The following is a 917500-nucleotide window of genomic DNA, read 5'->3' as shown; positions in this document are numbered from 1 at the left end:
TTCTTAAGCTAAAGAGAGCTAAATTAAACTTCTGATGTTCCATGGTTGTTGTATTGTTGTTTTTTGTCAAGCGTTTGTTTCTAGCAAGGTGTTCAGTTTTGACTCTGACAACACAGACAGAGATTGAAGAAGTGATGTGTCTTCACTGTTTGTTGTTGGACTGATTCAGTGATAGCTGTTAGCCTCTGCCTAAACATGCTCAGGGTGCTGGGGAGGGTGCGTTTGATTTATCCTACCCAGTCTGCTTGATTTGTTTAATGACTGTTTTAGAAGTAGTTTGCTTTAAGGAAGAACTTATATACCTCATGTTATTATTATATTTAATTCAGTGCAATATAAATCCAGATGTTACTCCTGTTACCAGTGATGATGATAATGACAGCAGTCATTCTAATCTGACAAACACATACATCACTGAAGTGAAGTTTACATCTGATGTCCCTCAGGAGGAAGATCTTTAAAACATGCACTTCACAAATAAAGAATCAAAACAATAAAGATGATCAAACTTCAGAAACAGTTTATCACATAAAAACATTGTACATAACAAACTACACTAGAGGAGGACGATGGGTGCATACAAAAAATTAAATCAGTGTACCCGTGTTTTAGGTATTATTCTAAAATCGTAACGCTTTTACAGTCTCTGATTTAAGTGATAATTGAGTTCCACGTTTCTGTTGCTCTCACTGAAAATGCTGATTGTCCTAAAGCGGTTTCTTGAATTTAGCAGAACACACACCTCTTGCTGATGCTCTGGATCTATATTTTTCATATGTTTCTTGCAGAATGACACACATTAGTCATATTCACTCCTGCAAAAAAAACTCCTAAAAGCTTCTTGAAATATTCCACGTGGGATGCATGTGTAAACGCAAACATAGGAAATGTTCAGCCTGAAATACTCAGGAATATTCACCACCAGCAGGCAGGGTGATGATGTTTGTAAAATGTGACCGGTTATTTGCTGCAGCGTTAATAGATTGCTGATCATGTTTTATCATTTCAAACTTGATTTAAGATTTAAATAAGCCAACATCTCCTATCAAATAATGTTACCCATACAGAGTCACTTAATATCTATAAAACCCTACTCTCTTCACTTCATTGTCAGAGTGAAATTTTTGGGAGCAGAGCTCCTTAATCTGAAGTTGAGGTGATGGTGAGCTTCTATCGTCTCAGCTGAGTTATGTAAAGTGAATTAGACGTGTTCTGTTCATCAAATGTTGCTTTGCCTCTAAAGGCAGAAACCATGTTGGGAAATGTCTCTCTATCCATATACGTCTTACACTCATACAGATACCAAAAGCATCCATGTTTCCACTCCAAGGATATCCAGATAAAAAGCTTTATTCTTCACCTTCCTCTCTGTGGTCCCATTCCAGTTTTTAGGCTTCAAACCTTCCTCCACCAAGCATCCCTCCATCCCCCATCCTCTCCTGCAGAAAGCTACCGCTCTCAATCCATGAGCATCCAGTCAGATGATTCTGCGGTGGCAAATCAATAATGCAACCCCAAATTTCATTTAAATAAACATTAGTGGCCTACTTAATTAATGAAAGCTCATCTGTAATTTGTCAGTGTCAGGAGTGCTCAGCCCTTTGATGTTGTATGAATATTCCTTTTCAGAAAATGAGGTGCTTGCTCGATTAGTGCTTATTGTAGCGTTAGCCTCTTCCTGCCTGAGTCTGAGCTTATCAAGAGTCCGCAGTCGCCGCAGCAGCAGCAGCAGCAGCAGATTAAAATCATTTACTTTGCAGCGAGGACAATGAGAGGCCGTTAAAATGAATGCTGGGAAACATCATGAAAAATAGCAGGGGGAATATCTAATGGATCTAATCTACATACAAGCAACCTGATCAAATGCTTGAGCAATTTCAGAGGCCGTATATCAAACAGTACATGACATTAACATCGAATCAATATCTGGGAGGTTCACACCCATGAGCAATAACGCTGAGCGTTAATAACCGGCCGGGATATGAGCCATAAATAATAAGGAGAAATATGAAACAACACAGTATCATAATGTAAGATGAGCTGCTGACCTGTCCTTGTCAGTGAACAGAGAACAGCTGCTCGTGACCCATTTTTTACAGATACATAATTCAGAGGAACGACTTCACACCACTGTAAAAATATTCATCAAAACAAGTCAGAGCGTCTATCGCTGCAGACTCGCTCACGACGCCTCGTTTCAGCTTCACAACCGCTTCATTAGTTTGGAGAAGGAGTCGTAAAGGAGTCGCTGACCTCGATAAGTCAAGTTGATCAACACATTGTTGAAGTTTAAAAGTTCAAAAGATTCAAGATGGTATTAAAAGACTTCACTAATTAACCATGAGACTTAACTCAGACTGACAGATGTTAAACTAACAGAAATATTAAGTGTTTGGAAGTGATTTCCTTCTGCAGCAAATCAATCACAAGCAGAAAAAATAAGAAATGAGCCGTGTTTCAAAAAGAGAGGATGATTGAGATGTTTTCTTCCTTACATCATCGTTTTTAATTCCCAAATAAACACAAACACAGATTGTGCTGCTGCTATCCTGCCTGAACAGATAAAATAGAGCAAACTGCTGCTACATGTTAAAGCAGGAAGTTGACATGATAAGAGACTGTTGGTGAGACAACGCACTAAAATAAAAAAAATTAAATTCTATGGGGACTTGATTCAATGTTTTGGGCACAGCACCCCAAAGTGTCTGCACACCAACTGTTTCCATTAGGCACAATCTTTCCACAGCTTTCACATAATATTAATGTGCTCTCTGCCACAACAAAGAAGTGCACAGGCAATCCTACTAACACGCTACATCTGCTCCAGAGAGGCAACCAAACCCAGTTCATTCATTTTTAAGAGAAAAGCAGGTTACAGGACTGAGCCAAAAGCTGATTAAAGCTCAAGGTAGGAAGGAGGAGGAAGAAGGAAATCACCCCCATCCCTTATTTGGGACACCTGAAATAGGCCAGAGGCTGATTTCCTCCTATCAGAGGAGCCCTAGGAAGCCTGAGAGACTGGAGGGAGAAGAGGAGAGGGAGGAGGAAAAGGAGGAGGGGGAGGAGGGGGGGTTCAGCGGGGCCTTAAGTGTGCTATCATAGGCGTCTCTTGTGCCTGCCTGCTTTATTTGCAGTAGTCAGGTTAATGAGTCCACCAGCCCACTTGATGTTGAGAGGCCTGCCACAAAGAGTTGCCTCATTAGAGCTAGCCTGGCACGCTGCTCTGAGACAAAGGGACATTCACGCCACTGAATGCCTTTACGCTCCTCAATGCTGCCAGCCTGCGAGGGCCAACACCATGGCAGAGCCCCCTGCACACGTCCTGGCGCCCGGCCAGACACACGGCGACCCTCCGCCCGGCTGCATGGACTGGCAGGCTGCTGCAGAGCTACTTATCTGCTGTGTGTTTTATAGAGAGCAGGGAGTGTGCAGAGGCCACTGCCAGACGGCACGCTATGTTATCAATGTCTGAGATTGGTCATCCTGTTTTCTCAGGGTGTGATTGACTCTTCTCCTCCTTTTCCTCCTTTACTTTATACCTCTGAATCGCTTCCTTCCATTAAACCCCTCTGCATGAACCTCTGTTTAAAACAAGTCAAACCTCAACCACAACGCTGCTCTGACTGTGAGTATCTAGTGAGTGTGGCACGATGAACGAAGAGCAGTGAGGTCGACACAACACGGGGAGGATTCCTGTCTGTGACACACGCTGCTCTATCATCAGAGGTGCAGATCTGACCTATCTAAGAGTCACTTTCAGGTATCCAAACATCACTGCTGTGTCATTTCATGCTCCACATCTAGAGGCTGCAACGTCTGTCTCTGCTGGAAGACGAGATTTTCATGGTAAAGAAAGTTGGTGCACAATTTTTTTATTTTAGGGACAAACGCAAAATCTATAATACACTAATGAAAATGTATGAAATACTGCAAACACTTGAGTCATGCTCACAAAACATAGAAATAACTCTTTATTGAATCCAGTAGCACCCAAAACATTTTCAAAAATCTAACCTGGATGTAAAATCCCTGTATTTAATTCACATGCTGACACTTAACGTATCCTGTACAGTTCCCTTTTTTCGGTTTCAGAGCTTAGTCACTGCTCATAAATTCAGCACAGAGCATGAGATAATACATCACACTTTTACAAAATACTGTGCAGCCACTTAGGATTACAACCATAAGGCGAGCATGAACAAACACCCATATTTCATGATTGATGCACTGGCAAAGATCCAGTTCACCACTTCCGTGCAAGGAAGAAGAAAAATCTATTTCTCTCAAGGCTCGGGGTCAGGAGTTAAATATTTTCTGCATAGGCAATCCGCTCTTTCCGCCACACTATTTATAGCGCAGGCAGAAACAGCTGAGCTGACTGCAGTGATGTCACTTGCGCTGATGGAATGCTTTGTTCCACGGCGTGTGCGCATGCCACCTGGGTCTGTGCGAGCTGCGAGGGGAAGCTCAGTGCAGGAGCCAAGATGGCTGACGGTTGCCCCATTTTTCCAAGTGTATAAAAAAACCATCACTATCTGTTTGAAGCAGGCTGTCCACGGCTCCACACAGAACATAACCTCATAGAGGCATTCAGTCCTCCGTCATGCCTCTGTGTGTGAGAGGGATCAGTGTCTGCCGTTTGGAGCAGAGCGCTCATGCTAAAGTCGGGTAACATCAGGGTAACACACACACTGCAGCTGAGAGGAGAAACAAACACACACAGCCTTAATGCAGTTAGCTGTTTGTCACTGTGTGCTTAACGTGCATACGGCTGATGCGTGGAAGAAGTACTATACCCGTATATATATTTTTAGTAAGCCTTTGGGCTTCTTTCAGTGTCCCTAAAAGAGCATGGTTGCCTGGCAACCATTATTGTTGCCATGGAGATTCATGTGTTGGCAGCTGCTGCAATCAGCATTAACTCAAGGCACATACTCTCATACCGATAGTCAACTAGGACACACAGTCAGAGAGGGATAGTAATCAGTGTGAAACATATGCTCATCCATTACTCGCTGCATTAATACAATTATATCAAAGGAAATTTATGGCCCTGCTTTGGTGCAATGATCACATCGCAGGCAGAGGCATAAAATCCCACCTCATAACAGATCCACACTTTCATTTAATAAATGGCAGCAGGGCCGGAGCACAGCAGAAAACAATGCCATCTCACCTCTGACAGAAAGCTATCAACGTCTGTGTTCAGAGTCACATTAGAGTCAGACTCTCTGAGAGCATAAAGCTGAAAACAGAAAACTGTGTACACACGGCTTTAGTGAATATAAATATTAAGAAGATTAGTGGTCCTGCTTTGAAATACAGCAGCTACCTTTACAAACCACATATCTGTAAATGTTTCCATATTGAATCTGTCGAGGAGGAAGCTTGTTACAGTGAACCGTGCAGTCTTACACAGTCAGGGTTGTGCTTACTGATAAATTTCAGGCTCAGCTCAATATTTTCAGCAGCTCTGTCTCTGCTGCCGTTTCATTCCAGCCTGTTGTTGGATAAGTGATATCCACCTCTCTGCCTTCTTCATAAGAGTACGTGTCCGTGCCCACTGGAACAATTGCAGTACTGTTGAGAGTCGACGCACACAGAGACCGTAATAGCAGTTATTTCCTCTCTGGGTTTTTTTCCTCTCTCAGTCACTTCACTGTTGACATCACAGAGCTATGTGGGGATAAAGAGGCAGAGGAAAAACAATAACAGACCCATTGACCCCCATTCCACAAACCTTGGGGGTATGGGAGAAATCCACTTACGAGCCTGGAACAGAGCAGCTGATTGGGCCTCGACAGGCTCTCTGTTAGGGAGCAGAGGAGGATCCTGACTGCTGCCGTTTGTGCTCCTTGGACTGATAGTGCAGATTTGCATCTACCCTTGTGTGCACCTGGGCTGAGACGCCGACGCTGGACTCTATCTCCAATCAGAGGGACAATTGGATGAGCGTGCAATGCAGTTATTGAGCTCTTTATTAATCTGCACCGTGCCTTGTAAAATCAGTGATCTGATCATATCACTGCAGCTGCATCTATTTTAATAAAATATAACTGTGGACGAGTAATGTGAGGACGAAGCGGCGCTGGAATACAAGCTATTAGAGGAAAATGTTTCAGAGGCATGAGCACCTGTGGCCAGAATAGATTAATTTAATTCAATATTTATTTTTGCAGAATAAGAGTATGCGCCAAATTTAAAGAGATTTAGATCTCCAAATGCACACCATTCTGCAACAAATCAAGATTATACTGCTCCTCCAAAACAGAGCCAGGGGTCTTCCTTCCACACACCCACCCTCTCACTCTCTCTGTAACCAAAAAGTAAAATCTCAGGTTAATGATTCTGTAAATTTCTCCTTTCTTACGGCCCTAATTGCCTGACAAAAGAGAAACATGGCTCTGGGAGTCAGATGTGATCGTCTCCTGGCATAAGCTCAGAGTGGAGGCTCGCCTCGCTTTCAGTGGATGCTGCTGGTTGACATTTAACATCACAGAGAGAGAGGGGAGGTGCAGAGCCAGGTGCCCTACATGCACATTTGACCCCCTGCTAATGTCAGAGGGGGGAAGGTGACACACACTCGCCCTCGCTTCAGTCACACAAAACACTACAAGGGAGCAGAGTGCCAAGTATCAGTCTCAGTAATCACAGTTTTCTGTTTTATATCTTTATCTGAGAGGAGATTCGACTCACCCGAGATACAGTTATTCTAGAAAACATGCATCTTTTTTAATAAACTGGAATTCAAGCTAAGAAATGCATTGGTAAAAATGCTGATATTGTGTTTCTGCAGAAAACAAAAGGCTTCAGCTGATCAGAAATTTGAGTCTTTTAAATATTTCTAAACAAGTAAAGTTCCATTCTGCCTGCACAAAATGTCCTCTCCAGAATCAGAATAGACTCCCTCAGAATATTTTCTTTTTCTTAGATTACAGATTTTGTTAAATGAGTAGATTTAAGAGACAAAGAAAAACTACAGAATGAGACTGAATGTCTGCAAGTGACGATGCACGCTTTGAAATATACTACAGATGCAGCCAGCAGGCCTGTAACCCAGTGCAGATGACCTGGTTCTGCTTGCACGCAACCATGAAATAACAACTGCTGTTTGGTGTTTGATGTTTGGGGAGCGTCGTGTCCCTGCTCAGCGAGGCGGGCGCACGTTACACTCAAGACTTGTTTGGAAAAATTACAACAACAAAAAAAAAAGAAGGAAAGAGGAAAAAAAAATTTCACAATGAGGTCAGGTCCTGGAACAAAGTGGGATCTACTGTATTTGTCTTTAACTGTGTTGTTGTATTTATTGCAGGTTAAGATGGGCTGAAAACAACACTACATCCACATTAAGCATCAATAAGACACATTATCATTAAATCTGCTTAGAGGTCATGATGAGTCGTCACCAAACCTGTTTGTGTGTTAACAGAGAAAGAGGAAAACAACACGTGGATTAATAAAATAATCTGATTTAACTACTTTCAAAAACAACGCCTGCTAACCTATGGATGAGTGGTATTGCAATTGTAGTGGCTGCACAGTTCCCATGGAAACCAAACCTATGCTTTGTTATATAGGAAAATTGTGTCTACAGTTTGGAGAGAAAAACAAGCAGCGTTGAGTTTAGATTACTTTTTACAAACTGAATTAAATTTGGGTTCAGTATTTTATCCACTAATACTCCACTACAAAAAGAATGCATTGTATGTTTTAATGTATTTAAATATTAACAACAAACATCAATTCAAAGATTGATTTTAACCAGTCGTTTATAAATGTATGAATTTCTCATTATCGTGCACTGAAATTGTTTTTGTATGCAGCTCATCCTTAAAGAAGTCTCATCAACTTTTCAGTAAATAATCCTCTATTAAATATTCTAACTGAGATATACAGTATGCCCCCTCTCTCCTATGTGGTACTGCAGCTATAGTTCCTTATCTGAGTTACTTATAACATTAAACAGGCGTCTGTCATTTCAAACTAAATTTAAAAACATGATTTTCTCATTTTCCAGTTATATGATATTAATTTTCAGGATGTGACGCACTTTTCTGCATCAAACTAACTATGAGAGCAGTTAGATTAAAATCTAAATAAATTATCATTTCATAAAACAATCAGTTATTTTCTGTTGCCTCTTTACATCTTTCAGCAACACATGAAAGAATAAAATCTCATAATAATCAAACTTGAGTTGAAAACACCTCCCTCTCTTTATTAGAATTAAATAAGACTGAACAAAAGTATTAAAACAATCTAAACAATATATACTACAATCCCATAATATATACATATGTTACAAATTTTAGACATTTCTACTTTCTAAAAAAATAATATCATAATATAGAAGCACCCTTGATGTACGTTTCATGGGGAACATAGCACAAAGAGCAGCATCGTTAGACTGTGACTGTGTTTGGGTGTGTGTGTGTGTGTGTGTGTGTGTGTGCGTGTGTGCGTTCGTGCGTGCGTGCGTGCGTTCGGTGGGGGAGGCCTGATGTATGATGCAAAAATATAAGGGGGGCTGACAGAAAGGCTGCGGTTATTAAAGCATCTCGTTGCTAAAACTGATGCAACTACAGCGTTAACTGCTGCAGAGCTCCCAGCCTGCAGCAGCATGGACTCTCTCCTATAGACACACATACAGTCTCAGTAACTATCCGTTACACTGCCTCACGAAAAGACGGACACCGACGCTCACGTTAAGCTTTAACAACCACCATGCCTTTCAAATGTAATTAATGCACGTCACTGAAGTGTGTGTAAGGTCATTTGATCTCGGGTAAAATAGCTGTTAGCTTTTAGTTAATTATCTAACAAGTGAGTTAACGAGGCAGGGCTGCAGAGAGAGGCCTCTTGGAGGGTTGTATGACATCTCTTCGTTTGACCAACGCGTTGGTCAAAACTAACAGTATTTCGAGGTCGGCTGTAGTTTCTGTTTCTCACAGTTCACGTGGACACCTGTGATGAAATCTGTGCATGTGCAGGTTCTTTTCGATCCTGCAGCCTCGGTGTGTTTTGGTGCAAGCTAATGCTATATGCGCCGCCACTCACTACATTATTTTATGCTATTTCGTCACGTCGGTTCAGCACCGTGCAGGCGGTTATACCCCCTCTTCTCCTGAGTCCTGAGGTGTGGAAAACAACGTGTCTCTTCGCGACAGGAATCCCATCCCAGAGATGTGGAAGGCAAATCCAGCAACCAAGGAAGAAACAGATGGACGGGGTGCAGTGTAATAAAATGTCCAAATCCGGTTATCCGTGTGTTTCCCGGCGCGCAGAGCCCCATCTTCAACTTTTCAAACTCCAGCCTCTGTCCAAATGATGGAATTTGCATCTGCAGCCACTAGTCATTATTTTCTTTCCCCCTCACTTCTAATTTTCTCCCCCCTCTTACCCCCTTTATTTTCTAAAACTATAGGGGCCCAGTGGCTGCCTATTGATTTCTAAATGTTTATGTGTTTTGAAGTGCGGGACAAAAGGGGGTGGCCCTGTGACCCCTAGGAGCCCCGACCTTGTGCAGGTTCATTGTGAGGCTCTGGGAAAGGGGGCTTTAGGGACGGAGACCCCGGCCACTGACCCACACACACATCCTAGAGCCCTGCCATTCATGTGCGCACCGCTGCATGTCGCCCCGCAGCTCCCATTGTTTCAGACGGAACAATGGCTTCTCCCCCCTCCTTCTCCACCTCTCTGCAGCTTTCAAACTTCCCTCCACATGTAGCCTGATGCAAACCCCGGCAGACTTTCCCCTCTAACCCTTTAATAAAGAATCAAACATGTTGACAAAACGTTAAGGCTGTAAATGGTATCTTCACCCGGGTTGCATCACGCACAAATGTTGCATCATTGTACAGAGTGGTATCTTACAACCGTCAAAAGGCCAACACTGTAACAGAGTGAAACACAAAAACAGCTAACAGAGTGAAACTGTGAAGACGAGGACGAGATGACAGGAGGAGAAAACACTGTGAATAACTCCTCCAGGATATTTGTGAAGCTGGAATCAGGTCTGTATTAATAGGTTGGAGGTATAAGCAGGCATTAGCAGGCCTGTGTGTTCCAGGGTGAGTGAGGTTACTCAAGTGACATCATGCATGGGGCCCTGCTTTCGATTGGATCTTTGCCTGGGAGTCAATCACGGCAGGAAGTGAAGGGGATACAAACGAGCAGTGCAGGACTGCCACTTACTTTAATCAATTACTGCCTCAGTGCAGCCAAGAAAACTTAAGTTTCTCTGCCTTTTTTGCAGAAGAGAAAAAGCCTGCATGTAGGAAAAGTGTGCAAACAGCAGCACAACAGAAACTCCTAACTTTATTCACTTTTTACTCTGAGTGCAGATTATTTGCTGCACATGTGTGTAATATCAGAAAAGCACAGAAACGCGTCTATTCCCTGTCCTTGGTGTTAAGTGCCCCTCAGCTTGTCTTGCCAGACGCAATCTACAATTGGACCAAGCCACATAGATATTGCGTTTCAATCCAGCGGCCTGATGCGTGAAACTGCAACGCACTAATGGACCTCTCAAGACAAACGGCATTAAACGTGATTAATTGTAGCCGGCAAGGCGACGATCCGACTGCACACACTCCTAATGTGGAGCTTCACTGGATTAAAGAATATTATTTCTGCATATATAAGCTACAGCAGGCCTTTGGGGAAGTGCCACACGACACGCTAAAGGAGCAGCTAAGATAGCCTGTATGAAAATAATGACATTAATTACAAATACAAACATAAAACAGTAGGAATAGAGGATTTTCTGGAGCGCGAATATGATATATTTGTGTCAGAGAGCGAGCGCGCATTTGTATGCATAAAAGCGTGTGTGCGCGCGTGCATGTGGAGAGGTGGAAAGAGATAGAGAGAGAGAGAGAGAGAGAGAGAGAGAGAGAGAGAGAGAGATTTTATTGTAATGCACAGAACGACCTGCCCTCTTTTGAAAAAAAGGCGAGAAAGCGCAGCCATGCTTTGCAGAGGCTCCAGCGTCGCTCTCATTGGTAGCAGCAGCTTCTCGCCAAGCGGACTCTCTGCTCGTCTGCCGCTTCGCACCGACGGGAAAACCGGGAATACAAGTGACCATGGTGCCTCCGTGATGTAAAGATGTGCAGTAAGGTGATAACGCTGAAATGAAGAGATAAAAACAGTAGAGCACGGATAAATGTTAGCAGAGCACCGTGTGCTGGGATCCACCATATGGCGTGGAGCAGATCCTTGTGAGTATCCTTTGCTTGCGTTTGCTTTAATGCTCGATCCTTTGATCAATAATTGATCATATTAACGTGAAATGCTACTTAGAGCGGTGGTAGAATATACATTTGAATAGATTAGAGGAGGATGTTGGTCATTTTGAGAGATGTTAGTCCTGCACTCTTCCCTCTGCACGCTGCACTTGCCATTGTTATTGCGGGCTTTAGAGAATAAACCAGTTTTTTAAAAGGTGAAGGAAAAACAGGACAGAAAAACATCACGCGGGGTGGACTGAGCGTTTTATGTCGACGGTTGCATAATCAATAAGAAGCATAAAGAGGACGGTGCATTTCTGAGCCTCATCGTTTGTTCGTTGCGCGGTGCTTGAGGACAATAGGGGTCGTGTTCCTGTCGGTGGTCAGATAGAGACAGATCAGAAATATGATGATGTGCTGATGATGGAGCTCCAAAATTACAGCTAATACGAGAGTGGAGTGGTTTGCAGGGGATGGGGACGTTCCGTCTAAAATGGCGTTCCCTTTGTTTCTGCATCCCTCTCCTCTCTCTAACAGCGAGTGGGTAAAGCTTTGCTATTACCATATCCACGAGCCTGCACCTCTTCTTGTATTCTACATTCATACTGCAGATTCTCACGCAGTGGATTCAGAAATGTAATGGTAAAACAGGAGCTGTCAGGTGGAGAGGTGGTCTCCTGTGTGGTGGACTCAGAGGCTCTGACAGGATCAGACCTGAGAGCAGGTATAAGACTCTAATTATGACAGCACTGACTTAAACTGAACTGCAGCAGATTTGCGCTCACACTAGTCGATTTGTCCCTGTTTTGCAGCCCTACATACTTTTTTGGAGTATAATTGCACTGATACCTGTGTCAGCCTCCATATAATATTTTTATGAAAGTGATTCTTTCTTAAAAATGCATCTTGACGCATAAAATGTGCTTCACCTAACATGTCATCACACATGGAAAACAGTGACAACAAACCAGCTGCAACTCCTCACATGAAGCAGAACACGGAATTTTTTTTAAAGCAACCTGCACTCACTTCAAACAGCATCCCTCCATCATCCCTCAGTGTGTGTGCGCGCGCATGTCATAGTCCAAGAGTGTGAGCGTGAGTGTGTGAGTGTACACGTGTGTTCTCATTTTTTTGACTAGTGCAATGTTGCATAACCGTTCACAGCCAATGCCAGATTTGGGGCTTCACAATTTGCGGGGCCATTGTTGGCATTTCCTCTGCCGGCCCGTTCACTCACACACACACACACACACACACACACACACACACACACACACACACACACACACACTCACATATGACACACACATACGTACACACGCGCGCAGAGTTCTCTAACCAACTGCAGAACTATTACCACATATCAGCTATTAACGTGAATAATACACCGAATGGGAAGTTGTCAATTTCCCTCCTAGTTTCAAGGACACAGGGCAGTCATGAGGAGGACGCTGGGTAATATAGAGGAACATCTGTTTGCCCGGTGACGTCAGCACCCCCCACCCCTCCTCCTTCCAACCCCCACCCCCCCTCCTCATCCCAATCCTCTTGTGCTGAAGGCAGATGCCTCATTTGTTTGGCTGGAGCTCCATTAATCCCAAAGTCAGAGGAAAAGACCGGACGGAGAGAGATCAGTCCCATTTAGGCGGTGTCGGTGGTGCGCTCGCGCTGCGCAGTTCGGGCTCGTGGTGTTCCGGTCAGGAGCGCGTGCAGGGACGCCTATAATGCTGTGTTCGGGACCCCCGCAGTTACCAGGGCTCTTCAGATGCCCCGTGTGTGCATTTGCGGCACTTTTAACGTGTGACACGAAATTACAAGCTGCAGGCTCGTGTGTATGTGTGTGTATGTGTGTCTGTGTGTGTATATGTGTGTGTGTGCTGAGAAAAAAAATGCGTGACAAGGAAAATCAATATTTCGAACGTGGACAGCGACTTTTTTCAATTTAATGGACGCCTTCTGATTTTAAAGAGGTCAATGTGGAATATGAGATTCTGTCATCTGCAATTCTGTTTGAAGTTCATGACGCATTTTGTCTTCTCTTTTTCTGTAGGTGCATTGTGGGATATTGGAGGACTTTTGAGCATTCTGCAGTTTTGGACGAAGCTGTCGATGGAAAAAAAATCACACGGAGTCTCTTTCTTCGACTGTATAAGGCTTCTTGGACGTATTACCATTTTGCACGCATACTGGCCTACCGTTTGGTCGACCTGCGTTAAGTCACATAAGCTAACTTCCATAATGAATGTTTTTTAAACACGATAAGGTAGGCCTGCACTACAACCGGGAGAGGATCTGATCTCTTTGGACACGTGTGGGAATCTTTGGATTCTTTGATATTTCCTTTTTGGCCAAACTTCACATCCTGGTGCATTTTTTGATACCCGACAAAGGCCTCAAATCAAAAAAAATAATTACATTAGATTGGTTAAGCCAGGCTGCATTTTAAGGGTTCGACGTTTGTGCCTGTTTCCCTACAGTACAACTCATACACACTCTCATGCAAACACACTCCTACACACTCGAGCGGGTTGTGTCTCTCCGTGTTCACAGCGGACCTTGATTTAATGTCTTACAATTAAGGCACGCGGTGAATGCCAAGAGATGATCCTTCTTACCTCGGATGTCAGCACATTAAGGAATCACATCTTCACTTTTGTTCTTTTTTACAGCTGCATTTTTCGCTCTGTCACACACTGCAGGTTTGTTTCAGACTGTAACGCTTTATTCATGTCCTGAACAATCCCCCCTCTCCTTCAACAATAAAGTCAATACACACAACCTTCTCAAGCTGTGGTTTCTATGTTAACATTCATGTGATGGCTACTGTGTTTGTAAAGAGTGTGTGTCAGCGGGAGCTGTCCATCCCCACTCACACACACAGGCTTGCCGGGAGCGCTGTCCACCTTCTGTGGTGCTGAAATCTGCGCACCACCGTGCAGCCTTTTGTTTCCGTCTCCTGCCGGTGAAAGAGCGGGGATGCTCTCAGTTGTTTAACTGTAGTGCAGGAATGCAGACCGGAGCCGACGACGTATTAAGTGAACGTCTTAAGGTAGACAGAAACAGAAGTGCGGATGTTGAAATGGATGATGAACATGAAAAACTCGTGATTTTTCTGTATTTGTTACAGGTAGCAGCTCGTTTGAAGAGCTTACTTTTTGAAAATGAAGTCGAGAAAATCGGCAACACGCTGTGGCAGTGCTGTAAATGCAGTTGTCTTCTTATTAGAATACCGTTTATAAAAATGATAACAGCTCAAGCACAGCACCAAACGTATTGAAATCTACATCGAATTTACTGTCGTTTATTTCCCAGAGAATCAGCTCAGTCTGTAGTGGGAGCATGTGAACATCTTGTTCCAGCGACATAATGTTTTCTCGTTCCAACCCTGAGAAGCATTACTTGATAAAATGTTCATTTTCGCAGTAAAGCGGCTCCATTTTCTCCATCATGCAATAACCTAAAACAGGCCTTGCATGACAGGGATATTAAAGCATGATTTATTTGATCTGCATATTAATTTTCATTCGCACGGTGTTAGTGTGAATTCAAATGAGGAGGTGGGCTGAGTTGCTCCGCAGTTACCAACTCAAATGTCCGATTAAATCGCCATAAAGAGGTTTGGAAACAAAACATTTAACAGAACTGATGAATACAGTCCAGCAGCTGAAAGAGTCTTGTGGTATTTGATTAAAAAAAAACTTCCTCCTGCCTTAGTCTGCCGCCTAGTGGCGCTAAGAGGCACAGCACTCCGAGTGTTAAATCACGGTGGACCCCGAGGTTTGTCGTAGGGATGAGAGTTCTGCCAACAGAAGTTGTGATAAGATTCGTGATCTTCACACCATCCCAACCATGCTGAATAAAAACATATAAGAAGTTTTCTTTCGTGAAGTAAACTTGTTTTTATGTGCATCACAAAGAGGAAAGATTCCATTTCTCAGTTTGACAGTTCAACAATAAACAGATTAATGACACGAGATGACACGTGATGGAAATATGTAGGGCACCCTGTGTGTGGTTGTGAGGGATGCACTGCTTTGGCTAACTCGTGCATTTTCATGTCCCTTAATAATTATAAGGATGAGAAGTGAAAACTAACTATACAGCACACAGGTTGAGAAAAAAAAGAAATTCATATAGCTTTGAAACTGAAGTGAAATACTTCGAGGTAGCTTGAGTCCTTGAGAGGCAAAGCAATATAGAGAGCAACATCAATACATCCACTGTGGGTGTGATTAACTGTGAAAGTGTGTGTAATGATATGTGGAATTAGGAAGAGGTGTTGACATCAACCTAAAATGCAACTTTTAAATGACTGTTAAATAAACAGGGCAGCCTTAAAGCCGTGTCATGAATAAGGTACACTGCTGGGTTTAAATGTCGTTCACCACATGACAGAATTTAATTTTCATATCAGGTCTGCACAGCCTGAGAGTCTGGCCTCCACTGATAACCAAAATCTTCAAAGTTGAAGAAAATCCACCGAGCTGCTGTACAGCATGTTCATCCCGCTCCTGTTTCCCATCAGCACCTCCTCCGCGAGGAGAGTTAGTCGTTACAAGTCATGGAGCGCCCTCCAGTGCTAGACAATGGTAAAGGCATAGGATGCTTAAAAAATTATCATATTGATGATTTTTAATGCATTCAAATACTCAGGATATTTGTTTGATTTGAATATTTGAGTAATCAGTCCAATGGAGCATTTAAAAAGATCTTTAAGTTTTATGGGAGGGAAGTTAAAACAGCAGCTGACAAAACCCAGCACACCTACAGTGAGTCAGATCTCAGGAAGTAGTCTATCTCTTTGCTGGAGATTACTCAGTCCAACAACCCTTAAACTTAAACAAAGTAGAAATGATATAAACCTTTATGAGTTAAAATATATTATGACATGGTTTGAACACTTTCTGTGTCTAATCTCGTCTTTTGTTCTGGTCCAAATTGCTGCTTGCTCTCTTCTCTTCCAGTTTAGCCTTCAGTGGTGTCTTCATTACCAAAGTGCTGACAGACTGTGGCTGTAATGGCTGTGGCAGCGTCCTGGCCCATCTTGTCTCATTAGCCGGACCTGATTGGCCATGAAGGTGTTCTCTTGCTGTCTCAGGATAAAGTGACTGTCGCTGCCACTCGTTAGATCATAACTCCTCAACTACTATGCCCCCGATGGCCTCTCATGGAGCCTCAGCTGAGAGGGCAAACGTGTGCTAATTGAAATATGCTGGAAAAAAGGACTAAAACATTGACCTTGGATGTGTTGAGCAACTATTGGCCTAATGCATTTGTGATGCTGCTGCAAAGAACCTCTGTGATGTGAACATTCAGGCCTCATAACAAAAAATACAACAGCACCTGAACAGAAAAAAATGAAGTTTTCTTAAGTAAGAGACATTTTAGTCTTTCATTTAAATTCCTGCAGAGTATATAACTCCTGAGACAATGGAGATTTAACTATAAACTGGCGAACATCATGGCTGTACCTTTAAAGATGAGCTCCAAGTAACAGTGGAATCATTTCATGATTTACATCATTCAATATAAGGAGGTTATATCGTTTAAATATCAACTATATGCTTAATGTAGATAGAATAATGGAAAGAAGAGGAAGATGGCCTCTGTTTTGTGACTGAGGAGGAACAGAATCATTTTTTGAAATTAGTGCAAGTCAACATTTAATTACAGACAAGTTTCCAGTTATGTTAACAAAGGTTTTTACTTTGAATACGGAAACACAGATTTTTCTCAAATAAAAGTGGGCATGTTGGAATCATGTCGTTCTTTGAGTGAAAACTTGATCTTTAAACTGCTGTAGTGGACAAAGTCATTCAGAAAGGGATAATACAAAGCAAACAGGTTGTTAGACCTCCACAGAGGGACTCAGGAACCCTCATATAATGAGGTGAAGTGTACCTGACTGCAGTGAGGACTGGTGTAAAGGATGTGGTCCTGAAGAGTCAGTGATCAGAGCTCGTCTGTAGTTCAGAGCAGCGATCTGCTACAAAGACATGACAGACCCTGTAGTGTCATAACTGACCAATCAGAGTCAAGTATTTAAGAGTGCAGTCTTTCTTCTCATTACATGTTTTTGGTGCTTTACATGTTGTTGTGTAGTTTTACATTCAGTGACTCATTTATTGATTGTTTTGTGACAGATGATTTGACATTAAGTTTAATACCATCAGTGCTATCACTGAATAAAGTTGAATATTTGTTGATGCTTATGTTTTGACAGGTTTGGAGATTTTCTCTGGATGACATGTATAAATCATAGATTGTATAAAACAACGTCCGTAGTCTCAGTGATGTCAACCATTGATCTCTGTTGAGGATATTTGAAGCCTAAAGATGGCTGTCACTTTATTGGAAAAGCTGACTCAACCTTCCTTTCAGTCCACCGAAAAACACAGGTGAAGAGGTGAGCTTGAGGCGAGTGTTGGCCACCTGGCGAACAGCTACAATGCATCAGTCAATCAAATCAGTCAAGCCCATAGTTAAGCAAATCTATGCACACTGTTGGTCTTATGTTTGGTTAAGAAATTCTAGAAGTGAAATTCTGAATGTGGATCTAAATTAAAGTTATGCTTATCTTCAAACAGATTTGAGCCACATCTGCCTCTAGGATTTGGGGGACTCTGATGGTATGTGAGTGAAGTCCAGATGTGGAGAATCAATGGTCTGTACATGGCTTGGTTGCATGTCAAAGAGTGATCGGGCATTGAACTGGGACAACTCTTCCTTAAGCTGAATTAAACATCAGCCTTAATTAAGCTTGACTTGCAGTCTGTGTGGGTCAAGAGATGACACCTATCATCAAATTAAAATAAAAAAGGATGAGTTAGACAAAATGTAATCCCCTGTAAAGTGTTTCAAAATGAAGAAATAAGCTATTCAGAGCATCACTGCTTTATTTTAGCAGATAATTTAGGCTATAAAACGGACATTTATACATGAGTGTAAAAGAGGCCTACTGGGCTTTTGGAGCCAGACTCCAGGAATTGCAGTTTTTGCCTCATTTTTCAACACTGCAGGTTGCTGCTTGATAAATATATATATGGGCCGGTAAGATAAGATGTTCAGGCACCGGGGAGTTGAATGTTTTATGAACATGACACAGCAGAAGAAACATAAGGACACCGATAATTATAGACCGTAACACAAAGTTCTTTAATTGCACTCTCTATACTTCAGTGGCAGGTTTGATTTTGAGTTTTGTTCTTTATTAGTTGAATAGTCATCACTATATCAACTAAAGAACAGGTAACAGAGATGAAACTGAAAAAAAGTTGATTAAACAAAGTAAAAAGTGGTGCTGCTTCTTTTAACATTTAAATATCTCACATTCCTCTCTCATTCTATCTCTTCATCTTCGCGTTATCGAAGCACGCACATGTATCCTAAACAAAGGCTCTTCTTCTCTTTTCTTTGGCAAACGTTATCGTCTTCAGTGTGTGACATACTGGAGGAGGCAGAGCAGACTTTTCTTCACAGCTCTGATCTAACAACACAATATGTATCTGCCAGGGTGCCATCTCTGAGGGTGAAAAAATCCACACCGCATTCAACTGTGGATTTAATATACAGGGTCATTTGCAATCACAGCTAAAGGTACCTTTAGTGTGGGCAGCACACATGCCACGGTAACTAGCCATGGTAACTTGGAGATGGAGGGAGGGTTTTTTGTCCTTAATGCTTTGCAGCTCACATCTACAAATCGCTGCCAGGGGAGAGTCATTACTAAAATGTTTTTTTGTGAGATTTCTGAGGAGGAGAGGAATGTTCCCCCTGTGCAAGCGTTGGTCACATTGTACTTTTGGGTTTCCTTGGCTGCAGTGAAGTTACCTGTGGAGTTTAGATAAGGCCTGAAAGGAATGGAAAAGAGCTCAGGTGCAAACTGAGGACATGTCAGCACCACTGACAGCTCCACTACCCACAGACTCATGGAGACAGCTACTTTAAAATCTAACAGGACAAATAGATCTATTCTGATTACCTCTGCGGACCATTTAGATGGTTTATAGTTGTACTTTCAGAATTTCAGGGGTTAACCAATATGCGCAATGCGACATAAAGCACAATCGGGTGACTTTCTTTACACCTTCAGTCTCCGGAGACAGGACTGATCAACAGTTAGAAACAGACTGAGTGATTCATCTTCATGGTTAGTCCAGACATTTCCAGAGGTAGAAAATAAAACATGAAGAACATTTTGCCTGTCTGAAGCTGATTGTTATTGAAAATTAAGGATTTGTTTATCCTTATTTGATTTTCTTTTCCACACTTCCTCTAATGTTGAATCTGGACATGTTCACAAGAACTAAAAAAGTATAATTATTTTTTCTATATTCACAAGGCATGCTCAAAGATGTCAGGGGGTTAAAGTCAGCCATTTCCCAGTGCGAGTGCACTACACTACACAGCCCAGTAGATGGCAGTGTGAGCACAAGTAAATGTTTGAATGAGCGCTCTGACATGAAAGACTGATGGTGAATCTGAGATGGATCTTCTATAACAATGAGCACAGAAGTTCATGTTCCTTTTGGGGGTGGATTTAAACCAGAACTTGAAGAGTGTGTGGAGGGAAATGAAGGAATAGTAGCTGGTGGTTTTGGATCTGAAAAATATCACAGACTCGAATCTGTAGTGTCATTTGCCAAGTTTGATAGCAACACATTTTGTGTTTGTCTGGATTCAAAGATGGTTGTGTCTCACATTTTAAAAAGAGCAGCAATCAAGAAAGAGATCCTTTAAAATTTGTCAAACCAATTAAATCTATTAGATAGGAAATGTGTTGACAAAAAAATACCCGTCTTCAAGCACTAAATAAGAGCCTGACTGAAGGGAAACACGACCTTCATTTGCAACGTTTTGACTTTAAACACAAACTAGTGAATGTCAGGCAAGAATGTCATTGGTTTAGGTATGTCAGAACTAAAGGGTTTCCTAAAAACACAGTTATAAAGAGCCTTTACGCACGCTCAGAGGGAGAGACAGCGCGCACGCGGTATTGTTTGTCATCGTTTAAGTGCCATTAATTAAAACGTTAACCTGATTGGGTGGAGAGAAAGGAGGAGAGGGTGTCTCTATCCCAATAGGCGAATCCCTTTTAATAACCCGCCTCGAGATAATGATGTAAAAAGACTCGGGCGTCTCGTGCGTAACGAGGATGATCGCGGAGATCCGGTGAAGGTGAATCAGAGACACAGAAAGAAAGACAGGGAGAGAGAGATAGAGAGAGAGAGAGAGAGAGAGAGAGAGAGAGAGAGAGAGAGAGAGAGAGAGCTGCACTTATTAGTCTCCTCCTCGTCTCCACACCTCAGCTGACAAGTGAGGCCAGCCTGCAACTTCAGACTGACACACAACTAAACTCTTTACGGACAAACGCAGGAAGAAAACTCACAGACACGCGTAAAGAGTTTCCAGAAGCGGGATCCACGCGGCTATGGACAGAATGATGAACTTGAACGGAAGCGCAGCGGACATTTTTCACAAAACTCTCAGCGCAGTGTCCACCAAAAAGATGGACCCTTTCAGGTCGTCGGCCGGTATTGAACTCCCAGCCAGAGACCGTCAGTCGCCCATCAGCTGCTTTGACCAGGCCGACCAGGACCCGATCCAGCCAGGAGGACTGGCAGGAGGTAGAGGGGGAGCGCTCGGTCTGCCCACCGGATCTTTGTGCGTCAAGTACGGCGAGAGCGCCAACAGGACATCGGTGGCGGAGAGCAGCGGTGGAGAGAGTCCTGACGATGACAGCGACGGCAGGTGCGACATGGTGCTTTTGGCCGACGGGCGGACGGTGCCCGCGGGAAAAGGCGAAGGAGGTAAGAAAACCAAAGAGCAGAAAATACTGAGGCTAAACATCAATGCCAGGGAGAGACGGCGGATGCACGATCTGAACGACGCGCTGGATGAGCTCAGAGGGGTCATCCCTTACGCGCACAGTCCGTCGGTGCGGAAACTCTCCAAAATCGCCACTTTGCTGCTCGCGAAAAACTACATCCTCATGCAGGCACAGGCCCTGGAAGAAATGAGACGGCTGGTGGCGTATCTCAACCAGGGCCAGGCCATCTCTGCTGCCTCCATACCGGCCACCACTGCCCTCGCTAACCCCGGCCTGGGCGCATTCGATGGTCCGCCCGGATACCCCTTTCCCCCTGGGGTGAGCGCGTCCTCCTGCCCCGATAAATGTGCCCTGTTCAACAACGCCAGCTCCAGCCTCTGCAAACAGTGCACTGACAAGCCTTAACTGCGGCTCCCACAGACTCACAAAGAAGCACAGGAGGGAAGACACACCACTTTTAAGAACACTTTTGGAGAGGAGAACCTGCGAGGCTGCTGTTGTCCAAGTCAGTAGGCTAGAGACAAAGAAGTAAAGCCGATGAATACTTTTATAATATTTACTAAATGCATTCAAACGCGCTTTTTTTTTTGTTCAAACAATACTTGATTGTGTATATAAATCATCCTTAAAGTGCTGGTATGAATGACAGAAGACCAAACAGAAGTTCAGTAGGCCTGTGAGTGAGAGAGTTGTTGATCACTTGCTCTGTTTGGACCTTTTTGGAGATTTGGGTGACCTGACAACCTGCGACTTTTTCTCCTTCCATCCTCACTTTCTGCTGCTTCTCCTTAATTCATTTCTTTGCAGTTTTTCTTTCATTTACATCAGAGACTCTTCGCTGTACTTCCTGGTGAAAGGCCTGTTTTTCATGAACTTTTCGACTGAGCACGTGGAATGTCAGAAGTTAAATGAAACGGATGATTAAATCAGATCGATCTTTAAGTGCGAGTTCAGACTCTTGGTGAGAGTTACGCACAGATATTAGAAGTCTTTTATTGGGGCACTGTGATACAATACAATTTAAGGAAAATTTGAGAACCTGAATCAAGGTTAATCAGCTGATTAGATGTCTTTTGTAATTTATGAATTTGGATATTTATGTGGAATATTTCGCTTGCATTGCACATTGTAGTCTTTTTCTCAGTTGCTGTATCTTTTGCGTTTTTTCTGCTCTCATGAAATGATCGAGGTCTTCAGATAAATCGCGTTGTCAGGTCAAGCTGTGGATTATTTGTAGATACTTTAGTTATTATATGAGCAAAGAGGGCCATTTGTATGTATTTCAGTGTTGAAAAAGCTTTATTAAAATATTTTGAACAACAGAAATACTCTGGTTTTTCATCTGGTGTGAATTCAGAGGAATCTAAGTAAACTGCCTTTTATTTTAATTTTGTATTCAATATTAACACTATCAAACCTTCTACTTAATTTATTTATTTAGCATTCTAAGTTTGTAAGCGTTTCTTGTAAAATGAGGCTTTGATTGTCTCAGCTTTGGAGGGTGATTTATCTCTCATCGTCAGTCTCAGCCTGAGAGAGAAAAGCTTTCTTTTACTGCTCCATCTGAACCGCTAACTTTTCTCCTCTTGGTGCTGGGAGCGAAGGCCAGACGTGCTGGATAAATTTCGCCTCGAGGCAGAAACAAAATGTTTGTGCTCTTCGAATAAAAGAAAAAAAATCTCTAGCGACCATTATTGTTATTATTAAAACAATTAGCATGACGCTGTGCAATAATATGTTAATTCGAAAACAAGTGTGCATGAAAACTGTCGACTGTAATACCTGGCTTCACGTAATGAAACACATCGTTAAGGCAATTAGAGCTCCAGAATGTGATTAAGGAATGTAATTACGACGCTGCTCATTGCCGTAATTTGGTGTCTTTAATCACAACGCAGCCATCAGCTCCACTCCGTCCACGCGCCCTTTGTCCTCCTCCTGTCTCTGTCCACACCAAAGCATTCAGACGAAAGACAAACTGAAGAATGAGAAACTATCCGGAGACAGCTCCATGCTAAAAGCAGATCTGAATTTTAGACAGAAGGTGAAGTTTTGAATCGAGAAGGTACTTTAAGGCCAAGAACAGCGAACACTATTTAATATTACAGACATAGATTAGATGACACGTTTTAAAAAACACAACCTGGGTGCTTTTATTGTTGAATATAGTCTGCATTTTCACTGAGGTGTAGGCTTAAAAACTTCACCTTATTAAAGGTGACGCCAGTGCGTGGTGAGGAGTTCAGCACCATGGACAGAGGCAACATATTTTAAAGCATACAATGAAATCAGTTATTTTTAACTGAAGTAATTCACATGCTTCTAATTTTCATTCATTGATTTTAATCTTTGGAGTATTTCCTTGAACAGTCAAAGCTTTTAAAATAATTGATTTAAAGTTATGTGGCAAAAAATGTAATCTAAATTTAACACAGTGAAGATAATTTCAGGCCATGCAAATATCTGAAGGCTTTAAGAATCATATTACACAGTTTTCCAAAGGCACAGGATTATTATATCACATTAACTTCATCACAATCCTTTTCAGTTATATTTATATATTTATTTCTTCTAATAATTCAACCAAAACGCTGTCTCCATTTCCTCAAACAATAACAATACTGACATTGTTCTCAGCACGGTTTATGTTTTTATTTTGATACCAACTCAGCTTTGTGTCTGTATGACGAGCCTTTCCGACATCAGGGTCATCACAGTGTCCTGTTTAATCCCATCACACTCCTGAGTGCCTCGAATCTTCACAGAACAGCTCTTAATCAAGACTAGGAATAATCAGGAGACCTCATAGCAGCTCTGGCATGAAAATCCTGTCAGCAGCTCACGATGGGGTTCATCTGGACTCTGATATTTGAAGTTTTCATACAGAAACGTGTTTACTTTTTTCATCTATACAGCTTGGATGCTGAGACGTCACAACGAGCATTAATTATGCAATGTGCATTAATGCACAATTGACTGGAGCATTTAACCCATACTAATATTCATATTAGTCCAGAAGAGGAGAGTCCCCAGGGGAGAGACAGAGCCATATGCATGTGGAGAACAGAACACAGCATCCAAAGCAAAGCAGACCACCATATTAAAAAAAATCTGTTTATAGTCAAAGAAAAATCGACACCCAGCCAGAGGGCGAGCACATTCAGCTAAAGCAACACATGATTTATACAAACAGACTTTCAGATTTTGACTCCTCTTGATGTGGGGACTGCCACACACTGGAGTCACTTTTACAAGCTGGTGAAATGTCACAGACACACTACAGTCTCTGAAACGTTCTGTTAGTGTGTTGGTCCAGAGAGTGATGAAGCACTTTGAAGTCTGATAGGGAGGAAAACCAGGAGACTCCAGCCTTTTTTTAGTGTCCACCAACAACAGCCAGCAGTCACAATGGGCAACATGGCTTTTATTCATGAGTCTAATAAAGCTGAATCTGTCTTTAAGGCGTTTACAGCGAGACTCAGGGCTCATGAATAAAAGTAGAAGATAAAAAACAGCCCCTTTTCATAAACCATAAAATGTCCAATTTACCATATCAAGGGCCAGCAGGGCATCTATTCATAACGCGGATGTGATGTATGCTAAGGATGATAAACATGAAAGTCAAAATATACATAAGAGTGTTGAATTGAAATGTCCTCTTCATATCAGTAAGAGGCCAAACTGTGGCGATGGATCCGTCCATGCTGTGTCATGCACTGTGTGCAGAGATATATGTGCTGCACCGGCTGAGGCTCCAAATCAACTGCTGGGAGGTAATTCACTTTTGTCAGGCGACTGATAGCACTGCATAATGTTGTCTTTGTGTTGTGCACACAAAATGCAGGCCAATAAAACTGAACAACTCCAGCGCTCAGCCTGGTTTGGTTTATTCCGAGTACTTTTTAAGACTTTACTTTTATCTGAAGTTATGAAGGTGCAGTTGAGTTTACAATTCCTCTTCATTTGAGCACCAACTTCTGGAGAGTGCTTCTAGTTTTTAACAAGCACTACAGTAAACAAGAGAGCAATGATAGCTTCTTATAGCACCAGGAGCTAACTATATGTCCTCCCTTGTGACCAGTTCTTCTTCTTGTAATATTCCTGGAGGATCTTTCAATGGATTTGGAGTTGGGTGTTTGAGGCTCTAGATGAAATTCATGCAGAGAGCATGACACTTAAATCATATTTCTTTAAACCTACATTTATTGACAGTCACAGTCATTGCAGCCATTTGTAGATATTGACTATGACAGAGCAGAGAGTTCCCCTCTCCACCTTGTTCACTTCATTCTGCTTTGTCTTTACATTATGAAGCACAATAAAAAAAAAAAAATATTAATTTGGATGCATGATGAAACCAGATCCTCTCATTGTTCTTGCCTGTGATCCTGAAGTCAAATGTACGGCATCTCTATGAACTTTAGACAAACTAGAGAAACCATAACACTGTTGTCATCCTCTGTTTGAGCCCAGTGATGTAGCACTTAGAAATAAATGAAACCATTGGTTTTGACCTTTAAAGATAATCTTAACCATGTTAACACAGTGAAATATAATGCTGTCCTTGATCTGTAAAAGGCACAGCATCCACACTCCACCTTTAATTGTTCGTATGGTTCTGCCTTTTCCCTTGTTTTTTTTTTTAAATGAAAAAATTGTTATTGAATATCGTGGAACTTCTCAGAGCAGACAAAAATCTGTCAGACTAACACACAGTTTACTGAACATTATTTCAGACTTTCAAACTATCAATAAAAAGTAAATAGAAGCTAACTCAGACCAATAATTGTTTAATTTCTGACTGTATGTTTTGCTGCTCCCCTAACGAGCTCTTAATTCATTATAGTGGGATGTTTTTTCTCTGAGGCAGCCTAGAGGTCAGGTAAACATATGGCAGCGTGTTTAGCTCTGAAAGCTCTAACAGGGGACAATAAATGACGTAGTAACGTGTGATTATCCTCTCATCTGGAATACAATTGTTGGGTAACATCTCTAATATTCCAACTGCCTCCATATTAATCAGATTACAGTCCCAATCCCCTAATCCCTGTTTACCGATGGCTGCGTCTTTGGGACGTAATCTGCTGTTCTTTTATTCCTCTGGGATTGAAACGTGTCGTGGCAGCGCGCTGTAATTTGTGATGTTGTTTTCGACGGAGTCGACTGTTGCTGTACAGGTTGTTTTTTCCATGACAACAATTCGCTGTGGGCTCGGGTAAACAAACACAGGTGCTGTCAGCGTGCAAATATTTTAACAGAATGAATCCAATTTTGAATGCTGGCTGAAGACAAGTGGCTTAGTCTTCTGATGTGTGATGGTGCTGTTGCTTTAAGACACTCTGGTGTTTAATCAGGTTTTTCAAACTGGACTTATGCCCTCAGGGAAAATGCTTGGAAATGTAAGTTGTTTGATCTTAAGCAACATAAATACATAAATTTGAGTATTAAAGGGTTTTGTTTTTGTGATTGGATCATGAAATTAACAGTTCCGTGTATATTCTAATTTGGAGGCAAAACTAAAACTAACTCTCAGTCTATTCCAGTTCATCTCAGACAGCTTTGAACTTTACATTTCTGTGACTTTAACGTTCAGATAACGCAGCACTGTTTAACTGGAGAGCTCACAGTGACCCAGCCGCCTCCCTGCATCACGTGAAGGCAGAAACAGAACGATCCTCAGCCGCTCTCTGACACAATCAACACCACAATCAACACCATAAAAGGGAGGAAATATGAATTTGGTAATGAAACATTCAGGGCTTGCTGGGATCTCTGGGTGTCTGAGTGTGTATGTGCTTCTGAGTGTGTGTGTTCGGGGATCACTTGTCCTGATCAATATGCAGATCCCGACCCTCTCAGGTATCATTAAAGCTAAAGCGCGGTGGATTTCATCTCCACTCTCTGATATTCATTAACCCTGGCTTCCAGATTGAAATAAAGACATGAGATGACAAAATAACAGCGTGAATCACTCACTGCTCACTTCATACAGACACACACTCGCTCTTTTGTTTCCCTGCACACACACACACAGACCCTGACACAAATGAAAGGCCTGACCAACAGAGAGTTGTTGAAGCAATAAAGAAGCAACAGCCTCATACAGCCTGAGTTGTGTGTTGTGTTTGCTGACAGCTACTTGTTTATCAAACAACTATTCATTACCTGATTGCTGGACAGATTTCTGATTACACTCTAATCTGAAGATTAAGATGCGCCGCATACAAGGTTAACTATATGGTAAACAAAGGCATAAAAACAGACATAAAAACAATCCAATCACTGACTCTTATCCAGCTCATTCACTGAATTACAATCTATCACACTCTTTCGAGGAATATAAGATTATAAAAGGGATTTTAAGAGAGAAAACAGGCGATCCGCTTCCCTCTGTTGAAAATCTGTCATGTTAGTAGAGCATGAAACCGCGGCCGTTAGTGTAACACTTGCTTGGCTGATCTTCCTGATGTGCTGAGTGCTACTCCAGGCTTCAGTGTATCTGTCTGAGCAGAGGTCTTTAACAGCCATGAATGCCAAGCATGGGGGAGGCAGGCCAGGCCAAGCGTAACCACGGCGGCCCAATGTCCTTGGCTCCGCGGCGGCCTTCACCTCACACTCCCTGCACAGTGAATTTTATGGCTAATTTCCGGCAATTTATCCTGGCACTTTCAGAAGAGACATTCCTGCGGGAATAATGTGCATAATTTGCATAAATCATCCTGATAGAATGCATATCAGCATGTAACCCCCCCCCCCAACCCTGTCTGATGCTACAGCGTTTACTTTGTAATCAAAACTGACTCTTTTCCACCAGCGGATGCACCAGAGCCACAAGAAGGGGTCTGAGTTTAGGAGAGTAATTACAGAGAAATGAAACACACATACAGAGGCTCATGGAGGAAAACTACCTCAACAAATATAACCAGAAAAAACAAATCCAGAACTGCGAGGAATTCTAAATCCAGCATTTCATAAATATCTTAGAGTAAATGAGTCTGTATCTCCAGGTTTACTCGTTTTCACAGAGTGATGCTGATGCCAGTAGCTGGTATCATTCATGTGCTTCTGAAGTGCCACTTTTTCATATAAAGATCACAGACACTGTGAATCTAATTTCCTACACTTTAAGGTGTCATTTAATCTGAACCCTCTTGTTTCCTCAGGACGTCTGTCTCTGTGGTGTGTGCTGCAGCTCTGAGCTAACAGCCACAATTTGGTTTACAGGCCTGTTTTTCAGCAGCTTCTAAGGACCGGCTGTCTGAGGAGGAGAGATGGGGTCAGCATGCTGCACCCCCTCCCCTTGCTGTGATCTAATTTGACGTACAGTGAGAACGTGCATATTCCCTTGGACTGCCTTTGTTACTATAATCAGCCGCGGTCAGATCTGCTGTTGGCCGAGGAAGTGTGAGATGAAGGAGGGAAACGGAGGACTGTTGGGAGATGAGGTTCTGGATTTCAGTGCGTTCAGAGACATAAGGCGTGCGGCCTGATGGAAATACTATACAACACGCAGGCTGCAGAAGAGCTATTGGGTTAACTAATCCAACCGGACACACAGACAAAACATGGCTGCATGGGGAAAGAGCTGTGCACTCGTTACATGCATTAGATTTCGTGACTGACGGGAAAGAAGTTGAAGTGTGTGTGTGTGTTTGTGTGTGCATTTAGAAGAAGCTCATCAGAGTGAGCAGTTTTTTGTTGCTACACTACCAGGTTCTTCCACTGGCCTTCATCCCAGAGTCTCCGGATCAGATGGTATCACTGGTGACAACAGGACAGTTGTCTGCCGGGTGGACGTTAATCACAATAATACAGGGCAGGCTAATCACGACTCACTGATCAAGCGCTAAATGACATGCCTGCCGTATCCACTGTAACCAGCCTGCTGCAGAGGGACTCACACACCCAGACTGGCCCTGTTAAAGGGGGGAGGGTGGAGGAGGAGGAGGAGGCGGACAGTGGTTATGAGGCTGGTGCACAGCCATCCAGACAATAATTACTCGATGACTGTGGTCACATTCGGGATCAGTCAAAGCAGATTAATTTCGACTGATAGCATTGGTCCCTCCTAAATGCAGATTTTCTTAATAAGAGTGAAATTGTGTGGCTGAGAGGGTTGGGCTCTGTGAGGTCTGCTATATGGGGGTCCTCCAATTATGTGGGGAGACAGTGTCGTCTTATTTGCATGAATCAAACTGTACTTCTGAATGTCAGTGCAAAATTAGCACGCAAATGTGTTTTTCAAGGGGCCCGGTCTGATGTGTGCGTTTGCATGTGTCGACCGTATGCACAGGCACAAATGAGGCTGTGTGTGTATGTGTGTGTGTGTGTGGTGCGGTAGGCCTTTCACTAAATACCCAGAGACCCTGAGAATTACCCAGAGCAGAGAGGACAGCATCTGTTTGTGTGCTTGTGCCGAGCAAACAAGGCAATTTAGAGAACACCAAGGGAGCAGCTAATAAACACAACCTTATTCCCCCTTCCTCCTACACCTGGCTCTGAATAATGCAGCGCTACAGTAAGGACGTCTGTTTTTGTCAGATTGTGTGCTTGTGAGATTGTGTGGGTGATAAAACGCCTAAATCTGCTTGACCTAACCAGGAGGTGATCCTGTAAGTTACCGTGTATCTGAGCGAGTGTGCATGTGTGTCAAATCAGTGCAGGAGCAAATGTGTGGCATAAGCATGTGACCATTCATCATCCTACAGTGAGGGGCACGCCAGGGCTGCTGGGAAATGGCAGGTCTGCATCCCATCACACCTTGGTGTCTTTGTCAGTTCTGCAAAAGCTGGGCCAAAATGTCTGCCCTGGATACCTGGCATAGACGCAACTCTTTACTGTACACAAAAGGTGGATGAACACAAGGCTGGCGTGGGCTGCTTTCTCTCACATGATGCTGGTTTCTATAACCTGATAGCTGCAGCCTTTACTTTGTAACAGGCAGATCAAAATGGAGATTGGGGACTGATTTTTAAAGATACAAAACATCAAGTGAACGATTAAAGATCTATAAATAGAGATTTTATGACATCACTTGTTAAAATTCACATTGTCCGGCCCTATTCTCCTCATCATGCAACTGTTGCGGTAAACATGCTTTAATGAGACCTGCAGCTTTGCTCGCCGCCACCACCGACTCTGATATGTAGCCAAAGTGACACCCAGTGAAACCGTGCATCAGACCAGACACAAAATGGCCGTCCAGTGCCAAACCCCGCCTTGGCTTTCACTTCATATCACAGCACAGGGCCTGGCTGAGGACTGAAGGCTTCACCAGGCATTTAGAGGAAAAAAATCACCCTTCTGTCTGCATCTGTCACAAACAGGTACATCCAGCATTTTGTGCTCTACCAGAGCTCTGCTACCAGATAACTGTAGGCATCTAAAAACATCATCACTTCATCTTTAACCTGTAGCTTGTGTTTATTCTCCTTCTTACACAGCTCAGGGTGCAGTCAAAGTCTCTCTGTGATCATGTTTTGCCCTTCAACTATGAGCTCTTCAAGGTCTCCTCACCTTTAGTTCACATACCTGGCAGCCTCAGAAAACAGGCCACGTTCCATCAGCCATCGAGCCTCGGAGCCAAGAACATCCTGGAATAAAAAGAGTGGGAGAAAATAAGTGCAAAAGGGGAGATTATTCTGAGTTATTACATTGATTAGATTTCCAGAATGCTAATTAAAAGATGTTAGGACATGGGCCCAGCCAAGGATCAGTGGGCGCTAATGAGGACCAATAGGCCTCCGTAATCTGTGCTGTAATGAGAGCGGTTTAAATGTTAAGTTTGCAGGGAGCAGAGTGGGGAGGTGGATGGACGGATGGAGCAGCAATCCAGAAAAACCAATCCCAGACTATCATTATAAGCGGTAATGGTGATGTTTCACAGCCTCAGCGAAAAGATAGAAATAAAACGAAGATGAGTGAAATTCAATTATAATGAAGGGTTTGAGAACAATAAAAACATTTTATTATTAGACGATTAACAGAAGATTTTAATGGCTGAAGGTCACACACCCTCTTGTCTCGAATTACGATGAGGCCTTTTTAAAGTTACAAGGCAGTATCTTTTGATGAGCAGACAGTGATCCCATCCTGCTTCTCTTTCTTCACCTTTTATGATTTACACACTTTGCATGTTCTGAATAAAGGAGCGTTAAGTTGTGCTAAAGCAAAGCCTCTAGTGCATAGTATGTTTTCACTTTCTGTCTTTGGAGATCAATCATTTCAGTTTCAGACACAATCTAAGCATTAAATAAAGTTAACTTGTTTCATGTTGAGGGCTTCACAAGGCTACAAGTAGTTCTTAATTTCATCATCCCCTCATCAAAGCATGGATAAAATACTTGGAAAGAGAGGAAGACAGAAATAATTACACGTTTCAAAAGCCTGAGATTACAAACTGACCAAATAACTATTTAAATGATTCTCCTTTAGGATCTAAAAACATCAACAATTGAGATGCTGCTTGACCTGTTAATGAGAGCTAATCAATTATTATGAACAGTTGCTGATTATTTTTCCATCACCTGGCTCAGCTATGTTCACCTGTTCGACAGCAGACTAAACACAGACAGAGCAAGGACAACAAACGAGGTTTAAAGAGAAGAATCAATCTGCAGCAAAAGGAAATGGCAGACTCGTACAAAGCAGACGTTAAAGAAGTCAACTGAAATTAGAAAGGTCGTTATTTATTCAGAGGATCCTCGTTATTAGTAAATGAGTCTCAGTGACAGGTGCACCCCGCTCATTTACAAATTAGAGCATATCACTATAATCAGCCGGCTAATTTATCACAAATAATGAGTGTGTTGAAAACAACCTGGTAAATATTCACCCTAATGGTTCTCACTGTTTACAGCTTCTGGCGTGTGTGTAGAGTGAGTTCAAAACAAGAGCTGCATGTGTGCTGCTACAGAGCGGCAACCTCCGGTCTTAAAATATGAAGTGTTAAAAACTGCAGTTCATCAAGTGTCCATTTGAGGCTGGCTGCAGAAGCACCATAAAACACACTCACACCAATTCAAAAAAGCAGATCCTTACAGCAGAAATAAACATGTTTACAGACTAGTTCAAAAAACTGTCTGAATAGATCATTTCTCTATCGGCACACACTGTACAGAGAGTTATATTTTTAATAACTTGTTTGAAGGTATGAGGCTTACAAGTTTTGCATAATTAAGGGCACAGCTAACAGCTAACTTATCAGCTAACTTGACCGACAGGCGGGCACACTGTAGCTGTTAGCGAGGAGGCTAAAGGCCCACCTCAACACCATATATTTGCCTCTTGTTAGGTCAACTGAAATTAGGTTGAATCATGTTTTTAATACCGCAACCACCGACGATACACTTCAAAACTCTGCTTCAGAAACAGATGGGTGATGTCACAGAGACTACATCCATGTTTGATACAGGATATGGTTGATACACACTAATGTGGACAGATTCCTTGTGCTAACACCTCTGTAAAAGTACATGGTGATGTGATGTTGGGAGGGTATTACATTAGAAGCTGAAGAAGAAGTCAAAACATTAGTATTATATTTATAGTATTATCTGTTTCTATACTCTCTGTGCCTGACGTAATCATTCGTTCAGTATCATTTTGTGGCAAGTTTGCCTCGTTCCCGTCTCTTTGCTTTAGTAACCATTTCCAGTCGGCTACCACCACAAATAGAATTTCATATAGTGAGAAACACTGTAAAACACCGGTATAGCTTATCAGCAAGCTGATGAATTAGCCACAGACTGTTTAACTTTCATAACTATGAGTTTGATATCTGGATGGCCACCCCACGTGTCAGCTAAACATCTTAAACCATGATTGGATTTGATTTTAAATTGTTCCTTCACATTTATCTTATTTTCAATTCCTTTAAGATCGAAGCTCAGAGGATGTAAATGTGGCCACTCTGTTGTATTACAATCTATGGATAAATTATACATATACACAGAAATAGAGCACAAGTAAGAAGTCTATATATTGAGTGGAGATAAAAAGAGTTCATAGCTACACATTTGTCTGTGTGCACACATACTACACCCACCCCTGAGGCCCTGGTTTGGCCACCTTGGTTAAGAAATTCTGGATCTGCTCTCTTGTTCAATTACGGTCCTTTGCAGGTACAAAAGAAAATCACTTAACTACAACCATGATGTCAAACCACAATATACAAACAGCTGGGTTAAATAATGACGGCTGCCTCCACTTGTTTTTTGGAGTCTGTGCATTTAAGTATTGAATTGAGGAAAATATGAAACTCACATTTGCTCATAAATTAAAGTACTGGGTTAACCAAAAGGTGGTGGTGCTATGAATGAAGAGTTATGGGATCATCAAAGACATTAGCAACAAAACCTAATGATAGATGATTTAGTAGTGCTCAGGTTTTTTGGCACTAATGAGGTCTAAGGTCTGAGAGTCTTCCAGTCTTCCATAGAGCATCGATCAGCACATCAGCTCTCTTCCCCTGTGATGACACATGGCATCACGAGGTACCAGGTATGTGAGAGTCGTGTGTTTAACCGAGCTTAGGGCCTAACATCCAACCCGCCTTATGGTGCAGAGAAAATAGAGGCTGAAATTACAGCGCGGATATGACAATGCTGATAGGCTATAAAACCATGTCATTTAATGTCCCCTCTCACCCCCCTCTGCTTTGCACTCTGGTCCGCTCACCATTAAGCCAATTCATCACCTCCTCATGGAAGGCCATGAGACAGATCCAGTCTATTAGTCACTCTCTTTAGGATGTGGTTACTAATCTGATGATCAAGGATTTCTGCCATATCAAACATGGAAGCGAGCGCTGACGCTCAATCCAAACAATCATTTTAGAGAGCTGCTCAAAACAAAACGTCTCTCTCTTCGAAACCAGAGTTTGATAAGCTACAATAATAACATCACAAATTAAAATATGAAAACACTGATGTAGTGATAATGTTAGATTGTGTCCGCCACTTGAAGCCAGTTGTTTGATGTGTCACTTTTCTAATGACCTCCCGGGAGAGGACCCCGATTTGCATTTCTGGTCCCTGCTCCTGTAATGGAAAAAGGTACAGAGGAGCATATTTCACCGGGCCTGTCAAAGCCACTCACGCCCCTCCGCAAAGCACTCAGGAACTTCATTCCATCGCCGCCCGTTCTCACGGCCACGCTATTAAATTGACTATGACAAAATTAGCAAACCTAGACTGTTTGGACACATTCCCAATATAGTGGGTTTCTCTTTTTTTTCAAAATGTAATCAAGCCCTGGGACATCAAACACAGAGTCTCCTTGAAAGTTGTTCAGTCTCTTCGGTGCAATATCCACAGCGGCCGTAGATTTATGTAATGGCAAGCTTGTTAGGGAGATTTCTCAGGCCTATTGACAGTGACGTGCACTAAGGGTTGGCAGAGGTGACATCTGGGAAGCACAATTCTGCTGCACCACCACGCAAAAGCAATTAGAGATCTATATTCCCAGACAGGTCCGGACTCAGTTCTGTGGTGGAGGGATACATGCGGTTTAATGTCTTTATTAACATGACATGCATGTCCCTAATGCCGTCTTGGAATGACAGTCAAAGGGTCATCGTGAAAAGGGGGGCAGCAATCAGTTAAATCATCCACTGGGGACTAGACTGTGTTGACAAGTCGGGTTATCAGGACACGTTTTCTAAGTTAACAAAGAAGATGTAGCAAACACCACACAAGATTTTTTCAGAGAAATCAGCTGAGATAACTTCAGTGATGAGAAAATGTTACAGCTTCTGTCAGCTGGCCGAGCAGGGAGGGTAATTAAAAACGGTTCGGTTTCAGTTGGACAAGCCCCGCTCAAACACACACAACCTACTCCTCAGCATTCAATGAATCTCTGCTGGCTTCAGTAATTAGTTCAGACTATTAATTACTATAATCACCCATTATCATGTTGGCGTTCATTTGTACATGTTTCATGGATGTGACACGCCTGTAGTTACGCTGTTTGAAGAGGGTGTTGTCTGAGTGTTTATTACAGAGTATTAATTGATAAGCCTGGAGTTTCTTATTGCTAACAAACCCATAATAAAAGCAGAGTTAAACAATGTATGTCTTCTGTCAGTCTCCAGCCTGTTTGTTCCAGCTGCAGGTGTAAATCTTTAAAACAGAGGGAACTGAATTCAGATAGTTTTTTACACACTGCAACTTATTTTAGTGTTCAGTTTTTTAACATGACTAAAGAAGAAACATTTGTCAGTGAATGTTTTCAGATCTGGATTAATACAGCGCCATTTTAAAGTTCCAATGAGGAGCTTGGCACCCCCTGAGGACAGCGGTCCATTCTCTCCATAGACTGTATATTAAATGGATGTAGTATCCGTGATCGATCGTCAGCGGGTGCCATATTGGAAATACTGGACTCAACCTAACTTCCGTCGAGTTAGTTTGACGTAAAGAGGCCAGCTTTGAGCCTCCTCGCCAACAGTTAGTGTTCCCGCCTGTCAAGTCAAGTAAGCTGTGCCTCTCATAATGGAAAACTTGTAATCTTAATATCTTCTAAACTGCTGCGTTGTTAAAAAATGTGCCGCCCTATAGTGTGTGCCGATACCAAGCGGCAACCTCCGGTCTAAAAATATGAGTCAATGCTGCAGTTCATCGAGGATCCGCTTGAGGCTGGCTCCGGAAGTACCGGAAGTCACATACACATGAATGGGAAAAAGACGATATATGCAGCATTAATAAACATGTTTACAGCCTGGTACAAAAGATGAGTGTAGTCTGAATAGCTAATTTCTCAATGTCCTCTCACTGTGAGGGGGGTGAATTTTTTTCTAATTCGGCAATTTCGAAGATATTGAGATTACTAGTCCTCCAATCAGAGGCACAGCTGCCTGCAGGAACATTGCAGCTGTTGGCTAGGAGGCTCAAAGCCTGCCTCTTTACGTCACACTGGCTCGACAGAAGCAATATGGCTGCCGCAGCCAATTGGCTTCAAAACAGCATTCAGAAACAGATGGGTGACGTCACGGATACTACGTCCATATTTTTTACAGTCTATGGCCGATACAGAAATGAACTATTCAGACTAAAATATTTTTTTAACCAGACTGTCAACATGTTTCTGCTATAAAGATCAGCTTTTTTGAATGGGTGTGTATGTGGTCTGCGATACTACCAGAGCCAGCCTCAAGTGGACACTAAAGGAACTGCAGTTAACACATACGCGCTGGCTTCATTTTTCACGGCCAGAGGTTTCAGCTTGTCATAAAATATAACTTTCTAAATCCTGATGTCTCTAAACAGTCAAACAAAGTATTCATAGTAGATATTTGAAAAATGCAAACCGGATCTGTTTCTTCAGCATGGTGAGTGTGTCAGCATGTGGTCTTGTCTAGCATCAGGTTCAAGCATTTCAAATACCTAATCTCGTCACGGAGAATCTTGTTTGCTTTTGAGGGTCGAATACATTATTTTATAATTAGTCAAAAACTCCTCACAGGAGCTTTAAGTGACAAAATGGTATGTCTGGGATCTACTTAAACTTTAATGCTCAAAAAGAAGGGGGTGAGGGGGGTAAACAGAGAAAAAAGCTATGTAAGAGGCCTTTAAAGCATAGAAAATGTTGTACATAGAAAAGATTAACTGTTGGTTTTGATCTTAAAAGTCTAACAAAGGCACAACCACAACAAGCCGCTTAAAGCAGTTCAGAAATGCACCAACAGGAGACTCACTGCAACATATAAGGACTTGTGTTGCTAACTATGAAACAATATAGTGTAAACAATGTCCACTGCTCTGAGTTTTGCAGGAGCCTTTTATGTGATCCCTCCGTGGGCTGTGATGGAATAAGGATGGGGTCTGAGATGGAGGCGGAGTGCGGTAAACAAGGCGGCCCTGCTCCCCAGCTGTGAAGGTGACACAGGGACGCTACACGCAGAACAAGCCCTTTTGATTAATCACAGGATATTTACTAGCTCAGATCTAATCAAGGCCTGCAGGATCACAGGCTACATCATACACGGCCCAGGAATTTACACAGCAGAGTTAACCTGTCACCTGCCACTGTCCTCTCCCTTACATCTATAAACAGTGTGTATAGTTTGTCCGGCGGTTACACACCACCGGCAGGCGCGCTGATACAGCCCCAGAAGTGATTGTTTTATTTCCGCTGAAACAATATAACCTGCAGTCAGATACTCAACACATGTCGTTAGATATAAAACCTTATGGCAGAGGGGAGAAAGAGCCATTTATCTCAAGGTGGTCGCGGTAATGGGATACAAGAACGTGAGCCGTTTTCTTACAAAGTAAACTACAGCACGGTGTGTGTAGTGCCCGCCTGCAGCAGAGGGACACACAAACCAAGCACTGAGGCAGGGTTACAAGCAAGAAGGGGTTCAAGATATAGTTACCTCTGATGGACTATAATATGACTTTATAATAATTTCAGCTCTCAGGAAAATGTTCAGTTTCAGAGAGAACAGCTGGTCGCATTTACAGTTCAGGACACATTTTTCATTTATTCTTTCACAGGGTCAACTGGCATTTTTTATTTCTCTGTGTGAAGTTTGAATGTTCGTTTAATTATCAGATCTAAAGTGAAGCTCTGTTCATGGCTGTCTGAGGGATCAGTTACAGCTCTGCTCAAAAAACATGGAGGTTTTAAAACATTTATCACCAAAGCAGTTTCTCCAGCACTTATTCAAGTCTAATAATTACATACGACTTCTTATAATGTCAATGTTAAAAAGATCAAAAGACTCTCCATCAAAAACTGACTAATTAGATAGACATGTAAAAAGGTGACAGTGTGTCAATGTTGTGTAAAGTTGATTTTTTTAAATGCCTGGAAGTGAATGACTAAAACGTTTTTTTGTGTTTCATGGTAAAACTTATAACTCTTAACATGTTAAAGCTCCTGTAAGGAACTTCTAGTTTGCATTGGCTTTAGCGCCCCCTGTGGAAAAAGTAATACATCTCATCTCTTTGCTGATTTTGTGTCTGAGTGATGTTTTCTGTTAAAAAATCTCACCTTGCTTTCCTTTAAGAGTCAATCATATCACAAACTTTAAATCTTTGCCATAAAGATGTCAAAAAGGGCAGCTAGCTATAACTCACTTTGCCTAACACTTACCCTGCGGCACTGGTAACAAGTATTAAATAACTTTAAGAAAATGATAAGTGTCATCGCTGATTGTCTTGTTTGCTCTTTTAGGTCACAAAAAAAATACCCAGTAATAATTTCCATCCGTTCCATACCAAGCTACAAACTCCTCACAGGTGCTTTAATCAAAAGTTCTGTTTAGTTAAGCTTCCTGTGAAACTACAAGGAGAGTGCTGTTTGATTCTGCATATTTACATGTTTATTTTAAATGCAGGAAGCAAAGGATGGACTAGTTGCTGGTGGTCACACTAGCTACAAGTGTTGAAGGTGACAAAATTCAAACAAAGTCAGAAACAACCCTCAATAAGCTAGCTCACTGCAGCACAGGCAAGGGTCATAAAATGTTGTGATTGGACGTAACTAAGTGTCCGCCCCTGAGTGTGAGATGACCCATCTCTATTTTTGAGGTTTTTTAAAGATATGGAAAAACTCTGAAATATTAGCAAGAATATCTACATGATGCCTTTTTTAAATTTAATGGCCAGGGATGGAATATGTGCAAAAAATAGCAAGACACTTTGTGACGGAAAAACCTTCAACATCTAATTTCCATGCACAGCAACTTGAATCTGTAAAGACAATAAACCCTACAGTGTATTTTATAGCTTAAAAGAAAAGCCAAGATTACCTTCACTGGCATCTATGAATTAATTCTGGAGACAAATAAAACCTTTACATGCAGAGGTGTATAATTAAATCTGTTTAATTAGTCATAGACAACATCACTAAAAAATGTACATGTTCATTTGTAGCAAGCATGAATCTGAAGCTGCATGAAACAGATAGAGACATAACCTTTAGTGTGGCCTGTGAGCTGTCTGTGGTTGTTAGAGAGTGGACAGGAAGAGACGGGTCGAGCGGTGGAAGCGCTGCTTCTGTGTTTAAGAAGCCTCAGATGAAGTGTGTCCAGTGCTGCAGTGTAGTCCTGGAAAATGTCACTCCACAGGGAGGGGTGTCTCATCTCAAACAGGTTTAAAGAGAGCCCTGTTGCACTGACACATAACAGGACACTCAGAGGGCTAAAAGGACGAAATATGAGGTCCAATGAGACAATGAGAATAAAACATTTATGTGTTGTGTGCGTTTTTTATGCTTCCCTGATTGTTAAATTGCTTCAGTCCTCAATCCATACAAATGCGTTGAAGCCCTCAGCGTCGATTTGAGATAAACGCTTTTGTTTGTGTTGAATAACAAGTGATCTGTGGTGTTTAAGCAATAGATCACTTAGCGCTATTGAGCCAGATCTCTGCCGCATGAGCCCCAGACAAATAGTTAGGCTATTAGATGAGAGCGTTTTTGTCAGTCCCCCCCGTCTCAGAGATATTTCCTCAGAGTGACGAGTCACATTAGACGCCAGGAGGAAGAGTAATTTCTGTGTCACATCCCTTTAGCCCGACCTCGCTGACAATCACCAAGAAGAGGGCGTTCTCACTAAAAATTAATCACATTTGCCTTTTTAATGGCATCCCTCGACCCTCTGCCAAGAATTCACAATCATCCCCTGCCTCGTGTTGCTCCGGCAGCGTGGTATCTCGGTCGGTGACAAAGTGATTTCAAGGAGTGTATCAATACTTACATCACCCCTCTGGCCCTCACTCTTCAGTGTTGACACTGCAGCACTCGGAGCCAGGCCGTACTGGCAGAAGGCCATCCACTTCAGAGATAAACAGAGAGAGATGTGCAGTGGGGGTTAAGACTCAAATACATCATGTTTTCAGATAATATAGAAGTGCTCTCACAGCGGGACATCTCAAATGTGTCCTTTGGCTAAGCATCTGAGGAAAACTACTGCTGTTGGTCACATTTTAAAGGCATGCTAAAGGTTGACACTTTACATAAGCACCATACCATATAAGAACAGAGGTTTGGGCTGTTTTATGTGGTAGCCATCTTTTTTTATATTTTTACTTTTTCGTCTTTTGTTTAAAATGTCCTTGTGGTAAATATAACAATTTTACAAATGTTTCATCAATTTGTATTTACTGATTTGGCATCAGTGTAATTATCCCAGCATTTAACTCTTGTGTTTCATGTACCCTTCAGGTTAATTTACTCATTATCCAGACATGAGAAAGGCTAGAATGAATCTATATTACACAGAGTTTCAACATTACACTACATCAGTAAGGTGTTCGGTGACATGAAGTTACATCTTCTCTCACTTAAATTGCTGAAAAAGAACAAGGGGGACCAATAGCCTGATGTATCCATGTAGAAGTCCTCACACTGTCGCTTTCTCGCAGTACAAACAGGAATGGTTTCTGCTGCCATCAAATATTCAGACAGACTTGTAATTCTTGTGAGCTCTGTAAAAATGACTGGGAAACAAAACACTTGTGGTAAAACCATGTTCTGAGGACATTCTGTCAGATTCCTCTCTTTTTACAGATTTCATCACTGAGCTGCTGTGGCGTAAATGCTTTAAAACACTTTGACATAACGTGCTGCGTCCAGAGACCCTCGGCTCCTGAATAATGAATCTGCAGTATGTTCTGAACAGCTGTCTTCTTGCAGGAAGTTTTTTTAGGCTTTTGGTCACATCTCTCAAGTCTTTTCTAAGAAACTGGCATAATTCGAGGTAATCCACCTTTCTCCTCATCACAACAACATCCAGCCAATGAGTCGCACTTTAAATGCAGCTAACCTCTCTGATTGGTCAGGAGGAAGAGAAAGTCACCTGCGTCCTCCATTCTTGCTGCCCCCGCTCTTCATATTTAATTCAGAGGTTGTGTATTTCTTTATGATTGCAACATCTGTTTGCTCCCAGTGCCAGCTCCCTCTGTCAGCCACCCTCTGTTCAATAATTCCTGTCCTGACCCCTAAGAGCCCCTGACATCACTGCACCGGCTGCTGCTCAAACTTCACTGGGACCAGACACAAAGGGACAGGTGCCCGCTACCAAATCATCTGGATTATAAACCTGCACCGCCTACATCAGTGGGCCTGTTGTTGTTGGGGTAAGCCATGTGATCTCTCTCTGTCTTCATAAAACACCTTCAAGTATATACTGAGATCATCAGATCATCCTTGTTAAGCAAAACTTTTCTACATTTTAAATGCTATGGACAAACTCTTGTTAAAATCTCATGTATTTTGACTCAAAACTGTGATGATCCTATTTAAGAGAAGGATGTTCTGACAGCATTCACAGAAAGCAGGCACAACTGATAAAATCCTCATCAGGAGCAGAACATAAAGTACGACTAAAAGTTACTTTGAGTCATCTGATGTCTAAAAGATGGAACTTCCCTGAAGCCAACAAGTCTAAAAAAAAATCAAACATCTATTAATTTCCTTTTCAACACAGCTGACCCGATCTTTGACTCACAGTCTCAAACAAACTGGTTACTAATTAAGAGTTTAAAGAGACATGAAGGTGAATAGTTTTGTATTTTTAAGATAGCTTTTCATTTCACACCCACCTGCACACACAGTTTGGCTCCATACTGTTTAACCCATTTGGTCTGCCTGTGGATATTTACTGGGGCTGCACAGCTTCATCTTTATTGCACTACAAGCATTCAAAGTTAACCCACTGTAAAATCAGAATCTACTGTAATAACTGGGTAGTATATTTTATGTAAACTATCATATTTCTCCCTGTGAACGCAAACATTTGACCGACTACTTGAAGATATCATGACCATGCCTCCATACTGTTTTAATGCAGATTGAGGTTTAAACGGCCGGCAGCTACACCTGGATGAAGTGGTGCAGAGTCAGTGTTTAAAGAAAGCTTTAAGATTTACTCTGGATTCAGGAGGGATGATGTTTACACATGTATCCTGTAAAACATGAAAGCAAGCGAAACTCTTGAGTTACAGCTAATATGCACATTTCATTTTTGTTTGTGGATCACACTTTTTTATCATTATCAAAACATAAATCACTATACAGCACACTGTATATTTCTCTCACTGTTTAGGGAGGCAGGGCAGTGTATTTTGGACTTAAGCTAAATTAAACTATGGTAAGTGTTTACTGTGATGATGAAGCAGCAGTGTGGCTTGTTGATGAGTTTATATAGATGAGTGGAGCTCAGGACAGATGACACGTTTTAGTATAATTAATGTATCATTGATTTATTGTTGTTTTTTGGGAGGATTTATTAATGATTATCATAATTATGATGGTAAATGAAATTGCCTGCTTTAACATTCTGTTTTTCTGAATTTTTAATCTTAAAGTTTGATGTTTTTGATAACTAACATATACATAATCTGAATAACCCTTTATACCATGAGCAGAGCTGCTACATTGACTGTGACATGTTAACCTACACCACATTTACAGCTTGTCACACCTTTAACTGATCAAAGCATTTTGTCTCCGTGTGATCCTGGTTGTCAGAGACATCGAAGGTGGTGGGGTCCACAAACAGATGCTACCCACTGACCTCAGAAAACATGGCGGAGGGGCCAGATGTTCGGATGACCTCACAACCTTGGGACCAGCTGATGTGGCAGTGATGGAGATGCGTACTGGCAGAGGAAACTGATCTAGTGGCATCAGAGGTTCCCGTTTTTCCCACTTTTTCCATGTTGGTCTTAACCCCCAAACCGGGCAATCCTGGAAGGCAGGGGAAGATGGAGAACATAGAGAAGAAATATGTAAACAGAGAGGAGAAAGAGAGACAGTGCGAGGGAGGGAGGACTGGTCAGTGGTGCTGACGGTTGTCAGAGATGTTGAGTTCAGCACAAAACTGTGCCAGAAGCCATCATGTCAAGCTAAGTTAGCTGAATGAACAAGAACAACTCCAGGCCCTGCCACTTTAAATCTCGCTCAAAATTCAACAGCTGTTTCTTGAACGAATGCAGATGCAAAATAATGATAATAACGCCTACTTACAGCTCCTGCTTGGAAGTAAACAATGCTTCTTGACCACACCCAGTGCACATGGTGTCTCATTAGCTCTGTCTGCTGTGTCTCTTTTAATTTCAGAGGCAGTTAGGAGTCCTGGCAGGGTGTTTTTAAGAGGAAGAAAAGCAGTGTGAAGAAAAATGTTATGCTCAAACAGTTTAATAAAAAAGCAACAATAGCTTCTCTATCTTTAATTAATCTGTTTTCTTTTCATTTTCATAGCCAGAGCACAACCAAGCCGTGAGTGTACACAGTTGTCAGAAACAAGCGTCACGTCTCTGTAATAAATATCTACAGTTGCTTCAACATCATTTCTCCTCAAATCAACGCCTGCGCCTGTCTATTCTGGCATCTGAAATTCTTAACATTTTGACTGGGTGCATCTTGGCTCCAAGCATCTTCACTCAGCTCAGAGAATGTCTTTGTGCCAAGGCCACAGCCTGTGGCAGTTTTCCTAGTGACAGATGAGCATGTCAACATGTTTGTGTGTGTGCGTGTGTGTGGTGAAACAATAGGCCTCATAAGCTGTGAGCAGTGCTGTTACGGACAGAACTGCCAGGTTATCCAGTCAGCCGTACACGAATGTATTGATCAGAAATTGTAGCATGCTCACATGTCAGTAAATATTAACACGTAACAGCAGCGAACGCACACAGATGAACATAATTAGTGTAATGACTTCTGAAACATAGCTCTTCTTTCCACTGACTCTGGTACACAGAGCTTGGCCTCACACAGATGGGCTGATAACGCTCACTTGTTGTAATTACTCACAGAAAAACAGACTTATATAAACATCCACAAAGTCTGTGTTTCCCATGAGACAATCGTGAGCAACAGAACTGTTATCTGTCCAACAAAATATCTCCTTTCACTATCGCTGCAGAAAGCATGAACACAATAAGTGGTGAGCTGCAGCAAAAGAGAACTGCGACATGTGGATCTAAATCTGTCCGTCCTGTCTCCAGGCCTGTTGGCAAAGGGCAGCTCAGCTGTAGCAGGCAGATTGTGTGAACAGCGGACTACGAACATCTCTCCACAGGCCATACCAAGGTGTCTAATCCAGGAAACACTGTGAACATACACCCTGTGGGCTCCCACAGTGCATTGCAGAGCCCACGTCCCAGAAAACACAGCAACAAACCCTCCATCTCAACGAGACACTTTGTGTATTTATGCTGCGTAAAACTTGAAATTGTTGATACCCAGACAACCGGCTGATACTGTTGAATACTTCATTTTGTTTCTTTTGTAAATCAGTTTATTTGTATTGTTTTCAAAGGCTGAATATATGACTGATGGTTTTTAAGACTGAGCTCTTTGTAGTAAAAGAGAAAAGTGTAAAACACTGCAGAAGTGAAGTGCATCACTTGAGCATAAAGGACAAAGCAGTCATGAAACATTTCTCAACTGAGCTTTAAAAACCTGAACCATGAGGATCAGAAGAATATAATAACACAAGTATGGTTTTCTGTTTTGCTAAATGGAACTTGTCCCACTTGATGAGATTTGTTCATGTTAACAAATCTGCTAAATCCAAAGGCAGTGATTATAAATGCTGTGTTGTGTTTTATAACTGCTTCTTAATTCCTATGTGTTTGATGGAGGGTAATATGTCACAGTATTTATGTGCTGTGATAAATTTATAGATAATGTATTTACATATTTTGGCTCTTTACCTGAAGAAATATAGCCAGCTCGCCTAGGAGTGTGTCTGCTGTCCAGCACCTGTCATATCAGCTGAGCGTCACCCACGTCACAGGGTGTCGCAGAATGACAGCTCCCAATGTCTGCAAAGATGAAGCCTGGGGAAGAAAAAGGAAAAAAACAGGACAGATCGAAATTTCACCCTCAGAAGTATATCAAAGTGACTCCTGTCAGCATTGCATCAAAGAGCAGAAACAGGAACTGTTCATTTCTACAGCTGAACGTAGCACTGAGGAGGGGGTTTCCGGGGAAACAGGGTGGGAAGGTGAGGACTGTAAATTACATCGGGTGACTTACAGGAAGAATGATGACATGAAAAGCACCGCATCAAACCTTTTTTGGATTTATGACAGCAAGGTGGAAAAAGGTTGTGACAGAGGGGGAGATGACTATAGAGACACATGAGGGATTTCAGGGGTCCTGTTCCCTTTTGTCAAATCTGAACCTGGTTTATTCACGTTTGAAGAAATCTAGTCGTAGATGATTTCTGTATTATGATTTGATATTTTTTTGGGATATTTACAAAGCTGGTAAAAAGATTAAATTTGAATCGTTCAATTTAAATGTTTACATGAATAGATCTCATGGAAGATCAGAGCCTGATAACAGAGCGATAATGTTTTTAGTCAAGAAAACAAATACAGCAAGCACAAACACGATCACAGCTTAACACAAAACAGCATGGACAGTTACCATGGGGCAAGCCTTTTTACCTAAGCAGTCTACATAAACAAGTGTGTATGTCTTTGCTCGCACAGGCCTGTAGTGCTACAAGACACAGAGATATGACTTGTGTGCAGCCATGATAAATATTAGCAAGCTCGAGGCTACAAAGAATCCAAGGCAACCAAATCTGTCTTTGTCCCAGGGCCAAACTCTGCACCGCACTGTGGGCCACTTCTGATTTCAGCACTAGCTGGTGTAACGCAACCAGCCATGCATTAGCATTGGCCCTGCAGTAAGAGCTGGCTCTTAGGATCCTGTCACCAGAACTTATCATACACTCTCACTCTCTCACACACACACACACACACACACACACACACACACACACACACACACACACACACACACACACACACACACACACACACACACACACACACACACACACACACACACACACACACACACACACACACACACACACACACACACACAGAGAGACAGACACACAGAGAGACAGACACACGCAAACATGGAGAAAAGCAGCTCGTTTGCTTCAGTTATAATGCAGACACTAATCGGGCACATACCAGTCTCCTTCTATCTCAGTGTTTTCTCTTATTGAGGCACATTAATAAGAGATGTTGTGATACCCTGTTTTCACTCCTAATACACACAACCACTCTGGATTTGTGAATTGGAAGAGTTTAATGTAATACCTGTGTGAGACTACAAAATAACAGCTGGTCATTCATATTCCTGTATGTAAGCACTTTGATTCAGTTCACTTTTGTATTGCCTGGCTTACAGACTTTAAAACAGAGAAATTTCTTGAATGTGGTGTTTGGTAGGAAGAAGATGTAAGTAAACTCATCTAGAAATTCAGTAAGGGGAAGATTTGTTTTATACATCCCATTTAATTGTGTCTGCTCATTAGTGTTGGAGAAACATTCATTTTGAGCGTGAAAGTGTCTCCTTCAGTCTCTTTGCTTGTTCATGTGGCTTACTTTGCTTCGAGGACCAAAGAACAATGCAGTGATTCTAACCTTAAGATAAGCAGAGAACTAGAGATGTGCACGTTTTGTTGACTTAATTATAAAACGTTGTCCCTCATTAGTTGGAACCAGAATAGTCTATTAAACTAATGTAGTGTCTGAGCTGTAGAACAGCTTCCCTCAACTAGTCGGGCTGTAGCTCTGGTTAATGTCTGCTGCCATGATGCTATGAAGCTGCACTACCTGGATGTCAACAAGTACAGGTGGCAGGTGTCATCTCGTAGCATGGCGCGGTTTGTCAGTATGTTGAGCTAGTAAATGGAGATAAAGTTGTGTGCAGGCTGTCTGATTAAACTGACATATAACCACTCAACCAGAGCAATGAGTTACCAGCACAGGTATGTGGACTTTAACCTGCAAGCAGGACTAAAGGCTGGTGGAGCTAGCTCTGCAATTGTTTAGCTGTGTTCAATAAATCTTGCTCAGTTTTGATTGTTCTCTGAGTGTATTCTTACCATTAGACTAGTCGGTGAGTCTGAATCTTAATTTCCGTTAAACTAGGACATAAGTCTCTTTGGAACATCCCTACAGGGAGCCATTCACTGCTTCGCCCCCTAGATCATCAGAGAACCACAGCATTTAAAAATTATACCGCTGTATTCAGTGTTTGCTTTATCAATGATACATTTCTCTGCAAGTGCTGCTGCAGTACAATTGTTTTCTATCATAGCGTAATAAATAAGTGAAATGATTGCAATCCTCATTCGCTGTTCAAAAGCAGTCGTTACCAATACCATCCTGTGTAGGCTGCTGTTTTTTACTGACTAAGAAGAAATCCTCTCAAATCAAGATGATTTTATTGATTAAGCTTTTAATTTATGATATCAGATTACTGACCCTGACTTTTGTACTTGATGTGCCCGCCTCTTCAGAGTCTGCACTGGACAAACACACACCAGCAGCAGCACAGACGTCTCTCTACACAACATAAAAGCCTGAATCTGCCTGTTTAAGCAGCCGGCCCATCTCTCTCAGCACTTAGAGGGGGGCTCGAGCTAGCATACAAAGTTCAACAACTGTGAAGAAGGAACTATTAAAGAGGACACACAAAGCAGTGACCTTGACTGACAAGTGCTCTTCATTGTGGCCATAAACAGCAGTGGGGCCTGATAAGTGTTCATCGGTGCGGGGAGTAATGACCTATCCGTCAGCAGCGGTTGGGCTGTGTGAGGTAGTATAAATGGAACATACATAATGTACAGCAATAATACCAGCACGCTCACAGCCTAATGTATTATCATTATTCTTGGGGACGGGGTTTTTTTCCCCCTCCCCTAACCCTGCGTAGTGTGCCTCAGCACGGCGAGTAAATGCCCCCCGGCTACAATAATTTCATTCTAATCTTTGTTCCATATTATAATTTTCATGATCAGAAATACAGCAGGAAGCAACGCCACGGTTCTATCAAGGGCTAAACAGAACACAGGCCATAACCAGAGGTTTTATGTGACGGTATAACCTCCGTTCTCAGAGCACAAGTCAATTTATGATAAGAATGAAGAAAGCTGTAAATTTATGTGTGATGGCCCATCTTAAACAACATCATTACAGGCCAAAGCAGCCTTTGATAGGGCAGCTGTAACTAAAGTAGATACTCCAGACATGCTCAAACGGGATATTACTGAATTCAATATTAAAAACATTACAAAGAAAATTTGACTTCAAAGTAAAACAAAGTTTAGAAAATAAAAGTCCATATTAAGACCTTTAGCCCAACTCAAATAATAGGATATCTACTGACATACAACATCTGTTTCAGCCTGACTGCATTAATCATGAGGTCTACTTCATTGGGTCTGATCTGCAGGATTTGCAGGAGGTGCAGTCTGTCTTCACTTTAAGCTGGACTATTCACAGTATCAACTGAGGAAATGTTCACTTTGTCTTTACTGTTAGCAGCTCCAATATCTTCAAAGAGGAGCAGGAAAGTTTCCAAAGTCACCTCATTTAAATTGTTATGTGTCAAATGAGTAGAAGTATGACAATACACTCGTACTCTATACAGACCTCCGCCACTGTCATGGAATATGTTGATACCGGTACTGCTGTTGCTGTTGTGTTTCAAAAGTTTAAGGATTTTCATCTGAAGGTGCTGTGAGTGCAGCAACACTGAGGGCGTTTTGGGGCTTAAGACACTGAAAACAAGACTGCATTTGTTTTGTACTTCTATGTAGAACTGTTGGATTGTTGAATGACATTTAGAGGCCTCAAGTTTGGCATTGGACAAAAGGACATCCCTCAGTCAGATTTAATGCTAAGCTAAGCAGCTGCAGGTTACAGCCTCATATTTTGAGTGAAGCAGTGATCATCCTAAGACAGAATATAAAAGTAAAGATACCTGCAGGGTGTCAGAACAATATGGTAGTTTTGTTCAAAACAGTTCTACCACAAACTGCATGGATCTTACTCAAGCAGCAATCTCTGGTCTTAAAATATGAAGCCAAAGCTGAGTTTCTAAAAACTGTAGTTCATTGAGAGTCCACTTGAGGCTGGCTGCAGAAGGACCGGGTGCCACATACACAGCCATTCAAGAATAAACATGAATAGCTACGTAAATAAAGCTGAATAGCAATTTTCTCTGATACACTGTTTAGCGAGGAGACTAAAGGCCCGCCTCTTCTCCACCTCTTTGCCTCACATTAGGTCAACTGAAAGTTAGGTTGAGTCTGAATTTTTTAAAACAGCAACCACCGACAATAGGCTTCAAAACTCTGCTTCGCAAACAAATGGGTGACGCTAGAAACTACATCCATTTATTATACACTACTTTGAGTATTGTTTTATGAGATAAAACTATTGAGGCAGATCTCATGGTGTTGCAAAAACAAAAACTATGGTCTGCTGTAACTGAAGTAATGAGATTGACACTGGAAAATGAAACGTTTTAAAAAGACATTGTCAGAGAAACTATAAAGATGAATCAATGGACAATATGAGATCTGATCACCTGAGTCTGTTAACATGGAGGTGGAGGGCCTAGGTGCTGTGTCCACTAACAATGTTTTTTTGCGGTGGCAGTGCCTATTTTATATTCAAACCAAATGTCATTCAGCGTTTCCAGCTCTCAGCGTCCTCAGCGCATTATTAATCACCTTCTCTTTTTCTTTTTTGCAGCTCTCTCAAATGAGATTTCAACTTTTAGGAAGACCACCCAACTCATCAATGTAACTTTTTGATCACAGACCAATCAGAAACAAGAAGGGGCAGGACTTCTGATATCAACTGTGTCAACAACAATGGTGGAGCTCCGTACTGAAGGTGGAAGTCAACATTATGGTTTTTTTATTTTTAGGTACAAATTTTCAAGTCTGGAGCTCCTGCTAATACTCTGCCACGATTTCCATCAGCAGTTTTTACAGTTTCTCGTTAAATTGACATTATCAAATACGAAGAACACAGAGCATTTTAAAAACAGACCTAGCGGTCACTGCTAAGGGAAGTGGAAGTGCCGTGGGACAACTTTTGTATCCTAGCGACAGTGGAGAGAGGCGCTCTGAAATTGAGGTTCTGGGCGCTGCTAGCAAGAAAAAAATCGCCTGAGTGGACACGGCCCCTTAAGCCATCGGTGAGGGAATATGGGAAGTCTCAAACAGACAGTCAAAGCTTTTTTAGGACTGTATATTTCTTAGCCTGCTGTGTTAAACGTGTTTCATTTCAGTCTTTATGAGAGTATTTTTAGAAATAATACTCGTCTCAGAAACTTCCAAAACATTTCACTGACAAACAATAGTGCTAAAACCTTCAATGGTTTATTTCCACAAATGATCCCATCCTAAAATACTACCTGGTGAAGCTGAATTCAGTCTGGAGCCTGTGCTGGCTGTGCTGAGAGTCACCATGCAACACCGTTAATTAACAGGCGTTTCTGAGGCCTCCCACACACATACTGCATCAAAGTCACAGCCAATGTCCTGATCCAAAACTCCTCTCTGCTCCACAGAGACAAGGATCTGCAGAGCTACTACACAGCCCAGCATTCCTACAACACGCTGCCTGCTGTAAGAGAGTATTCTTGGAAACTGAGAGAAACTCCATCAGGGATACAGGAATAGCTGCGCTGCATTTCCTAGAAAACACAAAAACAAAACTCATGCCCATTGTTCTTGCAGCATGGAAGCTACTGTGATGAGATTATATTCAGAGATTAACTCTTGTTTTAGGGAGTAAAGGCCTGATCTGAATGTTGTAAATACAGCATGCAGGCCTATATCTTCTGGTCCAGGTATCCCTACAGAGCAGAAGAAAAAATGAAGGATGCCTCCAAAAGCTTGCAGACAGTAATCTCCCCTGTGGAGGTCAAATCTAACATGGCAGGTTAGTGTCTGTGGAGATTGACAGCCTGGAGAAAATACTGCTGCCAGGCGCCCACAACGCACAGTGACAGTAAACACCTCCCAGGAAAAAGGCTGGTTACCAAGCCTTATAGAGCGACTGTCAGAGGGCGCCAGGCATCAGAGCTGCTGCCGACTCCACACTGACACACTCTGTCAACCTCTCTCTATCATATCCAAGCCGTCTCAATAACGTGGACATCAGAGTCGCCCAGGAAGTATACCCATCCAACCTGTACACATCTTCATCAGGAATGTTTGAAGGCTATCACTCTTTATTACATTTTTCAGAATGAACACAAAAAAATTTAAACGTTCATTTTAAAAGGTCTGAAAGGTTTATAACATTAAATTTTAATAACATGGCTGTTGTTGCAACACAATACATTCTGTGAGGATTATAACTTTGACTAAATAAAAGATAACGCTTCATTTTATTAGGTAATAGACATTATATTTATCTGTTAAATTTAAAAAAAGTTTCCGCTGTTCGTAAATTTTTCGCATTTTTTAATAAATACATTTTAGTTTTACAACCTTTGGTGTCACAAGAGAAAAAACAAAAAAGTTTAAGACGTCCTTATGTTCTTTTGAGAACAGGGATGGATTTTTGTATTTCTATATTTCTGGCTAATATTCTGCAAAGCAAAAAGCTTCACCAGAATCAATAATGGCTGAGTGATCACTAGTTGCAGCAATGATGGAAAACTTTGTTAGCAGGTTTGGACCAAATATCCATGGAACCATTAAGTGTCCTGACACATGCAGTATTATTGTATCACTGGCACCAAATATTGATATTTTAAATTAAAATAATAAAGCACTAATATTATTACAGTACTATTAAAATAAAAGGATTTAAAATAACATGTTATTATTAAATGGTATTATTATTGTTGGAATTGTTATTATAATTATTCATTATTATGATTAATTATTACCAATAATTATTATTTCATGTATTAGATATTTTATTATTGTATTATAATAATATATTTAATCTCAAATACAGCATATTAGCATTAGCATATTATTTGACTTTATATTAATAACACAGTATTATTGTATTATAATAATACAGAGCTCTAAGCAAATTGTTCTTTAAATATGACCCATTATGTCACTACTACATGTCTCCTTATGTTGCTAATTAAATCTATCCTTCAATTTACCTTTAAAGGGCACTGTGTATTCTTAACCAGATATTGAACTGTATCATTAAATAATGGTCTTGGAATTTATCAATTATGCAGAACGGCTGTAGTGTGATTATATCTTTATCCTGGGTCATCTATCCGGCCTCATATCAGGGATCTTATCAGGTATTGCATCCAATATCATAAGAAGTATGATATTCCATCTAATCAGGTATTATATCATGTGCTACCCATGATTCCCACACTCTAATTTAGGTATAAAATTATGACAATATACTGTAAGTTATCTCTATTTCTTGAGCATGTATCCTCATTCAGTCAGGCAGAACAAAAAGACCAGCTTTCAGAAACTCTTCCAGCTTTACATTAATAATAATAATATAGATGTGTAAAACAAAAAAATCCATGACTTAAACTTTAATGATGTTGTTTACTGGTCTAGTAGAGGAATTGTACAGCAGTTCAGCAGAGCACTAATTGCATGAAATATGTTATCTTACAGGCTTGTGCTGTCTGCCTTTCATAAACAAAGGCAGACAGATCATGCCCTCAACCAGTGACCCTGCTGTGAGCATATGCACTAATGCAAGGTCACACTGGAGACTGGCCACATGAGGAGAAAACAGCCATCCAATTTGCCTTGTGAGCCCGACACAGACACACACTACTGATGTAGTCATCATACCCTACAATAAAATGCCAGTGTGTTAAACGGGGCCCTTTTTTCATTAGCGGCTCTAATAAATGTCTCTTCTGTAAAATAGAGGAAACCCTTTTATGTCTGTGTGAGGAGAAAATGATAAAGAGATATCACTGCCAGAAATCTGTTGTACGCTCAATGTCAAGGAGGCTCGCTGGCTCCCACAGAGCTCAGCTGTGTACTAAAGCATAACAGCCTCTCATTTTCATAATGGCAGGTGGCCATCTTTAAATCAGAGATTCACATACAATACCAGCCATGTAACAATAGCTGGCAAATTTAACACAACAGTACATCTGCCTTAAAACTATGCCCACTTACAATCAAAATCTATCTTAACAGTAAATAAAAAGTAGCGAGGGGCTACAATCTGAAGCCACAAAGTCACATGTAACGCTCTGACTGCTCTGATTATCTCTGTTTATGGAGGGGGGGTGTTAATAAGGTAAGGGTATGAGGGGGGGTTGTGGGTAAAGGAGGCAGACAGACAGAGGAGCAGACCTATAGCCTGACGCTGTTCTCCCTCATCCTCTGCTTGCCCTTTGTCATGCACCCTCCTCACCTCCAGAGCTGTCACTGGCTTGTCAGAACCAATCACAGGATGCCATGCTGTCTGCCAGCCATGTACCAGTTTGGACAGGATGACATCAAATTTCTGGTGCTACGTGTCAAGGACCATATGAAACAGATGTCCTCATTACTGGGTCGCCTGTGCTTTGGAAATACTACACACTCACCTTTTCCTCGATAAGATGATTAACTAAACATCCCAGGTTGAATGTTTGATTTGGATCTGACTCTTCATTTAGATGAGCAGTGAAATGTATAAAAACATCATCAAATAATCAGTGTGTAGGAGAACAAAAATCAGAATATGAAAGATCTTATTAATCTATAAAGCCGTATAAATGCTCAAATTTACCCGATCAAAACACTGTGAGAATAAAGAACACTGAACGCCATCACAGTGTGATAAAACAGTGACATGTCCAAGCCTGGTGCTATGCATATATGAGGCCCTCTGAGATCCAGCATGACAAAAGTAACTTTATTGAATGGGACAGATCGCTGCTTGTCTGACTGACTTAATCTGTTTGATTGAGCAACGGGACGCCTTCGGCTTCACAAGTCCTTCAAAGGCCGCAGATTCTGCAAGTGTGAAAAAAAAGAGGGAGGGAAAAAGGAAAAGAGAAAAAAATCCCCCCCACACCCCTTCTACTGCAACACACACACATAGACACACACAGAGAGACACACACAGACACCATAAGAGCTTCTGGAGGGTTTATTTATTAGCTTTAAACATCTTATTCATTGCCCTACCATCCCAGCCCTTTCAGGTCATCAGCCTCCCAACAAAGACCCCAAGCCTGGAAAATCTGTCAACTGTCAGCGTCATTGATTAGGAGCAGAACTCTGGGCGGATGCTGAGGCTTCATTGAATCTAACCGCTGAAGAGTGATAAAGGGCAGAGTTTGAAGAGTTGGTCCCTGATGATACCACTGCTGCTGCAATTTTCCTTTCAGACCAGAAGCATGCCAAATTACAGAGTCATACATTCATTTGCTCATGCTTCACGATCTTATTATGGGGATCTAACTTTCCTCTCCTCCCTTTTTCTTTCAGCACCCTGTCCGAGCACAAAGCAGACCTCAGCTATCATTGTGCCTGATCTGGATTTTATTTAGAGCTCCATATGCTTCTCCAGCCTCCTCTCAAAGCCTGGTGTTGATGCTTGGCCTCTCTTGGCCCGTTACCATTAAAGAGGGGGCCATTCTGTTACCGCACGGCCTATTGTGAGCCGTCGAGGTTAGGAGACAAAAGTGTGAGATCATGAATGAGTGCTTGGCAGTCTATTGGAGGTTTCCATCCACACAATTGAAGTGAGGATCTGCACCTGATTCAAGCATTCTCTGAAAGGGGAATAGGGGGTATTTTGTTTCTGCAAGACTGGCCCCATTAAATAAAAGGAGGTGTGTTTTTATTCTGAACGTCTCTGCTAAGCACCCATCCTGGTGGTGCCATGGCCATGTGGCACTTGCATATGGTTCTCTCCTTGTGTCTCATAGAAAATACAGCTAACTACCTACCTAACCAGGGCTCCTGGCTGCTCCGAGCACCAGACACACAGTTATCTGCACATGAGACCACAGAGGAGCTGGATGAGGCCCCAGAGTTACTCCACAGCTCACGGCATGGAGCAGACTGCAGAATTCCCCCTCCAACTGTCTCTGGGGGCCCCCTCTGAACAAGCATTTCCCCTTGCACTTTCTCCCCTCGAAAGTAGCCAAAGCTGTGTCTCTCAGTCTCCAGGTCCCCCCTCAGTGATAATTTGTCCACATCAGAGAGCCGTCATCCCTAACCAGATCTGACTCGTGACACACAGATGGGGAGGGGCCGGGCAAGGGCCAGTGCTAGCGCTGGGTGCCTGGCTGCCCCGAGGCTACAGAAAAACGCCATGCTCAGACTGGCGTGTGAGAGAACACAACTGCTTTCTGCTAAGCTCTGCTCTACCACCATAAGCTCTACCAGCCCACAGCCCACATCGCTGGGCCTTAACGAGAGCATGAAGGCAACAAGAGCAAAAAAGGAAAGTTTTAATTTGTAACTGTAAACACATTAACAACACAGCTTTAAAGTGCAGGAATTTCATTGTTTGGGGATTTGATTAAATCTTATCAGCATACTGTTTGTCGTTTCATTCAAAGCTCATGAAACCAAGAAGTATTACTTTCCATTAACCCAAAAACTTCTCTCTATCTTACCTACCATCTGCTTTTACAGAGCTTAATATGCTGTACAAATGCTAATAAACTGCAAAGATAATGTATGCCACTTTAGTAAGAAGCCACTTTGACTCACAGTCACAATACGCCTGTGACTAAGCAGTAAATCAGGTGAAATAAGCTTTGCCTGTGACGCAAAGAATAGTCCCTTTCAGCCTCTCTTCCTTTTAGATCTTAAAGCAAACATAAGAGAAGCTTCATGGTGCCTTCAGGTAACGTCTGTCCACAACTTTGTCACTGACCACAATTAAAATCAACTTCCCCCTTTATTTTTCGAAGAGGTACTAAACAGCAAAGCTCAATGATTGTTTGAGCATCTTCTATTTCTGCACAAGATATTTATGTTAATTAGATTATAGAGCTGACATATGTTGGCTTAGTGTCAGGGGATATAAGACACACACACTGCACACCCTCTAACCCCCCCACATGGATTGACCCTGTATCCTAAAATCAGCCTCTCTGTTCCGGTCAAGTGCATCAGCCAGGCAAATGTATGCAATTAGGTCATGTTGGCCGGTGTTACCCACGCAGGGGGCAACAGTCATCGCCAGTATCTTAATACAAATAAGATGTATCAAGGCACAGGGGGCAAACAGTCTGATAATAAGAGATAAAACAGCAGAGAGAGCAGAAGGGGACTGTGCATGATAGAAATCAACTTCTCCTCCAAGACGCTTGCCTCACCACGCTGACCTTTACTTTACAAATTTAAAGACATCCTGGAAATGTTCTGAAAAGTAAAAGTCCTTTTTACACTCCCAATAAAAAAAACTCATCCCTTATTTTCCACAACTTTCTCATTTCCCTTTCTCATCACAGACACTAAACTCACTCTCAGCCCAAATACTCCACACGTGCCATGAAGCCCGAATGAATCTACATTCTTCTGCTGTTCCCTCTCTCTGCTCACTCTCTTTTTTAATGCTTCCACTCTCCTCAGCCCTGCTGGCTGCTCTCACCTTTCTCTCCTGGCCCTCTGGCCCTCATCCTTGGCTCTGGCTCCTGACAACCTCACCCACTGAGCTACAGATTGGCCAGCACACAATGCCCCAGATCCTCATTCAGCAACACAATGCACTCACCAGCTATACACCTTCCCTCCTCTATAACTCTCTCCCCACATCCCCGCTGTCCATCCCCCCATTTTCTTCCCCTCTCATCCATTCTCTCTCTGCGTTCATTTAATTTCCTCAAGCTCTCTCCAAGTCCATCTCGCGCTCCTCTGACTCGGTCTTTCTGGCAACTTGGTGGTGACTGGTGGGCCGACAACAGAAACCATCTCCCGCCTTATTTCGGCGCGGGGCGGCGTGAGCGGGATGAGCCAGAGCTCACAAAGCCACCGCCGAGCGAAACAAAGGTTGTGTGCTCATCATTCAAACCGGGGCCACTCCGACAGCTGCCTCCGCCACGCTCCACACTGACAAACGGCCAGAAAAACAGATGGTTTGTGCATTCATGACCAGTTTAGTGGAAGCCCAGGAGTCACCCCCATTCAAGGGGAGGGTTTTGTCAGCTATTCCATAATAAAGCTTTTCACTCTGGTAGAAATTAGAAATGCATTTTAAAATTGTCACTTAATTATTGAGGTCATTGCCGGCCCTGTGGAGGAGAGGGGAGAGAGCTGAGGCTCTGGCTTTGTGACACATGACTGATCTGAAAAGATGGGCTGCCTCATTTCACTTTTAAAGCCTGCCAACACATTAACATACATTTGTCAGTTTGCGTCTGAAAGCAGATGCATTGAATTTTGGAAGCCAACGATCCTCTGAGGAGTGAAAGTTGTCATCTCAACATCTGATCAATACTGGCATTGAGACTGTATATGTCACAGTGAGGGGATCAAACACTGAGTCTTATGTATCCATATCTGTGCTGATAAAACTAACAACTAAACTAAGACATGGAGAACAAGCACACACTTAGCATTTGCAATCATATTTGCGTGTTGTTCTGCTGCCGGACTCTCACATCATGTCAATCACTGAACCACACACATGCAGGCACATCTGCACCATAATCGATAGCAGATGAACATGAATCTTTTATCCCCTCTGCTCTCTGAGACACGAAGGGTTAACCTATATGACCCAGAGAAGCAGGGCATGGGTTCATATTGGTCTTTTCAGCGCTGCATTCTTTGTTTGTGTATGAATAAGCCAGAAGTAATTAAATTAAGGCACATACATGTATATGAGAGTAAGTCTGTGTGCGTCACGTCATTAAAAAGAGCTTAGCGGTTTGTTGAAGCACTGAGGCGTGAACCATACTGGGCTTCTGAGCATCATCATCAAGCTCTTGGCAACGCACCCCAAAAAGTCATTCCCAATTGAAAGAGGAAGCATTCACCATGTTGCACTATATCATAAACAATACTGCTACCACAAATTAGCTGCAGTGCCAGCCAAAGTGACACTGACTAAACTTAGTTTGTTTGTTCCCCATATTAAATTAGTTGAGCATCTCCCGGCGCCCAATGACGGGGCCTAACAATGCTGGGAGAGAGCGGCTGAGCAGATATGAATTAAAGATAACGCCGAGCGAACCGCAACGTCTGTCTCTGCTTGGAAACCATCTGGACGTTCAATATTACATCCTTGTCTACACTTTTCACGCTGATCAGGATCAAAGTTTTCTGACAGGTCTTCATGATGCATCACACCCAGATGTGGTTGCTGGCTAAACGCATTTGTTGAGGTCTCACTCTCGCTCTGAGCAGTCATGCGATGGCCTTAAAAAGATGTCTGAGAGGAGTCACAGCTGGGACAGAGAGGATAAAAGCCTCCATCTTCTCACCTTAAATGTGGAGACACAGACACCGTGTCAACATCTTATTTAATATGAGGAAAAGTTTGAGTTCCAACCGATGTGACGAAAACGAAAAAAGTGCCTCTCTATTTGAGAACATGTGGGAACTGTAACACCATAATTCTGCTCTGGTCCACAAAAAGTCAGGAGGAGGTTTCCTTTTTAAGTCAATAACCTCAAATAAGAGCACTTTTTAAAATCTTGGGTGGTACTTTTTTGACAGACAAATCCCACGAAGACCGCAAGCATATCTTTACCATTACATGATGTAACATGTTGTGATCCTATTAATAATCGTGTAGGCTCAGCATCATCACACTGGACTGGTAAAGTCAAATTAACATAATCACTGTCATCATTAGCATAATTTCTGTGCTACTTTGTCCGTGTTACTTACTGTAACATATAGCACAACAAAGACACCCAACAGCATGTTATACAGCACAGACCACACACTCTTTTTGACCTGTGAGGGACCCACACAGCTTACAGAGTTAAACAAGGAAACACACGACACCTTTGCACACACACATTGGAAGGAGGTGACTGTAGCTGAACAGCTTCAGCTTGGTTTCCACTTAAGCACTGCCCTCCTCTGACTGTCCAGGGAAGTGCACACACACTGCTCTGTGTGAATCCATTTCTCCAAAGCAAAGAACACTTCAAGATTGGTGTTATTACTTGTGGTGAGTGCACAGTCTGTGGCTGAGAGACCCCTCCCCACCCGCTCCAGCAGCCCCCCCCACATCCAGTGCCATTTGTTGTTGGACTGCACCCGTTTGGCAGCGGAGAGGAATCACTTCCTCAGAACACGATGTGGGAGGTGTTCAAAGATAGACGCTGACAGAAATCTACCGCTGTTGCCAAAAGCTCTGGCATTTCTACGACACAAGCAGTGACTCTGAGACGGACGTGATTTCATCAAATAAATGTGACAATGTGTGAAGTTGGACCAAAAAATAGCAGTCGGATTACATGAATATAAGCTAGAGGTGGGTATGAACAACTTGGGAAATTAATCACAGTATGTTGCTAACAAAATTATCTTTCAACAGTAAAAATATATCCTTGTTGCCAGCACAGCCTTTTGGTTCCAGTTTCATTGGTGTTGTTATACTTCTAAGCTCAACCAGCTGGTAACTAGATGATGCTCAAGAAAAGTGTTCACGCCAAAAAGAAACATTTTCCATCTTTTCAAAGTCTGCACAACTGCTCCTTCAAGATACAAACCACAAACAGTGACAGCAACTAAACGGAAAAGTAATTAAGCCCCGAGCGGACTCTGCATCAGCATTCATGAATGGCATCAGCTCAGAGTGTGATATACAGTACAGGCCCTGTCAAGGTGATTTCTCACTGCTTACCATGGCCACCACACACACACACACACACACCACACACACACACACACACACACACACACACACACACACACACACACAACACACACACACACACACACACACACACACACACACACACACACACACACGCGCGCAGCGCAGCTGCTGTGTGCTGGTCCCTCCCAAATTAATACCCCAAGTGAAACCGTGACCTGCAGAAGGCAGCCCCGACCCGCCGTCCCAGAGCCTCTCAGTGGATCCACCCCCCCTGAGCGCGTGGCTCTGTCTGCCCTCCTCCCCCTCCTCCTCTCCCACCTCCCCGAAGACTGAGCAAGGACAAGAGCTAAGATAATCACAGGCACAATATGTTGAAGTGTCAATGTGTGTGTGAGAGAAACATCAGTGTTTGTTTGCTTTAATCTAAAACACATTGTTACACTTACAAATGTACATTATGATATGACAGATAAGGACACATATTACCTCCAGACGTGAATATGAAATGATTGTCATTCTTAGAACAAAGCAACACCTTCAAGATTAATTATTTCACACTTTCATATTAATCCTACAGAAGATCTTTCTTTCCCTCGCTGTCTTTGGTGGATACGTTTCCGCGGCTCTCTCTTGACAGATTCGACAGCGGCTAGACACAACAAAGTAGGAAGTGAAGGGACTCAAGGCCAGAGAGACAATAATGGACCTTGTCTGTACAGTCACCAAATGGCTTATTGCTTGGTTAGCTGTAAGCCCCATTTTGGGACCTTTGGTTCCCATATTTAATTAAAAATCCATTATCACCTCTCAGCATAGCGAGCAGCACTTCAGCCCTTAGTATCTAGATCTGCACTCTTAATTGGTCTTAAATGGCTAAATCACTTTTCCTGCAATCAGTCTTCTAGTCCTCTTCAGAGAGGAGTTAAGACGGAATCTAAAGTACTTCATCGTCCTCACCAAATCTGCTAAAAAAGGTCACACCAAAATGTCTGAGACCTTGTAGCAGACCTGTTGTTTAGGTGTCTCATTAATATTCAAAAGGTGACGCTGCCAAAGCACCTTGAGCAGATGCACACCGGCACACACTGATGGCCAGGGTGAGGAGCTGCAGAGAAAGCAGCACAAAAAAACAGAGAGGTTTTCACAGAAAAGAAACAATAGACTGAATGAGAAAAAAATCAAAGATGAGAAAAGAAGGAAAAATGAGCTACAGGTAAAGAAAGAGATAACAAAACGAGAGAAGGGAAAGATGAGCTCTGCTTCACATCCCAGTGCCGCTCTCCTTCATTGTTACCTCGACGAGTTGCGGCCAGGCCCAGCTCCCCTGGCAGAAACTAAGTGGCTTGCTGGCATATGGTGCAACCTCCATTTGAGTTGCTAAAAGCTGGATATTGTTTTTGTGGAGCAGATGTTGGCGGGCATGGCAAAAGGCACAGCTGACTGGGCTGCACAGCTGGGAACGGTGTCTGTGACCCACATACAGGGGGAGCAGTAGTCAAACCGAGAGCTACAAACCTTAATGGAGAGTGGAGAGACACGCTAGGAAGTTTGTCCCTCTATTGTCTTTACACGCATAGAGGTGAAAATTAAGTCTGTTCAGAGCGGATGCTATGCTCTTTTCTATTGTTTGACTATTTAATGATGGCAGGGTGGTTTTCCAAAAGCCCCTGTGACTGTTCAGCTGTTAGAATGTGTTACAGAGAAAACTTGAATAATTAAGTTCAATCAGGTTGATGAGATTTTTCCACAATGGTTTTATTTTGTGGATTTTTTTCAGGCTTATCGTAGAAGAAAAGAAAACACCCTCAGCTCTGTGTGCCTCTGAAAAACACTGAAGCATCATGTTTTAAATTGGGATTAAATGAGCTTTCATGCCCAGATTTGAGCTAATGAAAACGAAACGAGGACACTTAAGAGTCCTGACCAATCTCCCAAACCCAGAAGTGTCCCGATGCCAAAAGTGGACAAATGAGATTATGCTGAGATTATAATAAGGATGCCAAAGCCATTATCCAGTCTACTTGACAAATGTTGTGCCTTTCTGTGAGCAGATGGGACCTAGAGTGTGGGTGGGGAAAACAGGCAGAGTATCCTTCACCCAGGTTGGCTAGAAAAGAGCAGGATAAACGGCAAGCAGGGACACTGTCGAGACTCCCCGATACCGCATGTAATTATTGTCTGAGTGCTTATCTCATCAAGTGCTTTCATTTTAACATGTTACATGAAAAAACTGACGTGTTTATACAACAAAAAACATGATATTATTCAGAATTCTTTTTATTTAATCCCGTCTCTGGTCTGCTTAAATCTGTTGTAATGTTCTTTGTGAAAAAAGAGAAGTTTCAAATGTCAGCAGGACTTGAATTGCCCCTCTGCTCGTCTGTCACTCAGCGCCAGCCGATGGCTTCAGATTGGGCAGAGCACTTTGGCTTCAGCTACTTAATTATGAGAGTGTTAAATGCCGTATGTTGAGGGCTGGGGGGAAAACAAACTGACCAGAGGCTGCAATAAAGGCTGTTTCCCCTCGTGAAAAAGGATTAGAATTGCCTGTCACTCAGTGGGGTCATGCCGAGCAGAGGCTCTACTTAAAAAGTCATTTAGAGAATTAAGGAGCCCCCAGTTGGGCCGTCAATGAGAAAAAGTAAACATGCTAAATAAAACACCAAATAAATACTCAGCAAAGCCTCCAGGCAAACACTATTTTGGTTTCCAAGTTGTGAGTCTGCATGGCTTTGGCGAGTTGAACGCTGATCTCTGATGGAGGTCTCATTAATTAACGAGTGCTTTTCTTGACTGCACTCTGATTAAATCCAGCCCCCAGAGGGAAAGGTAAAATGTGGGCATCACCTTCATGTGCACTACATGGGTGGGAACCAACCTTCCTGTGGCAAGATTTGGCCAAACATACTGAAGGGCAGCTAATGACATTCAAAAACACAACCTCCCCTCATAAACACCACAGTTTTACAATGCAGATGTCCTGTTTGAAGTTTGCTGCTGAACAGAGTGGGACTGAAAAATCACCTGTAGCAATGTGGCATGATGGAAAAACAAACAATCTCTTCACAGCAGGGACTCTGCTCAGATCACCTTTGATTATTCGCTCTGTTTTGGTGTTGAATATATTAATTTTCAGCAGGAGCTGTGAGATGAAGTGCTTGAAAAATGCCTCTTTAGGCCGGTTAAAAAAATAATACCAATAGGTCATATCGACACATTTATCATCATCACAGTGTAAGAGCCCATCAGCTCTCAATGACAAATCTGCCGTTGGCAAAGGAAGCCAACTTAAAGGGCATTTCAAGAAGTCAGTACAGTCCAGTTAGCAACTTGAGAAGCTACCATGTGTTGAAATTAGGGCTGGGTGATAAAATGATAATTAAAAACAATATAATTTTTCTCATTAGAAATTTTTATACCTGTAATTAACCCATCCAAACGCTGGAAAGCCTTAAACACAGTTGCCACCCAACAATAAAGAGAAGAAGAAGATGACGGCGAACAGGCAATTGTGTCGCAGTGTAAGAGGTAGGTAGGCTTACAGACGTTAGGAGCTGTATGGAAACAGCAGAAACAAGCTACAGCAACACTGAAGAAAACTCAACACCTACCAGCTCAAAGCATGGAGAAAACCTTGACCACATGATGTGCCAGCAAACACAGGTAACACCGCAAACCTTTTCCAATAATTAGAACACATCGATGGAAGAAAATACAGTCCAAAACGAGTGTCAGTGGACCCTCAGCAAACACAAGGCATGTAAGTAAGAACCCCCAGCTGCAAACTATTGCTTCAGTGTGAAAAAAACCCAGAAAGATATGACAAACGCTGTTGCTTTTTTGCAAATGTAACAGCATCATTTTTGAGTGTGTCCCTCTCTGGTTGTTAGTCTAACACTGTAACTATTAATTTAATACATGTTACTAATATACTCTCAGGATGTAGGTAAAGGAAGAGCACAGAGACAACTTCTGCTATGCTTGTCAAACAAATGTAATGTCCACCTTGACCGTAGCACAGCTGAACACTGAATAAACATGATGCATTCACTGCACTGTAGGAAACAATATCACTCTGCCCATATCCCTTAGTAAACACAAATGGGAGTGCAGTATTCAAAATAAGACTCTACTAAGCTGATACACAGTTAACAGTTTCATATATCTTTGTTATATTTAAATCAAATTATGCAAATAATCTTAACCTGAGAAAATAATTAACTACAAACTAAAACTAAACAAAAAATTAATCTCGTTTTACACAAGAGACCTGCTTTAGGATCTTCAAGATGCTTAGCAGAGTTCTAAATCCAGATAAAAGCTAATAAACAGTCTGTTTTCTTCAACTTTGACTCAGGAGCAAAAACCTGCCTATAAATTTAAATGGAATAATAATTGTATATTTATCATGGTAATAATTTATATCGACTGATATTTCAAAAGATGTTATCATAATCAAATTTTCATAATGCCCAGCACTAGTTAAAATCGAAAACCAAAGCAAAATGTTCCACTCCAGATATGTCTGAAAAGAAAACTTTGTAATCTTCCTAAGTATCAGCTGCTCATTTTTTTCTGGTGAGTCTCAGTTTCACTGTAAAAAGAAAACTACACTGAGGCTCACTCCGACTTCCTTCAGGGGTATGAGCCTGAAAAAGTAACAGATTTTCTTGGGATTCACTGGAATGAAGTTTGCAGAAATAGCAGCTCCATGGTGCAGATTTGTGAAATGTGTGATCTCAAACAGATTGTAGCGTTCTCCCTCTCCACAGGAACAATTTTTCCTACATACACGATGATGCTACTCGAAAAACTACCATACTACAATCTAAACCAGGACACATCCCATCCTAGGATCCAGGCCCCGAGGTACAGATCCTACATGTTTTTGTGGAATCAGTCAGAGATTATTAAATCACCAACATTACACAAACACAAGCTCTTGCTTCAGACTTAAACAACAACATTTCATAAGTTCAATGATTCAGGTGAGGAGGAGTCAGAGGTCAGATCGACAGGTTCGGGCACAGCATGACTCAGGAGCTGTGAATGTTTATGTCAAGCGGCAACATTTAAACAGTGCACCTCTTTATCCGTGCATGAAGCAGCATAAACTGAGCAGGTTACAGAGATTATATCCAGGTTACTGAGCACTGTGACTGCTGCTCTTCACAGCAGCTGAGAGGACAGGCTGAATGCTGCTGCTTTGACAGAAGTTATGAATACAGATCGGACCTCATCACTGACAGGCCTCTCTGACGGGCGCTCCGGGGGACTTATGGGACTGAGCAGATGATTTGACAGGAGATATAGAAACCTGCTACTACAGAATAGGTGGACAGCGGGCAGGTGAGCACCAGCTGGTAAACTGGTGCATGTGTGTGTGTGTGGGAGTGTGTGTGCAGTGTGTGCTTAAACGAGGGGAAAATGTCTGTTTGTGAAATAGCTTTCATCAAAAATTAGCTAATGAAGTATAAAAATCCTTGCAGTTAGTTAGATTTTTGGCTGTAGTTTAATGAAAACAGAAGCTAAATTCAAAGACAACCTTAAACCTTCTAGTTCAAATATTAAATAAAGCAAATCTTCCATTCTTAAAAACTATAACACATCACTTTGTGATCGAGAAGCACTTCTCTTTGTAGCAGGCTGAAAGTAAAGGGTCATTGTGTTCAGGGTTTTGACCGCAGCATGTCAGGGTTGTTGTTTTTTAAAGTGCTTTTTGTGTTTTAAGTTGTGTCCTGTGTGTATCATGAATTTCTTTTCAATATTGAATCAATATGTAGATGTGACAGTGTTATATTTGAAGTAGAATGTAAATTGAACACGTCTCATCAGATGTGTATCTCATATCTCATTGAATCCTTCCGATTCATGTTTTCTTACATCTTGTAAAACACAAACTGTCCCTGAAAGCCGACGCACAAAAAGCATCTTCTTGAGTTTTCTCCTGCCTCAACAGTGACTCTACATATTGTTCTTCTTGTACACTAACATTTTTCTTGCTCATCCCTTGATACTGCTGCATATTGTATCTGAATGTGCTGCAGAAGTTTGTCCATAGACTCAGTGTGTGCTGATGCGCAGTGACAGTGTGCTGTGCTGAGAGTGACATGCTGATTCCTGATCTTCTCTCTGAGTCAGTCCCACCCTTCCGTCTCTGGAGCAGGCCTCAGCCCTCACGCCTCATATCAGCCTGACTTTGATGGACACATGCTTCCTCTGTGCTTGGCAGGACAGTCTTTTGAAGCAACTCAACTAAAATGGCAACACGGTGGACATACACAGACCCCGACACCCAAAAATCACAGATATGAACTTATAATGTCGAACAGAAACAAGCACACACCTTTCTTTGGCTGCTGGATGTTCTTCATGTGAGCTTTGGAACAGTGTGTGTACCACTTTCATCTTTGAAACTTGTGATGGTGCTCTGTCATTTCTGGATGATGTCTGACAATGAAGGAGAATGAGAGTCAGTTTCAGGAGTTATTTAGTTATGTGTTGTAAAGTGATTTTAACAACTCAATGCATATTTCAAGACCATAGATGTTTAGTTACTCAGTGACTGTATTCTTCAGGCCCTCCAGACCTTCGCTGGTCTGTTTGTGACTGTTGCAACATGAAAGGCCTGATTTCTCTGCACTTTTAAAAACTAAAAGTTTCAAAGTTTTCAAGCCTTCAGGTTCATATCATAACAACATTTGATGTAACTGTGGTGACAGGTTTTTCTTCATTGACTCTATATAGAATGGACAACGTCTTCATTTCTGCTCATTGTGAGATGTGAAGCCAAAAGAGCGTCTCCATGTGCTGACATAATGCGCTGGTGCAGCTAAGGCATGCACAGAGCTGACCCGGGTGGAAGAGTCACGGGACTGATGTCACATCCTCTCCGCTAAACAAAACACGTGTTTAACTTATGAATAAAACATCCAACATCCCTCAGGTCGGTCCAGTCCACAGCAGCACAAGTTCTTGTATATGGTTATGGTTTGTTTGGTTTGTTACACTTCCTCTCGATGCTCTTCCTCTACTTCGCCAATCTGGTGAAGAACGCTGCATGTGCTCACGTTTATCGACAGAGCTGCCCATGAATAATTTTTTTAACTAAAATAACTAATTCAAAGTATTCTTTCCTGAAAATTCAACATTTGGATATAATGGGTCATGATTACAGGATACTTCAATATTCATAAATTAAAAAAAGAATCCAAGAGTCAATGTGAATATTATCTCATCTTAATAAAAATACTATTTTCCAAAGTTTTTGCTGGTGGCTGTCCGTAAAAGGTTACTCCGCCAGACAGGGGCTGTAGCTCGGCTGAAAGCTGTTTGCTAATCACATTAGATTACACAAGAAGAAGAACATTTCGGAGACAATCGCTGGAAATATGGTTCACTGTAACATTCAGGAATGGAGAACGCTGCACAGACTGAGTTGGCTGTGAAATGTAGATATGCACACCACGCTGCTGCGTCAAAGAAACACCAGCATAAAGGTTGAGACACTTGACCCAGTGCCCGCTACCAGCAGAACCTTGCCACAGTGCCGGTTAATGCTACTGACGCACACACGGAGCGTCAATGGGACGGGTGTCCCGTGGAGTATTTACTGTTATTGTCTCCACGTGCAGCTCACATGGTGCAAACCCCCAGGTACTAGCTTCTAGGGGTTTTTTTTTGTATCTCAATATATTTAGCAGAATCTTTTATTTTTTACCAGTTTTATTTTATATGTGTCTGGAGGGTGGTGGAGGTCGATTATGAATAAAGATGCCTATCCAATAGTATTTTGGTTGAAATGCCCATCCCTAATAAGAACTAACTACACTAACAGAAACCATGTTTAAGAAACATTTATTTACTCTCATTTTATTTTGGTAATTTAACTCATGTTCCATCTGTTAGCATAATGAAGGCCGTGTTTATGACCTATACTGCAGCCAGTCAATAGGGGGAGCTCTTCATCTTCTGGCTCCACAGTCAGTGAACACTCAGAGCATCAGTTTTAATATACAGCCTGTGGTTTTTAAGAAACAAACAAACAAAAAAACTATCTGGATGACAAAAGCTCTGAGAAAATTAGAAAATAAACTTGAGTAGAGACTTTTACTGAAGCTCTGTTGGATCAGCTCAGCCCTCAGTCAAGAAAAGAAGAAAAGGTGAGCAGTAGCCAACTGAATTATAAGATACAGTTAACAGTTATGATGCTGCATGACACTGATTGGATTGGTCAAATCTGCAGAAAGTTGCACTGATAAGAAAAAATGCAAAGTTCTGAAGAATGCATATGAAGTGTTAGAATTAGTGTTGGTTGTAGGATGACTAAACGTCCTGGAGGGACTGATTTCAGTGAATGACACGCACTTCTTCAAACTGATCAGAAGTTGGATCGATCGTGCTTCTCAGCCATGAATGCCAGCACATCACACACAGAGCTCAAACTCTTCACACTCTTTATCGAACATGTCGACACACTCCACTGAAGCCAGGCCTCCTCCTCCTCAGCCCACAGACAAAGGGAGTCCTGCACAACGTCTGTGTCAGTCTGCTCACGCCATTATATCCACTCTGCTGCTCCCAGTCATCAGCTATGACGAGCCTTCACCTGAGATGACAGGTGACTGTCCTGAGGCAGCACAGTGCCCAACAGGGAGGCCTTAACCTGCCAACTATCTGTCAGTCCACCAAAACCAGCTCTGTCATGTCATCTCCTCCGTGCCAATCACAGTGACACATCAAGTTTGTGTCAGGAAACAGTGTTGGAGATTACAATCTAATACAACATCGCCCTGAGCCAATGGGAAGAAGCAGGCAATTATTATGAGACGGAAGATAATGTAAATGTTGGCAGGACACATGGCAAATAATTACAAAATATGATATCTTTTCATATTGCCACAACTCTCGCTTTAATTGCTCATACAAAAATAATCGAGAGGTGGAGACTCGTGAGGGCACAATCCTGAGGAGATGACAGAGTTTGAACAAGGAGGAAAAGGGTTTCATTAATGAAGTATCATCTGAGCTTGTCTGTTCGTGCCCTGAGTGAAGAGCGAACAAAACATGGCTGTCAATCTTATTTCTGCTGTTATCACTGTTTTGACTTTAAAAGCAGGACTGCATTCTGTGACCGCTTTCAAAGGTTTGTTTTCAGACACAGAAGATGACGGATTTCAGCAAAAGGACTCCTGATATATCTGTACACTCTGCTCTACACTGAAGAATAAAACAGACAATATTGAGCAACAAGGTCATGACCGAAGAGAGGGAGGACCAGAAACATGAGAACAGAGAGAGGAGTTTGAATTCCATTTACCGAGCATACAAAACTCCTCATACATGAACTGTGCCAGTTCAAATTTCTGCTGTAAATTCACAACGCAAGTGTTTACAGAATGTTTCTACTGACACTAAATCTGTGAAGCTTCACAGTTATCCAGGTCATTGTAAGTAAAGCTTGATCAGAAAAGGCGACTGAAAATTACTGCCACCAAGCTGCCAAAGAAATCTGTTATCAATGACAGACCATTTCACCCAACAACAATAGTAAATATATAAACTCATCCTTTAGGAAAAAGTGTTTCGACATACTCATGAGATCAAAAGTTTCAATGACACAAAAAAATATAAATGATAAGATAAAGAGTTGAAATTATGAGATAAAAGGCATAATTATGAGAAAACTGTAAAAAAAAAAAAAAAAAGAAAAAGACATTAAGATAATAAAAAGAATAGGAGGTAAAAAAAAATATTTAAGATAAAATTATGAGATGAGGTAAAATGTAAATCTGAGATAAGTCAGAATTTTAGAAAGGAAGTCTTCAGGGGAGAAAGTTAAAGTTATGAGCTAAAAATTATTTCATAATTATGACTTTTTCCACCTCATAACTGTGATTTAGTTTCTTATATTTAAAAATGTTTTCTCCTATTTTAGATTTTTTTTTTAACTCGCAATATTGACTCATGATTTTTTTACTTTGAATCCCATAATTATGACTTACTATCTCATGCTTGTGCCTTTTTATCTTTTATCATGACATTTCATCTTTAAATAATGGCTTTATTTCACATATTAATCTAACATTTGTGTCTTCTTTCAGTCAGGCTACTTTAAGCGTTCACGTCCATCGTTACTGAAGGTTTTTACGTCCTCAGACATCAAATAATGAACAGAGCACATCCTTAAAAAAAATTGGGTATTGGAAGAACTGGAAAACTAATATGAACCTGCAATGATGTCTTTATTTTCTTGTATTTTGCTGTGGAAAGCAAAGCAGGCGTGTTTCTGTCTCCTGCCGACACTCTTGAACTAACAGGACCTTCAGGATTTAAATGAAATTCTTGGACACTTGGGAGCTAGTCATTTATACTGTTGAGTAACCCGATTCCCCACCCCACTATTTTTTTTATGTCTTTTCTTTTTCTTTTATGTCTTTCATTTATTATGATATATCATGTCAAACATTTAACTCATTCATGATGACCCTGTCTGTCTTATGTTTTCTGTATTGTTTGTTATATATTTGTTATATATGATGAACTATAATTTAAATGTTTAAGTGACGAAAATTAATAGATTAGAATAAACTTGATTTGTCCAGACTGTTTGGGGTCCTTTCCATTATCGCAGTCATGGTCAACATCATACATAAACAAAACAAACAAAAAACAATGCTGCATGGTCATTAAATTATTTTCACTGACCTGTCTTCTGATAAAGATTGTCTCATATGATGAAACACTGAAAACAAAATTTGCTTTGTCATGATATTATTTGTATATTGTTTTTTTTCTGGTACGTTGTTTTAATCTAAGCCTGTTAAAGACAAAAACATCACATCTAAAATACTACTGAATATCAAATAGAAATCATAATCTGGTCTCCTCCCTGAGAAACAGTAAGGGGTCTATGTTGTGTATTATTCTTTGCAGCTGTAAGAAAAACTGGCCTCTGTTGTCCTCCTCTGATTAGACTGAGATTCATCTGTGCAATGGTAAAGGTTGCTCTGACCTAGCCCTGTAATCGCACATTTTTGAATGTTAGGAGGGGGGAAGCAGCCTGTGCCATATGGCTAACGATCACAATAATAAATCAATTTCAGGCACCCCGTCATAATTTATCTGAGAAATTATGAATTTTTCCATTCAGTTGTTTCCAGTGCGTCGTCGCCGCGTTCCAGGACCTCATTTGAAAAGTGGCATCGAGGAGAGCGGGCAGAGTTTTAACCAACTGCTGGGATTTTACATGGGACTAATCATGATGCACTGATTGATTGAAGCTCTGTTATCAGTGGACGCTACCCCCACCCATATGTAAATGAGTAACCTTTAGGAGGGCTCCGAATGGCAGCAGTGGCAGATGGGCAGTAACTGTAATGGGGTGGAGGTTGGCTTGAATAAATATCCCATGGTCTGGAACTTACCTCGTCTCTACAGTGTCAGACCAGGCTGCATGACACAGTCCAACACAGGAGAAACACTCAGTGATCAAAGCCGCGGAGGGAGCGCTGAAATAAGTAATCAATCAATTGTTATTAGGGGAATAATGTGCAACGATTTTGATAATTCATTACAGACTCAAACATTAGTCACCCTGAGGTGCTTTGTTGGATAGAGATACACCAACGACAAACATCCAATGGACTCTTTTTATAAGCTAAGTGACGATGAACAGGAGTGTTTGCTCCTTTAGACTCTGATGCCATGCGCCAAGAGATTATTTAAAGGTCTGAATGACCTGACCAAGCTTTTGTATGAAAAACATGTCTTTTTTTTAAAGTAATGTTTTTGGGCATTTTTGCCTTTATTGGTAGGACAGCTGGAGAGAGACAGGAAATGTGCGGGGCAGAGAGCGGGGGACGACATGCAGCGAATGAGGCCGGGAGTCAAACCTGCAACCGCTGTGACAAGGACCATAGCCTCTGCGCATGGGGCGCGCGCCTAGACCGCTAGGCCATTAGCGCCCCATAATAAAACATCAATAATAAAGATCACTTTGAGTTTCTGCTGATTTGATGTTTTCTAGTTATAGTCATGTTGTTTGACATACAAAACAACTCAACAAGTCAAACTTGGTAATGGAATTTGTCACGGGGATTTTCGTGTTCTTATGATGTTTTAGCAGCAGTGTTATCAATGATAAAAGTTTACAATAAGAGAAAAAACTATGAAATACGGCCTTTGAGAGGGTTGTTTTTACTCTTCATTCAACTTAACTCTGGGACCCCCTTGTAAACAAGATGCTGCATCTCAAGGGACTGTCCTATAATTAATTTAAATTCAAATTCAACTCAACGCATCTAAAATATAGAGTACTGAATGTTGAAAAAGCAGCTGAACTGATTACCAAAACATGAAGTTAGATCTCAATGCTACCAGTGACGATCTCAACGATGTTCTGTTGTGTTAGAGGAGGGAAGTGTATGTGTTCGGGGCTTATACTAAAGCCATAGTGTGCTGCAGGTAGCGGAGCACAGGTGTGTAGTGTCACAGTGCTAAAACAAAGTGGCGAGGTAAAGCGCTGAATAATATCTTAATCATGCACTTACCCTGACACCAATGTTTGGGCTGGACTTTCTTAAAGTTAGCTAAATTATGAGGTAAAACCCATCTGCAACAGTGTGTAAACTAGCTTTCATGATGGTTATCTGCCAAGTTTCTGGGGCCAAGCTGACCGGGATTCCCTGCAGGTAACACAATTAGTATTGAGAAGAACCTTGTATAACCGCACTTCACAAAAACAGAACTGGGGCACCGGTGGCCTAGTGGTCGAAGCGCGCCCCATATACAGTGGTGATAGTCCTGATCAAGGTGGTCGCTAGTTTGATTCCTGACCTCGACCATTTGCTGCATGTCTTCTCCCATTCTCTGCTCCCTACCTTTCCTGTCTCTCTACAGCTGTCCTATCAATAAAGGCAAAAATGCTTTAACTTTAAAATATAACTTTAAAAAAACACACCTATCCTTTTTAACTTGGAGGCATAATCTAAGTGTTTCTAAGAGTATGAGGATCAGAGCATGCCATTCACTTTGATTTCTGTCAGTGAAAGGCTGCAGCAGGGACACCTTTTACTATCTTAGAACCAACTGCAGAGAATATATGCAAACAGGATCTCAGGATCCTTCAGAGGAAGAGAATAAGAGAGGAAAGACTTCACCAACAGAGAGGGAAGGTGATGATAGAGAGAGAGACTAAAATAGTATTGGTATTGTCTCTGTGCTCTTGATCTGGACACACTGCTGAGTAAAAGAAAACAGCGCCGCACAGAGTCCGGCTGTGAGGCAGAGGTGGAAATGTCCATTTTCCCCCTCAGCCTTAAATTAACATGACAGCCAGTAGCTTCTTGCTAGCGCAAAAAGTGAGTGATTAGTATTATCGTTTAAATTGTAATTTGGCAGTTAATTAAAGTGACCTTGGTTTCTATTGCTGCATCCGTAAACGGGCAACCAGAGTGCCATTCTGTCTCTCAGCCGTCTGTGAGGCCGCTGTCACCGGGGCCCGTTACAGGATTAAGTCACCCCGGTGACAAAACCAAATTAAGCAGCTGTCATCGCCTACCTGCAGCTCGGAGCTTAAGATGATCAACTTATGACCGGTCGGGGAGCGGAGCCTTCCCTCCCTCTCCCTCCTCCCATTATCATTTTGTAATTTATGATTAGTTTTAATGTTTTTTTTAAGTGTCACTGAAAGCGAGATGTTAAGAGCAAAGTGCATGAAATCATTGGAACCAGGCGTTAATGTTTGGTGAAAAATCTGTGACAGTGTTTTTAAAAACCCAGTGGAGTGTGTTTAACAATTGCTCCTGTAATCCTGAGTGTGGAGAGTTGTTCCCTGCTTTCTCCTGCACAGACTACAGCGTGCAAGATGAATTATTAACACAAATGCAAATGTTGAGATTGCTTGTGTTTAACGTTCTCTAAACATTTTGCTCCTGAGGGGAAATCAGATGTGAAGGAGGTAAAATGAGGTTACGCTTATATAGAAGCTCCAGAAGGAGACTCTGCTCAGAACAAATAAAGATGCTGGGATGCATTTTCATACTGTAAGTAAAAATAGTACATACAGTGGATATGAATTATTTATATATATACACACATACTCCCTTAAAGAGACATTACAATACCTGAAATACTAAAATCCTGAACACTAACTTTAGGACTTTTAAAGGTTTCAACTTACAGGTTTCATGTCTTTACAGCATCGTTTCATCGGCTTTATGACCTACGTATGTTTTAAAAAGGGAAAAATGAAGAGTGGATACACCGACGATGAGTCACTGAGTACTGGAAGGGTTATCTTCTACCTTTATCTTCTTTTCACTGCATGTAAAGCATCTTTGAACAGAAAAGCACTATGTAAGTCTTATCAATTATTATTATTATCATCATCATTATCATTATAAATCTTAGGAGTATTCAGATGATGTCTACACATTTCCACCTTGGTTGTTCTCTATCCCCGCCTGCTTTATCCACTTCATCGACTGATTTGTTTAACCTAAGTTACCCAAATTTAATTCAGCAGCACAACGTTTACTCTTATTCAAATGAAATTCTTGGAAGATGGAGAAAAATAAAAAGGTATAACAGCACCCACGTTCAACCTGAGTACAAGTCTCTTCAGCGGAAAACTGAAAATGATAAATATCTGAGGAAAACCTCTTTCATTCGCAGTCCTGAAAAAATCCCAAAATGTTATGTTATGTGTTGCTCTTCTGGTTTCGCTCTGTTTTCATGATATAAATGCTATCACCCAATCCACTCGCTCATGGTGAATTCCCCCAAATATTTCCTGGTGCGTTGTCACATCAGCTCACCCTGACCTCATGCAGAAGTTTTCCTTAAAGAGGCTTGCAGGAAAAACTGTGGGTGTAAATGTTGGCTGTGTTCACACATGCAGACAATATTTTGTGGACATTTTTAGAAGTTTTGTGCATGTGTGAATACACGGCCTCTAAAATAATATGGTCCACTGAAATACTAGAACCTTTCCATTGGTCTTAAAGTGAAAGTACTTGTTAATTTCCTATTTCTCACAAACAACTAGATTATGTGTTTACAGGCTTCATCTAATGCACATTCACTTACTAAAGGAACTATTTAAAACAGGACACATACCGCTGAAGATAATCTATGTAATGAGGTACCCGAACGAGTGCTGAGCTATGAATCAGTTTCATAGATGAATTCATATTCATGGCTTAAGACGTTTTTTGAAAATCACAATCTATTATTTAATATTATCTTCTTCCAACGCTCCCCTGGACTCCCCCTCCCTTCGTTGACCTCAAACAGAGACAAACACAACTCAGCTGCCAGCATTAATAAAAAGTCAGGCTCCAATGAAAGGGCTCAGTCTTTCAGTCGTTTGGAAGTGGATCTGTTTTGCGGCATCCAACCTCAAACAAACCACAGTCCTTCACAAAGTTTGTTCAAAGGCTGCTTAACTAAAGACTAGGGATGACCACAATTAATCGAGTATCGATTAATTGATTGTTAAGAAATTACTCGAAACACACATTTTTGTTATCAATTTTCCGTCATGTGGAACAAACATCATGTGGTCTCATATTACACTCATCTATCAGGGAGGTGTTTTAAGGTTAAAGCATGTTTTGATGTGAATCAGCTAAAGGTGTTGCGCACAGCGGAGATGCTCAGCTGGCGGCTGCGGCTGTGCGTCAGGTCTCCACGTGCGCTTTTTAAAAGAGGATCAATACAAAACTGCTGTCAACAACGACACGGACACGAAGGTTGACAGCTTTAAACAGGATATTTCCCACCTTTGGATACGAAGGCAACAGACAGGTGGGAAATTCTGGTACGCTACGTTTACAGACCAGCAACATCAGAGCCGTCTGGGCTTTTCTCCAGCGGGACTGATTATGACCCGGTTGCGCTCCTGGCTGACACCTGACCGAATACACATGTTTATTTTTCTCAATAAGAACGAGGAGACAGAAAACTGGACACTGTGAGTCTGAAGTACTTTTCTGTTAGTATTATGAGCCTTCACTTTATAAGATTATGTCCGCGGAGAATATTTTAATGAGCCTGATCGTTGATAATCTGCGTGTCAAACATGTACCGTATTCAATCCCGTCAGTTAAATGCATTTTGTTGCTGTAGAAAATACAATTTAGGGGGAAAACAACCTATTTGGCATTGTTTTTGACGTAAGAATAAAAATGTTTTTTTTATCAATTAATCAATAATTGATCGTTAACATTTCCAAAAATCGATCACGGAAAATACTTAAAATGTACATCCCTACTAAAGACATCAGCTCTTATTTCAACATCTCAACAGAGACATTTAACCAAATCGTACATCGAGAGATTTTCTTTCTAGGCCATATCGTCCAGCCCTATCCCAAACCCCTTTCACAGTGTCCTGGTTCCTGTGGTTCAAACAGGTGGTAGGAGAAGGATGGGAGGGGTGTGTAAGTGTGTCAGGCTTTAGTAGTGCTGGTAGTGATGGGAGGGGGATCACAACAAGAGCTCATGATAGAACAGACCCATACAGACTGACAGCAGGTAAATTATATGTCAGCAAGGTCTGCATTTCAATCTTTGCATATTTTCCATGAGAAGCAGTGAAAAGCCTCCCAGCATCTCCGCCTGCAAACACACACCGTCAGTGCTAACTGTTTCTGATTAAAACGTCAGTACGGCTGTAGGCTCCTCTCATCTCTTGGGGCCCAAGCTGTCTGTCTCCTGAACCCCGTCCACCCCCACACGAGCGGGGTCCGGCTTGTGACATGGACGAGCATTTATCTACTCAGAGGATCGTGTCATGTAATAAGCCCCGTCTCCAGAGAGCATTTAGCTTGATAGGAAAAGCTGATTGGGACAAAAGGCCCCCCGAATCTCATTCTGGCTCCAGCAGTGGCAGGTGACTGCAGAGGTAAACACATTTCTCTGGGGACAAGGAGCAAGAGAGGAGAGGACGTAAGAGAGGCGGGGGAAGATAGTGAGTGTTTCATCATTAACATGGAAACTCCAGCTGAAGTTAAACTAGTCCCATGAGAGCTATTTGTCACCATCATTACCACCAAAGTACGCTAGTGCTAACCTCAAACTGCCACACTGTTCTTCCTGTGTCGTCTCGCTGGCTCATTGTTACAATAAGAACACACTCACAGACTGAGGGACATACAATGAGGTAACAACATCAGGGCAATGGATTTGGCTCTCAGCTGCTGCAGAAAGAGAGGCATGAACTGGTGTCACAAACAACTGGGTGTGTAGATTATAACACTTACCCAAACAGGCACACGAGGCGGCTGTCTTGTTTAGCTTTGTTTGTTCGAGCCAGCGAAAAAAACGAGAGGAGAAGGCAGGATGGTCAGAGCGAGCAGCAGCTGTATCCACAGATGCTCATGTAAAAACATCCTTATTCACATGTTCCCCTCCACTTGTTTGTTTCCTGGTAATTTAGCCCTTCAGCAGATGAAAAAAAAACACGCTGCTTTGTTTTCATACTAACAAGCCAATTAGCAATCATTACACATTTCTACTCGAGGTGGCCTTCAGGTGGAAATTGGTAATGATTTAACTAACTAATTGCTAATCTCCAATTTGACGTATGTGCATATATGTGAGAGAGTCTGCATCTGTGTGTTTGTGTGAAAGACAGCAACAGACTCATAAAAGGTTTAAATCCAGGGACCCGGTGTATTTACCCTTCAACATTCACTCTGACCCGTCTCCTCCTCTGGGTAACAGATCTGAACGTCCGGAGTGAGGAGAAGTGCAGGGAAAGAGAAGGAGGTGGGAATTAGAGCAGACAGGAGGCATTGATACCAAAAGAGCTGTAAACGGTGCTCCTGGCTCCCCAAGGACGGTCTGTCAGGCTGTGATCACGGGTAACGCAGCCATTAGAGCGAGACCAGCAGCGGGGGAGAGGAGGCGGGGCGAGAGAGAGAGTCCACTAAGAAGTAGATGATTTAAGTACACCTTAAATCACCTCAGGAAAGGAGACACTAGGTGTATACATACTATTGACACAATAATTAGATGAATTTAAATGCACAAAAAACGTTGATAGTTAATATTTATGAGGAAATAGAATGGGCAAACATACATAACAGAAGATGCAGGCACTAATATGGCTCACAAGCTAAAACAGCAATCCTTCAAACTTTAATTTCTCCACACTGCTTGGAATAAATCTGCTTCAGAGTTAGAAAACAAGGATTTAACTACTGCAGTATGTAAACACTCCACTCTCAAGATGGCGAGCGTAACTATTCTCTGTGTTTAATTGAACCTGAATGAACTCCATGCAAAACCAAGCAGACTGGTCAATTCAAGTCCAACTCTTTACCACCACACCAAAAACTGACAGCAGATCAATTTTGTAGGTTTTCAAAATAGGAGCGTGATGATAAACTAAAACTAGAGAGAAACATATTTTATGAGCTGGCTAACGTTTGTAACAGGAGTGAGAAAGAGGATCTCACTGAACTAGGGATGTGTGGGTTTAGCTGACTAAATGATCAAACATGGTTACCCTCGCTGGTCAGCACCGGAAAATTAAGTTAAATTAATTATTAACATCTTTATTATTGCAGACTCTAAATGCAGGTCATGTGTTGTGTTGTGTCTAAACTGTAGAGTAGCCTCCCTCCACTAGTCGGGCTGTAGCTCTGGTTAGTGTCTGCTGCCTTAATGCTCTAAAGCTCTACTACCTGGATGTAAACAAGCACAGGTGACAGATGTCGTCTGGCAGTGTGGCGTGGTGTGTCAATATGCTGATCTAGTAAATGGAGATAAAGTTGTATGTAGGCTGTGTCTGGTTTAACTGGTATATAACCACTCAACCAGAGCAATGAGGAACCAGCACAGGCATGAGGACATTAACCTGCAAGGAGGACTGAAGGCTGTTCTGCTAGCTCTGCTAATGTTAGCCTGTTTTCTGAGTGTTTCTTCTTTAAACTGGGTGCTTAGTGGCAATTTGAAACTCTGTTAAAACAACTGCAAAATGAGCCTCTGGATATCACTACACTGAACATTTGAGCCCAATAAAGATATATTTTGGGGGGCATTTAGCCTTTAATTGACAGGACAGTTGAAGAGAGATAGGGAAATGTGGGGAGCAGAGAGTGGGGGAAGACATGCAAAAAAAATGGCTTAGACCAGTCTGAGTCGAGCCCGAGTCTGCTGCAGCAAGAACCATAGCCATTGCACATGGGACACGTGCTGAGATTGCTAGGTCAATGGCGCCCCGATATTCTGAATTAAAATGTCTGTAAACCCTCATCACGGTCACACCTTCATTTTTACACGATGATTCAGTTCTCAGTTCTTTACACTGCTGACCTTGTTAACTCAAACAGAGCTACAGCCATCACTGCACATTTTTTCTAAATATTAATGCTAGTTGTACAAAGTGTCAGCCTTTTCTAACCACCATGTGATGGTCATACTTTCTCCACTCTACTCCATGGTCACAGTCCTCAGCTCCGTGTGCTCTGAGGCCTTATTTCATATGCAGCTTCATCTGGCTCGGGACAGCGTGGCCCTCACAGCAGAGTGGCCTGACAGAGTCCCCAGGGCCAGGCCCTCTGCTCAGGGTCCCCAGAGGCCAACCCCCCTGCCCTCTTTACCTGCTTCAGTTCATATGTGCAGCTATGGCCGCCATATGTGAATCTGCAGGAAAGCAGATGCTGTTTTTCCATTTGTGAAATCAAGTTTTTGGAAAGCAGTCAGAGTGTGGCCAGAGTGGAGTCAGTCACCGAGTGTGAAGAGGTGAGGGCAGTGAGGAGGCAGCAGGCTCGGTCGAACTGTGCTGGATGCTAACACTGCAACGTCTGATAACCACTGTGAGGAGATGCTGACTGTGCAAATCGCTGGCACGGCACGCTCTTGTGTTAACACTTGAATAAGCCATTCAAGTACAAACAGTACAGAGATACAGGGAGTGTTGATGTGGACTTGTCTGCAGCTGAGCTGTGCCTTTGTCAGTCATCTGCTGATGCTGATAGACAATACGGGGGTGAGGATGCGTGTCAGAAAAGAGAAAAGCCTGAATGAAATGACAGACTCTCTTCCTCCGCCTCCATCTCTCCCTGTCCTCACACATCTCACCCACAGCAGCCTGGGAGGCCATGACAAGCCTGACACCTGTCAGTCATACACTCACAGACAGGATGGAGAGGACAGCAGCATACACAGCTCCACATGCTGCTGCAGCACTGCACTGAAACTCACTTTACAACTCATCCACACACACACACACACACACACACACACACGCGCGCTTGCACACACGCACGCGCTTGCACACACACACGCGCTTGCACACGCGCATGCACGCACGCACGCGCATGCATGCACGCGCATGCACGCACACACACACACACACACACGCACACACACACACACACACACACAACCGGGCTCTGAAGTGTGGCTGTATGGTTAGCAATGAAAAGCAGTGTTTTCATCCACATCAACATCACCAGAGGACATGATATTAACAATAATTAAATAATACTCGTGCAATTTCATTATTTCTAACTGTTATCAACAGCCTGAGAGCAACAATCCATAAAGAACAACCACGTATGAAGTTTTGATGATATTACAATCAGAGTAGTGCTGATCTGAAGTTTGAAAGGTTAGATTTTACACACTGAGATGTCACAGCGCTGAACAACCAAAGACACCAACTCCCTTCTGGCGACAAATTTCATTAACAAACCTGATGTATACAGCACACACAGCCACAGTTCAAATGGAGGACATAAATTTCAGCCTGTGGGGTACGGCGGTCACATTACAACTAATCAAGCGCTCTCCTCATACCCTTCTGGAAATATCTTCCCCCGTTCTGATGAGTGGGGGCAGATAAAGGAAAATATGATGCTTTATTTCTAATCAGCATAAATTACCGGCATCCATCAGGTGAGGCTCAAATTAAAATCCTCATCTGACAAAGCAATGGAAGCTGTGTGTGTGAGCCCACTCATGAATCAGTGTGATTTAATCCAATCACATCAAGACCCCAAAGACAAAATTTCCACTCAGGATCAACTCAATTGCCCTTCGTCACATTTCTATCATTAAGTCTTTAGAGGGAACATTTAGTTCTCAGGTTACAGCAGGTTCAAACTCCCATCAAATGAGGTCTCGTCACAATAGTGACCCACCAGAGAAGGCCAAAGAACCCAAAGTCATCAAACTGCGTCTCTACCACAGAGTGTATAAAACATGGAGGCAGTCTCTGTGATGTAATGTTACCACTGGTTTCTGATGAGGTGCTATGAAGCCCGATGATGGCGGTCAACATCGTGGAAAAGTGGACTCAACCTTTATCTTTGATTAACCTAGAAACAGGCGAGGAGGTGGAGTTCAGGTGGGCTTTAACTCTTGGCAAACTCTACTCAAAGATTGTACACAACTCAAAAGCCTTAACAGTATCAAAAAGGACTATTATTAAAAAAAATAACGCCAGGTACAGTGTGAATGAATTAAGATTTAATCTATTGATACCAAAATTATTTGTAACTAGGGTTGCAAAAATTCCGTGAATTTTCACAGTTGGAAACTTTTCATGGGAATAAACCAGGACTTTACTAAATTGAAGGTTGGCTCTTAATACTGAACTTAAATATAGTTGGGGAAAATATATTTAGCATAATCCTGAAAACAACCAGATTTCATGGGTACAGAGTACAGTTGAATATCTATGCATTTGAGCCATCCTCAACAAGACTTGACAGTGACACTGAAGAGGAAGAGTCATTCATGTTTTTGTTCTTCAATGAAAGAATTGATTGTTCAATAAAAAATTTAACACTTGATAAAGCTCTGCTTACAAATAAATAGAGGTGTGAAAAAATATTGATACAGCAATATATCGCTATACTTTGACCTCCAATATGATATTGATATTTCAACTCTTAGTATCAATATTTTTGTAATAATAAAAATTCACATTTTAGCTGAGTTGGAACTAAAATGCAACTTCAGTATTTAAAAAAACAATAAAGTGGAAAAGTTGTTTTCAATTAAATTGTTTTGACTTAACTTGTCCTTTCAATTTTGAGTAATATTGTGTGATTTACATAAACACCATCCCTATTTTTTCTTAGTTTACTGTGTAAAATATATATATATATATATATATATATATATATATATATCTCACAATATTGTGATAACGTGATATATCGTGATACTATCGTATCGTGAACCACATATCGTGATGCGTATCGTATCGTGAGGTTCTTGCCAATACTCACCCCTACAAATAAATCTGTTTTAATTGTATTATTTTGAATGGATGTCTGCTTATAACAAAACAAATATTTATGCTTGGATATGATACCTTTCGACTAAATTACCCTCAATTCCCTCTTAACTCCCATAAATTACCCTCAATTCCCAGTTAACTCCCATAAATTCCCATTAATTCCCATAATTTCCCAGTTAATTCCCATTAATTCCCATGGAAAGTTTCCAGTTTGGAATATTTCCAAAATTCCCCAGCTTAACTTCCCATGGAACTTTATCAGAAACTTTCCAGGAATTTACTGGAAATTTTCCACCCCTTTGAAACCCTATTTGTAACCTGTAAACATGTTTATTTCTGCAGGAAAAACAGACATGGGGGGTTTTCTCTAGAGTCAGCCTCTAGTGGATGATCAAGAAACTGCAGATTTTGCACTTCCACACTGACGTCATTTTCCACACTGGAGGCTGCCTCTTGATCTCTACATAAACACTTGTCCTGGGTCATTTTTGACTGGAAATATGACACTCTAACACACAAAACTGCCACAATAAATCCTGCAAGTTGACAGGTCAACCCATGTGGACCTAGAGACTAATAAAGCTATCTGTTTAAGGAGCAAAACTTCATCAGCTGATATATTCTGACACCACCTCAACATTTAACTGTATGACTTCCTTAACGTGGATAGTGGACTCCTTCTTGAACAATACGACCATGAAAAGGCCCTCAGAAGACTTCTTTTTTAATGAAATTACTTTATGAATTAGTTAAAACCTTAAAATACTTCATCATTAGTCCTAGAGCTGCCCTCAGTTTGCTCAGCTGTGATGCTCTGAAACATTTGCTGCAGACAGGGATGAAGGCATAGAAAACTATCGAGTTATAGCATGCCCTGCTGGAGAAATGACATGGAGACACCATTTCAAATCATCCAGAGCATAAATTAATGCACTATATACTCTTGAAACAAGTTTTCATGGCGGAGCATATTTAAAATGATACACACAGCAGCTCATGTATCTAAAATTTGGCCTTAAGAAGCCGGTTAACTGCTCAGGCTCTACTTTACTGCACAGCAAACTACATCCATGCTGCTATTAGGCAATGAGGCAAGTGGTCTTTAACCACAACACTTACATTTTAAGATTCATTATCAGAGTCATGTCCCTGTTACATTCTTTATAAAGTGGCTGCAAAACATGGGTAAGTGTTTTTGTACAGGGGTAAAAAAATATATTCAAGCTTGCACTGTAAGTGAAACGATTACTCAGACAACAAAAAGCCACCTCATACTAGGGCTCATTATACTATTATTTTCATTATTCATATATCAATATTTTGGGGGATCTTTAAATAATTTAGAATATGGAAAACTAATAATAAATACCAAACTAATACCAAAACCAAATGTGAAGCCTTCATTCAGCTTCTGCAGAGCTGGAGATTGTTTCAGGGTCGCACCTCTAGGACCCTTGTGTTGTTGTGACAGTTAAGGTTAGGGTTGGGGACCAAATGTCCAAGATGGTGCCTTCCCAAATAACAAGGGTCTTATAATTGTGGTTCCAGATATGCAGTCCCGAATCTGCAGCCTCCTGGTCTGCAGACAACTGACACTCAAAACCTCAGCGGTATTTCATTTCTTCAGTTGTTGAAAATATAAAAAATTTGAGTTATTTTGCTTAAAAAAATAGGATTTGTTTATTTTCCTGTTGTTAGTAATAGTAAAATCATTACGACAGGAGTTAAGATCAATTATAACAACATTTGGGTGTTATGGTAATTCTACAGCCAAAATTATTAATCAAGAAATGATAAGTTCAATGCAACAAACGAGGAATAATTACTATTCAGATTGAGCTTCAAAGACCAAGGCCTATTTAAAATTCAAACGCCAATACTGCAAGGGAAGCAAAGTTTTGTCTGGTGACAGGCTACTGAGAGGGAACTTAACATCGTTTGCTTGTTTGCCTCTTGTAGTTTAACTCTGGTTAGAGCATAGGGATATAGTGACAGACAGAGAGGTCGTGTTCTGTAAGCTTACCTTTCTGCTGCAGTCTCAGCTAAGTGCTAACACACCTGAGTTCCATTAATCCGCGTGAGTCCAGGAACGTGGTCTGTCACACTGGAATCAGTCGGAGGGTTAAAAATCGAGATAAAGACTTTTCCACCGAGTTAAAACAAAATTACACCAACAGTTAGGGAAACTACCCCAAAAACATCCAAACAGAGGCTGAAACTGTCCGGACATGCCCACCTGCGAGGTAATTGATCACCACGCCCACTTCCGGTCACTCATCTGTAGAAAATGAAATCCAGACTTTATCTTAGACAGCCTATTTTTCGAATATTTGACCAACAGCTTTGAATATTTTCATTACATCATAGTATATTGTATTGTTGCAAGACTAAATCCATGTTAGAAATCTATCAAAGACCACTTTTTGTTGCATAGTGACTGGATGTAATCAAACATATAATTTAAAAATATTCACCATAAAAGCAGAAGAGTAGGCATTGAGTGCAATGAGGTAGAGACAGGGGAGCATATAGTACCATGTAAAAAAAAAAATACAGAAACCAAAGGTAGGAATTAATCAGAAGGTTACAATCAACAGGGATATTTTAGAAATGAAAAATAATGAATGGGGCAGAAAATTGGGTCTTAGATTTTTAAAGGCCACTGGATAGACTTCAGACTTTACTGGGATTCATTTAACCTAAATGGATGCTGACGTCCCTTAAACCCTTTTTTAAAAAAAAGAAAAAGCATTGGAGTGGCCCATAGCTTAAACAATGATTACCTTGACACATTAGTCCTCCAAATCAGGTGTCATCATCAGATATAATTGACACCTCTATCCACCTATCTATCTATCTATCTATCTATCTATCTATCTATCTATCTATCTATCTATCTACCTATCTACCTATCTACCTATCTATCTATCTATCTATCTATCTATCTATCTATCTATCTATCTATCATCTATCAGCCTTCTATATATTGAGCTATGACTGTTGCAGTATATGAGAGTAAGATCTTAGTCTCAATATGACTCTATCTAATTGGCTTAATTCTCCTGAGATTTTACATTCAAAGCCACTGATTGCGTGCACATATTTGAAAAATCATGGCCTAAAGGAAATGTCTTTGGTCTTAAAGCTCATATATATCTTAGCAAAATCAAACCAATTCAATTTAGGTGAACATTTTGAACTATTATATTAACCTGAAGTAAAATAACCAGAGCGCTAATGTCCTTACATTTAGCTCATCGCTGGCCCCAGATTTAAGACTGGAGTCAAAGAGACAGCACACTATGAAACCTGAAAGCTCCTTTACTGCTTTCAGTTCAACTTACTGTACTAATTAGTGTAATTGATCTAATTATTAGTTAAAGTGCACATATTTAACATTTGTAAAAATGTTTAAAAGTGGATGATTAAGAGCACTCCAGGACCCCTCTATAAAACAGAGAGACTACAATGCAACTTGTCCAATTAATCAAATAAGTGTGGCAATTAACTAAGTGAGTGTTTAAGAGCTTCAGCGTAAAAGAGGACAATGGATTTTCCCTGAAGGTACTGAGGTCTTCTCATTTCATTAAAAACTACAGAGTGAGGTTGTCCAGAGTCTGGATCCAGATATACAATCTACAATAAAAGTGACTGCAGCTGAATGTCTAACAGATGAAGTATAGTCATAGGGTTTCATAGAATCAAAGACATAATTTTAAAAACAAATTATGCAGAACTTGTAGAAAAATATCAACACAAAAGTCTTTTGCAAATGACAATATCCTGTGTAGATTTTGAACCTTGTGGCAGGAAGTTCAAAGAAAAGAAACACGTCCAATCAGGGCAGCCTTGGAAGCAGCTCTCCCTGCCTAGATTAGTTTTATTGAACAGATGGCGTTTCAATTTTGAACTTTTGCACTGGTGCAAAAAAAAAGCTTGGAGAGTCAGGCTGTTTTTCTCACATCACTGACAGAAGCTGCGCATCAGATGAAGGGGATGTGTGAAATAGCATTCCCAAGCATTTGTGTCTCCATGCTCAGGACACAGACACTCAGACACAGACACGGTGCGGAGGATGGACCATGCTGCTCCATCAGATGTTAAAACAAAAAATATCAAAGGAGAGCGATTCAGTATGAGCTCTCCTCTGAATGTACAGCTATTTCATGGTCATGAGTGTGAATATACTGTGTAATCCTGTTGGTTTAGTGTGGATGCATGTGTTGTATGGAACTGTGTAATTGAATATACAAAGAGAGGCGAGTCATGGGGGTCCTGTCATTTCAAAAATAGAGTACCAGTCAGTTATTTAATGTCTCTCTGCCACCATCCGCTCCTATTGCCCTACATTAGCAGCATCATGTTCTCAATTTTCCCCCAGTAGCATTGCTCGTCCTGGCAGCCAGCTCGCCCACGCCGGCACGAGTCGAGAGGACAACTGGAGAAAGATCACAGTTCAGGCTCAGTCAGACGGAAAATATGGAAATCAGGCGGTGGACGGACGGACCGCTGTGTGTTCCCCCTGTTTCAGCAAGCCTGCCACAGTTTGACTGACAACTGACTTTTTGAGGGGCCTGTGCCCATTCCAGTCAGAGTTTATTGAAGGTGATTTTGATCTCCTCCTGAGGCCACAGCAGTGGGTGCTGCCATCTGTCACCTTGATTGCATGGCGGCCTCTCTAGGGGGAGCGCCATGGCTCCTGATCGTTTACAGATTGCGCTGCTTTCGCCTCCATAAGGGCCACATGCACAGGGCCAGATGGTGAGCATACACGCTTATTATGAGTCTTTATCTCTGTGCAGGAAGGAGTGGAACCATTAGGCCTCCCTCAGGATCTCCACTCCTCTCTGCAGCCATGCTGTTCCTCCACAAATACAGTCCTCTTCTTCAGCTGTCACTGGCCTACTACAGCACAAACACACAAACACACACACACACACGCACACACACAAACATACACACACACACACAGGACCACTTGTCAAAAAAACAAACACAGATCTACTCAGGGCATGTGATGGCTGTGTTAATACATCTGCATACACACACAGACACACACTAACACCTGTTTGTAATCCTGAATAATAGGGGAATATGGCACGTGGCAAAATGTTATGTGGGGATCGGTGCTGGTGACAAGCGTTGTCTTGGTAACACACTATCACGTAATAGACATTGTGACATGTAGGGTTACTTACACACCCTGTTAATGTCACACCTTTACACAATATGTTGACAGTTTCCTACAGGATCAGGGCGAGGGCTGTGTGACCCCACACGGGCCAAGTGATCAACAGCGATAAGTGCTTCTAAAGAGGCTTCATTAAGTGTGCCTGGAAAATGTCATAATAAAATAATCAGAGCTGTGCAACAGAGTCTGTGTGCACAAATGTCCGTTCATGCATGAGTGTGATTCAAACAGATCCAGCCTGGTATGAGACATTGGCAGGAGGCTGTTGTCCCTATCCCTGACATATGTACTGCATGACCAGGAGGGTGAAAAGTATGTTCAGGATTAAAAACTGACATGTGTAACGTCACCACACATTTGTCATGCTCCTTTAGAGTCCTAAAGTTCAGTCACTCTAACACTGCTCACTGTTTGGTAAACTGTGCGATTTTATGGGAGGTGAAATGGATTCATAATTATTCAGGCATTTAGGGTGTAATGCCTTAATGAGCGTTTACTAAGCTCTTCATGAGAGGTAATATCCCACTTGATCAGAGATTAACAAAGAGCATTTCAGTGCACGCTTTAATGCAAAAGGCTTAACTGCTTGAAGCACGGCTTCATTTCTCTCAATTACATCTAATCTAATGTTTGGATTCCCCCAGCAAAGATGCACTATTCAAGCGCATAGCTGACCTAATGAGAGAAGAAACACCCTTTTGCATAAATAATCCTCACTGTAGCATATCCATGACAAAAATAATAACACAATTGCTTTGTGTAATTAGAAAAAGCACACTGAATTGATGCTTGTTTGTCAAAAGAGATGATATCAGTAAAACATACAGCATGCTCTCTATTGTCCTTTGCTGTCCCTGATTTTCTGTCCTGGGGCGATGCGGCAATGTGCTGCAACTTTTAGGACACAGCCGGTTATCTGCGAGGGTAAGCCCCCTCGTCAGTCTCCAGCACGGTGCACATACTGACATACTCTACGCCAGCCTGTGGTCACATTTCAGCTCTGGGCAAAGTGGAAACGCTGCATGGCCACAGTCTGCGGCATCAGTTTGGCAAAAATAGCCAAAAAACACTGAAAATACATATTAATATCCATCAAGTTCCAAGAAAAATTGTTTTAATACAAATACACCTAAGACCCATTAAACTTTGAATAGGGTTCATGTTGTCTGTAGCAATAAAATGTGAGGTAGTAACAAATCTCATCACTCTGAAATAGAAATCATCCCCCTGTGAACACCTTGGTATTTACCATATTTTGCTAGAATCCCTACATAGCAAAATTTGATACAATACAAAATATACAATACAATATATGATATGTGCAATTACATTCCAAAAGGCACAAAAGGATATGACACAATACGATATAATATGAAATGATAAATGATAATAAATGATAGGATACAATAAAAGATGTTATGATACTATACAATACAGTGAGATACAATATGTTACAGGTGCATGAGGTGCAGAGCATGACACAATATGACTATACAATACGACACCATGATACGATGCGATATGATATGACACAACATGTTACGATATTATAGGCTACAATACGACACAACAAAATATTGTATGATATTATATGATATGAAATGATACTATACAATACGACACGTAATGGCACAACATGACACCACACAACACGATATTATAGGATACAATAAGACACGATACGATACAAAACGATTAAGACTCGATACAAAAAGAACAACACAATAGGATACGTGACGACTCAATAAAAATGATTATGATATGATACAATACAATTTGATACAATACAACAAAATACCATACGATACAATAAGATACAATATGATATGATACAATATGATATACTATACTATACTATACTATACTATACTATACTATGGGATGCAATGCGATAGGATACAACGTGATGTGAAGTGATGCCACATGATACATCACTGGTGGTTTGGTACTGATTATTGTTCCCTTAGAAAATGTAGTGATCCAAAACATTCTGAAAGTAGAAGCATGGACAAAATGATTAATGTCTTAACACTGAAGAAGTTATTTAAAGTCGTTCTCCTCCTGAGGTTTCAGATATCCTCTTTGTTATGAGCAGAGTTCCAAAGCTTTCTGATTGTGTAATCTGCATATTTCTCAGCACATCTTCAAATGCTCAGTCTCACCAGAAATCTGAACAACCAATTAATATAGAATACTACGTGCCATATCTCCATCAGCTTCAGAGGGTTCAAACTTGGACTGCTAACATTATCTGCAACAAAAATCATCTCAAGACAGAATGTGTGACCCTCTAAAATGACCATACGGCACCATAATGTCACCACACTAAACATGAAAAATAATGGCTCATGAAAGAAGGTCAACGGGGCCTTCAGGGGGTGTACTGTACAGAGCAGCACCTGAAATGGGCCCAAGTGCAGATCGGTGGGTGGTCATGGAAAATGCCATAAGCGTCCACCCTCACAGGCCTGTCACAGACTGAAGGTGTCACCCAGAAAACAGCAGTTAAATTAACCTCAGTGGGCTCCAACCAAACACAGCCTGCAGCATGCCAGCACTGTCCAACTGAGCCCTTTCCTCACTGCCCCAGTCCAAAGAAGATTCCGGGAAAACAATGCCGGGATGATTTCAGCGGAGTGAAGTAAAGTCATCAGGATATCTTAACTGATCCTTTGTTTTGTTGGGGAAGGTCATCCTGCCCAAAGAAGGATACTGCAAATAATACTTAAGATAACATTTTCATGCTCATGTTTTCATTCTAAGATAGTAAGAAAAGAAACACTGAAGCAACGTTTTATAAAGAGATAAAAGTAATGATATAATAGATGATTTTTAAAAATCAAGTACATTTATATTGAAAAGTATAATGAACACACAAAAACTAAAACATTGATAACCAAAAAAATACAATATAAATAAATAAATGACCCAAATTCTTCATGGTTCAACTAAATATTGCTGTTAAGACAGGGTTTCTGTAGCGAGCAGGGTATAAAAAGGGTGTCATCAAAATAACTTCATGTATATAAGGCAAGGTTCTGCAGAGGTCACCCTGCAGTATCGATGCAGCATTTCTAACCTCCAGGCCCTGCTGAGGTGTAAATTCAGACATAAAACAACCAACAACAGCCAACCTCAGATGAATGAGATCCATCAATGTGAAAGGATGAAATTCACATTCCTCACAATGCATCAAATATCTGTTTTGGAGGGGATTTGGTGGCCAAACTTCCTATAATTGAGAGGCTATGCTAGACCCCACAGGAGAAATAGCATCAGAGCACAGCAGAGCTGAGTTACTTAGATGAAGCTTCCTCTTGTTTGCCTTGGAATTAGCTTGGAGATCGCATACACACATACACACCCATCTCAGCACACACATACACTCACTCTCAGCCTTTTCACCCTTCTGCATCAATCTGTTCCCAAGCTGTTCCCACATTTTGGTGAATTTCCCAGGCTTATTCCTTGGCACAAGTGGATAGTGGGGCTGATTACTTAGCGTGAACCCATCAAGTCTGTCCAGAGTGTGCACGCTGAAAAAAACCTACCTTCTTCTGCTCAAAAATAAAAAACCTTTGCCGTGAGTACAGCGTTAGCGTCAGTCGAGTGCAAAACTGCAAACAGATATAAGTGATAATCATCTCTTCCCAGATGCACCAAGACGCTACAGCATCCACATCGATCTTTGATAAGAAACAACCAGCAGCAGCAAATCCAAACCTCATTAAAGAATATAAATTCAAATTCTATTCTGGCACTCAATCCCATGCAGAGTTTCTCCCTCTTTCTGTCTCATAAATTACAGTTCTGGTGCACGTGTGCAAATATTACCAAGCTGTAAGACAGCTGTGCCCATTAAAATGTGTTATGGTTGCTGAGTTCCTACAGCACATGGTCATCTTGCCAAATCTACAGCCAGTAATTAGCGCAGATGAAATGTTTAATTGTGCCTTAATTTTGATAAAATTTATCTGTCACCCGGCCTATAATCAGGCATTATGCTCACAAATCAACGTCAGCTGATTTAGGCGGGGAGACATTTACTAACCTGACAGACATGTGGAGATGTCACTGGCCCCATCTCCCTGGAAACAGGACGATATGTTTAATACTGATGAGACTAAAACAGATATAACAGAGTGTACACTTTCCTTCAGAGATTAGAGATCATGCAGTTTGATGTATGTGTGTGAAAATATGTGAAAGACTGATGATTAACAGTTTACTTCATGTGTAGGAAAACAATATCTGTGTGCGCAGTTTGTCTCCATGTTAAAGGACAACAAGAAGGGAGCATGTGGGTGATCTTGTCACAATCGCAGGACAACAGGAAGAAAGCGTTCCCCAACAGATGGACAACAGGAGCGCAAGAGTGGGAGAAGGTCAAGATGGAAGACATACAAAGCCTTCAGCACTGACTGAGAGAGAGTGAGCGATTGCTCAGGGTGCTAAAGCTTGCAGGCCTGCCAAAGCACGACCAGGGCAGGCTGAGAGGGGCCGCTGGGAGCTCTCCTGGGGAAAACCCAGACTGGAGATGAGGCAGTGAAGAGGAGTACTTATTAGCTGTGACAACAAGAGGACCACTGAGGCTGAGAGTGATGGGAAATGGTAAAATTAGTGATTCGTTATTGGATGGATTATTGGAGGAATGTTGAATTGCTCTGACTTTTTCATTTTGCAAGAGATTAGCTTGGTCTTTTGCATCCTTGTATTAGATCATCTGAATTACAGATATGTAAAATTTGTAACACTAAAGAGCCTCATTTGGTATAAAATATATTAACTCCTCCAAATGGATGCATCCTTACAAATAACATACATCTAAGTATACAGGGAGATCAACCTTGAACTGAAACAAAGCATGTTTGTGCAGTAAGGACAGCAGCCGTTTTGCATATTTATGACTAATGTTGTCCCTGAGAGGGGCCGCCCCCTCCCTTGGGGCATTATGGGTGATTATTGTCATCTCAGTGCAGCCAGTTATTCACCAACATGCACTGCATAAAACACATCATTACAAAGGGCCTCGACAGGAAATGAGATGTGGGGCAGGGCTCCAGGAGCGGCCCTTTTCTAATCACAATGGCCAACTGTCACCCTCTGCATCCGCTCGTCTGCCACAGCTTTGAGCAGTGTGGAAGGATTTCACTGCAAACTTTCGAGTGGATCTGCAGTGGTAGGACATCCTGCATAACATGTGGCACCCATGATAATTACGGCAGAATTAACACAGGCGGGTTTATGGCCCTTCTGCCGCCAGGAGACGGCTGCCAGATAGACACAGGCCTCGTGTTTGATCAGCATACTTGGGTCCAGACGCCCACCCGTCTCTAACACTTCTCACTACAACAACTGTTCTGGAGGAGAGGACCACTTTCTGCAGAGCTGCCTGTCACAAACCCTCTCATCCTCACAGCACAGGCTGAATAAATTGAGGACAGTTCTAGGAAAACTGGCAAATTACAGACGCAGAATGGCCAAATGAATATTGTTAGTGCTAGACTTATAGGCTACATTTCAACTCAATATTGAACCACGGAGGCAGCAAGGAGACAATCTTATTTAGAGTTTCCGGTGCCAAAGCAAATCAAGATGTGATTTTTTAGACCTCCACAAAAGTGTAAAACTCTCTTGTTCCAAATAAAATTTTAGATCAGTTTTGACTTCAGATTTGCGGAAGACAACCTGTGTGATAGTTTGGAAAACAACCTGATCCTCTGCACAGAGAGGTTTCTGCAACAGATGAGATTCTAGCGATAGTTCTGTGTTGGTGACTGAACTTGATAACAAGAGCCCATCAAAGCCTCGTGGTCCCCCACATACGGAAACTCCATCTATGAAGCGCCACGACAAGGGAGGGGACATCAATAAAGACAAGCCGGCCACCCTCTCGTCCTTGATTTCTTGGGGTTTTTGTTCTTGGATTAAAGACGAACGTTTGCCATTTGCATTTTAAAACAGCATGATCAAAAACAATTACCCTCCTCCGTCTGTATTCCTCTCACAACAAATGAATCCGATCACAGGCCTTGGTGAGCACCGGCATCTCATGGCCTTGTTGCACTGACAATATTTGAAGTTTCCTGCAGTAACTTCATTAGGCGTATTTTGTCCAGAATTAGCGGAGCGTGCTGAAAATTGCTAATGACAGATGTTTCTCCACACTGTCACACTCCTTGTATCATTTGATTTGGAAAGCAACATACGGTGTTCTGCTCCATCAGTATGTCACAGACTGTCTGCAAACAGCTGGTCATAACTCAGTTCAGTGAAAACCATTACTTTCCAATGAAGCGCTGGACACGATCCAAATTGGGTTTTGGCATGGCCTCAGCAGCACCCATGATGCAGTGCAGTCTAGTGCTGCAGGTACACATGGAGGAGAGGAGGAGGAGGGGTGAAGAGAGCAGGTGAGGAGATCTCTGTGTCTCTGCTCTCCAGCCGAGAATGATAACTGAGATACAGAGAGTTAAGAGGAGACTAAAGCTTGATGATAAATTCATTGAGGTTACACATCTCGAGTTTGTTGTCAAATTCTTCAGCTATGATAAAACAAATGCTAGCAAATGTAAAATGTAAAATAACATAGACCTTTGCTTCTTATTTTTCATAAAGTAACACTTTTAGGTACTTGAGTCACTGTGAATTGTTTATGGGGGGGTCATGCTTATTGTGTTGATTTCTGACTGTGTTCAGATGAAGCATGAAGCGGATTTGGAGGTGGTAAAATAGCAAACAAAGAAACATATAGTTCATATTAACATGTCAGTTTGAAAGATGTCTGTTTGTATTTGAGGCCAGAAAAGTTTCAACATCTGAAAGAATAAAGAAATCAGAGTTTTTGATCGTGATAGCAGAAAAAATCACACAAGTCAAAGCTAATGTACCAGCTGCTAGCTAGCTTGCAGCTAAAGCCTTTCATTCGTAAGCTACAGCGGCTGTTTGGGGCGAATCAACATGTTCTGCACAGACAGGCCACAGTGTTGTAGTCTTAAAAACACCTTGGTAGTTACATTGGCCTGATACTGCTCTCATATGAACATGATGAACATGAAGCTACATAGTTAGCCTAGCTTAGTTTAAATATTTGAAACGGGGATTAATAGCTAGCCTTGCTCTGTCCAAATTAAACAAAAAAAGCTTCCATCTCTTTAAAGTTCAAGAGTTAACACATCTAGTTCGTTATAGACGAATCTGGTGAGCAATTTGTGTATGTTGCATAGCGGCCATTTATGCAGTGGGCAACTCATCATGCTGATACCTGCAGACAGCATTGTGGAGAGCTGAGTTAAAAATGTTAGACAGCTGCAGATGAAGGAACCTTAATCAGATGATCTTTGCATTATTTAGAGTTGCTGTATCAGACATTGGTTACAATAGCAGCCTGATTATATACAGAGAAATAAAGAACTGAACAAATCCATCACATATCTGTGCTAAAGTGTAATATAACATTACTTTACGATGCTAGCGATAATAGTCCATTCACAGCTGTATCTAAATATCAAAAACAAGTTGCATCGGCCACTACATTTTTTATAATAATATTTATAGAACAGTTATCCCACATCTTTCACTATGTACTGTATGTATTTATATATTTGCTACTGCAACTGGACTGAAATTATGACCTGCAGCTTCTTTATTAGCTTGCTAGCTGGTAGAAAAGTGTTGTTTACAAGATTGTTGATGATTTTCTGGTGGTGTAAAACAAAATTTCAGTTCCTCTGGATCGCTGTGGGTGTTGGACATGCGAGACTCCAGCTGCTACAATACTACTATCCGTCCTCACCACTATCATCTCTTTTTCCTCTCTTCATCTCCTCTATCCCTCTTTCCAACCGCAGCACAGTTGAGGCAGATGTCAGGTCCTGCTGGAGGTTTCTGTCTGTTAAAGGAAGTTTGTCCTTGCCACTGTATCTTTCTAAATGCTGCAAAGTGCTCTGCTCATGGGGGATTAAGATGAGATCAGACTGAGTCCTGTCTGTAAGATATTCTGGTAGAGCAAGAATTGTATCGATATCTTTGTATGTCAACCCAGTATGCTTGAATTTGAGGACAGAAGTAGACTCAATGTGTGAGGTCCTTACTGAGACTTATCAATTTAGACACAGATGTGAAATTTGGGGGTTCATTTAATTTCTTTGACTGGGGAAGAACTGCAGACGGTGCAGAATGTTTAATCACAACAATCTAGCACGATTGTTTACTGTTCTTAAAGTGTTTGAAGAATTTGTAAAAATTTCTGTCAGTGGCTTCACTTCACTTTAAGAAAGTGTCAAGTTAGCTGTTCCCCTGTGTTTCAAGAATATTTAAGATTAGGCTGTCTACTCACCATGACTTCTTTCTTTACAGGTTTGAGCATTCTATATACTATCTCCTCTGTCTCTGCTAGAGCACATGCTGGCTACCTTTCCATAAAACCTTTAAACTTTGGTACACCACTAAGAAAGAAGACAGAGCTTTAGCACTCTTAGTTATTTACTTAGAGACAGTAAAACCATTGTCCAGTCTGAACTGGTAGAAATTGCATCATATGTTGTCTTTGAATATTCCTGTAATTACAAGGTAAAGATTCTGGGTGTCTGGCTACAAAGACTGCACTGTGTGCCAGGACATCTCACAGCTCAGCTGCTGCCTTCATGCAACAGAAGTGTCATCGACACCTCGCTCCATCTCTGAAGAGAAGGCAGTAATGACGTTCTGTATTCCTGGGCCTGTCGAGTCTGTGTGTTAGTCACTGTTTGGCCTGAGTGCTAAAGATCTCAACAGCAAAATAGCGTGCTGACAGCATATGCTAAATTAATCTAAAATCATTCATTTCTGACTCATCCTTCCATCTTTTAACTCTACAGTATGAAAGTCAAAAGAAAAGAAGAAGGATGTTTGAGCCTCTGAGGGACTCACAATTAAAAATGTAATCTTTTAGTAAACCATAAGCTTGATCAACCCCTTCAGAGATTAATCAATAAGTGATTCATTTCATTTAACGTCACTATCATCACATTCATGGTGTTAAGAAGGTCAGAAACACCAGTACCCGAGGGACCTTCTCAGCTGCAACATGAAGCACTTCTATTTACTGTATCAGTTCTGTAACCTCTGGCGATATCTGGTCCCTTTATCTCCCCGCTGACCGTATAAGTGTGTAACTGTTTGGTAGCAAAACTGACAAAACAGAACGGAATCGCATTAATGAAAACAAATGTGTGAACTCGGTTGTATGAATGTGGCCTTTCTAGTCCCTCTGGATGGTATTTGTGCTGCAAAGGCCTGCTCCCTCAATCATTGTAATAAGGCCGATCCCAGTCACAGCTTTGACAGCTCTGAGGCGAGGCTTTGTCCTCGTTCTGCAGTTCTCAGTTCAGCGCTAACAAACATGGAGCTGCAGTAACAAGTGAATGCATCGTAACTGTATACAAGCTGGGTTTCATTTCAGACTGCTGTGGGCAGCACCTTGTTAGAAAATGACTTAATTTGAGTATATTTAGGTTTAAAGACGCAAGATTTAAGAGAAGTCTTGAGTCTTACATTTTTTTATTAATACACAATGTGCTCTGAAAAGTAAAACAATATTTATGATTTGAAAACAAAAAAAAAAAATTTCTTGTGCAGTTTTACACCAAAAAACTTTCAGTGATAAAGCTTTATGGCTCAGATCTACAGAACCGTATAATCGGATTATTTCCACTCACATTGCTAACAATAAGCAGTATAGAGAGAGTACATACAGAGAATGTATGGCATGTTGTAATAAGCTCAGATATCGTCCATGAGGAGGAAGCCTTTTATTTCCTGTGTTAATGCAGCTTTCTGTGGAGTGGAGTGTAATGTGCTGTTGCTGTGTTTAGTTATGAGGAAATAAAAAAAGAAGCATCATTTGTGTTTTCATGGTTGCATAAGCATTGAGCACAGTGTGCACAGAGCCTGTTACGTCCCTGCTTTTAATGGGATGTTGTTTATTTGTAAGAAGTCACGTCTAATCAAGCTTTACCTCGCTCTACTCTGTGTGTGTGCTGCAGAGGAACTGTACTTCTCTTGTTTTATAGGCTTCATATTAAGTGACAGCACTAATAATGCTAACACAACTAATTACCTTTAATAAACGAGATATTTTACCGTTTTAGTGTCTCGTCCTCGCCTGCTTTACTCCCTGACCCAAAACTGACAATTGTGTTAATTGGATCTGATGAGGTTAGTTGACACAAATTTACGTTTAACTACATTAAAGTGAAAGGAGGAAGACATCGCCCTCAGAGTCATCAACTCAATCAGCACTAATGACTCTAATGCTTCTTTGAATTTAATACTTCTCACACATCTAATTGAGGCTCAGGGAAGGAAAGGTGGAGCAAGTGTGGAGCGAGTGTGTGGATGTGCTTTTGCTCTTCTCTGTGTCATTTTACATCTTTATATCGAGAAAGCAGCTTTGGATAAGGTTTAGGTTTAAAGAAGTCGTTAAAATGTGACTCTGTTTCTTTTATTTCCCCTCTTTTCATCTCTTGACCTCCACACTGCCTCTCCTGTTGTCACTCTCGCTTGTAGTGATCCCTTTTTTCATGTATAGCATCTCTTCAGCACGCTCTTTTCTGGTTTCACCACAAGGATCCTCCAGGAGACAAAAAGTCACATTTATCTCTATAATTGGCCGCAGCGTTTAAGTGGATAATACGGTTATTACTGCATTCTTTGTTTCATTTCTTCCCCTCCACCGCTTCTTCCTTTATCTCCTTGTATCCTCTCTTTTTTCTCTGGCTTTTTTTTCTGAAACTGTTGAGCTGGTAAGTTCAATGCAGAGGCACGTATGCACTCTGGAAAGGTAATCTAGAAGCCAGTTGAGCCATGACAAATAGGGACAGCTGGCCTAATTGAATCATTTGAGCTAAGACAGCTCAACTTGGTTATCCCCCTCTGCAGCCCACACTGATATTAGTGTGGGAATCATTAGCCATGAAATCATGTCTGCTCTCTCTGACTGCATCCTTTATGACATGACAGCCAGCCCAGCCTGTCTCTTTCACTCTCACAGCCAGAGAAGCCCTTCATCACAAACAGGCAGAGGTGGAGTGGGATGTCTTTTTCTGGACACTTATTTTTGTGAAACGATTTCATCAAACGCCATGTTCAGAGTCTTTGTGGTTACACAACGGCGTTACTGTACTACTAAAACACAAACATGTATTTGATTCTGCTACAGCATATCTGGTATCCTGCCATCAAATCTATGTTTCCTTATAATCAGATTCATTACTTATATGTGTTTTGTCTTAGGGATAATTTCCTCCATCTACCTGTCTCTCTGCTACCTGGATGGGCGGAGCTTCAGAGTCAATAAAGCCAACCAGCCTTCTGAGAACAAAGGAGATGGTTGGCCATGTGTGATTCCCGAGTGTGAACCCTAAGTGTTGAAAAATGAAGCCAGTGCAGAAATGCAAAATAACTGCAGTTCCTTGAGTGTCCACTAGAGGCTGGCTCTAAAAGCCAAGGAAACCCAACAGAGCCTTTAAAAATTCTCTGCCGTAGTGGCCAACGTGGTCCTGAGCTCTACATACTTGTGTGTCAGTGTGTACAAGTCACTCAGTAATACTCAGCTGAAACACTTGTAGGCTGTGTGGTCTCTATGATAGGCAGGTCACCTGTTTCCGGTTCCGCTACTTTTTCTGTTAGCTTTTTCACAGCGTATTATTCTAAACCAGAGCTTATACATATTGCCTTTGATCATACAGTAGTTATGACAAGGAAGAATAGAGAGTAGACGTCATAGGAGATTAAATTTACTGCCGATGTAAAGCGATTCCAGAAGTGCTGTAAATGCCGCCTAGAGGACCATTCGGAAGGGCTTGTTTCAAGGTGTCGCAACATATGGGAGGCGGTTCACGTCAGACTATGCGCGTAGGCATTTGTGTTGGAGAAGAGCTACGCAGACCCATGGCATAGGCTACGGCGTCGATTCAATGCAGAAGTATAAACCAGGCTTAACTGCGTGTTGAAACGATGCAAACCGGAAGCCCTGTTTCCATTTCTGAAACATTTCCGAAATTGCCGTACATTGGGGGTTCATTTAATCTCCCTCCATCTTCAACATGTATCAGCTCTAATTTGACATAATACACTCAATAAAAGCTAGCAGAAAACGTAGCAGGACCAGAAACATGTCCTGTTTATTCCTTTTGTAAAAACTGCTGTATGATCAACGGCAACATGTATCAGCTCATAACGCACTCTGAGTCACCATAGTTCCCTGTAGAGAAACAAGCAGAAAACGTAGCAGGTCCGTAAACAGGCGACCTGACTAGCATAGAGACCACACTGCCTACAAGTATATAGGTGGAGTACTGCAGAGTGATGCGGACAGGACAACGCACAAATATGAAGTGCTCACAACCGAGTCGGCCACTACGGAGTTAGTTGTATTGAGAAAAATATGATGACCCCCATCTTTGGGCTTCATGACCCCTCTTCAGAAATCAAGCAGTGACTGAGGACATCCAGTAATCAGTGTATGTGGGAACCTAATACCTCCAGTGTTTGAACTGTGTGTTTGTTATTTCAGTGTCTTTTGGTTTGAATTATATATTTACAGTAATCCTTGTGTGATTAATTTACTGTATTGATTTTGTGTCTGTGGTCTTTGATTGAATAAAATGTTGTTAATGAGGATGTCTTAGTTTTAACATTTTTCTCTTTTGTTATCAGGCAAACAGATCAAACTATATTCAAGAACACATCTGTTCATCTGTCCTACCTGACACTCAACTGAGTATTAATCCATGAACAGAAAACAGTATTCCCTCAGCCTAATCCTTCTTCAGTCTTTACATGTGACAGTGGCTCCTGTATACACCCCATATGTTGCTTTTAAAGACATTTTGCTGTCCTCCTTTGGAAAAACCTCAAATATTTTCAGTGGCTTCTAGTCACACTTCATGGCCCTTAATGAGATCCAATTACATCCATTCCTGGAGACCATTTGCAAACACAGTAATCAGGTGGTCATGATGGGCTCCAGCAAAGGATCACAGGTCTCTAGGTGCGGAGAGGGTGACATGGTCTGAGACCCTCCTTTTTGAAGCTTGTTTCCTGTGCTTCTCTCTGATTCATCAGAGGTGTTATAATCCTGCATGGGTTTTTATTCACTTAAAAATTCAGGAGCAGCAAAATTGTGACAACAGGTTCGTTATTCTCTCCTCTGATGTAGGTTATGAAGCACAGTGCCCATGAGCTCAATAGATGGCCCTTGTGCTGTGCGTAATAATGGACATTCATCCCAGACTCAGAACGCCTGGCTTAATGGAGCTCAGACTGGGGATACTGTGCAATGTTCAGGCCCATTTCCTTTTGACTCACATTCCACTGGGTGGCATGACCCCAATGAGACGCCTGCTTTCCCCAGGTGGCAGTGAGCGATGCTCCTCAGCAGCGGCGGGGATGCAGGGGAGCGAGGAGACCCTTCTTTGCCCAATGGGCTGAGCTGGAAAAACAGACGCCCATAGAGACACACGCACTCTTTACGCACACATTCACTCAGTTGCACCCTTTACGGCCTCAGGGTCCCCAAACCTACTTTCAAGGAAATTTGGACACAAGCAATTATTGAGGGTTAGGGAGTGACAGGTCTATTCCAGGTTAGAGAAGCAGGCTGACAATCGTCTGGAATCACTGCTCGGGTTGAGGCAGTGCAGGACTAAGTGAGCTGCGTGTCTGTCTGAACCTCTCATCCCTCCCTCGGGGCTTTTTAGACGAGCGCTCTGCCTCTCTCTGGATGTTTACACATCATTAAGGTGCCCCTGTCTCATCCCTGCTCTGTCTTTTTAAAGAACAGGCCTGCTTTGGTCTGAGGTGGAGGAAAAGACAGTTTCTGGTCAAGCATGAGAGAATGGAAGGAGAGCTGCAGAGGAATCCAGACAGTGAGAAAACACTTCAGATCAAGTCAGGAGGAGCTGTTTGTTGAGTTTTTCAGACTCTCAAACAAACCAAGTTTTTTTTTCCTCCAATATTACACAACCAAAAACTTTTCTTTGGCCATTATTTCATTATATGAGTATATTATTTAAACATCCAATTAATCATTACTATTTGCTGTTTTGTCAAAAGTGCATATTTAAGCTAATCTACAGTTATTATGAAAAGTAAAGTAATCAGTGATTGTTTGCATGCTTTCAAAAGAAACTTTACAAATGTGACTTCTTGCAGAAAAAAGCAGCAGCAGAAAAGTCTGCAGTGTGGCAGACACGTTAGACAACACTGGTAATGAAGCATTGGCAGAAAGTGATAATTATTTTAATTAATGATAATGGTTTTAATGATTCAACATTTTGGCTAATTGATTATGATTGATTGCACATTACTAAACAAGGAAAGTGAATCAGGGAGGTAATCAGGGAGATGACAGCACAGGTCAACACTACAGCGTGACGGAACATACACTACACATGCTAATCAGACCCAGAGAGACGCAGGGAGAGAGACAGAGAGGGACAGGCAGATGGAGCGATGGAGGGAAGAGATGGGGACTGGCTCTGTAGTAAAGAAATGCAGAAATAAGAAATCCAGCACATTGTGCAGAGGAAAAAAAAGAGGAGGATATCGTTGACACAGAACTGGTACACCATGCAGTCACATCTCATGTGGTTGGATGATTGTATGCATGAAGTAAAAATGCAAATATTGGATTTCTTTTTTATTACACATTTAATTCAGCAAATTGTTTTGTTAGAGTTGAATACAAGATGAGGTCTTCACAGAGCAATCATAGAGAATGACTTTTCAAATATTTTCTCAGCTTTTTTTTATCATTTAGAACTCAATTCACTCCAAAGATCCTAATTATTATGAGGAGCTTTGTCATCAGCTATAAACACGCAGCTTTTTTTCCTGATAAGAAAAAACACATACAATTAGAATGGGATTTGAAATGGAGTCTGAAGGTGTTTAAATGGCCATTATAAGAAGATCTAAGGCTTTTCGTTTTCATTATATATCATATATGTCTCACCAGATCTTCTGTTTGGATGATTAATAAGAACATTTTAATATATTTTTTTAAAAAGTGATACTTTCTGACAGATTTGATCAAGTGATCAAGTGATGTTTTTATCAAGGTACCATCAGTACTTATGGTGTCTCAAACATCCATGTTGGCTCCATTAGCACTTTTAAGTGTATGACATGATAAATACATTTGTGAACCAAACATTTTGCCTGTTTAATAAACATCACTGTGTAAATAAATCAATGGACTAATCACAGAGACTGACAATTATATCAAAAAAGGCCCTGAGCTGCATCCTTGGCATGAACCGACTCACATTTCTGGCCTGAGAGGTATCAGTAACACTCGCCCCCCCTCAAACCCACTTGAAGTGTGTTTGTGTCAGGGAGAAAACATGGCACCCTCGGCACCATCATTGTATCACCCCGTGACCTGGCTGATGATTACCATTTAAGGAGGGAATCTGACTCTCCTCCTTCTCCTCCTCTAGCGTTCCTCCATCATGCAGATTCTTGTCAGACTCCCCACTCCACCTCCATCATCAGCTGCTATTGTCTAACGCTCGAGTTGTACCCCACCCCGTGCCCATGACATGCAAATCTGTCCCCTTGATTTCACTTTGGAGAGTGGGTGAGTGGAGTGTTGGAGCGTCCTGCCCTCTGCCACCTTCCTCCCCCTTCTCCTCCTCCCTCCTCCATCCCAACCCACCTCCATCTCCAGCCCTCTTGCTCTGAATGACTCCTCCTCAGGGTGGATGGATTGGGTTGGAGTTTAATTAATGAAATGTATGATAATGTGATTTCTTTAATAGAATGACATAGTCTAATGGTGTTGTGTGATTATGATTAATATAGTACTTTGAGGGGGAGAGAACAGCAGCCAAAGGCTAAATGAGGACCGTCTCTCCAGTCCAGGTCCAGTCCTGGACACGTTTCAGCTCTGCTCTGACCTCTGAACGCTGCTTATGTCTGTCTTTTAGCTGGATCACACACTTTGTACTTTACTTTACTTTAGTCTTTTAAAACTACACAAATACATTTTCTTAGCCCTGATAAGTCAAAGCTTACACAGAAGAATCAATATTACTCTTAATCCCTTACTGGGGCTGTACAGTCAAAGTGAATTAAAGCCACTAGCTGGTTAGCTTATTTTAGCCAAGCCAAAAGAGCAGAACCAAAGGGAAACAAATCCCTCTGTATTCCCAAATGCTATATCATCTTTCCCCAGTGTACATATGTAACTCTCACCAATGAAAACACATTCTGGAGGTCATCTTGGGGTCAGAGGATATATACAAATTATCCTCCAAAAGCTAACATTAGCAGTCATTAATTCATTTGGAGTCTGACCAATATTCCCTCACTTTTAAGCCATATGCTAGTTGTCATCAGAGAGATACCTCACTAATGTGCTTCTGTATTTGCTAGAACTTGATGTGCAATCAGTTATTATCATGAAATTATTGATTTAAGCCAAAAAATACACCTTTTGGGATCAATTCACACAAAAAAAAATTATAATAACACAGTGTTCACTGACTGTGAGGACAATAGATTTAGAGCTCCTCCTACTGACTGGCTGCAGTACAGGTCATAAACCCTGCCTCCATCATATTAACAGATGGCACGATGGTCTAAACTATGAAATTAAAATACAACTGGTTTCTGTCTTTATAGATAGTTCTTATGCTGATTTATGAAGTGATTTTTCTTATCTAAAATGTTAAGTTTTAATAAGTTATGTGATTTTAAAAAGATACTTGATTGACAGCTCTGTTGACCAATGAGGCTCTTGCACATTCAGAACCAGATTATCAGAGTAGAGGAGAAAACGGTGAGAGGAAATGAAACTAACTCAAGAGTCAATGAACTTTCCATTACCATGAGTGTCTGTTTCTGCTTCTGCTACTTCTATATACAGTCAATGGTTGAGAATTTTTGGAAGGGCGCAGTGATTTGACATCTTTGTGGGTTGCCTGGCAACCTTAAAGTGACAAGGGACAATTTGATTACACTTTGAAGGTCATATAAGGAACTTTGTGGAAGTCATGTTTTCTGACGACAAATCTCATGCTGCTTTCTTCGGACAGTCAAATCATTCACTGTGAATATTTTCTCTGGAGAAAATAATTAAGTTTTTTCTTTAATGTGCTGTAAATCATCAAACACCTACCCCCCTTTGTGGTGGTGTACAGGCATTACAACACAGAAACTGTCAGCCTTTTTGCAGTTGGTCTTGTTTGGGTTCGTAGGTCCTAAAGATGCCTCATTGTTAATTTCAGTTTATTTCATAACCATTTAAAAACTCGTCACAGGAGCTTTAAAAAGAGAGCTTGGCTGGCTGTGGCCCTCTTGTTTTTAGTGTTTATGCTAAGCTAAGATAATTCAACTGATGTTTACAAACACTGAGAGTCGTCTTAATCATCTTATCTTACTATCAACAAGAAGCAAAGCATATTTACCAGACTATCAGACCCTTACTTTAAATTGTTCCTCTATGTTTAAAAATCGTCAATATTTGTTCAAAGACTTCAAACTCATCAGAAGCTGCTCCTCTTATCACGCCTGCTTCTGTGAATTATGATGTGACTTCTTATAAAACATGCAGAAGATTAATGTCTTCAGCTGATCCCTGATGGCTCTATATGTCTTACATTTGTAATGATCCAAGGGGTCAAAGGTCACTCTTTTCTCTCAGACATAGACTGGTGAATTGGCAGTCGAGCATGAATCATATTATCCTTGAAGAGATGAATGTAACTGACTGAATGAAGAGGGTAATGATGTGGACAAAGGCCACTTATTCTCCTTAACAGTGACAGTAACAGCTTTGCGTCCTTCGTATGTTTCCTTTGTTTTCAACAAACTCTTCCTAATTTCATTAAAGCACGAAGACTTTCATCAGAACTTATTTTGTGTGGTAACAGGAAACGTCAAAACCCATGAGATTTGAGTTTTGGCAACAGGGACGTTGATAAATGAAGGTGGATGTTCTCCTTCAGAAACAAAGCCCTCCATCACATCCACCTGTCTGAGGGTTGTTTGAAGGACAGAAGCGAAGCATCGTCTGGAGAAACAGAAGAGCCTACCTGCAACCGTTTGTCACTCTGATATTTGGTAAATGTGATAATTATACTGTAATTTAACTAAACCCACTCTGCGAGGCCTGTAATTAAAACTGATGTACCTACTTAGCACACCAAGCATCACAGGTGGGCCCAAATTAATCTGCAAATAGAGCTAAATTGCCTGTGCTTAGCATTTTCGTCAACGTCACTCACTTTGGGAGAAATACGTGTAATTAATTCTGATATAACAAAGTCATAAATTTGAGGTTAAACGCAGCCTTGACAACAGACGCGGTGACAGCGAGAGACCTCATCTAGCCGTCCCAGATGGGATCCAAGACTCTGCTTTTCCTCCCAAGAACTTGGCTGAGACTTCCTCTGACAACAAGAGCACATATTTAAAGATAGACTCATCTCTTCTCAGTCTTTTTTCAATTCCGAGTAAATCAAAATGAACCGGAGTGAAAGCGGAGTTCCAGGCTACAGGATGGAAAATGAAATGATTAGTTCTGGATGGGAGCCAAATGAGTGAATGCATTTTTGATTTTGGGTTGGAATGAAATGAAGCTGCAGCCGCACAATTTACCAGCTTGTAGTGTGAGCTTTTGCTCTTTCTTTATCATTTCCTAGCTTCTTTGATGAGAAGATAACAGTTTATGTTGTGTTATTTATACTTAAAGTGCTCTTTTAGAAATCCCAGGTCAAATGCTGAGCTGAATTTCAGCCTTTTCTTTTAAACTTGCATGTTAAAATAGGTCATATACCGAGATGTGGAGCTCTGAAATCAGAAAGGGAAACAAATGTATTAACACCAGAATTCTTGTTCAGATTTGTTGTTCAGTGCATTCACAGATTAACATTTGACCTATCTACATAAAGAAAAGGTTTCAAATAATCTGCAACCACAAGGACACTAAATAAGAATATGAACAATGTAAAATAGAGATATTTTGAAATAAAGGAATAATAGTAAAGGCGTGCACTCTGTTCTCCTGATTTTGTTTTGGTTGAGGCACACTGCACACGCCGGCACGCCGCTATTGTTTGGGAAAAATAGTAGATTTAAACCAAACGACAGTGGAATCAAAGAAATAATCACACATTTATGAATATTTGATACGGCCGTGGCAAATAAGGCAAGTAATTAGGAGTTTCCATAAATTAGCAAATGTTATTTTATGTTAATGAGAGATCTTCAGCTTTTCCTCATGAATAATTTATAACCAACAAAAAAAAAAGTTAGCAGAGAAGGAATGAGGAAGTGATCGCACACGTGCACATGTGCCGAGACACAAACACACACAGCTTTTTCCTCAGTCGCTATTGTTTTGTTAAATTTGTCACTTGATATTTATTAGGCTGGAGATGGCAGGTTTTAACAGTCCAATGTACAATGCAGCCGGGTGTGGAGTTGTTTTTGGAAGGAGAGTGATACTGGCATTAAAAGCAGACACCACAAACGCCTGTTCATGTCACAAAGAAGACTCTGCAAGCTTCTACTCCAAAGGTAGAGAACAAAGGGAATCCTGCTAGAAAGAAAAGGCATGAAAAACAAGAACATGTAAGGAAATAAAGGCCTTTAATGTCATGATTTAGAAGTAGTTAGGGGGGAAAGCACACTGGAGGGTAGGGAGGGGTCTCACTAAAGGGGTTAATCTGAAGGCGGAGGTGGAGGAGTGGGTGGGGCAGGGAGGGCAGTGAGTCAGAAAACAAGAGCAAAACAAATCTGTGATCTGGAACTGGGAGAGCAGCCACTCAGGAGGGATTAATGAGAAGTAGGAGGCTGTGAAATTATGTGGCCTTTGAGTGGTGGAGAATGGCCCTAGCAGAGCATGGCCCTGAAATGAGGTGAGACAAACTTCACCTGATCCACAATTAACGGCATCATGCGGATGGTGTGACACAGGGTCACAGGCAGGGGGGAGAAAGGATGTGGGAGAGAGAAAAATCACAATTCACTTTGTGGCAAATTATCACCCTCGCAAGAGGGCAGCCATCAGAAACCAGGACTCAATGAGGGGGAGGAGAGGATTTTACACACCTGTTTTTTCAAAAAGGCAGCGACAGGGATGAGAGGAAAGCTTGTTAGAAAGATTTATGCTTAATAAGGACAGACAGTGGCAGGGGATGGAGACAATTAACAGTGTGGGAAAACATAAATAAGAGTGAAAGAGTGAGAGGCAGAGCAGCAAAATGGGGTAGAGTTGATTGCACAGGGGGTGAGGAGCAATAACAGGAGCACGAATGATTAAGTGGTGTTAGGGACTAAGAACACTTGTTTGCAAGGACAATCTTTGTGTGCTTTTGTTGTCTGCCGGCCGCCTTTATCTTGTGTATTCTCCGTCTGATGAAATGTGTTTAAAGAGATGAATTGGGATCGGAGGAGCCGTCCTGACATGATATGAGGGATTCATCTGCAGCCATCTGCCACCGTTATGAAAGGGGGGGGGAGGAGGGGGATGAGAGAGAAGGGAGAGAGATGGAGGGGGGAAGAGGAGGAGGGGAGTGCAGACCTTCTGTTCAGCAACCCTGCCACAAACCCACTATTATTACACAGGCCTCTGGCCTACAGTTGAACACGAAGGCTTGCTCTGCCCCAGTGAGTGAGGTCCGGTTAAAAGCAGCAGAAAGGCTCTAAAACTTGTGCACTCTTTGGTTTAACATTCACCGGCACCCTCATTAAAAAACAAATATCACATGAAACCTTCGGTGCATAGAAATGATAACTGTCCCCCCATGGAGGTGCCGTAACATGAAACTTATCATTTAAGGATATTTTCAGGTACCACTGTTTTTATGTTGCCACTTGAAAATGGCACCTACACACTACATCATATTCACACACCAGTTGGAGGAGAGGGCACAGCAGATGGGTCCGTTGCTCATCACAACGTCCACTTGTTCTAAAGGGGAAAGCGGGGGCCTCAGACAGCATGTCTTAAGTTGTGTATAGGCGTTTTAAGTGTCACATATGAAAGTCACACGTTTAATTTTTTTTCTCAGGTTGTTTGTTTCTCTCTCTCTCTCTCTCTCTCTCTCTCTCTCTCTCTCTCTCTCTCTCTCTCTCTTGGACTGAAGGATTTGTTCACACAGCTAAAACATCCATGTGGATAAAAAATGGAGTATAAGAGAATTGTATAACATAAACCAACATGATCGCATATAGAGAGGAACAGACATTTAGATTTATCACTTTTGGTGATATTGAACCACACTGATGATCTCACTCTCTAATCTGTCAGCTGTTGCCATGGCAGCTGGTATGGAGTTTTTTCTTTCCAGTTATAAAATCAGACTCTGTGTTATTTGCCTCTATAGAAGTTGAGTTTTACATTGACAGCTGTCTTCTCTTTATGATCACTTGTGTTAAAAATCCCCTCAGTGTTTTACCAAAGCACCTATTTCATACAGGCCTGCGCCATCACTTCATATTACAGGTCAACGTTACGGTGCTTAATTATGTGCCGGCTGCTTGGGGCTCCTAATAACCTGTCATAGAGGGGGAATTTGAATGTCACACCATATTGTTGGCCCCTAATGGCAGCAGGCAGATCCACTGATGAGCCGTTTTGGGACAATTACAGCGGATATTCAAATCACAGGTCTGGGGTGAGTGTGGTGGACAGGGGCTCAAATGCACGCACGCACACACACACACTTGTTGTATCTTGACCCTGTAGCCTACCTCTCCTGACAAAAAGAAAGAGCCCCACCTCCTTCCCTCTCTCTGCTGAAACAGTTTAACTGCAGCCTGATCGCTTTTATTATCCACCTATCCAGATATCAGCGGTTTCATCAAGCCGCGGGAAGATATGCATATCATGAATTATTTTGACACTGGGACCTTTTAATTTTCACCGGCAATATTTCATCCCACCAATCAGCGCCCGGAGTGGTTGTCTGCAGGCGGACGGTGAAGTTGTGTCAGAGGACGAGACTCCCCCGGCTGGATCCAAATCATCCCGGGGACAATAATGAGCTGTGGCCACAATTATGAGCTGCAGCCTGTGTGTGCATGCATCTCATCAAGACCCCATGCAGGCTGCTGCACGAGGAGAAGCACGCCAGAGATACACAGTGCAGGACTTATGCAACACAGAATTGTGTTTGATAAGAAATAAGATATGATCTGATATTACGTGTTAACTTTAGATGATATTACTTTAAGTAGTTGAATTAAGTACTGATGTCTTACATCGATAGGCCTACTGCACTACACTAGTTGTCATAACTTGGTATTATTTTTTCTGTACTACATATGTACTGAACACTTTCCTGCAGTTACTTAACTCGTCAAGATTAGTGAGAAGTATCCTGATAGGCCTGCAGTAAGAGGTGCTGTATTTGGTAACAGTTTAGCTTGAGCACCTCGTTGTATCCTGAATAAAACCCCTGCCATATGGGACGTGTTATTTCCCACATTTATTTGACTATCTATCTTTGTTTCTTGAAAGCAAAAATATTGACTGTTGTAAGAAATGTCTTTACATTGTTACTGACTCAGCCTCTCTTGAGATTGGCATGTATTTAGAAGACATAATCCTTGTTAAGCCATTAAGATGTAGAAATGTTACTTGTGAATGCATTACTCAAAATAATCAAATATAAGCCTATAATTAAAATATATATAATATTGTGGTGCTTTATTATAGAATGTACAGCAGGAGCCTTATGGTCTATAATATAGTTTTACTAAAAGTCCAATTACTTCTGTATTTTAACTTAAGAACAATTTGACTACAGGACTTTCCTTGTTATGAATGATTATCTCAATATCTCCCCTCATAAAAGGACCTAAATATTAATCATATTTATGTAGATTTATATTCCACATGATCAGCTTAGAGTAACTCTATTAGCAACCAAAGTTAAAATGTACCAGGATCAATTATATTGTTCCATTATGCCTATATGCATCAATAAGAACTATCTATTGTCCATCATTATTATTATTATCAGAACCACTTAGTAATTAATCACACCACTACTTGAGTACATTTCAACACTAAGCTTTGACTTGTACTGGAAAAAATTAACCTAAAGGTGCTATATACTCCAGTATAGGCTCTGGAAACCTTATAAGAGCAATCATGATTTTAATAATGGCTCATGTTAAGTTAGAAAATTATTCATAAATCAGTTATGAGAAGTTTTGGTTTGCCAGGGAGAAAATAAAGGAATCATTTAATCAGTTGGATCATTTGACCACATGTGGAGGAAGGCTATGAACAATAATAATGATGATAATGATGATAATAATGATATAATGATGATAATAATGATGATAATAATAATAATAATAATAATAATAATAATAATAATAATAATAATAGTACTAATAATAAATTTAAAGCTGTATGCTTGATGATTATACCTCTAGTAAAGAAATACTAGTAGGATTTATATATTGTATAGTTGCTTCATACTGCTACACACTTTATAGAAAAATATTGTGCTTTTTCTTTCATTACTTTCATCTGACAATTATAGTTACATAAGATACAGGTTTACAAAATGAAGAAAATCTACAATTCATTATAGACTATAATATTCAGTATTCCATTAATGCCCTACAGTCACTGTTATTCAGGTGGTGAGATAGATGGAGTAACTCATAAAGACACTTGATAGGATCAGCTTTTCCATCAGTGAAATGGATGATACTTAGGAATGGGAAAGTCAGAAAACGAAACAGTTTTGATACAGACTGCTGGCGAAGAGATTATTTGGAAGTGGTGTTTATGGAGCAGCAGCAATCATTCTTGTAGACCTGGGCAGTGGACACAGTCAGCTTTAAATTAAAGGCCATTATGGAAATGATATAAAGATACAGTATATGTTGATTTGAATCACTCTGAATGGAATTCTATTTAGATGAACCCCTTTTAATATCCGCATTTAAGCCCCATGCCTGAACTATTTATTCATCACCTTGTGTTTTTGTATTTTTGTAATCATGCATTCAATTAAATGCACCCTCCACTCCATGAGTGTCTGTCAGTTGACCTTATGTACAACCACTTAGGTCCTCTGTGCTTCACAAAGCCATGCTGTCATCATGGTAAACTACATTTTTGTTGTGTATGTTGTATATGATTATCTTTATATTTGTATTAAAAGAAATATATTACAGGCTACAATACTTACAATACGTACAACAGATAAAAAATTAAGTTAGATTAAAGTTAAATTAGGCTTATTTATGACAAAATAAATCATCTAAAGCTACTCACACATTACTGCAAAATGTAATAACAGTGTAATAACAGCGTCTAACCTGACACTAACAGGTGTCTGCTGTTGCATAATGTGCATTTATATTTTTGCTTTCATCCTGATGTGTACTTTAAGTGCATTTTGCTCCTCATACATCTGCACCATTACAAAAGGAAGACTTTAATTGTGTTATCTGTGCTGCCAGTACAGGACTGTAATACCCGGAAGTGTTGCTGAATTAACGGCTGGAAACCAATGAGAACTAAGTAATGTTTTATTATAAGTTAAGTGATGTAAATCAAGACTATTCTTATAAACCAGAGGGTAAATACATGCCTGATATGACCCCAATCACAGTAAGATAGTGGCTCTTATTGATGGATAATAACTGAGGTGTACATGATGAATAAACTGGGTTATTTATAAAAGTGAATTGTTAAAAAGTGGTAACAATATGAATTGTTCCAACATGAACAAAGGTAGCTTTTTTATTTTGTAGTTTCTAAATTCCACATCAGGAATGAATGTGTTCCTCAGTATATCAAGGAATTGCTCCCCTTACATATAAAAGAATAAGGATGTATTACATCCCATTGTCTGAGTGTGATATGTGGACTGTGTAACTTAATACTGTGTGTCTTACCCAGCTCCCTGCAGAGCGCGTATTACTTGAGCAAATTGGATGCTCAAACAGTCAGCCCGTGACCTTCCCTCATCCCGGATGTTGACCCCCGTATAAAGAGAGACATTACATCTCGTTACACAACAACACGGCCCCGGCGCTCCGCTGCAGATAAAGAAAAATGTCTCAATTAAATGTGAACTGGAGCCCCCCCCTGCGCGAGAGTTATCACCGCCCCCGCAGCGCTGATCGCTACACTCACACATCCTCAAAAGTTATTTGACATAAATTGCCGGAGTCACATCATTTCCTGCCACACCGTGAGCGGGATTTACGGCTGATCCCATTGACTGGGAGCTGAACCTCCAATAAAATTCCTCAGGAGCTCGCGAGGCCGTGAGACGCACCTATCTCCCCCATCAGGTCCTCCCCCCCCCTGCACGCAGATTAACCATGCAAATACACACAGGTGGGAGGATGATACCGACTACACATTTATGCACATGTATGCTGATATAGCCTGCAGTGCACAGGCCTGGCTGATTGTGTTTTATCTGATGGAGAGGTGGAGCAGGGAATGAAGAGGTGTCTTATCCAGAGAAGTCAAGGAGTGAAAGTGACATTTCTGGGGCTTCTCATCTCACAGTGAGAGCCACTGTTGTGTTCTCTAGAGGGTATGTGCAACAAAAGAGGACTAATATTATTATAAATCAGGACTGAAAGCTGCACGAATAACAGCCTAAATCTGGAATTACTCTTATAAAGAGTGCTCAGGTATTCTTGGGAAAGGTGCACACTGTTAGCTGCTAAACCTACCTGATGGCAGCACAAATCTACAGGCTCAAGAATAACATGACCAGATGGAAATCTTTTTTTAGCATGCCTCTTGATTGCATCAGGAATCCCAGGTCATCTCATTACAGACAAGTGTTTACATCAGATTATACTCTGGGCCCCACACTTCATAATTTTCCATCCTTGTCAGGCTTACTGTCTCTCTCTAGTGGTGAAGAAGGAGAAGTCTCAGCTCCTCCAGTTTAAGGCCTTGCAGGCCTCTTATGCTGCAAATATACAACCATTTAAGTGTTCAGCATCTGTGAATGGAAAGTATTTAAACATGCTTTATGACGTACAACAAGGGAGTAATTTTGCGTCTACTGCACACAAATGCAGCTGGAAGCCACGGGATGCAAAGTAAGACCACAGAAAACATTTTGGATATAAGGTTACATCTTGGAGCCAAAAGTCCCTTAAATCTTTGGGAAAAAAATATATTTTTAAGGTTCCTGGACACCTGGGTGATCTTGATGTTCTAATGAAATTATGTGAAACAATCTGAAAGACCAAACTGCAGCTAAATCCCCTATTTATATGTATGTAGTATCTTGTGCTGAGTGCATGTTTCATCCATTTAGATAAACGGTTTACTTTATTATGAGGTTACAGTTTCACTTTGGCTGAGCATCCTAGTTAATATAAAAAAAATTTTTTTATCATTTTGATGTCACACAGCTTAGTCAGATGATTTTTAAGTATGAATGAAGATGTTTTTTTAAAGGCTTGAGATTAAAAATGTTGTGTAAATTGTAATTAGACATGCTCTTTAGTCATCTTCCACCCAGATGATATTACAGCAGGTCAGTGAAGGCCTCCCCTCCAGCTTGGCACAGCGTTTCATCGGAGCGGCAGCAGCAGCAGCAGCAGCATCAGTGGCTTCAGGGCCTCCAGCTGGGGCTGGCTGCTGCCTCTGCCTGCCTGCCTACCAGCAACAAGGCTGGGGGAGGTGGTGGGCAGGCCACAGGACTACCCTGGGGCACCTCACTTGTGCACACAAACAGAAAACTGAGAATGGTTGAGGCCTTCAGCAAATTGATGTGACAAAGTAAGATCTGGATATCTGGGTGCAGACACGACACATTCCATGCACAGCTGCTGTAATAAGAAGTGAAAATAAAAGCACAGCACAGTTTTAGATTTTACGTTTATCATAATTTGCATTAACAGTTTACTGGAATCTACAGATCTATGATTACATTATATTACATTTGAAGGCAGACGCATGGAGTCTGTACACATGAAGTTACATGTTTGAGGACTTAGTTTGTGGTTTTGTCATCTTTACAGCGTGATTAATGAACAGTTAAGATCATCTTACACTTTGATCAGCACATAATGACAACTCTCAAAAACAATGTTCAAGTATTTCTTTGCATTATGAGCTGAGAAGCCAATGAAAATGAAATGACATGATGCAACGTAAAGATTCATTTATGCATAGATGGAAAATTAAAGAAAAAATTAATACTGATGATGAGGCTAACTTTAAGCTAACAAACTTTGTTCAAAAACATGATGTTTCAAGGCTGACGCTGATCTGTTATCACTACATTAAATGCAAAGAAATTATTGCTTCTCAAGAGAACAGCCAGCCAGCGTTCAGGTTATTCAGGTCATTCCTCTGTTTGACCTCAACCCACTGTGACGTCTCCGTACCTTCAGAACAATAAAAGTGGCCTGGTCAGCACTGTATATAATAATTATTGATGACACTCACAGAAGTCAGAGGAGATCATGATTAAGCCTGGTGTGAGTCAGGGGGTTGGAGGGGAGAAAAGAAAAGGAGAAAACTCACAGAGAACGTTAGCGTTACCTGCTACAACCTCTTAATGTTTAAAAATTCAAACCAGGACTACAAAAAGAGAAAGTTCCTTCACATGTAAGGTCAGAGATTTTGGAGGAATCAGGCACCATTTACAAAATTTACATAATCCAAACTCTTGTTCCAGTATGCAACAACTTAAAATAACTGCATCACCGAGTCCTCCGTTTTTTTGTATCCGTGTGTGTGCGTGTGTGTGTGCCAACATGATCTTCGCTGTAAGGACACTGCTGGCTAAAATGAAATCCGAGCTGAACAGACGGGGCTACGATGCTGTAAAAATGTCAGGAAGTCCAGGTAACAAAACAGGCAGCTAATGAATTCATCTTCACCATGCAGATGGAAGATTTGACTAAAACTAAAGAGAACCAGGACGCTAATAATGTGAGATAGAGAGCTGAAAGCAGAGGTAGCCTAAAGTCTGTGCAAATAACTTAAGGAGCTGTCAGTCAGGTCTAATGAGTTCCTCTTTCAGTATGTAACAAACAGTCTGATGCATGTGAGACAGTGGCTGACAGAGCTGCAGCCTCCTGCTGGTGTCTAAGGTTACTATTTCTACTGAAGTGACGTCTGTTAGCGGCTAAAGCTGGCTGCTGCTGCTGCTAAGGGAAGCGTAAACGGAATCTGACACACTGAGTTCTCCATTCAATTAACCGAATAGTGAAAAATTAATATCAAAGTAAGAGTCAAAAAAGGCACACACAATAACTAGGATCTAGGCATCAGGCAAGATTGGCACAAAGTTTCATAGCATGCTGATAAAACCCAAAAAAAAAAAGGGGGAAATAGATTCCTTTGGAAAATAAAGAATGAAGTGTATGAAGGAGAAACGCGGTAAAAGAGGAGTGATTGAGACGGACAGACAGGAGGAGAAGACACCAGAAAATCATGCAAAAGAAATAAAGGAAGTCCCAATTTTCTATGGACTCAAAATCAGCCTCAGAAAATTAAATATGCCTGCCACATGTCAGCGATACACATTTCCAGAATGTTATTTGGTTTCGGCTGATGCAGAGTCCTCTGGCTAGGTCTGTGAGATATATATGCAGCTAGTATATAGTTGTGCGCATACAGCCAGTAGTGGGATTTGTAGCTCGATATATACACAAGTTTAAGTTATTGCAGGTTCCAATTGGCAGTCCAGCACTTGTATCACGCACGCAGCCAGAGCTCTGTGTGCTCTGCAGAGGGAGTCTAGACTAATGTGAGGCTACGAGGCAGGGCTTAGTCCGCGTCAGGGCTGAGAGAGGCTGAGGCTGCAGCTGGATGGTACCTTAGAGAGAACCAGGGAGCAGGGAGAGGAACACAGTGCTGGAAGTGGTCACCAGTAAAAGGAGCGCGTCACGAAGTTGGCGGCTGTGCTGAGCCAGCCCATGCCGTCCGTGATGGAGCCGACGCGTGTCACCGCCTTGTCCTGCTCCTGGGACGGGCTTTCCTCCTCCGGCAGGTAGTCTGGGATGTCCAAGTTCTCCTCGACCAGGACTGCTGAGTTCTCCTGGAATGGAACAATGAGCTGCAGAAAGAAAGAATTGAAACATTTATTCATTTAAAAAAGTCACAGAAAATATCAGAAACAAACAATTATTTACATCTGTATAATCTACAAATGCAGTCCACAGAGTCAAGTGATCATCATGTAGAGATAACATGAGTGAGCCAGGTCTGCCCCCTGCTGGCCACATTTTATACAACTATGAATGAATCTTTGCCAGTTACATTCAAATATTCACAATTATTTCCTCTGCAGATTACTGGAAACCAAACGTGTCCGTGTTTCTGCTAAACAGTTTTAGTTAAAGCTCCAGATTGGGAGTACAGTCTTTTTAATGGTGCAACTGGGACGGTGATGTGTTTGGCAAAAAGCAAGTAGCCTACAGGCTGAGGCAGAGATGTGACTAGCTAATCATGTCAGTGTGAATAAGTCTCAGCCGCAGGCAAGGGCGGCTACACTCCCTGTACAGAGATACACACCACATTCAGTGAGCACGCTGATCTGTTCACTGTCCTCCAGGAGAAAAGTCCTTTAAGGAAGCAAAAAGGGCTTTTCTTTTTCTGCTCTTACCTCTCCTCCGTCCTCTGTCTTCACCACCTGCTGAGCGATCATTACTTTGGTGGAGTTGATGGCTGTGCCCAACGCCTGCAACACAAAGAAGAGACTTTGGTTTAATTCACAAAGAGGACTCTCTGTGGAGTGACTGTTGGTGATAAATACTGCTGCTGCTCATCTGACACAGGTTCACTGAATCACAATCTGCTTTACTTTAACAGGCAACAGTTGCTGTATGTATATTTTCAGCATTACCAAAATGAGTTAATGTGCGACATGTTAGGAGTTAATTTCCAACCATTATAGTTCTGATTAAACGTGACTCTCCAGTTTCTTAAATACAAATACTTAATGTTAAATATTTTACTTCTATAACCATTAAAGAAAAAAATAACAACTGCAGCATCTGACTATCACAATAATCAAATACAATGATCAGAGCTGCGTTCAATACACCACAGAAATGCACCGTTGTTAAAGGTTTTAAAGTTTTAAAAAGGCTCAAAGTACAGCTGAAATTATAAAAGGGTTTATTTTATTTCTTGGATTGTATGCTTCGAAATAAACAGCATTTTGTTGAGTTATTATTTGGCACATTGCCTGATAAATAAGCTGTGTGTTTTATCACCAGATATTGACCAAAGTATGATGTGAGGATGTTCCTGAGTGACTCATTTCCAATACGAGTTTAAATTCCACTTAGAGAGAGAGAGTACAGTACTGAGGACCAGGATTTATCTCTATAATGTCAGGGAGTGACTGTATAAGAGTAGAGCTGCAATTACAAATATATGAAATATTAGTGCCAGGACGTACGCTTATGTATTCCTTTATTTCGGGGCTGCCAATAAGGTTTCAGTTTTTCTGTTACTTCATACTGTTTTTTTTTTTTTTTTTATGTTGTGCTGTTTTTTTATCTGCCATTTGCCTTTTTCAAGAAATTGTTCTTTCACCCAAAATTAACTTTATTGCCTATCAACACTAAATCCTTCATTATGTACTGTATGTATCACTTATAATGCTCCATGTTTCATATGATAAAATCAATATAAAATTAAACAAAAAATAAAATTTAATTCTCACAAGCCGAGCTGTCTTAACGTGAGAGAACAGTCACATTTTATCATGCTTTATTTATTATTTATTAACACAGCTTAGAACTATACTACTTGTGGTCATCTTCATTGTTATCTGAAGTAGCTTAACACCTCTGTGTATCATAAAAAAAGACACTTTTATATTTTACATGCTGCTGAAATGTGTGGCTCTTTAAGATGAGGCATAAACATGTCACATGTTCCCACAAAGTAAGACTGCAGATCACCAAACAAAACAAACATCTGAAATCAATAACCTGCCTGTGAGTCACGAGGTGCCATGCTGTGTGTGTAACAAACATTCACAAGAATAAACACAACAGCAGATTAAAGAAAAGTCTCTTTAAAGGTTTTTAAAATATATGTTATATATATTATAATCAGTCATCTGAAAAACTATCTGTGACAGTTAAATAAATAATAATAGTGAGGCCAAGAATATCATTTTAGGCTAATGTTGATCTGTTGTGGATCAGCATACAGTGCACAGTTCACAAACACATTACATGACACTCTGATGTCTGATGAAACTTTCTAAACGTATCAGTCACAACTGCTGAAAGCAGGCAGTCCTCACAGACACCTCTTTGTTTAGTGATTCATTAAAGTTGTTGTTGTTGTATCTTGTCTGTTGCCATTTTATTTGTGGGAAATTGGGGCCCCTATTAAAAGCTTTAAATAGCTTCCTTGGGATCACCCCTTTCCACACATCCGACCATTTTGAAATGTTCACTAAATATATATATAGATGTATATTTGTGATAATGTGTGTGAATAAACTAAACTAAATTCAAAGACACAGCTGATGAGTACACTTTGACTCAAATTATGCCTGTTTTGAAGTCTTTACACTGGCTGTTTTAAGGGACTGCATGGCCTCACTCCAGACTTAATCTCACATCCTGTGGCTCCTCTCTTTGAGCTGTTCCTCAAAGTAGAACAAAAACTTTAAGTGATGCTGCTTTCAGCCAGCCCGCTCCGAGACGATGGAACAGCCTGTCGGAGGATCTGAGAGGAACTGAAGATATTGAGACTTTCAAAAGTAAATTAAAGACCCATCTATTAAGCCTGACTTTCATGTGGCTTTATTTCTTTTTAAAACGTCATTAAAATTATCATTTCAATGTCACTTTAAAGTTATTTTAATATTTATTATCTTACTTCTCATTTTATTGCTATTTTGAGTGCTTTTATTTATCTCAGACTTTTATCTTTTACCTTTTTTATTGTCTGAACTATTTATGTTTGATCTTGTATTTACTTATTTCTTAACCATCGCCCTTTGTTGTTTATTTATAAAAGGTTTCATTGTAATTGGTGTGCATTAGTCTCTACTTCTAAATCTATTTCTGTTTTATGTTTAGTCATCATATATTAGTTGTTTTTTTATTTCATTTGATCTGTATGAAATGTGCTCTTTATATAAATAAAGCTGGATTGATTGATTAAAATGAAAAAGGACTCTTTGTTTTCAACAGCTGCTGTAACAACGACAACCACATTTGGCTGAAAGTCACCAGTCAACAGGGTAACTCATTAAACCAAAACACCAGTGTAGTTTTGGAAAGCACAGCGTCTTCCCGCTCCATCTTCCCCGCTGTTAGGATTGTGGACCTACATTTATGAAAATATTAGTATTAATTTAACTGACCGGTTAGTCTCGAGCCGACTAACGAAGGTGGCAATAGTTATTTGTTAAGTGAACTGAACGTGCTCATGACAATGTTTTCAAACAGAATCTGTCTCATCTATCCTGAGTTTGTTGTCGCTTCTTCTTCTACCCCTTGACTTTACCTACATCCATAGTATAACATATCCCCAAGTTCCAGCATGTTTCTTGCCTCGGGACAAACACTTACGTCAGCTTTAAGGTCAGAGCGGACCCTGACAACACATCTCTTCACAGCCATCTGGAAGGTGAAGCTGATGACCCCCCGAATCTTCAACAACGCCTCCTCACAGAGACTCCTCCGAGTCTGACATTGGAAGGGAAACAGATGAAAAGCATGAGGAGGGCCAACGTGTCATAAGCATGGATCATAGACACACGACACTGCATTAAAGTGTCACTCAACAGAATCAGTTTCAGGTTCATGAAGTCAAATGTGAGTTTAAAATATCTTTTTAAAAAACCCATAAAACATCCTTTAGAGAAGCAGGTTACATGACTACGCTTCCCAGCTGCCACAGCGTTGTGTGTTTGTGCTGCAGCGATGGTGCTGCGGCCCACCAGAGGCCGTCTGTCTGCTGTAATGTAATCTGCTAGGTGAGAGCTTCCTGCAGAGCAGCATTCAGGTTCAATCTCAGCATCCTGCTGTTCAATGGCTGACATTTACAACCTGACTCTTCTGCCCCCCCCATCCTGTGCCCCATAGATACCGCTAAGTTACCCTGACAACGCTGTCATAAAGACAGCAGCAAACACAACCCCCCCACCCCCAAAAGAAACAAGCAGACGTCCACTGTGTCCTGAATGCACTCTGCGGACACTTACAGGGTCGTCAAGTCCATCGATGTGGAGCACCACGGTTTTGGCCCTCTTGTTGCTGGAGCCCAGGAAGAAATGGGCTTTACGCCGGCAGGAAGCCGCTGCGGCCTCGGCCTGCTCGGCTTCTTCTTGACCCGCTGACTGCAAGATCTCGTAGATCTCAGAGGCCAGCAGTTTGGTCTCTCCAGGTGACGTACTCCTTTGGGAAGAGAGCATAAAAATCTGGATGAGGGAGAGAACTGTGACAGAGAACAACTTCAACTGTCTAACTTCTCTCATGGAGTTTACACAAACAGAAGAGGTCAATTAATACTGTTACTATGTACATTAGCAACAATATCCAAACGGTTTGGTTGGGTGCAGGTGTGATTAATGTCAAGAACAGGTGGACTGAATCTTGTGCTTGTAAATGGGAAAATAACTGCCACAATTTTTTCTTGGAAGCAAAACAGAAGGAACTATCCAGAGATGGATCATGTTGGAGAGAGGGTGTAATAAAAAACACTATTAATCTTTGAGTTACAAAGATCAGGTGTGACAATAGACAAAGCTTCAATCCTTCACACCACATGCATTTTACGCTTTCTGGGACAAGTCTTCACTTCACTCGTACTTTCTCTGCCCTTTAAGGAAACAACTCCTCAGCAGAGGATCAGAGGATCTTAGTGGGCAGCGGGTTTGCTTGAGAAATCCATTTAAGGTCAGCTGCAGTTGCAGATATTTTGTGAGGGATCCTGAGATTCACCTGCAGGCAGAACTGCTTTATATGTCACCAAGCCATCACTCGTTCTATAGTAACCATATAAGACATCAGCTGTCTGACACGGCCGCCCTCTGGATCCTAGGGCACCTGATCCTATTTGAGCATGTCAGCCTTTTAGAGAGCCAACACTCTCCATAACCACTTCATCGTGTCTGTGCATTGACAAGAGGAAACGTCTCCCTGAGCTCCAGATCTTAAAAGTGTTGAGGGAATGAAAGTGGTATTCACACCTGTGTGCGCAACCATGCTGCACGCTCCCCCTCAGCAGCATGTTCCCACTCTGCCCGGGTATGATCGACCTCTAACCAAAGTCAGAGGCGAGGAAAGCTGCTGCTTGTTGCTGCAGGGCTCGTCTTCATGCCGTTCATGACAAGCTTAAGTGACTAGCTAACTACAGGGCAAACAAGAGCTGTGCCACAGGGTGAGAGTGAACAAAAATCATACGAGCTGCAGCCAGCCACTTGAACACAGGTCTATTCCTATCAGGGTGCTAATGATGAACAGCAGCTTAGCAAACTGCCACGCACCCCTCGGGTAAGAGCAGCTATCTGGAGCATAACACCTCCTCGAACCAGACCTGTCTGTGACCCTGGATGGATGACTACAGTGTGCTCATTATGCCTTATTAAAGAAATACAGTTCAAATTATGAATCAGCTTCTGGAAAAGTCAAAACTACCATGCTAAAAATACACCCTGTGTGCAAAATAAGCTGCAAAAGAAGGGCGAATACAAGCTCACATCAGTAAAAACGTGCAAGTTGGCTCATCAAGAACTTGTGGAGAGGTGGCAAGGTGAATTAAAATCTGTGATATGCAGAAACAGCAGTTTTAACCGTTTCTTACTCTATTCTAATTCAACTTTAATCACAGTCATCCTGACAGGGCAAATAAAGAGCATCACCCTGTCAGGAAAATGTGCAGACTGGCACACATTATCCATGCAAAACAAAACAAAGCCCAGGTTCAGGTTTTATGTGAAGAAAGTGCACAGTGAGCATGTGTCTGTGTGATTGTGTGTGTGCGGCTTAGAGAGAGATGTTGTAATGACAGGGACTTGCTTCTGCATGACGTTCTGCAAACTCAGCATCATGCCCAGCTCGCCCTTCATCTTCTCCCTGTTGGCTCGACATTCTGCCAGGTAGCGCACAGCCTGCAAGGACAAGAGCAGCCGTTATCCATCTCAAATCTGACCCACTACTTCTGATAGCATGAGAGAGAGCGCTTTTAAAAGATGAATGAGCATTTGAAATATTACATAACCTACATAATACTCACACAAAGATGTGTGTTTACACTTCACTGGCTACTGTTAAGGAGCAACTGTTACATAAGGCCACTCACATGTTTACTTACAATAGAAGTCACTAACTGTACAAAAGGGCCGTGCTGCTGGAGGTGAGAAAAGGTTGTGATGTATCTTTTGTCTCTTCAGACAGCAGATGTCACAACGGTGCAGTGTTTTGAAACATGTTGCTGCTTAAATGCCACCACGTGTCACCTTTGACAGTGGACTGAGGCCTGGCAGAGGGAGAAATGGCCTTTAGCTATCTCTGCTGGAGAGCAGGGGGACGAGTGGGGGTTGACATGAGCCCAAAACACCTTTTTGAAACCAGTAGGGTTTTAGACCGAGACTGGTTTAATCTAGACAGGATATCTTAGTACATTAATTTTGTGAAACTCTTTCTTTTGGGTGTAAGATTGATTTTTAACACAGAAAAAGAGTTTATAAACCGCTGCTTCTTACCAATAAAGCAGAGTAGACGACCTGTGGGTTGGGGTGGTCCAAGAACAGGATGAGACCCGGAAGACAGCCTTGGTCTTCTACTATGGCTCTTCGATTCAGAGGGTCTGCTGCAAGATCTCGCAGCTGGTTCACCACAGTCAGTGCATCCATCTCCGCACTCATGGTGCCTCTCGTCTTGATGTCACACACATTAAACCAACCTCTTCTCTTTACTGAGAAGAAAAACATTGAGTCAGTTAACGCTGTAAAAGCAAGGGCTGAAATGTATCTTATCTTTATCTAACATATTGCATTACAGTGTGGGTGATCTTTGGACTAGAGATGAGCATTTCAAGCTAAAATATTAACTGTGAACTAATTGCAGATTATGGAAGTAGTTCCCTGAGAGGCAGAGCTGTTGTAGATATGCTAGTTAAATATGATATATGTATTGATATGATCTATAAAGTCTGCACCTAACCTCATTTTTTGGTTATTTGTTCTCCCCAGAGCTCATTGGTGTTTTAGACTCAGCATTTTTCTCCAGTTCTGAATCTCACATTTACCAGCAACTGTCCCTTTTGCTTTCTTATGTTATTTTGTTGATGTAGAAGTTTTTTGTTATTTCATGGTAAAAAACAAACAACTTTAAGATGCCCTACACCACTGTCAGGCAGTTGTGCCGCATTACAACCATTGGCTGGTACAAAAAGGAAAGAATACATTTTAAAGATGAAACAATCGTCACATTTGAACAGTACAAATATGATTTTTTTCCTTAACGATTTTCGAAATTCACAACTCATCCCTAAAGGTTACTCAAACATGATCGCCATGTTAATGACACCAGGTAAGCATTAAAGGTGTAATTTTTTTTTCAGAGCACGTATGAAAATCCTAAGGTTAGTTAGTGTGTGATAATATTAAACAGAAACAAGCTGCAAATACTCCAATTTCAGTGACATGGGCCGGTACATTTGTTACCTTTTACATTCATTCATAAAAAAGGCAAATTATCAAATTTGTACAAATTAATTAAATTGACAATTAAATAGCCAACCAATAATGAAAGTACTGTGGAAAGTACTTTAAACGTTTTTACAATACAAATCTGTAGCACTTTGTTGATGTGCATGCAGACAAATGTCACACTGAGTGTGATGAAGTATCCCGACAGCTGCTGACTATGAACTTTTACAACTATCCCATCTTACAGGACCACGTTGCGGTGATTCTCTGCAGTTTATCGGGATTTAAATTTGCACTAACCTCTAAAACGTGATGCTAAACATCTGACTGATAGCTGCTGTTCAAGCTAACGCACCAATGTCACTTATTCAAAAAAATTTGTCTGTGGTTATAAAATAATTAGCCTAAGATATATGCTTTTAATCCGTGTCACACTGTAACTTGACAGCCTTGAGCCTAAATACAAAAACTGAAAGAGACTTTCTACGACCCCCAGCCTCACCTTAAATCACGCCCTGTGTTACAGAGGCAGCTAAGCTAGGCCAGCTAACGCTCCTGACAATGATAGCATACCTTCCTTTCAGTTTCAGTCAAATCATGAGACAACCTCAGCGGACTTCAGTCACAGCGGATGCAAACAAAGATGTGAAAACAGCAGAGTCCCAGATTTACATTAAAACAAATGAAACAGAATACTTTTACACACGCTAGGCCTGCGCCTTTCTTTACTTTGCTTCCTTAGCTAGCAGCTGTGGAGAGTGTTTGGGTTCTACGGCCACGTCAATGGGTGCAGCTGCTTTGTTATCCAGGGCCTCCCCGGTTTCTATTAAGATCCCGGCACCTCAGGCCGGATGTGGCTCCGTCGGGATATGTAGGATAATACAACGAACGCACACACGGCTCCCCGGCATATGACTGGGCAGTACCGTGTGATTGACAGGTGAATAAACCAATCATCACCAAGGATTCTTTAGAAGCTTGAATAACATTGGTAGAGTCATTTGTCAATCACAAACACTGACCACTAGCAGCGTTGCGTGGACACAACCTAGCTGTAATCTGATTGGCTCAAAAGGTTTTCCATGATTCTTCCCACTCCAGTCACCTCTTCAGTGGAGCAGTCCGTTGACAAGTTGGAACATTTTAAGGGGTCAGTTTCGGTAAGTTTGCTTTAAATTCAGACACAACCGACTTTTTAATCAAGTTTCCCTCATGTAGTTTGATATCGCGGTGTAAGGATCACGATCATTGTCCGTGTTTTTGACATATTCTAATAAATCTGTTAAGGGCCGTTAAAGTTGCTGCATTTAGCTTAGCGCGCGCTGTTAGCATGAGTTAGCTGCTCTTGCCTGTGTGATTAAGTTTGTCTAAGCCAACCGAAGCGAACACATTAATCTAACGCAAGTATGATACCTGCAAAAACCTGTAACACACCTGCGAGTGCTTCACCTTTACACGAGGAGGGCTGTCCTTAGTTTCGTTATGAGCTCTGAAAAACAGAAAGTGTCAAAGATTAACTGGAAACATTTACCCCATAATTATGGAGCTGCTGCTATGAGATATTTAGATCATTAGAATAAACATGGAGAGAATTACGAATGTTTTAAGTACTTCTAATTTAATATATTACCATTTTAATATTACATTACTGCCTTTTAGGTTGAAAACTAAACATAACAGCGCTTAATGTCAGTGCTCACTAATGTCTTATTTACTGTCTTTATATAACAACAATGTGCTCTGTGTACCTTTTTTATATGTGTTTTATGTTTCAACTAGTATTTATATTACAATGACTTTTATTTATTGGGGATGAGTCGTGATTTTCGAAAATATAATTAATCGTTTAATAATGAATAATCGAACGGTGCAAGTGTCGATTATCTCATGTTTCTGTTTTTTACTAGCCCCTGTTTGTTATGTGGTATAGCCACCTGACCGTAGTGAGTGTAGGGCGTCTGAAAGCTGTTTGTTTTTTTGCCATTAAATAACAAAAAAAAATCCCAAACAACATCATAATATTACAAATAACTTGTGCCAGTTGCCAAACTTGATAAAAACGCAAACTTCTTGAAGGTCCAAAGAGTTCTGGGAGGAACTTCCACAAAAAAAAATAGACAAAAAATCTTTTATCCTTGAGGTCAATTTGACCCCAGCAATTTAAACCTCCAGAAACTTATTGTTAACCAGGTTTATGTGTCAGGTACTTTATGTGTCTTTTTTGATTATCTAAATAGCCCTTTTAAATATATTATGTCTATATCTCAATCTAAAGGTTGGCGGTTTGATCCCAACTCCTGCAGTCACATGCGGAAGTGTCCTTGGTTATAGTGACCTCAATATCACCCAAAACAACCAAAACAAATGTAAAATGTGATATTTCTTCCGTTATATACAGCTTAAACAGCCTGGGGTCAGATTGACCCCAAGGAACACCGATGCGAACACCAGAAATTAGAACATAACATTTTAATTTAGTTTTCCCAGTTGCCCCCATTAAATGAGGAAAATTCATAAAATATGAAGCCAAAAAATTATGTTAGTCATTAATTTAGAGACGTTAAACATTGAATTGGGTCCAATTGACCCCAAGGATAATAGGAGGGTTAAGTGAAAACTTAGGTTAGGTTACTTCTTTTGTTTTGCAGCAAGACTACGTCCAGTTTGACATCCAGTTACAAACAACATTAACATGAAACCACACAAACCAGTCAGAATTGACAAACTATCAAAACACAAAAACACATGATCTTCCTCCCATAATCTAAAGGAAAGATAAAAATATAATTAAATGAGATATATATACATAAACTTAATGGATAAAATAGGAATATCTAAATCATATCAATACTTCTATCTTATCTAACTAGTATATCTACAACAACTTTACACAGTCCCTCTCTCCTTACGCCCGCAGGAGGGAACTATTCAAATAATCAGCAAATAGTTAGTAGCGACTATCAACTAGATATTTCTCAGATGACTGTAAAGCCGTTGATTATTAAATGGTTTTATTATTTTTTAACAAATGGATCACAGAATGTCAAAATAAACAACCTCCTCTCTGACACTAAGTATGTTAGTACAGGAGAACCTCAGGGCTGTGTGAGTTCCCCTGTCCTCTTTACACTCTACACTAATGAATGGAGCAGCAGCCTCCCTGGTAATCTGATTTTTAAGTTCTCAGATGATCCTATGTCTGCTGTACCAGGACTCAGGTCTGTCATCATACTTCACTGAGGTACAGACCTTTGTTCAGTGGTGTGATGATAACCACCTTGTAATCAAGACACAGGAGATGGTGTTTGACCCTCTGCTCCAAATATTTAGGTGTCCAAATGTGCAGCACTAATGTCAAAGACAAATCTCCCTTTGGGGAAAATTAAGGACATCTAATCGTAAATAATAAACACCCACCCAACCTCACAACAATGGTGCACATCATCCCACACATCTCACATGAATCCACATATCAACACACAGGACACTTTACTGAGGTATGTTGTTCAGTAGTACTATGGCAGACGGGACAAAGCTCCTGCCAAACCGGGCTGGTCTACAGTATGTGGATCTATATCTACGACCAGATGGGAGCAGTGTGAAGAAGAGTAGGGGGAGGTGTTGGGGGTCCAGTGTTATGGTGCGTGCTCTGTATATTAAGGTTACTTGTGTCCACTCTGTTGTTATTTTGACTGTTTAATGGCATTTCCATCCATGAAGTAAAGAATGGATAAATCCATGTTCCTTATCTGGTCAAGTATTCCATCATTGATGCGTTATTGGCAGCAGTACAGGACTGGATAAATTACCTCAGGTTGCAAAGAGAACATGACCTAACATCATACAGGCTGATACAAAATCAAGTCAACTTTATTCATATGGCACATTTGACCCAAGTGCTTTACAAGGTAAAAAGTACATGAAGATAGAGAAACAACACAATTATATAAAAAAGTCAAATCAGTCAGGATGTTAACGTTCTCATCTGGAGGAGACGGCCAAGGAGAAGAGACGAGTCTTCAACAATGATTTAAAACATTCAACAGGAGGGCGATCGTACTTGAAGTGAAGTGGTACGCTGTTCCAGAGCTGATTCAAAGGCTCGGTCGCCCCAGGTTTTTAGCTGAGTTTTAGGCACATCCAGGAGCAGCTGGTTGTTTGACCTCGGGGCTCGAGCTGGATTATGGACATAGAAGGACAAAGAAGAAGATCTGCCAAGTCGGATGGTGCCGATCCATTAAGGGCCTTGTATGTTAACAGTGCAAAATCTACGTCTCTTTTATTAATGGCAGCGTTTGCGCATGGATGTACCTTGTTGAGGCATTCATCTCATCATAAAGTGATTGTTGTTTATGCTCCAGGTGGTGATCTCACACTAACTTCTTCCTCTTTGTGTTTCTTCCAGATGAGCTGTTTCTTCCAGAGGAGCGGTTTCTGATGACGCCCTCGGTTGTTTGGGCATGTGTCCGTCTGCCCTTGTGAAACACGTCAACAGAAATGAGTGAAGTCCATTCACCTATAGAGATGGACCTGGTAGGTGATAGTGAGGTTTGACATCTGACTAAACAAGCATACCACTAACATACATTTAGAAACTAACATTTCACTCTCCCACTGATACCATGAAGACCTTCACAGTGTACGCTGTGATCATCATTATCTCACAAACATTCAGTGAGGTCTGCACTGATGTCGTAAATAAGAACACACGTTCAATGTGAGCGAGCAATGCTTTCTTAATCAACACCGATTCATTCAATCTATTGGATGAAGACCTCAGTGTGATGTCTTGATTCTGTCAGGTGAGGTTAAAGCTAGATATCAGCTACTCCTCAGAGTTACTGATGGTGAGAGAGCACAAAACATCAGTTTGTTTTTATTTCGGATTCAGGAGAAACATGCAGTAGACAGAGATATTATGTCAAATCCAAGCGACAACCTCCAGTCTCAAAATATGAAGCCCATGTGGAAGTCTTATAAACTGCAGTTCATCGAGCGTCCACTTGAGGCTGGCTGTAGCAAGACTGGAAACCACATACACACATTAAAAAAAGACGATCTTTACAGCAGAAATAAACATGTTTACAACCTGGTTCAAAAAACGGCTTCGGTCTACATCCCTAATTTCCCTATCGACACACACTGTACGGGGGGCTATTTTTTTTTCTAACCGGACAGTTTAGAAGATATTAATATTGGGAGTTTTCCCCAAATAAGGACATGACTGACTTGACTCACAGGCGGGAACACTGTAGCTGTATGCAAGGAGGCTCAAAGCCTGCCTCTTTACCTCACACTAAGGCTGTGTCCGAAATCACCCACTCATTCCCTACTCCCTACTCACTATATAGTGTATAACTATGCTCACTCAGAATTCGGACAGCGCTACAAAATGGCCTCTCCACTATATAGCGCACTATATGGGGGATAGGGAGTAATTTCGGACACAGCCTAAGTTAGGTTGAGTTCCGTATTTCCAATATGGCTTCAGCTGTCAATTGTCTTCAAAACAGCACTCAGGGATAAATGAGTGATGTCACGGATACAAATCTGAAGATCAGCAGATAGATATAGAAACTATGAGTTAAAGCTAACATGGACTAACAAGGTCTGAGCTGCACGTGTCAAGAATGAGTTAAATAAGGGTTTTTTTCAACTTTACAGAGGTTTTTAGTTAATCTTTAATGTAATCATCAGATTTTGACGTGTTTCCTTTCAGTTCTGTGAATATCATATTTTGTTTTTCAGGCTTTTGGATCAGCCAAGGCCTACGGGTCGTCCAGAAGTATAGTGAGGAGAATAGCTACCAGTCTCCCTCTGGGACCCTGCCCCAGGGTTCACTTCCAGGTGAGTGACCATCATCCTGTAATTGAACATCTCTTGACTCGTGAGATCTGGTTCAGCCCTGTCTTCTCTTCTTTTCTGTACGACTGTTGGAATCTCATCCACGTGACGAGGAATCACACACCCTCCTCAAACGTCTGTTTACTTCTGCCTCTCTGGCTGTTTTCATTTAAGAACCCTAAACACAGGTGATGCAGACACTGTGACAGAGATATTCTGCACTGACTGTGTTTTCAGAAGTTGATGAAATCTTAACAATCCACCTCTCTCAGTTTTCAGTCGTTTGTGATTTTTAAGTTAAATGTTTTTACGTTTCTGCCTCCTTCACCTCTGTGCTCTTTTCTTCTTCTCTTCCTTCTCCAGCTGCCCTCCGTAGCTTTGAGGAATGCAGTTTGTCTGCTTTAGGTCAGTTTGTTCAGCACCCTCTGACAACCTGCTGATTAAAGACCTGCATAGCTTCATGAAGCTTGTACTGACAGTTGTTACATTAACCATCCTTCATGTTCTCATTGGAGTCAATAGAAACATTTCAGTCAGTTGTTGATCTTCCGTGTTGCCGTGTGTCTCAGTGTTTGCTCTCCTCTGCCATGTTTTTCAGAGTGTTTTTGTCTTTCTGTTGACTTTTATATTCTCTCTGTCAGCTTTACCCGTACACTGAGGATGCTGGTCTCCTGATTGGTGGCAGGAGGCAGAACGGTGTGGTGGCCTCTCTGGCTGATGTCGCTTTGATTGACAGGGATGAGGAGGGCGTTGAAGACCTCTTTGGCAGGCCCAGGTGAGAGCAGGCTAGCCTTCTGTGGTCAAAGGCAGGTTGTAAATTCCTGTGTAAGAATTTTCTTTTCTTGTGAATATTACTTACTGTAAAAATCTGCCCTTTTGAAACAGATCAGGGGTCCCACCAGGACTTCTATTTCGGGCCCGTGAGCCTCACCCAAACACATTAGCCCGTCGGAGGTCACTACCAAGCCTGCATCAGGAACCTCTTGATCCCCAGGGGCCCAAAGCCTCCAACGATGTGGCCATTCAGAAGATCAGTGCTCTGGAGACGGAGCTCGCCAAGCTCAGAGCTCAGATAGCACAAATTGTGCTGGCTCAGGAAAAGAGCACACAGCCAGGTATTTGTTCCACCACCTTCCTTTGCTCTGTGTGAAAGCAGACTGCTCCGTCCTCCTGTCTTTGCCTGAGTGTAGTAACACTGATCTCCTCCAGGTGGCAGCAGAGTGTCACAGATCACACAGCTTTAACATTTCTCTTTTCCTTTGTTTTGTTCAGCTGCTTCCACAGGGACACCTCCACCTCCCCCTCCACCCTCTGGCACCCTGCCTCCCCCACCCCCACCCCCTCCCCCTCCTCCTCCTCCCCCCCTTCCACCCCCAGGTCTCCAGCGGACATTTTCTGCCATTGACTTGATAAAGGAGCGGAGGGGGAAGAAGTCAGAGGGCCAGACAGTTTTGGAACCAAAGCAAGCAGAGATCCCCAACATGCTGGATGTACTGAAAGACATGAGCAAGGTCAAACTGAGATCTGTCAAGAGGTAAAAACACCTCCAGATACACTGTTTATACACAGATACACATTCATATGCCATCTTGAATCTATTAAAGCAGCTGTTTTAATGGGGTGACACGATTGTGCACATGTATATAATGAACTGTTTCCATAGTCGTCCAGTGGAAGATGATGCCAGACTGAAGTCCGAGCCGGTAGATGCTGCAGCTCTCATCGCCGAGGCCCTGAAGCGCAAATTTGCCCACCGCTATCGACACGACACTGAGCGAGACGAAGGGGACGACTTCGCACTTCCTGTTCCAGAGGTGAAACCTAAAACCCCTACAGCTTTGGTAAGAAACATTCACGTGTCCAATCATTACTTTTATCAGAAACAAAACACAAACTCATCTCTTCATTTATCCCCAGTGGAAGAGTTCAGACTTCTGTGTTTGTAGAAATAATTCAAGTCATGTTACATTTTAGGCTTTATTCAAACACTTTTTGTTGAACCAAGTGTTAGATTGAAATGTTCTCTAAGTGTTTTTTATATGGTGTCACTGAGTGTTCCCTGTCCCTCTGTTGTTGCAGTTTGGACAGCACATGTTGAAACAAACTGGAAAAAGGAAGCTGCTGTGAGCCCAAGACGTACTGTGGACACTTTAAAGTGCCTTATCGACCCTTTGATACCAGCTGTTCAGAGGAAGAGAAGGGATTCTGCCTCAGTTTCTCATAGTGTCATATAGTGTTGCATTCAATGACCAATCTGACCATCCGTTTTTTGCACTTTCATAACATATTAACCCTTTGTTTATCAATGTATGTTTTTCTTTTGAATGTCTTTCTTTGTGTGGAAAAAGTAAAAAGTTCTGTACATCACGGCTGCAACTTGAAGAGTCAGCTTTAAAGCAACACTACAGAGTGGTTAGATGTTATTGTTGAATCATTGTTGCACAAAGCATCACTGGTCAGGTGTTTATTCCAGGTGTGTAGGTGTCTGTGAATGCTGTGGAGAGCTGAGCACTTTCTTACTTGTGGAATAGTGTGCTGTATTTTGTATAATATATATTTTGAAGACCTGTAGACTAATTTATGATCAGGATGCCTCTATTTATGTTTCGGTTTGAGTAGATGACTATGATTTTAACACAGGGAATGATGTTTAGAGTTATCTGTTATCAACTACAGCCAGGTTTTAAACTGTTTGTCCTTTTTTTGCATTCACTTTGTTTGAGTTGCGTTCCAGTTGCCAGTCTTGCCCAGATCTTTATACTCGTTCAGATATTTTCAACCCAATTTTATTTGAGATCTTTCAGTCTTGAGTTTTGTGTTGAAGAGCCAAAGACATTCCAGTAACTTAAACTGCCAAAAAGTTTCCGCTTTATGTTTGTCATGTAGGATGTAATTTAATAGCAATAAAACATATCATGTTGAGCAGAGTCATATTTCTGGTTTGTGGACGGTACAGGCACATGTGAAATGTTGCATTCTGATGACATTTGTCTTTCGTCACTAAACAACTCTCCCAGAACTTTAGAGCCGCAGATAATGATCAGTGGAGAAATACTTCATGGTCGCTGTCAAATCTGAAGTGACAACATATTTCAGTCATAAGTCCTGTCATCAGTGTCCCAAAGGTTTCATGATGCTTCTGTGCCAGTAATCACATTTTTATACCTCAGTATAAAAATGTGTCTCAGTACATGTCGCCTCCTTGAAAGGACAGAAGTGTATATGTGATGTTTTTCACGCAGTATTTTGTTTAAAATGACTGATGGTACACTGTTTCTCTATAAAATCATAGTTGCTGCTTCAGGAGTACTCTAGTGTTACCTTTTATAAACAAGGGAATGTGGACGAGGAGTGTTTGTAGTCATAAATTGATTTAAATTTACTATTCAAGAGTCGTCTTCCATAAAATGTTATCTTGTGTTGTCAAATTTCTCAATAAAAGTTTATGGTATGTCCCGACTCAAACTTGTGTTTGTGTAATGTGAAGTTTTGACCCAAACAAACCGGCCAACCCTCACGTGTGAGAGCATTTGATATTTAAGTCAAACATGAGGGCGAAGTTAAGTAGTGGTGGATAGTAACAAAGTAAATATACTCGAGTACAGTACTTAAGTACATTTTTTGAGTATCTGTACTTTACTTGAGTATTATTTTGGGGGGAAACTTATTACTTGTACTCCACTACATTTGGAAGACAAGTTTCATACTTTTTACTCCACTACATTTCTATCAATGCTCTAGTTACTCAATACTTTTGCTTTGAAGTCAGCTCATGAATTTACTTCTCTTTTCTGAAATCTGATTCCTAAGACAGTAAAATATGTTTGTGTAGTTCTGTTTGTCTCAGTGTTTTAGCCATACCTGTACATCTTGCGTCTCCACAGTTGAACGTGGAGCAAACACAGAGCACATTTCACTCAGATTCAGTAATGATGGCTATAATTCTCCACCTGAGCACCCATGTCCATATCTTCAGCCTGTCTTAGAGGTTTTTGAAATGAAGAATGATACGTATCGTTGAAATGTTCTCCCCGTTTCCCACTCTGCTCAAACAAACAAAAATTCACTGTACAACCTGAGAAAGCATGTCAAGCAACGTAGCGTTTGTTTCATTCCAGATGAACATACAAACTAAGTTGTCTGTACTTGAAGTAACTTAGTTTCTGTTTTTATTCCATTGTATAGTTTTTAGAGATTTCAAGTAATGGTTTCTAAATAAACAGAATGTAACAATGTACTCCTATGTATTCTTGACTGCATTTATGTTTTGTGAAAATACAATGTTTTGAGATTTTTTAAGAAATACTTTGAATACTTAAGTATTTTTAAAAAGCAAGTACTTCAGTACTTTAACTTAAGTTATAATTTGACAGAACAACCTTCACTTGCATTGAAGTAATATTTGACCTGGAGTATCTATACTTTGACCTAAGTAATGAAGCTATGTACTTTGTCCACCACTGAAGTTAACGCACAGAGATTGGTAAGATGAAACCTGAAGGAGATGATGATTTACTTTTAAAGTATGAAGTGTTGAGTTAACCATGTGAGATTAAAATAAACGTTTGTCAGCAACAGGTTTTATTATTCAAATCTTAACTGCAACAGGCATGTATCAAAAAGGTCAATACAGCAAAGCCTTTACAAAATCTGGCTCGACACTTAAAGTCATCCCAAAAATGGCTGTCGCAACAAATTGTAAACAGTTTTATCAACAGTCTTACAGCACTTACAGCAAAATACAAATCAGCTAAAGTAAGAAAAGCACCGGTTATCTTTCAAAATGTTTAAACACAAACACACGTTGTGCCACTATACAGAGTCAAAGTCGACAAACCAAACACAAAGAAATGGAATGTTCAAAGTCACTCAACCATTTTGTTTCCGTACAAAAGAGGAGAAAAAAAGAAAGAAAAGGACAGCTGGAGTTGTTCCTCACAACAAAAAAAGGCAAAGGGATTGGACAGTGCATTCAAAGACAAGCACACCATGCACTTGATGGGAACAGGAGCTGGTTTGGTCACTTAGCATAGTTTGTGCATAGTTATAAGGCATCAATCGAGCAGTCCTTTAGGTTGCATGTGGCTGAGAAAGACATTCTGCAGAGAGGGAGAGTCTCCTTCAGTAGATCCTAGCCTGGAAAAAAAAAACACAACCTTGCATCGCCTGTAGTCACCTCCTCCCCCTCCCCCTCCTCCTCCTCCTCCTCCTCTCCCTCCTGTTAAGAGACTGGCAAAACCCTGAGCGAGTCAAGCTGCTGAGTGGAGTTCCAGGTTCAGATGCATGTGCAGCGAGTTTCTGATCTCCAGTCTGGGTGGGAAGCTACCCCCGAGTTCAACCAGCGCTGGAAGAGTTTCAGAACAAAGGACTAATTTCTACAATACCTTCACAAGGTGTGGTGGAGAAGTGGATGCACGTCCAACACCATCATTATTCAGGAGTGCAAGAACACATTGTAGCACAGGCGGAGTTACTTATGGCATCTGGTGTGTTTGAATAAGGTTCTGCTCATGGCTTCAACAGTGGGATGACAGTTCAAACGAGTGGTTCTTCACATCTGTGCTTCGAAGGCAAACCGTGGAGCCGACATGTTCAGTTCAGGGAAAGAAAGGACAAACAGACAGGGAGATGCGTAAACAGTCTTCATAGAGGCAGCAAAAGGACTGGGCTTGTCACATTTTTTTTTTTTTTTTTTTACATGAGGAAGAATCTTCAATACAAATGCAACACGGCTCAAAGTCTTAGGAGGGTCTAAAGTCTGAATACTCCAGTCATCTCGGTCAGTTCAGCCCATTCTTCAAATCTTTGTTTTCAAATGGCACTTCAAAATACCAGAAAGAAAGGTTCTTCTTCACTTCTCATACTGCTTTCCCCTTATGGTTCACAAAAACAAAAGAGTGGTGTGTTCAGTCTCTAATGCCAAAACTACAGTGAACAAATAAATACAACAAAGCAAATTAAAGAAAATACAGCAGTAGCCAAATGAGGTATCTATGTATTGCTCTATGCCAAAAAAAGGAATTAAAATTAAATAAATTAAATAAAATCAGTGGTTTATCAAGATGGGAGGCAAAAGCAACAAAATAAACAGGGTGTTGGGATCAGGTGGGGCAGAGGCAGGGCTGCAGGCCGTCACATGCCCCACCTGGCCCCCAGTGTGTGTCGAGGCCCTGAGGCCGGGGTCAGGGGTCAGGAGGCTGAGGTGAAAGGGCACACGAGGAGTGTCAGGATTTTCTGCTTCCCTGAGGTATTTCTTTGGAGCTGGTTCCTCCCGCAGTTGTGGCTGCGTTGCCGTCTCTTCGGGCGGCGGCTGCCTGTGTGTTGGCGCCTGATGTGCTGGGCTCCGCTTCCTCAGAGACGGAGGTTTGTTCCTGCAGTAGGCTCCCCCAGCTGGCCTTGTTCAGCCCCATGTGGCCCAGCATGGTCTGAGACAGACGTGTGTCGGAGAAACGGGCCCACTCTGCGAACAGAGGCTCTGCCACGTACGTCATGAACCCTGAGGAGGAAGAAGAGGCACGAGAGGAAGATTACAACTTAAGCTAGGAGACTTCAGGTGAAAGCTGAATAGAACAAATACACAAAACAAATACTCGCCTATTTGAATGTTCCCAACAGAGTTTGCCTGTCTGTCGCAGAGTGGGCTGACTTCAAGTTTGTGCTTCTTCTCGATGTCTCCTTTAAGACCAACAGTTGAATCATCATTACACAGAACATGAAGCTGAAGGATGAAGACAGATACAGGCAGAATAAAGGGCTCACCTTGTTGGAAGAACTCTTCAGTGACTTTCTCACTCCACTGTTTACTCAGCTCCCACGGTCTGCAGGGGTTACAGATGTCTGCACACTTCAGAGCCATCTGCACAGGGAGGGAACACAAACTGAATACGAGCCCACAATTTGAATGAGATACAAACTTTTTGTGTGTTTGTGTAACCGAAGAGGAGACTGACCTGCAGGAGGAAGTGGCGGTGGCTGGCGTTGCTTAAGCACAGGTTGCCCTGGTCCAGGTGCAGGCGAAACCTGGACAGGTAGTCATTCTGTCTGCTGATGTCTGTGGCCAGGATTAAGGAGCCCAGCTCTCTCTCCATGTTCAGGCTGAGGGGAGGCAGAGAGGCATTTTGTACCGTGCTTTCTGTGGTGACATTTGATGTTGTGTTGGGATCAGTGTTGTCATGTTTGCAGGGTCAGACTCACCTGTCTTCAGCAGGAAGATGGGAGAAGAGCCCCGTCTCTCTCAGCAGGCCAACTGCTGACTTCCAGTGGTGGTTTTCCAGAACTGAGGTATTCTGCAGATGAAGAGGAGGAATGTGCACGGATGCATTCATTTAATAAATCAATTTATGTCTTCAGTATATTCATGAGAGATTTCATGGGGACTGCTGTTAGGAGGTTTACCCTATACAGTGTAGATAGATAGTGGTCAGTCTTGATGAGGAAAGGCTGGTTGACCCCTGGATGGTCCAGGTCATGCGTGGCAGCTGCTAAGAGTCCCAGTATGATATCACAGGAGGTCAGAGACTTGGCAAGCTGCATTAAAGACAGATAGAACACACCTCCTTTAATGAAGCACTTTGAGAGGTAGAATTGATCTACTGTCACTCATCTCTGAAAAGACATGTTGTGTTTGCATGTCTCACTATGGGTTCCCGCAGGTAGCAGTACATAGCCTGTGTGACGTCTGCAGCGTGCACAGCGTTGTGGTAGGGGTTGTCGCTGTGGTAGTCCTCCTGGACCATGACCAGGAACCTCCAGAGTTTGACCATGTCCAGCTGGAAGAGCTCCACCAGGCCGTACTGGTTCAGCAGGTGGAAGGTCAGGGTGATCAAACTGTTTCCTGAACACAGAAACGAGCAGGGTGAGCTCTCATCTGGTTTGTGTCTCTTTGGTATTAAACAGGAAGATGTACATTAGAAATTTGCCACTCTTTGTGTACTGCAGAGAAACTTTATGGTGGCACCACCTTTCTCTGCCTCTACCGGACTTCTCCAAGTTATGTTTCTTTGTGATCTTTCATCCATTCTTTCCCGTGAACTGTGACTTTTCTGTCTCATGATCTCTTTTTCTAATTCCTTATCGTTCAGTTAAACAACAAACACCAGCACAGATGTATGGTGGGAACATTTAAAATCAAGACCTCTCTTCTGTTTCTGGTATGAGTCACGTCCTTATTTAAAATAAAACCAGCCTCTGATCATCTCTGATCGTCTTTGACTACTGAGACTAATTAAAACATGTTTATTTTCTATACACACCCAGAATGACAGTTCTTCTATACACACCCAGAATGACAGTTCAACTCATCACGGCTGTGCTGGAAACATTACTCTACATTGATCCCTCCAGAACAATCACCTAACTATACAAGAAAACTTAAATTGCATTAAGATGTGTTTCTGATTCAGAAGAATTAATGACAGAGTCAATCTTCAGACAGAGATCTCATGTGTAAGCTGGCTTCCAACAGATGGCACCATTGGTAACACCCTGACTCTAAGGTTGATTTCATTCTGGATATCCTGTCAGCACTGCCTCTGAATGAGTCTCCATAAAGCTTCTGACCAGTGTTAAGATCAGATTTCACCCACCGTTCGTCAACTTATCGAAGAGGAAAATGTCAAAGTTCCAGGTCCCGACTTTTTCCAGCATGCACTGCGAGAAGGAAAAGACAAACATGATACGTTACGTGAAATCGATGAATCAAACCAGATGAAGGTGTAACTGTGGTAGTGTTATAAAGGTGGATGTCCTACTCTAGCTTGTCCAGTGTAGTCTTCATCCAGGAGGTGGAGGGGGATCTGCTGGGGGATTCCCCGCAGCAGGCGGGATGAGTGCAGGTACCTCTGGAAGCTGAGCAGTCTGTGGACCCTCCTCTCAGGAGCAGAGTCAGCTGCAGACCCACATCCCAGCCGTGCTACACACACAAATAGAGAGAAGAAATAATAAGTCAAACGTGTGTGAGTGTGTTTGGTTGATGTTGATTCTGCAGGCTCATTAGGCTCAGAGAATCATTTGGGTTGCACAAACTCGGTGGGGATCTGACACCAACACAGAGATATACAAACAGTCGCTGCTGACACAGCCGCCCACTCGTAAGCCTCTCGTCTGGAATCACACAGCAGACATGCTTTGTCAGTGGTCTCTCTCACACACACACACACTCACACACTCACACACACACAATAGCTCTGTGTCTGAGTAAACCGTAGCTGCAATCCGGAAACACGTCAGCATGAGATAGGATTACTTTTGGGTCAAAATGTCAACATGCACAGAGGCACACACACACACACACTCACACACACACACACACACACACTTACACGCACTCTCACTCTCACTCTCTCACACACACACACACACACACACACACACACACACACACACACACACACACACACACACACACACACACACACACACACACACACACACACACACACACACACACACACACACACACACACACACACACACACACACACACACAGTTGTGATAGCTGAAGCCGTTTCAATGAAAGTTAAAGTCTCCAAACCTATTCTCAAAGCTTTTACTGAAGTTTGTACTACATCAGAACTTTACCTTTATGTGAGATTGTGCAAACACAAACGCAAACATAAAACAAAGCTCAGTGTCAAGCTACGAGACTATCATACTCACTGTGAAGAGTCCGAAAGTCGATGCACTGGTACGGATGGGAGCTCCTTCGTTCCGGTTCAAATCCAACCTGACTTCTCACTCTCACATCTCCTAGAAGAAATCAACACTTACTTCCTCAAGATTCATGCAGTTTGAAAAGAAGAGTGTGTGTGTGTGTGTGTTTGTGGGGATCAGTCGTATTTACAGACAGCAGCAGCAGAAAGTTGATCGTAGTAGTTCTGATTGTGTTCTGGAGTTTGTTTTGCATGAGAGCAACAAAGATGAGCTTTACTGTAGGACGATGAGCGCAGCAAGAAGAAGTGTTTGTGAAGTTAACAATAAGCTGAAGCCCTGCCCTCTTTAAAGAAGCTTCACTTCTATCAGACAGAAGCGGTCCGTACTGATCTCCTGAGGGTCTCTCTGAAACACTGAGACTGATTTCGGTCTCCTGATTGTGTTCTCAGTTGAATGAGACAGACTGGATTTAAAACTTTCTTCACGTCACTACTTGTTTGAATTTAATTGGTTGCTTTTCTGCCTCTGTGATATTTGTGCAGGAAACTTCTCATGTTAAATATTTGTTACACCTGACGTGTTATTATGAGATCTATTTCTCCTTTGAACTGTGACGCTCGGCAGGGTTGGAGTAACTTCTCATTTTGAAGACAAAACAATGCGTTACTTTGTTTTGTTGAGTTTCAGTCAGGAAATAACTGTGAATGATATCATAACAACTCATCTTTGACATTTGCTGCCACAATGAGGGCTTAATTTTTTCTATTCAATAACACAGTAGAGATGCATTAACTGCAGCTGCAGCACAGTTAACGTCATCATTAGCTTTTCATAAGAATTAGGAGAAAAGTGATCTCACACTGAGCTCTTAAAGTGACACAGGACTTCACCTCTTCATCTAGAAATGTCCAGTAAAGTAAAGCTCATCATCTCAGTGCTCACAGCAAACGAAAACAAGCAGAAGTTTTGATTTTGAAAAGACTATTTGATCCAAATCTAGAGTATATTATCCATCTGCTGGCACAGTCACGCACAGATACACACTCCAGCTACCGAGAAGAGTCAATCAAACAGCTGAGCATGCAATGCCATGTCAGGACAGTCTGCTCTACTATTAGTACTCAGAGAGTGATTTACAGTCCATCATGGACTGTTTTTAGTAGTCAGGCAGAGGATCAGGAACAGGCTCCAGACTTGGACCCAAACAGGGGCCGGCCTGCTTGTAGTCTGCAGTCAGGAGCAGTGAGAGCATGGTGATGTGACAGGACGGTGCTATGACGCTGATGCAGAAAAATGCAAGTGTGCTGTTACAAGCAACTCTCTATATGCTGCAGAATCGTCAAGCTGCGGAAGAGTGCAGAGGTCATTTCTCCAGCATGGCACTTCTGATTGTTTCTGATGTGCATTAGATTTAAATTAAAGCAATCACACACACAGATTTCTCTCCCAACTAGCACGTTACTTACTTGATAACAGCTGTCTGAAAACTACACAAGCTCCTATCAAAATACCAGAAACTAAGAATTACAAATCAGAGCACAACGAAGCTCAACACTGTGAGGAAAAAGGCTGTTTGTGCAGTCACTGGTATGAACGTGGAGAGCGTAAAATCCTGAGTGCGTCACATCTGTCACATCTGCAGATGCATGTGCTGTGGCTCAGCACGTGTGTGTGTGTCTGTGTGATTAGTGTGTTTCCAGAGTCACAGGGTCCATGTTTCCCCTGTGATGCATTAGTGCTGGTGCTCTGGGGTGGATGTAGGTCATGTCATTATAACTGATGCAGCGAAAGCTCGGAGTCCTGCTATTTGAAAGCACATCAGCATTAAGTTGGCAGACTGAACCCCACCAGTCTGCATTAGCGTGCCTCTCTTCACACTCAAATTAATATAAAAATCCATCGTCACAGATGCTTTATGCCACTGACAAATGAGCCTGCAATCACACTTTGCCAAGTAAAATGATTATAAAAGCTCAAACTCCTTAAGTCAGCTCCATAAAGCGCTCTTACTGTGATGAGAAGCACGTGGCAGCAGCAGAGTCATGGGTATTATCGAGCAGGGAAACACGGTATGGCAACATTAAGCAGAAGCTACAGTAAACAGAATTTCAACAGACACTCAGAAAGCTTGAATGCCCCTGCTGTTTAATGCTCCCTGCCTACTCACTACGCTTCACAGCAGCAATCTAATATCTATGAGCTACACTGACAGGAGAACACTGAGAGCGACTGTGCTGCTCACTACACGGCGACACCATCTGATCTGTGAACAAACGTGGGAAAAGTTTGTGCAAGGGTAAATCTGTGTGTCTGTGAGCCAGGCTGGTGTTGGGGGTACAACCAGGCTCTAGTCATTATCCACCATTATCCTCAATAACCTTATTGATTAGGAGGGGAAAGCTGATCTGGCTGCTACCTAGATGCTTTTGAGTCCATCTGGCTTGCAGAGCTGTCAGCTCTCCGTCCTCTCATCCATTTTCTAAACTGCTTATTCTGTTTGGGGTCGCTGAGGGCAGCACCGGACGAATGGACACACTGAAACATGAAGAGCACTCTCTGCTGATGCACCACTTCACTTTAAACAAACCTGAACAAACTTTAAAGACACACAGCTTTGTCATTTCAGGAACATATTCTGATTGACAGATTACTAAACCGCTAAGGGATTGAGTGGACTCCCCACTGCTTCATAATCTCTATATCCCTCACTCCATCCATTTCCCAGCTCGCTGCGTTTTTAAGCCACTGTGTATTAAGAAATGAAAATGACCATGGAGGGGATAAACCCCACTGATGTCTGGGAAACGTGAGGAGCATGTAGTGTCTGCTGTGACGGCACGTGCGGTTATGTGATGAGCGCAGGGAAACACTTACCTAGCATACGAATGTACAGCGCTGTCTGGTCGGAGCTGTCGTAGGAGATGGCTCCTCGTCTCTAAACAAAGAAGAACAAACATCATTAATAACTCTCAGAGGTTTACGCTGGCAGAGTATTGAGATAATACTTTCATCACAGCACCTCTAATATTTATTTTTGAGCAAACAAACACCTCAAGTGCAGACGATTTTTTAACGTATAAACAGCTCGCAAAGTGAAGGGTGGTGAAATGTTGCTACTGTTAGTGCTAATCTACTGCATGAGTCTGTGTGTGTGTGTGTGTGTGTGTGTGTGTGTGTGTATAAACTGTTTTACTGATAAACATGTTCCAGCTCCATATCATCAGCCTGATACAGCCCTTACACTGCTGCTATCAGTCATGTGAGCAACCCACGTGTTATGTGAACAAACATGCACACACAGACAGACAGACAGACAGACAGACAGACAGACAGACAGACAGACAGACAGACAGACAGACAGACAGACAGACAGACAGACAGACAGACAGACAGACGCACACACACACACGCACACGCACACGCACACAGAGTGTTTCTTAAAGAGAAACTAATTTGGGTCCCGTCCAAAAAGCCTGGCCCCACCAAATTAGTTTTACGTGACATTTTGTGCTGATGCTGCACAAAGATAAGACCAGTTAAATATGAGCGCTCGGTCTGACGTCAGCAGGTGAGAGGGATTTGAATGAATTTGCTTTGGTACACCAGATAACCAGGACGGATCCTGCCCACCTCTCTTTGACTGAATTTAAAATGACGTTATCGAATGAATCTGAACACCGATCTTTTAGTTACAAACATCATGAGTTTCATCAAAATATTCTAAACTCAGCTTCAACACCAGGAGCCTTCTTTAAGAAGTAACCACTGTTGACTTGTACATCAAGCGTACCGACTACAGAGCAGCTGTTCTCAGTGAAGGTGGATAACCATCCATAGTTTGCATATCATTTGGAGTTTGTCCTCAGCACTGTCTGCAGGGGAAATGCAAAAAAGAGAGTGAGCCAAAAACAGAGGGACAGTAAAGGAGGCAAAGAGATAGTCCTGGAACCCATCGGCTGTCATCCAATCCACTACATCTTATTCATTTGGTGTTGAATTTGGTCTTTCAGGTCTTACAGAGCACAGAAGAGGAAGTCTTGGCTCGTATCCTCTTATCTGTTTTGTGGAAACCCCCAAAAATAGGCCGTTTGTCCCTGGGGTCTTATCATCTTCACACAGTGACCGCTGGATCTGATATCGGTGGCTTTGATACTCTTCCCATGACACAGTAAATGAACATTTAAACTACAGCATATTTGACATCTGCGTCTAAGTTGCAGTTATGTTGTTAGTGTAACAACTGAAGCCTGGTTTATACTCCTGTGTTGAAAGTATAAACCAGTCAGGTCCACATATCCCTGTTTCAACGCAGAGGCATACACATGTAGCCTGATCTGCACCTCCTCCAAAAACCTGCTGCAGGACCATCTTTACTGAACACACCATCCAATTTTGAGGACGCCATTTAAATAGAGGGGAACCTCAGCTCTTTTAAATACCAATACAACATTGATAATGGAATCACAGATTAATGTTGCTCAAGTTAGCAGCTCCAAGCAGCTGTCTTTACTGGCTTTAACGACAGTTCATGCTCCAAATACGGTTTTGATCACTAGCAGTGAACACAACAACAGAGAGATGTTGAAGGGGGCTTCTGTTTGGTTCAGGGGTTGAAAAAGTTTCTGAAAGACAAATGTAGACCCCGTCGATAAAGTAGAAAAGTTGTCTGTTTAGTCTTCACGTTGTCTACCACACCGTCCAGTGAGAAAAGGATCTCTCAGCAGGAGGCAGCTGCAGCAGCACAGTCTCCGGCTCACTGGTAGCTGCTGCGGGGAGGACTGTGGTGAGTGCATATTTGCTCTGTCGACAGACAGCTGCTCCGGGCTACACTGAGGTGTTGGCTCACCTCTCCATGCACTCAACACATCGTAGCCCCCCTTCAGGGCAGTTCTCCGCTCTGCCTTCTGTGGATACCCTTATCTAGTGTCACCCATTCCACCGGGAGTCCGCCTGACTCTGCGCTCAGCTTACGGATCCACTCTGACTTTATTCTGGGACCATTTTAACACAAGCATCAACCAGTCATACAACTAACACAAACACATGCAAACAGAATGAACATGCTCGTATAGTCTGTACTTCATATGCTTGGGATCACAGTGGATCTCCTTCACACACAAACACACACACCTGACAATGTCTGTCCTCGTAAGCTTGTGACAGCTGCCAATCCAAAGCTAATATTTTACCGGCTAGCAAACAGCTCCAGTCAGGGTGGGTAATCTACAAAGCTGTATTTTAGAGTCAACAGGCATCTATGTTTACACACAGCACCAGTGGTTAGTGTGAATATTATAGATTGTGTGTGTGTGTGTGTGTGTGTGTGTGTGTGTGTGTGTGTGTGTGTGTGTGTGTGTGTGTGTGTGTGTGTGTGTGTGTGTGTGTGTGTGTGTGTGTGTGTGTGTGTGTGTGTGTGTGTGTGTGTGTGTGTGTGTGTGTGTGTGTAAGGAGGTTGTATCTGTAACATGCGTGGGAACTATAATGCTGGCTTCAGAGCTGGGAATGGAAGAGTGACCAACCCTGCCAACACTTGCCCAAACAAACCTTTTGGCACGCACGCACGCACATACGCACATATACACATACACACACACAGAGTCAGGGCCAGCCACTAGTTGGCACTTAAGTGGACACTGGCATGTGCTCCCTTGTGAGCTGGTATGAAGGCGGCGGCGGCGGCGGAGCAAGCACTTTGTCAATGTCACATTCCCGCTGTGAACAGAGGGGAGAGTCACGTTTTACCCTTCAAATGTCCCGCCCACAGCACACACCCCTGCCACGCCTCACTGTGGCATAGCCAGCATGAAAAAAAACATAGCTGTGTTGTTGTGGTCGGACATGAACTTGAGCCCCTTTGTAAGCTCTGTTTTTGTCATTTCTGCTTCACTGCTGAGGGTGGAGGGAAATACGGGCGATGAAGAAAGATGCAGGGTGTCAAAGTCAAACACTTGTAATTCATTCATTCAAGTTAACTCTGCACTTTGACCTTTATTGCCAAGCTTATCAAAAGTTTCAATCATATGAAACATTAGGAATGCAGTCCAGCAGTGGTTAATCTCCTTTTGAAACACTTGTTTGTGTAAGCCACCTGCACGCTCTAAAGGTTCATTATATCTTGTAGGTTCTCTTTGCATCAAATGGTCAAGTCATGTCCGGTTCTGAGAACCTGTTTGGGTTTTTTTGAAACAGCCTGTCCTGCCTGTTCGTACTTCTGTTGCATCATCAGAGGACAGGATTACTACATTTTCATTACGGATAAACAGAGATGCACAAAATTTAAGCACGCTATGTTGATGCTACAGTACAATCTGTCTCTGTCATGCAAATATTTGACTGTGAAGCAGGCGAGGAATGGCTATCATTTATGTTGTTTTAAATCGTTGAGCGTCTACAGTGGAGGTTTGAAAAACACGGGCGGTACGGCGCTCATATCATTGAGTCTGATCATGGTGCGTCACAGTAAAGTCATCCACAACAGTGGAAATCTGCCATTTGTTCTTAAGCTGAATGAAGAAAAACAAAGAGTTTCCAGAGGCTGGCATGTGGTCTCATCGTTCAACGCCAAAGTTATCAGTTAAAGAAGAAAAAATGTGTTTAGACTGCTGTTAAAGGAGGAAAGATACCAAAGGAAGCCTATCAGATTGAGTCAATGACTTAAAAATGGTCCTACTTTAGACGAGGAGAATACGGGAGGATTTTTGAAGGATAAGACATCAACTCTGAATTTCAGGAGAGGCTTTGACTTTAATACAGTCAGGGTTCTTGGTGCAGGGTCTAGTGGACATTAGATAAATTACAGCTTGAGCTTCAATGCTGAGCTTGGTTGGTTTCCACTTTCCATATGACCCACAGCCTCTGGCATCAAACAAGGAAGTGCTACAATTAATAATTCTGCCAGTCTGTTGGTCTTGGGCAGGTTTGTCCACAGTGCAGGCTCAGAGTGAAGAAGACATGTGACTCACTTTGTTCCATCCACCTCAGATTAGAGAAAGTTATCTCTGTCCAGAGTTAAACAATCAAAAATACAACAAACACTTTATGTTTCCTCCTGACTGATTCAAGTATAGTAAGTTACCTTTTAGATACTTTAACAGGAAACATGTTGGATTCATAAGAGAAGAGACACATTTCTCCTAACTTAAGGAAACATTTTGGACATTTGATGTCAGTTTTTTCTGTGTACGTCCTTTAAGCTCAACAAATGTAACCAGAACAGGATTCTTATATTTGAAGAACATATGAAACCAGTCTTTACTCAAACACCCGCAGAATTACAGCCAGCTCATGTTTGCTTGAAGCTGTCTGAGAAAAAAGGCCAATTTGGTTTTGTTTGGTGTTTACTGCCAGCATCACAGTCTGCTCATTGTGCTCAATGCTACTCCATGTGAGCTCCATTACATATGGCTCTGTTTCTTATCTGGGCTTAGTCTCGCTGCCTGGGGTCAGGGCACTCAGGTTTTGGAGGTCGGGGAGGTCACATGATGTCAAACTTCTGGCAGTGTGAGTTAGCATCTGTTCAACTGTAGCCTGAGCTAATGGCTGACATAGGGATGTTTGCTCCATGCAAACAGATTCACACATTGTGTGTGCCCGTCAAAAGGTCATTGGCTCATTTGCAAGAACTCAAATTTGAAACAGCCCAGTGGCTTTTTTTCTCCCAAACAGGCTCTGTTATCATTGTTGCATTGTGATGAGGTGATATTGTCGCATGACGCCCTTTGAATGGCGTTCAATGGTCCAGTGTGTCGTAAGGCTTTCTCACACTTCCTTGTTTCAAACACAGTCATAAACTCTGAGTTTATTAAACCATTTAACTTTACATGATTTACTTTCTTTAACTGAGGACGTGCCTATTGTGCATTCAGTCAGATGGGGCCAAGCAAATGAGGAAGCCAGCAGTATTCCTATAAACTGACTTATCAGACATACACACGCACAGCACACACACTCATGTAAATTTCCGAGATAAAAGCAGCTGGACTCAGCAGCAGCGTTTCAAAAACTGAAAGCTTCCTTCTGAGTTATGGCCGCTTGCAGCGCTCTGCTGTGTGGGACGGCACATTCCAGTAACTGAGTGCTAGGCCATAAATGTGGACAGGTTTGAATTGAGTGTGTGTGTGTGTGTGTGTGTGTGTGTGTGTGTGTGTGTGTGTGTGTGTGTGTGTGTGTGGGGCACGGCTGGGATGTGTGTGTTTGTGCACCAGCCCCTGCATACACAAAAGCCCTGGATGGAGTCTACCTGTTGTTGGAGTGTTTTATGAGAACACTGTCCACTCTGACACACTCCAGCTGCAGTGAGTTTTGGAGGAGGAGAGGCCTGGGGTGATTTGGCCGGATGCCTTAGCCGGCGGATGACAGGGTAGTGTCGACGGCTGAGAACAAAGCGGTATGCTTGTCGAGCAGTAATATATCTGCAACCAATGTTTTTTTTTCTTATTTTCCTGGCAGCTAGAGTGTCTTAAATGATTTAAGCCTTCTTTAGACAAAATGCTTTAAAGAGCCTTGTATAAACATGCGTGTGTCGCCATGAAAGAAGTGGAGTTAAGATGTTGGGGGAGGGGGCTTCATACTCTCACAGGCCGTCTACTCTGCACAGGAATTTCATTCGTTTTTAAACATCATCCACAGGCTCTAATTGCTTCTCTAGGCCAGCTTGCTGCCCCTCCTCCCCTGGATGTCTTAACCTTCTGAAGAGGGCAAACAAAACCCAAGTCTCCAACCAGTCATGGGTAGAAGACTATTTTTAAAGACAAGAAGCACTGGTGGATAAATTCAGCCCTGCTGCTCTAATATGTCAGCAGGACTTCCATAATTATGATTAATATTCAGCCAGAGCAGCCGGACCATGACATTGTGTCCGTTAGTGTGTTGATGTGTGGAGCCACATTCTCACGGCCGATTGCACTCGACACTGCAGCACAAAAACAAAATGGTCATGTGATAAGAGGGGCCCCTGACCGAGAGAAACAGACAGGCGCAGAGACGCGGAGGACTTACATGAAGGCAGGCTGGACGGGGCTGCTCCTGTTTATTTACTAAATAATTCACATCCTCGCTTAATAACAAACAGAGCCCAGCATTCCAGCTCATTCACGCAAACTTCTCAGAAAATCCAGCGAGCAGAGAGTTAAAGCTTCTGTGAAAGGTTGTGAAACACCAAGCTCAGAGTCTGAACGGCTCCTTCAGCATTCTTACCACATCCTGAAACTACGTCAATCCGATGGCACTGTGTAGGAAGAAAAAAAAAAAAGACCTTATCGCTTCAGTTAAAATCAACAAAGTAACTCCCTCAGAGAGCAGCACTGTGGAGTATTCTCTTATCATGTTCTGCACAGAAACATCCATAGTGAGGATGAAACACGCAGCGCTATCTCCAGCCCTACGCACAGGGCGATCATCATCTCTCTAAACATCTGAAATAAGGAGGAGTTGATTCAGGGTCAGTGGCTGACAAACTCTTGATGGTATCTTGGACTGTAATATTATGGACTGAGCTGACAGCAGATCAGTGTTTTCAGTCTAAGCTGCTTTCCCCCCATTGTCAGTAAAAGCCATGTGACTGCTCAGAACTCATCAATACCCTGCATCTGTTTATTGATTCATGTATCTCTACGAGCTTTCCCTTTGGAGGAGTTGTCAATTACACAGCCCTGTCAGAAACATGTGACTGTGTGAATGTGTTACTAGAACCAAACCATGACAGCCAGCCACATGGCATAGAAATACAGCCTCAGTCCAACCTGAGAGACGGTTTTCAGCTTCTAAAAACGGACTTTATGTGCGCGTATACGTGTTTCATATTCAAAGAATTTGCTGTGACCTCCCTCGTGTATCGTCCTTTCATTCTGCACCAGTCTAATCTATCTCAGTACTGTGTTTACCCTTCAAAGCTGAGCCAGAAGGGACCAGCATGCATCACAATATTCAAGCCAAATTCTAATCATCTTCTTCCTCACTTTTAGGAATTAGTCAACAAGCAGCCAACATGCATTGTCCTCGAACAATGGAGGCATTGTAAAAGATAAATGAGACCATTTATTTAATGCCGTTGCTGTTTTCAACGCCTCTTCAGCGGCATATTTACTCCCAATCATAAGCATTCCCCAAACACATAGTGACATATTCTTCTGAGACTGTTCAACCCAGCTCTTTCGTCCTCTGTTTACAAGAGGAAATGTCTTCATCTGCGAGGGGAGGGGAGGGGGCTTGAGGAGAAAGAGAAAGAAAAAGAGAGAGAGCTTGTGAGTGAGCGGAACAAGATAGCCAGAGAAAGAAAAAGAGACTGAGACTCCGGCCATCTGTGAGTCTGGCTGCGAGCCAAACCACTGCCCACAGAGCCCAGGCACATGCCTAACTGCCTCTCTCTGCAATGCTAGTCCAGAGCTGCTTCCACAAACAACAGGCCTGTGGAACCACACACAAAAACACCGCAGCCACTGAGGACAAACGCACCCTTATGGTCATAAATAGGGCCCGAAACACAATATTTGTTGAAGTGTAATTGCTCTGTGATAAAGGATGAGTGACATTGCTGTGTGTGAGTGCACGCATGTTATCCCGATCTGCCACCATTGAGAAAGAAAAAAATGACAAATGACTTTGTCAGCATGTCTTTATGCTGGATTATTAAATCCTTTCTGCACAAAGAAGAACGTTTCTGTAAACTTTGACATTAAAAATAGAGCGACTAAACAATGTCTCAGCTGAAAGACATGCAGGACTTTTTGTTTCACTGGAAACTCCTTTAGCACCACAGAGTGCACTGTTGTGGTAAATGACCCTCTTTTCCCCCCAACAAAGACGCATAATAGCACACACACCTCACACCTGCCGATTTTAAATGAACTCTGGCCTACTTCAGAAATCAACCAGTGAACCAGACCAAGAGACACAATAGCTTCGCCCTTGTGACTGTATGAAGCGGATGTGCAATCTAGCATAATGCCTAGAGGTTTTGTCACCTCTAACCAGAGTACTGACTCACAAAACTGGAAAATGTTGCAAAATATCTCGCAGTCAAACGTGACTTTAGTGTAAACAAGCAAACCGAGGATGAGACGGTTGTCAAGCTAGCTGCTTAGCTACCTGGTACAGCCAATGTGGTAGCATTTTGATTGTGGTTTGTTTTACAGGACACGCTGATATGTTGCCACGAATCAACAAGCCTGTCCTCGGTTTCTGACATCCAACTTTATGCTTCGTGTTTACTATTGTTGGCATGGCTGCGTTTGTTGTGCTTCCTTCTGCGGTCAGCTTGCTTTCTGAATGGCTAACATTTGGTTCCATGTGACGTTACGAGGAGTCGGTGCTCGGCTGTCCTTGGGATCGCCCCACACAAAATGACATCTGATCGTATTGAACATGTTTAATGTTTACAATTTCAAATCCTAAATGTTGTCGTCTTAACTCCAGGGAAACCTCAGACCAAAGGAAAATCTGACAAGATCATCTTTAGAAAACTGGGCCTTTGCCGACTTTCGTCTGAAGGAGGGTATCGGGCCTGATCTCAACGTCTATCTAGTTGTAGAAAAGAGAAAGTAAGCATGAGTGCAAAGCAAGCGGCAACCTCCAGTCTAAAAATATGAGTCCAATGCGGAAGTGCTAAAAACTAAAGTTCATCGAGGATCAGCTTGAGGCTGGCTCCGGAAATACCGGAAACCACATACTCACCAGTTCACTGATCAAAGATGATTGGACATTAAGAAAAGTCAGAGACTTGTTGTAATACCTTTACTTATATCAGGTATGGAATATAAGGAACCGTCAAGTATGCTAGTTAATACAGGATCTGATGCCATACTTTATTGAGATGCTAATGGAGAGTGTAATGTTAGCCAAAGTGGGCTAAATTACAGCAATCAGTGTTTTCCCACCAATAATACAATGGTACTTCTTCCAATAAGGGATACTCTGATTTGGCTGATACTCAATTTAGGAATCAGCATTCGTATCTGCAAAGAAAAATGGTATTGCAACATCTCAAGAAACGTCTGATGCTAAAAACCCTGAACAAAAACCCTGAGGATAAGCACCATTGTGGGCCTTTGACAGCCACTTTGCATTTATCTTTGAGGGAGCGTCCTGCGATGGTGTGGCAGGTTCAAAGCAGACACACATGGGTAGTTATGTGGAGCGGCGGCTCACACAAAGCACTAATGGACAGCCCATTGAAGAGAACACTCACAATCAAAGACAGTGACTTAATGCTTAGCTAATGTGTCCGGAGATGCCATAAAGCACTGTGGTAGTTTGCGTTCATGACCAAAGTAGCAGGACGTCAACCGAAGAAATGAGAGCACACCCTTCTGCTTTTGTGCAAAGCAGCTGAAGCAAGAATGTCTTTCTCCTTTTGAAACCATGTAACACTGAGAGGATGAGTTCATTGACTCATAACTTGATGTGTAGCTTTTCTCAGCAGACACACGTGTGTTGCAGTTAGTAAAGCAAGTGTAATGGACACAGGCCCTAATGGAGAGGACATCATCTGATACACATGCTTACACACAACAGTGACTCAGTGTTTGGCTAAGTCAGAGGAGACACAGTATACTACCGTGCTGCTTTTTCTGTGTACATGAGAATCAAGCTAAACATGAGACCACAAAATGAAGAATGTCACTGTGGCCTCTCTTTTTTATCTTCTTTCACCGCAGCATTAGAAATACACAGACAGGCTGAGCTGATGCACGGAGGAGTTCAAGACTCAGAGAAAGCAGGAAGTTCAAGTATGACTCAATGATTTATGTTTCTTTTGTCAATGTGTCAAGGGATGTTAACATAAATAACAGAGTGACACGGTCCCTCTGACAAATGTAGCAGTCCCAAGAGAGAACTGGTTTACTTTACACACTGTCGGTGTTGGCTAAACTTTAAGCCAAGAGGTTTATCTGTAGGCAACATGCACAAATGCTAAGTGGTGTGAGGAGATGGCAGGTTGGTGTGTGTGTTTTAGATGTAAGAGATAAGAAAATGTGTGCATGTGTGTGTATGCAAGTGAGTGTCAGGGCCTAGATATTCAACAACCACCTGCAAGATTCCTGTGGATTATTCACAAATGTGTATAAAACAAAGCTGCTGTTAAGGGCTGTGTGACTCCAGGAGCTGAAGCAGTGGTTCAACATGATATACATGATTATTATTTTTTTACATTTCCTCACCTGTGACAGCTGTCTTGGATCAGGAGCCCCGAAGAGAGAAGAGCTGGAGCTGAAACTAATGGCTCCCCTCCGGCTGAGGACATGCTTAGGAACCGGCCTGTCAAGAGGCAAAACCGGCAGCTGATAACATACTTCCATTGAATAATCAGGGCTGGATCCGGATCAAAAATATAAAGAAAAATCAAACATATAATGAAAAAGAGAACGAATGCAATGCGAAAATAGATGACTGGTGGATTAGAAAAATTCCCAAAGCATAAAAAAAATCATTCAATATCGGGGAAACGATCTGCTGTCGAGATGCAAAGTATTTCTGTTCATTACGAGAGACTCAAAACTTGTCCTTCATTGATGCTGCGTCTCATCTGCCGCCACCGTTTTACCTCCTTTGGTGTCATTCTGTAGGAAAATAATCATTTGCTCCTTTCCTTTTCATTTCACTCAGATCCGGGCCCACGGACGACGAGACCTTCTTGCCATTTTCTGGGTCTTTTATGAAAACGCTTCCTCATTTTAGGAGCTGAATTAAACGTCCGCTCGTCACGGTGATTTCACGGATCCGCATATCCCGAAATGAAAACAAAAGGCACGACCACTTCCAACAAATGTCATCAACATATCATACTGAACACCGGCGGATGAGGTGAGGCAGCTCCAGGATGTGAGTCCTTGTCCAGCCGAGGCAGGGGAGGTGTTCTCTCATTCAGACAAACACCGGTGAAGAAATATAATCAACATGTAGGTCCGTCTTTTTGCACCAGCTGCATGATGATGAAGGAGCAGAATTCACCGCTGACCGTAAAGCACAAAGTGTCTGCCTTCAGAGAGGGAAACCCCGACGTTCATCTCATTCACGGCGATCCCTTAGGCTTTAAAGGGAACAAGATGGCACCTAACATAACACTACCAACCAAAAAAACGTCAATTAAAGAACCTAAAGTGTATTTATCCCCCTATAACTACCTACCTATCGTCCTAAACATGAGCCTACTGTATGGTTTTTAAAGCACACACCACCTGCCAGAGATGGTGCTGTTGGAGCGGGCTACAAAAAACGCCCTGGTCTGGGATTGGCCAATAGCGTGACGGTAGTTTTTCTAAACTCAACGCTGATTGGCTAAAAGCGCGCACAGCGTACAAGCCGAGTTACTTGATTGGCTACGCGACCAGGGCGATCCCAAGACCTATATGAGCAGTCGTTTGCAGACGGCGTGGACTTTCTCAAGGGTATTCCTACACAACGGGGCTTGCCCTGCAGCGGTCCACATCATTGCCTGTGATTACCTTCCTCTCATGAGTCATACTACTTGGGAGCTGAGACTCACCGTGACTTTGAAATACAGCAGAGGAAATACTGCGAAATATCGCAGCTGTGTGAGGCTGAGGCATGATTGTGGTGACTCAAATCAGAAGCAGATTGATAAGCAGTGGTGGATAGTAACAAAGTGAATTTACTTCAGTACTGTACTTATGTACATTTTTGGAGTATCTGTACTTTACTTGAGTATTATCTTTTGGGGGAACGAATGACTTTTACTCCACTACATTTAGAAGACAATTATTGTACTTTTTACTCCACTACATTTCTATCAGTGCTCTAGTTACTCACTACTTTAGCTTTGAAGTCAGCTCATGAATTTCCTTCTCTTTTCTGAAATCTGATCCCTAAGACTGTAAAATGTGTTTGTGTAGTTCTGTTTGTCTCAGTTGTTTAGCCATACCAAAGGTCAAATAAATACCTGTATATCATGTGTCTCCAGGGTTGAACGTGGAGCAAAGACAGCAGATTTCACTCAGATCAGGCAGTTCATGTAGAGGTGGTAATGATGGCTATAATTCTCCACCTGAGCACCCATGGCCATCTCTTCAGCCCGTGTTAGAGGTTTTTGAAATGAAGAATGATACGTATCATTTGAAATGTTCTCCCTGTTTCCCACTCTGCTCAAACATACAAAAATTCACTGTCCAACCTGAGAAAGCGTGTTGAGCTACGTGACGTTTGTTTCATTCCAGATGAACATTTCAAACTAAGTTGTCTGTGCTTGGAGTAACTTAGTTTCTGTTTTTTTTCCATGGTATAGTTTTTAGAGATTTCAAGTAATGGTTCCCAAATAAACATAATGTAACAGAATGCATCCTATGTATTCTTAACTGCACTCATGTTTTGTGAAAATACAATGTTTTGAGATTGTTTTAGAAGTCCTTTGAATACTTAAGTATTTTTAAAAGCACGTACTTCAGTACTTTAACTCAAATAATAATCTGACAGCAACTTTCACTTTTATAGGAGTAATATTTGACCTGGAGTATCTATACTTTGACTTAAGTAATGAAGCTGTGCACTTTGTCCACCACTGTCGAAAAGTAAAGCAAAAGCACACTTATTAATTTTATCATCTACATTAATTGTTTAAGTTTCCTTCTGAGTCACTGGATCAAACCTCTGCCTATGATATAGAGTAGCTGACCTCAAGCTGCAGCTCAGTGACTCAATGATTCCCAAATAAACACATACAGCATTAACAGGACCAGAATACAGACACTTTCACTGAGGGTTTCAGTGCCATGCCCATGTGCTGGGGGACAATAGATGTGCCATGGAAACAGTTGGGGCGAGTGCCAGTGGAGGCATAATCCCCACCCCTCTCAATGTCCAGGGGTCTGAACGCAGTCCCCAGCATTCATACCCCCCACAAAGAAGTCCTGCATCTTTTCCAGGCAACTAAGGCAACCCTGCCAAACACAACAACAAATGAGTGGCAGACAGGAGCAGGAGTGGAAAGAGCAACAGAAAAGCCAACTTAAGTGGATACACGGTCATTTAAGTTCAGTTTGATGTTTGAAACTGCTTAAAGACTACAAAATAGTTAGTTTGACCAAGGAACAGTCAACAAAACAGATCCATCTGATAATCTGAAAGGTGGATGTAGTTCTCTTTTTGTATTTTATTTTATTCTAACAGCTCAGACCCTCAGCCTTTAACTCAAACTGGCTATATTATTTATCCTAGCTGTTTAAGATTTCTTTATGATTGAACACAGAATCTGCTTTGTCTTTTTTTAATGCTGAGTTTATTTTTATTCAAAAGTTATTTAAATTAAAACTGTTCAATAATAACTCAGATGTTTTTAAGAGGTTGAAGTTTAAGTATTTTATTGTATTGAATATGTCCATAATGTCTCATATCTATCGGAGGCCCCTGAATCAGAATGAATCCAAACAGTAACCGCACAGACATTGTAGTATTGTTTTCTAAAGGTCTAATGTAACATTTTTATTGTGATTTACACCCTTGAAGTATTCCACTACCTGTAGCTTTCTCAGGGACTCATTTCTCTGCAAACCAGAGTGGAATACTTTATAATTGCAAAAGCTTGAGTGCTGGTTTTAAAATGCTCTTGTAATAAAAAAGTTGAGTAAATTAAAACCTTGTGATCAAGAACACACATCAAACCGTTCAATGTTGTTCACAAATTTATATCCTGAAGTATTAGTGTAAATGACTAACATGCAAATCTTTAATCGAGCTATTTGCTGCAAACAGAGGGAAGAAAGTCAAACACACATAGGATCATGGGACGCTCTGGTTTTGCATTCACAGTTTATAAACCTGTTGTTGCCAGACAACTCTGAAACTGCCTGATCTGGCATATGCCTACGTCAATGACACGCCGTGTGTGTGCACAGGACAGCACACATTTACACTCACTCCTCTAAGTGTACACCTGGGGATACGATTTGTTAATTAATTTCCTCCACAGCCCCCTTTTTGTGCCACACACACATACACATCACAAACAGTCACACACCTTTGTAGCGCCATCCGCTTTAGAAGCTTTGCTAAGACAGGTGGGCTGCATACCTGCTGATTCCCCTCAGGGACCCAGGTACAGTATCTGCTTGAGAGGCCCCAAATGCCCTGCTCCTCTCAGGAGACAGACTGCAATCCACCACGGCGTCTCTAATTGATTTACCCTCTGACAGCACAGAGAGTATCACAGGAGAGACATTAACTACTGCCACATTTCCCCCATAGCAGTTTGACGCCTATAGTGCTGCTTACATACAGGATCTTTAAGCACATCTTTAAACACACACACACACACACGCGCGCGCGCGCGCACGCACGCACACACACACACACACACACTGACTCACTCACACACTCACTCACACACACTCGCACGCACACACACACACACACTCACGCACGCGCACACACGCACACGTACACACACACGCACGCACACACACACACATATGCATGCAAAAAGGAATACAAGATTTTTCATATTGTAAACTCTTAATGCCACTTTGCGCTCTCTTGGGCTGACTTTCTCACATTTTTTAAGTCATTAATAACGTTTGGATCATAAGGATTGATCACATGTTGCATATTCAAATGGATTGCTATAATCAGGTTAATTTGAGTTGGGGAAAAAACTGTTTAATATTGCCTTTTCCCTCTTTCTGAAATACCTCAACAAACACCAACATACTGTCGTTTGTATGTAGAGCCATCTAGTGGGGAAAAAGAGCGCTTACAAGAAGAGGCATCAACACTGGGTCAAACAGAACAGATAGAAAATAATAAAAAGGTAAATGTGGTGTACAATAAGTATAATCAAAAGAGCAGGTTTGAGCTTTATTGTGATCCTAAGGTATTTATTATACATTTGAATTGAGATTATATTTTATTCTGACATGTACAGACAACTGGACTTCATAATACTTCAACAATGGTGCATATTCTTTGTGCTCACACTTTTTAGTATCTAGGCCTAATTGTGCAGGACTTGTGCAGTGAGAATGATCGCCTAGTGCTGGAGTGAACCGGTTAAACCAGGTGTGGTCAATTTTAATGACTGAGGCCCTGAGAATGCATTGAGCTGTGTGAGCTGAATGTGTTACTGTCGTGAAAATTCTTCTTTCATATCATTGAAACAAACAGGAAGGAGAATAAATTATTAGGAATAAACGCAAAATAATTCCCATAATACATATATAACATAAGCAGCATGTGGTGACATCAGCAATGATGTCACTAATCACATAGCTTGATCATAGCTGACATAGCTTCCCCTCTTCCTACCACTAGATAGCACTCTCTTGTTATATTTAAGACCACCAGGCTTCACAACCAGCGCTCTTCAGCAGAAACTACAGTAGTTTGTTTAAATGTATCAATCTGCATTAAAGTTCAAATTATTGATATTTAGTTTAAGATTAATTAGATTGCAAATAAGATCAAATAAAAGCAGCTGAAAGAAAACTCTCAGCAATTGATGTTCTGAAACAAGGAGCTCGTTAGATTGCACTGCAGGGGACTTTTGTTCCATCTCTCTCTCCCTCATGTGTTGAGTAATTAGCCAATCCCAGAGGGTCATTAAAATAACTTCAAACATCAATGTGTGTAATTGTGAATTAGGTATTCATAACGACACCAGCATCCCGCATGTGTACTGTACCCTCAGTGTAACCTGTTTTAATGCAGGTGTTTGTGTGTAAACAGCCACTTCACTGGACTTTAATCAGAGGTTTATAGATGAGACAATGAAACTGAAATTCTCATGGTGTAGAGGGTGTGAGGTTGAAGCCAGGGGGAGAGACGCTCTTGCATGCCGAGCGCATCTCAGTTTCCCATGACCATGAGGTGCTGCGGCGCCTGTTAAAACGGACTGACGTCTCTTTTACGTCACTGTAAGGGAGAGGATGTTACATAAAAACTCCACGTGGAAATCTGGCTCCTTTAGTTCATCTCTTATCATCAAGTGACTCTGTGTCAAATCTGGAGTCCATGTTACATTATTATGCAAATCCTCTGACTGTGTTTTATGGATGACTGACTTTATGTGTTGGTGCTTAAAGCGTAAATCAGTTGTATTTGTTGCCTGTTGAACTGTGATCAAGTAAGGTGATTGGATTGAAGTATATCCACTAAATGAAGCTGAAGTGTCAATATGCTCTTATCATTTTATTCTACATACACTTTTTATACTGTGAGAGTACATTTGTTTTATTGAAGCCCTACAGAAAGCGTTAAAAAGAAAACTTAAGCCAAATGATAAATATCAAACCCAGCTTCTGAACTGTTGAGGTCACAGTGAAAACTGCTCAAACATACTGAATTGATGCTTATTGTGCTTTGATGCGTATGACGCAGGAGTTAAATTCCCTGAGTGTCTACATAAACCTCACTGAGTCAGGTTTTCATAAAGTTAATCATCAAAAAAGTTTCTCTTTCCAAAATATATTATGTCCTTAAAAAAAGTTGCTTTCTAATATTAAATAAATGGATCCGTAACATGGAGAGAACCAATGTGAGAACCCTAAGTTTGTAAAGGTAGTGCCACCTTGATAACTAATGGTGAAGAAAGTAAAAGAAAGGTGTAACAAAAGTGATTATGAAGAGAAAATAGGATCTGCATTCTCTTTAACTGGAGACACGTAACAACGCTCCCCTGCAGGTGAAGAAAGACAGATGTTGAAACTTCAGAGAGGGAAGCCGCGTACCTCAGGAGAAGATCTCCTCTTTGTTCAGGATCTGTAGAAGTCCTGCATACAACACACCGTGGGGAAGTCTTTCAGGTACACCGGGGAGTTGAACCGACGTCAGACGACATTCTTAAGCTGAGCATCTAAAAAATTCAAGGCAAATATATAAAAACATGTTTTTCACTTTTACAGATTTCTTACTTCTTTCTTGTCTGAACTGTGTAAAGTTTACGGTCAGTAATCTATATAGAATTTTTACTTGTGCTGTTTAATGTTCATGTTAAGCTGTATTTAACTAGTTTTCATACACTACATTCTGTATTTTACATCACAGTTATCACAGATTATAAATCATCTTAATTATCCCTAAACCTTACAAACTAGATTGTATAAGAATAATCAAAAACCTTTCACCACTGCAGCTCAGTCAGCTCAATGCTCTGGCTCCAAACTGTATTTAGCTATTTTCAAGTTTCAAGTTTCATCTCGAAAAGACCAGCAGTGATAAAAAATAATGTTCGTGTAAACCTTTTTACCGGTTCTCTTCTAGATAGGCTTAATTTGCTTTTTGTGTATCCTAATTCTCAGTATGTAGTCAAGAACGTTAGAACTCTAAGGTTTGTATTCGTCATTACTGGATACACATCCTGGGGGTTTATTTGTAGCATGGTGACGATAGTGTGTGTTGGTTCTGGTTCTATCTTTAATCATAACCTCAGTCGTGTGTTGAGGAGAAAAAAATGAATCTCAGAGGCTCATTTAAGGTCAAAAGTGCAGATGCAGAAATAGACAACCTTATCTGAGAATGCTTAGCGGGACATTTTCAATCACAGGCAGTGACTGCTTACATCTGTATGAATACAATATGACTTCCACCGTACTGAAATATTCATACAGGAGAACAGATGGCCCTCTTTGCTCTGCCCTCTATTCTGGTCCCGTGTACACTTATATCTCGCTTACGAGCTTGTAGACCTTTACATGTGTGGTTACCTGCATCTCACACTCCCTGTTGTGTGTTTGGTGGCCTTAGCAGTACCTGCAGACCTTTCACAATCTAATGTTTGTATGAACACAACACCATGTAGCACCACAGAGTAAGACTGAGAGAAAGAAGGGTCACACTGAGCTTTTTAAACTGGCAGCCTGGAAGCTCATAGTAGCGTCCGTCTGGCATTCAGATTGGCCTTTTAACATCAAGCCATCTTCATGGTGCTCTTAACTTGTCAATATTCAACCTCATTTTTACCAACAGGCGCTGCAATGTTAAGAGTCAGACAGTAATGGCTTTATAATGATGAATTCAGTTCAATCACAAAGAGGTTACTCAGAACAGCCTCTTAATTGATCTCATTTGAATCCACTTTAAAGTCTTCACAGTGAGCCTTTGAGCCCTCCTTTCTTTTAGTTAATGAATATGTAATCTTATTAATTACAGCTTTTTAAAGATGACTAATTAATACTGAACTAAGTGGTGCACCCACTGCATCACGTCGTAAAAGGGAAACATAATTTGCAGTTGATGACATGAAAAAGATATAAACAGAAATGATGAATCACAATCACTTTACAGTGAAGAGCAAGATGGGATAGTGATGCTTTTTACACCCTGCTTTTATTTGTCTGTATTTTCAAGACAGTACTCTCACCTTTCAGGCGTTAACTTGGCACATACTTTTTTGCGTCATTGCGGCTTTGGTTCCACGTGTGGCCTGTTGTCCTTGAATCCACAGCTCAGACTACAAAGAGAGAGAAGTCAGAGAGGGTGGGGCTGACTGACAGTTATTCATCTTCAGGGATAACATCTACAAACAATTAAACATGACTCACTGACTGTGACGAGTGAAAACCAGGAATGTGGCGTTCCTACAAGTGAGAGGAATGCAGATGTTGTGTTTTATGAGTCAGAGAAAATAACTAAGATGAAAAGTTAGATTAAACATCCTGATGAGTTATGTCAAAACTCTGAGCACAGTGCCGCTCGCTTTAATATAAACCACCTTCTCTTTCATAGTTTAACTTTGTGCACAATCAAGCACTCCAAAAATGAAGAGCATGTGTCAGAAATGACTCACTACACAAAGGATAATATGTATGCAAAAATATAAAATGTCAGCTGTTTTAAATTAAAACCCTTTATAAGAGTGAGGTTGTTTCTGCAGCACTCACACAACTGCTAATCGCTATCTCTGAGTCATACCTCTAAAAGTGTTTTAGCACAACTGTGGGCTAAAACAAATGAAAATGGCTTGTTTCAACATTTGTTGCATCCAAATTGGATGCTAAACATCACCTTTAGACCCCCTTGTGAGCAGAGTGCACGAACGTGTGATCTTTGATTCATTCAACATGCAGAACAGAGCATTCAGCATGTTTACTGAAACAATCTCCAATCCACGGGGATGAATATTAAAGTTAAACCTGGTTGCCTCTGTGAGAACATTTTACCTATTTTTCAGGCAGTAAGTTGTTTTCTCTAGCGGAACACATTCATACAAGAAAATGATATCTTAAAAAAAATATGAACTAATTCTTTGAAAAATATACTATTCCCAGGTTAACCTTTAGTGATCATACTACACTGTGGTTCAAGACTTTCCAAGTTATCTGTAAAACAAGGAAGATGTTTCAACCTCTTTTTATTCCGATTTATTCAGATACAGATTTAATAAGTGATTTCTTGTTTCAATTGTAAAAATGACTGCAGCCTTAAGTCACCTAGTCTCATCTGGAAGAACCTGGCGCTTATGTGAGAATTATGTTCTTTGATTTTTCAAGTGCATTTAACACCATAAAGCCCATCATACTCAGAGACAAGCTCAATTAGATATGAGTGGACCCCTCTGTTGTCTCCTGGATCACAGATTATCTCACAGAAAGGCCACAGTTTGTCAGATTGGGGAACTGTGTCTCTGGGACAATGATGAGCAACATGGGTGCTCCACAAGGGACTGTTCTGGCTCCATTCCTGTTCACACTACACGGCGGACTTCAAATACAACTCTGAGTCCTGCCACATCCAGAAATACTCCGATGATACTGCAATTGTGGCATGTATCCGGGATGGACAGGAATCTGAATACAGGGATCCATCTGACAATAGCCTTATTGACTGGAGTCACAAAAACTGCCTCCTACTGAACTCCTCAAAGACAAAGGAAATGATAGTAGATTTCCGAAGATCCAGGCTCTGCCATCAGCTAGTTAACATTTGAGGGGTGGACATCGAGGTGGTGCCAACCTACAAATATCCAGGTGTACACCTGGACAACAAGTTGGACTGGTCCCTTAACACAGATGCACTCAGGAAGGGGCAGAGACGCCTCTTTTTCTTAAGGAGGCTCAGATCCTTAGACATCTGCAGTAAGATGCGCAATGTTTTATCAGTCTGTGGTGGCAAGTGTGTTATTCTACGCTGCAGTCTGCTGGGGAAGCAGTATGAAACAGAAGGATGCAAGGCGACTGGACAAACTAGTGAAAAGAGCTGGCAGTGTGATTAGAACATAGGATTGGAACCAGGTTGGACTCACTGGGGGCTGTGGTGGAGAGATGCACACAGAAGAAGCTAGAGGCCATTCTAAATGACACATCCACTTCACAACTTCTTTGTGGACCAGAGAAACAACAGCAGTGGACAGCTCATCTCTCTGCACTGCAGGACTGAGAGATACAAAAAATAATTAATCCCTGCAGCCATTAGGCTTCATAACTCTCTAGTTAAAGGGAGATGAGCTGACAGACACCTGAATTACTTGTTTTATTTGATTTTGTATCATTTTATCTGTCAGACACCTGAATTTTACCCTTGGAGATTAATAAAGTACATTCTATTCTATTCTATTCTATCCGACTTTGCCTTCTTGGATGCGAAACGACGTCATGCCGAACTGCATTTCGGGAAAAAGAACTTCTCCTTCGAGCCGGATTCGAACCAGCGACCTAAGGATGCCCATGTAACCACTACAGTCCTCCGCTCTACCAACTGAGCTATCGAAGGGAGTTGACCAGCAGTGAGCATCCATGTAATTTATTCAGTCACAATAATATGATATACGCTCAAAGGTGTGTTTGTTATTTGAGCAATGCCAAAATGTTCGCCGAGCGATAAAAGTTCGCTTCGCTTCAAAGTGTAGATATTAAAGCTTTGACGACAGTTGACGCTATTCTACGACCCAGTGGCATGAAGTACAGCAACAAAGAAATGGTCAGAAATTAAATACTCTGCAGCACAACAGGCTAACGCTGTTCAACCCTGACACTAATCGAATCTTACATTAATCTCAACGCTTCATGCGACGCTAGTTCGCCTCTATGCTAGCTTAATTGTTATAAGCTAGGTCCAAAGCGAAGGCAATTTCAGTTTACTGCTCGTACAACAAAATATCCCACAACTAATACATGCGTGAGAATGGCCCTGTAAAAGGTTTGTTGAAGTATCTCTCTTGTTTTTATAGTGTTTTGAAAGGGGAATTAGCTCAAATGGTAGAGCGCTCGCTTAGCATGCGAGAGGTAGCGGGATCGATGCCCGCATTCTCCAAATCGAACTTTTTCGCCTATCACAACTTAACTTATTTTGACTTTGCAGGTCATTTTGACAGTAAATAACAACGTCAAATGCCTTCCTTAGTATTTTAATGTTTGTTGATTTAAGTAAATAGTTGTTAAAGGAGTGATTACTTTAAAAAAGTAACGTTTGGTCAGAAATCCCAAGGACTGTAAGCTAGTTCGCTTGGCTAGCTTGCGTCCTGTTATGATCATTACTAGCATCTCAATAAAGCTAGGTAACTACAAACTTTAAGAAATTATTTTTTACTCCTTAATTTTCTGTTTAGCACTGTTCACTCATTGTTCTTGTTGCCTAACTGTGTAACATACCTTTTGGTGGGTTTTTTTCAATCGTTCAATTTGACTTACAAAGTGTTCGCTTTGGAGTTCGATTTGACGTCGCGATGAGAATCCTCCTGGGACGCTGTATGCTAGCTGCTTCGTGAAGCTAATCTACTTTTATGTCGTCGTAATAAAAATCTATGGATTAATATACTTTTAATTATAGAAAAATCTACTTATTCATTACTTTCACAATTTACCCAGTTATAAGAAACGATTGTGAAAGAATGCTTTATAAAAAATATTATAATATTAATTTAATTGGATACTACGGAAGCCGGAAGCAGACATTTATCAGTTCCATACTCTTCCACTATCTCAGTTTTCCCCTGATACAGAGTTCATTTCAGATGTTTCCTCAAGATATTGACATCTTTGTCTTTATTTCGGAATCAAAGAAAGTAATCAGATTAAAACTGATTGATTTAATCAAAGCTTGTTTTCTTGTAATATTAGGATCATTTTCTGGTTATGCAAAACAAAACAAGTTTCTGTTCACTGTAGGTCAGACCACATGTCATGCTGCAGTTTCCCAGGTAAGTTTTTTTTAATGTTTTTTATTTAATAGTTTTCAAGAAATAGAGAGAAAATACACAAAAACATAAAATAAAACAAAAGCGTTACATCATGTCAGCATGAGCATGGATGAGTTTGCTTATAATTAGTACAAGACTATCTTATGTATAAATAAACAATTCATTGGTAAGACAGCGAGGAGTATATTAAAAGAAAATGTACAAAGAAAAAATAGAAAGAGCTACAATAACAACAAAAATAAGAAAAGGTGAAAGCATGGAGAAAATTTTATCTGATTTTATTTAGGGCCTGGAAATGTTTTTTTTTTTGTTGTTTTTTCCATTTTAATTTTTTGCTGTTTGTTTTCTTCACTGTCCAATGGCAAACTTCCCAGCTAAGTGAATCCAGTTTCAGTGTTTGCTGTTGGCATTTCAACCCTTGGGATTTAATTACAACGGTTGGTTCATCGTTAAGTTGAGATCTTGAGACTCATTGACTCATTATCTTTGGAAAAACAGAGTAAATCAAATGTATGGATCTGTGTCTACTTAGAACTGGGGCAAGGGCAGATGATCTGCAACAAGCTGACATCTTAATTAAGAGAACGGTGCTTTCAGGACTTCTGTAGTCTAATGTGGCTGCTTATAAATTCCATCTTCAACCACTTTTTGTCTGGTAATAGTGAAATAAATCCTTTATTACTTGTATGCATTAAATGTCTCATTCTTGTGATGCAACACGTGCACCTTCCGAAAAAACACAATAAAGTCTAGACTGCACAGACACCCAGTCACCCCTGCTAGCCGAGTAGAGGATGATGTACAGGCAGCTGTTCAGTACTCCTCGGCTCAGTTTCAAATTTGGGCACGGTAAAAATGGCAACCTTTGACGTGACAGCAATAGCTGCTAAAAACAGAACTGACACCAGTGAGATAGGAGCCCACACCCTCTAGGGCAAGAGCAGCAGGCCTACTCTTCAGCCTAACCCGTTCACACTGTAGGTTGCTTAAGAAACGGACTCTTTACCAGCTTTTAAAGCTTTATCTTGTGTTTCGTTTGTGTTTTCACTTTTGTTAAAAGTGTCTTGTTAAAGATGAACAGCATGGACAACTTGGAGAAACAGCTGATTTGTCCCATATGTCTGGAAATGTTTACAAAGCCTGTGGTGATTCTACCCTGCCAGCACAACCTCTGCCGAAAATGTGCCAACGATGTTTTTCAGGTAAGCGACTGAACAAAAAGTATCAGGGGCAGTTTTATGTTAAACTGAAGAGACAATGTTTATGTGTACATGTAGATGACGACAGGCTAGCTGTTTATGTCAGGATGTTTTTATGATCCTGCTCTACATTGTGATGCACTGAAGGCTGAAAAAGTATGTGTCGGGATAGCATTCATTTCAGATGTACATATATTCTCGCATTTATGGTTATTTCAACTGATAATAAATGTAAATGTGAATGTAAATGTAAGGTTGGGTTTACAATCAGTGTCTATATAATGAGCTATTTACAGAAGAACACATTTGGATCTGGTATTTATCTTTTGTTCAGTGACCCAGTGAGTGTAGGCGCTATAGCACTTCAGAGCTTGTTGTGATGGATCTTCATGTTTTGACATAAGTGTTGGGTCAACTATTAGATTTAAATAACACATATTAATTTATTCTGTGCTATCCTACTTAAATTAGGGTTTTAAATGTGTTGTGATCACAGGCATCAAATCCATACCTTCCAACGAGAGGGGGCTCAGTGACGTCTGGTGGCCGCTTTCGATGCCCATCCTGCAGACACGAGGTGGTTCTGGACAGACATGGTGTTTACGGGCTGCAGAGGAACCTGCTGGTGGAGAACATCATCGACATGTTCAAACAGGAGTCCAGCAGGTGAGACTAATGAGATGCTCAGACGGACAGCGGGAAGTGTTGCAGTTGCTGATTGTTGTCGTCTCATTGCTGGTGGCGTCTGAGTCAGAGAGGGTTTCTTGTTTTAGTCACTTATACACAGATGATTTCCCTTTTCTGAGGAGCTGAGTATTACGCTAAAGGGCTTGTATGACATCAGATCAACAGCATGCTTTCATTCAGCTATCACTTCACGGTGAGTCAAGACACTGTGGCAGATTGTAGATGACAAATCAAGGAAAGAGTGGATTAAAGACGAGAGAGTAGTTCTTCAAAAACAAGAAGCTTTGCACCCACAGACAGACCTGTATACCCTTTATGTATAAGGGCCATTTATTGATTCCAGTGCTGACAGTCCATGTGCATATCCAGGCAGGGCTGATAGATGATCAATAAACAAGTGAAATGTGTACCTGTGACATTATCAAACTGACATTACATGTCACATCAATATGCACCCAAATGTACGACCATGACAGGATGATCTGCTGGTTTCTTTTAAAACACCTCAACAGCAGCAAACCAGCGCCAGAGAAGAAGGAGGAGACACCCATGTGTGATGTTCACGAGGGGGAGAAGATCAATATTTACTGTGTGACCCACGGAGTGCCCACATGCTCCATGTGTAAGGTGTTTGGAGATCACAAAGATTGTGAGGTGGCTCCCATCACAAGTATCTTCCAGACCAAGAAGGTGAGGCCTGGTCATCATAGATAGATAGATAGATAGATAGATAGATAGATAGATAGATAGATAGATAGATAGATAGATAGATACATAGATACATAGATACATAGATACATAGATAGATAGATGCACCTTAAAGTAACATGCACGTTTACTCTGCTGGAAAACCACTCCACCACAAAGTAAAGTAAAATGAACAGAAAGTGAAGTACGGATAGAGATCCGGAGACTTTGTTCAAACATTAAGTCACAGTAGTGTCATGGAGTTATAATTCACATAGCTGGTTGTTTCTGTTCCTTGGTAATACATGTAGTTTGTAGAGAAGGTTCAGTGAGGTGCTGACCACTGGCAGCAGAATATAAGTGTCACTCTCTGGTTCCATGTGTAGTTTTCTTTCACAAATGTCCACCTTTATTGAAAGATTTATTCTACTCTGTAATATAATGATGTTCCAGTCCTCTGGCCTTCTTCATTACATCATTACAAATGATCCTAATCATTACAAATGATTGAACGATCTTGAATTTGAATTTGGGTTTTACTACCTGCTATCTAATTTCATTGTACACCATACAATGACAAATAAAGGCTTTTCTATTCTATCTTGAAGCAGGACAGAAGGCTGAAACGTCATCATATTAAAGAAAACTAAATATACAACAAGTGTGTGCCACTTTTTTTCACTTTTACTAAACATAGTTTTCACATATTTTATATCAACACAGAGTGTCATAGCTCAGGCACAATCTGATGATAAAAACTATTACATCTTAAGTTCCCTGATTTGGAGCACAGCTTTATAATGTTTCTCTGTTTGTGTTATATACATAAACCAAAACTCTCTTGACTTGTATTCTCAATCAGGTCAGTGGTTTTCGTATTTTTACAGCTTCCATCAATTTGACTCAATAACTGCAGCGGTGTAATGATAACATCTGTAAAAAAATGATAACACAGATGTGAGAAATTTGAAAAGTGTAGTTCTGTGTGCAGAGTATTGTCCTGTATGTAGAGTCCTTGCTGCGGTGGCCTTTGGACTCTCTCCTCCCTGTGTTTCCTATCAGTCCACAGCTGTCCTAAAAAAATCTGGATGTTTTAAGCATCATCTGATCACAGTCCAGATATGGCTCTGAGTCTAACACGTTTGCTGGACTGAAAACTGTTAAATGATTACTGTTCTGGCCTTTATTTGAATTATTTGTAACATGGAACAACATGCATCTTCGTTTTTATTCCTCGTAACAACTTGTTCTTTCTTCTGGGAAACTCCTGAAATAGTTCAGAATAGGGAACAAATGCAGGTGTTTTAGGCATTGCCTGGAAAAAGTTACATTTATGGTTTGAATTTGCTTCTTTCCGGAGTGCTGTCGGCCTTGCGGTTTATGTGTGCACCCTATACAAAGGCTACATGTCTTTCCTCACTCTCTGCTCCCCACATTTTCTGTCCCTCTTCAGCTGTCTTATCAATAAAGGTGAAAAAGCCCCAAAAACTAACTTAAATAATTATAAAATAAGCCTCAGCCCTGAAATATTTCATGTGTGTACCAAAGATATCTGAGTAACATGGTGAAAAGTGTTACAATCATGGATATTCTCCCCTGTTGCTCACATTATGACTTTTATCCTCCAGATTTGAAGCACAGTCATTCTCAGGTATTTACTCTGCCTTGTCCTTGCCCCACAGACGGAGCTGAGTGACGGGATCACCATGATGGTCAGCAACAACGACAGGATGCAGGGCATTGTCAGTCAGCTGGAAGAAGCCTGTCGCACTATAGAGGTCAGTGTCCCACTGCTGCAGCGCCTGGCTGCTCACTCACAAAACAAGCCTCGCTCTGCACACAAATCCACCTGCACAGACGTACAAACAGACGTAATGTGTCCTTGTTGCTGCCATTCTCTGTGCTTTTATCTGTCTGTGAGGTGCAGGCACAGAGGAGGAGTGGGGAAAATGAATGTTTAGATGCCTTGGGCTGTTTTTCTCTTGCTTTTCAACATTGTAAGAGCATGATCTTCTTCAGATCACTCCACTCTGCCCCCCGCCTGTTGATGTTAAAAACATGCAGTGTATCTGATGAAGGGGGAGCAGACAGCTTTCCTGTGGTTCTTGTGCCACAGTCGGACAGAAGAGAGGAAGCTGGAGCGGCTCCAGGTCCCGTGGTGCCACCCTCAGTGGCGTCATTCAGGACAGACAAGCAGAAAGAGCTTCCGTGTCCTCCCTGCCAAACGGTGTCACCGGAAGAGTGGAGGACAAGCTAACAAGAACATTCTCAATTTACAGTGTTTACTGAACATGCCTTACACAAGAAGTAACAACCGTCACCACGTTTCCTTTACTCTGATCTTTCCTGCTGAATATTCTAAACTCTTTTCTTACCCCAGAGCTACATCCACATACATCCCTCACCCAAAGGACTGCCATGAAAGATTCATACAGCTGGACTCCCAGAATGTTTAATGCACTTCCTTCTGTTGATAACTCATGCACGTGTAGGAGAACGGTCGGAGGCAGAAGAATCTGGTGTGTGAGAAGTTCGACCAGCTGTACTCCATCCTGGAGGAGAAGAAGAGGGAGATGAGTCAGAAGGTGACGGCCGAGCAGGACGAGAAGTTGAACTACATCCGAGGCCTGACCAGGCAGTACGGAGACCACCTGGAGGAGAGCTGTAAGATCGTGGAGAAGGGGATCCAGACAATGGAGGAGCCAGAGATGGCTTTATTTCTAGAGGTCAGAATCAACACCAAACAGGGTTCAGATGTTTTTGTACAGACTCAACACTAACAAAGGGAACTGAAGAGGCAGCTGGGTATCAGTATCAGCTCTCTCGCTCTGTTGACAGATATGGATGTATCAAAAAAACTTTCACTGATAGAAGTGCGATAGTGTGATGCATCTGATGACGTTTTCAGCCCATTCAATGCAGTTTTTCATTAATGCATTGTGTTATTATGTGTTTAAAAGAGCTAAAAGGAGCACACTCAAACTGAAACTTCTTAAAGAACACGTTTCAGGACAAAGCCCTCCTCAAACAGTGAGGAGGGCTTTGTGCTGAAACTACTTGACCCAGACAAGAAGCTGTTAAAGGATGTTTAGTGTGCTGACTTCTTTACCTTTTAATTATCATGTGTTTGACATAGTCTGTAGTTAGAGGAGCTTAGTAAACTCAGCTTGAACAACATGGTTTGATAAACGTCAGCCACGTAAAGGACAGAAAGGAGTTACGCTGTGTTAATCTAAATTGTTAACTTTGTCGCCTTGATCCTCCGCTCGGTGTTTCAGCACAGAGAATAAATACATTTTAGTAGTTCCAGATAGAAAGCAAGGAGGACAATGACTGATCTTTAGGCGTCCATGTTACAGCCACAGTGTCCTCATAAGGCTACCACTTGAACGCCAAGACTTTCCTGCAAGCAACGTCCATTTTTACAACTTCATTAAACCTTTATTCAATGAGATAATACCCATTGAGATCAAGAGCTTTTTCACAAGGGTGACTTTGCCTAGCGGTCAGCACCACGTGTCATAATAAATATATCATGGTACAGAACAGATTACAGACAATAAGTAAAAAACAAACAATTTAAAACGGTGCAACTCGTTCGCAAATAAAGTGCAAGTTGAGATCACAGGTAACAATTTAAAACACAGGTACTGTTCAATGGTCTCATGTAGGGATGTAAATTTAAAGTATTTTCCGCGATCGATCTTTGGAAATGTGAACGATCAATTATCGATTAGTCATAAAAAAAAAAGTAAATGTTTTACATGTCAAAAACAATGCCAAATGCGTTTTTACACCTGAATCAAATTTTCCTTTACGACACAATGTATATAACTGACAGTATTGAATAGCTACGGGTCGTATTGAGGTGTTCAAAATGTTAAACACACTGAATATCAACATGTGGAGCAGGCTCATGATCTCTGCGGACATACAGTCATATAAGGCAAGGCTCAGACTTCAACAAGGAAACTGAACAGAAACATTTTTCAGACTCACAGTGTCCAGTTTTCTGTCTACTTGTTCTTCTTGAGAAAAAACACCTTCAGTCAGCTGATTCACATCGAAACATGCTTTAAACATAAAACACCTCCCTGATAGCTGAACGAAATATAAGACCACATGATGTTTGTTCCATGTGATAGAAAATCCAAACAAAAAAATCTGTTCAAGTAATTTCTTAACAATCAATTGACGGATACTCGATTAATTGTTGACATCCCTAGTCTCGTGCTGCTTTTCTTTTAAGGTAGAGCCAAAGGCTTCAAGTAAAACGAGATCTGACAATTTCAAATCCTTCTGGAGTTTATACCACACAGAGGGGTCAGAAAAACTGAATGCTCTTTTCCCTAACTGTGTACGAACACGAGGAAAACACGGATGGAAAACATTACAAGAACGCAAGGCATAATTACTTTTAGTTCTTTGGAGAAACACACATAAATAAGAAGGAACTCAAAGATGGTCAGTCAGATTTAACATACAGGTCACAGTGATGAGTGAGGCGTATGCAACCAGTGACAAACCTCAATGCACAATGATAAAGAGTTCTCAAAGACTGCAAACATTCAGCTGAAGCTCACAAATACAACATATTACCATGAGCAAGCAGAGGCAGACAAGTTGCAGATACAAGATTTGCAGGCAGCGTTAGCCCAAAAGGGTTTATATTAATCATTGTTCATCATCTGTATTTAGGATTTACTTTATGTGTTTAATTTAATTATAACATAACAGTATGAATGTGTTTTATATGAAAGAAGATGACTTTCTGTGTTGTTTTGTAATTGTGTACGACTGATCACACCTTTCACTGATGTTTTTATTATGTAGATTATTTTGGGTCCCTGGCTTGGACGGGGAATTAATACAACAGAAATAATATCTATAGAATAACAAATATATTAAAAAAAACATCAGTATCAGCCTTTTAAGTGTGTATTAGTTTTTTCAGTTGCTTTACCTTAGAGGTAACAGTGATTATAATATGTTATGTACAAGGTTTATACATATTTGTTCTTTTTGTCTTTTTCAGAACACAAAGCCTCTCCTCAAAAAGTGAGTACATCTTTTGATGCATCTTTAAATTCTATGAACTGATAAACTGAGGAAGAAACACAGGATGTTAGCAACAAGAAGCTGTGGCCTTTCATCCGTTTCCTTTTGCTGTGTTTTCTCTTGTGAACAATTGAGCAAATATTCACCTGCACCCACAAATTGAACGTGATGCAGAATCACACCCGCTCTGTGGGAGCTGTCAGAAATAATTCTGTAAAAAGCAGCGAGTATCTATCTTTAGCTTCAGCGGTCTGAAATCACTTGTGGAATGTGCTAAACATGACAGACGGATGGCACCGTGTTTACAGGGATGTTTTTTTCCGTTAATACACAAATGTCACTTTTGTTTCCTAGGATTGCAGAAGCCTCAAGTTTAGCACACTTGGACAAAGTTGAGCGTGGCTATGAGAACATGGATCACTACACCATCGACTTTAAGAAAGAGGGAAAGGCCCTGCGCAGCATTGACTTCATCCACGGTGAAGGAACGCTGCTCGTGATAAAAACTGTTTTCTGCGTCAGACTTGTCATGGTCGTGACTCTCATTTTCCTTTTTTCCTACAGATGATGAAGACGAGGATGAGGAGGATGAGGATGGAGAAGCAGGCACTGAGGAAGTAGAGGGAGCACAGACTGTTTCAGGAGGCAGTGCTGTTACATCCGCCTCCGTCCAACCTTCTGCCCCCCAGCAGACGAACTCCTCCCTGAGCACTGCCAAGAGCACAGCCTCGACCTAGCTGTCATCCGCCCGCCCAGACTGCACCTTAACTTGAGCAGGATAAGTTTCGCTCCGACTAGATGTTGATTTCAGGTCAGTTGTGATATGTCTGCTCCCAGATCGGGGGAAGCACTGAGACAGATTTAGATCTGTGCCAAAGGGAAAGTTTGAGTTGCCGAGGTAGATCTAAAGAAAGAGACAGAAGTTTCAGTTCCCTTCTGATGCTTTTATTGAGATTGTGTTAGCTTGCATCACCACATACTGAGAGTCTGTTTTTTTGACTGGTTAAATACAAATGTTGTGTTTCCTTTAGTTGTTTTTTTGGCACATTGTATGACAGCAGAGTGTCTAAAGCTTCTTTCCAGAATTAAGACGTGTTCATACATATTTAATGTAGCTGACCTTTGCAAATCTCTGCTTGAACTACATCATTAGACGTCATTAGAAGCACTTCCTGGCTGTCGTATACCTTTTTATGACCAATATAACATTATGAGGAGGGTGGCAGAGTACTAAACTATCACTTTGACATTTCATATGTTCATACATTCGTCAGCGTACTATGTGTCATTTTTTGTTGTTGTGTATCACGGGTGTAAACATCACATTTTGAAGTATTATCATTTGATTTATAATGTGATTTATTAAAACAGAATTGCTCAAACACTGACATGATGGTTGTTGTTTTTTTAATTGCAAATGTGAAAGTTTAGTTACCACCACATGTGTCAGGGTGTGGCACTGGGACACCTTTATTGGCTGTTTGCTTTGTCTGAGGTTGGGCTTATGATGAAATTAACTATTTGCTTTGTGTTGAAGCAGTAGCTTTCTTTTCATTTAAACATTGCATATGTCTTTATTTCAGTTCTTTAAACCATAGAAAAATACTTTATACATCAATTTCAGGTTGAGACAGGCTGCAGGAGAGGAACCAGTCCAACAACAATTGCGGGCAGACTCCTGCACGTGTGTAACTGTCAAAAATACAATCCCAGATTTACTACTGAAGCACTGCAAGTAGAACATTTGTGACAGCTTTAAATTTTTCAGGAGTTCCCTGGCAAGTTTCTGAGGTTTCAGGATTAAATCAGGATTTGGATAAACATCTTTGCGTTGAGTCCTTAAAGCATTTGGAAAGAAAGCTGTGATAATGTGCGTGTCACCACTTTGTTGTTGAACATCTTCAAGTTAAAACACATACACATGAATATAACATCTGCATGATACTTTGATGTTAGTGGTTAAAGTAGATGTGTTAGCAGAGATTCAAAAAAGGGTAAATAATGCTGTTAATTCATGTGCACATACTTTGTGCCACTGCTGCATGACTCAGTGCCCCACTGTGGCCACTCCAGTCAAAAAGAGTCCAGACATGCCCCTGCTGGACTCAACCGATAATGAGAAACATTTTGGGTAACATTTTCCCATTCACATGTTTGTGCGCATGAGTGAAAAATAAAAACTTAGTTTACCCCTCCCTTCATCTCCTCTTTATACTCCTTGGTTTCTGTCTCAGTAATCCATTCACTCCATTTTCAGAGCTTTTTAGACAGTCACGAGATCCTTCTCTGCATGGTGCACATTTCCTGCCCACAACCTCCTGTACATATCAGATCTCAGCGGCCTCATGCTGCCAGTCATACATCAGCTGCCTTGCGATGGTCTCACCTTTCTGTGACTCCACCACTGAGGTAGTCCACCTCTGAGTGCGGTCTAATTATTGCATGGGAGAGCTGGATCTTTTACAAATAGGCTCAAAGCAGCTCAAAGCCCCGAGTTGCCAAGTAGGCCAAACAGAACAGGATGACTCATAGCCACAGCTCTTGTTTAGCTGACTCTGACACCGAGGGTCAAGGATCAGCACAGCATGAACACATACACACACATGGTCAACCACACACACACAGCATCTTTCTCACTCATTAGCAACCAGTGGTGCATCTCTCAGCTGTGTGGTTGCTCCTTGATGCTACAATGGGAATCACTTCTTTAGGACTAGGGGCTTAGCAGAAAGGATGCCGTTTGAATGTTCTTCACCTGCACGACTGCAGGCGCTCCTACAGCAGAAAGAGCTCTGGGAGACTTTTGTTGTTACAGCTCCTTCTGTGTGTTTTAGGGAGGAGGCACAGTGTTAACCCACGACTTGGCTCCAGAGCAATGCCATGGTTACACCATAAAGATTTTTATATTCAGTCAGAAAAACTTTCCTCTATCACAATCAATATTTGTGTAGGCAAGACTCAAGATGCAATGGCCATTTGTGCTCTCTTTAAACTGTTTGCATTCTTACCTTGTAGCAGTGAAACTGTCTCCATGTTTCTCTGATTAAAGATTAAACAAAGGTGTGTGAGGAAAAAGTAAGTGTGTGTTAACTTTATTAGTCTTTAAAGTAGCTTGGAATAATTAGTTTTCATAGAAGTGATTAATTCGTGTAAGGATATCCACAGAGAAGTGTAAGCGTTGCTTTAGTTTTTTATTAAAAAATATAGATATAAGCCGTTCTCTTGCACAACAGAAAATGACTGGTTGCACATAAGTTTATTAACAAACATAAATATCATAAATACAGTGATTCATAATCTAAAACAAAATGCCAGTTTTGTCATTGCAATGCTTTATGTCTTATCCAAAGGTGTTTCATCTCAAACTTGAAGAACGGTGCAATTCACAGATTTGACACCAACATTTAAATGCCAAGGTACAATCGGATCATTACAAGTCAAGCCCGTTTATGCTCCATCGTTTGAGGTTAAAGCTATAAATAATAGAGTGATAAAGCAGCACTATACTGTACAGAGCATGTTTGTGCTGATGGTACAAATGAAATAAAGAAAAAAGAAGGTGAAGAACAGAAAATCAAGTGAAATCTTTGGCGGAGTGGAAATTCATTTCCCGAAGAGCTCCATCATTCTTCTGTTGTTTTGCGCCTGCTGGGCCAGCTGTTCCGCCTTGGACATCTCCATCATCTCCCGGAGCAGGTGGAAGGTCAGATCCAGGGATATCGGCGGGTCCTCGGACCTCCTTCCCCTCTCCATCGACTCGTCCCCGTGGTCTCCGAAGCCGCTTATGAGCGCTCTGATGTTCCCAACTTTCCCTTGTAAAAGACGTCGCGTCAGCTGCTGGAGTTGCAGCGCTCTGTTGTAGAGGGAAGGTGATCCACCGGGATACATGGACGAAGATGGGAAAGAGTTAGAGTCCCCGTTGCCCAGTCGGATGAAATACTCCTCTCCGAGACGCTCCAGGATGGGACCAGACTGCTGCTGCTGCTGGGAGTTTTGGGTTTGGGGAGCAGGGGCGCGCAGGGCTCCGCCAGGGCTTTCAATAGCCCGACATTCGTAGCGGGGTAAGAAGGCAACTAGCAGAATCACGGTGGTTCCAAGTAAATTGAGCTTCATGTCAGGATATCAATAGGAATCTGAGGAGAAGAAATGCTTGAATTATTTTCATGATACAGTTTTTTAAATATCAGTTTTATTGTGGAACATGCTGCGTAAAAAGGAATTTACGCACGAGTAACAAACATTCCATGTGAAATATTTCATGCGTAAAAGCCAGATAAAAATTTTTGGCTCAGTGATGGATAAACACTGGAGGTTGAATATTTTTTTTGCAATCTATCCTTCTTACAAGAACTGTTAAACAAGTTTTAAAATAGAAAAAGAACTCCCTTCCATCTGTAAAGAAAGTCCCCCCCAAAAGAAATTGTTTCATCACATGTATTTGCGTTAAATTGTGCCAAAACATAAAAGGTTCTAAGCTGCCAAAGAAAAGGTGAAGATGAAATAAAAGAAGCTTTTCATACCTCAGTCTCTACAGGAGGTCCAGCACAGCCGTGTAGGTTGCCAGGTATCAGTTGGCGTTATGCCGCCCTCCTTCACTTCTTTGAGGAAACAAGTATATAGTTACTTTAAGAGTAGATGCTGAATGGACTTATATAGCCAACCTCACTATAAGTGTCGCGCTCCAAGCTGAGATTGAGTCTGCGCGTTCCTGCATGGGTGTAACGTGAATGGACGCCTCTGACAAAGTGCTTGAGTTTAGATGAGATGAGTCATATGTGAGTGTGCGCGCGCGTGCACGAGCGTCTAGCCCTGCGCTTTCAGAATAGCCCTATAGGTGCCACACCTGCTGGCATTTTCACTTAAATGAGTGTGAAGTTGGAAATAATTGCGGAGGTTCTTGGAATCTAGGAGGGAAATACTTTTTAGTTAGAGGCTGAAACTGTGCTTTGCATCTTTGTTCTCAGTCAGACCTCATTTTCCCAAATGAGGGTCCAGAGTCTGATTTAAGTGTGCTTTTCAGAGTTAAAATATTACAGCCGACTTCTCTTATACATCACTTCATGAACAGTTGCAGTGCTATAGTGCAAATGAAAAATGAAAAATGAAGAACATAAACACACTGAAATGCAACAAATTGTTGCAGGTAAAACAGGTATATTTTGGTGCAATCTGCAGGATTGATGTTCTGCAAAATGCACCACTATTGACTTCAAAGCTTGTGTGGTGTTCAATGAATGTGCATCTGCAAACAACCTCAGCCTGGAAGGAGTTGCATTGTCTCTCTGTGATTCATTGCTGCTGCACATTTACGTACATCACTACTTTAGCCACCTCGCCCCAGAGGGACTCACAAACAATCCATGCATCCAAGATGGAGGCTAAATCCATCATACGACCAGCCACTGGAAAATAAACTGTGTGATGATGAAAGTGGTAATTCACGTATGCTTCACACGTCAATCAGCTGTTGTGCAAACAATAAATAATTAGTGAGGAAAGATATCTGTGGATTCATTCTGGTTAAAATATGTGGAATGAATGATGAGTGACAGTTGGTGCTTTTCCACTTAAGCATACACTCCACTTATTTGTGGAGTTGTTGTTGCCCACACTGTGTTAAAACTCTTTCCATTAATCCTGAGCAGTAAACCCATTAAACCAAGACTAGAGGCCTGAGGAAAAACTCCAGACGTGCAGAGGTCAAAATGACTTTTCATGTACACTCAAGTTTTCTTTTCAAAAACAGCAAATTAAAGAGGGAAGAGAGAAATGACTCTATTATTGTAGTAATGGCCTTTTAAAATAGCTCCCGTCTCCCACATTTGACATGTTATCTGTAGACATTTTAACAGCAGTTAAATAGCCGCTCCTCATGCTCCAAGGAAGAGGTGTCAAGTCCCATCATGAGAAACACATGTTGTCTGCCACAAATAGCAAAGACCGCCAGATGAGAAAGTGAGTTCTGCTTGTGGTCAACTCATGTCACCTCATTTTCAAATCACTCTTCCTGGAGAGAAATCCTCTGCTGTGACGCCACACCGGAAGAGACAGCAGGCTTAAAACGTTGTCCCTTTGTTTCCTCAATTAGAGCCAGACGATTAGATCAGATTAGATCAAATTTAATGGAGGAACTGGGATGTTGCCACCTATTCTGCCCTCTTTCTGCAGGTGGAAAGAACATACCAAACAAATCTGGTCTCAATAGAATAAAGCAGAAACTGCTTCCTTTCTGGATGACCACACTCTGAAGTGCAACTTCTTTTTTTAATTGCTTTCAAATTTTGCTCTGCTACGAAGCGAGACGAGTGCTTCTCCCTGAAATGCCCCTTCCTACATAATTACACAGCGTTCCCTCATGGATTGGAACGTGTTTTCTCTAATACTTCCGGTGTGCAGCTTGACTTTGGTCAACTCTTTTTAAAAAACAAGGTCACTCAGGCTGTTTAAATCAGCGTGAACAGGTAGAGACTGAGACCAGGACCCCACTCTCAGACCACCAGCTGACCTCAGTGCTGCAGCTCAGGTGTCCTTCTGGTTTATAGCCCAGTGATGTAACCTGTTATGAGAACACATCTCTAATAGATGTGAGAGCTTGGCCTTTTATCTTAAGAGGAAAAAAAGACAGAGCGTTTTACAGCATTTCTTCTTTTACAGTTAAAAACTACACAAAGCTTTCATCCAACAGCCAGCCAGAAATACAAGTAATTACATGCATGAAAATGTTCAGTGACGGCAGTCTGAGACTAACAAGCACATTACTTATGCAGAATGAAAGCTGCTGGCCAGCCCCCCCTCAGTTGACCTGATGTTGGAGTATCCTTCAGTGCAGCTCTTAAAAAGAAGCTGTTTTTAATACGTGGAGATGACTGCTTCAACATTACACGAGCAGGATAATCAGAAGAAGCTTCAGAAATGATCACCTTCCAAAAAATGTAATGTAAGGCAGCTGGATGTCTTACTCTCTTCCTGTGGTTTGCATGCAATGTGTGTGTGTGTGCGCAGTCCGTGTGAAGCAGAGCTGTCCGTAATGCAGAGAAACCCCCCCGAGGCCTGCTCTGTCCATATGAATCTAACATGCGCTGCTCTGAAGGTGTTAAACCTGAGGCTTCCCTAATGCCTGTTCACATAGTGGATGTCAGACTCCTCGCAGAGGGATCCTGGAAGGAAAATAAAATCTGAGAGGCAAAATATTTATCCTCTTAAATGTCTTAACTCCCTTTTATATTTGCTTAAAGGATGGTCAGATTATCCAGTTCAAGTTAAACAATCTGGAGACTCATTACTTAAACTTACAAAGCTGGTTTTAAATTACAAATTAGATACTCAGGTGAACCATATTTCTATCAATATTATGTTAAAAATATTTAATGAATCAATAAGTTTGTCTCTTTTCTATTTTTTTATACTTTTTAACAAACCACCAGCCACCTGATCCTTTACTGCTCTCTGACGTCTACACTTTCCATGACACACTTCCCCGACATTGTTTTCCTATGAGGCCATAAATCCTTCAAAAAAGGTCACAAATATATTGTTCTGTTCTTTTAAAATGTCTCAGTAAACTCCCGGAGCAGCTGCAGCTTGTTGCAAAGGTTAATCAACAAACTGTATAAGACGCATGTCAGGAGCAAGTTTCTGTTTTCAGGACCTGAAGTGTTAAAGTTCGAAGATAAAGGACATTTTACGAATGGAAATGTCACCCAATGCAAGTTCTGGATAACGATATAACTCAAACGTATACAATTAAAAATAATCATCAGGCCGTGGAAACTCAGACTATTTTAAAAATGCATCAATTAATCGCTGGTTTTAGTTTATTTGTTGGTTTTATCAGAAAAATATGGATTACCGCCTACAAGAAGCGTTCCCACTTCCTGCTTCTCTTAACAATAAGATATCACATAAGTTCTGTTCAAGATGACTATTTTTTGTGTTTACTGGTGTAGAAAATGATGGAAGGAACAGGACTATACATATTTTCATCACTGGTCCACATCTAGGACTGGTCTACAGAAACCCACTGAAAGCGTCCAATTCACCAAAAGTTGCGCCACACACCTCTGTTGGTCACGTTTTGTTGAGACTGAAGAATCTATTCAATCAAATCAGGTTTATCTTCTACACAGTATATCACTGTTTCTTTGCATGGATCATTTTGACATAATGAGGGAGACAAGCCAGCTCGGTTCACATTGCTAGGTATCTGAGCATGCTTTGCGTAGCGAGGCGGACCGCTGCGATACATAATAACTGTTCCCAAACTCAGGGGCTGCGTCCTCTGAAGAAGGCATGTGAAAATGAATCCTGGCTGTGCTTCGAAGGCTGAACCATTGTGAAGGCTCCTTCGAATGTGTCAGACAAATGCGTCTTACTTTTCTGTAAAGGATTCATCAAAGTATTGTATGATTCTTTGTGTGCCATTTTAATCTAGATGCAGGCTGTCAATCAGCAAAGTACTACACTGTTAAGTATTAGAGTTTGGTTTCAACTCAATGGAGAAGGAAGACAATATTTTTTAAAAAGACAGATGCCTTGAAACGTATCTTTAAATGATGATGAAGGTTGAGCTATATTAGCTAGATAGCGAGCTAGCTACCTGTTGCTAGGCCAAAATGGCAGTGCTAGTGTAAGGTCAGGGACAGGCAGGGACGCAAACAGAAAGTCCTTCATTGACCATTTCAGGTCAGCCTGAGCCGTCTATGCAGGCTATGAAGGCAGGATGCTTCGAAGGATACTCCCTCTGAAGTAGGACACAGCTAATGGGTAGGGGACAATTTTTTTTGCTTTCAGTTAGCAGGCTGCGTTACATGTTGAATATATATATATATTTTTTTTTTTAAATGTAAGTACATGCTACACCACAAATAAAAAATATAGATTTCCTGGTACTGTAAAGCAGGAGATACTTGTCTTTATTTGGTCAATGTAAAGTTCTCAGTTACAGTTTTTCTCAGTCGCTTTGGTACATTTCTCAGATCAGAATTGAAATTCTCAAAACTACTTCTTCAATCTTCTCATCATTGCGTCACTTGTGTCACATTTCTACTTTTGTTTTTTGTTTTTTCTTTGTGCTATGCAGTGCTGTCTTTTTCTTTCTGTATTGCAATGACATGGTCTGTCAACAAATTAAAGTACAAACAGTGAAAGCATAAATGTGTATCTTGTCCAGTGTCTTGTAATCAATCTCCCACATACACTAAGGTGTAACTTACAATTTATCTGTCATCTGTCATCAGAACTTTAGCCATAGTTTACATCAGAACGTCCCTCCAGAGTACACTGTTACATTGACAACATGACTAAGTAATTTGACTGTCTTATCCGTACACGATGACACAAGGACTTGTCACTCTGATGGCACTGACATGTTCATTGACAGATATTTACTTTTGAGAGATGAACTAAGGATTTTGAGCAAGTTACTGGCTTTTGCAGGTAATCCATGGTGTTTTGCTATTTGTACTAATTGTTTTGAGAAATGCACTTACTGTTTTGCAAATGTTGAGGATGATTCGAGAAATTTACCAAAGCGACTGAGAAAAACTGTAAGACTCATTTAGTTTGTTGTTAAAGATCTTTGGATGCAGCTGTTTCATTTTTTTCCCCTTATGTCCTCAAGATAAGCTGAACTGAATATTATGTGAAGGTCAAACTCTACATGTTCTGCTCCTGTGCATAACTTCATTGCTTCAGATGATATGTCATGTGAGTGATATGTGAAATAGGTTTGAAATAATGTTTGACTTTAACGCGTGGCCGTAGACGTCCACTCTTGAAATGTGACTGCTTCACGGTGTAATGAGAATTGTCATCTCCGGCGAAATCTAGGGCAGAGCCATTCTTCCAAAATTGTAACCCAGTTTCCTTTTTCTCTTTCATAACACGCTTTGACCAAAATTTGCTCTTTGGGGCACCTTGACTTGAACATATAATGCTGACACTGTCTTCCCTGTGTTTGCACTCATGTTTCTGGCTCTGTCAGTTCTTCTGAAGATGATCGTTGACAGAAAAATAAAGGAACTGCAGGGTTTTGTGCTGAATGACTGACAAACGTTAAATACACAGACACTGACAGTTATCATAGGGATAAACAGGTCAGAGGTCGGCCAGAAAATAAAACATGTCAGAGTGTTCTCTTTATTTAGACTCAGCTTGTCTCTGAGCATCAATGACCTGAAAATCTCTCCTTTTCTTTCAAAGTAAAGATGTTTTTTATCATGCAGGAATCCGAAGAACGAGTCTCTTCATGTCTTTATGGATTTCTGTCACTTTTGTCTCACTTGCGTACACGAATAAACAAGGTCACTGGACCAAAGTAATGCTCTGATATGAAAGAATGACTGTGTCTGATATTGTATAATCTTTTTACTTTAAGTAATGTCTTCATATAAGGCAGCAAATTTCCCTGTCATGTGTTTGAAGGGATGATGCAGTGCAGTCAGTTTTGATGGATGTAAGATGTGTTTATTGTCAAGGTGAGCTCTAACGAGAGAAACGGTAGGTGTAGGAGGTCACAGCAAGGTCTTTTCTTTCCCATTTCAACCTTTCAGCATGTCTGTTACAACTTTATTCAAACAAAAGCCATCACAGTAAGTTACAGTCCACAACAGAGATGAGTGAATCTGCTTCTCAACAAGATAAGAGCACATTTATCAACCCTCCATAGCCACAGATGCAGTCAAAACAAGTTGGTTATGTCAGAGTTGACTCCTCTTTTCTGTGAGTAATGTCTGTGATGTATAAATCATTACATGTGGCCAATTGATAAAAATCCACCAGTTTATGAGAAAGCCTCTTTACCTGCACAAACATGTCTTTTTCTCAAAGCCATGTGCACAGCGCCTCTAAGATGATCACACTGGGCATCTGCCCCATAGCACACATGACGGATGTCCTCCACCACATTAGACAGGATGCAGACCAGTGAAGATGGAGTGAAATCAGCTGTGTTTTTGCACGCTGAGATGTATTGTTTTACATAGGGTGAAAATACACTAACGTGGAAAACCATAAATGTAGGGTTTGGGTTGTGATGGAGCCGCAAATGAGACCGAGGATTATCTCAAAAGCCCTTTTAGGGAAAGAAATCTGACCTGAGGACATAAATATAGACTTTATTTCATCTGTTTTGCAACATATCATCATTAGAAGAGGGTCTTTTTAATAAAAAGCATGCTGTACACGACCGTCCTCCACATTCATGCTTGTTTGACCACCGAGGAAACTGAATGACTCATCAGTTGTTTTCTTCCCTCCGTTTTACAGGTTCACATCAGAGAACGTCTGAGGGCTTCCTACAAGAAGTAACGCAGTAGTCCTCTCCTGTAATTGTTTGTGTAGGTGTTTGTGTTCAAACTTTGGTCTGCCTCTGATCATCAGCGAGGATAGAGTGGACACTAAAGGCTCAGGGACAAACTCTGTGCGTAGTTTACAGTGTCTAACACGGTTTTAATGAACAAGAGTGTCGTGTCAAGAGCGTAAACTGTGCCACATAATCGCTGCTGAACTGAACTTTGATCTCTTGATTCATTCGACTGAGTGGCTGTAATTTAAAAGCTTCCTTCAATCAGCTGATCTGCTCAAATATAACTAATGTAATGAATCAATCAGCAGAGATACGCACATTAATCTGCAGCGCTCCTGTGTCAGACGCACTTCCACATCAGGGTTGACCCTCCAGAGACACAGAGGTGATGGTACAGTATAGACATTTATAATTACAGATGTAAAAATAACATAAGAGGGCTACAAAGAACGTTGTTGGACAAACAGGCCGGTCTCACTCTGTGAAGTGATCGAGGCACTCAGGGTGACATCACTTCTTGGAGTGAGAGTCAGACACAGAAGAGGAGCCAGGGACTTCTCTTTCTCTGAGCACACTTTAGCCAGTGATAATGAGAGGTAATCCAAACATCAGAGAACACAGAGGATGTGGTGGAACTGAAGCGACCCGTTTCAAATGTTTGTGGACAGAAAGCAGAAGTCAATGCCTTGAAAATGACCAGTACTGGCATTTCAAAGCTGATACTTATAAACTGGTCATTTGATAACACAAACCATAACCCTCTTAAGGTCACATGAGGATCTGTTAGAGGAAGCATTTGACAAACTGAGACTAAATAAGTTCTACGGGTATCAAAATTTACCCCAAAATTATAGGTTCTAGCAAAAGTCAGCCACAAAGCTCCACCACATTATTCTTAAATGTGACGTAGCATAATTCCTAACCAAAAAGTATTACTTTAAATCAGATTATTAAAACAATGTGAACACAATATGTGACAAGCAGGATATTTATAGACGAAAATTCACTTTAACCCACTCATGTGTTGACACAGTGGGAACAGCATGTTTAAATAAACTCAAACTATCTTTCTCTGTTACTTATCGCCTGATATAAACCCTGATAATCATACGGTATAATCATCCCGTATGATTATCAGGGTATATAAGAGTAATTCAACTTTCCATAACTGTGAGTGTCAGCTTCAAACCCACACAGGAACCTGTTCTGCTGTGGACTGGACCCACCTGAGGGAGCTCTGATGTTTTATCGTTAGGTTTAATGTGTGTTTTGATTAGTGGTGAAGGCGTGACGAAATTAAGACACGTACCCTTATCACAGGGGTATTTTGGCTTCATTGGGAGGAAGAGGAGATGTGTCTGCCATCTTTCTATACAGTCGATAAAGATGAAGATCACTTGAAACATTGTCCTATAAGAGACGCTGGTGTGTTTTGAACACCTCCTCTCATAACTCAATATAGTTTGTCAGTCATTTTCAAGAACATCTCGTGCCGACCTTCTCCTATCTTTATCACAGTTATTAAAGCTCTATAAATCCATGTGCTCAAAACATTTATTTACCTTGTTTTGTTCCACTTGGGGCTAAAAAATAGAGTTTATATGTACTCAGTTGCAGCTGCCAAACATACTGACCTTGTGAAAGACTCTTGGCCCGGCTGTGTCCGAGCCCAGAGGATAGATGTAGTCCTCTGCAGCGGTAGTAGCTCGTCACAGGTTTGCTGTGGTGTAGTTGAAAGCAACTCTGTCCTCAGTTCTTCTTCTGTGTTCCTTGGTTTACTCACAGTGTCTGTTCTCACCTCTTTGACCGACCTCAGGGTTTCCTGCAGCTGATCTATTGATTCTACTTGCAGTTGTTTTGCTTTTGTTTTGTCTCATGGAGAGTTACCGGTGTCCAGAGCCCAACCTCTGCAGCCCCTGTCGTGTTTTCTGTGCACCATGCCAATGATAAACTGTCTCTTTGGGAGTGTTTTTTTCACTTCCACACATTCTGCTTTCTTTCACCCTCACTTGGCATCACGTTTTCACTGTTTGAATTGAGAACCTTGGAATTGAACATCCTCAGTTATCTTGCTAACACTGACCTCTGCTCGGCTGCTTAACACACCCTGCCTCAGTTTCTAAATCTCCTGTTTGTTGTAGGGTTCACATCAAACCATCGTCTTTATCTTTTGAAAGCCTCTACCCTATGAAAATAAACAGTGCATCTTTTTCTTTTTAGTTTACTTCATTTAGCATTCCTCTTGTTAAATCTTTGCTGTCATTGAAGCTCCAGGTTCAATGACGTATTGTGTAGTATTTAACGATACAGTGTGTAGCATTTAAATGTGCAGTGTGTAGTATTTAAAGGTACAGTCTGTAGTATATAAAGGTACGGTAAGTAGTATTTAAAAGTGTAGTGTGTAGTATTTAATGATACAGTGTGTAGCATTTAAATGTGCAGTGTGTAGTATTTAAAGGTACAGTCTGTAGTATATAAAGGTACAGTTTTTAGTATTTAAAAGTGTAGTGTTTAGTGTCTAAAGGTACAGTCTGTAGTTTATAAGGGGGCATTGTGTAACATTTAAAGGTGCATTGTGTAGTATTTTAAGGGGCAGTGTATAGTATTTAAAAGTCTATTGTTTATTATTTAAAGGTACAGTATGTAGTACATAGTATTTATTAGAATAGACTTTGTAGAAATTGGAATATAGTATTCATAAGTATGTTTAGATGACTGTATAATCACCTGAACATAAAAATGATTTTGTTTTTGTTAACTTAGAAACTTATAAAATATATCATTACAAGGAGCAAGTCCTCTTCCACAGAGGCTGCCATGTTTGACAGACATTATTCTACAGCAGCACAGAACAGACAAACTATCACACCATGAGCAGTTTCTTATTTATCTGAAAGTGCACCTGTTGTAAGAGGAAGAAGAGAGTGGTTGCTATTGTGTGCACCAAGGACTTTGTCGTGATACCTCTTTTTGATGGTAATAATTTGACAAATGGAGGATCAAACTTGTCATGCATCACAGGAGCTTCTACTCCTAAATGGCGTCTAATGCTTCACAGCAGGGAGGGGTGAGCAATAGTGCTAAATATTCACATTTCCACACACTGTACCTTTAATCTTCATGGAAATATTTAGTTTGATGTCAATTTATTCAGCAAGGAGGAGGAGAAAAATCCCATCAGTGTTACCGACCAAGGAATCAGAGTAAACTTTTTTTTTAGCATCAGTAAAATCAGCTTTAGATCAATAACCTGCTAATGTTCTTCATTGTAAGCTGGCTAATAAGACAGACTCTAATTTACATAACTTCTCACTCTCTCTTTACATTCTCCTTCACACATAACTTCCTGTCTTTAGGAAAGAATGCTGTATTTGCTGATAGTCTGTTTTTCATGTTTGTTTTTCAAGGTTCAAGGTGTTCAAGGTTGTTTGAAACTCCAGTTATAGTTACATGACATTGAATGGAAGATGATCGGTCCTGTTGACACTGCAGTTTGATTGGCTTCCATGCATTTATGTTAGAGCATCTTTTAAAGCTTGTTAAGTGCCAAGGTTATGGTATCTTGATTTGTCTGTATACTGTAAAATAACTGATTTAATCTCAGACTTCATATGAAAATCATAGAGGTTACACTGAACAACTTTTTCAGGAACTTTCCGTCTGATTGGTGCACTGCCCTCTGACTTCTGTTTGCAAGCTGCGTTTTGTAATTAGAGTGTTTTTTTCTCCTCTCAATCCCTCCTGATGTGTCCAGTTCACTGGGCTGTGCATACAACTCCCACGCAGGCGATTGTCAACTCAGGTGGGCTTCCCCAAGCTCCTTGACCCTCTCAGCATGGGTGAGCATGGATTACATTAGCCACAGTTATGTAAACATTAATTAGATGAGGGATTTGGATAACGGCTCGACTATCCCTATCTCTTGTTCTACATCAAGCTGGAAGCCATCACTCCTTTCTGTGTATCCCTGAACACATGCATGTATTCATGAATATGTGTTTATATCATGCCCACAACAATGCATTCTTTACATTGATATACCTCCAGCACAGAGAAGCTAAGCAGTGTATTAGCGGCCATCTGCCTCACTGAGCTGTGTGATATAACACTGAGCCGCAGGGTGGACATACTTTACTTTAACTTGGGTTGGCAATGACTTTCAAACAGCAGAAGAAACAGGAGCCTAACTAACCACAAGTAGGTTGTAGATAGCCTGCAGCCATTCACACAATTTCAATGGAGATGCTGCTTTGTTGCATCCCTCCCCTTTGCCTATAGCGACATGTAAAGAATCACAAAATGGATCCGGCATCCGTCATCATCCTGACACTGAATCATCATGTTTTATTTGGGCCTACATATGGAGATGAGGCCTTGCGGCTGTCACTCATCATCATTGACACCATGTTTGCAGGCACACAGAAAAAGATTGGAGTGTAAATAAAACACAAATCTCTGCTTAACAAAGTCTCAAAAAAGCTCAAAATAAACCCAAGATTTAGCACGGCGCTGGTGGTGTTTACTCACTTTGAGGTGCTTGTTTTTGGAAAGATGTTTTTTTCTCTTGAAAAACCTCTGTATTTTTTTTTTTAGATCTGCATTTAAAGGAGTATAGAGACCTATTTTCCTCTCCAGATAATGATACAACTTTGCAATGATGACTAAAGCTATCTTTGACATCTTCATTCACATCTCTACGAGTCCCACGTCTCTCTACCTCGCATCTTACCGGAGAGACCAGAAAAAATGTGGCCAAAATAAGGGAAACACCAGATGATTTGAAGCACTGAAGACGGGGCAACGTCACACTTTCCTTTGAAACAGGTTCAGACTTCCTTTAGATGCTGCCACAGTCTGAAACTATGTTTATTTAATAGAAAAAAATCCTCTTTGAAGGATGAAGGAGGTGAAAACCTGCTTTGCACGCAGTGGCCCAAAACTGTTGGTAAAGATTCTGTGACGTTCAGATCTTTTCATTTCTCAGGGGTGCAGCTTTAACGCCCCTTACATCAGGTTCTCCCTCTTTGTACCCGAGCCTCAGTCGGAATTGGTTTCTGAAAGGCAGCCCTGCCATACATTTGAGCTTTGTATGTGCTGAAGGTCAAATTTTCTAAAAAAAGGAGCACCAAAGGTGCCGGTTCAATTTAGTGGCCTTATTTGAGGCTGTACATTGGAGGCACTTAAGCACTACTCTCTGAAGGGTCCATTTGTGACTGTGGCTCGTCTTCGCTGATGCACTTTGTCTGCGTCTGGCACCTGCTATCGTGGTTTCTGCAAAGGGCCTTGTGTTTTTTTTCACTTATGTTAATCTTTTAAAGAGGACATATTCTGCTAATAGGCAATCAACATATGAATGACTCAAGGTGCAGTTGTGAAGAATGATTTTATTTTTCAAAGGGTGTTTTGTACACTTGCAAAAAGACTGTACTTTTAAATGCAAATGTGTTTTCTCAGCCAAATTTGCCTGAGCATCTAAAATAAAATAATAACAAATTAATCTGAACACACTGCAATTTTAGGACTAATTGTTCCTGTAATTTCACACAGCTTAAAACAAATGATGCTTTCACTGCAAAAGCAAATGTTATTTTAGGAACTACGGGTGTTTGAGTATTCTCACCCCGAGACGCCTTGAGAAATTCTTCTAAATTGTTTCACTTACTCAAACTCTAGGGCATGTGGGGGATTTCATTTCCATATCAAAGGTAGAATACCGGTGCTCGAGGGTCCCTGCATAGATGTATGTGATCCATATTATTTATAGCACAGGAACTTCCCCTGGGACGCTGATGCTGCTCAGCGTCTGTCATGCTACAAGAAGAGGACACTTGGGTGAATGTAGCTTGCAATTAGTGACTGTTGCATCACGTCAGGCCAAAGGGGCGCAGGATGCGTGACCGACATTTAATCATGCCATTGATCTGATAACTTTTTGGAGAACAAAGCAAACTGGCTGACAGGAGTCACTTTGAGAGGCGAAGTCATGAGAGCAGGAGGAGGACTGTGTATTACCACAGCTGAATCTTAGCTCTGACATGAATATGGTCAAACAGAGATAGTTAGCATGCCAGCGACACGGTGTCACTCTGTTAGCGCTTAGTGTCAGTAGCCCTGAGGATAAGAGGAGCAAGGTGACTTCTGCCCTTTTGCTAATGAGCACCGCACCTCTGACTCATTCAACAACATTGACTGATACAGGAGGGGTTGCTCATGTTGAATAGCGCAGTATTCCCCAGAGCTTCTTGGAATCTCTGCCTATTCAGGATGCAAAGCTCTGCACGCAGTGTATTATCCAAAAGAGTGCAATCACCTGTGTCACCTGCTGCAGATGTTACATAGGTCAGAAATGGACAAATGGATTGGAAAGACAGAATAAATGTATAAGCTTTCTCAGCTCAGGCAGTCAGGGTCAGCAAAAAGACATTTACTGTTGAAGTTTTGTTTTAGACGCAGAAACTCTACAACCAGGGCTTAGCTAGCTGAAAGAGCTAAATGTGGATAAAGAGGACTTAATGTTTATGCCGTAGTTTTAATGCTTCATTGCTCTTTGAGGATTGAAGAGTGAAAGTATGTGCATATTTTATTCAGACATGTATCAGGACACTGGAGCTCACATCATGACAACCTAATGTTAAAACGTCTACTCACCTTTTGTAAGCTAACTAATGGTAATAAATCAGAGTGTACACAGTTTAGTTGTTGTTACGTTTGTTAATTATTTAACGTAGCTAAAAATCAACACAACCTCATTACTCTGAATCCTGATGAAAGTTGTCAGAACAATAAAACGTAGGATTGAAAAGAAGATCTGTGTTCATTTATTTGCTTCAACAACAAATAAGACACATCCTTACCACAGAGGGTGATGGTGCTCATGGGAAATGGAGAGTTCATCATAGAGAAACACTACCAGTTCCATTCAGAGGGGGCACCAGAATCATCTCAACTTGAAGACCCCTCACAGTGCCTTAAACAATGCATAATTTGAAATAATGTTAGAAAGATCTTGGTCCAGCAGGGGCGTGTCAGACGTTTTTTACTGGGGTGGCCAAACTCGGCCACTCACTTATGCAGCAGGGGGGCACAAAGTCGGACCAATACGTGCACACACAATAGAGTATTATTTACCACTTCTGTCTCCACTAATCATATCTACTTTAACTACCAACATATATGTATTTAAAGTGCTTAGAAAAATAGAACCAAACTCCTGCCCATTAAAAAATATATTTACTGGCTTCAGTACGGAAAGGTTGCAAAAAGATATAGTTCTGATATTTTGATGGACTGGTTCATCTCGTACACAGCTGTCAAAGGTATGTGGAGTATTTAGTCATTTAAAGAGCAAACAAAGAAAATACACAACAACAACATAGTCCACATAATTCATTTTAACAGTTCAACCTCTGACGAGGCAAATAGCCAATCACAGAGGAGGATTTATTGGTGGTATCAGGGGTGGCCAATCAGGACTGACCCTCTAGACACACCCCTGTAGTCTGGATCTGTTCTACATGATGGCTCATGAGATGTCTTTTGTTGTGTTTTGACGCTGTATCAATAAACATTGATTGATTGATTGATTGATTGATTGATTGATTGATTGATTGATTGATTGATCAATTGATTGATTGAATGATTGAGTGATTGATTCCTGACGCAGGAAGGTAAACTTTTTTTTTTTTTACCTTTACTTGACCTCTGTGTTGTAGATTTGCAGCCATCCTTCACATCTGTACTTCTGCCATCACCCACTCAAACTTTTCTGTTCTACTCAAAAATGATTACGTCCAAATGACTCTTCAAATCCCTCTTGAACCATCAGCAGAGCGTGACCTGCGGCCCACAGCAGAGACGACAGCACTTCCACAGTGCCAATTTACGGGTCAGAACGTCTGTTTTGTTTGAAACAATTTCTTTCAGTATCACTTTTTTCCCTCACACTTCCCATGGTCCATTGCTGTCAAATCAGCTGGCGTCAATTTGAGTAGCACTTAAAGGCTAAAAGCCTTCTTGTCTTTGATAAAGCATGTGAAGGGGACGTCATCAGGACAGCTTGCCATCTTTTCATGAAGCACACTTTATACAGAGTGATAAGTGCTCATTAAATTGCATAAAACCAGTGCTATAGGCTACATTAAATGTATACATCTTGTCCAGTTTCTATGTTTATACACAATGTAAGGGATAATATATGTTGAGCAATGGATTAAGGAAAATGTCCCGACAGGGTGCCCACTTGAGGGTCCAATTAACATTAAACTTGACATTTTCATTCTGGGTTAAGTCAAAACAGTTTTTCCACCTTGCATTTTAACAGACCCTGAAAATAAAGAACCTGTATAAGTTCCGACTTACCTAAACTTCACTGATCCTTTCCTGTTCCTTCTCTCTCAACCAGTCCTGTAACCCTGCCAAAGCCCATACAGTGCTTAGTTTGTGGTTGCATCATAACTGTTTCCTTCGATTTGAGTGATGTTTCTGTCACTCAGCTCCTTGTGACTTTTCATATCACTCACTAGTTTCTGCACAGGTTCCCTCCTCTTCTTTTCTCTGCTGGTGACCAGTCAGCCATTCAACACAACTCTAAAGTTTTGTGCTCTCCAAATGAAGGGAGGGCAACAAAGTCAGGAATGAACAGTTTTACCACAATGTCAACAGGAAGAGGTGAAATCATCACTTTATAAATGTGCCGGACTCCTTTTCATGGATTGATTTGATATGATGTGTGATCTGGTTGTCCCTGGTGTCCTCTTGCTATTCAGAGTCAAGGAGTTTTGACCAATCAGATTTAAGTATTTGACACAGCTGGATAATTGGTAAGAAGGATGGGTGATAAATTAATATGAGGGATAAATGATGTCTTTTTGACCGAATTCTGCAGCCTCCCTGCAGTGAACAATTCCCCTGAGGAATTAGTTGCTGTCTGCATTCATTAAGCTCAGTATCAGTCTAATTATGCGCCAATGTGCACCTACAGACTAATTAACAAGGGATCAATAAGGGCCCTGAATCACGTAGGGGCCCAGCACTGAGCCCCCTCATTATTGGCGCTGCACAGAAGCTTCAAAGAGGATTTCTCGGGCTCTACCCGAGGGGCTGGATGACACATTAGGCTGCAGTTTTGGCAAAAGTTGGTGTTTTCTCTCCTCTCTCACTGTTTTCCTTTGTGCCTGTGTGTGTGTGTGTGTGTGTGTGTGTGTGTGTGTGTGTGTGTGTGTGTGTGTGTGTGTGTGTGTGTGTGTGTGTGTTTGTGTGTGTGTGTGTGTGTGTGTGTGTGTGTGTGTGTGTGTGTGTGTGTGTGTGTGTTGGATCTAATTATCAGCATGTGAAAAATACCACAGGCTGTAAAAAAAATGACAAGCTATTTAAAGATATTCCACAAGTCATGAGGCCCACAGGAGATTTAACATGATTATGAGGTGAAAGACTGAAGAGGAAATTCTTAACGGCACAAATTTAACCATCATGCCCGTGCATTACTCATGAAATATTGGGCAGTTTAAAGGAACAGTTCAACATTGGAGATATTTATTTGCATTTTACAAAATTATTGGAGAAGATAACACCTTTTGTTTAAAGGCCGTTAAAATGAGCTTAGCTGAGAGCACAAAGCCTAGAAATTACAACTAGAAAATCCACGTGAAAATAAAGTTCTGGAGGTGATAAGATTCAGCTCCTGGTCTTGGCAGCTATGGGTGAAAGAGGTTTTTTTTTAAATATCGTACTATTAATCTACAGCAGTATTTTAGCCTGACTGTGCCACACTGATGATAAACAGATTGTCTTTAAAAAAAAAAAAAAAAGGTCAAATTGGATGCAGCATTATTTTGGGCAGAGATTTGAGTATGTCATGTTATTAGCAGCTAGTCAGCCTATAAGGCCACTAGCTTTAGGAAGAGACTTAAGCCTATGTGTAAAAATGGAACGCGTTGAAATGACATGGACTTCAAGCCCAAGGTTAGCCTGCTGGGCAGCATCGTATGGCTGTATAATCAAGGGCAACATCTCTCAGCTCCAATTCAACATGACACACTCGGGGTCACCATAGTCCACTATGAACAAGCAAGCAAATAAATTGTGGGACCAGAAACAAGCAATCTGACCTGCATGTTAGGCAGAGTATTGCACAGTGACAAAGACACAACACCTCACAAATATTAAGTGCTCAAGACCGCATCGGCCAGCGTAGAGTCAACGCAGAAGTATTAGTCAATGCTCATGAGCGCTGCTCCCCCAGAGATACGCGTTGAGTCTTTTTTCAATGGAGCCTGTGCCCAGTACGCGTCAAACTGAACAGAGATCGACCTAGACAGGAAGTCAGACACAAGGATTGCATGCAAAATCTGCTCCATTTCAAAATCTAGATTTCAAATCTATACTAGACCCAGCTGATCCTGGCTGCTCTGAGCTGGCGCTACACTACAAACACACTTCCTGTGTAGCATGGCACGCGTTGTCAGGCGGAGCAAAACTGTGCGCATACACTCCCTTTGTACTGTAAATTGGGGGCAATACTTTGCATATCTGAATTAGCCAGCCCTTAAACAAAATGTTAACTTCAAAAGGAGCAATCATTTTCAACGCATCTGAACAACTGCTGATGAAGCCACAAAAAGGCTAAAGACAAATGTATGAACCTATATGTTAATAGAGGTTATTGGCTTTGGTCTGTCAAACAGTGGTCATGAGACCCTTGGTCTCTGGAGGCTAATTCAGGTAGCTTTCACCGAGCTTGTAGCTGCTACTGAGCTAGTTGACTAACTAGAGAGGAAGTCTTGTAAGAGGTTGTACCATTGCATTAACAGGTGGAGCAAAAGCCAATGTGCATACCTTTTTACACTGCCTCTTACAACTGCTACAGTGTACCTGAGCTTGAGCTCTTCTGGACACTTCCTTCTAGCTACTGAAGCCAAACAACCCATGAGTAGTCTGTGTTACATCCTTTAATCTCATACAGGAGAGCCTGCTAAGTCTGAGTAAGATTCATCATCACCAATGTTTGGTCTACCACTTCAGGACCTCGGGTATACAGTCATGTTACTCTGATTGTTACATAGGGTTATGACACAGATTGTAGCACTGATTAGCTGTTACCCCATACACATCCTGGATCCTGACTGACTGTTACACACGTTTAACCAAACACAAAGTGTCCGCTGATGATGGAGGAGACAGAAGGGTCTTTACTTTGTTCATTATTCTGCTAAAGTTTTGAAGGAACTTTGTGCAGGCCCTGGCTTAACAGAGAACAGGGTGTACCTGATGATGTCACTGCGATAAGCCCCCACCGTGCTGCTGAATACCAAACTGAGGGACGACCTCTGGAAGTTGCCATGACACCGACACTAACCTGCTCTGTCGGATTCCAACATCCAGCATGGAGCCTCGGCAGCACATACACACTCGCACTGACACATATGCCATACGCTCACTCTTATGATCGTATACCCCCTCATGCACACACATATTGTGGTCATTTGGTTGGAATGATATCTCAAGGACTCTTCCCTCCATGGCGTGCTGGTTCTAGGAACCCAGCCAGGTTTTGGGGAGCAAATGAACGGGTGAGAGGGTGTGCACTTCCGGCAGACGACAGCTGTGTTTCCCACTCACCTGCCAGCAAATGTTACCTGGCTTCAGGGAGCTGGGTAATACCAAGCAGCAAGCTCCACTGATGTGAAATAAAGTCAGTGTTAAAGTGCCAAAAACTGCAGTTCCTCTGGCGGCCACTAGAGGCTGACTTCAAAACTGAGTCAGTCCCCATGAGGCCTCATACTGAAAAGCTGTCCATTGATGACAATCGGGGATGAATTTTATGTGATTCAATTACTTGACCTTAAGGCTCAGAGATTTGCATTGCTAGGGGCAGGACTGTTCTGAGGAGGGCAATCTGAGAACCCGTCAGAAAGATGGACGACTTCTAATGTAAGGTGTAGCCCGCTGTTAGCAATAAACAGCTTCCAGCGAGGGCTTTCTCTTCTGACCGCTACATTGTTTAGAGTCCAGTTTGCAACTTGAGAAGCAAGCATTTGTTCAGCTTCTTAAAATAAGTCTGTATAATAAACTCTGTTAGCTTTCATTTATTACATCGCCTACAGAAGCACCCATTGGCCTGTTTTAGGGAAACTTAGTTTCATGCTTAACAATGGCAAACAGAGGCTTTACTCTGATGTAGATGCATATAAAGTATGATTGCAAGCGATGTCAGGTCTGTGCTAGAAAAAAGCAGCTTTTAAAAAATTTGTTTGTTGAACAGAGGATGAATCAAACATTCCTGATGCTTCCCAGGATGTCAAAAAATGTTTACACTGATAAGCTGTTGACCATGAGCGCACTACAGACATCCCACAAACAGAAACTACAACATTTTCAAACTAAAAAACAGTCCCTGCCAACAGATTGAACATTTTTACGTAGAGATGAAACCGTGGGTGCTGTTAGCTGTTGATTTCTAATAAGCTAACTCAATCTCTGAATACCTGAGTCTCAATTCAAGGGCTGCAGCCACTGGGAAAGTCGAAGGTTGTCCAATTTCGAAGGCTCCTCCAAATGCGGCCAACAAATGTGTCTTATTTTTCCTTGCCATGGAGAATGCAACGTTAGCATCCTTTGTGGCCCAACATATCCCATAATTCCCTGCCTGCCAATTCAAACGGAATGGTACCAGAGAAATAAACTGTTAAATAATAGTATTGGATTTCAACTCAATAGCAAGCTGTACAAATATAGCTCTAGCGAAAGTTCAGACAGGAAGACTATAAAAGCAGTCACAGCATTTGTTTAACTCTCCTCTCCCTCGTTCAATACTCACCTGCTTCCAGCTGCACGCTCTGGAGCTGTCATTGGTTAATCAGCGGCGGCTGTCATCAAAAGCTCAGTGGCACGCTCTTATTGCCAGCCAATCAACTTTCTGCTGTCTTTTTAAATGTGTCTCTCTCTCCTGCTAGTTCCTTCTTGCATTGATGGTGCGCACCCCTCCACCTCCCCATCTCTACCTGGTCTCCGCAAAGTATTCAATTCCTAGAATTCATCAACCACCACCAGTGTCTGGACTCTAGGGGGATTTCTTCTGCTGCCAAATTCACACATCCTACGCTCACAAAATGATCCCCATAGAGTCCTTACACCAAAGATTTCTGTCAAGTTTTATTATTAATTAAGTTGTAATAACTAACCTTTAATCTTCAAACTGTGTCTCTCCTGATTGAAATGTTATAAAAGATGAACGCATTCAAACTTGAAATTTTCTTTGAAATGTTGGTGATGGTTGAGTTAGTAGTGTGGTGGTAGCTGTGCCAGGTAGTTAGCCACATTAGCCAGCTACCCATCCTTGCTAGGCGACACGGTCAGCGCTGTGTGACGACGGCTCACGGGCAGGAACGTTAACAGAGAATCCTCCGTAGACCAGACCATTTCAATTCAGTTTGACCTGAACCATCTATGCAGGGTACGAAGGCTGGGTCCTCAAAAGACTGCAGCCCCTCGATTGGGACACAGTAGATGTAATGTTCTTGTCACATTTGGCTCCAGAAAAACCAACATGGCGGCGGCACCATGCCAAACTTGAAGCTCCCAAAAAGGTAGTGACGAACAAAAGTGTGACATCATGAAGACATCTTTATCTATTATTGTAGCATAGAGGTAATATCTGCATAACACGGCATCATAACACATAATGCTGATTTTCTTAGTGCCGCTGTACTCCTGTAACAACAAACACAGGACACAGTTTATCTTCTGGCTCAGAGCGAGATCACACGTGGCGCAGACGGTAGTTTAGCAGCTGTGAAGCATTGCTCACAGCCAAATGGTGTTTCTGTCCCAACCACAGCAGCAGATCAATAAAGTGTCTGACCTCAACTGTCAGCCAACTAAACTCTCCTCGCCAGGGGACGCTCATTTCCTTTTACCATGGAAACAGGAAGTGCTGAGTGTAATCTGCAAAAGTGCCTAAGCCTATCAGATCACAGTGCAGTCATGTGTTTTTTGTTTTATATTTACATTAGCAGCTTGGGGTTAACTTGGACACACAGCCCCTTCATTGATTCCTCTTGGAGAAATCATGTCACGTGAAGCTGTTGGCCATGATATTTACCACAGTGATGGATCTACAGTTCACTGTATGTTCAGGAAATATTTCTAAGCCTCTTATATATGCCTTGGTGACGCGTGTGAACCTTGAAAATCCTCTTCTGCATTTGAATCATTTATTTTTTTCCCCTGTAGTAAAGCAGACTCACCCTATGGTTTGATGTAAAGCTTCAACAAACACAGCATGTTTTTCTAGACAAAAAGTACATCCTGGAAAAAAGATGTTGAAAAAAAGCTCCTCCCTCCTGGCAGGTCAAAGAATTTTACGTGATAACGAAGCTATAAACAAAGAGCTATAAATACACGAGTAAAGTGTCTGCTGCTAATCACGTCTGATTACGCCAGAATGGTGCTGTTGAAATTGTTTTGCACTACTTGCCCTCGCCCTCCAGCACTCTCACCTCGTCAGAGATGCTTTCAGGTCAACGTTTGGTGGGAAATTTTAAGCTATGAGCTGGTCATGGTAGGAAAAAAAACGCTCCTTCTTTCCCCCGTGGGATTAGCGAATCTTGATGGTTTCAAGTTTGCAGGTATTTAAAGACCAAGATGACAAAAGAGAATCTCACAGATCGTCACACAACTTGTGTTTTCCTCGAGCAAAATTTAGCAGTTTCTAATATAACAGGTTTAGTACAGAGGCTCGAAAATCTATTAAAAGCTTCAAAAAAATGACAAAAAGGTAAAATCTCCCCTTTTTTTGCTGCATAAATAGACTACAATAAGTGGCGTTATTCATCTTTAAAGTCCTTCATATAATGCAAACCACTGATCCTGTGAGAGGTATGTGTTTAGCTGCTTTTTCAACCATTCACAAATCAAATCTATTCAAAAAGAGCATAAGAATGCACAAAGGAGCTTATGTTCATCGTCATATCTCCGTTATTTCAGGATCTCTTTCACACCAACGTGTAGATGACGTCTTGAATGAAAGATTCAAGGGCTATTACCTTGACGGCAACCATTTCAGTTTGTAACTGAACATGTGCAGAGATGTTTCTTTGTGTGTTCTTCCTGGAGAGCTTTGTATGAAACCAAGAAAGGATGCAAACACTTCAAGGACATCAAAGAAAAGAAAGTGAAGCCACACTGGATTATTCCAGTCAGTACAGAATGAATGGAGGTGATAGGATTTTATTTCTTTTATAACATGTATTTGACCTTTATTTAATCAGAGACCTGTTACCTCTTTAACAGGGGTGGGCAAATAAAATAACAGCAAAGAGTAAATAACTCAGAGATGCGTAAAAAGATCTTATATTGAGCAATTTATCGATGACACAATTCCCTACAGGAACAAAAAAGTATATCCTATAGTATCATATTGTGTTGTGTTGTGTTGAGTTGTAGTGTACTCAGTCATATTGTATTGTGTCCTCTTGAAATGTATCCTTTCAAATCATGTGGTATCGTGTCGTGCTGTGTTGTATCGTATCTTTTTGTCGGGTCATATTGTGTTGTTTTATGTCTTGCTGTGTCGTGTTGTATCGTGCCATGTTGTATTGTGTCATATCTTGTCCTAAAGTGTGGCGTGGTATTGTGTTGTGTCGTTTCATGCTGTGCCTTTTCTTGTTTTGTCATGTTGTATCATATCTTGTTGTGTTGTATTTTGTCGTGCTGATTCGTGTCGTTTTATACCGTGTCGTTTCAAATCATACTGTTTCGTGTCATATTATGTAGTGCCATTTCGTGTTGTATCATATCTTGTCGTGTTCTATTTTGTTGTGCTGTTAAGTGTGGTATTGTGCCATTTCATATTGTGCTGTTTTGTGCTGTCTTTTTATATCGTGCTGTTTTGTGCCATGTTGTATCGTGTCGTTTCAAATCTTGCTTTTTCGTGTCGTTTCCTATTGTGTTGTTTTGTGCCGTGTATCATTGTGTTGATGTAAATAAGACAAAGCACTTTTTTGAGGTAGACAGGAGCTCTTAGAGTAATAAAAGTGTATAAGTTAAAAAATAGTGCTGCCTTTTCTTTACATCTACTCTTTAATATTCTGAAAGCGGGGGGGGGGGGGTATTTTTTACTCCTTAACATATATATTAAAGTTTTGGATTATTTGCAGATTAATTTGTATTGATGACTCAACACAGCAGTATCACAAAAAGAACAACCATAGTTTTGTTTGTTATATCTACAAATTAATGCATTAATGATTCAACTTTATGATTAAAATATAATATGACTTGTATTGGGGAAAGAAGACCTTTTACTTTAGTTATCGACTTCAGGTTCATTTTAAAGCTCATACCTTTGCAAGGTGCTTTAGCTACACTGTGAACTCAGGTGGGTTTAAGTTAGTTGCACAATATCAGATTTAGACTCTCCTTACAGTCAAAAACTTCAATTTTTCAGGATTTAAGGAATAAAGATCCACTTTTTAGAGAGGATGGGGCTCTACAACAAGCCCAAAAGTAAAAATACCAAACCTGAAAAGAGATTTATCTCATGAAAGCAGCATTATATGATGGAGGGAACTATTTCTGTGTCTGTCCTTTAAGCACATTTACGGAGGGTGCCAATGCCTTTGCTTCACGGTCACAGTTAAAAGAGGACTTTATCCAGCTTGTGATGTGTACTCTTCTACAAAAGAAACATCATGGAGAACTAATCCTGTTTGGTTGGATTCACACTGGATCAAAAGTCAGCAGAAAGCCTTCAACACTTGTGGGGAAAGTGGATGACAACGTGGCGAGGACCAGCAGTGAGTTGGTGCTCTCTGTTTAAATTGGGTGGTTTTAGTGGATATACATTCACGTCACTGAGGACCTTATAGCCTTCTCCAAATCAGAACGGGGACTTTGGGCCACTAATTACTCATTTCCTCCTCACATCTCCAAACACAGCATCACTTGTGACCTTATCTCTGGGCCTGTCACCATGTTAGCATTCACATGGCAAGTGTGGCGATGAATATAATTACTGCGGCCCAAAATAATAAGACCATCGTTGTTCTGCCAACAGCAGCCAGCTAATTGATAAAGGACCCCTCCTCCTCCTCTGCTTCTGTTTTTTCACCTAAGTGCAGATAAGGACAAATATAAAGTTACTTGATCTACCGGAATACAGCCTACAGTGTACATAAAAAAAGAAGGAACAATACCATTCAGTGGCTCTTGAAAACACCCGTAGTGATTGAAGCGGCTAAGATTGAAAAGTGCAGCTGAGACTAAGTGGGCTCGTCTTGCCAAAAATTAAAATCAGAGTCCATGAAAGGTTTTTCTATTCATTAACAAAAGACTCAAAATAATTCAAACTAAAAAAGATCTAAATAAACGATGATAATGACGATGACAATGGGGGTAACCAAAAACATATTCAAACCCACACACCCTCTTTGCATGCCTCCCGCCACACAACTGAACAGGTAGATAAAAGGTAAACCACACCCATGAACCCAAAACCAGAAATGAAGTCAACCATAAAAGGAAATGATCATGATTAACAAACAAGACATGAAAATCAACATTATGGCCCCTACAGTGGTCGTTTTAGGAAGTTTATCACAGCTTTAAAAATGACATGCAGCTGATATCAAATTGAATAATGGAGTTCAATTTCAATCAGTGAATCTTCAATTTGTCCTTCTGTTTAAATTTCAAACTTTAAATTATTCCAATTATTTGTAATTCACTTTTTTTTTTGCTTCTGTGTGTATGTATTTATCTTTTTATGTTCTCTAAGGCTTTAGGTTAAAGTAATTCTTTCTTTGGAAACAGTAGCTGTTGAATCACTCTGACCATACAGTCCAACCAGAAGATCACATATTGTCGAATCATCATCTGTTAGACCAACAAGGCAACTTCAATAAGACAACTTCATCTGCTGCTGTTAATAATCATGGGTGACAATCTAAAGTAGAAGGACAGTGACTGAATTGACAGAAAACTTGTTTTTAATGCAAAAAGATAGAATAGTACTTCATAGCGTTTTGGTATCGGGTGAAATTCTCCCTCCTCTGTGTGGAAATTAAACCAGAGTTTAGGGCACATTTTGTAACACATAAGTACTTTGAATGTCACTAACTGATCTTCAACGTGAGTAACACAAGAGACTTTAAACTCTCAGTGCACAACGAGAAGGGAGACATCTGCTGTCTATTAGTTCAGTTGAAAATGTGTAATGTTTATAAAGCTGGATTATTTTAATTAAAGGTGAGGGAAGGTAAGCAATTTTATGAGTTTGATGAATATAACATTACTTAAAGTAGATATTCCATTAACATATCTGGAATGAATCCTTTATTTAATCAAAAGACGGTGCCTCTTTTGATGTATCTTAATATTCTGTTTTACAGTGTACTCTCTATTTAACTTATTTTTTAGATGAATTAGTGTTATTTTTTTCTATTAGATTGTTTTGATATATCTTAATTATTATAAGGGGTCTGTTTCTTGTTTGTTTGTTTTTTTTTGTTTTGTTTTTTAAACATGTTTTTATTAAGATTTTCAGAAAGTTTTACAGAGTATAAAGAATAAAGTCAGACAGAAAAACAAAAAAAACAAAAAACAAACAAAAACGATCAAAAAAACAAACAAAACAGGGCTTACATTGTAGGACATTATGCTACATGGCATCACTAGCACAATATTTCTTAAGACAAAGTTTAAAGAGAAGTAAGCGGTGAGCAGTAAAATCAGTCACTGTCCAATCGGGCAAGATAATCAGAAAAGGGCTGCCAGGTTTTGAAAAATTTGGTAAGATTGCCCATCATGCCATACCGGATTTTCTCCATGTGCAGTACACAGGTGAGGTAAGATAGCCAGGTCTTGAACTGGGGCACAGTGTCAGACTTCCAGATATTTAATATCACTTTCTTAGCAATTACCACACCATACATGATAGTGCACAGAGATACTTTGATTATATAAAGAGTTGAATATTTCACACCAAAAGGTAGACAGCTCTGGATATGTCCAAAAAAAAGGTGGGCCAGTGAGCCCTCAGCAGACTCACCTGTTTGTTGTTTCGAATGTAAAGATTCAAACTCCAAAAACACAGAAACAGAAAATATAAAATGAGTCAATGTCGCCCCCTTGTGGTCGTAGACGGAACTGCACCGTGACAACTGTGACCCGGAAGTGACTTTTTGTGTTTCCCTATCGCACGTGTGTAGTGAGCGTTTGGCAGCACTTTCCAACATGGCTGCCTGCAGTGTGGAAGCGCTGTTAGCCAAAGCTGAGCAAGAAGATGCCGAAAAACTGAAAAGCATCTCCGTCCTGAAGGAGCTGGACCTGGAGTTTGACATCGGGAACCTGCTGGCGTCCGACAAGAACCGCATCGAACCTCGAGACTTCAGAGATCAGAAGAAAGATGAGTTTCTGCTGGCACTAGCTCGTGACAACACGCAGCTACTTATCAACGAGGTCTGGAAACAACCCACGGAGAGGGTCCAGGAGGCGATCGTGGCCAAACTACCAGACCCCACAACCCCTTTGCCCAGAGAGAAACCCCCTCCGAAGCCCAGAGCTCCCACCAAATGGGAAGAGTTTGCCAAGCTGAAGGGGATACAGAAGAAGAAGAAGACTAACCTGGTGTGGGATGAAACTGCGAAGGAGTGGAGGAGACGCTGGGGCTACAAGAGGGTCAATGATGGCACCAAGGAGTGGCTGATCGAGGTACCCGAGACCGCAGACCCAAACGAGGACCAGTTCGCCAAACGCACCACAGCCAAGAATGAGAGAGTGGCGAAAAACGAGTTCAACAGGCTGAAGAACATCGCCAGGGCGCAGAAAGTCAAAGTACCTGGTGTAGGACTGGCCACTAAAACTCAGCAGTCCAAAGATGAGCTGTCAAGAGCTGTGAGTGTGGCCAGAACCTCCACAGCATCTGCAGGGAGGTTTCAGGACACCCTGCCCAAAGAGAAACCCCTCAGGAACCAGGGCAAGAAAAGAAAGTTTGACCCTCTCATTGGAGATTTCTCTAACGAGAGGAACAAACAGCTGGAGCTGCTGAAGACTCTGGGCAGCAAGAAGCCCAAGCTGGACATTACCAAGGCTGTGAACAAGCAGATGAGAGAGGAGGACAGAGAGGAGGCCGCAGCCAAATACAAGAAGGGAGCAGGGAAGAAAGGACGCAAAGGAAACATGTCAGGAGGCAAAGGCAAAGGGAAGGGAGGGAAGGGAGGGAAGGGGAAAGGGGCTAGAGCTGGTGGTGGAGGAGGAGGAGGAGGAGGAGGAGGGAATAAGAGGAGAGGTAAACCTGGGAAGCGCTGAGGACTGAGCCTTGGCATCAGAAACATTGGACTGGACTTGAGTGATGGAATATAAAATAACTGGGGTGTTATGTTTGGACTGTGCTTTTTCAATGTGCCTGAAATCTGTCCACACATCTGTAAATATCTGTCCCCGTACTGATGGAAGCAGAGCGATCTGTAATGTTTTATTAATGATACATACTTATACATAAATAAAATATGTGATTGTTTATCCTCTCTTGTTTTGATTTGATGAAGAATTTAAAACATTTAATGGAGACACATGTAACATCAGTTTCTAACAAATATATACATTTATCTTTATGTTCAATATATCATAGAAGCAATGAAGTAAGAGTCTAATGTGTAATTCAGATGTACTGACCCATAAGGTCAAACACCTGTCAGCTGTGTAAGCTGACAGGTGTTCAGAACATGTGGCTGAAGTGATATACTGTATAACAGCACACATGGAATCACTCCTGTCCAATCAGACTGTGTGGCTGGGACTAACTGTTATGTAATGAACATTGATAATACTGCTTCAGAATCGTACAGACTCTAATAACCTGATGAATAATAATTAGAAACATACAGAGGCTGGAAATGCTGTAACATATAGATCCACAAAAACAGCTGCTTTAATTTCTACATGCCACCTAAATAGTTGTTAAAAAGCAACATCACACAATCTTCAACCTGCATGCAACCTAATCTCTTTGACCTTTATTTAATTTACCTTTATTGAACCAGGTGATTAAATGTCTCTTTTTTTTTAAGGCTGAGACAGTCAGCAAAAAAAAACAAAGTTACAGACACAGGCACGCAGGGGAACCAAAGTTCTAAAATGTTCAATAAAAGAAACTATCCAGTGTCAGTTGTGTAACCAGGTGAGCCAAAAACAATCTGCACAATCAAGGGATTTCATTTTAGATTTAAAACATTTAATGTCATCAGCTCTTTGATTTTCAGGTAATTCTGTAATAAATTCAGACTGAACTTGCATAACACCAAAAAGCCCTTTTCCCATATTCTGTTTGGGACAGAGAGCATAAAAGGACAATAAATATCTTTACAGTTTGCTCTTTGTACACATCACTATAACTATCAGTTCTTTGTAAAAAGCTTATTCTAAATATTCTGAGCTTCTTTCCTTTTTTTTACTTTATTTATATTAGTATTTGTTTCTTATTTTATTCGTACTTTCTATTAATACTCTAATATTCTTCTTTATTGTGTGTAAGAACAACTGTAATGACCGAGTTTCCCCGGGGATAAATAAAGTATTTCTGATTCTGATTTTCAGAAATACTGTCCAGCACTTTCCTGTGTGATTAAAACACAGAGATAGAGTGGTAACAGGTCTTACTAATGAAGGTGTACCAATGTATCAGCCTAAAGGTCGCCAGAGAGGGTCATCTAACCCAGGAGTACAACTCACAACGAGTCATAGCTTTATGATAAGTACAATAATAATTGATAGGATTTACGTATACAGTGCTTTTCTGGGTACTCAAAGATGCGATAAATGGAAGATAAATAAAACAAAACAAAGACAGAGGTTGGGAGGGAGAAGAGGTCGTGTTGTATGCTTTTTTGAAAAGGAAGGTCTTGAGGTGGTTTCTAAATGAGTGAAGTGAGTCAGAGTTGCGGATGTGTGGAGGGAGTTCCAGAGAGTCCCCCAAGGTGCAAAGTATGAACCTCAAGGTCACATGGTGAGCTGTATCGAGCATATGAAGACATGGAGCAGAGGTGTGCGTGTACAAGAGATCACTATAATCCAAAACAGGTTTAAAAGTTGCAGCAACAAAACGCTTTTTTATTTTAAAAGAGAAACATGATTTATTTCCAAAATAAAAACTACATTTTAGCCTCAGCTGTTTCACCAGGTACAGCACATATTTAATATTCAAAGACTCATCACTATCATCTTTCTCTCAATTCAATTCAAATTTGCTTTATTGGCATGAACAACGAGATATTATTGCCAAAGCACATAAATTCATACAGCACATTATATATATTCACAACACACTACACTCATCATATATACATTAATCACACACCATATTCATTACATATTATATTCATCACATACATATCAACCATATATTACATATTTTATATGAATTAATGAACAATGGTGTCACCTATACAGCATATCTCAATGTCCTCATCCGATGCGGCGCACTCACAAAACCTCCACCCAAAATCAAACACCATGGGATGGTGCGTCCCTCAGGCTGTGACAGGCAGACACATATTTAGCAGCCAGAGGAGCTGCTGACCCTTCCCCCAGGAGAACTGACAGTTTCTCTTCTGGGGTTAATGTTTCATCTTTCTCTCTCTCTCTCTCTCTCTCTCTCTCTCTCTCTCTCGCTCTCTCTCTCTCTCTCTCTCTCTTCAGCTCCTCTATCCTTCTTTCCAACCACAATGTGGTCTCAACAGATGTCTGTCTAACATGAGTCTGGTCCTGCTCGGGGTTTCTGTCTGTTAAAAGAAGTTTGTCCTTGCCACTGTAACTTGCTCAATGCTGCAAAGTGCTCTGCGATGAGATCAGACTGAGTCCTGTCTTTAAGATGGAACTGGATCTTATCCTGTCTTGATGTTGGGTCTTTGTTAATAATTTAACATAGACCTGCTCTGTTTGTAAAAGAGTCTTCAGATAACAGTTGTTGTTATTTGGCACTATACACATAAAGATTGATCCTCCGAGTGCATTTCAAAATCTCCTCCAGCTCGACTCAGCAGATAAAAGCTTGAACATGAAGGTAGCCACAGTTTGTCTTTTCTTCTTCCCAGAAGTAAACATCACATCGGTTTCTAAGAAGCTTAGCTGCGCTTTTTGGTTATGTAAAGTATTTGCTTTGGCCTTGATGTCTAGACAGGAGCAGTGAAAAGAGTGAGGGAGAGCCCAAATCTGCACCTTTAGCACATTTACACCTTTCTGCACGTAAGAAGCTTTAAAAACACTCTGAGCAGAACTTTTCTATCATGAGAGACCTCTGACTGATGGTGTTTTTGACCTCTACAGATGAGAGACTCCTGTGCTGACAGTTTTGAAGGAGAGCCACAGAGGCTGCAGCCCAGGCCAGTGTTTTGCAGAACTAGTAGGGCCCAGATAACGAGGTTAATTACCTGTCTCATCCTTTTACTGGCCTTTCCTCTTCCAGTACAAACACTTCTCATTGTTCACTCCACTAAGCTGATCCATCGCCCTCCTGACAGGATTCCAGCCTTATTTCCTGCTCACATTGATATCAATTACTTTATATTAAAAATGCATCTTTAGCCTCAGAGTTGAAGTTGGACACAGGCTCTGTGATAATAGTTGGAGTTTTGCAGCAGTGCTTCATTGTTGGAATCTCTTTCTGCCTGAGTGATCTCTCATGTTATTGATGGATGCTTTTTAATCGCTGACACAAGCTCACAGCCAAGCTCCATCACACCAGAGCGGGAGAGAGGATGTGTGTGTGTGTGTGTGTGTGTGTGTGTATGTGTGTGTGTGTGTGTGTGTGTGTGTGTGTGTGTGTGTGTGTGTGTGTGTGTGTGTGTGTGTGTGTGTGTGTGTGTGTGTATGGGGGGGGCTTGTTTAAATCACCATCTGTTGAGCTGTCCGCCAAACCAGTCCAAAGCCCATTCATCTTTGTCCCTGCTCACCCAGGCCGCTGAAAAATGGGACACAGTCAATAACCTAAAATCAATCAAGCACCCGCTCACATGTTAAAATTATGAATTCTAGCTTATGTCAGGGAAGCAGTGGCCTCATCACTTCTCTCCCATGTGACCAGATGGTCAAAGGACAATAGACGGTAGCATGAAGATGAGGCGGTCAGGCGTGATTTTTGACATGAAGAGTGCTGAGCCTGAAAAGTTGAAAACATAACAGTGTCTTATATGAATTTAAGTTTGTAAGAAACCCAACTATTCATCTTAAAATCACACATTATTCTGCTGTACACCCAGATATTTTTGTCCCCTGTCTCATCCTCTGATGCATGTTGTCCTCAGAGGACATGTTGTTGCTCGTGTCCTGCTCCGATCTTTGCTGCAGTGGATTAGTCAGCTGCATTTATTTAAAGGTAGTGCAGAGGGAGAGCAGGAGCTGCGGTCAGTGTGCGAGTGTCAGATCTTGAAGATGCAGCGCATCTACATGCATAGCAATGAACACTTTGAAGTATTCACCACCGTCCTTGCTCCACAAGGTGAGTGGAATCATATCTGCAAAGAAGTTAGGATTAGCATGACATTGTTTTCATGGTTAGTGACTGCAAGATGGCATATCTGTGTGTGATGATGAATAAATGATGCTCTGCTGTCTCTCCCTATGGGCTGTTTATTTGATACTTGTGTGCATGCATTAATCTGTAGAGATTCTGATTCATATTTGCAGATATTACAAATGATAGAACTAACCTTTTTTTTTTGCTGATTCATTTCCACTCTCATGGTTCACAGCAAGGTTTCGATACATAGCAGAAGCTGAAAAGGCAAGTCAAACCTCCTCCTTCATTTATTTATTATCTAATGTGAATGAACTAAAACATATGTCTGTATTTAGACTGCAAGTCTAACATCATGTAAAGCTTTCAGTGCAGGAATATTTATCAAATTACTAAACTAAAGATGTAAACATACAGGAGATGGCTTGATAAGAATTTGACACTGATGTTATGTAAAATTAATTTCCTTTATCTCTATTAAGTGTTTCAGTTTGTCTAACTCCTCAGACAAACATGCACCGTATTTAGTAGGGACAGATAATGAAGACTAGGCCCAGATTTAGGGTTTCTCTTTCACTGCCCAGTAGTTAATCTCTGAGTCTTGACACTTAATCCTCTTCATTCACTGAGTCTGACCTGAGGTCTGCTTGGAGCACAAACAGTGACTGCAGCTTTTATTAGCACAATGAACAGGATCGCAGCAATCAGTGTCTCCTGTTTTTAATCTGCAAATTTAAATAGAAAACAGAGTACAACTGCACGTGTCTGTAATCCCTCCTCTGTCCGTTAGATGGTAGCGGTGCACAGATACAGTCCGCAGTGGCCGGACGAGCTGGAGCTGACTCTGGGTGACGTCGTCCTAGTTCTGTCCAAACACCAGGAGGGGAGGTGGTTTGGGCGGCTGCAGGACGGCCAGCGGGGCTGGTTCCCCGCCTCCTGTGTGATGGAGCTGAGCCAGGTTGGTTGGCTGCCTGAATGAGCTCAGCAATGCAGCATTACTGGACTGTGCTGTTGTTAGTGCTGCTGAATGTCAGAGGACAGATCGTTCTCGCTACTGTGTCCTGCTCTTTCATTACAGACAAGGATTAAAAGCTCCATCAAGTCATACTAACTCTATCAGCTGCTTATAATTACAATAATGATAAATTAATGAATAATCTCAGAGGATTATTTTCCCTCCAAAACTTAAATTTTTATTGTTGCAAATTTCCTCACTCTACTATTATTGCAAATAATATTCAGTTTATGTTTTCATTATTAAGAAGTGCTAACTTTAGAAAAACACTTTATATATGCTGCTCAAAATAACCCTGATGATGTCACAGTGATGTCATCAGGGTTATGTCACCTATTGTAAATACAATTAATGTAATCTGATCATTACACACTTGTTACAGAGGACTTGTGGTATTTGAGATAAGGGGCGTTTTAAGCAGTAGGAATGGTTTGGTAAAAGATATGGTGCATTGTGGGAAATGTAGTGTTATTATTACTTAGAGCACAGGCACATCTCTCTACTTGTCTTGTCTAACTGTCTGTGTCTTATTGGTTCCTATCTTTGTGAAGTCTTAACAAAAAATAATTGGATTGCCTTCAAAAAAAAATACTATTTAGACGTTTTTAGAAATTGAACAGAATTGTCAAGCCTATTGACAACATAACAACTAAAATTTCCTGTTTGACATCCAGTTACAAAAGCTCTTGGACCATGCTTTTTTTTTAACCTAGGTGTGTTTAGCATAAAAAAAATATGTAAGATTATCTAGTTTGTCCTTTCTTATATTATGCTGAGAAAGATTATAAAGTAGTGAACACATGTTCAATAATCATGATCCAAAAAAACAGATGCATGCATTGCTACCGCCTTGAAAAAAAACTATGTAAAAGACGAAGCAGAAGAGGCCCAAGTATGAGCTGTCTATTTGATGTGACCAGAAAACTACAAGATAAGAAGGTGTGAGGGGAAGTGTGATGTTTATTTCAGGATATGTGTGTGACATCTTTAACTCAAACACACTCCTGTTTTCAGGTGAATCTCCCTCCAAAAGCTCTACAACGCAGTGTCTCCCTGAGAGGCTCATCCTATGACAACGATGCACGCTGCAGACAAGGAAAGTAAGTGCAAGGCTCCTACAATAAAAACACACATCCCTCAGTGAGTGCATGCATACACACACATGCACACACACACACACGCACACACAGCAGCTGTTCTAACACCAAACCTCCTCACATCCCCCAACCCCAAATCCCATCTCTTTGCTCTCCGCCCAGCACCCCTGAACAGGTGGCCCCTCTCATCCCTCATTAGTCGACAAAGCACGCTGATTACTAACCCCCATACGTGAACACACACACACACACAAACACACACACACACACACGCACACACACACGCACACACGCACACACATATGAAGGCTAGTCAATCCCTTCTCACTGCATCTAATTAGAGAAAGAGGAGCATAGGAAAAGGAAATAGTTTGTAGTTTTTAAATCTGAAATGTAATTGAAATATTTGAAAGACAAATCGAAACTTTTGTGAATATTTCTGAGAGATCAACGAGACAACAGATAAACTGTTATCAAGTCAGTTTGTTCATTGTTGCAGTACATCATTATTTCATAGGGGCATCTATTCTTCCTGTTGTTTATTTGATAGCAGGGGATGTTTATTTTTGACAGGCTGCCTCTGAACCCTGCCCACACCATCACACACACACACTAACACAGAGTCCTCTGTACAGCTCGGTGCCTGTCTTGTCTGCTCGCGCTGGAATTTGGGTCATGAGGAATAAACAGGGTCTTTGTGTTTGTTATTTCCTCTTTGTCCCCCAGTGGACACATTCTGCAGGCGCTCAAGAGGGGGAGCAGAGGAGGAGCGGGAGGAGGGGGAGGAGGGCTGGACAGGGGCCAAGGCCAGAGCGAGGGCCCCTTCCTGGTAAGGAGGCCCCAGAACTCTATGTCCCATGTCGCTGTGGCCTCCGAGCCTCAGATGCAGAGATCCCCGAACCTGCTCCACAGGATCCTGTCCAAGTACCGTAAAAAAAGCGAATGCCAGGGAGCCACCAATGGGGCCTTCGAGGGCGACTAAGAAGACCTCGTCTTTGTCCTGAGTGCTTTGGGGGAGAATGTGGGTGAGGTGAGGAACTTTGAAATAAGAAAGACAGATCCTGAACACCCTGACATGGGCATGACACTTTTGACCGTGTCAGGTTTTCATGATTTGGCTGCAATTCTTGATTCAGGAGGTTGAATGGTGAGAGTGCAAACAGTGATATCATGGATGTCTGTATAACAAGAAGGACAACATGACAACTCCCCATAAGTGACGCCAAAAGATATATAAAGCTCCTCCTATGGACTTGCTGTAGTGTAGGTAATAAAGCCCCCCCTCCTCCACAAATGGACATGAGTCCAACTTTAAATTTTAAATACATGTCAAAAGATTTGTTTTCAAATATAGTTTATGTCAAAATCAAATCTCATCTTTTTGATTTGTTTCCAAACTATGACCTTTCTGAGAAGTGTGGTTTTTAATAGTTATACTGAAAGGGTATGACAGCTCTGTGGACAAATATGACTCCTGCAGCGCTGTTTGCTCTAGTTTAGCGGAATGGAGAAGAGGAACATCGTTTGGACACACCTGTATGTAAACACAGCAATCGCACTCTGATGCAGAAAAGATAAACAAGCTGAAGAGGCGATCTCAGCTCAGCAATCGAAACAAACAGCTGCTTGAATCCTTCAAGCCCAGTGGTAGGTGAGGTAGTTAACATAAATATAGTGACGGGCTAACGTTAGACACCGTCTCCACCCAATCCAACATCAGCAGAAGAGTTGGAGCTTGGCGTAGCAACATCTCCTGGTTCAACAGCTGGTTCAGTCCAGAGAGTTTATTCCAGCTGGTTGAACCAGGGGAATTTGTCCATCTCACTTTCACCAAGCTGCTCTTGAAACTTTACATCCTGCTCTCAGAGTTTCTTGGCCTTTGCACGACACTGCTCTGCTGAGTGGTGAGAGCTCCTCTCATTCACGCTCTGAATAACAAATTAGTAAACGTCTGTATTTTTGTGAGTAGTCTCAAACATTTAACAAATTTGCTCATCTGCCCAACTGTTGATGCAGCTTTGGACCTATTCGCTAAACTGGCTAATATTAGTTTGCATCTTGCAGCCAGCTTCCCATAAAGCAAAGTGCGACCAGTACACTTGGTATTTGTTTACCTACAGGATAGAAAAAAGAAGACTGCGATGTGACGGTGTATTACAGCTGTGCAATGGTGTGTACTATAGCCTGCTTTCAACATTTCAGTGTGAACACAAAAGGCACCTGAGGGGGAAATATAGCAAGAAACAATTTATCATCTGAACTGAAACAAATCAAACGTTCAGGTGTGAAAGCAAACTAGCATAGGAGTCATTGAAGTCTCTGTAATTATAAGTGTCTGCTTCAAAGTGACAGATGATACCAACCCGAGGAACCTGCACAGACTCTGGTTCCAAATATGCCAGATGTTGGGATGGGTCACGGTGGGTGGAGGGGGTTTTGGCTTCACTTTTGTACGATGGGAGGAGATAGTGACGCCTGGTCCATCTTTTGATACAGTTACTGTCTCAAAAAATGTTTTGCCCTTTGCAAATAAGGGACTCTGCCTGCTGTGACATCACTGGTTGGGGCGGAGCTATGGATGCAAATGCCTGTAGTTTGAATGTATAGAGAGATGAGAAGCTGCTGTTTTATTCCCTGTTTAGCAGATCTGTAGGGATTTTGCTTACATTATGCATAATTGTAAACATTGCCAGCTAATGTGACATAGATTTAAACTTGGTGTAACATAGGACTCTATAACAGGAGCTAAGTGTAACTGTATATCATGACTTTAATGCTGTTACTGAAGAGTTGTAAATGTCTGTGTATGTTTTTCCATGATGTTTTTCTTCATCTGCTCACATGTAAATATGTATATAATCAGCTGCTAAATATGAGATTATCATTTGAATTATAAATCCAGTAAAATCTTACCAGCTAACGTCTCTTTATTTGAATGGAAACCTTCCTCGGTCTGTACCGTGTACTTCAGCTCCTCTTCATTTTCCCCTGAAAACACTGGGCCTCCCTCCTTTTTAACAGAGCTGAAGCGAGAGGAAGTGTGATTGAGCCCTGCTGAAAGCCTCGCCGAAGGGAGCAGGGATTGTGCCGGTTGCCCAGGCAGCGCTGAAGCAGCTCTCACATGCCACATGTAGTCGTCGATTTCTTCTTCTGTGGTGCCTCCCAGCGTGTTACCCTCGCAGGGTCTCTATGGGGTGGGCTGTAGATTACCTCCTTCCAGAGGACACAGAAAGCAAACCTAATCCTAACCTTGGCCTTGACCCGCATGAGGGAAACATACCCCTCCTTCTCCTCCTCCTCTTCCTCCCCCACTGTTTGATTTTCACTGTTGTATAATCCTTTGTAAGAAAGGCTGTAGGAGGCAGTCACTCTGGGGCCAGGGTTTGGAAGACATGTCTTGCACAGGGAAGGGTATAAATGTTTCAAAGAGAGACCTCTGAGCAGACTCTGATTCATGGAGACAATATCTGAGGTGGCCTTACTGCTGCCGTCTCTGTCAGGGATAATCTGGAGCTTGTGACTCTCATCCAGAATTTGACCTTTGAACTTGGGGACAATAAGGCATAAAATGTAGATTGGCACTCACTCACGGGTTGCTGAAGGTGACTCAGAAACAGTTACACAGAGAGAAATCATCATCATGTGTTTTGCTTCAAAAAATGGGAGATCAACAGCCCAGAGGGAGCCTGACTCACCTCACAGGGTGCTGACACACACAAGTGGAAACACTGACCTATATAAGGCTGAAAGGCCAGGTTCCAATTTTAAAACACACACACATACACACACACTCTCTCTCGCGCTCCCAGAGCTGTGGACTCTCCCGCCTAAAAGTGTCCTAACCATGCTGTGTTGTGTTGGGTGTCTTGGGGCGGGGGCCTAGAGGGGGAGGAGGGGCAACAGGGTGCCTGCCAGATGACTGCTCTGTCAGCCCAATAATGGGCTGCCATCTGCTGTCTAGCATACACAAAGACAAACAGTGTGTGTGTGTGTGTGTGCTCTTGCTTTTGGGTGTATGCTCAGAGGAAGAGGGCAGGGCAGGTTTGGTTGGACGCCTGCAGGCTCTGTTTCATGTCTGCAGAGTACAAGATAGACACAAAAATGAAGTCACACTCACACAAACCTTAACTCAGTCCACTCATGGCTGACTCAGTGACCAGAAAACAGAGTATAACCTGTCTATACGGGAGAAGAAACACGGGTGGTGTGCATTATTGCATATTGAATTTACAGTTTGCAACATTTTATCAGTTTGGCAATCCAAATAAAATGTACCGGCAGCTCTTTTCATAACTAATTATCTGTTCCAACCATTTTTTGTAACAAACTTTTTTGTTCCAGCTTCTAAGTTGTTGACCATTTGTTGCTTTTCTACGGCCATGTAACGGTTAATGACACGTCTTTTGGTGTTTGACTTTTGGTCGCAGGAAAGAGTAATTTAGAGACATCCTGGGAAACTGTGAAGAGCTGTTTAACCAACTTTATGACCTGTTTTAGTTTTCAATAACTCAGTTTATTTTGAAAATAGTCTGCAGAGTAAACAACAATGAAAATAGTAACTAGTTGCATCCTTAAATATGGAAAAAAAATACATATTTGATAAATATGACAATAACAGCTGGGCATTAATAAGAATCTGCTGCCTGAGTGTCATCAAGTCACTACAAGAACCACTCCCCTCAAACACATGCATGAAGCATAAGGTGGAGAGGCTGCTGCCAATAACCAATTAAGTGGCAAAAGGTCCCTGACATCTTTCAACTCTGAGTGTGGGTCACCCAGGAACAATAGACCCTCTTGTACGAGAACGAGGGTGAAGGGAGGACAGATTGATTAAGTGGACGTGGCGTGCATGTGGCGCCCGTGTGTTTACGTGCACATTGTTTATATGCATGTGCTCTACAGCTCCTCCAGCATACGGCAAGTCGTCACGTCCTCTGCCTCCCTCAGTTTGGGGGGCAATCGAGTGAATGGGCCTGTAAAAAACCAACAGCCCCGAGGACAAAGGAGCCCGGGGGCATTAAGTCATGGGTGAGTGGGCCCCTTTAGGGCCAGCAGCTGACCCTGTGGAGAGGCCTCTTGTTCTGATGGAGGGGGCTCGTGTCCCCTGGACCCCAGGCCAAGTTGACAGCATCCCAACATATACATATACACATGACAGGAGGGGGGTTCAGCATTAACCTCTCTATCACTTTAAAACCCTTCACTTTACACAATCACCTGCATGGCTGTCAACTCCACCTGAGAGAAGTGACAACATCACAGACGGCAGATTAAAATTTAAAAAAAGAACGCTTTCAAGGGATCTGTTCTTGGCCGGAGCTCAAGAAGAGGCTGTGCCTGCTGTGAGCACGTCAGAGAAACTAAAGGATCATTTGAAATCTTTATTATCTGGAAGACACCATGTAACCTACACTAATTTGAACAGGGGCGCTTGGCACAGAGAGAAATACTTTCACTTCTGAAAAATGCACTAAAAAAACAGTGATTGCAGTAGCAGTCATGCAACAGATGCATTTATTATTTCCAGAAGAACACGGTTACAAAGACAGTTGGCAGGATTTCTATGGTACCTTGGTTATGATTTAATGTCTGTAAATGCTACAACATACAGAGTGAATGGCATCTGTGATCCTCAGTTAAAGTCCAGCATCCTGTGTATTGCTCATGCTTAGCTACAGTAGTATAAAACAGCTGCTATTATTCATGCTCTCAATTCCCTCAAAACCTATGACTTTACATGGCCAAATGTTAACACACAAACAAATCGACTTCACAAATGGAATGTACGAACAAACGAACACGCAGTATGAAACAATTATATACAGATTCAACAGATAGCTTCAAATAAAAACTCCTTCTGTGAGCGTCAGTCCATTTTAGAGTTTTGTACTTCTAATCTTTCCTCTTAATCTCCCTGACAAGATTCCCTTCTTATTCTCACCCCCGATGCTTAATGCGGATAATCCAGATTATAACTAATACTGGATCTACGAACACCGATAATACAGAAAAGACCATTTATAGCTGCAGTGTTTCTGCAGCAGATTATAGAACAGTATGTTTGGATGGTTAAAAATGACAACAGATTATTATCATGGAAGCAGAACATGTTAGCATGTTAACGCAGAACACTTTTTCAGAGAATATTTTGCATATTTAGATTATATGTTGTTCAAATAATGAATGGGTGAAGTTGAGGGTCTTGCTCAAGGGCAGGATAAGCAGGATATACAGTCTTTGAAACACAGGTGGCTGCAGGATCAAACTGAAACCCTGTTTGCTGTTATTTAGAAAAACAGCCATCCATCTAAAAGAGCTTTAAAGCACACATTTCTGCAGCACAACAGGAAAAAAAACAAGATAACAAAGCAGCAGGATCTTACTGTCAGCATTAAATAAAAAAACAGGAAGACAGTCTAACACACACACACAAAAAAAAAATGAAGACAAGAGCTACATCACCGGAACGAACAAACATGTAAAATTAAATGAAAAGTCAAAGTGCAATTTGTCTATGATTAGAGGTCGGAGACGGAGTCCTGCTACCTACTGGCAAAGAACACAGAGTTAAAGGAAACAAAGGGCTATCTATATGTTACAAGATGATAGATACAACTTCACAATGATTATAGATCTGCTCTGATCAGGAGAAAAATCATCATGAAATTATTGGCAGTGCATGTTCTTCTAACTTGGAGTAATGGAACTGAGCCCAATCCTGATTTTGAAAGAGAAAAGACAATAAATTTCTTCAATAATTTCTCTTAAATGATTATTTTGTTTAGAAATAAATAAATTAGTAGACATTAAATAAATAAAACCTACAGTCTTCACGTAAAAACTCAGTCCTCTTTGACCAAACGCTTTTTGTAGAACATTGATGATATGAAACCCGGTCAGGAAGTGTAAATACGCTGACCAGAGCCACGGTGACCAATCATCATCCTCTATCAGAGATCTGCTGTAGAGCTCGCAGTGAGGGGTTTTAGGCTGTTTTGTCAGCAAAGTTAAACTTCGTAAAAAAACTCATGGTGTCCGATTTATATTAAAATCTAAGCTTTAGAGCTGTCAGATAATAAATAAACAGAAATAAACATTAAGGTACCCTTCCATTTTTGAGGTTCTTACACATGTACATTGCAATGAAATACATTCAACCCATGTCACGAGGGACACTATGGCCTTGGAAAGGAAACGCTGTGTTAGAAAAGATACTGTCACAAGTGCTATCCAGTTTGCCCTTCGATACGCTTCTCCTTCTCTCAGCAGCAAAGTCAGCTCAGTAGTGCAGTACTGACAGCTTCTTATCTACATCCACGAAAACTTCACATCATCGACGAAGACGTGACCCTGCTGTCGCCAAAAACACTGAACCAAACTTTTTCTGTCATCTTGTAAATGAATGGCTGTCACTGTATTCTTATTGTATTTTCCATAGTGTGATTAAAAATACATCCATGTGGATTAATCCAAACTATTGATTAGTGAGTAGTGTTATGTTGTACATGTTTCTCGTTTTGTGAAGAATATATTATCAATATTTAAATCAGAAGCAGCCGCTGCTAGTATTAACACTTTTTACAGCCTACTGTATGTGTAGGTTGATCAATATTACTATCTAGAGCAGGAAACAAACCCGGCCTTTTATGTTGCCAGGTTTGTTTTTTAAGCAGAAAACAAGCCGAACCGCAGAACAGAAACTACAAGGGCAGTGATGGAGAAATGTGATGGCGATAATACCAGCAGCTGTGTCTCTCTGTGGAGAGTCTTGGCAGTCCGTTTCTGCTTCAAAGGAAAAACTCTTCACTGAATTGTCTCTTTCAGGAGTCAGTGGAAGTGTCTGTTGTCGGACGGGGTGTAGTAGTGTTTGCCTGCTCAGCGAGGGGGACGGCTTTACAGCACAAGGGCCCTTGAGGTAGAGCCGGACGACGGGTACGGGTTCAGGTACTGACGGGCCTGTTCTGTCATGATCAGCTGGTCCTCTGTCTTCCCATAAACCACCGCTTCCCACTCACTCACCTGCGGAGAGATAAACAATGACAAACAGTCATTACCAGATTAGCTCAACAAAGACAGCGTGATAAAACGATGAGAACATCACTTGGAGAAAATATTTTTATATGGTTGTAACTTTAAACTCTGATGAGTTTAGGACTGTAGCAGTTCTGTCTCATGCATGTGCACAAGATCACATATATGCATGAAAGAACACACATTCCACAAATGGTTTAAAAGCCAGCAGAGGCAAGGAGAAAGACTGCAAGTTTCTAAATATGGATTTTAACAATCCATGATTTGAAACACTTAAAACATCAGCTTTGCAGTTTAGTTATCAGCATTTGTGTTCGACCTCGAGGAAGCACACTGATTCTTCTGGTAAATAACTGTAAACATTACTTCTGTTTGTAGAAGAAAACTGAAAGGTCACTTTTTATAAGCGCCAAAGGATTTCATGCAGGCCACCTCATCACTGTATTTTAACATCTCCTTGCGTACCTGTACGTTGGTGTGTTTTGGTGCTTTGTGGGAGGCGAGAAGCTTCTTCATCCGGGGGCTTGTAAAGCGATGAGGATGAACTGGGACCAATGAGGACTCCTCTCGTACAGATGTCAAAGATCGGCTGCACTCCTCCTGCTCAGGGATTAGGCTGAGCAGGGAGGAGCTCGTCAGTAGACTTTCATCCGGCACCTACAACATGAGATTACATTAAGAGACAAACTACACAAGGAATGATGCTGAACTTATTTAATAAAAGTGGAATTTCAAAGTATGATCTCCCATTTACAACTTAGAGTTTGAACATTTACCTGTTCATTCATAGTTTATGAAGCCATAGTCACTGAGTTTGCTTTCCAATCTAGTTTGAGGATCAGCTCCTGTAATTTTAAACCTGTATGGTGACTTACTTGTGCATCGTTGAGCTGCTCTTGAAAGAGTTGGACGTTCAGGCAGTCTTTTCCCCACGGGTCCAGCACAAGGGATTTACGCACCTTTCTGGCCGGGCCGTCGATCTGAGATCAAAGATGAAACACAAAGAGTATTTGTAATTCAACCATTCCTCAAAGATATACACCTCTCTTTGGATAACAGAGAGCAGAGTAACACACTACGTTTCTATGATGGTGGAAAGTGTCCACGCTACACATACATTATGTTTCCACGCTCTGAAGTCTGGCAGGGCGTCCGCTCTGTTAAAGATGTCCGCTCCGGTCTCCTGCTTAAGAACTTCTCGAATGTCTTCTTCAAGAAATGCCAAAGGCTGTGGCTGAAACACCAACATACATGTAAATACAACAACCAGACCAGAGCCATAGACTGCTAGTGTATAAAACCATGCAGGTGAAATGCACACACTGAACTTGATCTCTTACCTCCATCTTCAGTGGCCCGTGCATTTTCTCCACGGCAGCCAGAGCATTTTTAAAAGGCGTTGGAGTCCTTGGGGTCGGGATCATGATGGTTTTTCGGAATTTAGGCGTCCGTGGGCTAAAAGTTGAAAAGAGAATCTGATTAAATGAAGCTAGTATAAGGCAAGCTCAGGAACAGGACCATGCCTCCAAACCCAATCTAATCACCTGCAGCTCATTATCTCTTTCACCTGTGCAATTATCCTCCTCCGATCCTTCAGCTTCTCTCTCCCTGTTCTTTCCTCTTAATACAGGAACCATGGGGGTTACTGAACCAGAGGTGTGTTGAGACATGTCCCCACACTGAGTCTTGACCCTCTATTCCTGACTATTCAGATACCCTACTCATCCCCCTTTACCTCGACTCTTTAACTTACTTAAATAAAATCATTAAAACTGTACTGATGTGTGGTTTCATTTTTAGATGTTCAATGATGTGGTTTTATTTACGTACTACAGCACGTCTTGTTACAAATATGATTATAACAAACAAGTGCATGGTTTTGTAAGTGAATCTGAGGTTAAATATTCCTGTGGAAACATTCCTCCAAACAAATGAATCTCTGGTGGAGGTATTCCTGCTCTAACACATTTATTTACCCATCATTCTCTTTCTGGTGCTTAGGCGTGGTTTCTTTTTGCAGCGGTGTGTTGAGGAGGCAGCGTTGTCCACACACAGGAGTGGAGGTGAGGGCAGGGTTGTCCAGATTTAGATGCTCTGCTCCTGATATGTTGCAGAACTGAGGAAACACAGAACACCCATTTAAGCCACTTGAGAACGTTGACACTAGAAGCAAGTACTGAGTGGAGGGCGTGTGACAGAAAAACTATTTCATTTACTCGTGAAGGAGTGAATGGCAGGGATTTTGTGGGCGTTTTCTTGGGAGAATTTGAGATATTTTCCAAGAAGGAAGTGCAGGTCCTGTCGCACAGAGGAGACGGCTCCCCCTTCTCTCTTCTCCTCCTCCTCCCGATGGATGTCTGGCTGGGTTTGGAGTTGATCGGAGTCAAGGCGGCGATATTGCCCAGAGTAAATGGAGCACAGTTCTTGTCTCGATCAGAGAAAGCACCCGGAGTGTAGACGACTGAGCTCTCAATTGTCCTCTCTTGCAGGAGAGAGTTGTAACCCGCCTGGTTGTGCCTGGGCGGCGTTGCAGTCTCTGACAAATCTAAGCCGGCCACGTCGCTCCATGCAACAGGATCCTGCAGAGACAAGCACATCTAGAGTAGGTCTTTAATACATTCAAGGCTTTTGCGAACATATGCATGCTGAGATACACGTGTGCTCTGTTGTGCTCTTCCTGTTCACTCACTGAGTCAATGAGCTCCATGGTCTCTGCAAACTCAGGGATGGTCTGCAGGGTGGAGAGCACAGTGCTGGCCTCTACAGCCAGAAACTTGCTAGGGGACACCGGGAGCTGAGGTGGAGGGCCCCTCCAGGACCTTCTTTCTTCTTGCTCCTCCAGGCTGCTGTTACTCGTGGTCAGAGTGTCGTCTGGGACGCCATCAGACCAGGCTGAGTACTGCTCCAGACTCTGAAGAGGGATCAGAGGACACAGGGATGAGACCTGAGCCTGACTTCATGATGTGAAAAAAATCAAGTTTGATTGTTCTAAATTTGAATCAGATTTAAAATGAAAAGTGAAGAATGGTGACTCTACAACAAGCCGATTCAATCTTCAGCATTCAATCATTCATCATGAAGTCACTGAATGTGAAGGATGACTAACAACATGAATGGAGTGACATAAATGGGAGAAGAGAAGAAGAGGAGGGACAAAAGAGAGTGCTTGGTTCAAACTGCTGGCTGAGCGTGGGCACGGGATGAGGACTTAAGGGGGTGAGGTAGGGAGCAGGTTCATGTTTGGAGCGATGGTGATGGGGGAGGTGAGCTTCAGGCCAGTTTGAATAAGTATAGCAAGATAGGGAAGGTAGTTACTATAGCAACACTACAGCAAATCAAGCTACAGACACACAGATGCGTGCGCCATACTTGTTTAAACACTTATACACTGCAAAAAGTTCAATCAGTCGTTTCATCTCAAGTCTGAACATTGTTTCCATTAATACAGCAGAAAGTGAGTAAATTTGAGTCATTGTTTAACAAAACAATGAATGGAGGTTAAAAAGTATCATTTTAAACTTTTTGCAGTGTATGTAAGCTACAAACACACGCAGGCTATGCTGACTAGGTATGCAAACACACATTCACAGTGTGTTCTTACACATGGACCTCTGCACTGCACTTGTCGTTGGACTTCGCTCTCTGCTGACATAAGCAGCAGTTCAAGCTCCTTTATTCTTTGCTCTCTGTCAGGATCATCCAGGCAAGATGGCTGAAATAAACAAACGTCGGGGAGGAGAGGTTGAGAGGACAGGAGGAAAGACAGAAGTTAAGAAAACCAGACAAAAAAAAGAAGAGCAGATTTTTACACAAAAATAATTTACAGGAGAATGTGAGATTTACTCCCAATTGAAAGAGTTTGATCTGTTATTGAATGTTAGGTGAAAAAAAACAGGACATTCAAGTGTTTTGATTTGAAGTCCAGGGTTAGCAATCACAAGGTCACAACACAAAGCCCAGGAAGTAAAGAATTTAAAGCTTTCATGCCAAAAAAACCATAAAAACTTACCTGAATGAAGCCTGAACTATCAGAGAGACTGTCCATCAAGTGTCCGCTGTGAGGGTCGTACGGATATCCCCCCATCTGAAACACAGAGAACCACGTTTCAATACAAACCTTCCGTCTGATCACATGATCATGATAAAGAGAGTTAAGGAGCTCAGTGGACCTGGTTCGGTACGGGAACCGGCAGAGGGCTGCGCTCGCAGTGCTGAGGTTCAGTTGGCGTTGGAGGACACGGCCTGTGGTGGCGTCGCTTCACTCCAGCATGTGGAGAAGAGAAACTTTTGCTGCCATCTTGCAGGTACCCCTCATGCTCCACCTTCCTCCTCATGGTGGAGTTCCAGTGGTTCTTGATAGAGTTGTCTGTCCTGTTAGGAAAAGGATCAATAACATTTTCCATTATTTTATGAATCAAACCAGAAAAACAAACAAGCAATGAGCGCAGGAGGTCATATTACCGTCCAGGAAGGAGCTTGGAGATCTCGGCCCAGCGGTTGCCCAGACGTTTGTGGGCATCATAGATGATTCTGTCCTCCTCCTGAGTCCATGAAGACTTCTTCACCTCTGGATTGAGGTGGTTGTGCCAGCGCTCACGGCACTGCTTCCCAATTCTGCCCTGGAGGTGTTTGGCGATCACAGACCATCGCTTGGGACCGTACTTATGTACCAGGTCAATAACCTGAAAATTAAAGATGGAGGGAAAGTCAATGAATGTGTTTCAGTTCAAAATAAGAAGATTATACTTTATACACTGCAGCATTTTCTTGTTGTGTCCTCATCCTTTGTTTTATGAAAGAATGAAGCAGTTAGATTCATTCAATATAAAATCTCAAATAAAAAAGGAAATCACATTTTTAATTCATATCAAACTGCAGCAGCAGCAGCAGCAGCAGCAGCAGCAGCAGCAGCAGCAGCAGCAGCAGCAGCAGCAGCAGCAGCAGCAGCAACAGTGTTTAGAGAGCTGTGACTGTTGCAGCAGCAGAGCATGTTTTCCTTCATCTGTCAAGGCCTAAAAATGTTGTGATGTCACCACTGGCAGCCCTGAATGTTATTGATAGGTCTGTTCAGAGGCCAAGATGTTGGAGGAATGAAACAACATTCTAAACATTCTTGAAGAGTTTTGATCCATTTAAGGAGAGCTTTGTTCTTCTGAGTGTTGAGGGAAATATTGGAGCTTCACTCAGAACAAGAAGGACTGGGCTCTGAGGCAGTGAGTCTGAGAGTCTGAGCTGTATTAGGGATGACGTAGTGGAGAAATGACTCTGCAAAGAAAAAAGAAGCTAAGGAAGCTGGCAGAGAGAGTTTGAGCGGGAAGCTGGCGAGTGCGTGTGCACAGCACCGTCAGCCTATGGGTGAGAAACACTTTGCATGTTGTGGTGTTTATGTTTGTATTGTGTCCTTTCACTCAGTGTGAGCTGCTTTCTGCGCTCCCTGCAGCTTCCTTCTGTCTCTGCTATCATTTACCTATTTAGCCACCCCTTTCTAACCAGAACAGGAGACTCCCGGCTCCTCTTACCTTCTGATCCTCCGCTTTTGTCCATGGTCCTTTCACCAGCTCGGGGTTGAGCACCTTCTGCCAGCGGTGCTGACACTGGCCATCTGTCCTCCCCTGTGACACAAGCACATCACCTCATTACACCACAGCCACCTCAGGGTTACACCAACTCCTTCTGACAGCTGACGGCCTCTCCAGCCACAGTCTGAACCTTTTATTCTTTTCATAATCATGAGATGATTGAGAGGTTTATGTGGTAATATGCTTAAGAATGGAAGGAGATACCATCAAGCATTCAGCTCCTCCTGTCTTTGGTGTCACAATGAAGACATAATATATGAAACACTTACCGGAAAGAAGTTAGCAATTAATTTCCAGGAGTCTGTGCCATGCTGCTCGACAAGTTTTTTCAGCTTTTCATCCTGAGAGAAAAAAAAAAGGTGCACAGAGTGAAAATGATTTCCCTCACCTACATCAAAAAGCTTTCTACTTTCATCCTCTTGAACAAAAAGAAAGAGTTGACACTATTTCATTCAGAACCAGAGCCTCATTTTACTCGGTCACATAACCTGTAGAGCTTACCTCATCTCGAGACCACTTCACTTTGCACAGGGTCTTTTTATCTTTGCTGTTCTCTTTACTCTCTGGGTCTGTGGAGTGCAGCTCTTCATCCTCATCATTGCTGGAAATACACAAAAGGCAAATGAGTCAAAGGAGGCAGATGTGTTAATGTTGTCAGTTTCAACTATAAACAATATCCTGATAGGTCCTGGATGTATGGTTAGACAAATACAAACATGTTATGCTCTCTTCCTGTAAATATATCCTGCTGAATACTATGGTAAGGGGTCAGAAGGTTTAACATCACACTGCCTCAGGTTTAAGTTGATTCTTGTGCATTGTTTCAGAATGAACTAAGAAGTGTGGAAAAGATGTGAAAAGAGTAACTGTGGTGAGCGCCAGCACCTCGCTATTATTGTCTAAGCCTCTGTGGAAATTCAGAGGCTATAGGGAAGCACTTTTAGACAAACTGGGAAAAAAGGGGACACAAGAACACGGAACACACTTTGGAGAAGCTTTCAGTCCATCAACGGAGTCTGACTCTTAACTAATGATGCATTCAGAGTCAGACTGCAGACTGAAAGACAGTAAAAATGCATCAATATAAAACACATTTAGTGCAGAATATGGAGGAACGGTTAGGAATAGATGACAAACAATCAGACACATAAATAAAATGTGACTAATGAGTGTTGAGTAGCACTAACTGATACATCTGAATATGTTTTATAGCAAAAAACAGCCTTTAGAGATTGTATAGAAGCTTGTATGGCTGCATTCAAGAACACTAAATTCCTCTGTACTGACACAAGAAGTTGGCATGGAGCACTGCACTTCTGAGTTCCCATAAAACTTGCTGCTGGGCAACTCTCTCTTTGTGGTAGCCGAGGAGCGCTTAATAAATAAAGGAAGTAATGAACCTTCTCCAAGAGCACAAGACACACAAACACGTGCATGTATAAGAGGGAGAGGTGCACTCCTCTGGGCTCATATCAGACGATGTATGAACACAGAGTAGAAGCTTGAACATGGCGATCTTGGCATGGCCTTACTCCCTCACAGAAGTAAAGAGAGGCTGGTGAGGGAGTTTGGACCTGTGGCTGAACAGGAAAGGGGGGAGTAAAGGGGCTGGAGGAAAGGGGGAGATCCAACATCAACAGGCTCTTTCACCTCCAGAGGTGTGTGAGAGTGTGTGAGAGTCATTGAAATGGAGGGGTGTGGTCAGGGGGCTCGCAAAGTACTAACGGTCCAGTTGTTCAAAAAGTTTTAAAAATAGGCCGAGTTATATTCTTCAGTATATAACTCGGCCTAGAAGCACATATTGTGTGCTTCTAAGCCTCTTATTTACTATCTTCTTCACGTTGGAGTAATACGAACTGAATATATTATAATGATAGAGGGAACAAACATCTTAGTGGTCGTAAACACGAACACCATTTACTAAACACACAGTGACACAGTGTGCTGCATTATGAATCATACAAACAAACAGGATGCATGTTCCCTGACAAAAGGTCAGCTTGTTTTAGTTTGGGAGAATAAAGGTAATCCATCTTTCTTCAAATGTGAATACAAGAAGGGGTAAATGGTACAGAATAGACAAAAACAGATACATTTAGGAGCTTACTGAAAGCATAAAAAGTTGCAGCTACTTTTATTTGACTGCTGATCTGTTGTGTCCTTAGTTCTATCCAGAATATGTATCATCATCAAGATAAGTGATGATGATGCCCCCTCTTAATGTAGTCTCCAATGAGATTAAACCAAAAGTGGCTCAAAATCGACATATCTGATAACACGGCGCAAATGTGATTGATTATTAAGATTGTTGACAGTCAATATTAGGTTGATAGAAGAATGAATCAAGTCATTCTCTTTTTGTAAAATCTTTTGGGTTTTTTTTACTTTCACAACACTTGATTTCAAAATGTCTTCATTATTGAGCATCAGGATATTATGAATAAATAATGAATAACCAATATGATTTGAAAAGCCAAATTAATTATCACATTTTATAAGAAATGTATCATAGGTTTTTTTAAGGCTATGGTTTTATAATACAAAGAACTTTCAGTTTCATGTTGATTTTTTTACTGATTGATTTTTAAATGATAATGTTAATCTTAAATTAAGAAATATTTTACATTTTATATTTTCTATGTTTTGAGTAACTCACCACTTAAAAAGTTGTTTTTAGTGTTTTGTTTTGTCTAAGTAATATAAATATATAAATACAGAAGACAGGACAACAATACAATACATATAAAGTAAATACACTTATGACAACAACAATTATATATAGAGTAAATACACTCATGAAAACAAAAACCCAAAACGTATACAGAAATATGTAAATCATTGTTTACCTAGGAGTCTCAGGGAATAAAGTGTTATAATAGTTCATGAATTTGATGCATTTTTTGTCAACGACAAAAAGAAATGAATTGAATTCTAGAAGGAAAATTTAAAACTTCGGAAGTGACTTTGAGAATTTCTATTTGTGAATGAAAAACTTGGTATATAGTATAATGAAGTTTATGATATATCCAAGAGCAATATTTTCCTTGCTATCATAGAAACAAACAACGTATTTGAGTTTAAGAGAATAAACATAACTGGCAGCCGAGAAAAAATTAGATTCAATGTCTTTCCTGAATCTTTTGGATAGTTCACATTCAAAAAAAGGTGAGAAGTGTTTCTGTATCGTTTTAGCAAAAGTTGCACTCGTTCTCAATATCTGTAAATTATTAAATTATTTATTGTATTTATCAGACTGATGCTATGACATCACTGTTTGTAGAGGCAGGCGCGCACCTCCTGTTCACGCTGTCTGTAATGTCATTTTATACAGTCTATGGTAATGTCACGTTGTTACAGCTCCAACAATATTTACTAAACATTAGTGCAAGTGAAGACAATTGTGATGAAAAAAATTGCATTAATTTAAAGTTATATGTTTCGAATTATCGCATGTTTTGAAATGTTCAAACTTATTTGCTTAGTAGAGGTAACCCTACAGCACCATATATGGACCTCCGGCTGGGTGGAGCAGGTGCACGTGCAGTGTAACATATGCTGTCAAACATGAAACTTGATGTATTATGAATGCAAACACTTTTTTACAAAGACAACATGAATAAACCCAGTTTAACTTCCTATAGAAGTCCAGTTTCATGTTTACATCACACTGAGTAATGAAATTGTGTTATTCTCACTGGCACCCACCTGTGTGTCTTCACGTTATCCATGACAGTCTGTAGGATGGTTGAACCTCTTCAAAGACGAACCTGTGTTTGGCAGCTTCCTATAATCCCACATTAAAAGACGTGTATCCATAGAAATCGCTGTCTCACTTCTTCAGAGTGGCAGCAGCATCTAGCTAGCCAGTGAGCTAACATAATGTACAGTCCATAACATCACGCTCTCACTGTAAAAGCTCCTTCACTGTAGAGAACATCTCTCACTGAGATGTTTCCATGTTTCTCCTCCTGTTACTAGTTTCTAATAAAAAAACAGCGCACAAAAAGCCGATATTGAATAAAGCAGACTGCCTCATTCCTCTCACAGCTCTCTGTCCCAGCTCTTTCTATCCTTCTTCTCTGCACTTCTATTTGGCATTATGATTTTTGTCCATCCCGCCGATTCTCGCGCCCAGCCCTCTGCACAGGCGGCCTTGTCCCTGATTGGACAGAAATAGGGCTGTGGAAAAAAAGGAGTCCGTACTCAAACCTGATTGGTCGAAAATAAGGCGAGCCCCGTGTGTGATTGACTAAAGATGGTAAGTGGTTTAGTTTCATTGGCTGGGACTGTAAGGGGGGCGGGCTCTAAGTTGTAACACTGCTCTGTCACCCTCTGCAGTAGAATGGGTCTTTTATTCCAAGAGATGGGGGCTCGAAGTGCGGTGCGGGGACTTTCAGAGGCCCTCAGTGGGGGGCTAAGCACCACAATTTTACTGGAGGCAGTAATTTAATCACATAATCTACAGCAATGAGGTGTTATTTGGTAGAAATTGTAAGCAACATGTTAATGTTGTCACGTAACGCATTGTAAAAGGCTTGTTCAACCGGAAAGTGCACAATAAATGCCTAACAAAGATATTTTAATTTCCACCAGCTGAAATATGTTTGGATGAATGTAGGTGCAAGCACAAATAATAAACAACTGAAAGAGCCATACAAGGGTAGAGGTGGGAAATGGGTGGGGAGAAGGGGTGTTAAAGCAGCGTCTTATTTTATTTTATTTCTTCACTTGATTGCAGTTGACCGTTCATTAGATAATTCAAACTCAACTTGATATGTGTGTTAAGTACGTTAATATATATTTATTTATTTATTTATTATTTTTTTATTTTCTCTTCATGATTCTTTAATCATTACTTTGAATATACATTTATTTCCTTATTTTTATTACTGTTATTACTCTTAACTTAATTATCATTGTTACATTCATTGCTTTATTCAGCTATTAACCTGTTTACTTATTAGAAGTACATCAACACAATTATTTTAATTGATGTTATTATCTTTTATATTAATTTTATTTTAATGTGTGTATGTGTGTATGTGTGTATGCGTGTATGCGTGTATGTATGTATGTATGTATGTATGTATGTATGTATGTATGTATGTATGTATGTATGTATGCATGCATGCATGCATGTATGTATGTATGTATGTATGTATGTATGTATGTATGTATGTATGTATGTATGTATGTATGTATGTATGTATGTATGTATGTATGTATGTATGTAGTATATACAGTATATATATATATATTTATTATTTCAATTTATGTATGTATGTATATATCATTATGTTTATTATTATTTATTTATTTTCTTTTTTGTAAGTGTATATATATGCATACATATGATTATGTTTGAAATAATGGACATGTATTTTAAAGTTTGCGTTTTGCCAATAAAAACAAATCTTGAAGAAAAAAAAAAATCTTTTAACTATGCAACCTTGCTACTCCCTCATGACTCTACCATACAGATAGTGATTCATACAAAAGTTAGAGTCAATTTGTTAATCATTCAAACAAATTCACAATATAATTTCCCTTTAGCTCTCACAGGCGGTCACTGCATAGCCACAGTTTATAATGCAGGTCCTTTAAAGAGTTGTGCTGACACCTTGTGGGCAAAAACTTGGTGTCTGCTGTTTTATAGTCATTCTAAGTGTGTTTTAATTGTGACCTGCAAAACACTGAATATTAGAATTAGCTTAAACGCTGTACAGTGCATCAAATGACAATATGTTTGTTGAATATTGCACATGGTCCCTTTACTGATTAAAATAAATGCATTGTTTAACAGTTTAATTCATGCATGCTTAAAATAAGAATTTTCGGATATTTTATTTCATCTGAGCATTTTTACAGCTAAAAACTTGTTATTGATTTATCACAACATTTCTGACGATTATTCCCCTGCACATTATTTACTCCAAGCAGATACATAGCCCTTTTATACTTGGATAACTTGCTCAATGTGTCTGTTTGAGCTTTGAAAAAAGATAGTAATGTGTAGACAATATTTTATAAAATGTTCAAACCATATTCTTACTTTGAGTTTGTCAGTTTTATTAACTATCTATAATGCTGAGATATAATTTCACACTCAATACTCCTAAATCATTATTTCAAATGTATTATATGATAATATTTTCATAGTAGTGCCATCGTCATACTTAATAATACGTTGTACATAACTCATTCACATTTTTCCAGCAGTAAAATAAGACTGTTGATTCATTTCCCAGGCCGTGCCTGTCTACCATTAGGTGACACTGTTTGACTTCTCGATGTTGTCATTCATGAATTTAAAGTGGCTTTGTCAAGTGAACAACAAAACCACCGGAAATTGATTCAATGCTTTACAAAATAAAACCAAGGATTTGAAACGTCTTTATTTTATGTATTAATTTCAAACAAGTAAATAAAAGAAAACACATAAATAAAAAAGAAGGACAAACAAAAATTAAAAATCTGGACATTCCATCAACAAGCACCGGCACATTTTAATTTATATGTGCAAAAAAATTATGTTATCACAAAAATGTTCAGTAGTAAAAAGTTTGAACCAGACTCTAAAATTTGAAATACGGAACTCAACCAGGCATAGTGTCAAGTAAAGAGGCGGGGGTTGAGCCTCCTAGCAAACAGCTATGTGTTCCCTTCCTGGAGTCAAATCAGTCATGTCCTTATTTCGGCAAAAACTCGAAATCTTCTGTTGTGTTTCTGCGACCAGCCTCAGGCGGATTCTCGATGTATTGCAGTTTATAACACTTCCGCATTGGTCTCATATTTTTAGACCGGAAGTTGCCGCTTGACTGACACCTTCTCTACTTTTGTTGTAATTTTATTTTGGAAAACAGAACCGGAAGTGGTGTTGGACATGGAGCTGACGCTTGGTAGTCGTTGCAGACAGTTGTGCGGTCCCGTGACAAATTTCATTGGAACTTTCTACGGCCAGGAAAGACTGATGTTTCCTGCTTCTCTGACTTGACAGACGCTGTTTTTGGGCAGCGAGAAAACACACTTTCAGTTTTGGAAGTTTGAAGATTTCTACCCGGAGGAGTAGGAGAGAGATGTTCGATGTTGTGTCGGTTTAGACAGTGAAGTGAAACATCCTGAGCGGATCAACATCGATGAACATCAGAACACTGTACGGTACGTGATGTTCACGTAAACGTCACCGTGTTCCCTGTTTGATAACCCAGACCCACGGTGAGTCAAAATCTAATACACTGAGTTTTATAGTAAATGTTGAAGTTAAAGAAGTGTGTAGTAGTATTACATAACATTAACTTTTTGTCATTTTTTGGAAACCACGGTTAACGGAAGTTTAATTAACGAGGTAAAGTTTACCACCATGTTTCTAAACGTCAGTATGAGTAGCTCTGGCTCCACTTCTGCTGTAGTGTTTACACTTTGTTAAACACACCTGAGCTTGTTAGAGCATGTCAAACCTTTCATTAGGTTTGTGTACGTGGTTGTCGGTATGGTGTGTCTGTGTGTGTGTGTGTGTGTGTGTGTGTGTGTGTGTGTGTGTGTGTGTGTGCTCTCCCTCCTCCCTCCTCCAGCCCTCCTCGGTTGGTGAAGGTATGCTTTATTCCTGTAATACACGTGATCTGTGCTGAGATTTAGAAGCTGTCCCGGTTCAGGTACACACATAGCCTCAGGTGAAAACAGAGGTGATCTTGCCAAACGGCTCAGCCATAATTAAACACCAAAAGGTAGGGCTTTATTAATATTGTGTTCCAGGTACATGATGTCCATGTAATTGACTGTAGACCTCATAAAGTGTTCCCACGTTAGATGTTGATACAGCTGTTTAGTAAGTACAGACATAGGACACAAAATACATGACTTTCCTCAGTTGATGATGTTACTACAGAGGTCCTGAGCAGACGTGTGTTTGTTCATTATGTATTTACTCTGTTTCCCTGTGCTCATGAGTTCATTAAAGTTCTTGTCATCATGACTAAGATCATCATAAATCACGTCCCTAGAGTTTAAAAGCACAAAACAACTTACCTGAGTGAGCAACAGCAGCTGACCTATCACAGAGAGCAGGCTATTGTTTTAATTTACAGACCGCCAGAAAATGATCTCTTCCTTTATCAGGAGGAAATATATTTACCAATCAATCAATCAGAACCTGACCCTAAACCCACCCCACAATCCTAAGGTTATGAACATGATAAATGCATAGATAGTAATAATTATGGTAAAAGTAAAATAAATCAATAATAAGGAATATTATTAACGAGGAAACACTGGAGGTAGAATAATATTTTAAAACTCAACTCAGGAAATTAAACTCACCAAAATAGAATAAATTGATAAGATAATAACATAGATAAGATTATAACAATAAGATAGTAACTCAAATTTGAACTAGATAATAAATAAATGAAGTAAGGTGAATGAAAACTAATATAAGAATAAAACTTGAGACTAAAAAGGTAGAAAATATCCAGAAAATATAAATCAGTCGTGATCTGAAGAAAACAACCCAAACCCTTGTTATGAAGGGAAAGTGGAGTACATAAAATGTATGGAAGTATGTTCACCTAGCTGACAGCAAATTGAGACCTGTACACATTTCTGTTAACAAGAAGGAAGCTTTTCTTGATCATCTCTTCATGATCCTTTTTCCTCACAGTATTTTGACTCTGTTACTTTGTTCTGTTGAAACATGCTGAACTCCACTTGATGTGACTTGAGGAAGTTTGTTGTCAGTTTTTTAAAGTAAAGGGTGATTACAAAGAACATGTTTTGTGTTGTGAAACTGAAAATGGCAAGATGGATCAAACAGTCACACGAAGCACATCATTTGCTCGCAGACTTGTCGTGCAGTGCCTTTTTTCCTCCTGGTGATCAACCTGTAATTTTGTCAGCGCACAGGCTGTGTCTAAAAAGGAAGTCAGCTCCACAGTTTGCACACGGGGGATGCCTGTGAACTGTCTGGACGGTCAGGTTAGGTAAGGAATTTGTCCAGATGCTGAGGTCGGTTGCACGAATGCACGGGGGTTGACTGAGTTCATGCCCCTCACACTTCTCCAGCTGCACTTCCTCAATCAGAGATCTGTCTGTGTTGCATTACAATGAGACACCTCTGAACTAGAATGATGTTTGTGTTCAGTTTAATCCTGAATGAGACGAACATAACGAACACATCAGGTATTTATCAAAGTGTAAACATTTAAGGGGAACCTGATTGTATCTGTGTAACATTAAAGAAAGCTTGTCTTTATAAAGGTCTGATCGCACAGCTCATCTGAAAGAAGTTACCTTCCCTTTCAGATCTCTGTGTGGTCATCTCACAACCATGTCTGCTCTCATCGGTCTTTGTTTACCACTGGACGCACGCCTGATTTGGCTTTCACATCAAATTTAGCAATGCCGGCTGACTTCTGCTTTGTTTTCTTGCTAATATTCCTTGTCACGCATGACAGACCCCCCCCCCCCCCCCCCCCCCCCCCCCCACACACACACACACACACACACACACACACACACAGAAAATGAGAAAAAAAATGGGTTCCACATCCTCATAGGATATCCACTGGCGAGGATGTGTGTTTGAGCTCAGCAGGAAGACTGCTATTTCTGAACCCGTGTAGTAGTCTGGCATATTTGTGCCTGTCAGCACAAGTTAATTCATGTTGTAGCATGAATGCAGATTCACACTGGGCTTAAAGAGTGTGCTTATCATCAATCTTTTTACACTCAATATGCCTCTTCCGTCATTTGTTCTCATGCCCGTATCACACATTTCACAATGTCTGTGGGTGGGTGTGGTGAGCTGCAGCATTCCATGTAAAGGAGAAGCATTATCAGCTGAAAATGTACATTGTAGTAAACGTTGTAGGTTACATTTCCGGCCTTGGACGAAGGTATGTCTGGAATGTTAAAAAGCGAGTCCTACCCACTGACGTGTAGAGCCCATTAACCATGAAAGCATGTGCAGATGTGAGGCAGCTCGGGGAAACAGCCAGACATTGAAGTGTGGACCAGGAACTGTTGCACAGACTCAGACCAGCCTCTTTCATGCTGCTGGAGTTTCCACAGTCATTGTGTTTTTATGCTTTCAGTTCGATAAGAGCTGAAGAGATTTCTCAATCAAACCCAAATACTGTCTGAAACATGGACAGAGTCTCAGTGACGTTACCCATTGGTTTCTAGAGAGACATTATGGAGCCCATGATGGTGGGCTAATGCTCAGTCAAGGGGCACTGGTGGCTTGGTGGTCTAAGCGCCCCACATACAAAGGCTACGATCCTCGTCGCAGAGGTCTCCGGTTCGACTCCTGGCCACGACCATTTGCTGCATGTTTTCGCCTGCTCTCTGCTCCTCACATTTCCTGTCTCTCTTCAGCTGTCTCATCAATAAAGGCAAATAAAGCTCAAAAATATAACTTAAAAAAAAAAGATAATGCTCAGTCAATCCAGAAACAGACAAAGAGGCGGAGCTGAGGCAGTCCTTCAGCCCCATGACAAACAGCAACAATGCACCTGTTAGTCAACCTGCCGTGCCAATAATGCTGCGTAATTTTATGCACAACTCTTAACCTTAGTGAAATCAAAACAGGTGGGTTACAGAAGCTCAACTCTGTGCAGCTTTCACAAATAAGGAAATGAAATATTAGACCAAAGTCGTGTTTTGTACCAGACTGTAAACCATAGACTGTGTAAATAATGGAGGTAGTATCTGTCATGTCACCCATCTGTTTTGAAGCCAATTGGCGGCAGGAGCCATATTGGAAATACTGAACTCAACCTAACGTCTGTTGAGTTAGTGTGAGGTAAAGAGGCAGGCTTTGAGCCTCCTTGCCAACAGCTACTATGTTCATGCCTGTCAGTCAAATCAGCCATGTCCTTAGATGGGCAAAACTCGTAATCTTAATATCTCCTGAACTGTCGCATTAGAAAAAAATTCACCCCCCATACAGTGTGTGCCGATAGAGAAATGAGCTAATTAGAACGAAGACGCTTTTTGTACCAGGCTGTAAACATGTTTATTTCTGCTTCTTCAAAGATCGTCTTCTTTGAATGTGTGTGTATGTGTCTTCTGGTGTTTCTTTAGCCAGCCTTAAGTGAACGCTTAATGAATTGCAGTTTTTAACACTTCTTCATGGGCTTCATATTTTGAGACAGGAGGCTGCTGCTTGCTATAAACACATTTATTTCTACTGAAGAAGTCAAGTGACAATCTCCAGCGCTGATAAATGAAGCCGGTGCAGAAGTACAAAACTTTGCAGTTCCTCTAGTCTTCACTTGAGGCTTCATCCAAAAGGTCAAGAATCCCCGTTTATTAACATCCAGAGGAAAGGGCCCATCTGTACAGAAACATTTAACATGTTTACAACCTGGTGCAAAAACTGGTTTGGTCTGAATGGCTAATTTCTTTATTCATACAGGTGGGGATTTTTTCTTATTACTCATCCGTTTTGAAGATGGTATGGTAAGAACTCTGCATAGACTTGCATAACTAGGGGCACGGCTAAGTTGACTGGCAAGTGTGCAAAATATAGATGTATGTCAAGAGGCTTACAGCCCGACTCAGCTCTGCCTCTTTGCCCCTTGTTAGGTTGACTGAAAGATAGATTAGACTACATTCATGTTTTATACAGTGTATGTAAAACATGGGCATGTTAACACAGGACATCATGAGGACTCCTCCGCCTTTGGAGACACTTGAGGAACTATTTTTGCACCTCTGGACTGGCTTCGTTCTCAGCGTCAGAGGTTGTTGCGTGATGAAGCACATAAGATTCATTAGGAGCAGTTTGATCATCTTTTTATCTGTCAAGCAAACATATTTTTGTTTGATCGTCATTGTTTGAAGTAGGAATGTAGCAGCATGGCCTTTTAAAGCTTATGATGTCCTTAAGTTGTTACTGCCAGAAAACTCATCTGATGAAGACACACCCTCAGCTTCATTTTGTTTTAACATTTCCTGACACTTGTGACAAAGGGGAATGTTCACGTTGTTAGTCTGTGGTTTGTCTCACTGATTGTGGTTGAAAGTGAAACTAACAGAAGGTTAAAAGTAGACACAAAAGAGAAAATAGAGGCTGGTGATAAAGAGGATATGGAGGTCTTCCTGAATGCACACATGCATTTTAAAGAGGGCCGGCCTTTTTTGCCTTACCCTCACCCCCGACGTGAGCCGAATGAGATATCCCTCCAGGATGCATTCAAGATCAATACGCAGACTGAAGTGTTCAACCCAAAGCAGGTTTTCCGTGTGTTATTAGCAAACAGCAGCGACAGTAAGAACGGTTGTGCCTAGAAAGACAAAAACTACATAACAAGCTAGGCTGACCTCACTCGCATGAAACAATGGACGAGTCAGAGCGACTGACAAAGAGCTTTGTTGTAAAAGAAACAGACATTACATAACTCACGGAGAGGAAAGGAGATAGTCACATGCACTGTTTAGCATTTACACAACACACACTCGTTTCATTTTCATCTCTTCTCACACTAGATGTCAAAGGACCGAGTCTGCACCTCAGCACTGAGCTGTTTCCCTCTCTGAATGTTGAGGAAGAGCCGCTCCGGGGGTCTTACTCTTGACCTATTGTGCAACTGCAGCTTCAAAGACCACTGGACGTCTATTTAAAAGTACCTTCCCACTGACCGGAACCAGGGAGAATGTCACAGCCACAGCATGACTAATACAGCTAGTATGTTAGTGAGTGTGAGATCTGAACGAGCACACGTTTACACGCTGTATGTGTGAGATGAGTACACGGACAGAAAAAGGCTTGTTATTCTCATGTGAGGGAGTTTGATCAGAAAAGAGTCATGTCCAAAAAGGATGTGATCTCTGTTGGAGTGTCAGATGAGAGGGAGGATGATGTACTCATGCTCAGAGGAAGGAGGGAGTTAACTTGTTGCTTGGGGGGGAGGGAGCCCACCTGCTGTCATATTGAAGCTCACTGACCTTACTGTTGTTGCCTGTTCTCTCTCGCTACGATCTGCAGCCCTCGAGGAAGCACAGAAACCACTTGTCCAAATCTTCAAGCAGCACTGCTCTACGAAGCAGAAATCTTATTTAAAAGTTTATTTTTTAGCGCACATTGATGGCGTCTGTAGATCTGCTCATAGATTTGAGAACACAACATAGAACAGGGAAACATGGGGGATTTCCTTGAGGGATTTCTGATGCTGTGAGATGCCTGCGTGTCAACAACGATCATGTAACAACTAGAGCAGAGCAGATTTTCTGACTCCTGCATGACTAGGATGAAAATAAAGGGAAGGATTGACGAATACGCTTCTGTTATTGCTGGAGGTTGTTTTATGGCTTAGATATCAAGATACTTAAAACACCATACTGAAGATTCACATTGATTCATAAAATCTGCTCAGCCAGTCAGAGTTATCTTAAGATATCCACAGCAGATACACTGAAAGGCAGATGTCTGACTGACTTCCTGAATAACAGAGCGCTCTGTTCTCTTCTCCTCTGCAGCAGTGACCCAGGATGGAGATGGGTCAGTGGCACACTTGAAGTCTTACCCTGAGGAGGACACATTACTCTCTGACCTTGCACCTTTAAATGCCGAGAGCCCCCAAGATGGAGGAGCAATGCAGTCACCCCAGTGTCAGCATCCCCTGCCACAACGAGCAGAGGGACAAGAAGAAGCGATTCACAGTACGTCCCCCTATCTATTATCTATTAGTGTATATTATTGCAAACTGACTCTTGTGTTTACATGGCTTCTCCCTCTCTTTTCCAGGTTTATAAAGTGATAGTTAACGTTGGACAGCAGGAGTGGTTCGTCTTCAGGCGTTACGCAGAGTTTGATAAACTCTACAACATAGTGAGTGTCAGAGAGATGTTGTTTATATATCTTCTGCTTACTATAACTCCATTCAAAAGTCTTTGATTCCTGTATTATGTAACCTCACTTTGTCTTCTTCACTGGTTTTACATGTGCGGTTTATGTTGCCACTGGTACTAATTTTATACCTCAGACCAGAGATGTTTCTTGCTGTTACCTGATCCTCTTTGTCACTCTCTTATCATTCAAAACAGTTAAGGAAACAGTTTCCATCTATGAACTTAAAAATTCCTGCCAAGAGGATATTCGGGGACAATTTTGACCCTGGTAAGCGACGGTTACCATTGAGACACAATCACTATCACATTCATGTATTTTCTCAGCAACAGTTTTTTTCCATCTGTCCGTAGAGTTCATCAAGCAGAGAAGAGCTGGTCTACATGAGTTCATAAAGCGGCTCGTCTCACATCCTCAGCTTTGCAACCAGTAGGTGTTATGTCCTTACTGTCCTTATGTCTCACTACGTCTGAATTATTGAGATGAAGGCTTCAGCTGTCTGTTTCCTGAGCTTTAGATCAGTTTTGTTTGTTTAGCTTACAGTCGTTTAAAAAGACATTACTGAAGCTGCTGCATTCCTTTTCTATAACTGCTTGGTCCCTCTTGTTCTTTACAGACCAGACGTGAGGACCTTTCTACTGATGGACAAAATGCAGCAGTTTTCAGATGCCTCTGAGGACGAGGATGACAAAGTAAGAATCTGATCAGCTGGATTTCATTCATCACTTTCTTTTTTCTATGTTTGCACTGACCTCACTTTTCAGTGAGCTTTGGGTAGTTAGGTCCTCCACCTTTGTTTGTGTAATGACTGGGCTGTGCCACAGAGATGTTGATTCAGCCTCGGATCCCAAGGTGTGGTTTGGACTTAATAGACTCAAAGTAAATACATACTGTCAACAGGTATCCCTTGTGTCAGTGTTGTCACACAGATGAGGACTGTTTCCATGGATCAGCTGTGAATAAGCATTAAGTGTGTTTTCAGTTTAAGCCTGTGGTTACATCTCCCAGCTAATCTTGATAATATTGTCTTTTTTTTTTGGTTTACAGAACAACTCTACCTCCAGAAACATAAACCTGGGACCCTCTGGAAACCCACAGTATGTCACCACTCAAACACAATTAAAGAAAGTCTTTCAAAGCACAAACAACTTCCTTCTTTGTTTTTATAAATCATAAAAAGAGTGCTTTTTTTCTCATCACACGAAGTACATTCATCCATCAGTGAGATTAATGTTGTGTCATTTCTTTTTCAGCGCTAAGCCCACAGACTTTGACTTCTTGAAAGTCATAGGAAAGGGAAGTTTTGGAAAGGTATGTGAACAATACAGCACGTGAATGTGAATGTCACTTTCTATTCTATCTCTGTGTGAGAACTCTGATGTGGACAAAGCTACTTCATAGAGCTGCTAGGATAAAGTATTGTCTTCAACGTAATACTTTCATTATGTGGCCTCAGTAGATTTACAGAACAACAAGTAATACATTGACTGACATATTTCTGTTGGTCTCGGATTACAACATTCATGTTTAGAGACGTCACACAATGTTTCTGTGTTGTGTTTCTCCCTGGGTGGCCGTTAGTTTTAGTTCTGCATGTGTTGGCATTTCTATGCAGGAAGTGAGAGTCTGATCAGGACTGACACTGGTTAACTCTGCTGATGCAATGCTCACTTTGCTCTCTTCTCCTCACAATGCAGGTTTTCCTTGCAAAACGTAAAAACGATGGGAAGTATTATGCAGTCAAGGTCTTACAGAAAAAGGTCATTCTCAACAGAAAAGAGGTAATTTTAAAATCACATATGACCCGACACTGTCTGTGTACCAAGCCTGCAGTTAGAATCACTCAACTTTTTCACTTCTCCTACTCAGCAAAAACACATCATGGCGGAGCGCAACGTTCTGCTGAAGAACGTGAAACATCCTTTCCTGGTCGGGCTTCATTATTCCTTCCAGACAACGGACAAGTTGTACTTCGTCCTGGATTTCGTCAATGGAGGAGAAGTGAGTCGTTTCAGTCTCATGATTAAAGCGTTCACACGGATAAGAGTCACGAGGTCAAGGAGAGCTGAGGATGGCAGTAACACCAGAAACGTGTATCAAAAAGCTTTGATAAAAGTTTCCTCTGGCGACTCTGTTGCAGCACACTCACCTCTGTGTGAAAATCTTACTGAGGTCATGACATTTTCCAAAATGAACTTTAAATAGAACTTCCCCTGCTGATCTCCTTCAATTGAGATCAGCATTTTAAAGCTGCCATGTGTGACTGACTGCGTGAGAGTGACTAACTCAAATCTGTGTACAAGAAAATCTGGCTCATGCCCTTTTAAATACGATTAGCATCATGTAAATGGAATCAGATCAATACTTAAACTGCAAAGTGAACATTATTTGTACATTAACCAGATGAAGGACTGCTATACACAGGAGGAGTTATAGAGACAGTTTCATAACATGATTGATTGATAATAACAGTATGAAACAGGAGGAAATCAATCAAACACAGTAATCAAATGAAACATTTTCATTTCAGCTTTTCTTCCATCTTCAAAAAGAGCGGACCTTTCCAGAGCCAAGAGCAAAGTTCTACATCGCTGAGATGGCCAGTGCGCTGGGATACCTGCACTCTCTCAACATTGTTTACAGGTATGTTCAGGGGTTCATTTCAGTGAACACATGCAAAGTGTTAAGTTATACAAGTGCTCCTAAGGATCAAACTAGAGTCAGTCTGTGAGGTCTGCTATCAGCTGAGAAAAAATGAGAACTTGTTTAACTTGAAGCCTTTTGGACATAAACTTCCCAAATGAGACAAAGAAGTCAACTTCTTTCCAAGGTTATGAAGTTGCAATATAACTGAAGATATGAGATGTTAATCTCATTAAACTAGAATGTGTCTTCAGGACAACAGTTTCCATTTAGTGTTTGTTTCAGGATATTTAGGAGTTACATTTCTAATTATCTTATTTTATCTGTAGATGAATAAAGTAATCTATCCATCAGAAAAGAAAAAAATCTGTTTTTTTAAGGCTGATTTTTTAGCATCCTTCATAAGATTTGTCTTCCTGGTGTTGTAGGGATGTCACAGTGATCATTTAAATCAACAGAGGCAGGACAACTTCACAGAAGTATATTTAATAAAAGAGAATGTTATATTTTTATATTTAGTATTTTTTTTTCTGCGAAGGGGTCTGATTCATTAATTTTTGTTTATTTTTCCAGAGACTTGAAGCCAGAAAACATCCTCCTCGACCATGAAGTGAGTATTCTTGTTTGATCAAACAGCTGTTTAGAGTATTTGTACTCGCAACAACAGTAATCATACTAAATCTACACCAAAGAGACCACCTCAAATCTGAGCCACCAGAGAACAGCAGTATCATTTCCTGTCCCAACTGGACAGCGAGCGTGTGATTCGATTAGGTCTTACTAATGATTCTCCTGCCTGGACTTATTGGGAGAGTGAGGGACCTGTGAATGGGACCGACTGAGCAACGCTGCAGCCAGCATTCCTGTGCAACAATACACTCCTCAGTCCCTGAGGATAATGAGCTGCTTGTGTGGCACATGTTGTCTAAAAACGTCTCTGTGTGCTCTCTTTAAAGGGGCATATCATTTTGACCGACTTTGGATTGTGCAAGGAAGGCATTTCCCAGACAGACACCACCATGACATTTTGTGGAACACCTGAGGTATGAATGCGATGACTGATTACTGAAAATGTTGCATCAGGGTGTTCCAAAGAAGTGACAAAAAGTAATTATCATTTACAGAGTTTTGGAGTAAAGTGTGGTTAATAATTTTTAAAGTGTGTACTCTGTGTAGGGGCTACTGTTCTGTATGTGCAGGAATATGAGTCACACTTTCCAAAGAGGAAAACTTGCTCAAAAATAGTTGACATATACATTTGGTTGGTGTATTTGAGGCCAAACCGTTGAAGTTAAATGTTATATTATTATGTTTCTTTGATCTTTCCGTCCAGTACTTGGCTCCAGAAGTCCTGAGGAAACAGCCGTACGATAACACGGTGGATTGGTGGTGTCTGGGTTCAGTGCTGTATGAAATGCTCTTCGGTCTGGTGAGTTTTAACATTGAGTTCACAGTTTGCAGTGACAGTTCTTATTGTCTGGTGTTGGCAGCATTAACTTTAGATAATACAGCTTGCCCTCAGTTTCATTGAATTGCTGTTAACCTGCAGTAAGTTAGTCGTTTGCTTAAGTGCTGAACGTTCAAGAGCCACTGTGTTGGCGCACACTCAATTGCATGCCTCTACTTCTCTTTTTCCTCTTTTATCCCAGCCGCCGTTCTACAGCAGGGACACACATGAAATGTATGACAACATCCTCCACAAGCCGCTGGCGATGCGTCCCGGTGCATCCAGCACAGCCTGGTCTCTCCTCCAGGCTCTGCTGGAGAAAGATGGCACGCACAGGCTGGGCTCCAGAGATGACTTTGTGAGTATGCACTGCCCGCTTACAGACACCACATTAAAGCAGAATTGACCTTTTATGTGTCTCCCTCTGGTGGCCAGTCTGTGTACATTAAGTCATATTACTAACAGAGATGTGAAGTTATTGATGCCTTTACTAAATCGGATATTTAAGCCAACATTTTGTAAATGCCAAATGGTGATAAGACTGTTATTTTTTTCTGCATTTTCAGAATGAGATCAAAGCACACTGTTTCTTTTCCTCCATTAACTGGGATGACCTTGAACAGAAGAGGATCCCTCCCCCGTTTACACCCAATGTGGTAAATATTACTTTCTTGTCTTATAAGTATTACATTTTTAAGTATTTTACAGGGGCTTGACTTGAAGGTGACATATGTATGTATATATTGTATTTGATCTCATTTAAATATTCTTGGTTTCTGGCTCTAACAAAAATCATTTGCATGTATATTCTAAATTGTAATCTAGAGTGATTCCCTTTCCTCTCAAAATACATCATTTGCATGTTTGAGCTTCACAGAACAGACTGATGTATGTGCAGAGTCTGGTATCAAAATCAATAATATATCTGTTTGCTTTCAGTACTGTTTCTTGGGTAGAGCTATTTTGTCATCATTGGACACAAATGAAATGATAAATGAAATCATGAAATGAAGTACACCTCTACAATTAGATTAAATTCATTATAGTGTACACACAACTTTGCTTAGTGAACACCACTCAATCAATCAGTCAATCAATCTTTATTTATATAGCGCCAAATCACAACAAATGTTATCTGAAGACTCTTATCTGAAGAGCAGGTCCAGACCGTACTCTATTTTATATTATTAACAAAGACCCAACATCAAGACAGGATAAGATCCAGTCCCCTCTTACAGACAGGACTCAGTCTGATCTGATCTTAATCCACCATGAGCAGAGCACTTTGCAGCATGTAGCAAGTTACAGTGGCAAGGACAAACTTCCTTTAATAGGCAGAAACCTCCAGCAGGACCAGACTCATGTTAGACACGCATCTGCTGGGACCGAGTTGGAGAGAGGGATAGAGGGAGATGAAGAGATAGAGAGAAGATAGTGGTGAAACGGATAGTGGTAGCTGTAGCACCACTCTACTCTGTGAAAAACTTCATTATCAAGTTATATTTTTAGGGCATTTTTGCCTTTATTTGATAGAACAGATGAAGACAGACAGGTAATGTGGGGAGTAGAGAGTAGAGGACGACATGCAGCAAAGGGTCAAGGCAGGGAGTCAAACCAGCAACCACTTCAATAAGGACTGTAGCCTCTGTATATGCTTAAACCACTGGTGCATTGGAAAAACCACATTATAAATAATTTATTGCAGTGCTGTTGTACTTGGTTGCATTAAATTCCACAGGTGATTTCAAGTGGAAGTAGTCTAATTAAGTATCAACTTAAAACTATCTCATAAAATTAATTTTATTGACTCAGTGTAGGATTTAATGTGAATTTTTTTTAAGTTGTTCAATCTTAACTCCTTTTTCATTTATAAAGCTGCAGACTTGCTGTTTATTCCAGTTTAAAGTACTTTGTAAGGTCACTAGCATCATTGCTTTACTGTATATCACCAGATGAAGTCTTCATGAACACAGCTATACTGTTTCTTAGTTAATAATACCACTTTTTAAATTCCGTGTTCCCCTGATGTTTTCACAGAGCTCTTACTGTGATATCTCAAACTTCGATCCTGAGTTCACCGAAGAGATGGTCCCCAACTCCATCTGCTGGTCTCACGATCACTCCATCGTTAACGCCAGTGTAATGGAGGCAGACGACGCCTTTGTGGGCTTTTCTTACGCCCCGCCTTCTGATGACTCTTTCCTATGAAACATTCCCAGTGAGATCCTCACTCGCCTTAACTGTCATAACTTCTTTTGACTAAAGGGAAGAACTTATACCATGGATGAACTTGTTCTATGAAGCCAAAGCAAGCAGCTGAGAGGACACAGCACTTACATTGATTTTGGATGGAACAACATGTGCCAGAAAATCTTTATATTTTACAATTTTGTATTTATATAAATACATAAATATATCAATAATTGCATAACAGATGATATTTTTAAGAATAAAGGACAGCCATTGTCTATAATTCTGGTAGTTTCTGGTTGAGCCTTTAACTTTAAAGCCTTCAAATTATCCCTGAAATGAAATCAACGCAGTTTACTGAGAAACTTGAAATACTCACCGGACTTCTAATCACACCATTCCACAGTAAGATTAAAGTGTGTTAGTCCATGTAATTATTGTAAAATTAATTAATGTATCATATTCATTATAACTAAACTGGAAATAGGGAACTACTTGAGCGACCACTAAATAGATTATTATGGTTTATAGGTCACATTTGTATAAAAAAGTCTGCTTCTACAGTTACCTGTCAGATTGTTGTGGATTGTTTTTTATTGGATTGTGTGTTTTTTTCTATTCATTGCCTTCATTTACAGAATTTGTAAAAATCCACAGTGCTTTGACTTTCCTTGCATTTTAACAGGCCTGTACTCCTGCACAGTAATAAACACATAAAAGAAAAGTACTTGGGGAATGTCTGTTTATTTTGGAGCAGAAGTTTGTTTTTAAATGTATCATTTAAAATAACTTTGAATAATGGTATAAACTGAAAGTATAACTGTTCAAGCTCAATACCAAGTGCTAATTCAAGTGTTTCTGTCTTCTTCGTTGGTTTAGGCAGGTTAGTAGGGATGTAAGGATATATCACAAGATGGTAAAAAATAAAAAAAATACAAATTAGGCTGGATTAAAATCGATTCAACTATATTCGTATTGCCATATTTTTAAACACTCCGCTTGTTCAACATCATTAAGTCTTTTGCGCTGCTCTCTCATCACTTGCTGAGTTGAGCAGAACAGACATGGCAACAACAGGTGAAGACCAAGCAGTTTAGGATGCACCTTTGTGTTTACAGTCTAAGGTACGGCAGCGTTTTGGCTTTCCCTGATATTCCTGAAGGAAAACATGTTAATTCCAAGCAAGGAGCATAAGCTGCACTTTTGTTTATTTAAAAAGGTTTAATTTATTTGTTTTAGTATTATATTATAATACTTTCATTTGGGAATCGTTCACTTTCCATTTCTTAATAATTGTTCTGAAATTTTCCAACAAGGTATTGTTGTACGGTCATTCTTAGGTTTTTTTTGCAAAGTTCTAAAAAAAAGTGTGCAGTGGTTTTGTTTGAGTTACAACACACCTTCACTCCAGTTCTTAGATATCTACACTGGCTTCCTGTCTGTCAGAGAATAGACTTTAAAATCGCGCTGATGGTTTATAAAGCACTGAATGGTTTAGGCCCAAAATACATTGCTTATCTGCTGCTACTTTCTGAACCATCTCGACCTCTGAGGTCATCAGGTACTGGTCTGCTTTCAGTCCAGAGAGTCAGAACAAAACATGGTGAAGCAGCGTTTAGTCTTTATGCACCACATATCTGGAACACACTCCCTGAAAGCTGTAGGTCTACTCCAACTCTCACCTCTTTTAAATCAAAGACTAAGACCTTTTTATTTGCCACTGCCTTCCAATTTTAGCTTATTTTAACTCACTTTAAATGCAAATTTTAAATTTACTTTTAAGATATTTCCAATTTTCCTTTTTTTTTCTGTTTTATTATATTTGTCATTTTAATTGTGCTCTTTTTGCTTGTCTGAATGTTTCCAATGCTTTTAATGTTTTAATGTAAAGCACATTCAGTGTGTGAAATGTGCTATACAAATAAAGCTGCCTTGCCTTACCTTAAAAATGAAAAAGGATTTATTTGTTTACAAAAGGAATTCAAACAAAATAATAGTCATTTAAATTTTGAGTTCAATCCAGTTTTCTTGAAAAACATAAGATAATCGTGCGTGAATCGTATCGTGAACCAAAAATCGGGATTCTAATCGAATTGTGGGTTGAGTGATCACCGCATATATGTCCATTGGAGACACTGCCATAAACCCTTACAATAGAAGTGTACAGTTTATTTAGCTAATTCTTAGTTTCACTCGCAGACTGAAACAATGCTGTGGATTTAAGAGTATGTTAGTGGTATCTCCGTCGAGAGCTGAGAGCAAAAACACTTCCTGGTTCTCTTGTCTTAAGAGTGGTAACCCTGGCAACGTTGTTGGAGATTGCGCGCGAACGCCTCCAGTTTCAAAGATTCACTTTTTACTCGTCATGCTAGTTTAGCTCAGCTAGCTTCTCGCACAGTACAGTTTCCTCGGCATCGAATAAAAGATGGCAAACATGTTATCACTAAAAGAATCAGTATTGGTTTACTTAGACAGAAGTGGAGGCCTTCAGAGACTGACTGAAGACTGCAAACGACTCAACGGTGAGCTAACCTGATTAGGGTTGAAAAGGGTGGAACGTTTCCAGAAAGTTCCATGGGAAGTTAAGATGGGGAATTATGGAAATATTCCAAATTGAAACTTTCGATGGGAATTAAGGGGGAATTAACTGTGAATTGAGGGTAATTTAATTGAAAGGTATCATATTCAAGCATAAATATTTGTTTTGTTATAAGCAGACATCCATCCAAAATAATACAATTAATACAGATTTAGTTATAAGCAGAACTTTATCAAGAGTTAAATATTTTATTGAACAATCAATTCTTTCATTGAAGAACAAAAACATGAATGTTGAGTTTAATATTACTCATTCTCTCGACCCAACCCAATCAAAAATCAACAAAAATGCAATCCAAACAAAGTCCCATTCAAAATGTTAAATGAAAAGAGCCTCTCTCCCTCCAACAAAGTCCCACTCAACATGCAAATAAAAAAGCATCTTCTCTCAAGCTTCTCAAGCCTAGCCATTGTATTTTTGCTAAACCCTTTCAGGCAATGGGCTCTTCCTGGGTCTCATCAACATCCTCCATGTCCATTTCCTCAACATCCAACTCTGACTCTTCAGTGTCACTGTCCAGCCTTGTTGAGGATGGCTCTGCATAGATATTCAACTGTACTTGCATGAAGTCTGGTTGTTTTAGTCAGGATTATGCTAAAATATATTTTCTCCAACTATATTTAAGTTCAGTATTAAGAGCCAACCTTCAATTTAGTAAATTCCTGTTTATTCCTGTTAATTCCCATGGAAAGTTTCTAACTTTGAAAATTCCCGAAATTTTGCAACCCTACCCCTGCTACAAGTTAATGAAAAAAAACTAACCCTGAATTAAAGCTCCACTTTTACTTTCATTACCTTCTCTTTTCAGACGTACAGCAGATTGAGGCTGTGTACAGGTTTTGTATTAGTGTGAATCCATCTGATGTGATAGACGTGGATGCTGTTTTGGGTGACTGTGTTCTGCAGCATCCTCTTAAAGCCACAGCTTTGTTTCAGTCTGTGAGTGACACTTTGAGTTAGCCAAATAAAATATACACTTCTTCTTGTATAAGTTTCTTACATATTCCTTATTCCTCATGCAGGTTTGCTTCCTGGCCATAAAGACACTTTCACTTGTGGAAAAAATACACACAGAGAACCAGGTATAAAAATGTGCACGTATGAAAGCGCCTGATATTTAGGATAACCTGATTATTAGCTCAGTCATGTAAATTTTACGGAATATTTGATCTGATTGTGCTTTTCAGGTGAATGTTATTCTAAAGTTGACTCACCTGCCTCCGTTCCCTGAGTACACACTGGACCTTGGTTGTTTTCCTCGTGGGTATGGTCCCATGAGGCCTGTCTCCATTGAGGGCCTGGTTATTGCGATGACTAGGGTCACCAAATACACCCAGGGGGCCAGGTTCCTCTGCATGAGCGATGACTGTCCTTGCTCTACAGGTACCACAGGAGAGACACATTGACACCTCTCAACCCTCTTTTTCTCTCTTTTTCTCTAGTTGTTCTTGTTAGAATACAGGTTAGTTAGACAGCGTTGTACACACAATTCATTTTTATGTTTTTTCAATAAATTCCTAAACAGTTAACATTCATAGTTTTTATATTGTATTTAATTTCCTGAGCACTGCCTTTAGGGTTTCACCACATTCGTGTACATGCACCTGGAGCCACAGAGTCAGCTACCGTGAGAAACAACTTCAGCTGCATGGTCTGCAGCTCCCCACTGAAAGAGGATGTGAAGTTTCGAGTACTGGGAGGTGAGAGGGATGCAGAGTCTGATGGTCACTGTTTACAGTTTCACAGACACTCTGTGCATTGTTGTGGTTTGTGTGTGTGAATGTGTCTTTGTGGAGACAGACAAACAGCTGGTGGAGCTGATCCATGTCAAAGCACTGGATGCTCTTGGTGCCAGTCAGCAAGGCTCCTTCAGGTACCAGTCGGTCACCCTGTTTCTCAGAGGTAGGTCTAAATCAGACAGGTTTGGAGTTTAAGGGCTGTTTACTGCTCAAACTAAGGCTCACTATAATCCTTTCTCGTTCCACAGCCTGAAAACAGATTGATCAAGTGTGTTTGATAAATGCAACCATTTGTAGGGAGATAAAGTGTATAAGGAAATGAAACTGATGGGTTTTTCATCTGAGTAGGGTGGGGGTATGCAGCAAAAATATGCAAATATGGTCACCATAATAAAGAAAAGAATAACAGCTATGGTTTCTTCAAGTCTCTTTAATCTGGAGAACAAACATTCACTTGACCACTTTTAAAAGCATGCTGCGAAAACAGTTGATCTGCCTCTTGCAGTGTATGAACCCTCCCTTTAAAATATACGGTGCATTAAATAGAGACTGATCAAGCTTTAAGCTGTTTAGGCACAATCAAATCAATCAAATAAAGTTGTAATAATTTCAAAGCGGGGTGCCAGATGTCCTACCAGTTTAAGCACGCACTTCACGCACACAGGTTAGTCCTCGTCACTGCCATCACTGGTTCGACTCCTCGACCCCTTTGCTGCATGTCTTCCCTGCTCTCTGCTCCCCGAATGTCCTGTCTCTTCTAATAAAGGTGCAGATGCCCTAAAACACAACCTAATTTTTTTTCAAAGCAAAACAAGATACAAATATGAAAATACACAGAATAGGCAGGCTGCACATATGCCCACATATTAACCATGTCAGACCAAAATCTGGTTCTTGTGTGCAGAGCAAAAAAAAAGGGGAGTAAGTCATATAAAAGACTCAGTGTTCATTCACAAATCAAATCCTTTAGGGAGATATTACTCTGTATATTAATAAACATATAACTGAGAGGTGTGATTTGTTTATAAAGCCATTCTGTCGTTCATAATATTCACTTCCAGTCCTGAAAAATGTGTTCGTCATGCCTTGTATTTACACACAGTCAGATATATGGAGCTTTGTCATTAATTTCCTCAGGCTTTCTAAATGAGCCTTACTTTGAAACACAAACTAAGTGGGGGAGAGTTCAAATAAATAGAATTTAGAGTAGCCAGCCACACACACACTCTGCCTCATGGTGGGATACTAAGTGTTTCTGTCCCTTCTAATAACATTGTCCAGCCTGTACCCATGAGAGCTTAGCAAATCTCAGCACCAGGATTAACATATTCTGTTGACCCAGTCCTGTAGAGGAATTCAATACACCGGGCTCCCGTTACTAAACATATATGTTAATAAGTGCAAGGAACACTCATTAGCTGGCAATTCACACACAGGGAAATCTTTGTTCTGAAGGCCTCACTCTGTGTTTGTCTTGGCACTGGTTTGTAGGTGGCATGCATGTTTCTCTGATAATCACCGTGCAGCTCAGAACCTCCCCTTTGCTTTTGTTGTCCCCATTCACACAGATGAGCTGTGTAACTCAATGAGAATCGGTCGACTCTACAGGGTGTTGGGCATTCCTGCGCATGTGCACCAATGGCCGAGCATCACCTGGAGTGTAGAGGCAAATAACGTCCAACCGTGGGAGCCAGAGAGTAAGGCATTATTCAGACAGAGGTCCTACTCTGAGGTGCAGAGCTGATATCTAAGAATGTGAACATATCCTGACATGTATACATGTATTTTAATTAGTCTGATCAATTGTGCAACATGATGCATCGTACCATTTTGATATAACTCTACCAACAGGTTTCCATAAAGTCAGCGCCCGCTTCCAGGAGCTCTTAAAGGCCACAGCAGGTTTCCCCTGGAGGTTCTCTGCCATTGTGGCTCACTGCTTTGGGTTACACGTGTCTCCTCCAGGCCTCTACAACACCTTGAAGCTGGGCGTGCTGCTCAGCTTGGTGCACGCAAGTGCAGGTCTTAAGGACACATTTACCAACTTGGATCTCCTTGTTGTCACCACTGATACGCTCATACTAGACAGGTAAGGTTTTCTTATGTGCACCAGTGCATTAGAAACCTGAGATTGTGTGCCCTTTACCTCTGTGTTTAGGATCATGACATACGGCCTGGGCCTGGCATGTCGTGGGGTCAGGCATCAGGTCTCAGGGGAGATGTTTGCATCTCTGTCCCGGGATGAACACGGGGCAGGCACTGCTAACATCCATGCTGGCTCTGCCCTGCTTGCCACCGGTGGTGTTTGCATGTTGGGAGATCTGGGCTGTTACAAAAAGGACAGGCTGGATGCCATTCAGTCAGGTAGAACACCCGGGCATTATTTCTGTGAGCAGCTCATATTTTACCCTTAAACACTATACTTGATCTTTTGTATTCATTCAGCCCTGGAGAGCAGCACACTGTCTGTGTTTATTCCGGGGAAAAAGTACGGAGAGGATGCTGATCAGCAGATATCCTTCCCTGTGCAGTGCAGTTTCTGGGCCTTCACGGATGCCTCTCGGCGATCTGGCAGGTCAGACTGTGTCATACTGGGAACAGCGGTGGGTTCAATGTCAATACATTGAGTAACCTTTGTTTACCTCTCTTGAAACATGATCTGAATCTACACTACTCGGTCTGCGTTAATATATGAATACTCATAGTTTAAATATTTGTCTTACGTGTTTATGGGACTGTCGCTTTTGTCGTACCATGCTCTGAGTTCAAGAAATGTCACATTTAACTCAGCTCAGATGTTTGCTGATAAGAAAGACAAAACAGGAAATTGAGACAATTTACATTTCTACAAGGAAGTGCCCTGCCCAATGCACATGTCTGCACAGCAGAGCCCTTGAGAAAAATCAATGTTTTCTTTTTTTTCCTTTTTGCGAGGGAAAGGTTGGCAATAAAAGAAGACAAGTTTAAAGAGTGCTCTGTATCACATTCTGCTGTATAGAGGACTATCTGTCATTTAAGAAAACTGCCAGGCTTACACTTTGAGTACAGCACTTCAGGCAGCTTTGATACTCAGTCTTCTCTCTACAAGCAGGATATGGGCCCCATACCAATCCAGTTAGCAGATGCTTTTGGCTTGGTCCTTCAGTGTAGGGACATGGTAGGAGAGCAGGCCCTTCTCGCCCAGACCGTCCACACCCTCCAGCAGGCAGTGCAGCCTGGAAAACCCCTCTACTCATCCAGCTGGGAGTTTTCTATTCAAGACTACCAGGAGGTTAACAAACATGTTCTGTACAATACACGTATGGTTTAAGTTCATTGCTTGAACACTGACTTTAAAATCATGCTTACTGCTTTAATTGAACGCATCAGCTGATAGCTCATGCTCAGAGTCTGCAAGTGGAGCTAAGTCCTGAAGCAGAGAAAATCCTCCATGGATACTACATGGCCAGCCGAAGAGTCCGAGCTCAAAGTCAGGGTGTGAAGATGTCTGTGGCTTCTGTCAAACTACTGTAAGCAAAAACAACAACAACAAAATACTGTTTTAACATCCTGTCTTCAATTTCTGCATCACAATAAGAGACCGTCTATATGAACAGATCATGGGTCGTTATTTGATGTAATGCTACTATAATCCACAAGGTGGAGAACTTTCATACACTCAGAAGACTATATTTCATTTGGTTAAGACAAATGTTTATAAATGTGTTTCACTGTGCTGACATGTTTAATGTTGAGCTCAAACTGTAATAATAGATCTGTTTGCAGAACAGAAATGTCACTTAAAGCTTTAAATCTCTAAACATTTACATGTGTATCCTACTTTGTACAGTTTTACAGGTCATTTTTCATTCATATTAAACAAACTGCTCAGCCACATTTAACATTGAAGGTACTTTTTGTGTAACATTTCCGTCAAAGGGTGTCGTTGGCTGAGGCTCACTGCAAGTTGTGTCTGAGAACACGAGTGCTGGAGGAGGATGCGGTCATCGCTGTGCTCCTCTGTGAAAACTCTGTCACCCTCAAGCATGGTACGTCTCCTACTGATGAAATTTGGTATACAGACACAAGAACCCATCCTACTATTTGTACAAAAACTGCAGTCCTTGTGTACTTACATGTCATGTAATAGTCATTTGGTTTTCCGATTCCAAGTAGATCTTATTCTATGTATATTAAACACTTAGGTTAAATTTATACATTAATAAATAATTGCGTCCCCAGAGTGCGTCTTGAAGTGTTTCGGGTACGCTGCTCTTACAGCTTGGAATCAGCTGCAGAATATGGGTTTGAGTGAGCGGGTCTCTATTGATGTTTTTAGAAGAAGATTGAGGGCAGTGGTGGAAAATACATGAGCATGTAGATGTGGTGACTGATAACTGTTATTTGATCCAGGATGTTGACATGTTTTTAAAGGGTTATATTTCTGTAACTTTGTTGGAACGTGCTGCTGCGGATCTTGGCCACGTCACTCTGAAGAAAGATTATTAATCTCAATGAGGTTTTCTTGGTTTTAAAAAAAAATAATGCTGTACTTTGGCAACTATTTGTAGGCTGTCAGTATTTACTGAGCTAGGTTTTTATGCCTCTCTATACAGGGGCCTCTGCTCTCGTTATTCCACCGGACGCAGCGTTTCCTTGTGACCTCGGAGACGTGGAAGGTTTGCACAGGAGGGACGTGACCCTTGATGAGCTCCACCAGAACATCCTACGCTTCATCTACGCCTACGCACCGGGTGCAGACACGTACATCGCTGAGGAATAACACCTCTCTAAGGGTGCAAATATACAGGTAGGTCACACAGGATCACACGACCAACTAATGACCACAGTATTACCTCAGGTCTTTGTCAGTACAAATCTAATAAAAAAGGTAGGGAAAAAGCCTCAGATTTAATGTGGTCGTGGTGGTGCTGGATCTTAGAGACATATGGAAGACATGCTGGAACAGATTAAAAGCCACAAAAAGGTATTTGTTCAGATTTTATTGGTGGAAGGCATTTCATATACAAACAAAAATCTGCCAAATATCTTGACATGTCCTCTGGACATTGACCCTTCAGCTTCAGCTCCACTGTGAAGAAAGAAAAGTAATGTAAGGTGGACAGAAAGACGGCATCGATACTGAAATGTACTAAACCAAAACATTGGCCGAAATGGGTTTGGCTATTTACCTACCAAATGAGAGCCCTCCTTGTCCTCCCACATGGGTCTTTTGCTCTGTAACCTTGAAAATAAATACATATATGATCAGTTTATGCACCAGAAGCTAGCATGACTAACACCCTCTTAAACTGTCTTAGTTCAGTTAGTCACATTCTCAGCACCCCATTTTGGTCTGATGGGTAAACGGCATAAAGATGAACTCATCATTACTTCTTTAAATCAGGACAGTCTTCAAACAGCAAATAAAGTAGTTAAACATGTAGTGTACATACCACTGGTTAGATGAAGCAAACACTGATCATGTTTCTGGCCCACTGCTGCTTCAACAGCTCATCTGTAGGAGATGTGGAAGATTAATCTATTTATCCATGGCACACATAACAATCCGAAGTCAAGCTGACATGTCATGCCTACGTGCAACAGTTTTTAATCAAACATAGATTAAATGAAAATCCTCTAACAAAATAAATTCAATATAGATTAGAGTAAAGTGGAGGCTGCTGCTGGTAATTCAGAAGTCTCGATCTCACCACTTTGTTGTCTGACGGGTAAACGGCAAAAAGGTTGAACTCATCATTATTCCAGCAGCAGCTTAATCAAACTACATTTATATATGTATACTTTATAAGTATAAGTATATTATACTTATTGAAAAGATCATCAACCACTTTATTTTCTTAAGCTAAGATGAATAATCTCTGCAATAACTTTCACATTATTCTCATGTACTGCTGCATTTAGACAAAGTATAATGTTTCAGCAGTGTAAATACACATTCATACAAAAAGGTAAATCATGACCTCACCTCCTGATCAGCCGACGAGACAGGAGTTCATCCCGAGAGTCTCCTCGGCCCACTGCAGGACATCTAAAGCAACAGAAGGGAAAAAAGAGCAGGAAGGACCCTGATCAGATTTCTTACCCTTATGACAATGTAAACCACAATTAATTTTTTGTGTTAAGCACATCAAGACTGATGTTATTGTGCTGGTTTTTCAGTTAATCACAGTGTCACCACCTTATTGTCTGATGGGTAAACGGCAAAGTGTGAAGTCATCACTAAACCAGCACTGCACCGCCATACAACTTAAAAAAATATACAAGTAAGGGGCTCACCTCAGAGTCCGTGCTTCTTCTTGGTCATCTTGAGACTTAAACGGTCACGTCTGAGGAGGAAAAAAAAATCACTTATAGTTTCAGGTCATTTTCATGTTAAAATGCTCTTTTTTTCAGTCTTATGACGTGTATCTTACCTTATCAGGTGTACCCATCATGCATCCTGTCAGGCCTCTTCATCCTTATATCTATTAAAAACATACAAGAGTTAAATAGTTGAAAAGTTGATACATCCCAGAATATTTCTCAGGTCTCAAAAGACGGGTTCATTACTTTAAAAAGCTGTATTTAACACTCAGTAGACTTCTGTGACTAACTTGGTCACACCTCACAGCTAATTACTCTCAGGAGTGAATTATTGATTCCCAGCTTGTGTTAATAAGACCTACTCAAGAAAAGCCAATATGATAACCTAAGATGAGTGATCACCCTGAGGTCAGAGGCTGCAGTGTAACACAGCTTGGGAGCATGGCTAACACTGCAGGTCTGAGGACGGGTTCAACAGCAGGTCACGACCTCTGCCATGACCTCAGGCCCTCGGAGGGAGCCATGAGGACTTTCTCTGCTGAAATAACGGGAGGGGCAATTCCCTGACCAGCAGATCTTCCCCTGACCCCTGGACAGAGGCAGATCTGGTCAGGGATGCACAAATATGACTGACATGGAGGGCGTTTTTCCTTTCTACGGACTGTCTTAGAGATGATTTATTGCATCGCTTCAGAGACAGGACAGGCCTATTGTTAAAGATGGAAACATTTACTGCTCGTTAGCGATAATTTTACATCTATTTGGGGTCGTGATCATTTGAATCCAGGATCATATCCTGGACATGTGCTTCATGACTTTACAGATGAGTAATGAAGTTCATCTCAAGCACTGCTTTGGATCCGCGTCATCAACCCACGTGCGTGTTCATGGGTGAAAAAACCTTCCAACTTTAGTTCTGTTTGACCCTCTAACACAATAACTACATATAAATTCATTTCAGCCTGAAATTCTGGTGTGATCTTAGATTCGGACTCATCCACATAAACTGTAATAAGCTCTTTCTCCCACGTGGCGGAGGTCTGGGCTAACATTAGCTGCAAGCTAACACGCAGCCAACGTGTTCAGGATCTGGGAGCTAATTCGCCTGGAAAACTGTCCATGACATTCAAAAAACACAAATGTGGATACAAATACGCTCTTCCACTGTTGCTTACCTTCGTGTTGAAATTTAAACATGATGCAAGCTCTACAGACTTCGCAGATGTGAGGAGGAGTGAGGCAGTTGTCTGCTCGCGGTTGAGTCTGCAGGACAAGAGGAAGGATTTCCGGGTCTGACAGCTTTTAGCTGCGCCTGAAAGCTGCGCACTGCAGCCTGCAGCTGATGAGGCGCACGCAGCTGGGCAATCATTTATTGTAAGCCACCAAGTAGCTACCTCCTTTTTTAAAAATGTACATAGAAGTAAATTGTGTTTGATTACATTTAATATATTTAACTAAAGCAGCACATTTACATTTGTGACGAATGTGTGACCTACTGTGGTAACTTTATTCTCGTACAGTGCGGAGCTTTAAACAACATTAGTAAATAAGTAATATACTAAAACCTCCCGTGTGTCCTTCTACTTGGCTTGAATAAGATAACCCGCATAGATAATTATTTGTTATGCCAATACACTTATTAATTATTGAAGTTATATTTAAAAAAGGATTAATCTGACAAAGTAAATGATTGTAGATATGTTCTAAAGAATGTGAACAATCGCGGCAGGTTATATATATATTAATATTTTTAAAACTGAAATAATATTTTTTTAAATCAGGAATGTGAAAAGCGGATTTTCTGAGTATTTAAATCTTTAATATTTTCAAAGTTGTTTTTTTAAATATTTATTATAGCTTCCTTCAAGTCGACGTTTGAAACAGCTGAAACACCATCATATTTCTGAGAATTTAATATCGTTTGATCTCTGGCCTTCTGCTTAAGCTTCGGTTACTAGCAGTTAATTTGTTGGCAATCATTTTTATGATACGACCTATTAAAGCCAAATTCTTTATTTAGATTAATACTGTTTTATTATCTGACTAAATATCATGTTGTTACATAAGTGAAAGTGATAATGAATAACCAGAAGACAACGGAGTGTTGATACTTTCAATAACAACAATTAATTGTTCAGTTTTTCAGTTATCACATTTTTTAAATAGACCTATGAGGAGAAAGAACTTCATAGATTGTATATGTCGTCAAAGAGACTCGTCTTCTTTCACTGCAGTCATTTATTCACAAACACATTTACAACCATGCATGTAAAAATAAGAGGGAACATGAGACGCAGAGCCTCCATTGTTGACTCTCTGACAGACCACTTCACATGACAGATGTCGAGTTATTCACACATGCATTTAGTGCAAAAGTCTCAACTCAAAGTGCACACCTCAAGCATGACGGGTTCGTTTACCCGAGGAATTTACAAATATCATACCTGGGACATGTATGGAGCTGCACAATGCAGGGCAAACCGGATTAACCAAAACAACAACACAGGAACTTCATAGCTCCCCAAATATGTACAATTAAATCAATATATTAATTTACAACGTCTTCCTATTGGCAGGGCTTTAGTGGAAGGAGAGTCATTTGTCTACAATCATAAGGCAAACAGCATGGACTCATGCACGTATCAATTCATGTCGTATCAAATCATACAGATGATTTTAGGCTGTTAGTGGGAGCTGGAGGAGGAAGGGCCTTGATTCTCTGAAGCTGAAGGACTGGTGGTGTTGAGGAACTGTCCTGATGCTCCGACGTACAGTCTGGATCTCATAGGCCATTTCTGCAAAGACAATTTTCTCAATAAATTATACTTGTAAAAATAGTGGTACTTCATTATGCTTCAAACTTATAGGCCTACATCAACCAAGTGACAGGTTCAAAGGAAGATGTAGCTTATTCCGAACAGAAACAATTATCCTTCATAAAAATGTAAATAAAAACACAATTTTAACAAGAAATTTGACTAATTATAATAATAATAATAATAATAATAATAATAATAATAACAACAATAATACAAATAATAATAATAATAATAATTCTTATTATTATCATTGTTATTATTATTATTGTTATTATTATTATTGTTATTATTGTTATTATTATTATTATTAGTAGTAGTAGTAGTAGTAGTAGTAGTAGTATTAGTATTAGTATTATTGTTATTATTATTATTATTATTATTATTATTATTATTATTATTATTATTATTATTATTATTACTGACCTTCACTGGGTGCAGGTAGCCATCACCTTTCAAAGAGTGTAACGCCTCAGTTTGTTTTGTGTTCTCTCCATCCTCCGCTCCTTCCTCCTGCAGTGTTCGAGTTAAATGGGCTATATAGGTGGTGGCCAGTATCAATACGTCAAGTTTGGACAGCTTGGTGTCCGGCGGCACGGACGGCAAAGTCCTCTGGAGCTCCAGGAACGCAGTCCTCAGAGTCTGAACGCGGCTCCTCTCCCGTGCTGCGTTCGCCGCTGCCGGGCGTCCTCTGCCCCCGAGCCCGCTGCTCTGCAGCATCCTGCTGGCCCGCTGGAGCTCCCGACGACGGCCGTCCGGACTGGGACTGGAGCTCGGGCTGGATACTGGGCTGTCATCCACCACCACCCCGGAGCATGTAGGGCTTTCCATCCGGAGCTCGTGTTTGCCAACCATCCGGTGCACTCACAGACCTGAAGAGTAAAATCAGATTTAGACACGTGAAGAGTGTTAACCTGGCCTTTAATGTGCACTTTTATTCGTTCAGCTGAAGTTATAAAAATGATTTGAATTCACCAAAGTTTTGAATTTGCCCACATGCCTCTGTTCTACTTTTAAACTTAACTTGTAACTTATATGGTAATTTAATGTATTGTCCATGCACATATTTATTAAAGCATTTATTAAGCTGTCTGGCCTAAAATTATTACTGAAAATATTCTGAAATATGAAAATATTACACAACAGTACACAATATTGCAAACTAGCCTAAGAGAAAGTTTTTACAAAAAACTATACAAACCGAGTGACAGAGCACATAGAAGTTTAAAGTTGCAAAAATACATAAATACGCGTCTGACATATCCAAAATGTCTGCAGCCCCTACCATGCACAGTCAATTCACAAAGTCGTGAGATCAGTTTGTGACTGGTTTAATGTGGAGTTTACCTCTGTTATCTCTCAAAGGCGCTGTCTTAAAAACAGACATGAAGACAATCCAAAGACTTCTTCAAAAGAGAAATGTGTCTTCGACGCAGAGCAGCCCCAGTCTGTGTCCAACTTATCCTTTTTAAAGCGGTGCGTCTGCAGAAAGCGGTGCGCAGCAGTCCCTGCGCGCTCATCCAACTCTTCACCTGAGTGCGTAAAAGTCTCAGGAGCCTTTAATTTATTGGATACACAACGCGGTGGATAAGCATTTCACTCCAGAGTAATTAATCATCGCCCCTTTACATTCTCCTACAGCAACGACTGGTCTCTCCCTTTCCTAACTTCTCTCTGTCGGAGGGCAGCAGAGGCTCGTTTTCAACGCCAGAGGCAGGACTCTCGTTTTCCTTCAACTCTCTTCTGTGGTGGGTCACATCCCTCTCTAATTGGCTGCAAACCTGACCCTGTATTTTCTTTATGAGCCTATCAAAAAGTGGAAGAAAGTTAGTCAAAATCACCTCAGAAATGTTCTCGTCACAGTCCCAAATAAAGGTTGGTCTCTCGAAAACGTTATTTGCAGCAGACCGTGAAGACAAGCTGACACGTGTAAGGCGATATGCAAAACATTTGACTAATTGCCAGTGTGTCCTGAACTGCAAGCTCATTGGAACAGCTAATAAATAAAGTCCAGCGCTGCAATCAACAGGCAGGCATTGAGGAAATTCTTGTGAGACTCATAAATTAATCACTCTGATTTCCAAGGCTCCAAACGGAGAAGTCGGCAAATTAATGAAAGGAATTATTCATAATATGTATATCCTCGGACTGTTCTTAATAAATATTGTTTTTGTAAGGATGGAGTAACACTACTGCTTCAGGCCACTAATTATACCAAAGAGTAGAGGGAGGTTAAGTCAGCTTGTTCCCCTAATAACCCCACATCTTCCCGGGGTTAAACACCCACGTGCCTCCTTAAGACTCATTCAAACATTTAATGATGATAATAAACACATCCGGATCGTTACTGTGTTTGCAATAAAAAAGGACAGAATCATTTATCACGGCATGTATTGTTAGCTTTAGATAATCTAAAGCCTTGTAATATCAGGGCAGAGTGATCATTTAGATTGTGCCACTCTGCATCTCTCCTTCACTTATTTCTTACATTTCATGCAGAAGAAAAATCACACCAAGTAGAAAGAGCAGGACCATCAGGAGGAGAACAGTTTGAGTTGGATAGATGTTTTATGTCCTCAGATCTCAAATATGTCATTAGAATTAAAGATGTAAAAGTAAAGAAAAATGTTCATAAAAGCATAACTCTTTATTTTATTCTTTTTTCACTTCCAAACAACTAGATTATTTCAAGGGTTTTTATTAGTTTAAAGGAAATTCAGTTTAGTTACAACAATAATAAAAATGTGAAATAGTTTCAATATTCTGTGAAAAAAAATCTTATTTTACACCACTTAAATCTACTATAGGTGATTCTGAAGTCCAGTGGTCTACGGAAATCCAACTGTGTCCTGCCTCTCTTTAGAAAGAAAGTGTTAAAAGCCAAGCAGTAGCAGAGTTATACCTGTGCTCTGGCTTATTTGTGCACATGTGGAGATTTTAGTGGACTGTGTATTAAGCCTCCAGATGACTGCATACGGGCAATGTTGAGATAGCCAAGGGACTGAGGAGTCCACTCATAGGAATATTTCATTTCTATGCCCTGTGATAATGCAGAAAAGAAGGAACAGTCACAATCAAATAACAGATCACCTGTCATTGAATATATTTCCTGATGTAGAATTAGTTTGAGAATGTTTTGTAGACTGGCAGCAATGCTAATCAAGGAAGCACGATCACAAAACAGGAATTTATTTGTTCAGAAGGAAGAATGAGGGAAACTGAAATAACAGACTATAAAACTTCAGAATAAAACTCAGCTAACACACTCTACTTGATGCTCTGTGTGACAGCTGAGTGTGCTGAGACTATGACAGCTAAAATAAAACAACTCTGTAGTTTCAGTGGAGTTTTAACTGAGATCTCTGTGAACGATGACCGCAGGCCTGAGAGGCTGCAATGTCTGCATCTTTACGTGGCTGTATTTGTGAGCAGGATGTGGACCCTGAACCGTGTTAAAGTCACCTGCAGAATAAACAAAAGGACTAAATAAGAAGCATGCACACACACCCAAATAAATTAACATTAAAAAAAGGCCACAACAGAAAACATTGGGAATATGTTTGAAAATATAATTCATGTGTTTTTGTTAGTTTCTACATAAAACTGTGTTCTCAGGCTGTAGCTGAGTCTCCACTCTGTCATCTTTCATTCTACTGTACTTCAAATAAATCAAAGATGAGAGAATGTAATAAAAAGGGACATTTGTATTTGTTAATGCAGGGTCAGTGGGTCAAAATATAACTGACCCCATGCATTACAAATAGAGGATGACTGTGAAAACACAGGAAAAGATCTTACAGCAGATTTGAACCAATTTCATAACTTACTTGTGAAGGGATAAGGAATCAGCTGTCCGTTTGTCACATGCTGGTTGTTTTTTATCTTCTTCGCCTCTTTAGATGCTTTCCAGTTCAAGAGAAACTGTCTGGTTGTCTCATTGATTTCCCTTCCATCAAGAATTACTGTGTGAAGAAAGAAAGAACAGCAAAGTACATTTTAAAAGTGTGAATTAAACTACATGATGAACTTTTATTCTCTAAGAGGTGACTTAAACATTAGTCCAGGTTGGTCAGAGTAGTGAGGTACATTTTCTGATCAGGAAGCCGTTTGGAAAGACCATGCGTGATGTCTCACCCAGGCTCGTGCACACAGTTATCAGGCGGTCTCTGTACTTTGCTCTTTTGCACACAGGATTTCCACTCAGATCCGTCTGAAGCAGCAGAGGCCAGTGGCTCAACACTTCCTCTACCTCCTGAAAATGTACAAAGAAGGAAAAATCTTAATCTATAATAAGCTGTGTGTTCATTTAATCTACTAATTATTCTGCTTTATAAACACACAGGAAGCAATGGACAACTTTCTTCACACATCTGACGCATATTCATAATGTGATTACTAATCAGAGACAAACACCAGGGTGACTTTTAAAGCCTATGTATATGTGGATGTTAATGTGAGGTACAAGGGCCAGAGGAGGTGCATAAACAACACATCAGTCCATTTTAATAAACAGTGTCGCCGGTGTCGTGTAACTACAAGTTTTCTCCTGGGGCGGAGTGAGCCTGGCTCCTCCAGCCAGTTGCCTGCAGTTGTATGTTTATCTAAAGGCACATTAATCCAAGCCTGGAAATATGAACACTCTCTGGACACGCTCTGATTGTTCATTGCCTTCCTGTCTTGGCCAAAGCGCTTCCACTTTTCCAGCTCGTGCTGCAATCAGTTCAGAGGGGACCCCTGAGCGCCGCGCGCTCCCAGGCTTTGATAAATGATCGTGTCAGGGCCGTCACTCAGAAGGCCCTCACCGAAGAGCAGCCCAGTGCCAAATTGCCCCCCACGCGGGGGCGTAGAGAACAGCAGAGCCAGGATACTCACTGAGCTCGGCTTGGCTGGACTAATGATGGGCCAGTTATGAACCTGTATTTGACCAGGCCTTCGATTCCCCTGTCCTCTCTGCCCTGCACACTGCTAACGGCCTCCGAAGATGCTCCCCATTTGTCACCCTGGCTGACTGCCTGTCATAATCTATTATAAAAAATCCATAATGTTTCCTCTGGATTCTGAGCAAATGGCGCAAAAGAAGGGATTGATCCTTCGGAGTGCTGTCTTTGCAGGATCAATAGAGGCAGACAGGTTGTATAAATTATAGGAGATATCTCCTAAAAACAACACGTGTATGGCAATTACCTGCATCAAAGTTCTCAAAGGAAAGTCACTTATGTTAAAAAAGTCGCCTGAGTTAGAAAGTGCCCTGAGGTATCAGCATTTACAGTTAACATTTCAATTCAGACAAAACAAATCTGCCATCAGAGAGTGACCCTCAAAAACAAGCAGGTCGTTTTCAAAGAAGTCCTGGAGCATGAATCAAACCTCTGCTTCGGATGAATCTCTGTAAAGTTCAGTCCTGCCGGTTCAAGGTATCAAATAGAGGAATCTGAGGTGGAGAGGAAAATTCAGCCTCCAGAGGAAAAAGAGAAACTTGTGCTTGTTTAAAGCTGTCAGCGAGAAAAGTCTCGGGGGAACAGCTCGCTGATTTGTTGAATAATTCTGACCCTGTGCGAGTCATGGAGACTGGGAACCTACAGCGGGATTTGCAGGATTTGGTTCTTTAGAACCCTGTTCTCCATATCATTTCACACATGACTGCAGACAGCTACGGAACAATGTTAATGCTGACCCGATCGACCAATATCTGCTGTGCGGACTTTAATGCAGCGTGTCACATGTAGTTGCTGTGATGTGGTGCTATTTACTTTAATTGTAGCTCAGTGCACAGAGTTCAGTTGGTTTACCTCCGTCATACAGAACCAGAGGATCTAACAGACCTTAGATCTGATCAGATCGTATAATTTTTAGGAACGTTGTACTTACCTCCATATTGTTTAATTTATTGTCAGCAGCAGAGACATGCTGGAGCTCCTTCAGCACGGCCAGGTCTTTGATGTCATCAATGTTGTTGTTATTGATATTTAGGACACAAAGAGAGTGCTGTGAGAGAATTCAAAAGGGGAACACAGTTTATAAAATAAAGGAATATAACAAATAGATATCAACCTGAATGATTCTTTTTTTATGGAAAGTAAGGTTATAAAACAGAGACAGTCTTTCTTTGAAACCACTTTACTCACACACATTGCAAAAAACACATTATGTTACTTTCGTTAACTTTTATGGTTTTATCTCTTTAAAGGCGGAAAACAGCCGGATCATGTCAGAGTCTAGATAGTGCTGCTGCTAAGTATTCATCTGGGTCTCTGAACATCTATAACGGCACATATATATATGCTGGAACTCTTCAAATTTACACAGCAATTTCTTTAATTATCCAAACAAACCAGAAGCTGAGATCTTTGGTGTGTTTATCCATGGCCTGGGCAGTAAACAAAGTAAACAGAGCTAACTGATTTGTCGGACCAGAGAGAGCAACAGAGGTCTCTTTGACATCATCAAACCCAGCGCAACACTGCTCTTACATAGATCACCGGCCTCTGAGTGGGCTGAGATCTCCTGATGTGGATGCGATCACCTACCACGGTGTTCGCCACACATACACAGCTGTTAAAAGATAAAATCAGGCTTCCCTCTGATATTTTAGCAACTTCAAAAACATATATTAGTAAATAAAGAGAGCCCATATTCCTCAAGGAAGGTGGATCATCCTTGCATCAGACTATCTTTGTACAGATCAGAGTAAAAATAGGTCATACAGCAAGAGAGAGGAGAGTCCTGGGGTCAAAGAGCAGCTTCTCCCCTGGTGCCAGCCTTTGGTTCTCCAGATGAAGCTCCTTTAGCTCACAGAGTCTCTCTAAGCCCTCCACCACCGCGATCCTGTTTCCACCCAGATACCTACAATAAAAAGAAAACCACACACACACACTCAGATACACCTGAGACTTTAAATTCATGCACGAGAAACAAGCAATTAAACATGCCTACTCACAGCTTGGAGAGCTTCTGCAGATTGAAGAGGTTGTCGATATGACTGATGTTGTTGTTCTGCATGTACAGATGAGTGAGGTTGGAGGCAAAGTCAAGGTTACAAATGTGTGTGATCAGATTGTCGTACAGGTAGAGGACGGTGAGGTTTCTACAAGTGGAGATGTCACCCTGGAAACAGAAAATTAAAACATAAGAGGAAGAAAAGCACATGTTTAAATTCTGTGTATTAATAATGGCTACTCACAATGTCTTCAATACTCTTGCCAGAAAAGTGGAGGTGTGTGAGGGCCCTGAGGTACTCCGGAAAGGAGAGGCCCCTTTTCTTTTTGAAGTGGTTTTTAGATTTAGCAATCACATCTAGGGTCAGGCACACCATGGTGGCTCGTCACAGACGCTGCTTCAGAGAGGATGCTTTTCAGCTTCAGCCAAGCATTCAGAGAGCCGCCAAGAGCCGTCTATGAGGGAGGAAGCAGACACGTGAGCTGAGATACACCACAGCAGGCACACAGATGTTCCTCATAATAACTATCTATGAATTACAAATGATTTCAGAGTTTGTAAACACAAATGCTAGGACTGGATTAACTTTGTCCATTACTTTAAATAGCCTAAAACCTATGTGTCAATTCACAGGTAGGGATAACGGATGAAAAATAAGAATCACTGTTCAGAGGAAATTTGCCAAGAGGCCAAATGTGCGGTGACCACTCTCTGTGTTGTAATCAGAGCAGCCAATTCCCAAAGCAGCACCCAAGGGACTTTAATTAGCACTATACCTGACTTTATGATATGAAAATCTGCTCTGTGATATTATTTTGAATTCACGTGTAAATATAAATCACCTCACCTGCAGCTGTTTGTACAGCAGTCAGCGTGTGTAGTTTTTTTTTACATTTTAAATTTTTGTTATTGGACAGCAGTTTGTTATACAGAGCATTGACATATAAGAGAGAGAATAATGTTAATTTCCTCTGCAGTCCTCTGTTTTTAAAGATTATTAGAACTAAATACAACCTGGGGATGACAATATGTATACATTAGAGTGAGCCAGAAACATTTCAGGGAGAGATAAGTGACAGAAAATCACACAAAAACAAACGACCCCGCCCCCCCCAAAACAACGCTGTTAGCTAAGACAAGACAGCATCACCGAGCCCTTGAGTGGTGTCATCCACAAAATCTGTCCGTAAGGGTTTTACATAGTTAGTCCACTTGGTCCAGAGTTCAAGAAATACATCCTTCTGAAGTCGTAAACAGAAAATAATCCTTTCCATAACATCAATATAATTTGCTAAATCAATCCACTCCTGTATTGTGGGAGGTTCAGGAAGCAACCAGCGCCTCATGATGGCTTTTTTGTGTGTGTAGTTTGACTATGGTGATGGGTGGAGAAAAGTAGAGAGGTGTGACAGTGGGTGTTATCCACGTTTGATCCTAAGACATCAGGCCGAGGGTCCATGAGACAGGAGACCCTGATCAATAACTCAGAGCTGCAGTATGGACAGAAGATGTAGACTAACTTAACACACTACAGGGCCTCTCCTCTCTGGGGACTTTAGGGGATAACACTTTATCACTGTCAGAGAGAAAAACAAAGATGTCAGTATGAAGCACAAAAGACAAGGCGAGGGTGAGGGAATATTCATATTAGTTAATGCTGACAGGTCAAAGAAAGCTTCAGAGGGTCCAGAAAGATTCAGGAGCAGGATGTGAAAAAGCAACAATGCCAACATAGGAGGAGGGAAACAGAGGCTACTGTCAGGGTAGCTAAAAAGACAGCGTCCAGAACTACATTCAGCCCCTCACAAACAAATGTTAATGTTTCATGTATTCATCTAAATCTGAAATGCGGCGACAACAACAACAAAAACAACAACTTACCTGCTTCTTCAGCTGGTTTGTTTGTCTCATCATGTTGCTATAGAAACCGCGGAAACAAAGCGTCGGTCACAAACTTTAAAGGGTCACAGAATTTGTCAAAACACCACCAAAGCGGAAGTTAACGGTGAAATGTGTTCAGCGTTTTTTGGTACAGTGAAGAAAATTATCTTTGTTACATCCAAACATTAAAAACTGGTGCCGTAATTTTTGCGCACATAATAAATCAAATATGACATCAATTATTCTATTTTAATATTTAATTACCGGTATTTTGATGGCATATTTGTGATTGATAGCAAGCCAAAACGTGACGGTGCGACACTTGGTTTGGCCAGAAGGAATTCCATAACTATTCCGCAAAACTAGCAAAAATGTACCATTTTTTTTAAAGTATGAGGAGTTTAACATTGGCTTTAACGAAAGCACAATAACACAAATGACATACGCAGAACGAAAAGTGTAACAGAATTGTATGCTGCTAATGTATTTTTATTCCTTGCTCTTGGTTGTGGCTGTGGTGACATGTCTCCATCCTATAGCGTCTATCTTAATGGTAACTTTCCAAATTAGGGTCACATCCTCTTCCATCAGTGACCCCTGTATAGCTAATCTATATCATGTCAGGACCCGGGGTTTCCTGTTGAGGAGTGACTTACCTCCACTTATGCAGGAGCACATGGCAGAGAGGAAGTGCAGCAGTTCCAACTTTCTGAGCTGGGATCAGCTTCTTCACACATGGCACCAGGCTGGTGGAACTAATTCCTCTGAGAGCCAATCTAAACATAACATCTATAGTTCTTAGTAGGGTCATTAGATTTTTAGGGCCTCCATACTGTAGTTACCCAAAGCTATTAATCATGGGCCACATCAATCTGCTGCTCTTGCATCAGTCACTGACAAATCATCCTGTCCTTCACCACCTTAGTTTTCTGCAGACAGCTGAAGCGAAGGCCTTCCTCTGCAATCTGTGAAAGCTTTTCTTTATTACAATGAGGAACATACTTTAGAATTAAAGAATTGTTAAATGTCAGAAATGTAAGGTAAGAGACCCGGGTAAATGGATTTTTGGCTGCCCACAATTTGACTTGATTAGAATTTACATAAATGTTCCTATTCCACTTTTAGTCATGCATACAAATGTCCATCTGGTGATAATCACAATATTTACATGTCCAATGAGTTCAATCTGTTTCTGATTCTTAAATCCCCAAGAAAAACCAAACATTAGGGGAAACTATTTTAGAACAGCATACTCCGAATACTTCCTCAGACCTGTGACAGTCAAGCATGTAATATATTTAAATATCTGGCAAAAACATAAGCTGTTGAGCATACCGCATGTGCAGATTATCTATTAAACTATTTCAGCTTCTCTGAATTACATTAAATATAATCTAATAAGTTTCCTCTTCCTACACCGCTACACTGAAATGCCCTCAATGTAAGGTGAAGTTGAAATAATGGTAAAAGAAAATCATTATAAGAAGTGGTGCCAAAGCTCATACTCATGAGAAAAAACAGTCACCTCCTGAGCTCCACTGGGACGGTCTCCTCTGCGATACATGACATCAAAAATATACACTCAGCCATCACAATACCACAAAAAAAAAAGAGTTGACACTAACCGAGCCCAACGTCTCTGTCTGTAAGAAACGCAGACTTGGCGAGCATCTGCTTCGATGGAGAGCAGACGCGCTGGCTGAATAGACTCCAGTGTGTACGGCCACTGTTCCTGCGCTGCATCACTGCCACACCAAAACCTGACGAGCTAGCCACTCTGCCGGAGTGTGCACCACCAAAACCCAAACTGTGACTCCACAGAGACATCCCATACATGGCAGCCGATTCCTGTTGACCCTGAGCAGAAGCCTGAGTATGTTGTTCCATTGTGTAATGAAGTGACGGGCTGCACTTGAATGACTGACAGGGGCTAGGTCAGGTTGTGTGTTATGTGCAATTACGGTGTATTTGAATTCCAGGTTACATAAGATTATGCCTGCATGCTAAAGAAGTAAAACATTTACACTATGTATCTGCATAGGACTCAAAATATGAAGTAAAATATCCGTCTTAGAAATTGTTCAATTTCCCAGCAGCAAGAGGAGTTTTTATTGATGAATGTTGACTTAAATGTTTTTTATAAAGTAGTATAAAATACACACATACACAGCTTCAACGTATGCTTTATTTTTTGCATGACTCAATAATCTGTAATTCTAACATAAGAAGAAACTGAATAAAAAAAAGAACTCCCTTCACAGAATACAACCCCTTAGCAGTTAAACACAAACCAGTAAGTGCCAGACATGCACAAGAAATCCAGGAGAGCTGGTCTGCAGTTCAGCTTTAATTTGAAGACGTGTTGATCTGATTGAAGAGTTTGTCCTTGATGACTTGAGACATCAGACCGTGGATAGCTTCAATGGTCGTCTTGCAGCTGAAACAGAACACAGAGGGAGAAATGAAGGTTGGTTCGATTCATGCAGCAAAGCAGAGATGCTCAATGTACACTGGCATGAGTAGAATTTCCAGCAGCAAATACAGAAGGTGGTGTTTATTTATTTATTTATTGTGCCATGTTTCTATATGTGTTTCTGATATTGATGGCATAAATAAACAGATTAGGTGCAGATGCTCTTTTGGTCTGTATGAATGAAGAAAACAGAATAATTTTCCTTTAAAAAATATAGAATTTCATTAAATATTTAGGTGCAGCAGGATTATATATTTCTTCTTTTTCTGAAGACTACCTGAAGAAGGAAAGTTACAAAATAAACAGGCTTTGGTGGACTGACAGAAAATGTATCAGGAGATATTTTCATAATCCAATCACAGTTTGATAAAGTATCTGACATTTTTTAGATTACAGATTAATTAATTAGCATAATAAATAATTGAAACTCCTCTGTTTTGATAATGTGAGGGGCATTTTTGATTACTTGACATTTTATAGAAGGAAATTAAATAAATTGAGAAATTAATCTGCAGATTCAAACTGTATCAAAAGTTGCTTCAAGCCCTTCAGTCAAATGTTCACCTGGATTGTAAAATTACATTCCACACAGTGATCGCATGAACAATAATCCTTTGTAATTATTTTAACTGCATCAAAAATGTTTGTGACAATGAGCTGAAACAGATTATCTGTCATTTTAAAAAAGGGTTACAGAAATAAATGAAGAGTATTCTCAAAACTGTGGTTTAGTTGGTGCATACTGCGTGCCAGATGTTTTTCTTTAAAAGCTGAAGGAAATAATCAAAGTAATCCCAAAACTGCTTTATTATTCGTTTAAAGGCTTACAGTGAGCAATAGGACAGCTATTATCAAAGAACTGACATTATAAAGCCCAAAACAAATGAAGTTGATGCTGAACGACACACATCCTTATTTTCTGAGAGTAACAAAAAGGTGTACCTGTCTCTTGTTGCTTTGGCCAGTTTGTCCTCAGACTTCCTGTCATGTGTGTCCAACCCGAGCATGAAGCTTCCTCTGCCCAGCTGAGCCTCCGACTGCTCCAGCTTCTCAGACAGGTCAAATACCTGGCCTGTAGTGTAGTCTGAGTTCTGACCATCCAACAAGAACACACACACATACACACACACCCATTCATGCACAATTTACCAACAAAAGATAGATAACAGATTTCCCACAAAGAAAAACATTTTTGCAGAAAGGCAACAAATCTGTGTAACGAGCTGCAGGAACACTTTGTGTCTCACGGTGAATGAAAAGAAGTCGGGGAAAGTTTGCTTAAGGTGAGGCCGTGTTTTTAGTGGGAAAGGTAATTAAAACACAATGACACAGGGGCCCCCGACTGCGGTGACAGTGTAGCAACTGACAAAGCCTGTCACCCAGGGAGCAGCTCATTCCTGACATGTCGTCAATTCATCTTCATCCAGAATGCCAAAGAGCTCAATGTTTGGATAAGCCTGATGCCTATTTAGACTGTTTAGTCAAGCTCGGGACGGAGTGACTGCATCCACAAAGGGAATTCACATGAGGGGCTTTCAATCTTTACAATGAAGTACGGGGAGAGAAGAGATGATCCATGGTGAACCACGACAGTGTCTGTACGACTAGAGTCAGGTCAAACTTCAACACTTATCTCCCCTTGTTAAAAAGTTCAAATGAAGCTTATTACTTATATCAATAAACAATGCCTCCTGGCTACTACGCTGCAATAAATCACCACATCACAAGCTGGCGACCACATGTCCCAATGAGTTATAGAGTCATAATTAACCATAAATCAAAGTGTCAAACAATTAGCTAAGTCTTAGGGGTTTTTGGCGTTGCTTACATACCGTGAGGAGACTTGAGGAACTTAAAGTATTGACCCAATATTTATTCCAAAGGAGCTCCAGAAGCTTCCTATCAAGGGAGGACTTGAAGTAAGTGACCTCCAAGGCATAATACCTGAAGAAAACAAGTAAAGACACAACAAAGGATTTAGTTATTCATGTATTAAATTACTGCAGTTCATGTAAAAACCTAAATATGAAATGTACATTTAATGCACGTTAGTCATATTCTTTTAAATCAATACTCACTGTTTACAGTGAACACCAAAGTCTTCAATCTTGTTCAAGGGGATGGTCTGATACTCTGAGGGTCCCTCATCAGGAGGTTTATAACCCTGAAGATCCAGAGAGATGACAACAATAAAATAACAGTTTTAACCATGAAAATTACCTTCAGAAAAGAAAAAGTAATAAAGAACTGGCAATGCATAATGTACATGTTCTTTGCCGTACCTTTGGATAGGTCCTGAAGGCGCCGAGGTTGACTTTCCCTGCAGATATAGTCCGAGTGGGGTCGATCTGTGCAAAGCAAGATACAGTAGAACAGGAAAACAAAGTCAGGGGTCAGATCAACCTCCAGGGACCACTCAAATCTGGCCACCAGGAGCCTTTTACAGGAGCCCGTCACTGTGCTTAAAACACACACTTCATTACACACCGCCGTGGCATCGAAACCAAAGGCTCAGCCACGTGAAGTGTAAATAGCAGATATGGTTGCAATAGCAAAATATTAATCAGTAGGGAAACCTACAGTTCATACATCAGTGATCTCAGTTACACAGTATGCACATATACTCATACTAAGAGAGTTCAGATCGTACTTTACTGAGTACCAGTCTAATGTCATGCAAAAAGAAATCACAGCAGTTATCTTGAACTGAAAAATGATGTCTCTATCTGCAGACTTACGACTACAGCAACAAAAGGCTCCTGGAACTGCTGGTTGAGCATTTGAGTGCTGACATCTATGCCCGAGAGCCAGCATCCGTAACCCGGGTGACTGTGATACCAGCCAATCGCGTTCTCCAGCCGGCCGACCTGAAGGGTTAAAGATATGTGAAGGTTTTATTCTGGCATGAAATACACTGCAATTAGAGAAAGACATTTTTAAAAATAGATTATTATTATAGATTATTATTGCTGTTTGTATTTTGTGTTATTGGCATTTTAAAGGAAAATGTTTCATCAAAAATCTGTAAATCAATAATATCAGAAGAAAAGTATTATTTATGTTGGGTTTTTTTTTAAATACAAAAAACCCAATAAAGCTTCTAGCGATCTTATTAGAACATAACAGAGTCTGAACATTAACTTAATCAAGGACTCGTGCTGAAATAAATAAAGGTATTACACAAAAATGATTAGTTCATTGTAGAATACACCATACCACTTTGTTTATATATGCTATCAAATAATTCTATTTATCTGTTTATTGTTTATGTGTTCGGGATAGAAATTTACATAGATAAACTGAGAACAGTCATCCCATGCAATTATCAAAGTGTTTGTAGTGAAGGCTAATTTGCAACACCCGTCCCTTTAAAGCTCTTGAGAGAGTAAAAGATTAAAACGGTGCGTTTAAAAAAAAAAAAAAAGGTGTGTGAAGTAAAGTGTACAAAATTAAATAAACACACATTGGGCTGTGACAAAAAGTACAGAGAATCAGACATGAGTGCAGGTTTGTTGCTCAATTAATGTTTAACTTAGTGAAGTTTGTAATGAGTGATCAGGTAGAGAGATTCAGGATTTGACTCCTTTACAGAGACTGCTGTTTGAGCCAAAGATGTTTTGCAGAATGAGACTTTACAGCAACCACTCAAAGCTGCTCTGGTGGAGCTGCTGCAGTTCTATACTCTACACTTGTGTAATTGATACAGTGCAATAAGAAATTTAAAAATCTGTAGAGATTTTTTTTTTTTTTTATAGAATTTAAGTATTCTATGGTTTAAGTAGCAGGAAAAAATGTCTGGCTTTTTAAAAACAGTAAATTAATTCTTCTAATAATTTAGTTAACATTATTAAAAGGTAAATACATTAAAAATCTTAAATGTGTATTCTTGAGTTCACTTTGCAACTTTACCTATAATGTCCTAATGACATGAAGGCTAACAAAGTAGAAGGCGCTATGGTCGGTAAATTTATGAAATCTGAGGATTAATTTACATCAGGGTGGAAAGTCGTTTAGTGTTGTCTGATTTAAAAACATACTTTTAGCAGGTCTTTTAGAAGAGGTGGATGAAATGTTTTAAAATAATTGAATCTACAGAAAATTAAGGATTACTAATAAATAATAAGGATTAGGATTATAATAATAAGGATTATGATAAATGACTGTGCTGTGTTTTGTGACTGTATTGTTCATGTTGTTTGTTGAGTGTGAACAGACCCTTGTGGCACATGAGTTTCCCCCACAGGGTATTAATAAAGTTCTCTAATCTAATCTAATAATCTAAAGAAAAAGGAACAGAATTAAACTATGCGCAGAGTGTGTGAAGGGTTTGGTCTCTCCTCTCTTTAGACATGAAACCTATTTGGTGTTTCTTGGTGAAAGTCAGAGCCCGAACCTGTTTGGCATTTTCAATGTAGGCAGCCATGTATTCATATGCTGCAGCCTGGGCGTTGACCCTGGTCTCGGTGCCCTCCACAGGCAGGGCAAAGCTGTCCATGATGATCATGGTTTCACCGTCCACCTTCCCCAGCATGAGGCCCATCACCTCCAGGTTCCCCCCAGACCTGGCGTGCATCACCATCTTCAGCAGGGCCAAGGCGGAGATCTTGCAGTACTTGAAATAGTGATGACTGTGGGTCAAAGAAAGACCTATTTATTCAATATCAATAACATTAAATATTATCTCAAGTGTGTGTTTGCAAATACAAACAGCATTCAGTGTGTGTGACTGTTGTTGACAAACAAACTGATGCTAGTTTGTAACAAAGCTAGCGAGGATACTATAACAACAGCAGACCCCGGACATTTAGCTAGAGAACCACACAAACACATGAACACACGACTTTAGTCCACCTTACTGTCCCGTACTTACTCCTTTGTCCAAGGCTTTGCAGCGAGGATTTCTTGTTGTTGCTTTTTGTCATATTTGTATATTTCATCTATGCTCTGTACTTCCTGCATGCTATTCGATAGTTCCCATGTTTTCTGCGCCGTGCTGCTTCCAGCCATGATGAATAATCTTCACAAAAAACACGAGTGGTTAAAAAAAAGCCTTGTTTCTGATCAAATAGGAGGGGAAATGTTATATTTCTCCAAAAACACTGATACCGTAACAGGGCCACAAGCAGACTCAGGGAGCCATGACACTGGATCAAACAAATATACCAAAGGGCGATTGTAGGTGATATTTGTCTCAGTCGTGTACAAATTTGCTTTAAACACATTTTTACAACACATTCAAATCCATTATTTAGAAATATATGAAATACAAAATAATTGTTCACTTATACGGTATTTTACGAAAGATATCCCACATAAAAAAATGCAACCACCCCTCTGTCAGAATACATGGTTGAGTCCAGAGAAGACAACAACCAACCGTCAGGGCCGCACTGACACCTAGTGGCCGTTAAAGGAAAGACATGTAGAGAAGCTTCTTCCTCTCAGGTCTTTGACACTACAATTATAAATAGGACAAATAATTATAAATAGGACAAATATATTCGACGAATAACGACAAACTGCAGCTTATGTTCATTCATGGAAATTAATTTCCTTTTTAAAAGCACACATTAAAGGTACAGAGGGCCCCAGCTGGTGCGTCAAAGCTACTCTGTGTTGTCGCTAACTTTGTGCTGCAGTGTTTACATCAAAACAATATCAGCCGAAAATAAGTGAGAATAAATACACTTTTAATCAGTGTGTATGACTGGTATCTGTAAAGTTGTCTTAATTTCAGACTTCCGTATTGTGTTACCTCTCATAAGGAAACCTGTGTCATGGTTTCCCATAGCAACGGAATGATGCTTTGCGCCATGTTGACAGACCTGAGTGTTTGTCAGGTTTCTGCTCTGTGCAGGAGAGTTATTTAATAATGAGGAGTAATATATCTGGTTGTGTTGTGAATGAATCACGCGGACACGGCTGAGCTTTTGTTGAGCTTTGGAAACTCATACAGATTCGAAGGTAGGACTTTTTTAAAGCTCAGTGAAAAAGAGACATCCAGATCAATAGCAATTACGTTTAGTTGAATATCAAAGTTTGGATGCTTAGTTTTTTTATTAAGAACAATTCTATCAAATGTTTTACTATAATGTGTTCATGTTTTCTGCAGTGTATTGCTGGTTAAACAACTTTAGTGGACATGCCTCCAGCTTCAGCAGCACATGGGATTTCCACTTATGCAGACACAGGTATTAATAAAAGTCTCCAATACAAGACACATCATGTTCTTTCACTGTTAATGTGAAAGAAAAAAAAAGGCCACCCTAAAAAACATTCCTCTCTTTAGCTGCTTACACTGCTCAATTATAGATGCAAACCCATTTTTAAACCTTAGTTTTTATTTCTGTAACTACAAAATTTTCATTTCTTTGAACAAACTGAGTTTTAATGAAGTTTTGTAACTAATTTTAATCTCTTTCTTTCTTGATCTTGGATTTTAAAATATTTTATGTTTTCATGCTTATGTTTGTTTAATGTCATATTTTAAATTGGATATTTTCTGACAAGGTATGGCGTTGTGGAATTAACTTGATATTAGATCTACAATTAAATGTTGGGCAAACGGGCACCCTGCAGGGGTGTCAAGAGGTCTGAGCCAGCTTCGGACTGCGACTCGACAGAAAAGATTCAATGTGCGAGTCTTAATCCTTGGGAAGAAGTTCTGAGATTAATCGATAATTAAAGGTTCATTTCGGTTAAGACAAGATCAGTTGTGATTCTATGTCTGGCGGGCCAATAAGACTCTACAAGTTACAGACTTCAGAGCAATGTAGGGGGCTGATTATTTAGCATAATACCTTCTAATTTAAATGAATAATAAGACCCAACACTATTCACTATGTACGTTAAGTTACATAAGTACAGAAAGAGGAAGAGAGAGTAGACCAAACATAACTGGCTGCATATAAAATCTAAAGTTTGAAGTGTTTGCTGTATGTTTTTTCCATTGGTTGTTACTGTTCAGTTTTTTGTTTTGAACTCTGTAAAGCACTTTGAATTGCTCTTTGTATGAATGGTGCTTTATAAATAAACTTGCCTTGCCTTGTGTAACATTTTATATATTTTACACCCCCCAGGTCTGGGCTTCAGTTTTCTGCTGGGAACTGACTACGAAAAGAAGAAACATAAACTACAGCAGGAGCTTCAGCTGGACTACAAACAACACGTTGCCAAGGTCTGGTGATGTATTTCAAAACTACCCTTCATAAGTTGAGACGTGTTGTATTTTTGCTGACTCACTGTCCATTGTCCTGTTCTTCATCCAGAAAAAAGAGCTGAAAACTAGTGGAACTCATCCCCAACCCCAGGGTCTTTCCTTACCTATTGATGACAACACATCAGTTCAGGTGTGTGCACCTGGTTAGGTACTTCAATTTGCACTGAGCTGGGAGAAATGTCCTTATCATCATCAAAGGCAGACTTTGTTTACTGCAGAGCTAGCCTGTAAGCTGATATGAATAATCAGCTGTGCAATCTTTAGTTTCTCATGGCAATACTTAATAACATAATCACAGGCGTGGTTAGTTTATATGTGTGGCCCAGTGGCCTAATGGATAAGGCATCAGCCTCCGGAGCTGGGGATTGTGGGTTCGAGTCCCACCTGGGTCGCTTTAATCTCATTTGGAGATATGAAATGATTTCAATGTCGTGCTCATGGCCTGTGTGGGAACGTGTGTCAGAGAAGCACTGTGCATGGGACTAGAGAGAACAAATGATTCAGATGCATTTGAGAACACAGTTGAATGTCTTCAATTCAAACAGAGTGTGATGTTACTGGTTTTATAGATTTAGTTCAATATTGATTGTTGAGTCAGACTTAAATACAGCATCGTGTTAAATGTATTCCTCTTGCAGGAAAAACTACGAGAGGAGAGGAAGAAAGAATACAACCTCTTCCTTCAGAAACAAGCTCAAAATAAAAGGTTAAGGAGGAGTAAACCTGTCGCTGCAGAGGTAATCAGAACAACCAATGAACTGACAAACACACTGACAGCTTTTTATTTGCATGATGACAGCCATTCTGATTTCACTTTTAAGAAAACTTAATGTGCGGTTAAACTTTTACAGCTTACAGGTTCAAATGAATGTTTTCTTTTTTCCCATTTTGACTTTCAGGCTCCAGATGCTGCGTGCATTTCCCCTCCAGCGTCTCCTCTTCTAATCCCCAACATCCTCTCAAACTATCCCTCTCCTCCCTGGGAGCGCCCTGCATCCAGGAGAGACGCTGCCACTCTGACTGAGGCAAGGGATGATGGAAAAAGAACAGGAGCATGGAATCCGGTTCATCGGGCACGAAGGCGTTGGCAAATTGTAAGGCAAAAGGAGCCGTACAGCTCTGAGGAGGAGCTGAACTCTGACAGAGAGGAGGTCGTGGAGTTCAGACACAGGAGGAGGCAGGACAGATACACTCCAGAGCCAGAGTTCAAAGTGGAGAGGAGGACCAGAGAGCGCAGAGCCCACAGGTATCATTGTAGCTCTATTCATGAGTTTGACATTTACACATAGACAGAATATCAAATGATGATATGAACCCTCTTCACCTGTTTCCTCAATGGCAGAGCTCCTCAGGACACAAAGGAGGTGGAGGCCCCTGGTGGTTATGATCAGAACAACAATGACTTGTTTGGAAAGTCAGAGTAAGCCAACATTTATTTCTATTTCAACATCAGTGAGGTTCCACCGCTGAGACAGAATCATCCCTGCTAGTTACAGCTTTACTCTCAGAGCCGGAGAGCCGATAACATCCGTCTCTCATAAATATTCTCAATCAATAAAAAACTGTGATTGAATGAGCTAACCCGAGACAGGTATCGATAAGTGCTGCCATACACAGTTATTGCTCTCCAGCACTTTTCTCACAAGCTGTTGTTTTTATTGTTTCCTGCCAAGCCATTAAAGTCCGAGCACTCTGAGTGAGCTGTTATAGGTTGAGCGGGATGAGTCTTGGCCCAGCTCCAGGCAAACAATTACTCAACCCAGTTTTATCTGAGGAGCTGGACTGCATCCAGTGTGAGGTTTCACCCCCTGTCTTTGAGACTAGAAAGCTGTGTAAGCAAACTAGGAACCTGTGTATGATGTAACATGGCAACTGGGTGCGGCTCTGGGGAACTGATAACTGTGCTGTTAACCTTATATCCTGTCAGTAATTGGATGCGTCTTGTGGAGTGTTAGGATCTGCTTATCTGTGTTCAATAGTCTGCAAATGCCAGACAGAATGAGGGCAGCTGCAAGATCAAGACCTGCAACCAGCCGAGATAATGCAGAGTTTGCTACTGGACTGATGATTGGTAAAACTCATTGTTACTGCACGATGCTTTTAGACATATGAAGCTGGAATCTATTACCTGTAAGCCCTTTTTTTTAGCATCCTTGGATATTTAGAGTTTTTTGTCATGCAGGAGTAACAGAGGAGCGGACGGCCTCTCAGCTGAGGAAAGAACAATACAAGCAAGAGCTGCTGAAACAAATTGCTGAACAGCAGAAGAACAAGAAGAGGTGAGTTTTTGCTATATAAATAAACATTTAGAGTTGTTTCAGGAGAAACATCAAAAAGACACAAAGGATGGGATGCTTTTTTTTTCAGGGAGAAGAAACAGGAGTTGAGGGTTGCTGCTACTGGAGCTACAGACCCTGAGAAAGAGGTTGGGCAGGATGTGCAGGGAAGTGATGCATTTTAACAAGAGTGATTCTTTGGGGATCCCATCGTACTGTAACTGAATCAAACCTCATCACGTGTCTTCGAAAAGTTACTTGAAGAGGTTTTGTTGAGGCGGCTCAACAACTTAGAAAACACAGCCTGCATTTGAGCTCTTGAACACTATCACAGATGATGTTTATACTATGTTGACACCACTCTCCTTTCTTTTGCATGTTGTCTCTCACAGTCGCACAGAATAAAGCACTATGGGGTTGTTCATCCGCTTTATGACAACTGGAGACCAGACATCTCCAAAAAACCTGGAATAGATCTGGACCCAAATCCACAGGCGAGGGATAACAAACCTGAGCAGAACATCCCTCTAGGAGAATCTCATGTGGACTACAGTGCAGCTCTGAGTCAGCTGACAGGACCGCCTGTGCCTGGGCCAGGTGTGAGAGCAGCACAAGGTATCCCCCAGCTGGACTTCTTTAATGAGGACTACCATCGGGACTTCTCAAACATGCTGGGGGAGGTGAACATGCCGAGGTAGCTCACTCGTTGCTCTGTGTTTGTTTGCATGTAACAACTCTGCTTCAAGGTAACTGAAGTTTTTGTGTTTTTGTTTTTTGAGGGTGGCTGCTGTTCCTCCTCCTGTTCCTCCCTCTGTTACTCGTCATTACAAGACCCCTTATGATGCAGCTTATTTCTACTACGGAGCCAGGAATCCTTTAGACCCCAGTCTCCCGTACTATCAAAGTAAAGTATCACAACTATCGTCATGTAAAGTTTGTTCTTGTGTCTTTGCCTTTTGATACTAATAAGGTCTACTTTACCTGGTGTTGACAACAGAATGCCTTCTTATGAGATTACACATTTTACTTTTGGAGCTGTCAGTTAATGGCAAAGATTAATTTACGCTTAATACTGTTTGTGTTTATCATGTCTTTTTTCTTTGTTAGACGGTGCGTCTGAAGGACAGCAGCATTCTGGGAAATATCACTGTCCTCCTGTCAGACCCAGCGGCCTCACTGAGTCAGTGTTTATCCCACTACCTTCATGTTTGCAGTAGAATGTGTGATAGCGTTGTGATTAGATGATCATGAGATCCATCCAGGAGAGGGCTCTCACTGCAAAAGCATCGTCATTTTGTCTCTCCTGTACACCTGCCTCCTCCTCCTCCTCCTCATCTGTCACCCTGTCCTTTTGTTCATAGAGCCCTTGATTGGCACAGAGCAACTCCCCAGAATGTAGCCAAGGTTCCGTCAGAGAAGTCCCAGCAGAGGAGAGAGAGGGCACTGAGCCACCAAGAAGCACTCAGACAGCAGGTACGACATCAGAGCTACGAGACAAAACTAGACAGAATGCTTTAAGTACAAAAAACTAGACATAAGATCTAAAGTAAGACTAACATCCACAGGCTTTATCTTCATCTTTTAAACAATTCAACCTTCCAGATCAAAGAAAGAGAGGAGTGTAGAAGAAGAGAGAAAGAAGAGAAGGAGCGGTATGATGCCAAGGTGGAGGCCGAGTTGTTGGCATACAACCCTTGGGGGAGAAGTGGGGGAGGTGCTCCAATTAAAGACCAAAACGGCAAGCTTGTCAGTGAGTTGGCCTTCCCTTTGTTTCAATGAGGGCTAACAAACCTTCTTTAAATGATGTGTCATCATAAATACAAACACAGTTCTTTAAAATGTCCCCATGCTCTTAGGTAACCTCACTCAAATGCACAGGACCAACACGGAGTCCTACAAGACTCCTCTGTCCAGGAATAGTGGATACACACAAAGCTTCCTGATGAGGTCTGTACTCTCTCCAGGAAGGGGAGTCGCCTGCGTGACCCCTCCCCACCAGCTGTCAGGTCGGGATCAGTCTCTGCAGATGACTGTTTGACCTCCACACCATGCTGTTCTTCAAAGATAAGTAACTTTGCGTCTTGTCCCTGCAGGTTTCGCTGAGAATGAGTACAAAGAAGACCTACAAAAACAGGTAGGTCCAGGGCTGCAGCCTTCAGCCGAGGCAAACAAAACATGAGAGGGTCTTTTATAAAATCTGCTTTTATTGCTTCAGACTTTAAAAAATGTGCAATAGATCTTTAGTGGACCTGAACCTCGCCGTTTCCAACAGATAAGGGAAAAAAAGCAACAACAGGAAGCAGAGAGAGAACGATTAAGGCTTGAGGAGGAGAAAGAAGAGAAGAGACTGGAAGACCAACGGGCCCGCATGAAGAGGGATTATGAGGAGGAGCAGATGAAGCATAAGAAGAAGTTGGTGGTAAGGAGTTTATCATCTTCACTGTTAAACGGCTCTCTGAACTGTGCAACAGTTTCCTTTACTCTCTGCAGCAAACAGAGGAACAGAGCTGGGTCCATGAACCATCAGCAGCACAATGCAGGAAGGAGGAAAGGAAGGCAATACAGGAACAGGAGACCAGGAAGAAGGAACCTGAGAGCAACAGGGACAGAGAGGAGAGACAGGCGGTGTTGAATTATGAGGTACAGTGAGCAAGAAAAGTCACAAGTGCAGCTTCATCAGCATCCAGTGATTTCATCTGCTTGTGTATTCGCAGAGAGAGCCGTCTCCTCCCATCCCAACGTTACAGAAGAGGCAGACAAATCCTGTAGAGTCCAGACCTCCCTCTGTCGTGAGCCAACTCTCCTCCAGGACTGTAAGTCACAACGTTTTTAACATCAAGACTTTATTTAATGTAGATCTGTAAAATGAAATCACTCTCATTCCCCATCACAGGAGCGCTATGCATCAGCACCAAGCTGTCGAGAAGTCCCTGCAAAACCACCACTGCTACCAGGTCAAACCGCCTCGCCTTATCTGTACATAACCTAATAAATACCTTATCTGCTGGAATAAACGTCCCCTCCTCTTTCTCCAGGCAGTGAGCAGGAAGTGATCAGAGAGCTGTCAGCCCTCCGCAGGTATCTGAGGAACGAGCAGGGACAACTTGGGGTTCAGCTGAGCTACACAGACTCACAGAGCAGTCACTACCCTCCCCACAGCAGGTATTAAACCGACACACCTCTGAGCAGCAGGGGTCGTTTGTGCAGGTGTTGCATGCTTAGAATGAATTACATTTGATCAATTCCTTCCTAGCTTAAATACCCATTCAGAGAACTTATTAGCTGTGCTCTACCCCTTAAGGTCTAATTTCCCCAAATACATTCCCGGATGCATGAAGGTGAAGACACTAATAATCCGGCCTGGTTAAAAGGCGGATTTGATTTTCTATTAGTATTTGAGGAGGTTCTCTCTCTGTGCTCCAAGCTAATGAAAGTGACCCAGGTCAAATTGGCTATCATCTAATCTCTGTTCACATTAGTTTCAGGGACTCATTACAGAAGCTGAGTAACACTGTGATCACTAATGGAAATGTACTTTTTGTCTTCACCTTGCAAGGTAACAAGGTGGCTTTGTGTCACTTCAGCAGGACGTGCGTCTGCTTTTAGGGCGCTCTAATCAACAGGAAAAAACACAATGCCATTTACCCCCATTTCAAAAAAGTCTACAAGTGAATGTCGTACCAGCTGAGTGTTTGCTTCTGTTCAAATAAGTTTGCAGCAAATCATCAGAGGAATGACTTTGAGCTGCTGCCAGTTTCACAGCTTTCCAATATAAGCTGCTTACACAGATGCCTTCAGCTTTAGGCCGTATGAGAGTGTTTGGAAATGCTAACACACACAAACCAGGTGTTACATCCACATTACTCTTAAACAATACTCATATGATTTATTTTGAACGCAGTCTTAATTACAGGGGTTTGTGGAGCTGCATGCTGGAGTCACTGACAGTCCTAACATGTGCTTTCCTTTGCCCAGGCCGAAACAACGACCGAGAGTGGATGCATTTGAGTCAACGCGGAGGAAAGCTGCTCAGCCAGCAACCAGGAGTTCTCCTTTTGATGCCGCATATTTTAATATGCAAAATATCCGAGAGTTCAACCAGCTGAAACACAGAGGTAACAACACTGGACGCTGCTTCAAACCATATCATGCTCCAGTCACTGTAAAGGAAACAAAAACTCATCGAGGCAGTTTACTGTGCAGTCTGTATTCCTGAAGTGTTCCCTGCTCTAAAGTATCAGAGCAGTGACCCCTGCCCGCCTGTGAGATTTAATTCCTTCCAAGTGAACCTGAGGTCACAAAGCAGGCAGCGCCACAGAACAGGTCGCTCAGTTCACTTCAAACTGCATGAAAAGTCTTAGCTCCTTTTTTTGTGAGCGAGGGAAATTGCTTCATCTTACTTCTAACTCTTAAAGAAAAGCAATGAACTGAGCATCATCCTCTCATGACAAATCGGTTTATTTCATTTAACTGAAACTAATTGGACTCTGCTTACTCTGCGTCTGATCCGACCTTGAGAGAACGAGGGAAGAAGCTCTCCTATAACAGCCTCAGTCATGGTGTTAATGTACAGACACGATTAGGATCACTGGTCTGGACTTTCTTGAGCATCATCAGTCCTCTGTCTCCCTCTAGCTACTCTCAAACTTTAATCCCAGGAGGTCATGCAAGGCCTCAATCAGCGACCTGGCAGCATAAACACAGAATTTATTGCAAGTGACCGAGGAAATGGCTTTGGACAGTTTCCCAGACTGAGTTTGTGCAGGGCTGCAGCTTGTTAAACCAACAAAATAAGAAGAAATGCTACTTTGTGAGCAATTAACAAAATCACTAATCAAACTTCCACATATTTATTCTGGATTCTTGCCAACCTAACATCTGAAAGCTGCATTACATTAGATTCATTCTGTGCCTTCACATCTTTAGGCAGTCGGCTGAGTCACAGCAAAACTGCTGTTTCACAGAGAGGAGGGGAAAAGAGACACAAAGGGAGAGAAGGATTAACATATAAATGTTTTTCTTTCAGGGTCTAACTCTAATCCATGCACAGGACTGAACTCTGTAATCTTTGATGCTGTTCTAATGCCACTGATGTGATACCACCTCTCCTCTTCGTGTCAGACACAGCATCCCGAGAGGAGCTCCGTCACATGTACCCTGACCCTCCCACTGACGCACAAAGTCTGGACATCCAACAGCAAGCACTTCTTCGGGAACAACGACGCAAAATCACAATCATGAAGAGAGAGGAAGAGCGCGGTCAGTGAGCAGACAACACTACATGTTTCCCTGAACTCTGAAGCCTTTTAACTCATAACTGTGTTTAAATGCAGGCTTCTTGGACCAGGAACTGAACTACAAACCTGTAAGTGGTCAGGAAACACTAAATGTGCATTTTTACTGTGATCATCTTGTTAAAACATCCAGTGTTTGATTTTCTTAAGGGAAAGTGTTTGATAAGTTCCTCCTGTGTGTACTTCTTCTCTTAGAGGAACAAACCTGGACACCTCTTCCACAGAGACGACGCATTGCCATCTCAGAGTGCTTTCATTGGTAAGCCAAACACAGCCTCTGTTCCTCTGCTTTTTCAAGTATAAAGAAAGTGTTTACAACACTTTCAACAAAATGTGCTTTGGGCTTTATTTCTTTGAGACTTCAGTCGTTTCCCACAAAGGTGACATGGCTCAGGAGGTCAGCAACAAACACCTTCACGATACCACAGCAGCCCAGCCTCTCTGCCAGGCTAATTTAGCTCTTTGTGTGCATGCCAGGATCACTGTAACACATGCCAGCTCTGGTCTCTGTGCTGCAGCTGCTGCCAGTGCTGGGTGCAAGGCTCACAGACCAGCTGCAGGGTGGTGATAGCACCGTGCCAGCCTCTGGGAGAGGGGGGGCGGCAGAGACATGATTTGAAAGCCTGCTGCAAGAAGGGAGGCTTGTGAACAGTTTGTCTCTCTCCCTTTCATCCCAAGGCCCTTTTTTAATAAAGGATTCTGCCGAATGTGCGGATTTTTATTGTTTTCATTTTACCTCAGGGGAAGTTTCAGTCTCTGATATCCGTCTGGGCTTTGTCAGATGTTTACAGTGGGGATGCAAGTGAAGAGCAGGTTCATCAGCAGAGACGTCAGCCTTCAGCTGAGAGCAGAGAGAGGACAGCCGCACGGAGGAGACGTGACTTTGATGTACCCAAATCTATGGATTTATGGAGCTGATCAGTGAAGTTTGACTCACTATAATACAGTGATATCTATTTAAATACTATAATAACCGAGTCCTGTAAGACTTGAAATCAATGGACTCTTCTTTCTGATCTCTCCACGTTGTTCAGGAGGCAGCTGACTCTGTGGATCAGAGAGGCCATCAGGCTTCACAGGGGACTGATAGAAAACTCAGATCTAAAGGCAGACTACATGACCAGCATCAGACTCCACATGGTCACACTGGTACTGGTGATTCCTATAAATAAATCCTCAATAAATAATAAAACAAATGTGTTTCAGCATTTTCCACATGACAAAATAAAGTAACTTTATTTGAGTTTAAGCTTCTTTTTAAAACAGCTCTTCACTTTTTATGGATTTCAGCCTTTAGGTAGAGTTTTGTCATTAAAAGTGTGACAGATATTAACCATTGTTTGAGAGACAAATACTCTGAATTGTAGATCTTATGTCGCCTAAATTAATTATGCATATGCTGAATTTAAAGCATCCTTTCACGCCTGAAGAAATGTGTGATGGATAACCTTCTGTGCCCTCCAGAGGAGCCGTCTGGAGATGAAGCAGATGTCTTATCTCTGCGCTCCGCCCTTGGGAGGCGTGTATCCGTGGACACTGTTGCCACGGAGCCCTGGCTGCGACCTGGCACATCAGATGCTGTGAAACACTCGGTCTGCAGGGAGAGCAGGATGGATACTCTACCCAGGCTGACAAACCGTGCCACATAGCTGCCACTGGCTGCTTTTTTAAAGAAGGGAAACTGCAGAGAGGAGCTCTGATGGATCTCCTCGTCTTTGGACGCAGATTGGGATTAGACCGGATGATGCAGCTTTAATCGCTCATTAGAGACCACAGTCTGTCAGAGAACATGTTCATGTTTAATATCTCTCAGCATGAAGAAGTGCACTTAGATTTAATCAGAGTAATGAGCAGAACACCTGTGAATGCACCCTGAACATATGTGAGAATACGTTAAAGGTATAACAGATAATTTTGTAATAAAATGTTCTTATTTAATGTTTGCCCAGCTCGTCATTAGTGGAGAAGTGATCAATGTCATGCAGAGGTCAGGGATTCAGTTTTTCAAATCAACCAAGTTCAAAAACTTTATTGACCTAGAACCTGATTAGAATGCCAGATGATGTTTGTACAGAAAGTTGTACATAATCTTTTTTGCAACATAGAAAACTTTACATTGCTGTTTCATATACATTTTGTTTTCTACATCCATGAGCAGGAACGCATCCCATTCATACTTAAAGCACAGCTAACGTCTGTCATTTTCTCTATACATATAACTTTTCCCCCAAACCAAAGAAAAAAAACATTAAATATATTATTAACTTTTGATTTTGTACACGAGTGAAAACTAAACAAAAACAGACTAGTGAGTCAAAAGCAGCTAGAATCAGGTCGCTCTCTCGTCTTCCAGTTATCATTTACTGTCTCCTTTAAAAACCTAAGAACATATAAAATGGAATAATTTAACCCTTCACTTTCCGTGGTCTTTTTCAATTACAAATCATACTGTATAGGACAATCTGCAGGAGATGGTAAAGTCAAATAAATTATCACAAAAGTAAAATCTCCAGTGCATTCAAAAAAGAGATCAAGTGCAGCAAATCCAGAGGAGGAAAATGAGAAACAAAAATAAATGAAATCTAGTGTTATAAGATTATATTACATAGCGGCAGATCTGTACAACTAGTTTCATCCAAGAGGCTATCGATGCTAATGTTAGCCAGAAAGATCATTACTACCAATGTGTGTCACATTTCAGAGTTACTCAATGTGTCCTGCTGCATGTTGTTGAGACCTCTCTTTACTTTTTAAATATACAGTAAGAAGCACAAACATGATCCATCTGAGCAGATCAGATATGATTACTGTCAGTAGTTTTTTTTTTTTACAGTGGAGGCATCGCTACACCTTTTACAAAACCTCACTGTTTTCACTGTGATATCATATACTCTGTCTGGGTTGTTAGTGTGTGTAGATGTGTGCGTTCGTGTGTGTGTGTGTATTGTGACAGGGTTAAGGGTACAGGTGGGTGGTACCAACTAGCCAATCTGTCATCAGCTATTAAAGTCAAGTATTTCAGAATAAACCGCGTGGAGGGACCTGCACAGACGGAGCTCTGTGTCTATGGTGCAGCATCACTGGGCCTCGTCCACAGCAACCTCCGCCACCGCTGCATCCGCCTCCTGCTCCACACATGCCGGCTGAGGCTCTGCTTCGGGCTCAGGCAGCTGTGCGATGTGAAACACGAGGCCAATACGAAGGAAGAACTTTCTCAGAACGGCTCGGAGCTCAGGGATCAGGTCGAACTGCATGATCTCACAGAGCAGAGGGTAGTACCTGGACGCATGGGCCTTAAACTGAAGGAGGAGGAGGAGGAGGGGACAGACAGACAGACAGAGAGAGAGAGAAGAGAAAATAAAAACACCAGTGAAAAGCAAGTACAGAGAAACACTCATTTGCTTTACTTGTTGTTCTATGGGACACAGAGGAGTGACAACAGCATTAGTTCCCGTTTATATTTTATTCCCTTGTGCTGTTTTTGGGCCCGTGACCATTAACCTCATTTATTTTGTGCTGGCATCCACCATGGCCTCAATTGTTAGAGGGCTTTTCACCAGTGCCCTACTGTTGCTAGGTTATGAAAGTTGTCTCAGGGCACTTTTGCTTCCTTAGTGACTGTTCTGTCTGTTTTCAAATCTTAAACAGAAAGTGTAAAACAGAATTGTGTCGTAGCACAGGCCCTTTGTGTTTTTATGACATGGCCACAAGAAAACTTGCCAGTGTTAAACTGATGAGTAGAACTATGATATAAACTCTTAAGGTGATTCATTGATATTTTAAAGGGCAAAATTTGTAACAGGTAAAGCGCAGAGGGATTGGCCCTTTGGCCTTTCCCTTTTTTAAGGCTCCCGAAGTGCATCATTAAAGTTTAGATGAGTATTTTATTGTTAGAAAGCTTAATACTGCTTTAACATCTTTTTTATCCTGACTGACTCTCCTTAATCTCCTCTGCCAGAGCTGCAAGAACAGCCTGATCTTAAACTTTGACTAGACGATGACTTTTCCACAAACAGGTTAATATTCTACTCCTAAAATGATAGTTTTTAATAATCTAACAATGTGTAATAACACATGAACTGATCTTAGCTTTGTATGCTTTAAACCAAAGTGTAGGAGGTGACCTCTCATATTTAAAAATATATATTTCACTAGATATTTTGAATCACTTGTTTTAGATTGATAGTAATGTACTGCCTTGAAGAGCCTGACTAAAGGTAAAAGGAAGATGTTGCAGAGTGGCTGCTGATTAAAGAGGTTTGCTTTAAAGTGTTTGGATGAAGAACAGAGCTGCCTCATCTGTTGTTTCTGGATATAAGCCCTCTCTGTAAATCATCATGAAAGTACGCAGAAGGTTTTCACATCATTTCAGTCAGGAAAAGTGTGAAGTGATTGGTCACTTACTCTTTCATCGCTGATCTTCAGCACCTTGGTGAGGAAGAGCAGCAGCAGGTTGGTCCAGGCCTCTCTGTGGCTCTCTGAGGTCAGAGCCAAGAAGTACGTGACAGCCTCGCTGCAAACACTGCAGACAACAGAGAGAGAGAGAGAGAAACACGGTCAGAGCTGTCTGTAAGGTAACTGTGAACAACGGTAACTGGAAACAACAACAATAAAAACAAAGACACTCTGTGCGTGTTGAGTTTCTGTGAAGTATCGCTGCTTCCTGTCCTCGTTTATCACAGAACTGCCGATGGTGATGAGGACGGGCATTGTTTTTGTTCAGCTGCTAATTAAAGCGGCTGACTGAAGCTACCACAAACACAATTAAGATATTTTTCCTCCCGGTTTGAGTTTGACGACATTTATGCAACCTCTGGCCTCTCCCCTCTGACCCCGTGGCTCTCTTCTGACATCAACACCATCTGTTCACCTTCTCTCCTCCTCCCTCCTTTAACCTCACAGCTCCATTTTACTCCTCTTCTCGGTGACCTAACCGTCATTAAAATCTGCTTTGCACCCTGCGCTAATCAAGTCTGGCGCAGAGCCTGTGGTGAAGTGTGTGTGTGTGTGTGTAATTTAAGGAATAAGTGTGTGCTCCTGGACGACAGGACGATGTGTTTGAGGAATGAAGAAGTAGAGAAAAACAGACAAGATGACACAACGTCTGCATGAATTAAGATTTGTGAGACACTAGTACATGCAGTCGTTATCTCCCCCTTCCTCCAGCTTTTCTCCTAATCTCCTCTGTAATAATGAAAGCAAGCAGCAGAGACAGGCAGTGATTCTACTTTATCCTGATATCATCATTATTCCAGCGTGAGATAGCAGGGAGAAAGAGACGGCTGTTTGTGAGACTCTGGATGAAGACGCATCGATGACAGCAGTGCTGACTGAACAATGAAACATCAGAGCGCTCACTCCTTTGGATCTACGCAGCACACAGCATCCACACCAGAGAACTGCAGAGTGTGTGAGTGTGTCTCTCTTCCCTCCTCTCCTCACTCTGTCTTTATTCCTCCTTCCTATTAGGTCAGTTCTGACAGTTCAGCCTGGAGAAGTGGGATTTCTATATTAACACGTAGCAGAGAGTGTTAGTGAGAGTGAGAGACGACTTGGGCTTGACCTTACTTTGACTGATGAAATGCCCCTCAGCTCAGAGCACATATTAATGTACGCACGCACACAGAGTAAGGGTGGAGTAAACTAATGACCGTCATGTGTTGGCGAAAAAAAACCCAGATCAGGTGCTGATGGAGGGGCATGGAAATATCATTTCATTTTTATCAGGATGTTTACGAGCACATTAAAGCTGATAAAACTACTTTAATATCATAAACATAATCCAGTCTGACTGACAGCAACAGCAGGGTGTTGTTTGTCTTTGGCGTCTGGGCTCTGACCTCATCAGTCCTCGAGCATCTGTTTGATTTTTTAAAGGTTGAGGTGAGGAGGAAAATATGGTGCAGGGCAGTGGAGGTAATGACAGAGCAGAGGGAGAGATGTGAAATGTTGCAGCTTTAATAGAGCCTGAAGAAGAGAGGATGTACTTGTCAGGGGAATGTGGAGAGTGATGCATGTAAAGTGTGTAAACAGTGCAGCTCCATGAAACTAACTCACAGAAGCCATCCATGCTAATAAAAAAAAATCACACACACACCAACTACAGGAAGTAAACTGATGTATAGTACTTCTGAATATCACCGCCATGACTACTGACAATGATGATACTTAAATGACTCTGTTGTTTAACTCATCACATTACCAATGATCCTGTTTTGGGCACTGTTCTGTTGGTAAATGGTGAATGGTCTCTGCTACCACTCAGTGTTTTCACCACTCATTTCACCCTTCACACCACACTCTCACACTCATGGTGGAGGATGCTGTTGTAGGTGAGCATCAGTATTACTCTATTCCATTCATATGCATCCACACATCCCTGACTATGAGACCTGGAGGTTCAGCGTCTTGTGCAAGGGTTGAGATTGAACCTCCAACCTTCTGATTGAGAGACGACCAACTACCACTGAGCCACAGCTGCTGCATTCATGTAACCCTCATCTACTTTTTCTACAAGTTATTTTTGGGGCATTTTTGCTTTTATTTGCTAGGACGGGAAACATGCGGGGCGAGGGAAGACAGCAAAGAGGAGAGGCTCGGTGCTGAGCGGCTGCTGCAAAGGACTTTAACTTGTGTATGAGGGGTGCATGCTTTGACTGAACCTTCCTCCACTCCTTACTTTGTTTACTTCAACTTTATGTTTCTTCATGTATATTTGATGCTATTCTGTGTTACTCTTATTTTGTTTTGTAATGTTGGATTAATAAAGTTCTGTCTAATCTGGAAGATAAATCTGTTTAGAAACAGGAACTGACGGCTGGAAACTGCTGCTTTGCCCAGGACTCATATGTGATATCACTGGAGGTATGATTCTACCACAGCAGCAGTTCCAGCTGAACATGAAAGCATTGCGTCTGTCCCTTACTTGAGCAGCCGTCTCTGGACCTCCTCCCAGGCGTCCTCTCTGCTCTTGTCCGTGTACATGCGGAATAAGATGCGCATGCCGCACGCCAGGCTGCTCGTCTCTTGCTTCAACAGGTTGGGCTTCGACTTTCCTTTGAAACCTCGAAAACACAAACAGACAGTTTAAGTCTCAACCCTCTAAAATGTTTCTGTTCAGATTCATCATCCTCCAAACCGCCTGGTGAAGCACCACAGCTGGAGGTAGATAACTAATCCCATGTTTGTTCAGTGTTTTTATTGCTCTACCTGCTTTCCACAGTAAGGTCCTCTGCTCGTTGTTGGAGTTGAAGGCCTTGGCAAAGCGATGTGACTCCAACAGGCAGTCCAACAGCTTAAAGAGCTGCTCTGAGGTCAGGTAGCGATACATGCCCTGGTCCTGGGTGTCCACAGGGACGTCTGCTGCGTAGGCTGCATCCCGCTTTATGCAGACAAACACGTGACAGGGTTATTACTTCAGTCATAGAGCACAAGTGTAGAAAAAGAGAGGTAAAGGTAGAAACATGATGGCAGGTGATTCCGTTTCTATGAAGAGAGAAAACTTAATTTAGTCTTTACCTGAGCAGCAGCAAAGTTCTCTGCATCCTCCTTCTTACTGGTTGCAGGAAAAAACACGATGTTATCAATCGTCTGGATGAGCTCCAGCTGCACCACACACTTTATCAGCAGAGCCGCAAACAAGCGCTGCTCCTGGACCTCTGTGGGACACACAGACAGACACACATCCATCAGAACACACACAAACACACAAGAACACAAGCACACAAACACACAAACACACACACACACACACACACACACACACAAACACACAAACACACAAACACACAAACACACACACACACACACACACACACACACACACACACACACACACACACACACACACACAAACACACAAACACACAAACACAAACACACAAACACACACACACACACACGTTCTGAGTCTGTATATAAAGCGACAGGCTTACTCATTGGGGTCCTGCCTCTGGAGCCGTCCTCTAACATGCCCGAGGCTGGGCCGTACTGACTCTGCCGGCGGCTCTCCATGCCACCTCTGTCCATGCTGCTGATGGAGTGCAGGTCGTCAGAGCGGGACTGAATATCCACTGACTTCTGGGAAATGGAGTCCTGAGAGCAAAGTGGAGAAAGTCACAATATAAACAGAAAATAGAGAGATACAAATCATGCAGGAGAAATGAAAGAGGAAAATATTTTGTTCCCTGGAAATTAAATTTGTGGAAGCGAAATGCAAACAAATAGCAATCAGACTAAAACAAACACAGCAAAGAGTGACTGCTGCTGAAATAAAAAATATTCCTTCACACTCAGATTAAAAGTTGTGTTTCCTCACCAGCTGTTTGTCTGACAGGCTCTGTGTGGTCGAGTGTTCTCCCTCCGCTCCTGCTGGTCTCCATGTTAACAGCCTGAAAACAGTTTACTCAGTAAATCACATTCAGGCGGGGACAGAATGACAAACAACTTACAGGCTGGAAAGAGGTCTGAGCTGGAAAATCCTTCATGCCAAACTAAGCCTTTATGTGGTTCAAGTGTTCGCTGATTGATATTCACTTCCTGCTTTTCATTCTCGGCTCACAGTAAAATCTGAGCGAGGTTTAAATGATTAAACTATATTTTCCTGTTGTATTTTTGAAGAATGAACATGTAGAGACTGATGCTCCTTTTAAGAATCAGAATCACTGTAATAATGAAGACTGGATGTTGGTTTACAGCCAGCTTCAGGAGATGTTCTCTGACTCTGAACATCAGCTGGTTATTATCAGTGAAAGTGAAGCAGCTTACGCGTGAGGGATGGTTGTCTTAAAGATGTCCAGCATGCAGTTACACGTCTTGTCCCAGGTCTCCAGGGAGAATTTCTCTCCATTCAGGATGACCACATTCTCCAGACAGTTTGTACCTGAACGGGCAAGCTGCTCATTATCTACAGGGACACAGATGAGGAGGAGGAGGAAGAGGAAGGGATGAGCAGAGAGGAGGAGGAGGAGGAGGAGGAGGAGGAGGAGGAGGAGGAGGAGGAGGAGGAAGGGATGAGCAGAGAGGAGGGAGAGAAAGGAGAAGGTTAAATTACAAAAGAGGAAAAAAATGATGAACTGAGATTTAGGGTCGGCCTTTTATGAAACACAAAAAAACAACTGAAAACACCAAAAACATTTACTGATTATTTTCTTAACCTTCATCCTTTTATTAAGTGGGCCAGTATTGATGCAGCACTTAAAAGCGGCAAGAGGCAGTCCTGATTTCTGTCACTGCCAGCACTAATACCTATCATTACTGTGACTTCAATAACCTCCATCTAAAGCTGCATCCCCTCCTCGTTTCTGTGTCACCACTTCAGGACAAGAGGACAATCTGGACCACACCACTGCTCACACAATCACTTCAGACTCCTCAAGACATGCAGCGTGCTCACCTTGCTGCACACACCAGTAGAGCTGAGCCAAAATATCGTCCAGCAGGACGTCGTTGAGTGACTCAAAGTATTGAGTGAAGACGTCACAGATGGCATAAAGTGCATGGTTACAGGTGGTGGTCATCCACTCTGCTTTCTGAGGGTTCAGAACGAGTTTTAAGAGACATTTCTTATTGACAAATCAATTAACATTATGGTGTTTGCTTTGAATTCCACCCAAATACTTTATTAATAGTCTGTTTGTGCACCTCAGTCTGTTGCTCAGGCAGCTTCATGTTGTCAAAGATCCTGAAGACGATTCTGAACAGGTCTTGCCACCAGTGTTTCTCAAAAGTGTGTCCATAGGTCTTCATCACTTCAAACATCACCGTCAGCCCCCTGTGAAACGAGCACACACAGATTTGGCCTTTTACTCCTCCTATAGCTGACATTTGCTTTTTCATTACACGCTTCTGAGCCTCTCCAGTCTGGCCGATATTGTACGTGCAACAAAAGAAGGAGTTAAAATGTCAACTTTAATGTCTTTAATGATGCCAACTATCTAAAACTATCTAAGGCCTGCAGTGCAAGGCTTGAAGTAAACCCCCTCATACCTGGTCCTGACATCCAGCTTACACCTGTTGATGATACAGGAGAGCTCAAAGAGGATGGGGAACCACCCCCGCACCCACACGCGGTCCTCGGGCGCTACATTCATGTCATCACTGGTGTAGTCTTTGAAGGCCTGCCAAACAAACAAGATACACTGTACCATCTGATGGAGAAGAATTTAACCTGCTAAGCTATAGTACACATTTGCATGAATGGTGCGAGTGTTCCTTCTATGGATTACACCTACACACTGTTTCTATGCTCTCCTGATGCATGGGTTTTCCTCTTCATGATGTCAAAAGCAAGAAATTAATGACTGAGAAGGCTTAGCTCCAGGCACATTTATCTGCATGTATACTCTGTCTCTATATGATAGAATACAAATGTTTGGCACTGATATATTTAATTACTCGGTACAACACAGGGCCTGGCACTGACCTGTGGCCTCTCTGACACATATTTGGCGCAGTGTCGGATGAGGCGGATGGCTTCCATGCTGGTGTCCGGGAAGGAGGCATTACAGGCGAACTCCGACAGACACTTAACAGCATCCTGGAAGGAATCGATGGTGGCCGCAAAGTGCTTTTCAAATACATTCGCTGGGAGGCGGATAGAGCGAGAAGAAGAAGGGAGAATAGAGGAGGGGTCGATGGAGGGAGATTAACACAGACAAGGGGGAAGATGGAGAGAAATAAAACCTGTTAACAAGGAAAAATTCTCATGTCCCCTTGGTTGGCCCTTGCCTACATTTCTATGCGCTGATTGTAATGTCACTATTTGGAATAAATCTTTGATGTCTGTACAACTGAGGCTAAAAGCTAATCCATGCCAAGAAGAAATAATAATACATGAAAGTATTAAAAATGTCATAAATGAAAAACAGAAATAAAGAGCAGGGCAGAAAGGCAAGGTTGTGTTTCATTTACAGTAGAAATAATGCCTACATACAGTGTGTACTCAGGCTGTCGCAATACATTTGCATTAACGACAACCGTCTCCTAAAAAAGATCTGGATATCGAGCTAAAAATTGATACACAATAGGGTAACACCCACAGGCAAAACCGTGTACTAACTAGTCCTTTGCAGGGGGCAGTAGTGGTTCTTTACACTGGTTGCCACTCACCATAAAGCGTAGTGAAGGCGAGGAAGCAGCAGCAGAGGGCTAAACACTTTAAAAACTGAAGTTCTAAATGTTATTGTGGAGAAAAATGATAAACGTATCTATGGGGGCGCTATACATGAAACACTTTTATGATTTCTAAACGTTCTTTTAGCCGTTTTGACTCACTCAATCTACCAGAAGTAACTTATTAAATATTTATTTCAAAATAAAAACATATTTTTAGATTACAGGAAATAATGCAACTTTAACGCATGACAGTTAAAATGTCATAGCAAAAGCATCAGAACAACTTTTCTGAGGTAATTTCAAGCGGCAACCTCCGGTCTCAACCTATGAAGCCCATGCGGAAGTGATCAACTGCAATTCATCGAGAATCTGCTTGAGTCTGGCTGCAGAAACACCGGAAACCACATACACACCAATTCAAAAAAGACGATATTTGCAGCATTAATAAACATGTTTACAGTCTGGTTCAAAAAACAGCTTGGCTCTACGTAGCTCATTTCTCTATCGGCACACACTGTACGGGGGATTAATTTTTTTCTAACGCAACTGCTAAGAAGATATTAAGATTACGAGTTTTTGTCCAAATAAGGACATGACTGACTCGACTCACAGGCGGGAACACATAGCTGTTGGCTCGGAGGCTCAAACTCCGGCTCTTTACATCACACTAAGCTTGGTTGAGTTCAGCGTTTCCAACATGGCTTTTGCTGACGATTGGCTTCAAAACAGCGCTCAGGAATAGATAGGTGACGACACGGATACTACGTCCATTATTTATAGTCAATGGGTTATCTCTTACTGGATTACTTACACAAGCCTTACACTGCAGTGTGTGGTGACTAGTGCAGTGCAAATCATGTAGGGGAGATGACAGATGAACTTCAGGTACTCTACCTACACCCAACACACGTTTCCTGGTAGGTATGAGAGTTTTTTAGGTTTTGTAAAAATGCTGGGTGTTTGTGATACATATTGTGATTTCTTTTGACCATGATGATCTTGAGGTGAAAATTTGACTTAGTGACGTAAATATTTTGGCTTATTGTGGTACTATTTCTTGGACTATCATATTCCTACTATTAGCATTCAAATTAAGCTATTTATAGATTTTTAAAATAATGCTCTTGATATAATGGATTTGGTTTCAGAAGAAATCATGAAAAACTCCATCCCCAAAGGAAGTTACCTCGTTTCACAAACACAACAGAAAGAAAAGACATCATCGCAACATAAAAAAGTACAACACAGACAGAGAGCTTAACTTTACGCAACAAAAGGAAAGAAGACTGGAACTTTAATCATTCTCGTTACGATTGATTCAAACATGCGTATAGAAAAATAATTTCATATCTTTAAAATACTGCTCCCCTCGGGTACGGTAACAGGGGGAATAGAATATATTTCTATGCATGTGTGTGCGTGTTTTCTGTGTGCAGAACTTACTGACGATGTGACCGGTGGTCTGGAAGGCCAGCTCTACGATGCTCTCGTCCTGGTCAGAAGCAGCCAGATGGAAAACCGAGAAGATGTTCTTCCAGCCTGAGCGGATGTTCGCCGCCTGGGAGTTAACCATCTGGGCGATACAGCGGACAACCATGTCTCTGATGGTGGGAGACCTAAACGGGGGACAGAAGGGGGAGGGGGACAGAGAGTTAGACTAATGAATAGTGATGAAAACCAAAATGATGGGAGGAAAGTTGAGAAAGAAGCGCAAGAAAGGGGCACGAGAAAGGCTGAGGTGGGTTTGGCAATTAGAGGAAGAATATTCATCTTTATTGATTTAAATTATCTTTAAAAGCTTTTGAAAACATCCTCACTCTCACTCTCAGCAGAATCATTCTTCCAGCTCTGGCTGTTTTACAGAAACAGTTGCCATAGTGAAGAGCTTTCCTAATTGTGCTGTAGTTATGAATGAGAGAAAAACTCTGCCTCCACTTAGCATTGCACACACACACACACACACACACACACACACACACACACACACACACACACACACACACACACACACACACACACACACACACACACACACACACACACACACACACACACACACACACACACACACACACACACACACACACACACACACACCAGCACAGAGGAGGGCAGCATGAGAGAGTCTGATGGACACACTGCGCTGCAGGGTTTACATGGCCGCCTGCCATCTCCTCTGTGTGGAAGCTCTCAGCCTGTTCAGTCTGTGGGTGGATTTATACTTACACTGCTACTCCTCTTTCACATGAATGAAAAAGGGTGCTGCAGTGAAACAGCTTGCCTTTTGACGTGCTGCACGCAGACACTCACATAAGCCAAATTCAAACTCATTTAAAACTGAGAGCGGCTCAAATTCTTTGAAGAACGACCGGGAAAGAGCAAGAGGGGACAGAGAAGCTTTTACATGAATTCACTGAAAGGCATAACGCAAACAGACTGAAATGGGTCACTCAAATGTTTGCCTGCTGCTTTTCTGAGCAAAAAAACCACACCACATGCTTACTCACTGCTTTAAGAAAGACAGAGAGGGAGGAGAGAGAGACAAAGACAGAGAGGAGGAGACCGAACAACAGACGAGCTGCTACAGAGGAGAGAGACGGCGCAGAAATAGTAACTACTCACAGTGACTTCACAGGCCTTGTCATTGCACCAAGATCTACAGATCTACATAGTAAAGGTAACAATTGGTCACAGTTATTACCCGTCTGTGATACATACTTGATTCTGATTGGTCTAAAACCTCTAACAGCGGTGATTAATTCTCAACAGCAAAAGCAACACCGGGGACAACCTGATCACACGCGTCATATCAAATCAATCCTCAGGCCCAGGCCTGACCATTTCATCTCTGCCTGTTGACACTGTGGCAACAATGTTCAGTTTAAGGAGGCTGATAAAAATAACATGATGCCATGGACACTCCCAAACCGTGGAGCAGGAGGGACCATTTTTTAAGCTGCATGAATAAACTATTTGAAAATCGATAAAATCCTTCAATCAATTTTTTGTGTCGACTTGTTTAAAGCTTCAGCTGGCAGCCGGGTAATAAGAGGGATAATGTAAAGTGAGCAGGTGGTTATAGGAATTAGATAAGAGCCCTCCACCTCATGTCCGGATCCTGCTCACCCTGTCAGGGTTCTAATTTGCTTAACCACACACTCACTATACGTTATCCTTTACATGACTGCCTCTTTACCTGTTCTTTTTCATGATGTGCTCAAAAGGCCTCAGAAAGTCTTTCTGGAATCTGAAGTTGGCCAACTCCCCCTTCTCCAGAAACTTCATGGACAGCTGCCTGAGAGAGTCCACAGCGAAGATCGCCACATCTTCATTTGTGTTACAACCGACCTGCAGGAAGAGAAAAACATGGAACAACACGATAATAAAAATAACAATAATAACTTTATTTATATAGCATTTTTAAAAACAATCATTCACAAACTGCTTGGACAGACAAAGCAGGGCAAACACCCAGGAAGATGAAAATAAACATTAAATAGACAGAGAGAAGTCTAGCAATGCAGATAAATACAACAGAAAAGTCAAAAAGATTAGATGCTAATTAACCAGAATAAAAGTGAGGAAACAAGTGGAATTTCAACAGTGGTAGAAAATAAATCAATGCGAATATAGGGTTAAAAAAAGGACAATGTAAAGGATTTAAGAAGAGGAGGACATCACATCAGAGAAAAGGATGTGGAGCAATGAGATAAGAATACATTAACAAGTAGATGATTAAACGAATAATCAAACAAAAAAATTAATACGTAAACAAGTAAATAAGTAAGACCAATAAATGTGATCAGATGAGGTCTGATAAAATAAATAGAATTATGTTTTTTTATGTTTGATCATTTTATGGATTCAACAAGTGAAGAAGTGAAGTAAACCTCCTGCAGGTAAAAAAAAAACCAATTATTTTTTTCTACTTTCACATCATACCAGAGAATTCAGAGGATTCTACTGTACACACTTCTATTTCAGTTTGCAGCCACTCTGTGAAAAGCCTCAATGATGTGTTTCTCCTTGAATACCAATCCAGTAAAAAGCTTTTTCTCTGCTCTTTGTTAGTTAGTGAGTGAACTCGACCTTTAGTAAAACAGAAGCTGGGTAAGGGATTAACATCTTGTTGCTGCTTATTCAGTCTCTTCTGAACTGAGATTTATCCTCAAGACTCAGACATTTAAATCATCAATGACCCCAACAATCTGAAGAGGAATGTATTCTGCAATGTCTCTTTGTAACAAGTTTCAGTTTCATGATCCCTGGAGCCCTCACCCACCTTGTTGAAGTGGTCCCCAATAACCTCCCAGATCCTGGACCACTGCAGCCTGATGCGGCCCATATTGTAGTAGGAGATCTCCACTATTTTCTGCAGGCTGAACATACGTGGGTGTGTGGGCGAGGCCAGCTCATCCATGGACACAGCGCACAGCCAGCGCACGAAATCAACTGAACAAAAAACAAGAAACAGACAAGATGTTTGCAATAAGCAAAGAAAGATTGCTTTGTTCAGGCAAAGTGAGTCACAGTCATCAGAAATAGCTTGAATTTACCTGTCCTTGGAGCAAAAAGAAAAACACAGTATGAAGCTGGATGAGCTTGACTCACCTATTGCGTTACCATCCAGTCTGGTGGAGCCGGTGAATATCCTGCAGCAGAAAAACACACAACAGTTCAAACAGGGTGAGTTGTTTTCAGCACGGATCTGCATTTACGGCATAGAAAACAGAATCAACATAATTCACTCAATGGCAAAGCGTGTTACCCTGAGATAATTCAAAAAGATTTGAAAGTTCAACAAAACTCAGTCTTTGTTTTCATCTTTTCCCTCAAGCGTATTTTTTGATGATTCTTTTGGACAAACGTACAAATGTTTAAAGGTGCAAGCACAGCTGTATCCCATTCCCTCTTCTATTCACACCTGCAAACTGGACCTTTATACTCCTTTAACTTAATATAAAAACCATGAAATGAAAACAGGCAGATGTTGGAAGTTAGGTTTGCTGTACAGAAATTAAAGAGCAAGAAAAGAAACATAAATCATTAAGTAAAAGAAAGGGGTGCAGAATCCTGTTGGGATTATATTATTGACATTCAAATCTTTCAATCTTTTTATTGCGTCTAATTATAATTTTTTTGTATCTCAAGACACTTTACAAAACAGCAGGTCTGAACTGGACTGTAAACTATGAGTGTGTGTTTAGTTCAGGATGAGTGCAGTACCTGTCCACAGCCACCACCACGCTCTGAGAGCTGGTCTCTCCGATGGACTCCTGAATGCTGGCGATCTGCTTTCTGTCCACTGTCCCCCCGACTACAGGGCAGAACAAAAGGGTCACGTCTTAGAACAAATATGAGTTATGATTTTCATTACAGTTAAAAGTCAATGTAGTAATATAATCTGTTGTCGTAGTGAGGTCATGCTGACCTAGTCCCAGGTACTCGTCGTTGCTCTGCTCCTTCGTACTTGTGATGAAGCCCTCTTTGCTCCGCACTGTCCCTGAGATATAGCGTGCCTTCACCCCTGTGCCGATCAGCTGAGCCAGCTCCAGTTGACTGATGCACTTCATAATCTGAGAGAAGAGGAGAGGTAAGAGAGAGAGGGCCATGATTAGAGTCAGAAACAAATACAGACAAAAAAACAAACTGGGTCAGACTTCTGGATTCAGAGACGAGTGTAACAGAGGAAACGACAGGCCAACCTTATAATTGATATGAAAACTACATCAGTCTGATAGGTGAAGTCAAAATGATTAATCTACAATACCCAACATTAAAACAAAGAAATGCTTCCAAAGGCACCATGTCTACGTTTTATATTAACCCACTTCCAGAAAGATATTGGAAATCAAACAGGTGATTTGGAGTTTGGCATCTGTTTCTGTAGCCACAGCTAAATCCCTTTACTGCTTCCTTAGAGAGAACTGCTGCATGTTTTAGACACAATCATGTTGTTTTTAGACTTCTTTTTAAAGCAGTAACCCACGGGAGGCTGAGTTTGTTTGTTTCATGTTCTTAAAAAACACTTTCCCATCAGACAATTGAGCGAATTGTGGCTAACTGCTCGAATCAGTAAAGGAAGACAAGAGGAAGACAGATGAGCTGATGTAGTGGAAAGTTTTGCAGGAATTAAAGAATTTTGGTTGAAGTGAGATCACAAACCTCATGCCAGGAGTTGCCCAGGTAGTTGCCGTCAGTGTGGGCGACAGTGATGAGGGTCTTGATGGTGTCGATGTTCTTCTGCTTCATTTCTGAGATGCCTGAGCTGGCGGTCAGCAGGGTGAACCTCGCCAGAGCCTGAACATACGCGTCTCTCTCCAACTGTTGCAGAGACAAAAAGACGAGGCGGTGTGTCAGAGCAGTGTGCAACGATAGAAGCAGCGAGATAATCAAGTACTAGTTCAGACTGCAGTACCTGGATGGAGAAGATGCATGCTATCCTGATGGCACAGCGGATTCCCTCTAGACACAGCGAGGCCACCTCGGTGTCGTCACAGTCCTGGAGCCCCACGCTGAATGCTGCCAAGAAGGGCGTCCATGCCAGCTGAGGAACAAACAGAGGGATGAAGTGTGTGATATTTGAAACTGTGGTGTACCTGTGGGTCTGTGTTTGCACGCTTTACCTTGAACATAGGCCTGACGTGCTCCAGATGTGTGGCGCTGGTGAAGGGAGCCTGCACGTGGCTGACGGCCTCCATCAGAGCTTTGGCGGTCTTTGCCATCTGCTCCATCTCCACGTTGTACAGCAGACGTCTCTGCTTCTCACTCGCCACACCTGATGGAACACCGACACATCATTACACAGTCGCAGCTTTCTACAGCGAGCAAACACAACAGATGTTTTAGAGATGGTGCATTTGGATGGTTTACAAGCTATCGATTCAGGAAGAGGGAGCTACTTTAAGGAGTCCCTCAAGGTTCAGTTCTGGGCCAAAAGTCACTCTCACTATAAATACTGTCTCTTTTAAAAAAAATATTTTACTATAACATCCTCAATACAGTATTATTTACTCTTTTGTCAACACCAAACGGGCATTATTTCACATATTTTGCATTAATAGCGTCACTCAGTCTGCATATCTCCATCTATGCAGCATTAATCACCCCTGACCATCTCTCAAAACTCCAATCCCACATTGATTACTGTACCTTTCTTCAGGGTTCCCACTCTTTTCCAGAGATCATTTTCCAGGACATTTCCAGGACATTTTCATTGATGATCAAGCTGGTATGACCGTCTAAATTTAGTTCCTAATTTAGTTCCTAAATAGTCTAAGATGTTCCTCTCAGTGGAAGTCTACATTGAAAGACATGTAGTCTGTGGCTATCAATGAAATCATCTCTTACATACTTAAAAATGATGGCAAATTGATAACAGAATAATGCAACCACAGATGTACAGCACTTCACTTTATTAGTGCAACCAAGTAACAATGATGGGCAACATCTCAGCTTTCTCTTTTCTCAAAAAATATAAAATGAGCCAAGAAAAAAACAAAAGAGCCAGCAAAGGAATCAGGAAGCTGCCTTATTGAAATAATTAAATAATAGTAATGATCAGAGGATCAGTGCATTAATGACCTAAATAGATCTGAATGACAAAAATGGCCACAAATGTTTCTCAACTCAACTCAGACTCAAAATATACCTGCTTAATCATGATATTCATCCTGCTAAGTTGTCGATATAAAACAAAGCAAATGTCACGTTTTTTTATTTGAGTTACCGTAAACTCTGAAAAAATAGAACCGGTATTTGTATTTGAAGATCTCTCAGAGATTTAGAAAAATGTAAACTGTCTTCCTGCATGGCGATGTCTATTAGGATCAGCAATATCTACAACGTGGAGTTTCTGTGCAGCTGTGTCGCTCTTTTTGTTCCGTTTGTTTTCACTATCGGGAGTTTACACTCCTACTAGCTAGAGCAGGGGTTCTCAAACTTTTTGGAACCAGGGACCCCTTACAGGTGAGAAAATTGTCCATGGCCCCCTCATAATTGTAACACAGATTAAGCACATTAGTGATATATCATGATCAAAAGCTGTGGCTCTGAGAGCTGATGCTTTATAGTGAATCAGAAGAGCCGGCTCGCATCGAGAGAGAGACGACTCCCAGTTTTTTCCTTTCCCTGCTTAGCTCCCACAGTGCTCAGCTCCAGCTCTGCTCACAGCAGAGTTTGGTTCTGGTTCTGTTTGCTTGAGTTTGGTACTGGTTCTGTTTGCATGAGTTTGGTTCTGTTTCTGGTTCTGTTTGCTCGAGTTTGGTTCTGGTTATGTTTGCTTGAGTTGGTTCTGTTTCTGTTTACCTGAGTTGGTTCTGGTTCTGTTTGCTTGAGTTTGGTTCTGGTTTTGGTTCAGTTTGCTGTAGTTCTGTTCTGATTCGGTTCTGGTTCTGTTCTGGTATGGTTCTGGTTCTGTTCTGTTCTGGTTCGATTCTGGTTCAAGTCTGGTTCGGTTCTGGTTCGGTTCTGGTTCGGTTCTGGTTCGGTTTTGGTTTGGTTCTGGTTCAAGTCTGGTTCGGTTCTGGCACGGTTCTGGTTCGGTTCGGTTCCGGTTCAGTTCTGTTACGGTTCTGGTTCGGTTCTGGTTCGGTTCTGGTTTGGTTCTGGTTTGGTTCAAGTCTGGTTCGGTTCTGGTACGGTTCTTGTATGGTTCCGGTTCGGTTCCGGTTCTGGTTTGGTTCTGGTTCAAGTCTGGTTTGGTTCTGGTACGGTTCTGGTTCGGTTCTGGTTTGGTTCTGGTTCAAGTCTGGTTCAGTTCTGGTACGGTTCTGGTACGGTTCTGGTACGGTTCTGGTTCGGTTCTGGTATGGTTCTGTTCTGTTCTGGTTCGATTCTGGTTCAAGTCTGGTTCGGTTCTGGTTCGGTTCTAGTACGGTTCTGGTTCGGTTCTGGTTCGGTTTTGGTTTGGTTCTGGCACGGTTCTGGTTCGGTTCGGTTCCGGTTCGGTTCAGTTCTGTTACGGTTCTGGTTCGGTTCTGGTTCGGTTCTGGTAGGGTTCTGGTTCGGTTCTGGTTCGGTTCTGGTTTGGTTCTGGTTTGGTTCTGGTTTGGTTCAAGTCTGGTTCGGTTCTGGTACGGTTCTTGTATGGTTACGGTTCGGTTCCGGTTCTGGTTTGGTTCTGGTACGGTTCTGGTTCGGTTCTGGTTCGGTTCTGGTTCAAGTCTGGTTCAGTTCTGGTACGGTTCTGGTACGGTTCTGGTACGGTTCTGGTTCGGTTCTGGTTTGGTTCTGGTTCAAGTCTGGTTTGGTTCTGGTTTGGTTCTGGTTTGGTTCTGGTTTGGTTCTGGTTTGGTTCTGGTTTGGTTCTGGTTCAAGTCTGGTAGGGTTCTGGTAGGGTTCTGGTACGGTTCTGGTTCGGTTCGGTTCTGGTTCAGTTCTGGTACGGTTCTGGTTCGGTTCTGGATCAGTTCTGGTAGGGTTCTGGTTCTAAACCTAACCCTAATCCTAACCCTAACCCTAACCCTAACCCTAATCCTAACCCTAACCCTAACCCTAATCCTAACCCTAACCCTAACCCTAACCCTAATCCTAACCCTAATCCTAACCCTAACCCCAACCCTAATCCTAACCCTAATCCTAACCTTAACCCCAACCCTAACCCTAATCCTAATCCTAACCCTAATCCTAACCCTAATCCTAACCCTAACCCCAACCCTAACCCTAACCCCAATCCTAACCCCAACCCTAACCCTAACCCCAATCCTAACCCTAACCCCTAATCCTAATCCTAACCCTAACCCTAACCCTACTCCTAATCCTAACCCTAACCCCAACCCTAACCCTAACCCCAACCCTAATCCTAACCCTAATCCTAACCCTAACCCTAATCCTAATCCTAACCCTAACCCTAACCCCAACCCTAACCCTAACCCCAACCCTAACCCCAACCCTAACCCTAACCCCAATCCTAACCCTAACCCTAATCCTAACCCCAACCCTAACCCCAACCCTAATCCTAACTCTAACCCTAACCCTAATCACAACCTCAACCCTAATCACAACCCTAACCCCAACCCTAATCACAACCCTAACCCTAATCACAACCCTAACCCTAATCACAACCCTTACCCTAATCACAACCCTAACCCTAACCCTAATCCTAATCCTAACCCTAATCCTAACCCCAACCCTAATCCTAACCCTAATCCTAACCCTAACCCCAACCCTAACCCTAATCCTAATCCTAACCCTAATCCTAACCCTAACCCCAACCCTAACCCCAACCCCAATCCTAACCCTAACCCCAACCCTAACCCCAACCCTAACCCTAACCCCAATCCTAACCCTAACCCTAATCACAACCCTAACCCTAATCACAACCCCAGCCCTAACCCCAACCCTAACCCTAGCCCTAACCTTAACCCTAATCACAACCCTAACCCCAACCCTAATCACAACCCTAACCCTAATCACAACCCTAACCCTAATCACAACCCTAACCCTAATCACAACCCTTACCCTAATCACAACCCTAACCCTAACCCTAATCCTAACCCTAAACCTAATCCTAACCCTAACCCTAATCACAACCCTTACCCTAATCACAACCCTAACCCTAACCCTAATCCTAACCCTAATCACAACCCTAACCCTAACCCTAACTCTAACCCTAACCCTATCCCTAATCACAACCCTAACCCTAATCACAACCTAACCCTAATCACAACCCTAATCCTAATCACAACCCTAACCCTAATCACAACCCTAACCCTAATCACAACCCTAACCCTAATCACAACCCTTACCCTAATCACAACCCTAACCCTAATCCTAACCCTAAACCTAATCCTAACCCTAACCCTAATCCTAACCCTAACCCTAATCACAACCTAACCCTAATCACAACCTTAACCCTAATCACAACCCTAACCCTAATCACAACCATAACCCTAATCACAACCCTAACCCTAATCACAACCCTAACCCTAATCACAACCCTAACCCCAACCCTAACCCTAATCACAACCCTAACCCTAACCCTAATCACAACCCTAACCCTAATCACAACCCCAACCCTAACCATAACCGTATCCCTATTCACAACCCTAACCCTTACCCTAACCCTAATCACAACCCTAGGATCAGGGTGAGAATGACTTTGTAACAGAATAAATGCACACAATTGGGCAATTATAAGGCTTCCAATAAAACACCGTACATAAAAGGGTTTTCAAAACAAACCATAAGTTTTTGCAAATTTAAGGTCAAACATAAGTTAAAAGATCCTAAGTTAAGAGCCGTTCGGGAGTCAAAAGATCCGGCTCTTCTTTCGGAGCCGAGTTAAAAGAGCCGGTTCTCTGTAAAGAACTGAACTTCCCATCATTAAAGCACATGCTTACTACCATTTGCATTCTTAGTTGCCCTTGGAACTATTTGTATTGTAAAACGTAATAATGTAAATACTTCAGACCTGTACCATAGTGATAAACAGATAACACTTCAATTTGAATCAAGTAAATACCACTTGTATACTTTAAAACATACGTTTTAAGTATACATACGTCATTTTATTCCTTGTGGACTCAACATGACAGCATTTATACTTTTCAAATAATTAATCTTAAACGCTTTCAGAAAATTAACAGCAGCAAGACTCACATATCCCTTCGAGCCACCAAATGGTATCATAAAACATAGAGAATATACCCCCGTTTTCTGTGAATGCATGATTATGAAGTGAAGGAGAAAAGATGTGAAAAAAGTATCAGGTCTTACAGGTGTTATAAACTCAACCGGTTACTTTCAGTCCTCTTAAATGTGTCCAGTCAGAGATAATAAAACTCCTTCATTGTGTATATATATATATATATATATATATATATATATATATATATATATATATATATATGATGACCCCTGCTTGTTTGTTTATGCTGGTGGCTGTACTAATTTGCATACGTTTCCTCAAGGTGCCAGGAGTGGAGCTGATTGGCTATATCCTTTCAGATTTGATAAAAGGCTGATTTCCTCCTACCTTGCTCGCTCCCTCACACCACCAATGCCAGACCAACTCGCACCATGGCTTTAATTTGGACTTTGTGTTAGTGCACCCATCAACACTTTTCATACACCATATTCACACACCCACATGCACACGACTGATATTACAGACTCTACATACCCCATACTCATTGTTCTTCTTGGTTTATCTCATTTACTTTTGTAACAGATAATTCAGTAACTTTAATTTGTTTGTACTCCTCTCGTCTTTTTGTCATGTTTCACAAGCGGGGTTATGACATATCACACATTATATCCACCCAACCCCTTCGGTACCTCTACCTTTAGCTTTTTTTCTATGGCTTCTCGCTTGAATCAACATAACCCTAAATATTTATTTGTGTGCCAAACTTTTGAGTCCACAATCATCTTTCCCATATATGATACCTCCTTTTGCTCCTCATTAATGACGATTTACAAAGCGTCCCCAGACAGACTTCCAAAGTCTGCTTCATCTCTCCGCTGATGATGCTGCCAAAACTGCCACCTTTGCATCTTTTATATCTCTCACAGCAGCCAGACTCACTCTGCTTGTTGGACTTCATGGTGAGCTCTTTCGTCTCCTTCATTGCAATCTTTTTCCCCGCGATCTCGTCATAGATGGCTGAGAGGTATTCCTCAGGTAGGTCTTTGCTGTCGTTGATGCCGCGGTTCATCTTGATGTATTGCTCTTTTGTCATCTTATTCTTCACCTACGCAGACAACAACAAGGATACGGGTCAGAAGCTGCTGGTCTGAGGGAATGACAGCACCGATAACACATTCCCAAAAGAGGGGGGTGCCTCGCTGAGGTGCACTGCTTACCTGCGGACTGTGAAGGTCTGTTGTCAACATAATGATTGAGTAGGCAAGGACGTACGCCGTGTCAGCGCTGGCAAAGAGAGTTTGCCTGAAAAATGGAAGGGAGAAGGAGAGAGGGCAGAAGCATGTCAGTGAAATAGCAGATTGTAAGTGGGCCACACAAATTAAAAACTCAGCTCTTCTTCTGTCAGACTTCCAGTTAGGGATGTGGACTCACCCCTGATTGCATTCAAGGTATCTTGCAGCAAATTTCTCCATGAGCCGGTCGATCTTCTGGGCCTCTCCAGGGAGTCTGAAGCCCTCCAGAAACATGCGTAGTGCAGAAACAAAGTCTTTGCCCTGGAAGTCCATCTGATCCACGTAGGCGTACATCACTTCTTTGTTGAAGCGGTCATTATCCCCGAGGAATTCTCCCACTTGAGTCTAAGATAGGAGAGGTGAGACTTATTCTTAAATACTGCCGTGCAACTTCCACAATTTAACAAGAAAGTCTGAGGCCCTGCTGAAAGAATCCAAAGTATATCCTTTTTCTTAATAAGCGGTTAGCACTGACTCAGAGACTGAACTCAGCTCGCACTCCTGTAAAAAGATGTAAAATTGATTCAAACAGCATACAGAGCAGCTTATTTTTCTGCCTCTTTTCACCACTTACTCATTCCACTAGAAGTTTAGAAGAGCCTCTGTTCTAGTGTGGATTAGATAAATACATGCTAGACTTTCATTTTCTGACTCTGCTTTAATGCCACTGCATCTAAGGGCCCTTGTTTTTAATGGGATGTTGTGAAAGCTCTTTAACGCTGATTAGCGCTGCATGCAGACACCCTCGAGGCCGTCCAATCAAGGCGGGGTGTGCTGCTCATTAGAGTTAACATTGACGCTGCTCATCAAGCTCGGGTTAAGAAGGTCTGGGGATGCTGTTTAATGTCGTCGGACAGGAATCAGATTATTTAAGGCTAATGCAGGCTACAAGATCAAACATGCTGGTCTAATGATTCTAAGATCTGATGCAGAAATCAGTTTGCACAAAGGTAGAGCCTAGGAGTGATATTGATATGAATGATGATCCAACACTGTCTCAGCAGTTGTGTGTCTAACATGAGTCTGGTCCTGCTGGAGGTTTCTGCCTTTTAAAGGAAGTTTGTCCTTGCCACTGTAACTTGCTAAATGCTGCAAAGTGCTCTGCTCATGGTGGATTAAGATGAGATCAGACTCAGTCCTGTCTGTAAGATGGGACTGGATCTTATCCTGTCCTGATGTTGGGTCTTTGTTAATAATATAACAGAGTACGGTCTAGACCTGCTCTGTTTGGAAAGAGTCTTCAGATGACATTTGTTGTGATTTGGCGCTGTATAAATAAAGATTGATTGATGTCTTACGAGAACAAGAAACAAAATCCTGAAGGTCTAAGAGAACTGAATGAAGACAGAGCTATTAGTTACCGAATCAAGCCTTTCTTCCTGGTGCAAAAACTGTGCAAGATCTTCTGGAGTTGTACCCAGCATGCCTTGCTCCTGAAGGTACTGGATCCCTCTCTTTGGTTTTTTGTTGAAACTGTTGAATCAGAGACAAAAACATACTGTAGCCTGTATAGGATGGACAGAATGAAACAGAAACAGAAGTGTGTGTGTGTAGTGAAACCTACAGGTCAATGCCTTGCTCGATGATCTCTTTCTGCTGTTTGAGGACCTCAAACTGCTCCGGGTTGTCGGTGCCAGACATCTGTGTGCTGTAGCTGCCGATACCAGACGAGGCCGTGGAGTCCAGAGAGTTAATGCTCCCATAGCGGTTGATGGTCTCCGGGGCCTTGGTCTCTGTGCTCTCCTGCTCTGATGGCTTCTCTTGACCTGACGAGCGAAAATAATACGAGATGAGACGACCCAGAAGGGATGAAAGATGAGTGGAAATAACAAGTATTTCTATTTGTACTGCAAGAAGCGACCGCCTGAAACCATCACAAAGGTGAGAGTTTTTAATTGAAAGTGTGTCGCTGGCACAAACTCGGCCTGGAGACTTAAACAGGGAGCCAACTTAAATCTTGTGCTGCAGGAGAGAGAGGCTGGGGTAATTGAAAGAGGAAACTGCAGCACAGAGAACAAAATGATCCTGAGGGCTTCTTAATGATTGTTGTTAGCAGGGAGGGGATCCACACTACCACGTTACTCACATGCACACGAAACAAGAGCCTAAAAACACACTTTTTAACACAGAGCAGGTGCAGGGCAGAGTGTGAAGGGACCACGTTATAACAGGAGGGTTATCTAAAAGCAAAGAGGGAGCAGCCACAACTTTAACACCAAGGAAGGTGGTTTTAAAGGCTGCTGTGTCGGGCTCAGCTCGGCTGGCATCTGATTACACATCGGAAACTTGTTAAAACATTCAGGACGGTGTCACGGAAACATGAGCTGAGCTTCTGTTTGTTAGACTTAGAGAGTAGAGACATGGAGAGGGACGAACACAGAGGGAGTTTAAGATGGTTTATGAGAAGAACACCACGCAGCACATTTACCCAGACCTGTTTCTACGATTAGTTTCAGAGTCCATACTGTGTTCTGGTTTCTATTAATGGGTTGATTAACAGCAGATTTTACAACAAACACGGGGTATTTAATGCAAGACTAGCACCAAATCTTCTAACTCTAAATCACCGCAACACTTCTAAGTTTTACCTGCTCTTGCTTTGAAGTAAAAAAGGGGAGAAAAACAGAGGAAATGAGTCAAGATGATAAACGTATGTGATTAACAAGATGAAATGATTGTATTCAAACTGCACCTCAACAAACAAGGACGACAATGAAAGCCAGCAGCACCAATCTAACATTCAAAATACAATCCTGATCTCTGAGCTCCTGCTAGATTACTGATGAGTTGTTTTTAAGTTTCAGCTAAAGATAACACCCGTGTGAGTGAACACATCGGACTCGGCTGGTTAGCCCTGACAGCTCAGCCCCGGGCTAGACCGTGGATGTTTCCAGAGGTTTCTCTTTCCAGCCTTTCGCACAGTTACAATGGTTTCCTGGTGTGAGCTCCTCCTTTGGAATCATCAGAAATCCTCTGGTGTGCCAGAGAACCAGGGTTCAGTCACACACACAGGATAAGCTCTGTGTGTTGTGGATGTTCCTTTCATCACAGTTTGGCTTCAGGTATCTGTTTAAAAACCTCCTGTTTTAGTCTGACCCTGTGGGCATTATCTCAGCGCCTCCTCTGGCTGGAGCTGAGCTGATGGATGCTCGCCTCTCAGAGCCGTACCCGATGAATGCCAACTGTCAATCCCAGGACTGATCGCAGCCAGCGGAGCTGACGGATGTGAGCTTTATCTTTAACCCCAGTTAACCTGGATGATAAACTGCTGCCAAAACAGGGCTGATCAGGGGAAAGACTGGTTATAACCTTGGCAGGCTCGTCCTGGATACACACTTTTCAACACATGAGTTCGATTCCCCAGAGAGGGAACACTGACCTGGATTTTTAGGGTACAAGTCAGCAGAGCGTAACTATTGTAACATGTACTCCCATATCTAAGCTGGGAATTAAAACACCTTACAATCATTTCCATCAGTTACTTACCAAGGCTGGTCTGGGAGTTCGGGTTCACATATTGGTCTTTACTCCACTCTACCATACACTTGAGGATGGATACTAGACATTCAAGGCCTTTCTTTCTCAGAGTCAGCTCCTAGAAAATATAAAACATAATCAAATGTCTTTAAGTTGTAAAAACGTGTCAAATTTTTAAAAAGCACAGGATGAAAGGAAAAGCAGATCTGAAGGTTTTACCTGTAGGGGTGTTGTGCCAAGCTCATGGCCTCCACGACCCTGTGCAATCTTTGAGAGGTCGTTGACCAACCGCTCAAAAATGTTAGCAGCATTCAAGTCACAATCATAGTTCACGTAGATGTCCACCACACTCTGGGCATCTGACGGAGACACACAAGACACAGGTGGAGAAAATATCAAACAAAGGAACACAGTCACTGCATTTATTCAGTAATATTATCTTTCTATGAGAGGTTAATTATTAAATTGAATAAACTGAAGCTTTTACTGAGTAAAGGTGTGTTTTAGAATATTTAACAAACACATATTTAGCGACACAGCAGGTTAATCTTTATCTACAATGGCATCTCTCCAAACCCTCAATTACTGCCACATCATCAAAAGAGCTACATTTATCAATAACTCACAGGGACACAAAGCTAATTGGCTAATTTCATCACAGAGACACAAACCTGCACATATTCTGGTGAGGGTTTGTATCACCATCCACTTGTGGTCGTAAGAGCTTGTGGACGTCTCAAGAATGTAGAGGAAAATCTCTTTAAAGAACACCTGCAGACAGAAAGAGACACAACACTGTGACCTGCCTGAATCACCAACACGACACAGTGTACCATACAGAAAATACACAAGTTTCCTCAAGCACACACAGCAGGAGGTCCTGCTCTGGATTCTTTAAACCATATCCATCAGAAGAGCAGAGTATCAGCAGAAGAAAGCAGGTAAAAGAGAAACTGCCATCTGAACCGAGGTGGAGGAATGTTGCAGCGCTGTGAGAGAAACCACACGTCACCTACATCACTTGTGTCAGTCGCCTGCAGCGCTGAGAATAGGTATCAGACTGACAGTGTTCAAATAAACTGTATGTAATGTAACAGGGAGACAGCTGTCAAAGGATTTATTTTAAATCATGATTAATAGCAGAGTTACCATATTAAACAGCATCAGCCACATTTTTAATCACATGCTTTAAATACATTATTTTGCATTTCAGAACAATTTTTTAAGTCAATATGAATAATAATAAAGAAATTATTTATCATTTAATACCTGAGTCCTGATTTGGGTATCCAATAAATGCAAAAACATGTTCTTCAAGATCTTGAGTCTTAGTTTTATTGTTTGAATAAATGCTTCCCTGCAGCACTAGAGATTATCTCATTCTGTGAAAAACAGGGTATATTCTTTTTTTTCTTTTTTTTAAAAGCATAACACTGTTAAACTTTAAGAAATATGCAGGAGTGCATGTACAAAATGTCCCATTAGTGTCAGTATGCTGTGCAGCTATTCTGAGATAAATGTGATTACTCGCTGACGTCCAGTGATTCCTGGTTAATGCGACAGCATATGCTCTTTTCAGAAGTTTCAGTGCGATTGCTTTCTCTGATTAATACATGTCCTGCATGCATGAAATTATTGCTCCCTGTCATAGAAAGGCATGACATATGTCACAACATGTCAACCTGAGGATGTCCCTTATCCCGAGTCTTCCTCAGTGTTGATTAACCTGCTGTTAGTTTCCACCCATTTAACAGCGCTGTAGTAAACCTCTTTGATTTAGTCTCATCCTCAGGTCTTCGGAGATTCTCCTAAATAGTGCTCTACAGCTTTAGTGATGTGGTTGCCTGCTGACATCAGTCTGATTAGCTGCACCTGCTTAGCTCATAGGTGGTAGCTCAAACTCAAAGAACTCGCTGATATTTAATTTGGCTGTTTTTGAAACCGCCTCCGATACTAGCAGTAAGAACTGATTTGGCAAAAATTCAGTATGTAGTATGTCATATGTGAAAAAGAGCCGTCAGCTGAGCCATCTTACAGTTTTTAAAGTGAAAAGTGACGTTCAAAAGTGCAATCGTGTTAATATTTTCCATCGCAGCGAGAAGAGTGGGGCAATGCAACCCTACCTTAACTTTTATTGAGAAAAAAACAAAGTAATGGGTTCATTTTGGACCTTAATATTGCATCATGATTGATGCATGAAAGCGGACAACCCTACTTTCAACATCTTAAATCAGGAGAATTTAAATCTAAAGCTTGTTGTAAAAGGAGTGCACATGGACTGCACATGGACTGCCGATTCAACAGTGCAGCTTTCGTACTTGTGTTGCAATTCATATTTTCGCACCCTTCTTCACTTCATATGAGATTTTCTGGTGATCCCCAGACTGTCAGCTGCTGCTGCTGAAGGTGTGAAAGCATGGCTTCCCATGAAGAAGCAGTGGGTGGATATAAAAATAAAGCTAATGTGTGAAGCCAACTGTTTCATCAGGTTTTCCCTGCGTATACGAATCAAAACTGCGCTGTGAAAAACGAAAACAACAAACACAGAACACAACACGGAGAGAGTTTGTCAGAAAGCAGGTGTGGTTCTTTTGGGTGGTATGGATGGCCTTCATCGCATCTGGCTCAAAGCTTTACTGTGAAGGTGTTTGTTTGTTGTGAAGCAGCAACAGAAAGTGTTTGTAGTGGGTAAGAAATTTGAAATACTTCTTAAGGTGTAACGCTTCACCCTGAAATATTTAGATGTCTTATTCACCGCATCAAGGAAGATTTAGAGTGTCAGCAGAGAAATTATTAGTTTCTTCAACAGATAAATCTTCATACTTCAAGCCAGGGATGCTGACGACAAAACCTTAAATCTCCTTGATAAGCACCAGATACGTTAGAGAATTTGTTACCTCGATTTGCATTTTGAGGTGCGTCTTGAAGTGGGATAGCAGAGTGAGGAAAATGGAGAGGGAGAGTTCGAAGACCTCAGGCACGGAGGAGACGCCGTTCTTGGACAGGGCCACACACAGGTACTGCTTGATGGCGTTGATGAACATCTCGTTAGTCTTGAAGATTGGACCAGCGTTCTGCAGGATGGACAACAGCAGCTGGAGGGACAAGACCTTCGATCGCAGCTCGTGGGACCTGATGCAGGACGGAGAGGAGAGGAGAGGAGGAATATAAGGAAGTGTTTCAGAGTTTGCAAAGAGAGGATTTAACAAAGCTGTGAAAGAAAAAGAGGAGGTTTGGAACGTGTGGGTGAGCGTGCATGTATTTCTAAGTGAAGGTCAACTTCTATATCTTCACACGTATTCTGAATCGTCTACACTCAACCCTCTGAGAGTGAATCTGGCTCCTGCATTTAATAACTTACCATCTGCTCCAGACTCTGTGAACACACTGTCCAATCTGATAAGCACTTACATTTCAGAAACAATACACCCAGCGGTTTAAAGGGAGAAGCCTTACTAAAACTCAGCACTCATGGGTAAATTATTTGTCCTTCAACAAAGTTATATCTCAGAGAAACAGAGGTATACTACAAACTGAGACCACATCATATTGTATCTGTCTCCATCTGAGAGTTTAGGTCTCAAACAACCATCAAAGAAAATACCTGTGTGACTAAATCAAAGTCTCTCTGCTCGTGGAGCCTCCGCTTGTCTGAACTGTTTTTCTGCAGCAGCAGGTTCTGAAGAACCGGAGCTCAAAAAACATACTTTCAGCTACTTTATATGCTGAGATTGGCTGCCTCTCTGCAGTGTCTTCCATCTTTGGTGAGCAGACAAAGTGGGATTTATGTGGCACAACAAAAATCTGTCCCTACTTCTTCTGCAAGTGCCCAAAATCTGGGCCTTTTCGCCCTCTTCAAAAAGAGGCCGATTTAATTTGATTAGCTGACACTGAAAAATTCTTCAGAGGAATCATGTGCAGTGCTTAGAGCTCATTATGTCTGTTTATAAATGTTTATTTTATAATGCCACTTTTTTATGTCTAACAGACGGTGGCCTCGTGTGTACTTATCTACTCTGGTGTCTCTTTTACTTTAATGAACCTCTTAATTTTAAATGGTTATGTGTAATATTGTCATAAGGTCACCATAATGCATACTAAGGGTCAATGAAAAAAAAAAAAAAACATTCAACGATTCATCGACTTTGGCAAAATCTGACGATTCAGATTCGACTGAGCAAATCCTTAGTCAACGTCACCCCTAATATTTACATTTATGAACTCTTCTTTTGATACGAGTCTCTAAAATCAACCCTCAAAAAATAAAAGACTGCACATCTTGTGACTCAATCTATCACATATCTCTTAAAACGGGCACATGACATTCCCTTTTGAAGAACAGCGTTGTTCCTTGTGATTCACCTCAAAAACACAGAGTATTTCCTGATAGTAAGTTTAATAAAAAAGCAGTTTTTCTGCCTGTTCCTGTGTGTGTGTGACAGAGAGTGAAACAGCCTTGTTAGCAGGCTAAAAGGTTTCTGTCACATCAGTGCGTAGGTAATTGGCATGGCCTTCATCACAGGAACAAACACACTCAAGAGTTGGCTGAGATTCAGTTTTCACAAGAAGCATGAAAAAGAAATGAAAAGATTAGATGAACAAAAAGCAAACAAACACAGAGAGACACTGCGTGAATTGAGTTATACTCAGAAAACAGATGCAGGAAGTCCTGTTTCATGAAAGCTACAGCAGCCAATCAGACGCCTCTAATCTGACAAACCAGGAGCACGGTCAGGAGAAATACTGAACGAGGCTCCATTAGATTACAGTCCTCTTTCTGCTGCTTTGAAGCAGGAAACTTAAAAATGGATTCATGAAAACAGGAAGTGATTCAGAGACCGCTGAGCGATGCCTCATTGTCTCCTTCATCATCATTTATCACAACAGCAGAGCTATCACTGGAGCTATCCTCATTATAAACCATGACTCATGACTATTCTTATCCTTAACACACTCACACACACACAATAGTAACGGAGGAAGAGGAAGAGGAGGCAGAGTGGTTTGAGTAGCACATAATAACATCTTCACAGATACACTTTGGAGGATGATCTCTGTTTGTCGTCGTATTACAGAACAAAAGATGGAGAAACTCACATGGAGAGGACAAATTCTATAACAAGCACATTAGCCGTTACAATCATTGTCTTCAGCCTTTTAATTAATCTTCACGATGATTCATGATTTGAAGGCCAGTTGCCTTATGTTGCATTAAGAGGACTTCATTACCTTTTCCCCACATCACCCCAATTTTAGCATCCCTACACTGGCTCCCTGTTGTTTTTAGGATCAATTTTAAGATACTTTTAATCACGTTTAAAGCACAACATGGACTCGCCCTTCAATGCATTTCTGAGCTTTTATCCCCCACAAACTAGGACGCAGTCTGAGGTCCTCTGGCAGAACTCCACTTGCTGTTCCACGGTCTAGACTAAAAACTAAAGGCGACAGGGCCTTTGATGTCAGAGCCCCCTGACTGTGGAACAGCCTGCCAGAGGAAACCAGACTTGCAGAGTCAGTCCCTCATTTTATTTCACTACTCAAGACACACTTAATTGTAAAGTTTTTATTTTGTGAATTTATTTTAATCTTTAACGTGTTATCTCTCTGCTTTTACTGTCAGTTTGCTTTTATTGCTTCCATTTTATTATGTTTTAATTATTTTTGTGAAGCACTTTGTTACTTGTATTGAAACATGCTATACAAATAAAGGTATTATTATTATTATTATCATTATCATTATTACACACAATGCCATATGAAGGAAGCTAGGCACTAACTGGAAGAGTACCCAGTAAGTTCTCTGGTTCTGTTAGCAGAAAAGTTTTACCCCTCCTCATCAGGAGCTAATGAGTCAGACTGTCATCTCGTCTGTCTTTGAACTAAGTTAAATTAAACTACGACAAAGACTTCCTTTTTCATGTGCTGCATTCTTTACAGCAACCTGAGAGGCGACATGGAGTGAAATTCAGATTAGGGCTGTCACAATGTCAGAATTTCCCCTTAGAATTATCTTGGCAAAAAAATTTACAATAACGAAATCACATTCCTGGAGGATAGGCCATTCATCTGTTCCTGGTGAGTCTTAGTTTCACTGTAAATAGTAAGTCACACAGAAACTTCACTCTGGCTTACTTCAGCGGTATGAAATAATCCAGTTTCTTGTGATTTGCTTGCAATTAAAATATGTTAAGGTTGCCAAAGTGACTTTACGATGCACAGGGAGACTTTTAAAAGGCCAGTTTGTTGAATGGAGGTTCAATTGATCCCTTCTGGTATAACTGACTAACATTGATCTGCGTTTCAGTCACAGCATCAAGCAGATTTGTCACTCAAACTGTAAATTTTGACCCTGAACAGATCTTTTGCTGAACTGTAATGCATATATCTGTTTATAGATGTAAATACATCGTCTTCGGATTATCACTGATGGGAGCAGGGCTGTCATTACGGTGGATTTCTTTCAGCCTAACACTTACTACATTCAAATCCAAGCCTGAGTATACAGACTCTACTCTTTAAGTACAATCTATAAATACAGATACGCTTTCTGTCATTGCACTTCATAGAGAAGCAACAGTGGAGCAGCATGAATAACAAGGACACTTAACCAATCCTGAAAAGCAACTTATTATATTATATAAAGCAACCAAACTAACTACTGTCACCTTCCCTTGAGTGTTTCTTTGTCACTGTCATTATCCTGTTTCCACACACTTAAACGCTTCATCATTTCACTATGTAGAACTACATTTTGTATTCAATAATACAGCTTTTAATCCAGCAACCCTCCGTTTGCACACAACACTTTAGAGTTAATTCTTACTTTGGATCAGGCGGTCCATCTGACAGCGGCTTCATCGACAGCTTGCACAGCGAGCGAAAGACGAGGAAGGCGTCTTTCTGGAGGATGTGGGAAAACTTTGCACCTGGAGGCTGCCCGGGTGCTGCTCCTGATTCCTGTAGAGAAACAACAACAACAGGAGAAATGAGTGTTTAGTAGAAGCATCTTCTTTCAGTTGCGTCCTCCAGATTAGACGTCTTGCAGTCTATTAGATTTGTTTAACCTTGATTAGTGATAAGTAGTCCTCACAGCCTGAGTGTTGACAAGCTTAATTATTATGTTTCCTTTTGATTAAATTAAGTGGTTGTTTCTCTGACTCTCAGCCAGCAGGGCTGCTTGGCAGGGCTGAAATGTTACATCATCAACCAGAAGGAAACATTTTGACACATGTGAACTTCAGAAACACATTAATGTGAAATATTAAAAAGGTATCGGCTGTTTCTCTCTCACTTTTGTAACTTTTACAGTCTAGTCTGAGATCTATCTATTCTCTGAAGTCCTGCCCTTCACCTGAGTGTCATTGGACGAGACGGACAGACGGTCATCAGGCAGCGATGGGGTGAAGCTGGCAGAAATAGGCGTGCCGGGGATGCCGTTGGCGTGGACGTGCTCGCTGTCGCTACCCAGGGTGCCCTCGTCCTCCAGGGAGCTCTGCGTGCCCTCTGTCACCGCTTCAGCTGGCTCCGACTCTGCTTGCTCGCCCTCGCCGCTGGACTCCTTATTGTCAGAGCAAAGATTCGAGGGGTCCAAGCAGTGCCCTGTGGTGACGGACAGGAGGAGGTTTAACATGATGATATGTTGATTTTTAGTCTTAAACTTGAAACACCCTCCATCAAGACTCTTCATGTTTTTAAACGTCCAGGTCTTCATCTGTGAGTTTGACATGACGTTTGTCAAGTACAGAGTTGGAGCATGACCAGCTAATATGCATACACTATATTCTGCTTCCTTTACAAGACTTTCAGGTTAAGAGAGCATACTGAAGTGCATTACTGTCAAATGTTCCTTCCTGCCATTAAGGCCTGATGGAAACAATTCTGCTCAAGGGCAAAATAATTTTGTAAAAGCACGTGCAGGCATTGTTTTTTTGTGTCTACAGTTTAATAAACTGTTTTTGTTGAGGCCTTCAGAAAGAGGATTTTCTGTAAAGTTCTGCTCACAGAGAGAGAAAGAGGGCTTTGTCTTCTTTTTGTCAGCAGCTATGAGGACTTCAGGGAGGATGACCTGACCTAAAACAGCAAAGCTTCCCAGAAACAAAGGCTGTCTCTGAACACAGGGCTGTGTTTGGAGGCTCCTTTTAGACACACAGAGGTGTTCCTATTATTGAACAGAGGCTTCAGCCTGGGATCACTTTTTTTGCAGAGGAGTGCACATCTTCTCTCTCAGTACAGCTTACAAATAACAGGAGGAGAAGTTACACATGTGGCTGATTCACAACAGAGCTGCTTTCTGCTGATGAATGCCCTTGTTCTGTAAAGGTTATTCTACATCACATTTTCAAAGAGAGGTCCAGGGATTTTGATATTCTGTTGAAATGTCAAAGACAGCACGATAACTTGGAGTACAATGAAAAGGGCTCACTACAGCCGCTCTGAACACAGAGTGGAGAGGAAGCTGCGGCTGAGGGATTTGAATTTACTGTTTATTGATCTCTGGTTCGCTGCAACAAAGAGACTCACCTGGAAGTTACTGTAAGGTTGATTGTTCGAAAAATCCAGGGTTTTGTATCCATGCAAAATGTATTTTCCCGGCCCTGTCTTTCATAAATACATTCACAGAAGAGTTCATTTGCAAAAACAGATTACTCCCTTTTAAAAAATTAAAGAAATGTTTCAGAAAACATATTGTTTCTATTACTAGCTTTAGATATTATCAATAAATTGAAGTTGGGTGGCTTTGACTAAGTCAAAATGACATTACTAATAAGAGATATCTTAAATATGTAACTTTATTAAAAATCTATATTACAAAGATATATGTTTTTTGAAAATGTATAAATACAGAGATATTTGTTTTTGCAAATTAACTCTTTGTATCTTTTCTGCATGTCTCACCTCCTGCAACAGTGTTGACAACCTCCTGCAGAATACTCTGCACGATCTCCTGAGCTTTCTCTTCATAGTTTGGAGTCTCTTCGTCCTCCTCCTCGCCGGCCTCTGGATGCTGCTGAGCTGCTGCATCTGAACAACACACACAGTTTAAGAAAAACACACCCATCCTATTTCTTGACTAAGAGGTGCAGAGGGCAACTCAAGGCAGTCGTTATGCTGAGCAGAGTGCTTTCTGGGCCAGCATGCATAAACCTAAACAGCAACTGATGGACTATTTTTAATCCTACTTTTCATATTCTTCAGCAGCTCTCTCAGTGAATGAGGCATTGTTAAACTGAATGTGGTATCAAGTGTTTCTGCAGTAAACAATGACTGGCGGCTTTCTTCTCTTTGAATGAATTGTAAAAATGACAGGAGGGAGTGAATAATCAGCGTGTTCACTACAACTCTGGGTGGTTTTATCAGCAAACATGTCGGCTTCACATTGCTTAAGTGTAAAATCAGTCCTGATTAAGAGGCAGAAGTCAGTTCAAAATAAAAAAGCAGTATTCTGCAGTATTATTGGTCTTACTTTGTGCTGCTGCAGTAGCTTGATCTGCTTCAGTCTGTTCATTTTCAGCCACACAGAAATCAGAACCATTCTCTGGATCTGGACTCTCGTAGACAGGCGCCTGCTCTCCCTGCTCCTCCGGCTCCCTCTGCTCCTCCTGCTCCCCAGTCACAGACCTGCTGCTGCCCTCCAGAGCGGGTGTTGAAGGAGTGGACGGGGTGGATGGGATGTTGATGCTGGGAGTCGGAGGGGTGACGGGCCCGTTGGCCTCTTGGCTTGGACCCTTGGCCGTCGGGTGGATGTGAGTCTGGAGCTGGGGGGAGTCTAGCTCGGTGTGCTGGGTGACAGGGGAGTGCTGCCGGTGACGCTCTCGCTCCAGCTGCTTTGCTTCCTGCAGCTGGGAGTGGGTGGGAAACACACACACATGTCACACACACACACACACACACACACACACACACACACACACACACACACACACACACACACACACACACACACACACACACACACACACACACACACACACACACACACACACACACACACACACACACACACACACACACACACACACACACACACGAGAACAGAATAAAAAAAAGAAAAGAAAAAGACGTACAAAGACACAAAGAATAGCAAACAGCCACAGAGCAAACACATGTAACACACACATATGCAGACACAGAAAAAGATAGGTCAGGGATATGCAAATAAAGTCATAACAGCAATTACAAGTTAAAACAACCTGTCTAGATTCCCTGAGGGCTCACCGAACCAAAAACAGAACTAAAACACTTCCAGATGTCTTTGCAGAAAGCAAAAAGGACAAAAGTTCCTGGATTCTTTTTAACATCTAGACTGTGTCAGCATACATTACAGAAATGTATATGAATGCACATCTCACTGAGAGGTAGGACATGCCACTAAAACAGCAATGAGATCAAGTTTGTGGAGTCGATTCATGCTGGCTGCTGTGAGCATGTGCAGAACATTACATTTCTGACGGCTCATACAGCCGTGTCGTGGCTGATGTGTCATGGCACAGTGCTGCCACCAGAGTACTGGAAAGTGTTGCTATGCTTTGGCTTGGTGGCTCATGAGCTGGAAGTGGGTCACGAGACATTTGCACATGTTTTTAACCCATTTGATACGTGATGTAGAGAGTATTGCATTATTAAAGGTGAGGTTTGTTTTTAACAATACTGTTGATCTAAGAAGGAAAAAGTTTTTGGATGCAAGGTTGCACGCTTCACTATTTCAAAGCAAACACTGATACAGGTTCCAAAAGAAGAGCAAACAATTACAAGCAGTGGAGGTTCTCTCAGCCAAGCTTATTTTAACAACAGCCCAATGTGCATTTTCAATCCAAGTGCATTTGTAGATTTATCAGGCATAGATGTTTAGGAAAACAAATTATAGACTTGAGTGACTCGTAGAGGGAGAAGCACAGAAACGCAGGAGACACAAGGTTACAGATGGAAATATAAACACATATGTGACACATTTACAAAACAGAGGTGATAGATGGTGATATCTAAAGTCTGCAGCAGAGTGGCTTTCAATTAAAACTCTAATTAACAGCATGAATCTGCCACAAACACTGATGTTTGTTTCAGCGAAGCGCTCTTGCTCCTTTCTCGCCACAAGCAACAACAACGCGCTCCGTTTTTTTAAAGCTTTATATTTTTCTCTTTCACATCAACAACGACACAAACTTTACTTCACGTCTAATTCATAAACAAACTTCCTTCATTAAACTCATTATGTCCTGTTTTTAAAACCACCCTTCCACCAGCTGTTTCACTCTCATCTATTAAGCCGGCTGCTGTTGTCACATTTAAACGTGAGCAAACAAATTCAATGACACAGCATCCTGAGTGAAACAATTAGTATTGAATATTAGCAAGACAGACAACGACCTCGGCTGGAGGGCGCAAACAAACTAAGCTCATTATTTAAATGCCACCTCAGTAGGAGAGTGAAGGCTGAAGCTGAGTGAGACTGAGCCAGACAACAACTGTGAGTGTGTTTGTGTTTGTGTGTGTGTGTGTGTGTGTGTGTGTGTGTGTGTGTGTGTGTGTGTGTGTGTGTGTGTGTGTGTGTGTGTGTGTGTGTGTGTGTGTGTGTGTGTGCGCGCGTGCGTGTGTGTGTGCGATCACACCATGCTGAACTGCAGTCAGGAGGATACATCTACACACAAACACAGAAAGTGGATCTCCCTGTGCTGCAGCACAACACAACAATAGGCCTCTGCCTCAAAGTCTGCCTTGTCTCTCTGTCTCTACCCCTGACTGCTTCTTTCTATTTCTCCGACTGTGACTCAATACCAGTCGTTCATTGTTCTGGAGGAACTATATTAAGCCTTTAAAGAAACAAAACAGAGCACAAAGCTGTCAGGAACGAGACAGGCACAGCTGACCTGAGATTAAACGTTCATCACGCCCAGGTGTGGATGTAAACTAAGATGTAAATCAGTGCGGGAAAAGCGAAATGATTTGTAGGCAAGTCAACCAAAGCCACAGCAAGCATACGGTGGAAAAAAGTACACAGCATAACCTGCTCCTGTGCAGTGTAGGAGCAAAGGAAGAGAACGGATGAGTGCAGGAATGGATGAAGAAAGAAGCTTAATGCTCAAACACAGATGCACAGAGAAGAGTTGAAGAGTTTCTGATCAGGCAAGTTCACGGCAGTCCTGCACGCTTTACCTGGCGGTCACGCTTTCTGGAGGCCAGAGACCAAGATAGCTTGTGATTTGTAAGCTATGTGTCCAAAAGGAAGGGAGGGAGGCAGGTGAGGAGGGGAAAAGTGTCATTCAAAAAGAAAAAGATGACATTAGAGCAAGCTTTTGTTTTGAAACACCTAACACCCGTATTAAAAGAGTAGACTTGAATAGAATCAGGAATAGTTGGATTGAGTTAACCAAGCAGAAAGCCTTCCCACAATAATATAATGTCTCTCATTATATTAGAATCCAGTTTGACTCCATGCCAAAACTAGTTTCCCATTTTGCCAGATTAGTTGCAGCATTTTTAAAGTGCAACCTTGCTGATTTAGAGATATAACATTTGGCTGTTACTGAGTCAAATTAAATCAGAGAATGGCTGGAGGGAGGAGTTGCTCTCACTCTCACTTTCTCTCTTAACACAAAGAGCATTCTGTATTATGAGTCTATGTTTCCAGAAAAGAGTGTAGGACATACTGCTTGATTTTCCATGCGTGCAAAGATGACGTTGAGCATCTGTGTGAGCGTGGCCTTTGCTGTGGTCTGGTTGATGAGGTTCTTGCTGGCCAGGTAGATGTTGTAACACGTGCGGACAGCCTGCAGCACGGTGCCCTCGTGGATTTCTATGTGCTGGGAGGTCACCGCTGTCAACAGAGCCTGGGGAAGAACAAAAAAGAGAGGTGTCAAAGTGAGTCATCAACAAACTGTACCCGGGGATTAAAGCAAGAAAAACAGATAAACACTTTTAACTGAAAATATGAGACACGTTAAACATGATTTGAAATGTTCTTTTAAATCATTGAAAAAATTACTACATTTCCAGAGATCCAGAGCAACTTATATGAACTCAGTGTGTCTGTTTTGACATGTGGGTGGCTGAAAATGCAGCCTACAGTGACGCATATCAAGTTTAAAGTTTCACCGAGAAGTCACACTCTTGAGTAAAGCGAACTCTAGAGATGCAAAAAACAAGACATGATACAAACATTTGCAGGTTGGGGGACAGGGGGAAATGTCCTCCAGAAGAAAAATATAGTTATTTTAGAGTTATTATTTCACTTTGAAGCATTTTGCGATTAGATTAGGGGCAAAGGGGAACTTAGTTTGATAACAAAACGGACATTGGAATGATTGCTACGATCTTTAAGCAGCCTCAATAAAACCACAGAGCAGGAATACCACTACAAGGTTTGACTGCACTGGAAAATACTGAAGATAAAGGAAGCAACTATTGAATGGCCTACTTCATGACCTTTATTACATCTTTAATTGTAATGTTGAATGTACTAATGTGTCCATCACTTTTTGGCGGAAGCTGATAATGCTGCACCTACAAATGGAGAAAGCTTGTTACAGTACTGCAATTTAGCCCGTTTTGCATGATTATAATGAATCTAGAAAGTAGCTAGAAGCTGAACTGAAGATGTAGAGACATGTAGGGACAGACAACACATCTAGATAGTGCTAGCTTGTTAGGCTAATACAACACATCAAAACTGCGCCGTTAAGTAGTTTATTTAACGTGACTTTTATTGAGTTTTCTGTAAAGCAGTAGTTTTTGTGATTCTGTGACTCTGTTCTTATGAGCACTAGCTACAAGTTATCCCTCTGTCATGTTATGGATTATAATTCTCTTGTGTTTCATTGTGGCTGAAGTATGAAGCGGTGGCTCATCAGCTGTTTAAAGATAACAGTTACAGGTCTTTTCTCTGGCCAGTGGAAAAAATTCTGACCTGTAAACTTGTCAGATGCCAACATGCCTCTGAGGGCTTCTTCACACATGTGCTGAACTCCATGAAGGCTCATGAAATCTGACATGTCTGTGTTAAAAAGAAGTCCTGAATCTTTGGCAAAGTTTCACTTAGAGATGAAATGCTGGAGACCTCACTGACACTCCCATAACTACAAAATACAGGAACAGAAGAGTAACACCGGTCTCAGCAGATGTGTGTTTAACATGAGTCTGGTCCTGCTGGAGGTTTCTGCCTGTTAAAGGAAGTTTGTCCTTGCCACTGTAACTTGCTAAATGCTGCAAAGTGCTCTGTCATGGTGGATTAAGATGAGATCAGACTGAGTCCTGTCTGTAAGATTGGACTGGATCTTATCCAGTCTTGATGTTGGGTCTTTGTTAACAATAGAACATAGAGTACGGTCTAGACCTGCTCTTCAGATAAGAGTCTTCAGATAACATTTGCTCCCCATCTCTGGAATTCATTACCACCTCAACTCCAAAACATCGATTCTTTCCCCCATTTCAAATCACAACTCAAAACACATCTGTTTAAAACTGACTACTCCATCTGACACCAATTGCTCTATTATTGTTTATTTATTCTTTCCACTTTGTTAGTTTATATTGTTTTAATTCATTTTGATTTCTATTTTTGTTTCCTTTAAGGTGTAAATCACACACACATATATATATATATATATATATATATAGAGAGAGAGAGAGAGAGAGAGAGAGAGAGATATCTGTACGGTATCCTTGAGAGCCAAGAAAGGTGCCTTTAAATAAAATGTATTATTATTATCATTTGTTGTGATTTGGCACTATATAAATAAAGATTGATTGATTGATTGATTGATTGATTGATTGATTGATTGATTGATTGATTGATTGATTGACAAAAGACCTCTAAATAAATAAAAAGATGAATAAAATAAAACACTTTGATATTATCAAAAGGTGCAGCGTTATTACAAATCACAAACTGGAAAACAAAAATGATAAACACGTGTTAACTGCTGGGAATATGAAGTCATTTAACATCAAATTAAAAGCCCAAATCTATCGATCAAGCTCTCTTTGAGGACTGTGAGCGGTCTTCCACTGTAACATTTCTGACTCACTGCCGTCACTGTAATGACGTCAAACAAACCAGCCAAAAAAAAAAGTAATAATAATCAGAGTGATTTATTTTTATCCATTCTTCCTCTCGGGCCAGGTCAGAGCAGAGCACACTTTGAGCAGTGACCAGTATAAAGGCCACAAATACCAGAAATGCCAGCACTAAAAAACACCAACACTCTTCTTCTATGGTGTGGAGGATGAGGAGAAAGATTTTTGAGTACTCCACTTGGAACTTCTCACTTTAATCACCTTGTTGAAACTCCTCTCCCAGTGAATTAGCACAAGTCTTCTCAAATCACTTATTGATTCACAAGCGAAAGCAAAGACTACCTTCAAACACTCTCCCCGCAGGATTGTCTGCAGTGTGTGACCTTATTAAATTCTGTATCAGTGTAACTAACTTCATATTAATGTAAAACAAAGACAAACGAATCTGCTCTGAGATGACGAGCACGGGGAGTGAAAGCGCTCTGAAGTCATTTTTGTAATGAACTGTGATGTTTGAGAGGAAGAGGACAGCAGCACACCTTGATAATCTGTAGTTGCACACCCTCATCGGTCTGCGGCCCTTGGAAACAGGCGCAGATGGTCTCGATGATCCTGTCGATGAGCTTCTTGCCCGGGGCTGTGCTGTCGGGGGCGCTGCCTGTCAGGTGACCGTACGCTATCAGCTTCTACAAGACAGGAGCAGATGCAAACATGAGCACAGACGCACACAACCATGACTTATGACATCTGAGAATGTGACCTGCTATAGCCTTAACTTTTCAACAATGTGACAATGAACTGAAAAAAACCCACTAAACTTGAATATATTTTTAGCTTTTTCTCAACACTACATATTATTTTTTGAAATGTATTTACTTTGAACATCTTGAAAGACAAATTAAAAAATAAAGATAAAAACATATATAGGCAAGCAAAGCAATTAGTTATCCCAGCATACTCACTGATACAACAAACTGTTGTTCAAACAGGGCACAGGATGATGTACAACACCAAACTAGTCCTATCCCTTTTCCATTTTAAAGTAGATTAGATTAAATTAGGATTAGGGCCACTGAAGAAAAAAAGTTTTTGGAGAGTGGGCGAGCAAAAATATATTTTTTATATATTTTTTCTTTTAATCTAAGAAAAAAGTCAGAATTTTGACTTTAATCCCAGAATTAACAAGAATAAGCCTGCCCTCAAATAATTGTATTTTTCAGTGGCCCTAATCCTCTTCCATTACATGTCTGAGTTATGAGATCTTAATAATATCACAAATGAGGAGTTAATGCTAACGGTAGCTGCTGTGACTCAGCTGTCTGAGCCAAATTTAGCTGTAATTTAAATATGGAGTGAAATCCGTCTGAATTTTCAACCATCCAATCCGGCGTGTCCTCCCACTGACCTGTAAACAGTCGAGCGAGGTGATGACGATGCGGGGACATTTGGACTGACATGCCAGCTCAAACGGCAAGAAGTACTTGTCTGCTTCGATGAAGTTGGTCTTTGATTTGATTGGCGGTAAAGTGCTGGAACCCGATTTGCTGTCTCCACTGGGCGGACTAGGAAAAGAACCACGAGACAAAGTAATGGTTAAGACTTCTGAGGTAAACACAGTGATCACTCAGTGCAGACTGTCACCCTCCTGACACACCAACACTTTTCCTGATATCCAGGCATATGCAGGAGAAAGTGAAGAACGGCATGTTTCACTGTACAGAACAACCTCTTCCCATCCACATTAAACTTGTTCAACCTCAAAACGGCTTGTTGCTCAGAGAAAATGCAGAGTAACAAAATATTAATATGCTGTCTGACTGCTTCAAATGTCTTACTTGGTCTCTCTCAGGGAGGGGCATTAATCCCTGAGGCTTGTTATTCAGCCTCAGACTTTGCCACATGCTCATGCTGACAAAGCATCTCTGCCCAAAGACTAACACTTAATAGATTGATACAGTGATCTTTTTTAAAGATCAGCGGCACAGATGTAAAATATGGACCATTTCTTTCAGCAGCCATGTGTCTACAGCATCCCTACCACACCCAGACTGCACAGAACAGACACAGACGGAGGGAGGAAGGGAAGGAGGGAGGAAGGGAGGGAGGGAGACAGAGGGGGAGCGAGGGGGTGTATTGTTTATGTCTTGGCAATGAAAAAGGATGACTCTGGCTCTTTTTTAGAAGGACGACCTCACTAAGTATAGCAGGGCACAATCAGAGAGAGACGAGGGAGGATGAAGTGCCTTGTAAAGGAAGTGAAGGGGGATAAAATGTTATAAAGAGGGCGATTTGAAAACAAAGGAAGAAACAGGCATCGAGCACCATGAATTACAGAGGAATTAGAAAGAGATCAAGAGATCAGGGACAGAAACGGAAGATGGGAGGGAAAGATAAGAGCTTAGTAAAAAAATAGTAGAAAACAAAACAGGAGACACAAACGAAAGAGGAATCAGACTGAGAGTAAGCTCCTGTGGAGGAACATAAAGATGCAAATTGCCAAACATTTTTTAAAACCTTTTGGACAACCACATCAAACTGGAGCTGTGATTCACCCCACAGGCTCATGTGTGTGGTTTGACCCACTCTCAGTCTCAGTCTCTTTTTTGTGCTGCAGTGTGTCTGCAGGGAACTCCTCTCCTCGGGATTATTCCTCGACTCCCTGCTTAATGTCAGCTGGCCTGCTCTCCCCCTAATATTCAGCCCAATGTCACACTTAGCCTGCTTATAAAACACAATATGGACTTTAAAATGGGTTTGGTCTGACAGCTTGGGATGACATCTACATTTCTGTGGTGTTATTGTTGGTGTTTCTTTGAAGCTAGCAGCTCAGATTTTTACCATGAAAGGAAAGAGTTTTTTATGTGGCGCTAAATCAATTTTCTAGAAATATAATTACAAAAAGTATTAGACATCTGGTATTTGTTGATGGTAACTTTAACAAATATCTCAAATGTTTGAGCAATTTTCTCATTAAACTGTTGCCATGACATGAGTTTGACAAGAGTCTGATCTTTCCTCTTTAGTTTATTTGTTTTAAAGCAATGATAACAAGCAGACCTACTAGGGCTCAGAATGAGGGGCAAAGTTTGTACATTTAGGGGCCTGTGTCCACTAACAGCATCTTTTTGTCTCAGCAGCACTTATTTTCTATACAAATCCAATGTAGTTCAGTGTTTTCAGTGTAAAAAATCCTCAGCATCAGCAGTTTTTTCTCATAGTGCTCTCAGTTGAAAATAGTTTGATATTTGGAACACTACTACTAATCAATGTCACCTCTCTGTAACCAGCCAATCAAAATCAAGAAGGGGCGGGACCTCTAACTGATTTTGTCAACGACAGTGACAGGATTTATATGGAGGAGGAACTAACTACACTTGTGTTTCAAGGGTACAATTTCAGGTCTGGAACTACTGCTAATGCAACAGGATTTCTATCAAATTGTTTTCATGTTTCTCTCAAAATGACACAATAGTAATAGAAAATGTTGATGTAAATGATGCATTTAAAATTATGATTACAAACTATGAAAAAAAAAGTATTTTCATTCAATCACATAAAAAAGCCCATCTCTTCCTGTCTCAGTCATAACCTAGTCAACAGTGCCAGTGAGAAGACCCCTGAGATGAACGTTGTGGGTGCTGCCAACACACAGACTGCAGTAAGTGGACACAGGCCTTCATTGTTTCATACGCAGACTTCTAAAGATGACAACTTTGTGACAGTTTGTGAAACCTAGTGAGTGAGCCTTTAGTGCAGGTCATTTTGTAGATCTGTGTTTTTTTCCCAGGTCTTTAAGATGATGTTCAATTTTTAAAAAGGATAGATATTTGGTTAAGACACTGTAGATAGCTGGTAAAAAAATAAAAAAGGTATAACAAGGTTAGGGGGTCAACAAAATCTGAATGACAATTGATAGAGATAGGAGAGGAAATCCAACTAATGAACTGACAGATTGTAAAGGGTTGTAAGATATACAGGTGGAGGACAGGTGGGAGAAATGGGTATCATTCAGGACTCAATGTAGTGGTGAAGATTACGGACAGGACAAACTGTGATACTGAGAAGACGCATAGAAAGATAAAAATACAATGCCACAACATGTTCATCTGTGGGCTCTAAATGTAAATAAATGTTGATAACTTAAACACAAAAATGAAAAATTTACCGACTTTATAACTTATTGTGGGTGAATTTCTTAAAAAGCGAAGATATTGGCCACATCCTTTGTGTTTCTGATGATATGTAATACCCATCCCTGCTATCAAGACCTCAGAGATTCTCTCTTCTTAAATCTGGTCTCATATGTAACTATGCAACTCAATAAATCCACAAAAGGAAGCAATTTAAATGAGACTGCAGGCTCTCAAAGGTATATTGGTATTCCTGAGTAAAACTGTGGGACTATTGCATCTTTATAACATGAAAAAAGGAGTGAGCTGTAGGAACCTGAGATGAATACAAAAGCAGCAGCCTTTCAGTGAGTAGGGTGTGGCTGCACAGCTTCTACATCTCTCTATCTTTGATCCACAAGTCCTGAACCAAAGCGTAAAATTTGACTCAAGTTTTCTATTGGTAATGGAGAAGCTGGGGAGAAATAACAGGACACGAGGAGCATATGAGATGGGAAAACAGGGAGGAATAAAAATGTAAGATGGGTATAATAATAAAATGGCAGGAGGAAAGAAAGAAAGGAAAGAGGAGAGGAGAAGAGAGGTGGGACTCATGCTATGTTTCATTCCAAAGCCCACATTACCTAGCAGCCAACACACGGGCACACAAAGTCTACATACACAAACACATACTGACACACATGCTCAAAAACAAGTTGAGCATTGGGCTGGGGTTCATGGAGAAACCCATTAATGAGAAGGCAAAGGGCTGCTGGAAACAGGCCAGGCTGAGAAACACAAACAAAAACACACTTGAGACTGCAACCCATACACACCCTCAAATACTTAGCACACACACTGCGCTAATCCCCTTCAATAGCTTGAACACAGGAGGAAGCGACAGACAAGCCTGGTTGAGCCAGAGCATGCAGAAAGAGACCCAGACCCCCTGAAATGACCCAAAGCATTATGTCATAAATCAATTTCTTACCTTAATTTTTCTGATTCTTCTTTGATTTCCTCTGAAATGAAAAAAAGAAAAAGGGGGAGATGTTAAATTAGGCAAGCACAGGCTTTGGGGAGTGTAAATCCTGGTGTATTTTACTCAGCTAATGATACCATGGGGAGTAAAGAGCCTAACAGCACAGATGATTCAACTTATTTATGAAGGATGCTTTTTAGAGAAACTCATCTAAAGACATACGAATGAACAGCTGAAGTTACTGCAAATAAAAGAAGACTCTTTTCAAAGTTGGAGGTGATTGAAGCAACAAATCCCGCTCCCTCAGACATTTTCAGTTAATACAAACATATATAAGGCAAACATGGCTGTAAGAGTCGAGTTACAAGGGGCTCCTGTTTGGCTGAGAGGTTAAATCATGTGCCCAATGTACAGAAGCTATGGCCCTCAAACCAGGCGACCTGGTTTTGATTCCAACCCGCGGTCCTTTGCTGAATGTCATTCCACACTTTTTTCCCACTTTCCTGTTCCGTCCGCAATAAAGACATTAAAGCACCAAAATTAAAAAAAAACAACTTAAAGCTGCAGTGGGTAGGATTTGGGGAAAAAAAGGTTTGTGCTGTGTTTCACAAAAAAGGCATAACACTCATCAACAGCCATCAATAAATGAGGTATTTTGAGATTATTGCGAGATCTCTGTTTCCCTCTGCCTCTTTATCCAGCAATCTATAAATTTAAATCGCTCCCTTCGGCTCTGGCCAATCAGAGCCACTCTCCTGATTGGTCCCCCTACATTGTCCTGATTGACTATCAACAGCAGCTTTTAATAAAAAGGAGACGAGTAAGTAGATCTGAAACATAGTGCAGATGTTCCAAAACGATTGATTTCCAAGTTGTTTCAAAGGGAACTTAAATTCTCACTAACTATTTAAAGGTCAGAAAACACCCAGAAAACAAGGGATCACAGTGTTAATGAGTAAACAATGTCAGATTGGTTTGCTGAATGTGGCTAACACTAGCAGAGCTAGCACCACCAGCCTTCAGTCCTCCTTGCAGGTTAACGCACACATCTCCATTTGCTAGATCGACACACTGACAAACCACTTAGCACTACAAGATGGCATCAATCACTTGTGCTTGTTTACATCTAGGTAGTAGAGCTTTATGGCTTTAGGGCGTTATGGCAGCAGACAGTAACTAGAGCAGCAGACGGCTGGCAGCTGATGGCTGGTGACTGTGCTAGAGATTAGACCCAACACATGACCAGCATCTCAGGGCTACGATGACAAAGGTATTAATAATTTATTTAACCAAGAAGTCATTCTGGTGCCAACTATCAAGGTTAGTTTTATGATTCAGTCGAGTAAACGCACACATCCCATAAACACAGTTGGGTTAAAAGCATTAAAGTGGAAAAATAGTGGAGTATGCTTTTTGTCTGAATGTCACTGTGTAACCATGGTGATCATCTTGTTGGCGTCCCAGCACTGTGCAGGAAAAGAGCCTGCTTATTGTATCGCCTCAGCTGCAGCCCAGCCCAACATTTGTGTTTATTTCACAGATCTCCTGACATGAAAGCAGTTGTATGAACTCGCTCAGCGCTGGCACAGAAAAGCATGAAAAAAATAGAGACAGAGACAGACACGCAGAGGGAGGGAGGGAGGGAGGGAGAGAGAGAGAAAACAAGACAGAAATAGAGCAAAAAGAGAGGCCAATTGGTACTACACATTAAAGGGGGGCCTTCAGTGAGGAGGCTTTTTAAAACAGTGGCAATCTGCAGAGTCCTCACTGAATTGCACCAGCCTGCGATGGTTAAAAAAATAAAAACTCTGCAATGCAATGACAGCCCAATTATTTCACTGCTGGAAGGCTAACAGTCCTTTCAAAGAAATTCACTTGGCGAGAATATTTAGCACGCAACGCTCCGTGGAATTAAATTAATGCTGGTTTCAACTGTGTTTAACTGGACTACCCACAGAGGACGTAAGGGGGAAATGTCATAAGTGCAAAAAGAAGCAAAGCTAAGTGTCAGTTTTTGATTTGGAGCTGTCTGATGCTAATTTATACATCCCCTACATACACGCCGTCTCAATGGTCCCTGTGGATCTGATGCTGACATGTGATCCATGCATGTATCATCTTGTCATCTCTTCATGTCATAATTCTGAGACAGACTGAACGGGACTGTGGACCCTCCTCCTCCGTGTCTCATGTATTTTTAGTTCTGTGCAGTAAACTAAGCATCAAAGACGCAGCAGGACTCACGCACACAGATTATTAACGAGTGTGCTGATTATCTGAATAATTTAAAATCAAGTTAATGTTCGGGGAATAAACAATCCCAGAGCCAGGGTTGAACAGCCTGAGGTAACGGTCCCAAATCCAGACATACGATCATTTATACTGAAATGAACAAAGCAGCACAATCATATTAAAGAAGCTGCACAAATAAATGTTTGTTGATTGTTGCATTGATGAATAAATGATAAGGGTGCATGTTGATGTTGCTTTCAATATTAATGAGTATTCAAAGATTATTACTTTTCAGTCATTGATTCTCAACATTAAACTTAAAACGAGCAACAGTCTTTAATTCACTGAGATAGATGACGAAGGCTTACGACCAAATTCCACCAGATCCGTCTCCGGTCCGTCTCCGATCCGTCTCCGATCCGTCACTGCACTGGATCTAATAGGTTTCTATTCTAGTCAATGTGTTAACTTCCACTGGATCTGCTCCGTTGCGTTCCGGCTGAGTCTCTGATCCGGCACGCAATGGATCAGATACACAAGATTTCTGTTTTTGCTGGATGCCGGAGCATGACGCATCAATCTCAACAGAGCAGATGGAGCGGGACAGGAAGTCAGGCACCAAAACAAAATGAAAACATCCGGTTAATTTTCAGAGTAGAGCACTCTGTGTTATCACCAGATCGTATTTCACTTAACTACAACAACAAACCAAAGTCATGATGAGCGGAGCCAGGCCTGGAGTCAACAGGTCAGAGGTTTTCAGAGGACCGTAAAGACAACATGGATGAGGAGAGGAGGAGGAGAATCCTTGATTCAGTTATTACTGTGAGAAAACCTTGGTCACATGACTCCTGCTGTCCGGCGGTCCTGCTCCGTGTTGCATTCCGAAAACGCAACCGGTGGGTGTTGACGGACGAGAGAGCATGGAGCCGGATTGCAGCAGATAAGAGACAGACTGGATACAGATCTGGTGGGAGTCCCGTGTTAGTCTACTGGAGTTTTTCCATCTTAACCAAAATAGGATTTAAAAAATGTGTTTCATCACACATCAGGAAAACTTCACTTGTCTCCTCGTCTCTATTGTTTTACATTCTCACAACATACACAATCTTCCACTTCAGATAACCTCCTGCACCTGGGAAAAGAAGCAAAGGAACGAGCAGATCTGGGAAAGGAAACCTTTAGGCAGACAGTCAGAAAGGTTCAACAACTTCTTCCACAAGACCTGAAGGTGAGATTGCACCTTTTGGTTTTCTGTCAACAGAAGCACGCTAGTTAGCGTTAGCCTCGGCGCAGGAATGTTTACCGTTACATTTCACACCGCCAGAGGCTCCGTCTCCTTCTCTCCTCCCTCTAATTGGCTCCTGAGGTCTGACATAATCATCCAGATTTCAAATCTTAATGCCAAATATTGGAAGAGTGCTAACGGTCTCAAACATGAGTCCCAGAAACTCTCAGGAGGTTCTCAAAGCCCTCACATGAGCAGATAAACTGGGCCAAACGTGGAGCCGACAGAAGACCCAGATCAGATCGTCAGGAGAGAATCAAAAACTCTGAGGAAGAGGAGGGAGAAATCCCAAATCTGATGATGCTGATATCTCCAGTCGAAGACAGAACAGCAGAGACAGCAGTATTTATTATTGTTTTGTATTTGCTCTGAATTTGACATGTGATGGATGAGTGGGTGCTAGACCTCAGATGCACTCAAGCTTCTGCAAAAGGACGGAGTGGTTTCATTCAATCTGACATGAATGGAACTCCTGACTAAAGCTGATAACCTGATGCAGTGTGTGTGTGTGTGTGTGTGTGTGTGTGTGTGTGTGTGTGTGTGTGTGTGTGTGTGTGTGTGTGTGTGTGTGTATGTGTGTGGAAACAAACAGACGCTGAGACGTAGGAGCGGACGTACTGAGAGAAACAAGCCATTGCTAATGTAATTACTATAATGAAGACAAGTGTCTCATACAGTCTTTGACCTTCTGTGAGGAAGATTTTTGGAAAACTAATTTTATTGCGTTTTTTCTCATGCCAACACATCTTTTTGACACTGCAGGTGTAAATCTAACACCTGAAGTCATGTAAGAAAGAATAAGGTGGATGTTTCCAAGTGACAGGTGTTTATGTACAGGTTCTTATTCCCTATCACTGACGCTGATCAGCCATAACATTATGATCACTGACAGGAGACTGGATAACACTGACTGTCTAGTTGGAACATCACCTGTCAGTGGGTGGGGTATGTCAGGCAGCAGGTGAAGCTGATGTGTTGGGAGCAAGAGAAATGGGCGAGTGTGAGGATGTGAGCGACTTTGGCAAGGACCAAACTGTGATGGTGAGACGACTGGGTCAGAGCATCTCCTGAACTGCAGCTCTTGTTGGGTGTTACTGGTGCTGTTGGCCAAGTCACCATGTGCCTAATCTGCCTGCTTGTAGCTTTAAGTTTTGTTACTTTACATGTTCTGCCCATGGGGACATCTGTCCACCACTGAAAGCTCCTACAACAACAGCATCTGGGGGATGAGCTGGACAACAAAGTCCAATCCACGGAAGCCCCACCTCACAAATTCAAAACTTAGGTGCCATGTCCATGCAGCTTTTTGCACAAACAGCGCCTTTTTTCTATTCTAACCCAATGTGATTAAGCATTTCAAGCTCTCAGTGCAAAACCGCTCTCAGCTTCAGCTGATTTTTGTTGCAGCGTTCTCAGCAGAAAACATTGCAACATTTGGAACACCATCGTGGTCATCAATGTCACTTCTTTATCACCAACCAATCAGAATCAAGAAAGGGCGGGACTTCTGAAATCAACTTTGTCAACAACAATGGTGGAGGTCCATACGGAGGAGAAAAGTTATCACACTTGGTTTTTTTGAGGTACAATTTCGGAGTTTAGAGCTGCTGCTAATGCTCTGGCATGGTTTCTATCAGCAGTTTTTACAGTTTCTTGTTGAAATGCTTCGAATGAAAGCAAGTACGAAGCCTACAGAGCATTTAATGCAGATCTAACGGTCACTATTTAGGGAAGCTGAAGTGCCATGAGACTACTTTTGTAAACTACTGACAGTAAACGCTGGTGAGGAACGTTCTGAAATTGGGCTCGTGGGCCCTCCCAGCACAAAAAAAACGCCTTAGTAGACACGGCCCCTTTAAGGATCTGTTGCTGACGCCTTGGTGCCAGATACCACAGCACACCTTCAGAGGTCTAGAAGAGTCCATGTCTCATCAGGTCAGGACTGAGAGCGGGGCCACGTGATATTAGGCAGGTGGTCATAATGTTACAGCCGATCAATGTACATCCATGTTCTGTTACTTGAATGTAATAAGAGGTTCCCAGAATGTAAGAAGACATCTCAATGATCTTATTTAGTCTCAACAGCAGATCAATATTTGAAAAGATTTTAATTCCCGATTAAATAAATCAGAGAAAAGCTGCAAAATATCAGATTAAAAAATTAAGCGTTTTTTCTTTTCAGCTTCTAATTGATCTTTAATTCTCTTCTGATCGACTAATCCATTAAATGACTATTTGTATCTGTGCTAATGATCTCCGTCATAAATACTGTATAATGATGCTCATGAATATTCAGGAGTATAATCCTCTTGCTCCTTCAAACTTTCAGATTCTTGGCAGCCAATCAGCTCTTGAATTTCTCTCACCAAAGTAAATAATCTTTTCTCTCTGCCAGCTACCCTTTCACAGTAACACCACTACAAGACAGAACATCACAGAACTGGACCCCAGAGAAATGGAGTGCAATATCACACTGCACGCTGCATGAAAGACAGATCTGTACGTCTGTCTTTGTCTGTTCATACGTCTGTGCGCTATAATATCCAACTACAGCAGGACTCCAGAGGTCTCTCTTCCAGGATGTGTGAAATTACAAACTCACACTGACCCGGTCTGTTTGACTCTTGATATTAACTTCACGTCGTATGGTTTCTGAAGCCCAGGGTTATCAGATTTATGTAAATACGCACAAGTCAAACAAGAAGACAGTCTGACGTGCACGCAGGCAGACGGTCTGAAGGGAGGGGTGGGGCTCCTCGTATTGACCGTGTAAGTAACTGTCAGATAATTAAGCTCGGTGTGTCTGGAGTGTGCTGATGAGGAATTGTCACCCAAGGATTTGAACAATGAAACCATGGCAACAGTGTGCGGTGATGAGAGAGGACAGATATATACTCTTAAATATAAGTGGTGCTGGATGCTCCTGGGACGGGGCAGACAAGAACTGGAAATTAAAGCTGCAGAATCACATCTCATCTGCCAGTTTGAAAACAAACACACAGAGTGCAGACATACAGCAGGAGGCAGGCACAGAGTGGGGCTCACACCCGTAACAAACAGCAGCTGTGGTTCAATTCCATAAGGCTGTAATGACCCTTTTTCTGATGGACATACTGCCAGAGCATGGAGAATCAAGATGTGGTCACACAAGCTTTTAGATAATAAACCCTCTCACTAACCCCATCAAAAAATAGCTGCAGCTTTTCTTTACAATACCGCCTTTAAAAAGAGACTGCAGAGATCAAATGGAGCTATTGTAGCACCTTAGCTGTGGCAAAATCCCCCCTTATTCTAACTTTTTTTTCTGGTGAAGTATAAACTGTTCCTCAAAAGATGCATGTTTTTAAGTTGTGAGACAGGAGTCAATGGTTCAAGTACAGCTCTTGAATGAAATGTGAGAATCTATCATCTCATTGACTACAGAACTAAATGGTTACAGCATGAGGAGCTAAGGTTAAACTGTGGGTTGTCATTCGGTCAAACACTTTTGGAGACAGTTTCCCACTCAGATTCGTTGGTTGTTGCAACACACACACACACAGACACACAGACACACAGACACACAGACACACACACACACACACACACACACACACACACACACACACACACACACACACACACACACACACACACACATTAATCCCCAGACAGCTATTTATTCATTTACATCTCATTTTAAAGAAATCAGCTGTGAAATAAATGCATCAAACTCCTCACAGAATGATCCCGGTAAAAAGAGGAAAAGGATTTTAATCTCTTTCTCCTACATGACCAACAGCCGAAGCAAAAAGGCTGATCTAAGTCTGAGCAAGAGTTCCTATATTGACCAAATACTGCCTTGAAAGCACAGAAAAACAGGAACCTTCAAATAGTTCTGTTGTTTACATTGTTAGAGTTAGTTTGGATTTTTTTCTACAGTTGTTGGGACACTAATAACAAGATCAGAAAGCTTGTTTTGTGTTCACAACAAAAGCAAATGAATGATTCACTATAAAATCAAAGTAAAGACGCAATTGCTCGATGATTTCACGATGCGTTCAATGCTCTACTTGCTTTATTCACTTATTCCTGAGAGTTGAAAAATCGAATCTTCAGCGAATCTTTGTACCATGACGGCCAATATGAGTCCAATGCGGAAGTGCTAAAAACTGCAGTTCATCGAGGATCTGCTTGAGGCTGGCTCCGGAAGTACCGGAAACCACATACACACCAATTAAAAAAAGCAGATCTTTACAGCAGAAATAAACATGTTTACAGCCTGGTACAAAAGACGAGTGTTGTCTGGATAGCTCATTTCTCGATCAGCACACACTGTCGGGGGGGTTATTTTTTTTCTAACACGGCAATTTTGAAGATATTGAGATTACGAGTCTTCCAATGAGAGGCACAGCTGACTTGACCGACAGGCTGGAACACTGTAGTTGACAGCAGTTCATTGGCCTCAAAAAAGCACTTCAGAAACAGATGGGTGACGTCACAGATACTACGTCCATATTTTATACAGTCTATGCAGTCAACGCGCTGATCCAATATTGAACTTTGTTTTGGGCTTTTCTGCCTTTGTTCAAAGGATGGGACAGTGGATAGAGCAGGGAACTGTGAGAAAAGAGAGGGAATGACATGTAGCAAAGGGCCAGAGGCTGGAATCGCACCTGGGCAGCCGCTTTGAGGACTATCAGAGTATGAACTTTTAGCATCTGGAAGAAGGTACAGAGTCCCCAAAAGTAAACTGAATCGTTTTAAAAACTCCTTTGTGCTTATCTCTATCAGAATTTTAAATAGTAAATAGCCTGTTACGGTTGGGACAGTGTTATGGTGCTCTTGAAGAGTATGCTGTGTGATGTTTGGCTGTGTATTATTTATTGTATTTATTATGTGTGTTCCTATTGTCATTATGATTTTTTAAAGAGCAGGTAAAATGGGCAGCACTGATGTCAAAGACAAATTTCCCTATGAAGACAATAAAGGACATTGTATCGTATCATATCCCAACGTATAGCCTCTGTACATGGGTCATGTGATTAAAACACTAAGTAAAACTGGCGCCCCCACAGTTTTAAACTTTATTGGCACCCTAAAAATCTGGACTTGTTCCATCTTCCCCAAAACTGTAGCCTACAGCTCAATAATGTAGATTACAGCTGCCTGTAGCATCTTCTGTTACAGCTAAAACAAAGAACTGTGAGCTGTTAGCCAAAAGGGCAATGCTAGTTAAGCTAGCAAAATATTATCAGTGTTTTCCAGCTAACACTTTGAGATTATTTTCTTCAAATTAAATATTATGACAATAAAAAAAGTAAGAGCATTAAAAAAGTGCTTTCATTATCAAAATAAAACATTTTTGTTAAAAAGCCTTTGTTGACACAGGACATCAGGAGACGTTCTAGCTAAGTTGCTACTAATGCTTCTTTAGTTTATTTTGTGCTCAGCATGTTCTTTGGTTAGGACTCCTCCAGCGTACAAAAAAAGTCCATAAAATCAGTCCAGTAACATACAATCACAGAAGTTACTAGTAAAGCCTACAGCTGTTAAATAAAATCAACAATGGTGCTTTCCTCTGAGGAACTTTTTGGATTTGTAGATTTGGCGCCCCCTGTGGACAAACTGTTACATCTTATCTCTTTGCTGGTTTTATCCTGGGTGTTGTGTGAGCAATCCCCTGCCCGCTGCCCACTGAAAACGACTACATAGAAGTAATCAATCTTATGCTGAGGGTCATAAAGAGGGCCTCATGATTGATTGTTGATAATTATTTCAGTGTTTAACTGCACCAGTATCACTGGGGAGCTCAGTATACGGGCAAATGCTCAAGTCGAGGTAAAGAGTCACTATAGTGAAGGGAAATATGCTAGTGACACATTTATTGTCACGACCTGCAGCTTTTACTTCCTGTTTCTCCTGACCCAATATTCTCTCCCACACAGCTCCACAGCAGCACTACTAAAGCTCCAGACTTCTCAGACGCTGTGTCCTGTGCCCTGGTTTGTCCCCAGGTCTGGGTATGATCCAAAGATGGGCAATAGGAACAGCAGTTGTTCAGGGGAATAAAAAGCTCCTCCACTGAATAATTACACAGGACGTCAGCCGCCTGGAGAAATCCAAATAGTCCGTCACTTTTCAATCTAACAAGTCCACATGAGAAAGACCCGGGGCCCAGTGAGGGGCTTTTATGATCCAACAAGTGGAACCTGAGAAATGTGACACTTAGAGCCCAGAAAAAGAATCCTGTAAAGCTTGTGCAACAAACACACCATCCTTTATTCTCCTGATCACATTCATGAAAATATCACTGCAGCGTTTTAGGTAAGACGTTTTCAAAATTTACTCAAAGCTCAAAGATTTTGCAACAAGCATTATAAATAGAGCTCCTGCATGGTGAAAGTAGACAACCAGGCCAACATACTCTTTTAGAAACATTGTGGCTTTAACACTACTTCCACCAGAGTGGAGCTAGCATACATAAGGCGCCTATTTCCCTGACCAGATACATTAGAGAAAACCAGCCTGCTCTCTTGTGACTTAAGCCCTGACCAAACCTCAACACAAAGCCTTTGAGAGCTCCATAATGCACAAGAGTGGCCTGCTAAGCCATGAATCACCTCGACCATTTCCATCATCTACAAGGTACTTTTTCTCTCCTCTGACTTTGACCCACATCCTAACCGTATAAGGCATTAAATGAGCGTTAAAGTCAGGGCGCAAAATTTCCCCTGGAGGAGTCATTTCAGTCAAACACTTTCTTTCATCGTCAGGAGACGAGGTGTGGGTCAGATATGGGTAGAAACAGACTTTCTCTCTGAAATTGGTTACTGATGTAAGCACTGAGCTGCCATGTCCACAACGAGAAGACAAAAGTCAGTCAGTGAGATTGCACTCTACTCTAACTCTGCATGAATCCCATCTTTCCTGTGGTTGTCATCCATTCAAGAGACCCCCAAAAGCTGCCTTTAAGCCAGCTGATGATGTCTGCACTCAGCTTTGGAGTAACTGCAGTCCAACGCCTGGAAACAGCCATGAGTGCGAGGAGGGAGGTTTCTGAGAGCGAGCAAGTGCAAAGAGTAGACAAGCATGGATGCAGCTGGGTGTAAGCACACACTCCAGTCAGGTACTTCACTACTGTCAAAGATATACAAGCTCATTCTGTCTCCTTTACTTTTCAATACCACATTTCTTCATTTTTGTTTATTTCTTGAGTTTATTTAATTAGTAAATGAACATTACTCAACATTTCAGCAGTATGCATTAATGTGAATATGCTGGATTAGCACAATACCTACATTTCATCCTTAGTCTTGAGGCAGGGACTGACAAAAACAAAAACAAATGTCACAAGACAGTCTGCAGGAATAAAAGGTGGGCCTAACGCCCCCCGGAGAACAGGCATCAAACAGGAAACAGAGATTATTCATGAGGACATGACTGTTTTGTTTTTAACCAGTGTTGAAGTGTTTTTTTTTTAAATGCTTCAAGACGAGATATTTCTGTTATATCTATGTTCTGTGGTACTTCAAAGCACCAAAAGGCAGATTTGCAGTCATATTTTTTAAGTGACATGCAGTCACAGTGAAGAGAGCGGGTACCATGAAAACAAAGTATTTTCATTTCATTATATTTTGCTCTTATGAACAAATAAACAAATTCAAAGTTCCAGATTATGAACAAATATTCAGAGCAAACAGGACGATTTTATTTGGTGTCTATACACTGTCGTCAGGATAATCTGGTCCTTTAATCCTTCATGTCACTGTGTGCAAGTTGTAAGTCAATACAACATTAACTAGTATGGGAAGCCTAGAGGAACAATGTTTGTTGCTGTGGTATTGAAATAGGTATGATGTTTACTGGTATCACAATCCATTCATTATCTTATCCCGTCTGGGGTCACAGGGGGTGGAGCCTATCCCAGCTGTTTTTAAGGGCAATCTAAAGTCACCAATCAACCTCATGAGAATGTTTTTGGACTGCTGAAGGAAGCCAGAGGACCCAGAGAGAACCCACATAGGCATGGGGAGAACATGCAAACTCCACAAAGGAACCTGCCGTCAAAGAGGAACTTTTTTGCAGTGAGATGCTAACCAGGGATGGGCATTTCAAGCCAAAATACAATTCAATAATCATTGACATCTATTCAGCGATTATTTTAATAATAAAATTGTACTTTTTACATTTTTTAAGTTATATTTTTTCGGGACTTTTGCCCTTTATTACATAGGAAAGCTGAAGAGAGACAGGATACATGGGGAGTAGAGAGTGGGGGAAGAAATGCTGGAAATGGTCACGGCCGAGAGTCGAACCGGTGAACTCTGCCAGAAGGACTATAGCCTCTGCATGTGGGGCACCTAGACCGCCAGGCCACCAGCGCCCCGACAAAATTGTACTTTTAAATGAGAGAATATTCAAAGTAACTGTTCGGTTACTTAATAAGGGAATATTCGAAAATCATTGCCCATCCCTAGTGCTAACCAGCTAACAGTGCTAACCACAGCACCACCATGCAGCCCACTAGTATCATAATGAAGTTTGAAATTCTTGTATCTGCACAACTCTATGTGGTACCATGTCATATCAAAGTTTTCATTTGTGCAATGCCCTTCCTATAAATTATATTTAGTAGAAGTTACAAAGACAGAACTGCACAACCCTCTCTGTACATCAGCCTCAGTGGCAGACTTATTAAAGCAAACATAATAGCCTTGGCCCCCGAGTGCAACAAAGTCTGACATATGACACCCACACGACAAGGCTGACTGTGAAAAATACATGAGGTGATGACGACATCCAGGGAAAAGCTTCAGCAGCTCAGCTCCAAGACATCTCACGCCAAACAACCAAACGCCACCTCTGTCAACCTCATGGAGCACACTGATCATGTTGCACTTGCATGGAAAAAAACATGCTGCATGTGTGATCAGAAGACTGTCGGCCATAAGAAAAAACAGGAGCTACGTAGCTGCTAGTTTGAGAAACAACTTCACAACACCCTCTTCTTTAGGTAACAGTGTGACTGCGAATGACCACAACTTGATCTGCATTGAAAGCAGCAACATCACACGTCATCGGTGAACCCGGCAGCGATAAAAACACAGGTTTCTGACGTTTTTCAGTAATAAAACTACATGTTTCACAGAGGCTTATCAGACATCCCTTCAGTCACACTTACACTGAGCTGGAGCCAAAGCTGATCATGGCTCAGATATGAAATGCACAATGGTGTAGTCAGCCTCTTAAGATGCAAATGTACAGCTGTGATAGATAAGGCCGATGAATCAGCAAGGGGGAGTGTTTGGCAACCTTAAGCCAAAGGTTTGAGGCAGGATTGAAGGAGGGTTACCAGTTTAAATCCTTTGAATATCTGGAGGAAAATCTGAGCCGAGGGAATGAAGAATGCGCTCCACTCGAGCAGCAAACCACGACCAAAGTCCTCGGAGCAATGCAGCTTACACACTATGATCCAAATGTGAGTTTATGTGTCTGGATGAAAGTAAACAGTGTTAGAAGATAAGCATGCATATAAACTAAACCTTCACTGAATAAATAAACACTACAGGGAGGCTAAGAAAGGAGCTACAACACATTATGACGCATTTTAAAGAATACAACCTCCATTAACACGGACAAGCAGAACAGTTGTCTGCCTTCATGATGCATCACATCAAAGTCCACCTGATTCTGGATGCATCTTGACAAAACAACCTGCTCCCCGTCTCTCAGCACAGACAGGAGCTACGAGCAGGAGGACTGTTTCTTACTGGGTGCTACCCGGCCTTCGTGGCGTGACAAAGCATTCAGCAGCAGCTTTAGAGCACCCTGCTGGGAGTGTCTGCAGCAGGGCGGCAGCTCGCCAGAACATTGAGAGTGGAACCACAGGTCCTTTGCTGTGTGTCTGGGCTCATGCTATGTGTGCTTGTGCTACAGTGTAATAAGCAAATGTAATCAGAATCAGGACATGGGGTTTAATGCCAAGTAGGTTTGCTAATGCACAGAGCTAGTGTTGGTTGGTTCATGTGAGTGACATAAAAATAGAGAACCACTTCTTGTGCCATGAGGTGTCGGTCCTCCTCCCTGAGGGAAAAGTCTTCAGATGAATCAAAAGAGACTGAAGATCAGCAGAAAATGAGGCATCATAGATCATAATCTGATATATCAAATCAATAGGTGACAGTTATTAAACAGTGAGGTCTGAAAAATGTCCTTAAACTGGTCTGGGGTAGCTCAAGTTAGCACGGGGCTCATATCATTGTAGTGCTAATAACAGGAGAGTATCAGCAGGTGTCAATCAGAGCAAACTTAGTAACTGAAACACTTTCAGGGTCTGTGGGAAATATTAAAACTGTGTCGCACAATGTATTAGGTTTGGTCAGATCAAGCAGCAACCTCCGGTCTTAAAATATGAAGCCCATGTGGAAGTGCTAAAAACTGCAGTTCATAGAGCATCCGCTTAAGGCTTGCTGTAGAAACACCAGAAACCACATACACACCAATTCAAGAAACACGGTCTTTGCACCAGAAATAAACATGTTTACAACCTGGTTTAAAAAAACAGCTTCGGTCTGAAGAGCTCATTTCTCTCTTGGCACACACTGTGCGGGGGTGAATTTCTTCATAACTCTAAAATTTCTACCGTATTAAACTTACGAGTTTTGCCCAAATAAGGCTCACTTGATTAAGTGTGCACTTTGTAGCTGTTAGCAAAAAGGCTAAAGGCCCGTCTCTGTAACTCACACTAGCTCAGACAAAGTTAGGTTGCATTCTGAATTTCCAATATGGCTCCTGCCTATGATTGGCTTTAAAACAGCGGTTTAGAAACAGATTGGTGACATCACGGATACTACATCCATTTATTATACACTCTATGGTTCAGATGCAGATATCAGTATCAAACATGGCTCCATTACACTTCAAAGCGCTGCATCGGGTGTTAGAGTACTCAATGCATCAATCCAAAGCCATCACTTACAGGCCCAGATAAGCAATTAAATGTTTCTCCCTCTTGCAAAACTGTAGCATATGCAGAACGTACTGTAGAAACAGTTCAGAGCAGAGAACGGATTAGTGGTACATTATCATGCCTCAATAGCAAAAACAACAGTGTGGTACTACCACAGTACTAGCGGAGGGTTGAATGTCGTGGGGTTTCACATTTAGAGGAATTCCTTATTCATGATAAGAGAATTCAAATATCTGAAAACACCAAATAAAGCAGTTTCATGTTGATAGGTAGAGATTTTCCACTGAACAAGACGAGCTGCGTTAGTTCCTGTTCTTTTTACTTACTCCTTTACTTTACGAAGCAAGGCAATACAAGTCTTAGCACTCACTTGACATCATTCAGCAGTATAGTGGATACGTCAGCATCCATGTGTTTAACTCTCTGTATCAGTGAGGAGCTGAGGGCGTAGGAACATCTCTGCAGTCAGAGTTGAAGTTGCCTTTAATAATGGTAGAATTGATTTTCATGAAATAGATGTGTTTAGTGTTTTGCATGAAAAAGTGACGGTGATATGCTGAGATCTGCAGGGATGTGCAGACAAAGGAAGGTAAATAGAGAACTGATGAATGTGAGCTCTGCATGATTTCATTAAAAACACACAAAAAAATCCATCAAGACATTTCTAGACCTCAAGCTTTCACACAATGGGTTATTGTGACTAACAATGAATAGTACCTTAGTTGATTTTATTCAGAGTGTACTACACATTCATTTCTTTTGATACTCAATGTTTTATTGTATTTACACTGAGCAAAAGAAAACAGATGCTTTGATAAGTTCTTCAATGTGGGCGATGCAGACTGTATCACAACTTTATCCAATGTTTATGAAAGTTTAGAAACTTTTTCATAAAAAGGAAAGATAAATGTCTGCGGAAATCTGCCATCAAAGAACTTTTAGACAGGATTTACATTTTCATCGCAGTTTTCACCTGCAGCAGTTCATCTGAGGCGCAATAAATCTGCAAAATGTTGTTGAAACAGAGGCAAAGCAATCATTATTTACACCCGAGGGGGCTCAGCTTGTTTTGCTGAGGCATGCTGTCAATGTGGACACTCCATTTAAAAATACCTGAATGCTATTTGTTTGTTCATGTAGCCCTGCAGCTCTCTGTCTAAGCTGTTTGTCAGGAGCAGGGCATAATATTCTAAAACGTTTACAATAGGCAGAGAAACATTGTGGAAATGTACTTTCTATCCACTCAATAGAGACACTGAAGAGTAGACTTCATCATCAGTGTGTTCAGCAGGTAGAGCCATGCAAGGACATGCCTGTGGGGCCGCACACACCCGGGCAAATATTCATGCTGACTAAAGCTGTTAGATCAACACTAATTCAATAAGAGGACACTCTGCCAACAAGACATTCACACATAGAATCACAATAAACTGCCACTGATGCAACTCTTCACACACTCACGCACACTTTATATGTGTGTGTGCACTCATACATGCACACACGCCAAAAATCTCAGGTGAGCTGTTACACATCATCAATTAAGACACAGCAGATTCTGCACACGGCTCCTCCACCAGCAGGAGGGACTGAGATCAACACACAGCTCTCTGGAGAGGCTCTGCAATACGTCACAAGACCGGCAGCAGGAAAACAGCTCGCTGGGAGGAGGCAGCAGGCTCAGACAGAGACCAGAGAGAGAGACCAGAGAGAGAGAGACCAGAGAGAGAGAGAGAGAGAGAGAGAGAGAGAGAGAGAGAGAGAGAGAGAGAGAGAGAAACGAGAGAGAGAGAGAGGAACGAGAGAGAGAGAGAGAAATGAGAGAGAGAGAGAGAGAGAGAGAAACGATAGAGAGAGGAGACGAGAGAGCAGGGACAAGGAGGAGGCTGGGATCCAAAACAAATCAGCTATATAAACCTGTCTCTCACCAGCTCCACGTGCCATACGAGTGTGTTTGTGTGTAAGTGCTCATATTACAGGAAAGAACCAGCATGCTTGGTCTTATTTTAATACCTAAGTAAGATGTGTTTTGGTTATTTCTGTGCATGGCCTTGCCCGTTAAAACTCTGTGCAACACAAAAAGGAAAGGGAAAGGCAGAGCCGGGAGAAAACAGAAAGGATTTCTATGTTTCTCAAACACTTCTTACCCTTTGGATACTTTAAATCTGCAACATTAAACCACACACTCCTTCCTAAAGGGCTTCCAACCATCTCTAATCACACACACTCACACACAGGAGAGGTCAGAGGTCATTCCCTGGCTCAGTTTCCATCACCTGTGCAAGTATCCGGACACTGAGAAAGGACACCCTGCGTCATGAAGTACCATTTCCATTTCAAAGAGCTTCTGCACCTGGCATGCCTCCCGTGGCCGGCTCTCACCTCTCCGTATGCAGCGACCAGCTCAAATTCAAGGTGGTGAGAAAGGACCCTCAGGACTCAGGTGGACATAAACAGGTTTTATAATGGTGCATGTATACAGTAGAGTCTTATCTCCATCCAGCCTCTAACAATGATTTCATTATCAGCATTTTAAGCACAAGCTGTAGTGATATACTGCCCATAGGGAGGGTAATAAGGCCTGCTTCATAGCTTTGCACCGCCAACTCTGGCTAGTCTGGGGAGGAATCTATATGTAGGTGCCTACGTCTACCTCCTACCGAGCACAGATAAACACCGGGCAGCTGAGACCACCACACAGAGCCTGAGAAAAATCAGCCCCCTGACATTTCTTTTGTCCAGGCTGAAAGCAAAGGTTGCATAGCAGTAATTACGTTTGGAGGGGGAAGAGGGAAACACTGTCAGAGGTTGTCTGGGCTACCTAATCGTGTGTGCGCTCATGTGTACGCACATACTGGTATGTGTGCACTATGTCTATGTGCAGCAGACCCACTCACTCGCACTTGCATAAGCCTGTGTCTAATCAATAGTCTCACTCCTGGCTGAATCAAGGCTCTCATATTCTGGCCAAAAAGTCACAAAGCACTCGGCCTACAAAAGGCCTTGATTACTCAGCTGTTGGCTTTGTTGTTGAAATAAATTTATCTCCAATAACTCCGCTGATGATACATGATTTGGCACTTCTCGGCTCCAGCGCTGTGAATTGCAATTTCTGTCCTCAGAAATGGGGTTATTATGATTGTGCAGGATCGTGCTGCACAAGCTGGAGATTAATAGTGAGTCAGTGTGAGATAAATATGTGAACTGAGCTGCATCCTCCTCGGCTCATTCAGCTAGAGTGTTTTTCCACGTCCGAACAGCCCTCACGTAGGTCCCAGCATGCTTAGCAGCAAGCTTTAACAGAGTAAAGGAGTAAAATGTGCTCTTTGCAAGACACAACCAATTACTTCATCAGGAGTACTCCTTACTTTGTGTATAACATTGGGTGCTTTCGACCAGCAGTACCAGGAACTTTAAGTTCCAAGAGCTTCTCTAAAAGGAACTAAAGTTATATTCCTGTGAATATAATGTAAATGAGGCCACTGACGTATGAAGAACAACAGACAGCAACACTACAGTTAGTCTGTAAGCATGGAGGAGATTCCGCAGGTGTTGTTTTTGATTGTGCTTTACATTATATTGCAAATGGATCCATTAAATCACTTGAAAGGAGACGAGAGCTAAAGACAAAGAGGATTCAAAACACCTGACATGCTCGATTTAAAGCAGGGGGACGGAGCTAAAAAGACAGGGCAGTAATCTACAGGTATTTTGGTTTGAAGAGCGTCCCTGTTAACTGGCGACTTTCAGCAGGATGCATCCCTCACAAACGTCTTTAGATTATCATTAATACTTATCTGATGAGGATAAAAACTAAACTACGATGCATTCCTGAGGACTCCTTCTGTGTTTCAACAGTGACTGTTGTACAGGGTCACTCGTAAGACTGTAACACCAGGAGCTGACAGAGACGCAATCACACTAAGAGGCTCAGAGAAGACGAATGGTCAGGAGTTATTAAACCGAGTGAATCACAGGTGTGTGTGATGTTATTGTGGACGACGGGTGAAATAAAAACACTATGGATACTCTACCAATCAGAAATGTTCAGCATTGCAGGCCCCTCCCCATAAAGTTCCTGGACCTTTGGAAAGCACCACCACCAAGCAGGGGCTTTTCAAGGAGATTAACTATCCCAGAAATAAATTTAGACCCTGGTTCCTGCTGTCTAAATGCACAGTTTCTCAAAAGGTCCCTAGTTCCTGGGGAAAGTTCCTGCTGTTGAAAGGTACAACACTACTAAATAAAATGTATACTGTAACCTCCCTTTGCAGCTTTTATCTGTAGGTGTATCTTACTTTTATAAACATTAAACACTACAGATAACCTAATATGTTTTAAAACTTGTACTCCACCTGAAAATTGGACACTAGCTAACTAGCTTTCACTTGCCATGTCATGCTTGTGGGTGTTTCTACTGGATTCTACTTTTGTTCATGATTTTTAAAAAATATTACTTAAGTCATCATCAACAACATAAGCTGTAAAAAGTGAAGCCAAAACTTTCAGAGCTGGTATGTCATGAAACGATGAAGTCATAGCCTCTTTATATTGGGTGCGCACTTAAACCGACTAGGCTAACCGGCACCCCTGGATCTTGAGGGGTATGAGTATTTTGATAAGTGAAAAAAGCAACTGCTCCCAAAGCTGACCCTAACTCTGGCTCCAAATGCAGAAACGCCTCGCTTCATTTTTGTGCCATGGGAGGAAGTGAAGACATGCCATCCATCTTACATTCGTTAAGGTTTCAGCACAGTCATTGTTTTGTTAGCAATAAAACTAAATGAATGACAGAGCAAAGAAGAGCTAGCTCAGGTTAGATATCAGCTGACAGTTTAAGCTCCATTTCTCGCTAGTTAATGTCGATATATTGGCTGGAAATGTATTTTATCACAGAGTCCATTTTGTCGCAAAAAATGTATATCATATCAGTTCAATTTTAAACTCCCCATTTCTCCTGCATCTTCCTCAGAGGCCATCCTTCTTTTTAATCGCCTCTTCCTCCCTCCATCCCTCTCAGTAATGGTGATGCATTATTTGCTCGGTGCCAACTGTCTTTGGGTGAGTACGGATGATAGATCAATACAGGATAGAAACAACAAATAAATACGGGCACCACGAGATGAAACAGAAACAAGAAAGAAAGTGAAGGGTTTCTCTCCACTCCCCTCATCTGTTTGCGCTATAATTAATTTATCACCTGTCCCAGGACTGAAAGAGGCATCAGTGGAGAGAATGATGGATTATTTATGGAGGTATCAGTGTAAGGAAATAAATTAGAAAGTGGAAGGCAAAATAACACTCTAAACTGTCTTTTCTGTATAGATAGAAGGTTTATTTACGCTTTCAGAGCGAGCACCAGGCCTAACGTGTTGACTGCTCCTCTGCTTATTATCTCAGCACCAGTCAACCTTTGAGGTTACAAGCTGCTTAAGTGTTAGCACTTAGTCTGGAGGGGGAAAAGAGACAGTAACCAGGCATGGGGGCCTCACCCTTTCTTCATTTCTACTTTTCCTTCAGGGCGATGTAGCAGCAGCTTCATTATGGAAAAGTTTATATCAGCACATTTACTGTACTCTATAACACATGCAGCACATCCAGGTTAGACCGCCTGACCTATTTTCAAGTCTTTGTGTCAAATACAGGTGGACAAGAATGCTCATGATGATACTCATATTTTATTAAGCCCATCTCTTTCTTATAAAGCTATAAAAACGTGCCGATTTCCTAATGTTTCTTTACCTGTACATCACATTATTTGGATTTCATGCTGTTAATGGGTCACACTAGTCCAGCTGAGACAATCACCTTCAGCTGAAAACTCCTCACAGTTTTTTAAAGTAGCTGCTTTCTTCAACTTTAAAGCTAGGGATGGTAGTCACGGAACACTAGCATGAATTTGAGTGTAGCATTTCCTTGGGACTCCGTCTAACCCCTCCCCACCTCCCCCCCTCCCCACCTCCCTGTAGAGTTCCTCCAAAACTACGTCCCCGCCCACATGCACGAGCGCTGCTGATTCACAACCATATGATGGTGACTGATTCAAAACCGGTCCTCAGCACATTGTTTGTGTTTTGCACTACGTCAACTCATGTCTCACTCAGCAGTAAGAAAACACCAAAACATTATCATAGTTAAAAACACCTACAAACATGAAATGTAGGAGGCGGGCAGAACGGCAGGACGGGATTTGATTGGTTTCATAATTTGGCTCCTGATGGCAGGATGGTGTTTTCCCAGGTTTACTCTGGCTGTAGATAGCGGCTTTCTCCTGCTCTTTTTTAAGAACACATGATGTATTGATTGCCATCGGGACATTAAGATCATTTTAACCAGTATAACAAAAGGTGTATCTAAATCTGACTACCAACCCCAGCTTTAATGATCAATGAGTAAAAATACAGCTTATAACCTGTGCAGCCCTAAAACAGAGAAAGCTCAACAAACGGTGCCAATATCTCTCTATATCTTTACAGCCTGGACTGAACTGCTCACAAACACTCACATATATCTGATTCCAGTGAGTCCATCAGCCTCAGTATAACTCTCAGAGTCACAGTCTTTTATAGAACCCTGACAAATATATGTGACATTAAATTGTGGCTGACAGCTGCCGTTTCTTCCCTCATTTTCATGTTCTCATCCCGAGCGATGCCAGCAAGTTTCATAAACAGGAAACTTGATGTGCCTTCGCCACATGGAAATCCAAATGAAACTGCCTCATTTCAACTTCAGGGACGATACATGTCTGCCAAGAATGTGAGGGATGCTGGTGAAAAGGTCGTCATATGCTTTTATAACTCAGAGTACAAACAGGCTGGAGGTGACAGCAGCCCCTCTTCATATTTTGGGAAGTGGGTCCTCGGGGAGTCGTGATAAAAACCCTAATTAACAAATGTGATCGTTTATAGCCGGGTGCTTATCGTGGGTGAGCGTGTGGCGACTACGGTGCAGCTTATCACGAAGGAGCATGTGTTTGTTGTCCTCCATGATCAGAGGTGCGTGTGGCCCGTTGTCTCCCCTGCCAAGTTTGTGACTGAGGAAGCGTCGGGCCGGGCGGGCAGCGGCCTTGAATTTGGTTCAAAAGAGCAGCTTGTTACTGTGGTTGATTTCATCTGCGTCTAAAGCTTTTATTCAATGTGCTTTTGACCTTGCAGAATTTTTCCATTTCTGTGTCCAAACTCAGAGCTAGAGGGGCATTACTTCAGCCTGCCAAATAACATGGTTTGGTCTCAATTCAAACTGTGAAATCAGGTTAGAAGCAGGAAAAGTACAAATCCTGCACATCACAGGTGAGGAGGACTAAACTCATGATGGGCGAGAGATTCAACTACATCTTGAATTTGAGAATGCAATTTTGGATTCGGCAAACGTGTCCAACATCCTGCCACATGGAGCTGCATTACTTCTCCAAACCATAACCATGAGCAACCTTATCATCATTTAAGAGCTTAAACACAACATGTATGACATCATGGATGACAAAAGGCTGATGCTGATTAAATTAGAGGGTACAGGGATTAATAAATCAAATAAAGGAGGCAAACAATACCACAAGAGTCAGTCAGTGGACCATGAGCACCTAGATGATTAGAATATCTGGTTTTGTAAGCACATCATGTTGCAAAGTATCCAGATTTAATGAATGTCAAACCCCTCAGACCTCCACGAACGCACAGCGGGCACTCAGACTGTCGATATCTCAGAGCAAGCAAAGTGGAAGCACTAATGCTTGCTAAAAAAAAAAAAACTTTCTGATTAATATTTACACACTGTTCTAACAAATAAACCACAAGCTGTATTCTTCAAAATCGAATAATGCCAGGTGAGGTGTCTGCTCTTGACCTCCAGAGTCAGAGTGCTGAAGTGAGCGAGTTCCAGGTGAATTAATTTAGAATCTATGAGTTGTACTCTTCTGAAGAGTTGGTGGCCCAAACCAGGAGCAAGAAAATGGACCGAACTAGAGCTGTTAGTAATTATATTCATTAGGGATGTCTCGATCCCAATAACAACTATCTGATCGGAGCCGATCGGGACGTTTTTTAATTGATTGGTGATCGGCATTTGAGCCCATTATCTCATCTGATCATTTACGTCTGCTGTCACTGAACACATTATGCAGCTGAAGGCGCAAGTGTAATTGAGCGTTGAGTTTGCTTTACTGTGTTTACATAATGAGAAAATAGTAAATGGAACATTGATGTAGAACACAAGCCATGATTTAAATTTTATTGTAGAACTCACATGTGCACTGCCAGACACATTACAGAAAAAAGCATCTGCTCTACACACCCTACGGCAACTCTCCAGGGACATACGGTTCAAAAAGGCGAAAACAAAAACCAAACACAGGACAGTCTGTTACATTAGCATTAGCAACCTTGTGGCTAGCGGCAGCTGCTGTTCTCTATACCGGCATGCCACTGCGTAGCTAGTGGCCTGCTACCGGGCGTGTTTCGCCTTCACTCCCAATATTTATGTTCTCCGTCTCACAGCCGGGTGATGCCGTTGTGAATCACGCACTGTCTCATGAGAGTTTCATTCAGAGCAGCCTCTGATTTAAGCATGCTGTAATGCATGCACACCTGTTACGTGGGTCTCATACAGCAAAGCTTGTAAAACAGATTGAGTTTGACAACAATGCTAGCTGGATTAGATTAAATGGAATAATTAAAAAAATTACTGAAATGGGTCTTATGTTAACTTATTTTTGTTAAAGGAATAAAACAGTGTGCATCTCAACTCTCTTATCTCTTGTGCGACTATTATCTTGGCAAACACAAGTATCGGATCGGGACTTGGTATCGGCAAACATTCAATATGAAAAAATCGGATTGGGATCGGGGGCAAAAGAGCTGATTGGGACATCCCTAATTTTAATTATTATGAACTGATCCAAAAATTTTATTCACAATGAAATGAAAAATATTTGACTCAAAAAATACCATAAGTCTACCAAAAACGAGAGCTCAAACTTAAGTCTTCAAATGTCATTTTTTGTCATACCAACAGATCAAAATCAAATGTACTTTCACAAATTCCAAACAGAAGAAGGAAGTCTTAACATTTCAAAAGCTGTTATTGTTGGAAAAATGGTCTAAACGACACATTTGGTAAATCGTAGTCTTCAGTGAATAGAGGATAAAAACATGGGCATACTAGGGAACAACAAAGCCTCAAACAAAGGGAAGTCCTCTCCATCGTGTCTGCATCCTGAGTGTGGACAGAATATTTATCTGCAGGCGACAAAAAAGAAGGGAGGCTTCAAATATGCAGCTGCAAAGCGTTTCCAGGTGGTGTGACCTCTGCAGCTGACCCTCAGAAGGAAAGAGATAATGAGCAATGAGCTCAGCAGGACTCAAGTCCTTAATGGACCACCAGAGTGGATACAAGTCCTCACTCCTTTTAGCATGATAGCTCGCACACACTCCCCTGACTCAGCCGGTTACATTCACAGTGTGGAGGCTTTTCAGTTGCAGCCCCCTAAAAAACCTCCCCAGGTCAGAGTGGACAGGTTGCTTTAAAAAACAACAATCAGCCACAAGCCAGCATCGTAGGGAGCGATCAACACGTGACGTCAATGAAGCACAGAGTCTCTGTTTGCTTCTGAGAGGAAGTGGGCATAACCAGCCTGAGGGCCTTTGATATTTTAGTTACCTGTCAGTCTGACTCTCTTTCTGTTCCACGCTATCAGACAGCTCCCCTCACAGAAGCCGACTGTGCGATCCAAAGATAATAGGAGCCCGGTTTGCACTGCTGCAGGTTAGACCATGTGAGAAATTGAGATGGTATTCCTTTTTGGGAAACTGCTGTGTGACATTTTGATCATCCCAGCGAAAGGTCAGTCAGAGGGAGAGGAGGGTGGACTGTTTGGTAAAGGTAGCCTCACAGGGTCTTCCACCTCTCTCCTTAAAAACCCTGCAGCATTAAAGCACCAGTGTGGGCTGCGTCCAAAAAAACCAAGTCTACTTTACCCACACAAATTGGAATCCGAGTACCAGAGAAGCTAAATAAAACTCCATCTTGTGTAATAGAAAAAAAATAGTCCCAAATATGTAGCTCTGAACAATGTCAATGAATGACAGGAGAACTTTTAGTGACAGCACAGAGGAGACTCTGCACAGGCACTCTCTCTGAGATGTCTCAAAGCCCCCAGAGCTGGAGGGGATTATGTAAGTCACTCAGTATACTGGGTCACCCAGTCGTTTTTGATATGCACTACTACAGTAGAGCTGCTTCCCTCCATGCAGGGATTCTCATGTTGTGGCTTTTTAGAGTAAAGCCCAGAGTCTGTGTGACCGACAGTTCATTATGACACCATTTAAAGCTGATTGGTTTCTGCACTGTGGACCGGGCAGGCTTTCACCTGAGCTTCATTCTTCCCTGTATGACCTTAAAAGACCCAAAACAACAGGCTGTGCGACTAATGCTGGCTCTCAAAGGTAAAGTACACTCTGAAACACAAATCAGGGTGTGAGCTGGTGACATAGTGATAGACCGTAGTGATGATGTCATCTGGAGATAAAACATGGAGGCACACCAGGAAGTAAAAGATAATAATGTATGGTGAGCAGGTTGTAAAAGCCAACTGAAACCTTCACACGGTGAGCAGGGCATGATACAAACCAGAGGGGTCTGACCTCGCCCTGAAGGGGTCCAACAACCTGTTCACTATACATTATCCCGCTTATTACATGACCTCTAATAACAGAAATCAATCATTTTACACCAAATGGTTTTATTGGTTTCAAAATGATGATACTTCTTCTGTTTACAGTCTGAGCTGCGTCAATAGCGACAGTCAACTCTGCAGCCTCCTTCAAGCGAGTAAAGCTAGCTGTTATTATTCATGTGAAACTGAAATATTCACTGATGGTGAAGTGACACAAGGATTGCATGAAGCTGCAGTGCACCTCGAGGTTGTCTGCCTTGTCTGGCACTCGTCTAAGCACTGACATAACCTGTATTGTGTTCAATGTTTACTCCCTGCATCATGGTCCCTACAGTTGTTGCATCTGTAAGCTCTCCTGCCTTTCTTCAGCTGTTTTAGTCATTGATAAGATTACTGCAACGCCGGAAGCATGTGCACCACGTTCAGCCACTGCCACGGTTTGTTCCTTATGACGGTATGCGCCCTGCTGCACTGGAAGCGTGTTTGGAGCGGAGCGCAGCTGAGAACAGCCAGGAGTAGCAGGACTCGTGTTCAGCTTGATGTGTGCTGGGCCTGGGCTCTGTCGCAAATATACTTGATGCTAACTTTAGCAGAGCTGAGACGGATCATCTCCAGAATGTGTGGCGCTGACAGAACGCGATGCACACGCTTCCTTTTCCGTTGAAATTGAGTGATAGTCTGAAAGAGTCGGGGGCCGCATCTTCATAGCAACAGTCTGTTCGTCATAGCAGCAGTCTGCTATCATTAAACAGTAGGACATTGCTTTGAAATGTTTCAATGTAATGACTAGGGGTATAACAATTCATCTACTACATCAATATACCGATTTATATTCCTATGATCCGACTACATCGATCTGTGCTCGGCAAGTTGGCCTTCCGGAGGATATATATCAATCTAACATCGTTTTGAAAGGTAATAAATCAATTGTCCCGATATTAGAAAATAACGCATTGGATTTAAGCACGGCAGACTTTATATGGATCAGGTTTTTTTGCACTTTTAATGATAAAGACGTTAAACGTTACTCAAGTCAGGCTGCCTGTCTGTGACACCATCACCACGTGCCAGCAGACAACAAAACATAGCATCCCAGATGGCAGAAGAGAAGCCAGCGAGCCAGAAATTATCAAGCCACCACTGCGGTCCAGCGTGTGGAAACACTGGCTTTTGCAAAGACGGAGATGTTCTAAATAAGTCACTCGCTGTTTGTAGGATATGTAAAGGTCAAGTCAAGTACCACGGCAACACGACAAATCTATCCAACCACCTACTAAGACGCCATGGGATTTCACACAACACCGGCCGTCCAGGCACCTCTTGCAGAAAATGAGAGCAGAAAAGGTTAACCTCCTGTTAATTCAACCTGAAGTGTTGGTTGCACTTTATTGAAATAAAATGTGAAATCATTTTCCATTAATTGTTGTTTATATCCTTAATTAATTTATACCTGATTCTCTTACAAGAAACAACAGGAATCTAGGACTGTCCAGTATCAAGGTATTTATTTCACAGTCACAGTGGTTGAATTTTTGGCTAAAAAGTTACTGAATCGATTTCAAGTCACTGAATCGTTTCGGATGGTATCGTTCTAAATGAACCAATATCGTCCTTTAATCGTATCTTCAACCACAAATCATGATACGAATCAAATCATTGTTAAAAAGAATCGTTACACCCCTAGTAATGACCAACCAGAATAAAGAACGTCACACAGCTTCATAATAAAAATAGATTATTTTACTATGACAGCTGGCACTTCTATGGTTTTTACTTGTTATTGGTTATTTTTAGATGACCTACATTTCACTACAGCCCATAGGGTGAGTGACTAACTCACTTACAATGGAAAAATGCAGTCACCTGATGATATCATCAATTCAACTTTTCATGCTCTGATTCCCAGGTCAAGGAAGTCTTTGCACAAATCACTGTGGGAGTATGCAAAACAGACATCTTTCTTTTGGAGTCCATGCTCACTCTTTAAATGAAAGCTAACCTCCTGCATGAGGCTCTGTTTGTTTCTGTTGGTCTACATACAATGAAGTGGGGGAAGGAATACATCATTTGTGTGGGTGGGATGTTTTCACTAAACAAAAGAGCAAGCCTTGACAAACATATTCAGTGTATTTAGCCTTCAAGGCCACTGCAATACCCTTCAACGGCTGAATTAGTTAAACAAGGAAGCAACTGTTCATGCAGGTAGGACTCATGGCTGCTGCTCATTGTGGGTTTTTTTCAGGTAGTGTCATATTACTTCCTCAGACAGAGGGAACCCAGCTTGTTCTATGACACAGAGCAGATAAAACAGTAAACTTATCTACAATGACTGTGAATTTATATTTTGGTATCCTTCCTATCCAGGGGCATAACCAGGAATTCTGGGCCCCTAAAAAGATATCTCAATGGGCCCCATCACCACAGCCAACCCTACAAAATATAGCATTGCTGCTATAACACTGGTTTATTTGCATTAAACAAAAATATAAAGCTACATATCAATATTATCATTTTTACAATTTCTCCAAATGTAACTGCGCAATATTAACCGTCAGACTGTCCACATCTTTAAACAAGATCATTTGAAGCCAAGTGACTTGTTGAATAACAACAAGGGGGCATTATTTGGTATAATCTAACCTCATGAAGTAAAATAAAACTCTAAAAACCTACAGTTCACTTTCAGTCAGGTTCAGCCACACTTGATGCGGTGAAAATATGACAATTCCCCACTTTAAGGCATGAGACGTGCATCTCACAGAGCCGTGGAATTCTGAATGTTTGTTTATTTATTCTGACAATTTTAGCTATCTTATTGCAGTTATAACCAAACAAAACAAAAGAAAAGCGTAGCAGAAAACACATTTTATTTCAGGCCCATGAAGAACTCCCCTCCCCACTTGGGCCCTAGGTAGTCAGTCCCACTTTTCCCCCCACTACGAAGCCCCTGTTCCTATCACATGTACTCAAGTAGTCACCACAAAGGACATATTACACCTGCTAACAAATACTTTTACAAAGCTGCCAGATGTAGTCACAAAACCGGAAGTATGGGACGTTGCCTTCAAAATAAAAGCACAGTCACTGACAATAACGAGCACGGTTACTCTACTCGATGGGGTATACTACTCTAAATACATCCCATGAATCACCTGAATAACTTATTTGACTCGTGTGTTTCCTTTTACTGTGGGTTTAATGTTTGTTAGTGTGTTAGTACTAAAGTTGGGCGATTTCATCAAGCTTCTACCGGAAGTGATCCGTTTTCGTTCCGGGAAACTTGCCATTGTACTAGCATAAAAGGTGCTGCCGACAAATGTCACCTTTTGCTTTCACTGTCTCAAGTTCACATCTATTTTACAACATAATAAAGTGCTTCGATGATGTACCTGGTTAATAAATGAAAGATGTTTTAAGATAGCAAACGTGTCACCCTACACATACAACGAGCACGGCTACGTCTGTGTGTACCAGGAAGAGACACAAACATCACCTCTAAGGGGTCAGATTAAGCACTTTAGATGAACATAATTCAGATTTAGTTAAAGTTTAAAGTACAGGTGAGGGTAGGCTTGAGATTGAAGGGGGGTAACAACTTTGTTTTGTGTCCGGTGTCCGGCCTGCTCTCACATCACCACTAGTTTCGCAGCATCGGCTCAGTGTTGAACCACCCACCCACCCCTCCTCCTGCACCATTTCCGTGTTTTATACGGTATCATGACCACGGAGAAGCCCGTGCCACGTCAATTCAACACGCAAGTTTTTGCTGAATAATAACACAAGACAGTGGCACAATATAAACAACCAGTGTGTTGCGAATGTGAAACGAGCTGAGTGCTAAACGCTGCGACATTGGTGCAGAACAACCAGTTAATAAGTGAAAGGGTGCATGACGTGTCTAAATCAATGAGTCCAAGAAAGCTCAAATGTGATGCTAAAACTACACAACTCACCTAATGCCACCTCGCAGGCTTTCCTCAGCTGTGAATGGTGAGCCTTTTTCACCTCCTTGTCGGCCAGGATCTTCTCCAAAGCTCGTGTGAGGAACATGTTTTTCGTCTTTTTGCCCTCAAACATGTCGCACCGGAATTTGGGGCGAGGTGTGCCTGGTCCCAAAGGGGGGGCTGCAGCCGCCTCGAACGGAGATATATTCCTTTACAAATGTCAGCCTGCAGAGCCCCTAACAGACAAACATAAATAAACACAGAAGGTGGGGTAAATCCCTCAGATTTCCATTAACGACCTGCCTCCTGCGCCATGTTGGAGAGAGGAAGCGACGTCACGTACGTGGTTAGAGAGCGGCCGCAGCGAGGCAGTAGGGAGAGAGGAGAGAGGAGAGAGGAAAGGTGTCATGAGTGTGGACTTACTGCTAAGCTCTTCTCCACACATGCATTAACCTACATGTGCTTAATAAAATCCGAGGTAAGAAGAATGCAGTGACCTAACAAAACGGGTCTGACCGCTGCAAGTTTCCCTCTTATCCTGTATCAATATAACAATTTTCCACTTACATTTTTAAAAGACATTAATTATAGCAAAACTGTAATTAAAGATGAGACTTGGGTGTTATTATATAGGTCTGCATTTTACTGTAAACTATTGAATTTGTGTGAATATGTGGAATAAAAATGGAAAATAAGCTCCCAATGTGTGATCCTTTAACAACTTAATAGGTGCACTGAAACAAACAAGACCATGACTTTAAGAAGAAAAAGGGAGCCCTTATGATTGGCATATATGTGCAATAATCACAGTTATCAGTGAAATATTTTTTCCCACTTATGCAATTTTTTTTAGTACAGGATACATTACTATTAATACTACTGTACCTTTAAAAAACATTAAATATTGGTTAAAAACAGACCAGTCATGTACTCATGAATAATCTGTTTTCTCACTTGATGCCTGTTCCCGGGGGCTTCGGCCTCACCTTCCATCCTGTTTTTATAATGTCACAAACGTTTTGTATGTACAATCTGTTTGTAAGTCTGTTCGTGAGTGTCCTGTTAACTGTTTTGTGACATCCTGTAATTTTAAAAGTTGTTGTTTTATGTTTTATGTTTTATGTGAGTACCTGCCTTAGGACTATGGATGACATTTAGCTATTGTGCTTATTCCGGCATATTTACACTGAGGCACACTTTCAACACTGTTGAAATGTTGATTAATGTGCATTGTCCTAATCAAATAAACTCAAATTAAATCAAATTAATTCAAATTCAAAACCTTTATTTATTCTCAAAAAGACATTGAGGTTTCCCTCGTTTTCAATGTCGTCGAGATCACAGGCACATTAGAAACAAAGAACAAACACACAATCATTCACAAAACAATAGATTCATTAAAACAGATTCAATTTGAGACACAGTGGTCTGAGATCAAAGTCTTAAATTCTGCAAAAGAGGGAATGGATATCAACTTTAAAGTCTGTTGGAGGGTATTCCATGATTTAACGTATAATATACATCACCTACAGTGCAATTTTCATTCTATACTGTGCAATGTTCAATTTTTATGTTGCAGTATTCATCGGTTTACTTCAATGGTTGTTTGACATTTCAGTGCATACCTGGATGTCATACACTTCAGGAGAGCACATGCATTGTGTAATGACAAAAAAGCTTTCTACAATCATAATTAGATCTCCCTCATCCATATGCAAGCCACAAAGGTCATTTTTTCCATTATATGGCACAGGATTTGACTGTTCATGTCACCCAATAATTACATGTAAGCATACTTATTGTCTTCTATGTAATCATGAAGAGAATCCTTAAAAATAATTCTAAAAAACCACAAAATATCGTCAAGAGTGAGGTTATGAAAGTAATAACAAGGTTGATGTGTTGTTTTGAGGGCTCTACATTTGTTTTTATCATCACAGCACTGTGATTATTTCTCATAAAACACTAATATAAAATATTCAGGTTCTAAAATTGAACCTCTGCTCACACGTTTGATAACCATTATGTTGAAAATGTCATAACTTATCACACCTCGCCTAGGAATGTGCCCACCTGCATTCTGCTTCTCTGCCTTTTGCAACCTTGAATCAGATTTAGCAAAGTGAAACAGCAAATATATCCAGTGAATCTGGCAGTTTGACAAGACACGGATTTGGCATTTGTGGGCGGCCAAGTTCACTTTCACTTTGGGATGTCTTATGTGTCAGTGCAACCGTTTCTGAATCTGTAAATAAGAGCAGAGCTGCAGTCTTAGATCAGTGAAACGGAGTGAAAAAGAAAGAGGAGAGAAATTGTTTGAGAGAGCTCGATCACAAGAGCTATGCCTTAAGGATTCCTTTTGATAATAAAATAAATTCATGATTAAAGTGTCATGATGAAAATATTTATCAAACATCCCAACCAAGATGTGATAGAAAGCACTGCTCATTGATTGGTCCACAGATTGAGATTTGAAAATGAGATCAAAGTGACAACAATCACTGTTATAAAACAACATTTATTCAAGTCAGATAGTATACAGTTATCAGGAGTAATAAAGCACATATGCTGACAGAAGTAAACATTTCTGACTCTGTCATTGATCCTTACCTGAGAAATAATGACACAGGAATGTGACAGGTCATTCTTTCCAAGTTACAGTCTTTAAAAAAATAATACAAACTTCTCAGTAAACTAAACTCCAGATTGTCTATTGATAATATATTCAAAACACCAACAATGTTGCAGTAATCAAGGCATTAATACATTAACATTACTGTCCAAAATCTTTACTGGCACTTGGTTCTAAAACTAAAACACAACGATTGGGCTTCATTCATAAAAATAGCTTCTGTGTCGAGGTTGTTTCACTTAAAACATTCAATTCTCAGGTGTTACTTTAAAAAAGTGCTGTTGTATTATGACAAGTGCTCACATGACCACCATTTACCTCAAAAAGATTATGTCCAGAAAAGTTCTGTGTTAGACTTTTGTCTGTGTGGACGCTGAATGGTCCAGTAGGATGCCCTGGATGTACATAAAGAGGATGATCATAAATAAAAAAAAACCACCACCAGTCCATAACTTATCAGAAGAGGGAAATAAGGCCGACAACCTCAAAAACAAGGAGAGCAAATTAAAATTCATGCCTTGCTGGTTTTTCTCAGCACCTCGCCTGATAATATCTGTGAGGAATATGAAATCTCACAGGAATATGAGGTGTTGAGATAAGGAACAGTGAGGGTGGCAGTGCGGTCATATATATGGAAATCTGTCTCTGTCTATCTCGCACTTTTTCAGCAGGCCTGATGCGATGGCCTTCACCGCCCTCATGGTCTCAGTGCATGTTGGGCTGATCAGGGATTCAGGCAGGAGGAAACCGTAGTATCCCGTGTCCCTCAACTCGAACGCAAACGTATACGGGATCCCGTTTCTGTAGGCCCAGTCGATGGAGCTTCCTGAGCTCACATCTGTGGGAAAGATAAGAAAGAAACAAAGAATAATTCAAGCTTACATCAGTTTTTTATGCACAACAAAAACTGTAACTACGTTGATACACAGTCAGTCGTGGTTTGAAACACTTTCAAACAAAAAGTGTGAACTTGCTGAAACACAACTTGAGGTACTTCCCTCTTCACTTCTATACTTTAGTGGTAAAGTTGCACTTTTTTAAACAAGTTATATCAACAGCTATGATTATTAGTTACTCCTTTGATATGATGCAGCATAAAAGCAGCAATAAAATACAGCCCAACAAAGGTTGGATGATTCTAGAATGCTCTGATAATTTGGTCCTAAAACAACATCATCACTGTCAAACATTTCACATAAACTGATTATTGCACTATAAACATTTGGAAACATTGCTTTATTACTTTTATTTAGTCTTCAAGTGCCTCAAAAAAACTTTCTATACATCTGTTTTTTATAATAATGAGTTTTCGCTCTGTTTTTCCAACGTTTGTCAAAAATGAATTTCTAAGTGAACGCTTTCTTAGAAATGTGCCATGAATGAAATGTAATGAATATTCGTCCATAGCAATAAATTGTCTCTGCAGCACATCTTGTTTGGATGCAAATGTACATGGACTATGTCCCTCCACACACACACACACACACACACACACACACACACACACACACACACACACACACACACACACACACACACACACACACACACACACATACACCTCTTTCATACAGCAGTACATCAGTGCTAATGAAAACACAGACAGGCACCTCTCTACAGAATGAGTGTTTTATTTTGCATTTAGCTGACAGCACTCCAATCCTTTCTCTGGATCAGTGGTTTATTGCAGGACTGCTCTTCGGAGTGTGGCCTTGATGCTGTTACGTATAACTTTAACTTCCTCCAACACAGCTGGTGATAAACTGAAGGTACATTCATAGATAGGATAGAGATAACTATCCACTAAAAATTATCAGGTCTGTTTCTTTCTTTTGTAAACTTGAAAAATAAAGAAAGACTCACACAGAGTTGTTGAGGCAGGTCCATATCTGTACCTGACTCCATAAGCAGAGTAGAGGGCTGTCACTGCATTATGAGCTGCTGACTCCTGCAGAGAGAGAGAAAGAGAGAGAGAGAGAGAGGAGAGAGAGAGAGAGAGAGAGAGAGAGAGAGAGAGAGAGAGAGAAACGAGAGAGAGAGAGCGCACAAGGTCAGCTCATCATTAATCCTCCACATGTGTTCACAGTATAATTTAATACCAATGCATTCAAGTAACTCCATTCAGCAGGTGATGGATGAGAATATTAGCTCACATATAGACTGAGTTATTGCTTTATTATCCAGAAGGAGAAGTCTTACCACGCAGCTGAAGTTGGGGATTGTGGCATACTTGTAGGAATACGGGTACAGCAGCATTTGGGCGTAGGCGTGGATGGATATATACGCTTTGACACGTTTCTTGTGTTTCCGCAAGAACTTGGCAACGGCCTTGACTTCAGGTTCGGACTCAGGGAAGGGACCGCAGTAGGTGTCGTCACAGGGATGAGAGGAGGCTCCTTCCTCTGGAGGAAAACAAAACATTCTTGATGTGGATGCACGAGTCAAAAACAAGAAGCCTTAAATCATTGGAATATTTATTTGTCTCTGTCTTGTTGGATGTTTTTTTCTGTCACACTGAGTTCCGGGAAAGCTACATTTAAATCCTCGGTGTGTCCATTAAATGTGTTAGAAGTCACAGTAAAGTTACCTCATTGTCGTAGTTTCTTCATAGTATGGCAGTGCAGTCAGGTACTATGGTTGAATGTTGATGTTTGCAAAAAATAACCCTGATATAATCAAATCAAATGCATTTTTGGCCAGTAGTATAGATTAAAAAGTGATCCTGAAACAAGAGAGTATGCTGTGTGTTCTTTCTTCATGCAATCATGTTGAATTTATTTGTTCCTCACACAAACATGCTGAGTGCTGCAAGGCTACAGCAACATCGTACTTCCTTTTCTCTCCCGTTTAACAGCCAAATACAAAGTTGTTTCTTCGGACAGCATGTTCTCTTCAAGAAAGCCTTTTTCATCACATAACTTAAGAGCCAATTTGTGGCCGTATACTGTACTTTAAGAGGGCACTACTTGGGCTCTAAATGTCTCCTCATCTGTACATCCCTGCCCATCTCCAACCAGAGACTGAATGACATCAGACACAACTATTTTATCCATAGCTCACACTCATTAATAGACAGAAAAACTGACATCAGCAGAGAGACCGCACATTTGCCGGACTCTCTGCACTGTGCAGGATGTTTCTCAGAGTTCAGCTGAAGTTCAGCATCATCAAACTCACCACACCACTTCACCTTCCAGTTCCTATTAGCGTCCACCCCTCGGCAGTGGAACTTGTGATTTCTGGACCTCGTTTTCCTCCAGAATCGATCCTACATGTGGAAACGACAGTGTCACTGTGCATGTCCGCTGACTGTCAGAGTCATTGAACGGATGGGGCTACCTGCCATCTCTAGAAGAATCAATGTGTCACTCACACAGCTCCTGTTGGCCTGTCATAGACACGGTTTATACTAACAAGAGAGGAAAGCTTAAATCAGATGATATCCCACTGTTTTTTTGTTTTTAATGATCATTCTGATCCATTTGGAAGGAAAATATTCAGTGAACTGCCTTCATATTATTCTAATTCTGTGGGTAGGAGTGATGCGTGACCAGTTTTTATTCAAGATGCATGTACTGTTAGAATAATGAATAAAATAAAGGGTCTCTATTCTCAGCCTGGGATCAGTATGCCTAAAAATCATCCAAACAAGAACAAATCCAGCTCAAGCTGTTCAGTATTAGAGACATCAGCAGCTAGATTTAGTCCAACCCATGAACGTGAAACAACCTACAGTACCGTGGTCCAGCTGAATTGATATCCATCCACATTGAGAACGGGCATGATGTAGAAGTTCAGCTGGTTGAGCAGTCGTCTCATCACAGAGTCGTACTGGAAGGAGTTGATGGCCTGAAATTAGAACACAAAACAGTCTTATCACACATTTGCATGATGTAATTACTTTGCCTTTTTTTCATTATTGCAGCTGCATGCATCCTTCAGCCGTTCTTTCAATACAAATAATACTCTGTCTATAGATGTGGATTGGAGTGAGGCGATGTGGGCACTGGGTTAAACTGGTTATATCTGCTCTTTAATCAGCTGCAGGCTGAGGTTAACGAGCTTTCAGCTTTCAATAAAGATGGGACCCTGACCTCCAGTGGCCATCCTCTGTTACTACATCACAGGGGAGGCATTTTTAAGGTCACAGACGGGCACTAATCTGGAGCACATTCTTCATTCTGATGACACTCCTTCCGGACTTCCATCTGCTTTTTTGTCTTCTTTACTCACACACTTCCACACTGACACTTTTCTCTTTATGTAGATATCAGCTAGTATTTGTGAATCCATGTGATGACCTAAGGGGGATTAGTTTAAAGTTACTTATGTTTAAACCATTGTGTTGGAGAAACAACTGCAAACAGAATGACTCTATTGTGACTGTTATCATCATGATTATTGTTATTAATGTCTCATTAGTATTATTATTATTTTTCATTGTTATTGTGGTCATTATCGCTGTTGATATTTATTTAATCACTATTATTTCATTATTAGTGTTATTACTGTTACAAATACTACAATTTTTATGTCATTCATTATTATTATTATTATCACTAACATTTATTTTTAATTTCTTAATTCTGTTTCATTATCAGTATATTTCTTTTAATAATGCTGACTCGACTCTTACTCAAATTATAACGTGCCTAATGAACTATTTATCTTTTGTTTTTTGTCACACACACACACACAGCCTTTTGACACCCTCAACACTCAAAAGTACAAGAAGTTGTTTGTTCCTGCTTGTCTCTGTTTTGTCCTGTATTGTCTCTTAATTGTGTACACGTGTAGTCGTGTCTTTCACATCGTTTTGACTAATGCAGTTAGTGTCATGTTTCTCACCTGTCTTGTATTGTTCTGCAGCACTTTACTTAAAATATAAAAAACACAGAATGACTCTATAGCAAAACAACTCACTGTCTTGTACATGGTACGATCCAGAAAACCTTTTAGCAGCTAACCTTTAAAGAATGCATATACTATTCTAAGAAGGCACATGGACAATGGTCACTACAGTTCTCTTAGTACTGTATAACTCAAAGTTTATTGAAAGTACCTGTTAGTTGCAAACTATGATGCAAGAATGTCATAAACCATACCATGACTCACTGCTCTATATTTATATCCATGGATTTAACATTAACTATTTAATGCACTGGTACCTATTGCACAGCTAATCCTGCTCATCTTGCATCCTGACGTTATAAAAAGAGCCATTAAAGGTCCATGAAGTTAACATCAAGCTCAGGTCTGGAGCTGTCATATCAGAGATTATAAACTAAGACTTCACAGGTGTAATGGAACTTTTTTACACTTTTGCTTTATGTCCATCAACAGACTTATAAATCGTATTCTTCAGTATTTGTATGATGATGCATGACCAGAGAACAGATGTTGTTGTTTCCCTGCAGAGATATAAAGTCACAGTTTGCTTGCCACAGGCTACAGTTTAGATTTATGCTGTAGTTTAGACACTAAACTTTAGCATTAGACACTAATTAACAAAAAAAAACTTTAATTTGTGTTCAGATTTTTTATTTTAAGGCAAAAAAACGAAGATACCTCTTTGACAAACCACTGACAGAAGGCAGGTCCTATCCACTCTCGAGCGTGGACACCACAGTCGATCCACACGGCTTTCTTCTGATGACGACTTTTCTTTCCTAGCTGACAGGAGACAAGCACTGTCAGTCTTATTGTGTGTGCATGAAGCTCTCATGCTTGTGTCCCTGCTCTCCTTTATACCTGAAGCACATAAAGCTGTCGTCCTTCGTACGACTTCCCAATGGAGAACATGTCCACCAGGTCTGAGTAGGTTCTGTTCATGTCAAACATCCAGCTCTGGATCTAAAGGAAGAGAAATGTCATTCAGAGGTTTGTTTACAATGTTTTAAAGAGTAGCTTTGGAAAGATTTAATGTGCTTTTCATGTTTCAGGACATTGAAAATCTCCCCGAAGCAAAGACACTATACATGTTCTGGGTCTCTTTCTGCACAGACACACATAGAAAAGGAGATATTCAAAGCTTAGACCATAAAAGATCTGTGCAGGCTCTCTGAAACTGTGTGTGGAATTTACACTGCTGCATGCGTACTGACACTTTTATGAACCAGAGCGTGATCGACCCAAGAAAACAAACCTCCTGAGGTTTGAAAGGACCATAAAGAGCGTATTAGTGTACTTTGGGCGTGATCAGATAAGAGAGGGACAAGGAGTGGGAGACACAGGTATGTAGGTAGATGTTGGGCTTCACATCTACCTCGTCCAGAGAATGGTACACCTCGTAGTCATACTGAGACTCTGACCTCCTCCGCCTGCGAGAGGAACGGTATCCTGTCTGCTTCTCAATTTCACTCTGTAGATTGGAGATAAAAACCCTGTGGATGGAAGAGAGAGAGGTTTATAAAGACATATGATGGACATGATATCAACCAATATAATACCTTTATCATCTTCAACAGTGATGCTGAAACGTAAAGACAAAATGGAGTTCTCTGGGCAAGATGAAGATTTTCAATATTTCTGCCTCCTCACTTTCACATCAGCACTAACTTCTGAACCCTCATGATATACCAGATCATGTGTTTATTATTGCCCCTTTCAGTCTTAAATACTTCTTTGTGAGTCAGTGATAAGTCGTTATTAATCTCTTTGGATGCCAGCTGTTCCTTCTCATTTAACACATCTTAAACCAGCGATAACCCAATATCAAATAAAAACCTGACATCATGATAAGCCTATCATTGAGCCTAACAAGAGTATATGTAGAACCTGGTCCAGGGGTTCTCAAACTTTTCAGTCCCCACTCCCAAAATATCAGAGCAAGGGACCAGTGAACCCTACTGTCCCTCAAGGTAGTTAAACGGTGCTCACAGCTGAAGCAAGCACTGTTCGGCCAATCCAAAGACAGACATTAGAGCAACACAAGAGAACACAACAGCTTTAATGAGCAGGGTTAAGGTCAGGGTCAGGGTTACCAGGTTATGTCTGTGTGAGCTTCATACTGGCTTAAGGAGAAAAATCTGCAGTAAAATCTATGAAAGTTGGGAGAGTACGAGGCCTGAAGTCTGTGTGATCAAATTTTAATGGGAATCTTTGCAGTTTGTTCTGACTCATAAGTCTAATCTGTAACTTGCAAAAGTTATCACAGAACAACTTGAAACACAGCTGTACGCCTGCTGGAAGAGACAAAGAGATCACATCATACCAGTACTGGCCTCCTGTCAGCTTCAGGATCCAGTTAAGCACTTACTTACAGTTATTGTATTACTTGTTTTTAAAACTTCTCACAGGCGGGCACCATCGTACCTGTCGCATCTTCATGTTCCAGACAGAGCACTGAGGCCAACACACTAGATACTTTTAGATGTCTTGAGATCCATGCTAAAAAACAGAGGTGACAGAACTACTGAAGTTTCAGCTCCCAACAGTTTGCCTTTAAATAATAGAAGTGAACAGACCCTTAACAGTTTCTTTGCACATGTCTTAGCAAAGCATAACTGAACCGCCTGCAAGTGGACCAAAATGCTGCCACTAAGCTGTTTACAAAATCACCCTGAAGGTCTCATGCTAGACCCGTCCTCATGTCTTTGGACTGGCCTCCAATCAGTTTCAGGACCCTTTTAAAACTCTTGTCATTGTGTATAGAGCGCTGCATGGTCCAAGCTTATATTGGAGTGCTGCTGAAGCTGTAACTCCAGCAGGACTCTGAGGTCTTCTGCTGGTGCCAAGCTCAAACTAAAGGAGGCTGTGTTTGAAGTCTTTGTCACTCCTAAACTTTGTGACTTGAACTAAGAACTGTGGACTTAGTGGAAGATCCATCTGTTTAGACTCGCCTTTGTTTAATCTGTCTGTGTCTGCTAATATGTTGTTTATTTGTATTTAATGTAATCTCTGTTCTGCATTTTTTATTTTGAAGAACTTTGTGAACTCTTCACTTGAAAGGAGCTATATTAAGAAACTCTACTAACTGAATCTTTACCTGAAACATCTCTTTTAATAGATGTCGAGTGTGACATCCAGACATTTATTTGCTCTTATTTATTTATTATTTCTTATTCAGTCATATACACACAATACAACAAGGCAAAACACAACAAAAACAAAAAGACAAATCCTCTGCTGTTGTAAAATACAGTTAGCTAGATAGCTACTGCAAACACTGACAGCAGCTCAGATGATGGCAGGCTGTGTCTGTGATGATGTAGTGTTTCAATTTGTTTTAATTTGGTTTGACGGCTTTTTAGAGGCGTTCAGAGCATCTGTGATATGAGGAGGATAAATTGTGTCTCTAAATTAAATGACACTTTCCTTTTCCCAAGAGCCCGTTCAATAAATGTGTTACCACATGTTCCTTTTTGACGACGTGTCACTGTTCTGTAGTTTTATTGGATGGTGCTCAGGGCTGAGATGAGATGGTGAATCAGGGTCCTGGATTTACTGTTTACTATCTTTCACCCTGTTTGATAGCATTAATGATCATCACACTGCTGTTTATCAGTAAATTAAATGTGTGTGTGAAATGAGAATTAGCTGAAACAAGTTATCACCACGATTATCTGTTTATAGACGGCTCTCTGCCTCTTCACTTCCCACCCCAACCTATAACAGTGATCTCTTTTCATAGCTGCTGTGTGGGCAGCCCAACTCTCTCAGCCCTTGTGTACACAGTTCTATCTATAACTTCTTTAATGTGTCTTAAAAAGAGGGATTACTTCCCTGAGAGTTAGGTCTTTGACGTGTAATTTCCACAAAACTCGACCACCTACCAAAGACCGTCCCCTCGCAGCGTATAGCATTGTGAAAACCCTCCGCCAGTCAACACAGAGTCGGGGAAAAAAAGCCCTCATCCTCAGATCTGCAGTTCCTCCCTCAGGACAGAGATGACAATGGAATTCTTTCTGGCTGCGGCCGCTTTGATAAAGCTCCATCATTTCAGCGTTAATTTTGATGAGGGATGGGGCGGAGAGATGAAAGGGTTGCTTCTGGGAGCAGATTGAGAGAGGGGCTCTGATGTGCTCTACATGTGTGTGTGTTATTGTGTGTCCCAGCTTTCAGGGAGTATCAGGCCCTCCAGTATGCAAACTAAAGCCAAGTCTGCATGTGATAATGGTATGTTCTGATCAGGGACAGCTGGGTGACTGCAGCAACCTTTAGATGAAAGACGTTTCATAGTGTAGAAAGTCTGCTAACACAATGAACAAATATCTGAGACTGCAAGTCAGCATGCATTGCTGTATGTAATGTATTGAGTACTGAAATAATAACTGGAGTATGCACATTAGTATGCACTGTAGAGTCCTTTATTCCCACTCTTACCGATAGTCAATACGTTCCTTCTTTAAGCGTGTATGTAAACCAGAAGTGTCATTGCGTTTCACATGGATGTCCACTGTTGCATTTCGACTGATGAGAGTGGCGCTGTTGGGCTGCCAGAGGTCCACCTAAAGAAGCGGGACAAATCTGTTAGATCAGGGGTCATGCAAAAACAAACTTCAGGATTTATTATGAAAAATGAGGAATAAAAGAAACATCATGGAGTTGATTTTGTCCGTCATACAAATATCAAGGTCTTCTGCTTCATTTTGATTAAAGCTCCTGTGGGGAGTTTTAAATCGGTCATGAAACAGAATAAAATGAACACTGATACCTCTATATGACTCAGGAAAGCAAACAAAATCATCATGAAGAAGATGAATTAGTTGTAAAATAGTTTTTTTCAATGCCTCAAACCACTGTAACCAGGTGGGTGTCAGGTGAGAAATAAGCCAAACAGCCTTCATTCCCATTTCCTACATCAAAGATTCACAGCAAGTGACATATGTGACTGTTAAAAGACATTAGGAAGAGATTTTTCATCAGAAGACAGTGTTCACTGGTGTACAGGACAAAATCAGCAAACATTCTACATGTATTATTTTTGTCTGCAGGGGGCGCCAAAATCAACACAAAGCTAAAGTTCCTCAGTGGAGCTTTAAAATTGGAGCCGTATCCGTTACAGACTGTTGATACAGATATTACTACAGATTCAAAGATTCAAAGATTTCAAATATATCAGCGGTTAAAGTGAGGAGGGGGTGAAGTTGGACCTTTTATTGAAATGATATGACTATCTCAATTTACTCGGGAGGTTTCTTTCTTGCGAAAAAATAGACTTCAAAATGTGTAGGAGGATGTTACATTTTAGTGCAGACCACCATCTGCTCAGCTGTTTCTGTGCTACATGTCATCTTATGTTGCAAAGAGTAGTAAAATACAAAGAACAGGTAAAACTTGAGTGTCTTAATATCATGGTGACATCAATTCTAGATTACCTCAAGAATTGTTTGATTATTTCTGAAGAAAAGCTCTTGTTAAAATGCATTACACTAAAGATACACAGTGAGTCTGTTGCATTTTAATGATTCTGGTGAACTGATTAATCGACTCAGCCCTAAAAAAAAAAGGAAACCAGATGTTGATCTGATGATATTTTTTGTTGAACACAGAGTACATTTATTCATGCACTGATGTATCATGCAATGTTGCCTTACAGACAGGAGGAGATCCAGACTTTTTGGCTAGGGTGGCCAATCAGATAGGGACAGGGGGCCATGCCACTCTTGGCTACATGTCTGGATCCGCTCACAAGAGATGCAGCAATAAAACATTTAGTCCGTCAAAATAAACTGTAATCCTTTTTTCGCTGAAACAGATGTTTCTTTATCTTTAACTGATAAATCAACATGTGAAACTCTGTAAAGAAGTAACTTAATCATTTTAATTAAGGCAACATGAGGCAAAGGATAACTGTGTTAGCACAACTCAATGAATAACCATCTGTGACTAAATGAATTGGACTTATTGCACAAACACTCATCTCATAAACAAGAATCTGTAAACTGGCACGGGGATGTTATGTGCTGAGAAACAGCAGCAAACAGATGGTGATGAAAATAATTTGGGTGAATTGTTTTTACTACTAAGATTTATGTTGGGGCTTTTGGCCTGTGATGGATGGGACAGCTTGAGAGGGAGACAGGAAACGTGAGGAGAGAATGAGGAAGACATGCACCAAATTATGTCAGGACTGGGAATCGATTCTACAACCAGTGCAATGAGGACTCGGTATACAGGGTGCCTGCTCTACCAGCTGAGCTAAACCAGAACCCCTGAATTGTTCTGTTATCACGTAACAGTTTAAGACTCCTCCCGTCACTGGATTTAATCAGAGGAGATGGTGAAGGCTCTACAGCGTCCGTTTGGCATAACAACGTCTGATTATCCACACAGAGTGAGCAGGTCTCTGTTTGCTCTCTGGCACCTCATATCAGCATCAGATTTGTGTGTTTTAGTGCTTGTTATCAGGCAGTGATAGGCAGGTCTGTTAGCTTTAGCACACCAGTTCATCTAACCTATTACACAAACACAGACACCATGTTGTCAGTGATGAGATAACAGAGGCTGAAACTCTAAAAGACAGAAGAAATGTTTAGTAAAAGTATTTCTGAACAAAAAGAAACTCCTCAATCTACAAACGACACACGCAGCAGTCTCTGCAGAGAAGACTGTTCAGTTTGTGTGCTTTCAGACGTGTGTGAGCGTCTTCAGCTGGCTTTCATTTGAGCTGCAGCAGACATGCAGGCCTGCCCTGCACATGCTTGTTAATGTGTCAATTGGTTTAATGGTTAACAGAAAGCAAAGCAGATTAATTTAACTTTTTCTTGAGCCAGAGGAGTAAAGAGTCTGAAGCTGGAACGTCTGGACCAATCTCTGCTAAAGCTGACGTTTTATGGTTGGGTACCCAAAATGTTTCAGAAGTGCTTTTCTGTGAGCCAAACAAATCCAAAACACATACGCCTAAAAGGCAATTAAATATCCCCAATCAGTTAACATAGCTCCTCACTAAGTTTCCTCATGCTGACATTTTTATGTCTGTTCAATTGTGAGAATTAGAGATGAGTTATTTGTCTGCTCGTGTGTGGTTCTTCTTTGTCAGTGAGCGTGTCTGTGTAAACTCGCCCTCCACAAGCTCAGTTTGTGTTTTGTGGTTCATGTTATACTCAAATGGGCATAACAACAAAAGGACGAGTTAGTCCAATAAAAAGAGCAGGCATTTTAAGGCAGATGAGGTCAAGCTGTAACTTAGTGTTTATAAATCAAGTTCACAAAGTGAAACAGTACAAGGTCTATACCTCAGTTTGTCCAGCTTTTTTAATATTGTTGTGTTTCTATGCAAACACAGGCAAATTGAATTATAGGAGGGAGGACTCAAAATGCAGACTAGTTAAATGATTTATTACAGCAAAAAGAAACAAAAAGGCTCAAAGTAAATCCCATAAGGACAGACAAAAAATTCAAACACAGACAAGGTCCAGGAAATTAGAGGTAGAATACATGAGTGGGAATCAAATGTTTCACATAAAAAAAAAAAAATAATAATTTACACAGAGACTGGAAGAGGTATTGTTAAATATAGAGGTTCGGGTTTATGAGGTGCAATTTAGAAAAATGTAGGCGACAAATATAATCACACAGCTGGAGATAATATTAGGACAGGAAATAAAAGTTTAAATGAAGAGAAGTGAGTGAAGACAGGACGCTGAGCTCACAGATAACCTCAGAGAAGAACTATAACAAATAAGTTATAAATAAGAGTTGATGAAGGAGATTAATCTTGTGGCATTCAGACTAATGAATGAACACTTCTTTTGTTGGTAAAAGTGCAACTCATCCGTGTGGAATGTCTGAGAACTCCTGAATTCAATATCATATACTATAATGTGCTGTAAGGTAATTTTATCTAACCACGTCATGTGCTTTGGTAGCTAAATTGTAGCTTTATCATTAATCTCTGTGATTTAGCTTCCTCACAGTTAGTTGAACTGTTTTTGTGTTTTAGATATTTCTGGAGCTAAAGCTTTGAAAGTTGTTCTTTTTTCCAGACCTCAAACCTGACACAAGCTTCATATCAACTGCATTTAGCTCTTGTCTTAAAAGTTCTCCAGGTGACGATGCAACAAAGTTACAAACTAATTACTTTTATGTTAAATCAAGAGTGTAAAAATATCTTCTCTTTACAATGCATTGTTTTGTAGATGATATTCTCTCCGCTGTGTGCACGTTCTGTTTCTTCTCTAGGTGGTGTAGAGTTCATCTGTCAGTCAAACAGAGACAGCACTGAACACTGTGAGGTTCACTCTAACATATTCATGCAGATATTGTCTGATGTTCAGACTCTGTTGAAACATGTGTGCTGTCACAGATCATTACATCTTTCATTTTGATAGTTTGAATTCATTTTTAACTGTTTTCATGCTTCAAGAAATGTAGTGTACAACAAGTCCACCAACCTGCAGCTTTAGGAGCAGAGTAGATTACATTTTGCTGAGTAAATATTATATGTTATGTTAATTATTCATAGATTAAAGACAAACTAAGTAAAGTCTCAGATTACTCAATGTGAATTAGTATTTTGTTGATGCCGGCTGTGATTCCCAGTCCCCTTGCATCCTGTATATCCATGTAGCTGTCCATTATTCAATCTAAAGCCTGTCCTGAGGCTGAATGCTCTTGCTCTCTGTAGGTCTGACAGTGGGACTATGAACTGAAAGCTCCGGTCCACAGCTGTCCAAACAGAAGCTGCCACCTCCTTGGCTGGCATTAGATCACTGCGTCCGCAGCCCTAATACAAAACACCGGCCAGGTCCAGACCAGCAGCCTGGCTCTGTCCTCATGTCCTCTCACCTTAAATCATAAACAGTAACTGAATTGTAATTTGCATTCCCTTTTATTTCCCTGGTACTGGGACCACTAAACATAAGCCTTTCAAATACACTGATGAGGAATCTGGCTCAATTTAAACAATCCAAGCTTACCAAACCAAAGTGAGGAGGAGGGCAACATCGCCAACTGGATTTTAAAGGTTTTGTAATTTTATAACTCTCAGCAAGATTTATAAGTTTCCCTATAAGCAATACCAAATACCAAAGTTATATCCTGTATTTGTCATGGTATATCTTTAAGTGAAAGTGACTGAAAAAGTCAAGTAAAGTTTGAGATAGTGAGAAAAAGAGAAAGTGGACCATGAAATGCTGTTAAAGCTCTGAAAAGGCCACTTTAAAGATAATTTTGTGGAACAGAAGTAGTTAAAGTTTTCTTTCAATATGGTTAATATTTCAGTCAGGACCACTCTCATCAAAAGAATACATTTTTTTCCATGCAATAAGTGATATTTGGTGGCATGGCTCTGTCCTGGGAGCTCCCTGTGTGTACGTGGAATGCCAAGGCCTGACGTGGGAAGAGCACACTTTTCCTCTCTTTCATGTTCACACATGAAAAGCCAAGGCAGGGAGAGCAGCAGCAAAGACCCACGGGGTACAGAACAGTGCGAGCATCAGTGACAATACATATGACTCTGGTGAAATCAGACACAGCAGAAAGGAGTAGCTAGAATGGAGGTGGGTTGCAAAGCTGTTTGCAGAGGAAGCAGGAAAAGAAGTTTAAACAGAACGCCCATTTTGCTGTTTGCTGATTGGATGTGTAGATGTAACCTGCTGAGCTGTCAGCTGATAGGGGCTGGTGTGAAGAGAAGCTGATGTTCTGTGGGCCGAGCATGACTTTGTGGTCTGCCTGAACTAACGCTATGGTCAATGTCTGAATGTTCTCTGTATGTTGCCATGAATTCATTAATTAATTAATTAATCAATTTTTTAAAAGTTATCTTTTGGGCATTTTTGCCTTCATTGATATGACAGCTGAAGGAAGACAGGAGTGGAGAGCAGGGGAAGACATGAAGCAAAGGATTTGAACCAGTGACCACTGCAATGAGGACCATTGCATGTATATGGGGTGCATGATTAAACCGCCAGGCCAACTGTCACCCATGCAGTAAACTTTTATGAAAAAAGAATGAATTTAATACAAAAAAGGCCAAACATGAAAGTACCTGAACCATTGTGTAAGATCTAACTCCAGGGTACAAATCATGGAGGTTCCTAATACAAACAGTACTATATCTTAACGTCCAAACAAGTAACCATGGCCCTTCACTGCCTGCTGTCTTATTATAATGCAATTTATTCCTATATGTTCAGTATAACAGGAAAATACTTAATGTCATCACGGACAAACATTCTTTTCCTTTTCTTTTCCTTTTCCTTTTCTTCTGCTCCCTTCATCTGCAGAAGAAAGATACTAAAAAACAGACTTTTATTTTGCTTGTAAAATCATCTGTTTAATCAAATATTAAAAGCTGTGCCTCCGCTATTTATTCAACATGACTCTCTGCAATTGCATCATGCTTTTTATGCTTTATAAACATCTTTGCGGTGAATCTGCAAATTAAAACAATGTGCAGAGAAAGGTCATCTTTGTTCCCGAGGCTGATGGGTAATTAGTCCCAAGTGAGCTTGGTGTTCTTCAGGGCTCTCTTCCATAATTTAAGTTTCTTTGAAACATATGTTCAGAAAGTTTACAACCTTTCATAGTCATTACAAAGAAACCTCTGTATTTCCCCTCCGTCTTTCTCTCTGAGATTCTTATTTAAGCAAAGACAGAGCATCCTATCTACAGCGTCCCAGTCTTCAGACAGGGTGCAGCCAAGTGTGGTAGTCTGTCACAGTCAGGAGACACTCCCCGTCTCTCTCTATTACAGTCCCAGTCATCTGCCACATCCCCCTCTCTCTCTCTGTCTACCCACTCCACGTATCTCTCTGTCCATGACACACTGTTAAAGTGTCATCGAGGCCCAATGAGGGACTGTGTGATGGTGTGAGCGGAATAATAACAGATGAGAAATAAAATATGGCAATTCAGAAAGAAAAATAAGACATAAATAAATAAAATATAAGTCAGGGTAGTGAGCATTTTTGGGTGAATATAAAAAAACATGCACCAACCTTCATGTGTCCCAGGATTTTCTTGAGCACTTGGACCTCCTCATCTTCACTGGGAGTGATCCTGAAGACTTGATCACTGTAAAAAACAACAGAGAGCCTCTTAGTGTCAGTTTGACACCTGGATCAAAGAGTCCCACAGGATATTTATGGCACTAAAAAATCACTTCAAATAGCCTCAGATCGTTTTCTCCCACTTTCAGAAACACTGGACGATGAGTCACATGTAATACAAGCTCTCTTTGTTTTGATTTACGCTAACATTGATAATAGCAGGTGTGGAGTGGGTGGTTCCTCGTCTGCAGTCCTATAGATGACAGGGTCAAACCTCAGTTAAACAATCAAATACGACATCATTAAAGGGTTACATTTCATCATTTCAAGCTCTGCAGGTAACACCTGGCATTATTCTTTGGTGGATATAGTAGCAGCAGCTGCTTCACCTTGTTAGACTGTAAAAACATCAATCAAATGTTGATGTAGGCTGAGGATTCACATGATGGTTCAGATATCAAAGATTACAGCTTTGTTCCTCTCATCTTATCAGCTTAATACAATACATCAGAATGAGATACTATGCCAGCACAATATGAGGAAATATGTGATGTTACAATGTTACAATGTTACAATGTCATTTAGAAGACACTTTTATCCAAAGCGACGTACATACGAGAACAAGAACAACACAAGCAAAGATCTAGACAAGAGGAAACAAGATCAGTACGGGTAACAAAGTGCTTCAAGTCCATTTGGGTGCAGGTATTGCCAAGCAGTGTAAAGGCAATGCACAAAAGTAAATAAGGATTTTTTTATTACTATTATTTTTTTCTAAAATAAGGAACATCTACAATGAAGCAACCAAACCATTTAAGACTTTCCATTATCATCATCAACAATTAACATCACCACAATAATGACCAAAATACCAAGTGCTGGGTCACTCAAGAGCTGGACACAGATTCCCAGAGTAGAGCAGGAAAGTGCGAGTCAACTGTAGCTGGACGACATGGTCTGCCACTGGGGACAACAGTGGAGAATAGTCTAGCTAAGTGCATATTGCTTCTTAAAGAGCTGGGTCTTTAGCTGTCTTTTGAAAGTAGAGAGGGACTCTGCAGATCGAATGGAATTCAATTCATTCCACCATTTAGGGGGAACAGAAGAGAAGAGTCAAGCTAGTGATTTTGAGGCCTTGTGTGCTGGAAGCACTAGGCGCTTTTCAGAGGCTGAGCGTAGCAGGCGAGAAGGGCAGTAGACCTGGATGAGGGGTTCCAGGTAAACTGGAGCAGTTTTGGTGACTGCTTTGTAAGTCATGATTAGAGTTTTGTATCTGATGCGAGCTGCAACTGGAAGCCAGTGTAGCAAAATGAGCAGGGGAGTGACATGACCTGTCTTAGGCTGGTTGAAGACCAGACGTGCTGCTGTGTTCTGGATCATTTGCAGAGGTTTAACTGTGCATGCAGGGAGGCCTGCCAGTAGAGAGTTGCAGTAGTCAATGCATGACATTACAAGAGCCTGAACCAGAAGCTGTGGGTCTGATTCTCTTGATGTTATAGAGGGAAAAACGGCAGAACCAAGCAATCGAGGCAACATGAACCTTGAAGGTTAGCTGGTCATCGATCATGACACCCAGATTTCGGGCAGACTTAGTGGGCATGAGGTTTTGAGATCCAAACTGGATATTGATCTGTGGGTCCATAGTGTGATGTGTGATACCTTTCAATAAAGTGATAGCAATATAAAAAGTGATCAATAAAAATGAAGCAAAGAATGGATATTGGCTAAAACTCATTTAGACCAAAACCGTTTTTGAACCAGACTTACAAAATAAAACCTCCTGTCCCTCAATTATCTCTTCATACCTGCTGATAAGACTTCAGTTCTCTACAGTGTTACGGTCCAGGTAAACATAAGCTACTCTTGCTTCTTCTTCTGGAGGAAAACGTTCTCCATTAGGGGAGATATGGGAAAAATATATCACATTTTCTATGGCAGGATCACAATCTGGATTTTACCACAATTCTTTTCATGTAGTTCTTGAGACAATTTTCACCTGTAAACTTCTTTTTTAGGCTGAAATATTTATTTTTCTGCATTCTGAACAATTTCTATGTACCATCTCATAATTGTATTTAGCCTTGTGACTTTTCTTGTCTTTTGAACTTTTCTTTATCAAGCTCATTTTCAACTCATAATAAATACAATTATTTAAACACGCCAACTTTTTTGTGTTTCTGTTTTTTCTCAGTCCTGCAGAATAAACAGAGCCTCAGCTTTATGCAAGAAGCCCATGCACAGTCCATATGAAGTTTTGTGAGACTTTTCTGGATTTACTTTAGTTTTATTTATGCACTTTAAAGAAAATACAAAATACATGTAATTCAAAATGTGATTAATTTCATTAGCATATAAGATACATTTAGAGATTGGAATTGGGGGCCGTATAAAAATGGACCTATGGTCAGACTTTTGACACGCCTGATGTAGTGTATCAATATTAACTAACTACCCTGGTTTATACACACAAACACATCATTCATAAAAGAGAGGTTAGATTAAAAACAGTGCTTTTTGTTGTAATTTTAAGCCCTTAACTGATTTATTTGAATCAATAAAAAATAAAAAGTTGTGCAAAAAAAACCAAACTCCATCCATTACTGGAATCCCCGGTTGATTTAAGTATAAGATTTAAAATGTGTAAACAGCATATTGTTATTCTTCTTGTGACAGATTATTGTAACGAACAGAGGTTCTCTCACTAAACCACATCTTATGTATCACCTTCATACAATACAAAGATCCTCTTCATCCTCATCATGAATCACAAAGCACCACTTCTACTCCAAGATCACAGCTCCTCCAATCAGACTTGGTGTTCGTGTGTGATCACCTGTGTGTATGCCAGGTTGTGCTTATATGTCCACTTTTTTTTTCTTCCTCTCTCGGATTAATTTCAAAGAGCTTTAAACAATGTGCCACACAGGAAGCTGGGCCCCCCTAAACAAAGGTGGCATCAGGCCACTTTGAGGTTTGAGGAACAAAAGGGCCCGTGGTGTCCCGTGTGAGCGGCCACACTATTACAGCCACCAGAAACTGCATGTTTCCATGGCAATGACTATGCCAAAGGATGGATTTGAAATAAGAAGAGAGTTGGAGGAAAGATAATGTTGGGACATGTTAAAAAGGGGGACAAAAGTAGGACAATATTCCAGATTTCACACTAGAAAGAAATCTTTCAGTCGAGTGATGTATTTATCTGACATTAAAGAGAAATGTGTTTCTATATTTTGTTGCTCTCTATTATCATCCAAACAGAGCCTGTTCCTCATCTTCCCTTCAGTGATCCTCCAGCATGATGGCAGACTGTTTTAGTTACAGTGTTTCTTTGGTGAAAGCCTTCTGCTTTGTAAAAAGCTGCAGGGTTTTCTGAGCTAAAGCTGTCCTGGAGTTGTCTGTCTGTTGATTCCCACAGCAGTACTGTATACAGGAAAGGAGCAATTTGCTTTAAAGAGCTGGACCAATGCCGCATTACAAGAAAGTATCACGTCTTCAGTTCTTGTGTCCAGCATTCATTGATTCTAAAACAGGATCATCTGAAGTGTATCCAGAGGTCAGCAGCCGTCTCCCAGACGCCTTTGATTACATTCAAATCTCTTTCAAAAACACACCACAAATCCTAACATGCCTTCTACGTGTGTATCAAAATTACTACATGTGTCAAGCTCCAGCTGGTCCTTGAGACAAAAAAACATCCATTCCTCCAAATGCTCCACAAACTTCACATCCATTTTTAGGCGCTAAATGGAGAGGTGTGTGTGTCCCAACTACAGCCTCATAAACATGCAGGCAGACAGGTATGCAGAGACTTCAGTCAATAAATGACGGTTTTGACAAATTTGCACTCTCTTGTGATTTTAGAAACACATGCTACACGAGAGGAGTGGAAGGAAGCAGCTATAATTTTTGAAATGAGCAGGTTGACAGGCCTCTGTTGCAGGATGCATCCCTTGTGACTGTATTGTGCAAACTGAATACCTCTCTGCAGCAAAGCACAGCAGATACTAACTTATCAAAGTGCCATCAGACAAGAGGGCCAGTCTAGAGCGAGATAACATCAGTATATCTATGTCTCAAACTGGAAATATGTCTCAAACGATAGAGAGAGTGAGCATACAGACTTCCTTTGTACTTGAAACAGAAGATACAGCCCGGATCTTTTGTGCAAAGAAAAAACTCGTCCTGGTAGTCACAGTGCACTTTTCCTGCAGAATGAGGACTCTCGCAAGCTCCATAAGGAAATGAATGGGTTTTTTTTTACTCACCCTGCGTAGCGGTTGTTGTACAGATAGGCACCAACGGGACATAGCACGTTGCTGCAGATTATCACACAAGCCAGTAAAACTGAGGCTCGAAATGCGCTCCTTTGGTCCGATACCATCCTCAGCCAGCAGATCAAAGATGGAAGACACCAATCTGGCAACCTCACAGGATGCACGCCAATTTATCAGAGAGGAAATATTAGTGAAACAGAAAAGAGTTGGTCCGGAGCAGCATCAGCAGACGGCTGACTTTGATGAAGGCGCGCGCTCTCCACGAGTGGATGTCCCTCTGACACAGAAGGTGCAAAAGGTGTGAAAGTCGGTCATCTGGCACATAGGAAGCATTTACCACCTCTTTTGAAGCTGTGGAGGGGGATTGCAGGGTAGCAGCTCTCTTTTTAAAATGAGGAGGACCCGAGTCACGTGGGCCGGTGTCGGCGAAGTTGGTAACTGGATCCCTGATCACTGGTGCGCACTGTGACTGTGGTGAACACATGGGCACATGAGCAGCCACATCCTTTGAACGGTGAACTACTTTATGTGTTGCATGACCCAAAGTTTTATGTTCAGACTTGAACAATATCATATAACTCATCTTCATCACTTTAAAACAAAAGGCATAATCTTCTCCACCCAGGTGTGTGATGAAGACACCCAGCTTTTTTCTTGCTCTGATAAAACATGACAGCCTTTATGCCAGGCTGCTTCATAAAATGTGCTGTCCTGTTCTTTAGTACAAAGGCCTTCATATGATGCAAACTCAGCTGACGCTCTCAAAAAGTAGAAAACATCTTCATATCATTGTTTTTTGTAATGTAGTTATGTCATAAATCAGACACTACAAATTTCAGGATTCCCTAATTTACCATAAACTTGAGGCAGCCATTTTATTCTGTCTCATGAATAGCATTATAATCATTTGATAGTTGTATTCTAGGTGATATTACAGTGAAAATCTGAAAAAGTGATATAATTTAATTGCTTTCTGCTTGATTGGCTACTTTTTAGTCATGGGGCACACTGGCTAATTAGACAAAGGCTAAAGCTAGTAACTATTTTAGCAAACATTGGCCTACTGTTAGCTAGGTGCTTACACGTTATCATATCTTATTACGCTATAGCAGACAGTACAGAATTCAATGAATGTTAACAGTGAATGTTAATATCAGCTACGAAGCCAATGGTAGCTAACGTCTTATTATTAGGTTATGTTCAAATTTGATATGTCCCTCCACATTTGACCTGCATTGTGATTTGAATTGCTAGCAGTGTTGAACCTGTTTGATGATACTCATTGGTCAGATAGATTTATAAGATTTATCATCTGGGACATTGTACGGCATTGTGATAACAAAGCTGCGAGTAATGTAGGAGAAAAATAGCCGCTATGGTGCTAACATGTAGTTAGCTTTTTGGTGGGAACCATAGACTTTCCATATTGGAAATGCGGAACTCAACCAGGCATAGTGTGACGTAAAGAGGTGGGGTTTGAGCCAACAGCTATGTGCTCCCGTCCGGGAGTCAAGTCAGTCATGTCCTTATTTGGGCAAAAACTCGTAATCTTAATATCTTCTGAACTGTCGCATTTTTTCACCCCCCGTACAGTGTGTGCTGATAGAGAGATTAGCTAGGTAGGGTCATGCCGTTTTTTGAACTAGGTTGTAGACATGTTTATTTAATGCTGCAAAGATCGTCTTTTTTTAAGTGGTTTGTATGTGGTTTGCAGTGTTTCTGCAGCCAGCCTCAAGAGGATTCTCAATGAATTGCAGTTTATAACACTTCCGCATGGGCTTCATAGTTTGAGACCGGAGGTTGCCGCTTGGTGGGAACCAAATTGGACCAATGTAAAGAAAATGTTTTTCTCATGTGGAGAGGTAAAATAAAAATTGCCCAGAAAACAATAATGAAGCATTGTTCATGCTTTAAAGCTGTTAAGCTCCTAAATCCTTAGCTTCCTGTTTCCTTATACCTCTTTACCCTAAACCCGGAGTGTTAACCAGCCATCAGCTCTGTCAGCGCCCTGGCCCGGCTCCACCAGGAGTCCCTCTGTGCAGCTTTAGGTGGCTCTCCCTGTTATTCCAGGCTTTTCGTGCCTCCGTTTGATCCTCTACTTATCACCCAACACAGTGATTAAATGTCTAAGTCAACCGCCAGCCTTTTCCTTTTGTGATTGCATGGCAGCAGCACATTTTTCACATGCTTCTCTCCAGTGTCAACAGTGCGCCACCTGTTTTACACCCAATTACTGTACAACAGAGCCCAAACACTCCCTGCTGCCTCCAAAACAGGCACAGACATTACAGCAGACAGGGCAGGAATGCTGGTTTAGACAACATCCGCTTCGTTGCACAAGAGATGTTAAAAAGTGGATTTAGGACTTTAATTGTCCTGATGATGATGATATTTGCAGGATACAGGTGCTCAAATAAACCGGGAGAGAACTAGCATGATAAGTTCAGTTTAAAGAGATGCCACCTAAAGATGTAGATGGATCCTCTCTCATTCTGTTATACAGGTGATCCTAGAAACCAGAGGATTTGTTCACGGCTCTGAGTCATAACTAAAGAACATTTTTCACTTTAATGTTTAAACACAGAATTTCAGTCTAAAGGTGTGTAGTCAGAGGTCAGAGAAGCATACTGGACTGAAGATGTTTTTCCATATCTGCACGGTATACAGATCTTCCTCTATACCATATCAAATATATCCTCTCCAGCTTCCCTTCTTTTGTTCAGTTCACAGGTGTGCAGACCTTGATCCTTTTACAGGGGCTTGTGCAGACCTTCAGACTTCTTTGACTGGGGTGGCTCAGCTGGGGCATGGACTTCTGCAGGAATGGAATATATGTGTACATATATGTGCACACACATAAAAAGATTTTTCTAACTCCACTAATAATATACTTTGACTACCAACATTTAAATCTCGGGCAGATGTTTGGGTGCCCCATATAGAGGCTATAGTGCTTGTCGCAATGGTTGCAGGTTCGACTCCCAGCCTCGACCATTTACTGGATGCCTTCCCTCCTTCTCTTCTCCACACATTTCCTGTCTCTCTTCAGCTGTCCTACACAGGGAAAACTGATAACAAATATAACACATAAACAAATAAAAATATCTAACACAGATGTTATAACTGCTTCTTTATTACATAAAAAGGTAAACCAGATCATCAACAATAAAACTGATGTGTCTTCATTAAAAGTTTAAATGCCTTAAAGTGCTGCAAGGGGTTTGGTGTCGTGACAGTGCGACAGAAGAAACTTTCTTACTTTTTCCACAACAAATAATCATTGTGAGTGAAACTCTGGGTTGTCAGAAGTCATCAAAAGAATATTTTTTATCAGAAAACACTGCATACACATTGAAACAGGACAAAATCAGCAGAGAGATAAGTGACTCTATACTTTAATGTTAACCCCAACACTCCACAAACTTTCCTTTTCTTTAATGATGGTTTATTTCAAACAGCATAACAACATATTTTCATGCGTTTTGAGTGTTTTGTTTTTGCATGACTTGGCATACAGCAACATTCAAGGTTCCTTGTACTGGGATTTTATAACAGATCAACATCAAGCGAAGACCTCAACCCAAACAGAATTACTCTTATGTGAGACAACTTAATCTGTATTTATTCATACGTGGGTGACTCACTGCTACTACTAAAGTGATGTATAGCTCATGCAACAAATAATACATTGTAAAATGTTTGCTTTCAGTATTTGGTGCAGCTTGGTCGACCTTTTCTGTATCTCTGGTTTGAGGGGTGGTTGAGAGTCTGTGGGACGCAGGAGGTAACGCAAATGTGCATAAAATATCTCCATCTGTAAGAAGCTCTTCCACAGCACGTTAACTCAGGTTCAAAGAGTAAAAACATCTCTACTTTTAAAGGACATAAGTATCCTCCTCCTCACAGGAAAGTGTCTTCAGACTTTTCTTAAATGCACCAGCTTTAAAAGAGGGATCTACTGTCAGAGCTGTTTTTTTTAAACTAACCAAGAAACTGAAGTGTTTTTGAGCAGCAGGACAGCTGCACACAGAAGCATATTCATGAAGTGCTCACTCTGCTCCATGTATATCATGTTCTAGGATTTGTGGGCAGAGTGAATATGGTCGCATGTTTCATTGGCTGGTCGTTTTTTGGGCACAGACTTGCAGCTTTCGGGAGCCAGTGTGGTAGAGTGTGTGTTGTTTTTAACACACAGGAACGCAGACCTGGGACCCGGGTGCTGTTTTGGGGTCTGGTTAGCGGAAAGGTGGAGAACCATGCATCTTTCTTAGAGTTGAGTCTAACTCTTTTCAATCTTGTCAAGGCATGGAGGTCCAGAAATCAGCATGTTTCTCCCTGAGTCTACGCTGAGGGTGTGAATGAGCTCTTTGACTGGAGTGCAGTCTGAGGGAGGGCTCTGCGCTGGTTGGGGAGGGGGTATGGTCAAACTGTGGAGCTAACTGCAGCTCTTTGTGATGTCTTTAGGGCCTCTGCAGGATCTGGGACTCCAACTGACCCTGACGGGGCTATGAGTGCACATCTATGACCTATGACCCCTAAAGAGAATTAAAGGCAAGGAGCAGATTGTTTAAGATGGTGCACCGATTAAGGTCCATTTGGCAGCCAGAGAAACGTACCACTCTCACAATGAACAGGTCATTTAAAAGATAATCACAGTTACAAATAGTGTTTGCTCTGTTTGTGTGAGTTTAAAGCACAAAGACTTATAGTGGTGCACATCAGGCGAGTTGGTGCTGATGGGGAAACAACAAAGCAGAGCTCAGTGGTTAAAGATAAAAAAAGTGGAGGAGGATTTGTGAAGAGTTCAGCTATTGTTGCTTTAACCACTAAATCAGATAAGAGTGTTTGGCAAAACAAGTAAAGTTATAAAGGCAAAGCAGCCTGTTTTCATGTTCAAGTGATTCCAAGCTTTCTAGATATTTGCAGCCTTGAAATGAGGAACTTTTCTGCTTTTATTCAGAGAGTTTTGGAGCCAAGGTCACAGGGCTTTTGCAGTGAGAGTTGCCAGATTGTGAAACTGACAGTAATAATAACACAGGCTACATCACTCTCCTCTTTTTCAATATTAAATTGGAACCTTATTTTCATAAGACAGCACTTGGGAGTACTTTAATATTTTCTTTTGTTATGTTTTATCTGCTGTGTTTTTCTATCTCTTCCTTCTTTGTAGAAAACATAGGAAAAGTTTTATATAAAAGTTATTGTTATAAAGATCAAAAACTCAGTAATGCATTAGTTACAGATGAATTAAAGCTGCTGGTAGCACTGGATAGGCCCTACCACCTTTGTGAACATCACTGTGTGCTGCAGCCATATGATCTGCTGTACCAGCTGCAGAGAGGCCACATGGTCGAAACATGGCTGTCATCAAGTGTAGGAAATTTAGATAAATAGAGAAGTGTATCTACAGGGGCGGATCTACAGGGGTGGCATAGGATGGCAAGTGCCATCCTAAAACACAGCCAGAACCAAACTCAAGCAAACAGAACCAGAGCAAACTCAAGCAAACAGAACCAAAACCAAACTTGAGCAAACAGAACCAGAACCAACTTAAGCAAACAGAACCAGAACCAAACTCAAGCAAACAGAACCAGAACCAAACTGGAGCAAACATTATTAATGTCCTCAGTTCAGGTTGGCATTGAGAAAAATCAGATGCCTCAGCTTGGATGGGCTGATCTGATTTCTCCTCTCAGAGAGTATTTGCCTGGTCTTCGAGAAGACTCTCTCAGAAGGAACAGATGTAGCCACGATACACAGCCTCCCCTCCATCACCTCTATCCTATGTCCTCACATGTGATTGGCCGCATGGCCGCCATGCTGACCAATCAAAACAAAGTTCTGTTGTGAGCAGAGCTGGGGCTGAGCAGCTAAGCAGCGAAAGGAAAAAAATGGGAGCCGGCTCTCTCTCAATGCGAGCCGGCTCTTCTGACTCACTATAAAGCATCGGCTCTCAGAGTCACAGCTTTTGATCATGACACATCTCCGCAGTGAATGCAGCACGAGATGACGCGACATTACCACAGGACAGCATTGTCAGAGAGACAAGAAGACAACGTACATATTCCAGGCAGTGAGAGGGAAAAGACATCCACAAATGACATCATTTAACACAGTCTGAACTTTAAACACACAGAAAATCAATAACAGCCAGTGTTTCCCCTACCTATACTGTTCATTATATCTGAACATTTAAGGAAAAATATTTAAAGCCTTATGTTTTATTTATATATCTTATACTTCAAACAATTTTTACCCATATCACATATATATGTTTTAGCATTTCTTAAAACTAAATTGCCTGTTTTGATTTTTAAGGAGGGGGGGTGGTCCTGTTGAGGGTGTGGGGCGCCCCCTTATCAAAGCAGGAATACACCCTCATTTTATATGTGGACAAATCAACTCAAAAAGACATCCAGAAAACAGAACAATATATGTAAAAATAATATCAAGCTTTGACCAAAGTATACCTTTTTAAATTAATTCAGCACATAGACATCTGCCATGTTGCCACCACTCAAAAATGTTCTGCCCCCTTCTTGCCACCCCATAAATATTTTCCCAGATCCGCCCCTGTGTATATGAAATAAAGACTCTTTCCACAAGGTGGTGTTATGATGATGACTAAATAGTAAAACTAGTAAGTGGAACTGTTTAGAGTGGGACGAGAATTTTCAGGAGTTTTTATTAAATATTTTGGAAACTTTTGAGAAAGTAATCTGGAATTTTGGGAAATTTCCAGGAACTTTCAATAAGAGTTTTTGGGGGTATTAAAAGAATTATTTGGAGAGCATTGATACATATTTATGGGAATTTTTCAAGGAAAATTTGCAAAACTAAATCCATTGAATTTTCATTTAAATTTAGAAGATTTAGGGTAATTTTTCAAAATTTCTTTTGAGATTTTTTAGGATTTTTTATTGCAAATATTTGGAAACTTTCTAGAATTTTCTATTTTCATTTTAGGGGGTACTTTTGGGTAAAATGTAAACAGAAATTTTGCCAATTTTTTAAGAGTTCTTGGGAATATTTAATGGAAAATTTTAGCTGATTAAAAGTCCCTATTAAATGCATTTTTGAAGGAAAATCTGTCATTTATCATTGATGTTCAATTGTACAACCATGTTGCCAGTCGTGTAAGCAACTGAAATATCCTGAACAATATAGAAGTAGATTTAGAAAGCTTCAAAGTCTCAAAGAACAAAGCAATGGGTGACGTATGGAGGTTTGGGGACTTTGATTGTGAGCTGGATATCTGAATCAGTGTTGACTAAAACTTCCTTCATAGATGATTTAATCACAGCACACGATCAAAAGTAAAAAGAGGGTTGTGTGTTACTTTCATTTACCGCTCACTGGGGATTACTGAGAAATAAATGAGCTAAATGATGGAGGGGTGAGATAAATCTGAACGAAAGACAATAACTTGTTCCACTTTGTAAACATCAATTTTCACCGCTGCAAAAAAAGTGGTTTCCTTTCAGAGTCTTTGAGTAAAGATGAGGTCTGAAATATTTATTTAAATGTACATTAAACTGTAATCTCCATTTATGTTTAATTTTAGGTGTTAATAAACAGAAGCAAGCAGCTCTTCGCCATCTGACACTTATTCTCCATTTGAAGAGCAGAACACTTCAGGCGACCCTCAGCAGGTAGCACTAAACCTCAAAAATATACACTACAATAACAACAAACTCTGAGGGTCAGGAAGTTAACCTGCACTTTTCAGGACTCGGCTGATGTCAAAGTCAGGCTCATTCAGACAACAAAAGCTTTGTGAATTCAAAGATGAGTTATGATGCTTGTATGACCGAAAAACCTTCAACTGAGATAGACCAGCATTTTAGCTGAAACAATAGTGACCTCTTGTGGCAGAAAAGAAACAGTGCAGCACAAAAGTTTATCATCAAGAAGTGAACAGTACTGAATTTAACCACCAGAGTCTACCATATGTCAAGGTTTAGTCAGGTTTAACAGCTCTGTCCTCATCTCACCTCACAAAACTAACTCTAACTGGTAATTGAGACATAAAATCACCTCATAAAATAAAGACTTCCTCTGGTGCTGATAGATTGAGGTGGCCTTTTTCTTTTCATTTGAATGTGCTTCAAAAGACACACTTCAGGATGGGCTGAGATTAAAGAAGAAACATAAAAGATGTAAACAACTTTGATTTCTGCTGAGAGTAGACAAATGAAAAGCTGCTGTTAGAAACACGAAGGTAATTCGTTTTAGGATGTAAAGGTTCCTTGGAAATTACACCCAAGCAGTGACAACAAGCTGCTTTTGTGTCAATGTGTTGATGCTTACCTAACTTATTATCACCTATGGAAATTAACTCAAAACTTAAGAGAGAGATCACCGATGATCATTGATAAGTTTGCACAAAATTCAAAGACACACAGCAGACTGAGAGATGGATGCAGTCTTCAGGGACAGCAGCTGCAGGATCTTTACATTACAAGCTTATAAAAATGAGCATCTGCTCGCTTCGTTAGGATAATGTCCTTCAATAAAAGTAAAATGAAAATCAGGGAGAGGCACTTTGCTGCAGACGTGACACGTTTGTTACGAGAAAACTGCTGTAAGAAAATTTTAAGGAAAATACTTTAGTTTGTTTCTTTTTAGTTTGTCTAATGAGAAAGGCCAAACTGTAACAACAGCCTGAACAGCATAGCAATGAATTTTGAAAGTCAAACAAAAACATTATACTTAAAGGGTTCATTATCGCTATGATTTAACATAAGACACAAAGTTATAAGATAAGATAAGATATTTTTGTATTCATCCAACGACGGGGACATTTAAAGTGTTACAGCAGAAAAGTAGAAAGTGCAAAACAGTATGAAGTAAACAAGGGCATATAAAATAGTAATTATCAAAAAAAAATAGCAATTAAAAAGTCGATTATCATATCCTAAGAAAAGTATGTACAGATCTAAGTAAGTAAAATGTACAATATATTTACAAAAAACAGTGATACAGTGAGAAATGTGCACAGGCTACTAACAGGTTAAAAAACAGCATACAGAAGTAAGAAGATGGTTAGTATTTCTCAGTCACACCCTGTTTCAGCATTTAGTCCTTGCTAGGTTTCCAAGTGCTCCAAAACAAATTAGACACACTTACAGTATACATTTCCATTATGTCACTTCATATGTATTGATAGAGTAAGGTTGAGTAAATAAGTATTGTGCAGTAAAACTTTCAGCTGTGATGTCCAGTTTGATTATTTTGTATTTATGGTTTGATGCGTTAATGTTGTAATGTTACAAAAAGTTGGTGAACATTTGTTGTATCCTGCCTATGATTCTGAATTGTTAAGCTAAAGGGAGAAACAATAAATAAAGCTAGAAGTACATCAACTTGACTTCATATTACAGTTCACAAGTGTCAAAATGAATATTAAAATACTTTGAGTTTCATCTGGTGTCGGTGTTTATAGCTTTCAGCACTTTTTACCTGCAGTCTCTATCGTCTGTATGATCACAGAGTAATTAGTTGTAATAAATGACTGTGAATCTCCTCTTTAATACCTGTTGCTTTGGTTTTATTTTGAAAAGTTAAACCGGAAGTGGTAGTGTGTTGTGTTACTTTGACTCTGGTCCTCCTCTGCGTTAAACACTATGGGAGGCTGAACTCAGATGAAGAGTGTAGGAGTCACATGGACCCAACTTTCTAACTGGTGTCCAGTCGTTGTCCTCTCCTCAGTGACGCTGCGTGGACGCTGTCTCGTGTTGTTTTGTTTTAAACTTTCTTTCACATTTTTCCTTTAAATCGACTTTCCCTGCGTTTCCTCTCAGCATCCAAACATTGTTTTTCTACTTTTGGTGGACTTCCCCTGCAGAGACCTGTCGCTTCCTCTACACTACCATGCTGCAGACTTTACATTCTCGTCTGTGATGTGAAAATTTCTCCAGCTGAAGGAAAAAAGAAGGTTTGAATGAATTTAGTCACAATGACGGAGGAGAGCAGAGGTGAGCACAGAGCTGAAAGCGGGAAGGACCTGGAGAAACAGCTCCGACTAAGAGTCTGCGTCCTAAATGAACTTTTAAAGACTGAACGGGATTATGTTGGGACTCTGGAGTTTCTCTCGGTGAGTTTTGTTTGTGCACTCGAACATTTACTGCACAGAAAACACATTTAACTCCAGTAAACGAAGCCCTGCAGCAAACAAATAAACACAAACAGGCAGCCTGTTTAGTATGCATGGTGCATCAGAACTCTCCTACAAGTGTTACATGTCAATAACCTCTCTGCATGCTTCTGTGGCTCTAAAGTGATGTTAGCAGAACTGTTAACATAAGACTTCACTTTTTAAACATGTAACACTGTAATAGGAGATGTTAACTCTCACAGTGAAAGTTTGAAGTTAGGAAAGCAGGCACAAAGATGCACAGCTTCAGTTAATGCCCAGCTAGTGGGGTGTTAAATCCACTTCTCAGCCTTACCATTGGCTGTTTAAGGCTTTTACTTATTTAAATCCAAGGCTGACTGAACTTTTAAAATAATCACAAGTTTTTGGGCAAAAGAAGCATCTCTATATCATACTTTCTCATCTTACTTGACAAATCCAAGAGGAAGAAACTTCCATAACCACACACCTTAGCTTGTAACTTTTCTTCTGCAGCATCAGTCCTCCTTTGAGAGATTAACCCACTTCCCACACATCACAGATAAACACAGGAGAGTGTAATTTTTCTGGCTTCTTTTGCCAAGGTCTGATTAAATCCAGAAGTGTGGCCTCTTGCCAAGAACTGCACAGGTGGAGTCAAATGAAACCCTCTGTCTTTGGCGCTCATCAGGCCGCACACTGAGGGTTACTCTTGGTCGCTTCAAGACATGAATGATATGCTGGCAGCTAAATGACATAACATTAAGTAATAGCTTCAAAAAAGACAGGAGAGAGGGTGGAACTTTGAGACGTTTAGACAAGAAAGCTGTGAAATCTGTGATAATTAACTTTATTTGACTAAAAAGAGGTGTTTAGGATGTTAAAAGTGAAAAACGTCAAATGAAAACATTGAATTGGAGGTCTTCCATTGTACTGTCCTCTGCAGTTTCAGTTTTTCTGTGCAACAGGACTTTACTAGGAAGTCCGGTTCCTATTTCTCAGACCACATGTACGAGCGTGCACACCCTGACCTCCCTCCCACTCCCCAGATGTTTCCAATGGAGGACAGAGGGACCAAAGAGGGAGGGGATGGGAGCTGGATCTGGCCTTTCTTAGAAGTGGCATCACTGGAGAAATGAAGGAGGCGATTTCATGAGGGAACGTGTCCTCTGTCCTAATAGTGGGAGAGAAAGAGAGAGAGGGGGGGGTTAAGGGAATGCAGCCACCCCTCCTTCATCTCTCCTGTAGTGGTGGATCTGGGATTCATTTCAGAAGTGACGGGTTCTTACAGGGGGACTTTGTTCTGGGGCGGATGCATCTGATCAGATTGAGATCTGACAGAGGAAGATAGCTGTTGTTGCTGTAGATGCCTGATGGAGTTGATAGAGCTCGGTGATGGTGATAAAAATGTGGTGGCTGACTGGAACCAAAAGATTTGCAGTACAGGGAACAAGCAGCTAAGTGATAAACACAAGACATGAGAACAGATACAACTTTGTAATCGTGCTGAAACAAACACATTAACAGGGAAGGCACTGCAAAATAAAAGTTGCAATGTCAGAAATGCACAAATTGTTATGTTACAACAGCCAAGACATCTACAGAACTCTTACAAAGGATAAGGTGACTATAACATGAGGATGGTCAGTCATTGGTTGTAAAATTTGGACATAGTCTCAGTGACATCACCCATTGGTTTATGAAGAGGTGTTATTAAGCCAAAGCAATGGCGGGCACCATATTAGTAATGCTGACTAACATTAACTTTTGGCTCGGCTACAAATAGACAAACAGGTAACAATAACATTGCCGCCTTGCAAACAGGTACAATACACCCATCTGTCAGTCAAATCAGCCACGCCTCTGATCACGCCTAGTTATGCTGGACTAAATAGAATGAATAAGTTATAAGAAAGTTATTCCCTGCATAAATGTTATGAATTCAAAAATGATCTATAGAGACCAAAACCATTTTTGTACTAGGCCGTAAACATGTTTGTTTCTGTAAAAATGAGCATGTCAACATGGGATCTGAGTTAGTTTCCTTGGCTTTTAGAGCCTCAAGTGGACACTCCGGGAACTGCAGTTTTTCTGCACTTCTGCACTGTCTTCATTTTAAAATCTTTTAAGATATATTTTTGGGCTTTTTGCCTTTATTTGACAGGACAACTGAAGAGAGACAGGAATTATGGGGAGCAGAGAGCAGGGGAAGACATGCAGGAAATGGTTGTGGCTGGGAATTGAACTGGCGACCTCTGCGATGAAGACTGGATCCTCTGTATGTGTGGCACTTAGACCGCTAGGCCACCAGCGCCTTCTGTCTTCATTTTAATCACCAGAGATTGTCATCTGTTTTGTTCTGATCCCGCCGTGTCTTCAGCGTTCCAGATCTCTGTCGTTCGTTATTTCCTTTAGGTAACACAATTTTCCCAAATTAAGTTGTAGTTAGCGCCCCCTAGAGGCCTGGAGATCCTTGGTTTTTGGACTGCAGGGTTTGTTTTTTTCAGTTGCATTATGTTCTCGATTCATGTGTTTTCCCTTTTCATCCTTTCTATGTCTACATGTTTTCTGAAGCACGTTTTTTATCTGCAGAAATTGTTTTACTTTCAGTTTTGACTTACGCATGTGTTTCCGAATTTGCAACACGTTTCCCATGATGGAAATCTTTTGGGCTATTGCAACACAGCCACCGCATGAAGAGGCAAGAAAGTGAGAGAGAAAGACAGAGTCACCTTTATCTACTGTCTTATCATCTGGGAGGTCCTTGGCAGCATCATTTAGACATTTAGGATGATCAAAGACAGCCCTACTGCAGAGAAGGGTCATATTAAAGACTTTCATGTGATCACACACAAACCCACTCACGCCTCCTCCTGTGCCTTCCTCCTGTGCCATGCTAGAACCAGACAAGTCTCTCTGTGTCCAAGGGTCAGAATGGACAGCCTCCCCCCGTTAGACTCCCTGGTGGGATAATCCAGGGGACTCCGAGAACCAGCAGAGAGAGCAGTAGACTGGATACAGCTAGAGAGGAAGACACAGCAGATATTGCCAGGAGGGTGAAGGGTAAAGACGGGGGTGGGGGGGGGTTCCTTCTCTTGTAAACCATATTTCCTGGAGGAGGAATTCCTCCGAGGTTAGGAAATGCTGGGGAACAATGAGGCTCAGCTCAGTAGCAGGAGTTGGACCCTGGAGTAGAGATTGTTGCTGCTGATCTGCGGGACCCAAAAACAATGCACCACATGCATACTTTACTCTTAAGGTAGTGGAAAACAACACAGAGAACCTGGTTAGAGCAATTTGTCCCAGAACATTCTGGGCCTATTGTGTAGCAGTACCTAACCCGTCGTGGGAAAATATTCAGATTGCATCTTGAAGGTGTAAGAATGGGAAAGTCTAAATGTGACTGTCTTTCGAGTGGATTTTCCTGAACCTACACAGACGTCTGACACTGAGAGGAAGGTTCAAGGGAAGCTGTCTCAGACCTATCTTACATAATGAACAATTATAGCTGAAGATAGTGGCGACAGTGGACACTGGTGTTTATCTTGGACAGCTCTGAGCCAGTAGAATGACAGTCATCCTTAGAAATGTCTGAATCAGGAGAACAAATCAAGGCACAGTGTAAACAGACACTTAAAGGGGTGTTTGCCTTTCTGCAACTTTTTTTAGCAGCACTGTCACATAAAGTACTTAAGCTGTCGCTGCTGTCGGTTCATACAGAGACATTGAAAACCATTTACATTCATATGCACTTAAAAGACAGAATACAAGTTTGGACATTGAAGGAAACCTTTCATGTTCTGATTCAGGATGGAGAACTGAGCATCAAGTTAACTTAATTTATTCCAAAGAGTTTTGCAGAGCGCTAAGTGATCCCTCAGCTGCTGCCTCCCCTCTGCAACAAAAGCCTGTTGAACTGTGAAGCCACCACAGAGTGTGATGTTTAAAACATTTTAAATCCCTTGCATAAATAACAGTTAAATGAATGTGATTTCAGACATTGTTATCCAGTGGAAAATCTACCTCTGCTCATTGTGGAATCCAGTCTTCTCCTCTTGTCAAAAATTCAGCTGCAAATGATTATCCTTGTGATATTCGTATGGAAAAGTTAGGGCCTGTGTCCACTAGCAGCGTTTCTTTGCACAGGCAGCTCCCACAACTTCAATGTCAGAGTGGTTGTTATTGATGCTTACTTTTGCAAAGTTATGAAAGTCATATCATGGCATTTCTGCTTTCATAGTTGTTAAGACTTTTAGATTGCTATTTGTGCTTAATATTTTTTTATTTACATTTTAAATATGTTTTACAAGAAGAATGAAGATGTAAAACCAACGGAAAGGAATCTCTTCCTGGTGTTAGTAGAAGCCCTAGACCTAGATTTGTACTCTGGGAAATAACGAGTTAAAGTTGGCATCACATGCCCTACTCATCTTTTATTTGATTCGTCAGTGAGGTAGAGGTGACATCGACGAGTAAGAGGGTGTTCTTAAAGTGAAGTGAGTGTAGACATGCAACGGAGGGTTGTGGCCGGGAACCAGCGACAGATGCGTGAGGACTTTTGCGTCTGTAACTGGGGCCAAAGTGCTAGGCCAACCAAACTGGATTAGTTTTGTATCAAAATCAGCGCTTCGGCTGCAACAAAGGTTTCAGTGGCCACAGGCCCAAGAATATACCAACAGTAGTCTGGTTTCTGTGAGGATAGCTGCAGAAAGTTTGGGTATCAAGCTTAATGGAGAAAACAGCTGGCAAGAAAAGTCATTTACTGGCTCTGAGAAATACAAGGTGCTGAAGTTCATCCTCAAAATTGTATGTGTGTTTGTTTATTGAAGCTTTAGGTCTGGATTTGTTTAATCTTGGATAGGACAGTATAGGTAGCCCAGAAGTGTTTTTTTCCTGCTTGTAGCATTTCACCAGCGGTCAGTGCTGAAAGAGGTCGGGTCAGGGGAAAGGGTTCATATGCTGCAGACAGACAGCTGATGACCTCAGAGGTCCTGACCTCTTGTTCCTTTCCCTTTCCTGTCTCTTAATCTGTGGACTTTCTGCCAGTTTCCAGCTCACTCTTGTTTTCTAAAGAGAGCAGGAACAGGAGACTGATGGTCACTGTGCTCTGATTTGATGGTAAAAACAAGAACATTAAAGCAGGAATTAGCTTCTACTGTTTGCATTTGATGAATGCTAAATTAAGTTTGTAATGAGGGATAAATATTCACAGTGTAACATTTACTTCACAGTAAAAAGATACACTCATAATGTTTGAAGGGTTAGAAGCCAGAAATGGTCACACCCATGTAGAGTTAAATATGGCCGAAGCAGCAGCTGTTAATGTTAGTGTAATGAGACTGACCTGATGTGATATAGCGACCAGTTCGGAGCACTTTAAGATATTTAAATGACTTTTTAAGTGACGTATCAGATTAGAGAGTCTGTACAAACATGTAAGCTCACATGAAGGTGGTCAGTTTCAGTTTGAAAGCTGAGGGTGAGTACTTAGGGAGCGCCGGTGGCCATTAGTGTTGCTTACATAAACTTGTCTCTGAAGTTCATTTAGAGATAAGAGATTCCACAAAGAGCTGTGTCTGCCCTCCTCTGTTACCCGATTACTTGCTTTCCTCAGAGCTGCTGGTCGTCCTTTGCTGCTTGCTAGGTGTTGACAAGTTTATTTTCCATTTCCTCTCATGTGAAGGTTTATTAATACAGCCACCGGGCTAGAACTGAGTGTTTCCTCAACACTTAACAGTATCTCAAACTTCTAACAGAGGCTGAGTGTATTCAGCTTTATTACAAGTCCATACACAACCCTGTCTGTTCATTTTGTCTCTCTGACTTGCATTTCATTTCACACCGCCCCTGCACAGGCTTAATCGATCAACTTCCTATTGATAATTCTGCCACGAGGAGAAGCTGAATATTGCATATCTTTTAGTATTTGATCCATCCAACATTAACTATCTAAAGATAAGATGCTGAAATTCCCCAGATTTGACTACCATCAAGAAATATTCAGTCTCACATGTTAGAAGTGCTAAAAACTAAAGCTAGCTAATGACAGAGACTTAATAACTACAAGCTTATTTATAATGCGTTTTACCCATATTTTCATTCTGGCTAATCTCAACTTCAGCATTGCTACTGAAGCCACATGGACTTGAAAGCTACAGGACAGGAGATGCTAGCAGTACCCCTAGCAACAGGTTAAGCTTTAGCCGATCACATGAAGCAAACATGCTACTTTATGAAATTGATGTTGGTGTTACCGTCTTTGTACACAACAAAATTACACAATGATGCCCCAGAGTTCAATTTAGTTAAGTCAGTCTAAATTCTCAGAGGCTTTGCTTTGACTATTATGTAAATCCACTGGACCTTTTCCACTATGAGACCCCAACCATGCAGTGTTATCACCTGCTTATGGTAGGACAACATTTCAAAACTCTTGAACCAGACTTTTTGTCAAAGTTACATGAGCACTGTTTTGGAGAAAAACAACTTTCCCATTGTCTTGCAGAAAATGAGATGAGAAGTTTGATACCCCACTCATGTGTGTGCATTATGTAAGAGACAACAGCTAGCAGCTGATTTGGCTTACATGGCTAGTTAGCTTAGCTCAGGCTATAGGCTGCAGAGAAGGGAAAACGGCTACCATGGCTGTCTCTTAAAGTAACAAAATCTTATGATTTTTCCTTGATTAATTATTGCCCCTGAGATAATGTAAGGCAGATTTAGTTAGCTCTTTGCTGTATTGATGCTATGCTAAGCTAGCCAGCTGCTGACTGTAGCTTCCTATTTAGTGTAACACTATGACAGCAGAAGTGACCTCCTTATTTTATTCATTTTTAAAAAGAAAACAAGTGTTTGGAAATATTGGGAAGTGAAAAGGAAGTGGAAACAGGTTTATATTGCTTAAAGCAAGGTATTACATTAAAGGCTCTCTTTCAACTGATGCCCGGTGGGCCTTTGCTGAGTGTTTTTTTTCCTCTAAACTGCCTCCAGAGTCCCTGAAGCAGGTTTCACTTTGGCAAGTTTCTTTTGCTTCGTCCCAGAGGCCATTTTTCAAGCAGGATTTCCTTCCTTCCTGGCCCTCCCGGTCTTTACATTGTGCTGCAAGTTTCCTGCTCCAGCACACTCACACACTTCCCCCCCAGGCCAGGGAAAGGATAGTTTTGCCACAGATGCCCACTTGGCAATGCTGAGCTCAATTGCATAGGCGTCAGGGCCGCAGGGACCCCTGCATTGAATCCATCGAGTGGATTGAGATCAGGAGGCAGAGGTAGAGAAGGCTGCCTTTGATTTGACCAACGCCAGCTGCCTGGTCACATGGGGCTTACGTGCCACAAGTAGAAGAGTGGCGGGACTCCGGTAGACACTTGTCAGGACGTCCATGGAGAGTGAAAGGGTCATCAGCACAAAGAGGCCTGTGTTTTGGCTGGCATGCTTTAATGCAGGAAACACACGTCTGCTCCGATCAGTATGCCTCCAGCGTCAGTTCAAACCTGCTTTAGCAATGCAGTTCCCTCCTAGACTTGAATAGAGATCATGTTTTTTAAAATAACCAATGCGTGGTTTATTTCATTGAATTAAAAACACAATAGTGCAGCAGCTGTCTCTAATTTCTGATGAAGTTTCTGCAGAATGTGTTGAGGCAAGTCTGCATGTTCTGACTCTGGGTGTTACACTCACACTTTCCATGTCATTAGTGTCTCTGTCCATCCTGCCTTCCTGGGCTCTGAATCCATAAACACCCAGAGCTGCCGAGCCAGACATGATGGGAAATTCCACTTCACTCCAAATTATTTAATTAAGCACTGAATGGGATTTGCTATAGTGGCTCTGAGGGTAAGACAAGTGTCTCTCTGTCTCTTGGCGTGCCTCGGCCGCAGACATCCTTTTCATGCCTGCCTGTCTGCTTCTTTCTCATTCCATTTTATTTTCAGTCCCTGAAGCTGTTCTTTCCTGAATCTTACATATAAACCCACATTTTGATGGGAAGAAGAAAAGTCTCTTCACTTATTTCAAATCTTTAGTTGTTTTTTCGAGCCAATAGAAAGTTTTGTGGCATGAATAAGAAGGAAATGTTCCTCCTCAACATTAAAGTCCTATCTCTGTTATATATACACCAGTTTGTTGTTGTTATTAGCTTCTTATTTGCTTCTCTGACTGTCTGTTTTATGATGTTTTCTTCTGGGCAGCAGATAATGTTACTAATACAGCGCTGACATACACTTTATTACTCAAAAATGGTGTCAGCTAATAGTTGCCTGTTTTGACACACAATGCACAAACAATATGCTACAAGACAGCACACAGTAGAGATGACCTTCAGAGATTGGGGATTATCCTCTGTTGATCACGACGAGTGATTCCTATTCTATGCATGGTCGTGGACTTAGTCTCGGTGACGTCACCTGCTGGTTTCTGAAGCAGAGTTTTGAAGCCAACGTCTTATTGGAAATGCCTTTTCTAACTTTCAGTCAACTTAGCAAAAGGTAAAGGGGTGAAGTTGAGGCAGACCTTTAGCCGCCTGGCTAACAGCTACAGTGTGCCTGCACTTCAGTAAAGTCAGCTGCACCCCTAAATATGCCTTACTATGCAAAACTTATAAGTTAACCGTAATATCTTCAAAATAAATGAATTATAACCCCCCCCCCCCATACCATGTTTAGCCATATGAAAGAAATGAAGCCATATTTTGACTGTTTTCTGAGTGTTCTTACATTTATACCAGTCAGTTAGTTTGAATCTACATTAATGATGAAATGGCTGGAACATTGGTCACTACAGAACATCTCCAGTTGTGGTGGTGTGGCCCAATGTAGTATGTTTTACCTGGTGACACCCCTGATCACATATGAGGAGGTCATATGATCCCAGAAGAGGGCCCAGTTAATCAAAAATGTAACTCTGTTCATGAAGATGTTAATTTAAACAGGTAATCGATTAATTCTGTTCAAAATCAACAGATGTTAATGTTAACCTTAACCTTCCTGCTGCGACAGAAAGAGTCCCAATGATACAAGTCCAGTAAAATATTTAATCCAAACACGTTACGTACGTAAAGATCCACAGATTACTTTAGATCTACAAAGTTTGTATGCTCTGCTCAAGCTGTCTGATCCATGTTATCATGTAAGAGCAGGGTTTGGTTTCTTCTTTCTCAGGTAAACAAACTTGCCAGACAACCTTCGTTGGGAAGTCTGACTCTTTTTAGTGATTCAGATCATTTGACTCACTAAGAATAGGCTCATTTGACTCCCAAATGGCTCCTCAGTATCATTTTGGCTCTCAGGTTTTAAGAGTTACTTTTCAAATCAACATGAATGTTAAAAGTTAATAAAATAGGAATGCTGATAATTAAAGATTATCTGACATGTGCCCCGCTCTGTATGATCCATACAGTACATCAAATATGAAAGTGTTGATGAGAGAAGATTTAATGTTCATCAGTTTCCAAGTACTCTGTCTGAGCAAGACCAACTTCTTTAAGGTGGACATGCAAACATACATTAGTATTATTTTCTGTAGTCATTTATTTTGTATATTAAGTCAGACTATTACATTTATCCATGGTCTCCATTCTTGTTATTCTAAAGAATAAGTGAATCAAGCTGAGGTCTATAAAAATTTGCAGTCCTGTTAGCTTCTGGTTCCTCCTGCTCTGTCAATTCACAGACAAAAAGACGGCATGATGAGCAGAACCCTGTCAGGAGGGGGGGATTTGTACAAGTGGGCATGCTTTCAGTCGCTGCGCTTGAAGGCAAAGTGGGGGAGAAGCTGGCACGGTATCTGTTCAGTTCTCCATCCACAGAGTCCGGATTCTTTGCGTGACAGAGGCTGACGCGGCGGGTTTCCTTTTTCCTCGCTCGGCCTGCTGAGATGGACGTCTGGGTGTGTGACAGTCACGCTTGGAAGATCACCACGGATTGGCAGACTGATGATTCTGCTTAGTCACCCTTCCGATCAATGCAAGGTCCCGGTGTGTGGCTCTGATGGGAACTGCCAGCCATCAGTGGGTAATGGTTTGCTTGGTTGCACATAGAGATTGGAGAAGCATGGCGAGCTGTGTCTCTAAAGTCTCACTCTCATCTACTGGAGGCTCGTTTCGCTGCTTAATATCCAATTTCACAAGTCAAACGATCCACCTAATAAAGTGAAGATGCCTGCCGTTTACAGTGCCCTGATGGGTGAAATTGAACAGAACCACAGTCTGTCAAGCAGCCGCCTTAACGGACATGACTGCATCATTTTATGCTCATGTGCTCATTTCAATCTAGTGTCAACCAAGCTCGTCCTCAGCAGGGGTGAGGCACAGACATTGGACACAGACATATTCATTAGATGAATTGCCTCATTTCAGCTCCTTGTGCATTGCCTGGGTCACTGGAAGGACAAGAATCACATCAAAGAAAGAAGTTTTCTTTACACAATAGTGACTTTCTGGAGATATTTCAAAGCCCAGTGCATGGATGGATGAGGTGGTTCTTAAAAAGCCACATTTTTTCCTGTAAAGAAAGAAATGATATTCCAGGAGGGCTCATTCACTGTCTGACTAACAGCCTTTTTTATTCCCTTTGAGGAGTCATCTGCTCTTTCTGTGGCTGAAATATCAAATAAAGGCGAACAAGTGTTCCAAAGACAAATGAATACACACTGCGTCCTCTGTTTTTAATTAAGACCAGAGACCCTGCATCGAGCTGTGCAGATGAGCCTTAATAGCACTCCCACTGTAGACATATTAACATTCCCCTCTGTATTTATAGCGTCTGTTTCCTGTATACATTCCCAGCTGAGGGAAACAGGATGAATTTGGAAAACTAGCCAGAGGCGTAACAAGCAGGGAAGCTTAGGATGACTCCTGGAGGTGTCACCGGGACCTGCTGGGGATGGGAGGGGCCCGGCTTCAGGGAGAGAATCACTACAAAGAGCCTTTGTAGCTGTTTGGATGCTCCCCTGTGTGCTTGCAGGACTAGACCCTCTTGTCAGGACTTTTGGGGGGGTGTTCAGTTTTTGCTTGCCAAGGTTTTTTTGTGTTTTTGTAAAGGTGTGTGTCTGTGCAGGAGAGTTAACCCTGTAACGCTGAATTCCGGTTGGAAAAGTACTTCCCCTGCGCAGGATGTACGCTAAAGGCAGCGTATCCTCCCTACAGGGTTGTCGTGTTAAGAAGGCCAAACAAGGCGCTCTTTCTTACCCCCCTCCTCGCCTCTTCACTTCCTCTCTATCTGTTTATTCTGCCTGCCTTGTCTTTGTCTATCTCTGCCTCTCTGTCTTTTACTCTCACACACACAAACAGAGAGAGTCGGGTGAATCCAGAGCTCGCCTGCGGGTGCCAAGCTGCTGGCACACCTGTTACCTGCCGTCCATAAACTATCATCACGGCACTTTACTTTTGGTCCGCCAGCTTTTTGGACAGCTGTATGACAAATAAACACACACACAGAAAGAGTGTTACTCTAATGAGCATCCCGTCACAGTCTGCTGAATTACTACAGTGGGCTTTTTGGTGTGGAAGCTTTTGTTTGTGTCTCCATCTCTGGCCCTGAATACTCTTTGTCTTCTCTTTTTGTTTGTTAACAAGAGAGGATTCTTCTGCACATGGTGGATTGTAGTACTCTGAAATACCTGCACATGCGGGCAGTAATATCCCTGAGTTTTTTTCCACACCACTAACACAAGTGGGAAACATAGTTTCTGCAGGATGTCTGTGTGTTTGAGTGTTTGCCAGCTCTCCAATCATGACAACAAAGCAAATCAGTGAATCATCTGCAGACAAAAGAGGCAGTATGTCCAATAGACTCTGAGAAAGGCCTATTCATCCCAGCAGGGTTTATACTGGTCACCAGTGCCAGTGAACCCAGATTGGACTCTTTTTGATTGGAGGAAGCTTTTAAGATTGTGCTGACTGAAGAACTATTTGATTCAACTTTCTGCTCCTTGTCATACAGCTGCTTCAGTACTTTATATTTCAGGGATAGCACAGTGCAGGGTTTCCACGCGTCCTGGAAGACCTGGAAAACAGTTGACCAGTTTTCCAGTACTGGAAAACACCTGGAAAATGGGAGAAAAAGTCAAACGTCCTGGAAAATCACATATAGTCCTGGAAAATTATTCCAACATGGCTGTGTGTGTGCGACCTGACCCTATTAACAAAACACATCCCCATACATTGAAAGTTGAGTGCACGCTGTGCTGGAAAAGACAGCGACACTGCACAACTTTTTTCACATCTTTTCTCCTTCACTTCATAATCATCCTTGAAGAGTGCTCTTTTGATTCAAAGAGTCTTATATTTAAGTTATAGTGTGACCAGTGGAGTCGGGCAGAGAGCTTGGGGGTCTGTGCCTCACAACTTTCTCTGCAGGCTGAGAGCTCAATTACCGTACTCTAGCTCAGTTGTTCTCAAAGTGGGGTCCTGGGACCCCTGGGAGTCCGCGAACCATAGTGTGGGGGTCCGTGAAATAATTTGAATACATTTCTAATAAATTATAAAATTGTGATGTTTCATTACAAACAGCATACACCATTGTTATGATACCATTTGGTGGCTCGAAGGGATATGTGAGTCTTGCTGCTGTTAATTTTCTGAAAGCGTTTAAGATTAATTCTTTGAAAAGTATAAATGCTGTCATGTTGAGTCCACAAGAAATTAAATGACCCTCTGTTTTAAAGTATACAAGTGGTATTTACTTGATTCAAATTGAAGTGTTATCTGTTTATCACTATGGTACAGGTCTGAAGTATTTACATTGATACGTTTTACAAAACAAATAGTTCCAAGGGCAACTAAGAATGCAAATGGTAGTAAGCATGTGCTTTAGTGATGGGGTTAGGGTTAGGGTTAGGATTAGGGTTAGGGTTAGGATTAAGGTTAGGATTAGGATTAGGGTTAAGGTTATGATTAGGGTTAGGATTAGGGTTAGGGTTAGGATTAGGATTAGGGTTAGGGTTAAGGTTAGGATTAGGGTTATGATTAGGGTTAGGGTTAGGGTTAGGGTTAGGATTAGGGTTAGGGTTACGATTAGGATTAGGATTAGGGTTAGGGTTAAGGTTAGGGTTAGGGTTAGGATTAGGGTTAGGGTTAGGGTTAGGATTAGGGTTAGGGTTAGGGTTAGGGTTAGGGTTAGGATTAGGGTTAGGGTTGTGATTTGGGTTAAGGTTAGGATTAGGGTTAGGGTTAGGGTTAGGATTAGGGTTAGGGTTAGGGTTAGGGTTAGGATTAAGGTTAGGATTAGGATTAGGGTTAAGGTTATGATTAGGGTTAGGATTAGGGTTAGGGTTAGGATTAGGGTTAGGGTTAAGGTTAGGATTAGGGTTAGGGTTAGGGTTAGGATTAGGGTTAGGGTTAGGGTTAGGATTAGGGTTAGGGTTAGGGTTAGGGTTAGGGTTAGGGTTAGGATTAGGGTTAGGGTTAGGGTTAGGATTAGGGTTAGGGTTGTGATTTGGGTTAAGGTTAGGATTAGGGTTAGGGTTAGGATTAGGATTAGGGTTAGGGTTAGGATTAGGGTTAGGGTTAGGGTTAGGGTTAGGATTAGGATTAGGGTTAGGGTTAGGATTAGGGTTAGGGTTAGGGTGAGAATTAGGGTTAGGGTTGTGATTTGGGTTAAGGTTAGGATTAGGGTTAGGGTTAGAACCAGAACTAAACTTGAGCAAACAGAACCAGAACCAAGCTCAAGCAAACTGAACCAGAACCGAACCAGAACCGAACCAGAACCGAACCAGAACCGAACCAGAACCGAACCAGAACCGAACAGAACCAGAACCAAACTCAAGCAAACCCAACCGGAACGGAACCAGACCCAAACCAGAACCGAACCAGAACCGAACCAGAACCGTACCAGAACCGAACCAGAACAGCACCAGAACCGAACCAGAACCAAACTCAAGCAAACAGAACCAGAACCAAACTCAAGCAAACCCAACCGGATCCGAACCAGACCCAAACCAGACCCAAACCAGAACCGAACCAGAACCGAACCAGAACCGAACCAGAACCGTACCAGAACCGAACCAGAACCGAACCAGAACCGAACTGTACCAGAACCGAACCATACCGAAACGAACCAGAACCGAACCGTACCAGAACCGAACCGTACCAAAACCGAACTGTACCAGAACTGAACCAGAACCGAACCAGCAACGAACCAGAACAGAACCGAATCAGAACCGTACCAGAACCGTACCAGAACCGTACCAGAACCGAACCGAACCAGAACCGGACCAGAACCGAACCGAACTAGAACCGAACTCAAGCGAACAGAACCAGAACCAGAACAAAACTCAAGCAAACAGAACCAGAACCAAACTCAATCAAACAGAACCAGAACCAAACTCGAGCAAGCATTAATAATGTCCTCAGGTTGGCATTGAGAGAAATCAGATGCCTCGGCTTGGATGGGCTGATCTGATTTCTCCTCTCAGTATTTGCCCAGTCTCCACAATACACAGCCTCCCCTCCATCACCTGTATCCTATATCCTCACATGTGATTGGCCACATAGCTGCCATGCTGACCAATCAAAGCCACAGCTTTTGATCATGACACATCACTTAATGTGCTTAATCTGTGTTACAATTATGAGGGGGCCTTGGACAATTTTCTCACCTGTAAGGGGTCCCTGGCTCCAAAAAGTTTGAGAACCCCTGCTCTAGCTAGTAGGAGTGCAAACTCCCGATAGTGAAAACAAACGGAACAAAAAGAGCGACACAGCTGCACAGAAACTCCACGTTGTAGACATCGCTGATCCTAATAGACATCGCCATGCAGGAATGTCATACCAGCTTGATCATCAATGAAAATGTCCTGGAAATGTCCTGGAAAATGATCTCTGGAAAAGAGTGGGAACCCTGATAGTGTCCTCCAGTCGAACTAATCGAACAACAGGGACCTCAGATAGTTGTTTTGCATGTACTACATCAAACCGGCCTCATGTTCCTGCACACGCCTCTAAAAGTTTTAGCTTGAATGCATTAGCAGATGTTTGAGGCTTGCTTTATACTCAATTCAAACTCATTTCTGCAACATGGGAGCAGCAAGATAGCCTTTTTTTTATTCCTGATGTCATTGGCTGCATCGTTTGTGTCTTTCAGATCTGTTAAGTGCTCTTTTCCACTCTCAATGGGATTTGTATTCCCCTCATAGCGGTCCACTCTGCATGGCCTGGCTGTGTAATGTGATGAACGACTTCCCCAGCCCTCTCTCCAGCCTCTTGTCCACTCACTTCACTCTTGTTTGTTTTTAATTTTTTAATTTTTTGACAGAAGTACAGGCTGAAGCTTGGAGAATAAACTCAACACAGGCTTTATTTTGAAGTGCAGGAATGTCCATCATTGTCTGCTCATTATATCATTGTGAGTTTACGTGTTTAAGGAAGTTAGTGGGCTGTGTTTTTGCCAAACTCCTGCAGTGTGATTTATCTGTTTCATTGACAAAGAGATCAACATTTACAAGAAGAGAGACTGACCTTCCGTTGATTGTATCTTTCAGTTCTGGTGAAGAGATCCAGGGGTTGGGAGGGGCAGCATTGCATAATGTCCATTCACAAAGTGTCCTGGACGAGGTTGGCTCTGAGCACACTCAGTTGACATGGAAACAGGCCTCCAGCCAGTCTGTTACACCTCTCCTTTCCTTTCACACAAGTCCTGAGGATGCCTAATGTTATTTAAACTTCTCTGCTATCAAGCTAAAAGCATTTTCCGGCTAACTACAGTTATTGAGCAAGCTGTCACTCTTTGTCACATTGAGGCTCTTTCCCTTCTGTCTAACAGCTCAATCATCAAACTGCTGGAGGAGGAGGAGGAGGACTGCAGGTCTGCGAACTGAACCTCAGTATTTCCATTATAATTACAGTTGTTCTAATACAGATAGCAGAATTGGAAATATAGCCCTTTAAAATTGGAGGGGTCTGTATCCTGCAGTACTCAGGTATGAGTATCTAAAAGAAGCTTTGGTTTGACAGCAAAGGCCCAAAACGGTTCCCTCCATGACTTTTCTACATCACTCACACTGCATCAGGCGGTACCGCTATAATTTCCTCTGCCACACATTTGTTGCCCACAGCATGTTATCCTGTGTTGATTAATGACAGGTAGGGCCTCATTCTGTGATTGGACCAATCCATTCATCACACCCATCTGCTTTGTGGAATAATGAAAACTTTAATGGGGTTTTAATGTGAGGTCCCCCTCGGCCACCGCAGTGTCAATCCAGGTGATTATACCGGGGCCTCTGGGAACAAAGTGACTTTCTGAGGAATTTTTTTTTTCCTTGTTGATACATGATTAAAGATATAAAAAGCTTGTATCACACTGGAGGAAAGCAAAGTGTCTGATACAGGAAAAGAGCAGCCCTGTTTGACACCTCTGGCGACTTCAAATGAGTGAGGAGTGAGCTTCTGTAAGCCTGAGTGGATGCCATTTTTGAGAACTTTCCTTGAACTGTCGATGGAAGAAACGCTGTAAGAAACCCCCTGCTGTAGTCCAACCCTTTCATCCTCGGTCTGAGGAACATGGCCCTGATGTTAAAACACAACTTCAACCTCAAAGATGATTATGTGGAGAAAAGTAGAAGTTATAAGAAGTATCTCCCTCTCAGTTGAAATATCTCCATCAGCCACAGTTTATATAAAGCTTAAGCGCGATGAAGTCTGCTTGTGATTCAGCTGAAGCCTAGATTTGGTGGATTCCGACTAGAGGGCACATCGAATCCTAGGGAACAACATGTTTCCCTCTGGACTTCAACTGGTCATTGAGTGTCTGGGCAAAGGAAGCAGCCATGGCGGCGATTGTGATGTGTTTCTTTTAAACGGACTCCGAGATTGATCTTTGAAGGGTTTCAAAAGTTCTTGAGCCGCATTTCTTCATGCCATAACCAAACTGTATATGTAATTTACTTTTAGTTGGTTATTCTGTCTTTCACCCAAAGCTATAAACTTTCCAAAGGTCCAGGAACTTGGGGGTGGGGCCTGCAATGCTGAACGTTTATTATTGGCAGAATACCCGCAGTGTTTTCATTTCACCCGTCGTCCACAATAACATCTCACACACCTGTGATTCACTTGATTAAATAACTCCTGAACGTTGGTCTCTTCTCAGCATCCTGTGTTACAGTGTGAAGAGTGACCCTGTAAACTGGAGACCTTCAGCTAAACGTGTCAGTCGCTGTTTACAACAGCTGTTGAAACACATCCTTGTTCGGTTTTTATTACAATGTCAAAATTTCCTCATCAGATAAGTACTTAATGATAATCTGAAGACATCTGAGAGGGATTCATCCTGCTGAAAGTTGCCAGTTAACAGAGTTGCTCTTTAAACCGAAACACCGGTCGATCTCTGCTACGGCTTTTTAATATCAGAAGTCTTGCTTTAAATCGAGCGTTTCCGGCGTTTTGAATCTGTTTGCTTCTCGTGCCTGTCTCCTTCCAAGTGTTGATTCAGCGATTCCCTTCAAAATGCAATAAAGCACGAACAAAAACAACACAAGCTGAATCTCCTCCATGCTAACAGGCTAACTGTAGTGTTGCTCATGACAATGCCGGCCTGTCTGACTCCTTCTATGGTGTCATCTTGGTTGAATGGCCTTTGTCTTTTTCTGCCCTCTATTGGTCTGGCAGTGTAGTGCACTTCTTTTATTTTCTCCAGACGTCACTGGCCTGATTTGCAAAATCTTCATTGGACTTCAGGCTGCGGTGCAAACACATACATCAATGGGCCACAGGATCCATTTAGTTCTTTGAAGAGTGGTACCTGGAACTTAAAGTTCCTGGTACTTCTGATCTAAAAGCACCTATGTGATGCAACCAGGAGACAATATTGGACGTGCTCCTCTCACTTAGGGTTACACTATATTTAGATGACTCATAACACTATATTTAAAACGACACACTCAGGCTCTTGCAGTGCAGTCTGACTCTGTATAAACCTGGAAATGAGCTTGTATTCAGTCATCCTTGATACTGTTATTGTGACCATAAATCCAGCTAGTTCATCAGCTTCCCATTCACTGCTCTCGGAGCTGTTCCAACAAGGCCGCCCTGGCTGTCTCCTCGGAGGAGACATGTTGGTGTCCACAAATCTACTCTAAGTCATTGATAATCCATGGAGAACAACCTGAACTGTGTCTCAGATGAACGTCTCAGATAGTGTGTGTGGCTGTTTTCTTGTTGCTATCTTTAAAGAACATGTAAGATGTTTTTGAATTATTACACCATAACTTTTGCACAACATAACAACATAACAAACACTCTCTTATTGTCTGGGGTGATAACGCAATTTACTATCTCCATTCAGTGGGATTTAACGTGCCTGCACTCCATTATGCCTTTTTTATTCTCAGGTTGTTTACGTCTCTAGTTTGGCTCCTCTAGTTTTTGCAGAGCCGACCCACAGATGTAACAGGATAATTAGTGCTTTGCAGATATAGTGATTATTTCCTGTAGGATGGACTCTACATTATTAAAACTGAAGTGGTGGACTTCCTAATGAGCCCATGTTTGATGTTACACATCAATGACAGGAAGCCTTTTTTGTAATGCAAATGAGCCCTGCTTTTACTCAGTGAGGTCCGGTACTGTAAGCCCTGTCAGGCCTGTACGAGGACCTGTCTCCGTGTTTGTACATATTAGACTTGCTAATCAGATGCTAATGCTTGTGAGTGGCAGAGTTGCGAGGCAAGACAGCTACAGAATGGTAATCAGTACGGCGCTGGCCCTCAACAAAGAGGCTGATTATTTAAGCTGCTTCTTTCTCCCAACCACAGCACTCACTTATACTCTCCCTTTTTGAAGTGTTGCTTGACGTCAAGGCGTTGATGTAATTAAGATGGTTTTAGTTATTTTTTCATGTCTGTTCTTTAAAGAGCCTTGGCTTTTTAATTAGCACGAAGCGGAGATTTGACTGCTGATTTCGCCAAACCACCTTCCCATCTGTTCACAATAAATCAAGTGAAACCTTTCAATAGTGAGATCTCAGTTTCAAGAAATGATTCTTGGCTGCTCTGCTCGTTAAAGTAAGCTGTTTACATGCTTTGTGGTTGTGTTGTGTGAGCTTGCTCAGGTCAGACCGCCTGCTGTGCAGCTGCACAGGCCGACAGATGGCATGATGGCCCTCAGCGGGGCAGTAAAGGGATGCCCATGGTTGGAGTCAACTGCAAAGACAGATGTAACCCCCCCCCTGCACTCAGTCACTGAATGCATCACGCTGCCTTTCAGTGCAGAGCGTGGTCATGTTGTGTTTGTGGAGCTGCTGTTGGCTGGTGTCATGCTGTACCCTGACATGAAGCTTGGTGTCTCTCTGTCCCTCCAGCACTGCCTGGATTGAGTTGTCAGTCATGTTGACAGTGTAGTGTCATTAGTGACAGACCTTTGATTGAGTCTGAGTTTTGACAGCTCTGGTAGCTCTCTTTTTGCTGCGATGATGGACTCAGAATCAAAATGTTGGTTCAAACACTTTCCTTTCATTTGGTTAATTTACCTCCAGTGTGGTGAATCTCAGCACCGTGTTTCACAGGACAGGTTTGGCATAATAAAATCCGAGCATACGCTTTATTCTACTTACAGATCTCATCTCTGCTTTTATCTTACTTGAGTTTCTGGCTTTCATGCCATTAGGGGGAAAGATAGAGTTAGTGGTATGACACGGGAAATGAAAACAAATGTCTACACCTACATCACACAGGCTTGTTTTTGTGATGTTATGCCAAGGACATATTTCTTCTCCTGCTGTCTAATACTCTCTCATTCAAATTTGACAACAATAAGAGTATCAGGGAAACTCTTTTGTTGCTTGAAATTAAGTTTGATGAAGATACAATTCTGAAGGCAATTTCTCTTAAGCCTTGCTTCGGATTTCATCACAGCTTCCCAAAAGTGAGTTGCAGCAGACATCGATCAATTCAAAGTGTGATTGATTACTGTCTGCCAAACCTTGCTCCTCCTCACATACCGTCTCTTTAAGAAGCTCTGCCTGTAGGCAAAGTTAGTTAAATTATTAATTCCTCCTTAGTCACATTTTAAGAATACATTCGACGCACACCTTCTTAATTTGCCGTTCTCACAAAGCGCCCTGAAGCATTAAATGGGCTGTCGAGGGCTTGTGCAGTGAAGCAGCCTGGGAACCGTCATCTTCAGGGACCGAAGAAAATAAGAGCACTTCCCATCCATCTTAATTCACACGCTGTTGGCCTCCCATCCCCAGCCACTTAACATCGCCTTTGAAATGCCATGCGCTGCAATTATTATGTGTTTTTTTCCCCCCTTCCCAGTGCAAAGATTGTGTTTCATGTGTATCAGGTATCCATTGTGATGGTTACCAAGTGTTGCAGCTGCGCACAAAGCCTCAAATCTGGCCTTGTGTTTGTCTCATTACAGGTACAAGCCACCAGATGTAATTCAATCCCAGAGTGTTAACTGTTGCTTTCCGTTTCAGGTGTTTCTTCATCGTCTTAACCTGTATGCAGCAACCAAAGTCGACAAGAACATCACAGAGGAAACCGTCAAGGTGAGGGTCAATCTGTGAGGAATGAGGATGCATAATTAAGATTTGGTTAAAGTGTTAAAGGGAGATGACTCTCACTCACACACGGCTGTAACCTGACCCGTTGAAAGGCTGGAAATTAAGCTCCAAGCTAAACAAAGTGAGTGTGTTTCTTTGGGTGCTCTTTCAACCTAAAATAGCTCACTTCTGAATGGAGAAAGATGAAGTGGGCGCTCCAGGAAGCAGCTGTAAATATAATCTATTTATAAATGATCCCATCTGTGGGATAATAAAGGATGCTCTCTCACAGCAGGGGTGTGTCTGTAGTTTTGCTTACTTTGAGGATAAATACCCATTCAGAGGATATTTACTGCCTGTCTCTTGTTTTGGAGTTTGTCTATTTGTGAAATGTTTGGAAAGATGATGCACAGAGAGGATTTTGGAAAAACGTGGGTTGCTATGAGGTCAGGTTTTAGTAGGCTGTGATGTTAGGATACCAAAATTTGAAACTTTGGACGATTACGTACGATACTAAGAAAATATACCTGTTTTGATACCACGAAAACAGAAATAAACGCCAGCATTGCAGTTTTCAGTCACATGAACAGCACGAGAGCCTCACAGAGCTGCAGCACGGGGTTGTTAATTGTTCATCTCCTCTGAATGGCGTATTTAAATCGCCTGACAACCACAGAAAAACAGAGACATGAAGAGGAACTTGGGGCACATAAACAGCATCCGCTACACTATTTCAGTCTCTTAAATCAGCTAAGTCCTTCCACAAACTAGCTAAATGTATTTCTGATCCAGTCAGGTCAGTAAGTCAGTTTGAGAGGTGAAGGGTGGGAAGTTCTTCCTCATCAAAGAAAAGGATGATGATATCATTCACGGGTAAAACCGTCTCTCCCTCCCAGAAGTTCACTGTCAAGACTTGACACTAAATATTAACCTTCTCCTCAACTAACCCAAGACAATTTTATTACCAAAACTTCAGGATACAGTGTTTGGTTGTGAAAACAGTGATGTAATTATTAAGCTACTGTCAGCTGATTTGCTAACAGTGTCAACAAGTTACTTCTGGAGTTGTTTACATCGGTCCACACACACCAGCTATGTCAGAAGGAGTATTACATTGACTAAACGTCATGAATCAAACTGTTCCCTCTGCAGGGACAGCAGAGCGTCTGATAGCATCAATCCACAATCTCCTCCTCTCTAGATTTTCTTTCTCTAGTGGATTCTTTAGAAGCACAATCTGGGATTGTCTTCTTATTGGTTAGCAAATCCAACTTAACAACTGTCAGGCCTTTTTAAAAAGTTTTTTAAACACATAGCTGGAAGCAGAGTCCGGTAATTCTCTCATAGTGAGAGGCAGTAGGAAGTTTCTCCTGCCCGCCAGGAGGGAGGCTTCATACGTGTGTGATATCACGTGAAAATGATGAATTGGGTATCTCTCGAAAAAAACCTTTGAACTGCGCTGCAGAAATAGTGACCAACTTTTGACCAACTGATGAATAACATCAGATTTTCTGTTTCACCACTGAGCTCTCATTAGCAGTGCCTCTCTCTTTACTTTATCAAAATGCAACTCGCCAATCACCACTCCCTCATTCGCTCAGCTTTGGGTTGAACATCTGACTGTAAATTTGTCTTTTTCATAAGCTTTGGTACTTAGGTTGTGTCGTGTTAAAGCACGCAGTTTTGAAAAGTGTTGAAGTAAGTGAGCGTCTCAGTGAGGTCACAAAGCAGCTTGATGATATCCAGTCTTCAGAGCAGAGGTGCATCGATGAGATTTAACCAGGTTCTGCTGTTTTCAGTATCTCTTGAGTTTTCTGCCCCTGATGACCTATCTGGGTTTCATGCCTTGATTTTTATCCACCAGCTTCAGAGTCAGTGCAACGTGTCGCTCTCCCTAATATCACCACAAAAATAGAATAAAGAGGGCAGAAGTCAACACCACATGAAGGGCCACTTTCCATCCAACAGATCTTTAAAATCTGCTCTTTTTTAAGCATCTTTATTGAAATATCTCCCAGAATGTTTGAAATTAAAACATCAAAGACGTCTCAAGCCCAGATGCCCATTACAGAGAAACCTCACTCTTTGTTCTGTGGCCTTAAAACTTTTCTTCTCTTGTCCCACTGGCCACAAAAAAGCTGGAAATGTCAAAGCATTGATTCGGGGCATCTTAACCAAACGATTAGATGATAATCCAGTTCCATTTTTTCCTCTTTCCTTTTGTAGGCTTTATTCTCCAACATCGAGGAGATCCTGGCCGTGCACAAAGACTTTCTGTCCATGGTGGAGGAGCTGCTGCAGCCTGATCCTCATGCTCACCATGAAATTGGGCGCTGCTTCTTGCACTTTGTAAGTAACACATGCATCCTCACACCAACGTTTCTAAACGCTCCCTCAAATCTCCTCCTACTAGTCTCTCATAGTTCAGTCATACTAACACAATCTCTATACGCAATAATCCTTTGTTCTCTGGAGCCTGTGAGCGACAGAGTCTCGTGTTTATCAGATCTCTAACACAGTTATGCCAATGGAACTGCTGAGAATATAAGATACGCCACATGTTGTCGATTCATCTCTCTGGATTACTGAAGATGACTGAGTGCACATGTGTGATGCTCTCGATAGGGCTCTGATATACTGCTCACTCCAGCTATATATCACATTTCTTTGATGCAGAGCCATGAGGCATGCTGGTGTGTAATAGGTTTCAAAGTCTAATAAATCTTGCCATCCTTCTGTTGAGCTTGAGGCGCCTCCTCTGCCAGCAGGGCCCTGTTGTAGCATTGAGCTGGTGCTGAAACAGGTGAAAGAAAGATAATCCAGCAGCACGGATTGTAGATTTAAGTGTATGATGAGATGATCTCATTTTGAAAAGTGGATATTATTCACAGTGGAACTAAAAACCCATGATTCAGGACTATAATTCAGTTTGGGTTGACCTTGTGAGGTAATGGAGATAAATTGGACATATTTCCTTGTTTCTTTCCCTTATTCGGCTCCAAGAAAGAATTAAACAATCTGACTTAACATCAGGAACATAAATAGGTAAATAAGCCAGCTGGACAGTGGACCTGCTGGAGTCTGAATCCCTCTCTGATTCAGGTCACTCCCCTCCTCCTCAGGGCCGGGACACTCTCTCCATCTGTGGGTTCATCAGCTCACTTCTTAGAAAACATGATTCAAGAAGAAGGGCATACTCCACAGTTAATCATGAGGTTGTGTTTTTGTAAGTGGCCCAGCTTGTTGTTATGACAGTTCTGTCTCTCATAACCAGCTTTGTCTTCTGCAGCAGATTAGCGTGGCTGCACAGAGTGGACTATTTTTGGTGCTCTGTAGTGACTTTGTAGTGAGTGATTTAAAGGCTGTGTGGTCTGCTCCCACTGCTGCTCCTCTAAGACAATGGAGTATGAATACCATGAGAATGGCTCTGGTGGAAAGTTGTCGGTCAGGTGGCTGCGAGACAGATGTCAGGATATGATGGAAGCCCTCACACACTGTATGTATGATGGATTTCATGAAGGAGAGGAGAGTAAAGAGGAGGATCCATTCCCTCCTATGAATCCTGTGATTCACATGTCTGATCTGCAGACCTTCCTCCTCTCTTTCATTTCTTTATTACTTTAGACATTATTCTGTCTTCTTGTTTGTCCCCATCTGGCTTCATTTACTCTCTTTATTTCCCTCTTTTGGTCTGACTCTTTGTCTTTTATTTTCTGTCCATTATTTTCCTTCTTTAGCACCGAACCCTTTCAGCCCTTCTCTTTCTGACTCTTGCAGAGGGGCCGTTTCCAGATTTACGACGAGTACTGCGGGAACCATGAGAAGGCCCAGAGGCTGCTGCTGGAGCTGAATAAAATCAGGAGTGTTCGGACATGTTTACTGGTGAGAAGTGTCTGTAAACGGGCCCATAATGTCTGATTTCTATTTTCACACAGCCCGAGTCAAGCCTCAGAAGATCATTATCGGAGTAACTGCGTTCAATCCGTGCACATCTGGAACATTTAGTTTGCATGCCTGTTTTATAGCTACACTGTGACATGAAGTTGATGTGAGGTCAGAAATGTCCTTGAATGTGCTTACATACTGAAACATACTGTCTCGCTCTCTCGCACATAGAAACACAGAGTCACCCACTCACAGCAGCTGGACTATGTAAAGCCCTGTACTCTGTGTTCCAGTGTGTCTGACAGCTGATGTGACTCTGCCCCTCACGTGGGCGGACTCCCTCTTCCTGTCCCAACACTCTGAGAGACATTCACTTTCACAGGGGAGTGTCATGTTACCAGAACAAAAGAGGACTACAGCTCAGTGCAAACTCGATTCACTGTGTGTATTTGGAGTGCATATGTGCAGTGTGGATTTCTGCAAGGTCAAAATGCTTAAATCTTTACATGGCAACCAAGACAGTTCTTGTAACTAGACCAGTGTGTTTTCTTTTTATGTTGACATGTTTCGACTACAAACCTTCTGCAGTCTTCCTCAGAAGAGACAAATGATGTTGCTGTGACTTTTTATCAGCTGATTTATAGAGGTGTGGTCATCCTACCTGAAGCGGCTGGATGACCTAGCTCCCTGTTGTCCGAAAATCTTAAGACAGCATCCTAGGTATGTGACAGCACGTTGGACTACTCATCTTGGTTTTCTCTCTTTTTTCTGTGAAAAAAATGTAAGAAAGAAACATCTGGAGCACGCACATGTGCATGACAGCAGAAAGCAGACCGAAAAACTTAAAACTAGCATTCTCATACCACTGCAAGAAATAAAACCACACCATGGACTTGGAAAAGGTTGAGGTCGTCCACTCAGAGAGCGAATGAAACCAGTGTTAGATAAGAGAGGCATTAGAGATCAGGAAGTGGGCCAAATCAATCCATCAATCTTTATTTATGTAGCGCCAAATCACAACAAATGTGTTCTAAAGACTCTTTACAAACAGAGCAGGTCTAGACCGTCCACCATGAGCAGAGCACTTTGCAGCATTTAGCAAGTTACAGTGGCAAGGACAAACTTCCTTTAACAGGCAGAAACCTCCAGTAGGACCAGACTCATGTTAGACACACATCTGCTGAGATCAAGTTGGGGTTGGAGAGAGAGAGAATATGATATGATATGATATGATATGATATGATATGATATGATATGATATGATATGATAGTGGTGAGACCGATAATAGTAGTGTGCTGAGTCTGGTGAATCCATAGCAGCTGGCCGTCTACAACAGAGATCCAGAGGAACTTACGAGACAAGGGAGCTCAGGGACTCCAGAAAGGTCTATGGTTAGTAGTAATAGTAGTGGTTGGGCCCAGAGGACATTAAACCGGGATGAGGGGACTTACATGCTGTCACACACCTCATTAGTTATAAAATATTATATTCAGCTGATGATCAAATGACAACAGTTTTTCAGATTCCATAATTCTTGTCATGTAAGACTGAACCTTCATAATCAGACATATTTTGCAGCTTGCACTTGACGGGCGTTTGAGCTTCCTACCCTGAGCCGATGTGACAGGAAAATGTCTGCTATGTAAATACTGAGAATTACCCCTCATAGCTAGCTCTCTTTAACCCTGTTTACAGTTTTACTTTCAGTATTCAATCATAAGCTCTGACAGTAATGTAATGTTAGCTATTACTTCTTCGCCTCTGAGGGCCACACACTTGTATCACACTTTAACCCCTTATGTTTAAAGACCGCCGTAAAATAAGAACCCTTTGAAAGTGAGCTGAACAGCAGAGCTACACCCAGAAGAAGCAGACCACAGACCTACTCCAACTGATTGGCTGCTTCTCTGGTGAGGCGTATGACCTTTACTAAGACTGTAATTGATGGAGTGGGAAATGAAGCACACACATGCACGTAATATTCACACCATCAGAGAAGAGCTCTGTGTCTGATTTACTGTCCATGTGTGCCTTTAATCTAAGACGCCGGAGGAGGCAGAGATATTCATTTACTTTGATTTAATGATAGGCTTCCATCAAGGCTCTTTAGGTCTTGTGTTACCTCTTGACCTACACTTAGCTACTCACTGACATACCTCAGGTCACCTCCAAGACTTCTCAGTGACCAGTGTGAATATCCGCTAACCCTGCCCTGAACCTTTAGCCTTCTGGCTACGATGTAACCTGGTTTAATGTTTGGTTATAACTCAGCACATCAGAGATTTCAGGTGAGAGGGCGGTGACAGCAGTTGACTTTACAACCTGTAACCATCTTACTTCATTTACATCCGTCCACCCAACAGTAGATTCAGTATCAAGGACATTTCTCTCGACGTCATGTCATGTTTTATGTATAGAGCCGCTCCCCTTGTTTAACTCTTCTCTCCTCTCCAGAACTGCATGTTGCTCGGAGGTAGAAAAAACACAGAGGTCCCGCTGGAAGGTTACCTGGTCGCTCCCATTCAGAGGATCTGCAAGTACCCGCTGCTGCTCAGAGTGAGTGTGGTCTCGGGCATGCTAACCCTGAATTAAAGAGATAGGCACCTTCTATCCCTCTTTTCATGCACCACCACCTAGTCATTAGTTAGGGCTGTCCCGTTCTATTCACATCAACCTCTCCCTCTCTAATGAAACACTGGCCTCATGCTCTGACACTTTCTGCTTTAGTTCTCCAGCACAACCACATTGTAGCAATAACACAAGGCCTATCACCCCCCCCACCCTGCCAGCTGCTGGTTCACACACTCTGACTGGCCTCATTCATACCTGCACTTTCAATTGTTTGTTTTAAAATCTACCTTTTTTTTTCTAACGTGAAATGTGAGTGAAATGAAATACCCTTTCAAAGGCTCGTTTGAGTCAGTGATCCGAGCTGCCCCGTCTCTTTCGTCTTGTTATGATCTATTAATTCACCCGGCGTTCTCTAAACAGCCACCAGCACGGGCGAAGAGATGTAATAATAATAAGGGGGTAATCTGATGCTCTGCCATTTGAAGTCTTCCAGCTGCCGCGGCCACCTCCTCTGAACTGACACAGATAGCCATCGCTGGCTGCAGATATATCCAGAATGGTGTAAATCAGGCCGGTAGGAGCTGCTGTGCTGAAACATAGTGATTCGATTGTAGATGCAGTGATTGCCATTGCTTTTGTGAGGCTGTTGCAGAGGATTTAACCATTTAACTTAAGAAGCACTGCAAGGTAAGCAAATATAGAGAGAATAAGAAGTGGAGGAGATGTTACTTGTGTTTGAAATCTATGATCCAGAGCCACAGATTTTATAAAAACATCTTTTAAAAGTAGACAACTTGAAAGTCTCTGTCATGTAGCTTTCATGTTTGTGTGTGTGTTTGACTTTGTTTGGTTTTGAATGCAGGAGCTGTTGAAAAGGACCCCAAAGAAGCACAATGACTACGCCCTCGTGCAGGAGTCTCTGCAGGTGATGAAGGCTGTGTGCACCAGCATCAACGAAGCCAAGAGACAGATGGAGAAGTTGGAGATTCTGGAGGAGTGGCAGTCCCACATCGAGGGCTGGGAGGTGGGTCTGTGTGGAATGACTGAATCCCACCCAATGACTTCAGCTTAAGTTGGCTGCAATGACTTTGTGTCAGAGTTGGCTTGTAGGTTTTTTCTCTCGCCTTAAATACACAGCTGAGCTTTTCCCTCGCCAAAGCTCAAAGTCATGACTTATTGAAAGCCACTTAGCCCCATGCCAGCAATCCAACAGGAATTCCACGTAGCGTGACTTTTGTAGCCTTTTAAGCTTTCTTGTTCTCTGCGGGAAAAATGAATTGTATTCACAGTGACCAGACTCTTTCTGCCTGGATGAGGCGGTTATCGCCTGCTGTTAAAGCCGTCATGCTTTAGGGTGACGGATCCAATCATCATCAGGGAGGCTGCACGTCTTTGCTCCCAGGGGTTCCCTTTGGATTAGTGTCCTTCCTGAGTTGTGGGATGCCTTAATAAGGGGTCAGTAGGCCGTCTGGTGGTGGAAAGCAGAAAACAGTGAAGGTAATGGTCCGGCAGGAGGATGGGATGCTTGTGTAATCGACCTGACTTCATGCACAGAGGGCCTAAAGGCTTCCTGGGCTCATGCAGAGGAAGAGACATGGCTGATATTGATACAGCTTTACACCAAGGTGCAGGAAGCAGCAGACTGTCTGAATGAATCACAGGTTTTCTGCTCCAATTTGAAGCAGTGGAGTGATGTGTGAATGTGATGTTTTAGTGTTAGTGACAGTGTTGTTAAAGAATCAGCAGGGCATTTAGAGAGGCTCAAAGATTTTCATTTTGCATGGTTGTAAAATAAAAGGCAGGAACTTTAATGGTCGGTTAACATCCATCCATCCATTATCTTTACCGTCAAGCTTAGGTGGTGCTGGAGCCAATCACAACTGCCATAGGACCAAAGGCGGGGTACATCTGGGACAGGTCGCTGTTTTTCACAGGGCTAACATGTAGATAGACAACAAGACACACTCACGTCTACCTCTAAAAGTGGCAAGTTAACCCGACAAGCATTTCTTCAGACTGTGGGAGGAAGCCGGAGTACCCAGTGGGAACCCACGCACGAACAGGAGAGCATGCAAACTCCACACAGAAAGGCCATGATTCGAACCAGAAACCAGTAAGAACCAGGAAGAGTACAAAATCCAAGTACAGATTAAGTTTTAGCTTAGCTTAGCTTTGGATGACACATCTTGTACTTGTCATGGTCTTGGCTGTAGCTCCTCCGCGGTTTCCCCTTGGCTCTTTTATTAATTATAAACATGAGCTCACTCTGGAGCTGGACCCTCTGACTGCAGCACGCCAGGCTCTGCAGCAACAGGATGGAGCTGAGTGAAAGAGTAGGAAAACGATGAGAGGAAAAAAAAGGAGAGCGAGTTAAGCAGTGTTTGGGTCTTGTCTTCCTGTGTGGGTGTCTGAGGAATGATGGAGGGATGAGGAGCGATTGTGTGAGCCGCTGCTGTTTTTTCCATTCCCCTGCTCCTCCTCGGCCTCCTCCTGATTGCTTGTTAGCGCTGACCTGCTCCACAGCTGGCCGCCCTCGGGGCATCCTGGCAGGTTCACCTTGCGTGGGAGAGACAGGGCGATGGCCGCTCGTTGTGACCATGGTGACGACTGCCAACAGTTTGTCAGGGCGGTGGTTGCCGGTTGGTTAGTGTTGTGAGTGCCTGTGTTTTGTCACTTAGGTCTATATAAATATGTTAATTTTAGATCAGCGGGGTTGAAGTTTCACATTCTGTTTTCTTGAGTTTAAAACTTTTATAAAAATGTCTCCAGCTTGTTGAGGTCAGACTTTTTAACATTGAATTCTTCCTTGTCGTGAACATTTGTCTGATCCTTTCTGTGCTTGTTTTGTCTGGCAGCTGTCTGATTATGAAAACACAAGTTCAGATGAAGTTTCAGCAGATAACTGAGGGTTTAAAGTGTTGATGAAGTTTAAGACTGCACGTACCCGGGGGAAAAAAGAACATATTGATGTGAGGAGTCATAGAAACATGCTGCAGAGAAACAGCCCAGCTAATGAAGGGTACAACAACAGAGGAAAATGTTCTGTTCAAAGTTTATAAAACACTAAGGGGAAGTGTCGGAGCGGCTCCCCGGTCCCTTGAAGTGACCATGACAAGCTGGCCTCTCTGTGTCTGGTGTGCACACATTCATTGGCTGAAAATGAGTTTAACATCTGGCCATGGGCTGAGGAGAAGGCCCTAAAAGAGCAAGGGACAGTAAAAAAGTGTGCAGGAAGGAATGAAAGAGATAGAGGGCTAAAGTGGGGAGTTAAGGGAGGGGACGGGAGTGAGACATGATTGACAGAAGGGAGGAGGAGGAGAATCAAAGAGGGCGAGGAGAGAAAGAAGGAAAAAGCGGGGTTAGGTTTTGGCCCGCTGATGTCTCCAGCAGGAGGAAATGCTTTGCACATTTTCCGGCTCTGTGCGTAGGGAGTTATTTTTAGCTCAGAGGGGCCGATCAAACGTGGTCCATAAATTCCCAGAGCAGGCAAGGTAAGGAAAAAAAGATGGCGCATTTTATCACTTGCAGCAGGAACCCGGAGCAATGTGATGACCAGGCCCGACAATGTAACACGTAGCTCGACTGGACGGGATGTTATTGTATAGAAGCTATTAACTGCAGCGCATTTTAAAGTCCCACAGCGATCTGCTGTGAGGAAGCATGGAGTGTTTTTACAGACCCCTGAGAGAGGGAACAGGAAAGGCTGGGCTTTGTAACCTATCCTCGTCTTGTGTGAATACTCAATCACATCGAAGTCATATGAAGAAAGTTGCAGAATAAACACTTTTGAGTGCTGCTTTTTTCTCTGCATGTAAATCTTTTTCCAAGCATCTTCATTTCTCTGTCTGCAGGGCTCCAATATCACAGATACATGCACGGAGATGCTCATGCACGGCGTCCTTCTGAAGATCTCAGCTGGAAACATTCAAGAAAGGATTTTCTTCTTGTTTGACAAGCTTCTGGTCTACTGCAAGAAGAAAAACAGGTGTCTGGACTCTCCTTTACTCATTAGTCTTCACACAAATCCATAAAGCATTAGCAAAATCTCATGCAGAGAGAATATTTTTATAAGAAACTGAATAAAAATATTGTTTATGCTAATTCCACTTTTCCCTGTATCTCTCCTCCTGCAGGACATTTCAAGCACGGTCTTTATAAATAATTCACCTCTCTAGTTCTTTCACTTTACTTCTTTAAAGAGGCAGCAGAGCTCTGTGGGAATCATTTCACTTTTTAGTGAGTGAGTTAAAAGGGAAGAGGAGACACGTGAGAGAGGGGTTTTATAACGAGGGCATGTGATCAGTCAAAGTGGGGATTTAAAACTATCTGTGGACAAAGGTAGTAGAGTTATCTTACTCTTTATTTCAAAGACAAATAAATGTTGTGACATCTATTTATCAGAGGAGTCAGGAAACTCATGCTGATCTGAGACCTTTGTTGTGCTGGTGTAGATTCAGTACCTGCTGCTCCCAGTGATCCAGCTGGTAAAAATGTAGGGTTTTGTTTACCAACCTCCAACCAAGCTGCCACCTGCTTTGAATTGCTTTTATTGTACGTGCTGTTTACAGTGAAGTGACTGCAGGTAGGGCATGAAAGCAGATCCAGTCTCTGAAGAAGAGAGAAACAGAATGTGTGGCCCTGAATTTAATAGCTGGATCATTTTTTTCGTGCTCAGTTTGATTAACACAAACGATGTTTGTAATTAAATTTGTCCCTCATGAAACCCTGAATGAATGAAGAGTGGGACTAATGACTTAAATTGATAACATTAAATAATCAAAGTGATTCTCTTTCCTAGGCGTTTAAAAAACAGCAAGACGGCCACAGAGGGTCCTCGATACCTGTTCAGGGGGAGAATCAACACGGAGGTGATGGAGGTGGAAAATGTGGATGACGGCACAGGTGAGAGGTCGTCTAAAAAGGAATATCAACATTTCTTTTGGGTTAATAGAAGTTGATCTTTTGTCCTCTGTCGCTCTGGAGGGCTCATTTTTTATTTCAGCGCTGCTGGCAGCAAAATGTGCCATAATAACCCTCACAGGAATGTCAACACGACAGCTCTTGGCCTGAGCTTGAGTACAACTGGGATTTTTAGACTTGGATCACCGGTGGAAAAATAAGTTTCACCTATAAACATAACTTAAGACATCTATGGTTACACGTCCTCTGGCCTGAGCTGCAGCTAGCACTTGTTGAACTCAATCTCTTGTGTCTTTTGGCCTCACATAGCCGCTGATTATCATTTATATTTGTAGAAGCCATCATTTCCTCTCCGTCCAGCGAGCCCGGATGGGTAGCGCTCTGGTGTTTTTGACGAAGGATGGATGGGTTTGGGTCTGGAGAGAGAGAGCGAGGATAAACACGTGAAGCAGGCGGCGGCGCAGAAACTCTTGGGTGTTCTGCACCACAGGCTGGAGATCTCAATCTGAGATGCAGCGCGACAGGGGTGTTTTAGCTCGGATTCCTACATAATGAAAGCTCCGCCACTTTTTCCCAGGCACACAGTCGCTGCCTGAGGTTGAAAAGCGCCCCGGAGACATAACATATGAAGGACACGTAGATGCATTTAGACGTGATTGTAATTGATGATTGTGATGTTTTGCTTTTTGTTACACCCTTAGAGGAGGGGGGGGTCAAAGGTCAGACGGGGAGGTATTTAAAATGCTGCCAAAGAGACGGATGACAGATTCAAGTAACGTTCAAGAGTCCATTTACTCTGTTTTCCTTACATTCATAACACCCGTATCTGGGCTGAGGTGGCGGATCACAAGCAGCCAGCGACTCAGGAGGAGTACTCTGAAGGCTCAGTTGTAAATAAGACTGATGGATGGCGTGTGCGCCCTCATTTATCTCATTAACGGAGTGGAGCGATAATCAATAAAGCACTCAATAAGGAGGCTATGAAGGGCCTGCATGGAGCGCAGAGAAATGAGTCTGGAGTCAGTGTTTGAAGATAGATTACGTTAGGCTCGATAGTTTCATAATGGATGTTGTTTTTGGAGAATAAATGACACACCAGCCTCAGCCGATCAGATAACGTGCTGTCTCTTCTTCTGTACTTCCTCTTCTTCTCTGCATAAACCGTTTTCCTCGTTCGGCTAAGTTTTACTTCTGTGTTTAATGAGGTATTCAGAGTGTACTGTGAGCCACGCTCTGTTCACAGTGTCATGATCAGTGCGACCACTAATTGACAAACCCTCCCCTCCAAACATGAAAACACAAGGCTGAGCTTAAATCCCCCCAAAAAAGTAGATGTTCTCGTTCCACCCCTCTTGAGGAGAGGGCTCTATAAAACTATCAGAGTCTAACTCTCCTCCTCTTCTGCCTCACAGCTGACTACCACAGCAGCGGGAACATAGTAAACAACGGCTGGAAGATCCACAACACGGCCAAGAACAAATGGTTCGTCTGCATGGCCAAGACGCCGGAGGAGAAGCAGGAGTGGCTGGAGGCCATCATGAAAGAGAGGGAGCGCAGGAAAAGTAAGAAGGCGTTTGGTATATCAGTGTCAGGGTGGGGGGGGGTGGCTCTCTTTAATGCGGTCAGTTAAGGGGGCTCGTTTCCAGTGGGTTTCTCTCTCCTGAACATCTGTCTCCAATCAAATAACGGAGAATATTTGCTTTGTGTGGGAAAATTAATACAGACCAGTTTCACCTGAAGTGTTGAAAAAGTCGCCCTGATCGGATTCAGCATGTTTATCGAAGAAGGTAAAGGTATTTGTGATATAATGTGTGTTCTTGCTGTTGCTGTTGTATATGAAACAAACTCAAAGTGAAGATGGCAGACTTTCTGTTTCTCTTTGGATTTCATACAATATAACCCCCCCCCCCCCTCAGTGTCCGTCAGTAACCCTGCCTGGAACTGTAATCACAGATGCTGCACACTATCTTGTTAAATAATAATACATTAACCTCTTTAGCTCCTGGTAGAAGCCCCACATGAGTAAAAAGTATATTAATGTCAGGTTACTAACATGCTTTTTGCCCCCTCCCTTCCCCCTCTCTTGCTGCTCAGACCTGAGGCTCGGCATGGAGCAGGACACCTGGGTAATGGTGTCTGAAAAAGGGGAGAAGCTCTACCACCTCATGACAAAGGGCAACCTCATTAAGGACCGGAAACGCAAGCTAACCACCTTCCCCAAGTGCTTCCTGGGAAGGTAAGAATCCCACCTTTAGCTGTCACACTCTGGTTCACTGTGAGGAAGCTGCAGAGTGTTTCTGTCTGATGTCTCAGATTTAATGTTTGATGTAAAGTAAACACAGAGGCTTGTTCTGGGTTAATTGATCACATCTTCAAAGCAGGAAGCACAGAGCACTCTGGTGATCCATTTCTTCAACCCTGCTTTCATTTTAAATTAGTGAGGGTTTCTAAAGGCAGCAGCTGGAATAAGAAAGCGCTGGTGCTCTGTGTTCAGGAGACTGTGTGTTATGTATATCTGCAGCCTCAGTCATGGGAAAATCAAATCCAGCTAGATTTAGCCCATGAATCTTATTTAAGGATTATTGGTGTGGTGTCTGGGGACGGATCGGCCATTGAATGCTGCTCGTAAATCAAAGGGAGATATCCCTGTTCGGCTCAGCTGACTGCCCACTCTCTCTCTCTCTCTCTCTCTCTCCTTGCTCATGTTAGATTACAATAAGCTCTCTGCAGAGGAATCTGTGAGGTAGCTGCAGCCCCCCGTGATGCCAGAGGGCAGCTCTTCAGCAGTTCATGTCCTTGAGTTTTAACAGGAAGCGTTCCGTGTTGACTTGAAGTGAGACTAAATATGGTGAGAATAGGTGAGAAAATATCCTGCAGAGAGAGTTCAAATCAAAGTCCCATCCTTGAGCTAATTTTAGCGTGCATGAGTCGATGCTCTCATTTCTCTGTTTAGCTTCCATCGTATCAAATGTAAACATGTCGCTGTCGTATCAGTTTGCCAAGTTTTCATGCGAGCGAATGAGTAAAAACATATTTCCACCCAGGGTTTGATCCCCTCCAATAAACACATGGGGCTTTAAATTTAGCCTCTAAGATTCTGTATCTTCAATCCACGTCTGAATCAATAAACTATGGGGCATGGATTTAAATCTCAGCTACCTTTCATGGGTGAGAGCTGCAATCATGTGATCTTCAAACTACCTGCTGTTGTTTAATGTTCTTTTCATTCAGCCTCAAAGCTTTCCACTGAAAACTTGATGGGATGTCACACCTTTTGATCCCCTCAGCTGGGAAGTCATAAAAAGCCTGTATCCTTAATTCTAGGGTCCGTTCCCCCCCGTTTGCCACAAGTGAAGCCTTTTCTGCCGTAATGTTCTCCCCACATTGTCGACACTTTGCGAGACTGAAGAGGTGACAAGGCTGGATGAGGATAATAAAGTCTGCAAACATCTGGCTGCAGTCAAAGAGCTCTCAAAGTTAGAAAATGAGAAATGTCTGCGGCCGCCAGAGTCTTTTTATAGCGTGATGACACTGGAGGAATTTCAAATTTCATGAGACATTTTCGTCTTTCTGTTATTTAAACTCTGCTTCTTTCATGACTCTTGAAATCCCAGAACAAATTTCCCTTGTAAACACACCACTGCGTTACAGAACGAGCCATGTTTTCCATTTGTTTGGGTTTTTACAGAGATGTTCTGACTGGTAATAATCACTCCGAGAATCAGCTGAGCTTTAGCAGTCATTTCTGAAACCCCTATTATTTAGAGGCACTGAGGAAGAAAGGACCAAAGAGCTCAGTTGGACATACTTGTGGCCATGTTACACGGCATGGTGGTTTGGAATGAGGGGTTACTTTCTCCTCCGGTCCACGCAGACAACACCAGATCCCTCTCAGTCTGGAGGAGGAATGGATCTGTCAGCTAAACAGATTTAAAGGATCAAACCTGGTTGAGTCAGAAGAGATCATATGGTGAGAAAGCGGCTCCTTGTGGAAACCAATCCCTCTCTACACACCTGGATGACCACTTGTGGCCGCAGAGACATCCCTCGCTCCTCTGTACTTCCCCCTGTCTGTGATGATTTTGGAGATGATTACACGTAGGCGTAATTGGTGAATTGGAACCAGGATGGTATGTCTCTGATGAAAGCCACATTGCCTATGGCTTCATCTCAGCCCACTCCTTCCATTGTGAAACGCTTTTATTCTTTCTCCACGCCTCCTCTTTCTCTGTTTGATTCTTTTTTTAAGGCCGAAGGCTGGACACCAACTCCTCCCCTTTAAGTGGTACAATCGTATTTGTGGTTTGGTTCCTGTGACAGAGTAATTCATCAAAGGAAATGTGTGTGACAGCCACCTCGCGTGCAGTCATCAGCCAATTTAAACTTGGAATAAGCAGGAAAACAAAGGAGGTTCAGAGTGTTAGTCTTTCTACATGTGACAGACGATGGTGTCTGCTTGTTGTGATAGATGTTGATGAGCAGCTTTGAAAAGAGCGCAGTGGAAAGGTTTGACACCCTGTAAAAAATGCCCTTTGTCTGTGTCAGTCGCTGCTCTTCTTTGTGACAAGGAGTAAACCTTTTGCTCTTTCAGAGTCGACAAATGACAAATTTAAGCTGCACAGAAAGGCTAAAGCGTTTGCTGTGTGTAGATGAGAGCAGCATTTTTAAATATATCAGGAAGATCGATTCAGTGAGGACACTGAACGACACTACATCAGAGTAAATACTGCCTCAGGTTTCATTATCGAGGTGTTAAGAGGTATTCAGCTTGTTGCTTGTGTCTGTGTATTTCGTTACCTATTACTGAATGGTAACATGTTAGCTGCTTCCAGTTGTCAGTTTTAACTTGGCTAGCTAACTTCTGGCTCTAGCTTTATATCTGAAGCATCACAGAGGAGTTTTTAACTTGCTAACAGACTAAAATAAACACTGATTCTGTCTTTATGAGCAACAAAAGCAGAAGAGAATATCAGCAGAAATGCTGCTTTCATGTGCTCCTCAGATGGTCCCTGTTTCCGAGTTGAGAAGTTGTCCTTCTGACTTCAGTGTGTTCACATGCTTTCACTTCAGAAAGTTTAACATTACCTGATTGTTTAGTCAACGTATGACGCTGACAAATACTAAATAATGCTTTAGCTAGCATACAAGACTTGTTCTTAAGGGTTAATTATCATAATAGTGTTAATACAGAACTTTTCTATCGAGTCTAGGTCACTCTATGTGGAAAACAACTAATGGTGATCCCATATTACAAATAAAATGAAGCAAAAAGTTGATGTGCATTACCTGAATTGATGGAAATCTTATTAAATTAACAAAACATTGTGTGCCTCCATGTTCCTGACAACTATGACATCAAGTCAGAAGGTCAGTCACCAAATTCTGGCCTGAGTTTTTGTTTCGACTTGAAGGCGTTAACATGCATTTTCCAACTTGAACACTTGTTTTTCCGATGCCTCTGACAGCACAGGAATGCAGCACAACATTGAGTATTACTGAAACAGTGGTCACGGGGTGGGACCAGTTGCATTACATTAAAAACAGCTTTTTTATATAACATTTTCTTAGTAATAAGTGACAATCAGTGATGCATTTGACTACTGAGAGATAGCAGGATGTGATGTTTCTTCAAAATACTACCAAGGCATGTACAGATCAAGATCAGCATTAACAATAGATGTACAGTTTTATCCATAGAGGTTGCCAAAATCAACACAAACTGTAATTCTTCTAAGGAGCTTCATTTGAAATCATACTTTAAAATATCCTCCTGCTGCCCTTTAGCCGTTAGGAAAATATTTTCAAATTGTAAAAATGTCTCCGTCCCTTTTAAGGCTTTTGCATGTCTTTGAGAAGAGATAGGACAGTGAATAGAGTCAGAAACAGGGAGGATAGAGATGTGCGGTAAACAGCTGAGGGTGGGGCTGCTGCTTTAAGGACTAGCCTCTGTACATGGGGCACACTGTTTCACTGCGGTGCTAAAGCAGCACCTCAATAATGTTTGATTTTGAAGTTGTCTTCAGAGAAATTCATCAGCAGTTAAAGTTTGGATGGAAATAAATACTGTAGATACTTTGAATCAAGAGTCACCCAGAGCTAATTATCATTACATACTAACACATCATGCTGCTTCAAAATGAGCAGTGCAGGAAAGTATGCAACCTTTTGATATCCCAGCCTCCAAACCAGTGAGGGTAGCTCAAACGGAAACCCATTTTCAGAGCCGATTTTGTAGCCACGATGGACCCAATCACTCACAGCAGCAGGTTTCTTGAAAATACTCTTCTTTTTCAGGGCTGCATTAAATAAAACATGTTTTTTAGACCACACATCAGTAGAGACTGTCTCAAATGATCAGTTAGAAAATTCAGAAGTCTGAGCTTTGGTCAGTTTCTGTTTGCTCCTCATATAGATTCAAACAACATGAAACAGTTTCCTGCCCGTGTTTGACCCGAATCTGCCCAAGGCCATGAGAACCTCACAGTCCAAACTCTCAGGGTGTTTTTCCTCCCATGGTTTAGGTACAGAGGTTAACAAATTGACATTGTTATGGAGCTTTTATAGAGTGTTTTTCCCCCTGTGGTCGGCTGCCGAGAGCAGGGACGCCAGGGACGCTAGGGATGAGTGGTTTAAGAGTGTAAAATGCTGGACGGATGGTGGAGCAGGAAGTGGAGGTGGGGGGTTTGGCTGAATGCTGACACCAGACCACCTCCGTCATGGCCTGGAAGTGAAATCCACTGAATTCCAGTGGCCATGTTTGTTTATTTTTTTGGGTAGACGGGACACAGAAGATTTAATCAGAGAGGCTACTGGTTCTCTACATAGACTCACTCTCTCTCTCTCTCTGTCTCTCTCTCTCTCTCTCTCTCTCTGTCTCTCTCTCTCTCTCTCTCTCTCTCTCTCTCTCTCTCTCTCTCTCTCTCTCTGTCTCTCTCTCTCTCTCTCTCTCTCTCTGTCTCTCTCTCTCTCTCTCTCTCTCTTCTTACTTTCTCTGTCGGAGTCAGTAAATCATCCAGAATTATCTTATTTAGCTCATTTCGGCCATCAGAAGATTCTTTGTTGTTTTGGTGGATGTTTTGTTCTTTTAAAATGTTGCAGAGCCTATATGATTTTGCATTTTCCTGCACTTCCAAAGATACAAGTAAATCCTTTGTTTTCTATAAAGTCACGGTGTAAGTCCAGAATAAATTAAGTTAAAGCAGACAAATCCCAGACTTAAGCTTGCAGGCTATTTTAACACAGAGATGTGGCTCCTAAAGCAAACAGATCTTTACGGCAGGATAGTGTTTGTTGCTTCACTCACATCAATTCAGAGTAAATTTTTTTCATGGCAGAATGTCGAGGGTCTCTGTTTAACGGCAGAGGTCACCACATTTTCTTTATTAAGACATTAATAAAGGAGGAGGTTAAATCCGAAGCCTTCTCCACTGATCACACACGACCTCCTTTAAACAAGGTTCAAGATTCCCCTTGAGGACGTTGTGCATGTTTGTTGTGTTATACTGCTGTGTGTTTTCATGCCTGTGTTGTCTTTTTGTGTGTCCCCAGTGAGTTTGTGTCTTGGCTGATGGAAATCGGTGAGACTGGAAACCCAGAGGAAGGAGTTCACCTGGGTCAAGCTCTGCTGGAGAACGGCATCATCCACCACGGTTTGTTCTTTCAGTTGTCTCCATCCTGTCCTCCCGGTCCTCAGATTCGCTCAATCAACATTTGCTTTTCATATTAAAACCAAATCTTCTACAGTTTAATTTACTTCTGCTGCACGCTTTAGAGCATGCAGATGCCTGCCATTGCCTCACCTAACCTCTTTGCTTTTCCAGTGAATGTTCCTCATTCAACACGCAGAGTTTCACAACACTTTCACTTTCCTGGCGTGCGCCCAGAGTGCAGATGCAGCTGTTTTATTTATGTCTTAGCAGGTGTCCCATTTAAACACCCCTCTGACACAATGTTTAGGTAAGGGATTGTAACTATTAATCTGTTCTTGCTGTTATGTTTGTGTTATATTTGCTAAGTGGGCTGTTCTGTGGCTTTTGGTAACAACAAGTGTGTTTCCTGCATGAGGCTTATGCTGGCTAACGCTTTGCATTCATACCAAATGGCACATACTGCTCTGCATGTATTTTTTTTCCTCAAAAGAGTCGGGCCCAGAGCCAAGTTGTAACTTAAATCACTCCTGGGATGCTTTATTGCTTCCTCACAGAGAAATGAGATTGGGCTGCGGAGCTGTTCCTGACAGAGAGGAATCGCTCCCAGCCCCCTCTGAGCGCTCTCTCAGTGCAGTTAGAGTCCCCATGTGAACAACGATAGAATATCTTTTCATAAAAACATTTAATGGAACCAGCTCTGCTGCCGCCAAGAATACAGAGGAGACTGTTATTACTGTTTGGAGGGACCTCGACAAAGTCCCCTACAGCAAGAGGAGCTGGAGCAGCTGTGTTATCTGTGACCGCTCTGTATGAGGTTTGCCTCTTGTCTGGAAAGCTTCTTTCACCACGCAGCGCTGCTTGGCATGAATATGTCTTTAAACCTCTTATGCTTTCGGATTTCAAGGAAGATGAATAATGCTCCTTGAGGGGTTTCAGTTTTTTTTTTAACTTGTTTCTTTTTCTCATTCTGGCACTTTTCCTTTAAAAACTTCCTCATGTTTAAAAATTGCCTCTTTAGTCACAGACAAACACCAGTTCAAGCCTGAGCCTGTGCTGTACCGCTTCCGCTACGATGACGGCACCTACCACCCCAGGAGCGACATGCACGATGTCATTTCAAAGGTAAAAACAGCACAGAAGTACAGATGTTAAACCTAATATAAATCATCGCTCACACACACTTGTATATAATCTTCTCCCTTCTTTTTCTCAGGGTGTTCGGCTCTTCTGCCGTCTCCACAGTCTCTTTACTCCTGTCATCAGGTATGCAGACATTTTCCCTCTCCATTCCACTGCACCCCAGCCAGGTGGGGCTCCAGTAGCTCAGCATCTGGCTTTTACTTCCTAAAAATAGCTCCACCTCAGAGCACTTAGAGCGGAGGAGAGAAATATCACAGTGAACTATGAGCTCATTGTCTTTAAAGAGGATGAGACTTAAGTGGAGTTGGCGCAGATGGAGATGGAGTGCCATGGGGCCTCTGGGTGATGGAGTTGGCAGGTTGTATCTGCCTGGTCTCAAATCACAGATGTGGTGAGGAAGATTGAGTCTATCAGATGTTACAAGTAGTTTGGATACGTTGGGGACGGAGATAAAACGCATTAACACAGCCGTGAAACTCCCTTTGCTGCTTTTGAGATGAGGTTTTCAACATTTAAACGCCTGTAAGTTTTGTAAACAACATAACAAGTCAGAGATACACACTGTGATTCTTTCCCTTGGAAACTGTTGTAGGAAGAAACACAAACTCGAGGCCGACTTAGAAGCTGCTTCAGAGCTTTATATCCTTGAGATCAGTGGCCCCCAGACCTTTTTTTTATGCAGGGCCTCTCTTTGGTCGATAAAAATATTCCCCTTTTCACTCACACATCAACACACAAACATAATGTCTAATGCCATACACATGTAAAGAATTGCAACTTCAGTGAGACAAAACTCAAACATGCAGTTTGTTAAGACAAGACAGCATCACAGGGGCCCTCGGATGGTGTCATCCATAAAATCTGTCTATAGGTTTTACATAGTTAGTCCAATGTTTAATAAATACATCTTTCTGAATTTGCAAACAGGAAGTTATCCTTATCTCATCAACATAAATATAATTTACTATATTAATACACTGTATTGTTGGGGGTTCAGGAAGAAACCAGTCCCTTGTGATGGCTTAAAGCACAACTCAGCCGGAAAATCTACATCTCCCAAGAACAATGTAGTAAATTAAATAGGGAGGTCAATATATATATTTTTTGGGGGGGGTATTTTGACCTTTATTGCATAGAACAGCTGGAGAGAGACAGGAAATGTTGGGAGTAGAGAGTGGGGGAAGACCTGCAGCAAATGGTCAAGGTCGGGAGTCGAACCTGCGATCGCTACGACGAAGACTATAGCTTCTGTGTATGGGGCACGCACTTAGACTGCTAGGCTAACGGCGCCCAAGGGTAGGTCAATATTAAGTATAATTTTTAATGTTTTATGAAACTCTATCCAGAAGGGTCTTAACACTGGGCGCTCCCAGATGATATGCCACTGGTTTACTTCCTGAAATCCACACAACCTCCAACACTTTGAATCCCCTCCTGTGAAATGAGTCTTCAGCTTTGGTGGAACAGAGAAGCCAATCAAACACTTCCATCAAATTCACAAACCTTCAACTTTTAACGTGTGTCCCACTGTTCACGCTGAGGGTGAAGAACGACTCATCATCATTTCTCTTCCTTCTTTTAGGACTTGTGATATATGCCGTGATCGTCAGTTCTATGTTACATGGCAGTCCTTTCACAAACTGACCATGCTGTGCTAACAGTGCAGAGCTGTGTGCATTATCTTCTTCAGCAGAGACTCACCCCTGATTGTGTGTGTACATAGCCATCAGTCCAAATGAGGAAAGCAAAGTCTTCCAGCACGGTCTTTAAATAAACAGCTAAGCCTAAATGCCAAACAGGTGTTTTTCTTACTCTGCCACATCTCTTTGTCTGAGTTAGAAGTAGAGCAGTCTTATTTTATAGCAGTCATTTCCTGGAATACTTTGGCTTTTGGTGTTGAACACAGCTGAACAGTGTTTGAGGTGGAAGCTGCTCACCACAAAGCCCTGACTCAAGCCTGCCTGTTTATGCTGGATTTCAAATATCCTGATGAAAAGCTTTAATTTCACACCTATAAAAACTGTGCCATAGCTGGAGGAGGCAAACCGATCCTGCATGTACTCTGGCATGGAAGCTTTTCTGCATTTCTGTTTGATCCAACTACTGGAAAGCCTGAAGTGATTCTGCATGTCAGCATTCAGCCCATTGGCGTTTGTATCGAGGCCAAACCCCCTGACGTAAAAACTCTTGTCCGTGAACGAGAGTTGTGCGTGGTTAGCCAGCATATCTGTGCAGCGTGTTTTCATTGAGAGCTCGGGACAATGCATCACAGGGCCTGGGAATGCCAGAGTTTAATTGGAGCAAGCAGCCCTTGCCTAATTAGGTATAATTTCCTGGCAGTGTGACAGAGATGAAGTGAAGAGGAGGAGGAGGGAGGGGGTCTTACACAACCCCTGCACCCCTGCAGAGCGTCTGCCCCCCTCTCTGTCCTGCCTCTGGGGAAAGCTGTGACTCCATGCACTTCAGGGAATCTCATTACACACTTTGAAATGTCCACTATAGGACAACACTGTGTCCAAAAAGTTAGCTTTTTCCACAGAGAGCTTACAGAACCACATATTACAGCCAAGGTCACTCATTAATTATCTTCACACGGTGCAAAAACTCTGCTGTTTATATTGACAAGCTCTCTTCATTAGGCCGACAGCTCCTCAAGAAACTCAATGCGCATGGAAGCGTGTGTTGGTTTTCAAAACACATGTCCTGAGTGAATTATCAGGTCTGAAACAGCTGATTAAAACTTGAACTTTCAGCATCCTCTGCGTTTTATATTCCAAAAAAAGCTTTGAAAACGTAACATTTGCTTTCATCATATATTTTATCCACGCCTAAATGTCAGAGCAAACTTTCCTCTTTGGACAGCGAGTTAGAAATCACCTCTCTGACCTTTCCCTCTGTTACTCCTCAAACTGCTGTTTCCTCATGCCAGACATATGGCTGCCCACCAGACCGCTGTTCACCGCCCATTTTTCACTCTGACAGCCTCACTGTGCACCGGCCGCCATAGCCCCAATCTCCCTGTTTCTATAGTCTCCCATTCATGAGGAAAAACAGGGTGCCTCCTGCCCTTTCTGGTCAGAGGGGTTTATGCGCGGCACGGCAGGGCAACAGGCTGGTACCAACACAGAGAGCAACACAGGCTGTCAAACCCAGTTACGCAACTGAATGTTCCATTGTGGAGGAAACAGGGCAGCACTCGGCCTCTCACGCCTCTCACTCTGAAGAGCTCCAGACAGCTGAGATTTGACTTCAGATTGGCCCACATGTCATGTTTGACTTGTCTGAACTGTGTATGTGCAACAAAAAAAGGGCGTGTGTGTGTGTGTGTGTGTGTGTGTGTGTGTGTGTGTTTGTGTTTGTGTGTGTGTGTGTGTGTGTGTGTGTGTGTGTGTGTGTGTGTGTGTGTGTGTGTGTGTGTGTGTGTGTGTGTGTGTGTGTGTGTTTGTGAGTGAGTGAGTGAGTGGTTGCATGTGGTGGAAGTGGTGGAGCGGTGTAAGTCACGGTGGTTCTGGACTTTCCCGGCCCCTGCTTGTCCCCAGGGAGGCCACTTTGTTCATGGGAAAGTCACGGCTCCGTTTCAAAAAGGCATTTCTCGGGGTCTGTGTGGCTGTGAGGACGAGCATGGGGCACCCCAGTGCAAAACTCTACAGGGGCCGTCACCAGCCGTGCTCGGAGGAATGCTGTTTTGCTGTCAGCGACTGTCAGAAACTCTCTCAGATTTATGATGCAACTGCCAGAGCTTGGAAAGTGAGCATGCTTTGATGACAGTGGGAATTATTAATCCTCTTTAAGGCATTGTGTTTAAATAGACCGTGTAGTAGCTATCGTTCATGCTCAACATACAGGTTTATTACGGTTCAAGTAAGTCACACAGTTGAAAATAAGCATGGCATGGTTACTATTATAAAAAAAATTTCAAGTTATACTTTTGGGCATTTTCAACTTTTATTGATAGGACAGCTGAAGAGAGACGGGAAACTTGGGGAGCAGAGAGAGGGGGAAGACATGCAGTAAATGGCCGAGGCTGGGTAACAAACCAACAACCTCTGCGGCTAGGACTATAGCCTCTGTATATTTTAGAATAGCCCTCTGTGGGAATCTCATGTGCCACAAAGCCTGTTCACACACTGAACAAACAAGAACAATACATTCAGAAGATACACAACATATAAATAGATAATACAGTAAAACCATTTGAAGTCATGGGTCAGATCCATAACTACAAGTAAGGGATAATGTATGGTTAGCAGGTAGTTATGGGAAATAGAATCCCAACAGGGTGAGACAAGACCCTGACACGAATTACCCGGCTACTATCTTCAGATTAAAACACATTGGCAAAATCTTGGTCAAAAGATTATTCTATTGATTTTAATGATTTATGTTTACAGTTTTGATAAAATAGCCCCAGTATTTCCACGTCTGTGATCGTTCCATGGTGATGGACATGAAACTGTCCTCATTCAGCTCTTCTTTTCTGCGGTTGACACAGCTTTTAAAATAAACAAGGCAAATGTCTCAACTTTGAACCCTGCTGCTATCATCACCACTACTCGTGGTTTAAGTTTCTTTGTATAGATCGCTAACTAATAGTTGCACGTACCTGCCACACTGCCGTTACTAATATTGCTGGACAGGATCCAATATGAAAACGTCTGTAGCCTGCTGATTTAGAATGCTCATCGAAACTAATGTTTTAGCCACATTGTTTTGACACGGAAGCTAACGGTTCTACTTCACCTTACGGTCTATAGTCTCAACAAGCAGAAGCTAAATGTGCTGGAGCTATTTTCCACGGATTGATTTGACATGACGTGTGATCAGTTTGCCTCATGTTAGTGAAAGTTAATAACCACCGTCAAGGGGTTTAGACCAATCAGAATCAAGCACAACCAGAAGATCAGTAAGAAAGCCTGGTAATAAGTGTTCATTAAAATATCTGACTGCTGCTGGAACAGAGGACCTAAGACATTCTGTAGAGTACTCCACCAGTCGCTCTCTGAAGGAGCTTCTGAGTCCATTAAAACACACTATAAAGGATCACATTCAAAGATAAGAATTTCAAGTTTTTTGTCCTTCTCAAATTTTCTAACAAATGTTTTTGCCTTTGTGTCCATCCAGGGATAAGGACTACCATTTGCGGACCTACAAATCAGTAGTGATGGCCAACAAGTTGATAGACTGGCTTATTGCACAGGTAAGCCTGAAACTGATCGACAAACATTGTGCTAAATCAACGCATAAATTGTGTCCACAGAAAAATATGATTTAAAAGATAAAAGGAAGAGCTCTGTCTTACAGATGTTGAGATGTACATCTTGAGATATACCATTTCAGTTCTTATATATGTCATTTTGTGAGTCACTTCAAATGCGCAACAGAGGAAAAAAAAGAGATAACAAAGCATTTATTATCATCAGAGTTGAGGCCCAAAAGGAAACGAATAGAGAAAAGCAGAATTGATCGAGCAGCTGAGCTTGATTGACTCTGACAGGAAGCTTTGAGGTTGACAGATTGATAGTTCTGTTAAGGATGACAACAAAGAAATGCAATGTATGTGGCCTCCACCACCACGGAATCAATGGCAGACATCACATGTTTGTGTGTGCGTATAAGCGCACGTGTGTGTGTATGGTATAGAATAAGTTTGACAGGAGAGCAGATTAAGGACTCAGAGAGCTGTCACACTCTGCTGTCTGGACATGATGTTGGCTGTGTTTAAGTTGCTCTGTGGGCCTCGGGCTGTTTAGACTCAGGAACAAGGAGGGTGTTAGTGTGACATTTTTCTAAGCATATGTCCTTTGTACTGTCTTTCTTTGTTCTTCATTTTCTTACATCCTCTTTGCCTTTATCCCCTTGTCTCCTGCACTCTATTCACTCTTTATACTTAAATCCTTTTTTCTTTACATCAAATCTTTCTCCCTCCTCTTCCTCATGTTGTCTGCTGCAGGGGGACTGCAGAACCAGGGAGGAGGCATTGATCCTGGGAGTGGAACTGTGCGATAATGGCTTCATGCATCACGGTACAACACTTTTTACTGCTGAGGATTTCAACACGGTGAAAATGTTCTAATCCCGCTGTTCACAGAAAGTGGAATTGCCTTTGTTGTCTTAATGAGTTAAATGCTGAGAGGGCGCCTGACATTTAGCATCCTGTTTAAGAACACTACGACTGTTGTTCTCTTTCCATGTCTTCTTGTAATCCCTTTGAGACACTGCAGAAATAGAACTTATTCCAATGCAGTGATTGCATTTGCATCTGTGTATGTGTTAGTGGTTAGGGCTGTGATCATATTCATGCATACTCACATTAACCTCATGCATACTTGTGTGCATACGACTTATGTAACCAAGGGTACATGCATAGTTTCCTTTAACTGTGAGAACTTGGCCCCAAAAACACAAAGATGTTTGTCAGCGAAGTGCAGAGTGGTCAGTAGTCATGGATACAGCTTGTTTATGTGCGCTAGTTTTTAACCCTGCGCGTCCCTCGTGCCAAAATCGACATCATACACACTCCAGAGTGAGTCACAGTGTGTCTCCTCGAAACCTCCATGATGTAACTGCTCCAGAGTACCCACAGTTCAAACCTCACACTGCAAATTAAGCAGCGCATTTATGGAACATAACGGTCCCAGCCATCAAAGATGCTTTCACTTCAGCAGCCATCAGCGTAATTTCACCCATCGTGCCAGGGAGTTATTCTGCCTGATGATGCACCTATTAAAACGACTGGCGCTGTGATGTTGAGGGGAATGAAGGGAGGGAAGGTTTGAGGGAACCTCTGTTTTTCCCCTCAGGGCCTTTTCTTTAATCAAATTAGGGTCTTACTGAGGGCGTTGTGTTGCCTTGGAGACTGAGTTTATAAGAAAAGTGGTACTTTACTTCAGAAGTGGAAAGTTTTTTTGTTTTTAAAGTTACATTTTTAGGCTTTTTGACCTTTAATGATAGGACAGCTGAAGAGAGAGAGGAAGTGTGGGGAGTAGAGAGAGGGGGATGATGAGCAGCAAATGGTCCTGGACTACAATGAGGTCTAAAGCCTCTGAACATGGGGCCAATTTAATATAGTTTCAAAAGCTTACTTGATTTCATGTTTTTTGGATACTTGCAGTGCATTCTGGGACACATGCATTTTGAGGTGCTTGAGTATTCTCCCTTCTGGTATTAGACTAGAAATATTTCGTTATTGTTTACACAGAATTCAATCCTTTTGATGTATTTGTGAAAGAGGCACTAGATTCTGATGCTCTGAGTGCAAAAAGTTTTACATATTCTTCTCTCTGAAATTTTCAGTGGACGTTTTTTCCAGAGTTTGTAAAATTATCCAGATTTTCAAGGGAAGTTCATTGTTTTTTTCTCTTGTTTTTCAGGAAATGTATGAATTATTTTGAGAATTTTCAGGATTTGTTAACAGAAATTTCCTTTTAAATTTTGATAAACTTTGGTGAATTTTCAGATTAATTGGCGTGATTAAAAAAAAAAAAAGTAGTCATGTTTTGGGGCTTTTACACCTTTATTTGGAGGGGATGGACAGTAGATGGTAGAGGAAGCAGGAGCGAGAGAGCCGGGGTATGACATGCAGTAAGGGGGCCACAGACTGGAATCAAACCTGAGCTGGCTGTTATATGGGCGTATGATTTAACCACGAGGCTAAACCTGGTCCAGAATTGAATTATTAATAGCAATTTAGGAAACTTTTGATCATTTTCTTTGAAAATTTGGGGGAAAACTCAGGAATTTTTGGAAGGGTCAAATTGCTGGAACAAACTTCAGTTTGGGATAGTTGTCTTGTTCATTCATTGCTCTGTTTCGTGCAACCTGTTAACCGAGTGTCACATGTCGTCTTCATGTTGAATTATTTGCTTTGTGCAAATCTTTATGCATCATCTGACCTCTCAAGCATCCAGTTTCCTCACAGGTTTAGTCTCATCATTGTCAGAATTACTCACTAGTTGTGACACGTTGCAGTTCTTCTAAAACTAAGCACTCTCAGAAATGCACTGCATAAATCTGATGAATCACTGCAGACTTGATTTACACTGTAATGGACTGCACTAATAACACAGGCCTGTTGGGTTCAAGGATTTTTGTGCTGTTTGAATTAAAAACAAGGCAGACTGGAACAGAGAGACATATTGATCCAATAATCTTAAACTTTAAAGGAAAAGAATATTTGAAAACTGTCAGCTAGCGGGGAGTGTGTTCATGAACTGTAGCTGAGAAGAACAAACTCTGACACTCTGGTATGAAAGGTGTTATGTGCTGTTTGTTTGTAAGTCTGAAGCTTCCTCATTCATGACTTCATAATTACCTCCTGCAGTGTTGGAAAAGAGTGAATTCAAAGATGAGCCCCTGCTGTTTCGTTTCTTTGCCGATGAGGAGATGGAGGGCTCCAACACCAAACACAAACCCATGAAGCACGACCTGAAAATAGTCGAGAACGTCATCTCAAAGTCCCTCCTGGTGAGCTCACACACCCCTAAGATCTAATTCTCTCTAACATGCTATGTCTTTGCCATTACTTAGCTGCAACTCAGAACAAACCAAAGTCAAGAAAGTAAATCATTATGAAGCCACAGCTGTGAGGAGAAAGAAATCACAAGGCTGCAGAAGTCTATTTTATACCTCAGTAAGCATTCTTTTCAGAGGAGTGAGCAAATACCACCAGGGCTGATATCTGTGTGTACCAGTGTCTGTGTCTGAGTGTGTGTGTTTGTGCTCTGTGAAGATGTGTTGGTCCGCTGGCTTGGGATTTTGTTGATGAGAGACATGTGTCATTTTCAGATAAGGCCCAGCGATGGAGGCTACGGCTTTACGCTGGAGGAGAGGAATCGAGTCCCCATCATCAAATCTGTGGAGAAGGGCTCTCCAGCTGAGGTGAGAATGCTCGTAGCGTGCTGCACAGGTATGAGACACCACACATGGTGTTTTTGTTCTGTGATTGAAACCCAATTCCCCAGACGATCGACACACAGAGGAGAGTAAACCTCTTTTGGATTGACTCGTCTTTCAGCAGAGCAGGATTGAATCAAATGAGACGATGGAACAAATTTAACAACTCCCACCAATCAGGACTCTGTAGTTCTGTCTGCAAGCTTAATGTCAACACACTTAAACCATGACCTTTCGTCCACATGGTCTGCAGTTTCAAGCAAACTGTAAAATGCCAGCAAAGCTCAAATGCACAATGTTACTTTTTCTATCTTTTCAAATCGGCTCAGTGCAACACTTTGATCAATTAAATGATTCCCAAGATTTAGTTGTGATCAACCTCTGCTAGCTGGATTTAGCGAGGGATAAATCCATGTGCTTTCTGGCTGAACAATTTTTAAGACTGTGGTTTAGTATCGTTTGTAAATTAATTTCATTCTGCTGTGTTTGATTTTGTTTTCCAGAAGTGTCTGCAAAGATTTCTGCAAAGATTCAAAGCGCAGCGCAGCCAGCAGAAGCTTTTTGTTGTTAAAATGTGGTTCAATAATCAGTCATGAGAAATCAAATCTCTGAGTGATGCTGAAGCATTTTGACTAAAAATAGAGCCCGTTAATAGGCGCCATATTTTGAGGTCTTCTTTGGTGTTTTAGCTTTGATCTGATAGATGAAAATGGGACAGAGCAGTTTGGAGGCAAATGTGATCAATCTGAGTGTATGACCCGTAATTCCCTCCAGCCTTGAAGTAGCTTTAAATGCGTCTTGAAGATCTGGGTTTCATTGACTTTGGCATAGTTTGATTTTAAAAATTCAGTGTGGGTCAAAGAAATCCACAACCTTTTCCAGATGCATACTGAAAGATAAAAGTTAGAGCATGTTGTCTTCTGTTACTTGGAGTGCGTCTGCCTTCTCTTGGGATGTATAGAAACTTCAAGGCTGTGCTGATGTTTTAACCTGAAGACACATTTCATAGTGAGTCTTCAAAACCTGCAGCTCCTCTCAATCATCTTCATCATCTCCTCTTCTTTTCTCTTCTGTTTTCTTCTGCTGTAAGATGGCTGGCCTGGAAGTGGGGAAGAAGTTGTTTGCCATCAATGGAGATCTGGTGTTCCTCAGGCCTTTCTCTGAAGTGGAAGTTCTCCTCAGGCAGTGCTTCAACAGCAGAGGGCCCCTCAGGGTGCTGGTTAGCACCAAGCCAAGAGAGTAAGTCAGATTCTCTGTACTATCAAACACACTCTCTCAGAGTCCTCTTGTCTCAGCTGGACTCTTTCCTTCCTCTTGCCTCCAGGACGGTAAAGATCCCAGACTCGGCTGAGGGGTTGGGTTTCCAGATTCGTGGATTTGGTCCGTCGGTGGTTCACGCTGTCGGGAGAGGTATGAGATTGCCTCTTCTTTCAATTGAGCTCATCAGAGAAAGGCCTCCCATGAGCGAACTGTTAATTGTGTCGCAGCTGGCAAACAGCTGCCACATCAGGCAGCGAGTGTATTCATGACTTGGCAGATTTTGAAGCTCATTCTTTCCATGTTGCTCAGATGGTCGCTTAAACTGGAGATTAAGCTGGTTATCAGTCGCTTTCCAAATTAGAATAAGTCAGGTGTTTTTGCCAAGTAGGTTCACACATGCAGGAATTTATCTTTATGTTACTGATGCATGAATATAAACTTGAGTAAAGTTGGGAAAAGCAGCACGCCTACTGTCGAAGAACTTAAACAGAACAAATAAAAGTATAGAAGAGCGTTTTATTTAGGTGCAATCACCGTCTTTTTCTGCCTCAGTTTGATTGAGAAGCACTCAGCATTTTCTCCATCCAGAGTAATTTTCTCCGAACACAGCATGTTTAGTGTTCACTGCTATCAGAGCTGGCACAAGATAGGGTCCAATCCGAAAACAATTGGTGGCCTTGTCTGCTTGTTCTCAGGGGAATTGGATCTTGTTTTCTTCCTTAAGCAATCTAAGTGAGATAGCAGGGGAGAAATGTGCTGTGTGTGTGTGTGTGTGCGTGTGCGTGTGTGTGTGTGTGTGGCCTGATGTTGTGGTTGCCTGGGAACCCTGCTGTGTGTTTTAAGTAGATGTCCTGATCCCCTGAGACAAAGCTGATGATGTAGAAGGTGTTTAATCCCTTCACCTTGTCAAAACAGCGGTTCTCTCCCGGTGTCTGAGGTCAGCAGGAGAAGGTAATACCAATTAGAGGCGGAGAAACTGAGAGAGAGCGAGAGATGACAGCAGTTTAACAGATTCAGGGTCATCATGAAATCATTTTCACTCTCCTCTGAGTTTTATAATTACACTGTTGTTGGATATGAGCCGTTATTACTGCCATTTTAAACTCCTAGATTATAGCTCTGCTTCAGATTTGTCTTTCTAGTCTGTGGTATTGTTGTAACCAGGCTCGACGCTCAGACACTTAAGGTGATACTGAAATATCTCATGAACATGAACTATAAGGGCCATCGCTCTGCATCTTACACTAATGTTCACGGTGCCCAGAGGATCATGATCAACCTCTGTGAGTTTGGTGATCCCAGGACATGTTCAGGTACCTTTTTTTCATAGATCCTCATCCTGGTACCCAAACTTGAGAAGTGGCAGATGTCCAGAACCCGCTTGATAGAAGTGTGACAGAAAATTATTTCTCTTTATTTTTATTTCTCTTTATTTAAACTTAAAAAAATAAAGATATCATTAGTGGAAAAACACTGATTGCTGACATTAGTTAGACCAGAAGTATTGTTTTCCTCTTATTTGTTAATAACCAATTTTTACTGATGCTACTCTTTACTGTAACACACGACTGGGTTTGCATTCAGTTTTGTTGTGCCTGCACAATGACAATAAAGATATTCTATTCTATTCTCAAACTTTACATTCTGTGTTAGCAATGCAGACTTGTTGATTGTCTCTGATTAACTTGATATCAGTCGGTACATTAAGTTAGAGCTAATGCATAGTGATCAGGTTGTTAGAGGACTCCACGATAACAACAAGCTCACTGTACATTATCCTGCACATTACACTGCTGCTTAAATAAGTCAACCATTTAAAATAAGCTAGCTTAGCTATTATTCCTCTGCTATCAGTCTGCGATTGAAAGCGGAAGGCCACAAAGTCAAGCTCGGCCCACAGTAGATCAGCTGATCTTAACACCGGCTCCTGTCAGCTGACAGCTCACCTGATCACATCTACACATCCAATTGGCAAATAGCAAAATGTGCCTTCTAGTTAAACTGCGTCAGCCTGCATTCTCTAGCTGCTTCCCTTGTAACCCCCCTCCACTGCAGCTCCTCCTTTCTGCTGTGTCTGTTCTACCAGTGTCATATGTATTATCACTGATGCTTGCTCTGTTCTTCACCCCGGGGTCTTTGCTGCTGCTCTCCCTGTCTTTGTTTTTCATGTTTATGCACATGAAAGACAGGGGAGGTGTGCTCTCCCCACCTCAGGCTTTGCCATTCCACATAGGCATGTGGAAGGGCTGGGAGTTCCAAGAACTGCCATACCACCAAACATAACTTATTGCATGCTAAATATGAATTCTGATGGTTCTGACTGAACTAAACCTTTCCTCTAATGGCGAGGTCAAACAACGTGAACAGGAGCGTATTATTCAGCACCGCTCCTGTTGAGTATTTCTGCCTCGCCATTGTCAATCTGTAAAGTTTATTTTTTCATCCATCAGTCTTTAAACACAGCTGCATCCCATGCCGTGTTCTGTTAAGTATTTCCTTCATGTTGAATTTTGTAGATTCCTCTGTTGAGGCCTCCAGTTTTTCTCTCCCCTCTTCATTTCTCTGCTGTTTTAATCCTTTTCCTTGCCCTCCTCTACGTCGATGAAACAACACTTCTCTCTGTGCTGTGATGAGATCACAGTTAGTCCTCCAGAGTCTGTGATCAGAGCTTTATCCCTCACAGGGATATGTTTTCATAGCAATAAGTGTCATCAAGAAATAACAGACCATCGCTGGGAACTCTGTCTATGTAGTGATCAATCAGAATCAAGCACTTCACACAGCCATGTACATAACAACTGCTGCTAATATTCCAACCTGACAGCTTTTTGTTGGTGATACCAGAGTCGTATCTGATACTGGTACCAGCATTTGAACAGCTCTTCTTCCCCTCATTGGGTTGGTGTTTGGTGTTTAATGTTTGGGGTACGATGGCTCATTCATAGCTGGATTGCCTTAAAACATTATTCAGATATCCATATCTACATTAGTGTTAATTAGCAAATATTACCACACCAGCAGTACGCTAAGACTGCAGTCTTTGAATAATGTAAGTAGAGCTTAATACAAACATGAAGGGCATATCACAACCAGGCTGAAAACGCTGCTGTGCTTCAGCTGCTAGCTTGGCTGCTTGTTTCCTGTTTGGCAGTAGTCACTCTAACACTGATGCTTTGTCTATCCCTATTTTTGTACTCTTAGTTTTTGTTCCTATTAAAAGAGAAAGCACGTTGCACCCTGCTTCGTGGAGGTTTTTTATCCTCGAGTCAGGGGACGTTAAAAGTATCGACTGTTGCACAATATCACAGCTTGATAAGGAGGCAGAAATAGATAAGGATAGACAAACATGAGGAAAAGTCGACCCAAATAAGACGTGATCGTACAATATCTTGAAACACAGAAGTTCACGTCCTTGCAGTCAAAACAGTCCCTGTCATATAAACCGTTTTGGCCACAGCTTGTTTTTCTGTGCTATTATTAAGTACAGTAGACGTGTCTGTTGATGTGTTGTCTAACTAAGATGTGAAAACGCTATGGTCACATATTCTTACAATACTCGTACAGCTTCTGTGTTTATTGCAATGTGAGGTATGCATGGTGTCTGTTTGAGGAGAGGAATATTTAGTCTGCCATGCACTCCCCTCTGATGGCTGTAAACCTTGAAGTTCTCTTATGGTCTGAATCACATCCCTCTGAGAGGCCCTCGTCTGCCCCAGATAAACAACTTCCCATCTCTCCTTGCTCTCTCTCTCACACTCCTCTTGGGCTGCCAAAACAGGAAGCTAAGTTGCAAATACGTGGATGAAAAAGGAATGTTGCTTAACCCAATTTTAGGTACAGGATGTGACAGTTATTTAGGAAGTGCTGAATGTTTCACCCTGATTCACCTGTCGCAGATGTTGCCCTTGATGCCTCTCCTTTTATTTTGTTTTGCATGACTCCGTCTCACGCCAGGCACAGTGGCAGCCATAGCTGGTCTCCACCCGGGCCAATGCATCATCAAGGTGAACGGCATCAATGTGAGCAAGGAGAGCCATGCCAGCGTCATCGCTCATGTCACCGCATGCAGGAAGTACAGACGGCCCACACAGGTGAGGCAGGGGGGGTGAAAAATGTGTAAACTTGATCCTGCGGTTAGGAATAGTTTTGATCCGGAGGGAAAGGGAAATATTTAGTGTATCATCAGAAAATTCCCAGAACAGCAATTCCTCTCCGCAATTATGTTTTGGTTGCACTTTCATTTCCCATGATTCCCACTGAATCATATGTTATATGATTAGAACGTTATGTAATAGATCTAGAAAGAGGAGAAGTGTGGGATATTCTAAAAGAGCAGAAAAGAAACAACCGTGAGAAAACAACATAAACCTCCATGCTTCAATTTACCTTAATTTACTCTCTTTCTCTCTCTCTCTCTTTTTCTGACCCCTTCTTTCCTTGTCTTGGGTCATTACTCAGAAATAATACTAGTTTTGGCTCCATCAGCTGACCCCTGGCTCACTGCAGCAGGCCTGCTGTGGGAGACTGGCAGGCTACAGGCAGAGGTGGGAAAGGATTTGGGGGTGGTGAGATCCCTGGAGGAAAGGAGGGAGAGAGAGAGGGAGGGATGGAGGGAGGGAAGGAGGGAGGGAGGGAGGGAGGGAGGGAGGGAGGGAAAGGTGCAGGGTAAAAGTGGTAAAGACATGGCTAACAGATTTTAGTAAAGGGGGAGAATGCATGCTCAGTCCACCTGTTGAAGGTTGTGTGAAAATAGAAACCCAAGGTTGTGCGTTAGTGTAGTGTGTCACTATAATTGAGCCCTGCTGGGAGTTGAGGCTTAATGAAGCACTTCAGGGTTCCAACACTACGAGAGATCTGGTTTACATCATGTGGTACGGGGGAACCGCCCTCTCTGTCTGTGTGTGTGTGTGTGTGTGTGTGTGTGTGTGTGTGTGTGTGTGTGTGTGTGTGTGTGTGTGTGTGTGTGTGTGTGTGTGTGTGTGTGTGTGTGTGTGTTTGTGTGTATGTGTGTGTGTGTGTGTGGTGGCACACTAGAAGACCACAGACCAGTAGGCAGGCACAGCATGTAGCCTTGGCAGAAAACCCACTGTGGGCTGGGGTGTGGAGAGGAAAGAACAGACACAGACAGATTTACACACACACTCACAAACACACACATTTACACACGCAGGGCTGTGCGGCACGCTAAAGTGAGTTGATGAGATTGGCATGGGTTTGCGTTTGCGGTCACACCAAGTGCCATGTTCCCATATGTTTGTTAAGGCTTTTCACTGCTTTGCTCTGCCAAACCAACTGTGACACTGGACACCGTATCTGGGCAGAATCAGCTAAACATGCTGCTTCAAACCCAAACACACACACACACACGCAAACACACGCAAACCAGAGCTCTCTGTGTCCAGATTTTATTTTTTCTCTTATTTTCTATCTATAAAAAAAAGACGCACCACCTGTTAAACCTTTAATGAGTCATAAGCTGAATCGTGTTGCTTGTAATTGTCCCTGCAAATGTTCCTGTCAGGTTCATTTTAAGTGCAAAAAGACAGCAGTTTTAAAAGACAGTTAAAAATAATTCTCATGAAACTTCTGAGCTAATTTATGTATTGTAATCCTATGCAGCAAGACACCATTAAGTGGGTGTACAACAACAGTGAAAGCGCTCAGGAGGACAACCAGAAAACTAACCAGAAACCAAACTCAGAGGAAAACGGAGACGGCTTCGAGTGTAAAGTAGAAGGTAACCTCACACACACATATTCAAACATGCACACACAAATCTACACAAGCATTAACCATGAGGGAAAATAAGTTCTGCTCAAGATGTCCATTGATGTAACGCAGGCTTGTTCGCGGGAACACGAACACGTCGCCCTCTCTCTAGTTAACACAGAGACGGAGCTCCAAACAGACTCATCTGGACTGTGTTAGTCTGAGCGCAGCCGCCTCCTCTGGCTCATCAAGTGTTAATTCTCCCCTACAATTTATGGATCCCACCGAGAAATTAAAACAGGAAAGCTATTCCTTTCATAGCAAACAGCTCTGCAGCAGGATTTAATGCTGTATTAAGTCACTGAGTTAGCGTAGGGTGTGCTAACTCTTGTAATTTCTCGTCATTTCTTTGGGGTGATGGAGGGATACCATGTGGGGTATGGGGTTGTGGGGTCCTCCAATTAAACGAGCTGCAGATTTTGTAGTCAACGACCTCCTACAAGGAAGAGTTTCTGATGATGAAACACTGTTGTTGTGGTAAACACACAGAGATAATTTGTGCTGATCACAGAACATGATCAGAACAGGCATTTTATGACTTGTGCTTGTGTTCTCACACATTTACTTATAATTTAACAGAGAACTGTCTCCTCTACTTTCTTTGTGTTCTTGTTTTTCTGCAACCACAGAGGTGATGGACAAATTCAACACGATAGCAATCATAGATGGAAAGAAGGACCATGTAAGTCTGACAGTAGACAATGTCCACCTGGAGTACGGAGTGATGTACGAGTATGACAGCACGGCGGGAATCAAGTGTCACGTGCTGGAAAAGATGGTCGAACCCAAAGGATTCTTCAGTCTCACTGCTAAGGTATTCTTTTAGTATGATGATTGTGCATCTTTGAAATTTATATCAATATAATAATATATATTCTTTCCAAATCTCAATATTTACACAAAGTTCATCCATGGCCATGTCACTAAAGATGCTAAAATGTGTTATTAAGGCTTTACATCTTTGTTCCAGTTCAACAAGATCAGAAATGTTGAGTTAAAGTAGGTTTTGATGGCTGATATCATGATGAATAGTTAACTGTAACCAAGCTAGGAATTTAAACCGTATCCACTGAATCACTTACCAGCTAAAAACAACATTAGCTAGGCTGTTGGACAACATTATGGTTTCTTTCCCATTTCACATGGCGGCTATTTTCCTTTGATGTTACACTAATGGTAGAAAGGATTCATGGAATTTTAATACGTTACTGCTGTGTTACAAGTTTACACATGTTGAAAATGTAAAGTACAATTAGACTTAGCTAGCTGACAGATCTGTTAGCTCTTTACTAGCTAGTTAATTTCAGAGGCAATTTTAGGATCAGACGATGAAAGATTGTGATATGGAGAGTTGTTTACAAGGGTTGAAACTTGCCACTGAACTACTCATTCACTGAACATGTTTTCTATGTGGAGATACCTGTCCAGTACAAGAGTAGTATGGTCACCACCGGATTTCATATTTTCTAAATCTCAAAGTGACTACCATACGCAGTTCGGATGTTGATGCATGGCTTATTTCTAGCTCTGTTCCCCTCTTAGATGACTGCTTCTCAACAAGCCCTTAGGTATCTTCACCGTTTTTTGCTTGTGTATGCGGTCATGGCCAAAGGAGGAATTGGAAGTTAATCTAAAGGCCCTCCTCTGTCCATCATTGTTGCAACAAACTTTGTTCGTTTACTAGTTGTCAAGTTCTATGAGGAAGCAGTGTCGGCTTCAGGGGCTGCCACTCAACCAATCAGGATGGAGGGTCGGAGGGTAGCTCTGATTGGTCTTTGGTAACAGATCAAGAGGAAAACATTGCTGGATACAGAGGCATTGGAAAACACAGGGATTTCGCCATAATCTTAAATGACTGAAATTACTGATGAATGCCGATGGGTATTTCTCCAAACACAGCACAAAATATGTTCAGTTTTCACCAACTGCACCTTTAAGTAGAGGAAAATAATTAAAATATTACTGATTCACTACACTTCATATCTATACCATATCACACCAGCAAAACAGATTTTAGCTAGGAAGTAAATACCGTTGACAACAGCTAATGTTGTTATTCAGCTACCTGAGGTATTCACTCATACTAAAAAGTCCCAACCAACAGCAATGTCAGATAGCTACTGTCTAGGAATTGACTGAATGCTGATGTTAGCTGATATCTACAGGTAAGGTACACAGGTTTTTTTGCCCTGAAATTTAGCCTGGTTTCTGGATTTGATATATTTATTTTCTTCTCTCTAATTGGCTGATGTTGAAGTAATAAGATGATAAAATGAGGCACATTGCCTGCCTTACAACACAAAAATATAACATCATTAGATCATCAAATAGCCACCTTGTGTTTACAGTGAAAGCAAAGATCATTAGTTGAGAAGCTCAAACAAAACTTTCCCAGGAACTTATCCGTCTCAAAAACATTCAGCATCATCTGAAAACACGTCGTTGTTTACACCCTGACATTATGTTGACTGTTTTTGATCCAAGGTGTCGGTGGATAAATGTTAGAGAAAGAGACTGAGTGGTTTTATTACTCTTTAAGTGATGAAGAGCGCTGTTGGTGTTCATCACCTCACAGCTAAGCTTTGTATCATAACAGAGAACAATGTAGTTTAAAAAAAAACATGACAGGGCTTCTGTTCCCCAAGTCACCGCTTTCAGTTTTCATTATTATCTTTGAAAGATTTTCATTAATATTTCAAGAGAACTGTGTTTAAGTATTTCTCATCATGTTTGGTTTTAATTGCACAATGGGATTATTTACATCCGTACATGCACGCAGATCGAGCCCTCAGCTCCCCTGCTGTGTGGACTGGGAGGCTTGAGGTTAGTTGTAAGTGACAGCTTTATTTCAGTCTTGTTAGTTCCCAGCTGTTTAAGTGTATGCTTTTTACCTCATAGCGGCGACACTCACAGAATGATCATTATTGATTTAAGACACACAGAGGAAAGAGGATCCACTCAGACAAAGAGACACATGTGGCAGCATCTCTCTGCCTTATCCCATAATGAGCAACATCTCTCTTCATGTGAAATTAGCAGAGAGCAGAGGTTACATTCACATCTTAAACTGATCTGGATTTACAGCTCTTATGTTTTAAAGTACTAAAGCACCCCCTTCTATGAAACCCATTGACACGCATTAAAATAAAACTTATCCCCCTGATGATAAGCAGTTTCCCATTCCTCAAAAGTAAAAGCAATTTTAGTGTTATTATAAACATGTGCCCCGGCAGTCCATGATATCCTCTGAGATCCGTGTGATGTGGAGTTTTAATATCACTAAGTCTCTTCCTGTGATTACATTTCCTCCTCTGCTTTCCTCTCTTCCCTCCACGAGGCATCTCATTAAAACAGCTCAGAGATTTGTGTCTCTTTTCTCCTTCGTATCTAATATCTGATCTGGAAAGTCAGAGTCTACATACATTCAATATATGAATTGAAATTTGGCTTCTCCTCTGTGGATTTATGAATAGCACATGGACGTTTTAGCTATCATAGAGAAGCTGCTCGTAAAATGTTGTAGAGGAATCAGCCCTGCAGCCAAATGTTATGTTGAATATCAAAGATAAACAGCTCGCTGCTCATTTACATCCCATTAGGTGTTCCAGGAGGGCTTTAAGAGGCATCTGGTTATCAGTTAATCATCCCTGCTTTTTCACTTGCCCTCCCTCTGACCAGATCCTGGAGGCACTGGCGCGTAATGATGACACGCTGGTGCAGATGTGCAGCAGGTTAAGTTTCAGCTGTGATGTGATCCCCGAGGAGCTGCAGGTACGCTTCAGCGCCATGTGTGGTGAGAGGATGGAGCACATCAACCGGCGTATCACCAACTATAGAAAGGTACCTACACCTTTGTATGAATGTAAAAAGAGTATGCAACTGTTGTGGATTTACCACTTTTTCAGATTTATAGGTTCGATCCTAATCAGTAGCTCTAGTCCTTCAAGAATGATTCCAACTGTATATACACTTGAACAGAGTATTTCTGACAACCTCCCCTGCATACTTGGGGGAAAATTCACAGAAGGGTTGTTGGGCTAAATCTGTGAAATGTCACTAAAGAAACTCTCTTATTCTGAAAGTGTTAAACTGAGCGGCAGAATAGTTGCTATGCTACTACTGTACCCATTTAGATGATTCATGATGCATACATTCAGGACAACATCGCCCACTCTGTGTGAGCCTCATTTTAAAACAAACCCCAGTTGACACAATTATAAAGCGATGCTAACAGCTCAGGTGCATTCGGAGTGAACATATGTGATATATACACTACCAGTCAAAAGTCTGGAAACACCTTCTCATTCAAGGGTTTGTCTTTATTTTAATTATTTGAAACACTGTAGATTAATACTGAAGACATCAAAACTATGAAAGAAGACATATGGAATCATTTAATGAACAAGAAGTTGTTAAACAAACCAGAATATGTTTTATATTTTAGATTCTGTAAAGTAGCCCCCTTTTTCCTTCATGACAGCTTTGCACACTCTTGGTATTCTCTCAGTCTGCTTCATAAAGTGGTCTCCTGGAATGGTTTCTAATTAACATGAGACTTGTCAAGAGTTCATTTGTAGAATGACTTGCCTTCTTAATGTGTTTGAGACCATCAGTTGTGTTGTTCAGAGGTAGGGTTAGTACACAATGGATAGCCCTATTTGACTACTGTTTTAATTCAGATTATGGTAAAATCATATTATTTCATAGTTTTGATGTCTTCAGTATTAATCTACAATGTAGAAAACAATTAGAATAAATGAAAATAATTGAATGAGAAGGTGTGCCCAAACTATTGACTGATAGTGTATAATAATAGGTGCCACACTTACTGTAAAGTAAGAAACACAATGATGTTTAGATGTGGTCTTGAAATGAAGACTTTGACATTACTTTTATAATAGGGGTCAAATTGTTCAGGGGCTATGACACAGTCCTAGCTGAATCGACACACCCTGGAGCTAATATACAGGGTGAGGATGGCACTGTTGTGTTATCTCTATGGCCTGCTCTTGCTGGTTTAGAAGTTATATTAAAGAAGGTGAAACTGTAGTCACACCTGTCGAGTCTGAGCATCACTATAAACTGGAAGGAACTCCCTTCCTGTAATCCTCTAAACGATCAGACCCAAAACAAGAGCAAGGTGCACTGAGCCACAAAACTATATGAGCATTTTAGCGCTTGAATAGCACTATCACAGTCTCCTTTGTGAATCTGAGCTTGAAATGGGATGGATTTCTTCAGCAAAGGAGGCTCCGCTCATGGAGTTATCTGCAGATTTAGCCTTGAGTTTGATTTAAAAAACTCAGCTGTGCTTTTTTAAAGAACCAAAATGAGGAAACACGCTGAAATCGTACAAGAACACACGATGATGATTGCTTGTTTTATTGCTGTACCAACATCAACAACTCAGCTAGCATCAAACACATGACACACTGAGAACAAATTAAACACAAGTGTCAGCATGTGCAGGCTGTTGTGTTAAAATGTAATCAGCTCTCATTGACCTGCAATTGGAGCAGAAATATTTAGTCAACATTTCTGTCATTGACTCGCAAACTTGTCATTGAGTTTGTGAATGTGTGTGCAACATGAAGTCTAATTTGGAGCTCTGTTTATAATAAGCTCACAGCTGTTTGTTGACAGAGCCAGAGAATTTTCATCACTTTTCATTCACATCTGTAAGCGTGTGTCTATAGGCCAAACATCTCGATGCGTGCAAGTGTGCGTGAGACGGGAAATAGGAAAAGATCTGACTCAACATGAGAGCGGGTCTTGGATTAATTACCAGTCACTTATAAATAGCTCCGCACAGCCACAGCCGGGACGTTTGTTGTGTAAGATTCCCCCCTCCTGCACCGGAGCATTCCTCGCACAGACCCCTGGAGAGAACGGAGGGGGAGGGGGAGAGGGAGAGGGAGAGAGAGAGAGGGAGAGAGAGAGAGAGAGGGAGAGAGAGGGAGAGAGAGAGAGAGGGAGAGAGAGGGAGAGAGAGGGAGAGAGAGAGAGAGGGAGAGAGAGGGAGAGAGAGAGAGAGGGAGAGAGAGGGAGAGAGAGAGAGAGGGAGAGAGAAAGAGAGGGAGAGAGAGAGAGAGAGAGAGAGAGAGAGAGAGAGAGAGAGAGAGAGAGAGAGAGAGAGAAAAGGGGCACAGAGTCAAGAGAGAGATGAGGGATGAAAGAGGAGAGAGCTGACATTAAGGGACAGAGAGACGGATGAGAGAGTGGTAAAAGGAGAGATGTTGACCCGAGGCCTGGAAGAGGAAAACCTCTAGAGACAGAAGAGATGGTCTCAAGAGAGGGTCAGCTCACGGTCCATCTGGAGTTTGTCATCTTCCTTAGAGCAGCAACTTCATACTATCTTAGATAATAGAGATGACATGTGTGTTATAGCATCCTTACTTACTTAACATCCAATTTGTGTGAGTCTAGACAGCCAAAGTTGCTAAAAATGTATCCGATAGATTAAAAAGCATCTGCTGGTTTCTGTTTGGGACAGGATACAGGCTTTGTGATGAAGAGTTCAAGGAAAGTGTAACCAAATGTTCCCAAAAAATGTGTTTGTGATCTTCTGTATCAGCTCTATTGGATCCACGCAGCCCTGTAGACTTCCTGTGTATTGTGTTTAACATGGAGATGCTATCTCGTGGCATGTTCTGGACATTTCCTCGCAGAGCAGGGCCTGCTGGAGGCGGTTCTATAGAAAGTCCATGTCATGAAGTTGCCCAGAAGAATGCTTGCACTGGTTTAAGAGCTCTAGAAGATCATAGCATCTTTATTAAATTTAGAGTAACATGATTGTCAGTGGAAAGTTTATTTTATATCACTGTCACAAAAGGAAAACCACAGTTCCTCTGCTGCAAACTCAAAACATGAAGCGGCTTTCTGGAGGCTGCAAATCAAATCACAAACACAGAAACACAAACAACGTTATCATATAATCTACAATATGATGATGCACACAGGTTTAATTCAATTTATACCAACCTCAGGAATAAATGTTGACGTTAAGGTCTAGATTCCTTCACATGTGTGAACAATGAAGCTGCTTTGTGTCTGTCTTGTGTCTTCCTTTCGAGGTTAACGTTTGAGCTGCGACATGAAAAAGGAAGAATGAAGAAAATATTTAGTAACGCGTGTTAAATCTTATTCAGCCAGCTGTAAAGATGTGATATTAAACAGAGCGTTTAGCTGACACATATTCTGTAATGTGTTTCAAATGGAGCCTTTTATTGGTGTGCAGGTCAGGAACACACCAGCTGTGTCATTTTAAACTTTCCAGCCTGCTTGTTCTAAAAGATCCCCTCGCTTTGATTACTATTGATCTAAAAACCTACAAATCAGTCATATCATGGCGCTGCATCCCCTGCTGTAAAGGCCTCCATAACACATGATCTCGACCCATTTTCCTCACAAATGTAACTTGGCAGTTTGCCTTTTCACCAGCTGTATCTTCTTTTCCTTCCCATTGTTTCATAGTTTGCTCGGGTGCTGAAGAACAGAGCATGGCCCACCTTCAAGCAGGCGAAGGCCAAGGTGTCCCCCCTCCACAGCAGTGACTTCTGCCCTACAAACTGCCATATAAATGTGATGGAGGTCTCCTACCCGAAGACCACCACCTCTCTAGGTAGTGCCTTTGGTGTGCAGCTGGATAACAGGAAGAACACGCTGGAGAAGGGAGCACGCAGCAGTGCAGAGCAGGGTGAGGAAAACGTTGAAGCAGAGAGAAATTATTAAATCTGCTGTTTCAGATGTTTGACTCGTGCTTTGCTTTCTCCACTCCTGTTTCCTCTCAGGTAAGCTGAACCCCATGGTTAACGTCCAGCACACCATCACAACCATGGCCGCCCCGTCGGGTCACAGCCTGGGCAGGACAGAGGGTCACGGCCTTCGCTTCCTGCTCCGAGAGGAAGACCTGCTCACGCTGGACGCCTACCAGAAACTTCTTTACAAACTCACCACGGTTGTAAAGGAGATGGAGACACATGGGGCCCATATTCATGAGTGAGTGGCTGCATATATATGAGCACAGTATGAACAACATATGTAGATGTGCAGTTCCATGATTGAAGTGGCCAAATTTGCAAAACTGAAAGCAGATGTTTTTCTTGTTTGTGTCCAGATCTGTCGTATGTGAGTCAAAGACGTTTGTGACAAACATGAACACATGACCCCGGATATGGGATATGCAGAACATCATTCACAGCACAGATCTGAAGTAACCTCAATTTAACATCGACCCCAAATCTCTGCTGCCCTTCTCCCAGCAGTAACTCTTCCTAACATGTGCTCATGTGATGAAATCTTCATTGTTTCATCAGTCCAGACATTCACACTAGGACACCCAGGGTTCTTCAAGTTTTACAGTACGAGTCCTGCGGCTGTTTTAAGTCCAACTTTTAACCCTTAGACCTAGACAGCCGACAGCGGCTACTTGTTCTTGAATGTTTGATAACTTTTGAACCGCGAATCCTATCAACAAGCTTTAAAAACACAGTTACAGTGGACATTCCCAGCTTTCCATTGATACCACATTTGTCTCATTCAGCATATTCAAAATAAATTCAGGAGAGTCTAGCGCCCCCAAAATGGTCTTGGTCTTTAAGGGTTGAAACACAGTTTGTTGCTTGTCATATTAAGCACACATTTCCCTCCTGCTTCTCTTATGCTTCCTCCTATCTTTAAAACAATGCCCAACTACTCATTGTCCTAAATATGAATTTCAAAATCCATCGGTCATATTAGATTGAAGTTGAAACAACCGTTCCCTGTGAAACTGATCGATTTGACCCTTCATATCACTATCTCTCACCTGCTGCTTTTATTTGACCTGATCTGAAATGTCCTTAAACCAGGTTCCCTCATAAAACAAGCAGTAACTCTCAGCAGCCTGTTTGGTCAACGTGTTGCATCTGGCGCTTCACAGACATACATTACGGTCATTAGTCCTGCAGCTGTGTTGTGCGTCTGTAAACTGGGCAGAAAACAGAAACTTCAAGCCAGCTTTCTCTTCCATATGTTCACACAATATGCGTGTAAAGCTGTGCAAATGCGTGATTGATGCAGAGGATTTTCAACCAGAATCGTGGGCAGTGTGTGTTTGATCAGTGTTTCCTGGCTGGGCACTCTGTGGTTCATTGTTTGGAGGCACACAAGGACAAGGAAAGGAAGTGGGAAACACTACTCCAGTACTACCTCCCCCCTCACCCAAACAGGAAATACAAACTCAATGAAGGAGAGGGCGTGTCGGCAGGCCAGGTGCCCTCTGGAAATGCCATTCACTAACATAGGACTGCTGATGCATGCGTGCACAGTGAACAAACACATTCTTTCATGTTTCCACGATGAAGAAAATGTGTAAAATAATCATAGTACTTGTTTCTGCCCACGCAGTTAGCTGTTGTCTGCAGGCAGCAGAAGTATGAGTGATGAATCTTTAGATGATATTTGATTAATCCAATCATCAGAAGTCTAAATAGCTAAGGCAGCAGCATTCAGAGGCATTAAAAGTCTCCAGACAGAGCAGAGCTGCTGCTAATAATGAGTCGTGTCCGCAGCAGGATGCTTAATGACCAAATTTTGTTGTGCTGCTGTCGCTGCCAATTAGTGCAGCCGTGTCCATGCACGTTCAAATGGTCCGAGACACAGCCAGCCAGGCGATAATGACCTTAACCATGCGCTAGCTGTTAAATATGCAGACTCACACACACACACATGCAGTCTACTGGAGCTTGTTGAGGGAGAATGTGTGGGTAGCAGGGGGCTAATACAGGTTTTGTTGCTGGTCTGGGAGCATTTCTCTGACCTCTGTGGGTGTGTTCATCCCTCCAGAGCTCTCCATTAAATTACTTTGCATATTAACCTGCTCTCTGACTCACCAAGGGTCGCTCTTGCTTGTTTTGTGCGTGTACACCCTCTCACTCTCTTGTCCTGTTTGTTTCCTTGCCTCCGCAATCAGACTGTGACGTTCCTCACCCTTTGTTTCTTTCTCTTTGTGTTTTGGGAGTGACTTGTAAGGTTGTCAACATTGCTGATACTTTGATTCTTCTCAAAAGCAATTTCTTTGAAATGATGTTATCGATATTTTTTACAGTAGATGGTATTGAAAGGTAGCAAAGCTTCTGAGAAGTCAGATCTGTGGTCATATTCTCAACCTGAAGCTGCTGCAGATGACAGAGAGAGCAGAGGTGGTCGAGCACCACTGATGAAAACGAAGCAGTGAAACGGAAATAAGATGTTATTTATCAGTATGTCATGTTGGTCTCTGTTCAAAGCCTTTTTTTGAACCTGCACTAAAATAAAAACATGACAAACATCCTGTTTTGATGCGCAGGAGTTAATTTTTGTTTCTTTGGCATCAAAACAGGTGTTGATATTGTTTGGTCTGTACTAGTATCATATCGCAGTTGTAAATTCTGGCAGCGTGACGTCTCTCTTGACTTGCTTTGACGTCACCACCTCATAATGTTGTAATAATGAACTGAATCTGCAACGTCTATGAGGGCTCTTCTATGTGCTTGGTCAAACTCGACCCTCCTCTGTTCCCAATTGAAAGTCAAGACAGGAAAGGTTCAGAGCATGCACCAGAGATAAAAACATCCTCAAGTCATTTATGGAGAAAAAAACAAGTGCAGATAGAGTGACGTTACATAATCTCTTGGCTGATTTTGGAGGAATCCATTTAGGGGAAGGGGTTACAGACGAGGGGTCACAGCTGTGTGTGGACGTGCCGTGTGGCGGGCTTTCTATCAGGACCTCCTCCCTTCCTGGATGAAATAATCACCCTCTTCCCTGCTGCAGTTTGGTGGATTCTCCTCATTAGAAGCGTCCTGATTGGCAGCGGTTTCAGAGCTATAAGCTCCTCTGACTTCTTTACCTGAGCGCAGATTAAACCCGAGTGTCCTGTCTGATATGTGGCTTTGTAATGCAGATGCTCTCATGAAGGCGGTTGATGTCTGATGGTTTAATGTGTCAAAGAGGGTCAAAGAGCTTCTTGTGAGAGATTAAGAGATCTTTCTAATTGCCGGTGATAAGCAGCGACGTACTTTGGGTCTACTCTTTCTCCGCTCCGCTCTTTGTTATTCTCTCTTTCTCCCTCCAACAGTTTGCGCCCCAAAGGCCCCAAACTGCGCTCACTTCTTTATTAACTCACAGCCAATCACAGAGCCAGGAGAGCTTCTCCATGGCGATGGAATGCCACTCTGCTCTCGGAGGGGGCATTGTGGCGGCTCCTGGAGTGGACCATAATGAGGGCATCTCGGTGGCCTGTGAATGGGCAGAAAGGGGGTCAGCAGAGAGAGAGGGATAGAAAGAGGAGGAAAGAGAGGTGTTTCAAATCATCAGGAGGCCTACAAAATCTGAGATGCATTTGGGTAGCATGAGGAAGACAGGTTGTTTGCTTCAAGTAGCTCATGAAAAGTCCTTGAGGCCGATGTTATGACACAATGGAAAAAGTAAGCGGGGGACAAATTAAAATTGGACTGAAATGTGAACAGACATTGCGTGTCAGAGTGAGATAAAAAACAAAAAAGCCAAGCCTAGCACATTTTGGAATATGACTTTAAACGCCACCATGTGTTGCTGCAACTGTGAAAATATCCCTGCCGGCCTCTTCCTGCTCTCCTGATATCCGTCTGATACAACACAGGCCGGTGAGAGGGGAGCTGATCTGTGCAGCGTGTTGACACAGCTGTGCAGAGCTGCATGTTGCAAACCTATTAATACGACCAGGATCCCTGACCGGCTGAAGCTGTGGAGCGGAAGCAGAGCACACACAGGTTGAGCTTTTGTTTGGCCTGCTCAGTCAGCTGTTTCAGCCCACACATATGCCGAGTGTACGCTCTGTGTGTACTGCTCAGTGTCTTACAGTGTTTGGTCACATGTTCGAGCTTCCTCTGTAGCATCAGACAGATCAAAGAAGATGTTTTTATCCTGCTGTCTCAGGAAGTGTTGCTTTTGGATGACTGTTGTTGGCTGTTTTATAAGTCCCCCCCTTTTCTGTTCCTCCATCAGCCTTTTATCCTCCATCACCCACCCTCCAGCGTCAGAGGCGAGGACCCCCGAAAGCTACATATCGGCAGAAAGTGAGGGGGAGAAGGGGGAGCGGAACGGGAAGAAAGTGTGCTTTAACGTGGCGGGGGACGAGCAGGAGGACTCCGGACATGACACAATCAGCAACAGAGACTCATACAGGTAAACATAAAGAGACGCACACCTTCAGAGAAGTGAACATTTAGAAAAATCTGTGATAGCTGAGCCTGCCAAAAAGTAAACACACTGCGCTATCTCACATTACCTAATGAAGTTTTCATTCCTCCTAACGTTGACCTCCTTGTTTCTTCTCAGTGACTGTAACAGCAACAGAAACTCCATCGCCTCCTTCACCAGCATCTGCAGCAGCCACTGCAGCTCCTACGTCCACAGCGATGAGATGGACTCAGGTGCATACATGCAACATGATGTTGTGAGGGATTTTGTTCCCCACACTAACATCCTCACAGTCTACATGATGTGTTTGAGCCACACTGTGACACCAAGAGGAAAATAAAAAATCCACGAGTCGTAATCCATGACCCTGATCAACTTCAACCTAAAATATCATTCCATAAGTAATGGTTTGGGATTATTAGATGACTTCAGGATTATAATGTATCGTCCAGACAGAGAGAACAGAGAAGCCTGGATTTGATTTGATCGTCTCAGACGGACGTTTGGCAACAAATGTCATCTGGATTTGTCTTTAACATCTTTCACAGCCGTGTATCCGGCACATATCCTGTCCTCTGTCGCTTCGGGTGTCGTACTCACACACAGTCACAGCCTCACACACACTACTCTAACTTGAGCCAAAAGTGTTGCCTCTTTTTCACGTATGAAGTTCTGAAATGTTCAAAGAAAGTTTCAATCAATCAATCAATAAATCTTTATTTATACAGCGCCAAATCACAACAAAATGTCATCTGAAGACTCTTTCCAAACAGAGCAGGTCTAGACTGTACTCTATGTTCTGTTATTAACAAAGACCCAACATCAAGACAGGATAAGATCCAGTCCCAACCTACAGACAGGACTCAGTCTGATCTCATCTTAATCCACCATGAGCAGAGCACTTTGCAGCATTTAGCAAGTTACAGTGGCAAGGACAAACGTCCTTTAACAGGGCAGAAACCTTGAGCAGATCCAGACTCATGTTAGATGGTCATCTGCTTTGATCGTTACAGGCCAGGCTGCCCCCCTGAGATCCAGATCCTGAGATTACTCTAACTTTCCCTGTTGGACAGGAGGATGAAGGGGTGGGGGGTTTGTTTTTACAAGGTATTCTAGATGGAGGGGGAAGCAGAGTCTATGATGACAGTTTTTACCTCTGTAACTGTGATCAGTGAAATATGAATCAGCTTCAGCACGTACACGAAGATTGCTCCAGTCGTGAACCAATTCACACGTCAGCTCACCCTGAGAGCCGGGAAGAAAGTTGAGGGTAACAGTTTTATCTGGCTGTTTGTGTTGACACATGCCGCTCACCCTGAAAGTTCTGGGATTCATCCTGAGTGTGGTACATGTATGAATACAGCTTCATGTTTAATCATAGAGCCTATACATTCAGAAGGAAACTTGATACACTGTCATAAGCCCCACTTTAGACATGTTGTACACAGGACATTCAGTGACTGACACTGACGAGTTGTACCCTCACCTCTGCAGGTGATGAGATGCCCTCCAGTGTGTGGCTGTCACATGACAAGCAGAAGAAACTCCACAGCTTCCTGGAGCATCTGTTCAGCCAGGTGAGTCAGAAACATCTAGAAAGAAACTGAAACTAACCTTCAAACCAATCAGATCATGAAGCTGTGTTTACCTCGTGATAGTTTCTTAAATTCACTTTCTTTAAACCTCACATAATTGGCCTAACCCTTTGACAGCAGTGATTGTTTGTTGTTTTAAACTGCTGCACAGGGAAGGACAGTCGTGACATCCTGCAGCTGACCCCTGACCTTTCTCAGATCTCAGACTTATCTGATTACACACACACACTCACACTCTAGCTCACATACTTGAAATGCACAGAGTATCAGTGGGTAGTTTTATGTGGATGTCTCTATCTGCAGTAGAAAAGTTTTGCTGTTTCTGCACTTTTGAGCTGCTTCCTGTCATTTGTTTTATTGTGGAGCTGTTTCCCAAGCTTTGTTTACTCACTGCATAGTAAATTATGTTCACTGGAGTTTTGTGTGAGTGTGTGTGTTGAAGGAAGGGCGGAGAGAAGCAGGTGTTGGCTATGTTTAGCCAGCATTTTTTTCCTCTGTGCTTCCCTCTGCATACTTTTGATCCTGGCTCAGAGGGAAGCTGTATCATCTCAGTGCATCCGGTCTGACCCTTGTGCTTTCTTCAGGTGGACTCGATCAGCAGCATGCTGAGGGGGGCGGTGGTGGCTCGGGCCTTTGAGCAGACCAAGTGTTTCACACCTGGGAGAGGATTACAAGGTAAAACAGCGAGACTGTGATGTGCTTTTGACCCCTTTTTTTTACCTCCCATTACACATCACATCTACTTGTATTTTAAGCCCGAAACTTCACGTGTTTCAGTCTCCAAATATTGATTTTCAGCTCAAAACATCAGACTATCTTCTGTTTCATGTAAGGATTGTTTTTATTCTGCTTCTCGGACCTTACTGGGCGGCACAGCTGGCCTGAAAGAAGAAAGATAATATTGTAGGAACTCTCAAGCTCGACCAACAGTGAAAGAAAACAGAGCACACGCTGAGCTGCCTGCGCATATGGGCTGCAACTTCCTGTTGTGTGAAGTGTGTGTGCACAGATGTGATTGTAACAACATCAGGGATAGGTGGCTTCCAGCTCATAAAAAAACCTCCTTCCTTTCTCCTCTTTTTTTCTGCCCCTCGCTCTGAAGCTCTTCTGACTCTAGTGTTAAATCAGCAGCTCTCTGCGTACTCGTCTCCACTCTGCAGTCATCGCAGTGCTGCTCACCAGTGGATGGAAAACCTGACCCTGTGGCAGCTCTTAAGCTTGTGTTTCTTTTACATCATTTCCTTTTAATCTGAGTTTATTTGTCACCCAACCTCCTCTTGACCTTTGATTAACACAAAGTCTGTTAAGTTTAGTCACTCAGGAAATGTAAGAATGTTGCTGGAACAGGTTAAATTTAACCTTATCAGCCCACTGGGAATATAAACTTACGTACAGTTAATCCTCCATGACTCACACTGGAGATAAGATAGAAGAAAGAGACACACAAGGCAACAATTGTTTCCTTTCTTTGTTGTTTTTTCAGATGAAGGACAAAGAAAAATAATATTATTGTCTCATTTTGTTCTTTTCAAGCTTTGTTTTTTCACCTCAAACGTGTCTTTCATGCTTCAAACAGCTGATGTTCCAGTTATTCTGCATGTTGAATGAAGCTTCCAAACATCTTGACCCATTTGGCTTGCAGACTCTCATCTCAAGCTGTCTTCAAGTGAGCGTGGATATGCTTGAACGGAAAATAGGTCTTCTTGTGTGTGTGTGTGTGTGTGTGTGTGTGTGTGTGTGTGTGTGTGTGTGTGTGTGTGTGTGTGTGTGTGTGTGTGTGTGTGTGTGTGTGTGTGTGTGTGTGTGTGTGTGTGTGTGTGTGTGTGTGTGTATGCTTAAATGCCCTCAGGAGAGACGTGGAGGCCTTGATCAGCGCTGATCCATCTCCACTCCAGTAATGCGTATGGTTGATAACAGAGCAAATAGGATTATCTAACAAGTGGAGCATTTCTGCATCTGATCTCTCTCTCTCCCTCTCTCTCTCTCTCTCTCTCTCTCTCTCTCTCTCTCTCTCTCTCTCTCCCTCTCTCCCTCTCTCCAACAACACACACTCCCAACCCTCCTTCGAGCCTCTATTAAACAACCACCTCTCCATCACAGATCTCTTCTTGTTGACCCCAAAGTAAACTTTATAACGAGCTCTTCTGTCCGGTTTTATTTGAGATGCTTGTACTCAAGTTTTGCCTCGACAAAGAGGATGAAGATTAGATTGTAGGCGGTCTGACTCTGGAGGTCTGTGTGACACGCTCATAAAGCCGGAGGTTCTTGGTGTGTCTCATAATTTTCTTTTTTTAATCACCATGTCAGCTTTGTGTTTCTGCACCACTCAGCTGCGTAGTCGTGATCGAAAAACATAAATTGCCATTGATCTTAATTCTTTTCTGCCAGGCCTTCTTTAAAACCATTTCTTTAGTCTCAAACTGTTGAAAATGGACAACTATGGATCTATGTGTCTCTCCGAGGTCCAGTTGCAAAAACTATTGAAAATTATTATTTCTTTATACTGTGTCTTGAACTGGATTATGTTTTGGTATTGCTGTAGCTCCATATTGAGTCTGTTCCACAGTTTTACTCCACAGATTAAAATACAAAACCTTTTCCTTGTAGTCCGAACACTCACCATCTTTAATCTTAACTTCCCTCTTAAATTATAACCCCCCTCTGTTTCAAAGAACAATCTTTGAATATTTCCTGGCAGGAGATTTTTCCTTGCCTCATACACAATTTGTGCAGTTTTAAAATCCACAAGGTCAAATACTTTCAATGTTTTGGAGTTGAGGAACAATGAATTATTGTGTTCACAGAAATCAACATTGTGAACTATTCTGATGGCTCTTCTCTGTAGTACTGTAGTGGTTGCAGTGAGCTTTTATAATTTTCAACATTTAGCGAGTAAAATGTGAACGGAAAGGTTCAAGAGAGCCAAAGAAGAAGAAGAGCAGAGGAAACAAAGATGCAGATTGTATCGTTATTTATTAGCATCTGTCGTTTTGTTTTGATCTTCTTTGTTATTTTAATAGGTTGTTGACGGAATGATAAATCTCTGAAACGAGCGTGTTGCTCTTTTAAATGTTTCTGATGTGCTGCAGGAAAGTAAAAGAAGTTTTATGACAACAATAAACATCTGTGAGGAGAAAATGACAAGAGAGTTAGGGGAGAAGAGAGAGGGAGAGAAAGAGAGAGAAGAGAGAGAGAATCACAAAGAAGATTGAAGAAAAAGCATCAGAGGAGGAGTGAAACCAGAAGATCTGTTTATTGAACAAACTTTTCTTTCTGCCCTCGGTATCAAGCGATTCAAGAGACGTGCAACGGCAGTTTGTTGCATGTACGAATGAATCGGTTGACATAAAGCTATATAAATGTAAATATGTGCACACAAACACACCACGTTGACTCTGTGTGTGTGTGTGTGTGTGTGTGTGTGTGTGTGTCTGTGTATGTTTATCAGAGTTTCAGCAGGAGATGGAGCCAAAAATAAACTGCACCAAGAAGCTGCGTCTCCACGTCAAGCAGGATCCCTGGAACCTCCCGAGCAGCGTTCAGAGCCTCACCCAGACCATCGCGAAATATGTAGAAGGTCAGTGTGTACCTGAATTACACACACACAACAATATTACTGCTCCCACAGAGTTTAAAGTCTTAAAGTGTGTGCACACAGAGTCACATTCAGTGTTTATCATGGAGAAGCTAAGCAGGCTCAGGAGGTAATGTGCATTAAATCAGTCTGTGCTCCTCATCATATTTATTGGACATAATAACACCTTCTATTGCAGCAGTGTGGCTCCAGGCAGTCCCACACCACTGACTGTGCTGCTGTCTTTAAACTTTAAACCTACTGTAACAACGTCCTGGGACACATTAACCGCAGCTGACCAGGTTATAGAAGCAGAGAGACGAGAGATCTCCTTATTATCTATACAGTAAGTGTAGTTCCACTCATTCCCAGTTGGAGTGTGCATGTATGTGTCTGTTGGCACACAGATTACACACACAGACATACATGTACATACTGATGGATCCGAGCAAACAGCTCTAACCCAAAGCCAGCCACATGACACTCCTGGGAAAGGTGAACTGAAGGCCATAACACAGCGAGCACAAATAAACAGAGTCATTATTAAAGCACAGCCTGGCCTGTGCACAACATTTTTTTTTTTACCTCTTTCCATGATGGCTTTTTCATGCCGTGCAGCGTCCTGCCAAGCTCCCTACTCTGATATGACTATAAACAAATATAGATTTACGTTGTTATCTTTGCCCCTGGCTGGTTTTATGACGCTGGGTTTATTTCTTTTCTTATATGTGAAGATAAACAGCTGTGGAGCCGGGACTGAGCAGAATCACAGCCCTGTTTATGACGTTCAGGGGGCTCAGTTTACAGTATAGGTCAGACTGCTGCTGTGAGGGGAGACGGCTCTTTGGGAATTCACATATATTTGTTCACTGCCTCTCTTGACTGCTTTTATTTATCTGTTCTTTTTCAGAGGTGAAGACACGGCTGCTCCTAGTTTTACTGCAGTATACAGGTTTGTCTCACTCTCCTCCTGCAGAAACACAGAAAACACCACCAGCTGGACTTTAAATCATTGAGTGTTTCTCAGAAACGATGAATAAATCAAATGGCAAAGTATTGCAGAGAGACAGGTTTATAAAGCAGAGTTTATAAGCAAATGAAACAGCATGATTTGTACTTTACATCGCTGATACCGGCAATGAGAGGGATTAATGCCTCATTTATTGAACATTAAAGCTCCTGTGAGGAATTTTAACTGGTTATGAAACGGACTGAAATTAACACTGACACTTGTTTATGAGCTACAAAAGCAAACAAGACCATCAGCATGGAGACTGACAATTTATGTTGAGCCATTTTTAGTGTGTAAAACTTCAGCCAGGGGGGGAGGGGCGTCGGGCAAAGGGATTAACTGCATGATGATGAAACAGCCTCTTATTTTAAAAGTCATATTTTGGGAATTTTTGCCTCTATTAGTTAGGAAAGCTGAAGAGAGGCAGAAAGTACAGGGAGTAGAGAGAGGGGGAAAACATGCAGCCAATGATTGAGGCCTGGAGTTGAAGCAGAGAGCACTGTGACGAAGACTAGCCTCCGTACATGGGGAATGCGCCTAAACCGCTAGACCAGTGGCGCTCTAAAACCGCCTTTTTTAAACCTTTCTCAAGGCATAAGTTCTCGATGATTCTTACACTTGACTGTAATGATAAAACAGGATGAGACGTTTTCTTAAAATCACTACTTGCTCATGGATAAAAGGTCCGGCTCAGTCCACAGGGGGCTCCAAAACTTAAACACACTGAAAGTCACTGACAGGAGCTTTAAGCTGTAACAGCTGATAGGAAGCAGGAGAAGAAACTGTCAGAGTTGCATGTCGTAAAAAGGGTACACAAGATTTAATTTGGACATGAGTATAAAGAAACATGCAATGATGTTTTTCTCATGGTGACCTCTTCTCTTCTGTTACATTGTATGCTACATTTTTTCTTTATTTTTAGTTTCAGTTCAAGTCCTTTTCAGAAAACACCACAGAAAAGTAATGGTATCACTAATCTACAAGAAACACAAAAAACTTTCTGGATACAATCAGATGCTCATGAAAATCTCTAGTAATCATTGCTGTGTTTAACTTTAACTTTAACTCCTTCGTGTATGTTTGTCCTTTATATTTTTGAATAAACTTCAGTAGAAAGTAGTAAAGAGTGGATTTTATTTCCTGAGCTGGACTGTGGAAGGACTGTTTTAAAGTGTGGGAGCTTGCACTCCTTCTTTATTACACTTTCTGACCCTGTGAGAGGTTCATGAACTCATTTTTAACTCCACTTTTTCAGGGGGGCTATTTTTCAGAAAATTGTGGCAGACAATTATTTTCCACTCGGTTTACCTGTCGTTTGCTCTCATTTTTCCTGGTACAAATGTTAAACACACAGCAGGTTTTTTTTTTCTTTTTAAAGCAGCCAAGACTTCCCGTCATCTTAGTTAAGCTTAAAGAGCGCAGAGTTTGGAACTTGTTTTGACACTTTACCACTTTCTGCCTCAGGTTTGGATATCTTTTATGTGTCTTGACGATACCTCTCCCTGCCTGTTTGTACTTTACCTGTTTTATCATGGCTTCTCTCTCAGCATCACTCCTTTTTTGTTTTCCCTCTAGACTCAGAGATCCAGCTGCGTCGGGATATGGTGTTCTGTCAGTCACTCGTTGCGGCTGTGTGTGCCTTCTCAGAGCATCTACTGGCTGTCCTTAACCAGGTGAGGTGTTCTTAAGTCTGGATGGAAATTGAAGAAATACAACAACTTTAATTTGGTAATACACACAGGAAGGATCCTTTATTCAAGCAGAACTTTAAAGAGCAGTATCTTTTCTGTTTTCGTGCCATCAGAACAGAGCGTTTTGTTTTGTGTCCCTTTTCAGTTTCATAATATGAGCAGGGAATCAGACCAGGACAGCTCGGACCCTCAGGACCTCCAGGAAGCCCAGGAAGCTAGCCGCCGATGGCTGGAGCAGATTGCTAGTGCTGGGCTGCTCTTCCACTTCCAGTCCCTCCTCTCCCCCAATCTGGTGAGCAGCAGACACAAAACCGAAGTCTCTGTCTGTGTGGACCTGCCCTGTAGTTGGTGAATGGGTGACAATATTAACTACAAGCTATATTAATGTAAAGGTCAGTCAGTATTTTTGCTCTGCTCTCTGAGTTTGTCCGAGCAAACACCATGAGATGAACAGTTATGCTTCACTCATTAATCAGGAAGCTGCTACGTGGCTGTGTGTTGTAAACACTGCTCAGAGTGAATGTGCTGACGTTAATACGCAGTCTGCCCACAGTGACTGTGCAGGGATGTGGTCTGAATCACTGAGGTGTGCCGCTCATTTGCAGAACCCGATCCCACAACCGGTCGGTCACCCTCATGTGTTCCACAAACAAGAGCTTCACTGTCATCTCGCTGATCCTTGTTTAACCTGCAGCTTTGCGATAAAACACAGTGTTGTTATGGCAATGCAAGCATCAGAAATAAACATGCTGCAGAAGTCAAGAAGAAATATTTTATGGAAACAAACAACAGTTTAATGTGAGCATCGCACATGCATTCATCTTTCACTCAGCAATGCTAAATTTTAATGATCAGAAGGATGCCTGGGTATAATAGCCGTGCTTTCACAACATTGTAATGCAGTTAGCTCTCTCTTGATTGATTAGTGCCAATGAAAGTGGTGAAACAACTGCTTTTTGATTTATGGTGCAGTCTTACCTGGAGCTGTGTTGCTGTGATGCTCATGAAATGTTAGTATATCTTTTAGCTTGCAACTGAAAAAACAAGGGCTACACTTAAGGATTACTCTCATTACTCGTAATGCCTAATTTCTTCTTCTATAACTAACCGTCCCTTCCTTATTGCAACTCCACAACAAGGCTGTAAAGAGGCGCTGCCGCTATCACGTCTTTGTACTTTCATAACTATCCTGCTGCAGTGGTGTAGTATTGGTATCTCAGTGTTGTGATCACATTGGATGGTGTTGAAGAAGCATGAGAGCTAAACACACAGAGGGAGACATGCACACACACACACACAGCTCTGCTTGCTCTGTCAGCTCACGGTGGTTCTGTCTCACCTCTGTATCGCCTCTTACGCCTACAGTCTGTTTAATACATGGATGTAGTCTCTGTGACATCACCCTTTTATTTCTGGAGCACAGTTTTTAAGCCTCTCGTCTGTGGTTGCAGTATTGAAAATGTAACTAAATTTGAGTCAACATAACAAGAGGCGGAGCTGAGGCTGGCATTTAGCCTTCTCGCTAACATCTGCAGTGTGCCCACCTGTCAGTCAAGTCAGCCGTCCCTAATTATGCTAAACTCGTAAGTTTAATATCTTCAAAACTAATGAGTTAAAAAAAAAAATAACGTCATTCTGTAATCATGTTTATTTTTACTGTGAATATTGGCTGTTTTGAATGGGTGTGTATGTGGTTTCTGGTGCTTCTGTGGCCAGCCTCAAGTGGACTCTTGAGGAACTGCAGTTTTTATCACATCAGCATTGGCCGCTTCGTTACTACCTGTAATTCCAGAGCATCAGTGGGATGACTTGGTCCCACCATCACGTGTTATAGCTGAGACGTTGCAGGGCGAACATATCGAGCCTTTAACTGGCACTATGAAAGGGCTTTAAATATCTTGTATACTGTCACAGAGCACAATCGTAGTCTAGGGCATCCAAGTGTCTGCTGCCCGTGCCATAATAAAGGAAGAAACAGGTGGCTGTCGAGCAAAGGAAAAGCAAAAGGGCGGACCTAACCTGTAACGACTTCTCTTTCCAGGCCAACTTGTACCGTTCCCAGGACCAGCTCACTTTGCTTCCTTCTCATGACCCCTCAGGGTTTCGGATGACAGTTAATTTGTGATAATATATAAGACACGCGACAGTAACTCAAACTCAACGGGAAAAAGGGGGGAGAACTTCTGAAAATCTTTTTGACGGCTTCCGACAACGGCGTCTCTTTCTCTTTCACCTCCTGCACAGGTGTTGAGCTTATCAAGACCACAGCGTCCCCGTCTCATTGGCCAATAGGTCGCGTGAAGGCCCACCCACCTGTAGCTCGACAGCTCAACACCTACACTAAGGACAGTGTTGTCGTAACAGTATTAACATTTGGGAAGCATGAGCTGTTGTCTTTGCAGCTGACTCCTAACAATGAATGGATTATCAAGTAGTTGACAGGTTATTGATTAATAAGCATCTCATTAATAACGTAGAGGATAAGAAAAGGACCATCCTGTAAGGAGTTGCTGACATAAGGTGATATAAAAGAAAAGTGTTGGTGTTTAAACCCTGAATGAGTGTATTGGTTTTGGTTTCAGGCTACTGTCTGTCCTCACATGTTAATGGAGGTCAGTCCAGCTGAAGGATCCTCTCCACAGCTCATTAACTACAGCCAATTTGGACTGCTAAAATTCAGCTCACACTCTAACTTCACTGACACCCAAATTCATCTGTTTTTAAAAGTATTTTTTAACAACTTATAAAAAAAATTAGAAGCTGTGAGCATAACAGGACAAATATTGTTATTGCAGTTTGGTATTTGGTTTCTATTTCTGTCAGGTTCTATCTGGTTTTCACTCTTCCTCCGTCAGTGCCGTCTCTTTCCTTCCCCGTCTTTCTTCTCAAGACATTTTCCTTTCAAGTGTCCCTGTGGAACAAAACAGGGTCTCAATACCTGCGGGTGATTGCAGTGAAATCACACCATACTCTTTTCAGGGCGCCACATGAAAGGCAGCATGAGTGTGTGTGTGTGTGTGTGTGTGTGTGTGTGTGTGTGTGTGTGTGTGTGTGTGTGTGTGTGTGTGTGTGTGTGTGTGTGTGTGTGTGTGTGTGTGTGTGTGTGTGTGTGTGTGTGTGTGTGTGTGTGTGTGTGTGTGTGTGTGTGTGTGTGTGTCAGGAGGCTGTTTACGTGACGCCCTCTGAGATAAACTTGCCCACACTCAGCAGGCAGTCGTCACTTGGCAGGGCAGCGGGTTTCCCTCTGTCACATTTTTTGGGCCATTTCAAATGTGTCTTTAGAAAAAGGGGCCCTAATCCTCTTTCACCACTGCCCTATTTATGCTGCTGCATGTGGAGGAAGAAGAGAAGAGAGAGTGCACAGCGTCACCATCTCAAATGTTGATGCTGCTATCTCTGTGCCCACGAGCATATGTGGTTGTTTGTGAGTGAGGATGCTTGTTTGAAAAGGAAACACGCTCTTAAACACAATCAGAGATGTAAGCAAACACAAACAAGCTACAGCAAACAGAAAAACAGACACAGCAGACACACACAGTCATGTTCATGCAAACAAACGCTAAACACTCAGAGGGGCACGGTCTTTATCTTTTCTTTAAAGGAACCGTGTGTCTCAAAGAAACACATAAACACTTTCTCCATCACTCACACTCATGTGCTATCTCCCTGTTCAGACTGACGAGCAGGCCATGCTGGAGGACACTCAGGTGGCGCTTATCGATCTGGAGAAAGTCACTTTCTACTTCCAGCAATTTGAAGGGGAGCCTCTTGTGGCAAGTACGTACACTCAGACTCTTTTAGCTCTTTTGCCTTTTTTAAGTCTCACTTTTAAAAAACAAGACTGAGCTTTAAAAAGTGATTCTAAATAACATATCCTCTCTCCTTCCCCTCTCTTGCCCGTGGCAGACATGCCCGTGTCTTACCAGGTTGAAGGCAATCGTCAGACCTTAAAGGTTTGCTTTTACCTGGAGAGTTTCTACTTCTCCCAGCTGCCTCACAGGCTGAGGAATGGAGGAGGTATCAAAATCTATCCAGTGCTCTTCACACAAGGTACAGGGAGCCTGCAGAGATTAAAGTTGATTCATGGATAATCATAACGCTGTACATGTTGTGCTTTTATCATTTTAACTCATGTTTTATTGTCGCTGCAGCGCTGGAGAGTATGGAGGGTTACTACTACAGAGACAATGTGTCAGTGGAGGAATACCAGGCCCAGATCAATGCTGCCTCACTGGAGAAGGTCAAACAGTACTACAAGAGACTGAGGTATGACGTACACTCAGAAATTACCTTTTGTATCCTATCAGAAGAAGTAGACGTACTGGTTTAACTTCTTCACAGAACGTAGAGGCTGTCAAGCTCCCTCTGAAGGACGTTTCTATCTGTTTCCGTTCAAATCTAACTAAACCTCTCTTCCACCTCCTAAAACTCAAATCACCCGAGCTGAAAACTTGAGAAGTTCTTCCTGCTGGTTACAGATGAAGCAATCTCAGAACCTATCAGCTTCTGTCTGAGGAAGATAAATGCCTCTGGGAGCGACGGGCAACTCTGAGATACTTCCAATGTAGCCAGCAGTTAGTTATAAATGACCTCCAGCCAAGAATACTGTCTACTTTGCTGCATGGCTTACAGTTCACTTAGGAGCAGTCCAGAATTTCTAATTGGACTGCCTACCACTCTCCAGGCAAGTCTGCAACATACACAACATTATATATTGGTTTGTTCTCCTGAAGAAGTGTGGGCTCATCTGTTTCTAGTGAGTCTCAGTTTCTCTGTAAATAGTAATACAGAGGCTTCACTCTGGCTCCCCTTAGCGGTATGAACCTGAAACAGAAACCGATGTTCTTGTGGTATTCTTGTTATTATAAGGTCATAAGTTTGCTGAAATAACAACATCATGATGCAGATAAGATAACAATTGAATAGAATAAAATACATCTTTATTGTCCACCAAGGTGGAAATGTACCTTAGGCTCTCCCGATACATAATGTGTGCACAAGAACATTCACGCAATCACAGTCAAATAGAACAAAAGTCAAAAGTCAAGCTATGTCAGGGCTGTCCTCAAGAGGTGAAGTAAACAACTTTTACGATGTTTTTCAGTTGAATGGAGGGAAGGATCTATCATTTCTGATGTCCGGACATCTAAACGCGGATTGTCTTTAGTTACACAGCAAGCAGATTTGTGTTTCAGATTGTTAGCTGCTCAAAAATAAATCTTCGGGGCACTGGTGGCCTAGTGGTCTAAGTGCCCCACATACAGAGGCTCCAGTACTCGTCGCAGGGGACGCCGGTTCGATTCCCGGCCGGTTAACCATTTCCTGCATGTCTTCCCCCGCTCTCTGCTCCCCACATTTCCTGTCTCTCTTCAGCTGTCCTATCAAATAAAGGCAAAAAAGGCCAAAATTATAACTTTAAAAACAAAAAAAATCCTCCTCAGATTACCAAAGATGGGAGCAGGGATGTCATTACGCTGGATTGTGTTCCTCCTGCTTTTGCTCTTCATACAGACTGTTTTCCTACAAACACCTGAGCCTGCTAAGACAATATCAGTCAATACTTCTCTGACTACAAACATGACTCAAATGAAATCCAGATCAGTTCTAAGAAGAATACAGGCGATGAAAGTCAAAGCTTGTTAGAGGAGTCAAAATAAAGTACCAATCTCTGAAAACTTTCAATAAGTACGAAGGTGAAGTATTTGTACTTCACTACTCCTCATCTCAGCCTGACAATCAGTCAGGCTGACTCTCCGCCCAGCAGGACCTCAAGGTGATTGGCTGAGAGACTCACAGCAGGAATGTTTTATGATTGGTTGCGAACACACACACAGCAGGGGCAGCTGTGATTGGATGAGAGTGCCCAGCGTGTCACCGGCGCTGATGTAGTGCTTCTGTACAGCTCCTGCACTCGGTTACCTCACACCCCATTGGTTTGCAGCGCACCAGAGACCCTCTGTGATTGGCCAGGCGTGGGTAATTTAATGAGGTGGAAAAGGGAGCCAAAGAAACAGACACTTTGGGGAGTTGAAAATGAAGGCTTTGCTTTATTTAATCTCCTCAGTGTTGGAGTGAGTGTCAGACTTTATAGCAGGCTCTCTGGATGTCATGCAGTTTGATATTAGATGCTGTTTTGTGATACTGGAGGATGGGAGTCATGATAAACCTGCTGTGTCTGTGAAAGCATGAGACACATTAAGAGTCTCAAATACTCAGTGATTAAAAAATTAGAGATGGCTTTTTGCAAAATGTCCTAAATTAGTGTTAGTGCATAATTCTTCAGAAGCTGTGAGAGCATCATAGATTTATAGAAACACTTGAGGTCTGATCATTGGACTCTCCGTTCTTGTTTTTTCTGCCTGTATAGCTGAATCTGGTTTTAATGAATCACTGAGTAATTAAACGTTACAAACTACAGATACAGATAGTTAAACCCAGAACAAAACTTCATCTTGTCATTCAGGGACTGTCTCCCTTTTGGTTGGTGTAGAGATTTGCAGCTCGAGCAGTCATGTGTCACATCGTCTCCCACAACAAAACACTCATTTACTGGGATTGCTCTCTCTGCTTGCTGCTGAGGGATTTTAATTTGTTTCTAGTGTTTAGTTTGAAGACAGAAACTATTTCAAGAATTAATTTCATTGTGAACACCGAATTGTGCAGGGTCATCTAATCTTTTACATGCACCAGTTGTACTTCTCTCTCCCTCTGTATAATGAATTTGTTTTTCTGTGTGATCTTTGGGGATTTCACAGCCCTCTAATAGCAGAGTATTGGCATTTTTGTGGCATCTCTTTCTATTTATTGAGTCCTTGTTACAGACTGCAGCTGGGACTTCATGATCAGTCTCTGAAATGTCACTGTTCCAATTAAGGTACCAACGAGAGAGAGTTGTAGCACATGCATGAATTCGTAAGCATGCCTGCAGCACCTTTTTATTAACCTCTCAGCTGCGTCAGTACATTTAAATGTGGTTTCATAACACAGACTGTACATGCAATACTTTCCTGGAACTCAGCCATGTGATTGAGATCAGACCGTGTTTCCGTATGTTTGCACGTGTGCTGTACATGTCTGCTCAGTTTGACCTGTTCAGAAAGAGCTTAATTGAATTGACAGCAGAGGTTCCAGCTGTAACACGGAGCAGATTGGGCTGAAGGCAAACAAGTGAGCCTGCTGATCTGGGGAGAATTAGGGGTTGCTGGGTAGGGACTCTGTGCTCCGAACCCCAAACTAGAGTGAAACTCTTCAAGACTGGACTCCTCTGGAATACTTAATGTCCTTTTCAGCGAGACCTGTTGTAGCCCCAAATTGCATGTATCCTTTCCCAATCCTTATCAGATCTCTGGGCCTGTCAGGCAATTTTAGAGTCTCCTGTCTCAGTATTGAAGTACCAACTGTCCAAAACCCAAAAGAGTGTTGTGTACTACAATATAAGACAAAGATAAGTCGAAAATACTCATGTGCAGGTGGAATAATATCATGAGCATTAATCAAACTCAAACAGGGAACTTGCACAAGGAACATGCCATCTGCTTCCCCCCCTCAGTATTTCATGTTAGCATGGCTTTCAGCAGCCAGTGAATACATCCTTTCTCTCTGCACCATTACCAGTAGTTTTCTCTCACGAGTTGCCATGTGTCTGTCGGCTGACCACAGACCAGCCCGTGATGTCACTTCTCTCTCTGTCGCAGTGCTCTAACCTCAGGCACCTCGTTATCCTTGGAGCTGGCCACGGCAGTGCCGGGTTAAACCCACACTGAGGGCACAAGCCTGAGACTCTCTGACAGACAAACACTGAGCAGCACACGCAGCAGTGAACTGGATGAACTGCTGGGCGCGTTTTTATGTCTTCGAATACCAAGCTTATTCACATTACACCTCGGCTACATTATGCATCCAAGAGCCTCGAAACCTCCTGCTTTTCTTTGGAATTAGAGGAGGATATTTGAAGATATTAGCATGGCATGAGGAGGAAAAATGGATGTGCCAGTTAAAATGACGTGAAGAGTAAAGAAGGATGAATCTCTAAAACCAGCTGAGATGAAAAAACAAACAATTTCTGTGGACATAATGTGTAGATATGGGTCTGAGTGATTGGAGTGCGTGTGTATAGTTAAAAATGACTGAAACTTTCAAAGCTTTCTAATAAAAGAAAAATTATACGCAGATACCCAAAAGGATACCCCTCAAAAAATTCTGAACATTTAAAATACCAAGTGATGATTCCCAAAAGTTCCAAAACTGTCTTAGTCCATGAAAATGTCCTAAAATCTGAATGCAAATTTAAAAAATTCCAAAATTTTTCATAAAAAAATTCTGACCCTTTCCAAATTTTCCAATCAAATTAATAAATTCTAGAGAATTTCTCTGAAAATGTTCCCATAGAAGATTGCTAAAAGTTCCAAAAACGTTTAGTCCCTGAAATTTTCCCCAAAAATCCGAACAAATTAAAAAAGTTCCAATAAAAATCAATAAAAAAATTCTCCACCTTCCATATTTTTTTAGTTAAATATTGTGTAAATTTCTGAATAGATTTCTAATGAAAATTTCTGAAAAAAAATTAATTCTTATTCTAAAAAAATCCGAAAGATTTCTCTTTTTTTGGAGAGAGAGAGAAAATTCAGAAACATTTCTTAAAGTTTCAGAAAGTTTCTAAAATGTTCAATACATTTCCCCAATTTTCTGATACCTCTTTATAAAATCTTTAAAAATGTCATAAAGTTTGTGAAATTTCCAAATGATTCTTTCAGTAATGTTCCCATCAGCCTCTCTTTCTCTGACCTACCATTTCCTGATAGCCACACTGTGGGATGACCAGGAATAGGGTGGGTTTCTGGAAAGTTTTGGCCAAAAACAGAAAGACTGATGGGAACATTTCTGAAAAAATTATTGAGAAATTTCAAAAATGTTATGAAATTTTTGATGTGTGTTTGTGATATCCTTGTTCAGGAGGAGGAAGTTTGAAACCCTTACATGTACCAAATGACTCCCAATAAAAACTCGAGATTATCATCACACAGAAGCAGTCAGGTATTATAAAGTGTATTTCAGTAAATTATCAAAAAAAAATTCAGTAAATTGTAGGATACACTTATTTATCGTGCTATAGGCTTCTCTAGAGTCAGGAGGATGTGGTCATATGAAAAAGGGAGGAAATTAAATGCACCGAACAGGAACAGTCTTTTCCTTTAGGACTTGGTCAGAATGGAAAAGGAGAAAATTGGAAGGGGAATATAGATCGCCAGAGCAGGTTGGAAAGATGGAGGGGATTTCAGGGGAGAGATGAGGAGGATGATGGGCTGAGGAGGAGAGTGCAAGGGAGGAAAAGGGCAGGGTGGCAGGGGAAGAGCTGGAGCAGAGTCTGCAGATGTATAATTCAAAAGGAGAGATTATTGCAGGCCTGTGGTTCCATCTAAATGTACTTTTATTGATGGGAACTTTCAGGAGGGAACAGGGTTTTTCCTCTGGAATGCTGCCTCGGTATTGATTTAAAGAGCATGCTTCATACAGCATTGTGAAAAGAGTCAAAGGAGAAAGATGAGCTTGTAGTGCATGCTGTCTGCTGCTGGATCATACCTGTATCATGTCAGTATATTGTTTCTGCAGGTGTTCCAGTAGCCTGTGAGTTTTGACAGATGTTATAAGATCGATTTCCTCTGGCACAGCTGACACACAAAGCTGGCATAAGGCTTTTCTCCCTAATTGGAATGCATTTGGCAGTAGTGAGAAAATATTTGGCACTGTATCACAAAGCAGTTGAGAAATCTCCACATCTCATGCTACATACCCCTTTGATAAAAACACTTGATTCATGTGGATATTAAAATGCTGCACAGTCTGACAAATTAGCTTTAATGAAGGCATGGTGGCTGAAAGATGAGCAGTAATCCTGGATCTATGACACTGTCCAGCAAACAGTACTTATTATTAAAATGACAGCGTCTTTTATTTCATGCTTTGTTAGTTAAACATTCATCAGTCATCGCAACAGAGCCTCTAGCTCATTTGTGCTGGCAGTGTTTGCTTTCCCATCAGCCACAGGGAATTGGTAATCACAGCACTCTTGATTAGGCAGAAAAAGCTGATTCTTATTGCAGATCAGGGTTTCAGTTTTAGCACAGCAGCCAGCGCTCTCACTCCATCTTGTGACTTTGTCGGCCTGTGGCTAGAGCAGCAGAGATCGATCCTCTGGCTCTTGTTGAGATTGAACCCACTGTTTAGAGTTTAAATAATACAAGTTAAAGAGCAACGTGATCAATGCAGCTGATAAAACAATAAAATCAGGACATGAAGGAATCTGATGCTACTGAAAATGTGGTTTCTTATATCAGCAAGTATGGCAGCCAATGCACCAAACTTATACACCTCCCTTTACTCCGAAATATGGACCTGTTTCATCTCCTTCTGATCATAGCCTACACACAAATTATATCTATATGGCTGCCATTAATGGAGAGCAGAAAAGGAAAACAGATTTGAGGGAAATTATAATGTGACTATTGCAAAAGACAACAGCTGGTTGCTTGCATTGTTAGCAAAATACCCACAGTCAGTTTGTTTTGTTCAGTGAAGTCACACATTGTTTCCTGAAGAGACGTTGCATTCATGTGGTGTCGGACACATTGGAAAAAAGAGTTTCAGAGTTGGGAAATGGACGTTAATACATCTCAGAAACTGGGACAATAATTTGGTGCCTGACTGACCAACTTGACGTCATATTCGTCATAAACATGGTGGCAAAAAATGTTTAGTTATTTTTGAGAACATTTTTATCAATTCACATACACATCAACTTTTTACTAAAATATAATTTGTAATATGGTAACACCATTAGTTCATGTCCACATAGAGTGACCAAGACTAGAAGTTATGTATTAAAATTAGTATAGTATTATATCCCTTAACAACTCAGATTTGTTAGCTACAGCAAGCCTTTAGTATTTAACAGCATCGTACCTTGAATAAACATTTAGACAACTTTAAACCATAGTTTTAGTTTTGAAAGTACGTGAACTCACCAAAGTCAGAAGAACAATTTCTCAACTCAGAAATAGGACCATCAGAAGCGCATGAATGCAGCATATAGTCCAGCAGTGGCAGTCGCCATATTGGAAATGCTGACATCAACTAAGTTTTGGCTAAGCCAGACTCTGGTAAAGGCATGGAGCTCAGGCCAAAGCCTTGTTGTCTGGCGAACAGCTGTAATGTGCCCCTCTCTCAGTCAAATCAGCCCCTCTCCAAAGTAATTATGCCCAATTATTCAAGTACTAACAAATTCACTCACTGTAAGGTATACGAAAGAAGTGAGGTAAAGAGACCAAAACTGTGTGATTAAAAAAGTGTGATTAATATGAGTTTTAAACAGGGTTTCTGTGGCTTTTGGAGCCAGCCTCTAGTGGACACTTGAGGAACTGCAGTTTTTTGGACTTCCACTTTGGCTTCACTTGTCACTGGTTTCTCTAAGGTGGACTCAGGATATCAATAGAGACAGCAGAGTAAAGTGGCGTTAATGTCAACTTAGCATCCATCTTGCTGTTTAGATTGCTAAGTACTTAAGTGTACTGAGCCTCAACAATGAAATCATATCATACTCATAAATGCACAATGGTATTTAACTATTATAATATAGTGGTATGTTGAATATGTCTGTATTTTAGAAGAACTTAGTATTAGCCAACAAAATCTAAAAGAGTCATAGAAATGGGAAATGGTGTTGAAACATCTGTGCTGGTCAGGTAATAACCTCCACCTCAGTTTAGGCTTTGAAATTCGTGTAAGCACACATACATACAGCATATACAGTATATATCGACATGCCTTCTCACAAATAGACACAAACATCCTACCACAACCATATATTCAAACTCTCGGAGAATGAACATCATGATTTACACAAAGCTGGCTGTCAGGCTTCACATGAATCATGTCTATTCTCCAAGGACACGTACACATATATACTGATCTGGACACTAGGGAATAAATAGTGAGACATGAATTTAACTTGTTCAGCTTCGCACCACTCTGCTCCTATTTCAAAACACCGCCACAAATCTGCAGCTCAAACTGCAGAGCTGGCTCATGTAATTGATGGTATCTGTCTCCTCCCCTGGGAGAGGCTACGCAGCAATGAATGGCCATGTACTAGTATAGGAAAAGATACCTCCCCAAGTTTGTACATCTTCCAAATAACGTGCATGAGCATTGCCACCTTGCAAAACAGTAATAGAGAAGTGCAGTTAGATTGTGTAGTTTCTGGTGTGTCAGGGTTCAAAAAGCTGAGAAGTAATTTCAGCACAGAATGAAAATATGTTGTGTTTGAGCAATCGTAATTAATTATGGATATTTCCCTTGTTTCATCTGAGAGACAACAACAATTTGGTCTCATATTATTTCTTATAAACAAAAACAGAGCTCTGTTCTCTGCAGTTTAGAAAGTGATGAAAATGGTTCACTCCTCACACCGGCACAGGGAGTCCCAATCCACCAGAGCACCGAGGATGTTGCTGTGGCTTCATTCTGCTCCAGCTAGTGTGCACTGAACCCCCTCTAATACAGCCTGGTGAGGCTGAGCATCAAGGACTCAGGTTCTTTTTACCAGCTCCTTTTGATTTTATCCTCAAACTGCTATAATGACCTGGCGAGTCAAAAAAATCAGCTTTGTTACAAGCCAAGAAGACTTTACATCTACTCCTGTGTCGTCAACTTGTTCTGTATCATTTTCATTATGTGTGGAAACTGCATGTGTCCTCATTGACATTGATCTGGCACCATAGCATGGCTGTGTTAGGAGCTTGATTCTGATTGGTCGTTACATTGCAACAGTTCATAGCAGCGGTCTGCTGCAGTTTTGCAGACTGTTGAAGACAGAATGATTACAGACTCTGGAGGACTAACCGTGATCACTTTGATGCACAGGAAGGAGTCTTGTTTGACCTGGAATACACTGTGAAATGCTGAACACAACAAAACCTCGTCTGAGCTAGTATGAGGTAAAGAGGTGGACCTTTAGCCTATTCACTAACAGCTACAGTGTGCACACCTGTCAATCAAGTTAGCCATGTCCTTATATGGGCAAAACTAGTTACTGAGTATAAAAATAATTATCCGATAAAGAAATTAATTTTAATGGGTGTGTATGTGGTTTCGGGTGTATCTGCAGGCTGCCTCTAGTGGACACTCAATGAACTGCAGTTTTTTAGAACTTCTTCATGGGCTTCATATTTTAAGACTGGAGGTTGCCGCTTGATTCCTCTCCTCCTGTTACTTATTGTGGTTAACAAATAGCGAAAATTATACTTTTGAAATGAGATATGCATTTTATCTCTTTGATTTTTAATAAGTAAAATAATATTCAAACATTCAAAAATCATGTCCCATCCCTTGTATATATTTATGTGTTTCAGTTGTCACATCATGTGGCGTGTCTCCATGCTGCTTTCAGACACTGTCAGGAAAAAATTTGCCCTGAAATTAGCTTGCTTCTCTACTTTCACTGTACGAGGGTACGCTGTCGGCCAACCAGCATTTCTAACACATCAGAAATTAGTCGGACTGTTTGGAAGCAGCTGACCGGGCAGTGATCAGCATTCGTGCCCCTCCTGTGCACTCAACTGCAAATGAGGAAAGAAATTCTGTCAGACTTCAAAATAAGTCTTGGACTCAAAACATGAGGTTGGAATCAGCTTCAATTTGCACACCTTGTGTCAGCGATACACTCCTGCTCACTATACATTAATCCTTATGTGATGTATCCTCAGCTGAGTCTGACACTTTAACCCCGTTAACACTAATCTGCGTCTGATGTCAAAGAGCAGACATTTGTTTACTCATTTTGATTGACAGGTATGACCGCGCATGTGACCCTTGATTTAAATTTCCTCTTCAAGAGTGTGTATCACTTCAGGTTTAGGGATTTGTCTTTTTTCTTTTTCAGCTGCAGACATTAGCTTGCTCTTGTTCCCCACACACACCTTCTATATTCCTCCTCCTGGTATCTTCCATATTAAACCCAGGGTGACATATAGGGTGGCCATAAATATTTCCCTGTAAGTGTAAATAGAAAGGAGGCGTGGGATATACGGATACGACCTCCAACACGATTCACTCACACTATCTCATCGGTTGTCATTGCAAGAGGCATCACTGTGTGGCATGTGAGGCCTCCTGGAAGCCCCCATTAGCCTCTAGGCAGCTCTGCCACACACTGCAGGGGTTTGTGGGGGATTTAATAACAGTGAGTGTCATTCATCACAGCTGTGTGAGTGATTTACATGGACCAGCATGCTCCTCTGCAGGGTCACATATAATGCCATAAATCCCAGACACTTTACTCGTGTCCTCATGAGCGAACAGATGTGAAATCGAATCCACAGACTCTTTTTAAACGTTCTACTCTCAAGGTATTTCAGGGCTCAATTTTGTTCCTTTTGTGCTCTTTTGAAAGGAGGATGTCATGCTAATGTGCCAATTCCCACGCTGCTCCCGTGAAAACATCTGCGCCTTAAGATCCTTCGTTTTCATCGCCGCAGCTGACGGCTAATGCTCCCGTGCTCTGAAGGGCCTCGAGTGAGCTATTGTCGTGAAGGAAGCAGAAACAAAGAGAATTAATCAGTAAAATAAAACCAGCTACACGCAGAGCAGGTCATCTCTGGCCGGCAGCCAAGTCCTCCATTAGAGTCTCACGTAAAAAGCTCAGTGTGAGAGTGTGTATGTGGTCAGTGAAAAAAGACACAGGCAGGCTTCACCTCTGTTTTTCTCGGTGAGGGAAAATACTCTTAACAGAAAGATAGACCTAATAAAAGCCAGCTCTCATAAGGAGTGTGTAACCTTTGTGTTTTGATCCCCACTGGCTGATGTTACCACTCTGTAATATTCCCAAATGTAGATCAGCTGTTGTTTCTTTAATGTTAATCACAGAGGAGGCCAGTGGGCAAGAAAAATAATCCCAAACTCAGTTTGTGCATGCATAGGCCTCATATGTCCCGCCGATAAAAATTGAAGGAGCTGGACTCCAGGGCTTTAAACCTCAGATATAATAGACTCCCTGCTGGTTTGGACCTTGCACTTAAAGTGTATGTTTCTTGTCCTGTGTGTGTGGGCCTGAAATGTCATTTTTCATCCATAATAAATGTTTTATTAAGGTGCACAGTTCCCAAACCTCTGACAGAACACCATCAGCGCTGATGTAATGCAGGTCCTCTTTAAACCACACATCGCTCGAAGTCTGACTCCTATTATTTTGTCATTAGGGACCTCCAGGAGAGAGGCGGCGCTGCTCTTCAAGCTGCGGCTGGCTGTATTTTTAGAACAACTTTTACAGCAAGAGGAGAAGATGATCAGAGACCTTGCCTCTGCAGGGAAAAGTGTGCATGGTCAAGACAAGGTGTTTTTATTTTGTCTCAAACAGATAAGCAAATGTTCTCAGATGGAGCAGAGTTTTTGCAGATAAAGGGAGGCCGACTCCTCTGAGACTGATTCTATTATAGTCCTGAAAGATAAAGGTCCGAGCAGGTGAGCGATAAACAGGAGGACAAGGGTGAGTGGAGTTGTAGAGCACAGTTGACGTAGCCAGATAACCTCAGCAGACCTGCAGTGAGAGCTCGAACATCCAATTCCAATGTAAGGTTTTATTTTTTAAATATTTCTTCTCTTTTTTATCGTCTCACAAAATCGCTCCTCTATTTGTTCGACCCGTAAGAAGAGTGATGCTCTGTTTGGAAATCAAACTAATCTTTAAGTTACTGCAGGCGTTCGTTTTTCCACCGCTCACATAAGGACATACAGACACAGTATGGATGCCAGGTGTTAAACTACATATAGCTTCATGAGGATATCAAATATTTAGAGCTTTAAACCGTCAGCTCAACCAAACACAATCCTGTCACCCTTTATTTAGAGCGCTCAGCAGTTGTGGCCGTTATGTGCTGTTTTATGTCCCCTGTATGGAGGGACTGAAAAGGTGTGTATTCAGTGCTGTAACGCTCAGCCTAACGTGAGCATCGTGTGAATGATAAGGCCATCTTGAACCAATTACATGGGCTGTTGGCTCCATCTGAACCCTTAGCAAACACGGCTCGTAGTCATTTAGTAGCACTCAACACAAGGTTAAAGGATAATTTGCCGGATGGGATTAAATACTTTGAAAGCTTCAGCAAGTGGAGATATAAAGTGGACGGGTTACTCATCCGAATCAGGAATGATTTATGTTGCTGAGTAGATTTATTTAAGTGGATTAGAGGCATGCTGCTGGAGGCATTAAGCACAGCCTCATTAGCTTAAACCAATCAAATAGGTGCGCTAATATGGAGGCTAAATGGCCTTTACCTAGTTGATGAGTTGTTCCTAGTATGGTACAGCGTATAGATAATGATGTGTGTTCTTTTTATACTGTTAAATCTAACTTTTCTCTGATGAATTTGATGTCGGGCTGATTCCACACACATAATGAATGCCTCCTTGTCCTGATTTTAATCACTGAGCAGCAGATGAACGAGCGCTCACACTCATAAACAATCTCCTGTCACCACATCCCTGAAACTCCTCTCTTTGTCTACTTCCAGTTTAAGAAATGTGTACTGTACGGATGTCTGTGTGTTATACATAATTATACCCTCTGGCAAGAAGTAATGTAGTATGTGATTTTATTACAAGAGGTTTAATGTGCTGTGCTGTCTCTATTTTTAGCACACTGCTGGATTACTGAGATTTGATGGAGTCAGAGACTGCTGAGTTTGCACCAGTAGCCCTCCACCTCAGATGGACTCATTGCGGCATAAGTCCGTCCTCTGAGTCTGCATTAGGGACACCAGTGCAGTGCTGCCCCCAGCGGACAAAGCCGGGAAAATCACCTCCAAATGGGCCGTGCTCCATGAATGAATGAGGCAGTGGCATTTGGAGTGATGCCCAGGACAAGAGATGCTTATTCTGTGTTTCTGCTGAGCTGTGCCCAACTTACTCTCATGATTGATAGTCAGATGTTGGAGCTCCATTATGAGCAGGTGGCCTAGTTTTCCCAGAAAGGCAGCCAATGCTATGATGACCTAATGATGCAGGGAAAGTGACGCCATAGTATGTTCATCAAGCAGCGGAGCCTCTGGATAACAAACAGTTGTGTACTATAGTTAAATAAAGCTTCTGCGGTGTGTCACCTCTTGATAAACACTGTTTGCATCATAACACTCATCAACAGTAACATAACCTGTTGTTTCTTCTTCAGGGCTTTCTACCTGGATCAGTCCAACATGCCGCCCAGCTCTGCCCCCAAAGCTGCCCTCATAGATAAGGTAAGACCAGAGACTTTGATGATAGTCAAAGTGAAAGAAAGAGCTTGCATATGTAGCAAAATACAGAGTCGGCTGACAAAGCAAATTCAAGCAAAAAAAAGCTTCAGCAAATCCCTGGTTTCTTTGTTACATGACCTTGACTCCAGTAGGGTCGACTTAGAAAAGGTGTTAGGAGAAGAAATGGACACAGCTTTTGTTTCACATGAGGAGGCAACACTGAAGTGATTCAAACGTACATTTGTTAAAACAGCCAGTAAAGTGTGACTCTTGTGGTCGAAACATAAACAGTTGACAAAGACAATTGATGAGTCTGCACCTTCTGAGTAATGCAAAACCTTCTGCTGTTGTATCAAAGTGAAGCCATAACACTTTTATATGCCGGCTAGTTTGGACAGGGATATTCAAGAATTCGGCTCCTATAGAAAAGCTATTGTAATTAAGCTCTGAATAACTATATGTGCTTTATAACCTACATTTACCAGCAATACAATACAAAAAACACTTGACACCATGACACAATAAATCATCTAAAAATGTAAAAATAATCAATAATGAATATGATTGTGAGATAGCGTGTCAATGACATTGCCGACCTGCTGTAGTTGGACCCTGATAACATGGAGGTGATGGGAGTCTATCAGGTTACCTTTACTGCAGCCTTTCAGTCCACAGAGTTTCACTTTGGAGAGCTGTCATGTTTTTTATACACTCTGAGGTCCAGAAAGATTTTAGACTGTATGAAACCAGATGGTAAAACAACCCGACTGCTACGTTATTTGTTACCTCAGCAATCCCAGTCTATTGTACAGTTCTTCCAATGTTCCTTTGTTAATGGCGGTCCAATCTAAGGTATAAATATAGCTGAAATCAGGGTCTTCTGTAAACTAGGGTTGAGATGTAACAATGCACACTCACTCTTTCCTCCAAATACGATCACCTCTGCTTCCAATAAATAACAAGGTGAATGCATAAATGTAAAACTTAAGGCCTCATGGTGCTTGGGCCATTTATTTTTTATGCTTTTAAATATTTACAGACCTGGAACATCCTCACACTCCTATGATTGCCTCAAGGAAGCTCTGTTGCTAGTATTCACCCCTTCAGTTGTAAATCTGTGAATCTGCAGCGTTGGCATGATGAGAGTCTACCTGACAGACGACCATAGCCATGTCACACTCTGCAGTTCTACTCTTTGTAGACGTCTCTTGCTCAAAGAAAAACCCTGTCAGGGATTTTCCCCCTCATGTGGACCCGTCACTAACCCCCTTCCTTCTGTTCCCGTCCAGCTGATGCGTCCTCTTAACGCCATGGAGGAGCTGTACCGCCTGATGGAGAGCTTTATCAGTTGTCGCCGCACCGCTGCCTGTCAGTACACCGCCTGTGGGGCTTCTGGAGTGGGGCTGCTCACGGTGGCCTCTGAGCTCTGCTCGCGTCTCGGCGCCACACACATCGTCATGTGCAACAGTGGCGTTCATCGGTGAGTGTGTGGGCAGTGGCACGTATGCTGCGTGTGAACCGCCTCCAGTTAAATGATACCTCCGTGCTTACTGTCTCCTCCTGTTTGACAGCTCAGTTTCACTTTCTCTTTCATCTCTCCTGCATTAACACTCCTCTCACCTTTGCCTCTTCTTCCTGCCTGATTCTGTGCTCCATCTTTTATCCTCCTAACTCTCAACTTCATGAGAACCCTGCCTCCTCTCTTTCGGGTTTTCTATTAATACACATTTTCTGCATTAATTACCTGCAGGATATGCTAGTTAATAGAGTCCATTGTTTCTCAGGCCAGACAAGGAAGCTGTAAGTAGGCACAGCACTCCACACAGGAAGGAAACTGGTCAATTACTTCCACTTTCATTGAATTCTATATATGGTGTCCTAATTCACCTGCTGCGGAGGGCACCGTTCATCAATGCATGAGGACAGAAATATCCTGATCGTTTGTCACCCCTGATCCCCGTCTCCAGCTTTCATCTTTAATCTCTTACTCGTCTCTTTCCCTCCAACCGCCCACCCACCCCTCTGATACCCTCTTCCTTTACCCATGACAGTTTCCATATCTTTGTGCCTCAGTTGCACACACACACACGCACTCACCCACACACACAAACACACACGAGCGCGTTCAAGCGTTCGCTGGATGTGACTGATGGCTGGATAAAGTGCACTGGATGGAGCCGCCTGGTTGCTTGAGCTCTAATAGAAAGTTCCCGTCTGTGCAATGACTGCTGCTACTTTATTAACCCACAGCCTGTGTGTATGTGTGTCTGTGCAATCATACACAGCAGCCACAACTCACCCTGATGGGCAGGCTAAGTGTAGCATGACAGAGAAGGTGACAAGTCCCGCCATATTTAGGATTATTTTGTGAACTTGCTTTCTCCTTTAGTACTTTTTCTCCCTGAGAAGCTGCAGGCTGATGGGATTCACAGGAAGTCTGACGGAAGTATTCAAAATATCAACGTCATTAACTTTTACGGTCAAGGATTTAATGTACAACCCTTTCAACCCTTGCAGAATACAGATGTTATTCACTGTGCTGGTCTGAATGTAAGATGACCCTGATTTAAAGGGGAGCCCTGTTTTTGTGTTTCCAGTGTCTTTTAGATTCAAGTTTCAAATTTAAACTGAAGGGAATGTTTAAATGGCACACTTTTGGGACCTATAGTTAACATTAATACAAAACTAACCTGTAGTTTATTCATTATTAAGCCATGTGTCTCAGTCAGAGCACAACCGTAGCCTATGTGAAGATCTTGCAGCCTCTGAAGACCAGGGTAAGATCCCCTCTGACTGGCATTTTAAGACAGTCTTTTGGGCTCGCCGTCTTCAGAGGTTACACTCTGTGTCTCCATATTTCTTGGATGCTTGACAGTCATTCAATAATTCTGCTGCATTGACAACCATCTTACGATCTGCATCACAAACGTCTCACTTTTTAATAACTTGGCCTACTTTTGAGACTATTTGTTCTGGACTATCTATTTAATTCACGGACACAAGGCGCTCCTTTTTAGCTAAAGGGGTTTATTAACCATCAAACTCAAATTCAGAACTATAAAGTGAGTTTGGTCTCAGAGAGAACAGACATTTGATAACTCTCAAACACATAACTTTCAAATCTATACACTTCAAAGATGTAAACTGTTCAGCTTCAAATACTCTCGCACCAACAAACTGATTCCACACACACCTCATCGCCGTGTTAACGTGACATTTAACAGAAACTTCTGCTTCCCAAATTAAATTACACATCCTCCTCTCTGACTTGTGCTCTTCACCGTATGACAAGTATGAGGTGTTGCTAACTACAATGACCCGCCCCTCCCTGTAGCTGTGATATCAGCTCTGCTATGAACGATAAGACAGGAAGTTAGATGTTTAGCAATTTCTTTTTTGATGTTTACATGTTTTTAATCATACTCATCTATGCTGAACAGAAAAATATTTTAACTGTAGATTATTATATTATTTTTTTAAGTGATATTTTTTTGGCCGTCATTCATTTATTGATAGAGGAAAGGACAGTGGCTAGGGCAGGAAACAAGGAGAGAGTGGGGGAAAGACGTGGGAAAGGGGCCGCAGGCTGGACTCAAACCCAGGTCGCCCACTATATAATAGCGCAATTTAACCGCAACAAATCATTCTTCTTCTAGGCTTAAACGATTTCAGTCAGGAACACTCTCCTCATAGATGTTAACCATTTATTGCTAAATATAAATACAGTTAAGCTTGTTGTTACAGGCTCTGCGTTTTAAGTGCTTCCTGGGTTAACCAAGCAATGACAATGCATTGGGAGTGTACTGCAAATCCCCTGCAAGGGTCAAAACAGACATTTACACCAGAGAGGAGGAGGCTGGGCTGGAGGAGGCATAGCTTAACCCAGCAGCAGCAGAGTGTGGACAGAATAAGTGTAGCAGGGATCAGTGAGAGGGAAGATGTGTTTAAATAGACCGCCTTCTCGTTTGGCATTAGAAACAATGATTCAAACTGCAGCCTGTCAGCTGGTAACAGCTGCGTGAACCCACGCAAAGCTTCATTGAATCAACTGACTCCGATGGAAGCTACACAATCACTGTGTCTCTCCCTCTTTCATCCCCCTGGCAACATGGTTGTGAGTGACAGCTGGCATCAGGTATGACGGGTACACTACCTGTACAGATAAGTGGCGCTGTTACTGTTGAGACAAATACAGACATTTCAAAGTGTAGACCCCTATCATAGGATGATTTTGGGTGCTGGTTTTGCTAAACGGTTAAGTTGCGTGTCCATTTAGGGGGCAGCCTGAGTTCAATTCCAGCCTGCGGCCCCTTTCCCACATAATTCCCTCACTCTCTCTCCCATTTTCCTGCTTTGTCTACTGTCCTATCCTTTCAAAATAAAGGTTGTAAAAGCCCACGCAAAAATGATGATTAGTTTTCTTTTAGATGTCTTTCACTGTAAAATAAATGTCTTGTGTTTTGGGTTGTTACAGCTATGAAAGTAGTCTCCCTGCTCCCTCTCAGTGTCATCATTTTAAACATCAAAACATCAGAAATGAGTCTCTGTAATTCTCATGAAAATGGAGACACACAAACTAAATCTGCTATAATTGGAAAAACTATGAAACTATGGCCGTAGATTAGTAATGTGGAAATTGCATTATCATTGTGGCAGTCTTCTCAGGGAGCTATTGATTGGATTAGTTCACTTGATGGATGAGTTTTAATAATGGTGAAAGCGTGATATTTTCGGGGGCATCAGCAGTTTGTGGTACGCTGCGCTCCTCTTCTCTCCAGATTCTGTCAATCACTCCAAATCGAAAACCGTTAGAGAAGCAGAAGAGGAGTGACAGAAAACCTAATGCACACTTTGAGTTGTAACGTGCTGAAAGGCTTAACATTTCTGTCCTTGTAATATGTCCTCTAAATCACATGTAGGAGTCATTTTTTGACACACATGTAAGGCGAACGTAAGCTCATTCACTCTCTTTGTTTATCTTCTTCAAAAAATCTTTCCCTTTCTTCCCGTCCTCCACTCTCTTTATTCCTCCTCTTTATCAGCTCTGACTTGGCTCAGGAGGAGTGTAAATGGAATATGCGCTGGAACACCATGAAACAGATGGGTGTAAATCACCTCTTACTATCTCACCAGCCCTAATGAGAAGGGAAACCGTGGCAGCCTCAGATTTCCGTGCAGCTCCTTCATCCCGCTCCAGCTGACGAGATATTTAAAGAATCTCAGTGGGTGACTTTTCCCCCCTCTCCTTTAAGCTCAGAATGGGTGCTGAAATACTCTAGGGTGGCCTGTGAGAGGACCTCTTTCCACACATATGGGGGATGATTGTTGAGTTCATTACTTTTATCACTTTTTATTGAAATTACGCAACCAGAGCTCATGGGGACTCTTAAACCTGATCTGGTTGAGTCAAAGTTATAGCTTCTGGCTGCGTTTAGTCCCTCATTGCTACTTTTTTTTTATATGTTTCCTCTTCAGCGAGTGTTAAACCTGACCACGAGGGAGAGGGATATTGAATAAACAGCTCAGATATCTTAGCAGCCTCATGGCAGTCAATGAAAGCGAGCCTGGGAACTCTGGCCGGTTCAACGTTCAGTGAGAAGGCCCTGGATCGATCTACGAGTGCAGCGTCTTATCATAGAAAGGTCACCAGCAGCTTCGACACCTGTCACTGGCTCTCTGAGGATTTATCTACACACTACCGTCTGCCCGTGTGTGAGTGTGTGTATGAAGGTGCCAGGGAGGAAGGTACACTGTGTATACGAGTCTTCTGTAACTAATGAATCCCAGACTGACGCCAACACTACACCTGTATGGCAGTGCGAGTGTACCACCACAGCTACAAGACAGACGCGACTCATCCTCTGAGCTTTTTTTTCTGCTGTCACTGGAAGAATGAATTCTAGTGATGAGAAAACTGGGGAGCTCAGGTACAGTGAGTCCAAGATGAGGTTTAATCCTCTCTTTCTGCAGGGCCCGAAGCTCAGATCGGGAGGTTTGTTATTCTCATGATGCTGCATGATCTCCGGCTGTGGGTAACATTTCAGCTACAGGAGAAATAACTTATTAGAAAGGAGAGAAGTGGAGGTGAGACAGGAGGAATCCGATGGCAGTGACAAGATGTCAGGAAGAGCAAAATGTACGCTGGGAGATTTGATGCAGAGCCAGACATTCTGCCGGGGATTCATCGTGTCTGGATGAAGCCCAGAGTTTGGGGCTTGGCTTGCTTTTGTTTTCTGTTGATGTTTGTCTCCGTCTCAGATCTCGCTTTAGTCTCCATCTGTTGCAAAGATTGCTTTGTTATCATGAAAGCATGTAGAGAATGAGTAAATGTTGAGCCAGAGAAGGTGTATTTTGTCACCACTGATGACTCCCTTGTGCCATATAGAAAAACTGTGCAAACAACATTTATTTCCATGGTGAGAATCTGAGAAACATACAGATGGAGAGTGAATGTTTGACCTTATTTTTTCTCTCTATGAACAGCTGCACTCTGAGTGTGACACTGGAGCAAGCCATCCTGCTGGCCCGAAACCACGGCCTGCCTCCTCGCTGCATCATGCAGGCCACGGATGTCATGAGGAAACAGGTATGTTATTTGTTTTACTCCTGCATATTTGACACGCATACACAATGTCTGTTTAGTTCTAGCCATCTGTTATCACTGCTACAGCCTTGCTGTGTGTTCCCTGCAGTGATATTTACTCTCTGAGCGGGTTTGTGTTCTTGAAAGCACCATGTGAGGCCATTTGAATATATTAAATGCTAAGTATTCCAAAACAAATACAAAAGAATACAACTTTCATCACCTTACTTGATCAGCATGTAGACTGACTTCTATGCAAATGACTCAGGACAGTTTTAGAAAAATACATGGATGTGCACTTAAATTAGTTGCCTCTCTTAAAGCTGCTGTTGGTAGGAATGGTGTAAAATACGTTGCTTTTTTTCTGCTGGGTTTGGAGAAAAGGTCATAATGCACATCGGTACTCATCGGTAAGTGGAGTTGTGTGAGACTGTTGCGAAATCTCTGCGTTTCGCAATGCTTTTGTATGAAGCCATGTTATTAATCCCCTCGTTCCTGTTATCACTGACCAATAATAGCTAATCTCCAATCCTCTGTCATGATTGGTTAAGGGGCGGGCCCTACTACGTCCTCCGATTGGTTGAGTCCAGCACTATCATGACTGCACACGCCGACCTGTGTTGGGGAGCTAAGAGGAAATCTGGTTGGAAGGGATAGTTTTGACATTCGAAGTCCCTTTCTCTGAACAGATTTTTACTCTGTGAATACCAACAGCAGCTTTAAGCTCCCATACAGAACAGACAGTGTAACACTAGCTTAAAAGCTAGCTTAAAAACTGAGCAGCTTATGTCAACATAAGACCCGCTCGGCTAGCAGGGGATGTTACTTGCATCATTGAAACTAGCTAGTTAGTTGAAACCTAACTAACTAACTCAGATCTAAGTAGCTTAGTAACAGCTAGGTTTCTCGTTTGCTAACGTTATTACTAGCAAAGTACCATCAGAGTGAATGTGTTTATCGGCTAGTATGACTTATTACAGGAAGTGATTTTGGGACTCGTAAATTGGCTATCTTTCCATTTGCAATCTACTCTTTCAGCTTTTTCTTTACAAAGCTACCAACACCAAATTTGTGTAATGACGCTAAGTTACAGCAAGGTTTGTGAAGGTTCTCAGTCATCCAGGTTAAAGGTTTTCAAAACTTGATATGAAAAGGGATCTTGATAGAGATTCTTGAAGACGCTTCTTCAGTTCTGAACAGACTGTGACAGAGCTAGAAAATATAAGCATCTAAGAGTCGTCGATAAGCTAATTGTTGTCACGTGGGGGTCGTTAGCAGAGTCGTTGAACCTAGTTCCACATATTTTCCGTCCTGCCAGATCTTAAAAGAGAGCGGGAATACATCAGAACAGAGCCAGTCGAAGTTTACACATTGACTAGAATTGAAACGAGCTCTGGTGCTCTGACGGAGCGGAGATGGAAACAAACACGGATCTGTGGAATTTATCCGTATCTCTTGAATGTCATGAAACTGTTGAGCTAACGGCAAGGATGTTTGCAGATGGTGGCAGAGTCTTAGCATGAGCAACAGGATGCTTACTGCAGAAAAATGTCTGCATTAAAACTCAACGGATGAACTTTATGCATCGTTGGGTCAATCAAATTTGCTAAAAGTGCAATGGAAGTGTGAAGTGAAAACCAGGTATTTCCATACAGCAGTTCTTTTCATGAACTAAAAAGTAAAGGTGGCCTCGGTCAGCATGTTGGACATGTTTGGATCTGTCCCCCGCTAAAAATAATTTGCTCTGCTCCTGTCTCTATTCAAATTTATCGTGCCACTTCCTCTTTTCGCCCTCTATCAGATTTCAATCTTATCAGATATGCATTCACCGCAACCAGGATATGAATCGGACCAAATGGGGCGCTGAAGGAAAAAAAAAAGTAATGAGAATCTGACCAGATTGATTGAGAGTCTGCAGCTTGTTTGTTTGTCTGCATGTCTCTTTGGGGTCAAGGGAAGAAAGTCCCATTACTTTCTCAGCGCGTTCATGTTTTCAACCCTGCACAAGGCTCCAGCTACGACCAGATGTGGGAGCCCATGTCTCAGACTCTCATTAGAAGTTCAGTGAGTGGTGGTTGTATTGCTGTTTGCAGTAGGAGAAGAGGTTAGTGGAGGGGCTGAGATCCTGAGGGAGGAGAGGCATTTAATTTCTACACTCGGAGGACTGGGCTGCCAGCCAGGAGGATGCAACCCTGTGTGTTGTGTGACCTTGAGTAATACTGTATGTGGCTAAAGAGAAAAACAACCTCTTCTGAAGGATGTGGTTTGTTGTGATGGAATATGAAATGGTGCAGGTATGTAAATGTGAGTTTTGTCTCATTTATCTTGTTTATGTCCGTTAATGCAGAACTTTCTGTATGCTGTGGTCGTTTCATTCATCAACGTCTTTCATTGGTCATTTTCTGTTTTCTTACGTCATCATTGCCCTAGAAACTACTGAGAGGAGATTTATAAGTCCAGATAGAGATTTATGACTGTTTTTAAAATGTGATATATTTTACTTCAGAGCGAGAGAAGTCATGATCAAAACAGCTCAAATGGAATAAACTTGATACAACACACTGAATCAAAATGTTCCCCTTGTATTATTTATTCCTCTTTTCATTGACATTATGCCAGTTAAACCTGAGAGGAATGTGAAGTTTCAGTTTTATCTGCAGGTGCATCATTAGTAACTCAATCAGCTGCCAGGTTCTGGTCATTAAGTAATGTAGAAATGAGTAAAACATGTGAAAGATCATAGTTACTACACCAAATACATGCAGCTGTTGAATGCAGAAGTTTGTCTTCATCGATCTCTGCATGTTAATAGTTGAACATATTTGCCCTTGCACTCCTATATTAACATTTCTTTCTATCTACTTTGTATATTTACCCAGACTACAGCTGTAAAACGGGTTTGTTTTGGCTACTTTTTGCTAACTCATCTAATCTACTCTAGTTGCCGTGTCCTCTAGGGACATTAGGGGGCATCTCTGTCTGGGTGCATCAGAATGAATGGCCGTGATAGGCGTCAAATAATTGCTGATGCTATCCTGCTATCTGGATGTGTCTCGTGGCAGACAGTACGATGTCAAACGGCAGGGAGGTCAGCTAATGCACTTTTGGACTGTCGCTCTCTCTCTGCTTTAACAGGAGATGCTGATGACCTCTTGGGGATAATGATTTGATGTGTTTTTTTGCCTGCGTGTGTGCGTCACACAGGGAGAGAGGGTGCATTTGTGAGTGCAGGTGTTGGTGTGTCTAAACTGAGAGTCCTAGCTGCCTTCATCTTCGTGTTCTAAAGTTGTGGATTTGCCGACTCCGTGCAAAGCCAGCAGACTTCAGGACAATAGAAAAAGGCAGGCATATTCCTGACTTGGTATAATCTAATTCTGGAACTTACAGGGATTATTCATCTTATAAATGCTATAGTACATACTTTTATTTTCTTACAACATTATTCTGCATTATTTATTCTGCAAACTAAGTTGAAAGAATTCTCACGTTGGACAGCACACAACAGAGAAAGCTTAATTTCAGGATCTTATTGTGCAACATATGAAAACTACTTTATAAGAAGCAATATTCACAAAGCTGTTTGGACAGGATTAAACCTTAGAATCAATGAAAACAAAAAATGCGCTCTGATCAAGATGGTATCCAATCATAGCTCATTTGTGGATCTAAATTCATTTTAAAACAAATGCTCTTTGTGTTTGTGAATCCTCGTTTAGCTCTCCTCTCAAGGGGCGTAGTCAGGAATTCTGGGCCTCATGAAAAAACATCACAGCACAAGCAAACAAATGACCCATAAAATGAAACATTCACAACCCAGAAACTCAGAAACATCTGCAGCCATGTTTTTAGTCATATTTAGTTAAACAGATTATACCATATTCAGGTTTCGTAGGGGGAGAGGGGCCTCAGAAAGAGTTAAGCATAAAGTTATTTTTATAGCCAATGCTACTTTACTTTTGAAAGTTGTATCTTAGAGAGAAAAACAATTCTAACAAAAAATATAATTTCAGGCACAACGAGGGCCCAGCCTCTACTGTGGCCTTGGGGCAACCTTTCTCCCTGCCTTGTTCCTCTCAGCTGCTGATTTATGGTTGTTAAAATTCATCTTGTTCCATGATATTATGAATTTTTGATGAGTGTTTGTCTTCCAGGGTGCAAGAGTTCAAAATTCTGCCAAGAATCTGGGTGTGAGGGATCGAACGCCATCATCAGTACCAAGGTATAACCAGTCACATCATGTTCTTGTGGGAAAACATCACCAGAATAATTGAAAAGATCTGAGCAAGTTTTGTGTTTTAGCTCATTAACTTCAAACTACATACATCACAATACTGCTGGCTTAATTTCAAATGATTTCCCCCTTCCAGGCACGCACTTTGTTTTGATGAACTTCACTTAGTCATTAAATCAATCCTCCAGGTAGCATGAACTTGTCTTTCATTTTAGAAATGTTATCAATAGCAGCGCAGATGCTCATACACAGTATGAATAGATGCGTATTAAAATGTCAGTCTTGGTGTAGCTACTCTAACTCAGCTTTTTCAGTATGCATGTGTTTCTGCATTGTCGTGGGCCTGCATACGTGCTTTTTGTGTAGGACTGTGGCCAAATGGTTCCATTAGAAGGGAGCTCCCTGCACTCGATGGCCCAGAGCTGAGGACAAGGACTGCCTCAGCCATTTGGCTCTGACATATAGGCTTCTGTGTGACAGGCAGCCCTCTTGAACCTTTTAGTAAAATTGACAAATACAATTAAGGAGCGGGATGATTAGTGTTGAGACATTGTGGTCGGAGAGCAGAATCACTACACTCCCAGTTGGTTTATGCCATAATTGTTGCAGTGTGAGTGAGTGCTGCAGAATATGGATGTGTGCTTTGGGGATCATGCTGCTTTTGTGATGAGTAGATGAAAGGGACAGTCAGATTTTAGTGTGAATTTACCCTGCAGCCATGTGATGTGAAGCTAGTCTCATCAGAACCAAAAAATGTGAGTGGTGTAATCGATTATTTAAACCTCAGAGGACAGCAGTGCAGAGCATTTTGTGTTGCAAGAAAAACAGCTGATGTAAGAAGAAATCGAGCAATTAGAAAAACATGGATCCGTTATGAATAATCAAAATGAATATGTTTTAAAGTAATGTTTCTCGTTCATCAAGCAAAAAAGCTTTGCTGTGAAAAGTGCACTGGTAAGATTAGACATTTAATGGACTGGATAATAGTTACAGTCGAGCTATATGCAGTAAAACGATATGCATAGTGCCTTCTCTTCTCCTCTTGCAACTGAAACTTCTCCTGAAATATGGTAAACACTGCCAGCACACACAGCTTATTTTGCACCCACAACACTTGTGAATCTAAAAGCTAAGCCAGGGTGTTTGACTTTGTAATGCAAAACTGGATGTAATTATCTCCCAGTGCGGACATTGTCCCCCTGAAAATGCAGTCACATTTCTGGTCGCACTATCTTTACACCAAACAAAGTCCTGCAGCCAAAGAGAGTGAAATTACTCAGAAACCATCTGCAGTCTGCTGCTCATTGTTTACATCTGTCCTGTCTTCACACTTCCTCAAGCTATGACTTCATTAAATTGTTTTGTATGTATGTTTTCTGTGCAGGTTGTACAAGCTCTGCCAGCCTCCACCCCCGGATGGTGAACCATAATGTGTCTTATCTAGGATGATGATGAAGATGTCTTGAGGAGCTTTGAGCTACCTTTCACATGTAGAATCCTCCCTCCAGCCATGAAGGATCAACCTAATGAAAGACAGTTACTGCATCCAATTTTGTACGTCGAGTAGCAGCCTTAAGTGTAAATAAAGATGTCAAACCGTAAATAGTATTTTTAATACTTTATATTTTCCACTGTTGTACTTTATATGTTTTTTAATTTGTTTTCATATAATGCATCTGACAAGACAATGCTTTATGGGGGGAAATGTTGTATGCCCTTAGATTGCAGAATCCCATTACTGCGATGTCTGCGTATAATGGACTGAAAATGTTTGTTTTCATGAGGGACATTTGCATTTTATGGTTTTAGTTTCACAAGCAGATAAAATAAGCCTATGTATTGCGATAGCATAAGCCACCAATTTTTTTCTGCTTTGCTTCAGCTGTAATGTTGATGCTTTTATCCATCCTCTTAGTGTTGGGTAACATTAATGAGTCTGTGTTTTTTAATGTCCCTCTTTTGTCTATTTTTATGTAAATATACATATTTAGTGTGTGAATGTGCTAAAATATCATGCTGTCTCTTGATTTCTAGGACTGTTACATGCATGCATATGAAGAATTTCAATCAGTATTAACATATAGTAGATTTATGGAAGTCGAGATATGAGATATATTGTTATTTTATGATGACAGTACTCAGGATTTAAGCGTCTGTGTGTTACTTATTAATGGATGTATCATTGTAGATGGATGTGTAGCTCACCACTATGCAATGAAACAGTTATAAAGTGAGTAATAAACTGAAACAATAAGCTCCAAGTTATGCATCATACATACTGTAAGTCTGCTCCATACGTTTGAGAATGGTTGACTTCTGCTGCAGATTTTCCCCCAAACACTTAAATCAAGGGTGTCAAACATACGGCCCGTGGGCCAAAACCGGCCCATCAGAGGTTACGTTTCGGCCTGCGGGTTGACTTAAAAAATTGCAGAGAAGACATTAACTGCAATTTTTTAATAAAAGTTACAACTATTTCAATTTTTTTCTATAGGGGTTCATACAATCAAACGGCTGACGAAGTGCACCTGAATGAGGCTCCAGGACTTTTTATCTATTAGGGGGAAAAATAATATTTGCAGTTTGTATAATCTTGTTGAATTTCATAGACTTTTTAGAGCACTTCATGATCCAATCAACACTAAAGTATATGTATATGTAGAATCAGTTGATCCACTATTTTCAAAAGGGGACTCATATCATGCATGTGCTTATCGTACATGTGGGTGCGTCATAGGTGCGCTCCTTCACTACCAACACTAGCACTACTGTGTCAGGTGACTGGGAAACCTGTGTGCTTGGTGTGTTCGCAGCAGGTTTCAGTGCTTAAAAAATATCATATTCGTCCTGACTATGAGACTCAGCATAGCGAAAATTACAACAGCAGTTTATGTAAAAAGATAGTTCATTAAATGTGACATTTTTTAGAATGTACTTGTACTTTTTTTGTGCTTAAACAAAGGGAAAAATTTGTAGATGTCCTCCTTTATAGGTTTATTATGTTATGATTTTACTGGTCTGGCCCACTTGAGATTAACTCAGGCTGTATGTGGCTCCTGAACTGAAATTAGTTTGACACCCCTGACTAAAGCTGCTGTTGGTAGTCTTGATATAAACATCAGTTCGGTGCGAGATTCCGAATGTCAATACTATCCCTCCCCTCTCTACTCCTGTATCCCCGCCCACAAAAGATTGTTGTGCTTGTTCTATGAGGAAGTAGTGGCTTCCCAGCTAATCAGGGCGACGTAGTGGGGCCGCCACTCGACCAATCAGGACGGAGGATTGAAGATTAGCTATGATTGGTTCGTCATAAAGGGAAAGAGGGGAATAATAGCATTGCTGCATACATAGGCATTGGAAAACAGAGATTTCGCGATAGTCTCAAATTACTTCACTTACTGACGAGTACTGATGGGTATTATGACCTTTTCTCAAAACCCAGCAGAAAACAGTAACGTTTTTAACACCATTCCTACCAACAGCAGCTTTAAATGCTCTCCTGTGTGTACATAAAAGTACATTAAAATGGATAACAAGATGCCTGGTTTACCTTCCAACCTGGTTCTGTTATTAAAATGTACAAAAAAATATAAAGAAAAATCCATCTGCAAACAGGCAGATTCAGAAGTAAAACACTAAGTTTAATTTATCTTATGGAGGTATTGAATGTATTCACCATTTGTGTTAATTAAAGGTTTAACTGCCTAAATGGTAGTAAAATTATCAAAACTAACTCGTTTTACAGCTTGACTTTTGAACCTTAGTAGCATTAATTAGCACGACGCTCCGCACCTTCTTTAGCAGTGAGTGCACGTGCGCAGTTAATTAACCTGAACATTTCGCTCCGCGTGCAGAGGGCTGCATTTTCGGTCTGAGGGCAGAGCAGTGAGCAGTGGGCACACTGAGCAGATCAGTGGGCTAGGCTGAGTCCGGCGGATAAGTGGGAGTGGCGGTGGTGGCTCAGTTAGCACTGCTGGCAGCCAGTCAGCGGTAGATTTGTACTCTCTGTCACAGAGCTGCCGTGCCATTGGTTTCCACCGGGCAGCCGCCGCCAGAGAGCCGGAGAGTCAGTGAGGCGACAAACTGGGGATGGTCCCGGGCTGAGTCTCCACAATGAGCCGGGCTCAAAGACGCCTGCTCCGCACTGCTTAACTCAGAAAGCCGCCTGAACTCATCCTGGCTTCACTTGGTGGCATTCATTTTTTTTTGCACATTTTGGTCTCCGAGGCGAGTCTTGAAGGACGAATGACACCGGCTCACCTCATGATTTCTTCCTGCTGAAAGCTCCTGCGAGGCACAACAGTTTCTCCATGGCGTCTCCACAACAGTCAAGAATTCAGTCGTATCTGGAGAAGAATAAAATCGGACCCTTGTTTGAGGTGAGTGAGGAAAATAAACTCTGAAGTTCTTTGCTTGTCAATTAAAAAATGGCCATTGCTTTGCACTTGACCGCATTAATCCGCTTTAATTTACAGTCATGCGAAAGGATGAGCGCGCATCTGCAATAAAAAGGTGTCACTCTGGACTGGAGTTACTAAAATAAATTGAACTGACAAATTCCTCCCTTTACAAGCTTTACTGTAGAGGTTATAAAAATCTGCTACAGAGATCAGAAGACATTTATTTTATAAGAAATGGGATGTCTGATTGCCTCTGAACGTCCCACTGCTCTCTGTACTGTACATGTACAGAAACACATGAAGGGAAAATGACTGTTCAGTTTGCAGTTATGTTTTTCATAAGTGACTTTGCATTGTGAAATAAAATGATCCTCTCACTGCATGACTCCACACTGTTACAGTTTGTTGAAGTTATGGCCACTCAGGGAAGCAGGTTGTAATTCATATTGCACAGCAGGGCCGGCTTCACTGCTCGTTCTGCTACAGAGGACACAGCATAACTAACTACCTCTATGTCTGTTTGTCGGTACAGGGATCTGTGTGTGAATGTCTGTGTGTTGATCCAGGGGTGTTCTCAGTGTGGCACCTAAGCAACCCAAGGGAGAGCATGACTTCATCCTTTGTTTGCTATTGGATTTCTTGCTGAAAGCTGGTGTGTGAGGCACAAATCAGATGAAAAACACACACACACCATTGAGCTGGCTTTGGCTTTAGATACAGCAGGTCTGTTTGTCTGTCTCTGTGGTGGTACAAAAGGGTGACTGCGCTTGTGTCAAAGCAGTATTCACATACACACGATGTGTTTCACAAAGTGCTGATGTTTTACTTCTGTCTGTAGTAGCAGCACCACACAGGCTCACAACACGGGCTGCATGTTAAACAGATGTAAGAGCAGAAGTGAGGCTTGTTTCAGCACCGCGGACAGAGACCCGTGCCCAGCCTCCATTTAACAGCAGGAAATGTTATCATGAGGCCACAGCAGTGTGTGTGTGTGTTCTCTCTGTTTGTTTTTCCTCCCACCACCCCTCCATCTCACCTGTCTCACCCCTCTGTTTCTTATTCTGCTTCTCTGTATTTCACTCTGTATTTCTGCCTCTGTCCACAGTTAAATCAGGTCATTATGTGACAATCAGAAACAATTAAAGGAAAGTGCTTTATGTGGCTTAAAGGTAATTCTTGTGGAGCTGATCAAAACACCTTTATTCCAAAGATCAATGAGTTTACAGAGTAATGCTTGATGCATCCTAAAGCGTGTCCTTTAAATACCTCTCTGAGTTTGTGGTTTAACCAACAGGGACATGGATCATTGCTGAGTTGAGTAGCGTTCAGTCTGAAGACCGTGGATGGTGTATTGTGAGGAGTATTGTGCAGAGGGGATTGACCAAGGGTTTTTAAAGAAGAGAGGAGGGAGAGCAGTAAAAGGTGAATATGAAAAGTCTCCAGAGTCCACCTCTCTCCTCATGAGAAAATGATGAAATGCAGTGCACCCGAAAAAAGCTCTGGCCATTTCATTGTTGTGCTGGAGAAACCCATCCATTCAGCTGTGAACGGAGACGTTTTTTTATAGAGAGTAGAAGCAGGAGAGAAGGCTGCTCATCTGCTTGTGATGTTCTTTTACACAGATGTGGAGAATAAGTGCAGGAGATGTAATGCCACGGCTACAATACTTCAATCGAATCACGCTAGTGTGAAGTTGGGTTACACTCAAATTCGATTTTCAACCATTAAGAAATAAGAACAAAGACTGGATCGAGTGTAGCCACCGTGGTAACACCCATTCATTTGTAAATACCCCTATTGAGTTTTGAGTTATGCATTTTTGTGATCCCCATCTTTATTTAGTTTTAGTTATTTTTTTAACCAGAAGGACAGAAGGATGGATGACAAGCGGCAACCAACGGTTAAGAAAATCTGCAGTGTCCACTTGAGGTTCAAAAAGCCAAAGAAACTCAAACAAACCTACTTCTTAAATGCCCTTTTATACAACCTGGTACCAACAGTGGTTTCAGTCTTCGTTCAGAGTTTTATTTTTCACTCATATGTTTCTGATCGTATTAAGGCTCAGTGCTCTGTATTATTAGGGGAGCAGCTGGTTTGACTGACAGGTCGGACTTATTAAAACAAGCAACCAGGATTAATTAGTGCAGTCTCAGCTCCACCTCTGTGTGTTTTGAGAAGAGCCAAAAGCTAGTTGGAGTCAGCATTTCCAATTTGGCGACCTCCATTTCTGGACTTCATGACGACTTGTCAGAAAACCATGGGAGGCATCACTGAGAGCACATCTATGTTTCATACGGTCTAAATTACGGCCTCTATCCTAGATTGTCTGATCACTTGTTTCGGTCTCGTTTTGGTTTCTGCTTGCTTGTGCACAGGGAAGTATGGCAACTCAGAGCGTGTTATATCAACATGGAGCTGATACATGTTGTCTTAGATCAGACAGCAATTATCACAGAGAGAAACAGAGAGGATACGTTGGAGGAGATGGAATGTACAGCGATTCTGTAAATGTTGTAAATACAGGAAATACAATGCTAATCGCAGGGCTTGCAGTAACAATACAGTTACAATTTGGAGGAGGTGCACGTCAGGTTACGTGCGTAGGCTTCTGCGTTGAAACAGGACTCCACGGAGCTCTAGCGTAGAAGTATAAACCAGGCTTTACTTGTCACTCACTGATAGAAATGCACTGAATCAAACCCTTCTTTACCTTCACTTTTTACTCTAAATAGAATCGTAATTTGCAAAATGAGCACAGTGTTGTCTAAAGGAAGACTTGCATCTGGCGATTGAGACCATGATCTTGATCTCTGAAGAATGCTCACTGAAGTTATAATTCAGCTAAAGAAAGGGGTCATTTTCACATCCACTTCCTTCTATTGAGCCTCCTTTTGCAGCAAGTGCAGCCGTCCCCTGGTGGCCATTAAGAAAATGACTACTTTAAGGCACCGCTGCATTCGCTGATCTTTGAAACTAGAGGTTACATTCACTTCCAGAATACAGCCTATGAGCACAATATCACAAGGTTTACATTCTTTATAGAAGCAAACGCTATCACACTAACACCAAACTTAATCTAGAACCTGAAAGTGAAATTTACCCAAAGATTAAATTAATTTTCTTCTAATGATTGTGTTCATGTTCGTCTGTTAGGTTGGAACTTGTCATGGGACACCTTAGATATCTGAAGTCTTATCTTGAGTCGCGATGCATGTTGGAAGAGTTCACCTCTGAGCTCTCTCATCTTCACCAAATGAGCCCCATGCATCTGCAGAGCCCCATCACCTCCTCCTCCTCATACACACAGCTGCAGCATTAAACAGTCAGTGAAACACTAAGCGGTGGGGGGGTGGGGGGTTATTTACTCCCCCTGATGAGACACAGCTTATGATTTGCCATAGAATTGATCCCTTTTCTCCCCCCACGCTAATGAAATGGTGGCTCTGCAGGGATGGCAAGCTGAGTCAACATCGACGAAACATTCCTCCAAAAAGTGAAGCAGCTTAAAAAACTAATGGAGGTAATGCACTTTAGATCTTTGTCAGCAACTTGTCTAATTTAGTGAATGCGTTGTCTTTTTAAACACGTCTTTACTTTGTGGCGTTGAATGAAGAATTATATTGATACAAATTACTAACTACAACATTCAAGGAATAAAAAGCCCCCACTTCCCTGTATTTGTCATACCAGGATCACTTCAGCTGTAAAAAAAAGAAGCAATACATTGTTCAAAATCCTTGTTTTATCAAAGAGGATCTGTAAAATCTATCTGCAGCCTTCTGGCGGTTTAACTTGTGTTTCAGGACTGGTGGGTAATAGCGCAGCGGTCTGTGTTTCTTTGAGCAGCAGACAGAGTAAAACCTTCTCTCATGTTCCTCCCTGCTGTGATCAGTCAGTCAAATCTCAGGCTGAATAATTGTTCTGTTGGAACAGTGAACTGACAGATCATGAAAGCGTAGTGAGGACTATAAAAAGTGTCACAGGATTGAGCTGAAATTAGTATTATCATCAAACGTCCTGCTCTGTGGGAGAAAATGTGTCATTGTTCATTTCTTTTCTCTTAGTGAATCTAATAGCTTGAATATAGGTGTGGTAATAGCTTTGGTTACCTTTTGTCTCTCAGCTCAGGGTTCTCTAAATTAATGAAGTACTATAGAGTGATAAAATGGGTTGCTATTGGATGTGATACAGTTAATGGATGAGGTGATGTTTAATGTGTGTGTCTTCTCTATCAGTTAACTGTTATTCAAAAGAAAGTTACTCATCCTGAAATGTTTAAAATCTCCTGTGAGGAGTTTTTGACTGGTTATGAAATAGGGCTGTCACCATGTCTGAATTTCACCTCACGATTATCGTGGCCAGAAAACTTGATGATAATGCAACATCTATTGAAAACTTGGGGGACAAAGTTATCGGTGGGATGAATCTTGGAATTGACTATTTTTCTCTTCTTTGGTAAAATCCTCTGAACACGAGCATAAAGAAGTGAAGAGAGAGTCTGCGACCATAACTGAACGAAAAATGTACAAGAAAGCACACAAACACAAAAAATACACCAACTAACTCAAAATCAAGAGCTGGTGCAGGGACAGAGAGAGTGTGTGAGACCACAGACAGCTCACCACTTAGATAGCTTTGGCTTAATATCCACTTGTCATGTCTTCAGTCTTTTCTGTCTTCATGTTTTATTTTTGCTCTTTTACAGTCTGTTGTTTCTGCATTTCCTACAGACTGGACTGTCCTCAAACACCCCATCTTTTTACTAAGTCCAAAAGACTTCCAAACTAAACTGGTGAGGAAACATTTTTGGGGTTTGCGTAGAGTACCTTACTTTCATTTGTCGTCTCCTATGCCTTGATTTTTGCTGCTGTATAAGCCACACACTGCGGTAAAGGCTGGCTGGCTAGCTGAGTCTTCGGCTGTTTTCGAAACCGCCTACTATACTTGCAGTACCTACGGATTTGGCCAGAATTCAGTATGTAGTAACTAGTATGTGAACAAGAGCAAATTCTGCAGTATGCCAAAACTACCAGGATGTCTACTGATTTGGGAAAATTTCACAGTATACATCAGACTAGTCTGCCTCGCGTACTGTTTCCCACAATGCACAGTGCTTGTTCCGCTTTTTCTTTTTCCTTATTTTTTGACAGGGGGAAATCCGTTTGTGGGTGCTGTGAAAGTTATTGAATTACATAAAAACTACTTCTCAGCTTTTTAAATCATTAGTGAATGCTAAATAAGCATTTTCTCTATCAGCGTTGCCGTTGTTTACTTCCGCTGTTCGAAACCAGAAATCCAGTGACGAACAGAATAGTCAAACCACATACTAAATTCAAATACAGTATGTAGTAGGCAGTGCCTACTGCCTACTACATAAGTAAGTTGTATGTAGCAGGCCGTTTCGAAAACAGCCTTCTTTTGCTCTTGTTGCTTCTTCTTCGTCCTCCGTTTTAGGGCCTGTGGCAGACAGCAAAAAGAACCACTACCGTCCCCTGCTATAAATCAATCAGTTACACATTTCATTGTTTTTAAAAGACAAATACTGTCAATACTAGGGATGGGCAATGGTTTTTGAATTTTCGTTCACCTTGTAAAAATCGAAGAGTTAATGTGAATATTTTCTCATTTTAAAAGGGGGGATTATTCCAGTAATAGCCGAATAGATGCCAATGATTATTGAATAGTATTTTGGCTTGAAATGCACATCCCTAGTTAATACCTGTTATTGCGTGAGCCCTATTATGAAACAGACTGAAATGAACAGTGACGTCTCTTTATGACCTGCAAAAGCAAAATTGACCAGGCAGTAATCCATCTGATGTTCAAAAGAAAGCAGGGTGAGGTTTATTAGAAACACTACCTTTGCATGTACACGTACATGTCAAGATCATTCAAAAGACAAGAGTTACATCTTTGTCCACTAGGGGGCACCAAAATCAACACAAAGAGAAAGGTCCTCGCAGGAGCTTTAACTAAAGCTCTTTGGTGTTCATTTGACCATATAAATAATCGCAAGATGTTACTTTAGACACATGGAAATTCTTCAGCACATTTTCTAGATTTTTTTACAAACAATAATTCAATGACTCATCAAAATAATCTGCAGAATAATCAACAATAAAAGTGAGCATACGTTGAAGCCCCACATGCACACAGAGAGTTTAAAATACTTAGACTCTCTTGAATGAATAATGGATCAGTAATCCTTTGATTCCTCATGCGTTATGTATTTCACATATGTATTATCCTTTCTTTTTATAGTTTAGAGGTGATGTGCAGTTAAAGCCTCACCTTTAATTACGATGAATGATCCCAGTGAGTTCTGCTCGCTGAAATCACTCTCTGAATCTGACCCTGGTTTCAGCTGATACTTTGGTTTTGAAGTGTTTAATTTACAGTTAGTGAGTTGCTCTTTTCATTTTATTGCTGTGTCTTCTTATAGCAAAGTTAATGACTCTGCTCCTCCCTGTAGATCTCTGAGGAAACTAGTATATCCATCCACACTCCGGCCTGCTCAGCTGAGGAGTGTTTCAATTCTGGGGTGTAGTGAAGCCTTACTGTGCTGTAAAGAGGTCAGGCAGTCAGGCAGGCAGGACACTCACGCTTGCATAGGAACTTATACACACGTACAGTTTGACCTATTGATCCACTCCTTTAAGAGGCAATCTATTCCACTTTGCATTAGAGGCTAGTTTCACCTACTGTAGTCAGGCTGAGTAGGCTTTTTATCTCAGTGAGAATGTGTTATTTCTATATGTATGTAGACTGTTTTTCTGTATTTCAATCATTTTGTTCATGATTTATACAGATTTTCACAATTCAGTCAAAAAAGGAGTGTCAGGAAATTCTTAAAACTGGTTTGCCGAGAAATAATTGTTGCTCTCTTGAAAAAATCACAATTTAGATTCTGACTAACCAACTAGTCTAAATGCAAGAAAACACTGGAGCAGGAATTATTTAACACAACTAAATGCAGGGTCACAGAGTCTACTGATAAATCATGTCAGATTGGTTTGCAGAGTGTGATCAGATCAGAAATACTTTATTTATCCCAGGGAGAAATTCAGTCATTAAAGTTGCTCCTATCAATAATAAGTAAGAATATCAAATAATATTAATAGAAGAAGTAATTAATAAGATATAAATACAAATACAGTGAAATTAATGATAATAACAGTATGTACAGAAGACAAAATTAGCTATGTAGAAAATAAATGGTTGAAGTCCCCAGAGATCAGGAAGAGGGCACTCTGGTGGTCTGTCTGGAGTCTGGCTATGGCAGTGTTGAGAACGTTGGACGCCGTAGTCGGGTTGGCAGAGGATGACAGTGAACAGCTATCAGTATGACATATGAGATCTCCCTGTGCAGACAACATGGTCGGAGGCCCAAAGCGTTCTCGATGCTATCCTGGTCTGCCCAGACAGTCTGGAAGGAACACACATCCCTAATCACACCCTGATAGTTTATCACAGATACAGAAGTTAAGTTATAGAAAGGACGGCTGCTGACATCGACAAACATACCTCCACATGTAGTTCCAATTAGTCAGTGATTTCCTCTGAATTGTGATTTTAGTCTAAAATTAATTTGTGATCATTTTTTAAAATGTGAAACAGTTTTCTTTTGAAGCAAATTATCTTCAAAATGAGTCGTATATGACAGACAAATAGTGAAGTGTGTGTTCATCATAGAGAGCTTGCTGGTTTGATAAAAGTAGTCTTCTTTTACCTAATCCGTGTGACCGAGCAAAATTAAGCCCACTGATGGAAAACATGTTTTTTACTCTTGTCGAGTTAATCATCCATTAGTTTGCTGGTGGGATAGTAAAGTTGAGACGATCAACTTGATTTCAGTTTAAAATCCCTTAAACTACAGTGAATGCATGCTTAAAGACCACACAGTCAGCTCAGAGTGAATTCAAATCTGTCAGTGATTGGACGAGACACTAGACTTCACGTTTAGAAATCAACACCATCAAAACTTCAAACTCCACAGCCCCACTCTCCATCAGATCAATCCCAGCATGTTTCCGTCCTCATTGTCTACAATGTGAAGGCCTTTTCAGGGTCGATGACTTGATGTAACAGACCTTTAGTCATGCATGGGTTAACACAGCCCCCATTCAGCCACAGTAAAGGCAATAATTACAAAAAAGATAGGCAGCTGAACGAGCAGCTCAAGGCCAGGTTGATCATGAGGGAGTACAAGAGGAAGAGGAGAGGAGGGAAAGCAAAGGGTATCTGTGAGATCAGACATGGAGAGGATGAGGGAAGTCCAATATGAGGAAGATTTAGAGTGTGACTGAGGTGGGGGAGGGAGGGAGTACGGGAAATAGAGAGAGAGAGTACGGTGGTTGTGGTGCATGCTAATAAAGTTATCATGTCCTCTCACAGCCTGAGGATGCTGCTGTCTCACTGCTCAGTGTAAGTGATAGTCTGCTGCTGGTGTGGGGAGAGCTGAGAGCCTCGACAGGAACTTTATATTTCTACTTTTTCAGAGCAGATTCACATTGATCCATACTAATACTCGCCTGCCTGGTATATTCTATGAAATACCCCCCTTATATCTCAGCTTCAGTGATAGCAGACATGATTAGCAGTCCTCATTCTGGGCTTCCTCAGCTCTGGTTGGGTCTGGTATGAGGCCTGTCGGCAGTCTCAGTTTGACAAATAAAGTGCTTAGGTGAAGAAGTCTCTCTTTGTGGAATCAAAGTCCCTCTTTCTGTTCCCGAGGACGGAGTCTGAAAGAGACAGAGGACAGCAGATTCTTAATCCCACTGTCTTTCAGTGAAATTTCTCAAAGAAGAGGATTTCTGAACCACCGGGGACAAAAGGATGGAGCAGTAGCTTTCTATACGAACACAAACGCGTGTGAGTATTATTTCAAGGAAGGCTCAGAGAGAGGTCAACTTATCCTTTATCTCTTGTTTGATGTTTTCATCATCACTGTCACGCTCTGTCTAAATACATAGCACTTTGTATTTCACTGCAGGTCCGACCAAACCACCAAAGCTAATGTGTAGTTTCATTAATTGAATATGTATTGTCCAAAATATGCCACAGAAATGACCAATAAGAAGACAGTAAATCCAAGTGTGTTAGTTTTATTGTGGTTATGACAGATCAGTCTGATAATAATAATAAAAATAATACATTTTATTCATAATGCACTTTACATTTAGAGAAGATCTCAAAGTGCTACAAGACACATTAAAACAGCAAAGGTAAAAACGGTTCAAAACAGAGAGAACAAATATAAAGATTGAACATTTCTGAACAGTCCACTTTTGAAAAACAGTGCAGTGAAGAAAATAAAAGCTACAGGGAAGATCAGATAAATCTAGGAAATGCCCTCCGGAAAGAAAAGTCTGAAGTTCCCTTCTTTTTTTTTTTTAATCAAATCTTTTTATTGAATTTTAGGAAAATAATGAATAGTGTACATTGTAATCACATTTGCAGTAGCAAGTGGGTACAATGGCTAAGCAGCCGTACACACATTTAATATACACAGATAGACCATTCAAGAGTAACACTGGCTGAAACAGGTCCTGACAAGGAGAATATTGTAAATAATTGATAGGAGAAGCCATTCCAAAAACAAGTGACCGGCGGGCATTCCCAAAACATATGAATATTATGTGCCCTGAGCACCCTGAGGGCACAGGTTACATCTGGAGTCAGGCAGGAGGCCCATGGAGTGTTTAGTTCCTTTTTAAAGGAGTCAGCGGTCTGTGGGGCTCTCAGATGGTCAGGGAGGGCATTCCACAGACTAGAAGGCCCGGTCTCCCATAGTGTGGGGTTTGGTATGAGGACAATCGAAGTGGTTGGTGTTGGTGGAGGGTTCTTGTAGTGGTCTGTTGGGTCTGCTGTTCTTTCAGGTAGGGGTGTGGGGGGTTCCATGAATGCACTGATGTGTCAGCAGGGAGATTTTGTATTCAATCCTGAGTGAAACCGAGAGCCAGTGAAGTGATTGCAGGATGGGTGTGATACAGTATGTTCATGTTCACACACTCTCATCAGGATCCTCCTAGCTGTGCAGTTTTGGATGAACTGGAGCCTTTGAAGGGTCTTGCTAGGGATCCCGATGAGAAGTGCCTTGCAGTAATCAAGCCTGGAGGAGCTAAAGGCTTGGACCAGTTTTTCAGCATCAGAGAGAGAGAGTGAGAGGTGGAGTTTAGCAATGTTTCTGAGGTGGTAGGAGGATTTACAGAAGTTTTTAATGTGGGCCTCAAAAGTGAGATGAGGGTTGATTTTAACATCCAAGTTGGCGGCTATGGATGAGAGGTGAATGTTTTGGCCTTTAAAGGATATGGTGGTAACTAGAGATGACTGGACCTGGTGGGGGTGCCAACTAGAATGGCTTCAGTTTTGGAGCTGCTAGGTTGTAGGAAATAATCTAAAGCTTCATTAAGTTTACACGTATAAATATAAAATAAGACTTGTTCCTGTGTCGTTTCTGGTGTTGGTGGTGAAGTTAATTCTGCATACAGAGGTAGATTCTCTCAGTTGAATCTCCTGTTCCATCCTGAAGGTCACAGTGGTGATAGCAAAGTGTCAGAATGACATGATATTTAAGTAGAAGAAACAACACTGTGCTATTTGGCTTGAAGGATCATGGGTCAGATATGGTGGAGTCAGATATTTGGAGAAAGGATGTAGAAGTGACAGGAAGCAACAGAGCGAGAAGAAAAAGCAGTAGTTGAACTGTTAAGAAGAGGAAAGATTCTTTAATATTTAACAAAGCTTTGACAACGTGTACTTTTTGACCAACCAACAGTCCACGACCCGATCGTGTTGGATTGTCAGAAGATAAAAAACGCACTAAAACAAGAAATGACTGAGAAGCCTTGAGTATTCTTTCCTTCCTGTGTTTTGTTCAGGGCTGTACAAAACACCTACGTCAGCCTTCAGGGCTTTAATGTTTCATCTGAAGGATGTGTGCCAGCTGTCAGTATGACATCTGTAAACAACCACTTTTGAAGTTACCTCACCTCTGCTCTGAAAACTACGTGACTTCAGTCTGAGTGAGCTGTAGTTAGCGTCAGCTGGACTTTTTTGCTGAAGAGCTTCAGAGAATTTTTTTAAAGGTCTTTCAATAATTTTAAAGATCATAACCACTGAGTTCATTGGTTTGCAGAGTCCTCTGTCTATAATTGGTCTCCCTGTTAAATCCTTGTGAATTATGATAATACCAGGGAATAGTAAAGAGTACCTGGCTTTATATTCAGCAGACGCCCATAAGTGCATGTGCAGTTGGAAGTTGGACCTCCACTTGGATCTCAGCTGTTATTGCGAAATGAATATCTATCTCACTGGTGAAAGTTGTTGTTCTTCCTGTCGTTTTTACAAGTTTAAAGACTGTATACAGACTTTTGGAGTTTGATATTTTAAACTGCAATGTATTTTGAATCAGGACACATCTGAGCTCCATCATGGGTCTGACCTCCATGGATCTCAGCTGTCATTGGGAAATCAACCGATCTCACCAGCAAAAGTTTGTCTTTTTCAGAAATACAAGAGAACACAGACTTTTAGAGAGTAGTATTCTAAACTGTAAGGTTTATCAGCATTGTTTTAGATTGCAAATTTTGTGATGAGTGCAGATCTTATAAGATGACTAATATCATGTTTCTCTAATAAATCTGTCAAAGTTGGCTGGTCCTTTAAATGTGTGTAATGTTGTTATTCTCAATTTTAAATATCTGAAATTATTGCAAACTCTGCAGTTGAGAATATTAAACTCTAAAGGTCAAAAAACTGAAAACAACATGTCGAGGAACAACATTGAGATCGTTTGATTTACTTATTACTCCTGAGATCCGAGTGGAGCTCCAACTTCTAACCCTCGCACGCGCTGACGGAGCTCTGTTGTCTTAGTCTCGATTTAAAATATGTTATCATTGACTTTCTTATTTCTATTGCCATATGAGCGTTGTGATGGCAAAGTACACTGTACATATTCACCTTTAATTGTAAGTACACAAATATAAGCATGACTAATCTAACGGCCAAATTCCACACGATCCGTGTCGGGTCCGTCTCTGATCCGTCACGGCACTAGAGTAATGGTCAGGTTTAGAATAGGTTTCTATTCAAGTCAATGTGTTAACTTCTACTGGATCCACTCCGTTGCATTCTGGCTGCAGATCTGATCCGGCATGTCGGAGCCCTCCAAATCAGATACACAAAACTTCATTTTTGCTGGATGCCGGAGCACGACGCATCAATCTCAATAGAGCAGATGGAACCGGACAGGAAGTCAGGCACCAAAACAAAATGAAAACATCCAGTTCATTTTCAGAATAAAACACTCTGTGTTATCACCAGATCGTATTTCACTTAACAACAACAACAAACCGTCATGATGAGCGGAGCCAGGCCTGGAGTCAACAGGTGAGAGGTTTTCAGAGGACCAGAAAGACAACATGGATGAGGAGAAGAGGAGGAGAATCCTTCATTCTGTAATTACCGCGGGAAAACCTTGGTCACATGACTCCAGCTGTCCGGTGGTCCTGCACCGGGCTGCGTTCTGAAAACGCAACTGGTGGGTGTTGACGAATGAGAGAGCCGGACCACAGTGGCTGGAGATGGACCGGACACAGTTCTGGTGGAAGTCTGATGTAAGCCATCATGACCGAGTGCTGAACAGTTTAAGATGGCCATGCAGCTTTGGGGTCACCTTGCGCTAGCTTACACATTGTCTAAATAAGCCAATATGTGTCCTTCAGTTAGTTTTTCTGCACAGCAATGACCTCAAACAAGGGAAATAGTGGTGATATAAGGACGAGGAAAACCACACACATTTCTCCTGCCTTAAGTCGCCTGAATTGAGTGAGGAAGCAGAGCGCGGTCCCCCTACTGGATCCCCGAGGAACTACCAATCGAGCACTGAGCAATCAAACTCAAACACAAGGCTCTACAAAAGATGTGGGTTCTTTTCCCTCTTATCACTGACTGTGAAACATCAATAACAACAACTAGTGCACATAAACAACAGAGATTTACTCCATATATACTAGAAAGAAGCAATGATGTTAACGCTGCAATAAGGCTGAGTGAAATGAAATAGATTAGTCTTGTCTGACACAGCCGGCCTTACTGTTGTATCATCACTGCTCTGTGTGCAGTGAAGACTAAAGTAATAGAGCAGAGATTTAAGAGTTGGCTGAGTTCAGTCATTAGTTGATCAACGCATAATTTGAATCACAGACTTTTAGGGGACGGCCTTTCTAATTAGTTGATTGATTGACCAATCAAGGCGGCTCTTCATTACGTTTGCTGTAAATACACCAACACAGTTTAAACAGGGCTCACTTCTAAACTACAGCATGTGACAATAGAGCTGAAATGACCTTGAGGTAGAACTTCAGGATGGAGGGAGGGGCATTGAGGGCATCTTCTCCCTGCGTCTGTCAGTGTGGCAGATGAAAGCATCTCTCTGAGTGATATTTGGTAGTAGCAGCCCGGTCAGGTGACATTGCATCTCACTGCCTCCTTTCCCTTCTGATCTCTTGTGCTCCTGTCTGCCGGCTTATTCAAGGTCTGGATCTCTTCCAGTGGCATCTTTCTCTCTCTCTCTCTCTTTACTCATCCTCACCTAAATTGACTCACCACTTCATTTTTCTGTTTGACCTCTTTGTGTGTAGAAGCACAGTAGACAGACCCGTACACATTACCTTAAACACCCCCTGAAGTGACTTGGTATTCTTGTATCTCACTGGCAAACACCAGGTAAATCAGCAGCTGGTGGCCTTTACTACGAGGGCAGGGAGCTCACTGGGGAGTCCTGGAAGAACTGTTGCTGCATTTTAATTTCTTTTTACGCAAGGACAAGCCTGAAGAAAAGATGAAAGGATTTATTGCTGATCAGAGACACAGCTCCTGAGTTGCTATGTTGATTGTCTCTCTTTCAGGATATGCTGCAGGAAACAAAGTCTTTTAACCAGCAGACATAAAGTTTACTGTAACATTTTCCTGCAATTTTCCCCTGCTTTCCCTCAGACACAATTTTTAGGAATAGATAAACTTCCTCCCAGGGGGCCAGCTCGAGCATGCTCAGCATGTCTTCACATCCCGACCTCTTCTTTGCAAAAGATTTACAAGATTATTTTGCCCTTCTTACTGCCTTGCACCTTAGATAATTTATTTCCTGTTTTGATAACAAATGTGCTTTTATTTTGGAGAGGACGCAAAAGGTACCTCAGCTAGATGATGGAGTTACAATTAATTGACAACAGCTAAAAGAACGATCAACATTACCAAATGCGTAATGTATTTGCACTCCCAGACAAGGAATACACTTTCACATTGTCATAAAGATGTCTGTTACGACAATCTCGCTTTCTCTGCAGAGCAGGCGTGGGGACGCTACTCACAACACAAACCTGAGGAGGAGGAACAAGAAAGAGAGCGATCACACACTAGTTTATCAACAGTGGATAGATATAGTTGGTGTATAGTCAACTACAAAATCTTCAAGTACTACCGCCATGTCTATTAAGCTACAGACATAATGGCGTCAAAGGCAGTTAGCTCCCTCTGCTGTCTAAATAAGGTAGCACGCTTCATGTTTCATCTCTGATTTGATGGTCCTTTCGTGTATGTGTTCACACACTTTCCTTCCAAAAGTTTCCTCTTAGTCCCCCTAGAATAAAGTTCCTTGTTAAACTTCATGAAAAAGCAAGTCACAAATATATGAACTCCTCACCCTGTCAGTCTCCTCTCTGTCTTTCTTCATCTTTCTCTCCGAAGAACCCCTGTGAATCCGTCTCTATGGATTCCTCCCTCTAACTCTTAATCTGCCCCCCTCCCCCCCTGTATGCTGTCCTCTCGTTTCCACTTTCACTTTGGAGAGTACTCAAAGTCGCAGGGAGCATCAGAGAGTATCATGATTGTCATCGTCCATGGGGGGAGGTCCCTGAGATCTTTCAAGGGCAGAGATGTCTCTTGGCTGGGTGACAGCTTATCAATTACAGCCACCAAACTACAGTGCCCGGGGTGCAGAGATATCACAGATCTGCACCGATAGTGACTGCTTGTCTCTGCTGATGACGCTACCTGTTGATCTGCTCTTAGCACACAGATGCAGAGGCTGTCTTTGATTTACACATGCTGGGAACGCAGTTCTACTGATGCAAGTCACTACCAACCAAATAGCATTACAGTCTTTTCAAATATAGAAATGTTGACCCAAATTTGAGCGTACATGCTACTGTGGTTCCTGTCAAAGGGAGTACGATGATGAGTCGAACAACATGAGCTTATCAAATAGGACTCGTGTTATTTAAAGCACCTCATTACCATAGAAAGTGAAAAGTGTCAGACACAGTTACCTTGCTGTGCTGCATGTTTGACTTATGTTATATATGCATATCCACCATGCAGATTCAAGGAGATTTGGTGCTTATAGATCGTCTCTTTGCCTTTTTATGATGTTACGGAGACGGTGAAGGACGCAAAAGCACAAAGGTTGCATTAGCTCATTCAGCAGCTTGTGTCACAGTGGATGCGAACACTCCACAGGACGTGCAATCAATATAAGTTGGCACACGAGTGTTGTACAGTAGAGACGTGGGCAGAATACAGATGTGGCCACGTGCTGCCAATTCTCTGCTTATTTGTGTGTGTGTGTGTGTGTGTGTGTGTGTGTGTGTGTGTGTGTGTGTGTGTGTGTGTGTGTGTGTGTGTGTGTGTGTGTGTGTGTGTGTGTGTGTGTGTGTGTGTGTGTGTGTGTGTGTGTGTGTGTGTGTGTGTGTTACCACCTGGTAACACGATCATGAATATCACCGCTCTGCACTCATCCATAACTCATTTTGTACTCTTTTTACTTCTACCGCACCAAAAACTATTAAGACCTGGAAACCCTGGGGTGTTTAACAGAGTTCTGCTATTTGGCCTCCTGTTTAATGTACCAAATTACAACCTTCATTTATAGACCTCCTGTTGCTAGGTAAGTTAAATTACCCACAGGAGCAACTCGGCTGTAATTACAACTTTTACATCTTACCACCGTTAGTGGTTTTTAACAGTAAGACACATCCTACAGAACTCCAGAGATGCTTTACTCAACTTTAAGAGGGCTGTATTTTACCTCTCAGGACTTCCTATTGCTGTTCTGTTAATTTAAATAGTTTTTCTCACCCAAGGAACACTTTGACTCAATGTTCAGGAAGAAGAGGAGGAAGGGTTAACAGTGTGCAAAGAAACATCTCTGCACACTCCCTGTTTCTCCATTCACATGCTGTTTGTTGTGACTGCTGCTGCAGATGCTGGGGCCAGGCAGGAGTGTCCCCCTGACCATTTGCCTGATTAGCTTTCATCACACACACACACACACATACACACACACACACACACACACACACACACACACACACACACACACACACACACACACACACACACACACACACACACACACACACACACACACACACACACACACACACACACACACACACACAGCAGCCAAGGCTAGCCACCATTTAAACACACACGGGCACTCGGCCATAAGCCTCTCCATGTCCTCTGAAATACACACATGCAGATATATAAGCATGTCCAGGAGGGCAAACAATCACCAGCAACAGAAGAACATATGAACAGTGTGTGTGTGTGTGTGTGTCATAGCAATCACGAAGTTAAAGCATGCCCTGTGTAATACACACACTTCATCTTACCCCTACATCACTGCTACTTCCCTTCTTCTCTGCAGCAGCCGCCCTGAAGCCTCACTCTGCCTGACTCAAACTCAGTTCATTCTCATACCATATCATGCCAGTCAACAAAAACACACTCATCTATCCAGGTTTGTTCTTCTTCTGCTTCAAATATCAGCTTTACAGACAGTTATTCCTGATGGCTGTTGTGAAAGACTACTCTTGATTTGTTGCTGAAGGAAAGTTTGGGAAATCTTTAAAGAAAAAGATCACTACACTTCTCTCTGTGTTAGTGTTTTTATTGAGTGGCACCAATGAGAGGGCAAAGCACGGAGGTAGAACATGATTGGCATATATGATGTGGAATTTCCTTCAGGCAAACCTTGAAGGCACCCTTCAGAGTAAACTTGGGCCTTCAACCTCAGCACCTGTTACCATGACTTCTTATGAAAAACAGGGCGATTCCAGGGTCCAGCACAGGCACTGACTCATGCAGGGACGGCATTAAGTATGTGCTCACACACGAATTGAAGTGTCTGCTAATCATTTCTACTTTGACTGCTGACTTTAAAGTATCAAACACATCTTATGTTCTACTTTACCGTGATGTTGATCGTCAGCTCTGCTTTGCTTGCTCTCTTCATCTCTTCCACAGGGATCAGTCCTGTGCCCTGTCGTATTTACAATCCATATTAATCACATTGTACCCTCCCTTTCTGACTGTTATATCCAGCTGTATCCAGATAACTGTTCTGTGTTGTACGCTGTTTTTCTCAAAATGTAGAAATATGTTTTGTTTGTTTTTTTGTGATAGGGCATACTTAAAAGAGGTAACAATTTTTATCCAATAAGGTCAACATGTTTTAATGGGTAAACGTCTTAGTCCCCTTTCCTGTCCTTCATTTGAATTCTTCCTCTTTTTTTCTGTTTATCATTGAAATATATAACACATTTTATTTCATATCTAAAAACAAAGCTGTCCTATAACATGACTATTAAGCATATTATTTTTATTATGGAAATCTATAATCCCAGTGGAGATTAATTCCAGTCCCATGATGTCTGTTGTCTCCTCTGTAAGGTCGACTATCAGATGATGCTCGTTGGATGTGTAAATGACCTCTGCTTGGTAACTCCATATCTGTGCACAGTTGAATGAAAGGTTACACTGTTTGTTAACTTTTTTGACTCTTGGCAGACGGATCAGACTTTCAGTGTCCTGAAATGTTTGCTGCTAATTGACACCCAGTGGAAGAACTGCCTCTCCTTGGGAGCGTGGTGTTGCCTTGTTTGCTTTGACTTCCTGTTTTTGGGATATTGAGTGGAGAAGCAAATTAGTCCAGCCCTTTGGTGTGTCCTTACATCCCTGGAAAGGGAAGTCGTCTACAGAACAAGACTTCCAATGCTCGCAGGGGTCGATTGTCCTTATCGAGTTCAGCATGGTGGACGTTGTGCCGGCCGTGCTCTCTCATTACCCCTGTAGCTCCTCTTTTATCTAACTGCTCTCTGCTTTACTCTGCTCCTATAGGAGTTGATGACCAAATTGATAACTGAGACTCCAGACCATCCAATCCCTTTTCTCATTGATCACCTGCAGACCAAGCAAGACAGCCCCGGCAAGCTGCACAGAGCTCTATCAGGCTCCGCAGCACTGTGGGCGCAGAGCTCCCCAGGTCTGTACCCACCGATACAATCACACATAATGAACACACACAGGCACAATGAGACATTTGTCTTTGTTCATTCTCTACAGTATTGGCTCAGACACAGTCATTAGTCTGCATCTGCTGCAGAGCTTGCAGAGTAAACTTGGCCAGCATTCACACTCTTTAAATTTGCATAACAGGGCATTGTGAGCAGAAATTGTCTCTCCCTCCTTTCAGAAAGCAAAAACCCTCGCAGGGAGTACAGCAACTACGAGAAGCCATGGCAAATCCATCCAAAGAAACCCAAAAAGTCCAAGAGCGACCTGGCTGTGTCGAGTATCTCTCCTCCGTCTCCTGAATCAAAGTCCTGTAAGTTTCCTTGTTGGTGCAGACTTCATGATTCCACAGACACACTATCCATTTTTGAGTTTGGAGCTTCACAGTTTTGATACCTGTTGTATCGGTTATATCCCAATTACATGCTCCATTGACTTTAATCTTCATTTTTAATTTGATATAATTATATCTAATTAAAGTTAGTCACAGTGTATAGTCCAGGGTCCTCCCCCAGCCTCCCACAGCCCTGCAGATGAGTTCATTACTAAGTGCTACTTCTTGCACACTTGCTGCTGCACAAACACACACACTCACACACACACACACACACACACACACACACACACACACACACACACACACACACACACACACACACACACACACACACACACACACACTGAAGACTAATTGTTCTCAAAGTTCTTCCATTAATGTAAAATAGATGCAGATGGAGATTCTTCTAACTTCTTTTAGCTCTGCTATAAATTACTGCAGATATGAAGTATGACACTTGAGACAATGAGGACGGGTCAAATGAGGAGCAGGCAGAGAAATGGACTCTTTCAATAATTTAGCATTGTGCTTTATCACTGCCAGACCAGGGCTATTTTAGGCCGCCGACGGATCATTTCCTCACCATCAAGAGAAGGCGATGAGTTCACAGTGAGAGACGGAGAAGGAAAAGAAAGTCAAAATAAAGTTAGTGGCACTCTACGCACGGAGGTGTGCTTCGCTTACAAGTTTTAGCAGCAATCCTGCAGCCGCCTCAGAGCCTTCAAAGCTACATTTAAAGTCAAATCACATTAAAAATACATGCACGTGTTTTGATGTGAGGAGCTCATGAAAAATTGAAATCAAAAGAAGTGCGTCTCATCATTATTGTAAAATGGGAGAACAACACAAGTTGTCGTAAATATAAACCACACAGGTTCCTTTAATGTGTTACGGTTGTGTTTGCGTAGAGTTTCACGTCCTCTGCCTTGCTCTTTAACTGATGCTGATGGCCGAGACGATTGGAGCTGATCCTTTACCCGTAATGAAGGCTATTTATTGACAGCACAGCTCTTTGCAGCAGCAGCAGCACAAACACATAGAGGAAGGCAGAGAGAGGACAGAGAGGCCGGAAGTAATGAAAGACTTTTTCATTTAACGAGTCTGCATTTGGCAGAAACATTTGCTCTGTGTTTATGGCTGCTACAATGCCAAGCAGCTTAGTCAGGGTACACAAGGGTGGAGGATGGCAGATTTTAGCAGCAGTGCTGTCAAATATTCACCATCGAGATTACTTATTTGTGTGTGTGTGTGTGTGTGTGTGTGTGTGTGTGTGTGTGTGTGTGTGTGTGTGTGTGTGTGTGTGTGTGTGTGTGTGTGTGTGTGTGTGTGTGTGTGTGTGTGTGTGTGTGTGTGTGTGTGTGTGTGTGTGTGTGTGTGTTTGCAAACAGCAGGGTGATGCTAGCTCTCTGCACCTGTCATCACATATGTGTTCCTTTCAAACATGCGTGAAATGTATTCAGAAGTCCTCTGCACCCAGATCTGTTTATTTTGTTTGTTAAAGCTCGCAGACAACCGCTACATTTGTTTGTCATGTCTTCATAACCCACACGTTCTTTCAAATTCAGCTGGGTTAGATATACAAAAGAGTATGGCTCCTTGGTTTATAAATAATGTGGGAGCACTTTATAAATTAAGCATCATACAGAAGCTGAGGGACGCTGCTGGACAACGTGGGCAGGATGTCAGTGCAGTATGTGGGTCACTTCCTGATCCTGTTTGAGTTATTTTCAAAGTTGATCAAAGAGACTGACAGACTCTGTCACCTGGCCTCTGTCCAGAGAGCTTCTGGGAGAGACATGGTGACTTCTGCCAGGGTGTCCGTTCCACTCCATCCTGCAGTTTGGACAAATATGCAGCAAGCCGTGACATTTATAGATCAGATGTTCGATACTTTGCTGTTCAGATCAGTGACTGTGTGGAGGATTTTTCTCTACCCAGTTTGAGAATGTTTGATCAGACTTCTTGTTGTTGTCTAAAAATAATTGTGTGTTTGTTTGTGATGCCCAGTGCCGCGGTCCATCGAGTACCCGTCCTGGGACTGGAGGGAGAGCCGGGACTTTGATGAACTCAACCACATCCTGCAGGAGAGCAAGAAGCTGGGCAAGGCCCTGGAGAGTCTTTCCCGCAGTGAGTGGCTGCTGCTGAGCAGTGTTTAGTACATCTTACCATACAGAAGTGAAGAGCAGGCCTTTCTGTAAATGTCACTGTAAATCCTGTGAGGAAACTGGATCAGGCAGCTAATCTTACACGCTCGTCTCTGAGCTCAGAAGCAGCCTAAGGAGGGATTTAGTTAGATGCTTCTCCGTGCTTCAAACCTTTTATTTCTCTCTGCAGGCATCGCCATCTCTGATGAGCTTGATCAGGTAAACGTTTACTTCACTGGAGTCTTTATTAAAACCCTACACATGTCCGTATCACTCATGCTGCATCCAGTTAAAGCCGCATTTCATAACTTTTACTTGGTTAACGGAGCAGCACAGATCTTTCTCTGACTATGATCTGCGATCTCATGTGTGGTAGAGGGAGACTTCAGAAAGCATGTCCTCTGTCTCCCTCTCCCTCGCCGTTTCACTGTGCAGTCGTACTTTGTCTGAGCTCTCGTCTTTGTCCTCGCATGGCCCCGATTCTCTCCCATCACAATAGTACAGCGGCTGCCCGGGCTGGAGACGCACAGAGCGATTTTGTGAATGATGTGTCTGGCTGAGAGACGCAGCAGCGTATGTTTTGACAGGGATTTCACTTTCTGCTCAGTGCAGCAGCACATGTCAAACGTCCTTGGCTCTCATCCTAGTGATTGTCTCTCTTGTTCTGTGGGACGGGGCAGGGGATGAATACTAAACAGCTGCTCTGATCACACAGAGACAATAGTAGGTGATACTATTCGGGATGTAGACAACGACCCACTGGCATATCTGTGCGTTCTGTACAGAGCGGGGCCGTAGATGTGTGCTGACTGGCTTTTGGAGGAGAGAAGTGGGCAGACAGATCTCAGACAACTCTGTGTTCGCTAAAGAGAGAAGATGTTACAAAGCTTTTGACTCTGATCCGATCACATTTTCATTTAAATCTGCCCTTTGTCTTCCTCTCCGCTGTTCTCAGTGTGTTGCTCTGCCTCTTATCATTTCTCTAACACTCTTTTAGAACCTGGGAGGCTTTAACTCGGTGTTGCGCCCCCGGGTGGTTGGGCAGTGGGTTGGTCGGGAAGAAAATGATGCAGACCCGCTGGCTGCTGAGATGCTGCACCCTCCTGTCCCTCGGACCAAAACTGAAGTGTGTTGGAGTGGAGACAGCAGCCCTGCGAGGAGGTCAGTGATTGACATTATATAGTATCTGCTCGACATAAGAAGAGTGTTTGCATTCTGAGTTATTTCTCTTTAAAAATAAATTACATTTGAAGGGTTGAGCTGATTCAGTTCCAGAGCTTTTTCAGAGCCAACACCTAATCTGGAACCAGTTCTTTGTGTTTCGACCACCAAAGATCTAGCCCTCATCCAGAAAACCAGAATAGCACCAACTCCTCGCTGGGCTAGAAGAAAGAACGGCTTACGTCAGGGGCTGGAGGCCGTGTACTGTATAAAAAAACATAAAATCCTGTAAGTGACGGAGGAAAGATGTTTGTTTTTCATTGTTTTACTTCCATCTATAAAGCCAACACAAGCAGCCGAGTCCTCCTCATTCCTCCTGTAACTTTAACCTTCTCTATACTTCATCCTGATCAGTTTTGGGGGGGCTGTAAAGCTGATCAGTGCGGATTCACTCGTGCATTTTGTGCTCTGACTGTTAATCCTCCTTATCCTCCTGCCAGGACTAGAGTCACAGTTTTTACCCCTTTCCCCTCGTTCTCTTGAAATCAATGGAGAAGTATTGTCCTGCTGCTTTTGATGAAACTTGACTGTCTGATAGCATTCAGGTCCTCTTCTTTGGACAAACAGCCAAAATGAGACGTCTGGCATTTGAGTGGAAGTAAAAAAACAGGTACTTCATGTTAACGTCTTGAACGTATGTTGGCATTTAAAAGAGTAGACTCCAAAAGAAGATGACCTAATTTTTTGCATGTATTTCAAATGAAAAAAAAAACGTCTTTATTCAGATCAATCTGTTTATTTCTAGTTGTGAACTCTGGGTGCAAGTGTTTCCTGGAAATAAGAGATGTTTTCAGTGACATAGTGATATGTCTCTCTTTGGAAAAGCAAGCTGGTTCCTAGAAGGTTGAACCAACTCTGGAAAAGCAAGCTGGTTCCTAGAAGGTTGAACCAACTCTGAGAACCAGTGCTACCACCAAGGACACTTTGCAGCTGATGCAAAGGACTCCCGACCTCGACCCTTCATTTCACGTCTTCCCACACTTACCCCTTTCTCTGTCTCTCTTCAGCTCTTTTATCTAATAAAGGCAAAAAAAAAGCTCCAAAGTAACACAAAATGTTTGAAACTGAAAGTTCGTGAGGCTATTGTTGGCTCTTTGAAAAGTAGGAGGTAGACTTCAGACTGTGGCTCCTGCTGCCTGAGGAATGCCCATCTGAATGGGTTTGATAATCCCATTTCAAAGGCGCGATCAAACTTGCCTCCATGATACTGCTTCAACCCAATTCTGAATTAAAGCTAACCTCATTTCTGCGCGCTCCAGGCCAGAGGAATTTTCAGCTTGTTACTTAAAAATCTGACAATATTGCTGCTTCGTGCGTCGGACTGTCGAATCATTTGTCACCATCTCATTTGTTTGCTCAACTATCCAAAGTCCAAATCACCTGGAAGCTCTCTGACTCTGCTTCTCTCTCAGAGTGTGTGACTTTGTATAAAGGAGTCATTGCACTGCAGCTGCTGATGTGACTAATTAGAGAAGGATCGGATATAAAACCATAAATCATGTGCAAGCTTGAGCTGACATACCCGCAGTGTTAATCTCATTAAGTGACTGTATGGGTGGATTATGGGGAGAAATCACTTAGTTAGAAGTCTGAGCAGGAAGATAGGGGCGTGTGTGTGCATGTGCGTGTGCGTGTGGGTGTGTGTGTGTGTGTGTGTGTGTGTGTGTGTGTGTGTGTGTTTGTGTGTGTGTGTGTGTGTGTGTGTGTGTGTGTGTGTGAGTGTGTGTGGGCTTACTGATGAGCTCCTCTGTTTGTTAGTGTGTGTCTGTAAACGAGGGGTTTGGTGTTTACCTATAAAAGGTGAGATAACTGCTGTGTGCTTGGTTTGGTGCAGCATCCCAAAATAATTACATCCCCTCGTCTCATCAGCTGGAGGAGTGTTTGGCTCATCTGAGGGTTCATTTATATTAACTCTGAATTACATTAAGTGGGAATTTGCTCCCACTCCAGATCCTGTTTGTGGATTGAGATCACTTTCACGTCCTCTGAGCCACAGAGCCGTAAATAGAACGATCAGAAAAACAAAAGTTCTTTGTTTTCTCGTTTGAGGTGGGATCAGGCAGACTCAGTGAACTCTGTCTCTCTGGAGGGGGAGAGTTCAGGGAGTGGGGGACAAAGAGCTGACAGATGAGAGGCAGTGTTGTTGTTTAAGGTTAAAGGGACATGTGCTATCCACGACATGACAGGCTTTCATCATTGTACTTCGATGATGAATTTGCTGAAGTGTTGGTTCAGTGTTTGTGAAGTGGAGTTGTATGAGAGAGGTGTCAGTGGGGCTGCATGAAGCAACATGGTGAGCACTGCTTTGGGAATATTGCCTCACTTTTGACTTTCTTCTATAAGACACAGCACGGGTTCATGAAGCCTGCAAGGGGATAGTTTTGGCTTCATAGTTTTACACACTCCTCGAGATTCCACGTACAAGTTCTGGCTCCCTGTTTTCGTCATTCCCTACATTATTCTGTGGCTCCTCTTCCGGAGTGGTGCTACCATCTTCATCTTCCTTCGTGTTGTCCCTGCATACAGGACTTCTTGTTGTGAGTGAGGGGGGGAGGGGCAGGAGGAAGAGGGAGGGACAAGAGGAAAAGGTGAGCTGATGGCTGTGAGGAAGAAACTTTTAACACTACAAAAACAATGTTATTCTACCTTAAATCTAAAACACTCACTTTACCCCCCAGTCCTACTTTCAGACAGAAAGTATATTACCCACTGGAGACATGTCAGACTGGAGTCTTCACACTTAAACACGTCTTTGACCTCGTGAGGTGACACAAGTCGATTTTCCTCTTTTCTTTCTTCAGGAGGTTTCCTTGTTTTGTTTTTTGATGGTCTTGCTCCGGGCTCTAAATCCAGCGGCCGACCTGTCACTGAGGACCATAAGGAGAGCTGACAGGTGGTGATAGCCCTCTGTGTCATTTGCTTCAGAGTGCGTAGGGGCAGCGAGCGGATCAGATCACCTGTGACAGAACAGAAACATTTCCAGAGAGATGGTTTATTTAGTCTTATTGTCTGGACTCAGTTTCCTTCTCCTCGATCTGTCTCTGGAACTGTTTTGCTAACTTAACATCTGAGTTTAAATAGTAAACCACCGCAGACTGTTGAATGAAGGCGAAAAGAAACATGAACCGCCTCACCTTGTCCAAATAAACAGATTGAATCATCACAGAAGCATCATAAGTGTCTCTCTGTCATCTTATGACCCGTCCTCATTATCTGTAAATAGAAGTCATTAAACTGAGATTAGCATCACACGAATACTCCTCCGCCTCTCTGATCCACGCCCTCAGCCAGCGGGATGGGAATCCATGTCTCCATTAAAGAGGTGCTGCAGGATCAATATCACTCTATTTAAAGAATAAAGAAAAGAGACATTATTTCTGTTCTCATGTTCCACATGAGAACGAAAAGTGCAATTTGAACTTTAACCTTTGATTTGTGTTCAACATGAGGCTGCAAGAACTCTTTGACTGACAGATCATCAAGTGTTGCCATAAATTAAGATTTTAATATGTGATTATTACCTTAAAACTTCAACTACAACAAATGCTTTCAACCCTTCAACCCCTCTTCCTGCTCCTGATCTGGATGCTTTTTTAACCATACCTTCTCTGATGCTAACAGCCCTCTGTTTGTGCTATGACTACTTCTGCGTTGCTAACCTCAGAGCAATCAACCCTCCTTACCTTCTCCCCTGCTAACCATTTATAGCACGCTGTTCTGCACCTGCATGCCACTGGAAATTATTGCTGCTATTTAGTCCCTAACAACCAGGAAACGGCTGTCAACAAGAACCTAACCTGTAATCACACATCTGAGCTCTGAGGGGAGGGCAGGCTCTGTACCTGCTGCACAGCCTGACCTTCTGAGACTCAGGTTTGACAGATCAGAGGGAGAGGATGTGAGCACAATCACGGATGCGGATTCATACTCGGGACACATTTAACTTAAAGTGAAGTTTGTTTATTGACAACATTTTTAAAAGTGTTGCAGCTTTTACTTTCCATCCCTCTGACTCCTCTCCTCTTCTTCCTCCTCAGTCTGAAGATGGAAACAAAGAGCAAAGGGCTCAGGGAGCAGCAGCAGCACCACAAGAAGCTCCTGGCAGCCATGTTGTCCCAGGACTCCTTCGATTCAGTCCACAGCCCTGCTCCATCCATCACAGAGGAAGAGATGGAGGATGAGGACGACGCCATGGAGCTTTTGGGTAAGGTTTCTTTTTTCCACATGTGAAGAATAAAAACAAATGAGCAGTATGTCATCATAAATTTGTGTTAATCAGGGTTTTAGAAAAGCTTTAATCAAAGCACTGAGCAGCTTCTAAAACTTTGTAGGTGTGTGATTACATGTGTGTCAGAGTGTGTGCTAGAGTAAGCTGACTCAGGGTCTAACGATGCATATTAAAGGGCTCGTTCTCCTCATAGTGCTAATGAGCGTTTCCATCTTTCATACCTTTTTTTTTCTGATAAATCAATCTGTTAACTTTGCAGAAGTCTCAAAGTGATGATGGTGATTAGAACTACTCTGACATTACTTTCGGCTTCAGTGTGTGTTTCACAAGCAGGAAAGGTTTTCATGCTTTGAGGCGGCGTCAGAAACGTCTCCGTACCTGAGAAGATCAAACGCTAGTGACGGTAACAGGAATGAAAGTTAACAGAAAGTCCTGACGAGCTCTTTAGCGAGGTGTCCCTGATGTTTCTCACACTGTCTGTGTTTATTTTAATTAGGAAACTCTTTTGTGCTGGATAACAGATTAAATATGCTGGAGTTTTTACCTCTGATGCAGCTTAGCAATGACGGTAGAAACACATCATATAAGAAGAGTAGACGATCGATTAATGTGAGGTTTTATAGTGTTCCTCTTAGATGCATCAGGATGAGTAAACATCATGAAAACTGGGAGAAACTGATCTTCAAACAGCTGTGGACTTGAATGAATCAGACATGTTGATTAGATGTTGTGGTTACTACCAGATCTCTGTTGACCCGTGATCCATGTGGCATGAGAAGAATGCCTTTCAGTGTGTGTCCGCCCAGCTCCTGCATACTCCAAGTGTGTGAGTGTGGGAAAGACTCAGACTTCAATGTGAGATCGATGTTTGTGAGGAAATTGAAGACAAGAAGAGTAATGGCATTTTACTGCAGTGAGAGCGCTCAGAGTCATTAAAGGCTCCTTTCGAAAACACCCGAGGCAGAAGCTTGACACCTGCACAGTTAGCATTCAGAAGTTTCCTGATAGGCCTTTCAGATGTTTATGGATGGAGTAATGAAATGGACAGCTTCACTTTCTCTTGATAAAAACATAAGTGCACTCTTCTGCTCCTAGGTGCTGCTAGTCAGAGACGAAGCAGCACCTCTGTGTTGCAAACTCTGCTGTGAGAAAGCGGGGACGACCATTACGCATTGTCAAAGTCTGAGTGGTTGATCAGCTCAGGATCAGTTCATGTGAGAGTGCACAGCTGGAGCACCGACACACAAACATGCACAAAAGACGACTACAAGTTGAGTTGAGTCCTAAATTTGAGTCAGGGGATTGAACTGGTTTAAGTGCAAAACATATATCCATTGTTTAACCCCCCCCCCCACACACACACACACACACATGCACGCACACACCTGCATCTTTGCTTATAACAGAATATACATGAATGAAATAGAAATAGGATCAACACTTCCTTTCTCTGTGTGAGGGGTTAGGAAGGTCTTTTTTAATCATGTCCATCACTTCACTTCCAAAAGTCTTTATCTTGTCCTATTCCCATATGCAATGTATTATTGCTCCTTTTAGGAGACCACACTTAAAACAGAGTTCAGTTTACTTTAGTCACATAGAAACGCATCAACCAGTTACATTGAAGAAGGTTGAGGGAAGTATTTGTGTTTGTGCTTGGGCATTTCTGCATGTTTTACTCCATCTCTCATTTGATATTTCTACCTGCAAGTCATCCATCTATACAAGCCATGAATGATGACTCTGAGGTTGTTGTTGAGCCAGACATTAACCAATTAAACAGTAACCAAATGAAACCACTCTCTTTATATCCTCTGTTCATCAGTTTCTCTAACATTGAGTTATCTGGTTTAGAAAGTGAGAAAATAAAAGTTCTTATTTGCAGATATTTAAAAAGTGATTCTTAAGTATGTTAAATCTGGCTGATAGGGGAAGTCTTAAGGTCATTGAGTAGAGGTCCTGAATTGTACTTAAGCCATTTTAATCCCATAGTTGGAAGCCTCGATCATATTTGCAAGGTTCAAATTAAACTTTCCCCAGATTGGGTCAAAGCCAGAAAGAAAGATATACACACGTATGTTTTAACATCAAAGCACACCTTGATCATATCGTTTAAAATTGGATGAAGGGTCTGTTTTCTTTGAAACTTTGGTGCGGCTGAGTGTAAATATAAGCGTAAAGAGATACTTATACAGCCTACTACCATCCCAGTAATACCACTGAAGACTGACACATTCAAGCCCACCATACGCCCTTGGTTTTTGAATAATTTAATGTAAAGGAAATATTGAAATAGTCCTTATGAAAGTAACATTTTTCCACTATGCTTTTTTTTGGGGGGACAAGCTAAAAAAAGAGCTAATCAGTGGTCTGAACTGAGAGATCATGCCCCCTTAGTTACTCTTGGTGTGTTTATTTTGAAGTGTTTTTCAGCTTGTTGTATTTTCTAAGTGCAGGATGTTTAAACGTCCTCCCTGAGAGCTGTGAGAGAGCACTTACTGAACACATCCTTTATTTAGTGAAGCTATAGAGCAAAGTTTCAGGAGCAGGACGACACCTCAACCGCGCCTCTTCCGGTTCTCTAATAAGTTCAAACCTATCCATCTCCTCCCCTTCGTTCTCAGATTCTGCCCTCCCTCCCCTTTTCTTCCTATTTCCTTCTTTCTTTCTATACACAGGGCTCTTAGGGGGGTTCATCCCTAATAAGCTTCCCCAAACCAGTAAAAGTGAGAACTTCAACGTCAATTCAGAATCAGTGCTCCTATTAAATCAATAAATCTTTTTCAAATGACATCCTGATGATGGTGTGGTCCTTGCTAGTGAAAATAATAAGATCTATTTAAACTAAAGTGATGGTTTCCCTTTAAAACAAAGGGACATCCTACATTAGAGGGAGCTGTGGCAGAACTGCAGAGCTGTAGGTGCTTCCTTACAACGTGTAGTGTGAGAATGATGAGCAGAGCAGCAGTGAGTTTATGTGCAGTGCTAAAGAGCTGTTAAAGGAAACAATGCTTCCTGTTTACATCATGAGGCCAGGAGCTCTGAAGTCACTGAGTCTGAATATTCACTCCCAGTATGTTTCAGGGAGTGTTTGTGTGTGTGTTTACATGTTGTCATGCCATCATGTGCAGACATGAGGCGTGTAAGCAGGTGACAGAGCGGGTGGAAAGAGTGTCTGACGTGAGGTTTTGTTTTGGCTTCACTCAGCAGTCTGTGTAGAAGCAGGAGGTAACGCTTCACGCCTCACGCCACATTGAATCTGCTGCCTGGAATATTTAGTGTTAAAGCTCTCCATCTCTGTTTTCTCTGTCTCACTTGTTCACCCCACTTACTGTGCACAGTCTGCTGTGCAGAGATCTGTCCCTGCAGGGTGGTTCCTTTGCATACAGTATCTTATCATTGTGTCATAAAGGAAGGTCATGCAGACAATTGCACATAAAACAACTGCCACAAAGGAGACAGGATCTGAATCTGACTTGTGGAAAGCCGTAACTAATACATGGAGTACTGTCTTCTAGGTGCACCAACGAGTGCTTGACGTACAGTGCTTTTCAAGGAATAACAACCCACAACCTTTTCTCTTTCATATCAGCATCTACAACTTCAGGCCCAATTAAAGCACTTCAGCATCTCCCTGGTCTTGTCAGAGCTGCTGTGGTGACACAAACTCTACGTACGTCTCTGCTCTTCTCTCGTCTGTCACAGCGTGCTGGCACTATGGCTTGTTAGCAGAATCTCTTCATCAGGGTCATCCAGAGGGATGTGTCTCTTTGTGACAGGGTGACTTACACGTGTACACACAGAGTCTAGCCGACATGAAAGATTGTCCTCATTCTCTTTAGTGTTAGATATGTGAAGGAACAGTAGAAGTAGTAGTTGTGGTTTATTTCAGCCTGTGTTTACAGGTCTCTCAGGTTTGACAGATATACATCTATTCTTTGTTTTTCTCCTGGCTGTTGTTTTTTGTTCCCTGATGTTCATACTCAGCTCTCTCTTATTTTACACAACCATAGCTTCAGTTAGGAGTTTTATGCTTTGAACATATTTTAGCAGATTTAAGAGTAACAACATCCAACTTTAGAGCACGTTAGTAAATGAGTAGTGTGTGCTTCGCTCTGTTAGTCTGATCAACCTTGAAGTCCTACAGCTCTCTTTACTAGTTTAAAGAAGTTTGTACATATTTTTAATAGACATTAATGGATTCATCGGTTGGCTGATTGAATGGCATATCAGAAATAATCTGCACCGGCCGATTCCTGCGCTCACAAGGCCGATTAAAGAAAACAATAATGTCTGAGAACTCTGCAGGCAGCCTCGTCACTGTGGCTGCTGTCCATCAATGCTAACGTCCCACTAAATTATAAAACATTTTCCATATGAAATGACAGCACATCAAATCTAAAGCAGTTACTGGATGGTGTTTGATATGTATACTGTTATGATGAACTGTATAATGCAGTTTAATATTGCTTCTGACATAAATCTCTGTCATGTTCTGAAATCTAAAGCATCACTCCATGTATTTCTGTATTTAGTGCATTAATTAATTAAAAGTTATCCAAGACATGTTACTGCCAAAATAACCATGTTTATTAGATTAGAATGTGCATTTAATAAAGGATGTTATTGTTGTTTAATTGTTGTATTATATAGAATGCAACAAAAATAAAAACATGACATCAGCATTATAAATCCGGCATTGTCATGATGTGGGAAAACAAAGGAGAAGGACCCAAGATGCAGACTTAAAAATAAAACAGATTTAATAACAAAAACCCAGGATAGACAACCTTAAACTTACTATAAGCAAATCCACAGACAAACAAGAGCACTAAGAACACAGGGAATACAGAACACAAGAAAGACAAACACAGGGAAGATGTACAATGATCCAACAAGGGACAGGGGAAACAGGAACTAAATACACAGAGTGATCAACACGGGTGTGGAACACAGGACACCGGTGAGACTAATGAGGGGACTCAAAAAGGAGGGAAACACAACGGCAGAAAGTAACTAACCTGGAAACACAGGGATCAGAACTACAAAACAGAGAACATAAGACAAAACTAAGGTACACAAGAAAGTATAAAAAGAGACATGGATCACAAAACACACAAGGGACACAAAGGATAACTAACACGGGGAAACCAAGGCATGAAACACAAGGAAAAAAATGAACTAAACATCAATGGCCATAGGACAACCTGCTTTCTTGATATTGGCATCAGCCATTTAGAAACCCATATCAGTCGGCCACTTTTTATAATATGTTACCTTTACAGAGTCTGTAAATACCTCATACATCAAAGCTGTTAAGTTTTTCTAAATTTGTGTAAAAAGATGAAGAAGTGATTCTCTTTTTCTGACAGTTGACTTATAACAGCTGGTATGTGCTTCTGTTTACAAATGGATCGTTGTTTGTTGTTTATTTGTTAATACTAAAGTGAAGGCAACAAAGTGTGCGGCATGTCAAGAATCCAAGACGTAAGTTAAGTTTAATGTTTCCTTAGAGGGATATTTCAGTATTTTTGAAATGGGGTTAAATGACTTACGTGTCCCCAGAATCTTTCTAGTCACAATGAACGCCGGTCAGCTCGGACACTCTGATGAGAAACTACCGGGACAAACAGCACGCAAGCTAGGCTACAGTGTCCTGTTGTGACTTTGAGAGACAACGACCCGAGCACTCACCTCGGTTTAAGTGTACACTCTACTGAGACATTTTTCTGTACTTAGATTTACCATCAGAAAGCACATTTGTTTTTTCCCCATTTGCACACTCGACATACATGCATGTTCTCCTGCCTGCAGTGCAATCCCATCATGTCATATCACACCATATGTCTCATCCCATCATATGGAGTCTTGTCCTTTCACTTTGTATCGTACAGTCAGTGTTGTACAAGCTTAGCTGCACCATATTCTTTTCAGTAGAGCCTCCTGTGCCTAAGTCCCTCACCCTCAATCATTGCTGTTTTCTAAACTTTTCTAAATTTTGTACTCGACCATGAAATCTTAGACAGATGTTACGTTTCAAAGCCAAGAAAATTCTAATTAAAAAAAAGAAGAAATCTGCAGCTTTGAAAACTTAGAAACACACAGATAACTATGAAATCTGTCAGCTGAATGTTTTTCTGAAGGCTCTGACTCTAACACCCAAACACACAGGGGAAACCTGTTTGCTAAAAGATGTGGTTGAGATGGTTTAAACATCCCCTAAATAAGGGGGCTAATGCTAAAGAAACACTGAGTAAGCAAACACACAGCATGCTATACTATTTTCCATTCTCAAAAAGCTACACCTCTCTAAATCCAGACAAGTTGGGATCTGTCCTGATTCATTCATAAATTTCCTTTACATGCCATTCCTGCCGGGCGCTGTAAATTGGGCTTCGGTAGACGTAAAACACACATCAGGTAACTCTCCATAACTCTTGGATCTTCTTGTACTTTTAATGGCCAGGTTGAAATTTGCTCATGTTCCCGTTAACTAGCTGCAAACTGAGCCGTTCAGTTCACCAAAATAAGAGCCTGTACATTTTAGCTCGGTCACACACACTGCGTGTGGCATACTATCACATTGCAGCTGTTTCCTGTAGCTAAAGAAGTTGTTTTGTCAATCTGATTCCATTTTGAGTTAAATAAGTCTATCCTCTTTAATTAATTGTATTAACCAGGACAGCAGTAATAGTGAAAGATTCAGCCATAAAGTAAGGTGTTGAAGGCTCTCCCTGATCATATCTCTAAATCTCACTCATATTCCTCCAGTATCTTTTACACCACAGCCCTGGGCATCCAAGAAAATAACGCAGCGAGGTCATATCTGATCTCTGATGAAGCCTGTCTCAGTCCTCTCTCTGCAGGGACATCGCCTCTCATTGACTGTCACTCTGAGTGTCCCCTCTCTGCTGCAGAGCTGATTAAAGCCATGCTAACATGCAGCATGTGCTGACCCAGGCCTCCTGAAACGAGTGGCACTCAGGAGAGTTTCTGGGCCTCGCTCAAAATGAGGGCACTGACTGATGATCTCTGGCAGCCCTGTTGATTGTGTGATAGTATATTGATCCCTGAAGGAGAAACTTATCTCATTTCATGCTGCTGTCTGTGTGAAGGTGAAACATATGGTCAGGTGCACTCCTGCAGCCGGCAGGGATTCAATGACTTGCTCAAGGTCTCTCCTCCAAGTAGAGCAAACTTTGTGAATCAGTGGATTCAAATGTCCTTCTGTAACATGGTCATACAGGAGAAGCTACATGACCTCTGGATGCTTTAGGGAGGATTGTTTTTATGATGATCGTAAAATGTGTTTTCTTATTAATTTTGATCAACTTAGGTCTCAGTGTAAAGTAGATGTCCTGACTGTGCATGCATTTTCTTTGTTTTCTAATTTTCTCATCATGTAGCTGCCTTCTTGTCATCATATTTTTGATTTGCCTAAGTGCAGCTCTCAATCCTTTTTCTTGGTGGTGATCTATTTTCAGCTGTGCAACATTTTGCACGTATTGCTTACATTTCTTTCCATCTTGTATCAAGCTCATACTGTATTTCTTACGTCTTGTATTTATAACTTACATCCTCTCTCTTCTTCCTGTTTCCTTTACTCTTTGTGCTTAGATCCTGAATAAGAGCAGCAGTAAAGCCTGAATGTCCTCAGGGGATATAAAGTGTTTCAGAGTTTTAATTTTGGCCTTTAGGATGCAGCAGTGTGGTCACTTTAACACGAGAGTGTGTGATCCATCTAAGTCTTTGCAAAGGGTGACCTCTGGTGGTTCAAAGCTGATACTACAGCTGCTGTGTGTGGATTCTGTTTAGAAAGATAGAGCTATATCAAGAGCAAGAGTAAGAGTAAGTAAGAGTTTAACACTGGTGACTTCTTAGAGTGTCATGTTAGTATATTTTCAACCTCAGTAGACAAAAGGACAATTAAACACTGCTTTTTTATTTAAATTAATAAACCTGCAAGTATGTTTACAACTTAAATAATGCAGGTTTGTGCATAGAAATGTGCACAGGTGACTTCTTCTCCCATCAATCACTCAATCACTCAATCACTCAATCACTCAATCACTCAATCAATCAATCAATCAATCAATCAATCAATCAATCAATCAACCAGACTTCATTTATATTGCACTTTTCATACAATGACATTGTAAGGCAAAGTGCTGTACATAAAACAACTTAAAATGAAATACATTAAAAAAAATATATATATATATACATATAGAAATAAAAGGAAAAGAAAAAGAAAAAAAAGAAGTTGCTGAACTACCTGAAGAAACAGTCATGATATATTAATGAGGGAACATAAGATGTTGAAACTCAACACAGGAAATTAAACTTACCAAAATAAAATACATTTCTAAGATAATAAACCCTAAAATATTAAAACATTTAAATACATAATATTCTATACTTAAAATAAATAATTAAAATAAAAAGTGACTAAAATTTAAACTAGATATTAAATAAATAAATAAAGGAAAGGAAGGTGAAATGAAACTGTCATATGAATAAACTCATTTAAAAGTGAGACTACAAAGGTAGGTCCTGAGTTTGCTTTTAAAAATGTTATGCTCTGTGCATGAGATAATATGTTGACTCCAGCAGCACATCATCAGTGTTTATCTCTGTGATGCTGTTGTATCATTAGCAGTGCGTAACCCTGTTCATACCTCTGCTAATTTTCTTTAAGCATTCGTACGTGTTGACTGCTGATGCAGGCGAATCAACACCACCCAAACAAAAGCAGTCATGTTAGTGAGAAGGGTAGGGCCCATGGTGGCTCAGTTTTATTAGTCCAAACCTTTAAGGGACAACGAAGAGTCTGATGTGAATACTAAAGATATTAGATTGTAAATAATGGGAGGCAGGAGGGGAGCGTCATCTGTCCTGCCGTGTAGCAACAAAAACATCATTTAGAGAATAAGGTGAGTAATAAAAACAGGCTTAGAGGATACAAAGAAGGTTATTAACCAGTCTGTATTTCCAGATTGAGCAGAGAGGGGCTTTCCTCACTGGGTGTCTCTCTGCCAGCACCTGGATATGGAGCTCATGAGAAATTAATACGATCCTCTTGGATGACTGCTCGCAGAGGTTTTCCAGATTGAATCCAATTATGAAAACCAAAGACACGACTTACGGTGGATTTGTTTTGTTCAGATTGTTCCAAAAGAAGAAACCAAAAAATCAGCTTAGGGCATAAGTCTTATTGATTCTCTCGCTGCTCTCAAGGACGGCACTGTGTGTTCGCCCGGTCCTTTTCATTAGTTCTGTGCTGCTTAATATTAACCACAGCCGTTTTGAAAATGAACATGACTCACATGTTCTTATAAAGCCTTGGAAAGTATTAAGATTCCTTCTTCAGCTGGGCGGTAAGACCACAGTTTGCAGTGATGTGACATGAGGAGCAGGCTGAGTTCAGAGTGTGGGGAGAAACACCCTGTTTCTGGCCCTGCTCTGTTGTTTTATGGTAACTTAATGAGATGAGTTAGCCAGTTCCTCGCTGTTAAGTTGTTCCTCGTCATTCTTGGTGGAAGTATTCCATTTCAGAGACGTAGTCGTTGAATTTTCAAAATCTGCTTGTGTTTATAGAATAAGTATTATTTGCATGCCTGTGGGTTTTATGGTTATAGAAGACTCACTGGACAAATGCAGAGATAGTTTTCACTTTTCAAAAGTACATTGTGTATATTATCTCTATCTGATACGTGAGCTTTCTTCCTCACAGACGTGTGAGAGGTCAAACATTTTTGCAGATGTGTGTGTTGTGAAAATGGCAACAAGAAAGGCTCACACTTCTACATCAGATCTGCAAATTATTATTAAATGTTGGGATATTATAGCTTATATTCATTTTAACACACCAGGCACCATCACATCATTTTGCTCCCTTGAGGATTTGAGGAGCATCGTATAGAACAGAGTGAATACTTTTTAAAGCACTCACACTCATCATGTCGTCAGATAACCTCCTGTTTTTCCTGCTCATACACTTTTCTTCATGCAGAGAAGAAACAAAGCCTCTCTCAGTGTGAACAACATCAGGTATCAGACCCCCCTGCGTGAGTCCACAGATCCTTTTTACTGCATTGACCCTCTCTGGCATGACTACCGAAACAGGAGAGCATGATGTGAGAGTACCTTTACCAGCGCTCGCTGATTCACAGTGACATTGAGGATCTGACAGGGACAGGATGAGGGCATGGTAAAGCTGTGTGGGGTCTTTGATACATAGAATAAAGCCGTGTCTGGTAGATGTGTTACACTGTGTGTGTGGCTCTTTTGTGTGAGGGTTTTATCTTTGGTATGAAACAATAACATAGTTAAGAAATGTATATCAGTAAAAAGAGGCTCACTGTCTCTTAAACACTCTTCCACCCTCAGAGTCTCAGGTTTGTTTGACCTCTCACCTCTAAGGGTGATTAAGGACTCTGCCTTTGAATGCATGGAGGTCTGAATATTATCTTAATCCTATTAAAGAACTCTCTGAGGTGAAAGAGCAGAGCAGTTATTATTAACATCATGGGAGAAAGAAATGTGTGTGTTTTAGGAGATTACCTGCACAAGAAAAGTTAAAGTTCCTGCTATGTATTTGGAATTTCCTGTGAAAATCATCAAACAGAAGTAGTTTAATTATCAAAAATACATGCCCATGTGAACATCTCCACTGTTCATGAGAAGTGGACGAGGCCACTATGATGCCAGTCACTTAAGTTCCTTCAGCTTCAGCAACTAAAGCATTCACATAAGTGAATCATCTGACCACATCACCCCTGTTCTCATCCAACTTCACTGGCTCCCTGTCCCATACCGCATCCATTACAAAAACCTTCTCCTCACCTACAAAGCTCTTCATAGCCTGGCCCCCACTTACCTCCGTGACCTCCTTCATGAATACACTCCCTCCCGCTCCCTCCGCTCAACCTCTGCTGGACTATTAACAATTCCACCATCACGCCTCATTACTATGGGTGCCCGAGCCTTCAGCTGCTCAGCACCCAGACTCTGGAACTCCCTCCCCCCACACATAAGACAGTCGGACTCCATAACATCATTCAAATCCCAACTCAAAACTCACCTGTTCAAACTGGCATATTCACTCTAAACTGGACTCTCTGCACCTCACTAGTTTTGAGTTTTTATTTATTACTTTTTGTTTGTTTGTTTGTTTGTTTTTATGATGTTTTAATGATGTATGCTTTTATGATCTGTAAGGTGACCTTGGGTGATCTGAAAGGCGCCCAAATTAAAATGTATTATTATTATTATTATTATTAGAATAAAAATCTGCTCTGTTTTTCTGAATGAATGAGAGATCTAGTGTTTTCATCAATTGTCTGACTGTCTCTTGAGTCATAACTTAGTTGCTTGAGTGCATGTCAGAGGCATTTTGTTGTATCCATGATGCACGCCGTATCTGCTCAGCTGATCCTGGAGAAATTCTGCAACGTCCAGCAGATCAGGTGAAGATTCACGTCTTCACATATGCAAAGTGCTAATGTGCCTGCGGTGCAATGCTGACACACTTATGACCATCTACACTACTTAAAGACAACAGTATCTCTCAATGTCTTAAACTCAGAGTAGAAAGAAACTGGATCAAACTGAACAACCCGAGCGTTTCTTGTGTGGCTGTGATGTGCTGTTGGGATTATACGTTAGCGGTATCTTGTTAATTCAGAAAAACTGTTTTTTTTCTCTTGTGATGAAACACGCTTCATTTGGGGGTTTTTTTGGCAGCAGAAGTTCAAGGTTCAAGGTTACTTTATTTGTACCTGTAGGTAGATTTTTTCTGCAGTGAGTCTTCCTCCTTTATACAACAACCAACAGACAGCACAGGACAAGACACGACAAAAGTGACAAAGTGCTCAGTACTAAAAAGTAACCCTCAATGAAAACAAAAAATGAGCAATCAATAAAAACAAGATAGAAATAAAATCAACCTTTAGTTAATAAAAACATGTTAGAATGTGCCGTCAGTAAAAAACAACAAGTTACCGTTTATGGACAAGAGGAAGTCATGTCTCTATCTAGAGTTCATAAAAACAAACTAACTGTAGTTCAGCTGTTGTGGACGTAAACTCATCAGGGAAATGTTTTTTCTTTCCTCTCCTACTCTGATTTCTTCTTGCAAACAGTGCAGCTCCCCCTGCTGACCAAAACAAGGACTGCACGTTTAGAGCGCTTCTATAATGGCTGCAAATTTAAAACAAAGAGGAAACAGTCTGTGATATTTATCTTTTTTTGTCCATTTAATAGTGAAGAAAAGGCTTCACACATCTGCTTTATATTACGGGTGCGTAGGAGAGGAGGGAGAAGAAATAACCAAATTAGAACTGCAAGAATCCCACACACTGTCTGACTTCAAATAAAATGTTTAATGGCAACATTCATCAGGTCTAGTACCAAAACATTCCCTTTTACTTTTGTCCATTTAATAACATCGCTTTTAGGGCAGGCAGTTCAGTTGGTCGCTTGGTCCAGACTGTGTCTCTCTAAAACTACAGGAACAAGTTTCATTGAATTTGGAACAAAGTCATGAACCCCAGAGCAACACAAAAACCCTCATCAGAGTATTAACTAGTCAAACTCACTAATACTGAAGATACTGCACTTTAGTAAGCACTTCACTCCACTGTTAACACTTTGAGTATCATCTAACTCTGTGACATCATGTGACCTGTGCTACGTGACCCTGCATCCCCGTGTGTGTCTGATTGCATGCTAGCGTGGCTAAGAGCTCTCTGTGTCAATCCCTCTGATGGCTTGAGGCAGAGGATGGAGTTAGCAGACAAGGCACGCACGTCCTGACGCCAGCAGTTGCATCAAACACACACACACATTTGCACACACACTCTCCCATCACCCCCATGGCCCAAACAACCAGAGACACAACAGTTGCCGTGGAAACAGTGTAAACCAACAACAACATAGCCGTATCATTGTGGTGCATTGAAAGAGAAGGAGGAGGAAGATGAGAACATATATTTCAGTGGTGGGAGTTTCTTCAGCACTAAATCTTAAACTTGAAACACAATCCTGAGAAGAGCCGGGCGGTTCAGCTCTGAAAGTTTTGCACGCCTGATGCTGAAAAAACGTCCCCCGTAAAACTCTTAACTGCGTCCAATTTGATGCCTGTAAAAGTCTCCGTGGTGCACATGGACATGTTAATCTGGAGGCAAATTGCTGCAGTATTACGCCGGCATTACTGGAAACAATTATCAATAGCCAAGTGGACTGCTGTGATCATACCATAAATACAGCAGAAGTCATTACGCAGAGCATGGCCTAATACCAGCAGGCTTACGTATCCCTGTGTATGTAAGCGCTTTAGATGAACGGAGAAGATTATCAGAAAGGAAGGGAGCTGATTGAACACACTGATGCTGTATTGTGGCTACTGTAGCCAGACAGAAGCAGCAGATTGCAGATAGGGCACACAGGGATGATAAAGAACTATTGATGCTTTGTGTTGGTTGGCTTAAGGCCTCCAGCAGTGTGGTGTGCAGCTTTATCTGAAGAGTTAGAAAAGGTTACATCATCTTCGTCTGGCTCCTGTGTGCTGCAGTATGAAGACTTAGAGCACAAAGACACGAGTGAGTTATAGGTTGATGTCATTTTATGCTGTAATTGGTGTGTAATCAGTAGTCATTGTGTGTACTAGTGGCTGCAGTTGTTGAGCTACATCTCTGTCTGTGTCAGGTTGCGGTGTGTGTGTGTGTGTGTGTGTGTGTGTGTGTGTGTGTGTGTGTGTGTGTGTGTGTGTGTGTGTGTGTGTGTGTGTGTGTGTGTGTGTGTGTGTGTGTGTGTGTGTGTGCTGCTGTATCCATGTGTTTATCACAAACAAAAAGTAGTGAGAATAGTGATCTCTGTTTGAACTCAAAGGAAAGAATCCAACATCGGTACATTAACCAGTCACACTGCTAAACCGTTTTTGCTTTGTTGAATTGCTCCTCTTTCATCAGCTTCTGCAGAATGTTCTTGTGCAGGCATGTCCCTGTTTCATGGATTACTTAACTCCTGAATATTGAAGAAAGTCGGAAACCAACTGTGGCGTTCAGTATGGCAGTGGATTCTGGTTGAGGAGCATTGCAGATTGCAGTCTTGATTGTATATCTTAATTCCCAAAGGTGCAGAAGCGCTGTTGTTACAAAGTCTCACTCGTGACAGGAAGTCGTTTTCTTGTTTCGACGGCATTAGCTAGCAGTTTACACACCTGCACCACCAGGTATCTTTGGATCTCTCCTGCTCTCTAGTTAGCACAGAGGTGTCTGCCTGTGGTAACTTTTTCTTTTGTAAACTCAGACTTATAAAGGTGTCCATGTGATTCTGCATTTCATTGGCGCAGTCAGACTCACTCAATATTTACTTTGGTTGTATTTTTGTCTCTTCAAAGCCTGCAGACTGAACAGCTGATCAGTGCCATGCAGGCAGGAGAGCACGTCTGTGTTGCACCCACAGTAGTGACAAAAAAAAAAAGACTTTCTGATGGTACAGTGAAGTGGAGGATTCTGCAACAACTTCACCCACTTCCAAGATGCATGCAGAGGAAAAGGAAGTCTAAAAGGCTAAAAACTCCAGCGACACTTTTAGTAAAAAGAACAACTTATAGAATCAAGTTGTTCTTTACACTACAAGTGTCGCTGGAGTTTTGACCCTCTAGGTTAAGTGCTTAAAAGTGTCTCAGTACATTGTACACCTAAACTGAAATGAGTACTCAGGTTGGACTATATCAAAATTAGCTAAAATACGTGGCAGACTTGGCCCCATCTGCAGAAAGCTACAGCCTAGCTTGCGTGCTGCTACTCTGCAGTTTCTGATTTCGGGGGCTGAGCTGAGCTTCATCCATTGTGGCTAGTACTACACTTATTAGTGATATGTAACTCATACACCTTCACTTAAAAAATACTGAAATGTCCCTTTAATCCTTCCAAAAGTGTTTGAAATCTGTATACAGAGCACTTAGTGGAAGCTTTGATGATGGCTGTTACTTTGATATTTATTAACGTGTGTATTAAAAAAATGATTCTGTAGACTCGTATTAAAGTTCAAATATTTGTTCAGCTGTAATGTAAAAACAGATTTGACTGGTGCTGTAAAACATTATGACATCAGGCTCTGTTGGGTCTACAGTGACGTCCTAATCTCTGCAGCGTTTGTGGTGAAAGTGAGTTTAAGTGAGGTTTGCTCTGAGGTCTGTGATAAGACTTTCCTTGGGCCTCTGAGCTGTGATGTTCCCTCGCTTATGTGTCCCCATCTGATTCTGATCAGGGTTTTTACAGCCGCACTTGGAGCTGCGGCTGCTCGGAGCCTAATAGACATATCTTTAGAGCGGGAGTGGAGGAGGGCGCTATTGAAAGTCGAGACATAATTATGAAATGTTAGTTGGAATATTGTTTTTATTACAAAGCCAAACAAATGCGTCTCTGCCGCGCCTCACATCAAAGACGTCTAACGACTAACCGCCGTGTGGAGGCTTTGTGCTCGGGAGTTTAATGAAAAGCAAATGTCTGCATGTGTGTGTGAGGGCACAAAGAGTGTGAGGTCTGCGAGTGTCACTATACGTGTTGGGTTGAGTATGTGCTGTGCGCCTTTTTAATCTATACCGTGTACGTTGCTCACACATGTGGGTCTCTGTGTGAGTGAGAGCAGCTCTCGACTGTGCGCCATCTATCACTTTTTTACAGGCTATTAATTAGAGGCCAGTGTTATGTGGCGAGACGTCGTCACTGCTCATGAAAGAATGGAAAATTCAATTATTTCACTCAGAGACAGGAGGCACAATAACTCACAGCACTTGATGAAATTCCTTGGATTTGGTGCGGGTGATGATGAAGTGTGTGCGTGCGCGTCCCCCCCCTTTTCACATGTGGGGTAGCACCACAGATGATTCCTGCCCATACATCTGTCAACACATCATCCAAGAAGGTGTATATTAAGCTATTCCTGCAGCTAATTATGACTTCAGCTTTGTGCTCAGTCCAATGAAGAGCAGCAAAGAGCCAGTCAGTCGGCCGCTATCTAAACAACATTAAATTACACGGAAACTTCTGGAGAGGAGCACACTAACACTTTATCTGTTCTCTCCTTTCTGGCTTCACTTTGAATGAGTGATTGCGGCACGGAATTCCTCATCGCTTCGACCCTTTTGTTGGGATTGCATCGCTGGAATAGTTTCCATTCATCCCCCCTCTCCTCCACGACCCCTCCTACCCCCCTCAGTGCAGAGCCGTTTAATTTATCTGTCGTGTCTCATCGTTAGACAGCGGAGAGCACGCATGGCTGCCCCGGTGCCCAGGGAGTGGAAACGTGTGACGGGGCTGATGAACAGGCGAGTGTGGACGGACGGTTTGTTGTGTCTAGACAGAGGCCTGCGGGGCTGTCATGCTCTCAGGGTAAACTGGTCTCATGGGAGATGCACTGTAAACTTATCATGGTGGTATTGTGTAGGAGGCTATTCTGAACCTGGAGAGTATGCTCTCAGTCATAATGTGTTCGTCACGACCAACAGGCTTTCTGGTGGTACAGTGAAGAGCTGAAGCAGAGTGGAGGATTCTGGCATAACTTCTCCTACTTCCAAGGTGCACGGAGAGGAAAATGAAGTCCAGAAGGGTCAAAACTCCAGCGACCCTTTTAGTATAAAGAACAACTTTTAGAATAGAGTTGCTCTTTATACTTCAAGTGTCACCAGAGTTTTGACACTTGAAGTAAAATGTTTAAAATTGTCTCAGTAGAGCGTACATGGAAGTCAGTGGACATGGAAAAGGAAAGAGCACGCCATATTGATTGAGACAGCGAGGTGACCTGGTTAGAGCAGTTTGACTTTTTAAACTCATGATGTACGTTAAAATAAAGTCTATTTAAGTCTCCGTTCTTTCCTTTGACAAAACCAGATTCTGTGGCCACTCTCAGCCCTCGAGTCATCAGGGCATGGTTTGAACTTGTGCGTCATAAAACTTGTGTGCATGTAAAAGTAGCCATTTACAATCCTACCACCCTTACACCAACCCGTGACACACACATTCATCTCTTTAGCAACCCATGCGGGCCTTCCTCTGACACAGCTTGGTGTCAACACAGACATCTGTCACCTCTCCCTCCCCCTGTAGAAAGTTCAGAGTTGGACGACATGGCTGAGGTTCAGACTGCTGTGAGCCAGATGAGACATTTAAACTTAAAAACAAAACTTTAGCTATTTTGCACTCACCCTTTATTCCAGCAAAGTTGCTTCAAAGTCGTTGAGTTTGGACTTATCTGCATCCAAAGACAAGAAGACACATCCAAAAATGACTGATGTTGTGTGAATTGAATCACGTCCTCTCTTTAGTCGTCTAACTAAAAGGAGCTTTTGGAGGAAATTGTTTTTCAGTCGACTCTTTTCGAGTGTTTCATCTTCTGCTAGATTTCTCTGGGGCATAGTCTAATCTGTTTTCTGTACGAGATGCACCTCAGACAAAGAGCCTTTGTTTACCTCATTGACCTTCTTTAGTGTCTTTAGTCTCTTCCCTCGGGCAGTGAGGTCTTTCTCACTATAATTGTCTCATTTTATCTTGACCTGAAGGAAACAAGTCCCACAGACAAAGCCGGAGTTGAGGTGACAAGCAGCTGCACACACTGAGGTCATTTTCCTGTGCAGGGTCAGAGCCTCTTGCTGTTATTCTTTGGGTGTTTGATGAAAGCTGCAGCCTCGCAAGTGAACGTTTCCAAGTGTCGAGTAATGATTTGTATCACAGGCTGTGAACCGGAGGAAATCTGGCATGCCACATTAGTCAGCCGCCAAAAGAAGGGAGAGTGGTTAGAAGGGTTGAAGTGGGAACGGACGAAGAGAAAATAAGAAAAGGTGAAGGCCTAAACTTGAGCAGGGTTCCCACGACCAGCAATAACCCAAATCACTGGATGCTTCCTCTGTTCCCTCCGAAGCACACTGAGATGAATGGACATTAAATATCGCCCTGCTTGAGGGTATTACTGGAATGTATCTGTCCTCCTCCAAACACTGAGATGTCACGTGTTCTTAGACAGCCCGGACACAACATACGTAAGAGGACCGACATGACAGTCAGTCATCAAAACACAACAAAAGAAACATGACTGGGATCTTTGGCAACAACATAAATTATTAGAGCTGCATTAGACTAAAAGATGCTAACATTTATTTACTGTTCAAGTCGAGTCTAACGCACTGCTTACTGACCGTGCTCAGGACCTAAATCTCTTTGGATGTAATGACAATATTGTGAAAATTTTAGTTCGTTTTAGTTGAAAGTGGCAAATCATTCAATAGCTGTCCACACATTGCACTCACAGCTACAAATGTAAATTAATTACTCTATGAACGGAAAAAAGTACCACAACATGTGGTACAGTTCATCCTCTGAGGATCATGAATCTGGGTACAAAACTTAATTGCAGTCTTTCTGTAAGTTGTCAAGATCTGTAACTCCAACCTGCAGGTAGTAATATCATCATGATGTTGGCATACTTCCAGGGTTTTACTTTGAATTAAATTTAGTATGATTCATCCTCTGAAGACCATGAACATTGACACAGAGCTTCATTGTAATCTTTCAAAATTATGGTAAGACATTCACCTGAAACTACAAGTGTGCCATCCCCGCCATGAATTCACCATGGCAGTGTAAGATTCAAATTTAAAGAATTGAGGAGGAAAATCACTAAGAATGGAACTTGGCCGCTGATAGTTGGGGAAAATGATGCACAATTGCTATCTGCTCCGACTCAAGGTCTCAATCATAAAACAAATTGCTGTAATAATATTAAGACACAAAAAAGCACACAAAGTTCTGCAGCTCTGTGCAGTTTGCTCCAGTTCTACGCCAGATTGTGACTGAGAGGAGCTGACATATCTCCACTGTGTGCTGCGCAGAGCTGAGCTGTGTGCTCTCATCCTGACGGCGCTAAATTCTTTCAACATATGCAATGAGCCTGATGGAGAAGGGAAGTCCATACAGTTTATTTAGGAGTCAATTCATGACAAATGTGATTCAAATTTCCCAGTTTATATCTAGCTTATTTCCTGGAGCGAGCTGGAAGAAAGTAGCTCGTTTGGATTTGAAATAAAAAATAAACACTCCATCATGCGTTATTGCTCAGCTCGCATGTGCAGGTTGAGCCTCTGACAGCTCCAGACTGATTTAACAGCTGATTATTATAATAATAGTAATGTGAGAGTCATATCAACAGCCTTTATGTACAGATATGTTATTATTAGGTCATCCAGAGGTGGAGTTGTTTTGATAACTGAAAAGTTTTAGCGTAACAACCCTTTAAAACGCTGTGGTGTAGTTAGCACCAACTCTCTGCAGACAGTAAATATTCCACTCTAACAGTGCGGGGTTGTTAGCACCAGTGTTGGTGAATTAGGTGTTATTTTAATGGAATAGCGCCTGTTTTGCTTCAGATAAATGTTTGTGGAGCATTAGCCCTTTGTGCATGCTTTGGGATTTAAACAATGTCTTTTTGGCTCATTTGCTCAGGTTAAGCGGGCACAGAGGCCTTTCAAACCTTTATGAATCAGGCCCTGAGAGTATGAACTTAGCCTTTTGCTTTCAAACCTGAAGCAGCCAACAGGGAGCGACTCTACTTTCGGATTCATTTTTAATCAGAAAGTAGTGAAATTGACTATAGAATATGGTATGCTTCTGTGCATGGCTACCTTCTGGTTCACACATTGCCTTAGTTGTGACTCGTCAATCAGGATAGAGACGTAACAACATGAATTCAACTGGTTTTGAAAACATGGACGTTTTCAGCTCGAAAAACAAGAAAGCAGTGCCAAACATGCAAAACTCTGTAGTTCAAAAACAACGGGTGCTTGTCTGTGTGGCGATGTCCACTTCTATTAAACACTGTAATGGATAAAAACACACAGTAGTGTATCAGTTCGGTGCTTGTGTGTAAATTTCCTCAGACTGAAAGGAGACAGTTGAGCTCTTCTGGCTTTGCAGCACACTGATGGACGGAGGGTGAGAGAGTTCATGAGCAGTTGTCATCTTATCTAATCCAGGTGCTTAGTCATGCATTCTCCTCTTTCAAGGTGTGAGGCCCATTCTCTGCCCCCTAACCAGGGGGCAGGTAGAGAGAAGAAGTATCAATGTTGGTCTCAAATGACTCGACACGAACTTTGTGTACAAGAGCAACAATGGCAGCAAAAAGCAAGAGAGTATACCGCACGTCCTGAAGGCGACTCTCGTCATTGGCGAAGCTCCTGAATTCTTCTCGTCTGACGGGAAGAATGGGACAAACTTTGTTATGGTGACCAGTCAAAATGTTCAGTGTGATTCAGCGTGTGTTTAAAAAGTGAGTGGGTTCCTGGAAGCTGACTTAGTTGGTGTGCTGGTTGAGTTTTTATTCTCATAACATGGAAAGTTCTGCACTTTGTTTTATCTACCGAGGATGCACTTGAAACCAAAATCGCCGGGCTGATTCAGACTCTCCTCTTTGATCCTCGGTCAAATGTAATGAACTGTTACAATCCTGCACTCTGCTACAGAAAACATCGACTCCATGTTTTTATATTTCTCTGCTTTTCTTTCATAAATCTTCTTATTGGCTTGATTCAGACTTAATCCTGCCGGCCCAGAGTCCATTAAGGAAACGTGTGTTGCACTGATGAAAATTTATAACCCTGATATGATAGCTGATGATCCTGTTTAGTCTTGTATCACATCCAAACTTCAAACCTGAATTCTTCCATGTGTAGAGGATTGAATGGAAAGAGGGAGCAGCTGTACTTGAGATGAAGCAGATTTCCTGAAAAATGAAGACAAAAAGAAAGTTTATGTAACGTATTTAACCTGCACCTGTTATCTGTGTGTGTGTGTGTGTGTGTGTGTGTGTGTGTGTGTGTGTGTGTGTGTGTGTGTGTGTGTGTGTGTGTGTGTGTGTGTGTGTGTGTGTGTGTGTGTGTGTGTGTGTGTGTGTGTGTGTGTGAGCATACTTCTACATGTTCAGCTGTGCTCGGAGAGAGAAACAGGAGTTATACTAGCGTGTCTGAAACATGTGGACTTCTTTAAAAATCAAGAGGGAAGAAATTCTTTGTGTGTTTGCTCGTAAGGACACAGGGAGAGATCAGACAACCCAACTTCTCTGTCTTAGTGCTCATTTTGTACTCGCCAGCTTCATTGTTCTTCGCCCTTTGCTAGCTTCCTGTTTCTACATAATGTTGTGCTGTCACCAACTCCTCCACATCACCACATTACACAGGCCTTTGTGTTGATGATGCAACTTTTTTTTTTATTTCAGCCTGTCGTGGGCGTAAGGGAGCACAGCAGTGAGGAAGTTTATTTACTGTGACGTCCCTTCGCTCGCTCCTTTGGCTCTCAGCATGCTGTCATCACCGAGCATCATATTGACAACACAGCGACCAGAGTGTGATTAATGACTGTCCTTTTGTCTCCCTCTTCCTTGGTTCCCTCCTTTTTCCTCTGCTGTCTCTTTGTCTCTCTCAGAGGACCTGGATGACCTGCGGATGGAGGGCGTGACGGGCTTGGCTCCATCCGGCAGTAAGTTCAGTCAGGGACGCAGCTCCTACCAGCCTGAACCACAGGCCAAAGTTACACTCAACATCTGCTCCAGGTGTGCCAGGTAAATGTTTTCACCTTCTTTCATCTGGTGGCATAAAAAGATTAATTTTAGAGCCGTTTCATTCTGTTATATTTATACATTTTTCATTTTTGCTGTCTTTCTGGGAACTAAATAAGTAGATCATTTCAAATCCCTTATCCGTCACCAGTGGAGTCTTATGCCAAAAAATAGTCCCACACAAAACTCCTGATAAAACCTCAACTTTCTGTGTTTGTGTACACATAAAACGAACAACATTTAACATGTTAATCCATGAGTTATTGAGGTAATGGTAAACTGACTCTCTCTCCAAAGGTAAAACCTCAAGTCTTGCGAGGTAAGGCTAAAGTCTTTCATTCTTAGGTAGGACCTAAAGCCTTGAGTCATGACTGCTAACTCAAACAAGGGGAATTACCCAAAAACTTGCCAATAAAACAAAACACCCTGAAGCTCAGAGTTTCTAATAAAAACACAGGAGATGGAAAATATTAATTTGAAAGGCAGAGGACAGAAAACTTGCTCTCAGTTGAGACTCTTTTTGAACTGGAGGATGCTGAGGAGCCAGCCAATCAGACGATCACGCTCCCAATTGACCAAATCGTTCCTCCAGCCAACCCACCGATCTCCACCTGCCTGGCTCACAACAAAGATCCTCACATTGACAGAGCTCTTACTCCCACTTATACACAGATCTACAACACATACAGAACACTCAAGCCTAGTTTATACGTCTGCGTTGACTGTACGATGTAGGGGCAACCGCAATCGTATTTCAATCAGGAGAGACACAGTTTGAAGATTAAATGTTATTTATTACAACGTAATGATTAATGAAACTTGACAGAAATCTTTGGTGTAAGGACTCTATGGGGATCATTTTGTGAGCGTAGGATGTGTGAATTTGGCAGCAGAAGAAATCCCCCTAGAGTCCAGACACTGGTGGTGGTGGTTGAAGAATCCTAGGAATTGAAGACTTGCAGAGACCAGGTGGAGATGGGGAGGTGGAGGGGTGCGCGCCATCAATGCAAGAAGGAACTAGCAGGAGAGAGAGACACATTTAAAAAGACAGCAGAAAGTTGATAGGCTGACGATAAGGGCGTGCCACTGAGCTATTGGATGACAGCCGCCACTGATTAACCAATGAGAGCTCTAGAGCGCGCAGCTGGAAGCAGGTGAGCTATTGAACGAGGGAGAGGAGAGTTAAACAAATGCTGTGACTGCTTTTATAGTCTTCCTGTCTGAACTTTCGCTCAAGCTACATTTGTGTTGATGTGTTTCTTTGATTGTCAGATTGCCAGTTTCTGGTCTCGCTACATTTTCTGCTTGCTTGTCAATAGGGAACTACAGTGATTCTGAGTGTGTTATGTTGAACTGAAGCTGTTAAATATTGCTGTTGATCATACTGCAATTATTACAAAGAGGAAAAGACAGGAGATTAAATGTACAGCCGATGTATGGCGACTCCGTAAATGCTGTAAATGCTGTAAATGCAGGATATATGATGCTGCCCAGCGGACCAATCACAGGGCTTGCAGTCCACGTTGTTTCAAGGCGTAGATCGATTTTGAGGAGGTTTACATTGTAGGCTTCTGCGTCAGAAAAGGGCTACATGGAACTACCGCGTAGGCTGAGGCGTCAATTCACAGAAGTGTAAACCAGGCTTTACTCCAACACAAACACAGCTGCACAATTAAAAACATGACGAATGAAATACAGCCAGGGCCGTAACCCTCACAGATAAACACGAGTTTAGAGATGATGGTAGCCTGGCCCTGGTTTATTACATCCCTATTCATCTATTTTTGGCAGGTCTCAGTTTCACTGTAAATAGTACGTCATATAGAGGGTTTGCTAAAATAACATCCTGATGGAGATCAGTTCTGATGAAGTCGAGGAAGTTGGTAAACTGTGATTGGTTTCCATAACACATCTTTGAGTGGATTTGTCCCTCAAGTTGAAGTCTTTGATGGATCATTGCACTCTGCCGGCTTGTGTTCTCCACTCGGTCTGTTTTTTGTACATACACCAAAGCCGGCTGATTCATGATCAGTCACCACTGCTCGGACCACAAACTTACATTAGACTGTAACAAAACACTTTTCAAACCAAACACCAATCCTCTTGTGTACATATTCTTAATTTTGAATCGGAAATCGAGATTGTGACTTCTTCGTGTGCCTTACCCTCTGCTCACTCGCTCACTCGCCCACTTTACATCTGAACCCGAGTTGGCGAACTTCAGCAGTCATTCCAGGAGAAAACATCATATCTGAAGTGCATTCCAGCATTGCTTGTTTTCACAGGTCAGCCTGCATACTGATAATCGTCTATCACCCTCTTTCACTTTATCACTGTTTTCTCTTGTGACACATTTCCTGTTCCCCCTGACCCCCAGCCTCAGTCTGCTGCTCACATTTCTGAGCGTTAGGTGTGACACCACAGACAGGTGTGGGCAGGACTTTGTCTCTGATGCCAGTCGAAGATAAACTGGTATCAGTTCGATGAGACGCCAGGCTTCCATGTTCCTGCACGGCCTCCTCTGTTTGGGCTGTGGAATTTGTTTGTTTCCTTCTCTTCTTTCATTCGTGCTGCTTATCAGCTTTCGCTGCACACACAGGCTGTGGGACGCTGTCAGAGGTCCTGCAGGAGGATGAATGGTATCATTGAATTTTTTTTCTTTGCAGTTTATCACTTGGATGTTTTGGGGCAAATATATTATACCTTTGACTTATTATTAAGTCTCGGAGTCGAAGCGGCGGCAGACGAAAGAAGAGTCTGTATTGAAGGGATTTTTGGCTGCTGAGGTTTACGTGACTGAAATGTCAGACATCTGTTCTCTTTCTCCTGCTTCTCTCTTCTTCTTCTTCTTCTTCTTCTTCTTCTTCTTCTTCTTCAGTCCAAATTCCTGCTTTGTCCTCTTTAACCTGACCACAGAGTCTTTCCCAAGTCTTATTGGCGAAGGAGTCGTGGTCATCTGTCATTTTTTGGTGAGTGTAAGGGCCATAAACAGATCACTAAGTTGGAGAAGGGTTGCACGCATGCTCTCCTTTGATTCTGAATCAGGAGGTTTTTGCACGAGTCATGAATCCACACATAAAACACACACATACGCACATTTTCTCTGCGAACAGAAGATAGAGGAAGCAGAGGTCAGAAACAGATGAGTGGAAATCCTTACAGGGCTTCATACTGTGTGCATTAACACTCTGTCTTGATGGGGTTACCAGAAACACATTTCAAACATGGCTCAAAGGGGCCAACCTTTAAACTGACTCCTCATAATGTTTACATATGTGGCCTAGTTAGTGCCCTCATGTTTCGCACCTGCAGACAGTACTACTGTACAGATATGAAACTCAGACTATTGTGTAAACTTAAATACATTGTTTTAATGTTAGTTTAATGTCCAACCCCAATTCTAAAAAGAGTTTGGATGCTGTATTGAATGTTTTTAATGGTTTACAAATCATTTAAAGTCTTTATTTAATTCAAAATAGTGCAAAGACAACTTATCAAATATTGAAACTGAAACATTTTTTTCTTTCAACAACAGGGACAGCAAAATAGTGAAAAAGTTGTGTAATACAAAAAAAACCACCCGGAGGAACATCTCCCAACTAATGAGGTTAATTTTCAATATGTTAGTCACATGACTGAGTATAAAAAGGACACTCCAGAGAGGCTGAGTCTCTCAGAAGGAAAGGTGGGAAGAGGTTTACCACTCTGTGAGAGACAGCGTGTGCAAATAGTTAAAACATTTCAGAATAGTGTTCCTCAGAGTAAAGTGACAAAGAATTAGCTGATTTCATCATCTACAGTAATAGTATCATTAAAAGATTCAGAGAGTCTAGAGACATCTCTGTACAAAAGGGACATGGACAAAAACCAAGACTGGATGGACCTGATCTTCAGGCCCTCAGGCAGCACTGCATTAAAACAGACATGACTCCGTAGTGGAAATCACTGCATGGGCTCAAATCACTTCAAAAATCATTGTCTGTAAACACTGTTTGTCACTGCTTCAACAAAGTTAAGTTAAGACTGAACCATGCAAAGAGGAAATCATAAATAAACGTGATCCAGAACCACTAGAGACTTGTCTTGACCTGAGCCAGTTTAAGATGGACTGAGGGGAAGTGAAAAACTGTCCTGTGGTTTGACAAATCAAAATATGACATTCTTTTGAAAACCATGGACGCTGCATCCTCCGCTCCAAAGAGTAGTGGGACCATTGGCTTGTAATAAGCGCACAGTTCAAAGCCAGCATCCCTGATGGTATGGGGATCATAAGAGTCCATGGTGTGGGTAGCTTACACATCTGTGAAGGCTCCATTAATGCTGAACTATATATACAGGTTTAGGAGCAACATATGCTGCCATCCAGACGATTACTTTTCAGAGAAGAACTTGTGTATTTCACTGAAACGATGCCAAACCACATTCTGCATGTATTACAACAGCATGGCTCTGTAGTAAGAGTAGAGGTGCTTAACTGGCCTGCCTGCAGTCCTGACTTGTCACTCATTGAAAACTTTTGGAGCATCATGAAACCAGAAATACAGCAAATGAGACCCTGAACTGTTGAGTAGCTGAAATCCTCTATCAGAGAAGAACGGGACAACATTTCACTTTCCAAATACTAGAAACTGGGTTCACAAATGTTGACATAGCGTTGTTAAAAGAAGAGCTGATGCAACAATTATAAAATAATAATACATTCTTTATAATAATACATTACCTCCATAAAAAAAAAAAGGAGAACAATCCTTGGCCCTGTGTGAAACTTTGAACAGCGACCAGCATTCCTCACATACTCGTCACCCCACAGGCAAACACATCAGAATCTTTTTAATGTGAGCTCTAACGGGTCAGTAAAGTCCAGCATTCTCCGCATTACACAACCCCTCAGAAGCATGCAAACTTTATCCACTCCCTCTGGTTGTCTACGTGGTCAAATGAGACCCAGCCAGTTGGTTTTACCCTGTACCACCCAAAGCCAAACAGAGGTGATGCCCACTTTCACACTCACAGCGTGAAGGCGACAACTCGATTCATCCACTGTGAGCTATCGTGAAATCCAAAGATTCAAATTAATTACTGTAGACCAGAAAAATCTAACAAACTCCGTTAAGGAGAACGTTAGTACTGCTTTTGAGATTTTAGACCCTGACGATTCGGCCCCTTATGCTACAAACTCCTACTTCTGAACTTGGCGACCCTAGACTGAAAACGTTCCCAGCCTTTCGACCTCTTCCTCTACCACTTTCTTTCCCCTCCCTTCGTCCGGACACCATCTGCCCTTCCAAACAGTCCCATCCGCCTGTGTGTCTCCTAACCAGCAGCAGCAGGTCAGGAAACACGCTGCTTCCTCTGGCTCTCTGCTGGTTGGTTGAAGTGTAAAATGCCGTGTGGCCTGTGTGTTGTGGGCATGTCTCTGTCTCTCGGGCTACAGCTGCGGTCACACAAGCAGTTCATCCACCTCCTTTTATTCACCAGATCAGCTCTTTTAACGGCTGTGTGCTCCTGCCACAAAACCTCCCGTGTGCAAACGCATCCCAGATCTCAGGCACAGTCCAGAGGAGTAGGCGGTGAGTCCCAAGGAAATGGATAGATGTCCACAAACCTCACTTGGGCTCGTAGTTCTCATTAAATAAATTGTTTTCATATCAGGAATGTACTGAGGGAATTCAAGTCATGCCTTGTGGCTATGAGTAGCTTTTGTTCAGAGAGTGGGAAGGCCTCGTCCAAGTTCTCTTGGATCCTTTTTAATTGCCTTTAAAATATATAGCATGTAGAAGAATAAAAAGCAATATATAAAGAAGTAAAGAAATACAATACACCTGCAAAAAAGTTCTAGAAAGCTCAACATAAAAGGTAGAAACCAAGAGGCCCTGCAGCCTCTTCAACTAATGGAAATATCATGCAGTGGTGTTTGATTACTGTATGTGGTATGATGTAAAGTCGTGAAACCACGTCTAGAAAAATCAAGTGCTTACTTAATTCCACACTGATGTAAAAGCGTGTGGTTTGCAGAAAAGTGAAACATCCTGAAACATGTTGTCATGTTTCTGAACAAATCATTCAGATCTCCTAATACAGACAATCAGTTGTCTTCGCCTGTACACACACATGCACAAAACTCCTCAGGGCTTCCTGTAGTTTTTCAGGGTGGGCTGTATGTAGGAACACAAACAGACAACGTTTTCTAGCACCATGATCTTCCCCTTCTTTCCTTCAGAAAATTTCTGCAAGAAATCAGGGTGGGTCAATGTGAGAGCAGCAGGAACTATTCTAGAAAATTGACCACAAGTGCACAGGCAGGGGTGATGATGTTTGCATCAAACAACTGTTTGCACTAGTTGGGTAATGCAAGAAGAACGGCATGTAACAGGATGAATAAATCCATCTGAGGCGAAAGGAGGAGAATTATTTTCAAGACGAAAACAGCACATCCATCATGTGCAGGTAGCGTTTTCCAAAAAAAATGCAAAAACTTTCATCACAGCGTTGCTAGCTCTGCTGTCATTTTGTAAATATTAAACTGTGGCTTTCACAGCATGCTATTGGGACTCATCTCCTCATCTCCCCCCTGTTAGGCTGGAAGGACTTAATGCTGTGAGGGCCATGTGTGCAAAAGCAAATTTAAAAAATGTTGGAGGCAGAGTCCGTGAAAAGCTCAAGAAATGTTCATGAGCTCTCCTGCCAAACTTTTCGAAAGTGCATAAAAAGAAAACCACAGGGGGAGGATTGAAACACATTATGATAAAGATCGGTATCACAGTGGTTTAAGGTAAAGCCACGTTTGTGAGCCAGTTTTTAAGTTTGCTTTTTCAGCAAGCCGACTGATGTTGCTCTCTAAACAATGAAGCTGTAAACAGTGTTATCAGTGGAGCACATGTGCATAAAATAACAAGTTTGTTCACTTCAGGCAGTTAAAGATTGGTGCTCTAAAACTGACCCTCATGTTCTTCTTCTGTCTACCATGCCAGATTCTGCAGAAGAGATCCTAAACTCACTAAACACTTCCTCTTTGTCTCATCACCTCAGGCTGATACAGACTTGTTGTCTTCTTATAATCTTGGATTCAATTTCCAAACATGCATTTCATTGCTGTTGCTGTAAAATCCCGATTTCAGAGATTATTCAGGTGAAGCAGAGAGCCAAAGTGTACACTGGAGTTTGTGTTTTGTGTTGTCTCCAGGTTGCAGGGGGACAGTTTATCAGATGGTAGATCTGAAGAGGAGCACAGGACACATGTATCTGAGCAAGCCGTACCTGACATCTCCTGTAAGTTTCAGCTCAGTATTCAAAGTCGTTACAGAGTCTATACGGCTCTTTTGTGCATTTTTGTGGTCTCACGCTCTGCTCTGTCCTAATTGTTCTGCTTGCGTGCATTGTGTGTTGCAGCTCCTTTGCCCGGGGTGGACATGGTGGCATCACGGCTGCAGGAATGCGAGGGCCTGTCTCAAGTGTCGTCCTCTGTAAGTTTCCACCCTCCATCCATCACCGAACAATTAAGATCAATTTACAGCCATCAATTCTCATGTCCTCAGATTCCATTGTCCAACAGAGAGCGAAAAGCCTCCTCAAGCTTCTTGTTTATAGAACAAAAACGGATCCATCTTTATGTGAGAATTTCAGCTTTCACAACAGACCAAGTGATACCCCAATCAGAAACTCCTCCTGTATCAATGTGCTCCCCGCTCAGAGCTCTTGTGTGGGATAAATGAAAAGAATATCAAGTGACACAACAACAACCAAGGCTGATTTAGAAGTTTTATACAATAGAGCTAAATATTTATTGGTTATGGGGCTTTTGTTCAACAGTGGAGGCTTGCGTGATAACTACACATGCTTCAAGGGAGAAATCTATAGAGACCTAATGTGCTTCAAGCCAGCCTCACACGCAGGCAGACACTCACATGCTGTTCATAAAATGGTCAGCTAAGACGCCGCTACCTTTCTGCGTAATTAGCCTCAAAAAGAAAGCCAAAACCGTCTTTAGTAATTGCCCAATCTAAGCATTGGACAAGGCTTTTTACTGCGTTTTTTAGAGAGAGAAAGAAGGTTGGAGCCAAGGAATTGCTGCGCGTGTGAAGCAGATGCAGAGCGGCTCCACACTAACTGGGAGCAGACTTTTAGAGACCCAAAACCTGAAAGTGGACGTCTGAAGGTTTCAGCCAAATACAAAATCCAGAAAGGAGTGAGTTAGTGCGCCTTTCAACATCAACCTGACATTCTGGGAGTCATTTTTATGTCGACACGCTGTGTCAGGGCATCAATCTGTCCGTCGGATCCTGGAACGATCAGGAACATCGTCAGGGAATATCTCACAGGAGGAACTGATGATCGAGATCCTTGTGACCTCTTAGCATTTATATGCAAGTCATCTCATTTCCTCCCAGTGATTAATAAAGTTATCTTTCCACAGTATGTCATTAATCTACAGGATGAAATTAAGTTTTGACAATCTTACCCAAAAAGTCAAGAGTGAACCTCAGGCCACATCTTAAAGTCCTCACAAACCACATTACTGATCATTATTTCAGTCCCATTCTTGTGAGTTCATTATCTCAGGACCACCTGAGAATAATTTTATTGTTACCTTTAATTTGGAGGGGAAACTAACCACACTCATTTTTCAATGTGGAATTTTCAGGTCTGGAGCTGCTGATAATTCCAATAACAGATTAATCTCCATTTTTCTTTTCTTTGTCTCTGCAAAATGTTCTTGAATAATTATCAGCATTAAGAGCATTTCAAAACTGACTGAATGATCCCTGCTGAGGGGACAAGTGCCATGAGATGACTTTTGTAGGCGCTGTTAGTGGACACAGGCCCTAAACTAACCATGAAATATATAAAGAAAGATAGAGAGAGAGATACTTGACAGGTATCCATCCTATGAAATATCTTTCAATACAAATATAAACTGTCTGCAGTCACAGGAGGAAACACATTTGTAGATTTAAACTGGACTTAGACTACTCTGTTGATACCGACATCAGTGAGGTGATAACTCTAGTTGCTGATGAACACTCAGCCAGATGATGGATGGAGTTTTTTTGTAGTAGTTAAACGTCTAACACAGTGATGGACAGTAATGATTCAGTTTCCTGCTGTCTGATGTCTCCATTACAAACATCTACATGGGCTTTTATTTTGAAGCTTCCTTTACCTCAGAACGGGACACTTGTTGTTTGTTTCTCTATTGATGCAGTCATATAGTTGAATAAAAACCTGACTGTATTTAATGAACATATTATTTAATAAATCTTTGTGCAGTTACTTTTCAGGCGTTCTCTGCATTGTATCATTAGTCACATGTATTAAAGAAAGGCTTCATGTAGGTTAGGAATCTTAAAATCGTATTTCACTATTCACACATTTCATCATGCAGGGCTGTCGTTAAATGCTTTGCACACTGCTCTGGTCGGTGCAGTTAAATTTGTCGATGTTGGAAAGTAAACACTGTTAATGGTTATCATTATTAGTCCGACAGGCCCCCTGCCTCTGCCAGCTCCTTTAGGTGATAATTGCCCCATAAAGACAAATACTTTCCTAAAGCAATCCTCAGAGCAAACCCTGCAAGCAGTTCTCCTCGAGTTTCCTTGTAAGGGTTCAGTGATGTGTTTTAATCACATTTAGCTAGTTTTTGGGTGTTACCGTCATAAAGTGTTCCAGAGGAAACTGTTCATTTGTACGGTGGAAATAAGATAATAAGCGTGATTCAATGCCATGTGTACAGGACGACACAAGGCAGAGTCATTGTCATGGTTTGTTTAATTTTCCAGGGAAATGTTGGCAGAACTTCAACTGATACACTACAGCTCCTATATTTGGCTCCAGCCTGCCTTCACACCTTCTTAGTTCTTCACAGGCATGGCCCCTTTCCGAGCAGCTCACTGAGTTCAGAGTCTGTTCCTGTGCACCTTTTATTTTATCCTCGGAAGGTTTTTCCAGATTTTTCACATTAGTTATTTTCCTCCTTATGTCATCTGCGTGCTTTGCTCTGAGTTATTGTTAGAAAATTTGTTGTCATCGTTTTAAACAAATGACCTTTGTGTTTATTCAGTTTGTTTTGAGTATGAAATTTCATTTTAAGTTGTTTTTCTGAAGAAAGAACCGCTTCAGCATTCCTTTGTCAAGGTACAAATATGTCCTCTGAATCTATTTGCATCTTCCTGAAGTCGTCATTGTGTAACTTTTTGACATATATTCACAGATCTGCCAGTGTAAACAACTTACCTGGTTAGAAAAGAGGGTAAACTTATTAAGTATTGTCAGGGACTGCCTCGAGTACAGGTATAAATTAATATGATAGCCAGCCAAAGGAGTGAAACTATAGAAAAAGAGTGAAAAGAAGGGACTGGTTCTCATTAATGGAAATTACTGGGTCAGCTCACCTGAACGCCAGTCTGCTTGATAACTCCTGGTGAGTGGCGAGCCCAAGCTTCGTGGATGAGTTCAAGTTTTTTTGTTGTTGTTGGTTGGGTTAGATTAAAAGCTAACGGACTGGTTCTCCAAAGTTCATGGGTCAATCCGTGGTGAGTCTTGTTGTGGGTTTACCAGTCAGCGTCCTCATCCCATTCCAGCTGCGGCTCATCACCACACTCATGTGACGCCATTTAAAGGAGACCAAGCTGCTTCTTAGGGTGCACCTCAGGAAAAGTGTCGGACAAACCAGACACGACTGTACCGTATCCCCATTTCCAACATGAGAACCAGTCAAAGTAAACAGAAAAGAAAGGAAAAGAAGAGGAGGCTTAAAGTACCTATCACTCCTAACAGTATCACAAATATGTACAAACTTAAAAGTTTGAGCCATAAACTTTGGGCTTTTGGGAGGAAGGAACAAAGTGAGACAGTAGTTCAGTGACTCCATCATTATATTTTGAACATCAAAGGGAAGTATAAACAATTAAGAAGTTTGAAAACTCTGCTTCATTTCAATAAATATATGTTTAAATGAAATATAGATGAAAATGTGCGTGCAAAAGCTGCTACTGCTCTGTAGACTGCATGCATTCAAAGTCAATAGATCAGAGAGAGCTATTCATACGTGTTAAGAAATCACTACAAGAGAATTATAAATGGAATCATTCATATTGACCATTCGCGTTAATAAATCATGAACGATGTAAGGAACCATACACATTGTGGTACCCGGCTGGGTTCCAACTTGATGTTGGAGCTGGTTTGACATTTCTTGTTGTGACACTTATTTCATACGTCAAGCTGAACAGAACAGAGCGACCTGGACTGGAAGTCTGACACCCTGGACGCCCTCTGTTTATGACCTTTATATAATTGTTAACATCTACAAAACAGACACATATCTGTGAACCATGTTGAACACAACAGGACTTTAAGACTTTGTTAGAGGCAGGACAGGAACAGGACAACAAAGTAGGGCACATTTGTTAATATTTAACACATTTAAATCTGCAAAAAAGAAACTTTTTGGTTGTGTAACATACTCAGCAATGATAGAAGCACAAAAGTCACTGAATGATATCCAAATGTGCAGGAATACAACCACAGAAAGACTCTGTAATCTGTTGTTTGTACGTTGTTCTTGCTATACTGGAGCTACGCTACACTTCAAACACATTTCCTGTGTGTCCGGGTACACACCGTCAGATGGAGCAAACCCATGGCACCAACGGAACGTGAGGCACACGCCATGAAGTAACTGTTTTCTAGATATACATTAAATCTAACTCTCACTAATTGAACCTGAGTCAGTCCAGCCCCAGCATTGGCCTGTTTGAACTCCTGTTGTTCTAAATTTCTCTGTTTGCTGTTCCTCTATGGCAGAGAGTTAGACACTATGTCATACAACCTGCCTGAGTAATGCTTAGATACAAGTCTAACTATGTTATTGTCAATATCCTGTTTGCTTTTGGCTGAGCGATCTCATTGGCTGGGCCTGAGAGCTCTGTACACAGTTCATAAAATCCATTAGGTGATTGTGTTGCTAGCCAAAACAACAGGAGCTCATTAAAAGTTAAGTGTTCCTGCTCGTATCCCATAGACTCACATTTCTGTCAAAGCTACTGAAGGAAGGGCTTCAATCTGTAGAGACACACAGTATATCCTGTGTCACCTTTCATTTCATTGGATTAACCCATTTGAGGCTGTGGTTTTATAGGAAAGACAGACCTACTTCAGTTGCTTCTCTGTTGTAACCTGCCTTACATTTCAGCCTGTGTTGAATAGTCCCAGATGCCCGCGTTCATGTATTGTGAAGAGACATGATTTCTCCTTGTATGTTTGAAGTGTTAGTAATCAGTTAAATCAAAAACGTTGCTCTTTGATTAGAACAAAACTAACCCAGCACTTCGATACACAGCGTTCCCTCTTACACATGCGCGGATCAAATCATCATGTGGATGATCTCCCATCTGCCAGTTTGTTCTCTCTGACTCTGACATCAGCTCATCCTTCAGCTTGGTTTGATAAAAGCAGTTCCTTCACTGAGGCCTACGGTCCTAGCTCCTGATTTCTTTAATATTTGATGTTTTTAAGATTAACTTTATGTAGTCAAGATGGAAAAGTTTATCAAAAGTCATACAAGAATGGATAAATATATCAATCTTGCTAAACAGTAAAGCTCTGTGTTTTAGAAGGACTTCCTGTAATGCAGTTAGTCCACAGACTGTATAAAACATGGATGTAGTGTCAGTGATGTCGTCCATTGGTTTCTGAGGAGGCTTTATTGTAGCTATATTGGAAATGCTGACTCAAAGTAACTTCTAGTTAGTCTAGAAACCAACAAAGAGGTGGAGTTGAGACCATAGGCTCGCCACCAGGCAAACAACTACAACCAAGCAGCATCAGTCTGACCTCAGGCAGGACCACTCCACCAAGACTGCATGTATGTATATACTTCTGTATGTAACAGAATCGCTGCGATTGGCTCAAGCTCATGCTCAGTCCTCAGCTCTGTTACTGCTGAATCTGTCAGCTGCCTTTGACATAAACCACAAAATCCTCCTCTCCAAACTCTCTCTGAGCTTGGGATCTCAGTAATTGCACCCCATTGGTACATGCACTACCTCACAGGGAGATCTGATGTTGTGTTCACACCAGACACGAATAAAATAATGTACTTCATTTGCGCGAGTAACTTGGTCCATTCGGGAGAAACCACAGACGAGAATCTTGTGAGAGAGGAGGGGTTCCCTTCAAATGCTGCTCCAGTCTGTTGTCATCAAACAAGGTTGAGCCCTACTACATTACAAGGTGAAGCGGGTGATGCTAATTTGGGCAGTGCAAACTTGCCAGCATGAACAAAAGCTCTAATCAAGTGACAGACAAAAATTTGCCAGATAATATTGCATCCTCACCCACTTTCCTCACAGTGAGCTCCTTTTTATTCCTCTTCACATAAAAAATCAGGTTGTTATACAGTTCTGGGTAGCTGCACAATCAACTCTTCCTCCATTTTCCTCCATCCCTGATGTCATATGTCTCCAGATCTTCATGCTGATTGGCCTTGGCAGCACAAAGATCAGGATTTTGAACTCACTGATAAAGCGATCAGAGCGCTGAACGCATTGCGAAGAAGAACTTGCGCCTAACAAGAACTCACGTCTGCTCACGTCTTCACATTGACTTTACAGTTATTCACTTTGGCAGATTAAGTTATCTATGTTTAATGTGAAGACAACATTAAGAGGGGAGAAGTTTCTAAACCACAGGGGTGCCTCAAGGGTCAGTGCTTGGTCCTCTTCTCAGTTTACACCACCTCACTTGTTGCAATGATCCTACTGCCAAATGAAACATCTGTCTTCTATCCACACCTTTCAGTGAAATGAGCCACACCTTTAATTATGCATAGATCTCAGTCTTAATATAATAATGACAGAGGTGTTTTAAAAAGTCTGACCCAAAGGAACAAGGTCAAGAGGTCCAAGCAGTTTTTTTGTACCTGGTTGCAAACATGTTTGATTCTGAGTTAAAAGTTGGCATTTTAGGGGCGCTGGTTTGGCCATTTGGTAAAGTCGAGCACCTGATGCACGGAGGCTATAGTCATAAAGTTGACGACCTGGGTTCAGTGGATAGTTTCCTGCATTATTCACTGTCCTATCCTCTCTGAATAAAAGCAGAAAAGAACTAAAATATAACAACAACAAAAATAGCATTCTAAAACGGACACAAAAAGAAGCCTCTCTGGTCAGATTTACATATCTAAAAATCAAAGATAAGTGCTGTTGACCAGTGTATCAATGTGTAGTGTATATATACAGTACATGGCCCTGTGTCCCTGTATGTATTAGTTTGTGTGGTTCTCTTCCTGGCCATGATAAGAAAGTCCAGCAGTTGTTCTCAGAAAAGCTTACTGTAGCCTCAAACCTCCAGCTCAGCTCAGCCATGTCTGAGGTCTGTGACTGCATGCTCACATCCCCAACAGCTCTCGTAGTGCGGAGGGCAATGTTGGAACAAACCCCAGATTGTGGTGATTATTACTGCTGACCACACACATATAGCTGCACACATGCGGGCTATAAATATTGAACTCCAGACTTCCATCCCTCTCTTCTCTCTCTCTTCTCTCTCTCTCTGTCTGTTTGCTCGCAACATGGAATCAATTTGGGCAAGAAGCGAGACCCTTGTTTGTTAGTCGGGCAGAAGCATCGCCAGAGGGTTTTTCCCCTCCTCTTTCTCTCTCTCTCTCTTTTTTGTTTGTCATACTGGGAGGCAGATTATACAACTTGGCTTTTGAGCCACTGACATTAATATACCCATAAGTCATTGCAAAATCATAGCAGCTCTTTAGTTGGGAGATGAAAAGGCATTCCTTCTCATCTCTTTGTCTGTGGAGATTAAAGCATTTGATGTAAGCATACACACAAAAGAAAAACATTTGCTCATCTGACTCATGTCATATGTCGCCGCTGATGAGCACAGTAACTGTTTTTAGATCTGAATCACTCTTCATCACTGTTCGAGCGTGATTAAGTTAGTTTCTTGAGGTGTTTAGCCTTTATCTGCTGCAGAGACTTGCTGTTTGGAACATGAGTTTGTGAAATGAACTATTATGTTCCCTCACCAAACTCATATTTTGATCATAATGTCTGTTTATTCACTGATATATACTGGGGGGTGAAGTGCTTGCCGTCTCAGTCTGTGCTGTTTGTTTGCACCAGCCTCAGCCTTCGTCTCTTTGATATATGGTCCTGATTAAAGTTCAGTCTTTGCTCCAGTGGACAGAGGACCTAAAGGGCAGGCTCAGTACAAATGTAATGCATTGAATCCCCCATATATCAACTGTTCTTTAAAAAGGACTGGGCCGCTCCAAAGCACCACAATAAAAGGTTTGGCCCAGTGAGACTTGAATATAATGTAACGCTTTATAATGCAATGACTAAGAGTATAATAAAGATAATTAGTATGCATATGGGAAACCTATTCTATGAATCTGTTGGTGGCCTTGCTCTCAAAGCTGAGAAGACCCAGAGAGAGAGTAGGACAGGATGATGTCATGCTGTAGGATTTAGGGGGAGACACCAACAAAGAGAGAGAAATAAAGTTGGGTGGGGGCTCAGTAGTAATGTTCAGCCTCCTCTCTGCTTTATGAGGGCTGTAATTAAGGACTGGCTTGTGATGCTGAGGTTCTGCCACCACAGAACGCCTGAGACAGACCCGAAGATCAATGATGTAGACCCAGGGAATCATGTTCCATCATTTATCAGAACACAGCAACCACTCTTGTTTCTCATCCTACCTCCTCTGCACAAACATACTTTTAAAAGCTCTTTGAATCCAGAGAAGCATAAAATAAGTATCCTGTGATATCCCAGGTTTATCTTTAAGTGCTGTTGGAAGACAACGCTGAATGTATATCACCACATCTCCCAGAGCCGTACTCTGTGTCAGCACTTTGTAAAGTGAACTCTGTTTCTCATTAAGTGCTTAGCACATCGCATGATGTAAGCGCTGGCATCAGGTCATCATAACTTATCTAGTGTAAACCAAACGTACAGGATGTGGAATTACGGCTGACAGGTTTTATTTCTCACCTGTGCTTGAAGCTCATGTGAGCCCGATCCGTTTGGCTTAACAGCTCCTCTGGCCACTTGTGTGCCATCAAAGGAATAAATGGGAGGATTAGGCCTGCTGCCATTACAGGACTTGGCAACCTGAGTCTGCCTAACAGGTCTCTCTCCAAATTATACACTGGGCCAGGAAGAGGTAGGAACCAAACAGGCTGAAGCAGCCCCGAGGAATGATCCAATCTGCCTTTTCAAGTTGTTATTTTATTATCTCATCTTTGTTTTTGTGTAGCGCCAACACCATGGGCTTCTTTCCTAATCGCCAGGTTTATTGTCCGTACTTCTGTGTAATATTTGCTGCTGTCAGGCTCTTCACCAACAAACTGGAGTGCCTACAAGCTCCTATAGATTTATTGATAGTTATAAAAAAATACCCTGAACCACTACTGACAGTCTAACATGCAGCGTTCACTCATCGAGCTCACTGCACGCTCTCTCTGCTTTCATCTACACTTGCTGTGGTTTCTTGTGTTTTCTAATGCCCATAAAAATAATAATTGCCCCTTTTTTCCAGCAGATATGGCTCAAATATTTCCAGCAATAGCAGAAAATTATATAAAGAGTTAATTGAAGGGTCCGTCGTCTAATGTGACTCTCTCTCTCTCTTCTGTTCTCCACACTAACTAGCGTCAGGCTGTCTGGGAGTCTGATCTGAAGGCTGTGAGAGGTGGGAGCTCTGTCGGGCAGACGGGCCTGCTACTGGGCGACTCCCTCTTTTCTAAAGAGCTGGAGAACATGGGCAAGCAGCTCGCTGGTAGGAACAACTGTTTGGTGTTCATGCATGTGTTCTGTCCCTTTTGTTTCTCTGAGTTTTATGATTAAAGGTGAGAAAAAAAACTGTCTACATAACAAAAAACTGTCTACATAACAATAAAACTGTCTACATAGTGCATCCATTTGCTCTCACGCACAGACGCTTAAACACACTTTGAACACTTGATTGGACGAAAAGTGATCTTCCTGCTAGCAATGTGTCACAACATCAAAGAAAAAGTCATAGAAATAATTCCAACATGCAAGGAGTTCATCTCAGACTCAGCTCTGACAGGTCCGATCAGTAGCTCCAGCTCTGCTGAGTCATTTGGACACGATGGGAGCTTCAGGGATGATTAAGGAATTTGTGAGGCCTTTTGAAAACGAATTCCTCATGCTCATCTTTGATATATGTGACGCCTGCTGACTCAGAGACTGCTTTTGTTGTCACGAGGATCAAATGATATCAATTAATGAAACAGATGAAAGCCTAGGGTGGAGGGAATGTCGCCATTTACCGTCATGTGTCACCCACTTGTTTGCTTATGCCCGTCCTCCCACTCTGAACGCGTCTTCACATACCAGACTCATTGGAAGCATATTGATTTAACTTATTGAACCTCTAACTGTCACCCAACAGTGTTCCCAGCTGCTGCCATCATCTGTTGGTGCTTGGGAGCCACTACAGGGGAATATTTGTGTTAACAACACACTCTGTTTAGCCCTAGAGGTCCTCAGATGGAATTCATTTCTGGCTGAGTTAGTGAATATTAAGAGGAATGGCTCCCACCAGGCGATTCAGTGGAGCTGTTCAACGAGCTAATTTGGCTCTTTGAAGCCTTTATTAGCTGTTAATGCTTTCCATGTTTGGAGCAAGAGTCTAGCTTTTCATCTTAGATTGTTACCCGTAATATGTGGTGGGGAAATCACCCTTTGTGTTAGAATTAATCATACTGTTTTTTATGATATGCTAATTATTTACTGGACAGTTTGATTGACATTTGTTGTAAAACTTTCAACAGAATTATGATTTTTCAGACATTAGTTTGGGTAATTGAAACAAATCTGAACCTTTTTTTTTTTTTACAAAAAAAACAAATAAAATGTAGCCTTGGAGATGTGAAAGTTTCTCTATGTAAAGCCCACAAGTCGTAGAAGCCCACCACGTTCTCTGTGGGTTCATTTTCCCTCCTCAGAAATGGTGCTAAAGCTTCTCCAGGCAGGCAGCACATTTTATTGCTCTGAGGCTGAAAATCAAACACAGACAAACGATATGTCATTAGCGCCTTTGTTTATTTTCAGAGGAGGGGCCTATCAACATGCACATGAGCTCTGAATGGTCGTATAGCGTGCTGCGGCTCTGCGCTCTCTCCCCACGTGCAACTGATGCTTGATCAAAGACTCTAATAGATTAGATCTGTTTCTATTTCTTTCCATTTTCCCAGTTCTTATTATTTAAAGATCGGATCAAAACTTATCAAAGGTTTGGACCATATGGATTTTGATGCTACCTCTTTGAACTGGAGGAGCTGTCATTTGACATCAGCGTCTGTGAGATGGCTCAAAGTATTTCTGTTTAAGCGCAGTCATCTGCAGTAATAGGCCTCTCATAAATGGCAGGAAGATGGGGGAGCAACTTGTTTACAATGAAATCACGAGTGGAGCAGACATTTACGTAGAGGAGAGCGTTTCACAACAAAAAACATGTGGTGTTTACCATTTTACAGGTAAATAACTTGGAAATATCAACTTTATGGGAGCAGATTACTAATGAACATATCCTGTTTATGTTGTCATGATAACATCAGCTGACGTGTGGGAGGTTAGGGGCTATAAATGGAAAATCATCATAGCTGGAAGTTTGGTTTACACCATTTTTTTCCACTGTAAGCATTTCATCTCTGCCCAGCAGGTCTCACAGTCTCCATGCACTGCAGCTTTTCATGCAGACTATCAATCTAATAACAAAGCGTCTTTATGGTTTGTAAAGAGACACACTGCAGTCCTGCTGTATTCAGCTGATGTCATGATCTGCCCTGAACACACACAGTTCATTATCCTTTAGCTTTCAGTCAAGAAAGGCAGAGCTGTCTATAATTTTCCTTCCTGTTATTCAGAGAAGTAACATGTGCAGAATGTAGAAGGGTTAAAGCAACACAGGCACAATGTCACGCTGTGCACATGCAGGTTATTGAGCACATCGACGAGTACGAGCTCTGTGTTGTGTCTTTCCATAAAGGTTCACCTCCGTGCACTCTGAGCTGATTGAGCACAGAAACAGCAATCTAATTACGCATGTCAGAAAATTAAATGTATTTGATCCCTGAAGGATTGTACACAAAACAGTCTGGAACAGATTTTAAACCAACTGTCCCGTAGCTGAATTCAGAGTCGGATATTTCTCAGAGACTTTGAGCATGTGCTCCATATTTGAAAGTGGAAAAATATTGTTTGTGGAGGATGAGAGCTCCGCTAAGTCAAAAACAAGTCAGTCCAGCATTGTGAAACACTTGTCATGCTTCCTGTTATTTATTGAACGTCACACGTTTACAGTTTTCCAGAAGTACTCACAGCTGATGAGTCATCCCTGAAATTATCCCCCTCAGATGATAACTCCCAGGCTGGTTTGTTGAATCCCAAACTGCCAGGATCCTCAACAAAAGCATGAAACATGGAAAAAATGACCCAGATGTTGATTGCAAGCGTTGGCACCATCACTGCTTTCACAAATAGAAATGTTTTTGAGAGTACCAGTGAGGCAAACAAAAGTGTTTTTGTCAGGAGGAGACGTTTTCTTTTTTTGAACTGCTTATGTACATCAGCTCGGATTCTGTTCAGACACAGGAAGCTGGATTCACCACAATTTAAAGGTCTATAAATATTGTCATCATTGCCCAGAAGAAGGATTAAATCAAGCGGTCTCGCCCACTTTAACGCTCTGTAAAGTTTGTGAATCATCAGTCTTGTAGGACATATGTTAACCTCATCGCACAGCGTCTGAATATGTAATAAAGAATAATCCTGAGTCCAATATGGAAGCTCCCCAATTATAAGAGTTAACTGGGGTTAAAATGAGAAACGATACAAACTCAGTCCATTGTTACTAAAAATCTGTCTTGGGTTATATCTCCTCCTTCTCCCTGCAGAGGTTGAGAAGGATCTGGCCAAGCTGGCAGAAGTCGGGAAGATGACCACTCGGAGCACCAATAACCCGCACAGCAGTCTACTCCACTCCCCGCTGCGCCACCGAACACTGCCCGACACACTCCCTCTCCCCAGCCTGCTGTCTAGACCTCAGTCTCCAGCCGGCAGCCTGTCAAGCAAAACCTGCGGAGTGGGCCTCCCTTTGCTCAGCCCCAAGTCCACCTCCCTGGTCATGGGTCGGACTCAATCCCCCAGCAACCCCAGCAGTCGGACTCAAACCCCCAGAACGCCCAGCAGGCCCCTGACCCCAAATAGTTTACTGACACGCTCCACCTTTAACCCTGGATCTCATAAAGAGGTGACCTTCAGGAGGTCCCGGAGCCGTCCGGTGACGCCCACAAGTCAGCCTGTGCTTCCCCGACCGCTGCTCACCCCGCCTGGACTAAGCACGACAGACACCCTTGGTGCCAGCCTACGAGCCTATCTGTCTGAGGTAATACCCCAAGCTGAGAGATGAGGCTTTGATTGACAGCATTAAGAATTCAAATGAGCAATGATGTAAGACAAGTGGTGCTAATGCAACAAGAGTAAGCATGTAGGAGGAGCATTACACGTCTGAGATAATAATTTTTTCATTTGGGTTTCTTCTCTACATTTCACCCATGCTAAGCTAAGCTTTGCTAACTCTGGGCGGTAGTTTTATGGAGACGTGGTTTTAATCGTCTCATCTTGCTTATGGAAAGAAAGAGTATTTCAAAACGTTATTGTTTTCATTTACTTGGTAAATAATTTGTTACGACTATTTTGTGACATGAAACCATCATGTCTCTGATATACGGTGTCCCTGAAGTGCAAAACACAACAACAAATAAGAAAATAAAACAAATCAGGAAACACAACATTAACTATGCACAGAAAAGGTAGGTGTCTGCTATGACAGATGGTTGCTGATTGGTCGAATGCACTGTCTGGAAGTTAATGTTTGATTTGTTGTGGGTGTTTCTTTTTGTTGTGTTTTCTTTTTGGAAGTTGTGTATTTTCTTTTTGCATTTTTTGTTGTTGTTGCTCTTGTGTCTTTTTATTTGTCATATGGTTTCTAAATGTGGTTTTGTTTTGTTGTTGTGTTTTCTTGTTTCTTTAGTTGTGGTTTTTTTTTGGTTCTGTGTTCTGTTTTTTTGATTGTTGTGTTTCTTTTTCATTGTGTGTTTACTTTTGTGTGTTGTTGCTGTTGTGCTTTTTTGTTTGTTGTTAATTTGTGGTTATGATTGCTGAATTGGTTTTTTTTATTGTGTTTTTCGATTTGTTGTTCTGTTTTGTTTTGTGATGTGATGTGCACTTCAGGGCCACCGTACTGATATCAGATCTATCCAGCAGTGAATAGATTAAGTTCTAACACAGAGTGTAAACAAAGAGTTGAGTTGTAATAAAGTTTGGGTCATGGATTTAACTCACTCTGACTCTAACGTTGTATTTCACTCTGGTGACCGTGACGTGTGTGCTGAGTGTCAACCGGCTCGATGTCTGCGTAAAGCTGGCTCCAGAACACGAGACCCTTTACACTGAAACTCGATCACTTACAGCTCAAGAACACACAACGTCTCACATGTACACATGATTACACCACACACGCTTCGTGGTGGGGTTTAACAGAGAGTCATGGAGGTCTGTACAGTAGTATGTCATTTCATTGTGGAAAAGTAAGTCTGGCATAAAAGGCAAACTTTCAGCGGGCTCTCTGACTTATAGTCCTTTCATGATTTACTTAACAGAGATGCTATTAAATATGAGACCTTTTTGAAGGCCTTATTAACGGTAGGCAGGAATTTGCAGTCTCTCTGTATACTCTTTGACAATTATGGTAGTTGACACCTAGTGAGATTATCCAAAACACTGGTGCACCCAGTCTGCTTTTATTGAGGCCAGCTGGTCCCATGCAGACGTCGGGCAGACTCTGAAGGAGGCCTGCTCACAGAGTGTCAGGAATCCTTCAGTTTTTAAATGCTAGATGTAAAGGAAGTCTTGTTTTCTTGTGATTCTTATCTACTTGTACAGTCTTGTGAGGGATTGAGGCAGGCATTAGTAGCAGAGTTTCTGACGCAGAGTTTTGAAGCCATCATCCAGGGTCATCTGGGTCACCCACATTGGAAATGCTGACTCAACCCTAACATTTCGTCAACCTAAATTACAGGCAAAGAAGTGGAGTTATGGAGAGCTTTTAGCTTCCTCATTAACATCTACAAAGTGCACACCTGTCAGTCAAGTCAGCCATGCCACTAATTATGCAATACTTGTAACTTTAATATCTTCAAACTAATGAGTAATAACAAAAATTCAACCCTGTTCAGTGTGTCCCGATAGAGAAATGAGCTATTCAGACCCTAAACCGTTATTCGAACCAGGCTGTAAACATGTTTATTTCTGCTGTAAAGATCGTCTCTTAGAATGGGTGTGTATGTGGTTTCTGATGTTCGCAGCAGCCTCAGGTGGACACTCAAGGACACTGCAGTTTACAGCACTTCTGCACCAGCTTAATTTCTCTGCTTGGTTTCATTGTTAGGAATGTTGTGCACTTTAAGAACATTGCTTCTTCCAGAGTTACACATTTCATGTAAGACCATCAGAGCTTAAAGTTTGATGAGAAAGCTTTTAAATAAGCTAAGGTTGATTTTATGAAATCTAGAGCGGCTGAATATATTTCTGTACTTGATTTTATTCACTACAAAAACTAGAGTAAGACGTTTACTTTCTATGTAGAGGGAACTGGAAAACTTAACAGACTAAACCTTCCTTGTTTTCCATGACTGAACTCGAGGTAACACTCTGCCATTGTGCTCTGTTATGTTCAATTTTTCTTCTCCAGGACGAGTTTTTACCAGCAGTTACAGGCCATCAGACAGCCTTGGCATATTCCCAGTGACACAGACAGTGACATCCTGGAGCCTCCTGAACAGGATAAGAGTGAGTGATCCACCTTATTCCTCCTCCCTCATGTCTGTTTGTTTTTAAACCTTACAATTGTTGTCACCACCTCATTCGGGTTCGGTTTACTGGAAAAATGAGACGTTCATTGTTAAGCTCAGCTGCTGATAGAGCCCAGAATAATTTACTGCTCACAACTTTGACAAACTGTCCTCTAATGTCCTCACCCTCCCCTCAGTTTGTTTCTTTGTAAGACGTTGGGCTCATTTTGTTATTGTAATGTCATTGTACTACACTGAATCACTCATGCTTTGAATGGCTTTAGATCTATTAAAAAGTGAAGATTAATGTGCAAGTGTGCCTTGTAAAGTTTTGGAGGGAGCACAGAGGCTGACACATAAAGATTTCCACATCTCACAGTTGGGTGAAATCATAGGGGGGTTCATAGGGGGACTTTTCTCTCCTGGCATCATGTAGGAGATATATCTCTATCAAGATCTAGTCAACAGACATGAACAGCTTTCATTGAAACGTTATAAATCAGAACTTAGCCCTGGACTGGCTGCGATACGACACAATACGTTATTCTGGCTTTGAACCAGAGTAAAATTGAAACAGTTCTTAAAATTAAGAAATAAGAGTAAATAATGAGAATTATCAAACAGATCATAATAAGAAAATAATAATAGTTATAATACATTTATTAATATAGCACCTTTCAAAACACAGTTACAAAAAGCTTTACACAAAACATAAAACATGCACACAGGCAGATTAAAATAACATTAATAAGAAACATATAAAAACACGAGTGCAAGATAAAATACAGTAGTGTCAGAAATTAAAAGACAACAAAACAATTGAGACAGTAAAACAGGATGCACAATAAAACAAAGTAAAATAAAAAAAACAAAAAATATATATTATAAAACATGCAGTCAACATTGGGGGCTGTTAAAAGGCCCCTCTGTAAAGTAGGTTTGAAGAAGCGATTTAAAAAGAGGAGATATAAAGAGATGTGAGAATGGGGATAATGTTGTTCTATCTCTCTGGCTGCTGAGCTTTGGATGAGCTGGAGGTGAGACATGGCATTGACTGAGACCAGAGTACAGGGAGTTGCATAGTTGAGACGTGATGAAATTAATGTGTGGATGACTTTTCCGAGGTCTGAGTGAGGAAGGAAGAGTTTGACATTTAGCATTGTTCCTATTCTGGAGAAAGCAAGACTGAGTGACCTCAGATTACTGGCCAAGTGCTTAACGTGACAGGTTGCCATTGTTCTTTTGTTAGATGGTGGTCAGATTGAAGGGCCCGTATAAGAGGTCTGAGTGTCAGAGGTGCATCAATCTCAGTTGACTATAGTCCACTGACAAAATTATAGTCTAGCTTATCTAATGTTCTTTTTTAACACTGGTATATATACATGATTAAAACTTTCTACTGAATTAATTAAACTTGCCATTCTGGTTTTAAAACATTACATTGAGAATTCCTTTTTCTAAGTCATCCCAGTTCAGGAAATGAAAGTGTCATGTTTTCCTGAAGGGAGCACCGTGAGAAAAAAAAATAGACCCACTGAAATCAATCTCTGGATTTCCCCTGGGGAGCACGAATATTCTCAGAAAACCCCACGGCATAATGTAATGATTTGAAAATTTTGAATTATGTTCTACAAAATGTTGATATTGTTTAAGTATCTCTGGCCTGGTGGAAGTCGTGGCTGTATAAATTAAGTCACCATGCTTTGGGTTCCTCCTCTGGGAAACATGAATGTGCTCAGTGATGTACTGGCTATCTAACCGGCCTGTACAAGTGGTGATAATGATAGATTGTAGCTTTATAAAGGTCACAAAGACACAGCGTTTTATCCACATTGGATAATGAATCCCAGCTCAGACCTTTCAGAGCACAGTGTGGAGTAAAGATTTCTCGTATTGGCCCAACATTCAGCTTTAATGTCCCTCCACAATGACTGGTAATGCTATTTTTAGTCTCTACCAGTACTGGGACAAAAATGCCAGCTCTGACATTGATTTATGATTGAGTCCAAAAATGATGCACCCCTTGAATGCAGAAATGTTCACAAATTAACTAAGCTCTGTTTTGTCAGTAAACAAAGCCTCAGCACCAGCTACTCAAACAGAAAATCAAGCACATGTGGTACTTAAAAGTCAGATTTTATTGACGTTATGACACAAGAATTCCACTCAAACAAAAGATCAAGATGGAAAATGGTTGTCACATGGAAATATAACTCTCCTGACAAGTTCCTCTAGAGGGTTGTTGTTTTGCCAAATGTGTATCTTGCAAAATGAATGGATACAATGTCCTAATAGCCCCTGGGGGGCTGCTCTAAACCCTGGCAGGGGTGATGGCATGTTGAGAAAGGATAAGAGGCGCACGTGGAGCTGAGGGTGGCTCAGATACAGGGAGAGAAAAACTGACTGAAAAAAAAAAGAGATCCAACAGCCACAAGACGTGACAAAGCACTTTGTGGCGTGAGAGAGGGCCCACAGGACTGAGAGCTGAAATCTGGTTTGTATGTCTCTGTGCGTGTGCATGTGGGAGTGTGTGTATCAAATTTGAGAGTGATTGTATTAGTTTGGGTAAGACCTTGAATATTGTTTTCAGAGAGCGCTTTTACCCTCTTAATCTGATTTCTCAGGCTTTTATGGGGTAATTTTTTGACCTATGAAAGACTACAATTGAATTACATGCTGGAAGCTGAACACTCAACATTTGCTCTTTTTAAAAACCCTGAAATATAAACAGAAGAAATGAGTAAGAACACGAGAAATCTTCTACTGCCTGCTTACCAAGAAGGTTGCTGAATAACTAAAAAAGATTAGCATTTTTCAGTTACATCCTACAAGAAAAAAGTTAAACAAAGAAAGTTCAAACTTCTTTCAACCACCTTCATTTTTATTTTACAACAATTTCCTGCATTTCTAAAATCATTAGGACCAGGCAGGTCAACATGTTAGAGCTTAAAGTGATGTTCTTTGAGTCAAAGCACGTACCTGTATGCGTTCCTACGAATATGAATTCAGGGTTCACTACTCGAGGTTCATGACGCCCTCTTCTCAGTGTCACAGCAGATGTGTTAGAGTCGGCGCCAAGTGTTCGGTGAAAGCTGAAAAATGGGGGAAAAAAACATAGCTATTTCCTGTTATTCAATAAACTTCCACAACGGGACGACCACACTCACCACAACCGATATGAAAGACGTCTGTCCTTTTTCTCACTCCTAACCCTTTCATTTTTAACGACTTCAGCTCTCCCCCTGAGCACCATGATGCATTCAACAAAGACATTTACTGTCAACGTACATAGGTATTTAACATTATACACATGTCAGGTTAGTTTACAGCAATACATACATACATGTTGTTTTTAAAGAGTTTTTTTTGATAAATTTTAAGTAGCATTTAATGATTTTTGCACCTCTCCCATGCAGCTGTTAAACACAAAGCTCAAGCATTAAGAAATGCTGGTGATGCTAGCTGTTTCACCCATATATCCAGTCTATTCTCAAAGCTAAGCTAACTGGCTGTTGGCCTTTGTTCATATTTAAAAGCAGGTACAGTTTGAGAGATCTACCACTCCCTTCAGCTAACTCTCAGCGACACAGTAATCTGTATTTTAGGGAGTCATGATCTCGCCCTCGATGACACATCCTGTCTTCTTCTTTTCTTCACAGGTGGTGCTCGAGATGCCAATAAGAGATCTGTGTTTTCAGGTGAGAATCTGAAACTGTAGAGTCTTCATTACTAAAGCCCAGAGAGAGAGACTATTACCTCAGGATGGGAAGTATCATTTGGGCCGTTTAGAGTAAGTTTAGAGAGCCACGATGTCTGTCAGTGACCTCATTTGTAGAGCCACAACACACAACCCAAATAATTATCAATGGGTGACTTACTGTAGAGCCTCCACCTTCATTTATGGTCCATTCAATTACGCTCACAGGCTAAACGGAGGGCAGAGCAGCTCTTAAACGTGATTGGTCCAGGCTGGCCATGTGTGGAGACAGGAGTGCTGCTGCCCAGTTCCATTAAGTCACTATGGGTTCTGAGTTTACACGCAGCAGACAGCGTCAGCTTTCAAGCGTCAACATTTGGGAGCAGGAGAAAGTCTGTCTGGTTTGAGGTCGTCTGCGGCGCTCCTTCTTGTGGCTGTGGAGGTGCCCACAGTTCCCAGCATCAGCGTGCCAGTCTGGAGGGAGATCTAAGAGCAGGCTGCTGCTGCTGCTTGGCTATCAGAGAAGCCAGACCATTGCTACGCAACCAAACTCTGAGCTTGTAGCTTAAATCACCCCAATCACTGCTCTCCTTCAAGTTATTGAAAAATATAGTGGTTGGATTCATAACCAGGCAGTACCAGGCCTCATTTTCCACCTCATGTTTGTCCATGACATGTTTGAATATTAAATGGCTCTTTCAAAGTGATTGCCCCAGTTATTTTTCTTATTAGCGGTTAAATCTGTCTGATTTTGGTTTCTAGGAGACTGATGTTTTGTCTTTCATTTTTCACAGGCTTATAGTGACGAAGACCAGAGACATCCATCCAATCAAACTATTATGCAAACCACTGGACATTTTGAATATGTGTACAGATTATTTTTATACTTCATATGAATGAAAAAAGAACAAGATTGTATACTTTTTTCACAGATATTTCATACACATGTACTGTGACTATATGACAAAGTCTAAAAAATGACATCAGAGTATGAAATATAACATTTATTTTTGTTTGCTCTATAGCATGCTATTGAACTTCCATGTGGGGTCCAGAAACAGATGCACTTTGTTGTTGACAGGCTCTTTTTTCTAGGCCGAGTGCATATTCACATTAAGAGCATTTATTGGTATGCACTGTTAAAAGATGTAGTGGTTTTCAAATAGCAAATCAGCAAGTTGTGAAAGGGAAATCAAGGAATGCGTTATATTAATAAAAGAATTGATGCACATGTCTTTTTTTTTTTAACTTTTGTTTAAATTCTTTAATGCAAAAACAAAACAAAACAAGAGCTGGGTACAGTTCTTATTTAAAGCTGCAACACATCTCTCTCACATCCCTTTCCTAAATTCATCTGGCTCTGTGTCCTGAGCTCCATGCTGCTGACTGTATCACTCCTGTGTGTATGCTTGGGCACATGTTGGTTAAACTGTGGTTGTCTGAGTGTTATATGAGCAACGTCAGCTCATGATACTCGCACACTCGGGACACACCCTCCAGCCTGACGCTGTCTAATCCCTCCATTTGAACCCTACTGAGTTTTGTGGTATGGTAAACACCAACCCTTCAGTCTGTCTCGCGGGATGTGGTCAACAAACTCCTCAGCCCTCCACTTTAATTTCTCTGAGGCTGATTCCTGTAAAGGATGTGTGAGAGGACTAATCACTTAAAACCCCATCCTGTAAAACACGCTACGTGAATTAATGTCCCGTGTATTTCAGCACATCATGCGCTCTTTGGAAAGGGAAGTGGTTTTGAAAAATATTTGGAAGAATCTGTGGAGTCGCAGAAGTGCATTGATTTAATCTTGATAACACTATAAACAATATTTTCCTGTGAGAAAACGGAAATTACAATTTACATATTTCATCTTCTATTTTCACTTTGTCGGCGAGGAGTCTGATTGCCATCTGTTCTTGCTCCACATCACCTGCACATTTACTCAGTTTACACTAACAATATTTCCTCTGAGTTCATGTGTCTCCTGCAGGCTTTTGGTTCTTATGTCAGCAAAATATCAAGGCACAAGGAGCTCTGGAGTTTGACAGTCTGTGAGACGGAGACTTGAATTACTGCCACAGATGTCACACAAAGAGCGATCTGAGAATCTGTGAATGTCACAGTATGTCACAGCTCATGAAGCTGAAACACTGGGACCATTACTGATACCTATTCTTGACACAAAAACTACATCAGATTATTTGACTTCTAAAAGTTTATACCATCATTCATTTAGCTGAAACCTCATATATCTATCAAATGTGTCATGAGAGATAAAGTCAATACTGAGCCTTTACAGTGTGAAACCTCTTATATCTTCTTAAAGGGTGTAAACTGTGCGATCTTTATACACTAGACATTCAAAGCAACAGCAGGGGCCACCCAGGAATAGCGGCAGACAACACCGTACTTACTGGGAGATCCGGACCACCATCAATGACCAGCAGACTGACCCAGGTCTTAATTTACAACTGAACAGACTGAGATTTACCCCGACGTGCAACACAAATAAATCTATGGTGGAAGAGAGGTATGCTTTGAAGGCATATAAAGTCAATATGATTCGCTGCATGAAATGAAAAAGCCAACATTTGTATTAAAAAACAAAGCAATCTGCATAGATAGCTATAACCACTATACAATGTGTTCAAGGAGGGAGAGGCGCCATAATAAACTATCTTTGTGAGAACAACTCAGCAGAAGCACCCAGGGAGGTTTGTGTGGCTGCTTTTTCATGGTAATCTAAAACATAATCAACAATCTGGATTGAGTTTTCTGAGTTCATTGAATTCATCCATTGAAGTGAACTTCCCGTTCCCCTCCTCTTCTTTGGCTGTTAACGTCTGCAAGTCTGTCATCAACATGAAACTTTAAGTGCTCCTCTGTCCTGTTGTTTGAAGCCAAGCTGGAAGTTTAGTTACACTGAAGTAGCTCACTTTGCAGAGATAAACATTGGTAGATGCAGTTAAAGCAATAAATAAATAAACTGAGTGTTGTATGTTGCAGACTGTAAAGCTTTTTCATACTCTTGGTCAGCGTTGAACTGTTCTGCACCGCTTAAATGATGGGTGTGCTATTACTCCAAACTGAAGCCTGTGCTTTGTTAACCCACTAGGATTTGGGGAACTGATGATTTATAAGAAACATCAAAGTTGATATTAAAATACATCTCATGACTGTTTTTAAAGTTGAATGATGATAAACATGACTTTAAAAGTCATGTCCAGCCTTTACTATCTCCCACTCACTCTACTTTCCCTTAGTTTTCCCTTTGTTTCAGTTGAAATTATATTTCTGAATATCTGTCCGAGGTTTGTTTTACAATGTATTGCATAAAACTCTTCCAAGCATGGGAATCACATGACACTGCAGTCATCTCTCTGCCAACACGTCTTTGGCAAAGTGGGCAGAACTGTGTATTTATGTGAAGAGTTTTCAATAAAAATAGTATTTTATTCAGATTTGTATTAACACAGAAACTGTCCTTCTGTTTGTACTTGTACAGGGATAGTCTCAAGTTTGAGAAAGCTTCAATAGCCCTCCAACTGTCAGTGATGTTCAATGCTGTGATTAAAAGGACCAGTGTGCCTGATAAATCTCTTTCTCAGCCTCCTTTTGATGTACAAATACGTTAAATATATTCCATCTGCTGCACGGCATATTTCCAAGGCTCTAACTCTTTGTCTTAAAGCAAACATGGCAGCAGGAACTCTCTCAGTTTGTAAAATGATATTTAAAACAAAAATGTAAAACACAGCCGTCTTTGCCTTCTCTGGTCCTTTTCTGCTTCTTGTCTTCATTGTTAGAAAGGTGGTAAAGTTCAGCTCTGAGGATTTCAGAGTTTCAGTTCATAACAAGTATCACTTCCGGTTGCCATGTAGTCGCGCAGGTCCAGGAAACACAATTTGACTTGGTAACAAAACTCCACGGAACACCTGTCAAATGATATGTCGGTATACTCTTGCTATTTACAGAAAATGCCCTGGACACAGCGGCAAATGTGGACTGTTAGAGACTTGGGCCTCAGTTGTACACATGAAAAGTGACCATTAAATGTTAAAAGTGACAACGCCTGAGGACGTTTCTGCGACAGTCAACACCAGAGCCACAAGCTAGCAAAGATTTTAAAGGTAAGCTAGCTTAAATGATATTGTTTTGTATTTGCAGCACGGTCGGTCGCCTAAAAGCAAGAAACTGTCTCCAGCGAAAAGTTTTCACTAGTTATCATTTTTTGGTATTTTCATTTGAAGAAAAGTCAAATATTGATAGGTTAATACACATTTTAGCGAAATAGTCTCAACAAAGCAGGATTAACTACAGAGCCACAGTCATGTTGAAACTCCAAGAAGAGACTTTTTCAAGGTAAGCAAGCTTTAGTTATGTTTTTTGTTTGATTGTTGGTTTGCTGTTACATAGTTTAAACAATTTCATAATCAAATTAGATTTAACCATTGACTTCATAAACTTAAGTACTTGCAGATGCCTAATGTTGGCCTGTCTGTGACAATTGTTAGCATCAAAAGCATTTAAGGAATTTATTTAATGTCAATTATACCATTTCAATAGCTTTGTTGGTTGCCTTTGTGGTCGCAATTCTCTAAAAATGTCCTCCACAAGCTTTGACTTTATATACATTTTGCAAGAAGTGTCACAAGTACAATATTTCTGTGAGCACTAACCTAAATTTCAATCTTGATTATAGTGTTTATTTTAAGTATCAAATTTGGTATGAACAACAAACCCCCCTCCAACCATTTCAGTCTGTTACACATCTGTTACATCCTCATACTGTATGTGTAACCACGATTTTGTACCACAGTCACTAATCAAAGTTCACAGCACAAACCGTAGCCTGCGCTCAAGTAGCCTTATCAAACTCATCACACCCAAAACCTGGACCTCCTTTGGTCGCACCTCCTTCCAGTTTTCTGCTGCAAATGACTGGAATCACCTGCAACAATCCCTAAACCTGACCTCGCTCATTCCACTCGCCACTTTCAAAAAACTAATACACCCCATAATTCAACATCACTGCACTTGCTTTTAAATTGCTTTTAAGTTGTTCACTACTGTCATATTTTTGTATTGTTTTGTTCTGTCTCTAGGTTTCTCTGTATGTCCTCTCTGTTTTTTGTTTTGTCTTTTATTTATTGTCATGCCACCTGTGTTGCCTTCTCGCCAAGGTCGTTATTGCAAATGAGAATTGGTTCTCAATTGACTCACCTGGTCAAATAAAGGTTAAATAAATAAATAAATAAATAAAAAAGGTAAGCTGGCTTCTTTTTTTTGTTACCGTCTTTAAGTTTGTTTATTTATCAACAAGGTAAATTTACCACTAATGCTTCACAGTTAAGTGTTTGCAGAGCTTGTTCATAGCTTGTGTTGCTATCATTTAGCAACAGGGACCTATAAACAAGGCATTTCATAAAACCCACGATTAACTGCAAAGATTTTATTGCAGCATGTTACAACATTTTGGCTTTCATTGTAATAACATGTCATGAATCACCATCTAACATGTATTGGTAATGTTACATGAAAATCCCCTATAATGTAGGATTACTTTGACTTTTGTTTTCTTATTTTTGTCATAAGTAAGATGAAACATGTTTTAAGTTTGGAAACACATCTTAACTCTATTTCATCTTCAAGACAGACTGTTTAAACCTCAGGCAGCATAATGAAAATAGCCTTTGACCATCCTTACCCCAACATTGTAAACCAGAAGATATCCATCATTGTTGTGTGGATAGTTGAGGCTGTTAGGTTTGGCAACACTTGTGAAGTGTTGAAGGACATACTGTCTGTATTAAACAAGTGCTATGTTGTTTCTAGACGGATAGTTTTCCTAACATTTTCAGCTGTTTGCTGTGGCAGTTTATTGGCTTTCCATTTCACGGCTTCACTCCATATTGTAGTGCAGGCAGTATTTATTTAATGTGTTTTCCATATGGATTATCGTGTCCATCTCAAGTTTTCATGATAAATGACACGGAAATTGCTCATCCCGTTTGGTGTGTTGTGTTTGAAAGTAAAGGATCACTCCTGGGAGCAGCAAATGCTTGTATGATCCTTTGGAACATCATGTTGTTCCAAAGGGTTGTTCAGGAAATCCAGAAGGATTACATACTGGATGGATAAACAGGAGTCCTGTTGTGATCTCTGGCTGATTGTGAAGCTTTTCTGTCAAATCTCAGCAAAAGTCAGAAGGTTGGGGAGTCTCGAGTATACTCTGCACTTAAAGGTTCAGTTGTGAGACCTCAGCGTGGGAGAACAGTAGTCTGATCCGTCTTGAATGTATTTCGCTTGTCTCTCTCACAGACTAATTCCTGGTTCTTCTCCCTGACCATGATGCGGTCACTGTTCCAGACGCATGGGGATCTTTGCAAATGCTGGGCTGTATGTTTGTTACACATTGGCGGGCCTTGTGGTGGGTGAGGCTTAGACCTGGGTCAGATGACTCATCCAGACTCAATACTTGTCTCCTGGTTCAGGGAATCTTTGTGCTTGCATTAGTCTTGTTATTGTTTTAAATTTGAGGATGTAATCTTGAACTGGTGGTGTACTGTGCTTTGGAAATGTTGGCCTTTATTTGTGCGGATGCCATTTTTTTTTCCAGTCTGAAATGGATCAAAACAAAAAAGTATGGCACACAAAAGAAAGCACATTACTCGACCATATTATCAGATTGCTTTCTGTCTGTTTCACAAGTCAGTGCACAAACATCTCCGCTTTTTAAACTTTCATTAACATTTGAAGTTGAAGTGAATTTGTTGAGACTGCACGTGGCTTTTCACTCAGTTATTTATGACACAATCTCAGGCAGCTTTGTTCACATTGTCTGCCAGCATAGTTTCTTATCAAAGCTTTCTTCCTGAGCATGCTGCTCGCAGAGTGATGGCTGCATAACATGTATCTGTTGAGCCTCAGCCCTGTCAGTTGTCATGCCAAATATCAAGTTGACGGCTGATTTCTTTCGTGAAAGTTATCTCAATCCAGATGCTGCACAGACCATGTGTTTACTCATCTGTGTGAGTCGCCTTCAAACATGATCAGAGAACACTAAACTGACATCAGTTCTCCCACCAGATGCTAATTGGATTCATATTCCAGTGAAAGCATTGTCTTTTCACTGTCTCCCTTTGATGAAGTGAGGAGATACATATTTGTGGGATGTCAGATGGAGTGAAAAGGAGGCTGAGATGAAAATGAAATGTCAGGTTTGGTTTGTGAGAAAACACAGTGATGTTGGCGTGTACAATAGCTGTGGGTAAGTAATGCGGTTTAATTATCTTTGTTAAACTTTGAGCATCTGCTGATTACTTTAGAGTAGAGCTGGGCGATATTGAAAAAGATGTTATCACGATAACATTTTTCCTATCAGTCGATATCGATAATTATCACGATAAATATGAAATCATCATATCATTTAAATTTAAAGGCAGATTTTTGGGTCTCTGAAATTTGAAGACTTTTTGTTAGCTTGCATCTTGATTTAGTTTTTTGATGAGCTTCTTGAATCCATTATTTCTGACGGTGCTAACAGGAATCAGGTCTTTCACGTTAATTGAGATTTTGGTGAAGTTTTAGTTTGTATAGTCTGTTTTTTTCTCTGGTTGAGCTCATTCGCATAATTTGATTTAAATTTACGGCAAAGATATAGAATTATATAGTGTGTATCAGTTTAGTAGATTATTGTTTAGAGTAGTGCACTCTCCTTTAAGATTACTAAGGGTTACGGGCAGAGTGATGTTGTTTCCCACAGTGCAGTGAATGCATCATGGTTATTCAGTGATCAGTTGTACTATGGTCGCGCTGGAAATGTAAAGGTCCGAAATGCACAGCAGAAGGTTTCTCTGTGCTCTTCCTTTACCCACAACCTGTAAGTAAATTTAATGAAGTGTATTAAGTTAAGAGTTAAAGCTGAGTCGGCACAGTGTCAAACTAACGACTCTGCTTTGAGCTGGTAGGTTTTACGTTTTCTTCAGTGTCGCTGTCGCTCGTTTCAGCTGTGTTTACATTCCGTTCCAAATGTCTTTAAGCCCCGCCTTCCTCTTACCCTGCGACATGATTGGCTGTTCAATGCAGTCTTCTTCTTCTGTCTAATGTTGGGTGGGAACTAGCGTTTAAGGCATATTAGCGCCCATCCCTTTCCAGTGGTTGGTGGGTGTAATTACAGGTTTATTTATAACACATTTTTATCAAACATTTTTAATATTTATATTGAGAAAAATTATATCACGATAATTATCGTTATCGAATTATTGCCCAGCCCTTCTTTAGACACATTTGGAGGCTTGAATTTGTCTGCCCCGAAGTCATAGTACAAACATTGATTTGAAATACACTTTCAAACTTTAGCTTATTAGACACTTTTGCAGCTTTCTTAATCTCTTCTTACCATATTCATTTTTTAAACACTTAAAACTTTATTTTGTATGACCTGCCCCAAACTTGTAAGACAATAGCTGTGTAAGCAGTTGAAATAACATTTAATCATTTGTTCTGGCAGTAAACAGCTCTTTGGTTGTGTCTTTGTTTCATCAGTGCTCCAGAGGACAACATTCCGGAAGAGGGTGGAGAAGGATTGACAGACGATGATGCTGTAACTGTCCAGCAGGGAGGGGAGGTTCTGCTTGATGGACTCAGTTCAATAACCCTCATATGGATCTCTGACCACAGGAGACAGGAGAGTGTCAGTACTAATGCCAGAAGAAGTCTGACTGTTGTAAGCTGCTTCACACCTGCTGTGTCTTTTCTTTTTCTACCCTAAGTTTGTCGGTAACGTGTCCTTTTGCAGCCTTTCTTTATACACATACTTGTCGTCAGCTTGAGCTTCACTCTGTGGATGATGATGATGATTAAGGGCCACTGGTTTGTAAAGCAAAGCAGAGGAAATGGTGAAGGACAGATTAATAGATGCAGTGTGAGTAACATTGGAAGCGTTTAGTTCTCATCTTTCCCAATCACCAAGATGACGCTGTTTCCCCTCTTCAAAGCGTCATGCTGCCAGAAGTCTGATCTCAGTTTCCCAGCAATGTGATGCAAAAGAGGATTGTTCAGGGGTCATGGTTCTGTAGCTGCAGCCAGGTTGAACCAACCGGAACATCAACAAGTCATATTTGTTGTTGTGACCGAGTTTGTCATGGTTTGCTTGAGACAAAGTAGATGAATTCCCCTGCATTATTTGTTCTAGCACAGTTTGAGTGAAATCCTGTCTGTGAGTCATCAGAGGGTTTTTGAACTGGCTGAACAAAATGCTTTCCATTTTCTGGGTTTCAGTTTTATGATTCTGAACAAAGTCAGATTGGATGTCTCTACCAGCTGTCCCAGATAGTTTTTTTTTTCACCAAATCCACCCTAAGGACAGCTAAAACTCTTTTTTTATTTAGGGTCCTTTCAATCAGAAGGTTGTAAATGTAGTGTTTATCCAGACTGAGTACCTCTGAGACCTCAGCAGGTTGTTCACACCACAGGAATAAACTTGAATGAAAAGAAAATGTTGTGTCAGAAGGTTACACAGCAGGCAGGCTGCCTCAACTACCGGTTATAGAACTTTTTTTTTTTTTTTTTTTAACTATACTGTGTTTTGTCTATTAAGTAGGGCCTGCAAAGATCTGAAGTACATTGAAACGATTCAGTCTTTTAAAATTCTGCAACTCACAAGTCTGTAGATGTTTACTGTAGCACATGATCTCAGTGGTGTCAGCACAAGGAACTAAAAAGGTTTATTGGATTAGATGGAAGCACCAGTATTTGGTATCCAAAGCAAGTTTGTGCCTAAACTTACAGCTAGGGTTGGTAGCCATGAAAAACTAGCATGAATTTGAATGTAGCATTTCCTCGGGACTTCGTCTAATCCCCCCCCCCATTACATGCACGAGTGCCACTGATTTGGCATTTTGAATCCGCTTTGTCACTAACGCTTGTCTCTTTCCAAGTGTCGGTATAAGCTGAATCTCCTCCATGTTAACAGGCATCTTCATGTAGTGTTGCACATGAAGATGCCAGCCTGTCTGTCTTGTTCTAACCTGACGTCTTTGTTGTATGGCCTTCGTCTTTTTCTTACGGCCTTCTACTGGTCAGGTGGTATAGTGCATTTACTTTTATTTTTCTCTCCATACGTCACTGGTCTGATTTACGTAATCTCCACTGAACTTCAGGCCACAATGGAAACAGAAACAACAACAGACCGGTATAGTAGTTATAGGAACTCATGGTTGACAAGCACCTTTATTGCCAACTTGAGAATGTGTAAGCGGTTTAGAAGCTGTGACTGAGGGCAGAGCAGAGACACACAAAGCAAAAGAACGACTTCAGCTTAAAGTTACTCAAAGTGTAAAGGCTCTGAAGTGTCTGATTTTAACTTCTTGTTTTTCAGTGTTGCTGCTTTGTTTACTCTACTGCCGCACTCACTTTACTTTTCTTTGTGTGGATTGATAACTGCTTCTCTCTCTCTCTCTCTCTATCTCTCTCTCTCTCTCTCTCTCTCTCTCTCTCTCTCTGCAGCTTCAGGCTAAAACACAAGCGTAAATATCTTTTTGTCATAAGCCTTTCTATACTATCAAATGTAACATATTTGATTTAAAGCATGTGGTATTCAAAATTATTAAATTATAGAACATTATTGACAACTTTAGGTTTTAGCACTTGAAAACCTCTGTCTTAAGGGGAGAATCCACAAAGTAAGGACACTAAAATGTACGCTGAGAACCTAACAGAGGCCGTTATCAGATCCTGAAGTTGTGGAACTATGAGCCATAAACTGTTCTTATGTAAGAAAACTATTTCATGATCACAGCCATAAACTGTTCAGTCGTCTGTCTCATAGTTTCCTTTTACCCCTCTTTAAACTGCTCTTGATTTTTATGTCACACTTTGGCTTATCTTAAAGTCAGTGAAAGGAGTAAAAGAAATCATTGAAAAGCACGCAGTTTTAGTGCTCCTCCATGATTCCAGTGACAGTTTAGCTCATGGTTGGACTTAGCATGCTTCAGTTTCACAGTCTTTTAAGTCAAGGCCAAACAATGAGAGGTTTGGGGCTGATGCTGGTTTCTCTGATACATTTCCACGAGGCTGAGAAGTATGCAGGACTTGCCAACAGTTCTGAGGGAGAAAAGAAAGACGAGCAATTCAAGAAGAGAGAAGGTCAGAATGACTGTTGAAGAAATGTCTCCTGTGAGCAGCTGTGGTCTTTTTTAGCCTCAGATCAAAACAGGCAGTGAAGACATGGGAGGAGGTTGAACTGTGGCAGCCCTCCACAAGAGGGCACAGATGATGTGGCTGAAGGAGGCTAACTTGGTCTCCTCCTGGAGAGTTTCTGATGACATGGCTGTTTGGAAGGACCCTTTATGTTGAGCCCTAGTTTGGCTCTGGTCATTACTCTCCTGTTGTTTTAAATCACATGTCTAGTTTCTACTAAAAGACTGACAAATCCCAGGCTACAGAGCATTGTGTTATAATGTCCACTTAACAACACAGCCTTGAGTTTAGACAGGATTGATAACAGGTTAACTTTTTGGCCTGTGCTCATGGAATTACATCTAAGCTCATTTTTTAAAGCTGACATGTCCAGAGTTCAATTGTTCAAATAACTGCTGTTGTTCATTGAATGAAACCTGTTTGTTGTTTTCTCATTTTTGGCCAAACTGAACATTTGCGTACCAAGTTTCCTCGTTTGAATTACTTTAGTGTTGAGTTGCTTTGTTCCTCAGTTGAAAATGAGTTCTTGTTGTTCCTCAGATTGTCGACAGACAACTTGAGAGGTGCTATACAACTCTGCAGTGTGTAATTTCAAAGACATTGCCAATTGAACTCTTGCACTTGTCCATACTTTGCATGAATAATCAGAAGTCAATCAATCCATCAATCTTTATTTGTATAGCACCAAATCACATCAAACGTTATCTCAAGACGCTTTTCAAACAGAGCAGGTCTACACCATACTCTGTTATATTATTAACAAAGACCCAACATCAAGACAGGGTAAGGTCCAGTCCCATTTTACAGACATGACTCAGTCTGATCTCATCTTAATCCACCATGAGCAGAGCACTTTGCAGTATTCAGCTAGTTACAGCTGCGAGGAAAAACTTCCTTTTAGCAGGCAGAAACCTTGAGCAGAACCAGACTCATGTTAGACACACATCTTCTGAGTACGAGTTGGGGTTGGAAAGAGGGATAGAGGGAGATGAAGAGAGAGAGAGGGAGTAATGATAGCGATGAGAGGAGGAGTAGTAGTAGCTGTTGCTGCTTGAGTCCAGCATGTCTGTATCAAGTGGAGTCTGGAGCATCCACAGCAGCAGGACGTCTATGGCAGCGACTCAGAGGAACCTACGAGACAAGGGAGCTCAGGGACTCCAGAAAGATCTATAGTTAGTACCTTTCAATGGGAGAGTTAAAGTTAGTGATGGGGGGTTGGGAGGAGGGGGTGAGATAGGATCCCAGTGTGTCAGTGCGCCAGTTCCCCTGGCAGTCTAAAGGCTGATTTATACTTCTGCGTCTCCCCTACGCAGCAGGGGCTGACGCAGACATGAGCACCACATACTTGTGCGTCGGTGAGTCCGTGTCGCGCAGCAATTCTCCGCCGAAACGCCTGAGGGCAGTGCGGTCTCTCTGATAGCCGGCCGCCTGCTTCCGGTCCCGCTACGATCTCTGTTTACTTTTCCACAGAGTTTCAGAGCGTGTTATGTTAATCTACAGCTGATACATGTTGCTGTTTATCATACAGACATGATTACAGGGAAGAATAGAGAGGAGGAGATGAAATACACGGCCGATGTGCGGCCGATGTCCGGGATCCCGGAAGTGCTGTAAATGCGGGAAAGACAAAGCCGCCAAGCGGACCAATCACAGAGCTTGCGGTCCACGTCGGCTCTACAGGGAGTTACATTTTGGAGGAGGTGCACGTCAGCTACATGCGTAGGCCTCGGCGTAGGTACGGGAGCTACGCGGACCCCCGGCGTAGGGTACGCCGTCGATTCAACGCAGAAGTATAAATCAGCCTTAAGACTATAGCAGCATAACTAAGAGCTGGTCCAAGCCTGAGCCAGCTCTAACTATAAGCTTTATCAAAAGGGAAAGTTTTAGGCCTAATCTTAAACTAGAGAAGTAAGGAACATCTTCTTCTGCTACTGCTCAGATCTATCACATCTGTGTGTCTGTGTTTTGCTGAGCAGGTTTTGCAGCTGAGCTATGAAGCAGTCATAATGGTATCACCTGCCTGTTAGTGCTGGATGTCAGATGCTGACGCAGAGAAGCAGTCAAGGTTTGATTTACAGGAACATGTGGTCTGGGTTGCTGTTTGTCCTTGCAGTTGGTGTGCTATTACATAGTCTTGCAGTCTGCAGAAGGCCCCATATGGTGCAGAAGTCATCTGAAGTTGTCTTACTGGAGTTAAAGCTTTGCTTGGAATGAAAAGAGGTTTAAGTTGTTTGTTCAAGGAGTGGATATTTTTAACTGACTGGCCCTTAATCTCCAAATGTGTTCCTCGATGACCTCAAAATCGATGCCAAATACATAAAATCATAGTCATCTTTCTAGTTTCATCCAGTTTCAGCATCAGGTTAGAGCTTATTTAACTTTTCACACTTTGCCATCATTTCTGCAGTGCACTCTCTGAGGGGTGAAAGCCGTTTTCTGCTTGGAAAAAAAGTGAGAAATCTGTATTCTGTCCTTGCTCTGCTATTAGCGTCTTTTCCCCCATAAACCTAATTGATACCTAAGGCTAGCGGCGAAGTGTAAACAGACTTCAGGCAGCTGGTGAGACAGCCATGTGTCTCAGACAGAGCAGCCACCCAGCCCATAATGTAGTGCAGTGTGGATTGTTCACTCCCTCTTCTGTGGCTGTCAAGGCCGAACAGAGACGAGGAGACGACCACACAAAAGAAATATTTGTCCAATCTGTCCAAGCAAACTCCCCAATTGAGGAGCGAACTTTCCCATCGCATTTCTCTGAGTCTGTGTGACACGTAATTGAAAGAGGAATTAAGCTTTGAACTGTGAAGTAGGAGGAAGCCTTTGCATCCAAAAACAGTCATGACGTGTTATGACCGCTGACAAATGATGCACTTGTTCCAATAAAATTTGACTTGGTCAAATTCACCATCTGTAAATATATTCAGGTTTTGCAGCGAGGAAGTTTGGACTGTATAAGTAATAGCTTGGCAGAATTACCAAAGCTCTTTTTGCTTTGAACAAAACATTCACAGAGAAACAACAAAGATTAAAAGATATTGGTTTTAGACCATGCTGTCTTGCATTAATACTTATCAGCAGATCTAAAATATCCTTTAAATACCCCACATGAAAGAGTTTTAAAGTTCTCTAAAACAAGGCAAGTCTTGGACAATGATTACCATATGCAAACATCAAATATATCCTCTTTGCACCGTAGTTGAAGGCTTGCCATTTCAACAAAGTGTTTTTTTTCTTCCAAAGGACTGTGGTCAATAGATCTCCCCACTGTTAAGAAAAAGGGGTTTCCTCCTGTCTCGATCTACAGCCTCTTAGACAGCTTTGCAACAAGCCTCACAATGAACCAGGAAGTTCTATATGCGACTACTAAAACGTTTATCTCTCTCAATTCATGATGGGCTGTTGGGTTTGCAGTCAAGGACCTTGTTTCAGTCCGTGTGTGTGTGCATAGAGTCAAATGGTTCGCCAGTGGGAAGTGAAAAGGGTTGCCCAGGCGGTGAAAGCGAGCTGTTTGCTCATGTCCAGACCAGCAGAATGGATGAGGACACAGATGGGATTTCTCTCTGGTGGACTTTTCTTCTGACCTAGCCTCTGTGTGTTTGGAGAGACATGGAAACCTCAGCTGGAATGGACAGGCATCTTATTGAATGAGCGAAGACTTAAGGCTTTCACCCAACAGGGGCTGAATAGGATGTTGGAGACAGGCAGTGAAAACAGGGAGGGTTTGTTGAGATGAGGTCAATATAATGTGAATGGCCCATGCTGTCACTATTGCTCTCTCTTTGCGACTTTGGGAATGAAAACATGTTTTTTGATACTCATAAACTCACCAACACAGAGCATATGTGTTTATGTGGAAGATTGATACGAAGTGTTGGTCTGTGCCGTTCTCCTAATGCGACTCAGGCACGTCCAGGCCTTGCCCTCTGAGGCTCCATCAAGCTGCACTTCCATAAAACTTCAAAGCTTTGACCAAAGAAATCATCTGGGTTTGTTTCTCTCCACGCTGAGTACTTCTGCTTTTCTCCCAAGAGCCATGGGGGGATCGGCAAACAGCAGCACATTTTAAAAGGGAAACAAAGTCTGTCTCCAAAAACTGCATCCAAGATACAGCTCTTGGTTAAATGCAGAGGCAAAAGCACATCTAAAATTAGCACGCTGTCATAGGAGAGAAAGTGCTTTTTGTTTCTTTGTTGTCTACAAACTGACAATAAAGGCACGTACCTCTGAAATAATGATTGAACAGCTTTACCATGATTGGTCTCCTAATCTTTCCCATCACATGATGTTATATCTGTACATGTTTTATTGTTGGTTTAATTTTATTCAAGGTTCCCAGTCCATATGGACTTACAAGACTACAAAACAAAACCCGATAGGAGCAACAACAATAGGAGAAAAAGAACAATTGCATTGCTGCACATTTCAAACACTTAGCAAAAATAAGTAAAGCAGAATGTTACACCTCAGGCAAAAGGGCACTTTTTAAGCAATGCCCATAATTAAATCAAACGTACAGTGTCTTCCTACACAGATGAAAGGCATTTAACACAAACTGAGCAAGCTGAAACCCTGTGTGTGTGGATGAGACAAGTACTGAAGTCTATCTTCATTAGGCATGGAAACCTAATCAGGACAATGTTCTAACATCTGCCGAAGAGATGACATCTGAGATCACAACTTAAGAAGCAATTGAACAAAAAGTGCATTTCATTTTTAACCTCCTCAAGATCACACAGAGAGCACTTTTCATCCTCCTCAGATACTGAGAGGAAGCGACCTGTCTCCAATGGCAGAGGAAGGATACTGCATCTTAACTGTGCACAGACAGCCTTTGCGCTCTGGTTCAGTTAAGGGTGACAATGAGCTCTGGGTTATGTTCTTAGTCTGGGTTTACTCAGGACACTTTCTCTGAACATTTGTATTTGTAACTCTCAAATAGTTTTGCTTTCATTTCACTCACACTACACAGTAACTTATTTCTGTATACATTGAAAACCTGTCTTGGCAAAAAAAATGTTCAAGCTCTGTAGCCCTAGTGTCATTTTTTGAATAATCCCATGATGGAAGATTAGTTAAATTAGTCCTTTATCCGGAATATTAAGGAATCTATTCCACAGCTGCAACATGTTGCCTATACACCGTTTGTCACATGGTTCCCATCCCATGTCAACATATAGTGCAACTTTAGAGGCATTTTTCTGCACACCCAGAAAACCGAGCATAGCTCTGGCTTCACATTTTGGTTGCTTACAATAACCTCAACCTTTACATTGTGTTCAAAAGTAAAGAGTCTAGCTAGAAATAGATGTGATGAATATCTTTCACCTTCATCTTTCATTCCTGGTCTCATTTTCAAATTGTCAATTTCATAACATACAAAGTTCTACAGAATAATATGCCCCAGGCCACTTACTGTATGCTGACCTTACAGAAGGTGTTAGTCAGTCACTTGTAGTCTGGCCTCGTGCCTTGGAGCAATTTGCGATAGGAGACCCTGCCAGAAGCTAAATTATCCAGTCAGCTTTGCTTCCAGGGTCACAGGAGGTGAGTCCATGCGATTCCAATTCCTGAAGTTGTGTATTACCCAATACCAAGTACTGTTCCAATACGGGTACAATGTAATAAAGACACATATTTTATGGTTATTTTTAAAGGCTGTTTATCTCAGGATGAAGTAACATTGATGTATTGCATACACAGATTTGTTAAGACAGAAGACAGAGGACCAAGCCCCATTATAGTGGATTAGAGTGGGATGTTAAAGTCAGATGAGGGTGGCAGAGAAAAGAAGATGGTTACACTGTTTGACATCGTGGCTAGTGTTTCATATTTTAACTTCTTGTCCAGCTGTGTTAGATTTTTTATTTATTTATTTAGAAATATAAAGTTAGGACAATTATAAGCTAATATATTGGTTTGAATTTCCCATTCTTGCCTGTCCACCATCAGCCTGAATCTGTGAGGGCAGCACAGTTGTGATTTGCTTCGTTGGCTACTGTTTTTCAGTGACGAAGAACTAAACACATTGCGTGAAAGGAGATGTTTTTCATATACAGTAAATTGGAGAATAAAATCTGCATATGCTTCTTTTCAGGTTGTATCAATGTTATCCCTGATACTTATGTTGTTGGACGAACACTCTTCAGTAGGCATGCACATGAGGCATAGAATAATTAGCTCTGAAAGATTACAGTAAACCAGTTGACTCAGCTTCAGGCACTGGTGGGGTCTTTCTTTACTGCAGTAATAAATCCTGATCAGTATCAGAGAAACCAGCTTTAGTTAAAGCTGGAGAAGGTAACATATTGTAGAAGCATTTTGTTTGTTATTGTTGAAAAACCTTTTTTATTCCCATTGCAAGTTTTACCGGAATGGTAACTCTGCACGTTCTGCACGCAACCAGAATTTATCAGCTGACAGGCAACATTTTCAGCTCATCTTCCGCCAACAACTTCTGCTGCACAGGGCAAGAAAATGAATGTATCAGTTAAAAACAGAGACTTCAATAAGGTTGGATAAAGTAAGATTAAAAACTAGAATGAAAATTGGAGCTGCCTTTCAGCGGCAGTGACAGCTGCAGGAGGGAAAAAGGCTAAAAAGAGCTACCATGTTTGCTGTGTTTCTATTGGGTGCCATTTATAAAGTTGTGCACACTGAAAATAACAAAAAACATTTCTCTACATTTAGCTCTATATATATTTAAGTTAGATCACTGCTAAATCTAAATGTTAAATGTTGCTCTGCGATCCTAAATATTTAGCTATTCATGAAGCCATGCAGATTTCCCAACCATGGTCTGTCAGTACTGGGTAGTTAGCCGGACTTCCTGCCGTCCATAATGTGCACTGATAAAGTAGAAAATGTTGGAAAGGCAGTTTTTTTGGGGCCGTTAAGAGATTTCAAAACTCTCAGAGAAAGCACTGACCCAGTCTATGGTACAGACAAGTTAAACTGGTATTGCTAAGTCTGTGTCGCTCTATGAAGCTTTTATTTTAACATTTCCACAAGGCGGCAGTGTGAATTTGCAAAATAGATAAATATTTAGCATTGCAGAGCAGCATATAACATTTAGATTTAGATTTAAGATTTATATCAAACATTTAGCTTTTGGATTTAACTGGGATTTTAACTTAAATATAATTGTCACAATAAAAGTAAATGTGAAAATGATCACACATTGCTCTAAATGTGATAAAGAAAAGTGACTTTTAAAAATTCACTCTACATTTTCAAGACATTTAAGAGGTAAATGTGTAGAATTGTTGCTGTTATTTTCAGTGTGCACGACTTTACAAACAGCGCTGTATATGTTTCTGTTGGACAGGTAATTGTTTTTTTTGTGGAGCCGTTTGAATGTTTAAAAATGTTGCAAAGCTACCATGCTAGCTTCAAAACTATGTGCACTAACAAAAGCCATGTTTCTTGATTCCCTTCAATATGGTAATAGGTAGTTTTCTCACCTGAAAATGAGACATGAGTTCTTTGGATACAAATAAAGTGAAGGATGAGGACGCTGTCTACTTCTCACCGTAACCTCCCGACCTCCAGCTGTTGTCTGCCAATCCACATTAATGTATTTTGGAGGTGTGGCTTTAGAACAAGGCGAAGGGAGGGGTTGGGCTTTGTTTGGTTTTGTCATTTCAAACTCTAGCTCACTCTCCAAATCTGCTGCTCCAGCTTTCAGAGCACTAGATCTTTGGTGTTTGCCTAAGATGGTTTTGGTGGGTCTATGATTTACACATTTTATCAGGGTTGAGCTGTTGAATCAAGTGTATGAGTGTGTGAGTGTTGTTCAAGGGTCAGGGTAAAATGGGGAGGGGTGGTTATCCCATGGTGCAGTTGTGACTTGCTGACAGGTGTAGCATGACCCGGGGTTAGAGGTCAACAAAGTTTCTATGGCAATACAGGTCTGGAACTGCCTCTGGTAACATAGTTGGACAGAACTAGCAGTAAAAAGTGGTCTTGGTATCACTCCTGTTGTATATTGTCTAACTGCCCATTCATGATGCTGACTGAGTTTTTAGATTTTAGCTTCTTGATTTTCCCTTTGAAGTATTTGTTCTGTGCATATTTTTCAGTGGTCCAAACATTTAAATCAAGAGAGAGAGAGAGAGAGAGAGAGAGAGAGAGAGTGACTGATTATGAAAGCTAATCTTTGTCATACAGTAAAAGAATTTGCTTCTGCCCAACTTGGAATGTGAAGACCTCATGGAAGCCTTGTAGAGAGATTACGTTTTAAAATTATATCACTGAAAAAAAAGACGATTGCTTTCAAGAAGTAATTGCATTCATATTATGAAAATGCTTTTAGCTGGGTTGGGTATTAGCAATGTGGTCTACATATATGTCTTGCCCCTGTGACAAGAAATAACATACATTTTGAGGGTCATATGAAAGCATTACTTCTCATTTATGATAGCACTACTTTAAAACCACAGCTGACAGCAGGGGTGACAGAGGCTAGATGTGTGCTGGCCACGGTGGAACAGAACTTTGTTTCAGAAGTGCAGAACGGCCACATTAACATCGGGTTAAACCAACATTGGGAATGGGAGTAACGCCAAGATCATTAGAGAGGGAAAGAATGATTTCTAGGCTGGGTCAGGTTACATGTTGTCGACCCCCAGACCTGCCCTGAACCTGCCTGTCAGAGGAAAGGAGGAGGAGGAGGAAGAAAAGACTGATGACTGACACAATTAGACACACAGGCTTTGCTCAATGGCACCCATTCACCTGGACACTGTTGCTAACTTCACCACAGGAGAAGAGTCTAATCAGATCTGATGTTTTTGATGTAGCCTCTTAGATTTAAAAAAACAAAGAATCTGGCGTTATATTTTCCTGATTGTTTGTTGCAGTTAAATCACACCAGATCTAACTTCTTCATTTTTGTCCATTGACACAAACACAATATTGCAATCTGGTTCAACATTATGTCACTGACTTGTCAGAGCCCTCTGCATTCAACACTGGGGTGTCTGTGGCCTGGATGTGACATCATGCAGGGAGGTGAACCTAGCACTGGGTCAGGCCCTAATAAGACCCACAGAAGAGTCATTACAGTCAGTGGGAGAAAGTTAGACTGTTGAGAGTAGCAAACCGCCGGGTGGAGCTGGCCCCCCTCCCCTCTCGCTCCATTCCTACTCCACTCTATCCCTCCTATCCTCCCCCTTCCACCAGCTGGCTAACAGATGGAAGGACCTGTTGGCCAAGAAAGTGAAGGAGAAGAGGGGAATGTGGGCGAAGAGGGGAGGAAAGAAATTCATTGACAGATATATCGAATGATAAGCAAATTTTGTGGATGCTTGAATCAGAGCTCTGGGAGTACTTACATATTTTGTTTCTCTCATTGTGGACAAGTGTGACAGGACAAAGATGTGACATTTGGCTTGGGTTGCCAGTTGGGTTATGCAATGTTAGCGTTTGGTGCGTTTGTTTACAAGGCTTGTGAAATGTAGGAAGTCAGATTGTGCGGGGGAAGGTGATGAGAATGTCAAGAGGATAGGAGACCGCGTGGGTAGAGACCATACCACTCGGGTTTGAGTTGTGTGTGTGTGTGTGTGTGTGTGTGTGCGTGCGCGTGTGCGTGCGTGTGCGTGCGTGTGTGAGTGTTTGCATTTGTGGTCAGGGAACGCTGCAGTCAGAATGATCTCTGTCCTGCTGTTATTTACCTTCCAGGCCCTTCAGAGAGGAAACCAGTGGGTGTGGTGGTATCAACAGGGACTTGTCCTCTTAGATTTGTACAAACATCACCTCCTCAGATGGGCTGAGGGTTCGCTCTGTCTGCGTGGTATTGACTACAACATTTTTAAGCTGTATGCACAGGTGGTGGCATTGGAAAAGGAAGTCAGGTCCCACTTTAACTGCTGTCTTTGTCGGTTTTGCTTTCAGTAGTTATATTGTCTCTTTTTAATATTTGATACGTTCTTTAAAAAGTATAATTTGTGTATTGATAAAATATCTTGGAGAACTACTTTTCTGTTTACGATGAACAAGCAAGTATACAGATGAATAACTTCATGTTAGCCTTAAAGACTGAAATATTTAGCATGGGCTCTATTTATGGGTTTGTTAACTTGAGGTTGCAGGAACACTTTTCCAAAGTTTGAAACACCTGACGAAACATTTATTTTCTGCTGAATGAAAAGTTGTTGATGAAATGACTCTCCTTTTTTTTTACCACAGAGCTATTGGTTGGTGCTCTCTGAATAACTTCAAAGTAACGCTAAAAATTATCCTCCATGTTGCTTACTGATTTAGAATGCTTTTTACCTCAGAGTCAACAGCCAGAGGTGAAATATGCCTGACTCTTTTTGGCGGATTGATTTGGTTTGACGTGCTGTGATCAGGCAGGAAACACTTTGCTGTTTTCAATTTAAACACCATTGTTGCAACGTCAAGTATTAACCATAGGCAGACACTAACTTAAAAATAAACAAACAGCTGTTCTCATCCCTCCTCTTGAAGAACTCCTCTGATAGTCCTGAAACCAAGTTTAATCATTCAGTATTTTTTTTTAGAAAGGATTGGACTGGTAAATACATTTTAGCACTAATAATATTCAGGGCTGACAATTATTGTTTTTGAATCCGGTTTAATTGCATGATTGTCAGTAGTTAACTCGCAATTAAATGCAAATCAATCTCACATTTTAATCTCTTCTAAGAGTACCTTAACGGGAGATTTTTGAAGACTTTAATGCTCTTCATTAACATGGGAATGGACAAATATGCTAGCTTTATGCAAATATACAGTATTTGTATTGATTTTGCAACAATCCAAAAAGGGGACTATCCAGAAAGTTTTCCAGAATAACCCCAAAGGTTCTGCATGCCCCCAAAAAAATATGCTGAAAGGACAACATGGCAAACTCAAGCCTGCCCAGCAACAACAGAAGGGTAAATTGACCTGAATGTAACATTATTAAGTATTACCAGCACAATGCAGTGTCCAGCTGTACGTACACCCTTTAAAGGTTGACTCAATATCCCCTGTTTTTTTAAGCAGCTTGACACAAAACGATGGACCTCATGCATCAGAACAGACAAATTGTGAAGCAAGTACATTAGTCAGTTAAATTTTCTGTCACTCATTCCCTGAATCCTTTACACTTTTAAATTTAAAGAAAGTAATCACACAAAGTGTAACTGTCTAACCTCACATGAGGGAAAGTAAGACCACGCTGGATAGTTTGCTATGAAGATGTCTGTACAACTTTGGCACAGAGGAGGAGGTTCTCTGCATCTCTTGTGTGCTTGGCTTTAAGTGGTTTTTGAGATTAGTTGTACTCCAGTGATAACTTGATTCACATCAACAGTGAATGCAAATAACTTTAAACTTATTGAGTGAATCATCTGGTAGAGCTTTGAAGCTGAACTTGCTGCTTAAAAGACCCATTTCTAACTTCAAAACTATGTGCACTAACAAAAGCCATGTTTCTTGATTCCCTTCAATATGGTAATAGGTAGTTTTCTCACCTGAAAATGAGACATGAGTTCTTTGGATACAAATAAAGTGAAGGATGAGGACGCTGTCTACTTCTCACCGTAACCTCCCGACCTCCAGCTGCTCTAAGTTTGTTTCTGCTTGCCATCCACAACGTTACTCCTGCAAATCTTCCTGATTTCCCATGGGGCACTATCACAGAATGTGTGTTGGTTAATTGCGTCAAAAAAAATTGTCGCGTTGGAAATTTGCATTATCGCGTTATTGCATTAACTTTGATGGCCTTTATAATATCATTATATTTTACCTAAGCAGTAACCTCCACCTGCGAGAACAGAAGCCAATGCTGACGTGTTAAAAACTGCAGTTCTTCGAGTGTCCACTTGAGGCTGGCTCTGGAAGTACCGGAAACCACATACACACCAATTCAAAAAAGCCGATCTTTACAGCAGAAATAAACATGTTTACAGCCTGGTAAAAAAAAACAATTGTTGTCTGAATATTTAATCTCTCGATCGGCACACACTGTACAGGGGGTGAATTTTTCATAACTCAGCAGTTTAGAAGATATTAAGATTACAAGTTTTCCATTGAGAGAGGCACAGCTGACTTGATTTACAGGCGGGAACACTGTAGCTGTTAGCGAGGAGACTCAAAGCCCGCCTCTTTACCTCACACTAGCTCGACAGAAGTTAGGTTGAGTTCAGTATTTCCGATTTGGCTGCCACCGACAATAGGCTTCAAAACAGCGCTTCAGAAACAGATTGGTGACATCCCGGATACTACGTCCATTTATTATACTGTCTATGGTTGTACCTTTTAGTGTTTTTCATTTTTACCTAATTATCATAACTCAAAACATCTAATCCTCTACACTTAAAGATCTTTTATAATTTCCTCCTTAATTATTGAGATCAACTATCATCATTGTTTATCCTTCAAGATGTAGTGATGCAAAGACTAATCTGGCTTTATCAGGGAGACAATGCCCCTTTAAAACTATTTATGACCTGATGACTTCACACTTAGGTGAAGTTATTTCAGTTATATACTTTGTGTCTTAAACAAAACAAAATAAGTTGTGTTATTTCCCAACATTCTTACATTGTTTGAAAGTATTGGGATTGAAAGTTCAATCCTTAATCCTGTAATTTCCCTTTTCTATTCATAGCTCACTAAACCCTTTCTGTGCAGGATGGATCTTCAAAATAGAAACTTGTTGAGACACTCTCCATTCTTTAAGTACTCCTAGAAACATCTTGTGTGTGTTCGCATGCTCTGCTCATCTTTATGGGATTCTTCAGGGAAATCCTGACATGGAGAGGCTTTCCTCCCCAGCTCAACTCAGTTTTCTTTCCCACAGCTCTCAAGATATTTTGGCGGTCAGTCAATCTCAGCAGGAGCACACTGTATATATTGCTGTAAGGTGGTTTTCTTTGATTTGGCTTGGACCAGCGGTTGCAATGCATTCTTGGTCTTATAGCTCTGGTTCTGCACCAGGTTGGTGTCTGTTGGGTTCAGAATGAAATAAAGTACGTCATTAAATATTTCCTGGCCTCACTTAGTTGAAATACCTTTCACGCCTGTTGCATCTCAAAACTTGGCGTCTGCGGCAGCCTGCAAATCAGCTTCAGCAGTGCGGTGTTTTAGCCCCTGTTACATATTTAGTTGAGTTATAGTTTTTCAACATAAACCAGAAACTTAGATAATCAACAACATCGTCCTTTTTTGAACAACTCCTTTAGGATCCCTTTGGATGCATCACACTCTTATATTACGCTTTTACAACAGTGTGAAGGTCAATCACTGTCATCACTGTATCTCACTTCCTCTCATCCACCCTCTTCTCCACCTCCCACCTTGTCCTCTCTTGTACTGTCCTTACAACCCAGGACTATAAAATGCTAATTTGCTTGACAGTTGTTTCAAGGTTTTGTGTTTTTTGGCAGACCTGACCTGGCCGGGACAGCTGCTCGACTGAGTGAGAAAATGGTCATCTCAGACCTCTCCTCAGGGCTTCACAGTTCTCTTACCTCTGTGTTTTATTCTACTGCAGAGAATGAGACTCGCATCCCTGCCGCAGGCCCAACAGAGCCTCTGCTGTTGTCTGCTTTCAGGGAGTTTGTCCCAAAAACTCGACGTCACCCGTCCATTCTGAAACACTCATTTGAGCTGGACTGAATATAGCTCTGTGTTTTAAGGGTCAGACTTTTCTGCATCTTTCTTTATTGCTGTCTGCACTACAGGCATTCTTGGAAAAAAAGACTCCACTTAATAATGTGAGAAACATGCTTGACTTGAAGTTGTGAATACCTTGTTGAACAGGCAGGGACATTTAAGTAAGTGTGCTTTTGTTCTGTGTAAACTTTGGGCATAAAGATAGATGGTATCCTGGGGGCCCACTGACTCCCTGCCGTGTGGCACCTATTTAACTTGTGCCTAATGTGTTTGCTTTTTGATCAGTTTGAACTAAAAATAGGTTTATGTCTGTCTGAGCACTAGTTTAGAAGTTACTCCCTTGTGAATGTGCTAAAATAAACTGTTATGCCCCTTTGGATCCCGAGGGAGTTCTCATAAACCCAGATTCCTCTCTCCACTGAAATCCCCTTGTCTCTTGTTGGGAAAATGTGAATGGAAAGTTACGGGTTATTCATCCAGTACTGAAGGGTTGTTTTTGTAAGGTGTTAAGTCCTAACACATCATGACTTACAAACAATGTCTGCACAGAGTGAGGTTTAGTTTGTGCACATAAATAGTTGTTTTAAGATCATTATGAAGTTCTGTATGTGTTCAGCTTTCATCACGTCGGTCCATCAACAGCTACAAACCTCTATGCGGCATGCAACTTTTTAATAAGTCTGAGTTGTTAAATTGCTGTAAGTGTGAGTGGAAAATACCTCACTGTTCTAAATAACCCGCTAAGCGGCCACAAGTTCACACAGTTGCTGTTTGTGCTTCTGTTGGCATGTTAAAGAGTCTCTAAGGAAATGCACCATAACACAGTCAAATAAAGTGAACAGGCATAATTTATTAAATCCTCAAAACGTGCTGCTTTTACCTTTTTGGTAAAGAGAGGAAGGAAAACAGCTAGGTGAGTATGTGTCTTTGAACGTCTGTTTACTGTGTGACTGATGATAGAGGGCAGGTAGGTAGAGCGTCTGAAACCTGCTGATAAGATCAGGAGATGGCTGGAGTTATAGGAGTTTCTCTTTGCAGGCTGTCATTTCCTCTTTTACGTGTGTCTGTAAAAACGTAAGACGTAATTGAATAACCTTTATTAGCCTGTTAGACTTTAGCCTTGACGACCTGTGCTCGCATGTATTCCTCGTTGCTTGTCATCTGTTGTACTGTTGAGACAAGCATAGCACTTTAACAGCTGCCTCTGTAACATAATGATTTTTAATAAAGCTGTATTGACCTTTTGCATGTAACATCACAATGTCCTCCTGTCCTCACCTGAACGGCAGAAGGGACATGTTACTCATTGGACGTCGGTGCTAAATGAATGCTCTTGTCCACAAATTCCCCGCAGTAAACTATAATCTACTGATCCCACCATGGTTATCTCCTGTTGTGCAGTGGGGTGTATTAAGAGGCAAGGCAGGGCTAATATAACCGTCTATTGTACACTAAAAGAAATGGAAAGAAGGCAGAAGTGGATCAAAGCCGTACAAGGGAAGAATAGGCAGCAGTCATTTATTGCCCTATGAGCTGCTATGCTAACTGGTCTCTATAATTCAATGGTTGTTGTGTTTTACAGCACAAGTTATCATCTGCTTCAGTCACAAGATTCTTCACACATTTACAAACGATAGCGATTTTGAGGTCTTGTCTCATGTTTACATGCAGCTAAAATGATTGTATGTGTGAGCATCACATCACAGCCACAGATGGAAAAATTCAATGTGGGAAAATAAAGTGGAGTTGGAAATGTATCACACAAGCAAACAAAACTTGCGACCGAAGCAGATGTCAACACATGCTGTTGGGTAAAAACAACTACCGCTGGATTACGAATTCATTAAATTGGCTTGCATAGGAACCAGTAGGGCGGTATGAAAAGGACGATGACATTGGTCTTTACAAGTTTCTCTACAAGTGTTCGGTTTGTGAGTGCCCTAGAGGTGACTCATGTTATTTGACAGAGTCACTGACGTTTGAGTTAAGTAGGCTAATACTAATATTGTACTTTCTGTTACTTTTATGGCGCCCAGTAATCACGCAACTTCCAGCGCCGTGTGTTGCCGCTCCTTGCAGCGGCTCCGTCGCTACACTCGCACTGCAATTCTCTCTGTGCAATAACCTAACTTATCTACTGTTAGCTCCAATTCTTTTGTTAACTGCTCGAGAATGAACACCGGAGAATTTGTTGAGGTCTCAGAAAACATTTATTGTGGTCACATGTAAAGAGTACAGCGCTGGTTTCAAATTGACAAAGCTCCCACAGGAACTTGAGCGAAATGAGCCTCGAGTCATGGATATCATAATCTTCTATAGAGATACATCTTGAAAGGCGTACAAGAAGTACGCAGCCAATTCCTGTTGGCCTGGAAGTTGGGTGATGTACGCAGCCGTCTCCATATTGGCTCTAGTCTCCAACACGCGTTCCCCATTCGATACATGTGTCTTCAGACAGTCTTACTATTGTGCATTGTAACCAAGAAATGTGCGTGTTTGTTGCTTCTCGGCCTGCAGTTGTCCTTGAAGCAGAGCTGATAACCACAAGTTTGTCCCTGCGTTATCAGCTGACGGTAACACAGCCTCCTCAGTTGACCTATTTCCAGTATTCCTTTAGTTAACACAATATGATGAGGCCTTTAATGGTCATATCTATAAAGCATATAACTGTTTCTATAGGCTTTAAGATGTTAACATATTAGTAAAATTAAGTCAAATTATCACACCATGCATACATAGAAAGTGTGCATAGTGTGTTCATATAAGTGCGTTGTCGATTTGTGTCAATTGTTGTAAGCTATTTAACAAAATAATTTCCCCCCAATGGGGATCAACAAAAGTATCTTATCTTATCAAATACACCTGAAACACAACTATCCACTAAAATACATAGCAGCCTAATATCAACACCTTTACTTCTGTTGTCCACTGTAATGAGTGACACCATAGTAGACACTTGACTGTGAGTAGTCAATTGAGGATAATGTGTTTGTTTTGTATGGACAATGGATTGTTCTCTCTGTGCTGTCTTATGACCATTGTATTTCAACTACTTTAGGTTGTCATAATTAGTCAGAGGATCATCTTTGTATGCATTCACGTGACTGGATTTATGCTGGGATTTTGTGAAAGGTACAACAGGTTTAACAGGAGTGCTGCAGACTTCCTTATTTAAAATTGCTGCTGTGTTTACAGAGTCAATAAACACAAGTATTTGATTCAAAAGGTCTTGTTCTGTTAATGCACTGCTATCATCACTTAATAAACTGCAGGACGCTTGGATAAGCACCAGAATACCATCCTGGTTCTCTTCAGTGACAACCGTTTTAACATTGAAATAAGTCCAATACCTGAGTGCAAGTATAAGTCATCAGCAGACTTTGTTTTAAGCCCTGAATAAATATTTCTTGCATTCTTCTCCTACACACAGATGTGTTTGACAATCATGAGGAGCTGGACTGGACTTAAAATGGTCATTTACAGTTTATGTAAGAGGAGAAATGAATGCAGCATGGTAACTTTACCTTTTTAAGGAATGTTTTACGCCTATTGCTTTCTCTTGAAACCCAAACGTGCCTTACTCCTAGTTTCTCGATTGTCCAGGCAATGCCCCTGTTTCCACAGCGTCTCAGATCTGTCACTAAAGCATCTCTCCACTATGCCAATGTTAGCATCCAATCTATTTACAAGCTGAACAAGGCAGATTGACCCGAACTGGAAGTCAGACACGAAAACACATAGAGCATCTGGTCAATTTCAAAATAAAACAGTATGTCCATACATCACTTAGTATAAATACAAATAATGATCAATGATGAAAATATGGGCCCACCTTAACTCTACCTCTTTGCCTCATGTTCGGTCGACCAAAAGTTAGGTTGAGTCAGCGTTTTCAATATGGCAACCTCCAACGATAGGCTTTAAAACTCTACTTCAGAAACAAATGCGTGACGTCACAAAGACTGCGGGTATACTGTCGGTTGTGTTTCTTTCATACTATAGGTATGGCGTGCTGTGGGATGGAGCTAAACTATGGCATGGCTATGCTGGCTGTAGAATCAAGGCATTAGAAGACAAAGGAGCTCACAGCAGTTTTATTTTAGTCAAAGGAATGCATTCATTTTTTTTCTCTGTCTGGATGAATTTTCCAGTCGATCATTACGAATAAGAATGATAAACTAACCAGAAATATATATGCAGACAAGAGGAAAAAAAAAAAAAGAGAAAAAAAAAAAGAATGATAAACTAAGATCAAAAACTAACTGATTCAATTGTATTTGAAGTTTCATGTTGCCTACATCCAACAAGAAGATGAAACTATGAAGATTGTTCCATTTACAATGACATGATAAAAGGAAAAGAGCTCATTCTAATATTTGGAAAGCAGTGATTTACAATGCACCATTAGGAAATAAGGAAATCCCAACTAAAGCTTGAATGATTCAGTTTCTCTGAGAAACAAAATCTAAATATTTGAATTTATGTTGTATAGCAAGTAATTATCCAGAAATATGGAGACATTTTATCCCCCCTTAGGTAGCCAACATACTTGTTCCTCAGCTCATTATGAATGACCCGCCAGCGCTATTTGATCGGTATCTTTTCCTTTCCTCTTTCAAGCCAGTGATGGGCCTAAATGGGTCCTGCAGCCATGGCCTGTCTGGCCTTTCTTGCAGCCACACTAATCAGGGACCTTTGTGTATGCTCATCTGTCTCACTCACAGCCTTGGAGCTCCCGTAATTTATGAGTCATTTCCCAAAGAAAACACGCCGCCTCAGCAAGTCCTGATACAGGGATACGGGACGGTTAAAGTAAGGTTAGATTACAGAAAAGAAGGAAGAGAGAAGCTAGAGGAAAGTAAATGGAGTGATGTCTGACAGGGAAAGGAAAAGGATTTATGAAGCCCCAGTGACATCACTCAACATCTGGAATGATGGCAGATGGTAGAAGTAAAGATGAGGTGAGAGAAAGATTGATGATAAAAAAAGGGAGACAGGAAGTGAAAGGGTTGGGAAGAGGTAAAGGTTGACATTCAGTGGTGCTGGAGGATTAGCAGTCATTCAAAAAACTAAACCATGGGTACAAAAATATACTGGTGCAAATCTCCAGGACCTCTACATTATTATTATGCATATTTTTTTATTAATTTGGTCATCCATAAATGCTGGACAGGTGAAAAACTTTCACGATCCTTTACTCTGGACCAAAGCACTGGATATGCTTTGCATTGCTCCATGTTGTTTTGCATGCCTTTCTATGACTACACTTATAATTAATAGACCTGTGTGACTCTGTCACCTGTAATCTATTAGTGTGATTACTGTTGCTCTCAGAAGGAACAGTGGATAGCGGTTGTAGCACCTGTGTTTTTTTTAAAGTGCATTAAATGATCTTAAGGGCTCTCTGTCCGTCATCACTTCTTGCATTGCTATGGGATAAGGTAATCATGTCATTAGATCACTTTAAAGTCAGGGCTAATGTTCTCTTCACTGTAATTATTTGGCTGTTAAAGTATGACAGGTTCACAGCTAGAGCTCCATTTTGCTGGCATCAAGGAAGTAGTTACACATTAGTGGTGGTCCACTCTTGAAAAACTATCTGGTTGCAGTTTCATAGTTTTAAATAAGCAAACACTGCAGAAACACAAGCCCTCAAACCTGTAACTTATAGTTTAAAGAGAGCAATGAGGAAACTTTCTTCTTCTCTTGTGGCACGGGGACTCTTGTTCTTAAGGCCTGTCCTTCTCACTCTTGGTTTGTCTAAATCTGTCTAGCGTGTGTAAATCTGTGCCTCTTGAGCAGGCAGCCCTCTTCTCACTGCCTTTTTGTATCCTGAGGCTACATAAATAAACATTTCAAAGTGCGAATGCCAGCGCCTGTTCTCCGTTACACAGGAATTATGCATGGGATATTTAAGGCTAAGCCATATTAACTGTCAGGGTGGAGAGGGGATATATTTGCAGGTGTGTTCAATTTCCATCTCTTTTATTTATTTGTCAGATTATCATGGTTCTTTTGGTGTAGCATGGTCCAAATAAATACAGGAACTGCGTGTTATGCTCCTCTGGGGTGTTCTGAATTTAGCCGACTTATTGGTGGACTTTGCCAAGTGTTTGCTGTGTTTGTTTGATTTTTGGTTGGCTGGTTTGGTCTCTTTATGGGAAGTCTGGAATGAAAGCCAACAGGTTCTGATAAGCCCTGTGTTTGATGAATTATGATCAGTTTTACAGAGTCTCCTCTTGCTGTAGATATTTACAGTTTAATGGCTCAAACGTTATTCGTAATGATGAAGAGTGAATGACTTATTAAATGATGAGTGTATTCTCTGTATGGCTGGCACTCCTTTGATTAAACCAAGTGGTTCCTATTTCACGGGGAATTTATTGGCAGATCAGACCATGGTGTAAATAATTCAGGGATCTTAGCAGCAGGGATTGTGCCATATAAATATTATACCCACAGTCTAGCAATTTATTTGCCTCACTCTGTTTCTCCGATCTTTGTGCTCATGCTGCTTTACGTTTCTGTGTTTACAGTTTGTCTATATCAAGTGACCAATACAGCTTATCCACTTAAAGCTCTAATCGAGGAATTGAGTCTTGGCAGGCTGTTGGATTTTAAAACCCTGACAGGGAAGAGAAATCCATCTTCTTTTGTATAAAGTTGTCGATTATGGTCTGTTTAACAAAAAGTTCTTCACTGCCATCCCAAGGCTGAGAGAGCTTAGTGCGTCCTGCGCCGTTTACGGACAGGCTGTGTGTCTGTCAGTAGATCCAGATGTTTCTGCAGCCCTTATTAAACAGAGAGCATATTGTCATAGAGGCAGTAAATTTGAGAGCGGGAAGAAGGGGCAAATGATCTTTTCAGATGTCAGAGAGCAGTAGTTTTTAGAAGCACCCTCATCATACCACTCTGTTCTTCTGCTGCGGTCTTGTTTCAAACCTGGAGGAACAGGTGTTTTTCATTTATGTTATTCTTAACAGTCTTTTAGTTTACCACCTCTCTGCTGGGAAGTACAGCACTGCCTGGGATTTGCTGCTCTCTTATCTCACCTCTTTCCATAGATGGAGCTGTTCTGTCCTGTATGAAAGACCATATTTTTCCCAACAACAGAGAAGACACTGGGAGGTATTTAGTGTTTATGTCATTTGTAAGCTAGATTTATATTTTCTTGCTCAGCAAAAATCCTGTTAGACAATAAATAAATAAAAAATAAGCACAGATCTTGTTGCATGCAAAATACATGTCAACATTCATTTTGAGATTTACTGACCAGCCAAAGGGAACATCAAGCTGTCAGTCATCATAACAGGCTGCAGCTGGTAGAGAACAGCACAGATCCAACCCCACCCTAAACTCCCCGCACCTTTCAGAGATGCCTGCACCCATCATGTATTTTACTCCCACTTTATTTTACTTACGGTCAAAGCTGGCTCCTGCTTTCAAAGGCTCAGTTGGAGAGTCACAGCTAAAGTGGTGTTAAAACTTTGGACGGCTGCATAAAGACAACAGCGTGTACTCTCTCATAAAGCAGCGGGACGCAGGACAGACACAAAGGCCTTCAAGGACATTGCTGCAGCAGAACCAAAGTTCATTCAAACCTCCAGAGTGTGAGCACACCTAGTTCGACTTCTCAGAGGCAAATTTTAAGAAAAATTTTCTGGTAATAGAAAATGATTAACAAGTTTGAGTGCAAGTTAAAATGTGCAGCTTTTTACAGAGTTTTCATGTGCACAAGGGACTATTGGTGGAGTTAAGCAGGCTTATGTAGCAGCCTATATCCGCCGAAGGAGATCATGGGTGGACCAACATGTTTATCAAACGGGCAACTCCCATCACAGATGTTAACGATGTTTCATTGAAGGGCACATGACAGCTCCCATGCCCCACCTTCACTTTAGTCCACTAGAGCCAAATATTTGGGTGTTATATTGCCTTACTTTCTATCACTTCTGCATGTTCAAACACATTTAGCTGGGATTTTTGGAGTTGTTAGACTGAGTCAGTTTTCCTGTGGATACTGGACACAGCTGGAACATTTCTGTGTGCACACATATTGCCATGCAAAGTGGAGTTTTCCTCTATAATATTGTAAAACACATTGTGACATGACATGATCCATTTACATAAAATACAGAGGCATCTCTGAAAGATATTTGAATCTTTATAAGCCATCAGTATATCTATAAAATGAGTCCCACATGGCGTCCATCTATTCCAGTTAGAGCCACTGTCTATGTTAGTTAGGAGTATTTATATAAATTAAAGCTATACGACGACATTGATATTTAAAAGAGGAAAGGGTTATTATTTCTAACAAGTTTCCAGTTTTGATCAGTCAGTGGTTAAAAACCACACAGTTACGTCCTCAGAGGTATCTCCGACAGGGAGCATGGTTCTGAATGAACACGTTTTCTCAATGAAGCCGGATTTCTTCATTCCTGTAAATCACTCTTACAATGACGCTTCCAAACCAAGGGGTGTTTTTCACATGGATGGGGGTAAGTAAGGATGAATGTTTGACTTTAAACCCTCCAGCTTTGTCCCATAGGCCCGTTTTCTTCAGCTGCTGGCAGAACCAGTTTGCTGCTTGTCCTTGAATTTCAGTGCCACAAATCAATTCGCAACCTTGACTTGGAATCAGATTAGTAACATGTCTGATAGATATCCAGATCACAGGCGTCCAGTGTAAACAACCATTGGCAGGTCGTTTTTAAGTTATCAACCATGAACCTTCCCCTGGAAGTTATATCAGAGTGTAGTGAGTGGGTGGTCATGCACCATTTGTACATATGACATGTTCAAAGGAGCAGATGGACGCCAAGTTTGTCATTGATTTATGACTTTTGACAACTAGCGGTTCTCTTCAGGAAAAATATGTCCTGTGTTTCCTATATTTTGGAGCTCCATGTGCTGGTGGCCCGTATCTTACCCCCGCTCTGAGCTACAACCAAACATCTCCTGTAATTAAAATAACATGAAGGCACTGTTCTTAAAAGATGATCTCCAGGGCATATGATAAAATGTCCCAAACCATGCATGAGACTTTGTTAACAAACTGTATTATGGCCGATAGCTTTCACACTGGGATAAAAAGCATGAATATTATAAACTGCAAAACAAATGACGGCAGAAAACCTTGCTAGGCTGCTGTGAAATTCCTTCACAACCTCACTCTGGAGGTCTGAGGTTCATGGTGGTTTTCTAGGGTGGCACATAATGAATGGAGCAGTGACAGGCATTGCTTGGGGTATTAGTATGTTGGTGTTCTGTCATGGCAAAGTCAAGATGGTTCATCTGGTACCAACTACATCATTTTCAGTGGATTCTACTAAACCCCAAACAGGAGGGGTATTTTCATTAAAGGGGGGTTCTACATTTTTCTGGTTTGTCCCGGATGAAGGATGTAATTTTTGAAGTCTTAGCTCTGCCTTTGTGTAGATAAAGTCATCCTAAACATCTTTCACTTACAGTCAGTGTTGGACATGTTTAAATTGTCCTGCCTGCTACTCAAATCTGGTCGATGGCACTTCAATCAATAAGTGTGAGAAGTAAAACCACATAAACTTCATCAACTAATCCTTACTCCAAATGATTAATGCCTTTATTGATGATAACCTTACATTCTTTTCACCACATCAAACACATTGAAGTTCAACCGCTTTTACACACTGACATCATACATAAAACAAAAGTGGGGCCCTGTGTTTCTAATGATGTGGTGGGAACAATATCTTTTAAGCAGTGATAGGGAGTTTGATTAATGGTCTGGAGGAGACACAACCAGCAGATGGTATGCTGATCTCATGTTTTTGGTGAGCGTGTTGAAGCGCGGCAGCTGTAAGGCCTGTTCTTATAGCAGCGTGTGGAGCATGGGGCTGTCATTAGAACAAGCACTTTAACGCAGAGATGGAGGGTAATCGCTCTGTGCTGTCGAGAGAGAAGTCCTTGCTCATTGGTGGAGTGTTTGTGGGACTCAGATGGATGAGAATATTCTTGAGAAGAGCACCATTTATTGGACGTGTGGCTTGAGTCGTGAAACAAAAAATAGGGTGTTGAGGAACTTTTTAAAAAAGCTTTCAGTGTGTCCCCTCTGTGTCCTATCCTTCACATCAGACTTATATCCCAATGGATAGAAAGAGAGTGTATTTTCTGTGTCTAGTCTTCAAATAAGGGGCTATTGGCTTTGACATTTGTTGTATACGGGACATTTTAATGGAGACTTGAAAGCTCTGTTTGAAAATGAGAGTAATTTCTAAGAATGGATCTAATACTGTGTGATGTCTGTTGGGATGGGGACCTAATGGTGGCATGAGGAGTCATTTTGTATTCTCGAATGGAAACCAGGCCTTGCTCTGGACCTCTGACTGGCGGCTGAGTGCATCACACTGATTAGACCTGCCACCACAGGGACCTAAAGGAGACTTCTGAGAGTCTCATGGACCTTTGAGGAGGGAACTGTAGCAGCAGTATGGACTGGACGCCCTCTGAAAGACTTCAGCAAAGCAATGTCGAACTGAGGTTGTTTAATGGTCGTCAAATCAGAGGTGACAGAGCTGCATCAAGAGGACAGTTTCTGCTGTTGTTCATTAAAGATGAATCGGCTTCTGTGTAAATAGCATACATTGCATGAATACAATCGGATGATGTTTGGTTCTCATTGCCTGTTGCTGTGAAAGGGTTATTATCAGGGTAAAACGTCCAGCAGATGCGCTCCACTTTTATAGATCAAAGGAGCAGAAAACAAGCATGGCAGCGTCATGCCCTCTCTGTATTTCACATCTGGACTTGGGAATGCCCGTCATGATTAGCCACTTGTCATAATATGGATGCTTTAGCCTTCAGTCTTCATTGGGACCATGCTATTAAGAGTTGATGTAATTAAAGGCAGATTATTTTGGATGAAATGGGATTGCTTTCAAATGTAAGGATTTTTTTGTCTTGCACTTGTGCTGACCTCTGAGTTGTAACAAGGATGAATGGGGTACTGTATTCACTGCTCTGTTGGTACATCTTAATTATTGGAGAGCTTCACTGAAAGATTTAAGTTGCATAGATCAGCAACCCTTGGTGTACGTATGATATTTGGCATCTTTAAAGAAGAAACTAGTGAAAACAAATCATCTTCTGGACTTAAAGTTACTATTATTTTTAAGTATATCTTAGTTTTCTCTAAAGCTTATGTCCCCACCTGCTCTTTGAGCATGTCTTTGACCTGGCATATCTTGGTTTGGTAGTCAACTTTGCCCGCATTCTTCTTTGGCTGGACCACAGATCTAGGACCAATCCCAACATGTCTGTTAGGTCTAACCAATAAAGAACAATAAAGAGGTCTATTGCTGGAAACTAAAAAGATTGACAACATAACCAGGTGATTTTCTGATCAAACAAGAAAAAGAAGTTCCATCGGCTTTATTTGGTCAGACAGTCTCAGAGCCAACTTGTTTTTTTTGTTCCTGATTCAATTTGGATGTTTGGCATCCTTTAATATTTGGTACCTCTATTGAAAGTTGAGTATGTTTCTGTTTCTGACAAATTGAAATAACATGGACGAGCTGCTTGAACAATTTGATCCATGTACTGTAGATCCTGGTTAAAGGAATAATTACTTATTTCATTATCACATGCATTGAAATATTCTTACTGTAAAGCCTGTCGTTCTTTTATAAGAGCCGTGCTTCGCAATATTAGTATGCTTACATGGACTAAACTTGGTAAACTTCTTAAAGTAGGGGATCAGATTTCTGAATGGCCTTATTTTAACCATCAGACATTAAAGTCACTGTTTTGGTTTAGGTAGTTGGGGGGCTATGTGCCACAAAACGGCAAAAGTGAATTATGATTTTAAGTGGCAGCCCGTTTTAAAGCACTTTAAGTCAAAAACATCTGAACAACAGTAGTTGTTTATATGTGTACTTGTATATCATTGTAAATAAGTAAAAGTAGCGTCCCAGCTAGGCTCCAGTGTTCCTCCTCTCCTGAGCTCAGGTTGCAGCTCCCAGATGGTTCCTTAATCTGTAGGTCCCGCTCAGGTCACTTCCAGCAGAGCCAGGTAACATGAGCCAAACTCATAACCCCTCCATCCTCCAAAATGCATCCACGGAGACCCAGACAGACGACTCTAATGTCCTTACCTCTTCTGCAAACTGAGCCACATGGAGCCCAGTGAGCTATGATGGAGAGTTGGCCTAACTGAAACCTATTATCTACAAGACCTGCTGCTGTGCGTTTAAATCCCTCTCACTGTGAGCTTTGATGACCAAGCATCTAACCTGAACCTAGTGGAAAAGGGCTTTAACATGATGGTGGTAAAATTACCTAAGATGCTACGTCATGTAGTGCGAAGACACCTCATCATTTCCCACTCACTCCCACCCACCTTATGGCTCTATCCTATATAAAGTAATCCACTCAGTATAGGAGTTTCTCCTCTTCTGTAGCTACCCCAAACCGCACCAAAACACTGTTTGTCAAAGCCATAGTTAGAAATTACAGCACACTCTTGAGGGTTTGATACTTGGCCAGATAAGGAACATTAAGTTGAGATTGGACCCCCTTTCCCCATTTACTGTTGGAAGAGAATAACCACAGCAGGACCGAAGTTTTGACTGCTGTAAAAAGCCTCCCTGTAGAAGATCTCCCATCTCATACTGATGTTGAATGTGTAATAATTTCCATGCTGCTGATATCAGTTGACTTGAAAGCAGTTGGGTGTGTTACTGCAGCCAAGTTACAGCTGGAAAGCTTTCCCAGGCCAACCTGCAGGGTGTGAATAAGCAGCTGACCCATAATTTCACATTCCAGCTTTAAATGTTTGGAAATTAACCCCTGACATTAAAGGCTTTTGAATCCGTCTTTGCTCCTTTGATGTCTTCTGCCCAATTTTCCAGATAACTTTACTTCGTCTTGTGTCTGTATTGTCAGGCACAAAAGAAAGTTCCACTTCAAAAAGTTAGGAGCACCAGCAAAAATTTTGGAGCACCTACTGAAGATCAAGGAGCAACCTAACAAAATGCTTAAAATGCTTAAAAAGCTTGAATTCCAAACAGAGTGTTACCTGCACCCTCTGTCCCAGAGGCTTGATAGTGAATGCAGTGCATTGTGCCATTTCCATAGCGGAGCATTTAAACTCTTTCAAGATTCAAGAAGGCTTTATTGCCAAGTGAGCTCGCACACACAAGGAATTGGACGTGGTGAATGGAACACTGGTACTTAACAACAAGACAGTCAAGGACACAACAGGACAGTAAGGACACAACAAGACAGTAAGGACACAACAAGACAGCAAGGACACAACAAGACAGTAAAGACAATAATTATATAAACTTAAACACAAATCCAAAAGTTCTAACTAAAAATAAAAATACTATCTGTACAAAGAAAGGTAAATAAGTACTTTTAAAGACATGGAATAAGTTAACTTAGACTAAGCCAGAGTGCACATGTAGTAGATGAATAAAATAATAAAATATGTTATAGGATAAATTACAATATTGCACATGGTTATGAGGTATTGCACCCGAAATCAGTGATCAGTCACAGGAGTCTTTAGTGGTTCACAACCCTCTCTGAAAATTGTGAGCCACCTTTGCTGCGGTTGCATCCACATTCACCGCATCGCCATCACCGACTTCAGGAGTTACCTTATCTGTTATATTAGCATCCATCGCTAACATAATTGAGCCTGCCCTTGCTGTAGTAATGACTGCTAAGAGGCACATGTTGCTCGTGACTGATGTCAAATCACTGCACCTCTTGGCAGGCCTTACTAATCAACCACTGGTCCCTGTGAACCTATTATTGAGAAAAATAAGAAAAACGGTTGCACCACAACAATTATTTGCACTCGCACAAATATATTTTTAGGTTAAACAGATTCAATTTGTGGGAGCTTATGCAACCAAAGTGGTCGCAATTTCGAACCCTGTGCTAAAGTTTCCCTTTGTTTGTTTTGTTTTCTCTTGGTTTGGACTGTTAGGTTTGGTATTGAGTTAGGATAATTGGTACTTTTCTACACTACTGCAGTGTACCTTCACATTAGGTAAAAAAAAATCTTTTTCCAACTATAAAAAACAGCTCTTAGTTTTAGTGAATAAGGTTTGCTTTCATCCGCTACCGGTGTAAGAAAAAGGTCAGAAAGCTTCTTTAGTACCCCGACATTTTGAAGACTTGTACATGTGTTTCTTGAATGCCTGGGTTTTATCCTTTGTGCTGTGTTACAAAGGAAAAAGTCCTGTCATAGACGTGTTGTGAAAAGAATTGAGGTTGATGTTTATAAGAAGGTGCAGACGTTTGTGCTTGTCAACATGTGTTTTCTTTTTCACCCTGACCCTCAAAGGATTCCAGTGATCTTAATGAAACCAATTTTCATATAAAGACGCCTTTTAGCTTGGGCTCCTTACACGGAGGCAGTAGTATTTTGGACTCAGCCGCTGCAAGGAGACCTGGCCTTTGAAGTAGCCTCTGGTTATTTCTCTGCTTGACAGATCAGAGCAACTGTGCAGAAATCAAAAGGGAAGTGCCCTGCCGCCCCAGGTAAATGGTTACTCAGGACTGAGACAGGACGTTTTGAAAGCTAATATGGCTGCTGCTGAGTTAGGGCCATCTGGACAATTTGCCCCCTTCATCCAAATTCTTGAAAATGTGATGCCTAATAGAGTGAGATGGTGGGCTGCACTTGTGAGCAGACTTGTGCCAGAGGTATCACATGACTCATCAGCAAATACTGCTGCACAGATCAGAGAGCGTGAAAGAAAGATATAAATTCTGAGGCACGGTTTGTTGTTAGCAAGGTGTTGACCAAGGCTATCCAGGCCTGTCTGTCCAGTGTTCACTCCTATAGCAGGAATGCAGGGTGCAGGAAAACATAGGGAAAATTCTTGAGTTCCTACATAGCACCTGGTGCTGGGAGTTCATTTTCCCCACGAGAGCAGTAGGTATTGAGAGATGAGACATGGTCAATTTAGCTAAGTGAGTTGTGCTTCTCAAAGGATAACCTCCCTGTCTCCCAATGTGATTGTCCCTTAACCAGGCCAACCAGAGGGAGGATGGGGTTTCCAGGCACAGCATTTGCATTTCATTTTCCAGTGCCCCCCTGGAGGGTTTCAAAACAACCTCCAGGGATAAGAGCAAAGTCACTGAAAGCCGAAACACCACAGCTAATGCCTCGTCAGATCTGCTTCTCATTGGTAGGGAACTTGGGTGAGGGAGAGGGCTTACCAGGAAGGCTCAGAGATGCAAACAATCAATGCCACATTGGCGTCACCCCACTTAGATTATAGATGCACATAAACAAAACAAGTTGGTGAGTAAAAAGAAAATTGAATTGCCTAAAACTGGAAATGAAATGTTATAGTGTCTTTTGCAACTGTAGAAAACAACTATTAATGATCCAGATCGTTTCATGTGTTTTGTAATCTGCCCCCTTGTGTGGCCCACATGTGGTTACTTTTTGGAGGTCTTGGTAACAAGCTGACCACAAACTGCATTATATTGTCATTTATTTCTGAAGCAGGGCCTGCAGCGGCTTTCACTTGCAACTTTACATCAGAAAACTCTTTGTGATATTCATTTAAAAAATGTCCGGAACATATAAGGATTTACTTTGAACTCAGAATACCTTTGACTTCACCATACATTATTTAACAACTGATACTACATAGTTGTCCATATCTACCATCTGGACTGTAACGCACACAATCACTATGACAAATCTGTTTACACGGAAAAAAAAAACTGTTGGTGTATTTATTTGCAGAAATACTCATTCTCTTGAAGTGTTCTGAAATAGATGATTATACAAGCCTTGACTTACTTAGATCAATACAATCATTTACACACAATGCAACTCTGTAAAATGTTGATAAAAAACCTAATTTGATGGTTTCCAGATTGTTTAAACCCTGTGTTTAATTGAAAATTGTACAAAGACACATATCAAATGTTTAAACTACAAACTTTTATGGTTTCATGAAAAATATGTGCTCATTTTAAATTGAGGCCAGCAAAACCTTTCGCAAAAGTTGGGACAGGAACAACAAAACAGTGAAACAGTTGTGTAATGCTAAAAAAAAGGAACATCTCCCAACTAATGAGGTTGGTTATCAACAGGTTAGTCACATGACTGAGTATAAAAAGGATGCTCCAGAGAGGCTGAGTCTCTCAGAAGAAAAGATGGAAAGAGGTTTACTACTCTGTGAGAGACTGCGTGAGCAAATGGTTAAAACATTTCAGAATAATGTTCCTCAGGGTAAAGTGACAAAGAATGAGTGGATTTCATCATCTACAGTACATAAAAACATTAAATGATTCAGAAAATCTGGAGACATCTCTTTACAAAAGGGACAAGGATCAAAGCCAGGACTGAATGTACCTGATCTTCAGGACCTCAGGCAGCACTGCATGAAAAACAGACATAACTCTGTAGTGGAAATCACTGCATGGTCTTAAAATCCCTTCCAGAAGCCATAGTCTGTGAACACAGTTCATCACTGCATCCACAAATACAGGTTAAAACTATACAATGCAAAGATGAAATCAAATATATACATGATCCAGAAACGTTGATCTGAGCCCTTTCAAGGTGGACTGTGGATAAGTAGGAAACTGTCCTGTGATCTGATGAGTCAAAGTTTAAATTCTTATTGGAAATCATAGTTTTCATAAAACTAAATTTCTCAGTTTCAAAATTTCATTTGTTGTTTTTTCTCTGTTTTCAATTAAATAAAAAAGGAATGGTTTGCAAACCATCTAACTTTATTTTCATTAACATTTTAAACAGCGTCCCAACTTTTGGGGTATTGGGGTTGAAAATTCCTCTGGATGTCTTACCTGTTCTTACCTTAGGGATGTGGGTATTGAAGCACTTTTTTAAAAAGAAGGCATGATTCACACCACATGTGCTTTAATGTTTTGTATAAGTTTGTCTGTGGCATTCTCATGCCCCGCCTGCTTCGAACAGTTCAATCTGAAAAGAGGGTTTCAAAGTTTGTAGTTCCAGAGAAAGAACTCTTGGTTTGTCTGCCTCGGTTTCAAATATGAAGGCTTTGCCATTCAAACATTTCTTATTTCATGGGTCAGAGTACTGTTCCATCATAAATCAGTTTTATACTATGTAGTTATGTTTGTATGATGGGGCTTATCTTATCTCTACAATCATCCTTTTTATGTAGTATTAGATAGGACCAGGAACTGGTGAATTCACAGTACAGTAACTGGCCTTTTAAGTTGCCGTTTTTACACCTCAGATGATTGCAAAATAATGAAATGGGCAAACAGCAGGTGACATCAAATTATGATAATTGAGTTCACTGATTCTAAATGCAATAACAGTACCATATGCATTGCACTGCAAAAGACATTTTTAGTGTGCTGTATAGATGGACCTCATGTAATGTCGCTCTTGAGCAAGGTTGTTTATCTAGACCAGTGGTAAGGATTGATTTAGTGTTGTTTTGATACAGCTACTTGTGGCCCTGCTGGGCCTGGGGAAACTGGGAGGTCTTGGAGGAAAGGAAAGAAGTTAAAAGAGGATATGAGTCGAGGTTGATTTATCTTCAGTCTGAGCTTAGCCTGAGCTTCCATTTACTTCCAAACCTCTCAACTTTTAAGGACACAGGCGCACAAAGCAACTGTTAGCCGACGAAATGAATGAAGATCGACTGCTCTTAAAGATTGCTGTATTCTTTATGCTAATTTAGATCACTTTTTACAAAGTCAAAGTTTGATACTGATCAGATAAGTGCAGTCAATAAATCTAGTCTATAGTAGGACCTATATTTTTGAAGGGAAGACTGCCTTGGGGTCTGGTTCACACAACACTGAGGGCTGATATCTGATAACGTTCTCCTATCCAATAGATGGCCAGAACAAACTTGCCAATAATGATTGGTATGTGTTAAAGACTGAGCCCAGAGCTGATTCTGATGTGGGACAGAAAAGCACAGCTCCACAAAGTCTCTGCAGCACATTTGCAAAGATTAGGCTCAAACTCTCTCATACCATCTCCTTATTAAAAAGAAATTGCCGGATCTTTTTTTCCATTGATGAGGCCCACTTTGGAAAGGATTCAGGGAACATTGCGAGGGTTGCTGCTGTGTTGTTCATGTTGCTAACATTAAGAGGATGTCAGGCTTTAATACTTCAATATGTTGTGCATTAAGTCTGAGCATGTTTTCCTCCCTCAGGGAGTTAAACATGTTAGCAGATAACACATTTTCCTTCAAACTCAGGTTTTGCATATCTGTTTGGCCTCACTGTGTGAGCAGGAGGAGTACTAATCAAATCAGGGCGATGTTGTGTTTTTGTTAAGAGATCCTTTAACAACCCAAGCAGCATTGCAATGCTTAATTGTGGTAGCTGAGTCAAGAGGTGAAATGAGGTTTGGTTTTGCTTTGGAGCTTTGGTTTCTTTCTTCCTTCCTGATTTGAATGACTTTTTTGCCTCTATGTATATTATTTTGTCTCAGACACACTGTCAGCATGAATATTAGCCCTTGTACTTATAAAAACAGATCTCAGGGGGACTCTGTTTAACCTATCAGTCTGAATCAAAGGTACTGGGACTGAACATTGGGGCAAAGTCGTCGTTTCACTCAGCTGTAACACAGGAGCATTGTTTTGGCACTGTCATAGAATCTCTGTAAAAGCTTGCGTAAGCATGTGCAAGTGCTCATGTGTTTTGTACAAGCAGCCAACTCCGGTCTCAAACGATGAAGCCCATGCGGAAGTATTATAAACTGCAACACATCGAGAATCCACTTGAGGCTGGCTGCAGAAACACCAGAAACCACATAGACATGAATGGGAAAAAGACGATCTTTGCAGCATTAATAAACATGTTTACAGCCTGGTTCAAAAAACAGCTTGGCCCTGCAAAGCTAATCTCTCTATCGGCACACACTGTACGGGGGTTGAATTTTTTTCTAACGTGACGGTTCAGAAGATATTAAGATTACGAGTTTTTGCCCAAATAAGGAAACGACTGACATGACTCCCGGTCGGGAACACATAGCTGTTGGCTAGGAGGCTCACACTACGTCACACTCTGCCTGGTTGAGTTCCGCATTTCCAATATGGCTGCTGCCGTCGATTGGCTTCAAAGCAGCTCTCAGGAACAGATGGGTGACGTCACGGATACTACGTCCATAGTTTATACAGTCTATGGTTTTGTACTGTAGTGTAGGCAAACCCAACTTGGCCGTGTTGGAACAGGGTGGGATAAAGGCTCTTACGTTTTGATATATTACCCCCAATGTCAGGAAGAAACACTCCAAGAGGAAAGACTTTTAAATGTTGAGAATAAACTCTAATGGGTCTATAAGGCTGCTACTATTTCTTTATGTATACAGACAAACTGTGTGAGACAATAACTGACAGAACTATTTTCCCAAACAAAGCCAAGGGACACGTTATCTGTATTTTTCTTTAAAAACGTTAAAACAAGCATGACACCCATGCTTATCAGTTAAAGATTGGATTTTGAAAGCCACCCGTTAAATATTATTCCTTTATGGAGATTGAGGAATGTTTTAAACTTGACCTATTCTCTACTCATCAATATTTAATCCAGCAGCATTTCCCTCCTCTCCTTGTCTACTGAATAGGACTCTTTAAGAGAAGAGGGATTATGTGAGAGTCCATGACTAAAGTGTCATACCCCACTAATCCCAGACCTCTCTGACTTCTCCAGCTTAGGTCAAAGGTCATGTTCCTACCCGAGCCCTCTGACTGCATTATAATGTGTCCAGGGTCAGTTTTATCTGTGAGGAACAACGCGGATCAGGACTTTTCCTCCAAGTACTTTCGTGGAACATTGAGCATGCCACAAAGCCCCGACATTGTTGTAGGATTAGCACCTTGATTGCGGGTCTTATTTGTTCTATTTATAGCTGTAAATAGTTGCATTTCTGCTTCTTTCTAGATGCCTTTCATGGCTTGCAAGCCCTTGACAATTGACTCTAAAAGTTTGGCTTGTGCTCAGATTCCTGGCACCACACACACACACACACACACACACATCTCGACCAAACACCATGTCTGTCTGCTGTGTGCCTGCGAGTAATTTAGAGCATAGTGGCCTTGTCAGTCAAACACCGAGCAGCAGAGCTGACTTTAAAGTGTTTTATGTTCTGGGATATATTTGTGAAGTCTTAATTGTGGTAGCAGAGACATTGAAGAGAAAGCCCTTTGACTTCCTGCTGATCCAGATTTCGACATTTGTGGTGCCAGCAGCCTCGTTTTCTTTGACTCAGATATAAAGCCTGAGGTTGGGATTTCTATTTGGCTGCTGATGCGAGAGGACCAACTTGCTGTTTAACATGGAACACCATTGTGTAACGTCATTAAAGAAGACGCCAAGAGCATGGGGTTCATATGGCAAACTTGATGTGATGTGGAAAGTGCTCAGAGCTCATTTTATAGGCAGTTTCTGTCAAACTTTTTGACTCAACATATTTGTGGCTGAGCTGAGTTTCTGTTCGTGTCCTGAAACAGAATGACTTAACCTGCTGTATCAATAGGTTTGCTGCATGTGACAGCGTCTTATACGTCTTGATATAGGCTCATACAGTGCTGAGCTCTTTGGTGGCATATAATTAATAATAAAGCTATCATCTCCATTACTACTTTGCATGGCAGTAATTCTCATGGAATACTGATAAGTCCGATAGATCATTCTGATGTTTACTGTCTCAGGCTAAAAGCTACATGGGTGCTTAAAAACAGAAAAGAGTGGAAGAAACATTTACAAAATCCAAATTACAGCGAGACAGCGTTAGGCATGACATGACCCCAGACAGTTGAGGTACACCGCATTGATTATCTTCATACAACAGCAACTGTCTGTGGGTGGGATATGGAGAGGATGATGTGTTGAAAGCAGCTAAGGAATGTAGGCCGCTTTTACGAGGACCAAATTGTGATGGCTTGATATCTGGGTCAGAGTATCTCCAAACTCCCACTCTTGTGGGGTGTTGCCGGTCAGCAATGGTCCATACCTACCTAAAGTGGTCTAATGAGGGAAGCAAAGAGAACCAGTGAACCTGAGACAGGGTCATGGACTCCATTGATGTGTGGAGTGTGCCTACAATGGGCATGTGAGCTTCAGAACCGGACCACTGAGCAAGGTGTTGACTTAGCCTCCAAATTTCCCAGATCTCAATCCCATTTTACGACTGTGGGATGTGCTGGACGACCAAGTTGAAAGTTTTGCTGCTAAAGTCTTGGTGCTAGATACTTCAACTTGAGATGTCTAGTGGAGTCAGGTCAGAGCTGTTTTGGCCTTGGCCTGACTAGAAAGAGGCCTACACATCATTAGGCAGGTGGTCATAATGTTATGGCTGATTGTAGAAATATCCAGGCTTATACGGCCTTTAAAAAAAGAGAATTAAAGGTTTCTTTATTGTGTTACTTGTAAGAGGTCGATGTTCTGTAGCACAGAGTATCAAATAAGAAAGCATTAGTCTTTATTATCCACCATAAAAGCCTTTATTTAACCTCTATTCTTTTAACCTACGTTGACGGGATCAGACAAGTGCAGAAAACTCTCTCACAGCTGTGATGTTTCTCATTCTCTGGGTGTGTTTGTCTAAACTATAGGCTGTAATATTTACGACTGTTTTGAATTCAGTCAGCGTACAGTTTTGATTTCGGCATCAGCTTGAGTGGTGCACAGTGTGTTTCAAGGGGTCCATTAAGCCTTCAACATGTTTTATACCTTTCTTTCTTACATGTATGCTTTCAGCATGTGTGACACCAAGATAAACACATTCATCATCGCATTAAATGAGACACTATTTTTACTTTCTTTATGGATTCAGATTTAACCCTGATGCCGAGTACAGCTCCATAATTGAGAAGTTATATTAGCTATGTTAGTAATGTGAGAATCTAGAGTTGGGTTGTATCCAAATTTTGATACCGTTAAACCTCCCCCATATTTTCTCTGGGTATGAGGTATGATGGTGACTAATCAAAACTCACAGCTGCCTAAATTACGCATTTATGGAGTCGGCATGCTGTCCACATTACATGGAAACAATAACAAAAGGCGTCCTCTGATTTTGAGCACACTGAACGCGTTCCTGTCTTAAACCAAGTTTGGATTATTCTTTCAACAACTTCTGAAAGAGCGAGTGTGAGAGCTCAGACAAATGAGCGAGAGCAAAGGAGCCATTACGCACAGAAGTGGAGGGAATAGAAAGAAAAACGTAATTTGGATATCTGTCCGAACTCTGCAACAACACTGCAGACTTGAGTCTCTGTTAAAGAGTGGTACCATCTCATACACACAACTTCAACGAGCGCTGAGTGAACACCATGTGTGCTCATCTGTGGGTATGGATTTCTATTTCCCTGATGGTTTTGTAAACTGGTGGGTACAGATTACAATCCTTGTGCATAAGTTTGCACGTGGCTCTTTTTTTTCTTAACCTGGAACCCTGAGGGCTCAATAGGCATCCTTGCGGCGGTCAGCAAGTGATGGATCCTGACATGGGCCTTTAAATTTTAAGTTTTTCCATCTCCCCTTGTCACCTTCTTCAGCCTTGTCAAGATTTACTGGCTCTCCCCTGTCATTTGTTCAGAACCTGAAATGCCACTAAAAGCAGAGGTCGTATTTTTCTTGTGTCCAACTCACTTGGTGCACGGCGCTCCATTTTCATTGTCTTATTTCCCAGCTGTCACATGACAATGACACGTCAATAAACTTATTCTGTCACATCCTGAGAGATAAACTGAGAACTCAACCACAGATGGAGGAGCTGGACTAAGTCTATTTTGAAGTCATTTTTTGACTGAACTGAAACTGACACCTCTGCTATTCTTACACCATAGGATACCTTATTACCATTTATCGCCCCTGTCTAGAGATTTTTAAACATTTATGCATCTAGGTTACAATGATGTTTTTTTTGCCATAGCAAATGCAGTAAGTTCGTACAAACACACAGTTGAAGATTTATGAGTAAAAGGTGCAGGATATGTACAGTTTTGATACAAATCCCCTACCTCCCACTTACTTTATCCTGCGCTGCACCGGCTCTGTCATGAAGTCTTCAGTCATTTCATTACGGATGATCTCTGGATCCTTCGGCCATCTGGACCCGGAGAGGAACAGGAAATGAAGAATGAGGCATTGAGAGGGGCTCCGTAGGAAATGATAGCTGGAAAAATAAAAGCTGAGACTCCTTTTCACAGTTTAATCCTGGGCTGCACAAATTGAGGTACCTTTCTTTTCCTCTTTTTAACATCATTACTTCTTTTTTAATGTATTCGTTCATTTCTTTCCTTTTTTAAATCATAATATCTATTATTTAGCTGATAGGTCAAGTCTGTAGTACTTTGAGCTATAGAGCGTGCATCCTTGAGAAATCTTTTATTTCAGTCAAACTTAAACAAAAAATGTATCTACTGTGAGATAATGCTGATTCTTTTTTATATTCAGTCTTACTCACTCCACTTTATCTTCTAACTTTGTCTCCTTCCATTTATTTTGTCCCTCTTTTCTTTCCATCTGTTTTTGTCTGCAAGTGTTGTCCAAACTAAATTCACTTTATTTTATCATACATCTGCCCCTGTAGCCTTTGATTGTGCCAGTTTTGCCTGTAATACTTCACTGAGCAGTGTTATCAGATGGTCCCGGTGAATTTTGAGCGATCAACAGGCGCCAACACGGGAGGAAATGAACGGGGAGCAGTGAGAATGGAAAACAGGCTATACCTCTTGAGTCTGGTATCTGTCCTTCTCATCTTAAGTTATACTTCAGGAAACCTTATTGAAAAGTTTTGTGCATCTTCAAAATGTTTTTATCTTTTTGATTAGATCAGATAAATAAAATGAAATAACTCAAAGAAATGTGAATTAAAGTGATGTAGCTCAAAGATCAACAAACACAGACATGCCCTTTTCTCTCTTTGTGGTTTGAATATTCACAGGATGATGCCCCTCTTTCTCCTCTCTGGCCTCGTCATTGTGGTCGAGATTCAATGCTCCAAGAGGGAAGATAAGCTCGTACGAGGAGGATGTTCAGAATTCCTTCACTGTTTTTCTGTCCTTGAATGTCCCTCTCTTTGCAGGAGTCTATTTCATCCAGGTATCATCTTAGAGTGAGGGATCTCTATTTTCACAGAGGTTAATGACAGGCCTCAGGTAGGAGTCTTGGTAGGGTATTTGTGTTTTCACCTTTATTCAACAAACAGTGTCTGTCACATAATGCAGCAAATGCGCCCCCAAGTCCATACATCTTTTTTCATTTCTCTCCCTCTTTTCATCGCCAGTTATAGAACAGCCCACAAAACAGTGGAGGAGCTCCATCTCTGCTCATGCATATTCAAGCACGTGTGTACACACACACTCACCCACACACTGTGAAAGGCAGCTTGGCTCTTGGTCAAGGCATCTCGGCAAAGGGCTGGTCCCGGACAAGAGAGCTGATCGCCAGCCAAGCAGGACAGTTACAAAGTGGAGCACGGGAGGCCCCGCCATGTTTGCAGAGATCTAAAGCCTCTTTCTCCAAAGCTTTGTTTGCATTTTGTTCTCTGCAGCAGCTGAACAGTACACAGAAAAGCCTTTTCTTACCCTTTCTCTGTGTACTCCTTTTCGCTTTTCACTTTCTCTGACTTGGCTGCTTTCTGACAGTTGATTCAATTCCTGTGTACCAAAGGAAATTATGTGCTTAATTGGATTATTGGGAGTTTTCTTCAAATGAGTACTCACCCACCCACACAGCCCCCGACTCTGAATTCTCCTTTGGGATGGGCTGTCTGGTGCATGTTTCCAGACTCCATAGTGTGCAGGGTGAGCATGAAATGGAAACCTGGAAGCGTGGTACCGTTAAATACGATTAAGTCATAGTAATTGTAATAGGTACGATAGAATATCCATGATTTTAAGAGGTCCTGTTAGGCTGTTCTTTTCAAGCATTCACTTTAATAAAAATGATTCAATTGCTCCTATTTTTCTTACTTTGTTTCCTTTTTGATGGAGGGACACACACATTCACTCAGACACACTCACACTCACACACACACACAACAAGTAAAACAAAGGGAAAATTCTAGCTGGTAGGGGGCATGAAAGCCGGTCTAGCTGTCAGACATCTCTGCTGGCCATCACCTTGAGCGTGCCACTTGGCCCAGGTTTACAGAAACACAGCAGTGTCCAAACTCATGCAGGCATCACTGGAATTTGCACCTGTTGTAAACCTGGCTCCTGTGGTCCTCTGTCTTGTAAGCTGTCCCTCTGACTCTACAGTGCAAAAAAGCATTATTTAATTATGAAGAGCAAGACCACAGACTTTAGGCTGGTGAAGAAATTAATGATGTAAGAAGAAACATAGGCACAGAGAGCTGAAATGTGTAAGTATATTAGAGGCTGGGTGGGGGAGTTTCTTTTTCCTATACCTGTTCTCATTCGATTGATCTCTTACATTGTGTTGCTTTTCAGTGGCTCGTAAACATCCCAGTGGTTGTGAAGTTGTGCAGTCATGAGCCCTTTGTGTCGCTGGTTTCCTCTTGGAGAGAGGAAACAGAGTCCAGGGCGCAGATTAAAAGACTGTTTTTCCGCCCGCGTGCGAATCACAAATCACATTGAGCCACAGTGCTTCCTGTCTCACATGAACCCAACAAACACCCTGTTAAAACCGCGGCCACATCCTCGCTTTTTCATCTCACTGGGCACACAAAACAAAGTTAGTATTCTAATTAAAGTAATGTGTAAGTACACAAAGTTTTCCATGTGGACACCAGTCCTGCGGCGGATGTCTATTAGCTTAGCCACTTGAGCTCTAGCGCCTCATTAGTGCTTGCTGATTGCACTCGTTTTGGTGGTGGCAGAATTGATCATTCACTGGAGCTCTTTATCCAGTAATGAGTCACTAATATCAACATATATGCTCTAACCTAATTCCCCTGGCACTTGCTAAATTCTGCTGACAAGTGAAAATTTGGTCTTTACCGTGGCCCAGGGCCAGTGAAGGCCTCTGAGGGGATAATTGAATGGCCTATCTGCCCAACCCATACCCTAATTCTCCCTCCCAATGAGCCACTGGCGGCATGCTTTATGGGATTATTTTCAACGAGGCATTTTGAATGTTGTAGCATACATAGGCCTTCCATCCCACGTACACGCACACATGCACACGCACGCACACACACGCACACACACACAAACCCACACACGCACACACGCACACACACTTCTCCTTGTCCCTGCCTTTCACCTTCTCGCCTGAGAGGATTAGTCAGGCTTCCGGAAACGGAGCACCACTCGGTGAGAATGAGACTTCCCAAAGCTCCTCTGAGACAGGAAGGAGCTGGACACTGGCTCTATGACAACAATAACGGCCTTCTCTACATGTCTTTGGGGGTCTTTTTCAGAAGTTAACAAAGAGTTGGCCTGTTTTTGCACAGAATATCAGTGTAAACAAACACTTTTGGAGCAGATATTTTGCTGCCCCAGAGACTGAGTGGAGTCTGTGGAGTCAGATGGTATGAAGGGAAATGATTATTTGTTGAATGCATTATTGTTTGGAGTGTGGAGTCTGTTTGATTTGTGGCTACAGGAGAACTCTCCGTGCAGGGTCAATGATATACTTTACCAATCCACTTTTTTCTTTATCTTTAATAAATCTTTTATGAGGCAGAAACGCATTCTTTGTTGAGACTTCAATATATTTTTGGTTTTTCGACAGTTCAGGCTAAAGGGTTCATACTTGGGGGGGAGCCTAATAATTTTTACTCAGCTTTAAACTCTATTTAATGGAAGTGTTGTCATAAATCACACTCCTTTTTGGTCTGATACCTGAAACAAGTACTGAATGTGACAACCAGGACCAATAATGTAAGCTTGACTTATTTCATACATGTCTCTGAACAAGAGCGCTTAATCTAGTACTTGTATTTGGATTCAAATGTGCACTTTTTTGATAACGTGGCAAATATTTGATATGTAAAGGACAAATCAAGCAGATTTTTTATTCCAGTTCATATGCAGGCCTGACTTTCTGTCTTGCTCGTCCTGCTCCGTGCTGATTGACGTGTCATGCTCCGGCATCTGGCAGAAAATAGAAATATTGCGTATCTGCTGCGGAAGGCTTTGGCCTAACTGATCATTAATGGAGCCAGTGGAAGTGACCACATTGACAAGAACTGAAACCTTTCAGCTCTGGTGCCGTGATGGAGCAGACACGGATCTGGTGGAATTCAGCTGTAACAGTTTGTACCTTTGTTTGGAGTACATCAATTACATGATTTGCTCAACACCATCACGTTTTGATTGTTTCATTTTTAAAGGATTATATCAGTACTTGGGGCAATCACAGATGTTATAATTATAAAGTAATACAAGCTCTGTCCTGAAGCAGCAGAAGAGCAGTAACATAAAGTAGCAGGTATCAGATTTCAGTGACTTGAGTAAGGATAGTTGACCAAGAGGCACTCGGAAATGTTGAAGAATCTGATATTGAAGATTGCTGCATTCACATGGATCCAGGTAGAAAGATGTTGCCTTCTCTACAGCAAGCAAATGAGTTAAACCAACAGTCCAATGGAAAGCAGAACTTTTAAATAATTTGCTCCTCCTTTCCTGCATTAGTGTGGATGCTGTGGGGCTCTGCAGATATTCAATGCAATCGTTCAAAATATCTTGTGTAATCGATAACACTGGTGGTGTTACGGGTGTGTGAACTGATGGGAAAGTTAACTCACTATGGCATTTCTAATGTCCCTAATCTGAACATCCCCACCTCTGATTTGTCCTTAGCTAATGTTCTTACTGCTCTAATGTCACAAGGCTAACAAAAGGCACTAACATGTTTTGCAAATTAAAAACAACAAGTGGAATTCAGCTACATTGCACTCTCAAAGGTCCCTGGGGCTTTTCTTGTGGGACCTGGTCACTACATGACCACCATTGTCTGAACTGACAGAATGTCTTTCATCCACAGAGAGCGATCAGTATCTCCCTTGCTGTATCTATCTCATGGCTTACAGCACTGGTTCCCAGCCATTTAGCCATTTACTGAACCTTAAGGCTATCCAAAGTCACTTCCGTCATCCTGTGATTCACCAGATCAGAAGCATGATAGCGTTGGCTTCTCCCGCTATCTTCTCACAACTTTTCTAGAAGTCCTTGGAAGGACCTGATCTGACTTTGAGAGGCCTCCCTGGGTGGTCTATCAGATTTTTTGAATGTACTATCATTGGATTTAATCATAAGTCTCAGCATAAAACAAACTTAAAGTTTGGAAAAGCAAATGAACAAGAAGTCTGTTACTGTTTTTAAGCTGACACAGGATTGGAATATTTTTAAGATTGACTCGTAGATGAGATTAATCTGTCCAGTGTTTGCCACACAATGTTTAAAGACTTGGATTACGAAAACCTTGTGTGCTCTGCCTCGAGCAGATTGAAAGAGCCAAGGAATCACACCATGTGCCAATAGTTGTTGTTATTTAGACATCTGGATACACTTAGCTTTTTTTCTGTCCTATATAGGCTGCATTCTTCTTGAACAAGATATCTGGAAGTTAGTAAGTGTCAGTACCTGTTTATCATTACCAGTGACACAATCTGTCATTTGGTATTTTGGGATCTTCTTCAGATCTAAAATAATCAGCACAACGATGAATCTACTTTAGTTTGGGGAAGCTGGATAAACAACAGGTGATGTTTAAAGTAAAGGGAACTTTGCTTATGGAAGCTATTTCTTTCAATAAATATTATCCACTTTTTGTCATGGGATCAAGTTTATATTCCTAGTCCTCTGAGCTAATGAATTATTGGGTTGTTATTTTAAGGCCTGTGCATTTCTCTCTTTCCTTTGATTGTCAGTGACCATGTTTGACCAACATGTAAACATCTACCAGAGAGGTGATAGCACATCTGGCATCCAACCAAAGTCTGTTGGTGGATGCCATTATAAACAGACCTCTAAATCCTATCACCAGCAAACACTTGATCTCAGGTTGCTGTTAATGAGTTCATTATGTGTTAGTGTATTCCCTTTTGTCTGCAGCACTACCTGTTAGCTGCTTCACAATGGGTTTTCATACCTAGGTGTTGGCTTTAATGTTTATTGAAGCAGCTATTGTGAAACTTTAAAGTGGAAACCACTTTTGATTTGCCGTGTTAGTCAGGGTTTTGATGTATTGCTCTACACATACAAAGCATGTTAAGAGTTCAATTAAGCTGTTGAAAGTAGAACCATACTCAGAGATGTTGGAACAATTTGTGTGTTTGAATAAGCCTTGAGTGCAACCCACAAATTGACGAATCAAGAAAACAATTTTCTAAAAGCAAGACAAACACCATCTTCAGCAGCTGAATGAGGCTAAATCCTTCTTCCAAAACCAGGTATATTCACCATAGTTTGGACAGATGATCAATGTGGGATTAGAAATAATGAATGTACAGCTTTTCATTCAGCATAAAGTGTTTTTTGTGAGGATTTTTCCGTGTTTATTCGGGTTATTGTGGCAGACCCTGCCATGCATGTCCACATGGACCTGTGGTTTTCATGCATGTTTAACCACACAGGAGAAGAAAGAGGGCACATACACGACAAGGCAGGAGGGTGGCGTGAGGAGGGCTCCTTCTACATGCGTGTTCTGCGTGTTCAGCTGTCACTGAACCACAGAAGCCCCCTCTCTCTCCTCCTCCTCCTCTTCCTCCATTCTCCACTTTCTCTTTCTATTTTTCCTTTACCCTTGCTGGCCCTCTGTCCCTACTGTATTCCTGTACCCCCTGAGTCCTCTCTTCTCCTGCCTTTCATTCCTCCTCCTAGCCCCTCACATTCATGGCCAACTGTGCGTGTCTTCTCCTGCTTTCCTGCTGTATCCCAGATATCCCCAGCTCTCATCTGTGCTGCTCTGGCATGAACACAAGATGACACTGATTTGACCCCCTGAGGTGTGAGGGGTGCTGGGAATCTGCAAGACAGAAGCCAATGTAGTCTTCAAGACCAAGATGATGAAATTTTGTTTATGAACTCAAATCAGACCTAGGCTTGACTTCTTAGGCTTTGCTTGGACTAGAACGGCCTTATTAAAAAAGTATTTTATTTGCAAACATGGATCCGCAAGAATTACTGAAAATGCTGGACGATGCATGACAGGCTACTAGTTGGCAGTATAACTTTTTTATGAAGCACCACTAAAGAACTCCATGCATACACATATTACAAGTTTCCACGGTATATTGTTTTCAAAGGATTACACTCAGGAACCCATTTTTAAAGTTAGACCGATACTCTGCTTCGTCTAAACGCAGAGGTGGCATAGTTTTCTATTGATATGTTTCCATGTACATGGCCTCTGAAACTCAGACACTTGCTCTGCTCCCAGAGTGGGCAGTTAATTAGTTGGTAGTTTATCTATAGCCTCTTGAGTGAAGGATCTCAAGCAGCTGACACACTCAATACTTTGATACCCTGCATCTCAAGCCAATGTAACCCCGAGGATTTCCTTCCTCCACATCATGGCAATTTCCAGCGGCTCCAGTGCTCACTCTCTATACTGGCACAGAGGGCGGATCACAGCTATGACACCCCTATGTATCTCATTCAGTCAGAGTGAATGGGGCTAGTGAACCGAGTAGCCCCCCAACACTGGCCTCTGCCTGCACCTGCAAGCCCAACCGATGGTTAGAAAGCTGGACGGGAAAGGGGGGAAGTGAGTCCACTTTGTAAAGTAAAGCCTGGAGAAGAGACTACAGGATGACATTACGCTGTACTAATTTGAGAAGTCTTCAATATGAATATAAATCATGTCCTTGAAAGTTTTTGAAGTCAGATGTCTACCATGATGGGTTAGCTGACTTTTTTGTGAGGTGAGGATAAGGTGAAGAAGAGTGAATGGGGATTACCAGAGAACTGCTGCCCCCTCTGCAGGTCATTTATAAGATGAGGCTGTTTAATAGACCTCCCTCAACTCTTTTTTTTTTATTATTTCTGTTGTGTCTATCATTGGAAATAAAATAGTAGAGTAAGAGTGGTCATGTAAAGAAGATAAGTGTTTGCATTTGGAGAATTAACAGTTCCCAACTCTGAAGGTTTTCAGGAGGGCCCTTCCTGGATAAGGCTGGTGCATGTTTTCCTCTCAGAAACTTAGCCTGATAACCTTTTCTGTCTGAGTGGATTTATGATGTTTACAGATGTGCTCAGTTTATTGAAAAACAGACCCTCACCCCCATTGGGGCAGCCATCTTTAATCCAGTAAAGAGCACAGGGATTTGGTCGCCCCTGGCCTGCCTGAAGGCCCTTTGGAAACCTCTCGGCCGTGAGAATGGGGGCTGGGGTTGGAGGTGTGGGTTGGGGTGTGTGTAGCCATGCAGGAGGGGCTGGGGACAGTCTTTGTGAATTTAGTTAATCTAATTTGAGCTCTTTCCCCCTAAGGCCCTTTTTTCTCCCTCACCGCTGCCCCTGTTTCAAACACCAGTCCAAGCTGGGGAAAGTTTCACGTGTCCCTGGTGAAAATAGGCTTTGTTTAGTTTAATCCAATATCCTCATATGTAAACCTGGGGGGAAATAAAACCCATGGTCTCTCTGAAAAATTGGCAATATCTCTCTGCTGTTGTTTGTGGTGCAATCAAATGAAAATGGAAACATGATACACATGGGAGATCTTAGCAGTGTTGCAGCATGACATTTATGAAACCTAAGCAGTCAGGTCACACACACACAAATCATTTAGAGGTACAGCATGTTCAAAAGAAAGGATCCCATTAGCTTCAAATGAAGATAGATCTATCCACTATTGATTAAGAGTAATTTGTTGACAGTCAGTGTCTTTGTTAGTCTCAGTCTGTTGAGATGTTTACACTCAGTCGTATTTATCAAAGACATGAAACAGGCCGAGGTGTTGATGCTGCTCATTGAATGTAAATGAGCCACTTAGGATCCTTCCTTCAGCGGTTCACACCTCTGATTAACTCATTGTGATGCTGTCGGGTATCAAATGGGCATCAGCTCATTAGGGTTCCTTTGAAGTGGCTCTTGAATATCATCAAGGTCTTGTAATCCTTTTTTAATGGATCAGTGAGTAGGACAGTGGTTCAACAAAATGATTAATGTGGCAGACTTTCTAACCTCGTGTTCTTGTGTTTTTCTTGTATGGGTTGAAAATTGGTTGATCTATTTAGGAGATGCAACAGTAACAGTATAAATGTCAAAGTGTTGATGGTAAACATTTGCTTTATCAGTCTGTTTCCATCTCGCCGTAAACCTGTAACCCCTCTTATCTCTGCCTCTTTTCCTTTTTTTCCCTTTCTATCTGGCTCTTTCCTGAGCTTTGTAATTTTAGTGTCTTTCCCCTCTGCCCTCCTTTTTAACTTAAGGCAATAGGTGGTGAAGGGCAGGAATGCAGCTGAGGGACTGTAAGGATTTATCACACTAAGGTGTGAGAGCTGCTGCCTGTGCTTCTGTGCCTGCAGATGTAGCAGTTTAGTGCCAATAGCATTCCCACCGTGAAGGCAATGCAGAATTTTATTGCTTTTTTAGTTTGATTCTTTAGACCACATACTCTGCAGCTGCAGGCACAGGCATGGGGAGGACAGGGGTCAGGGACAGAGGCTATACAAGTTGTGTATCAGTGTGTTTGTGTGTGTGTTTCAATCTAAGAAATGGTTATGTAACATTAGCAGAACACAAAGCATAATCACAGTTTATCTCCATCTTATTTTTATGCATCTCTTCTTTTGCCACACAAACAAGCTTTCTGTCTCTGTCACACTCCCTCCCTCTCTGTCTCTCCCTCAGCCTCTCTCCCCTCCCAATTCCTCTCTTTCCACTCCTCTCACTCTCCCTGTCCCTTCCTCCTACTCTGCCTCTCAGGTTACGATGACTGGGGGTTTTCTTGCTTCCATCTCGTAGTGTCTCTGCCTGTGTGTGTGCGACTGCATGCATGCGTGTGTGTGTCTCCCTCAGCGCTGAGCTGTGTCCTTGTCCCTGCCTCCTGGCAGCAAGGAGCCACCCAGCAGCCGGTCTGTGATTGGGCAGGGTAGTGGGGTTCTTGACACAGCGCTGTGCTGACTGCTCCGGGACGTGTTTCAACAGATGGTCGAGGTTAGAGAGTGTCATCACATCGGAGAGAGGATTAGAGGAGAGAGGTTGTCTTCCAGGAGCTGTGTGGTCCCCCTTACTCTTCAACCCAAAATCTCAGCACCAAGACACAAACCCCTCTATGAGCGGAGGGAGAGCGGCTCAAGAAACGCGAGAAGCAAACACAGAGAGGAATCCTAGCCTCTCACTCAGTCGACCGGCACTCTGCTCTCCTGCCTTTCAGGTACCTTACAACTTTCATACTGTCTTCATTTTTTGCTGTTTTCTGCTGTTTTCCTCCACTCCTCCTTCACTGCTTTTCGTGCCCTTTAGTTTACACAAGTTTTGCAGTACATTTCTGATGCAGCAGGCAGTCAGGAGTGGGAGTCTACAAGTGCAGTAAATCTGTGCTGCCTGTACAGCAGCTCTGTGTGTGCTGGACTTCATACTTTTCCCCCTGAATGACAGGAATTCCCTCCGTCGCAAATTCCTTAGTCTCAGGGGATTAGAAGGCAGCACATTCCATTAATGTCATTTTTTCCTCAATCCATAAGCAGCCATCTGTTAATTTCTAGCTCGCTGCATGCAGGATGTTTGAGAGCAGGAGGAATCTACTTCATGTGGAAGAGCTTGCTATTATTTATAAAAGTATGCTACATAGTGAATTGTGTCAGTGGAGGCATCATAAGAGTTATGTAACCGGCATGGGGAACAAATAATCCAGTATGTATTTTCTCTCTTCAATGATTCATTTCTGTTTATAGTTTCTGTAATCTGTCAGCTGTTATAGTTCGAAATGAAAACACATTTTTATCTACATTCCCAAAGCTTAACGTGGCTTTTAACCTCACTTCAGCCTAGATATGTTTTTTCATAACTCTTACTCAGAGTGCTCTCCTGGCAGCATGTGTCAGTTCACGCTAAATGGATGAGCTGCTGAAGAGCGCTTTCCGGACAAACTGTCAGAGCTCAGCAGAGAGGCAGAGACTCAGATTGTACACCTCACTTCAGCCATTTAACTCCAGTCAGGTGAGAAGGGAAACTTGCCAGTGGAGTGGGCTGTATGATGTATAGTATTTACACCCTGCTCAAGGCACTGTGCATGTGTGTGCATGTGTGTTTCTGTACGCGTGTGTATGAGGTGTTCGCGAAGGAGATTGAGAGGCAGCGTGGACAGCAGCGGGTCAGAGAGGAGAGAAGGTTGTACGGGTGAAAGCTGCTGTTGTGTGGATTTATGTTTACCTTGGTAAACCAGCCGTAGCTACACTTCCTGCTTGTTACTTGGAAGTATTTAACACAACCACCAATAGACTGTGATAACTGTTGCTCTATGGCCAGGGGAGATTTGGGTACAGAATCTAAGTGTTTGGGAAGATTACAGAGACAGCTGAAAGGTTTTTGAGAGAGCGGATGTGAAAACTTGATGTCTTGTTTTATACAATGAAAGTTTTATAAGCTAGATAAAACGACTCTCCACAGTGTTTAATCAATTTGGGAATGTTTCTGGTCAGCTTGAAATAAAAGTCCCTCTATTTAAAGGACGAATGCAGGGCTCATGACTCTGTGTTGTGTATAGGATAAATGTTTTCATCTCCTCTTCCAGTCCACAGAAAGTAGTTTTTCTAAATGGCACAAATATGCTGTGGTTTCCATCAAAGCAGCTTGTTTGTACCAGGCACAATTAGGAGCCAGACTGGCTTACATTTCAAAACATTGACTGTGCCAATTTGTATTACTGAATTGGAAAGCTGGAGAAATATGATGAGGCCTGCCCTCAAACTTTCACTATCGACCAGACTGATCCATAAATCTTCCCGTCCCTTCACTTCTGTTTCAGCTTTTAGATTCAGTTTCTGATTACCTCACCCAGAGCACAGCAAAGCAGCTTTGGGGCGTTTTTCAGAATGCAGCGCTGACTGCCAGCTCAGAGGAGAAGGGAGATCCCTTAAACAGTTTAGCTTCACTGTGCTACAAACAAGAGCGTGAGCAGCTGCTGCAAATAATTAGGTTCTGGGGGGTAGACGCTGCCAAGACAAACGTTGTTCCAGTAGCAGCTCTGCCATCGTTCGACTCTGCTGTGGTGTGTGTGTGTGTGTGTGTGTGTGTGTGTGTGTGTGTGTGTGTGTGTGTGTGTGTGTGTGTGTGTGTGTGTGTGTGTGTGAGAAAGCAATAAGTGAAGTAATTCAGTCTTCTGATAAGTATGATGAGTGAGTGACTGTAAAGGAAGAGGAAGAGGTAGTATCAGTCCTTTCATTACTGACCACAGTGACTTCTTACATGCCAACTGATGAACAAGATCATAGGCATTCAAGGCAGAGTCATATTGTCAGACATGAAACTTGACTTAAAGATGTGTTTTACTCCAGTGGATGCCCTGCCTGTAGAAAGTATTAAGATGTGTGTAGTGAAGTTTCACCTTTTTTTTAAACTTGTTAATCCTTTCCGTCTCAGAAACATTTAAAAACCTTCCCTTTCTTCCTTTCTCCAAATCAACACCCAGCTGAGTCATGCTCCATTTAACTTCCTCAACTTTGAAGACTTAAAGATGACTTTCTATTATCCTGTAATAGTAGACAGATGTCCATAGCTTGTAAAGAAGAAATCAGGACTCTGTTAAAATGAAGAAAACTGCAGAATGATGCACCATCCAAACTTTATGGACATTTTTTCTTCAAATGAATCAACTGAAAAATAACAATCCAGAAAATTCTTCTCCTAAATTTTTCTGCATCGTCACCTTTTGGTCCAAAAGAGTGTCCATCCCTCACATGTTTCACCCCTCCATCATCTCTTTCCGTATTTTCCACAGTTTGTGTGTGTTCTCTTCTGAGAGCGCGATAAGAAAAGATTTCCTAAACCACCCTCTCCTCCAGCGCTTGTTTATCTCCTCAGCTTAATGATAGTGTTCCTCACGCTCGCCTGATTGCATAGTAGCGCTGCAGTAGAGTGCACAGACCTATCACTGCAAATGGCCGGTATTTGAACAGTGCGCATATGGCATGCTTTTATTTGTGTGGGATCTGGGAAGGCTATCTTTAGATGAGTCAGCCACTTTCTCGTTTCCTTTGTTGTTCTCGCTGATCAAACACTTCCACTGAGTTTCGTTGCATCGACATGCAGCTTTTAAACGTGTCCTTGACTTCTGAATACGTATCTCCGGGGAAATGTGCCATGCATATCTGGATGCACACAAACCCACTGCATTGATCTATTTATGGGTGTTGGGGGGGGGGGGGGGGGGGGGGGCTCACAATAGCACTCCTATGTGTTTGTTCAGCCCCTCATTTGAGCCCTAAAGGTCAGGGCATGCAAACATTGCATTCAGCTCATCTTTGGTGGGAATGCCTTATCCCCCAGCCTCAGCTGTAGTACTTGCACATGACGCAGAGAGCAGAAAACTCCATGTCTCTGCGGTACTCTGCTCTTTCTGTCCAGCATTGTTTCTCTTTCCTTTGTCTGCAGCCTCTACCTTGATCACTAGTTAGAAAGAGAAGATGTGTTTTGAGAAGAAAAGATTTTGAGAAGCCAGTAATGACCTCTGAGAAGGTTCTTGTAATTTTCTCCAGAGAATGAATAGAGTGAGAAAAGATGTGAGGCTGCTCTTTATTCTACATAGCACACTTTTAGCCACTAAGTGAGAGACAGAGGACTTTAATGCTTCTTCTGAGATGTGCAGAGCTCCTTTTGTTTAAATGTCACTGACTGCACGTAGATGCAGCATGGGCTTAAGAGGGAGAAAGAGAAAGCTGGGTCAAGAGAGACACAGAGGGCAAAGTGGAAGAGGGATAAAGTAGAAGAGGCCAAGATAAGACAGAGGGAGGTGTGAACGTGTGATAAAGAAGAACTTTAAAGTGGACACAGAGATCCAGTGGTCAGAGGCTGCACACATTCTTTTTTTTGTCCCTCACACGTGCTCACATTTGAAACACATGGACACAAACATAATCTTCTGGTGACACAGCCATGTACAAAAGAGAAACATACAAAAACGTGTACACATATACACACACCATCTACCAGCTTACACCCTCCGTCCTCCACCCCCCAGAGGGCTGCACTGTCCCTGCTTTGTCATCCCTCTTGTCCAATAATCCCCTCCCCAGGGAGAAGCAATCTGTTTTAGATTTGAAAGAGAAAGGGCCCTGCCTGTATCACGTACAATTAAGCAGCCGTCAGAATGCGTCGGCGTAAGTTTGGAGGGAGAAGTGCTGCCACTGGGGGGTTGTCCCTTTCATCCGCCGCCTTTCCAGAATGGAGATAATAGGGAGGGAGGGTTGGAGGGACTGGAATGGAGGGGGGCAGAGGGAATGAATACATTTCCTCACCCCTCCATCCCGCTCCACAGCTCGACTAATAGAAGCCAGCATGCGTTTGTTTCAGCTCTTCTGCTCCCTTTCTTCCCTTCTCCCCTGGAGCGGGCAAACACATTCAGCCTCTGCCAGTGCTTCCCTCTTCTGCCCGTGTGTGTGTGTGTGTGTGTGTTTGTGTGTGTGTGTGTGTGTGTGTGTGTGTGTGTGTGTGTGTGTGTGTGTGTGTGTGTGTGTGTGTGTGTGTGCGTGTGAGTGTGCACAAACACTTAGATGTGTGGACTTGGCCATGTGCTGCTGGTAGCCTCTGGTCCTGTTTGCCCTCACTTGAACACTGTGGCTTTGCTCTGTGGATGCAGAGCGGTTGGATATTTAAGCAGCTAAAGTTTTGAAGGTTGAACAACTTTGTTTAAACTGACAGGGTCCAGCATTGCATGACAGAGTTATCTTGGCTTTGCTTTTCTTGAATCGCCTGCAGCAAGTTCAGCCGGGTTTGGCTGGTGTCTCTCAAACATGCTGGGATGATGTGTCGACTGCATTCCTTCAGCTTTGGCTCAGACGTAAAGCCATGGAGGGATTTGGAGCGGTAAGCTTCCTGTTTTATGCTTTGAAGCTAATTATATCTTCAGTTGATAACCTAATTTAGATATTGTACAATGCTTGAAGATCTGGATTTTTTGCCAGGCAGGACAAAGTTAATTTAATTACAAATGACGTTAGTGCATGCTTTGAAAAAGCCACACACTGAGCCAGAGGCAATGGAAAGGAGAGCTCCCCTGTGTACAAATTACAGGTTACGTGTCTGTCTGCGTCAAAGTCTGACTGATTCTTACTCTGTGTCAGTGAATGACTGGGTGCACATATACAGAGTTTATGATATCCAAATACACATGCTCCCATGCCCGAAGGGATTGGGCAGAGCGCGGTGCTGAACAGGCACAGGTGCAATCGAACGGGTGCGTTTTTATGAGCAGTATCATGTTGGTGTGTCACAGCCGCTGAGGAGTTTGTTTATGGCATCCAGGGTCACGCAGGCTGGTTCTCATGGTCTATGTTTGTCTACAGTTCCCAGAGAATATGCCTACACATGTTCCACATTTTCGGGGTGTTTGGTTTCATGCGCCAGCAGCACCGCTACCCTGCTGACTGAGCTGCTACCACGTCACCCTGAGGAATCCACCTTTGTGTTGATGGCCTCTTGGGAATGGTTTGGTCTGTTCCCTGACAGTAAGGGGAGCTCAACCAAAGTGTGTTCACATTTGTTTCACTCACATCTGGTTTATCTGGCTCTAAAGGCCTTCAGATAACACCCTTTATGTGCTACTGAGGATTATTCCGGTCACTCTACCAGTACCTGTTCACCAGGAGGAAATCATTGCAGAAGTTTTTGTTGTTAACATACCTTTCCCAGCTCACTTTATTCATTCAGCTTTATAGAAGTTCTGCATCCAAAGATCTTTTTCATCTTGAATTCATATTTGTCTCAGCTGCTTGCAGTCATCTCATTGTCTGTCTGTTTGGAATTATGTCATAAAAGTGATGTTTCAAGGCTTAATTCTTCCCAGAAGAGCCGTGTTTGTTCAGTTTGAAACCAGGATGTTCTGTTTACCTTTCTTTCTTCTTTTTTTTCTGCCAAACACAACACTGTCTGTAATAAATTAAACTTATTATCTTCAGTCTGTATAATAAGCCAGGAGAAATGTATTTGGGGATGGGAAAAAGTGAAGCTGAATTTGCTTTTCATACAATTTTTCTACTTATCCTTGCTTCTCTGAGTTCCAGTGGTCAACAGTTACTGCAGGATTATCGTTGTGTTTGTCGAACTGCTAAACTTCTTTAAGACGCTGTGCTCCATCTGTGTTGACTGGAAGTCATTAAAACTGAGCACTTTACATGGCAGCCTCTTGATTTCGACCTCACTGCCCTTACTGGCCTGTCTCACCAACAAGTATTCCCGTCTCACTAACATGAGACTTCATGAGTAATATTTAATACTTCAAGTTCAATAGCTTTGCATTTTGTTGGCACAGTTAGAGACACTGAAGGTCTGCCTCCAGTCAGTCTCACTAGATGGCAGCTGAGCAGGTTGTAACGTTACTATCGTCTGGTTTCAAAGTCGTTAAGCTGACTTCACTGACCGTCATCCCCGGAGTACAGAGCGTCAGAGCAGCCGGCAGTCTTTCTCGTCTGATCTCATGCTACCCTTCCGTTCTCTCACAGTTAGTTTTGAGGTTTGAGGTCGATTTCAAACGTGGTTTGTAAAGTTTACGGGCTGTCGCTGATGCTCTGCTCTGTATAAAACGACACAGCTATAAAACAAAGCAACTCCACCCCTCATCGGACGACATCACAGTCCATCACTAAGCTTCACTCAGGTCATACTTACTGCACAGTGAGCCTCGGTGAATGTCCGAACTTTTAAAAAATACTTAGAAGAATTGGCGTCTTTGTTTTTCTTTCACACGTTTTATTCTCTAACTTTCTTTTTCTGTCCGTCTCTCCATCTTTCCCCTCGCACCATGCTGCTGATTTCATGGAAAATAAATCCATCTCTATTCTTGACTATTACCTCAGTGGAAACCCATTGAAGCAATTTGCCGTAGCTCTCTTTAGTGGTAATAGGAATAATTTATCTGGGGTATATTTGACGAGTCAAAGAGACAAGTAAGCCACCCGTGAGTGAGCAATATGTTCTGCCGCCTCTCACTCCAACTTTCTCTGGAGCTCCGGCAGCCTGATAGTGTGTTTCTGATGGGAGTGGGGGTTTTGACAAGAGAGAGTGGGCTGGAGGAATATAAATGAATTTTATTCATTTGAGGTCGTCTATCGAAATGGTTTCCATTCATGGCTTCGAATAGATTTAACAAGAAAGCATTGGCTTCAGGCCCATATCATATAACTGTGGCTGCTGATCCTCTAATTGTGATTCCATGTTTTGATATCACACTATAAATCAGATAAGTGGTTCTGCTTTCATTCACTTCTCTCCTCCTCCATTTCCCTCTTTCTCTCACCCTTTCTATCACCCTGTTGAATAGTTATCTGCTTTTTCACTTGAAAAGTGTTCAAAAAATGGTACAGCTTCATGAGAGTACAGAAATAGTGTGTTGTAATACTTGAGTACAGGACTTGGACTCGTGTCTGACAAGAGTCCTGTTTTACAGGACTCAGACTTGAAGATTGACCGCATTAGGACTTGGAAGATGGAGAGGAAGATTCAGACTGATTTATTGATAGAGACAGTTTCATTTTTAATTTTTGAGCTAGGGTGGGCATATATGTTCATCAACATGCACGTTCACATGCAGCAACAGTCCTTGCCAGGATGCTTAAAGTGGCGCCATGAATCGTGCATTTTCCACATGTATAATAACCATTGAGGAGGAGCTCATATTTTAACAGACTTCAGTCCAGGATGCACCAAGAAAATAAGGTGAGATACTAAAGTTAGCCTGCTTGGACTGTTGATTACGTTACAGTACATACAAGCTAACGGTGATGTTAGCAACTAAAGTGACTCAACCACCGGGACTGGATGTTTGGTAAGTCAAATTATAATCAACCATGGGCTCCATTAAGAGTAGCACACGATGCTCAGCACTTCAGGGATCATTTAAATTCAGTGATTCGACTACAGCACTGGCATTTGTGTTGTGTTTATATCACTGACCTGTCATGAAGGAAAAGCAAAATAATGTTTTTGTCCTCTAATTCTGAATGGAAAATTGAGGAAAAAAAAGTACCCCCTTTGAAATTTCTAAGTTTCCATTAAACTTCCGAACATTGCGATAATGACCCTAACTTATCCCCTTAAGCAATCTTTAGCTAGTAGTCTGAACTCCCCGGGACAGGAACACACACAAATAAATACAGGCAGCTTTCCCAATTTCCAAAATGACCTTGTGTGTTTTTTAATCATTTTCCTCTTAGGGTTCTCAAACCCCCTCATGGTTTCCAACAGGCCACCTGGTGGCCCGCAAGCCAGTCCCACTTTGAAGTCTTTTGTAGCAGAATTCATTTAATTATACATTAAGATGCATCCATAATATTGATGGGGTGGCCTGGCAGCCTTGGCACTACAAAGGGTCTCTTACCAGGTCCGAGGAAACATGAGGGGTTCCACTAATAGCCATGCGTGCACTCGCTCCAGGTTCACATTTCACTGAATCGAGGCCATTCTTCTTCATTAAAGTGGCCTGCATTGTACCCCAAACACACCACATACCGGGCGATGGGGAATCATTCCTCGCTACGACATCTGAATCTTTATAGCTGTAACATGGATGAAATAAGGATTCTGCATGTGCCTGTCAAGGAGAAGAGCTATGCTGCCATAAACATGTTGATACAAAGAGCCAGTGATCTCCCCTCCCTGCCTTGCACTTGTATTTTTTCACTGGAATTTTTTCATAGATCCTACAACGATCCAGGCCTTTTGGTCAAACAAATCAGTGGAGTTAAGAGTCTGAAAACACCAAGGTCTGAGCATTTTCCAAGTGTGTGTCCACAGCCAAGTGGGTGCACTGGGACAGAGCTCTCCTTCAGCCTGCTCGGTGTGGCTGACGGTCAGCTCTTGGTGGGTAAAATCTGCAGCCCTTGGCCTGGCGGGCAGAGTGGTCCTTGACACAGGCCCTCCTCAGTGCAAAAAACCCTCGTCAGTCCTCATGGCAGCACACCAGCTGAATTCCCATGGATTACAGAAATATTTGGACAAACCCTAATCTAAGGCCCTGCAGTAATCATTTTTCCCATCTGAAATGGGGAAGGGGAGCAGTCTGCATTAAATCTGTCTCTGGTTCAAAACAAAAATCAAAAGATGTAATGTTGTTTTCTCCAGATTTATCGCCTCTGCTGTGTCTTGGAAATTACCAGACAACCTCATATACAGTCCTTCTCTTCTGTTGACTTTATTTTGTTTTTCCAGTTTTCTTAAAGTAATTGTTAGAGTGGAGTCCTTGCAGCGAGAACTGCGACTAAGCAGAGGGGCTTGTGCCATCATTTCCAACCATTTAGCCTGTTCACTAAGACAGAGCAACCTAAAGAATTCAACAATACATTCAGACTTGAATACCCCTTTCTTTGCCATTGTTCCTCTGTGACTTGGCTGCAGAGATCGGCTGTGCAAACAGAGCGGGAGCAAGAGAAAGTGGACAGGATTAAAAGTGGAGATTTGAAGCACCGTAAAATGGCCACTGTCCTTAAAAGAAAGACCTTTGTGAAGACTGATTTACTGTAGAGAGACGTGGCATCTGTTTTGTGTTTGTCTCGCATCTTGCTGTGGGAAGGTCAACCTCTTCACCTTCAAACTCTTCATACTAACTTAAAGTTTGTGGACAGACATGCATTAGCAGACAAAAGCACCTCGTTTGAGGATATGAGGATTCATGGCTGTCGTTCTGTGTGCTTATTCTTGAGAAAATCCTTCATGTGTCTTCCAGAGGCGTCTGCTGTTTTTCAGTGACAGCTGATAAATGCATGTCTGCTGCTGCTGACTGAACAGGGCCTGAGCCAGATGCAGCCTGTTCGCCATTTCTAAAATGAATGTGCTGGCCAATCACAAGCAGGCTTTTACAAGACTTTTGTTACTTTCATACCTCTGCCCTAAACCCCCTCCAATCAATTTTTTCTCTCTTCCCTCCGAGTTTCCCCTCTTAACCCCTGTGTGTGGGTAGCCTCAGGTTGCTGAGGTTAGGTTAAACAAGCCACCATCAAAGCCATATTACCACGCGGGTCAGAGGAGGGTCAGGGTGCAGCGGGGTGTGTGGTTTGAGGCCCTAACTGGAGGGCACAACTGCCAACCAGCCAAATAGTACTGCCCTGGATGGTTACACAAGCAGCAACTCTATTATGTTCAGCTTTACTCGGTGCACAAAGCACAGCTGTCCGTGCAGCCGCACCAAATCACTGAGCAATGCTGCTCTCGTCAAAGGAGAGTGAAAGAGTTGTTCTCTGCAAGTAGAGTAAAAAAAAAGTTACTATCATGAAAGTGAAGATTAGCAGGGTGTTGAGGTGTGCTAAACATCCTTGGTGTTGATGGCCATTAATCTGAAAATTACACATCTTTTATGTATCTGGCAGCTGTGTGTCTGTAAACTTCACAGTGGCCTTTTTGTTCCAGTCCTTTGAACCCCTGTGCATTTAACGTTCCTCACATCCCTCCCCAATATTCCTCCTCCAGCTTAACTATGATGAGTACAGTAAAGGCTCATTTAAAGGGTCATTAGTGCTAATCCTCCAAAACAATGAGGAAGGAGAAACAATGTGCTCCCTGGTTCTCTGACTTTGTCCAGGAATAAAGACGTCTTGTCTGCTTCACAGATGTATGGAAGGAACCTGCTCTACTTATATCACACTGGATGAAATGAATAAATGAATGATGAAAGGGGTTTACAAAAATGGCTTTAAATATTCTTGCAGGTGGTTATCATGGGGGGTTGGTGAAATTATGGACCTGCATTTTAGCTCAGATTTGAAGGCAAATAATCAATGTCACTAAATGAGAAGGTAAAGTAAGAAATAACCCTCAGATTTCTGCTTTTGATGCTGTTTTTTTTTTTTTTAACTTAATTTTTATTCATTTTTCTCATCAACAATACAATGTGAAAAATATGTCTTTTTCTTCTTTTTCCAGCTGTATAGTTACATTCAGACATTATGACAGAATCAGATAACACAAATACAATAAAGCAAAATGTCCACTCCAGAGAATATACATACAAACAATATTACACACATACATACAAGTATAAGAATAAATGTTCGTATGAGTAAAGGAGAAATGAAAATCATAATTAAATATTGTAATCATAAAGAAATAAATTCTAATCCACTCAGATATATCACGTGTCAATGTTCAGGTGCGAAGTCGAACCCAGAAAAAAATAATGCATGATCTTGGTCTGCGCCTAAATCAAACATCACTCTCCATTGCATTAGTAGAGCCAGTACAGGTCTCCACCTTGTTCTAAAAGTTTCTCTTTGGAGTCTTAATTGGTATGTTATTTGTTCCATTTGATAAATGTCCCAAACCTTCTGGATCCATATATTGTAAGTCGGAGGGTCTGGTTTCAACCAGCGTATGGTGATGCACTTCAGGGCGGCTGTAGACAGGATATTACACAAGTACTTTTTGGCCCTCCCATTCAGGCCTTTTGATGCTGTTTTCTTGTATATCTTGTTCATAAGTTGCCTCCTGAGTTTGAATGTGTCCTACTGTGCTAAGTTCTGAAAGCACTGATCACCTTCCCTTCTACCTTTCTCCCACAAGTGCCTAAGCTATCGTAAATCTTGAATATAATTCACACCAGTATACAAGACACAGTCTGTTTTTGGAGTTCGATGTTTAAACCGTCCTCCTCAGCAACGAATTTCACTGCGTTCTACGAAGTCCTTCTATTTTCGCCATAAGAAGTTTGCAACCTCTCTAGCTGTCAGTACGGTAGTTGAGCTCAGTGTACGGCAATGTTGAACCGAATGCACAACCAATTTTCATTTAGATGTACCAACCACCTCTGCCGATGACTTGTTTCATTTCAATAAAACAAGTCCTCCACAAAGTTTGTGTATTCAATAGCATGCCACTGTTTTAAAAATGGTTATGACCTGTTAAAATGTGGCGCATAAAGTCTGTTCTGCATGTATACCAGCATGCTTTGCACAGCAAAGTGGCTGCATGCTTCTTGGAGCGCCATCTACTGGATTCAATCTGCAACACATTAAAATACTTAACTGCGTTGGATGCTGGAATATTGATCACAGCCAACTTTTTAGATGGAGTTTTTTTTTAAGTGCATCTTGCACACCAAACTTTTCCAAGAATACTCTGGATAACACTTTTATGTATGTGTGCAGATTCAAACATTCAGAAGGGTCTGTGTTTGACCACACTGATCCTATTCAGTCAATCTTAAGAGTTAGTCGTAACTTCAGAAATTATTAAAGAAATCTTTAAACTGTCCAGTCTGGATGACTGAAGTACTCTCCAACTTTTAAATCTGTAGCTGATGTAGGTTTTAATTTACATATTGTTCAAATATATAACAATAATTTACTTAACAGTGCTTTATGCAATTCAATTGTCCCCTTGAACAGGGTTAGTTATCACTCTGCATATTTAAAACATTTGTAACATGGATTTCAGTCCCCTTGAGAGCAGTTTTAATCCTGTTTCCGAGTAGCTTCATCACATTTGATTGTTTTCTTGGCATTCAAACTCATTGTACACATAAATGGAACCAAAATAGGGCCAATACGGACTACAGAGAAACAAAGGTATGCCCCTTTTCTGTATGTTTTTTTGCTGAACTACTTTTTAGATGCAGATATGCAAGAAAGGAAACATTTGGCAAATACCCTTCATTGTTTCTTGATTGTCCTTTAAACACATTTAGTCTTTCTGAGTTTCCTGAAAAATAAATTTGCTACATATGTCCAGGTCTTGATACAGCCAGCTTCTGCTCGAAAGAAAAGCAGCTGCTAACTCATGCACACTGCTCTTCTCAGTTAGCTAGTCATTTCTTCCAACCTCTTCAAGCTACATGTGATATGAACAAGAAACAGCCAAGTTACTTAGATAAATAATAATAGTAGCATAAAGAGGGGTGACCTTAAGATGGACAGCTGTCGAATGACTAATGTATGTGTTTGGCAGACAGGTGGTAGAAACAGTTCTGTGATGAGTGAACTTAAGATGACCTGATATAGAAAGTGGATCAGGTGAAATTAAGTTAGGATGAGAGGTAACCTAAAGGACAGGAGGAGGTCTGCTGTGTTGTGTAGCTTGTATAACTTGGACCCACATCCCATTGGTTGTTGTGTGTGGCACTTTATTAGCCCTGCCATCTCAGTCGTTTCAGACAGTGTATCTATTGATACCACTATAACCAGCAGCATCAGCACCACAAGGTTTGTATCAGATTTCACAATGAGCCTTCTTGTGTGTTTTCTCACTTCTCTCAGTCCCATGAAGAGGCTATTGCTGGGAACCATTGGCATGTAAAATTGAATTTGTGCTGGGTGCTAACATTACACTAGTTGGCTGACCAACTTACAGTTGATTTCGAGTCTTCCCCTTCTCCACAGAAATATAGACTTGAGTTTTGTCTAGATCTGTGATGCCTCTATTGTTTCTGGGAACCGTTCCCATTCCTGTAGGAGGACTTGGACCCTCACGGCAGGAGAATGTGTTTTTGTGGGAGAAAGCCTTTGTGTGTGAGTGTCTTATGGGTTTCTGTGTGTCACCATATGTTTGTACTGTAGTTTGGGTTGTGTGTGTAATTCACTGTGAGGTTCTGTGCACTCTGCCACCCTGCGCTGGAGGGGTGTTTGTCCAAACGGCGCCAATGTTTGCACAAGGCTGTCACGATGACTGGGTTGGCTGGCCCAGACACTGCTCATCTGAAACCCAGGACAAACCAAAGTGCTCTTAAATCTTTGACCGAAGCTCCAGGGGAGACAACATCTAACTAGAGGAAAACCAGATAAGAAATTCAGCCCAAGACAAAAGACACCACACACCTTTAACTGTTTGAGATTCAGAGAGGATTTATTGCAGTGGTGTTTTCTTATTTACAGACGTCTGCTGTACACATCATATGAGAACAAGTGTTTATAAATTACATCTTTTTATTGATATTTTGCAGTTACCATAGTCGTATTAAGTTAGTAGCTTTCAAGTGCCGACCAAGCAGCAACCTCCGGCAGAGAAATGAAGCCAATGCGGAAGTCTTAAAAACTGCAGTTCCTCGAGTGTCCACTTCAGGCTGGCTCTGAAAGCACTAGAAACCACATACACACCCAATCAAAAGAGCTGATCTTTACAGCAATAATAAACATGTTTACATACAGCATGGTTAAAAAAACTGTTTTGGTCTGAATAGCTAATTTCTCTATCAGCACACAAAGTATAGGGGATGAATAATTTTATAACTCAGCAGGTTAGGATAAATTAAACTGACAAGTTTTGCATATTTAGAGGCACAGCTGACTTGACTGACAGGCGGGCACACTGGAGCTGTCAGTGAAGACGCAAAAAAGCTTCAACTTTGTTTCTTTGCGTCTTGTTAGATTGATGGAAGTTGGCCTAGGTCAGCATTTCCAATATGGCAACCACCAGCGATAGGCTCTAAAACTACGTCCATTTTTTATACAGTCTATGGTGCCAACTAGCTCAATGGTTAAACATGCACCCCATGTACAGAAGTCATAGTCCTGGAAGTGAGTGGCCTGGGCTTCATGTATCCTGTCATTATTTCTTCCTTTAAATAAACTCATAAATGCACAGTATTTATGACAAGGCCAACACCACACTTCATAGTAAGTAAGTAAGTAAGTAAGTAAGTAAGTAAGTAAGTAAGTAAGTAAGTAAGTAAGTAAGTAAGTAAGTAAGTAAGTAAGTAAGTAAGTAAGTAAGTAAGTAAGTAAGTAAGTAAGTAAGTAAGTAAGTAAGTAAGTACGTACGTACGTAAGTAAGTAAGTAAGTACGTACGTACGTAAGTAAGTAAGTAAGTAAGTAAGTAAGTAAGTAAGTAAGTAAGTAAGTAAGTAAGTAAGTAAGTAAGTAAGTAAGTAAGTAAGTAAGTAAGTAAGTAAGTAAGTAAGTAAGTAAGTAAGTAAGTAAGTAAGTAAGTAAGTAAGTAAGTAAGTAAGTCTTCTCAATAATTATTTGACCATGTAGAATTATGTTTAATATTATTACAGAACAGGATTGAAAAAAGAGCTCTTTGTACTCATGCATAGTTATATTAGAGCAAAATCTATTTTTATTCAGTGTTGGCTTCCACATCTGTTATGGTTGACCTTTGCGTAAAATCATCATCAATCTTAATCCCACAAGGTCGGACTTTGATTCAGAGTTATGAGTCAGACAACATAAATGATGACTTATTGAAGGTGTTAATTTATACTCTATGCCAATTGGTGCTGGGTCTTTGTGGAAATGAGGGTGAAGGCGGAGCCACACAGTAGGGTTTGTCAGGCTCAGGTGTCATAGACCTGCCATTTGTTCTCAGGCCATTAACTCAGAATAGTGAACAGTATGGTGCCACCCGGCAGGAGGATTGCTGCCCATAAGGCCCTTTTTCACAGGCAGTGATGGAGTACTCATTGTAGCAGTCACCTCGCAGCCTCGAGCCATTCTGTCACAGGCTAGCTCGCTGTTTAGGTGATCTTTTAATGATATGAGGGATTAATGAATCAGCATTTGGAATTTATTTTAACAAGTGTGATCTGTCTTTGTTTGATATGATATTCATCCTCTACCGTCAGAGAGCTTAGGCGTGTACTTTAAAACTGGCCCCGTGTAGGAGGAAGGATTTACCGGCTCGTTTTGACCAACCATGACTTTGTAAGTGAGTAAGAGGCTGCAAAGTGCTCCGATGACTCAGTGGTACACTGTGATTGGCGACAGTGGCACTGAGGTTAATGTAGCGGAACCCTCTCCCCGCCTCTTGTGCCCCCTAACCCCCTCCCCCCTAGTGTGGTCCCATCCTCCCCACCGGCCCTCTGTCACGCTTGACTCAACAGGGGGTGACTTTTGAGTGACAGGTGGAAGGTGGACCGCAATTGGTCAACACAGGAGAGTGGCTGTGGGTGTTTGAGTGCAGGCAGCCAATGGCGCAGTCTTGGCACAGTGAGCTGAACAACAGCTCTCCAGTAGTGATAGAGAGTTTCCGAGTGTGAGTGTGTGTTATCTGATACACAGTGAAAGAGTGAAAAACACAAGGAAACGTTCTGAGATAACAGAAGAGAAGAGCAGACAGAATGAGACTGGAGGGATTCTCTGAGGTGAGATCAGGGTTTCTAGATCTTTGCTTTCTTTTGTTGCAAACGTTTTGATGGGTTCCTGGGACTTTTTTGTTCAGTCTTGGTCTGGAGGAATGATGTTGAGGGGTTTTGTTTTCATGGGAGAGTATTCCTAAGGGTTTCAGTCAGGATGTAACACATGTTTGAACTGTTGGGTAAGTTTTCCGCGGTGGACCATCAAGGACTTAAGTGTGGAAGAATCTCTTTTGGCTCCTCTGTTTATGTATAATCTGTTGTGTGTGATTTGTGACCAGATGCTCAAAGTGTTTCTGAAGTGAGGAGGCTGAGATGTTTCTAGAGGGAAACTAAGATTACACTGACAGTCTTTCTGGAAGCATGATGCAACCTATTTTCCACTTTTTCAAAATTAGCCCTCTTCTTTTTAGTTTTTTCCTTGATGTAATATCTCTGTGTAATTTCTCCTTCTTTCTCTTTACAGCCAACCACAGCTGAGAGAGCTGCGCGGGTGTGAGTGAGCAGCCTGGCTGGACCTCTTCCCCCGTCCTTAATCCTCCCACCTACCCAGTCTGTCTCTGGCACCATGCTGGTGCACTGGTTGGCCTGGATGGTCCTGTTGTCTCTGGACTGGGCTCCAGGCAGCTGGGCCTTCATCACCACCAGGGCTCAGGGGCTGAGGGGTCGCATCCAGAGAGACCGCAGAAACATCCGGCCAAACATTATCCTCATCATGACAGATGACCAAGATGTGGAGTTGGGTAAGGCTGGCACACTTCCTGGTCTCCTTTGAATGCTTCAGACCCTTTTTTTGTCCTTTTTGCTTCTTTTTTTAATATAAAAATGTTTGTACAAAGTGTATAACGTCTATTTCTGTGATTTATACAATGTTTTAATCAGTTTCTTTGTCTTTATGGGCATTTTACAGGATTTATGTACTCTTTCTCAAGACATGAAATATTAAACAGTGGCCATAAGCCAGAGCCAGATGGCCATCTGGCCTATTAACTGCTGAATTATAATTAATTACCACTCAGTGAATTCAGTGAGAAAAGGTCAAGTTATACAAATAAACAGGGCTGTGTTTATCCACATGGAAATCAAGTCAGTATATTCTTTGTTCGGAATTGATTCTTCATGATATTAAGGATGCATGAAAACAAAGAGCCCTTCACACTGACCCCTAAATCTCGTCCTTCAGGTTCATTACAGGTCATGAACAAAACCCGTAAGATCATGGAAGATGGAGGCACAAGTTTCACCAACGCCTTTGTCACCACACCCATGTGCTGCCCGTCTCGTTCCTCCATGTTGACGGGAAAGTACGTCCACAACCATAACACGTACACCAACAATGAGAACTGCTCCTCCCCTTCCTGGCAGGTTCAGCATGAGCCGCGCTCATTCGCTGTCTATCTAAACAACACCGGCTACAGGACAGGTGAGTAAACAAAGACATGCTCTCTTGTTTGTGAACATGAAAATCAGAATTCAGAGCCTGCTGTGAGTTCACAAAGAGCTCCAACGCAGAGCTGGTCATGTTTTCCCATTATTGAATGTAAAATGATGCATTCTTTAAGTTATCTCAAAGCTGCTGTCAATCACCAACAGCTCAATGTCCTCCTGGCCCCTCTTTACTAACTCAATACAAATTTATACAGCAAGCTAGACTCCACTCTGCCCTGCCTGGCTGTCTGCTGTGAGAAATGCAAACACTCTGAGTGTGCCAGGTTGCTGTCATGTTGCCTTAGACGGTGTCTGTGTGAGTGATGGGCAGGCGTTGGACTGGGCAGCTCAGTGGGGTCCTGTGGGCTGCAGCGTGGCCTGCGGTTTTTGAGCTGATGCGTTAGCCTGCAATTAGCCCTCTCTGGGCCAGCCTGGCTTCCTGCCCAGCCTATCTGAGAAGTCTCTGCAGTGAAGCCAGCAAAAAAGAAACAAGCAGAAGAAAGTTCTGTGTCACACAGAGATAAAGTCACGGATGTAAAGAGTGGAGGTTTTAAGCTAACAAGGAAAAGATTTATCAATGCTCATGTAGAGTTCAGATTGAAAAACAGTATTTTTTTCTCTTCCTCTTCTCTGCAGGCTTCTTCGGCAAGTACCTCAACGAGTACAATGGCAGCTACATCCCACCTGGGTGGCGTGAATGGCTTGGATTGATAAAAAATTCCCGCTTCTATAATTACACTGTCTGTCGCAATGGTTACAAAGAGAAACATGGTGCCGATTATGCCAAGGTATGTGTTTCCATCACTTCTAAAGAGAGACCATTAACTCAATCACTCATTTGTTTTCCCTTTATGACCTAATATAGAGACTTCGCCTGACAAATTGCAGGTTTCATTCCACTTATAAATACAGACAGCGAGGAACTTCACTTATCATGGGGTTGTGATCCAGGCTGACAGGAATTTTCATTTGAGAATTAAAGAGAATGAGCTGTTGGAGCTGGCGTCTCCACTCTGCCGCATCCCTTTATTATGACGCACCCGACATCAACATTCAGACGCTGTAAAGTTGAAGCATATTTATAAGAAGGAAACTTTGCCTGTGATAAATACCACCCTTAGCCTGTCTTTGTCTCCTTATCTGACTCCTTTTACCTTTACTTCTAAACTCCTTGTGAATATTTCCACTAGTATACCACAATGAAAAAGGAGGGGAAGCTTCACTTTGCCATGGTCTGACTCTGGAGATGAACACTGTGGTTACACTGTCTTTTTTAGCAGCTCTGGATGGCATGGGTGATTAATCTTCCACAAATGTTTTTCCAAGAGCTGTCAGTTTGTTTTTCGCCGCTCTATGCCAATATCTTCCCAGGTAGCGTTTCCCTGGGTGAACGAGGAATCCGTGAGGAGGGTTTGTAGTTTGGATACATGTCAAGTTTCAAGATGGTCTGTCCAAAAGATGGGCAAGCTAATGTTTGGACTGCTATTCCTCCGCCAACTTGGACTGAGGTGTAAAGTTACCCACAAGCTGAAGCCCAGGTGTTTATATGACACGGGCTTGTTCAGCAGATTGTGGTTTAAAGCAAATGGACACTATTTGCTATTTACTGCTAACAACCATTAACCAGGTACCACTCAGACTAACACAGCTCCTCTTTTTAGACTCACACAGGGTGAGAGCTGTATGGTTATCCACATGTAATGCCTCTGGCACACCAAGACATTGTGATTAGATGAGGCACTCGCCCAGTGATTCCATTCAATTAAGTCCCATCTGATTTTCCATCTGTATAAGGATGAGTTCACTGAGGTTAAGGCCTCAAAAAACTTCTGATGTGCCAGTTTTAGTGTAAGAATTGGATCTTTTTTTCTTCTAAATCCTAATCAGTGGTCATAAGACATAAAGGAGCCTCATTAGCCAATCAAAAGTGATGCTTAAGGGTCAATCCTATCAAGGCTTTTCACCTATTAGAGATCAGACACTTTGAAATTAACAAGCAGGCACCGAAATGACCTTGTTTCTGCAACAGTCGAACCAAGTAAGCTCCTATTAAACTTAAAATGACAGAATCTAAATTTCTATGAATGTCAATGGGAAATTAAACCATGTGTTAACGAGTTTGTATTACGTGACTGCCAGTTGGTATCCATCATCTCCAAAGGGTTGTGGGAAAAATGATACTCTTCACCTCCCTGACCATTTCGGAGTTGTTGGCCTGGCATTCCCCATGACACTGTCACTTCCTCGCGACCTGCCAGAGCCTTAAGCAGCATTGGCACCGATTTTCAGAGAGCTGGTTAACACAGAGAAACAAGTATGGCATTGCTTTGCTGTGCCATGTGCACGCAATCACCAGTCTCTACTGGCATATGCAGCCGCCAGGCCGTTAAAGCTGTCCTTGCTATAAAGCCTAATAATAGAGACGGGATGAATCAGCCAGACACACTTCTGACATTTCAGGGAAATCACCTTTTACCCTTTCATTCTGAACCTGGCACTCCCTTCCGCATGTTGTATGCCAGACAGCGGCATGCCAAAGCTGCAGGTAGAATGGTTGGTCTTCAGTTGGAAACTTGGCAAATGCTTTGTGATTTCAGTTCAGGGTGTGACCTACTGTATATTTAAAAAAAGAGACTCCACCACGCCTGGAATAAAGGTTGTGATAAAACGTCAACGCCTGTGGTTTGTTTGAAGTGACAATTTCACGTTTCCTGAGTTTAAGCTCTTTAAAGCAAGAGATACTTTTACTCGTTTAGCTGTGCTGGCTTTGTAAATGCCACTAAAGTTTGAAAACAGATTACTCATGGTCTATGGCCCTTATACCATCTCCATGTTCTTTATGTTTGTCATCAGTCACTCCAGCATGTTACCAGATTAATGCCTGAGGCTTATATGTTTTGAGGGTTTCATATATGATTTGTGAGTTCCATTAAATCCCAGACTGAATCATCAAAATGAAAGAAAACACATGTTTAAAGCAAAGGGACCAAATGAAATGGAGTTACATAGGAAAGGAGAAGGATAGCCCGGAGAGGAGTACAGATGGTGGGAACTGTCATAACAACATACCATTTGGGAGCACCAGGCTCCTCTCACCATCAATTGGTGTCACATTCAATAGTGCAGAGATTCACTGATGAGGCAACAGCCCATATACTGTATACACATACACACAGACTGAGCACACACTCACATTTACACACACAGGCAAGCTGCCAGCTGTTGACTCGACAGATTGGTAATGTAGTGTACTCAATGGCCCCGGTTCATATCCCCACTGGCCCCTCTCCATTTATTTGAAAATGACTGAACGAGGGAAAGCAACATGTCATGCTGATTGGACTGCAAACGAGTTTTATCAAAGCTTGTGTTGTTTCGCATGTTTCCCCAATTCCTCCGTCTCTGTCAGCCATCTGTAGCTGGAACTTTAAACCCGGCAGCACCTAATAAATTAAATGTATTCATGGTGTTTGGCTCCTTTTTTTTCCAGGACTATTTCACAGACCTGATCACCAACGACAGCATCAACTTTTTCCGCATGTCCAAGCGGGTTTACCCTCACCGCCCTGTGATGATGGTCATCAGTCACGCTGCTCCGCACGGCCCCGAGGACTCAGCTCCTCAGTTTGCTGAGCACTTCCCCAATGCTTCACAGCACATGTAAGTTACATGCACACTCATGCTCAAACACATATGTTCATCAGGGCTCCCACATTGGAATTTTAACTCTGAAATAATGAGAAATGAATGCACAAGGCTCATGTTTAGAAATTATACACCCAGACATTCCTGCAGCTTTCATCTGCCGCTGTATGGAAATCTTCGTGTTAACATCCAATTAGAGATTTTATGATTTGGTGTACCTGACATTATTACAGAGCTCGCACCGCTCAATCCCCCAGTGATGACAGGTTGTTTAGAAGCTCCTGGGGTCGGCGACTCGGCAAGCGTGAAATCAAAATGATTTATCATCCAAGAAAAGCTGGGGCACATACCATTAAGAAGATCAGTGATGGCTTTTTTTAAACAGAGCACTGTGCTCACGCCAAGCCAACATTGGCCTTCCTCAACTCATCACTGAATCGAGGCAGCGCTCCAATACTCGGGGTCGTTCCATGGCAACATGCCCTGCCATCCCTTGGTAGGCCAAGGCTCCCAGGATGCACTACTCCACGGGGTGGGGGGAGGGGCGGTGTTTCTTAGAGTAGTGGCAGTAGAGTTCAGAGTGTTGAGGCTGCTGTTTCCACCCAATGTCTCTCCTTTTCTCTGTTTTCCAGCGCTTTGTCTCCTTCTTCCACCCTCTCACTTTTTACCCACTTAACCATCCCCTCAGTCTGTTTGCTCTTCCACTTTGTTGTCTATCTCTATATCTCTCTGTGTTTACCTCTCCCCCTGTGCCTCCCAGTGTCATCTCTTGCTTTACATTCTTTGCTCCTCTCCCCTTTCCCCTCCTCTCCTGTGAAATTCACAGAAGACTTCCTGATTCTGTCCATATCAATCAGTATTTTCTCCCCGCAGCTCTCGGGACGAGAGGAATGCATTGTGCGCCTCGGAGCACCCTTTGTGACATTATTAATTTATTTTTAGCTCGAGCCTCCGGGTGGAGGGGGTGGAGCTGGGGCCTGTGGCTGACTAAAGGGGTTGCCCCAGTGATTGTGTGTAGGTTTTGTGTGTGCAGAATATGTGGCGTGACTTCTGTGGCGGCACAGGTGGTTGAAATGGGAGAGTGTTTGTTTTGGGTTTGTTGTCTCAACACTTCAAGAAGAGATATGGAAACACTTTTAATGAGCGCCTTTTGGAGCTATAGGTAGGATTTTTTGGCACAGTTACACTTTGAGTTATGGTAATCTTCTACAAAAGCCAGCAGACCATAAAGTACCTGTAATTCAAAATGCACAGAGTTGGGAAGAAGCTTGAGTTAAGGAGGAGCCGCCTCGTAAATCAAATGAGCGTCTGTACTTTTTGACAGCAACAATAGCAGGGGAGGTTTGATGTTAATGTCATTAACATTCCTCTCTGAAGGTGTCTCTTGGATCCAAGCGTGTATCCTGACTTATTTTTAAACTCTGTAGATGTGCTGCGGTTTCTCAGCGGTCTCTTTGTAGCAGGGAGTGAGTGGAAGTTTTTCCGGCCGTAGCTCAACAAGTTGCTTTAGGGAATGTTACTAATCCTCATGTGGGATGTGTCCATGGTAAGTTTTGTAGGGTCAGGACAGGAGGCTTTCTAGTGAGAACAGCGTGCCCTGGGCTCCTGTAATCCAGGGCTAATACTACAAAACACAACGTATATGTGACAGGTGGCAGGTGTGACCTCTCCTATGGACTGGCTTCATTCCACTGACCTCTACATTCCAGGTTCCCTGGTGCCCAGGGCCCCATACCTTGGTGGCCCATTGCCCAGAGACTGGTCCCTTTGTGGGGCTTATTGGACTGCCTGGGTAGGTGGGTGAAGAGTTCACCCTCCTCACAAAGCGGGCCTGAGGAGACGGGGGCAGAAGGCAGCTCACTCAATCAGAGCATAGCAGCTTCTTGAGCGGGTCTTTATTAAGTATCCAAATCTTAATACTTTGTCTGCCTGCAGCTTAGTCAGGAAAATAAAGGTCAGACTGTAAGATTGGCCTAGGAGGGGATAGATACACATGCTCACAGCGTTTTACTGTAATCATTGTGTTTTTCAAAGTCAAGCCCATCCAGTGCTCTCCTGCATGTCTCCTCCCTTTACAGTAGCCAGGTGAGCACAACAAACAGAACTGCGTCTCCCCTCTTCTTGCCTCTCCTCCACTCTCCTTATACCCCCATATCAAATGACCAAGACATATTGAGTTTTTCGTCCTGAAGTTGTTGCAAACTTGACTTTGGGGCCTATTATTTTCTTAAGCATGTGCCAACCCTCAAATGTTATGTCTGTGCCAGGAGCGCGGCGCAGCACGGAGACTCTCGTCTCTGTGTGAGGGGAGAGATGGCCGGAGAGAGGTGTGGAAAAACAGCGAAGGTGCTGGCTGCAGAGTATTTGGACATTTCCTTCAACAAACAGAGCGGCTATTTATGCTTTTTTAACGCAGTGGACAACTGTAGCACCTGTTACTGAGCAGTAGTTTGTGAGAAGTAGCAGACAGGTGTTTTTTGGCACCTGAGATGGGGTTTTGCGTGCATCCATTAAGATTCTCTTGTTTCTGTGCTACCTCAGCAGGCGCCCAGTGTACATGTATGCCATATAAATCCTAAATGTAAGCAGTTTGTTTCACATGCCTGTCTCCTATGTCCCTGGTTTGTGCCCTTCTAGCACGCCCAGCTACAACTATGCCCCAAATATGGACAAACACTGGATCATGCAGTACACCGGCCCCATGAAACCCATCCACATGGAGTTCACAAACTTCCTCCATCGGAAGAGGCTGCAGACACTCATGTCCGTGGATGACTCAGTGCAGAAGGTAAGAGTTACTGTTACATGTATTTACTTTAATATATCTGTTGTTCAGTGTCTGTTCTCTCATGCAATCCGTTTAATTTCCAAGGTTTATGAGATGCTAGAGGAAACTGGGGAGCTGGACAACACTTACATCATCTATACAGCAGACCACGGCTACCACATCGGTCAGTTTGGATTGGTCAAAGGCAAGTCAATGCCTTATGACTTTGACATTCGTGTGCCGTTTTTCCTGAGAGGACCAAACGTAGAGCCAGGAGCTGTGTAAGTCCAAGCAAAACTTTCTATTCCTTCATACTGTAAAAGGTCAAGAATGAACTGCACTGGGTGTATCTAAACGTTTCTCGGTGTCTAGGTTTTTATTTCTTTCAATAATTTAGTTTTGTGATATATTATCATCAGCTTTATGTCAGTACTTCACCTCATGTGTCTGTTTTCCTTCAGAAACCCTCATCTGGTACTGAACATAGACCTAGCTCCCACGATCCTCCACATAGCAGGGCTGGACACGCCTCCAGACATGGATGGAAAGTCCATTCTTAAACTGCTGGAACAGGAACGGACTGGCAATAGGTCTGTATGGATCCATCATGCCATGCTGTCATGGATATTATGTACAGTAATTGCACAGCGCGGATGATATTTGCAACAGTACTTTTCATTTACCATTACTGAGCAAATGCAAATTTCCAGAGCCAAAATAATTGCGTTTTGCTCCAGCTGAGCACAGAGTGGGTTCGGGGCAATTTGGTGGATTTTCCTTGGCTGTGGGACTCTGGCTTAGATTCATTGAGGTTGTGCTAATAAGGTTTCCTGTAGAGGTTGTTTGCAAATTGAATCATTTGTTTCCCAAGAATCTCAGTCTACAGACAGCATCCAAAATAAAAGCACAACCATTGTCCAACGGACACACAAACAGCTATTGTAAATCTGTATCAGCCTTGAAGGGAAAATCAATCACATTGGAAAAATGTACCAAGAAAGTGTTTTAATATATTAATGCTTGAAGAACCCTCACACTGTTTCCTGGAAACCACAGGGTTTGAGCTGCATGTTTGACATTCTGCAGTCGATGGCGAGTGCATGGGTCTTATAATTTCTGTAAACTTTGTACATTTTGTTTTCACAGATTCAAACCCAACCGGAAACCCAAAGTCTGGAGGGACACATTCCTGGTGGAGCGAGGGTAAACTGGACCTCTTTATTCCATTTCCACACCACAGACACTCATCATGGGCCTCAGCAGAGTGCTGCGTGTCACACAAAACTGATGAAACATTGAGATGAACCCGAAATGTGCAAGGCTCAGTGCATGTCCCCTCTTCCAGAAACACAGCTGCTTTTCTTAGTTAGTTGTTATCTGACAGACATTTCCTGACCACAGTCGGCTTGGAAGGCAGTAGAGGGGAAGAGGTTTAAAACTTCTGAGGGCGGTTGGCAAATTATGACAGTTCATGCAAGAGGCGCTCACATGTGTGACCAGGTTGTTTGATTATTTATAAGGTAAATAAATAATCTCTCTCTTCCACACACGGGCTTTCAATATATCAAGCACTCTTTGAGACAGTTACCCTGACTCAGCCTGCTTTGTTTGAGACAGAAGGAAGAGGACTGTCAGTTACAGGCGGAGGATAGTCTCATACAAAACAAACAAAGGCCAGCCAGGCTCAGGATGATGTTACCTGAGGAATGGCTTAAAGGCTCAGTCCACTCACAGGACATGTCACCAGCTCCCTCAGCAGTAACACTTGGCTGTTTCACCAGGCCTGTATTTATTGTAGTCCATGCAATGCATGCTACATGCTTCATAAAAACTCTGTCAGTTCTTTATTTCACCTCTCCTCTGCTGCCAGACATCCAATCTGTAAGGAAGCTTTTGTTCACTTAACATGTTGAACTGTGATAATCTGACATTTTGGAAGGAAATGATCCCTGCAGACGTTTCTGTGCCAGAAAACAAGTCAAAATATAAATAAATAAGAGAGGGAGGACAGAGGATAGAAGAAGGGAGGGGAGTGAAGGAGAGACAGTAACACTGGCCGGGGCCAGATTGTGCTGGCAGCATGTGTAATAATACTGTATATTACAGTATGTCATGTTCTCCCACACAGCTGCTGTTTTTCCCCGACTATCATTTCCTCACGATCCATATTTTTTTCCACATGGCTCTCTTGGCCCTCCCATCTTCTTTCCACCAATTTGCTGGTTTGCCAGCGACTGCGTCAACATCTGCAGACACAAGAGCGTAAAAGTAGCAGTAGCTGGCTCTGCTGCTGCACATGCAGATTGGTCTCCTGCTGGTTTATGTTTGTGCAACAGAAGAGCTGGCCGCTGAGTATGAAATGAAAAGAGTGTGACCTTTGACCTGTAGGGGCTTTAGCTCTTTTAATCCATTCCTCCATTAATCCACACTGTTTATAGAGGCTGTCTGCTCGTGCGCTTGTGTCTAAATGCTGAGATTAGCCTCCAAAGACCTTTCACTCTGTTGCTCAGGCACAGACGTAGCAGCACATGCAAACAGTAGCTAATGGTTTAAAGAGTTTATATGATATACCTGATGATTAAATATCGGTGTCCTCACTCAGCCTTACAGTTCTGCACTCAAAGCATGTCTGACAGCTGGAACTGACTTCATTGTTTACGAATCCAATCGTGGATGTAATGCAGACGTCAGGGAGTGACATTGACAACTGTTAGCTCGTTAATCACTCTTGGCGAAATGCTAAAAAAATGCAGCCAACGCAGTGTGTGAAGATTGGCTGAAACAGAGTGCTAGACAGGACTGGACAACAGCAGGCCTACTCCTGAAGGGGACAGGTTGTTCTGGGCTTCACAGTCTCCATCACTGTCTGTGTATTGCAAGCAGCCAGGCCGTGTTGGCAGTAGTGAGCGGGGGACAGGGGACTGGCATGGCCTGAACAGAGACTCAGCCAGGTCTGTGGTGGTAGCAGAGGAGAAGGGGGCAGGGAAGTGGAGCAGGATGCCAAGCCGAGGTCAAACAGCTTGGCCTGGAGCTGAGCACTGGTGTGATGCAGTGTGGAGCTCTGTGCCCAGACCCTCTGGCACAACACAGATGCTTCATAACTTATCCATTCACTGGCCATGACCATGAGAAGCACACAGGACGGGCTGTGACAGAAAGCACAAAACAGGAAACTCTTAAATTGTATTACTTTGTCTGCTGGCTCCTTGAATGCATCCTTTTGTTGATTCGTATTTCCTCTTATTTTTGTTTGTTTGTGTTTTGCAGAAAGATCCTGAGAAAGAAGGATGACTCACCAAACACTCAGCACACCAACAGCCTTCCCAAATACAAGAAGGTCAGAGAGACCTGCCAGCAGGCTGAATTCCAGACACCCTGTGAACAGCCCGGACAGGTAAACCAAACACACCCGTGCCCTGCGCTCACACGTGTTTATTTCTCTGAACACAAATGAGTTCCCCTGATATCCACAAAGGCAAACATCCCCAGTTTGTCTTTGAGTGTAATGAGTCCCACCCTTGAAGGGAACTCAGCGCTGCCTGCTGAACTATTCCACAGAGCCGCAAGAGAAACAGCTATTAACCGAATATCCCTTCTTTTCATAATTGGACCCTTTTGCACGGTTATGCGGTGCGTTAGTTTCTTGGTACTCCACTTTCATCTGAGCCCATTAATTTTCTGGCACACCAGCAGTTGAGTGGTACAGTATGTGGCCTTGGAGCGCCCAGACCAGAACAATACAAATTGCTACAAGTTTCAGGTAGCGTTAAATGACGGGCAGAGTTTCTGAAGGGTGGACTAATACGATCCAGATCCAATTTATGGTCACATAAATGTGGGTACGAAACAATCAGTTATTAGAGACCACAGCGGAGCCAGTCCAGCTGAGTTCAGCCGTTTGTGTCGTGTGATGTTAATGTGTGAGACGACATGTGTGTGAACCTGAGAGAGTGAAGCGTAGATGTGTTGAAATGTAATGATTCATACAGCTTAGGAAAGTTTTTGCTCAGCATGAAGGGTAATCTTTGAAAACGACCCGTCTGGCTGTGAGCAGCCTGAAAACACGCTGCTCACAGCCAGACGGGCAGGTGCTTTATTCCTTATCAATGTTTCGTTCTTATCTCCTATCCAACTCTTCTCCTTCTGCCATTTACGTGCAAAGAGGAAGTGCGTGGATCTTTATCAAGGATTACAGAACAACTTACTGCCCCTGTGAACTTGAGCTCAGGCTGAAGCTTTGTGTGGGAAAAGTTAGAGGAACCTTCAACAAACATATTACGTCTCAGTCCTGAACCTGATTTAAGTTACAATGAAAGACGTTTTGTTTTTGAAAAGTCTTAAAGGTTTAAATGTGAGCCTCTGTGGTGTTTCTGTCACAAAGCTGCTGTGGTCCTTTTGGAAACCCGGGGTGTGATAACTCGGGTTTGTTGTGGGTTTACTCACCAGGGACGTAGAAACCATTGTTACTGTGTGTTTTTGGGGAGAAGAAGTGAGTGTGAGTGACTTGCGGTGTTTTGGCTCTTCTACTTCCCACTCATGTTTCAGCTTGCATGGTCATCCATGTCTGCCTCCATCCAGCAGCCCCCCTCCCTCCCTCCTCCTCCTCAGTTCCTCATCCATCTCTGCTGTCCTGCTGCTGCTGCAGCGGTACTGTTAAAGCACTCACAGGAGGGAAGGTGAGGGAGAAGGACAAAAAAGACAGAGATTGTTTTCACCTCTGAGTCAAACCCCCCCCCCCCCCGCCTCTCTCTCTTTCCCGTGTGTCCTGTCTAATGCTGATATAACCGCTCTGTTGGGCTCATAAGCTCTCCGTCACTATATGAGCCCCAAATGAAACCTGATCTGTCTTATGGCTCTTTGTTTGGACCCTCGTTCCCACACTCGCAGCTGATCATCTGCATTTCGCTCTGCAGATGTGTCTCTCGGTGCCGGAGCATCAGTGAGTCTGGGTTTTCTGTAGCTTGTGGGATTGGATGTTGGGAAAGTCGGGGACAATGTACGCAAGATGTGTGTTTATTCTTCTGGTGACGCACTTGGCTCAGACTTACTCAGTGTGAGAGTGATAGGGGTTCCTTCTTTATTTTCTAGACACCAGACAGGCCCAGTTCATCTCATGTGGTGGTTTTGGTTTATCTATCCAGCTGCTTTTGGATGCCATTCTTTCCCACAGGCTGAGATCTGCCTGATAGATCTGTCAGAGGCATTTCTTTCAAAAGCAGCTCAGCAAAAAGGAGGCTTTGTTTGAGATTCAGTTACTCTGATTGTTAACATCTCCAACACTTATCAACTAAACTAGAAAACCCCACCATGACTGAGGAAACATGTGGGATGGTGTAAAAGCTGCACGTCAAATATGCTTTGGTTTGTTGTAATTTGTAGAAAACCCTTCTTTCGAATTAAATGTGGTTTGGGATCCATCTTTGAAATGTGTTGTCTCTGCTGTGGTCAACAGAAATGGCATTGTGTGGAAGAGATCACAGGGAAGTGGAGGATACAGAAGTGTAAAGGCGGATCCAAAGAAGGCTCCAGGAAGCGGGCCCGCAGCCTGAAGCCTCGCAGCAGTTATGACAACAGAGAGCGGGGCTGCGACTGCAGCGACCCTGCCTTTAAACCCCCCAGGAGCGACCGCCGCTCCCATCGACAGTTCTCCTCATCCGGCCAGCGTGAGTGCACATGAATCTGTTATTGCTCCGTCTGATATTGTATTAGTATATAAAGTCATGTAAAGTCATGGAGCATTATTTGTACACATGTGTAGGATTATTTTAGGTATCTCCGTCCAACAGGAAAGGATCTGGCAGGGATCAGACTGCTTCAGTCAACATGCAACACATTTTTTATTATAACATGCTATTGACGTCTATCTCTCAATACAAGTTTGAGAAAGAAGTCTGCACATGCTCAGGGCTAGATTCCCTGTAATGGATTATTTATGCTCTGAGAGGAGACAGATGCACTGAAAAAGCAAACATCTTGCAACAAGTCCTGCAATTTGTTTCGTGGGAGTCTCCCTGTGTGAGTGCTTTGTTATGTTTTGAGTTGTTTGTTGCCCTCTAGTGCTGCTTGGAAAAGGTGCAACTCCAGGAACGTAACACTCAGACTTTATTGTTGCAGGTTATCGGCCACGTTTTGTTCACACGAGGCAAGCCCGCTCTCTATCTGTGGAGTTTGAGGGTCAGATTTATGATGTCGACCTTCAAGCGGACGATCAGTCAGCTATTCGCCGCCGTGTCATCTCAAAGCGTCACTACAATCCTGAAGACCCAGAGTTTGATTTGGGGACTGATGATGCTTCAGAGGAGATGCTGGCGGACGACACCAACACTGTGGGATACCAAAACTCAGTGAAGGTTACACACAAGTAAGAAGAAGAACCTCAATAATGTGTCTGAGTGTAATGTCTGACTGTAAAAGAACAGAGTGTGATAAAGGTGGTTCAACTTCTTCTTCTTCTTCAGGTGTTTTATCCTGATGAATGACAGCGTCCATTGTGAAAGAGAGATCTACCAGTCCTCCAGAGCCTGGAAAGACCACAAGAGCTACGTGGACCAGGAAGTGAGTGATCATGCACCAGGTTCATCTTTTTTGTTAGCGGTCAAGGGTTTGTTCTACTAAAGATGACTGATGGTATCTATTGCACCCTTGTTTTCAGATTGAAGCCCTTCAAGACAAAATCAAAAACCTCCGAGAAGTAAGAGGCCACCTGAAGAGGACACGACCGGACGAGTGTGACTGTGGAAAGAAGGGGTCAGTCATTGAAACTTTACCTTAAAATTGTCTCTTTCCTGTTGTTTGTGTACAAAATGCAGTTTATTCCTAAAATACAAAGCCCAAAGCTCTGTGTCTGGTCCTTAGTCTCTGTCTCTGTTTATATAAAGCAGCTATTTTAGCAAAGGGGACAGAAAAGCAGAGAGATTGAAGAGCAGGAATGATCAACTCCATCCGTTTAAGTGAGTTCTTCTTCCCCTTTGAGCGACGGCTCTGCTGCTTAGTGTCACCTCTGTCCTTGTAGACTGATACTGACCCTGGCTTGCAACTCATCCAGTTTTAAACTCATGGTAGATGTTGTTTTGCTGTAGGTTGCTAAACATTTGCATGATCACTGCATGTCATGTATGAAGCTCACCTTCATGTAGATAACTCTGTAGTCCCCACATGACAACCCAGCATGTGTGGGGTTTGTGTGTGTGCTCCGATGTGTTTGTGGCTCTAAACCAAAACGAACTCTAAAAGCACGAATGCTCTCTGCACACTTTTATGTATTTGGTCCTTGAATAGACTTAAAATGACGAAGCAGCTGTGTGGCAGGGACCCATCCTCTGTGTGTCTGGAAGTGATCGAATGGCATGGAAAGATAGAGTGACTCAACAGAGGGGAAATCAGTCAATCCCTCAAACACAGCGATCAACTTGCAGTAGGAAACATTGGGAACACATTATGCCAATACAAAGCAGCTGTTTTTTCTCAGTGCCTGTTCTGTGTTCGGGCGGGGAGGAAGAGGGGACAGTGGCTAGAATGTCATCCCAGACCAAATTGAACAAAGTAAGAGCTTAAACATGAAAGTAAACAGACTGTCATACCCTGGCATTAGTGATGCTTCTGGAAGTCCCCTGAAGATCTTCCATCATCGTGGCTGCTGGCATGAGGGAAGGGGAGAAAAGAGCTGATGTCATCTTTTACGTTGCACTCTTTTTTATGTAAGTATCTCACATCTCTGTGCGACAGAGAGGCCGTGCAGGAAGTCGATGGAAGGGTTCAGCTATACAATGAGATCAGGAGAAGGAAGAAAGAGAGGAAGGAGAAGAAGCGGCTGAGGAAAGGAGACGACTGCAGCTTGCCGGGCCTCACCTGCTTCACACATAACAACGACCACTGGCAGACCGCTCCCCTCTGGTCATGTATGTAAAATGACATCATCAAATCATCAGGATACAAAACTATACACTAGAATAATCAAGAAAGACAGGCCTAAACTGCAGCAAAAACCCCTGTTGTTGAAAATTTAAGCTGGGCGAAACTGCATTTCTTCAAATGTCCACTAGAGGCTGGCTCCAAAAACAAAGGGATCCCCATTAAGCCCCATGTTAGAGTGCACATTTTTACAATTAAGCAGCTGGTACAAAAAATGGTATAACTAATTTCATTATTGATAATGTTTGAATATTTTTTAATATATTAAGACTAAGAGCTATGCATATTTACACACAATTAGGGGCAGGCAACCAAGATCCATTCTCCCGCTTCAGCTCTACTACTTCACCTGTTTCTACATTAGTTAAAAGTTAGCAAGGGTCGGCATTTTCAATATGGCTGCCACCATCATGGGGCTCTAGGGTGCCTCTTCAGAATCCAGTAGATGACTTTTATGAGACCACATGCTTGTTTTATAAAGTCCATAGTATAAATACGCTGTTACTTGTTGACATGGTAGCACTCTCTCACCAGTTTTGTGGTGCTTTTTTTAGAATCTTCACACATTAGTCAAAGTGAGTTATTAGAGATGTCTGTTAGCAGATGATTAGAGTCACTCTTACATTATTCTTCATTACCGTCTAGTGGGTGGATTCTGTGCCTGCACCAGCTCCAACAACAACACCTACTGGTGCCTGAGGACCATCAACGAGACCCACAACACACTGTTCTGCGAGTTCTCCACTGGCTTCCTGGAGTACTTTGACCTCAACAGTGACCCCTACCAGGTGTGTGAACATCTGTCTGCAGTCATTCATCCTCGCTCCCTGTCTGTCTGTGTTTTCCCTTCATCATAAGAGAAGTTCTGTTTCAGGATGCCTATCAGCGATGGATTTGAACATTATGCCATACTTTAGCGTCTTTGTTTTGTTTTCTCATCTCTCCAGCTAACCAACGGCGTATATGCAGTCGATCGGGAGGTCCTGAACTCTCTTCACGCCCAGCTCATGGAGATGAGGAGTTGTCAAGGCTACAAGCAGTGTAACCCCCGCCCCAAAGGCTTGGATACAGGTAAAAAACAAAAGACCCCCCCTTCTTTCCGGTCCTAAAGTGGTTTGTCATGTGGACTTTTACACCGGGTTTAGTGGTAGTTGTTATGCGTACAATGACTGAAGCAGATTCGACACAGAAGAGTTGGAGTAAAGTGAGCAGATGATTCATTTGGTGGAGAAATTCTGATGATTCATTGACTTCAGTCTCCTCCGCTGCTGTGTTTTGAGTCTGTTTCAGTCTCAGTGGTGTGTGTTTGCACATATCTGCATGCTGCATGTATTGGGGATGATCTATTCAGTGATGTATGCTGACATTTCAGGTGGAGGTCAAGAAATCATTGGTATGTTGTTTTATGTGTTCAGTGTTTTCTTTACACACTCTGACCTCTTTCTCCCAGCCCAGGACTTCCACTTGAACACTCTCCTCATATACAGAGCGTTTGAATATAATTACTTTACTAAAGGGAAAAACAAGGCCCTGTTGGAGTTTTACGTCCTGGTCTTCATCCACTCTGTGACTCATCAAGTGTTGGAGATATTATTTAGAGGATGCTGTCATCAAGGCAGTTGAGGCTGTTGTTGTATTTGAGCTTGTCATGCATCACTGCTGTAATCAGCCGTTACGTATTTCTTACTGCAACCACATGGTCCGAGCCCTCCGACAGAGCAGACGTACCCTGCAAAGGAGGACGGAGGGGGTTAAAAAGTAATATTGCCATGACCAAAGCCTGTAAGGCCGAGCTGTAGCGTTCGTGTGTGGCATGAACCAGCTGCGTTGTTGATGTCCTGAGGGTAAAATACTTAATGTCTGTAATTACCAGCTGGAGAGTGGAGCACCGGAGCGGCCAAGCTGCTCTGAGAAAACTGATTGTGTTTCAGCGCTGGCACTCTGGACTTGTCAGGACGGTGCCAACACACGTCACATAGCAGCCTAAAATCTCTTACTCGCACTGGCTGCCCTCGTTCATGTGTGATGCCAGCTCCATGAACCGATGAAATTGCTGTTGTGGTTACATCAAGTGATGTTTTTGTTGGAGGGATAGATTATTAAATTTTAACTGGCCTGATGAAATGGATCTAGCAGTGACTTGCTTCTATTTATGGCATGTGACTCAACCGTTATTATCACCTGACTGGATGACCCTGTGTGTTTACTTTGAAGGGGAAACCCAGCTAAACTCTACATATCACAGTCCACTTAATTCTGATCCTCATCTCTTAAACCACCACCTTGAAACCCCTCCATAAAAATCTCTTTTCTCCTCATTCTGATCATCCAGTGATTGCATTTCTCCATAGGGAGTAGCAGCTGTGCATGAAGAAACCTTCAGTGTGAATGATCTATTATCTCCCTCCAGTATCTCCTTGAATCAAAGCATTAACAACCGATTGCTTTTATTTTTCCGATCAGGAGGTAAAGAAGGAGGAAGCTATGAGCCACACAGGTATCCACAAATTTTTGTTTCTCTTCAGTGGCTTTTTCTTTAACATCTGCATGGGCCGAACTCGCCTCATTCCCACTAATCCATCCATCCATGGAGTGCTGGCGCTTGATCTGTGGCTGCATGCTGGGGGCACGCTAACAAATCATAACAGATGATTTTCTCCTCTCATAAAAGCAGCTTCATTTGTTGTCACCTCTGTGCACACCATCTGCCTTCACTTAAAACTGCCATGTAATGTCAGCCTGCAGCTATATGAATATATGATCAGCAGCTCAGGTATTCACTGCAACAAATTTCATATCTCTGCAGCTGCCCTAGTCAGAACATCACTATAAAAATATGTCTTTAGCTGTTCCTACAGTAGCATGTTTAAATGAGAATAAAAACCCACCCTAGCATCAAATGCACGTGAATGACAACGCATGATACTCTATCATCATCCCACACTCAGGCATCACAATCCATCCAGTCTTAGAGGAGCAGTTTGATATTTAGGAGAACATGTTGGTTTTGTTGCTGTGAGTCCAATAAGAAGATCAATTCCCCCCTCATGTCAAAATAAGAGCTCCAGACGAGTTCATTCAATACATGTATGGGGCCATTGCCAAGACAGTTAGCTTAGCTTAGCATAAAGACTGAAAGCAGGCACAAAAAATTAGCAATCCTATACTGTCAATAAAAAATATAATTGATAAGTGACAAATCCTGTTTTTACAGGGAGTCTGGCAAGTTATTTTACAATGTGTCTACTAAGTACATGCAGAGCTACAGCTAGCAACATTTACCCAAGCATAGCTTAGCATTGAGATAAGAAGTAGTGGTAAGAGCTAGCCTGGATTATGTGTGAAAACAAAAATAAGAAAATAAATGTTTTTACAGAGAAGTTTGGAAATTTGATTTATTATCTGTTCCTTAAGTACACGTGTGAAGCTAGAGCATGAAACTGTTAGCATAGCATAAAAGTATATCCAGTGGGAAACAGCTATTGCCACTTGATCTCGAAAGTGAAAACTAATTTAATGTCTTCATATTTTTTATGCATTTGTTAGATATGGGCTACACCACGAGGCAGCTAGCGTAGCTTAGGCAGGCTAAAGGAGAAAGCTTGACTCAACTGTAAAGAAACCAAAAACTTTTATGTAAACATAATTTAATCTAAGCTATCACAGAGAAAACAGACCAGTCAGCTTATTATTGACCAGTTCAACAAACTACTAGAGCCAGAGACCCGTAGCTTAGCACACTGTTTTTAGCAGCCTCCACTGAGTCGACCATAAGAGAACCTGAGACTCTTAGCTTAGCATTGTGATTGGCGGCAGGCAAAAACGCTAGCCTGATTCAAATGTAAAAAAGGTATAATGCAAAAATTACACATTGTGTTTTTATGAGGAAGTCAGGCCAGTTGACTTATTACAAACGCTTAAGTACATTTCTTAAACAACAGACAGAGGGTTAGCTTAGCATTAAAACGGTTAGCAGAAAAAAGAAAAAAGAGCTAGCCTTGCTGCACTCTTTAAGTTTCATACGAACAAAAGTTGTTTTTTATAGGGGACTTTGGACTTCTTGAAGTAGCTGTATTATGTGTTAGGTACATGAATAGAGCTACAGCCAGAAACTGTTAGCTTAGCGTAGCTTAGCTTAGCACAAGGTCTGGATAATTGGGTAAAGAGCTACACTGACTCCACTGTGAAAACTCTAGTATGATAAAGACATTTGTTCTACTGTGAGTGAAGCTAGCAATTTCCCACTGTTTCAAGTTGTTATGCTAAGCTAGGCTAACTCTACCTAGCCTGTAGTTTCATTTATGAACTTTTTGATTGCTGGTATTGATCTTCTCACGCTCAGGAAGAAAACAAATTGGCCTAAATGTTAGAACTATTCCTTTAACATCACCCACCATGCCATATAAGCCACCCCCACAATCACACCATCCCATTGGCTTCATAGTGACTCATGACATCCTTACATTGCTCATGACCAGTAGCTTTTGTAGAACGGACGCACGAGTTGCTGTGACCTCTCTGTGCTCCCACTGACCTCTGCCCCCTTTTGACCTGTGTCTCTGGCACCTGCTTACCAGGCAGCAGCAGCACCCAAAGTGGTCTAAGAGGAGACCCAGCCTCTCTTTCCTGTGAGTCCCTCAGTCATTGTGCAACCGTCTCCATTCTCTAGCGGTAGTACACACAAGAGCTGATTTTACCTGAAAAATTCAGATAGTACTTCCACTTCTTTTCCCAGTTTTCCAATGCAGACATAAAACAGAAAGTTGATTTAGCCCTTTGCTGCGAGCTCTCTTCATTTGCCTTTTCTTCTGATAGACGTTTGTTTTCTGTGGATTCAGCAGCAGCAGTTAGCTTCTCTTGTTTTTTCCCCTCAGCATCATCTTCTTTTATTTGATCCTTTTTTCTTCCTCTATTAAGTTCTTTTTATTCCAGGTTGCCTGACTTTGCATTTCAATGGAGTCCAGGCCTTTGGTTAACTCTGCCATCATATTTTTCTTGTGCAGCTCAGTGTGCTAGTTTTTTATGATGGGTCATTAAATGTTTTTTTCTTTCAGTCTGTCTGATGCAAATTTCTAAGGCAGCATGTGTTTGCACTACTCATGGCTTGAGCTTCTGGCGTGTGTGGGTGCTGTGTTTATCTACTTTATCTAATGCAGCTTTGAAGTGAGTGTGTGTGTGTGTGTGTGTGTGTGTGTGTGTGTGTGTGTGTGTGTGTGTGTGTGTGTGTGTGTGTGTGTGTGTGTGTGTGTGAACTTGTCTACGTGTGTGTGGCTTTGGGCATCAAACCCCAAAGAGCTGGCTGTTGTAGTGAGAGCAGGAGGCTGGGCATGACTGCATGGTGTCTGAGTAAAGTTGAAAAGAGCTCCCTGTTCTCTCTGCTCCTCGTCTTTAACGTCTCTGTTTCTGTGTTTGGCAGCTCACAGCCCGTATGGGACGGACGACAGGGTTAAGCTGCCCAACCTGACGGACGAGGAGGTGAACTGGCAGGGACTGGAGGATCTGTATAGCATAAACGAAAGCCTTTATGAATGTAGGCCTGACTACAGCACCAGCCCAGACAACTGGGCCAACTTCCAGAAGGATGTAGATAATATGTTTGCACTGCGACACGTTTTAAACAAATCCAACCGAACTCACGAGCCTGACGACTCCACCCTGCCAGAGCTGGGCTCCGGGGCCGGGGGTGGAGGCCTCGAAGAGGGCAGCGGAGAAGAGTTGGCCTCAGCCAGCGACGTCTGGCCAGGCACAGCAACAGAGGCCCACCCCACCACCCCCGCCCCCTACACAACGCCACCAGCACCACCCACATCCACACCCAGGTCCACACTGGAGGGGAAGCTGGAATCTGCCAACGAGCTTCCTGAGGGACTAAAGGACAGACCTGGTGGGTCTGTAACGTCAGCGTCACCAGCAGCTCCGAGGAGAGACGGGCTGTTCTTCCAAAGCGACATGTGGGCACAGCAGCTGGAGGAGATCGAGGGAGACGTGTTCAGTGGGAACGGACTGACCGAGCTGGAGACGAGACACGACAGAGTGATGCGCACCCACAACAGCCTGCAGTCGCAGCCCGGAGTGGACACGGGCCCTCAAGGTCTCGGCCTGGGCCTCGACATGGAAGAAGAGGAGGACATTTTCAAAGCCCAAGGCTACCTCCCCTTCTCCCCACAGACACTGAGGCCCGAGGTGCAGACCAGCACCCCTGGGAGCCCCCCACCCTCACAGAGCAGCCCTCCACAGAGTGTCGGGCTGGTTCTTCAGGTACTGCCTCAGTCCGCACTGCCCCTCAACTTGAACTACGAGGGTAGCGGCTCTCTGCCTCCACCCTCCAATCAGACCCTCTGAGGCAGACGCAGGCACTGACCCACCAGCCAATGAGCTGCTGGTCTCCACAGAGACGCAGAGACACAGTGACTGGGAGATGAGCTCGCCAAGAGCGACGGCGAGTGACCCCACCTCGGTCAGCGTTGTATAATGAGTATTAAAGTTATTGTTTATTTTTTTACAGGTGCCTACATTTATTAGTAAACAGTGTTATGTTTTTTAAATCTATATTTAGAAAAGAAAGCCTTAATGCAGCTAAACTTGAGTGATGGGATTAAGATGGATTAATCCCACAAAGATAACACCGTTGATGTTTTTAATATATGTTTTTAAGAAAAACAAGCGTGAGTGGGACGATTCAGCTGAATGAGCGGTTAGCATTAGCTTTAGGTACTCTACAGTCTTTAATCAAATCTTCACTAATCTGCCCGGCGACAGGACGCTTCATGTGAACACTGCTGGCTCACTTATTGAATCAAAGGCGACATTTGACCCCAATGCACTTTTACCTTCAACCTCCACTCTGTGTGTGTGGAGACAACATTTGTGTCCATTGTTAACTCAGATTTATGAAATGATTTCTCTTTTTTAAGAAACTTTTTTACACTTCTGGGAAAAGTTACAGAATCAGCATCAACAGGAGAAAAACTAAATTAGAAAGGATTTTTAAACTTTTAACTCCTTTTCCATCGTCTGTTATCCAACAACACTTTGGACAATCATCACTAGAGTTGTTCTTCCGCAGTGAAAGTGTGCATTTATTCGTCCTACCAGGGATCTATTACAGCACCACATCCACTCTGACTTTGTGGAGGTGCAGCATCTTAATCTTAACATGACTAAACTCTTCTTTCCTTTTACACGATCACCACAGCTCTAGAAAATGTTCATTGTGGAACTTCTTCCCGTGCTCTCAGCTGATCATGTGGTGTACGATGTAGTGCTTTGATAATCCAGAGTATAGTGTTGCACATGGCCATCGTTGGACGTACAGTCATACTGTGCTTCTAATCCGTTATTGAACATTTCTGCAGGTTGATCATCTCTGCTGATGGTGACGCCTGGTCTCCACAGTGTGTACAGAAGTGTTAGGACAAACTGAGGTTTCAGGAATCTCTTCAGAAATAAACCATTTCAACCCAAACTCTGCTGCTGCAGCCTCCTGTCCTTTCTCTGAATGATGACACAACCAGCAGAGTCGATTTTTCACAATTTTTTAATGACAAATATCAAGTATTCAAGGCATTTGTAAACCAAATGTTCACAAACATCAATTAGACTTTTGCTTCTGAGGAACAAAAGCGATAAGAGCTCAACTTTCAGAATGCAGCTTCTGTTCTGTCCAGGAAGTTCACTTCCAGTTCAAATACTGATGAAAGAAAATGAGTTAAAGCAACAACGTACAGTCGACCTGAAGTCGCCTGTCTGCAGTGATCCAGGCGTCTGAGCAGCAGGACACTTCCAAGTATTTAACAGTAAGTAAAGGCAGACACCTCACATTTACTCTGAATAGAATCTGTGGTGGAACGGATGATTCTCTGCCTGATCCTGCAAAATGTGCATGCTTTGGTTTGCATCACTTCATTATTTTTTAGGGTAAAAGACACATTTACCTGGAACTGAGTTTTATCAACATTTTTACCCTAACGTGTTTATGTTTGTTAAATCAGCAGAATTTAAAATAAGGAATACATTTGACGAAGACTAGACAAGGATCCACCAGCAGGAGACATGATCAATAATCTCACGTTGGTATTCCTGTAAGAGTAAGAGGACGGACAAGAGGACGAGCAGAGAATCATCACAGGCGTAGAGAAGAGGGGAATTCTGGGTAGCAAAATGTGTCCGTCCTTTTGACAGGAACCGAAAAAAAAGCCCTCCCTCCCCACATGACATGAATCAAAGTCCCTGTGTGAGTAATACTGTTCAGGCACCGCGACACAAACCCACCCTTTGTTTCTTTTTTTGTCTGTTTTTGTAGCTTTACGTCTTAATTCTTTATACTGGAGTCTACAATGGCATGGGGTTAGTTCATAAATATGCTCCTAACTATGAGTGAGCTCTATAATACGCTTCATTTGCTTTGTCAGTATTTACAAAATGATCACTTATGAATATGTCATTTGAGGTACTAAGTCACGATGATACTAGAATCAGTCACTGCCATTAACACGTGATAATCTTCACCTGGCAGAACACTGTGAATCTTGGCCCAAAATATTAACTTTTAAAACGTTCCACTGCAGCAGATTCTCCGTTCTTTGTAATGTTTCAAAAACTAAAAGTTATCAAAATATGAATAAAATAACTTTATTAAAGTTAAAGATGAAAAAGAAACATTAAAATGATTTGAAAACATGTGCTCATGGTGACTTTTTGTGTGCACTTTGTAAAATCAGTCAGCTTTTACTTTGTTTACTCCAAACACACCTCTCCTATGGAAAGGAAGTTAACTCCGAACATACTCAAGAAAATAAAAGGCAGAGAAAATCTGAGATCTCTGAAAACATTCGTCCAACTTAAGATCTGTGCCGTTGACTAAACGCTGACGTTGTGTGGCGTGCAGTAGATCGTTTCTGCCAGGAGAGCTCAATTCAGCGCAGTAGTTTACATTTTTAACCTTTGAACCAAGAATCTCATTGTACAGTAGGTCTGACACAAAGCAACATTCACTGGCCTTCACACAATCATCTCTCTGTCCACTAGAGGGCCCCAAACACCCAGAAACTGAGCGATCCTCCTCGGATCGATCCTGCTGATAAACGTGGTTTCATGTTTTTACATGCTTTCCTCTCTACCTATTAAAGCCTAATCTACGAGATAACTACTATGTACATCTGATGACCGTTAGAATGGAGAAGCCGTTACACAAAGCCAAAGTGATCTTTTCTTGTTTTTGATCGATGCAATAAATTAGACACAAATTATTTCACCTCTGTCGTGGTCGAATCAGCCGAGTGTTCTGAGTCTGTTTCCAGTTTCAGGTACAATCACATGTTTTTGGACATACAGTAGCTTCAGCACATGGTCAGAGATGAGACGCCTTCCTTCATCCTTTCTCCTGTCACTTTTTACACTTTGAAATCATGAGAGTGTGATGAGTAAGGAAATAAAGATGTCCTGCTCCCTGACAAGACTGGACTGTTCACAGCAGTCGTTAAATACTGAACCGTTGGTGCTCATCGGTTTAAGCTACATGATCACCTTTTCCAAGGCGAGGGACTACGTCTCTGAATGTTCCTAAGCTTCAGAAAACAAAGCAGAGTAACGTCGCTCACAGAGAGGACAGTGACTGGCTTTTTCAGCAGCTAGCATGTAACCTGGTAGCTAGCTTTTGTATACTGGACTGGCCGAGACAGCCTGAGAGGCACTGTTACGAAAAAGGAAGGAAAAAAGAGGGTCGAATCAGACAGATGGAATGGCTTCAGGAGGAGGAGATGGCTGATATGTGAACAGCTCAGACTGTAAAGAAAGAATAAGAGGAGTGTGAGTTAGCTGAGAACACAGTGAGGGGGGGAGACAGAGGGAGGAGAGAGAGGGAGCTGTACAGTACTGAGAAGGGAGGAGCTGTACATCGGATCTTGCATAGTACAGGTTTGTCACTTGTGCTTTAGATGTCTGTACAGAGATTGTAATGCCCTGCCCGCTAACAGTAGCACCATGTGACGTCTTTACATCGTCCGAACATTGAGGTGGAGGTCTGACTGTCTGTGTGGCTGCAGCTGATGATATGCTCAGGGTATCCGTCAGCCTCCTGTTACAATAAACGACGTGAGCAGCCCTTTAGGTGAGGTGGGCACACCTGTGTCTCTGCCTGTCAGTCCAGCAGCAGGGTGGAGCCCCGCCGTGTGTCCGGTCGGTGTGGAGCAGATACTGTGTGGTGCAGAAACACAAACAGGAAGGCACGTCACGATGAAGCCCAGAGGAAGGCTTTGCAGCTCTCAGACGTGGGCGGAGCCTCTGTGGTGATGTGGTAACAGGATGGGCGGGGTTATTGCTTTGAGGGCGTTGCCAGGGCAGCTGAGACTGCTGTGACCGCGGTTGAGCAGCAGGGCGGTGGGCGGGTCGGGCCGTGGGGGGATGAAGACGGGGCAGGAGCGGGTGCGAGCATGGCTTTTCTGGCCTCCAGCGTGGCAGATGAGCTCGCTGACGGTGCCGAGGGGAGGCAGGCGCTGGCGCCACAGCTCCGCCCGCTCCTCCTTGTGCTTGATCGAGTACCAGGTGAGGAAGATGAAAATGAAACCCACAAACTTGAGGCTGGCAGCCAGGCCAAAGTAGACGAAGCGGAAGGAGGTGACGTCGTACTCCCAGCAGGAGCCGTGAACGCCGCAGTCCTGCTGCCACAGCATGCAGGTGGTGTCGATCACGGCGCCGAAGTAGATGGGCGTGGGGATGTAGGCTGCAGGAGGAGAGAGAGTATTCACTTAAACCAGGTCAACAAAACCTTCACCACTTACAAGTGCTCAGGATAAAATCACATTGAAGGACAGAAACCTTTAGGTTGATGAAAATCTGTTTGTGCTTTAGAGGTTTTTTAAGGTGCATCAGGAACCCTGAAATACAAAGTCTAAACATGTGAATTGTATTTGAAAATTTAAGGCCATTAGTCTCTTTTTCTTGTGAGATGTCTCAAAGTTTAGACGGGACACTTTAGAGACACTAAGCAGCATTTATAAAAACTATGTGATTATTTTCATCACCCAGCTTTCCCACTGATCACCCTGCAGGGTAAAATACTTGATTATAATTGGCCAAAAGCCTTCTGTGTTAACATATAAGTTTCTCTAATTTCCAAACTTTAATCTGATAAATAAAAACTATCAAATATAGTCTTCAGAGGATTAGATTACACATGATGATGTGTATCTTAGTTTTTAAGGGTGTCTTGCTCTTTCACAACAATGAATAAAAGTAAAAGATGTGGGGAGTCTGGAATAAACAGATTGAGCATTGAAGCGTTGAATATTTAAAAGCTTATTCTATTTTCTAAGAAACATTTCTGATGTGTGTTCTCTGACTCTGTTCTCCTCCCCCTACGACAGTCAGTCAAACTACATCTATCAGAGTGCAGAACCTGCCTTCCACCACTGGGTGGCACTAATTGATCAGGATCAGAATCCCTCATGTTTGTCATTGAGTTAGTATAACATTCATATTTTAAACTCCTAAATAAAGCCTTGTTCACAACACGCTCTGAGGTGTGAGTGTTTAATCAGCCGCTCTCTGGCAGAGTGCCACAAAGACAACTTCATGAGCTGAATGTTAAACAGGTTGCAGAGCTGAACTCAGGGGTTGCATCAGACGGGAAAATAAACAGATTATTCATTTTTCAGTCTAAACTGTAAAAGCACGCACACACACTCCCTCCTGACCCTGACACACACATGTTTGGACGCTTCAAGAGACGCGGTGTGACAGCTTTATGCTTCCCCAGACATACCGAGCAGACCAGAGGCGTGCCACGGCAGAGCTCCCTCACCCTGAGGGCTTTTCTACACTTATCTACAGCAGAGTTCACCGAGGTCCACTACAGACATGCTTTTAAAGAGCAGGGTGTTAACAGGGATGAATATTAGAGCCAGAGAGAAGAGAGCATTAGAGAAGTGCGTTACAGACCACAATAAAAATTCAACGAGAGACACGAAGAGCTGCACGTTTCTCTGCCACGTCATCGGCTCTCTGAGGCATTTAGACCTGAAGCATCGACCTCCATCAATCTACAGACTCATAATCTGAGACTTGTATGCAGATTTCCTCCGCACATATTTTATATGCTTAAAGTGCACAACACCTGTTTCAATTTAAACTGTACACTCCATCCCTTCAATGATTAGTGTCCATCATAGAGCAAATATTCAGAAGCTTACCAAGAGTCCGCAGCAACACAAACTGCATGCCCAGAGCAAAAGGCCTCTCCTGTTCATCCACAGACCTGACAGAGAGAACACAGCATGTTAACAGACTCTCTGCTCTGCATCCAAACACACAAACAACCAGAGCTGATCCTGCACAAAGCGCCAGGTTTGGTCTCTTACCTGAGTGTGACGATGATAGCGGAGGGCTGGGCACACGCGGTGATGAGTGTGACGATGAAGAGGAAGATGAGGAAAGGGATGAGGGTGTTGCAGGTGCGGTCGCACTTCCCTGACACGGCGTACCCGTTCTCGTTCAGGTAGGTTTTAACAATGACGAGCTGCAGCTGGTTGACCTGACTGCCCGAGGACGGCGTGATGACCTGTCTGCTCTGCACGCAGCCGCAGTCCGTATAGTTCCTGATCTGTAGCCAAAAACAAGAATGTGAGCCAGAATTTTGATTTTAAAATATACACATATAAATCAACTCATAGCTTTTATTAAATAAATAGACTAAAGCCGAAGAACTTTTATTTACTAAATGACAAAAATCAGAAAACTGTTGCATCGAGGAAGCAGAAACCAGAGAAAACGCCCCAAACTGCACTCATTAAAAACATTTAACATTTCATTTATTTTCTATCCATGAATATCTGCAGCTTCAGAGCCGCTGTTTTTAAAAAGGATTCATATCTGAAGCTGTTTACATCAATAGGCTGCTGATGTTGGAGCTAACAATCACAAACACACACAGACTGGGTGGCTCCCAAGATGTCTCCTCCCAGATCTGAACAAAGAATCTAGACGTCTCTTTCCTCATGTGGTAATAACTTCCGATCTGCCATTGTGGTGGAGGTCTGACACTTCCTGTTTTGGGAGAGGATTGTGTAGCTAACATGCATTTGTGTGTATGTGTGTGTGTGTGTGTGTGTGTGTGTGTGTGTGTGTGTGTGTGTGTGTGTGTGTGTGTGTGTGTGTGTGTGTGTGTGTGTGTGTGTTTTTCTATGCAGCCACTCTTTTGTGTGTACGTTGTGATTTATGTCTCTGTTAGAAAAGTTCTACAAAATCACTTTCATCCGCCATCGCATTTATCTCTGAGACAATGCAACAAGGAAGTTATGACTATAGCATGTAGGAGTGTGTGTGTGTGCGTGTGTGTGTGTGCGTGCGTGTGTGTGTGTGTGTGTGTGTGCGTGCGTGCGTGCGTGTATTCACCCCAGTGCTGTCGTTGCCCACGGTGTTGCATCCAGCCAGGCAGGGGTTGAAGTAGGTGATGCCGTCGGAGCCGCAGACCGGAGCGTACTCGTGGATTCTGCAGCCACAGTTCACGTTGCAGCTGCCCGTCAGGTTCCTGTGGGTCATCGTCAGGGTCGGCCTGGACAGAAGGACAGAAGAGAGATCTGTTTAGGACGTTGGGAACACATCAGACATGTTTACCCGAAGAGGAAGAAAGCAACACAACTGAACTCTGAAGCCTGGACTGTGTACTGTACAGGCCTCTTGTTTAGGTTTGTACTGAAGCGCAAGAGCTCCAGTCTTCATTGCAGTGCTTGTGTTTTTTAGAGGATGTTAAAATGCACCAACAAGTTTGTTGTTTCTGTGCTCCCTCTGCAGCCTGACACACCGGGGACTGTCTGTGAGAGTGTTTCTTTCATTTGTCTGCATTAGTCTGAGTGTAGCTTCTTTTTAACAGTAGCCTCGCTGAGATAACAGAACAACATGGTGCTCCGGTGCTGCCTGCTGCATTTTGAGACCACATTTCAAGAAACACAAAGCTTCCTGCTGTAAAGGTGTTCATGCTTTCAATTCAACGTCTGTGTTCAAGGCTGGATGCTGATTGGTTGTTCATAGCAACTGTCTGTTATTTGTGGATAGCAGACTCTGAACTGTAATCATATCGATGCACAGAGAGAAGTTGGTTCATTTGATGTCCGATTTCTTTATGGAGGGCAAACTGAGAAAAGAGAGGAAGACGGCAAAGAAAGGGCAGGAGAGGTTAGAGCGGGGGCGTGTTCACACTTTTCTACTGGAGCGCTGGTTTATGCAGGGGTGGCATGAAGTGACTGTGGACATGCTCATGATTGAATATAAAATCTTTATTTAGGCATTCATAAGTCATTAAGATCAAATTCCACCAGATCCATGTACAGTCCGTCTCTGATTCATCACAGCACCGTATCTAAAAGGTTTCTATTCTAGTCAATGTTAACTTCCACTGGATCCGCTCCTTTAAGGTCCGGCAGGTCGGAACGCAACGGATCAGATACGCAATACTTCTATTTTTGCCAGAAGCCGCAACACGACACATCAATCTCAACAGAGCAGATAGTGGGGGACAGGAAGTCAGGCACCAAAACACAATGAAAACATCCGGTTCATTTTCAGAATAAAACACTCTGTGTTATCATCAGATTGTATTTCACTTAACTACAACAACAAACCGTCACAATGAGTGGAGCCAGGCCTGGAGTCAACAGGTCAGAGGCTTTCAGAGGCTGATAAAGACAACATGGATGAGGAGAGGAGGAGGAGAATCCTTGATTTAGTGATTGCCGCGGGAAAACCTCAGTCACATGACTTCGTGCTGCTTTCCGAAAACGCGACCTGTTGGTGTTGACGGATGAGAGAGCACAGAGCAGGACTGCAGCGGATCAGCGGACATGGATCTGGTGGAAGTCCCGTGTAAGTAAGTCAACTCCCACTGCATCAATCAAAACTTGATTTCAGCAGCAGAACATTGTGTTTGGCTCTGAACCTCATCACTCCTCTCTGATTAACTTTACATGCAGATTTAAGAGTGATAACATTGTATCTTAAACCTAGTTGGAGTTTGCAGGTGGATGCTGGGGAGGTGGTGGGGCTGAAAGTTTGAGCGTGGTGCAGGGCAGCAGAGGCTTTGACTGGAGACCCTGCAGCTTGAAAAGATCACCTGATTGGAGGGTGCTTCATTTGGTGATCATGCTCTAGCCCTCCACTCTGGACTCACAGCTGGATCAGAGACATCAATGCTGAAGGCTTTGACAGAAAAATCAAAGCTGTAGTTGGATGTGAAGTAAACTCTTGATGGGGCACGGTACAGGATATGTCTGTGTTTATGGGCTGAGACTGGGAAATGAAAATGTCACAGAGGCTGACAGTAACCTGCTCTGATCATGTGATCTCATTCACCTTGTTTAACCTCACCATCAGAGGAAATGTTGCGTTCAATGGATCAAACTGTGAGTGTTCAATGGAGGAAAAATAAGCATCTTTAAAACTTTAAATCGTGTCTGAACCAATGTCTGTTCTCAGTGTGTGGCCTGGTATCATGTTGAGTTATTCTGAGTTGTTGTGTTTAATCAACAGTAGAATGATTAGTGTAGGAGCTGAGACAGAATATTTACTGTAGTCTTTGTGTCTCATTATTAATCTGCTGCCCATAATCCCTTTAATTAACTTTAATCCCGCCTTCCCTGCGTTTGTGATGTGATGATAGAAGGACAGAGATGAAGGGGGGATGAGGAAGTAACACCTCCAGCCGGTTGCCTGGCAGTGTGGGAACGGTCGCTGTAAGCCAAACAGGGCTTTGCGTTGGAGCAGTGGAGCGAGTCGAGGGTTTTCTCTGCGAGGCTTCGCTGTGAGCCCTGCGGAACAGTCGGGGACACGCAAAACCAACAGTGACAGGACATCTCCTTCTGAACTGTGATCATTTGTTTCAACAACTGTGTCAACCACAGAGGTTTTTCAAAGGATAGAAACTTTAAAAAACAACTGTGTAGGACGGGAAATAGAAGAAATCAGAGCATCATGTTTCACAGAACAGTTTCAGTGATCCACTTTTCATCCTGTTTGTAACAGGGGAGGCACATTTAGGCCTGTCCTGACATAACAGTGTCACATTCCAGACACCCTGAGGGACAAAGAGGGACACTGTGTATGTGTGTGTGTGTGAGTGCGTGTGTTGTTGGATTTGCAAACTCGCTGCACTGATTGAACATGTCCTTCTTTTTACCCCAGACTAAAGCCTGTCCCTCTCTGAACCCTCCAGATGTTGTGTCTCTGTGTGCTGGCAGCTCCGCATTAAAGCCCCAACACAGAGCCAGGAGAGCTTAATGTGATGGAGCTCTGCAGACACTTAACACAAAACAAAAATGAGATCTCATGAGCGGCTTGAATTCAGCCGCAGCTTCGACTGAAGACGATTCGGCAAGTTTTCAGGGATATCACATGACACGATGTAACGCTCAGCTCTGAGAATATTCAGAATATTTGAGACTGTCAAGTCCCTTTTTTGTCAAAGAGTCTCCAGCATGTCTGCGGGGGGACAGCAAGGTCTAGACGGGTGACACAAAGGGTGGGTTTGGGCTGAACATTCCTCATGTGGGTGCCACCAGTGAGCAGTGAGCAGTGCGGTTCATAATGAGGAGCCCCGCCGGCTCACACGTCTTGTTGACCTCTCTATAAACAGCGGCTCAGACAAAGACTTGCGTTATTAATGGGTCAGCTCAGAGGCTTTAAAGGGCACGCCAACTGTTTGGCAAATAATCACTCTGATTAACGGAGGTATGTGAAAGGTACATTTCAGAGAGCTTCACCTGTGTGTGATCCGTTTAGGATGACGGATGAAGTTGGTGCTTATACAGCCCACAAGAGTCTGTTGTGTGTTTATATTCCCCTCTAACACTTCCTGCAGAAATAACTTACATACGTTTTTTAATTAAAAAGCTGAAAATGTTCAATTAATCTGCAGAACGAAAAGCTCTGACGTGATGACAGGAGTTATAAAATACAGTAGAGGTGTTTCCTCCAAGGTCACTCCCTGCATGGTACCTCAATGCCTCTGTGTGTGTGCGCGTGCACGTGTGCGTGTGTGTGTGTGTGTGTGTGTGTGTGTGTGTGTGTGTGTGTGTGTGTGTGTGTGTGTGTGTGCATGTGTGTGTGTGTGTGTTGTAACCGTGTGTAAGTGCTAACAGACGTCCTCAGTATTTCTGTCCGCGGGGCCTGACACATCGGATGACGGTTTGTTAGCTCGGCTGCTGATGCCTCCTCGAGCTGCAGGTTCAGAAATAGAGGTGGCATAGTGATTCACTGGAGCCACGAGAGCAGATGCCAGTGTTGCTAATTAGTCATTCACAGTCAAACACAACGCCACAACACATGAGGATGATGGGAGCGATGACAGCAGCCCAGCCACACATCCTCCTCCAGCGTGTGTTGAGTTTGGAAATAATAACTTCATGTGCAACTCCAATTACCGCCTCCGCCAGCCAGGCAGCTTACATCCATCTGTGTTTCCCAGACAATGACACCATAAGTGTGGCCCGAGAGAGAGAATATTTATACACAGACAATATTCAAAGAATGCATCACCTAAATAATCACTACAACAAAGGTGTGCCCGTGAGACACAGCAGCAACATCAGGAGGGATGTGACGGACCTGCGTGAGGAGACCAGGTCGGCTGAGTCAGTTCTTATGAAATGTTTATTATTTATTCATCTTTATATTTTCTGATGCTTGAATGACCTGCCTGTTTTATTGTGATGTATTTGTGCAGAGCTAAGTAACTTGGATGTTTAAAAGTGATCTGTAAATAAAGGTGATCGTCGGCGGAGGACAGATGTCAGTGCTTCTACAGCTGATGTCGGACAATGGCTGATATATAATGCTGATATCACATTGTTGTTGTTGTTTTGCATCTGATAAAACACAACTGTTTGATAACAGTAGCATCCATTAATCCATGCACATTATAATCTGTTAAACACGTTTATCTGAGCCAGCTTCAGGCAGCTTTTTTAGATTATGGCTTAAAGATTTCAGAACAGGACTGATGTGGTATAGAATAATGAAGTTTAATATTGCTTCTGACATAAATAACAGATTTTATATTGAACACCAGCAGGTAACTGTTTTAAATTACACCTGCTGACACCTGCTGTCAAGGCTACCTGCAGAGTCTGAAGACTTTACTGTATTTGTTTATTTCTTTTCAATCAGCCTCGTGAGCGCAGACATCGGTTGATGCTGGTTATTTGTAAATGTCATTAATCTGCCCATCTGTAGTCAGTTATTATAATACCAGAGAACACCGCTCATGTCAGCAGACCCCTCTAACAACAGTAAGAAGAACACCAAAAGCAATGAGAGGCCGTCCACTGCTGTGGATTATGCCACCGTCTAGAACTGATAGAATATCAAATGAAGACTAGATGAAGTCATGAAAATTCACTCTGGATGTGTCTGAGATTTTGCTGTTTTTAGTGAAAAGGATGGATCTGAAATAAGCAAGTAAGTAAAGTGTATTTCAGTAGCATCTTTCAAGAGCAGATGTCATGAAGTGCTTCACAATAAAAGATCAGAGATTAATCAGAGAGATGGTCTTCATCACTTTAACTCTTTACAAATCTCTCTCCTGAGGATTCTCTGATCCGGATTCAATGAGTGTATCATTGAGTCTACGGTGAAGTTTCGGTTTCATGGACAAACAGAAAAGTAGAATTTTGAAACTAAGCTGCCAGAGGAGACAGGAAGATCATAATTGTAAACTTTGATCAGTGAATGGAAACACCGTCCTTCTTCAGAGACATGCAGAGAACAACACAGGTTGGAGAGAAGGAAGGATGGAGAATCAACCCAAAAACATACTGGCAAAATCCTAATCTCTCCAATCTCCACCCTAAAGAAGAAGAACCAAACCCTCACTGACTTTTAAGGACATGAGAAGGTGGTAAAATGTGGAATAAGTTAATTATCTTGAGAAGAATCTTGTCATTTCCAGATCAGCTTATTCTGCAGTTTTCCCGTCATAGCCAAGCTTGCTTTGTTTACGTTTCTTTTTTGTGTTCAAACTGAGTTCTACTTTAATAAGTCCCTCAGGAGAGACTGCAGAAATGCAGACGTTTAAAAAGTGTGTTATTTGTGTGTAAAGTCTACATCAGGTCCCTCACCCACTCAGTGGGACAACTCTGAGCGCTCACACACACACTCACCAGGAACACGCCTGAAGGTGTGTGAGTGTGGAGATTGGGACAAAGAGCTAACAGTTGTGTGTTCTTACCCGGTGGTGTAGGGTATGTTGATGCCTCCTAAGTTGATGCTCTCGCAGCCCACAATGAAGAGAGTTGAGAAGCAGAGCAGAGACACGCCGCTGCAGATCATGGCCAGTTTGGCGGACTCTCTGGCGCCGAGCTTCAGCTTCTTGATGATGTATCCGCCCAACACGATGCCCACCCCGGCACTGGGTACGATGATCACACCTGAGAGAGAGATCAGAGAGAGGAGGAGGGGTGTGTTAGTCGATGAATTAAGAAGTGTTGCAAACAGAAGAAGCAGAAATAGAGCAGCAAATCAGTGTCATGAAAAATGTCAACACTGAATTAATTACAAAGGAGCGTGACTGACTTCATGGAATAAGACTTTGATCTTCAGTGTTTCAAATCAGGCACACTAACATGGAGAACACACTAACATTTGATGCTTTTACACAAGTCTGTATGATGTCTCGTTGAGCATAGTTCCTAAAAGAAGAAACATTTATCTGAATGTGACCCTGAAGCAAGAATATCTTCAATCAAAAAAAGGAGGAGGGAATGTTTCTGTGAATTTGTGTGACTAGGCTTCACTACAGGCTAACAGTGAGTCAGTTCAGGCTGTGACACGTGCTCCCTCTCCACTAGAGCTGGTCTAATTGACAGCATGAAGATAGGAGAAGCTGGCTACCACACGATGGAAAAGAGTCACAGTGCAGGAGTTAAAGCCCGGGAAGGCTGCACATGGCGGCCCTCTAGCCTCACCGTACGCACTTGCCAGCGGGTAATGAGCATGATGGGGTCAGGCAGCGGGGGCGGAGGGTCGTCACAGAAAGAGGATCAGAAGTGCAGGGAGATGTCATCTCTTTTCTGTATGAATGCGTGTGTGTAAGCGTCCAACACCAAGAGAAGGAGAAAGTCTTTGAGCACGCTCAGTGAGAGCCGAGCGACAGACAGTGGTGATAAAATATGATCCCATAAGTGCATGTTTCTGTGCTCAAACCTGGAGCTTTCTGCAGGATTATACATGTACACAGGCAAAGCACATATCATATCACAGTGACATACTGCACATGCACTCTCTCTCTCTCTCTCTCTCTCTCTCTCTCTCTCACACTCACACTCACACACACACTGTGTTAGCGTTTGGTTCTACATAAATGATTTACATATATCTTATCTGGATTAACTTCTATGCTGGCATGAACATGACTTAGTGTTTCTGTGTTATTGGATCAATATTCACGTGTATGACTTTTACCACTAACCTTTCACACCGCTCATTAATCAGAGCAGCTTAGATAGCTGGACAAACTGTGCTTACATGTTAGTCCTCTGCAGCTTGTATGGAAGAAAGTGGTTGAGCCACCAAACAATCCAGCAAACGGGCAGAGAGCAGAAACAGCAGCAGGAGGACGCTGCAGCTGAGGGAGGTGTGTCAGATATGTTACTGTGCTATTTCTGTACAAACATCTAATGAGCATGTAGCTGCAGCAGCTCTTTAACCGGGCACGACACACACTCATCAAGGTAGTCATTTTCTACACTTTCATTTATTGTATTGTGACATGTTTAGTTTCTGGGTTTGTTTGTGTTTCATGCTTCACTTCCTGCAGATCTGCAGCCTGTCAGTGCCGTACCACAATGCTATAAAGGGCTTCTCCACCACTGTTGTTACTGGTGCTCATTCAAACACATTCAACGTCTATTTTTTTATAAATGCAGGTTTGTGCACATTAATAACTAGTAATTGCAGACTAGTACGGACCGGGTGTCTTATGAAACAACATAAAGTTAAAGAAAGCATTGTCTGTAGTCCAGACACTCACCAAGTGTCCTACAGGAAGAATAAAACAACACTAAAATGTCTTTTTTTAATAGTTCGATTTTTATAGTGAGTCATATTTTGGGGGATTTTCGACTTTATTGACAGGAGAGCTCAAGAAAGAAAGGTAGTGTGGGGAGCATAGAGCTGGGGGAAGACATACAACAAATGGTTGAAGCTGGGAGTCGAACCTGCGACCGCTGCATTGAGAACTATAGTCTGGATATGGGGCATGCGGTTAAACCGCTAGGCCAACGGCGCCCCTACTAAAGACTTTTTTAAGAATAACTCAAACATTTTTTCATCATTAGTCAGAAACCAGCAGGTTTAATTTCGTTCGAATTTTAAGCTCAAAGTTTAAAAAGAAAGTCTCAATTTTTACTTCCTGTGTATGAGAGTCTAAGAGCTGGACGACGCGAACGCTCTCAAAAAGTAAAGCTACAGGTTTTGGAGCTCCCCCTGAAGACTGGCTGTGGTATAGGTCATAAAGCTCAAAACTGATTCTGGTTTAAGTAATTTCAGTCGGTTCAAGCTGATTTATGTCAAGGGTTCAATTTACTTGAGAGGTTTAGATTCCAATAGCTATTTGATGCTGATGCTAATGATAACATCATGATTGACAGCTCTGTTGACAAACCCAGCTCCTGCAGCGCTGTGTGCTCCAGATGAGCAGAGTAGAGGAGGAATGTCAACAGAAAACAAGCACCGGAGCAAGAGCTGTGGAACTTTCCATAACTTTCATTTCACTCAGCCTCAAACCAACACAAGAAGCTGTGACAGTCGATCATGTGTAAGCTGTGTGTTTATTGCTTATTAGCAAATTTTAACACACTCAATTACACTTTGGCATTACACTAAATTTGTTTGTGTGTGTGTTTGTACCAAGCCTCGCTGAGCCTCTTCTCAAAAGGCTTTGCTTGTTGATCGTTGCTCTGTTTTCCATGGCAAAGACCTTTTAAAACATGATTAGCTTTAGGTAGTCACTTGTGTTGAGTTAATACCAGACGCTGACATTTGCTTAATTCCTGTATATTTGAGCGGCAGAATTTTTCAACTCTCGTGAAGAGGCGAATATATCGTGTAGAGCGATGAATGAGTTGCGAACTCACGCATCCATTCATGATGTAAGGGCTATTCTCTGTCCATAGGGGGCGCCAAACCCCCCACAAACAGAGAGCTTTAATCTCTAATGAACATGAGGAGGCAGACGTCTGCTCCTCGGCTCACTCCTCAATAAGAGTCATCAGGAAAACGTCACACACGGTCAGTCCATCTGTCTGAGGAAGGACTCACTGTCTTCCTCTTCCTCCTTCTCCTTTCTCCACCCATCATCACATCCTAGCAGCTTGGCAGCGTTCGGGTAGCTATGACAACCGCACCACCCGTTTGCCCTTACCCCTTGTATCCTGGCAACAGGCAGATGAGATGAGGCAATGGCATTGTGTGTGTGGGTGTGTGTTTGTGTGTCTAGAGATGACCATATGTCAGGTAGCAGGAAACACACACACCTTTCCTCATTGAAAGGTAGAACTCCACACCGTGCTGAATTAATAATCCTAAATCCATATTATGAGCAGCTCCGGCTCAGAAACGACTTGAGGACGAGTCTTTTTCTTTGTTCATCCTCCGTGTTTGTTGGAGAAGTTACAGGCAGAGCCGTGTGTGTGAGCATGATCAGTTTATGAATAACGTGTCTCCCACAGTCCACAGAGACCCGTGTGTTACAGCCGTGGATGTAATGAAAGCTCATCACTGAATGAAAGTCGGCAAGACTCGGTGAGTCACAGCGCTGAGTGATTCACGGAGAGGTGAGAGCACATGTGAGCTCACACTGGTACAGAACAAAGGTGCGCATGGTACATGTGGATGTGTTGTTCACCCTCGAGTGTGTGATCAGGGAACAAAGAGAAACCAGAGAACAAAAACACAATGTAAACCTACGGCAAGCAGACCTCTTCAAGTGTTTCCAGATATGGCAATTTCTCGAATAAAAAGCACCTGCTGTCTTTTTTTCTCCTTTTATTGAATTCGTGAATTTTTTCTTCCTTTTTCCTTTCATTTCTCCATTTTTGTTTATTTATATATTTATTTGTTTATCTATTTATTCTGTACTCTGCTTGTCATCTTAACGGATGTCAATTGATATGACCTTTGAGTTTGTAATACGACTATGTCTCTATGCTCATGTAATGTACGTATGATAATGCTTTAATGTCAAAAAAATCAAACATATATTAAAAAGAATAAAAACTATGCACAAACAGCTGAGTGTGTATATATTAAAAATGAACCCGCTTGTTTTAAATTTTAACTCTCACATTATTATCATGTTTGCCTCTTTGTATCATTTTCTTGCTGCTCAATAAGAGATGGGATCAATAATTTGTATAAATGCTGCAGCACACTGTGATACGTTTTAATCTACTGTTGGCTCTGGGCGGTTTTGCATCATTGATTCAATACTTTGTGTGGTTGCAGATATTTTCAGGGACAGCTCAATTAACATCTTTGTTGCTGCGTAATCATTCCACGCAAATAAACACACATTTACTGACCTTGATTCTGAAGTCACTTTAAATTTCTGGAAAATCACACCAAAGCTTCTCAAAACTGGCTGAGATTTTCTGACCATGTTTGCTCTGAAGGATGACGTGATGAATCAGAGAGACCATTAATCATTAATGTTTCGACAATGTGCGGCAAAAAAGTTTAACAAACCACATTTTAGATTTAATATAGCTACGTTTGGTGTCGTTCCTAGCTGCCATAAACTGACGACTGGTGAAGAAAAAGGAGGCACATTCAAGATTATACACAATTTACATTTTACAAAGCCTGTTTAGGTATTTTACAGCCATTTTAAACAGCCTGTTAAAGGTAGTACTGTTGGGTTGGACATTGTTAGCATTCATACACAATTACACAGGTATCTTTATTTATAAAGCCATACAGGGAAATCCTCCATCTGACCTTGGTACCCTTCTCTACACCAGCTCTACTTGGTACCAGTTACCATCCTCTAATTCAGTGGCTCCCAAAGTGGAGATTTTTTAAGTCCAGACAAAAAAAGGATTTGAAATAAAACCCTACAAATGAAAGTGTTTCATTAGCTTTTTGACTTGTTGCCTTAGTGACTCCTGGAGGTTAGGGTTAATGAACAATGAATGAATAAAAGCATCAGTAGCAGCAGGTTCAGCTCATGAAGTTCAACACAGCCAAATGTGAATGTAGGTAGGCTAGTTTTCTGCAGACCGTTATTTTAGCCTTAAAGCCATGACGAAGCTCACAGAAGCACACAGACTCACCTCTGTGTGTGTCTGCATATTAAACAGCCCTTTCACTGCTACAGTCCAAACATGAAGAGGACTTGTATTCTAGCCTTTTTAAAATCTCTATAAAATACTACGCTTGTTTGGATGTTGTGTTAAGTTTTGTTCTGATGTCTGTTTTTGTATCGGTCTATTAGCGCTTGTTTGCAGCTGTGAGCAACATTTGACCTCCATGAGGGACAGAGGGGGTTGTGAGTCTTTGACACCTTGTTTTTGGGGGAGCAGGCTAAAAAGGTTTTGACAGATCTGAGAAAAACTGCCTTTTCCTGAAGCGCACCTTGGACATGGGAAAGAGCAAAGATTGCACACTTTAATATCACTGAACAAATGTAAGACTATCATAAAGAATGTGGTGACAGAGGTGTGTGGATGTTTTTCTGTGTATTTGAATATATTTAAAAACTGTAGACTGATTCTTCTGTGTTGAGTTATGGTGTAATTTGTCATGTTTGTGACTGTGTAAGACTGTGACCTTGGCTAGGTCTCTCTTGTAGGAGAGATTTTTAATCTCAAGAGGGACTTCCTGGTTACATAAAGGTGAAGCAAACTAATCTGTGTAACATGAACGGGGGCGGGATAGTGAGGCAAAGTTATTCCACCTTTAAAACAGAAGTGAAGGTGTCATGAGTTGATCTTTAGTTTTGTTTTTTTTCCTTGAGTTTCATGCCTTGTTTCCTCCCTGTCTGTTTTCTGTACCCTGTGTCTTCCTTGTGTTATTAGTGATCCATGTTTTTTAGTCTGGTCTGATGTGTTTCCTGTTTTATTTTGTAGTTCTTGATCCCTGTGTGTCCAGTTAAGTTTCACTTCCTGCCCTTGCATGTTTCCCTCTTGTTTTGATTGACCTGATTAGTTTGCCCTGTGTTCACACCTGTGTTAATTACTCTGTGTATTTAGTTCCTGTTTCCCCTGTCCTGGGTTGGATCATTGTAAGTCTTCCTTTTGTTCACTGTTTCTTTACATTACATTTTAGTACGTTTTGTTTGTACCTTTTGTTCTTTATTCCTAAAATCTTTATTTTTCTGCACATGGGTCCTCCTCCATTTCCCCCCGTAACAGAAGGTAGTAACAGACACAAGTATATCTCAGGCAGCATGAAACGCAACATGACGTCATTGTTTGGTTCAGTTTCTTGAAGATGAAATCTGTGTATCGACTGCTTTGTTGCGGCACTGTTGCAGAATCTTGGTGTAAAATCGCTTAAAGCTACAGTTAACAGAAAGAAAGCAGAGCTGAGAGTGTTTGCAAGAGAAGAGTTTGAATGATTGTTAAAAGCCTCTCCCGGAGCACGACGCTGGTGCATTTCATAAAGTGTTGTTCTTTTTGTTTTCAAGTTGTTTAGTAGATCAGACACTGATAGGACAGCGCTGTGTTGTGCTTCTTCAAACAGGCTTTGTGTCAGTCAGTAGGTTTAGATTTACTCAGAACACATTGTCATGAACCCCTCATTATCGGCTCCTACACATCCTTCATGGCGACTCACCAGGATCATTGGAATGACTCAGAAGCCAAAACAAAAACTTGTGTGGGATAGTTCACTCACCGGTGTAAATGCTGGCGTTTGAGGCGGGGATGCCGAACTGCGACTCGATAAATTTGGGAATGAAGGTGATGAAGGCAGTGACGATGGCACACTCTGCCGTGTAGGACAGGCTGACAAACAGGAAGGTCATGTTGCTGAGGATCCTCAGCGCTGCCTTAGGGAGATCTGAAGAGAGGAAACAAGACAAGACAGAGATCTTCATTACTGCGGCGCTGTAATTAACACACAATCGGGCTCTTAATTTAGCTCTCACTCCCACACAAACTGAACTGAAAAAGAAGAACCATTACTGAAAAGCTGTGATTAAGATCAGATAGAAGAACCTGCGACTGTAACCCCAATAAACCGTGTGATGATAACAGAGATAAGTTAAGCCAACCTTTAAATGTCTCTGATATAAAGACACACATTTACATCCTCCAACGCTCATTCAACCTTCACTTATTACATCTGATAACTATCCTTGTGTCACGCAACACTGCAGAAGTAAACAATACATAAACGCACAGACGCTGCCGTTATGGAGCCAGAGACCCAGTCCAGGAAATGATATAGCTGACAGCAACTTCACTGAACAATGCGCTGCGAGTATGATGATCATGTGCGTCTCTGCTGCGAGCAAAAAACAAACGGAGCTCTGTACATCCAGCCTTCATGTCCTCTTCATCACAACAAGGGCAAACATGCCCTTTATGTTCTCAGCTCGAGGCCCTTTTCCATGTGATTGGGTTGATATGATGCAGTCTCCCTCTCATCCTGTCACTCGGGAGTCATGTGATCAAACTGTAAGTACGTTACTGTCACCAGGCAGACTGAGACTGCTGGATCTCTGTATGTTATGTTTGCATGTTGTCAGAGATAAAACCCAGATGTTGATTCCTGTCAGAGGAAAGGCGGTGCGGAACAATCTCCCAGCTAAGACCTCACAGGGTTTTCACTCGCAGCCACAGCAGCACAGCAGATGCTTGCTGTCATGGCAACTCTTGAGACAATGTCCCTAATCATGACTCATACCATAAGATGTCAGCTTAACAGCTTTGCATAGATGTATGTTCAAGTGCACAAAACATATAAGAGGACTTTCTACATTCACACCCCGCGTCATTTCTGGATATGTGAAAATGAATGCTGTGATCTGGTGAGAATTTGCTGATGAGATATTCCACTTTATTTATTTTTAAACCCACTGTCATGATACATCTGAAGTTAAACTATAGAGCAGGGTTTCATGCATCTTAATCACAGTGCAGGAAACTGCCAAAGCATAAGAACACAGCATTTTGGAGATTATTTTATACCTTTAAAATATATTCAACAGAGGGGTGCGTGTGTCCCTGTGACAGCTAACATCTTACTGCTCTTTAATGAACTATCAGAGGTAAGCATTCAGGATCAGGTCTGCTGAGTCAGTGATCTCCTTTAAATCCCTTCTTGAAACTTTTATCACAGAGTCTCTCCTGGTTTTACCTGGATTTCATTTGATCCTACTTGAGTTTAACCGTTTAAATATATATATTTAAAAATAATTATATTCCTTTAGAGTTCTTTGAGGGGATTTGATGTCTTAAAATATGTTTTATTTATTTGTCTTGCCTTCTGCGATTTTATGACCTGCTTGTTTTATTTTGCTGCCCATGTAAAACACTTTGTAATCTGTCTTTTGAAAAATGCTCTTTAAATAGAGTTATAATTATTATTATTATTATTATTATTATTATTATTATTATTGTTTTTGTTATTGTTATTATGATTATTAAATCTTTACATGAAAATGAATAGTAAAAAAAAAATTTGAACATCACAGTCTGGATATCTGGAGTCACAAGTGTATCGACATTTTAATTAACTCCCTGGAGGAAATTAATTCTTCCTTTCTGACTCTAATCATGCACAAAAGTCAACAAATGGAATTAAATCTTGAACTTTTGAGTTAGTTTCCTCACTACGTCATAAAAAACCTGCCATTCTGCCAAACTCATAATCCCAACTGTGAATCTTCACACTGGCCAGGTGCTTATTAAGGAGCTGATTGAGAATGAATTGGTTATTAAAAAGCCTGCATCCATTAACCAAATTTAGAACCATCCAATCTTCTAACCTCTCACTTTCTAGCCTCATCCCATCGTCCTGCAAACTGCAAAAACACGAGACACCAGGGGAGACGAAACACCAAAAAACTGTTTCTGTCTGTCGTTTTAAATCTGCTTTGTTTGTGAAGTTCTTCTCTTGAAAAGTTTGCATGAAAATGTCCTTGTGAGAAACACGAGGTTAAGCAGAACAGCAGAAGTCCTCGAGCTGAAGCACACACGCGCCTTCATATCTCCAAAAGACGAGAGAAGAGTTTTTAAGATTTCAGGTGCAGGTCAGACAGAATGAGGTTCTCCACAGTCCACAGGGAGCTCAGACTCAAGCTGCTGGCTCTTTACATAAGATAAAGCTGATGTAGTTTTAGCACCTTGTTGTGATGTCCTGAGGGAGGCTCGGGACATGTTGCAGAGACTACATGTCATAGTTGACCTCGAGCTGGAACCAGCTGCTGTTGGAGCAGATGTCTGGTTTGTTGTGTTGCCTCTAAAGTCGATGACCACAACCCTGACCTGAAACAAAGTTTTACAATTATGTCTAGATCCGACCGATACTTTCAACAAAGACCCAGCAACACAAAGACTAAAATGATCTGTTCAAACATGATTTTCAGAGCGTGAAGAGGAGCCAAAGAGAGGTTTTTAATCTGAAAGGTCAGGAGAGGTCACATCATGAAACACAATGATCAGTAAGTCAAAGAAGCAAGGTCACCTGTGTGCACAGAAACCATCTCTATTCAAATGAGTCTGAACTTTGAGGTCTGATTACTCTCAGAAAAAACCTCTTGACCTTAAGTATCTGTGGGATGGAGGCAGAGGGAGGACTGTGACAAAGGTGTGCACTTATCAAAGACTTTCAAAGTAAAACATTGTGATTTTTATCATTTTAATCTCTCTGTATGTATTCTGTCTCTCTCTGTATGTGACAGTGAGTTTGGTCTGTTGAGCTGAAAAGTCAAACCTCAAAACTTCAGACACGAGGCCGTCGGTCTAACTGAGAACATGATCTCTGAACTTTTAAGTGTTTTAGTCTTGGTGGCTAAAATTACATCTTTAAAGTCACGAGGCTGTCAGGAGTTTCTGTGTCACTTCAAACAAAGCTATCACAACGCCAAGAAAGAACAAAAGAAACGCCATACACGTGGATTATAGAGGCTTTTATTGTGGAGGTTATCATGAGGCTGGTCCGCCTAATTGGGTGGCACGGTGCCGCGGTATGGGGATAGCCGTCTCTGCACTAATTCAACTAATCCTGCTGTAGGTGGGGAAACTGTTTGCATCTGTCAGCGTTACCTCTGATCAAAGGTATTAATAAAATAGTGACGCTAATTATTTCCCTCCCGGGGAGTGGGCTGTAATCGTGTCTGGAGGGGGGGACAGATGGCAAGGTCCTGTTGACGTCTGCAGCAGCTGCTCCCAGATTCAAACAGAACACTGGCTCTGGATAGATGCTGCATTCGCTATTTTATTGTTTTCACTGTGAGTTTAGAGAGATCAGGTCAGACTCTGTCATCCATCCGCTCTTGTGAAACACTTCTCTTTGAACAGAGACGGGTTAGAACAGCCTGTCTGAAGACTCTGTGCAGCAGCTCTGAATGCAGGTATTGATACTTTTGATGTTATCATTGAAACAACTTCTCTCCTGCTTCAGAGTACAATATAAAATAAGAAGACTGTATCTGCAGGGTTCATGTTGCCTATGAAATCATGTCATTCTTTCACCTCGTGATGCTGGAGTTTCTGCAGGGATTCTCGTCATCTCGCTAATTACTGCTATATAATCAAAGTTTAATCAACACCTGCATGAGCGTTTGTCATAGTTGAAAGGATTCGCCACCAACAACTTCATTGCTGTCACTTCCACGATTGTCTCATTATACTCGGGCACCGTAAGCCAGTATGTGCTAAAACCTCTGGTGATCACGTAAAGATCACCAGGAGAGTGGAAGGAGAGTGACAAGGAGTATGCTGCTATCCCTCTTTCCAACCCCAACTCAGTCTCAGCAGATGTGTGTCTAACATGAGTCTGGTCCTGCTGGAGGTTTCTGCCTGTTAAAGGAAGTTTGTCCTTGCCACTGTAACTTGCTAAATGCTAAAAGTGCTCTGCTCATGGTGGATTAAGATGAGATCAGACTGAGTCCTGTCTGTAAGAGGGGACTGGATCTTATCCTGTCTTGATGTTGGGTCTTTGTTAATAATAGAAAATAGAGTACAGTCTAGACTTGCTCTGTTTTGAAAGAGTCTTCTGATAATGTTTGTCGTGATTTGGTGCTGTATAAATAAAGATTGATTGATTGATTGACTGATGAGAGCAAAGTTTCAGTCGCGCTGGTGAGACGGATGGAGTTGGCTGGAATATGATGCAACTAAAGATGTAGTCCTTCGCTAAATCTGCCAGTCAATGCCGGCATATGAGTGTAGACGAGATAAGGTAGTGTTTCTCAGGTGTTGTAGGAAGGACTTGTTACTCTCTTCTGATATGGACATAAATCAGGAGAACTGCTAACTCTACAGTATCACTGATTATCTGCAGCATGTTTGTTGTGTATGATAACTATGTTAAACTCTTCTGAATCAGAAGTAATGTTCCTGGTCCTGTGGGTACAACGATGGGCCCAGTAAATGTAGCTGAATGTCATCCCCTGATGTGTGATTTGAATCCTGCTTGGTCAGTAAGTGTTCAATGAAATAGCTCAGTAATAAACAGCATGCGGCTGCAGCCAATCATCTTTAATAATAAACACTCCATGAAATGCAAAGTCTTAGAAATGTGAGGAGCTGACGTCAACAGCAGTCGACCGAGGTCTGGAACATTTATCATCAAAGTGCTTCACTCTGATTCCATTACTGGAAATACTTCATGTTAGCATATTCTCTGTTTGCTGATGATCCCAAGGGCAAAACTAAATTCTTGTTGAAAACAGCCACTTCAGTGCATCATGCCTTTCACAGAAAGTGCTGAATCTGTTCTACAAACAAACACACACCTAAACAGAAGGACAAACACAGGAACAAAAATACATCACAGATCTAAACATTGAAGTGCCAGAGTCTGCAGAATCGGCCAGAGTTTGCACAACAGCCCAAACCATCCTGCAGGGACACAGTAAACAGCAGGAGAGCCAACACTGATCCACTGCATTCATAGTTACAGCATGTGTTTTCTGCTGTCTGAGACAAAACCCTGTCTGGGGAGAGCACATAAGCATGCACCAATGATTATGCACCCGTTTAAATCCATTTAAGAATTCACTTTGGTTATTTTGCATAAAACAAAAAGTGAGAGCGAACCCGTCTGTTACAGATCTGCTCTGCTGCAGAGTCTGTCTACTCCTGCGTGTGGAAACGTGACTGAGTTCCCTCGAGAGCTCATTTAAGAGAGAGGGGGAGAGGGAGAGAGAGAGCTGTCTGATATTTTTCTCTCAGTCAAAAAAGAGGAAACAGGGAAACACTGGAGCAGATTTCAGTTGATTCAGAGGGCTCTCCCAGGGAATACCCGGAGTTTCCTGATAAATCTGGTTCAAAGAGGACATCAAAAGCAGACCCAGGTGCACGCAGCTTAACGCCAAGCATGAATGCATAATGTACTGCCTTCACTTTAACATCAAGGTCTTCCTCTGACAGCAGCTGTGTGTGATCTCTATGTTTGCATGAACTCAAGTCAACATAACGTTTACAGTGTTTGCACTGAACTGTCTGCTTCATTACTCATGTGCGTGGACGGCCTCCTCCATCACAAATCAATAACATCTTTAAAGGAGATCTCAATGGAGCTCCGGCTATCAGATAAGATGACTAATCCTGTCAATTGATTGGATTATGGGCCATTTGTACATCAATAGCTCACACTTCTTTTATGTAGGTAACTTCAACATTGTCTGCAGAGGTGGGTATAATTTCTTCCTCACCTTTGATGTCCTTTCCGAAGCCCATGGAGGAGGAGACGTTCTGCCCTTTACTACTGGACTTCTCCTTCATCATCTCATCGTCGCTGGAGACATCGCCGGGTGAGCCAATCTTTTTCTTTTCCTCTTTTTGTGGCGAGGAGGCAGCTTTTTGGGGAAGGCAAACATGGGGAAGATGACCAGGAGCATGGCGATGGAACACAGGAGAAAGCCGCTCCACCTAAGGGGAAGACACAGCGGGGGCATTTTGAAAGGTAAACCAGATTGATCGTGGGGAGACGTGTAACGGCATGTGAAGTACTATATAGGTACGAGTGTGCTTACCAGTTGCCGACAAAGCGAGGGTCGCTCTGGTCGATGTTGACGACAGTTTTAGGGTCGACGTAGAACCCGATGAGGACGCCTCCCAGCAGGTATCCGGCTGCAGGTCCCAGAGCTCCCATCACGTACATGATGGCTGAAACACACAGGAGGAGCTAATCAGAACAAACACTTCAAGCTGTTCTCCTTCCAGTTAATATAATAAATAAACTGCAGAAGCATGGAGCCTAAATTAACTGCTTATGAAAACAAGACTGCAGCAGTTTGTTAGAGTGCGTCAGGTTTTTCCACCTTCTTCATTAATGCTGTTAATCACCCATAGGTAACAACCTGTGACTGCTCCAAAGAGACCTGTGGGAGCTGTTCATTACCACTGATGCATCGCCCACCACACTCCCAACACCTGCACTGATATCAGCGGGAACTCTCCAGCAGCCCCGAGGTCATTTCTCACAGCTTTTGAAGCGTTTGTAACGCCCTGACCTGAAAAGGTCTCGCACTGACCCGAGGGCACGCCTGCAACACTCCCAGACTCAGAGAGAGCGAGGGGGCTGAAACATTAACCCTGAGGGGCGCTCTGGCAGTCACTGAGGTGAGCCAATCACACTCTGTCACTTCCCCACAGGAAGGGAAAAACTCATTAAAGTTAGATAACCTTAGTTGGACAAGTGGAAAAACCTCCTGCGGACATCCAGCGGAGACACGAGTCAAAGCCGTTTTCCAGCCGTAATCAGAGGCCGAAACTTTCTATAATTACACCTGGAACATAGCTGCGAGCCGCCGCAGAGTGTGTGTGTGTGTGTGTGTGTGTGTGTGTGTGTGTGTGTGTGTGTGTGTGTGTGTGTGTGTGTGTGTGTGTGACTGAGGGGGGGGATTAGCTCTTTAGTATAATTGTGTGAGAGTGTGTGTGCATTCTATTAAACAACGAACACATCACCTGCAGATAAGCAGCTCCTCCAGTGTTTTTTATATTCTATTACATTCCTGGACGATGAGGAAAAAGCCAATTAAAGAGTGTCAAAAATGAGATCATGAGTTAATCAACAAAACAAGGATGAAATTAAAAACATTTCACTACAAAGATGTAGAGGCTTGAAAGAACAGTTTGATTGGCCAAATAAAGACGCAATGTTTCCTCATGTTTTTCTCCGGGCTCATTTTGGAGTTGTCTGGAGAAAGTTTGCTTTTGAGGATGTGGGTGTTAAAAAGTAGTAACAAAATGCTCAGTGAGGCCGTTTCTTTACAGCCAGTGTTCTGTTCAGACTTTTTCTGCTTCAACAAGATCTTTAGGAAGAGGACATCATCTTTACTCAGCCTGTCACGGATATTTCACAGAACCAAGAATGTAGATGTACTACTTGCGGGGACAAGAACAGAAGACATCCAAGATTTCTCACGGGCAACTCTAAAAAGTCTTCCGTCCTGAACGCTGCATCTAAACTCGGTCAGCAGAATGTGTTGGTCCGTGCACATGTGTCTGAGTTAAGCAGCCGGTGTGCTGATTCATCAGAGTTGCACTAAAATGTCCCAAACCTCCCCTGAGACCAGAGGAACACCTACTCTCTGCCAGGTTACATAATGAATGCACATGCACGCTCACACACGCTCACACACGCTCACACACGCTCACACACGCTCACACACACACACACACACACACACACACACACACACACACACACACACACACACACACACACACACACACACACACAGAGTTCTCCTCCATGAACAGAGTTTGTTGTTCTCAGAAGTGAACTCAAAAAGTCATTTCATCTCAGTCTGTTTCGCCTCACGCTTCGGCTGCTCGGCCAACACTTGTATTTGAACACCTCCAGAGTCTTTCATCGACTCCTGCCCTCATGTGTCCATCCCAACACTCTGAGTGTGTCCGGACTTCCCTCTCTTTCTCCCTGAGAGCGGCTAACAGAGACCAAATATGCGTGTTCACTCCTACAGCGTGTTGCAAAACAAAATTCTTATCTACACTTAATTAAATCCCTGCTTGTTATGAGCAAACTATAAGAGGAAAAGAGAGAGGGAAGTATTGCTTTAAGAACAAAAAGGTCCTTCAATGAATCCTCTTATCAGCCTAATGCAGACACACACAAGCTCACACACATGAAGTCAAAATGCAGGACAAAAATGGTCCGTTCCTTCAGCTTGGCAACTCTGGAGAGCGGTCTTTGTGTGAGTTTGTGTGTGCACACAAACAGGCGTTTGAGAAGACGGAGCACATTAAATTCAAAGTGGACATAAAGCACATGTACATTGTGTGTAAGCCTACACATCTGAGGCAGTTTCACTGCTATAAATCAACATCACCATACATGAATCACTCCTCTGAGCACCTAAAGAAGGTGAGCATCCCTCTTTCATTTCCCCAGCCTCTTTCTCTTTTCCTCCCCACACTTATCACATTTCATCTTTTAACTCCTTTCACTGCGCCACCGCTCATATCCTGCCGGCTGGAGGGTCAATCCCCCACAGCGGTCATACCGTTCACACAATGTAGCTGTATAAATTACCACCCAGAGATGATAAACAATTGATTACAGTCTGCAAGGACTAAGAGAGGTCTTATCGTACCGTCTCCATCTTCAAATTAAAAAATTTTTCTTAACAAAACCTACGCTTTGTGCAGCACTGCAAAATAACTTCCATCTATAACAGAACATAGACTGCAACATAAAGGATGAGTGTAATGATGAAGAGACCTTGATGACTGAGTTTAAATATGCAGGTCAGTCTGACTGTCGAAATATAAACATATAGATCAAAGGGATTTAGATTTAATTCTCCTGCCTCTTGAATCAGCTCTTCCAAATCATTTCAAATGAAACACAGAGAGATGTTAATGTGCTCCTGTAGTTTCAAGCTTCTTTATAAAGGGATGAAGTTGAAGGGACACAAACAAAACAGGTGTGCAATGAGATGTTGGCGTCAAGCCTCAACTGTCTTCCATATATCAATCAATCTTTATTTATATAGCACCAAATCACGACTAATGTTATCTGAAGACTCTTTACAAACAGGGCACCGTACTCCATGTTCAATTATTAACAAAGATCCAACATCAAGACAGGATAAGATCCAGTCCCATCTTACAGAGAGGACTCAGTCTGATCTCATCTTAATCCATCATGAGCAGAGCACTTTGCCGCATTTAGCAAGTTACAGTGGCAAGACAAACTTCCTTTAACAGGCAGAAACCTCCAGCAGGACCAGACTCATGTTAGACACACATCTGCTGAGACTGGGTTTGGGTTGGAAAGAGGGACACAGACAAACAACTAGAACAACATTGAGTTTGGGTCTCAGGTTCATTTGAAAACTTAAAAACATTGGTGTTTTGGTGGACGTAGCCTCAGTGCACGAGCTGCTCTACCAATTGAGCTAATGACACTTTCAAACTCTCACTCATTCTCAGCTCCTCGCCTTGCACACCGCTGACCCTTCCTGTGCCCCAAATATTACCCCTCATCACTCAAACACATGTCGTCTTCAGCCAGATACACCAAGGGTATCGAGTCGTTCTCTCCTCACACAAAGGTGGAGCACCAAGAACGGTCTTTTGGTTGCCGTCCAATCTCCATCCTCCCTTCCTCGGGCAACCAAGTGGTTACAGACGCATTTTATCCCCCTTGGGTGATAGTGTAAGCGCCAGCCTTGCCACTCCATCCATCACATTAACAGTGTTCTGCCCAACTGGAGGACGAAAGCGGGGTCATAAACCTAGCCTGACTGGATGCCCTACACTTCCCACTTGGCACCAAGCCGCAGCATTCAGGGATGAGGGGATTGGAGGGCTTTTAGCTGGGCTGAAGGGCGGCCGGGGCAGAGCACTTGGATTGGAGAATATACTGGCACAGCGGCAGTGCTCCATCACGCACACTAACACATATGCAGCGGTGATATATGTCAGGAGAGTACAGGGGGTGCATGCCAATGTGGAACGCATGGTGCACCACAGGCTCACTTTGCTCAATTACGCAATAGACCAATAGCACGTGAAGGACAAACATTACAGGCTTCATATGGCTGTCTGCACGTGGGGAGGTAATGGATTAGGAGCTATCCGGTGCAGTTATTGGCTTTTCCTTCTTATGTTATACAAAGTCAGCATCTCAACCAAGTACGTGACCGTCCAGCATGACTTTCAATATGTCATGGTGATTTTGTGCTGATTGTGTTTTATGCATTAGACACGCACAAGTAGATTTAAATTGAAGATGAAGTCACAGAGCGTGCACGTTTACATGTTGCAGGCAGAATCCAATATCAGCAGTAAGATATTAATGAGGCTGGGGGAAAGTTTATTGCACAAGGCTGGGGAAATAAAAACAAACCGCACATGAGCGTGGAGACAGACCAATCAAGAAGCATCAAAGGATCAATTACAACTCTGTGACTTCAACGCCAACCAAGGTCAGCCTGCCTGCGTCTCATATACGCACATGGACACTTCTATTCCTGCACGTGATAACCAGGCAGGGGGAGGTACAAGGGCATCAAAGGTAACACAGAGGGAAGAGAAAGGTTAGAGGGTTTATGGTGCATCATTGACCCCACTTTAGTGTTTCAGCTGCAGTGTTTGTGATGGATGGATGTGGAAGGAAGAGAGATTCACTTGACTGTACTCCGGGAAACGATAAAGTGGCACATGGAGAGAAATAAGAACTTTAAAAGCGTGAGGAAGAGGCAGCAGTGACAGGGAAACGGATCGGGTTGGAGGGAACATAATAACATCAGAGAGGAGGGGAGAGATTGGGGGAGTTATTGAACATAAAGAATCAGAGAGGAGCCGGGCTGCAGTCTGTGGTGACTGATCCTGCTGTGTAACAGAGTGATAAAGCTTGCTCAGCAACATCCCTCTCACATCTAACCTTCAGGGACCGGCACTGCTCTGTTGTCTCCACGCTGCCTCCTCCACACTCTGTATGAGCCTCCGTATTCATGAGCCGCACCGACTCATTCAGGAGAAATGAATTAGGGTAAAAAAAAAAAGAAGAATGGCGGTGAGGAGTAGATAGGTGTGAGGCGGAAACATGAATACATGAATGGAATAAACAGAGGCTGCTGATGCTGTTAATTACCTTTACTGTGGAGGTTTTGTGTTGTCTTACACTATTTCTTTATTTCATGGAATAAAAACAATTACTTTTCTACTTTTACCTCCTTATTTGTTAATTATTTTTTAGAGCTTTATGGACAAGTGGTCCTTCAATGCTGACTTTGCAAAAGGGAAACAAAACTCAATCATATTTAAAGCTCCTGTGAGGAACTTTAGGTTGCCTTAGGTGGTTCTCAACCACAGGAACTTTCCCCAGAAACTAAGGACCTTTTGAGGAACCCTGTACATTTCAACACCAGGAACCTCAATCTAAATTTAGTTCCAGGGTAGTTAATATACCTCTTGGAAAGTCTCTGCTCGGTCGTTAGTACTTTCTAAAGGTTCAGGAACTTTGGGGGGCGGGCAATGTTTTTATTTTACCCGCCGTTCACAATAACATCACACATCTGTGATTCACTTGGGTTAATAAATCCTTAACATTTGTCTACTCTCAGCCTGATCCCGTGAATGTGTCTGTCAGTTCCAGGTGTTCTGAAGAGTGACCCTGTAAACTGGAGACCTTCAGATGAACTTGTCAGTTTACAACAGCCATTGAAACACAAAAGGAGTCCTCAGGAATGTGTCAGGTTTATTGTTTTCAGATAAGCATTTAATGATAACCTAAAGAAGTTTGTGAGGGATGCATCCTGCTGAAAGTCATCAGTTAACAGGGTTGCTCTTTAAACTAAAACACCTCTGCCATGGCTTTTGGAATCTGTTTTCTTGCTTTAATTTGAGCATTTAAAGCAATCACATCACTCAGTGGCAATCTTTGAATTGAAGTTCATGTCAATCTCGGTGTTCTGGCATCAGCTGATAGTTGCAATAAAAACAACTACATAGAGATTCTACATTTTGTCTCTGATTGCCTAGTCTGCTTTTATAGGTCATACTGAGGCATCAGTCTGTTCCTCAACTCTTCACATGAGCTATCAGGCTGGAGATATTTTTGCTTTTAACTAATGATGGCTACCATTTGTTCTCTGCTTCTGATTGGTGCATCAGCTGTGCAAAATCTAACAACCTGCATGTAAGATGCATATGCATGTGTACTGTAGAGGCAGAGGGGATATGACAACAAAACAACACCAAGGTAAGCTGATGGGGCCACTCTGCCAGTATCCACCTCTGTATGAAGTGTCATCGCTACTGCACAGCAACCAATGTGCTCATCAAAACAGCTGGCAGGAGATACGTTTAATTTAGGAAGTCATTATTAAAACCTGCAGAGCTAATTAGAAACAAGTCAGGGAGTGTTACGTCTCAGCACGGGGGAGAATGTTGTGGTGCGTTCTGTCCACTGTGAATGTAAAGTTAAATATCAAATCTATCTCCAGCTTTACTCCTCAAGATAAAAGAAAGAAAGAAGCCCAGTTTCAGAAGCATTAGAGTGTAACTAAATCATTTAATTTACAAAAATGTTATCTAATGCAAGAAACACCAGCATATCTGGAGTATGAGCCCCCAGGCTGCTTCCACAGTTCCCTGAGCTGTGAATGGAATTTCAGGCATAACAATAAAATAGCGTCTACGTTGCTCATTCCCCATCCCCCTCGACCTCTCCTGACCTTCTGTTCTCCTCACCCCTCACCCCTGAGACGCAGCCAGAGCAGCAGAGGATGAAGGAAGTGAGCGTGCAGCAAACCGGACCTGATGAGAAAGCACATTGTACCTAATGAAGCAGCTCCCCTGTGGCCGGATTCATTACCACAGATTAATGATTTGATTTAATTACGTGGACAAAATACAGGACAGGACTTTCATCGCTTGTCAGAACACTGTGGGGTTAAAAGGTTGAGGCTGCAACTCACAACCAGAATCATCCGTGTCAGACAACCTTTGATGCAAATCTACATCAACGTAAACAGGACTCAAATTTGGGGGAGAAACAGCGTACCAGCTGGTTCTGTTTACGTGCAGGAAGTCTTATTTATTCTGGGGCTGGTTTATTTCTTGTCAATCCCTTGCAATAAAGGCTGCTGAGGTATGAGCCTGGCTCCCGCTCTCTGGCTCCAAACTTGCTTTCAATAAATTATGTAGCTCTCCACCTGGCTATTAGCCTACAAAGCTCGATCAGCCTCCAAACAAGGCTGGGAATGGATGGCGGGCAGCTACACAACAACCTTGGATTTGTATTCAATGCGTTAGGCCGTCTGTCTAATCTCCAAAAGACGCCACCGCATTATCTTTTCAGCATTACTCAAGAGCCACGTCATGCTGATTTATGCAGCATTATGCATCTCACATATTGTCACTCTGACCCTGGACAATAATCTATTTCCTCACCTGCTATATGACAGGAAAAATAATCAAAACAAGCTGTTCTGCTGTATTGAATTACATCGACTTTATGTGATACGTCAGCACCCACAATTCTGATATTGCATTATACAGTCCAGCTCGATGTCTGGAGCTCTGTGGGACGTGTGGCTGCAGGTGACAGCTGTGTGACAGATGATCTATGCGGCTGCTGCTGTTAGAAAGAGAGCAAATAGAGAGGGACAACGCCACGTGCGTCCCTGTGGTATGAGGGATCAATTCAGTCATGTGACCTCCACCAGTCCAGAGACAAGAGGAGAGAAAAGACAATGAAACAGGGGAATGACGGCATTGTCATCACGGCTTGCTGACATAGCAGTGTCTTCTTACAAGTCCTAACCTTACAGTTTTACCCCGAGGGAGGGCACGCAGGGGGAATTTGGCCTCTCCCTCACATACACAGATATAGACAGACACGCAGATCGTCAGACAGTGGGACAAACTTTATTATCATGCATGACTTAGCTTGGCAAAAGCCATATATAAGCAGAATGCTATATTTCATATTAAAGGAAATTCTTTCTCTCCATCATTTGCAGTGGAAAGACAGTGCCTCGAGCCTCTCTGTTATTTCGTCATTCTACAAGCTGTATTAATGTGCAGCAGTGCAAAGTGCAAAAGCACAGGATGACCTGGAAAACAGACAGCATGGTGTCGATTAATAATAATAACAACCTTTATCAGTCACATCTCTGGCCTCACAGCTCTTATAAGCTGAAGGAATGAACCTGCTGCCCTGCATCAGCGGCAGCAAGATGAGGGAACGCAGCACCATACATCTGCAGCCAAACGGGAATAACTGAGGACTCTTTGAACAGACAAATTCAATGAAAAAGTCTTTGGGTAAGAAGTTATTAAATATATAACTAAGAAGCTATTTCAGTCACAATGATACCGTATTTCATGATTTAAACTGTTACATATCTGTGAATGTGGTGCAGCAGCATGATCATGTAATGCACTTCAATAATAAAACAGCTCAGATGTATTTGTTCTACTTGGAAAGCAGGATTATTAAATTCCAGTTATCCCAGTCTTTCACATAAGAGGCAGAAAACAGACAAACCTGATGTGTGTTCAGGTTTGTGGGGTTGTTCTTCAGCAGCAGTCTGGTGTTACTTACGTGTGATTTCATGAAGGTTAACACAGCGGTGCAAATGGCAAAGTGATCTGGTGTGGCGCAGATTCATCTGCATATCTGTCCTGCTGCCTTCAGCTGTGCATGGATTTAATGAAACTGGGGGGGAGAAGCTTTTCACACCAGCAGCTGTGCACAACAGAAACTACAAGACTGACTTCTTTTTATTCATAATGAATGCAGATTAATCAACCAGCATACATGCTTTTACTACATTACACTGCATTGTTTTTGCAGATTTCAACAATCCTTAACCTCTTTTATTTTGATTTTTTGACATTTTCTCTCAGCGTTTAGTCTGCTCTTGTTGCAGGATCCGAAGACTGGCAGGAGATTTGCAGCAGATTGAGGGTGTGCCAAAAAGAGACAAGGCCTGATCTGGAGTGTGAAGAAACACAGACTGACTGGAGTATTGGCGATTCTTTACACTTAATAAATTCTTAACATGCAATGTTTCATGGCATATACTAGCTGTTAGGTCTCTGTAAACAGTAAAACAAAGAGTGTGGTCCAGAATCCATTCAAGAGTCCTCCTCCCTGAAGCGTTACAGAGATGAGATTTCTGTGAATTGTATGTGCTCTTGCATTAAGCATCTTTTAAGTAATGGAAAAGATCTATGAGTATAAGTGCTTCCTGTGGCATAAGACCAATTTGGGAGGAAGTGATGTGAGGGATGATGTGAGAGGGCATGAGCAGAAAAATGATCAGGGAATGTTACAAAGATGAGGGTGTGTGAGGTGGAGTAAAAGACTGAAACTTGAAAAAATGTTGCAGAGGCTAAATCAGCACAGACAGACTTCACTGCTTACCCTCACCTGATATAAGTCAGTGAATGCAGAGGAACACAGACATTAGAGTGTCCTGTTGGACTGATGGTTATTAGACAGGTGGGATTGATAGTAACATCTTTTAAAGCTCTTCTTAAAGACTCTTTTACAGACTTGCTTTTATGTGACTATCTTTCTGATCGCTCTTACTTCTATTTTATTATTAGTTTTAATCAAACCTAATTAATTGTCTTACATTTTATTTGATATTCGTTGTTTAATTGTTATTCTTATTATTTATTTATTTTTCATTTATTATTTAATGTTCCTAATTTATCCTTTTAATTTTTTCTAATTTTCCCAATGTGATGTCATCCTCTTATTCTGAAAAACTTTTATCCTATTAATGCTTTTATTTACTTATCCATTTTATTTATTTATCCTTGAAAAACCTCTCAGTCTCATCAATGATTTACTGGTTTATTATCCCAACACTTCATTCTGATTAAATTATTTGTATTCTTTTTAACCTCTTGAGCTGCATTTTGTTTTGCATTGTTAAAATTCCTCCTCGCTGTCTAAATGTTTACTTTGTTATTTGAACCACGCTTTGTTTGTCAAAGCACTTTGTAACATTTGTTTTTTAAGCTACTATATAAATAAAGTTATTATTATCATTATTATTATTGGGGATGAGGAATAAAAACACAAATCCACTCAGTGTACGCATGACCAAACAAGCTCAACTTAAACTTTAACAACCAAGACAGCACTCATTACAATGACTGTGCAGCTGTACCGCTCCAACAGGTGAGGAAGTTGTCTTTCCACCACACGGTTAAGCTGGCAGATATCGTCTCTGTGATTACAACATGCAGATTTAGCTTTGCTGTGGCACGGCAGTTGGTTTAGTGCTACCAGTCTGTTTGGCCACCCAAACAGAGCAAAGCCTCAGCAGCAGGTCTATAAATATGCCGCTGCATGTGTTTGCATACAACTGGCAGTAAACTGAGTGGGAACTTGACAGACTGCAAAAAGAGAGTATCTATTACAATCTGGAAAACACAGCTCTCCTTCAACTCCATGTTGTTTTAACACTTGACATTACATTGTTGTATTTTAACAATGAATCATTTCATCTCGACTTACAGCTTGATGTAGTCGACTGTGTCACGGTTGTGCTGAATGAGGATTGTGATGGGTTAATCATGGCGTCCTTAGCTCGGCTATTTCTGTGACCCAGCCTACAACCAAGAAGAACTAAGCATGGTCCAACCCAGACCATTTGCATCATATTACTTTGCAGGAGTTACTGTGGCACATCAAAGGTCAGTGAGTTTATCGTTACATGTCTATAACAGGGATGCAACAAGAGACCAATTTACTAGATGTTTAAATTGTAATTTAATACTATCTGACTACTGTAGAGGTGAGAACACACCGAGAACAAGTCTGGAATCTGGAGTTTATCTCAGCTGTCATTGGGTGAGAGGCTGGCCAGGACACCAGTCCATCACAGGGCTAGCATTTAGAAACAAACAACAATTCATGTACACACTCACACCTACACAATTTAGAGTCACTATTAACCTGTCGAGCATGTCTTTGGACTGTGGGAGGAAGCAGGAGTACCCAGAGAGAATCCACATAATGCAAACTCCACATAGAGAGGCTCCTGCCAGGCCGAGGATTCAAACCAGAAAGCGTCTTGCTGTGAACAGCGCTAACCACTGCACCACTCTGCATCAAACAATGTGAAATGGTTTGCTGAGTGTGGCTACATTAGCAGAGCTAGCACCACCAGCCATTGGTTGTTACGATACAATATATATGAGATGATGGCAAACGATACTCTTTGCAGGTTAACCTCCTCATGCCTGTACCAGACACAGCCTACATACAACTTTATCTCCATTTATAGATCAACATACTGACAAACCACGCCGCACTACAAGACACATATGTCATCTGTGCTTGTTTACATCCAGGTAGTAGAGCGTTATAGGATAATGGAAGTAGCCATTAACAGAGCTACAGACTCGTGGCTGCACTACAGCTCAGACAAAGCATTTTACCTCCATTTCAGGCCTACAATGATTACAATTTTAATAACTTGTTTAGTGACTCGTAATTCCAGTGCAGACGTCTTATCATTTAGTCGACTCAGCCCGAACATCCTTAGTCTGTGAGGTGCTATCCACACTGTCACAGTTCATGTACTTCAGAGGTCCTGACACTCATGGTCTGGTTTTACTTCATCATCACTATTAGAAATGTTTGGTTTACTGTGAAGAGAGGTTAACATTATTATAGACAAACTTCAAAGCTAAACAGGCTTTTAGGTTTAAAGTGGTTCGGCTTTTGAGTTCTACCAGGTAGAATCTAAACAGGATTTATTTAAGCCCAATAATGTAAATTAATATTTTGCATCAAATTATTTATACTTTTATAACACTGCTTTACATTTTAACTTCCTTCCCTCCATCCATCCGTCTTCTTCCACTTATCCAGGCCAGGTCAAGGAGGCAGCAGGCAGAGCATATCGACCCAGACATCCCTCTCCCCAACAACGTTTTGCTCCTCCTCCTGGGGGGTCTTGAGGTGTTCCCAGACCACGTAGGATAAATAATCCTCTAGCGAGTTCTGGGTCTAACAGTTCAACGTGCTTGAAAAAACTCTAAAGGGTGGCTTCCTTATCAAATGCACGAACCACATCAATTGAGTCATTTCGATTCGAAGGAGCATTGGCTCTACACCAAGCTCCCTCCGGATGTCCGAGCTCCTGACCATATCTCTAAGGCCGAGCCCGGCCATCCTTATGAGGAAACTCATTTCAGCTGCTTGTATCCGTGACCCTCATTTTACATTCAGAGCTCATAGCTCATGACCTTAGGTGAGGGTTGGAATGTAGATCAATCTCATCACAACTTAAAGTAGGTTAACACTTTGAATGACTTCGACTGCACTTCAACTTTAGGTTTTATTATTTGTTAAGACGGGGAAATATTATCAAAGTGACCATGATGTCCAGAAAGACAAGACTGTTATTCACTCATACATGTACTCTGTGTGCTCCTGCTTATTCATAAAATATTTAAGAGAACAGTAGCAGTCCTAGAGAGTACATGCAGTTCTGGCATCCCACAGGCAGAACAGTGGGTGGTAAAGAGGCGAGGATAGAATGAAGTTCAGATCATGCAGCGGAGCAGTGGAATACACGGCGCAGGGAGATTCAGGATGTGGTGAATATCTTAATGGATTAAGAAGAGAACTTTGATCCTGGCGTGCAGACAGTACAGGCTGGTACAAAGACCTTTATCAGACAGACAGTGACTTCTGAGAAACCGAACCAACAGCTACATCAAAGCCTGTCTTACTTTGAAATCAAAGCTCAGGCCACCCATCAGGCTCTGGTGCCACTTTAATGCCTCACATTTCTGTTATAAGCCCCTTAAGCAAAGACATGAGTGGTCACAAGGGGCACCAAGAATTTGTTCATCATCTTAGCTCTGACTTTCCCATCCATCCCCCCTTACACTACCGCAAACTCTGACCCAGTGACCCCCTCTCCCCTCCAGATGTCATGTGCTGATGCGGTGCATGATTGATGATGCAGGGGCGAGATACAAGGGGGCAGGTGAAGATCTGATCATAATCTTGTTCAGATGCAGCACAAGACTGATACGAGCTGTCATCAGCATGGAAGAAAAACGGAGGAACTTGTGAGGGTTTACTTCTCGCTGCAGGAAAAACCGAAACATTACATTGTGATTAAATTTTCATGAAAGCTGTTTACTTTGCATGCAGGGGTTTCCTGAGCCCACTCTGTGTAATCAATATGTATAAAAATAAGTAAAAAAGGAACATGGAGGGTTTTCTCTATTTCCAGCTGCTCCTAATCTGTAGGAGAGGTGCAGCAGTCGGCAAGGCAGTGAGGCAGAAATTCTGCTGGATGTGAGCATGTGTTTCTTCAAAAATTAACACCCTCAAACTGCTTTAACCAGCAAGTCCACAAAGAAAAACTGCACTGGCAGCGTCCTTCATCAAGCTCAGCACGCAAGGCTTTCCCTCGGGGACCCTCCTCTTTTTCCCAGTATAACTTTCCTGTGCTTCAGAGAGGTCATGGTTCCTAACTCTGACACCAAACTGCACATTTCTGCTGATTCTGGTGCTGGTCTAAGGCTTCTGACCTGCTGGAAAGCAAAAGAACGCAACTCTGCTGCTGCTGATGTCCACCAGAATACACTTCAGGGGCAGATGGGTGAGGGGATAGCAGCTGACTGCAAAGAGAAATCCAAATGGCAAAGTAGCAAAAAAAGCACTGGGAACACGGTGATGGAAGGAGAACCCGGCCAGTGATGCGTATCAGGTCACTCCTCAGCTGCTCTCTCTTTGAAGGCTGCATTATAACATGCAACTGGGCCTCTGAATCCATCACTGTCAGACAGCAAACACTAGGTTGGAGACAAAAGACTTGAAGAGTTGGATGAGGGGAAGCGGAAGAGAATCACATCCTTCGTGGATACGATGTTGAAATAAAGGAAGCTATTATTGATTATTTATGCTCAGTGTTTTTTGCATGTTTTGATATTTTAATTAATGCTCATGTTAAATAACTCAGTTATATTTCATACCGTCTTGGTGCTTGGATCCATTTAAATCTGTAAATAAAGTAATTCATCAAAGCACAAGTTGCTGCTTTTTGCACAGCTCCCATTGAGACTGTTGTGTTAATGCCTGAATGCACCTCTCTGTGGCTGATGCAGTTGCAAGCTCAACCAAGGCTCATTTATTGTTCTCAGTGAAAGTCTATTGTGAGGCAAACCTGATAAAGCCTGTGGCAAACAGCTCAGTACGCACTTTCACTTGTTATTTAATGAACTCAAACTGAAGACTGTAGATACCAACGAGTGATGATTCACATCTGACGTTAGTGCCATATTAAATTCTGTTTTCAGCAGGACCCAGGTATTTTCTGTGCACAAAGCAATTCGACTTTGTTGTCAGTCAAGAGTTTGTTGGAAAAGGAAGAAGAAGTTCTCTCCGTCTATGCCGGCCGTATAAAGTGTTATTTATTCGACATTTTGAAATCTATTTCACTCTGTCTTGCTTGCAATCTCCCCTTGACAAGCCAATCAAACCAACACAGTTCTCTTTAACTGGCTCGGTGATGAAATGTCATTCAAAGGCACAGCCAAGGAGAGACGTGCTAATTCCTTTGTGTCTCTTCTATTTTATATTGATTCACTTTCTAATATTACCCAAGAGGTCTTTCACGCAGTCACACTGCATCACTCTCCACTTAAAAAGACTCATACATTGTTTCTGTAGATTCTCCTCCAAATCCATCTTTTACAATCACAGAATATGAGCCAATCATCAACACACACTTCAGTGAATACTCAGGACTTTAAACTGTATGGAGCAGAAACAAGCAACTCCTGGCTGTGAAACCTCTGCAGACCTCTGGAGACATTAAAGCGAAAAAAAAAAGGTGCAGGGATTTGTTTACCTTGCAAGTGTGCAGAACTAAGAGGTGGGGATGTTTCCTCTCAAAGTTACAGCCGATCTGTTAAATAAACAGATCGCTGTTCTGGATAAGGATTACTCACCTGATACAGAGATTAAGTGTGCAGACAGGGATTATTAAAAAGGCCTGACAACGTAAAAAACGTCCTCTCTGTTGCTGAAGAACTTTATCAAACAGCAGGAGTGATTGTGAGCAGGAGGACTGTGTGTATGCATCCATAATTTAGCACAAATATACACAGTTATTACGGCTACTCCAGTTAATTTGTGTTAAATGGGCAGGAATAAAAATAACATTATGTACTCATGTTGCACTGATTCTGTTTCTACTTTAATTTCCTGTAAAGGATTAATAAAGCATCCATGCATCTCTCTTCTAATTAATTTCTATCAGACGCTGAATCTCACTCAGCCAAACTAAGGTAATCCTTACATTCCTCCTTTCTTTCCCTCCTGCCAAAACACACACGAGTGGAGTGCTCCCAAATGTGGCCTCAAACACACAGAGTCTGTTACCACTCTGCGCCTTTGCCTATGCATACATAATGTTCCAGCATGCGAGAGGCTGGTATACAATCTTTCAGCTGGTGAGTGGCCATGAATGGAGCATCTTGGCTGGGGGTATAACCACATTATGCTTAGGGACTGAGTGCATCAGAGGAGAGGAGGAGATGGGGTTTAGGTATTAGTTTCCCACAAGCTTGCACCTGCAGCTTTTCAGCCGCTCCTATTGGCGGACATGGCACAGCAATCTGGTCTGGTGTGCTAAGACTGTGCCCCCCTCCTCCTCCTCCTCCTCCGGTCTAAAAATATGAGTCCAATGCGGAAGTGCTAAAAACTGCAGTTCATGAGGATCCGCTTAAGGCTGGCTCCAGAAGTACCGGAAACCACATACACACCAATTCAAAAAAGCAGATCTTCAAAGCAGAAATAAACATGCTTACAGCCTGGTTAAAAAAAAAACGAGTGTAGTCTGGATAGCTTATATCGCACACACTGTAAGGGGGGGGTGAATTTTTTTCTAACGCGGCAATTGAGAAGATATTGAGATTAAGAGTCTTCCAATGAGAGGCACAGCTGACTTGATTGACAGGCGGGAACACTGTAGCTGTTGGCGAGGAGGCTCAAAGCCCGCCTCTTTACATCACAATCACTCGACAGCAACAATATGGCTGCCGCCGCCAACTGGCCTCAAAACAGCTCTTCAGAAATAGATGGGTAATGTTACGGATACTACGTCCATATTTTAACAGTCTATGCTTCCAACATGTGCTCAAAGATCAGTTCTGTGTGCCATTAAAGAAAAGAAACATTTCTAAATAAATCCAGCATTATTCATAATAATTAAATCTACAGCTGCACAGTGTAAGTGTGATTTACAGATTACATCCTTTCAGCTGCATTTCCCCAGCAACTCTTTTAAAAACGTACTCTTATAAAGGATGAAATGAGCATTACAGCTGAGCTTCATGCGAATTTAACGATAAATGTAGAATACTTTGATTACTTTCATGAGAATATGATGACCGTGACAGAGCTCTGCATCATGGAGGGCACAGTTTCCATTCACACTGTTTGTTGCACATGCAGGTAAGAAAAGAACTCTGTGTGCTGCTGCAGAGGCGCCTCCTACACACTGTGACAGAGGTGCATGATGTCACTCTCTACGTTTTATGGGTCAGACTTCTCTGCAGTCTCTTCACAAAGACACATATGTTTAAACTCTGCCGCATGCATGCAGGAAAACTTACTGTACAGCCTCTGCAACTCAACACTCCAAACCTCACCCTGCCCCCACTGCAGGTGCACACACACACACACCCACACACACACACACACCCATACACACACACACACACACACACACCAACATACACACATGGAAGGGCAAAGACACCCCCCTTCACAAGAGGCTGCCAGATCTCAACAGCTGCTCTGTCACCATTCACACACCCTAAAAGGGGCTACTGAAAACCAGGCCCCCAAAAATGTGGAACAAACAGCTACAGGGGAAGAGATCCTTCAGCAGCAGGCTCTGAAATGATCCTAAGACGGTGGACTTTCCTTCCAAACATACAAGATAAAAACTCAAAGCCCCGTCTCCCCAATGAGCTGTGATTACATGTTAACTACATGTCATTAGCATGTGTTATATAATGCACCAGCAGCTCAACACCACAGTTAGTGGAATAACAGCCTGGCAGAGCTGCTAGGACAGACGGATGAATGTGCACGGCTAAAATTTCCCCCCGTCTGCAGGCCTGTGTGCAGGAGTGTGTGTGCACAGCGGCAAACCCACAGAGAGAGGTCAGGAAACATTTAGTGCCATCCATCTCCCTCAGAACGGACGCCCCTGTCCTTCCTGGGGGCTTAACACAGATGGGTCTGCTATGTGCAGCCAGGATGGAGAAATAACAGCTGAAGGTCAGATGAGGAAAAAAAGCCAATAGAAGGAAGAAAAGGACAGAAGGGAAGAAGAAGGGCAATAAAAAACACATCGTCAAAGAGCGTATTCTTCTTCTCTCAAATGTTGCTCTGCAGTCTAAATCGTCGGTTGCTCGACTTGTTAACAGTATCCTTATCTTTATGAACGTAGCCACCATTTCTCCTCAAATACTGCTGCTCTAGATGTTGTTCCACTTATGTAAATGCCATTAGCTTCTCTCCCACCAGCAGCCCTTCCTCCCTCGTTCTTCTTCTTTGCAGCACAGGGGTCAAGGAGAACAAGAGCCGGTCCAGTGCTCTGAGGGCAAAACACTAGAATAGGAGACAACGTTTTGTTCATCTCTGGAGCAAACACTGCAAACTACACGCTAAAGGCGGGACACGACTTGGAGGTCGGGCTGAGCTGAGCAGGAAAGATGCACAAGAAGGAGAGAAGGGAATGTAGTTAATGTTCAGTATGTAACCCTGTGATCCAAAGAGAATCGACATAAGTCAGATATGTTGATTCCTGGAGAAGTCTGTGACCGTGGGAGGCCAGTCCTTGATAGCAGCAGTACCCTCTGTACTGATAGCCATCACAGGACATACTTTACCCCTGGCAACAGATAAACATCTGCTTATTACTGACAACAACTCATTTCCTCGACTGGACTCAACAGGCAGAGGGAAGGGCATGTTTCTCTTTACAACCCTGATTAGCTCAATCAGGGAGAAAGCTTCGAGAGGCTGCAGGTTTTCAAGAGCTTTTAGCCATCGAGATGAAAGAGGCAGAGGACGTCTGATGCAAAGTGGCCTTTTGTTTTATTCTCACTGGCCGTGGACCGTTTCAGGGTATAATCAGATGTGACAGGGGAGATTTAAACTTCCTAAAATGATGTGGGGGGGAAATGATGCAAATACAGATGTCACAACACGATGCTTAATAAATTAGATGTGACTCAGATCTATTTGTGTGCGAGACACTAATTTCTCCAAATTGATGCACGCTGTTCAGGTAATCATGCAAACCCTGAAGACGTTCAGTAATCAGGATTCACTGAGGTTGGGGTGGAAGTTGATACAAACCTCTCAGTCAGAGAGTCTGACACAGTTCGTTTTCCAAGCCGTTTTCTAATGTTTCAATGTCTCAAAAGCAGAAAAAAGGAATAAACCCCTATAATAATTCTTTTAAAGGGACTATTAAACAACTTCTAAGCTATTACAGGGCATTATTTAATTTTATTCTAAGCCAACAAGAGCCAGGGATCAAGGAGGATTTGGTGGACCAAAGAGCCAGCACGAACAAAGAAAAAACGTTCATTTCTTCCTGCATAGCTGAAACAAAAGGTTCCCAGCGTCCCTGTATCACAAAAACCTCTTCTGGCATTTCCCCAGGAACCTTCCCACACTGTCAAAACAACTCGGCCACAACGCTGAAAAATGGCTACAAGTCATCAGCAGACGAGGTCGAAACAATGACTTCAGCTGTTGGGGTTGAAACCTCTGCCTCTGGAGACATACGCACTTCTGCAAATGCCCTAACTTTTGGTTCCTTTTCTATCAAACCTTCTCCTCCACAATCAGAAGAGCAGTCTGGAAGAACTAGGGGTCTACAGAGAAGAAAACATCACCAAGTTTAGAGTCATCAGTGACACAGGATCAGCCTCAGAAGGGGGTTGTAGTAATAGTAGTAAGAGCCGGCAGCCCCGCAGTCCACTGCCAAAAGGTCACCTGCTGCTGAGTAACCCTGAGGGTCTGTGTGGCCGACAGGACAGAGGGCAGGGAAAGTGGGTTGCGATATTTAAAACCTTGAGAATAAGCCAGGGGGACGGTGATGAAACAGCACTGGCCGTCTTTTTATTGTGTCAGCTTCTGACGGGGGCCCAACGTGGACCCAAACCTGCCCTGAAATGTGATCTGGCAGCCCGGACCAGCAGAGAAAGCAGGTTCTCTGGGGACTTGTGTGTTTGCGTCTGTGTGTGCACAATCTGCATTTGCTTTGGCTGCTAAGCAGAACAGGAGGACACACATTTAAATGAAATTGACTGAGTGAGCACGGAAGGGGACGTGCCAGGGCTGGTCCTGATAATCCTGAGTCGGGAAAAAAACAAAAGCCCCGTGAGGTACAGCTGCAAAATAACTGTGTTTTTCAAACACACGCTTCATGGAGAGAGAGACTGAGACCAACTGTTCTTTCTAAATTTGTCAGGGGGAGAGGGCAGAGAACACACCCTTGTGCTTACACGAGCATGTGTGAGTGTGTGAGTGAGAGTGGAGACAAGGCCAGTGTTCAATCTGTCCCTGCGGGTGTTAAAGCTCCTCTCTTTCCGAACCTAGCACCACCTCTTTTCCTCCTCCTCCCCCTCTTTGGTAAATAAACAGTCCTCTACAGTGCCACTGTGTCAAGCTGAGGCTGAGTCAGATGCTTTCCATGAGTATCTTAATAAAACATCAACAACGTGCACAGCAGACCAGCGTGTTAGTTTCAGTCATCTTAACTGAGAGTAGAGGAAAGAGGACTGTTAGCCAGGAGGATAAATAACATCATCCTCTATAAAAACAGAGTAACTCCAGATATAGGGTCTGCAGATATCATCGGTCTATATCGGCCCACATATCAGAGTACATGGTTCCCATATCGGCCCGATCACAGTAACGTTACCTATGAATATCAGCCGATACCACATATCAGCCTCTCACCCAATGACAGCTGGGATAGGCTACAGGCCCCCCCTACCCATGTCCAGGATAAGCATTAAAGATGGCCACTAGAGACGAATTTCAGATCCTAACCGATTTTAAAACCGTGGGAGAGCACACGAGGACAGTTCAGACCGATATTTAACATCACAATCCTCTGTTGCGCTAGCCTAGTCCATCAAACCGCTAACTACACACACAGTGGGGATTCCACAGTCAGAGGTCTCACGGAGACTTGCATGATCACACATGACTTCGGGAGACAAACAAAGATGGAGTGTTCGGTTTGGCAGCAAAAAACAAAAAGCGGGAAGAGCAAAGGTGAATAATTCTACAAAGTGGTCTTCTTTTTTAATGTTCCACTAAGCTCTGGGTACAGTTGTGTTCCCGCTTGCTGCCATGTTTGTCAACTGTGAAAGTAAAGTAACTACATCTGGTTGGTGACGCTTGGTCTGCTCCTCTTGTTGGTTTGAGGCGGTCTGACCTGGGATCATAAATATAAAACCTGTTTAATATTTACGATCCAGGTCAGAGAGGCCCTCACACCGATCAGGAGCAATCAAATGGTAGCAGTGATACAACGCATTTGAGGCTTACTTGGAGAAATAATCAGATATGACAAGCCTCAAATCAGACCATGCCCCTGCCACTGGAGATGGTAAATCAGGTCCTAAATTGGGCTTTACGTCACCTAGTGTTTTACCATTCTTATTGGCTGTGCAAATTTGCAGAATTTTTTGTATCTGCTGAACAATACCAACATCATGCTTATAATATTGCTGAAGGTGACCTTCAGGTAACTTGTTATGTTGTCAGCTCGGTGCATTGACTAGAATATGAACCGACATCACGCTTGGCCAGCATCATTAGTATCAGCCTCCATTGCTATATCTTTTTACACTCATATTGGTGGAATATATATAAATACATGGAAGGTTCTTTATTTGCTTTAAATCAAAATGCATTAAATCAGCCATCTATTCGTTTTTCCTCCTCTCAAATTTGTCTTTACAAAGGGTTTGAAAATACAACATTGGTCAGCTAAACTTCTAGCATACTTATCCAAAAGAGGCTGCAAAATCTAGACTATTAAAAAAACAACCTTTGTTTTGTACTGCTGATGTTTTGGGTATTATTATGGATTGTACAGGATAGGCAGAAATAAGCCTCAGGCTTCAGCCTTTTCCTTCTTTGGTCACTGTTTTTTTGTGATTTTTTATTGTGCGAGACAAACAAGTGAACAAGGACAATGTATTATGTGAGATGAGTACTCACACTAACTGTAGACTGTGGTTCTTTTGAAATTAATGACTGAAATAAAAATTATTCATTCATTCAGTGCACAAACAAAAGGGTCATAATGACAGCTGAAATGCCATCACTGCGAGCTGAGTACACACCACCTGGAGGGTAATGTTGACATGCAGACAGCAGTCTAATCAGAGCTGACCTCCACACTCGTCCCACATCAATAAGATCTTCTCAGCATCATTAGTTTGTAAATCACAGAGGCCATCAGCGGAAAATAAAACAGAGGTCAACAGCCACTGTCCAAAGCTTGGAATGGATCAACAAGTCAATGAGGAGAATGCAGATTATTGATCGTCTGATCTGTGGGACATTGTGTTGCCAAATCAGAATGAGCGGTGACGCATTGTTAGACGATGGAGACGTTAAGAAACAGCAGAGACGACAGAAAAGAAGAAAAGCTGAGCAGAGTTTCAAACAAGTTCACTTTCAGCTGAACCCTCACTCGATGGAACAATGAGCCACCTCCTCAGAAGATGGAGAGGCCTTTCAGAGCGGGACGCAGACAAATGTTCACCATAGAGACGCCAAGAATGGTGCTATAAACCTGTCAGAGCAGAGAGAGAGAGAAGCAGAGATGTGCACACAGAGGACACTTGGGCTCTGGAGCTGCCCGGTCTTGGAGGAGTTCTGTAAAATCCACAAACCCTTCAAACAGATCCTCAAAGCTGGATTGGGATTAACCTAATTTCACTGTTTCCTCACAAAGTAGAGTAAAAGTTCAAATGCCGTGGTGGAGGTGACATTGCCATAGTGACGTGGGGCCAGAGTTGGGAAATGGGGCGATGGGTTAGATGCCCTGCTGTGTATGCATGCATACACAAAGATAACATCCTGACAGTATTCTCTCTCTCTCTCTCTCTCTCTTCTCTCTCTCTCTCTCTCTCTCCTCCTCTCTCCTCTCTCTCTCTCTCTCCTCTCTCTCTCTCTCTCTCCTCTCCTCTCTCTCCCTCTCTCTCCTCTCCCTCTCCTATCTCTCTCCTCTCTCTCTCTCTCTCTCTCTCTCCTCTCTCTCTCTCTCTCTCTCTCCCTCTCTCTTCTCCTCTCCTCTCTCCCTCTCTCTCTCTGTCTCTCTCTCTCCCTCTCTCTATCTGTCTCTCCCTCTCTCTCTCTCTCTCCCTCCTCCCTCTCTCTCTCTCTCTCTCCCTCCTCTCTCTCTCTCTCCAAGGCACCAGAAGTACCCTCCGTGTAAACCGCATTGCCTACAAAAGGCGAGCAGCTCCTCCCCTCTGAGCCGCTGTAAATTGAAGTGGGGTTTACATTAGGGTTCTAGAGGGGGAGAAGACACCTCAAGGTGCATATTAGGGGAAGCCTCCTGGAGAAATGGGTATCCTATTATTGAACCAATTAAGTTAGGAAACATGGAAATTGCTGTGAGGAATTCTGGGTGAAAGGCTCAGTTTTAACCTACTCTATTTTTCTCCCTCGCAGGAAGGAGGGAGAACAGATCCTGGTGCCTTAAACTCCCATGACAGGCCAGCACTGCGTGGACTTCCTCACTTAAATGTTTTGCTCTAACCCTGCACCAAGTACCCAAACGTGCGTCACAGACACAATGTCCTCAAACATGGAGATAATAAAGCAGAAGCACAGTTACCATGGTTATCTGAAATACTAATCAAGGACACGTCTCTCTCTCTCTCCCACTTATCAGCTCCTTCTGACATGTCAGAACATGTCTCCTGTTTCCCCCTAACCATCTCTGCTGGAACCAAACTGAGAGCAGCCATCAAGGTCAGCTGGTGAGTGCTGCTTCTTGGATCTCTGGACGAGTGGATGTCTTCACTGTGATGACTCGAGGAGCCTTACGAGAGCTGATGATTCTTTGGGAGTTTTTCTGTGGGGAGGACTGAGCGAGTCTTTGTTTTTGGCTGTTTCTGCCTTGTGTTTTCACAGGTTCATAGCTATGCTGCATTGGCTCCCTGTGACGCAGGGCTCTGATCAATACTGGGTCTCAGGGGCAGGGAGAAGGCTGCAAGAGGACCAGGCAGCTAATATGCTTCATAGGTAGTGCAATGTTGTGATCAAGGGCTGGAGTCAGCATTGTGGCTAATGCTGCACAACCAACCCTGTGTTCTTTCCGTCTAACACGGTCCGTGCATCCCTCGTCATGTGAGGAAAGAGCACCGCCTGAGTTATCATCAGGTAAACAAGGAGATGGTTTATCAAAAGATTCACTGACAATGAAAAATCATCAGTCCTGTCCCACACAGAGGTCAGTAGGTAGTGACCATCTGTGAGAGACACCGCACCAGATTGAGGGGCGCCCCATGTCGCAATAACCCAGCTACAGTCCACAGAGACACAGGGGATTACTTCTGTGATCATGTAGTCCTCTATGAGCTATGTAGAGTATGCAGTATGCATGTTCAGGCAATCATACCGAGGTCAAAAGAGCTCCAGCATACCAGAGAAATTACAGGATACCTGCGCTGAAACATTCAAATGATTTGTGAAGGAATAAAAACGAGCAATCTGGTAACGCTCTGAGCAACACCTGCTTTTCTGGCTAAACATAAGAGCAAGCTGCCGTTCTTCTGCCAGCTCTATGCACACACACATATACACACACGCCTGAGGACACAGCAGCAGTATTATACACGCACAAACCCATCCACACAGACAGTACAGGATCATTAATCATCAGCCAACCCAGTTCTGCTTCTGGCCCCACACTCCTCACATGTGGCTCAGGCCCAAGGTTGACTTTGCAGTCTCTGTATTTACCTCAGTGTGGTGCAGAGGTTGCATGCCGTGAAGATTAAATCAAAAGGACAGAGGGCAGTGGTAGGGGGGTTGGGAGCAGTGTTGGACTCAGCGGGTACACATACATGTACATATGCTTCTGATAAACCATCATCAAGATCAAACAGGCTAAAAAATGCCTCTAATTCTATCAAAGTACCAACATGTAATCTATTTCTAATGGAAATCAAATCAGCTGGAGACCTAACTCTGTTAAAAACCACTAAGAGAATAACCAAGAGCTCTGCATCATGTCAGTCACACTGCTCCAGCCTCACTTTGTCTTCTGTGAGTATTCAAATATATTCTCTGAGTTTAGTCATCCTCCTGTTTTCACTTTTTGTAAAATAAAACAGGATTATTTTCTGACTATAGTGTGTACGCCTGCTTTAATCCAGCACTCTGCTCAATATGAGGACATCCATATTGTCTTACCCAGGTAGAGCGATGCATTCTCTTTCTTCACATTGTCGTCCAGGTACGTGGGCCCCAGGGTGTAGATCGGCGTCGACCACATGCCCACGAGAATCTGGGCGCAGATGAACAGAGTCACGTACAGGTTGTGCTCGTTGCCTTCCTGATCTCGAGGGCACGATGCCGCGTCAAGTTCTCGCCCGCTGCCGTTACCGCTCTGGCAGAGGCCCTCGTGGCCCGATGAGGAGTTCACCTCCTGGATCTGGTACGGAGGTGAGATGAAGTGCGGTAGGGGAAAACAAAGCTGCCCCTATAGCGATGACCACGCCGCCCACGGCGAGCCAGCGCGGCCTCTGACCTCTGCCTCCGAAGTAGGAGATGAAGACCACCACCAGCAAGCTGCCGATGTCAAAGCAGCTGACCAGCAGGCCGGACTCGGAGCTCCGCAGGCTGTAGCGCTTCTCGATGGTGGTGATGACGCTGCTCAGGTAGCCCGAAACCATCAGGGACTGGATGAAGGTCAGGTAACACATGCAGAACAGAAAGCAGCGGGAGTCACTCAGGATGACCCGCACGTACTTCCTAGCTGGGATGCTGATAAGGCGGGTTGAGAGAGAAACCAAGTTTTTGCCCCAGAGCCAGCGGCCCTGTGAACCCTCCACAGGCAGAGAGCTGCTGAGCCCCACCATGCTGGAGGCGGAGGGGGAGAAGTCCGTCCTGGAGGAGGGGGACTCTGCCTGGCTTGAGTCTGGGGTTTTCGGCTGGAGCTCAGTGCTTTCCTGCACGGCTACGCAGGTGTGGGCGGTGTTGACCAGATGAGGCTCCTTGGCCTTTCGATCTGGCTGACAGGGTCCATTGAGGATGGGTAAGCTCTTAGATTTGAAGCAGTTTTCAGGGTCTGTGTACTGGTCCTGGAGCTCACAGATCTCCAGAGACTCAGACAGGTCGCTCCCTGTTTCATCGTTGTCTGAAGAGGTCATGGTGCCGCTCCTGTGGACTGTGCTGAGAAGTCAGTCAGAAACTAGTGCCTCATAAAGACTCAGTGGAGAGAAGACTCTGTCCTACCAGTAGGACTGGGGCGGAATGAACCCCTCCAGCTATGTGCATGTTTTATTCCTCATATTTACAGCGGCTCTGATCTGTCTGACAAAACTCAACATGAAAGTCTGAATATGTTCTCAAGCCACTGAGTGAGCGCTGTCGTGATGCAATACAGAAGATCATCCCCCTCCTTAGCACTTTAAAACCAAGTCTGTGGGGTGAATATGTCTAATAAATAGCTTGACAGTATCTTAAAAACACGTAAATTATAACAAAGAGGTGCTGACTATACTGTGCTCCATCGTGTTAGTATCCATCATGTTAGTATCCATAGTGGATTTTATGGCTCTTTGTTAGATAGCAACCTTCATTCTGAATGTTTCCTTTGTCCCATGGCTGTGCAGCATCCTAGAATAAAAGGAGAAAACAAGAGAATAAACCCTCAGTAAGTGAGAATAATGACAGATAACAACTTCCAAAGGAAACATATTTATACACATTAAATGAACACTTCTCGCTCATAGTGCTCTAGCAATATTTCCATACTGGATTATACTGGTGACTTAATGTGTGTTAAAATACAAGTCAAACAAAAATACTTTAAATTACAGTACAAAAAAAATAGACAAGAATAAACATCCACAGCTGTCAAAGTGTCGCAGCAGGTAAGGCTAAATCACAGACAGCTCTCCTTTGTCAAAACGAGAATTTATACCAAGAGAACAAAAGACCACGCTGTCCACAAACCTCTCAGTCTTGACTTTGGAAAGAAATAAAACCGATTCAGCGCCAGACATTTCTGAGATAAAGCGACACTAAGTCTCTGCAACCACTAAAAGATATTTTTGACAGAACTTCCAGGAAAGGCTGGAGGTACAGACGGCTGTAATACTTACACAGGACAGAGGGAGGTAGCCTGTTGTCTCTACGGAGCGGCCACTCAGTGAATGAAGTCTGTTTGATGCGGATGGCTGCTGCTGCTGCTGGTGGGCATTGCTGCTTTCAGGAACAGTCGGAAATTTTGGAATATTGTGTTCGGCGCTCAAATAAAGTACGTAATGTGTCCAGTTTTGTCACATTAGTGGATTATGTTATATACAAAGAGTAAAAATATTAAACTGAGTATTACAGAAAGCTTTTTTAAACGCTTTTTTTCACAATGATAATTTTAGAAGACGAATTGATTTTGCGTTTGTCACTCAAAATGTCTCTTTGCTGTGTTTGATTTTAAAAATGTTAAAATAATCATCAAGAATGTGTCATCGTCTTCCTTGGTGGTATTTTATTATATAGACAAGCATGCGACAACTTGTATGTACAACTTCATAGTTACTACACAAAATCCTTCAAGGAGATTGTAACATGAACGCAGCAAATCGCGGGGGGAATTGTTTTTCACGGAATCCACATTGGGATTTGTAGTTCATTACATGATCAGGTGTCTGTTGAACTTACAGAATACTCCACGTATGAAACGTTAATAACTAAAGCAGCTATACGAGACGAAAAGCACACCAAATACTTAAGTAAATACAAATATATCAATATTTAATTCAGTTAATTTCGCTTTCGCGTCACTCAAGGACTTCATGTCCTAGCATGCTCATCAGCACATATGGTGGCTTGTTTCGAGCACTACGTCATCCTGACAGCTGGGACCCTTGCTGACCCAGCAGTGATTGACTGACACAGGCTCATATAGACAATGGGCTCCGTGCCTGGCAGCCTCTCTGACGCAATAAAATGTCAACAATAGTCTTGATACTCTAGGTTTTATACTACTAAGAATACTAGCACTCCGTCATTGATAAAAAATACTTCGAGGAATACTTAAAAATGAAGATAAGGAATATTAAGTAGTTTATAAAGCTCTCTAAGGCTGTGAATACTTTTATTACATGGAACAATAAATAAAACTGGTCTTAAATTAAAGATACAAGCAGATTTGATTGTCTTAAAATAACTATACCATCCTGTTGTCTTTCTGGTGCTTTACAGAGTATAACAATGAGACTGTAACTTGCAAACACGGTAGTAATTATTTTGTTATTCCTAATAAACAGTGTTTGAATGATGAAACTCATCTGCATGGAGAACAATTGGAAAATTATCAGCGCTGACAGGATAAGATGTACCTTCTTTGTAGGGAGCGTTGACTCCCAATGCCTGTCTAAGGGATGGATGACTTTCCCTCAGGTCATTAATTCATTTCCTGGACTAGCTGGGTGATCAATCCCACTCCTCCTTCTACTCCTCCTCCTCGCTCTTCGGTTCCTCCTCGGGAACAAACACTAGAACAAACCCTGAATGTAAATATCCACCTTACTGTTTAAACTGGCACATGTAGAAGGAAATATTTTTGTGAATTCTACTAGGAATAAAAACATTTTCAAGGCGACACAGGCTCAGCTTTCTCCCCTTGCTGTGCTGCTTTCACACTCCATCATCTCCTCTGTGTCTGACACTGACGGGCTGTCTGTCAGTCAATCAAGGGATCAATGAGAGCCATCATGGTCTGTCATAGAGCCCTCTGTGGCTCAGGTTAAAGTTCTTCATCCCTCCGTGTCTCTGGTTATCAGCACACAGCTGGCTGATCGATAGCACAAAACCACTGAATACACATCCGAGTAAAGGTTGTGATTGTGGCATTAAATTAGTCTTTCTGTCTGTGTTCTTTTGTAAAGCACTTTGGGCTACTTGCTTGTATGTATGTAAAGGTGTAAACAAAGTTGAGTTGAGTTGAGATCCATACAAAAACATCCTGCATTTGGACAGGAGTTTTATTTATTGGCTGAAAATTCCCACTGCAAGTAAATCTGTGTTAAAGAACAGATTTGTTTCTCACTTTAGATTTTTCTTACACTTTATGTGGAATTTATTAATTCTGGAGAAAAGTCTGGTTTTGCTAGAGGTCAGATTGTGGGATCATGTGGATGAAGAGCAGCATTATGGGAACCAGCACAGAAGCCTGAGAGGACATTTTATTTACACTGTATGACGAGTACAAAAGTCCCCAGAGTTGGACCTTGAAATAGACTTAGCTTCCCTCAACAGTGTGGGCAATTGCAGCATGGCATGTTGTGGTTTGGCCTATTACAGTTACAAGCCTATTGTTCCTATTTTCTAGACTGCCAGAGAATTATCCAATTATCACAAGAGTCGAGTCAATCTTTATTTAAATAGAGCCAAATCACAACAAATGTTATCTGAAGACTCTTTATAAACAGAGCAGGTCTAGACCGTACTCTATGATATATTATTAACAAAGACCCAACATGAAGACAGGATAAGATCCAGTCCCATCTTACAGACAGGACTCAGTCTGATCTCATCTTAATCCACCATGAGCAGAGCACTTTGCAGCATTTAGCAAGTTACAGTGGCAAGGACAAACTTCCTTTAACAGGCAGAAACCTCCAGCAGGACCAGACTCACGTTAGACACTGTGTTGTGGTTAGAGAGAGGGATAGAGGAAGATGAAAAGGGAGAGAGAGATGGACAGAGACAACAATAAAACAGAGAAGCTTTAGTACTTTGAGATAATGGGCCAACAATTAGAAAACTAAGTATATGAGACGTATAGATACATGTCTGCTCAGGGCTTCCATAATTCAAAGACTTCTTACTGGCTCTGTTAACTCAATCATTGACCCTCCACACACTGATGTAATTTGTGAACTGTATACTCCTATAATCTGTGAACTGTGGCTCTCTGCGACAGAATAAATACAATCGTGAAACTTGATTTAAAGAAATTACTGAGTTAGCCCCTTACAGTTGCCCATGACCTTTTTTAACACAGAGAGAGGGAGAGAGTGGCTGGAGACTTCACAGCTGACAGGAGCAGACTTTTCCAAAGGTTAATATGTTCATGCCCTCTCAGAAACAGCTTTAATGGAGCACAGTGCAGCTGCAGAGGAATCTGGCTTGATCGCTCTGCAGCAGCAGAGGAACAAAACATGTCTGTTTGTGGTGCAGCAAAACAATCTGAAAACTTCCCATGTGAACAAGTCGACCAGCACAATAGAGACTAAACAAGCATGCCTGCATTTTGAAGAAGGGGGGGGTCACTACAAAGCCTTCCTTCAAATATTCCCACAAACTCTGCCAGCAGTTATTGCTGTATTGTATTTCTCATATTCACAGCAGTAAAGAAATACATTGTCTTATTAGAACAACTGTGAAAACTGTTTATCGCACACAGAGGAGCAAGAAATCAAAGGTATTTAAATATCATATTTGTGGGCAATGCTCACACAGCAGGGCTCCATCTTGAACTAGCTCAGCAGATAATGATGACTCTGTCAATATCAATGAAACTATAAACCCAGATAAACTGCAGAATGTGCTGTGAGAATTGAGCCCTGGATTCTCAAGCAGAGAAGTACTACGCTGCCCTCTAGTGCACAGTCTAATGCAATAAAGTCAGTGTCTTCAGTGAGCTTGTTGTTCTTTCAATGACCACTTGATGGAGCATTTGCCTCATTATTGTTTGCATTGAATGGAGGAACTAAGTTGCTTGCTGTATTATGGCTGATGCAGGTCAGTGGGTGAAATGGAGACATTAAAAGCTGTATTTAATTTAATTTAATTTAATTTGATTCGATGTATTTATTTTATTTTATTTTATTTATTTTATTCGATGTATTTTATTTAATTTAATTTGATTCGATGTATTTTATTTTATTTCATTTCATTAAAGCTACATTCAATGATTTGACCTTGAAGGTCAGTTTATTGTGAATGAAGCACTCTTCTTTGGTTCTGAAGTGCGCTGTCTAAGGAACATACCCTCATGATGTCTCCATTGAGCTGAAACTTCTACAATTTGAATCCCAGATTTAGATTTTGATGTTAAAAGAAGATCAGATATAAGATGAAATAAGATATTCGTTTATTTGTCCCACAACTGGGAAATTTAAAGTGTTACAGCAACAAAGTAGATAGTACAAAAAAGTATAAAATAACCAAGAGCATATAACATAGTAATTATTAACAAAATATTAGCAATTAAAAGAGTAAATGAGCATATCTTAACAAAAGTATGTACAGACACATTCATTACATATATTTACAAAGATAACTGCTGCAATAGTCGCACTCGAGCAGCGCCTTGCTCCTTGACTGGAAACCGGAAATGAAGTTGAAATGATGCACATTTTTTACTGGTTTCCGTTTGTTTCTTTGTTTTCTTTCCTTTGTCAGCCACTGTCAATCAATGCAATATCTCCACTGTAGGATACTGGAGAAAAATCATCTTTCGAGCTTCGACAATTTTAAATAGTTTTCAAATTTGTGTCTTGTGTATATAAGATTTTAAATGGTTTGCCGCCGCCTCCACTGCGTCAGTTTATCAACTTCCGCTCAGTGGACTCCATTACATCTACAAGAATATCTTCATTTAGAAACTGCAATGTACCCTTTCGCCGTACTGCCTTTGGGCAGTCAGCTTTTTCTGTGAAAGCCACAACTCAGTGGAAAACTTTACCGGAGGATATTAGGAACAGTGATTCTCTCAGCAGCTTCAAAACCAAACTGAAAAGTCTGCCAAAGGACACTCAACACTGCAATCCCTGATTTAATACTTTTAACTTGAAATACAGTATTGTTTGTGTGTGTGTGTGTGTGTGTGTGTGTGTGTGTGTGTGTGGTGTGTGTGTGTGTGTGTGTGTTTGTGTGTTTGTGTGTGTGTGTGTGTGTGTGTGTGTGTGTGTGTGTGTGTGTGTATGCGTGCGTGCTTGCGTGGGTTTTAACAATGTGATGTTTTAATTGTGACCTGCCAAGGGACTGCAGATGTAAATTAGCTTTAAGCTAACTCTGGTACAATGCATCAAATGGTGACATTTATGTTAAATATTGTACATGGTCCCTTTACAAATAATCAAATAAATAAATAAAATAAATAAACTGATAAACAAAGATACATTTGTACCTTTGCCTTGAAGGTCTGCACTTCCAGAACTATTACATTGTATTAACTGTGCAATACCATATGTCTGATTTAGACTTCCATATTAATTTGAAAATATTAGAAGTTAAAGTATCTGAGGAACTTTAAGTTGTGTTGATGTTGGCGCCCCTGTAGACAAAGTGATGCGTTTAATGTATAGAAGAAGTGTTCTCTGGGGGAAAATCCACCCTGCTTTCTTTAAAGAATAAATGTATTACTTAAAGTGCTGTGGAAAGTGTAAAAAAAGGCTCTTCCTTTGGTGTGCTGTTGTGTTGTGACGTCTTCCCTGAAGCAGCAGTTACAGAAATAACCACACAGAAGTAATCAATCTGTAAGCTGAGAGTCCTGTTTGCTTTGTAGGTCATAAAGAGAGACCCACACAGGAGCTTAAAAAAGGTTGACTGCCTTTTGTTTTTTTACACTAACTAAGCCTTCGATTCTGGATTTTTTTTTTATTTGTCTGTCTTTTCTTGCTATACACATCAGATTTAGTCACTGTATGTGCTCAAATTGCCTTCTACACACATATTGTACCAATGAGGTCTCCACCTGTCAGTTCATAAGTGATGACATCATCCTTCTCCTCATCATGATCTGCAGCCTGGTCCAACACTTCACGTGGCCTTGGGTCTGCCTCCCCCCTCCTCCATCCCTCCCACACTCTTCCTGTTAACCATCCCGACTTTATTGACATTACAGGAATCACTGATGAAACAGCGTCTGATTCTCAGCCCACTGTAGAGCCGTTAAAAAATCACAGACATGCATGTGCATAAATATACTGACATGTTCCCATCCCCCTCTGTTTACATCTTTTCCTGTATGTAGCCTTGGCTATCACATCCACCAGGTTACATACGGGAAAGTGCAATAATGACGGGCATCAAGGTGTTATTATCTGTAACTGGAAGGTGAGGGGGCTGCTAGGAATCCCAGGACACCCGTGTGAAAATAAAGCTTAATAGTTTGATACTCTTCATGAGTTGACCCCTCATATTGCGCCTCCTGAAGAGAGGCAAGAGAAACAATCCTATAGTCTCTGTGTGTTACACTGCTTCATCAGCTAATGGTTTACAGCAGCACTCAGACATATAGGAGGACTCTATGCTTGAACTGTAACCCTCTGTGGTACTATTTTACCACATTCTGCTTCCTGGAAAGTCATCCTTCTAAATTAGCTGCCCTCTTTGTGCTGCTTTCTAAGGTCAACATTCCTGCGTTGCGGACAGACTCCCTGCTCTGTAGTCAGGACTACTCCCCAAATTAGTTTAACCATTCAGAGGGAGCATGCAACTGGAAACTCTGCAGCGCAGAAAGCGACTGATACATATGAATAACACCAGCAGATCAGGACAGAAGGGTGGTGTAGTAATTGTGTTAAAAAGTGCAAGGGCCCCCCCAAAATAAAGACCCCTAGTATAAGCCTGTGGAGGGCCCCTTACTGTGCAGAGCAATCCCAGCAGATTGGGGCCCATGCTTATGCAAAATGCCTCACCCCCTCACCTTCTGCCTTAGCATCACCAGGACAGGTCACCCAGTGAGTATACTACAGCGCTCGCTCCATGACAAAAGCCTGCTGAATGGCTCTTTCCTAATAAATCACGAGGACATTAACAAATATGTTGCTAGCATAGAAAAGCACAACAGCTCCCTTCCCTGTAGGGATCTTTAACACTGATAACACTCAGATTTGATTGGCAGAGGTCTCCCCTGCTGAGCCAGTATTCAGAAACATTTGACTGATGATGGATTACTGCTATGCTAATGATTTATATCAGGAAAACATTCAATAGTCATTAAAATTTGCTCTAGAAATCTTAACTTTGCAAATGTAAATACTGTAAAGCGATTTATCTCTCTTAGTTCAGAGGGTAAATGTCTGTTTTAATAAAAGTTTCTCGTTGGATTGATTGGTGAAACAGACTAAAATGAATACTGATGCCACGATATTACCTACAAAAGCAAATAAGACCAGTACTGAGAAGTTTGATTATTTCTATACTGTTGTTTTAAATGTCTATAAGTGCAGCTGCAAGGAAGCCGTCACTTAAAATGATAAAGTGCATGCTGCATACAACAAAGATGTTCAATGAGACTGTGGACAGAAACAGGAGGAGATTGTTTATTTTAATCAAGGTGTCTTTATTGCAGGTTTTCACAATGTACAAAAATGTAGAAAAAAGCAGTATTATAAAGCATCTGTATCATAAAAAAGTTAGCCTCTGTTGTCCTACACTATTATCAGCCAACACACATGAATGAAGCAGAGAAGAAGGCAAATCATGAGATTACATTCTCTGCTCCAAACTCTTCAGCGAAATTCGAGAAAGACTGGTTTCATAAAATCTTAGGGCAGACGCTTGAAGTGTGTTGTGTCTTCTATTATTCCAAATGAGGCTGTGAGGGGGTGAATCTAACATCTTAGATTTAAAGTAGCTCTTTGTCCACAGGAGGCAACAAACTCAAATGAATCTAAGGGCCTTCACAGGAGCTTTAAAATTCCACATATCTGAAAAAAATGTTTAAAAGTAGGAATGAATAGTTTACCAATGAATTAATCTCTATTTTAGATTTCCTTTGAGTAATCCAATCAAAGTTGTTATTCACAAAATGAAAGACATGTCATTTCACTTTCGTTCTGGAAGAGTAACAAAGTAAAAGTACCTAGGATTTAACCCACATTTTGATACTGATACAAATTTTTATCCTCAATTACATATATTGAACTCTGAATTATATCATCTTTGCAATAAAAACTAATTTTACAGTAGTAAATAATCAGAGCTACTCCTTATCAAACTCCAAATACCCTCAACATAGTGATTATAAATGCACCAGACACATCAATCTATTATTAGTATTAACTTAAACCAAACAAGTAGTTTAATATGCATTCAGTTAAATAAGTTCAACACATGCTGTTTAATAGACAGTAGCTAATAGGTGAATACAGGGTGAGTACCTTTATGGTACGAGTAGGAAAAAGCAGGGAGGACCCTGAGTTTACAGTAAACACTCAGGCTGCTTCAAGCCCTCCTCATTCCTCCTAACACATATGGAAATGGGCCATACCTGCAGGGCTTTGTCCTCCTCCAAGAGCATCCACACAGGCCTCACAATGTTAAAGGAGGGACTAGCAAACATTTCATATTCATGGAGCACAATTACCTCCATATGAATGGAATAATTGGCTCTTTAGAGGCTTAAGCTACTGACTCAAGTATTTTGCAGGCCCCTGGGCTAAGGTGATGAGCAATCTGAGCACAGGTCTGCTCTATCAGCTGTTAGAAGAGAGGGACGGTCACCATCTGTGTGCACAAGTATGTTACATAGGCTATTACACAGTGTGTGCTTGTGTCAAAGGTACCTGCATCTCTGTTTACAGAACATTTAGATGATCATTTATCAGCTGAAAAGAAATGTTAAACTGATAATTTGTTTGTTTTTGTTTTGAGAAGGAAGCATGATTGCCAAAGATAGCAGCTAAAGAATTTAATTTCCATGATCGACTGATAATCAAGAGGCAACAATTGCTTAGGGGATGCAAGAAAGGGACTTGACTGTCTGCAGAGAACAGATTTAGCAAAAGAAAAATAGCATGTGTGCGTGAAAAGCTCAAATACGTCTTTAAGAGATCCCAGAGTGAACTTTTGGGACAGGTTTTAATGATGAAGCACTTTTCTATCCCACATAAAATCATGAATCTGTGATGCCTTTTTCCCTCAGAACATTTAGCTCCTGCTTAGACGAACCTAAAGGGAAATCCCTTTGCTTTTGTTGTCATACCACCCTGACACACAGCAGCCCCTCAGCAGCCAGAGGTACTTGAGCGTGTGCCTTCTTAACCCCTGAAGAGGATCCTTCTGCCCGGCTCATCCCACTAATTACCTCCCAGCCATACTGTAAATGGGCCACTCCTGATAATCAGCCTAAGCTGGGAGGCAGGCTGGGGTGAAGCGCCGACAGAAGGAGACAGGGATGGATCGGGTATGAAAGGAAAAGGGACTTCTCAATGAAATTGATTAGCTGGGACCAGAAGGCTTAGTTTGACAAGTTGTAAAAGTTTTGATGACATCATCGCTGATGCATACGGCGGTTTTAGGTCAATCTCTGCAGCTGTTATATTCCCTTTATACGGCAGGTTGAGTCACGAGTTGAAGGCTTTGGAGAGTGTTGCCTTGTGTGCCATGTCTTGTGTTGTTTTTTCCTTGTCTGTGTGTTTCCCTGTTTCTTAAGTCTTTAGAGTGTCTGTTTTATTTTAGTTTTAGTTTTACCTCCGTCCCTTGTGTAATTCCATGCAATTTTGAATGCATCTCATTGGTCACTGTGTTTGACCACCTTCTGTGTATTTAGTCTCTGTTTCCTCCCTTCTGTGTCAGTTCATTTACTCCAGTATCTTTCCCCTGATGTTCCTAGTGTGGATTTTGCTTTTTTGTGATCCTTTGTGATTTTCAGATGAACATTTTTGTTCTGGACTACAGTAATTAGGTTTTGTTTGACCTTTTGCACCTTTTGTTTATTAGACTGAAGTTTTTTGAAGTCTGCATTTTGGGCCCTCAAGTTTGTTTACTGTCCAAACCCTAGTTGAGGATTTTTTTTTTGGAAAAAACACGTGCATGCAAGTGTTTATTTTCTACATCCTCTCAAATTTAACATGGTTCAATTTCACAAAATCTCTCAGTAACAACAACAACAAACACAATATACTCATATATATATAAGAGATATTCAACTGCAGTTTAAGGCTCGACAAGCCCAAATTTATTTAATGAAAACAACAGGAAGTGAATGTGTCTGCCAAGTCTTGTATTGTATGCCTTTTTGTTTTCTTCCATAAAGCCATTTCTGTTTAAAGTCCATCTGTATAAACACTTCTCTTGTTTATTTTACAGCGGACTCACTTGAAATATTTATATGCCCTGAATTGTCACTTCTGCACCAAATCCCCAGTAAAAAATATCCCAAACTTCAATATTATATAAGGAGCAGTTACTGAAAACTACAACGCCCAACTGTTATAGGATTTTTCTTTCACCATCGCTTTTAATAAAAACTTTAAATTTGTGATCTGCTTTGAAGGTTTTCTTCAACAGCAATAAATTGATTTCTTTGGTTTTGTATTTTCAATTTTTGTAACATTGAATCTCAGAACATCACCTGCCTTTATTTTTTAATGGGACATTTAAGAAGGAAGTCTTTATGCTCACTTCTTTACTCTAATCTTAATTTTCTAGAGCTCCTTTCCTTCAGTAAGCACAGAACCTACAGGTCTCTCTTCCCTTGTTCTTCATCCCTCTTCTGGGTTTTTCAAATGACCCCACACACATCCTCCTCCTACAGTAGTCCGGTGCTTGAGACACAGCTGCTAATAGAGCAATGCCCTCTGCCCCCGGTCCACACCTCACCTCACACACACATGCACACACAATGCAGCAGTGTTTGCACTGTAATTACTGCAACACTGTCTTTGTCTGCACCATAATCCAGCAGATCCATTGTTGGTCATACGTGCCTGCTCCTTCATTATTACAAACTCACCCTCCTCCTCATCCCTCAAACCTCCCCCAAATACCCTCCAAAAGGCCGTCTCTCTTTCACCCTCTCCACCCCACACACAAGAGAAGTGTGCTGCACCACAAAGGAGAAGCACAATTAGGCTGGTGACAGTAAGCCCCGGCATGGGCCGGGGAGCATGCCACACAATGAGTCAAACTTTTATATGACACTTTAATGCAAACAGCGGAGTGTGCTGCCTCGTGCCCGGCCGCTCTTATTACAGGCCTTTGTGAGCAAGAAGCAAGCGGTCATTCGTTTCATTTATTAGTTAGCCATTAATTGGGGAGGCAGAGGGCTGCTAAAGAGAAACAATCAGTGGGTTGAGCCTTTAATTGAATCCATGCCAGTCATTCAGAAGATTCTCTGTCAATGATTACATGGGGATTGGTGCAGTGAGGGCAATTTGTGTGTGAGATGCTGTGAATGGATGGATTTTATCCTTATCATATGCTCTTCTTTCTGTCAGTGTATATCATTGTACAGGTAACACTTCTACATACTTTCATTGTATGTATTACAGGGAAATGGTATCAACATATGGACACGTTTTGACTTGTTCTAAGTTCCTCTGCTGCTTCAACACTCGTCTGGTGTCTCCTTTGTCCACGCTGTCACATCTGTGTAATGTTTATGGAGCCTAGAAACAAATAGCATAGACATAAATGCCGACTGATGACCAGTATCCTGACAATATCAGAGCAAAATCAATGCAAAACACAAAATGTTTGATTGCATGCATGCTTTTTCATTAGCATATATTTACATTATACTCTCTGTAAGCACTACACTTGAAAAACAGTTAACCTGAAACTAGATGATTTTGGTTGGGGTATGAATTTATGGTGCTGGCTATGTGCAATGACTGGTATCCTAGTAATATTAGGCATATGAGGTTGTTTCCTCAGGTATCAGAATGATGTGATGTTGGTATAGAATAGGTGTTGGTATGAGTATCAGCAGCAGTGCTGAATCAGTAATGGTATTGGTTTCCGTATTGGTATAACTCTGAGTACTGCTATTTGTACCTGTGACTATGCAAGTCATGTTGTATTGGTATCAGTATAGATTTGGTGTCAGTATTTGTAAAGGTATCAGTATTGGTATTACTGTTAATATAGGTATTGATATCAGTATTGCTCAAGCAACGACCTCCAGTCTGAAAATATGAAGTCAATATGTGTTTAAAACTGCAGTTCCTCGGGTGTCCACTTGAGGCTGGCTGCAAAAGCACCAGGAAACCACATACACACCCATTCAAAAAAACATGTTTACAGCCGGATTCAAAAAAGCATTTTGGTCTGAGTAGCAAATTTCTCTGCAAACACACACTGTAGGGGGTTTTATTTATTTATTTATTTTTACAACTCATTGGTTTAAAAGATATTTAGTTTACGAGTTTTGAAATAAGGGTTTGGCTGACTTGATTGACAGGACTGGATCACCTCACCCTTTTGATTCTCACTAGGTTGACTGAATGTTAGGTTGAGTCAGCATTTTCTTTTTTTTAAAGTCAACTTTTGGACAGCTAAAGAAAGACAAGATATGTGGTGCTCAGTGAGTCAGGGAAGACATGCAGCAAATGGATGAGGTTGGGAGTCAAACCCCCCGACCTCTGCAAAGAGGACCATAGCCTCTAGCTCTAGATCAAACTGCTAGGCTTAGGGCACCCTGAGTCAGCATTTTCAACATGGCCACGGCCATCTCTGCTTCAGAAACCAAAGGGTGACATCTCAGAGACTAAGTCCATTTATTATTCTGTCTGTGGTATTTCCATTGGTGTCAGTCTTTGAATCAGCATCAGTAGTTTTATCAATATTGTAGTTGGTGTCAGCATTGGTATTGCTATCAATAAAGGTATTGATACTGGCACTGGTACCGTCATTAGTTTGGGTATCAGTATTGGTATTGATGTTGTTTTCAGTATAGGTTTGGGTATCAACATTTATATTGGTATTGTTATAAGTAGTGGTATCGTATTGAACGCAGTGAATGCAGCTTTTTTTAGCACACAGTGTAGAGAGCACACAGATCTGACAGTGAATCTAAAAAAGAAGTTTGGTTTGTAAACCTCAAAGCAAACTTTCTCTCTCTCTCTCTCTCTCTCTCTCTCTCTCTCTCTCTCTCTCTCTCTCTCTCTCTCTCTCTCTCTCTCTCTCCTCTTTCTTGTTTGTGCTGCTGAGCCATGTCAGATTTCTTCAACAGGTTTCCGGTGCTGCTGCAGGACCCACATTAATGATCGACAGACTTAGATAAACCCTCTGTGGTTGTTCTCTATCGATTAGCTGATCTGGCTATCAGATAAGCTAACAGATCTATGAAGGACTCGTGCTGTAATTGAGTTCAACTGTGGGAGTGTGTCTCTGGGTGTGTGTGTGTCTGGTTAAGCACACATGTTTGGCACATTGTATACACCCATGGTAGGCTCCTGGAGGATTATCAGCCCACTTCAGGCACAAAGTGTTGCTTTTTGTGTGTGTTTTTCATACTGTCGCCCCGACTGGGAGATGTGCTCCCTGTGCTAATTATGAGTTGTAAAGCAGGTTGTGATTGCGGTTGTTGGTTTGAGTCCCAGAGGGGGATCAGTATTCAGTGTGTCCACTGCGCTGTGTGATTACAGAGACCATGGAAGAGGAGGGGGGGTAAAGTTGAGGTTGATATGTCACACTCATTAATGCAACGGCCGAGGCAGAATCACATCATGTATCCATGTTTATTATTCTGGATATGTATTTTAAACAATATTGAATCTGACTTGTTATAAAATGATCAGATCATTCTACATATGAAATATAAAAAGAGCTTTACTGAATTAAACAACGCTCATCCTAAAGATATTACAGGATATGATGTATCTTTGGAGGACATCAGTTGATGTGGTAGTTCTCTGAAGGCGAAGGGGTAACTTAATTTCATCCAGTAAATATATTTAATGGAAAAGAATGACAAAAAGTTTCAAGAGTTCAAATATTTCTTAAACTGTTTTAGTAAGTATAGGTGTGTGTGTGTGTGTGTGTGTGTGTGTGTGTGTGTGTGTGTGTGTGTGTGTGTGTGTGTGTGTGTGTGTGTGTGTGTGTGTGTGCTTACTCCATGCCTCCGTGGTCACCTGTGATGTTAATGCTACCTGTCAGCTCCCTCACCACAGGAGCCAAACTGGCGACATGTTGTTCGACACACAGGCTGACTAACACACTCACACATGTAACACATGACACACACACACACACGAACACACACGCACGCACACACATATAGCTGGCGATAGGTCACTGTCTGGGAGCTGCCTTCATTAGGTGTGTATTTTTTCTAAGTTGTTGAAGGGACAGTCTAATGGTCAGGTTTAAGGCTAATAGGACACACGGGGATACGACTAGGGTTGCATTTCAGAGTCACACACTTACATGTTACCAGCTGGGCTGCAGCCGGGATGACACACAAAAACATCAGAGAGACATTTCAGTGACTGTTAAATTAAAGTGCAACCTTTTTGCTGGCTAAAAGCTGAGATCTCACTTATGGCTTGGACAACACACACTACATTTTCACTGTATTTAGAAATATCTAGCTACATTAAATCATTTGGCTTTCATGGGCAAAAAGGCTTTTTGGTGTCTTAGGTAGAAAGGAGAGCAGGATTCACAGAGAGATCTGGATCATCCAGAACAAGCGCTTTGCAGAGGCAATAGTTTGACAATGCTCTTTTTAAAAAATGTAGCAAAGTTGCCTGTGATGCAAAACCTCAGCAGATGCACCCCAAGTTGTAAAACATTGCACGTCTTTTGGGGTAAACTGACCCTTTCATCTATAATTACGGGAGCCACTTTGTTTTTGAACCAACACATGTGCCTTTCCATCTCATTTAGATTTTTTACAGCACAAGTAAAGAGTTATTTAACCTGCCACTTACTCAAATTTGAAAGACTACAACACACTGTACCTTTAAAAAGTACAAACTGAACATTTAAATGCTTCACACTGTACCTTTAAATTCTTCACACTGTTCCTTTAAATACTACACGCTGTACCTTTAAATACGACATACTCTACCTTTTAATTTTACAAAATGAACCTTTAAATATAACACACTGTGCATTTAATATTACAAACTGTACCTATAAATACGACATACTGTACCTTTAAATACTTCACACTGTACGTTTAATATTACACACTTCTCCTTTACATACTAAATACTACATACTGTACCTTTACTGACCTAGCATGAGGCAAATAGGAGGAGTTGAGGTGAGCCTATAGCCTCCTCGTTAACAGCTGCAATTTGCCCGTCTGTCAGTCAAGTTTGCATAAAGTAAAATTTGTGATCTTAGTATCTTAAAAAATTACAAGTTCTAAAAGAAGTCACCCATTGTGCATTGTTTGCAGATAGAGAAAAGAGCTATTCAGGCCTAAACCATATTTTGAACCAGGCTATGAACATGTTGATTTCTGCTGTAAAGGTCAGCTTTTTGAATGGGTGTATGTGCGGCTTCCGGTGTTTCTGTGAACACTCGAGGAACTGCAGTTTTTAACACCTTAGCATTGGCTTCATTTCTCAAGACTAGAGGTTTCTGTTGGGATTGTCCTTCGAAACATTTGAAAAACGCAAACCTTACTTCTGAAACACCATCCAAAACAGGATGCCTTTCACGTTTTCCTGACCCTGACCTCACAGAGCAGCTCCAGTTTGCATAATTCACACACAGCTACCTCTGTGGCAAGAGTAAAGATCTACATCTCAGCCTCTAAATCAGGCCTGCAGCCCTCTGAGTCTCCTCACAGCCTGCCTCCTCTCTGCTGCAGACAGGACTGATGGCTTTTGTTAGCAGAGGAGCATCATCGCTCACAGCTGCTGCTGTAAATCTGGCCTCATCTGTCCACCATGAAAGCCAAATGAGCTCATCCTTTTGGCCTCTGTTACAGCGCTGAGATATGGAGGAGGATGATGATGATGATGATGATGATGATGATGATGATGATGATGTTGATGTTGATTATTGGTGATTTCCTCGGCTGTGTGTGTGATCACAGAGAGGAGGGGGTTGTTGTTCTTTGTCTTGTTTATGTGCAGAGGCTCTGCTCACGGTGGGATGAATCGTCTGTCCTCAGGTCACTGTTTGGATCACCTGGCTGATTGTATTTCAGCTGTTCATTAACTAAGGCCAGATTAATGTGAGAGTTATATTTGGCAGGAAAAAAAAGAGTGATTGCTCTTGCTCTGTCGTTCCTCTGTGCTTTATAAATGGAGCTGTGAAGTTCTCTATCTCTTTCCAAGGCAAGGGCCTATAGACCCCCCGCTCTTCCTCTCTCCTCCTCTCCATGTTCCCTCTTCCTTTAATTACCGTCTTCATGCTTGACGGGCACTGATGACTTGATTAAGCCTGCCTTGTGCAGTTCCAGTCTCTACCCTGCTGATGAATGAGGCTAAAGCTTATTAACTTACTCGTGCTGATCAATAAGGTGCTGGGCCTGAACACTGCAAGGACAGAGAGGAAGCTGCGGTGCTGCTGGACTCTGTGCGAGCAGCAGGGGTGAAATCATCACATGATTAGTCTGTGTAACCAATCCTGCTGCTGTGAGGAGAGAGCAGCACAGGTGGATTGATTTTCTGGATTACTCTGAGTTGCAGAGGCTTTGGGGGTTTCATCCCACAGCTTCATGATAAAGAGTCATGTTTCAGTTTCAGTCTTTTGCTTGAATTGTTCAATAGATGTTCTTGTCCGGAGGAGTTTGATGTTTTGACGACAGACAAAATATATAAAAAAATATCCAACTTAAGTTTCCAGCCTGGCTCTGACTTCATCCTCAGATTCCTCTGGACAACATCTCTGTAAATAAACTCAGTTATTTATCTACAGTTCTACTTTTAATCTAGAAAAGAATGTACTTCTGTGTCCTGATGAATGCCAGATCCCTGTACTGTAAGCAACAGAGAGAACTGGTTAAGATAAACTGCAAAAAAACTAAAAACTCAGCAGATGTTTCTCTCTTATTTCAATTAAAATATTTAATTTAGCTTAATATGAACCATATTTACCTGAAAAGTCCAGATAAACATTTTATAATAAGAAAGTAAAAAGATAAGACCTGACTTGCTTCTAGTGAGTAAAGAAATCTGCCTATGAGGTGAGCAATAACTTGCAATAACAATTGCAAATAACAAATTTCTCAATTCATTAGCAGATTTTTCTACTTATATGAATTTAAATAAGATACATTTTTACTCAATATAAGATTAAAAAAAGCTTAATTTTGAGTTTCTGCAGTGTACTTTATGTGGTCATAACTGAGATCTTTCTAAAGACCATCTTTTTATGATTTTGTCTGTTATGTTTTAGGTTTTTCCATCAGCAATTACTAAAAGCTGTTTATTAGCTGTAATATCAACTTTTACCTCGTTTTTACCTCACAGGGTATTTCCTTTAACCAGAGGCTTTCCTTTGTTGTATCCCTAATTATCTAAACATGATCAAATATCTTGTTGCTATGATTTTATTAGTGTTAACTAGAATATGTAAAAAAAAAACCTCCACTGAAATAACTTTATTATTAACACAAAATTTCTTCTTTAGGGGTTGGCTCAGTGGTTACAGGGTGTACCCCATGTACAGAGGCTCAAGTCCTCCCGTTTTCAACATGATTGCCAGAAATGATTTATCTATTTATTTATTTATTTATTTATTTAATTTACTTTTTTTATTTCTAACGTTTTCTCCCCTCAGTTCCCATCAAACCACCATTCTGTTTTCTGCCCTTTAACCTACAGTGACGCACACACACTCTCTCTCTCTCTCTCTCACACACACACACACACAGACACAACACACACACACACACACACACACACGCACACACACACACACACACACACACACACACACACACACACACACACACACACACACACACACACACACACACACACACACACAACACACAGCCTTTTAACGTCCTCATTATTTTATGTAACAAGATGTCGTTCTGCTTGTTTCTGTTTTGTCCCTTAATTGATTCTTCCACTTTGTCATGTCTCTCGCTCGTCTTGGACTGCTCTCCATTACTTAATAAAAAAGAAAAAAGATTGCCACATCATAAATGAATTTCATACATGTTATCATTTTAAAATCATTGGTAAAAGAAGTGTTCTTGTTCTGTAAAGCTTTTTTTTGCACTGAAGGGTCTGCCCATATCACAAAAACTTAACTACCAACTTGGTTTGGTGCTCCAAGCCGACAATTCAATAACACTGAAACTATCAGTCCTCATGTCACCCTAAGAGGATACCCCAACACATTATCCGCTCTCCTGCTCTTCTTTTATACCCAGGAGGCCTCTGACAGCGTCCAGGAGGCAGAGGATGAAGCAGAGTTAACATTATTCCCCTGAGGAGGCCTTTCAGCTCCAGCAGGGCCTTTGAAACAAGAGGCTCATCACTGAGGCTAATGTGACCTCCAATGGAAGCAGTCAGCGTGCGTGTGGCCTTTAAAGATCATGTTTGAAGGGGACATCTTAACTGTTAATCCAGGTAATATGAGATTATGACAGAATGAGGAAGGTGCCATGTGTCTGTCTGTCTGTTGGCTGCCTGGAGCCACAGAAAATCAGAAAACCTCTTTTAAAATTCCTGATATCGATCATTTTATTGTGCTGTGTATTCAGTGTTATGGTTAAAGGTGCCAGTATTGATGTGCTGCGGTCAGTGATACAGACAGCCCTTCCTTACACACACAAACACACACATACACACATACAAGAGGTGAAAGAAGTCTGATTCATTTTTTATGTCGAGAAAACAGACACTTCCTGAAGAAGTTGATCACATGATACCCCCCCCCCCCACCCCCCCCCCCACCCACACACACACACACACACACACACACACACACACACACACACACACACACACACACACACACACACTCTTGTGTCTGAGGTCTATTTCTTGTCTGTCGGGTCCTAAATGAACAAGACTTTGTAATATTAGCCCGTAGCTATTAGCAGGTCTGTCAGGCTGCTGTGTTTGGAGCATGTGTGTGAGGACTTCTGGGAAAAGCTCTTTAAGACGATGCACAGCATTAATATGACTGCAGGTCAGCTCCACTTCAGAGGCATTGATCTGCAGCTGGAGCTCAAAGGGACCAGAGGTGGATGTAAAGAAAGCAACATGTTTCATTTCATTGTGTTTGGGGTTTGTGCATTGGGAAATTTAATTTGCTCTACTCATTTCTGCTGTTGAGGAACCAGATAAACTAATTCTAGATGTAAATAATATTCATGATTCTGTAGGCTTTTTTGTGCACTAGTATCTACAACCTTTAATGTGTTTATTTTTCAGTAATTGCTTTTTTGTTATTCCAACAGCTGTTTGTCTTACCTCACAGTGACTTCAGGCTTAAAGGCTGATACAGCAGTCTGAGAAGTGGACTTCAAAACCAGAAACCCTGAGTTAAAAATGTTTGATTTGATGTTGATTCTTTAAAAATGCATTGTTGTTCAAGTCTCAAGGACGACGTAGATAAACATTAAATCAAATAAAAAAAGTGACAAATGACAGTGATAATGTGACAAATTTAATACAGCTGGGCGTTCACGCTTCTTATTCACACATTCTCTGAACTCCTGAAAACTTCCTGAACTTTTGTGGATGTCATTTCAACTTGACTTTTTTCCTTAACATTTTAGGAAAAAGTCAAGCAGGTAACAGTCACAGCAAGCGAGGTAAAATAACAACTTAAGATTTCTGGGTGTCCTGAAATTTTCTAGAAAGTTCAAAGAGTGCATGTGTGGAAAAGGCTTTAGTAAACCTCATGCTTTGAGGAAACCTTAAAGTCGGGTGGAGTAGTCTAATAGTTGAAGTACTCTTTATTTAAATGTGACTTAATCTCAGATCATATCTCAACAACCTCTAAGAGTTGGCAGCCCATTGGTACAGATTCAGTTTGTGTACAACAACAACAAACACTGAGCCCCTGCGTCCTCTGTGCTACACCGCTGCTTCAGAAATATAATCTCCTCCCATACTGGCATTTAGTCAGACAGGCAATCATAATGATTAATGAGGTAGGTATGTATACATTTGTGTGTGTATATAGAAAGTGTGTGTCAGCACATCACCAGAGGCACACTGTGGAAAATGATTAAAATGTTGATTTGACTCAACATATATTTGTATGCCCCAGCCCTCATGTGGCTTACAAGACGTCATGAATTCATGCAGTCAAGGGTCAGGACCCACAGCAGGTCTACTTATTGTTGTGAAATATAGGAAGAAAATTAAGACAAAATACACACTAATTAAAGAGACATACTCGTCTTCTTTCTTTTTCAGGCTTTTGAGACAAAATGAGTGAGCGTAAACTCGTCCAACTTAGACAGTCATTCCAGTTTTTGCTCATCAGGACGCCACGAAACAATAACTCTCTGAGGTCATCAAAGTTTATACAGTACAAAAGAAAATGGGACTCAGTTCATCCAAATCACACAACTCACAGAGTCTGTTTCTTCAGGGGTATTTTTAAATCGACCTGCCTCGACATCCAGAGGAAGAACTCTAGATCTGAACTGTGCAACCAAAGATCTTTAGTGTCTGGATAAACGAGATGCTACAGGTAATTCAGGACAGAAACTCAGTTTGATCTTCACATATATCATCAGTTCAGGCTTTGACAGAACAAGCTTATCTTTCACAGAGTTAACACTGCAGCACAGATTATTCCTGTAGATATGTCCACCTCTTGAAACTCTTTTGTCCATTGAGGTTTTTTAAATTTGCTCCAAATAAATTCTTCAGATTATCGATACTACCGATTCCACAATCAGATAATTTCACATTTTCGTTGTACAGACTCTGGGACCTGACCCAGTCTCCCTGAGTCGCTGGGATTGGAGCAAATCTATGAACCCCCAGGAAACACCTCAGAGCTCTATTTTGTGTAACATCTACATATTTAGAGTATTTTAAAACCTGCAGCCCTGTAGCATCATTCACCATGGGAGATACACATGCACCATAAAGTGGAGTGTATAATTGACATAACAGACTGTTTGCATGTGTGTCTGTTAACACTACACATGTTTGAAAGAGAAGAGCGTTGACATGTTGAAGAATCTATCTGTCTAAATCCATTAAAAAGCTGAGGATACTTTCATACTCAGACTCTCTGCACTCAGCAGGAACCGATATATCCTGAAGTGAAGAAAATACCTGCTTGGCTCTGCAGTTTTCCTCTGATGAATGTACATTATCACAAATATGGACTGACTCTTACCGTATCTAGAGTCTGAGCCATCTTCTGTGACTTCTATTACATCAGTCAATAAGAGCCTTGTCGATAAAGCAGTCTGGGGAGTGTAGTTTGTAATAACTGAGGGTTTGTCTTATTCACGTATTGAATGATGAGTTAAAATGAATCTGTTTTAACAGTATTTATGTGATTGCTTTATTGCATTATTGAAATTGGAAATGCCACAGGGTAACTTATAACACTTCCATAATGGCTGCCTGAAAAAAGCAGCAATGATTGCTACCACTAATTAAACGCTGTGGTGTTACCAGATGATCAATGAGCATCAGAAGATCGTCTGAGGCCCAGATGAATCTCATGTGTTGGAGATTGTTAAAAAAGCATAAACAGATCAATGGAGCTCCACTTTATAGGCTTGGATAGGGCTTAGATATCTGTTCTGCTTTATATTGGAGTGTGTGTGTGTGTGTGTGGCGTGTGTGCCTGGTAACCAGAGCCGTAACACAAGCCCATTTAGCATATGGCATTTTTAACCACAGAGAGGTAAACACAGTGGGGAGGCCAGAGGAATAGTAAAACACACTGCTTTGGCTGGATCTCCCTGTGGACACACACAGGGTGGACACACACAGAGGACGCAGTGTCCAGACCCAATGACACCTGAGGTCACTCTGGGGGACACGTTTTTTGCCTTTCCTTTAATTTAGTCTCTTTGACTTCAATCAAGCATGAACCTCCAAAAAAAGAGTAATTTAACTTTTGTGTATATGTCCTGAAAATCAATGCTGCTTCTCTTGCATGGCTCTTACCTTGTTAAAGTCTTTTAGACACAACATGAAAAGTATGGACCTGAGAAACAGTGTACCTCAGGACTCAGGACTCGCTCCGCTGTTTTCTTCCTGTACTTTATTTCTTTATTTCTTCACACTCAACCAAAAAGTTTCTATTTCCTCCGATCAGACAAACTATTTTTCCCGCTTGCCCTTCGGGTCGTTTGAACGTGTCACAACACCAAAGGATGTTGATATCAACTGTCAAACCTTAAACCCTAATGGGGCTTTTTTAAAGTGACAATCTTAACAGATCAATGCACCGCGTGGGAGTCAGATTTCAAAGACTGTCAATTACCACACGTGAAGGAGAGAGGGGAAAAGAAGACACTGATGAAAGACAGAGCTTAGAACTGCAAACACATCTCTGCAGAATTGATGCAATGCATGTATTTAGGTTATTCTGCTGCAGATGCCCTTTGTCCGTGTGACCCAGGGACTTCTGCGTTGTGTTGGTTGAAGGTGATAGCACTGGGACACCAGGATTTCTTCATTTTTGAACACCATTTATAATGAATAACTTTGAGAAACAGAACCTCCATGTTAACTCTGCAGCTTCCCAGCTTCTGTGAAAAGTCAAACAAACACAACCATGAAAGATTGCCTCTTTTGCTGTAACTTTAAGGAAACAGCAGTGGAATCAATAAATTGAACCGTTTGGACCTCTTTGGAATTATTTTCTGAGTCAAAAAAATATGAGACAGTAAAAGTTAAAGGTACGTTAACTTTGTAACATCCGCTCAAGAAAACTCACCAGCCTCTCCAACAAAGTGCTGAAAGTGCGTAGAGAAGAGCGGCGGTGGCGGGGTGTTAGGAAGTTAGATGCCGGGAAGCAGCACTAAGGTGGTGCTAGGCTAGAGAGGAGCCATAAAGAAAGGCTTGTTAGGGAACATTAGGTGGAGGAGAGGGTCATAAGGCTTCATGAATGTTTCAGCAGTGCTGGGGGCATTTGTCTTCCAGCTCTACTGTCAAAAAGCCATCATGACTCAGTGTTGTGGGGGAGGGGTTGGAGAGTGGGGGGGTGGAGCTGCAGGGCCAATACACTCTATTTTCCTGTGGCAAAGCACACATGCACAATCACAGCCATGGATGGACAACACACAGAGGAACACTCAAAACAAACCAACAGCAGCATATGTACTCTGAGTTGTGGTAGTGCACTCAGTGCCCGCCTCATCCGTCACTCTTTTCATCTCCATCACTGTCAACATACTTCAAGTTGAATCATAGCCGCTCGTCTCAGGGATGAGCAGGTTTAAGACCTTTCAGCTTCCACACTTGCTAATGTTTGGCACCATCGCAAAGCATCAGGTGCTTAAACAGTCATCCAACCCGGAGGTATGGCTGCTAAACATCCACACCCCAGGCTCTTTCAGCTCCTGCTCCCCTTTGACCCTGCAGGCCTCTGGGAGCTGCCTGGGGTCACGGTCAATTGTCCCATGAACAATAGTAATGTAGAGCTGATAGCAACACAGAGTAGATAACCGCGCTGGTAGTCTGTTATTGAGAGCAGTGGAAGGAGGGAGTAGACCCTGAGAGATCCTGATCCTGATAACAAATTTTGATCATCTTTAAGTGTCACTAACAGCATCCACATGGACTGCAGGACTGTTCCAGTTGGATGAGAGCAACAAGCTGCACCATCACCACTTAGAGCAAGTCCTGCTCATATAGGCCCTAAAAAAATCCACGTCCCTGGGTCTTAAACAGAGGTTGCCTGTTGGCAATGGTGGATTGCTGCCTTTTGGTTGGTAGTGAGTTATGCCTCAGGCATGAGCTTAAGACTCTTTGGATCTTGTTCTAGTGTGAAGGTGAAATGGATGTGTAACAGATGGATCTATGCAGTGTTTCCAGTAACATGATGCAGTGTCTTGAGCCACAAAGACAAAAGTAATCCATGAACCAAGGTCTTGGATTTACTGATCAATCCAGGTACCAACCTTCACCTATAATAAGGTTTTGGAGTGAGACAGAAATATCCCAGGTTTCAGATCCAAGGGTCCAAAAGTAGTTTCCAGTGTAGGGTGAGTTTTCTCAGCCTTAAACTATATTCACACAAACACTAAACTCCTGAAAACTGACTGATATGTTCTCAGTGGGCTGCATGTGTGAACGCAAACTTGCAAAACTCTCTCCCTGACTTTGAGAGGACTTTTTCCTGCCTGTACTCCTGCAAGAAGGAGGCGGGAGTGATGGCATTCATATCATGCAACTGGTGTAAAGCCAGGAGAGCAACATATATTAGGATGAATAAAACATCTGAGGTTTAAGAAGAAGCATCATTTTCAAGACTAGCACAGTGAAGCTGTCTGCACAACCATCCACCTACGCGTTACGTTGATATAAGTGTAAAAACTGTCATCATAGCGCTAAACTTCTTGTTTGTTTACCATTATGTTCTCAACACTATTTTAATGTCATGTCCTGCCTCCAGAGACACATCTCCGGCCCTAGTCCCACTACCCGTGACAGAGAAGATGTCACGCTGTGTGGGACATGTGTGAACCAGCAGCTTTGAGCTTTTTTGGGGGACAGAGCGACTGAAATTTCATAGATAGACATAGTGCACATGAGGAAAAGTCTTTAGCAATAGGATACAGAGCTCAGATATCTCACAGTGGAACTACTGCCAAACAAAAGGTGCAAGAGAAGATTGCTCAATCAGGTTTGGTCTGTCCAGGATTCTTACTTTGGAGGATTCTTTTACTCTGAAAAGATAATGCACGTCATCTGGCCTGAGAAAAACGTCAAGGCTCCCCAAGAGGAGCTGAAGAGTGTTGAGGTTGTTTGGACTAACTGCCCACCCTGGGATTACTGCAACCTGACAAAGGACAAGTAAGAGGTTTATCAGCAACTGTTTGATTTAAAAAGTCAATTTAAATTATTTCAGATGAAACAGCTGCCCTGGTGATTGCTCCTTTACATCATTAGACTCCGACTTCTTTTATCTATGCCTCAGAAATCAGACTGTAAACTGACAGAGCGTCCGCAGTGATTAGAGGATGTGAGAAGGATGAGGAGGTGATAAGAGGAGGAGGAGGAGGAGGAGTGAACTAACAAGCTGATAAAGCAGTTGTCCTCCCTTTGTTAAATGTGACTGACAGCTATTGATAGATATGTAGCTGACAGGCCCCGCCTTCTGTGCATGTGTGTGTGTGTATGTGTGTGCGTGTTTCTTTGACCCTGCGTATGTGAATTTTTGTGCACACGTCAGCTTAATGCACACTTCTTGTATAAAGACTTAAAATGTTTTGTTGTGCTCCTGTAATGGCTCGGTGTGCAGGACTGTAGTGCAGTATGTGGCTTACGTGTCAACTTCTATGATGATCCATGGGGAAGTCAATCATCAGCTGTCCTGTGTGGCTGGTGACCAAACATTCTGCACGTTGCAGAGATGACAGGAACCGAGTAAGTGAGAAAAATGACAAAACCGCTAATTTGCTGATCCACTTCAAAGTGGTTCAAAAAAGGCCCACTTCCCTAATTATCCACTGCTCTTTTTCTGAGTGTTTCTACCACAGTTTCAGAGATACACTGCATGTGACGTAAGAGCATGCTCGCCCTACAGTACACAGATGTGTACAGCTCACCCCTCTCTTGCCCCTCTCTGACAGTAACACAGAGAGCAAACAGATCTCTGTTTACCAGGCCGGTACAGAGTCGATGTTGGACATACGTGAGTGTTGTGTTGGTCTAAATGGACAGCTTAGGAAGGATTAGTTAGACTCACAGCAAACATCTTTAGAGGCAGAGAGGTCACCATGACTGTGCATGGGTGCGCATGTGGCACGAGTACAGTGTCCATATGTTGTAAATCCTTCCCCCGGGGACATCACATGCAGGCCTTTTTTGACTGGAGAGTCCACAATCATCTTGCTCTGCAGAAACCTAAAGTGTGTTTTAGGACTTATCAGTTGCAGCCCAGTGTGCCTGTTGAAAACTGTCTCTTGATTTGAAGGTCCAGATTCAAAGATTCACTGGGATACCTCCCAAACATTAACATCAGTGATGTAAGCAGCCATGCACCAGTGTAGGTCTATCTCTGCCCAATAGAGTCCTACCAGCAAGTGGTCTCACTGTCCTAAAGTATCAGTTTAAGGCATAAGGGTCTTTCAACACAGATTCCCCACAGGGAGGAAGACCCGCTTGAGAAAAGACCCTGACACTACAGGGGGCAGGTAAACCATGAGGGAACCGTCACACGGGAATTACATGGTCTCACTCCATCAGAGGGAAAAGTGTGAATGTGGTTTGGTTGGTAAGGCGGCATCAGGCTGCGACTTCTGGTGATGTATTATACTTTAAAGAGAGAAGACACATGAACACCCAGAGGGAGAGAGAAAGGTGGGGTGAAAGAGAAGTGTGTAAGAGGGAGGGAGTGCTGTAACAGTAGCCTCTCTCCTCTCTGCCAGCTTCATCACTCACAGGAATAACAGTTGGGTACATACAAAAGCCTTGCGCATAAAGACACACAAATAGCACAGCGAGAACCATTGTAAAGCGTGAACGCATGGGGAGAAGAACCCTATAACACTTTCTAACATCCCGAATAACAATGCCAGATGTCAACCTACAAGCAGATTCACTCCTTTCAGCTCTGATGCATATGAATCAGCCTGAGAGATGAGCCCAGCAGTCCATCAGGGGGGGGGGACAGTTCAAACAGGAGCAGGAAAATCATGTTTTTATTTCACTAACTTCAATAATTACATTTCAAGATAGCTAGCGGGATAGATGTGTCCAAGCTCAGAGGCTGCAACCTCTGAAGGACTTATTTAAAAAACAATAGTAGTTTGTCGAAGGCGGTCACATTTCAAAGACTCCTTAAAATGCCACGGAAAAATGTGTCCTTCTTGGGCTTCGAAAGATGCTTCTTACGTATCCCTCGTGGCCCATCCTGTCCCAAGATTCACCGTGCACCGATTCAAACGAGGATGGTAGACTCTCAAGCAGATGAGGAATAAACTTTTAAATCTTGGTATGGTTTTAACTTATTGACATAGCTAGTGATGCAAAAGTTCAGAAATAATGTGTGTTGGACCGGTGGTGTGTTGCATAGGTAAGGAAAGGAACAGCTAGTGATGCAAACCAGACCACCTCACTTCAGTTTCACATCTCGGGCTACTTAGGATGCATCCTTTATACAGTATCCTGCATCTTTTAAAGGATGCAGCCCCAGAATTGGGATACAGCTTGTTAGCAAGATAGCTGGCTACATGAATCACAACTCTAGAGCGAGTAAGAAGTCATACATAATTCAAGATGGCGAGCAAGATAGTTAGAAAGCAAGCTTCAGAGCTCAGATATACAGTAGAATTTATTGTGCTTGCGTGTGTGTATGTGTGTGTGTGTGTGTGTGTGTGCGCGCGTGCGTGCTTGCGTGTGTGTGTGTGTGTGTGTGTGTGTGTGTGTGCGTGTGTCTGTGTGTGTGTGTGTGTGTGTGTGTGTGTGTGTGTGTGTGTGTGTGTGTGTGTGTGTGTGTGTGAAGAGGTGGTGGTGGGGCAAAATATGTTGCCCCATGGGACAGAGTGGATCCTCACACCAGCCCCCACAGAGCAGGATAAGACCATCTGCCCTCCTCATGCATCAATCCCACCTAAAACACACACTCTCACACACACACACACACACACACACACACACACACACACACACACACACACACACACACACACACACACACACACAGTACTGGGGAGCAATATGGAGAGGCTTTGCAGACAGTGTTTGATCTGCCTTTTATGCATCCAGCAGCAAGCAGTCCGCTGAGCCTCTGTGTGTCTCCTGCTGTACCGTCCACTGTCCCCGTGGAAATCAGGACAACAGCAGCTTCAACCCGAGGCCTGAATGGTAGCACACAAGCTGATCAGCCTCATCTCTGAACACAGGGAGCAGGAGGGGGCGCAGCTCAGAGGATCCTTTCAAACTCAAATGACTTCATTCAAACAATTCTTTTAAGTCACACAGATAACACGCCACTGTGATGTGAGAGGGCTCAGAGTGAAACAGAGGGTCACGGCAGGTTTTTAAATACACCAGAGATCCACAAGATGAGGACAGAAAGGCAGCTTCAAAATAACGTCATGACAGGCATTCCCCCACTCTCTCCTAGTTTCCTACACCATCCACTGTCCTGTCCTCTATAAAATAAAGGTGTAAAAGCCCCAAAAATATAACTTAAAAAAAACCCCTAAACATGATAAGATGTAAAAAGATGAGGAGAAAAATGAGACACAAGATATAACCCTGTACTTAATGTAATCTTGATGCAGCATATTAGAATAGAATAGAATGTACTTTATTAATCCCCAAAGGGAAATTCAGGTGACTGGCAGATACAATTATAATAATCAAATAAAACAAGTAATTCAGGTGTCTGTCAGCTCATCTCCCATTGGCTAGAGAGTTATGAAAACTAAAGGCTGCAGGGATGAATTATTTTCTGTATCTCTCAGTCCTGCAGTGCAGAGAGATGAGCCGTCCACTGCTGCTGTTTCTCTGGTCCACAAAGAAGTTGTGAAGTGGATGATCTGTGTAATTTAGAATGGCCTCTAGCTTCTTCTGTGTGCATCTCTCCACCACAGCACCCAGCGAGTCCAACCTGGTTCCAATCACAGTGCCAGCTCTTTTCACTAGTTTGTTCAGTCGCCTCGCATCCTTGTGTTTTATACTGCTTCCCTATCAGACTGCAGCATAGAATAACACACTTGCCACCACAGACTGATAAAACATCTGCAGCACCTTTCTGCAAATGTCTAAGGATCTGAGCCTCCTTCAGAAAAAGAGGCGGCTCTGCCCTCTTCTGTAGAGTACATGTGTTAAGGGACCAGTCCAACTTGTTGTCTTCCTAATCCACTGATCTACCAGTTTTTAATTTACAGAGAGGCAAGTCACAACAAAAGAAACCTTTTTGCACTTCACATATAAAGCAGGTTTAGACTCTGCCTTCATGGTGTGCAATAAGAGAAACATTTGTTCAAGAGGTACCTAAAGGACATTGTTTTTATTATTGAGCTAATAGATTACTTACAAAGAATTAAGGGCGTCATCATAAGAGCCTCAAAGAACTCTCTGATAACCTGTGCAGAAGTTATCAGGCAGCATGCATGACTCTTAACAAGGCAGCTTGAACAAAACTAAAGTTATGGCAAGAAAGAAAAGTGGGGATCTAATTTCAAAGCAAAGGATGGATCATATTTTTAGAGGGCTTATAAACTGAGACGTGAAAGGGGGGCAGTGACAGTGTAATGGTATAAGATCCAGTAGAATGCATTAAAAGTCTCTTTGTGTGTGAAAAGAAAAGAGAAGTTTTAAGAAACGCTCTCCACCCATCGTCTCCATCGCTGAGTTGTTGGTTTGGTTTGAGGCAGACTGAGCACAGATGGACCTGCTGTGGTTTGACTTTATGAGTCCACTCAGCTGAGAGTCTGAGGCCTGTCTGAGAACAGAGGGTAGCCTCAACATCAGCCAGACTATAGCACACACACACACACACACACACACACACACACACACACACACACACACACACACACACACACACACACACACACACACACACACACACACACACACACACACACACACACAACACTGTACTGACAGCTATTAGGCAATCAATAGAAGCTAATACATCAGAGTATTTGACCACTCAGCTCCACTAGCTTAGCAGACAGAGGAAGAGAAGAAGAGGGAGAGAGGGGAAGGGGAAAGGAGAAGAGAGGGAGGCAAAGAAAAAATAGAGAGTGGTAGTGAGAAGAAATTGAAGACAAGAGGAGATAAAAAAGGAAGAGATACAAAAGATGAGAGTTGAAAGAAAAAAGAAGGGAAGAGAGATTAAGGAGAGAATTAGAGATGAGAAAAAGGGAAAGAGAAGAGAGTAGAAACATAAAAACACATGAAGATATAAAAAAGAGGGTAACAAAGTAAAAGAGGGGGAGAGTAGACAGAATATAAAAGGTAGGAAAGAGTAGATAAGACAAAACAGGAAGAGATGATTTGTGAAAAGCAGAGAAGAAAAAAGAAGGGGACTAAGAAGAAGAAGATGATGGGTGTAGGAATAAGAAAGAAGGAGGAGAGGAGAAGAGAGAAATCTGTTCATCCTCTCTTTATATCAATAAGTGTTATTAATTGATCACCACATATGATTGTTGCGGCTGCATTTATAATGTATGTGTTATGAAACATCCTACATTGTTGAGTCCAGAGTTATGGCAGTGTGCTTCGACCTCAGAGGGAGTAAACATCAGCACGCTCATAAAACGCTCCACTCTTATCATTAATATCACATTAATAAAAGGATTCATCTGACGGATCGGCCCTCAGAGCCTCTGTAAACTGGCCCTGAGGTTAAGTGTGAAATCAATCCCTATAAACGACCTGGATAAAAATTCTCCCGTGCTGGAGAGTTTGAGTCCTAAATCAGCCAATCACAGAGGTGCTAGTAAAACCAGTCTTTTATCGCAGCTCGCTAACAATCTCAGTATTTCAGCTCTGGCAGCTCATTCTCTTTTTCCTCCTTCTGTCTTTCTTTTTTGTCTTTTGTTCTTGCCCCATCCTTCTCCTCCACCCCTCCGCTCCTGCAAGACCACATAGGGGAGTTTCCTCTCTTTTCACAGTGAGCCACTCATGGAGGCTCGGGGGTTGTATAGATGGGAGGTGAGGGTGATCTACACTTGTTCAAGGATTCATGTTTTGGCTATTTGAAGGGAGAGGGAGGTTGTTAAACAGTCAGTGAGGAGGCGACCCCTGACCCTGAAGGCTGCTGTCCATCCGTTACACAAATAAAAACAGAAAGGCTGGACAAAAAGGTTCTGACTTTACCTTTATCTCCTTCAGGAATCTCTGGAAATGTAGAAAAAGAAGGTGAAACCATACCCCTTAAATGTTGAGGCAACATGTCATCTTGTAGTTCAGGCCTGTTTGCCTCAAGAGAGCCCATTTGGATTTTTCTATGGCCAGCAAGTGACTGCAAACATATCAGACTTGTGTGAGCGCAGTCAGAAAAGTAACACATTTTACTGATCACTAGAGGAACCTGGATCATGAACTGTATCATCTAAATCAAGAGCACACTAACCAAGTCATTTTATGTGCCATGAGAAATGAAGCCAACATGGAAGTGCTAAAAACTGCAGTTCATTGAGTGTCAGCTTGAGGCTGGCTGCAGAAACACTGGAAACCACATACACACCCAATTCCAAAAGCAGACATTTACATCAGAAATAAACATGTTTACAACCTGGTTCAAAAAGTGGTTTTGCTGTGAGTAACTAATTTCTCTATCGGCACACACTGTACGGGGATGATTTTTTTTAAATAACTCAGTAATTAAGAAGATACTAAGATTACGAGTTCTGCATAATAAGCACAGCTGACTTGACTGACACTGTAGCTGTTAGTGAGGAGGCTAAAGGCTTGCCTAAACCTCACCTCTGTCCCTCATGCTTGATTGGCCGAAAGTTGGGTTGAGTCAGCATTTCCAATATGGCATCCACCGATGATAGGCATCAAAACTCTGCTCCATAAATGACGTCACTGAGACCACGTCCATGTTTTATACGTTCTATAGTCAGTGCCTGTGACCATAAACTCTGCTGACATCACATTGAAGTTTCAACAATGATGTAACCCCGTGAACAGGGTGACACAACTCCTGCTAGCTAGCAGCTGCTTACCAGCTGTAGGTAACGTTAGCTCAAGGCACACTGCACAAACCAGAAGTAGCTCACTTTTGGCTGATTAAACTACCTTGGAGTATACATGTAGCTTATCCAGACAGTCCTCTTCATTATCATCCAAACTGTCCTTCATTTATGCAGAATGATATCTCTACCACGCTGAGAATTATCATCATTGCATGAGTTTGATGTAAATTCTTTGCTGCCAACATCATCCACTCCTCCTTGTTATTTTCAGTAACAAACTTGACGGGGTTGAGAATTATTAGTTCTATATAATTGATGTATTTTTGACCCACAAAGCCCAAGTGATATCTGTTTCATAGAAAATCACGTCCTTTTTTCTGTCCCCTTCTTCTTCTACAGCTTGAATTTGTGTTGTGTCAACCACTTAGCACTGTCAAGGCATTGTTGTGTCTGACTGCATGCCCATAGTGGTGACCCGGAGGTTAAGGGTCACATAACAGAGCATTAAACAAAGACTGGAGACTGTGTCATCTGTCAGACCCCATGCTGCAGCTACCATCCGTACCAACTGGTGCTCATTTTAAATTAACATCTATCTATCTATCTATCTATCTATCTATCTATCTATCTATCTATCTATCTATCTGTCTATCTGTCTGTCTGTCTGTCTGTCTGTCTGTCTGTCTATCTATCTATCTATCTGTCTGTCTATCTATCTATCTATCTGGGGACACATGTGGCACAGTTGGAGACAGTGTGAGGGCAGATGTCAGTCTTTGTGTGAGGAGCAATAGACCACCTTACTGCTGCACTCTATTGTCATTCATTAGGTCCACTGGGGTTCGTTCACTTTTTACTGAGCTGGTCTGCAGACTCCAATTCATCACACACAGGACACAAAGAGACACAGACTGTAAAATGGACAGAGTCAATACAAACAGAAACATATATACGTGCGCAGGTGTCTGCAAAACCTTACTAAGACACCATCCGTGTAGCATCATTTGGGTTATTGAATAACTTTGCATTCACAAGTGATCAATAATTCACAGTCCGAAAGAATAGTGTGAACATTCGAACTTATTGAAATATAGTGTCGAACTGACTAACTACTCAATTCCTTTGCATCTATAAATATCTGATGAATAATTAAGAAACCTTTTTACACAGAAATGTTTAAAGATTTTAAAGAAGAATCCGAAAACTGAATAATTACTTTGATGGTGTATTAAACAGCTTTCATTCACTATGTGTCCTTGTCGGAGATTTTAATGGAGTGACAGATACATTTAAATGAAGAAAATACCATCAACCAATCTTGTTTCCATGCGCTGATTTTTTATTTGTTAGACATGAAAAAAGCAGACGCACGTACAGAACAAATGCCGACACTTCAATGCTTTGTAGCCTTACATTACAATAGAAAATATTTACATACATTATAAATTAAAAGAGGGTGTAATGTTTATTCTGTACACGATAGGCTCCAATCTACAATGATAGAAATCCCTTTGCTTTTCAAGCATTTGTGGATGCAAGAAACCCAATGTAATAATGTTAACAATAAAAATAATATAATAAGATGAATAGGAATATAATAATAATAGTTATTATTTTATCACATTGGGTAAGAATCACTGCAGAGTCAAAGCTTTAAGCCACAAAATAACAGACAACATATTTTGACATATATTAAATAGATTTAGACACATTTTAGCGACAGTTTAAATTATGATGAGCTAACATATATAGTATTATCTAATTACCTTTTTTAAAGCAGCATTTACATGAAGAAAAAAATACACAGATCCTACCTTATAGGCTTCTTTTATGGCTTTACAACAATGTTCCTTCACTTATGCTTTCTGTAATATTGTATTTTAGTATCATATAAAATTCTGTAAAACAGCCTTAACATAACTACAATGGTTTTCATTGTCAGAATTTACTGAGTGCAAATTATCTCAGGTTTGTCAATTTAGTTCCAGGGACGATATTCTGGATTTAAAACTGTTAATCCAGAATAAGGAAAGTTTTTCTGTGTTTTTGGATTGTCTTTTGCTGCAAACATGGTGTCTTCCTGTAATCCATCGCCAGGAGAAGGCTGGAGACCTGCGCTGTCCAAGATTTCTGCAAAGACAGAAAATAGCAAAAATAAATAACTAGACTTCAGGGAAGTGACATTTTCCTTTTGTTGCTAATTATTTCTGAAAAAAAGGCTACCAAAACAAGGAAAAATATAAAAGAATAAAAAAAAGGAAAGGCAAAAAGAAAAAAGAGTCTCCATTAAAATGTGATGTATTGTTATCAACAGGGTACCCCCATTTAAATAACGTGTCCCACACTGGTGTATGAAGTAATGCGAAAATACTTTGGTAAAAATGTAGTGTAGGTTCTAAATTTTCTATTTTTACAGGTGTATAATAAAAAATATTTGAGGGCCCTTAACTTTTTATGAACGGAATTAAATCATATTAACGGATTAAATACTATAAACCCATTTAGAGGCCTTTGATACTTGAGCTGTATTTAATAAAATACTCTTATGTCTTACTTTTGTGGCTCTTCATGTGGGACTGAAGCTCCTGCTCGTCCTGAAAAGCAGTCCCGCACAGCTCACAGTTATGCGCCTTGTCCTTTGCGTGAGTCCGCCGGACGTGGCTGTCGTGGGCTGCGTGCGAGGCGAATGCCTTCCCGCAGTGCTTACACTTGAAGGGCCGCTCTCCGGAGTGCTGGCGGATGTGTGTGCGGAGGATACTGGAGGCAGTGAAGGCCTACAGAAAATAAAAAACAGTCAGTGAACACGATATTCAATTTGATTCGATGAAACTAAATTAACAATTTAAACAAAATAGTAGTGGTTGCGTTTTTATATCGTTAAAGTGTGAGGATAGGCCCATTGATAAATATACAAATCTACAAAAATGTGTATCTTCTTATTCTTGCTCGGACTTTTGTTAAACCCGTGTTTCCTTCTTTCCTTAGAAAGACTGTAAACCTCTGGCCTCGTGCCGTACAGTCCAAAGTACCCGGATAAGAAGAAAGGAGATGATCTTAAACAAAACCCTCTCCGGGTGCATAAAAAGGGGAGGATATCAAGAGGAAAACAAGAACAAAAAAACTTCTGCTCATTCCAGGGCCGTAAATTTGAAGTATAATCCCGTCAGACAAAAGGATGGGTGTGCATCTGGCGATAATTAGCATGTAAGTGTCCGCGTGGAGCGTGCCCAGAGAGGGACACAATAATGAGGGGCTTGCTCCAAATGCACCATGAAACGAGGAAGCAGATAATGGATCCGGAAGACTGTTTTTTTAATAGAATCGACGAAGACGAGAAGAGGACAGAGGAGGAGAAGGCCTGAGTGTGCTGTACTTCTAAGAGAACTAAAGAGGGAATTAAAAATATGATTCAGAAATAATTCAAAGCCTTAAAAACTACTTCCATTCAAGGAGAAATATAACAGATTTCCACTTCACATTTATTTTACCCTCCTATTATCCCTGGGGTCAATTCGACCCCATTCAATGTTTAACGTGTCTAAATTAATGACTAACATCATTTATTTGGCTTCATATTTCATGACTTTTCCTAATTTAATGGGGACACCTGGGAAAACGTAAAATTAAAGTGTTGATGTGTTCAAATTTCCTGTAAAAAAAGAATTACGCATCTGTGTTCCTTGGGGTCAATTTGACCCCTGGCTGTATATAACAGAAGAAATATCAACATTTTACACACATTTGTTTTGGTTGTTTTGGATGATATTGAGGTCACTATAACCAAGGACACTTCCGCATGTGACTGCAGGAGCTAGGATCGAACCGCCAACCTTTAGATTGAGATATAATATTTCCAGCGGCCATGTCTCTAAAGACATTCAGTGATGTGTCCTGTCATACGTTTTGAGAACATAGAAACAAGGCAGGGCCGACGAGAGCATGACAAACTCGCAGCAGTTTGATGTTCTGTTTTAAAAATAAAGTCCTTCTAAATGCTTTAAATTGTGTTTATGCTTTAAATATATTTCATTTAAAGGGCTATTTAGGTAGTCTATAAATAAACACAAAGGCTTGGGTCAAATTGACCACAAGGATAAAATATCTTTAATTTAATTTAATTTGAGGGTAACAGAAGGGTTAATAAAACTGTTATTCAGGCTTGGTTTTTCATTAAATATTATCTTCTAAATTGAAACAAACTATTTAAGATTATCTTAATTTTTAGGACATTTCATTTTAAAGATGGATGCATATTAACTGTTTTTTTTTCAGGCCTCCTTCATCTTACTGTGAAGGGCGACATGACTTCTCTACTCGTGGGGACAGAGCCTTCTCAGTGGCGGCCCCAAAGCTGTGGAACAGCCTACCTTTCCAGGTTAGAGCTGCACAGTCTGTGGATCACTTTAAAACACTGCTGAAAACCTATCTTTTCTCCTTGGCGTTCGGTCCCAGCTAAGCAAGAATCCTTGGCTTTTTACTTTTTTACTCTTTTATTTCATAAATTGAGCTCTTACTATTCTTTTACTGTTTTTATTTATTGTTATATTGTGTATGATTATGTTATATTTTGATATCTGTACAGCACTTTGGTCAACTGAGGTTGTTTTAAATGTGCTTTATAAATAAAGTTTGACTTGACTTGACTTCTTAATTCCCTACATGAAATATTAAATTGGGCCATAATTGAACCTTTACTATTTCGGGGCCGACATATAAACAGCATTAAAAATAAGTAAATGTCTTCATACCTTATTACAGTAAACACACTTGTACGGCCGCTCTCCAGAGTGCACGCGCATGTGTTTGTTGAGACTGGATGACTGGGAGAAACTCTTTCCGCACACAGAGCACTATAAAAACAAAACAAAGATAAAACATCAGTTTGAGTCAAAGCAATTTCACATATGTTTTGGATGTTCAACAAAACCTAAATTCAGTTTAATTTTATCTTCAGAAGATTTTATCCAAATTGAAAACAAAGATTTTGCTCACATTTAGAGTTCTGTGTAGCTTTTCCCCCCTCTGAATAAATGGCATTCAGTTTAGTTAGTTTTGTTTATGTTTGGTGGTTTGGTTTGGTTTTAATGCTTGAGGCTTTGTTTATCATCAACTTGAGGTCTTTCAGTAATTTGCCTTTTTTACGAGGCCCAATAAAAACCTGATGCATCCGTTTGTGAGTGACGCTGCAGGAGCTGTTCTTTCAGCACCACACAGACTTCTGCACACCTATCGACCTGTAGCCATGTTACTTCAACATGCATACTCATTAGTTTTCAGTAGCCTACCTTGTGAGGCCGGTGTTTCTCGTGCACGTGCAAAATGTGGATCCTTAATCTGTCTCTCTTCTCGAAGGATCTGTCGCAAAGGTGACAGGGGAACTTTCTGTCTCCCTGATCCACGCAGCGCGTGTACTTCAGGTGCTTGTCTCTGTAGTACTTGTAGGCAAACACTTTCCCGCACCTGTCACACTTGAAGCCCTCACCAGAGTCTGGAGAAAATATGAAAAGCCGGTTAAGGATTGTGGTGATAAATGCGATGATCAAATGTCAACACCATAAGGATCTAGATCCTGACCTTCAGCGATACCCGCGTTGTTTTCCTCTCTGGAGTCTTTCAAAGTGAGGGGGATTCCGAGGAACTGCATGTAACAGTCTCCATACCACACCAGTAGCTCCTGGCCGGGCCGGATCTCTTTGCAGGCTTCATAAAAGATTTGGGCCTGCACCTGGACTGCGATCAGGTTTTGCTCGTCCGGGAAGCGAGCACACTTCACCAAAGACATCCAGTTTCCTGATCCTCCTCGGCCGTCCACGAAGTGACTCAAGCGGCCATTTTCAAACACCTGGAAAAGCAAAAAGTGAACCCAGTTAATAAATCAGAGATAAATAGATAGCATTGAGGCAGAAATTTAAAGTCATTTTCCACACATACCTCCCACATTAGAGTGTTGTCATCATAGGTTTTAATCTCGCTCGTGTTCACCAGTTTCCCCTGGAAAGGTCCAAAGCGCGTGCCTTTCGGGATGCTGCTTTTCTCTGTGAAAACTCCACGATGTGACACACTTCCCCACGTTGTCTGAATGATTGTTAACCCTGCAACACAAAAGCAGAACTGTGTCAAATCTTAGCCTCATAAAACAAAATGAAATGTGGTGTTCTCTTCAGTAGAAAGTTTGCAGGTCTTACCCTCTGGAAGCTCCAGTGCGTCTTTGTCCAGAGGCAGGATGTGAGAGTCAGACACTGGAAGAGAAAACACACTCCGATAAGAACATTGGGAATTAAAAACTTGTGTCTATGTTAAATTTAAAGTTATTTTTTTAGGGTTAAGCCTGTGATAAACAATGTTAGAAAGTCATACAGAGCTCCATGCAGCAGACAGATTTCTGGAGATGAAAAGGCCAGAGTCCTGTCACTCTTAAAATCATTCAACATTCAATAAAGGATGAAGAAGTCTCACCTGGCTTTTCCGGCAGTATTAGTCCTGATAGTGCGTGGCCCACGTTGCGGTCCTGGTTGCCAGAATAACCGTACAGCACCATGAACAAATCATCCTCACTAAAGTTATAACACGTGCGCGTTTTCTCCGGTGATGTCTCTGCGCTCCGGAACCGAAACAAACTCTCTTTACGCGGCGAGGAAGAGGACACCGAGGAAGACCTCTCGCTGGACGGGCTGCTGAAGTCCGAGGAAAGCGGACCGGCCGCGTGCTCCGTCACCACTGCAGCCAGCTCCTCTGGTTTGGAGTGCAGAGGTTGACCCGGCAACATCTGGCTCAGGTAGGGGATCCCAGATGCGCTCAACACGTGCTCGTGCAGGACAGCGGGGTGGTGAGGGAACTGAGGGGCTCCCCCGTGCAGGCTGAGAGGCAGGGACCCCTGTGCGTCAGACACGAGACGCCCGAGGGATTTGAGCGGGTGGAGGAGGTTGTGAGTCCGCGGGAAGAAGTCCATGAACGGGTGGTGGGGGCCGGGGAAGAAGCCACGAGCCGGACTGCCCTTCATTACGCCGGAGTGGTAGCTCGGGTCCTTCAGTACTACGGGGATGCTGGATAGGGACACCGACATTACGGCGCGAGGGAGAGCAGAGAGCCAAATGAAGACGGTGTGTTCCCTTTAGAAGAACAGAGAGGGAGAGGGGCGAGTTATAAAAGTTTAATGCAAGTAAACTAAAGGGGAAACATGACATCAGGAGAGGTTCACCACACATGCATCAATGATTTAAAACGGAGTTAACCTTTAGACATTTGGCTTCTTCATAAAACAACCTGGAGCCATGATGCTCTAAATTTATCAATAAGAAACAAGGGACACTGTACATTTATAAAACAATATTTTTTTTATGATTGTGCAACCTTTAAAACACCGAATTCTGCATTATAACCTGACTTAATGTGGAGTGTGCATGGAAATACTGAGCGGATATTGACCAAAGCTATTGCATTGTAAGTAAAAGCGGAATTGAACAGCCGATTTTGCAATATTTCCAGCTGAAAGCACACACCATAAGAAGACACACATCAAATGTTCATCAGCTGCTTTAAATGACCAGCAGGAACATGCTGTGTTCTTTTAGGAATAGTTCACCAATCAGCCAGTAAATAGAAAGACAAATCAGGGTCGTGACACCCATTACAGAACAGGCGGCCGGAGCAGAGGTCAACATTAATGAAGCTATTTTATGGACCTTGCAATTACCGGACTGTCATGGTTAGAAGAGACTGCAGTAGAGGAGAAATAGAAGGCTATATGTTGCATAATGAAAAAAATAAATAGAAAATTTGGAATTAAAAGAAATAGTAAAAGGCAGGATGTGCTATGGATTGTGCTGCGTTTTAAAACAAACTAAAAACTAATATTAGACGCATAAAAACGCAAATAGAATTGTTTTTATTCAGAAGACTGACTCACAATGATTTAGGGAGACGGTAATTTTTTGAATAAACATGCAACACGGTTTTTTCTTTTAAAGAAATTGTAGGAACTTACCTTGTTGAAAATATAGGAGATGCTTCAAAGTGAAGTTATCTCTCTCATGTCCACAGGATTCAGTCCCCGTCTCCAAAACGCAGCAAATCTCCACAAAATGTGCAGGAAATATACACCCAGGAGGTTTAAACTTCAGAGTGAGCTTCAGTTGTGTGTTGCTCTGTGGTCATCTGAGGGCACCTTTAGCCTACTGATTGCATCGGGGTCTGCAGGAGATGCTTCCCTGCACCTTCTTCTTATTGGTCAGGCGTCAGCTCAGCCTCATGCATCTCAATGCCCCACAGGAATACATCTTCTCTGGGACTACCCACCCCTCCTTTAACTTTTCCACAGCAGTATGCTTTCTCTGCTACAATGAGGCCGATTGAGAGAAGCACGCACACACACATATAAAGTCATTAACACACACACTTGATTAGATTTGATCTGAGGGACCCCGGTCCAGTGACATGTTGACTTGGATGTGTTGAGGAAGAAACAGGCGCTTCTCTCATAACACCAAAACCTTATTGTGTAAATGGGTAAAATTGAAACAAGTTTTTCCATCACTTTCTTTCCAGTTCTTGACATTTAATTCCCTCTAAATAGTATTTATTTGAGTTTTATGTTTTCTTCAACATTTTCTTCGATGCTTTTTGAAGCTGTATTTCTTATATCTCATATACGTCCATAAACCTTTAAAAATTAACCAATATCAAAACATTCGTTATTTTTAAGGTGATTATTTTAAGTAATTTGTAAATATTGTTGTGAATGCTATCGTGTATCCAGAAAAAAACACTTTATTAAATATTTGGTGAAACTATAGCTTGATTGTGTTTTACAGTTAGCTTAAACATTAATTCTGACATTTGAAACTCATTTAAAAAAATATATATTTAAATGTTGAATTGGATTTACTCTTTAAATAATTAAATATCATTGGTCTTTCGTTTTGGTTATGTTATGTGAAACGGTAGATCAAATAAAAGATTAAAATAATAAAATATTTAAGCACTTTCTTGTGTAGCTTAAAGCTAAATGCTAATCTTCCTTTATTTTTTAGTTGGAAAATAAAATGGTAAACATTGTTGCATAGTGGCTTTTATAGAGACTGTAGAGCAGGGGTGTCAAACTAATTTCAGTTCAGGGGCCACATACAGCCTAATTTGATCTTAAGTGGGCCGGACCTGTAAAATCATAGCATAATAACCTATAAAGAAGGACAACTCCAAATTTGTCCCTTAGTTTTAGTGCAAAAAAGTACAAGTACATTCTGAGAATGTTCACATTTCATGAACTATCTTTTTACAAAAACAGCTGTTGTATTTTTCGCCATGATGAGTTTCATATTATATTCTTTAAGCACTGAAACCTGCTGCGAACACACCAAGCACACAAGTTTCCCTGTCACCTGTGTTGTTCAGGTGTGCTCCATCAGCACTGTGATTGGAACTAACCTCCAGAGGACAGTTAAAACTTAAAAGCAGTTCATTTTTTTCTCTGTAATTTTTCATTTTGGGAAGTCATCTGTGAGCCGGATTGGAACCTCTGGTGGGCCGGTTTTGGCCCACGGGCCTTACGTTTGACCCCCCTGCTGTAGAGGCCCTATCTTTGTCAAACATCTCCCTTTCTTACATTTTCACGTGAAATAAGACTCACCCGATTAAATACTGCAATAACAGAATTCTTTATTTACAAGGCAAATAGCATCAGCGAAGCCATATTAGTTCACAACTTGCATAACTGTGGTTTTAACTTCTCTTGTATATCTAATTTTGCATAAAATGCTCACACACACTAGGGATACAAAGATGAATGCAGGTATACAGTGTGATTCCTGTGAACAATGCAGAAAAAATATCTTGGGGGGAAAAACACAACAGTAAGCTTTCTTCAGAAAGTCCATATAGTATTTTACATATTGCTTCAATATCCCTATGTATCATCTTTTCCATACAAACAGTGAAAGAGGGAGGAAGGGGGTGAAATAACAGAGTCTTCAACCCAACACAGAACAGAGAGCAATGATGAGGGACAGAGTCTCCAGCAACTGCGAAAAAGTTGAACAATGATGCACCCATTCAATATTGTACACAAGTCATTATACAAATTTATACAGACAGCGGTGTAATGTACAAGAACGAGAACGGACGAAATCTAAGGCATTATGCTAGGGTTTTTAGCATTTCAAGGTTGCATCTTAGCTCTAAGAAATTGGCAGACAATACAAAAGGGCATTTAAAGTTCTTCAAAAACCATAAGTTAAAGAGAGGAAAAAAATATTTTTGTTTAGTGGGTCCAAAAGCCTGGATATTTCTACGGGGCAAAATCATTTATTTGCTCCTGTCCTCATTATAAATGCTAAAAAAATGCATTGCTACCACATGGCTTTAAATTTTTCAAAATGTTGACAATCTTTGGAAATTTTGCAAAGGGCTGTGAATCATTCTTTAAAATGGCTCAAAAAGGCTTATTCTGCACGACTGTATGATACAATCAAAACAGCATTTATCAAAACATGGTGTCTCCTGGAGGCCTGCAGCAAAAAGAAAAAAACAACTGCAAGGCATCTGCAATGATGACAACTAAAACATGCAGACTTCCTTTGTCCCAAAGTTCACTTGCTACAGCTACGAATTTCATTTTGAACATAGTAATTAAGAGAAGAAAGGAAATAAGCAGCAATGGGCAACATCCTACCTAAATGCTGAGAAGAGCACGGTGCAACTGCACAACACCACGTTGTCAACATGTTGACAATTAACACCATCAGTCACATCCTTAGGCCTTCAAAAGACAATACATTCAGAATGATTCTCTTCCTCTATCATGCTGCAACGTCTACATTTGACCCTGTTAAGTGACATCATCATTTTTTTGAGGGCCTGAAAACAAGCTTACCAACAAGTCTTCTCTCACTATGAAAATAAAAGCTGGTAGAATCCAGAAAATTCCAATTTGAAAGGTGAGGATTATTTGGCTTGCTCCAAGTTTGTCCTGGGTTAAAATAGTTGGTATAAAAGGTTTGTAGTTTGAGGAAAAATGTATTTTTGAGGTTAGAGAAAATGACTCGCTTTAGATCTTGTGGGGGTCAAACCCAACCCCTACTGGGGCCACAAGAGCGGCGTGTCATTACCGAACACTTTATACTGCCTGAGGTCATAAAATATGGCTAAGTGTCAGTCAGAGCAGGTCCGGTGAACCGTGCAGTCTTAACTCTGACCTCTGCAATAGAAGAGTGGCTGCATAATCTAAACAGGAACGCTGTGTGTGGATGTAGACTTTCTTGGTACAAACTGCAATAAAAAACTGTGTTTAATACTGCATCCAACGTGGAGCAAAAATGTGTCCTTTTTTATTCAGGAAACTGTACAAAAATTACAAAAACAAAAAGACAAAAAACCCCAAAGTTTTCTCAAGTAATCGTTATTGCTTGTTTACATCACACCAGAACAGTTTGCACCTAGCAGCTTGTATGAAGCACTTTTCACTCCAGACAACATAGAAAGCACACTTCTGTTATTTTTTGAGTTATTGTATGGCTGTGTTGAAGTTTTTTTTTTTTGTAACTTTTTTTTTTTCCATGATGTTCTATGCTAAAGGCAGAGAAGCAAGCGATAATCTGTACACTGTATACACAGCACACCCCCTTACAACCCTTCCCTACCTCCCACCCCCACCTGTGTGTCTGCATCGTACCAGAACGTGAAGGCTCCCGCTCCACCTCCCAAAAACAAAACTAAAAGAATACCTGCTCTGCTTCAAGAGGCAGTTGCGACCAGACGGGGGAACCAAACCCTAAGGAACAAAATAAATAGGAAAGAAAACGTTTTTTTATCGGTATGTACAATCTCTGTATTTCATTTTTAAACCATATATGATTTGACATCTTCTGAAACTCCAGGACCAAAGTAGAATTCATTATTCAGGTTAATAGAAGAATCTTCTCAGAAAGAATACAACCATCACTGTTAAAATTATAAAAAAGTGCCTCTTCCACACTTTGAGAAATATTTTTCTTGTTGCTACCAGGATAAAGAATCATCTACAATAATTAAAATGAATCTATACAGAAAAATAAAACTTAATTTAATACACTATATAAACCTCTTGACTAAATTAGTCTAATCATACAAATCACCATTCCACTCAAACCATTCTTCTGCAGTGTTTTTCAAGATCAGTTTTTTCAACCACATCTTCATTCTACATCTTAATTCTCACAACAAGAAAAAAATAAACAACTAAAATAACAATAAAATAAAGAACAGCAAAAGGCAAAACCGGCTAAGTGTTTGAGCTCCGTTCGTGGACTGAACACAACTTGGAGTCTTTGCTGCCATGTTGGAACTATGTGGAAATGTCACAAATGAGTGAAAACAGAAAAAAAAAAAATCAGTGTACGTCATTTTCTTGAGATGAGATTGTAAATGGCCGCTGTCCACTGAGAGGAATACATTCATCAGAACAAAGGGATCCCACCCACTGCTGCCCTCTTTAGGTCAGTGTCCCCCCAATCAAGGAGGCCTACAGTAAGTCACACTACGGTGAATGCAGCTGGACAGGCAGACAGACTGGCTCATCACAAGGCTCTCCTCCAGGAGGGTTAGGCATGTTGGACAGAGATCCACAAACCTCCCCCCCAGCCCTCTTCGCACACTCCGGTGTCGGTTCAGGGGGCCGGGCTTCTCCAGGGGCTGCTGAAGACGCTCGGCTGGGGACCAGACGGCAAACTCCTGGGACTGGGAGGGTGACTTTTGGGGTCCGGGCACGGCCTGGCTCAAGGGGCGATCGCTTGGATACGATTTTTAAAGGGCCGACATGCTCCTTGGACCAGCTGATCACTGAGGTTCAGGTTGAGAGCTCCATGAGGGTCAACAGTACTTCTGCAGGGGAGACAACACATTTCAAAGTCATTAAATGGAAACACAATCCAACAGCACAAGTGTTTAGTTAACTTCTGAAACTTCTCAGGAGTAAATCAGCTGCATGTGCACAGGACTTTAAACCATCTCACAGCGCTGAGGCTCAAACAAGTCAGTAAATCACAAAAAGCCTGCACTAATGGCCAAACGGTAAATAATTGAAATAATCTGAGTGCCAATATATTTCTATAATCCTGGAAGGAGGATAAATCAAGTGACAGATATACTGGTGTGTTAGAAACAGTCTGAAGTGCAGACAATCAAACATTAGCTCCTTGGTTAAATATTAATGGGCCTTTATTGGGCTTAAAAGCATCATGGGCAACAACAGTGCATTTTACATACCAAGCTAACAATACCAGGGAGACGATGGAAGAAGGATTAACTGGGTTATCACTAAATTATTACCAGCTGCAGAGTGCTGAATGTCTGACTTGTTATGCTGCCAAATCAAACGTTAATGTGCTTGTTTATGTGCACAGAGTGTGTGTGAGTTTAACAGAGGAGGCAGTTTACTGTTCAGTCCTTGGTCCCGACAGCCTCATGCAGTAATGTCTATGCAGTCTAAATGGTCCGGCTCTGAAGTGCCCACTGCTAATTACATCATTGTCCTCTAAGTTCAAGTGAAGCATCAGAACTTGAGCTGCAAGACTTACGTAGACTACTGGGTAAATTATTCACTAGCACGCCTGTTCAATAAGTGTGCCCAACACTTAGGGTCTTACGATAACACAAACACAGAAGATACGCAGCCGGGCGTGCTGAGAAAGAAGGATGAACCTTTTAGTTTTCTTGGTCCCCTGACTGCTGCGTAAACTGTAAGCAGTCTGACCTCAAAGGGTTGAACGCAAAGAGTGTCTGCTTCATCATGAGGATTTGACTGGGACACTTCTAATCTGGAGCAGTGACTCTGAACTTGAAAGTCTTGCTCCTAACACTTCTCAAAGGTTTTCATTTTAATGTAATTTAAAGTACTAATGTGACCAAGTTCACCTGTTCTTGTCCCATGGAGGGCAAGCCGGGCGATGGCCCTGAGGCCATGGACGTGACACTCATCTGCCCGCCCATCTGTCCCATGCTGCTGGTAGCCATGTTGGTGGGCATGGAGACGTTGTTGAGGTTCATGCCGTTGCCGTTGTACATGTTGCTGTTGTTCTGCTGGGTGAACTGTGGTGACGCTTGCTGCTGTGAGAACATACTGGGAGAGGAGAGGAGGTGAAGAGAGGAAGAGGGTGGATGAGCTTATACATTTTCCTGAAAGGGCTGAAAGCACAAAATAAGAAAACTAAGCAAAGTAAAAGTCTGAGCTGTGTTGTCCGTTTGATCCTTGTGCCATACATCCACCAGATCTGTCTCTGCAGTGGTTCAGCTCCTTGCTTTCTTGTCAGTAAATACGTTTTCAGAACGCAGCATGGAGCAGGAGCTCCGGACAGCCAAAATTACAAGACAGAGGTCTTGCCGGGAGAATTACTGAATCAACAATTATTTGCAGCTCCTCATCCATGTTGTCTTTATTGGAGTCAACCTCTGACCTGTTGACTCCAGGCCTGGTTATGTCATTATGACGGTTTGTTGTTGTAGTAAAGTCAAATATAATCTACTGTCAACACGTTTTATTCTGAAAACCAACCAGATGTGTTAATGATGTTTCTGTGCTTGACCTCCTGTCCCGCTTTGTCTCCTCTGTGCTGATTGATGCGTTGAGCCCTAAATAAATTGTTGTTTTGGAAACCGCCAACTATACTAGTAGTACTTATTGATTTGGCCAAAATTCTGTGCGTAGTATGTGAACAAGACCAAAATCTGCAGTATGCCAAAACTACCCAGATGTCGTACTGATTCAGGTAAATCTATCAGTATGCAGCGGACCGATCTCCCCCACATACTGTTTCCCACAATGCCCAGCGCTAACGTCTCTCTGTTCTTCTTTTTTCCCGTATAAGACGGAGGGCACTCTGTTTTTATGTGCTGTGAAAATTATTAAATTCCACTTCTTAAATGAACCACTTCTTAACTTTTAAATCATAAGTGATGCTAAAGAAGCAGTTTTGCGATCAGCTTGGCCGTTGTTTACTTCCTCTTTCCGACACAGGAAATCCAGCAACACCTAACCCAGCATACTGCAAAACAGATCCTACAGAACATTCATACTACAGACTACCTTCAAACGCAGTATGCAGTACGTACTGGATACTGCATTCGTAGGTAGTATGTAGCAGGCAGTTTCGAAAACAGACAAATAGAAACCTATTAGCTCCGAGTACGATACAGATGTGGTTGAATTTGTCAGTCAGTATTTCTTACGTTATTAAAGTTGGACATTTCAGAGAACCAAAGAAGTTCAGGCGAAAGTACGTATTTCTATAGGAGTGTTGGTTGTTGTCCTTGTACTGGTTTTATGGGATGTAAATACAAAGTTAAAGGTTCTCATGGAGTGGCGATAACTTTGATTTTGGCAAATTTGATCTGAGCTGAAAACAGTTTATGAATGCACTACTTATTCTTCTTTATAGATGTACAAGATAAGAGACACAAAATGAATAAAATCATAGATCTGATACTGCATGTGAAAATTGTTGGACATTTCTGTTGATCTTGTCTCTGAATTCTGAAGAGATCTGGAACATATTTTGAAAATGACATCAGAAGTTTTATTGTTATCTCAGTGAAGTACTGGTCTCATCTAAACCAGGCTCCACACATTGATTAAAGCTCTTCTCATCTCTACCTGTTGCCTCCCATGTTGCCTTGCGGCCAGCCGTTCATGTCCTGCGAACCCTGGAAAGCAGCGTTGCCTTGACCCTGTTGCATCATGGGGGATTGTGTGTGGGCCATGCGGGGAGAAAGCATGGGGCTCTGTGGCGTGCCGGGACCTCCGAATCCTCCGTCTGCTTGTTGGCTCATACCTGTGGTGGATGAATCAAGACAGGTAAACCAGACTGTCCCTGCAGAGACTCGTAGACTAACGAGGGAGCAGTGACTGAACATAAGCATCACATGAATTACTACACGATCATGCCACATAAAGACAAACAGTTCTGCATTGAGTGAGCTTCTGAGCAAGCAGGATGATGAGCATGACAATTCTTGTCTGTATTCAGGACTGTTGACAGGTCATGTTTCATACATGCAGAGAACAGGCAAGGACGTAGGGAGCAAAGGAGTTAGGAGATCAGGAAAGGAGTCAGGAAAAAAAGGACGAAGAGATGGAAAGTCTTGTGGAAGTTAGCATAGTACAAACACTCGGGTCAGACTCTAAAACTGTTAAGTGGAGCTCAGCCTGCTCTCAATCTCAGTCAGGTGTCTCTCCTGAGTTAAGCTTCAAGTATTGTGTCATTGTGCCCCTGGTGGACAAACAGTGCACAGCCAGGACAGCATTTTGCTGATGCATGGACACAGATTATTTGATCACACTCCTGGTCACAGCGCGCTTGTTATGTAACTGAAGGGTAAATTATGCAGCAGGATTTGGATCATTCAATGGCAGCTGATTAATGCAGTCATCAGATGATTGACTAAAAGCATGTGATGCTGTGCAACTAGAGTCACATCAACACAGACACAATGGCGTGCGCACACACACACAGGTTGTAGGGTGGAGTGTGTGTGAGGCTGGGGGTGTGGGAGAGGTACCTGAGTTGGGAAACTGAAAGGCACTGTGCTGCAATTGGGGGCTGAGTACGGCCCCGTACTGTCCGCCCATCATGTTGTGTTTCCCATCATCATCTGTGAGGAGGAGGAGGAGGTGGAGGAAGAGGAGGAGGTGCCATGCAAGTGGAGCTGGGGGTTTGGGGGGAGAGAGGGCAGGCTGGGGGAGAGAGGAGAGGAGAAGGGGCTGGTGGGCGGAGGTGGAGAGGCCAGGCCTGTACTGGTACCGTAGCTGGGCGGGTAGGGGAACTGCTGGGGGTTGGCCTGGGGGATCCGAGGGTTACTCATGCCTCCGGCGGCCATGTTGGGAGGCAGGTTGAGTCCCTGAGCCCGCATGGCCATGCTGCGCTGCTGCTGGACCTGCTGCGCCTGCTGCTGCTGCTGCCGCTGTCTCAGGTGATTACTCAGCAGCTCCCGCTGACGCTGCGCCAACATCTGAGCGTTGATGGTCCCCTGAGTGTGGGAAGAAACCACGTAAGATTACAACTCATAAAGAAAAGGGCGTCATAGGTATCCATCATTTATGTCTACTTATGTGCAAGTAACCCAACAAAGACTGAAATTAAAGCCTTAAAGTTGAGTCATCAGCAAGTTAAACACCACCTGCAGTCATAACAACACGTCTGTGCAGCTGATCATGTGATGGCAGCAGTGACCTACCTGGTTTGGAGCACTGGCCCTAAGAGGTAGGTTCACATTCGAAACACTACTCATCTGAGTCATCATTGGTTGACGGTTCTGGAGGGACGAGAGACAGAAGCAGAGGTTCAACAGCACAGCCTTAGACGGAAGGCATTATATGAAGAAAGTGACATTTACAGCTCCATAAAGAAGAAACATGTCCAATAAACTATTCCCTGCACCAACACAAACACCCTCCTACTTCTACAACACTTGGTTCAGTCCTCTGCTAGTGACGCGATATGGACGAGGACACTGAGGAGCAGAGCTGTGACAAAAACATCATGTTCTTAAAATAGAATAACAAATTCAGCTGTATGAGCAAGTTTGTATTTTTCAGATTATCTGTTTGAAGTTAAAATAAAACAGCCACGTGACAAAGCTGAGGGTGAAAAACCCTTGAAGTAAACACATATATTTACCTACGTGCTGCTAATATGTACAGTTAGATCAGGACGCTGCAAAACCTGTGTGTGCATGTTGTTTATGTTGAGATTCTCACACCAGGCCCTGCAATGTTCTACAAACATCTTGCTCCACCTCAACCCCAACAGCTGAGTGCTCGCTGCGAGAGAATCCAGTTCAATAGAAACCAGCTCGTCTGACAAGCTGTACAAAGACAACGTATGCAAGCAACAAGACGAGGTGCTGCTGATAACAGGACACACTTAATTGTGTAACACATGACTGAGTGCTTGCCTCAAGGATCAAGTCAACATTATTTGGAGGATAGGGTGCATGTTTACTCTCTTGTGATATACACACTCTGCATGCACAGAGGTGAGTTCACTATGTGTCCTGGAAGGTGGCAGACAAGAGGTGTGAGGATGAAGCATAAAGTGTTTCAGTCGACATTTCACACGCTGTAATGTGACCTAAGAGGATATTGTTACAATATTTCATAACATTAAGGAACATAATTCCCCTTTGCACCTTAATAATCTTTATTAAAATGAGCACCACAATAGACCAGCAGGTGGCAGCCTACATAAATGTCCAGTCGTGTCCTAGTGTGCAGAGAAGACCTGCCAAAATGTCAACCTCAAGGATAACTGTACAGCCCTGTGTTTGCCCACTCACACAGCAACCTTACATAATAATCCATGAACAGGTTCACACTCAGTTTGGATCAACCTGCGTGTACCTGCTGCGACTGGAGCCGGTGCTGCAGTTGCAGCCGTAGTGTGTTGGGTTGGACGACGTTGGGCCTGAGTCCAGGCCTGGCCTGCATCCTCATCATGGGGTAACCGGGTCGCGGCCCCATCTGACCTGAAATGGTGTGGAAGCCTTGTTCCTGCATGGGGGCACCAGGATAACCCCTCTGAGCCATGTGGAGGGCGGAGGACCAAACTGCTGGGTGTACATGGGGGGCTTTGGGTCTATCATCATGGAGGAGTCCTGGGGGAACTGGTCTGGTTCGATTGTTTGGTTCTGAAACAGACAGCCACATAAACATATCAAAACTATATTGTGTCCTAAAAAATAATCTTTAAGAAACAATAAGATCTCATCATGAGGATAAAACTCATGACATATAAATCTCACTTGTTCTACCAGAGCAGGGATCCCCAGAGCTCGATCAATCTCCTCAAGGCCGTCAAAGTCCTTTAGCGCCGTGTACAGCTGTGACATCAGGGCTCCCTCATCTACAGCGCTGCCATCACCTGAGCTGAGCTCCGTACTGCACAGAATATCATCCTGAGGCGCTGAGTGCACCGGCCTGAGCAGAGGAGAGGAGACGCAGGATATTTTCTCAGTGAGAACATTTTGTCCAGTGCAAACTTCAGCGCTCTCAAACAGCAGTGAGCCTGTTTGTATCATTTTAACAGCGGCTGTTAGTGTGTATTACCTGGCCTGGTTAACAAAAGCCGTCTGCTCGATGGGCATCATGCTTTCGGGCCAGGGGGCTGTCTGGTTGGGCGGAGCTTGTTGCTGGGAGAAATGGTGGCCGGCCATGCCAATGTCCATGTCAGGTTGGGCTAAACACAGAAAAAAAGACAATTAGATTCAGTCACTCTGTATTTATGGTGAACATGAGGAAATAAACTCTGATAATCTAATTTAGAATGAATCCTCTCTGCTTATAAAAACAACTGGGACACGACGTCCTGGGGAAGATATTACATGCTTAAAGATATTCCTCAGACAGCCACAAGATGGCAACCTTCCACATGACGTGAGTGAGTGGAGGTCTTTTTCATTTCAGCCCTCCCACTCCCACCAGCAACAAAACTTTATGCAGGACTGTGGCTGAGAGATCTGTGTAGAAAAAAACTATTACATGTCAACAATTTCATGAGATCTCTGTGCCAAAGTGTAAGCACCCGATGTCTCTTCGAGGGAGCAGAGGCTTTAGAGTCATTGGTCAGTTTGGATTCTTAATACTTTTCATTACTCTGCATTTGAACCTGTGTTTTTAGGGAGCACCGAGCCCTCACCATTGGTCATCATTGGTGACTGGAGCATCTGTCGGGGTCCTGGTGGCTGTTGGGCCTCATGGGCGCTCCGTTGGGCCCCCATCCTGCCCTGCATGGTACCCTGCTGCCCGGGGCCGGACGCTCCCAGAGGAGGAGCGGAGGCTGAGCCCACCCAGCCCTCCTGCTGCTGCATGCCTGGCCGTGGACCCCCTTGAGCCATCAGTCCTGCAGGAGCAAACACAGGTAAGGAGACTGTGAGACGCGTCCCAGTGGATCACCTCTGTACCCATGATGCAATAGTTTAATAAAGGGTAACACCATCTCTGTAATGTTGGAGGAATTCTAATATGAGGGAGTGACAGCGAGATTAACTTTGTGCCCACGTGTGTGACTAAATATTTCCTGTCACAGGAAGTGAGTCACTGTGCCATGACATGATATGTCACAGGCTCAGAGCAACACAGAGAGGGAGTAAAAAAAAAAAAAAAGACTGTTTCCTCCGAATCTGGAGGAAAAGCAACAAGTGATAAAATCCTGAGGAGGATGTTGTTGTGTGTCTGTCTCTGTGCCAATGTGAAACTGTTAAGCAGAAGTCAGACACTTAGTCCAGGCCCGGGATTAAAAGTTGGACAGATAACAACAAACTTTCATAAACATGCTCTAACGTGACTCATCTTTACTCTGATGATTGAGAATATTTCATCCACTGGCTGTTTTTAATATCCCTGACTGTTGTATTTTTATCTCCAGCTGTTGCGTCTTCTGTTTGTTGTGTTGTTTCAGACAGGAAGTGTGGGGGGGCAGAGTGTGGGGGAGACGTGCCTCAGAGGGTCGTGGCAGGTGGTTGAGCCAGTGACAGACGCGTTGAGGCCTATAGCAGCAGTATATGAGGCGCCTGCTCTGCTAACTGACCTCTACCAAATTAAATTTCATTATATTAACATCAGAATAAAAATGTTTTAATAAACAATATAGAAATACATCTCTCTATGGGCTTTACATCAGTTTGAGGACAAATAGGGAGGTGTTATTAATCTCTATAAATACACTTAATAATGAAGGAAAGAGTTCACATTTTGTGCACTCTCCAGACTCCAGACTTGAGCTTGGGTTCAGGAGCTTTAATTTGTCATCAAACATGAAAGTGGTTTCATCATCGGAGCTCTTTCTTTAAGTGTATTTTAACTTTTTAACAACCAGACACACATCAGTACAGAAAATCTAGAATTGTAAAATCCTTCTTCTGACCTACAAAGCTCTAAATGATCAGGCTCCATCGTATCTTTCAGAGCTCATAGATCCCTATTACCCTATTAAATATTAAGATCAGTCTGCTATCATTCACTTGAAGTGCCTGCAGATAGTACACAAACTCCCACCATCATCACCAGTACAGTACCTGAGTGAGTCTGAAGGTGCTGTTTGATGTTGTTATTGATTTATCCTTTGTTGCTTTGTCTTAATAAATATTTCTACGTTAGAGGATGAAGAAACTCGATGCATTTCTCTATAATGTTTAAAGACACAGCTCTGTAACAGTCTTGTTGAACTTAATATGTTTGGGTCTGAATGAAATCAACATTTTTGTTTGATCATATTTAACATTTTTCCAAACCCCCAAATAAAATCTTCTCATTAAGGTCGTTGATTTGTGGAAATGGAAACTTCACTGCTTCATCATCTTCATTTTCAAACAACAGAGTTAATACTTTCACTTAGGAAGAGTTCTTAAGTCAGTATCTGGTGGAATAAGCATGACAATTGATGACAGCTTTTCTGATACTTTTTATTCTCTCCACTGTTCTTCCACATCGCTGCTGTATGACGTAAACATTTAAGCAGCTCTGCTTTGTTTTGGCATGTCAGGTGATCACTAAAGCCTGGTTCATACTTCTGCTTCAACTTGGCCTACTCCTACCCTTGGCGTCTCAGTGGAGTACTGCAGAGCGATGCAAACATAACAATGCACAAGTATGGCGTGCTTATGACCGCGTCGGCCACTACGGCGTAGAGTCAACGCAGAAGTATAAACTAGGCTGAAATCTTTAAGTTCTCTTCTTCATGCAAACAACAACAATAATAACACAATCATACAACATGTAGAAACAGGACCAGACATACCTGCGTTAACCATCCCGGCCTGGTTAGTCATCATTCCATGATTTACCACCAGGCCTTGCTGCTGTTGTTGCTGCATTAGAGTGTACGGGCTGGTGGCCCCTCATGGGGTACTGTAATGAGGGTGGCTGAGGGGACACGTTCATGTCCAAAGAGACGCTCCTCACAGGCAGACCCCGGCCCGGCTGACCCGGTCGGACTCCTCCAAAGTCTGCAGACAGGAGCAAAGAGGATGTAACATACAGACAGGTTGAATATGTAGCTGTGTGTTTAAAGCTTCTGTGTGAACAGGGGTTTATTAAAGAGGAGCACTCTGGTGTGGGACTCACTGGTTGGGGCCATGCCAGTCCCCATGGCTCTGTGTTGTTGCTGTGCGGCCATGGCAGGATTGTTTTCAGTCATTTGCAGGATGTCGTTGATAATGTTCTGCTTGTCCATTGGACTGGGCAGAGACACAGGCCGGGGGTTCACAGAAGAGCTGCGGCTGAGCATTCTGCAGGTCATTCAGGATGTCGTCCAGCTCCGACGACTGGAGAGAGAAAAAACAGAAACAGATGAGACATTTGGAAACACATTTCTGTGTCACCTGCAGACACTTAGTGAGAGCAAACGTGAGACTGTGAACAAAGCAACACGAGCACGAGTTTTTATCTAGCAACGGTAACAGCAGGCTTGGCCTTGTTTGTAATACAGCTGTATCCCCGGGATGAAATGGACCAATTTTCTTAATCTAGGCCACGCTTCACTTTGACTTACATCGTCTGACACATACTCCTCTTTTCTTACAGTTTGCAAACCCAGAGCTGAGTTTGGTCGGCTTTAACAGTCCACACTTTTTAAACACATATTTAAGAACGTCATTGCATTTTTATGACAGATTTTGTCCCCATTGAGAAAACACATGTGGCTGCAGAAGCTGCTTTCTGCTGAGTAACACAGAGAGCGGCGTGCGGTGGCAGGAGTTTGGTTGGTGCCAAAGTTTGAATTGCTCCGTGCCCCCCCACTGCAAACAGCTGGGACTGAGCGGGCTCACTACAGCCCGAGGCTGCATTCTGGCGCAGCTGGGCTCTGGACTATCTGGACAGTTAGCGTTTCACATGACTCTCTGAAGACCGGACTGGAGTCTGGGGCTGAATTACTCTGACTGTTTAAGATGAACCTCTTTGAATCTGTTCTGTGTTGTTTCAGGCCGACACTGAGGACTATCTATCCTTCTTATGTCGCCTTTATGGGGCTTTATTAATCTTTGTTAAATTATCTACTACATTTCACCTCTCAGTCTTGCTTTGGATAGAGTATGACTTATTAATCTGACCCATTTGTACTCATCCCTAAAACTCTGATTAAATGAAACACTTAAGTGGTTCAGATAACTTCAGCACTACAGCTCATCATCATACATGTGATTTTATTTATGGGCGCATTACAAGACACTCATGGTCACCTTACAAATACAACAACAATAGAAGCAGACTTAATATTGGAGGAAACAGTATGCAATAAAATAAAACTATGTACAATATAAAGGCATGAGTGTTGTGGTTATAATAAATACGCAGGTTGGATATTTAGGCAGGATTTGAAACTGGAATGAGAGTCAGAGAGTTCAAGAGATGGGGGGGGGCTGCATGAGGAAACGAGCATGAGGTTAGAGTGAGGAGGAAGAGAAGGAGGATCTGTTGGGGCAAAAAATCTGACCGAAAATTGGCCCCAACAGATCTTAAACTTTTGATTCACACTATTCTTCCCCCTCCATCTAGATCACTGTACTCCCTCTGTATGTGCCTCAGTCAGATGATCATTTACAGTTAGTTGAGTTAGAGCGGAGGCCTGATAGTCTTGTATCTCCCCGTTCTTCCATCCTTACACTGACTCCCTGTAGAATCCAAAATAAACCCAGAGATCCTGATGATTATGAACAAGTCACTACATGACCTCCCCCTAAGATGCACAAGTGGTTATGATTCAGCTCCAAATTTCAGAGATTTGTGGATTTGATAAGGTTCCTAAAAGTGACATAAATCTTCCAGGTTTTAAAACCTCAGTGAGAGTCCACAGAACGTTTTTTTTTATATCTGTCAGGACCTGCTGTGTCGGCATAACATTACGTCACTTGTTTTGCAGCGTGTCAACAAAGTCAAGAGAAGATTGTAGCGGACCACAACAACTGATCTGTAGTTTGGCTGAGCTTCACTAAAGATGACACAGCAAGGAGGGGGCACGTCCGTTTACCTCGATATGAGCTCAGCTGTAGTAACCTCTCGTCACACTCGGGTACAGTTGTGCACACGTTCACATCCATACAGAGGTAAAATTAATTGTATTGCTAAAATTGAAACGGTACCCAACTCTGAAGATCAGAGGTTTACTCTGAACTTGGTTATATTGCTCCAAAAATGAGGAACTTACCTGAACAGACTCTAAAGGTGGATGCTCTTGTTTATCCTGAACAATTCAAGTCGAATATCTCAGATCACTTCATCCCAGTGTTCCACTGTTTTCACCGAGCGTCACTCTTTTTGGTTCATTTTGGTTTGTTTTCAAAGTCATATTTTTTGGGCATTTTCACCTTTAATGGACAGAACAGCTGGAGAGAGACAGGAAGTGTGGGGAGTAGAGAGTGGGGGAGGACATGCAATAAATGGTCAAGGCTGGAATCAAACCTGGGACCTCTGCGACGAGGACTATATCCTCTGTACATGGGGCGCACACTTAGACCGCTAGGCCAACGACGCCCCCATTTTGGTTTGTTTTGATTGTATCTCCACATCATTGTGACATGAGGGAAACCTCACTGACTGTCGAGGCTTAAATAAACGATGATGAGGTTGCTGATGTTGATGTTGATGATGATGACGGTGCTGTATAATCAAAGCTTTACGAACTGTAAAGGTTAGCTTGCTCTAAACTGAGGTGTTTATTTGGATATCAACCATGTGGAGTTTGAAGTAATTCCTCACAGACTTTTCATCAGCTCCACTTCTTAAGTGTCTTTTTGTGTGTTAAACTCAGACTCCAGTCTTCAGCTTCTCTCTGAATTGTATGTGTTTTCTGGGAGAAGTTATTGTTATAAAACTGCTAACAAACAAAGTCTGATCATTAGATTAGAATCACAGTCCATTACGAAACAAGTACGTCACAATTTCCCCAACAACAGAACAACAGTGTGTTTGTGTTGAACCTCGCTCAGCTGACATAAATGTAGGCCGTCAGAACTTAAAGAGAAACACAAACATTGGTGACTGTAGTGCTTCCCAGAGAGGCCTGAGGGATTTAAGGTAAATAAGTTGCACTGGCCGAAAGTGACCACAAGAGAGCAGCACACTTGGAAACACTGATAGCTCCTGATCGTGACACACTGTACTGTACAGCAGGGAAAACAGATCCAGTGTTGTACCTCAATGTTCCCCACAGTTACATCTATCACTCGTGCACGAAACACCGCTGAAGATCACCGGAGAGCCAACACGGCTGATATCATGTTGATTATAATGCTGCAGCCTGCATGTGTTTACAGTACGACCTGCCTCTCCTCCACATCTCCACACACAGCAGCACACACAGAGACACACAATGCTGAGCGCTCTAAGCATACAGGATATGTATGAGAGCTGGAGAGAGGAGCAGAGTGAGGGGTGGGGGTGGGGGGCGGCGGTGGGAGAGAGAAAAGCCCTAATGAGGTCAGGAATGATGTAATGCTCCTGTACGCTCTCAGATTGCTCTTTTCCTCCTCCTCCTCTCCGATTCTCTCTCTCCTCCCACTTTCTATTCTCTCGTCTTCTCTGGTTGCTTTTACCCTTAATGGGTCCTATTTCTATCAATCCCTGTTACTCTCTTCCCTCAATGCATGTCAGCGCATGTAACGCACTCCACATCCTTCCTCTCTGCATCACAGATCGGTCTGCTGTATTCATCTGAAGGGTTTGTGGAGGTGAAGATGACTTTTACCAAAAATAAAGTCTTAATGCAGATCGCTTCAGAGAATAAAGGTGAGACTAACAACGGAAGGAGCTGCTGAGACGTCATGTGACACACTTTAAAGGCAGACATGCATACTTAAACGACCTCTATGGGTTTCAAACCATAGTATAAACATGGATGTAGCCTCTGTGACATCACACATTTGTTTCTGAAGCAGATCGTTGCCATATTGAAAATGCTGACTCAACCTTTCAGTCGACCTAACATGAGGCAAAAGAGGCAGAGAAGAGGCAGGCCTATAGCCTATTTGCTAACAGCTACAATGTGCCCGCCAATCAGTCAAGTCAGCAATGCCCTTATTTAGGCCTTCAAAAATAGCAAGTTATAAAATATTAACTCCCTGTACAGTTTATAAACATGTTTATTACTGCTGTAAAGATCCGCTCTTTGAATGGGTGTGTATGTGGTTTCTGGTACTTCTGCAGCCAACCTCAAGTGGACGCTTGAGGAACTGCAGTTTTTAACACTTCTGCATTGGGTTCATTATGTCATTGATGTGCATCCCTAATATGTTGATTATTCTGCCCTGTCCTAAATGATTGATTTATGAAAATAAAAGTTGACTGTGTTTGGTTCTTTCTCCTCAAATGTTCATGTTTTTTGTCAACATCTCACCGCGCAGGCTGACTTCCTCACATCAGGGCGCCAAAGAGGCCCAACGTGTACTCTTACTATTAACATGACTCAGCTCAATCTCAACACAACAGCTGTTAAATCAGTGTTATTGATGTACATCTTGACTTATTGCTGTGACACCCTGACCTAACCTGTGTCATCTTAAAGGAAAGGGAACTGAGACACAGGGTGGGTGAAGGAGAGCTTCACTCCAGAATCAGATTTGATTTTTGTCAGCAATAAAAAAAAAAAAAGAGGTTTTAAACCAATAACGTTCCCTGCCTAAAAGAGCTGAGACATTTAGTGCTGCACTGTTTGAAGTCTGACTGCCAAACTGGGAGATTAACAAGTGGGAAGCAAAACATCTTCGAGAACCATCTCATTTACATAATTAAAAATGCATTGTCATCATCAGGGAGGAAATCACAGCATCGTCACCGCAGGAAACAAATAGGTCTTCTGAATGTAGACGCAGTGACACAGGAAGTGCCTGAGCTTCAGTCACCTCCTGTTTTGATTCATTTTTGACTTCATGTCTTTTGTTTTACGTCTGTTTTTACCTTGAAAGCACCTGTTCAATTTACAATCAACAATATCAACAAACATATTGGCTCATATTGTTAGAGCAGTGACGGTGGTGAGAATCAATAAGGTGGATGAATATAGGTGTCTTTACAACGGTTTTAAAATAAATATGAGAAGTCCTGGATTATACTTCTGCGTCAACTCAACGCCTTCATGAGCACTACATGCTTGTGTGTCGTCGTGTCAGTGTCACTCTAGAATACTCCATGAAACGTCAATGTTCCCTCCTCATTATCAATATCAACAAAATATCCATCCAGCTCAATAAAAAATATGGGTTTTTCTTAAACTGAATCAGAACGACAGACTTCTGAAAAATGGATGTCGATATTTCTTCATCATCTACAGCAAAAGGTGAACAGGACACAAGTTTGAAGAGCAGTGTGCTTTAATCATGTGTGTCAGTCAGAATATCAACAGTCAGCTGGTTAACAAAAGCTGTGTCAGTATCGTAAATGTTTCAAGAAAGATATCAAGCTTATTAAAAGTACTTGACATGAAACAGACTATTAAAGGAAAAGGGTTTGAATTTATGCTGATAAGATGTTGAGGCCAAAGTGAACACCTTAAGCTGCTCCTGAGACACACCCCAGGAAGGTGGGTCGCTCAGGGTGTTTGGGTCACAGACGAGGAACCACAGCAGCTGATTAGCATAGAAGTGGTTGTAACTTTTACAGACACGCATACACATTAGCTTTTTAAATCACAAATCTCAGATTATATAATACACATAATGCGTTGCAATAAGATGAATTGTGTGGTACTCATTTTGTCCTGTACTTGTGTAAGTCATGTTTTCTAATCATCCTGCTGCCTTTAAATAGTACTATCTACCGTCATTGAGAGTCTTGAAGTGGAATATGTAAACAAAGACAGTTTGGGCAGCGTGTGGTTCATCAAAAGTGTTTGACACCTTCAACACGTTGCTAGTTTCAGACATTAAAGAAGTGAAAGAGAAATATGACTCGTCGACTTTGGTGTTCTTTACTTTGGCAGCTCAAACTTCAGAGTTAAACATGAGCTGCACCGAGTTGTTGTTTTAGGATTCAACGCAGAAGAATTCAAAGGAATATGATTGTTAGATTTTAAACATTCATTCATTCTGTTTTTATTCTTTAATTTATTTTTATTCTCCTTATTCTTTACTCCTCTGGCACTTCCTACTTTTTAAGTTATGAGAAACCACACGTGAGATCTGATTTATGTTCAGTAAAGTCCTGATCTCTCTGTTTCTGTGACCCTGTGTGACTCCTCCTGGTACCTCTGTATTTGTCATGTGGAGTTTGCAATCTGCTTCATGTACAGTAATGGTTATGCGGTCCAGACGAACCCACTACCTATGACCACTTCCCCTACGGTCTAATCAGTCGATAGTTTATCTTAAAGTCAGCAGTCATAACTTCACCAGCTTCATTTTTGTAATACATTATCACATTTCTTTAAATGCATGACTTTGCATTTAAAGACAGGCTGTTAAACCATGGTGCTTCCAGCCTGCTCTTCATGGCTCTGCATGCTTTGTGCAGCAGAGCATCATCTTCTGGGTAAAATACCATCACTAGATAACATACCTGTCTTTATGAAGAGTGCTGCATTCACATGAGAAAAAATCTGCTCTGTTTTTCTGAATTAGCAAGATACCCTTAACGTAAAATCCCAACAGCACATCACAGCCACGTATGGAAGTAAACATGCTCGAGTTGTTCAGTTTATTCTACATTGGGTTTATTGGGAGATGCCGTTGTCTTTAAGTAGCATAGATCGTTGTTAATGTTGTTATAAGTTTGTTAACTTTGCACAGCAGGCACATTAGCACTTTGCAGATGTTCAGACGTGAAGCCCGTTCTGATCTGATCTACAGCATTTCTCCAGGATCAGCTGAGCAGATAAGGCTTTCATCATGTTTATACGATGATGCTTCTGACATGCCTTCAAGCAGCTACATGGTGACTAAAGAGACGGTCAGACAACTGCTGAAAACCTTGGATCTGTGGTGTCCATATACATATTCTGTTATGTGGTTGCACCTTTTCAGAGGGTAGGATGTATTAAAGTGCGTCTTTTTCACTAACCTTTATACCCTCAGCCTTCCCACACAAACATTAAGCCTCACAATTATTCTCTATTTATTATCTTTATACATGTTTAAATATATATAGATCTACTTATTCTTTTTATTTATTTAATATTAACCCCTTGAAATTAATAATTAGGAAGCTGTCATTCAGCCATATCTGTTTCATTATCATTATTGATATAATATATTTATTTACTTTCCTATTATACTTTTGTCTACCTCTTTCATTGCTTACTTTTTATAGTTTATTTCTGCTCTATTTTTTTTAGAAACATCACATTCTTATAAATATTTTCTTTGTTTTTTTTGTTTTACTTTTTTTCCCCTCTTATTATTATTATTATTATTATTATTTATTCTTTTAATTGTTTTTTCTTTTTTATTATTATTATTATTATTATTATCCCTTCTTTGTCTGTTTTTTATTTTTTTATTTATGTTTTCCATATTCGTTCCTTGTTTACTTGTTATTCTGTCTACCATCACTTGGTCACCCTTTTTTTGTAAAGCACATTTCCTGCACAATAAAAAAATGAAAAAATTAAGTCCTGCTCTTGGTTTCAGCAGCTGTGCGTACGTTCCCCCCCCAAAAAAGTGTGTATTGCACATCATATTGATCGTATTCATTATTTCAACAATCTCTCCTCGAACTATTAAAAACCTTGCAGCTTGTGATTCAGGTGATTAGAGGCTCACTGGGCTTACTGTACACAAAGAGCTGCATGATTTCTGAAAAATGTAGGTATGTTTGCCTCAGTGAGCTCCAGAGGAAATTACATGTTTTGGCACGCTGTTTGACGTTATACAGACTCTTAAGTTAAGAGGAAACAGCAACATTTAGAGCGGCTGAATGTGATGAAGAACCTTTTCAAACTAATTAAACCCAACTGAATAAGACAAATTGATGCATTTTCTTTAATAGCTCTCATTATCCGGGTCATAAAGGGTGTGTGGGGATAAATATCCTCAATACTTTGATGAAATATAAACCACGTCTATTAGTGATTGGACGTGACGCTGCAGAGAACAACTCGAGTGACCACGCAGAACTAGTTCTGTATTGTATTTGACTGTTGCTCTTAAGCATATATGTTTAGTTAGGATCTAGCAGAGCAAAGAGGATTATGCAGCTTCATAGACAATGTTGGAATAACAGCAGGAACACACACACACACGCACACATACACACAACACACAGATAATCCTTCCTCCCATAGGGCCGTGCGTCTACAGGACCATACCTTTACTTCCTTTAGCCATCAGCAGAGCCACTAATACTGCGCTCTGCTCTGATTTCTCATTTAGCTCTGCTCCAGCCATCAATAATTCAGCCCTCAAACAATCATGAGGAGGAGAGGAAGGAGGGAGGGGGGGAGGAGAGACAGCCAGAGCACAGTGGGTGAGGTTAGCACAGAGAGAAGGATGAGTGGACTTTTTAACTAGTACAGTCAGCTTTCACACATGGCTGAGCAGAAACCCACTCACACACATGTAATGGCTCTAATGAAGTCACGGCTTTAGTACATGTCTATAAATGCTCTTGTTCTGGTTTGGAAACCATAGTCACTGAAATGTGTAATCACCAGCTCTGTTAAACGCTTCACATGCTTTAATCACCGCCTCTGTGTCAAAGCCAGATTTTCATTTTCCTACGTGCACTCTTAAAATAAAACCTTCAAGACATACGTAGAAACCTTTTCCTCTCTCCTCTTCCTCGCTCTATTGTTTCCCGTACGTTCCTTGTTCTACAAACACACCACTCCCTCTCCCCTCTATCTCCATGGTAGCAGAGAGGACATGCAGGAGCATATGGCTCATCATTTTCACTCTGCCTGCCGAGGCTGGGCTCTCCTGGGGGTATCTACACCTCTCTCTCTCTCATCTCTCCTTCTTTGTTCAGTTCAACAGCAGCTCTTATTATCCATCCAATCACCCTTTCCTTATTCTTCGTATGTACCGAGTGGCCGAGCACACGCTGTACATTATATGCAGGTAGCGTGCAGAGGACCATGACATTGTGTACCGCTGCACATCTGTATGCATGCTCGGAAATGTGCAACAAAGATGGTGGAAACAATCAGCAGGAAGAGTAAAAATACATCCTCAAACATATAACTTTTACTTTACGTTACTGACTTTTGATGTGGGCATGAGAGCTACATTCTGAATCATGTTTCCAGTGCATGAAGGGGGATTTTCTTCTCCTGCATTAGAGAACGAGCAAGCTGAAAACCCAGCCTTGCTGAAATGGAGAGTTTTTAGCAGCCACACACTCCCTGCTAACTTCCTATTCCACTTTCTCCCTCCTGTCTCTTCAGTGCCAGGCCTGACCCGCGCTCGCTGCCAAACCTGAGGACTCGGGCCAAACGCAACCAGGATCAAATGGCTGGAGAACCACAGGGGCTCCTTCCAAATGTCACAGTTGTTTGAAGCTGGGCGGACAGCTTCACTTGGCTTGTGTTTCCAACACATAGGCATCGACGGCCCCAGATGAGTTTATATAGGTGATTAAAAAAGTACACGCCTGGTGTCTTGAGTGTGCAGAACAAGACTGTAAATATGTAGGCTGCTGCACCGATGCCACAGATGCTACCTGACCTCTAACTCTGCCGGACTGTGTTTGTGTTTAGCTGATGCATACTGTGTGGACATGGGACTTGGAGGAGGCAACATCTGCTGCCTAACCCAGATTAATGCTCAGACACAGAGAGGAGAGGAGAGGAGGCAAGTGGATCAGAACAGGGCAGGGAAGTTTTAGAAATTAGCATTCGGCTGAAGAGAAAATAAAGTTTGAGGGCGGCTCTGTCATAGTTTAAATAATGCAGCAAAAAGTGACAGAAAGTGCAAAGACTAACCTGCTCAGCCCGGTCGTATCCTGCGTCTGGTTTTTCTGCTTTGACAAGAGGGTGTTTCCCCCCTTCCACCTTCACCTCCCCAGGCTCCAGCTTGGGCGCCTTGTCCTTCAGTCCAGTGTCATCTTTATCCAGCAGGTAGCGAAGCAGGGCATTGTCTTTCTTCTTGGGGCTCAGGGGCTCCTGCTTGGGTGTAATTTCTGCCCCAGCGGCTGTCCCACCGGCCCCCGGGGCTTGGTCTTGGCCCAGCTCTTTGCCTGTAGCCTCCGCTGTGAGCTTGGCCAGGTCGACAGGAGACGTGCTGTTCTGGAGCAGCTGGTGGAGGATCTTGTGTTTTTCTTTCAGGGACGTGGCGTGTGTGCTCCCCCCTGTGTGCCCGCCTCGGACTCCCATCCCGGCCTGGTCCTTGCTGTCCCCTCCTGCAGTGGGGGAGAGAGACGTCTCCAGGGGCTCCGGCTTAGTGGTGAGCAGTTGCAGCAGCTTTGTCTGGCCCTTGTTGTCATGGAGACGGTTGTGAGCATCGTGACCATCATTGGGTCCTTCTCGCTCTTCCTTGGGCTCAGTTAGGTTGCCCTCTGTCTGGCCTTGCGTGTGCCCCTGACCCCCTTCTGAGTGAGGTCCAAATGAGTCTCCTGTACCACCGCTGCCTCCTCCCAGTTTTGACATCAGATGTGAGTTCACCCCTGACCCCGGCGTGACCCCAGCTGGAGAGCCTATCTTTCTGTCTGGAGACCCGAGCGTGTGTGCGTGAGGTGGTCCATGTCCGTGTCCCACACCGTGACACTCGCTTAGAGCCTGCAGAGCTGACAGAGAGCTGCTAGTGTAGCTGTTAGCATGGGTGCTAGTTGTACTGCTACTACCTGCACTCCCAGGCCCTCCACCACACATCCCCACAGGGGAGGGGGAGTGCAGGCCCCCTGCTACACGAGGGCTGCCGCCCCCCCCAGGGCTCCCTCTGTGCCTGGGCGACAGCATAGAGTTCTGTTGAGGTGGGTGAGGTCCACCAGCCGGCTTGGGCTGGCGCGTGATGGGCTGTTCATCCTCCAGTTGGGGCCCTGCTGCGGAGGCTGCATGCCCCCAGTGTGGTTATGTGGTGGGGGACAACCGAAACGGTAGCCCTGCATATGGCCCCCATGGCTGCTGGCTCTCTGGGGCCAGCTGGGCCAGGAGGGGAGAAAGGCGTGCTGTTGCTGCTGATGGTAGTGTCTTGGCCCTGAGGCCCTGAGCCTGGCAAGGAGCCTGGGGTTGGGGGAGTCATGGAGGGAGTGGAGGGGTTCATCGGTTTGGGAGCCATTCCTGTGGCCTGACCGCCAGGACCCATGTCCTGACCCATCCCACAAACTGTCTGCTCTCTGGGAGAGTAAGAAACGCAAACATAGTACTGCAGGTTAATTTAACGGCTTTTACTAACAGAGAACATTAAACACTTTCCCCAAAACAAGTGCAGCTCAAACATTGAACCTGCATGAACACTCAAATCTAAACCCCTCCACAGTGAACACATGAAGCCCACATGTTGCCCTGTGGGGCATTAACAGGCTAAAACATGTAACATGCAGCAGATTAGTCTCTGTCTTCCTGACACAGGTGTAGGTAGAGAGACATACCTCTGGAGAATGTGCAGGGACATGTAGAGCTGGGGTTCATTGGTGGCTGGCGAGCGCACCAGTTTGCTCTTTGTGTGGGCCGACACGATGGTTCCATCAGAGAGAGAGAAACGGTAGATGGGGCTGAACGCCTGGCCGTGACGGAGCACTGAGGACAAACAAACCCTTATATCAGAGGATGCAGCATTTAAAGATCAGATCTATTTGAAGACTCTTTCTCTGTTGCTTGTTTAGTTATGTGGAGATTCTGTTTATAGTTTGTTTTTCCATTAATGGACTTAAAGCAGCAGATTAACCATCAGCGGTGTTATGATCATATCACCGTTTTATAAATATGCTGTCGTCAACAAGCAAAGAAAAGACAGTAAATAAATAAAAACAAAGAAAGCATCTGTCCACAAACAGGACGGTCTCTGCAGTGAGCAGTGTTACCTTCCTGCTGATGTCTCTTTGCAAACGACATCTCTCCGTCGTTCTGCAGGTGGAACCTCTGGATGCAGCGCCTCACCAGATCCTCCCAGCCCGGCTTCATGGATGCTCGCAGGAGACTAGTATCCAGAGACGTTATCTTACCTGAACACAGAGGAGTGACGTTAAAAGGCCTCAGTCAGACACAGAAGTCAGATTTTCTAAACTCACACACAGAACAGCAGCTGAGCTGTCGGGGACTCGATGCCTCCCTCAAATATAAACATGTAGAGCAGCTTGTTGACAAGAAGACGCTCTTTACTTTGCCACTCTGCTGCAGACAGCTCTGCGGTTTGATACCTGCAGAGGAATGCTGAGGATTTACTCTCTTTACATTTTAACTACAACTTGTTAGAAGCTGTAGTGAGACATTCCTAATGTGCCAGTGAGGTAATGTTTGCAAGAGAGAGTGCTTAAGTTTCTTTCTAGAGCTCTACAAAAGCACTGAGCTACCTCTACATGTTAACACACACACACACACACACACACACACACACACACACTCTCTCTCTCTCTCTGATAGAGTAACAGTTGTCCCGGGTTGTGATTTACATGCAGGCAGCGATGCTTCTATCGGGCCGGCGAACAGACTGCTGCTTGAATGACAGCCGAAAGACGTCGTCACAAACATTCACAACAGAAGCCTTTTACAGCGTAACACCACGTTCATCTTATCAGAGGCATGAATGTTTTCCTGAGGAATCATACGAATATAATCATACACTCAATATCAATAAAATAATTATTAATCAAAGCTTGCAGATCTCACAGACAGGTGATGATTCTTGCACACCTACAAAGGTTTGGGTGGGGAGCTACAGTAAATTACTGTACACCAGTGAGCATCTAAGAGTGTGCGTTTGTGTGCTGTGTCTCTGCATGTGTATGCCACACACAAATGTTACGAGCACATCAAAGACCAGGTGATATGCAGACTGTCTGCGTTGATCTTTTACCTCCCACAGTGCAGACACAGGTGGGATGCATGCACGTTCAATCCTAAGGATCTTTACAAAGGTTATAATAATCTTTTAAGACCTCGACCTGGTATGAAGTGATTTATGGGCAGGTGATATTGGATGAGGAAGTGATAAACATACGTTAGGTACTATGAAATGTTATTTTGCAATGCGGGGGAAAGACTTATTTGAACAGCTGTTTTGAGAAATGATTCTATGTTACCAAGGAAATGATCATAGTTTTCAGGAAATCCAGTGTCGACCCCAAAACCAGCACGATCCATGGTGAAGAGGTACAAATAGCACAATCATACAAGTATCTGGGCACCGTGTTTAAATTCAGTGCAAACACTGACAGCATTGTTAAGAGATCAAACCAGAGATTCCATTTGCTGAGGAAACTAAACTCTTTCGGTGTCAACAGAAATATTTGATGTACCTTTTATCAAAGTTTTATTGAGAGTCTCTTAATGTATTCTTGTATATGCTGGTTTGGTTGTCTTTCTGTCAAAGACCAGAAGTGTCTGAATGGCATCATCAGATTGTGGTCCAGAAAGCAGACAGAATTTCAACCAAATCTGATCACATACTAGGCAGTGAATTTGCAATCATGCCCTCAGGTTGGTGGTATTATGGAAAAAAACTGCTGTTCAAATTATTTCATTCCTTCTGCCATAAGGCTGCTAAATGCACAAAAGGCAGAATAAACCGAGAATCACTCCGCATCCTGCTCTGCTGTATGATCATTGGTTGTGGTTGTCGATGTCACGATGTGTTATTTATTTCCTTTACCGTACATTTTGTATTCTGAATCTGAATAAGACATTCTCCTTTTCTGGACACGGTTTCCTGGAGGCTGAAAAACTTTTGCAGTTGGAGAAAGAATTATTTTGTAGATGTGCATCGCTGTGAAAGTTTGTAGTTTTAGTACCTTGCAGGTCCTGGCGCGTGGTGAAGCTCTCATGCGTGGGAAGCATGGGTCTTTCCTTCATGGGCACCCTGCGTGCCACACAGATCAGGCACGACTGAAAGTCTAAAAGAGAGAGAGAGATAGAGAGAGCAGAGGAGAGGGGAGACAAGGTGGAGGATGTAACAAAGAGGACAGGGCAGGGACAGGAGGGATGAAGGGGGAGGGGAGGAAGAGGGTGTGAGTGATAGAGACGAAAGGAGGAAAAGAAAATGAAATGCATGTTATTCCCAGGCAGCATAATTAATACAGTTATTAATGAGCACGGGGATCAGGGCTCCGCTGCTTTCATGAGGAGGAGCAGTGATCACTGGCAGGGGAAATGATAAAGTGTGACCTTTGAAGGTGTGTGTACGTGTGCTCGCATGCTGCATGTGTGCTCGCTGCTGTGTGTCTCCAGCTAGTCTCACCTACAGTGCCATCTCACACCGGTGACACCTCCCCTGGCCCAACTTTAAAGATTGCCATCGCTCAATAATGACAGTAACACTCAAACACACACACACATCACTAACACACACACTGATGACAGCGCCAAGTCCAGGACTGGGGTCACCCCGGAAATCTGCCATCTGACTTCCCCATGCCAGCGATACCCACAGCCCAACACATGTTTCTAGGTAAGGAATTCATGCCAGAGCTAACACACACACGCGCACAAACACAAACACACACACACACACACATTCCTCATTTTGAGTTGTAAACAGATCCTCTTGGGTGGTCCCGCTCCCAAAATCTGTGAATCTCTCCAAACTCTCCTGCTTTCTCTTTTCCTTCTCGTCTCCTGCTTTCCTTTCTCCTTTCTTATGTCTCTGGACAAACTCCTGCAACTGTAACCACTGATTCTGCTTTTCTGCTAACACACACACACACACACACACACACACACACACACACACACACACACACCCTGCACATCACACACACACACACACACACACACACACACACACACACACACACACACACACACACACACACACACACACACACACACACACACACACACACACACCTCTGGCCTAGATCCTAGTCGGTGTATTTGCCAAAGTATGGCTGGCAAGCAGCTGGTGCACAAAGGAAGCCGGAGACGAAGGACAGGTTGGAGTGAAACATTTGCATTTTCACTCTTTTGGACTTGTGATTAAGTTACCCAGGGAAGTTTCTCATTCAGTAGAGTTTATGTCTTTAAGATGTACAATTTGTTTTGAAAGCATTACATAGCTCCTATCTGCAAAGTTTTTAATATTTCTGGATAAAAGGAGGAGCCACTTGTGATGGAAATGTACTCACACAGGGTCTCGTTCCTTTCTAAAGCCCTGCAAAACACTGGAAAAGTGCACTGACCTCTCTGTGACTGAACACTGTCAGGAGAGCAGGAGCAACACACAATCTAAATCATTCCCCAACAACGGGGAGCAGATGTTTATACGAGTGGCCACCACAAACGCAGCGCCATTCTCTCTCTCTCTCCCCCCAAAACAAGCTCCACAGTGTGTTCTCAGCGACGTGTAGAGAATAATCTTACAAAGGTTTACAGCAGCACGCGTGTTTGAAACAGCTCCATTCTGAGCTCACAGTCATCAGGTTTGTGATGGATGTACATGCATTATAGATGCGCTTTAATGACAGCTGCCCGGCCTCACGTCTCCCTCGTGTCGCTTAACTTTTCATGGATGCAAGTCGAGTGACATCGCCTCGCTCCTCATCAGGTACTTAAAGGACTTTTATAACGTTGGATAGAAGACTCCAAATGACGAAGCATTCTTAATAAATCGAAATGTAAAGTGCTGCCTTCACTATTCTGCTGCAGCAGCATTCGTCTCAGAAGTAACACTACTAGCTCTCTTTTTTTTGTCCTTTTCAAGGTTTTCGAGCAGCAACATGAGCAGTCGACTCTGCTCACACACGTCTTCTTTTCACCGTTTAAGAGATCAGACTCCTTTTATGTTAATTACCACACAGCATTCAGTCTGATGTCCTGTTTGACAGAAACATCATGCAAGGTTGTCATCTTGGTGCATTTTTATAATCTTACATCTTTTTATTTCCTTAATATATTCTATTTTTCTCACCTTTTATTGGTTTCATTTATTTTGTTTTGTCCTGCTGTATTAATCTCTTTATTTCTTATATAACTTTTCTTTCTTTATTTACTTTTATTTATTTAATTTCCTTACTTCTTTTTATGGATTTCCTTTTTATTTGCATGCTTGTTTTTTCTATATTTGCTTTTGTAAATTTTACTTTTGCTTTCATTTGTTTTAATTGGCTTTATTTCTTTTTACTCACTTTTTTTTCTGTTATTCAGATTTCCTTAATTTATTGCTTTTATTTCATTTTTGCTTTTGTTTCATTTTGATATTATTTCTTATTTATTTATTTTTTGTTATTGTTTTACTGTCTTTAACTTGTTTATTTTCCATCCATCTTGCTTTATTTCTTTTTATTTGATGTCTTAGTTTTTTATTTTTCCATTATTGTTTTAGTTTTATTTTTCTTATTTTATTTGCACTACCAAATCTTTTTATTTCTTCTTTTTGTTAACACTGTTTTACTGAATTTATTTCCTTGATTGTTAAATTATTTTTTCCTTTATTATAATTGCCTTTTTAAAAAAAAATGTGCTCTTTATTTCTTTCCAATGCAGCTTTTTGCTATTTCTTTGCCTCATTTTCTTTCACTGCTCTTTATTGCTTTCTCTCTGTTTTGCGCCTATGCTGCATTATTTTCACATCCGCTTGGTCTCACTTCATTTTGACTCTACCCTTGTATTCTCTCATTACGCCTGTTTGTCTTTTTTTTAATTTTGTGGCCTTCTGAGATTCATGATTTGCTTGTTTGTGGAAGCTCTTTGTAAACTTTTGTTTTAAAGGCACTTTATTAATTAAGTCAGAATTGTTATTACTACACGTAGAAGGTTTTCTGAAGTAGTTTTTCCTCTTGTTCTGTCAGACTACTTTGAGTTTTCTGTGATTTTTCATCCTGTAGTCCAATGTCAGAGATAATCTCGGGCTTATCTCTCTCAAAAGCAGTCTTTTATTCCTCACTCGTAAAAAGTTTGCCTTTGGTCTGTCATGAGCTGGCTCTCATAAAGAGGGCAGTGTTTTGAATATTGTTCCCCTAATGTTTGTTTTTTTCAGGACATCTTCATTCACAAGCTGAGAGATCCTTATCCCGTACAGTTGCCTGGATTTTTACTCTAATTTTCTCACATATGTTAATCAGAAGTTTCCTAATCAGAAACGTGTCTAAAATTAGTCTCCAGTTAATGAGAAAACTAAATTCTGAGAGTTTCAAAAGATCCCCAAACTAAATTTTGTCCAAGGTTGTTTTGTAGGATTTCTGCTTTGGTGTCATGTCACTCTTTTGTCCCACAACTTTGTCCCTTTGCCCCCCGTACCGTCTCCTTCCTCCTTGATTGACTTGGGCTCAGACACTGCGAAACACTGCATGGTCTCGTATTTCTGCGGCTGAGGCTCGTGCTCGTGCTGCTCGTCCTGGCTCTCGCTGTGCGGGTTGACCAGCATTCGGCAGTTGAACGTGTGGCTGTTCCTCCTCGGACCCTCGCTGGACCACGGGACGCCGTTCACTGCAAGAGGAGCGAGAAGGATTCTTTAGAGATTTACAATGTGGCTTCATGAGGGGAATTTTAGAGGATGGGTTTTTATACTGCAGCCAAAAGTGAACAACAAGGAGAAAGACGAGGGGGGGATTGGGAGCCAAGAGAGGCTACCACACTGCGAGTGAAAGACATAATGAGAGCAGGAAAGAGAGAATGAAGGCGGAAAAAGTGTAAAAAAGGAGAGAGCAGTTGCTGGGTAGAGATCAGTCATAATGAGCAGTTGGATCTCAGAGCCCTGTGCCATCTATCCACAGCCATGCATCACAGCCAGGCCTCCATATGCATGTCCTCTAAAACACCACTGCCAATCTTTCTTCTGCTCTCCAACACTTACACAAGCGCGAGCAAACACACATACACACACTTAAACACACTAAAAAAGAACAGGAGAGATGTACAGTCACACACACACACAACTCATTTAACTCGAGCAAACTCCCATCACACTCCATCTGGTTTGTGATCTCATTCGGTGCATTGATAATCTCCCAGTATCTGGGACACAGCCCACTGATCGTTTCCAGGGTACTCGGCTCGGCGCTGCTCCCCCACCCAGATGGCCGGGCACTCAGACCTCAATCCGAAGCACCGGGAGAGGAGAAGAAGAGGAGAGATAGAGGAGTGGAAGAGGAGAGGGGACTTAGAGAAAGAGCTCCTGATGGGCTGCAGTGACATATATTGCAATCACCTTTTGCAGAGAGAAGATAGAGAAGCAGAAGAGGGCAAAACTGGAGGAGAAAGGAAAACTCAAACGTCTGCCTTGCGAGGATAAATGACCTGTTGTCATGATATGAGCAATGTGGGGGTAAAAACAATGCTTTTCATGGAGGCCTCGGAAATGGAAAGGCGAGAGAGCAATAAAATGGGAACTTGGCCAGAGAGAGAATAACACACAAAGTGAAGAGAAGGGGAAGGAAGGGCATGAGATGAGAATAAAGGAAGGGAGCGATGCTGCTGACAGGGGAGGGATGCCGAAAAAGGAAGTTAATTAGCTGAAAGGGAGGGAGGGAGGAGGAAGAGAAGAAGAGCGAGAAAAAATGTCTGGGCTGCGCATCAGCAAAAGATAAAATGAAGAAGCTATAGGTCCCACTCACTGGACCACGAGCAGATATAAAGCAAAGACAACACTCTCCCCTCTCTGTGGCCGTTACACATTTTAATTCAATTTGCATCAAAACAGGTATCTGAACATCCCTGCCCAATTATGGAAGAGACAGCAGTGTGTGGAAAACACTAGAGACGAGGCCAGCGTGTAAATCAGAGAGATATGAGCAGAGGTGGGAATGATGCAACACAGAGGACATACACGCAGAGTTAGGAAAACAGAGAGAGACGAGGAGCGCGAGTGACACGGCGAGACGGAAACTGACAGGTGGAAAAGAAGCTGGGGGGAAAATTAAAGCTGGATGCTAACCGAGGGATTTGGGCAGCAGGTTCTTAATGAACTCGGCGTGATCCCCGACGTGCAGCACGCTGTAGACGCTGGTGTTCATCAGCTCCTCCTGGTTGTAGCGTAGGTACTGGGTCACGTTCTCGGACACAAAGACGATGTTGCCCTCCATGTTCACCACGAAGAAGAAGCCGTCCAGGGCCTGGAGGGAAGAGAGGGAGGAAAAGAAGAGAGTTAATGACGGATACATGAGCTCTTTTAAAAAATCTAGCACAGAGAAGATATTTGACCGTGAAATAGAAGCAAAAGTAGGAGGGTTAGAATGTGTTTGACCATCTTTGTTGCTCTCAAATAAGAGCTGATGATCGTGTGCAGAACTTCCATGGAGCTGTATAATATGCAGCACATCTACATTGCAACTCAAGAGGAGTGATTAGTAAAGTGAGTGCTGGGTACACCCATCACTGCTGCAGATGCTCACCCTCAGCGTGTCTGATTGAAAACAGGATAAAAGCATGTGCCTATAGAGATCGGAGGATGTGCGAGAGGAGGAGCACTTAATTGAAAGAATACAGCCCCAGGTCAGCCATTACACACAAGATGGTGTCAATTAGGCCATCAAATCACACAGCGCTTTTAAATAGGGATTTCTGCTGGTTGTAAAGCTGTAAAATCTACTGCCAAGATAAGAGAGTACTGCCAAGGTATCTGCTCCTCACCTCTGCTTCAAGAATCTTACACAGAGTTTACATTATTATTAATAAAACAAACCATATGCATCAGATCCTACATCAAATCACTACCTCTTCAAATAATCTCATGTACTTTCTTCTAAGACACACCTGTGATTAACCAGCAGGCTAAACTTTTGGGGTGCTACCTCCTTCATCCCAGAACACACATGATCACACTGGGCAGAAGTTTCCCCCTCGCCTGCATTAACAAGCTGAAAATAGACTTTAAGGAGATCTCATCTATCACTGCATGAAGCAGAGCAGTTTCCAAAATGCAGCATGGGTTGTGCAAGTCGGCCCCTGTGTGAAGAAAGGCAGAGTACTGGACAAGTAGGGCAAACAGAAAGAGAGCACGCTCCTTTGGTGCCAACTATTGCCTTCTTCCAGACAATGTTGCGTAATGCAGTTTGCAAACAGTATGATTTACAATGCCCTGATTAAATATAGACATTCATAAAGCTGATACGAATTCAGATACTCCAAATAAATACACCCCAAGTCGACACACACACTCCATTTTTGTGCTCTGCTTCACACCTAGCCTGTTGTCTTAATGTAAAGGCTTCGTACATTCGTCATTTTTTTCCTCTCCGTTTAAAAAAAATAAAAACCTGTCCACACTAGAGGTGTTTCTGGATACTTCTCTGTCCACACAACAACACAGACAGGGTTCAAAGAGTCAAGAGAAGAACAATAGACTCGTAATCTCAATATCTTCAAAATTGCCGCGTTAGAAAAAAATTCACCCCCCCTACAGTGTGTGCCGATCGAGAAATGAGCTATCCAGACTACACTCGTCTTTTGTACCAGGCTGTAAACATGTTTATTTCTGCTGCAAAGATCAGCTTTTTTGAATCTGTGTGTATGTGGTTTCCGGTACTTCCGGAGCCAGCCTCAAGTGGATCCTCGATGGACTGCAGTTTTTAACACTTCTGCATTGGACTCATATTTTTAGACTGGAGGTTGCCGCTTGACTAAAATTAACTGGTAGCTCGCCAAATTGGCGCATGCGCAATACATGTAAACAACAATTGCCATGCGCAGGTATGTTAGCATTTCATTAACTTTGGTCTTTGCTGTCCAACTACGTTTTCAAAAATTAAACATATGGGTGGCCTTATCTCCCACTGTGATACATGCTCCCCAGTGTTTAATGACCCATCTACTGTTTTGAATGATGATTTTGCCAGATTCTGAAATTTTTTCCATTTTGATGACTTATTTGGTGATCTTAATAATTATCTGTGCTAATTAAAGATAGTTTTCCAAATGTCTAATGATATTTCTGATGACTTTTACCAATTTAAGACAGCTTTAAATATTTATAATAAGACTGTCAAATATACGCATTAGTTTCTGTTAATGAATCACAGAACAAAGAAAAGATGCACAGATTGATGTCACTCTTACATTATTTATCGTTCCTCATACATCTGTGCAGATGTTTTGTAAATATGGTGAAAAAGCAGACTATAGAAGTCACTGGTTTTAAATACTTTTTTATCCATCAGAGAACAAAAACTGTTGATGACCGATTAAGCTTACTTCTCCCTTTGATTCCTATTTCTCCTGTCTGAGGAAGATCTACACACACGCTCTACTTTAAAATACACACAAAAAGACATGTTCACGTCCAGACTCTACATCTAATGATTGAAAGCAACTTTTCCTATTCAGTGATTTAACATAGATCTCCTCCTGAGGTGGTTCAGAGCCACGTTAACTTTAGATACATTTTTTAAACCTTACCTTATTTACCACAAACTTCCATCACATATATCATGAGCTGCAAAAAATAAGGAAGAAAAGAAGTCTAGCGTGTAGTGAAAACTGATCGTGAGGACGAAATGTCAACTTCTGCAACTTAAAAACGTAAATACTGAAGTAGTTTGGATTAACACTTTCTGAGGATGTAGGTCAAATGTGGAAGTTAGTAATAACTATCTTGAAACAGGGTCACAGAGTATGTCTGTCTGTAATGCAATTCTTCTCAAAGTAGCTATAAATATTGGCAATTGCAATTATTTAATTAATCACAAACCTGTGATTGTGATGACATTTTTAAATATATATTGACTGCACTTATTTTTTTTTGTGATATTTAGTCATCTAAATAATAGTTTTGCTAATTATATATCATTTTAAAAACGCAGCCGAATATCCATCTTCATATAATTATCAGTGTAGGTTTAAAAATGTATTTCAATAAGTGATCAGAAGTGTAAATAAATGATTTATAACGAGTCAGAATAAGCCGTCATAGAAAGTTATCTCACTGGTACTATACTTTCCGAATCTTCTCCAAACTTACTCATCAGGAGCTCCTACTGAATGACTCGACCACAGTAATGTGACAGAACAAGACTTGTTCCCAGGAGGTTAAAACAACAGCACGCTAATGTTTTTTCACGGCCTGTGTTCCTACGCTCGCATGACAGCGCGCGGCAGAGAGCGGAGGAGCGGAGGGGTCACGGGGCGCGTGGGGGCATTTCCTGCCGCCGGCCATTCTCCTCAGCACATCCTGTAATGAGCCCCGGGGCTGGTGGACGGGGACGCGGCCAGAGCGGAGCAGGGTGTGAATGGCCGATCGCTGTGTTTTGGGGCCGCTGACAGATGGGAAAGCATGCGGGCTGCGCTGAGCTATATTTAGCCGCGAGTTAGTATGTCGATTCGGTGACGCTGGACCAGGAGAGCTATAAATATTCCATGACAGGACAGATCTAGAGGCAAATGAAGAGAGGATAGGGAAGGAGAGAGAGAACTGAACAAGACAAGAGAGAGAGAGAGAGAGAGAGAGAGAGAGAGAGAGAGAGAGAGAGAGAGAGAGAGAGAAAGAGAGGGAGGAAGTGAGTGAGTGAGAGGACGGGCTCAATGGAGTGATTCATTCGCCAGGCTGTTGCTTTCTTTCCCATTATACGTAAGCACTTCAGTGGCCCTCCGCAGGACAACGAGGCCATTGCTGCACTCCGTGATTTACAGCCAATCCGGTGCAGATACAAGACGCTGGCAGCGTTGACTCCACACAGCAACACTCTCACTCAAAAACACTACTGGCCCATTTGTGATTGTTCTCTGATGATGGCACTCTTCATTAGATAGCAATTGGGATTTAAAGAGAGGGTTTATGGTATGTGGGTGATAGTATGAGTGTTCAGTGTGGGTACTTCAGTGTGTGGTTGGAATGACACTTTGAATGAGCGAGGAAACCTACCTCCAGCATCATTGGTCCCAAGGCATCTTTATCAATCACACTTTGGCCTGTTGATGAGACATCAGCCTTCTGTACCTCCTCCTCGTTTGCTGCTGCTGCTTTTTCTGTCGACAAGAAAGTCAGGAGGAAGGTTTAGAGGCAATAAAACAAAAGCAGCTTCAAGAGAATCACCAAAGAGGAGGATGCAAACTTTGCTCACTTATTAGATGTTTTGTTATTATAGAGAGCAACACATGAAAACAGAACACACCAGTTGACAAGGTTAGAAGAGAAAAACAGATTTTCCTCTCCCCTCTAAAATTGACCCACATTCTTTAAAAGAGGTCGCCTGTTGACAAGACTTTAACAAGTTATCTTCCCGGCTACAAAGCAAACACATTTTGTCCTTTTGTCAAAACATGTTGCCATGGCTCAAGCCCAAGCAGTGAGCAGCGATCGGAGTGAAAGGTTGTTGTAAATGAGAGTGTCAGAGCATGCAGCTGCCACGCTGGTGGCAGCCACGGGATGGATTACATTGTGATGTGTAAAAAAAGAGGGCTTTTAGAGAAACAGTGAAAGAGTGTAAACAAGTCAGACTTGTAATGAAGAGGCAAGTTGTTTCTTTGTGGTCCAGCTGCCCATATTTCTCTTTTATTTGAATTAATGTGTATTATATGTGAATAGGGGTTTTGGTGACCAAACTATATTTGACTTTCACTTTATTTTGCATTAACATGAGTACATTTTAACACCTTTTCAGGGGTTAAATAACGCAAAACAGGTTGTTTATGTTGTTACAGAAATCTAAGGATAATGATTTCAGGCGGTCATAAGCGATGAGTATATCTTTAATAATCCTCAGTTGGTAATGATATTAGATTTTGGAATCTCTTTAACATCGATACTCTTCAGCAGGGGGTTGCCTCCCTTTTCATACGGATGCCTTCCTCACAACTTAGCTGGCAGTGTCTCCTCTTTGTGAGCTCACAGTCTTATTGGATTTCCATGCATGGATACAGAGCGTTCAGCTTGTTAAACGTACACCTATCTTTATAATAGATTGTAAAGATTACAGTAATTTGACGAGCTTTCGGCTGATGTTTGTAAGTGTAAAACACAGCTCCTGTAAATCCACAGCCTAATAAGGCGCCATAAATGTAATAATAAGATGACTGCAAAGCTAAGGAGTGGAAATAAGAGTAGTGTGCATGCTCCTGTACCTGCTCTGTGGTGCTGTTCATTTGTCCATGTGAATGATTGGGTTAATAACCATGCAGAGAAGCCTTATGTTCAGCGCGTAGGCTGCCCTACTTTTGGAGATGATGATGAGAGGCGGAATATGAGTGGGCTGTTGGGGGGACACATTTAACTGTCGCACCATGCCAAGAAGAGGGCTGACCATATGGTGAGAGAATGTTGTGGTGAAAAGCAAACAGTCCTGTCCTTCCTTTATTCATTTTTTTTATATTTTGGGTGGAGACGTGTAAAAGCTGACACGAATGCAGGTTCCCCCTCCCTGCGCTGTGGGCCCGTGCAACACCTCACAGACGCACATTCATCTCTTTCAGCATTAATGATGTGTGCATCAGCAGGACCTCTGCAGACCCAGCGGGGCCCAGTATACCAGCACAGCTGCCCTGGGTGCAGACCCATCACTCAATGTCAGTGCAGCTCTCCCCGGCCCTCAGTCTGTCTGCAGAGCAGTGCCACAGATAGAGGGAAGACCTGCTTATTTAGATGGGTGGTGTCTTGTCATAACTGCCACATAATCTGTAACTGGATCTCAAGCAGTGTGTTTAGAAGTTTTCACATATAATGAATGTACACTTGCAGCGACTGTTTATCACAGCCTGCACCAATGAGAGCTGCTCTCTGCTGTGTTGGCAGGAGGGAGCATTAAGAGTGTAAAGGAAGCTGTAAAACTCTTGGCTATGCCCTTATTTTAGAGGCGCTATAATGAAAGACATCATTTCTCAACATATGTCTATTTAGATGCGACAAGCTGGAACCTAAAGAGAAAGCAAAGCTGTTCTGAGCACACAACTATTTCAATTAGCAAAATGTATGCAGACAGCATGAGAGGAACAAACAAGGATAATTAAAAGCTTTTCAGTGGGAGGCCACTTTTTCACAGGCAATCATCGCCGCTTTGCACTTCTCTCTGCACGGCTAGCACACCAATCAGTGAGCGTTATTAAGTCACATTAGTTTAATTCAATACATCAGAAATGTCATCACAAACTAAGAATAACTCAAAGCTATAAAATGCATATAGAAAGAGATTGTGCTCCAATAACAGTCCTATATATCCTTGAGATGACAAGAGAGCTGCAATGAAAACAACAAACGGCAGCAGTAAAATGATGCAACCTGTACTTTGACCATAAAGGCATCAAAACGAGCTCTCTGTGCATCTGATGCACAACAAGTGCAACAAGAAAAACCACAAGCAGCTGAAGTTTTCTGTGATGAGGAGCACTAGCTCTCTACGTCAGGAAAAAAAAGGTGTGGGCTACGAAGGTCTGAAGAACAAAGCAGGAGAGCGAGGACTGTTTAGCCCTTCCCTCTGTGGCTGCTGTACAAACACAATGACGCCTTCAGAGGCAGGCTCAGGACGTCACTGTGGCTCGGCGTGAAGAAATGAGAGCGAGGAAAAGGAAGGGTTGGGGTGAGGGCGAGGGGAAGGAAGGGGGAGTAAGACAGTAGAGAGGAAGAGGGACGGGCAGACGGCAGAGTTTTTTGTGTGTGTGATTTTTGCATCACATTGTTCACTATTACATAACTCTTAGCTCAGTGAGTCATCATATGTGACATCATGAGCCGGTCTGATTCATGTATACCTCGAGTGGGCCACTCTTTGTCTCCGACTCGCTCAGCAGCTCTTCTTGGTTTTTTTTTCTTTAAGTCTGAGCTTATTCACAATTTGGCTTTTTACAATATTGTGAGCTATTTTTGGAACTTTGAAGGAGGAAACAAATCCACTTGTATTGGTGGAGTAATTCAAACATGAAAAAAGTGGAAAAAAAGACCTCTGCTAACTGCTAAAGAGGAGAAGCTGGCCAGTGCGACTGAGCACACTGATCCATTTTCCTGATGTTCTGGCTCACGACACAAGTGGGGAAGATCTGCAGCCAACAGGAAACTGCTCTGGTTCCTCCACATTATATGATGAAGTGATGGGAACATTAAATCAATGATGCTGCCCTTTAATACCAACATCAATTACTGTGTATGGAGCAGATCCCACACCATAATATTTATGCAGTCCGATCTGATGCTGCTGCCAACAGACTGCCACCTGTGGCACTTGTGGTTATCCTGGAGCCTTTAAACCACAACAACGTCCTTAAAATATTCATGATACTTCAGCACCTTATTCACTTAAATAAAACAAACCACAGTGTTACATTGACTTGCGCCGCTTCATTTAAGGTAATAAAAAAATCGAAGGGGAGGACGAGGAAAGAAGCTGTATTTTTCCACGTTTTCTGTGTGACTTTGGCTTTAACAACAACAGACATAAAAAGTGTCAAAGAGATTTACAAATAGTACCTTGCTCCTTTATTTGTCTGATCTGTTTCACAGTTTCCTTCAGGATTGCACATTTGTCAGGCTTAACATTGAAGTTGTCGATGTCGTTGAAGTTGGCAAAGATCAGCTCGGCGAGCTCTTCGATGTATTTGTTCTCATGCTCGCGGTTGCGCTTCTCGTTGCTCCGCTTTGGACTAAACAGAGAAAGAGAGAGAGAGAGGAGAGAGGAGAGAGGAGAGAGGAGAGAGAGAGAGAGAGAGAGAGAGAGAGAGAGAGAGAGAGAGAGACTGAGTCCAGAATATGCAACAATGAAGATAGTCACTGCATGAAGAGAAGGCAAAACTCAGCACAGAGAAGAGTCAAGGGGTGAGAAGAGGGTCAATTATTCTCCATAAGGTATGTTTAAGCCCCTTTGTTGTGCCAACATGGAGCACAGCATCAATAAAGAAAAGCCTTGCTCTTAAGTGCTTAACTGATGATGAATTATGCAGATTTATTGTACTGGCTTTAACAGCGCTCCAGGTTTAGCTGTGACATAAAGCGGCACACAGCCACAGCCATGCTACTACACAAACCACACTCTCTGGATGAGGGAGCCTGATTTTAAATATCTGTAAAACACTGACATCATTTCTGTTTTATAGTCGTGTAACAGATGAAGCTGGAGGGGATTGAAGCGAGGGATTTTGCTGAATGCATGCGTTAGAAAGACTTATATATCAGCGTATGCTCACTCATATGATGTGGCACTGATACCATATATAGGCATGATAATATCGGCCATCTAATACATCTGCTGTGCTCTACTCTGCGTCCCTCACACTTCTCTTTCTGCTCTCAGGTGTAGAAATATCTTCAAGTGCAGGATTTTTTAAAGTCTTTTCATCAGAGGTGCAGGTCTTACCTGGGTCCTAGAAGTTCGTTCGAACATTCTTTGCGTTTTCGTGACTCTGCCCTCGCAGGGTCAGATGAGTTTTCCCCGACTCCACTCATCCTCAATGCATATCAGCGTCTGGAAAATCAACACACATGGAGAGAAACAAGCTTTAATGATATGTAAATTCACAACGCTCCATAGATCAGCTATGCAAAACCAACAGCAGCATTATATGGAACCACTTATACTCTATAGGTGTTCAAGCATGCCAACACTGACATCTGCATACAACACACACATTCGCACACACACATAATCCAGCGCTGGGGGCACAGGTTGATCCACTCCAGGAGAAATGAGTGAAAATGGAGCGGAGAAAGAGATTCAATCATTTCTCTCTGATGGTGCGGCTCTCCCCAGAGAGGCTGAAATGAGAACACGGCGCTTTGCCCACAGCACCAGACTGCCATGTACCAAGAAAAAGCCATTCGTTACACGATACCGAGCGAAGCCAGCTCACAGACATAGCTGAGAGGGTTTATGATCACAACATGTGTCCGTGTTTACGGAGGACCGTGGCGGACGCTTCCACCTGGAGTTGTTTGTAAGTATCACTGAGAAGTTAAACGTGAGAGCGTCTCCTGTTCTTAAAGCAAAGCCACAGAGGAGAGAGCTCAGCCAGAAAGAATTCAGACTGTGACTGTTGTTTTCTATCCAAAGTGACACGCTGGCTGAGGGCTGTGTCTTTAACTAACACCCTACACTCTGCTATCTGTGGTTTCCAGGCCAATAGGTTATGAATCTGTTGTGTGCTTAATCTAAATCAACACAGAGTCACAGGGGCTTTATGCAAGCTACAGTTCAGGGGAGGCAGTTTGAGGGGGGGCATCAGGGTCCTTCTCAGAACGGCAAAAAAACACTGATGCAATGTTTGTGCTTTCTGAAACATCAATACTCAGAGGACATTAGACATATTATTTATATATAATCAACCTGAAAGTCTTAGAAAAGCTTTAATTTGATTATTTTAAAAATCCTAGCAGTGGTAAATAAGATTAGAGAGTATTGATCTGATGTTGTATTCACACTTAAAGGTGTGGTCTCTAGTATTTAGCAGCATGTAGCAGAACAGACTTGATAGTAATGGAATAATATTGACCAGTATGTTTAAATTAGAGAATGATCACCTGAATATAAAAACACCTACATAACAGGAGCAGGTCCCTGTCTTGCCCCGCCATGTTTCTACAGGCCGGGTGTAAGAGGAGGAGGAGGAGGAGGAGGAAGAAGAAGAAGAAGAGAGGGTTTTTTAAAGACTTGTAATGATGCACATTTGTGAAAACTCGATGAAAGGGGTTCATACTCATGATAGGGAGAGTCTTAATCTGTGTGTCACATGACCTTCACTGATTTCCTCGGCAAACGCTCAATTTTCAAACAGTGTATTCCCGCATGTCCCGGGGCTTGTTAACATGGACACACAGCACACATACTTACTTAAGTGTAAGTAAGTTCACTGCGATTATTATTAGTAAAATCTTTAAGTCTACTTCTCCGTGCAGGTGTCAGAGGAGTGAACTCAGTGAGGTAAAATAGGAAAGTCTGATTTAAACGCAGAAATTAGACTTTAAGATTCAAATTAAAAAATATATGATTGTTATGTATTATAAACTATTACACATTTCAGTGAGTACATGAAAACACACTGCAGTTATCTGGTATAAGTTCCTGTATTTCTTCATATTGCAATAGATATTATAGAAACGACAAATTCTGCCATATTAGTCTTCTCCATTATGATGCAGCCCTGGATATGATACAAACAATATTCTAAGATACAGCAGCACAGTACAGTAAGATACAGTATGGTCCAACACGGTAATAAGATACTACACGTCATGATGGGATATGGTAAATTAAATCATCCACTTGGGGAAATTTGTCTTGGATTAAAGTGCTGCATAAATGTGGTTGCATACACAGAAGTATTGGTAATTTCAGATCCAACATTTAAATAATTGAAAATATGAGAACAAAAATGTTATTCCATGAAGATAAGAATGTATTGAGCTTTTCGGAGAAGTTTAAGAGCTACCCTACAGTTTAAAAGAGTAAAGCGTCAGCTCCATCTTTACGAGCTATAACACTAACATGATGATCACAACACAGCACTAATTATCATAATACTATAATATGAAACAAATTATTCTGTGATGAGCCATCCAGAATCAATGCATGGTTGACTTAGTTTGAAGCTGTATATCATTTACAGTTTAATGTTATCTTAACAAAGATAACCAGGCTCTGACATTATTCATAGGGATGTAACGATAGTACGATGATACCTCGATATCGATAACAAGCCCATGGATATTAAAAAACAAAATAAAAACGGGGACTTTGGGAAAAATGTTATGAGTAGCTTGTGAAGTCCACCTATCCGTGGTTAGTGAGGTGTAGTCCAGGCTGTGTCTCTTTATTCCTCGTCTCTTGATACAGAGCGAATTACAGTGATTGACTTAATATGGCTGGGATGGGAATCTATACTGTGGCTCAAGCCTGTTAGTTAACCATCTGAATCTTTTGTTGTCAACCACAAAAACTGTCTTTATATTCAGAGATACATTTTGTGACATCGCCCTGTTATGGGGAAGTGCGGCTGTGAACGCTTCCTTTGGAGTCTTTTGGCCTGGCTGGATTTTTCCTCACAGCTTCTCAAATCTTTTCAGGGTGACGATTTAAAGTGGCTTCTCATATCATTCAGAACTCCTTTTGCACAGGGGAAACCAATATGCTTCCACACGTCACATTTTAAAGCCACTGGAGCATCTACAATGTCAAAATAGTCTCTCTGTTGTCACTCACCACCAACACCACTGTGCATCATTCTCGTGGTTTCTCCCGTTCTCCTGTGCATCATGACCTGAAACCTTCAGCTACCTGTGGTATAGTTGTGGTAAAGTTATCATCCCCTTCACTGCCCTTTAGCTTCATGCAGCTCTGAGCTTCCCTTCATTATTTTAGACAGGATGGTATCACAAGTGAACTTGAACCATGCACGTGCCTCCTCCGTCTGAATGGACTAGACTGGCTTGCAGAGTCATTCAAAACAACCTGAGAGCTCTTTGAGACTTGGTAAACTGTCTGCATGAAGATGCTGAGCATCCACTCTGACGTATCTTACATTCCTCTCCTCGTCCTCCCCTACAAGTCAGCACAGGCTGAACTTCATGCCACTAAATGAACCACTATCAATTATTGATCAAAGTGATGCCTTATTAATTAGCACCATCTTCTGCACCAAAATCTGACGGTGGCTAATGGACTTGGATTTAGACACAAGATGAAATCTGCTGCATAGAAGATGGGACACTTGCAAAAAAGATGGTGAGATGTAAAAAATATATGCATGAAGTGATTCCTTCTATGCTCCAGGTTTGAGAGAAGGACTGATCGACAGAAAAGGAGAGAAAGAGGGAAAGTTTACCTCGCACAGTGCACAAGACTGTGGCATGATTTGTTGTGAGACACTCTGAGCCACCCTTGCCATGGAAACGGCAGTGACACACAGCTCAGCCATTACATAAGGCTGAGAGCAGAGTACAGCACAGCACAATGTAGAGCAGGGAGCATAGCTTAGCAGAGGCATGCTAAACTAAAAAAAGGGAGCTGGTGACCATGCAAACTTGAGTCTGGCTCCCTCCTGGCCTGAAGTGACCTACTTTAGGCTAATGGTAGGGTCTGCGCTTACATGGGAGAAGTCAAAGTGCTGGTGATTGGCTGGAGGAACAGAGGAGAGTTTGAAGGGTAAAACCTGTTTCTAATATTCTGTTGACACGTAATGTGAGTGCTGCTGGCCTTTACAGTGTTCAGACAGGAAATTAACACAAATGTCACTCATGTGTCCTTGCATTACGCTCATCTGAATGCGATCGGGGTGTCTTTGCACCGTGACACCGTGGTGTCCGCCTAAACGATAACAGTCTTCATAGCAGAGGTTATGCGCTTTTATTAATGACAACAGAAACAGGCCATTAAATTCTCAAAGCTAAGAGGCACTCTCTGTCCCCATTGGTTGTGCCTGCACAAGTTACCATGGGGACTCCAGACCTGATTGGTCCTCACTTGTCCCATCGGGCCAGATGTGATTGGTTGCCTTTGTCTCCTTGACATGCCAGTAATGATGGGTCAGTTTGAGACAAATAAGAGAGACTGGAAGCAGCGGGCACGTCTCAATGACACCAGCACAGACAGCCAGACAGCTCCACCAGCGGGGAGGTTTTGTTGCTGGGGGGTCTGGTGCTAGCATGGGCAGACTTGAGAGGGATTTGTCATCCTAGAGAATGCCCTGGATCTGTGTGAAGCTATAAACAGCTGGGCACTGGTGTTAGCACTTCCTGTAAAGAGCTGTGTCACTGAGTTATTCACAACAGTGGCCACTAGGGGAGAGTTTCTCTCTCTGTCGAGGCTTCAGACGACCAGAGTCAGTTTGAGCTAAGTGGATGGGGGCAACAGGGGGCTTCTGTTTTGGGGATTAGCAGGAGTGTGTTCAGACTTTTCTGACTGGGGGGGCCAAAATGAGGCCCTGATTGAAGCAGGGATGGCATGAAGATACAAATCACACAATCTCACAGATACAGATTAAATGAATTTATTGACCCTTTCTGTCCACCAACCTCTCTGAACACACCTCTGATAATTCAACATTAACTCTAATCTTTTTCCATCCAATACCTTCAACAACACATCAATAACACCTCCTGTTATTTTTATGTACAAACTTGTAAACAAATATGCCCCACATGCTGCAGATCTGACTGGATGGAAGTCTTTTGTTGTAGAGGACCCAAACTAATACAAACTGTAAAGTTGTCTCTAAATGGCTCACACTACAAGATATTTGGGCTAAATTTGGGTCTGATTTTCTCCTTCTGAGAAAGTCAGCAGAGCTCGATTTTCTCATGGTGGAACAGATTATCTTGTGGTGAAAAGTTTAAAGAGTGATTTCCTCTTATATAATTAGCCTACCTATATGAGCATGTGGCTGTGTTTCCTGGGCTGGTTTGAATTAATCTACTGCTACTGACTGTTTGATAATTAACTGTTCACTAATCATAAACTTAGGAGTCATCTGGAAAAAAAGGAAGGCAGAAAACTCATTACATTTTCTATTTTCAAGGTTTTATTTCAAATAATTTTTACTATAATGGGTAAAATGTACTATTTTTTAATAACTTAAAAAAAAAAAAACGTTCTGGAAGACATCTTTCGACCCCCCATTTGTGTCTCGCGACCCCCCAGGGGGTCTGAGACGATCACATGTATGACTCTGAACACAGGTGGAGGCCCATGCTGACTAACTGCGTCACACTTACGTCACTTAGTGTTCATAACTAAAAAACAGAACAGCTGTCCTCACCTCATTAAAATGATTAATTGGAAATGAAACCACTGAGAAGTTATGACGATAACCGGAGTGTTCTTCACAGCTATTAACATTCATTCAAATGATCTCGTCTTCAAAAACAGGATCCTTTTTAAACATTTCAGATCCTGAAACTGTGGGTGAGATGTTTGTTTTAGTTAAAAACTCTGATCGTTTAAATTCTAGTTTAGTTTATTACAAACCACATGGCAATAAAAAGGATGAAGTGTTAAGGAGGAAAACTGTGACCAACTTTAAAGCTTTAAAAAGAGACCAACTTCTTTTTTATTGTAACATCCACTAAATACAGCTTTAGCTGTAGCTAGCACGCAGATGGAGAAATAACCAGGCCAAAGTGTAGCTCCATGCTGATACACCTGAGCAGTGTGCAGACACCATTTACCCAGAGACATATAGGGTGAGTGGGGGGCTGGGCACGTAACCTCATTATGTATAGGACTGATTGACAGACTCTGGAAGGCATCAACTATATTTTCAGTTCATCAAGCTGTCAGCTCATTTAGAGCATTAGCAGTGGAAGTTGAGACATATGGTCCATCAGTCACTACGAGCTAGCTTATGTCAGTCACAGGCAGCTGTGTGATGTTGCTGCTCTGCATCATGAAAACGGCTTTGCACATTTGGACTGAAACAGACTTTAATGTTGAATGTTGCAGATTAACACTCCCCTGCTCTTTTCAAGCGTGCATGTTGTAAATACAGCTTTAGTACTTCTTGTTTTTACATTTATTTTGCAGGATGTAAGCGGTACAGCAGAAAGTGATCCCAGTGAGTACTTTCACTTTCATTTCTCATGAACTGTTCCCCTTCTGTCCACACGTCAATGTTTATTTACAATGAATGTGAAAGTAGTAACTCCAAACTTCTGACTCTGTACAGTTGTGTTTTTATAGACACAGTTTAAAGCTGCCTTGGAGTTAGATTTGTACAATTTCAGCCTTAAAGGAAGTATTATGTTTAGTCAAGCTCACCAGTCAATGCTTCAAGTTTTATTGTGATAATCTGCTGTTGTCGTCCGGCTCAAACAAACAACAACAACTAGCTGAGAGTGGAGTGTTAGTCAAAGCTTGAGACATCAACAACAAGTGCATACCTTAAGTACTTAAAGGGATATTTCAGTTTTTTGAAGTGGGGTTGTATGAGTTTTGTCTCTAGTAATTGTACAACACTGCCTCTTTAATGAGAAACTGCATCAAGTTTGGTTGTATTTTTGTCACTTTGAAGCCTGCAGACTTACACAGCTGATTAATGCACTGCAGGTGGAGGAGCACGTCTGTATTGCGTCCGCAAATAGTGCAAAAACATATTAGCTTTCTGGTGGCAAAGTGAAATGCTGAAAAAATCCCAAGTAGAGTGTACACCTAAACTGAGATGAGTGCTCAGGTAGGCGTCTTTCAAAATTGGTTAAATTACGTAGCAGAACTGACCCTGTCTGCGGCTTGCATACTGTTTCCCATTAAAAGGTGCAGAGCTGACCAGTATCCGTAGTGAAAAATAACTGAAATATCCCTTTAAGCCTCTTTGTTGTCATCAGGACTTCTGTGTTTTTTTATCTGCTTATAAAACCATGGTTCAGGTTGTTTCATTTAAATATCAGTCTTTTTAATAAAGGGAAATTCCAGAAATTTGAGCTTGGATACAGTGGAAATGAAATCAAACGATCACGACACCTGTTTTGACATCACCTCACTCTACTGGGCACCCAAAGTTCTGTCGTTTCCTTGTCTTTATTTTGCAATGTGCAGGAAAAGTCAGTGAACACAAATCAACATCTGAATTACAGTTAACAGTGACGAAAGGCTAAACTAAAAAAAAAAAATGTAATGTTAAGACATATTTAAATATTGTTCAGCACAGACCAAAAGGTAATTTAAATCCCAGGTCCCCACACTGACTGAAAACATACACTCAACAGATCACCTCAAAACATGCCGAGTTTACTTTTTTGAACCTGTGATCAGTTTTGTGCTTTGAGCTCAAACTGTGGTTACCTTTGATCATCGTTGTGGTGTCAGGGTGGAGCGGGAGGGGCTGAACTAAGTGTAGAGAAAATTGAGTCATCTTGTGGGAAAACAATACATATCAAGCCTCTTGCGGGTTTGTGGAAAACAAAACTTAAACAAGTCTTCAGCTTCGCTTTGTCATAGTCTTAACCCCAAAAACTGGGTTTCAGCGGGGTAGCTCGCAGTGTAGTAAACAGCAGCGTTCCTGTTAGTGGGTTAATGTGCACCTGCACAGCAGAGCAGCAGGAGAGAGGCTTCAGCTACAACAAACATGCTGTCAAATTCAGCATTGATATTGATTCATAACATGACTATTTTGGTTGATATCAACCCGTGATGTGGCGAATAAACCTCGGAATAGGGATGTGCATTTTGAGTATTTTCGGTGATCAATTTTTTGGAAATGTTAACGATCAATTATCGATTAATCAATAAAACACATTGAGTTTTCTTTCGACAAAACCAATATCGAATAAGTTGTTTTTCCCCTAAATTATATTTTCCACAGCAACGAAACACATCTAACTGACGGTAACATGTTTAACACGCTGAATATCAACGATCAAGCTCATAAAAAAAATATTCTCCACGGACATAGTCTAATAAAGTGAAGGCTCATACTACTAATAGAAAAGTACTACAGACTCACAGTGTCCAGTTTTTAGCCTACTCGTTCTCATTAAGAAAAATGAGCATGCATACACGGTCAGGTGTCAGCCGGGAGCGCTACCGGGTCATAATCAGACGGCTCTGATGTTGCTGGTCGGCAAACATAGTGTACTAGCAATTCTAACCAGTCTGTTGGCTTTGTATCCAAAGGTGGGGAACTGTCCTGTTTAAAGTTGTCAACCTTTGTGTCCGTGTCGGTATTGGCAGCAGTTGCGTATTGATCCTCTTTAAAAAGCACACGTGGAGACCTGACACACAGCCTCAGCCGCCAGCTGAGTGTCTCTGCTGTGTGCAACACCTTTAACAGCTGATTCACATTGAAACATGCTTTAAACTTAAAAAACCTCCCTGATAGCTGAGTGTAATATGAGATCACATGATGTTTGTTCCATGTGACAGAAAATTGAAAAAAAATAAATGTGTGTTTCGAGTAATTTCTTAATCAATTAATTGATACTTGATTCATTGTTTACATCCCTACCTCGGACATTTACTTAAAGGGAAAACATATGCGTGCTTAGAGGGGGTTCATTTTGGTTCCTGCTTACAACCCTGAACTGTCCATGCTGCACTTTAGACAGTGTGTAAAAGTTCTTCCAATTCCTAATAAAGGAAAATCAATGGTATGTGTTGCTTTTTTCTCTAACTGTATCGAAAACTGTACCGAGCTGAAGTTTCAAAATTGTGTACCGAACTGAATAGACATTTTAGTGTACAGTTGCATGTCTAATTTCTGTGCTGTACTGTTAGCATTGAGCACGGAAGTGGAGCTCACAATCTGCAGGTCAGGACTCATGCATGTATAGATATACTGCTGCTGTTGCTGGGTCAAACTGGCTCAAAGCCAACCTGTAAAATCACGTCTGTATCTTTAACTCAGTCAGACCCACGATACACTCAGAGCAAAACATACAAATGTAATAGTTTCACAGATTTTGGATATATATTGCAATATATGTTTTTGACACTAACAGCTCAAACATAAGCCAAATCATGAATCTAAAAAAGGGGGGGGGACACTTTTCACACATTACCTGCTATCTATAGTTTTGGCAAACTGCTTGTTGTTGCTGGTAACGCGCTGGCAGGCTGATGATCGCTGGGAAAGTACAAACTGCAGATCTGACTGGAAATGATGCAGGGGTCACAAGGTTTACTGGAGCACACAGTCCCCATGCCGTCTTTTTGATACTTTGATGTTGTGATGAGCTCAGGTTTCCTCTTACATAAGTGTAGTAAACACAACAAACTAATCTCTGCCCCTCTTCCCAGCTCTCGCACTCAAACACACACTTATAAGACGGCAAACATAATTTTATATTTGTGTGCAGACAGGTTTGTCCTGCCAGCGGGAAGTCGACACTTCATTAAAGGTTTTCATCTTCATCCCGGCCTATCTGTGTGACTGACTCACCAGGCTAAATGAGGCAACAACCACAACCACTGCTTCGGAATCACCACACTAATGATTTCCTGTGATTTGCCCTCTTTATTAGACTGATCTGACTCAGTGTCTACTTCTGGGGCACCCCCGTCTGCTAAGAAACATGCAAATACCGAAATATTCACTTCCACATGCCTCAAAATACAACAGCTGAGTAAAACCAGAATAAAAACAACACACTGATTAAAACCAGAAGTTTACAAAATCAATTGACTTTGAAAGCTCAGGGTGCACTTGAGAGGGGTGATCATAGGTGTGTGTCATTGCTTATGTCTTAGGTGTCACAGGAGCAGACTCTCCAGGACTGTGCTGGAGCCAAGCAGTCTGGAGGGGAAGGAATGCAGAGACGACAAGGGGGCTGCTGCTGCTGCTGCTGCACTGAGTGCTCAGCTGGTACAACCTGTATGTGACGCGCTGGGTCACAACGCAACAAACAACTTGGTAGCACAACTAAGTAAACCTGTAAGGCTGCCGGAATTGCATAACACAAATAATTGAATGTTCGCCAAATGTTTCAGTTTTCATAGCATGTGCCAAAAGCGGCTGATTGGGAATCTTCAGAGAACTTGAGTCTGTGAAAAACAAATGCATGTAATGCTTTTATTTCGCCTTTTGGCTACCTCATGCCTGAGTTAATTTTTATTAACATGCTTTTATTCTGAAAAACACAAAAGGTACTTTTAACAGTTTTAAGTGTTCAATGTATTCATACCAATTAAAGAAACATTACGTTGTTGTGAGGGTGTCTGGTTATGTCTCTCTTTTCTCTTTCTGTTCTGTTGGAGAGCAGGTGTTGGACACATGCTAACATGCTAACCCAATTCAAAAAGCAAAGAGAGAAAGAGAGATTGTCCACTAGTTAATCAGTGGAGGGAAACCATATATGCATTTTAAAAAATTGCTCAAATTGTCTGCAAATATACTTCAGCATGCTTTCCAACTTTCACCTGTGTGAGAAACTCATCGGTGCATCAACCAGAGATGCAAACGAGAACAGATAGCGCCCTCTGCTGTTGAGAAAAGGTATCAAAATTCATTTTTCATCTCATCAATTTTAATTGTTCCTCACGTGAACTGATTTTGACAAAGTACAATTTAATCCCTAATATTGCGTTTATACCATCGTAAATCAAATACTTCATGTTCGCGAATTACATGTAAAGTCAGTGTAAAGATGCAAGTAGGCACGAATTGGGCAGCACGTATAGAGGGAGTGATACATGCAGATTCTGCAAATTTGCGACACATTCAATACTCTGCTAGCTTCATTTGCTTGAGTTGAAAAATCTGATCTTCAGTGAATTATCCCAGGTTTGAAGAATGGGCCAGTGGAGGTTCATTCATCTGGAAAAATCAAGTTAAAATTGACGGCGTTGTGCGGCTACCAAGACCTGTACGACAACACCTTTTTTTTTGTTATGTTTTATTGAAACAGGGAAAAAACAGGAGCTCGCTTTGTGGAAGATGAGTGAGGAGGTCCCATTATCTGGTAAATTGGAAAAACCTTTGTTTGTCACTTGATTCCAGCTATCAGTTGTACCAGCTAGATAACACTGCCCCAATTAGCATCACTAGCCTCAGGTGTTTGGTTACTGTGGAATGGAGAGAGTTATTCGCGCTAAAGCTAGTAAATGTTCATATTTGCGTCTGGTGTGAAGATGACATAACAGAAACATTCTTAAATTTTGTTTCCAACAAGGTGTGTTATCACTGATGTCCATAAATTAATGTATCACTCTCAAGCATAGACTGTATAAAATATGGACGTCGTATCCGTGACGTCACCCAACTGTTTCTGAACAATGTTTTGAGGGCAGTCGGCGGCGGCCATATTGTTACTGTCGAGCGATTGTGACGTAAAGAGGCGGACTTTGAGCCTCCTAGCCAACAGCTACAGTGTTCCCACCTGTCAATCAAGTCAGCTGTGCCTCTCATTGGAAGACTCGTAATCTCAATATCTTCGAAATTACCGTGTTATAAAAATTCACCCCCCGTACAGTGTGTGCCGATCGAGAAATGAGCTATCCAGACTACACTCGTTTTTTGTACCAGGATGTGAACATGATTATTTTTGCTGTAAAGATCGTCTTTTTTTGAATTTGTGTGTATGTGGTTTCCGTTACTTTTGGAGCCAACCTCAAGTTGATCCTCGATGAGCTGCAGTTTTTAGCACTTCCTCATTGGACTCATATTTTTAGACAGGAGGTTGCCGCTTGCTCTCAAGTCATACAGCTTTACAATCTAGGTTTTTCTTTAATCTTGAACACCGAGGTTATGATAAAGAGGTGAACATATTATTGCACCAAATTAAGAAGCTTGGTGGCTTCTTTGGCAAGTGCTTAAATAATATAAGACCATATCTTAGTATGTTATCCTCAGCCGCTCTGTGAGGTCTAACTTCACCGTCTAAAGCACAGATTGTCAAAAAGTTTGAGGTAATTAAACTCTGAGTACATTTTTAAGCCTGTAACTAAACATGAGAGAGCATAACGGTGTTGTTGTAGTGACTAGCATTACACTGAAGTGTGTTTCCAGTCCTCCCTCCCTATTGTGTTTGTAGACGGCTTGGCAAAACATTATAAACACCTGTCAGTATAATGCAGGCCAGTTCCACAGCACTGACTGTTATAAACTGAACGTTATCTGTGACTAACGGGAGTGTTTGATTTTACAATCTCAATACAGACAGTCAGTTAATATAGAATAAAGAATTAGCATGTTCTGACACTGATTCCAGCTGGAGCTTAACAACATGAACTCCTCTACATTCAATGCATTTGTAGTATTTGTGATGTCTTTCTAAAATAAGACAGCTTTGACATTTCCTTCCACCACGCTTGTGTATTAAATGCTTTTTCCTTGCTGCCATAACCGCACATAGTGAGCCAGGCTGCATGCACATCACCGGAGGGGGGTCTTCAAAAACACTGAATCACTCATTCCAGTCATAGTATAATAGGGGGGGGCAGCGGATGCAGGAAAAAATTCAGTGTCTGATTGCCAAGGGGAGAGGGCATGTGCCAGAGTGCCATTCCTGTAATCATGTGGGTTAGCAGGGCTTTGATTATGAAGACACACCCAGAGAGCGCTGGGCATGACTGTGCATTAAACTGCATGAAGAGCTATCGGACAAAGCGTTTGAAGTCTCCTGCACTGTAATAATGAGGGCCCTTCCAGAAAGTGCAAAACCACCGTGGGGCACCAAACATTGTCTTGCTGGTGTGTAATCTGTCCTCACACGGCTTCATGGCACAACAGGCCCCCAGAGAGAATCAGAGAACAAGAGTGCACCAATAAAAACTGCTTCTGGAGGGCTGCAAAACGGGCCATTTGTTTCCCCCTAAAAGTGAAGAGGAAATCATGACGGGGGAGGGGCCCAGAGGACTCATGTCTTCTCATTTTACATCTCAATATTTGCAAGGGTGAGAAGAAGTGCTGAGAGAGCCAAAGCACACAGAAACATGTTGGAACTGTGTCAGAAGGTATTAAAGACAAACACGTATTTAAAAACAATATCAATTTCAACCCAACTTGGGTGGGGGTCTGCAGAGCACCCTGGACCTACTGACAGCTGCTGTTACCTTGAACCAGATGTTCTGATATTGGGTTCGGGTCACGGGACGGGCAACAGGATACAGAGGGACGAATGTGATGATGGATTGAGAGAGATTAAGAGCAATATGAATTGGAAACGTTAAATCTTGGGGTGAATTGAAAGAGGTTTGAGTGACGGGTGCGTCATTATGAACGTATAGAGGAACCAGATCGATGACGGGGAGTGAGGCCAGGGAGAAAACTAGGGCTCAGAGTGGAGAGGCAGAGAAGGAAGATGGTGAAACAAAGGGAACAGAAATAGGTCATGGGCCTTTTTCACAGAGACATGTATGATGCTGTGCGCAGCAGACCCTGGATGACACGCTTTAAAGACTCCATCTCTACTGAATCTCTTTATACATCACTGCTACAGCACAGATATGCAGGTTAGGAAGACTAAGGGCTCCAGTTATCAAACTTTAATTCATTCATTAGCCAATTAAAGAAGAGCCGGGGCAGAAGACTGAAGATGCTGTAAGTGATTAAAAGTGTTGTTTTAACTGACTCTATATGGGTAATTTGTTCATGGTGTACAAACGGCACGCAAACAATAATCTCTTATCTTTCTCATTCAAACAAACAATCAACTCTGGTCAGGTACCAAAACATACAGAAACATATTCCGTGGGTTACAGCGTGGTTAAATGGTTCCTTGGCAGGCTAAGGAAAAAACAGATTATAAGGGTTGTGATGAGCATTTAAAGACAAAATACTATACGATAGTAACTGAGATTATCTGTAATCTACCCCTCCTCCAACCCCGTGTAAACCCCATAACCTGTATAAATAATGGCCCTAGAGTCTGTGACGTCACCCACATGTTTCTGAAACACTGTTTTGAAGCCAATCGTCGGCGGGAGCCATACTCAACCTAACTTCTGTCAATAGGCGGGCTTTGAGCCTCCTAGTCGACAGACTGTACCGTGTTCCCGTCTGTCAGTCAAGTCAGTCATGTCCTTATTTGGGAAAAATCGTAATCTTAATATCTTCTGAACCGCTGCGTTAGAAAAAGAATCAGCCCCTGTACAGTGTTTGCCAATAGAGAAATTAGCTTTTCAGACCGAACCAGGCTGTAAACATGTTTATAAATGCTGCAAAGATCGTCTTTTTTTGAATGGGTGTGTATGTGGTTTCCGATGTCTCTGCAGCCAGCCTCAAGCCGACGGTCGATGAACTGCAGTTTATGACACTTTCGCAAGGGCTTCATATTTTGTGACCAGAGGTTGCGCTTGGTAAACACATGCAGACTTGGACTGAACAATATCAATAAATGAAACTGGTGTTTCAACATAATCACCTTCCTTCTAAATACATTGCGATATAAATACTAAAGCGAATGCAGCGTTAACCAGCATCGAGGCGAGGGGCTGCTTGTTGCGGGCACTGGCAGTGTCTGTCTCGACATTTATGCCAGTGTTTTTCTTTTCTTTTTTTTTTTTTTTATTGAACATTATACCGTACACTCTACATACAGTTGGTACAAAATGACTGAGTGTTTTTTTTCTATTTTATTTTACAAATGCATTATCTTTAACTTAAACATGACACTCAAAAAAAGGAAGTATAAGACTTCCTCAGTCTTTTACTTTAAATCAAAATAAAAAATGGCCGTACCTTTTCATGTACACAAATAAAATTATGCCCACGACATAGTGGTTATTTACATTCTACCATGTATTATGCCGGTGTTTCTATGATGCAGCAGCGTGGCCTGTGTGTTTATATTTCACAGCCACGCTCAGTCTCTATATTTCCAGCAACTGTCTCTGATGATTTATTCTTCTTTTGTTTTTTAATGCGGTCAGCAAACAACTTTCACACACGCTACAGCCACCTTCTAGCAGGAGGATTGGAATACAACCAAACAAATTTGAAAATCGTATTTTTAAGATGAGACGATGTTTGATCTGTTTTCATGATTAACGAATATTCAAGTACTAGAAAATCATGACCCATCCTTTCTATAAAGCTTTGATATTTAGTGCCACTTTCATCCTGAAGGCCACATCTTTTCAAAAAGGTGTCAGACAAACCAACAGGTTAAGTCCCAGTGGCTGTGTCCATCACTCCTACAGTCTGTGTTTTCAAATAATATCTGACAACACATTAGTACACTACTATTCACAAGGTATGCAGGAGGGTATGCACCTCGCCTGCTTTCAAGTCCCTTTCAAGAGCTCCTCCACTCCAGAATCACTGCAAAGTAATGGCTCTAAAGAGCAACCCCCCCCACTTACTGAAAACTGATCAGGCTCATGAATCTTTAACTCTGGCAGTCACTTCAGGATGTCGCAGGATGGGGAGAGGAGGGCTTTCTGAATAATAAGCACAGAGTGCTGGGTTCAGACAGAAACACTGAGAGGGTGATCGAGAAGAGGAGGGGAGATGAAGAGTCCAGGGATAACCAAATTGATTAACTGGTATAAATAAGCACCTCTCAGCAACAATGCAGTCAACTATTCATCTGTGGCCGAGAGCAGTGCCCCGAGGGGAGATTCACATGTCACTGGGGAAATCATATTATTCTATATGGTTTAATGAGCTGATCTCTGTGTCAGATCAGTTTCAGGGTCAACAGATGTAATGTTTTAGATTTACATAGCTGCACATGTGATCATTTGTTTACAGGGACACAATGTGCTCCGAGCATCTCAGCCAGCATGACACCTGGTTTCACAGTGAACCTGGAAACAAGGTAAATAAGGATCCCACAAACGAGCATGTAGACCGCAGTGAAGCTTTAAACAAATTAATCAAATGTATAACAGAAACCCTGATTAACCTTTTTCGAAAGTGTCTCTGTTGACTTAGAAAGTAATCTGAACATCTGGACATTGATCATGTGACTAATCTGTGGACAAGTGTCATCCTAAAAGGACACTTAAGGACACCACAGGAAACTGAAACAGCTTCACCATGCTTTCTCAAGGTCAACTTGAACTTAGTTTGAACTGAGTAAAATCTATGACAAAGGAAAATGTAAATATTAGACCAAGACTCTGACCTCGAGGGTACAAACTCTGACATGGGGAAAAAACACTTGGTCCATTTTGACAAACTAATAAAACATGTCAGCTCATACATGAGCTTTAACTTTGAAGATAAGGGTCCAGGTGAGGACTAGGGCCAATATGACGGACGCCAGCGTTAAAGGCGAGGTACTAATGGATGACTTTGAAATAGTGGACGCTCCAGCTGCTTTTTAATCTGAGGTTGAACAAGCTTTTCAGTTTCCTCGTGTTAAGACCACCACAGCTTACAAGTCCAGCTGGTGTGAATATTTTACATTGACCCATCTCATTTAAATCATTTTTTAATAATGATCATATTTCTAAAGTTGTCTTTTTTTCTTTCTTTGTTTAACACATCACGATTTGTTGTTGTTTTGTTATCGTATCATGAGATCTTAATGACGTTTCATCTTTCATAAGGACCATGAACTGTAAAAATAAGTGGACCGAATAACGGCTCACAAAAAGTGGAGCCAAACATTTAGAGCTCCTCCTACTGTCAGGCTGCAATATAGGTCACAAAGTCATGAAGCCTGCCTCCTCCATGTTAACAGATGGAACATGGGTCAAACTTTAAAATTAAAATACCATAGACTGTATTAATAATGGACGTAGTATCCGTGATTTCACCCTTCTGTTTCTGAAGTGCTGTTTTGAGGCCTATTGTTGGCGGGAGCCATATTGGAAATGCTGAACTCAACCAAACTTCTGTCACAGTAAAGAGGCGGGATTTGAGCCTCCTAGCCAACAGCTACAGTGTTACCGCCTGTCTATCAAGTCAGCTGTGCCTCTCATAATGGAAAACTCGTAATCTTAAGATCTTCCAAATTTCTGCGTTATGAAAAAATTCACCCCATGTACAGTGTGTGCCGATCAGGAAATGAGCTATCCAGACTACACTCGTCTTTTGTACCAGGCTGTAAACATGTTTATTTCTGCTGTAAAGATCGGCTTCTTTGAATTGGTGTGTATGTGGTTTCCAGTACTTCCGGAGCCAGCCTCAAGCGGATCCTTGATGAACTGCAGATTTTAGCACTTCTGCATGGGCTTCAATTCTCGCGGCTGGAGGTCGCCGCTTGTAAAATACACATCGAATACATTTTTCTTTAACATGATTTCTGTTATTAAAGTTATTTTACACTGATTTATATCAAACTATTCATCTTTTGAAAACTTTGGTTGTAGTTAGTTACTTGCCTCAGGGTACAATGCTATGATTAACAGCTCTGTTGACAAATGAAGCTCCTGCAGGGGTGTGTGCAGTGAGGTAGAGTGAGAGAAACAACAAAAGGAGGATATAACTTTCCATAACCACGAATGTCTGCTTCACACCAACACGTGGAGCTGGTATGCTTTAACTGCACCACCCTGAGAGATTAAGTTCAATGTGTGTTTTTGTTAGCAGGAGGAGTACGACTGACTATTGCTTCACTTTTGTACAACAGGAGGAGGTGATGATGTGTCAGTGTCACTGATAAGGACAGTCAACGCTGCATTCCTTAATGAAACACTCTGACTGCACTAACTGAGCTGCAACCAGGACTTCTCAGGAGGTTTCAGGAGGGATGCTTTTATGCACAATATGAACAGACAATACAAACCATCGGGGTAACATGATGCAGCCGTTACATCTACAACACAGCGGGATGTGAATACGATTTAGTGCACCAACAGGAGAGGAAGCTTTCAGCAGATATCCCTTTTCACTGGAATATCCTCACAAGTCAGAGAGTCAGATGGCAGCGGCAAATGCTTGGAGTGTGTTTTTTTGTTTTATAAGAGGAATCATCTTTGAAAAGCTTAGATAACCTAATATGCACAGGCACTTACTCCGGGAAATAGAGCAGAACGAGACAAAGGCCAGAAGAAGAGACTTGTGGGGGATTGTTTTCACGGCCGCACAAAGGGTCAGGTCCAGTGTTTGGAGAAATTACTCACAGGCTTTATTTAAGAAGTTTGATCATGGGCACCACTAGTTATTCTGTGTGTCCATTTGCTGCATCTTACCTTACATTTTGCTAAATGTTTGCGTCTGCGCTGCTCACCTTGGTTTCAGTCCAGAGAGTCCCTCAGGCCATTGCTGCAAGACGGCAAAGCTAGGAAACCTTTAAGCATCATCCACGTCTCCCTGCTGGAAGAAGAGACAGCAACATTAGGATGTAAGGTACGCAATGGGAACAGCAAAACTCTTATCAGACGAGGAGGAACAGTGCATAATGAAGGGAGGTTTGAAGAACGTGGCACAATGTACTGAACCATTTAGTACCACAATAGTTACATGACGACTGAAGACACTCGAGTGTATTCAAGGTGGACACTGAAACTTTCATATCCATTAGTCTACTGAATAGTTGTTCTGTAAATCTGAAGCTGTTAATGCTTTATAAAGAAGATGCTAGTATTATCACGCCTCACACCTCACACACACAGGTTACACACAGAGGACAAGGACAGCTCCCATGAAACATAACAGACAAAGGGGATTGAACCTGAAGCTGTCAGAGTTTTATCACTGGCTAAATGTCGACACAGATCCAGATAAAAACAAAGACGTCTCTTTGTGTTAGAAGTCAAGGGCGACATATTTCAAACCCCAACAACATACGAGGGACTTCTTCAACCAGGTAACTTTAACAGCCCGATGACTGCGAGCAGGATTCAACCTCACAAGTCATCGTATTCGGTGTTTGCAGAAAGTTATCATGGAGCTGCAAGTTTAATGTCCACAGGGTCTCCTCGTCTCCTCTGGGACCAGGAAGCCTATTACAGCGTAAAACACAGTGTGCCTTTTTAATCACGATTAATTAGACAGGAGAAAAGTTTCAATTTTAAACCATATTCCCTTTTGGATAATTAGAAAATGCAACTTGTAACTCAGAAAGAAAGAGGACTGTGTCAGGCTGTTTGCCTTAAAGGTCTTGTGCTACATGTGGAGGGGAGGAGCACAGCCCCCTCTCAGCCTGGTGATTTCTCCTCAAATACCTGCCAAGTGAGCCAGCTGAGGAATGCACTCACGTGATGTCATGTGCTGACATAACTGGAGAGTAAACTGATTCCCCTTTTGAACCCTGTGCAGGTTTAAAGCTCGGAGCCTTGAAAGGTGATATTTGGTGCGGTGAAGAGCTGCATGCCACATTCAAACAGAACAAGTCTGATGTGTCGGTAAACCGGGACAACAGTCTGAACGCGAGATGAAACTCGGCTTCTGCAAAACAGACTTTACATCAATTGATCTAATCTCACTAATGAAATCTCACAACCCTGGAGTTCTCAGCTCCACCTTCCTCTTTTCCTTTTCCTGCAGGCTTCTGGTTCTCATCCTCTGGAGGAATTTCCTCTGAGTGCTAATGCTGTCACATGCTCAGACTCAGTCCAGCCCTTGATCTGCAAACTGAGTGACAGAATTAGGCAGTGTGAAAACACGCTCATTGGACTATTTCAACAGGAATGAAATGACTCAAAGTGGATCAAAAACGTCTCTGTCAGCTGTGAGAATGAGACGAGCCTTTTCTTTGGTTATTAATGTAACGCAAATTGTTGGAAGATCTTCATAATAATGATTCTCTCACAGAGACGGATCAGCAGCATAACAGGAAAAATACCATTCCATGAGCAACGCTGGAGCATCCACTTTACATCCGTCACTGTCCCTGACGGCTGACACCGTGACCCTGCAGCGTCATCAATTCAAATACTTTTATAAGTGAGTTTAAGTTCCCATGAGGGTCTGCAACCCCCCCCCCCCCCTCTCATGTTAGACCAGCTGAGCCATGCAAATGCTCCCTGTTATATCAGGGGTGTGGACCCGCTGTGACATTAGTGGTGTGATCCAAGACCAGTGGCAAGTCACACCACAAGAGTGCATGTGCATATGTGTGCACGCAAGTGTGTGAATCGTGCAGACACAATGGAGCAGAAGATCTCTGCAGGAAAAGGCTGCACTCCTTCACGCTGGAGGACTTCTCTCTCCTTGAAGAAGGGTTGATGCTGCTCGGGACAGAAGTGTTGAAAGACACATGGTGACACCTAAACAAAAACACGCAGCAGCACTGCCAGGGTGCAGCTAAGCTTTAGCTGCATTTTATGTTCCCCTAAATACAAGCATGACACAATCTCTGAAGCTATTTGTGTCTGAATGGTGGAGACAGTTTGAAAAAACAAAAAAGCGAAGCTGGAGAAATATTCACACGACAGATGTAAACATTCATGGTCAAGCTCACACCTTCTCTGAAACCTGACACGAGATCAGGAGAGTATCTCATCTGCCAAACGCGCTCTCAGTCCAACCATCTGTTGGTATTTAACAGGAGGTCAAAGATCACCAGGTTAAGAGTTCACACTCCCCTTAAACAGACCGCAGCCGATTAAACCATAACTGGTGATGGACAGTTTCAGTACGCGGTGAAACAACCTCACATTAATGCTGGTGACAAATCAAAACACTCCAGTCTGATGCAAGTGAAACCAGAATGTGTGAAATGAAACTAAACAGAAAAACGGCATGGAGTGAGTGACAGATTTTCTCTCAAGTTCATACAGCTTTACACGCTCATGGAGACAGTTGGTGTTCATTTAAACAGCTTGATCACTGGGGGGAGCAGAAATGTTGACTAAAGCCTTGAAAGTAGTTGTAATCCCGTCTTTCTCTCAGAGTTGGCAACAGGCTCCTTCTGAGCCAGGGCCTTTGTCACCCAGGTCGGGCTAACAATGCTAATGAGCCGGCTAATCAGGTTCAGATAGGACAAAGGGTAGATGGTTCATGTGCTAGAAACTGACCATAATGGCTAGGTCACAGAGGGGGTAAACACCAATGGGGGCCTTCTGAATGGCCCACTAATGGTCTTCAATTCAATAAGAATCAGCGCTGATGTCCACCATAATGAAAACACCTGGCCTCTTAGCTCCTGACACGCCAAGGTTTGGTCAAGATCCTGGTCTTAACCAATAATCAATGGATTTGGTCATTTGTGGGGGGCTGCACGGGAGCTTCTGCAAGGTTTGGTGAGCCAGAAAAATCTGATCTAACAAAGATCTGCAGGGTTACAGAGGTATACATGTTTCGACACAAAGCGGGTTTCTAACAGCTTATAGGTTAAGAAGTTTTATTTAATACGCACAGAGCAGCAAGATTAAACCACGCACGCTTGTAATGCAACAATTCATGCGTCAGTCGAGTGTTGTAAGGCACAAGACGCCAGAAAACAGAGATGCTCAAGAGCAAACATTACAGGAATGTGGTCATACTGGATTTCTCATGGGAGTTGTTAAACTGTGACGCTTAAAGGCACAACACGCTGAAAAGCTGCACAAAGGAGTGTAAAGAAAGAGAAACCCCATCTCTATCAGGCTTTAACCAGCAGGTTCAATCACTGCAGGTGTCTACAAACTTCAACTTGTTCCAGTTAAAATTGATTGAATATGTGGATGTGTCTTTGGTGATGAGTTTGTTTTATTTACTTTTACTTGAACACAACACGTCACACGCTGCACAGGAGGACCTGAACGCTGTAAGTTATCAAGTTTAACAGCCAAATTCCACCAGATGCGTGTCTGGTCAGTGTCTGTGTCTGCGTCACAGCGCCAGATCTGATAGGTTTCTATTCCAGTCAATGTGTTAACTTCTACTGGATCCGCTCCGTTGCATTCCAGCTACGTCTCTGATCCAGCAGTTCGAGGCCCTCCGGATCAGATATGCAAGACTTCTATCTTTGCCGGATGCCGGAGCACGACGCATCAATCTCAACAGAGTAGATGGAGCGGGACAGGAAGTCAGGCACCAAAACAAAATGAAAACATCCGGTTCCATTTCAGAATAAAACACTCTGTGTTATCACCAGATCGTATTTCACTTAACTACAACAACAAACCGTCATGATGAGCGGAGCCAGGCCTGGAGTCAACAGGTCAGAGGTTTTCAGAGGACCAGAAAGACAACATGGATGAAGAGAGGAGGAGAAGAATCCTTGATTCAGTAATTAGGGGGGAAAACCTGGGTCACATGACTCCAGCTGTCCGGTGGTTCTGCTCCATGCTGGGATCGGAAACAGATCAGACACGTATCGTGTAAGGTTACTTCGAAGACGGGTACATTTTCTTCCAGGTTTAAATCAACAGGTTTTTTTATGGTCTTTGCCGTCAGTCTCTTGCAAACACCTGTCCCAAATAAAGGCAGGGAGAGATCACACTGAAACAAAAGTACGAGACAGTCACTGAAGTTTAAGACACCAGTTGAACTTGTGCATGGTTTAAACACAACATGCATCCATTCAAAATGAAATAAATGTTGATTCTTTAATGCAAAGATGCCCACAACGGAGAACAACGGTTAGATTTCTATTTTTGTGGCAGAGCATCCTATCAACGTATCCTCAAACAACACCAGGGATGTGTTTGGTTAAGGAGGAGGTAGGGGGAAAATATACAGAGAGGGTGCAACTATATCTGCATCCTAAGCCAAACCGGCTTGTTAAAAAAAAGCAACCTTCATTACTGCATTTTGGTGACTCCTAATGCACTATTGTATTTCTTTTCTGCATGATTTCTCTTGTGTTTTGTTTTTGGATGTAACTGTGTTATTATGCATCTGGCACCAATTCACATCAAGAAGAAGTTAGTGCATCTTGATTCATTCACAACCACAGAACAATTTCTTCTCAGTTTTATTTTTACAGCCTCTCTCTAACTTTTACCAAACCAGAGCATCTGTCGTCTTGTCTTGAATAACTCAAATGATTGAGTTTCATTATGAGCCAGAAAGCCAGTTAGAGCCTGAACCTAGTTTATAAATCATAATGAACAGAAGCAAAGTGAAGAGTTGAATGAAGTGAGGAGCGACAGTCTGCAGAAAGAGGAGAGAGACTCTGATCATCCCGTACGCAGATGAATAACAATGTCCCGATCACGTGGTCACAACGTTTTCACTTAATAATGACCAAAGAGTGGACTTGGACGACGTCACAGCTAACAGCCACCTTTGTAACTCAAATATAATAAGTGAAACATGTCCATCAAAATGTCAACACAACCTAAGTTGTTATAAGTCAGCTAACTGATCCACGACTATGAACACAAGCAGCAGAGACGGCTCAGCGCTGCCCTTTTATTAAAGCTGAGTTTAAACACCAACATGTAGATTTAAAATCAAGTGGGTCAACTTTTAAGCATGCAAAATTTCCACTCATCCAAAAGCATTACATTCCTGAAAAACACTTATTCATCACGAGCAGATTTCAGTGGGTTGCTCTGCTGCAGATGCATCATCACAAGGCCAGGTGCCTTTACATCTGTTGCTCAAACAGCAACAGCCAGCTCCTTCAGCTGCGACCTCAGGGACGGCAAACACAAAACGTGTAAGTACTGTAATGAGATTGATAAGACGTGTTGTAAAAGGTGAGTCATTGTGACAGGAGTAAGCAAGAGTGTGTAACAAAGTGAGGGTGTGGGTGGAACGAACAGTTTGTGTGCACAGCTGATTGTATCACACTCGGAGAGATGATGTGGAGCTCGTCTTGTGACTCGTCTACATGTCAACTGTGTGTCTTCTGTGCCTGTATGTGTGTGTGTGTGTGCATGGCCACCATCTTTTATTGCCTGTCACAGTTTGTAAGGAATTAGTTGCCGCAGAGGCCCGAGGCTGTACAGTGGAAGCGCTCTCAGGATAAGGAGGTGCTGTAGTTAGCATGTAAGGGAGGGGGGAGAGGAGATCAGCTGACACAACTATGTCACTTTATCAGCCAGAGACTGAGACAATGTGACAGGCCAGACCTCCAGCGAACGCACACACAGTGTCTGGGAAAAGTGCAGAACACTGCTTCAACAAAGTCGCTTAATTTGGATTCAAATTAGGTAGAGGAGAGGAGATAAGACGGAGGAAGAACTTCGGAGGGTTAGTCTGCTCCATTAGAGCAACGTGTGAGCGGGGTAATAATCTGTGCAGCACGTTTAGGGGGATGCCTTTAAGCCCCGGCATTAAGACTGCTGCTGCTCTGACAGACGGACATGTAAGTGGAAAGTGAAGATGCATTCTTCTCACTAAGACAGTCCCCTAATAAAACAGTGTCAGCCAGGTGATGTAGGACCTGGCCTCTCACCTCAATAGAACCTCACTAACATGAAGGGAAACGCTCTTCATGCTGAGTCTACATTTCAAAGTGAGGATATTGACCGTCATGCTCTGCAGCAGGAGCATCAGTGTAGCATCACGACTCTGCTGCTGTTGTGTAATTTCCCCTCTGATGAGTTCCTTTGTTTTGCGCAGCAGATGAGATGGGAGGCGGTTTTGTTTTGACGGCCCACATCTTCAGGTGCCAAAACCACAAATCTCTAGAGTGAAGGTATGAATGGGAGCACTTTAACATACAAACAAACACACACACACACACACTCCATGTGGAACAAATATAGGTCGAGTGGATGTTTTGCTGGAGGGGAATGTGTAATTAAATTATGTAGAACTTCAGTGCATGCATACATGAATTACAAACATAATGGCAGCATTTGGTTTTTCTGAAACAACGGCTGTGCATATTCACCGTGCTGGAGGAATGTGCCCTTTTTAAAGCACATGAAAAAACATGCCTTTATCTTTATTTCATTACTCTCCAAAGATCACACAATAACCCAGAAAATAAAAGTTGTCTAACCCGGGAAAAAAGTGGTGTGACACATCGATTTTTGATCCTTGAAATTTGTGGATAACCCCCTGTGGTTCGACACGCTGATAAGCATGGCTACACCTGCAAAATCTAACACTGTTCTTGTAAATACAGTTGTGCTCTCATTCAAATTTGATGCAGGTCATGCAGTTAAAAGAGAAAAAGAAAGTGTTCGCTTAAAGGAGCTGTAGAATAATCTGTGTTCATTTTGGCGGATATTCAGTGCTGTTTTGTGAACATCCAATTAGGGATGGGCAATGATTTTGGAACATTTGTTCTGTTGGTAAAAATCGAAGAGTTACTTCGAATTTTTTCACATTTTAAAAGTACAATTTTTCCCCTTTTTTTCCCGGTGCCTGGCTGTAACACGGTATTCCCGCCAGACGGTGGCTATAGAGCGTTTTAAAGCTGTTTGCTGACCGCATTAAGCAACAGAGGAAGAAGAAGAAGAATGCTAACTGCATTAAATAGCAAAAGAAGAAGAAAACATTCATGACACTCGTGGTGATTTTCTCCGTTTCTGAATCTCACACTACTACACGTATTTTCAGATACAGAGTATGACTGTAAAATGTAAACACACGCCACGCTGCGTCACAGAAACACCGACATAAAGGTTGAGACAGACGCCGTCAGTGCCCGCTGCTAGCAGCGTCTCGTCCTGCTGCTGGTTAACATGACTGCCACACAAACGGGCTGTTAATGGGACAGGTGTGTGTGTTTGTGTATGTGGGGGAGGGTTAATCGAATAATCGGCGAATAGATGCCAATGGTTATTGAATACTATTTTGGCTTGAAATGCCCATCCCTACATCCAATGCAAAACTAACTTCAGGGAAGTGTAACACCAGATGTTCATACCTTTGTGAGCCAGAGATCTGCTCCACAGAGGTAAAAATAGGCCAGTCTTTCCTGTATATTTTCCTGCGTGAGGTTTGTGTTATGTTGTTCCTTATGTTTGTTTACCTTTAACACATGATAGTGTTGTTATTCCCTGTATGTTGACTACTTTGCATTAAACGAAACTCCAACTTTGGGATTTTGATCTCTGAGTCTGCAAATATCTTGCCAGTACAAGCTAGCTGCTCCCTGTGAAAACAGTGGGTTGTGTTAGTAACTTTATCCCACAGCTTAATGAAGTCTTGGTATGTTAATTCACACACGTTACAAAAACTAAGTTCTACTGCGCTTTGCTGAAAAGCTGAAGACATGACACAAACACAAAAAGCTGGAGTTTGTTGTTCATGCAGGGACTCACATCTATTGGATTGTCAACATGCATGATCTGCAAATGTTTAGCTGTCATTGAATCCGAAGATGGTATGTGAAACCTGATTGTTGTAGATTACAGCACTCTTGTTTTTACTACAGGGGATTTTGATATCTGTTTGTTTATGTAAGATCGCCCACAGATAATAGTACTGAAAGATACAGCTTTTATTTGATTGGATGTTGCAGTCAGATTTTTTTTATAGCACTCTCTAAATAAAAAGGAGTTCAGACTTATCGGCTTGTATTAACTGATGAGGTAGCAGGGATGTGATGTAACAATAATAATTTAAATATAGAATAAAATATGAGCAATGAGGATGTGATACATTCAGATGCACTGAGAGCTATTGTAGTGAAGCTGCACAGTGACAGTTAAGCATATAATAAGAGGAAAAACATCATTTTTTCAGTTTTAGCTCTTATTAAAAGGTGCTTTTCGACCAAAAAAAACAGAAACTTTGAGTTACAGGAACTACTCCTCAGGGGACTACATGGATCCTGTGGCCCATAGTTGTCCGAGTTTCCACAGTGACCCGAGGTCCCGTGAAGATATGCAAATCAGACCAGTGAAGGAATAAAAAAGTCCACTACACAGCCAGACCAGTAGAAGTCAGTAAGCAAGAGACGAATGGCATTCAGCAAAGATGACGCCAAAGAAGGCAACAGACTTGCCGGAATCGTCATGTGTGACACCTTTGTGAATGGAGGAAATTCCTCTTGTGCTGTTTTGGATCTTGTGTTTCAAAAACACTAGAAAAAAAGTAGATTAAAATTGCACGAAACGCTCGACTTAAAGTCAAACGACACATTTTAGGAACAAAGGCAGAGATCAACCAGTGTTTCAGTTTAAATAGTGACCCTGTAAACTGGTGACTTTTAGCTGGACGCATCCCTCACAAACCTCTTTAGATGATCATTCAATATTTATCTGATCTACTGATCTATCTGATCGACATTTAATAAAAAACTAAACTAGGATGCATTCTCGAGCACTCCTTCTGTGTTTCTACAGCTGTTCTAAACTTGACAAATACTGACACGTTCAGCTGAAGGTTTCCAATTTACAGGGTCACTCTTCAGACTGTAACACCTGGGGCTGACAGAGACGCATTCACACCATCAGGCTCAGAGAATATGAATGTTCAGGAGTTATTATACCAAGTAAATCATAGTTGTGTGTTATGTTATTGTGGATGGTAGGTGAAACAAAAACAATTTAAAGTTTGCTTGTTAAATAAAATGTTATCTGTTAAATGAAGCTGCATGTTCATCAGGTTGCTTAATAAAGAGCTCATTCACATGCACCCCTTGTTCACCTTTTCTTATTGGTCGTTTCACTCACCGTTCACGCTTCATTGTGGTAGTTAATGAGACGTGATATGATGCTCATGAACCACTACAACATTTTATAATCTCAAAGATTAATATAATGAAAACATGCACTTTAGCTTATGGCTTTGTGCTTAACACAGGTCAGCTAAGGAGATTCCCTCCCTGCTGAAAACAGTCAAGATAAAGCAAGCGAAACCATATTATAGGTCACAGGAGGAACACTGCTGAGTCAGCAGAGAGAGAGAGAGAGAGAGAGAGAGAGAGAGAGAGAGAGAGAGAGAGAGAGAGAGAGAGAGAGAGAGAGAGAGAGAGAGAGAGAGAGAGAGAGAGAGAGAGAGAGAGAGAGAGAGAGAGAGAGAGAGAGAGAGAAATGCTGGTCAGAGTTTGACCCTTACAATGTGTACAGAAATGAAAAGCCTGAAACTGAAACCCCACATTCCTCTGGCTTTATGACGGGCAAGTGAGAAATGCTGCTGCGCCGCACATGTCATTCCATACTACCTTACCTCTGCCTGCGATGCTGCTGTCTACCTCCTCTCTAGAATCACACTGTATACAGTTTTTTTTTCTCTCTCTCTCTCTCTCTCTCTCCACCAAATCACTCTGCGCATTTTTGGACCACCCACTCAACTCCAGCAACAGCTTGCTCCATCCAAGGTTCCTCTCCCTCCCTCTGTGCCAAGGATTCCACCCTGGGCAGCTTGAAAGGTGCCAACCACATGCTCGCACCCAGCGCCGCAAACACATTGTGGCAGAGGGGAACACAATTCACCCACTCGCACAAATTAAGACTTCAACGCACAACCCACTCGACTTAATGCACAACCTGTTCCACGTTGTCAACTTGGAGAATACCATCCTATACTTTCTTTGTAGGAGTGTTTAATGCCTCTGCATAAAGAGCTGTGCATTTAGATACATCCTTTTAAAACGCATATTTTATGACCATTATGTCATCAGGAAGAGCGGCCCGGCCCAGCCCAGCTTCACTGGCACGAATATGAGGAACTTCCTTACAGTGCAAATAGTAACAGTTATTAGATCTACTATATTGTAAAGTGAAGCAACACCGGGCTCACATCACGAGGGGAAACAGCTGCAGAAGCATTGTCATAGAGTCATGTGACCTCTGTTGTAGCCGAGCTGGCTGAGGGAGGGCACCTTCTTCTTCGCAATGAGCGGCAGACACCACAATATCATTTAGCTGGAGAGATCAATATGCACTTTGCAGTAGCTGACCTACATAAGTGGAGGAGTGTGCAGAGTCGAAATCATTGGATTGCCTGTGAGCCTCAAGATCCTTGGAGCCCCGCTGGTGTCTCCACGGGATGAAGAGCATGAGGCAGCTGAGGGTGTGGGGTTACAAATCTCTGTTTTAAAACAACATAGATTTGAAGCTGTAATATCAGTCTGACGGGGGAACCACTGACACCTCAAGGACACCTATACCAATATGAGTCCATAAATCAAGGCTTGACCAGATGGCATCCCCATTATTTTCCAAAACTAATTAACTTGAAATCATTAAGTTAATTGGACATCAGTCATTTTGACGGCTGTATTTTAATTTTCTTTAAAATAAATGGTAAATAAATTTGGTTTGTTAATAATTAGCGTCTCTCTGAAGCTCTTGGGCTGACAGCATGTAAAGGAGGCTGTGAGCTGAGCTGCATCTTACAATATCTCAGCTTGTTTACGTTACGATTCCCTCAGTCTCCATCATCCACAAGAAGACTTAAGGCTGATATATACTTCTGCGTCACCCCTATGCAGCAGAGGCTGATGCAGACATGAGCACCACATACTTGTGCGTCGATGTGTCCGTGTCGCACAGCAATTCTCCGCCGAAACGCTTAAGGGCAGTGTGGTCTCTGATAGCCGCTCGACTGCTTCCTGCACCGCTACGATCTCTGTTTACTTTTCCACAGAGATTCAGAGCGTGTTATGTTGATCTACAGCTGATACATGTTGCTGTTTATCATACAGACATGATTACAGGGAAGAATAGAGAGGAGGAGATGAAATACGATGAGTGGGGATCCCAGAAGTGCTTTAAATGCGGGAAATACAATGCCGCCGAACGGACCAATCACAGGGCTTGCGGTCCACGTCAATTCTACGCGTAGTTACATTTTGTAGGAGGTGCACGTCAGCTACCCACGTAGGCCTCTGCGTAGGTACCTCCAGACCTCCGGCGTAGGCTACGCCGTCGATTCGACGCAAAATTATAAATCAGCCTTTACTAATCACAAACATATCCTCCACATCCAATCACACAGCTAGGTTCTTATAATCTTACACTTTTTGAAATATACAGGAGGCCAGGATGTGCTGTGAGCGGAGCTGCTGCTAGCATTAGCACAGTTTGTCTCCTTCCCTTGATTTGTTTACATTTCTTCAGTGTTTGTGGCTCAGGTAGCTTTTACAAAGAGCTGAGATATCTCTAAATTCATCATAACACCATCAGTTCTAAAAACACCTTTCAGATTCAGGTTAACAATCTCTCTTTAAAGCTCTTCAGTTACCACAGGGTGTCTGGTGAGGAGGCTGCTAGCCGAGCTGCCACCATCATCCATGTCCTGTTAGACGAAAACCTTCTTGATCTATGTGTGAAAGTCTGAGCTCATACTGTTGTGTCCCATGGATTTGACAATTTTTCACAATTTTAACAGAAGGCAAACACTTTCTTCACCAGCAGCTTTAACAATGTTTCCCATGGGGAGGTATTGTGTATGTGTATTTGTGTTACAAGAAATATGTCTTTACCAGACATGTCCAAAGTCCGGACCAATCACGCCCCAAGGTCCATTTTTATACAGCCCACAGCTTTCATCTTAAAATGTGTTATATATGACATAGAAATGAATCCCATTCTGAATTATGTGTAATGTTATTTTCTCTCAAATGCATAAATAAAACTGAATTAATCCAGTAAGGTCTCACAAAACTTCATATGACTGTGAATGAACGTATTTATCAGGATGTGAAAATGAGCTTGATTAACAATAAAGGTTCAAAAGACATAAAAAAGGACACAAGGCTGGATGAAATTATGAAATGGTGCAAAAATTATTGCATAGAAATGTTCAGAATGCATATAAAGAAATACTTAGGCCTAAAAAAATAGTTTACAGGTCAAAATATTCTTTAAAACAACATGAAAAAGAATTGTGATAAAATCCAGATTGTGATCCTGCCAGAAAAAATGTGATATTTTTTCCCATATCTCCCCTAAAGGAGAACATTTTCCTCCAGAGGAAGAAGAAAGAGTAGCATATGTTTATGTGGCTCTTAACACTGTAGAGCACTGAAGATGCATCATCGGTTATAAACAGACAGTTGGGGAACAGGGGAGGTTTTATTTCGTAAGCCTGTGATGATAGTACAAATATATCTGACACTACTAGAGACGAGCATTTAGAGCAAAATTACTGTTTGATAGTGAATGCTAACTATTCGCTGATTATTGTAATAGTTCCTGCCCTGCAGACATAAGGAGAGAGACTGTGCAAAGTTGCGGTAGGTATGCTGATTGATAAGTTATACGTATTATTATGATCTAGATATTCTATTTTTATCTGTAATGTTTTCACCTAACCTCATTTTTCGTTGTTTCTTTTTTCTAGGAGGTTCCTCTGAGAACTCTTTGGAGCTGCAGAAGTATGTGTTTCTTAGAGATTAATTTTAACGGCAACTAGAAATGATGCTTTCTTATGTCAGTTGCGATATTATTGTAGAAGTTTTTTGTTATTTAATGGCAAAAAGCAAACAGCTTTCAGATGCCCTATAGTCACTGTCAGGAGGTTGTGCCACATTTCAACCAGGGGCTAGTAAAGAAAACTGAAAAAAATACATCCTAAAGCTGAAATAATCGACACATGAACTGTTTGACTTTTTTAATTATTAACTCAAAAAACTCACCTCTAGACACTCTTGATTTTTTGGGGGGAAATAATTTCAAAGAAAATGTTATAAATAGAACATTAATATCTTACTTTGATGATTGATGTGGCCCTGTTTGGACACCTCTGAACTACACACTCACCGGCCGTTGGCTCTATTTGAACAGTGTGATTGCTTGTTTTATCATCTAGAGGAAAAATAACGTTTTTTATTTTAGAGACATACACTACCAGTCAAAAGTTAGGAAACAGCTTACCATTTAAGGGTTTGTATTTATTTTAATTAGTTGAAACACTGTAGATTAATACTGAAGACATCAAAACTATGAAAGAACATATGTGGAATTATTTAATGAACAAAAAAGTGTTAAACAAAGCACACTATGTTTTATATTTTAGATTCTGTAAAGTAGCCCCCTTTTTCCTTCATGCCAGCTTTGCACACTCTTGGTATTCTCTCAGTCTGCTTCATGAAGTGGTCTCTTGGAATGGTTTCTAATTAACATGAGCCTTGTCAAGAGTTCATTTGTAGAATGACTTGCCTTCTTAATGTGTTTGAGAGCATCAGTTGTGTTGTTCAGAGGTAGGGTTAGTACACAATGGATAGCCCTATTTGATTACTGTTGTAATCCAGATTATGGCAAAACCAGATTATTTTATAGTTTTGATGTCTTTAGTATTAATCTTGAAAATAATGTGTGTTTAAACTTTTGACTGGTAGTGTATATTTCACATAGATACTGTTTTATCCAAACACTTGAGATGTCCTGTTCTATGACCGGTCCCCACAGATTGAGAATTTTGACCACCAAGGAGCAAACTGAAGCTGAAAATGATCCACAAGCAGATGTTTGTTCGGATAGTTGGCTCAATGTGATTTAATCATAAAATAACTGTACTGTCTTACTTTAATGTGAACTCTTTAATAAGAAACACTGAAGTTTATGTGTGACAAGAACAATCATTTAACTCACAAAGACCCCACACAGGCTGCTGTTAACAAGACAGGACCTACTTCCAGCTCAGATAGATGGGATGTCTGATTTGAGGTCAGCTGAACAACACAATAACAACACGCCTGGAAGTGGAGCGAGGGAGTAAATACTCCCGCTCCTCCTCTTCCATGTCAAAGCCCTCGCCGCTCTCCATCAACCATCTCTGCTGCCTGACTTTAGACGTCTCCCCTCCACTGCCCCTCCTTCCTCCCCATGCTGTAAAAACCTGGCCATTTCCCCACTGCTCATCCCTCACGCCCACCCAGGACCTGTCACACTGCTGTTTCCATGACAACACAAACGCAGAGACAGCAGGGTGAGATGCCCAGCGAGAGGAGGCAAAGGGGGGGGAGCTGTGCTTCATATCAAGAATATACTCCATGGACCTTATGTAGCATGTGATGGACAGATAGCACAGCGTCGTCTGAGCTGTTAAACCTGAAGTGAGCGCTGTGTGTTTGTGTGTTTCATCACTTCTTCTCATAAGCTGATGATTTACTGATTATTTTAAGTATAAAAAAAAGGAGAAAAAGACAATCCCACAGTTCTTCAACCGATCTATCAAGAGCAGTGTTTCCTAATAAGACCCACATATTGCCTCCTGATATTTGCTCTTTAAATGAAACACACAGGCTTGAGCAACGGCTGTAACACTTTGCAACATCCTTATGAAATCCCAGATTCCTGCCAGTGTGTTGCTAACATTGAGCACTCCTTCTCAAAAGCAGGCCAGGAGTCCACATTAAAGAGCCAGCGAGAGAAAGAGACGGCTGTGATGCTGCTCAGGAGCTGACCGCACTGAGAGGCAATGACAGGGATGTCATTTTCCAGCCCAGCTTAAATGAGTCAACGTAATTCTGTCAGCAAAGACAAGTGATGGAAACAAGGAGCAGGGGAGTTAACCAGCACAATGAGGCATGTGTAAGAAGGGATTTAAGGTTTCATTAAACGGCGTCATGGATGTCATACCTCTGGCATCTTTGGAGCATCATGTCTCCAACACGGCAACTCAAAAGGATAAAACTACCAGACAGAGACCCGGGGATGATTTGGGGTGCAACCAAGCGGCAACATCTGTTCTAAAAATATGAGGCCAATGTGGAAGTGTTAAAAACTGCAGTTCATCGAGGATCCGCTTGAGGCTGGCGCCGGAAGTACTGGAAACCACATACACACCAATTCAAAGAAGCCGATCTTTACAGCAGACATAAACATGTTTACAGCCTGGTACAAAAGACGAGTGTAGTCTGGATAGCTCATTTCTCGATCAGCACACACTGTACGGGAGGTGAATTTTTTTCTAACGCAGCAATTTCAAAGATATTTAGATTACTAGTTTTCCATTATGAGAAGCACAGCTGACTTGACTGACAGGCGGTAACACTGTAGCTGTTGGCGAGGAGGCTCAAAGCCCGCCTCTTTACCTCACACTAGCTCAACAGACGTTATGTTGAGTTCAATATTTCCAATATGGCTGCCATCGACAATTGGCTTCAAAACATAGCTTTAGAAACAGATGGGTGACGTCACAGATACTACGTCCATTATTTATACAGTCTATGGGTGCAACCAATAAATACTTTCTAATTGAATATTCAAAGACTCATTTTAGTCTACCACCTAAACCTCAAAGATATTTCATTAACTACCACAGAAGTGAATAAAGGAAGCTGCACTCAATAAACTAAACATCCAATGTTGTGGTTAATTTCATGTGAAGTCGATGTAACAGCGCAAATTAAGAGGAGCTCACTGATGAAAGTGAGTGAGGAGGCTGGATTATCTGGTAAATTGTGAAAACCTTTATCTGTCACTTGATTCCAGCTATCAGTTGTACTAGCAAGTTAGCACTGGCCCAATTAGCATAACTGGCTTCATCATTCAATGTAGAAACCTTGTTTGATTACAACAGACTGGAGTGGTGTTTGAAGGAAACCCCTCCCCTCTCGCAAGATTCGTGTCTTAGGTTATTTGCGAACTGACCGAGTAAACACAAAACATTCTGGCGATCAAACATGTAGAAGTAAAGCAAGTAAATAATTGTATTTGTTAAGTGTGAACACGACATCATAATGACAGCTGAAACATAGTTCAAAAGTTTACAGGTCAGTCTGGAAGGCACGTGTTTGCTTCCTCCTAAACGAGACGATAGTTATAAGGGGCTTTGGTTACCAGTCAGCCGTAGCTCTGTATGAATCAAAAATATTTTGAGCTATGAACCAGAGATTAAGTTGTAAGTAGGCCATCTCTGATTAAACTGGCATAATAATGTGGATGTTAACCTGCAAGGGGGACCAAAGGCAGGGGGTGCTAGCTCTGCTAACCATAGTCACACACAAACCAACTTGAAGTTGTGTTCTGGGTGTTTTCTGACCTTTACATTAGTTGGTTAGTCAAAATTGAAATTCTGTTTCAACAAATAGAAAATGAGTTACTTTCAGAACATTCCTGTTTGGCACCAGGCAGCGATATGATAACTTCATTGCACAAGTCAGGATGACAATGAAATTGCCGTATTGATATTTTGTCCCATCCATAGCACTTAACTCAAAAAATTGTTTGGTTAGCTGCACGCCGCATTTGTGAAATCAACATTTCATCTATAAGACCAAACCATAAACGTCATCTCCACACATCTGACACCTAATACAGTGTAGTTAGATTGAACTATAGATTTAACACCAACACTACAGTCAAATGATCAAGTGTCAAAGAGGAGTAGGATGTCGGATCTGTTTAACTACTTTGGCTTTAATAAAAAAATGCTGCACAACCACGGGTACAGATCCTGCCTTGCTACCTCTGCTACCCCTGGGGCGGCACTACTAACCTATATCAGGACCTAAAACAAACACAACAAAGCAAAATGCTGACCACCCTTGTGTCAAGTGAGCCAAAAGCCCCCCCGACCATAACTCTGTATGACAGTAATTAAATTGAGACTGGAAGTTAAAGTTAAAATAAAATAATCTGTGTTAATTATTTTAACAAAAATATGACGTTTAATGTTCGTCAATGACCTTTTTTTTCTATAAGGATAGAAGCTAGAAATACATCATGGATGGATCACATGTATGTTTTGTTTTCGTTGACGAGACTAGACTTAAGTGTGAGTTGTTGATCCACAAACATTCAAAATTATCCGTCACTGTTCATTTGTCTCAATACAAGTAATGCATTCCTGTAACAAACTAAGTTAATTAAGGGAGGCTGTGGTCATTTTGTCACACAAGTTGTCTGCAGGTATTAACTCTCCTCTGTGCAACTCTCATTTTTACTGGTGATAAATTCTTCCAGATGAATGTCAGTGACAGAGCCACATCATCAGAGATAAAGATACAGTTCAGAGTGAACTGAATGTCTGATGTTAGGGACCGTCATACATGTGCAGTACATGCATTTTATAAGAAAAAAAATACATCAGTGGCAGCTAAATAAAGTATGTTTCTTTTTCATTCCTCTATATCACCACTTTGATCTGTGTGTTAGCTCTCTCCTTACTGAAGTAGATCAGTGAGGACAGCTCAGCAGCATTGCACTGGTGGGTCTATGCCAAATGATCCAGCTAAGGTAAGGAATGCAGATGTTACACAAGTAAGTGTTCAAGTGATAAGAGGGATAATGTTGCTTTGTAGATTTCAACACCTTGATACCTGTTTCAGATTGGAGAAAAATTGTGACTAAAAGTTATGACTCAAATGTGATGACTTTTTAAGGACTAAAACTGGACTAAGACTATAAAATATGTCATTCGTATCAATTTGTGCATCATCTAATTTCATTCTTAAAAACAGGCCTGGGCCACATGAAAGAACAGTTTCTGTTTAATCTCTCTATAACTACTACTACTTGACTATTATTATGTTATTATTTTTTTATTATCATTATTGCTATAAATTATTAGAATTATCATTATCATTTAATTGAAAGTATTATTAAATTAAATTATTATTGTCATTATGTTGGTCATAATATAGATGTATTGCTTGACTTTGTTACAAAAACAGCATAAAATGAAGTTTTAAAAAACTGCATATTAAAGCTGCTGTGAAGAGTTTTTAACTAGTTATGAAACAAATCAAAATTGATGCTAATGACTCTTTAAGGCCTGCAAAAGCAGACGAGACAACCAGAAACAGGATCAACAATTTTTATTGTTATTATGTTATCTTATATGCCTGAAAACTCCTGCAAGGGGGTAGGTGTCAGACTAATGTATACACGGCGTGTAAGATGCAGCTTCTTTTAGTATTTCTAACAAGAGTTATTCCCCACAAGTGACACATTTGACCGTCAAAATACTGCAGGGTGAAATCTTTTGCTAGAAAATACTAACTTTCCAAGTAAAGGACAAGATAAACAAAGTGATAAGATGTACATCTTTGCCTAAGGAGGGTGCCAAATTAACACGAATCAAAAGGTCCTAACAGCAGCTTCAAGATGTAATATTGTTTTTTTTTTTTGTTTTTTTTAAAAGGAGCGATTGTTTTCCCAAATGGTTACCTTACAGGACCGTGTTAGACTAACACAGACAGCAGCCAAAGAAGTGGCAGAGTATGCTACTGAACAAGGGTCAAATGATTACAGTATCTCCCAGGTGACGCAACAAGGCAACCTATCGCAGGGCAAAAGTCAGCGAGTACACGTTGAGAGGCTTCTCTTTAAGCGCCAGAGAAAACACTTTCTTTTCGTGGAATTACGAACACACGTTACAAATCAGGCGGCAGAGCAACAAGAACGAAAGCGGAATATATAGAAAGATGGGTTTGTGTGATAGAAATTACAGGGCTGAGTGGAGCCAAGGCAACTAGGGAGCAAGAGATGGATGAGGAGATTGTTTCCGAATCATGTGACGAGCTGGGCTTTACTCTGTGTCACACACACACATACACACACACCTGTTGCTGTACCGGAGTTCACCATGTGTTCAGACAGAAGTACTTTAAGTAACACCCATTATGCACTCGGACAACTCAGTGGGAGAAAACTCCAGTTGGTTTCCCTTGTATAAACATCCACATACTTGGATACACACTTGCATGAATTCCTGAAATGTCATCATCCCAACACAGTTAGATGTCACTTCATTGTAGCAGTGCAGAAGAATGACTAACAGCACCATATAATGCAGTAATGCATGAGTGCATCTGTCACGACTGCATTCTTTGTAACTGGGCAAGGTTGTCACAGACGCACTGAGCACGCTCTGTGTCCTCATTGAACTCACTGTGATATTTAAATCAAGTTTCAGTTTCAGAGGAAATCTTACATCTCGTCTTATCCTGTGTTTCAAGGCTGAACGGCTTGGTCGGTCACGATCCACAGAAAAGAAATGCATGTGGAAAGCATGTTTTGTTTCACTGTAAGTACAAAAAGAAGTAAATAACTTCAGGCACAGTGCTTTGGAGATGTAATACTGCTCAGGTTGGCAGGGGATGCATTTTTTAAGTGCTTAACAGACAACACATGCACACAGGGGAAAGGAATAAACACATTATCTTTAAACTCATCAAGTTATACGCTCCAGACTTTTTCAATTTGCTTTAATAAAGAGTATGACCCAGGAGCCAGCATTTCTCTTTGTAACCTCTGAAGAGTTGGCTTTCATATAACTACTGGTAAATCTGACTGAAATCCTTCACTTCACATCTTCAGCAGCCCTGCAGCCGAAGCCAAACCGCAGCTGGACAACAAGTCATGTTAAGTCTCCAGCCAGTGATGTGATCAGAGCGCTGTGCACCATCAGGTGGGCAGAGTGATGCAACTGAAACTGCTCAACTGGTTCCACAGGACGCGTTCCTCCAGCATGACTGAGAGGAGCGTTGACAGTCATTGAAATGGCACAAGTTGTCTGCCTGTATAGTCCTGAATCAGTCAAGCAGGAGAGCCCTTAAAAGGAGAGCACTGCACCCTCAACACGGGGGCCACAACAAAGCAGCACACCAGTCAAACCCCTACGCAGCATTCCCCTACAATGCATGGGTGCTTTACATTGTGAGAGAGCTCTCTGGGTTCAATTAGCAGTCCTGCCTCTATTACCGAAGCTATTGTGGCATCTTATAAACACTGAAGACATCATTTGAAGGGTCCCCATGATTTGAAAAGCGGTGTCGCATCAAACTTCAGTGCTGTGCAGACTTTTCCTCTTGAATCGTAAGCGTGGAGTGCTTGAATGTTGTGTAGATGGATTTAAAGAGACAGATTACTTGTAGGGGGAAATTAGGTTATTGTAGCAGCAATAATTTGACACTTACATGGAGAGAACAGCTGAAATACATGACACAAATACACTAAAGTTCAGACTGTAGGACATTAAAATGACAGAAGTATTTAAGTGCTATTAAAATGAGGTGATAACTGTATAATTCACACTCAACTTTATTTATAGAGCACCTTTCATACATAAAAACATGCAGCCCAAAGTGCTTCACAGAATAACAGAGACAGAACAGAACAGCACTGGTAAAATTATAAAAGGCATGATTATAAATAAAATACTTAAAAATAAAATCAATACAGTAAAATTAATAAAATAAGTAATAGTGGAAAGAAAAGATAAAAATAAGGTAGCGTTAATAAGATCAGATGAATACAAGAAATAAATAGATAAATACATTTTAAAGCAATGATTCAAATAATAATTAATAAAAATAATAAAAATACTAATGCAGTCCAGGGCTCAAAATAAATGACTCCAAATTAGCAGCTAGATTAAAAACTTAAGTCTTAAGTTTACTTTTAAAAACAACCAGACACCCACACTAGCATCATAGTTATTATTATTATTTTGAGGCCACATCCATACACAAATGATTACATCACAATGTGCAAGTTAGATAACAGACACTTTAAATGTTATTAAGGTAGCATATATTATTGTATAAGGTAGGGATGATATTAAATCAAAATACCACATAGCACAACCACATATGTTTACAGGTATTCACTGTGAGACCACCTTTATCAGTGTTTGAAGCTACTTGTTAAAGTCACTAGGAAAGGGGTGTCAAACATGTGGCCCGCGGGCCAAAACCGGCCCACCAGAGCTTCCAATCCAGCCTGCGGAACGACTTTGCAAAGTGAAAAAATTACAGAGAAGACCTTAACTACAATTTTTCAATAAAAGTAACTACTATTTCAGATCTGTCCTCTGGGGGTCACATAAAGTCATAGTGCTGACGGAGCGCACCCGAACCACGCTTTTTTTTCAAAGTGAGAAAATCAATTACTTGCTGTTTGCATAATCCAGTTGACATTCATAAAGACTTTGTAGAGCACTATAAGATGATCCACTAACTACTAACACTAGCACTACACCCCTGCATACAACACTGTCCAGCAAGCAAACTGTGCACGCTGGAGCTGAGGGGTCCAAAATAATCAACCTTACCTTCTTCATTATTATAATCTATCTGTTCTTTTGCTGTAAACATTACACTCTGTCAGGTGAATGGGTAACCTGTGTGTTTGGTGTGTTCGCAGCAGGTTTCAGGGCTTAAAGAGTAAAATATTCAGCCCACTATGAGACACATCATGGCAAAAAAAATACAACAGCTGTTTTGTAGAAAGATGGTTCATTAAATGTGAACATTTTCAGAATTTACTTGTACTTTTTTGCACTAAAACAAAGGGACAAATTTCGTTATTAATTGGTTATTATATTATGGTTTTGCAGGTCCGGCCCACTTCAGGTCAACTTGAGCTGTATGTGGCCCCTGAACTTAAATGAGTTTGACGCCCCTGGACTATGTGCTCATATTCTAGCCTTTCTGCTAACTAGCATTTGAACAGAGCACCTCGACAATGCACAGCCAAACACAACAGAAACATTACTTCAGCAAAAACACAGAATGCTCCCTGCGCCCTGAACCAATGCAGACATTTCATCAACTTACCAACCGTGGCAAGCAGCACATAGGCGAGGTAAACACCACAACAAACCATGTTACCAGCCCGCTCAAACACATGGTGCTGAGGACTGTCCTGACTCACTCGGATATTCTGACAACGACGATCCGAGCAGCCAGACTAGCCTGCAGGAACACACATAGCATGCTAACTCTGGTCCTGCTGCTGGAGAACTTAGTCCGGTGTTGTGTGCACGGTCACCCGCTCACTCAGCACAAACAACAATGACATATTAAAGTATTGTGCACGCCACATTTTACTTTACACCAACATGTACACGCAGCTACAGCATACATGATTATAAATAGATGACAGAAATTGCAACAACTCTCTTGCAGGCTGATCCGTGTGATTGAGTTTGCTGCAGAAAGCTGTATTGACTCAGGCAGCGGGCTTAGCCAAGAAGCTAACGCCTGCTAATAAGCTAGAGCCCGTGCCAGACAGACACACAACCGAGATTGAAGACCTCGCATTGGATCCCGGATTTCACCACGAAAACACCTCGTCCCCTCTCAACAAGCAGCACCAACACGTGTGGCTACTTACGATTGAAGACTTGGGGCTGTGTCCTCGCTGTTAAATCCCGTGTATCAGACGCAGCTCTGACCTTCGCGGTAGTGAAACAACATTTCTGCTGGCTAACTGTGCCGCCATGTTACTCCTGCTGTGCAAACCAATGCTGAGTGTTTATCTGGCTGCTAGCTGCTATCCTCCCCCACACCAGACCACATCACGGGGCTCCAGCAGCAGAATCAACTCTGTGAGCAACACCACGATGATTTACCTGGGACAATGACAGGCTTCACTATTTAAATTTGTCATTATTAAACCTGAAAAACACTCATGGTGACTTTGAAACACCACCGTCAGAAATGTCAGGTTTGTGACGGGGGTTCAAAAAGTGGAGAAAGTATGATTTTTACACCAATTTAGCTGTTTTATGATAGAAAAAAAGTGCAATCCACATTTTAAACAATACATCCACACATGTGAGAATAATTTACTCAAGATTAAGACCATAAAGATTAAATGTCAGTCTATAAAATGACGCGTTTAAAGGAATATAAGAGCCACCAAAAACGACCATAGGCGTAGTTAATACCACTTACACATTTAACAGTTCAATCTAAGTATATAAATTCCATTTGTAACATTTCTATCTAAATTATATTGTATCTTATTGTATCTTTATTTATCTTTTTTTATTTTTTATTTTATTTTACTATTTGGAACTTTTTCTTGATTGTACTTAAGTCTGGGTTGCTGCAACAACTGATTTCCCCCCCGGGGATCAATAAAGTAATATCTTATCTTCTCTTAGCTGATTGTTTTTACACCACATTTTAAATAAATAAATGCAGTTGATGAACAACTCTCTAACAGCAAGCATGAATATTATTATTTATCATTTTAACATATCACTTAACTTGTTTGTAGTTGTTCATAAATGGGTGAAAATATTGAAACAGACAAAAAGCTTAAAAACATCTCAAATGAGGGTGTCCTACTTATTTCACCACTATGATTTACTGGGTGGTCAACTCTCTCCAGATCACACTCACTAAGGAGGCGTTTTCTTTCAACGAAAACTTGAACAACACCGCCACCAAGCGGTCGAAATGGGAAACAACAGGGTGGTTTAAGCTGCTATCCTCCCCCACACCAGACCACATCACGGGGCTCCAGCAGCAGAATCAACTCTGTGAGCAACACCACGATGATTTACCTGGGGCAATGACAAGCTTCACTATTCAAATTTTTCATTATTATACCTGAAAAACACTCATGGGGACTTTAAAACACCACCGTCATAAAATGTCAGTGTTGTGACAGGGGTTAAAAAAGTGGGAAAAGTATAATTTTTTTTACACCATTTAGCTGTTTTATGATAGAAAAAAAAGTGTAATCCACATTTTTAAACATTTCATAAATACAGCCACACGTGGGAATATTTAACACAAGATTAAGGCCATAAAGATTAACTTTCAGTCTATAAAATGAAACATTTAAAGCAGGGGTGTCACTCACTCGTTCAGGGGCCACATACAGCCCAATTTGATCTCAAGAGGGCCGGACCTGTAAAATCATAACATAATAAACTATAATGAAAGACAACTCCACATTTGTCCCTTTGTTTTAGTGCAAAAAAGTACAAGTACATTCTGAAAATCTTCGCATTTCATGAACTATCTTTTTACAAAAACTGCTGTTGTATTTTTTGCCATGATGAGTCTCATAGTGGGGCAAAGTATTATATTCTTTAAGCACTGAAACCTGCTGTGAACACAATCAAGCTCACAAGTTTCCCTGTCACCTGCGTTGTTCAGGTGCTCTCCATCAGCACTATGATTGTAACTAACCCCCAGAGGACAATTAAAACGTGAATGCAGTTAATGTCTTCTCTGTAATTTTTTCCTTTTGGGAAATCATCCGCGGGCCGGATTGGAATCTCTGGTGGGCCGGTTTTGGCCCGCAGGCCTTACGTTTGACACCCCTGGTTTACAGGAATATAAGAGCCACCAAAGGTGTAGTTAATACCACTCACACATAACAATTCAATCTAAGTACAGCTGGTTGTTTTTACACCACCTTTTAATTAATAAATGCAGTAACTAGGCTAATAAAAAGCTCTCTTACAGCAAGCATGACTATCATTATTTATCATTTTAACACATCACTTAACTTGTTTGTCATTTTTCATAAATGGGTGAAAATACTGAAACAGACAAAAAGCTTAAAAACATCTCAAATGAGGGTGTCTTACTTTTTTCACCACCTTGATTTACTGGGTTTTTCAACTCTCCAGATCACACTCGGTAAGGAGGCGTTTTCTTTCAACGAAAACTTGAGCACACTGCCACCAAGCGGTCGAAAGGGGAAACGGCAGGTTGGTTTTAATGTGTTTTCATGAACTTGAGTACTACTGTACATGAATAGAAAAGAAACAATGTGAATACACCCAGTCACATTTATCCAATTCTTCAAGGTTAATCCTGCAGCTTTAACAAGGCTGATATTTTGCAGGGTAATCTTAACATTTTTAGACTATTTGTAAATAAAAACAATGAACAATTGATGGTTTTAAATTTATTTCTGCTAGTGTGGAGTTTGCAATTAATGCATTTATGTTGTGCTAGAAGCTGTATAAAGTTATTGAAAATTTAACAATTGAAAAAAACAAATACAGAAATCATGCTTGTAATTTTAAAGACCTTTATATTTCTATAAAAATGAGAACCATGTCCTGACGTCAGTATCTCAGGATCATCGCAGGACATCAGGTAACTTTACTGTAATATCTCACTCACTTTTATTTAGGAAGTTACTTTCGATATTTCAAGGTTGGAAGAAAGTGAGGTCTCGTAAACAAGGCATCCTTTGATTCAGCTAAGGAGTGAGGTGTCTGCTGCAAATGAAGATAACCAGGATGTTGTGATAAACATTTTGATTGTACTTCAGTTTGTGCTGCAAATCTTATTTGAAAAAGCTAAAACTTTCTATCTGAAATATTTTATTTATGTGTGAACCTTGATTAGCCCTCATCATGTGAAGAAACACCTCTCGCGGCTGGTTTATTGATGGAGGGAACCGTGACTCACCACAGTGTTATCTTGGTGATTGATGCGCACAACACAGTCAACCACACTACTCCATAGCTTTGTAAATTCATTTTATGGCATTTAAGTAAAAGGCATACATCAACAGTCAATCAGGCTCATTTGGCACAGTCCAAAGTGGGTCAGGGGGGAACAGCCAAACAAAATGTTTCATTTTCAGTCCGCGCTTCTACATCGAATCATTCCTGTGGACACTTTTCAGGTGAGCAATAATATGAGAGTAAACAAATACAGCAGCCTAATCCTACTGAAACAGGAAACAATGAGGGATCACACCAGACAATCCAACTCAGGAAGGTTTTTTTTTTAACTGACTTCATCCCTGTTAACAGTGTTTCAGGCAGAACTGCAGCAGGTGATGTAGAACTGAATGGTAAGGAAAATGCTGCTCTGAACTCCAAAAATGAAATGCTACATCAGGTTACAGAGAACTAAACTGTGGCACTACATTTACCGTAACAGTGTGAAGTCTCCTGCAATTTAATACTCTTTTTTTCTATCTGGGCATCTGATTTTTTAAATAAAAGTGTGTTTTGTTGAACAGTCTGGGGTGTGAACCCAGTCATGTCCTAAGGATGGAGTTTATAAGAGGACTTTGTCACTCGTGAGAAATTAAGAGATTTATGGACTATATGAATTTCCATAAATGTCCTAAAAGTCACTCAAAAGGAGTCAGATGCAAAGAAAAGGTGAAGCAGGTACAAACACTAGAGGAAAGAAGGGAAACAAACACAAGGGGGAATACACAGTATTTAAGAAAGAGCATGAACAACCTGACTTGGGAGAAATATTAAACACTGACGTCATCATTCCTGAATTTTTAAAATTACACACCCTGTACAAAACAATCCGCATCAATAGGCACTTCTTAAATAAGGTCTTTTTTTCATAGTTTATTTTGGAATTAGTTTGAAAACGGCACAGCAGAGCCACGATTCTTAAATCAAGGCGTGCTGGACGAGTGGCGGCAAGTAAAGCTAAATGCATTCTGGGCCTTGGAGGTCCAGCTGGGTGGAGGTCAGTCAGTTCTGTGTGGCGGGGGGCTGGAGATGCATATCAGGGAGGTGGAGGAGGAGGAGCTGTCGGTTGGATGCAGCCTTGGAGGCACGTGAAGAGTTGGATCTTTGAGGAGGGGGTGAGGGGGAGAAATGTGTTTATGACGACTTCTCTTTTCTTGCTCTGGGTGAATCAGCTCCATGAGAGTTTACTCCGTTTACTCCATTGGCTGGAAAAAAGAGACACATTCATGACTTTGATTTCACTCATCTAAAACATGAAGCGTATAAATGATTCACTAAAGATTACACGTGAGAAGAAAGTTTCATAAAAGTAAAGACAGCCTGTTTCTCTGACTCCTTATGATCACCTTTGTCTTTCTTTGATTTGCTCTTGGAGGGGACCTGTTTCTTTTTCAAGCTCTGAGCCTGGGCGTGCTCTCTCCACCGGCGCAGCTGGAAGTTGATAAATTTCCACATCATGAAGGCCTGAGTGAGGCAGATGGCGGCCAGGACAGTTATCCTGATGGAGAGGGGAAGCAGTCATGAATTAAAACACAACAGACGCGTGTGCATGTGAGTGGAGGCTGCTCAAAATCAGACACAAATTTAGCTTTCGTAGCTGAAAATGTTGCTCTATCGTCAGATATTCACGCACATTTATTTGCATTAGCATTAATGGATTTTCAAAACTCCAGATTTGATAATAGGGGGAGAAAAACTTTCGTTTGGCTGCATTGTGGTCACTTTCAGTCAAATTTATTGAGCTCACGTTGGTGAACAAGTCCTTCCTCTTTTATAAAACTGGCTTTGTTCCTTTATTCTTGAACCTGATGTAAACAGATGATCTTGATAGTAGCCCTAAATGTTGAATGTGCACATTGATTCATATCAGCTACACTGCAGCTGTTAATTTTGTACCTTTTGCTGCATGTGAATTTAAAACACGAAGAAGGCACAAACTACTTCAGTGAGCAACACTATCAGCAACTCTTACACTGAAGCTACATCAGAGTGTATTTCTATGTGGAAGATTATCCGAACAGGACATGAAAATTCGAGGTTTTCAGCACTTTTTAAACATTATGTCTAAGATCAAGTCGTCCTGTTCTTCCGTGCAAACACTCTTACCGAATGAAAAGAACATTAAAGTTTCCTTCAGCCAAACTGAAGCCTTGATTCTCCGCGTTGGCAAGGCCAAAGCCCACGGTGAGGACAGACAGGGACAGAGTGAGCAGCCGTCCAAGGACAAATAAGACCGCCCAGATGGTGAAGCTGGAAGACAGAGGAGAAGAAGGACACCATGATGCTTCACGTCTTTTAACCATCAGTTATTTCTATGGAGTGAAAAATCATTGATTCTGCTCATGAGGACTCACCCAGTCTGTCTGTTCTCGTTGCTGAAGTAGACGAGGCGAGAAACGTGGAACAGCAGCTCGACAAAGTAGTGCAGCACGAGCAGGACCAGACCCAGACGGTTCAGACTGAAAGACAAGGAGGAGAGAAGAAACCCCTTTATTACCACTGAAACAGCACAGCGGGCGACATTAACTCACTCCTCATCTTCATTATTTGACTCTTCTTACTTCAGAGCATAGGCGCCTGCAATGTGGACCAGGTAGAGGGATATGTACACAAGCTGGCGTGGAATATCCTCCTAAACAGTAAACACAAAGAAGGGGAGGACTAAATATTTACAGCAGCGTGGCTCTGCATGCAGAATTAGGCCGTGACAGTATGAATCTTTGAAACAATGTAATACAACCAAGGAAGTCAAACAGGAAAAAGCCTAGGGGTGCAAACAGAAGCTACACACAGACACACAGATGCACGCACGCACACACACACACACGCACACGCACACACACGCACACACACATGCACACACACGCACGCACACATGCACACGCACACGCACACACTTACTTTCTTTGTCTTTTGGAAATACAGCTCAGGGAGAGAGTGCAACCAGTAGCCCAGCTGACAAATGTAGAAGAATTTCATCTGGAATCTGAAGGATCACCAAAATAAAAGTTTAATTTAGTGGTTACACTTTAAGTTCTTGAAAACATGAACATAGTAGCAAAGTTTTCTTGTCCCAAAGAATCAAATACTAATCAACTTACGGCATCAGTGTATGAGGATAACCCTCCCACAATGTGACAGGATTGGACAGAAAGTTTTCCTAAAAAAACCAAAACAAAACATTTAAATCTCATGATGAAGAATAATAAAGTTTTAGGCTAATAAAGAATGAGCTGTATATACGTACAGAGAGAAGTATGCTTGCGCCCCAGCCAAAGGAGAATAAGTAGAAAGCGCTGAGCTGTCCCGACTCGTTGAACTTGCTGTGCTTCGTTTTGGAGAAGTGCTTCTTCCTGTTGATTTTCTACAACACACGAACAACAAGAGATGATATACAGAGCTGTTTCACAGAAATTAAACTCTGTGCACTGGAGGGTGTGTCTCACTTACATCCAGCACATACTCCTGGATGATGGCATGCATGATGATGGCAACCAGCATGTAGAAGAAGATGGTAGCCAGGTCTTTGATGCCATGGTGGAAGTGGTTCACTGCCGTCTCCTCTGGGCCTTCTGTAGCTCGACAGAGACATAAAAACCAACAAAATTAAACTTGCTTTATCTTAATATAAAAAATAACAATTAACACAGGTTTTTAAAGCTTCAAATAAACTGCTGAACTGCCATTTTAACTCAGCTCAGTCAGGTGATTCACAGCTTTAATTACCTTAATTCCTCAGGTGAGGTATCTGGATTAGTGAGTCTCGACTTTGCTGTATTACACAACTCAGAAATACCAGAGTTATTGACTGTTCCTGCACCGTCACACACAAATAAAGCTCCTCTGTCTGTCCTCAGGTCATTTGTAAAAGTCAGCACAGATAGACAACACAACCCTGTGACTGAATCTGGCCCACTACAGAGAGATCTGGCAACTGTTTTTATTTGCCTGGCTTGATACACGCTGTAAATAAGTGACAGAGCGAGGTAAGCAGTGAGGTCTCTCAGATAAGGACTGGATCACCAGACTCGTACTTCTCTCCACAGTATCAGAAGTTGGCAAAGAAACTGTTAACCTTGAAATGAGCAGCACTTGAATTGAGGGGCCTATATTACACCTCAGCCCAAATTCAGCCGGCACAACCTTGCCACAAGAGAACTTTATAAATCAAGCGGACTAAATTTAGCTCCACAGAGGGGAAAAAAAGACGCTCTCAAATGGGTTTTGTGTTAGGCCACGCAAGTACCGCTCCAGAATCCAAATGAGAGGCTCCCAGACAGACGGCTCGAAGATAACACTGTATTATATGAAGGAGCCAAGACGCACGCAGACTGACAGAGCATCATCATCATCATTTAATCATTTAATCACCTACTCACCGTTTGTTGATATGGTGACGTTGTACTGAACTGTTATGAACAACACTGCAAATTTTGAGGTGACCTGTAGAAAAGAAGAACACATCAGTACTGAGAGCATGCACGTTTACATTATCAGTGTGTAGCAGTCGTTTTAATAAGCGCAAGAACAAACACTGCAACAGAGAAACTGCAAATGTGACTATATGAAGATTTAAAGATTCATATTTAGATATTTCCATACACAAAGATAAGACAGAAATATTACACTCTATGTGATTAATGCAATATAATCATGAAAAATGGACTACAAGCTCCCTTTATAGTGCTGATAGACATGAAAAAAATGAAGGAAAGTCTAAAAGAATATCATTACTTCCTAAGACATGACATTTTTGGTGTAAAATGGGTCAGTGTTCTTGAAGAGCTAGGGTCATCAGAGCCTTTGCAACTGCTGCCCCGGCTCTCTGGAACTCTCTCCCTCCACACATCCTCAACTCTGACTCACCTCAATCATTTAAAAACCACCTCAAGACCTACATGTTCAAAAAAGCATACAACACATGACCTCTACCCCCACCAAGGTGATCAAATTTTTGTATCTAAAATAAAAATTGAATCTTATTTCATCTGTCATAAGTAATTAAACATTTAAATAGTTAAAGAGACTCCTACTTTCTGCAGAAAAATAAATACATTGCACCTGTCGAACTCTACGCCTCATCATTTGCCAAGGGCAGTACTATTCGATATTTTAATATGCAAAGATAAGACACAAATATTACATTATATGTGATAAATGCAATATAATCATGAAAAATGGACTACAAGCTAATTCTTTAGTGCTGCTAGGTATGAAAAATAAAGGGAAGAATAAAATAATCTAAATACTTCGTAAGAAATGGCATTTCAGGATCAAAATGTGTCAGTATTTTTGAAGAGTTTGGGTTGAAGATGTATGATGGCCTATAAAAAGTATACATCTAAAGAAATGTGGTGAAAAAGCAGTAGGTAGAGGTGCATCAAAACAGAAAAATAAGAAGGTTTAAATTGGAAGTTGCTTCTGACTCCTTTACAATAAAAGAGCGAGGTGATCAAATTTTATACTTATATTCAAATAGAAATGTAGTTAAAGTTCATCTGACATGAGCAATTATCCATTTAAATAGTTAAAGCTACTCTTAATGTAAACAGTGCAAGTATTAGCCGTTTTTTTAAAAATGCACACGTATTTTATTTTGAAAAACACAAACAGGAAGTAGTTAAAATATCGCTCCCTTGACGCTAATGGCGCTGCTTTTCACTAAAAATGAAACATGCTATAAATGAAACATAAACCTGAGTGAAAGTAGAACAGCATGAAGCAGTACAGACTCGACCACACTGTGTTATAATGTTGTTGTCAATCCTGCAGCATCGAGTTTCATTTTAAAGACTGAGGGGAAACTTTGGGTTTGTGTGATGATGACAGCCCTCTCAGTCACTGTATGATTGCCACGTAACACATCTACGCATAAACTCACCAAGCACAGGGTTGCTCAATTATATGTAGCCGAAGAGGTCGAGACACTTTTGCAACATTGTAACACTCAGATCTTTGTGTGAATTGTATTGCATGTGAAAAAGTTTGAATATAAGGGCCTGCGGAGGGACGATTTGAAATATCGATTTTTAACATGGGGAGCAGCCAGCTGGAGAGAAGACACTAGTTCCCACATTACTTTAATAAAGACAAAGTTATAATCAATCTGAAAGCATATTTATCGATGCTAGATTGAGTCGATAATCTTATAGATTAAAAACAAAAGCGAGGCCAATGCGCACAGAAAACTTTCGATCAGAGAGGAAGTGAAGAATCGAGATCAGACAGCCATGTCAGTTTCCAGGAGGACAGATGGAGAGTTATTTCAGCCAGGAGTTTGTCCTCTGAACCCAGCCAGCATCCCTGCGTGATCCGCAAGATAAAACCCAGTCAACATGTGGACGGGACTCACCTCAAAAATGAGCCCGAGCAGGAACACCATAGCAACACAGGAAACAATATCTGCATGGTTCTGGATGACAAACTCATGGCTCAGCACCGGCGGGTTCTTGCTGGTCTTCTTTCGGATCCCCATGTCCACACACTTCGAGCCAACTTCGTCTGTCCTATGCTCAGCTGCAGAGGGGTTCTGTCTGATATTGTTGATCTCCTTCTGTGATAGAAACGCTCAAAGCTCCCTCCGGCTCGCTACAAGCAAAGGGCCAGGCAGCAATTGAATGGCGTGTCACTCTTCTGCTAGTGGGAGGGTCCACGGAGAGAGAGACGCAGCGTATGACCAACGAGACTCTTTACGCGCAAGAGTCAAACATCTGGGGCTCTCCATCCCCACCTACAGGTTTGGAGGAGGAGAGTCTAAATGACTACACCATACCACCATGAAAGTGTATTTTTTGCATGATTTCTTTCCTACTGAAGAGGAAAAGGGCCACTGAACAAAAACTTTTCTTGTAAGACAGACAAACAAAAATATATATTCATTTTTTAGAATATTTTTTTTCTCTCCAACCCGCCAAAATTCTCAAAAGTAAGTAAGAATTCTGACCTCTTTTTGAATTGTGTTATTATTATTATTATTATTATTAAAATTAAAATAATAACAATAATAATAATAATAATAATAATAACAATAATAATAATAATAATAATAATAATAATAATTATTATTATTATTATTATTATTATATTGTTGTTATTATTACCACCACTACTACTACTACTACTACTACTACTACTACTATTATTATTATCATTATTATTATTATCATTATTATTATTATTATTATTATTATTATTATTATTATTAATATTATTATTATTATTATTATTATTATTATTATTATTATTATTCTATCTGTCATGTTCTTATCATGTTTGGGCTTGGGCTTTTGAGGGGGTCTTCTTATTCTTCTTCTCCTTTATTATTTTATGTACAGCACTTTGTTTTAAAACGTCATTGTATGAAAAGTACTTTACAAATTTGCTTTATAAAGTTGTTTTGTGAATTAAGAATTTTACCACAATAGGAATATTATTAAACAAAATGTAACATCTTTGTTTTGCATTAAGATAAGATAACATAAGAAGTCCTTTACTCGTCCCACAACAGGGAAATTCAAGTGTCACAGTAGCACTATATATATATATATATATATATATATATATATATATATATATATATATATATATATATATATATATATATATATATATATTATTGGTTATATAGTCTGACCACTGAAGGAAGAAAAGACCTGTGATATCTCTCCGTGAGACACCGCGGGTGAAGAAGTCTGTCACTGAATGAGCAACTTATTGTTGTTATGGTCTCCTAGAGAGGGTGTGACGTGTTGTCCATCAGAGAAGATAGCTTTGCTATCATCCTCCAGTTAGCCACCACCTCCACAGGGTCCAGACTTAACAAAACAACAACAAATCTTAACTATATATATGATACTCAAAAACTGGTATTGCATGCTTTGAACTATACATGAATTATCTCCCCAATAAGCTTTTCTATCTAAATTAAACCTCACCCTGAAGAATTCGCTACATGGAAAAATATCATTAATTGTCCTGAAATTAACTTCTTTCATTTTTGGTAATACGGGAATAACTAGTCTATCTAGAACTAATTTTGTCCGAGTTTGATTTGAAACACTGGACTTCAAAAAAGAAAACAAGAAAATCATAAGAAGACACTGAATTGATTGGTCAAATTAGCAGAGAAGTTGCAGAGGTTGACCAAACTACAAGGTCATAAAAATTATGCAGGAATAAGTGATATTTGAGTAAAGTTGTGCAATCGAAATTTCACAACTTCCAAGTGGGATTGTTACATAAAGCTAAAGCTAACAGCTTGTTAGCTTAGCAAAGCAGAAAGGCTTAAAAAGAGGAAATAGGCGGGCTATACAAAGGTGAATTGTTACATATGTACTTAAGGAAAATATACCAAAGTAAATTTAAAAAAGAAAGACAGGAGGTAGCGAGGAAATAAAGATATATAAAAATAGCTTTAAAAAATACACATATATATTAAAAATAATAAAATAATAAAAAAACAGATAAATAAAATAGGATAACAATTAAAAATAGGATAATAATAATAAACATTTAAAATGAAATAATGTAATTTATAACATAATGAAAAAACTTAATTGATAGAATCAAAAATATGCAGGACTTTGTGTATAGTATATATAGACAGGTGCTCTTTTGCACATATGTTTACATAAATATATCTGCACACACACAATCACACAATTGAATAGTGACAAAATTATCAATTAAATGGTTAGCTAATTAAAACAACATAGGTTAAAAATAGTAAATATCAATTCACAAATCAATATCTTGGCTTATACCATAGTACATTATCAAAATACTAACAAGGCGCCTTAAATTTTAAGAGAGCAAGGTGAGTTATAGATCTTAGAACTTATTGCAGCTTACATGTTAGAAATTCATTAGTTAACTGCATACAGTTGAGTAGCAGAGTTAAAAGCTCAGCTGGAAGAGGATCAGTAGTTCCATCTTTTATGTTTAGTCAGAGTAGATTTAATGAACATATGTATGTAGTCCAGGGTGTCCAACTACTTTTAAACTTCTCTTGATGGAGTCGTACAATAAATATAAGTTTCTCCATCATGGAAAGGTCATGGATCACATCTATCCAGGACCTCCAACATGAGGTGTTTTTATTTCAGAAATTACTGCAGGTGTACTTTTCCATTGCTGTCTGCCAGCTTTACCCATTCCTCAAACTGTTGCAAAAAAATGTCCTTAATTTATTTATTTTTTTCCTTTATATAGGTCGTGTCCTCCCCATTGAACTCATTTGCACCATTATACAACTTAGAGGTGTTTCTCAGACCTGGATCACAGCTATATAAATGCCTGAATTTGTTCTATCTAGGTTATCTTTTTTTATTATCGTCTCAGTGTACTGTCTAAGTTGTAAAAACCTGTTAAAGTCTAAGTTTGTTAGGCCAGGGTTATCTCTTAGCTCCTGAAAACTATCAGTGTATTTTACCAGGTCTTTATTCAACCACTTTTTAAAAGTTATGTCTGTGCTATTGGTTATTAAATTTGAATCATAAGCTTATTATCTGAAATCTTCAAAAATTATTTTAATTATTATCCCACCTACTAACTAAAGATGTAGGAACTTGTGTTATTTCAGCTTGTTGATGTGTTTTGCAATATAGCATTGCAATACAGAGTGGGGTGAACAATAGCTAAAGAGACCCTTAGCCTATTTTTGCCCACAGATACACTAGATACTACACTCTAACTTCACTTGACTTAAAGCTAGACTGTGCAACTTTGGTGGCAGTTATATAATAAGAGGAGTGTTGCTTATTAGAAGGTATTTATAACTGCATAATGACTCAACTATGCAGGTCACATAATGAAATCAAGCTTAAGTTAGGCTACTAACACTAGATACTAAATTATGAAAGTTTTATTTGTTTCTTGTGAATTAAATCTTAAATTCTTAAGAGCAGGAATGTGTAACATCTTCTTTCAAAAGGTTTATAGTTTCACTGTGAGTTTCATTGCCTATCAAATAAACACTATTCAAAACAATAAATGTATCCCAGTATTTTAGGCGTACAGTTTTGGACTGTGCATTACAGGCCTCCTGGTTTCCGATGGCCACCCACACTGACTGCAAATGCTTGGATTACAGGAAACCACAACCTGAGGTGTGGCATCATCATTTCTGTTTACAGCACCCAAAAGACATGCTTGTCTTGTGACACTCAGCCAGAGCTTTGGGGATGCCTGCATTTCATCATTGTCCTCATTTTCTAGAGGAAAGAAGCCTATAACAAGGAATTCAAAGTATGAACTGTCACACAGTCACACACACACCTCCATGCACACAGGCACAGTGTCTATTGTGTAATCATGTTCTCTGCTCTCTGTCAGAGAGTCAGGGGGAGGAGTTTGAGTTTCAAGGAAGTGGAAACAGAACAGCTGCATGCATAAGTGTTTTCTTTTGGGACTCTACACACCTGTCCAACATGGGCGCAATAATCTGGTGAGAAAACGTATGTATTTAAACTTTGATAACTGAAGGATGAAATTGGGAGTCATATTTTAGCTAGGAACCTTTTTAAATAATTTAAGTGCAATAATTCAACCTGACTATGGTTTTGTTTTATGTGAGTAGAGGAACAGAAGTGTTTGAGAGTGTTATACAGTGATAAAAAATGAAGCTAGTAAATGTAAAAAAAAAAGCTTCACATGTTTCTTCTAATTTGACTTAAAGGTCTAATGTAAACAGGTGTGTGTATGTTAAGTAAGAGTTAGGGAAGCACTTGTTATCATGTTCTAATTTCTGCTGATAACAATGATTATTTTTCTGTCACAGCTGTAACTATGTCATTTATCAGGACTCCATATAATAAAGTGTTTATGGTGGAGATCAAAGGGCAGGAGACTCTGACATAACATCTGTTTTAATTTAGCCGTGATAAATCTCTGAGGATTTTATTTCTGTAACTCTCTTACAGATTTGCCAAAATGTCCTCTGAGCTTCTGGATTCCAACACAAACGTGGCCACAGCAGATTTTCTTCACAATCTTCATATATCAACATTTCTTCCTCCATCCAGAGAAAATCTTTGACAAAATGTTTAACTCAGACAATCAGTACACTAAGCTGCGATGGATATTAACCATCGCAGGACTCTTCTTTTACGTTGTGGACATTTGGACGGACATTGCACTTTCACTGAAATACCTCTACGAGGAGCATTATGTGTGGAGTGGACTGACTGCAATGTTTGTTCTGACTGGGATAGTTGTGACGCAGATCTTCAGCTTTGCCTGGTACATGGACGACATGAATGATATCATGTCAAACCCTGAGGGGAAAACTACAGTGTTTGGCATGTCTAAAGGGGGACTTGCTGCTCTTCACGTATTTGGCATGGGCATCTTCACCAGGTATGGATGAACAATGAAGGCCAAAGTCGTGTCAATGCTATTATACCTGCCCAAAAACACGTGCTGCAAGGTTCCATGTATTAAGGAGTGTCTGCATGTTTAGAAACAATATGTACAGCATGTTAATCACGCACGTTCGTGTCCTGGAATGCACAAACTGGAATAACTGCATTTAAGCTGCAAACTCTGAGCTGAAGCCTTATGCATACACCCTTGTCTGTACAGCAGTGAAATATGAAAGTAAAAAATGAATCTAGTAATCATTCAGTTTTTATCCCTACAGAGCCAAATAACATCAACAGTTGCATATCAATAACAAAGCAGGCCAAGGATTTTAATTTTTATAATATTAACAAAAGAAATCCAAACTGTTTGCACCAGTGATGAGGGAAAGGTTACTTTGAGCAGACAGATACCTCGAACAGAACCAGACTCATTGGTGGAAACTCCTCTGCCGTGACTGTCTGGGTGAGAAAAGGGGGATAGATAGAGAGACTGTAAGAGATAGACCGATAGAGACAAACAAAAAAAACCAGACAATCAAATGTATTGCATTGGGGTAACACAAAGTTCCTTCTAACAGGCAGAAACCTTGAGGAGAACCAGACTTATTGCGGTCTGAGCCAAGAAATGTTGAAGAGAGATAGAGAGACAGATACAGACACATAGACCTGCAAATGTTATGCATTCATGTAATAAGAAAAAGTTCCTTCTAGTAGGCAGAAACCTCAGGCAGAACCAGATTTATCCATGGACAGCTATCTGCGGTGACTGTTTGGGTCAGTAAAGTGAGAGAGAGAGAGAGAGAGAGAGAGAGAGAGAGAGAGAGAGAGAGAGAGAGAGAGAGAGAGAGAGAGAGACCAGACAAACAGGGAGGTACTGAGAAAGGCAAACAAGCAGAAAACAAATATTGTTGTTGTAACCATCTGACTGACTTTGTTTTGAATGTGTTTGTCTCCAGGTATTATCAGCTGCTGAAAAAGGGCTTCAGAGTGGTTTGGAGGAAAACTAATTTATACACAGTGGAAGAGGGGAGGGAAGAGCACCACAGACTGTTTTGCCTGGCGACTGATCTGAGCATGCTCAAACTGTTTGAGGCTTTTCTGGAGAGTGTTCCTCAACTTCTTCTGCAGCTCTTCATAGTGCTGAGCGTGGAAGGGTGCTCAGTCATGCAGTGTAAGTAGAGGAAGAAACCTCGGGCATGTCATGAGTTTACTGTATGATTATTTATACCACAGTGTTTGTATCTTTCAGATTTATCCATAGCATTCTCCTTCTTCAACATCGCCTGGGCCCTGGTGGATTATCGCCGCTGCCTGCGCAGGTCCCTTTCCCACATGAATGAGATGCCCTCTGGTCTCCCCACAATCATCTACCTCCTGTATAAACTCTGCACCATCACCAGCCACATCCTCAGCTTCACCCTCCTCCTCATTCTAAGCCCCTTCAGCACAATAGCCTTCACCGTCCTCTGGCTGCTGTGGACCATCTGGGCACATCTGCTTCAAACCAACTTCTGCTCCTCCAGAGGCCTCGAGCTTCTGTACCGATCCGTCGTTGGAGTCATCCTCACGTTCACCTTTTTCAACGTCAAAGGAAAGGACACCAAAGTGGCCATGACACTTTACTACTTGTTCTATTGTCTTGTCAACATTTCATCTCCTTTGCTGCTGGTGTTTTTGGGGCCAGATTTTGAGGCGGCCACGTTCCTCCTGACGGTCAGTGGTTTGATTTTTGGAGGTTTGGTGCTGGGGTTGGTGTGTCTTGGGCTTTACTACCTCCTCCTGCATCCCAGGGAGAAGTGGCGAGAGGCCGACGAGGTGGATGGTCTGGGAGGGGAAACCGAGACCACGAGGAGAATAAGGAACTTCCTTCAGCCCTGAGGGATGATCAGTTAAAGCCTGGTCATGAGGGTGTAGAGAAAGACTATGTCACTATTATTGGACAAGAAAAATAGTGCCTGTAAAGAAGGATGTCACCTGGATATTGTGCTCTTACTGCTGCTATTAGTCATCTTATCATTTTCTGGGTTGAGATTTCACTTTAATTGTTGATAAAAATGTCTAACTTTGTAATTTCGAGCCTCATTGTTTAATGTATACCGTTTATTTATTCATGTTTAAACAAACCTGTCAATAAACTGCAATGTTTATTTTCATCAGACATACACAAGTTTTTGTTATTATCCCAAAGGACATCAGAGCATTAATAACAGATACTGTCAAACTGCTTAGTTTGTTATTCTGATGCAGTTTAGTTGAGTGAAGCTCATCATAACTAGGCTTCGGTACCAAAAACCGGTTCCATTTCAGAAACGATTCCAAATTTCTCAGATTCTAGGAGTCGATAAGGAACATGCATTTCGGTTCCTCTTTTCGATTCAGGATTAAACCTCAGTAACAACTCTGCAGCCCACAGAAAGTTTTTCTCATCTGCCAGGACCTGCTGTGTCTGTGTAACATTACATCACATGTGACACAGCACGTCAACAAAGTCACGAGTAGAGGATCATGACCGACCAAGCGGCAACCTCCGGCTGCAAGTATAGATGCCAATACGGAAGTGTTAAAAACTGCAGTTCATCGAGTGTCCGCTTGAGGCTGGCAGTAACGGAAACCACATACACACAAATTGAAAATAAACACGTTTACAGCCTGGTACAAAAAACAAGTGTAGTCTGGATAGCTCATTTCTCGATCAGCACACACTGTACGGGGGGTGAATTTTTTCAGAACTCAGCAGTTTAGAAGATGATAAGATTACAGGTTACGAGAGGCACAGCTGACTTCATTGACAGGTGGGAACACTGTTGGATAGGAGGCTCAAAGCCCGCCTCTTTACGTCACAATCGCTCAACAGCAGTTAGGTTTAGGTTCAACATTTCCAATATGGCTGCCACCGACAATTGGCCTCAAAACAGCGCTTCAGAAACAGATGGGTGTCATCATGGATACTATGTCCATGATTTAAACAGTCTATGTGACGGACCGCAACAAAAAATCTGAAGTTTGGCGAAGGAGGAAACACGTCCATTATGACATTTACTTCCACATGGCATGAATTTGAGGGAAACTCTGTCTTCGATGTGCTGCGGTTCCTGTTCATAAAAACGACCCCACCGCAGCTTTAGTAACGTCCCGTCACACTCAGGTACAAAACACAGCTGAGCTCACATATGCGTTTATAACTAAATGAATCATGTCTAACAATATTAAATATATAAACTTGAAACTGTGTTCAAGAAGTGTTCATACAGCATGCACAGATATTTTCTCAGAGCCTGTAACACACATCTTAAACACAAGGTGGCAGTACTGTCTAGGCTGACTGGTGAGATCTTCTACTACTGGATCTATTTTGACAAAACTCAACTTATTACAGTCAGGAAACATGCAACAAAACATCAGAAGTAATCAGATTTCTTCTCTTTAAACATATTTAGTGCCAAGATGGACTAAATCTGACATCTCTTATTGCTCATATTTAAACTGTAACTCCAGATTTAGTGTGCTTCTTCCTTTTCAGTCCTTTGCTGATTGCTTTTGAATCTTAGCAATACCATACTCTCACTTCTTTCCTCCCACAATGCCACTTTAACAAATCATAACAATGTTTTTATTAAACTGAGGTGTAGGGTCAGGAGGAGTTAAGTCAAACCTGAAAGGTTCAAGATTTTGCTCAGCCATAGTCCAGCAGAATGGATATAGAGTATGCTTTCTCCTGCCCAAAATGGTCTTACTATAATATGACTGAATCACACTATAAATATCAGCTACTAATTTAACCTCTCTTAATCCCTCCAAAGGCAGCAACACCCTCCTCCTCAGAAATGATGCACACAGGGGTCATGGATGAGCTAAATAGAAATAACAAACCAAGCTCTAATTTTGTTTTGACTACCAGGAAAATATTGGGTGAGTCAAGCTGGGTTTTGGAGGACTCTTCCTGGCCAGGACGGACTTTAGGGGGGCTGGTTCAGTGTGAGCTCACCTGGGAGGAACGCTGACAAACCACAGGGTCGAGGGTGGACGGTTCCTGTCTGCCCCAACCCCCTTCCCTCTTCCTCTAAGTCAGAGCTTTTCACTTGTTTACTCCACAGGACCACTTTAGTGTTCATGTGTTGGTTGTGCTCTGTCAGAAACACTCTATAAAATGACAAATTTAAGTGAAGACCTTGCATCGGAGAGGAAATGAGTCACTGTAATTTAGTTACCACACAGACTTCAGCTTTGACTCTGGGTAGCTTACCTCTGGAAGCAAAAGGAGGATATTGCACCACCAACACCTATAGGAAAGACATGATTAGGAGGATAATAAAATGACTTCATCCTTTACATTTCACATGATAGATGCTCCTCCCTCTCCCTCACCGCTGTATATTTTCTTTGGTTGGTGAACTAATGCGATGTAAACCTGCCAGCAGGACTTTTATTGGGAGAAGATGCATGTGTCCATGGCTGGCGTCCTCCCTCTCTGTCTTGCTTTGCTTTTGTTGAGCCACTCATACTTTTGGCTGTGACTCACTGCCTGCAGCACTGCCAGGGAGCAGTCACAAGCCATTGGGATGAAACGTGTTGAGTAAAGCATTACCACTCTCTTTCTCTCCAGGAGAAAACAAGCAGAGAGAAGTCTGGCGTTGACAACCTCTCGGTAATTTCCACTTCTGGCACTGAGAGCTTTAATTCGCAGTAATCTCTCACTGTGATCTCGCTGTTAATGCACCTCCAAAAGAGGCTGGAGAGCGCGGTGAGAATTGGAGGAACTAATAGCAAATCAAAAATGATGGTACGTGACAGTGCAAGACAAAGATCAGGAGCAGCAGAGGCCTTCGTTTCTGCTTAGCCAAGGTCAGAAAAAGAAATTATGGAGTGCATCTTGCAGCACTCACATTCAAAAAGTGTCTACATAAACAACTTTGACCCCTGACCTCTCTTTCACCGTCACTAGCTTTCCACCAAATCTTATCTTTTTGTTTTCCATCACCACATCCTGTAACAGCCGGTCAGAAGGGGGGCACTCCTGGCGTACGCCATCCCCACAATTTGTACAGACACAATAAACCCGGAGAGGCAGGCTGTTTTTCATTAGGACTTCAAAGTCCATATAAACCATGATTAATGAAGTCTTGAGATGTTGTATGTCTTTAATTATTATGACTTGACTTGCTGCACCAGTGCCGCAGATGCATTAAGCAATGTTGGCGATCTGTACACATCTGCCTGGCTGCGTTTTTTGACATGGCAGCTTCGCCTCATTCTCAGAGAATTCCCCCGATGTGGAGGAAGGCGGGAGGGAGGGGGAGTGATGGGAGCTCCCTCTTTCTTGCAATGGCACAGGAGTTTCTTTAATCACTGTACATGCACACTTACAAATGAGTTTGGGCAGTGACAGATTGGAGAGCAGGCTGTGGATAATTACATGCAGCGGGCTGGTGTGTGTGATCAGAGCGTGGCATTGCGTTACTCAGAGGGCTCTGTAAATAAAGTCCTCCTGCAGAGAATGAGGATTTAGTTCAGGGCATTATCCTGGGTACAATAACCTTTGCATTGTTACGATGAGGACTCCTGATCTAGAGTAGTGATTGGTGTAGAATGGACAGAAATGAAACACCAAAGTCAATCTAGGCTTGAGCAGAACATTTTGTAGATGAGGTCAGTTGTTACCATAAAACTAACATGAGGCACCAATTACCCACAACAAGTAGTCAACTCTACAGACAATCTACTTTGGGTATTCTTTGGGACTTCAAATTGATCTTGTATTCAATGCATTTAACCACCATTGACCAGAACTGTCTCTTTAAAAAATGTGAGTGTTGATATTGTGTTAAAAATGAGCACAAGGTAATACTGTGTACCAAGTTGGTTCATAGTAGGGGGCGGTAGTGGTTCTTTATGCTGTTTGCTGTAAAACAGAGGACAGACGAAGAAGAAGCAACAGAAGCCAAAGAAGAAGACTCAGCTAGCCAGCTAGCCTATACCACAGTTTGTGGCTTCTACTGCAGTGCAAATCATGTTGGAGGAGATGACAAATTAAATCAAGGTACTCTGCAGGAAATGCAGAAACAACAGAGACTGCAAAAGGGAGAAAGTAAAACATGGACAGTAAAAGAGCTATCGATGTACATTAAGCCAAAGATATCAGAGTGGTCAGCTGTTTGTGGTCTCAAACACAAACTCTCTGTCCCTGTTCCTGCACCAGTTCTTGATTTTAATTTAGTTGGCATGTTGTTGTCAGATGTTGGACCTTGTGGATGTTACCAGTTTATCTGCTAATCTTTTTACCATTCTTTATTGGTGTACTTATTTTTGGGGCATTTTTTTGCATAATATAAACTCTCTTTTCACCTCTCTGTGTTCACGTTCAGAGTATTTGCCAAAGAAGAGAAGAACAGTAAACATGAAGATTCATCCGACAGATAAAGATGTTTCTTTTTCAATAAATATTGAGACAATATTGTTATCATACATTTTCTGGGCTATGATAATCATGAGGGGAAATTCTGATATCATGGCAGCCCTAATATGTGATATAGGGGCAAACGAAACCATCAGCAACAAGATCCTTTTTATTTTGTTATTTTACTGCCTGAAACTGCTGCTGGGGGTTATGTGCAGAAAAAATGATTAAAAGCATGTACAGAGAAGTTTTCTGCCCTTTTCAAAGATGCATAGGGAGTGAAACTTTTGACTGTTCAAAGAGCAGGACAAGTTTTTTTAAGAAAAAAATCTTTCATTTCAATGAGGCAAAATATGAATGACAGATACATGACCATCCATCCAGCAACATGTAATACTCTTGTAACAGCACATAGCTCTGTGTTTGGGGCAAACTTTTTATGCCATGCACAATACCTGTGTGATGAGAACAGGTAACTGAGCCAGCGACTTCAGCAACATTTGTACTGCCCTTAAACACCAACTTTTGAATATTTCCTCCTTGGAGCTGCCTGACATTCACACTGTCTCGTTCAGCTGCCATTCGGGTGGCTGGTGTTCGGAATTTTAACGATACTTGTTGAGGAAGGAAAGAGCACGAGTTAATCACATCCTGCTTCCACATTTTCCCAGCCTGTCAATGGATTCTGCTTCCAGCTTACCCTTTGATTTAATACCCTGATTGTTTGACATACACTGTAAATGATTATTTTATTGGCCAGCTTGACTCATAAACACTTCGTCATGGCTAAGCTAATGTAAAAACAAATGCTAAAAGAAAGAGAAGCTGTAAGTCATTTTGTTTTGAGTTCTGATGAGTGACATATAAAAAGGACTTCAAAGAATTGTGGGAGTAATCAAAGTGAGCGTGCTCTGGATTCTGCGTCATGTCCAGACTATGAGACGCAGAAACAAAGAGCTGAGGAGGAAGCTCATTTGTATAATCCTCATTTAGAACAGACGGTTTATGTTTCACAGTCATGGACGGAGAGCACTAACATAATAGTGCTACGCATCCTAGCCCTCACACACAGTCTGCTTCACACAGACGTGCTCACAGATAGAAAACAGAAGCCATGTTTGTGTTGGGCACGCTCCCACTGCACACGAGATGATGGATTATAGACTGTGCTTGTTTATTTATGCTGCGCTGAGTAGAGGAATATGGGTAAAGACCTTGTGAATACAGCGTATCTATAGTAAATACAATCAGCTCTGAAATAAGATTGCATATTATGAATGAGAAATGGCTTCACACACACACATGAAAAAGCAATGGGCTGCAATCAAACGCACCCACACAGTCTTCTCTTTTTTTCAGGGGAAGCTTGTCTTGATTAACCTGGCAGGGGGAACCTGACATGTTTTTCCTTTGACGTCATGGCCCGTTCTCTGAGTGGCTCAGTGGAAGCCATCAATTCTAGTTTGTCTGCAGTTTGTCTGTTTGAATTTTTTGCTAATCTGTATTATTCACTGATGTCCTGTTGGTCTTTCACAGGAAGTGCTGAGTGAAGACTTTTGCGGTGATTTCCACTCGGATCATACATCAAGCTTTCCTTTTCTTTAAACAAAATTTGCATGTCCCTGTAGTGTGCCTGTAAGACTGAGAGCTTCTCTTATTCTGAAGGGAACATGGTTTATTTCACCATAGTTTATCAGCTGACAATCTTCTGATAAGAGCAGGAGAAGAGCTGGATTATCAACACCATCCATGAAAACAGTGAGGAGCGGCACAAAGCGTCTGTGAGTGTGAGGGACAAACGGTTTTCTCTCACACAGCTCCTCTCTGAGCTGCGTTCAGCACAGCTTATCACCCCCTTGATAATTTTCTGTTTCTACCACTATCAGAAGGCCCATACATCTTGAGTGGAGGAAAAGATGCTATGCCTGATTATAACAAGAGGTCAGGCCTTTGATGCTGGTACGCTGAAATTTGTTATATGTTAAGCCAGTGCTAATGTGATTATGGACATTGATCCATTAAATCTACTGTAAAAATGCAGCCTGCACTAGTTTTGAACTTGATACTGAGGAGAAATATGAGAGGCACTGTGAAACATTAAAGACGCTTTGATGTAATATTTAACCCATCTGCAGAGAACGGGGGAAATGTCCGTAAAACGCATTTTGGGCCGGAGTAAGAGGGACAGGCCGGTGTGAGAAATGGGATGTGTGATTTTCTTCACAGTCTCTTGCAGTGTCGGTGCAGCGTGGGCATGAAAAGGGGCAACTGCTTGTCACGATTACCCCAGAGGACGTTTTATCTGGGCAATAAAATCAGGGTCTGTGTGGCTGGAGTACAATGTGGAACTCCCCCGCCTCCCAGAACCAATCTGAGTCTCAGACTGTCACCTCACTCCTCACTTCAGCCTTGGAAAACAAGGAGTGTACCCAAAGTTTGACTTTGAAGAGCAGTGTAGCTCAGATCAAAGTGTTTTGAGGTTTTACACTTATTTGAAAATTGCACAACATTAAAAGGTCCTAACAGCTGATCAGTTTGACATAGAGATACAACAAAAGATTGAAAAAAATATGCAACACTACAGACAAAGATAGTTTTAATCACACGCTACTTCCATCTTCTACAAACATTAGATTTATTTCAATTTTCCTATGCATGCCTGTCTACTGTCAGTATTCATACTTCGATATATATAATCAATTTGTTGATAAGTGAACATATTAAAATGTCTTTGATGGAGCTTAACATCGTCAAAACAAATGTATAGGCAACAAAAAGGCTCAGCTACTGAGATCTGTTTTGCTAGTCAGCTTAAGCAGGACTTTGATCTGCTGATGCATACTTTGCTTTATGAGTCATATGATTCTGTATATTCCTGCATGGATGCCTTTATTAAAAAAAATGTATATGTGTTTTTTAGTTTCATGTCCCCGACATGCTTCTTGTATTTTTACTTTTTCTTAATGCTGCTTCTTGATTTTCTTGCATGTTTCATGTATTTTATGTCTGCAGCTACCTGCCAAGTATTTCTAATACTGTTATGTGATTTTGTTATTTAGTTTCTATTAATGTTTAGTTGCAAGGTCTAACTTGTACTCTTCTTATTATACTTTCATCTCCCACTTTGTTTTTGTCTTGTTTTGTTCTTCTTAGGGAAGATGGAAAACAGATGGAATCTAGCCTTTTGGCTAACTCTGAGACATTTACAAGAATGTTAATTAATATGCATTGTCCCTGTAAATGAAAAATAAAATAAATAAATACATATTTTTATAATGTAAAGCTCCTGTAAGGAACTTTCAATTTGTGTAACTTTTGGCGCCTCCTACGAACAAAGTGGTCTTTGTAGATTTTGTCCTGTAGACGTGTTATCAGTGTTTTGTGACATAACAAGTCATCTTGCTGCCTTTTAACAATTTAACACTTTAACATATAACTTATCGTGAATCTTTGCCTTAGAACGTCACAGACAGCATCAGGTCTGACACCTACACCCCGCCAGTGCTTTCAGATATTAATAACAACTATCTACAAATATTCACTCTTCTTTTTAATAGACTTGATGTGTTTTTAGATCATGAAGAGACATTAATATGAATTTAAATCTGTTTTACATCCAGCTAAATCTCCACACAGGAGCTTTAAAGCAAATGCACAAATAAAATGCATCATTGTTTTGCCTTATGTACTGTATGTCTGCTTACTGTTTACTGTTTGGCTTTATTGGTATCACTCTAACCCATACTTTAAAAATGAGAACTATTTAACAAATTATTCTAGCATGAAGCTCTACAGCTACCAGTCTGGGCATATGATTATATATATGACACAATAATAAAATAAAAAACTTCAAACTTAACCCTAGACTAAATTTGCTAGCATGACGCTATACAGCAACCAGCCTGTATAACTAATTAGTTTTAATGTCCTCAGGGAAAAATCTAAACTTTGATTTAATTTTTGTTAAGATGATCTTAAGGAAGCTTAACAACATCTTATCAAATCCTTGAAGCATAAAGCTAATGCTACCAAAGTTATAGCTTACTATAGTCAGTCAGTTAGCTTGAGCAGACTAAGTCACTCAAAGTAATTTCTAATTACAGATAACAGTGACATCAGAGAAAAATCAGAATCAAAATGTATCATAGCTAAGACAAGCATTGACTAATCCACCTAGCCTAATTTGATGTAGCTTTGTTGCCTGAGTTAATTAGGTGTTTTGTGTATGTGTATGTTTCCATAAACATAAAGCACAACGATAGCTTCTAGAGCAAGCGGCAACATCCGGTCTAAAAATATGAGTCCAATGCAGAAGTGCTAAAAACTGCAGTTCATCGAGAATCCGCTTGAGGCTGGCTCCGGATGTACCGGAAGTCACATAGGAAAAAGCTGATCTTTACAGCAGAAATAAACATGTTTACAGCCTGGTACAAAAGACGAGTGTAGTCTGGGTAGCTCATTTCTCGATTGGCTCACACTGTACAGGGGCAATTTCCAAGATATCTAGATTACGAGTCTTCCAATGAGAGGCACAGCTGACTGCAAGAACACTGTAGCTGTTGGCTAGGAGGCTCAAAGCCCGCCTCTTTACGTCACGACAGAAGCATTATGGCTCCCGCCGACGATTGGCCTCAAAACAGCGCTTCAGAAACAGATGGGTGATGTCACGGATAATACGTCCATATTTTGTACAGTCTATGTTCTAAAGTCAATAGCTGCAACCAAACACATATGATTCGTTGCACGTGAGCTCAAACGAGATGGTGGACTCTGAAACTGCAGAGTATTACACTATTAAATAAATGTGTTTGGTTTCAGCTGAGTGGTAAAAGAGCTATAAAAACAAACTCATTTAAACTTTGAATTATCTTTGAGATGTTGGTGATTATGTTTGAGTAACGTGATGCCAGTGATGCTAGCTAGTTAGTCAGCTAGCTACCCATTGCTAGGTGACAGGGGAAGCGCATTGTAATAGCATAAATGCAGGAACAGTTGGTGACGTAACAGGGAATCCTCCCTTAACCAGAAAGTCTCAATGCAGTTCAGCCTCACCGGTCTACACCTGGAATGGGACACAGCTGATCTTATCAAACCAGAGTGTAGTTATTTCACATGTTTGCAACAATTCAAAGCCAGAATGCTAATGCACTACGTAGCAAGAGTGCACCACAGTTTGACATTTTCCTGTGGCTCCATTTTGAAGTCGAGTGACATCAGATTCACAACAATTATAAAGTTTTATAACAAACAATTTTAAGCTGTAAAGATATTCCATAAGTTTGATTCTGGAGTCAGTTTTTATAAAACATTACATATTATGCCTCCACTTGGAGTAAAGACTGAACACTAAGGTCAGCATCTTATTCAGCTCACATCCCGAGGATCCGGAGTGTAGCTAAGGACTTCATCTCTTCACCAGACCCAGAGGAAATGACTTAATTTGATTGTGGTTTCTCAATAATGTCTAAAAGGGTATCCCACTTTTTTCAAAGTCTTTCTCTTTTAAAGTAATTTGTTCGTTACATTGGATCTGATAGCATGCTCAATGAGACCACCACTAATTCACTGTATGATGTAGTCTTTAGATTTATCTGATTGTATGTGAGAGCCATGAGTAGTCTGTATAATGTTGCAGAAGTGATGCCATACTGTGTGTGATTACATATTTGGTGATTGATTGAAAGTCAACCTGGACTCAGGTGATTTACTGTCATCGGAAAGTATTTGCCATCAAGGGAATTCTTGCCATGACGGTGTCCAAACTGTCCAATCATTTTGCACATTCACCGTGACAGATATTACATTCTTCCTCCGATCTGGAGGAAGGAAACCCAGACCTAGACTGAGATGGATGCTGATGTCTGTCCTCGTTCATTTAGGTGTCAAAAAGCTGTCAGTATGGCGTCTCTTTGGGATGTCCACAGTGCACGGCCTTTTCACTCCGGCCGGTAATGCAACAAAGGTGTGGTGACTGAGTAATCTCTTTAAACAGGCTCCTTGGCGAAACCTTGGGTTCACTCCTGGGCCCCAGAGCCTCTACCAGAGGAAACTGCACCCCCCTCAGATCCCGACTCAGATAAAGCACACTGATGACATCACCGTCTCCCTTGTGTTTTTTTCTTTAAAGAAACATCCCAGTGGTCTTACCTTATTAGCATGTGCAGTGTAGCGGGCAGCGGGAATAACAACATGCTCCCCCTCTCTCACACCATCTCAACTATTTGGGTTTGAACCACAAAGCCTCAGGCGGCGGCCAAGCTAAACAACCGTCAGAGGGAAGATGGTCAAAGCATCACAATTAGGGGCGGTTTATTTTCTCTTCTGCCCATGCCAGAAGGATAGCAGACTGTAATTTGCACCAAAGATGCTTGAGAGTTGATGCAGTTGGAGGATTCTTTGGAAAGTTCGTGAAGCTTTCGAATAGAGGAGCGTGGTCAGAGGTGATGCTGGCTGAAAGTTGACCAGCAAAGTGGAAATGATGCAAATTGTCTTGAGTGGGTTTATGTGCAGTTCAAGGGAAATACAGAAGTGCAAAGAATGAATGAATGAAGTGCTTCTCTCTTAAGCGGGCAACAGGGAACTCCCACAAACACTCCCCTGCGTCCTGATATTAACAAATGACTCTGAGCTCCAACTTTGACTTATGATTATTATTGATCATTTTATGAAGCATGTAAAGCTATAGTATACTTAACGCCACCCGAGGGTCCTGTCCAGGCCAGGCTCAACCACATATACCCAGAGAGGGCTTTGAGTTCAGGCAGGCACATGTGGGATTTCTCCCATACACACTCACTCACTCACACACACACACACACACACACACACACACACACACACACACACACACAGTAACACCACGATTATAAAGCTCTGTTCAGGGCTCTTGGCTTGTGTACAGTATGTTGCTTATAAAGCCTTGTGCTGCTTTCTTGACCCACAGGGTGAAGTGAGGCTGTCAGGGAAAAATAAAGGTTTAGTTTCAAACTTGTGGTTCACGAGAGAGCTCTGAAAGGACCTTTTAGATTCATTATGTCAAGTTAGAGATCGTCTTACTCTGTGCTTGTCGTGTTTTTTCCTGTTGTTCCACAAACACAGAGACAAATCACACTCCAAACTTTTGATGACTGGAGACTGAAGCTTGCAGACTAGATAGAAAAAAAATATCAGTCTTCATTATGTCAATTTCTATTGCACATACAGTAGATAAATGAAGCAGGGCACTATTTTATCATGCATATCTTAATAATTTGCCATGAAGATAGACTTCCAGTTCTCCAAAGTAGTCCAAAAGAAATCAAGCTTTCTCGAAAGGGTCACAAAAAGGCACATTTCTGCAGGCAACATTAAGTTTCACTACATTTTTTACTGAATGTCAATCTTTCTTCAATCCTATAAAATCATGAAGTGTAAGTGACTCCACTGTGTGCAAGAGGAAAATGTTTTTAAAAGTTATATGGTGGCAGTTGCATCTGTTGAATCATGCTAACTCTTAATACTGAGTTGTTTTATGTGTCACTTTATCCAAAGGACGACTGCCTCTTCTGTGTGTCTCTGTCTGGTATCTGGCCAGTAGATGGTGGTATAAATACATGGAAGTAGCACCCACCTCTGCGGTCTCAGGGCCCGGCCTTCCCGTCACTGTCTGCCCGTGTGTGAGCAGAGGCCAGCGGTCACACGGACACCTGATCCGCCTCCTCATCAGCACTCCGGGCTAATTAACCGAGCGGACAGCTCATCGCCCCGTCACATAGAAGAGGAGCTTCGTGTGTTTTAGATTTTAATGAAGACATTTTAATGTTTTAAAAGATAAGCCTGAAACTCAAATTATGTGTGAATAAATACCCAACATGCACGGTCCCATTATTTTTTATTTTAGAACAAGAAACCGGAAGTACAAAAATGTCACCTTTTAAATATTGCTGCCCAGAAACTGACTGAAATTAAACATTTAACAGATAATTTAACAGTATTGGTGAAGATTATCCAAATCAAAATTACTTAAGTACAATAAATACTTCTTTATGTAGTATATTGATTAAAGTAGGGTTTAGGTATATATATTTTACATAGCAACAATTAATTGTAATGCTACAATATAAAGTAAAAATGTACACACTTTTTTTTCTTGTTGTTGCATATTTAATTCAGAAAAATCACAAAATATAAAACAAAATATAAAACAAACTCCGTTTCAATTTGTAATAAAATAATGTTTTTATGAGTTAGGCTATTTCCTCTTTTTTAATGAAAATAAAAATTGTTTTGATAAATGCAATTTAACATCTTTTCATGTGATAAAATGTGAAGTATTAAGCATATTTGTCTCAGTGTCACCTCAATTTGTAGCAACACGTGTTTTTATTATTTTCATCAATTAATAATAACACTGTGGACATGTCAGAGTCCCTGAATAATTTATCACATTTTTATCCATCGATCCATTGAACAAAAAATAAAAGTGATCCATGTGCAGCATTAATATGGCATACAGTAAATGTCTCACTCGCAGCAGTGAGGGATCGATAATCTCAGCGGTTTGGGACAGCGGGGTAAAGTCACGTGACGGCAGATTCTGTGAGTGAGAGCAGCAGGACAGGGCCAACCTTGACACTGAAAGGACTATTGAGTTTCAAGACAGCGAGAAGTTCAGGTTTCGTATGTAAAAAAATGAAGTGCTTACAATTAATGAAGCAAGAACATTACAGCTGGTTACTAAATGTCAAATAAAAATCAAAGCTTTGGGCTACATATATGTTTCTAAATTTAATTTTGCACTAGAATACATAAACATTTAAAGGAGTGAGCATTACCTTTTTACCATTAATACATTTCCACCTTTTAAATTATTAAAATTAGTTCAAAATGGTGCTTGAATTTAGAATATTCTCAAAATTTGAGCATTTAGAAGCTTTTAACTTTTAAATGAATCACAAAATTTAAAACCAACTTTTCACTTTTGATTCTGGTCTGCTACCTAAGCTGCCCTTCTTTCAATAACGTTCCCACCTGTCCTGAGAAGTGATAAAGCTCCACATCTCGCTCGCATGCTCTGCCAGGAAGTGACGGCCTAGTGCTCCTACTTAATGATTTCCACAGGATAGGCTGTGCATGACAGACGCCAGAGAATCAGCCCTCATCACACTCAAACACTCTCACACACACACACACACACACACACACACACACACACACACACACACACACACACACACACACATGGACAAATACTATCTATCAGAGGGATACTGCACTTGGTCCAGCGCGTCTCGGTCTTGCCTGTGTTTGTATAAGCTTGATTTTCACAACTGGAAAGTAATAGCCATCTGCCTGCACAGCCTGGAGGGGTATCATATGAGAGCAGGTAACCGACGGCTATTAAAATCACACATACTTGGACCTTAGCTACTTGCTCCCTCACACACAAACACACACACACACACACACACACACACACACCTACACACACACCTACACACACACACACACACACACACACATACACACACACACACACACACACACACACACACACACACACACATACACGGCAAGTTGCTGCAAGAGAGTCAAAGAGAAGAGGGGAGCAAACAGGATGAAATATAGTGAAACACTGAAACTGTAATCACACACCAGGCAGAGAGACATTGATGATGGTTATAATTTAAAAGTGTAATATTTGATAAACCCACCGTATATGAGGTTTGCTTCTGGTATAAGAAGAGGAAGATGTAAAGGTATGATGGTGGAGGATATAGAAAAACAGTCTGGAGAGTTATTTTTTATAGAAATATATCAAAAAGCTAATGCAGTCCTGAAGACGGAGACACGCAGAAGACTCAGATGGCTGTTCAACGATGAGTCTGGTTCTGCTCGAGGTTTCTGCTTGTAAAAAGAAAACAATGCTGGCTCATTGTCATGTCTCTAAATGACCTGCTCTAAAGTACCATGATGTAGCTTTAGTTGCCATCGGGCGCTATCATCATAAAACTGGCTGATTGACTGAGGAACACAGAAAGCCATACCGGCCAACATAAATCAAAGACAGGCTCATGACCAGACCGACAGGTGAGTGGACTCACTCGGGTCTAGGTTAGCTCTACTCCCAGGCCTCATCTCCCCAGGTACTGTGAGAAGACAAATCCACTCCCACCCCCTCGGCCTCTGCTCAAAGGGCGTGTGCGACCCCGTGATGACATATGACCTCTTCAATGGCCCTCCTGAGCCGCATCTGTCATTTCCCACAATCCCTGCTCCCATTTTCATCTCAGGGTAAGCTGGAAATTACAGGAAAAGAACAGTGGAAGCTTCCTCTTGCCACCTAACTATGTACAATCTGAGTCCAGTCAAACTTACACCGTGAGTTTAACCGTGTTTGAAGTGTTTGAGTTTGCAACATGTAGGATAGATGAAATTGTTGTTTTGCATTTAATTTCTACGACAGGGTTTGCTCCTAAAATTGGAGAATAACTGCAAAACAATCATTTGTCCTTTTCTTTATTCAGTATTTCACTTCTGTTGGCGAGAAAAAGAAACTTTCCCAAAGGTACAACTAATTGAAAAAAAAATAGCTGCACATTTTAACATCTCATTTATTCAGAGGACATAAGGAGCGCTCATTTATTCCCCCGGCTATCTGTAATGGTCTAATTACCCTCTAAAAGCTTCTCCATTGGCGTCTGTGTAATGAGGCCCCTGTAGACTACAGGTTGACATAAGACTGCCTTCAGCTCACCCCCGCTGCACCTCCACCCCTCCCTGCTCTCGCTCCATCCGTTCTCAAGGGCCTAAAAAGCGGTCCAAGCAGCGGCAGCGGTCCATCTGTACAGGACGGGGGCGAGCCCAGACGGAAGCCATTGAGGTGGAACGTACAGGAGAGCTCCTGACAAGATAAAGATATCAGGAGCAGACAAGGGCAAAGGAACATATTGATGGAGAGGGCCTCTCTCAGGGCCTGCTGACACCAGATACCTGCTATTTAAAACAGTGGTTTCGCTTGCTCATGGATTTGTCCATGCTAAAGTGCCATAACCTCACTGGGAGGGCCGTGAACTCTCTATCTCTCTTCCCGTCCACCCCTCCTTCCCTCCTCGTCCTCTCCACATTAACCCTCTTTTACACAGTGTCATGCAGGCAAACACAGTCACCCCTATAACCGCTAATGCCGCCGACATAAGGCTCCATCTTTGGCCTCCAATGAAACTAGAATATGTGTTACGCACTTCCAAACTGGATCACATGAAAAAGTCTTCCTCTGACTCCTCCTCACGTCTTGATGCAGACTTAACCATTAGTGTTGCTCGGGTCTTTCAGTGCGACTGGGGCCCCATGCAGCTCGGCCTCATCTGGCTGAGGGCCAATGCCCCTCTGAGGACGGATGCTGGGATCCAGTCTAGCCATTGGCCATGCATTGTGTGGAGTCGAGTGACAGTGAGTCCTGGGCAACAGCTGAAAGACGCTGGCAGTCCCCCCTATGGGGGAGGGTTAATGTGGCTCTGAGCTCTGCCTAAAGCTCACCAAAGTGGAAACAGTAACACAGAAGAGTGGCTGTTGTCTTAGCAGAAGTTTAGGTTTTTACGTCTTATAGTCAGGTTTTACATTCCAGAAAACAAATGTACTGGGCTGACTGAAAAATGTTTATCTTTCTCTTTTTAATTTCTAAACTGCAAAGAGTAGAAATACCAAATAACGTCTCTGCAGGGAAAGACCAAGAATCATTCTGAAATTATAATATTTGATACATAATTGTTATTTTTTACCCAAAAGTGGTGGTAAGTGTTTTTTTTTTCTACATCTAACTCATCCTCCAAGCACCAAACTGATCCTCTTTTCCTGTGAATAAATACGCATGTCTTGATAATGCACGACTGCATTTTCTGATCCTGAGACTTGACATCAATTTCCACAGAGTTAACTTTTTCTGTGTTTAGCTGAATGTCATTGAACTGAGCGTTATGTCTTTACTGTCTTTGGCAATCTTTGCCTCTCGCCTTCACTTCAAACATTAAAACAAATGAACTTAGACTCACTTTTGGTTTATCTTCTTACTTAGGTGCCGATGACTTTCTTAATTTATATTTAAAGCAGTGCGGGCACAACTTTTCCTGGAGCTACGTTCTGTCCCTGCCCACGAGCCCCTCCTCCTCAGACCAAGATGTGTGTATAAATGTATTTTTTATAGGATGACTTAAGTTTCAACTGGATATAAGTGCTGCAAACGACTGGTCTATAATCATTACTTTACATGATACAGCAAAATTCAGTTTTCATAAACCATTTGTATGGTGTTCTACTAACTACTTCAATTCAACACGTTTAGATGGGCAGGTTTGATTACTTGAAGGCCTCTGGGATTAAAAGACATTTCTATTTCTATCATAAAATTTGTATCACCTTTTAAATAGATGCATGTAGTTGAAATTAAGTAAGTTTGAGTTAATAATAAACAGGTTTTGTTGTTTAAAATGTGTGTTTAATCATTTTAAATAATTATCTTGTATTAAACTCTCCTAATTCAATGATAAGTCTACCAAACTGACTTCTTCCCCTCACCCGGCCCATTAACCCTCTCAATCCATCTACAGTACGTTGGCTCCCCTTCCCAGTGACCAGCCCCTCCCATGTCCCAAAGCCCATTATAGCCCCCCAGTGCCCCCCTCCTCCAGCCACCAGCTCTCCTGTCACATACCCCTGCCTCTGCCTTGTCACACCCCTGCACTGATGGATGGTTGGGGTCAGTGGTTCAGCTGTGGAGTTCAAGCCTGCGGGCTCCATGGACCCCCCCCTCCTCCACCACCACCACCACCTCCATCCCACTCCACCTTTTACTACTCCTGCCCCCCCCGCCCTCTCGGATGAAAACAATGTCAAAAACCCAAAGCTGGGCGCTCAGCTGAGAAAACTCATAACTCTCCCCTCAGCGCCCAGCGTCCCCAACACTCACTGTTAACACTTTCATTCCTCGCTGGGCCCTCAAATAGAGCCGGCTTACTGGGGCCACATAAATCACCAGGAGGGGTCAGGTCGGGCCTGGAGTCAGGCCTCACCTTATGTTGAATGGGTGGAGGCGGGTCACTCACTGTCATTGCATTGTGAGTTATCTCTTTATAATGACGCCTGTTGGCTGTCTGTGAATGTGTGTGAATGGGCACATGTGTTTTACAGTTTTTACATGAACCCTTCAGGTTTTACTTTGGTATCAAAATAAAACAATGTTTGTGCAATTTTCTGTCAAAGTGTCTCTAGCTTACATGATCTGTTTGGTGCTGTTTACTGTCTGATTGCTCAGCCACATTGGTCCTGATCAACCCTGTCCTAAACGCCTCCACAGAGGGGGGTATCTGGAGAGTCTCACGTCCTACATTTGAATCGGTACTGACACACACCCTGCTCTTATGCTAATCACAACGTTTAGGAACCGACAAGGGGGTCGGACCAGGGGCTGGACAGGGGTTTTTGGTGGGAGGCCTGACGAAATCCAGTAGTTCTGAAGCGTGGCAATTATCAGCATTAGCCGGCACCCCCCTCGACCCAAACCGCCAAAGTGGGCGGAAATGGCAGCAATCAGGCCCGATTTCCCTCAAAGATGCTAGACAAGGCTGGACACACACACATCCCAGAGACATGGGCCCTCAGTCACAGAGGGAGAGAAGCACCAGAGCCTCCTGCAGCCCCCCCTGACAGATGGGAGCAGAGCGGAGCGGGGCAGGTCCTGGGGCTGACAGCAATGTTGCCAAAATTGCTCTTGGATTGACTAACAATTAAGATATCAAAAGAGATCACGGCAGCTCACTGACAGCTGCGTCAATTGTTTGCACCTGCTCCTCTGGTGTTCTGCACATGTCTGGCATGGATTAGGCCGACTCGTGCTGGCCACATTTCACCTTTCCACAAGTGATTTACTCCAGAATCATCCTCCTGCCTCGCTGGTTTGTTGAACGTTGCCTGTCAGTGCTCTCCAATTGGGAAGAAGAGGGGAGGGAGGACAGGGGTTTCTAAGTGGCATCATCATCATCGTCATTAGCAGCACTGTCTGTATCTCTCATCTCTTCTGTAGCTGCTGTTAACTGCTCCAGACTCCACCAGACTGTGCATGAGAGAAACTAGAACATGATGCAGCGTCAGCATAAAGTACAATATACCTCATATTTGACAGGTGGCAAAATGAGGCCCTGTTTCTAATTATTTGCTTGAATCTGCTGCTTTTTCAGCACAACCCTAAATTATATTAATGAGCACTAAATTATGGGTAAGACAGAAATAATTTGTTTGGCTTGTCGCTGCCTATTTGTGCCTTTTCCCAATGGGGTCAGGATGGACTTGTACGTAGACTAACGAGCAATGAGGTGATTTTAGAAGACTTTTATGGCTGCAAAATTCCAATGATAGCTCCTCAATTTGGAAAACTCAGGAAGGGCCTCTGTCCACCAACAGCATTTAATGTTTTTGTACTTGCAGTTCCTGATTTCTTAACGAAACCAATGCAGTTCTGTGTTTTTAGCACTAATGTGAAAATGCCTCGGACGTCAGCAGTTTTTTGTTGCTGCACTCACAGCGCTGTCAGATGAAAACTGTAAACCTTTCGGACACCGCCACGCTCATCACTGTCACTGCTCCATCGCTGCTCCATCACTGCTCCATCACTGACCAAGAAAAATCAATCAGGCCACACTTCTTACTGTCTTTCCAGAGAATGGTGTTGAGAACAGCCTCTTCCAGAATCTCCTCTATCATGTTTGCTCAGGGATTTATGTCTTGTGTCAGCAGGTCTTACCAAAGCAGAACATGCACTGATAGTACCGGGTTGCATCGTTACAGCAAGCCCTATTCTGCATAACTGGAAGAGCCCAAACAAACCAGAGTTTAAAGAGTGGTTTAGACTCATGGCAGAAACTTCTGCGTTTGAAAGCATGATTGCCAGACTGACTGCTGAACATGTAAAGCCTTTTTGACTTATACTGGTGTGGTGGTGAAACATCCAAGAGAGGGTACATTGTCTTGATGAGCAGGATTTATCCACCTGAGGTCTGTATGTACTGTCAGGGCATGGGAGTATGTGTGTGTAGATGCAATTACAAATGTTTGAAATATTAGAGTGCCAGGACATATGGTTATGTATTCCTTTATTTCTGGGCTGCCTATTTGGTTTCAGTTTTTCTGTAAATGTATATAGTTTTGGGGTTATTCCATTTAGTTGTTTTTATTTTCTGTCTTAAGCTTTTTATTTCCAGAAATGGTTCGTTCACCACAAAATAAGCTTTATTGTTTAGCAACGGTAAATCCTTTATTATGTATGTGCCATTGTCTGTAATGTGATAAAATACATAAAAACTAAAATAAAAAAAACAAAGAAGCCAGACTTCTGATATTAACATTGTCAACATCAATGGAGGGAGGGTGTTCATGGGAACAATTTTCCGATCTAGAGGTGCAGCAAATGGTACAACACAATTTCAATCATTTCTTTTTACAACTTCTTTGGTAGATTCCCTAAAACAAAAAGCAAATACGAAGCATACAGAGTTTTTGGAAATTACTAGCTGTCCCACAGCACAGACGTGGAAGGGCCGTGAGACAACTTTTGTAACCTAGACATGAAGGCCTGAGCGCATGTGTTTGTGTTTGTCTGATTATAATGTGCACAGTTCAAACAGGGGGACTCTCTCCTGTTATCTCCCCATCAGCTATAGGCTCCATTAAAACTGCCCTCCCCTCAGTGCACAATAACACCAGTATTCTCTGTGTGCTGTCATTGTCCAGGCCTTTTTTACCTGACAGAGCTTCCTCTTTGTGTGTGTATGTGTGTGTGTGTGCCAGTGTGCACTAACAGCATTGCTTATAGACCTGTAGACAAGCCAATTACTTAAGTATGCCCCCAAAAAATAAGAACAGGAAGGAAGGATGTAGAAGTGGCAGCCCGTAAACCCCTCCCTCTACCACCTTATACAACCTTATACACACACACAGACACACACACCCGTTGTTTGGCAGGGCAAGACGAGGCCATTTGTACCCAGTGCCAACCCCTCTGGAGTCGGGCCAGTCCTGCTGGACTCTCTGGATCGTATTCTGGTGAGGGCCGTTGTGGCTGGTTGGTCTCACTGTGTAACTCTAGCTCCGTCGCTGACACAGTACAGGTATGTCCCCTGTGGCCCAGATTACCAGGGGACTGTGTAAACAGCTCTGCTAATCTGAGGAAGTATCCTGTTGGCATATTTGTGAAGCCTGCCTCGGCCACTGGTCAGTTATTTTCTTTGGAAAAGCCATCGTGGGCATCATAAGAGTAGTGGACCAGGGGAAATTCAGAGGGTTCAGAGAAGAAGTTGGTGTAAATTGGTAAATCTGTTTCTGTTTTTGTCCCCTCACAAACACCAAATGTGACAACACAAAACTATTGAAAATGTGCATGAATTCAGATAAGACAAAAAATGCTCTTAAAAAAACACATCTTCCTGAAAGAATCAAAGTATAAAGCAGTCCTTTAAAGGACATTTTTACAGCTGTTTCAGTGCAAAGCAAACTGAATCTTGCAGGACTGTTTATTTATCAATCTGACTTCAAGTAAAATGTTAAAGAAACTATATAAAAAACATCAATCATTGAACTATGCAAATCATCTGAATGTAGAATGTTTTAAAATCTGCTCTCATATCATCTGTAAAGTCGGCTGTTTCACTCTCATCCAAGTTGCCCCAGTTTGTCTGTGGTCGAGTTTGTGTCCTATTCATCCTTGCATGTTTTTATGCAAATTTGGTCATGTTACATCCGTCTGATCGTTGTGTGCACAGAGTTGCAAGAAGTGTTTTTGATATGTAGCATTATGTTCACCTGCACAATCATGTTTCTCTTTCTCCCTGCCTAACAGAGAGAAAGGGGAAAGTGATTGTACAGGCTCTTGTACTGCCAGTTTTGGACTATGGAGACACACTTTACTGCTTCTGTATTGAAACCATTTGATGCCATATATCACAACGCAATTTTTCTTATTACAGGTCACAGATCTCATACTAAACCATTGTGTCTTATATTGCACTGTGGGCTGGTCCTCGTTGGATCATCATAGAAAGCAGTACTCTTGTTTATTTATAGGACACTCAAAGGTAAACTCCCTCCTTGACCAGTCTCCAGTCTCCAAACTCTTCAAGCCATTCAACCAGATCTCAAAACTGGATTACTTTAAAAACACCAAGGTTTAGAACTGAATGAGGAAAGACTGCTTTTAGTATTGCTGCTAAAGAGTTGGTGTTCTAAAATAGTCTAAGCTATAAAGAAAGTAATGACAACTGTTCTAAAATGTGAAAACCTTTAAAATGATTTGGGTCTGCAAGTATGAAAGAAACCATTAAAACGGAGGTCTCTTTTCCAGGGGTGCCCTGCAGCAATACAATAAAAACAAAACAAAAAACACACACACACAAAGAGACCTCGGACTCTGAAATAAAGACTAAATGAATAATCAAAAAATGTGTTACTACCTCATTGATTTGGATCTGTCTTGATGTTGAAAAGAAGAAATGCAATGATAATATTTCAAATGCATTAAAGGTGAGGAACTTTAGGTTTGTGATGATATTGGCGCCCCCTTTTGGACAAGGCTGGTTTGTTCCTGTATGTGTGTATGTGTCGTGTTTTCTAATGAAATTCTCATTCTGTGTTTTTTTTATGTATTACTCATTGAGAGCTTTGAATCACTTCATCTCACACCTACCTCCTTGGAGTATTTTCAGGCATTAGATATAACTATGTTAGAAACGTCAATCTTAATGCTGATGGGCTGGTTTTGCTTTTGTATGTCTGACAGAGGCATGGGTATAAATCTCAGTCTTTTTCATAACCAGATAACAACTCCTCAAAGGAGCTTCAAAGAAAGGTTCCTGTGTTGAAAATATCAAAAGTAGAAAGCTTAGATGCTGTAATGTAAGGGCTAAAGTTAGAATATTAATATCCTAAGGTGCAGATACATGGAAACTCAACTTCAGTCTAAGAATATTGATGCATTAGCACCTATTTTTGTGTGTGTGTGCTAGAAGTGCCCCTGATCTCAACTTCAGAGCCCGCCTCACTGGAGCTAACAGCAGGTTACAAAAGTTGTCCTGCGTCACTTCTGCGTCCCTTAGTGGTGACCATTAAGTGTGTTTTAAAATGCACTGCTTCTTCATATTTGCTTTTAAACGTGCAAACAATGAACAGAATTTGTGCTGTTGCATTAACAGCAGCTCTAGACCCGTAATCTGCACCTTCAAAAAATAAGTTAGTTTCTCCTCCGTGCGGCTGCTGTTCTGGTAAACACAGTTGATATCAGAAGTTCCGCACCTTCTTATTTTTAATTGGTTGGTGATTGGAGAAATGTCATTGACAAGCATTATGGTTTTCCAAAAGTTGAACTATTTTCAAAAAAGCGCTGATCCTGGGGATGTTAGAGCGCTTAGAACTGCATTGGTGCTGCTGGTGAAAAAGTCAAGGCATTGATGGACACAGGCCCTTAATTTTAACCCAACATCAGCTAAATTAAATAGATGTATCCCTAAAAATGTGCTTTATGTCAGTCACAACTCTTTTCTCTGGGCCTGGTTATTACCAAAAGAAGTGATATTTGGATATTAGAGATCAATATTAATAAAGTATTTGTTGTGTATTTGCTGTTTGTGACTCTAGAGCACTCTAACATATTGAGGAAAGGCAAACATAGTCCTTCAAATAACCTCACAGAAAATCTCTGTATCCCCTGCCTTATCTTTTGTCATGGAGAATTTGGGTCCCTGCATCTTTAAGTCACTTTAATCTGCTAACAGCTTGGGCTTGGGCCGCTCGCTCGTTTCTTTGGCACTCTTTCCATTGTCCTATATGTCATCTCCAGGCAGACACTGTTAAGATATTAATGGCTGCATGATGAGATGGCCTCCTTACAAGGCTGCCCTCACTGGATAATTGATCATGTGGTGAAAGACATGATGTGGTTCAGGTTTAGGTCTAGCTACTTTACCGCAGAGCCATCAACTTATTTCTTTGAGGTGACATCCTCAGTCTCAGGTGGATTAATTTATGTCTAGGGAACAAAAGCTGAACTTATAATATTTGATAGAAACAAAGGTAGAGCCTTGCACAAAGGGCAGAGAACAATCCAGCTGTAATTGGCAAAAAGAACGAGGTTACTGGAAATTCTTGAGTAAATAAATCACATTTGAAACTATAATTCTTCGTGTGTAAAACAAACAACCTCAAAACATTCAGAGCGGTTTCTTTGATGGCTTTTCTCTGTAAGTAACTAATCCCAGAGCCAAATGAGAGAAGTAATGAGCATTCTTTTCTGACATGAGTGTGTTTATAGGAGCGCAACTCTAGCATGTAAAGAGAGCACTTTTGTTTTTGGCATAAAGTCATTAAGGATCTCTCGGCCATTTTTTCCTCGAGCTCTCAGCCAAAGAGCGGAGCTTTCTGAATGTCAGTCGATCATCGCTGCAGCTTGACATCCTGACCCGGACGTTTAATTTATTGATCTTCTTTTTATTCGGATGTAAGGACCCTTTGCTCTTTTAAATTAATCCAGGTTAATTTGGCCGGGCCCCCTTATCCCACCCAGCATGAATGGGCCTTCTGTTGTGCAGAGCTGGCCCTGGCCACCCAGTTTTATGGGAATCTGCAGTGAATTAGAAAATCTGTCAATGCGAGAGGAGCTGCACGGCGCGGATATGCCGTGTCACTCCACCTGTAAAAGAACTGCTCTTTGTCTATTATCTCCCAGGCTTACCTGAGGAGAGTTAACCTTGAGGTCAATAACATCTCCATGGTGTTTCATGACTGGCTGGGCCGGGGCCGGGGGGTCTGAGGAGAGCCATTGTTAACACAGGGGCTGCAGACCCACACTTCCTCCCTCCTTGGCTCTCCCAGTCAAATACCTCTGGGAAACAGATCTGTAAAGAGCAGTGACGGGAGCCATAAAGATGTGATCACTTTCACAGGAAAGAGCAGCCACTGTACTAGTTTGTCTTCATTGTGGTTAATATAAACGGCTCATTTCTTTAAATGAAGCTGCAGCGTCCGGGTATGTTCCCCCAGGACGTCAATTCTTGGCACCCTGTAGAACTTTTACCTCCAAACCTTTCAAATTCCCTGTTATAATTACACATAAAATATAACTCTACATTCGTGGACCGCTCTGTACCCAGAAACCAGGGATGTGGAGCTTTTGGCTCGCCCCCTCTCTCTTATTCCCCTTCTTATATGATTCATGCTCTTTTAAAGCATGGTCTTTGGAGTTAAGCATACTGGTATTCAAATCTAAGCATCCCAGATTGGAGTATAATTTGCCTGTGCATATCTGTTGCTCTCTCAGTAATCGTCCACATGGTAGAAATAATCGTAAGATTGTAGGAAAGTTTTAGGCAGTGAGCTGGGTAAATAACTAGCATTTTGTCACAGCAGTGCCGCATTATTTCTCTCAATCCCCTCTCTGTTGTGAGTAACAGGAAAAATATTTGTGTTTACAGTTGCCAGAAATAGAGTTAAGAAGAGCAAGAGGAACAAACTGTACTCTCTGAAAACATGTTTGAAGTTCTTTCATGGCAGCGCGAACAATTAGAGATTGTTGTCTGCAGCAGTAATCTGGCTATTTGCGTGTGTGGAGACTTTACACAAATTGACGCATAATCAAAAGTCAGTTGAGGGTGTCTGTTTTGAAATGCTCCTCTGTTTCGATGGAGCCATTTGAATAGGATTTGACCTGCATGTAAATGGTGGGTTGGGAGAAGTTTACACTGACAGCAGGCAGGCAGGTGCAGAGCACGAGAAAGTCCAGGTGTGCTGCTGCTGACAATGACTCAGATCCATTCTGTGTGCTGCTGTTTGTCCTCCAGCTGTAAACCGGTGGATGTTATTTACCCGCTAAAGATGACTCGGTTGCATGAAGCATTGTTTACCATGCATGTTGCATGTTGATATTTTCCACTTTCTTAGCCTGTGTATCTTTGTCAGAGCACACAAGGAACAAAGGATTTGCCTAATTTAAGTGGATATTTTCAAGTCAGTCAAGCATTTGTCAACAAAGGCCAACAAAGCAAGACAGACAGCTCTGCACTACGCAGCCTGACAGCAAATCAAACAGTGCTGGACTGATTGCTGCACGCTGTCCAACAAGGATTTACTTTACCAAACAAAAGCAGAGACAAATGTCTTTTATTGAGGTGCTCATGGGAAACGTCTTTTTTTCCCCATGCTAAACACAACCATGCGTGCCACAGCTCTGCACAACTCATGCTAGGCTAAACAGGTATTGATCTGTGTCAGAAAATAGAGGGTCCCCTTTGCCTGTGCTCCTTTTCTTGGTAAACTATGTTGTCATTGCATTCACTAACAGCCCCAAGGGGGTGGTGTGGAGGCAAGGGAACACTCTGGGCCAAGCACATCACCTGTTCCTCAAACCAAAATAGGACACAACTTGAGATTCAATTTTAGCAGCCAGTGGGGCTAACCGACGGCAGCGACAGGGGTGTAACGACTGGTGATGAATGATGATCGCTGGCCTTCACTCACAACCAGCAGTCTCTGGTGGCCTCATTTCACTATACCTGCCACTTACTGTGGCTTGCCATCAACTGTGGACACTATTAATAACCCTGGATATTTGGATTCCTCTTCAGCAGAGGAGGAGCAGAGGAGACTCTGCTGTTGTTTGTTTGGGAGAGATACTTTCCTTTATATACCCTTAGAGTCTGAGCTCTTCTTAAGTACTGTGTAATGTCGGAGCTTTCACATCTGGGATCATCTCACTTGTAACCATGGAAATTAGATCATAGCTAAAGGACAGGGTAAGACTTTGAGGAAGTCAAAAACTCTCCTGTTTCCTATGTAATCTGTATCTGAGAAACACAACCCAAAGATTAAAACTCAAATAATCAAACTGGGCAGTAATCAAAATCTCAAATCTTACTCAAAGCAAAAGACAGATCCCTTTCCTTCCTTGATTTCAGCAGCTGCATCTGACTTTTCCCTGCATTCAATTTGCGTCTCGTCTGGCTGCCATATTAAAACACAATGAACCACAAAACAAATATTTGTTTTTCTTTTCTCCCTGGAAGTAGAGGGCTTTGAAATCCAAACCAGCCGCCTCGTAGCTCAAACTGGTGCTGTGAAATCTAAAGTGACAAAGCATTTTTCTCTTTCCCTCCAAGACTTTTTTGAACCTGCTAGGAACAGCAGATGTTTCACTTTTTCATCATTTGGAAAATGTACGACTGCCTTTTTTCTGCTTTTGTATATTTAATCCTTTGTGAAGGCTTGTGGTTATTTGTGGTTGTAATTAGGCTGTTTCCATTAAGGAATATTACGGCTAAATAGAACCATTATTCTAGATCGTACTTCATCATAGGACAAAGCTCGACCACCACAGTGATTGGAAGGAGGCCCAGTCTGGATCTCAGAATAGAAAAGACTCACACCTGAATGAGACGGGGGGAAAAAGGAGTTCTATATTGTAATCAGAGTCATATTTTTGCTTCTTACATGGATCCAGGTTGTTACACACTTCAAAAAGCAGGCAGCACAGGAGGTACTGCATGCTTCTCGCCTTTGCCATGTCCCTAAACTCTTTTTGTGGACAGTCCTGTCTAAACTAGGCCCGTTCATTATCTTCAATACTGAGTGTTTTGCATACGTAGGGAGATGAGAATCCCCGGGAAACTCGAGATGAGACACGACATGACACAATGTGAAACGATATGACACAACCATAGTCTGTATAAAATATGGACGTAGTATCCGTGACGTCACCCATCTGTTTCTGAAGCGCTGTTTTGAGGCCAATTGTCGACAGCAGCCATATTGCTGCTGTCGAGCGATTGTGACGTAAAGAGGCGGGCTTTGCTTTTTGGAAGACTCGTAATCTCAATATCTTCGAAATTACCGTGTTAGAAAAAAAATCACCCCCCGTACAGTGTGTGCCGATGGAGAAATGATCTATCCAGACTACACTAGTCTTTTGTACCAGGCTGTAAACATGTTTATTTCTGCTGTAAAGATCGGCTTTTTTGAATAAGTGTGTATGTGGTTTCCGGTACTTCCGGAAAAATCCTCTTAAAAAGGCAAAGTGAAGGATTAAATTATTCTTTCAGTGAACTTTGTTTTGGTTTCACCCCGATCAAACAGTCTGTAAATGACATTTTCTGAACTACAAAACAACATTAAAAACTGCACATTTCTTTTAAAAACAGTCACATTTAGATAAATTCACATTTTAGTTCTTGACAGACACCACCACTTATAGAATGTAAACCTGTTCAAATGTTATCCTTAAACTTCAAACTTAAACTTATTAAAATGTTTATCTGTATGACTGTAGCCTTCAGTAAAACCTTTGCTATGTGAACATTGCTGTATGTCTCAAGCTTCACGCTATGAAATGGATGGTAATCATCACGTAGGACTCCATGGCATGGAAAGTCCACCCAAACATAGATGAATGAAACTCTCTCTGCAGAATAAGGTGCATCCTCTGCCTACCCTCTAGCATCAGAACAAAGAGCTGGAATAGTTTTTTCTCTCTTGTTTTTTTTATCTCTGAGATGTTTTTTACCACTGTCTGACATCTCACCGTCTTATAATGATTTCAAGCAGATGTCAACTTCTTCTTAGCAAATCAATTGTTGGTCATTTATGTCATTGGCTCCACTGTAAGGAGTCATGAGGTGATGATGCAGTGAGTCAAATTTGGAGGGAAATGTGTTTTGACAAGGATACACTGTACCAACGTATTGATATTTTGTCCCAGCTGTTGATGCGTTGTGTTGAGTGTCCAGTTTGGTTTCTTTTGGTAGCATCTCTGCATTGTTGCGTTAACTCTTGCTTTGACGCTTGCCTCCAGTTGTGATTTTCAGACCTTTGAATTTTTTAATGCGTCCAAGAGTGTCATGTTTCTTTGCTTTTGGAGCTGTGTTTGCAGATGATGTAGCTCTCTATACCTCTAGACCTTGCTTTAACCCCTCAAGCACACTTTACAAGACACAAGACAGTTTACAAATATAAGGCCATAATACCACACTGTCAGGGTTAAAGAATGGTCCTCAGCGCAAAACTCTTGAATAATCCATCACTGTGTATTCAACCAACGCCATTTATTATACGCTAACTAAAAGACGAAGAGAAGAGTTGTAACGTAAAACGATCTATTGATCTATTAATGACCACGACTGATAAAAAGATGATTGTGTGGCACCAAAATGTTGTTTTGTAAAAGCAGTTCTGCAGGCAAGGACATACAGAATGTCTCGCATGACAAGTTCTTTCCACAATACTTAGTAAACAAAAAGGAATAATTCACTCGACCCTCCTTATGTCTTGAGGAACAATCGGCCAGGAAAAACACATCCATCATCAAGTGAAGAGAGAGCAACAGTTATCTTGTACAATACATGGGACCTTATATAAGACACACATTGTCCTCCTAAGGCCCATGTTGAAAACTTTGCTTCTTTCCTTCCCTGTCAGGATCACACCAGCATTGACGCAGCTTGTTGCCTGAAGCATGTTTTGTCACTGATACTGCTGCGCTGTCCTCCAAATGGGCGACACTGACTCTAGGATGTCACCAGGACTTTGTTTCCTAGCGTGCCTCCACCTCTCCCAACCTCGTCCCCCGGGGTTATTCCCAGCCTCAGCTACTCTCACTCCTCCCTTTTGTATTGAGAGACTAAACAATGCATCCCAATGCCTTGCGGCTATTTTTACACCTTACGAGCTTTGTTGTCTTCCTGACTCCAATGTTGTTTTGTGAAACGTAAAGAAATGGCGGGGCCGATTGATTGCAAAAAATATTTTGGGAGCTTTGGAATAAGTTCATGTGGCCTGCGGGGCTGCTCCCCCAAAGACTGATGTCCTTATTGCTGTTGTTGTTGTGTGACATTACAGTTGCGGCCCATAGCGTGACAGCACGGTGACAACAGCTCCTTTCAGAATAATGCTGAGTGACGTACTGTTCATAATCATGACCAGATTGAGATCCTGCATGATGCTGCTGTTGGCATATGGAAAAACCACTGTTATTATGACAATTTTTCCTACAATGCTTGATGGAGTTAATGGGAAGCAACCCCTTCAAAATGTAACTATGACTGTCCAGCAAGCAGGATGAGCTTGTGTTTATGGTTACAGCAGTGCTGGAGGCTCCTTAAGACATTTGTCCTAAAAATAATCTTACAGCCATGTCACAGCTAACCAAGACTCCTTAAATCTTAAGCCATTTGACAATCATTTACTTCCTACAATTCTCCAAGGAATAAAAAAGCCACAGATAAACATGCAAGGCCAGTTTGCTCATTGTCAGTACATGAACTCATTCTGCCCTGCCGGTGAAGCGTACCCGTGGATCTTTCCCTTCATCGTTATTACTGCCTTATATCCTTTACTTGGTCTTGACCATGATGACAATGCTTTCCATATCCCAGTCATTTAGATTTCTGTAAACAGACCACCTCTTTCATGTGAGCACAAACTACACAGTGAATACTCTCTAATAGCGCATATCAATTGCTATTAGGAGAAGGGGAAAAAGAGAAGGAACGAGACAAACAAGGGGGTCTGATTATCCCTAAATCTCTAACAGGCCAAATAAACAGTACCATGTGAGTGATTTGGCCCAGAGAGACACACAAGTCCAGAAGAGTTAGCGTCGTCCAAAAACCATCAGGGTTGAGAAGGGAAGTCAGAGTACCTGCCTTACCTCAGCATCCCCTCATCATTAAGGGCTTAGTGTCCCAAATGGATTTTACAGTCACTGCTCTCGGCCAAATGTCGGCATTGAGGCTTGGAGCTCTGGGCTGCAATGAAAACCACTTGTGGGGTCAACAATGAACTTTGAAGAGAGATAATGGAGTACTTTTTTATGATTAGATGAAAATGATGACTGTTACATGTAAAAGAGTCACTTAGTTTAAATTGCTTAGTGCATTCTACTCATTTGGTATTTCACCAATTCATACGTTTTTGTCTTAAATGCTCATATTTAAGATTTTTTTTCTTTGCAGTTCCAACGACATGACTAGCACAGAGCTACTTGTTACTGACATTTTTTATTTTTTATTAAGCCTCGGGGCACAAGTTTGGCCTAATGGTTACAGAGGATATGGTCCTGAAGCAGGTTGCCCAGGTTTGACTCCATCCAGCAGCCCCTTACCTGCATGCTGTCTCTCTCCTGGCAGGCCGGTCAATCTCACCATCCATTTTACCCTTACTCAGGAACAAGATACTTGAACTCCCTCACTTGAGGCAAAGACTCAGTCCCAACACAGAGAGAGCAATCTGCTGTTTTTCCTGCAGAGAACTGTGGTCTCATACTTGGAGGTGCTGACTCTCATCCCTGCCGCTTTGGACTTGGCTGCAAACCACCCCAATGCCTGCTGGAGGTCCCAGTCTTAAGAAGTCAACAGAACCACATCATTTGCATAGTGCTTTTAACAACTCATTAATGTTAGCTAGCATGAGGGTGGGACATCAAAACCTGGGAAAATGTGTCATTGGATGCAAAGTTGGTACACGCCCCTGAGTGAAGGGTGAGTCATTAACTCTTTTGGAAGGTTTTCAGATCATTGAACTTCTAGAAAACGTCATCAAAAACACTTCTTTTTATTGGCATGGAGAAACCAGTCAGTACAAGAGATACAACAGAAAGAAAATCTGACTTCTGTTTTGATTTCATGGGTGTGTTTAAACTTTGGACAACCCCCAAAAAAGAGGAAATGTTTTAAAACTTAAATTCAAACAAGATTTATATTAAATTCCAGCTCAGCTTTACTTTCTGAAGAGATCCTTGAGCATGTGGTCTGACTGATAATTATTACCTTGTCTACCATCACAGGTTTTCATCACCACATAATCAGCTCTTATCTTGGAACTATCAAAAGTTTTGCAGAAAGGAAAAAAATCCAGAACTTTGGTCATAAACCAAATCAGACAAAATAAATTTGAACCAAATGCTGAGGGATTAATTTAATAGCTTTTAATATGTTTTCTTGTAAATCCTTTCAAAGATGAAACTTTGTGTACTGAGATGTTGATCTGCGGGCATACACTGGTATCCCTAGAGCCCAGGAATAGCATGGCTCAATACAGAAAAATGTCTCTCCAGAACAATGTCTGGATTACTTTAGACGGCTCACAGACCCTCTGTATGCATTTTGCTTTGCAGCTACTTTGGAAGAAACAGTTCTTCTGAATCTGTTGACAGGGCGGTCTGTGGATTATCCAGAGTAACAGGGCTGCTGCTTCTGGAAACAGTTGTTTCTGTCAGTCTGAGCTGGAGAAGGTTTTCAAATTCAATTTTTCAATGCTGAGACTAAAAGGGGAATTTCCAATAATATCTGTCGCACTGGGGTTAAGGTAGAAATAATCGATCAATAAATCTTTATTTATACAGCGCCAATTCACAACAAATGTTATCTGAAGACTCTTTACAAACTGAGCAGGTCTAGGTCTATTTTCTATTATTAACAAAGACCCAACATCAAGACAGGATAAGATCCAGTCCCCTCTAACAGACAGGACTCAGTCTGACCTAATAATAGGGGCAGAATATTAAATCAAACAACAGGTGTCTAATAAACATCTGGATTAGGTGGGGTAATTTATCTCTAACAAGATGAACCAAATCTTCAGATATTTATCATCAGTCTGGCAGCTCTAGACTTATATTTGTATAAGTATTTACTTTGATATGGATCAATACAAACTTAATATTGACTAACTATTATGATGCACAGATGTGACTTAAAGTGCAGCTCTGAGGTTAAATTCTTTACAACTTTTATATATAATTTTGTCTGAAAATAGCCGCTGAGAAAGTTCAGAAGAATGTTGAACAGACATTTTTGGACGCAAGTTTAATGGAAAAGTGCTTGCTATTAGAAACCTTTTTTTATTTCCAACATGGCGTCGCATTACATCACATCAGGCTCAGGCTCTCCCACTCTGCCTTCAATCAATGTAAAGTAACAGGAGGCTGAAAATACGGGCTGACTTTTCCGACACAAAAACGTTTTAAACAAAGTAAAAGGACAGTGTCATCACTCTCTACAAATCATCTTCCTACACATTGATTAACCAGGGTCTCCAACTTGCAAGCTGCTCTTTAAGTCAGTTTTGTAAAAGTAAGTAAAGCTTGGGTACAAACTTACGTCATTCAACAGAGAGATCATCCTGTCAAACTCTGTTCTTGGCATTTTCCCCTTCAGGGCATCCTCTGCCTCTAAAGTCGGTCTCATTTGTGTGTGTAAATCAGTCTAAGCTATGGCCATGCAGGGCTCTTATACGGCAATGGAAATAAGCTACAGTGTGTCAACAGCCTCGAAGCAGTTTACATCAACTTGTTCATCCTGATTTTCCATCTCTGCGAGCACCTGAGATCTCCTGTGTGTCAGTCCGTCACTCCCAGACTGATGCTCTATATTCTTTTCCTGCTTTGAGTTTATTTTGCTTGCATAAATCGTCCTTTTAAAGAGACAGTGAGGAGTAGCCAACATCTGTCTACCTGCAAACCCCACTGACCTGCTGACACGAGGCTTTGTAACTTAATATCACAGATAAAGAGATAGTGACCATATGCAGCCATTGGCCTTCTGTCACAGTATTACAGGAGCTCCAGTGAAGTCAAGTGAGTCCAGAGAAACTGCTTCCTGCTCCTTAGTCATGGAGCTGTTTCTTGAAATGCAGCAACACATGGAAAGTTGCCGTTGAGTTGACCAATAGCTGCCGAGTCAGTCCTCTCAGAGGGAGATGGAGGCTGTCTTTTATCAGTCCCCCATTAGAGGGGGACCGGTCTCTGTGTGTGTGTGTGTGTGTGTGTGTGTGTGTGCGTGCGTGCGTGCGTGCGCGCGTGCGTGCGTGCGTGCGTGCGTGTGTGTGTGTGTGTGTGTGTCTATGTTCAAGTCTGTGTGTGAGCAGCCACATTAATCTCCATGAGTGAGCACTAGCAGGTGTTAACCTATGTCACTCCTAATCGCCATGGCAACAGAGTCATAGCACCTGGAGGTGTCTGTGAGGCTGTGTCATGTTTTCATCATGACCTCTACTCACAAAATGTACACACACACAAGCACAGACACACACACATGTTTTATAACAAACCTGTATCTATTTTTAAATATGAGGCGTAAGCTAGCTGTTAGTTTGCCATTTTTTGTACAAGTACCAAAGTCCGCCCCTCTCTCGATTAAGACTCTCACTAATGACCTTATTAATGAGGAAGCTATTTTCGCCATCACTGCATGATTTGTGTCTTTGTGCTAAGCTAAGCTAACCCAGCTTTAGCTTTGTACCGCAGACAGAAATGTGAGAATGGTGATATTTTTACTCTTGGACATACTTATTTGAACTAAAATTTGGAACTACCAATATTTTAGGGATGATAAGTGACTTCACGTTTTGCACACATCCCACTTATTTAGCAAAAGGTCAAAACAATGGAGCGTTGGTTGGCCTTGTAGGTAAACATGTGCCCCATGTACAGAGGCTACTAGGGGTGTGCATCTCTCCTTTTCAAGACGATTCAAGGATGGAAATAATTCAGGGTGATAATGAATCAGTTCAGAGTGATGGACATATATGACTGTGCAACATTAATCGACTCAGTACAACTCAATTCAGTTCAGTTCCAAGCACTTGATAACTGAATCTAAAGTTGATTTTTACCTGATACTTGTCTCATTCAAAGTAAGGTATCTTTGATGTTTATTACTTTTCTAACACAAAAAATGGACTCACTGTACAAACTGAAATAATAATGAATGAACAAATCAAACACCCATGTCCAGCAGTCTCACTCATAGACTGTATATACAATGGACAGCGTCGCTCTGCCTTTCCCCATTGCACGGTTTTGAAGCCAAAATATCCCATTCCAGAACGCTGACATCTTGTAGATTTACTGCGGCCAAAGTCTGTGCAGTAGGGAATTTGTGTGTTTCAACGGTAACGAGCTCCGCCCTACAGCGTGCCGTCCCGAGGTCCAACGGAGTTTCTCTCTGCGGCAGCTGTCAATCAAAGCAAACCCGGATATGAAACCCAGTTTTTTAACCTCTGATAACTAACGAAGAAGAAACTTTTCAGAAAAAAGAGGCATTGAACACAAAATAATATAACTACATATAAACACAGCATGCGGATGTGAGAAACATTAGTACGACATGTATTTATTTTTTAAAGTTTGACTGCAGCCCCATTCAAATGAACGGGGGAGACGGAGTTTTTGACCTATACTGCAGCCAGCCACTAGGGGGAGCAGTTTTTGTGGAAGCCTCACTTCCAGCCGAGCGATCGGACATTCCATTTTTTTTTTACAGTCTTTGGTCTCACTTCATCGGGTAGTTGAAGAGAGAAAAATATGTCAGAACGTACAGACATCTTGGCTCCTCTGTAATCTACTTCATTGACTTTGCAAAGCACTGCTATAACTTAAAACTAAGTATTTTGAAAGTTCTTTAACTAAGTTCTATATTGGAGAAACATTTCTTTTTTAGAGAGTGGGGGAAGTCATGCAGCAAATGGTCGAAGCCAGGAGTCAAACCAGCAACCGTTTTGACAAGGACTGTAGTCTCTGTACATGGGGCGCTTGCTTAAACCGGTAGGCCGACAGCGCCCCCATTTGAGATACATCTCTGTCACACTCAGTATAATACTGTCTGCTGGGTGTCTTTTAACACAGATTTAGCTTTCAAACTGTGTAACAAAGACATCACTCTGAACTTCACAGTAGGGTCAACCTTGTCAATAAAGCAGGCTTTTTAATGCTAGCATTGTAGCACAGGTTTAGGCATGGGGTCTTATCAGGTGAAATTAGTCTTGAAGCTGATGTATATAATCCCTTTTGTACAGAGTGTACAGACAGAATTACTGTTAGAAAGTTCTCTTTCCTTCATTTTAGGTCCAGACTTGATTTCTAAGGCTGTAAATCACAGATGTTGTTTTCTTGCTGAGAGAAAAGCACCTGAGCTAACGAAGAAATATAACCTGAGTAAACCTGATCATAACTTTAAAACCAGGCCATCTACCAGTTCGTATGATGTGTTTACTGATCCAGAGCTCTGTGGACCAATGCACTCTGATCCTTTATGTTAAGATCTGTTACAGATTTGGATTGGTGAATCTTTACACCCCAAGAGGCCACGAGTGTAAAGGCTATACCCCACTTTCCCTCTCTCTCCTCAGCTGTCCCATGAAATAAAGGCCAGAAAAACAACTTCAATATGTTCAAAACAAAAGCTAGAAAGGTAAAACAGATTCTATCAAAGTAAAAAAAAACAAAAAATATATTATAACAAATTCCAATCTATGACAGTCTTGTATCCCTTCTCAATGTAAAGCTAGGAGCCAGTTGGCTTGGCATAAAGGCTTGACACATGCTAGGCCAGCTCTATTCACAAGTAAAAGGCAGCTGACTGTCTTCAGTAAGGATCAATAAATAATGCTTCAAAGTATATATTCTATCTTTTAGCTGAAGTTTGGTTGGAGGTTATGTGCCTGACAAACTACAATCTGACAGCAGGCAGTAGTGTATTTTTGGATGCTAGTAGAAAGGTATTTTTAAGCTTTGGGGAAAGTCGTTCCCTCTTGATTACGTTTTCTGTAGCTTCCTACAATATGGAACCAATTCCCTTTGGCTGAATCTGAAGTTTTACTTCAATGACAACAGTAATAGTTGAGTAAAGTATTGAAATAAAAAGTAGTGGAGTTAAACAGCTTCCTGATTGATTCAGTTATCTCCTGAAACAATAAGCAGCTAAATTCAAGAACAGCATCATTTGCTCCAAGAGCAGCATCACTTCATCCACTGTACTGTAGGCCCCTTAAGCACAAGATGAGACTATCTTTGGGATCAACCTCAGAATATCTTCCTTACAGTGTAATCATCTCAGCTGAGGTCAAGTACTGATGGTTTTGGGAGATCTCTCTTAATGCACCCTTAAGTCCTCTGGCTCGTTGGCTACAATCGTCTGGCAGACAGAAGTAAGCGGAGGGAGCGGATGGCTTGTGGAGGAAATGCTTGGGGAGGACTTTGGGCTGGAATGTGGCTCTTGTGCTCCCAGAAGGCTGTGCTGCGGAGGCCCCAGTGTGGCTGCCACACGCCGTGATTGCCAGGGGTCACCGCCACAGTCCGTACCCCTCAGCCCCCAGACTCTCGAGGCATGATTTGGGGTTCAGATGTCAGAATTTTTCTCAGTTCGCTGGCTGACCCCCACATTGTTTCTCCACCCAGAATCCTCAGGGAGCGAATGAAGTCTGAGGATGTTTGCTAGCGTGAGAAGTGTCAGATAAGCACGCTGAGATCAGACATGGAAAAGAAAAATTAGAAACCAGATGAAGTGTGACACAGAGAGCGGGGATTTTGCCAGTGCAGCGGCGTTGTTTACCTTCTGAAGGAGGTGATGGTGAACCCGAGCGTGGCTTACTAAATGCTAGGTGGCAGCTCTCTGAGGCCACCCCTCCTCCTGGGCTTTCTGTCTGCTGGCCCAGCTGTCATCTTTCTAATGATTTCTTTATTTTGCAGGAAGAGCTTGTCGCCAGGGGGAAACACGCCACTTCCGGCATGGGGAAACCCGACGCTGGTCCAGGCTGACGCTGGGACCCGCTACGTCTGCTGCCACATCACAAGGGACCCACACACCCTTTCATCCTGCCTGTGTTTCTTTGCTTTCTTTCTCCCTCTATCCACACAGTCATCAGTATCAGCCTTTCTCTGAGAGCTCCCATTCGTCCTCGGGGGGTTTAACTTTACCTCTCAGCAGTAATAGTTTTCTTTTGACATCTAAATGATTATTTAGCATTCCATTTTAGGCTGCTGATACTCTGATAAGATCTAATTACTCTTTAGCTGGATAGTTACAACATTTTCAGAATGGCATCATGTCCGTCATCTTCCAAAAGTCCTTCAGTTTGATTTTATGAAAGGCAACTTTTTAAGACTGATAAGTGCACAGACTGAGAAAAGCAGGCCTGGTTCTAGTTATAAGAATAACAGATTAACCAGATAATGATTGATATGTTCTTCCTAAATTAATTGTTGTCACATATTATCATCATTAAATTCTCCCTTTGGGACGGAGACAACATATAAAGTTAATTATAAAGACACCAGTGAGCATTGTTTGAGTCTCTAAGGCTTTCAAAAGTTTTTTGAAAGTTTATGAGACAACACAAACATTCAATTTTCCACTCATTTCAGCTTAATAAGAAACAATATCGGCACTTACAGCCCCAAATTTTTTTTTTTAATATTTGAAGGGAGTATTGTTAGATTACAATCAAATTAAATTAGAGTTGCACTAATGTATCAGTTAAACATCAGTATTTGCTGATATTTATATCATAGGCATATAAAGATATCATCAGCAAAAATGTCAGGTGGTAAAAAATAACCATATTGTTTTGAATATAAGATATATGAAGTACATGTGGATAGTGGGATCGCCTCAAATTTGAGTTCTACATTTTTACATACCAACATTTGTTCATGATGGTTCAGTGGAGCACCTGATTTTCTTGCCACATGTCACATTAACTGATTGACAGCCGCACATAAAAAACAAGAATACCTGAATGCTTCAGAAAAAACAGCAGGAAAATGCTTCTCTGTTGGTTTTAAAGGAATGAGTGGTTAATTAGTTTGACATCAACATCTTCATTCAATGGGGATAAGGATTAACAATCAACTGGACTGTTCCAGCAATCCACAGCGCGCAAGCACAGCCTCGATCAGTATTACAGTCTTCCGCAAGTTGATCACGATGAAATCTAAAGAAATCTACACCACACTGAGTGACGGGGGACGGGGAGGACTGCTTGTGCTGACTTTTTAGATGGAAATAAACAAAACAATGAATGCAATTTTTCTCCCTCACTCACAGGATATTATATGGTATAAAATGGGTTTTTACTAAGTTATAAAACATACAGTGAAATGTTTAGACAGTTACATTTCTGAATGATTATATAAACAGGGGTCTCTCTCCCTCCCCCTCTCCCATATGCAGCAGGTTGGTCGATCATATTAATTATTAATGATTAATTTTAGAATGAAAAGTTGATTAGTTGTTTCATGGTGTCAGTGTTGTGTTTTATTTCTGGTAATTGCAGGTTATTAAGCACATATCTTTATTCTGAGCTTATGTTTGACAGTGATCCTGTAGGACTGGAATTCTGGGATATCACTGCCAGAACTGGCTGATATTAAAAAAAGCCCTAACTCATGTAGCAACTATAAAAAAGAAAACACATATAAACACACACACAAAAAAAACAACGACAAAAAAAATACAACTTTAACTTCTAATGGAAAAGGTAAAGGTATCTGCTGTGACAAGGATCATTGCTGATTGGACGGACGTAGTGTCAAGAAGTTAATGTTGTTTTCTTGTCAGATTTTTTCTTTTCTTTTTTTGTTGTTATTTTTTGCACTTCAGCGCCACTGCACGCAAGGGGGTCAATTTAAAAGTGGCAGAACTGTGAGCCAGAGTGATCCCACCCGCTTAAAGCACTAGGTATAGGCATCAGTGTGGGCTATATTCTTATTTTAAACATTAATATCAGTAAAGGCCCTGATCTCATGGTGGGTTCATCTCTTGATGGTAGGCACAAAGTATCAGAAAAGCAGACAAATAAAAATAAAAATCTGAAATATAAATAATTAATAATTATAAACAAATAATAGAGCTATCATTCAGCCATTGTGAAATAATCAAAAACCTTTCAGGAGGCTAAAACAGGAGCCTCACTACTGATTGGTGAATTCTAAAATACTCTGAAAATATATCAGTGCAAGAGAACATTTTCAGTAAATGTTAAAAGATGTGAGGGAATATCTGATCACAAACTCTAACCGTTCAGTAGTACTTTGTTAATGTGTTTAAAAGTACTTTACCCTGATCACTGAGGTTCTGTTAAGATCAGTAAATAAAATTAAATCTGGAACCAGCTGTGGATGCATTGTTTTGAGAGGGTTTAGTCTCTACTATCTTGGCATTTACTTTTTTCAGGGCATACAGCAGCGAGATCTTCCTGTTTTCTAGAACTTCATCAGGTAAGCATAGCAATTTTCTTTTATAATCTGCAACACTGATATGTTTCTGACCACATTTGAACCATGCAATTGATTTTGTAATGCATCCGAAATCCATTAGTGAGTTAATCCCCGGCTGGTTGGATCGGGGTGAACAGAGTGCGAGGTTACAGGCCGGCATGACTGATCTCACCCTGGTGAAGCTCCTCTCAGAGGGCGAGCCCTCACAGATCCCCAGAGCCCTCGCTTTCTTCCCGCCCTCCGTCAGAAAACCTTGAGAGGGCCTTGAAGGAAAGAAAAAGAACCCCCCTCCTCTCCCTCCCCTCCCCTTGGCCGAGTCGAGCGTAATCAGGCCCAGCCTCCCCAATCAAGAAACCCAAGTTGAGCGCGACTTACAGCAGTTTCTCCTTGCTTCTCTCCGGGCCCCGGTTGCTGATTGTTCCAGAAACAACAGATGGAAACTGTGAGCGTAAACATGTAAATATTGCAGGAGTCATGGCTGAGAGCAGCGCAGAGCTGAGGTTGTCTCTCACCATCACAGGGAGGCTATTACAACATGAAACGGGGCAGAGCCTTCGGAAAAAACAAGCACTTGTGTCAGAAGTGATAGCTGTTGAGGTGCAACACACAGAAGCATAAACACACGCACACACGTAAACACACACAGTCCAATGAAACCAACATAAAAGAGAATCTGAAGTCAGGCGTGTGTAAGTGGTTTAGGCTCAGTCACATTTTGGTTGATCTAATCTGATGCAAAATGATGCAAACAAAGTAATCAATGAAACTACTTTAAGTTGAAAAGTTTGAGCAAGAAAGACTTCAAATCAACAGGAATCACTTTTACAAAACAGAAAAAATCCTCAAACATCTGACGGCTAAAATATGATTCAGTATCCTGAAAAACCAAAACATTTTTGCAAGGCGAAACACACCAACATGGCCAAAACAAACGGTATACTGTAGCGTATATCTGTGTTTCTGTGTGCGTGTGTTCTGTATGTAAAATCACTCTGATTCTGATAGATCTTAATTGTGGTACCTGGGAGTCGAAGCACACAGCAGAGTGGAAATGTAAACATTTTTCAGAGACTGATTGGTATCCAAACCACAGGACCGTTACCTGTCAGGTCTGAGCAGTGCTTACCAGCTTGATGAGAAGTGTGTGTGAGTTTGTGTAAATTTGTGTGTACATGCATGATTATGTATGATTGAAATGAGGCCTGCTCGAGACACTCAAAAAGATCTGGTTAAAATCAGAGAGTATGCTCCGCTTCAGACCGACAACGCCGTCAGAAAAGTTCAATTCTTCTGGGTTTGCTTTGACAAGAAAAAAATGCACATTTGCAAAAAATATAGAGTTTAGATGACCCAGGCACATTTTTTTTGATTATATGATGAACAAAAACTGTCATATCACGCTAGGGACTGTATCTGCAGGTTTATAGTTACATGCATATTGTTATCCACCTGTATTTTTTACTGTCATGGTTCAAAATTCAGAATTTTATTTCGACTAGCGGCGACAGTTTGAGAGCTTTATTCATTAACCTTTTTTTCCTATGGTAAATTAATTAACATTGATTCTTTTAAATAAATATGTGGTGATATTCTGCTTTTTATTGTCTTTTTATTTCACAAAATCAACTTTTTAAACATTTTATAGATAACTTCAGAGTGAAGAAATAATTCAGTTGCAATAAAATACTAACACTTTAGTGTAAAAGAAATCAACCTTTTTAAACAGATATAATGCCTAACTAATGACACAATCATCTAGAATTGTTTCTCTCATATTGTTTGCATCTATTAAATTAATCTTATCATGTCACTTCACTTATTTTCTGGACAGTGTGCCGTCCTCAGCTGTGACTGCATGCTGCTTACTACATATCCTTTCCATTGTGTAGTCTGCGAGCTGAGCGCTCCACCATTAAAGCCCGGTGATTGACAGCTGTGACCGGACTGGAAACTCTGCTGGGGGCTTTAACACTATGGGGATGCTGCCATTGATATCCGTTGTGTAATTTTCTATTGGCAGGTGTGTGATGGCTGTGATTAAATCTGGGCTTTGGCCCCTGCCATCAGCATTATTGTGTCGGGATTCCCCGAGTCCCCGCTCTCCGGATCCTCTGTCACATTCTGTCATGCCAGCTTTGGACCCTGCCAGCTGGCCCTGTGGCATGGCATAACACAGACTATGTTAGCCCCACAAGAGCCCCCGCCTATGCTATCTGACACACACACACACACACACACACACACACACACACACACACACACACACACACACACACACACACACACACACACACACACACACATTAACACATATGCACACATTCTTTTAATCATGCACTTTTTTCTCCCCCTTTCCCACCCTCCATCACCCTCCATTTGACGCCCCACGCTGTCATCCAGCAGCACTGTTTTATTTATTTTAGTCCTCTTCCGCTCTCTAAAGCCCTGCATCTGCCCATCATGCTTTGCAGATCAGCTGGGTGCAGCAGAGGAGGGTCACACCGGGTTTACGATGTAATTCGCGTGGGCGAGCTACGTGGGTGTTAGTGATTACTGCTGAACGTCTGGGACGTGCAGGTTCTCCTGTTGGTGGGCACAGACGGGGACGGCGGCTAAAGGTCAGGCGTGCTAAAACAGAGACGCTTCCTATTGATGTCTGACTGGGGTGTTTGTTTAAGAGCGAGGAGGCGAGGAGAGCCGCAGACACTCTCATTGGCTTTGGCTGGACCCACTTTACCTCACACATATAATTGAGGAGGCTTCAGAGTGAGTTTGGATCATCTCTGGTCCGTCAACATCATAATTACCCCGTTTACCCTCCAAACTCTGACAAATTATTCTGAGGTAATCTGACCTCTTCTGAGAGTGCACATTTAGAGATCCCTAATACACACGGAGACACAACATAATAGACGCATAATAGGACACAAAATAAGCTTGAATCCTTTATATGTTAAAAAACAATATTCTAACAGTGTCTCCTAGAAACTGTTGACATCCACTTATCTGGAATCAAGTCAGTTTCCTTGGATCTTACACTGCACGGGAAAGGTAAACAAACGTAGAATACTACTTTATATTCGTTTGTTGAAGGTATTGTGACTCAAAACACTCAAAACCACCTCTTAATAAATGTATAATTGCATACTGGCTTTAAATTTGCTTCATTTAACCCAAACATTTAAAAAAGAATAATAATAATATTAAAAGTGTCTGATTAGACAACTAAAGAAATATATAATGTTTTTTTTTTATTTTAGATAATATATTTCAAGTTTTACTAAAAATGAATAGCCATGTAAATTTACACGTTATAATCTGCTCAACTTAACATTTAAACTTGCTGTTTGAATATATTTAAATGATATCATCATAGGTGTCTGGGTTTTAATTTGAGTATATGAAACATGTAGGTAACATGGCTATAAAGGTACACATGTTCATTCTGGACTGCTTCAGTACAGGACCATGATGGGAAGACGGAAGTGTGCCACACACATCACGCTTAGCAGTCGTGTACTGAAACCTTTGATTTAGTGCATTTTATTGAGATAATAAAGTTTTAAATTGAATCCAAACTTCTAGAAGAGGCCGGAGCATTTACAGCAAAATGACTTGGACTGACAACTCGTCCCGTACCTAATCCTCCTCTCACCTTAAACACACCAGCCTGCCCCGCCCCTTTCTGTTTCAGAGGAGAAAGAAGCTGCAGCCAAAACACGGTAAAATCTCAGCATGGTTATTTTTAATTTAAGACTATTTTGGGACAATCATTTTCCCTGACATGTGCAAATAATGCTCCCAAATGTACTAGCCAAAAACAAAAATCAGCCTGCACTAGGTGCTTTGTGAATGTTAATTTTAAACCCTGCATGATGCTTTTTTTTATTCTGTTATTTATTTTCATCATGTTGCATTTACAGTGTCTATGAACTGTTAATGCTGTGTTTGTGTGTTTCACTTAGTGTACTGAAAATGAACCAAACTATGACTTTAAAACTGAGGTACAGACCAAGGTTTGTGCTTACAGTTACCCTCCTAGTATGGTAATCTACACCAGTATACATGCCCATACTGTGTGTGTGTGTGTGTGTGTGTGTGTGTGTGTGTCTGTGTGCATTATCTCAAAAGAGTCACAGTACAACATTAAATGTCCACACGTCTCAGCTTTCTCTCTTTTTGTCTGGTGACCGTCGTAGTGATTCTAAATTAGCCTGCGACACGTCAGGTGTCTACAGTATATCATCAGAGCACTGACCTCCCGAACAGCACACCTCATGCTGTGAATGTGTCAATATTATGAAGTGCTGTCATCTGATCTAACGGGGTCTGTGTCAGTGGACAAGCTGTGACCCATGCCTGCACACACACACACACACACAAACACACACACACACACACACACACACACACACACATGGACAGAGCCTGCATATTCCTATCTATTGCTTGAACAAAACTGATCATGTGCAATTTGTTCAAAGCTGTAATAGCACGAGGAGATATATCTGATTACATTTCTCCTTGCCATTAGACTGCGGCTGACTTGGTCGCTCCTGCTCCGTTGACAGGACCGTTTTCAGTCCTATTTACAAAATCAGAAACAGCGTCAAAATCAAGGCCAGAATGTGACGAGTATCACAGCTTTGCCAATCTTTAAAGCAACTCCTCGAAATGTAATGAGCCATCTTGGAATGAAAGACAAACCCTGGTGTAAAATCTGTGTGTGTCCACACCCTGTGTGTGTGTTCTCATTCACGTGTGGACACCACAGTGATGCCTGTAAAGAGAAACAAATGCCAAAACACACAAGAGACATTAGTAGTGTGCTCAAAAAACGTCTGTCTGCCTAATTTCAACACTGCAGACGTTTACAAAGACGTGGAAAAATAGATGAAAATCATCATTATTACCGCTTGTTTTTATTTCATGTGCTCCAGTACAGAATCGGCCATTGATGCTGCCTACATCTGACTTTCTTTAATGTTTACCTTCAGTATCTATATCTGTTTACCTTGGGTGTGGGGTATTCCTTTGGGTGCTTAAAATGATTCAGCCGATGACCTCATCCCGTACACACACTTGTCAGCTGAAGTAAGCGTGTGACTGGTTCATACTGAACATTTTGGCGGAGGTTTCTTCGAGAAAAGTGGATGTAAAGGATTTATTTTCTCATAAAGCTGTGGATCTGAGAGGAGGGTTGTCACAGATGTAGCCAGTTTAGGTCAGCGGACCTGCTGGTTGACGAGTGAACTGGCACTGTACTCATCTGCCGATAGGCTTCACTCTCAAGAGTCAAACTAGCAGTTCTAAATTTTCAACGTCAGATTGGACTTTTAGAGTGAAGAAGTTGAATTATCAATAACAGATAACAGAAGTTAAATGACTTATCTCGAAACCAACAGGCTACGGTGTAATGACGTTAAAGCATCTGAGTGAAACGGACAACTTTTCAGGGCTTCTGACATAATGAGCAGTGAGCAATCAAGGACTTCCAGCCAAGACTTTCAGATGTGTTGCGTTTGTTTAATGTCAGACAGAATATGAGAATGAAGATTGTGTTGAGAAAAGACATCTCAGATGGGATGTTAGCTGAAAGTGCATGCAAAAAATTATTTTAAACATTATGTGAAGCTAAAAGTTCATCATTCACTGGTAGGATTGCAAATGTGATACAGCAATACGCAAGATGTGTTAATTTGTCGTCTTCTCAAACTTAATTTCTCAATGTCTTTGTTTAGTTCTTTATTACAATAAATTTAAGGCAAGCTAACTTTTTGGAAGGAAGCGCATCGGTTGCTTTCTATCAACACCACAGCTTTACCGTGAGGCTCTGCAGACTCACGTAAAACTCAACAAGATCTCGCTGGACTATCGAGAGAAACATTTTTCTCAGAGAACAACTGACTAACAACAGGTTACAGCTCTCTCCATGATTGAATTATTGTATATTATTATGTGCCTTTTGTGCCTCGACTATGATAGGCTGTATAAAATATGGACGTAGTATCTGTGACGTCACCTATCTGTTCCTGAGAGCTGTTTTCAAGCCAATCGACGGCAGCAGCCATATTGGAAATGCAGAACTCAACCAGGCAGAGTGTGACGTAGTGTGAGCCTCCTAGCCAACAGCTATGTGTTCCCGACCGGGAGTCACGTCAGTCATGTCCTTATATGGGCAAAAACTTGATATCTTCTGAACCGTCACGTTAGAAAAAAATTCACCCCCCCGTACAGTGTGACGATAGAGAGATTAGCTTCATAGGGCCAAGAGGTTTTTTGAACCAGGCTGTAAACATGTTTATTAATGCTGTAAAGATCATATCTATGTGGTTTCTGGTGTTTCTGCAGCCAGCCTCAAACGGATTCTCGATGTATTGCAGTTTATAACACTTCCGCATGGGCTTCATAGTTTGAGACCGGAAGTTGCTGCTTGGTGAGTATGCTACTTAATGATCAAGTTGAATTTTTCTAAGGTTTAAGTGTGTTTAATATTATCATTAGTTTCTGCTTTTTGTGCTGTAACCAGCTGACAGAGTTAAGAGCTTAAACTCCTGTTGTGGTTGACATGAATTACATACATGTGTCTGTTTTGTAGTTCACAATATATCCATCATCAATAAGTATTTCTTATCTCTATGATCTTATATACAGTCAGAAGTCGTTGAGTAGACAACAGTTTGTGTTGAGCGACACGAATGACGCAAATTGGGCGACACGAATGGATCTAAGTATTTACGTGAATGGCACAAATTTGTGACACTTTATAGCTTGATCTGAAAAGGCAACTGGACTTGGTAGAAATTCTTGAAGACACGCTTCAATGTTGTACTTGCTCCATTGGCTTATTCGTGAGAGTTGGAGAATCTGATCCTCAGCGAATAATGTGCACCACAATGGCCAATCAGCAGGGAGATCCTCCAGTGACGTATTATGTGAAAAATAGATTGGCAGAGGTTCATTCATCTGGAAAAAATTCAGGACACACTGATTTTATCTGTGTTTTAGTACCCCAAACTTTGCAACACTACCTTTCATTTTTGTAGAGAGGAATAGCCGGTAGCTCACTCTGAAGAAAGTTAGTGAGGAGGTTGGATTATCTGGTAAGTTGTGAAAACCTTTGTCTGTCACTTGATTCCAGCTATCGGTTGAACTAGCAAGTTAGCACTGCCCCAATTGGCAGCACCAGCTTCAACTCACAATGTAGTCTTGCTCAACCTTGTTTGATAACAACAGACTGGAGTGATAAATCTCCCAGAATTCATGTTTTTTGGTTCATGTGAATGGAGACAGTTATTTGCGTGAATAACTAGCTAAACACAGAACATTCTGGCATTCAAATAAGCCAGAATTAAGCCAGTAAATCACTCTATTTGCATCTGGTGTGAACACGACATTAGGCATAATGGAGCAGAGATGCACAATGGTGCCTTCTGTGTTTTACATTTACTAGAGTAGTAACAGATCAGCTCTTCTGTGGAACCTAAGGGTAACAAAACCATGCACTACAAACAAAAGTCATCATAATAATCAGATACTTCACGTAACTTCCAAAGAATTCAGTTTGGCTTCTTGTTTCACACAGAAATTAAACCCTGCTTTCCCTGAATCAAAATGTCTTTCTTTTTGAGCTGTTCATCACGCCAGACCACACTCTTTCATGCTCTGAGTCCTACAACACCTGTCTCTAACATCACATCAAAACAATAAGCTAAAGGGCGGCAGTAAGCAGAGATGCTAGAGCTGAATGTGTCAAACAACTGGCCTCTGACCAGTTGCTGTACCTGATGAGTTAGAAAACAGTGTGACACGCCCACGATCCTCTCTACAATTATGAGTAATCCAAAACAATCAGAGTCATGATTTGTTGCATGCCTGAAGAGATTCTGCCTGATTCCTTTCCACATACAAGAACACACAGACCCACGCACAGGCTGCGTCTTGGCCTGAGTGAATCCCGACGGTGAAAGCCACATTAAAGGTGAGTGTTGTTATTCTGCCTTCAGTCCTGCTAGACTCATCAGTTATCCTCTATGGCCTCCAGGATGTCTGCCATCCCCTCCCTCCTGTTTGTTTTAAGACAAATCCCTCGTTCAAAACGGGAGTATGGAGCGGGTGCGTCTGACACAAAAGTAAAAAACACATCTTTCATGTCTAAATAAATCTGACAAAGAGATGCTTTATGAACTGCTACCTGAAAGTAGTCTTAAAAGCTACAGTGAGCAAAGTGGCCGTAATGTTTAATCCAATTGGCTTCCTCGCTGTGGAACCGTCTTAGCAGATGGTCGGCTGTAATATGAAAGTTATTCACCCACTCGCTACGGCCGTGCGTCTGTTATATCACCATGTCCTGTTATTCTTTATGGCTTCCATAGGCACTAAAGAGGAGAGAAGTTATTTTCTTTTCATTACTTCTCTCTCTTGGGGGACTGGGAGACTTGGTCCAGCTCTTCCCCTTCGCTCCAGAAATTCTTTTCAATTAAAGGCCTATCCGTGCAGATGGTAGAGACATTACGCTCTGTTGATGTGCCGCCCCTGCAGTCGATGGACAGCCATTTCATCTACCAGGCAGTAAATCTTAAGGCACCTAATGCCCCGCAGCACAGGCCGCCAGTGCCTGACAATACACACCAGCCCGGCTGGAGTGTTATATGTACTTTTTAACCGCGCGAACCTCCGCTCCCTCGATCACACATGTATTGTCTTTGCCACGGATCAATTAAAAGGATGAGGTCTAAAAAAAGGGGCCATTTGTAGAGTGGACGTCCTCAGTGGCAGAGAGCATTGGAAGCGTGAATAATTTATCCCGAAACCCTATCACAGTGTTTGTATCAGTTTCCATCATAAAGCTTGGCGAGGGAGAGGAGGGTGGAGGGGAATACATCAGCCCGTGTGACAGGCTCTGCAGGGAGGGTACAGTAGAGGGTCTTTTGGGCGACTCCACGCACATAAATCCATTCTCTGTCACCGCAGGAAGGGGATGAGAGGAAATGGCACAGTGAGAACCTGGCATGAGGACTGTGCTGAACCAAAAAACTATAATTCTTACAGGAAAATCTAGTTTTTGTGTGTGTTTTAAGCCAAAACCTCTGTGGTGATAGTTTAATTTGCTGTTAGGCCATAATACTGAATAATAAAAACAAGAATATAAACAAAGGCATACGTGTCATTAAACTTTACACAAAATGTTTTGCATGCAGGAGTGTCTGCTTTTAGGAGGCATTAAAAGCATCTAATATCACAGTCTACTCAACCTTTCTAAGAGCTCTTTTTGCAAAGTAAAAGTAATATCTACTGCAGCTTCTGCAAAAATATACAAAGAGAAATGAGAAGCTTCTGGAATCACGATTAATTTCTTCCAGTCTTAATCCAGACTTTGTTCAACAATGAGCGGCATGTATCTGTGTCATAATAGACACCACATACCTCTCTCAGTCTGGGGAACTGGGATGAACTTCGTTGCTGTCAGATACGTGTAAGGGAGAAGAAGGGCGTCTCTCATTGCTCCCTCTGTGTTTTCCTTTGTGTTTTCACTGACATGATGAAAAGATCGGTTTGCATTTGGGAGCGAATCTGCTCTGAGGCAATCTCTGGTTTATAATACATACACCAGACACTGATTGCTTATCAAAGGAAATTGCCAACTGTGTTACATTTTGTACATGATTATGTATTTTAGCCTGAAATGTGATAAATTAATGAAAGACTGTGCGTAAAAACAAGACAGTAAACAATGAAGTAAATTGAGTCTTTCAAAAACGCTTCACCATAAAGCTCCTTTTCTTCCCTCACCTGTACAACTAAGAATGAACTGCAGTGAGAGGTCAGTAAAGATAAAGAAAGAGCTGTGTCCTACATGAAAGGAGGCTCTAAAGATGTTGATTTATACCCTTTGCTGTAGCCTGTGCAGCTGATTTTATGGGTCTGCATTCAGAGGCCAGATATTGTGTAAACACTGTCTTCACTGTTTCTTGAATGCAAACACAGATTTGATATTTGATACACATCATTAATGCAACCTCACTTATGTTGATTTATATTTCAATCAAATGTCTGCTCTAAAACTCAAGGAATACAAAGGTCCGTGAAACCTCTTGATATATTTACCCTGAGAAAACTGAATTCAAATGTAGTATGTTTTGATGAAGGACATCATTGCTCATTTGCTACCCATTTCCTGTCACATTTGGAGACTTGTAAAAACAGAGCTCCTGGTGAGTGAGTGAAAAGCAGCTAGTCTGAGCTCCAGGCCAGCAATCACAGCCCTTAACTCCCACTGTTCCCAGCTGCCGAGGCGGTGGAAAAGGAGCCGGGGGGACCGACTGGCTGCTACTGCCAGCGAACTCACCGCGATCTGCGTCTGAAGCCCGAGCCAAACCTTCCCTCTGTCCCAGCGGAAAGTGCCATTTTCTGCAAGAGTGAGTGAAAGTCTGGTTTCAGACGGAGTAGGCAGCTTGTTAGGCTGTGTTCCTCTTCCTAGCTCCTCGTTCAACAGGAGCGCTGGGAGACTGGAGGAAATCCCACAGAGTTAAAAAGAGACTCAGTCAAAACAATGGCTGCTGTCAGGGCCAGAGACCGCAACCATTTTCACACATTGTTCTACCTGCTAAAGGTGTTTGAAGGCACTTAGCTTATTTTATGGATGGGTGGAGAGGGGGTTGGGTTGATATATTTCACATCCAAGGGGAAACTAGTAACAAGGATAAGTGGGACTCAATCTGGAGCCATTTTGCTTAGCATAGTGACTGAAAATGAGTGGAAATTGTTAGTGTAGCACTATTGAAGGCTTAAAAATCAAACCTATACTATACTCTATGATTCCCTTTGCAAGTTTTCTCTCCTAGCATCAACACATTAATTGGTTTAGAAATATCTTTCAATCACCCTCAAAGTCCTGTAATCACAAAGACATCCACTCCTGTAGAGCAGCGCTTGTTAAGTAACATAACAGATGAATGTTAGAGAGTGAGCGTTACTAAGAAAACCAGATATTGTTTTCTGATTGTCTGAAGCTGGTTACGCTGTTACAAATTTACATACATGTCATCTTTTCACAACAAACACGCAGGAAGGAGCTTGATTGTTATACTGCTGCATGAAACTGTTGTTCATCCTTCCTGGTGGGCTTCTCTTTCTATGTTGAGTGCTGAGACAAACAAGTAATCTGTGAACCTATTGTAGATCAGAAGACAGAGAAGGCCATGTAACCTTGTACCTTGACGCAATACTGCACACTTAAACTCAACACTGCTCTGAACACAACTGTCACGAGATGTGGCACTCATGATGGCAGTGCCCACCTGCTCGACCAAGAACATAAATATTAGACACTAACGCAACTTTCTTACGTTATTTTTTGCCTTTTTCATTGTCTTTTTATTTTTCACAGTCCAGATTACAATATCAACCAACCTGGATCACCTTAAACTTGAGAGGAGAGGAATAAATCCAGAGTGCAGTGAGGCTCCATGATGACATTGGACACAACATCAGAGCTCTAAATGTCTGTTGTGAAACTGACAGCAGGCACATCATGTTTCAAATCCCTTGTATGTCGTCATGAAGTTTGCTGTACACCTCCGGTAAGACAGTAGTCGAAATGTAGTGTCAGAAAAGCAGGATTATTTAACTAAGATCGCTTGGTTACACTTGTTTGTTTCCAATCTAATAATTGAGATCGGGACATCCCTATCTAAAATGATTTGGTATGTGCTCAGAGACTTTTTCTCAACCAGCACTGTGGACAGGCTGCTACTTTAAAACAAGAAGTTCCAGATCTGGTTGCCCATGACTTGTTTTTCTGTAGCTATTGTGTTGAAATGGATATTGATATAACTTAATTTTTTACTAGTCCCATAACAGAGTTTATAATTTTGGATGTGTCGACCTTAGGTTCTAATAAGTTGTAAACTTTGAAGTTGAAAGTTTTGGCTTGATTTCCGACACGATGGTCACCGCGAACTTCAGCTACAACTATGGGAGCTGTCACCTCCAGAAGTTCTCCGATGACACACCCATCGTCGGGTGTGTGTCTGAGGGGGACGAGCTGGAGTACAGGGAGGTCATCATGGACTTTGTCGACTGGTGTGAGCTAAACCACCTTCAGCTCAACACCAGCAAGACCAAGGAGATGGTGATCGACTTCCACAGGAAAACACCCCAGACTGCACCGGTGAACATCCAGGAGTTGGACATTGAGAGGGTGGAGACCTACAAATACCTGGGTGTTCACCTCAACAATAAACTGGACTGGTCACACAACACCAACATCCTGTACAAGAAGGGCCAAAGTCGTCTGCACCTGCTGAGAAGAGTGAGGTCCTTCGGAGTGTGCAGGACTCTGTTACGGACATTTTATGACACTGTAGTAGCGTCTGCTTTCTTCTATGCAGTGGTCTGCTGGGGAGCATGGAGCACAGACGGGTACAGGAAAAGACTTAACAGACTGGTCAGGAGGACCAGTTCTGTCCTGGGCTGTCCTCTGGACTCCATAGAGGAGGTGGGTGAGAGGAGGATGTTAGCCAAGCTGACATCCATTATGGACAATCCCTTTCACCCCCTGCATGAGACTGTGGAGTCCCTGAGCAGCTCCTTCAGCAGCAGACTGAGACTCCCATCCTGCAGGACGGAGCGCTACCGCAGGTCCTTCATCCCATCTGCAATCAGACTGTTTAACACCAGCACTGCTGTGTCCCGTTAATCATCTGTTGTCATCTTTCATTCCGGCTACATGGAAGTTACTATGTGACTTGGCACATTCACAAATAACTACTGTATTCATCTGAATCGCACTGTTCTTCATACTGTGTATGTTTGTTTAAATCACCTTGTGCAATTTTTATCGTGCAATAACTTACCTTATCTATTTATCAGATAGAAGTACATAGTGTGTATACATCCATAATAGTTGCCATATTTTATTTTATTTTATTTTTACTTTATTTTATTCTATTTTATTTTATTGTATTATATTTCACCCTTGTCATTGCTATTACTATTGTTATTATATTTTTTAACTATGTAAGTACATTGTTATATTCCCCTGTCCCGTGTTGTAAGCTGCTGTAAACAAAAGAATTTCCCCCAATGGGAGACAAATAAAGTATATCTTATCTTATCTTAACCTGTTGCATTCGCAGCTCCACTTTTAATGTGCATGTAAAATTGGATTTTTTTGAGTATAACAGAGTTTCACATGTATGGAGTTGTGTCTCATGTATCGTGACACGTATTGTATCATGAGGTATTTGCCAATGCCAACACCTACTGTAGCTCCACTTTATTCGTTAACAGGTATCTCAGTATCGGGGTGCTGGTTGGCCTGAGTGCCCCTTGTATTGATGTTATGACATCTCTCTTTAGCTGTCTTATCAAATAAGGGCACAAATAAAACTTAAAAAATGTGTCTCAGTAGCAGAAGTAAAGTACATTTATGACTTCTTCTAAATAAATTATTAAAACCAATTCTTCTGAGGGTTTGAAATTGAATCTCTATCAAAAAGCCAGACAAGCTCTCTTATTGGTTGTCAGATAACAGCATCATCATGTCCTCTGTCTGATTCCTGCTCATCCCCCCTGTCCTGTCTGTCCTGCATGTAAAATATAAAAATAGTCCCTTCAGTCCCTTTTTCCCTGCAGACAGAGAGGTTTGAGGGTGAAGTGTCACTTTACTCAGCATCCATAAATAGAACGTGCGGCGCATATCCCCCGTGGAGGTGAATGCATATCATGTTAGCAGGGCTGAGTAGGTGCTAACCTGCTGCTGGCAACCTCCACACTAAACAATACTTGTTACAGAGAAACACAGAAACTGGATCACTGTTGTGTGAAAAGTGAACTAATGTTATGTGGAGTAAAACACAGGAAAGTGTAACACAATCTAACGCTTATTGTTGTCAAGTGCTGGTTCCCTCGACAGAGTTACATTACAAGTAATCAAATGACAGCAGGAATGTCCTCAGATCGTACTCGGAGATATGTTTGAGTCTGAGTTTGATGGATATGCAAATATATGTCCCACTCAAAATCTTAAAAGATGGTCAACAAAGAAGATTTTGGTGTTTCCTATTTTCAACCACATGGTACAGTTTTTAAGACACATAACAAAACATTTATATTTCATTTAGCTGAAAGATACCACGAAGCATTAACATTATTTAAAACCCTTTTTTACGTTTCCAAAAGAGTTGCATTTTACCTTTAAACCGCAAAATGGTTTCCTCCATTTGGATGATAAAAGCCACTGCTAAATGCTAAACTGTCAAAGTATTAGCCTTCAATACTTCAGCAACAAGCAAATCATTGGTTTAGCATTTAGCTAAAATGCTAGCTAACATTGGCCCCAGTGGAGAGGAGTCATAATATCAGCTCACTGAATCAGGAATTAGCTCAATACTGCAAGGTTAACTTTAAAGTTGCTAACTTTAGCTCAACTCAGCCACCACACTACCGTTTAATCAACTTAACAATTAAACATTGTCACCCTTTGCTAGTGGGTTAAACGTATTATGAATATTTTTCATATATCCACACTCTGCAAACCAATCTCACATTGTGTACCCACACTCTGTGCTCCAGTGTTTGGCCGTGTTGAATGAATTTCGCTCAATTTCAAAAAAGAAATACTTTCTTCAGAATTGACAGTTAGACAAAATTTGAAATCCTGTTCACACAGCCAAGAAATGAGTCCCTTTGGAACATCCCTCATTACCCCAAGACAATACAAGAAAAAAACCTAGTGAATTTTGCAACAGCATGTTATTTTTTCTACATTCCAAACCTTTTTTTATCTTTAGAAGAAGAAGTTTTATCTACATTTTTCACAACTGCCACAACTTTAGGGGGAAATTCACTCAGAATGGATCGCAGCCTCTAATAGCACCAAGAATTGCGTATCATTTGCCCCTGCTATCTACTTTGTCTCAAGGTCTAGATCACAGAGCTAACAGTGCTATTTCACCAGATCCGTGTCCGGTCCGTCTCCTATCCGTCACGGCACCAGATCTGATAGGTTTCTCTTCTTCTAGTCAATCTGTTAACTTCCACTGGATCCGCTCCATTGCGTTCCAGCTACGGCTCTGATCCGGCAGGAAACGCAACGGATCAGATACGCAGGACTTCTATTTTTGCCAGATACTGGAGCATCAATTCAGCACAGAGCAGATGGAGTGCACAGAAAGTCAGCCACCAAAGCAAAATTAAAATATCCAGTTAATTTTCAGAAAAAAACACTCTGTGTTAATCGTAGATTGTTTTTAACTTATCTATGACAACAAAATGTCATTTTAAACAGAGGCAGGACCTGGAGTCATCAAGTCAGAGGTTTTGAGAGGACCATAAAGACAACATGGATGAGGAGAGGATAAGGATAATCCTTGATTCCATATTTACCGGGGGAAAACCTCGGTCACATGACTCCGTGCTGCGTTCTGAAAACGCAACCGGTGTGTGATGACGGACCAGAGAGCATGGAGTCAGACCACAGCGGATAGGAGACGGACCGGACACAGATCTTGTGGAAGTCCTGTGTAACATCTTTCTGCACTGTGAGGTCTCATCCTGACGGCGCTAAATTCTATCCACATGAGTTGATTAGTTGAACGGAGAGGGGAAGTCCTTACCAGCTATGGAGTTGATTCATGACAGATGTGACACAAATTTGCTCAGC

The 917500-nt window shown here is 41.8% G+C and overlaps 25 protein-coding genes, 3 long non-coding RNA genes and 3 other non-coding genes across 81 annotated transcripts; 15 read left to right on the top strand and 16 right to left on the bottom strand.

Annotated features, from left to right (window-relative positions):
* Positions 1-20622: 20622 nt before the first annotated feature.
* On the top strand, positions 20623-22321 carry bhlhe22 (basic helix-loop-helix family, member e22). Its single transcript, XM_034706910.1, has one exon. The coding sequence runs from the start codon at positions 20662-20664 to the stop codon at positions 21463-21465; it is 804 nt and encodes a 267-aa protein (XP_034562801.1). The 5' UTR covers positions 20623-20661; the 3' UTR covers positions 21466-22321.
* Positions 22322-113915: 91594 nt separating this feature from the next.
* armc1 (armadillo repeat containing 1) lies at positions 113916-125095 on the bottom strand. Of its 3 annotated transcripts, none has more exons than XM_034706847.1 (7): positions 124272-125095; positions 122751-122962; positions 122065-122156; positions 120249-120441; positions 119614-119730; positions 116673-116747; positions 113916-116123 (listed from the first exon to the last, which is right to left on the bottom strand). In XM_034706847.1, exons 2-7 carry the CDS (start codon positions 122910-122912, stop codon positions 115932-115934), a joined length of 831 nt encoding a protein of 276 aa, XP_034562738.1. In that variant the 5' UTR covers positions 122913-122962; positions 124272-125095; the 3' UTR covers positions 113916-115931. The 3 variants fall into 3 exon arrangements, with proteins under 3 accessions (XP_034562738.1, XP_034562739.1, XP_034562741.1); XM_034706848.1 differs by having other exon boundaries at positions 124405-124570; XM_034706850.1 differs by having other exon boundaries at positions 124428-124570.
* On the top strand, positions 124727-133001 carry mtfr1 (mitochondrial fission regulator 1). Of its 2 annotated transcripts, none has more exons than XM_034706845.1 (8): positions 124727-124858; positions 128104-128231; positions 129447-129545; positions 130184-130317; positions 130428-130657; positions 130815-131076; positions 131206-131383; positions 131622-133001. In XM_034706845.1, the coding sequence occupies exons 2-8, from the start codon at positions 128196-128198 to the stop codon at positions 131667-131669; spliced, it is 987 nt and encodes a 328-aa protein (XP_034562736.1). In that variant the 5' UTR covers positions 124727-124858; positions 128104-128195; the 3' UTR covers positions 131670-133001. The 2 variants fall into 2 exon arrangements, with proteins under 2 accessions (XP_034562736.1, XP_034562737.1); XM_034706846.1 differs by having other exon boundaries at positions 124784-124848.
* A 1101-nt stretch (positions 133002-134102) lies between these two features.
* pde7a (phosphodiesterase 7A) lies at positions 134103-163847 on the bottom strand. Of its 7 annotated transcripts, XM_034705925.1 has the most exons (16): positions 163761-163847; positions 160677-160712; positions 160496-160585; positions 158865-158989; positions 152352-152448; positions 142069-142129; positions 139201-139290; positions 138293-138453; positions 138128-138191; positions 137180-137376; positions 136938-137069; positions 136737-136828; positions 136493-136637; positions 136302-136398; positions 136137-136217; positions 134103-136038 (listed from the first exon to the last, which is right to left on the bottom strand). In XM_034705925.1, the coding sequence occupies exons 6-16, from the start codon at positions 142073-142075 to the stop codon at positions 135767-135769; spliced, it is 1338 nt and encodes a 445-aa protein (XP_034561816.1). In that variant the 5' UTR covers positions 142076-142129; positions 152352-152448; positions 158865-158989; positions 160496-160585; positions 160677-160712; positions 163761-163847; the 3' UTR covers positions 134103-135766. The 7 variants fall into 7 exon arrangements, with proteins under 7 accessions (XP_034561816.1, XP_034561817.1, XP_034561819.1 ...); XM_034705926.1 differs by lacking the exons at positions 152352-152448; positions 160677-160712 and having other exon boundaries at positions 163761-163837; XM_034705928.1 differs by lacking the exons at positions 152352-152448; positions 160677-160712 and having other exon boundaries at positions 139201-139287; positions 163761-163837.
* On the top strand, positions 162738-173282 carry trim55b (tripartite motif containing 55b). 15 transcript variants are annotated; one of them, XM_034705939.1, is made up of 10 exons: positions 162738-162868; positions 164238-164269; positions 165330-165471; positions 165965-166134; positions 166668-166845; positions 168525-168620; positions 169335-169568; positions 171878-171900; positions 172255-172379; positions 172465-173282. In XM_034705939.1, the coding sequence occupies exons 2-10, from the start codon at positions 164253-164255 to the stop codon at positions 172635-172637; spliced, it is 1158 nt and encodes a 385-aa protein (XP_034561830.1). In that variant the 5' UTR covers positions 162738-162868; positions 164238-164252; the 3' UTR covers positions 172638-173282. The 15 variants fall into 15 exon arrangements, with proteins under 15 accessions (XP_034561830.1, XP_034561833.1, XP_034561826.1 ...); XM_034705935.1 differs by having other exon boundaries at positions 162749-162868; positions 172255-172385; XM_034705936.1 differs by having other exon boundaries at positions 162749-162908; positions 172255-172385.
* Positions 162758-162843, bottom strand: trnay-gua. Its single transcript is given in 2 exon segments — positions 162758-162793; positions 162807-162843. It is a non-coding gene; the product is annotated as a tRNA-Tyr (tRNA).
* On the top strand, positions 163311-163383 carry trnaa-agc. The gene has a single exon. It is a non-coding gene; the product is annotated as a tRNA-Ala (tRNA).
* Positions 173283-175074: 1792 nt separating the features above from the next.
* Positions 175075-184919, bottom strand: crhb (corticotropin releasing hormone b). Of its 3 annotated transcripts, none has more exons than XM_034706614.1 (3): positions 184840-184919; positions 176421-176495; positions 175075-176033 (listed from the first exon to the last, which is right to left on the bottom strand). In XM_034706614.1, the coding sequence occupies exon 3, from the start codon at positions 176011-176013 to the stop codon at positions 175504-175506; it is 510 nt and encodes a 169-aa protein (XP_034562505.1). In that variant the 5' UTR covers positions 176014-176033; positions 176421-176495; positions 184840-184919; the 3' UTR covers positions 175075-175503. The 3 variants fall into 3 exon arrangements, with proteins under 3 accessions (XP_034562505.1, XP_034562504.1, XP_034562503.1); XM_034706613.1 differs by lacking the exon at positions 184840-184919 and adding an exon at positions 179959-179989 and having other exon boundaries at positions 176421-176498; XM_034706612.1 differs by lacking the exon at positions 184840-184919 and having other exon boundaries at positions 176421-177048.
* A 17467-nt stretch (positions 184920-202386) lies between these two features.
* rrs1 (ribosome biogenesis regulator 1 homolog) lies at positions 202387-203722 on the top strand. Its single transcript, XM_034706726.1, has one exon. It carries the CDS (start codon positions 202436-202438, stop codon positions 203507-203509), a length of 1074 nt encoding a protein of 357 aa, XP_034562617.1. The 5' UTR covers positions 202387-202435; the 3' UTR covers positions 203510-203722.
* Positions 203723-207628: 3906 nt separating this feature from the next.
* Positions 207629-210807, top strand: LOC117829201 (caskin-2-like). The gene is made up of 5 exons (XM_034706791.1): positions 207629-207699; positions 207953-207980; positions 208504-208671; positions 209743-209828; positions 210552-210807. The coding sequence occupies exons 1-5, from the start codon at positions 207629-207631 to the stop codon at positions 210805-210807; spliced, it is 609 nt and encodes a 202-aa protein (XP_034562682.1).
* A 4506-nt stretch (positions 210808-215313) lies between these two features.
* On the bottom strand, positions 215314-227552 carry mybl1 (v-myb avian myeloblastosis viral oncogene homolog-like 1). 4 transcript variants are annotated; one of them, XM_034706296.1, is made up of 16 exons: positions 227144-227552; positions 223940-224039; positions 223708-223779; positions 223379-223471; positions 222321-222541; positions 222029-222230; positions 221869-221943; positions 221461-221571; positions 220549-220770; positions 220076-220438; positions 219836-219975; positions 219200-219314; positions 218977-219093; positions 218735-218839; positions 218325-218516; positions 215314-217847 (listed from the first exon to the last, which is right to left on the bottom strand). In XM_034706296.1, the coding sequence occupies exons 1-16, from the start codon at positions 227164-227166 to the stop codon at positions 217722-217724; spliced, it is 2277 nt and encodes a 758-aa protein (XP_034562187.1). In that variant the 5' UTR covers positions 227167-227552; the 3' UTR covers positions 215314-217721. The 4 variants fall into 4 exon arrangements, with proteins under 4 accessions (XP_034562187.1, XP_034562186.1, XP_034562189.1 ...); XM_034706295.1 differs by having other exon boundaries at positions 220076-220456; positions 227144-227534; XM_034706298.1 differs by lacking the exon at positions 221461-221571 and having other exon boundaries at positions 220076-220456; positions 227144-227524.
* Positions 227553-230325: 2773 nt separating this feature from the next.
* On the top strand, positions 230326-244291 carry sgk3 (serum/glucocorticoid regulated kinase family member 3). Its single transcript, XM_034706938.1, has 17 exons — positions 230326-230653; positions 236915-237097; positions 237183-237266; positions 237482-237554; positions 237638-237713; positions 237901-237976; positions 238332-238381; positions 238538-238595; positions 238982-239065; positions 239154-239285; positions 239815-239927; positions 240501-240537; positions 240884-240970; positions 241261-241356; positions 241577-241732; positions 241941-242030; positions 243412-244291. The coding sequence occupies exons 2-17, from the start codon at positions 237002-237004 to the stop codon at positions 243580-243582; spliced, it is 1479 nt and encodes a 492-aa protein (XP_034562829.1). The 5' UTR covers positions 230326-230653; positions 236915-237001; the 3' UTR covers positions 243583-244291.
* Positions 244292-245798: 1507 nt separating this feature from the next.
* On the top strand, positions 245799-258114 carry mcmdc2 (minichromosome maintenance domain containing 2). Of its 2 annotated transcripts, none has more exons than XM_034706221.1 (15): positions 245799-246086; positions 246972-247102; positions 247186-247245; positions 247351-247546; positions 247729-247863; positions 247964-248065; positions 249471-249599; positions 249754-249991; positions 250061-250266; positions 250348-250505; positions 250994-251173; positions 251272-251411; positions 251821-251930; positions 252498-252691; positions 257544-258114. In XM_034706221.1, exons 1-14 carry the CDS (start codon positions 245990-245992, stop codon positions 252662-252664), a joined length of 2049 nt encoding a protein of 682 aa, XP_034562112.1. In that variant the 5' UTR covers positions 245799-245989; the 3' UTR covers positions 252665-252691; positions 257544-258114. The 2 variants fall into 2 exon arrangements, with proteins under 2 accessions (XP_034562112.1, XP_034562113.1); XM_034706222.1 differs by having other exon boundaries at positions 245804-246086; positions 247741-247863.
* On the bottom strand, positions 252870-255527 carry LOC117828866. The gene is made up of 7 exons (XR_004634512.1): positions 255384-255527; positions 254319-254369; positions 254182-254231; positions 253871-253933; positions 253338-253399; positions 253078-253126; positions 252870-252973 (listed from the first exon to the last, which is right to left on the bottom strand). It is a non-coding gene; the product is annotated as an uncharacterized LOC117828866 (long non-coding RNA).
* Positions 256432-258075, bottom strand: LOC117828865 (transcription factor 24-like). Its single transcript, XM_034706228.1, has 2 exons — positions 257451-258075; positions 256432-257003 (listed from the first exon to the last, which is right to left on the bottom strand). Exons 1-2 carry the CDS (start codon positions 257877-257879, stop codon positions 256893-256895), a joined length of 540 nt encoding a protein of 179 aa, XP_034562119.1. The 5' UTR covers positions 257880-258075; the 3' UTR covers positions 256432-256892.
* A 1592-nt stretch (positions 258115-259706) lies between the features above and the next one.
* Positions 259707-265884, bottom strand: ppp1r42 (protein phosphatase 1, regulatory subunit 42). Of its 3 annotated transcripts, XM_034706226.1 has the most exons (9): positions 265842-265870; positions 265481-265536; positions 264205-264415; positions 263962-264128; positions 263729-263867; positions 262893-263009; positions 261159-261276; positions 260852-260986; positions 259707-260486 (listed from the first exon to the last, which is right to left on the bottom strand). In XM_034706226.1, exons 3-9 carry the CDS (start codon positions 264334-264336, stop codon positions 260374-260376), a joined length of 921 nt encoding a protein of 306 aa, XP_034562117.1. In that variant the 5' UTR covers positions 264337-264415; positions 265481-265536; positions 265842-265870; the 3' UTR covers positions 259707-260373. The 3 variants fall into 3 exon arrangements, with proteins under 3 accessions (XP_034562117.1, XP_034562116.1, XP_034562118.1); XM_034706225.1 differs by lacking the exon at positions 265481-265536 and having other exon boundaries at positions 265842-265884; XM_034706227.1 differs by lacking the exon at positions 265842-265870 and having other exon boundaries at positions 265387-265500.
* A 2122-nt stretch (positions 265885-268006) lies between these two features.
* Positions 268007-273476, bottom strand: cops5 (COP9 signalosome subunit 5). The gene is made up of 8 exons (XM_034706224.1): positions 273185-273476; positions 272708-272942; positions 271053-271181; positions 270597-270662; positions 270393-270478; positions 270147-270258; positions 269257-269405; positions 268007-268278 (listed from the first exon to the last, which is right to left on the bottom strand). The coding sequence occupies exons 1-8, from the start codon at positions 273319-273321 to the stop codon at positions 268188-268190; spliced, it is 1005 nt and encodes a 334-aa protein (XP_034562115.1). The 5' UTR covers positions 273322-273476; the 3' UTR covers positions 268007-268187.
* Positions 273477-273839: 363 nt separating this feature from the next.
* LOC117828860 (centrosome and spindle pole-associated protein 1) lies at positions 273840-285041 on the top strand. Of its 6 annotated transcripts, none has more exons than XM_034706217.1 (29): positions 273847-274278; positions 274427-274505; positions 275394-275491; positions 275583-275663; positions 276172-276270; positions 276433-276779; positions 276876-276953; positions 277513-277604; positions 277716-277812; positions 277901-277958; positions 278202-278503; positions 278589-278713; positions 278917-278989; positions 279171-279282; positions 279412-279547; positions 279666-279815; positions 279903-279943; positions 280082-280228; positions 280300-280449; positions 280524-280622; positions 280703-280763; positions 280845-280971; positions 281785-281924; positions 282931-283068; positions 283143-283174; positions 283299-283362; positions 283885-284009; positions 284138-284252; positions 284568-285041. In XM_034706217.1, the coding sequence occupies exons 2-29, from the start codon at positions 274457-274459 to the stop codon at positions 284750-284752; spliced, it is 3321 nt and encodes a 1106-aa protein (XP_034562108.1). In that variant the 5' UTR covers positions 273847-274278; positions 274427-274456; the 3' UTR covers positions 284753-285041. The 6 variants fall into 6 exon arrangements, 5 of the variants coding, with proteins under 5 accessions (XP_034562109.1, XP_034562110.1, XP_034562108.1 ...); XR_004634511.1 differs by having other exon boundaries at positions 273849-274278; positions 279412-279559; positions 283885-284024; XM_034706216.1 differs by having other exon boundaries at positions 273850-274278; positions 279412-279559.
* trnar-ccg lies at positions 275853-275925 on the top strand. Its single transcript has one exon. It is a non-coding gene; the product is annotated as a tRNA-Arg (tRNA).
* Positions 285042-285116: 75 nt separating the features above from the next.
* Positions 285117-360124, bottom strand: arfgef1 (ADP-ribosylation factor guanine nucleotide-exchange factor 1 (brefeldin A-inhibited)). The gene is made up of 40 exons (XM_034706215.1): positions 360108-360124; positions 359774-360000; positions 330690-330720; positions 326995-327151; positions 326129-326275; positions 323225-323404; positions 320044-320419; positions 319476-319601; positions 317932-318179; positions 317404-317537; positions 313475-313709; positions 311249-311348; positions 310797-310936; positions 310587-310695; positions 308665-308866; positions 308462-308573; positions 307240-307445; positions 307026-307110; positions 306748-306913; positions 300845-300996; positions 300637-300765; positions 300384-300542; positions 299650-299794; positions 299445-299535; positions 298830-298870; positions 298501-298670; positions 297415-297566; positions 295662-295834; positions 293527-293687; positions 293091-293221; positions 292746-292875; positions 292498-292633; positions 291870-292008; positions 291421-291493; positions 291038-291197; positions 290622-290761; positions 290313-290484; positions 290029-290167; positions 287508-287625; positions 285117-286402 (listed from the first exon to the last, which is right to left on the bottom strand). Exons 2-40 carry the CDS (start codon positions 359895-359897, stop codon positions 286181-286183), a joined length of 5811 nt encoding a protein of 1936 aa, XP_034562106.1. The 5' UTR covers positions 359898-360000; positions 360108-360124; the 3' UTR covers positions 285117-286180.
* A 2138-nt stretch (positions 360125-362262) lies between these two features.
* On the bottom strand, positions 362263-383300 carry cpa6 (carboxypeptidase A6). The gene is made up of 11 exons (XM_034706251.1): positions 382597-383300; positions 378281-378356; positions 371721-371845; positions 368662-368779; positions 368148-368249; positions 367965-368069; positions 366135-366245; positions 365574-365664; positions 364596-364798; positions 364260-364344; positions 362263-363234 (listed from the first exon to the last, which is right to left on the bottom strand). The coding sequence occupies exons 1-11, from the start codon at positions 382710-382712 to the stop codon at positions 363020-363022; spliced, it is 1347 nt and encodes a 448-aa protein (XP_034562142.1). The 5' UTR covers positions 382713-383300; the 3' UTR covers positions 362263-363019.
* An 8931-nt stretch (positions 383301-392231) lies between these two features.
* prex2 (phosphatidylinositol-3,4,5-trisphosphate-dependent Rac exchange factor 2) lies at positions 392232-499713 on the top strand. Of its 2 annotated transcripts, XR_004634516.1 has the most exons (43): positions 392233-392701; positions 413131-413202; positions 415423-415545; positions 416974-417078; positions 419537-419638; positions 420516-420677; positions 423505-423638; positions 424452-424555; positions 425986-426135; positions 426668-426809; positions 432122-432222; positions 433241-433344; positions 433436-433485; positions 438484-438559; positions 439313-439385; positions 441683-441825; positions 442147-442239; positions 443345-443493; positions 443579-443664; positions 447469-447605; positions 449134-449251; positions 449913-450097; positions 452962-453123; positions 456757-456979; positions 457074-457281; positions 461290-461469; positions 461623-461717; positions 462979-463061; positions 463664-463754; positions 466528-466656; positions 467564-467605; positions 469241-469338; positions 469502-469648; positions 473031-473133; positions 473263-473406; positions 473508-473622; positions 484766-484869; positions 486043-486465; positions 486575-486641; positions 487928-488118; positions 493122-493224; positions 497373-497440; positions 498837-499713. XR_004634516.1 is itself a non-coding variant. In XM_034706250.1 (41 exons), the coding sequence occupies exons 1-41, from the start codon at positions 392549-392551 to the stop codon at positions 498880-498882; spliced, it is 4857 nt and encodes a 1618-aa protein (XP_034562141.1). In that variant the 5' UTR covers positions 392232-392548; the 3' UTR covers positions 498883-499713. The 2 variants fall into 2 exon arrangements, 1 of the variants encoding a protein (XP_034562141.1); XM_034706250.1 differs by lacking the exons at positions 484766-484869; positions 486043-486465 and having other exon boundaries at positions 392232-392701.
* Positions 499714-501257: 1544 nt separating this feature from the next.
* c17h8orf34 (chromosome 17 C8orf34 homolog) lies at positions 501258-577579 on the top strand. The gene is made up of 15 exons (XM_034706715.1): positions 501258-501831; positions 520039-520183; positions 520394-520525; positions 522557-522676; positions 522884-522912; positions 523691-523854; positions 527952-528118; positions 549619-549754; positions 556935-557020; positions 557141-557214; positions 566422-566548; positions 569694-570184; positions 572552-572649; positions 576311-576349; positions 577143-577579. The coding sequence occupies exons 1-13, from the start codon at positions 501763-501765 to the stop codon at positions 572606-572608; spliced, it is 1797 nt and encodes a 598-aa protein (XP_034562606.1). The 5' UTR covers positions 501258-501762; the 3' UTR covers positions 572609-572649; positions 576311-576349; positions 577143-577579.
* Positions 577580-580210: 2631 nt separating this feature from the next.
* sulf1 (sulfatase 1) lies at positions 580211-673500 on the top strand. 13 transcript variants are annotated; one of them, XM_034706585.1, is made up of 21 exons: positions 580211-580478; positions 584896-585043; positions 634218-634446; positions 650751-651027; positions 651468-651707; positions 652349-652500; positions 655203-655372; positions 657995-658145; positions 658230-658405; positions 658586-658714; positions 659271-659327; positions 661392-661518; positions 663577-663787; positions 664239-664485; positions 664583-664679; positions 664777-664871; positions 665003-665074; positions 665850-666022; positions 666681-666823; positions 666983-667106; positions 671452-672537. In XM_034706585.1, exons 4-21 carry the CDS (start codon positions 650853-650855, stop codon positions 672375-672377), a joined length of 3465 nt encoding a protein of 1154 aa, XP_034562476.1. In that variant the 5' UTR covers positions 580211-580478; positions 584896-585043; positions 634218-634446; positions 650751-650852; the 3' UTR covers positions 672378-672537. The 13 variants fall into 13 exon arrangements, with proteins under 13 accessions (XP_034562476.1, XP_034562475.1, XP_034562480.1 ...); XM_034706584.1 differs by having other exon boundaries at positions 584896-585076; XM_034706589.1 differs by having other exon boundaries at positions 584896-585076; positions 665006-665074; positions 671452-672377.
* Positions 673501-673554: 54 nt separating this feature from the next.
* Positions 673555-724692, bottom strand: LOC117829062 (solute carrier organic anion transporter family member 5A1). Its single transcript, XM_034706597.1, is given in 12 exon segments — positions 673555-676755; positions 678224-678288; positions 678392-678633; positions 679425-679584; positions 685249-685447; positions 691914-692078; positions 697906-698019; positions 698022-698122; positions 698227-698359; positions 722703-722973; positions 722975-724130; positions 724619-724692. Coding segments are annotated over 11 exon segments (2595 nt in total). The 5' UTR covers positions 723662-724130; positions 724619-724692; the 3' UTR covers positions 673555-676297.
* LOC117829064 lies at positions 720960-722637 on the top strand. The gene is made up of 2 exons (XR_004634541.1): positions 720960-721061; positions 721177-722637. It is a non-coding gene; the product is annotated as an uncharacterized LOC117829064 (long non-coding RNA).
* A 32569-nt stretch (positions 724693-757261) lies between the features above and the next one.
* prdm14 (PR domain containing 14) lies at positions 757262-763971 on the bottom strand. 2 transcript variants are annotated; one of them, XM_034706661.1, is made up of 9 exons: positions 763928-763971; positions 762400-763052; positions 762129-762182; positions 761875-762035; positions 761518-761785; positions 761229-761431; positions 760692-760793; positions 758498-758717; positions 757262-758073 (listed from the first exon to the last, which is right to left on the bottom strand). In XM_034706661.1, the coding sequence occupies exons 2-9, from the start codon at positions 763004-763006 to the stop codon at positions 757922-757924; spliced, it is 1767 nt and encodes a 588-aa protein (XP_034562552.1). In that variant the 5' UTR covers positions 763007-763052; positions 763928-763971; the 3' UTR covers positions 757262-757921. The 2 variants fall into 2 exon arrangements, with proteins under 2 accessions (XP_034562552.1, XP_034562553.1); XM_034706662.1 differs by lacking the exon at positions 763928-763971 and adding an exon at positions 763176-763237.
* Positions 763972-765572: 1601 nt separating this feature from the next.
* ncoa2 (nuclear receptor coactivator 2) lies at positions 765573-846341 on the bottom strand. Its single transcript, XM_034706248.1, is given in 28 exon segments — positions 765573-768795; positions 769828-770032; positions 771563-771740; positions 772468-772545; positions 772548-772935; positions 773143-773220; positions 774308-774498; positions 774501-774594; positions 774709-774883; positions 775013-775142; positions 775602-775805; positions 777702-777798; positions 777800-777909; positions 778028-778163; positions 778165-778227; positions 787812-788821; positions 788824-788943; positions 788946-789160; positions 789416-789563; positions 789848-789988; positions 791774-791875; positions 795216-795404; positions 796852-797029; positions 800773-800876; positions 804304-804476; positions 805187-805294; positions 823372-823457; positions 845936-846341. Coding segments are annotated over 26 exon segments (4608 nt in total). The 5' UTR covers positions 805276-805294; positions 823372-823457; positions 845936-846341; the 3' UTR covers positions 765573-768783.
* A 2701-nt stretch (positions 846342-849042) lies between these two features.
* On the bottom strand, positions 849043-855698 carry tram1 (translocation associated membrane protein 1). Its single transcript, XM_034706580.1, has 11 exons — positions 855379-855698; positions 853406-853469; positions 852477-852598; positions 852274-852390; positions 852128-852186; positions 851928-852012; positions 851588-851658; positions 851381-851485; positions 851133-851276; positions 850373-850524; positions 849043-850231 (listed from the first exon to the last, which is right to left on the bottom strand). The coding sequence occupies exons 1-11, from the start codon at positions 855499-855501 to the stop codon at positions 850161-850163; spliced, it is 1113 nt and encodes a 370-aa protein (XP_034562471.1). The 5' UTR covers positions 855502-855698; the 3' UTR covers positions 849043-850160.
* Positions 855699-859957: 4259 nt separating this feature from the next.
* xkr9 (XK, Kell blood group complex subunit-related family, member 9) lies at positions 859958-862539 on the top strand. The gene is made up of 3 exons (XM_034706719.1): positions 859958-860381; positions 861343-861557; positions 861636-862539. The coding sequence occupies exons 1-3, from the start codon at positions 860065-860067 to the stop codon at positions 862262-862264; spliced, it is 1161 nt and encodes a 386-aa protein (XP_034562610.1). The 5' UTR covers positions 859958-860064; the 3' UTR covers positions 862265-862539.
* An 11112-nt stretch (positions 862540-873651) lies between these two features.
* LOC117829287 lies at positions 873652-874520 on the bottom strand. Its single transcript, XR_004634597.1, has 3 exons — positions 874390-874520; positions 873837-873928; positions 873652-873735 (listed from the first exon to the last, which is right to left on the bottom strand). It is a non-coding gene; the product is annotated as an uncharacterized LOC117829287 (long non-coding RNA).
* Positions 874521-917500: the final 42980 nt, after the last annotated feature.

Source organism: Notolabrus celidotus, chromosome 17 (genome assembly GCF_009762535.1).
Source record: "Notolabrus celidotus isolate fNotCel1 chromosome 17, fNotCel1.pri, whole genome shotgun sequence".
Lineage (NCBI taxonomy): Eukaryota > Metazoa > Chordata > Actinopteri > Labriformes > Labridae > Notolabrus > Notolabrus celidotus.
Note: the sequence above shows the minus strand (reverse complement) of the source record. Positions and strands in the feature narration are given on the sequence as shown.

Coding starts and splice junctions, on each gene's coding strand:
- bhlhe22 (XM_034706910.1), top strand. CDS start 20,662: ATGGACAGAATGATGAACTTGAACGGAAGCGCAGCGGACATTTTTCAC.
- armc1 (XM_034706847.1), bottom strand. CDS start 122,912: ATGAGTGCGGAGATGGATGCACTGACTGTGGTGAACCAGCTGCGAGAT. Junction 120,442..122,064: donor TTGCAGAACGTCATGCAGAA/GCAAGTCCCTGT, acceptor CTCTTCCCAAAG/GAGTACGTCACCTGGAGAGA. Junction 119,731..120,248: donor TCGATGGACTTGACGACCCT/GTAAGTGTCCGC, acceptor TTCCAATGTCAG/ACTCGGAGGAGTCTCTGTGA.
- mtfr1 (XM_034706845.1), top strand. CDS start 128,196: ATGAGTGAAGTCCATTCACCTATAGAGATGGACCTG. Junction 129,546..130,183: donor GCCCCAGGGTTCACTTCCAG/GTGAGTGACCAT, acceptor TCTCTCTGTCAG/CTTTACCCGTACACTGAGGA. Junction 131,077..131,205: donor AAACTGAGATCTGTCAAGAG/GTAAAAACACCT, acceptor CTGTTTCCATAG/TCGTCCAGTGGAAGATGATG.
- pde7a (XM_034705923.1), bottom strand. CDS start 152,489: ATGGAAGTATGTTATCAGCTGCCGGTTTTGCCTCTTGACAGGCCGGTT. Junction 136,399..136,492: donor ACCGCCACTTCCTCCTGCAG/GTCAGTCTCCTC, acceptor CTCCCTGTGCAG/ATGGCTCTGAAGTGTGCAGA. Junction 136,039..136,136: donor TGTTGGGAACATTCAAATAG/GCGAGTATTTGT, acceptor CTTCCTCCTCAG/GGTTCATGACGTACGTGGCA.
- trim55b (XM_034705930.1), top strand. CDS start 163,027: ATGAAGTACAGCAACAAAGAAATG. Junction 169,569..171,877: donor AGATGGCTTTATTTCTAGAG/GTCAGAATCAAC, acceptor TGTCTTTTTCAG/AACACAAAGCCTCTCCTCAA. Junction 172,386..172,464: donor TGACTTCATCCACGGTGAAG/GAACGCTGCTCG, acceptor TTTTTCCTACAG/ATGATGAAGACGAGGATGAG.
- crhb (XM_034706614.1), bottom strand. CDS start 176,013: ATGAAGCTCAATTTACTTGGAACCACCGTGATTCTGCTAGTTGCCTTC.
- rrs1 (XM_034706726.1), top strand. CDS start 202,436: ATGGCTGCCTGCAGTGTGGAAGCGCTGTTAGCCAAAGCTGAGCAAGAA.
- LOC117829201 (XM_034706791.1), top strand. CDS start 207,629: ATGCAGCGCATCTACATGCATAGCAATGAACACTTTGAAGTATTCACC. Junction 208,672..209,742: donor GTGTGATGGAGCTGAGCCAG/GTTGGTTGGCTG, acceptor TCCTGTTTTCAG/GTGAATCTCCCTCCAAAAGC. Junction 209,829..210,551: donor GCACGCTGCAGACAAGGAAA/GTAAGTGCAAGG, acceptor TTTGTCCCCCAG/TGGACACATTCTGCAGGCGC.
- mybl1 (XM_034706295.1), bottom strand. CDS start 227,166: ATGGATAACGTGAAGACACACAG. Junction 220,457..220,548: donor CCATGGAGCTCATTGACTCA/GTGAGTGAACAG, acceptor GACCTACTCTAG/ATGTGCTTGTCTCTGCAGGA. Junction 219,094..219,199: donor ACGGGCCACTGAAGATGGAG/GTAAGAGATCAA, acceptor TTGGTGTTTCAG/CCACAGCCTTTGGCATTTCT.
- sgk3 (XM_034706938.1), top strand. CDS start 237,002: ATGCCGAGAGCCCCCAAGATGGAGGAGCAATGCAGTCACCCCAGTGTC. Junction 238,382..238,537: donor GGACCCTCTGGAAACCCACA/GTATGTCACCAC, acceptor TTTCTTTTTCAG/CGCTAAGCCCACAGACTTTG. Junction 239,928..240,500: donor TCTCTCAACATTGTTTACAG/GTATGTTCAGGG, acceptor TTATTTTTCCAG/AGACTTGAAGCCAGAAAACA.
- mcmdc2 (XM_034706221.1), top strand. CDS start 245,990: ATGGCAAACATGTTATCACTAAAAGAATCAGTATTGGTTTACTTAGAC. Junction 248,066..249,470: donor GGTCACCCTGTTTCTCAGAG/GTAGGTCTAAAT, acceptor CCATTCACACAG/ATGAGCTGTGTAACTCAATG. Junction 251,412..251,820: donor GTGGCTTCTGTCAAACTACT/GTAAGCAAAAAC, acceptor TTTCCGTCAAAG/GGTGTCGTTGGCTGAGGCTC.
- LOC117828865 (XM_034706228.1), bottom strand. CDS start 257,879: ATGGTTGGCAAACACGAGCTCCGGATGGAAAGCCCTACATGCTCCGGG. Junction 257,004..257,450: donor GCTACCTGCACCCAGTGAAG/GTCAGTAATAAT, acceptor TTGTCTTTGCAG/AAATGGCCTATGAGATCCAG.
- ppp1r42 (XM_034706225.1), bottom strand. CDS start 264,336: ATGGTGTGCCTGACCCTAGATGTGATTGCTAAATCTAAAAACCACTTC. Junction 263,868..263,961: donor CTGCAGAAGCTCTCCAAGCT/GTGAGTAGGCAT, acceptor TTTTTATTGTAG/GTATCTGGGTGGAAACAGGA. Junction 260,987..261,158: donor AACTGTGTGCACGAGCCTGG/GTGAGACATCAC, acceptor TTCTTCACACAG/TAATTCTTGATGGAAGGGAA.
- cops5 (XM_034706224.1), bottom strand. CDS start 273,321: ATGGCTGGAAGCAGCACGGCGCAGAAAACATGGGAACTATCGAATAGC. Junction 270,663..271,052: donor AGCCTTTTGTTGCTGTAGTC/GTAAGTCTGCAG, acceptor TGCTTTGCACAG/ATCGACCCCACTCGGACTAT. Junction 270,259..270,392: donor TTTGGTGTTCACTGTAAACA/GTGAGTATTGAT, acceptor TGTTTTCTTCAG/GTATTATGCCTTGGAGGTCA.
- LOC117828860 (XM_034706216.1), top strand. CDS start 274,457: ATGCCTCCAGCTTCAGCAGCACATGGGATTTCCACTTATGCAGACACA. Junction 274,506..275,393: donor TTCCACTTATGCAGACACAG/GTATTAATAAAA, acceptor TACACCCCCCAG/GTCTGGGCTTCAGTTTTCTG. Junction 280,972..281,784: donor CACTACCCTCCCCACAGCAG/GTATTAAACCGA, acceptor TCCTTTGCCCAG/GCCGAAACAACGACCGAGAG.
- arfgef1 (XM_034706215.1), bottom strand. CDS start 359,897: ATGTTTGAGGGCAAAAAGACGAAAAACATGTTCCTCACACGAGCTTTG. Junction 319,602..320,043: donor AGCTACTGCAGCAGCACAAA/GTAAGACCAATA, acceptor TGTGTTGTTCAG/ATGCAGCAGCTCAGCAGCAT. Junction 300,997..306,747: donor CATGAAGTCCAACAAGCAGA/GTGAGTCTGGCT, acceptor GTGTTCCATCAG/GTGTGGCGAGTGAGAAGCAG.
- cpa6 (XM_034706251.1), bottom strand. CDS start 382,712: ATGGTATCGGACCAAAGGAGCGCATTTCGAGCCTCAGTTTTACTGGCT. Junction 371,846..378,280: donor AAATCCTGGGACACATGAAG/GTTGGTGCATGT, acceptor CCGCTTCTTTAG/GTGGACCTCTGGCAGCCCAA. Junction 363,235..364,259: donor ACCTGCCTCAACAACTCTGT/GTGAGTCTTTCT, acceptor TCTTTCCCACAG/ATGTGAGCTCAGGAAGCTCC.
- prex2 (XM_034706250.1), top strand. CDS start 392,549: ATGAATTTAGTCACAATGACGGAGGAGAGCAGAGGTGAGCACAGAGCT. Junction 413,203..415,422: donor TCACAGAGGAAACCGTCAAG/GTGAGGGTCAAT, acceptor TTCCTTTTGTAG/GCTTTATTCTCCAACATCGA. Junction 493,225..497,372: donor CGGATGTCATGAGGAAACAG/GTATGTTATTTG, acceptor TTTGTCTTCCAG/GGTGCAAGAGTTCAAAATTC.
- c17h8orf34 (XM_034706715.1), top strand. CDS start 501,763: ATGGCGTCTCCACAACAGTCAAGAATTCAGTCGTATCTGGAGAAGAAT. Junction 501,832..520,038: donor AAATCGGACCCTTGTTTGAG/GTGAGTGAGGAA, acceptor CTGCTCCTATAG/GAGTTGATGACCAAATTGAT. Junction 520,184..520,393: donor GTGGGCGCAGAGCTCCCCAG/GTCTGTACCCAC, acceptor CCCTCCTTTCAG/AAAGCAAAAACCCTCGCAGG.
- sulf1 (XM_034706588.1), top strand. CDS start 650,853: ATGCTGGTGCACTGGTTGGCCTGGATGGTCCTGTTGTCTCTGGACTGG. Junction 664,680..664,776: donor AGAGCTACGTGGACCAGGAA/GTGAGTGATCAT, acceptor CCTTGTTTTCAG/ATTGAAGCCCTTCAAGACAA. Junction 666,023..666,680: donor GACCGCTCCCCTCTGGTCAT/GTATGTAAAATG, acceptor ATTACCGTCTAG/TGGGTGGATTCTGTGCCTGC.
- prdm14 (XM_034706661.1), bottom strand. CDS start 763,006: ATGTCGGTGTCCCTATCCAGCATCCCCGTAGTACTGAAGGACCCGAGC. Junction 760,794..761,228: donor AGAAACACCGGCCTCACAAG/GTAGGCTACTGA, acceptor TTGTTTTTATAG/TGCTCTGTGTGCGGAAAGAG. Junction 758,718..760,691: donor AGTGTGTTTACTGTAATAAG/GTATGAAGACAT, acceptor TATTTTCTGTAG/GCCTTCACTGCCTCCAGTAT.
- tram1 (XM_034706580.1), bottom strand. CDS start 855,501: ATGGGGATCCGAAAGAAGACCAGCAAGAACCCGCCGGTGCTGAGCCAT. Junction 853,470..855,378: donor TGCTCGGGCTCATTTTTGAG/GTGAGTCCCGTC, acceptor TCTTTTCTACAG/GTCACCTCAAAATTTGCAGT. Junction 852,013..852,127: donor TATCCTCATACACTGATGCC/GTAAGTTGATTA, acceptor GTGATCCTTCAG/ATTCCAGATGAAATTCTTCT.
- xkr9 (XM_034706719.1), top strand. CDS start 860,065: ATGTTTAACTCAGACAATCAGTACACTAAGCTGCGATGGATATTAACC. Junction 860,382..861,342: donor GGCATGGGCATCTTCACCAG/GTATGGATGAAC, acceptor GTTTGTCTCCAG/GTATTATCAGCTGCTGAAAA. Junction 861,558..861,635: donor AGGGTGCTCAGTCATGCAGT/GTAAGTAGAGGA, acceptor TGTATCTTTCAG/ATTTATCCATAGCATTCTCC.